The following is a 1,153,433-nucleotide window of genomic DNA, read 5'->3' as shown; positions in this document are numbered from 1 at the left end:
CTTCTTTTAGCGAGAAACTATAAATTAACTATATGCAAATATTTATTGTAACGATTTTTATAATAACGAATATCATCGTCCAATTTTAGTAGTTGCTAAATGATACATTTCTGAATTTTTCTACATTACCCAAGTGTTTACAATATGACGGTGTTATCGTGCGGTATATTAATTTTTTGAAAGGATCAGAGCAGTATAAAGGGTTTAGTAGTGTGCTGTGTAGAGCCCGATGAAAAAAGGAAACTTTCAAATAATCCGAGCTGATTTCTGAAGTGTTACCATTAGATATGAAAAAAACTTTAGTAACTTGAGAAAATGCGTCATGATTTATGTAATTAAAAATTTACAACGTTTACAAGGATGGGAAAATGTCACAACATTCAATAATGTTTACAAAAATGGTGGTTATTTTTTAAAGTCTAGCCTTAAGATGCATTCAGATTCTTTTAAATCTCTAAAGAATGGGTAGGCTTATCAACCACTCGATATAACTTTATACCATCAGCTTAAGCAAAGAATTTCGCTCCACAGTTGTCGAAAAGCAGAAGCAAAATCATTTAGGTAAATATTAAGTGAAGCTCCAGCATTAACCATTATGAAACATCTACGCTTAAAGTAAACAGAGTGGATACTTGATTATAATTTTGAAAGAAGGATATGGCAGTCTTTTATGCGCACTAATATACTCGAACTGTTGTTTAAGTAAAAGCAAAAATAAATCGCATCAGTCCTGTATCGCAAATCCTGATGTAAAAACTTAGATCATGTTTTGCAATACAGAAAAAACTGAATTTTTTTTTAGAAAGAACAGCATCGAAGATTTTAACGGAAGTGTTTATAAATATAAACACTTTCGTTAAAATGTCTACAATAACTTAAAACAATCTTTAGCCGCTTTCAATAAAAATATTATTCTTGACATGAATAATATAGCTATTAAAATCTGAAGAATAAATCCAACATAGAACCAAGAATTAAACAAATATGGTCTCAGTTTTAGCCGCACTCTGTCTTGTGTAAAATAAAGCTGAAACACAAAGAGACTCATAAAATCGTATAATTTGCCTTAGACTCTCTCCAGCTCTAGAGCTTTCTCTTTCATGAAAGATAAAGTTTAAATAACAGGGCAGTGTGGTAAAAAGTCCAATAAACACACCTCTCATTTTAAAACTGATCTACGAAGGGTAAAATTTTTGTTTCTTTGATTTTTCTTGAAGAGTCTTATACTTTACAGTCCGTCTTCAGGATCCAGCCAATATGTTGACATTCCACCTCCCCTGGTACCTCATTTCCATGTCTTTTAATTTCCTGGTAAAACCTATAACCTCTTCTTTCTTCTACCACTCCCTACATTTTCTGGGAAGTAGTCGATGTGGGAGTATAAAAACGTACCTTGACATTCGTGTTGGTGCCCAGCTTCTTGAGGTTTGCCAACATATTTTCGATTATATTCTTGTAGTCTGGATCCTTGTTGTTCCTAAGGGGTTCTCAACAACAGATCTGAAGCTAATCCATTCCTGTTTTTCTCTTTTATTCATAGTTCCCTCAAAATCTCGGTCCCTCATCAGTTTCAGAATTTGAAGTCAAACAAAAATACCTTGTTTTAGCTTCTTTGGGTGATCGATGGGTTCAGTACAAAGGTAACTGAAGCAGGGATCTTCCAGAGGTAAAATTTTCAAAAACTGTTTTATCAAACGCAGTTTGATGTGTAAGGGTGGAAGGAGGACAGTTTTGGGGTCTACCACTGGTTTATGAACTAAGTTCTCTGATCCAAACAACGAATTGCTTCTCTTTGACCACACCTTGACATCCCGGTGCTTACTGCTTACCCGACTGTTCCATTCACACTAAAAGCAAAACATTCTTGTGTAGCCAGATTGCCATCCAAGTAATATGCCTATCACTTTAAAGTCAGCACAGACCAACCAACCATGTTCTTGATACATAGTATTTGTCAACAACTTCTTCAGGTTCTCATAAGTTTCTTTCAAATGCACAGAGTTGACCCATATTTATTTTCATTGTGGGACAATGGAAATAAATATGGGTCAATAAAAATTAAAATAAATATAAAAAAAAATTTCCACTGTGTAGGATTTTAACTAATTCCTAAATACAGTGCTCGACAAAATTAACAGACCAAAATAGTTTTTATAAATATTTGATTGTGAACAATGTCGCCGAAGGCGAATACTGTATTTGATATAATAAGCATCCTGGCATGCAAATTCCAAGTATCCAATAGAAATCGCTCTACCACCTTACAGAACCACACATTATGCAAATTATTTATGCCTATAAAAACATGGGTTGCGACCAAATCCCTTCATTCCCATTTTTTAGCTTGCTCAATGGGATAGCCACATCTCCAGTATTCAGGATGGCAAGTCATCGTCGTTTAGATTATTTTTGATATGGAGGGCCGTTGGACGACTTGAAGCCGGGAAGTCGCAGGCGGCGGTGGAACGTTGGCTTAATGTGTAGTTTCGGCACTATGGAAGCACTTTCAGGATACAGGAACTAGAACAAGAAGGAACGCAACAAGAAGAGCTGGCCAAGGTCGGCCGAGGGCTACGCCAACCAGAACAGACCGCTATCTGGCTCTAACAGCAAGACGGAACTCTAAGATGTCCTCTTATGAACTGTCTCTTGAGGTTGCTGCAACCACAGGTGAAAACATTTCCAACCGGACTGTATTAAGAAGGCTCAATTCAAGTGGACTCTGCACAAGGAAGCCAGCAGTTTGTATCCCATTAACCTCAAACCACAGCAGAGCTCGTCGAAACTGGTGCCATGAACATGTGACTTGGAGCCCTGACAAATGGGGTATGGTTTTATTCTCTCATACAAACACATTCTAGCCATTATTCCATGTAGAGACAACGAGAAGTGCGGTATCATTCCTCCAACACCACCAGAGAAAGAGACACTGACGGTGAAGGCGGTGTACTCGTGTGGGATGGAATAATGATCAACGGCCGCACCCCTTAATGTTTTTGATGGGGATACCGTAATTGCGGAAAACCAAACTATTATTTTTAGGCTACCCGAATAATTAAATTCATCTGCCGTGCTGTGTGTGTCTTATGTCTGTTAATTACGTGTGTTCTATGGTCGATCTGTCTGTTTTTCTGGCGAAAATCCTAGTTTCTGGAAGGGAGACCTTGCCATATACGCCTGAGACCGACTAACTCAGCCACGGAGTGAAAAAACACCATCGACGGGATTCGAACCCGGGCCTTTTCCACCCGGTGTGGGGAGGACAGTGAAGATGCCATTGTGCTACGCGCGCAGACACCGTAATTGCACAGATGTACCGAGAACAAATCCTCGAACCCTATGTGCGACTTTTTACGGGTGCAACTGGTTCAGATTTTCTTTTCATGCACGACAACACCACTGCACATAGAGCCCAAGTGATGAAGGCACATCTTGAAATTGAAGATATCCAAAGATGCCATGGCCATCATCATCATATTTACACTCATTGGAGCGTTTCCGGCGCTTAAGCGCAACAAAGCAATTTAGCTATTTACATCGACCTATTTAGCCTTCCCTGCTGAGATCCAGCAGGGAAGTTTACCATCCCTAGCCCCATGGAGGCAGGTCGCTACTACCGTTTAATTTTTTTTCAACTTTTACACTATTTATATAGAGATCTGATTGCTCTGATCCATACCACAATCAAAACTCTAGATCAATTTAGAAGTCAACAATTTAATAATAGAAAGATCAATTGCACCATACATACAAAACAGTGTTTATATACATACATATATATACATAATTATACAAGCAACGACAAGCAGTTGAAACTCAATACTAACATCCGCAACATGCGGGAATAATCATTTATTTACTATGGTGTGCCAAGCACAACACACTTATATACAGTACTGTACGTTTTACCACACTTAGGAAATTGAGCCTGACAATTGCTAAGAGCAGCACACATCGGGGGAGACGAACAGTCAAAAAGGAGCCCAACGCTGTTTGCTGAGCAGCAGGAGAGACTGACCAGAAAAAAGCTGTACCAGAAGTCAGTTGCTATGAAGATGAGCCATAGAAAACCTTGGTTTTTATCACCTCTAAGTAATTTTTGTATATAGGGCAATCCCTACTACGAACGGAATGGTCAGTGGCAACTCCGCGCTTCAAGCAGTTCACACAGATAGGCTGCTCTGCCTTTTTAGGGCAATCCTTCACAAAGTGACCCTCCCCGGCACAGTGGCCACACACAGCTTTGAATTTACAGTTCTTTGCTTGGTGCCCGAAGGCAAGGCACTGAAAACATTTCATTGTGAGGTAAATATCTCGGACCTTGTAAGATGACCAGTGTAAGAACACTCTGCCTTTCTCGATCAAGATGTTCCGCAACTCTGTGGGAACCTCGGTGATCCAATTCTTGGTGTCTTTATTTGCAACCTTCGCAACTGACCGAACAATAGTACTCGACTGGAAATGAGCTCTATCGACCCCACAGAACTGAAGTTCCGTTCGAACATCTCGGACAGGAAATCTGCTTTTTCAATGTCAGGATCTACGTCGTAGATAATGAGTCGTTTGCCAGACTTTTTTGGGACTTCAGTCTTCATTCCCTTTGCTCTTATCGTCTCACAGTTCAAGACCCTTTGGGCATCTTCTTTGCTGGCCACTTCCAGCACCACTCCAGTGTCCTTTATAGTTCTCAGACAAACATTAACACTCTTCAGAACAGGCTTTACAGACTGTAAAACGATCTGTTTCACATCCTCACTGGTCTTTAGAGAATCGGTGTCAGACTTTATTAGAACGGCGTGCACTTCCGTCTTCTAAGGTACTTATCTCGTCTGGCTTCGCACGACATCCGCGTACGGTGTGGGCGCAACGTTGACTGAGGATTGACTCATCTTCAACATCGCCTTTAGCGACTGGTTCTCGGCATACACCTCGATAGCCTTAGTTTCCAGCTGGTCCCACATACTAAGAATTTTGTACATTGCCGCTCTGTTCACTTTGTTCGAGTCGTTGAACATGTAATCATGGAGCTGCTGACGTACGACTTTGAGATCTTTGAAATTTTCCTGTGGGTCTCCATCCTCATCGGAGGAGTCCTCTCTGAGCCGCTTCACGGCAGTTCTCTGGATCGACTCGATTACTGACGAGTCATTAGAAGTCTTCTTCCATTAAGCTTGCACGGTCAGTAGCATGACCCTCGTGCACTACAACGTCCATCACCTCACTGTTCTGCTTGGTAAGGCTAAGCTTAGCCCTTGACTGAACTGTAGCTGTCAGTTCTTTTGACATGTTGCAACAGTACTTTAATAATATGGTTTAACAGTTTATGGAATACAATGTCTTTATTCCCAAAAGAGTCCCGCACTACAAATCACTTTAGACCGACAAAGTCCACCGATCAAGGCCTACTTAGCCGACCAGGACTCGCCTGGCCGCCCACCCCGGACTGCGTGGAAGTAAGGCCCACCAGTTAGCAGTAGTCACTGCACAGTAAAACAAGAAGTCTCTTGTGGAAAGCTCTACGATCACTATAATAAACGCTAGATCAAAGCAATAAGAACACTGTGCACCCAGACCGCCAAAATGGGACCGGGGCACTGCCATGGCCAGCACGATCACTAGACTTAAATCCGATCGAACATGGTGGGACGCCCAAAGGCGTCCCACACATGTTCGACCATTGCACGTCAACAGCCAACTCCTCGGTCACTTGGTTAGCTAAGGTCTGCGCTGGTGGAAGAATGGAATTTGTTGCCACATAGTTTTATAGATACCCTTATATCGTGCATGGTTCACTGCTGTTAGGCCTGTTTAGCCGTTGGAGGTGTTCATACGTTGTACTGATGTCATGTGACCATATTTTCGAGCATCATGTATCGATGTTATATATTGTCGAAACCGCAGCATTTCCCAAATTCAACTGATCTCTCCGGAGTCCACTAATTAAATTAATGGTTCAATGCACTCTCTCGTCTCCTCCCTCAAAATTAATGAGTATATGTTATAAACTCCAGGACCTTACTTGCCTTTAGGTTCTAATAAATTTCACAAGTTTTAATAATAAACAGTCTAAGTCCAACTCGTACAGCCATTCATCATTGAAAGATCTGTCTGTAAACATTGCATAGCTCTTACAGACGAAACAACTAATCAAGAATAAGTATTTGCTTGGCTCAAAATAAAAGTAATAAAACGACTAGGTGTTTGTTGAAGTGAAAGTAAAAAGTTTTTAACATCATTTATTGCTCGGAATTTTGACCACTCAACCTTATACATACATGAAAAAGACAATAACTAACTGCAGTTCCACTCAGATTCCACCAAAAGTTTCCCAATTTGTGATACTTAACATTTATAATTTCCGTTCTTTAAAACGTTAGAAAAAATATACAAGATTCAGCACAAACTTCAATATTTGTGTAGTAAAACTTGAAGTCTAATTAGAAAAAAAGTCATCACAAGACTTATAAGCAAACTCTTAGAAAGGCTGGAAACGAAATTATAAAAGAAAAATTGCTGAAATCGTTTCTAAAAGGAAATGACTGGCAGTGTGGCACAGGGACATTTTCTTAAAATGTAAATGACTTTTTTTTTTAACTTTTGTTTCACTCTTTTTTCACTCTGATTTCATAGTTGAAAAATTAATTTCAGAAGCACTGTACCGTTGAAATAGCGATCTAATTGCCAAGGTGATGAGTAATTTATAGTAAAACTAGAATCGAATATTTCCTGTTTAGCTATTAAAAAGTAAAATCAGTTGGCACTGATTTGTATACACACAAGGATATTGATTGTATGCCCGACTAATGAACTTTCTCTAAGTATATTTGCTTTCAATAAAGATTTTTGCTAATCCGTTACCGATTTCAATGTATTTTTTGTATGTCTTTTGTTAAGCGGGTCCTGTGGTTTCCCATGAAACTACGTTTTGTATTACTGTGATGGAAGCATCAGTGCTAAGGCTAGATGGTATGTATTTATGTAAATTATGGTGAATTAATTGTTGTGTTGTTCATTTCGCCACTTAGTTACTGGGAGGCCCGATCAACGCGGAAGGGCGCCCTCGTGGGTAGCAGTGTTGGTATAATCACCGCCCTCCCCACACCGGATGGAAAGGGCCTGAGTCTAATCTCGTCAAATAGGTGTGGAATTTTTAATGGGCCTTTTTCACAACGTGGCTGACTCAACCAGTCTCATGCGAGGGTAGCATAGTTTTTTCTACTGGAAATCCTGTTTCTTTTTTTTTTTTCTCGAATCCTAAACTTAAGGACTCATAACCTAGCTCTGTAAGGAATTGAGTGATAGTCCTTTTAAAAAAAAGAACATTCCTTTGTATTAGGCAAGTTAGATACTAGGGTTGAGATAATTTGTTATGGATGTAAATGATTATGAAATAACGTAAGGGTGGTAAAGAGGATGACTAAGATGATAACTAGAGAGTAATTAAGGTAGAATGGGTGTGTAGTGAATATTATTGAGGTAAGAGGTTACCAGTTCAAATACATTTCATGTGTTAAAGGCTAGAAACAAATATACAAAAAGGGTAATAAGAGTTGAAATGAGTTTTACTGGTGTTTTTTTTTTTTTTTAATGAAAACCCCAAACAAAAGAGGTACTAGAACCTATAGTACTTAGTACCGTGCTTGCTCTGGAGGTTGAGAAGACGAAAGATATTGTTGGCATTAGACTTGAACTTTCGTAGATTGTAATTTTCAGGAAATATGTATGAAAGAAGGTTGTTCCAGAAACGGCAGTTGAATGAATAAATGAAGAAGATGAAAAGTTGGTTCTGTGAGTTTGAAATTGGACAGTACATGGATGTTGGCTGGTGGCGGCACTTGTTCGGACTGTTTTGAAACGGAGAGCGGGAATTATAGCAGCCAATTCAGAAGAACAGTGCCCATGGAAGTATCTGTAGAAGAGGCATGCAGCAGAAACAGTACGTCCATGGGACAGCGAGTGGGGAGACTATGTTACAGATGAATCATTAATTAACCTAACTGCCCTCTTCTGAATGGAATCTAGAAAACTTGCCCTGCTCAATCAGCTTCAACTTCTCGAATATCCGCTACCAATTCCTTAAATGCCGATCTCCAGATAATTCTCCAGTGGCGCAAACACAACTTAGTTGATTTCAATCCTTCTAAAACTCAGTCTTGTCTTATATCTTGCAAAAAGGATTCTTCTGCTCCTATGCTTATCTTTGGTGACACTCCGATTTCTAGGAAAAACTATATATCTCTTTTGGGGATTACCCTGACTTCTAATCTCTCTTGGCACAAGCACATTACAAATATTGCTTCCTCAGCATCTAAAAAACTTGGTTTCCTCTTTCGCTCTCGGCGTTATTTTTCTTCCAAACAGCTGTTCACTCTGTACAAATCGCAAATCCGCCCTACCATGGAATATTGTTCCCACATCTGGAGCGGTGCCCCCAAAACTTCTCTCAGGCGTCTAGATTCACAAACTGAAAAGTGGAATGCAATGTGCTATCATCGGCAAAACTATGGATAGGATTTCCAGTCAATGGAAGAATGTCATTAATATATAAAAGAGGAAAAGTGTGTGAGGAAAGAGCTGAAACTTGGGGGACACCAGCATTAGTGGAGAAGTTAGAAGACAGAGAGCCATCTACCATCACCCTCAGTGAGCGATCAGAGAGAAAACTGGATAACCGATTACAAAAAACAGTTGGCAAATCTAAAGATGGACGCTTGTTTACAAGACCTTTATGCCAAACACGATCGAAAGCCGTTGAGATATCAAGAGCAACTGCTTGTGATTCACCGACCGTTTCTATTGAATTTGTCCATAAATGGGTAACATATGCCCATTACCTGAATCCATAAACCTGAATCCATACTGGTGATCGTTGATGAGACGGAAGGTTTCTAGGTAGTTTAAGAGTTGGTGGTTAATTGATTTCTCCATTACTTTCGAAAGAGTAGAAGTAATTGCAATGGGACGTTAATTGGATGGGAGGGACTTTTCACCCTTTTTAGGAACTGGCTGGATATGAGCAAATTTCCAAGCAGAAGGAAAAACACCGTTGGAATAAGAAAGAGAAAAGAGGCGGCAAAGAACAGGAGTAAGTTGAGGAGCACAGGATTCGAGAACAAGTGGAAAAATACCATCACGACCTGGAGCTTTCCTAGCATTAAGATTCGTAAAAATCCTGTAGACATCCTTTTGACGGAAGACCACAGGAGGCATTGAATGGAGCGTGTTGGGAATGGTGGGAGGTGTTTTACCCAAATCATTAATACATGAGTTGGAAGAAAAATGTGATGCTTGCAGGTCAGCTTTATCTCTGGCTGAAGTGACAACAGAACCATCTGGTTTTGACAGAGGTGGAAGCAGAGATGGGCAAAAGTTGCGGCCAATAGCTTTCGCAAGAAACCAGAATGGTCGGCTACCATTAAGGAAAGAAGCAAGTTTTCAACTCTTAGCCTGTTCAAAATCTAGTCTGGACTGATTAATAACTGCTTTACAATTGTTGCGAACTTTTGATATAGACAGAAAATGAAACTGAAAAATTGGAACCAAGCCAATTACGATATGCAACGTTCTTCTCTTGAACAGCCTTGGCACATTTATTGGAAAACCAAGGTTTAGATAAAGGACGAGATTTTAAAATGGAGTGTGAATAAAGGATTCCATCCCTACAAGAATAAAAAAAAAAATCAAATTATTATTTTAAGGTTGCCCATGTTGGATACATTAACCTGTATTTGAGTCTGTAAATTGCATGTGTTCTATGGTCGATTTGCTTATTTTGCTGAACGAAAAATTCCCAGTTTCTGGGGGAAAAACCTTGCAATCTCGAAACCGACTAACTCAGTCACGGAGTGAAAAAAGCCCATTAAATTTTCTCGCGTCATCGACGGGATTCGAACCCCGGGCTTTTCATCCTGGTGTGGGGAGGACGGTGACGGTACCACTGTGCTAAACGCGCAGACTCCTACAAGAATAATTTCACTAAAACGATCTGAGCAAACGTTGACATCAGAAGTTTTGAAACAGTAATCCAACCAAGGAAAAGAAGAAAAGAAATTTCGCAGGTCATCCCATTTTCCGTTCTTGTAATGCCAAACAATACGAAGTTGGGAATAGCCATGAGATAAAGGCTCCGTTGGAGAAGAGACAATCACCAAGTTGTGATCTGAAGTATCTAAAGGAGCTCTCACTTCGACCGTGTACTTAGAAGGGTTGTTTGTGAGAAAAAGATCAAGCGTATTGGCTGTATGATTAGGATTGTCCGGTATTCTTGTAGGTAAATGAACAATCTGTGCAAGGTCATTAGTAATTGCAAAAGCTTCAGCATCTCGACCAGCTGGGTAGGTGTGAGAGTAAAAAACGATAGCCAGCTGGAGTTGTGAACATTAAAATCATCAGGAAAATTACCCCTCTGTTAGGAAAGTTGGACTGGAGAAAGTCAACTTGCAAAGAAAGGAAGTCAAAGAGCTCCAAGTGATTAGTCGAGTTGGGAGAACGGTAGAGACAACAGATGAATGTGACACAATGAGGTAGAGAGATTTTAAGCCAGAGAAGATCGAAGAGAGGAGATTCCAAATTACCAAGTCTCTGACAGGGAATATCAGAACGGACATATGCACAAGTACCACCTTTGAGGCGAAAGGAATCATACAACGAATAATTTGGGCAACTGAGATGAGCAGTAGTTGAATCAACCGATAACTGAGATTCTGTCAGAAAAAGTACATGGGGTTTGGCAGACTTCAAGTGGAAATGGACATCGTTGAAATTAGAAGTGAGACCACGTGTATTTGTGAAATGGACTAGGAAGTGTTTGGGAGGTTTAGATCTTTCCTCAGATAAGCTTACTCTATTAGTTTCACAATTCATGGTGTATTCAATAGCAAGAAAAAGTAGGGCACATGCTGTATGAAGTAATGAAATATTTCTTGATAGTGGTTTGTTTGTTTGTGGTAGGGTTTTAGGCGCATCAGCGACTTATTTTAGACATCATCGACTTGTGCTGTGTTTGTAAATTGCGTGCGTTCTGTGATCAATTTGCTATTTTCTGGATGAAAAATAAATCAGAGTTTTATGGAGAAAAAACTATGCTACCCTCGCCTGAGATCAACTAACTCAGATGAGTCTTGAAAAGCCCTATAAAAATATCCAAAGTCATTGACGGAATTCGAACTGAGGACGGTGATTCTACCAAATCTGCTACCTCGAGCTTCTTGACAGTGGACTTGAATTTCTATATATTTTAGTTTTCAGAAAATATATAAGACCACATCTTGAACACTGCATACAAGTTTGGAATCCTCATTTTAAGAAGAATGCGGATCCGTTTGAACGAGTGCAGAGAAGGGCATCAAGATTAGTCAGGGACACAAAAGGGCATATTTACCATGAAAGGGCAGTTCTGCAAATTGCACGCTCTGAAACTAGGCACCTGCAAGGAGATTGATTTAATTTAAGTGTTGAAGGCTTTAGGTAGATTTAGTAAACTAAATGCTGGTGGCATCCTTACTCTTTTTCTGGCAGTATACATAAGGACAAAAATAAAAACCGATGGCTGTAGAAAAATGTGCAAAAATTTGCCTTCAACCAGAGTAATAGATTGTTGGAATAAACTTCCATCTGATGTTGAAAAAGCGGATACTTTATACTTTTTTGAAGTATTCGAAAGGATGGGCAGAAACGGGCTCTTCGTATTAATCGATATCTTATTAAATAAACGAATTTTATGAACACAGATTTGATAGGTATTTGAAGCAAGTTGTTTACTCATTCATTGCAGTTAATCCACATTTTTGAAAGTTCTGTCTTCTTCTTCCACAATTCAGAATAGCATATGTGCTGAAGTGCCACCAAAGGCTTAAAACTAATTTCACAGTTAATTCCTTAATAATCATAAAATCCTCGGCTTTTTTTAATTATTTTTTTTAATGTTTCGGAGTAAATTAGTGAGATTCCAATTCATTCTTTTGTGAATCCTAGAAAACGCATCAAAAATTCCATTTTTATGAAATTCGCGGGGGGGAGGGAAAGATTCCATATCACTCTTGTTTATTTATTATTACTGAAGTAGTATCGAATGCAAAATTGCCTACGTCATTCTTGATGTCGCTTGCACGTGACTACTGAAATGTTCTTGGTGCATGCACGGTGCATATTCGGTCTGACCCTTTATTGTACTGTCAGCTGCAGTAGCATGAGGTTCACCGCGGGAGCCTGTCAAGCAAAGGACGCATTTATCCTCTCCACAAATAACATATCCCGTTACAATACGTTTCAGAAATACAACCTGCTGTCTTTTCTTTTATCTGCTTTTGTGGTCTTTTGGGAGACAGCGTAGATGGTAATCTCTCTAGCTATCGAAGTGGAAGACGTTGCAAAGCTAATATTTCCTTCATCAGCCTAAACCTCTCTCTCTCTCTCTCTCTCTCTCTCAGTCACACACACACACACACGAGAGCGCGCGCGCGCACACACACACACACACACACACACAAATAAATAAATAAACAAACATAGTTGAATGTGGGGGCGTCTTTTGAATTACTAAAATAATCACAATAAGGAACCGTGTATTCTTAGAAATACAGATGACACAATCTTAATAAGTCTTCATAACAGAATTATTAAGACATTGTCATCTCCACTACATTAAATACGTGCACAGGTCACCAACAAAACATCATCCTTTATATTGAGGAGTGAATTGTGAACGAAATTAAAATTTAAATATTAAAGAACAGTATAATTCATAACATACCTTAAATACATTCTTTGCAGTCGATATTCACGTATATTATTTCTATAATTACAAGTTTAGGCGGGAGTGTGTATATCTCTTCACAAGCGACATCAGGTTCACGAGTCTTGCATTAAAAATTTAAAATACGCGCGATGCGTGTACTGTTTAATGCATTATTGTTAACTAAGGCTAACTACATTAAAAATACATTTAAGCTACGAATTATTTCTTCTTTTTTTTTTTTTTTTAATACAAATTGTATGGAAATAAGAAATAATAATTGCCGGATTTCTATTTATTCGATTTTAATGAAATTTGGTTTGGCTTGACAAATATTTTTCACAAGCCCAAATAAAAAAAAAAAAAAAAAAAAAAACGAGAATCCGTCCACTGGGAGCTAAGAATTATAAAAAATTAAATAATTCGTACTCAATTTGTTTCATAACGCTAGTTCTCGCTCTTCTCTTTAGAAACCAAAATTAGAAATAGCAGATAATGAATTTTGGCTATTGTTTTGTTCAAAAAAAAAAAAAACGGAACGCTAATTAGAGGACCCATAAATGTAGCATCAAAAAACAGGTTTGTCCTTAAAAGAAATAGCTTCGGTCTTTGTTGTAAAACTTTTTTTTACCATCAAAAGATTGATGGTACAGAAAGGTTTAGTACAAGTGATGGATGGCCTGAACGTTACAAAAAACAATAATATTCATTAATTGAATATTAAAAGGGAGAGATTATCCACTGCTCAGCCAGCTGCTCAAAATTTTACAGATTTAAGATCATTATGAACAAAGAAAATTTCTTGGAAAACAACTCTACAATATGGACGAAACTGGTCTAAATTATAATACGTTATCTACAGACACGATGGCAAAAAGAAAAAAACTGCGAAGCCTGATGCACCAGGATATAAACAGTCCACACAAAGAATCACATTAGCAGCCTGAGTTGCAAATAGAACTCACAAATTGCCTCTTTTTTTGTTGTTGATAAATAAACTAGTTTTAGAGTTTTTAAAAAACATAAATTATTCATCTTTACCAGTTTAATACCACTCACTATAGATAGACTCTGCATTATTCAGAGAAAGGTTTTTTCATGGATTTGTACCATCTGTGAAGAAAATAAACTTACTCGAAAAGGCTATTCTAGAACTGGATAACACTCCTTCACATCCCAGTTGTGAGGAACTTAAAGAAGGGGACATAAAGGCAATATTTTTACCACCGAATCTAACATCTTTGATCCAACCTACGAATCAGAGTTCCAGAATGTCTAAAGAAGCGACATAGGCAAAAGTTTCAGAATTCAATGTTGTAAAAAATAGAAGACACGAATACAGATCTTATGGAATATAGAAGTTATCATCAAATATGTGTTTACAACGTAGCATTAACACGGAAAGAAATTTTAAGTTCAACATTTACTAATTAAATCTTGGAGAAAACTTTGGCCCAAGGTCGACAGCACTAATGAAAGTCCTGAACTACAAGAAGATAATGAAGAACATTATCTTTTTGTAGTTCAGGTTTATTAACTCATTCAAGCAAACTGAAAATTCAGAATATTTACGACCTGAAGATATACAACAACGGATTCAGAAATTTTAACAAATCGTTGCCCATTTGTTGGAAAATTGTTGAATCCACTGTTGATTTGAAAATTGCTAATTTGTTGAAAAATGAAATTATGAAACACACAGAAATCATACACATCGTGGCGGAAACAGATGAATTTAAATATGAGCAAGAAGAGATTTATTCAAATTCAGAGCCAAAAATTTCTCATAGAGCTGACAAGAAACATCCTGGATAGAATTTACATTAAATTGAACAACAGCCTGATTCAACAGTCATATGATGTTTTAAAAAAAGGTGGAAGGAGTATGCTACAAAACTACAAAAATTGGGCATCTCAATTATTCAAATAACGCCTTATTTACAGAATAATTGAGATGCCTGGCAACTATGCAGAGCTTGCAATAACCTAGGAAATGCGGTTTCTCCACTTGGGTGATGGTAGCACCGTATTTCTTGAAGAGGATCACAAAAAAGTGATATGGCATTGTACTGTATTATTTCTTCTTTGAAAAGTGCTGTATATTTGTTATCGAGTGTGCCAATAGTCACAGGTTGGACGATTAATACTAATTACAACGATCGTGGTTATGCTTTAGACTTTTTTCCCAAAGTATTTTCTTATTTTTGCGAATGGGCAAAAGTCTTGGAATTTAAATACAAGAATAGAATAAGCATCGATGAATGGTAATTCGTGCCGCCTGAAACGATAAGTAAGCGCCGAGCAGGGAAAATAATGGAAGAAAGAAGCGACTGAACAACTTAAAATTTGCATTGCAGATGAATTCGGTTGTAAAAAAGAGTTGATAACGTATGCTCGTAATGTTATCCTGCAATTGCATATATTAGTGCCATTTATAATAGCGTTGCTGTTTATTAAAATAGATTTATAACTGTGAAACCTTGTAGTTCAATTATATATTACTCTTCAGCAATTAATGATTCTATTCTGGACATTAACAAGAATGGGAACCTAAAATTTCAAAACTTACCGCCTGACTATTATGTTGTTAATAAATTAAAAGAGAATTAACTATTAAATTGAAATCGCATTGAGAGAAGTGCACTGAAGTCGATGCTCGTCGAGCACAATGCTTAAAATCGAACCAGGAGCTCCAATAAAAGCTTTCGTAGTCATCATCAGTTGGTTCATTATGGTAGAGAGCGAAGAAGAGAGGAGTTATATGGGGTACTACTCCTTCTCATGTAAAAGTACTGGACATTTACATCGTTATGCATTTCAGTGATACGGCCTTCATTATTCAGTCTGGATTCTTTCCGCGGGCGACCAAAAAAAAAAAAAAAAAGCGTTGGCGGGCGCCATGGCTCCCGTGAGCACTGCATTTGGGACAAATACTTATTTATAACATTCCTTTCTATATCTGTTAAAAATTAAATTTTCTGAATGCCCCTGAATAAGCAGCAGAAGTACACCGAGCAACAAGCTATGGAATTGGGTTTGGTGGCATCCCTGCATGATTCCATAATGTATTGCATTTTATTACTGTTATTATTCTGTATAAGAAGCAAAAGTAAGGACTCAAGAACAAGACATCCCACAGCTTAGGAGCAGCGGAGCACACATAACTGTGATGTAGCTTCCTTGAAATTAGTGACTAACACTGAACATGCCCTAAAGAACTGGGTCGATGTCATAGGCCACATAGTGTCTTCAGTATGTGCGTTTTTTTTTTTTTTTTTTTTTTTTATTTATTAGTGAGGACCCTACCTTCATAGGACAGGACCGAGATCTACGAGAAGCTGAGCAATCGAGAATTTCACTTGGTTATAGCCCTACAGGACTAGGTCGAAGCCACTGGCAATAATCATGTTTCCCGTTAACTACCCTGCCACACTGGCTTGTCCGTCCTTCTACTCGCAAAACACACAATGAACTCATCTCCACACACTCTAGGACAGGATTGAGCCCTGCAAGAATGTGTGTCTTGAATGCGGTGCTTCCCCTCAAGATGAAATTAAACCCTGTAGGACGAGCAAAGATAACTGTGAACTGTATAGCTATGATAATTATAAGATATTCTTAACTACCTTAGAACTGTTAAGTTGCTGTTGCGGTAGCGCTGTGGTTAAGGACACTGGTTGTGTCTTCGGCCGTAGTGTTGTTGCGACAGTGGCTGTTTTGCCAAGTATTTATATTGTCAACTGTAAAATTGTAGTAATTACTAACTTAGAAGTGTTCACTTTTGTTCAGGTTTGCTGTGGCTCCGGGGGTGCCGCGGTTGTGGTGCACTGGTTTGTGTCTGTCACCGCGGCTCCGTCGTGGCTGCCGCAGGTGCATGGAATTGATTGTTACGCCGTGCCCTCTTCTGGCAGAATGGGCCCCTACAAGGGCCAATATTTGGTATAGATCATTGGACAACCTAAACATTGAACATGCTAAACTCACTAGAAACACCCACTACTTTACTGCTCCCCTTAACTAAATCTAAATTCATCCACACGCTATGTTTTAATCTCCTGACGAAACTTAACTTATTTTAAATTATTACCATATTGTATGTAAAACACACTAGAAACATTCACTCCATTAATTGATCCCCACTCAACTAAACCAACTCTATCCACACTTGATGATTTACTCTTTTATTGCTATATTTATCTCTATTTTAATATTATTGTATAAACATATAGAGGTTCAAGAACCTCCTTTTGTGAAAACCAGACTCCCTGGAGCGCCTCCACGTGGCTAGGGACGGGAGTCAGGACGCAAGATATATCTGTTCTTGCCTCCTGGCTGCAAAGTCTCCAGGTGCCGGCATACAACACTCAACAAAACAAACACTCAAACAAAAACCTCCCCATACACACACTCGCCGGCTTAAAAAAACCTACAAGAATCATTGCGGCAATAGGGGAAACCCTGGAGGCTGCAGTAAACAAAAATACTTTGTTATTATTCTGTATATACATCCGATACCTTTTTCCTCCATTTAGTTATCATTAAATTCCTGGTCCGACTGCTGCTTTAATTTTCTCAGTCATCTTTAGAAAGCTTTTTTCGAATTTATGATGTAAAATACGTCTATCGGGATAGTGGAACCATTAAATGTGAAATATGATCGAGATTAAGAACATAAAAGTTTAAATAGTCATCTCTCTGAAATTTAAAATATTCGGCGGCAACATGGATGATGGTCCGAGTGACTCAAGCTATTGAGTCATTCGGTCCATCTGACTATTTATTTCAAATATAATTTCACCAAGAACACTCTTGGGTTTCTTGAAGCCCAAAGAATTTTTCTTAAAGGATTTGCAGACGTTTTTTTTTTTTTTCAGTGATCCCAAACTCCCTTTGGACGTTCAGTACAAGGAAGTCGAGGTTCGACACGGTTCACTCTTGGTGCGTCATGCCTCCTCGTCGCGTAGACGAGCACTGAGAAGCACCTTCTAGGTAATCCCTGCTTTCCGGTAGCTAAGTGGACAAAAGCGACCAAACAAGATAAAAACACACAACCATAACACCACTCACTTGACCATTCTACAGAGTTCCTGTATCATCACAGTGAACATGGCAGAGTTGAACTAATTTTCCTGAACTGATCTACATAAGATATCATGCAAGTTTTCAAATTGCATCTTCGTGAAATTTGTGTTCTACCAGGTACTTTAGGCGACTGTCAGGAAGCTTTGATAGATTTTATCAAGTATTTAAAGATAAGTACTACTATTTACGTTTAAGTCTTCGTAAGCCCCAGGGATATTCTTTGTAGTTCTTCCTTTTTTTTTTTTTTTAAGCTACACAAATTTTTCGCGATTTAGGAGTGAATATTTATTGCACAGGAACCTACAAAAATCATATTAATGCAGTTTGTTACTAAGCTTTTAAACAATTTCATTTACTAAAAGAATATGCTGCAATTTTACTAACTCTGAATTTTTCATAAAATTTCACAAAATTTACCAATTTGGAATCCTCATGAGTCTGGTAGTAAATTTATACTCGAACAAATGGAGCATAACTTTTCCCGATATCCCTGCTGCAAATTAAACCTCGATCAAAGTATTAATCAGTTTTCAAGAGAGATTTCATCGATTTTCCTTGACCGTTCTGGAAGATCGAAGATCATTCTGGGATCTTCCAGTATTTTTCAAAATCTTAAATTTCTCGTTACAACAATAAAATGTTATAGCAGTCCATTAACTGCAACTGCTCCCTAAGAAAACATACGAAAACTTATTTAAAATACATAAAGAAACACAAATTATCTATATTACCAGTTTTTTAATAGGATAATAAGGTTGCCAAGCCATCTGGACTCGGAGTTTTTCGATAACTTTAGCAATACAATAAACATCTGTTAAAGATATTTAAAAAACACTTTTCATTTTAATCTTATTTTTGTTTATTTCTATTTCTACAAATTTAAGGCGATTATTTTAAAATACATCATATTTTTTAACACCAATTCATTTATATTTCATGAATTGTATTATGAATTATGCTTCTTACAACTTTGTATACCGCCTGCATATTGAAGTAAATAATAAAAAAAAATAATAATAATAAATGTACAACGCTACTTGACATTTGATCCAGTGCCCATATTTCCATAAGTCTGTAATATGATGTTGCCTCCGTTCCTGCTTTGGGTAAAAAATCCTGCGGCCCTCAAGTCATAACTCAGTTAGCCACACGGGCGAATTGCCATCTTGTTGCCAAAACGCAGTGACTTCATGTGCCTACTGCATCACTTGGCGCATCTGGCAGTTTCTTTTATTCTGTTTTCTGTTATTGGGATCCATTTTAATCCATCAACATGCCATTTAAGGAATATATTTCATGCAATGTACATCTAAAAAACATACCCATAACTCTCAAATTTAATGTAAAATCCTTGGCTACCTACAGAGTGTTTTAGAGCTATTTATGTTTCCATCTGTTGTAAAAATAAAATAAGCAATAAGAAATTGACCTACAAGCTGAAAGTATGTGACCCACAGCTGCGCAGTTTCAAGCAATTAACGATCGCAAGTTTCAGAACGGCTTCCTCATAACTTTCAGAACTAAAGGGAAAAAATTTAAAATTTGTCACAATCCCAAACACTTGTAGTATCTGCAAATATGCATCACAGGAATAAATCATCTGTGTGCCTCCCTGTCAGAACATATTTTGCCAACACTGCTGTTCCTTAAGGAATCTCGGGAAGGCTTCGAACTGTATCATTATGGCGATGTAAAACGAGTAAAATATTAAAAGTCAAAACCTGGAATGCCAGGAGATTCACAAGCTTCTGCCACCTTAATTTCCTGTTGTCTCATAAACTTAAAATTCTTACCTGATACGATAACGAACGAAATGCTCCTTTTTTTCCAGCTATGTACGTAAACTAGAACAAGTGCAACCTACATTAGGATATTGCGCATTATAGATCTCTTATTATAAACAGCTAATTTATAAAATATAATCGAAAGTGATTCAGAAATGTGGCAAGAAAAGACCATAAAATACATCCTACAGAAAACTTTAACAACAAATTGTAATCACCAAATTAAAAAAAAATAACGAATACAAATTAATAATAAACATAATAACATACCTGAAACTATAATTAACGTAAATGATATCCATCTCTAAGAACCGAGGACCCTTAAAACTCATCGATACGAATTAAAACCTTTAACGAATATCCTACCAAGTAGATAGAAAACCAATCCTCTGAACTTCCATAACAGTGACATTATCCTAATGAAATGGTGAAGAAATGAAATGTAAGCTTTTTTTTTTTCATAAAATTTTCTTTCATTTTTTCACAATTGTTTTTCAAAAAATAACGCTAGACAGATGCTAAGCAACTGTAGCATTATTTTTTTGCCATCTGCATCAATTCCTATATGTGTTTAATTTTGTTACATCATTAAATAAAATGCTCAACTCGTACCAATCTCCCACACAGACCATATGCATGAGACGTACATCAGATAAAAAAGAAATCAACTTCGCCGCACTCAGAACCATGAATCTTTAATTGCCTTCCTTTCTCTTTCCTAATTGACACTATATCATTAAAGTTACGTGCACTCCCCGTGGACAATCGATCGAGCAAAATGAGAAAAAATAATTCTCTAGTTTCTGTCTATTGGTGAATAAATCCCGTCTGTAAATCTGAATCCTTCGCTATATTTATAGCACCATGGTACGTACAGTGTGGTTATACAATCCTTTCCACTTTAAAAATTAACAACTCGAAAGCTCTTTTTCACGCTGTAATCAGTATATGTGGGAGGTTTTTCAACACTAAAAAATTATCTCAAAACTTGACCACAAATTTGACCGTACAGAAAGTGATTAATTTAGAAAAATAACCAAAAGATAAATTTTTCAACAATCTTTATTCATATTCAAATCTCCATCTGTCCCGCATTATTTTCTAATAAGCAATCAAGACGTGGGCATTGTGTTCTCCACAGCTGCCTTGAAAATTTCCCATGAAATGTTCACTGTCACTACCTCCTGAGCCTGCATGTGCCAACAAATCTGAAACAGTTATTGTTGTTGCACCTTCGTCGATTCTTTGAATGACTTCTTACGACGCTGACGGATGACCTCTCCTAGGCTTAGGTGTTAAGTACCCTTCTTCAAAACGCCTTACAGTATTCAATACGATTCTTTTCTTCTCGCACAAGGAGGCTGCGAGAAATTTTTCCTTTTTTTAATACGCTCCGATGGCTGCAATAACACTGTCGCTATTCTTATAATAAAGTTCAATTAAAAGTGTCTTATCTTTAGGCGATATTTTAAAATGAACTTGACTGTTACTTAAGTTAGGGCAACAGCTCCAAGCTTTTTTTTTTATCTTGAAGACGAGCAAACACTCGAATTCTCCGATACCAGTGTCATTCCTGTTTATAAAAAACGGAAAAGTTACTTTTTAATTTTTTTCATGAAACCCCAAATACGACAGGTATTAGAAACTATAGCACTTAGTGTCATGCATCGGTGAGTTTGAAGTTGGACAGTAAATAAATGTTGAATGTTTTTGACATGTGTTCAGACTGATTTGGAAGCGAAGGGGGTGGGAAGGGATTACAGATGCCGATTCAGAAGAATAGTGTCCATAGAAATACCCATGGAAAAAACATGCAGAAAAAACAGATCGTCTATGGGATAGAGTGGAGATTAATTAACCTTACTGCCCTATTTTGAATACAGTCTGGAAGCCTGAGAAAAAGGTTTTGGATACATCACCCCAGATGAGAACATGGCGATTCGGATGTGAGATACGTACAGCGTGAGTAGCTGTTTAGAAGAAACGTAACGTCCAGAGCGAAAAAGAAAACGCAGTTTTGTTTTGTTTTTAACCGGATTTCTTTATTGGAGTGAATAAATTGCTCAGTTCCCTGGCGGTAAAATTACGAACTAACTTTAAGGAACTCCTACATATACTAATTACAAAGCAAAAAAAAGTTTATCGATAAGACTTACAGTTTGTAAAGTTATTAATTTTTAAAAGTATGAAATCATTTTATAACACCATGTACTACATGTGCGGGACTCATGGGTAGTACAGTTGGTAATCACTGTCCTCCCCACGCCCAGTTTAAAAGACCTGAATTCGAATCCCATTAAAAACGCAAGGAATTTTTATGGGCCTTTTTCACAATGTGGGTGAGTTAGTCGGTCTCACGCGAGGTAGCATTATTTTCCCTCCCAAAAACGCGGTTTTTAGTCCAGATCCAGAAAACAGTAAATCGAACACAGAACACAAGCAAAGAACACGCGCAATTTACAGAAATATTATATACAGCGCGTCCGTAGCCGAGTGGTCAAGAACAGGAGTGCAGTAGTACACGCTCTTTGAGTAGACCGGGGTTCTGCCAACCCGCACTGGACCAGCTTGGAAGATTATGGTACATTTCCTTCAACATGAATCGTTGAGGAGGCTTACATCCTGCAGTGGATTAATAATAATAATATATATATATCCTAAGTTGTTGATACGCCTAAAAATCCTACAACAACCAACCCAACCAACCTTATAAGGAGTTATCGTTACAGGCATTATGTATCTTGTGCTCCAAATACACGTTGACAACAATAGCCACTTAATTTTCCAACAACCCGAGCTCCACCACATTACTACAAAGAAGATCGAGCATACCTGAACAGAATGTTTCCTGGAAAGTGGAATGGAAGAGAGCACTTGTGGTCTCGCAATCTTCTGATCTTACTCCTTTAGATTTCCGCTAAAGGAAGATGAGTAAAAGACCAGGTGTATGCTCCACCTCTGCCAGGACCCATTATGGAATTGCCTATGATAAGTGAAATGTATTATTTTGAATTCCAAAACCTTCACTAAATTAAGTGGTTTTTATTTAAGATTTCGTCACAAAACGTTGTAGGATGGATAAGCTGTAGGTATTATAGTTTTTAAGTAGTTATAGAATCGAAGATACGAGATCGACGATCGTTTAAAAGAACTGGACATTTACATTGTTATGTATTTCAATGGGTTCAGTGGATTCAGTGGCTGGTAATTTTAAGATCGATTGATATTGTCTTGAGAGAGTGTATTAATAACTCTGATAAATAAGCTCAACTATATTTTCAAGGAAGGGATGGTGAAACTAAGTCCGTTTTAATATTTATAAGTGGGGATTACAGTGCTTTGGATGATTTACTCTGACAGCTTTCGAGGTTAATTTTTAAAGTCCTTTCCTCTCCATTCTAATCTTGTTTAGTGTGGTTAAAGGTCGTATTACACTGCCATCTGTAAGTACAAGCACAGTATTGAGTTTTTTATAGGAACTATATTAAATTGCAATAACCCCTGAATACGTGATGGCTAGCTGGAAATTTTAATTAATTATTAAAAGAAATAGTGAATTAGCAAGTTGAAATATTATATGGTGCACTCCCCGCCACCTTCCCTTTCAAATTCAGACATTTAATATTAATGTGGTAATATCTCAAGACAGATTACTTGTAAGAGCTTAATACAGTAAATAGGGTACACACTTGTGGCCTTCCTTGTGCTACCTGAGAGGTGGCTAAAGTTATAATCTGATGAAATTCCCCGTAAGATAATATTGTGGGAGCCATCTTGTCTTCTCCATTGCATTTTAAGCTAAATATTAGTGCATCTTCGGTTTTATACCCTTTCTCACAGACACAGCAGCAGCATCTAAACTTTTATTTTTAGTGAAAGTTTAAAATATTGTTGCGATGCCCTATGTATATTTTTTTTTATCGCAGGTTCAGGATTTATGAGGATATTGAGCAGTACCGACTGGTAAGGGTATATTTATTAGCAAACATGGAACTGATTGTATTTCGAAACCTTTTAACTCGTGAGGAATTAGATATGCATCTAGAGCATCTGAAAACAAGTGAATATTGATGCCTGCTTAATAGGTAGACTAGCATCAGCGTTCTCAAGTCTGTAAAGAAGTCAATTTTAATTTTTCAGTTATTAATTAGGAAACTTTTGTGATCTGGTGATCTAGGTGAGCATCAGTATGGTGATATAATGATTATAATTATGCACAACATGCAGAATTTAGTACTGAATTCTAAATCAGATCTCGGGTGTGAGACATATGACTGCATAAAAGACCATTAAGTTCTGTTGTTAAGGGTATGATAAGTGAAATGTATTATTTTGAACTCCAAAACCTTCACTAAATTATAAAAGAACGATACGTATACGAGATAAAATATACGTATCTGGTATTTCGGCTCTGTAAGTTAACGTCTGAATCTGGAGATTTCAATATCTCTATAGTTTCGGTTTAAAGTTATTGGAATCGCTAGCCTGGCTGATTAGGTTGATTTGGTTGCTTGAGAACACCTACCCTTTCTTGACATCTGAGAATATTGTATATAAGGCCAGTTCTGAATCAAGCTTTTGTTGAATGGAAGATGGATTAGTGGTATTAGAAAACTATAGAGGAAATGTGGCTGATTCGCGGCTTGCGAGAATAAAATAAGGAGAGTAAAATAAGGGTTGATTTTACATTCTACTCCTGAGAACGATGATAGAAAAGGGAATCTAACCTTCGAATCTAACCTACGAATTTAACCCCATCTCCAGTCCTCGTGGATAACAAAATAGGTAAAATTACCGTTCTCGGGTGGAAAAGACCTGATTTATAGTCCCGTCGATGACGTGAGGAATTTTTATGGGCCTTTTTCGTGGCTAATTTAGTCGGTCTCAAGCGAGGGTAGTAATGGTTTTATTTTCCCCATAAATTCGGGAGGGAGGAGATTCGTCCAGCAAACAGAAAATTGGCCATAGAACACGCAATTTGCAGACATATTACATGCGGCGCAATATTGATGTGCCTTATACCCTACAGCAATAACAACGATCCAACCTCCACACAATGACAGGTTGGCAGGGTGAAGATATTCAGGAAGGATGCATTAGCATCATGGATCGGATTATAACCTCCACCGACCATCTTCAAAACATGAATAAGAATAGGAATAAGGATTTGTTACCTACACCACTTAAATGAAATTGATCAGTATAACGACTTCGTTAATGGCATAGGGGCAAACAAAATTACTCCAGTCTGGTTATTCACTGAGAGAGTGAGTGCAGTTACTTCTCCACCGGTTATAAGTAAAGTTTCTAAAAATAGCCTAAGTGTGATGATTGTTAAAGCATGACCTGGTAGATCATGTTTCTCCAGTAACGAGATAAAAGAGGCTTTTATTTCTAAACTTAAGTTTATTTAAGTGACATTAGACGCAATGCGATCCAGAAACGCGGGACAAGGCAGCTGAGTTAAAGTAAATAGTATCAAGGAAGCTTAGCTGATAGAAGCAACCCTAAACTTAAGGATTCTATATTTATAGTAAAGAGATTCTGGCTGCCGAGACCTAGAATAATTATTTATTTAAGATGAAGATTTCCACATCGGTGAGGAGGAGTTTCTTCAAGAAGTATTTAACTGGAGTTTGATTTTGTTTGGTTTCAAAAAGGATAAATTTCCTGATTAAACTTTTGTGCGCTTCTGTGTTATTAATGAACAGGACCCGGACGTTAATCGGTGTTAGAAAATTTAGAACCGCGTTTGCTTGAAAAATTGGGGCAAATCTTCACAGACTGAAGAAACTATAAGCTAAAAACATTTTATGTAATCACTATGTGCTTTCGATTCCTGGCCTTTGTGTGTATTGTGCAAGAAAGGAACATTCCCATCAGCAATGAAAATCTAAAAATTAGTGTAACCTGTGCTAACTTTGTGGTGAGGAAATACATTGAGTGATCACTGAATTATGACCATTCCTGTGAAAACTGAATGCGACCCGTTGACCACGTGAGGTACGAGAGTGCGCAATTAGCCGACCTACATAGCATAGATAAGGTGTCAGTAGTTCAGTAGGTAATAAAATTCCGAACGTGATGGGTAAAAGGAAGGATTTATCGAACTTTGATAAAGGACAGATTTTGGGTGCTCGACGAGCTGGTGCCTCGGTTTCCCAAACGGCTGAACTGGTGGGGTGTTCGAGAGCCGCCGTAGTGTACCAGGACTGGCATCAAAATGGCCAAACAACGACCCGACGGCAAAACTTCAAAGATCAGCGAAAGGTTGATGTTAGAGGTGAGCGCCGGGTCCGACGACTCGTACAGGCGAACAGGCGCAGCACTGTTGAAGAGTTGACTGCCCAATACAACATGGGCCAACCCAGAACAATATCTGGCATGATCATGCGTCGCACGCTCGCATATATGGGCCATACCAGCAGACGACCCCTACGGCATTCTCTCCGAACCAAGGTTCAACGACGTAAAAGACTCGCCTGGTGCAAAGAGCATGCAAGTTGGACGTTAGAAGACCGAAAGAAAGTGCGCTGGTCGGATGAGTCACGTTATATACTTCACACCGTGGATGGTAGTATACGGATTTGGCATCAACAACATGAGGCTCTTGATCCATCGTGCCTGGTATCAAAAGTGCAGGTCGGTGGAGGCGGTTGTATGGTGTGGGGCATGTTTCACTGGCAGGAACTTGGACCCCTGGTGCATGTGGAACAACGTATCAGCGGTCTCCGCTATCGTCAACTGCTTGCTGACTGTGTACACCCCGCTATGCTACACTTTTCACCGAATGGCGATGGTGTCTTCCAAGATGACAATGCGCCGAGCCATCGGGCAAGTGTTGTGCAGGAATGATTTGAGGAACACAGTTCTGACTTCCAGCATATCGATTAGCCTTCGAACTCCACCGATATCACTCCCATAGAGCACTTGTGGGACACTATGGAAAGGCATATCAGGCGTTTGGATACACCAATCACCTCCATACCTGAATTTCTTACCGCATTACCGACAGCTTGGTTGGCCATACCTCCGGAACGCTCCCGACATCTTGTTGAATCAATGCCACGTCGGATGAGGGAAAAGGAAGACCTACGAAGTATTAGGTAGGTGGTCAAAATTCAATGATCACTCAGTGTATGATGCCTCTCAGGATAAGCCCGTCCTATGTATCTGAACGCTGTTTGATTTAAGAAAAGAGCTGCAGGATAAATATTTCCCTTAGTCTCGCACTGGAAAATAATGCTTCAGTTAACTGACGCACAAGTCAGTGTAAATTCATCATTTCTGCACGCAGACAACTGCTAAGTAGCTAAGAATTGGCATCATTTAAGTATATCTCATATTTTGAGTACCTTCACAACGAGTTACCATGATATTGTACTATTTCGAATAAGTAACGCTTCACCAATAACGCTGAGTAGATAAACCAATTTTCAGATGCACTCCTTAATCTCAATAGATCCTGATTACGATGTGAGCCTTCGAACTATCTATCAAAATATAATTTTTATTTCGATGTACTGCCTTGGCCACTGGCTGAGAGAGCAATATTCGATTGCACTCGACTACAAGTACTCGACTACTACTGGTACTCGAGGTTGTCACACACATTCTATCAGATATGCCAGACAAGTTGCACTTGCTACCTGGGAGTTCAAAACGCTGATGGAACTGATATTCGGGTGACACTCAAGTCAAGTGGACCCAATTTCGGCGAAGTCCGGTCTGTGACAGCCAAATCCTCTGCTTGCACCTTCACGATGGTGGGACTGTTAGTAATCCTGGGTATAACCTCCATGCACAAGTACATGGTGGCTGACCACCCAGGTGTGAACCAACGTAAGAAGGGGGTTGAGGTGTGGCGGCCACATGGCGGAATGTCGCCCCTCTATGTTACCAGGCAGTACTAGGTGGTAGATAACTCTCATCAACCGGTGCAATACCACCACTTTGCTGATTACAGGCCATGGATCCATAAATCACAAACTTGCCTCTATGAACATCGTGGATGACCCTCGCTGTCTTTATGGTGAAAACGAAGACTGGGATCACCTATTCTATGTTTGCCCGCTCTACGAGGACCTGCGAACGTTGCTCATATTAAAAATACATGCCTTGCCTCGAGGAAATAAACATTTTCTGATCAATGAGGAAGACCAGTACCACGCTTTCTCTGTCTTCGCCCATGATCTCTTCACCAGAAGAAGATCACTGGTACAACGTCCTGCAACTGATGCACATTGATTAACACCCTTTTCTCGTATACTGAACATCTTCACCTAAATTGTGACCACTTCTAGCTACTGGACTTGACACTCAAGTCGCTTGAATTGTTTCATCCGTGTCTCTCTTGATACGTGATTGTCTTCCCACCCTCTCGAGGGGCCTTTTCTTCCACTTCCACTTAGGTGAGAGAATTTCCACTCAACCTGTGGAGGATGCCTTCCCTTACATCCTCCGTCGCTCTGTCTATGCCTCCTTTCCTTTACCCTCTCCAGTACATCCTGTACTCCCTGTACCCTTTTATTTTATTTTATATATATATTTTTTTTTTAACTTGGTCTCTTTCCAGGAAGCTCAGGTGACCTAGAGGAGACTAGCCAGAGAATTATGGGCATCCTGCCTACCTCCTAGTGGTATGTGCGGGCAACGTGGGGTCCCATCAGGGGCCCTGCGGCCAAAATCCAGGACACCCAACAGAACCCAGCATAATACTTCATTTACAACACAAAAATTTTTTCTGGCTTTCACAGTGATACTATTTGTCTCCACAGAGTATACAAATATGGTACAGATGTGGGAAACCACCGGAGGCGCCTTTCCCCCAACACTATGCACACTATGCACAAACCACTTTGCTTATTGGAGGCTTGAAGTGGTGGAACCCATGTTTAGTCTCAAGAGCTAAGTTCCAGTCAACCCTTCCCTATCTCTTCCATCATGCACCATGACTGATAGCTTTTGAGGTTATGATGAACATCGTGGCGAGATCCAATATTCCTTACATTTCGAGGGTATAGCTCTAAAACGGTGTTCGCAGGCCGGCCGTTAGTTAGTACACCGGACCGAACCTATTGGTAACTCTCTAGGAGGCTTCCGGATCAGCTAGTGTATAATCTTGCTACCTCTACTCTGCCAGATAGTGGCTGGAGGAATTCCGAGTAGTGTGTATGCGAGGAGCATTGTCGAGGCCACGTCATGTCAAGGATCTGGCTATATTCGTACCACGTGTACGCCATATCCAATACTTTTATTACTTCATACAGCATGTCCCACCCACTTTTTCTTACTATTGAATACACCATGAACTGTCAAACTAATAGAGCAAGCTTATCTGAGAAAAGATCTAAACCTCACAAGCACTTCCTAATTCATTTCACAAATATAGCTGGTCTCAATTCTAATCTTCACGATGTCCATTTCCACTTGCAGTCTGCCAAACCCCATGTACTTTTTCTGAGAGAATCTCAGTTATCGGTTGATTCAACTACTGCTCATCTCAGATGCCCAAATTATTCAGTGTATGATTCCTTTCGCCTCAAAGGTGGTACTTGTGCATATGTCCATTCTGATATTCCCTGTCAGAGACTTGGCAATATGGAATCTACTCGCTTTGTTCTTCTCTGGCTTAAAATCTCTCTACCTCATTGTGTAAAATTCATCTGTTATCTCTACCGTTCTCCCAAATCTACTAATCACTTGGAGCTTTTTGACTTCCTCTCTTTGCAACTTCACTTTCTCCAGTCCAACTTTCCTAACAGTGAGGTAATTTTCCTTGTTGATTTTAACGTTCACAACTCCAGCTGGCTTCCGTTTTCTAGTCACATCGACCCAGCTGGTCGAGATACTGAGGCTTTTGCAATTACTAGTGACCTAGCACAGATTGTTCATTTACTTACAAGAATACCTGACAATCCTAATCATACAGCCAATACGCTTGATCTTTTTCTCACAAAAAACCCTTCTAAGTACACGGTCGAGGTGAGGGTCCTTTAGGCACTTCAGATCACAACTTGGTGATTGTCTCTTTTCCAGTGGAACATTTATCTCATGGCTATTCCCAACCTCGTTTTGTTTGGCATTACAAGAATGCAAAATGGGATGACCTGCGAGATTTCTTTTCTTCTTTTCCTTGGTCGGATTACTGTTTCAAAACTTCTCATGTCAACGTTTGCGCAGATCGTTTCAGTGAAATTATTCTTGCAGGAATGGAATAATTTATCCCACACTCCACTTTAAAATCTCGTCCTTTATCTAAACCTTGGTTTTTCAATAAATGTGCTAAGGGTGTTCAAGAGAAGAATGTTGCATATCGTAATTGGCTTGTTTCTAATTCTGCAGTTTCACTTTCTGGCTACACCAAAGCTCGCAACAATTGTAAAGCAGTTATTAATCAGTCCAAACCAGAGTTGGAACAGGCTAAGAGTAGAAAACTTGCTTCTTGCCCTAATGGTAGCCGAGCATTCTGGTCCCTCGCCAAAGCTATTGGCCGCAACTTTTGCCCATCTTTGCTCCTACCTCTGTCCAAACCAGATGGTTCTGTTGTCACTTCGGCCAAGGATAAAGCTGACCTGCTCTTTTACTCTTTTGGATCCGCCTACAGATTGCGCTGAATGTCGAGAAACGTGGATGGGATTTTCTTTCTAATCCGAAAACTGGCCGCGTAGCTTACAATTGGGAGAAAGACACTTTATAGTAAAGAAGAAGGATCCTCCTGTACAGTCCCCATTCATTCCTTGTGACTCTAATAATAGATCCAGAGAATTTTTTGACTTTGTTGCGGAGGTGGACTAGGTGGTCGAGGAAGCTTAGTTTGCAGTCGATGATCACTCCAAGAGAGCATAAGAAGTTATTAGAACCAATGGTAGTTAGTACCCTGCTTGGTTGAAGGTTGAGAAGTGATAGATCATACTTGTTGATATTAGACTTGAATTTCTGTAGACTAATTTTCAGGAAATACGTGTGAAGGAAGGTTGTTCCATAAAACGGAAATAGAAAGAATAAATGAGAAATAAGAAAAATTGGTTCGGTGAGTTCCAAGTTGCACAGTAAATGGATGTTGGCTGATGGTGGCACGTGTTCGGACTGTTTTGAAAGAGAGAGCGGGAATTATAGAAGTCAATTTAGAAGAACAATTCTTATGGAAGTATCTGTAGAAAAGGCATTCGGCAGAAAAGGAATGTCAATGAGACAGAGAGTAACTTCATAAGAGACGGATCGTTAATGAACCTAATTGCCCTCTTTTAAGTGGAACAATATTCCATAGAAGGGTGGATTTACAATTTGTACAGAGTGAACAGCTCTTTGGAAGAAAGATAATGCGGAGAACGAAAGAAAAAATCCAGTTTTTAGATGCAGAGAAAGCAATATTTGTGACGTGCTTATGCCAAGAGAGAGATAAGAAGTCAGGGTAATCGCCAATACAGATATATGCTCTTGCCAAGAAATCACTGTCATCGATGAGCAGCACAGGAACAGAAGAATCCTTTTTGCGAGATATGACAGGACTGAAATCTACGTTATCTTTGCCCCACTGGATAATTACCTGGAGATCAGTATTTAAGGAATCGGTAGTGGATACTGGAGAAATTGAAGCTGTTAGTGAAGGTCAAGGTTTTTCAACCTGGAAGGTGAAATGCAATGTATTATCATCAGCAAAGCTATATATAGAATTTCCAGTCAATGCAAGAGGGTCATTATATACAGTAGGAAAAGGGTGGAAGAAAAACTGAACCTTGGGGAACACCAGTATTGGTGTAAAAGTAAAGAAAAAGAGACATCTATCATCACCCGCACTGATCGGTCAGAGAGAAAACTGGATACCCGATTACAAAAAACAAATGGCAAACCATAAGATGGTTGGAAAGGTTCGGTCAGGTGTACTATTTAACAGCTGACATTCGAACTCTGTTTTACAGTTGTACCCTCAAAATATAAGAAAGCGTGGCTCTCGCTATGATGCTCGTCATAACCTGAAAAGACTTCACTAATACTGTATTATGGACTACATGGGATTGCCGGAGTTTTGCTCTTGAGACTAGACATGGGTTTCACCACTTCAAGCAATAAGCAAAGTTCTGGTGTTGCAGCGGTTGATGAGAGTCACCTATCACTTAGTATTGCCTAGTAACAAAGTTGTTGCTGTAAGGTTTTAGGTGCATCAGCAACTTAGGCCAAATTGTGCCGTATATAATATGTTTGTAAATTGTGTGTTCTATGGGCTATTTACTGTTTGCTGGACAAAAATAACCAGAATTTATGGGAGAAAAACTGGTAATAGTATGGGGGGATCCTTTTTCTGTGTTGTGTGAACGCTATATCTTGAAGCCCCTGCTTACGTTGATTCTCACCTAGATGGTCATTTGCAATGTACTAGGTGCTGTATTTCAGGACTTGCATACGGGGTTATACCCAAGCAAGTCCTACCTGGAAGGGGTTTCCCACCTTGTCATACCTGAGGTATGTCTGTGACAAGCCTCAAGGCCCAAATGCCTATCAGAGACCCATTTATATGGGTTTCTAGTTGACATTAAAAGCTGATGAGAATGATAGCGGTTTTTCATAATAAAAGACAAATGAAACTTAATATAATCTGACTTCATCCGCAAAAGGCTGTATAACGGTTCTATTATCGGTTTCTGGTCAGTTTCCAAGAGTTCAGTCTGGGCAGATTTATAATTGGGTAGCTTATAAAATACATTTTCAAAGTAAATTGTTTGTTTTGTTTTTTTTTGTAAAAATATTTATCCACATTCCATTAGTAATGAAATAGGGATAAATATTTTTTTCAGCAACATCATATTTTTTGAAATGATCAGCAATTTTTTTACGTTTTAATTGAGTCTTAACATTTTTTGAAGCGACTACTTACCATAAAAATAAAAGATTCCTCATTCTACAAAAAAAAAAAAAAAAAAAAAAATGTATTCTAACCTATTCTCAGGCGATTCAAGAATTCGATTCAATTCAAATATTTTATGGTTTGGTTCCAACTTTTTGAAGAATGGCCTTGCAAACTTTGATGTCCATCTCACAATAATAAAGAAGAAACGAGAATTTCCACGTGTGAGAATATTTCGAAAAGTTTTGGCGCCATGGAGTTCTGCTGTTCCTCATATATACAAGACGAATGCGGGAAGAAATTGATTGACATTATCGAAAGCAAAGTGACAGGCGATCTCACAGTTGTTCGATTTTCATATTAACAAGACAGCTTTACCTCGATTTGTAGGAGATTGGGTTGTCACTTTTTGTCATCCTCTTTCTAAGACGTTGTATTAGATAACAGCGAAAGATTGTCCTCGGCGACAAGTCACCATATATTCGATCAGAATATCCAGTTTATTTCCAGCTCGACTGATGAAACATGAAGTAACACAGCAGAAGAAGTAAATTAGTGCAGGAGCTTTATGGATTTGAAAAGCCGAATAAATGAATAAATGGAATACTAAAACTGCAGTTAAATGCTTCAACTGCATCCTGATATATTTCCGAATTACACGCCTCGACTTTAAACCGATACCTATATACTCTCCTGGCCCACTAGCTGTACAGGGGGTAAACCTTGAGTAAATAAACTGATAATACTAATAAAATGTACACCTTATGCTGCGGGTCTGATAATACTAATAAAATGTACACCTTAAACCTTATGCTGCGGGTTCTAATCGAGCAGTTCAAACTACTAAATTAAACATAATTCCTCTTCTTATTCAGCACAGGTAATCTATTCTAATAAATACATTTGTAAAATTCCTTTTAGAGCTGAACATAACGAACGAAACCAGAAGTTTCAGTGTGGAAAATTTCTGGATTTTGTTTAGGAAGAAAGTGCAAGGATTTTTCTCCCTTTAAGTCATGTTATTATTTATTCCAGTTAACTCCTGTACAATATCACTAGTAAGGGATATACATCAGATAATAGAGTCGATAGTATGCTACTACAAAATTCTGTTTTCATCAGTTATTTATAGCTTTATGAGGTAATTTTAATCCGATTATTCAAAAATCACTGTAATAAATGATATCACTAAACACATACACACCAAAATACGATATCGTGGGGGGGGGGACCCACATGATATCACGATCATGTGGTCTCGGGTAGATTCGAGACGTATCAACCATTTCCGACTTTTGAATAATATTTATTCATCCGAAAAAGCACCATTACTTCACCAGAGACTCAGTTCGACGAATCACAAGCACGTCTCCCTGCATTGGCATTCTAAAGAAAAATCACAGTGGTCCAGAATGAGTATCAGAAAAAAAGAGCTGAAATTCAGAGGTTTAATGATCCCTCATGATCCTTATGTTGAGTTTTCTAAGTTCTTTTGGGTTAAACGTTAACCTTACAGCATACTTCTACAAGAATATGTGCTTTATTAGGCGCGCTTGCACATGCGCATATAGTGCCTAGTCCCTTCACCATGTCCGTCCGTCCGTCCGTCCGCATGTAACTTTACTCCCAGTGGACGAATTTTCACGAAATTTTATTTTTGGCTCTTTTATAAACTACATTATAATCAGACCACTAGAATCAGGGAATTATTATTTCTTTCTTTCTTTTTTTTTTTTTTTCTTTTTCACCGTGTTTTTTCATACATATCACATAGGCTATTGTATCGCATATACATAATTTATTTGAAGTACTGTATATTGTTTTTTTTTTTTTTGCAGTGCGTTGATTGGAAGAATGATTGGGCTGATGCGCTGAAGCGAAATATTTTCAGTTCGCGTGTATGACGCGGTTTTTTGATTACCTATATTTTTTTTATGTTTACTAAATAAATAAATCATGAATTATTACTATTTCATTATATGAGTTACAGCAGAAACGTGAAATATGTGTTATCTCTCAATTATTATTAAAATCTGAGAGGAAAATAAGTGAAGTACCTTGCAAACATATTCATTGCACACTACGATTTGGGGAGGCGCTGTTACTTGTTTATTTTATCAAATCTCAGATTTGTATTCAATTTGTATTAAAAATCAAAGAGGAAATAACTAAAGTATTAAAATATGTTGAGTGAATATTAATGAAAACAATATTCACTCAGCGTTTGAATGGATATTTGTTTTTACTCATTGCATCGACGTGAAAACATTTACATTTATAAACATCAAATGGCCACTTTATTAGGTATACCTACCCTTTTCGTGAAATGGAGAGCTCCTTCAGTAACAGTATCATGTCTTATAAAGCATTATTATAAAGTATTATCATGCCTTAGTCAGTAACTGTACCATGTAACATAAAGCAGGTGGCCAGATATGTAAGGGTGCTGTGTGCGCAATTCAGTACGAAAAAGGGCAAGAAGAAAGATTTAAGTGACTTTGAACCTGGAATGGTAGTCGGAGCCAGGCACACCATTATGAGAATCTCGGAAACTACAACCTTGCTCGGTTTTCACGTGAGGCTGCGCCTCGAGTGCATCGAGATTTGTCCAATGTCAAACAAAGAGACAAGTCAAAGAACACTAAAAACACTCTATTCATAATCAATCCACTCACACCGACTGGTTTTGCAGAGTTCTTGGAACTCACAGGAATACTCTTCTGGATTTTGAAGGAAGCCACTGGAAATGCATTTTTTTTTTTTTTTTTTTTTTTTTGATTTGGTAGTTGTTGGCGCATCGGCTTCTGTGGCCATATTGCACCTCCCAAGGTTTTTGCAGTACTTTGATGCAAGCCCGAGGCGTGAATCGAACCCGCGACCTTTGGGTTGCCGAGCAGGTACTTTACCCACTCGGCTAGCCCGGTCGGCCTGGAAATGCATTACGGATACACATGTCCATTTCCGACAAAATAATAAACAGCTACCAACGATCCTGTTGTCGGAAACAATACAGTGTGCAATGTAACAGAAAGGCTACAGTCAGTCAAATAACAACCCAGTACAACGGTGGTAACCAAAGAAGCATTTCAGAATTCACAACTTGTCACACCTTATCATGAGTGGGATATTGCAGCCGATGAACGAACAGATTCCCGGTTCTTGTCGTTTCATACAGATGGAGAAAACAGCAAGAGCCACTGAACCATCCTGTCACGTGTCCACAATGCAAGGTGGCGGTGTAATAGTGTGGGAAATGTTTTTGTGGTGACATTGGGTCTCCTGATACCAGTGGAACAATATTCCGATGTCATTATCTGAAAGTTGTTTCCTATCACGTGCATCTCTTCATGTCCGCAATGTATCCATCTACAAATGGGTTCTTCCAAAAGGATAATGCGCGTATTATAAGACCAGAATTGCATATAACTAATTCCAGGAACATGAGAGTGAATTCAGCCTACTGTGATTATCTCTCCAGTCACCAGATATCAATCTAGTTGAGCACCTGTATGACGAGATGGAAGCGCTCTTCGGAAGAGATCAGCAAACATCCAATTTGCAATACTTTGGGAAGTAAATTAACGTGAGCATGCATCCCTGTAGCACGCTTTCGACAGCTTGTTGAGTTCATGCCACATAAGCTGTTCTGGGAGTTAAAGAGGGGGACCCGCTCGCTATTAAATGATATACCCAATAAAATGATCATTTACAGAAAAAGCAAAAATGCAGTTACATAATTTAAAAATTACACATCGAATGCGATTGAAATGCAATGCACTTCGCATATCTCCCAACTTGTATTTATTTTCCTCACACATCTTATCGAGATAATTAAATAACTGAACGATAATCACTGTTTTCAGCTGATAGTGAAGTATTAGGCGCTGATACTATATTTACAGTTTCCTGCAGTCTGCATGGTAAACTGCTTGCAAGCAAATTTAAAAAAACAAAACAAAACAAATAAATGAATAGTTAATAGATTTAAAACCGCCTATTAGTATTAGTATAAAATTGATTTAGAATGACATCTTTTCAAAATCAAAATTTTAACTTTTGAATTCAATTTCTTTCAAAACAGGATGCGTTTCAAATAGTTTGAAGTTTAATACCATTTTCCAAATGGAGATAAACGAAATAAATGGCTATGTCAGACAGAAAGGAAACAAACATGAAGTCAGTGGAATTTTTGTATATGGTGGAGAGGGAACGCAAAAAGCCGTACACTACAATTACATTGTATGCTCGCATATTGTAAATATAAAATTAAAAAAAAAATAAATAAATAAATAAAAACATGATGAGCTATGGAAAATCAGTTGTCCAAAAACCTGCAACTGCTTTGAGTTAGAATTTATAACCAAGTTTTAAAAGTATCAGTTTCGAGAGCTCGTACATAAACAGTGATTTTACCAACAGGCCTTCGCCAGGCACAGGTTTGCAGTTCGCTGACCGAGAGAACCTTGCTCAGCGATGGCGAACCGAACACTATTTATGGGTGGCCGCTTGAAAATATATTTTCCACACGTGCCACTCGTGACGCGCATTGAAAAATATACCAGCATGCGGTTAACCAAAAATAGTTTTTTTTTTAATTGAAGAAAATTTGATTTTATGGTCTCTCAACCATATCTAGAAGTGAAAACAAAAAATGTGTAAGTCTGTACAAAATTATGCACCAACAAGTTCTCATTAGAAGTTTTCAAGTATTGTTACCGCTTTATAATATCACTATGACCCAAGACTATATATTTACTAATTTTAATTCTGTTTCGTCCATTTTCTTTTTTTTTTTGCTTTTTTATATGGAAGGCAAAATTGCTTATATTTTTGATTCAGCTTATTTCTGGTACATATCAAGTACAGAAAACTATAAATTACAATCAAATATAAATGCGAGGATTGTAAATCACGCGACAATTGCCAGGGAATACATATATATGCACTGTTTATTTGGAAAATTAAATGCACTAGACATAATCCTTATAGGTTTTGATAATTAACTATATAATATCGGTGTAAATACACCATAGTTAACCCATAGATTTGAGCTACGATTGTAGCGTAGAAGGCATCGTTTTAATTGTATCTCATAATGTGGTTGCCTTCACAACAAGATAGCTACTATTGAATTACTTCAAATAAATAACGCTTCTCTAGTAGAGAAGACTACTGTTATTTATTTTCAGCGTACCACCACCCAGACGATCGTTTCTGAATTTAATGTGAAAAAAACCCATTGGACCAGATCTATTAGACCAAACAAATGAATTATAAAATTCAAACCATTGTCCCTATTAGACTTAGAAAAGCAAAAAGGTAGAGGGAAAGTAATAGTAGGAGTGGAAGAGGAATGTCGTCGAAGAATTAAAGGGACAGTAACTCTTCAACTCACACCACTCAAAAACTCATAAATTCCTCCAATAGGTAACTCCTCCCCCAGACGATCGTTTCGAAGCCAAAAAGCTTCGAAACGATCGTCTGGGGGAGGAGTCTGGTAGTCACGGAGTTTCCGAGAATGGGTAACAACAGTCTTCTCTACTAGGGAAGCGTTACCTATTGGAGGAATTTATGAGTTTTTGAGTGGTGTGAGTTGAAGAGTTACTGTCCCTTTAATTCTTCGACGACGTTTCTTTTCCTCTTCCACTCCTACTATTACTTTCCCTCTACCTTTTTGCTTTTCTAAGTCTAATAGGGACAATGGTTTGAATAGATCTGGTCCAATGGGTTTTTTTTCACATTAAATTCACAAACGATCGTCTGAGGTGGGGGGGAAGAGCCTGATAATCACGGAGTTTCCGAGAATGGGTAACAACAGTCTTCTCTGCTGGGGAAGCGTTACCTATTGGAGGAATTTATGAGTTTTTGAGTGGTGTGAGTTGAAGAGTTACTGTCCCTTTCATTCTTCGACGACGTTTCTTTTCCTCTTCCACTCCTACTATTACTTTCCCTCTACCTTTTTGCTTTTCTAAGTCTAATAGGAACAATGGTTTGAATTTTATAATTCATTTGTTTGGTCTAATAGATCTGGTCCAATGGGTTTTTTTCACATTAAATTCAGAAACGATCGTCTGGGTGGTGGTACGCTGAAAATAAATAACAGTAGTCTTCTCTACTAGAGAAGCGTTATTTATTTGAAGTAATTCAATAGTAGCTATCTTGTTGTGAAGGCAACCACATTATGAGATACAATTAAAACGATGCCTTCTACGCTACAATCGTAGCTCAAATCTATGGGTTAACTATGGTGTATTTACACCGATATTATATAGCACTGTTTATTGTATGAATAATTATTTTGTCTGTTCTGTTGTAATGATATTCTTTCTTTTTATACTATGGTAAAGTACAATTAAGTGGATAATTTAAAAAAATAAATAATGTTACTGATATTTGCAGTCAGTAAAACCACCATGGGCAAAATAATAAACGAAGCAGTCATCTAATTCTAATTAGCAAATCCATATCGTAATAAACGCAATTCGATTAAGTAAGATTTGTAATATAACGTTTATTTTTTATTTTTAATGATATTATTAATGGGAGTTTTGAGAGATTCATTCCTTTTGTAATACAAGTAAAAACTGGTGGGAATCTCGCAAAACTATCATTAATAATATCTTTAAAAATAAAAATGTTATACTATAACAACCAAACAAGTATTACAATCTTTGATTACATTAATTTACATTTTTGATACTTATTTGATATTTCGGATGTGCTATTAGATCGTTGACTTAAAATACATGCTTGTATCGTATTTTAACGTAATGTTTTAATTTACTCGTATTATAATCGCGGCACTTATCGCTGTAAAGGTTTTTTTATTATTTAATTAATTGGTGTTTTATCCAACTGGGTATTAATTTACATTTAATTTGCGAATGAACTCTTGTAAAAAGATAAGAGTTTAATAAATCTGATTCAGTTATATATCCTGGATACGCTGATGATGTTTTAAACCAAATACCTTGCTAGCCAGAAAATCAACCATATTTTTTATAAGCGCTTAAGTTGGCCAATTAATGTATCAATTTTTTCATTTGCGCACACGGCATGACAACCATTTTCGTGGATAGCGTCAAAGATACTTCGCTTATTTCCGAGGTTATATATATATATTTATTTATTATTTATTATTTATTATTATTATTTTTTTTTGTGAATAGCAGAAACAAAACCTATTGTAACCAGGCTATATCTGTTTAAAGATATAGTCTAGGCAGTTACATGTAAAGATAAAACGGGGGGGGGGGGGAATCATTTTCTTTCAGTTTAGTTAAAATTAAACCTCACAAATGAATGAATTTTGGTGGAATTTTAATTTCGAGAGTATATCAACAAAAGCTATCAAACAATCTTTAATGAGCTGAACTGCAGAAAAGACAATGCACATTCACACTTCGTTGATTCAACAATTCGCTGGCTAAAATATAAAGTTGCTCTAGTTTAGAGAAATATATTTCAGTAATTTGCCCATTAATTTAAGTTAATTTCTTCATTTTAATTTGTTTTCAGCTGATATATCAACCTATGAATTAATTTCATAGGTGCTGCCATCTATTATCCAAATGTTTCATAATTCTAAATATAAGTTAGAAATGAGAGAAGATCACAAAACAATGTCGAAACATCCTATGGTGCGGGTGGTACATCTACACTAGAGCTTGACCTCAGAAAAAAGGGGGGGGGGGGGCTAAAGGGAAAATACAAATAGAAAATTTACATGAAAAAAATTACATTGCATCACGGCCTAAGCTAAATTAGGGCAATGCCACAAAAATATAGCATACCTGATATATATATATATATATATATATATATATATATATATATATATATTAGAAATATATGCTAAAGCTATTATACCATTTTAAAATAAAAAAATTGACTCAGATTAGTGTTTCAAGCATAATTTGAAAATATCCCCCAATTTCCCTCCCTATATAACGGACATTTTGTCTATGATCCGTGTACGGATGTTTTCGATGAGACCTGAATATTTTTAAAGGCGTCCTTGCTGTGTTACTGAACAGTATTTTTCTTTGCGAGACTCATATTCGTCGCGAAACGATAGAATACAGTGGAACAGAGAGAAATACTGTTATAAAATGCTGACTCCCATCTTTAACTCTTCGCGTTACTTGCGTTACATCTCAGGCTGATGTTCGCATCTTTTATAATAATTACGTTGATCTCAAGAAACGTTATGTGAAGCCAATTGCTACCAGGAAGAAGCAAACTTGGACAGAATTTGTGCACAACTCTGGTAATGCAGAACCGTGGGGGCTACTTTATAAAATTGTAAGAAATAAATTATTTACACAAGAAGTGTATGGATCGATAATATACAATGGTCTGGAGACCACTAACTGGACGGATTCTGTAAATATTATTCTAGATAATCTTTTTCTACAGGACAATGTGAGCTCCGACTCTGATTTTCACACTAATATTCGTTCTGCCAACTCTCTGTACGTTTCTTCAATTAAGACTGAGGCTTTTAGTGCCATCGAGTTGGACACAGCTGTCAAACAAGTGAAAGTTAAGAAATGCCCAGGGATGGACATGCTGGAGAGTACCTTTATAGTACGGCTCGCCAAGATTAAGCCCAGTATACTTCTACAACTTTTCAACAAATGTTTAGATGCTGGGACTTTCCCAGATCTGTGGAAGACAGCCCTTATCAAGCTGATTAGGAAACCTGACAAGCCCTCCCCAGGAACCGAGGTCTTATCGGCCTATAGCTTTATTGGCCAACCTTGGTAAGCTATTAGAACGTTTAATTGCCCTGCGATTAAACAACTTGTTATTGGAACGGGGATTAATTGCGCCTAATCAATACGGATTCACTCCTGGAAGGTCCTGCGAGGACGCCCTTGTAGACTTCATTTCTTCTGTTGAACACTCCAGTTTCAAGTATACTCTTGCTATCTTTATTGACTTCGAGGGTGCTTTTGATTCCCTTTGGTGGGAAAGTGCCCTCGAACGTTTACGTCATGCCGAATGTTCCCAGCAACTTTATCTTCTAATTAAGAGCTATTTCTCTAACAGATTTATCACCGCCAGATCTAAGTACAGTCAAATTTTGCGTCAGGTCTATCGAGGGTGTCCTCAAGGCTCCATTTTGGGACCACTTTTCTGGAACTTTGTCCTGCAAGGTTGGATTACCCGAACTTTTGACAACGTGAAGATCATGGCATATGCGGATGATTTGACAGTCCTTGTTGGTGGAAATTCAAGGTCTTCTATTGAAATATCCGCTGAGAAAGTTCTATCTGATCTTCAACAATGGACAGTTGGAAATAAGTTAAAAATTAGTTCTACCAAGACAAAAATTATGATCCTTGGCTCTAAATTGGATGTTCGTCGACCACCAAGAGTTAAAATAAACAATAGACAAATACCTCTAATAACGGAAATTAAACTTTTGGGAATAACTATTGACAGCAAGTTAAACTTTCTCCCTCATTTATCCAATCTGCGAATTAAGATCAGAAATTTCACCGGCGCTCTTGTCAGAGTTTCTAGAACTGAGTGGGGTCTTTCTAGAAGATGTTTAAGAATCTACTATAACTCTCTGTTTCTCCCTGTGGTTACCTATGCTGCTGGCGCTTGGTTCCATAGGGTGCGGACTGTACAATTTTAATCAAAATTGATGACAATCCAGCGTACAATGTTACTTTGTATTTTGAAGATTTGTCGAACAGTTTCAACACCTGCTTTACAGGTTTTAGCCGGGACGTTACCACTCGATCTCTACGTAATTTTCAGAGGCTTATGTTATCGCCTGAAACGTCAGATTCCCACTGAGATCCTTGGTATTTCTATTAACACTCAAGTCGATGTTAAAGCTGAACGACAAAGAATTTGGCAAGAGTTGATCAACTTGTGGCAGAGTAGGTGGGATGGCACAACACTGGGCAGTGTAACGCGTAAGTTTTTTCCTGAAGTTGACTCTCTTACGGATAAAAAATCTACAGTCTGGTTTAGCCTTGACTTGTTTACCTCCTATTTGATATCAGGACACGGATCATTAAATAAGAAATTGTTTAAATTTCGCTTGTCTCCTACGGAACTCTGCCATTGTGGCGGTGTGGAAGATTGGCAGCACGTGTTGTACTCTTGTCCCTCATACAATGAATTTCGAGTAATTCTGCAGAATGCAATTCCCAACTTTTCATCAGGATTGGAACCTAATTTTGTATCAAATGCCACGAGTTACCGCGCTCTTCAGGATTTTGCTAAGGCAACCTTCAATAAAAGGCTCGCAATTCTTTCTGCAATGACTACACATGCGAATGTTTCAAATTCAGCTCAAGACTCTTCACCTTCACTGCAATGACGTCCATTTTCTCAACAAGATCTACCGCTCTGGACTTGTGCTCTGTGTGTGTGTCGTGTTTTTTTTTTTTTTTTTTTTTGAAACTCTACAAGTGTCCTACAACTGAAACTCAATTTGGCGATGAAAATTCCTGTGCTCCTTTGTTCGGATGGCTGTTAACTGACTGTGACTTTGTTATTGGTGATTAACTGTGACTTTGCTACTAATGACTGCAGGACTTACTGGATTTAACCTCAATTGTTTTTAAGGTTTGTTTAAGACTTCCGGGATTGTGCAAAGTTTTGTCGGTTGAATCGGTACTGTTATCCTTAATTATTTTCTTTGAACTTGTTTTTTTTTTTTTTTTTTTTTTTTATGTTAATATGCATAAGATTACTTTCATTGTTTACTTTGAAATTATCTGTGTTTACCTCAATCTGTTGAGGTTTTATTTTGTACAGTTTAATCTTTGTATATTTGTATAAGTTAACGAGGCGGAGATGAACTAACGTTCCAGGTGCCGCCCAAGACAAATAAATACATACAAAATACATTCGCGTTACTTGCCTATATTGAGAGGTAAATAATGTATACGAATCGCCAACCATTTTAGTGCCAAATGGGTGGCGATTCGTAGCACTGCCACGAGAATTAAAAAAAAAAAAAGAAAAGAAAAAAGTTTCTGTAGTTTTCAAGACGGAGATCGTTTCCATTAAACAACAACAACAGAGATAACGTTTGTGAGAAGCAACTCTGATAATCAGATAAAAGCACATTCCAGTTAAGTGGAAAGATGCACTTAGGGAACAACAGAAAACTGAATGTGAAGCATCAGTGCCAAAACTGCTTCAATGGAACCGGAGGGCACCGAATGGCCGGATCAAAACGATCCATAAAGCAATAGAAATGGCACTAGAAATCTTTGACTATTTCGATTGTTTTAGATTCCTACAATGAATACAGCTACTCCCATTCTCTAAAGACCGGGATCACCTAGTCTTAGAAAATATAATGCAAAATACGGTCGAAATCATTCACAAACACAGACTTACTGGTCATCAAGGGAACATTTGCGTGGTAAAGCCTCGAAAGTTGTGAGCAATAAAAGGATTGTCGGTGGGAATTAATGAAACTGAAAGCGTAGAATCGCAACTTTTTTTTTAGCATACAGTAGTCCTTAAGCAATTCAGTAGATAAATCGTAAATCGCTGAAGCTTTAAGCAGATAATGGTGACTAGATCCACGAACATAAAAGCTGATAAATCAATAAAGCGAAATAAATCAATGCGAATAAAAAAAAATAAAACAAGAGTATTGGAATATGTTTCTAAAAGAATTATAACATGATTTTTACGCACAAAAAATGACAAATAACGTGGGATTCAAAAAAGAATTAAATGCATATATAAAATAACACAGATTCAGTTATACAAGTAAATTTTTTTAAAAATTTATATAAAAGCCAAAGACACCAAATATTAGAAAACAAAAAAAAAAAATAAATAAAACATTAATGAAGAAATAGAATTAAATGCAGAAAAATATGAAAATTATTTACAAAACAAGTTTTAAAATAAAGGCTGAGCTCCAGATTAAGGTAACCTGTCCAACATGGCGAAGAAAGAAGTGACTGACAGGTGAAGGCACCTCCCACTCAGTGCTGTGATTGTACGGTCGAGTTCTGTGATTGGGTGATTACTGTGAAGGCGTTTTCTTTCTAACTGCTTTGTGTCGTCCACGAGCGGGTGCTTAGCTTAGGTAAGGTTTTTATATCCCCTTCCTCTCCCATCCGGCTGTTTTTGAATCGGAAAATGAGTTGGCAATCTAAAAAGTTGGGAGGGAGGAAACACCCTAGGCATATCAACATAAGAAGACAGTGAGCGGGGAGTGGGGGGAGTCACAACTTGTCAATCACTGCCTTCCTACTGTTTTGCTAGCCACCATGTTGGACGGGTTACCATAATCTGGTGTTTTACCAAAATAAATTAAAAACAAGTTACAAAATGTGGAGGAAAAAATTTAGAGAATAAATAACTTTGTAAAGTCTAATATCATCTGTATAGTTGCCACTCAGACTGAAACAGACTGAAATAAGGTAGACAAATCATTAATGTAAACAATAAAGAGGAAGGGACCCAAGGGGGAACCTTAAGGAACACCTTGCGAAACACTAAACGGAGCTAATGAAGTACCACCAATTCTTACAGATAATTCACGATGTATAAGCAGTGAATGAAGCAAATCCAGTAAAGAGGATCGTTGAAAGTAAGAGGAAAGCTTAAAGAGCAGAAGATCGATGTGGACACAGTCAAATGCATGTGAAATATCAAGAAAAAGCGAATCAATTTCATTCTTTGTACAAATTAGTTTGTAAGAAATGAGAGAACAAGGCCAGATTTGATTTCCTGGAAAGAAAAGCACACTGATAATTATTGATAAAAGGGTGAAGGTAAGAAATAAGATATTTATAAAGTAGGAGTTCAAAAAGTTTCGCAATTGTATTCAGTATGGTAATACGTCGGTAGTTATTAGACATAGCTTTCTTATACTGTGTTTCGGGATAATATAGGCCGTCTCAGAACACTGAAGGATAATAATCATAAAGAAGTCAGTAACTGAAGAGACTTCTAAGAACTGGAGCTAGAGATGGATTACTTTTCTTGAAGAAAGGAACAGGGAGGGTATCGGGACCAGGAGCAGGGAAATCTTTAAGCCAAGAAATGGCTGACCGGGACATCATTAATAGTGAAAATTATTCTATCAAAACAGTCATTAGTATTACATTAATCAGTCCAAAATAGATTTTGAACAAGCTTTTTTAAGATTAGAAAACTTGCTTCCTGCCCTAATGGAAGCCGAGCATTCTGGTCTCCTGCCAAAGCTATTGGCAGCAACTCTGGCCCATCTCTCTTCCCACCTCTGTAAAAACCAGATGGTTCTGTTGTCACTTCAGCCAAGGACAAAGCTGACCTGCTAGCATCACATTTTTCTTCAAACTCATGTACTAATGATCTTGGTTATATCACCTCCCACCATTCCCAACACGCTCCATTCAATGCCTCCTGTGGACTTCCGTCAAAAGGATGTCAGAAGGATTTTGACGAATCTTGATGCTAAGAAAGCTTCAGGTCCTGATGGTATTTCCCCAATTGTTCTCAAAACTGTGCCCCTTAACTTACTCCTGTTCTTTGCCGCCTGTTTTTCACTTTCTTATTCCAAAGTTGTTTTACTTTCTGCTTGAAAATTTGCTCACATCCAGTCACTTCCTGAAAAAATGGTGACAAATCCCACCCATCAAATTATCGTCCCATTGCAATTACTTCTACTCTTTCTAAAGTAATGGAGAAATCAATTAACTACCAACTCTTAAACTACCTAGAAACCTTCAGTCTGATCAACGATCGTCAGTATGAATTCTGCCAGTGTCGAACCATTGGCGATATTCTGGCTTATGTTAACCATTTATGCACCAATTCAATGGTAAAGTTCAGAGAAACACAAGCAATTGCCCTTGACATCTCAAAGGCTTTCCATCGTGTTTGGCATAAAGGTCTTCTAAACAAGCTTCCATCTTATGGTATGCCAACTGTATTTTGTAATTGGTTATCCAGTTCTCTCTCTCTCTCTCTCTCTCTCTCTCTCGCTCACTGAGGGTGATGGTAGATGGTTCTCTGTTTTCTAACTTCTCCACTAATGCTGGTGTCCCCCAAGGTTCAGTTCTTTCCCGCACTCTTTTCCTCTTGTATATTAATGACCTTCTTCCATTGACCGGAAAGTCAATCCACAGTTTTGAGATGGTAGCACATTGCATTCCACTTTCCACTTTGAAAAACCTTGCCCTGCTCAATCAGTTTGAAATTCTCGAATATCTGCTACCAATTCCTTAAATGCCGATCTCCAGGTAATTTTCCAGTGGGGCAAAGACAACTTAGTTGATTTCAATCCGTCTAAAACTCAGTCTTGTCTTATATCTCGCAAAAAGGATTCCTCTGCTCCTATGCTTATCTTTGGTGACACTCCGATTTCTTGGCAAGACGATATATCTCTTTTGGCATCTAAAAAACTTGGTTTTCTCTTTCGCTCTCGGAGTTACTCTTCTTCTAAACAGCTGTTCACTCTGCACAAATCGCAAATCCGCCCTACCATGGAATATTGTTCCCACACCTGGGGTGGTGCCCCCAAAACCTCTCTCAGGCTTCTAGATTCCATTCAGAAGAGGGCAGTTAGGTTAATTAATGACTCATCTCTAACAGAGTCTCTCCACTCTCTGTCTCATAGACATACTGTTTCTGCTGCATGCCTGTTCTACAGATACTTCCATGGGCACTGTTCTTCTGAATTGGCTTCTATAATTCCCGCTCCCTCTTTCAAAACAGTCCGAACACGTGCCGCCACCAGCCAACATTCATTTACTGTCCAACTTCAAACTTACAGAACCAACTTTCCATCTTCCTCGTTAATTCATTCAACTGCCGTTTTCTGGAACAACCTTCCTTCATACGTATTTCCTGCAAATTACAATCTACAGAAGTTCAAGTCTAATGTCAACAAATATCTTCTTTCGTCTTCTCAACCTCCAACCCAAGCACGGTACTATAGGTTCTAATAATAATAAATAAATAAATTTTCTGTTTATACTCCGGGACGACCAAACGGTCAGAGGAGTTCACAAGTTAGATAGAATACAAGAAACAGCATCGTATTCAGCAGTCACGGGCTTGAACCCCGGTCACTCAAGGCACGTGTACTTATGTACCCGCGCGCCTGACCCCTAGGCTACGGCAGCCTCTCGTGTTTAGGGTTTTCATTTAAAAAAAAAAAAAAAAAACAGATAACAGGAAACAGTACATTGCTGTTTAGGAGATGAAAGTTTCGAAAAATGAGTAGCAAAAAAGATTAGCAATGCCAAGAGACAGTTCATTGATATATTTCAATAATTATTTAACATAGGAATCCTGGAAGATCTCGACAGCAGTTGAGACAGCATCACAGTGGTCGCGAATTGAATTTCCGAATAAGTTCAGCTTCAACGTTATCTATCTATCTTCTATCTGTCTGTCAACCGATAGACAGATAGACAGATAGAAGATAATGAGAATATCAAGATTTTGTAACTTTCTTAACATGGCATCTAAGGAAAGAGTAGGAAAAGTAATTAAAGTTAGTTTTGAGTTTTAAATACCTTTTGTGGAGGTAATTTTTGTGACGAATTAAATATACAAGCTTGCTAAACATCCAGTGAGGGAAGCTACTACGATCAGCGGTAGAGAATTTGTTGGGAACGAACTCAGAAATTGCAGAATGGAGGATTAAGTACAGATAATCAATATAATGATCAGTCGATTCAAAATTTTGGATGGAATGCAATTAATACTGCCCAGAAACCGATTTAATGAAGTCCAGTCTAAAGATAAAAGAGTATCTGTCAGAGGAAGGTTCAGAAATAAAAGAAAAGAAATCAATGACAACGGTGAAGTGATCTGATCGGATGAAATTATCACCCTTAGAAATTGTGAAGAGAATTGATTCATGGATAAAAACTAAATCAAGGTAGGAGGAGTTCCAAGGTGGGAAGTTACATATTTCAGTTACTAACCCAAATGGGGTTATTACTAACCCAAATGCTGCAGAATTGCTTAGCCAGTTAATAAGGTGAACTATTCAGGTCAAAGGCTTGTTGTTATTTGGTTTTTTAGGAGCATTAGCAACTAAGGCCATATTGCTCAGGGGATATGCGCTGGTCATTCCCTGACCTTTCCGCATCCTGCGTATTTGGTGGTCACGGGGTCGAACCCCGGTCTAATCAAGAAGCGTGTGCTACGCACTGCTGCTCCTGCCCACCTGGCTACAGAGGCGCCGGGTCAAAGGCGGTTGGGACATTAAAATCACCCAGAATAAGTGATATTCTGGGTGAATTGTTGATTCCAATCGTTAACCCTAATTGTTGAATGATTACTAAAGAAATTGGGGAGCAAGGTAAAAAAGCATAAGCAGAAGCTTTCCTGCATAATTAACTAATAACGAGATATATTCAATAGAAGATGGTTTAATGAACTGCAGCACTTTGGCCAAGTGATGGGTAAAGATAGCAACGCCACCCCCCCCCTCGATCCAAAGAATAGACAGAATAAGAGAGAAGTGAAATTTTACTGTCAAGACGTGTTTCAGTAAGTGCGACTATGGCAGAAGTTGTTGCAGAAGGAAGAGACGAAAAGGAGTAATATTTTTACAACACTTCTACAATTGACATAAAAGAGTAACGACAATGATGACGATCTTGATATACATCGGGAAGATAATGCTAGCTAAGATGGGTGGATCTGGCAAGATGGCCAGCAGTGCCAGAAGATGACCTGTATGGCTTAATAATAGCGTCAACTGGCCAAATATCCGTATTTAAAATACGTGCTTGTTTAGATGGATTACTTAACAGTAAAAACGAAGCATAGTCTGGATAATGGGCCGATAACTTCCTCACAGAGGTGTGAAGCCCCTAACTCAGTGTTGAGAAACTCCTCAATAACTAAAATTAACTAGAAAACTACAAGCCGTATTGAAAAGCAGATTTTTGCATTGTAATAAAAAATGTGGGATACTGTTTTTATATCACTTCTCAATTTGATCACCGGGGTAAATAAATTTAAAACTGACACACTTATTTCTTAATTAATTAAAAAAAATTACACAGAGTTAAATTTTTCACCAATCTTTACTCACGTTCAAATCTCCAACTGTCCATTATTTTTTAAATGCCTTCAAACTTTCCGATGGGATATTCACTACCTGCCGACTGTTTGCGTCCAAATCTGAAAGAGCTGTTGTTATTGTTGCACTTCATCAATTCTTTGAATTACTTCTCTTGTGATGCTGGCGGACAACCACTTCTAAACTTAGGAGTCAGTTAACCTTCTTCAAAATGCCTTGCAATATTTAATACAGTTCTTCTGTAACAAGAAGATCCTTGAAACATTTTTCTATCTTTGATAAGCTCTGAGGGTTGAAACAACACTATCGCCATTCTTGTAATAAAGTTTAATTAAAAGTGCTTTATTATTAAGGCAACATTTTACAACGAACTTGACTGAACTTGGTTACTTAAGTTATGGCTACAGCTTCTAGCTGTTTATCTTGGCGACATATAAGACCTCGACGATCAAACGCTTAAATTCTCCAGTCCCAGAGCCATTTTCCTTTTTAAAACAAAAGTAAAAAAACTAATTTGTTTATTGGAATGAATAAATCGCTTATCTCCTTTGCGGACAAATTTCAAACTATTCTCTACTGCTTTAAACTCCCACAAATACTTATTACAATGCAAAACCAGTTTTTCGATATGACCTATTGTTTCCGAATTATGGGTTGAAAAAGGCCAACTCTGCAGCGTGGTAATGGCATGATTGGTTTTAATTTTCAAGAGCGTAGTTGGATATTAAAACCAGGCATGCCATTAGCAAGCTGGAGAGTTGGGTTTCAACCCACAGGTTACAAATCTGTGGCGAAAAAACTAAAAGCATACTCTTGAAAGGAAACCTTCAACTCACAAGATTTCCTGCATAAGGATTACTGACAGATTTATTAGACTCTACTCTGAAGTCAAAAGAACCTTCGGATAATGCTTGACATGAAACTAAACTTCCATTCCCACCTGATTTACATATAATCCAAGATCAGAAAATAGACACCCATGATAACATAAACAATTAGGGCCGACTGGGGTCTCAAACGAAGGCACTCACCTTGAATTATAAATCCATATTGTCTGCTACAGTGCAGCGGTCTGGTGTGTCAAGGATCGCAATAAGAAGTTGGACTCCATCCAATGCCATGTTGCTTACTGTCACCGGGGCCTGCTGCACCATGATAACCCGGCCCAGCTTTTATTAATTCAATAGAAGATGGTTTAATGAACTGCAGCACACTATAGGATTCATCCAAGAAAGCCACAGGCTAGGAGGGTGATAAGTGCATATATGAGTCCTACACGATTAAATATTTACATCTTATTTAAAATTTTTGTCTATAACAACAGCTCATATTCTTAACATCTCCGCGGGTTGCACAGTGGTATCGTCAGCGTCCTCGTGGAGGACGCTGACGAGGAACTTTTATGGGCGTTTTTCACTCCGTGGCTGAGTTAGTCGGTCTCAGGCGAAAAAAGCAAGATTTTTTCCCGCAACCTAGGATTTTTCGCCCAGCAAAGCAGGCAAATCGACAGAGAACACACGTAATTCACAGACACAATACACGTGGATAGATGAAGTAGCTTTCCGGGTGACCCTAATAAATAGTTTCATATTCTTAGTATCTTGAACTTTATTATTAAGAGACATTTAATTTAAATGGAAACAAGTATTGCGTGCAGTGCTAGCAGAAATGTGATGACTTAGATACAGGACAGAAACGTTATACAATAGTCTCTGTCGATATCGATACAGTTAGACTTAAACGAGGCCTACTACTGTTACTCTTGAAGTTTAGACTTGGGAATTACTCGAAGTATCCTGCAGAGACATAAAACCTGTTATAATTGCATGCATTGGGACACTCAAGAGTGACCATGAATTTGGAGATATTCTTCACAATTGGATGAGGTAAAACGTCTCCAAAAACTTGTCTTTGGTATGCGGCATCTTCATAAAACCTTTCAGCATCAATTTTCAGTGTACCAAATATCTGAAGTGTGTTTGCTGTGAAGCATCGCTGAAGACTATCAAGCATGTTAATTGAGGAGCGGAGAGATAGGCTCGAGTCAGTAGAAAGCCCCATATTGGGTCATGGGGCGTGAAATTATGTTCTCAATCTCTGGTGTATCTAGCTCCCCATTCAGAGGTTGAGCGAGGATAAGCAAATTCATTGTAATAACTCGCAGCCTTCCAAGCTAGATGTTGAGATTCGAGCACAACATTGCTCGTGAAATGGTGAAAGAATTCTCAGCTACTCTATTGAGCCATCTGAGAAACCAATATTGAAGCCCAAAAACGGCTTTAAGATGACAACTAGAAGCAAAGGTCTAAATCTTCGAAGCGTGTAAGGGTGTGGGGACAAGTAATCCCCCTTACAGCTGGAGTATTAAGTTGCTTTAAGTTAATAACTCCAAGCTCTGCGTCAAGTTTACATTTAGCTTCTCTGTGCTTTGGCAGTCACATATTAAGATCTCCAGCAATTATTGTGTCTGCATTTGCATTTAAATGCGCACCAGCCAAAAAAAAAAGTCACCTCTGGATTCTTTTATGTGATCTGGAAGGAGATACGTTGCACACACATCTGTATTTTGCTTCGCTGTTCTGTAAATGTGGCACAGGCTGCTTCAAAGTTTCCTGAGCTGGATAACCTCTCCTTCATGGGTTGGTATGCTTTTTGTAGCAGATAGCTAGCTACTTCTCCACCTCTTCCAGCTGCTATCCCGCTGCTTATCACGTTCTGTTATCGCGTAACCAGCTTTCGACCAAGCAAATGAAGTCTAGGTCATCGTACATCATAACAAATTGTAGGGTATGCAGTTGTTTGCCACATTCCTCATATTTTTTGTACGAAGCACGTTTGCTTTTTTTTTTTTCATTTGTAAGCTGTGTTTTCCTTATCTGCCATTGCTTGCGAGCCGGACGGCTCTCAGTTCTGAAATTCTTGCTGATTTATCCCTGAATGGTTTTACCAAGGTGCCAATAGACCAAGAAGTGATCTTATACACATCCGCAAAGTTAGCGCAATATCTCGAGCCTGCGTCGTGCTAGCGTCTACTGTGCTTTGCGTAGTTTGCCACAGTGTGGATTGATCGAGCTTCTCATAATTTTAACCGTTGTGTCCGGAAATATTCTCACCCACAATAGGTGCGTCGGGTTGGGAGGATTGGCTTTTATCCCCGGTCACATCATTACCCAGGTGGGGGAAGGGTAATGATGTGACCAGGGTGGGCAACTGTCCTGGCATAAGAGCGGCTCTGCGCTGCAGTGCAATGTTGCGAGGGGCTTGCTTAAAATGTATTTGGGCGTCTTCACCACGTAACCTTCTTGAACATTTGAAATAGAGAAGGGCCGTAAACACTTACAGTAGGACCACTGGAGACTTTGACTCCAATTTCCGCACTTAGAAATAAGGACTGACAACATGTTTCTTGATAGTGTTAACTGGATTGGCAATATCGGAGTTTTGGGAGTTATGGATATCTTTTAAGCTGCTCTAAACCAACACTTCTGAGTTGGTTTCGAGCTGCGAAATAAAAACCCTCCTGTTCGTTCCACCCAACCTCATATAACCGATGAGTTTCTGTTACCAATGCCGAGAAACTGCAAGGCAGCGCTACTAAACCGAGTACAATCGGAGTTTGATACCTCCTACGATAAGTGTTACATCTCTTCTCTAGCAAAATTTGTGAGGATGTGAAATGCAGCAACTCCCATGACCAAGACAAGCCACGAAATCAGCGCAGAAATAAAGGCATAAGTCATTCTATTCCTGACTCAGAGTGCTGTGGACAACCTGCAGAAATCGATCACTACACAGGGAAAATATCGCATCCCCATTCAAAAGGTAATAATATACCTGCAATGCAGTCCTCAACTGACACGTCAAACGAAAAGGTAAAAATTCCACCGAGTGAGCGTTCCAGGTCCCTTCCAACCAGACGTAGCCCAGCCATCGCGAGTGCCTCACAACCTATACACGTGCACAACTCATCAGTTCATTCGTGCAGTCGTGAAGAAAGTCCAGAAATTACGCCTTTGGTACACACGAGATTGCAACAAGAGGTGACATCAGCCATCATACGGAACCGCTAGTTCACGACGCTGAAATTCATCCTAATAAAAAGGCCATCAGAACAACATGGGCAGGCATTTTGGCTAGAATTGAGTCCCATCCCACTCACAACACTCCATTACCAAGCGTAAAACAGTCACATGAACCAGGTGCACGAATGAAAAAAGCATGTGTAACAGGCACGTCAAATTGTTCTAGGCTCAGAATTATGATGCCACATCGCAACAAAACATCTAAGAATTTTTTTCATTTCGAGGCTGCATCCCCTAACAACTCCTTAACAAATAGCTAACGTCCTCCTTCAAGACCTCTACGTCAGTGCAGAAGTCACTAAGCTATCTATCAAGAGCAATAATTACGCTTCATTCAAGTTATCCTGTGAAGCAACGTCCATCGAAGCTATCAGTAACCCCTCTTCCTTGCCGATCGGTGTTATTGTCCGACCGTTCTACCCAAGCAGCAGCGTTAATAAGGAGAAACATCATGGAGCACGCATCAGACACTCAATTGAATGGAAGCTGACTCAAGATCCAGGCTCAACAGGGTCGCGCCCGTTATGCCATACACAAAACAAGACAGTCGGTTCTACCATCGCAGTAGACAATGGCCCCATATTACCCCATAGCACAAATTCTCCGAGCAAGCAAGACAAGCTAAGCTGGCCGATCCCAATAGTGCCCACGTCCTTATGTGGTACTTCCTCTCTCGAGGTCCAAAAATTTAATTCAAGTGTCCCGCTCTGACAATGTAAGTGTAGTGTAGTGTATCAGAACGTTAGGAGCTTGCGAAATAAAATAGAGTTTACGGAGCAAACCCTTTTAGCAGGCGAATTCGATATCTTAGCTATATCCGAAACATGGCTTGAGCATGAGCAACGGAACATAGTGATAGCTACACCAGCAGGCTATGTGGCGGAGTTTACCTCCAGGACGAATAAAAGGCGAAGTGGCGTTGCCAGGTTCGTCAAAGATGCGACCTTCAAATTGGTCAACACTAACTCCAGTGACTCACCAAATTTCGAAGCCCTAGCCATCACACTGCTCAGAAACGCATCCACCATAGATATCTGCTTAATGTACACTGGCGTGCAAAACTTAAGGACCAGTCAGGTTTTAACCTGTAGCGTCTCACAGGAGTGGCCTCGATGTGGGAAAGGCATACCAAAGGAATCTCATGAGGTACAGAAATTACGAAGGAAACAACACCGACACAACAACGGAAACAAAACGGTACAGAGGGACTTAATTCAAAAATGGAAACATAGCACTGGCTGTCATGATAAAGATGCATCACTGCCAAAGTTGGAACAAAAGGAAGAGGTGGTCGGTCCTCAGTAGGAGATATGGCCACCTGTAATGTCGATGCAGGCTTTGCACCGCCGGTCCATACTTAGAACAATGTTGTTCATAATTTCTTGCGGTAACATCGTCCATTTCTCTTCATCGTTCAGCGCTCTTCAGTTGGTGAGCATTTTCTGGTGGGTGTAGACGTGCCGCTAGGCGTCTTCCCAGAGCGTTCCATATATGTTCGATGGGATTTAGATCGCCGGAACGGGAAGGCCAATCCATGCGAACAACGGCTTCACTTTCCAAAAGCATATCAACAACCGCAGTGCGATGGAGTGTGGCGTTATCATCCATAAACACGAACTCGGGGCCAATGGCACCTCGGAACAGAAGTACATGGGGAAGGATTACCTCAGTACAGTAGCGTGAAGTAGTAGTGGATAGCTTTCTAGTGAACAAGTCACGCTTAAGTGTGCTCCTGAATTCTCGTTTATTTAGTGTGTTTTTAACAACCCCCGAGTGGAAAAAATAAGTGCTAGAGGAAATATTAGGTGTGGTGAGTGTAGGAGTAGAATTTTGGAAGTTGGGGTTGTGTTGGGAGTGATATACATTCAATTCTATTTTTTGCAGGACACTGGTTTGTGCTTTCTATGGTGAATCACAGTCCCATAGACTTAGCATTGTGATAAACCAATTGTGAAATTTCCCATAGGTTTACCATTACCCCATAGACTTTGTATGGGGAAAGATGGCTACCTAGAAACAACTTTGTTTTGCTGTATCCAGGAGACTCCATAACAGGCATAGAGACCCCTATATGGTGTATTTATCTAATATAAACTGTAAATATTAGAAAATAGTTAAAATTTCAATGTTATCCTATGGTAAAAATTTTTCCCATAGGTTAACATAGGATTGGTGGTGGGCTTGTTTTGGGCTAAGATTTACAAAACTTAAAGTGCTTGTATCTCCTTGTCTATTGAGTTTGAGGAGTTGTTCTTTGGACAGTGGGGTCCTTGGAAAATTACTTATTTTTTTTAGATATTTTCCAGCTCCATCTGGTGGATAGGAGTGGAGATACAGATATCCAGGTTTTCTCAAATCAAAACTTTCATGCTGATTTTTCATCCAGCTTAGGACATAGGAAATAACTGTATTTATAGTGTTTTGGACATAGAAAACGGGGATATTTATAGAGTTTTGAATATTTATTTCAGAAAGTGGGTAAGTAGACCTTTTTCGGGATACAGAGGAAGAGGAATAAATAAATAAAGTTATTTTTTGCAGGAGGAAGAGGATCTTTTAGATTAAGAAATCCTTGTTTTGTTTGATTTATAACACATCACACAGAAATGGACACTGAACCTAGACAGGAGTTGATTCAGGATTCTGATTCTGGGGGGGAGTCCTCTGGGGAATCCGGTGAAAGGCCTGAGCCCCCCAGAAAACAGAAGGGTAAAAGTGTTACAAAAACGCCTAAAGGTGGGACCAGGGGTGATAAGAAAAAAAGTAGGAACAAAGGTAAAAAACAAACAGTAATGGAAAAAGATAAAAATGAAGCTGATAACTCGGACAAGGTAGTTGATAAGGGAGTAGAGGGCAGGAGGAACTCTGATGATGAGTTTTCTAAGGGTGGTAAAGATAGAAACAAGGGGAAAAAGTCAGTTCCCACTGACATAAATAAAAGTAAGAGTGATTCTGAGGAGGGCACCTCTTCAGACTTGGAGATCTCAGTTTTAAAATCTCCTGAAGTTTTTAAAACGCTCAAAAGCCGCAGGGTTCCTTTGACCCCTCGAATTATATCTCAGGGAGACAAGGATACAGTTCCTAATACAGATCCCCCTAGGCTAGTGGTTGAGTCACCCACGTTGGTGGAGTCTAATGATGTGGAGGTGCAGGGTCCCTCTGGTTCATCTGCATTGGCTGGACATGGGGAGGATGAAGTGACTCAGAGATGGGAGTCAATATTAAGTTCCCCTCCTGATGATGATTCTGAAACAGGTGGGATCTCAGAGGTATATCGACTATGTTCTGTGGTATCTAAGATTAAAAAGACCCTTACTGGTTTTCTGTTTTCAGATGATAGTGGTGTCACAACCGCCGCTTCCGGTCGTATACTGAGTTTTTGGGCTGATTTGGAGGCGGTGAACACGACACTGCTGGTGGATAATGAGCGTTTGCGGGAACGTGCTGCTGAGCTTGAGACTCGATCAGAGCTTCTTAATAATTTATTGAAGACACAGACTGATTCCGTGAGTTTGCATTCTGGTCAGAGAACATATGCTGGGACTGTAGGGCGTGGTTCGGCTGGAGTGGGGGAGCCTGCTTCCTCGAAGTCGATTGGCACCCGTGAGGGAACCCGCGGTGTTGTGCGTGGACCTTCGGGATCCTCGTCTGATCCTAACAACATTGTTATTTTTCGACCATCAGAGGGATCTGAAATAGATTCAAGTTTGAACGTTAAATCGTCAGTAACTGATGCGATCCGGAAAGAATATAAAAACATGAAAATCAAGAATATTCGTTTACTCAGAAACAAGGCAGTTCTGATGGAGACGACTTGTAAAGAGGACGTTAAGAAGATAACAGAGAGTTCGATATTCAAACAGGTGGGTATATCTGTGGAGAAACCCAAGTTTTCCAACCCCACTGTGCTAATTTATGGAGTTCCCAGGGATCTCACAAAGGAGGAGATTCTGGAGGACTTGTATTGCAAGAACCTTCGGGATTTTGATGTTTCTCGGGAGGAGGTTAACCAGGGAGTTTCCTTCAGATTTAATTCAGGTTCAGGGACAAATGTTACAAATTGGATTATAGGTTTCACTCCTCGTCTTTATGGATGTTTATTCAAAAGTAATAGAATTTTTTTGGGATTTGGTTCTCATCGATTCAGGAAGTTTACAGTGGTCAGTAAGTGCTTTCGTTGTCTCGGGTACGGCCATTCCTCGCAGAGTTGCTCACACAAAGCGGTGTCATGCGGCCATTGTGCGAACAGTGGTCACATTTATTCTGATTGTCCTGATAAGGATAGTCCCCCTAAATGCATAAATTGTAAGAGAAGAGGTCGAGACCATGACCATTCAGTTCGAGATAACAAGTGTCCTGAGTACATTAGAGTTGTAGAAATGACAGACAGGAGAACTTACAATGAGTAATACAAGTCATTTGATTTTCAATACAGGTTATTTGAATACCCACAAGTGCTTAAAAATCCTACAGATTAATGGACAGAGGTCTCGAGCTGTTGGGGATGAAATTAGGGTTGCCGCTGTCAGCGGTAAGTTTGACCTGGTATGTATCCAGGAGCCATATTATACGGCGCAGGTGGGAGGTTGTGGATATACCATACCAGGATATCCATTAACATGTAGAATTATTGCAGCATCGGATGTTCCTCCAAAGTCAGCTATCGTCGTGATGAACCAGGATATTTTACTGACTGCTATTTCTGGTATGTCCTCCGCCTGTGTTGCATGTGTTTCAGTGTCCCTACTAGATTTTTCGTTTTGCTTGGTTTCTGCTTATTGCTCCCCTGCTGAGAGCCTTCAGAATTTAATGTACCACATTAACAAAATCTGCTTGAGGTTTGCCGAGCGGGGTTTGATCCTGGTGGCTGACTTTAATGCCAAGTCTAAGTTTTGGCACAGCGGTGTCGTCGACGCTCGGGGCTCTATGTTGGAGGATTTCATCTTGTCACATAATCTTAGTGTGCAAAATTTGCCAAACAAACCTTTTACGTTTTCTACTCGCAACGGCGAGTCAAATATTGATGTGACCATTGTCTCCTCGGCGTTTGAGGGGCGTATTTTGGATTGGGATGTAAGTCCGGAGTTGGTGAATAGTGATCACAACGCTATAACATTCTATGTACATCCTGAGCTTGTACAGGAGAAGCCTAGTGCTAGGAATTTGAGAAGATTTTCTATGGACAAAATGAAATGGGATAAGTTTGGTTGTTACCTTAAATCAGTATTTAGTGACTGCAATATACCTGCTCTGAATGATTTCAACGCCCATGAACTTGTGGCTTACGTTAAATATCATTTATTTCAAGCAATGATACAGTGTACTACACGGAAGCAGAATAGAGTGACTCCGGTTCCCTGGTGGTCTCGAGCTTTGTCGGAGCGACGATCACAGGTTTTTAAGGCCAGGAAGGAGCTACAGCGGCATAGACACTTATCCGGACAGGATGTTCAGCAGCTAGAGGAAATCTACAAGTCGTTGCGTCGGGAATATCACAAAGAAATCGCTCGAGCCAAAATAGATTGTTGGCAGAGTTTGGTAAAAGAGGTGGGCAATTCGGATCCCTGGGGTTTGATCTACAAAATTTCTCGAAATAAGCTTTTGCACGGAGATATTTATAACACGGTTGTGTCTGATGGTGTTGAGACTGATAATTGGTTTGATACAGTGGAACATATAATTAAAAATCTTTTTCCAGAGGACTGGATTGACCTGGATACACAGGATCAATCCAGGGTGCGAATAGAAAATGCCACGTACGAGGGTCCAGATGTGACATGTCTTTTTTCCTTACCAGAACTTGGAGCCGCTATAGAAAAGTTAAGTTTAAAGAAATGTCCGGGTTTAGATTTGATTGAAAATAAAATGTTGGTTAAGTTTTTTGATCTCTGTCCTCAAATATTATTGAATATGTACAATAAATGTTTTCTTGAAATGGTCTTTCCGAGACCTTGGAAGATTGCGTTGCTCAAGATCCTTCATAAGCCTGGGAAGTCCAAGGCTGATCCTAGGGCTTACAGACCCATTTCCTTGTTGGCGAATCTCGGGAAATTATTTGAGAGATTGTTACTCCCTCGCATTATTGGTAGTTTAGTGGAAGGAAACATGGTGTCAAATTCCCAGCTTGGATTCAAAAAGGGACATTCTACTGAGGAGGCTATTTTGGAGTTAATGAAGTATATCAAATTGTCTACTGAAAAATACGTGTTGGTTGTATTTATAGATTTTGAAGGGGCTTTTGACTCCGTATGGTGGGAGAGTGTGTTGATGTCCTTGAGAAAATCTGGTTGTAATAGGTATATTTTTGGAGTAATACGTTCCTACTTCAGTGATCGGCTTGTCAGAGTTTGTGCGAAGCACCTTATGTTTGGCAAGTATATCAATAGGGGATGCCCACAGGGATCTGTTTTGGGGCCGATTTTTTGGAACTCAGTTCTAGACCAATGGTTGAATAGATCGATGGTTTCACAGTGTTTGCAAGTGGCTTATGCGGATGACTTGGTTTTGGGAGTATCTGGTGGTTCAAGAACTGTGATAGAGTCGAAAATTCAAGACGTTTTGAGTAGTCTCTCTGAGTGGGCTGTGCTGAATAAACTGAAGATTTCATCTAAAAAAACCAAGATGATGGTATTCAGAAACCATTTTGATTACAAGCGTCCACCTAGAGTGTTGCTGAATGGAATCCAAGTTCCTCTAGTAAGTAGTATCAAGTATTTAGGTGTTATTTTGGATGACCGGCTGGGGTTTCATCAACACGTTTTACATTTGAGAGATAAGCTGAAGAATTTTACTTCATTTGTCATACGGATTTCTCGGAGGGAGTGGGGTCTTAATAAAAGAACAATGGCATTATACTACAAGGCTATTTTCTTGCCCATAGTCGCATATGCCGCCGGTGTGTGGATGGAGGCTGTGACCAAGGTTAGAATTAGTAGGCAGCTAATGTCGTTGCAAAGATCTATATTGTTGGCTTTTCTGCATGCTCCTAGGACTGTTTCAACGGTTGCACTGCAGGTGCTTGCAGGGACTATACCTGTAGATTTGTACATTCTATATCGTGGCTTGCTGTATGCTCTACGAAAAGGTATCTCAGCTCAATGTTTGGGTATCTCGGTTGATCTGACTGCTAATGCTAAGGACGAGAAAGCCAAAATTTGGAACTCCCTGATTGCTATGTGGAGGGCTCGTTGGAGCTCTTCTAGTTTTGGCGAAATCACAAGGAAGATTATTCCGCTTGCGGACTTTGCTACATCGAAGACAGTGTCGTCCTGGTTTTGTCCATCGATGTTTACAAGCTATGTTTTGACTGGCCACGGATCATTTCGTGATAAGTTGTACTCAAGAGGATTGGAGCCTGACCCGTGGTGCTCGTGTGGTGAGACGGAAACCTGGACACATGTGTTGTTCGACTGCCCCTGTTATGGGTTGGAACGTCGTCGTCTCTTTGATGAGGTTTCTCCCTTCGCTGAGGACAACGTAGGAATTCTCTTGAAAGACGTTTCTAGTTTCCAGGCTTTACAAAGGTTTGCAGCTGCGGTGTTCGCCAGGAGGACTATAATTAGAAACTTTTCTGATTTAGAGTTGGCAGCGTATTTGCATCATGCATGATTGCATCTGGGTTCGGGAGCTCCAGTCCGGGAGGCTTTTGTTCGGTCTGGGGCTCCTGAACATATACCACTACGGTGGGTTTTTTTTTTTTTTTTTTTTTTTTTTCTCTTCCCTGGTTCTTGGGTTTGGGCGGCCTGAGACCAGGGATGTTGGCACCCAATAGTATTGCACTTCTTCTGTTGGGTGCATGTTTGTGCTTAGCAGCACTCTAGAGTATAATAGTAGAAGCAGGTCCGGCTCCACGTGCCGGGGACGGGCATCAGGTTGCAGCTGAGGTTGTCAGCTGCTTCCTGATGGCAGAGTGACCTGACATAAACAACACATTAAGCTCACAAACATTCCTTCAATACTATTGTAATCTTTCCTATTCAAATTTTGGACATTATTATTGGATATATTAGTGTAATTTATTTTACACATCAAAAGTTCTTGTTCTGGAATTTCAATTTCTTAGCTATATTTCAGGCCCACTTTACAGTTTTCTGTAAAATAAAGAATTAGGTGGAGATGGGCATTTGCCTGGGAACCACCCCGACACAGTTTACACACACACACAGTACAGTAGCGTGCACCGGTTACAGTACCACCTTCCAGTATCTGGAGTTGTGTACGTCCATCCAAGATAACGCCTCCCCAGACCAGAACACCTCGACCGCCATATCGAACCCTTTCAGTGATGTTTGCGGGTGATACCGTGTGCCAATCTCTCGCCAGATTAGCCGACGTCCACAATCGCTGCTGAGACTAAATCTACTTTCATCAGTAAAGAGTACTTTACCCCATTTCACTGCTGTGCAGTCCTTGTGTTCGATGCACCACTGTAAACGGTGTCTCCGATGGGCAGGCGTTAAAGGGACACAGCGTACTGGCCGTCGGGCAAACAGTCCACCTTTGTAGAGTCGCCTGGCCACAGTAAACCGCAATATCCTGCGTCCTCTGCTCCTGTGCAGCTGGTTTGCAATGGATCCCGCTGTCAAGTCACGGTTCAAAATTTTGCATGTGCACCAGCTTTCTACTGAACTTCCACAGTTATGCAAATCGCCACAGGTTGTTTCGTTTGATTTTGCGGTTGTAACTTTTACAAATAGTGTTGGTCCTTAAGTTTTGCACACCAGTGTATATCCAGCCTGTACCCACTATTGATATCATTACTGAGGCAACCAACTGGGCTATAACCCCCCCTTTCACCCCTCAGCTCACCATATCGTCATCGGAGATTTCAACCTCACAGCCCACAGGAAGATCCTTGTTGACTACCTGAAGTCAGCAAATATACACCTAATCGATCACTGCCCTACTAGAGGAGAAAACCATCTTAACTTGCTATTTTCCTCCTTAGCATGCATGATTGAAGAACCACCTGAAACGCACTACAAATCGGATCATCAACCTATGTACGCAAAATTAATTATTCCTACTCGGGGACCACCTGCCCGAAAAACGTTCAAACTGCCGTCATCGTCAGCCACAAGCTCCTTAACATCCAAAAATGCCTGCAAGCTGCCACCCTTATACCTTGGCATGTCCTTGAAACGTGCGACGTTTACTATAACACTATTAACAAACTGGGTAAACACCATTGCACAATATTCCGCATCAAAGAAGATAAGGATCTCATCTCACTCCAAAGCTGATGGAACTCAAATGTACACATGGCCTTCCTATTAAAGCAGCAGCTACACCAGATCTGGAAACGTACTCAAAAAGTTCCGACCGGATACTTTATTCAAGAACACGAGCGCAATTTAATAGGGATAAATCAAGAGCAATAACAGCACACAGGGGTGCAGAACTTCAAAAAGGGAAAATCCCATACCGCTTCAGATCCCATAGCTTTCCGTCAGCTGGACCCAGCTCAATGGCTAGATCATATTACGGTAACAGGAGTAGTGTGGGCAGACCACGTTGGAAGCGAACTCCCGCCATGGAAGAAAGTGTGTTGAATGCCGTCCAGAATAATCCTACTACCAGCACACGTGCCGTTGTCTCTGCCTTAGGAGTGTCTCGTTGCAGTGTACAGCGTGTTTGGCACGACGGTTCCTTACACCCCTTTCATCACCAAAGGGTTCAGTTACTACTCCCCCAAGATCATCCTGCACGTGTGGCTTTTGCGCAGTGGTTTCTCCAAGAAAGTGTTCAAAACTTGGATTTTCCAGCCTATGTTTTGGTCACGGATGAGGCTTATTTCACTCGGGAAGGCTTATTCAATCAGCACAATACTCATGTGTGGGCTCACGACAACCCACACGGTGTGCGCCCCCATGCGGCACAACATCGCTTCGCAATAAATGTGTGGGCAGGTATGGTCGGTGACTGCTCAGTCAGCCCATACCTGTTACCATCCCGCATGAACTCCGCTAAATATCGGATCTTTCTTGAACAAGTTCTACCAGGGTTACTTGACGATGTTCGAGCAAATGTGAGACGCAACATTTGGTTTCAACATGACGGAGCGCCTGCCCATTGTGGAAGGTGTGTTCGTGACCATTTGAACAGGCGTTTTGGGCGTCGATGGATTGGCCGTAGTGGACCCGTTGCCTGGCCCCCACGCTCACCTGATTTATCGAGCCTCGATTTCTTTCTGTGGGGGGCCCTCAAATCTATCGTGTATGAATCGCCTGTGGAGACGGAAATGGATCTCGTGGCGAGACTCGTCTGCGCTGCTGCTACTGTCAAAGAAACTCCAGGTGTGTACGAGCGTGTCCACCAATTCATGCTGCGTCAGTTCACGCATGCATCGCGTCTCATGGTGGAACCTTGGAGCATCTGTTGTAACATCATGAAATGCATCCATCTCGTACTTCATTGTTAATATTATGTCAAATAAATGTTTGCCACTAATTACTGTCTGGTGTCATTTTTGCTTCTTGTGCCTCTACTACTACTTTCCCGTGACGTTTCCGGTTATGGGTTCCTATGCGATTCACATTCCTTTAGATGTTACCTCCCCCCCCTAAACGTTTGTACCAATATTTTTGAGGCACCCTGTATATTTTATTGTAAATATAGCTGTATGGTGTAGCTTGTAAATATAGTTAATACTGCATAATGAGAGGAAGTGTAATAATATGTTTACATTTTTAACTTTACAGTGTGCACATAACTAATTATCTATTCTGATGTGAGCCCTAGTCTTTGGCCGTGACGGGACAATTGCAACTTCACTTACATCTGTGTACACTATATTAATTTAGTTGCAATAAAGATAATAAAGATTTTCTCTCTCTATAGTTCTACTAGGAGGGTTTCAGGAAGATGTATCGTGTATCTCTGTTAGGGATTACGCCGACTTCTAATCTCTCTCTTTGGCATAAGTACTGTATAGTACTCAGCTAAAAAAATACGCATGAACTGCAAACAGCACCTGAGGAAATTCCTGACATCCACTTTGAAGTCTGGTCAACTTTCCAAAGGAACATGAATCTCAACATTCCTGTGATTCTGTTCGTAAAGATCGCTAGAGGGGAGAGATTTCAACTTCCTTCCAGCAATTTTTTTGCAGGTAGGATGAAGTATATTTCATGTGCGTAGTGTGTTTATTCCTTTGGGTTGAACCTTTTCCTGAAGGGGTAACTGGGGGAAGATTAGTGATTATCTATTTTAAAGAACTTTATAAACTTCCCAGCTTCCATTTTTAATCTGTTTAATTTTGGCTTCCCTTATTTTTAGTTTACTAAGAATCGTTGCGTCCTGTTCTCTGAGAATAAAATTCTCTTCTTGGTGTCCATGCAGCATTTTATAGACAGACAAGATGTTTTTGTCAATGATTGGGTCTACGGCTTCCTCCAATGCTTTAATTATGAATGGGCTCTGCCTGAGGTGCATGCTCGTCTTTCAGGAGATCAATATCTTAGTATTTATCTTTTCCACTTTACACTGGTCACAAGTGCGCCTCTTCCTTTTCATTTCATTCAAACGTTTAATATCCGCGGAGCTACAACGATTTCAAAAATGATACATCAGATCACACTGGATTGTGTAATTATCTTTTCCTTCCCAAAGGCGGCAGATTTGCATAGAAGAAATTGCCTTCTCCTCCTCGCTTCTTGTTGCCGCAGGATTTTTCTCTGGTGGTTTAGTTACTCTAGAATTTTTATCTACTGCATTCTTCTCCCTACTTCTACTCATATCACAACGCAGTTTTAACTACACATCCTTAATTACAATAGGAAGGAGGCGTTAATAAGGCAAAGAAAGCATGAAGCTAGTAGACAGTTGAGGCAAAGGAGGAGCTGTTCTATGTAGGCTTCCCTTTGGAAAGTTGACCAGACTTCAAAGTGGATGTCAGGAAATTCCTCAGGTGCTGTTCGAAGTTCATACGTGTTGTTTTAGCTGAGTAGTATACAGTACTTATGCCAAAGAGAGAGATTAGAAGTCGGCGCAATCCCTAATAGAGATATGCGGTCTTTTATAGAAATCTGAGTGTCGTCGAAGATAAGCAGAATCCTTTTTGCGAGATATAAGATAGGACTCAGTTTTAGACGGATTTAAATTAACTAACTTATCTTTGCCTCACTGGAGAATTACCTGGAGATCATCATGCATTAGTAGAGGATATTGAGGATATTCGAGAAGTTCAAGCTGTTTGTGCAGAGCAAGGTTTCTCAAACTGGAAGGTGGAATGCAATGTGGTATCATGAGAAAAACTCTGAACAGGATCTCCAGTCAATGGAAGAAGGCCATTATAACGCAAGATGAAGAGAATGGGAGAAAAAACTTGATTTTGGGGAACACCAAGGTGACTGGAGAAGTTGGAAAACAGAGAGCTGTCTAATATCAACCACAGGAGTGGTCAGGAAGAAAACTGTACACCCAATTACAACAAAAAAACAGTTGGTAAACCATAAAGTCTTTGTTCGTGTTTGGAACTGTTTGACCTTTATGCGAAACAAGATAAAAGGACTTAATTGAGTCACCAAACTTTTCCAGTGAAATTGTCCACAGGTGGGTAACGTAAGCCAGAATATCACCAGTGGATGGACACTGACGGAACCGACACTGATCATTAATCAGATGGAAAGTTTCTAGATAAGGAGTTGGCGGTTAATGGATTTCTCCATTACTTTAGAAAGAATATAAATTCAGTGGGAATAATTGGATGGGAGGGATTTGTGACCCTTTTTAGGAACTGGTTGGATATTAGCAAATTCCAATGAAGGAAAAACACCAGTAGAATAAGAAACTGTAAAATAGCTACACAGAACAGGGGCACAGGTTTTGAGAACATGTGGAAAAATACAATGAGGACCTGGTGATTTCTTAGACCGTTCAAAATTCTTCTGACTTCCTTTTGACGGAAGACCACAGGAGGCATTGAATGGAATGAACTGGGAATAGCAGAAGATGGTTTACCAAGGTCATCAATACAAGAGTAAGAACGAAAGTTGGATACTGATAGTGTACAGTGTATACAGTATGTATTGTTTAGCGGCACTGGAGGTTTCCCCTACAAACCGCAAGGTAATATCTGTAACGCAATAAAAACTCTGAAAATTCCAAAGATAGTGTAAGTTTGCGTTGTATAGTGTTGGGTTATGTCGGTCTCTTGTTCCTAGTAGGATACTGATACAATACGATACAAATTATATTAGGGCCACCCGTAATTTCTTACATATACCCATTTATATATTATGTCTCTAAATTGCGTGTGTTCTCTGGTCGATTTTCCTATTTTTCTGGACACAAAAACCCGTTTCTGGGGGAAAACCTTGCTATCTACGCCTGAGACCGACTAACACAGCCACGGAATGAAAAAAGCCCATTAAAGTCCCTGCCTCATCGACAAAATTCGAACCCGTGCCTTTTCCACCCGGTGTGGGTAGGACCGTGACGATACCACTGTGCTACACGCGCAGACAGTAGGATACTGATACTAGAAGGTCAGCTTTATATTTAACTAAGGTTGCAATAGAACCATCGGGTTTTAAAAGAGGTAGAAGTAGAGATAGACGAAGCTGCAGCCAATACCTTTGGCAAGAGACCAGGATGCTGCAGTACCATTTGGACAAGAAGTAAATTTTCTACTCTTAGTCTGCCCAAAATCTAGTTTGGACTGATTAATAATTGCTTTACAACTATTACCAGCTTTGATGTAAACAGAAAATGAACCTGGATGCAAGGCACTTGCGATATGCAACGTTCTTATCTTGATCAGCCTTAACGCATTTATTGGAAAACCAAGGTTTAGATAAACGACGAGATTTAAGGTGGATTGTAGAATAAAGGATTTCATCACTACAACAACAACAATAATAATAATAATATTATTATATTAGGGTCATTCGTATTCATTACATAAACCCGTATTTTGTGTCTGTAAATTGCGTGTTCTTTGGTCGATTTGCCTGTTTTGCTGGAAGAAAAAAAAAAAACCCTGCTATCTACGCCTGATACCGACTAACAGGATAAAAGGATTATCTTGTTCTACATTTCGAAAGAGTTCGAAATGATTAGTGGAACTGGGAGAGCGATAAAGACAACAGATTAATATTGCAGAAGAGAGTAGAGAGATTCTAAGCCAGATATCAAAAAGAGAAGATTTGAAATTACTAAGTCTCTGACAGGGAATATCAGAGAGGACATATGCACAAGTATCACATTTGAAGCGAAAGGAATTATACTACGAATGATTGGAAAAGCCGATATGAGAAGTGGGTGGATCAGCCGATAATTGGGATTCTGTCAGAAAACTTAAATAAAGTGGAGCTTGATAGATTGTAAGTTGAAATGGGCATCACTGAAATTGGAACCAAGGTCAATTATATTTGTGAAATGAATAAGTGATTGGGAGCTCTAGATCTTTTTGCAGATAATTTTTTTTTCTATCAGTTTAACTATTCATGATGTATTCACTAGTAAGAAAAGGTGAGGAGAGCATACTGTATGAAGTAATCAAATTTTGGATATGGCTTACATACGACTATATCCAGCTCCTTGACATAACATGGCCTCGACAATGGTCCCGGCATACACACTACTAATTACTATCTTGCAGAATAGACGCAGCAAGATTATACACTAGCTCATCAAGATACCTCCTAGAGAGTTACCAATTGGTTCGTTCTGATAGACTATCTAGCGGCTGGCCTGCGAACATCGTTTTAGAGCTGTACTCTCGAAATGTAAGGAAGGCTGGATCTCGTCATGATGCCCTTCATAACCTCAAAAGACATCAATCATACTGTATAATAGAAGAGATTGGGAAGGAGGAAGTTATCAGAGCTTTGATCTGGAGACACGAAACATGGGTTTCAATATTTCAAGCCTACAATATGCATGCAAAGTGGTGGTACTGCATCGATTGATGAGAGTCATCTACCACCAAATGTCGCCTGGTAAATCAGAGGAGCGGCATTTCTGTGTCGTACCTCGACCCCTGCTTACGTTGGTTTACACTTGTGTGACCATCTTCAATATACAAGGTGCCGTATTTCAGGAATTGCTCAAGGGGGTTATACCTAGGGTTACTAATAGTCTCACCATCGTGCACGTACAAGCAGATACTCTACTTGTCGATAAACTACCGGACATCGCCAAAATTCGGTCCATTCGATTCAATTGTCACCTGAATATCAGTTCCATTTGCGTTTTGAACACTCAAGTAGCAAGTCCATCTTGCTATACCTGAGAGGATGTCTGTGACTGTCTCAGGGACCTAATAACTAAATATGGACATATAAAATTACCTGGCTAAGTTATACAACTGGAGGCGCTTAAAGAGGATAGAGCGTGACATCTCGGTTCACTCAGTATAAAACGTTGGTAGCTTTGAATAACAAATCGCTACTAAAAATTCACTTTAACACACATCTTTTCTCTCGGTAAATTGAGTGCACTCTATGGCATGGTCCTCTGCCTGATTTACTGGATGAAAATGACTACTTGCTAATATATAAAATCTTACACTCCCGGATACTGAATAACTTGGCTATAGTTTAAAATTCCCTTTATAAATCCTTGCAGTCGCTGATCAAAATAAATATTACTGCCAAGTGATGGAATCCAGTAAAGGACACGTAATACCTTCTGAAAAAACCTGGCGTTCCACGTGCTGATTTACTGCTACTGTCTACAAGCTTATGAAAGCAACTGCTTCTAAGAAAACACAAAATTGTTTGATATCATGATATCACTACACGACATTCCACTCTCCACACACTTTTAAATCTCAGAGTTCTGTGTTACACAAACAGAGTACACAAGGCAGAGATGGGGGGAACCCCTGGTGCCGTCAGACAGCTAACACACTTTGCACTTCACACTTTACATAACTAGAGATGACATTATTTTATGCAATATTCCTAACTTTAGCGCGTTCTAATTTTATGACAAACCGGCAAAGGAGAGAGTAAGAGTGAGAGACCTCGTTTATCTTATTTGCATGAATACATTCAAAATGTTTGAGAGAAAGAGACTCCATTTATCCCATTTGTATGAACGTGTTCAGAATTTTCACTTCTAAAAATGTATAACAGTAGTACGAATACAGACACAAATGTGAGAACTCTTCTCAATTAACAGCATCGTGCGCTCAATACGGAATATTCCTTCAAAAATGAAGCTGGGTTGGAACAGCATCTCATGCGTTGTAAAATTATAACATGGAAATCATCTGCTGACTTCTCGACCGTGTTTCACCATCCTAAACAAAATTAGGTTTAAAGTGACAACAGCTGATAAATATGCAAAAGTTATCCTCCGGGAGATTATGGTTGAGTTATTCTCTGAGTTAACAACAAACGGTTTAATGCTCATTTCATATGCTTTTAGAATAAATAGCTGCTATGTTAGAGCACAAACACATAAGTTACTTATGACTTCTGATTTGAAATCGAGATTATCTTGTTTTGTATGCATCTGTGGGGAATTCCCGTACAATACACATTGAAAATATGGTAATTTTTTATTCTCCGACTTTTGTGCAGTCACTATTTAAGTTTTTTTTTTTACCTTTGCTGTAAAAAAACTCCATAACCCACGTTAAGAAAATAAGTTTCAGATTCTAAAACCATAAGTGGCAGAAATGCTGCTGGGACTACGTGAATAGGATTGATTGTTGATGCACAGAGAACAACAGAACCTTTATCTATTAGAGCATCTCCAGCAACTTAGAACTACAGCAAAAAATGAGGGCTTTGGGGGACCAAGCTCGGGTGCTTAAAAGTGCTCTCGTGTGATATTAAATTTTCCGTGCCAAACCAAGAGAGCAGATCAGCCAATGACACATGCAACCACACAAAAGTTTTATCAATGGGGAATTCAAAGGAGTAGTTTATTGATACTGCTAGTACTTGGAACCAGAAGTAAATTCTGATGGATAAAATCAGACTGCATGCTCCTTGCTCGCTTTGCTGAAAGTTGTAAGCGGAACAGTTTAGGTTATAAATTTTGGAGGAGCCCAGCTTTAAGGCTGAACACGATCAAGGTGGAAATGTTAAGAGTTTTATAATACTCTTACGATGAACAGTATATTCTTAAGCTACAATTTACAAATAAAATTATAAATTACAAATAAATGTGCAAGATAAAATTAAAATTATGTTAGAAATCTATATTCTACTTAAAAGTTATGAGAATTATTATTTTTTTATTATTAAAATCAGTTTATTTCCCAAGAAACCTTGGGTCACCCCGGGACGGCTCTGTGCCAGAAGGGTGTGAATATTTACAGACTAAGGTGCGAGGAACACAATGTACAATAAACAACGTGCTCGACCCGAGACTTTAACAGGATTAAATATACGATAATGTACAAAATATACAGTAATATACAAAATATATGATTGTATGAAAACAAAAAGTCTTTGTCATATACAAATAGGCAAGTTAAAAAAAAAAAAAAAAAAAACCCAGTCTGTCCAGGAGCAGGAGAGTATTATAAGTTCATAATCTGGTAGCAGTTCTTGAGGATTTCCTTCCTGTAGGGCTTGTCTTCACAGAACCTATCAGGGTGGATCCTAAATTTATTGAAGATCAGAAGACAATTGGCGGGAAACATGTTCCTCAGGGAATCAATGCTTGACAGCGTAAGACGTAGAGGGAGACAGGAGTCGGGGTGCTCCCCTCTTGCCCTCCTAGGGCCAGAGATTAATATGGATACCGATGAAGCATCAATTCACCTCGTTATAAGCCGTGCGGACATTTTTGTCATGATGATATGTCTCCAGGGAGTGGTGCCCAGATTTGCTTGTAGGATAGATCTGGAGATAGTTAGGGGGTGGCCTACCACCCTGTTCATCCATCTAAGCAACCAGTACTCTAAACTGAGTTACTTCAGAAGGTATGAGGCAGGGGCAGATGACCAAATTTCTGAAGCATAGAGAGGAATCGGTGTAATACACCTCAGGATGTGCCGAACAAGCAGCGCTGGCTGATGCACACCAACGAGCTCTTGACGCACTGCCCAAAGAGCAGCGTACGTCTTCTGCCTCATCCTGGCAAAGTGAGGCTGAAATGTGAGCCCAACGTCCCAGGTGAGGCCAAGATCAGTATGAGAGGTCACCTTTTGCACCGGTTCCCCACTAACAAAGATTTGGATATCATTTTTGACTTTCTTCTTGGTTATCGTCAGTTGTGCTGATTTGGAAGGGCTCAGATGTAGCCATATTGTGGCAAGATAACTTTCCAAGCTCAATATCTGCCTAGAAGCTTGTTGGTTGATATCATGAATCTGATGATTATGATCTGAGCTCACGTAGAACTTCAGATCGTCGGCATAAGAGACAAAGTTCGTATTCTGAGCAAGGAAAAGCTCCAAAACTGCTGCAAACAGGATAGCTGACAGTACGCTTCCTTGTGGGATGCCTCTTGAGACGTCAATAGTTACTTGAAAGTCATTGTGGGTCACACACAGATGTCTAGGGAGTAAAATAGACTTCAAAATAATTTGAAGTAAGGTATCCGCCAGGCCGAAGTAGTGTTTCAGAATGGTAAAAAGAGCTGGGAGGTGTATTCTGTTATAAGCCGATTTCATGTCCAGGAATATGATATCAATCTGTGATTTGTTGTTAAGGGTGCGCTGAATTCTGAAGAGGGTATCAAGAAGATTGATAGTTGTCGATCTCCTTTGTAGAACGGTATGCAGGTACTCAGGCGTGTGTGCAAAGCAATGCTGGGCAATTGTTGGTTGAATTACCTTTTCAAAAATTTTGAGTAAAGAGCAACTGATGGAGATTGGTCGCAGGTCTTTAGGAGATTTGGGTTTCTTAATCTTTGGAATGGGCTTAACATGGTAAGTTTTCCAAATTGAAGGAACTATTCCAGATTGCAGGATTTGTCTGAAAAGGTGAAGGAGAAGGTCGACTATATATGGGCTGCAAATTTTGATAATGAAGAGTGGGAAACCATCCGGACCTACAGTGGCTTTGTTGGGTAGTTTATTGATGACATCAATTAGGGTCTCTCTAGTTATTTCTATTTCAGACAAGTGTGCCCTAGGTAACCAGTCTCCTGCGAGAGAAAGGAATCATAGTCAGGAAAATCTGCCTGCTGTAAGCTGAACTGTGCCCATTCCTGGACAAGCTTTTTGTCAATGGCTAGATGATGATGATGATGATGCGAAAGGATCCTTCTACCACTCTTCAACCTATTGAGAACAGCTTGGTTAATGACCAGCCTTTTCTTTTTTAAGAAGCAAGCGCTTTCTTTCTTAAAGATGGAATGGTCAGAGGGAAGTTGAGTTTTCTGCCATTTCCGGTAGGCCTTCTGCTTCTTCATGAAAGCCATCTTAGTTTCCTTATTGAAACCCCGATTTTATCTGTTACCAATCCTGGTGATTCTGGCTGCACCATGTAGTGCAATTAACTTCAGTTGTTCCGACAAGAGCATAACGGCATCCTCTAACGGCTCAGAATAGAGACGCCCCCAAGTCAAACCCAATCAATCATTGGAGAATGATCTCTGGCTTCAGATATTTGGTAGAGAAGGCTATCCTAGGCAATTCAGCAAAGTACTCGTCAGGTAACCCAAGGGAATTGCTCTGTAAGGATAGGTTACATGCAATTGGTGAGTGATCAGATTGGAATCGAAAGTTGCTAGGTAGGAGTTTGATGTCTTGTAAGTTGTGGAAGATTAGGTCCACCGCTTGACACCCTCTAGTTGGTTGCGTCACTAACCGTGTAAGGTTAAAGGCCCGAAGAGTGGCCTCAAGGCCCTCAAGGGCATTCCCATGCCTGGGCAGTAGCAAGTTAAAATCACCTGCTACAACAGTTGGAATTTTAGGTACTAAGTTGGTTTCTAGCCACGTGAGCAGCTCCGCTCAAGAGTCTTCATTGTGGTCCAGAGGAAGGTAAACCAGGCAGCATTGGATTTGAAGAAGAGGACTCCTCAGCGTCAGGGAGACTGCCTCAAAGTTGTTAGACTGGCTCACTCGTGTCCTTATTGGCTGGAAGCGATCGTTGAACAGGATTTCAACACCTCCGCCTCGCCCGTTAATCCTGTGATTCCCAATGTGTTTGTAAGGGGTGTTAAAATGGGTAAGATCAAGCTGTCTATCTGCCGCTAACCATGTTTCTGTAAGGCAGATGACATCAAACTCATTAAGCAATAGGAGAGTCTTGAAACAATGAAGCTTGTTTTTAAGGCTGCGTACATTCTGCATAAACCAAAGAATCTCTCCTTCGTGTGAACCTGGTAGTAAGTCATCCTTTTGTAGCTATGGCTGTTTATCTCGCCTGGATCCGTTGTAAGCGATCGATCTGCTCCTCTCTTGGAACGGCTTTATAAGGGTGCCTTCCGGCCAGCAGCTAGAATCCAAGACGATATGCTTTGCATTCGCAGGGCAAGAGATGATAAAGGAAGAATACGTCGGGTGTCTAGTTTTGATAGCTTTTGCGTCTAAGTTGATCCCATGTTCTTGGGCAAAGAGTGCCCTGATACTTTCTGCTTTTGTTGCTGGTCCCAGTCTGGAAACAAAAATTCTCTCTCGGGTCTGGACAGCTGAAATATTATATATCTCCTCAAGTCTCCGCGACAGAGGGACCGAGGCAGGTTCAGTAGGAACTGACATATTAGGCTCCTCGCATGGAATTCTGTTACCTTGTCTTTTCACAGTCAAAACACTCTGAGCGTAAGCCATTTGTGGGTTATGCCTGGGAAATTGTGCAAGATAGTTAAATTGATCAGAAAGACAGAAGGCGTCCGCTTGAGCATAGATCCGCTCCTCCCTGTTTTGGCGTGGGGTTTCTCTCATCTCCATCCTCTTGTAACAGTGATGCGCCTGACTCAGGACCTGGCCATTAGGCTTCTCGTCTTTTGCAAGGTTGGTGCAGATTAGATTCACCAGGAATCATACACTTGTCCTGGATAAAAGGGCTGTCGGCCTCGAAGGTCGGATCGCGCTGATGGAGAGGGGTGTGAGGGGAATGAGTACCCAAAGGGTTCAACATCACGGCCGGGGCTACGATCGGTTCAGTTGTTCTGTCTGCAAAAAGAGGTGAACTGTGCAGATTTTTGAGATCTCTTTTTCCTCGCTGGACGCGCTCAGTTTGAGTTGGAGGTCTTGGTAGTGCATCATCTGCTTCCAATGAATGCTCCTGAGGTTCCAGATGGTCCATCACTGACGTCTGACTAGAGGGAAGACAGTATTCACTTATAAAGATTTTGAGATCCCTAAGTTGTTCATTCATTGCGAGCACTTGGTCAAGAATTTCCGTATTTTGGGCTCTGAGTTTTCTATTTTCGTCATTGAGGCAGGCAAGAGAGTCGATTATTGGGGACAGAATCTCCCCGAAAGAGATCTTAAATCTTTCAGGGAGGGCATTGAGTATGGACGTGTTGTCCCTTAGAGCGCATTTAATTGACAAACTATCAAAGGGGCTATTAACCTGCAAGTCCTTTGCGGAGGCGGCAGGAGCGGTATCAAACTCCCTATCCGAAGATGCAACGTCTTTCCCAAAGCATAAGCTTAAATCTCCAGGTGTTCTCAACGCAGACGAAACAAAATACTACCTTCAATCGAACTGCGCACATCAAGAAGGTCAGATGGGGTTTCTTCTGCAAGAGTGATAGTGGATATCTCTTCCTTCGAGATGTCCGCGCTTTTTGGGTTACTTGCGCAAAGGTGGCAGGTCCATTTTCTTCTCCGTTGTTTGTTCAACCTTTTAACTTTAGGTGGCTGGCATTCACGACAGAAGATTCTACGACACGTAACACAAAGTAATGCCGGAGCCTCGGGTTTGAACCGACACAGGACTTTGGCACAGGACTTTTGCTGAACGACCGTTCTATCTTTCATTGTATACAGTTGAATTATAAGCGAAGGGTCTGAGCTGAAAAAGGGGGCGGATGGCACGTCGAGAAAGGCAGTAATCGGGTAGGTGAAAAGCAGGGAGCAACTAAGTCTTGCTGCAATTAGGCAGCTTACTAGCTTGAAGTGTAGGCTAAATTCCGGAGATGCACAAATTAAGTAAGTTTTGAAAGGGCAGCTGGGCCATCTGAGACCTGTTGATGAGGGAGTCCAGCAAAAGCGGTCATCTTATCGAATACTTGATTGCCAGACAGAAGTAGACAAAAATAGTCAGAGTTAGCTTGCTAAGTTCCTTCTAACTCGCTGTCAACATGCAATCTTTTAAGCTAAACAGATGCATAAGTAGGTCAGAGTTATAAAAGTCGCACCTTACAAGCGGTCAACTGCCGGAAAACTCCCACCGCAGAGGAACTGCTTGACCTTGTGATACAGCCCGAAGCGGACAGGGGTTAGCCAGCAGAGTAAGCCTACAGAAGTGAAGTTTGAATTCAGGCCTCGGAGACAAGCAACGCTGGCAAATGTGAATATATGGATAGAAGCAGATCATGCAAAAAACATAATTACTTAAAATGTTAGGGTAATAATCTTCCACAGGATGCACAGTATTACCACTAGACAGGTCACTATACAAAAAAACTAATGTAACTCGCGAAATAAATACATGAAATCACTGTAAACTTGAGGAGCACAAAGAATGGTCACATAACAACGCCATCAATAATAATATGAATTTTAACCGCTAGGTGACGACAATGTATAATTTTGCGGTAAATTTCCATGTCCTGCTCCATTCTATGCTTTCTTAATTTTGCATTTTAAAAGCGTATAAAGTTAGCCGAAATTTTTTCTTAAAAATAAGCGATTCAAAAGAACAAAGAATTTGTATCTAGTTTTGTTTCAAGCTTGGAAAAACAGCTTCAGGAACAGACGACAAGACTTGAGAGGGTGACAAATTAAAAACAATCTTAGGCCAAGTTTCTTCATCAGAAGCACGATGATTCAGATGCTTTATAAAAAGACACCCCCTTTGATCTTTGCTCCATGCAACCTCTTTCCATTTCAAAGTTGAAATAAAACAGATTTCACGGTGCAGATACTTGACAGTTATGAAAAAAAAATTAGAGATTTGCTTCCAACTATGAACCGCTAGCCTCGGTATTACATCTGAAAGGAAATGTAGTTTGAAGAGGAAAAAAAGCAAAATTAAGTTGAAACGAATCTTTGTTTGTAAATACATTCTCGTAACTTTTGGGTAGCACCAAAAAAGTACCTAATACGCAAGTAGGATAGAATTTTTAATATCGTAGTCTACGTACTTTTCATTTGCTCGTGCATTAGTTATATTGTTTTTTATGCAATGAAAAGTGTAATGTAATTTCAAAATAAAATGTACTTCTCTATTTCATCTCTATAAATAGGCCATTGTCAGCAGAAAGTGATCCAACGCTGCATAATTTCTCCTTCCTTTGTTATGCCTATTTCATCATAGAAAATGGCAGTACTCTGCGGCAACCTTGGTGGTAGTAATCAGCTCGGTAAAACAGGGAAAAAAAATATTCAAATTCACGCCATTTATAAATTAAAACAGAATCTGAACTCATATTCGGCCTCTGGTTGGATGGTTTTATAGCAAATTGTTGTTCGTGCTGGACAACATATTCAACTATATCAGGTCGGGTATCAGAACGCAGCTATGCTGACAGATTTATCTCACTGAGAAGGATTGGAGATGTTATTTCGGAACATCCAGTAGCAGAAAGCATATTATTAATCGAAAGAACTGCATTCATTTTATGCATTTTGTTGACCCCACACTCCCCACAGCTTATTGTGTACAGCGGCTGCGGTGGTGGAGAGATTAGAACCAAGCAAAAATGAATGGACGAACTCATTTAGTGATGAAAAAAACACGAACAATTAAGCACTAAAACGCTAAAAAGGTTAAACAGGCAAAGAAAGAATTTAAAGTATACTCAATAGGCTCGAAAATGCTCAGAAAAGCATTTATTGCTCTTTTATAAACTCTTTAATATAAGAAAATACCGTTATGGGCACAAAACACTATTATAGAAATCTTAATGAACAGAGCGGAAAAATATTAGCATTTATAACTGATCTGTATGTCAAGCCCAACGTACTTCTATTTCGATGTAAACAATATCATTAATATTATAAACGTCGTCAGAATTTAAATAAAATTTTTTATCCTTTAAATAATAAAACATCTGTACGTTCTGTAGCCCACTGGTCGTATTGGGACAAACTTATGGTGAATAAGCAGATACAGAAGAACCTCATAAATCCGACATCCTCGGGGGTTTCTGGATTTTAGAAAATGCCCGCTTTTTAAAGATTTTCTACAGAGCCTAAGTATTAAGGGGTAATTATTTATTTTTATTATATTATACAGTAGTTCCTACTGCTAAAATCTCCACAGAACAAGAGCTGCCAGCATTAAGCTAAAATGTTAACCCATACTGCCGGATAGATCCAGTGGGTAACGTACTTGTCTAAGAAATAAAGTTGTTCAACACTGCTTCGGTATGGGTGTTGCAATTGTCTGTATTTTTCTAATATGAAGTCGAAAGAGTGCAATGATTTCAGCAATCTAATCGCCTTAAAAACTAAATACTAAATATATATGTTTTTAACGTACAGATATACACTCAGTGATCATTAAAATTATAACAATAATAACGTGTTGGGCCACGAATGACAGCCGCTGTTCGTCTAAACCAGGGTTTCTTAACCAGGGGTTAAGAAACTTTTTAACCAACGGTGGAGACCCCTGCAGTGTGTCTGTCGATGCATACAGTCTTCGTATATGTCTTTCTTAGTTGCTAATATTGCATTAATTATTTTTACATTAATTATTTAAAATTTGTTACAGACCAAATTTAAGTTGAAATGTCGAAGAAAAAGGAAGTATGATGAAAACTATGTATTATTTGGTTTCACTTGCATTAATGAACTTGACGGGACTCAAATACCGCAGTGTTTTTTGGGCGGAAAAATTCTTGCGAACGGAAACATGAAGCCAGCAAAACTGAAAGACCGTCTCAAGTCTGTCCATGCTGAAAATGCATCTAAAGATGCTGGTTTTTTTCGTGCGAAAAAATCTCAATTCGAAAAGCAGGAACACTTCCACAACTTGGATTTGCCATTTCACGAAAACCTTTTCTTGAAGCATAGTATAAAGTTGCTTACCGGATTGCCAAGCAAAAGAAGCCCCACACTATTGGAGAGACTTTAGTAAAGCCATGTGCACTAGAAATTGTCGATCTGGTCTGTGCACTGGAACAGAGAAAAAAACTGGCAGCTGTTCCCTTGTCAAATGATGTAATACATTCTAGAATTTTTTTTTTTTTTATGTGAACCCCAAACACGAGAGGTATTAGAACCTATAGTACTTAGTACCGTGCTTGGGTTGGAGGTTGAGAAGACGAAAGAAGATATTTGTTGACATTGGACTTGAACTTCTGCAGATTGTAATTGTCAGGAAATACGTATGAAGGAAGGTTGTTCCAGAAAACGGCAGTTGAATGAATAAATGAGGAAGATGAAAAGTTGGTTCTGTGGGTTTGAAGTTGGACAGTAAATGGAGGTTGGCGACAGGTGATCGGCCTGTTTTGAAAGAGAGAGCGGGAATTATAGAAGCCAATTCAGAAGACCAGTGCCAATGGAAGTATCTGTAGAAGAGGCATGCAGCAGAAACAGTGCGTCTATGAGAAAGCGAGTGGAGAGACTCTGTTAGAGATGAATCATTAATTAACCTAACTGCCCTCTTCTGAATGGAATCTAGAAGCCTGAGAGAAGTTTTGGGGGCACCACCCCAGATGTGGGAACAATACTCCATGGCAGAGCGGATTTGCGATTTATACAGAGTGAGCAGCTGTTTGGAAGAAAAGTAAAGCCGAGAGCGAAAGAGAAAACCAAGTTTTTTTAGATGCAGAGGAAGCAATGTTTGTAATGTGCTTGTGCCAAGAGAGATTAGAAGTCAGGGTAATCCCCAAAAGAGATATATCATTTTGCCTAGAAATCGGAGTGTCACTAAAGATAAACATAGGAGCAGAAGAATCCTTTTTGCGAGATATAAGACAAGACTGAGTTTTAGAAGGGTTGAAATCAACTAAGTTCTCTTTGCCCCACTGGAGAATTACCTGAAGATCGGCATTTAAGGAACTGGTAGCAGATTTTCGAGAAGTTAAAGCTGATTGAGTAGGACAAGGTTTCTCAAAATGGAAAGTTGAATGCAGTGGGCTATCATCGGCAAAACTATTGATAGGATTTCTAGTCAATGGAAGAAGGTCATTATTATACAAGAGGAAAAGAGTGGGGGAAAGAACTGAACCTTGGGGGCCACCGGCATTAGTGGAGAAGTTAGAAGACAGAGAGCCATCTACCATCACCCGCAGTGAGCGATCAGAGAGAAAACTGGATAACCAATTACTAAAAACAGTTGGCAAACCATAAGATGGAAGCTTGTTTAGAAGACCTTTATGCCAAACACAATCAAAAGCCATTGAGATGTCAAGAGCAACTACTTCCGTTTCACCGAACCTTTCCATTGAATTAGTTCATAAATGGGTAACATAAGCCAGAATATCACCAGTGGATCGACACTGACGGAATCCATACTGGCGATCGTTGATCAGACTGAAGGTTTCTAGGCAGTTTAAGAGTTGGCGGTTAATTGATTTCTCCATTACTTTAGAAAGAGTAGAAGTAATTGCAATGGGAGGATAATTAGATGGGAGGGATTTGTCACCCTTTTTAGGAACTGGCTGATTATATGAGCAAATTTCCAAGCAGAAGGAAAAACACCTTTGGAATAAGAAAGTGAAAAAAGGCGGCAAAGAATAGGAGTAAGTTCAGGAGCACAGGTTTTAAGAACAAGTGGAGAAATACCATCAAGATCTGGAGCTTTCTTAGCATCAAGATTCATCAAAATCCTTCTGATATCCTTTTGACGGAAGACCACAGGAGGCATTGAATGGAGCGTGTCGGGAATGGTGGGAGGTGTTTTACCAAGATCATTAATACATGAGCTGGAAGAAAAATGGGATGCTAGCAGGTCAGCTTTATCCTTGGCTGAAGTGACAACAGAACCATCTGGTTTGGACAGAGGTGGGAGCAGAGATGGGCAAAAGTTGCGGCCAATAGCTTTGGCCAGAGACCAGAGTGCTCGGCTACCATTAGGGCAAGAAGCAAGTTTTCTACTCTTATTCTGTTCAAACTCTAGTTTGGACTGATTAATAACTGCTTTACAATTGTTGCGAGCTTTGGTGTAGGCAGAAAATGAAACTGAAGAATTAGAAACAAGCCAATTACGATATACAACATTCTTCTCTTGAACAGCCTTAGCACAAAGTTTCGTTTTTTTACAAACGAAACTTTGAATGGAAAAGAAAACTTCATTCTCTTTGCACTGATGGAGCTCCTGCGATGCTTGGTAATACATCTGGTTTTGCTACTTTAGTGAAAAAAGGAGCTCCTCAAGTCGTCGTCACTCATTGCTTTATACACAGACATGCACTGACAACAAAGACTCTTCCAACAACCCTGAAAGAAGTATTGTCAACAGCCATAAAAGTTATCAACTTTATCAAAAGAAGTTCTCTGAATCACCGTATTTTTAAAAGATTTTGTCAAGAAATGGGAGTAGAATATGAAGTGCTTCTCTACCACACAAGTGTGCTGGCTTTCAAGAGGACAAGTCTTGAATCGCTTGTTCGAACTAAGGGCAGAAGTTTCACTTTTTCTGAAAGAAAGAGAAAACTCACTCTTGGAAAATTTTGAAGGGAAGGATTTTATCCATGGGTTGGCTTACCTGGCACATATTTTTCACCATATGAATGAGATAAATCTTTCCATTCAAGGTCATGAAGTCACCATTATGGATGCAACTGAAATATTACAAGATTTCTTGGCTAAGTTACCAATATGAAAGAAGAGAGTAGAGACCGACATTCTTGCAAACTTTCCACTGTTGCAGGAAGTGCTTTACCAAGATGTGGCTGAAATGCAAACTTCTCTCTCAATTTTTTTGAAAAGAGATATCTGCAAACACTTGGAAACATTACAGAACTCTTTTAAAAGTTATTTCTAACTTGATGGCATGAAAATTGAACCATGGATCCGAAATCCTTTTCTTTCTGATATAAACTGTATCGAAGATGTTGACTTAACCAAAAATGAACTCATTGATCTTAGGTCAAAAAACTTACTACGATTGGAGTTTACCTCAAAAAGCCTTAGAGAATTTTGGTGTTCCCTGAGAGAAGCCTATCCTCGTCTTGTAAAGCGAGCTATGGAAGCTTTGATACCATTTGCAACAATATATCTGTGCGAATCGGGATTTTCAGCACTTGTAACAATGAAAACAAAAAATCGAAATTGATTAGAGGTCCAACATGACATGCGTGTTACCTTGTCAAATGCCACACCACAGTTTAATGTTCTTATTCAAGATAAACAACAACAGTCTTTACACTTGATGTGTCCTTAAAAACTAAAATTTAACTTCAACTTTCCTATATTTTAAATGTATTATTATTCAATGTGTTAAGAAAGAAACACATATATTACTGTATAATGTTTTTGTTTTTAATTTTGGTAACTATTTCATTAAACTGGTTTTTTTGTAATTTTATTTTATGCATTTAAAAACATTATTCTGAGAAGGGATCCATGGCATTCACCTGACTGGCGAAGGGGTCCGTGGAACTAAGAAGGTTAAGAACCCCTGGTCTGGACATTGATTCCGCTAGATCTGAAACGTTCGTAAAGGTCAATCGTCATGCTGCCTGCAAGGCTTTGGAACAGGAAGTGAGGCGTGTCCATACGCCTCACTTCCTGTTCCAAAACATCCCACAGATGTTCAATCGGATTGAAGTCAGGCGAATTTGGAGGCCAATCAAGATGAATGATATCTTCACAGTGTTCTATGAACCACTTGTGCACAGCGTGGTCCCGATAACACGGCATATTAGGGTCTTGGAAGATTCCGGGAAAAAATGCAATATGGCAGGGCATGGTTTCTTAAGAACTGCCTTTAGGGCTCATCAGTGAAAAGTTCGCACCAGAGGTCCTAGTTCTTGCCTGCCAAACATGCCCCATATTAAGCAATCACCACTACCTGCCTGGATAGTGGGCGCCATGCACGATGGATTCATGGACTCGTGTTGCTTGCGCCACACAGGAAGGCGTCCGTCGGCATGTTGAACCAGGTATTAGGACTCATCCGACTAGCACACTCGTTTCCAGTTCTCCAGTGTGTACAACCAGCATGTTGTTGCCACCACAGCATTCGCCATCGACAACGATCAGCGGTGAGGAGAGGGTGTCTACTGTGGAACCCCATACGCCCGAGTGTGTGACGCATCGTCATTTGGGATATTGTTCTTGCGGCGGGAGGTGGTTTGACTCCTTCGACACCATTCTTTGTACACCTTAAACCACGAGATCTTACAATCATGCTCTTTTGAAACTCCGTGATATAATTACTACGTCCCACAACTGCTACTTTATTACTGTTGATTTCCACGACCAGATGCAAATTACTACTGTTCTATCGTACGAAACTGTCAGCTCTTTGTACTGGAGTTATGCAGAATAGTCCATTACGGATGGGGGTGGTCAGAATTCAGTGATCACTGAGTGTATATAATATCTTGCTTCACGTTAATATACGGACACCTGTATGTCTAAAAAAATCTTTATTTATTGAAAAACTAATCACGTCTGCCGAAATCTTTAAGCCTTTATGATCTCCGTGGAACACTCTCCCACCAGTTTTTTGTAAAAGTCCTCTGACATTTTCCTCCATTCGGCCTTCAATGAAGCGACCACTTCAACTATTTTTTCTCTCTCCTCACACACACCCGATGAAACAGTTCATCCCAGAAGTTCTCCATTGGATTGAAGTCAGAGCTCTGCGTTGACCGAGTCTAACTTTTTGACACCTATATCCTCAAATCTCGGACACGAGCGGTAGCATGACATGGAGCGCTGTCCTGTTTGTAAATTCTGTGCTGCCACAATGTAAGTAATATTACTGTAAATGACGTAAGATAGATCTCAGAATTCATGCTTTTATTTAAAACAACTAATGATCCCAAGCGAAACCAAAAAAAAAAAAAAAAAAAAAGCCACGGACCATCTCTCTGCCTCTATACAACTTCATTGTCGGGACGATACAGTCTGGAAGATCTCTTTCTCTCGGAATTGCCACAACCGGGGAACGACCGTTAGTTGTAGAGTAAGTGATTCTTTACTCCAAAACACAGCTTTCTATTGGTTTACGATCCAAGGACGGTGGGCCTTACACCATGCTGAAAGGCGTCAGCCATTATTCGGGATGATTATTGGCTTTCAAGGGCTGCACCACCACGGCAAACCACATAATGCAGCATCCTGAGCACCATACTGGTACTGACGTGACCTAGTCATCTGACTGAAGGCATCTGTGTGCTGCGACAACATCAACCTGTATTCCGAGCGGACGATTCCTTGCAGGGCTCTTCTGTCACTTTTGGCCAGCTTCGGAGGTTTTTCGGTTCGTTTCATGGCGGTTTTAGCAGCAGTCCTTTCCTTCTGCAGGTCAGATCGCCAATCGTCGACCTAGGATCATAACCTTAAATGTATTATGTCCATAGAATTACATGTGGTGCGTTCACTGGCCAATTTTCATGTTGAAAAAACCCGAGTGATTCATGGGAGAAAATAATACACCCACCACAAGAGACCTGTAATGTTTTTTAATGCTACAGTACGCGCATATAGTGAACTGGTTTTATGAACCACTTTTCTGTCCACCAGATTTAATAATGTATTTTGTTTTCCTCGCTAATTCCGCCAAATGATTAAAATGAATAATTAAGACATGCTTGAACCGCGCCCCGTAAAGGCGTAAAGAGAGAAAAGGACAAAATTCTTTTAACAGATGGTGCGTAATTTATGCATCAGTTGAAGTGAGGAGATGAGAGGAAACAGAAGAAAACGGATTGAAACAATGTCTGAAAGAATTCAGAACGTGAGAAAACTTGGAGAAAAGAAGTTGGAGCCTTCTCCCTTCTTTTTTTGCTAATCAAAATTATTTCAAGCCTAGTCTCGTCCTTGAAAAGGGAACAATAACCGATACACCAGAATTACTCAAAAGATTACAGCCGCGTGTTCAAAATGATGTTCATAATGCGAAAATTAATTATTCTAAGGATAATAGACTTATTTATTAATTAAACATTTCTTTACAGAAAAATTAATTAATAATTAATTGCAATATTCAATAAGGGAAATCCTCCTTAATTAGCGTATTTTATAGATTACTTTACAACATATCTTAGATCAGTTGTGGTCAGTGTTGCCAACTCTTAATAATATTTCCGGCTAGCCGCATACTCAAAATCCGCTATTTTTAGCACTTGACCCGCCAAATTTTTTAAATTTTCATTTGTTTGTACTTTGTAGTGAATAAAAACAAACAAACAAATAGTATATATAAATAGTTATTTATTTTTCTGTTTTTAATATAAAATCAATATCTAAAAATCTAAATTAATTTCGAAATTCAATACCTCCTCATCATATGCTTCTTGTGTACCTATTTTGCGAAGCAATTCTTCAGGTAAAACATAATTTTTACAACACTTTTCAACTCTTTTGAGCCCGTATCGTACTGATAAGATTAACCGTGCCAACACTCATTCTGTTGAGTGTTTTGTTTTTTACTAGATTTAAGTTGCTGAATATTCTTTCCACATCTGCATTGGATAATGGCAAAATTAAAATACCCAATGCAAATTCGCTAATTTCTTTAAATGGATTTTCACCGCTTGCATCTCGATATTTCGAAACTTCTGACCAAAACTTCATTGTATTGTTGATGTTTTCCCATTTAACGAGAGTAATGTTTATATACTGTTGCTCCATTTTTTCAATTTCTACTTCAGACAATTTTAAATTTTGTAATAAATTTATCAGTGGTTCTTTTTGTTGCTTTAATATATTGTTAACTGAGATTAATGACATTTTTTTCTAATTCTTTTATGTTGTCCGGAAGGCGTTGTTTTAATTGTGGATACAAATCAATCAAGAAATTACGGCATCTCTCTCTTATTGAAATTTCATCTGTTGTTGTGATAAGTTTATTCATTATTAATTCATTTATTTTTCTTTCAAATTGGTAACCTAAATATGGCTTAGGGTCTAAATAATTATTAATGTCCTCTTCTATCCTTTCAATATGTGTATTTGGTAAAAACATTTTATTGGCAACCATCGACAATAGCATGTTTAAATCATGTAGTAATAATGTAAGATCGGCAGTATTTGATTCAAAAGATTTGTTTACTCTTTGTACTTCAGATAAGATAGGTTTTAAAATAAAAGATATGCTAAATTACTTTCATCTTTGAACATTGAATAAAGAAGTTCTGCAGTATAACATTTGTCAGTCAAACGAGTTATTTCAAAATGGGCTTTTAATTCAATATACTGTTCTAAAATTCTTGTTATAGCAACTTCAATGGATAACCACCTTGTTTGACACGAATGAACTATCTTTTTCGGATCTGCACCATCGTTTATGGCACTGTATAAATATTTGAATTGATTTTGTCGGCTGGTGGATTTACTAAACTCACGATTTTGCATTGCACGAGGGTTTCTAGGAATACAACTATCGTGTTAGACGAGGACTGACTATACTAAGATATTATTACACTGTGGTTATTAGAAATAATTATTACTTATTACTCTTATTACTTATTGCTCTGTGGTTATTAGAAACGTTGAAAGAGATGTCGGTAATTCGGATCGCATTTCTTGGAAGCCAAACAAATACGACGAAGAAAAATTATCCAATGCCATTCCTTCGCTGTTTCAAAAAAAGGCGTCATTAGAATTTTTTCCACATTTTTAGATTTGATTCAACAATTTAAAGCTATGACCCAATGATCAGGTCGTTTGACCGCGAGCGAACTACGTAAAATTGTTGGGGTTCTCCTCAGGGAAATCCAGAATAATATAAAACCGATTCTTCGCTTTATAAAAAAAAAAAAAAAACTATGAAATATGATATCCCTACTATTTCAATTATGAATTATTTTTATTGTTAATTAAATAATTAATTGAACAATTAATTTAATATTTCTTAATATAAATGTTACATTGCCAAAATACATAAAATGCTAAACATTTATACTCTTCCCGCTAAAAAATCCGCTATCCGCTATTTCATATTTTTATCCGCTAAACCTGAAGCAATTCCGCTAAATCTAGCGGGAAAACCGCTAAAATGGCAACACTGGTTGTGGTTTTAGCATTAGTATTATAATTTATAAATAATACAAGAGGACATTTTTCTGCGTCTGCCAAAAAAAAATCGATCATTCACATCTCCGTCGTTTATAGACGCATCAACAACTTAAGGCATATTGCTTTTGATCAGAAAATTTACTTTTATTTTGTATAACTTGGATTTACAAGGTTTGGAGTTTTTTACTTATTTTAACATAAACTTTAGGCTTTTGAGCTTTAACATTCCGTCTAGCAGAAATACAAACTATGCAGACTGCGACTGTAACAGATTAAAGACGAACTAATAAATTAAATTAAAAATGTTATGTGATGTTAATTTCAAATATTAGTCATTATATACTGCACAATAACATAGTAAAATAGAAAGCAAAATCACGAAAATAGCATTTAGAATATTAAATGTATGAGAAGAATTTTATGATTTTATGTTTCGACACTAGATGGAAGCACGAACTGATATTATGTGAACTGGAACACTTGTGGATGGATGTGCGGTAATTGCCTTTAGCCAACGAGTGGTTGATTGCTGGAACAAACGTCCATCTGTCGTTGCAGAAGTTGACAGCCTAAACAGATTCAAGGCAGAACTTGACAACCCTTTGGAGCGAGTGGATGGGTGAAATGAGAAGGGTTTTTTTTTTTTTTTTGGCCGATGCTATATAAGCTTACTTTCTTGCATCATGTGCCTTTGGTAATGCTAATTTCAGGGAGCGTTTGTCTGACACGATTTTTTTTAACCAACGGATTAACGCCCATTCCAATTACGAGTCAGAAACTACCAAAATATATTATAAACAAGTAAACAGCGCTTAAACAAAACTTAGAACTACAATAATAAAAATGGAATAATAAGACTATTTAAAACTGGATTTAAATAACTTCCATATTCAGCTAAAATCAAAAATTTGTACAGAAATCGAAGAAGAGAATCTAATCTCGTGTTTTCATTAAATCTTTAATATCCTAATAGTAAAATTATACAAGGAAATATAAATTAAAGGCAGTGTTCGGTGCACTGGAGTTGCTGTCTTCTACCTTCCAAAAAAAAAACCTCCTTAAGATATATAAATAAATGATAACAGGTTCGCAATGCATAGCGCAGCGATGACAAAGCCATGGCACGCACAGTAAATATACTGGCATGCAGCCACGCATAAACCATCCAACCCTCGCCTGAGATTGCCTAACGTAGCCACGTTGTGAAAAGAGCCCATAAAATTTCGCTATGTCATTAACAGAATTCGAACTCAAGCCTTTACCGCGCGAGATCATTAAAACTAAACGATTTATGGATAACATAGTTTGTGGTCAAGCCAGAAATTGTAGTAGTAGTAGTAGAGGCATATGATGCAAGAAAGCAAGCTTATGCAGCATCAGCCAAAACAAAAAAACATTTCACACATTCATTCCCTCTAAAAGTTTGTCCAGTTCCTGCTTGAATTTATTTAAGCTATCAACTTCCAACAACAACAGATGGAAGTTTGTTCGAGCAATCAACTACCCGCTGGCTAAAGGCAAATTTCCGCACATCTATTCGACAACTGTCTTCCCTCAATTAGAATTTATGCCCCCTCAGGTTCGTAATCTGAGCAAGAGGAAGAATCCCATCAGCACTGAGCTTGCTCAACCCATTCAAGGCTTTATAGACTTCAATCAGATCACCTCGCAGGTGCCTAGTCTCCAGACGCTGTAATTTAAAGAACTTAATTAAGCCTATCTCGGTAAGAGGACTCCGTTCCTCTCACTAATCTTGTAGTCCTCTGTAGTCGCTCAAGCAGCTCTACATCCTTCCTAAAATGAGGCATCCAGACCTGTACGCAGTACTCAAGGCGTGGCCTGACCATTGCCTTATAAAAAAGAATAATCACTTCCTTTTCCCTACTAGCAAAAGTCCTGTATATCATTGACAACACCCCATGTCTTCCTCTGGCAGCCTGTCTGCACTGCTCAATGTTAAACTTCAGTTGCCACTTCTCAGCCCATCTGCCCAACTTTTCTACATCCTGTTGCAGTAGCACACTGCCATTACTGTCATTAACAACCCTGCCAACCTTAGTATCATCTGCAAACTTGGATATTAAGCCTGATATACCTTCATCAATATCATTGATAAATAAACAAAACAACAGTAAGCCCAACTCCGAACCCTGGGGAACTCCACTAATAACAGCACCCACTGATTACCACTCTCTGTCGTCTCCCATTCAACCACCCTTTTATCCATTGTAGCAACTTGCCGTTAATGCCACACTGCTCCAATTTGTACAGTAGTCTTCCATGCGCAACAGTATCAAAAGCTTTCCAGATATCCAAGTATATGATATCAAAATTATTTTTTTGCATTCAGTTCCTTTGTAACTACATCGTTGTATCCAATCAAAGTTGTCAGACAAGACTTTCCCTTAACAAACTCATCCTGTGTCTGAATTATTACAGCAGCTTTTTCTAGATAATCTTGCAATGCTTCTTTAACCAGTAACTCCATTATTTTACCCGGAACAGAAGTTAAACTAACAGGTCTGTAATTACTCATGTCACCATTTGTGAATTGGGGATACATTTGCACATCTCCAGTCCGTCAGGATTTCCCCTGAGTCCAGGGATGCTCTCATAATTATGCCAAGGGTTTGCTCACTTCCTTTGCTGCCTCCTTTAATATAATTGGATAATTTCATCCACCCCAGGTGCCTTTCTTAAGTTTAACTTCAAGGACTTCTTCTCCACTTTGCTCTCAGTTATTACAAAATCATTAAGCTCCCTGTTAGCGTTTAATAAGTGTCTGTCCTCCACTTCCCTGCAGAATTCCTCATGTGTGAATATAACTGAGTAGGATCATCAACAGTCGAAGCATCAATATCAAGTGGACCAATTTGAGTCATCCCCTTCCTTCTAGAGTTTATATAAGTAAAGAAGTCCTTGAAAATTGAATTTGAACGATTGTTAACGTATCTCTCTATACATTAAAAAAGTATCCTCCTAGTGATATTTATTCGAGTCAATGGAAGAAGAGAGCGAGGCAATTAGGTATTGACAACTGCCTCCATAACCCTCACCTCCTCGTGCACATGCTTCAATATCTAATTGGCATCAAATGATGTGGCATCAAACGTTTCATTGTAACGTTTTTTGTACATCACTGAACATTGCATATATTTGTAAATAGTATTTTGTGAATATTTTAAATATTTGTATAGTTTGTAAATATTTTAAATATTTGTATAGTTTGTAAATATTTTAGTTAAATATTTTAGTCCTGCTCTTTCGTATGCAACAATATTCCTCATGCATTACGCAACCTGAAGCAAAAGACCTTTTTCTAAGTGACCTATGTAAATGCAGGTAAAAAATAACTGAGTAAATAAGGTATATGGTATAAATAATAAGGTAAATAAATTACATAGTGATATTTATTTGACCTTGAGAATGCCGCGCACTACAAATGCACAAGTAAATAATTACATAGGTCATTTCCTGATTAGATAGCGATCATAGTGACATAGTATTTTTTGCCAGGCGGCACCAGGGGTCTTCCCCAACTACGCGTTTTTACTCTGGGTAGAATACAATACGCTGCATAAGGCCAGAGTGTGTGTTAATGTGGGTTTTGTTGTTCCTCTGGCCACTTAGCCAGCCTGGGGCTTGTGGAGAGCCATTAACACACCCAGTTTCCGTCACCGCCCCGGGGAGGTGGGCCAGGACACATTAGGAGAGAAGAAAGCTCTGGCGGGGCGAACCCTGGGGTTGCCCAGGTATCCAAGCAGAGCCCAAAAAAAAAAATAAATGAATAAAAAAAATTTCGCTAAACTCATCACCAGTACACCGATGAAAGCGAGGAAAGACTGCGGTGAGTGACGGGTAAAGGCACCTCTCACTCAGTGGGCGTGATTGTAGAACGGAGTGATTATACGGTCGAGTTCTGTGATTGGGTGATTATTGTGGAGGCGTTTTCTTTCTGATTGTTTTGTGTCGTCGAGGAGGGGGTGCTTAGCTTAGGTAGGGTGTTTACCCCCCCACCCTAGTCATATCAACCTAGGAGGACAGACTGGGGAGTGGACGGAGTCACAACTTGTCAATAACTGTTTTACTGTAGTTTAATTCATCTGCAGTTTACCAAATTTTTTATTGGAAAGAAGATAATGGGGAGATAGGAAGATGGTAGGCTAAAAGGGGTAGAGACCAAAGGGGGCTGTAGTTGCACCCGGATTTGAAAGGGGAGACAGTAAGGGTACCCCTGGTATAGGATGCCCATCCTGGTCCAGAGGGTGGGAGTTGAAAGTAGGTGGTGGGGTGAGCCACCAGGTAAAAGGAGGGCCCCTAGGGTGGGGGAAGGGTATTTATCGGAAGAAGGCTCAACCACTCCTGGCACCCCAGATGGTAGGAATAAAAGAACATAGGGAAAGAGATCCCTTTGGTGGAGCATGCTTTTTGCAGCTCGGTCCCACACTGACTGAGGTGTTACAGAAATGGCCAGTGTCAGCGTCCCACACCATGCCAGCTAGGATAAGCTACAGCATGATGTCAGCTTGGATAACCATGAGGTCCCTGCGGGTCTGCACAGTCTCTGCGGCGAAGAGGCTAAGAACATGCAATTAATAATAATTTTCATTCAGTCAAAATTCATAAAATTTTACTCTTTATAGATTTTTTCTTACACTTCCTATATTCTCTTATATATTAGCTTAGATATCGATCAGTGCGTTTCGACAGGTGTGTCTTTTACGTAGAAAACAGTTGACTTACTCCGTCATACCTCTATATATTACGTACAAAAGCGTGCACGGGGGTTGGTGAGCAAAGCGAACAGGGGGGCGGAGCCCTCTAGTAAAATATAAAACTTACTACCCTCCAAGATGTGATGCTGTACAGCTTATGACAACTATTAGTCCCTTTGGACTGGAGAAAAACCAATATCCGACTAATTGAAGAACCCGTCGAAACCTCAAGACTGTCCAAAATCCTACCGTCCCATGGTTCTTCTCTCTGTCATAAGCAAAACCTTGGAACAACTCCTACGACAACGTATTGATATCCACTACAATGCTGGCCTCTCCTCTGACAAACAGTATGGCCTCAAAATAGGCAAATCCACTACAGATGCCCTTGATAACATAATCAACGCTGCCAACGCTTGCAACCAAAAATACTTCTTAGTGATAACCATTGATTTTTCCGGGGCGTTTGATACCCTCTGGTGGCCAAGCATACTCGGCAGACTCAGAGAGGCTAAACTACCAAGCAACTCATATAGTTGCATAAAACACTACCTCTCCCAAAGGAGCATCGAAGTAAGAGCGCCCTACTGCCAAGTAAATCGACAAGTCCATCGAGGCTGCCCATAGGGCTCTGTTCTCGGTTCCCTTCTTTGGAGCATAGTCCTTGATGAGCTCCTCAACTTGGACCTCGGCAATGTCAAAACCCAGGCTTACGTTGATGATTTGGTACTGATGCTGGCTGCAGATAATAAGGCTCAATTGGAGGCCTCTGCAAATAGGGCAATCTCCACCCTGCAGGACTGGGTAATGCATCACCATCTAGCAATCTCCCCTACCAAGACCCAATCAATCCTCCTGAAAGGCCATCTCGACTTGAACAGACCACCACAAATCAAGATTCACAATAAAACGATTTAACTCGTAGCACAGCTAAAATACCTCGACGTATACCTGGATAAAAACCTCTCCTTTCAACCTCACCTCCTCTACATACAAAAGAAGATGAAAAGCTACACCTCATCAGTCGCAAAAATAACAAGAAGGGACTGCGGGTTAAAAAGGAGAACCCTCACCCTATTCCACAAAGCAGTATTTATCCCAACCGTCACCTACGCTGCTGCCGTTTGGTACAGAAAAGCAACCACTACAGTCAACCAAAGGAAGCTGGACACGATACAGCGTTCCATGCTGCTCACTACCACACGCGCATGCCACATCGTCAGTATCCATGCCTTCCAGGTCCTTGTGGGCGCACTCCCGCTGGACCTGGAGGTCGTCCGACGGGGCATATTGGCAAACCTGTCCAATGGGAAGATAACTACTTTCCTAGACCAAGAAATTATACTGGATGTAGGCAAAACCCTTTCCAAAATCCCCACCCTGGTTATCCCCAGGGCCGAGGACCACATACCTGCTAACTGGCCACGGTGCAATTAATGAGAAACTTGCCAGACTGGGGCTCACTGACGACCCACACTGTTCATGTGGACAACTGGAGACATGGGATCATCTCATGCACCACTGTCCCCCCCAGACATAACTAACAGCCGGCCGACGGAAGAAAGATGACTCACCACCTACCTACAAAAGATTTGGCAGCAGAGATGGGAGACCTCTGGAAAAGGGGCAATAACCAAGAAATTATACTGGATGTAGAGAAAACCTTTCCGAAATCCTCAGCCTGGTTAACCCCAGGCCCGAGGACCAGATCCCCGTTAATTGGCCAAGGTGCAATTAATAAGAAACTTATCAGACTGGGGTTAACTGATGACCCACACTGTTCATGTGGACAACTGGAGACATGGCATCATCTCATGCACCACTGTCCCCCTCCCTACGAGGATCTCCGATCTATCCTGATTACAGAAATAAAATTTATCCCCAGAGACTAAGAGCACTACCTTCTGGAGTCAGAAGGAAAATACATAGCTTTCTCAAAATTTGTCCAAAATCTCTTTGCAAGACGCTGGACTATCCCAGCGAGACAACAGCAACAACCAACGTAAAACCCAAACCAAATGCAACTGCATTACGGATCGACCGGCCCTAGCCAACAACGAATGAGCGACGTCACTCTGCAAAAGTCATCAAACAAGCGCAATGCGCAGGACCGAAGACACGCACATGACCACACTGACGAATGACTATAAAAGAAACTAAAAAGGCACCTACATCAAGAACAAGAACTGGACTAGAAGACATCCCAAGCTCAGACCTGCATCTTAAGCATAACAAAATATCGGACCAGACATAAATGACAGTGCAACTACACTGCCCAACACCACTACTGGCGATCTGACCCAGACTCTCTTGCTTGGTTCCCTTTCAAATCCCCTTCCCTTGGCAGGGGGAGGAGACGGGCCCCGTCTCCTATCCCCAGCAGTCCCCCTCCTTTCGCCTGGTGAGGCATGGGTCTGCCTCACTGACTCTCTGGGGTCGCCTTCTCTATCGTCCCCATATTTCTAACTCTTCCCCCCCAGCCTTCAGTCTCCCCCTCACTCTATCTGTATGCCAGCGAACGCCCTACACGTCCAAATTTAACTACAACCAAATTGCTTCGCCCACAAAACCTTCGGCCCCTCGAATTCTAGCGCTATCCCTGCCGCGATCATTCCACGTGTGTGCGAGCTTTTTTTTTTTTTTAAGGTCCTAGCCACTGAAATCTCAGGAAATTAGGTGGCAGGACCTGCCAGAGTGACTAACTTAAACTTCTCGTGTACCTGGTCTGCCTCCATGGGGAGAAGTGCGACAACGTCGGGCCTCAGTAGGAGTCTGGCAGCTAAATGGCCAGAGGAACAACGATACACAACACTACACGTAAAGAGTACCCATATACTTTTAAATCTCTGGCCTTTACAGTGTTCTGTATCACAAGACAATGTATACCACGCGGAGATGGGGGAAACCCCTGGTGCCGTTTGACCCTAAACACACTTTACACTATTAGTCCTAGCTTCCTTAATGTACAAAAATTACTCGAAGCAGCTATGATTTTTCCGTGGGATGCCCTAGAAACGTGCGAGCCAACCCTCGCACTCACACTCCCGACAACATGGATCAGCACTACAGCCCGGTGTTTCTCATCAAAGTAGATAAACATCACGTCACGTCCAAAGAATGTGGAATAAAGACTTAATAATGGCATTCAAACTGAAGCAACAGCTCTACCACATACAGAAACAGTCAAACGAGATTACGAACCGATAAATTTTTCTACAGCTCGGACACAGTTTAATCGTCAGAAGTCGATAGCAATTGCACAGTTCTTTACTTCATATTTGCAGAATACAAAAGCCCATAACTTGCCACCTCACGTTAGTCCTGAAGACCGGCTTGAATATGTCACAAGATTTTACACAGAAAACACCAGCTTAAACGAACTAAACCTACCAGACCCCATAAAATTTGCAAACTTTTATTTCCCCCGATTTAGTGTCGTATTATCAGCTTGGTGCGACAGAGATATTTTCTAAAACAAATAGCGGTTAAAAAAGTGAGTATAGGAACCAAAACGTTTCGGCACTTTTAAATAAATTTACAGGATGAGTGCCCTCGTGGGTAGCTCAGTTGGTAGAATCACCGTTCTCCCCACACCGGGTGGAAAAGACGAGTTCGAGTCCCGTTGAACACCGGGTGGAAAAGACGAGTTCGAGTCCCGTTGAATACCGGGTGGAAAACACGAGTTCGAGTCCCGTTGATCAACGTGAGGAATTTTTATGGGCCTTTTTCACAATGTGGCTGAGTTAGTCGGTCTCAATCGAGGGTAGCACGGTTTTTTCTCCCGAAAACTCGGGGTTTTCGTCCAAGACATAAAATCGCAATTTACAGACAGTGTATACGGAGTAATATGGCCTCAGTCGCTGATGCTACTAAATTCCAATAACAACATGATGAGTCGAATCCGAGAGCAATATGGGCCTTTATTCTCAAAATTATACACTTAATATCGTAGGTACTCAATTCGATTAAATCGAGGGATCTGACCTGAATCCTGCGAACTACCAATTAATCAGCACTCCATTACTAGTGTCAAGTGAAGAAACTGATAAACAAAATCTTTGCAAAAAGTTTATCATTTTCAAGTACAACTAGAATTCTAGTCTCAGACATTTGATTCTAGTTGTACAACTAAAATCAAAAAGAGTATGAAAATAGGATTAGAATTAGTTAGACAGTTAGGTAGTGATAAGTTTCCTAAGCGGCTTTTATTAGTGCTTAGTCTTTTCATCCTATATGTGAAACTGCTCTTTTTCAGGAACAAGGTAAAACATTTTGCTTTGCAAACAAAATTATCAATATTATTTATATTCTGCTTATGATATCCTGTAATGAAGGAACTGAAGAAAATATTTTGTCTGTATTCTTTCCACTTATAAAGAAGCACACATTCCATATGTGTTTCTTGAAGTTATCATTAGGAAGTCTCAAGAAATATTATCATCATTAGGAGAATATTCACTGCTCTAAGTATCTCCGGTGATGGCTCTTATGGGATCTTGCATGACCAATAATGGACTTTTGCTTTTGATCTGCTGATAACGCAATATTGGGAGTGAAAAGTTCGCAAGCACACGAAAGAAGATCCGTACCAAACGTCGTGACCCTAATGTCTGTAAATGACCTTTCCGATTCTTTTTGCTCATTCATTGGTTTTCCCAAGTGTTCATATAACCGTCGCAAATAACTTATAAAGTGCAGGCCATTAACATTTGGAAGAAATGACCTCTTTCAATGAATACTAACCATTCGGCAGTACTTGTCTTTATAAATATAATCCGAAAAATTATAACAAGAAATTCATTCCAGTATTTCACTGGTCAATACAGGTTACTTTAAGAAACATTTTGAAGTTTCAGATTTAAAACCTGAACATTTTTATGATGGAGTATAAATTTCATGTAAATATTTTGAATAATAATATCTGTAGCTCAAGTGATTAAATAAAAATGCGGAAATATTAACAAGTCGGTTAGGCGTCAAGGTTAGGCGCGATTATGTTATCTCAGAGATGCACTACTTTACCTAACTTATTGAGATCATTTAGAAAAGGACTAACGATAAACCCTTACTAATCCTGTTTTGCAAGGTGTTGGTCTGCATTTGGAAGAATCGCAACGGGTGTAAGAGCGAAAATAAGTCAAATAAGAAAGAATCCCATCCTCCCTCCCTCCTCGACTGGTCATTTTAAGTATCTAAAACAAAATCGAGATCGAGAAGCATTTTGTAATCACTTGAAGAAGTTTTGACAAGAAGTAAAACTTTCATCCAGTTGAATTGCAATTTAAAATTAAAGCATGTTTTTTACGATAATCTGCAAAATATGAAATAATGAAATACAGATCAGAAAGACCATTATCTTCAATTTTGATGGTGGTAATTTTAGTTTTATTTTTACGTTATCATTGCACCATATGTCAATGATTATGTTCTAATGATTATATATAACGTCTGCGTTTTTTTCACTTTACTATTTTTATTTCGTTACGAATCAGGTTAAATTTAAATTTGCTTTTGTTCTGGAAAAAAAAATATAGTTTGGTTTGGAAGAAAATGAAGTAGTTAACTAAATCGAAAATTACTGAGTAATGCACGCTTAACTCCACTTAAGTTTTCAGCTTAAACTGTGATATTTATTGGCTACCGAGTGATTTTCATTGCATTAAACGTCTAAAGTAGGCTTAAAGTAACCAAAGTAGGCTTTTTACTCAATCACTCTTGACAATCTTGTTCAAAGGATAATGACATATCGAACTCAAATATGGAGTTGATATGTCAATTTCAAGCGTCTTGAGAAAAAGGGTCTGTTATGTCCTAAAAAAAAAAAAAAAAAACTATTATTTTTAGGCCACCCGAATAATTAAATTCATCTGCTGTGCTGTGTCTTATGTCTGTTAATTGCGTGTGTTCTATGGTCGATTTGTCTGTTTTGCTGGACGAAAAACCCCAGTTTCTGACGGGAGGTGATCTTGCCATCTACGCCTGAGACCGACTAACTCAGCCACGGAGTGAAAAAAAAGCCCATTAAAGTTCCTCGCGTCATCGACGGAATTCGAACCCGGGCCTTTTCCACCCGGTGTGGGGAGGACTGTGTCAATACCACTGTACTACCGTGCAGACTCTGTTATGTCCTCCGAAGCTATGGGTATCCCAGTTTAAGCTAATGACCTAACCTTGAGAATAAAACTACTTTTCTAGTTTCTACTTTTTTTAACGCAGCGCCGATTTAATGTCTCTAATGAGTGTTACATGGTGTTTTGTTCAGGAGACTCGGGTACGGGTTATTCATCCTAAAAACAGCCAAACCGGCCACAAAATACACGCAAATTTACATGAATTATATACTGACGCCCCATGTCCTTTGTAAATTCGACACTACTTCCAAATAGAAACCCAAATCCTATTTAGGAAGTGTTGTTATTCTATTAAAACTAAAACAAGAATCTTGAGTTCGAAAATGAACACTTAATTGCTGAAAGGCATCAAGCGGGAGGGGAGATCAGAGCTTTTCCGTGTGAGTTATTCTGGCTTTTTCAGCAGTACAACGTGCAAATCGACTCGTGAACACACACAGGTGCAGTCATACGCTTTAAAGTCTGTATAAACATGCACACTATGACAAAAGTAGTCAATGCGTCACAGTCAGGAAAAAACCCACTATACGAAAGCAGGGAGAATGCAGCCTATAACAATCGAAGGGTGGTTCGATTCATTCGAGAACAGTTAGTCTAAGGAATCCCTTATTCTCTTAAAAATATTACATAAGATGATGAAAACTTTTAAGATTTTAAAGAAATTTCCTATTCAGATGTCTTGAATGTCACTCGAAGCATGGCTGTGGGTAAATTGAAGTTAACAACTATGAACATGCGTTGAAGGGAGAAATATTAAATACAACGTAATGGCACGATTGGGGGATGGAGTGGTAGAAAAAACAAATCGGAATGATCATGACTTTTGATTTCCTTTTTCCTAAAATTAATAAAATTACCTTCCAAAAGACAGAACTGGTTTCAGTTAGTGACCTAAGTCTTCGTGTCAGAGTATCATGTTGAGCACACCTTCCTTTGAACTTCAGACCTTAGGCAGAATTATCAATTTTTATTTAATTAATTTAATCAGATCTTTAATCTTTATTTAATCAGATTTTTGAATCTGAATAAACCACTCGGTAATGGCCAAATCGAATATAAATTATTAATTGCCGATACAAGTTTTAGTAATTCTGATAATGATAAAATATCGATTCTTTAAACTAATTTTTAGGCTACGAACATTTAGTATAACTGTTGTTATTCATGGAGGCTTTATAAGTATAATACAATTCCACAGTGGGAGCGATTTTTGACCTAACACCATAGCTAACTGACCCTCAATACAAGTTTTGCTGAAAGGATAAGAACTATAGTGTAAGAATAAATGATTCATAAAATATTCCGAATATCCGTTGACACACTCGGGGCCAGCGTATACCTGTTTTAACTTTTTTGGAAACTGGTAATATTCTGTGTAAAAAAATTAAATTTATCAGTATGAGAATCCCATCATTGCATCACTGACGGGATTCTCATACTGATAAATATATCGCAGATAGCCTCTATTTCCACCCCCACACTGCTGCGGCCACTCAACAATCTCATGAAACTGAGATAACAATTGAATCAACTTAATGAGAAACAATTTCACGTCACAAATCTCCGTCTACTGATTAAGCAAGTGCCCTACATTCTACAATCACCACTGAAACAGCAAAGGCTCTAAACCATTCCGACACTTTAATCGCCTCGCCAGGGTTTAGTGACAAAGTTTCCAGCTCTGAAACCGAGCCTACAACTGATGAGCTTGATGTAAACGTAAACGATGCATTCCCACGTTTGACCATCCAGTGATTAAACGTAGAAATGCCACATTAAAGGTGTTTGAGTTGACCATGATTCAAGGCAACGTGATTGCTAAATAAGGTTACAAGGAATAGGCGCAATATGGTCATAGCAGCCCTTGCGCCAATAAATCCCACTCCAACAACAACTACAAGGAATAAAATTATAGAGAGTATTCATTGTAAAAATAATTATTTGTGAACTCCTCTTACCCATGTGGAGGCGCCTCCGTAGCCAGGTGGGAAGGAGCAGCAGTGCGTAGCACACGCTTCTTGATTAGACCGAGGTTCGAGCCCGTCACCACCAAATACGGAGGATGCGGAAAGGTCAGTAATGCCCACCGCATATCCCCGAGCAATATGGCCTTAGTTGCTAATGCTCCTAAAAACAAAACAACATGACAACAAACAACTTACCCATGTGGTCATGTCAGACCACAGTTGGAGTATAAACAGAAACTTTTTCTCTCCATAACCGAACCTTTATTAACAGCCAAGCTAATATCAAAATCAGTGCACTTCAAGAACAAAATCTCAAGATTGCGGAAGCTGTCCGATTACTAATCTCAACCAAATTCCTTTTCTCTTATAAAACAATATTCAACTCTGAAAAATTCTAGAGATCATACTAAACCCACTTATTCACGAGGATGTCGACCCCATTGTTCCTAGCTCAATCTGTAACCATTTCCCCTAGTGTCAAATATGAGGCTGACCTGAAGTCCTTCACACACCAGAATACCGGCTCCTGAAGTGAAGCAACCTGCAACTCCGATTACCCACCACAGCAGCATATAACTCCTACAGCCAAAGCATTGAATTTAGTCTAGACTTTCAGCCTTAATGTATAAAATAAGACTGATTTTTCACCATCAAAATTATCGCTGGATGAATTTCGCGTCCAAATTTTAGGATTCAGTGCAATGGAGGATCCCCCAACTAGCCCTCTGCTCCAAACCCAAGATTGTTTTATCGAATAGCTTCCTCCCCCTATCAATATCAATATCTAAAAATCAATATCAATAATTATCAATCATCAATATCTAAAAATCAATATCAATTTAAATATCAATATTTAAAAATCAATATCTGCTTAACTATTGGGATTGAGGTTCTCATCTTTGGTAGGTGAGTTCTTAAAGAAATTACTTATTTAAAAGATTTTTTCTAGCTCCATCTGGTGATTAGGAGCTGAGATACAGGAACTAGGTTTAGGCAAAATCAGAACTTTTATGCTGATTTTTGCCCATTGGTTAACATTGGAAAATATATATATTTTGAACCAGATTTTTATTGTAGGTGAGAGGTAAGTGTAAGGAATACAGGACAGTCAAGCAGAAGAGGATCCCTTAATAAATAAATAAAGAACTTTTATTACAGGAAGAAGAGGACTTATTAGAGATAAGGAGAATCGTGGTAGTTTTCTTTAAACAAAACATACATTATGGATATAGAATCTAGTAGGAAGATAGCTGGGGATTTAGATATAGAGGGGGTATTCTCTGGCGAGTCTGGGGATAAACCAGAACCCCGTAAGAAACAAAAGGGTAAAAATGTTGTTACATCAATCAAGGGAAGTTCTAAGGGTGATAAAAGTAAAACTAAACGGAAAAAATCTGTTTTTATTGACGTGGAAAAAGGTAAACGCGATTCTGAGGGAGGTACCTCTACTGACTCGGAGTCATCAGCGTTAAGATCTCCCGAGGTTTTTAAAACATTAAAAGGTCGTAAGGTTCCTTTGACCCCTAGGGTGGTGCCTCATGGAGACAGGGACATAATCAGTAATATAGATAAAGATAATGTAGTTTGCCCCCCTAAGCTAATTGTGGACTCATCCACGTTAACGGAGCTAGAGGAAGTAGACGTGTCTGATCCTTCCAGTTCATTTGTATCAGATAAGAATCGGAGAGAAGTGACATAGAGATGGGAATCGATATTGAGCTCTCCACTTGATGATGATCCCGTTTCTGGACAGGTCCAGGAGGTCTCTGGAATATGTTCTGCGGTTTCAAGGACTAAAAAAGCCCTCACAGATTTTTTGTTTTCAGAATCAAGCAGGGTTACTGCTGTTGCTGCTAGTCGCATCTTGGGCTTTTGGGCAGATGTGGAAGCAGTGAATACGACTCCACTAGTGGACAATGAGCGCTTAAGGTACGCTCAGCCGAGCATGAGACTCGTGCGGAACTTTTTGGTAATTTGTTGACGACGCAGACTGAGTCAGGAAGTTTGAATCCTAGATATAAAACACTTGCAAAGGTTGTTGGAAGTGGTTTGATTGGAGAGGATGAACCAGTTTTATCGAAGTCAGTTGGAAATCGTGAGAGTGCTTGCGGTTCTGTTCGCGGGGCTCCTGAATTCCAGTCTGACACTAATAACATAGTTATTTTTCGTCCATCAGAACGATCTGAGATTGACTCTAGTCTGAGTGGGGGAACATGTTCCCAAACTGTAGCAAGGGACCAACCAGAGAGTATGCCATCTACAAAGGACACTGGAGAAGAGAAGTCAACAGAAGTTCCCTTGGATCCTACATTGCCTGAAGGCACAGTGTATGAAAAATCTCTAGCCTTGAAGACGGCATTAGAGAATGTTTTCAAAGAACCATCAAACAGAATTACAACAGGTATTAGATCGCAGATTGTAAACATTTTCAGTAAGATGGAAGCCATGCTGATAGAGACCTTCCTAGAAAATGAAAAGGCAAACGTGAAGATACAAATCTACGAACAATGTGGGGCAAATCAAATGCAACAGCGTGCCCCCACATATGTCCAGGCGCTGAGGAATGGCTCAAATCAGTTACAACCAAACGAAGAAGGGCAACAAGAAAAAAGGCAACCACTCTTGAAAACACCAAATTTGGTGGTTCTCAGACCAACAACCCTGGAAAACACTGAAAATGTCCAATCCAGCGAAGAACTGAAGGTTAAATTTATGAAAGAGATGAAAGATGACTTGAGGACTACTAGAATTAAAACAATAAGAAAAACAAGAAGCACAGGAATAATAATAGAAACAGAAAATAAGGAAGATATACAGGCAATAATGGAAAACCCAAAACTTGTCAAGTTAGGGCTAACAGCGGAGCCGCCAAAAAAGCGTGGGCCTTCAATTATAATATTTAATGTAGACCAAGACGTAACGCCTGAACAACTAGCAACTGAAATTGTCACCAGAAATCTAAGGAAGTTAGCCCAGGACGCACAAAAAAAATGCATGGTAACACCAAGGTATTCAACCGGTACCAGATCGGGAACCAATAGGAACTGGGTAGTTGAACTAGACCCATCTGCATGGCAACAGCTGAAAAAATGCAACAGAATATATATAGAATGGGGATCCCACCGGTTCCGGGAGCATGCAGCGGTGCCGAAATGCTTTCGGTGCTGCAGGTTCGGACACACAACCCACACCTGTACTCAGACAACGCCTACTTGCGGCCATTGCTCTGGCAAGGGCCATGAATACAAAACTTGCCCCAACAGGGAACAGGATCCAACCTGTGCCAATTGTAAAGCAGCCAAAATGGAATACACACATTCGATCAGAGATCCAAACTGCCCGGTCTATATCAAAGCAAAGGGTCAATACCAAAAGAGAATCGACTATGGAGACAAACAATAAGAAATATAATACATCCAAAATAGAGATCATCCAACAAAATGCGCAAAGAACCAGAGCAGTGGCAGAACAGCTAAGGATAAAAGCTGACGAAATCAATGCAGACATTCTCATACTCCAGGAGACGTACACCCATTCTAAACGGGTGTGTGGATACCCAATCACATATAAGATAGTACACGAAGAGGAAGATACCCCTTGGGCGGCGGTAGTGGTACGCAACCCAGACTACACAGTCACGAAAGTTAAACAACTATGCTCGTCATGGGCAGCTTGTGCCCACGTATTGACGCCGCTAGGCCAGTTCTACATAGTGGCACTGTACTGTAGACCGGGGGAGGACATTACCCCAGCTACACAATACCTTCAAGTTTTGGTAGACTTGCTCCCAGACGAGAAAATAATCATAGGGGGAGATGTCAATTGCCGATCCCCCACCTGGCACAGCCTGACTCCGGACAGAAGCGGAACTCGGAACGGGCAAATACTAGACGAATATCTTTCTAACTCCCCGATCATGGTACTAAATCGGCCGCACCAACTGCCCACGTTCTGTAACACACTGTGGGAGGCCACGATCGACGTCACGCTGTCCACTAGGAACGTCGCAGGCTATATAAAGGATTGGCTTGTTCGGGATTCGTGGACAACGTCCGATCACAGAGTGATTACCTATCAGATAGCAAGGTCACTTGACAGAGCCCCAATATCCAAGCAAATACAAAGCCGCTATGCCATTCGCAAAGCAAATTGGGAACGTTTTAAGGAAATCCTAATACCAGCAACGGCCCAACATCTAACTGAGACAAATCAGCTCGAGGAACCCAATAAAACCCAAACTAAAGTAACCAAGATAATAACAGAAGCCAGCAATGCAGCAATAAAAAGAAGAAGCCTGATCCGGGGGGCTGTCCCGTGGTGGACCCTGGAAATTCAACAGCTCAGACGAGAAACAATTAAAAGAAGAAAACAATTCCAACGGGCAAGGCGCACATGGCCGGCCCATGAGGTTGAAGCTTTAAGGGAAAGATATAGAGAAGCCAGAAACAGCTACACAAATGCGATCGTCAAGAGCAAACGCAAGGCCTGGGAGACCTTTGTTAGCACAACAGGGAACACTGAACCCTGGGGTGTGGTATACAAGATAGTGACGAATAAACTTCCCAGGGGGGAAGTCATTTCAACCACCCAGACACCACAAGGTGATTATACCACCACGTGGCAACAATCTATAAGCAATATATTGGATGCCATCTTCCCGAAACCAATAGAGCCAACACTGCCAGAGCAACTTATCATCTGTCAAGATAATGAAGTTTATTCAACAGACACTCAGGAGCCACCCTTCACACGGGATGAACTACAACAAATGGCAACCCTGATAAGAAATAATAAATGTCCAGGCCTGGACTACTTAGAACCCGAAATTATTAAGAAGACCGTGGAGATTGTTCCAGAGCTCCTCTTACACCTATATAACAGCTGCTTGGCTAAGGGCATCTTCCCCAAAAATTGGAAGACAGCAAAGGTAAAATTAATCGCCAAAAATTCGAACAAACCACCCCACCTGCCAAACTCTTATCGGCCAATAGCCCTACTGCCGGTTGCAAGCAAACTGCTTGAAAGACTACTCTGCACAAGGATACATCAGCATTACCAGGCAGCGAAACTCACAGAGACATCGCAATACGGATTCAAGAAGGGTTCGTCTACTGTGGAAGCCTTGCGTAGCCTATCGGAATTAGCAGCAAACTGCAATAATAAATATCTTCTAGCCATCTCCGTTGACTTCGCTGGGGCGTTCGACACCATTTGGTGGCCGAGCGTACTGGCAAGACTAAGGCTGGCACAAGTTCCGATCAACTTATACTCCATAATTAGGTCATATCTCTCCGAGAGACGCATCATCGTGGAGGCACCTTATGGTAGAGTGAATCGTGATGTCCACAGGGGCTGTCCCCAGGGTTCTGTTCTGGGACCGCTCCTGTGGAATATGGTTTTGGATGGGTTCTTGGCTTTGCACCTCGGTGATGTGCGCTCCCAGGCCTTTGCTGATGATTTGGTCCTCACCATTGCTGCAGATAGCCGGGCCCAGCTAGAGGAAAAGGCCAATCAGGCAATGCTGATATTGCAAAACTGGACCAGAACCCACTGCCTGACGATATCAACAACAAAGACGTCCTCCGTCCTGCTAAAAGGCAAGCTTGATATACGTAGACCGCCACAAATAAAGGTGGGACCTACCACAATAAAATTAGTGACCCAGTTAAAATATTTAGGAGTTATACTGGATGGTAATCTTACCTTTAAACACCATCTAACTTATATCAGAGCCAAAATCAAAAGATACTCTGGATTGGTGGCTAGGATCGTCAGGCGGGACTGGGGGTTAAACCAACGCACCCTGTCATTGTTTTATAAAACAACCTTCCTACCGATCATCACTTACGCCTCAGCAATATGGTTTTCCAAAACAGGAACTGTAGTAAACCGACGCATCCTTGATGCAACGCAAAGAACAATCCTACTGACAGTTACACGTGCTTGTAGGACAACCAGTACCCACGCGCTGCAGGTCTTGGCCGGAGCTCTTCCCCTTGACTTAGAGATCATGCGTAGGGGAATGAACTACCACATAGAGAAAGGAATACCTTGTACATACCATGGCTATACTGTGGACGTTAATGCACCACAAAAAAATGAAAAGACAAGGCTGCAAAAACACCTGATGCAAGTTTGGCAGGAGCGTTGGGCCAACTCAAATAAGGGAAATATCACCAGGAAATTCATTCCGAACATCGACAGGATGTACCCCAGTCCCCCAACTTGGTTTCAACCTGGCTTATATACCACCTATTTATTGACTGGTCACGGGGCCTTTAAAGCCAAGCTGGCAGCGCTGGGGATTGAGGTGGATCCGAGATGTGCCTGTGGGGAGCTTGAGTGCTGGGAGCACATTATGTATGATTGCACCCATTATGAGGACCTCAGGTGCAGACTGATCACTGCAATACACTACCTCCCCAAGAACTTGGAATCACATCTATTGGACTCACTTGAGGAATACAGGGAGCTAAAGGAATATGCCCAAAAACTATTTGGTAGGCGTAAAACACTGATAGCCGTCTACAGAAGAAGATAAAAAAAAAAAAAAAAAAAAGGAGACACAGAACACGCGTGGAGATGACTCAAGGAGAACCTCGCCCAGGAACCTGCTTACTACTAATCATCTAAAACCAGCGATCGCAAGAATAACCCCATGGAGCTGCGGATCTTTCCATGATGAAGAGAACCACAGCCATAGCTAACAGACCAACAATGGACCTGACCAGTGTTCCTAGCTGAGGAAAAATATGGCTATCAATGACAGAGAAGACCAACGAAGATAGAGAAACTCTAAGTTGCTGCCTCAACGGAGACATATTGGCTCTATGCTCTGCACTCTCTTGTGCAGTGCAATTCTTTTACTCCCACTCCCGGCAGGGTAGGGAGGTGACGGCTTGCTGTCGCCTCTCTTCCCTGCCACACCATTTCTTCCCTCTGGTGGGGCATGGGCATGCCTCACTGAAAAATTGGGGGTCACCTACCCTATCGACCCTCTTCTTCCTATTTCACCCCCCAGCCTTCACTCTCCCCTCCCAGCACTTTTTCTTGCACAGCGTATAGCCCTACACGTCCAAATTTAAAATACACCAAAAATTTTCGCCCAACCTTTTAGGCACTTTAGAAACAGGCTTTCAGCGTCAAACCCCACATTAGTGCTTTAATGTAAGTGATTTAAAATCAACCGCGGTCGTTCCAATTTTATTTTAGGTCCTAGCCACTAAAATCCCAGGAAAGTAAGTGGCAGGACCTGCCAGAGTACAATTGACTCAATGGTAACACCCGGCTAGCCTCCACGTGGCGAGGTATGGGCAACGTCTGGTCCCATTAGGGGCCTGGCGGCCAATAAGCCGGAGAAACAATGGGCACAACATATAACACTACTCATGACCCACACACTTCTAAATCTCTGGCTTTGACAGGGTACTGTCACCGATACATAGAACATTCGCGGAGATGGGAGAAATCCCAGGAGCCGCTAGACCCTCAATACCTCATACCTCATACCTCATACCTCCCCCTATCAAAAACTCGAATTAGCTCAATCTTTGGATACCGACCTTTGTGAATTCTTAGACAACAAAAATGACTAGGTCACATTCTCGAACTTCAAGCAATCCTACAACCATCAACCGGTTTGGTTGTACCAGTTTCGCAAGTGGATTGCCTATAAAGGAAGCTGTCGTTTTCGAATTCGAACTGTTCGTGTTTTTTTTTTTATTTAATCTTATTTTATTTATTTTTCTTTCTGTTTATTTTATGACTGTTTTTTATATGTTATCCGCCCGCATAACTCTTCTGGAGGGGTGCCACCTCTGTCGCTTGTTTACACCCCTGGATGTGTGTATGTGTTAAGCACCAAAGCAACTAGGACCATGAAGGGTCAGTATACTGTCTGTAGACCACGAGTGATTTCCTGTTCTTTTGTCGTTTCACTGGCCGAGAAACCTGAGTTTCCGGAAGGGAAAAAAGTCCATGAAAACCTTGCCTGAGACCGACTAAATCAGCCACTATGTGAAAAAATAACCGCAGAATTCAATTAATCGCTTTATTGACTGGATTCGAACTCATGCCTGTTCCAAGTGGTGAGGGGGGGGTAAGAACAGTAATTATATCCACTGTGCTACCCTCGAAGGCTGTTTACTTCTGTTTTGGTGTCTTGAAGGGTTTTATTATTACTTCAAATATTTAAATATACGGAATACAGATTCAAATTTCATTCTAAAGGGGAATGAGTAAAATGAGAAAATTAATCGTTGTAGGTCAGGGGTAATTTTCATTTAATACAAGCGCTTGTATAAAAACAAACACGCTCGTCCTTTTTCTGTTTTTCCTTTCTTAAACAAACCTTAAATAAATTCTAGAATGTTGCCATATACCTTTCGAAGAGAGTTATTGCCTGTCATCGTAGATGTGATGCTTGAATGTTGCTATTAAATGTATACGTTACACGTTTATATTTAGGTGTTTTTTACCTGACAAAAATCAAAGGCCAGATCCAAACAGCTTGCGCACGAGTTGACAGATATGAAAGTACTAATATGTTTTTTGACACTTCTGGTAACATTTTTTTTAGTCAACACCTCCTGCAACTTTCTACATTATACGAATCGACTACAGAAAAAATAAAACAAAACTCGAATAGTACTAGGCTAGAGAAGTTCAATTAACTACTACAGCAATGCTTACTTATAACACCGAGCGTAAATGAAGCAGTATTTGAAGGCAACGTGCTGCATGATGTACATAAATAAAATGTAGAGTCTAAAAATTCGTGTATTTTCTCGTTTTTACGACAAAATACACAAATTTTGGGATGAAATAAAATTTCGTACGATTCACACCACTAACTTTAAATGATAAGCAACTTTTCATAAATTTCAGTAATAATGATATTTGCGAGGTGTGATCAAAATGTTTGGGGACAATAATTGGGAAAGGATGAAGTTGTACCGGCCATTCGGATAGATCCCTCCAGAAGTTGTCTTACTGACTCTCTATGTTACAATTTATATTCTCTGAAACAAATTTTGTAACTGCTAAACTAGTTCGTGTGTCGCGTTCTGAATAAGTTCCTCAGTTGGTGAAATCGGTGCAACAAATGATAACCTCGTAGATATGTAAAAGAACCTTTCCTCTCATTATAATGTTGATTTAGCACAAATGACTAAAAAAAAAACCATGAATCTTAAGCATCATCCCGTCCAATGAAATCTCACATTTTTAAAATAAATATTGATTAATTACTGTTACGAGCGCACACCTAGCACGTAATTTAAGTATACTGTCTGTGGAGGTATGTGACTTCACGGCCTATATTCACGGAAAGTTTCAAAATTCAATCTGGTAAATTCCCTTTCCAATTCAAAAAAGCAATAATCGTCCCTGTTCCAAAGGGAACAGGGACGATCCCATCAACAACTTTCGCCCAATAACTCTACTCTCAGTTTTTGCAAAATTATTCGAAAAATTCTTCATAGCGGACTCATGGCTTTTCTTGAAGTAAATTAGCTCAATCCAGCAACAACAGTATGCCTCTCGCTCAAAAAGATCCACTGATCTTGCAACTGTTGACTTCTGCTCCAGAATCATTGATAGTCTTGAAAAGGGTGACTATGCTATAGCACTGTTTCTTATCTTATCTAAAGCTTTTGATGGCATAAACCGTAATATTCTACTTAACAAACTCAATAATCTTGGCTTGAGAGGGAAAATTAACCTTCTCCTTGAAGACTACCTTACTGATCGGTCGTTTATCGTAAGAACAAATCAGTTATACTCCGGCATCAGTTATTTCTCCAGAGGAGTACCTCAAGGCTCACTTCTCAGACCTATCCTATTTGTTCTTTACATCGAATCGATTAATTGAATTTCTCTCTCTTCTTCCATCTTCTCACCTAGTAGCGTATGCCAATGATATTTCCATCCTGATCACAGATAAAGACCCTAATCAGCTTCAACTCAAAATCTCTGCCTTGCTCTCTATGTGATGCATAGTTGGCTTCAAAAGAATCAGCTTATACTGAATCCAGAAAAATCAAAATATATGGTGTTTAGAACGAAAAACAAACCACTAAATATTAATTTAGACGTAATATACAAAGAAAAACTTGAAAGGGTGAATGAAACCAAGTTTCTCGGAACCTGGCTAGATGATAAGCTAAGTTGGATAAAACAAATGATAACCATACGAAATAAAACATCGTCACTGGCGGGAATACTCACCAGGGGCCTCTGCCTGGGTGTCTCCTTTCCTTCTCAGACTAGTATTCCTTTCTTTAATTCAACCGCACCTCACCTATGGAATTATCTCATGGGGTAGCACCAGCTAAGAAAACCCTGGGAGAATCAACTCCATTCTCAATCGATGCGCTCGTTCAATTTTGGGCCTTCCCTGGAACGCATCGGTTATTTCGAGATACAAGGAAGTGAGACTCCTCAGTATCTATCAACTGCTACAGAAAACCGAGGCGGTCTTTGTTTACAATGCTTCGAAGACACCAGAGTTTCCCCCCTCTCTTCAGATCCTTTTTCATAACCATAGAAGAAGAATAAATATCGTACAATCTAAGAAATGAAGCCAAACTGAAGGTTCCGCTTTTCAGAAAAGCCATAGGTCAGAAAAATATAAAATACAGAGGTGCTAAAACCTGGAACAAACTTCCTGCAAAAATCAAAAAGGTCACTTCACTAAATCAATTCAAGAAACTACTAATTGAATGCATCACCAGGGATATCTGATTCAAATTACCTTCCACTCAACTCCTGGATTTTAAAAACACCAACATGGAAATAATGCACAAATGTTAAAGGAAGCAGTTGGCAAATAATTGTAAATTTCTGTGCATAAATCTCATCATTTTTCTTTTCTCTCCTCATTTAATTATAAAAATGTTCGCAATGATGTTATAAGTAGTGATGGTTTACGAAGTATTCTGTAAATAAATGTACAAAAATCTCCAATTTATTTATGTCTTTTCTGTTCAACATTACCTGTATAATTTCAGAACTGTATATTTTTCAATCGTATATTTATTATTTTTTATGGGAACATCCCCCCCCCCTAAAAAGCCATTGGCTTATGTGTTCTCTCCCATAAAAGTGTAATATAAAATAGGCATAAATAAATTATTATTATTTGTGATTATTATTATTAAGCGCGTATGCACATATGGGTAAAGCGCCCATTGTCTTCATCATTAATTTGCACTTTCCAGTTTATTGGGCTTTTCAGTTAGTGCATCTAATTATAAACGGGTAGTAAATTCTACCTTATTACTTTGTGATAATACCGATAACTGCAATTTGTGTGAGTTTTTACGCTGCTATGGCGAAATGTGTTCCCCTTCACCGAAATCTTCAATCAAATAAGAAACAAATTTTCAGAAACTTCTCTTCATTCCTATTTACGTATTACAATGATGAAGGGAAAGCGACCAACGAAAAGTGCAAACGAAACAAAATTGATTTAGAAATGAAGATGAAAATGAGAAGTACGAAGCAGGACAAAGTTTGTCACCTATTGCAAGGGAATTAGTTCTCGCTGCTTCAACAGTGAACACTATTTTAAAGGACAGTGCGCGTATAAAAGAACATGTAAAAGGATCAACACACTTAAGATCAACAGTGATCACAAAACAGCGTTCTATATTGAAGATGGAACAGCTGTTAATAATATGGATGGAAAATCAGATTCAGAAGCGAGTGCCCCTGTGTCTATTGACCATTCAAGCAAAAACAAGTATTTATAAAGATATTAAGGATAAGTACGGTGAACCGCAAGCCAAGTTTGTGGCAAGCAACGGGCGGTTTAATAGGTTCAAGCATCGCATTGGTTTCCACAACGTTAAAGTATGTGGTGAAGTTGCCAGTGCCGATTCTGCAGCTGCACAGAAATTTTGTGATGTGATGGAAAAATTATTGATGAAGGCGGCTATTCAAAGCAGCAAATTTTGAACGTTGACGACACTGCTCTTGTATTGGAAAAAATGCCGGATCGAAAATACGTTGCCAAAGAGGAAAATACAATGCCATGTTTCAAGGCATCAAAAGATAGGGCCACGCTCTTGCTTGGAGCTAATGCAGAGTACCATTCTGTGTACGCTGCATTCATAATGCTTGTGTACCATTCTGGAAATCCTCTTGCATTTAAGGGCATCAATAAAGCCACCCTACCCGTGCTTTTCCGATCGAACCAGAGAGCATGGATAACTACTTCTCTCTTTGAGGATTGGTTTAAATGCTGCTTCGTTCCCGAGGTTGAAAAATATTGTAAAAAAAAACAACGACGTTCCTTTCAAGATTTTGCTTCTATTAGATAATGCTCCTCGCATCCTACGCATCTAGATGACTTTAATTCAAACGTGAGAGTCATATTTCTACAGCCAAACACGACTTCACTCATCCAACCTATGGATCAGGGTGTTATTTCGAATTTAAAAGCAGACTATTTATGCACAACAATTGCTCAAGCATGGTCTGCGGTAAATGATGAGAAAAATTTTACGTTAAGAGACTTTTGGAAATCTTATAATATTTACCACGTCATCTTAAACATTAATAAATCCTGGTGGAAATTACTAAAAGTTGTTTAAATGGCACATGGAAGAAAATTTGCCCACGGCACGTAAAAGGCTTCGAAGGATTTGAAAAAGATGAATCATATGAAGAGGTTACAGATAAGATTGTAAAGGTTGCAGAGCTACTTCTGCTAGAGATTTTTGGGAAAGACGTGGAGGAGTTAACAGAGGAAGAAGAGAAGGAATTATCTAACGAAGAACTTACTGGCTTACAGGCAGCGATAGTGAAAGAAGAAAATGCTGACGAAGCTCAAGATGAACCAAATGAGGAGCCGAGACGCTTCATCACCAGAGATGGCAATGACATTTCGTGAAATTGCATCGGCAATGGCGAGGTTTGAAAAGATGGATCCTGGCAGCGAACGATTCTTAAAAGTTAACAGAGGGGTGAATGATATGCTTGCTTGCTTGCTACAAAGAAATCTACGATGAAAAGAAAAAAGCCACTGTCAAGTCATTCCATTAATATGTTCTTTCGTAAGGTTGAGCGGCCGATCCCTTCTAAATCTCCACAGTTCTCAACCTCTGCAGCGGCGTACTTATCAGCTGAAGACGTCGATTCTGGCGATGATGCTCGAGAGGTAAAACTTACTGATGGACATTATGCCTGTCTCCTCTCTTTTTTTGTAATTTAATAATTTTGAAATTTTTTAAATTGCACGCTTTTGTAATTTTTCCTGCGCATGAGATAAAAAATGAATAAACAATAAATAATTCTATTCACATGTTCGTCGAACATTTCTTTTTTGATTCAATCAATTCAGCGTGCACAAGAATGGGGGAAATTCAGATTTACGTAATATCCAACTTACGCAGCGTTCGCGGAACGCAACTCTTACGCAAGTAGGGGTGTTCCTGTATTGTAAGTGATGTACTGGATATTATGTTTGTTGCCGTTGATCGGAGGAATGGATATAAAATAGAGAAGATGCGCAGAAACGAAATAATCTCGGTTCGCGCATAAAAGTGATTGCTTTAATCAAAAATCAATTTTATTTCATTAAAAAAATTGCTGAAATATAAAGGCAAATTTTCAGTTACAGAATTCTATAAAAAGTTCATAGAGCAATAGTAATGAATCGGGAATAAGAATTTACGCATTTATTATTATTTACTCAATTTCTTGAGTATGCTTCACCCCTGAACAACCTTCAGCTAGGAGGGTGCAATTATATACACCTATCGTACACGTACAGGGTTGTTAAAATTAAAGTATCCCTATGTAGAGGGCTCTGGAGCGAGTTCTAAAGCTCGTACTGAAGAGAAATTTGGACAACAGGTACAATAAAGAATGCGATCGCCATTTATTGGGAAAAAACAATTAGTTACAAAATTTGTCACTGTATTCCGCGTAACTATCTTAGTTACGACTGTGCAAATAACTTACGTTATTTGCATAATCGTAAGTTATTGCCACAGCGCCACTACTCAGCTCTACTATACTGTATAAAAGCAAAGCAGTCTCCAAAATCATACAGTTGATGTTTGCCTGTACTACAGCAGCAATGCCAACAACGTTACAGGAAAAGGCGCTATCAGTCAAGCTGTACTATCAGAACAGCAACAATGCAGCTGCGGTTATCAGAGAATTCCGGCGTCAGAAGCGCATAAGGCCCACGTGGACCTATGGCTGTTTGTGCTGTCCGCAAAATGATTGCGAAATTTTAACCGACAGGACATCTTGGTGTTCAACCAGGTATAGGTCGAAAACGAGCGGACTCCTCTCGCGTTGAAGATGTGGCTATGGCTGTCGTGGATTTATCGAGTCAAGCTCCATATGGTAGCTCTTCTAGTGTGCCAGCTGCTTCTCGTGAAGTGGACATGCCGTATTCCACTGTAAGGCTAGTGATGCGTCAGGTGTTGCGGTACTATCCTTACAAGATGCACATGCTAAAGCATGGCGATGGAGATATTCGTTTCACATACGCACTTCAGTTTCTGGCGCGAATGGCAGTGGATATCACTTGGCCATGGAACATCTTTTTGAGTGAAGCCCATTTCTGCTTAAATGGACAAGTGAATACGCACAACTGTCGCATTTGGGCAACAGAAAACCCTCCAGTTATCCAAGAGGTCGCGTTGCATTCTCCAAAAGTGAGTGTGGTGTGGATTTACGGCCACATTCATGATTGGGCCATATTTTTTTAAACAGGTAACACCGACTGGACCACGCACCTGTTCCGTCACTGGACAGCGATATTATGAAACGTTGGCAAATTTATCAATACCAGAGCTGCAACAACGTGGGTGTCTTCAGGATACCATATTCATGCAAGATGGTGCACCACCCCACATCCACCGTTGTGTCTAAAGATTGCTAAGGCAACACTTTACAGACTAACGGGTCATCAGCAGTTGTTTATAGACATCTTGGCCACCCTGATCACCGGACCTCACCCCATGCGACTTCTGGTTCTGGGGTTTTTTTCTTGAAAAAAACCCCACAACCTTTGTGTATCGCAAAGGATGTCAAACTCTGGCAGAGCTGAAGGATAGCATTAGACGTCATGTGCTGGCTATTCCAGTTGACATGTTACGTTCTGCTGTAGAAAATGCTGTTCTTCGAATGGAAATTGTTGACCAAAATGGAGGACCCGAACAATTGTAGCGCTGTTCAAGTGATTTGTATTGCCACAGCTCCATACAGTGACAAATTTTGTAACTAATTTTTTTTCCTGATAAATGGCGAGCGCATTCGTTATTGTACCTGTTGTCCAAATTTCTCTTCAGTACGAGCCTTAGAACTCGCTCCAGAGCCCTCTGCATAGGGATACTTTAATTTTAACAACCCTGTACATAATGATACATACAAATAATTTAAAACAGATTAATTCTCCTCAGCAGAGGAGCAAAGTAGGGTTAATTAAACAGAGATTCCATCCTGAAGGGAATAATCAGTAAACTGCTACAGCTGTATGTGATGGTACATGTCCTGTAACTTCTGAGACCTGTACGCTTTATCATCACAGAACTTGTGGGGGTCAATCTTCAGGGTGTTGTACGTTTGGAGGATGTTAGCCGGAAAAAATCCTCGAAGCATGGTTAAATTCTGTAGTGAACTTCTTAGGGGAATCCACGCGTCATTGCAAAGAACGCGGAACAGCCTAGGGCACCCCCCCCCCAACAAGATTGTGGACATTTGGGGCATCAAGGCAATCGGCGAGGAGCTGACAGAGGTTGCGTAGCTTTTCAGCCATGGGCAACTGATTCCAAGAGGTACAACCAAGGTTTACATACATTATAGATCAGGAGATGGTGAAAGGGTGGCCACTAAGACGGTTCAACTACCTTAAAATCCAGTATTCAATACCCATGAATTTTTTTAAGTTAGTGGGGGAAGCAGAGGATCAGATCGTTGATGCATAAATGGAAATCAGAACAAGACATGTTCGTACAAATGTAGTGAGTGGCAAGTTTGTAATTGTTTACACCAGTAATTTCCTGTCTTATAGACCACATTGCTGAGAGTTTTTGCCTTAGTGTTGGCGAAGTGCCGTTGGAAAGGTAGGCCTTCATCCCAAGTAAGCCCTAGATCAGTGTGATGCGAGACCTAATGGACCCTAATACCGTTGACGTATACATCTATGTTCATCGTTTTCTTCAAATTGGTGAAAGACATTTGAAAGATATTTCTCACTTCGACGCTTCCATTATCGAAAACTGAAGCAATTTGCGTCAAATGTATGCTTCTGAAATATCTACTCAGCTTATAAAATATAATGCATATAACAGAAGTAAGGAATCAATTAAGATCATAGTAGCTAAAAAATAAAATAACATAATAATAAATGACTGGAGTCAGTTGTATTAATAAGTAATTTTATAATGGCTTTCTTTAAGTGCACGGACTCGGGTTCTCCGTATGTTATCAAGAAACGAGTTTCGTAATATTTAGATTACATTTATAATGCATTTATTAATTATAACTTTGTATTTTTAGTAACTCGATGATACTATAATGAAAACCATTACTTTATCCATTTCTTTTGGATTTTGTTAGCTATTCGTCCTGAAAATTATGGTTATATATATTTAAAGAAAGTGTTTCCCTTATTATAGTAAGATAAGATAATTAAAAATAACAGTAAGATTTCAACGAATTAAAATAACGATTCTTTTTAAAGGTATGGAAGAAAATGTTTCCTTTTTGCTTAACTTAATTGAGCAAAGTAATGAAATTTCGTTAAGTAAAGAAAACGGAATTATGGGTAACTATCCTGTTCAACAGAAAATGAAAGATATATTAAATTTAAAGAGAAAAATCGAACTGCAATAAACAATACGCTTTAGTATACGTTAGGCCTAATCCATATTCTTGGTTAAATGATATCAAAAGAGAAATTTAAAAACAATCGGAAATATTAATAATTTAAGTGCTTATACCTGCAGTATTTACGGTGGTAAAATTAAATCTATATGTGGTAGAATGATTAATATTATTATAGCTTATGCAAACACCAACAGTAGATGTAGTAAAGGTTGCCACATTTGAGCTTCTAAATAAGAAAACATGCTGGAGAGGGCCGTGCATCAGTTGCACTCATTCGTATTTAATGTGCTATATTTATTTTAATTATTATATTAACACAAGTGGGCATATACCGAAGAATTAACAGTGAATGTATAACGTGAGTATGCGCCACACTGTATATAAGCCTTTTTTTAGAGCATACCCTTTTTCACTGATTCCACTGGAGGGCATCATGAATGTCAGAACTAAATGCACATCGTTAAAGATAAGATACACATTGCAAGGCTGCATGTTTATCACTATGGATAGTAGTACTCTCATGATGGCAATGCAACCATCCAACACGCCAAACGTGTGAATGAATAATTTGAGGAAGATTTCAAGCACCTGCCTGGCCAGCCCAATCGCCGATCTCTTTCCAGTTCATCTGTGTAATCAACTGAAAAAAATGTCGGCATAATCCTCCTCTGCCCGTCACTCCGAGAATTAAGGACAGTTATTTTAGCTGATTGCTCCAATGTTCCTCATATCACTTTTCAAAATCTTGTTCACTCCATGCCACATTTGCCGGAGCAGAGATTGAGGTCAATAGGCAGTCCAATACAATAGTTCATGGTCATAATAAAGTGCCAAGGCAGTGTGTGTGTGTCTGTAAAAGTGTAAATCTGCATGTTGAACAAGCTGAAAAACCCACATTAACGTAGGAAAACACCCATTATATTTCATAGCGTAACCAAAAAATAAGTTAACTGTCTTGTTCACGCAGACATCGTTCCTTCATCAGAAACTTATATTGTAACTACACAACACAACAAAGAGGCCCTGTTTCTTCATGTGGTTTCCTCTGTATGAGAACTCCTTCACTTCAGAATAGGTACGAGATTTATCAAACCATATGACCTTCCAATCTTTATGAGTACACTCTTTTTGTTTTTGACAGTGCAGTCTTTTTTCCAGACTCATATCCAAGGTCAACAGCATGTGGAATGATATTCGACTAACGAAATCAATTCTCTGCAAAATACTTGGCATGGTAGGAATACTAATGAGGGTATCAGTCAGGGTCTGACGCAACCGAATGATCAACCCTGAAATCCAGTAGAAAACTCTATCCTGTTTGGTAGTGCCGGAGTATAAATAGAATTTGACGCGGAAAGCCTTAACAACCCTTCCGAACACAGCATACTTCGTCAATCTAGCCTTGCGGATGCACCTGTTCCCGCTGGCATCTGCTCAATTTCTGCATTCTTGGAATACTCCAATAACAGCCTAGTAAGACGATGCACACCAGGTTGTTTTTCTTGGAAAAAGAAGAATAACTGTTCTTTGTACCGCAGCACCTGCTAGGCATGCCCTGACGATCATATCTGAGTGATTCTTTCCCTTCACCATTTCTAGTGAAAAAATGCGGATCCCTAACGCACATCTTTGTGCTACTAGTTCCTGTATAGTAAAGTAGCTCCTTGTGCCGCAAGATTCCAAGACTAAATTGCAGCTCCTTGTTCTGCTAGTTCTTGGATCGCTGCTATCTTCCGGATCCAAAAAACAGATTCCTTGTGCTGCTGCTGATTCCTGAGACCATGAAGAAGAACAGACCTTCGGACTACTGTCTTTTGATGTCCTGAATCTACATATTGGCTCGTTGGGCTTTATATTTATGAGAATAACCATTGATATTTACCAATACAGTCACTGATAGCAACCTCGATATGAACTTTAGGTGCAGCCAGCCCTTGGACTTAATATAGTGGGAAGATCCTAATGCTTCTGCTTAGCAATTCTGTATTTTCATAAGAGCAGCCTAATAACATCTACTTAAATGATCATCAACAGCACGATGTTACATTTATAGTAATTGTATGAAATTTAGTATTAGTAGTGAAATTTATGAAATTTGAATGCAAAATTCATTAAAACCTGAACCTGCATTTTTGTATACAGCGTTGCTTGGCAGATGGCGCTTACACATAGGGCGCCTCCGTAGCCAGGTGGGAAGGAGCAGCAGTGCGTAGCACACGCTTCTTGATTAGACCGGGGTTCGAGCCCGTCACCACCAAATACGGCAAAATGCGGAAAGGTCAGGGAATGACCACTGCATATTCCCGGAGCAATATGGCCTTAGTTGCTAATGCTCCTAAAAACCAAATAACCAACAACAAATAACCAACCAGCTTACACATAATAATTAAAAGCAAAACATAAAAATAAAATAAATAAATAAAAATAATCACTTAGCTGTGTCACACATGACTGCATTCATTTTTCATTGTTTCGATAAGTACGTCACAACGTATAGGTCCTCATTGGTCCTAATAGTCCTCGCGAGTAGCACAATTGATATAACCAATCCTACCCACACCTCGGTTCGAACCCCATCAATGGTGCGAGGAATTTTTATGGGACGTTTTAAGTGGCTCAGTTGGTCGGTCTGAAGAGAGAGTTGTATCGTTTTTCTCCGGGGAAGTCGGGTTTTTCTTCCAACAAACAGGCAAATCGAGCTCAGATTTGCCTGTTTGTTGGAAGAAAACACAATTTGCAGATACAATATACCGATGCCCCACAACCTCAGTTGTTCTGGGGCCTAACACGATGCACACGACTCTGAAGGTTTCATAGAAAAGCAACTGGTTGAAGCTCCTTGTGTTTTGGATTTCAGTGTAATACTAGGCGTAACGTCACGTACTGGCGCATTTTTTTATATTTTAAGGGAGCTTTTAACACCGTCTGGTGACCAGGAATCCTGCGGTGAGCCAGAGTATCTGGCTGCTCCTTCAACATCTTCAAATGTCTTGCAGGCTACTTCTCTAGCAGAAAGGTTACCATCTAAACAAAATTTCATAGTATCACCTGCCAATATACCAGAGGCTGCACCCAGGACTCTGTTCTGGGTTCAGCTGTTTGGAATATGATTCTGGATGAATGGGTCTTGCGGGACTTCCCCCATACCACACAGCTCTCACACGCAGATGACCTGGTTATCGTTGTGGAGGGGCTATTGACACCAGACGCAAAACTGTCTTGAATGCCCTGTCGGTTTGTGCTGAAGAGCTGAAAATCTCATCAACAGACCACCAACTATTCGTTATAAAGGACAGGCACTCAAGAATCAACGTTCGTTCAAATTTCTAGGTGTTACCGTAAATGATCGCAGAACTTACGTGCCACATCAAAAGTCCATGAAAGAGGAGGCCAAAAATTACAACAGTATGCTTGCTCGCTTCACCCGCAAAGACAAATTAAGGGCCGTTCACTCCACCTTCTTTATTCAGCTGTCTTTGTACCGATCGTATCATACGGCCCTACCATATGGTTTCATCGTTTGTCCATCATCAACGCTACGAGTCTAATCCTGCAGACACAACGGTTGATGTTATTAAAAATGATTCTGGCATGTATACAGAAGCACTACAAGTATTGGCAGGCTGTACTGTATTCCCCTTGACCTCCAAAAGGCCTTCACAGGGCTTTCGCATGCTATCAGAAAGAACAAAGAAGCTGAATTCCTTGGGATAAAAACTCTTGTCGATGCAGTTCCAAAACAAGAATTCCGGCATACTTGGCAGGAACTTGTGTCCCTCTGGCAAATCCGTTGGAATGAATCCACCAAAGGCAGTACTTACAAATTGTGCAGGCAAATATGAAGTTTTCTGAGCAGTGCAGACGGTCTGCATGAGTAGCTCATGGTGTCTTGTCAATAATATACAGAAATTTTTCTCGCAGGGATAAGGAGGTGATTATACCCTTGTATAAGGCAATGGTCAGGACACACCTTGAGTACTGTATACAGGTCTGGAGGTCTAATTTTAAGAAGGATGTAGAGCTGTTGGAATGAGTACAGAGAAGGGCAACAAGATTAGTGAATGAAACAAAGGGTTGTTCTTACGAAGAAAGGCTTAAGTTTTGCAAATTACAGTGTCTGGAGACTAGGCACCTGTGAGGTGATCTGATTGAGCCGTATAAAGCCTTAAATGGTTTGAGAATGCTCAATGCTGATGGGATTCTTCCTCTTGCTCAGAATAATCGCCTGAGAGGGCATAAATTCAAATTGAGGAAAGACATTTGTAGGATGCATGTGCGGAAGTTTGCCTTTAGCCAGCGGGTGGTTGATTGCTGGAACAAACTTCCATCTGTCGTTTTAGAAGTTGATAGCTTAAATAGATTCAAGGCAGAACTAGACAAACATTTGGAGCGGGTGGAAGAGTGAAATGAGAAGGGGGTGTGGGTTTTTTTTTTTTTTTTTTTTGGCTGATGCTATATAAGCTTGCTTTCTTGCACCATGTGCCCTTGCTAATGCTAATGCTAATGTTACCAAGCTATTTCTACCTAGTGTCTCCCACCTCAACAAACAACAACAACAACTTGACTGTTTCTTCCGTAATGAACATACTTCCTCTCTTCTGGCAGGACATGGGTCATTCAAAAAGCAACTTCAGGACTTAGGACTTATAGATGATGCCCAATGTGAATGGGGAGAACTGGAGGACTGGCACCAAGTAATGCACTCGTGTAACATATACCTGGATCCACCTAATCAACTGTTACTGGATCGAAATTTAACCACACTCAGTCCGAAAAACAAACTGTTCGAATCAAAAGAAGCGTTCTTAGTTTTTAGCAGGTATGCCTCTGCAGTCTTCAACAGGCGCTGGTATCATTTCTCCAAGTCTGATCCTATAAATGAGACATCCAGACCAGACGTTCCTGAAACCGTTCTGCCTCTCCTCGTACCTTCTCTTCCTTGATCACCGGCCACAATCATAACTGAATGAATACCCAACTCCCAACTGGACATCCTCCTCGTAGAAATGACGGCACTGATCTGAAAGCACCATCATTCTCAATCTTCCAGCTAACTAGGGAATACTCTGGGTGGATTTGAAGCCCTACTGACGGTCGACGTCTGCTCTTCGCTGCTCTGCTGCACCATCCTGATCATTCCATCAGACAAGCCTTCAGCACCAGTGAATCAACTTTGCCATAGTCAAATTCAACCTCGCAGCAAGTAGTACTTTTACCCACACTTTTGCACTTTCTCTTTCCTACCCCACCACATCCCACGCCCTTCTCTATGGAAATCCCCATCTTGCACTAAGAATTTTCCTCTCCATGTTTTCGCCTTGGAGGTGCCTTCAGCTCTGCTGCCTCCATATGTCTTCACTGCCTTCATCTTTTCTGTAAAATTCTCCTTTCTGCTGGTTCCCTTCACTCTCTCTCTCTCTCTCTCTCTCTCTCTCTCTCTCTCTCTCTCTCTCTCTCTCTCTCTATCGCAAGAGTGCAGGCAGCCTAAGGCCTTTTTTGTATTGTCCCTGGTCCGGCTCCCCGTGCCGTGGACGGATGCTGGGAACTCCTTTCTTGGTGATCGACTGGTCTCTTAATTACCGGAAGATAACTAAGAGACCAGTCGAACAATACACTACCCACATAACCCACACCGACTGGCTTTGGAAAGTTGTGCATCATCACAGAGTACTTAAAGCGGATTTGTGGGAAAACCACAGGAATTGCCTAACAAATATACTATGTCCACTATATGTCTTCTTGGAATAACTGAAGAAATGAATTAGTTATGAATTACATCAATACGACACTTCATCCAGTATTTCACAAGACCGTCACCAAGAAGACTTACAGCTCCATTGCAGAATATATAGCTCAAAAGATGAACGAAGTCATGGCTGAAATAGGTGTTCCAAAAATATATGCTATTGTGACAGATAATGTTACAACAATGGTAAACCAACTTGAAGAGAAATTTCAACGTCTAGGCAAATGCACAAAGTGTGCCACACATACGCTAAATTTATTAATTAATTTACAGGTGACTTCCTGCACCTGTAAAGACTGTAGAAGACAATTCAGAGCTAAATCAATTGCTGAGAAAATTAACAACACATACACAATTAAGTAATTAATTGTTTCATTTCCAAGAAATCGAAATTGAAAAGTAACACCGCACACTTTAATTATCAGTAAATACCAAGAGGCATTCAGTTCTGTTTTGTTTAAGGAGCTTATTAGAAACATGGTCTTAAACTTGCGAAGAAAGATTTGGCAATTTCCTTAAGTAGAATAGCATTTTGTTGATTCTGAATGAAGGCACATTTTGGGCTGGCATACAGAAACTGTCTTAGTTAATCACTCCCATTGTGAAGTGGATTACAATACTGGCATATGATCAAATTTAAGAATAAGTATAGTTGAAGAATGAATTTTGCAGGAAATATGTAGATACTTTGAATAGGTACTTCCTAAAAGCCAGTTTCTTAGGAAAGAAGAAAAAAAGTTGTTAAGCCAAACTTCAAGAAAGGAAAAACGTGGCTTAAAAAGAATTCATTTTGAAGGAACTTTATTCACTCAAAAGGAACTAAGTTCATATACAGTTTTGTGAGAGATGTAGTGAAGAATCTTCTGTAGGATCTTTGGGCGATTTTAGAGAAAGAGGAAAACCTGAGAAGCCCATTTTTTTATAAGGTGTACTTTACATCTGGTGGAGAGACTTGCTTCGAGTTAAAAACAAAACAATCGCTCTCAACACAGTATATCTGCCCGCTACTATTACTACTGCTGCATCAGAGAGAAGTTTTAGTATCTACGAGTACAGTATCATTCATTCTGCGAAAAAATCAAATAACAACCATTACAATAACTGAAAAATGGACATACATAGCACAGACTAAATCTTATAAAGCAGAAGTACAAATGTCATGGCACTGAGATCCTGATGAGCCAGCGGTCGAGAGGAAAGAACAGGAGTATCGTCAAAATAAGACGTTTCTGCAAATTTTTAGACATACAGATTCAAATTATGAATGTTAAAATGAAAATAACTTTATGTCATCATTTTATTCTGCATTTTTAATATTTTTCCCAACTTTCCTCCACTCAAGGTCAAAGATATTTTAATCTGAACGCAAACTGAAACGAGATTAAGTGGAGCCAGGGTCGACCAAAGAGTCATATTCAAAGACTTATCTTTGAATATGATTCTAAAAGTTTTAGAGGTCTAGCAAGGAATAAACGGAATACTATTATACATAGCCTATTTAAAAATTATCGAAAATTCACAGTGTTGAGAATATTCTCGAAAAAACATATACGAGGGGATTACCAAAAAGTTCATACCCTGACCTAGATAAGACATCAGTAGGAAGATGCCGTTTTTAATATGAGTTGTCTGCATACTCAAACAACTGATATTTGAAATTTCATTCCCCTAGGTGATCGTACACCAGAGGTGGAACCCGGAATCTGAAGAAGGACGCTATGGTTGATGAAGTGGAGTATCGAGCAGTGATCAAGTTCCTGCATTTGCAGGGGAAGAAAATTCAGGAAATTGACGAAGAAATGAAAGCTGAGTATGGGCAGAATTGTCCATCCTATTTCACTGTAAAAAAGTGGAAACGGGAGTTCCAGTGCGGTCATACAATTGTCTTTAACGAGCCAAGAGAACGAAGGCCATCAACATCCACAGACAGTGACACGGTTGCAAAGGTTGAGCAGCTAGTGCTGAGTGACAGACGTGTGACAATTCACTTCATCGTAAATGCAGTGGGAATTAGTTATGGGTCTACCCACAGCATTTTACATGACCAAAACCAAAAAATTATTTTTAGGCCACCCGAATAATTAAATTCATCTGCCGTGCTGTGTCTTATGTCTGTTAATTGAGTGTGTTCTATGGTCGATTTGTCTGTTTTTCTGGACGAAAAATCCCAGTTTCTGGGGGAAACACCTTGCTATCTACGCCTGAGACCGACTAACTCAGCCATGGAGTGAAAAAGTCCATTAAAGTTACTTGCATCATCGACGGGATTCGAACCCAGGCCTTTTCCACACGATCTGGAGAAGACGGTGACGATACCACTGTGCTACCCGCGCAGACGCATTTTACAATTCTTTATTAACAAAAACAACAAGCGGCCCATAGCCAGAAACTGGCAAATCCGCTATGTACATACATATTATATACAATGATATACATAGTAAGAGTGATGTTAATTACGTCATAAGTGAAATGAACATATAACATGTCCGCACAGCAAATCACATCACGCAACTATAAGAAGTATAAATTGTGGCACAGAAACCACAAGATAGTAGTCTTTTTCTGTCCTAGGAAGAACGAAAACCGCACCCACTGGAGATAGTTCTATACCATTGGGTGCTATCTAATCCTGTAACCACAGCTGCCCAAACTGGGGTACCAGCTAAAAAAAAGTAGATGGCAGATGATATCAGTTTTAAGAGATATCGATAGACATTGCAGGTGTTGGGTTGGTTCCTTGTTGTTGATATGTTGATAGACTTGAGAAGAGTTGCTTTCGTTTGGTGAAAACAGCAGAGAAGAATTGTTGTAGAGCTGAGAACGATTGAGAATTTTCAGTCAGTGCCACTTCATTTCCTTCAGAGAAGTTGCTGACAGCAGCTTGTAGTGTAGATCTGTTGTCGTCGTACAGGCTACAGCGATACAGAATGTGCGTCCAGGTTTCCTCAGCACCACACAAGCAGAGACTGGTGTCAGACAAGCCAATTTGAAATAGTTTGGAGTTGATGGAGCCGTGCATTTTACACGACCATCTGCACATGTCTAAAGTCTCCGCACGATGGGTTCCAAGATTGCTGACGCCTTTGCAGAAGCAATGTCGAATGCAATGTTCTCGTCAATTGTTGGATTTGTCCTACTGAAGTATCCACCCTATTCTCCTGACCTAGCACCGACCGTCAGACTTCTTGTTTCGAGAAATGTAGAAACCATTGCGTGGACGCCGCTTTGATCCGTCTCAGGAAGTCACCAATGACGTGGAATCGTGGTTTCAGGCAAAAAGCGCGGATTTCTATGATAAAGGCATTAAACAAGTGATCCATAACGGGAGAAATGTGTTACTATACATGGAGAGTACACAGGAAAGGATTAAAATTCCTGTGAAGTTTCATCTTTCTAGGGCTATTATTTCTAGGTAAGGGTACGAACCTTTTTATACCCCCTATCATTGTCAAAAATTTACGTCACTATATGAAAGTAGCTCTACAATCTCTTTTGAATTTTTTGCGTAAAAAATAAATTAACTTAATAAATAAATATAATAAATAAATAAAAGCTTGTTCGTAGGCTTCTCATATGATTGGAAAAATTTCATAAAGTTGTAACTTAGCAAGAAGACATTTTTCGGCCTATATCCATAAATAAAATTTTCATTATTACTGATCATCCAAAACGTTCCTGAAATATAGCAAGGAAGTCTGATTTACTTGCGTGATACATGCAGTACAATATACCTGATCACAATAAAATATTTATTATCCAGAACCTAGATAACCGGAAAGCGACAGTAACCGGCATGTTTACACTATCCCCTAAGAAAGTAATCTACCCCCCCCCCCCCACACAACGATTTTTTTAGTCCATTGGTCCTTCCCAGATGAACTAGTGGTGACTCAGTTAGCGGTATACAAGAAAGGCGTATGAACCGCACAAGTTAACTGTTCTCGTCATGGCAGATACAACGACCTGACTGATTTCCAGAGAGGTGATATTGTCATATGTCAAGTTGCTGACTTGTCAATTCGTGCAATTTCCGAGTCTTCACCGTTCAAAGTCTATCATCTATGATATATCATGAAACGGAAACGAGACAGTGCCAGTGTCCAACAAAACCACAGGAAAGCCACGGAAGTTCATTCCACGTGAACAGAAACTATCGGGAATGGTATGCTACAAGCTAGTCATACATTCCCGCAAAACAAACTTCGATTTAAAGACAGAAAGGGGGATTGAGGTCAGTATGAGCACACTACTGACGGAGCTCTACAGCCTCAGTTTCATGTGGAAGGATGGTGGCACCTAAGCTAGATATCAATCGCAGTAAGCGGGCTTTACTTACATAGGTGCAAAGAACACTATTTCAAATATAGAGCAATGGAAATCGGTTTTTTGAGTGATTAGTCTCGCAACGCTATTTCAATCAGATGGACGGCTGAGTTTATGAAGGATGTCCAAAGTACATCAGCTGCTGGAGTGCATTTTGCCAACAATGAAATTCGGAGGAGGTGACGTTATGGTGTGAAGCCGTTCTCATAGTACGGCCTGGGACCTTTGGTAGTTGTGCAAGGAACCATGAACGCCAACCTTGCAATTTTGGACAAGTCCATGCTCCCTATGATGTGACAGTTCTTTGGTACTGACTCGCGTTTCAACAGGATAATGCCTCATTCCATGCCGCGAGCCCTGTTCTAAAATGGCTCATGTACATGAATATACAAAAGTTAGAATGGCAGGAAGAGAGAAGAGATCTGAACCCTATGTAACAATTATGGGAAGAAACTACAACGCTCCCAGTAGTCTAACGTTTCCTGGTAGGAAAGCGAACGGATAGACTGCTGCGAGTTTATTGCTAACTGGCGGAAAGCCTGCCCAAGGAGGTAGAGTGTGTCATAGGGGCCAGACAGGGGACCGAGAAGCTAATGATTTGAATAGCAGTGACAGTAATGTGAAACCGACACGTATTTGGATGGTAGGTATATTCTAGTGCAGAGTCACCAATTACGGTAGTTTTCCTAACAGTCTTTATACGTATTATGATACCTGTTATACTTACATGGAACCAGCCCATTTGCACCACTCTAGCTTGTAAACTGTATATAATATCTTTATTGCAGGCAGTGAATAGTTACATGGATGCCTGATGCAATAATACCCATAACAGTGACAACGCTAGGGGTTTACCCTCAATAAATAATAATAATAATAATAATTAGAGAACTCAAATAACTAAACAAAAATAATTACCGCTTGGTTGCGCCTGCTATTAAAAAGTTGGCAGCTAACTGTAGAGTATTAAATTTTACTTCTTTTGATCGTCCTTCACACACACTTTTTGTTGGTAACAATATGTTTTACGCTGGTACATTTTCCAAAATTTTTGTTTTCTCTTTTTATCCATTGCTTCTTTTCTAGATTGATGGAACCCTCAGTAACGGAAAATTTTAGATAATCGGAATGCCCCAATTCCTGTGCGCGCTGGATGACAAGGCCTTTAGGATACGTAACAAATCAGTGGAGAAACTGCCATACAGCCAAGTCGACCTCCGTGGGGAGAGGAGGCGGTCCCGAGGAGTCAGAGGGATCCCGTATAGCTAGTTTGGTGTTGTAAGCGATCATAGGGGGGGGCTGTTCAGGAACCCCCGAGCGATACTGGTTATTAAAGCTTCGCTTCTAAAGCCCACACGTCAACAAAGTGAAAAGCAAGATTTATTGACGCTAGATGTTGATTACATTAGATATTCAGTAGTGTGTACACATCAGCATAAAAGGTGTGTTCACTGCTCTTTTGGCTGAAATTTCAGAAATTAGAATTTTTATTTATTCATTTCCCCTACACTTGTTTACTTCAGCTTCGTTCAAATGAAATGCGTCTGTTCTACTTGTAGTATTATTCGAAAAATTAATGATGCGCTTCTGCATGAAGGCGCATAAGGAGCCAATTTCAACATTTTTTCTAAAATATTTCATTCTAAGAGGAATAAACTTTTCCCAGTAATTTCAGAGTAAATGCTTTTTACAGTATGCAGTCTTCCCTCTTATTGCAGGATGCTTTTGTAATTTCCACTGGAGTGAAAATAATTGCTTAGATTATCCAAAATAGATTTGCAATCGATTAGGTCGATAAGCCTGAAGCATCATCACGTCCGGAAAATGTTAACTGGGCTGGAAAGAGACTGAAATAATTATTTAGCAAAGCTGTGTTGTTCCTATACAAGTTCTACACGCAAACTGAGTTATTTAGGATAAGAGTCGAGGCAACTAAGGCCGCGAGACAATCTACATGTAAGAATGAGTAGCGACTGTTATTCTGCAAAACGTTTCTTCAATAAAACAATTATGGACGGAATATTATTTCTGATTCATTTTTAATGCCTAAATAGAAATTATATTTAACGCATTCTATCCGATTTAAGGGCACGTATTAAAAACTACACAGAACAAAATGAGATTAGTAACAGACATATATCTTCGCAGTCGTCAATGAATAATAATAAGCAATTTGAGATTTATAAAGGCTTAGATCCTGGTGATAAAACCAGGTATATTTAAATAGATAAAAAATTCTTTCCCATTTTGAAATTACCATGAAAAAAAAAAGCAATCTTTGACGTTCTCACACCACATGGGCTTTAGTCATAATTAAATAATTAAAAATTAGTGAGGTTACTTAATGGCTTCCAGCAAACACTTAAAAGATTCATTTGAAACAAAAATGTAAATAATGTAATTATAAACTACTTTAGTTGACAGTTGAGAATTTTTGAAGCATCGTAAAGTGGATGAATTCTATCAGAAACAAACCCAAAAATGTGTAAATAGTATTCAGTTTTATTTCAATATTGGAAACTCCTGTATAGGAGTTTCCTGTATTGGAATAAACTGACATTTATTATTATTATTTTCTCCTTTTTTTTTCGGGAAGTGGGATTGGGAACTGTATAGTCAAAATTGTGTTTGAGCAAGCGTATAACAATAACTTGTTGATAACGGTTTCTACAATCCTTAATGAGTTTCTGATGTCATGTACTTGATGAAGACTAATAAATATTGTATTATTATTATTATTATTGTAGTGAAAAGACATGCCTACCATTAAATGCCTTAAATATCAACAATCATCATAAAAAAAGACTAAGGGGCACCAGAAAATGATGTTAAATGCGATGCTACGAATTCAAGTATAGTTGTAATGAGGTCTGAACAAGTCAGTTAATGTAATATTTTAGGCGCATTAGCAGAGAGTAATAATAAATGATATATAACAAAAAAAATGAGCAAAGAGCAACGAATTTTATGCGTGACTCAAGAGCATTTCATCTTCCAATCAGCATACAGCAACAAACATAATATCCAGTGCTTCAGTTACAATATACAGTATATGCATAGCCTCAGTAATATCTACGAAAAACAATATAATACATAAATAAATTGTTGGTTTCTGCTGGTCCAATTTTAAAGAAATTTTGGAAGGTCCGATAAATCATTCCAAAAGAGTCGAATATAAAATTTTATTAAAAATCTATCCACTACGAATCGAGTTCTTTATTACATGCGGACGGATGGACGGACAGGATGAAGACAATAGGCGCTTTACGCATATATGTTAACGTGCCTGAAAACGTCATGACCAATAAGGTTTATATTTATAATCTACTTTTTATAAAATTATACTTTTCAGGTCAAAATTGCTGCACAGCATGTCATTTCCTAATTATCATTTAAAAATGATTACCGTGAAAAAAGGAGTAGAAACATTCACAGCCACTGACTACATTCAAAATTAGGTGCATTTTGGTGCCGTATTGCAGAGGTCGTCAACGGTTGGTTCTGTTTGATATGTCAATTCGCACATAGTTTGCAAACTTCAGTCATCGATTTTCGAATGTGCTTACTCAAGTGAAGAAATATTTGTGTAAATAATTAACTTCGAACTAATGATGGAAGTCGCGGAAAATTCCTGCATGAACAGAAAGTCATTATTATTCTGTATTAATATTTATGCAATCTGATGGGCGGACGTTGATTCAAATAATTTCTTATTCCTCACTGCAGTGCCTTTTAAAGGGTGCGCAGCCGCGAATAAAGCAGAAAAATATGTTTGTTATAAGTTTTCTTTTTCTTAATCAAAATAAAAATAATTTTTATGGAAATTTGTTTTTTAATCGTTTAAGAAAACTCTTAAGTAACAAACCCCACGTGACTTAGCCGAATTGTCAATTTAAAGCGCAATAGTACACGTGCTTGAATTGAACATAATTAGATCCCATCACAATGTTCTTGTTAAAATAAATAGTTGTAAGCTAATCTGGCTTATGTGGTCGTGCCAGAGTATAAACAAAGCATGAAAAAAACTTCTGTAGCAGGTACATAATGTGTCCTGCCGCTAACATATTTAACGTGTTTTACTTTTAAGAGCCATCGGCAGGGGTTAAAAACGTTTAAATTTTCAGATATTAATAAAATTCATGGACAATAATATAACAATGTTTTTATTTTATTAATAATAATTACATATCGGTTACTGAAAGTATTGGATGTGATGACTAAAGTAGGATATATAATTTTTACATTGAAGAGTTGACGACTAAATACACCATCTATAGTTGTTCCATTACTTGTAGTATTTATCGAAAGATCTGATGACACGTCCAAGTTGAAGAATGTTTTCATAAATGCGCGCAACTCTTTTCCAGCCTCACAGTTTAATTGTAAAGAAAACAATTACATTCAATCTGAAAACACCAGGTGACTTGAAACCAGACTCATTTTCGAATTAACGCATTTCCGAAAGATTTTTGTATCTTAAAACGTTAATATTTCTGTTTCTAAATTCCTTATTTAGAACGATATGCTATACGTCCATTTAACCCGTTTATTACGTGAGAAAATTTCCTCGATCACATGTTCATATTTTCCACTATCCTGGAAAAACTACTGCAATTTTCAGAGGTTTGAAAGATTTTCCTCTATTATAGAGCTAAGATGAAGATTAAATTTGGTCCAGTAGAAGATAAATTAAACTGGAATAAATTTTCGTAACGCTTTTTTGCATGACGGATTTTCGTTACAAAATTTTTGGAATAACGCCAGTAAAATCGTTTTTAACGTAAAAACGGAATTTATTACTATAAGGGAGAGTAATTAATTAAAGAAATTTTGGTTTGACGTTACAAGTATTTTAACGATACAAGTATTTTAACTTTTGAGCGTTGAGCAAAATTAGTTTAAGAAATACTGAATACTCACAGTGAAATAATTGTCACTGGAATTCCAATGAGACGAAGTAAAGGTTGTATTTAACAGTTGCTACTTTGTTCCTAGCTGGGAAAAAATGGAACTCAGAGTATTTATCTTTTAGATCAAAATATTCTTACAGAATTCTAACAAGACACTATTGGAGCAACGTAAAATCTCGTATTTTGCCATTTAATTTCTCCGATGGACCCTTTTCCCAAACAAATTGAACTTCATTCTGTATTTAAAAAAACCAAATTATTATTTAAACGGCATCGGGACTTGTTGGTCATATAGGAATCTGTTCTTGTGGCCAATTTGCATATCATGCGGGCTGAAAAAGCCGAATTTTTCGCTGGCGAGAGAGGGGAGAACCCAACTTCCTCCGCCTGAGCTGAGCTAACTACAGTCCCGATTGAACAGTATTTAGCTCTAAGAATTCCTCCAGTCATCGACGGGAATCAAACCCAGAACTGTCCAAAGAAAGAGCAGACTGCGATGTATCGTGCCGATTGAACTGATATGGAGGATAGCTTCGTTTTGTAGTTTCTGTGTAAGTTACCAAAACAAGAAAAAAACGTGGTCTTCTGCTGGAAGAACTCTTAATCGTTGGAGAGGCAAAGTGGTACATATCCGAAATTTATTCTATGATTCTGTTCTTTTAAAATAGGTAGAATGTTTAACCTTTCAATTCAAAGTGAAAATAAAAAAGTAACTAGCTATTAATTTTGAAACAAAAACCAAAAAAGGATTTATTTTCAGATTTTCACTTATTTCTTTTCGTTATTCACACCGTATTGCAATATTGATTTCGTTATAAAAAAGGGGGGAAATGCTGTATTTTCAATTTATTCGGTTTAGCAAAATTTGATTAGTGTTTACTCTGTTTTATAGCATTTTTATAAGTTGTGGGGGGGGGGGGTTTGAGTGTAGTCCAATATTAGCAACTACGAGTGAATGGGCTTACTGAAAAGTGAAAGAAAAGTGAAAAATCCAGTTTGCTCTGTTCATCGGGTTTGGTCTGATTAGGCTGATGTCACCTAACTACACACACTGGCCAAAAAAATACGAATCTTTCTATTAACACTGTCACAGACAGAAGAAATGCAAATTAATGCGAATAAATCAAATAGATGCAAAGAAAACTGTAACGCTCGGTGATGATCTTGTAAGGACCCGTCCTTACATTAATTAATAAAAATGGTTAAATATTATGAGAATTTAACTGTAATACGAATAGTGGTTTTCTGGTAAAAACAACATGAGTTAAGTAGCACTGGAATTCAAAAATACCTTCCAGTCACTCCTTGTGTAGTTGTAGCTTGTTTGTATGGAAGTTCTTTGACGAGTCAGTGAAAGTAATATACCATGACAAATCCCCATTAAGACAGAGGCAGATGCACCTTAGTAAGGGCCAAGAGTGCTTAAGCTGACCCTCTTATAAATGTCACGGTGAAACGCTATTAGAGGTGGGCGACGTCACCAGGTGTGCGCGCGTGAGGTCACGGGAGGAGCTGTGACGCTTCTCAGTTGATCGGAACTTCCGCCTCTCCTTCTGGATTGTTCTCGTATGTTCGAGGTCCACGGAAGTTGGGACACAAAGAGTAAAGAAGACCCGCCCACGGAAGAGGAGAGGAGACAAATGAGAACACAGGAAAAATGATGTGCAGATCTCCTATTGGCCAGGAAGAAAGTAGAGGGAATTTTGAGAGGGAGATTCTGAAGAAGTTTGGAGCATTCTGGAAAAGTTTTCGTGAGATTCGGAAGAGGTTTTCGGAGGAGGCTGAAGAAGTTCACGGAGCGGTCTGGAGAATGAATTGAAGGAGTTGGAGAACGATACAAAGCGGAGCAGTAGTCTAATTTGGGTGATAGCTGCAGACCTGAGGTAGATGGAAGCAGTGATAGAAATTCTGCATATCCCGACAGCCCGTAGGAATGTTCACCTGTAAACATGGAAGCCGTAGTGAGGAAGAAGGAAGAATCACACCCTGAGAATTATATAGGCAAAGCCAGTCGAAGGAGTGGTCGAACCATTGACCTACTAGAAAACCCCTCTATCCACGCAAGAAGAAATGCTGACCGGTAAAGAGTATGCGACACTGATTGATTCCAGCTGTGCAGTACCCGGTAGGGAAACACCATAATCACCGAGATCCCCAAATGAGCGCCCCCGCATTCCAGTACCTGAATGACCGATATGAAAGGAAGCCGAGCAGAGAGGAAAGTCCCAGGCCAAACACGTAAGTGCTAGAGAGTTTACCGAAATAGGTGTACTTAGTTTATTAAGGAGAGGACTTTAGGAGAAATATGTGTATGTATAGTTAAAGAGGGAGATTTAAGTAATGAATATATGAATAAAAGTGTAATGTATTTAAGACGGACGTAGCCTATAATTTGAAGTGAAGCTCCTCATATAAATGCTTGCTGGAAGGAGAGGGTATAATAGATAACTGAGAATTGTTTAAGGTTGGGAAAGGTTTTTATAATATGTATGAAATTGAAGGTTGAAATTTCAATTTATTATGAGTTGATTTGTGGAGAGCATTTCTGATTTGAGTAGGGGCTAATTAATAAGTGATATATAAAGGTATGGAGGATTAACTGTTCTGAAAGGTAATGTTAAATTGAATTGATTGATATTTCCTGTTGACCTGATTGCAGAAAGGGTGTCTAATTGAATAAATGCAATTTTCTTACAAATTGAGACACGAACTCTGAAGGTTTTTGTGAGCCAGTTCATTGGCGGGTAGTTGTTGGTTTATTATACAGACTGTTCAGAAGAAGAGTGGGAAGAATCTATGTAAAGTGTATGACACGACCTATTGAAGTCCCTGTAAAGAACATGAAGAGACACCAGGACATAATGAATAATAATGTGTATTAGAATAGAATATCTGATGATGAAACAATTGAGTTTGAACAAGATATTTACACATATAAAGGTTAATGAAGTAACAAGTCACCAGCAAAATATAGTTTGAATAACTGCTATTGCTAGTTTCTGTATGATATGTTAATAAACATTGTTTTATTTTACATTCATGTGTTGGAGCCTGTCATTCCGAAACTCAGCCAATCCGGTGGAAAAATACCTAAATTAATTGGGGTCCCCTTTGAGTCTGGTAATCTTCTGAGAACAAACAAGTCAGATGCTAAGTGGGAGGATTGGACTACGGGGATATACATATAAAAAGGGGGATAAATTATAATAATTAAAATATAAAGAAAATTAGGGCAACCAAGAAAAACAATAATACCCACACCCCCCACAATAATACCCCCAGACCCACAATTGGCGAGAACACAACCAGATACAACCCCCACAATCTGTTGCCTCTTTGAGTATGAAGACTGCACAAGCTGTTCGACTACACTGTAGTCGAACAGCTTCGGATTACTGTAGTCACTACAGTAATCTGAAGCCAGAATGGGAAAAACTAGTGATTTATCAGGCTTTTAAAAATGTATTATCACGGGTGCACGTTCAGCAGCAATCACGATTCAAGAAAAAGGAAAGACGAGGGTTGTTGCTGTTGTAGTTCGGGGCCGAGTTCTGGGAGAGTTCCGCTATGTAGTGAAAAGTTCTGCCGTACACTACAGAGGCTGTTTTTAGTAGCATGTGGGGGGAAGGGTAAAGTAAAATGGTACCTGTCTTGTCCAGTTACTCCTTAAGCAGTAACGCTATTAGGGAATATTTAACTTATCCGTCGTCGGGCATGTTCCTGTGCTAGGAGTTGGTTCGGAAGCTGAGTAACACGCCAGTCATATAGTGCTCCTAGCTTTTACTAATGCTGTGGAACTTCTTTCAGTATTAACAGAGAACTATTCCCGAAATAAGATTAAGAGCTATATGACAGATTTTCACTTATTTGGCGAGTTGCCTGCCCATTTGTTCCGTTTCCAAAACGCGCTAAAACACCTTATAGAATCCAGAAGCACTGCACACTTGCTGTTATTCAAAACAGAGGCGTCTCGATTCAATACTGAGTAAAGGTTCATATTTTTTTGGCCAGTGTTGTGTGTGTGTGTAACAGTTCATTATGCTCAAAATACCAAACGTCATAAACCGAACAGTTCTGGCCTGGTTCATCTTTAGAGCTTTGTAGCACAATTACTAGAGATAAGTAGCTATCCTTACGCACCGAGCGACTAAAGAGAAAATGTATTTAGTGTAACTGTTTCTTTGTAATGAGCAATTCACGTAAAACTCACGATTAAGGCAGAAAAACAGAACGTTCAGAGTAGGGTTAAAATTTCACTAGAAGAATTTCGGTTAATTTAGTTAATGGAAGGAGAAAAACCAGCCCGCCTTGCACATTCAATTAAATAACAGTTTTAAAAAAAATTAACAACACAGATTAAATGCATATTTGCCAAAACTCACAATTTACACTCGACTCGAAGCACAATTTTCCTAAAATTCTGCCATTAATTTTACTGTTACCTCATGTTATACTTTTATTAAATGCCTCTATTTAATCATGATTCAACACTTGTCGCAAACTCATCGTATGTTTAATTAGTATTCGTGGCTTAATTCTGTAGAATAATCTTTCTAGAGTTATGCCTATCCAGTCAACGTTATTAAGGAATCTCTTATAAATATTTAATTAAATGGATTACAAGTTATCTTTGTTGTTGCTGTTGTAGCGTCAACGATTTACACGAGAACGGATTAAAGGAACACAGAAAATGATTACTTATCTGTATTTGGGAAAAATTATTTGGTTGCCTCAATGCAGTTAAATATTTCATTACTTCATGCATATAAATCTCTTATTAGCTCACTTCTAATAAATTTCTTGCTAGACCCGCCGTCTGAAGTAGTAATTTCAGTAAATATTTCAACAAAGTTAGATATCCCTCAGATTGCTAAATTGCCGTATTTACCATGTCATTCACTTCGCTAATTATGCTTTCGGAATAAAGTATGCAAAGTTTAAATTAAATGTTGTTATTCTACCCTGAGTAACTAACCTCATGTATAACGTTAATAGTATCCATGTGTTTTCACCTGGTCAAAACACATAGTTTACAGGTTTGTTATTATTTCAGTAATGTACCGTTGGGTCTACAATTTAATTTTTGAATCAATCCACACGGCTATTTCATTTTTAATTTTTATACTCAGAAATATGCGCTGTCACTAGGAAATCAAATAAATACCATCATAAGATTTGTTTAAATGGATTTGAAGCTCTAAAAAAGTTAGCAATGTTGACAAAACAATGCGAGGTTAATCGAATTTTTCATGTCAATATTAAAATTAATAATTTGTTTATGAAATGAAAATGGCACGATTAAAGAAAGCACCGCATAAAACATTCACTCTCGAATATAAACGCGTCTTATTTTAACTTCTGGTCCATTAATTTATTCGTTCAATGCACATCTTCAATTCAGATTAAAATTTGAAATATGACACGCTAAATCTGACTGACTTATCAATCGCAATTATGCACGTCACGTGTCTCTTGACACGTGTAAACCACTTTCCAGTTTAATTTTATAGACGAGATTTCTCAATCTAGCGTAAATCCTTTTATTTACTAATAACCCAATGAATACACACACACACTGCTATTTTGTTTATTTAATTTATTATTTTTTTTTAAAGAAGTAGTACCCCTGTGATGAAACTAATGTGGATTTCTTTTACTGCTACTTGATAGTTAAAGCCTAATGATTTCCCGGGATATTGCTTTAGCCCCCTCCCCTTCAATTGCTTCAGCTTCACCTTTTAGAAAATCCTGGGACCACACCTGTTTCAGACTTTGTTCCACTTCGAACGATTACTATAATTTTCCCCTAAGCTCGCTGTGCTTCCATTAGAAAACTATAATCCTTAGCCGTTTTCCAACTTACATGCTTAGAACTAGATGGCTAATGATTAGTTCCCAGTTAAAACAACAAAATAGAAGGAATAAACAGAGAGCAGATATCAATGTACCAAATGTAAATGAATGATTGCTGAAACTGCAAGCCAATCAGATTCGTGGCAGATATTGAAGTACCAAAATATATCGATATCTTCAGCGATATTAAATAACTCAACAAAATGATGAGTAGGCAGCTAACTTCCAATAATTTTTTTGTTAGCGCACATAATAAATTAAAAATTGGGCACTGCTTCAAGAACGAAAGAGCGTAAAGATCAAATAATTACAAATACACTGGTCAAAACAATTAAGGAATCACTGCACAATCTACCGTAACAATAGCCACTGCGGCCGCAACAATAGCACTGACATGCAGATATATATTACTAAGTTCTGCAACAAATACAGGCTGAGAACATAAAAATTCAGCGGTGCGTTCGCTAAATACTCGAAGTATATCGCAGACACATCTCATTCGGTTGCAAAACACAACATACTTGTCGATTATCGTCGTGAGGCCTCCGAAAACGTCATCTCAGGCAAATTTTCCGAATCTATCGCTTCGAGAGTCATCGGAAGACCCAATATAGCTATAAAAAGAAATAACTACTTAAACGTGTTATTCATTTCACCAGCTGCATGCTCTCTTTACTTCCTGACCCTTATTTCCTGACCTTTACTTCCTGACCCTAAGATTTTGTTCCCAAAATCTTACATTTAGAAGCATTAAACTTTAGTTTAAATTTTCAGCACATATGTACAACCGATTCAAGTCTTTTTGAAATATCATGCAAGTCTTGTATTGTTACCATACCTACCGACTTTCAAAATATCAACAAACTTTGACAGTTTACCCTGGATACCATCATTAATATCATTTATGAAAATTAAAAATACAAAATTTGTATGAGGGAACCTAAGACCAAACTCTGAGGGATCCTTTATGGCAGCCCTTTATCTCCTATCTTTTACTTTGCCTGAGATACAGCTTAAGATCTTACTAATAACTACTACTTTTTCCCAGTTTATGTAGCAACTTACCATGAGGAAGTATCAAAAGCTGTACTAAAGTCTAGATATACAGTGAGTTGACTTTGAATTAGCAACACCTGCCTAATACCTTGTTGGGCGGTGCACCATTTGCCAGAAAAACAGCCGACTCACGTCTTGGCATGGACTCCACAACGTGTGGAGTCCATTGTGCAGCGCATGGGTAGTACTACCACAGGACACCCTACAACGTTTTGGCATGGAGTCCACAACGTGTGGCCTGCCCAATGTGTCCAGTAAAGCCCGTACATTGCCAGGTGGATGTTCGTAGCAGCGAATGTCATTTTCCCGTAATCCCCAAACATGCTCAATTATGTTGAGATCGGATGAGCTGGGTAGCCATGGAAGGACAGAGAATTCATTGTCATGTTCAGGAAACCAGTTAGCAAGCTGCCGGGTCTTATAACATGGCGCGTTCTCTGGATAGATGCCAGAGCTATTTGGATACACTGTCATCATGAAGGGACGTACTTGGTCGGCGAAGAAGAAATGGTAGCCATTCCTATCAAGGCGTTGATTAGCTGTGATCATCGGACACGGGACAAGTTCTCAAACCATAACACCACCGCCTCCAGCATGCCGAACACCAATAATGCATCCACGTGCCATGGTGTCATGTCTCTTTTGGCCAAATGCGGATATGCCCATTAGCATGATAGAGTTGGAAACGTGATTCATCAGGACAGGCGACAGATTTCCACATGTCGGTGGTCAGGTGTTGGTCTGGATATTTGTCTTGCTACTCCGACGTTAAACTAGGTTGTTACTGGGCCACGGTGGTTCTTCGCTGCTGTGTTACGAAACACACGACGCTCACCACGAGTGTCGACATGTGGCTGTCCCACGTATGACCTTTGGCTGGTTGTTCAACCGCTGTTGAGCCAGTGAAGATAGATTCATGACACCACAGAACGGTTGCACTTAACCATGTTGTCTATTGTTTAAATCTCGGACCTATCCTTCCTCGTGACATCCAAACACTGATTGCTAGGTGTGCGAACTACAATCGAAAACATTCGCTAAGAGCAAAGTATGGGCACAAGGAATTTTTCATGTATGTGAATACAAAACAGAAGAAAACGAATCGAAGTAAACCTTTATGCTGAGAGAGGCGCTGTGCAACTGGGGCTGGCTTTATAAAATTAGTGATTTCGAAATTACAGGTGAGAATCTGTAATTTCGAACCTCTGTAATTCTATTAGAACACATTTTTCAAGCCTAAAGGCAAATATGGCTCCTTGGGTTGATGGCATATACCCAGTAATTTTGAGGAGGTGGCAAGAGAGTGTTGAACCACTGAGGTTACTTATGATGGCGGCTTTGGACTCGGGAGAGATTCCTTTGGATTGGAAAAGTGCCAACGTATCGTCAATACATAAAGGCGGCCCTAAGGGTGAAGTCGGTAACTACATTCCAGTTAATCTGACTTCAGTGGTGGAGAAAATCTTAGTGGCAATGATCAAGAGTGCAATCCAGGGACATTTAGATAAAATGGCATTCTGAAGACATACAACATTGTTTTGTTAAAGGAAAAAAAAAAAAAAGTAAAATGCAGCCATTATCAACCCACTGCAGGATGGAAGCCTCCTCAACAATTCATGCTGAGGCAAATGGACCATAATCTGCCACGCTGGTCCAGTGCGGGTTGGCAGATCAACCGCATTCAGCAGTCAGGGGCTTGAACCCCGGTCTACTCAAAGAGCGTGTGCTACTGCACTCCCGCTCCTGCCCACTCGGCTACGGAGGCAATGATTTAAACATGACTTAAAGGAGGTTAAACATGATTTCCTTTAACAAGGAAATCATGTTTAACTAACCTGGTAAGCTATTTTGCAACAGTTACTTTTAGGAACAATTTCGACATAGTTTTTGACTTAGTCCCTCATAACAGGTTACTGTATAAGCTAGAACATATGTTGCGATTACTGGAAATATTTCAAAACGGACTGCATGGTGGCTGCAGGGTAGAAGGTAAAGAATTGTTATTAATGGACATTCTTCAGTTGGTGTAATGTCAGAAGTGGGGCCCACAAGACTCGGTTCTTGGACCATTGTTGTTTCTGATTTTAAACGACATCGACAACGTGATAAAGGACATGATGTCAAAATTTGAAGACGACGTGAAGACTGGGAGAGTCAATGATGAATGCAGCAGCGCTGCTTCAAGACTTGAACAGGCTTAAATAATGGTCAGAAAAGTGGCAGCCGTGTTTTAATGCAACAAAATGGTCTTACACTCGATAAATAGCAGCCCCAAAATAACTTATACACTTTGTAAGGTCAAATTAAAAACAATAGAGGAAAGAAAGGGATCTGAAAGTTACGATACGGGAAGGTATGAAATTTTCTGAGCAGGGCGAGGAAAGCCCATGGTGTCATATTGATGATTTCTCAAACAATATCCTGTAGTGATAGGGAGGTCATAATCCCACTGTACCAGGTAATTGTAAGACCGCATTTGGAATACTGTGGCCTAGTACAGAGATCTCATCTGAAAAAAGACAATGCGCTTCTTGAAAGGGTCCAAAGAAGGGTAAGATTGGTAAGATTGGTAAAAGGGCAACCGTACGAGGAAAGATTTTGATTATGTGCACTACAGAGCTTGTCAACCAGGCACTTTAGAGGATACCTGATCGAGGTTTACAAAGCTCGAGAGGAGTTAGTAAAATGAATGACAGCAGAATCGCCTCAGTTAAAAAGAATTCCAAAAATAGGTGCTATAAATTCAAATTATAGGGGAAGAAGTTTGAACTACATTGTGAGAAGTTTTATTTTAGCCAGCGAGTTATTGATTACTAGAACAAGTTACCTTCGCAGGTAGTTGGCGCTGACAGTCTGAAGAAATTCAAACGTCAAGTGGATAGTTACCTACATGAGGAGGGAAGCATATAATTTGTATTTTCTTATCTACTTTTTTTTTGGCCGATGCAATAGAAGCCTGTGGCTTCCTTGCACTATAGAGCTAATACTAATGCTAACTAATACTAATCTTTTATCAGCCGTTCTCGACTTTGAGTAGTCGCCAGCGTCACAGCCTAGTGCATTTCTACTCAAGAGGTTGTTGCTAATGCAAAGCCAACTCAATGTATATAATGTGAAAACTGTTACCTGCATCCAACTAAATATTTAATAACAACATCATAGTAATTTACCACATTGATCAATATACCATTCTTATCGAGATGGTTAAGAATTGACTCCTTAACCATAAGTTCATAACAGCATAGGCTCTTCTATATCAAAAAGGTCAAATTCGCGGGCCTATAGTAACCAACTCCTGTAAACATTAGCACTTGTCCAGTCCAAGGGAATCTTCCCAGCTGTTTACTGCTGCCGTTGAGGAAGCTTTCAGAAGATTAGACTGGTCGCAGAAAGGAGTCAATGTGAACGGAGAGTACCTAAACCATTTACGATTTTCAGATGACATTGTGGTCATAAGCCACGATCCCAAAGAATTAGAGGAAAATCTTAATTAGTTATGCACAGTTAGTAAGGATTTTGGACTAAAGATGAATATGGCTAAAACAAAAGTTATATTCCGTGAAAGCCTCAATGTTCTGTCGTTCCAAGAAAGCACCAGTGTTCTGACGTTCCATTAAAACCACAGTTACTTATTTTCCACTCTGAAGTTGCTCTGAAAGTTTTCGAAATACACTGACCGGAATTTACCTTCAATTACTAATGATGTAAATTCATAATTAGGTAATTATCATATACTAATATAAACACCGTGTACACTGTACATGGTGTTTTTACCAGTGTATTTTGGTATCAGTGTTACAGAAATGTGGGAGATTTTTAAGGCAAGGGGAACTGTTTAGTCGGGAGCAACTTAGAGCGAGCGGGTCACAATTTTTATTTTATTTTATTTTGGCTCAGGCTTGGTAGTCAAGCTCGCAATCTAATCACTTCCATTCTCATGTAATGCCTTGCGCATTGCTTCCGTAAAGTCAACTACATGTTTACAAGCTGATAATAAGCTTACTTACTAGCTATGGAAGTCGGCCGTCTAACCGTGGGCCATACTTATGATAAAAGTTTTCCTACCCTCTCCCACGCACACAGACGTTTGTAGCTTTTATTCAGGAAAACAGGGCACTTAGCAAAAAGTCGGGGGAGTGAGGAGGTCAGGTATGCACAGTAAATTGAGTTCGAGGAGGAGCTAAAACAGAAATCAGGAAAGAATATCAGATCTCTCTCTCTCTTTGTCTCACTCGACACTCTACATACTTTGAAGAACACTTGAAAGCTCCTGCCGTTGTACTATCGAACTTCTCCCCTACAGCCAAGCCAACATGTTCTTTCCAATCTATTAATCCATACATGCTGGCCACTAAACTAGTCACGCAGAAATAACAGATGTGCTTCAGTTACATTTTTGTTCAAACTAGTCACAAGTCATTCGAATAAAGATAAGTTCTTTCGAAGGATTTCTGCAAATCCTTCGAATCAAAATCGTGCTAAATCAGGAAGAACGAGTTACGCTCATCTTAACAAATTAAATTCTTAATTTCTCTTAATCTTTTCATTTTTTTTTCATTTAAAAACATATATTGCAAGCTTCCATCCAATGTATGAAAATAGCTTATAAAGTATACAAATGAAAAAATTAAAAAAACTATAATGAACAATGATTAGTTTTGAACTTTAGTTTTCTTTTTTTTTCTTCTTTTTTTTTTAGTATTTTAAAACTTTTCAATAATTAAAAGGGCCAATGTTTAGTAGAAAACATAATAAATTACCTATTTGCTATTCATAGGGCAGTATATTATTTATTATTTTCATCAATCAAAAATTTCGAAGAGAGCGTTATGAGAAGGATTATTAAAATATCGAGAATACAACATTATAATAATGTTTATTCTCTAGATGGTCAAGACCAGAAGGGTTTACAAATTCATCGCGAGTGCATACATACTGAATTATTAATTAATGGCGGCTGGATTTTCGGAATTACAGTCACACGTTGCCGGCATTTTTCGCAGCAGTGTACGGGGTTGAACCTGCAACTTCCTTACACTAAAGACTGGACGACTGGCCCAAAGATTTTTCGAGAATTGGAAATTTTTCTTAATTTGCCAGGTGTGTGGTTCGAGCCGACGACCTCTTACCGTGTCCAGATTTTAAGTCTGGCGCAGAGACCACTCGGCCATATTCTATTACAATATTTGTACCTCATAATAGAATTATACTCTAATAGAATATCATATTCATAATTTGAAACAAGTTAGTTAAAGTATGAAGTGCGTTATATTTTAGGTACATTGGCAAATAGTAATAATATATTTATTTAAAAAAAAGAAAGAAAAAGCAACATTTTTTATATATGAACCGAAGGCATTTCGTTTCTGCGCATCCGCCATATTGCCTATTAATTTCTCAAAACAGTGAACGGCAACGAATATAATATGCCGTGATTCAGATACAGTATATGGACAAGCCAACAGGGTATATGTATGAAAAGAGAAATAATAATGCTGGATTTCTCTTGGTCTCATTTTAATGAAATTTAGACTCGACAGGTCGTTCCAAACGAGTCGAACATAAAATTTCATGAAACCCATCACCGAGAGTCGAGTTATTACACACGGTTGGGTAGCCCGAAAAAAATTATTAACTGCCGGATTTCCACTGGTCCAATTTTAATGAAATCTGGATGGCTCGACATTTTTTAAGAGCGAAATATAAAGTTTTATTAAAAACCCATCCATTAGTAGTCGAGTCATTACATTTGAATGGACGGATAGACAGAAGCCCGAACATAGCGAAGACAATAAGCGCTTTACGTATATTAAACTCTGCCTAATAATTCATGATTTATAACAAAAAACACACACACAAACGAAAAGCAACGACTTTTAAGCGTGAACCTAAAATATCTCTTATCTGCACATCCGCTATATTTTCCATCCATACCTCCAACGAACACATGGTAGCAAACATAATAAACATAATAATTACCGGATTTCAATTGGTACTATTTTAATGGAAGACTCGACAAATCGTTCTAAAAGAATCAAATATAAAATTTAATGAAAATCCATCTTTTTGAGAATTTAGTTATTACATGCGGACGGATGGACAAAGAAATAATAACTGTCATATTTCTATTGGTCCGATTTTAATATAATTTGGGATGGCTCGAAAAATCTTGCCAATATAAAATGTTATCAAAATCCACCCATTCACCCGAGTGAATGGGCGGATTTTGATAATTACATGCGGACGGACAGACACCATAGTGGACATAGTGTTTGTTATCTTGGTTTCCTACAAATCCGGATCAAGTACTGTGCGATGCTGCACAACTTTGCAAAACCAGCCTGTATGGAGGGAACCGACAAAATGGAGAAGCCAATAGGGGCTTTATGCATTTATGCTAACACACCTAAAAATATAATGTAATATAATGTATTTCAGCGGAACAATATTAAAACTTCAGGAAGTTGTTAATTGGTGATTTTTGAGCCAAAAATATAGGAACAGGCATCCCATTTTCAAGCATTAGCAGATGATGATAATTAAAAGAGATATCACAAGAATTGGTAGTAAGTATTTCTGATTGTGTTTGAGAATTTGCAGCAGCTAAAACTAGATATCAGGAAATATTTTTTTTACACAGCATAATTCGAGAATCGTTGTTTTTTTTTTTTTTTTTCAGATAAATACCACCAAGGTTTCCTATTATAAGTATAACGTTATGTTCTCGAAATGTCCACCACAGTTCTTCAAATTATTAATAACAGAAGCTATATCACTGACATTTGAAAACTACTTATATCAACTTTCATTAAAAAATTATAATTCAAAGCTTTGGCTTTCTTGAAAAACTTTGGCATTCTTCAAGAAAGTTTTTCAAAGCCTTTACTTTTGCATAAATGACATACGAAATAAACTGCTTTTTTACTTCCATAAAACGAAAACAAAATAAATAATAATTTTTCCACCTGAGAACACAAGTAATTTTTCCTTTACACTTGTTTTTTTTTTAATTAAAAAGTTAATTAAACCAATGCTAATGTGTATTTTGTTATTTATCGAAAATAATGCGCAATTTCACTCTGGAACACATGGCATACACTGGTATATCCCTGTGTAACCGTGCTGTCCCCAGTAAACGTCGGTTATATGATTCATTAAAACCAAAATTTGCGATTTACGTTTCTCATTGGCCAATCCCCTTAACAATTACTGACAGTGACTGTCATTGAACTCTGCATCATATAATATAAAGTGGTCCATTTAGATCAGTAGAGGCCTTAAGGAACAATGGTATTTTGGGCCTCGACATCACTGATACAAATTTTTGTGTTTTTGGCACACTAGGCGCAAACGTGAATTGCGCGCGGAATGGTTAGTCTATAATCTGGAAACGCAAGGCGCAGCACGGCAAATTTCTACCAATAGTCAAAGAAAGGGCCTATCTGTATTTCGAAATAACAAAAATTAAATGCGTTTAAACTTGTTTGCATAATTAACTTTTGTCCTATATGGTATTCCCTTACATTTCCGCTGCCCTTAAATTCTTCAGCACGTTGCTAATTCAACTGATGACTTCAAAAAAGTTTAATTAGTGAACAACAGCATGCTTAGACTTTCCCCGCATTATTATTCTCTGAAACTCAACAGTTTTCGTGTGTACTCATACTCCGCAGCGTGCACGTTTGAAATGAATGCCGTACTATCCGCAGTTCACCCTCAAAATATTAGCATATTTCGCAGTCATACACAATTTCCTGAATTCAGACCTGTGTTCCAAACTTTTGGATATCGAGTGTTAATCCAGTGTCTAAAATACCACAGGGCCAAGTCTTCCACCGAGGCAGGGCCTGATTTGGTATGGTTTGATTATGTTAAGGTCAGTGGAGTGGGGGGCGACTCTTGGCCTTATCATTATTGTACAGCACTCTTGTGGGGGGGGAGATTTTACCAAAGACCAAAAATGTACAGTATATTTACAAGACCCTCCCCAAGCTGAAAATCGTCTACAAGAAAACATGTGCCTTTATATATCTAAATATTTACAAGTTCAAGACTTGAAGGAATCTGCAAGGCTTTAGGGGGTAAATTTCTATCAGCATGGCCCACACTTGTAGGTAGAAGAAATTTGTTTTGTAGAGACGGGATACACTTAAACAAAGGTGGTGCAAAAGTTTTTGCCAGTATTATTGAGGATACCTTAAAGGTTCAGGGAAACTGCTAGTTAGGGGGGATGTGGGTAATACTGACTCGCGTTTATCTGATAATATTGGTCAATGTAACTCTTGCACATACCTTAAGAGTTCTTATCTGTTACCCCAACTGGACGTATTATCTAGATGTTCTGGGGGGCAAAGACGTTTCACGTGAGCGGGTAGCTCATATCAGGGAAGAGAGCCTAAAAAACTTCAAGGGTTGTGTTAGGGTTGTTAAATATACAGGAACAGTAAATCTTAATTGTTTATACAGTAACGTTAGAAGTGTCGTCAATAAAATGAGCGAATTCGAACTGCTGGTTAAAACAAGTAACGCCGACATAATAGGGCTTACAGAGACGTGGTGCCACCCGGAGTTTGGGGATGATGAGTTTCAGTACGACTTGTATAATGTATTTAGGAAGGATAGAGTAGATAGAAGGGGTGGTGGGGTAATGCTTCTTATCAGAAGCAGCCTGAGTGCGACAATAGCTTTCCCGGATTCAGACATTTCGCATGCTAGTATAGAGTCTGTATGGTGTGAGATAGTTGGAAACAAAGGTACAATGCGAGTAGGAGTTATCTACAGACCAGGTGATTGTGAAGATTATGACAAAAGCCTCTATATGCAAATGGAATGGGCAAGTAAACGTCAATGCCTTATTATGAGTGATTTCAATTTGCCTCTAATTGATTGGAGTAAATGGGAAGGAAACTCGACATGGGGAACAAAATTTTTAAATCAACTAGATGACTGTTATTTGTATCAACATGTCAGGGAAAGTACTAGAGAAAAGAATATCCTGGACCTCATCATCACACATGAATCAGATGACATAACAGGGCTGACAGTAGAGGAACCAGTAGCAGGAAGTGATCACGGAGTTCTACGGTGGATGATGACGAGAGAGGTAGCAGAAGTAAAAGGCAAAGGAATGGGTTTTAATTTCATAAAAGGAAATTACGATGCCTTAAGGTACTACATGGCCTCTATTAACTGGGTAGATATCGCGCAGAGAATGAATACAATTGAACTGTGGTACGCTTTTAAAACATTAATCACAGATGCCTTGAATGCGTATATACCATTAAAAAAATACTCCACGAGAAGGGTTCCAAGTTGGATGAATAGTGAAGTTGCCACATTAATTGAGCAGAAAAAGGTGGCATGGAAAGGTTACAGAGCAATAAAAAGTACTGAAGCCTATAACAGCTACAAGGTGATGTGTAACAGAGCCACAGAAAAGGTGCGACAGGCAAAGGCAGTTTATGAGAAATCACTAGCAAACAGAGCAAAGAGGGGGGGGATAAAGAATTCTTCACATATATAAATGCCAAGAAGAGCAGGACAAACCAGATCGGACCTTTACGTAAGGGAAAGGGGATAGTAATAAATACACCAGCTGCCGTTGCAGATGAACTCAACAGTTATTTTGCATCGATATTTACAAATGAAAAGCCTTTTGTGGCAATGGGAAATTGTGGGAGCGAAGTTAAAAAATATGTAATTAATGATATTGAAATTTCGCAAGATTATTTCATGAAAAAACTTTCGAGCCTACAGACCAGTAAGGCTCCTGGAGTTGATGGAATATACCCTATAATCTTAAGAGAGGCGGCAAGCGAGTGCTTTGAACCATTGAGGCTAATTATGCGAGAATCACTAGACTCTGGGGAGATTCCCTTGGATTGGAAAAGTGCAAATGTATCTCCCATACATAAGGGTGGCTCTAAAAGTGAAGTTGGAAATTATCGACCTGTCAGTCTGACTTCAGTAGTAGGGAAAATCATGGAGGCAATGATCAAGGGTGGAATTCAGGATCATTTGGATCGAACTGAAATTCTCAAGGATACTCAGCATGGTTTTGTAAAGGGAAAATCATGTTTAACAAATCTGGTTCGCTATTTCGAAAGGGTCACTCACGAGCTGGATTTAGGGAATAATTTCGACATTGTTTATTTAGATTTCAGCAAAGCTTTTGACTCAGTCCCACATGAGCGGTTGCTTTATAAGCTGGAACAGGTTGGAATTGCTGGGAAAATCCTTAGATGGATAGAAGGATGGCTTCAGGGCAGGAGGCAGAGGGTTGTGATAAATGACTATTCCTCAGATTGGGTTGATGTAAGAAGTGGGGTTCCCCAAGGATCAGTATTAGGACCACTGTTGTTTTTAATTTTCATAAACGACATTGATGAAGGGATAGAGGGCGTGATGTCTAAATTTGCAGATGATGTTAAAATTGGTAGAGTAGTTAATGATCACTGTCAAGCTGAGTTTCTTCAGAGAAACCTAGACTTCAGGAATGGTCAGAAAAATGGAAGCTGTGCTTTAATCCAACAAAGTGTAAGGTATTACACCTGGGAAACAGTAATCCCAAAAAAAACTTATTCACTTGGTGGAGTTCAACTAAACCCAGTACTGGAGGAAAGGGACTTGGGTGTTACGATACGGTCAGACATGAAATTCTCTGAGCATTGTAAACAGGTTGCAAGGAAGGCCCATGGTGTCCTATCGATGATCTATCGAACTTTTGCAAGTAGAGATAGGGACGTGATAATCCCATTATATAAGGCTTATATTAGACCACACTTGGAATACTGTGTTCAAGTATGGAGACCGCACCTAAAGAAAGACATCGAGCTTCTTGAAAGGGTGCAAAGACGGGTAACTCGCCTAGTGAGATCGGCAAAAGGGCGTCCTTATGAAGAAAGACTTCGAATATGTGGGTTGCAGAGTTTGGAAACTAGACACCTTAGAGGAGATTTGATTGAGGTGTTTAAGGCTCTGAGAGGCATCAGTAAAATGAATGAGGACAAAATTTTCAAGATTATAAATGATGCTAGAACTAGGGGACATAAATTCAAGTTACGGGGGGAAATGTTTAGATTGGACTGCAGGAAGTTTTATTTTAGCCAGCGAGTTATAAATTACTGGAATAAGTTGCCTTCATGGGTGGTAGAGGCCGACAGTTTGGGGAAATTCAAAGGTCATCTGGATAGTACTTTCGGGTAAGGGAAGCCCATAGGATGATACGTTTAATTTCCTTTTTTTTTTTTTATTTATTATTATTATTTAGTTATTTATTTTATTTTTTTTTCTTGTTTTTATCATTATTTTGTTCGGATTTTTTTTTTTTTTTTTTTTGGCTGGTGCAGCATAAGCCATAGGCTTTCTTGCACCATGCGGCCGTTACTAATACTAATACTAATATTTGCTATTAATTAATTTATTTTTTATAAACACAATTTATATAAAATTGTAAAAAATATATAATGCAGTTTATATGAAAATATATTATTTATAAATCACCACCTACATCCACCTCTTATCTTTTTATAAGAATTTGAATGAACAGTCCTAAGATATTTATAGGAATAATGATATGTTAAGGAAGTGATTAGTTAAATTCTTTTTATGGACTGTCATGCATTATGGAACTAAGACATGGGTACTAAAGAAAAGGTTTTGATTTGATTTGAGTGTTCTTGGCACAAGAGCTGCTGTGGCTAAAATGCACCTGGAGAGTTCTAAAGAAAAGGATATTAGTAGAATTGAGGCTTTCAGATGTAAAAGTGGAAACCTAGTAAAGAGGAAATGGGCAGACAGGGTTAGAAATGAGAAAGTACTGATGAGGGTAGAAGGAAACTAAAATATGACAAAGGCAATAAGGGAAAGAAAGAAAAATTAGATGGGATATATACTGAGTGGACAAATTGGCAAAGCGACTAAGAAGAAGGAGAACTGGAATACTATTAATATCAATTTATTTCCAAAGAAATGTCCCTTTACAGCTATCCAGCTAGAGGACATGGGTTACATGATAATAATGAATATATAAATATTGCCATATTATTTACAATCTATGCACAGAGTACTCATATAAGTTGATACAATATATGGCCTAAAACAGCATCTGATTACATAAATACATAATAGTAGATACATAAATACAACAATATGGATAATATAGCATCCCAGAAGTTATATCACCTACAATTTGACCAGGGCATACATATCTGCCAGAGAGGTGGATCTGTACATTTTGTCCTTGAAGAGGTTCTGACAGTCAATGGATAACCTGTTAAATATTTCCATGTAATTAAATGGAAACATGTTATCCAGGGAGGTAATGCGCGGCATTACCTCCCTGGATAACATGTTTGGATCTGAATGGCAGTGCGCTGGTATGAGTTCTATTATGATCTGACGGTCTAGCAAATGATTTGACCAATGATGATTTGACCAAAGATGATGGATGATGATACAAGTGTTGTGGCTGACATGGATACAGCATGTGACTGACAGCTTATGATGATGAATCAAAGAAAAGAAAGGAAAAGATATCAAGCTACAAGCAGGGTGACCTAGTATAAAGACTCAATAAATGCATGATGATATGGCCATCAAGATTGCTATTATATGAATAACCAAGAAGTAAACAAATTATATAATAATGTAGAGCTATCAGCTCTTTTTGCCTATATTACTATATCTCAAAACTAGAAATTAAAACACAGTGAAACAAAATACCTTTATAAGCGAAAGAAAAATATCCAATAAACAGGGGAAAATATTAAGTTACTTTCATATATGGCTATTCAGCAAACAGAAAATGGTATATTTAAAAAACAAAACTCTATGGGGCAGTGAGATGTAGAGAAAAAAAGTGTGCAGAAAAACTAATCTGAGGTCAACAACACAGTTCACTTTACAGCTGATGCAACTATAATTACCAGAACAGATTAAGTCTTGTATAAGAGATGAAATCAAAAATCTCATTAAAACAAAAGTGCACTGTTTCTCAAATCCAAAGAATACAACTACAATCCTTAGATTCTCAGAACTAAGATCCTTAGAAAAGGAACAATTAATACCATGATAAAAAAGAAGACTATCAGAGAAACAAATTCTGATAGACTATTCTCTTAGCTAAAAATAGCAACTAATAATCTAATGAAAAAGAAACTTAGAATAATGATGCAACAGCCACTGATAATTTTCTGAATAGTATTGTAGAAAAATGCACCAAACTCTTGGATGTACTATGTTTGATCACTGCATGCCCTTTAATGAATGGCAAAATACCCTTTGGACAAAGTTCACAGACCTGATCACAGTGAATTCATGAGTTATTATGATTACTAACAAAACTTAAAGTTATTGAAAACTAAAACTTTTAAAATATCCAAAATATATCAGTAACTGAGATATCAAAAATATATCAATAACTGGGCTTCAATTTAATAAAATATTTGTGATGGTAGGGGCAGAACAGATTACTAGGATACCACATATCCAAAGAACAAAACATATAAAAGCAGTACTTCGGTATTCATATAACAGTATTAATAACTTTTGGTCAAGAGTTAATAATATTAACTTTTTTACCAAAATAATCTAATTCAGATTTACTTAGAAAAAAATTACTTAACACAGAAAAAAGGTACAAAATCTGGTTTGCTGAAAATTTATATTAATAAAGAAGTATCAGCCCAGGTAAAAGATACATAAAATAAATTTGGAATCTTAAGAAGAGTACTACAAAGTACCTTAAAAGTTCAATTCTTTTTTAAGTATATTCATTACTTAGCAAAATCAATTAATGAGGTATATACTGGACCTCATTAAATCTTATTGAAATATCAATATAATTCCACTTCCCACTGAAAAAAAAAAAGATTAGCTGAATGAACAGTAACCTACAACTGAAGCTACTGAGAGAAACAACCAAAAAAACAAATTTATTTCAAATAAAATCCCATTCTTAAACCTCAATTTATATGCCAGGTACAATTAATAAAGGGTAATGTCTACATAAAAATTGCAGGTATTTATCCCAAAGAGGTGAATTTTCATGAGAAATATGAGTTGTCATTTATTTTGCTATGGTAGATTCATTGCTAAGCTATGGGATAAATATATCTGGTCATAAAGTTATAATGGTGGCATAACCATGTTTAGAAAACAAAATATAAGAATCTTGAAAGTTGTGTATAGTAATTTTTTAAAATGACAATGAATTAAGAAACAAATATCTACAAAAATATAAGCTACTGCTAAAATACTAATGATTACTAAATTCAAAACAAAACCAGCAGCAAAAATCAAAATATATTTTTAAATATATTCATATATAAAATTAATGAAAGCATGAAATTCAAATAAAATATGGCATAAATTTGGAAAAGATAAGAAAGATTAGCAGAGCACACTGCTCTATTCAAAAACTACAGTAAAAGACAGAGAAATAATATTATGAATGAACTGTTCATGGCAACTTCATATGCAACTATATGTATACATAAGTATCTATAACAAGAACTAAACATTTACTTCAAATAGCTCACATTTTAAATAAAAACTCTGTCATCCTTTCATTTTACATGAAAAGCATGATATTCGTAAAATCTAGTGTTAGTAAATAATAATCAATCATTAAGTTTTTCCATATTTTTAGTATATATTATTAAACTGTGGAACAAAGTTTATACACTTCTTAACAGGCAAATTACAACAATAATTTGCACACTAATACAACAAATAATCACACTAAATCCAAACTTACATACATATTATTCTGAATTATTTTGAACAAGAAATAAAGTAATTGTACAAAATTATAAATTATAAATGTACAAAAATATACAGAATGTACAAAAATATACAAAAAATATACATTTATAAATTATAAATGTACAAAAATATACTGCAGTTATATTGAGCAAAATACATCTATTTATTTTGCTCAATATAACTGCAGTCCTATTAAAAATATTGTATATATATATAATTGGAGCTTTTTTTTTTCAGCGGGTGAGGCGCATCCACTGTTCCTGTCACCAATTATTAAAATAAATAAATAAGGTAAACTGCCGACATTATCAAACCCCTGCAGGATGGAAGCCTTCCATGCTTGTCAGCAGATCGACAATATTTAGCAGTCAGGAGCTTGAACCCCAGTCTACCCAAAGAGCGTATACTACTAAACTCCAATATCTGACAACTCGGCCACGGAGGCCTTTTATTTTTATTAAAATAAAGGATTGTAAATCGGTCATTTTGTGCCACTGCGTCATATATATTAAGCTAAGCAACAAGCGCTAATAATCGTGAGATTGTAATAAGTATTTATTTAAATCAGCTCCAATATGCAGAAGCTTACACAGGAAGAACATGGGCATGTATTATTTATAAACGGAACGTCATTAGAAAACGCACATGGAGCTAGTGATTTCTGTTATCGAATTAACGGTTAGCCGTGATTAACAAGCGAACCAATATATATCGTGTAATGAAGAATCCATGATACCTTTATCATTATTATCACAAACTTTCAATGTCTATTTATTAATAATTATTCAAGCTCACAATATGATTACCGGTGAACAAGTAGACTCTTATAGAACATGCGCACATGTCATTCTATATGCTGATGCTTTTTATTATAGTGTTATCAACCCTACCGTAAAAAAAAAAAAAAAGCAAACTGCACGGAATGCATTGGAGGGAAGTTTCCTGATTGGCTTATCTTATTCATAACGTAATCTTGAACCAATCGGAGAGGTGCCCGCCTGGCTGTCTTTCATTCAGCATTACGTGGATAGAATCACTCATACATTACTAAATTGAAAACAAATATGAATTAGAAAAAAATGTATTCAGAAACTTTTTGAATCATTTTTAAACTTTTAATTTTCAATGGTATATAATAGGGATTTTATGCTTTGCAAATTAACCTCTCAAATACGGGGCAATTATCCGTTTTGACTAACTTTTACAGAACTTAAAAAAACAAAAAAAAAAAAAAAAACAGCGAAATACTGGACCTCTGATAGCCCTATGTTTCCTTAAACAAAAAATATAAATTGATACAACTCGCTTTAAGTCAATTGAACAACCGTTATTCTGATCTGATGCCTATGCGCATATACCGAGCGTTTTTGAATGCTGAAGACCATTTTATCATCTTTACTACGCTAAAGTATATCAAGACGCTACCTACGAACAATTGAGAATACCTTACAATAAATAATGTGAAAAATATATGCAACGGAAATCACTAAATAAGTAAGACACAAGAAGAAACAGTAAATAATGACAAGTTGCAGAGCTTTAAACTTGATATAATCTAAACCTACCCTTTTTTATGGAGAAAAAATAAACAGAAAACTAGACGTTCACATACCACCACAGAAAAGAAAGCAGACGTAAACAGAAGTGTATGTTATCGCCCTCTACTAAAATTCATTATCTTGTTCACAAAATACTTATAACAATAAAAATAACTGGATAAATACAGAAAAATAATATTTTTAACTTTTAATAATATTTAAGAATGGATAAAATAATAATACATTTTGCAACAGTTTCAAAAATACAGTTCAGAACGCTGTATACAGAATCAACAGTAAATATAAAATAATCTGCAGTCAAGTCGTTATCGGGGATTATTAAGGCAAAAACAGATTATAAGAAGCCTTTGGTCAAGAAGGCAAAAACAGTTAATAAGAAGCTTTTGGTCAAGAAGGCAAAGCGAAAGTAAAAGTAGTGAAAAATTCTTTTCTTATTTTAACATTAGAGGGAAAGGGGTGATGTACATTGGCAAATTAGATATGAATGGCATAAGTGTTGATGATCCTGCCACCACAGAAAAGAAAGCAGACGTAAACAGAAGTGTATGTTATCGCCCTCTACTAAAATTCATTATCTTGTTTACAAAATACTTATAACAATAAAAATAATTGGTGAGAGACTTAATAAATATTTTTCATCTATGTTTACCGCGAAGAAGTTTTTAGTTTTAGGGATGGGAATACCAGAACTATACCAAGTTATTATTATTATTATTGTTGCTCTTATATTATTTCTCCCTGATTAGGGGATTCCACTCCGTGACGGGTACTGCTACCAAGTACACAGGGTGGTTGTAATATCTGGTGTTACTGTTAGTTGAGGAAATCTCTGACTGTCCTACAGGTGTTCAGGATTGCGACTTTCTGGAGTTCCTTGTAAGTGTTCTCTGGGAGGCCTATTGCTGCTAGGCTGCTATGTAGAGTCTTCAGCACCATACCAGTGGTTGACACAATGATCGGGATGGTCGATACTTCTTGGATATGCCACATCTCCATCTTATGTCTCAGGTTCGTGAACTTCCTAATTTTTTCCTCATGGGTTTTCTGGACATTGCTTGTGTTGAGCACCTCTATGTCAATCAGGTAGGTAGCCTTTTCCATCTTGTCCACAAGGGTTATGTCCGGTCTGTTGTGCGGGATGGTCTTATCCGTTATTATGGCGCGGGCCCAGTACAGCTTGTGGGTTCGGGTCTCTAGTACTGCCTGGGGTTCGTATTTGTAGTATGGTTCACTTTCTTTGGTCAGCTGGTATTTCCTCGCTAGCTTCTGATGATATTATCCTGGCTACTTGGTCGTGTCTATGCGTGTTCTCAGTCTGGGTGATCACCTTGCAACTGGCGGTGATGTGTTGGATCGTTTCTGAGGCCAGGTGGCATCGTCGACATATGTCATCTGACATTCTGGGCTCCTATGCGATGTATTTTCTATAGTTTCTTGTGTTGATTACCTGGTCTTGGATGGCCAGCATGAATCCTTCAGTCTCGGGGAAGAGCGTCCCGCTTGTGAGCCATGCATTGGAAGCAATGTTATCGATGTGATCTTGATGGAGGTCATTGTAGTGTCTACTATGGAGTGTCTTCTTTGCCCATCTTTCTAACTTCGTTTCTTGTGCCGTCTGGGTGGGTGGGGTTCCTCGCTTAGGTTGAGTGGGGTATACCACTTATTTATCTTCCTTTATTTATTATTATTATTATTATTATTATTATTATTATTATTATTATTAGCAGCTATATGGTGCAAGGCTTATGCTGCACCAGCCAAAAAAAAAAAAAAAAAAAAAAATGGAGAGTTACCCTGAGAGAGAGAAAGAAAGAGCCAAAAGGTAATCACCAAGAAAGAGAAGAATGATGATATCCAGCTCAGGACCCTGGGTGTGCCAAGCCCATTGTCACCAGATTTGAGCCCTTGGGGTTGGAAGCTAAATGATTTTATTATAACTTAGAGAGAAAGAGGAATAGAATTTGCTGAAGCTAAAAGTAAACAAAGCAATTGAGGCTGATACAACTATCCAATTATATTAAAAGACGCAGAAAGAGTGGTAAGCAAATCTTTCGCCCTAATTATGAGAGCATCCTTGGTTTCGTTGGAGCTCCCTATAAATTGTAAATGTGCAAATGTCCGTCTTATTCCCAAAGGGGTACGGATAATAGGGCGAAGTGAATACAGAACTGTAAGCTTTACTACTATTTTAACGAAAATATGGAGTCCGTGGAAGAAGTATTACAGGATCGTCCAGAAGGAAGGCAGTTATACGACACAGCATGGATTTGTTAAGGGAAAATCTTATCTGACCAATCTGGTTAGCTACTGTAACAAAGGAACTGGATGCAAAAACAAATAATTTTCGTATCATATACTAAGATTTTAGTAAAACTTATGACACTATTTCACATGAAAGGCTATCGTACAAATTTGAGTTGTGTGGCATTAGAATAAAATTACTGCTATGCAGGCCTTTTATTGTGCCCCAATGCGCCGGAACAGCGTTCAGGAAGTTAAAAAGAAATTAAAAAACGATATATTTAAATTTAAAAAATTATTTATTTTAAAATAAAAATTATTTATTATTACTAATGCCGTCGGCACCATCATTCTCTAAAAAAATTCCCTGGTGAGGACCTCCGAACTGCTCTTAAAGAATAATTAAGATCCCCCTCTTTCCTAGTGGAATTCCTCAGTGTTCCGGAAGTTTATATTTTACAAAAAAAAAAAAAAAACTGCTGCTATTTATAAAGGGGTAGTTGTGTGTCAGATGAGTAAGGGTAGTTATTAATAGGAATTGCTCTTGATTAATGTTATTAGTGGAGACCCTCAGGGTTCAGTGCTGTGTCCCTTACCTGTATCCGAATGTCTTTTAGAAAGGATGTGGATCTGTTGGAACGGGTGCAGAGAAGAGTAACAACATTATTCAGGTACAAAAAAAAACTCTTACCAAGAATAACTTCAATTCTACAAAATGCAGCGCTTGGAAACTAGTCACCTGCCAGTGGACATGAACGAAGTGTTTAACTGTTAAGTTGGTAGATGACTTTCATCAACCGGTGAAATACCACCACTTTGCTATTGGAGGCTTGAAGTGGTTAAAGACCCATGTTTAGTCTCTAGAGCAAAGTTTCCGGCATCCCCCCCCCCATACTTCTCCTTCAACCCATGCACGGTACTAAGTACTATAGGTTTTGATACCTTTCGTGTTTGGGGTTTTCATAAAAAAAAAAAAAAAATGGATTGAGTGAACTGAATGCTAATGGCATTCTTACTCTTTCTCGAGCAGCACACACACAGACGGCATACATTAAACTTTTATAGTTGAAATAAAAGTTACAATTTTAAAGTTTTAAAATTATTCGTACTAGATTCCAATAATTCGACACCTTTTAATATTTTTATTAATTAATATTTAATTCGAATTTCTAAAGAGTTTATTTATAATAAAAAATTACAAATTATATCTGCTTCCTACATGCTGCAATAACTCAGGGGACTTATGACAACAAAGAATGGTTTCAAAGAGTATTATATGCTTAGGAGTAGGTAGTAGGAGTAGAACAAGGTAGGTAGTGACTGTAAGTGCTACTATGCAGCTAAATGGTATAAAGTTTTCACCCTTTCGACTCGTTAATGGCATGTCAGCGATAGCCAGAGTTAATATATACCGTGAAGCTATCTTTAGTGTACATGTCATTCGAACCTTTTGTTTAAACGACTCCGCGAAAGACTTCGTTGTTAAACTGCGTCCTTGATCTTTAAGAGCAGGTAATGTAGAAGAGAGGATTAAAAGAAGATAACATTTAACTTTTAAGATTTTATTTTTAAGATACTTTTAAAAGGCCAACACATTTCTGCCTTTCCAGTTATCGTTTGTTTCTGTCTTTCATCACTAAGAACAAATTCCAACCATTTTGTTATTGTGGTTGAAAAGTCCAAGCAAGAAGGGAACAAATTAGGCAGAACTGCTAGTTTTAGATATAGGGATCGAATTACTAATGAACACTTAATGTTTATCGTTACTTTCGGCTAAATGCTTACGTAAAATACATTCAGATTTCCAATGACTTCAACTGCTGTATTCTGCATTTTCAATAAGAACACATTCGAATACAATACATGAACTACCGCTTTGTAAATCATCACCGTATATATAAAGCACACCATTTCAATATATTTTAATAAAAAAGAAATCTGTCTGAAGCCAAAAACCCTTGACAATAACACTAGAATAAAAATTTCTGAATAAAAAAAAATAGAATAGGAAAGAAGTACTGCACGAATCTAGCATTCAAATTCTCCTTGGTATAAGGAAAAAGAGATGATGCAAGAAAGTGGCTTTTTTTTTCTACATTAACCCCAAAAAAAACTGTTCCTACTCCAAAATTATAAAGGTAACCATTCAATTTCACTTTGAACTGAGCTAAACTCACTGCCTCTACCATGTTGGGAGGTAACTTATTCTAGTGTTCGACAACTAATCGGTGATTTTCATTAGATCCGTTCTTCTGTTATTTCCCGAAATTTCATATTTGTGCTCCTTGGTTCTTGTCTCATCTTCGGGGGAGGGGGAAAAAAGGGTAGATCTTCCTCATTCATTTTACACCTTCCACACCTTATACATCTCCTTAGATTTAATTACTACGGAAAAAAAAGTGAATCTATAGTTGATTTGGCAAACTTATCTTTTGTAAATCGTATTGAGATTGTTCAAATTTCAATTAACCGTGCAAATGAATATCAGAACACGCGGGTGGAATCCGAGTGGTCAGAGCGAGAGAGCAATAAATAGCACACGTTCTCTGAGTGGACCGTGATTCAAGCCCGTGACTACTAAATACGATTAACTTTTGTATTCGTGATTTATTATAAACTCCTCTGACTTGGAGGTCGTGCCAGAGTATAAACAAGAATATTTATATGCACATTGCTATGGTGCTGTGCACGAATACAAGCATACTTGACTAATATTTCATAATCCAATGGTACAGAAATCTCGCATGAGAGATAATCCAGTCAATTATAGGCGAAGATAGGAAGAAGCCTATAGTGTGTTCGTATCTAACGGCACCAGGGGTTTCCCCATCTCCTCGTTGCTTTCATTGTGGGTGTAACAGTTCACTGTAAAGGCCAGAGATTTAAAAGTGTATGGATATTGTATGAGTGCAGTGTTGTGTATCGTTGGTCTTCTGGCCATTTAGCCGCTAGACCCCTGCTGGGGCCCAACGTTGTTCACATTATGCCTCGTGGAGGCAGACCAGGTACGCTAGAACATATTTAGATATTTACTCTGGCAGGTCCTGCCGCCTAATTTCCTGAGATTTCAGTGGCTAGGACCTAAAAAAAAAAATATATATATATATATACAAAACAAAATAAAAATTCTCGCTCAGTGGGGGTTAAGAAAATTGAGTAGAAAGGCCAAATAAGTTTAGTGTGAACGCAATTAAATTTAGTCGTTATTAAATTTTAAGTTTTGTGGGGTATACACTAGCGTATTAGGTAGAGTGGAGGAGACAGAAGGCTGGTGGGAAAAGACAGAAATATGGGGACGATAGAGAAGGCGACCCCAGATAATCAGTGGGGCAGGCGCATACCCCACCAGGCGAAGAGAGGGGTGGAAAGGAGGTGAAGGGACGGAAAATACCGTCCCCTCCCCCTGCCGGGGGAGAGGGGAAAAGATAGGACCATGCAAGGGAGCATGGGTTGAGAGCCAAGATGGCCAGCAGCAAGCTGCAGTTGATCTTCAGTGGTATTAGTGCTCCCATTTAGGATATCACTCATGGGACCAGGTCCCGTCCAGTTCAGTCAAGTCAGTTCTTGTCCTTTATTAAGTAGGTTCAGTTGTTATTCCTGTTTGTCATGTGTAGGGTTCAGTTGAGCTCTACTGCAGCGAGCACTCGTCTTCTTGCGAAGAGCTCTTGGGCGTAGCAGGAGAAAGCCAGGTCCTCTTGTTTTGTATCCAGTATGTTGTGCTCCCGTCCTCTAGGACAATATAGGATCTTTGTTAATCGGATGTTGTGGAGGTCGTCATAAAGCTGGCAATCATACATTAGATGTTGCCAGATCTCCAGACCGCCGCAAACACAGGTAGGGTCCTCTTCAATTCCCAAAAGGAAAAGTTTGGCATTGATGGCGCCATGTCCGGTGAGAAGGTATGCCACATGGAGTCCAGGTGAGAACCACGTTGGGAACTTAGGGAAGACCCTAACGACGTCAGGTATAAACTTTCTGGTTGTCTACCCTGTAGTTTGTCCATATCTCTTGCCACACCTGCAGCAGGTGAGAATAGAGCCTCTTCTTTTCAGCGGTGCGGTTATTTTCTAGGTCAGTTGAATGTCCGAGACAAGTCCTTGAGATGCCCTTTGCCAGGTGGTAAAGTAATCCTTTACCCACAATCTCCAGGGCAAAGGGGAGAACTCCAGTCAGGACCTGTAAAGCGTGGGTGCCCACCGTGCTGCAGGCACGAGAAGTAAATAGCAGAATCGATCTTTGGGTTGAGTCGATGATACGTCGGTTGACTGCTGTAGTAGCCTTATTATACCATATGCCAGAGGCATATGTGATGATAGGTATGAATATGGCTTTGTAGAAGATATGTAGCGTGCGCCGGCCACGGGCCCAGTCCCTTCGAGCCACCCTAACAACGAGGGCAGCGTATTTCCTAATCTTGGTTCGGATGTATTGTAGGTGGTCTTTGAAGGATAGGTTGTGGTCTAAGATGACCCCTAGATACTTGAGTTGTTTAGAGAATTTTATTGTTGTCTGGTTTATCTTAATTTGAGGAGGCCGTCGTAGGTCCAGGTTCCCTTTCAGCAAGGCTGAGTTGGTTTTTTCTGGTGATATTCTCAGGTGATTCTGTTTTGCCCAGTTCTGCAGTAGCTCCAAGGTCAAGTTTGCAGATTCTTCCAGTTTTGCCCTTGACTTCGCCGAGACGGAGAGAATGAGGTCGTCGGCAAATGCTTGCGCATCCACTTCTCCGAGGTCGGTCCGAGACGAGGAAGCTGTCCAAGACGACGTTCCATAGGAATCTTCCCCGGACCGAACCCTGCGGGCAGCCCCGGTGGATGCATCTAGAGAGGGTCTGATAGGGCGAATTCACTATTATGAATCTGTTGGATAGGTAGGTCTGTAAGGTCTGATAGAGGTTGCTGGGAAGATTTGCCGCTCTAAGTCTGGCCAGGACTCTTGGCTACCAAAGCGTGTCGAACGCCCCAGCGAAGTCCAGAGAGATCACCAAGAAGTATTTTCTGTCGCAGTTCTTTACCTTTCTGGTGATATTTCTGGTGGGCATCTATTGCAGAATGACCCTGGCGAAAGCAGAACCGGTTGGGCGTTGTTAGTCTTGCAGTATTGTAGTGATGTGGGAGACGAGCATGTAGTAGGCGCTCGAAGAGCTTGGTGACCACGGAGAGCAAGGCTATAGGCCTGTAAGAGCATGGGAGGATAGGCGACTTGGAAGGATTTTTTAGGATAAGTTTGATATTTGCGACCTTCCATGATGTTGGAAAAGCTCCTGCCTGGAGGCATTTGTTGTAAAGATTTAGCATCAGGTCAGGGGCATGTTCCACTGTCTTTTTAACAATTTCTGGTTCTAGCAGGTCTGGCCATGGGCATTTATTTGCTCTGATAGCAATTAGGAGGAGCTGCTGCAATTAGCTCCTCCTAATTGCTCAAAGGCAGTTCCATTACTTGGTTATTGAAGGTCGCGTTATCCTGGCACATTTTCTTCTGATCGTCAGTCTGTGGTTCAGCCGGTGGTCGAAAGACCACGTCAAGAATATTGTTTATGGTGCTTTCCCAGTTTTGTAGCCACAAAACCCCCCGAGGGAGTTTGTTTGTGGTGATCTTGTTAACCACCCCCCAGGGGTCATTATTGCCAGTAGTTGTGACCAATCGCTGCCAAGTCTCCTGTTTGCAGTGACGTATATGGGCGGTGTAGGCATTTCTCGCTTCTCTGTACCGCTGCCGTAAGGCCGCAACTTCTGCAGCTGGCCAAGATCTTCTGGCCCTTTGAAATGCCTTGCGTCGGATCTGAGTCTCCTTTCTAAGGTGCTGCAGGTCCCGGTTCCACCATGGCAATGCACCCGGGGCTGGATGTTTCTTAGGTATTGCAGCTTCACAGTCCTGAGTGATGAGGGCTGTTGTCTTCCGCTGAAGGAGTTCCGGGTTCCTAGTGGTCTGGAGTTCGGCATTATATTCCTGTAAGGTAACTGAGATTTCAGTCTGGCAGGTGTCCCAATTTGCTTTCTGAATAGCGTACCTGTGCTGTATTTTTCTTGGTACTGGGTTCCTAGTTAGTGAGCAGGTAAGCTGGAAGGTTATAGCACGGTGGTCGGAGGTGGTCCAGGCGTCTTGGACCGACCACCCAGTACTATTGCTGGCTATATTTCTGGAGACCATGGCGACATCTATAGTTGACTCCCACAACGTATTGCAGAAGGTCCGCAGGAGGTTTTGTGGGAGATTTAATACCGTTATTGGTGCGGTTGCCACGAACTCCTCCAGTTTTTGACCGTTCCTTGTGCCTGGTAGATCAGGTGTGTGACTGTGCGACACCTGGGACCTGCAGTTGGCGTCTGCGCCAATGATTATTCTCGAATTTGGAAAGGTGTTGATTACCGTGTGAAGGTAATTTAAGGCAAAGGTGAAGTCCTCACCAGGGCGGCAGTACAGGGCCACTACATAAAGGGCTCCCATAGCGGTGGCAATGTGGGCACATGCGGCCCAAGCAGTGCAGAGGTGTATAATTCTAGTAGCTGTGATGACTGGATTCCCGATGACAATGGCTGTCCAGGGAGTCTCATCCTCCGCCTGAATGATCTTGTATTTCAGGGGATACCTCCGGACCATTTTCATGTGGCTATATAGTTCTTCAAAATTAAGACGTAAATGTTCTCCTCTTCAGCTTTAAGTCGTAACTGATCGGCCACTGCCCTGGCCCTCTGTGCGTTTATTTGTATGAACTTAACCTCAGTGGTGTTGTACTCCTTAAGGCGTGTCCCCATAATCGAGTTTTGTCTGGTATAAACCGACGTATCATCGGTCGACCGACGTATCATCGACTCAACCGACGTATCATCGACTCAACCCAAAGATCGATTCTGCTATTTACTTCTCGTGCCTGCAGCACGGTGGGCACCCACGCTTTACAGGTCCTGACTGGAGTTCTCCCCCTTGACCTGGAGATTGTGGGTAAAGGATTACTCTTAGCCTTAAGGTACGCTGGGCATTTGCTGTCTCTTATGGAGTGTACAGAGTCCATTTTTAGGCCTTTACAATTTGTACAAACTGGTTGTGTGCTTTTATTTGGGCAGTTGTTATAATAATGGCCTTTTTCAGAACAGTGACCACACGTTGGTGCTGTTTGTGTGCAAGTATGTGTAGTGAGGCCATATCTGCAACAAAAGAAGCATTTTAGCACACCCACGTACTCGCGGAAGCGGTGGCTGCTCCAGTTTACAAAGATCCTTGTCTGTCCTTTTAGGGGTCTGCCAGGCGACAGGGCTAAGTTCCACAATCCAGTTGGTGGATCTAGCATCTTCAGATTTGTAGGAGTACTTTGGGGTGAGCAGGTTTTGGGCGTCAGAGTTAGGTAGGGAGTTGGAGAAATTTCTCTGGTAGATCTCGTCTGCCAACTGGTTTGGTCTCAGGTCGTTTTCTAAGTCATATATTATTAGACGGTCCTTTTCGCTTGAGCAAGGTCGCGGTCAGGCCTAGTTCTGGGATTTTTGGGTTATTGATGATCTTTTCTGCTTCTTCCTTTGTCTCTGTCTCTATTAGTATGCCGGTGTTCCTGGTCTTCCTAACCGCTTTTATCCTCGTTGTCGTGAAGTCATTGCTTAGATTGGCGATTACTTGTGTCTTGAGCTCTTCGCCGGATTGCGTTTCGTCCGGTGTCGCAGGGCATAGAACGACCAGATGTGGTTGCTTCAGGAGTGTTTTCCGTTTGGCAGGTTGTGTACTAGAGTCTACAGTCGGCGTCTGGTACGGTGTGGTCCTCAGCGCTTGTGCGTAGGAAGGGGCACGTTGTGGCATTTGATTTGCCCTTCCCTCCAACTTGGCAGTTGCTTTGTCATATTCCGATTGTGTGGAGAGGAGGATAGTCTCCAATTTGCTCCATAAGGAGACGATTTCGACGCGGAGATTTGTTGTAACCCTGTTCGTTTGCTCTTTGAACAAGGTCTCTAATGCCGTCCTAAGAGTGAGCACCCGTTGCAGGACGGGACCAACTGGCAGTGTGGAGTCCAGAGCATGCTCCTCCTCCACGCAGTCGCACTGCTGGCTCCTTTGTTCAGTTTGTTCCTTGGATTCAGATTGAAATCTAGTTTCTCTATCAGATTTTGGGATTTCTACCTTCTTGTTGTGCTTTTTTGGAACCGGAGCAGGCTTTTGGCTTTCCACATCGCCTATTATGTCTACGGTCTGGACAGTTCCAGAGACGTTTTCCCTGCTTACTTCTGAGCGGTTTGAGTCTTGTGAAGGCATTTTCATAAATTTCGGAAGAACGAGGTCCGGATTATCGGGACTTGTTTGATTTATCCTTGTAGAGCAGTGAAAATCATGATATTTGGTGGTCGCAGCAAGAAGCCTAATTGTACAGTGTGATATCCTGATTATGAAGAAAGTTGAAGGATATAGAAATATTCAGAATTGTTGTGCAAGATTGAATAAGGACGCCAAAGTATCTGACCATAAGTGCTAGATTCGATTCCATCTGCAACTGAAGGAATTCTTTAAAGCTTAGTGGAACTGTGGATCTCATGCCGAGGGAGCACGATTTCTACTTTAGTTATTCAGGATTTGGGAAAGCGCACACAACATGCAAATTAGCCTATTAACAAGCATTTTACAGTTAGAGAGCTCATTTTCCATTTTCCGTATTAGAACTAGTTATCCATTGGGGAAGAAGGCGTGAAGAAGGTAGAACGCTACAAAAGGGTGTAAAATTAGTTCCCTGCCAACAGCTGATGTGTGTGTTAAACAAGAATGAAGCATGATGAGGACGCATTCTGTTGCGTTTCAGAGAACGTTTTATTATCAACTGAACAACTGAAAACTCCTATTCTGTACATAAGAAGTGTTTACGAAATTTTTTTCTTGCGACATTCATATGATGGGCAACCATCATCCGTTTTTGACTTTACGGCTCTCAACACATCGTAAGTCATATTGTGTCAGTGTATAATCTACAAGTGCATGTCTGCCGGCCGATTTGCTTGTTTTGCAAGCAAAAAAACCTAGACCTCATGTGGAAAAATTCCCACTCCTTCCACCTCAGCTCTAAGATTTTGTAGAAATCCGTTCACTCATCATGAATAAGTTGGTTGTTACGTGCAAAGGGGCAGGCATGATGAAGATTAATGTAATGTGTTAAGCGCCAAAGCAACTAAGACTATGAGGCGTTAGTGTATTGTCCTGTACATTAGTTGTATTATATCGTCAATTTGCCTGTTTCCTGGACGAAAACCCCAGTTCCCATGATAAGAAACAATGATACCCTCGCCTGAGACCGATTAACTCAGTCACATTGCAAAAAAGGCCCATAAAAATTCCCCCCGCCTCATTGGCAGGATTAGAAATCAGGCTTTTTGCAGCCGGTAAGGTAAGAACGGTGATTGTATCCACTGTGTTACATGCGAGGGCCCGATGAAGGTAATAGGTGCACGTTCCTAAAAGCTACTTCCCTTATTAATAATATGGTTAATAACATAGTAGAACAAATCTGGGTTCGTCCCAATTATATCAGTACAGCTGTTTATAAATAAAATTGCAGTTACATTAAATCTTTTCCTTCCATCTTGTGATGTTAATATATGTACATGTTCTACGATCATATAAAACTAATTCTACATGTCTGAGGTCGAAATGATATCGACATATAATTTCTAGATTAAAATTAAGGATTCTGTGCCATCTAACATTGCCTCCGTGACAAATAATGACTATGCCATCTTCGCCTGTTTGGAAAAGAGTCCGACTTTAAACCTTGTTGTTGGTGCAAACATAGCTTGTTAAATCCTTTTGAAGCAGAGCTGAATTAGTTCATCTCGGGAGAAGATGCAGGGTTTGCGGAGTTGTTTTTCATACGGCAAGCATTGTTTTTCAATCCGTTCTTAGAACGTATGCAATTTACAGACAAGAATCACTAACGCCAGAGGCAGCGCAATACCTCAAAGTTCTTTCTTTCTTTTTTTTTCCATTTACTGATTTGAAATACAGTATTTCGTTTTCCATTACTTCAAAATTAACGAAGACATGCTGTGCTTGATTTTATCATTATATAATATATAAAAAAAAACAACTATAGTACTTGAAAATTAAAAAATAAGAAAATAAGTGAACAGTAGACACTGATCAAGGCTTAAATTATTACGAGCAATATTAAAATACATAAATGAGGGAACGAACAGTTAGTAATTCCCGCAAACTTATTATTATTTATTTATATTTATTAAAGAACGGCTATGCGAGATGAGCTGGCCTACATGAGGAAAATTGTAAATACAATCGAAAGGATTAAATGCATCTGATTAAATTTTTATACCAGCATAAGCTCGAGTTCCAAGTATAGCTAATTTTTGCTTTTCTATGTCGTCGAAATTATTTGCTACGAAATTTCGATGGAATTAAAAAAATGCATAATCAGTATTATTGAAATTCTTATACAGAAAAATAACTAATCTGGCAATGAAGGTTTTTCGAGTCTAAGTTGATTAAATGCAAAAACACGCAATGATAAAAATGCATTGTTATTTAATAGGGGAGGATTTCGCCTTCCGGGATAATGCCATTGTATTGTCACGTGGAAAATTATGAGCGTTTTCTTTCGGATTTACATCGAGTATTTCAGATTATGATATTATTTATAATCTACACGTTTCTTTAAATTTATACATCGCTGCTTAGGTCAACTCTTGCTTTTGCGAGCTCTCTTTTCAAAGCTTTCCAAGGAATTAGTCAAACAAGGATGCCCATTTCTGGAATGTTTCCCATTTCTGGAATGTTTCCGATTATGATATTATTTATAATCTGCAAGTTTCTTTAACTTGATTTTGAGGACCCTCTTTTCAAAGCTTTCCAAAGAATAAGTCAAACGAGGATGCCTATTGCTAGAAAACAAAACATTAAAGAAGAATTAAACAAAATAGACCTCTAGTTAGTTCCATCTGTCTGCCATGCAAATGAAAATTGCATTGAGCCAGAAATTTCGACTACTGGAAAAGGCGAAGCTGGTCTGACGAATTTTGTTTCAGCTTGTATCGAAAAGGACATGGGATAAAGGATCTGGTTGGGTAGTTCAGAGAATGTGGCTCAGGCTATTGTTTGTGATATTGTTGTTTGTTTGTTTTGTTATTTGGTTTTTAGGAGATTTAGCAACTAAGGCCATCGTAGCCTAGTGGTCAGGCGCGCGGGTGCATAAGTACACGTGCCTTGAGTGACCGGGGTTCAAGCCCGTGACTGCTGAATATGGTGCTGTTTCTTGTATTCAAATCTATCTTGTGAACTCCTCTGACCGTTTGGTCGTCCCGGAGTATAAACAGAAAATTTATTTTATTTATATTGCTCCATTGTTGTCATAATCTGTAGGGAGTCTTTATAACACAAAAGCAACAGAAAAGTATGACAATTCTGGACTATCTGAACATTATTGTTAAATTAATGCATTCGTCAATGATCCTGCTGTTCTCAAACGGCGATGGCACCTCAGTGCATTTCGAGGCTTTCTTGGTGCATTCCAGATGCTTGTTTCATTTGGTTCTAAGAGACTGGACCCTCTTTTTTATTATTTTTTTTTATATTTAATGAATGAACCCAAACTCGCTTTGGGCATTCTGTACGGGACATTTCTATGTCTATCATGATTCACGCCAATTCCTTGTGGTGTAGATGGGCACTGCCCAGGCCTTCCAGACGATCACCTTCCTGGTGACAAAGTGGCCAGAAACAACTAAACAACACTCACACTGCACAAACATAACCTTTACACACATTTCTGGCCTTCTGCAGAGTTCTGTATTCATCGCAGGGTACCACAGCGGAGTTGAGCTAACGTTCTGGTGCCGTCCTGCTTAAGCTGCTAGATATGTGTACATGCGTTTTGGGCTTTTTTTTTTTTTTTTTTTTGCCAAAAACGCATTTGTCTCAGCGCAGTTTGATTTTGTGTTTGATTGGAAATTCCATGCTTCGGGGTTGCGCTATCGAAGCAATCTTAAAGCATTATCAAATGACACGTCAATATTTTATATAAAAATCTGAAGCCGAAATTTTTGTGATTGATGGATGTGTTAGTGTTTTTTGATTTATTCATGTGTACGTTGTTTTATAAAAGGAACAAACTGATCCAATAGGATGAAACCAATAACAGCTCTTGATAGAAGGATAAAAAAAGTCCAAAAGGACATTTTATATAATCTGATTTAAATTTTTAAATCAGATTACAAAATTATAGTTAATAAATTGTAATTAATTTTAAAAAAATCATGATCGCCACATGCTTAAATATTTTAGGTAAATTACGTAGCTGATATTTTATGTCGGTCTTTACAAGAAAATTCCCTAATTAAAATGCCCTCGTGGGTAGCACAGTTGGTACAATTGCCGTCCTGCCCACACCGGGTAAAAAATACCTCAGTTCAAGTCCCGTCGATGAAAAAAGGAACTGTTATGGGACTTTTTCACAACGTGGCTGAGTTAGTCGGTCTCAGGCGATTGTAGAATGGTTTTTCCTCCCGGAAACTCGAGTTTTTCGTCCAGCAAACAGCAAATCGACCACACGCAATTTTTGGACAGCATATACGGAGCAGTATGGCCTTAATTGCCGATGCTCCTAAAATCCTACTACTACAACAAAAACAACAACAGCCCTAATTAAAATAGCCTTTTTTTAAATCAATTTATATTAAACGATTAGAACCCGAAGATGAATATTAAAACTTCAGTTTTTATGCCCATATCACCCACATTTAATATCAATGGATTAATTGCGATGCTTTTTTCACCCGAAACTCTTGTTTTTCTTTCCTCAAAGATAAAACACGCAGTTTACCAGAGTACCAACGCCTCACGACTTTATCTACTCTCAGGGCAATTCTAAAATGGTATTATCTATCTATCTATTAGCAAACAATTGCCCATTTCTTTCTTTCTTTTCCTCTGAACAAAGAATTGGCCATTTAATTTTCTTAGTTAAATGACCTCTTTTAAGCTAATATGATACACCCTAAAAATAGCTACGGAAACATGCTTTGAAAGCAGGAGAAGCTTCTATAACAGATTCCTCTTAAGGTTTAGAGATCAAAGTTTTTATCTCATAATTCCATTAATCTTTAAGCCAGAGCTGAGAGGCTACTCGCGATGTTCAAACAGCTGAGGTTTGCCAGAAGGCAGTTAACACCGAAAGGGTGATTAGAGCTTGTTCCGAACTGCTCTTTACATATATTTCTTTACATTACTTAATCTTGGGATTAACCTATTTGTCGCTCTCGTTCGATCTGGAGTCTTTCTTTTCTAACACAGCAGCGTATCTAATGGCTTTCGATAAACGACGCAGCTTAATGTTTTCTAAGCGCATATTCCTTCGACGATGTAATTACGACATTTGACCTGGGCGCTGCTATTTTATTATCTCGGCGCAACGGCATTTTGCTTCGCTCGCGCTTCGCACTGGTTAGGAATAAGTTGCAAACAAAAGTCTTTGTTAGCCTTTCTGCATATGCTCTTGTGGTGCTCATAGTTTACCGTCAATTGAAAACGGGCGAGCCTCTCTCTCTCTCTCTCTCTCTCTCTCTCTCTCTCTCTCTCTTACACACACATACGCAAACACACGCACACGCAAATACACACACACACTAACGAAGGCGCCACCTACTTTATCGCATTGGATTTCTTATTATTTCTCACGCTGAGCTAATAGGACTAGGTAACATCGCGGTTCCATTTGCAGACCCAGCTTGACATTCTTGTCCTTTCTTTGGAGGGTTGCAATACTGCAAATGTCTGTTTCCTGCCTGACTTGTAGGTCATAAAAGAAAAGTGCTTATAATGTTCCGTAGTAATCAAAGCACTTTGAACCGTGTCGTTCGTATGATCACATGTCTCGTGTGTAGAAAAATGTCAACGATTTTATTAGTTTTCTTAAAGCCAGAGGAAGAAGATAAAACGGAGGCATTTTAATATTACTATCTCTCAGTAGTTACAGATTTTAGCTTTATATACATAAATATAAAATATTCATGTTATATAGTTATTATAGTTTGTCTAATTGGAATTGCATGTTGAAAAGTCAGAATTTCAACTATTTTTCAAATAACACTAAATATTTTTCTGCATTATATACAAAATATGCATACACCAAACGATTTTATCTACGTTTGATCACTTGTGTTGAACCATTAATCAGCAACATGATTAATAATCAAGTGCTAAAAATAAGAGTTAATATATCATCATCAGACATTTTAGGATGAAGGCCTCTCCAGCAACTTTCCAGTTCCTTCTGTTTTGTGCAATGGCCATCCATTTACTACCCACAAACTCATGAATTTCATCTGTCCATCTCCATTGTTGTCTTCTAGGTTTTCTTCTAGCTCCTCTTGGGTACATTCTGTTATTTTCTTAGTCCATCTGTCATCATATATATCATATATGTACTCAAAGTGATAACTAGATATTTTTGCGGCCGGGGGAAAAAATTCTGAAGATGCGCCTCTCCCTTCCTCAATTAATGTGCATTTTGTATGGATACAAAAAATATAGCTAGATGGCGAGGGGCACTTCGTTGTGCTTGGAACCAATGGTTGTTTGCTTCGCCCTTGTACGAGTCGAGTCTGTATATGCTGCATACTTCTCTGGGGGAGTCCAGATTAATTTTTAAAGGACATTGATATATATGGTGTAACGATATATATATATATGTAGTACAGTAATTACAAATCATTTCAAATCTTGATTAACTAGATTGTATTCGTATAGAAAGGGAATGGGAAAGGCATTCTTGAATGGATAAGAATAGCCAACTTGCCGAATAAAGTAAACAAAAGTTTCATTTAGATAGTGTTAAGCAAGAAGGTGACACTAAGTACTCCAAAAGTTTGATTAAAACACCATATTTCTTGAAGTTGAACAGAAACCGCGCAAGAAATTATGTCACTAGCTACTTATAATAAACCACTGTGATATAGCGAGGCTAAAATAACAACCTTTAACACGTTTGCAAATATTTGCACTAGTGAGATGAAAATATAATTGGAAAAAATCTCTTAATAAATATGTCGTAATTTCGATGGTTGTGCAGAGCTGTTACTTTCGAAATTTGGCAAGTTATGCCGCGCGTGTTCCCTATAATTGCTACTTGCGAAGAGGATGTTAATATTTGATTAATACATTTTGAGTACTACTTACAGCTATACGTCTTTATGAAGAATAACATAACAACATCGGCAAAACACAAGCTAATTTTCTCTGTGTTTGATTATCTCTTAATTATCGATTCTTCTCAGAAACTAACCATGTTAAAATCTTTTAAGTTGATCTAGCGATATGAAATGCTTCTTTATTCGTCATAATCTTCGCTATTGAATTTATGAGGAAACGAGAGAAGAACCTGAAGTGGAACCGGTTTCTCCAAATCAGTGAAGGCCAATATACAGTATGTTCGTATGTAATATATCATATACATTCAGTAGTATCCAAACTGTAATTTATCATAATCACTGCGTCAGCCCAAATGGCTGGCACAGTGGTTATGATCACACATTCTTCAAGTGTGGCAAGTGTTCCGTAGCCCTCCTTTCCCACACAAACTTGAGTTTATCATCCAACAAACAGACAAACCGATTCTCAATAAACGCAATTTACGTTACCCTAGTTTTGACGCATCCGTTATTATGTACGCCACATTTGTTTGCTGCTGTGCTACGCACCAGGACAACCAACGAGTTCCAGAAGTATCAAGAACAGTCAAGTATGTGTTCAAGAAAAACCAAGCCATGAATTTACATGCCATGGCGGTGGCGTAATAAATTCAAACAATCGAAATCTTGTTTTCATTGGACTCGTCCTCATATAATCAGTGAAGTAATTACGTGGAATCTTATAGCAGTAATTAATAAAGTGAAAATCTTGTCCACCTGAATTTTTAATATTTTAGTTTGTTCTTATTCTGTAGCGCAGTGATTTCCGTAGTTTTCCCACTTGAGCCAATCTTGGAGTTAATCTCACACCCTCGCGATAGAACAGTAGTTATAATCACCATCTTCTCACACCTAGTGGAAAATTTCTAAACCTGTCGGTGATGCTAGGAATGGTTTAGGCTTTATTTTCCACCAACATGCTCGACTTAGTCGGTGTCGGGAGGGCGTTGCATGGTTTTATTTCCCAGAAACTCGGGTTTTTTGTCCAGCAAACGTCCATCCGAAACATACCCGCAATTGTAGTCGCAATATACTAACGTTGTTGTTGTTGTTATTAGGTTTTGGGAGCATTAGCGACGAAGGCCATGTTGCTCCATATATATTAACTGTAAATTGAGTGTGTTCTGTGGTCGATATTTTCTGTTTGCTGGATTAAAAACCCGAGTTCCTGGGAAAAAAAACCACGTTACCCTCGCCTGAGACTGACTAACTCAGCCACGTTTTGAAAAAGAGTGATAAAACCTCCTGTGGACACGACCGAGGTCTTTTTTACCGGGTGTGAGGAGGACGGCGATTCTACCAACAGTGCTACCCACGAGGGAATATACTAACGCTTCATAGCCTTATTTGCTAAGCGCTTAAAGTCCACAAACCCTAATCTAACTTGATCTCGCCTGGAGACCCAGTTTGAGAACAGCGCTGCTAGAAACAGTTATTAGATCAGCGATTCTTAAAGTATGGTCCGTGAACCCCTGGGGATCCCGAGACCTTGTCAGGGGGTCCGCGAGGTCAAAACTATTTTCATAATAATACTAAGACTAAGACAAGACTTTCGGGGACTCAATAATTTTTAAGAGTGTAAAGGGATCGTGAGACCAAAAAGTTTGAGAACCGCTGCAATAAATATCATTAGCCTTATTATTAAATTCAACTTGTGTCTTCAATTTTTTGGCCTGATTACAGAATTTTAGAGCACAATCCATAAATGCAGACCTATATTTTGGTAATTGAACTGTTTCTGGTACCATAACGATTGATATCTATAATTGTTTCTTCCAGTCCGAACGGGAAACTGACGAATTTGTAACGATTGATTGATATGTATTTAGAAGTAAACTGGTGAATTATAAGTACACTGAAGAGGATATTTCGACATAATATGTTACACGTAGACATACACATACTTAACAACTTTTGCATTTATTCTTTCACAAAAAGAAATCTAGGACAACATGCTTGAAGATGTGTTTGCTTTTATTCACCTGTAACTTCGCGGGGTGGAAGAATTCAAAAGAAGAAAAAATCAAATACTTGTGAGTGGTAAGGTTTATTATATGAATCAAAGGCCGCATTAGAGACATCGCACCATAATAATGGACAAGATGGTCCCGCTCAGCTGACCGGACGTAACCCTCACTGACAAGAAAGAAAAGACAACCTATCTGATTGACGTAGCGGTGCTCAACAATATTGACATCAACCTCCAGAAAACATACGAGTCTAAAGTCAGGAAATGCACAGACCTAAGACAGGCAGTCGGAGAGATGTAACGTATGGAACAAGTAATGGCCATCCCAATCACCATGTCAACTACCGGCATGTGCCAAAGGGCCTACTTAAGAACCTAGAAGCAATCGGCCTCCCAGAGAACATGCGCTTTTCGCGATTTACAAGGAACTCCTGAAAACCGCGATCCTAAACACCTGTAGGACAGTACGAGAGTTCCTCGACCAATATCAGTTACCGGACATAACAATCACCTTACGTACCAGTCCCCGTCGGGGGCCCTTGTGGATAGTGCAGTAGGTAGGATCGCCGTCCTCCCAACACCTGCTGGAAAAAACGTGAGTTCGAGTACCGTCAATGGCGAGAGGAATTTTTATGAGCTTTTCCACAACGTGGCTGAGTTATTTGGTCTCAAACAACGGTAGCATGTTTTTCCCCCCCGGAAACTCGGGTTTTTCGTCCAACAAAACAAAAAAATCGACCTCAGAATACTCAATTTACAGACAATATACAGGGAGCAACGTGGCCATAGTCGCTGATGTTCTAAAACCCTACAACAACCCTTCGCGGGATGGGAAAACCCACAAAAAGAAGAAACAGATACATGTAATAATAATAATAATAATAATAATAATAGGGTATGTACTTTATACTAAAGTGAGATGAATAAAAATAATAATAATAAACGGAAATATTAAAATCCTCTGTAACAAGCGTTTTTTTTTTTTATTTAACTTCTGAAAAAACATGCTTGTAATGAATTTTTGAATGCTGCCATATATTTTTTCCTGATTGGTTGAATCGATATTTTGACTCATTTCATATTCATGCTTTCATCCAAATTCAATCTCGACCCATCAAGGTTAAGCGCCCAATAAATTAAGTTGTTCAGAATTAGCTCCAGGCCGGTTGACGTTATGGAATGTAATAATAATAATAAGATTCTTTATTAACATAAATTTTATACACTAGTGATTCCTTACACAGAAAGCCAGAGGAATCTTACAATTAGTTGTTTATACAAGTGATTTTGATTTATAAAAAAAAAAAAAAAAAAAAAAAACCAATAATAATTATAACTAAATAATAATTAACAGATCAAAGCAAAGATAATAGTCAAAATGTAAAAATGAATGAAGTAGTAATTACAGCGAAAAAGGACTACAAGTTGAGCTGAACATGAAATTACATCGGCTAACTAAGATCGGCACTTACATAAATGTCCTTTACAAACCGCAAGATGGGACAAGATGCCATCGCGATATGCCTTGTCTACAGACCACAGGTCGATATCAATATCAATATATCATGTATGTAAATTACGTGTATTCTGTAGTTGGTTTCCTGTTTGGGGATGAAAAACCAGTTTCCGCGAGAAAAAACGAAATGATATGCGTCCGAGACTGTCTAATACAGACTCTTCGCTCACCTGACCGAGTTTTTCTGTTTTTAGCAAGGACTGTATGTCCTTATTACCTGAATGTTCAGATTTTGTGTGAACCCCTGGCGCTCGTCGCCGTGATGGGATATTGTGCTGTAATTCTACTTCACAATAAAGATTTATTTATTTATTTATTTATTTATTTTCGCCAGAAACAGGCAAATTCACCGAAGAAGTGTAAAGTGTAAAGTGTGTTTAGGGTCAAACGGCACCAGGGGTTTCCCCCATCTCCGCGTAGTTTACATTGCGGTGTGATACAGTTCACTGTAAAGGCCAGAGATTTAAAAGTATATGGATCTTGAGGTGTGTGATGTTGTGTACCGTTGTTCTTCTGGCCATTTAGCCGCCGGACCCCAGCTGAGGCCCGACGTTGCCCACACTTCGCCCCGTGGAGGCAGACCAGGTACACTAGTATTACAGTTATTTACTCTGGCAGGCCCTGCCACCTAGTTTCCTGAGATTTCAGTGGCAAGGACCTTAAAAAAAAAAAAAAAAAAAAACCGTTTGCGTGGGTTGATCGCTAGATTAAAAGACCGAAATGTGAGCGAACTTAATTTGGAGCTATTAAATTTTGACCTGTGGGATATACGCTGGCGAGCAGGTAGAGAGGGAGAGGAGACTGAAGACTGGGGGGGGAGAAAGACAGAAGAAATGGGGTCGATAGAGGAGGCGACCCCATTATAAATCAGTGGGGCATGCCCATGCCCCACCAGGAGGAAATCTGGGTTGGCGAGTAGGGGAGAAGGCAGGAGGGAAAAACCTCCTGTCTCCTCCCCTACCGCCGAGGGAGGGGGAAAGAAAGATGGGTCCAGCAAGAGCGCCGGCACCGATTGCCATTATGGCTGGCATATGCAGAAAGCTCTGCGGTCTCATTGGGCTGGTTGGAATTCAGCTGAATAGAAAGTCACTCGTGAGGCTGTGTCCTGTCCGAAGGAGGTCCACATATCATTTCATGGTTGTTGTTGTGGTGGTGGATGCGGGAGAGTCCGCCTTCTTGTGAAGAGGTCTTGCGCATATTGAGTGAAGGCACTATAAGTATCTTTTTCAGTTAGTATCAGATATTCCTGGTCTCTTAGCATTATTTGGGTGGTGGTTATAAATCGGCAGCGGAGATCCTCGTACAGTGGGCAGTCGTACATCAAGTGCCCCCATGTCTCGCGTAGTCCGCAGTGGCATAGGGGGGTGTCACTCAATCCGAATCCATGGAGTTTTCCTCTTATGGCGCCATGGCCGGTCAACAGGTAGGTGGCGAGTAGTCCAGGAGAAAGCCAAGGTGGATAGTTTGGGTACACCAGTTGTAGATCAGGAATAAATTTTTTAGTTACTTCACCTTTGGTTGATGTCTGCCAGCGGGTTTGCCAGCTCTGGTTGAGATGTGTGAGGAGACGTTTGCGTTCCAATTTGTGGTCAGTTTCAGGGTCCAAAGTGAAGTTCAGATGGTTAGCCTCACGTCCCTTGGAGAGTTGATATATTAGGCCGCGGAAGACTATTTCAAGGTCTAGGGGAAGAGTCCCTGTCAGGGCCTGGAGGGCGTGGGTGCTTACAGTATTGCAGGCTCTTGTTATTATAAGTAATATATACCGTTGCGTGGTGTCCAGTTTTCTTCTGTTGACGGCCGTGGTAGCCTTCCGGTACCACACTCCAGCGGCATACGTTATGGCAGGCAGGAATACGGCTTTATAGAATAGCTTGAGGGTTCTCCTCCGCAGGCCCCAATCCTTGCTGGAGACCCTCATGAAATTCACCGAAGAATGCACGGAGTTACAAACACATTATACAGTATATGTATATATGTCAGTCATAGGTTTGTTCAACCAGGAACTTTTGTTCAACTCCGCCATTTAAATGTGTAGCTTTCATACAGATCACTCTGAATTTATAATGCAGAAAAGGCAAAACCAAAAGACCTTCATAGCATCATATACTGTCCGCGTGGAGGGAGGTCTCAACAACCAGACCTGGAGGTCCTAAGAATAAGAGTACAGTACACACTGAGTAATTACTGAATTATGACAAACCCTATGAAAACTGGATGCGACCCGTTGACCACGAGAGGTACGACAGTGCGCAGTTAGTCGACCTACGTAGCATAGATAAGGCGTAAGTGGTAAGTAGGTAGTAAAATTCTGAGCGTAATGGGTAAAAGGAAGGATTTATCGGACTTTGATAAAGGACAGATTGTGGATGTTCGATGAGCTGGTGCCTCGATTTCCCAAAAGGCTGAACCGGTGGGTGTTCGAGAGCCGCCGTAGTTAAAGTGTACCAGGACTGGCACCAAAATGATCAAACAACGACCCGAAGGCAAAACTGCAAAGGTCAGCGAAAGATTAATGTTAGAAGTGAGCGCCGGGTCCGACAACGCGTACAGGCGAACATGCGCAGCACTGATGAAGAGTTGACTGCCCAATATAACATGGGCCAACCCGGAACAATATCTGGCATAACCATGCGTCGCACGCTCTCACGTATAGGCTATACCAGCAGACGACCCCTACGGCATCCTCTCCTAACCAAGGTTCATCGGCGTAAAAGACTCGCCTGGTGCAAAGAGCATGCTGGTCGTGTACGGATTTGACATCAACAACATGAGGCTTTTCATCCAACATGCATGTTATCAAAAGTGCAGGCCGGTGGAAGAGGCTGTATGGTGTGGGGCATGTTTCTCTGGCATGAACTTGGACCTCTGGTACATGTGGAACAACGTGTCAGTGGTCTCCGCTATCGGCAACTGCTTGCTGACTGTTTACACCCCACTTTGTTACACTTTTTCGCGAATGACGATGTCTCTTCCAAGATGACGATGCGCCGCGCTATCGGGCACTTGTTGTGCATGAATGGGTTGAGGAACACAGTTCTGACTTCAAGCATATCGATTGGCCTCCGAACTCGACCGATATCAATCCCATAGAGCACTTGTGGAACACTATGGAAAGGCATATCAGGCATCTGGATACAGCAATCACCTTCATACCTGCATTGCTGACTGCATTACACACAGCTTGGTTGGCCATACCTCCCGAACGCTTCCGATATCTTGTTGAATCAAAGCCACTTCGGATAGCTGCTGTACTGAGGGCTAAAGGAAGACCTACGAAGTATTAGGTAGGTGGTCATAATTCAGTGATCACTCAGTGTATATCTAATGACACCTCACGGCATTAGTTGACTTTCCCACTTAGCACATCCACGCACAAACATACACAGGAAATTTGAAAACAGCACCCCTCGCTGGAGTGATGAAATGCAATCGTATAATACTCATAATGTGGTGAACTTCGAGACGGTCCAGGTGCTGCTTTGGCACCAATGCGTGGGCTATCGACTCACATGATTTAATGGTTCTGAAAATTTCCTCCACTTTCTTACCTTTATGATATCAAAGAGACATTTTCAAATTAAGTAACGCGATTTGTAAACTTTTCGAATACTCTCTTCTACCAGTGTAATAATCGTAACAACAAATCACAATTCTAATCACATTATTTATTTTTTATGACAAAAAAAAGAAAAAAATAACGCGTAACATTTTCGCTAATGTTCCTCAAATCATTGCAGCACGTAATTTGTGAATGGCTCCTAAACCAATATTATCTTAAATAAAGTCACATAATGATATTTTTGTCAAACATGAGAGTACTCGCTGCCGTTAATTATAATTTTTAAAAGGATAAGTGAATCAAATAAAATAATTAAATCCTTAAATGTCTATAATTTTCTTATATAAATTTTTCCGTCGTTTCTGATCTGTTAGAATTAGAAATACCACTAAAATAGGAATAGTAGGTAATTAAATCGTTAAATAAAACTCGTTTGATTTTTGGGTTTGCTGTTAGCGCTGTAGTCGGAGTTTATCCATTTTTGCTTGGCGGGAGTGTGATATAGTTTTCGTCTGCGGAACGTAAGTTGTTAACAGAATATCGCTTGAGGAAATAATCTCCAAGGTATGTCCTTAAAAAGTTTCTATAATTATTAATTAGTTTTTAAAGTTGTACCTTGTATACAAAGATGATATACATTATAAAGTTAGTGTAACTCTGTCTGAATAATGAATGTCGAAATTTATTAACTGTATGAATTGAAACAAGCGAAAGCAAAATATTTTAAGTATCGGCAAAGTGATTAAATAATAATAAATGCTGAAGCAAATTGATTAAATAATAATAAATGCTTGAGGCAAATTGATTAAATAATAATAACTACTTGAGATATGAATGCTCGTTTGAAATATAACTTAAAATCTTTTGTATAACGAAATGGCGAACTTTCAGAACTGAAAATTGTGTACGCAGTCATAACATATCTAGTTTTTCAAGTTGACAGTGCTGCATGCATTAATAATGATATTTTTGCAATATATATATATATATATATATATATATATATATAAATATTGTTTATATTCTGGGAAGTGTTTTAATTTCTTAGTATGTAGGCATATTTATAGTTTGAAGGATCTCTAAAGATATGCTGCTCAAATAGATAGTTGAGGCATTGCACTGTGAAAATCAGTGCCATACTTCTGCTTGTTTAGTAATATCGAACAAACGCAATTAAGGTGTTGGGGGGGAATTCACTGTCGTGTTGCATGGAATGCAAGAGGAAAGAGAATTTTCATTAATTGGCGTTGAGGATTAATTTTTTACATTTTTGTTATAAAATAGTTGCTTAATATGAGAAATGTATATTTGTTTCTTAATTAATAATAATTAAAATATATATATATATTTATTTATGTATGCATTTTTAAATTTGGGTTTTTATAAATCGTGCAAAGTGGAGGAGAATGCAGGTACACAGATTATCAAAATTAAAAATAGTTTCAAAAAACTTGTATGCATGAAAACGTGTCACCCCTATGTACTTTTTAGAGATTAACATTTCTGTTTTGTGTAAGACCATATGACAGCGGCTCAATCTGCTGGCAGATTGTACAATGAAAGGAGTGAGAAGAGGGTGTCATGTAAAATATTACAATACCTTTCTGGTGGGAGATGGACTGGTCGCATACTAATAAGCTTTTACATTAATAAAATAACGAATAATCTAATGATTATTCGTTATTTTATTATTCGTTGATTATTCGAAAGTTGTACAATTGACTTTCGACTAATACATTCTGGAATACGCATTATAAGGAAAGTTCATTATAACATGTATGCTCGTGATGTAAGAATGTGTAATTTTTTTTAGTATGTAAAGGTGGATGGTGTCAGTAAGTTAACATGAGTGTTAACTCGTGTATGTTAACATGAGTCAGTTAATATGAAATACAATACTGATATAAGATAGTATATTATAATTGTAATATTATTAGTACTGCACATGCAAATTGTCTGCGTATGTGATGACTGTGTGAGCTGTGCACATTTACATGCTTGAAAGCTTGGGGTGTGCGAATGAATGTAAACATTAAGTGAATGTGTATGTCTAGTTGAGCTCACTATCGTTGCCATTGGGGGGGGGGGGGAAGCAGGCCTGTAAATTTGAGGGCGAGTGACCGACAATGGCCGCCTGGAGCTCGCCATGGTGGACATAACCTAGTGAGTAAATGTAAGGTTTGAGAAAAAGTCTATCCAGTAGGAGCTCTCTATCACGGCTGTGGTGTGAAAGCACGTATGTAAACAAATACGATGGTTGGGTGAATGTCTACTTTAGCTGAAGCTCTCTCTCCCGTCCACCACAGCTCACTTGCTTGAAAGAAATCATAGAAATGAATAAATTTATATGTATTCCCTATTGAAGGAATGAATGAATAAAGCATAAGAGTATATCATTCTGTTTTGGTGATGAATGCCTTTAGGGTGAGAACATGTGTACACTTAACCTGCAAGGGGGGGGGGGAGAGTGTGTACATACCTAGACTGCTGTATTAAATAAATAGTAATAAATGTATGTGACTATTGGATGAATGAGAATGCCAATTAATTGTCTAAATGTGCACTCAATATATTTTGTAAATATTTTTTGTAAAAATATTTTTAAAAAAATATGAACTTAAATAAATTCGGATAGTTAAGGTGTTTCAAAATTAATATGAATGGAAGTCACGGGTGTAAACTATGTGATGACCAAATGGATGATTATGAACTGTATTATATAAAAAAAAAGAAAGAAAGCGAAAAGAAAAAAGTGTAAACTTAGTATTGTTTATAGGGCGGAAATGTTCTGTCTGAATTCAGGATGATTAATGAAACAAGATTTAAATAATGTACTGACAACCGCAGCGGCAATCTTCCTTTCCCCACATGACACTCTGTGACTTTGTTTATCCTTATAATAAATAAATAAATAAATTTTCTGTTTATACTCCGGGACGACCAAACGGTCAGAGGAGTTCACAAGATAGACAGAATACAAGAAACAGCACCATATTCAGTAGTCACGGGCTTGAACCCCGGTCACTCAAGGCACGTGTACTTATGCACCCGCGCTCCTGACCACTAGGCTACGGCGGCCCTCATATACCCATAGCCTTTGCCAGATCTCCCAACTTTTCGCCTAGGGGCCCTATCACCAGAACCTCTCTCTGCTCTTGTTTCCCCCTGTGTGGTATGGGCTCTTTCACAGGTATGTCCCTTTAAGTGAGTGGACGTCTTCTTATCATCCACCATCTACGGAAGCTAGGGAACTGTGGTGTTCCACGGACCTCTAGACTAAGCTTCCGGAGGCCCGTGGAACACCAGAGACCACTACATGACGCTTGAATCATCTTGCTTCCAGACTACACAAGAGACTGCCGACCGGGCTAGCTGGGTGGGTAAAGTGCCTGCCTGGCAACCTAAAGGTCGCAGGTTCGAATCCCGCCTCTGGCTTGGATCAAAGTACTGCAAAAACCTTGGGAGGTGCATTATGGCCACAGAAGCTGATGCGCCAACAACTACCAAAAAAAAAAAAAAAAACTACACAAGAGACTCTTGCGTAGAGAGCCGCTTGACAAGAAATACTATATAATACAGGGTGTCCTAGAGGTATCCAAAAATAACGGCTTAATGGGAACTACTCATTATATTTTCTCAAACGAAAGTACAGTCGATAGGAAATCTCTCCAAGATTTCTTTCGTCACACTGTCAAGGCCACTCGTGCACCACGTCACCAGTAGTCGCGCACGCGCAAAAACGGTATAAGAACGGCTATTGTCTAAGTCTGGTTAGGAGTGCGCAAAAATGGCGTCATCGGTCCATTTTTTTCCATAGAGCCCGCTGTGACGGGACACACTTACCTTGACATGCTGCAGATCTTTGCTGTTCCACAGATTCCCTCAGGTTTCATCTCGATGGAAGTGTGGTGCTCCACAACACTTCCATCGAGATGTTACCACGTTTTTGAACAACACTTTTCCTGGATGTTGGATCGGAAGAGGAGGCCCAACTGCCTGGCCGCCTAGATCTCCGGATATGACTCCATTGGACTTTTTTGCATGGGGCTTTATTAAAGACTGTGTGTACCAGAGAAAAGTTCGGGATTTGGACGAGTTGAAACAGCGTATCGTTAAGGCAATTGCTCGCTCTAATAACAACCTAGATGTTGGAAAACACTTGGCAAGAGTGTTTTGAACTTTACTAACCTTCATAAAAACTTGGTAAGTTACTCTGCATAATAACAAAAAAAATTTTTTTATACACCTTATAGATGCCGAGATATATATGTATTTTTGGATACCTCTAGCCCGAAGACCCTGTATCCATATCCAACTCCATCAGCCACCATTCTGAGGGCCACAATTTCCCAACTTTTGCGAATGTCCTCGTTTAGAGAGGTTGACGGGCGCTCACTTCCGTCTTTCAATCACATGTACTTTGTACTCTTGGTAACACAGTTGGTATAATCGTCGCCTTCCCCCACACCGGGTGGAAGGGACCTGAGGTCGACTCCCATCAATGACGCGAGGAATTTTTATGGATCTTTTTCACAACGTGGCTGAGGTAGTCGTTCTCAGGTGTGGGTAACGTGCATTTTTTTTCTCACAGAAACTCGGATTTTTCATCCAGAAAATTGACCACAGAACACGCAATTTACCAACATTATATATGGCGCAATATGTCCCAAAACCCAACAACAACCAGGTAGTTTATTGCCATACCTCGTATATATTATGTGCCTAATTTATTTATTAATATTTATTAGCAAATATATATAAGAACATGTGGCCCAAGGAAGTTATCTTTTAATTTAATTTAATTTAATTTATATATTTATTTATTTATTTTGTTTTGCAGCTTGCGATGGACGAATCCACAGGAACTTATATGAAGGTATAAGTTTCTGTACACTCGTTCATCTGTGTTTGTAGTTATTATATATGTCTGAATTAGGTGAAACATGATTGGTTCGACTTGCATTATGACCTAAGCTGACGATGCACCATAAAAAAAAAATTGTAACACGAAGTTTTGCAGAGCGTATATGAAGACTACTTTGGAATGCGGATCAAGACAAGTTGTGGCATTTAAATTCTGCTGCAGTAGTTGAAAGCATTGGAGGGCTAGTTTCATGGTAGTTATAAGTGTATACCATTTTGCTGTACCTCTGATATGGAGAAGACTCACAAAAAACATGATTGCTACTTTTTGTATGGTCGATATGGGTCCTCTCCATATTAGAGGTACAGCAAAATGGTATACACTTATAACTACCATGAAGCTTAACATTGACAAATGCAAAGTACCGCTTACTTGGTTGTCTGACCAAATTCAATGAAGCACTTCTGATATCTCGTTTAAAACAGTGGAATTTACTGGATCCCAGTCCAAGACAGAAAAAGATGTCACCTTATGTATAATTTTTATAGTGTTGCACAATATGTGTGCTATTCTTTTGATTTTATTGGTCTTTAAGGAAGAAATCAGTATTAATCACAATTTAGGATACTGGTGTGTTTTCATAGGCAGTTCAATAAAAGTCTGAATTCTATGTTAATTCACAACCTCAATTCTGTGTGCAGTCTGTTCGTTTAAAGAAGACTATACAATGTAGTCGTCTCTGTTGCTTTCTCTAAGCATGTTACAGAAGATCAAGTATGACCAGAGTAAATCGGAAGTCTGTGGGGACTTCAAGATGCTGTGGTTTCTCTAAGTTCCCTTGCTTTCTGTGTCTCTTGGACAGCAGGGCAGTGGATCAGCATTACAGAAGAGAATAATCTGCTAGAATTAAGTTGTAGTTCATTGCACACGATGTAAGAAACAGCTGGGACTGAACAAAATATTCACACACACGATACTTTATTATATAAAGTGTTTTTTAGGTTTTGTGCGAAAGCATCTGCCTTCTGTAACTTAGTCGAAAGGTACATCGCCGCCTGACTCTTTCGCAGAGTGCTGGTTCTGTTCCTAATGACGACTGAATCGCGGCTGTAGTTAACGGATCTGAGGTGGACCGAGAATATAGCGCCTTTTTAAATCAAAGACTCGAGTGACAAAAGATTGGGAATAACTGGAATAGGTCCCCCCCATTAATTCTGCTTTTCCCTCGTGAGTTATTCCGTGTGTTTCAGCTTGCACGACACGAAACTTGGCCCGTGAATATAGAGTTGGAGTTCTTTTTTTTTGTTGTTGTTGGCGCATCGGCTTCTGTGGCCATAATGCACCTCCCAAGGTTTTTGCACTACTCTGATCCAAGCCCGAGGCGGGATTCGAACCCGCGACCTTTGGGTTGCGAGGCAGGCTCCTTACCCACCCGGCTTACATAGTTCTACAGACAAGTGAACAACACCGATGTGAGCAGCAAACTCTGGTGCCGTTAAAATAATTTGAGTTTTGCGCCATAGCAATTAAGATGCAAGTGTAATCTGCCTAAAGTTTTTACGCATCCGTGCAACGCGTGTCTATATTGTTTATTGTTTGGCCGTGGGAGATAGACGTGTAAACCAAGGCCATAAAAATTCTTCCCATGGGTATAGTGGCGTAGTGTTTGGGTAAGGCGCCACCGGTGGTTTTCCACATCTGCGCTATAAGTAACTCTTGTAAAGAAATACAATACACTGTAAAAATCAGAAAAAGTGTAGTGAAGCGTTGAGGGTAAAGCGGCACCGTGGGTCTCCCCCAACTCCTCGAAGAAAGAGTGTAGTGCGTGCGTATGTGTAGTACTGTATTACGTTGGGTTCTTGTTGTTGTGTTCTGGCTATTTTACCACGGAACCCCTAGTCCTAGTGGGACTCTGTTGCCCGCTACCACCGCTGTGAGGTGAGCCAGGCTGTCCACCATACTCTGGTTCTCTCCGCCAGGGTTGCCTGGCTTCCTGACGGAGAACAAGAAAAAAAGTTAAACAAATTTTTTGAAAAGAGTGAACAGAGAAAAAGTGAAGGGTCAGAATGAAGTTTAAAAGGCTGTAGACCACAAAGAAGGGGACCTGTTTGAGTTTGAAAATTAATGGGAGGAGTGGGGAAGGAGACTAACCCAAGGGAGTGAAGTCGTGGGAGACAAGATGCTCCCATGAGATCGCCTTGAGATTCCCATATGGTGGGAATCAGTCCTACCCACCGAAGGGGTTAACAGATAATCCTACCCCCACATGCGATTTGCAGCTTGTCCTATCCCAAAAGGGGTAGTGTTTACGTTTTCGTATGTCACTCGAAGTTAGGAGTGTGACTCCGTTCCTCCGGCTCTACTCATAATTTAATTTGGACAGTAATAATCTCACACAAGATGGCGTCATTCGCGTTGTAGACCTCCATCACTCCTTGTAATGTTGGGATGATTAACTTCATCCCAAGGTTACAAGTTAACCATCACTAAATGGGATGCTACAGCGCAGCTGCCTGAATGTTTCTTGCAGTTTTCACGTCGTAGTTGAAACACTGACTGCACGAATTCCGTGAGCTAGATAATAATGATGCTCGTCTTGCAAGAAGATGTACTTCTGACGTTGTAGATTTGCCTGGACTTTGGAGATTAGTCTGATCCTATGGGATTGGAACTATATTTTTTCCACACTGCATGAATGGAACAGTAATCTCAACCACTTGCTACTCGTTAGGATAGTAATTTAGGTCGTAATTCAGGTAAGGTAGCCTAAATTTAGTTTAGCCTCCATTTACCCTCTCTTAGGTAGGAAGATGCTACCTAAATGAAGTCCAGCAGAGGTGGGGTTATGGTGGTTCTTTTTTTCATGGTATGTGGCCTTAGAACCCTTGGTTGTGCGGGAAATCATGAATGCCAACGCCTGCCTTAACATTTTGAGCAATTCCATGCCCCCACCTTGTGGGAATTATTTGCAATAACGTATTTCCTTTAACAGGATGTCTTAACACGGATGGTGCTTGAAATAGTTCATGCGTATGAATGTACGAAAGTGAAATCGCTAACGGACAGTTCCAGTTTGGACCCCGTAGAACACTGGTGGATCAACTGGAACCTCGATGAGGGCCAAGCCAACATGTCTCACATCGGTAGCTCATAGTCACTATTCAGAAGGAGGAATGGAAGGCTGTACTCTGAACTGACGTTTGTTTGTGGAAAATCTACCCTGCCGAGTGGAGTGTGTCATAGCAGTCAAAGAATGATATACACGCGACTGAAGTAAGTAGCAGTGACACACTGTGAAGCCGACGTGTGTTCGCATACTTTATGGACGTTAGTATATGTCCTCCATGACAGTATAGTGGCTTTTTCGCGTGTTCCACTTGAAGAGGTCTAGGTTCAAATCCCGTCGGAGACAAAAAATTCATAAAGTTCTCTTCCGTTGTCTTAAGCAAAGGAAGTGTGGTTTCCCCCATATGACTTATTCTGGATCGAATTTTTCAGGCTGCACATGAAAATCTGTCCATTACCATATACCAGTAGAGACAATACACGACAGACTATATGAACTTTATCTTATATATTGGCGGACTATAGCTTAAGAAGTCGATGCAAAATAAACCCACCATTAAGGACCAAGAGTGAGGCGTGTCTAAAACAATACAAACATTTACCTTTTTATTAGTAAAAACATGATGAAAGGATTATATAATAGAACTTTTTAATTTTATCATTTTTATTTTATTTTCATAAAATATTTGAAAAAGTATTAACAGAATAAATATTTTTGGTATAGGTACAATATCAATTTGTTGCGTCTAGCAAATATCTTTTTTGAGGCTGACAAACCTGTCTCCACTTTGTCTCAGAGTGGCAACCTCGGCTGGATATTTGGCTGTTTCAACTTTCATAATTTTGGCGAAAAGCTTTATTTCCATCGTAGAATAAAAAGACCTTTTTAGTACTTCAAAATATATCCCCACCGCAGGGCGCTGCATCATTCTTTTTAGGCATTCACGTTATTCTGAAATTATCAACGAATTTTTTGTAAATGACACTTTCGGCTGACAAAAAAATTCATGGATTAGTAAAGAAAGCGAAACATTTGGGGAGAAAAAAAAATTGTAGTGTCAGTTTTAACGCATGTTAAGTAACAAAAAAGGGAATTTCCTGATAAAAATAAAGTTACTAGTGAAAATGTAGCATTTTTTGATGGAAAGGTTTTCCTTTTATGTGACTTCCTACAAAATAAACGGCAGTTTTTGCGGATTATGGTCTAATTAAAGGAAGGGAGATTGTTGTTCTGCTTTAGAGTATAAGGAGAGTTTTAGTTTCGTTAATGCTGTAATGCACTACAGATGAGTGGTTTTTTCTAGGTTTTTGAACGTGACTATTGACAAAGTTTGCACAAATGTCGCTTGAAATTCAAGAAAGTAGAAATAAAGATGCTGTAATTGGATGCCGATATCTTGACCTACAGGTAAGTGGGTGTGCTGAGCTTTTTTGTTTATATTCCTATAGTTTGTACCTCCTCCTAGGTGGAATTCATCCTGTTCAGCGTAAATTATATGGTATAACCGAGCACAAGCAACGTTATTATCAATGCCCTCAGCACTTTGAAGTTTATAATTACGTTATTTCCTTTTTTTTAAATTTATCGTCTTAACAGTTTTTTATGAACGTAAATTCCTTTTTTTAAGGAATCAGAAATCAATAAAACCTTTATTAAAATTCGTTCACCTGTAGCTTTTAAAAAATATTGAAAATGTGATGGCCGTTTCTGTTAATTATTACATTTCTTTAAAATATTATCTGTAACTTTTCTAACCCATCGAAAAATGGTTGAATGCCTGATCTTTTTCCAGACTAAAATATACCAACGTCTGCTCTTACTGATGTGAAAATTCCGGGCTTTAGCTGAATTTTTTCCCTAACTGCGTAGGCGATTTTATGAGGTACCGTAAAGCACTATGAATGTCAGCTAATCACGACACACAAACGAAGTTTTGCCTTTCTTTGGGTCGTTACCAACTCGATGAAAGAGTTTAGCATAAAAACTTCCTTCTCTCCCATTTCCAAATGGAATCTTTTGTAGCAGGTACTCACAGTGAAATATCAATGCAGTTTGTGAAACAGTACAGCTTAGTACTAGAGCAAAGACGGCTAAATACTGGACCTTACAATTTCAGAATGTGTAAGCTGCAGTTAGTCTTCAGCTTATAAACAAGACGATTCCCGCCTATGAAGCAAGTATTGTAAGTGAAAATATAGGCTACAGTTAACACGAAGAAAAATTGCGCAATTTTTAGTAGAGCAGTTAATGCTCATTTTGGCTCATCACTGGATGTTCTTTATTTTAATGCTCGCCACCACTTAGTTATATACGACAGGATATGGCCTGCAACTGTCAGTGGTGTAACTGACAGGCAATCCCCAAGCTAGGGGTGTCTGTCGGACGTGAGTAGTGGGCCTACTCGAAGGTTCTGGGGCGGGCTCTCGATTTCTTAGCTACTGGCAACCATTGATATGATATAAATAATAAACTTGCTGCAGTCCTCTCACTACTGCAGATGCTCCTTTTGTTTTTTCCGATAGCACCGCAATGGTTTCTAAATGGTTCTTATATAAACGCAGCCTTCCTCTTTCTCCTGAAACCAGATCATGAATGATACATGAATTCCTCCTAGCTACCCACGAATCGGGTAGTTGCATTAGTCATGTGGTGCAAGGAAGCTCGAGACTCTGCTGCATTAATTAAAATAATTAATTAATAAATATTAATAAATGAAATACCTGTTTAATTCCTTCTTGTGTACAGGTTGATCAAAAATTTGAATCAACCTGTCTGGCTGATTCAAATTTTGGCTGAATGACATTTCTCAACTGTCCTTAACCACCTACGAACGTAAATTTATTTTAGCTATTTGCAACTCCCTGGCTATCATCCTGGGCACTGATCTCTTGATTGCGATTTGGCAGGTCATTCCATACTCTGAAAGTGTTGTTTCCCTAGGAGAGCAATGTCAACATGCATTATTGTCCATAAAAGAAAGTATGGATCAATTGAAAAATGGTGAATATAAGTATTAAACCGACTGGTGATTCCAGAACCAGTCGGTGTTCGTTTACACCATTAAACCTCTACTTCCAAATTTCTCTTTCCGTCGAAATAGTGAGATGTGTGTGTGTGTCCTTTCTCTCCTGATGAAAGTATGTCAAGAGTCCCGTTGATAATCGGTGATCTTTATTTTGCACTAAAAGGAAGTCACTGTCTTAATACATCATACTCGACACGGGGAGAACCAAGAGGCATACAATAGCAGATTATAAAAGTATCTCGGTTCATTAGTGAAGAGCACGGTGGTCTATCGCCTTAGGTTCTCCCAACTTGGTGTTGACACCAGTTCACAAGGATATTTTGAGTTTAGAAGTTAAGAGGACAAAGACTGCTGCCGTTCACAAAGACCATTCTCGCGAAGCATAAGTGGTCACAATCTCCTTAGAGATCAGAAAAGATCTGACCTTAGTTGTTAAGAGAAGTTGTTCACGCCTCACAATTGGGGCAAACTGTCGATAATCTTGAGTGTAGGTGACATGAGGCCTGACTCTGTCAGATTTTTCAGAGACGCTTTGCGTCTTTTGGAACCGGCTCCAGCGTGTTTACAATGCTGCGGATCGTATTCAGCCACTGTCTTTACTTTCGCCTGCCTTCATTCTCCTGGTTGCTCTCTGTTAAAGAATTATTCAAGTAGTGTCTCTTATGTCATTTTCACAATGAAAGTTCTCTTTAAATTGACAGAGAGAACAATCAACACGAAATGTGAGGTTCTAAAAAAACGTACTGCTTATTTCAGGTTACCCATTTTTCACGTTTTAACAGACCATGCAGTGTTTTTAGTAATCATAGGTGACTTTACGGGGTCTCTCTCCCTGAATATTTCGTTTTATAACTTTTATTCTTATTTTTAAATACAATTAAAAATATAACTAAATATTTATCATCTATGAAATTCAAGAATGTACCGCATTTTTTTGTGTACTCTTAGCCATTTGAGTACCAGTATATTTTGAGAAAAAGTTGGTTCGGTGTAATATTCTTGAAAATATTGTCTTATATCAGGAGTAACTGCATAGTGGGGTATATGACGAATTCACTCGAAGAAATTCTGAATTCAAGATCAAAGTTCACATCTTCCTTCTATGAAAAAACACGTTTGCCAGATTGTGAAAGAACGAGCTAGGCTACTGAATTAAACGAATAGTTGGGATCAAAAGATTGAGGAAGGTTATGGGAGTTTAATGGCACAAAGACTCTGTTGGCCATTTACGTCCAGGGGAAGATTGAATTTTCTTAGGGAGGTGCAGTATCAGCTTTATCTTCCAAAAGAATTAATGTTTCTTTAATTAACATTGACAAATGTAAAGTACTACATATGGGAAGCAGTAACCCCAGAGTGACGTATCAACTCTGTGGTACCACACTAACATTGATATTTATTATTTAAAGCGGTCCCAGCCAACCAATGGCAACCCCGCTGTCAGTTACACATAATTTAGCAGTACTCTTATATTCTCTCTCTCTCTCTCTCTCTCTCTCTCTCTCTCTCTCTCTCTCTCTCTCTCTCTCTCTCCTGTTTGCCCAAGTACAGGGAGGGGAAAAACCTGTCATGACCAAAAAGGTTTGTTATGAACAAACTGAAAATAATCAAATTACATAAATAAATATACATATAATTAAATTTTAGAAAAAGACCAAACTTCATTGGAAAAATCTGCATCTATTCACAGTCTGTTGGAAAGCCAGCAGCGCTAGGAGCTGGAGTTTCAGTGGATATAGCAGACTCAAGCCTCCACGATTTCACAGAATTCTAGGTAATTCGGCATACACCATACCACATTACAAATTCAAGGCTTCCAGATGCAGAAGAGTCTTCCGCCTAAGAAATATTGCAGTTGCAAAGGCTTAGAAAGCCAAGAAGTTCTCCTGTTTATCAACTAGAATTGTCTTGCAGCCTTCTGCCATAAGATTGAGATTACTAACCCGAAATACCAATTCAATTCGTAGATCACAGTACTCCTCACAGTTGTATATAATATGTTCCCGTGATTCTCTTTCGCCACAGTGGCTACTAGATCTTTCGTTAATTCCTAAATCATGCAACTTTGCATTCATCAAACCATGACCAGTTAATAAGAACATAGTTTGTAAGTTTGGGACAAACCATTTGAATTTTATCGAGGCTGCATTTCTTAAATCTGGGAAAAATTTTGTGTAATTTGCTCTTTATCACAAACACTCCAACGCTCTTGGCAGACTTTTACCAAAGCAGCGGTAGAGAATGAAAAGGAGCTGGGAGTAATTGTGCAGGCAGATATGAAATTTTCTGAGCAGTGCAGACGGTCTGGAAAAATAGCTCATGGTGTCTTGTCAATGATATACAGGAATTTTTCTAGCAGGGATAAGGTGGCGATTATCCCCTTGTATAAGGCAACGGTCAGGCCACACCTTCAGTACTGTATACAGGTCTGGAGGCTTCATTTTAAGAAGGATGTAGAGCTGTTGGAACAAGTACAAAGATGGGAACAAGATTGGTGAGGGGAACAAAGGCTTAAGTTTTGCAAATTACAGCGTCTGGAGACTAGGCACCTGCGAGGTGATCTGATTGAGGTGTATAAAGCCTTGAATGGTTTGAACATGCTCAGTGCGGATGGGATTCTTCCTCTTGCTCAGAATAATCACCTGAGAGGGCATAAATTCAAATTGAGGAAAGACGGTTGTAAGATAGATGTGCGGAAGTTTTTCTTTAGCCAGCAGGTGGTTGATTGCTGGAAAAAACTTCCATCTGTCGTTTTAGAAGTTGATAGCTTAAATAGATTCAAGGCAGAACTTGATAAACATTTGGAGCGAGTAGATGGGTGAAATAAGGTTTTTTTTTTTTTTTTTTGGCTGATGCTATATAAGCTTGCTTTCTTGCATCATGTGCCAATGCTAATGTTTCAGCGGTCACAAATAAGGACTAGAAAAACGTACCAGTAACTTTTATCAGTGTGATATGCCCTGAAGGGCATTTTATCTTTTTATGAACGAACGCTTTGAGAGTCTTAATTTCTGCATGCATCAGTCAAGAGTTCGGTCTTCTTTAACGATCTGACGATAATCAAAATTCTGTGATTAGAATGATAGCAAACTACTGGATCTCAAAAAAAAATATGAAAAGTTTGAAGGTCCATTACGATATTACGAAGTCAACAGGTTAGGTTATTGCCTTTACTAAACGTCTTAATTATCATTTGCTACCTTCTATCTTCAGGATGAATAAATGACAGAGTTCCACAAGGCTACAGAGAGAGAGTTTCAATATGCCTTGTCGATTGACGGCATTGCTTACAATTATGAATCCAGTTGATGTTAGTAGAAATGTTCAACAGCGAGCATTTCTTTATCCCGTGTTCGGGAAATGTCTGGTTACGAACGACTTGATTTATTTGAAACATCTTGAAGTTTAAATTAGGGATTTGTCCCAGCTACCGCATTTTCGTCTATATGTACATAACAAGATGCTATTTATATAAGGCAACGGTGCTCCTGATTTAATCACGAAGTATCGTCATGCACCTGATGACTGTGTACTTTGAATTCTGTTTAATTCCTAGCTGCTCGAAAATTGATAATCGTTATTTGTGGGATTTGCTTCTGTGTCACCAAATGAGCATTCTGTAGAGGTTGTTTACTGGCAAAAATTCTCAGGCGCCAAGCAAGAGATATTCGAAAGTGAAATCCTTTCGTTTTCAAACTGATTGTCCTTTATGGTTAGCCGTCTTCCATCTCAGTTACATGCTTACAGTATGGGAGTTCAGATCACCTCCCACTCATCATCGTTGTCGTGTGAGATGACAAGCACACATAAGCACACACATAAGCGGACGATGTTATAGCTGAAGTACCGCACAAGGCAGTAAAAAGGAAACCAAGCAATCTAAGTGTGGGCTCGCTAAACAGACGGCCAAAGCGCCTGACCAATAGAAGTTAAGTCTGTGGGAGTAGGGAGGGTGTATAATTCGTGTGGCTCTGCTGGCGTACTGCTGTCGGTAAGATTAAGGAAAGAAAGAATCGCTGATACACTGAGGGCGTTTGCTCGGTTAATTAACGGTTAATTTGTCTTCTTCCTTTACACGACGTTGACAAGCCTTCTGAATAAACAAATGAAAGAGGTGAGGTAAGTATATCAGGTTGTGGCGAAACATGAATCTGCAATGAAGTTCCCAGAATATCCATATAGTCGTATTTAACAAATTAAAGATTCAGTTTAACAGATGGAGAACAGTGAACTTTGCAAATCAGTAAAATATCCAAAAGCTAAATACATGTAATGAGTATGGAATATAGACTGTAAGAATAATACCGTATATTCGATATTACGAAGATTATTATTTGAAAGTAAAATTAAAATACTCAAAGAAAATTAAAGGATAGAAACCTGACTGACAATGGGGAATCGACTAGGAACGGATTAGGGTAACTCTATAAGAAAAAAGGAATGATAATGTAAGGCCAAGATGTAAAGGTCTCATGGATGAGAAATAAGAAGAAATAGTAGGGGAATTAGAAAATGGAAAAATTATGATCTGTGCCCTAACAGAAACTAAAAAGAAAGAGAAAGGTATAATAAATATGGGAAATGATATTGTAATATGCACTGAGTGATCATTGAATTATGATCACCCCTATGAAAACTTAATGCGACCTGTTGACCACGAAAGGTACGAGAGTGCACAGTTAGTCGACCTACGTAGCATAGATAAGGTGTCAATGGTTCAGTAGGTAGTAAAATTCTGAGCGTGATGGGTAAAAGGAACGATTTATCGAACTTTGATAAAGGACAGATTGTGGGAACTCGACGAGCTGATGCCTCGATTTCCCGAACGGCTGAACTGGTGGGATGTTCGAGAGCCGCCGTTGTTAAAGTGTACCAGGACTGGCGTTAAAATGGTCAAACAACGACCGACGGCAAAACTGCAAAGGTCAGCGAAAGGTTGATGTTAAGAGGTTGAAGAGTTGACTACCCAATACAACATGGGCCAACCCGGAACAATATCTGGCATGACCATGCGTCGCACCCTTGCACGTATGGGCTATACAAGCAGACGACTCCTACGGCATCCTCTCCTAACCAAGGTTCATCGGCAAAAAACACTCGCCTGGTGCAAAGAGCATGCCAGTTGGACGTTACAATACTGGAAGAAGGTGTGCTGGTCGGATGAGTCAAATTATTTACTCCACACCGTGGATGGCCGTGTACGGATTTCGCGTCAACAACATGAGGCTCTTGATCCATCATGCATGGTATCAAAAGTGCAGGCCGGTGGAGACGGTTGCATGGTGTGGGGCATGTTTCACTGGCAGGAACTTGGACCCCTGGTGCATGTGGAACAACGTATCAGCGGTCTCCGCTATCGTCAACTGCTTGCTGGCTGTGTACACCCTGCTATGTTACACTTTTTCCCGAATGGCGATGGTGGCTTCCAAGATGACAATGCACCTAGCCATCGGGCACTTGTTGTGCAGGAATGGTTTGAGGAACACACTTCTGACTTCTAGCATATCGATTGGCCTCCGAACTCCACCAATATCAATCCCATAGATCACTTGTGTGACAATATGGAAAGGCATATCAAGAGTCTGGATGCACCAATAACCTCCATACCTGCATTTCTGACTGCATTACACACAGCTTGGTTGGCCATACCTCCCGAACGCTTCCGACATCTTGTTGAATCAATGCCACGTCGGATAGCTGCTGTACTGTGTGCAAAAGGAGGACCTACGAAGTATTTGGTAGGTGGTCGTAATTCAGTAATCACTCATTGTATAGTTGGGGTGCTAAAGGTGTAAGGATCTTAATACATGAATCGGAGTAATCTAGAATCAGAAAGATTATTACAAGTAAAAATAAAATTGTAAAAGAAAAAACATTAAACATATTAAGCGTATATGGTCCAGAACGAGAAAAACCTAAATAACCTGACAAATTAAATAATCAACTACAAGATTTAACTAATAAGATAATAAGAAAGAATTAGTAATAATAGCAGGAGACTTAAATGCCCGAATAGTATTAGGAATTTGTCAATGGTTTAATGAACCAAAATCGAAACAGTTAGTACAATTTTGTGCAGACTGTGAATATCAAATTAACGATACTTTTTGAACGTAAATAACAACATAAAATAACAAGTAATAGGTGCAGTAAATCAGTAATAGAGTATGTAATCACTAATAAAAATATAAAACCAGAAAATATAAAGGATGTAAAAGTACAAAGGGTACTAGGAAAGTTTTGCAATATGATGCAACAATGAATCACAGGAAGCTGCTTGTTGCTGCATGTTGAGACATGTTCATACGTGCATAGTAGCCGCCGCGCCAAGTCGATGGGCTCAGTTATTCATTAGTAGTGAGAGTGTAAAGTGCTTGCGATGGCATCGTGGTCACGAAATGAGATAAGGACAGTTTTGCGGTATAATTTCGTGCGTGGTTTAACCATAGACCAGTGCTTAGAAGAAATGACTCTTGCACTAGATGATGATTGTCCACATCGTACAACGATATTCAGGTGGTATAGAGAATTCCAAAGGGGAAATTTCACTCTGGAGGATTCTGAGAGGCCGGGAAGGCCACGAACGTCAGTTACGGAGGAAAACGTTACTGCTGTGAGGAAAATGCTTGACGAAAACAGGCGAGTGACCTACCAACAGATAGAGGATACTTTGGGCCTAAATGCACCAGCAATTCGTTCGATTCTGCAAGATCATTTGCACGTGAAGAAACTTTGTTCTCTCTGGGTGCCGCATCAACTGACTGAAGAGCAGATGACACGACGTGTGACTTGGTGCCGGGAGATGTTAAAAAAGTTTGATAAGGGACAATCTCGGTATGTGAACAACATCGTGACAGGTGACGAGACTTGGCTGTACTATTACGATCTGCCGACCAAGGCTCAAAACAAAGTTTGGGTCTTTGATGATGACGACACACCCGTAATTGTCAGAAAATCCCGATCTGTAAAGAAGAAAATGATAGCTGTATTTTTCAAATCGAGTGGAATTGTGGAACGTGTCGTTTTGGACACGCAGAAGACAGTCACAGCTAAGTGGTATACTGAACAATGCCTGCCTAAAGTCATTGGATCTATGAAGAACCTGCGGCCAAAGTCAAGAATGGACACCTGGTACCTCCATCACGATAATGCTCCAGTTCACCGCGCCAAAGCCTGCACCGAATATTTGACCACGACAGGACTGAAACTTCTCGAGCACCCTCCCTACAGTCCAGACCTTGCTCCCTGCGACTTTGCACTGTTCCCGCATGTGAAAATGAAGCTAAAAGGGAGGCGGTTTTCCAGTGATGAGGACCTTCTACGGGCTTGGGGCAACGAGTGTGCTTTACTCCCTAGTGAAACTTGGCAGAACTGGTTTAAAGATTGGTTTCGGAGGATGGAGAGGTGTATTGAATGTAGAGGAAATTACTTTGAAAAAATTAAATAAACAAAGCTGTGTTGCAAAACTTTCCTAGTACCCTTTGTAGTACCGTCAGTAGATATTGGAAGCGATCATAAGTTATTAGTGAGAACATTAAGGTTTAGAGAATCCTTTAAGAAAAAAAATAATCAAAGATAAAGAAATAAAATTCAGAATTGAGTTTTATTGAATTCTCAAAAGATGAAAGTACTAGGAATTTATACAGAAATAGATTGAGAGAATGTGTAGAATTAAAAGAAATGGAATATGAAACTCAGTCAATAGAAGAAAAATGGGAAAAGATTAAAATTTGTATAAATAAAGCAACATACAAAACAGTAGGAGAACGATATATATAAAAAAGAATAAAAGATGTACCCCATGATATTATGCAGGAGGAGTGAAATACTTGGTTGAGATCAAAGCAATAAAACAGATGCAGAGATATACCAAGAATTATAAGGAGATTCGAAGAAGAATAAATGATGAGATGAGAAAAATAAAGAGTATTTGGATACGTTTTTTAAAAAGAATTAGATAATTATTTCCAATTGGGTACAAATAAAAAGATGGCAAATAGTACGAAATCAATGAGAATTACCGTAAATGAATAAGTTAAAATGATGAACATAGATTGGGCTTCATGGGTAAATCTTTTAGAATTAAATTCGGAAGAAATCAAAGGAATAATGGGAAACTGAAAAAATAGGAAAGTGCAAGTATGGATAAAATAATGAGTTGCTAAAATATGGAGGAGAAAAACTAACTACGAAATTAATAGAATTATTTAAACAGGTTTTTTTTTAAAGAGCATACCAAGTGATTTACGGGAAAATATAACAATACCAAATATATAAAAAAACGGAGATATAAGCGTTTGCCAGAAAATTACAGGATATAAATTTATTAAAAACTTCATCGAAACTGTGTACGAAGTTAATACAGAAAATATCAATGAAATTTTGGAATTAAGTGATGAACAGCAAGGATTTAGGAAAAAGATGAGGCATAGGTGCAATATTTATAATAAACCAGATAATAGAAAAATCATTAGAGTAATAGTAGACCAATTTGTAGGTGTTTCGTAGATTTAACAATAGCCTTTGGTAGAGCAAAAGACATCATGCAAATAAATACTACAAATAAATGAATAATAAAAACAGATCAAGGAAGTTCAGAAGAAATAGAAATACCTAAAGGTATAAGACAAGGAGATTTGCTGTCCACTCTCTTCATCCTAATAATGAATGAATATATTAATTAATGAAGTAAATAGAGTAAAAAGGAATTGCTACGCAGATGATTCAGTGCTAATGACAGAAAATGAAAACAATTTGCATCATTTTAATAAAAGAGCAAAGAATATAATGTGGAAATTTCCATAGAGAAAACAAAGAGCCTAAACAATAGCAAAAGAACCGCTCAGATGTGAATTAGAAGGGAAAATGATAGAACGGGTAATAAAATTTAACTACCTACTAATACAGATAAATAGTTCAGAAATAACTCATGAAGAAGTAGAACAAACATTGAAAGCTAGTAGAATATAATATAATTTGGAGGAATCCAAGCATCAATTAGGATGCTGAAGTCCAAATATAAAACGACAGTAAGACCTATAACAATATATCTATCTGAGACAAGAAGTACGACACCAAAAAAATAAATGAAACTGTAGAAATGAAAACACTAAGGAAAATAACTAAAAAAAATACTGCGCCATAAAGTTAAAAATGAAAAAATCAGAAAACAGTGTAAATACAACCTATTAATGAATGAATATACGGCGTATATTCATTCATGGGATAAAATGTGCGCCCGTTTTCGTGCGCACATTTTATCCCATGGGTCTATTCCAGCGGTTTTCAACGTTTTTGCTTTGGCATCTCACTTGGTAAATAATCCAGTTTCTGCAACACAACATGAAATAAAACTTCAAATTTTCCTTAATATATAACAAACATACTTATAATTCCTTATTTAACAATAAGAGACCAAGGATTTATACCTATGACATGCTAAGGCATAGTGTTTTGTGGAAGGCGCCAGGGTATTTTTGAAGAGGTACATAATCTTTGTAAAAGCCAGAAAAGTATAATATCTGGTTTGCGTCAGTGTAGTGTTTTGTTCTGTTCTTGTGTCTCTGCCTGCTTAGCCACAGGGCCCATAGTAGAACCCCGCGTTGCCCGCCACGACCCTTGGGAGATGAGCCAGGCTGCCCATCATACTCTACTTGATTTTCCTTTTAAAAGAACGTTAACCGCGCCTATTGCCTTCACCACGCCTGCAGCCCGCACGTAATAACTCAACTCTCAGGACAGATTTTCATGAAATTTATATTTTGGACCTTTTTTAGAAAGATTTGTTGAGCATTCCAAATATCATTGAAATCGGACTAATAGAAATGCTACAATTATTACTTCTTTGTCTGTCTGCATGTAATAATTTTATGTTGCGCTGTAAGAAACATTTGTAGATCATTCATTAAAGTCACACCAATTCCAGCAATTATTATTATTTTTTTTTTTTTTTTGGAGTATATCACATGGGCTATCCATATAATGTATTTGAAGCACTGGATATTATGCTTGCTGACATGCGCAGAAACGAAATTTTTCTCTGTTCGGGCATAAATATTGCTTTTTTTTTTTTTTTTTGTAAATTGGAAATTATTAACGTTTGCTAACGAGCCTGAAATGAAATTCTCTGCGCACATTAACCACCTTTTTCTTTTTTTTTTTTTCTTTTTATAATGTACTTAATATTTTGCAGCAGGTGCAAATTCCAGCAATTGATTTTTGTTGAACAGCATAATTTTAATCGATGGATTTTAGCTGCAGCTGAAATCCACTTAGTGAATACAATGTAACCTTTTAAGGATGCAGATCCTGCCCGCAGCCCACCTTATATGGTGGTGGTGCGGCTTCCCCACTAACCCCCTTCCCTCAAAAGTCAAGTCCGCAGCGTTTTCGCTGCGGAGTTTAGTCTACGCGCGACCCTAGCTTTTCAAATTTTATTCATGTACCCCCTCGTCGCGAAGGGCGGTTTGTCTGTTGTGAGGGGAAAACCGGAGTCAATCCCGGAGAAAAACCTCACGACCACGGTTTGAGACCGCCAAACTCAATGCTGAATGGAAAACCTCTGGGAAAATTCCCATAAAGGCAGCAGCTGGAATCGAACAGCAATTCAGCAAGCCAGCAATGTTGCCACAAAGCTACCGTGGCCCCGTATCCTATCGCTTTAATTTAAGTATTTCACATATCACCAGTCGCGTGGGTAGTGTGACGTGATTGCTAAACTTCCGTTACCATTGTGTTCCATTGTGATTTCCATTGTGAGGTGGCGCTGTAGATGTTTTCACATCAGTAATAGTGGATAGTATAGTTCCATTGTAGTTCTTATATGCAAATATTTCAGTTTGACAGGCAACTGCCCTATTACCGGAAGTATATTAGCATCCGAATGCCGTATCCACTGTATTAACTCTATGCGACATCAACAGTGAACTGGATTCTGTCAATCAGCACTAGAAGTATTCAATAACCTTGCTAAATGTTCACAGTGTTTTTTAACGGAAGACAAATATTAAGGCAAAAGGCGTTTTCGTATGTGGTGTGTAATATTAAAACCCAACTAATTATTTTTATAGTGAACTATTATAAAAAAAAGCTTTCTTCGTACATTACATTACGTCCTAGCTAAGAGACGACATTTAACTCTGGTTTTTGTGATTATACAGTGTGTTTCGATTATCCGGTCTACAAGTATCTTGCCTATTTTTAGGTTCGGGCTATTTGAAATTTTATAATCGAATGTTAAAATTGAATTATTATTATTCAATTTATTGAATGTGCCTCACCCCTGAACAGACTTCAGCTAGGAGGGCGCCTATGTACATTATAACTTAGACAGTAAAGATACAAGTCGTACATAAATTACGCATACATAAACATTAGTTTCTGTAAAATAATACAACGAATAATATCCAATACGAGCAAATAAAGCACATACAGATATATACTGTATGGTGGCACAAGCAAACGGTAGAGACAAACAGATATATACAGTGGTACAAGCAAAGGGTAGAGACATATGCAATCGAAGCTCTTTATAGCGACACTCTTTTTGGTGATGGGGAGGATGAATCATTTCTTGGCGATTTTTGTCAATCGACGGACGCATTGCACATGCTCTATACGCCTTACTACAGTGGACCCCCGCTTTACGATTGGTTCACTTACGATCAAATCACTTTACTTAATGGACACTCCATAAGAGAATACCGTTCACTGTACGATATGTAGTAAGCTCCGGTCACGTTTACGAATTGAATTTTAATTCAATTAAAGGCGATTCTAATAAACGAAAATAGGAGGAATATTATCCACAGGCTATAAAAGATATAAAGCACAGATTTACACTTCATTACCTTACCAATTAAAATGAAAGGAAGGCAAAAAGTCAACTACATCGGGTAATCCAAGGTGGACACCCTCCAAATTACTAACCAGGCCTACCGTTGTTTAATTTCTGTGATCGGATGGTGCATTCAGCCTTATGTGATAGTTGGCTGTTCAGAGCGCCTGTGATGCGTTTACTTATGGCTTAGTTTGCTGTGTCGCATTTTCGTTAATCCACGAATTCAAGTTACTCCCATCTGAAAACTGTCTGGAGTCAGCCTAAACAAGTTTCACTTCAAAATGTTGTAAGTCTGTTCTTTACCGTTCAGAGTCGTTTGGATCCGAAATAGCGTTTCAATTAAATTTATTTGTCACAGTCGATCTCATTGGAATCACGCTATGTAAATATGTAGGTCTTTAGGGGGAATTACCGCTTAGAATTTAAAATTTATAAATCAAAATTTTGCCTGATCAACTTTTTTCCCTTTTTTAATTAGAAGGTTGTTCCCATTAAAAAAAAAAATCGATGTTGATTAGGCAGAATTTAAATGTATAAATCTTAAACTCTGAATAGTAATTCTTAGTCCAGTTATTATATTCAGAAATTCCAGCCCAAGTGTGATAAAGTCCACACAACGATTAGCCTAAAACTGAAAATAAGCAATATCGATCCTTCTCAGTGTCTTTTACACCCTGTGTGTGAAATTACTATTAGCATTAGTTGAGGCATATGATGCAAGAAAGCAAGCTTATGCAGCATCAGCCGAAAAAAAAAAAAAAAAAACCCTCCCATTTCATCCATCCATTCACTCCAAATGCCTGTCTAGCTCAGCCTTAAATTTATATAAGCTATTAGCTTCCACAACAAGAGATGGCAGTCTGTTCCAGCAATCAGCTACCCGCTGGATAAAGGCAAATTTTCGCACATCTATTCTACAACTATCTTTGTTGTTCGTAATCTAAGCAAGAAGAAGAATCCAATCAGCATTGAACTTGCTCAACCCGTTCAAGGCCTTATACACCTCAATCAGTTCACCTCGCAGGTGCCTAGTCTCCAATCGCTGCAATTTGCAGAAATTAAGCCTTTCTTGGTAAGCGCACCCCTTTGTTCCCCTCACCAATCTTGTTCCTTTCTTTGTACTCGTTCTACCTACTCTACGTCCTTCCTAAAATGAGGCCTCTTGACCTGTACACAGTACTCAAAGTTTGGCCTGATCATTGCTTTGCACAATGGGATAATCACTTCCTCGACCCTGCTAGCAAAATTCCTATATATCATTGACAAGACTCCATGACCTGCTCTGGCAGCCCGCCTGCACTACTCAGCGAACTTCATATCTGACTGCACAATTACCCCCAGGGCTATTTCATTTTCTACCACCTTAAGTGTTGTACCACACAGTTAGTACGTTTCTCTATAGGGTTACTGCTACCCATATACAGTACTTTGCTTTTGTCAATGTTAAACTTCAGTTGACACTTCTCAGCCCATCTGCCCAAATTTTACAGATCCTGTTGCCGCAGCATACTATCTTTACTGTCCTTAACAACCCTACCAACCTTTGTACCATCAGCAAACTTCGACATTAAGCCTAATATACCTTCATCAATATCAATGATGAATATACAAAACAACAATGGGCCCGACACCGAACCGTGGAGAACTCCATAAAGAGCAGTGTCCATTTATTACAACTCTCTGTCGTCTCCCACTCAACCATCCGTTTATCCATTGTAGCAATTTGCCCTTAATACCATACTGCTCCAGTTTGTACAGTAGTCTTCCATGTGCAACAGTATCGAAAGCTTTGCTGAAACCTAAGTTATCAAAATTATTTGTTGCATCCAGTTCCTTTGTGACCAGATCATAGTATCCAATCAAATTGGTTAGACAAGACCTCCCTTTAACAAACCCATGCTGTCTGAATTATTACTGCAGTCTTGTCTAGATATCCTGCAATGCTTCTTTAACCAGTGATTCAATTATTTTCCCCAGAACACAAGTTAAAATAGCAGGTCTATAGTTATTTGTGTCACCTTTTCAACCCCCTTTGTTAATTCGGGGATAAAATTGCACACCTTCAATCCATGGGGAACCCCCCTGAGTCCAAGGAAGCTCTCATAATTATGAGAGCTTCCTTGGACTCTTTAATATAACTGGATAGATCCCTGCCTCTTTAATATAACTGGATAGATCCTATCCACCCCACGTGCCTTCTTTATGTTTAACTTCAACAATTTCTCCTCCACTTTGCTCTCAGTTATTCAAAAATCACTTAGCTCCCTGTTAGAGTTTGATAAACTTCTGGCATTCACCTTGAATAATTCCTCATGTGTGAACGTAGATGCAACATACTCATTCAGTTTATCAGCTACTTGAACAGGATCATCAATAATCGAACCATCTATGTTAAGTGGACCAATCTGATTCATCTCTCTCCTTCTAGAGTTTACATAAGTAAAGAACTCTTTACTGTTTTTCTTTGCCTCCTTTGCCAAAGATTTCTCGTAATCTGCCTTCACCTGCCTAGCCTCCTTTGTGACTTTATTACAGACTGGCTTGTATCTACCCTAGGCTTCTGTGTCGCCTGATAATTTATATGCATTCCATGCATTTTTCTTCTTTGCTACGAGTCTCATTAGTTCATCTGACATCCATTTAGGCCTAAATCTTTAACAGTATTTTTTTATTTTGTATGAAGAGGCTAGTAGCTTCCAAGATTAATTCCCTGAAGGCCTCCCATTTAGAATGAATTAACTGTTTTTAACACCATCAGTTCATCCCACTGTATAGAATTCAAAAACTGCCTGAGACCACTTCAGTCACCTTTATGAAAACAAAAACCCTTCCCTTTACCCTTGATGGTAGTTACATCTTTAAGTAAATCCCACATCAGTACACCGTGATCACTGTCACCTGGCGGTTCCTTTATCTGCAAATTCTTAATGCATGAATAATCACTGCTGATAATCAGATCAAGAGTTTTTCTTCCTCTGGTTGCTTCTCTAACATGTTGCTGTAGAAAACAGTCATCTATAAATCCCAAAAGTCTTGCTAGTTTCGGAGTGACCAACCCACAAGGTTCAGTTAATATCTGTCTCTGATATCCCAACAATATTCGCCTTTGATATCCCAACAATATTCGCCTTTGATGTCTTGACCAGTACTTCAAGCTCATCAAATTTATTAACTATACTTTAGTTAATTAACTAGGATTGGTGTACTGTACATGCACCAGTTCCTACCCTTAGTTACCCTAACACAGCCCAGGTATTTACTTGTTCCACGATCACTCCCTGTAGTCCTGTAAATCCCCAGCACCTTGCTTTCCAGGCTGCTGCTCATTCCAATAGAAACAGTGCAAGAATAACTTTCGCCTCTGCCTACGGCCACTGTTAATTTTTTAGTCTGTGAATTTCCCCAAGCTTGCAGTTTTCCGACCCACCTAACACTGCCTCGATAGCATCAGCAAATATTCTTGCACCCTTTCTAATTAAGTGTATCCCATCCCTGTAGAAGCAGTTTCTCCTGTTAACAAGCGCAGACCAGGCTGAGAAAAATTCTACCCCTTGAGCCTTGCACAATCTCTCCAGGGCCGAATTGATTGACAAGCCTCTCATCATGTACTCCTTCCTATCGTTTCTGGAAAGAATTGCAGGGACTTTCAAATTTAACTCTGACTCGCGACTTTTTTTCAACATTGACTTGTACAGTATATCTGCAGATTTCTTACTCTTAATGTCATAAATTTGGATGAGGTGAATATAATGAAGAGAAAACAATTTCTTACAAAAACAAAAGACAAAAAAGTTAAATTTCTAAACGCACTAGAACTTGCAGATGATTTTTTTCGGTGTGGCGTACTCTCTAAAATATTGGATGCATTCACTTAAAAATGCGTGTAGTGTTTCTCTTCATAAAATATCTAAAAACCACATAGTGTTTTCTTGGGTGAATAAACCCTTAAACTAATGCATTGAAGTTAGTGATGTCGCTTCAAGTCGAATAAACAATTTAAGAAATAGTAATGTAAGGTGATTACTGGCTTTGGAAATTTACTGAATGAGCTAAGAGCATAAGGACAATGGGTAGACGACTCGGAGGCATTTTCAAAAAAATTAAAAATTGTAGTTGAGTATGTTTGTTTTATATCACGAGTAAGACCTTGCTGTTTCAGTACATCTTATAAAAATGAACCTACAACTAAATGCGTAAATGACTGTATATATTCAAAGCTCATTTGGAAATTAATGTCGATCACATTTACAAAGGATTATACATGTAAATGATTCAGCAAGATGCTGAAGATCAACCAGGCTTTAAAAATCATATTGATCTTACTGTGGGTAATTTTATACATGAGTCATTCGATAATAGTTCCCAGCAGTCATCCTACTTAACTACATATGCATTATCCTTTGGAAACTAAAGGGCGTTTGCGAATCATTTTCCAATTTTTAAATTCAGTGTTTTAAATATACAAAAGACACGGTACTGTTTTAAAGAAAATTTATATCACAGTAGCATTGCAGTTCTCTGATAGAATGAAATGATTATTCTGCACCTCATCCATTTCCACCACAAAACGGGGGAAATGGACGAACGGGAAATGTATATTAGTGTGCAAAAATTTGGAATACCTAGTATCTTTATGGCGTTACTCCTTAAATAAATATGTTAAAAATTAATATGTTGAAGACTAAATGCACAAGGCATAGTATGTTATGGGAAGAAATTAACTACATAATATCGGTGTAAATACACCCTAGTTTACCCATAAGTAGTGTAATGGCATCGTTCGATTGTACAGCGATATTATATAGTTAATTTGTAGCCCATAATTGTTTTCTGTATTAATTCATGATATGATGAAGGGTATGTCAGGCTTAACGTCTAAGTTTGCAGATGATACAAAAGTTGGCAGAGTAGTTAATCACAGTAATCAGTGTATGCTATTGCAACAAGATCTAGACAAATTAGTTAGGTGGATTATAAAAGTGGCAACTGAAGTTTAATATTGACAAATGCAAGGTACTTCATATGGGGGGGAGCAGTAATCCCAGAATACCGTACCAGCTGTGTGGTATTATACTCAGGATAGTGGAGAATGAAAAAAGACTTGTGTGTGTGTTGGGGGGGGGGGGGAAGTCAGTAATTGTGCAGTCAGATATACAGAAATTTTTCCAGCAGAGAGGAGATGATTATTCCATTATATAAAGCAATGGGCAGGCCACATTTTAAGTACTGTATTCAGGTCTGGAAACCTCATTTTGGGAAGGACGTGGATCTTTTGGAACGGATGCAGAGAAGAGTAACAGGATTGGTGAGGGCAGCAAAAGGGTGCTCTTACCAGGAAAGGTATATTGGTGTAAATTGCAGCGTCTGGAGACTAGGCACTTGCTTGATGATCTGATTGAGATGTTTAAGGCCTTGAATGGATTGAGCTTTCACAATGCTGATGGATTGTTTCCTCTTGCTCAGCCTACATACATTGGGGACTCAAATTCAAATTAACGAAGATTGGTTGATGTGTGGAAATTTGCCTTCAGCCTGGTTGCGTTGTGGGAACAAACTGCCATCTGGTGTAAAGGTGTAGCTTTAATAAGTTGAAGGATGAACTAGATAAACTACTAGAGGGGATGGGCAGGTGAAATGGGAAGTTTTTTTTTTTTTTTTTTAGCTGAAACAGCATAAGCTTGCATTATTTGCCACTACTAATAGTAATTGTTATAAATGCATTTACATCTTTATCAATATTATGTTATTTGCTTAATTCCCTTGTCGGTAATGTTAATATTCTGTGCTCCAGACTGTAAATACGTATGCAAATAGTTCTGGTGACTCATTAAAAATATTCTTGTTTATACTCTTGCACGACCACCATGGAGTTAAATCTGAGAAGTAGGGAGGATGTTCCATCTGAAGTATATATTTTTTTTCTGTTCATAACTTTCCTTACCGAATACGGCGTGTGCGTGCAGGCGCGTCTACTGGTTAATGTGGTGAAAGAACCACTTTTCTGAGTTTATCCATGTTTCATCGTCTATGATGACATTATTCAGAAAGTTTGGTTTTATTTAAGTTTGTTCCCAAGGGTCAATGAAAACTTGTTGCTTCTGTCGTTAGTCATGAATCAAATTTTCTGGGACTATTTTCGCAAAAACCATTTCAGAATTGATGGTTAATATTTTACGAGCATTTTCGTTTATTTCTCTAATTGTTCTAATTCCTCTAATTGTTCTTATTAATCTTTTTTTAATCAGTTGCGGTAACTTTCAAATTTCCACATATTTTCATTAATTTTCGATTCTTTGGACGGGCGGATCGAGAATCATCATGGGTGTTTTCCTCTTCTTTCAGAAAATCGTTTGTGCCACTCGAAAACACTTTCCTTCGATTTTGTACAACCCCTTTGAACGTATTTTAACAGTTCGGTTTGGTTACGGTTTTCTTGGATTTATTCAGGAGTTTCAGGTTCATATCTACCGAAGAATTAAAAATATATGTTCCATATATTTTTAATTTATCGATAGATAAAGAAACGAGACCACATTCACTAATCAGCTTTGTTATTGGTTGCGATAATATTACATTACCGGTGTCATTCGTGGAGCTTTCTAGCCACATTTATTTGTACGCATTCATTTCTGAATTTAAAAAAAAGGGTGACAATCTCTAAACTGCATTTCTGTGCTTATGTATAATCTAATTTGTAAACTAATCCACAAAAATTGTGTAGTTTTATACCTCCTGAATGTTAAGTGTGTCGTTAAAGACAAGTGAGGATCTTGCATGCCACAGTATTGTCTGATTTCATAAAGACATTATTTTTTGTTGGAAATAAATTCAGAATTTTTGGCCTAAACCTGCGCCTAATCCAGCATCGAGTGAAGAACTGGAAAGATGCACTTCTTCCTTAAAATCGGTGAGAGGATTTGGAATCTTCGAGCTTTCTGACTATGATAGTAGAGATCCATTACTATCATAGTGATGGATTTTCTTAGCAGCACTATTAGAAGTTAGCTGCTAAGAAAATAGCAAAACAAAAAGTATGTATTTTTATGCTGATTTTTAAACTATATAATTTTGATTAAACCATTTTCTCAACATTCATTTCAACATTCTTATCATTAATTTATGATAATCTATTAATACATCTTGGTGTTCATGGAGAACTCTTGATGAGGCGAGAAGAAATATCTTGCTGAGTTCGCAGTACTCTTCTCAGTTTTCAGCCTAGTGTGTGTGTATATCGTTGGCCACGATATCACAATACTATGATCCATGCGTGTTTTCCTTGCATCTGTTTATGTAATAATTGATTTAGTGTTATCAACTTCTGGATCTGAATTCTAGAGAATTTCGGCTTGTATATTATGCTTATTAGTAACCATTTGCTCGTGCGTGGCATTCATTGTTGTATAATGTACACGGAAAATATGGACCTTCTCTTTCTGTATACTCGCTGACTGTGGATGTTAGTGAGCATCGTACTAACGTCTAACTGTGGATGCGATTTTGTTTGATGACATTTCTGGCACGCAGGGAGTAACGTCTTTGCCTCCAACATCTCATTCCTTGGATTTGGGGGAAGTGCCCAAATATTTTTATAGACGGGTGAAAGTTATTCACTAGTTATTCCACGATTCGTTCACGCTACAGTTCTACTTCCTCGTCAACAAACTGTTCGTCTAAGAAACATAAGCAAACAGTGCTAGAATTATGTGGGTGAAACTTATATGGAATGAGAGGGGGGGGGGGGGGGGGCAGCTAACGAATGATCTTCATCCTCCTATAGAATATATCTTCACTATAACGTAATTATCAATTTAGTATTTGTAAATGCCCGTTAAGGGAACGTATGAACAAGGTTTTGTAGTCAGCTGCTAAGAATTTGAGACTCAAAAGTAAACTATAATTGAGGTTTAATACACTGATGGTTCAAATAAAGACAGCAGAAATTAGTTTGTTATGCAAGCTGTGAGAAGAATCTCATTATTTTCCAGAATGGTCTCCTTCTCCTCCTCTTTCAGTACATGTTTCCTGCAGAAATGATGTCCAGATAAAGTGTAAAGTATTTGATGTCTAACTGCACCAGGGCTTTCTCCCATCTCCCTTTTGTATGCATTGTAGGTGTAGCACAGAGGTCTGTGAAAGCCAGAGAGTTACAAAAAAGTATATGGGCAGTGTCCTGTTGTGTAATGTCATGGTATGTTGTATCTCTGACCATTTAGCCAGTGGGACCCCTGCTGCTCACACTTGCCCCGTGGAGGCAGGTCAATGTACCCAGTAGCTTTATATTCAGCACTCTAGCAGGCCCTGCCCTTCCCGAGATTTCAAGTGGCTAGGGAAAACGTTCCCAGATTGAGCACTGGGTAGCACTCATCAGAGAGAGGATGGGGTAGACATGTATAGTATCTTATGTAAGGCGGCTCCCAAACGCTAGTTGAACTCCGCCGTTGTACACTGTGGTTACAAAAACTCTGCAGAAAGGCCAGAAATGTGTGTAATGCTATGTTTGTGCCGTGTATGTGTTATGTTGTTTAGTTGTTTCTGGCCGCTTTGCTATCAGAAAGCAACAAGGTGGTGCATCCTGATACCCTTCTAAGCCACGAGGAGGCGGGCCACAACTGAGCGCAAACCGCAGCTAACCTCGAGTGTCAGGTACTGAATGTCGAGATCATTCAAAATATAAGCAAATAAAATTAAATTTAACAGTAATTTTTTTTAAAAAATCAGAACAATTAAAGATAAAAATAAGTAAAAAAAATAAAATAAAAATAAAATTCAGTAAAAATAAAGATAAAAAAAGTTAATAAAATAGAAAAAAAAAAAAAATAATAAAATTAAAAAAGGAAATAAATAAAAAAAATCATCCCGCACCAGTGTTAGGTGGTGCCAGCAGATAACCCCGCCTCAGGACCAGCCTGAGGTTAACAGGAAATAGAAGTCAAGAAGACAGTGACGTCACTCGGCGTCATACACGTTTGTTAACCAACTGTCCAAGTCGAAGATGGTACTTGAGCTAAAAAATGGTGGTATCACGAGATAGCGATGATAGAGATGCTGGTCTGGACTGGAGGTAGAGCTGGAATAGTAGTTCCTGAAATTGGGGCACTACTGATGATTTGTCCACGTCTGGCAAAAGCTTTATGTGCAAAATTTTTCAGAAGATGAAATTTTTCTTTGGAGTCCAAGAGAGAAGACTAATTGCCTGGGGAGAATGACATAGATCAGACAGAGGCTGACGAAGATCCAAGTAATATGGACAGGTGAAAAGAACATGCTGTCAGTCTTCTGGGCTGCCACAGTTACAGAGGGGAGAATCAGACAGGTTAAACATAACAAGTTTAGCCCGAAGGGAACCATGACCAGTTAGAAGAAAGAGTGCAAAGACTCGGACTGAACCATTTTAGAATAGCCTTTTGTAAGGCAAAGGACACAGATGGAATAAACTTTCTTATGACCATACCTTTTGAAGAAGAAGACCACCGATCTTGCCAGAGTTGAACCAGGTGGTTCCAGCAACGAGTTTTTTCGGTTTTAGGATCGCAGTGGATATTAACAGTGAAGTCTAAAAATTCAACTGGAATGGCATGTCTAAGGTAATAGCAAAAACCTCGATAAGCGATTTGGAGATCCAGAGGTAGGCAACCGTTTAAAACCTGGAGCGCAGCTGTGGAGACAGTGACAGGCACGACTCATCATTAAGACCATACGTCTTTGGATAGAGGAGAGTTTCTCTTGGATGCCAGTCTTAGTATACAAAAACTAGGCGCCAGCGCCATAGGTACAAATCGGAAAAAACACCACTTTGTACAAAAGACGAAGGGTATGATGGTTAATACCCCAGGATTGATGCGAAAGACGGGCAAGCATAGATGTATACTTGGCTATTTTATCATGAAGTTGCAAGATATGTTTCTGGAAGTTTAACTTACGATCTAGAATAATACCCAAAAATTTATGTGAGTCAACCATGGAAAGAGAACGACCAAAAAGTTTAACAGTCGGAGGCCTGAAAATGTTAAGGTTGCCCTTAAGATAAAGAAGCTTAGTCTTGTTAGGAGAAATGGTAAGTTTATTAATAACGGACCAAGAGCACAGATCATTCATAATGCTACTGGCAGTACTTTCCAAAGAAGCACCAGAATTACCAAGGACAAGAAGGGTTAGATCATCGGCATATGCTATTTTAGAAGCATTGGGAGTTGAATGGAGAAGCCACTCATCTAGAACCAAATCCCGGACAAGTGGACCAAGCACCGAACCTTGTGGGCATCCTTGAGAGACAGAACGACTAAGTTGCTGAGTTTCAGAAATGACTTGTACAGAACGGTGAAGAAAGTAGTTGTAGGTTGAGTTGTGAGGATCATCGAGCAGCCCTGAGGCGAGCAAAGAAGCTGTCCCACCAAAGGGAGTCAAAGGCTCCAGAGAAATCTACGAAAATAGCCATAGCATATTTAAAAGTGCAGTTGTTTACTCTGGAGAGAAGTTCAACCAAGACCTCCTCAGTTCCACGGCCTGTACGAAAGCCAAACTGGTCAGAAGACTTTAATGAGCGTTCAGTAAATAGACAATCTAGACGGGCAGCAATAAGTCGCTCAAGAGTTTTACCCAAGTTGTACAATAACGCAATAGGACGATAGGCCTTAGCAGAAAAAGGAGTACCAGGTTCGGGAATTTAATTTTAACAATGCCGTCTTCCAAAGGACAGGAAAAGTTGCCTCGTTCAAGCATTTATTATACATTGTGACAAAGACAGATGAATAGAGTTTGTGTAGTCGCTTAATAAAAATGCCCTGGAGGTTATTAATTCCAGGTTAGCTATTATTATTGATTTTGGAGATTGCCAAATCAACCTCTGCCTGGCTGAAGCATGGAGTGATTCAGAAGTAAGATAGGCACCGTTGAGAGATCTAATTTGTTGGTGAATAGGAAGATCACAGCAGAGGTCATCTGAGGGAAGACGTGCTTCAAGTATGGCATTGACAGTGCTAGTCCAAGTCAGAGTTTCAGCATTGTGGTAATCAATAGACTGGTAAATTTCTGGAGGGTGAACCTTGTTTCTAGAGAGACGATGAACCAGACCCCAAGGGTCAGAGTTACCTGAGGTTAAAACAAATGTTCTCTAAGTGGATCTCTTATGGTCCTTAATGGCCTTGGCATATTGCCTTTTGAGGTTGCGATATTCATTTTTTAGCTGCTCAATGTCTGCGGTTGGCTAGCTCGTACGGTGTCGTTAGAAGGACCAGCGAGGCCGAAACACACGACGGCGTAAGATGGACAAGTCGTGACTCCACCACGGTGTTGGATGTTTAGGCAGCACTTTCCTCTTAGCAGCACGAGAGCAGGCCTTAAACAAAGCATCCTGGACATGCTTTGCATAGTCAGATGCAGAGTAATTAGCAGTAGTATTCATCATAGAGTCCGTGAATGAGAACTGAAGAGCATCATCAAAACCAGGCCATAATATAAGTTTAAGGGGGAAGCGGCGAAGGTCCTGCAAAGGAAAAGAAGTGTCTGGAGAGCAAGACTTAATCACAAAGGATATAGCTCTGTGATCACTAGAGCAAATGCCACAGTTAACAGACCAGTCAGAGTCAGTGATAGCGTTGGCATATGCAGTCACAGTTATGTCAATATTGCTCTCTCCAGATGTAGAGCTGAAGGTACAAGGCATGTCAGACTGGTTGAGAGTAACAAGGTGATAAGAGAGTAGGAATTCTTCGATAAGTCTGTCTTTAGAGAGGATGGTGTAGAGTGTTTAGTGTCAAACGGCACCAGGGGTTTCCCCCATCTCCGCGTGCTATACATTGTGGGTGTGAAACAGAACACTGTCAATGCCAGAGGTTTAAAAGTGTATGGATTTTGTACATGTATAGTGTCGTGTACCGTTGTTCCTCTGGTCATTTAGCCGCTGGGCCCCTAATGGGACCCAACGTTCTCCACACTCTGCCTCGTGGAGGCAGACCAGGTACACCACTATTATAGTTATTTACTCTGGCGGGTCCTGCCACCTAATTTCCTTAGATTTCAGTGGCTAGGACCTTAAAAAAAAACCGTTATAGTTATGGGTCAGTCAAAATGAAGTACTATTTATGCAAATAAATGTTAAGTTTTTGGGTGTAGGGCTCAGCAGGGGGATGAGGCGACATCTCTCTCACCCCTGCCAGGAAGGGGAGTTAAAGAGAGCCGGGCTAGGGTTCTCAGCTCATGCCGCCAAATGCCGCTGTCCGTCCTTTGTTCAGTTCTTTTGTCAGTCTTCATGGTTACCCGGTGGATCTTTGTTGGTGTTGCTTATTACTGTCGCTATTGGTCATGATGTCGTTGGTGCGTGTTCAGGTCAAGTCTTCCGCAAACTTTTAGAAGGCTATATATTCCTGCCTTCCATCGAGGAGGTGTTGTTCTCTATTTCTGGGCAAGAAGGTGATTCCGGGTGATGAGCTGACATCGGAGGTCATCATAGACCTGGCATTCATGCATAAGGTGGTGCCAGTTCTCCAACTCTCCACAGCAGCAGGTTGGATTATCTGTAATGCCCAGAGCTGTGAGTTTGGCCTTGAAGTTACCATGTCCCCTTAACAGGAAGGTTGAGTATAGACCCGGCGCAAACCATGTTGGTGCCGTTGGGTATAGTTTGTCGACATTTGGGAAGAATCGTCTGGTGATTTCACCCTTTGGAGGGTAAAGTGTATTGATGTCTAACAGCACCAGGGGTTTCCCCCATCTCCGCGTTGCTTTCATTGTGGGTGTACCAGTTCACTGGGAAGGCCAGAGATTTAAAAGTGTATGGATTTTGTATAAGTGTAATGTTATGTATCGTTGTTCATCTGGCCATCTAGTCGCTGGACCCCTACTGAGGCCCAACGTTGCCCACACTTGGCCCCGTGGAGGCAGACCAGGTACACAGTAGTATGGAGCTTTACTCTGGCAGGCCCTGCCACCTAGTTTCCTGAGATTTCAGTGGCTAGGGCCTATGTAAAAAAAAAAAAAAAATTGTAATGCAACACGCGGCGATTTTCAGGGTAAGACGCTAAGAGATTATCAGAGGCCAAAATGGCATGCGTGACTTGATTTGAACAATTAAAATTTTGGTAATGTGGGGCATACGCTATGATATTTAGTCAGTGGGGAGGAGACTGAAGGCTGGGGGGAAAAGTCGGAAATATGGGGTCAATAGGGAAGACGGCCCCAGAGAAGGTCAGGAGGAAAAGAGGGGTGGGCGAGGGGGAGAGAAAAACAGCAGAGCCGTCCCCTCTCTCCCCCGCCCAGGAATTGGAGTAAAAGCCCTGTGCAAGTGAGCACAGGTGTAGGATCGCCTTGTGGCGTCGGCAGCAAAGCTGCGTGTAGTCCCAGTAGTTGAAGTGTCCAAGCCGTGAAAGTTCGTCATTCCTGGGACAGTCCCGACCTGTCTAGTAGTAGTACTGTATATCCATTTTTGTGCAGGCGATGCATGAGCGGGTATCCTCACACTCGTCATTCATATTTCCGCGTCTCTATCAGATAGGTCGTTGTGCTAAGAGTCCGCGAAGTCCCTCCTTATTGAAGTTTCTTATATTCAGAAGTTGTGTTTTGCGCTGGAGGGGTAAGCAGCTCTTGCACGAGTTTCTCCTTATTATTGTGGTTCCCTGTGAACAGCAATTCGTGTTTTTCGCCGGGTGAACAACTCCTGCGCGAATTTGGCTAGTGCCTTGTACTCTTCGCATGAATCTAGTAGGTGCGACTCGAGATGTCTTGGGAAGTATGTGGTTGCTGTCATAAGTCTGCAGCGTAGGTCTTCATAGTTGGTACATTCATACATTGTGTGTGTCCAGGTTTCTGGCTCCCCACAAGAGCAACGTGGGTCCTCTAGGATTATGAAAGATGATAATTTCGCGTTGAACGCTCCGTGGCCTGTCAGCAAATAGGTTGTGAAAAGACCGGGTTGAAACCAGGGTGGGGGCTTGGGGGTACACCCTGTCTATGGTGGGCAGAAATTTCTTTGTAATTTCGCCTTTGGTTGTGGCAGTCCATCGATCCTGCCATACCTGCTGTAAGTGCCTTTGTAGTCGATTTTTTTCTTCTTTCTGATTCGCAGCTGTGTTTACTGTAAAGCCAAGGAAGGTGCACGGTTGGCCTTTTGCAATGCTGTGAGTGATGCCGCAGCGAATAGCCTCTAAGTCCAGAGGAAGGGCCCCCGTTAATACCTGTAGGGCGGGAGTGCTGGTGGTACAACAGGCACGGGTGATTGTTAGCAGTACTGTCCGTTGAGTGGCGTCCAGTGTCCGTCGATTTACGGCGATTACGGCTTTTTGAAACCCGGCTGGAGAGGCGTAGGTTATTGCTGGTAGGAAGGTTGTCTTATAATACAGTGACAGGGTGCGTTTGTTGAGCCCCCAATCTCGTCTTGTGATTCTGGCCACAAGTGCAGAGTATTTCTCAATCTTTGCTCTGATGTATGTCAGATGGTGCTGGAATGACAGTTTAGAGTCAAGTATAAGGCCGAGGTGTTTTAGTTGGTCCACTAGTTTGATAGTGTTATTTTCCACTTTGATTTGTGGTGGCCTGCGTAGGTGTAATGTTCCTTTGAGCAAAATAGAGGAAGTTTTGGTCGGTGATATCTTCAGCAGATGAGTCTGTGTCCACTCCTGAAGTATTCTCAGGGCCTGGTTCGCCTTGTATTCCAGTTGGGCCCTGCTGTCTGCAGCGACCGTCAAGATTAAGTCATCCGCGAAGGCCTGGGAGTGGACTTTCCCCCAGGTCCATGGCCAGGAACTCATCAAGAATCATGTTCCATAGGAGCGGGCCAAGAACCATGAGAGAAGAATTTCTTTAGTTGATTGCTGAGTCACTTGCACTGCTTTTTGGAGCTTGCCATCGAAATAGAAATCTTTCTCCGCTAACGCATTTTTGAGTAGTCTAGAAAGATGATCATTTGGGTCAAGTCCGAAGAGTAAAGAGGTTACGATGCACTTGAAAATGCAGATCTTCAATGGCGTCAACAGTCGCGCTGGTACTGTGAGTACTAGCGTTGCCATGCTGAACAAAACCCCTTTTGAGAACAACCGTCGTTTGGCTTGTATTTGTAGATTTCAGATAGCTCGTAAGCAAATCGCAGTACTATTGGCAGTTGTCTCCTTCGCATCACTCTCCAGAATAATCTGATTTTCCTCCAAAATACAGTTAGTATCCGTATTTTGGCTCGCTTACTTTCAGTCCGAAATTAATGCGCCCGTGATTCATTCCTAGTCACTATATAGTGCAGGAAATTGCCCCATCTTTATACCTGATCAACAGACTCGGTATGAAGAAAATGTACTCATCGACTTGTAGTTTCATGTGCATAAGTGTCGCTTTCAACAAAAGAAATTTTTCTGACAGTATCAGCGCTAGCTTCGCGGCGAAAGATGTCTTTTCAGAGAGAAGAGACTGTATTAAAAAATAATGATGAGGTTCCATACCATAGGTTTCAATAACAAAACTTGTTTATTTAACTTTATTGTTTTCGTTTGTTCCTCGTATGTCTAGTGATTTTTCTCTAAAAAATAAAGTAACAGTTGGTTCTTTAAGGAACCAAGACGCGACTTATGAGCTAAAACGTTAGTAGAAGTTTATTGGATTAGCCTGTCTTGATTAATTATTGACTATCTAGAACATGTCTTATTCTTTAAACGTTTATTTGATTATTCAGTTTGGTTGTCTGGAAATTTCTGTTTTCATTTTATTTTCATTTTGCATAACAAGAAGCGAACTATCTTTCCAGTTCATTCATGCTACATAAAAAAAACAAATCGGGAGAAAAAGTATTTGTATGCCCTTTAAAAGGAATACAATCAACTGTTTCAGTTCACTTTTTTTAATTCACGAATTTCAAAAGATGTTAAAAGGCTGGAAATTTTCTAACTTATGCAAGTAGCGATGATACCATGTCAACGAGAATTTTCAAGTTTCTCTTGAATCTTGCATAGAGGCGAAAGTAATGTGACGTTGTACATCAGGTTCATGTGAAATAATTTGATAATTTGTTTAAAGTAAAGAACGAAAAGTCGAAAAGAAAAAAAAAATCATTGAGTAGCTGAAAGAATATCATAGATAACAGAATCCGTTATCAATCTGCAGACTAACCTTTGTGTATATTTAACAGCTTACGTACAACCAATTCTACACAAGATTAACGATTAAGTTACCAGTGAAGTGTTTTGCAGTAAGCTTTCTGCACTTTAGATATTTGAAAATAGCATGAAATATGGATTAATTTATCTCAGCAGGATGCGTATAATTTGAATCATATACATTTATATGGAATTCTCTCCGGCTCGAAAATAAAGAAACGATAATAGCTGTGGAGATTTTCATACGTTTGTGTGTTAACCTCGCTCTAAATTGTGATAAGTTTAAAAAGTTTTTTATTTTTCTCAAAACAAAAAATCAATGGTAGGGTAAAACATTAATAATATAAAAGATAATATCACTTTAAGAGTATAAATTTCTCTGAAGATAAAAAACATGCTTATCTTATTCAACGTGTTTTTTGGTAATGATAGACTCATTTATAACATTGAGTAGCTTCCAAGAATTGTTGTTTCTACTATGTTAAGATTTATCAAGTCTCAACATAGTAGAATGGAAGCACTTTTGCTAACCCCTCATAAGCTGGATACTGCAACACAGTTTTCGAAATGGTTCTATACGTAATATATTAATATAGAAAGTTAATCGTAGTATAGTGGTCTGGGTTAGGGTCAGATGCTGGACGAATTGTTCTTAAAAAGTCATCCACACAGTGGAGGCCTCTGAGGTTTCCCATTCCCAAGCGAAGAGGGATACGCACGATAAATCAATGGAATAGTGAAATGTGACCAAAGTATTCGATACGTCAAAGTAATTCCATTGGCACGAGGAACGTCTTGAAGCATTTCAAGAGGAGAGACGTGATTTAGCCAGATACATGGGGTCAGTTAGCCTTTGCCGCTAGTTGAGAACGATCCACAATGTGTATTCTAGTCTGATGATCATTTCACCAGATACTCTAACTGAAAACAACTTCCATTTATTAACCCAAAAATAAACTTATACTCCTGCGACTAAGTATATTTTTTATTATATTATTTCTTATGGCTAACTGAAATGCTACTGTATGTATTTAATAATGAATTTAATTGTATACTGCGTATGTTCATAATTCCATATTTTATTTATATATTTATTATTAACATATATTATAAACGACAGGCATAAGCCCAATTAGTGTATAACAGAACAGAAAATACATGAAGATACAAATATTGTACATTAACATGTGAACAAATAAAAGAATACATACTATTTAATCATAACTTTCACCTTGAACCCAACTGTCAACCAGCCAACTTGCTCCGGGTAGTTCTGTGAAACTCTTCCTGGCCACAGCCATATCCAGACGATACTTGTTCATAAGAGCAATAGTTATTTTAAAGAACGAGTTCCTGGATATTCTCTAATCTAGAGTTACTAATGTGGATGTCGTCTTCTGTCTAGTAGCCACCGCTGGAACGTGAAGATCAATATGACATAAAAGATCAGGCAGGTAGGTGGAACCAGTGAAGAAATGGTACAACAGAGTTTTAGATCAAGAACAGTTCGCCGAATTTCCAAAGATTGAAGCTTGAAGTAAGAGTAGAGATCCCGGTAGAAAATCTGGCGGTAAAACATGGGATTACGTCTGGAAAGATAGTGGATGAATTTTATTTGAAGTGATTCAATTTGCTGTATCAAATATGTATAGTGCGGGTTCCATACAGGAACAGCAAACTCTAGTATAGGGAGTACAGTTGCTTTGAATAAAAGCACAGAACTTGAGGATCTGATCTTGAATCTATATGTCTGCCGTTTGATGGAACCAATTTGTTTTTTCGCTTGGAGTAATATATTTCTAATATGGTTATCAAACCCACATCGAGCGGTAAAAGTAACACCCAGATCTTTAACATCTGCAACTCATGGGAATATCCTTGATGTAGTATTTGTTTACTAAAATCATAGATTTTCTCGAACCTGCAAAGGAAATTGAGCTGCATTTACTAGGATTTACCTCCAGACTGTTTAAAGCAACTCAATTTGCTAAATAGTTGAGAGCAGCTTGAAGATTATCTGCATCAGCTTTACTGTTGATCCGTCAGTAAAGTTTCACGTCATCTGCAAACATTAAAATCTTAATACCACCTCCCTCTACAATTTACGGTAGATCATTGATAAAGATGGAGAATAAGAGAGGCCCAAGAGATGATCCTTGTGGAACTCCTTTTGATGGAATAAATTCCCTTGAAATTTCCTTTCCGATGATAACCCTATGTTTCCGACACTATATGTAACACATCAACCAAGAAAGTAGTGGGTCAAGTATTCCATACTGGCATAGTTTTTTGCAAGATGATAGCGTGGGACACTGTCAAAAGCCTTAGTTAGGTCTGTGTAGGTCACATCAACTTGTCCTCCCATATCGACGGTGTCTAGAACCTGCTGCCAGATAGTAAGAAGATTAGTGGTAGTTGATCTGTCCCTGGTGAAGCCACGTTGGCTGTCGCAGATGAAGTGCTGAAAATATTCCGTTAGTCGGTTGTGAGCGATAGTGTCCAGAATTTTTGTCGGCGAGTTCAGAAGGCAGATGGGACAGTAATTTTCCATTGAGTGGATTGTTTTGCTCTTTGGGATTGGAATCACATTGACTGTTTTGAAGTGAATGGTGTAAATACCAGTACTAACGGAAAGATTGAATATATTCAATATTATGTATTTGAGTTGTGGAAAGCATTTCTTACAAAAGATAAGTGGAATCTTATCTGGGCCAGCTGAAAAATGTTTTGTAAGTTTTCGAAACGCTTGAGTGAGATCGTCTATGTCCACCTAGAGATTATTAAGTGTGTCATCCTTAACTACTGGAAATTGATAAGTTGAAGCAGCTGTAGCTTTTCCTGAAAACGTGAAGAAAAGGGTCACAAAAGGTCTGCTTTAGTTTTTTCACAGGTTGTAGGCTTGCCATCGGTAATTAAAATCTGGTTCCTGCTGAGCAGTTATTTGAGTTTTTAAGCATGTTCCAAAATGGCTTCAGGTCGCCATTAACGGTGGAACTACGTTGAACTGATTGAATATGGAGAGCTTACTGCTTTCTGATAATTATTTTTGGGTTGCTTCTGTGTTCCTTGAAAAGTGTCATATACGCTTCTTCATGTGTCGCCCTGAAGTTATTCCTGCACTGCCCTTTGGCTCTGATTTTCGCGATTATGTCTGCCGTGAACCAATGAGGAAATCTGTTCCTGTAGTTTTTACTGAGAGGTACGAAATCTAGAATGATAGAGGAGATTGTGCTAATAAGATGATCAGTGGGAATAAGAATCAATCAATGCAACCAAGTTCAAGTCCTAATAATTGCCAATCTGCTCTCCTAAAGTTTAGCTTGGCTGGGACAAGAGTACTGCATTTATTTTTCTGTGTAAAGTTTATTTGGCAGCTCAAAGCCGTGTGATCAGATGGCAGAAAAGAAACTGCTTTTAAAATTAGGATCTGCTTGGATGCAAAAATGAGATCCACTAAAACCTTGCCTCTAGTACAAGTATTGTGATACTGCTTGAGGCCCAGTTCAAACATGATGCCATTAAGCAACCTAGTTGTAGTCGATGACTCCTCAATGCCTAATGGAAATATTTCAATATGGAAGTCTCCGAACAAGTGAACCTCATCTGGCAGGTGAAAAAGTTTCAAACTCACTAAGCACTTGCGATAACTTCACGATAAAAAGTAGATCGACAGGGGGCAGAAGGTAGATAGCTACAATGAGAACAGTTTTGTTATGAATCTTCAACTGACAAAAGATTCCGTCAATATTGTGGAGATACTTGTGCGTTGTTACTACAAATTGATTTGAGATTATGATCGAAACACCATCGCCCCTAGATCTGTCTCTTCTGAGGATAGTATAGCCCACTGTCTCTACTTCCGAATATAGAATCCCATCAGGAAGCCATGTTTCTGTAAAAAATATATACAGTACATCAAACTCCATAGAGCAAAGCAAGATTCTAAATTTTTCAATTTTATTCACAAGGCTCCTACAGTTCTGATAATATATAGAAGTTAATGTTGATAGCCATCATCGTCCGTCCTTGAATGAACAGGAATAGTAGAGATCTGCAAAAGCGGAGAACTACAAGGGTTGTAACTGCACCCTGATTGCTATCTATCACTTCTTTCAACATTGTTCGTATTCTTGTAGATTTTAAATGGCCTGATTATTAACCCCAGAGGCCAATATGGAGAATCCAAAAGTTTATTTTCGTCCGGTCACCAGGAAAGAAGCGTAAGAGGGTGTTGAGTTCTAAGTGCACGAACCTCAACTTTCACTCCTGATTCGTTTCTACTAAATTTATTCAAAACTCCCGCCTTCGTATGTGGACTGAGCCGGGAAATATATAACGTGGATTTACGTGGTACAACAATGAGACCATATTTGCTACTGAGTAGGTGATCGTTACTCTCGGAAAGTGAGTTTAACTGCACGATAATGAGCTGATAAGTTGTACTCATTCATACCCTTACCTTTCTCATGAGTTCTAATAGCTGTTCGATAGAGGACATTAACATCGAACAGCTGGTGACATCGAACTACCAACGTCGCAATCCACATGCGGTGCCTTTTCCTTTGGAACTATACCCACCACAGGCCTTGATCTCATATTTCCAATAGGCATCATATTAATGGTGTTGGCTTCGGCGACAGAGTCAGTTTGTCGTTTCCTGTTTTCCTGCTTTAGACTGTTTATGAGGTACATTCTACCCATAGCTAAGGGCACTAACATTTTCAGTGGATCTATCAATCTTGTCTGTGGTCTTTGTTCAGTTGATTGCTTAGCTGGGTATCTATTCCGTTTGTCCACCCCGCTACATTCTCCTCCTTAAGTCAGTGTGGAGCGACTGTCAGTAGGATGGCCTGCGCAGTGCGGCCAGATTGCGATTAGGCTGGATTGGTTGTAGTTTTTATAGAATTGGGTAATCTGTAGAATTAAGGAAGTTCGTCAATTTAGCAGGATCATCTAGATTCCTTAGCTCTATTTAAATATATCCAGAAGGATAAGTTTGATTTCCTTATTTTTCCTGTGCAGCACCGATATATAGTCTTTCACCCCTTGTAATTGCGTTTTAATGAGAACGCTTCCTTGCTCAGGATAAGCAAAGGAATCAGGTTAAGCTTCACCATAGCCCTTCCTACCAGTTTCAAATATTTTTTTACAGATTGCAAAAACTGGGTGCTATCCTCGGGGTTGTTAGTTAGTAACTTCACATCACAACTACCATGTTTAGTCAACTCAGAAATTCATTCAGCTTTTTAGCCACCAGATCGGTATTATTTAAATGCTCTTTCTGGTCCTGAAAAAGGCCTCTGAGGTTGGGAAAATTCATATTTTAGTATTAAATCAGCTCACACCAACCATAAGAATAAGTATTTACTGTAACTAGAATATTTATTTACATATTAAAATAAAATAAATATTTACAAAAACTGCTATTATATTAAATATACATGTAAAAACATTAAAACTGTGATAAAATCCTTGAGATAAAATACACTAAAATACACTACACCAGAGATTTTTATCGTTTTTATCGCTTTTAATCCGGTTTATTTTAGTGTATTTTATCTCAAGGATTTTATCACAGTTTTAATGTTTTTACATGTATATTTAATATAATAGCAGGTTTTGTAAATATTTATTTTATTTTAATATGTAAATAAATATTCTAGTTACAGTAAATACTTATTCTTATGGTTGGTGTGAGCTGATTTAATACTAAAATATGCTCTTTCTGGAATTGATGGAACTCGTTTGAGAGTTGTTTCACAGCTGTTTAAATCTGTGTTAATACTTCGTCACCAATCGCACCATTTGCGGGGTCATTAGACTGATTGCCACCCTTACATAGTTCACATTTCCAACCTTTTTTTTTTTTTTTACCTTTTTTTGGCGAGTTTTTTGAGAGCTACGTATGGAGAACAGGATCCACAATAAAGGGTATGACAGGATGAACATTCAAGTGCATAATCCACTTTTCTGTTGCAACTAATACAGATCAACTTTTAATGTAAGCTTCCCTAGCGCAAACGCAGAGCAGGTGTTAAAACAAATAGTAATAATGTGTGAACGCATGAATGAGAGCTAGCGAGCGCCACTTCACTGATTATTACATGCACTATATTTCCAAAATTATTTGGACATCTCTGAGATTTGGTAAATCATCGATAGGACACAATGGGCTTTCCTCGCTGCCTGTTTACGCTGCTCAGAAAACTTCATATCTGCTTGTATTATTAACTCCCAGTTCCCTTTCTTTCTCTACTGCTTTTAATTCAGCCCCACTAAGTGTATAATTTAATTTGGGGTTGCTATTCCCCAAGTGTAAGACCTTACATTTTGCTGCATTAAAACATACCTGCCACTTTTCTGACCATTCTTGCAGCCTGTCAAGTCATCCTGAAGGGGCGCTTCTTGGTACTGATCATTAACTGCTCTACCAATCTTTACATCCTTTGCAAATTTTGGCATCAAGCCCCATCGTCGATGTCGTTTATGAAAATCAGAAACAGTAGTGGTCCAAGAAAAGATTCTTCGGGGACCCCACTTCTGACTTTACACCAATCTGAAGTATATCCATTAATCACAACCTTCTGCCCTGCAGCCACCCAGCAGTTCATCTTAGAATTTTACAAGTAACCCCAACATTTTTTTAGCTTATACAGTAACCTCTCATGAGGGGCTGAATCAAATGCTTTGTTAAAATCCAAATAAACTATGTCGAAATTGTTCCATATCTCCAGCGCATGCATAACTGTATCAAAATAGCCTACTAATTTAGTTAAGCATGATTTTCCCTTAACAGAACCATGTGAGGTATTCAGAATGCCATCCGTATCTAAATGTCCCTTGATTGCACTCTTAATCATTTCCTCTAAGGTTTTCCCTATCGCTGAAGTTAGACTAATCGGTCTGCAGTTACCAACTTCGCTTTTAGAACTGCCTGTATATATTGATGATACGTTGGCACTTCCCCGAGTCCAAAGTTACCCTCATAATTAACTTCAATGGTTCAATACACTCCCTGGAGTCTCCCTCAAAACTATTGGTAATATGCCATCAACTCCAGGAACCTTTTTTGCCTTTAGGCTCGAAAAATGTATTCTAATAAACAGTCATCTGTAATTTTGAAGTCACTAATTTCATATGACTGTCTCACTTGCGCAGTCTCTCCTTCAGCATGAAGGATCTTTCTTCAGTAACCACAGATGTAAAGTACCTGTTCAATTCATCCGCAACATCAGTTGGTTTGTCTAAGATTTTTCCACACCCAGTAAACGAGGGTCCGATCTGATTCGCTTCTTTCTTCTTGCTTGTATTTCCTTATATGAAAAATTGCTTGTTCCCCCATTCTTTGCCCTCTTAGCCACTACTTTCTCATACGCAGCCTTGACTTCGCTAAACTTATGTTGTACTATTAGAAAAAACTTGTAGATATTGTCTTCAGTGCTTTCCATCGCTCCAACTATCGCACGCTTCTCTTTCCGTACTATTTGACTGATGGGCATAGATGCCATATAGCTGCTTACCCTGTCAAAGTCCTCTTTCTGAAATTAAAACCCGTGCCTTTTTACATTTAACTACTGGAACATCTTTCTTCATCTTCTAACTGACGGCTGCGTGATCATTACCTGCCAATGGTTCCTGTATTTTAAGCCCTTTGATGTCATCTAATTAGTGAGTAATGATGAGGTCAACAATATTCTCATCCCTAGTATTATCTCTGACATGCTGGCACAAATTATAATCATCAAGTTTATTTTCCCCAAGGTGAGTTTCCGTCCCTCATTTCAATCAATCTAGGGCAGAATGAAGTCACCCATAATAACATTCGTGCTTGCTTGCCCATTCCATATGCATGTAAAGACTTTGATCATACTCTTCACAATCTCCCAGTCTGTAGTTTACTTCCACTTTCATTATACCTTTGCCTTCCGACTAACTGACACCACACAGATTCTATGCTGGCAGATGTAACTTCAGACTCATCAAGAGCACTTTTCGCGTTCAGACTGCTTTTGATAAGAAGCATGACACCATCACCCCTTCTATCTTTCCTAAATACGTTATGCGTACTATAGTGGAACTCGTCCTCCCAAATTTCCGGTTGGCGCCACGTTTCTGTTAGCCCAATTATGTCAGCATTAGTTTTATTTATTTATTTATTCAAGTAAAGGAAAAGTTGTCCTAACCAGGAGTTCAAATTCAGCCATTTTATTGACAACTCCTGACATTACTGTAGACACAGTTAAGACTGAGTATTCTACAGTTTACTACCCTGACCACACACACCCCTTTAAGTTATTTTGGCGTGTTTCCCTATCTATCTTTCCATCCCGCTCATTTGAAACGCTGCTACCCTCCGAGCATTTTGCCAACATCGGCTGTTGTGGAAACAAACACGAATTCTGATGAGAGTTCAAGCATTGCTTTGACCCTTATCATCAGATAAACGCGGATCTACATTACCCTCCTTCCCCCTAACTAGCAGTTTCCTTTAAGGTATCCTCAATGATACTGGCAAAAATCCTTGCGCCACCTTTGTTGAAATGAATACCATCTCCACAAAATAGATTCCTTTCGCCTTACAAGTTCGGGCCACGCTGATTGAAAATTCTCCCAGAGTCTTTCAGATTCCGGCAAGAGCATGTAATTCCACTTACCTTGTCTGGGCAGAATTGCAGACACATAACATTCTGCCCAGCTCGCGGTATTTTTTCATCACGGTCCTATATTTATCCAACAAATGGTCAGATGTTGTTCGTTTAATATGGTTAATCCCCACATGAATGTGACAATCTGTTGGTAACATTATCAATTGTTGCTCCCGGCAAACACACCCTGGTTCTGGTCCACCTACCTTTATTACAAAAAATATTACTCGTTTCCCTGACAGTAGTCTCCCAATAAAACTAGATCTCCTTCAACCAGAGCAGTATGCCCTTGACTATTCTAATCTGGGATCAGAATCGGATTGCATCACTTGACAGGTCACCACATTCGTGAATCCCTGACGAACTCCCAGTTACATTTGTTTCTAGGCCAAGCATTCGATTTTTCAGTGACTCAAATTCTTGTAATGCAACAAGTTATAAGAAATCTTTATTGCAACTTCTAATTTGAGATCGATACACTCCTTACATCGGGTGCAAAGAAAAGAGTCATCAGTTGAGCTAGGTTTGTCCACTAGACCAACCTTAGAATACATGCTATTAGAATACATACAGGCTATACAAGTGACGAACTCATGACTTACACTGAAAATGCGCGCAGACATTTCCGTGTAGTTTCCGATATCTTTGGACTTTGTATTGTAAGTGGTTCCTGTAGCAACCTTTATTAAGGTAAAATTTGAACTTTAAAACGATTAAAAAATTGAAATTTACAATATATTACAGAATTTAAATTACCAAAATATTGCAGAAGTGAAACTTTTTTGATAAAACTTTAACCACTAGAGAAGTTAAATTTAAGCTATCGAACGGAAGTTACGAAGTTCCCGCCAAAATATTGAATACCTTCTGAATATTAAGCTGTAGCGTTATAAATACTTAACTAAATACAAAAATAAACTAACCTACGTGACTGCATTAATTCAAACTATTTATTAACTACAGTTTAATATATTAAATAAAAAAAACCTTAAAATTATTCCAAAAATTAACCTGCTATGCAGTTTCGAAGTGCATAGCCGCCGTCAACAATCAAGCGCAGCCATGCGCAATGCATCTGCACTGCTTGACGTCGAACCAACGAATACAGAGATTATAGAGAACACAAAACTGTATAAATAATACGCAATTTATAGTTAAACTTTTAACTATGAACGGAAACATTTTTTGATAAATTATTTCTTCTTCTACTACTACAAATAATTTATTACAAAATGTTTTCGTTATTCAATACGAAATTTAATTATAAATTGGTATTATTTGTATAGTCTTGTTTTCTAAAACCTCTTATGTCAGGAGATTTATAATGGCCTATATGGAACTCGAAATAATAATTTTGTTAGAAGAAAAATACGAGGGGTTTCCGAAAAGTAAAGTAACACTTTTTTTTTTTTTTTTTTAATTAATAATGGTGAAAGGGAATGAGATGAAACGCGGTGGACAGATAGACCCGTTAATAACGTTCAAAACGACCGCCAGTGTAGTGGCGTACTTTTGCCTCACAGCAGATTCCAGTTGCAAAATGGCGGCTACCGTGCGAGTGTGGTCCAAAATTAGTGTTCGTGAAGTTATTCGAATAAGCTTTTTGCAAGCAAAAGGGTCTTCACCAAGTGACATTCACCGTGAACCGGTTGCTGTGTGTATGGCGAAAAGGTGATGTCAAAGAAGCAGGTGTGTTTTTGGTGCAATGAGTTTAAAGCGGGCCGTGTTGATAATGAAGATCGACATCGAGCAAGACAGAAGACAACATTTCGCGCATTAAGGGCATCGTTCTTGGAAACAGGTGAGTGATATTGCACAAATAGTGAACGTAAGTCGATTGTTCGCGATGTCCTTGGCTTTCGAAAGGTGTGCTGCTGCTGGGTGCCCCTACGATTGTCAGAGTAGGACAAAGCAAAACGCATGGGGATGTGTCTGGAGAACCTGTTGCGATACAGCGACAGAGAGGATTTTCTCGCTCGAATAGTCACAGCAGAAGAAACGTGGGTTCATCACTTTACCCCACAAGACTCCATAATCTGGAACCATCCACAATCTCCTGTGTGCCAAAAATTCAAAACTGTTCCCAGTGTCCGAAAAGTCATGGCCACAGTGTTCTGGGATCGCCAAGGCGTTCTGTTCGTGGATTTCTTGCTGAAGGGAGGAACAATCAATGCACAGCTTTACTGTGCAACGTTGGAAAAACTGAAAGCCAACATTCGACGCAAACGACCAGGACTCCTGACAAACGGCGTGATTTTGTTGCACGACAACGCAACTCCACACACTGCCCACACCACTCGTGAGTGGTTGCGCCGTAATCGTTGGGAAACTCTGTCACATCCCCCTACAGCCCAGACTCAGCGCCTTCAGACTTCCATTTGTTCGGCCCTCTGAAAAAACACCTTTCAGGAAAGCATTTCACCACGGATGAGGAAGTTCATCAGGCGGTGCGATGTTTGTTACTGCGTGTGGGCACGGACTTCTTCAGCACTGGTATTGACAAACCGATCCATCGTTGGGACAAGTGCATCAATAAAACTGGAGACTTTGTGGAGAAGTAGTGCATGTTCACTTATTTCTTGGTGCGTAATTTCAACTTCGTGTTATTAAACATCATAGAGAAAAAATGTGTTATCTAACTTTTCGGAAACCCCTCGTATAAATGGTACATGAAGGCATTTGTGGTCGTGAAATTGGTTGAAAGTGTGGATTTGTTATGACCAACAGAACTGAAGTTAACTGTTTGAGAAGATAATTCTGTAGGAAAAAAAAATAAAAATACCGCGCTGGTTAGGAAGGAACATTTGAAACGCATTCTCAAACCGTTCCGAAGTACATTTTTGATAAATTTCATGAAATTCACAAGGTGAAATAATGTGAACAGTCTTACAGTACGTAGACGTTTCACTTGTAACGTGAATGTGAATATTAATAATAATTACTAGGGTGGTTTGCTCTCTGCGCTCGCTTCTTTTGGTAAAATAACATAAAATACTTACAGAAGCTTTCGAGACTGTGCATGTTCCTCAGCTATGAATACATAAATACAAACCAAGTGCGTGCACGAGCTTTATCTAGCATGATCACGCTAAAACAGAAGCTTGCTTTACCACAGTAAAACAAGCTTCTGTTACGTATTACCGCGTAACCCGCATCCCACTTCTCCCATTGGCTGAATAAATATCACTAGGAGGGAAATAATTTTAATCTATAGAAAGATTATTTTAACGGCCCATGACACTGTAACCCATATCCGTATGTGTGTCTCTAGAAGTGCGACTTCGCGGAGCCAATTTGCATGAGGTGGGGGCTGAAAAACCCAAATAACTCACGGAGAAAAATGAGATTGGCCAACTACAGACTCGATTGAAGAGAGGCCTTTAGAAATTCCTCCAGTTGTAGATGGAACTCGGATTTCTCCAAACGAGTGACAACTTTTGTAAACTGTATACTGTCCCGGAGGACACCTGAGGTAACGTGACATGAGGATAACTATTGTAACCAAGTCTTTGGATGTGTACTGTATTCTGCCACTTGTCATTCGTTTGAAGAGGTTTGAAACTGAGTTCTGTTCCCGTCTACGACTTGAGAAATTTCTGATTTCTTAAACTGGTGATAAGTTAGCCGATTTTAGGCGAATCGAGTAGGGTTTCTCCAAGTCCGCGCAGTCTTTTAGGACACATTCACACACGTACAGCCTTCAGATAGACGAAACTACAAGACGCCCAGCAAGCTACCAATAATTCTAACAAATTTCTAAAATTACAAGTAACTAAGAGCATTTATTATTATATTTTTTATTTTCGTTTCATATACGGTTCCAGGTTTTTCAGACTGTAAGACATTCAGATATGCCTACGATATATAGTTATAAGATGAATTTCATATCAAACCGTGTGCCAAATTATCACTGGAACTCAAGCACTATGGTCAAAAGGAGCCGGTGCTCCAAAAATCCCTCCTCCCCAAAAGAATAAGAGCAATTCTTAGTTGAATAATTTACCCCCCCCCCCCGCATTCATAAAGAATATTTCTCGGCAGAATTCACGAGAAAATTTAAATTCCCAAATGATCATTGCTTTATATTAATTGCAAAAATCACAATCTACATATATTGTATATGTTTTAAAAATTTTCATTACTGTTAAAAATGTTTACTTCCTGCACCTACTTAACTATGAATATATACTTTTTATATATATTGTATATATAAAATTTGTCAATATGCTGTAGGAAGAGAAGGCAAAGGAGCAACCGCGAGAAGCTGACACGTGCCTGAGTGACGCCATCGTTATACCTCCTATAAAGGAGCAGCACCGGTTTAGATTTCTACACGAGGCTCGAGATTCGAAGGTTGTTTCTGCGGTGCTTTCGGTTGAAGAACAGAGCACGTAAGTACGATGGGTCTTTATCTTATTCGTCCATTTAAGTGTCGTGTTTGCGTTATGGGCCAGATGATTCCCGAAAGAAGAAAATGTGAAACCAGAGTTAAAAGTTAAATCCGCAATTTACTGAAAACTACCCCAATAGTAGGTATATCATTTGCTGATTTCTACGTCATTTAATTCTGCCACCGTTGGCTATAGCAGTTCATGCATTGATACTATCACTTGCAATGATTTATTGGCCTCAGAAGTAATCAGTAAATAAGCGCATCCATGGATCAGTCGAAAAACGAAAGGCGTTTCGCTTCAAAATTCAGATTTCGTAAAAGCCAATGATTGTGCATCCTAGTTATGCTAGAAAAAAATTTTCTCCTCATAATTAGTCGATTCTCCCTTTTTTTCACATTTCTACTCAATGGGAATTTTCTTGGTCCATAACTTTTAGAAATATTCACATTTTGTGGGCATTTAAGCAAACAGATATAGTATCGTATAATTTTCATTCTTCCAAAAATGAATGTATGTGGTGTGTATAATCGATTTTTCACTTGCTCAGCTTGATTTGATATTAAACATTTTAATACCAAATCACTTGATTTGGTATTAAAATGTTTTGGTATCTGAAATGTTTATTTAATCAAAGTATTTAAATAAACGTTTAATTATTTCTGAGTTAAACTGTACGTATCGTTAGGCTGATATCTTTACTATTTAAATTGTAACTTTTATGGATTAAACTTGATCTGTTTTTATGTAACAAGAGTAGTAAGCAGTTTTATTACGAAATAATTTCTTCTGTTTTATAGAACAATAATGTTTCTATGATAGTTGCGCCTTAATTTATCCGCAGTAATTAACGATAGGACCTATCACCTTTTGTGACAATCAGCTAGCTGTTGAATTAAAATAATACTTCAATGATGCGAATGCTTGTGGGGGGGGGGAAGAGTATTATATACTGTATATTCCGCGCCCAAATAGGATGAAAGCCTCAGGAATTTCCTATCTGTAGGGGAAAAAAAATAATAATAAACAATTTCCGTGATATTTAACAAAAGTTTAATCTTTTTTTTTTTCTATTGGTTTTTAAATATTTCTCAATGAACTGGGAATTACTTAAACAGTAAAACTACAATTGGTTTCCCAGATTAAATAGAAAACTTGGAATAAGCAAATAAATCGTAGATGACTGATTAAAAATTTAACTTTGTAAAGCCCAGAACGATCACTGTTCACTAGCGTGTTTCCAGGTAAGAAACTCCTGGAGGTAATTATCGCTGTTTGCGTCAAAAAAAACTAAGATCAGGAGTCATTTGTGCATTGTAAATTGCGTGTACTATGGTAGGTTTGCCCATTTTTCTGAATTAAATACTATAGTTTCTGTTGGGAGGAGGACAGATAGATAGATAGTAGCGAATTTCATCAGAGATCAACCAATCACCTCGGCCGAACCGTGAAAAAAAAGCGCATAAAAATTCTCTTTTAACGGGATTCGAACCCATGCCATTTCCACTGTGTTGAAGACCGCGATCGTAACTACTGTGCTATCAGTGAGCGGTGGTGGGACTTGATAAATTTATTCACTTAAGGCACTGAAAGTAGCAAAACGTTGAAATCAAGGTATACGATACCATTTTTATTAAACTTAAAATATGTCCATCGTATCTGCCTAGTCTGCACGATACATCTCCTTCTGCCAATCATTTGGAGAGGTCTGAATTCGATTCCCGTCGACGAAGGAATTTCTAAAGTGCTGTTCGTTTGAGGCTGTAATTAGCCAAGCTCGGGTGGAGGGGATATAGGGTTCCACCTGAATTATTCCTAGTTTTTTCAGTCCGCACAACATGTAAATCGTCCCGTGAACACGCACTTCTACAGACAATACTCTTACGATTAAGAGCGCACGCTCAGGACCGTTAATACCAATAGTTATGTTTTTTTTTCCATTTTTAATTTAAAATGTGTACATGTTAGAGAATAACCGGATAGAGAATAATTTTACCCAGTGGAGTACAATCAGCCAATGATTATGAATACGAATCGTAAAAAGAGAACAAAGTACACCGATTGAAGAGTTGCCTTAGAATAAATACGTTAAGTGAACAGCATAGTCAGATAATAGAACATAACGAGCACTGTATGCCTAGCATGAGAATCAACTTGAAGCAGCGATGAATTGATGCGTGATTGCTGAAATCGAACTGGTGAAAACATTGCTTTTCACCAGTTCAAATAACTTTCCTTGAATAGAATAGAAAATGATTTACTTGACTATTATAGATTCGTATAAACTTGGAATGGACGCTTTTACGTAGCTAGCCAGCATTTAGTTAATCTTGTGCTTCATGTCACAAAAATCAAACGGTGCCTTAGACCAGTATTTCCCAACCTTTTTATTTTCAGATACGGACCGCTTTTACATATGAGGTGAGGTCATGGCATGGACCACAAATTATATTGAGGTATACGTGCAAATATATTAATAACATATTTTTAAATATAATGATATGTACTCATGCTGAAAATATGTTAAGGGAAATATGATTTAGACAACGTACAAGTTAGTGCAAACGCATCATATTAGTATGCAGCTGAACTCTCAATTAGCAAATACAGTGAAACTTCCCTTTAACGGACAGCCATGGGGAACGAAAATGTGTCCGTTAGAGAGAAGTGTCCGCTAACAAGAAGTCTGAGGGAGAAAAAAAAAAAAAAGAAAGAAAAATCGTTTAATGTAAAATTAAATTAAAATATATACAGATTTTGAACAATATTTTTGTAAATAATATACAATTACATACACAAGAGATAAAGAAAAATGGTTAAACGTTTAATGTAAAATTAAATTACATTATATACAGATTTTGCACAATATTTTTGTAAATAATATACATACAATTGTGCTATGCATATTATGACTTTATCTTAAGACAAATACATACAGTAATCACTTATTTTCTTCTGCACCTTCTTCCGGCTTATAATTTTGTTTTCAACATTTGTTTGGAGTGAAGAAACCATCGAAAGGCCTTCAGTATCTTCTTCAGCGGCAAAAAACATTTTTAAACGATTGATTTGTATGAGCGCTTCTTCTATTTTCATCGGTGGTTCGTCGTTAATATGTTCTTCGACAGAATGACCTTCCATTTCTTCATCCTCATGAGGAACTTCTTGAAAAATATCGATGATGTTGTTGATATCTATAGCACCATCTTCTGTAGTGAGGTTCGAGTCTATATCTTTGTAGCCAGGGTCACTTGTAGCGGAAGTATCGTACATTATCCATAGATGTTGAAGTTCTTGTTCTTCTTGGTGCTCCACATTGCTGTTCACAACTTCAATTTTTGCGTTTGAGAAGCATTAGCATTAGCAGAGGCATATGATGCAAGAAAGCAAGCTTATTCAGCATCAGCCAAAAAAAAACAAAAAAAAAAAAAAAACCCACTCCCATTTCACCCCTCCGTTCGTTCGAAATACCTGTCCAGTTGAGCTTTAAATTTGTTTAGGCTATCAACTTCAACAACCAGTGATGGAAGTCGGTTCCACCAACCAACCACCCGCTGGCCAAAGGCAAATTTCCGCACATCTATCCGACATCCGTCCTTCCTCAATTTGAATTTATGCCCTCTGAGGTGATTATTCTGAGAAAGATGAAGAATCCCATTGGCATTGAGCATGCTCAAACCATTCAAAGCCTTATACACCTCTATCAGATCACCTCGCCGGTGCCTAGTCTCCAGACTCTGTAATTTGCAAAACTTAAGCCTTTCTTCGTAAGAGCAACCCTTTGTTCCATTTACTAATCTTGTTGCCCTTCTCTGTACCCGTTCCAGCAGCTCTACATCCTTCTTGAAATGAGGCCTCCAGACCTGTATACAGTACTCAAGATGTGGCCTTACCATTGCCTTATACAATGGAATAATCACCTCCTTATCCCTGCTAGAAAAATTCCTGTATATCATTGACAAGACACCATGAGCTACTCTTGCAGCTCGTCTGCACTGCTCAGAGAACTTCATATCTGCCTGCACAATTACCCCCAGGTCCTTTTCATTCTCCACCACTGTCAGTGTAGTACCGCAGAGTTGATACGTTGCTCTGGGGTTACTGTTTCCCATATGCAGCACTTTACATTTGTCGATGTTAAACCTCATTTGCCACCTCTCAGCCCATCTGTTCAACCTGTCCAGATCCTGTTGCGGCAGCATAGCGTCAGTATTGTCCTTAACGACCCTGCCAACCTTTGTATCATCTGCAAACTTGGACATTAAACTTGATATCCCATCATCAATATCATTCATAAACACCGAAAACAACAACGGACCCAACACTGAACCTTGAGGAACTCCACTAATAACATTAGTCCACGTTGAGCAGTGTCCATTGATTACCACTCTCTGTCTTCTGCCACTCAACCATCCCCTTATCCATAGCAGCAATTTGCCTCCAATGCCACACTGCTCCAATTTGTGCAGCAGTCTTCCATGTGCAACAGTATCAAAAGCCTTTCTAAGATCCAAATATATAATATCAAAGTTATTCCCTGCATCCAGTTCTTTTGTGACTACATCATAGTATCCAATCAAATTGGTCAGGCAAGACCTGCCCTTAACAAAACCATGCTGCGTCTGAGCTATAACTGAATTCTTGTCTAGATGATCCTGCAGTGCTTCTTTAACCAGTGCCTTCATTAATTTACCTGGAACAGAAGTTAAACTAACAGGTCTATAATTACTTGTGTCAGCCTTTGAACCTCCTTTGTGAATTGGGGTCACATTTGCACATCTCCAGTCCATAGGTACCTCCCCTGAGTCCAAGGAAGCTCTCATAATTATGGCTAAGGGTTTGCTTACTTCCTTTGCTGCCTCCTTTAATATAACTGGATAGATCCCATCCACCCCAGGTGCCTTTTTTATGTTTATCCCCAACAATCGCTCCTCCACTTTCCTCTCAGTTATTACAAAATCATCCAGCTCACTGCCAATGTTTACTTTACCTACATCATTCTCCTTCCTGAATAACTCCTCATGCGTGAATGTAGATGCAAAATACTCGTTTAGATTGTTAGCCACCTGAGCAGGATCCTCAACTGTTGAACCATCAATATCCAGTGGACCAATCTGATTCATCCCTTTCCTTTTCGAGTTCAAGTATGTAAAGAACTCTTTTCTGTTTTTCTTTGCATCCTTTGCCAAGGATTTTTCATAGTCTGCCTTTGCCTGCCTAATCTCCTTTGTGACTTGGTTACAGACCAACTTATATCTATCATAGGCTTCCATGTCACCCATTAATTTGTATGTATCCCATGCATTTTTCTTCTCTGCCACATGTCTCATTAGTTCATCTGACAACCATTTAGGCCTAAACCTTGAACAATATTTCTTAGTTGGTATGTAAAGCCTGGTAGCCTCCAAGATTAGTTCCTTGAATGCTTCCCATTTTGAGTTTGCTGTTGGTAACATCATCAGTTGGTCCCACTGTATAGAATTTAAATACTGTCTCAGACCATCATAGTCGCCTTTACGAAAACAAAAACCCTTCCCTTTACCTCTGATGGTAGTTACCTCCTTGAGTAAATCCCACTTCAACACACTGTGATCACTGCCACCTAGTGGTTCATTTATCTGCAGGTTCTTAATGCATGAGGAATCACTACTGATAATCAGATCAAGAGTATTGCTCCCTCTCGTTGCCTCACGAACATGCTGATGTAGAAAACAATCATCCAATAAATCCACAAAAGCCTTGCTAGTGTGCGAGTGACCAACCCACAAATTCCAGTCAATATCTGGGAAATTAAAGTCCCCCATTATAAGACTCTCTGATTTACTGGCCCACTCTATTTCCCTGTACAATATCTTATTATACTCATCAGAGTCATTAGGCCTATAGCACACTCCTACTCTCAATTTTGATTTCCCTATGCTTATGTCACACCAAACTGACTCGACGCTGCCCTGTCCATCGATGTCGACTGGCTTCACTTCCTTGGACTTTATGTGTTTCTTAATTAATAGCATAACCCCTCCTCCCCTCCTGTCCTGTCTATCCTTTCTATACACATTGTATTCCCCAAATTCCAGTTCCGCATTACTTATATCTGTGTGACACCACGTCTCTGATATCCCAACAATATCTGCCTTTGATGTTTTGAGCAATACCTCAAATTCATCAAATTTATTTACCAAACTCCTAGCATTGGTGTACACGCAGGTATACATGCACCTGTTTCTATTCTTAGCTACCCTAACACAACCCATGTGTTTACTTGTACCGCAATGACTACCAGCAGTCTCTGAAATATCCTGTATCCTGTTTTTCAGACTTCTGCTCATTTCAATAGAAGCAGTGCAAGAATCACTTCCACCTCTGCCACTGGCTACTGTTAATCTATTAGTCCTTGTATCCCCCCCAACTAGCAGTTTTCCGACCCACCTAACACTGCCTCGACAGCATCAGCAAAAATTCTTGCACCCTTTCTATTTAAGTGTATCCCATCCCTGTAGAAGCAATCTCTCCTGTTAACAAGTACAGTCCAGGCTGAAAAAAATTCTACCCCTTGAGCCTTGCACAATCCCTCCAGGGCCGAATTGATCGACAAGGCTCTCATCATATACTCCCTCCTATCGTGTCTGGGCAGAATTGCAGACACTTTCAAGTTCAACCCTAATTCACGGCTTTTTTTCAACAGTGACCTGTACTTGCTAAGTAATTCCGCCGGTCTCCTACTCTTAATATCATTAGTGCCAACGTGTACAACTATATCACCTTTTGTGCCCTTAAAAGATGATATCCGTTCTACAACGTCATCAACCTTTGCCCCTGGCAGACATACCCTGGTCCTATTCCACCTATCCTTTTTACAAAGTATGTTCCCCGTTTCCCTGACAATAGAGTCACCAACAACTACTAGTTCCTGTGGGACCAGCGCATTCTGCCTAGGGGGCTGCTTCTGTGTTGCCTGATGACCAAGTGCAAGCTCTGGCGTTGATGTGGGCAGCTGAGAGCTTGATGGGCCCCTCAATTTATTTCCTTCGAGGGCATCCACCCTGTCCTTCAAGCTCTCATAAAGGCCCATAACAACGCTGAGTTGTCGCCTGATTTCCTTGCACTCCTTACATCGTGCACACACAAAGACATCCCCCTTGGCAGTATCATGTCCCGTACCCGACTGCTCCGCAAACATCAAGCAAACAGTGCATTTTAATAGACTGTGATTCAGAGGGCAACTGCCCCCCTCAGTTCTCCCCTGAACCACAGCACTCCCATTAGCTTGAGCCTTTTGCTTTGCTGCTCTGGTCAGAGTCATGATTCCGATTTAATTCAATAAAATTCAAAACAAAAATTAAATCCTTAAGTTATATCCCAAAACAGTTATGTTATATATATTTTTTTTTCGGTATCTAGTGTTTTCTACGAGTTCCCTTTATACAACTTCCGTATCACGTGTACCACTATAGTTATGTATTAATTATTTGTTAGATTAAGTCGTTACATATATATATATATATATATATATATAGAGTTAAAAGTACAATTTAATTGACAATAAAGTTTATCAAGATTAATAGATTTACTGATTAATTGGCAATATTATATTATGCACTATACGACACTAAGCTTATGCTATCGTGTAAAAATGGCGGGAAATCACGAACGGTATTTCTACGGACTCGTAAGTATTGATTAGCTTCCAAATCTCGCTATCTCAATTTAGAATAAACTAAGGCTCCTGACTAGGTCTATAATCTACTTATAGAAGATAATTTGATATAACAGTTGGTTAATAAATCGACTAAATTTGGTTAAAAAAAAAAAAAAAAAAAATTTGGTTTGTGACACGTCGATTTGATACCGTTACCGATACTAAGTAATATCTACAAAATCTCTGTCTAAGTTAAACTTTAAACTAAGTATCGTAACTAGGAATATAAAGCTACTCTAGAAAATAAGGTAATATGACAATTTAAACTAATAAAGCAGAAAATAAATCAGGAAAAACTTCTCTGTTTGAAGAGCTTTAAGGAGCAATGTCCGCACAGGCTAACCTCGCAACAAGCCAGACTTTACAAAACTGAAGAGGAAATCTACTGAATTTACAAAACTTTACTGAAGAGGAAATCTACTGAATTGCATCTAGGATGCTGATTTTCTATGCAAGGTCACTCGCACATGTTACATCGTTCATGTTTGCAATGAGATGTCTTAAAACACGTTTTCTGTAGTGAAGTTTAAAATTTTTTATTATCCCTTGATCCAAGGGCTGACACTCAGCAGATGTGTTTGGTGGCAGAAAAACGATTTGAATGATACAATTCAATGTACGGGTGAGATGCAGCATTATCCATGAAAAGAATAATTTTTCTATTTTGACGAATCATGTTTTGGTAAAAGTGACTTATCCATTCGCTCATGATATCTTATCATCCACGCTTTTTTTATTAGACTTCCAGTCAACATTCAAAAGATTCAACTTTTTGCCCTTGAAACAACGAGGATTTTGTGGTTTTCCTATAACAAGAGGTTGTTCAAAGTATCCCAGCATATTTGTATACAATAGTACAGTCAAGCGTTTATTAGAAATTTTTCCGCCCTGGCACTTTTCGTTTTTTAGACTCATTGTTTTTTTCAGGAAGAGCTTTAAAAAACAACCTTGTTTCGTCACAGTTGTAAATATCCTTAGCTTCAAAATCACGACATAAATCTTCCAATTTGACGGTCCACTCTGTTACAACCCCGGTATCAACAGATCCACCTTCACCACTTACGGTTTTCCAAGAAATTTTATGCCTAGTTTTGAACTTGTCTGGCCATCCCACAGAAGCTTTGAACTCATTTACTCCCATAGGTTTCACAACCTCCAAAGCCTTTTCCCTAATAATAGGCCCATTAATGGGAATTTTTTTAGCACACCTTCGAGACAAAACCACTCATGCGTAACATTGTCAATTTGAAGTCCAACAGTTTTCGGGAATGATTTTTGAACCTGATCATTTCCGTGTTGCCAAAATTGTTTGAGCATTTCATTTTTTTCCTTTAGGATGTCGCTTACCTGCGTCTTCCCGATTTTGAATTTTGCAGCGAGATTGCGAACACGATTTTTTTGCCGATCATACGCATTAATGAGTTCGACTTTATCTTTTAAAGTTAAATGTTTACGAGAAGACATTGTGCACTTCACACGACACGGAACAAAACTGAAACAGAAAAGACGAAAGGCCGACCATATTCACCCCCCCCTGCACTCACCGAATTCATCAGAAGTTTTACACGTGCCTTAAAATTCTTGAAAAAGGGTTTAGAACCGCGACGTAAACCTTGATAAAATTCAGAGAATCGGAAATAGAAAATAAACACACAATTGAGGCAATATGTGGAAGAAACGTTCCTAGAAAAAGGGCCGTCAGCTCTCCCGCAGTCCGTTATGGGGAGATCAAATTAAGTGCTAATCTAAACGAAACAGTGCAGATTGCCTGTCCGCGTCCGTTACAGAGAATTTCCGCTAGACAGAAGCTGAAAACACGTTAAAACCAATGGAGGTGAGTTGGGGAATTTGAAAATGTCCGTTGTAGAGAGATGTCCGTTAGGAGAAGTTTCACTGTATATGCAAAAGCGGCATCGTTTAAGTTATATCGCATTGTGAATACCTTCACAACGAGTTGCCATGATATTGCACTACTTCGAATAAGTAACGCTTCACCAAAGGAGAAGACTATATATAATAATATTCATAAAACAGTACTGTTGTTACTTATTCTCAGCGGATACCACCACCTAGACAGACCGTTTTAGGGCTATTTGGCCCTTCTTCGGTGGGTGGGTAGGTAGGTACCCTAGTGATGCAATGATGACAAAACAGTAATGAAGTATAACTCCACAATATGATGCGTTTGCACTAACTTGTATGTTGTCTAAATCTCTCGCAGCCTGAGGCTAAAGTCCTTAACATATTTCAGTCCTAATTTATATTATACACCATCAGGCATCTCTCATATTGTGGAGTTATACTTCATAACTGTTTTTTCATCATTGCATCACTTGGGTACCTACTCGCCCACCGAAGAAGGGCCATATAGCCCTGAAATGGTGCCATCCAAGTGGTGGTATCCGCTGAGAATAAGTAACAACAGTCTTCTCCTTTAGTGAAGCGTTACTTATTCGAAGTAGTGCAATATTTTTATTTACTATCAGTTTATTAACACAAGGTTCACCCCCTGTACAGCAAGTAGGCTAGAAGGGTATACAGAAATTATAAAATATACATTATACACTTTTGTACAAATTTTCAGCTCTTTACAATATAATTATTGTATAATAAAAACTATTAAATAGATATATACATTTACTAAATGTATTCCCTTTGAATTAACATATTATTTATATTCATTACATTATTGCATTTTATTTGGTCATATCATCAAATTTCTAATAAAAACTGCTCAATTTTCACAGAAATCCTGGTGATTTAGTCCAGATTTGGTCTATAATTTGGCTTCTGTAGGTTTTATTGACTTCAAACTTTACCGGATCAATGGAGAAAGTGTTGAAGTGTTCAATGGTGTTACATGGGAACATTCCTTTTAGGGAGTCCAAGTTTGATAGCTTCATCCTAAGTGGGTGATGGCTTCTATTTCTTACTCTTGTTAGTGCGATGATATCTTCTATTGATGGGGCATCAATATGGCGAGTTAGCAGCTTGGCAAGCGTTGACAGATTTTTTTTGAGGACAATGAGCTTCCAGGAGGTCATGCCTAGGTTGGCTAGGAGAATGGATTTCGAGATTGTGAAGGGGTTCCCTCCCAATATCATGGCAACTTATTGTGAAGGTATTCACAATATGGGATAACTTACACGATGCCGCTTTTGAATATTTTTTTTCTAATTCAGAGTTTAGCTGCGTACTAATATGATGCGTTTGCACTAACTTGTACGATGTACTGATGCTTAACGTATGCGGTATACGTTGGGTTATTATAGGCATGCTTGTATCTTCCATCACCGTTAATGAGATTGTCTACCTACCGCAAAGGTGTTTTTTTTTTTTTTTTTTTTTTTTCCGGACAAAGTGCCGCGGACCACAGGTTGGAAAACCTTGGTCTAGATATTGGTGTGTTGCCGATCACTTAACAGTCGGTCCTTCAGTTGAAACCAACTGATCATCACAGAAAACTTACCGTGGGAGCAATGTGTGAATTGGTGAATCATTAACTCTGACAACAGAATCGACCAAGTTTGGGGAGCACACTATTGACCTTACAGTATGGAAAAAAAGAGGAATTGTGAACATTCATTTAGCATTTTGGCCCAGAAAGCCTCCACCGAACAAGAGACATGACAGACTTCGACGTTCTATCTAGCATTTTGGATCGTGTTTGTTTTGAGTCCCTTTTCCAACTTTTGTTGTAACATAGTTATAAAAAATTTAAAAACGTTGAAGGGTTTTTCTGACTAGTCCTGGTAAAAAAGGGTAAAGGTAAACCGCAGCCATTAATAAGCCACTGCAGGATGGAGGCCTCCTCGACGATTCATATTGAGGGAAATGGTCCATAATTTGCCACGCTGGTCCAGTGCTGTTTGTCAGGTTGACCCTATTTTAGCAGTTTGAGGCTTGAAACCCGGTCTACTTAAGGAGCGTGTGGTTCTACGCTCCTGACTACTCGGCTACGGAGGGTTGACCTACTGCAGCACTATTTCCTGGCGCTGACTGGGTTGTATCCAATGTGTACTGTAGTGGACGGAATTGTTTTTATTATCACCTCTTTATCCTTACCCATCAAAAATACTGTTTTATGAATGTTTTTATATATAGTCGATATTCTTGGAAATACGACAGAAATGAAACTGCATTCCTTGGTCGTTATTTTGTAGTTTCTCTTCTTTGGTTTTGTCAGGACACTTGTACGATTTAGCTGCCGATTTTTCCCTATTTTGAGCATGTGAAAGAATTATAAGATGGTTTACAGTTTTTAATGAAAAACTGTGTGAGATGCATGACGTAAATAAATTGGCGATTGAAAACTGATATCTGCAGTCTGTAGTTCAGGTCCTAACAAATAGAATTCGGCACATGGAATCAGCTGCAGAGTGACAAACAGCCTACACCAATGTCTAATGATAAAAACATTTCTTCATCACGCAGTGCTCGAAAGCCAATTTACTTGATGCCACCATATCATTCTTCCCTCGTAGTTCCAGTATAATATTAAATCCAGAAAGTACTTTACTCTGACAATCGTTCAGATATAATGAGCAGTGTTCATGTCAATTTGGGAAATATTGGCTTCCTTCCACTTGTATGCAGACATTTTTAAAACGTGAATAAATGATTAAGCTCTTGACGTCAGAACAACCCGTAATATCCACACAACACCTTACTCGTGATCTGGCCAACATCAAGGGCACAAAATAGTACTACTACCACTTCTTCTGTAGTGCATAAGAGATACTATCTTCCCGCGGGAAGATAATGCGTGGCACCAGTCAGGCCTCCTTGCTGTAGGTTGCAGCTCGCAAACAGACCAGGACGTAACTTTTGTTTTTTACACAATTTTCCAACACCGTAACCACAGCTGACATCGAGAAAAACATTCTAGAATTAAATATAACGGCGATGGTATCTGAATTGAAAACAAGAAGTGATACGTCTTTTCAAGTAATGGTGGACTCAGTTCATTTTGATCAAGTTATATCATCAGACGTCTAGACAGAAGGCATACTATTCAGTTCTTTTTAGAAATCTAAAAGTAATAGTAACAAACTGGAATTTTCTCATCTACCTGAACAATAAGCAGAATCTGTTAGTGGCACTGTTGAACCACACTAGCAGCTGGAGAAAATCTTCTGGGCCAGTTTATAGTTCGAATCACTTCGTAATTTACCAAACTTCTGATCTAGTATGAGAGAGACCCGGCTGAAACAGTTTTAGATGACGAATTCTTAACTTTGAGTTATGCAGTCCGGCTAAACTTCCCATCTTGGTTCAATAGACACAGTATTTCGTTGGTGAAGATTAAACATGCCCTACTCAAACTTTTCTTACCAACTGATTATGAAGCTTTCTCCTTTGACCGCAGGAATTTTAAATTTCTCATCAACTCACTTCATACAGTCTATGTGAAATTGGTTCACATACACTGTAGGTTTCGGTTCGAGACCCGTCGTAGACTAGAGGAATTTCTAAATATCTCTTCATTCGCGGCTGTAGTTAGCCGATCTTCAGCGAAGGGAATAATAGGGATTCCTGTGAGTTATTCTTTAGTTATAAACTGTGTATATAGTTTCTAATTAAAGATTATGGTGGTTCTAATTAATGATATTATTCCGTTTCTGTATTGCATAATATGGAATTAGGGAAATAGCATGCATCATGTCCCTCACAGATTTTTCAATACATGGCTTTCCTCCGTAGCCAGGTGGGCAGGAGAAGCAGTGCGTAGCACACGCTTCTTGATTAGACCGGGGTTCGAGCCCGTGCCCACCAAATACGGAGGATGCGGAAAGGTCAGGGAATGACCACCGCATATCCCCGAAGCAATATGGCCTTAGTTGCTAATGCTCCTAAAAACCAAAATAACAAACAAACAACAAACATGACTTTCCAAATTAAAATCTGTATTACCTGATTGTTCAGTGGCTGTATAGGTATTTATTTTTAAAAAGTTATTTTCACAAAGTTCTCTTCTGGCATCGGCAGAAGGAACAATAAATGCCCAAGAATGGACCTCATCGAAGGAGAGGTCATTAAACGGGCTCATCGACTGATACCAGGAATCCTTCTTGAAGCTTTTAATAGCTGCCTGCATGACGGGGCCTTTCCATCACCATGGAAGGATACCCTATTAAAGCTGATACTGAAGGGACCATCTAGGCCAAAGAATGATCCACGATCTTATCGACCTATTGCCCTCCTCCCTGGATTAGGAAAGGTGTTTGAAAGGATGCTGGCGAGACGGATTACTGACTATACTTGAAAAAAAAAAACTTAGGCTGGTCTGGCAGACAATATGGTTTTACTCCAGGTCGTGGAATAGAAGATGCGCTTCGGGCATAGCGAAACTATGTATTAGGCTAGAACAGTATGTATGTCCTTGGAATCTTTATTGACTTTGAGGGAGCTTTTGACTCCATTCAATGGAGCAGCATTCTTATGATGTTGATACTTGCAGGCTGTTCAACTAAGATCTTTAGGGTGGTAAAGGTCTACTTCACACACCGTACAGTGACTGTTAAGTCGTCGGTTAATTCTATTGAACGAGAGGTGAACGAGACGTATGGCAGAAGGATCGGTTTTTGGACCACTAATGTGGAAACTTGTTTTGGAGGACTGGTTGCGTAGGGACTTCGAGCATACAGAGATGGTGGCATATGCCGATGATCTTGTGTTGCTTATTGAAGGAAATACACGGATGCAACTAGAAACCAGGTCACAGCAGGTTTTGTTTGAACTTAATAACTGGTGTAGGTTAAATAAACTGACTGTATCAGGAACCAAAACAAGGACAATGGTCTTTAAGGATCAATTTTCGAATAGGTCTTTAAGGATCAATTTTCGAATAGAAGACCCCCGGTTGTTAGAATGAATGGGTCGAGCCTAAAATTGGCAAGGCAATTAAAATATCTAGGCATTATGTTTGACGGATCTTTGACTTTCAAATCAGTTGTTACTTATCTATCAGAAAAGGTGAGGAAAGTTATTGGGATGATTACTCGAATCACTAGAGTTGGCTGAGGAATAAAAGGTAAGACGCTGAACTTGCTATATGAATGTATTTATCCCCATGGTAACGTATGGTGCACCAATTTGGTTTGAACGTGTAAGTGGAAAAGTATTTACTAGAAAGCTCAGTTCCATTCAAAGTGTAATGCTCCTTAGGATCTGCATGGCATGCAGAACTGTGTCGACCCCAGCTTTGCAGATTGTGACTGGAAAATTGCCTATTGATCTGCATTTATTGTATTGTGCATTGGCTTACTTCATCTGCCGTGGCATTCCCTGTTCTTTTCTAAATAGACAGGTGGACATTTTGGCAGATCCCAGGAAAGAAAGGACAAGAATCTGGGATGCTTTGGTAAAAGTCTGCCAAGAGCGTTGGAGTGTTTGTGATAAAGGGCAGATTGCACAAAAAATTTTCGTAGATTTAAGAAATGCAGCCCCGATAAAATTCAAATGGTTTGCCTCAAACTTACAAGCTATGTTCTTATTAACTGGTTATGATTCGACTAATGCAAAGTTGCATGATTTAGGAATTAACGAAAGATCTAGTTGCCATTGTGGCGAAAGAGAATCATGGGAACATATTATGTACAACTGTGAGGAGTACTGCGATCTACGAATTGAATTGAATTGGTATCTCGGGTTAGTATTCTCAGTCGTATGGCAGAAGGCTGTGAGACAATTATAGTTGATAAACAGGAGAACTTCTTGGCTTTCCAAGCCTTTGCAACTGCAATATTTCTTAGGCGGAAGCCTCTTCTGCATCTGGAAGCCTTAGATTTGTAATGCGGTATGGTGTATGTCGAATTACCTAGAATTCTGTGAAATCGTGGAGGCTTGTGTCTGCTGTATCCACTGCAACTCCAGCTCCTTGTGCTGGAATTTCTGCTCTCGGCATCTCCTTGTGCTGGAATTTCTCTTCTCTGCAGCTCTTGGCTTTCCAACAGACTGTGCACAGATGCAGATCTTTCCAATGAAGTTTGGACTTTGTCTGAAATTTAATTTTATGTATATTTTATTTTTTATGTAATTTGCTTATTTGTCAATTTGTTCATATCAATCTTTTTTGGTCATGGCAAGTTTTTCCCTCCCTGTACTTGGGCAAACAGGAGGAGGGGAGTATATAAGAGTACTGCTAAATTATGTGTAACTGACACAGCGGGGTTGCTATTGGTTGGCTGGAACCGCTTTAAGTAATAAATATCAATCTGGCATCGGCAGCACGTGCCATGGAACATGCTGCCGATGCCTGAAGCGGTCATATACAGTTATTTCGAAAAAATGACATTTAATTGAGCTATTTAAGCTTAATTATTAGATTTTAATTAGGTATCCGTAAGGTTAGTAGTTTTTATTCTTTTGGGGACTACACGCCACAAAAGATCAACAAATCCAATGGACTCTGAGAAGCTCCGATCCATTATGCTGGCCCAAATGGTATTTTCAATTATTTTTACCAGAGCACAATCGATAGAGATGGGCCTGAGAGCTTTAAATGCGCCGTAGGACGTCTTCTTTTGGTTGTTGGTCTAGCAAGATAAGTGCTCCATGCTGCAGGGATTAATTTTGACTTTTGGATTTGGTTGAAAATTAAATATAAAGTTTGAGCTATTTTAACAGTAAATAGGAGAAAACAACGGAGTAACCAACGGTACCCTGAATTAAAACCATTTTTGATTATTTTATCACTCAGGGCCCTCTAGGTTAACGTGAAAGGGTGTTGATTTGATATCTTGATCAATCCTTTTTATCACTCATGAAGTGTGGCTACACTGCTATACTTCACGCAGACTACTAAAATATAATAAAGAGCCAATGTCGAACACCATGGGAGCGTTAAAAATTCAAGTGGCATCTTTGAATCAGTTAATAACCTTTGCTTAGCGAAAGTAGTACACAGGAAATATAACATTTTATTAACTCGTTAATTTCATTATATTAAAACCCCTGTTTTCCTCGAAATAACGAATTATGTTAATATTCATAATTTTTCTTTTCTGTTAGTATTCAAAACAGACACTGTGAATATGTATGCAAGCTTAAGTTTAAAAAATATATATATGTATAAATAACCCCAACTAACGAGATCGTAAAACATTTGAATGACTAAGGAAATGCACTGGAAGGTGTTTGTCACATGACTGAATTTAATTTTCATTGTCACTTTGAAAACAGTTAAGCCACTCAAAATGGTTTCGATATTTCAGTGTATTCTCTTATAATTTATATGCTAATGAAGCTCCTAGCTTGTTTGCCATATTATAGATGAATGGAATAAAGCTGGCCAAATTTAACAAGATTAACACTACTGTAATGGGAATCTCAACTAATAAAGGATATTCCAAAATACGTTACTTCCTTTCTTGTGATGTAGCGGGTCGCGTGGTGTAGTGGAAGTAATATACTCATTGCTTTTCACACTTAACTTTTCAGAAATTCAGATAATTAAATTCCTCATTCATTATATCATGGTAAGCACCGCTAGAATATTAGTGTATAATTTTCTGTACAGACTTTTTAAGTAAAGAGAAATATGTAATGAAATGTGCAGTCATGAAAGAAATTATATTCATATATTTCGCGTCGCTTCTCTTGATCGCGAACTTGATGTTCTACTTGGTATATAAACTTATACATACGTGAAATCAAATAATAAATATTTATATAGTGTTGGGAAAATCGCTCGCAATCATCTTAGAGCTATGCTTGGGTGATAGACTATTTTGAGAATAAACAGCTCTGCTCTGCGAGATCCTTCTCCATGGAAAAGCAGCCGATAATATTTCTGGTAATTGCAAAGAACGTTAATAATAAGTTTAATTCAGAGATCATGCATAACAGGATGAAATTCATGTCTCGTATGATGCAACAATCTCGATACCCAAGGTGCCATTGTTCGCTAAGGAACGGAAGTTCAAAGTGGTAGCAGAGCATTGCACAGCAAGCTTAACCATAGAAGTGCAGTCGCCTGCACACATTCCAAGGTTAAGGGATGTATGTCAGCGATGACAGCAAATGCCTTTTAGCCGCCAGTCTTCTTTCTCTTAACTGTTTCATCAGTTTCTTTAAATGTACAAAAATAAAGAATTCTGTGGCTTGAGATATAGCCATTATACCGAACTACATGTTTAAGCTAGCGGCAGCCGAACATATCTAGGCACTGTCGTACCTGCATTCCAGAATTTTCTGGCGCTTAGTCATGCTGGAACCACACCATCCTAACCCAGCGAATGTTGACGCCCCTGGCTATTGGAGAGAATAATTGCCAGAATTTTAAACTATCTGGGAAGCCAATAGGACGTCTTCCATAGTTCCAGCACATATGCTCCATAGCTTGTCTACGCGGGTAGCACAGTGGTATCGTCACCGTCCTTCCCACACCGGGCGGAAAAGGCCTGGGTTCGAATCCCGTCATTGACGCAAGGAACTTTAATGGGCTTTTTTCACTCCGTGGCTGAGTTAGTCGGTCTCAGACGTAGATAGCAAGGTTTTTCTCCCCAGTAACTGGGTTTTTTTCGTCCAGCAAAATAGGCAAATCGACCATAGAACATACGCAATTTACAGACACAAATACGAGTTAATGTATTTGTGGGTTACGGGCAACCCTAAAATAATAATTTTTTTTTTTTTTTTTTTCCCTCCATAGCTTAATTTTCCAATATATTGATATTTATTAGTTAAAGTGGTCCCAGCCAACCAATGGCAACCCCGCTGTCAGTTACACATAATTTAGCAGTACTGTTATATAATAACAGTTTATTATATAACCTTTCCTGTTTGCTCAAGTAGAGGGAGGGAAAAAACCTGTCATGACCGAAAAAGTTTGATATGACCAAATTGAAAATAAATATACATATACTGTAATTAAATTTCAGACAAAGTCCAAACTTCATTGGAAAGAGCTACATCTGTTCACAGTCTGTTGGAAAGCCAGCAGAGGCAGGAGGTGGCGAGAAAAGAAATGCCAGCACAAGGAGCTGGAGTTGCAGTGGATATAGCAGATTCAAGCCTCCACGATTTCACAGAACTTTAGGTAATTCGGCATACACCATACCGCATTACAAATCCAAGGCTTCCAGATGCAGAAGAGTCTTCCTCCTAAGAAATATTGCAGTTGCAAAGGCTTGGAAAACCAAAAAGTCCTGCTGTTTATCAACTAGAATTGTCTCGCAGCCTTCTGCCATAAGATTGAGATTACTAACCCGAGATACAAATTCAATTCGTAGATCGCAGTACTCCTCACAGTTGTATATAATATGTTCCCATGTTTCATTTTCGCCACAGTGGCAATTAGATCTTTCAGTAATTCCTAAATCATGCAACTTTGCATTAATCGAACCATGGCCAGTCAATAAGAACATAGCTTGTAAGTTTGGGACAAACCATTGGAATTTTATCGAGGCTGCATTTCTTAAACCTGGGAAAAATATTTGTGTAATCTGCCCTTTATCACAAACACTCCAACGCTCTTGCCAGACCTTTACCAAAGTTTCCCAATATACCAACTTGATGTCGTCGTTCTGTGATGCTGAACAAATTAAATATATTATCGTTCGGAGTTCTTTTTGTAGGGAAAGGAGCCACGTGCTGTACCAGATGTGCCATACAAGGGACGCCTGCTATACCATAGCAGCCCGGATTCGCAGAGCAGTTCTGTTCATTCTGTTTCCAATTCTCTACTAATCATGTTTCACGTCGTGGCTGCGCGATTGCTCAGTAAACAGATTAGTATAAATTTTTTTTTCTCAAAAATATGCGCAGAACCTAGAATGTGGCCATGTTGTTGTTTCCCCCCCCCCAATTGAAATTACAAAGTAAAAGAACGCATTTGACATTCCCTGGCAAGATGAACATTTTTCAGGGTGGAGTCCCTCCTATTTCTAATCTTCCTTAGTGATATTGACGAGGGGAGTGCAGGAGACTCTGCTAAAGTTTGCTGATATAATAATTTTAAGGTAGGAAGAATGGTTAACGAATAGAACCAAGCAATTTTGCTGAAAAATGACTACCAAAATTTAATACTTCTAAATGTTTTGCACCTGGAAAACAGAAACCAGGGTTATCTATATCCTAGGGAGGGAGAAGTATTAAAAGTTTAAAAAAAAAAACGACTCATAGGTTATGATACAATCAGATATAAAGTTTAAAATGCGAGTGAAGACGTATTGTGCTCTGTCTACGATTTACGGTACCTTTGCATGTAGGGAGGAGGACGTTGCTTAAAACGCTGATGAAACAGCACTTAGAATATTGTATTTAGGCCTGGAGGTCACGCTTCTAGACCTGAACACGATAAAAATGACAGAACTTTGGAGAAGGGCAACCAAATTGGTGAGGGGCACTTAATTGATATCCAGAAGAACGGCCTAAAAGTTTGGACTGCAAAGCTTGGAAACTTGACTTCTTGTGGGTGGATTCTAATTGAAGTGTTTAAGGCCCTGTAGCGATCAATAAAATGAAAGAATGAAGTATATTCTCACCGGTAGGAGAAACGAGAAGCAGGGGGCACAAATATAAAATCTTGGAGGTGATAGGAGGCCGAATTTCATGGATTTATTTTCGGGCAGAGTGTTGCAGATCTTTGGAATAAATTACTTTCCACGATGGTCGAGGGCGAAAGTTTGTTAAGTTCAAACCGAAATAGGATAATCACTTTTCAACGATGGGGAGTTAGTGACTAGCGATTAGTTTGGTTTTTTTTTTTTTTTTGGGGGGGGGGGGGTTATAGAAAATGTTCCGTACCTTTCATCGTTTAACCATACTAGTACTAAACAGAAAAGTGATTTATATCATTTATTTGAATTTGGTAATTTTCCAAAACGTTTTTTGGCCGATAGCGAACCTTTGGAATTTTAGCAAATAAGAAACTTTTGTTTCTAATGTTGTAAATAAAATTAGCGGCATTTAAGTAACATATGACAGAAGTAAGTATTCTCTTCCAAACTACTTTTCTTACCTTGTATAAAATGTTATGCTGTCCCAGCTGCCACACTCGAATGCGTAGGTCTGTCATTCCATAATTTAAACCTTGTTACGTTTTGCTTCTCTGTCAATATGGTGTGACATTTCTTATCTAATTTCATCCTCCTTTGTAACAAAAACTTTTAACTTATCTTTCAGCGATGGCAGTGTTAGTTGATCTTCTGGCTAAGGTAGGGAGATTATATTTGTAAATCGTATTCCACAGAATTCGCATTACTTAGACAATAGAGTGACGTCTCAGGTAGCTTAGTTATTGCAGAAATAATAATAAATAATAATTGCTTCTACACTTATCGTAAATCGCCGAACCCAATTTTTTTTGCAATTCTGAGTTACCCATTCATGTCATCGAAATGTTAGTGCTGGATTTCAGAAAGTGTTTTTCAAAATATTCGCCCACCGGCGGTTTCTCACATCTGCCCCGTATGTACTCTCTGATGGAATGCAGAACAACTGCGAAGGCCAGAAAAAAGTGTCCTGGCTGGTTTATGTAGTACGTATTGTGTTTTGTTCTGTTATGTCTCTGGCTGCTTGGCCGCAGGGCCACTATGAGACCGTACGTTGCCTACCACCACTGGGAGATCAGCCAGGCAGTCCCTTAGTTCTCTGACTGGTCCTGCCAGGGTCGCCTGACTTCCTAACAGAGGCCAATTAAAAAAAAAAAAAGGTGTGAGGGTTGCATGGGAAAATAGCAAACGTAGGTCCGAATAAGGGTGAAGCTTCGGGTGGCTTGATGAAGAAGTTAGGCTACCCAGAGAAAGCGAAGTAAGGGTGGGGGTTCAGTGGGTGCAATTGGATTTACTGTTTTTGGAAGCTCTGATTCAAGTTATGCTAGAAAATTTTGTTCTAAGCCGTTTGTCTGTTCTAATTACTCGCTCTAAGACCGAGGTACAAAGCAGTGTAATTTTTCACTAAATACTTCTTCCAGCCAAATACAATAATGTATTGTATTTACATTATTGTACTATATTTACATTATTGTACTATATTTACTATTGTATTTCCATTTTGGCGCCTCAGTAGCCAGGTGGGAAGGAGCAACAGTGCGTAGCACACGCTTTTTGATTAGACCGGGGTTCGAACCCGTCACCAAATCCGGAGGATGCGGAAAGGTCAGGGAATGACCACCGCATATTCCCGGAGCAATATGGCTTTAGTTGCTAATGCTCCTAAAAACCAAACAAACAAACAAACGTATTTCCATTTCATATTGCTAGCAGAACATTGAGTGTTTTTTTTTTTTTTTTTTTTTTATATCATATGGAAGTTGCTTACGTATAATTATAATTGCCTTTATTATACTCACTAACAGTTTCTAGTTTTCGACTGCGTCATTTCTTTGAGTTCTAATGGCTATAAGCTGAAAACTTTTGATGAAGAAAAATATTGTATGTGCCGAGCATGCATAGCGGAAGTGAAACTTCTTCAGAATCTTTTGAAACGCTTATTATTTTAATGTTACAGTGGTTTAATGTTTTTCAATTGTTTTACTGTTTTACAAGTTTATTATAAAGTTTTTACAGATCTCTCTCTCTTTTGTACTCAATGGATGCGATTTCGGTAGTCGCCTTGCACGTTTGCATGCTCTATATGCCTTCAACGCCCACCATTAGCCTTCGGCATGTTGAATTGTAATTTTTTTTTTTCAGTCGAATTTTTTTTATGAAATACGGTAGAGAATGAAAAGAAATGTTTTGGTTTTTAAATTTTTAAAATCGGACTGCTAGAAGCTGAGATATAGCGATTTAAAACGTAAACGCGACATGCTTGCGAGTTACACCGTGGCTGCGCTCTAGGGATACTGATTGACTCATGCGTGATGCTGCGTACGGTGCCGCGTCGCTCGTGCCTGGTACAATGGCGAGCGGCGACGAATCATTTCGTGTCGCATTTTCGTGACGATTTTTGTCCATGCACGGACGCAAGTTACTCCCATGTGAAAACTGCTTGGGGCGGGCGCGCCTAAAGAAGTTTCACTTAAAAAAAAGCCACCAACGCTGACAGCAGTGTTGTGTTATACGAAGTACTTGGGCTATGTTATTTTATAACGTTGCACGTTGTGCCATAGCCTAGTGGTCAGGCGCGCGGGTGCATAAGTACACGTGCCTTGATTGACCCGGGGTTCAAGCCCGTAACGACTGCTGTTTCTTGTATTCTCTCTATCTTGTGAACTCCTGACTGTTTGGTCGTCCCGGAGTATAAACAGAAAATGTATTTATATCGTGACGATTGCAAGGGAATTGAATTGAACGACAACTTTGATTTGATTTTGACAAGTTGATGACAAGGGGTAAAGTTTTTTTTTTTTTTTTTTTTCCCTCGCATAGCTAACCGCTGTTTGCAACCAGTTTTATGCTTAAATAAGCTAACCCAATATTAAAACCACTGACCAAGAAGGTCAGTGGTTTTAATCTACTTTCTAGTACAGCGTTTCTCAAACTGCGGTTCGCAGGCCAGTTCCAGAGGTTCCGAGAAAAGTTCAGAAAGTATCAAGCAATATGTGTTTATTTTCTGAAAAATATACTGATAGAATCGCAACGAGTTTCGCTATAGAACGTTACTTATTTTCGATACGATTAATATATATAAATTGTATGCATATTTCAAATAATTATTCATTTTTGTATAGCAAATTGATGATAAATAAAATTATTATTATACTACATATGTGTATAAGAATAAAGTTGAGTTGTTTCATACACAAAACTGAATTTTCTTTTCAGAAAACCCAGTGTTCTCACACACACACACACACACACACACACACACACACACACACACACACACACACACACACACACACACACACACACACACGTATATATGTACTGGTCCACAAACTGTTTTGAAGGGGTCCGTAAATCTCAGTCAGAAGAATGGCGATCGCCATCCTTCCACAAGGGACAAGATCAGAGTCTCGTCTAGAATGGAAGAACTTTATGGGTTATTTTTCCACCAAGCCTAACTGTGTAAGGTGTAAGGTATATTGATGTCATGCGGCACCAGGGGTTTCCCCCCATCTCCGCGTTGCTTTCATTGTGGGTGTACCAGCTTGCTGGGAATGCCAGAGATTTAAAAGTGTGTGGGTATTGTACATGTGTAATGTCGTGTACCGTTGTTCATCTGGTCATTTAGCCGCTGGGCCCCTGTTGGAGCCCAACGTTGCCCCACCTTCGCCCCGTGGAGGCAGACCAGGAACCCAGTAGACTTAGTTACTCTGGCAGGTCCTGCCGCTTAGTTTCCTGAGATTTCGGCGGCTAGGACCTTAAAAAAAAAAAAAAAAAAAAAAAATCATAATATGTATGTACGTATATGCACATGTATATACTCATTTCACTTGTCTGCATACACCATATGTTGTATGCCTATACACACCGCTGGGGGGTTTGATATTACATAGATGGATAGGCCGAGACTGGGCGAAGATTATTTTGAGTGTTGCTAAATTTAGTGTGTGGGGCGTTCGCATTGTATATAGATAGAGTAGGAGGGGAGACAGAAGACTGGGGGGTAAAGATAGAAATATGGGAGCGATAGAGAAGATGCCCCCAGTTGGTCAGTGAGGCATGCCCATGCCTCACCAGAGAGGAAAGGGGGGGGGGGGTTCGGCGAGGTGACACAAGGAGTCTCCGCCCCGCCGTGGTAGGTTTGGAAAGGAATCGAGTCAGGTGCTCGATTCTGGTCCACAACGAGTCTTGATGGCAGTGAAGCTGCATGGTTCAGGTCCATGTGGGCTTTTGCAGATTCAGGGTTCAGTCAGTCGCAGAGTTATAGGCCATGTCCTTTTATTCTCATTGGAGGTATGAATTTGTTGTGGGAATGGCTTGTTCCATTTAGGTTCCAGTTGTGTTGTTATTTGCTTGTTGAGCTAGTGTGGCTCGGCGTCTGTTAAACAGTTTCTGTGCAAATTCGGTGAATGCCATGTATGGTCCTTTATCGTCCAGAATGAATTGCTCCTGATCCTTGGGTGAATGTTGTAGTCTTGTCACCAGCTGGCAGCGGATGTCGTCGTATTGGTGGCAGTCATACATTAGATGCGACCAAGTTTCTGGAATGCCACAAGTGCAGTTTGGATTTTCAATTATTCCCAGAGTTGTTAGTTTGGCGTTTAAGGCACCATGTCCTGTGAGTAGGTACGTCACAAACAGACCAGGTGCGTACCAGGTTGGTAATTTAGGTTGGAATCTATGTATATTTGGAAAGAATTTATTTGTTATCCGACCTTTAATGGAGACATCCCATCGTGCCTGCCACGCCTGCAGCAAGTGGGTCTGGAGTCTTCTTTTTTCCGCAATGCGGTTATTTCCTGGATCTCCATTGAAGTCAAGGTGTGTACAAGCATTGCCTTTAGCGAGCTCATGGAGGATGCCTCTTCTCACCACCTCTAGGTCTAAGGGGAGGGTTCCTGCGATGACTTGCAGAGCGTGTGTGCTCACTGTGCTGCAGTCACGAGTAGCAGTGAGTAGCATGATTCTATGTATGGAATCAAGTATTCTTAGGTTTGCAGCTGTGCTGGCCTTTTTGTACCAGGCACCAGCTGCGTATGTTGCGATTGGTAAGAAGGCTGCTTTATAATAAAACATCATCGTTCTCTGTTTCAATCCCCAGTCTCTTCGGGCAATTCTGTTTATTAAGGCAGTGCAGTTTCTTATTTTTCTTCTTACGTAGTTTAGGTGCGGTTTGAAGGATAAGCGGGTATCCAAGATGACGCCCAAATATTTGAGCTCTGTGCTGAGCCTTATTGTTCTAGTGCCAATTTTAATTTGGGGTGGTCTGTGGATGTTCAGTGTTCCCTTTAAGAGTATGGAGTTGGTCTTCGTCGGTGAGATTTGTAGTAAATGGTGTGTGGCCCAGAATTGGAGAATTTGCACAGCGCGGTTTACCAGTATTTCCAGTTGTGCCCTGGAATTAGCTTCTATTGTTGAGTTAGGCTTGGGCACGGTTCTGTTTTTCATCCGGCAAACAGGCAAGCCAACCACAGAACACTTGCAACTTACAGACAATATCGCCATATCAAGGCCTTTTTTGCCTTTACGCAAAATTATAGCTGTTTAGAATGTAACGATCGATCAGTCTCATGCAGAAATAGTGGACTTTCTCTGTCAGGAAACATTTTGTCCCCTGTAGAAATGCACATAGTGTTGCTTTTCAAGCGGCACCGGCGGTTCCCCCCCAACTCCGCGAGTAGAAATGCACATTTTATTTGTTTATTATACTAGGAGTTCCCTTCCAAAAACTGCCCCGCCATATCACACAATGCGGTACTTAGAAACACACACACATATATATATATATATATATATATATATAGGAATCCACGTATTCCACTTATACAATATACATAAAAACATATATTTAAAACACAGATCCAGTTAGTCCAGTAAAAGACTCTCATGAACTACAACCCCTATTAGATAAGAATTTTACTAAAACGACATGTCCGACTATAAAAAGTGCACATTGAAGAAGTTCAGATCTAAGATGTTAACAGAAATAAGCACGTTAGCTGACTTAATTCAGTGAAGTCCAAAAGAAGTAATGGGTTCACCAAAGATGTGCTCTCCACATAAGGTACATTTTGGCAGACTGTAAACACTTTTAGCAGCAAGGCCAGATAAACCAATTAAGTCCACCCATCACAGTATACAACTTTCTCGAACTTTACATTGGTTGCTGATACTGATTTATTTTAACTTCATTCGCCGTCTCCAAAAAAATCCGAATTGGCCAATGATTTATTTAGATCTGCTAAGTAGCAGTTATACACAGTATATGCATGTATTTCACTTGTGTAGAAATAGAACATAAACTGGAAAAACTGAACTGGCTATCTTAATGACGACCATTCGTGAAAAAAAAAAAGACATGATTAATTTGTGTTGCCATTCTTTCTCTTATGAATTACTTTGTGATTATGGACAAATTGGATATTAAATGATGAAATAAATATAAATTCTTATACTGTCGACCATCAGACATGAGCTTTACACTGTTGAGGAAAGCAAACAATTCGTTGCCATATCAGCGAAAAATATGTAATCGTTAATCATCAATAAAATGCCAGAAACCTCACACTAAAAACGATCAAAATGCTCTCCCACTCCATAAATATTAGTTTCTTGCATCGCTGTGTTCCATCACCGTGAAGATAGTTAGCAGGTAACTTTTTGGATCGGTATGCGAGAGGAGTAATAGAAATGAGTGTAACTACAGTGAATGCTAAATGGCATGCATAAGTAATTTAAAATGAAGGATTTTAATAAAAAATAAGGTCGGCTTACGCATGAATTAAGATCTGTCTTCTTACAGGCAACAGTTGAAAATGAGCGAACATAAGTTGTAGCCACCAGCTGTAACTCGTAAAAAAAAAAGCAAATTAATTAATGTACGCAATACAATACATTTCAAGCGCGTTAGCATGCATCCTCTACATTGCCCATTCATTCTTCCAACCAGCTCATGCAACAAACATATCTAGTGCTTCAGCTACGGTATAATGGATAGCCTATGTGATGTGTATGAAACAAATTAATAATAATTGCCAAATCTCTACTGGTCCGATTTTAATGAAAGTTAGGAAGAGTTTTTAAAAATCGTTCTAACAGAGCGAAGTATAAAATTTCATAAAAATCCTTGTACCGGGAGTCGATTTATTACATGTGGATGGACATGGTAAAGACAATAGACGTATTATGCATATATGCCAACGTGCCTTAAATTTTCTATAAAAGAGGCACGGGGGGGGGGAATAGTAGTTAAAATAGGTGAAGTATCATCGATATTGGATTGCCACCTGTTGATGTTTTCCTTTTGCTGGCGCTTGAGAGAACGTGGACAAGTTCGATTCACACATACACGTGTAAAAATTGCGCAATGTTAGGAATGTTATTAATCGATATTGACTTATGTTTCTGAATAGCGTCAGGAGATGAATAGGGATTCTGTATTAATTTGATTGTATTAAAACTCGTCCCCTCAGGGGAATTTTATTTAGTGAACTATCTTGTGGAGAATGTTTTTCGATAGAAATAGGTACTACATAATATCCCGTTCTGTACCAAAAATATGTTTTTTGATATATTTTCACAGTTATTACTGTTATATGTGTACAATGTTTATAATGTTAACATACTGTTCTTCTGCAGCTATGTAATTATATTTAAATCTCTTATATTTGTGAATGTTATAATATTTTATGTAATCGTGTTCATTATTTGGGAAGACCCCCTACGCGGAAGGCTGTACTAGGGTTGCACCTTGCAGGCAGATTTGTGTATACAAATTTAATAACTAAATATTTTATTTTAAAATTTGTTTTCTAATGATACAACTGATTGTTCTTTTATAGAATTAGACAGGAATAATCTTCTGTGTGAGAATAAATTTCCCAGCTTCTTTTAACCACCGCCTTGTAAGGCTCATAAGGGCGCTGGTTTTTGTTTGCAATATCTTTGGATTGATTGATTATTCCATTATTCAACTTGGCTCTTCCATTCTACATTTACTCCATTCATTAAGTTTATAATTGCCTGAGGCGCTCGTGTCAGTGCTAATTATCAAGTGGGAAAATATTATCTAAGAAAGTGGTTTAAACTGCATTACACGTAATGATATTGGAAACTTAAGATGAAGGCCGAAAAATTAAAAGTATGACTTCCGTTTTATTTTTAACACTGATTTTATAATTCTAATGACATGGGAAACAAGCGCCTTTATAAAATTTTGCATCTTTGATTGGGGTCTTCCTTAGTTGTGCTTCGCTTTCTTTTATGGTTAGCTGGCAACTTTTCACCCTATAAAAGAGATTTGGATTACTATCAAAGTACGGCGCTTAACAATTTCCTTCAGTTAAAGGACCAGCCATAAAGGTATTTTAGAATCATTTAAAAAATAAGTGAAATATATGGAGATAAACTGGGATGGAACTGAATGTTGTTGGTGATGGTGGCTGAATGGAGAATTCATTCTGTATCTGCTGCTTTCTAATTAGTGTGCGGTTTAGAATCCAGCAACCACCGCATCAGATTTCCAAATACATTTTATTGATTATCTTGGGTATGCAGTCTTGCTATCATCTATACTAAACGTCGATGTAAGTAGTGGGATTGCAATTTGCGTTGGACGAATTGCCTCTAAGTCCATCCGCCTACCTTCTACACCCGCTTCATCAATTAACCCATAGGTGCTTAACGGTAACCAAGGGTTATATACAGCTTTCTTGAACCAATAGTGTAGTCAATAGTTGAGACTGATCCTGATAATTAAGTAGATACGTCCATTATAACTCAAACATTTTCCATCGATTTCAAGACACGATACATCTCACTGCCACGTAGATTAACTGTGGAACACTCTCCCAGGTGCTTTTTTAAATTTAAGATCATTTTGAGGTATAAATTTCGCCTAAACCACCGCCTAACGATGCTACCAATGAAGGGGGGGGGGTTTACATAAGACCTGAGTCTCGTGTAACCTACGTACATAAAAAGTTACGTTATTAAAATTACACTACATTACTACAGCAGGCTTAAAAATAAATTAATTATTATAATTTTTAAAACTTCGGGTTGATTTGTCTTGTACTCTGTATCAATCTGTTGTGGGCTAAACAGAATACGCTTTGTGTATTATCTAATGCGAGTAGGCTTTTACACATTCCAAAACAATTACAATTGATGTCCAGGGTGAGGGAATGGTTGAGGCTCTTTATTCTGTTATTGGGTGGCCCTGAGGATTTAAGAGGTATATCTATTAACGAAATAATAATAGTTTCTCTACGATATAATTAATTTATCCGTGATGAATACCCACTGTAACAGGACACATTTTTTGACTAATGACCTTTTAACCGAAATTCTTTTTTCAAGAAGAATTTCGGTTAAAAATTGTTATTAAAGAATAAAACTCTAAAAATTTCAACAGCAAAATTGAATTTGATAAAACGAATGTTGGAATGACATCCGCTTCATGAATGTCATTTGTTCGATTATTTTGGAGAGGAAGAGGCGGCAACGTGTATAAAGTGCTAAGAATTGGCTAGAATGGTGTTGCGAAATAAGTGAGGATTCGCAAGAGGGTTTCATTGTCAATAATAATGAATGAATGTCGAAAAAGTAGCATTTAAAACCCTGTTGTCCCCACAGTAAAGATTCATGCTTATATTAAAATGGCCTTTGCTGACATCATTATAGGGATGATTTACTATGTGATACGGTGGAGTTTCAGTGGCGTCCTGTATGACAGTATCGTGTTTCGCCACTGATCTCTCGTTTGTAGTGGTTTGTGTTCGAGTCCCGTCGTAGACTGGAGGGATATCTAAAGGTTTCTTCATTTGGGGCTGTAGTCTCTGATCTCAGGCAGAGGTGTAGGTCTTTTCAATGAGTTTTTCCGAGTTATTTTCAGCTTGCACAACATGCAAATAACGGCCGTGAACACACTCGGGTACGGATAAAAAGCACAATGATTCAATATAGTTTAAGTCGCTGAAGCATCTAAAACCCTACACCACCGCTTTCAGTCGCACGCTTCTCGGTGCTGTAAAAAATGTTTCAAATTAAATTGTCAACATCGTTAAAGTATTGCCTTTGATCGCAATGAGTATGTCAGGACGGAATCCTGAAGGTTATAAATCTGTTTGCGGAGTAGTTTTATATTTTTTCATGATGGTCAGAGTGGAATAAGCTTTGGATTAGAGATAGCGTGTCGTAGTGAGAGAGATTGAATTCCGGGAGCTGATTGGTCAGCTCTCCTCAGAACTGATTTTTAAATAATTGGAGTTTTCTTTATTCCCTATTGTACCAGTACGATCAGCGAAAGTGAAACGATTCCAACAATAATGATCATTGACTGCAGTAAGAGTCGATGATGGTTGGGACAGCAAGACGCAAGTGAGTATATGTCATGATTAAGTTTTAAACAATCGGTATGCTCATCAAATTAAGGAGATGACATTAGCGCCATCCTGGCTCTAAAGCGTCAGGTCCTTGATTATAAGTTGAGAAATGCGACAGATAGATTATCTGTAATATCATTACATTAACGAGTAGTAGACTTGTTACCGAGCATTGTGAAACTGCACTAATAACAACATTAGTATATTTACATTCAGATCCTGCTAACGAATTATCAAGACGGAAAGCGTAAGTTGCTGAATCAGATTATTATTTGATTGAAGGAACATTGTTTAAGAAGTTTCTCAGATTCGTGGCCCGCTAAATCTTGACAAGAATTCCGAGGAGGTTAGTGGTGGTTGATATTTTATCGATTGTTGAGTGGAGATGAGCAGGATGGTAGCTGAAGCATTTGGCTATAATTGCCGAGTAAAAAATAAGCATCCTTTTTTTTTTCATATGGAAGGAGCAGCCAATTGAAATATGGCTAAGGTCTTTAGGATTCTTTGGGTTACTAATCTTTGCAATAGGTTGGACTAGATTTATAGGGATGGTTGAAGCAGAAATTATTCTTTAAATTTCCAGGAAAGGATAGGCGATAAAAACGATGCAGGTGATAATAATAAACCCATTTGGACCCTTGGTTGCCTTAGTGGGAAACTTTTTATTACTGGAATGAGGACTTTCTTTGTGAAGGAAATTATGTGAACCTCCACTCGGTTATTCGGAAAATGTTAACCCTTTCGCTCTCGTTTTGGTAAATTACATATTGTAATTGTATATCTCATGGTATATAGTACACAAGTTTTGTTTTAGTTGTCATATTCATATTGCATAAAAAAGTAAAACATTGAAACAGATGCGGCTAATTGAATAGACGATATGCTGATAAAATAAAGATCATTGAGATGTCGCGACAAGCTGTTCTAAAAGAGCCAAATGTAATATTTGACGAAAATCTATCCACTGGGGCTCGAGTTATTATATGCGGTTGGACGGACGAACAAAGAAATACTAATTGCCGGATTTCTGTAGGTTAGATTTTGATAATTTGAGCTGGCTTGACAAACCTCTTTACAGACCCAAATATAAAATTTCTAGAAAATCCATTCGTTTCTAGAAAATCCATATGCAGTCGGACCAGAGCAATAATAATTGCAGGATTTCTTGGTCTCATTTAATGAAATTGGGAATGTCTCAAACAAATCTTTTTAAAAGAGCGAAATGTAAAAACGTGCCTCTTTTATGAACATCCATCCAATAGCATTCGAATTATTACAGACGGACGGATATGGTGATGATAATAGGCCCTTTACGCTTATATGCTAACGCACTTATAAAAATTGGTATACTTCTTCCTGAGATAACTCTATAGAAAATGGGTAACTCTTCGTAAAAGTTACCCTGCTAAACCACAATTAAATTCTAATTCTGCTGGAAGTAAAGTACGGTATTTTAATTATATGCCCTGATTCAGACTGATCTTTAAGCATGTGCATTAGATTTTATGTACATCATTTAAGTAAGAAATTACCGGTATTAAAGTTCCGCTCTGGAGGAGATTTAGATCTGTTTCACGCTATAAGATATTCAGAATGTGTACATTACTGTATAGCTGATTGGGAGAGCGATTAGCAAAGAAAGTGTGCGCGCGTCTTTTTACACACACACAGGAGTCGATGAATTGTTTCCTCTTCAAATGCATTGTAAATTTTCCAGTTTTTCTTTACGAAGCATATGATGCTACTGTTAGTAAAGCTGACCTGCTGCTGCTGCTGCTGCCGCTGCCAAAAGAATGTAGGGTCGATTAAAATGCTTACTGGCCTAGGAGTTTACTAAGGAAGGGCGATACATGCGCCGCTTTACGATGCTATCGATGAATCTGATCTATGGATCATTAACTGTTACAGTTCAGAAACATGAAAAATTTCGAAACAGTAGTGTCACTGTTCTTAGCGAAGGGAGTCAAGAAATTTAAAAACAGTGCCGTTCAGATTCTCCATCACATGAACTGAGCGCCAAAAAAAAATGTTATGCCCTAATGACATTGTGGCCCTGCCTTTACCAACAGTTAATCCTGTCGAACATGGTTATAAATCACGTGTAACGTCATCTACTTGAAAAAGAAGAAAAATTGTCCGTACCCGCACGAATTACATTTTGCATTGCAAATCTTGCTGATTGGGAACTAATAACGAGAATTTAAGCTTCACTGTGAAGGTCCGCTACCTGATGGCGAAGCTTTAGTTCCGATTATTAGGCGAGGTGAAGCTTTCGAGACGATAATACATGAGGGATTTCCTTAATTCTGATTGTCGGTTCCGATAATTGGCTGTCGAATATCTTATGAACTAAGAAAGCGGCTTACCTGATTGGTAAACTGCTTCCTCAGTTCCATTCTCTTGAATATGAGCGAAGGCAGAATGCGCATCACATTCTGCAAACTCTTCTCTTTTGCACTAAACGCTGAACCGAGAGCATTTCTTTTCTGCGCATCCGCCATATTATCTTGAACAAGATAATAGCCATTATCTTGTTCAAGAAAATATGGCGATATGGTTCCAGCACCATCTTGCTGGAACCATGTCGGAAAATCTCCATGCTCGTTCAAGACACTGGGAAATGGTTCCTCGTTGAGCATACGTAAATAGGCATCTGCAATGTAATTCCCTTGAAAAAAAGGGGGGCTATGATGTGGTCTTTCCACATGCCACGCACATCATACCGTTACACTGGTAGCACTATTTCCTCGAAGGAGTAAACCAGTGAGGAATGTTTTGAGACTAGTAGAGAGTGTGCTGTCGATTTACCTCACTGTTTCCATAAAAAAAAAATCAAAACAGACTTATCACTAAATAGATTGTGGATGTGAAATTTGCATGTTGAGCATATTGTTCTCTAATCCATTCACAAAATTCCATCCGTCGGTCTGGATAATCTTCGCTTAAATTCTGCAAGATCTGAAGTTTCTATGGATGCCATTTGTGGGCCTTAAGGATGCGGTGAATGTTGCTTTTCCACACGCTTGTCTTGGGGGACAATCATCGCAGGGACTTCTTGGGACATTTTGCATAAATGATAGGATGACAGTGGCTGTGTCATGGTTTTTGGCCCATCACGAAGGTCTGTTGCGTGGTTTATTCTCTGTGGATCCCGTTTTTCTAAACTTTCAAGTTTGCCAACAGCTCTGTTATTGGCTCGCGGTATGGATGCAGTCTGTTAAATTCTGCGACGGTCTCTCTCTGCCTCCGAATTCTGAGAATTATCTGGACTCCTTCCTTACTCAAAGACATTTTGGTGCTGCAAAGATGGAAATATATTAATTATTTATTTTTACCTATGATTCTGGACTTATGGGAAGACCTTGTAATATAAAGCAAATAAATTTTCCTCGTTTCTAAAGGTAAATTAATGCAGCAGAAGCTGGGCTGGAAGTTGTCACGGTGCCTACCAAATTACAGGCTATGTACAGTAGTCTAATTTTTCTACTCGTAAATCCAGCCATATCCATAGCGAGCATATTAATGTTTTTCACCAACTTTCCAATTACAGTATTGTTTTTGTTGGGTTGTTTTACATACGTTGGGCCCTGCTTTTATATTAGTAACGTTTCTCTTTCCCTGTATTAAGTCGAATAAACCAATTAATTCTCTTCAACAGATTTTGTTGTTCCACAAACTTCATTCATAACTCCATTTAGTATTTCGGTGACATCTTCTAAGTGCAGAATTTACATCTTATATTCGTTTCATCTTTAGATGTGCGTAACTTTTTTCTACATGACGTGTGGAAATTGATTCTCTGTATAAGGAACGTTTACCTTTTTCCCCATTACCTTACTAGTACATTTTTCTGATTTGATTGATCTCTATGGATAAATGAACACGTACTTACTCTTTACCTAAGCAGTCGTTTATATTTCCATAAATCAAATTCTCTTAATTAAAAAATCAGATGAGAATTAACAGACGTTGTTGGTTACCATTAAAATGTGCAAGTGGCAGGCAAGTTCGTTTGGATAATTGGTGGTTCCTTTGGATAATTTGTGTCGTTCAAAGGCGATTTCTAGAATGGTAGAACATTTTGTTTCCATTAATTTTATATAGACAAAATACTATTTGCGCTATTTCTTACAAATATTTACATAAATAAATATATCGCAGACGTATCATGCGTATTTGCATTCAGAAAGTAACGAATTAAAGCCGCATAATATAACCTGGAAAACTGAAGTAGTTTGAATTGCCAGTCTTCAGTGTTTAAAATAAAATGTTGCGTATTGAGAAAAGAGAGAAAGCGACCTAACGAAGGAGTAACCGAAAAGCCCGTAAACAAAATGGTACTTCAGAAAAGCATTACGTGAGAAGTGGAAGAAAAGATTTCAATTGCGGTGCATGTTCTGTTCGTAATAGGGTATTATAAAGTGATGTTATTTCCCATTTCCCCGAATTTTATGGTATATTTACATATAGATTATGTAACAAGAATGTGTTTTATTGAGAAAGAAATTCTTTAAAAGTAATCTTGTATAAATAGAGCGAGTTTTGGCTGTGAGCGACTTATTCAAAAATGAGGAAACAAACATTTTCTTAGTGTTTCCCCCCCCAAATCGATGTTGAAAAGAAAAGGTTTTCATTGTTAGACTTCTTTATTATTCGTGTTCGCTGTAATAACTGATGTAGCTAATCGCGACAGCGGAGAAAAGGGAGATGGAGGTAGATAAGAATGGCGAACTAATACAAAAATTATATTGCCGTGACGAATTGACGGCGGCGTAATCATTTGCTGTGCAAGCTCTAATGTGAGCTGGAATGCATCGAAAATATTCGTAGCGTTGAAGCTTGAACTTTCAGTTGTAACTCGCAGCACCCAAAAGACTTTGTAGTTTATCTCTACTGGATGTCAGCAACAGTATTTAAAATAAGAGAGAAAAGCATAGCAGTGGGAGCTTAATTGAGGGCCGACCCTCAGGCGCTACTTCATTTCTTGCTTTCGGTTTTTCTGCTGATTCAATGTATAAATTTAATATGATTTCACATGAGATACGAAGGAAGGTAGAGGAACTGATAACTTGTATGGCTTTTATGAGTAAATTAAATATCAGAAAGATTTATTTATTTTTTAAATTTTAGCTCATGGACAGCTTTCTTGGCTAGCAGGGTACTTACAAATCTTTCCTTGGTGCATTTCATTGCATCCATGACTAGAAAATAATAAATACATGATCATAATTAATTAAATACATAATAACATAACACTTTATTTAACCATACTGTATATCTCTTAAAAATACATCTCGTATTTTAAATTTTAAGTCTCATATTAGTAAAATAATACGTTTATTATTTACAAATTAAATTGTCATCGGTTTATATAGTTCAGCCACATTGGTGTTTCTGTACATCCTATCAGTGCAACCCTCTTTTATTCTAACTTTCATAAATTGATTGTTTCGATGATGTTTGTCGAGAATATGTATGGTAGAGATTGGTCATATTTGCTAGTCTGTCTCAGTTGTATTGAATGGACTCCCACGATCGCATCTTGAGGATTTGGCAAGATGTAAAGAACCGACCTTACATCAGGAGCATCCATCCATCCTGAGAATTAGCTGTTCCAATGTGGTGGTGATTTTCTTTGCCACTTATTGCGTCCACGGCCACCTTCACATTTGCATAAAGGGTTAATCTGGAGACTGCGAACGGCTCTTGGTATGTGGACAGTATACATCGCTCACATACAGAGAACGTAGTATTTGTGAACCCCATTGATACCTGCCTCATGCTCTGAATAGGCTCGATTCTCGACTATATTATTCCCAAGTCTTTGTGGGTTTTGACAGTTTTCACAATCCCATCATTGATGGACACTAACATCATTTCGTTGTTTCTTTTTAGTGAAGGTCGTTTTTGCTGTCTCCCAGTAGTTTAGTTCTAAGTAAATTGATTTAAAATGTTTCCAAGCTGGATATCTATTGTGCTGTATCCTCATTTACTAGGATGTGCACGGATTTACCCGACTCGATTAACAACTTTGCTGTCAGCATAAAAGAGAAACCTAGGGTGGGAGCAGAGAAGGGGCTTCAATGCCTCTGCGAAAAGGGGATAGAGATGAAGAGGACTCCCCCCTTTCTTGTTGCACACTTCTAGTTACAATGAAATCTAGGGAATGACTGTTAGGTATCTTTGTGGCAAAATACTTGCAGATATGTAAGAGATTACTTTTTTTAATATTAAGTGCTCTTCAAGGATTAGAAGCAAAGAAAAGGTCCGAATTGGTTCATTATTGAAGGCGTGTTTATGGATATGATATACAGTTAGCTTTTTACTTTCATTGTACGCTGGATTTTGAATAAGGTTTCAAGGAGATTCAAAGTGGTTGATCTCCTGTTGATGACTGACTGTATATAGTTATCTTGGCCAGTGTCCGATACAGTGGTCTGGTGTGGCCATGTGGATCACGTTTTCACACACGTTTTTAAAGGTTGTGCTCCTTATTGAAATAGAGCGAAAGTCTTACGGCTCTTGGGTGATCCCGTGAATAATCTTGGCAAATGGCTTCACATAATACTTGCTCCAGATCGGATTGCTGCTTCTAGGATTTACTGGTAGATTTCCAGGAGTGGATCAATTATAAGTGCACTGCATGGCTTCGATATAAACAACGGAAATCTGTCTGTGTCAATATTGGATCCAAGATTGCAAGAAAGCCACGTATTGGTTTGATCATTTATTGGTGTGTGAACTGCTTGCAACGCCTATTTCTCAGACAAATATCTATCTTGTTTTGCATTTTTTTCAGTTCTTAGGATAAAAATAAAATGTATGTTTCCCTGTCATGGCAAGGGTAACCTTATATGAATCCAAGTGAGCTAAGGACTGTGTTCAATTTAATGTCCTAGATTTTTGGAGGCAATCTTTGCCTCGAAAAATGTAAGTAAGAGAACATTTGCTTAGACCGTGGACCATCCATGTTATAAGCTCCGTCCTGGTCTGGTCGCTGTAATCAGGTGACGAAGGTAAATTAGGCAAATTTAAACCGTTATTTCCACCTTAAAACTTCGCACATGTAGATTCAAAATTAGTCTTCTTATTCTGGTGAGGTTGAATACTTCTCCATTATTAGACCGTGACGAGAGACTTGGTACGAGAATCGCATTACTGACGTACTTGTACATTGTTGGATGAGGTCTGCTCGTCCGGAGTGAGCCAACTCCGTCAAGCAAATAAAATTGACGTCGCTTGCAAGGCGTGAATCTTGTCGGATGTACTCTTCATGTTTTGTACAAAACAAGTCTTCCTTTTATTACGCATTGCACTTTTGGAGAACTCTTTTATAATTGCTATTTAGTGGCATTGCCTCTCCGATGATTGGCACCTCCAAAAACCATAGTACCTTTGGGCTAAATTAATGTGGTCAGGATTGCATGTAGGTTCTAATCCCTACTTTTTTTTTTTTGGAATGATGCGTATTGAGAGGTGCTTTGGTAAACTTTTACATCAGTTGTAAGTTGTTCAATGATCATGTCATGTTTCTTCTGTGGGGGGTCGCCTTAGGATTCAGTAGTGTAAGCATTCGATCATCCTGATGTAGCTTTCAGCTTTGATTGGCTAGATGATGCAGTTGCAATATTTTTTTTCTCTTTGATTATCAGGTTCCCATCGGGGTCGCTGCCCTCAGTAGTCTTGTGCTGCTAGTGCGTTCATTTGATGCAGGAGTGCGAACTCCAACTGCTTTTCTGTTAATGTGAAGATGAACATAGACTACTGGCAGGCTCATATTACAGCCCGAGTTGCTCATAACACTCCAGATATACCGTTTCCAATTTCATGGAGCTTCCTAAGGATTTATCTTAGGTTTAGTTTTGTTTCTTCCAGAAGTTTTTCAATTTGCATTAATTTATATTAGTTTCAATGATAACCCAGAGTCGGTTCCTGTGGTTTCCCATAAATCCGCTTTAAATACTCTGTGATGATGCACAATTTGCAAAGCCAGTCGGTTTGGGTTATGTGAGTAGTGTGTTGTTCGACTGTCTCTTAGTTACCGGGAGGCACAATCACCAGGAAAGAACCTCCCAGCATCCGTCCACGGTATGGGGGGGGGGGTCGGACCATGGACAGTAGAAAACGGCTGTCGGGCTGCCTGCACTCTTGCAATAGCGAGAGTGAAGGGAGCCAGCAGCAAGGAGCGAATTACAAGAAAGACGAAGGCAGGGAAGGCACCTCCAAGATGAAAACAGGAGGGGGAAAATGCTTAGTGCAAGGAGATGTTCCTAGATAAAAGGGCGTGGGATCAGGAAAGAAAGAAAATGCAAAAGCGTGAGTAGACGTTCTGCTTGCTGCGATGAATCATCTGGAAAGATGGATTTTCGGTTGAATTTGACTATGAAAGAGTTGATTCACTGTTACAGGCGACTTCTGATGGAATGATCAGGGTGGTGCAGCAGAGCAGACGTCGACCGTCAGAAGGGGCTTCAAATCCCACCAGCGTATTCCCTGGTTAGCTGGAAGACTAAGTATGATGGTGCTTTTAGATCAGTGCCTTCTTTACTACGAGGAGGATGTCCAGTTGATTATTCATTCAGATGCGAGAAGAGGCAGAGTGGTTTTAGGAACGTTAGGTGCGGATGTCTCATTTGTAGAATCATACTAGGAGAGATGATACCAGCGCCTCTTGAAGACTGCAGAGGCATACCTGATAAAAACTAAAAACGCTTCTTTTGATTTTAACGGAGTTGCTCTCAGGACTGAGTGTGTTTAAATTTAGATCTAGTAACAGTTGATTACGTAGTCCAGGTAGATGTTATACGAGTGTATTACGTGGTACCAGTCCTCCAGTTCTCCGCATTCACAATGGGCATCATTTACAAGCCCAAAGTCTTGAAGTCGCTTTTTGAATGACTCATGTCCTGTCAGAAGAAAGGGAGTATGTAAATTAGGAAAGAACCAGTCAAGCCTTTGTTTGTTGAGGTAGGAGACACTAGGTAGAAATAGCTTGGTAGTACATCCTTTGGTGGAATCATCCCAATGGATTTGCCAGAAGAAGACTAGTTCCTGTCAAGTACGCCGGAGTCTACATCCACAAGATTTTTTATGCCGAAGAATTCAGCTTCTTTGGTTTTTTCTAATAGCATGTGAAAGCCCTGCGAATGCCGCTTGGAGGTCAAGGGGGCCTACAGCCTATCAATACTAGTAGTGATGCTGTTGATGTTCTATATGCCAGAGTCATTTTGAATAACATCAACCGATGTCTGCAGGATTAGGTTCCTAGTGCAGATGATGGACAAACGATGGAACCATACGGCAGCGTCGTATGTTAAAAACGGTACAAAAACAGCTGAATAAAGAAGGTGGAATGCAGGTCCCTTAAGACCCCAGTTTTTTCGGGTGAAGCGAGCAAGCATACTGATGTAATTTGCCTTCTCTTTCAAGGACTTTAGATGTGGCACGCAAGTTCTGCGATAATCTAGGGTAACACCTAAATATTTGAATTAACTTTGATTCTTGAGTACCTGTCTTTGTAACGAATAGTTGGTGGTCTGTTAATGTTAAGACATCCTTTCAGAAGTAGGGTTCTACTTTTATCTGTAGAGATTTCCAGCTTATTCTCTTCACCACAACCTGACAGGGCATTCAAGACTGTTTTGGCTCTGGTCCAATAGCCGCAGAATAGGGCCCTCCACAACGATAACCAGGTTATCTGCATATGAGAGCTGTATGATACGGAGGAAGCCCCGCAAGGGCCATTCATCCAGAATCATATTCCAAACATCTGGCCCCAGAACAGAGCTCTGGGAGCAGCCTTTGTTAAGTTGGTGGAGTGTGATACTGTGAAATTTTGTTTTGATGATAACTTTTCTGTTAGAGAACTAATCTGCAAGACATTTGAAGATGTTGACGGAGCAGCCAGATACTCTGGCTCGCCGCATGATCCCTGGTCACCAGACGCTGCCTTAAAATATATAAATAGTTGTACTAGGACCTCGGGTGCAGGAGATAAAAGGTGTTTGACGGACTCCCCCCCCTTGATGAGGTCCAGTCCGGGGGCTTTTTCTATTTTTGATTTTATTTATGCCACAGAAGAACCCTTCCTCTTCAGTGAAGCCTTCTTCTGTGGCAGAGGGCAAGTAGCTCTGATTCTTAGTGATGACGTTTCTATATACTTCAGTGTCAAGATCAGGATTATCTTGATAGATTATTCCAGCTAGAATGTCTCCCCCCAGGAAAGCGTCTCAGAGGAGCCCTCAGAACAGATAGAATTTATGATACGTGTACTCTACTTTGTACTTATGAGCTTGTTAACCAAACCGCAAGCGTTTTTATTGCCTTTCGTCTTCATTAGGGCACGCCATGAAATTTGTTTGGCATAATAAATTTTGTTCATATATTCTCTCCGGATTGCATTGCATCTTACCTTGTACTGTGCTACTGTTTGAGTTGGGTGTGTTCGTTTTCTTTGTAACTCTTTTCTTGCATGCTTGGGAGAGGAGCGGAGATCTGTTAATTCCTCTGACCACCAGGGAGCGGATTTTGGATATAGAGTTCATTTTTTCATCGAGGCACGTGATGCTTTGTGGAGTAAATCTTGCTGGAAATTAGTTTTCTGGTGGCTATTCATGGTTCGAAAGCGCTCTGCTGAATGGTCGTGAAGAGCATCTCGGATAATGTTCTCAAAGGTATCCCATTTGGCAGTTCTAGTGGAGAATCTGATGGTATCGTGAACATACAGCAAACGAGTAGAGGTGCTGATCACATACATCAAACGAGTCGATGATCACTGGTGGTGGCAGTGTCATATACTTTCCAGTGCCTTAGTCTGTTGATGAGAAGAGGGGGTGGGGGTTCAATAGCGTGATATCCAGATTAGACTTCCAAGTTCCCCAGTTGTACGTAGTTGGCTTTCCCGGTAAGTTCGCTATTACAAGTCCGAGAGGAGATGAATTCCTCTAGTAGGTCTCCTCTGGCATCAGTGTTTGAAAGTGTATAGAAATTCTTTAAAAATAAGAGAAGTCCTCGTTGCCGCCTTTATTACCTTGCCATGTCGTGGAGACTACAGGTAACCCATGCCAGTTTGTGAACAAACCAATAAAATGTTTCTCTTCTTCTTCTTGCAGATGCTTCAACTTTTGTGTAAACATCTGCAAAATTGACTCCTCAGTTAACTGAGATTTGAAATATCGCTTTTATAATAAAGTGAGTAAGCGTTTTATTATTCCCTGCTAGCGTTCTATATAAAAATATGGTTAATAATTCAGCATGTAGATAAGTTGGTTATCGTAAAAATATCTTAAGGCACTTTCTTTGGTACAAAAGTAATTTAAAAGGTTACTTGATCTTCTTTATACAGTTTTAATAGGTGCTACCGTTGCTGCAGAATTGGTAATGAGTTACGGGAAGTGTTATTCTTGTGCTAGATTGCATTTGATTTTATTTACTTCGGTGGTGATTTAGGTAGCAGCCAGTTCGAAGTATTCAACTCGTTCGTCGAAAGACAATTCCCTCCCCACCTTACACACATTAAATTCACTTGAAATGAATTCTGCAATAAACACCATTCGTACAGCTGAACAACTTTCCTATGCTAACTCCAAATTTGGCAACTTTAATAGCGCCTTTGCACCAGAAATCATTGCCAACTGACTTGACATTTGCCAGCTAGTAATAAATTAAGCTTTCAAGAGAGAAAGATAAGTAGGCTTTCTAGTAAGAAGTAATTTAAATAAAGTCAAAGTAATACTGCATTTGTTTTGTTTCTTATGCTGTCTCGTTAAGGTAGCAACTGAAGTACGAAAGAGCTCGTGCAGAAAAGTAATGGAAGACAGCGAAAGTATCGCAATGTAGGAAGCAATATTGGGTTAGTTGTGTAATTGATTGATTAGTTTTAGAACAGTAAGGATATGAGGAATCAGTGTAGTATACCTCTAAATCACATTTTTATATGCATTAACGGAAACAGAGATTAAGAAAAAAATCTCCATTTCTTCTTTAAACCATTAACTAAAGTACCACGATCACATTACAAAGCTGTACCTCACTGCTCTTCGCATTGACATTTGGCATTGCAACACCTGGCAAACATTTTTTTGCAGTGGAAAGAACAACTTAAATTTGTTTCCTCATGGGCACCAACTGTAGCACGTAGGATGTCCAAACGGTTTACAATTTCTGGCGAAATGTTTTCTAGAATTTTAGGTGCCATGGAAGCAATTGCATCAGTGATTTGCTCGCGAAGTTCATTCAGGTTTTCCACGGGCGTACGATACATCCGATGCTTCACATAACACCACTGAAAAATGTCCAGTGGGGGTTATATCCGATGAGTGAGGGGGGCCAGGGAATTGGTTCTTCCCGTCCAATCCATAGGCCTGGGAAGTACTCACCGAGAAATTCGCACAGGCAAAGCCCAGTGAAGAGGAGCGCCATCTTGCTGAAACAATGTTCTGTTGATATTCTGCGATCTGTGGAATCGCAATTGTTACTGTTTGCGGTATTCTCATCTAAGAAAAATAGGTTACACCTGGTTACGGAAAAGGCGTACCACACATTCAGTTTTAGGGAAACCCGCTCATGCTCACTAAAGACATGAGGGGGGGGGGGTCGCTGCCCCGGATTCTGCAGTTCTGGCGGTTGACCTTACCGGACAGATGGAAGATGGACTCCTTACTGAAGGCAGCTTTTCCAGGAAATCATCATTTTCAATCCAGTTGAACATATTCACAGCAGACGTTCTCCGACGTAACGGATCGCCCGGTTTCATTGATTGTTCAAGCTGGATTTTGTATGCATAAAGTTTCAGGCGGTGGCGGAGGATCTTGTGAATAGTAGATCGGAGCATTTCTAGTTCTCTGCTAGCACGACTGATAGATTTCCTTGGGCTGCCCGTAAAACTTTCACGAACGCACTCAACATTCTCGATACTTACTGCAGCCCATTCCGCAACTTTCTTATGCGGGACACTGCCAGTTCCCTTAAACTGTTCTACCTATTGCTTAATGGACTTGCCTGAATGTACCTTATCCGCATATTCCCGACGATTCCATGCACTGTAACTACAGATTTAAACTCGGCAAACCACAATACACATTTTTCTGTTGTACCGTCGCCATTTTAGTGGTTATTGTAAGGCGTAACTGTTACCAATACTAGCAACACCTACACGAGCTGTATAAAAAACTCTGAGCGGCTCTTTTAAATGACGAACAGTTTTTATATGTCAACTCTACTTTGCGGCTAAATAATCTTTTGTGATCTGGTCAATTTATGGACACTGTATTATATAATAAACGGAAAACCCGGTGTAAGGACGGAGCGTCAACATCTTAATTCGTCGTAGAGGAAATACTGACGTGTTTGTTTTATACCTTTTAAACTTACAAAATAATGAACATGTATTTATTGATTTGCTAATCCTAAGTAATATGTTAATCTGATTGTGTTCATATGGCATGGACCTATTTAGCAACACTTTTGAGCAAACTAAAATTATCATTCGTTTAAAATATGACATCTTTACCTCGTGATGTCTTGATCCGACTCGTTTATCATACTCGTCTTTTTAAAGTAAGTACAACTTTGCATATCGTGCACAAAAGTACTCAGTATGCAACACGCATTTTGATGCTGCCCTATATTTTGGTTTTATCGTATTTAGGAAAATAATATGAATAAGTTACTTAGACAAGAAACTTAACCGAAGGAATATGATCCATACTTTTGAATTTGTCATTTAAACGTCTATATATTTATAATATTGTGGACGTAAGGAAGGGTAATAACTCATATCTTAAACTGGAAAATAAGCGGGGTTAAGTTGTCGTCCGAACTTTTGAATTTCACAATTTACAGTCATGCTTCATGGTCTGGTTACCATGGACTAGTGTCAGCCTCTGAAACTTCCTGGAGTAATTTAATGATAATTTTCCATACTGATCACACTAATACTGGTGATTAGATGTCTTTTATATGTAAAACATGTGTCCCGAAATCATTTTTTCATTTAATCGTTTTATATAAACGTTTGCTATTCTCTTAACTGGCTACATAAATTTGCCTAACAGAATTCCAGGTCATTTTCTGGATTAATCGACATTTCAATGTCCGATTATAAAAGAAAAAAAGTTCCTTTTTGATCGACATGGAGCACTATTTAGCATGGTTGTCTTTCGAAGTCAAATTCAATGCCACACTTAATTTCATTAAGACAAAGAGGCAGTTTAGTGCGTGGCTTCTTGGTTTACTTTGCAGCCCTTGGCATTGAGGTACAGTGCAACACCCGACGTACATTTCTGACCTGGAGCCCTGCAATTACTATATATTCGGCTTCCTGAATAGGAAATCACAGACTGTCGCTTTCACTCGAATGATGAGGTGTAGAACATCACTCATTGGCTTCACCAAGTAGCCAGCGGAGTTCTGTGCTGAGAGTGTGACCGATGTCTCAATGCCCCCAGTACTTACTTTAACTAGATGCTCTTCTGAACTATTTATTCCAAAAGTTTATTTCCTTTATTTTATTATTACAGAGAGGAAATGCGGACTGAAATAGTGCTAGACAACATTCTCTAGTCCTTTCTCTAGCATTATTTAAAGTCCCTTCTCCATCCCAATAAGGGATGATTAATCAGCGGTCCTCGAGATTATTCTTAGTATTCTTTCTTTACAGATCAGCGTTCTGTAAAGGTAGCGTAACTTGACAAAAAAACTTTACCAAAGGTGCTTACTGAAACCTTTTTGTCTGAAAATTTATTTTTTTCTAATTTTGGCACGTGACATTACAGTATATTAAAATTAAATGGTTTCGAAATCATGGTCGTAATTATTGCGGGGTGGATATTTCTATCGGTATATTGGAATTTTTTTTATATGGTTGGCCAGTAAATACCAAAGTACAATGTAACTCTTGTTGGTTTGAAGTTAGACAGCCCTGATGTGGCGTTACTGTTATGTATCACCGTTCTGTAAAGGAGGATGCTCTAAAATAAAATAAACAAAGAAACAAAACTACAAAAAAAGAAAATACGTACATGAATCTCATCGTGAAACATCTAAATAGATGTTTTCCGATCAGATATTTTATCTTTGAAATGTCTGGGACTAACATGGTGAAATAGAAATCAGACAACTGTAAAAGTAAAGAAATATAAGAAAATAAAAATATTTCCCCTTTATTATGGATTTTTTTCCTCTTTATTGCTAAAATAAACATTACAGGAAAGTTGTCATAAGTCATTGTATGGGTTAGCGTCAGGAAGGACTCGGTATTTTGTGCTTTCGTTTTAAAAACGCAGGTTCTTTTCAGCAGCAAGCTGCAGTAGGATTTTTTTAAAGCGCTTTCAGTTTTTAAACAAAGTAGTTAGTATCTTTTTAGTGACCTTTCAACTGACGGAATGTGTTGCATAATATAGTTTCTTAACGTTTAAAAATCTTGTGAATTTAGTGATACGGAAGATATATTTTTAAAGCTAGTGCTAACTGACTTTACTGAGTAGAATCAGTAACAAATAGCAAATACTTGTAAAGATTAAAGAATGGGATTTCCTTTTCTCTTTGTGGGGATGGAGAAATACTTTTTTTAATATCTCTTCAGATTAGTTTGCGCTGAGTTAAGCAAAACTTTAATCAGGGTTATGGTGGAGAGAAGAAATATTAAATAAACTCCAGAAAAATTGCTTACTTTGCAAAACTTAATATTCATTTTGTGAATTGGGATTCATAGAACTCTTCTTCAGTAGGATACCCTTTCGCTCCTTAGGCTTGTTCATGAATATTGTACTTCAAAAACATATGAAAAAAAACAGGTAGAAAATCGCCTCACTTTACTTTCATTTTATTAGGTGCTCTTGTAAAGTTGTTATCTTTAACATTTTCATCCAGTTTTTGGAATTTCGAACACCTTACTGCTGCTGGACTAGTGAACAAGTACGTTTTCAGAAGCGATAAAATGCCTTCCTAAGTCAACTGATATGCTTCATACAGTGAACTCTGTGCAATTGTTAGCCAGACGAGAATTTAAATGAACGGAAGGAACACACTAAATATTTAATCATATTCCAGTCGTTTTCAACCGAAGCAGATGTATAGCTACTTCACCCTTCCTACGCGCAAAGAGTTTGAATAAATTTAAATTGCTTTGCCGTTTATCTTCACACCCCAATGAAGTGTTAAGAAAGGTCCCACGGCAAATACTGCACTTGTTTCACTGACGTGAGATGCATAGAAATAAAAACACGGAGGTAGTACGTTTTTGGTGCGCCGTTAGCAACTTAATTATCTGACATGTATGGTAATAATGGGATGTTTCGCTGCTTAGAAACTTGATGGTAAAGATCGATAAGTCGATTCAAATTTATAAGGTAATTTTGCCACTTTACAAGCCGTTTTTCATCGTTACTTCCAAAGTCGATACTCGATTGTACAGTTGCAATAATGTATCTTCTTTCCTATGCTTTTCTTGCCGTTGTAACACTTTTTTTGTTGTTTGGTTCAGTGGAGCGTTCATCGGTACTTTTCATGATCTCAGCTTTTCGGAATTATAGTAAAAGTAATAATTGTATATAAGACGTGTTATATGATTAATTCGAGTTACCTTAAAGCAGCAGTAGTACTGCTAGTTTAGTTCAGTCGTTTTCATGTGTGGTCTGCTAAGCCGATCCAAATAGCAAGTTGCTGATAAGCAGCGCTGCAGCCTTGTTAGCTTTTTGTCTTTGTGAGCGAGTGGTCTAACTCAGTGGTTCCAAGCTTTTGTCACTCGAATCACGCTTTGATTAAAAGACGCTGTATTCGTATCACACCTAACCGTGAGTACTGGTACTGTGGTGTACCAGTCAGTAGACCAGTGTCAGTGTCAGCATACCGTGGAGAAACAATGGTGGAAGTGACTTAATGGGGGGTACCTTGTCCGTGGGCCGCTGCTCTTGAGGGGAGGAGAGTAGATCCTGTAACGTTTTTGAAACTTGTTGTATTGTTTTAGATGACAAAATAGTTTAGTTAATTATCATTCTGCATTCGCAAGTGGGATTCGTGATAACGTATTATCACAATAAGAGGATCATAATAAGAGGATGAGTGTAGCTTGCTCATTATGCTGTAGTTACAGTACAAAATCAGTAATGTTCAGTGGGGCTTATTCGACATAGGTTTAGAGCGCTATTTAGTTTGGAAAACAATTCCCTAAAGCGAGATATTCTCGTCGTGATGATTAACTGTCTCTCCCTTCTCCTCCGCTGTTGTATAATATAATGATAAGAAAAAAGGATCAACTCGCATAATTAAATTTAAAATAAAAAATATGCTCTTTTGCATAAACCTTAAAATTATCGTAAATATTGAAATTAAACTCATTTTTAATGTTACCGATTTAAATTTGCTAATTACTGTAACAGCAATTTGGTGATTTGTCAGCTCAAACTAACACTAAGCCTATTAAATGTCCTGAATGTATTCCATAGCTGAATATATATATATATATATATATATATATATATATATATATATATATATATATTAGGGATATCGCCCTGCATGCATCTTCCAATTCTCTGTAGTCTAAACAGGGATTTTAATTGAATTGCTTAATGGGGTGTAAGTGTTTCGTCGACGACTGAATGTATGCTAGATAATAAAAGAGGAATTCAGATTTGTTTTCATATTAGTTAAAAGCTTTTAACAGATTAGAATACAAATCCACCGCTGATAAGAGCCTACTAATGCATGCCTGAAGGAGACTGTAGAGATGGCGAGTTATTATTGTATGGAATTCTTGATAGTTATGATTACGAAAATAGTATAAGGGAAGAAATAGATCTCTTATTAATCGGTTGTTATTGGAGAGGATATTGTCTATAAATCTCGTAATATTAGAATCTGATAACTGCGAGTAGTATAATAGTTATTGCGTTAAACTGGTTAATTTTAGCTTATATTAAAAGGCGATTAAATTCACGGTTACGTCTATACAGTATTGAATCTCAAATATCAAAATCGCATCGCGCCGTGGTCGGATTCATTGTTCCTTAATTAAACTAAACTAAATTTAACTAAACTTGATGGAACCAGATTTCTTTGCTTTAAACTATCATTAATCACATAAGGTTGAAATTATGTGATAAGCATTTCTTTAAAAATTCTGCTGACAATCTGCCCAAGCGTAATTTTGATTTAAGTTTAATGTGAATAGCAATGCGTGTTGTATTTATTCTTTAGTTTTGTTACTAGAGATTGGTCTACCATACTGTATCTCTGCCTATATGCGCCCTTAGAGTGCTTAAATAAACTGCTTTGATCAATCTGTAGTTTTTGCAGTCTTGGAATCAATCCAAATTTATAACTGATATTTATTATTGATATTATTTTAATGCCATTATCGCAATTTTTTTAATAATTTAATGTAACATTTTTATTGGGTTTTATAAATATGATCAGTTGTGGATTCAATTTGATCCAAATTATTTTAATGCATGCATTGAAATATAACTCCTCAACGTTATTATTATAATGATGAAATTTGTATTACTATTAACTGATTTCGTTTTAATCCTTCATAGGATTGTTTCGGGATATTAAATTCTTATTGTGATGCGATCAAGTATAATTATTATACCTGACAAAAAAGAAGGGGTGTATTTGAAAGTAAAAAAAAAAAATTAATTCAGTTAAACTCTCCGTCTGTATTTATCAAACGTTCTGTACTGTATTTGCTTGGTAAAAAGCGAAGTATAAAATTCTGTACTCGTAGAAACGCCAGTTATTTTGCTAAATTGGAAAATTCTCATCGATTTTTAAGAATTGTTAAATGTTATTTAGTATATGGAGAGTATTTTCCATTATCTTAAGAAAAAGATGAAGAGACAATTACGCCTGTGTAGCTGAAAATAGAGGATTTTCAAAATGCAAAACGCTTATTAATTAATACATTTCTATTTCCGAAATTTGAAATAATCCAGATTAGAATTCTGGCCTGCTTTATCTAGAAACGACCTTTGGCAATTCAGAAGTGCAATACATGCATATCTCAATCTCACACAGCTACACCTGCAATCCCATCAGGAGCCCCGATCGAGAACGCCTTTAAGAATTCTTCTAGTTTTCGAACCCAGCCATTCTATAAACGAATGGCGAAACTATTACCTGTAAAGAAGTAGTGGTGACACTGTTTATACTCGTAAATAAATACAAAATATTCGACTTCAGAGAATTGCTGTTTACTGAAAACTACTGAATTTTATTATTGATATTTGTTATTGATATTATTTTTGGAAACTCGTCGACACGACAATTACAAGTTGACTATTGTGTGTGTGAGAGAGAGAGAGAGCTTAAATGTAAAACGAGGAAAGTCTTTTTACATGGTTCACTTTTGTAATTGGTCCTTTTAGTTTCAAGACTACACGTTCATAATACTAAAAGTGGTCCGAACAGTTCCACCGTTCTGCATAAATTGAACAACTTTTTTTTAATCTGCACACACACACAAAATCAATAGCAATTGAATGCGGTGTGATGGTGTAACTGAAAATATTGTAATAACAAAGTAAACAGTAAGGGAAATTAAGTTTCATTCACGAATGTTCAAATAATAATGATAACAGTGATATAAGAGACTGTAAGACATTTGTATGGCTCTTCCTTTCGGAGAACTATCTAAGAGTCGTTACAGTGCGGGATCTTCTAACATGAAGTGAAACTAAACGACACCCAGGAGAACTTGTCACGATGCTACAGGAGATCAGAAGCGCTCACGTACGACTAACGGCACAAGGGTGAAGTCGTCTGCGATAGCGCAGTGTATATTTTTCGTAGACTTCGGTGCAGTTTGAATGAAACGTGAGAATGCACGCTAACAGCTATAGAAAAACAGTACCGGCTTTGATTCCGTTGTTGGACTTGAAGAACAGCACTGTAGTGATAATTAGCGTGCGTCCAGTAAGTGCTGTTTAAAACTAAAGGGCAATTTCTCGATATCAGGAGGCAAATAGTTTTAAAGAGATAAAACTACCTTTATCAAAAGTATCGTCATTACTACTAGAAGTCCAAGCACATGCGATTTAAGTTTGTGTTAAATCAATCCTACTACTGCGAATCTTTCTCTGCACTTTCCAATTTTCATTCTTTGACAAAATTTCATCGCATTATCAACATTTCTGAATTAGTAAATTCAGATATTTTTGTAGGCATCTGTTGCTTTTAATCAGATGAGTGTTGGGTGATCGGTAAGGCATTTTTAATGACCTAGGAATGAATTTTACCACGCTTTGCTACGTACTCTTAAAAATAACAGGATTAATTGCTTTATAAACAATATAAATCCTAACAAACTACTATACAGTATCAGATGAGAACCATGTGTACTCAATTTGGAAATATCAATCACTGGCATTACTGTACGAAAATACTAGCAATTAGTCCACAGGGTAGTAGAGTAGGATGCGAATCAGCATGTCTTTCCATACCGAAATAAGAATATTGTTCTATATTTTTAAATTTAGTTTTTGATTTAAAATAAGTAGTTTTTTACGGATTTTGCCACTAGTAAATTAACAAATGATTAAAAAAAATTTAGTTCAGCCAAAACAGGACTAAAACTCTTACAGTAATATTGCGTTCTGATATTAACTGCATTCCAAATCGAAATACAAAGAATATACCAGAATATATACACGGGCATTCCTATTATAATGCATATTAGTATGATAAGTAATATTATTGCAGATGCCGATAAAATCTCGAGAAAAGTGTTCTATTGAAATTGTTGTTAGTCATATAAACTCTGAATAATTCTAAAGTTCGTAAGACAAGGATTTAAAACAGCTTCATTGACATTAAATCCATCTTGAAAATTTCAATTTTTTTAATGAAATATAACATATTCCCAGAGACTTGGGTAAAACAGATTCTTTTGGAGATTATTAAATGTAAATATCTAGAATTTATTGAAATTGTTTTCGCGGTATTTGCTAGTTAATTTAAATACTCGGCCTGGAGTTTAAAACCAGTTTTGAGTTGTGTTGCTATAACAAATGTGCGGGTTTCTCTCTCTCAAGAAAGACTATTCAACTTCCCTTTATTTTAAATAAAGATCATATTAGTAAAATGATGCCATTTCTGTTTTTATGAAATTGACATTTAATTGATGTAATCTTATTTTGATCACGATTTAATCAGAACCTATTGAGATACTTAAAGAGCAGCATGTGTATTCAGAATAATCGGCGCTGCGGATTGAATTTCCGATATTGCGTTCCTATTTATTCAACTCGTATGGTAGGAAAACTAGTTTTTCAGCCGCTTTCTAATTTATTGAAAATTTAATATTTTCTTTCAGCAACAAACGATTTATCTTTCCTTTATAAACTGGGTGTTGACTTCTTGCTTCTTTCGTGCAGCTACTTTAAATGGTAACAGCACAGTTCCATTTGCCACCATAGAGAAAATCGTATCGTCGCTCCAGGCGTCATTCAAACGGAATGGTTCCTGTAGTGAGATTTATGCCTTGAAAAAGAAAAATAAAAGTTGATAAAATGCGTGAGTCAAAAATGGCATTAGTTAAATTAAAACACTTTACAGAATTAACCATTCCGCACACATTACCAGGGAAAAACCGAACTTACAATGCTGCAGTATCCATTATAATTAAATAAAACATTGAATATTTTTAATGTTTCAGTAAAAAAAAAAGCACAGAATAGAGCACAAATACAAGGAGTTCTACAGACTCTTTTGGTGTCTTTTCTCAGTTTCAAAGTGCTTTTTTTTTGTAGAACAGTCATTATACATAATAATTAAATACAACTTAAATAATTTTTTTGATGATGCTCATTTCGGCTGTCCATTCCCATCATGTGCTTTAATACCTTGCGCACTGTTCCGAGTTCCCATCCTCCCGAGGCAGCTTGCCTCGGGAGGGTGGGAACTCGGAACAGTGGGAATCTGCCTCCACAACATGACATTGATGCACTAAGCAACAAACCAATTTTTCATACTTTATGTACCAAGTTTGTGCGTAAAAAGGCTAGGGCCAACATGTACAAATAAATTAAGAGCGATATATACCGACAGGAAAGAAAACAGTCCCTAGGGACTGTTTCCTGTCGGTTAGGCACTAATAAAGCGTAAGGCACTATCAAACCAACTTGTGTAAGAACAGCAAAGACACTCCTATTAATCTAAAAAGATTGCCAACATTTAATCTTACTAAAGGTTGGCATCGCTCTAGAAAAATTTGCAACTGGTCCAAGCTATTGAGGAGTAAAAGCTGTGAGGTTCTCTCAAACCTGTGGTGCCTGATACGGTACATTCATCCATTTAGGTTGTAGTCTTCTCATTGTCAATTATACAAATAGTTAGGAAAAGTACGCACTGATGAATATAAAGAGCGTGACTGCAAATGTTCGCCATGTATATAAACAGTCTTTTTGCAATCCTTAGAAGTTAGAAGACAGAGAGCCATCTACCATCACCTTCAGTGAGCGATCAGAGAGAAAACTGGATAACCAATTACTAAAAACAGTTGGCAAACCATAAGATGGAAGCTTGTTTAGAAGACCTTTACGCCAAACACGATTAAAATACTTTGAGATGTCAAGAGCAACTACTTGTGTTTCACCGAACCTTTCCATTGAATTAGTCCATAAATGGGTAACATAAGCCAGAATATCACCAGTGGATCGACACTGACGGAATCCATACTGGCGATCGTTGATCAGACTGAAGGTTTCTAGGCAGTTTAAGAGTTGGCGGTTAATTGATTTTCTCCATTACTTTAGAAAGAGTAGAAGTAATTGCAATGGGACGATAATTGGATGGGAGGGATTTGTCACCCTTTTTTAAGAACTGGCTGGATATGAGCAAATTTCCAAGCAGAAGGAAAAACACCTTTGGAATAAGAAAGTGAAAAAAGGCGGCAAAGAATAGGAGTAAGTTCAGGAGCGCAGGTTTTGAGAACAAGTGGAGAAATACCATCAGGATCTGGAGCTTTCTTAGCATCAAGATTCATCAAAATCCTTCTGATATCCTTTTGACGGAAGACCACAGGAGGCATTGAATGGAGCATGTTGGGAATGGTAGAGGTGTTTTACCAAGATCATTAATACATGAGTTGGAAGAAAAATGGGATGCTAGCAGGTCAGCTTTATCCTTGGCTGAAGTGACAACAGAACCATTTGGTTTGGCCAGAGGTGGGAGCAGAGATGGGCAAAAGTTGCGGCCAATAACTTTGGCAAGAGACCAGAATGCTCGGCTACCATTAGGGCAAGAAGCAAGTTTTCTACTCGTAGCCTGTTCAAACTCTAGTTTGGACTGATTAATAACTGCTTTACAATTGTTGCGAGCTTTGGTGTAGGCAGAAAATGAAACTGAAGAATTAGAAACAAGCCAATTACGATATGCAACATTCTTTTCTTGAACAGCCTTAGCACATTTATTGGAAAGCCAAGATTTAGATGAAGGACGAGATTTTAAAGTGGAGTGTGGGATAAAGGATTCCATTCCTGCAAGAATAATTTCACTGACACGATCTGAGCAAACGTTGACATGAGAAGTTTTGAAACAGTAATCCGACCAAGGAAAAGAAGAAAAGAAGTCTGGCAGGTCATCCCATTTTTCATTCTTGTAACGCCAAACAAAACGAGGTTGGGAATAGCCATGAGATCAAGGTTCCATTGGAGAAGAGACAATCACCAAGTTGTGATCTGAAGTGCCTAAAGGACCTTTCACTTCGACCATGTACTTAGAAGGGTTGTTTGTGAGAAAAAGATCAAGCGTATTGGCTGTATGATTAGGATTGTCAGGTATTCTTGTAGGTAAATGAACAATCTGTGCTAGGTCATTAGTAATTGCAAAAGCCTCAGCATCTCGACCTACTGGGTCGGTGTGACTAGAAAACGGAAGCCAGTTGGAGTTGTAAACATTAAAATTACCAAGGAAAATTACCTCACTGTTAGGAAAGTTGGACTGGAGAAAGTCAAGTTGCAAAGAGAGGAAGTCAAAGAGCTCCAAGTGATTAGTGTTGTTGGGAGAACGGTAGAGACAACAGATGAATTTTACACAATGAGGTAGAGAGATTTTAAGCCAGAGAAGATCAAAGAGAGGAGATTCCAAATTGCCACGTCTCTGACAGGGAATATCAGAACGGACATATGCACAAGTACCACCTTTGAGGCGAAAGGAATCATACAGCGAATAATTTGGGCATCTGAGATGAGCAGTAGTTGAATCAACCGATAACTGAGATTCTGTCAGAAAAAGTACCTGGGGTTTGGCAGACTGCAAGTGGAAATGGACATCGTTGAGATTAGAATTGAGACCACGTATATTTGTGAAATGAATTAGGAAGTGCTTGGGAGGTTTAGATCTTTTCGCAGATAAGCTTGCTCTATTAGTTTGACAATTCATGGTGTATTCAATAGTAAGAAAAAGTGGGTGGGACATGCTGTATGAAGTAATGAAATTTTTGGATATGGCGTACACGTGGTAAGAATATACCCAGATCCTTGACATAACGTGGCCTCGACAATGCTCCCCGCATACACACTACTCGGACTCCCTCCAGTCACTATCTGGCAGAGTAGAGGTAGCAAGATTATACACTAGCTGATCCGGAAGCCTCCTCGAGAGTTACCAATAGGTTAGGTCCGGTGTACTAACTAGCGGCTGGCCTGCGAACACCGTTTTAACTGATAAGACACCAGTTTTATGTATTTAGATCAACACATTTCATTAGTATGCTTATAGATATATAGAAACAGCAATATTCAGTGTTCTTCAGTAATGCTCTAAATATGTCTAGAGCCGAAGTAAAGCGTATGTCTTGCATGTAAATGAACAGTAACTGAATTATTTATCATAATGGCTGTTAGTCACGCCCAACGTACAATGCTGATACCAATACACTTGTAGCTATATATAAATATCGGCATTATAGTGTTTGTGATGCGCGTCCACTTTGTTCTCTGTTATGAAATTGTAATGTCTAATATGAATGTTGCAAATAACCTGTTGTACCAAAAAAATCACCCTTCTGGCATAGAGCCGTCCCGGGGTGACCCAAGGTTTATTGGGAAATAATCTTATTTTAATAATAATAATAAAAAAATACATGGAACGCTAGTTAAGAACAAAACGTGCATTTATGCCAAGGAATTAATGGCAAGTTGACCACGTTTGGTCTTAAGGACTACGCGCAATATGGACTAGTGAATGAGTTACTGACCTGAATTCAGTCACTCCAATTAGTGAGCTGATTGTAATATTTATACCCTTTGACTTGGCGCTCCAGATGCTGATGCGCCATTAAACAACCAACCAACCAGTCATGGCCAGAACTGTGGCAAATCAAGTCTTTGCGGCGATATCGACTGTCAATATTATCTGTGCTCCGATTAAAATAACAAAATGGCTATGTCAAACTAATCGTATAACATCCCCGACTTCAATATCTACAAAATCAAGTCCAAATCGATTTGACAGGTTATTGTTCAGATCTTATTCGAATAGAAAATCATAGAATATTCACAGTGTCCACCGTGACAGTGTAGTGGTTTCGTCACTTGTTTGGAGAGGTCCTGGTAAGATTCATGGTTATGACTGGAGGCACTTCTAAAGTCTTTAATCAAGCCTGTAATTGATCTTAGACGGAAGGACTAGGGTTTATCTCTTTGCTTATCCCACCATAATGCAGTACACAATAGCGCAGTATGGCCTGAGTTGCTCACGCGCATAAAACCCAACAAAAATATTATTAAAGAAGCGACCATATTTAAATCAATCCCTTTTTTCAAAACACGAAAATCCATTAAATTGGTAAGGGGAAAAAAAAAAAAAAAAAACATTTCCTCCAGGCTTTTCGAGTTAGTTCAACCCAAAGTTTGCACAGTTGCAATTCTAGTTCCAAGCGACATAATTCTTTTTTTTTTTTTTTATATAAAAGTTGATCATCGAGAAGCGTTGCAGGCTGACGAGTCTAATATTATCTTTTTTAATTTCCATATTAAAAAAAAATAAGTTTAAATCGTATAAAACTTTTTTAGTACTTTTCTTGTGTTGTTTCGTCTCTCATTTTACTCTATTTAAGGGTACTTTCGAAATTTAATGTGTATTTTATTAAAATGTTTTTTTTTTTTTTCCCCTCTGCGTATTAAGTGCAATGTATGAAGAAGTAAAATACAAAATATTGATCATTGGAATCTCTGAAAAAATATTGAACTAATGAAAATATGTAAATCAGTACATGGAATATTGAAGGGCTGATCCGTGGTGGGATAAGGGCAAGTTATGCATTCTTCCCTTTGTAATAATGCTATATTAAAACAATTTGTGAAGATATCAAGTTGGAAATCAATTCAATTGCGATGAAAATATCAAGTATTTTCTTGCCTCTCAATACCATAGACGTAATAAAGCCTGTGGATCAGGGAATCATACTCAACGGTAATCCTTTATATCAAAGGAAATGATTGAGGAGGGTTTTTTTATTTATTTTTTATAAAGTTCGCTGATCAGAAGAGAAAAAGACGGCGGCTAGTATTAAAAATTATAACTTTATAAGTTATAATTGGAAAACCGTATTATTCTCGTATATAGTTTTCCGACATTAACTATTTTAATTATTCTGACAGAATGTCTTCTCGCATTCGTGGTTTTTCCTGAGTTGGTTTGATGTGTTTCGGGGTCGGGTTGGGGCTCTCTGCTTTCGATTCTGTTGTGCGTCGGATCGGTCATGTCTCTATGAGTGAAAGAATCCATTAAAATCATTTTATTCGTTTACATTTGGAGAGCATCGACTGGAAGCATTCTCCGCAAAAGATTGAGATAATATCTTACTCTTTTAAATATAGTTGCAACGTAGAAGTTATTGAGCTTAGTAGCTCTGTTTTTTTTTTTTTTTTCACAAATTTTAAAAATTATAACATGAAATGTTGCCTTCACAACTGGGCTGCAAATTGGAATGAAGTAAAGCAGGGTACAATAAGAAAGTGTACGGAAGAAGCTATTCAGGGATTATGATGTTCTTATTTATTTAGATTGAATTGGAAGTCATAAGGTATTGCGCAGCAATGGCAAAGAGGATGTTAATTTGGAGTATGTAAGACGGTGGCGCAATATGCCTAAGAAAACGAGGGACTTAGAGATGGCATTTGTTTAGCGGTACTTCTTTGTCGGCATGAAATTTAACAAAAAGGTCTCTAAGAATATTTGAAATAAATCAAATTCCAAACGAGATATAAAAATATTCCAAATGTATTGCTATGTTGACTGGTGAGAAGGGGCACCTTAAAATCTGAATTGGGCCTTAAAAGCTTTCTAAGTCCCACAAAGCGTACGCTGAAAAATTGGTGTCGATCAGACGTTTACCTCTTGAGTAATGCATGAAACGAACATCCGAAACGTGCTTACGATACATTTATATACAGTGTAGATAACTGGAGACGTATAAAACAAACAAAAAAAAAAATAATATATATATATATACACGAATTTTTATTCCAATTTTAATAAGATTTGGTAGGTCTCTACAAATATTTCTGTAGAGAAATATTTGATCCAAATGTTAAATTTCGTAAAACTCTTTCTAGTGGCGTCCCAGTTATCACATGCTGATTGACGGACAAAGTGAAGATAGTGGGCGCTTCTTAAATGCGCTTCACGCATTTATGAACACTACTAATAAATGAAAAAATGTGTACACCCCCTTGACAGTCTCTTATAAGTTTAATCTGAGATACACTGACCCACTACAAACTTGTCTTTTACTGACTACGCTTACCCAGGGATACAGTCACTGCTTATTTCTATGCAGATATTGTGGAAGGGGGGGGGGGGGTTTAGGTGGACTATTCCCTCCTGCTCAAGAAGTCTAGTTTGGAGAAACTACAATTTTCTACATATCCGACAATTAGGGCTATTGCCACTTCTCCTCCCCAAGATGCGAGCTAAACGCGTAAATAAATTGATTAAGGATTGAAGAAACATTCTGGATACTAAGAGAGAAATTAGAGAACGTTGGAAGAACCTCATACACGGATCCTTTGATTACCGTGGTAAAGGAGTCTAATAAAGTTTGGGCTCAGCATCGATGGGTAGGAGATAGTACCAGGCTCTTGTTGGGTCATATGTATATTGATTTAATAAGAACTAGGATAAATGCCCTCCCTACTATCTCCAGAACACCTACAGGAAGAAGTGGGGGAAAGGGGTTGTAGAGCAGGCTGTCAGGCCATATAATCTCTCTCCCATGTTTCCCTGAGATTTCATAGGTCTCATGGCCTTAGAATCAACAGACACGATGCTGTAGTAAATATTATTGATAATAGACTCAGCCAAAAAGAATGGACTATAATTAAAGAACCTCATAACACTACAGAACCGTTACAAAAAACCGACCTTTTGTATGTGCGAGTAGAGGTAGTTGCCATTTTAGATGCCCAGATTGTTAGCTCCAGGTATGACATCGAAACGTGTCACAGGTTAAGACAATGCTATTATGATTTAAGTCTTAACTTAAAAGAATTAGTAAGACACTATATGGTAAATCTATATAGTATCAGCCATCAATATTTCGTTTCGGGTGGGTATGGTGTGCTATATCTGCCCTTTTTTTTACGATCCTATGGCCTCACGACATCTGACTTAAATAATTTCGATCCAAGTCTTGCAGGGTACTTAGAGTTGTTGGCGAGTTCATCAACGGATGAATCCAGGTACTGAATAACGATTCTGTTACGTGGTTGTCAGTCTCGCGATTTGTTGATTTGCAATAGCCAGAAAAAAAAAGTTTTAGTTTACTTCATTAAGGTTCACCTTGAAGACATTAAATCAAATGTAATGCAGCATAGAAAGCATGTTAGCCGAATCATTCATGAAGGCTTGAAGGAGCATCGACAATGTATTGTCAAAGAATTTTTTTCCCCCTTTTCAGTAATCGAATGCAGCCACAAGCATCAAAAGCCTAGTTATTATTTCTGAACCGATAAACGTATTTTGAGAACCATTTTAACCCCTTTGCACGTGTTTTACCTGCTGTTTTGTAAAATATCTTTGCGGCGAAATCCGTACTCCTGAAATTGAATCGTCCTCAGCAAGAACACATCCATCACAAATATCGCCTATTTCTTCTTCTTCTTTTCCCATTAAGCATGCTGCTTGTTGGGTTCGCCTATTTCAATTAAGCTATAAATACTATCACCATTTCTGAAATCACAATGAGTTTAAACTGCACTTCAAATTACTGGATATGAAGAGAATTATAAAAATAAAATGGCAATTTAAAAGCAATTTATCATCCTGATGTGTCTGCAAATTGACTCCGCATTTGTTTGAAAATCACGAAGGGAAGCCATGCGGACACCATTCTTTTAGCATATGGGTCACAGGAGACTCTATAGAGACCTTTCTTCGAATTTGATTTGAGTGTAAAGGTATTTTAATTGATACACTGTCCATTTCTGTTATTCGATTCTGCTCGATTGGCGTTGCAAATTGATTTCCAAACATTTACTAATGTTTCGGTGTGTGGAAATATATTGATGCAACTCTAAATTGGTTGGGGGGAAAAAACACACGCACACACACTTAATACATTGTTTAAATTAGATTTGTAACAGTTTCATACGCTTTTGCAGCGTGTTTAGAATATCCTCCAACACCATGGGAAACGGAAGTGCGATCGACCAACGACTGTTTCACTGATACATTCCACTACGCTCAAACTTTAAAATGCGCACATAATAGGAAAATCGCTGACAGCAAATCTGACCAAAAATATTTTCGTTCAGCATCCTAAAATTTGAACCTGAACACAGAAAATAAATCTAAAACTGACGAGAGAGAGATTTAATGAAACCCTGTAGATGTGTACTTAAACTGTATTCACTGCTTTTTAAACCGATTTCTGAACAAATTCTTCAATGTAACGCCTTTGGAAGCTTTTATTTCCATTTAGAGAGAATTACTCCTATATAATAAGGTAATGTTTTTACTATATTTATTCACTTTGATTCATGAACGTATAGAATATTCTAAAACATGCTGGCTTTTATGTAGTAATCTCCTATTTGTTCTATACTTTTCATTATATATTTTTTTTTCTCGCCTGCCAGATCCAGTACGAGGGGGAATATGGGGGGAATCGCGCTATTGTTTCTTGGATATGTATTTGTATTCAGTTGTGTTTTGAGTTCATTTCTGGAAGATGGATTAGTCACATATGCCCTCAAGGCTGTATAACATGCGCAGAGGAATATACTGACATTTTTCTGGGTACTGTAACATCATCTGTTCTATTAAATTCATCTGTACGAATTTAATTTTAAAGTGAATAATAATTTTAGTCGGACAGGAACTTGCGAAAGGCTTTTTTTCCCTTCTTTTTATGGTGTAATTGCGTATTCAAAAATTTTATATCAATTAAACCAACTTACTCTGTGATATCGCAATATCATTTCACTAACAGGTCTCTCTGGAAGCTGTTTAAAACTCGTTCTGAATCACTTAAAGATCTTTAAGACTTTCCATGTAAATTTTACTGCTCTAAGTTTTCTTGTTTTCCCTCGAGTCATGTCGTGTGGAAGTTATTTCGGATTTATTGTTTGGATGCTTCCTCTTCTTTACGGCTTGTAAGACTTTCCGCTGCATGTTTAATTTTCATTTTTTCTGACTTGCTGCATGGTTGTTCATCTCTTAATTATTTGTTCGTGGACTCCCAAAGGAAGCCGTCTCGAACTTCCAAAATAAAATTCCACAAGGCCAAATTTTGTGATCTACAATCAGTAAAATTAGCAAAAGCTGATTCATTTATAAAGCTATAAATTTAGCTAGCCATAGATAAAGTCAGCTGTGCAGGGGAATACTAAATAAAAAGAGATTAAAAGTAAAATAATGTTCTTCTAAAAACATTCTATTTTGACTTTCTCTGGTCTTCACATTTGCATAAAGAGCGCTTTTCTGATGTGTAGGCCCACTAAATGCTCATGTGTCAATAAGATAGGGCGCACTTGAGCTTTGAACTGTCTATCAATAAATTATCAGTTATTTATTAGTTCACGCGAAGATTCACTTTGAAATAAATTAGCCATTCACATCTAACCAGCACGCTGGTCATCGATGTATAGGGAGTAGAGCTACTAGAATTTCACGCACGCACTGGACGTTGTTCACAAGTTGTCCCGCGTTATATTGGATTTCTTAGTGTACACTTGTTTTCGGGATAAACAAGAACGAAGTGTATACTACAGAAATATTTTACAGAATTTACGGTTTATTGGGCTGCATCACTTCGTTTGAATTCTGTTCTCACTGCTCGTGCCTCTACCGCGAAAATAAATTACCGCTATCTCTGCTGAAAATTCCAGAGGCCCATAATGAAAAATTGCTGTTATTCAGTAATCAGTGTGAAAAAACAGAAAAAAGATACATTTTCCTGTAAAAATATAATGTTTCGGTGATCTCAAATGGAACGCTCAAATTTGCGAGCGAAGGCCTTACTTTTTAGACGAACTAAAAATTAGACCTTTTCGGTTATTTTTTGTAATTATGGATTGAAATCGGAGTATTGCTTTGGTTGGGGATTGAGGAATTGTATTGTTCTCTCTCTCTCATCGTGGACTGCGCAGGTCATATTGCTCCATAAGGTGTGGGGGAATAATTTCGTCGTAAGATAATACTGGGATATAAGTTAATGGGAAAAAATCTGGTGAAATTCTTTCTAAAATGTTATAGGGTAAGGTGACCAGACCTGGCGAAAATTCCAAAACTGTTCCAGATTTTGATATTGTGATTCAAAAATTCATCGCGATACTGATTTATCCGATTTCTCATTTCTTCCCAATAAGATAGGAAAATGTTTTATAAATTTAAACTCTAAACTGTGCATTATTTATATATAACTAATAAACATACAAAACCAGATTAGATCGTTATGATTCCTGACAGGATATTTGGCAAAGACCCTGTCAGAGAATTCGGGACGATGTTTTTATTTGTGCTTCAGCGTCTTTTTACCCTGTTCAACCTGAAAGTTTAGCCACCCTAGAAATTGCCACTGTCTTAGTCACAGTTACCGTGTTAGTATAAGCTACTTTTGAAGTGAAACTTCTTTAGGTGCGCTCCAGATAGTTTTCAGATGGGAGTAACTTGCGTTCGTGGATTGACAAAAATCGCAACGAAAATGCGACACAGCAAACTAAGTCCATAAGTAATCGCATTACTGGTGCTCTGAACAGCATACTGGGCTGAATGCACCTGTCACGAACTGAAAGACCCTTTATAGACTGTAGATATACAGTGTAGTATAAATGGCCAAAAAGGAGAGACTCTCCTTGTGTGAAAACATGAATTGCCCACGTGATCAGTACTTAATTAAGAAAGAGTACCAGATGAAGAGACCTGTGTTGGATTATATCTGAACTATAATTATGAACTTGTGAACAACTGAAATGAAAAAAGTGGACACTTAATAATGTGTTAATAAAAGGAAATGTCACATTAATTGTACTAAAATTGAAAGTGTTAGAATACGTATATTGTGTATAAAATTATGTTAAAGCAGACAAATATCTGGAAAAGTATATTTTATTAACCGATGTAAATAGTGTATATAATGCAATTCCTTCTGTAATATGTGAAATTGTGTATAAATAAAATAGTACCAAGCTGAATGCACCGGTTCTCTCGTCCGAAACCGAAGTTAAGCAGCGTTAGGCCCTGTTAGTACTTTGGAGGGTGACCACCTGGGAATACCGGCTGTAGTTGGCTTTTTTACTAGTTGGTACTAATCATAAAACTTTAGATGTCATGTTCTCTGTAAAATATTTTTACAGTGGAATTTCTACTTCACGCCATGTAAACATAAACTCTGAATGGGACAGTTATTGCAATGTACAGCTGTAAATAAATAAATTATTAATAGATTTTTTGCTGATGCAGCAAAAATGCAGAAACTTGCATATTCGCCAACGAACTTGGCATTATCATAAATTATGATGCTAATGCAATTTATTTGGAGAATTAAATGAAGCAGTCAGTATCATATATTAATACCGCCTGTTAAATTAATCTGAGATGGATTTAAATTGCCAAATGGAGAGCGGAATAATTACGATACATTTAGATCCAGTGAAAATGTCGCAATTAATGATTACATTACCACTTATGGTAACGACTGAAAGAGTGAAGTATGTCAAACGCACAACCCAATGGTCACCAACATTTCATCAAAATGATAAACCTACACGTTCACTAAGGTAGAGTACAAAAGTATTTGAAATTGATATTCGATTATATCTTAGAGAAAACAGATGCAGTCATTACAGATCATTATAATGTTAATAGAGTAATATTAACTCTATTATCTAACAATTATTGGAATACAGTAAGTTAATATGACTGTTTTATTGATTTGGAACATGAACATCCATGGTTTAATCTATTAGTCTTTGCGATCTGAGAACAGGATAGTTGTATTTGATCAGATTCGAGAGAAAACTGTATGTATTGAAAATCCGTTCAACCGCCTGAAAGTATAATTATTTGAAGCTTAAAATACTTTGATCAATATCCGAACAGGATTTCTTTAATAGGTGATTGTGTTATTTTCTTCGTTTTCTCAAGGGTGACAGGAGACTGATTCCTTTTGAATTGAAACTTCTTTAGGAGCTCCCCAGGCAGTTTTCACATGGGAGTAACCTGCTTTGGTAGATTGACAAAAATCGCAACGAAAATGCAACACGAAATGATTCATCGTCTCCCACCATTGTACCACTCCATACCAGGTACGGGCGACGCGGCGCCATACGTAGCAGACGCAATAATTTTCCCTACAAGGAGAGATCTTTAAAAACTCTAAACTTGTAAAACTATTGTAAAATATTAAACCACTGTAACATTGAAATAATAATCGTTTCAAAAGATTCTAAAGAGGTTTCGCTTAACTTCTGCTATGTGTGCTCGGTACACACAACTTTCTTTTATTATTATTATTTTTTTTTTTTATAAGGTTGTAAGATTTTCACTTTCTGTCACAGAGTGCCGTATAAAAGTGATCGGTTACCTTTCTAGTCACTTTGCTTAGAGTTGTTTATTTGAAGGTAGGGAGTGTTATAGATTATATTGGTTACTTATTAAGAACTGCCGAACCTGTAACTGCCTAGCTTTGACCTAGCATATTTTTTTTTTTTAAACAGCATAAAATTAATACATTGAACGAAGGTGATCCATGGTATTTGGACTACATATAATATTCTCTAATTTGTCATTAAACTCACCAATGGGGTGGGGCTGCTACTGAGTTTCTTTCTTAAACTTTCCCTTTTCATTTTAATAGTTTAAAGGAAAAAAGCAGGCTTTAAGTGTGAATTCCTTCTTTGCAGATTAATTGACTTATGCTATATACATTATATGATAGGAAGTGGCTTCCTTCTTAGTGAATGGATCAACTGTGGGCCATAGAAATTGACATTGTTCAGAGTTTTGATTAGACTGTTTAACTCATAGTAAGAACAAAGTACCAATTCAGGAATAAAAACTATCCAATGACCTTATAAAATTGACAGCGTACGCCGTACTTCTTTGGAAGAGCAGCGCGGTTCTTAACTTCAGTCCGTTTCTCAAGAAAAAAAAAAATGGCCTGAGGGTCAACTATCATGTATATTACCCTTATCTATTCGTGAAAGCTGGAGGCTTTTTTCTGAACAGCCTCACTAAATCTTAGGCTTTCAAATTAAATAGTTGTTATACATCATATGTAAATATAGCAAATAACCTACAGGCATTTAGAGCGTGTGCCGAATATCTGAATGTCGATAGCCAACACTATGAGAGCGATTTTAAAAATTTTTATGAACACATACGGCCATAAATATGATTATTATTGGCTGTACTTCAAGCTTGTATCATGAATGAAAACGGAAAGCAAAAAGATCAGCAGAGATGTAGAGAATAGGTAAACGAAATAGCCAAACGAAAATGCTTCTGATGTCTGTAGTCCATTGGATGGACTAGAAAGGAGAAGGCCGACTTCCGCCAGTTCTCATTTGATGCCATAAAGACAAGACAAGACTTCAAAGAATATCGCGCTTTTCTCTTACATTTTTTTTTCTCTCTTTTTTAAATATTTAAAAGAATTTTAATATTACTTTAGATAAGTTCATTCCGTTCGGACGGCGTGAACGTTGCTTAGTAAGACAGTTTTCTGTAATCTTGATGTATGTTGTTGCTTTGATTTCTAATTAAAACAAATATTTGAAGAATGAGAATTTAAAAAATAAAAAAAAAAAACTTTAAAGAACACTGACGGGGAATTTAGGCAGGTATCGGGGTGTGGCTTTGCTTCTACACACGAAGAGATTAATGGGAGATCGCACTCCCTTTAAAATAATCTGTTTATAGGTCTTACAAGATAGACTACAAGGACTATAAAATCAATTTTGATTACATGAATCTTGGAATATACCCAGATCCCTGTGCCTAAATCTAAATCTCTGGCCCACTATTTTCAAAATTATCGAAGTATGTTCTATCAGCTTCAGACCTTCAAAACTCTGATAATTCACTGTGCTGTCAGTACTTCAGCTTATTCATACTCACCGAGACATGGCTGCATGGTCAAATATCTGACTAAAATTCAGCAGTCCTTTAACTCGGTCACTTTCATAGTTAATGCCATAGTACGAGTGAACTCTCTCTCCTGAATGACTGCTACCCCGGCTTGTCAACTATTGAACTACAGGAGAAAATTCATAGCAATGTATGTCACAAACGCTTCAGTAAAACACGAGATAAAACAGAGTGGGTCAAATTTAAAGAAATTTGCTAACAGATTAAGTTGTCAAGAAACAACACAACCGATACATTGTTCTGTACATCGAAATCTTTCTATGCAAGGCGTCATAAAGCCTTTAATTCTGGAATGTGATGAAACAACTTAAAAGAAACATCGCAGCCGACTACTGTAGTTTCTTGACTCATGGTGACACTCATTCAGTCCGCGGGAGAATGTATTTCGGTTTGCTGAATTCTTGGCGTCTTCAAAAACACGAGATGAAATTTGATGCACCTGCCAGTCTCAAAGAGCTGCTTATAACTTCAAAGTTGTAAAATACGATGTAGACGTAAAAGGTAAGGTAAACTTTAGCCATTATCAATCAGTCCACTGCGAGATGGAAGCCTCCTCAACGTTTCATGTTGAGGGAAATGGACCATAATCTGCCACGCTGATCCAGTGCTGGTTGGCAGATCTACCGTAATTTAGCAGTCAGGGACTTGAACCCCGGTCTGCTCCAAGAGCGTGTACTGCTGCACTTCCGTCTGACCACTCGGCTACGGATGTAGACATATTTGACCTTAAATACACTCTTAACAAGTTTTAAAATGACTCCACTGGGCCAAGACATAAATTCCCAATATGTTCCGGAAAAATGCGTCTTCGTGAGTAGCACACTGGTAGCATCGCCGTCCTCCACACACCGAGTGGAAAAAAAACACCTCGAGTCCCGTCGATGATGGGAGGAATTTTTATGGGCCTTTTTCACAATGTTGCTGAGTTAGTCAGTCTCAGGTGAGAGTAGCATAGTTTTTCTCCCGGAAACTGGTTTTTTGTCCAGCAAACAGAAAATCGACCTCGGAACACTCGCAATTTACAGACCCTATACACGAATCAATATGGCTTTAGTCGCTAATGCTCCTAAAGCCTTACTAATACAATAACAATTATATACAGCGTAATATGGCCTAGGTTGCTGATGCTATAGGTATAAAATCAGATAATCTCACACTTTCGCCCTACCATTAATAAAGTCTCCCGAACTAAAGATCTCGGAATTACCTTCATAAGTAATTGCAACTTCGAGAAAACGTGTCTCGAATACTGTCGGCCAGACCTGTAAACGAACAAGATTTCCCAAGGAAGGTGTTATTGTTGGAGTATGTTCAGCAAGAGCCACAACTGAGAAAACAAAGGAACTCGGTGTGTCGAAAGCAACCATATCAAAGATATACAAATGACTGGAGGACGAAAGGAAAATGAATGAGACCACAGCAAAACCCCATTTCCGAACGAAATATGCGGCAAATGCAACACTTATCTATTTCACGACCCAAGCTTTTGTCGTTCCCAAACTTTAGTTCTCACAGATATGGAATCTAACGTATCCCATACAATTTCTCAATTGGATTTTCAGATCTGGATAACTAGGCAACCAGGATTAATGTAGGAAAAGTTAGGAATGCTCCTCGAAACATTCAGATACAATTTTTACAAGGTGGATAGTTGCGTTGTTGTCTTGAAAGAATCCATTGCAGTTCGGATTCGGATTAATGTGAAGCATTGCAGGTTGACGTTGGTCAGATACGACAGAAAGATATTCACGACCTTCTAACTACGAGCAGCGGACCCATTCCGTACTAACAGAACATGTCCCCATACCACGATAGTTATGTCCACCATTCGAGCCGCTGGAGTGGTAGACATGACAGTCTCTGGATGCTTAATGTCATGAGGTTCACGCCACACTTTCACCCTACTATTAAATACTTCGAGATTGTCAGACCACATGATCTTTTTCCACTGCTCCACAGTCTAGTCCAGTCTTCGCGTTGGTGGAATCATTCCATTAGAATCTTTTGATTTCTTTTACAGAAACAAGTAGCTTCGTATAGGCAAACGACTACCAAATTTACGATTCTTCAATTCAGTTCCTGCCGCATATTTCGTTCGGAAATGGGGTTTTGCTGTGGTCTCATTCATTTTCCTTTCGTCCTCCAGTCATTTGTATATCTTTGATATGGTTGCTTTCGACACACCGAGTTCCTTTGTTTTCTCAGTTGTGGCTCTTGCTGAACATACTCCAACAATAACACCTTCCTTGGGAAAATCACCTATTTTTCCTCATGACCGGAATTCACTAAGAAGCCCCAGGAAGGCGTACAGTATTTATCTGATACCAAGAAACTTGTGATCATACCATGTGATAGCCTACATTTACATGTCGTTCTTTAATTATTTGTTTCCGCCAATTGCAAAAGGGTTTTAAATTTTTTGGCGAGTGAGTGTATGTCTAAGAATTTCTACATGAAATCTGCGATATATCGAACAGCTGCTATGAGACTCCCACTTATCGTTTGCAGTTGGCGTCAATAGAAGTTAGGGAAGTTTTCACTTAGTGGTGTGGCATGCTAATTAGTGCTGCAGGCTTTCGACATTTACAGCATACATTTCTCTCAAAGTGACAGTTTATTATTATTATGTTTCTCTTATATTATTTCTCCCTGATTGAGGGTTCCACCTCGTGACGGGTATTGCTACCAAGTACACAGGGTCGTCGTTGGTATGTCTGGTGTTACTGCTGGTCGAGGAACTCTCTGACTATCCTACAGGTGTTCAGGATTGCGACTTTCTGGAGTTCCTTGTAGGTGTTCGCTGGGAGACCTATTGCTGCTAGGCTGCTATATGTAGGGTAGTTGACACGATGATCGGGATGGCCGTTGTTGCATATGCCACAACTCTTTGATCTCCTGTCTTAGGTTCGTGTACTTCCTGAAGTTTTTTTCCTCATGGGTTTTCCGGAGGTTGCCAGCGTTGGCTACCGCTTTGTCAATCAGATAGGTAACCTTTTCCTTCTTGTCCACAATGGTTATGTTCAGTCTGTTGTGAGGGATTGTCATATCCGTTATTATGGTGCGGTCCCAGTGCAGCTTGTGGATTGGGGTCTCTAGTACTGCCTGGGGTTCGTACTTATTATTATTATAGATGCAATGGAGTTTCAGATCAGTTGTGGTCATTTCTGCGTGCAGTATATGCATTTTGCCTTTCCTCAGTTATGTATACTGTATAATTTTCTTCAATCATGAATGTAAATTACCTCATGCCCTTGCACATCATACACATTGATCAGACAGCTTCGTGTATTATGCTTGCACATTTGTTTTAAAGCAACCTGTGTATATAAATATACTACTTAATGTTATAAACTTGATGTCAACACTCTCTCTCTCTTTATGGCCAAAGTTACAAGTGGATCTTTCTGCGATGTACGAATTAAATACTTTCCTGGTATCATATGGACTTGAAAAAAGCGGCGTGGGTAATCCTGTACTTGTACTCTGATCACTTAGCTGCAATTATGCATTAGTTTGAGCATTAACAATGGAGCACATGCCGCAGTCTATCAAGGACACAAGCGAAGAAGCTTAGATTCAAGTTTGCATGGTAGTGGTAAATGACGCATTTGCATATTGACGCGGAAAAATGGTTCCAGTCCGGGAATCGATGAACTGACATTAGAGAATCCCTGAAACGAGGAAAAGGCTAGGGTTTCGCATCAGATTGTTTCCCGTGCCGATATTAGCTGGGACGCTTCTAGTATTTTTAGCCTATTAATGTTCACTAAGGGATTCCATCACGTAATATAAGCCAAAACATGCAAGCAAAATGATAGAGAGAAGACAATTTTGTAACTGGGACAAATGTGCCACTGATTTGATCTGTCCCTAGAAATGAATTGTAATTAAGCAATGAAAATGAAAAGCTTGGAGTTCATTACTTTCGACCCATTCTTGTAATGCACGCGTTAAGATAGAGATTTGCCAAAATTTATAAAGTGTACTGAATCCCGATACAGATATAGTGACTTGCAGGTAGTAAATGAAGTTCTACTTCCTTTATACATTTATATTTATTATGATTGAGTTAACCATTGCTTCTTAAGTAAAACACCCCAATACATGTTGTCGTGTATGTTCAATTCCAAGGGGGTTAGCAGTGGCGCGACGCTACAAGCTCCACGATCACTCTGGGACAGTGATGTTTAATCTCTCTGACGCGCCAGAGAGATTAAGAAGCACTGCCCTAGAGCGATCGTGCTTGAGAAGTATGGTACTCGCATGTAGGATAACCAGAGAGTTTACGTTACTGTAGATTTTGAAATTATTATTGAGGTGAATTAGGACAGGTAGCCGGGCAAAATCAAAGGCGACTTGCAGAACTCGGTACGTGATGATAACACTGGCAACAACAAGAAAAAAAGTACTTCGGAAGCAGAAGTTGTAGATTCTGAAGGAAATTGCAGCACTGATTTCAAAAACACCGACGTTGTCTCTGTCTATCAATGGAGACCACGTCTCCATTGATAGATATGTTTAAATTTTAGTAAATTGATAAACGACCAATTTCAAATGCAATAATTCATATCTTAAAAATCAGTCTTATTCATTTTAAAATACTTTAATGAAAAAACATAATGCACTACATCCATTCTATGCTCAATAAAGATAGACGTAATATGAGTAATCACTAAAACCTCGTGTTGAAATTGACGTGATGTGAAATAACACAGTGAATTTGTGTTTGTAAACCGCACCGATACAGCAACCCTTGGTCATCTATATTTCATCTGGGGAGAAATAAATATTTGAAGATTTACGCACACACACACACACATTTGGAGCTTTGTTAGCATGTAGGATGGTGCTGAGGCTGTTATTTTTTTGTTTCCTTTGGGTTTCGTGAAATCCCCCCAAATCATTGAGCACTACTTTCGGATGCTGGTTTTAACTAGTGATTTTCAACACAGTTAAAAGCAAGCAAATTTAAAATTAATTTTTTTTATAAAAGTGAATTACGGCTAATTACCGTTTTTAACATAGACCTTCCTTTCATGAAGCGTTCCAGGAAAAAAAAAAACATCTACTTAACTTCTGTTTGTAAGTCGGAAGTCATCTGCAATGTATCTTCGATGCGTGGATAATTTTGAACTTTGCGCGAGTTGTTTGGCATTGTCAAAGACTTCGGGAGGCTACACCAAAGTTTTCGAACGGGGCTCAAGTTCCGTATAAAATACCTAAAACTCGGTGCTGTCATAACCAGTTTAATATCGGCCCTTGCACTGTGTGTGTGTGTCATTAAAGAGTAAGAAGCAACTGAAACAGGCGAAGGGTTGTTCATTTGTTAATTTTATCTCTACTTTACAGTTAATATTTTCATTATTTTGTTGGGTGGTGTGGGGCACGAAGGCAACAAGTCCCGAGGCGTCAGTGTATTTTTTGTAGCAGCTTGTTGGTCTGTGTTTCGGACGAGCATTGCCTGCTTTATTTAGCTGAGTTTCAGGTAAGTAAAACATTTAACTTTGTCCAAAAAAGGTCTTCCTTCGATATTAGGTTTTTTTTTTTTTTTTGATACTTAAACCAAGAAATCCAAATTTATTAACAAATTCATTTAGTGATTCAGACTACACTGGTGTGCAAAATTTAAGGACCAGTCAGGTTTTCACTTGTCGCTTCTCATAGGAATGGCCTGGATATGGGAAAAGCATACCAAACGAACCTCGTGAGGTACAGAAATGATGAAGGAAACAACAACGAAAACAAAACTGTACAGAGGGACCGTTTTGTTTTCGTTGGGATTCAAAGGGATTTCAGAGGGATTCAAAAATGGCAACGTAGCACTGGCTGCCATGATACAGATGCATCACTGCCAAAGATGGAACAAAGGGAAGAGGTGGTTCTCAGTAGGAGATATGGCCACCCTTAATGTCGATGCAGGCTTTGCACCGCCTGTCCATACTTAGAACGATGTTGTTGATAAGTTCTTGCGGTAACATCGTCCATTCCTCTGTCAGCGCCATCTTCAGCTGGTGATCATTTTCTGGTGGGAGTGGACGTGCCGCTAGGCGTCTCCCCAGAGCGTCCCATATGTGTTCGATGGGATTTAGGTCGAAAGAAACGGGCAGGCCAGTCTATACGAAAAATGTCCTCATTTTCAAAAAGCATATCAACAGCTGCAGTGCGATGGGGTGTGGCGTTATCATCCATAAACACGAACTCGAGACCAATGGCACCTCGGAACAGACACCTCGGGAAGGATTACCTCAGTACTGTTGCGTGCACGCTTACAGTATCGCCTTCCAGTATCTGGAGTTGTGTACGTCTATCCAAGATAACGGCTCCTCAGACGAGAACACCTCGACCGCCATATCGATCCCTTTCAGTGATGTTTGCGGGATGATATCGTGTGCCAACCTCTCGCCAGTTTAGCTGACGTCCAGAATCGCTGCTGAGACTGAATCTTTGCACACCAATGTACAATTCTAAATTTGTTTTAGTTTCATATTATGCTGAAATATTCAATTCTAAAACGATTTTCTGGACTTTTTAGGTTCTAGCCACTGAAATCCCAGGATAGTGGCAGAACCCGCCAGAGTACTATATAGGTAACACCCTGCCGGCCCCCCCATGGCGAGGTATGGTAACGTCGGGTTCCATTAGGGGCTCGGTGGCTAACAGGCCGGATGGACAAGGGCACAACATGCTACATACCACATGACCCATATACTTTTAAATCCCTGGCTTGTCCGCTACAGTGTACATATGCGGAGATGGGAGAAATCCCAGGAGCCGTTAGATCCAAATATACCTATACCTTTGGGTTGCCAGGCAGACACTTTACTCGGATCGACTTTCCCTGGTTCTTCTCGATGCGTTAGGTGTGATATGACAATTGAATACACAGCAGGAATATTTAATTTTAATTAGTATCTATTTTTAATTTGATTTATTTAATACCAAGAACGTGGCGTGGGTCCATATAATAATACATTCATTCGCGATTGAGTGTCGAGTGAGTTACAGTCCTACTAAAAAAATATGGAGGTTTCCTCTTATTATTTAGGATTAATAATAATAGGACATATTGCTCTTTCGAGTCTAATTAGTAAACTATGACCTATGCATTCTTCCCCCCCACACACACACAAAAAAAAAAAAACCAGCTCCCGAATTAACTAGTTTGTTTGCTTTGCGTGTCATTACATTGTACCGATTAAATGATTTGTATTGTCACATTTATTGATGAGGATATTTTATCTAACAACTACGGCTATGAACAGGAAAATAATTATTTTACTTCCGTAGTCATCTTTCTCTTCATTCCCTCACTCATATCCAAATACGGTAAAATGTGTTCACGAGCCGATTTATATCTTGTGTAGGAGGGAAACCTGCTAACACTGCTCCCTCTACCTGAGGTCGACTGACTACAGTTGCCGATTGAAAAGTCTTAAGAATTCCTCCGGTCACTGAGAGGGTTTCAACCCAGACCTCTCCAAAGAAGTGGCTTGTAGCAAAACCACTAACCGTCATTGAGGGCCGTACATCTATTAACAGAATTTAATCATCCCATCTTTACTGTAGTGAATATACCCTTGCTAATGCGTTATATTTTTGTATTGTCGTACTTAAACCATCTGTTCACGAGTGCTTAAATTCAGTGAGGTGGTAAATACTTGATTTTGTTTCTTGAAAGGGGGGGGAGGAACTATTCCTCTACTTTTGAGAGTAGACCGTGTTAAGAAATGGTGTCGAAATATGAAAATTATGGATCTATGTATCATACAAAGGCAATGGTTACACTTCTCTTACATATGGAAATATATTCAGCCAGTGCAATGAATGGCAATCGAAAACCATCACGCTAAAATAGTTTTATTTGAATCAGCAAAACAAAAACGAGTCGCATTGCCTTAAATAGATGCAAGCTATCGTATTTCTTTCTGTAGTGTCGGCTGCTGTTTTTCCCCTTTTATTTGAATCTCACGTGTTCTTGATGTCTTTATAAAGTTATATTATGCGCATTCCTCAATTACGAACCTGAGCCTTTAATCTCGTTTTGCGCGTTAACAAAAAAATTGCATTTTTCTATTTCTTGAAAAATGCGAGAAAGAGTTATTACGATGGTGAGTCCTGATAATTTAGAAAGGGTTCTTTTTAATTCCCAAGTTATAATGCTGGAAGATCCCTTGCATCCCTTATACGTGTGAACATTCATCAAAACATAATCCGGATGACAGATAATATATTCTTCTCACCTCTATTTGACTTTATCACGAACTTTTTCCTATTCAAAGCTGATTGAGGTAGTTTCCCTAATTATCTCTGCTGTACTTTTGAAATGCATCTGTCTAGGTAAGATAATGCCTGGCCCCAAAAGCCTGCTTGTCGGAGTGTGACAAACGGCTCTCAAAGCTGCACCTGGTCTAGTAGGCAAATAATTGTACCCCATCTGCAGTAGAACGAAGTCTGGATCAATATGAGAGAACAAATTTTGCATGTGATTTTGCATCATGAGAGAAGAGCCAATAGCGCACCTCTTTGACAGCTCCATTTATAACACATGCTTTGAGGAAGCCAAATCAAATTGTTCTTCCCGGATTTTTAAGGTTGAGAAACGTGCTCATTTTACCAAATTTATGTTTTGAGTCAAGTATTTAAGCAATTGCCATTCTGTTGGTCACAAGGAACAAATTGCTGGTCAAAATTTAGATATTATTATAATTATTACTATTTAACATCAGTCTGTTTCTGAAGAAATACCACTTTACAGCTATCCAGCGAGGGGAAGATAGTTTCACAATGAAATACAATATTAAAATAATATATACAATTTATGAACAAGATAATCATTTTAACAAAAAAAAAAAAAAAAACAATAGAATATATGATTCTCAAACCCTTAACGTCTGTTCACTTACTCTCTTCGATGGGATGTTTAGTAGGCGGACCTGAGGTAAGTCTTTTTCTTGACTCCTTTCTGGTGAATATTTGTTATAACTTTGATGAGGACATAAGTTATAAGAATTCGCAAGAGTAGCACACCTGTTGGTTCATTTCTTAGCTTCTGAGGGTCAGTGGATAATTTATTAAATACCTCGATGAAGTTAAATGGGAACATGTGATTCAGGGAGATCATGCTTCACAATTTCGAACTGATAGGGATTAGGTTGCTTTGGCTTCTATTGCATGATGGAGGGGTGGAATTGATATCTCATATCTGGTGAGACAACGATTACGGACAGTAGTTGATCAAAGATGAAAACGTTGCTGAAAATGGTATGGTGGCGCCATGGTTATTAATTTATATTTATGTAACCTGAAAAATAGATTTCCCTAACCAAAAATGTGGATATGGAATTCAAACAGTTAACAAATAACATCAATACATGATGATTCCGAACTCTCCCGCGGAAGCACATTGTGTGATTAATAATAGTTTTTCAGAAATTGTCTTTTTGTTCAGATAATCATCTTGAAGTGTAACTGGAAAAAAATTATGGTCTGTGATGCCTTTGTCAGTTACATTCTCATAACATTGTTCGTTAACACACCTATTGGGGAACTCAACTAGAATATCTACATCTTTCCTAAAATGAGGCCTCCAGACCTGTAGATGCAGACTCAAGATGCAGCGTATCACTTCCTCATTCCCTGCTAGCAAAATTCCTATATATCATTGACAAAACCGCACGAGCTGTCGTGGTAGCCTGTCTACATTTCTCAGACAACTTCATATCTGACTGCACAATTACGCCAGGTCTTTTTCATTTTCGACTACCTTGAGTGTATAACACACAGTTGGTACTTAATTTGCGATTACTGCTACCCATATGCGCAGTACCTTGCGTTTGTTAATGTTGTTGAACTTCAACTGATATTCTCAGCCTATTTGACTAATTTTTCTAGATATTATTGCACTAGCTTACCTTGATTACCCATTAACCATCCAGATAACCTTTGTGTCATCTGCAAACTTAGACATTAAGCCTGGTATACTTCCATCAATAGCATTATTAAACATAGAAAACGATTGGCCCAGGACTGAACTCTGTGGGGACTCTTAATTACATTAGTCATAAAGAGCGGTGTCAATTAAAAACCACCGTCTTCTCCCACTCAACCATCCCTTTATCCATAGGGATCACTTTCCCTTATGCCACACTGCTCCAATTTGTATAGCAGTATTTTATGTGCAACATTATCAAAAGCTTTCCTGATTTCCGAGTATATGATATCGAAATTATATTTTGCCTCCAGTTCCTTAGTTACTATATCAGGGAATCCAATCAGATTGGTCAGACAAGATTGCCGCTCAACAAATACATCCTGTCTAGATGGTTCTGCATTACTTCTTTAACCAGTGACTTCATTATTTTCTCTTGAACAGAAGTTAAGCTAAGAGGTCGGTAATTACTCATGTCAGTTTTTGATTCCCCTTTGTGAATTGGAGATACATTTGCGCATCTCCAGTCCATAGGGACCTCCCCTAAATTCAAGGATACTCTTGTAATCATGGCTGAAGGTTTGTTTACCTCCTTTGCTGCCTCCCTTAATATAATTGGAAAGTGCCATTTATCGTAGGCACCTTTTTTATGTTTAGTTTCATTTGTCTTCCACTTTCCTCTCGCTTATTAAAAATCCATTTAGCTTCTTGTTAGAGTGTGATAAACTAATGGAATCCTCTTCCCTGAAGAATTCCTCAAGATTGAGTGGATGCAAAATACCTATTCAGTTTGTCAGCAACCCAAGCAGAATCACCAACAGTTTTAAGCCATTTTCATCAAGTGAACCAATGAAATTCAATAAATTCAATTTCTTCCTTCTGCTTTTCTTTTTATTATTTTCCAGAGACGTCTCTCGTAATCTGCCCTAGCTTCTCTAATCTCCTTTGTGACTTGATTATAGAGTAGTTTATATCTGTTGTATTCTATATCACCCGATAAGTTATATACATCCCATGCATTGTTCTACTCTGCCACAAATCTGATTAGTTCATCTGACTTCCTGGCATATAGCCGTCCTGGTGTTAGCCTTGAACAGTATTTCTTAATTGCCATCAGAAGCCTAGTAGTTTCTGCGATTCCTTGAATGCTTCCCTTTTAAAAATTACCGTTGGTAACATCATCGGTTGGTCCCACTGCATAGAAATTAAAATCCGTCTAAGACCACGGTAGTCACCTATGGATACAAATCCTATCAATGATATAAGAATTTTTGACTTTTTCACAGCGTTTCTCGGGCGAGGGTAGCGTGGTTCCTCCCTCCGGAAATTCGAGGTCTTCTTCAGAAAAAATGTAATTTGATCATAGACACGCAATTTGCATATTATACGGCGTAATATGCGCCCCCCTAAGTCACTGGTGCGCATAAATTACCATAACTCATCCCATGTACTTGCTATATCCAGGAATATCAATGGGACAGCAGGTCTTGAGAGTTCTGAGACCTTTCATTCCAAGCTGCTGCGCTTTCCAAAAGAAGCAGTGCAGAGTACTTTCACCTCAGCCTGCTATTCCAGTTAATCTGTTAGGTCTGTTTATCCCTGAAGTTACTGAAAAGTTGTTAAAATTGGGAGAAAGAGACAACAAAAACTGGCAAGGCTCTTCACAAAATGCATTAGAAAAGGTGTGACGCCTAAGCAGTGGAATAATGCAATCATAGTTTTGCTGCATAAGAAAGGAGATAAATCAGTAATTGGAAATTATAGACCAATTAGCTTGTTATCCCACATCTACAAGTTTCACAAGGGTCATTACTAACAGATTAGAAAGAATACTTGATGAGAATCAACCGAAAGAGCAAGCTGGCTTTAGGACAGGATTCTCAACTATGGATCACCTTCACGTAATATCACAGCTAATGGAGAAAGCAAATGAATATAAAACACCATTATGCCTGGCATTTGTGGATTATGAAAAGGCATTTGACTCCATACAGCATAAGGCAATGTTTCGGGCACTGGAAAGACAAGGCATTGATACCCTATATATTATGATTTTGAAGAAAATATATGAGAGTGCTACCTCCGTTATTAGACTAAACAAAGACAGTAGCAAATTTAAAATCGAGAAAGGAGTTCGACAAGGAGACACAATATCTCCGAAGCTGTTTACTGCTGCCCTTGAGGAAGCTTTCAGAAGATTAGACTGGTCGCAGAAAGGAGTCAGTGTGAACGGAGAGTACCTAAACCGTACGTGGCTTTTGACATTGTGGTCATAAGCCACGATCCCAAAGAATTAGAGGAAAATCTTAATCAGTTATGCACAGTTAGTAAGGATTTTGGACTAAAGACGAATATGAAAACAAAAGTAATGATGAACAAGTATGCCACAGAATGGGGTATAATCATTGAAGGAGCAAAAATTGAAAAGGTGGATTCATCTTGGACAAGTGATTAGCTGTAATAATGATAAATGGCTGGAAGTGAAGAGAAGAATAAATTTTGGATGGATAGCATTCAGGAAATATAGTCACATACTGAAGAGCAATATCCCAGTTTGTCTAAAACGTAAAATAATGAATCAATGTATACTCCCTACCATGACTTATGGAAGTGAAACTTGGGCACTCACCAAAAGAATGGAAGAGAAGCTGAGAACTACACAGCGAAGAATGGAACGAATTATATTGGGAAACAGACTGTTAGATAAGAAGAGCAACACATGGATTAGGCAGCAAACTCAAGTAAAGAACATTATTATCAAAACTAAAGAAGTCTTGGGCCGGACACATAGCTCGAAGACATGATGACAGATGGACTAAGAAATTAACAGAATGGTACCCAAGAGAAGCTAGAAGAAAGCCTGGAAGACAACGGCAGAGATGGATAGATGAAATTCATAAGTTTCTGGGTAGTAAATGGATGGTCATTGCACAAAACAGAAGTAACTGGAAAGTTGCTGGAGAGGCCTTCATCCTACAGTGGATTGAAAATGACTGATGATGATGACGACCCACCTAACCCTGCCTCGATAGCATTAGCAAACATCCTTGCGTCCCTTCTATTTACATATATATCCCAACCTTGTAAAAACAGTCTGTCCTGTTAACAATCACAGAACGACCACACTACGAATAGTTATACCCCATGAGCCCTTCACATTCTTTCCAGGCCAAATTGATTGATATGGCTCTCAACCTTTACTTTCTCCTATCGAATCTCAGGGCGCCTCCGTAGCCAGATGCAGCAGTGCGTAGCACACGCTTCTTGATTAGACTGGGGTTCGAGCCCGTGACCACCAAAGACGGAGGATGCGGAAAGGTCAGGGAATGACCACCGCATATCCCCGGAGCAATATAGCCTTAGTTGGTAATGCTCATAAAAACCAAATAACATCGAATCTCGGCAGAATTGCAGACACTTTCATGTTTAATCCTAATTCGCGACTTTTTTTCCCCAACATTGCCTTTCTTGTTAAGTAAGTCCTCATGTACTGTACATATAACCGGTTGTACATGTAGTACTTCGCACTTCAGATTGTAAATAACACACCTTCCTGGCATATAGCCGTCCTGGGGTGGTCCGGATTTCTTAGATAAATAAACAGATAATAAGCATAATAAAATGTATAAGACAATTTGGTTTATGACAATTTAGTGAAAGACAATTTGGTGACTACGAGGATTCAGTGAATTATGAAGTGTTCAGTAAAGTTTCGGACTAATGCTGTTACGGTCATGTTCGATGAGTTTGAAAATAAACGGCAATAGTATATTGTAGTTCATGCTTCTTTCAGCATGGTGACACAGAGATAGTCCAGTAGACTGACAGGTTGCAAGTAACAATCGGTTTCGTTAGTAGTGTTTAACGTCATTATCCTGAAATCTCTTTCCTTTGAGGGCATTTTTCACCTTGGGAAACAGGAAAAAGTTCGCTGGTGCTAGATTAGGAGAGTAGGGTGGATGGTTGATATGTACAATGCCATGTTTCGTCAGAAATGTCTTAACAATAAGTGCGGAATGAGCAGAGTTATTTTCATGCAACAAGAACCTTTCTTTCGAAATTTGTGGCCTTACCCCGGAAATGTACTTTCGTGGTCTATGAAGCATATGTACATAGAAGGCAGCATTGACTCTTTCTTTCTCTCCCCCCTTCAGGTGAAAATTCCTTCTTCAATAAACAGGATGAATCACACCCTGTTTATTGAAGAACATGATCAGCATTGTCTTGACCTTGGACTTCTGTAAACGAGACTCTTTGGGCTATTGTGATGATAGTGAAATACACTGCATGCTCTGACGCTTCTTCTCAGGCTCGTATTGAAACAGCCAACACTCATCTCCAGTGATATTACAGTCGAGGAAATTAGGATTGTCTTAACAAGTCTGGATGGAGTCTTGACATAATTCGTTGCTCTTCGTTTCTTTTGCTCATCCGTGCGGCTGTGTGGCACAAATTTTGCATAGGTCTTCCTTTTCCTCTAAATCTTCATGCACAATTTGACGAATCATCTCGTTATTCATATCCGGCTCATCAGTCATAATTCTGAGGGTCAGATGACGATCTTTTGCCACAGTTTCCTGAACTTTTACAACTGTGTCCTCATTTGAAAAGGCTGACGGACGCCCATTTCTTGGTCATCCCGAACATCCTACCGTCCGTCTTTGAACCACTTGTACTATCCAAACATACTGGTACGACTTAACATTTCATCATCATAAACAGCTTTTAACATTTCACATGTTTCTGTTGCAGATTTTCCCAGTTTAAAGCAAAATTTGATAATTTGTTCGTTGCTCCATTACAGTCATGACACTGAGCGTTAATGTTACTAACGAAATTAGTCTACTGACGCTGTAATCCCTGTACCACCATCTGTTGGAAGAAGTTTGAACTTCAACATTCTACTTCCATTTAGTTTCGAACTCATCAAACATGATTCGCAACAGCCAGTCGGAGAATTTTATTGCCACACCTCTTACGGCAATTATTAATTTTTTTCTGTCCATCCATCTGCATTTAATGATGCAACTTCCAATGGATGGATTTTCATTAATTTTTATATTTTGCTCCAGTAGAAAGATTTGTCGGTTGCTTTAAATTTCATTAAAATCGGACTAATAAACCCCCACCCCCCCCAAAGAAAGGGCCCCTAAAAGCAGCCTTGCAACCCTGCTCCTGGATACCATTGCACGGTCGTAGAATATAGCGTGGGATGGTTAAGTATGCGCTTATTATCTTCTTGATTTCCATCCATATTGTAAAGGTGGTGTATACGAAGGAACAGTTATGCTGAAGATAATAGGCGCATATCCACTTCCAAACGTGCCTGTTAGCAGGATAGGGTTTGATACCTTTACACAAAATAAATTGATTTAAAAATATTCTTTTCTAAATTAAGTGACCAAAATTTTTCTTAGTTTCCTAAATCTTTTACTTCATTAATCTTCCAAATTTCTGCTCTGTATTCACGTGATACATCGAATTATCGTACTCATCCAATTGTCTTGGCCCGAATTGACGTGTTCCCATGAGCAAATTTAGAGGAGCCGAAGTTAGAAAGAGAAAGTACGAAATGAGGCTAGAAATCACCTGTCGGTTATAGAGTGTGGAAGAGAAAAGATCAGTGAACGCAACTTGAGCGAAGGATTAAGTGACGTAGGAGTGTTAATGTTATTTTTATTCGTTAGTTTTATCTTTAGTATTAAGACTGTGTCATGGGACTTGTGAGTCTGCAAAATAAGCAGGACAAGACAGTCCTCGGTTTGCTGATTTATTTCATATTTTTATTTAATATTGACTTTAGGGAACTCACGCTGAGTACCATCGCATATCATTTCTGTTTGCTGTTCGGAGCAGTTAAAGCGAAATAGTGGTCATCCCTTGGTACATTTCGAAGCACTTATTCCACATAACACTGTGCTTGACCTGGCTCTAGTCTTAATAATGGTTCTCTAAAGCTTGAATTCGGGTAAATTACGTTGTAAGCAGTTTTAAGCAGGTGGCCAGGAAGGTGCACAGTTTCTTATCAGTGATCTTTGTTTATGGTAGCTCATATTCATCATTAGATTAGAATTAGCTGCATAATCGGTTAATCTCGTTTCTCGACTCTTAATTGCTTAAGCTGAAAAGCCAGAAAATGAAAGGCATCACCTCGAAGGAGACTTAAGAGAAATGTACGTTTCAGAATGTTACGAAACATTTCTTCAAAATACCGCAGATTTAAACACTGTAAAGTAGAATATTTTTCACTCGCAAAGTCTAGCAAGCATGCAAAAATCCCACCATTTTTCACTCATCGTTAATTTTTACGCTTCAAGAACTTTCTGAACTTTTTGCCCACGGTTTGGGAATTTCCATTCCTTTCATTTACCTTCGATCGTTTCGCTCTTGCCACCACCGTTTAACATTTTCATGCTTTCGCAGTTAAAAAGTCTGTTTCCCCAAGAACTTCGTAGACAACTGCGAACAAACCCCACGTTCTCGAATAAATAACATGATTCTAAAAACAATTTTGAGGCGTCTCGAGATCATTCTTTCTTGTTCCTGAAACACATTACCTTGGGCTAATTTGCAGTTTACTGAAGGAAAAGCAGTCACTAAAAGCTAAGCTTATGAAAAATCAAAATTCGAAAACGAATAAATTAACTGGGAAAAAAAAATGTATATATACAGATTTTTGTAAGTGGTAACTTAAATGATCATTAAAGATGGGTTCCATTACGAATATGTGGTCTGCTTCCACTAGACAAGTTTGATCTCCTTGGAATGAACTGATCAGCTCTTCGGGAGATTTGGGGTATTATTCTCAACCGCTTGTCAAGATCCTCTGCAGTGCTGTAGCATCAGGAATAGTACGTTACTCAATTATTCCATGCTTCCTTTTCCCACCTCATTACTCCTTGTAAGAATGGGTTGTTGTGGGTTTCTGCGTCAAATAAAAACCCCTCGATAATCGATTTACACGCCTAAACCGAGATTCGTCCATTAAGAAAACGTGATGCCTTTGGTCCCCCCCCCCATCCCTCATGGTGTTCCACCGTTAGTGGAGTGTAATTCGACGGTCTGTGGCCATAAAACTTTGTTTGCGAAAAAGACCATTTCAATATGGTTTGAGCTGAGAGTATTCAGCTGTTGCTTCCGACTACCAGTTATAAAAGGTAAAAAGAGGTCACGTCTTGACCAAGTTAATTATGCACAGCTTCTTACTCGTACCCTACCGTTCCGGTATACTGAACATTAAGACACTCCAAGCACCTGTCACGATACCCAATGTTTGTTAAGCCTTCACTCTGTCAGTGGCACTCTCAGCTATGTATTCAGGTAAATACTTCGATGTGCATTGTTCAGCAAGAAACTTTACCAAGTGATCATTCCTCGGTTGGTAAAAAAACAATAAATAAATAAAATATATATATCCCATCCATAATGGCCTATGCCGCATAGCTCGCAGTATAAAAGACCAAACAGCTTCGTAGAGGTGGTAATTTGCATCTAGTCGTGCAAGTCAGTGATAAAGTAGCAGTTATGGAACGTAGTAATATGATATCACGGAGTTTCAAAACGGCATGATTGCGGGAGCTCATGCGTCGGTTGCTTCTATATCGAAAACGGCACGCCTTGTCGATTGCTTACGGCCCATGGTCAAGCCACCTCTTGCCGACAGAACTGTAAAGAATTACTCAAGGTGGGTTGTTCGTGGTGAGAAGAGTACAGCGTGTTGTATGAACTTAACGGAGGGTCACTGCATGACAGTTGACACCACAATACAATATGGGGAATGCGAGAACAATAACAAACACTGCGTATCGTGGCGCGTGCTCGGAGTGTCTTAATGTTCAGAAATGCGTTGCACACTCAGATGTATGGGGTTCCACAGCAGACAATCCAAAAGATACCCTCTCCTCATCGCATCGTCAATGGCGAGTGCTGTGGTGTCAATAGGCTGGAAACCACTGTGCTGGTCGGATGAGTCCAAACACCTGGTGCAATACGCCGACTGGTTCGTGTGCGGCGCAAGCAGCACAAGTCCACGGATCCATCGTGCATGGTGCCCACTATCCAGGCAGGTGTCTGTGATTGTTTAATATGGGTAATGTTTTGATGGCAAGAACTAGGATACCTCTGGCGTATGGACCAACGTTTCACTGGTGAGGTGTACCAGCACTCTGGGTACGGTCTTTGCTGGCATCCACTGTTATCGCATTACCTCCAGTGGATGCGGAATCATCCACGAAACCAGTGTAGTTAGCTGAAACTAGCCCGCCTCCGCGATTTACAGCAAAAACCACTATTTCTGCGCGAACAGATAAAATTTCATTTCTGCGCATGTCAGCAAGAATAATATCCAGTGCTTCAGCTACAGTATATGGATAGCCCATGTGATATGTATTCCAAAAAAAAAAAAAAAAAATATATATATATATATATAGTAATAATAATAATAATTGCTCGAATTCTATTAGTACGATTTTAGTGAAACATAGGAAGGATCGACAAATCTTTCTTACAGAGCGAAACATAATTTCCTTACCTCCATCCACTGGGAAGAGTTTTTTACATGCAGACGGACGGACAAAAATAATAATTGGAGAATTTCTATTGGTCCGATTTTAATGATATTTGGAATGCTCAACAAATCTTTCTAAAAGGTCCAAATATAAATTTCATGAAAATATATCCCGAGAGTTAAGTTGTTACATGCTACCGAGCGGCAGGCGTGGTGAAGGCAATAGGCGCATTATGCATATATTCTAGCGTTCTTAAAAACGGGACCATATTTTACATATCGGGCAGTTAATTCTTTGTTAAGGTACGTATGCTTACTTTTATTTATTTTTGATGTGAAAACATCTATAGCAGCACCTAACAATGGAATGTAACGGAAGTACCTTCCGTTACATATCTCCACAACATTTGCAACAATGCAAATGTTGTGGTCAAATATTTGTATTGTTGCAATCATACTTCCTGCAGTTACTTCAGTATGATTGTGACGATAATTATACTATGCTACAAATGGATTTCGCTAACCTCTTCCAAGCCAAGGATGTTTTCATATAAAACATCTTTCGTGCGTAGAGGGTATACACGCTTTAATTTTTTATTTGCTTTTATATTCAGTACTCTATGTAGATCACAACAAAAAGTGAGTACACTATTATGTTTTATAATCGTAGAAAAGGCAATAACATGTTTTCCATGCAGTGAAAAGTATATGGTGTCCTGGCTGTGACATATAGGACCTACTCAAGTAAGGAAAAGATTGTCATTATTCCTCTGTATAAGAAGACTATGATGGCTGCATTCAGAATAGCTGAACACTTGCACTGTGTTCAAGTGTGGAGGCTATGCTTGAATAGACACAGAATATCTAGAAAGGATTTAGAAAAGGGCAACCAGATTGGCGAGAACTGTTAATCGATGTTATATATGACATCATTAACTCCATCTTGTGAACTATTGATCATCCTGCAGTATAAACAGAAAATTTATCTGATTTATTTAAGAACCGGGGGTGGAGGACGTAACAGAAGGATGGATCTCATGAAATTTACTTTCCATCAGCATTCTCTAGATCACTAGGATACATTTTCCTTTTGTGTGGTCGAAGTGGATAGTTTGCTCAGGTTTAAAGCGGAATTGGACAGCAACGTTTCGACCAACGGGAAGATATCAGCGATAGAAATTTTTTCCCATATTTTTTTGTGCAGCTGTAAAAAAAAAGTCCGCTTCCTTGCATCATTTAGCCATTATAATACTAGCTGTCAGTAAGATTTTATTTCGAACTCTGGAATTGATCTATCCGAAAGTTTATTTTTTTTTTCTCAGAAGGATAGTTTGTACTGTATTGATTTATTTATTATTTGTTCTCTTTCTGAAATTTTCCTGTTCTTAAACACCTTCGTGGGTAGTCCAGACAGTGTGAAAAAGTCTTCCGTTGGAAATCCATCACTACGGGAGGAATTTGCATTGACGCTCTTTGATGCCTTGCGTGTCAGTTGGTCTCAGGCGATGGTCGAATTCTTTCCGAAAACCCTGGTTTTTAATCCCATCAAAGTGACTATGGAATGCTCCCAGTTTACAGACACAATGTGTACTGATGCGTGCTGGCTTACTAAAGCCAGGTGAATATTCTAAAAAACCGAAATGTAACTTTAGTTAGCAAAACTAAGCACAAAGTAAAACAAGAAATGGCGTTACTAAAATGCCCCTTTTATGTTTCTACCTCCCCGTTTGCAAATTCCTGAGAGGTTATTTTTCTTTTGTGAATTATCGAATGTTTCTTAGCCCTCAGTATTGTAGTAATAATTTTTTAATAATGTGCAGACGTCAGTTTTCCATCAATCAATGTTTTAATTTAGACGCCACGCACATACACCAAAATGTTTCGTATTTGACTGTTGAGAAATGCAGTAGGTACATTTTTAACAGGACGTTGAAGGCTGAAGTTACTTTGGTGTTGGTAAATATCTTTTAAATGTTTAGCTAATTTTCTTACTTTGAGAAAGAGATTTAAAAGAGATCTTTATTATTAACTAGGGAATGTCTGCAACAGAAAAAATATTGTAGGAAGGTGGCATTAATTAATTAAGATTACTTGTATGATTTAGCTTAGAGGTTTTGAGCAACTAATTTCAATTAAATACAAGACTAAATTCCTCTATAAGGGTCCATCTCAGAAGAATTAACGTCTACAAATCATGAAGCTCGTGATTGATTTCCTCTAATCCGAGAAGTTATACCAGTTGGCAAGGTGGTGAAAAGATTTAGGGTTTCCCTCCTCGCTACATGCGAAGGTTCGGTAATACTATATTAATTTTGCTGCTGCCCACTACCCCAGAAGGTTCGCAGGTTACTTTTCTGTGTTGATTTTGCCGTCTTTGAGAGTTGGCGCTTGCTTCCGGGTTCCTCTTTGGAGAACTGTTTTGTAGCGTTATTTTGCTCAAGTGTGGTGTATGTAATTTTGGTTTATTTCTTACTGTAAAATCTAAAAGATGCTGCTTGCTTTAAGAAGCCTTGTAACAGGCATCTAATTTTTTTCTCTTTTTATTGTGTTTGGAATTTTGTACCCAACTTTTGTATAGAGAGGAATAAGCACTAGACTGTTTCCAGTAGAGACTAAACAATTACAGTTAAAGCGGTTGTGAAATACAGTAAACTCATTAAAATCTGGATTCATCAAGGATTGAGAACTGTCGCATTTTAAAATTTTGCGGATTTAGAAAGCTGTATTAGTGGTTAAACAGTTTTGGAGAAGCATATTTCAGTGAATATTAAGCACTGACGACTTGAACTTATTTATATCTGTAAACATTTATGTCTAAAAGCTAGTGGCAGTATTAAAATGTAAATGACAGTTCAACCTACTAAATGCAAACAAATCACAGCAAAATAGGATGGATATTACAATACAGGACAGCAAATGTTGTCCTGTACTGTAATGTTAGTTTAAATGCATACCGGGTACAGTATCAAAGAGAGAATATCAACGAATACGCTTCAGGGGAAAAATATTTTCTCTGAAGCATCCTTCCATTATTCCCTCATCTCTCCGGAGGCCGTGATGTGGTTTTTTTTTTTTTTTTTGTCTTGTAATTATGACCTCTTGGTTTCCATTAATTGTGGCAAGTAACATCGCAAACACACAATTGAAAGTTGCCTGACCGTTATAACGTTGGCTTAATCTTCCGAGTCTGTTTTTGTCTTTTAAACTGTAAAATTTCTGCTCCCATAAAATTCCAACTTCAGTAACCATAAGGAGATTATATTTTTGCTATTTATTACAATGCGAGAGTGTACTTTTGCAACGCTACAAATAGTCATTCTTCCTCTAATGCCAAAAAGACACTCATCTCTCTTTTAAACATCAATAAAGGTGCAGAGAAGCCGAAGCTTCACACACGCACAACTTGTTACATTAACGTCAGTTCACTTGACAGAAACATGAAAAGAAATGCATTGGATCTTTTCAAACCCCGCTTTCAAACTATCGTTCAACGTCCTTAGCTTTTAGCGTCAAAAGATCCAGGTGTGCCCAACAAAATAAAAAGGAAATTTTCATTACTTTACACTTTTTATTCCTGTTGCGAAATATGCTGCGATAAATAAATAAATCTATATTTTTTGCAAACTGTTTATAGTTGAATTTCAGGGAATGGATTTGTATACGGCTCCGCATAGAATGACATATTCCAGTAAACAAGATTTACAAGCAGAAATATACCTTTTAACATTTAGTGTTATGAAAGCAACTTTTATTATTAATAATTGCTTACATAATTCTTTATACCGAATATTATTACAGTATATTATTAATTTTCAGGATGAATAAGTGCAACCGGTTCTACTAACCGGAGCAGCAAGATATATTAGTATATTATTAATTGCTTTACATAATTCTTTCTGCCGAATTGTTTAATTTATTGAAATAGTAGTTGTAATTTCAGTTTCCTTTATTGAATAATGAATTATTCAAATGAAATATCAAATGTAGATCTTATAATGTCATACTTCTTGCCTACAACCCTAGAGATATTATATTTCTAAGGGGTGGGTGTACTTCGGGTATCATCATCGGGACACCTACTTTTCGACATCTGTATCAAGGACTTGGCATTGATCGAATTTCCAGGAAATGTGAAATTACTATCCTATGCGGACGACATAAAATTATTCGTAGAATGTAACAATTACACCAGTCTACAGAACTCTTTAAATATACTCTGCTCGGGGTTTTCGCAGACTTAATTATAAATGCCAGTAAATGTCAAGTATCATTCAGGAATCCCAGAAAACATTGTTTCATACAACTACAAAATAGACATTCAAAGCATCTTAATTCAGTGACAGATTTTTGGTGTAACTTGCTTACAGTAGTTCACTTAATTCTCACATAAAGCAAATAATTAAAACAACTTGTACTGGAAATTAGGATTCATCAAAAGATTCGCGGGTCAGTTTCATAGCTCGAATCTAACAAAAGCGTTATACTGTACACTGCTCTTATCTTACTTAATACAGAATTTGCAGCTCCGATATGGTTATCAAATTTCGCAACAAACTTAAAAAAATACAAATCCATGTGATTTAAATATATGCTAAGGCAAGATGGTACAGAACTACATTAGCACTCGCTACCATTCTTACTTATATAAATATAATCTTAAATTTTTAATTATAATAAAGCAAACCCAAGGACTGAAATTATTGTGTAAGATCATCCATAGCCTTTGCATCATTCATTGCTTTTACCTTGCCCTGCGCAAACAGCTTCGACTTCACGAATATCCACTACCAATTCCTTAAACGCTAATCACTAGGTAATTCTCCAGTGGGGCAAAGTTAACTTAGTTGATTTCAATCCTTCTAAAAACCAGTCCTGACTTGTACCTCACAAAAAGGATTCTTCCTCTCCTATGCTTATCTTCAATGACACTCATATTTCTAGACGAGATCACAAATCTCTATTAGGGATTACCCTGATCTCTCTCTCTCTCTCTCTCTCTCTCTCTCTCTCTCTCTCTCTCTCTCTCTCTCTCTCTCTCTCTCTCTCTCTCTCTCTCTCTCTCTCTCTCTCTCTCTCTCTCTCTGCATAAGAAAAGAACATCTCAAATATTGCTCCACCTGCATCTGAAAAACTGGGTTCTCTCTTTCACTGTCAGCATTACTTTTCCTCCAAATAGCTACTCACTCTGAACAAATCTCAAATATGCTCTACCATGGAATATTGTTCACAGATCTGAGGCAGTTTCCCAAAACCTCTCTCAGGCTTTTATATTCCCTTCAAAAGAGGGCAATTAGGTTAATTAGTGACTGATCTCTAATGGCCTCTTTCCACTCTCTCATAGATGTTCTGTTTCTGCTGCATGTTCATTCTATGGATACTTCCATGGGCACTGTTCTTCTAAATTGGCTTTTATAATCCCGCTCTCTTTTCCAAACCAGTCCGAACACGTGCCACAACCAGTCAACATCCTTTTACTGCCCAACTTCAAACTCACAGAACCAACTTTTCTTCTTCCTCGTTTATTTCCTCAACTTCTGTTTTCTGGGACAACCTCCCATCATGCGTATTTCCTGAAAATTACAGAAATTTAATTCTAATGTCAACAAGTATCTTCTTTCATCTTCTCAACCTTCAACCTATGCACAGTACTAAGTACTATAGGTTCTAATATTTCTCGTGCTTGAGGGGGTTTCATAAAAAAAAAAAAAACAACAACATTAAATTAAGCATATCCCTTCAGAACCACTCGTGATAAAGCTACTTTCTCTCTGATATACAGGACTATTTATGGCAAAAACAGTCCTCTTAATATCTTACCTTCTTTAACGCACAATTTGCGATATAGATCCTTTAATGCTATTTACAGCTTACCTAAACAGTTTAACCAATAATTTAAACAGCATATACTCGGCTTTTTTTTATAAATTTTAATTATTTGTTTTACTGCATTTTAAGGGTCACAGGATATTGACTGTATTATATCTATTTAAATACTTTCATTTTATTCTCCAATATAACGATGCATTTTACATTTTCATCGATTATTATACAGGGTGTTTCAGTTAAACGTTTCAGAACTTCTAAGAGGGGTAGGGTACATCCTGACAATTCGAAATCATATAGCAATGTGGGGTCGGAAATGCTTTCCTGAAGCGGTGTTGTACACAGAAGCACCATAAAGAAAAGAGACCGTAAGTGAGAAATCGTTTTAATAATACATGAAAAGAAGCAAAAGGTACATGGATTAAAGTAAGTGTTCGAAGTTTCTTCAACCTCGTATTGCTTTCGCACAGTGGTACCTTGGAAAATGTGCTACAAATCCCCTTTTTCCTGCTGAAGTGTTGTTTTCCGATGAGGCATCCTTCACAAGGGAAGGAATTTTCAACACGCATAACGACCATATCTGGCCGGTCGAGAACCCGCATGCAATACGACGTCGTGCAGCACAGATTCGATTTTCGGTCAATGTGTGGGCCGGTATTATGGGAGATCACCTCATCGGACCTTACCGTGTCGTCTAACCGGACCTATCTACTTGATCTTTCTGCAGCAAGTATTGCCACAACTTTTGAGAGATGACCAGATTTCTGCATCGACGCAACAGACAATGTGGTTCCAACACGATGGAGCCCCTGCCCATTATAGCGGAGATGTTCGTAACTACCTGGGTGTCACATTTGGTCAACAGTGGATCGGACGTGGTGGTCCCGTGCGTTGGCCTGCTCGGTCACCCGACCTATCATGTCTTGATTTTTATTTCTGGGGTCATATGAAATCGCTAGTTTATGACACCCCTGTTGACAATGCTGAGGAGCTGGTTGCAAGAATCGCAGTAGCTGCCGAAGAAATTCGAAATTCGCCTGGAGTATTCCAGAATGTTCGGATGTCCATGCGTCGGAGATGTGAGGCGTGCATTGTAGCCCGTGGAAGAAACTTCGAACACTTACTTTAATCCATGTACCTTTTGCTTCTTTTCATGTATTATTAAAACGATTTCTCACTTACGGTCTCTTTTCTTTTTATGGTGCTTCTGTGTACAACACCGCTTCAGGAAAGCATTTCCGGCCCCACATTGCTATATGATTTCGAGTTGTCAGGATGTACCCTACCCCTCTTAGAAGTTCTGAAACGTTTAACTGAAACACCCTGTATTTATTCCTTTATGCTTTTAATATATTTACAATTATCAGTTACGTTCTGCACTTTGATAATGGGCATAAATCTGTGAAGTGCTGTCAAATCAATCAATAAATAAATAACTGTCAATGGTATATAAGAAAATTAAATGAAATCCTAAACAAGTAAGACTTAGAAAGAAGACAACTTTTTATTATCTTAATTAAATGAAGTTTAGGACAAAAGCCGGATGTTAGCTATACCTTAATTATTGATTGGTTTAGAGCTGTGGTTCCCAAAATGTAAGGCTCGTCCATTGGGGCGCACTTGGGCGCCTTGTTGTTTTTATGAAGCACTTCTTTAACGAAATCTGAACGAATCATCCCACTAATCAACTTGTAAAACGTATTTTATTTATCTTTAAGATTAAATGTATTGAAGTACACATAGGATATGCATCCTCATAACTAAATGTTATATCAAATCTGTTTATTTATACTTATTCTGGAAGATGGAGGTGCTTGAAATTTATAAAATATTTTAAGGAGACACAGTATAAAAGTTTGATAACATATGGCCGAGAGCATCAGTTTTGTACGTAGCTACTTAGCTGAAATTACCCATTCAACGATCTGGTTAATGGCATGCATTTCAAATAAATAGCAGCATGCTTCTTACTTTGGACCCGAACTTTTTTATTTAAAGTGCAATCTTAATACTCGGGTAACTCGTGGCGAAAGTCCTCCACAATTTCACGGTTGCATTTCTTAGCAAATTTAGTGTGCTGATGGGTATAGAACTGACTACTTCCTAACTTATGCAATGATTTCCTTATATAAAATTAAATTATCCAACGCTATTGATGGTGGACCCACCTTCAATAATTTGTGTAAAACATAATGTATGGAGTATACAAAATGACTAAAGAATTCATGAAATCCCACATTGTAAAGTACTGGGTATTTATAATCTGGAATTCTTTAAAATCGAGCACATTTTTTACTTACACAACAACAACATATAATACACTGTTCGACGAAATTAATAGAACAAAATGTTTTTCATGGATATTTTATTGTGAACAGTGTCGCCGAAGGCGAATATTTGATATAATAGGCATCCTGGCATGCAAATTCCAAGTATCCAATAGAAATCGATCTATCACCTTACAAAGCCGCACATTATGCAAATTATTCTTGCCTATATAAACATGGATTGCGACTACATCACTTCATTCCCGTTTTTTAGCTTGCTCAGTGGGATAGCCACAACTCTAGTACTCAGGATGGCAAGTCATCGTCATTTAGATGGTTCTTTGAGATGGCGGGCCGTTGGATGACTTGAAGCCGTGCAGTCTCACCCATAGGTGGCACGTTGGCTTAAAATGTGTCACGCAGTGTCGTCTCTGCACTATGGAAGCAGTTCCGCGAATGGGGGCTTAAGAAGAGGACACTAGCCCTCTTCTATAAGGCAGTCTTCTTACCAGCAATAACATACGCATCAGGAGTCTGGTTCCACAAGGCGGTGACAGCAGTAAACAAAAGGAAGCTAGAGACCATTCAACGTTCAGTCCTACTGACAATCTCGAGAGCCTGCTGTACTGTAAGCACCCACGCCCTCCAGGTCCTCTTGGGCGCTCTCCCCTGGACCTGGAGATCTTCCGCTGTGGGTTGCTATATCAACTATCCAAAGGCAAATCAATCACCTGCCTAGACTACACAACTGATCCGGCGAACGATCGTAAACTCGAGAAAAAACGCCTTCTCACCCACCTACAGCAGGCCTGGCAAACCCGCTGAACGACTTCGACAAAAGGGGAAGTCACCCGAAGATTCATACCGGATAATCAACTAGTGTTTCCCAAAAGCCCAAACTGGTTTTCACCGGGACTGCTGACATCTTACCTACTCACGGGACACGGCGCAATAAGAGCAAAACTCTCCAGTTTCGGATTGAGTGACATCCCTCTCTGCCACTGTGGACAGCCAGAGACTTGGGAGCACCTCATGCACCATTGCCCACTATACGAAGACCTCCGCTGCCTCTTAATAACTAGAATACGTTTCTCGCCAATAAACCAAAAACAATATCTCCTGGAGAGCGAGGACAATTATAAAGCCTTAACGCAGTTTGCGCAGGATCTTTTTACTAGAAGAAGAACATACCCACAACTTTAGCAGGAATTTTCCCACAAACTAACCACTCGTCATCCATAATAAAGATCCTTAGATGTGTCAACCAAACAAAAACCTAACAGCTACAATCTGAAAAACTAATCATTAACTTACCATGGATCTGACCGCTGGCTTAAACTGGAGTCATTATCTGGACTTGACCACTCACACGGACGGGACAATATGTCCCAGGAATGGCATATGAAGACCTGACAAAGACATTATGCAGTTTGCTGCCGAAACATCATTAGGCGACCTGAACCGGGTACCCTCGCTCGGTTCACTTTCTTTCCCTTCCCTTCCCTTGGCAGGGGATGGTTACTCTGTACCCTCCCCCCCTGGCATCCCCTATCTTCACCTGGTGAGGCATGGGCCTGCCCCGCCGACTTTTGGGGTTATCTTCACTATTGACCCCATATTTCTGTCTTTCACCCCCCAGTCTTCAGTCTCCCTTCCCTCTCGAGCTATCTTGCGACTAGCGTTTGACCCTTGCCAAAACTACACAAGCCCCACACTAAAATTAAAAAAAAAAAAAACAAAAAAAAAAAAAACTCTAACCCGTATATCTCTTTCGGCCTGACCCAATTTCTAGCGTTTCCCCCCCCTCCACTTTTTTTTTTTTTTTTAAAGGTCCTAGCCACTGAAATCTCAGAAAATTAGGTGGCAGGACCTGCCAGAGTAAATAGTAAATTTCTAAAATACTGGTGTACCTGGTCTGCCTCCACGAGGTATATGTGGGCAACGGTGGGTCTCACTTGAGACCCAACGGCTAAAAGACCAGATGAACAACGGTACAAAACATTACACACCAATATCCATACACTTTTAAACCTCTGGCCTCTACAGCGTTCTGTATCACACCACAATGTATACTACGCGGAGATGGGGGGAAATCCCTGATGCCGTTAGACCCTAAACACACTATACACTATACTATGGAAGCAGTTTTAGGAGATAGGAACCATTACAAGAAATGCTGGCCAAGGTCGCCTTAGAGCTACGTCAACAAAAACAGACCGCTATCTCGCTTTAACAGTAAGACAGAACTCTACGATGTCCTGGCATCAACTGTCTCTTGAGGTTGCTACGGCCACAGGTGAAAACATTCCACATTTACTGTATTGAAGTGGAGGCAGTTTTCTCGTGTGGAGAGGAATAATAATCAACGTCCGCACCCCTCTTCATGTTTTTGATAGGGGTACAGTAACCACACAGAGATACTGAGATAGATCCTCGAATCCTATGTGCGACTTTTTAAAATCTATGTGCGAGTTTTTAAAATCTGGACCAACCGGGATCCGGTTGGTCCAGATTTTATTTTCATGCACGTCAACGCCACTGTACATAGAGCTCAAGTGGTGGAGGATATCCTGTGTATCCAAGGCTGCCGTGACCATCACGATCACCAGACTTTAATCCGGTTAAACATGTGTGGGACGCTCTCGGCCGTCGCATTGCATGCCGACACTCAGTCACTTGGTCAGCTAAGGTCTACGCTAGTGGAAGAATGGGATTTGTTTCTACAGAATCTTAGGCAACTTTACATCGAGCTTGGTTCACTGCTGTTGTCAAGCCTGTTTAGCCTTTGGAGGTATCATACGCCGTACTGATGTCATGTGACCATATTTTCGGAATTTTGTATCGACTTCTGTAATGTGACCTTTTTGGTAATTCTTATACAACCCCTATAAATGTCGCTTATACCTTTCCGAAGTTTCTCGCTGTCTATCCATTTCATCGTTATTCTATGTTACATCATTATACCAAATTTTTTCGTGTTTCATCGCAAGCAGCACGATTTACACCACTTTTTCTGCCTGTTCTGTTAATTTTGTCGAGTAATGAGTTAAGAAAACAACAATCCGGCAATCAATGTTCACATTTGCGCTTAAGATTCCTTGCAAATAAGAGTGACATCACTTTCTTCATAAGATGTTCGCAGGGTTATTTGGTACTTTAATCTGTTTTTGCGGCCAGTAGGATTTAAACTACAGAGATAATGCAATGGTCTTAATCCTCTCAGCAGAACACTCTCCTTTGCAACGAGTTTGTCTGGCATTACACTACTTTCAAACAATAGTCTCGCCAAAAAGGTTTTGTCCATTTGTTTAAAAGAACGACTGCTATGATAGGCTATTTGAGGACTAACAAGTCACTCATTAGATAGCAGGTGGTTTATAGCAACACAGTAACAAAACAGTCGTAAAGAAGTTGTTCGATGTGCGCTCTTATGCGGTATACGGAATTGGTTCTCAAAGCTGTAATATAGCTAGAGCTATCTGTTGAAAGTAGTGCCATGGCAATGCAACTTGTTACAAAGGCTAGTTCTGTTGTGAGAATTAAGACCATTGCATTATCCATGCAGTTTAAATCTTGCTGCTCGAAAAGCTACAGATGAAAGGATAACATCGTTTTTATAAATGTTTACTTATGTAAATACGTTCAGTTTATTGTTCTTAATTGATTGTTCTCAGTTGATTGTTCTAAATATTTATCGAAATCTTCTCAAACTACAAGGTAAAAAAAAAAGTAAAGTAAAGTGCAGCCATTATCAACCCACTGCAGGATGGAAGCCTCCTCAACAATTCATGCTGAGGGAAATGGACCATAATCTGCCACGCTGGTCCAGTGCGGGTTGGCAGATCGACCGTATTCAGCAGGCAGGGGCTTGAACCCCGGTCTACTCAAAGAGCGTGTGTTACTGCACTCCCGCTCCTGCCCACTCGGCTACGGAGGCCGCCCCTACAAGGTATACTTCTCTAAAACTACAAGGTATACCTCTCTAAAATCCGGAAAATTTTGCAATCCGACATCCCCGAAGGTACCGGATTTCATTGGATTTACTGTATTGTTAAAATAAATAATAATTAATGTATACCAATATGACGCAATGGGAAATTTTGTGTATGCCATAAATTGTATGTTAGAGTTATTTCTAGTCAGAAAGGCCCTAAAGAATTTCGAAGTATCTTTGAGATTCTTTTATTGTGTGTATGTTCTCTAGATTAGGCGGTAACGCGTACATACATACTCTTTTTCTCTTTCAATCTGTAGATGGTTTGAAATCAGCAAAAATATATCATAATTTACATACTAGGGTCTGGCGACTTAATCTAATATTGTAAAAGGATGAATAATTTTTCCGAAGATGGCTTTTACTGAGAGGAGTTAACACACTTAAATAATATCAACAGCTCCATTACCTATGCGTCGTAACTTTGAAGATGCGCTTCAACTCAACATCCTTCAGGAACGAATTTCATCACGCAGAGACTCCCCTTCAAGAAAAGTTGTCTCCTTGCTCATGCTTTCACATGATGAATCCGCTTCGCCAGCAGAGCGTAAGATGAACCCTTCGCGTTAGGATTTATTAGCAGGCACTGATTAATGAACCACTTAGCACGAAGGCATGAATATAGAATATTAATTTAATTTCTTTCTTTTGTTCGATTTACGCGTAATTTTTTTCTTTCAAACAATTAATTCGGCGCATTCTGAAATTATTTCATTTTGCAATGCTAATTTTTATCATTAATCTAAATAAACTCGGATGAAGAGTTGAGCTGTCTTTATAAAACGAATCCATCAATTTTTCTCGATCCAAACAGCGAAATACTTCAATAAGAAAATTGCGAAAGATAAGCATTCATATCTCTGCTTGTTTAATTTGTTTTGGAATCCATTAATCATTAAATTATTCATATGGTGCACTTTTTCCTCGTTGTTATGCAGCTCTATCAGTATTAGTTGTACGTACAGTATTTTGAAGTCTATCGTTAAATCAAAGTGTTTAATTATGCAACACGGTCGCATCGTTTTAGTGAGCATGAAAGAGGCAGGCATTCATCGCATATATTTAGTATGAATGTAATGCTCGGTTTTCTGAAAGTTGGAAATTATGCACGAGTTAGGGAAGTATACCATCATAAATGGAATTCATTTTGTTTCTTTCTTCTAAAAATATATATATATATATATATGTATATATATAACGTTGGTTACATTTAACGGGAGAATAAATAATACTTTGTCAGAAAAAAAAATCAATCGGATGAATTACCAATTCATTTGAATGTGGCATTCTCATCTTTTAATTTGTAACATTTTAAATAAAATGGTGGGGATTTACCTAATTGCGATATTTTACTCCATTTGTAAAGAAATTAATGTTTATGGGAAAAAATTAAACGTACGCTTATTAAATAAAATAGAATAATAAAATATTATTCTAAAATTTTGAATAATTCGTAATTATCAAGCTACTACTCATGAATATTTTCATTTTTTGCTATTAATTGTTTTGCATTTCGGATACATTAATTTTTAGTCCTGTCATTAATAATAATTGCCAATACTAGATTTCTTCCTTCTGATTTAAAATCGTTGCTGGTAACACCTTTAGCCCAATGGTAAACATGTGGAGAAAATAAGTTTAAAAAAAAGTTATTGGGAAACTTGAATCGAGGGGAGTAACATTTTGAGTCTGTTATTGCTCGATATAGCCCGACGAGCTTTACTATCGCTTAGTCCAGTGAATCATAAGCTCCTTTTGTGCTGCTTATGTCGAACTGTTTCAGTTATTCCTAGGCACGTCCTCACCTATGACTCTTTCAGCGATTTCAAAAAAAGGTGGTGGTTGGATGATGGAAAACCGGACTAAATTAGTAACTAGTTCAAAGTTTGATCGGCCGGGGGGTTTCCGGCCAATCAAATATCTCCATTAGCCGGGACTTTCCGGGAAATAGGATATATATATATATATATATATATATATATATATATCCCCATCACTAGAGTCTTGTAGATTCCCTTCAGTCTTGAGTTAATCTACAAGAAGATTCAAAAGTACGAGGGGTTTCAAAAAAGATTTGTATTCACCCAGAACTAGTTGTGATAGAAAGATAATTTTTTTTTGTTTGATACCTTAATCTTTATAGCAACCACACAAATTTTAGTTTCGATCTGACGACAATTCACTTTTTTTTTTTATTATTTAGCGCCGAATGAAGTGGCACAACGGATAAAGTGGAATACAGATCAGTGAATCGGTTCCTCGCTGTGCAAGGTAAAACACCCAAAATAATCCACGAAGAAATGGTCGCTGCTTTGGGAGAAAATTGCCCAGGTTATAGTGTTGCTGTGCAGTGATATAAACAATTCAAATGTGGAAGAGCCCCAGTGCATTATGAAGAAATTCCAGGACTCCCAGCAAATGCTGTAACAGAAGAAAATGTTGCAGAAATTGAGGCATTAACCTTGGGATATTAGCGTCAAAGAACTAGCTGCAGAGCTCCAAATTAGTCTAGGGTCTGTGGAGAACTTCTTTTATTGCATATAAGTTGAATATAAGTAGTGTCTGCTAGATGGATTCCCAGACTTCTGACCCCTTATCACAAGAAGGGCACAATGTGCATATGAAATATTGTTGATGTGCCAGGAAAATCAAGTTTTTTTTTTTTTTTCATGGCTAGGCACCTTAGATTCATCACTATGATCCCGAAACTAAACCAATGTCAAATCAATAGTAGCATGCAGCTTCGCCTCCCCCCCCCGAAAAAAAGCAAAGGTGTAACCGAGTGCTGGCAAGGTGATGCTGCCAGTTTCTTTGGAATCAGCATGGTGTAATATTCACAGATTATCTTCAAAAGAGCTGTATTGTGACGGAAAGTCCCGGCTAATGGAGATATTTGATTGGCCGGAACCCCCCCCCCCGGCTGATCAACTGATCATTCCAACCTATTCATAAAGCTACGCGCTACTGTAAAAGGAAAAAAGATGGGGAACGTTGGCAAAAATCGTGCGTCTGCTCTACGATAATGCCCCTGCGCATTCCTCGCGTGCTGCAGTGAAGTGTTCCGTCGAATGTGGATTTAAAATATTGCGGCATCCTGCTTATTCCACCGACCTTGCACCCTCCGATTTCTTCCCTTTCTTCCCCTGAAGTCCTTTTTTTCTTGAAAAATACTTTGCTACTGCCGATGAGGTAATTTTTGCTGCCGAGTCGTGGTTTGAAGGACAGTCAGTGAACTTCTATCAAACCGGCCTGGGGAAGATTTTTAAAGGTGGCAAAAATGTGTGGTGACTGTGTCGAAAAAGTGTAATACATGGTGTTCCAACCTTCTATCGACTATTTCTGGATTTTTTTTTTTTTTTTTAATTCGCTCGTGCGCGTGTATGTATTATCTGGTTTTAATGAGCGAACATGAATAACCTGTGTAAATACGTGTTTTTTCCTGTTTTATTTTTCCAAAACGCAAAAAGCTTAAAAGTAGAACGTTCGTGTTCCACTGTAAGGCGTCTTTGAAATCTTTCCTCAATCCTCGTGGTATTAGTCGAATACTTTTTCTCCTCCCCCTAAATATTGAGTCATAATACAATTTGCTCTGTATTCGAGTCCATCATTGAAAGATCTTTTTTGGCTACTAAGTTTTACAAAGGCTTTCAATCGAGACAGACAGAATGCCTCGGGAAATAGTCACGACATGTCAAGTAAATGGAAAGGTTTTGACAAATCAACTTTCAGACAAGCACCGTAATCTGTTGCAAAAAAGACACTTTACGACATGTACAAAATGCTGTAGGGAAAACTGCTCACGCTCACTAGAGAAAGCAATTGCGGGACAAGTTAGTTGGGAGAGTGTAGTGCGTTTCTTCTATGAAGAGGTAAATTGTTAGAGAATCGAAATATAATGGAAATGCTTTATGAGCAGAATGGAAAACTTCCAGCCTGATTGCGCACCAAATTTGAAAACAGTAAATTAAGAGAATTTTACTTTTATGTCACTTATGCAAATTGTTTAGTGGTACTTCAGTTCCTTGACTTGATAGTCGTCTTTTTCTGACCCGTGTGCACAATTAACAAATTATTTGCTATTTTTTTATTTTATTTTATTATTTTTTTATAAAATGTTTAACCAAGACAGGTGCATTTGTTATGAAATTTGAAATAATAACGTTTATTTAAAAGAGTAATATTTTATTCATTAATAAACATCATTCTTATATTATGTAGAAATATTAAGACAAAAACGTTAAAACTTCCAATAAAATTTATTTTTTTCCCCCTTTGTAAGGCGTCTAAAATCTATCCCCAACCCTCGTGTTATTAGTCGAATACATTTGACCTCTTCCCCAAATGTTGAGTCATAATACAATTTACTCTTTATTCTAGTCCACTGAAGGACTCGATCTTTTTATGGCCACTAAATTTTGCTCCATATTGGTTGTATTTCGCATGCAACCAATATCGAGTATATCAAATGCACTTAGAAGACAACTGGTGATTAACGTGCACGAACCTGTTACAAGAGGTTCTCATAACATATGACTCAGTTATAAGTTAGGTCCTCTCCAGGCCTCTGTTTAGCTTGTTCTGGTTGCCAAGCTATTTGTGATTGCGCGATTTCAGTGACTTAACTCCAATTTTGCAGAGAGCTTATACTATTTCTTTTTTTGTTCCAGCTTTCATTAATCTCCTTTTTTTGAGAGCAGCTCTTATTTCAAAAAGCATTTGAAGAGAGCGAGAAAGGAAAACCACCCACCTCTCTTTGTATTTTTATTGTTCGATCTAATCTTCGCTTGGTGGTATCAGGCACTGCTCCTGCCTTTTCGTGGCAATGGGAGGCCTGAGTGGAGGAGCAAATTCCCAGGGGTAAACCTGGGAATTTGCTCATTTTAAGGAACAAATGGATTTCCAAACCTTTCCACCATTGGAGCCCGCAGGCTCTAAATATTGTGGATCTAACCACGGCACTTCAAATCCTAAGAGTCTGAAAAGGGAAATGTGCACGCAAGACCATTCACCATTTGTCATAATTCATTCGGCGCAAGGCGCACAAGTTCGATGTGTGCCCCTTGCGCCATAAACAAACAAACCAACTGTAATGGATTGATTTGTCAAAGAATGAGTAAAGTTGCTCCATTTATTATTCAGAAACGTTTAGAAAATCTTGCTGGCCCACCTAAAGCAATTTAAAGGACTTGTTGAAATGGTGAAACAGAAGCTTTGCTTTCTGTCTTTCATCATTTAATGGCATTTCCATCGAAGTCCTCATACTACTCTAAACACTGAAGAGGGGAGTCATAGCACACTGGGAGCTGGTAAATGCCTTGAGGAAGAAACAGTAAAGGCCCGCAGTTTAACTAAAAAAAAAAAAAAAAAAAGAATGAAAAACTGAACTGAACGTTCTATACACGGCATAAGTTTCACATCAGTTTTGTCATTTCGTTCAGTGTTTTTGTGAGTTCGGGGTTGCCATGAGTAAAAGAAAAGGGATCATTTGTTTTCTTGCCGCATCGGCTTTATTGATATCAGAAAGGAATTGGAAAAGAAGAATATGGAGTAATCTGTGGTATTTGAAAAGGAATATTACGTCTGATATAAACCTTCTCAACGAGTTGCGGGAACGGATATAGACAACTACAAAAACTATTTACCAATGGACGAACAAACACTTAAATTTTTGTTGAGTAAAGTTTCATCGTTCATTTCCAAAAAGAGGACATGCATGAGGGAGCCGATCTCACCAAAGAGAAGACTAATTGCAACACTTAGATATCTAGCGTAGCACTAATCTCTGTAGCACTCAGTAAAATTCAGAATCTCCTTTTTCTTTGTAGACTCCATGATAAAAGCTGGGTGCGAAATGAGCAAACTGTGTATTTCCCTGATATAACTGCGCATTTAACTGCTTGTATCACGACTTACAAAGGGTACTAGGAAAGTTTTGCAATACAGCTTTATTTATTTAATTTTTTCAAAGTAATTTCCTCTACATTCAATACACCTCTCCATCCTCCGAAACAAATCTTTAAACCAGTTCTGCCAAGTTTCACTAGGGAGTAAAGCACACTCGTTGTCCCAAGCCCGTAGAAGGTCCTCATCACTGGAAAACCGCCTCCCTTTTAGCTTCATTTTCACATGCGGGAACAGTGCAAAGTCGCAGGGAGCAAGGTCTGGACTGTAGGGAGGGTGCTCGAGAAGTTTCAGTCCTGTCGTGGTCAAATATTCGGTGCAGGTTTTGGCGCGGTGAGCTGGAGCATTTTCGTGATGGAGGTACCAGGTGTCCATTCTTGACTTTGGCCGCAGGTTCTTCATAGATCCAATGACTTTAGGCAGGCATTGTTCAGTATACCACTTAGCTGTGACTGTCTTCTGCGTGTCCAAAACGACACGTTCCACAATTCCACTCGATTTGAAAAATATAGCTAACATTTTCTTCTTTACAGATCGGGATTTTCTGACAATTACGGGTGTGTCGTCATCATCAAAGACCCAAACTTTGTTTTGAGCCTTGGTCGGCAGATTGTAATAGTATAGCCAAGTCTCGTCACCTGTCACGATGTTGTTCACATACCGAGATTGTCCCTTATCAAACTTTTTTAACATCTCCCGGCACCAAGTCACACGTCGTGTCATCTGCTCTTCAGTCAGTTGATGTGGCACCCAGAGAGAAAGTTTCTTCATGTGCAAATGATCTTGCAGAATCGAACGAATTGCTGGTGCATTTAGGCCCAAAGTATCCTCTATCTGTTGGTAGGTCACTCGCCTGTTTTCGTCAAGCATTTTCCTCACAGCAGTAACGTTTTCCTCCGTAACTGACGTTCGTGGCCTTCCCGGCCTCTCAGAATCCTCCAGAGTGAAATTTCCCCTTTGGAATTCTCTATACCACCTGAATATCGTTGTACGATGTGGACAATCATCATCTAGTGCAAGAGTCATTTCTTCTAAGCACTGGTCTATGGTTAAACCACGCACGAAATTATACCGCAAAACTGTCCTTATCTCATTTCGTGACCACGATGCCATCGCAAGCACTTTACACTCACTACTAATGAATAACTGAGCCCATCGACTTGGCGCGGCGGCTACTATGCACGTATGAACATGTCTCAACATGCAACAACAAGCAGCTTCCTGTGATTCATTGTTGCGTCATATTGCAAAACTTTCCTAGTACCCTTTGTATTTGCTCAGTTCTACGAACTGTGCTATTCCCTGCGTAAAATGCCCAAGTCACTCAGTTTTTCCTTCAGTTATGATGTCACAGTTTAACTGAGCGTGTAAGGGGTCTTTAAGAGCTTCAAGAAAAAAAAAGAGTAGATAAGAAAGCACAAATTATGTGCGTCCCACCTTGCGTAGGTAACTGTCCAGTTGACCTTTGAATTTCTACAAACTGTCAGCCTCAACTGCCTACGAAGGCAACTTATTCCAGTAATCAACGACTTACTGGTTAAAAGAATGTTGTTTTGTGGGATTCATATTTGGCGAATTCGGTGACCAAGACAGCACCTGGAAGTCACTTGCGCGTTTCGGTTTCCATGGTCATCTATGAGGCGTGGTGCTCTCAATTCAATGCTGCTCTGTCTGGTGTTCCAAGAGTGGACTATCCGTTCACTCTTGGACGCCTTAAAACTACAACACTCCGCAAACAGCCGACGAGGTTTGCAGTTTCCGCAATACTGCCGCTCTTCAAACGGTATCCAACAATCATCCCCTTTTTGAAGTCCGTCAGTTCACTGACGCTTATATTGATCAAGTATTTCGTATTAATCGCATGTCACGAATTTGCTGTATCACATTTACTGGTTCTCACTGCGACACATGTGCCAGGAAGCGAGGAGGAGGGGCGAAACAGACGCAATACAGAAAGAGAAAGCCATTCGTCCTCTAAAATTAACTTCTTGAGTGAGCAAGATATCTATTAACAATGTCAGAAGTCTTCTCAACACAGAGAGAGAGAGAGAGAGAGAGACTTTAATGCCCTTCACGGCCAAAAAGCCAGGAGTTTACATTTTTACAGCCTCCCGAAACTTCCGGGAAAATCGAACAATTAATTTACAAAAACAGGTAATTTTACAAATGAAAACATATTTTGATACAAAGGAGAGAACTCCTTACGAGAGTTAAGTCTGATTGAGCTGGCTTAACATCGAGATAAGAGCACCAGGTCAATCAGACAAGAACAAATACAAGGTACACATGTCATTGCTGATTAGTCCTACTAGTCATAATTTTTTTTCGGTAAGTCCGGTCAACAGCGAATTTGTTCAGGTCGGCATCAAGTGCCTGGGTTTGCTTGAACATCTGCTGAGGGAGGAACCTGTCCGAGAGATCGAGTCGTGCTGAATGCGAGTAGAGCTCGGGATTGGCCCTAAGGGCAGCAGGGGGAATCCTCCAGCCACAGGTATCCCAGAATGAAGGTGTTGCGATTATGCCTGTTATCATCTTGACTGTTGCTAGGAGGCATTGTCGTCGACTAAAGTGGGAAGCCGTGGAATCCCGAGAGAGTTGGCAAGCTGCGTGGTACAAATCAGAGATGGAAGGTTGTGCTTCCTGTTGGCCCACTTTAGGAGCCAGAATTCTGTGGCAAAGAGTGGTTTCTTTATTGACTGTGCCGCTGACGCCCAAATTTCAGCAGCATAGAGTAAAGGTGGGAAGGTAATTGTTCTTATGTACCTCACGGTTGTCTTTTTATCTCTGATATGGAGATACTGTTTTGCTATCCACCGGAGTCTTGAAGCACATGTGAGGAGCATGTCTATGTGGGCGTTGAATCGAAGTTTGGAGTCGAATACAACGCCCAGATCACGATGGCTGAACACAATTGGGATGAGGGTGTTGCCGACCGAAGGCTGGAGAGAAGGAGTTTGCTTCAATGAATACACCATGAATTCGGACTTAGCAGGATTGATCTTGAGCCCAAACTGGCAGAGGTAAGATGTGACTGCAGTGAGAGTGTTGTTAATTTCCGTTTTTACCAGATCAAGGTCTTGACCAGGGATAATGGGAGTGAGTATCTTGATATCATCTGCATAGCTCAGTAGACATCGAGAATGTGCAACCAGTGGGAAGATAATAGATGAGAACAGAAGGCCATAAAGGACCCCTCCTTGTGAGACTCCTGCGGTGACGGGTCTAGTAAGGGTGCGATCTCCTGTATGAAGCTTTATAACTCTGTTATTCAGAAGAGAGGAGAGAAAGCATAATATGTTCCCTGTGATCTGGAAGTGGCATTCCAGGAGAGTGAGTAGTTGGTTTACTTGGACGGCATCAAATGCAGCCTCAATGTCTAAGTAAGTAACAGCTAGTTCGTGCCTTTTCTCGAATGTTGACAAGATAGTATTCGTGGTGGCTAGCAGATTGGTGATCGTTGATCTGTTTGGAAGGGAATAGTGAATTTGGGCTGGATTACTGGGCAAGATCTGCTTGGTGAGGATGGGGAGTAAGGTCTTCTCCAGGAGATTCAGCAGGCTGGAGGAGTTGGAGATGGGTCGGAAGTGTTTAGGTTTCGATGGCGACTGAACTTTGGCTAAAGGTTTGATGAGATAGTTTTTCCATTGCTGTGGGAAAATCTGGTTCGAGAGTAACTGGTTGAAAATAATTAAAAGTGGCTGAATAATGTACGGACTTAGGCATTTGAGCATGAATTGGGGAACTCCATCATCACCAGTGGTTGACGAGGCAGGTAGAGAATTGATGGCATCGATCAGCTGTTGTTTTGTGATCTGAATGGTGTTTGCTGGGTGGGCTCTGTTAGTAGAGCCAGATCTCAGTTTGGCATAGGATTACGATTAAATCTTGTGACGAAATCGAGCCACAATTCAGGATCGAGTTGCAAAGGAAAATGAAGGTTCACTTTCTTGTATGGAATTTTTCCTTTAGCCAGATCTCGGTTAACGTATAATTTGATTGCCTCAGATTCCAGGCGATTAAATTGAGCCCGTGCCCTTGAATAAACGATGCGATCATTGACATTTTGCGACTGTTTCCATGTGCGATGGAGCTGTTGCTTCAGCTGGAAACTCATTTTGAGTTCTGAATTCCACCAAAATCTTGTATATGGACTGATTGTGATTTTTTTTTAGAGGCAGCATATTTGGCAACCGTGTTGATCCAGTTTGTGAGAATGTTCACAGCTAGCTCTGGGTCACAAGTCTCTAAGGTCACCCAGGGAATGAGAGAGGCGGCTCTGATGCACTTATCTGCATCAAGTAAGTTGGGACTAGTGATGTCAATCTTTTTTGTTGTCCTTTTGGCTTCTAATTTGGGGGCTGGCAGATATGCAGTTGCATGTATTGGGACATGATCAGAGTCAAATGACGTTTCTGCAATGTAATCAAGGGTGCAAAGGATAGAGGCTAGAACTAGATCTAAGAGGTTATTCCCCCTGGTTGGAGCTTCATTAATAAGTTGTAGAGCAGCACATCTCAAGTGTGCCAGAAGATGATCTTTTTTCAGATTAAATAGCTGAGGAGGTAAATTGAAATCACCACAAACTAAGTGAAAAGCTGTGGGATGCAGCTGATTGATTATCCAGTTGGAAACTTCAAGGATGATTTGCTGGGAAGGCGTTGGAGGTATGTACACCACACAGAGGTCAAACGTCACGAAGTTGTATCTTAACATAACGAGGATTGCTTCATAGTTTAGGGGAGTTACTGGATTTATTATCCAATAGCTTGAAAGTGGATTTCTTGTAAAATATTGCGACGCCTCCACCCTTGCGTGCAATCCGAGATGTGAATACGACCTCATAATCAGCTGGGGCAGCTGCTGCTAGGAATTCTTCATCGTCATTGAGCCAGGTTTCAGTGATGGCGAGCAGGTAAAAATATCCGGGGAGCAGAATTTGCTCCATAGTGTCAAGCTTGTTCCTAAGACTACGCACATTCTGATAAAAAAATGGTCCCAATGGACCCGTCCGTATCAAAGCATACTTTGATACGGACGGGTGGTCTCTGACATGGCACTACTCGATTCAGCGGGGTGTGTCTAGGACTGATGAGCACAGGGATCGGCATATTGGTGTTCCGTGTCTGTGGTTCTGGTTGCGGTAACGAGATCTGGGGTTGCTATGAATCAGGGTACCATTGGTGGGAGTCCTTTCCATTACTTCTATATCGCTGCCCTTTATGCTTGAGATATGGCATAACAAGAACTCTAGCAGGCCAGATTTCAGGATTGAAGAGTGCTTCAAAATCTGCATCAGCTATATCGATCTTAAAGGAGGCGTAGGTGGGATATTTCGTAGATAGCTTGGTGACTCTACCATTCATTTTGAATGCAACAAGGTTTTCTACATCATCAGCTGTGGTAGCAGGGGAGAGCCTACTAATGAAGACATTACGGATCCGCTTGCTCATCATTCCAGTGTTCGCAATTTGCATATTGTTGAAGTGCAAATTGGTTCCAATAACTTTAAGATTGGGGCTCAGTTCCTTAAGAGTTGAATTACGGGTCAGTGTTTGTTCTTTTGTTCGTTGGCTTGCAATCATTGCATACGTTGTAGTGTCTCTATGGGTCTTTACATTAGATACAGTCGTAGTCCCTGTATAATGGTTACCTCTCACGTTGTTTGAGGCGGAGCCACAATTGCGATGTACTTCAGCAGCCAAAGCATTATCCGGTTTCGAGCGCGAGGACCCCATATGTGAGTTTTGTGATCGCGAATACGTGCGATTTGGCAGGTTCTGCTCCTGATGACTTCTTTGGATCTTCTGTGAGGCAGTATTTCCTGAGTATCCGTTGGCATCTGCTGTGATTTCAGCATATACCGGTCTAGTGCTACGTTCAGGGCACACAACTTCAGACTCCCATGTTGTAAGAATGGGGGGTGGAGAGGGGTCATGTGGTAATAAAGATGGGGTGGTTTGGGTAGGAGCTCTCGGTTTCGCGTGAAAGTGTTCGTCTGGAGGATGCTGCGCATGATAGAAAGATGGACAGAGGATGTCCAGTCAGTCTAGTAACACTCCGAATCCAATTCTGGCCGCTTCTATTCTAGCAGCTCAAAAAAATAAATAAATAAAATAATAATAATAATAATAACAACAATAAAGGTGAGAAATAGAATTGAACTATGTTAGAGGAATTTTTATTTTATTTTATTTTATTTTTTTAAGGAGAATTAGCAGCTAAGGCCATACTGCTCCGGAGATATGCGATGGTCATTCCCTGACTTCTTTTCCGCATCCTCCGTATTTGGTGGTCACGGGTTTGAACCTCGGCCTAATCAAGAAGCGTGTGCTACGCACTGCTGCTCCTGCCCACCTGGCTACGGAGGCGCCATGTTAGAGGAAAGACACCCTTTTCAATACAGTCTGTGTTAATGCAGCCAATGAAGAACTACTTGAGATATACGCTGAAGATGACATGAATACAGGGCTCCCTGTCTTTCTAAAAATATATATAAATGTAAAATGATCGACATAAGAAAACTCGCCCTCCACCTCAAAATCTAAATAAAGGAACCATTTCCTACCATTGAATTGTGGAGGATTACGTAGCAACATTGAAGACTTGTACAAATTGATCACTCATTATCATCCGATCATTTGCAGGAAACCAACTTCTGAAGTGTCTCTTTCAATAAAAATTAAAAAAAAAATTATATTCTCTACTTCAACACACAGCTCAAGATGGTATTACCATTCTGGTGCAATTCAAAATTCCAAACGTATCCAATATTCCCTCCTACGTACTTACTTACAGGCAGTTTCAGTACGAATTTCTCTCACCATCACATTCGCCCTTGTCTCTATATATCCGTCCCCAAATTCATACGTACACTGAAGCAAACTTACTCTGGCTTTTCCCTTATTGTTTCCCTTGATAAGCATAACCTTACTCTGCTTAATTTTGGTTCTCACAGATATGTTCATCTTCCTGTGGAATGATTCAACTCTTCTATCGATATTTCCATCTGTTCTCCGGTACTATTTCCAAGCATTAATTAGTCAGGTTGGTTGACCTCGACAGCAGTGATCATTATCCAATAGTTTGTTGAATCCAAACAACAGCTGCATCAGAAGCAGAAAATCGAACAAAATGTAAATTTTCTAAAGCAGACTGGAACGAATATATCGCTCACATTTGATATCGATCTCATTGGGCCTTCTCAACACACTGATGTAACTGAAAACAATGCAAGAGATACCAGCTGCAGTCAATACTACAATACCACAGTCACGTGTAGGAAAAATAAATAAATAAATTTTCTGTTTACACTCCGGGACGACCAAACAGTCAGAGGAGTTAACAAGATAGACAGAATACAAGAAACAGCACCGTATTCAGCAGTCACGGGCTTGAACCCCGGTCATTCAAGGCACGTGTACTTATGCACCCGCGTGCCTGACCACTAGGCTACGGCGGCCCTTCCAGTAAACATAGTAATCACTAATGGAATACAGAGTGCACAAATTCAAAGAGGGTCAAAAATAAAGCACGGAACCTGCCCCGTAAACATCTTGCAACCAGTAATCTTATAAACAATAAAAGGCAGAGCGAAGGCACGTCACATAAGAAGGCAGACAAGAAACGACTCTTGGATTATATTCCCATCCGCTATTCTCTCCCCATTCTCAGTTGAAATGGGCAGGATATATCATCTCTCAAAGAATTGCCAATGCCTTTCTAGAAACGTTCTCCCAGCTATCTGCAATGAATGCGTATGATAAAACCTTTCAAAAGACTAAAGCAATAACAGGGAGATACAAAATAAACTTCGACACGAATCTCTCACTATTGTACGAACAACCATTTACTAGGGGCCGACCGGGCTAGCCGAGTGGGTAAAGTACCTGCCCGGCAACCCAAAAGGTCGCGGGTTCGATTCCCGCCTCGGGCTTGGATCAAAGTACTGCAAAAACCTTGGGAGGTGCAATATGGCCACAGAAGCCGATGCGCCAACAACTACCAAATCAAAAAAAAAAAAAAAAAAAACATTTACTAGGTCGGCGTATTCTGAGTCTTTTAAGTAGCTTATTTAGCAAACTACTGGTCTTGAATGCATATGCTCTCTCATGTTGCAAAAGTTAAACGAAATTGCCTTTCATTTCTTGCTGATTTCTTTCAATCTCATTCTCTCATTAAGTAAATTATCTGTAATCGTTATGGTTTTCGGAAAAAAAAACAGATCCTCCTTGAATCTTATGATGTGAGAGTAAAAACAAACATTTGGAATGCCTTTATTAAAAAGGAACATCTGGTAATGGTAAGTCTTGATATCCAAAAGGCCTTTGACACACATGGCATAAGAGGAAATTTAACACTTCTAATAAAATTTTTTTTTTGTTTGTTCCTGCAATATTCTTCAGGTCCCTTATCGTAATACTCTCTCTCTCTCTCTCTCTCTCTGCCCCCCCCCCCTCCCTTCCCAGTTTTCCATCCAGGAAGGTGTTCCACAAGGTCGAATATAGTTTGGAAAAGACGTTACGTGGTGATTTTTTCATAAATTTTACTTTTAGTAATGATCGTTCTTATACCACGTGAATTTATTCAGTTAATAAGGTGATGTTTCTGGAACCTTGCCAATACTCGTCATCACACCATATATTGGCTATTGTCAGTACCGTGCTTGCCGAGTGTCTCGATCACTACTGTGCATTTTAAATACACAGTAGATCCCTACTTCATTTGTATCGTACTTATCAGATCTGGACTGGACTATGGCACTTCGGTGTACAATTCTGCTAGAAAGAGTTCCCTTGAGTGGCTTAAGACAATCATTGTACCTTACGGATAGCTCTTGGAACTTTTCGGATATCCCCTGTTACAAGTGTATACGTAGAAACAAACGAATCACCGCTTCACCTTAAGAGAATATTACTGCTCCTAAATTTTGCTCGAAATACGGCACATAGCAACCCATCCCGCATGGTCTAATTCTTTGATCCCTTGTTAAAAATTAAAAATCGTAATAGACGTAGAGGGGGGGAAACCTATTGGAGTAAACTGTAATAGCTAATGTAACATATATCACTGAAATGTACATCTATAAATATATTCCAAGAAACGTTTGAACCACATCCTTCATGGAATGTACATACACCATCTTGTAATAACTACTTGCGTAATTTGGTAAGCAATCCATAGCAAATATAGATATCAAACAACTGCTAGTACATGTAACAACAAATTTCCTTACATCCAAATCTCTGTTCCGGATCCGTGCTAATGGACGCGAAACAGACAGGCCTCCTAGGTGCAGCAGTAATCTTTCGTACTTTCACAAATCTACATCACTCTCAGTAGAATAAAGTGTGTACAGTGCGAAAGATGTTAGCCCTAGATAAAATCAGTTTTTCCTACAGAGAAGATCTCTTTAGGTCATAATATAATCAGACTACCTAAGTGCAGTGAACTGCCTTACAATGCAAATCTTCCCATTCTGTTATGAAACAGATCCAATCTTGGTTGAACTAGCCAATCAGGTTCTGCTGGATTCCAGGGCACGCTGTAATTATCGGAAATGAGAATGCAGAGCAAGCCGACAAACAACCCAGCCAGCCGGCCAGTATTAAGCACAGGTTCCGTATTCAGGGTACAAACCTCTCATCCAACAAGCACCAAAATAAAAGGGAACAACTATGGCAATCCCAGACTAACAAATTGTTACAGCTCAAACATAAGCCACAGTGGAACTCCACTTTTCGAAAGAATAGTCATGAAACTGTTCTTACTGGAACACGAACTGTCCCACACACCTGCTTCATCTTTCTTCTCATGGAGGGCGATCCTGCATGATGCTTCATTGCCACTCCTCGTTAACCGTGAACCGCATCCCCTCGCAGACCGTCCACACTACCAAGTTGACAGAACAGTTGCCTTTATCTCTGACAAATATATCTGAGCTGCTAGCTGTACACCACATTTATAGGAAATAACGCCAATTTTCCAAGTTAACGTTATTCAGTTGCTCTAAAACGAATCCTTATATGATAGACTTTAATTCATCCGTATATCTTTTCCCTAATTAGCATATGAAACAGGCGCAGTAGGGCCATAATAGCACTTCCGCCGCTAAACTCAGTGTCAACTGTTTAACTTACATTTAGCAAAATCGCTCATTGCATTTTTTTATTGTGAAGTACTGTAAGAATTAATTTAAATTCTTTAAATTATCATAAAAGGTAATTAATTAATTTTAAATTAATTACCTTTTATGATACCAAGACCTTGTTATCCAGTGGTATTATTTATAATTATAGGTAGGTTATTTTTTTTTCTGCTACCAGTAGTTCGGAATAAACAGATTTCAGAATAAACTTAACCTATCATTTTCGACATTTCTTCACTTGTAAACTTGGAATCGTTCTCGAAAAGAATTCTCGGGAAATGGCTAATTAGTCCGTTACACCTTCATCAGGAAAAACGAATTTTTTTTTTTTTTTTTTTTTTTTTTTTGTTGTGGCAGGGAGAGAATTCTTGCTGCTTACAGTTTATCACCAATCTTATTGCAATAATAATTTCAATCGTTCTCTGCTGCAGAACGATTGTAACGATTTAAGTGTGATCATAAACATGATTACAGTACTTTTAACGGTGTTCATTGGTTGTTGAAAATTGGTACGTTTTTTTCAGGTTTTGATCGTAATTTACATCACCGTGGAAAATGGAGAGCAAAAATTGCCTAAGATAACATTGCTCTATGAACTCTTCGCTTTAAAACGTATCATATTACTTATCAGATATTTTCTAATTTGGAATCTCTTTTCGTTCGAATTTGGTTCCTTTTCCACTTTTGTTTTACAAATTTATTACTTGCTGTTATCGTTCTCATCACAAATTTTTCTGAATTTTGATTCTTTGTTTCAATTCGACTTTCCCGATCTAAATTTCCTAATATCGAAGTAATTTTCCTTGATGGTTTAACGTGTACTAAATTCAGCTGGTTTATTTAAATTTTTAGTTGTATGAACCCATATTGTGAGTATTTACTGTTACTGGTGGCCTCATACGACTTGCTCTTTTATCTTCGAGAATACCAGATCCAGAATATCCTAGCCAAGTATCTAACTTTTATCTTTTCCTCACAGAAATCCAGCTCCTTTACTTTAAAGGGAGGACGTTTCCAATCGAGCTTCTTTCCCATTGCCATTCTCCGCCTCTTACCGTTTGAGACTACTAGAATTCAAAACTGATTAATCTTCATGATTTCTATTTCTCTTTTCCTTAATATGACTACTTTAAATCTTTTCATAAACTGTGTAAGTGAAATTATTCGTCTAGGATGAAATCCTTTATTCCTCATTTCACCCTAAATTCAAGTTCTTTATATAAACCGCTTATTGCAATTGGCTTTTATCCAAATATTCAGCTTCATTTTCTGCTTACACTCAAGCTTTCAGCAATTGTTTAAAAAAGTCATTAATCAATCCAAACTCGATTTTAAACAAGCTTAATAGTAGAAAATAAGCTTCTTGTTCAAATGGTAGCACGATCAGGTCTGATTACCGTCTCTGGCGAAAGCCGTTTCTCGCAACTTCTTCCATACATACTTCCGCCTTCGTTATATCTTACTCTTCTTGTAATTCTTGCATCGATGATCTTCATTAATTTCCTCTACTACACCACAATCCATGGTTTTTTTTTTTTTTTTTTGACATATGTACATTAGAAGAATTCTGAATAGTATTTGATGCCAAGAAGTGTCTGGTCCTGGTGGCATTTCTCCACTTGTTCTTAGAACCTCTTCTCTAGAGCTTACTGCTGTTTTTGTCGTCTTTTTGCACTCTTATTTTGCAGTTTTTCTATGCCCGAAAATTTATTGATACACAACAAGTTCTTATAAAGGGTGATAAATCACTCCCTTCTAATCATCCCATTGAGTTTAGTTGTACTCTTTCCGAAATAATGAAGAAATCCATCAACCGTCAACTCTTACACTATCTTGAAACCTTTTATATTAATAATGATCGCCAGTAAGGATTTCGTCAGTCACTATCCCACGGTGATATATTCGCTTATATTACTCATCTTTGGATAAATTGGATGGAAAAATTTGGAGAAACTCAAGCAGCTGCTCTTGACACTTCTAACGTTCCTGATCGTATTTGGTATAGAAGCCTTATAAACAAGTCTACATTTTATGTTTTATCTTTTTTTTTAAAGCTCTCATTCTTTCCATTTTGTATATTATTGTCCTTCTACTGATTGGTTGTTTTGCCCATAGTTTTGCTGATGATAACGCACTACATTTCAACTTCCATTTTGGGAAACTCTGATCTGTACAAAGAGCTACAACTTCTGTAATGTCCACCATCAGTTCACTTAATGCTAATTTCCAGTGGGAGAAGAAAATTAACTTCAGTCCTGTCTTATTAATTATTCTTAATGCAGGCTCTGCTGTTTCCACGCTCCCTACCTGCAAAATCTCTGATTTCTAGACAAGATATGTACCTTTTTTATGGAGGTAACTCTCACTTCCAACCTTTGTTGGCATAAGCATATCACAAATACTGTTTCCTCTACTACGAAAAACGTAAGATTGTTTCTTTACTCTCATCATTACGTTTCTACACATCTATACAAATCTGAAATCCACCCCACCATGGAATATTGTTCCCAAACCTCTTTCAGGCTCCTTTACTCTATGGAAAGAGAACAGTCTTTTTGAGCGATGAAAAACTTTTGTTGCCGTAGTATGAAGACCAACTCTTGCCGAAGAGCGACCAACTTTGCCACTGCGTGAAGAAAAATGTGAGGAAAGATGACATTTTTTTCGTTCTCCCGTTTCCAAATGAAAGTATTTCTCAACTTCACTTGGAAAACATAGAACCTACCTAGATCTCTGAAAGTAGCATAGTAAGATGGATGTCCATATCTTATCCCGTCCCTTTTTTGTAAAATACAACGGAGATATTAACATTGGAAATCTTCTGTTGAGTACCACGATCTGATTGATCGTTACAGTCAACAGTTATCAGTAATCATTTCAGGAAGTCATTTCAAACAGCATTTTTATCTGTAACGTATGTCTCCATATTCAAATGTTGTAACCATTGAGGCTGATTTAGTTCCCTTTCTTCTTCTTCTTCCTTTGAGTTCTACTTTTACTTGCATCCCTATTTATTTTTCACTTGAATTTTGTGCTTGCAGGGGGACGGACAGACAGACAGACAGACAACTAGTGTATTTTTGTCTATAAACTGTTTTTTTTCCCGGCTATTTGGTATTACGCACCAGGGAACTTGGACCTAGGGGGGAAAAAAAACCCGTCTGGATATACTATATCAATGCTAAATCGGCATCGAAACGGGTTCTTTTTAGACCCTAGAAGCATCTAAATCCTTATTATCATCATATCCCGCGATAAGTGCTTTCTTTTTAACAGATATTTATTTAAAGTATACCCAGTAAAATAAAATAAAATAAAATATTTCCAGAAGCTTTCGGAACTCGTGTCCCTTTCTCAACTGACAGAATTTTTAAATACATTACAAGCAAACTGTGGCACGTTACTCATTCGTCATTGTTGTAGCACGGACGTGTGCTGCCTTGCGCCAGTGATCATCCATCAATAAAACGGTTGTCTCCAGGATTGGATGTATACGCATGCCTTTCTGGCGATTTAATGCCTTAGGGTTGTTCATTATGTTTAGTGACTCTAGCCATAGGCGGTGGCGAAAGTGTCGCGCGTGGTCCACTATCTCAAAGTCGCGCTTGGGGTCAAGATCGTGGTTGGTAGCCCAAAAATGTTCTGCAAGCGCGGACTGGTCAGTTTCGGCAAGCCGGATTGCTCTGTCGTGTTCCGTGAGGCGATCCTGGAGACGTCTCGATGTCTCACCTACGTAGCAACTGTTACAGGCCCTACAGGTGATACGGTACACTACATTGCTGCGTAAGACAGGTGTGACAGGGGTCTTCACACTGGAGACAAGTGAACGTAGGTTCCTACCTGGTAATTGTACACATTTTATGTTGTAACTTCTCAGGATCTTCGAGATACGTCCTGACACTCCTGGATAGTACGGAATGTAGGCGGATGATATGCCGACTTGCTTCGGAGGTCTTGGGTTGGAAGTAAGCTCTTGTGCCTGTAACAAGCATCTGTTTAGTACATGGGATGGATAACCGCATCTGGTTAAGTCCGCCTTCACACGGGAGATCTCGTTACGTCTAATTGTGTCGGTGCTGGAATGGCTCCAGGCCCTGGAGAACAGGGTGCGGGCAGTGCTATTGAGATGGCTTGGAGCGTGGCCGGACCCGTAGTTGGTGAATTGACCGCACCACATGGGTTTGCGGTATACTGAGGTCTCTAGATGTGGGCCTACGCGATGCACTAGCACGTCCAGAAACGGGAGCGAACCGTCCACCTCTGATTCTACGGTAAACTTGATGAAATTGGATAGAGAGTTGAGGTATTCTAGTAGTACCGTTTCAGAACCACGTGGTATTATGGTAAAAATATCGTCGACATATCTACACCACGTTGTAATAGGTGTAGGTGGGTTCTGGTGTATCTGCTTCTCCAGATCTTCCATGGCGATGTTAGCTACTACGGAACTGACAGGGGCACCCATAGCAGTGCCATGTACTTGTTTGTAGAGTGAGTCTTCAAAGGTGAAGATGCTGCTAGAGAGGCATAGGTTGAGGGCGGTACAGATGTCATCAGTGGATAGTGACGTCCTGGATTGGAGGCTTAAGTCGCTCTCAAGGAGCCTTCTGGCGCAGTGCACGGCCTGTTGGACGGGAATCGAGGTGAATAAAGAAACCACGTCAAATGATGCCATGACAGAGTTATCAGGGATTGAAATATCCTTAATGGTGTTAATGAATTCACTGCTGTTTTTAACGGTGTGAGATGTATTACCTATAAGAGGCGAGAGGAGGCTCGCGATGTGTTTGGACAGTTCATACGTTGGGGCACTGCAGCAAGACACTATAGGTCTGAGAGGAATACCCGGTTTATGGATCTTTGGTAATCCGTAGAATTGTGGTAGTTGACAGCCAGTACCACGCAGAAGATGGTGAGTCGCGGTCGGGATCTTCTTATCTTTAAGCCATGCGTGGACAAGTTTATTAACATTTGCTTCCAGACGTTTCAAGACTTTAACGGGAGGATCAGGTAGAGGTTCATATACGTTAGGATCGAGTAATAGGGCCAAGGCTTTCTCTCGGTAGGCTGATCGGTCCAGCACAACAGTCCGGCGCCCTTTATCCGCAGGAAGTACAACGATGGAGTTGTCTTTTCTTATAGATGACAGGGCGGCACGTTGGCGGTGGTTGAGGTTTGAGCACGTTTTTCGAGTGTTGCGGAGGACTGCGGCAGTCTTGAATCGGATCTCGTTGGCAGTTTCTTCGGGAAGGTTGGTAATACTGGCTTCTATGCCCATAGCGAGCTGTGTGATGGGAGGTTTCGATGGTATAACGGCGAATTTCATACCGTTTGATAAAACACTCAGCTGCTCGTTGGACAGTTGTTTGTTACTTAGATTCAAGACGAAAGAAGTCGTGTCGTCTGAACGAGTGTTCGTCTTTAAGGAGTTAGTTTCTATGCTCAAGTTTATGAACTTGCGCTGTTGGCGTAAACGGTAGGTATCCGAGGTCTGACTAGCCCGATGGCAGATGGTATGTATAAGGTTTGTAAATACAATAGGCGAGACCTTACCTTGTATATGTTGTAACAGTCTGGACTTGTTGTAGTCAGCGTTCCTGATTTCATGGTGGAGATGGGATATCCATAAATTTAACGTGCGCAGGCTGAAGTTAAAGCAGGCACGATCCATATGAGAGTTGTGGAACGGGGCTTTGTATCGGAACCCTTTAGGTATAATTCGATTGCTTTTGCATCTGTGGGCGAAGCGTAAATGTTGCCTGTAGCGAGCTATTGAGAGGAAGCATTTTTGCAACTGTGCACAATCGTTGTAGGTATTATGGCCATAAAGTGATCGAATAGTGACAAATGGGCCTGGAGTACTGGGGTCCATAGTTTAACAGATATTTATTTAAAGTATACCCAGTAAAATAAAATAAAATAAAATATTTCCAGAAGCTTTCGGAACTCGTGTCCCTTTCTCAACTGACAGAATTTTTAAATACATTACAAGCAAACTGTGGCACGTTACTCATTCGTCATTGTTGTAGCACGGACGTGTGCTGCCTTGCGCCAGTGATCATCCATCAATAAAACGGTTGTCTCCAGGATTGGATGTATACGCATGCCTTTCTGGCGATTTAATGCCTTAGGGTTGTTCATTATGTTTAGTGACTCTAGCCATAGGCGGTGGCGAAAGTGTCGCGCGTGGTCCACTATCTCAAAGTCGCGCTTGGGGTCAAGATCGTGGTTGGTAGCCCAAAAATGTTCTGCAAGCGCGGACTGGTCAGTTTCGGCAAGCCGGATTGCTCTGTCGTGTTCCGTGAGGCGATCCTGGAGACGTCTCGATGTCTCACCTACGTAGCAACTGTTACAGGCCCTACAGGTGATACGGTACACTACATTGCTGCGTAAGACAGGTGTGACAGGGGTCTTCACACTGGAGACAAGTGAACGTAGGTTCCTACCTGGTAATTGTACACATTTTATGTTGTAACTTCTCAGGATCTTCGAGATACGTCCTGACACTCCTGGATAGTACGGAATGTAGGCGGATGATATGCCGACTTGCTTCGGAGGTCTTGGGTTGGAAGTAAGCTCTTGTGCCTGTAACAAGCATCTGTTTAGTACATGGGATGGATAACCGCATCTGGTTAAGTCCGCCTTCACACGGGAGATCTCGTTACGTCTAATTGTGTCGGTGCTGGAATGGCTCCAGGCCCTGGAGAACAGGGTGCGGGCAGTGCTATTGAGATGGCTTGGAGCGTGGCCGGACCCGTAGTTGGTGAATTGACCGCACCACATGGGTTTGCGGTATACTGAGGTCTCTAGATGTGGGCCTACGCGATGCACTAGCACGTCCAGAAACGGGAGCGAACCGTCCACCTCTGATTCTACGGTAAACTTGATGAAATTGGATAGAGAGTTGAGGTATTCTAGTAGTACCGTTTCAGAACCACGTGGTATTATGGTAAAAATATCGTCGACATATCTACACCACGTTGTAATAGGTGTAGGTGGGTTCTGGTGTATCTGCTTCTCCAGATCTTCCATGGCGATGTTAGCTACTACGGAACTGACAGGGGCACCCATAGCAGTGCCATGTACTTGTTTGTAGAGTGAGTCTTCAAAGGTGAAGATGCTGCTAGAGAGGCATAGGTTGAGGGCGGTACAGATGTCATCAGTGGATAGTGACGTCCTGGATTGGAGGCTTAAGTCGCTCTCAAGGAGCCTTCTGGCGCAGTGCACGGCCTGTTGGACGGGAATCGAGGTGAATAAAGAAACCACGTCAAATGATGCCATGACAGAGTTATCAGGGATTGAAATATCCTTAATGGTGTTAATGAATTCACTGCTGTTTTTAACGGTGTGAGATGTATTACCTATAAGAGGCGAGAGGAGGCTCGCGATGTGTTTGGACAGTTCATACGTTGGGGCACTGCAGCAAGACACTATAGGTCTGTGAAACTACTGTACTGTCTTGTTTTATTTCTTGGACAGTCTTTACAAATATTAAAAAATTATGTTTCCTAGTTAATAGTAATGGAGGCATGTGATGCAAGAAAGCAAGCTCTTGAGTTTATATAGCATCAGCCAAAAAAAAAAAAAAAAAAAACACCATTTCACACATTCTTTCCCTTTAAAGGTTTATCCAGTTCCTCCTTGAATATATTTTAGCTATCAGCTTCCACGACGACAGATGAAAGTTTGTTCCTGCAATCAACTATCCGCTGGCTAAAGGAAAATTTCCCCACATCTATTCTACAATTGTCTTTCCTCAATTTGAATTTATGCCCCCTCAGATTCATAATCTGAGAGAGGAAGAATCCCATCAGCATTGAGCCTACTCAACCCGTTCAAGGCCTTATACACCTCAATAGTCTCTATCATAGACGAAGCTAAAAAAAAAAAAAAATGTAATTGTTCAAAGCATAATTAATCTTGCTGTAGAACGTTAAGTTCTATATCAGAACCTTCATATTTGGCCCGAGCAAGAGGATGAATCCCATCAGCATTGAGCTTGCTCAATCCATTCAAAGCCTTAAACACCTCAGACCACCTTGCAGGTGCCTAGTCTTCAGACACTACAAATGAAGAATCGAAGCCTTTCTTTCTGCAGAAGAATAGTGAAGCTGAGGCAAATCCTGAATGGTCTTAGAATCGCAGATTTTGTTGGAATAGCAGTTTGATTTGAGGACCCGCAAAAATTCCCTCTTTTATCTTGGCATCACTGATTTCAGTAAACTTTTGCCTAATCACCTTGAGTACTGCGTCGATCTGGAAACCTAATTTTAGGAAGGATGTAGAGTTACTAGAACGAGTACAGAGAAGGGCAATAAGATTAGTGAAGGGAACAAAGGGGTGCTCTTATGAAGAAAAGCTTAAGTTCTGCAAATTGCAGCTTCTGGAGACTAGGCGCCTGCGAGGGGGCATAGATTCAAACTGTGGAAAGACAGTTGTAAAATAGATGTGCGGAAGTTTGCCCTTAGCCAGCGGATAGTTGATTGCTGGAACAAACTTCCACCTGTTGTTGTGGAAGTTGACAGCTGAAATAAATTCAAGGTAGAACTACACAAACATTTGGAATGAATGGATCAATGAAATGGGAAAGGGTTTTTTTTTTTTGGCTGATGCTGTATAATCTTGCTGTCTTGTATCATGTGCCTCTACTAATGCTAAAGTGAATTCCAAGCCAAAAATGCGAGTCAATCAACGCAGGTCATGTAAATGCCACTTAGACTACTGAAAGTAATCATATTGACATTCTACTGACGTAACTGCCGATCGTCGAGGACAGCCTGTATTGTTTCACTTTTGAATTTTTCGTTATATGTGTGGATAATACGTTAACTGTTTTTTGATAACACGATTTTTTGATTCACACACAAATCTTGTGTTATTCATTTAATAGATTGCCTTATTTGTAACCAGTCTTTGGACACAGATTTATGAAATTTCCGTTGGCATTTTATCGGTCAAAATTTTGAGAACTGTTGCTTAGAGGGCGTATCTCTTCTAGCATTTTATTAACAAAGAATATTCCACATGTGTTCCTAGGAATTAAATTGTGCAAGGATAGTTGCGACATCATAAAAATTCACCATCAAGAAATTGAATTGAGAATCTGGTGTGTGTGTGTGTGTGTGTGTGTGTGTATATATATATATCCATTCTACAACAATGAAATTTAACCGTGTTACAGCCATTGAGATGGTAATCGAGACAGTAATACGGCTTCCATTAATTTTCCTTAATGCGTCGATGTCAAACTGTTACACCATCACTTCGTGAAGGCGTACAAGCGAAAAAATAGGATTGGCCTAATGTTAAATCCACGCCTTTAAAGAAACTCATAAAAACGTTACATTCAGGGAAAATCATAAAAATCGTTGCAATGAAACCTTTACTTCCGCTTCAAAAAGTCATGTTGGTTTTGTGCACGTGTACCAATGTTTTATTTGTATTAATGGCATAAGCAGACATATGACTAAACTCCAGGAGAATATCACCTCATTCGTGACACTTGCGCCTTTAAAATTTTCACAAGTGCAGCTTAGGAAACTTATTTCGTTTCGTAAATGAATTCATTAAAATAAAACGTTCTCCTAGTAAAATTTCAGTTCTTATTTTTGTGAGTAAAGTGGTTTTTAAATATTAAAAATTAGCACATTGGAGCACTAGGAAATTTATAGAGTCAGTTTTGGTGAATGTCCTAAGTATTTACTCAGTTCATATTGCAGTCTCTGATTGATGCCAGTCAGTGCAATTGCGAAAGCGGCGTCTGGTCTTTGTTGATATCCTACACACTAATGCAATCCAAGAATGCACTGGTTAGAAAAAAAAATTAAAAGAGATTTCATATATTTTGAAAAAATGTTACATACAGTCATAAATATTGAACAATGGGTCTATTAACCGTATTTTATTTAAAAATATATATTTATCTGATAATAAAAACACTTATTTTGCATATTATAATCGTCCATTGGTGTGTCCTGTACGAGATTCCAAAAGTAGTCTGCCAATATACAGTATTTGGATTCCATTTTCCCATTATTTTTGTTTTCTCCATTTGAGAAATATCTTGGTGAAACCTTTCACCCCGTGTTCATCGGAGACCACACCCAAGTTTCAGGAAAAAAGTCTAAATGGGAATGTAGGAAATGAAGCTTTAATGATATGTTGCACCCCAACTCTCTGTGGGCTGAATGCAACTGTGAATTTCAGTAAAATTCAATTCCACTGTAATTTTGTGGTTTCTCATTGCCTAAAAATTCCAGCAGACGTTTTCAAATGTCTTCCAGGCTCTTATTTCTGTAACATTTTAATTTTTTGTGAATTCTTCATCTTGGAATAGTTTGATTTGAGGACCCGCAAAAATTCCCTCTTTTATCTTGGCATCACTGATTTGAGGAAACTTTTGCCTTAAACAGGAAATCATTCTCCTGTTTTTTTGTCTATCGCTTTCACAAATATTTTTTTTATCAAACCTAGCTTTGATGTGCAATGGAGGTAAATAGATTTTTGACTTATCCATCAAAGGAGGATGTGCTGCATTTTTCTGGCCTGGTGTAGTTTCTGAACAGTCTGGATATTTTTCCCCCCACCCTATAGTGGCAATCCTTCTCTCGGCTGTCTCACCCGCAGCAGTATTTAGAGTACATATCCGCCTTGCAACCCAGTCACCAAACTATCAGTTTTAGGTCTGCACCACAGATATTCCATTTGTATTCTTGTAAGCATATTTTTTGCAAAAGAATCTGTAAGTTCTCGTACGTATCCTTCATGTGAACTGCATGGGCCAATGGTATAGATGGATACTTATTTCCATTATGGAGTAAAACTGACCTTGAATAAATCATTGAAAAGCCTCCGGGGACATGCTCCAGATGTAACTCTTTCATTAATACACTGTTACAATAAACCATCCATGGAGTAATAGATCGTTATTTTAGATTGCCTCTTCCTATAAAAAGACACCTTGACACCCTTTTCAAGAAGATTCCACCGCTGAAGCCGTGATCCTATTAATTGAGACGTGGTTTTGGGGAGGTCCAAATCTCGAATCAAATCGTTCAATGCTGATTGAGTGATTAGATGCAGCTTTGCCGTAAAAGAGTTGAAAAGTTTGGATCTGTGCTCGTTCTGGGTTCCGCATCTTCTGGAGACTCCTTTTCTGATCCTGAATCAGAGTCAAGTCCGTAAATTTCAGTCAGCTTTGGCACTGGAATTGTATCATTGTGAGGAACTGGCCTTAGAGTAGAAGGTATGTTGGGATACTCTACTTTATGCTTGGTTTTCCCAGAAAAACCAGAAACATTGGTCATGCAAAAGTAACAATCGTTTATGTGGTCTTCAAGTTCCCACCGCATCACCGGAACAGCAAAAGGCATCGATTTATGACTACGTATAGGCGAGCTTGTTAATGTCCTTGAACATGAGCTACAGGAAATGTTTGGAGCCCATACTGCAAATGTTGATCTCATCAAGGATAACCTTACATCCAAAATAATTTGGATGACTTTACATCCAAAATAGAGTTCATAGGCTTTTCTCACAAGTTGTGACAGTGGCTTCCGCTGAAGTTTTAATACCACTCTCCGCAAATGTGCCAAAAGCTATCAGACTTATTTCTGCATGAACGCGACATATTTCATGTACGGTTGAGGTACACGCACATAAGAACACAATTAAGAGATTGTAAATTTTTATTTTTAATTTGAACATAGTTCACAATTTACACTTATGCACACAACACTTGTTTACAAACACTAAAACACCACTCGCTCTCTAAAACTCATACACTTTATGAAATACGAAAATAATTGCTTGATACGGAATCCATTCGTATATATACCGGTAGAGTAGAGGGTATGCTCGGGGTCCAGGCCTAGTCCTTGGGCCAGGTATAAATAATCTTACTGAATTGTTATTTCAAACATTTCGGGCTATTTCTTACATATATTTTTTATGTATATAAATTCTGAAAGGTTTATTAGAAAAAAATGCGTATTATTTATCTGTTGACACTTTTAATTGACCAATAAAGAGCACTTCGCCAACATCTCCAAAATTCGCCGAAATTTGTAGTCTTTCGTGGAAATGATCCATCAGCAGTGCAAGCTCCAAAAGAAATTTTAGTGCAGCCAGATTATTTTTGCACAACAATTTGCAATAAAAGTCGTGTGAAGAGGTGGCTGGTAGAGGTGGATGTCGATATTCGTTTTGGAATTATATTAAGTATGTTAAATTGAAAATGTATTTTTACATTTTCTTTTTTATAATTAATATTGATAATCATTATTGTTATATAATTATTAATATTGAATTTTGAATCTGAAAGTTTTTTTTTTTATTGTTATGAAACTTCAGAAACTAATGATAGCGATTTTATTCATATAAAAAGTTTCAGTCAGACTGAGATAAAATTCGGTTTGGGTGGGTCGGGTATAGACAATGAAATTTAGAAACAAATTCGGGCTTTGGTCGAGTCGGGCCGTCTAGACTTCGGGCCGGGCTGGGTAAAAAAAAAAAAAAAAAAAAAAGAGGCCCTTGCAGACCTCAACTAGGTAGAAACATTTCTTGAAAGCTCACAATGTTTCTCGAGAACTCCGTCGAAGATTTCGAACCTTCCAGAAGCATTCCGATCTTCCTTCCGCACGTAAGAATATTCTAGAACGTTCCGGAATATTGTAAAAAGTTCAAAATGCGCTAGAAATCTCCTGAATGTTCTAAAAAAAAATAAATAGATAAAATAGATGGAAAAGATGATTAAACCAACTGCGGTCTTGGTTTTTGGTCATTAACTCACGATATTTGAAAACTTAGGGTGAGCACATATCTGAGTTTTTGAACATATTTCCTATGAGAATCTTTCGAAATTATTTCTGGGACGAAATTGATGCCAACCAGCGATATCTATTGCGCATAATATAAAGCCAATAATCTAATTCTTTTAGGAGCCATGTTAAGAAAAGTGGAGCGCAGTGCTGAGATGAGTTAATAAAACTCGTATTTCTGCCTTTAATGTGCACATCGGCCACCGTTATGCACAATTCAGTTCTTATTCGTAAACAAAATCCAATTTAGAATAGAAACAGATCACTCTTTTCTTTTCTGTACTATCCTTTTGGAAAAGAAAGGCTGCTTAAGCAGAAACACAAAAGTCTATTTAACATATTATTAAGTAAGGCCGCCGTGGTCAGGCGCGTGGGTGCATATGTACACGTGCCTTGAGTGACTGGGGTTCAAGCCCGTGACTGCTGAATACGGTGCTGTTTTTTGTATTCTGTCCATCTTGTGAACTCCTCTGACCGTTTGGTCGTCCCGGAGTATAAACAGAAAATTTATTTATTTGTTTACATGTGGTGAACAACATACCTACCAGCAGCAGAAAAATAATAGTACCAAATCGTATTACTTAACTTAGGATTAGTCCAAAGTCATTAGTTCCAAAGATGGGAAACATCTTTGGAATTAATGACACTAATGGCATTAAGTGTAGAAGATTTGCGGATTTACTTAACAAGTTCAATATTGAAAATATAGTTCAATGTTGAAAAAAAGTCGCGAGTTAGAATTAAATTTGAAAGTCTCTGCAGTCCTCAGAAATGGTTTTATTTTTATTCAAAGTAATCATCACCTGATTGAATGACCGAACCGTTCAAAAAGTTTTTGAAAAGATTCGGCGAAAGCGTCCAAAAGAGTGTTCAGTTCGGCGGTTTCATTTTTATTTATACTCAAACTGAAATCGCTTTTTTGTGAGAGCAGTTTTCACCTGCCCTCAAACAAAAGAGAAATACCGCTGGCGCTAGACCTGGAGAGTAGGTTGGATGGTTGAACTACACAATGCTATGTTTAGTAAAAAAATGACTTCACGACAAGTGCGGAATGGACGCTGGCATTATCTTGCAATAAGAACCAGCTATCTTTTTGTCGAATTTGCGGTCTCATCCGCGAAATTCACTTGAATAGTCTTTGAAGCCCCTATACGTAGAAATCAGCATTGGTTGTCTCCCCCTTCAGATATAAATTCCTTGTGAATCACACACCCTGTTTGTCGAAAAACGTAATCAGCGTCGTCTTGATCCTGGACTTCTGTAAGAAAAACTTTTTGGGCCTTGGTGATGATTTTGAAGTCCATTGCATTCTCTGACACTCACTCGTCTCTGGACCGTACTGAAACACCCAACACTCATCTCCAGTGATATTACAGTCGAGGACATTAGGATTGCCTTAATAAGAAAGTTTGTATGAAATCTTCGTTGCTTCTACTCATCCATGAGACTGTGCGGTACAAATTTTGCCCAGATATCTTCCTGCAGAATTTTGACGAATCGTCTTATAGCTAGCTCATCAGCCATCATTCTGAGAGTCAAACGACGATCCCTTGCCACAACTTCCCGAACTTTTGCGACTCTGTCCTCCATTCTAGAAGTTGACCGACAGTGGCAGATTCAGGGTAGGGACACTGGGGCACGTGCCCTCTCCTTTCGTTTTTCGGAAAATATACACCAATCGTTTAAATTCCCTTTAGCTATAAAAAAAAAAAAAAAAAAATTTCATTGTTAACAGGATTTTATCTATTTTTGTATTGTGACTGAGCTATTTTCAACTGATTACAGTTGGCAACAGTGATGCTAATGTGATCGCCATTCTAGTGCACAAATGGTGCCCCTCCTGTCATTTTTTTTTTTTTCTGGATCCGCCACTGTTGACCGACATCTGGAGTCATCACGTTCCTTTTCGAACCGTTTATACCATTCAAACGCCACTGGTAGGACTTAACGTTTCATCACCATAAACAGTTTTTAATTAGTATTTCATACGTTTCTGTTGTAGATTTTGCCAGTTAATAGCAAGAAATTTGATATTTATTGCGCCATTGCAAAATCGTGACGCTAAGCGTTAACGCTGCTGATTGGTTGTTACTTGCAACCTGTCAGCCTATTGTACAATCTCTACCACCATGTGCTGAAGGAATTTGAACTACAACATATCACCTCCATTTATTTTCAAACTCAATCAACATGATCGCAATAGCACCAATCCTGGAACTTGATTACCACACATTAGTATATGCGAACGCGCCTGAAATAGAAATGACACTTCGACGATTTTAACCAATGTGATCCATCCTAAATAGACATATTACTATTGGAAGATTCCTAGAGGTAGTGTGTGTGTTGGGGGGGGGGGGGGAGTTGAATGGTGGAAGGCTCAGTCAAGTGCATTCCAGTATCTGCATGTGCATGATTAAATGAATCTATTGTACCGCGTGTTTATATCATTTATTATTGTTTTGCTTTCAGTAGAAGAACTGTTACATTTTTCTCAAAAATGAGTAAAAAAATGAAACTACCCGTATATAAGTTGAATATACATTAATACAGTATACATTAATTAAAATACTGACAGTTTACTAGTACTTGATTTTTACGGATGCCTTTAATTTTAGCTGTTTTATGGCCAGTTGGCAGAGTGACTTTTGTCACTTGCTACCCATCTTGAAAGGTTCTGTTCCCTGTAGGAAGTTCTTAAGGCCTTTTCACTCGCAGACTCTACTTATCTGGTCACTGCCGATGGTTTTAAGTTTTTTTTTCGAGTCAAGTGGATTGATTTCCGATTTTTCATCTGCAAACATGTAAACTGGGTTGTCAGCACTCGCGGAACGAAGAACAACAATATAAATTTAGAAATTACAGGCAAGGTATGTATTCAGCTTAAAAAATCTTAGAGACCCAAGAATCTTGGTGGCTGATGTTATCCACTTGTGATGTATGCTCAGAATACCCGAATACAACTTTCTTTGCGCATGTATATTGTAATATACATGCACAAAGATATGTATAAATAAAATAATATACAGTAATTTGCTTTGCCTAAATGGGTGAAGAGAGAGCGAGCGAGCTAGTTAGTTGTATTTTTCATACACATAACAATCAGTGATTATTTTTAGATACATTCGGCCGGCTGCCTTCTCTTCTGTAATTACCTCTTCATATTAAATATAAAAATAAATAAATTTTCTTTTTATACTCTATGTGATTTTAGCCAATTTTTGAAGACAAAAAACTAGCTTCAAGACCGAAATTATTGGATGAAAAATGCTAGGGAAGGATCATATTCCGGAGGTCAGGTTCAATCAAGAGTTCAATCTCAGGTTCAACAGTAAAAAATCGCTTTCGCTTTACTGATGAGGTAGAGAATAAGAGAGAGTTGGGAAACTTTTAATGTTTTCGTATCTTCAAATCTCGCAGCAGCTTCCTCAGCCTTTCAATCTCCACTAAATAAAAAATCTTTTGGAAAACCCAACTCGCAAAATAAATATAAGAATAATATTTTAAATTACGATAACGATGAATAACTTGTCAAAAGCTGAATGTACTTTAGACATTAACCTGTCGGTATGTCTTTTGAGTATATAATAAGAAATTAAATTCCAAAAATAATAATAAAGTGATGAAAATCGACTGCGAAGCTTTGTAAATAAACTTTAATGTGAATTACTGGAGCACCGTTTAGAAATGGCGAAAATAATTCACTGTTTCTAATGTTGATTGAAAGTGAAGAATAAAACTCCTCCTCATCAGTCATCTTTTCTTTTTGTATGTCGGTTTTTTACTGTGCATAGAAATTGTCCATCTGCCTAGGGCTTCCTTTCGACTGATAATTTTAACTAATGTTATATTTGCAAAAAGTGAATACCCGTGGAGTATAATCGAAAGGAAGTTCATATCGATGGTGGGGATAGTCTAAAAATACGAGTAGCTGTATGTTTGTGCAGGGAAAGGAAATACCATTAGCCTATACATAAAATTTCTTTTGATCAGCTTAAAATGAAAGTTTTTAATAAAATGATGTGGATTCCTAGTTTCACTACTAGTCCACTTCGTTATATGAGACTCTAACCTTCATCTTGGTGTTGCCGTTGTCTTCCCAAAGCCTACTATCACAGCTGTCTTCATGTGGTCTACTACCGCAGATAGCAGAAAACAATTCAGTCACAACTCCGTCAGCCAAATAATATTAAAATGATTTCTCAAAAATCCTGTATATGATACAAAACTTCCACACAGGTTTATTTCTTAATGGATTTTGTTGCCCTTAATGCGTGTAATTAATTAATATACATAAATCTTGCCTACTACAATTTTCTGTATGAATATTACTGCGAATAATATGTAATTCCTTCGAAGAAGGTCGAGCGGAGCAGATGTGGGTTGAAAATAACCATCTTGATCATAACCCATGAGGTTGACGGCTCAGGATCTTTTCTACATAACGGAGATTTACTTTACTCCAAAAGTTCACACCACGTAAATAAGACCTGGCTTACTATTGCTGGGTACTGATGTGCCGGTATTATAGGAAACTCATTCCCAAACATCGACTTCCTTGATGGAAATAAAAACCCGCTAAAAGAGGCAGCAAGTCCTGTTTTCGCGTTTTGAAACAACCGGCCAGTGGGAAATACTTTTATGATGGTTTATAGTCTCGCAGGTTGATCTCGCAGCACCAATGACAAAATGATTTACTCGCGTCAGTAGTCAGCTGTTGCATACAGTATCCCTTATACCTGATATATTTGTATATTGGAATTTGATAGCGTCTTCTTTTCAGAAACTAAAGGGCGCACATTACTTCTGTATATATTTGTAAAGTAGCAGTGATTGTCGCCCATTTTATCCTATTTATTCTAGAAAGTATTTTTTTTTCTATTTATTCTCTTAGATGGCTACGTAGGATCAGAAGATAGACTATGAGAACAATCCTGTATTTTTGTGGTATCACGCGGATTTGAAGATCCTACTGGATCTACGAATCCGCATCAGGCACGACATTAGGAGTCTTATTATAAATATTTTTGTCTAGAATAATATACGCGAGTGAATATCTCTGTACATATCCAAAAAAAGTGTCCATATTCCTCTTCGGTATTCCTCATCATTTGAAATTGAAAATTTCAAAAATGTGCTTATTTTCATTAACGAATTTTCCTTCAGGCGTGCTAATCTACATTGTATAAATTATGTGGAACTCGAAGAAGCCACAGAAATACGATGTAAAAATTCAGAAGACATAAAAGATGCGATCAGAAAGTTCGAGAATTGAAATTGCGAACGCGTAGTGACTTCACGTCATAACATGGTAGCTCGCTCATTTCAGTTTACCGAACATGTTTCCAACATATTCGGTAAACATGTTCATGGATGAGCGTCACGTAATTCTAGATGTTGGTAACTCATCTAGTAACTCTAGATCAGGGGTGACGAACCTTTTTAAGGGCGCGTCCCAAAATCGGATAAATGTTTAAAAAAACTCGTCTGCCCCTCGCAAGTCGATATTCAAGACATTTAATGACACAATTTTTTTTTTTTTACAATTTCGTCAGTACTTCTCACCACTCTAACTTTAAACAAATCACTGCATGAATATAGCTATTTACTCAACGGTGTGCCGCAGAGAGAACGGGCCTGCGCAAGTCACGACTCAAGGACATCACGACATCCTGGAGTGATGTTGTTTCGAAGTTTGAAATTTTATATGCGTGCCACGGGTTCACCACCCCTGCTTTATGTTGGTAACTAGATGAGTAACCAATTAGTTATGCCCAATAATAGTATTTTTAATTTTTAACCGTTGACAAATACTGTATTGAGCATATCTCAATCATGTTCTTATGTGCAGTGAGACTGAATTAGCGTGTTGAATAGGTATTTTATGTTTCGTTGCATTTTAAAATGAGTGATTTTACTGAGTAGCGAAACAGAACTTGTATCAAATTTTGTTTGAACTAGGGGAAGTGTTCAATACATCGAACATTTGTGAGATGCGGTGGTATTCGCAAGTCCACACTAGTGCCTCGCTCATTTGCCGAACTCCTCCGGGACATCCTTCTGTCCAGCTGGTCCAGGGTACTTGAGGACACCTTCTGCAATCTCATGGAGTCAATGTCATGCGAGGTGCAAGCGGTTATCACGATGAAAAGCAGCCCAGCACGCTATTACGTTGGCGGTCATTAATATTTGGCCCATGAATATATGAACCTCGAATGTATGAATGCGAACCGCGCACGGACTGTCTAAAACTAACTAATACTACAATTGTTAAATTGCCTGAGCCCTACACCCAAAAACTTAACATTTATTTGCATAAATAGTACTTGTTTTTGGCTGACCCATAACTATAACAGTTTTTTTTTTAAGGTCCTAGCCACTGAAATCTAAGGAAATAGGTGGCAGGACCTGCCAGAGTAAATAACTATAATAGTGGTGAACCTGATCTGCCTCCACGAGGCAGTGTGGACAGCGTTCGGTCCTATTAGAGGCCCAGCGTATAAATGACCAGAGGATTTTGTACATGACACTACACATGTACAAAATCCATACACTTTTAAACCTCTGGCATTGACAGTGTTCTGTTTCACACCCACAATGTATAGCACGCGGAGATGGGGGAAACCCCTGGTGCCGTTTGACACTAAACACACTCTACAATACAAGAGATCACAAAGTTTCTACCCAATATTGATACCCACCCAACCTCATCCAACTAGTTCTCCCCAGGTCTACAAGTAACGTACCTTTTTAACTGGACACGGAGCGATTAATGCCAAACTGTCTCTACTTGGGATCCAGGATGATCCAACTTGTACTTGCGGGGAACTGGAGAGCTGGCAGCACCTCATGTATGACTGCAGGCTCTATGAAGACTTACGTGGTGTTTTTCTCAGCAGAATCCACTACTCCCCACAGGGACAAGAACATCACCTCCTAGACACGAAGGAGAAGTATCAATCCTTCTCGGATTACATACAGGCACTGTTCGCGAGGAGGAGAAACCAAATGGCCGCAGTCCACAAGCCACTACCATTATAACCAAAGAATATCTGTTCCTCAGCTCGCTTAGACTGGGACACCAGAAATGACCCACCCCCAAGAATTAGAAAACTCAGGAAACAAACTATACCAAAATAGACTAACATGGACATGGCGCCTCCGTGGGCAGGAGCAGCAGCGCGTAGCACACGCTTCTTGATTAGACCGGGGTTCGAGCCCGTCACCACCAAATACGGAGGATGCGGAAAGGTCAGGGAATGACCACCGCATTTCCCAGAACAATATGGCCTTAGTTGCTAATGCTCCTAAAAACCAAATGACAACAAATAACTAACATGGACGGGACCATGTTCCATGAAAGACAAATGGAGATTACTACCAAACTTAGACACCCGACCAGCTGGGTCTATGTGAACAAGACACTCCTGAGAACTGGAAGGCGTAGAAATAAACCACACTAAGGTCAAGGACTAACATGGACGGGACCTAGGTCCCAAGGATGACAACTCGGACATGACACCAGATTGGACGCCACCAACAGGATCATTGTATAGTTTCCTGCAGACGCTTGTTGGAAAGGCAACAGGCTCCCTTTCCTGGTGCATTTCCACCCCCTCCCCCTGCGCCGGTGGTGGGACGGTCTTCCCGGCACCCCCTACTTTCTCCTGGTGAGGCATGGGCCTGCCTCACTGACTTCTGGGGTTGCCTACACTATCATCCCCATATTTCTGCTTTAACCCCCCCCCCAGCCTTCAGTCTCCAACCCACTCTAGCTTTATGCCAGCGAATGCTCCACACACACACACACACACACACACACACACACACACACACACAAAAACTTAATTATGTCAAAATTGCCGTTTGCCCATTTTTTTTCGGCCTTTATCATGCAAGCATTATCCCCCTCACCTAACGATCATCAAACCGACGATGATGGATATATGTGTCGCATATATATGGATCTGTCTGTACGTGTGTGCATATAAAAGAGCGCGCCCTTTTTTTAGGTCCTAGCCGCTGAAATCTCAAGAAATTAGGTGGCAGGACCTGCCAGTGAAACTAAAACTACTGGGTTCCTGGTCTGCCTCCGTGGGGCAACGTTGGGCCTCAGCAGGGGTCCAGCGGCTAAACGACCAGATGAACAACGGTACATGACACTACACATGTACAATATCCATACACTTTTAAACCTCTGGCATTTCCAGCAAACTGGTACACCCACAATGAAAGCAACGCAGAGATGGGGGAACCCCTGGTGCCGTCTGACACTAAATACACCTTCCACTACAATAGACTTTGTCTGTGGGGAAGTGAAGACATGGTCTCACATAATGTACAACTGTGAAAACTATGAGGATCTTCGCTGCCTCCTGACGACAAAACTGACTGGCTTCCCTCCCGACAGGGAATCAAACCTGTTGGACAGGAAGAGGAGTATAAGGAGTTGGCAAAATTCGCACAGGAACTGTTCATCCGGAGGAGGACACCTATTGCTATCTACAGGGATCAAGAACAGACACCGCAACAAAACTAACCATCCTCGGACCCAACCAAACTAGCTCTCACCCAGATACAAGACTTTCCTTTGGGACTGAACTAACATAATAAGGGACTCGCAGGATCCGACCCAACGTAGCGAAGGAACCCGCTCAAGATTAATACCACGTACGTGACAAACCACAGACGGACTCCAAACACAGGACTGCATAGATGGGATTTATCCCACGAATGACATTATAATTGGCCTGACCCTTGCTGGGATCAGACTGGGACAACCGGACGTATCGCAGCTCTGCTGCCAAATTCCATTTGACGATTTGAATAGGGTGCTCTAACCCTATTCACTTTTAATTACCTAACCCTGGCAGGGGGGAGACAGGTTTTTTCTGTTTCCCCCCGCCCCTGCTGTCCCCCTTTCCTCGCCTGGTGAGGCATGGGCCTGCCTCACTGATCTCCTGGGATCGCCTTCTCTATCGTCCCCATACTTCTGCCTTTTCCCTCAGTTTTCAGTCTTCCCCCTACTCTGCCTAACATGCCAATGTAATCCCCCACACAACTTATCAAAAATTTAAAAATGTCCAAATTTAAACAGCGCCTATGTAAACCTTTTGGCCTTCTCTATTTCCTAGCGTTTACCCTTTTTTCCCCCCTTAGGTCCTAGCCACTGAAATCTTAGGAAACTAGGTGGCAGGGCCTACCAGAGTAAAAAAAAATTCCAACTATTGGGTACCCGGTCTGCCTCCATGAGGCCAAGTGTGGGCAACGTTTTTCCCCAGTAGGGGTCTAGCGGCTAAATGACCAGAAGAACAACGATACATAACACCACGCGTACAAAATCCATACACTTTTAAATCTCTGGACTTTACAGTGAACTGTTACACCTACAATGAAAGCAACGCGGAGATGGGGGAACCCCTGGTGCCGTTAGACACGAATACACTGTACAGTAGACTCTTAGAATAACGGCACCTTCGGGGATGCAAGATGCCGTTGTTTCAATTTTTCTGTTATCTAGAAAGTTTTAATTCAATGCAGAAATAATGAGGCTAAATAAGAAATATAGAGAATGCAATTTTATTAACTGCACATAAAAAAACATGTTGACGATCCAATGTTATGTTCGGCTATTAATACAGTCCTGTTTACGCCCCTTTCTATTTTCTTTATTATATCAAGTTTTAGGGCGCCTCCGTGGGCAGGAGCAGCAGCAGCGGTAGCACACGCTACTTGATTAGACCGGGGTTCGAGCCCGTGAGCCACCAAATATGGAGGATGCGGAAAGGTCAGGGAATGACCACCACATATCCCTGGAGCAATATGGCCTTAGCTGCTAATGCTCCTAAAAACCAAATAACAACAACAACTACTACTCAAGTTTTTTCATTCCGTGGCGGAGTTAATCGGTCTCAGGCGTAGATAGTGTGGGTGGGGGGTGGGAAGAAAAATATTATTACTTATTTTTTTTGTTGTGTTTATTTTGTTTTGACTTCCGCCTATTGAAGTCACAAGCCCACCCAACAAACGCAATCTGACTGCAGTTCACAGAAAATTCTAGATTCTAGGGTGTGTAAACCGGGTGTTAGCAGAACATTAAAGACACCATTTTTTCAATAAATTTACAAACCTCTAATGAACATTATATACAACATTTTCATAAAAAAACAAATAATTACATACATGCCCATTTCCATATATATGAACCATACTAGTACAATACACTATCTCTCCCTCATCAACTATTCTCAATTTACAAATTATTAACATCAGTTTGTATCAGTTGTATCTTACTTATTATGAATCATCAATGATTACTCCATCATTCTCTGCCATTACTAATTTTTATCACTTATATCAGTAAAACTCATTTCAAATCTTATTACTCTTTTTGTATATTTTTTTTTCTAACCTTTAATACATGAAATGTATTACAACTGGTACCCTCTTACATCAGTAATATTCACTACAGATCACTCATTCTCCCTTAGTTACTCCTTTCATTCAAGAGGTTTCTAAATAAATAAAATTTCTTTCCCTACAAACTGTATCTGTCAAACTATCATTTGTCGACACCTTGTCTAAATTAATGATACATGTTAACGTATCCTCGACTTGCTACCCCTATGATTTTATTTCTTTATTAATTCTTTTTTTAATACTATTTCTCTCTTTTTATTACCCCTGTACCATCCTTACGTTATTTCATAATCATTAACATTCATAACAAATTATCTCAACCTTAGTAACTAACTTGCCTATTTAAAATTGAATTTTCTCTAGAAGAAAACTATCAACCAATTTCTTACAGGGTTTTTAGATTGAGTCCATGAGTTCGGAGTTAAAAATAAAAAAAAAAAAGAACAGACTTACGTTCCGAAATAGCCGCTACTTCCAATTCCTTTGCACTTAGGCCTCCTTCATAGCAGACAGGCTTTCTTCCATTTCTTGGGCACACTGCCTTCCGATACCGGACCAGGCTTTCTTTCTCTTCTTGGCTCACATATCTGCACAACTGGCCATTTCTCAACGGGCTGGACCCAAGTATAGTCTCTTACAACAAAACGTCGGAGGTGCATTTTGCGATTTCGTTTCTAGGGGCCCCGATTACTGCCCTCGAATGCCGGACAAGGCTTTCTTTCTTGCACGTTTTTTTGTTTCCCCCTTTTTCTTCATCTTGCTACCACGAGTTGTGAACTCTGACCACCAAAAATGTTACTGCCACTTTAACCCTCAAACTCACGACTTTTTCCCATTAGACCACAGAGAAGTCAGATAGAGAGTGGACACTTACTCCCCTTTATTCTCCCCCCCGAACTTTTCTTTTTCCCTCAAGATTGAAACGCTTCCCCCCAAGGACTCACAACCAATCCCCATACTCTGTTTAATTTTTCATTCCTTCCTATTTGCTAAAACATCAGACCACAGTTGTCTCCCTAGTGCACAAACCTACCCTTCTCTAGAAATTTCTTATTTTTTTCACACAACAGTATGACCTTTTCATGTTTGCCGGTCACCTCCAAAACACTCAATTTCGTGTTAAAACCTTCTCTGCTAAATATATCGAAATTACCAAAATATCAGTCACCCTGACGCCGTTTTCTTTTTATGCGAACACTGGACGTCCACTCATTTCCTGTTTACTTGCTTAGATCAAAAGAGATGTTTTGCAATCCACTTTCACAGTCCTATTGTTCATGCCCTCAGCAAACTTTTCTCGCCTGTTCACAAATGTCACCCCATTCCCTAGTGCTGACCGCTGTCCCTGTTTGCTTTCTATATTACTTGAAATTACTTGTTTCCATTTATCCGCTGTTTAACATATACGTCTATAACTTTCCCATCCCTAAATCCAGTGTTTCTTCAAACTTTAACCTTATTTACGTTAAAACTAAATATTCAGTCTTAATACTTTTACTATCTTAATTTAATACTCGGGCCTTAATGCTAATTCTTACTTTCCATTGCACTTGCTGGATTTATTTTAGCCAAATAGTTATTTCTATTATATTTGTAAGAACTACATCTTACAATAGCAAGGTTCCGCCCCCCCCCCCCCAGAAACGAAACTGAGTTTTCGTCTAGCAAAACAAGCAAATTGACCAGAGAACACATGCAATTTACAGTCCAATACACATGGGTATATGTAAGGGACGCCAATGTAATAGTTTGGATTATATCATGTTTGTCACTAAGTTTTAATGTTGTTCTTCTTTTCTCCTTTGTATGAGTTTATTAACTTCAGGAGCCATAGTGAGGGGTTTTTATTTTAAATAAATGTAAAACAGCGGTATAATCCGTGATATCAGTACAGAATTCACTTTCAAAATGGCGAACGTGAATACAGTAATCACGTGACACCGTTTTCGGCACAGAAAGACATCTACACTGTGTGTGTAAACTTCCGATCTCGATGTACCGTTAGCTCGAATGTTTCGTTATTTCGACGGTCTACTGTACATTAAAACAGAAGAAAAGAAATAGTTACCAGATTTCTATTTGTCTGATTCTAATGGAATTTGGGGTGGCTCGACAAATCTTTCTAAAGGAACTAAATATAAAATTTTATTAAATCTGTCCATTCAGAATTGAGTTCTTACATGCGGACAGATAGGCAGACAGACTGATGGATTGGTGGAACGATAGGCGTATAGCATATGTATATAATTGCGAACGCGCCTAAAAACCTGAAAAATCCTTTAAGAAATCTCGTATGTCTCTGTAATGAGTCATGTTTTGCGCAGATTTGTAAAGCAGCTTTTGAATTTGCTACCTTGCAATTTGCATTTTGATACTATACAGTTTTAGATTCTAAGAAAGTTCTTAGTTTGATGCAGTGCAAACTTGATTGCCTTAAAGTTTTCTGAATCTATGTAAAATAAATACTTTTAAAAGTAAAACGTAAAATGTTACTTAAAGGAAAATATCTTGACTAATTTTATGCTTTTATGCTGCTGAACACGATTGTCAAGTTTGGGTGGGTGTGTAGGCGTTGTGATTTTGCTGTATTATATATATATATTTTTTTTTTTTTTTTTGTTCACCTACTGTTATTTATTTAGGCTAACTTTATGTTACCTTGGGCCACCGACTGCATATAGGTGCCCAGGGATCTTAAGTTAAATTAGAATAAAGTGAAACAACTGACATAGACACAAATATAATTTCAACATATTTAATATAAAGGTTTCAGGCATGGGTTTATACATTATTGCTATTGATAATAAAGATTAATTTCACAAAGAAGTTGTCTATGATAAATACACCCTTTTCGTATGCACAAATTCTAAGCTTTATAATAATTCCAGTTCTCAGCATTTAGCTTTAATTCCTCTTCGCAGGACAAATTTTAGGACTAGACATAGTATGAATATAGTGTACTTACAGTACCTTTTCCCATTGCCAGGTTGGGCCAGTTCCGTTATCAAAGGACGATTTTTCTATTCTAGGGGTTGCAATTCGGGGGATCTCATTTTTTCCCTTCCACCTCCCTTTTGGGACTATCAGAGCGGACTCAGGTGCTAGTGGACCATCTGGTTTTCATAACCTTTCGCATATACTTAACTACGGCTAGTCGAAAATCGCTCAAAACCCTTTTAGCCTAATCTGCTCATATTCAGCTAATTTTCACTGATCCAAAACCCTTTTCGGCATACTCCCCGGTACACAGCCTCTACACACTACCGAAACTGTACCCGAAAGACCAACTCATTTTCCCTCCACTCAATTCCATGTATATCGACTTATTTTTCTCTAATCCCTATTAATCCCGTCGCCCTTGAGTTTCTAATGCTCTTACTACCCACTTCGCTGTATAATTCCTCTGGCTTGGCCATTTCTAGGAAAACTTGTCTTTTCGAGGAAACGTTCCTTGACCTTTTATGGGTCAAAGTTTCCCCTCCTCGCTTTTACGCACCTTTTTAAACCGTTGATTACCCGTTTCTATTCTATTCAAATTGTTCGCGTATTCAAAAAAAATAATTGCTAAATTTAGCTAAACTATATTTAGGTATAGTATCCAAAATTATTATAAGTATAATAAAAAAATTGTTTTTTTCATTACTGATAAGCCAGAGCTTACAGTTTTTTCGTAGACTGAGTCTACATTATCAACTATTGCACTCCGCAAAATGCATGGCAACACCACACTCTCATCTCGTGATCGGCAACTGTCGCTGCGCTCTGCATTATGTGATAAGTTGTCGCCTCAAATGTGCCTTCAACTCTGTTGCAGGAATCCTACTTTTTTCTGTTCTCTGTGAGATTCCTACTTTTTTGTGCAGTAAATGTGTTGTGTAAGATTAATATGCCCCGTAATTGTGTGAATAGTCCGGATGACTCAGTTACGTATGTGGTATCCTCATGCAGTAATCCCCGAGCATCTGTGAAAGAGCTATGCCACAATGCAGACTTGGAGTTTGAGTCGAGTAAAATTAACAGAGGAATAGGGCCTAATAAACTAAATACGGAATCGATATAGTGTAAGTGAGGAATCAAATCAGATGACGGAGGGCAATACATTGAGATAACATAAGTCCAGTGATTAGGACTCAAGACTTGAATGCAAATGGCATGCTGTGATTTTAAACAGTACAAGAGTAAAACGTCAACATTTTTATTAAATATTACGATGGCTACCTTAGGATCTGAATGAGTTGGTTGTATATCCGACAATTCGTCCTTTACTATGATATGGTTCTTGAAGAATAAGAATGTTAATGAGTTCCTCCTCAGATACACGACGTAGCTCATCTGCCACGGTGCGTGAATGGTATGGTGAGCATTGGCTTGCAGAAATTTTAAGTTGACAGTCGAGATATTTGGCTGGGAAGCGCTTGAACTCGATAAGACTGTGATATTAGAGGGGAATTGTTCGTTGCCGTACTGTGTCTTGAGCCTTTATGTATTCAGGACAGTTGATATCTCTGACCGAATGATTAGCATCATGTTTGTGCCTCTTGCAATTAATGCAGACAGGCGGTTGATCCTTGCTGGGGCACTCAGCAAAGATATGGCCTTGTTTTCCACAATGTCCGTAAGAAGGTCTTTCTTGTTTACACGTACTTGAAGTGTGTCCGAAAGCAAGACAACAATAGCACTTCGTCACAACAATGAAAGGCTTAAATCGGTGAGCGGTCCACCCAATAAATAACCTGTCTAAAGTAGAAATAGCTGAAAAAATACGTGGGGTAAAATCAAACACCCAATTCTAAGTGTTCTTTGATTTGGAGCTAATTTTAAATCGAAAAGTGATCTCTTGTGAGATTTCTTCACGTGTGAAATTAAATTCTTTCAGATTTTTGATGTAGAAATCATCAAGTATTTCCTCTTTGGTTAAATCATTATCAATATTGTACAAACCAGTAAGGTGGGATTCAATTTCTTGGGTATCTCAGGAGTGATTCCAACATCAGACAGGATTTTTGAGGAAGACATGGTATCCAAATCTTTACGGGAATCAGTTTCTAAAATTACGCCTTTGTTTTTAATGAGACGAAGAGCTTTAACTTTGATTTCTTTCCAGTCTTGCTTTAAGGTTTTGACTACACGTTCTCTAACATCAGTGCTCGTAGTAAGAGTAGAACTCTCAGATGCCTTTAGAAGTTTGGTGAAACACAAGCAGTTGCTCTTGACATCTCAAAGGCTTTCGATCGTGTTTGGCATAAAGGTCTTCTAAACAAGCTTCCATCTTATGGTTTGCCAACTGTTTTTTGTAATTGGTTATCCAGTTTTCTCTCTGATCGCTCACTGAGGGTGATGGTAGATGGCTCTCTATTTTCTAACTTCTCCACTAATGCTGGTGTCTCCCAAGATTCAGTTCTTTCCCCTACTCTTTTTCTGTTGTATATTAATGACCTTGTTCCATTGACTGGAAATCCTATCCATAGTTTTGCCTATGATAGCACATTGCATTCCACTTCCCATTTTGAGAAACCTTGTCCTTCTCAATCAGCTTCAACTTCTCGAATATCCGCTACCAATTCCTTAAATGCCGATCTCCAGGTAATTCTCCAGTGGGGCAAAAAAACTTAGTTGATTTCAACCCTTCTAAAACTCAGTCTTGTCTTATATCTCGCAAAAAGGATTCTTCTGCTCCTATGCTTATCTTTGGTGACTCTGCAGTTTGTAGGCAAAATGATATCTCTTTTGGTTATTACCCTGACTTCTAATCTCTCTTGGCACAAGCACATTACAAGTATTGCTTCTTCTGCATCTAAAAAACTTGGTTTTCTCTTTCGCTCTCGGCGTTACTTTTCTTCCAAACAGCTGCTCACTCTGTATAAATCGCAAATCCGCCCTGCCATGGAATATTGTTCCCACATCTGGGGTGGTGCCCCCAAAACCTCTCTCAGGTTTCTAGATTCCATTCAGAAGAAGGCAGTTAGGTTAATTAATGACTCCTCTCTAACAGAGTTTCTCCACTCGCTGTCTGATAGATGTATTGTTTCTGCTGCATGCCTCTTCTACAGCTATTTCCATGGGCACTGTTCTTCTGAATTGGCTTCTATAATTCCCGGTCTCTCTTTCAAAACAGTCCGATCACCTGTCGCCACCATCCATTTACTGTCCAACTTCAAACTCACAGAACCAACTTTTCATCTTCCTCGTTTATTCATTCAACTGCCGTTTTCTGGAACAACCTTCCTGCATAAGTATTTCCTGAAAATTACAGTCTACAGAAGTTCAAGTTCAATGTCAACAATCTTCTTTCATCTTCCCAACCTCCAACCTAAGCACGGTACTTAGTACTATAGGTTCTAATACCTCTCGTGGTTGGGGTTTTCATAAAAAAAAAAAAAAAAAAGTGCCTCACGGTGAAGTACTACCTATTCATGAACCACCCGCCCTTTTTTCTGTACACTGATGAATATCAACTTTGATATACACGAAGTACAACAGCCGTCTTCGTCAAGGGATCCACCATTTTGTCCAAACCTTTATCCTTCTGAACCACATAAGATCACAGAAAGTGAACTTAATGATCTCATCAGAAATCTCGAACTGTCGCAGGGCTTTTGAGACTACAGCAGTGGAATCTTCTACATTCAATTTGTGAAAGTGACAGCATTTCGTACTTTAAATAAAGATATGATAAATTCTATCCAACAGAAGGTGAACTCGCTTTTTGTAAGGATGTTGTTGGTCTAATGGCAGCAGTGAACATGAGGCACGTTTCCGAAGAATGGTGACTATTTATAGACGCTTCTAAAGTTAGCCTTAAGGCTGTTATTACACAATGGAAATATGCTGCCTACAAAAAAGAAACATATGGGGAACATCTGAACGACGTAGCTGAGTGGTCAGTAGCGAAAGTGCATTAGTACCACACCCTTTGAGTAGACCGGGGTTCAAGCCCGTAACTTCTAAATACGTTTAATGTTTGTTCTAATGATTTTTTGTAAGCTCCGCTGACCTTGTAGTTGTTCGTGCCGAAGTATAAACAAGAACCATCAGAAGTATGAGTGGCAGATATGTGGTGATTTAAAGGTAATCGCCATTTTATTAGGACTACAAAAGGGTTACACTAAGTATTGTTGCTTTCAATGCGAGTGGGATAGTAGTGCCAAGGATATGCACTACGAAAAGACGAGTTGGCCTAAACGAAAATCATTAACACCTGGAATGAAGAACATAATATTTGAACCTCTGGTAGATCCAAATAAAGTTTTGTTTCTACCATTCCACATCAAACTGGGGCTCATGAAAAATTTCGTGAAGGATTTGAAAGTGAGTGGTCCTGCATTCATATATATACTTGCAAGAGAAATTCCCAAGTACAAAGATTAGTGATAGCGAGAAATCAGCGTGGAAAGCTTTTCGAAATGTTTCGAGTGGTTTTCTAGGAAATGTTAAAGCCGGCAACTGCAGGCAGTTTGTGGATTCTTATTACTTCTCACGAAAAACTGGGATGCAATATGTCATTGAAGATGCATTTCTTGCACTCACACCTGTGAGTGCAAGAAACATAGTGAACACTTCCATCAAGACATCGCAGCGATGAAACAAAGATATATATATATATATATATAAAAACCAAATGGAATAACGCCATATTAGGCGATTATTGTTGGATGGTGAAAAGGGATGCTCCCGAAGCGGAATACAAGCGAAAGGTGGAATGGTCCCGTGTTTGATACAGGTATGTTCGTAGGTATACAGGTATCTGGTATACAGGTATCTTACTGCCATATAAATAAAAAAAACTACTTTTTTTCGAAAACAAGAGCCAATCTGCCATTTTAAGCACTATTTCTGTGTTTAGCACCCCAAAATCTATAAAGTAAACTTACTTTCATGCCCGTAACAAGATATGACTCATAATTTGTTGTTCAGTGTAATATAAACGTTAAAGGCAGTTTGCCACGCATTTTTTTGTTTGGCTTAGAAGGAAATGATGATTATGTTCGTTGTCGAAAATTTTACCATAATTATTGCAATCTCACTTTATATCAATATTCAAAAGCAATCCTCAGACTTAAGTAACTGTGGAATGTTACTAAACAGTGGCAATCAAGAAGTCATAAGAAACACTTACATGTTAAAAAAAGTTGCAAGAAGAGGTAAGTTTCAACAAAAAAAAAAAAAAAAAAAAAATCATGATATTGTGTAGTTGTAACATACGAGTACAGTTGAAGTAAATTAACATTTTTCATACATTTTTGACTTTTTATTAGTTTTGTTAAGACTATGTATATAAAGTGCTTAGTATCATAATACACAGCCATTTCTGTATAAACAGAAAATTTTTAAGGTGGCATCGTTTTAGGTTATATCTCATATTGTGAATACCTTCACAACGAGTTGCCATGATATTGCACTACTTCGAATAAGTAACGCTTCACCTAAGGAGAAGACTAGTGTTACTTATTCTCAGATAGGTACCACCACCCAGACAGCACTGTTTCAGGGCTATTTGATGTATGTATGTGAATATCTACTCGAATATCCACTTGTCCCTATTAGACTTAGAAAAGCAAAAAAGGTAGAGGGAAAGTTATAGTAGGAGTGGAAGAGGAAAAGAAACAGTGTAGAAGAATGAAAGGGACAGTAACTCCTTCAACTCACACCACTCAAAAACTCATAAACTCCTCGAATAGGCAACGCTTCCCCAGTGGAGAAGGCTGTTGTTACCTATTCTCGGAAACTCCGGACATCATCAAGCTCCCCCTAGCAGCACTGTTTCAGGGCTATTTGGCCCTTCTTCAGTGAGTGGGTAGGTACCCAAGTGATGCAATGATGGCAAAAACAGTTATGAAGTATAACTCCACAATATGAGAGATGCCTGATGGTGTATGATGTATTTAGACTAAGGCGCATTTAGGGCTAGAGCCTCAAGCTGCGAACAAATTTAGACTATGTATATAAAGTGCTTAGCATCATAATACACAGCCATTTCTGTATAAACAGAAAATTTTTAAGGTGGCATCGTTTTAGGTTATATCTCATATTGTGAATACCTTCACAACGAGTTGCCATGATATTGCACTACTTCGAATAAGTAACGCTTCACCTAAGGAGAAGACTAGTGTTACTTATTCTCAGATAGGTACCACCACCCAGACAGCACTGTTTCAGGGCTATTTGGCCCTTCGTCAGTGAGTGGGTAGGTACCCAAGTGATGCAATGATGGCAAAAACAGTTATGAAGTATAACTCCACAATATGAGAGATGCCTGATGGTGTATGATGTATTTAGACTAAGGCGCATTTAGGGCTAGAGCCTCAAGCTGCGAACAAATTTAGACTATGTATATAAAGTGCTTAGCATCATAATACACAGCCATTTCTGTATAAACAGAAAATTTTGAGAAGGTATTCACAATATGAGATATAACCTAAAACGATGCCACCTTAAAAATTTTCTGTTTATACAGAAATGGCTGTGTATTATGATGCTAAGCACTTTATATACATAGTCTAAATTTGTTCGCAGCTTGAGGCTCTAGCCCTAAATGCGCCTTAGTTTTGTTAATTCATATATAATATCTATATTGCAATCGGCGAAAATAAGTAAATTTCACATGGATGCTTGATGCAATGCCCATAACAGCAAAAATTCTATGGGTTAATTGAAGTGCATCTCAATTTTATTTATCATAATAAAATTATGAAAATACAATTGAGATGATTATATACCTTTCGTGACACTTTCAACGATGTGTGCATATTCGCGACTTGTCGCTCGTTTCGAGAGGTCCGTATTCGAAAATCCGGTTGGAGACTGCAGGAATTTTAAAGGCTTCTTCAGTTGAGGCTGTAGTTAGCGGACCGTAGACAAAGGAAATAAGTCCCTTCGCCCTTGATTGTTTCAGGTTTTTCAATCCGTACAACATGGATTGGTCATGAACGCATACTTGTACAGGCATAATATGGCCACATTGCAGTATGGCTGTAGATGGTAATCTACGGCCATACTGCCGGTATATAAATAATAACAGCAATAACCTAATTACTCAAGTAAAGGGGGGGAGAAAAAGATAATGACCCTGCACTGAATGAGTTGGTCAAATATTTTATACAATTAACGATTTCGAATCCCACTGGTTTGGAATGCCTATGAAATTCTCTTCAGTTGACAATTTTGAAGCTAGAATTTTTTATTTAAGAAATGAGAAAACAAAAAGAGAGAAAAAAAAAAAGGAAGCTATCATACACCTGCTAGGAAAAGAAAAAACTTACACTTTGTTCTTTTAGGATTTGTTTGATAATTATACAGTGGACGACGCTTGTTGTGATCACTTCGGTACTCAGGTAAACTAATAACAATAACCGATTGATAATAATCATCATCAGCCATTTTCAATTCACTGTAAGATGAAGGCCTCTCCAGCAACTTTCCAGTTCCTTCTGTTTTGTGCAATGGCCATCCATTTACTACCCACGAACTCTTGAATTTTTATCAAGTTTTTTGAATTTTAACAGCTCGAAGACATCTTCGAGCTATGTGTCCTGTCCAAGTCCATTTCAGTTCTTCAGTTTTGATAAGAATGTCCTTGTGTTTGCTGCCAACTCCATGTGTTTCTCTTGTTGTTATTTGGTTTCTAGGAGCATTAGCAACTAAAGCCATATTATTATTATTATTATCTGTTTATTTCTCTTTCGAGACACCCATAGACAGCACGTGGCTAGAGGGTGTGGTTACATTATAGTATTTACAAGCATGTTTACATGAACTTATTTACAAAATTTGGAGATGAAAACACAGAATATGTGGTTAATGAATTAATTGCTAAGTTGGTTTAATTAATTACAAATGGTTATTAAATGCTAAATATTATTATATAAATTATTAAATTAGTCTTCTTATTATATTTATACTTGCCGATACACATTACCAAATATTTCTGCCCTATACATTTTGTCTGTACATAGTTTCTCTGGATCTATATTTAAATTATTAAAATAATTCACAGTATTTGCTGGGAAAAATCTCCCCAGAGAGTCCAATTGAGTCAGTTGGTACTTGAGACTTGGTTCTTCTCTGTTTATTCTCGGTCGTGTCATCCGAGGGCGAGTGATCACGTTTCCCACTTTCGGCGCATCTATTCTCTCCGTTAGTAGCTTTGCCAGAGTTAAGATGTTTCTGGTTGTGATGATATACTTCCAGGGTATGATGTCCAGATTGGCAGACAAGACCGCTCTTGAGATGGTAAACGGTTTCCCGGCGATCTTGTTTAGCCATCTCAGGAGCCAGTATTCTACTCCTAAGAAGGCCTTGATGTTGCTCTCAGGGGCTGATGACCAGATAGTCGATGCGTACAACGGAATCGGTGTAACGCATTTAAGGATGTATTGAATTATAAGATGAGGGCTTCGGAGACCGGTGAGTTCTTGTCTAGTGCTCCACAGTGCTGCGTATGTCTTTTTCCTAATGTGTTCGAAGTGAGGTATGAAGTTTAATCCTTCATCCCACTTAAGGCCAAGGTCAACATGTGCGGGGGAATTTTGGATTATGGTATTGTTCACAAAAATCGTAATTTCATTTTTCTTCTTTTTGTTGGTGAAGGTCATTTGGGCAGTTTTCTTTTCATTAAGTTTCAGGCCAATGTAGTGCAGATATTCTTCTAGCTTCTTGATTGCCTTGTTTGCTTCCTCTGATAGATGGGGTGCAGTTTCTTGTTCTTTAGATGTTACAAAAAATTTCAAATCGTCAGCATATGTAATAAATTGTTCACAGTTTTGAGCTAAAAATGGGGCTAGTGCTATTGCAAAGAAGGTGGCGGACAATACGCCCCCTTGAGGTACTCCCTTGGAGATACAGTAAGATGCTGTTTGTTTCCCGTTTATTGCGATAATTTGTCTTTCTTGAAGGGTGTTAGTGAGAATGCTTAAAGTGCTTCCTGAAATGAGGAAATACTCCTTGAGGATTACTGTTATAGCTGGGATTGAGACGTTGTCGAAGGCTGCTGCAACATCCAGAAAAACGATGTCCAACTGTTGTTTATTATTTAAAGCTAACTGTATTCGGAGTAGAGTCTCCATTAAATTAGTAATAGTCGACCTTCGAGGAAGCACAGAATGTAAGTATTCTGGCCTGTCCCCAAAGCAGTGCTGATTGATGGTGCTCAGGATTGCTTTTTCAAATATTTTTTGCAGAGAGCATCCGATTGCGATGGGCCTGAAATCTTTACTGGTTTTAGGATTGCTTATTTTTGGAACTGGTTTTACGTAATATGTCTTCCATTTTTCCGGGATAACCCCCTCACTTAGTATTCGCTGGAAGAGGTGGTGGAGCGGGTCGATTATGTAAGCGCTACATATTTTTATCATGAATAGCGGGAACTGGTCCGGCCCGATCGTTGCTTTACTGGGGAGCGAGTTAATAGCTTCCTTTAAGTTTTCCCTGCTGATATTAATTTCACGTAATATGTTTCTATCTCTAATTCGGTTAGTGCCAGTGGAATCCATCAATTTTTCAATCATTTTCTGCATCTCTCGGATGTTTTCCTCACAATTTTTCTGCTTTTCATTCAAAGGCTTTCCGAATGTGACTTCTGTCCACTTTCTAAACAGCTGGTCCGTCATTTCTTTTTTGTTGTTTTTCTTGCTAACTATTCTCTTTCCCTTTTTTAATTTTTCCTTCATAACCTCAAAGTATGCTCGTCTTTTCAGTCGAATGAACTGTGCCCTTTCGCGTTTGTACATAGTCCGATCAGTCGGGTGCCCAGTTCTTTTCCACTTTCGGTAGAGCTTTTGCTTCTTTTTAAACATAACTTTTACTTGTGGAGTGAACCAAGAGTTCGCTCTGTCAGAGATCTTTAATACTTTTGCTGCTCCTAGACGGGCGATCTGCAAGAGTAACCTCGAAATCTCGTCTATGGCTTCTTCAGTGGACATCTTGTGTAGACTTTGAAAGTTATATTGCCCTAAGAATTGCAATATGACCTCGCATTTGATATATTTTGTGGAAAATATCAAATTTGACTCATTACTCTGATGTGTGTCGCAGTTCTGATCGGCAATCGGTCTTCGAAGAGCAACTTCCATTGAAAGCGCAGAGTGGTCGGAGGAAAACTGTAAGGAGTTGTCTATTAAGTTAACATCTTGCGCGTTGTAATAAATTAAATCCAAGCACTGTAATCCTCTTGTCGCAGGTGTTGTTAATTGTTTCATTCCGAGTGCTTCTACTGTGGCGTCTAGCTCTGCTTTTGCATCTTTATTCCTCGGTAACGGCATATTCAGATCTCCTAAGATGATTGTCTCAATATTTACGTCTAAGTTTGATACCAGCCAGGTAAAGAACTCATTTCTGATCTCCCTCGTATGTTCTGGTGGCATGTAGATAAGACAAAGCTGTACCTTGCTGTTCTCACCAGAGAATGTGGCGATAACAGCTTCAAAGTTATCAGAATTAGAGCTGTGTTCTTTCCCAATCTGGAAGTCGGTTTTATATAGCATCATTACTCCTCCGCCCCTTTTGATTTCTCTCCCTCTACCGATGCACTTGTAGCCTAAATTGTCTGTCAGAGCGTTCAGCTGCTTATTATTTTGGAGCCACGTTTCTGTCAGACAGATAAATGAGTGTTCTGAATTGATTAGAAGGCTCTGCAAGGTGTGGAGTTTATTGGATATGCTGCGAACATTTTGTAGGAAAATGGAGACTTTTGTATCTTCTTTGAAGACTGGCGAGGTGTTCGTTAATTGCTATTGTTTTGCCAGGGTGTTCACTGCACTAGTTGTGGGCCTTGTCGATTGCTCTCTGTATCTTTTAACAAGGGTGCCACTGGGCCATATGTTTCTGCTCAGTAGTTGGGCTTCACAATTAATGGGGCAAGAGATGGTGAAGGAGGAGTAGGCAGGGTGTCTGGTTCGTACTTGACGTACCTCAACATCGATACCAATTCCCTCAACACACATTTCTCTGATGACACCAGGAGTAATATTGGGGTTGATTCGCGACACAAATATTTTCCCTCTCGTTTGAACCGAAGTGATGTTGTACTTTTCGGCAAGACAAGGACGATATCCTGTGGGTAACCTCGGCGAGGAAACAGGGATTTTATGCATAGGATCTCCATTTGGTCGCGTTGCATCATGTTGCTGATTGGTAGGTAGCGGGTGGCTTTCTCTTTTAGTAGAACTTTGGTCAGCCGATTTTGATGGGAGAGTAACCATCTGTGCGTAGGTAGGTTGTTTCGGTGCATATGGCTCTAAGTTGGAACAGCGGCTCATATCTATGCAGGGTTGGCTTGCGGGTAACGCAGTGCTAGCGACTTGTAAGGACCCGTCCTTACATTAATTAATAAAATTTGTTAAATATTATGTGAATTTAACTGTGATACGAATAGTGGTTTTCTGATAAAAACAACATGGGTTAAGAAGCTCTGGAATTCAAAAATACCTTCCAGTCACTCCCTGTTTAGTTGTAGTTTGTTTGTATGGAAATTCTTTGACGAGTCAGTAAAAGTAAATAACCGTGACAAATCCCCATTAAGACAGAGGCAGATGCACCATAGTAAGGGCCAAGAGCACTTAAGTTGGCTCTCTTAGAAATTTCACGGTGGAACGCTAGTAGAGGTGGGCGACGTCACCAGGTGTGCGCGCGTGAGGTCACGGGAAGAGCTGTGACGTTTCTCAGTTAACCTGAACTTCCGCCTCTCGTTCTAGATGGTTCTCGTATATTCTAGGCCACGGAAGTTGGGAAGAAGACCCGCCCACGGAAGATGAGAGGAGACAAATGAGAGCACAGGAAAAGGGATGCGCAGATCTCCTATTGGCCAGGAAGAAAGTGGAGCGAATTTTGAGAGGGAGATTAGGAAGAAGTTTTCGTGGCATTCAGAGAGAAGCTTTCGTGGCATTCGGAAGAAGTTTCGTGGGATTCGGAAGACGTTTTCGGAGGATTCTGGAAAAGTTTTCGTGAGAATCGGAAGAAGTTTTCGGAGCGGTCTGGAGGATGATTTGAAGGAGTTGGAGAACGATACAAAGCAGAGCAGCAGTCTAGTTTGGGTGATAGCTGCAGCCCTGAGGTAGATGGAAGCAATGATAGAAATTCTGCGTATCCCGACAGCCCGTAGGAATGTTCACCTGTAAGCATGGAAGCCGTAGCAAAGAAGAATCACATCCTGAAAATTATGTAGGCAAAGCCAGTCGAATGAGTGGTCGAACCATTGACCTACTCGAAAACCCCTCTATCCACGGAAGAAGAAATGCTGACCGGTAAAGAGTATGCGACCCTGATTGATTCCAGCCGTGCAGTACCCGTTAGGGAGACACCATAAATCACCGAGATCCCCAAATGAGCGCCCCCGCATTCCAGTGCCTGAATGACCGATATGAAAGGAAGCCGAGCAGAGAGGAAAGTTCCAGGCCAAACATGTAAGTGCTATAGAGTTTACCGAAATAGGTGTACCTAATTTATTAAGGAGAGGACTTTAGGAGAAATAAGTATATATATAGTTAAGGAGGGAGATTTAAGCAATGAATATATGTATAAAGGTGTAATGTATTTAAAACAGACGTAGCCTAAATTTGAAATGAAGCCCCTCATATAAATGCTTGATGGAAGGAGAGGTTATAATAGATAATTGAGAATTGTTTAGGGTTGGGAAAGTTTTTTATATTATATATGAAGTTAAAGGTTGGAATTTTGAATTATTTATGAGTTGATTTGTGGAGAGTATTTCTGATTTGAGTAGGGGCTAATTAAAAGTGATATATATATAAAGGTATAGAGGATTAACGGTCCTGAAGGGTAATGTTAAATTGAATGGATTAATATTTCCTGTTAACCTGATTGCAGTAAAGGTGTCTAATTGAATAAATGAAATTTTCTTACAAATTGAGACACGAACTCTGAAGGTTTTTGTGAGCCAGTTCATTGGCTGGTAGTTGTTGGTGTATTATATAGACTGTTCAGAAGAAGAGTTGGAAGAATCTATGTGAAGTGAATACCACGACCTATCCAAGTCCCTGTAAAGAACACGAAGAGACACCATGTCATAATGAATAATAATGTGCATTAGAATAGGATATCAGATGATGAAACAATTGAGTTTGAACAAGATATTTACACATATAAAGGTTAATGAATTAACAAGTCACCAGCCAAATATAGTTTGACCAAATACTATTGCTAATTTCTGTATGATATGTTAATAAACATTGTTTTATTTTACATTCATGTGTTGGAGTCTGTCATTCCGAAACTCAGCCAATCCTGTGGAGAAATACTTAAAGTAATTAAGGTCCCCTACGAGTCAGGTAATCTTCTGAGAACAAACAAGTCAGATGCTAAGTGGGAGGATTGGACTACGGGGATATACATATATAAAGAGGGGATATAAGTAATAAAAAATTAAAATATTAATACAAAAGGAAGATATACAAAAAAAATAACCCCATAAGTAATAAACGTTACCCCGCCCCCCACAATTGGCGAGCGAAAGCCAGGATAATTCTGCACAACGGAAGGCTGAGTTCAGAACGACAGGAAAATAGATATACATGTATATATATGTAATCCAGTTGCTGAAACTGATAGAAAAAATTCAGCTGGCGAGCCAGAAAGCGTAAGTTAGAATTATATATGTATTACTGAGTTGATTATTGTTGAATGAATTTTAGATGGAACAGGTAAATAACGGTGGATTTTAGAGACAAGTATTGATTTAGCGTTGAACTGGAAATTATTATTTATGTACAATTGAATTAATTAGTGAGACCAGACAGGGAAACCTCAAGGATAGATAGGTAAAAATTAATAAGTTTTATAATTATTGGGTGTTGAAATTTTACTAATTGATTATTGATCAAGCAGGTAAATGTTAATGGTAAATTGAATTAGATTATCTAATATAGTTAAAGAATTCTAGAAAGATTAATCGGCAGACATATTAATTAGTTAAGGTTGATAGCTAGAGATTAATAGATATAAAATAAAAATGCCAAGAAAGGGTAGGAAACGCGGCGAGGACTGCGAAAATTTTTGGGGCCACAGTGACGAACATGAAGGCCAAGAAAAACCGGAGGTGAGAATGGTAAGCGGGGTAGCAAAGGGGTCAGGACAAATCAAATACAGCAAGTATTTGAAACCATTTAAGGGGGAATCAAGTGAAAGAGTGGAAAAATTTATTAATAAATTAAAACTAATTAAGGATAAGGAAGAGTTAAGCGATATGGATGTCATAACTATAGGGGAATTTAAACTAGAAGGACAGGCATTAGAAAAATACAGGCAGGCTACAGTGGCAGAAGAAATAGTAACGCTCCACAGATTCACTGAGACATTAAGAAAAATATTTGGGAAAAAGAATGACTTGTTAACAAGCGTAGGAAAGTTGGGAGGATACACGCAAACCACTCGCGAAACAGTAAGCGAATTCCACCAGCGCCTCCTAAATTTAAAACTAAACACAGAAACATCGGAATCGGAGAAACAGGCATTCGAAAAAATACTAACTGGGCAGTTCATCACAGGGCTCAGGCACAATTTTAAAAAAGAAGTACTAAGAAAAAATCCAGAAACATTAACAGACGCGTACACCCACTCATTAGAGGAAGAAAGGCTTGAGAACTTTAGCAAAAATACGGGGGCAAAGGAGATAAACGCGATAACCGACAGAAAGCAGCCTGAAACAGAAAAGGAATCGAGGGAGTGGGGAAGCGAAATCGAAGGGTTAGCTAAACATTTAAATAGCATCGAAAGAAAGATGGAGTGGATGATGGAAAGGCTCTCCTTAAGCAATGATGCTAGAGAAATTCAGCAACAAACGGAAGTGAAACAAAGATTGGGTATAGTTTCACGAACAAACGAGGGGGGAGACAAGGACGGCGGTCGTAAATGGTGCTATAAGTGCCAGAACTCAGACCATTGGACCCGCTACTGCAAAGTGAAACAGGGTGCTAAAGAAAGCTGGGAAAGGGAAGAGTATTGGGAACGAGACAGGTACCCACACGTAAAAAACCCCAGAAACATGGACAAGCACAGGGAGGAAAGGCATTGCGCAAAACAAGGGGGGTATCGGAATGAACGAGAGCGCATTAACAATGCCGTAGTCAAGAGACATGGATCTTTTAGACATGCCCGCTGCGGGAGGCCATCATTACACTTAAACACCGCCAAAGGAAAGGCCATATCTTTAGGTGCGGTAAGTGCTAAGGGCAGTAGAAACGACCTGTTATATGTGAGAGGCAGCTTAGGAGGGGTACCAGGTAAGTTTCTGGTGGACACAGGAGCCTCGAGGTCTATTTTAATGTGGGACTACCTCATTAAATACTGCAAAAGGCCGAGTAAGGGAGATATAAGATGTTGCCGCGATTTTCTTGTGGAGGGGGTAGGTGCTGGAGAAATTCACACCGATTACATTGTCAGAGACAAGGTAAGAATACAGGGGTGTGATAACTTGGTGGCCCATTCATATTTTGTGGCAAACAGAATAAACAGTCGTCGACACGACGCAATACTAGGCACGGACCTCCTAAGGAAGTTAAGAGCCAAGATAGATGTGAGAAATGGCCGCATTACCTTCGGCAGTAATACCCAGGCGAGTCCAAAGGTAGACAGGAGGCGAAAGGCAGGCGTCAGAGCCCAGTATGAGCCAGAGAAAGGGGAAACTCCAAAGGAAGCTAGTGGGGAAGAATTAGAAGGGTGTAAGGCAAGCACAGATAATAAAGTTCTGGTTACACAAAACAAATGGAAATTAAATAAGAACACCAAAACAAATAGGAATAATGAGGGAAGGTGCCAAGAGAAGGGGAGGGTGTTACACGTAGGAATTTTGGAAACGAGAGAAAGGGTCGGTTTACATTCGGGAGAGAAAACACATGAAGGGGGAGAGAATGGCTGTGATGAGAAGGATCGCAAATTAAATGGAGCAACAGAAATTAAAGGAATCGAAGGATTAGGAAATTACAGAACTGAAGCTTCCAGTGAGGAGAAGGCACACAAACTGAAGGAAATAAACAGGATGCAGCAAATGTATCTAGGAGCAGTATTCGACGAAAATATGGGATGGGAGTAGTTAATGAAGCTTAATATAAGTTTAAGTAATGTCTGGTATATAAGTGTAATTAGAAAATATAAAAAGGCAATTAGAGGAGATTGGCTGTCGATTAAGTGGATCTGGGATAAAGGAAAATCCGTCTGAGGACAGAAAGAAAGAAAAAAATTTACATATGGAATATAAATTTTTTAGGGGAAGAGGAATGCTATGTAAGGACCCGTCCTTACATTAATTAATAAAATTTGTTAAATATTATGTGAATTTAACTGTGATACGAATAGTGGTTTTCTGATAAAAACAACATGGGTTAAGAAGCTCTGGAATTCAAAAATACCTTCCAGTCACTCCCTGTTTAGTTGTAGTTTGTTTGTATGGAAATTCTTTGACGAGTCAGTAAAAGTAAATAACCGTGACAAATCCCCATTAAGACAGAGGCAGATGCACCATAGTAAGGGCCAAGAGCACTTAAGTTGGCTCTCTTAGAAATTTCACGGTGGAACGCTAGTAGAGGTGGGCGACGTCACCAGGTGTGCGCGCGTGAGGTCACGGGAAGAGCTGTGACGTTTCTCAGTTAACCTGAACTTCCGCCTCTCGTTCTAGATGGTTCTCGTATATTCTAGGCCACGGAAGTTGGGAAGAAGACCCGCCCACGGAAGATGAGAGGAGACAAATGAGAGCACAGGAAAAGGGATGCGCAGATCTCCTATTGGCCAGGAAGAAAGTGGAGCGAATTTTGAGAGGGAGATTAGGAAGAAGTTTTCGTGGCATTCAGAGAGAAGCTTTCGTGGCATTCGGAAGAAGTTTCGTGGGATTCGGAAGACGTTTTCGGAGGATTCTGGAAAGGTTTTCGTGAGAATCGGAAGAAGTTTTCGGAGCGGTCTGGAGGATGATTTGAAGGAGTTGGAGAACGATACAAAGCAGAGCAGCAGTCTAGTTTGGGTGATAGCTGCAGCCCTGAGGTAGATGGAAGCAATGATAGAAATTCTGCGTATCCCGACAGCCCGTAGGAATGTTCACCTGTAAGCATGGAAGCCGTAGCAAAGAAGAATCACATCCTGAAAATTATGTAGGCAAAGCCAGTCGAATGAGTGGTCGAACCATTGACCTACTCGAAAACCCCTCTATCCACGGAAGAAGAAATGCTGACCGGTAAAGAGTATGCGACCCTGATTGATTCCAGCCGTGCAGTACCCGTTAGGGAGACACCATAAATCACCGAGATCCCCAAATGAGCGCCCCCGCATTCCAGTGCCTGAATGACCGATATGAAAGGAAGCCGAGCAGAGAGGAAAGTTCCAGGCCAAACATGTAAGTGCTATAGAGTTTACCGAAATAGGTGTACCTAATTTATTAAGGAGAGGACTTTAGGAGAAATAAGTATATATATAGTTAAGGAGGGAGATTTAAGCAATGAATATATGTATAAAGGTGTAATGTATTTAAAACAGACGTAGCCTAAATTTGAAATGAAGCCCCTCATATAAATGCTTGATGGAAGGAGAGGTTATAATAGATAATTGAGAATTGTTTAGGGTTGGGAAAGTTTTTTATATTATATATGAAGTTAAAGGTTGGAATTTTGAATTATTTATGAGTTGATTTGTGGAGAGTATTTCTGATTTGAGTAGGGGCTAATTAAAAGTGATATATATATAAAGGTATAGAGGATTAACGGTCCTGAAGGGTAATGTTAAATTGAATGGATTAATATTTCCTGTTAACCTGATTGCAGTAAAGGTGTCTAATTGAATAAATGAAATTTTCTTACAAATTGAGACACGAACTCTGAAGGTTTTTGTGAGCCAGTTCATTGGCTGGTAGTTGTTGGTGTATTATATAGACTGTTCAGAAGAAGAGTTGGAAGAATCTATGTGAAGTGAATACCACGACCTATCCAAGTCCCTGTAAAGAACACGAAGAGACACCATGTCATAATGAATAATAATGTGCATTAGAATAGGATATCAGATGATGAAACAATTGAGTTTGAACAAGATATTTACACATATAAAGGTTAATGAATTAACAAGTCACCAGCCAAATATAGTTTGACCAAATACTATTGCTAATTTCTGTATGATATGTTAATAAACATTGTTTTATTTTACATTCATGTGTTGGAGTCTGTCATTCCGAAACTCAGCCAATCCTGTGGAGAAATACTTAAAGTAATTAAGGTCCCCTACGAGTCAGGTAATCTTCTGAGAACAAACAAGTCAGATGCTAAGTGGGAGGATTGGACTACGGGGATATACATATATAAAGAGGGGATATAAGTAATAAAAAATTAAAATATTAATACAAAAGGAAGATATACAAAAAAAATAACCCCATAAGTAATAAACGTTACCCCGCCCCCCACAGACTGTTGTCACTGCTCTGTTTTCCGTTCTGCAGTCTGGATTTCTTCTGTTCGGGGAGTAGTTTTCACTACTTTCTACAATTTCAGGGCGTATCTGTTCTCTGCGGGGAACAGCTTCGTGCAATACTGTTTTTATTTCGCCTGGGAGAGTAGTCCTGAGACGAGTATCATGCTCTTTATTTGATTCTTTAGGATGGGTAGCAGGGCCAGCTCGTAAGTTTTTTTCAGCTGTCTGATTATGTCGTCTGTTAATATGTTGTAGCTGTGTTAGGACGGTGTCTAGTTTCTTATCCATTACTTTTTGACTGGCAATTAGTTTAATGTTTTGCTCTCTTAGTTCGTGATTTTCCTTTTGGATGTCCTGGAGAGTTTTGAAAATGGGGAGAAGGAGTTCTTCTAGTAAGTCTCCCTGCCTCCGTATGTCGTTGGCTAATTGGTTGTGCTTCGCTTCGTTTTTATCTTCTGTCTGAAATGCAATACAGCTCGCTTCTATAGTGTGGTCTAAAATGTTACAAATATCCTGGGGGTCGTCACTTGTTTTCTTGTGTTCACATTCTTCTGGGCATGTGTCACAGCCTAAGATTTGAGCTAAGGAGTGATTTAGCTTCCTAGCGGACTGTGAGGAGGGGTCTTCATTTTCTGAGTCACTAGTGTCTATGATATCTTGTGGCGCTTCAGTTGTTTTATTCAGTTGTTCCGTTCTATCATTTTCATTTGTGGACTTACAACTTGTGCACAGAAACTTCTTGCGTCGTTTCTGATTTAAACGCACTATATCCACTTGAGAACAGCAACTTCCAATTATGATGCTGCACCGTGAACATTTGATCGTGTATTTATTTGCTGTCATACAAACGCTGCACGTCAGTTCCGTTGAATCCGTTGGTTGTTTTTCCATGCTGAAGGGTAAATTGTAATAGCGAACTGAATTCTTTAATCATCCAGGGAGGGTTGGCTGTTGTAGGAAAGCTCTTTCTGACTTTAGCTCTAGGCGGTAGTGCCTAATTCTTTAGCGCAGCAGGGTGTGTGACCTTGAGGGACACTTGCAGGTGAACGAGGATGAAATAGCAAGTGATAAACATGCAGAAAATCATTAATAAAACTTTACCTGAGCATTAATTTCTTCTTCTGTTGGAATATTCAGATGGAGGGAGTCATATGCTTTCTATCGGTATAAATCATATCTAGTAAATGACTAATTGTTAAGTAAAAATAGACAAATAGACGGAGCACAAATATTACACTGCTGTCATCTCCGCCACCTAGCGGATACTACCTAGCGGATATTGCTCCGAGGATATGCGGTGGTCATTCCCTGACCTTTCCGCATCCTCCGTATTTGTTGGTTACGGGCTCGAACCCCGGTCTAATCAAGAAGCGTGTGCTACGCACTGCTGCTCCTGCCCACCTGTCTACGGAGGCGCCGTTTCTCTTCTTATCCAACAGTCTGATTCCTAATATAATTCGTTGCATTCTTCGCTGAGTAGTTGTCAGCTGCTCTTTCATTCTTTTGGTGAGTGCCCAAGTTTCACTTCCATGCGTCATGGTGGGGAGTATACATTAGTTCATTATTTTACGTTTCAGACAAATTGGGATATTTCTCCTCAGTATGTGACTATATTTCCTGAATGCTACAATCCGAAATTTATTCTTCTCTTGACTTCCAGCCATTTATCATTATTACAGAAGTGACTTGTGCAAGATAAGTATATGAATCCGCCTTTTATATTTCCACTACTTTAACGATTATATTCCTTTCTGTGGTATTATTTTTCATCATTAGTCTGAAATCCTTACTAACTTTGCATAACTGATTAAGATTTTCCTCTAATTCTTCGGGATCCTGGCTTATGATCACAATGTCACTGCAAATCGTAAATGGCATAGGTACTCTCCATTCACATTGACTCCCTTCTGCGACCATTCTAATCTTCTGAAAACTTCCTCAAGGGCAACAGTAAACAACTTCGAGTGTCTCCTTGTCGAACTCCTTTCTCAATTTTAAATTTACTACTGTCTTCGTCTAGGAGGTAATAAAGGAGGTAGCTTTCTCAAATTTTCTTCAAAATCATGATGTATGGGGTGTCTGTGCCTTATCTTTCTAGCGCCTAAAACATTGCCTTGTGATGTATGCAGTCAAATGCCTTTTTATAAACCACAAATGCCAGGCATAATGGTGTTTTATATTCATTTGCTTTTTCCATTAGCTGTGATATTCCGTGAAGGTGGTCCATAGTTGAGAATCCTGTCCTAAAGCCAGCTTGCTCTCTTTCGGTTGATTTTCATCAAGTATTCTTTCTAATCTGTTAGTGATGACCCTTGTGAACAACTTGTAGATGTGGGATAACAAGCTAATTGGTCTATAATTTCCAATTTCTGATTTGTCTCCTTTCTTATGCAGCAAAATTATGATTGCATTGTTCCACTCCTTAGGGGTCGCGCCTTTCCTAATGTATTTATTTTTTTTTATTTATTCAGTTGGAGATCATAATGTCACTCCTGGACAGCAAAATGCTAGTAACTACTAATTACTTACTTGTCATTAGTGACAAGTGAATAATTACAATAATGATTACAAGACTCAGGAGATAAATGATTAGTGTATAACAATAATAAAATAGGAGATTTATGGTAATAAACGAAATAAAAAAATGTATAACAACAGAAGTAAATTAGATCAAATTAATTCTATAAAAATGAACAGAAATTAATCAAATTAGCAGGAGAAAGAAAGTCTGTGGTCCATTTTGAACTCCATCGTAAAAAATGGCCGTTGGCACATCCCAGGAAGAAAACAGTATTCCGAATCGTTCCTGTCAGCAGACGACATGGAGTTTCTGGTTTGTAGAGCTAATCAACCATGGAATCGCCAGTGCTTGCGTCAGAATTTGCCCACGGAGAAGGTTTCTGCCTGGATTGGTTTTCTGTATTTCTTCTCAAAACATATTTTACTTAGGTCTATTTAAAGGATGTTGCAGAAATTTATGGTATTGGAGGGGATATAGTATGTATGTATATAGTAAAGTTGTAATTTTTCTCACTTCTCTTCCTGTTGCATAGTATGATGTCAATGTCGGGGGAATCCAAAGTGTGTGTAAACAGCTGACTAATGTTATAATGTTCCGTTTAACGATGAGATTTTTCCACGGTGGGATGTTCAGGTTTGAGAACAGTATCACCTTGGAGATTGTGAAGGGCTTCCTCGTGGCTAGTTCAACCATCGCAGGTACCAGTATTCTAATCCAAGATAGCGGCGTTTCAAGTAGGATGGTGGGGCAGATGACCGAATCACTGATGCTTACATAATAACTGGGACGATACATTTCTGGGCATAGTGAACGATTAGATTTGCATTACAAAAACCGGTGAGCTCTTGCCGAATGGCCCACATGGCAGAGAGGTATGTGCTTCTGGAGTCCATGAAATGAGGGAGGAAAGTTAGGTTTTGGTCCCATGTTAACCCAAGATCTTTGTGATGAGAAACCTTCCTGATTTCAGAACCATTAATTGATGGCAGGTTATTTGGGTTTTTTTTTTTTTTTTTTTTTTTTAAGGAGCATGAGCAAATAAGGCCATATTGCTCCGGGGATATGCGGTGGTCATTCCCTGAGCTTTCCGCATCCTCCGTATTTAATGATGTATTTGTAAACATTTATTTGCATGTAGTCTTCAAGAATTGCGAGTACCCGTGTTACTTCATCAGAGATTAAATGGGCAGCGTTTGGGTCTCCTGAAGTGATGATTAGTTTCAAATCATCGGAAAGGGTTCCAGTGCAGCCGCAAATAGCGTTAAAGAGAGGACGCCTCCTTGTGGGAAACCCCTCGAGATGGTAATACTTCTGCTGAAGTATTGATGTGAGACTAGCAGATGTCTAGGTTGAATTGATGCGCCAGAACTTTCAAGGGATATTGAAAGAGATATTCAAGAGAAATAGGATTCCAGGAGGGCAGGGATGGATCATATGCTGCCTTTATATCAAGAAACAAAATATCAAATTGCGACTTGCAGTTGAAAGCTCTTTGTATCCTGAAAAGGGTGTCTAGGAGGTTGGTGGTAGTAGATCTTCCACTAATCACTGAATGTAGTTATGGAGGTCGATGGCTAAAGCAGTGATCGATTATTGCTGTGTGAATGACTTTTTCAAATAATTTAAGTAGGGAGCATGCTATTGAGATGGGCCAAAAATCTTTTGGAGTTTTAATTTTTTTGGATTGGCTTAACAAAGTAGCTGTTCCAGATTCTAGGGATCGTAGCAGTTTTGAGGATTTCCTGAAAAATGTGTAGGAGAGTGTCAATTATGTATTTGCTGCATAACTTTATTATGAATAAGGGAAATCCATCCGGGCACTCTGCCGCTTTATTGGAATCTTGTTAATTACTGCGATGAGACAATCTCTCCATATAGTAACTGCTGATAGGGCAGGTCTATTAGGACGCTGAATTTACAGTAGAGGGCGTCGGACGTCATCACCTGCGAGCTCAGCGAATGCATTTTCAGCCCACTTAGAAAAGGTACGGTCATCAAGGACAGTATTGGAATGTTTGGAATAGACCTGCTTGGCTTGTGAAAGACGATTGAAAATCGTACTTGCCTTTTCACTCTGAAGAAGTGGGCTCATTTCTTAAAGACAATGTGATCTGCTGTTGTTTTGGTTTTTCTCCATTTTCTGAAGGTTTTTTTCTTTCTAAGGAAGGCTGTTTTCAAGTCTCTGGTGAACTATGGACTAGTCCTCGGGGTGATACGCACATCTTTGGAAGCACCTGAAAGTGCAATTTGAGAAAGCTCTTTTGAGAGTGCTGATGTCGCGTCTTCGACTGATAAAGCACATACTCTGCCAATCAATCATCATGAGGTGCTGGATAAGGACCTCCATTTTAATAAATTTTGTCGAGTAGGTGTTTTAAACTCTGTGGTATGAGTTGGTGAACATAAGCTATCCACGGGGAATTCAAATGAAAGAGGCTGATGCTCAGATCCAATTTTGAAATTTTGTGAGATGGGAACCATAGTTGGTAGATTGTGATAGATGAGATCGAAGGCTTGAGATCCTCTGGTAGGAGGGAGTAGTCTCTTTCTTTAGCCCGAAAGACATTAGGGTCGAGTCGAGGTTCTTTTTGGCTCCTGCATGCCGTGGTTGAGGCATGTTAAAATTGCCCACAACAGTGGTTGTGAAGAGTCTTGTTAGTTTCTGTGTCATGTCTCTTCCTCCCAATTTAAAAACTCTGCAGTAACTTCATCTTCACCCGGGGCTTTTTGATTCTTCATTTTCTTCAATGCATGCTCGATCTCATCAGGAAGGATATCAGGTAGGTAGTATGTGTTGTAAATTTGTGATCCATAATAGTCTTCTCCTATTTATAAGTACACCATCACTATTCTTCCGATTCAGTATAATTTGTCTTTCTGTATTACTCCCATGACTGCTGATATAAGTCCTTTGTTTTCCATTAATGTTTGTTTTACTTTTCTTGTGTTTAATCTTATGTCCTCTCTGAGTCTCATTCTAATGGCTTTGCATAACTCGGTCTACTCAATTTTTTCCTTGTCGGTGTTTATCTTGCTCTTCATTTGTCGTCTTCGGTTCATCATGACAAAATGTTTCTGACTATTTTCTTCTTTGGATTTCTTTTTACCTATAGGTTTCTCGGGCTTTATCACTTTCAGAAAGGTTTTGTATTCCTCTTCAATTTAACCACGGCCACCCCCAGGGTCCTGAGCTGGATATCATCATTCTTCTCTTTCTTGGTGATTCCTTTTCTCTATTTCGGTAACTTGGAAATTTTTTTTTTTTTTTTGGCTGGTGCAGCATAAGCCTCGGGCTTCCTTGCACTATATGGCTAATAATAATAATATCTTGGTCCTGAAAGGTCTGCAGAAGCTCAAACTTGTTCTTAAGTTCCAGTAGCTTTTTCTCCTCTTCTGTTATCTAAAACGCCTTCGTATTATTTACTCTAGTCAGTTTCTTCCCTTCTTTGCTCACATCTATATCAAGTGTGCATCTTACAATTCTGCGATTACTTCCAACATTTAAATTGTTCAAGACGGTAACATTATTCACAATATATCTTTTGTTAGTGAAGATAAAGTCAATTTCATTAGTTGTTAATCAATTTGGGCTTTTCCATGTCCACTTTCTATTCATCCTTTTCTTGGAAAAGTGTTCATTACTGACATTCCCCGAGATTCTGCAAGTTGCACAAGTATTTCGCCTCTTTCATTTCTTTCATAATGGTGTAGCGAGTTTTCTGTTCATCTATAAGCCTCAGTTTCGGTGTATATTTGTTCAACAGGGGCGGACTTTGGCCTAGGCAACTGCCTAGGGCCGTAAAACGGTTTTATTATACATTTTTATAGTATAAATTTTTATAGGCAGAGGACTCCTTTTAGCTTTTAACATAATACAAGACCTGCATTTTTATATTTAGTAATCGAAAACCTTTTTTAACCCATTCAACTGTGTTCTCCATTACAATTTCTGAAAGGTGGCAACTGTAGGTGCGGCCCGAAATGAGAATCATGCCTAGGGCCCGATTTTTCCTTAGTCCGCCACTGTTCTTCAACCTCTTCATCATCGTGGCTTGATGTTGATGCATACATCATTATAACTTTTAGTTTCTACCTCTTAGAAATCCTGAGTAGTAATCTTGACACCCTTGGTGATATACTCCAAAATATTGTGTTTTATATCTTTATGAATCAAAAAGCCAACTCCACCTTTACTCTTTTCACTGTTTCCATTAGTGTACAGCAGATTTCCACTTGATAAACTTAAGTGATTTCATTTGGTGCCTCCGTAGCCAGGAGCAGCAGTGCGTAGCACACGCTTCTTGATTAGACCGGGGTTCGAGCCCGTGACCACAAAATACGGAGGATGCGGAAGGTCACCGCATATCCCCAGCCTGGATAAAGAGTGGGTGGGGGTTGGCGTCAGGAAGGGCATCCGGGCTGTAAAAATTTCATGCCAAAACACTAAAAAAACGCTGACTTCATATATATAAAATGGGAAAAAGGCGAGGACAAAAAAAAAAAAAAACTTAAAAGTGATCCATTTCTTCTTTTTGGCTGAAACAAGAAGAAGAAATGAATCACTTTAAGGTTTATCAAGTGGATGATATTCCAGTTCACATTTACTAATGGCGCCTCCGTAGCCAGGTGGGCAGGAGCAGCAGTGCGTAACACACGCTTCTTAATTAGACCGGGGTTCGAGCCCGTGACCACCGAATACGGAGGATGCGGAAAGGTCAGAGAATGACCACCGCATATCCCGGAGCAATATGGCCTTAGTTGCTAATGCTCCTAAAAACCAAAAAACAAACATTTTCTAATTCCATGCAAAGGTGGAAGTGGACAGAAATAAAACTTTAATACTTTAAAAATACTTTAATTTGACTGTCCGCTATTTCTTTATGAAAGTCATCAAAATGAAATTGTCGTAACGTTCTGGAAATCCATACAAACCATTAAATAAAATATTAAAACCAAGAATTAGAAAAGGGTTAATGCTGTACTGTAAAACAGTCAGATTGGTAGAAATACAGATACACTACTCTCTTTTTTGCTGGGTACTATGTATTCGTATACGTACGATTCGTACTTCATAAAAGTGATAATATTAAAGGAATGATAACATTATCCAACATTAAAAAATAATAATAAGCGGCGTGTAATCTATTTACTTTTCTGCTCAAACCTACACTGTTATTTTTATTTTAGGATCTTCCTTTGGCTTGCGGTCTTTGGGAGAGTAAATAATGATGGTATGCAGTGGTACCTCTCTCGTAAGCATTCAGCTACTCCTGCTTGTGCTCATAACAGTAGCTCTATCTATCGATGCACGGGTAAGTAATGCGATAGTTTTGTTTCCACAAGCATGTGCTTATGTACTTTTGTCATATGCTGTGTATGAAATTTATCTTATTATCTAAACATTTACTCTCATGCCCTCTGACAAGATGTGGTATAGCAAGCATTAAATTCCTCCTATAGTCTTCATATATGGGACAATCAAACATGACATGATCCCACGTCTCAGGCAGTGAACATCTACAATAAGGTTGGTCTACTAACTTAAAATAAAACAATTTTTGATTTAGTGACCCATGTCCAGTCATTAAAAATGTCTCCATATGTGGATAAATCTACTTCTTATCTTTGACATTATAATCAAAGTTCACATTGGGAATAAAAGTTCTAGTAACTTCTCCAGTAACACTTGTTTCCATCGATGTTGCCACATTTCCAATAACTTTGTAATAATCATTTCTTTTTCTTTTTTAATGTTTTCAACAGAATACACATTTATCCCCAAAAAAACTAACCCTTTTTCCTCGAGAAATAACAAAATTCTCTATAAACAACTAGATCTAACGGCAATACCCCCTCCTATAACTTGTAAAGCATTTGTTGACACGGTTTTACATGCTCTAATTGAAACCAACATCATTACTCTCTGTAAAGATAAATTTTGTCTAAACTTACATTGTTAATACGTCTAAACCAAACAGATGCTGCATATATTACTATAGGCAGAAATACCGCCTTATAAAATAAACCTAATACCTTTTCCCAAGGCCCCATTCAGTTTTGGTAACTCTAATAACTGCCGATGTAAATTTCTTAATCTTACTACTAATATAATCAAGGTACGGAATAAATGCTAACTTATCATCAAGTAAAATACCTAAGTATTTCACTTGTGAATTTGAAGGAATTCCCATTAATTTTTAGTTTTGGTGGCCTTCCATAATCCAATTTGCCTTTTAGCAATATCATGACTGTCTTAGTATCCGAAATCTTAAGTTGTTTTTCAAAGACACCCACTTATTTAAATCTTGTACTACCTCTCCCATCATTTGTTGTAACATGACCCTAGATTTACCCCCAACACATATAACCAAATCATCAGCATACGCAACTTGTTTACAATGTGAAATCTCCATCTCCAACCACTGGTTTAGCACCATATTCCAGAAGACCGGACCAAGCACTGAACCTTGTGGACAGCTCCGATTAATAACCCTACCATATTTTAAATGTTGTGAGCAAACTTGAATTCTCCTTCCACTTAAGTAACTTCTTAGAGTTTTACACAATAAATGAGGGCAGTTTATTCCCCTCAGTGAGCATAAAATGCTCTCACACCACACCTTGTCAAAAGCACTTTCAAAGTCTACAAATAATGCTAGTACATATTTACTTTCTGATTGTTTACCATAATCAACCAAAGAATTTATAGCATCTTCAGTTGAGAGGCCTTTCCTAAATCCATATTGACATGGAAATTCCAGTTTAAATTTAACAAACAAATACTTAACCTTAGCAGCAACAGTCAGTCAAAAATCTTGCCTAAATTTGCTAATAGTGATATAGGCCTATAGTCTAGTGGCATAGCTACCATGTAGGCAGGCAAGGCAATTGCCTCCGGGCCGTTTAAGGGCTCGGCGTCTTTGGCTGTCTCTCTTATTGCAATTTTCATTAATTAAGTAGGGGCCCAAACATGTTCTTTGCCTCCGGGCCCGAAAAAGGGTAGCTACACTACTGCTATAGCCCCTTGGATCACTAACTGATTTACCTGGTCTGTGTAAAAGTTTTAAAAGAGCTATCTTCCAGAACCCTGGAAAACACCCTTCAAATAAACACTTATTGTACATAACCACTAAAATCTCAGGGTAACATTCAATCATCTAAATTATACAGTTAATTTCTATCAAATCCATATCTGGAGTTTTATTTACATTTAATTTTGAACATATCATCAGTAATTCACTCTTTGTAAACAATTGTATATCGTCTCCAACATAACAAGAATTTCGTGACATAATTTTCTTTTGCTCATCAGTATCATCATCTACAGTATCACAAACAAACAACTCATCAGTGATTTTCTTAACTGTTGACAACCAATCACAAGTTTCTTCATTATCTGTCTTAACTGTATTGATCACATTATTAATATGTAATTTGTCTCTATACAGTTTATATAAAAGTCCCAAAGGATCCAAGGAGCTGTATTCCCTGATGCAAATACAAAATTCTTCCATAAAGCCAATTTATGTTCATATATCTCTTTATGATACTGTCTCCTTTTAATTCTCTATAATTCCTTGAAAATTAATGACTCAGTAGAATCTCTACTTCTACACTTTTGAAATTTCTTCCTAAGGGAGAAAACCTCCCTTCTTAAAACCACCAAAGCATTGGACCACCATGGGACACACTTTTTAATCTCTCTTTTTCTTTTAGATGCCAAAAGTAAAGCTTTATACAAGCTATTTTGTACATAAAATGCAAATTCAGCAGCAGTCAATCTATTTATCTGACCCAAAATATTGTCATCAAAAGAAATCTTTAGAGAATTCTTAAGTTTATTCCGATTTATTCTTTTATAACTAAATCTTACATGTTCAATAGCCAAATTATTATCAGTATGGAGATCAATAAGCAATACATGAAACAAAATGGCTCTATGATCACTATTGACTCCACCAAGCGTCACATCCTAATGACAAATTCTCCTACTTAATTGTTGATTTGCTATGGTAATATCTATGTTAGAACTACCATATGTGTTACCAAATGTGGAGGGGAAACCCTCCACATTTGATACGCGTAACAAATTGCAATTTAAAATAAATTCCTCCATTTTCATTCCTCTATAATCCACTGTGGAACTATACCACAATTGAAATTTGTCATTTAAATCAGTAATGATCAACAGGTTTCCACTACCAACAATTTCCATAACTAAGTCTAAATGTTGTAAAATAGAGTCAATATCTTGGAAGGGGGAACATTATACTGAGACTAAATAAAATGATATCTCCAAAGTTGATAAATGCACACAAGTAACATTTTGTGTGCACATACCTGAAATAACAGTGACATTAAGATTCTTATTAGTGGTCTCAGACAGTTTTTAAATTGTGTACAGTGGGATCAACTGACGATGTTACCAACAGTAAATTCTAAGTGGGAAGCATTCAAGGAATTAATCGTGGATGCTACTAAAAGTTTCATACCTATTAAGAAATATTGTTCAAGGTTTAGGCCTAAATGGTTATCAAATGGGGCTTAGAGGGGAACAGATATCCTGTGTGTTATCAGACACTCAGCCTAAAACACTGATGGATCCAATATCTCTCTATTACAGAAGATTTAGGAGAAGTCCGGTTGGCCTGCCTCCCTAAAATCCACTCATGCACACCTTCTCGATGGTAAGCCCTGTTACGTCACTTAGGTGGCAACGAACATGTAGAGTGGTTCTCTTCAAGACGCCTGGTCAGCGTGAAGAGGAAAAGACCAAACCCTCCAGCATATGACAGCACGACGAAACAAATGGCCCTCACTCCCCAGTAGCTTTCACTCTCCCTCTTACGGCATCGAGAGGATCAGAGTGGAAGAAGAGGGTGCTAAGAATCTCTGGGTACGACCAGGCTGCCATGCAAGGAAACTGAACTTGGCCTGTTATAACGTAAGATCACTCATCGGTGAAGACAGGATATTAGAGCTGGAAAAGGAATTAGAAAATGTGAATTGGAATATCATTGGTTTGGCTGAAACAAGAAGAAGAAATGAATCACTTATAAGTTTATCAAGTGGAAATCTGCTGTACACCAATGGAAACAGTGAAAGGAGTGAAGGTGGAGTTGGGTTTCTCCTCCATAAAGATTTTAAAAACAACATTTTGGAATTCAAAAGTACATCACCAAGGGTGTCAAGACTAATACTCAAGATTTCTAAGAGGTACAAGCTAAAGATTATAATGATTTATGCACCAACATCGAGCCATGATGATGAAGAGGTTGAAGAAATGTACACCGAAATTGAGTCTTCTAGATGGGCAGAAAACCCACTACACTATTATTATGGGGGACTTCAATGCTAAGGTTGGAAAAAGGCAAAACAGCGCAGAAAGAGGAACTATAGAAAATTTTGGAATTGGTGAAAGAAATGAAAGAGGTGAAAGACTTGTGGAATTTGCAGAATCTCAAGGACTGTCAGTAATGAACACTTTTTTCAAGAAAAGGGTGAACATAAAGTGGACATGGAAGAGTCCAAATGGATTAACTACTAATTAAATCGACTTCATCCTCACTAACAGAAGATATATTGTGAATGATGTTACCGTCCTGAATAAGGTAAATGTTGGAAGTGATCACAGAATGGTAAGATGTACACTTGATATAGATGTAGGAAAGGAAAAAACTGACTCGAGTAAATAATACAAAGGTCTTTGAGATAACAGAGGAGGAGAAAAAGCAGTATGTACTGGAACTTAAGAACAAGTTTGAGCTTCTGCAGACTGCTCAGGACCAAGATATCGACGAGGAATATTACAACTTTTTGAAAGTGATAAAGCCCAAGAAACCTATAGGGAAAAAGAAATCCAAAGAAGAAAAAATTAGTCAAGAAACACTTGTCATGATGAACCGAAGACGACAAATGAAGAGCAAGAAAAACACTGACAGGGAGAAAATTGAGTATGCTGAGTTATGCAAAGCCATTAGAAAGAGACTCAGAGAGGACATAAGAAGATTTAACACAAGAAAAGTAGAACAAGTATTAATGGAAAACAAAGGATGTAAATCAGCAGTAATACAGAAAGACAAATGATACTGAAAGTGAAGAATAGCGATGGTGTACTTATAAACAGCAGAGAAGGCATAATTCAAATAGCAGAAGACTACTATAGAAAATTATACAAGGAGCAGGGGAATGATGCTAGCAGTGGGGAAGTTGGATTGCAAAGTGGCAACACACACGACATACCCGATATTCTTCCTGATGAGGTAGAACATGCATTGAAGAAAATGAAGAATCAGAAAGCCCCGGGGGAAGATGAAGTTGCTGTAGAGTTGTTAAAATTCGAAGAGACATAACACAAAAACTACCAAGGCTCTTCACCAAGTGCATTAGAAAAGGTGTGACGCCTAAGCAGTGGAACAGTGCGTAGCACACGCTTCTTGATTAGACCGGGGTTCGAGCCCGTCACCACCAAATACGGAGGATGCGGAAAGGTCAGGGAATGACCACCGCATATTTCCGAAGCAATATGGCCTTAGTTGCTAATGCTCGTAAAAACCAAATAACAATAAGCAGTGGAATAATGCAATCATAGTTTTGCTGCATAAGAAAGGAGATAAATTGGAAATTATAGACCAATTAGCTTGTTATCCCACATCTACAAGTTGTTCCCAAGGGTCATTACTAACAGATTAGAAAGAATACTTGATGAGAATCAACCGAAAGAGCAAGCTGGCTTTAGGACAGGATTCCCAACTATGGATCACCTTCACATAATGTCATAGCTAATGGAGAAGGCAAATGAATATAAAACACCATTATGTCTGGCATTTGACTCCATACAGCATAAGGCAATATTTCGGGCACTGGAAAGACAAGGCATAGATACCCCCATATATTATGATTTTGAAGAAAATATATGAGAGTGCTACCTCCTTTATTAGACTAGACAAAGACAGTAGGAAATTTAAAATCAAGAAAGGAGTTCGACAAGGAGACAATATCTCCGAAGCTGTTTACTGCTGCCCTTGAGGAAGCTTTCAGAAGATTAGACTGGTCGCAGAAGGGAGTCAATGTGAACGGAGAATACCTAAACCATTTACGATTTGCAGATGACATTATGGTCATAAGCCACGATCCCAAAGAATTAGAGGAAAATCTTAATCAGTTATGCACAGCTAGTAAGGATTTTGGACTAAAGATGAATATGGCTAAAACAAAAGTAATGATGAACAAGTATGCCACGGAAAGGGAAATAATGATTGAAGGAGCAGTAATTGAAAAGGTGGAGTCATATACTTATCTGGGACAAGTTATTAGCTGTAATAATGATAAATGGCTGGAAGTCAAGAGAAGAATAAATTTTGGATGGATAGCATTCAGGAAATATAGTCACATACTGAAGAGCAATATCCCAGTTTGTCTGAAACGTAAAATAATGAACCAATGTATACTACCCACCGTCATGGTGGGTAGTATACATTGGTTCATTGACTTATGGAAGTGAAACTTGGGCACTCACCAAAAAAAAAAGAATGGAAGAGAAGCTGAGAACTACACAGCGAAGAATGGAACGAATCATATTGGGAATCAGACTGTTAAATAAGAAGAGAAACACATGGATTAGGCAGGAACCTCAAGTAAAGGACATTCTTATCAAAACTAAAGAACTAAAATGGTCTTGGGCAGGACACATAGCTCGAAGACATGATGACAGATGGACTAAGAAAATAACAGAATGGTACCCAAGAGGAGGTAGAAGAAAACCTGGAAGACAAAGGCGGAGATGGATAGATGAAATTCATGAGTTTTTGAGTAGTAAATGGATGGCCAGTGCTCAAAACAGAAGGAACTGGAAAGTTACTGGAGAGGCCTTCATCCTGCAGTGGATTGAAAATGGCTGATGATGATGATTATCAAATTGTCTTCTCGTGACAGAGAAGAAAAATGCCTGGGATGCACATAAATTATCAAGCGACTCAGAAGCCTGTGGCAGATATAAGTTAGTCTGTAATCAGGTCACAAAGGAGGTTAGGCAGGCGAAGGCAGATTACGAGAAATCCTTGGCAAAAGATGCTAGGAAAAACAGCAAAGATTTCGTTACTTATATAAACTCTAAAAGGAAGGGGATGATTCTGATTGGTCCACTTGACATCGATAGTTCGACTGTTGGTGATCCTGCTGAGATAGCAAACAAACTGAATGAGCATTTTGCATCTACATTCACACATGAGGAGTTATTAAGGTTTGAAAATGGCAGAAGGTTATCAGATTGTAGCAGGGTGCTTAATGATTTTGTAATAACTGAGAGCAAAGTGGAGGAGAAATTGTTGAAGTTAAACATAAGAAAAGCACCTGGGGTGGATGGGATCTCTCCAGTTATATTAAAGGAGGCGGCAAAGCAACTAAGCAAAACCTTAGCCATAATTATGAGAGCATCCTTGGACTCAGGGTATGTTCCAATTGACTGGAGAAGTGCAAATGTATCCCCAATTCACAAAGGGGGATCGAAGGGTAACACGAGTAATTACAGAGCAGTTAGTTTAACTTTTGTTCCGGGTAAAATAATGGAGTCACTGGCTAAAGATGCATTGCAGGATCATCTAGACAAGACTGCAGCAATAATTCAGACACAGCATAGGTTTCTTAAGGGAAAGTCTTGTCTGACAAATTTGATTGGTTATTATGATGTGGTTACAAAGGAACTGGATGCAAGAAATAATTTTGATATCATATATTTGGATTTCAGGAAAGCTTTTGACACTGTTGCGCATGGAAGACTATTGTACAAATTGGAGCAGAATGGTGTTAAGGGTGAGTTGCTACAATGGATAAAAGAATGGTTAAGTGGGAGAAGACAGAGGGTGGTAATCAATGGGTGCTGCTCTTCGTGGATTAATGTTATTATTGGAGTCCCACAGGGTTCGGTGTTGGGTCCACTGTTGTTTTGTATATTTATGAATGATATTGATGAAGGTATATCAGGCTTAGTGTCAAAGTTTGCAGATGATACAAAGGTTGGCAGGGTTGTTAATGATAGTGTGCTACTGCAACAGGATCTAGATAATTTGGGCAAATGGGCTAAGAAGTGGCAAATGAAGTTTAACCTTGACAAATGCAAAGTACTGCATATGGGTAGAAGTAACCCAAGAGAAAAGTACTACACTTAAGGTGGTAGAAAATGAAAAAGACCTGGGAGTAATTGTGCAGTCAGATATGAAGTTTTGTGAGCAATGCAGACAGGCTGCCAGGGAAGGTCATGGGGGTTTTGTCAATGATATATAGGAATTTTGCTAGCAGGGAAAATGAGGTGATTGTACCTCTGTATAAGGCAATGGTCAGACCACGCCTTGAGTACTGCGTTACAGGTCTGGAGGCCTCATTTTAGGAAGGATGTCGATTTGCTTGAACGTATACAGAGAAGGGAACAAGATTGGTGAGGAAATTAAGGGATCCTCTTACCAAGAGAGGCTTAAGTTCTGCAAATTGCAGTGGCTGGAGACTAGGCTGTACAATAGTTTTTACCTTTCCTCTTACACCTGCGCGGTGATCTGATTGAGGTGTATAAGGCCCTGAATGGGTTGAGCACGCTGAATTCTGATGGGATTCTTCCACTTCTTCAGATTACGAACCTAAGGGTGCATAAATTCAAATTAAGAAAAGTCAGGTGTAGAATAGATGTGCGGAAATTTGCCTTTAGCCAGCGGGTGGTTAATTGCTGGAACAAACTTCCATCTGTCGTTGTGGAAGTTGATAGGTTAAATAAATTTAAGGAGGAACTAGACAGGCATTTGGAGGGAATGGTGTGTTTTTTTTTTTTTTGGCTGATGCTGCATAAGCTCATACACTTGCTTTCTTGCATCGCATGCCACTACTACTATTAAAGATAATAATGGCGCCTCCATAGCCAGGTGGGCAGCAGCAGCAGTGCTTCTTGATTAGGTCGGGGTTCGAGCCCGTGACCACCAAATACGTGGGATGCGGGAAGGTCTGGGAATGATCACCGCATATCCCCGGAGCAATATGGCCTTAGTTGCTAATGCTCCTAAAAACCAAATGACAAACAAAGATAATAATAGCTGTTTAAGGTTTTTCATTAGATGCATGTCTTAGCTGTAATGGGGAATCGAGTAACTTTGTATAACCCAGTAAAACAACCAACTTATGGCTCTTGGAAGCACACAATATCTAAATTCAACTCAAAAGCCATAACTCTTACCTCATCCATTACTGACCTACACCTTTGTGCATTTAATTGCATAAAGCTTATAAAACTATCTTCACAATGATTTCAGTTACTCCATACTGATCATATATAGACCCACTATCCATTATTTACCCTCATACTTGCTATTTCTAAAGCCCTGATGTATTCTGGACAATTATTGTTCCGTACTAAATGATCACAGTTTTTACATTTCCTCTTACAATTAACACACACATAGAACTCTTGTCCTTATGAATACAGTCAGAAAAGACATGTCGACCTCGGGCACAATGGCTACATGAAACAGTTTTATGTGAGCAATAATTGGCAGAATGTCCATATCCTAAACATTTAAAGCATTTAGTTATCACTGTAAACTTTCTAAATTTTATGATGAATACCCTATAAATAACCTATCCTCCTGACTGTTATACATCTGAGGAGCAACCACAATTACCCAACTTACTTTTATTCCCAGTTTTAAATCTAAATGTTATCCCCTCTTTCACTTCCTCCTCAGAAAATCCATAGTCTCTTAAAGTTCTTAAAATACAAATAATTCACAATTCCTTCTTGTGTTACCTCTTTCGGCACATCATATACTAACAAACTTGGATTAGACACTTTAATTCTGTCTTGCTTGATCCTCCTCTCACTCAAAGCTTCTGCTTCAATTATTTTACTTAAATCTTCCTTATTATCTGTCTCAATAAATAATCCTTTGTGCCTTTTGTTCTTAAATTCTTTATCTTTGCTTCTTTTAAATCCTGTTTTAAAGTTTTAACAACAACATCTTTTACATCCTGACTTGTTGCAAATTTAGCATCATCTTGAGCCCTCAAAATAACTATGTTACTTTGACTAGGTTTCTTACTTTTAATACCCCTATCCTCTCTCTGCAATTCCTTTACAACTTCGGTTTCATCCTCATAATGAGTCAAAGCCTGAGTACTTTGCTGCTTTACTCTATCTGCATATGTTTGTTGTTGCTGGTATTGATTATCTACTATCCCTGGCAAAAATGTTTGTCCTCTAACTAAATCATCAAATAATGCAGCTCTTATCTGCTTCTCAACCCTAGCTTTTAATCTTTCATTATCTATTAATAATTCTGTAGTAACGACCTCTATCTATCCACTTATCTAACACGAAATTGGATTGAGCTTTTGTTATCTTGTTACTTTCACTCGTTGAATAATCTACCAATACCTTTTTAAGCTTATTAATTAACTCATAAATTGAATTTACATCTCCATACCTACACTTTTGCTCATGAATGTATAACTGTAATAATGTCACTCCCTCTCACATTAGTTCCTGTGCTGCTACTACTAATGGGCGCCTCCGTAGGCAGTGTGGGCAGGAGCGCTTCTTGATTAGACCGGGGTTCGAGCCCGTGACTACCAAATACGGAGGATGCGGAAAGGTCAGAGAATGGCCACCGCATGCCCCCGGTGCAATATGGCGTTAGTTGCTAATGCTCCTAAAAACCGAGTAACAACGACCTTTTGCTAATATCACTATAAAAACTGTCTATTTCAACCTCCAAATCCCCATGTTGAAAATCTACCTCATCCAATAGCTTTGGTTCAGAAAATATTTGGAGATCTTCAATCCCCCCCCCTCTGATTTCTTCTATTTGTGCATCCTGATCACAAAATATTCTGCCTGCTTTTCAGTTGACTGACTAAGACTTGCATTTAAATTCAACTCACTAGTCCCACTTAACCCATGCCCCTACATTTACCTCACCACTCAATACACTTGTGCCGACCGGGCTAGCCAGGTGGGTAAAGCGCCTGCCTAACAACCCAAAGGTCGCGGGTTCGAATCCCGCCTCGGGCTTGGATCAAAGTACTGCAAATACCTTGGGAGGTGCATTATGGCCACAGAAGCCGATGCGCCAACAACTACCAAAAAATAATTTAAAAAATACACTTGTTCCACTTTGATTAGCTGATTTAGCATTTTTTCCCTTCAAATACTTTAAATTCAGTAACTTCCTACTTTGATCTGAATGCAGTTTTGGAACCCTAGAAGAAGGTTGGGGGAAAGCGCCTATCTTCTCCTCCTTTTCCTTCCCCCCTTAAAGTCTTCCTAGTAAGCTTACTTTTCATTTACTGTAACGTTGATGAGCCCAGAAACAACCAAAAGTAGAACCACAATCTTTTATTTTATAACCCAAATAAAACACAGAACACCACAGAAGCTTAACCAATTTCTTAACCTTCACAATCAGCACTACACCAGATTTCAATATGATTTTTAGGTGTGTGTGTGTGTGTTGCCTGAGCGGACTCCGGAGTTTTCCCCATTAGCCGCTTCATGTCTTCTTGTTTATAGGACTTATTTCTAACCGTCAACTTAGCAAGTGGGGGGCAGAGACACGAGGTATCCGCCCCCACTCCTGCCACGAGGAGGCGTGCCGGGTTCTACTATCATCTGGCTGATGTCCCTGAGAGATTCAGGGGCCCTCAATTTAGGGGGAAGTAAGGAAGAGTTATAGAAAGGGGGCAAATCCAAGAGTAGGATTGCCCTAAGAAGGAGTGATGAGAGTTTTAGAATAAAATATCTCTCACTCAGGGTGGTGAGCGAGGAAGGAAAGAAGGAAAGTTTGTTGTCTTCAGTCAGGTTCAAGGTTGGTAGTTATTTGTCAAATCCGGTTGTCCTCTCTCTCCTCATGGCCTTTCTTCTCTTAAAGGCCTTAGTCGCGAAGGTGTTAAATGCCTTGAAATTGTCTTCGCTTTTTTGTGAGGACAATTTCAAGAAAATAACTGACTTTCACTGCTCGGGGGTCCATCTGACATACTCCTTACACCAAATTAATCGGGCCTTTTTCATTTTTTTGTGTGAGGAGGAGCTTCTTAGGACGACGGGCTACAAGTCCATTTTTGAAGAGGCGTCTTCTGACTGTTACTGCACTTCATACCACTTCTGTATGTTCTTCCCATTCTCTTTTTCAGCTCAGACGAAGAAGCTTTACGGTTTTTAAGGCATAAGCGCTTCAAAACGCGGTCCTGTTTTGGCGTAGAGTCTCGTTTTCGTCCGGTTCCTTTTTTCCTATCAGCAGAACCAGTATTCTTGAGATTGGAAAGAAATCTACTCATTGTCGACTGATTACAAGACACTCTATAAGCAATATGACGGGAAGAACATCCTTCTTCACGTAAAGCAACAATAACACTTTCTTCGTGGCGTCAACTGCACGTAATTCGCCATCCTGACACAAGCAAGGATATGACTGCAACTCTTAAAGAACGTGCTTATATAGCTGAAAGTAACAGCTGATGCAATATTACGTCATCACCTACGCGTGTCAATCTTATCTGATGCAATTTGTAAGAAATATTGCCATATACTTACGATATTCGGACGACAATTACAATATTATGGGGTGATGCACTTTCTTTGACCACCAGTGTATAATTCGAGATGATTATACCGTGACAATTGCCTAGCTTCGCTAATATAAAAGTATTCAAAATTTTTAAAACCTTGAAGTTTAAGAAAAATGATCATGTGAATTTCTGTACCGCGCACTTGAAAACACTGACTATTCCGAAACTTTTGTTTAGTACTTAGAAACTTTTGCCTATGAATACCGTATACATTGGGGGCTTAAATAGCATTACCGCAGCTCAAAAGCTGTTTTGTGACATTGGTGAACAACCTTTATCGGAGGCTCGCTACGTAAAAAGTGAAGCTTTAAACTTTAAATCCGTAGCAACGGTTTATGATTACCTTCCAGTCAGAACGAACACACATGAGCAACAGCGAAAGTGGTACAAAATAGTAGTGTGCATTGTAGCCGTTGTTGCTGATGCACCAACAACAAAATAGTAGTACAGAGTTCTTATTTTCTCGTTTTTCTACGTTTTGATGCAACCAATTTCTGCTGCTACGAGTTCAGTGTAGTAGTGTAATGATATTTCATGAACGCAGACCCTGAAACTTTCCGCAACTGATAATAATAACTTGCTTAGGTTAGCAATTGTGGTTGCGCTCCCGTGCCTTTCGAAATCAGAGTTCACTTTATAAAACGTAACGTTATCTATTGCCTTTTAATGAGCCTGTCTGTCGGTCACAAGGTTATTTGAAAGAACATGATCGATACTCAAACGTATAATTCGAGATATATATCATTCAGATATTGATTACGTTCTTTCGCAGTGCTAGGCTAAAAGAAAATTGAATTTTTGTACTTAAAAAAAATAATAAGATTTTTTTTATATTCCAGTAATATAGTTGATTTCCCAACAGATTCCGCCATCACTGAGTTTTTTCGGTATTATCGAGATTTTAGTGTTTAGAGTGCATCCACATTGACAAATGTTTTGACGGTGTTTTCCTCTCATCAGAAACGCTATAATGCGGTGTTTATTAACCTGCCGCAAGGATTCCCAAAGTGTGGTCCGCGGCCGGGTACCTGTCCGCGAAGAGAAAATACCGGTCTGCGAAAAACTTGAAACGTACCTACATAAAACTATGAGAATTTCCTGAAAAAATGAAAATATAATAAAATACCAAATACCCAGTTATACTAAAAATAAATTTAATACTTTTATAATTTATTAAACTTATATCTATGAGGCTCCGTAGCCAGGTGGGCAGGAGCAGCAGTGCTTAAACCGGGGTTCGAGCCCGTGACCACCAAATACGGAGGATGCGGAAGGTCAGGGAATGACCACCGGGTAAAGGGTGAGGGTTTGCATCAGGAAGGCATCTGGCCGTAAAAATTTCATGCCAAAACAGTAAAAAAAAAAAAAACCGCTGACCTCATATATATAATTGGAAAAAGGCGAGGGGGAAAAAAATCTATCGTGCCTCCAGACGACTTTGTTCTATTAAAAAAAAAAAAAAAAAAAAAAAAAAGTGGCTGATGAGCTCATCAATTTTATTATGTCATGTAATTAGCACGCATGCGTACACCTTGCGTCTGAGGTGACGGGCTGCCTGTGCCATCTCCAACGTACGAACCACGCCGCAGTCAGTGAGAACCAGATAAGTGGGCACGTGCCTATTGTTGTCTTATTCCTTTTCGTCGCTGTCACCTGTGAAGTGATAAATTTAATTCATAGTATTACACATTTTTTAAAAATAATTATTTATATAAACATCATATCATTTTTAATATGGATAAGTGGCTGAAGAAATAAATGTCTACCTAACAAGTCAAGTGATGTGCAGCCAAGAGGTAGAGATAATGGAAATAATATTAATAAACGCCCTGGCAATGGCAGACTGACAGCATGGAAAAGAAATCCAAAACCTCTTGGACATGGTAGTATTATGAAGATTATTTAAAATTTGATTTTATCTGCGATAACCGCATGCCATTGTGCGTTATTTTTGTTTTGAAACTGTCAAATGAATGCATGAAACGGCGGCGTCTCCGTAGCCAGGTGGGAAGGAACAGCAGTGTGTAGCACACGCTTCTTGATTAGACCGGGGTTCGAGCCCGTCACCACCAAATACGGAGATTGCGGAAAGGTCAGGGAATGACCACCGCATATCCCGGAGAAATATGGCCTTAGTTGCTAATGCTCCTAAAAACCAAATAACAAACAAACAGCATGAAACAGCACTTAGATTGTGTGCATCCAGAATACTCAAATAAGCCAAAGGAATTTTTCATTAATAAGAAAAATGAATATATTTCATCTAGAAAAAGTTTTGTAAAGACTGTTTCAGTGAGATGTTGCAATGAAGACTTAGTTATGGTTTCATATGAAGTTGCGAAACTAATAGCCGAGCCAGGATGCCCTCATACTATTGGTGAAAAGTTAATACTTCCCTCACTAAAAGTAATTATATCTCACCTTTATAAAAAGAAAGAAAATCAGCTGCATTTACTCTCCTTATCAAATAATACTGTGAATTGCGGAAATGGCGAATAATATTGAAGAAACTCTCATAAAGCGCATTCAAAGCTGTGAATTTTTTTTTTCTTTACAACTGGATGGAAGTACAGATATAGCAGTTAATGACAATTTAATGTGTTTTGTAAGGTATGATTTTAAGGACACCGTCAGTGAAGATTTTTTGTTTTGTAAACCCATACCAACGAGAATAACGGCTAAAGAACTTTTTAAATTAATCAATAATTATATAATTCAAAGTGGAATCGATTGAAACAAATGTGTCGGATTGAGCTGCGATGGCGCCCGGTCAATGGCAGGTTTCCGTACAGGACTCTTTCCGAGGGTCCGAGAGGTGGCTCCAATTGTGAATGGCCGCATTATAGTATTCAGAGAAGCGTTAGCTGTAAATAAATAAATAAATAAAATGCCTTTAGTTTTGAATACAGCTATTCAAGAATGTGTTAACTGTATTTTTACCCGTTCCTTCAATTTCAGAAACTTTACTGCAAAGAACTAGGAAGCGTTTATGAACATCTATTACACAGTGAAATTCGATGGTTATCAAGAGGGAATGTATCGAAATGCAGAATGAGTACTTATTGTTTTTTGGAGCAACATCTTCCATCAGCAAAGGACGCAATATTCGAATTTAAAGACAGGTTTAATGATTTTAATTGGTTAATCAAGGTTTCCTACTTACGTGATATTTTTGGTTTTTTAAATGCCTTAAATTTAAATTTACAAGGTATTGATGTAAATATTTTTAAAGTTCAGGAAAGAGTAGAAGCAGCTACAAAGAAAATTCATCTGTGGGTACTTCGAGTTGAAAAGGGGATATTATAATTTACATTATAAATTACAAAAAGAGTATATTCGAAGCGAAATTCCGGTTGAAATTTCTACCGCGATTAAAAAAAAAAACACGTCTTCGAATTGAAATCAAACTTTCAAGAATATTTTCCTCCAATTGACAGCAGTAAAATGTGGGTTCGAAACCCATTTACTTTTAATGTGGAACATGTGGAAGAATTCTGTCTCAATAAACAAGAAATTAATTCTGTTATTGAATTGTCATGTGACACAGCATTAAAAGACCTCATCAATCAGGTCTCATTGATAAATTTTTGGCTACGTTGCCGTGAAGAATATAAGCATTTATCAGAAAAAGCACTGAAATTTCTTAGGCCATTTGTAACAACTTACAAATGTGAAACCGGATTCTCAACATTAGTTTTTGAAAAAGGACAGATTGGACGTCGAGCCAGATTTGAGAACCAAGTTGACATCTTTTCCTCTTGATTTAAAATTACTTTGTGATGGAAAACAGCATCAACCTACTCATTAAATAAATATTTATTTATTTATTTATAAATAAATAAATATTTATATTTATTTATTAAATATAAAAACAGACTAAAAACTATGTCAATTTTATGTAAACTTTTGATAATAAACAAAAATGAATTACCCATCTTTTATTTATATTTACTGATGTTAATAAATACCTAATTGCATTACAGTATTAATGGTACGTTAAATGTCCTAATGGCAGTGTCATTATTTGCTTATCCTACGGGTATAATTATTGAAAATACATTAATGTATAGCTATAGGTGTGCCGCGAAAAAAAAAAAAAAAAATCTGCAAACACCGCGCTTGAAAAAGTTTGGGAAACCCTGACCTACCATATTTATTTTGTTTTATTATTATTATTTTTTTCTGTTTATACTCCGGGATGGCCGGTTAGAGGAGTTCTTGCTACGGATCATTGAAATACAGTTCAATATCATAGCATCAATGAGTCATCATCTTTGAAAAATTATAAATAAATAAATACGTGTGTGTGTGTGTATGTATGTACACTGAAAGGACAGATTTCAAGGGATACCTGGTTCCTGGGCAACGCGACCATGTCACCCCCCCTCTCGATAGTGACCGAACCCACCGTTTGATAGGTATATAGGTTCACTGCCTTCACGTAGACGGTAATTCGATGTCATTATGGATAAACGTCGTGAGTTAACCGACTTCGAGAAAGGGATGATAGAGAGTGCCCGACGCATGGGTCACTCTATCACGGAGGTGGTACAGAAATAGCGCTATCCCTGTTCGACAGTATCAAGAGCAGTGTTTTTTGTAAAAAAAATAGGTGCCGGTACTCATTCTTTGCTATCAGGAAAAATTGAAAATTAAGAGGATATGAAAAGTAAACTAAAAACTTATTTCCTGATATTGTTACTTCAGTAGTAATGTTTTTGGAATAAGAACGACAAATTAATTATATTAACACACAGTTTATTAAACATAAATTTATTATACAAGTATATAAAAAATAAGTCAAAGGTGAGTCTTATTTAATAAATAAAAAATAATAAGTAAAATGTAAAAAAAAAAAAAATTGAATGGCAAATGCCTAAAAAACGGTACTCACCTTGTATAAATCGGCAATAAATTTATTGGTAAATGGTGGCTGAATTTAGTTTGGAAGAAGCATTAAAAAGAATGGGGTAAAAATATCAAGAAAATGGGGTAAAAATATAAAATATTTTTAAGCATTAAAAAGAATGGGGTAAAAATATAAAATATTTTTACCCCATTCTTTTTAATGCTTCTTCCAAACTAAATTCAGCCACCATTTACCAATAAATTTATTGCAGATTTATACAAGGTGAGTACCGTCTTTTAGGCATTTGCCATTCAATATTTTTAGTCAGTTTGTCACGGTATTATAAGACTACTATAATTTCACTATCGTAAAATGTAAAAATAAGTACTAAGTAAAAATAATTTCATAGTGAAGTTTTATAAAAATATTCCAAATTTTTATTAAGTTCTCATCCAACCCAATATGCCGACTTACTGTTTGTGTCTGTTTTCTACTGTTTGTGTCTGTTGCTACATGACGTTTCCGAATCAGCAACGAATCAACGTATTTTGCTGGATCGAAGCGTGTAAGCGGCGGGCCTACAATTTTAAGAAACAGTAGTGAAGAAACTGTTTTTGTCATCATCGAAGCTCTGGTTGGGCTGACGATCAGATTCATTTGTGAAAATCCTCGTTCACATTCACTTGATGAAACTGGTATCCTACTCAGAGCGTTCATTAAATTCTTCAGTTCTTCCGAAATCGTCTTTTTAATTAGGTATTCCCGAAACCCACGAATTGTATCTCTTTCATTTAACTGAAACCTAACTGATAATTTTCTAATTTCATTCTCACCAAATGTCGCTTGAGAGTTAATGTCTTCAGGCCAATGTTTCCTATCAAGTACTCGGGCCGACGCTGTGAAATCAGCACTTTTGCTATCAAGCAGCCTACTTTCTACTGATTGTTTCAAAGTCAGTAGAAGGCTACTGGATCAATTGGAGAATAATTTCTGTAGTCTGTCCCATGAAGTGAAACTCCTTGAAATCGTAGATTTTTGGCAGCATTTCTGTAATACTATCCCGAAACTGTTTGTCTTTCAACAATTTCTATTTTTTTATTCGCCCTATAGAAATCTATATCGCGCTCCTGCAAGTCCAAGCTCAAGTCTGATAATTCTTGAAGAGCATCACACATTAAACCTAAGTCTAATATAAAGTTTGTAGTCGTAATTTTCTTCTGCAATCCTTCATATGTACATCTTTCTTTTTGGTCCCGCATCGAGTCATTCTTTGCTTCTTGAAAATGATTAACTAACGCCTCACAGTTATTCCAAACAGCAGAAACAGACCGGAAGCTCGATGCCACCCATCGTATGCTTAAAATTCTGCCAATTTTTAATAGTTCAATATCCAGCGAGTTTGCGCACACCTTCAATTCTCTGCCATTTTTTGGCGACGCGTTATACATGACATAAAATTTATCAATAAAAGCTTTAAATCTATCGATACCTGCAACGGATTTCACAGTATCACCAACTGATACGTAGCCCAGTGGTCAGGAGCGAGAGTGCATAGCACGCGTTCCTTGAGTGGACCGGGGTTCAAGCCCGTGACTACTAAATACGATAAATATTTGTATTGACGATTTATTGTAAACTCTACTGAATTGGTTGTCGTGCCGGAGTATAAACAGAAAATTTATTTTCTAATCGGTGATTAGCGCAATGCCACACTATTAAAGAAGGGAATTTTTGTTTCATTAGTTTCGTAACACCACTTTTACTACCCATCATAACAGCTGCACCATCACATGTGACACAAACTAAGTGAGTTTTTAAATAGTTTTCCGTCATACTGTATGACTGAAGACAATCGAACAGAGAATCAAATATCCCTTTTGCAGTAACACTTTCTAGTTCAATCAAGTCCATAAACATATTTACGGGAGATCTCATTCCACAGTCAAATATACAAGTTCCAACAGCCGACCAGGCTAGCCGAGTGGGTAAAGTACCTGCCCGGCAACCCAAAGGTCGCGGGTTCGATTCCCGCCTCGGGCTTGGATCAAAGTACTGCAAAAACCTTGGGAGGTGCAATATGGCCACAGAAGCCGATGCGCCAACAACTACCAAAATCAACAAGTTCCAACGTAAACGATCAAAGCGGATTTCCTACTCACCGTGGTCGATTCGCCAATTATCAGTGAAATTTTACTGTTCGACATAACGATTTTATTAACCAATTTTTTTCTCATTTCATCACTAATGTGGTTCAAGATGCTAATGCAAGCGTTTGTTGAATGAAGAATACGACCCATGTCAATCCTGTTTAATTCGTGTAGGTCAATCTCTGATTCAAAATTATGAAAAGACTGATTTTCTTTGGTCACCTTATATGCGGTGCGAAAAATTTTTGCTGTTATTAATTTTTCGTGCGATAAACTCTTTAAACAGATTTTCATTGGGGCCCTTCTCAGCTTCCACAAGCAGTTTTATAGCAGCTTTATGTTCCGCTGTTTCCTTGATAGAAAATTTTCTTTCTTAAAGACAATAGCTGTTGCTGTCTGCTTTCGCCAAAATAGGTAACTTCATTATTTGCCCATTCCTTAGAAATCTTCATGCCCATCTTCCTTTCCGTTCCAAGAGTTCCAATTTGTTTACATAATGCACAGCCAAGTCTCTTATTTTGATAATTTAGCCAATTATACTTCGCACAGAAGTCATTTTTTTGATCAACAGTCCAGCAACGTGGCCAGTCATTTGTGTCAGTCATCCCTTGCTGTTGGACGCGGATACCATCAGGAACAAAAGCAGTGTTTGACACAGTTTCTGTAATTAGGCCTTCACTCACATTTTCACTTGTTTTTAATTTCTTAACTATGGAGGGTGATAAGAAACTAGTAATTCTTTTCATTTTGTACTTTACGGTTAATACTAATTCACTTACAATCTCGTTACCGCACTTGCGTCTGAATTGAAAATGCACAAATACAAAGTTGTGTTGAACAAACTTTTACATTGTAAGAAAAGCCACAGAAAAATTAGTGGGGAACCAATAGGAGCTCCTAGGAAATGGCATTTCCAAGGGGGGAGGGGGAAAGAGTCAAGAAAGAGGTACATGAGTTTCCCGAAGTGGGTGGTACTTCTTAGATGAACGGAACACCTGCGAAAGTGAAATAATCCCCAATAAAGTTAATCTACAGTCGGAACCTCTATATAACTAAGTCGATCGTTCCTTGCAAAAATTTGTTAAACAAAAATTTCGTTATAAATAAATATAACCTTTTCCACAATGAAAAATAATTCAACATTCAGAAATCTCATCATAGGGAGTATATGATGAGAGCCCTGTCAATCAATTCGGCCCTGGAAAGATTGTGCAGGGCTCAAGGGGTAGAATTTTTTTCAGCCTGGTCTGTACTTGTTAACAGGAGAGACTGCTTCTACAGGGATGGGATACACTTAAATAGAAAGGGTGCAAGAATGTTTGCTGATGCTATCGAGGCAGTGTTAGGTGGGTCGGAAAACTGCTATATTGGGGGGATACAAGGACTAATAGATTAACAGTAGCCACTGGCAGAGGTGAAAGTGATTCTTGCACTGCTTCTATTGGAATGAGCCGCAGCCTGTAAAATAAGATGCAGGATATTTCAGAGACTGCTGGGAATCATTGGGGTACAAGTAAACACATGGGTTGTGTTAGGGTAGCTAAGAAAAAGAACAGGTGCATGTATAGTTGTGTGTACACCAATGCTAGGAGTTTAGTAAATAAATTTGATGAATTTGAGGTATTGCTCAAAACATCAAAGGCAGATATTGTGGGGATTTCAGAGACGTGGTGTCACACAGATATAAGGAATGCAGAAATGGAATTTGGGCAGTTCAATGTCTACAGAAAGGATAGACAGGGTAGAATGGGAGGACGGGTTATGCTATTAGTTCCAAGGAAGTGAAGCCAGTCGACATTGCTGGACAGTGCAGTGTCGAGTCAGTTTGGTGTGACATAAGCATTGGGAGATCAAAATTGAGAGTAGGAGTGTGCTATAGGCCTAATGACTCTGATGAGTATAATAAGAAACTGTTCGGAGAAATAGTGGGCCAGTAAATCAGAGAGTCTTATAATGGGGGATTTTAATTTCCCAGATATTGACTGGAATTTGGGGGCCGGTCACTTACACAGTAGCAAGGCTTTTGTTGATTTATTGGATGATTGTTTTCTACATCAGCATGTTCGGGAGGCAACTAGAGGGAGTAATACTCTTGATTTGATTATCAGTAGTGATTCTTCATGCATTAAGAATCTGCAGATAAATGAACCACTAGGTGGCAGTGATCACAGTGTTCTGAAGTGGGAGTTACTCAAAAAGGTAACTACCATTAGGGGTAAAGGGAAGGGGTATTGCTTTCGTAAAGGCGACTACAATGGACTGAGACAGTATTTAAACTCTATACAGTGGGATCAACTGATGATATTGCCAACAGCAAATTCAAAATGGGAAGCATTCAAAGAACTTATCTTGGAAGCTACTAGGCTTTACATACCAACTAAGAAATATTGTTCAAGGTTTAGGCCTAAATGGATGTCAGATGAACTAATGAGGCATATGGCAGAGAAGAAAAATGCACGGGATACATACAAATTAACACGTGACACAGATGATAGATACAAGTTGATTGTAACCAAGTTACAAAGGAGGTTAGGCAGGCGAAGGCAGATTACGAGAGATCCTTGGCAAGGGATGCGAAGAAAAACAGCAAAGAGTTCTTTACTTATGTAAACTCTAGAAGGAAGGGGATGAATCAGATTGGTCCACTTGATATCGATGGGTCAACTGTTGATGACCCTGCTCAGGTAGCTAACAAACTAAATGAATATTTTGCATCAACATTCACACATGAGGAGTTATTCAGCGAGGGGAATGCCAGAGGTGTATTCAACTCTAGCAGTAAGCTAGAGAATCTTGTAATAACTGAGAGAAAAGTGGAGGAGAAATTGTTGAAGATAAACACAAGAAAGGCACCTGGGGTGGATGGGATCTATCCAGTTATATTAAAGGAGGCAGCAAAGGAAGTAAGCAAACCCTTAGCCATAATTATGAGAGCTTCCTTGGACTCAGGGGAGGTACCCATGGACTGGAGATGTGCAAATGTGACCCCAATTCACAAAGGAGGATCAAAGGCTGACACAAGTAATTATAGACCTGTGAGTTTAAATTCTGTTTCCGGAAAATTAATGCAGGCACTGGTTAAAGAAGCACTGCAGGATCATCTAGACAAGACTTCAGTTATAGCTAGGACACAGCATGGTTTTGCTAAGGGGAAGTCTTGCCTGACCAATTTGATTGGATACTATGATGCAGTCACAAAAGAACTGGATGCAGGGAATAACTTTGATATTATATACTTGGATCTTAGAAAAGCTTTTGATACTGTTGCACATGGAAGACTGCTGCACAAATTGGAGCAGTGTGGCATTGGAGGCAAATTGCTGCTATGGATAAAGGGATGGTTGAGGGGGAGAAGACAGAGAGTGGTAATCAATGGACAAGAGGGCGCTGAATCTCTTTAAAAGTTACAGCTGACAGTTACAGGCTCCGCAAAAACGATAAGTGTTTGCCTTTTATTTACATGATTGTTATTTTATATTGTACTTAATACGTAGTCATATAGTTATAGTTACGCTGGTTATTTTTTATTTTTAATTTAGATAAAGAGTTTTTGTGGATTTTACTTACGATAGGTAAAACCGTTATTTCGTTCCATTTTGTAGCCATTGTTTTTGGATATAGTGGTAGGGAATTCAAATTTTTTCTAATTGAGGTAGCTAGGTAGCTCTAACGCATAATTATATAGTAATACGCTTCACTGTTTCTATTTAATAGTTTCTATTCAAATACTATTGATATTTAATTTATTGATTTTATTAATTTAAACTACCATGCACCAGACTAGAGCAGCAAAGCAACGGGCACAAAGTGGCAGGAGTGCTGTGACTCGGGGGAGAACTGAGGGGGGCAATTCTCCAACGCATCACAGCCTAAAAAAATGTGCAACTTGTGAAATGTTTGCCGAACTCTCTGGAACGGAACATGATATTGCCATGGGGGATGTCTTTGTGTGTGCGCGATGTAAGGAGTGTAAGGAAATCAGGCGACAACTCAGCGTTGTTATGGCCTATATGAGAGTTTGAAGGACAGGGTGGATGCCCTCGAAAGATCTAAATTGAGGGGCCCATCAGGCTCTCAGCTGCCCAACTCAACGCCAGAGCTCACTCCTGGGCATCGGGCAACACAGCGGCAATCTCCAAAGCAGAATGCGCTGGTCCCAAAGGAACTAGTTATTGTTGGTGACTCTATTGTCAGGGAGACGGGGAATATATTTTGTAAAAAGGATAGGTGGAACAGGACCAGGGTATGTCTGCCAGGGGCAAAGGTTGATGACGTTGTAGCGGATATCATCTTTCAAGGGCACAAAAGGTGATATAGTTGTACACGTTGGCACTAATGATATTAAGAGTAGGAGACCGGCGGAAATACTCAACAAGTACAGGTCACTGTTGAAAAAAAGCCGAGAATTAGGGTTGAATTTGAAAGTGTCTGCAATTCTGCCCAGACACGATAGGAGGGAGTATATGATGAGAGCCTTGTCGATCAATTCGGCCCTGGAAAGATTGTACAAGGCTCAAGGGGTAGAATTTTTTTCAGCCTGGACTGTACTTGTTAACAGGAGAGATTGCTTCTACAGGGATGGGATACACTTAAATAGAAAGGGTGCAAGAATATTTGCTGATGCTATCGAGGCAGTGTTAGGTGGGTCGGAAAACTGCTAGTTTGGGGGGATACAAAGACTAATAGTTTAAGAGTAACCGCAGGCAGAGGTGAAGGTGATTCTTGCACAACTTCTATTAGAATAAGAAGCGACCTAGAGCGAGGGGTGTTGGGGGTTTCAGGGACGGATGGCAGTCATCATGGAATAGTTGGGTATATGGGATGTGTTAGAGTAACAAGGAATAGGCATAGGAGCATGTATGCTTGCATGTATACCAATGCTAGAAGTATAGTAAATAAATTTGATGAATTTGAGGTATTGCTCAAAACATCAAAGGCAGATATTGTGGGGATATCAGAGATGTGGTGTCACACAGATATAAGGAATGCAGAACTGGAATTTGGGGAGTACAATGTCTACAGAAGGGATAGACAGGACAGAAAGGGAGGGGGTGTTATGCTGTTAATTAAGAAAAACATAAAATCAAAGGAAGTGCACCCAGTTAATATAGATGAACAGTGCTCTGTTGAGTCAGTTTGGTGTGAGATAAGCACTGCGAAAGGAAAAATAAGAGTAGGAGTGTGTTATAGGCCTAATGACTTGAATGAGTACAATGAACAATTGTACAGAGAAATAGAGTGGGCCAGTAAATCAGAATGTCTTATAATGGGGGATTTTAACTTCCCAGATATTGACTGGAACTTGTGGGTTGGTCACTCACACACTAGTCAGACTTTTGTGGAGTTATTGGATGATTGTTTTCTGCAGCAGGATGTTCGAGAGGCAACCAGAGAAAGTAACACTCTTGATCTGGTTATCAGCAGTGATCATTCGTGTATTAAGAATTTGCAGATAAAGGAACCACTAGGTGGCAGTGATCACAGTGTGCTGAAGTGGGATTTACTCAAAGAGGTAACTACCGTCAGGGGTAAAGGAAAGGGTTTTTGCTTCCGTAAAGGGGAGTACAGTGGTCTCAGACAGTTTTTAAATTCTGTACAGTGGGATCAACTGACGATGTTACAAACAGTAAATTCTAAGTGGGAAGCATTCAAAGAATTAATCGTGGAAGCGACTAGACTTTATATACCGATTAAGAAATATCGTTCAAGGTTTAGGCCTAAATGGTTATCAAATGAACTAATGAGACTCGTGACAGAGAAGAAAAATGCTTGGGATGCATATAAATTATCAGGTGACGCAGAAGCCTGTGGCAGATATAAGCTAGTCTGTAATCAAGTCACAAAGGAGGTTCGGCAGGCGAAGGCGGATTACGAGAAATCTTTGGCAAAATATGCTAAGAATAACAGCAAGGATTTCTTTACTTATATAAACTCTAAAAGGAAGGGGATGAATATGATTGGTCCACTTGACATCGATGGTTCGACTGTTGATGATCCTGCTCAGATAGCAAACAAACTGAATCAGTATTTTGCATCTACATTCACACGTGAGGAATTATTACAATTTGAAAATGGTAGAAGTTATTAAATTGTAGCAGTGTGCTTAATGATTTTGTAATAACTGAGAGCAAAGTGGAGGAGAAATTGTTGAAGTTAAACATAAGAAAGGCACCTGGGGTGGATGGGATCTATCCAGTTATTTTAAAGGAGGCGGCAAAGCAACTAAGCAAACCCTTAGCCATAATTATGAGAGCATCCTTGGACTCAGGGGAGGTTCCCACGGACTGGAGATGTGAAAATGTGTCCCCAATTCACAAAGGGGGATCGAAGGGTGACACGAGTAATTACAGACCAGTTAGTTTAACTACTGTTCCGGGTAAAATAATGGAGTCGCTGGTTAAAGATGCATTGCAGGATCATCTAGACAAGACTGCATCAATAATTCAAACACAGCATGGGTTTGTTAAGGGAAAGTCTTGTCTGACAAATTTGATTGGTTATTATGATGTGGTCACAAAGGAACTGGATGCAAAAAATAATTTTGATATCATATACTTGGATTTCAGGAAAGCTTTTGACACTGTTGCGCATGGAAGACTACTGTACAAATTGGAGCAGAATGGTATTAAGGGTAAGTTGCTACAATGGATAAAAGGATGGTTAAGTGGGAGAAGACAGAGGGTGGTAATCAATGGGTGCTGCTCTTCGTGGACTAATGTTATTAGTGGAGTCCCACAGGGTTCGGTGTTGGGTCCACTGTTGTTTTGTGTATTTATCAATGATATTGATGAAGGTATATCAGGCTTAATGTCGAAGTTTGCAGATGACACAAAAGTTGGCAGGGTTGTTAATGACAGTAATGGCAGTGTGCTACTGCAACAGGATCTAGATAATTTGGGCAGATGGGCTAAGAAGTGGCAACTGAAGTTCAACCTTGACAAATGCAAAGTACTGCATATGGGTAGAAGTAACCCCAGAGAAACGTACCAACTGTGTGGTACTACACTTAAGGTGGTAGAAAATGAAAAAGACCTGGGAGTAATTGTGCAGTCAGATATGAAGTTTTCTGAGCAGTGCAGACAGGCTGCTAGGGCGGGTCATGGGGTTTTGTCAATGATATATAGGAATTTTGCTAGCAGGGAAAAGGAGGTGATTGTCCCTCTGTATAAGGCAATGGTCAGACCACGCCTTGAGTACTGCGTACAGGTCTGGAGGCCTCATTTTAGGAAGGATGTAGATTTGCTTGAGCGTGTACAGAGAAGAGCAACACGATTGGTGAGGGGAATGAAGGGATTCTCTTACCAAGAGAGGCTTAAGTTCTGCAAATTGCAGTGGCTGGAGACTAGGCACCTGCGCGGTGATCTGATTGAGGTCTATAAGGCCTTGAATGGGTTGAGCACGCTGAATTCTGATGGGATCCTTCCACTTGTTCAGATTACCAACCTACGGGGACATAAGTTCAAATTAAGAAAGGACAGATGTAGAATAGATGTGCGGAAATTTGCCTTTAGCCAGCGGGTGGTTAATTGCTGGAACAAACTTCCATCTGTCGTTGTAGAAGTTGATAGGTTAAATAAATTTAAGGAGGAACTGGACAGGCATTTGGAGGGAATGGTGTTTTTTTTTTTTTTTTTGGCTGATGCTGCGTAAGCTCCTACACTTGCTTTCTTGCATCATGTGCTACTACTACTACACTGCTCATCGTGGACTAATGTTATTAGTGGAGTCCCTCAGGGTTCAGTATTGGGTCCTTTATTGTTTTCTGTATTTATAAATGATATTGATGATGGTATATCAGGCTTAATGTCCAAGTTTGCAGACGATACGAAGGTTGGCAGGGTTGTCAAGGACACTACTGACACTATGCTGCTGCAACAGGATTTGGAAAGGTTGAGCAGATGGGCTTCGAGGTGGCAAATGAAGTTTAACATTGACAAATGTAAAATACTACATATGAGAAACAGCAACCTCAGAGCAACGTATCAATCTGTGGTACTACACTGCCAGTGGTAGAGAATGAAAGGGACCTGGGGGTGGTTGTGCAGGCAGATATGAAGTTCTCTGAGCAGTGCAGACGGGCTGCAAGAGTAGCTCATGGTGTATTGTCAATGATATATAGGAATTTTTCTAGCAGGGATAAGGTGATTATTCCCTTGTATAAGGCAATGGTCAGGCCACACCTAGAGTACTGTATACAGGCCTGGAGACCTCATTTCAAGAAGGATGTAGAGCTGCTGGAACGAGTACAGAGAAGGGCAACAAGATTGGTGAATGGGACAAAGGGGTGCTCTTACGAAGAAAGGCTTAGGTTTTGCGAATTACAGTGTCTGGAAACTAGGTACCAGCGAGGTGATCTCATAGAGGTGTACAAAGCCTTGAATGGTTTGAGCATGCTCAATGCTGATGGGATTCTTCCTCTTGCTCAGAATAATCACCTGAGAGGGCATAAATTCAAATTGAAGAAAGACAGATGTAGGATAGATGTGCGGAAATTTGCCTTTAGCCAGCGGGTGGTTGGTAGGTGGAACAGACTTCCATCCCTTGTCGTGGAAGTTGATAGCCTAAATAAGTTTAAATCTCAGCTGGACAGGTATTTCGAACGAACAGAGGGGTGAAGTGGAAGTGGTTATTTTTTATTTATTTATGTTACTTTTTTTTTTTTTTTTTTTTTTGGCTGATGCTGCATAAGCTTGCTTTCTTGCATCAAATGCCTCTACTAATGCTAATGCTAATACAGTAAAAGATGGTAAATATATTTTCTAACATTTCAAAACAATTTATTAATACATAACAAATTATGATACGATTTTTTTTTCATACGACATGATGCGCACAATATTAGTACACTTAAGAATTATTTTTCAAAATATTTGGTTATCTTTTGTTGTACACTGTATTTACTGTACATCGATCATTTAAAAAATTTTCGCATTTGTTTTAACATACCTTTTGTATTCTCAGGAACATCTTCACACTGCAGGCCACGACGAAGTTTCAAAAGCTGCCAACATTTCATGTTTAGAAGGTTTATTAATACCTTCGTTATCATTTTTCTTTTCTTGTCATCGATATTGTCATTAGCTCTTTGAACTAGTTCTTAAATTTGAATTTTTTTTCCCTTGAAACTCTCCAAAATGTGGAAGTCATTGAAGTACTGTAACCATGTAAATAGAGAAATGAAAAATTTACAGTAACATTTACGGAAAAAAACACGCTTCTGCGAAACAACAGTTGATTATTTGTAAAGAAAATAATTTTTCTCTCTCTCCTAATTCTCGAAGAGGGCGCTTACAGTAGAAGATTGACCAGAGCCCATTGTTCGCATCGGGTATACCCCTTGACAAGCGCAAGTTCTCGGTATGTGGTGTTGGGGGTCACGGCAACAAATGTTGGGGTTTTATATGTGATGATAATATAATATGTATGGGGATAGATGGATAGAAGTTCAAGTCCAATGTCAACAAATATCTTCTTTCGTCTTCTCAACCTCCAACCCAAGCACGGTACTAAGTACTATAGGTTCTAATACCTCTCGTGTTTGGGGTTCACATAAAAAAAAAAGTGTGAACAGTGCGTACCGAGTCTCCCTAATCTGTTCGTTATATGAAATTGAAACTTTTTTTTCGCTTAACCGAAACTATTTTAAGTTCGTTAAACAGAGGTCCCACTGTGTAATTTAAAATTCCAAAAATGGTTATAAAGTTTTATATAGAAAATATCTTAACAATAGACAGTGAAAAATGCAAATTTAGTTAAATAACTTCAAGCGTATGTATTTGAATAATGGTTAAACATGTGAAAAAAAAATTACTGAATATTTCAAATTTCGAAATGTACTGCATGCAAATGTCACGTCACACACACTGTTAATAAAGGTGCTGATACTCCGTACCGTCACAAAAAAAGCACTGATCAAGAGTATATGGGAAATACGCCATTTTCGGAATAACATCTCATCGTGGACAGCGCTGTAAGCGGAGAAAGGTGGTGGATGAGCATGGCCGTCGACGTCTTTCACGTATTGTTTCTATCAACCGGAGAGCGACGGTGGCACAAATCACCCCCGACTTGAACGAGGGAGGTGCCAGAAACATCTCCACCAAGACCATCAGGCGATCATTTGCCGTAATAGGTTATGGGAGCCGCAGACCCACCACAGTTCCATTGCTAACACTATGACACAGGACTCTACATCTCAACTAGAAAAAAGAACATCGGCATTGGAGCTTGGATGATTGCAAACGGGTATCCTGGTCTGATAAGTCCCAATTCCAGTTATTTCGAGTGGACGGTAGGGTGTATATCTGGCTGAAACCGCACGAAGCTATGCACCCATCATGTCAAAAAGGAACTGTTCAGGCAGGTGGACGGCCGCTAATGGTCTGGGGCATGTTCAATTGGCACATCTTGGGACCTCTGGTCCATCCTTGCAGACCATCTGCATCTCTTCATGCTCATTGTGCACCCACAGGGCAATGGACTCTTTTTAGCAGGACAATCTAATCGACTCCCCACAGAGCCGTGGTGACTAGAACATGGTTCAAAGATTTTACCATCATGGAATGGCCTCCCCGTTCACTGCACATGAACCCTGCGGAGCATCTTTGGGAAGATCCGTTAGAGCTTTGGATCCTCCACTCAGGAATGCGACAGAATTATGGACGGCGGTGCAGCAAGCATGGATGGAAATACATGTGGAACGCTTTCGTGAACTAGTAGACAATGCCTCGCCGGGTGTTTCTGTCAACCAGAGAGCGACAGAAACGCCGTCCGTTTCTGTCGCTCTCCATCAGGGTGAAAGGCGGGCCTACCCCTTACTAGGTAGGTATCCCTTGATTTCTGTCCACTTATTTCATCGATTCTAAGACTATCGATTGTAAGATGCACTATTATTTTCAGTACCACTATGGAAAAAACAAACGCTAAATGAAATTGGCAAAAGTAATTTATTTCAACAGAATACAATTTTCTCAGATTTTATCGTATATTTATACTTAATTTCCTTCTGTAGTATTAGAGTCTAAAACTTCCTCGCATTCAGAGTCTTATTCTTCCGAATCACTTTTCGATTCAGGGTCCGTGTTTTCCCACACAGTGTTGTCCTCTGTGCCATCTAAACATCCTCTCTAGTCCCTCGGTTGAAGGATGTGGCCCGCAGTTTACGAGATGGGTCTTTTCAGCCAAGTTCATAAAGCAAGAAATAATCCTCCAACGCCTCACTAGGTATAAATGGACTTGTCTGTTAGAAAGATCAGGGCCCGAAGCCGCTTCCATCCTGGCTGAAGAATTACAGTATTTCAAATAGCTTGCGTCGGTTCGTCTAAGGAGATTCGGATCACACATCTGTCTAACTGGTGGTTTAACAAAAACATCAGGATAGTTTTTATAAGAAAACAAAAGGCTTGCAGAAAGCCAGAACCCCAGAAGACTACATCGCTTACAAAAACGAACGGGCCTGTTTCTTAAAGCACAAACGCCAAGAGTACAACTTCGCTATTTCTAAAAAGCTTAATCAGTCCAAAAGAATCAATAGCCACAAAAATTCCAACTTCACCATGAATGAAACCTCATTTAGAGAATGGACGCGCAGTGCCTTCGGAACCTCTACAGATCCTAAACTAAAGTTTAACTCTCTTGAAGCAGACAATACCAGTTAGCTAGTAAATTACATCAACAGCATGACTCCATCCGGATCGAACCTGGATAATAGACCTCTCCTTAAGAAATCACCATAGCCAAAGAAAATGTGATTCAGGCATTAAATAATCTCCCAAATAAATCTTCTTCTGGCCCTGATATGTTCCCTCTCTTCATCATGAAAGCAAGCAGTCCTTTATCATTGAGGTCTTGCTACACATATTTACAACATACTCAAACTTGCTACACATACTCAAACCCTCTCGAAATGCAGTTATCCGTGAAATATGGAAACATTATAAAACCCATGCCTAAAGTCAAACATCCAAAAGAAAAGGAGGACTTCTTTCCCATCTCTATAAGCTGCAATTATTAAAGTTGTTCCAGAAGACTCTGCTGCGAATTCTTGTCATGCTGTTTTACAGAAAAAACCTCCATATTTATACACTGTGATTCCAAAGAGATAGACTGTGACGAATTTAATGGACACCCTATTTCGGATCCAAACTACTCTCAATGCCAAAGAACAGATTGATGTAATCTTTTTAGACATTAAATCTGCTTTCGACAATGTCTCAATCAGTGTCTTGATGACAATACTTGAAAGGCATTTCAGAATACAGGGAAGTTTATTAAAAGTCATCGTTTCCATTCTCAAACAAAGGCATTTGAGGGTTGAACACAGGACCTTTCAATCGAACCAGGACATCTACGGAGGAGTCCCCCAAGGTGGCGTCCTTTCTGCTCTATTTTTTGCTGCCACTTTGGACCCCTTTCTCTCTACGCATCCTGACTGCAGCTCTTACGCAGATGACATAAAACTCTTCATCTCGTCGAAACACGGTGACAAATGTGACGCAATCAACGCCAAGCCACTGCCCTAGTAGAACTTGACCGTTATCTTGAGAATAGTGGCCTAACCATAAACCCGACCAATTCAGCACAAATGCTTTTCACCAACCTAAAGAAGATGAACATAGACATCTACATCAATGGTATTAGGATCCAAAAGGTCTCGCATCACGCTGATCTAGGGCTTACCTGGAATGAAGGCCTGACCTGCAAACAGCACTTCGCCAACCCTAGGGCAAAAACTGTGTCAGCAACGTGGGCGATAAGACAGGAAATTATTGTAGTAAACAACCACAAATTACATACAAACATGTCTTGTTCCGATTCCTATGTATGCCTCGACGATCTGGTCCTCTGTTTCCCTCACTAACATAAAAAATCATGGGTATCGAGTACTGGATTTTAAAGTGGTTGAACCGTGTTAATGGTCACCATTTCACCATCTCCAGATCAGTCATGTATGCAAACTTTGGTTGCACCCTTGGAATCGGTTGCTCATTGTAGGATATCTGTGCAACCTGTCAGCTCCTCACCGATCGCTTTGATGCCCCAAATGTCCAAAATCTTGTTGTAGGTTCTAGGCTTTCCTGCATCCTTTGCGTGGATTCTCCTAAGAAGCTTATTACAGAATTTAACAATTCTTAGATTTTTCTGTCTAACATCCTCCAAACATACAACACCCTGAAAATTGATCCCCACAAGTTCTGTGATGAGAAAGCGTATAGATCTCAGAAGATACAGTACACCGTGATATCGATGGTTATAGAAGTTTCCTGATTATCTCCTTCAGGATGGAATCTCCGTTGAATTCTACTTTGCTCCTCTACAGAGAATTTGTTTTAAATTATTATTTGTTTGTATATATATATATATATATATATATGTTAGTTGTATACAGGGTGTCTCAAGAATACATGGCATAACTTCAGGAATGAGTTCCTCATATGTAGACAAAAAATATTTTACATCAACATAGTTCCGGAAATGCTTGGTTTCCGAGTTTTGAAGGTCTGTCTATGACACTTAACTGTTCACATCACCTTTTATTAATTGTTCAAAATGTCTACCTTCTGCCTGAATACATGCCTCACATTGACGTCTCATGGACTTGCGAAGACGATGCCAAATTCCTGGCATGTTTTGTATTATCTCACAACCTGCCATAATTCGATTGCGGAGAGTTTCCACATTAGCTACAGGAGTCGAATACACCAACGAATTTAAATGGCCCCACAAGAAGAAATCTAGTGGGTTTAAATCAGTGAGTGTGAAGGCCAGCCAGTTGGTCCACCCTCTACTTCAGGAGTCGTAGATCTTGGTTGTTCTCTGTCGGCAGCACGAGGTGTAATGGTCCCATGTTCACAAAGGTGGCAATGGATACCTTCAAACGTTTTTCTGTCTGGACATCTTTCTGGGAACCTTTCGTGGTACAAACGATGAGCCTCCAGAGCATTGCTGTCCGCCAAACCGTACATAAAGTGCATATCCGCTTGCTCCTGATTTGAGTACATGGTCGGAGTGGAAAACTACCAGATTCTGTCAGTACCTTGTGATGTCGTTAGTACCTTGTGATGCCGTTCGATATGTTAAAGTAACATTATATTTGGGAATAAAATTAGAGCAAAAGTTATTCTTTACTGAACATGTAAAGTATATTAAAGAAAAAATTAGGACATTGTATGCCAAGCTCCAGAGAGTAATTAGAGTTGATTGGGGTATAAAAGGATGATCTTTGAACTTGTATGAATGTCTATATATTCCCATAGTCACTTATGCTTCTGGGGCTTGGATACATAGAATTTCAAATGTAATGATTCAAAAATATCTTATTCAGTCACAAAGACTTGCCTTATTAGGCATAACAAGAGCATGTCGGACGGTGTCCTCAGAGGCCTTACAGGTGATTTCTGGTAGGATTCCAGTGTATTATGCTGTTCTGATGTCTGCATTGTTATACTACACCAAAAGGAATATAAGAAAGTCTTCCCTAGGGATTACATCTTGTCCTGAAAATAGGGAATATAGCTGTTTAGATTTAAAAAATGAGAAATTAAGAATATTAAAAGAAATATATTTGAAATGGCAAGAAAGTTGGGAAGCTAGTGAAAAAGGAAGACAGACTTATATGTTTCTTCCTAAAATTGATATGGTAGATGTTAAGAAAAAGGTGTGGTTGCAATTCGGACTTAATGCTGCATTTTTAATCACAGGACATGGTCTGGCACTAAGGTTGCACCAGTTGGGGCTTAAAGAAAATGGTTTATGTAATTGTGGAGCTCTGGAGACCTTTGAGCATATTATGCTTTATTGTCCTAATTATGTAGATATAAGATCTTATTTAGAAAGATCTATAGGATATCTTTTGGAAATGAGCAACCTCTGGGTCCTGTTTTCAGAAAAAAGAATGTTTGTATACTTTAATGAATTTGTTAATAAAGTTTTCAAGGGACGGAGATGACTGCTAGATAGTAGTGGCCCGCCTCCAAGCGGCAGGGGCAGTAATTCCCATGATTAAGATCGGAACATAGAAGTTTAACCGGAATTTTTCTCATGGGAGGCTAAGTGGCCGAAAAATTATTTTGCAAAATTAATTGTTTAGTTGTATTTATTTAATTAACATAATTGAACCTATAACAACGCTGATACGTAGAACTTCATTAAGATCTTAGCCATGGATAGGCGGCAGCCTAGGGAATGGCAGATTTAAATGAATTACTTAAATGGAGTACCTTGTGATGAACGAAATCACCTGCGGGAGATAAGACATTCCGGTTAATAACTCGTGTGCCCTGAACTGATCAAGCACCAATAGGGCAGGTTTGCGTAAGAGCCCAACCGGTCTCCTGCTCCAAACTTTCTCAAACCAGATCTTCATCCCATCCTGATCCATCCAACCCTTGTCATGAACGTGGACAATTACTCCTCGAGGAATGTCTTCTTTTGGCAGTTTTGTGTTTGAAAATCAGCATAGGAGGCAGCTTGGTTCTGTCGGCATAACAAGCTAGAACAACTGTATAATGGCTCTTTACATGTCCTCTTGTCTTTACAGTTACAGTTTTCACTCCCTTCTTATCAACAGTTCTGTTACTTGGGACATCAAATTGAAGGGGGACTTCTTCCATATTTGCAATCTGTCTCAACTCAAACTGATGTATCTTCCGATATTGAAGGACAAAACGATGAAATTCAAGGACCTTCTGCTCATAGCTTTCAGGCATCTTTTGGGCAAGTCTGGTGCATGTACGCATGCTTAGTCCATTCCGTTTCATGAACCTGAAGCACCAATTGTGTCCTCCTTTGAAATCAGTAACTTCTTTTTCATCAGCAATTCTTCTTGCCTCATGCTGAACCATCTTTGTGGACACAGGAATTCCAATTGCCCGTTGTTCTTCAATCCATATCTTCAATTCCCTCTCTAAATGAGGCCATTTTGCCGACTTGCCTCTCATGGCCTTCTTCTGCCATGGCGTTTTCAGTAGGGTTTCTTCTTCCCGTAGCCAGTCTCGGATTGTTTTCTCAGTTGGAGGAGGACCAAACTTACATTCAGCAGCACGATTTCCATTCACTTTTGCAAACTGGATCACTTTTAACTTGAATTCAGCACTGTACGGAAATCTTTTCTGAGCCATTTCTGGGCAGAACGTGGCAAAACGTAACCTAATATACCGGTAACAAGTGCGAAACAATGAGCGCAAAGACAACAAGCATGAAAAAGCGGGAAATGCAAGTAAAAAAAATCTACAACCGCTGTATAAGACGCACCCAGTTTTTAGACCCCAAATTTTTCGAAAAAAGGTGCATCTTATACATGGGGAAATACGGTGTTTTTTTTTTTTTTTTTTTTAGTAGTTGTTGGCGCATCGGCTTCTGTGGCCATAATGCACCTCCTAAGGTTTTTGCAGTACTTTGATCCGAGCCCGTGGCGGGATTCGAACCCGCGACCTTTGGGTTGACAGGCAGGCACTTTACCCACCTGGCTAGCCCGGTCGGCAAGGAAATACGGTACATCTTATTTAACCTACTATTGAAGTTGTATGAGTTTTGAATTTCCTCTGTAGAAAATGTCATTCATTGTACCGGTATTCAAATAATGTGAAAAGGAATTTTAGTTTCAGAAAGTATGCTCCTCTGAATCATGCTTATCAGCTTTGTTCCCTTGACAAATCAGATGGCTTTGCTTTTGTTCAATTTTTTTCTTTTGATTTCATATTCTGTCTAGGATATACAAGATGACGCTGTAGTTCTCCGGAAACGACCATTCTGCAATGCTTTTACAGGATGTGGCAGAAAGCGTTCCGATGGAATGATGTTGGCAGAATCAACAGAGAGAGGAAATTCCTTATCCCGCGAAAACACACCCGTAGCTTTATCAGAAGCCCATCTCTGGGAAGCTCTGCAGCAGAAGCTGAATGAACCATCGAACCTTCGGGAGTTTGTTCTGGGGAAGGTGAGTGGATTTCTGCTGTTTCCATGCAATATATTTATTAAATATTTCAACATCGGTTGACTGATATGTCAACAGGTATAAGAGTTTGAGATTATCAAAGCAGTATTAAGCAATAAAATGTAACAAATTATGTAATTGAGGATTTATTTAATTTCTTGTTTTCATATGCATTAGAACTGCACTGCACTTTGCTAGTGGTTGAATATTCAATCAAATAATTTCATTGACATTTCTAATAAATGTAATTGTTTTCTTGGACAGCACTATAGTATTCACTGCCAATCGGCCCAAATGCATTGCTATGTTTTTTTTATCCCTTCTGTCAGCATGGGGGCTCACATCTGGTGAGTATGGGCTTGGCACACCCAGGGTCCTGAGCTGGATATCATCATTCTTCTCTTTCTTGATGATTCCTTTTTACTCTCTCTCTCAGGGTAACTCGGGAATTTTTTATTTTTTTTTAGCTGGTTCAGCATAAGCTTCAGGCTTGCTTGAACCATATGGCTAATAATAAAATAATGATTTTCTTGTAAAATTAGATGTCATTACTAAATAGGAATAATATATTTTATAAAAATTAATACAAATTACTTAACAATCTTTACACCAACAATAAAATCATTTTTTTTTTAAATTTAAAAATATGTTAACAGGACATTTAACAGACTTGTGGACATTTGCATACTAGATTAAAATCCAGAAAAACAAAGTCCCAAAAGAGACCTATGACATGTAAGAACAGTCTCCAACTTAGCAACCACCTCTCTAATTGATTAAAAATTACTCCTTCCTCACCATCTATATGTGATCTAACTTTGTTATTAAATAATTATTTCCACAGGTTTAAAATATCTTTACTCGTTATTTCTGTTCGGAGTTTTTTTTGTTATTTTTCTAATAAAAAAATGTGCTTCTGTGATTTTTCAATTTTGTAAAATGTTTTTTCCTTCCTACTATTTTATATTAATGGAAAATATTTTAAGATATATGAGGAGGGGAAAAATCATTTTACAAAAAGGAAAATGAAAAAAGCATATTTATTAAAAATTTAACAAAAACAATAGTGAAAATATTTCGGACCAATGGAAGAATTATTCAGTAACAAAAATGAGACAGAAGGGGATATCTGGGTAATTTTTAACCAATAAAAAAAAAAAAAAAAATTATGAAAGTTGTTCACTGAGTCTGAGCGCATTATCTAAAACTATCTCTAAAGTCTTTTCCTAGAAAGGAATCTCCCTTGTCTTTCATTTAAGAGTTACATCATTTAAATTATAAATTTTATAATTTAAATGTAGTAACTCTTAAATGAAACTCTTGCATCCCCATGGTGGGACCAGTAAAAATTTAATTCTCAGGGCCAAAAAGAATATAAAATGGACTTTGACTTTTCCACTACTAAGCCAACTTGCTTATTATATAATCTTGATACCACTGACAAAGACTATCAGATGTATCGGCCCAAAAGGATTAAAAATGACTCTTTTCCAAGATATATCCCATCCTTCATAATAATACATGCAACGGGGACCCAAGTTTTAACTAAGCTTTCACCATTCCTATTACAGAAAAGTATTGAGAAGGCAATTACAGGTTTTCCCAAAATGGTTAAAACTTCAGTGAGGAGATCTTTTGATAGAGACATCTAACACAAAACGGTCAAAATAGTTGTTAAAACAAACAACCTTTGCTGGACTTCAGTTACAGTCACTCCTCAAGAGCTAAGAGACCAATGATTTGTACAGGCAACAAATATTATAACTATCTGTTGTATCATACTCACTTAAAAGCACAATTCTAATACCAACAGTTAAAGCAGGATAACAGGCCAAAATGACACGATACTGATCATGTGAAATCAGTCTGTATATACCAAACTATATAGGGTGTTATAAATGTCACAAATATGGTCATTCGCAAGCAACACATAGATGAGATCCAAAGAACGTAGCTGATCAGTGTATGCTGCTACCTACTCTATCTGTTTGGATTGCAGAGGGAATCATGTGGCCTTGTTATTGTTATTTTGGTTTTTAGGAGCATTAGCAACTAAGGCCATATTGCTCCGGGATATGCGGTGGTCATTTCCTGACCTTTCCGCATCCTCCGTATTTGGTGGTGACGGGCTCGAACCCCGGTCTAATCAAGAAACATGTGCTACGCACTGCTGCTCCTTCTCACCTGGCTACGGAGGCGCCTCATGTGGCCTTCTCTGAGACATGTGAATTATGGAAATATAAAGTCGAAAACAAAGTTACATCTCCTGAAGCAAGAAAACAAATACTGTTAAATATGCCTGCCTGTTTATATGTAGCCACTGTTAAGAGCTAACTAGAGTTGCTAACTAGACTAATCTCTCTCTCTCTCTCTCTGACCAGAGATAGTGACATCTACTGCAGTAGGTCAACAGTACTCTCTTCCACCAAGGCAGGCATATCCTCAAACACAGTTCATGAGAAAATGAACTGTGTTTGAGGATATGTACCCAGTAGCACTTGACAAACTGCCAACTCGCAATAATTGACTAAAACAAAGCATGCTGTCACTAATGGCAAAAAACAATTGTTGTTCCACCAGTATGGAAATAGTTGTCTTCTGCTGCATGCAGAAGACAACTTAGAAAAAGGCCAACTTATGTTACCAAAAGACAGACAATACAGTCACTTTCTCCAAAAAAAGAAGAGAAAAAAAAAAAAAATCAAACAACACACCAAAAATCAAGAAAAGCAGAGAGACCTTGATGCACAGCAATAGAGAAAAGTTAGATCTAATATAACATTTTGACTCTGTAGCAGTATGCTTACAAGAAATTACCTAAACCCCCAGGTGTCTTTCAAGTTTTGGAACTACACCGTTTACAGATGTGACAAGTACAGAGTTTCCATTGCCTGGAGAAGTTGTTATTCTAGTTAGAGGTAATAGCACCTATATCCATTTACCACAGATGGATCTCTTCTCTGGACTTCTTAGTATACTCTTTGTCTAACTCTTCAAATATGGAGTGGTCATGGCTGAATAATCTGCACAAAAATGATCACCTTGCAGGTGCCTAATCTCCAGACGCTGCAATTTGTAGAACTTAAGCCATTTTTTGGTAACACCAACCCTTTGTTCTACACACCAATCTTTTTGTTTCCCTTCTCTGTACTTGTTCCAGTAGCTCTACATCCTTCCTAAAATGAGGCCTTCAGACCTGTATGCAGTATGCAAGGTGTGGCTTGACCATTGCTTTATACAAGAGGATAATCACCTTATTCCTACTAGTAAAATAACTGTATATCATTGACAAAACCCCATGAGCTACTTTTGCAGCCTGTCTAGATTATCAGAAAATTTCGTATCTGACTGCACAATTACCCCAGGTATTTTTCATTCTCCACTAACCTTAGTGTAGTACCACAGAGTTGGTATGTTATTCTAGGGTTACTGCTACCCATATGCAGTACAGGTAACCCTCGTATAATCCGGTAGTTTGGTTCCTCAGGCTTCCTTGCACCATATGACTAATGCGAAACCGTGTTATATGGGACTAAGAACCAGTACAAAAAGGGAGGTTACGTTCCAAAAGCCAACAAAAATACACCATTTTTGTTTTTTATAACTATCAAAAATTAAATTTTTTTAGTAGTAATAACTGAACAAACGTCTTGCCTTAAAAACTGATATTTACATGTCAGATAATGTTTGTTCATTTAATTTTCTTCCTCTTCATTGCTGCCAGGCACAATCTCTTCTGCAGCATCTAGATTTTGTGTACCTTCTGGTCTCTTTAAAAGTCACAAACTGCACTCTTCGAAGTCACAATTATTTTTTATGGTCTCAAACAAGCACACGTTCGATAGCACAGAACCTAACCCTGGGATCTCCCAACAAAATACAGTGAACCCTGCTTTAAATGATACGTGAAAATTCGAAGGATATTTTCCAGTTAGCAAAATAAAAATAAATTTACATGTACATACACGGCTTAATTAATATGTACAGACTAATTGATATTTCTGTTCACTGACTTTTTTTTCTTTTTTTTTTTCGTTGTAACATTTAAAACAGTAAAAATAAGCAATTAATAACAAAGAACATGGTATGCACAAGTTTCAACAAACACAATACACACAAGCGAGATATGGAGCAATAAGTTTCTAAAAATTTATTTATTTATTATATGATTGAATATTTCATGGAAGAGGAAACACTTTTCACCATAAAAACATGAAAACCCACAGAATTTCAGCTATTGGTACTATTGCAAAGGCACCTTCATAGCTAGGAGCAGCAGTGCGTAGCACACGCTTCTTGATTAAACCGGGGTTCAAGCCCAGGACCACCAAATACGGTGGATGCAGAAAGGTCAGGGAATGACCACCACCCAGGGTCCTGAGCTGGATATTATCATTCTTCTCTTTCTTGGTGATTCCCTTCTACTTCTCTCTCTCTCACTCACAGGGTAACTTGGGAATTTTTTTTCTGTTGCAGCATAAGCCTCAGGCTTCCTTGCACCATATGACTATTAATAATAATAATAATATCCCCAGAGCAATATGGCCTTAGTTGCTAACCTCCTAAAAACCAAATAACAACAACTATTGCAAATGCAAGATCGAGTTTACTACCCATTTATAATTGATTACACTAACAGAAAAGACCAATAAACCAGAAACTGCAAATTGTTTTTATTGTTTTATGGTAGTAACCTCCAGAAATGTGCTTTAGAAAAATACCATGAAGACGATAACGACTGGTGAGTCAATAGCAGGGATTGACAAAAAGGAATGGAAACGTTGAAAATTACATCTAACATCTAAGCAGGGTTTTCCCAGCACAAAAATACCATGTTATGCGAGATTTTCTGCAATTCTTAAACCATGTTAGAGTGAAACCTTGTTATATAAGTACCGTGTTGTGCGAGGTTTGCTGCAATTCATCAATCATGTTAGAGCGAAACTGTGTTGTAGAAGTACTGTGTTATACAGGGGTTGCCTGTATTTGCATTTGTCAATGTTAAACTACAGTTGCCCCCTCTCAGCCCATCTGCTTAACTTTTGTAGATCCTGTTGCAGTAGCATACTGTCATTAAATCCTGCCAACTTTCTGTTGTCTGCGATTTTATCCCATTTCCAGATTGGAAATTTGGTAAAATGCAAATATAGAAGACCTCTTAATATACATGAAGTGTATTGGCCTGTACACCCATTAGCAGATCCATCGGCCTATAAGGCTGATGGATCTGCTGATGAGGCTACTGACTAGACATTTTTTTGGGAGCCGATAAATGGAACTTTATTTATTGATTTGAAATTATTGTATTTCTCTAACTTTTGATTTAAAATTAGTAGTGTAATATTTATTTGTAATTCCCTGATTCATTTGGTGTATTTGTTCTTTACTTGGCCCTTGTAATTGCTTAAAAAAACAGTCTAATTCTGTCGGCATTATGTTGTATCGATAAAAACGTTCAAATTTTGCTGCCATTGTTTTATTATTCATATAGCACTATAGCACAGCGGTTTTCAACTGGGGTGCTGCAACAACATTCCAGGGGTGCCACGTAATTTGGGTTTAAGTTACTTAAACCTATTAATGTTTTTTAATTTATATGTTTATTTCATTATAAAAAGGTGTACAGTTTCTTTTTAATTTTGTGGTGATCTATAATTGATATTTACTTAATACTTCTATATAAAGAATAAAATTATATAATTTGTATTATGAAATGTAATTTTTACATTTCATAATACAAATTATATGATATTTATTACAATTATATTATTTTAATAAATATCATATAACACACACACACACACACATATATATATATATATATATACACACACACACACATATATATATATATATATATATATATATACACACACACACACACAGAGAATCGGATCTAACAGACAGAAAATTGGGTAGGGATGCTGCAAAATAAAATAAATTACTTATTAAAAAAAGGTTGAAAACCACTGATATAGCAGATACTGGAGGTTGCTATGTAGCTTTGTAATCAGTAGATGAAGAGACTTATAAACTATAATTTATAGCACTACATATGGGTTTTAATAACTTAACTTTATCACGTAGTCCGGTGCTGCCGTAGCCGGGTGGGCAGGAGCAGCAGTGCATAGCACACGATTCTTGATTAGACTGGGGTGCGAGCCTGTGACCACCAGATGCGGAAAGGTCAGGGTATGACCTCCGCATATCCCGGAGCAATATGGCCTTAGTTGCTAATGCTCCTAAAAAAACCAAATAACAAACAAAAACAACAATAACAATCACGTAGTCTGTAATATATGACATTAATATTCGTTGAGCTTTTAGTATTGGTGATTTGGTATATAGTATTGGAAATTGGTCACTTGAGAGTTTGAATAACGTAGGTTGATGATAGATGGATGAATTTATTATCTATTACAACTACTTATTTTTCACAAACGTAACAGTACAGTGTATAGTACACATAAATTAAACTTGACAGGAGGTATGAAATACATATACTGTAAACTCGATATCGCAATATATATATATATTCAATAATGAAAAATTCATAAATAACATAACGAGTGCAGGTGTTATTACTGCATTAGGATGTAAGTTTAGGTAGTATTTTTAATTATATTCAATTTGAACCGAAATCATGTCTCAGACCAGAGAAGCAAAGCAAAAGGCTCAAGGTAGTGGAAGTACTGTGGATCAGGAAGCAATGAAAGGGACAGTTGTACTCTGAATCACAGCTTTATGAAATGTACTGCTTGTTTAATGTTTGCAGACTATCAGAATGGGACATGATATTGCCAAGGAGATGGCTCTGTATAAAGAGTGTGAGGATATTAGGTGCCAATTCAGTATTGTTATGGGCCTTTATGAGAGCTTGAAGAACAGGGTGGATGCACTTGAAAATTTTAAATTGGGGACCCACATCAACACAAGAGCGGCAACCTCCCAAGCACAATGTGCTACTCCCTAAGGAGCTAGTTGTCGTCAGTGACTTAATTATCAGGAAAACAGGAATTATATTCTGCAAAAAAAGGATAGCTGTAATAGGGCCAGGTTAAAAAGTTAGATGACAGAGTAGATTTTTTTATGGGAACCAAAGGTAACACATTGGCACTAATGACATTAAGAGTAGAAGATCTGCTGACCTTACTTAACAAGTACAGGTAAATGTCGAAAAAAAAGTTGAGAGTTGGGGTTAAATTTGAACTGTTTGCACTTCTGCCCAGGCACGATAGGAGGATATTAATGAGAACATACGATGAGAGCCTTGTAAATCACTTCGGCTATGGAGAGATTGTGCAAGGTTCATGAAGAAGAATTTTTCTTAGTGTGGCCTGCACTTGTTAACAGAAGACACTGCTTCTACAGAGATGGGATACACTTAAATAGAAAGGGTGCAAGAATATTTGCTCATGCTATTAAGGCAGTGTTAGGTTGGTGGGAAAACTGCTAGCTTAGGGAATACACAGACTAATTAGCATTAGTAGAGGCATATGATGCAAGAAAGCAAGCTTATGCAGCATCAGCCAAAAAAAAAAAACAAAAAAACTCTCCTATTTCACCCCTCCATTCATTCCATATACCTTTTCAGATCAGCCTTAAATTCGTTTAGGCTATCAACTTCCACAACAAAGGATGGAAGTCTGTTCCACCAACAAACCACATGCTGGCCAAAGGAAAACTTCTGCACATCTATCTTTCCTGGCACCTCCATAGCCAGGTGGGCAGGAGCAGCAGTGCGAAGCATACGCTTCTTGATTAGACCGGGGCTCGAGCCCGTGCCCACCAAATATGCAGGATGCGGAAAAGTCAGGGAATGGCCACCGCATATCTCCCGAGCAATATGGCCTTAGTTGCTAATGCTCCTAAAAACCAAATAACAAACAAACAATCTTTCCTCAATTTGAATTTATGCTCTCTCAGGTGATTATTCTGAGCCAGAGGAAGAATCCCATCAGCACTGAGCATGCTCAAACCAGTCAAGGCTTTGTACACCTCAATCAGATCACCTCGCAGGTGCCTGGTCTCCAGACACTGTAATTTGCAAAACTTAAGCCTTTCTTCATAAAAGCAACCCTTTGTTCCATTCACTAATCTTGTTGCTCTTCTTTGTACTCGTTCGAACAGCTCTACATCCTTCTTAAAATTAGGCTTCCAGACCTATATTCGGTACTCAAGGTGTGGCCTGACCATTGCCTTATACAAGGGGATAATCACCTCCTTATCCCTGCCAGAAAAATTCCTGTATATCATTGATAAGACACCACGAGCTTCATATCTGCCTGCACAATTACCCCCAGGTCCTTTTCGTTCTCTACCACTGTCAGTGTAGTACCACTGAGTTGATACGTTACTCTGGGATTACTACTTCCCATATGTAGTACTTTACATTTGTCAATGTTAAACTTCATTTGCCATCTCTCAGTCCATCTGCTCAAATTTTCTAGATCCTGTTGCAGCAGTGTACTGTCATTAGTGTCATTAACAACCCTGCCAACCTTCGTATCGTCTGCAAACTTGGACATTAAGCCTGATATACCATCATCAATATCATTTATAAATACAGAAAACAACAATGGACCCAACACTGATCCCCCCCGTATAGAATTTAAATACTGTCTCAGACCTCCATAGTCACCTTTACAAAAGCAAAAACCCTTCCCTTTACACTATATAGTTACCTATACAGTAATAAATTTTACTGATTAACTGATAATATTATATACTATACTAAGCTAACGCTATCTCGTATGGGATATAACGTTGTATCGTATAAAAATGGTGATAAGTTACGAATGGTAAATATACGGACACTTAACACTTAAGTCTTAACTTCCAAAATCTCACTATCTAAATTCAGAATAAACCAAGGATCTTGACTAGTTCTATAAGCAACTTATAGAAAATAATTTAATAAAACAATTAAGTCAATAAAGCGGCTAAATATATCTAAAAACGTTGTGTTCGCTGGAGCTGCAAAACTTGTAAAACATGTGGATTGGATACCCTTACTGATACCAAGTAATAACCTACAAAATATCTATTGAAGTTAAAAATTAAACTAAGTATCGTAACTAGGAATATAAAGCTACTCTAGAAAATAAATTAATATGCCAATTTAAGTTAATAAAACAGAAATTTTTTTTTAAAAAACTTCTCTATTAACCGGAGCCGTAAAAACTTCTCCTGCACAAGGCTACTCTTGAGTCCAGTCCAATCCTTCAACCCCGATGTGAATATATCATGTCAATTAAGCAGCTACTACAGATGTACAGTTTCATCTATGCCAATTCATATCTACCGTCTCTTGCATAGCTACTTTCACGATCGTAGGGTGGTGGTTAGCATTAGCATTAGTAGAGGCATTTGATGCAAGAAAGCAAGCTTATGCAGCATCAGCCAAAAAAAAAAAAAAAAAAAAAACCCCACTTCCACTACACCCCTCTGTTCATTCAAAATACCTGTCCAGCTGAGCCTTAAACTTATTTAGGCTATCAACCTCCACTACAAGGGATGGAAGTCTGTTCCACCAACCAACCGCCCGCTGGCTAAAGGCAAATTTCCGCACGTCTATCCTACATCTGTCTTTCCTCAATTTGAATTTATGCCCTCTCAGGTGATTATTCTGAGCTAGAGGAAGAATCCCATCAGCATTGAGCATGCTCAAACCATTCAAGGCTCTATACACCTCTATCAGATCACCTCGCTGGTGCCTAGTCTCCAGACACTGTAATTTGCAAAACTTAAGCCTTTCTTCGTAAGAGCACCCCTTTGTTCCATTCACCAATCTTGTTGCCCTTCTCTGTACTCGTTCCAGCAGCTCTACATCCTTCTTGAAATGAGGTCTCCAGGCCTGTATACAGTACTCTAGGTGTGGCCTGACCATTGCCTTATACAAGGGAATAATCACCTCCTTATCCCTGCTGGAAAAATTCCTGTATATCATTGACAATACTCCATGAGCTACTCTTGCAGCCTGTCTGCACTGCTCAGAGAACTTCATATCTGCCTGCACAACCACCCCCAAGTCCCTTTCATTCTCTACTACTGTCAATGTAGTACCACAGAGTTGATACGTTGCTCTGGGGTTGCTGGTTTCCCATGTGTAGTACTTTACATTTGTCAATGTTAACAATGTTTGTCACACGGTCTCCAGAGGGGTTCATCATTGGTCCTTTAATGTGGAACTTCATCTTGGACGAGTTGTTAAACCAAGACTGGAATGGTGTAGAGATCGTAGCTTACGCAGATGATATTGCCGTACTCGTGTGCAGTAATGCCCGTTTAGAGCTGGAACAAAAGGCCAGCTGGGTTTTGGACAACATAGACTTGGGCCTCGGTTCACAAGCTGATGATATCGCCGACAAAGTCACAGTGCATGATGCTTAAAGGACAATTTAGTCCGAACAGACATCCCACAGTAAGCCTTGGTGGGTGAAACTTGGACGTCCTGCACAAGTGTCTCTTTGTTCCCATTATTACCTATGCCTGTGGAGCCTGGGGTCAGGCAATTGACAGATGCATCGTGAAGCGACACTTGATGGCAGCTCAGCGTTTTGCGCTGCTTTGTGTGACCAGAGCCTGCCGCACTGTCTCCATAGAGGCCCTACAGATAATCACTGGTACAGTGCCAGTTGATTTGGTAGTTCTCGAGCGACTCCTTAGATATCGGACCAAGATTAACTTACCCACGGAAGTAATGGGTGTCCGTTGTTGCCCCGATGCGGGGAGAACTTACGGCAGACCCGATTTTAAGGCAGAAGGCAAGCGCATTTCGCAAGAGGTCCTTCAGCTCTGGCAAGGGCGTTTAGCAACGTCCTCCAAGGGCAGAGTGACGTTTGATCTGCTGCCTGATATTTTTAAGTTGGAACCGATACAGAGATGGCCTAAGCTTGGAGTCTTTCAAGCTATGGTTGTTACTGGACATGGACTTCGGTGGCGACTACATCAGCTTGGCCTTGCGGACAGTGATAGCTGTCATTGCGAGCAGGGTGAGGATAGTCAGCATGTGATTTTTAACTGTCAATTATGTGACATTCCAAGGCGAAGGCTTCTTGGCCAGTTAGGGGTTTCCTCTCCCCATGACTTGCAAAGGCTTTTCGTTGACGAAAGTATATATAAAGCTTTCTTGACATATCTTAAGGATGTAAATAGTATTCATAGTGCTCAAGGCACTACTCGAATCAGGTAGGTTCATTTTATTCCCATATGCTTGCGGATGTTAGCATTGTGTTGCAACTGCTTGTCGTCGCTTATATTGTATTGTATAATATGTATATGGTACTGTTTGACTACTAAATTGATATAGTTTTCCAGATTGTGGTTTGATCAAAGCAATCTGAATTCTATAAAATTAGAGTTAAAAGCTAGTGTAAATAAGGGTAGTAGCGACCTGCCTCTACAAGGCTAGGGATGTTAAACTTCCCTGCGGTAGGGCGAGGTCCCTACTGCACGGAAGGCTAAATAGGTCGATGTAATTAGCTAAACGGTGTTGTTGAGCTTTCGCTCAGGGAACGCTGCAATGAGTGTAAATATGATGATGATGTGCCAATTCATACTCACAAACTCAATATATATAGTAAATCCTTGAGTTAACGGACCTCACAAATAATAATACAGTAATGTACATATTAATCTTGACATATTATTTTTTTTAGGTTATATAAAACTTGTATTATTAATTTTTAATTAATAATTACCTATTTCCATTATTGTTTTGATAATTACCTACTTTTATTTTTATAATGAAATTTAGGAAATTGTTTTTTATTCTTTTCTGAAAATGTGTTCAAATAGCTGTTTTCCCAGATTGGCAGGCATTGACTTGCGAGCTGAATGTGACTTGGACACTCAGGTCTACAGACTCTTTTTGTTTCGGTCTTAGTCTACCTCAAGCTATTCTGCGGTTAGGTTGTATACAGAGTGTTTTTGTGATTTCTGAATTGTGACTTTATTTATTAAATAATTTTGTAATCCTTACAATTTAAAATGGCATCAAGTGATAGAGGAATTAAAAGAAAGCGTGTGAACTTAAATGCGGTATTGAAATTAGAGCTAATTGAGAAATTAGAACAAGGCATCTCAGTAGCACGTGTTTGTGAAATTTACGGCGTAAAAAAACAGTTTCTGATATCTGTAAATCAAAGGCCAAATTGCACCATAATTTTATGTTGTACAGTACTATATATTGTGTAAAAGCATTTTTTTTTTAACATTAAGAACAATAAAAAATGCCCCCCCCCCCCCCCCCCAGGTTACATTCGATTTAATGGACTTTCAGCATTAACGGACATCCTTTCTGCCCTATTAGTCCTTTAAATCGAGGGTTTACTGTACTGTAAAACATTGCTCTCTTCTTAAAATGTCACGATCTTAGGATAGCAAAATGTCACTATCTTAGGCATATGGCAGTTTTAGAAAAGCTACACACCTTTGCAACCTAAAAGGTGAATGTGCTCTCATAAGACCATTTCAATACATGAACAACATTTCCCACTTAAATATGTCCTAGGGAGTAATAAATATTTAAATCTGAAGTGTGGCAGTCTTTTATTAAGACATATTTTTAGCTATAATCTTCAGCTTATAACAATGTAAATAATTTTGAAATTTTATTACTACTGGCACTTTTATTTGCTCATACTCTGGTGGTTATTTCAATTATTACAGACGTCAAAACTATTTTATAAATTACTTAATTGCAGATATTCTGTTAATTTATGTGCTTCTTTTTAAATCATGGTATGGTAATGGTGTGTGTGTGTGTGTGTGTGTGTGTGTGTGTGTGTATATATATATATATATATATCTCCATTTTTATGTGCTTAGGTGAAATCTCCTGTTTTGGATCTTCTTATGTCTGGCCTGGCAAGGAAAACAAAGGACCAACTTGAGGTGAGAGAATAAATTACATTGACTAGTAAGGTCAAAATAGCATGAAAACTTTGTTATCATACATTTAATGAGTTGAATATGATTACAATCTGTAAAGTAGAGTTATGTTCATTATCATTTCCAGTCTAGCAATGAACCATATATAATAAATCTAGAAATCATTCATTGTTGAAAATAGTCTCTTTCAATGGTCATTGCTTGATGTGATTTCAATCTGTTAGGCAATGGCCTTCCATAGAAATGTTTCTGAGATAAATTCATCATATGGTGCTCATTGCCCCAACCCATTATCACTATTTATTTTTTTTGTTTATTAAATTAAAGAGGGCAGCCTGTTTTCCTGACAGCCCCACAATGTATTGCAATAATCAAAAGGAAATAATTTCTAACATAACATATACCACTAGTTGGTTATCATTCCTGGCACATGTAGAGGGCAAGGGATCTTCTGCCAGCATACAGATTAACATTAGTAGAGGCATATGATGCAAGAATGTATACACATCATCAGCCAAAAAAAAAAAAAAAAAAACAATTCCCCATTTCACTCATCCATTTACTCTAAACGTTTGTACAGTTTTTCCTTGAATTTGTTTAAGCTATCAACTTCCACAATGACAGATGGAAGTTTGTTCCAGCAATCAACAACCTTCGTGCAACACAGTGGCAACCCCCAAGGCAGGATGCGCTGGTCCCAAAGGAACTAGTAGTTGTTGGTGACTCTATTGTCAGGGAAATGGGAAACATGCTTTGTAAAAAGGATAGGTGGAACAGGACCAGGGTATGTCTGCCAGGGGCAAAGGTTGATGACGTTGTAGAGCAGATATCATCTTTTAAGGGCACAAAAGGTGATATAGTTGTACATGTTGGCACTAATGATATTAAGAGTAGGAGACCGGCGGAATTACTTAACAAATACAGGTCACTGACGAAAAAAAAGCCGTGAATTAGGGTTGAATTTGAAAGTGTCTGCAATTCTGCCCAGACACGATAGGAGGGAGTTTATGATGAGAGCCCTGTCGATCAATTCGGCCCTGGAAAGATTGTGCAGGACTCAAGGGGTAGAATTTTTTTCAGCCTGGTCTGTACTTGTTAACAGGAAAGACTGCTTCTACATACAGGGATGGGATACACTTAAATAGAAAGGGTGCAAGAATGTTTGCTGATGCTATCGAGGCAGTGTTAGGTGGATCTGCTAGATTGGGGGATACAAGGACTAATAGATTAACAGTAGCCACTGTCAGAGGAGAAAGTGATTCTTGCACTGCTTCTATTGGAATGAGCAGCAGCCTGGAAAATAAGATGCAGGATATTACAGAGACTGCTGGGAATCATGGGGGTACAAGTAAACACATGGGTTGTGTTAGGGTGGCCAAGAGGAAGAGCAGGTGCATGTATACTTGCATGTACACCAATGCTAGGAGTTTAGTAAATAAATTTGATGAATTTGAGTTATTGCTCAAAAAATCAAAGGCAGATATTGTTGGCATTTCAGAGAAGTGGTGTCACACAGATATAAGGATAGTATGAATCAGAGCTGTATTACTCAATATGTTCTACGTTGGTAATAATATTAGTAAATTGATAAGAGGAGTTTACCTCAATATAGTACGTGGAACACTTCCGTATGATACCCTCCAGAAATTAAAACGGAAAAATCGACAACTTACCGGTACATTAAAGTAAAATATAAATAATTAAAGTGAAATATAAATAATTAAATAATCAATTTAACACAATTCAAAACAATTAAAATTCAAATTAACGCAATTTAAAAGAATCTAACGAAAATATTCAAAACGATTTTCCTTCCTGAAGCTGACAATGCTTTTCGACCGACTGTCGTGATCACAGGAATGAAAATTATCGAATCAGGCTAAACCTGCAACTTAAATAGTGATTATGTGTCTTCGCGCATGCGCGTAAAGGTCCACGCATCGGAGATCAAATATGGCCGCCGAACATTAACAGAATTCTCGCGTAATTTAATTTCAACGGTTTCTGCAATTAATAGTCGCGTATAATTACGTTGAACGTTAAGTATTTTGGCCTCGTTAAATAAAAAAGTATGTTTTTCGTTAATGGCATGAAAGGCTAATTCTGACGCTGCTGAACGAGAAGCACGAACAGAGGCTTCGTGTTGATTTACACGGATATTAAGAGAAAACCGCGTGGAACCCTGATAAGACGAGTCGCAATCACCGCAAGAAATGTTGTATACTAGATCATTAATTTGTGTTGCGAACGCCGAAAGAACCGAGCGATTGTTCAGTATAGTGTGTAACTTCCGTATAGGCCTAGCTATAATTTTAAATTCGGTATCTTTAAAGAATCTGTTAAGCTGTTTGTGCCACTGTTCAACATATGGGACAGAAATAAAGTATTTTTTGATATTACTATTGTTGATTGGTGCAGTATTTTGTATCCTATCCTTAGCTTGTACCCTAATTCGATTTATTGTGTTAATGGGATAACCCCTGTTCAAGAATCTGCTAGTTAATATTTGTATTTCTGAGTCTAAAGCAGAATCCGTCGTTGAATATTTATAGGCATTTAGAAATTGATTAAAGATAATCGATCTTTTGTAGGTGAACGGGTGGTAGCTATTATAATGTAGAAGCGTACCGGTGTTTGTGGGTTTTCGATAGATGCTAAATTGTATTTTGTTCGAGTCCCGGGTAAGCGTGAAATTTAGAAAGTTTAATGACTTAGTATCCGTATCTTCCCTTTCCAATGTAAATTTGAGTCTAGAATGAATATTGTTAAACGAATGTAAAATATCTTGGATAGTACTACTATCGGTAATAACTAGAACATCGTCTAAATACCTCCCATAGTATGTGATACGGGGACGAAAAGGTGTCAAATGTATCTGCTCAATCGTTGAGAGATAGATCTCTGACATTAAGCCACTCAGGCTCAAACCCATTGGTAATCCAAAAATTTGTTTGTACACCTTGTCTCGAAAGGTGATGTAGTTAGCCTCAACTAATAGTTTAATTAAGTGAAAAATCTCCTTTATAGGCAGCTTCGTATAATTAATCGGTGTCGAGTTTTTATTTAACATATCCCAAATAATATCTAATGTGTATTCAACGTTTACATTCGTATATAATGATGTAACATCTAATGAGAATAAATTGTCATTGTCGCCGAGTTTACAGTCCTTAAGATTATTAAATAATGTATCGTAATTCTTAATCCCAAATTGTATAACCTGTCTAAAAGGTTTTATAATGTTATATACATGTGTGGCTAAGGCTGAAAATGCCGAGTTCCTGTAGGAAACAATAGGTCGAATCGGAAATCCAGGCTTGTGTAATTTTACCTGACCAAAAAGTGCAGGAATATTGTATGTTCTGGACTTCAATTCCTTCAACTGAACCATAGTAATGTAGTCGTTTTTACGATATGTGGTTAACGTTTTATTGTATTGATTTACCAAATTGGTAAACAGTGTCGGGTCCACTTCACAATAAGTGGAGCTATCAGATACAACTGAATCTAACTTATTAATATAATCATGTTTATCTAGTATTACCACTGTATCTCCTTTATCTGCCCTCTGTATAATAATGTCCTTATTTTCTCGAAGTTCTCGTAAAGCTGAACTGTCATGTGTATTCAATTTAGGAAGTCGTGTTTCTTTTATGTTATTCACTACTTGGTTAACTTGTTGAATAAATACATCTTTTTGTGGAACACTACGAAGTCCAAATTCAAAATCAATTACGCATTGTTTTTTTGGCAGCTTTCGAGGTGGTAAATTATAATTTAATCCTTTGGATAAAAGTGAAATCTGGTCCTGCGATAGTGTACACGAGGAAAGATTTGTAACCTGTTGATTGTTTTGAATTGTTTTGAATTGATTTTGAATTGATTGTTTTTAATTGTTTTGAATTGATTTTGAATTGTGTTAAATTGATTATTTAATTATTTATATTTCACTTTAATTATTTATATTTTACTTTAATGTACCGGTAAGTTGTCGATTTTTCCGTTTTAATTTCTGGAGGGTATCATACGGAAGTGTTCCACGTACTATATTGAGGTAAACTCCTCTTATCAATTTACTAACAGATATAAGGAATGCAGAACTAGAATTTGGGGAGTACAATGTCTACAGACAGGATAGGAAGGGAGGAGGGGTTATGCTATTAGTTAAGAAACACATAAAATCCAAGGAAGTGAAGCCAGTCGACATCGCTGGACAGTGCCGTGTCGAGTCAGTTTGGTGTGACATAAGCATTGGGAGATCAAAATTGAGAGTAGGAGAGTGCTATAGGCCTAATGACTCTGATGAGTATAATACGAAACTGTACAGAGAAATAGAGTGGGCTAGTAAATCAGAGAGTCTTATAATGGGGGATTTTAATTTCCCAGATATTGACTGGAATTTGGGGACTGGTAACACACACACTAGCAAGGCTTTTGTGGATTTATTGGATGATTGTTTTCTACATCAGCATGTTCGGGAGGCAACTAGAGGGAGTAATACTCTTGATTTGATTATCAGCAGTGATTCTTCATGCATTAAGAATCTGCAGATAAATGAACCACTAGGTGGCAGTGATCACAGTGTTCTGAAGTGAGAGTTACTCAAAGAGGTAACTACCATCACGTGTAAAGGGAAGGGTTTTTGCTTTCGTAAAGGCGACTACGATGGACTGAGACAGTATTTAAATTCTATACAGTGGGATCAACTGATGATGTTACCAACAGCAAATTCAAAATGGGAAGCATTCAAAGAACTTATCTTGCAAGCTACTAGGCTTTACATACCAACTAAGAAATATTGTTCAAGGTTTAGGTCTAAATGGATGTCAGATGAACTAATGAAGCATATGGCAGAAAAGAAAAATGCATGGGATACATACAAATTGATCTGTAACCAAGTTACAAAGGAGGTTAGGCAGGCGAAGGCAGGTTACGAGAGATCCTTGGCAAGGGATGCAAAGAAAAACAGCAAAGAGTTCTTTACTTATGTAAACTCTAGAAGGAAGGGGATGAATCAGATTGGTCAACTGTTGATGACCCTGCTCAGGTAGCTAACAAACTAAATGAATATTTTGCATCGACATTCACACATGAGGAGTTATTCAGCGAGGGGAATGCCAGAGGTGTATTCAACTCTAGCAGTAAGCTAGAGAATCTTGTAATAACTGAGAGCAAAGTGGAGGAGAAATTGTTGAAGATAAACACAAGAAAGGCACCTGGGGTGGATGGGATCTATCCAGTTATATTAAAGGAGGCAGCAAAGGAAGTAAGCAAACCCTTAGCCATAATTATGAGAGCTTCCTTGGACTCAGGGGAGGTACCCATGGACTGGAGATGTGCAAATGTGACCCCAATTCACAAAGGAGGATCAAAGGCTGACACAAGTAATTATAGACCTGTGAGTTTAACTTCTGTTCCAGGAAAATTAATGGAGGCACTAGTTAAAGAAGCACTGCAGGATCATCTAGACAAGACTTCAGTTATAGCTTGGACACAGCATGGTTTTGTTAAGGGGAAGTCTTGCCTGACCAATTTGATTGCATACTATGATGCAGTCACAAAAGAACTGGATGCAGGGAATAACTTTGATATTATATACTTGGATTTTAGAAAGGCTTTTGCTACTGTTGCACATGGAAGACTGCTGCACAAATTGGAGCAGTGTGGCATTGGAGGTAAATTGCTGCTATGGATAAAGGGGTGGTTGAGGGGGAGAAGACAGAGTGGTAATCAATGGACACTGCTCATCGTGGACTAATGTTATTAGTGGAGTCCCTCAGGGTTCAGTATTGGGTCCTTTATTGTTCTCTGTATATGGTATATCACGCTTAATGTCCAAGTTTGCAGACGATACGAAGGTTGGCAGGGTTGTCAAGGACACTACGCTGCTGCAACAGGATCTGGAAAGGTTGAGCAGATGGGCTTCGAGGTGGCAAATGAATTTTCACATTGACAAATGTAAAACACTACATATGGGAAACAGCAACCCCAGAGCAACGTATCAACTCTGTGGTGCTGCACTGACAGGTAGAGAATGAAAGGGACCTGGGGGTGGCTGTGCAGGCAGATCTCTGAGCAGTGCAGATGGGCTGCAAGAGTAGCTCATGGTGTATTGTCAATGATATATAGGAATTTTTCTAGCAGGGATAAGGAGGTGATTATTCCCTTGTATAAGGCAATGGTCAGGCCACACCTAGAGTACTGTATACAGGCCTCGAGGGCCCATTTCAAGAAGGATGTAGAGCTGCTGGAACGAGTACAGAGAAGAGCAACAAGATTAGTGAATGGAACAAAGGGGTGTTCTTACAAAGAAAGGCTTAAGTTTTGCGAATTACAGTGTCTGGAGACTAGGCACCAGCGAGGTGATCTGATAGAGCTGTACAAAGCCTTGAATGGTTTGAGCATGCTCAATGCTGATGGGATTCTTCCTCTTGCTCAGAATAATCACCTGAGAGGGCATAAGTTCAGACTGAGGAAAGACAGATGTAGGATAGATGTGCGGAAATTTGCCTTTAGCCAGCGGGTGGTTGGTAGGTGGAACAGACTTCCATTCCTTGTCGTGGAAGTTGATAGCCTAAATAAGTTTAAGGCTCAGCTGGACAGGTATTTCGAACGAACAGAGGGGTGAAGTGGAAGTGGTTATTTTTTATTTAATTTTTTTTTGGCTGATGCTGCATAAGCTTGCTTTCTTGCATCAAATGCCTTTACTAATGCTAACAACCTGCTGGCTAAAGGCAAACTTCCGTACATCTATCATGCAACTGTTTTTCCTCAATTTGAATTTATGTCTCCTCAGACAATTAATCTGGGCAAGAGGAAGAATCCCATTAGCATTCAGCCTGCTCAAACCATTCTAGGCTTTATACACCTCAATCAGATCATAACACAGGTGCCTAGCCGCTAGATTACAATTTGCAGAACTTAAGCCTTTCTTGGTAACAGCAACCCTTTGTTCCATTCGCCAATCTCATTGCCCTTCTCTATACTCGTTCCAACAGCTCTACATCCTCTGAAAATGGTGCCTCCAGACCTGACCATTGCCTTATACAAGGGGACAATCACTTCCTTATCTCTGCTAGCAAAATTCCACTACTCTTGCTGCATGTCTGCACTGCTCACAAAACTTCATATCTGACTGCTCAATTACCCCTAGGTCCTTTTCATTCTCCACTACCCTGAGTGTAGTACCACACAGTTGGTATGTAATTCTGGGATTACTGCTACCCATATGCAGTACTTTACATATGTCATTGTTAAACTTCAGTTGCCACCTCTCAGCCCATCTGCTCAACTTTTCTAGATCCCATTGTAGTAGTATACTGTCATTAACCCTATCTATCTTCATATTACCTACAAACTTGGACATTAACCCTGATATTCTTTCATCAATATCATTGATAAATACAGAAAAGAACAATGCGCCGAACACAGAACTAAGGGGAACTACACTAATACTGTTAGTTCACACACAGCAGTATCCATTGGTTAATGCTCTCTGTCTTCTTACACTCAACCATCCCTTTATACAGAGCAGCAATTTGCTCATAATGCCATACGGCTCTGATTTGTACAGTATTCTTCTATATGCAACAGTATCAAAATTATGTTTTGCATCCAGTTCCTTTGTGACATCATTGTCAGACAAGACTTTCCCTTAACAATCCTATGCTGTGTCTGAACTATAACTGCAGCCTTGTCTAGATGATCCTGTAGTGCTTCTTTAACCAGTGCCTACATTAATTTCCCTGGAACAGAAGTTAAATTAACCGGTCTGTAATTACTCATGTCACCCTTTGATCCCACTTTGTAAATTGGGGCCACATTTGCACATCTCCAGTCCTGAGTCCTGAGTTCCCGTGGACTGGAGATGTGCAATGTATTATATCAAATACATAACACCAGGGGCTCACATCTGGTGAATATGGGCTTGGCACACCCACGGTCCTGAGCTGGATATCATCATTCTTCTCTTTCTTTTTTGGTCATTCCTTTCTGCTTCTGACTCTCTCTCTGGGTAATTCAGAATTTTTTTTTTTTTTTGGCTGGTGCAGCATCAGCTTCGGGCTTCCTTGCACCATATAGCTAATAATAATACATTATCAATATAATATCTCCAATTTGGAGGGTTCATTAGTTCATATATCAATGAAACAGCTATTGCACACTAAAGCTGATTATGAGACTGCTGGTCTCAATTACATGATAAGTCTTTCTCACAACGAAATAGTAAACTGTTTCACTTTACCACAGAAATTCATATTCAGTATAAGTCAAGAACTTTGTAACTACAACAACATATGGAGCTGATATATCCATTACATAGTAATGTTGAAGCCGTAATCAAGAATAGCCCTGCTCAGGAAATGGAACAATTCATATACAAGTGTATGCAATAACAGAAAGAACATATTAATCTCAACCATATTATTATTTTCCAAAAGCTAACAAAAATAAGCTATTTTTTATACTAGCAGAAACTTAATTTTTATGATAGTAATAACTGAACAAAGGTCTTACCATACAAACTGTGACACATATGTAAGATAATGTACGTTGATTTTATTTTCTTCCTCTTCATCGCTGCTAAGAAGAATCTCTTCTGCAGCATCTAGATTTCATGTATCTTCTGCTCTCCTTAAAAGTCACAAACTGCACTCTTCGAAGTCACAATTATTTTTTATGGTCTCAAATTTTATGGTAACCACAGAACTTAACCCAGGGATCTCCCAACAAAATACAGTGGACCCCCGCTTTAAATGATACGTGAAAATCTGAAGAATATTTTCCAGTTAGCAAAATAAAAATAAATTTACGCTTTCCTATATAGCTTAATTATTACATACTAATTGATATTTCTATACACTGACTTTTTTTTTCTTCGTTTGGTTGTAAAATTTAAAACAGTAAAAATAATAAGCAATTAATAATAAAGAACACAGCACACACAAGTCGCAACAAACATGATACGGAATAATGAGTTTTTTATATGATTGAATATTTCATGGAAGGGGAAACACATTTCACCATAATAACGTGAAAACCAACAGAATTCCAGCTATCAGTACTATCACAAATGCAAGAAGATCGAGCTTACTACCTGTTTATAATTGATTACACTAACAAAAAAGACCAATAAACTGGAAACTGCAAATTATTTTATGGTAGTGACCTCCAGAAATGTGCTTTAGAAAAATATCACAAAGGCGATAATGACTAACGAGTCAACAGCAGGGATTCGCAAAAAGGAATGGCAACATTAAAAATTACATTTAACATAATAGCAGGGTCAGCACAAAAGCTCAAAAATAATGTGTTATGTGAGATTTGCAGCAATTCTCAAACCACGTTAGAGAGAAACCTTGTTTTAGAAGTACTGTGTTTTGTGAGGATTGCCGCAATTTCTCAATCATGTTAGAGCGAACCCATGTTATATGAGAGTTGCCTATACTTCCTTTTGTACTATAATTCCATTGGTTCCGCCAAATAGATATCCATAAGGTCCAGATAGTTTTTCCTCCTGCTTATAACCCAGTTGGCAGTCTACCTTGATGCCCATCCTTTCGTAGGGGATTCTTCACTGCAGGTAACATTTTTGAAAATGTTATATAGTTCATCAAGAAATTGTGGATGTGCTGAAAATAACTATGTGAATTAAGATTTCACTATTTTGCATTAATTAGAAAATTACAGATAGGTAAGTCTTATTTCAAGGAGCCTAGAGGAGAACAGGCATTCTGTGTGTTATCAGACACTCAGTCTAAAACACTGATGGATCCAATATCTTTCTATTTCAGAAGATTTAGGGTTGGCCTTCTTCCCTAAAATCCACTCATGCACACCTTCTCGATGGTAAGCTCTGTTACGTCACTTAGCTGGCAATGAATGTGTAGAGTGGTTCTCTTTAAGACACCTGGTCAGCATGAAGAGGAAAAGACCAAACTCTCCAGTACATGACAGCATGACAAAACAAAATGGCCCATGCACGGAACCTGAACTTGGCCTGTTACAGCGTAACATTGCTCATCGGTGAAGATAGGATATTAGAGCTGGAAAAGGAATTAGAAAATGTGAATTGGAATATCATCGGTTTGTCTGAAACAAGAAGAAATGTATCACTTATAAGTATTATCAAGTGAAAATCTGCTGTACACCAATGGAAACAGTGAAAGGAGTGAAGGTGGAGTTGGCTTTCTGGTCCATAAAGATATAAAAAACATTTTGGAATTCAAAAGTACATCACCAAGGGTGTCAAGACTACTACTCAGGATTTCTAAGAGGTATAAGCTAAAGGTTATAATGATTTATGCACCAACATCGAGCCATGATGATGAAGAGGTTGAAGAAATGTACACCGAAATTGAGATTCTTCTAGATGAACAGAAAACTCTCTACACTATCATTATGGGCGACTTCAATGCTAAGGTTGGAAAGAGAAAACAGTGCAGAAAGGGGAACTATAGGAAATTTTGGAATTGGTGAAAGACTTGTGGAATTTGCAGAATCTCGAGGAATGCCAGTAATGAACACTTTTTTCAAAAAAAGGGTGAACAAAAAGTGGACGTGGAAGAGCCCAAATGGATTAACAACTAATGAAATCAACTTCATCCTCACTAACAGAGGATATATCATGAATGATGTTACTGTCCTGAACAAGGTAAACGGAGGTGATCACAGAATGGTAAGATGCAAACTTGATATAGATGTAATAAAAGAAAGGAAAAAACTTTTCTCGAGAAAATAATATGAAGGTCTTTGAGATAACAGAAGAGGAGAAAAAGCAGTATGTACTGGAACTTAAGAACAAGTTTGAGCTTCTGCAGACTGTTCAGGACCAAGATATCAACAAGGAATACAGCTTTCTGAAAGTAATAAAGCCTAAGAAATCTATAAGTAAAAAAAGTTCAAAGAAGAAAAGATTAGTCAAGAAACAATTGTCATGACGAACGGAAGACAACAAATGAAGAGCAAGATAAACACTGCCAAGGATAAAATTGAGTATACTGAGTTATACAAAGCCATTAGACTCAGAGAGGACACAATAAAAGTAGAACAAGCATTAAGGGAAAACGAAGGACTTAAATCAGCAGCCATGAGCAGTAATATAGAAAGACAAATGATACTGAAACTGAAGAACAGCGATGGTGTACTTATAAATAGCAGAAGACTACTATAAAGAATTATACAAGGAGTGAGGGAATGATGCCAGCAGTGGGGAAGATGGATCGCAAATTAGTAACACATATGACATATCCGATATCTTTCGTGCTGAGTAGAACATGCGTAAAGAAAATTAAGAATCAGAAAGCCCCAGGTGAAGATGAAGTTACTGTGGAGTTGTTAAAATTGGGAGGAAGAGACATGACACAGAAACTGGCAAGACTCTTCACAAAATGCATAAGAAAAGGCATGATGCCTAAGGAGTGGAATAATGCAATCAGAGTTTTGCTGGATAAGAAAGAAGATAAATCAGAATTTTGAAATTATAGACCAATTAGCTTGTTATTCCACATCTACAAGTTGTTCACAAGGATCATTACTAAGCCATTAGATTAGAATAACAGATTAGAAAGAATACTTAATGAGAATCAGCCGAATGAGCAAGCTGGCTTTAGGACAGAATTTTCAACTATGGATCACCTTCACGTAATATCACTGCTAATGGAGAAAGTAAATGAATATAAAACACCATTATGCCTGGCATTCGTGGATTATGAAAAGGCATTTGACTCCATACAGCATAAGGCAATGTTTTGGGCAATGGAAAGACAAGGCATAGATACCCAATATAGTATGATTTTGAAGAAAATATATGAAAACGCTACCTCCTTTATTAAACTAGACAAAGACAGTAGCAAATTTAAAATTGAGAAAGGAGTTCAACAAGGAGACACAATATCTCCGAAGGTGTTTACTGTTGCCCTTAAAGAAGCTTTCAGAAGATTGGTTGTTGTTGTTATTTGGTTTTTAGGAGCATTAGCAACTAAGGCCATATTGCTCCAGGAATATGCAGTGGTCATTCCCTGACCTTTCCGCATCCTACGTATTTGGTGGGCACGGGCTCGAACCCCGGTCTAATCAAGAAGCGTGTGCTACGCATTACTGCTCCTGCCCACCTGGCTACGCCCAGAAGATTGGACTGGTCACAGAAAGGAGTCAAGGTGATTGGAAAGTACCTAAGCCATTTACGATTTGCAGATGATATTGTGATTATAAGCCATGATCCTAAAGAATTACAGGAAAATTTTAATCAGTTATGCAAAATTAGTAAGGATTTTGGACTAAAAATGAATATGGCTAAAACAAAAGTAATGATGAGCAAGTATGCCACAGAAAGGGATATAACCATTGAAGGAGCAGTAATTGAAACGGTGGATTCATATAATTATTTGGGACAAGTCATTAGCTGTAATAATGATAAATGGCTGGAAGTCAAGAGAAGAATAAATCTTGGATGGATAGCATTCAGAAAATACAGTCACATACTGAGGAGCAATATCCCAATTTGTCTGAAACGTAAAATAATGTACCAATGTATACTCCCCACCATGACTTATGGAAGTGAAACTTGGGCACTCACCAAAAGAATGGAAGAGAAGCTGACAACTACACAGCAGAGAATGGAATGAATTATATTAGGAATCAAATTGTTAGATAAGAAGAGAATCACATGGATTAAGCAGCAAACTCAAGTAAAGGACATTCTTATCAAAACTAAAGTGGTCTTGGGCAGGACACATAGCTCAAAGACATGGCAGATGAACTAAGAAAATAACAGAATGGTACCCAAGAGGAGCTAGAAGAAAACCTGGAAGACAACGATGGAGATGGACAGATGAAATTCATGAGTTTGTGGATAGTAAATGGATGGCCATTGCACAAAACAGAAGGAACTGGAAAGTTGCTGGAGAGGCCTTCATCCTGCAGTGGGTTGAAAATGACTGATGGTGATTGAAGCCTTATTTCCTATAACAATTCATTGACTTATCAAAACATGAAATTTCCAGATTCCTGAATAAGATTCAACAGAACCAAACTACCAGGTTGGGAAGTTACGTGACATACTGAAGCGTGACATACAGACACGTGTAACTTTTAGAAAGTTAGTCAAGGTAGGGAAGTAATGCTTACATGCCTCTAACTTGTAATTTTATAATTGACACAATAAACTGTATTGAAAACTTAATTTCACATAGTTTAATTAGTGTTTTCTGCACATCTACATTATTTCTTGTTAGGCTACCCCTGTTGTCCTTTCAAAAAGTATTTTATGGATTTTTGCATAGAATTTAATTTCTCTCAGGGATATTTAAAAAGAGGAGTAAGAGATATTTTAGGGAGAAATCATGTCGTGCATGAATTAAAGGAACAAGAACTGTTTTGGTATTCTCCTAAGCAAGGTAAAACTAATAAAAGCATTAGTCACTTGTACTTGTTAGTTTTTTTTTTTTTTTTAAATTCCTGTTATTCCTTTGATTAATTAAAATATTATTTTGACTATGAATTTTTGTTTTTCACTTCATATTTCTCTGAGTTACCATTTGGTAACATCTGATATACACTTTAGTACTTCAATAGGTGCCTAGCAAAAAAGAACCACCTAAGCTGAGGGTATAATGTTGATTGAGAACTTTGTCCCTTTCCAGTCAAAAGTGAATTTAAGGCATGGATCTGAATTTCATTTGCTCATTAAGTATGGTATTTTGAAAAGCTGACAAACACAAATGTCCCTGGAAATCTTCCAGAACTTTAAATTATTCCCATACTGGGATATGAACTTGTCATGTACACCAGGAAAATTTCAGCCCAATTCATTACTCCAGGATGTCTTTGTAAATGTGCTGGCTTGCATAATTTTAGGTTGTTTTTCCTGGGAACACTAACAAGGAAATGAGAGAGAGAATGCTATAATATAATATATGGATAAGGGAAGTTAAGTTCAGAAAATAGGCCTTTGTTGTAAAAATATATTTATAGCTGAAAGGGATAACTTAAATAATTGTATAGTCTAATTTCATATTTTCTTTACAAACAGAATAAGTACTCTCCTTGGGATTAGGACAGTTCTCATTTTCAAGAATGAAACATCTCTCAGAAGAGTCTGTTGAAATGGTTCCCGAATTTTGTCAGTGTTGTATAACTGGTGAAATGTTCTGACGTTGTGAATAAACTGCGTCATCCTCTCAAGAATAATTCTCCATTCTGTTTCATTATTCACTTAGCCATTGGCAGTTCCACTGTGTTGTAATAAAATGTATTTTTATCAGACGAGTTTGTGTAATTATTTATTTTAAATGTAAGAGAATTAAAAATAATTTAGCTCATTCATTTGGATACTTGGCTAATACATTCATATTTTTTAATGGAACTTGGCAGTACTAATAACTGATAGACAGGCAATTTATCATGGATATCACACAACTAAAGACATTAAAAATTCAGAGGATGCCAGTAAGAAGAGGGGATATTTCCAAGACATTTGATCTTAGAGCTGACTCTGTGTCATCTACAAAGTTGTTAAAAAAACTAATAGTTCCTCTCCTGCTTGGATCCAAGACCAGGGAATTTGTTTTGTATCATATTTTTACAAAAGTCAGTCTTTCATGTAATTTAACCTATTTCAACTGGATTGAATGTTCTTTAATACAGTTGAAATAGGTTAAAAGACTAATCATTGGTAGAGGAAAATGAATAGCTTTAATTTGATATTTGGGACTGATTATTTCAGGAAGTGATAAATCACCCATTCCCGTTCTTCTTTTCTACAATAAAATATGTTGGATTTGTTTGTGCATCAGAAACTGAGGCTATAATGCAGTTTATTGACAAAGTGACTTTGCCATCCTGATCAAGCACCTAGAATGTTACAATACTTTATTATTAATGACAGAACATCAGAAATGGTTCTCATTTGCACAAGATCCCAAGCTGGATTCTCTGGATTTTTGAAGCACTATAACAGAATGCGGTGTTCTGTTATGAACACTGGACTTAACAAATCTGAAGGTTTTTGTTGTCTTTTTTTTTGCTTTCCCTCATGATAATAGGCTTTTGTGTTTTTGAGTATGGAATAAAAAATGATTCAAGAAAATAAAGATTTATATTCTTGATCAGTTATAATCAATAGTCTTGAAATTTTTTTATATATATATTCTTGATCTTGATCAATATATTTGATAAAGATCAATTATACTGCTAAATTCCTGATAAACAATTACGATTGAAACTTGAGATATTACATTGCCAACTGCAATTTTTTATTAATACAGTATTTATTAATAATGAATGATAAAAGTAAAACATGGGACTGAAATGACATTTAAAAAACAAAAAATTTAACTTGCATTGCTGAAAGCCATGACCCTGCAGTTTGCATATTATGTGAATAAATATAAATTTTAAATGTCATACTTTTAATGGTTCTCTGAAGTGGAAAATGGAAGTTACTTTAACTTTGATTTCTCATTTTCAGAAATAATTTTTTTTTTTTTTTTGTTATTTTTAAAATATGTACAAAAAACACAGCATGCTTTAAATATGCTTAATTTTTTTTAAATTAAAGGATTACATACAATATGTACTGTAATCCATTAAGAAAAGAAGTATTAGTATTAATAGTGACAAATTATAAAAGAAATAAAACTTATACATCAGCCAAAAAAAAAAAAAAAAAAAACTATTTCACCTATCCATCCCCTTCCACAACAATGGATGGAAGCTTGTTCCAACAATCAATCACCCATTCACTGAAGGCAAACTTCCACACATCTATTCTGCAACCATCCTTCCTCAATTTGAATTTAATGTCCCCTCATGTGCACAGTCTGAGCAAGAGGAAGAATCCTATCAGCACCGAATTTGCTCAAGAGATTCAAAGCCTTAAACAACTCAATGAGGTCACCTCGCAGGTGCCTAGTATCCAGATGCTGCAATTTGCAGAAATGAAGCCTTTCTTCATACGAGCACCCCTTTGTTCCCCTGATCAATCTCAATGCTGTTCTCTGTACTTGTTCCTGAAATGAGACCACCATCCTGTACTGAAGATCTGGTCTGACCACTGCATTATACAATGAAATAATCACCTCCTTAGCCATGCTATCAAAATTCCTGAATATAGCAGTAATAGTGGCATGTGATGCAAGAAAACAAGTGTATGAGCTTATGCAGCATCAGCCGAAAAAAAAAAAATCACACCATTCCCTCCAAATGCCTGTCCAGTTCCTCCTTAAATTTATTTAAGCTATCAACTTCCACAGCAACAGATGGAAGTTTGTTCCAGCAATTAACCACCCGCTGGCTAAAGGCAAATTTCCGCACATCTATTCTGCATCTGTCTTCTTAATTTGAATTTATGCCCCCTTTGGTTAAATAAATTCTAACTTAAATTTATAAAAACTGCCACTTCCTCAAAAAGAAGAAGGTTAGTTCCAACAATTAGTTACCCACTGTCTGAAAGTAGTTATTGCACATCTATTTTATGGCCATTCATTTTCATTAAATTTATATTCCTCTGCTAAATAAGAGTAAGCATGCCATCAGATTTAATTTTTATGGCACAAGGGCAACCAAGGCCATGATGTGCCAAAAAATCAGAATTTAATTTACTAAATTCATTTATAGTCTTAAATGCTTCAATCAGGTCTTCTCACAGGTGCATAGTTCCCAAAGCACTGCAATTTGCAGTATAGAAGTCTTTCATGGTAAAAATAACCTTTTGTGTCTTTGACTAACTGGGTTGCTCTTCTCTGCACTATTCTAAGAGATTCACATCCTTCTTAATCCTGTACTACAATGTTTGTTAATATTTTTGAATCCATACCCCCCTTTCAACTATTATAAAAATCTTGCTTCTCCTTAACATTATTCAAAATGTGAAAATGTATTAATTATCATTATGGGGACTAAAAACAAATCAAAATAACTCTTAATATATATATATATATATATAAAAATTATTTCATATTTAAAATTTCCAAATATTTCTCTTACAATATGTATGAAGGGAAATATTTCCCTTTATACATATTGTTATTAATGTAAGTGTTGGGTTTGCTGGTTTGCCATAAGCTTTTCTATGTTGGGTACTGTGGAAGATAAAGCATAATGTGGGTCACTTTCAATGTCAAGTCTGCTGCACTGCTTTGTTTTTATAGCCAGAAGTGCAGAAAAACCAGATTTGTAAGCTTATGTCGATGAAAATGGGATAAGAACACGCAAAGCCTGTTTACTTGTTTTAAGATAAATAGGGAGATATTTTATCCAAAAAATTCTCTAGTGCAATTTTTTTTTTTTTTTTAAAGTTCAAATACATCGGCCAAATATGCCAAGCTCAGCTCAAGGCTTTCATTTTTGAAGGCTTGAAGCAGTTCATTTTAGCCTTGATATTACAAAAATAGGGGGATTGGTTTCTTCATCTCATAAATCTGACCAAGGATATTTCCCTTCGATAGCCAATGAACCTCAGTATAGAACAGAAAAGTTGTGGTTAGCATTCAAATCTTCAAAAAGCAAAAAGAAAATATTCTTTAGTTGTAATGTGCTGTTTTTCATATAATTCACTACCTTGACACAGAAGTTGAGATCTTCATGAATATTGCTGGGTATTTTTAGAAAGGGGAACAATAGGAAATTTTGGAATTGGTGAAAGAAATGAAAGAGGTGAAAGACTTGTGGAATTTGCAGAATCTCAAGGATTGTCAGTAATGAACACTTTTTTCAAGAAAAGGGTGAACAGAAAGTGGACATGGAAGAGTCCAAATGGATTAACTACTAATGAAATCGACTTCATCCTCACTAACAGAAGATATATTGTGAATGATGTTACTGTCCTGAATAAGGTAAATGTTGGAAGTGATCACAGAATGGTAAGATGTACACTTGATATAGATGTAGGAAAGGAAAAAACTGACTCGAGTAAATAATACAAAGGTCTCTGAGATAACAGAAGAGGAGAAAAAGCAGTATGTACTGGAACTTAAGAACAAGTATGAGCTTCTGCAGACTGCTGAGGACCAAGATATTGACGAGGAATATTACAACTTTTTGAAAGTGATAAAGCCCAAGAAACCTATAGGGAAAAAGAAATCCAAAGAAGAAAAAATTAGTCAAGAAACACCTGTCATGATGAACCGAAGACAACAAATGAAAAGCAAGAAAAACACTGACAGGGATAAAATTGAGTATACTGAGTTATGCAGCTTCAGTTGCCACCTCTCAGCCCATCTGCCCAAATTTTCTATCATCTGCAAACTTCAACATTAAGCCTGATATACCTTCATCAATATCATTAATAAATATAAAAAACAACAGTGGTTCCAACACCGAACCCTGTGGGACTCCACTAATAACCTTAGTCCACGAAGAGCATCATCCGTTGATTACCATTCTATCTTCTCCCACTCAACCACCCTTTTATCCAGTGTAGCAACTTGCCCTTAATTGCCATACTGCAGCAACTCGTATAGTAGTCTTCCATGTGCAACAGTATCAAAAGCTTTCCTGAAATCCAAGTATACGATATCGAAATAATTTTTTGCATCCAATTCCTCTGTAACCACATCTTAGATCCAATAAAATTTGTCCGACAAGACTTTCCCTTAACACACCCATGTTGTGTCTGAATTATTACTAGTCTTGTCTAGATGATCCTGCAATGCATCTTTAACCAGTGACTCCATTATTTTACCCGGAACAGAAGTTAAACTAACTGGTCTGTAATTAATCGTGTCACCCTTAGATCCCCTTTAGGAATTGGGGATACATTTGCACATCTCCATTCCATGGGGATCTCCCCTGAATCCAAGGATGCTCTCATAATTATGGCTAAGGGTTTGCTTAGTTGCTTTGCCGCCTCCTTTAATATAACTGGATAGATCCATCCATTCCAGGTGCCTTTCTTATGTTTAACTTCAACATTTTCTCTCGCGGCACCTCCGTAGCCAGGTGGGCAGGAGCGGCGGTGTGTAGCACATGCTTCTTGATTAGACCGGGGTTCGAGCCCATGACCACCAAATACAGAGGATGCGGAAAGGTCAGGGAATGACCACCTCATATCCCCCGGAGCAATATGGCCTTAGTTGCTAATGCTCCTAAAAACCAAATAACAAATTTTCTCTCGCACTTTGCTCTCAGTTATTACAAAATCATTAAGCACCTTATTACAGTTTGATAAACTTCTGCCATTTTCCTCCCTTAATAACTCCCCATGTGCAAATTGTAGATGCAAAATACTCATTCAGCTATCTGAGCATGATCATCAGCAATCAAACCATCAATATCAATCAAGTAGACCTATCTAATTCATCCCCTTCCTTGTAGAGTTTATATAAGTAAATAAGTGCTTGCTGTTTTTCTTAGCATCTTTTGTTGAAGATTTCTTGTAATCTGCCTTCGCTTCCCTAACCGCCTGTGTGACTTGATTACAGACTAGCTTATATATGCCATAGGCCTTTGTGTTGCCTGACAATTTATATGCATTCCATGCATTTTTTTTCTCTGCTCAAGTCTCATTAGTTCATCTGACATCCATTTAGGCCTAAACCTTGAACAACATTTCTTAAATCGGTATGAAAAGCCTAGTACGTTCCACGATTAGTTCCTTGAATGCTTCCCACTTAGAATTTGCTGTTGATAACATCATCAGTTGGTACCACTGTACAGAATTTAAAAACTGTCCGAGACCACTGTAGTCACCTTTACAGAAGCAAAAACCCTTCCTTTTATCCCTTATGGTAATTATATCTTTAAGTAAATACCACATCAGTACACTGTGATCACTGCCACCTAGTGGTTCCTTTATCTGAAAATCCTTTATACACGATTAATCACTGCTGATAACCAGATCAAGGGTATTATCCTCTCTGGTTGCCTCTCGAACATGCTGCTGCAGAAAATAATCATCCAATAAATCCATAAAGTCTTGCTAGTTTGCGTGTGTTATCACTACTTATATCCCTTGAAAACTGGTTCTCATTAACAGTTTCAGTCATTAATATTTGCCATTGTGAAAGGAATCCCCTCTACATGCAAAAATTTGTTTGATAATATTAATCGCTTATATAGAGTAGAATCCGGATAAGAAGTTTTTCCCTGTACTAGATTTGGTTTCTTAATTTTTCCGCATAATGAAGTTTCCTGGGTAAAAAGCTTCCCCGTATAAAAAGTATGTGATAAAGAATACATGGTGTATTTATTATAATGATGTTTTCCCACTAAAGTTTTTTAAATATAGAGATGCTTTATTTTTATATTAAAATTATATAAAACAATATAAACATTTTGGTAATCAAACAAGTTAGTGCATAGTAACCCACCAAAGTAAGAGAAATGGCATCATTTTTTACATTTCATATTGTGAATGCCTTCACAATGACTTGTCTTGATAGTGCACTACCTCCAATAAGCAATGCTTCGTACTGGAGAAGGCTAATGTTATTTATTCTTGGCAGATACCACCACCCCTGGGTGATGGTATCCGCTGAGAATCCACTGTTGAAGGTAGTTCAATAGCAGGGCAACTCATTGTGAAGTCATTCAAAATATGAGATATAACAAAAACAATGCCATTTCACCTATTTCGGTAATTTACTACGAACTAAAATATTATGCACTAGCTTGTTCCATTAGTGAATTTTCCGTAGTCAGAGGTCTTTCAGTGCTAAAACCTGTTCAGCATAAACATTTTGATATAATGGAAGTGACATATTGCAATTGTTTTCATCGATATCCATAACTGGATGCATCTAGCATGTTAAGCATTAAGTTCTGATGGTGACAGAAGTGATCATCCTCGCAGGGGACTTTAATGCCCACATTGGCGTGGACAGATCTGGTTGGGAAACAACAATGGGCAAGTTTGGCCATGGGAAGATCAATGACAACGGACTACGTTTGTTGTCCTTTGCCGCATCTAACAACCTGATCATTGGAAACAGCCATTTCCAGCACCCTCAAAAACATCAACTTACATGGCGAAATCCATCTGGCAAGGACTCAGCAATCCTGGACTACATTTTGATCAATGCCAAATTTCGCTCATCACTCATATACGTTCGTGCCATGAGGGGACCTGATTGTGGATCTGATCACTACCTCATCCGGGCTAAGGTGCATCTCAAATTACGGCATGCAAAAAGATCATCTCGGTCACCCAAGCTGGACTGGAGGCAGCTAATGAATGCTGCCAATAAACAGGCATATCAGATCGCCCTATCCAACCGCTTCGAGATGCTGGCCGTGCCCGAGGATATAAATGAAGAAGAAAAGCAGATCTCTGATGCCATCCTGGAATGTGCCAAGCCCCTATGTCCACCTGCCCGACGTCGAACGCAACCATGGATATCAGACAAGTGCCTCGACCTCGTGGACAAACGGAAACAGGCAAAGTTGGTCGACTTTGAACGGTACCGGCAGCTAAACCGAGAAGTCCGACAAAGAATGACAGCAGAAAGAGAAGCATACTGGAACCAAGTGGCAGACGATCTTGAAGTGGCGGCATCCAAGAACGAGTACCGCACTCTATACCGCACCCTCAGATGTCTGAGTGGAAAGACCAAATTGACTAGTGACAACATCAAGAATGCTGATGGGACCTTCGTGCGATCACCATCCGAACGCCTGCAACGGTGGAGTGAATTCTTCAAAGCTTTGTATAATCACGACCCACCTCAGGGACCGCCAGCAACAGCACTCTCGATCGACCCCCCTGAGGTCTCCATGGTCGATGTTGAGCCTACAGTAGAAGAAGTGAAAGCAGCCATACAATCCCTGAAGAATGGCAGGGCACCAGGAGTGGACCAAGTCACCACAGAAGCGATCAAAGCCGGGGGAGATGTACTGCTTCGCCGACTACACTCACTCCTCAAAACCATCTGGTGCACTGAACAAATTCCACTAACATGGAGGAAAGCCATTATTGTACCGATCCACAAGAAAGGTGATAACCGGGACTGCAAGAACTACCGTGGCATCAGCCTCCTTTCCATCATCGGAAAGGTCTTTATGAAGATCATCCAGTCAAGACTGCAAAAACATCGCGAGCAAACCTGTCGAGAAGAACAGGCAGGATTTAGACCCGGGCGAGGATGCTGTGATCAAATCTTTGCCATTCGTCAGTTGATGGAGGAGAGGATCCGGTGTGGACAGCGAACCGTCATTGTTTTCATTGACTTTAAGTCTGCTTTCGACTGTGTCCACCGGCCTGCCTTATGGAAACTACTAGAGGTTGAACATGTACCTCGAAAAGTCATCACACTCCTCCAAACTGCATACAACGGTTTAACCAGCCAGGTGCGCATCCAGAACGATTTATCTGAGGAATTTACCATCCAAACTGGAGTCCGCCAAGGGGATGTAGCCTCCCCGTTGCTTTTCAACATCGTGGTCGACGCCATTATGAGGCAAGCATTCAGAAACAGACAGGGCATACAATATGACAAGGATCACTATGTGACTGACCTGATGTTTGCTGATGATAGTGCTATCCTTGCCGGTAACGACGCTGAAGCCACGGACATTGCCCGCATTGCCCGGCCATACGGTTTGAAGATCAATGCTGGTAAGACAAAGGCCCTGACAACAGATGGGTCGCAAGCCACCATCTATCTCGAAGGCGTCCAGATCGAGCAAGTGCAGGACTTTAAATACCTTGGGTCGCTGGTCCAGGAGAAGAAAGTTGCATCCACCATGGAAATCCACAGCAGAATTGGACAGGCGGCCACTGCGTTCGCCTCGCTCAAATGGTGTCTGTGGAAGAGGACCAACATTTCCACAAAGACTAAAATCCGACTCTTCCGGACTTTGATCCTGCCCATTCTCCTTTACGTATCGGAAACATGGATTTGTCTCAAGTTAGATTTGAACAAACTTGAGGTATTCCAAATGCGATGCCTGCGGCAGATCTTGGGCATCTCTCTTCGCGATCGCATCACTAATGATACCATCCGCGCCAGATGCCAACAGCAACCAACCATTGCCGACCAAATCCAGAAGCGAAGGCTTAGATGGTTTGGCCACGTATGTAGAATGGGCACGAACAGAATACCATCCACACTCCTTTGGAGACAACGACCCACCCAATGGAGCATCCAACGGACCGCGCCTAGGAAAACATGGGCCAAGCAAGTGGAAAATGACTTGAAGAGCCGACGTCTCGACCTTAACCAGGCCAGGACTGACGCCATGGATCGTAAGGTATGGAAGAACATCACAGAGCAAGTCCGAAACCCTGCGGCACCTACAGCAGCATACTGGTTGCGTGGCCAACCGCCTCCCCCAGCTGCCAGCTAAGGACCAAAGAAGAAGAAGAAGTTCTGATGGTTGTGAACAATTCTGAATTACTCTGTGGGTTGTTGCTCTGTCCTATTGTAATTGTGACCTTTTAAGGTATATTGAAACTCCAAAGGCACTCATTCTTCCAAATTGGTAATGAGTTTAATGAACAGAATGTCAAGCAATTAGAAATCCTCAGTTTAAAAAATGTTTCTCATAGGCAGAGTAAAATTTTTATAAATTCTGAAATAGTACTTAGAAATGATCTTTAACTTACGTATGTGTATTTTTTTTTTTTTTTTCATTTTTATTTGTGTAGTTATTATTTCATACCCTTTTCTAAGAAGTTTCCCCACCTTTGTTCAAAACCACCATCCCCTTGGGAAACTTATCTGGGTTCTAATGTAATTATTATTATTATAGTTAAGAGACTACAGTTACATGATGTAGATAATTTGAATGAATTATACCTTTAATAAAACCTTATTTGGTCAGAGGTAATGTTTATAATTAAATTGAATGAAAAAGAGAGACAAAGTCGGTGCTAAATTTACAGAGGGTGATAAGTTCGAAATGTACACTAAGGGAACAAAATATACAAGAAACTACATATCACGTACCCCATACTGTTTTACTTCTTTTTTGGGATCTATAAATAAGTAAAACAGCCTGTAGATTTCTTTGAAATAAAAAAAGGACATGTCTGTTTGCTCCCCAGTGGCATGTATTATATGGTACTGTAGCAATGGTTGGATGTAATTATCTGTCTGCAGCATTGTCAAAAGGTTAGAATGACTGTTAGTTGTTTTCTAACCAATCTGGACCTTTTCCTAGAATCCTGGGGAAGTGTATAATTTATGTTTACAGTACCTACAGTGTCCTCGAACAGGAAAAAAAAAAATAACACCTTATGAAATATTGCTTGAATGATAAAATAGTGAGTGAAAATCATGTGTGAATTTTTTTAAAATTTTCTTTTTAAAATACAGAATTGTATTAATTAGTAAAAAGAAAAATCATTTCAAACATTCAAAAATGGCCATGCTAAACAAGCAGGTGGCTGTGGTGGTGGTGGTGGTGATGGCGGGGACTTGACAATCACTAACAAGTTTGATGCAATATGGAAATTGAAAGCTTGCAATTCAGCTTTCTTATGTAGCAGTCATTTTCATATATATAAAGTGAAATGAAACTTGCATGATGCAGTAAACAGAAAATAATTGCATAAATTAGAATAACAAAGCTCAATATATATTTTTTAACATGCAAATCTGGCAAAGTTTTATTTCATATCTGCATTTTCAAAGTTATTCACATTTTTTGTAATGTAATGCCATCTATTTAATTTGCACTTAAATAAGGACAAAATACACTAAATGACCAAAAGTATTTGGATACACACAGGTAATTGCAAAAAAGGGTTTTTAATTCAAAAACACTAATACAGCGGCAGACAAAAAAACTGCATCACCTTAAAAAAAAAGTAACATTTGTAGTGAAACGTATAAGATATTGTTTGATTAGTCATTTTGTTTGTCACAAAGCAAAGCAAAGGTATTGCATCAGACAGTAATTGCAAGGTATTGCATTAATCGTTTCTATAAATACGGCATTGGAAGTGTATACATGCTCATTAGTATCCTGTTTTGCAGAGGTGTAAGCATAGCTCCATATGTTCAGTTGATACCAAGAAAAAAAAAAAGTGTAGCTATTGCTCTGTCCCAGGAAGCGCTTTCTACGCGTACTAATCACTGATAAAATAGGCTGCTACCAGTCAACAGTGTCCCAGGTGCTGAAATTAAAGCGTGAAACCGATGATGTGAAGATAAGACCTGGATCAGGCCATAAGAGAGTGGCTACACCTTCCCAAGATTAGTATTTGAAATGGCTATGCCTTCGTAATCGCCATGCTAGTGCTCCTGATCTAAAACTGGATTTTGAGATGGCCTCTGGTGTTGAAACAAGTTCACAAACTATCCAAAGACGGCTTTTGGAATGTGGTCTGTATACCTATCAGCCCAAGAAGAAGCCTTTGTTGACCCAACAAATGAGGAAGAAGCGACTTGCTTGGGATAAAGCGCATATTTCATGGACAAAAGAGCAATGGGACACAATCATCTTTTCTGACAAATTGAAATTCCATCTGCATGGCTCGGATGGAAAGCGATATGTCAGAAGACGAAAATCGGAGGCACACCATCCTGACTGCATAACACCGACTGTAAAGTTCCCCGCCGGTCAGATGGTCTGGGGATGCATAACAAGTAAAGGGGTGGGGTGAATTTATTAACGGAACGGTGAATGCAGAAACCTACACTGCTATCTTGGAGGAGTGCCTGAAACCCGTTATTAGGGATCAACCACACAGACATCCAAAACTGCATTTTTGAACAGGACTCAGCACCTTGCCACACAGCAAAATTGTTAAGTTTTATGCTATTTAGATTTAATGAGTTTGTTTTCTTGTCTCACAAGGCTTAAAACATACTTAGACCAATGTTTTCCCTTGTTTTTCTCCCTTAAGGTGAGAGTCATACCTCAGAAATTCTGGCATTACAGAGTTGGATTGGTCCAGCAACAGTCCAGATTTTAACTCTATTGAAAATTTCTGGTTCATAATGTCTTCTAAAATTGCTCAGAAGAAGCCAACAAGTAAGATTCAGCTGCAGGAGTAAGGGTGTGGTACCACGAAATTGGGCAACCAACCGTATATCCAGACGTTGATTAACTCTATGCCAGATCGTTGCAAGGCTGTAACTGCAGCTTGAGGAGGAAAACAACAAAACATTGAGGACTTATTTTACTGATTTACAGCACATAATACTATTATGTTGACTTGTCATTTCAGTCTGTACACGTAAATGCAATAAAATGTATGTTTGGTTGTCATGATTGCCATTTGCATGATTTCTCATATTTTCATTAATTATGCATTTTACCCTTTGGGAAGATATTTATTGCAATTAGGTATATTAGGTGGAGTCTTTTTATTGGATTTCATTCACAGAGATATATATCCCATCTAACAAATGCATTTCGAACAATTATGCAACAAACAATGCAGCGGAAAACATTATTTGCAAAATCCACAAGTGATGCAGTTTGTTTTGTCTGCCAGTGTATATCACCTTTCGCTTCTGTAATAGCCTCAACCCTCCTGGTCATATAGTCTACCAACTTCTGATAGGTGTTGGCCATAATTCCCCTCTACTCATGGTGCAAAGCAGATGCCATAGCCAGTTTGGGGGAGAAAAAAAAAAAGCCACCAAAGCCATCATTCTGTATGACCCCTTGTTGCAATGGCTTTTTTTTGATTTGGTAGTTGTTGGTGCATCGGCTTCTGTGGCCATATTGCACCTCCCAAGGTTTTTGCAGTACTTTGATCCAAGCCCGAGGCGGGAATCGAACCCGCGACCTTTGGGTTGCTGGGCAGGTACTTTACCCACTCGGCTAGCCCGGTCAGCTGTTGCAATGGCATGGAGATTTGTCGTGCTGATACTGACAGGACCCATTTCTGTAGTATTGCCACAGTACTACAGAAACTTTCTAATATACTGCTGCTAAATGGACAGCAGTATATTAGAAGATGCACAGATAGACCCATTAGATTTATACTGATGTCTCGGCTGATATGCATGAAGAAGATTTCTCACATAATACACAATATATATTACACAATATTCATGTAATATATTGTATATGTCATGTAATCTGACAAAACTTAAATCTTCACCAACCTGAAGGCACAATTTTGAGTGGTGTATACTGGGGAGGCAAGACATAAACCAAATGCTTTTTCTTGTTTATTTAAATTTTTGTACATTAAACACTTACAAACCTTAAAATTATATAATTCCTTACCTTCTTGCCTATGTAAATTAAGGACCTTAAATCCAGCATCACACATTATCCTTCACCCTTTGCACAATTAAAATGGAAAGCACTTCCATCATTTAACTTTTCAGCAGTGAAAAAGAGTGAACATTTTAAACTGAACTCAGTAAGTACATTACAGAAACTAACTAAAGAATTTCTAAACTTTATGCACAGTAAAATGTGAGATCACTATATAAATAATACATAATCAGTTAAAAAAACAAAAAACCAAAGCTTCATGCAGGAAGTAATACTTCATCCCTTTTCTGTATCTGTTTGTTAAGAGCTGATGCAGTGTCTGATAGCATCGAAGTAGATGGCATATCTGTGAAAATATTGAATCAGTTAGGTTTTTATCATAATGTCAAAAAACATATCAATCAAATACATTATGCAGGATGTTTCATGATGTGCTGTCATACTTCAGAATTGAATCAGAACCTGAAAACCGTGAAAAAAAATTCATATAAGCATGTATCTGAGCAGTTATGGAGCTATGGCTGTTTGAATTTTAAAAAAATGCTATGTTGTTTTCAATAGTAAGGAAATAATAAAAAGTAAATAAGAATATGCAAATACATACTTACTATGAATAAACACTTTGCTAGGTATTGTCAGCTTAATCTTATTTATTATTTTTTCTGTTTAAAACTTTCTATTATTTTTTACCATTTAAAGCTCTCTAACCATTGAGGATCAGGCACACACATTCATACAAACTTTTTTCCCTTGTTTTCAGGTCCTGAATAAATCCTGAAATTAAGCCTCATTTGTTATGAAACACCCTGTGTATTTAACAAAAAAGGAATAAGTAAAAACTACTTCTCTATTTAGTCTGAAATCAACATATTCCTTCTGATAACTCTATCTATCAAGCTGCAATATTTCTTATTCTCGATAGTCAGAATATTCCAATTTGTACTTTACAAATTAATATCTATTCAATTAAATACACTACTGAAACATGAAACTAAAACTACTGAAATAAAGTAGCATATACTGGTAAACACAATTCTCCAGCATATGTTAACATGCCCCTTTACTTAATATATCATTAGAAATCATCATCCATTTTTTATCTACTTTCTTTGGGATTATTGTCTCATATAGCATTATTGTGACTTTATATGTCACAAGCTAAGAAATAATAATATATGAAAAATTTAACTTTATGCTAGAAATTGGTATAGTAACAAATAATTTTTGCAGAGGCACTGAGAGGTTTGGAGCTTCATAATGTATACAGCTAAAATAGTAATTAACGAATATAATATGAATATATGTAAGGGAATCATTGGTGAAAACTGTACAATGTTCTGCTGCCAAATAGATACCTCTCCCGAGTTTCTACCTGTTATAGGCTCAAATTTAAGACTGGAGACTTGACGAAATTTCCTTGTAACATTGATATTGATCTTCATGTCTGTGGTATGTTCTATTCTGAAGACCAGTATATCACCATGTTGGCCCAACTTGTGACTGGTTGTCTGCTATCTACTGCATTATCAATTCAATGCATTACGTGAAAATATTTAAACTCTACTTCATTATGGAGGATTATTATTTATTTTAACCAATAAAAGAGTAAAAGATAGAACAAACACAGGTGCATACACATGTTTATTAGACACCAACTGAACTGCAAGTAGACCTACTTTAGTCCTTAGAACAATGAGTCACTTAGACACACGAGGTGTCAAAAGCATTCTAAATGGATGCTTGCCCATGCAGACTCATTCATGTCTTGCAACTGCCTCAGATTGGGTGCTTGTGGATCCCAGCCACAAACAGTTCATTTCACCTCATCTCATCCTACAGATGCTCAGTCAGGTGGAGATCTGGTGAGTCAGGCCGATGGAAGTATTAAAGTTACCCTCATGCTCCCAGATTCACAAGGAACCTCATGTTCCCAAATGATCCACAAATGGCATGATGAATTAACAGGGTAATGTTAAAATTAACCGGATATTGTTGAATTAACAGGGTAATGTTGGAATTCCACAAATGGAATTTTAACATTACCCTGTTAAAAGTAACCATTACCAGATGTATAAATTGTGAACATGAAGGGATGTATTTGGTCAGCAATAGGTGAGCTTTCAGTGCAAATCCATGTGTTCTGCACGGGTGGAGAATATGTACCAGTCCAGAGAAACTGTTGAAATGGATTCTTTCAAAACTTTAAGTCTCACAACAGGGATTTGTATGGAATGATGGATGAGTGCAATCATTTCCATGTGTTAGATTGAGAAACCCTTTAATGGATAAGATAGAGACACAATATAATCTAAGATAGAGGCACAAAAATCCTCTATGTAATCATTAGAAAATTTTCATTCTTTTCATGGATAATGCTTAAAGATTGCCATCAATAGCAACAAGAACAGCATAACTGTTTTAATGGTGAGAAGTAGAAAGGGAAATATAATTATGAAAAAAAAAAAAAAATAACAATAATAATAATAAAAAAAAAAATATATATATATATATATATATATATATATAATTTTTGCAAAACTTCAGAAAATGTCTTGTGGAACCCAGTTTGAATATCACTGTTATAGACTAATACAATTTATGTCTCTTTCTCTCCTCTCCCTCTCACAAGAACTTTCTGAAGAAAGGGGAGGGAACGAACGAACACAGAGAGAGAGAGAGAGAGAGAGAGAGAGAGAGAGACCTGACTACAAAAAGTAACCCAAGCAACCTTTGTTACCTACTGACTAATAAACTTACTTAGCAGCAAAATGCAGTGATAATGTTGCTGCTAAGTAAACTGAACTGCAAGTAAACCTACTTTAGTCCTTCACTGCACAGCAGCAGTCATGGGTGCCCCCCTTATTTGGGCACATTCACATATATTCTATTATCTTCATTATGTCTGTCCATCCATCTGCCCACCCAATAGTCTGCATGTGGTAACACTGACTTCCACTGGACGGATTTTCATTAATAAGAAAATAAATATTATGTACAAAGCACTAGGTGAATATGTTGAGTAAGGGCAGCGGTGTGAAAATAATTACTTTTATATATACATTAATGTAATTAATTGCTAACAAGATAATTATTTATTTTACTTCTATTAATCACAGAATGAGAAAAAAATGTCAGTTAATTTCAGAAAGAAAATCAAATGTGCCTGAAATATAATGCACAGTATCCTATCTAATTTTTGTTTTTTTTTCCTAGTTTCAGTGGATATACTGAACCTCTACCCCCCCCCCCTCTTTTTTTTTTGATATCAATAAAACAGTATTTCTTGTGAGAATTGCATCCCCCACTTTCATCATCACATCACAACTCTTATTACTGCCATAATTTGACACCATAAAATTTATGGCTTGTACCTTCTTATTGAGATCAACTTATATTTAAGTATGAGCATGCCCCACTTAGTGCTCTTAATTCAATCATTTTCTAGTTGATGTCTTTGTAATTAACCAAAAAAAGTCACTTGTTGTTTTCTTGGTTTACTAGAAATGTATTTACAGCCTAAGCTAACTTGTAAAGTTTTAGAGAGATACAGTTCTATGATATGCATTGTTATTTGTATAAAGTAAAACTAAAGTTATCGCAAAAAGAAAATGCAATTTTCTAGTTAACATTATTTGACACTAAATCCTCGAATTGGAGTCATAAAAATAGAGTGCCAACTAACCTGCGTTAAGTGGGTGAATATAATTTAAATAATTTTAACCTGTTGGCATAACCAGTGTTTCTGGCTAATTTTAAGGGCAACTAATTCTTTACATAACAATATTAAATACAAAAGTAATCCAGTACACAGTAAACATATAAGGTACTATAATTTTAATGCAAGAAAGCTTATCTTAAAATTATGGAACCTTATACCGTATTCATATTATTTACAATAACAGATTTCATACTGTTGATTTTCAAATTGCTCAAAACCACTAAAAATGTAAATCTAATGCTCACCCAAATCCAGTCTCCTTCAAATGTCCAATTTAAGTTTGATCTTGTGTCCATTTTAAAAAAAGAGAAGTTGAAACTATTTATGAGGGGTGATCATTTAATTCGCAGACCAGTGCTAGATCTCATCTTAATTGTCATCATATGAATCTTCTGTGGATTTCTCCTTCTCGAAATACTTTTGCTACCACGCATTACTTTTATATATACATTAATGTAAATAATTAATTGCTAACAAGATAATTATAATAATCACCCATGCATTAAATGCTTCTTGCAAGCCATTTTTTGAATGACTGAGAAGTGCTTCTGTTGTGGCTCTGCAAGCATTGTTGTCAGATGCAAAATGCTTGCCTTTCAGAGCTTTCTTCAGATGTGGAAACAGGAAGTAAACACACAGGACTAAGGGGGATGTGGCAGATCGTCACCTATGGCAGTGATCACTGGCTGCACAATATTAGCTGTATGGGGTGTGGCACTGTCTTGATGGAGAAACCACTCCACGCTGGAAAGTTCTTGATATTTCTCACGGACCACCAAAGTTTGACTCTGAGAACCTCAGAGTATGCTTCCTTATTCATAGTTGTTCCACAAGGCACAAAATGTGTAACAAGAATGCCTTTTATGTCAAAAGGCACAAGAACTATTTGTTTGTCATCCGAACAAGAAGTTCAAATTTTTCTTAGGTCTTGGTGAATCAGAATGCTTCCACTCACTCAACTGTTGTTTTGTCTCTGGATCACAGTGAAAAATCTAAGTTTCATCACAAGTCACTATTTGATTTAAGAAGTTTTGAACCTGTGTTTCAAAACAATCAATCTTTTATTTGCCCAAGTCTACTCTGTTGTTTTTTTTTTTTTTTTTTCTGGAGTCAAATTGTGTGGAATATTGCAAATCTGCAATATTCCACATTATTTGGAATATTGCAAATATTCCAAATAATGTGGAATATTTACAATGGAATATTTGCAATTCCATTATTTGGAATTGCAAATAATGGAATTCCATTATACTGCCACTAATTAGCTGAAGTGCTAATTAGTGGCAGTATAATGGTATATAAACACAACCAGGCAGGATGATGTAAATAGTGTATATTTTTGAAATATGAAAGAGATAATGATTGCTTTGATATATTTTCCATCTATAGCACTAAATAACCATAGTTTTTTACAGCTGTGGACATAGGAAACTAGTGGCAGTACAAACGGCTATAGAAAACTAACACAGAGATTAAGTTACTGATGGACACACCAAAAAGGTCAATTTAAATCAAAGAACACCCCTTTGAAAACAAGTACTGAGAATTGCAGTAGATTGGAAAATTATATTCATCATTAAAAGATTTTTATTGAAGGACCACTCAGGCACCCAAACAACTCCTATGGATAACCCCTCTCCAAGGCGTTTGGAAGTGAATAGAACTATTCTAGGGAAGGGTATCAAAATACAGAGAGCACTATAATGGGGTCCAATTGTATTTATTCGTTTCATTTTGGAACCAGGGAATTAATGAGTTTTATATTTGATATTATAATGTGATACACATTAGTATATAGAAACACAAACCATTTTTCCTCAAATCTTTTATAACATCACTTATGCCTGGAATTGGTTTATCAAAGACCTCAGGTTTGGGAGCGTCTTTCACACTACTTATTAATAGTTGTAGTTCAGACTCCAATTCTGATTCATCTGGTTCGTGATATGAAGTTACTGGCTTAGACAAAATGCTGTCGATGTCAGCTTGCATATCCATTACCTAAAAGAAAAAATTATTTCTTTACTTACAGATTTAACATATTATTCAAATATTAACACTTAAATGCAAAAATGATAATTTATATTTTATCCAAATTTCCATGAATTAATTTAAAATTATATATTGTACTAATGAAATATGGGCTATATGTCACTCCAAAGTAACCCACCGGAAAAGATAGTAAAAAATCCACTATTGGGTATTAAATTCTGATAAGCTACAATAAATATTACTTGACATAGAATTTAACAAAAAAATTTTTAAACTATATATAAGACTAGAAACTCAGCCTGCTATACAGGCAATTTATTTATATCTAATTTAACTGTTCCCAGCTACCTCAGCAAACTGCAGGTTCCAATGGTGGCTCAATGGCCTTGTGATATTATTAACCAGTCAGTTGCTTTGTGTGGAATTTTATTCATTGATGTTACTCTCAAGACTGCTTGGGAATATCTCAATTTTAAATTTGACTGAAAGACTCAGCTTGCTATATGGGCAATTTGCCTATATGTAATTTAATTATCCCCTAGCCCTGTCATATTAAGAGTAGGAGACCGGAGGAATTACTTAACAAGTACAGGTCCATGTTGAAAAAAGCCGTGAATTAGGGTTGAATTTGAAAGTGTCTGCAATTCTGCTCAGACACCATAGGAGGGATTATATGGTAAGCCTTGTCAATCAATTCGGCTCAAAGAGTAGAAGTTTTCTTAGCCTGGTCTGTGCTTGTTAACAGGAGCGACTGCTTCTACAGTGATGGAATACACTTAATTAGAAAGGGTGCAAGAATATTTGCTGATGCTATGGAGGTAGTCTTAGGTAGGTCGGAAAACTGCTAGCTTGGGGAGGATACATGGCCTAATAGATTAAGAGTAGCTGCTGGCAGAGGTGAAAATGATTCATGCACTGCTTCTATTGGATTGAGCAGCAGCCTGGAAAACAAGGTGCAGGGGATTCCAGAGACTGCTGGGAGTCATTGCAGAACAAGTAAATACATGGGCTGTGTTAGGGTATCTAAGAATAGGAACAGGTGCATGTATACTTGCGTGTACACCAATGCTGGGAGTTTCGTAAATAAATTTGATGAATTTGAGGTGTTGGTCAAAACATCAAAGGCAGATGCTTTTGGGATAGCAGAGATGTAGCGTCACACAGATATAAGGAATGCAGAACTTCAATTTGGAGAGTACAATGTGTACAGGAAGGATAAACAGGATAGGAAGGGAGGAGGGGTTATGCTATTGGTTAATAAACACATAAAATCCTAGGAAGTACAGGCAGTCGACATGGCTGGACAGTGCATTGTCCAGTCAGTTTGGTGTGACATAAGCACTGAGAAAGCAAAATTGAGAGGACAAGTGGGTCATAGGCTGCCTAATGGCACTGAAGAGTATAATAAAATGTAAACAGAAATGGAGTGGGCCAGTAAATCAGAGAGTCTTATAATGGGGATTTTAATTTCCCAGATATTGACTGGATTTTTGTGGGTTGGTCACTCACACAATAACAAGGCTTTTGTGGATTTATTGGATGACTGTTTTCTACAGCAGCATGTTTGGGAGGCAACTAGAGGGAGTAATACTCTTGATCTAATTATCAGTAGTGGTTCTTCATGCATTAAGAATCTGCAGATAAAGGAACTACCAACTAAGAAATATTGTTCAAGATTTAGGTCTAAATGGATATCAGATGAACTAATTAGACATGTGGCAAAGAAGAAAAATGCATGGGGTACATATAAATGAACAGGTGACATGGAAGCCTATGACAGATATAAGCTGGTCTGTAACCAAGTCATGAAGGAGGTTAGGCAGACAAAGGCAGATTGCGAGAAATCTTTGGCAAAGGATGCAAATAAAAACAGCAAAGAGTTCTTTACTTAAGTAAACCCTAGAAGGAAGGGGATGAATCAGATTAGTCTAATTGATATCGATGGTTCAACTGTTGATCCTGCTCAGGTAGCTAACAAACTAAATGAATATTTTGCATCTACATTCACACATGAGTTATTCAGGGAGGGGAATGCCAGAGGTGTTTAAACTCTGGCAGTAAGCTAGATAATCTTGTAATAACTGAGAGTAGAGTGGAGGAGAAATTGTTGGAAGTTAAACATAAGAAAGGCACCCGAGATGGATGGAATCTATCCAGTTATATTAAAGGAGGCAGCAAAGGAAGTAAGCAAACCCTTAGCCATAATTATGAGAACTTCATTGCACTCAGGGGAGGGGAGGGGAGGTACCCATGGACTGGAGATGTGCAAATGTGACCCCAATACACAACGGAGGATCAAAGGGCGACACAGGTAATTACAGACCTGTTAGTTTAACTTCTGTTCTAGGGAAATTAATGGAGGCACTGGTTAAAGAAGCATTGCAGGAACATATAGACAAAACTTCAGTTATAGCTCGGACACAGCATGGGTTTGTTAAGGTGAAGTCTTGTCTGACCAATCTGACTGGATAGTATGATGTGGTCACAAAGGAACTGGATGCAAAGAATGATTTTGATATCATATATTTGGATCTTAGAAAGGCTTTTGATAATGTTGCACATGGAAGACTGCTGCACAAATTGGAGCACTGTGGCATTGGAGGCAAATTGCTGTTATGGATAAAGGGATGGTTGAGTGGGAGAAAACAGAGAGTGGCAATCAATGGACAGTTCCTCGTGGACTAATGTTATTAGTGGAGTCCCCCAGAGTTCAGTGCTGAGTCCATTGTTGTTTTCTGTATTTATTAATGATATTGATGATGGTATATCAGGATTAATGTCCAAGTTTGCAGACGATACGAAGGTTGGCAGGATTGTTAAGGACACTAATGACAGTATGCTGCTGCAACAGCATCTAGAAAAGTTGAGCAGGTGGGCTGAGAGGTGGCAACTGAAGTTTAACACTGACAAATGTAAAGTACTACATATGGGAAGCAGTAACCCCAGAGTAACATATCAACTGTGTGGTACTACACTGACAGTGGTAGAGACTGAAAAGGACCTAGGGGTAATTGTACAGGCAGATATGAATTACACCTATGTCCACTGGCTGTAAAATTGACGTCACATTAGTAGGCAGAAACACTAGCTTAATGTTGGACAAATTTCGAATCTGGGGATATGCAGGAAAGTTATCAACTAACAATAAAATATTTTTCTTCTTGTTGAATAGCTCCTTATTCCAATCATTTATGCATTGCCGAAAATATTCGAAATCATCTAAGCTTTCTTGTTTGCAGTGTAATCCACAGAAAGTTTCCTTACATTTTTGAAACACTGAGGTTTTAACGATTTTCTGATAAAGTTTTTTTTTTTTTTTTTATCAGTTCCTGTCATACTTGTGCTTACACTGTCAAGCGAGCCTTTGGTTTTTTCCACCAACACATTTTTTCCCTTTGAATTTAAATATACAGTGTCCCAAAAAAGGTGTAACCAATTTTAAATGTTTGTAAAAAATGTAATTTTAATGATAGAAACACAAAACCTGCGTTAAATGTGAGAAAAACAGTAAGTTTTTACTTCAATAATTCGTTCTTTTCTTTTGCAGATTGTGACGGTTGTCTTGAAGTTTAAGTAGAGAGGTAACAAATGGATCCCGTGACCAAAGCACAGGTAGTGGAGTGGTTTATTGAAACCCGGTCTGAAACGCAGGTTCAGTGTAATTTCAGGAGTAAATACAGGATAAAGCCACCAACCCATAACAGCATCAGAAAGTGATATCAGCTATTCAAGGAAACAGTAGCATCCATCCTAAGGAAAGCCCTGGTCGACCAGCATTGATGCAGGAAAGAGTGGAAGTTGTGAGAGACACATTTGTTCGTAGTCCTCGAAAATCCGTTAGAACAGCAGCACAGCAACTGGCCATCCCCAAGACTTTGGTGCATAGAGTGTTGCAAAGAAAATTGAAAATGCACCCTTATAAACTGCAGATTCTCCAGCACATAACCCGCGGGATAGCCCAAAGGTGAATGTGTGGTGTGGCATCATGGTTGATCGTGTTATTGGACCCTTTTTCTTTCAAGAAGTGACTGTGAGAGTGGAAAATTACCAGGACATGCTTGAGCTTTACGTGTATCCTCAAATGGATGAACTGCCAAATGGGGTTATTTTCCAACAGGATGGAGTGCTGCCACATTGGGCTTTGAGTGTGAGGAGGTCTCTTGGTGAGAAGTTTCCTGGCCGTTGGATTGGGCGTGATGGTCCCATTGCGTGGCCACCACGTTCACCAGATTTATCCCCTTGTGATTTCTTCTTATGGGGATTCATCAAAGACAGACTGTCTACAAGACCCCTGTTGCAGACATTGCAGACTTAAAGTGCAGGATTACAAATGCAATTACCATGGTTAAGCATGACATCCTTTAAAAAAACATGGGATGAACTTTATTACCGATTAAATATTGTTCGTATGACAAGTGGTGCACATGTTGAATGTCAGTAAAAACTTCAACTGTTTTTCTCACATTTAGCGCAGGTTTTGTGTTTCTATCATTAAAATTACATTTGTTACAAACATTTAAAATTGGTTACACCTTTTTGGGACACCCTGTATTGTCACGTGTCAAATTATAAAAAAGTCCTGTTTCGTCGGCATTGTAGATGTCTTCGTCACTGAAATTTTTCCCGATTTCTGCCCAAACACGGTCAATCCATTCATTTGCCATTATTGGATCTGCAGATTGAAATTCTCCAATAATTTTTGCATAAACGATGTTATGTCGGTTTTTAAATTGATCCAGTCAACTGTTGTCACACATGAAATCGTCGCATCCAAATTGTTTAGCAAATTTTTCAGCTTGAGCCTTCAAGATCGGACCAGGTCCGTGCAAAAGTACTTGGGGGCCCCGGATGCAAAAGGGTTTAAGGAGCTTTGTTTATTTATTGAGACTTTGATGGCTCCCTCTATTGGGGACCCTGGTGCAGTGCATCCAGTGCATTCCCCATTTGCAGGGCCTGGATCGGACCGTCCATTGAAAATCCAGCACTTCTTTGTGTGGTGAAGTAATGCTTCATCAACATTTGTAACCTCGCCCTTTCTAATTTTTTTTTATTTTTTATTTTTTTCAGGTTATCTTCTTTTCCAGTGCCAATATGTAAATATCTTTATTCTTCCACAATAGTATGAACCAGAGCTGTAATTCTCAATTCTTCCACAATGGCGATACACTTGAAGAGGACAATGAAAACTTTTTACACACTTCATTTTTTGCACCACATTCTAACTCACGAATAATTTTAACTTTTTTGTGAATCAAGAGAGACTTTTTTTTGTTAGTAGATATGTTTCCGAAGAAATGGTTCGTTTCTAACTGATTTTACTTTGAAATGATAGTGATCTGCATACAAAGTTCTTAGGAGTCCTGAAATAAATTTATGGTTCAGTGAATACAAGGCAATCTGTAAATAGGGTAATGCGACAAGCGGAACTGTATAGCCCGAATGCACTATTGTATAGCCCCTTCCCTGGAAGGACAAGGTCATAAAGCTAAGTTGCCCTTTTCATTTTCGTCTATTCCAAGAATTGGGTTTTTTTGACTACCCAAGCAATTAAGAATGTTTGCATTGTTATCAAAATTTGTTCACTATATCCGTGTAGTACAGTCATTATAACAGTGAGCGACTGTATGGGAATATGCGTAAATTAAAATCACTATGGCTTTTTGCTCATTACAGCTGTGATCTCGTTATTTCCATGGTTGTTATAACCAAGTTTGACCGTATATTGACACAGCCACAATACTTTCATTTTTCATTTACAGATATTTTTTTTCTATTGAAATACTTCTATGTCCTTCCCATCTTTTAGTTTATTATATCCTTGTCATATTTACTTTACTCTCCTCTTTCAATCCGTTTACGGCTTCCTTTCGTTATTTTTTATCTATCTTTACTACTGTTTACCTTTTATATTTTACTTGGCTTTAACTTACTTTGCATCACTGTTTTTCCTATATAGTTCCAACAGTAATTATTTCTACCTTTACTGATGTAATATACAGGGTATCCACAAATGATTAGCCTGATTACATTTTGTTACAAAAATTTTATTACTATTGGGAGGTTAACTTACTTTGCATCACTGTTTTTCCTATATAGTTCCAACAGTAATTATTTCTACCTTTACTGATGTAATATACAGGGTGTCCACAAATGATTAGCCTGATTACATTTTGTTACAAAAATTTTATTACTATTGGGAGACTAAGGCGCATTTAGGGCTAGAGCCTCAAGCTGCGAACAAATTTAGACTATGTATATAAAGTGCTTAGCATCATAATACACAGCCATTTCTGAATAAACAGAAAATTTTTAAGGTGGCATCGTTTTAGGTTATATCTCATATTGTGAATGCCTTCACAACGAGTTGCCATGATATTGCACTACTTCGAATAAGTAATGCTTCACCTAAGGAGAAGACTAGTGTTACTTATTCTCAGATAGGTACCACCACCCAGACAGCACTGTTTCAGGGCTATTTGGCCCTTCGTCAGTGAGTGGGTAGGTACCCAAGTGATGCAATGATGGCAAAAACAGTTATGAAGTATAACTCCACAATATGAGAGATGCCTGATGGTGTATGATGTATTTAGACTAAGGCGCATTTAGGGCTAGAGCCTCAAGCTGCGAACAAATTTAGACTATGTATATAAAGTGCTTAGCATCATAATACACAGCCATTTCTGAATAAACAGAAAATTTTTAAGGTGGCATCGTTTTAGGTTATATCTCATATTGTGAATGCCTTCACAACGAGTTGCCATGATATTGCACTACTTCGAATAAGTAACGCTTCACCTAAGGAGAAGACTAGTGTTACTTATTCTCAGATAGGTACCACCACCCAGACAGCACTGTTTCAGGGCTATTTGGCCCTTCGTCAGTGAGTGGGTAGGTACCCAAGTGATGCAATGATGGCAAAAACAGTTATGAAGTATAACTCCACGCCATCATTGCATCACTTGGGTACCTACCCACTCACTGACGAAGGGCCAAATAGCCCTGAAACAGTGCTGTCTGGGTGGTGGTACCTATCTGAGAATAAGTAACACTAGTCTTCTCCTTAGGTGAAGCGTTACTTATTCGAAGTAGTGCAATATCATGGCAACTCGTTGTGAAGGCATTCACAATATGAGATATAACCTAAAACGATGCCACCTTAAAAATTTTCTGTTTATTCAGAAATGGCTGTGTATTATGATGCTAAGCACTTTATATACATAGTACTATTGGGAGGTTAACAAAATTTAACTGAATTGTATGCTAATATTAAAAGTTTTTATCAATACATAAGGACTTTAAACAACTTCAACATCAGCGTCTCTTGTGGCCAGTAGAATATCAACGTGATATTCAATCTCTCTCTCTCTGTATATTTTTTAACATCTGTGGGGCGATGCATTTAACGGCACGTGTAATCCGCTCTCATAACGTTTCAATATCTGGAACAGCTGTTGCATACACCAAGTCTTTAACATATCCCCAAAGAAAGAAATCCAGTGGGGTTATGTCTGGCGACCTTGGGGGCCATGAAATCAGTCCATCCCTGCCCATCCAACGGTTTTGAAATGCCTTATCCAAAGTGTCACAAACAACTTGAGCCCAATGAGAGGGTGCTCCATCCAGCTGAAAGATAACAGTAGGCTACCTCTGTTCCAATTGGGGTATGGCATACTTAATGAGAATGTCTAAAAACACGTTTGTACTAATTGTGTTTTCGTGGAAGAAGAAAGGTCTAATAATGTAATCATGTTTATAGGGCGCACACCATACATTGATTTTGGGATTGTTACGAATATGCTCTCTTACCACACGTGGATTTTCAGATCCCCAAATACACACATTGTGTCTATTGACTTCACCACTAACATGAAATGAAGCCTCATCCGAAAAACAAACGTTCTGCAAGGTTTAGATAAAGGACAAGATTTTAAAGTGGAGCGTGGAATAAAGGATTCCATTTATACAAGAATAATTTCACTGACACAATGTGAGCAAACATTGACATCAGAAGTTTTGAAACAGTAATCTGACCAAGGAAAAGAAATCTCTTAGGTGATCCCATTTTGCATCCTTGTAATGCCAAACAACACAAGGTTGGGAATAGCCATGAGATAAAGGCTCCATTGAAGAAAAGAAACAATCGCCAAGTTGTGATGTGAGGTACCTAAAAGACCACTCACTTTGACAGTGTACTTGAAGGGTTGTTTGTGAGAAAAAGATCAAGCGTGTTGGCTGTATGGTTAGGATTGTCTGGTATTCTTGTAAGTAAATGAACAACCTGTGGAAGGTCATTGGTACAGCCAGTCCTCGTATAGCATGATAGTTGTGTTCCTAGAAACCTTCGTGCAATGCAAAATCATGCAATATAAATAACAGGCCCTATGGGAAAAATAGGGTTAGGTGCCGACCACCCAAGATTGAACACACATTTGTAACCAAATCATTACCAAACACAAATAATTGTAATAAAATACATAAGTATTTTATTACTTTATTTATACTTACGTATTTTATTACGAATGTTCAAAACTGATTATCCTCATCAATTTTATTCAATATGAGGTTAGCAAATTCCTCATGTTTACGATGATCATTTGGTTTCAACTGTTGAAGTATCTGAACTTTGTAGGCATATAGCTTTAGATGTTTCCGCAACACTTTGCACACTGTAGACTTTGGTACTTGTAACTGCCGTGAAGCTTGTTGCATGGATTTACTAAGTGACGTGTAAAAGCATCTTAAATTGCACCCACTGTTTCTTCAGAAACGGATGGTTTGCCAATGCTTTTCCCTTTCTCAACTGACCCAGTTGCCAAAAAAAAAAAAAACATTTCCATCCACGATTTAATAAGCTTTATGTCTGAAGGATTTCTACTATACTTGGCTCTAAACATTCTCTGTACAGTCACAGGAGATTCTGTTTCAGCTAACCAAAACAACACACTGAGCTTTCTCTTGTACAAACGGCATCTTGAATGAATAGCACAACAATGCTACTAGCAGCAACAGCTGTGAACTTTGGACACCCTGTATATTCAATTAAAATTTTATATATTTCCCTTATAAAAAACTTTACAGTTCTTTCTTGCAGGCATATGATATTAACATATTTTTCTGTTAATGCTTTCTTAACCAATGCCCGCTCTAAGAAGTTGGGAAGTTATGCTCCTAGTTCGCCTGAGTATTTTTAAAAATTCTTTTCATTTCTTTATTTTTCTATACTTTGTTTTACCGTCCACTGAGCTATTAGTGTAACACGATGGCAATGGGGATGCTATTACTATCCTTTTCTCTACACTACCTTAGCCTCCTTTTTATGCATTACTTTACACCTCCTTTACCACACTTTAGTTTCCTTTTCAAATACCATTTGCCTTTACTTACTTCCGTTCCTCTGTATGTATCCTTTTTTCTTAAAGTGTATATTACTTATACTTCAATTCAACTTGTCATATCACATATAAAACCTGTTCTTATTTACCAGGTTACATTTACTTCAGATTTGCCTTATATCTCCCATCAAATCCACTTATTGCCACATACACTGACTTATTATTTTAAGTTTAATTTTATTATTATTACTTATATAATTTTACCTGAATTTTGTCATGAACACTGTGTTAATATCTTTATTGCAGGCGGTGAACAGTTATATGGATGCCTGGTGCAATAATACCCATAACAGCGACAATGCTAGGACTACCCTCCCTCTCTTTATGGAAGAATTTGTAGCTTTTACCCTCCCTATTAAAAATTAAAAAAAAAAAAAAAAATATATATAGTACTTACTACTTACATTTTATTTACATTCTATCAAAATACGGTAGACTCTCGATTTTCCAGGATAGACGGTAAAAAAAAAATCTGGATAATCGATTTCCCGGTTAATCCAAAAATATAGAAGTCCCCGACGTACATAAGAGATACGTTCCAGAACTCCTTACATAAGATGAGTTTTACGTAACTCGGAAATGACTAATAACATATTGCTACTATATTATTATTGACAATATCTGAATTCGGTGCGATACTTGTTAATGTTTGACATTTTCATACATCTTTATTATTTTAATTTTCTGATCCAAATCGATCGCTTTCCTTTTGTTGGTAGATCTACTAGTACCGCTGTCACTTATTCTTTTAGTCGGCACCATGATAATGATCAAAATGAAATTTTCTGTAAAGAACTTCACAGGGTTAAGGCGAAAACTCATTATTATCACCCCACACGAGTTCACATTTTACTAAAGCACTTTTCTGGGGGTCACTACCCGAAAAAACAATTTGCAGTTTTTTCGGTTTATTGGGCTTTTCTGTTAGTGCATCTAATTATAAACAGGTAGTAAACTCAATCTTATTGCATTTGCGATAATACCAATAGCTGGAATTATGTGAGTTTTTATGTTATTATGGTGAAATGTGTGTATCCCCTTCACTGAAATCTTCAGTCATATAAAAAAAAAAAAAAAAAAAAAAAAAAACCAAATAAATTTTAAGAATCTTCTCTTCTTTTCTACTTTTTTGCTTGTTACTCCGTACCTCAGTTGTGCAATTTGTGCGTGCCATGACCTTGACGATCATGGCACGCACAAATTGCAGCCTTCTCGTCTCTTGCCCAAGCTACTGGCCACACAACTTCTGACCATCTATACTTTCACCTCTGTTACAATGTGATGTTTTCATTGCATCCTCAGCTAAAGATAAAGCTGACTTTTTAGCACCTTACTTTTCTTTTAACTCTTGTATCAATGATCCTTCCAAATTCCCTCCTGCCATACCAAACACACTGTACTCAATGCCTCCCATGTTATTCTGACAGAAGGATGTTAGAAAAATTGTAAACTTGAAGACGAGAAAGCTGCAGGTTCTTGTGGCATTTTTCCACTTATTTTAAAAACCTGTGCTCCTATTTTCTGTCGTTTTTAAAAATTCTTTATTCCAATGGTGCTTTTCTATTTGTGTGGAAAATTTCCTCACATCTAGCTGGTTCGTGAAAAGAGTGGCATATTCCTGTGTTCTCCCACTGTACCTACCTGTATTCTTTCCAAAGTAATTCAGAAATCAATTACTTTGGAATTACTCTTAAGACTAACTTGAAACTTTCCATCAGTGTTGGTCCACTGGTGATATACTGGCTTATGTTAATCACCTTTGGACAAATTCAATGGAAAGTTTGATGAAACTCAAACAGTTGCTCTCAGTATTTCTGAGGATCTTGATCATATTTGGTATAGTCTTCTAAACATCCTATGAATTGCCATTTGTTTTTTCTGTGCCCACTCATTGCATGGTTATAGTAGACAGTTCCGTCTTCTAACTCCTCAACTATGGCCAGTATCCCCGCCAAGTTTAGTTCTTTATCCCATTCTTTTCCTTTTGTATACTAACGACTTTCTTGCAATAACTGGAAATCCTATTCATAGTTTTGCTGATAATAGCATAACACATTCCACCTTCCAGTATGAGAAACCTTGTCCTTCATAAACAGCTTCAACTTCTCAAAATATCCACCACCAATTCCTTAAAAGCCTATTTTCAGGTAACCCCAATTGGAGGTGCAGAAAACTCAGTTAAGTTCAATCCTTCTAAAACTCTGTCCTGTTTTATTTCTTGCAAAAAAAAAAAAAAAAAGAAGTCTACTGTTCCTATGCTTATCTTCAATGACACCCAGATTTCTGGACAAGATCACATATCTCTACTGGGATTTCACACTTGTGTTACTTTTGTTCTCAACAACTAATAACCACTTATAGATCCCTAACAAGGAATATTTGTTCCCACATCTGGGGTGATGCCTCAAACCTCTCTTGAGACCCCTGAATCTACTAAAAGAGGACAGCTGGATTAATTAGTGACCTATCTCTTGCAAAGTCTCTCCACTCTGTTTCACAGAGGTTTGGTTTCTGCAGCATGTCTTTTTCTTTTGCATAGATACTTCCACAGGCACTGTTTTGAATTGGCATCTGTAATATCATTGCAAAAAAGTCCTGGGTTCTTCAAAATTAGTCCAAACATGTGCTTCAATTAGTCAACATCCATTCACTGTCCAATTCAAAATTCACACATAAATTAGGAAGAGGAAAGCTAACTTTTCCTCTGCCTCATTTATCTATCCTACTTCTGTTTTCTGGAAGAACCTTCCTTCACATTTATTTCCAAAAAATTATAATCTACAGAAATCCAAGTCTAATATCGACAAGTACCTCCTGTCTTCTCAACCTGTAATATCTGGACAGGAACATTTAAGTACGGTTTTTGACAGTGTTCCACATGAACAACTACTATACAAGAGGCAACAGGGGAAAGTTACTATAATGGATAAAGGGATGATACGGTGGCAGGAGATGGAGAGAGTGGTTATCAATGGGCATTGCTCTTCATTGATTAATATTATTAGTTGAGTTCCTTGGAGTTTGGTGCTGAGTCCCTTATTGTTTTCAGTATTCATTAAAGATGCTGAAGAAGGCACATCAAAGTGTAAAGGTTAGTGGCAAGTGATGCGAGGGAGAAATTGATAAAGACCTAAGGGAAATTGTAGAGCAAATGCAGAAAGTCCAGTAGGACAGCATATGGGGTTCTGTGAATGGTATACAGAAATTCTGACAGCATGGGTAAGCTTGATTACTCTATTTTGTAAGGGAATGGTTAGGAAGAATCGTACATACTGTACAGGACGGATATGATCTGCTGGAACATTTGTTCCAGCAGATCATATCCTATTAGAAAAGAGCAACAAAAATTAGCCAGAGCATAAAGGGTTCTCTTGGCAAAAAAAGACCTGTGTTCTGTAAATTCCAGAATCTGGAAACTAAGGCCTATCAATCAAGTCTTCTCACAGATGTGAGGAGAGATGATTGATAAGTGCTAAAGGCCTTAAATGAATTGATCAAACTAAATGCTAATGGCATCTTAACTCTTCCTTGGATGATACACCATATATGGATATACATTTAAACTGAAACAGGATGGTCACAGGATAGATATTTGTGAAAATATCTTTCAGGCAGACAGTAATTGATTGTTAGAAAAAATTTCATCTGGTGATGTGAAGGTGGGTAGTTTGAATAAATTTAAGACATCATTTTGCCAATACTAAAACTAACATTTGATATTATCCTTATGACTTTATATCTCAAAAATGTGTGTTCATGGCTAATTTGCATGTTGTAGAAACCTGGAATAACTCACAGGAGATCCACCACTCTTTCTCAGAATTAAAATTCTAATTTCAATTTCTCACATAAAAATAATCATTATAAATTAGTGAAAATTAGTGTATGAAGTATTACCTCTTCCATTTCAGAAAGTGTATCATCCAAATTATTTATGTTAAGATCATACTGAAAGGTACTCTTCATAGCTTTTATTCCTGTTTTATATGCTTCGTATACCTAAGATTAAGAATTAGAATTCATAAGATTAAGAATTAGAAATCATTAATGTCACTGAAAAATGAAGACTACAAGTTCTGTATATGTAAACCTTGAAAACAGTAACCAATACAACTTTATTTAGTCAGACTATTTATACTTTAATGGCAATTTAAATTCAATTAAGTACTGAATATCCATTAGTTTTAATTCAATTCCAATGAAAGCTTCTGTAAAATAAAATTCAGTTTATTCATAATAATAATAATAATAAAAGAGACATATAAAAGTAATAAATAAAACTGATATAAAGAGAAAATACTATTTTGAGTACTGTTACCAGTAGGATCACAGCAGTCAATTTTCTGATCATAAATGGGATATGGGGGGGAAGGGACTGTCCATGAATACAACTTATACCTCTGTATGGGCAATTCTATATCAATTAAAGAAGTCTCACAAACCGACTCACATTAATTTTCAAGAAATTTTCATTGTAAGCATCAATGTTTATGTATATGTGACTAATTATAGCTCCCTCAGTCAAAAAAGGTCCAGAGTTATAGGACTTCAAAATTTGTTAAAATGTGTAAATTTTTTAAATTTCATTAAGTTTAAAATCTACATATTGCAGTCTCTAATTATGATAGAGACTTGTGGTTTGTACGAATTTGAAGCTATTTATATGATCCAGGGGGATTAGAGGGGAACAGGTATCCTTTGTGTTATCAGACACTCAGCCTAAAACACTGATGGATCCAATATCTCTCTATTACAGAAGATTTAGGAGAAGTCCGGTTGGCCTGCCTCCCTAAAATCCACTCATGCACACCTTCTCGATGGTAAGCCCTGTTATGTCACTTAGGTGGCAACGAATGTGTAGAGTGGTTCTCTTCAAGACGCCTGGTCAGCGTGAAGAGGAAAAGACCAAACCCGCCAAGCATATGAAAGCACAACGAAACAAATGGCCCTCAGTCCCCAGCAGCTTTCACTCTCCCTCTTACGGCAGCGAGAGGATCAGAGTGAAAGCAGAGGGTGCTAAGAATCTATGGGTACGACCAGGCTGCCATGCACGGAAACTGAACTTGGCCTGTTATAACGTAAGAACACTCATCGGTGAAGACAGGATATTAGAGCTGGAAAAGGAATTAGAAAATGTGAATTGGAATATCATTGGTTTGGCTGAAACAAGAAGAAGAAATGAATCACTTATAAGTTTATCAAGTGGAAATCTGCTGTACACCAATGGAAACAGTGAAAGTGGAGTTGGGTTTCTGGTCCATAAAGATTTTAAAAACAACATTTTGGAATTCAAAAGTACATCACCAAGAGTGTCAAGACTAATACTCAAGATTTCTAAGAGATACAAGCTAAAGATTATAATGATTTATGCACCAACATCGAGCCATGATGATGAAGAGGTTGAAGAAATGTACACCGAAATTGAGAGTCTTCTAGATGAGCAGAAAACCCACTACACTATTATTATGGGAGACTTCAATGCTAAGGTTGGAAAAAGACAAAACAGCACAGAAAGGGGAACTATAGGAAATTTTGGAATTGGTGAAAGAAATGAAAGAGGTGAAAGACTTGTGGAATTTGCAGAATCTCAAGGACTGTCAGTAATGAACACTTTTTTCAAGAAAAGGGTGAACAGAAAGTGGACATGGAAGAGTCCAAATGGATTAACTACTAATGAAATCGACTTCATCCTCACTAACAGAAGATATATTGTGAATGATGTTACCGTCCTGAATAAGGTAAATGTGAATGATGTTACCGTCCTGAATAAGGTTAGAAATGATCACAGAGTGGTAAGGTGTACACTTGATATAGATGTAGGAAAGGAAAAAACTGACTCGAGTAAATAATACAAAGGTCTCTGAGATAACAGAAGAGGAGAAAAAGCAGTATGTACTGGAACTTAAGAACAAGTATGAGCTTCTGCAGACTGCTGAGGACCAAGATATTGACGAGGAATATTACAACTTTTTGAAAGTGATAAAGCCCAAGAAACCTATAGGGAAAAAGAAATCCAAAGAAGAAAAAATTAGTCAAGAAACACTTGTCATGATGAACCGAAGACAACAAATGAAAATCAAGAAAAACACTGACAGGGATAAAATTGAGTATACTGAGTTATGCAAAGCCATTAGAAAGAGACTCAGGGAGGACATAAGAAGATTTAACACAAGAAAAGTAGAACAAGCATTAAGGGAAAAGAAAGGATTTAAATCAGCAGCCATGGGCAGTAATACAGAAAGACAAATGATACTGAAACTGAAGAATAGCGATGGTGTACATATAAACAGCAGAGAAGGCATAATTCAAATAGCAGAAGACTACTATAGAGAATTATAAAAGGAGCAGGGGAATGATGCTAGCAGTGGGGAAGATGGATTGCAAAGTAGCAACACATACGACATACCCAATATTCTTCCTGATGAGGTAGAACATGCACTGAAGAAAATGAAGAATCAGAAAGCCCCTGGGGAAGATGAAGTTACTGTAGAGTTGTTAAAATTGGGACGAAGAGACATAACACAAAAACTGCAAGGCTCTTCACAAAGTGCATTAGAAAAGGTGTGACGCCTAAGCAGTGGAATAATGCAATCATAGTTTTGCTGCATAAGAAAAGAGATAAATCAGAAATTGGAAATTATAGACCAATTAGCTTGTTATCCCACATCTACAAGTTGTTCCCAAGGGTCATTACTAACAGATTAGAAAGAATACTTGATGAGAATCAACCGAAAGAGCAAGCTGGCTTTAGGACAGGATTCTCAACTATGGATCACCTTCACGTAATATCACAGCTAATGGAGAAAGCAAATGAATATAAAACACCAGTATGCCTGGAATTTGTGGATTATGTGGATTATTATTCGTGCACTGGAAAGACAAGGCATTGATACCCCATATATTATGATTTTGAAGAAAATATATGAGAGTGCTACCTCCTTTATTAGACTAGACAAAGACAGTAGGAAATTTAAAATTGAGAAAGGAGTTCGACAAGGAGACACAATATCTCCGAAGCTGTTTACTGCTGCCCTTGAGGAAGCTTTCAGAGTCGTTAAAATTGGGACGAAGAGACATAACACAAAAACTAGCAAGGCTCTTCACAAAGTGCATTAGAAAAGGTGTGACGCCTAAGCAGTGGAATAATGCAATCATAGTTTTGCTGCATAAGAAAGGAGATAAATTGGAAATTATAGACCAATTAGCTTGTTATCCCACATCTACAAGTTGTTCCCAAGGGTCATTACTAACAGATTAGAAAGAATACTTGATGAGAATCAACCGAAAGAGCAAGCTGGCTTTAGGACAGGATTCTCAACTATGGATCACCTTCACGTAATGTCATAGCTAATGGAGAAGGCAAATGAATATAAAACACCATTATGTCTGGCATTTGTGGATTATGAAAAGGCATTTGACTCCATACAGCATAAGGCAATGTTTCGGGCACTGGAAAGACAAGGCATAGATACCCCCATATATTATGATTTTGAAGAAAATATGAGAGTGCTACCTCCTTTATTAGACTAGACAAAGACAGTAGGAAATTTAAAATCAAGAAAGGAGTTCGACAAGGAGACAATATCTCCGAAGCTGTTTACTGCTGCCCTTGAGGAAGCTTTCAGAAGATTAGACTGGTCGCAGAAGGGAGTCAATGTGAACGGAGAATACCTAAACCATTTACGATTTGCAGATGACATTATGGTCATAAGCCACGATCCCAAAGAATTAGAGGAAAATCTTAATCAGTTATGCACAGCTAGTAAGGATTTTGGACTAAAGATGAATATGGCTAAAACAAAAGTAATGATGAACAAGTATGCCACGGAAAGGGAAATAATGATTGAAGGAGCAGTAATTGAAAAAGTGGAGTCATATACTTATCTGGGACAAGTCATTAGCTGTAATAATGATAAATGGCTGGAAGTCAAGAGAAGAATAAATTTTGGATGGATAGCATTCAGGAAACATAGTCACATACTGAAAAGCAATATCCCAGTTTGTCTGAAACGTAAAATAATGAACCAATGTATACTCCCCACCATGACTTATGGAAGTGAAACTTGGGCACTCACCAAAAGAATGGAAGAGAAGCTGAAAACTACACAGCGAAGAATGGAACGAATTATATTGAGAATCAGACTGTTAGATAAGAAGAGAAACACATAGATTAGGCAGCAAATTCAAGTAAAGGACATTCTTATCAAAACTAAAGAAGTCTTGGGCACATAGCTCGAAGACATTATGACAGATGGACTAAGAAAATAACAGAATGTACCCAAGAGGAGCTAGAAGAAAACCTGGAAGACAACAGAGATGGACAAATGAAATTCATGAGTTTGTGAGTAATAAATGGATGGCCACTGCACAAAACAGAAGGAACTGAAAAGTTGCTGGAGAGGCCTTCATCCTGCAGTGGATTGAAAATGGCTGATGATGATGATATGATCCATATCATAATAAATCAAATTAGAAAAAAAAAGGTAGTTTTACTTTTCAAGGTGACTGAAATAGCATTTAACTTTGAAAATTGGGGGGGGGGGTGCATGCCACCCTTAGGACTTTAAGAAAATGCAACAAAGCATCCTGCTCAGGTTGCTGGTAAACTGAATGGTTATTTTGCATCTACATTTGCACATGAGAAATTTTTTAGGGATGGGGATGCATGAAGTGAATCAAATTCTGGCAGGGAATTGAATGATTATGTGATAACTGAGGGAAAGCTGAACAGATAAATGTAAAAATGACACCTGGGGTGGACAGGATCCATCGTTATATTACAGAAGGTGGCAAAACAAGCAAGTAAACCTTTAGCCATTATTATGAAATGCACAATTCAGGGGGAGCTCCATATGGACTGAAGATGTGCAAAAAGGGACACACGAGTAAGAAAAAGGGGAGACATGAGTAATTACAGACTGTTAGCTTGACTTCTGTTGCAGGAGAAAATAATGGAGTCGCTGGTTAAAGAAATAATGGAGGACCAGCTAGACAAGAATGCAATTATACTGCAGTCACAGAATGGATTTGTTAAGGGGTGATCTTGTCTGACTAATCTGATTGGATACTATTACACAGTAAGAAAGGAACTGGATGCAAAAAATATTTTGACATCATATACTTATATTCAGAAAAGCTTTTGATATTTTTGCATATAAAAAACTGCTATACAGTGTGGCATTAAGGGAAAGTTGTTGCTATGGATAAAGTGATGGTTGAGTGGGAGAAGAAAGAGTGGTTATCAATGGGCACTGCTCTTCTTGGACTAATGTTATTAGCAGAGTCTCACAGGATTCAGTGCTGGGAGGGAAATTGTCCTCGAATACAATATATACCTCTGTATGAGTAATTGCATATCAATTCAAGACACCTCACAAACTTGTTTTCTATATTTATTAATAATATTGATGAAGGCATATCAGCCTCACAGTAATCAGAGTATGCCACTGCAAAAAGATTTAGATAAATTAGGCAGATGGGCTGAGAAGTGGCAATTAAAGTTTGATATTTACAAATGCTTCATATGGGGAGCAGCAAATCCAGATTAATGTACAAGATTTTTCCTTAGGTTGATCTTTTCTCACAATGCAATCTAGTCACAGTTTCCAATCACACAAACAGATAATATGATGTGTGGCAATAGAGTTCCTAGAATGGTGTAAGGCCGAATGCACTTACATAGTTCTGAAAAAAATCAGTGAAGGTATCCAAAGGAGATGGTGATCAGTTTGGTAGTTAAGTTATTTTTATTCCTTGACATCCTGAAATGCCTTTCTTTTGAGGGAAGTTTTAACCTTGCTAAAGAAGAAGTCTGCTTATGCTAGATCAAGAGAATGGGATGAATGACTGATCTATACAATGGCAATCTATACAATGCCATGTTCTGTCAGAAATATCTTTCTGCACTTATTGTCTTTGCAATAAGTGCGAAATGGGGAGGGGGGGGACATTGTCATGCAAAAGAACCAGCGGCTGTTGTTGTTATTTTGTTTTTAGGATTATTAGCAACTAAGGCCATATTGCTCCAGTAATGTGCGGTGGTCATTCCCTGACCTTTCCGCATCCTCCGTATTTGGTGGTGACGGGCTCGAACCCCGGTCTAATCAAGAAGCATGTGCTACGCACTGCTGCTCCTTCCCACCTGGGTATGGAGGCGCAATCTCAACTGGGAAATGCCTTTCTCTAGAAATTGACTGCAATCTCAACTGGGAAATGCACTTCAATAGTCTTTGAAACACCTGTATGTAGAATGCAGCACTGATTCTTCCCCCCCCTTCGGGTGCAAATTACTCATGAATCACAATGTTTGTCAAAAAAACATTATCAGCATTTAAAATATATTTCTTGACTAAATGCCTAAGAGTATGAAGGAGTTTATTTATGCATGGGTAATGCGTGCGCGCGCGCACGCACACACACACACCATTTCTACTATCAAGGTAGTTTTAATGAATCATTTTAATTATATCTCATATTGTGAATACCTTCAAAATGAGTGGCCGAGGTATTGTACTGCTTTGAATAAGTAACGCTTCACCACAGGAGAAGACTAGTGTTACTTGTTCTTGGCAGATATCATACTCTTAGGCATTTAGCTTGTTATTGTTATTTGGTTTTTTTTAGGAGTATTAGCAACTAAGGCCAGGGATATGCGGTGGTCATTCCCTAACCTTTCTGCATCCTCCGTATTCGGTGGTCACGGGCTTGAACTCCGGTCTAATCAAGAAGCGTGTGCTATGCACTACTGTTCCTGCCCACCTGGCTACAGAGGTGCCAGGCATTTTGCTAAGAAATATTTTTTTAGATTAAACCACGCACACCATCAGGCATCTCTAATACTGTGGAGTTATACTTCATAACTGGGTTGTCACTATTCCAACAACAGGGTACATGCCCACCCACCGATGAGTAAGCCAACAAGCTTCAAAATGGTGCTGTCTGGGTGGTGGTATCTGTCGAGAATAAGTAACATTAGTCTTCTCCACTGGTGAAGCATTACTTATTCAAAGCAGTGCAATACCTTGGCCACTCGTAAAAGTATTCACAATATGAGATATAATTAAAACTACCTTGGTAGTAGAAATGATGTGTGTGTGTGTATGCGTATTTTCCATGCATAAACTCCTTCGTACTCTTAGGGCTTGGTACATCAAGATGTATAGAAATAAATATATGCGAAACCTTTATAAAAAGGTTTCGCATATATTTTACAAAACATGAGAGGTATTAGAACCTATAGTACTTAGTACCGTGCTTGGGTTGGAGATTGAGAAGACGAAAGAAGATATTTGTTGACATCAGACTTGAACTTCTGTAGGCTGTAATTTTCAGGAAATACATATGAAGGAAGGTTGTCCCAGAAAACGGTGGGCGAATGAATAAATGAGGAAGATAAAAAGTTGGTTCTGCGAATTTGAAGTTGGACAGTAAATGGATGTTGGTTGGTGGTGGCATGTGTTCAGACTTTTTTTGAAAGAGCGAGAGGGAATTATAGAAGCCAATTCAGAAGAACAGTGCCCATGGAAGTATCTGTAGAAAAGGCACGCAGCAGAAACAGTACATCTATGAGACAGCGAGTGGAAAGACTCTGTTAGAGATGAGTCATTAATGACTAGATGCAGAGGAAGCAATATTTGTAATGTGCTTGTGCCAAGAGAGATTAGAAGTCAGGGTAATCCTCAAAAGAGATATTAGTTCTGGAACAAAATTTGCCAATTTCTCTTGAATTGGCTACGACAGCATTAAGTCCTCCCCCTGTGATTGATGATATTCCGTGAAGTTCCCAGCATACTGTTAGGACAGTAATCTTATTCACATTATCATTTTGCCTAGAAATCGGAGTGTCACCAAAGATAAGCATAGGAGCAGAAGAATCCTTTTTTCGAGATATAAGACAAGACTGAGTTTTAGGATTGAAATCAACTAAGTTGTCTTTGCCCCACTGGAGGATTGGCATTTAAGGAATTGGTAACGAATATTCGAGAAGTTGAACTGATTGAGCATGGCAAGGTTTCTCAAAATGGAAAGTGGAATGCAATGTGCTATCATCGGCAAAAGTATGGATAGGATTTCCAGTCAAAGGAAGAAGGTCATTAATATACTTTTAAGTATGTGTAAAAATAATTAAATATTTTAAATAACTAAAAGCAGCTGATAAATTTACATGTCAGATAAAATCTGAATGAGTGTATAAGGCTCAGTCAGATGGCTAAAAGCAGTAAAATATAAACGATGTTCATGCCTGTAAAGTGGGCAGTTGGATAAAATATGTATGAGCAATATGACACCTGTTAAAAAAGGTGTCATATTGCTCATACATAGGAGAGTCATTCGCTCTCAGCAGGAACGAATGAGTAAGATGACTGTGTACTATGTGGAGGCAAACTAAAACAACTTCCTCTGGGCAGTTCCTGCACAGACTTGACTGCCATAGTTGTATTACAGGCTTTATCTGATAGAGCTTGTTTGTGACCTGCCCATGCCAAAATTGTTGCTACTGGTAATCTTTTGTGTATTAATTGCCTTAGTCTGTATAGAGGACTAATAGGCTACGGTTATTCTGGGGTTGTGGTGACCTGGCTGCAGCATCAGCCAGTTCATTACCCTTGATTCCAGTGTGGCTAGGGATTCAGCAGACATGGATGTCAAAAGAATGTTCAAAGAGAGAATGTAATGTCCGCTGAACCTGGGTCAGGAATGGATGAGGATTATGTTTCATCCCTAATAACATTTGTCCATGAAGAGCAGTGTCCGTTGATTACCACTCTCTGTCGTCTCCCACTCAACCATTCTTTTATCCATTGTAGCAACTTACCCTTAATGCCGTACCGCTCTAATTTGTACAGCAGTCTTCCATGTGCAATGGTATCAAAAGCTTTCCAGAAGTCCAAGTATATGATATCAAAATTATTTTTTTCATCCAGTTACTTTGTGACCACATCATAGAATCCAATCAAATTGGTCAGATAAGACATCCCTTTAACAAACCCGTGTATTAACTATTACTGCAGTCTTGTATAGATGATCCTGCAATGCTTCTTTAACCAGTGACTCCATTATTTTTCCTGGAACACAAGTTAAACTAACAGGTCTATAGTTACTTGTGTCACCTTTTGAACCCCCTTTGTGAATTTGTGATTCATTTGCACACCTTCTCTGAGTCCAAGGAAGCTCATAATTATGGTTACGGGTTTGTTTACTTTCCTTTGTTGACTCCTTTAATATAACTGGATAGATCCAGTCCACCCCAGGTGCCTTCCTTATGTTTAACTTCAACAATTTCTCCTCCACTTTGTTCTCAGTTATTACAAAACCACTTATTTCTCTGCTAGAGTTTGATAAACTTCTGGCATTGCCCTCCTTGAACAACTGCTCATTTGTGAACATAGATGCAAAATACTCATTCAGTTTATCAGCTTCCTGAGCATGATCATCAATGGTCAACCCATCTATGGTCCAATCTGATTCATCCCTGTCCTTCTAGAGTTCACATAAATAAAGAACTCTTTGCTGTTTTTCTTTGCATCCTTTGCCAAAGATTTCTCGTAATCTGCCTTCGCCTGCCTAACCCCCTTTGTGACTTGATTACAGACTATTTTATACGTGCCATAGGCATCTGTGTTGCCTGATAATTTATATGCATCCCATACATTTTTCTTCTTTACAGAAAAAAATGTATGGAATGAATGTATGGATGAAAAATGTATGACATTTTTCACCTTTATGGAAGCAAAAGCTTTACTCTCGATGGTAGTTACATCTTTAAATAAATCCCACATCAGTACACTGTGATCACTGTCACCCAGTGGTTCCTTTATCTGCAAATTCTTAATGCATGAGTAATCACTGCTGATTATCAGATCAAGAGTATTACTTCCTGTGGTTGCCTCTCAAACATGTTGCTGTAGAAAACAGTCATCCAATAAATCCAAAAAAGTCTTGCTAGTGTGAGAGTGACTAACCCATAAGTTCCAGTCAATATATGGAAAGTTAAACTCCCCCATTATAAGACATTGTAGAGACATGTGACACTGAGATAAAAAGACATGCAAAATTTACATATGGTGAATACAATATGAACAGCAAGGACAGACTGCTCTAGCTTAAAAATCACTTATAGAGCCTAATGCAGTGCACTTAGTTGATGTGGATGGACAGTGCAATGTTGAGTCAGTTTGGTATGATGTAAGCACTGGGAAGACAAATGAGAGTAGGCTAAACATTTGTGATGAGTATAATAAAAAAACTATACAGATAAAGAGAGTGGGCTAGTAAATCAGAATGGATTAATATGAGAGATTTTAAACTTCCCAGATGTTGACTGGAACTTGTTGAATGACTTGTTTTCTAGAGCAGAGAAGCAACAAGAGAAAGCAATACCCTTGATCTCATTATCAGTAGTGACTCCTCATGTATTAAGAATATCCAGGTAAAGGAATCACTAGAGGACAGTAATCATAATATATTGATGTGGAAACTACTTAAAGATAACTACTATCAAGGGTAAGAAGGAATTTTGCATTCTTAAAGACAACTACAGTGGTTGTACACAGTTTTAAATTCCCTTCAGTAGGATAAACTGATGATGATACCAATCACAAATTCCAAATGGGAATTTGCCCTACCCTGAAAAATTGTTTCCATATCTGGGATGGTGCCATCAGAACCTCTCACGGGCTTTTATACTCCATTAAAAATATGGCAGCCAGGTTAATTAACGACTCATCTCATAAAAATACAGTAAATGCTCGCTTTTTGAGGTATCTGTATTCGCGGTCGCTGATTTAATATAAAATGAAACCTAAAAAAAATGTGAATTTTAAAGCGCCGTGAACATTTTCCACCATAAAAAAACATGGGCGTGGCTAAAATTATCTTTCACAGTCAAAACAGCACTCAGTGGGTGACAAAATCGCGAGCGTGGATGTTTCTCACTAATCCTAGTTCAGTATATGTTATGCGCTTGTCATGGAAGTTATTATTTGGTTTTTAGGAGCATTAGCAACTATGGCCATACTGCTTCGGGGATACGTGGTGGTCATTCCCTGACCTTTCCGCATCCTCCGTATTTGGTGGTCACGGGCTCGAACCCTGGTCTAATCAAGAAGTGTCTGCTATGCACTGCCACTCTTTTCCACCTGGCTACGGAGGTGCCTTGTCATGGAAGGTTTCGTCGTTTGCTTTTAATTTATATGCTTACAAAAGTGATAAATCGTTTTGCAGTGTAAAACAGACTTTTTCGAGTGTGTTAACGGAAGAGAGTGACTTTATTGTGGACAAGTTCTTTCTAACCCGTACAAAAATATGGCTACGAAGAACAAAGGAAATGTGAAAAGATCAAAGAAGGTGATGACATTAGCGAATAAAATCGAGTTATTAGATAATTTCTAATGGTGAAAATGTCTCCTCAGTGGCAAAACATTATAAAATCAATGAGTCAATGGTACGATCAATCAAAAAATCGGCAGAAAAAATCCTCCGTAGTGTCCGTGAAAACGCGCTAATTGCTTCAAAAATTTGCTCTGTAACTCGTGATGTTAAATTAGAAAATAATGGAAAAAGCTTTAAATCTGTGGATAGAAGACCAAACTCAAAATAAAATTCCGTTAAGTTTACTCATCATTCGTGTAAAGGCAAAACTCCTTTATCAACACTTTAGTGAAACTGGTGATAGCACTGGGGGGATAAGTGTTTTAGCAAAGCAAAGGCACTGGTTTGAAAGATTTGCTTGAAATTTCTAATAAATATTACATTTAATATTAAATTGTTTCTTATTTTCATTTCGATGCCATATGCTTGCATTTCACTATGTACTGTCTATGTACATAGTCATTATGAAGGTACATATAATACATACATAGGCAAAATTTTAGACTAGTTTTTCTTATATATTTCATACTTTGGAACGGAACCCCTTTATTACTATGGGAGCCATAACTCAGTATTCGCGTTTTCAGTATTTGCGGCGTTTCTCAGGAACGTAACTCCTGCAAATAGTGGGGGTTTACTGTGCTCTCCACTCCCTGTCTCATAGAAATTCTATTGATTTAGAATGCCTTTTCTAGAGATACTTCAATGGACACCATTCTTCTTATTTGGCATATCTAATTCCCAAACCAAATCTTCCAAACCAGTCCAAATAAGTGCTGTAATCAGTTATCCATTTACTGTCCATCTTCAAACTCAATCAACTTTTTCCTGGAACAATATTCCTTCACACGTAATTCCTGAAAACTACAATCTACAGAAATTCAAATGTCTATGTCGATGAAGTAAATTCAGTTTTCTCAACCTTCAACTCATTCATGGTACTAAGTGCTACACTTAATATCATGAACTTATTAGAACATACTACATGGTAATAAGTTATACCTTTCGTGTTTAGAGTTTTTATTAAAAAAAATAAATAAAAATTAGAAAAAAGTATACTATGTTAAAATTGGCTGGGAACTAAATGATTTTGTGATATCTGAGAAGAAAGAGGAAGAGAAATTGAGGGTAAAAGTAAATAATGCACCCGAGGTTGATGGTATCTATCCAATTATATTAAAAGAGCAGCAAAAAAGGTAAGGAAACCCCCCACACAAGCCATAATTATAAAGTATCCTTGGATTCATGGGAGGTCCCATATGAATTGGAGATGTGGAAATGTCTGCAAAATTCACAACCAAGGAATCAAAGTTTGAAGTGATTACAGAAGTATTACAGGAGCATCTTGCCAGGAATTCTGTTATACAGAAATCATAGCACAGATTTGTTAAGAGGAGACCTTTTCTGAACAATCTCATTGGCTTTGACACAGAAACAAAGGAACTGGATGCAAACATAATTTTTACATTATACACTTAGATTTCAACAAAGTTTTGATAATTTATATTTTTTTAATTTTGTGTGGAAATATGCAGAAATGTGGAAATGTGCAAATATTTAATTTTTTTTTTTTTTACTGGATTGCAATTCTACTGTGTATAACTTTTAAGATTTATAAAACATTAAAATTTTTGAAACGTGCAAAGTGTGTTTTATAACTCTTATTCTCAAAAAACAAAAAAAATATTAATTTTTATAAGTTACATAAAAACATATACATAAAATAGAAACAGCTCTCCATTTTACAATTTAAAAGATCATCAGGTGTGTGAAATTTCTAACTGTGCATGCATATATATATATATATATATATATATATATTTCGACTTATGTATATAAATATTATTAATAAATTTTAAAAACATGTTATGTACAAGGGCTGTTCAATAAAGAATAATCAATTTCATTTCCACAATATACCTTCATTAATCATCTATATTTTGATGGTTCTTTTCAAAGTAGTCCCCATTTGATGAAATGCACTTACTCCAACATCCTGCTATCCTTAAAAACATAGTGGAAGCTATTTTTTGACATGCATTTGAGATTGCCTCTGATGTCTTTACAACTTCTGGTGAATGGAACTATTTTCTTCACAGCTTCTTTAACTTCGGAAATTAGCTAGGTCAGGGCTGTAGGGGGGGGGATGATGAGAAACACATTTGACATTAATGCTGGCTAAATACTTGATGACAGTATGAGCACTGTCGTCATGCAGCATCCACTCCACCCACCTGCACACACCTGTTGTCGTTTGCAACGAATATGATCCTGAAAAATTTTCAGTACAATTCCCATAACAGTCATATGATGTGCCGAAACACACTGGTAAACCATTCCTTAAAAAAAAAAAAAAAAGAGGTGACCATAATCTTTCCTGCAAAAGCCACAACTTTTGCTTTTTTTTTTTTTGGTGTTTGCCTATGATGTAGACTTACAAACAGAGCTTGTTGCTTACTATCTGGGTCAAAATGATGGAAGTCATGTCTGTTCTGCAATTATCACCTTGTGTAGAACCTCATCTTCGGTAACTATCTGTTGCAGCTCCTGACAAACCAGCATGTGAACATGCTATTGCTAAGGTGTGAGTATTGTTGGAACCCAGTGTGCACTAGCACATGCCATATGCAAATGGTCACATATAACACTGTACGTGTGCTTCCTACTGATATTCTTAACATCTCTGCCAATTGCCTTACTATTATAAGATTATAAGCAGTGTTGTGGTTTCTATGGTGATAGCAGTGGTTGGAATGCCAGGACCAATGATTTTTGTGATTGAATCATGTCCATCTTTAAACATTTTAAACCAAAGTAGTCTCCACCTGAGCTGTGCTATATAGTAGCGTAGATTCACCATAATCCACTTTTGGCATTTCATATGCTTTGGTCAATGTTTTCTTGAGACAGAAACAAAATTTGAGAGCAACATTCTTCTTTGTGCATCATATCCATTTGTTACCTAGACAAAACTGAACAGGCATAAACTTGACAGACTCCCAAGGTCACACCATGTGCATGACTCAACTGCACAGGCTATGTGACACAGCTTGGTTTAGCTTAAATTCTGCAGCTAAGCTAGAAATAACAATCAGTATGGTTGTTCATGAAAAATTATGGTCATCCTTTATTGAACAGTCCTCATTTGTTTGATACCATTAGCTACTTTCATTTTCAGGCTTATTCAAAATTTGTTTCAAATTTTGCACCTTTCACTGTGTATGAAATTTGAACCTATGTAGGTTGCTTCCCATGGAGTAGTAGCCATTTTGAGAGAATACTGGGTTTTGTGTTATTGTCTTAATGGTGCGACAATAATAATAAATCTTTCAAAAACAACTAGGATAAGATGGTAGATGTTTATTGACATAGTGTGAGAAGAAAAACAAGTAACCCAAAACTTTAAACAAATACAGCATCAGAACTCTGGCACCATACCATTCTTCATGCAAAATCCAGACTGTTACAAAAATGATGGCTGGGAACCTGACAGGTTCTCACACCCAATTTCTATACAAAAACTGTAAGAAAGTAACTTCAGTAACTATGGCAGTAAGAAGTAGACCAGGGGTGGGCAACCGTCCACCCCTGGTCTACTTCCTGGTTATGTTCCTGAGAAATGCCGCGAATACTGAAAACGCGAATACTCAGTTATGGCTCCCATAGTAATAAAGGGATTCCGTTCCAAAGTATGAAATATATAAGAAAAACTAGCCTAAAATTTTGTCTATGTATGTATTATATGTACCTTAATAATATGACTATGTACATAAGACGGTACATAGTGAAATGCAAGCATATGGCATCGAAATGAAAATAAGAAACAATTTAATATTAAATGTAATATTTATTAGAAATTTCAAACAAATCTTTCAAACCAGCGCCTTTGCTAGCTAAAAAACTTATTCCGCCAGTGCTATGTCCAGTTTCACTAAAGTGTTGATAAAGGAGTTTTGCCTTTTCACGAATGATGAGTGAACTTAACGGAATTTTATTTTGAGTTCGGTCTTCTATTCACAGATTTAAAGCTTTTTCCATTTTTTCTAATTTAACATCACAAGTTACAGAGCAAATTTTTGAAGCAATTAGCACGTTTTCACAGACACTACGGCAGATTTTTTCTTCCGATTTCTTGATTGATCGTACCATTGACTCATTGATTTTATAATGTTTTGCCACTGAGGAGACACTTTCACCATTAGAAATTTTATCTAATAACTCAATTTTATTTGCTAATGTCATACCTTCTTTGATCTTTTCACATTTCCCTTGTTCTTCGTAGCCATATTTTTGTACGGGTTAGAAAGAACTTGTCCACAATAAAGTCACTTTTTTCCATTAACACACTCGAAAAAGTCTGTTTTACATTGCAAAACAGTAGATTTATCACTTTTATAAGCATATCAATTTATAAATTGATAAATTTATTCAATTTATAAGCATATAAATTAGAAGCAAACGATGAAACCTTCCATGACAAACACATAACACATACTGAACAAGGATTAGCGAGAAACATCCACGCTCGCGATTTTGTCACCCCTCTCCCCCAACCCACTGAGAGCTGTTTTGACCAGGAAAGATAATTTTAGTCACGCTCATGTTTTTTTATGGCAGAAAATGTTCACGGCACTTTAAAATTCACATTTTTTTAGGTTTCATTTTATATTAAATCAGCGACCGCAAATAGCAGGGGTTTGCTGTATATATAATAAATGGCCTGCTGAAGAACATATCATGAAATTATGTTTATTGTAATTTTTATTATATTTGCTGTGATTAAATTGTTTTTAACATTTTGATTGCGTGACATATAAATCATTTGAATTTGTGCCATATCACAACTGAAATAAGCAGCAGTGTTGCCAAATGGTAAGCAAGCATAGCTTCTGCCTACACTGACGAGCAGGCGTAGACTTGCACACAGTCAGTAGTGGTTCCTGGACACTCTGCTCTGAAGAATGTGATTGTAGTGCAAGTGTATCATGCGTTTCAATGGCAAATGTCAGTGAATAATTGACAGGTAAAAGTGAATTTGGAGAGGATTTACCTTTATTTTTATGAAGGTATTTACTGAAACCTATCACAATGCATAATTGAAAATCTAAGATTATTAAGGTTTTATAAAATCTTTGAAATTATAATTTTCGATTTAATTTTTTTATATTTGTATAGTGTAATTGCATTTTTGTAATTTTATCTTGAATTTGTATTTTGTTTTTCTTATTAATAAAATTAATTATTCGTACGAGTATGTATAAATATTACAATAAATAACATAAAACTGTTTATGACAATTTTTTCATTATACACAATTTTAATAATCCTAAAAATCATGGAAAGCTAAAAAAACTGGCCCGTGTGGATCTCGCAGACATTTTATTTGGTCTGCCATTTAAAAAGGTTGCCCACCCGAGTTAGGCTATATGTAGGAAGGCATAAAAATGTTTTAACCACTGAGTAATAGTTAATGCAGGAATGTTATTTTTGAGCAGCACCTGTGAGATTTCCAGCCATTGCTGGATTAAATTTAGGAAGGATGGTCACAAGACAAATGTGCAGAAATTTTCTTTCAGTCAGAGGGTAGTTGATTTTTTTTGTTAGTTGTTGGCGCATCGGCTTCTGTGGCCATAATGCACCTCGCAAAGTTTTTGCATTTTCACTCTGATCCAAGCCCGAAGCGGGATTCGAACCCGCGACCTTTGGGATTGCCAGGCAGGTACTTTGCCTACCTGGCTAGCCCAGTCGGTAGGGTAGTTTGGAACAAACTTCCATTTTGGTGTTGTGGACAAACTTCCATTCTAGCGTCTGGAGTTTAAATAAATTTCAGGCAAATTTTTTTTTTTTTTTTTTTTTTTGCTGATGTCATATAAGCTTGCTTTCTTGCATTGTCAATACTAATACTGATGGGGTCCACTTCCTAGTACTACCACAGTACAGGTAACACATTATTGTTAATGTAGGTCATTCACTTCATAGTTTTTGGCACTGTCCCCAAAAGACCAAGTTTTTTAGGGACAGTGCCTAACCAGCTGAAACTAACTTCATACCTAACACTGTGTCCACTAAACTTCGTGTTTAAGGTGATACCATACAATAGGAAGTGCTCTCCAAGAATCTCCATATAAACATGTGCATGAAACTTCATGTAGCAAAAATCTGTCATTCGACAGTGACTCCTGCTACTATTCTAGCCTTCAAAATGTCAAGAATGAGATCACTCAAAATAGCATTTCGCATTTGTGACTGTGACATTAGGCCTTTATGTAGATGCCTTACCATTAAACTCAAAACCATGCAGCTTCCTAATGAAATGGCTGATATATTGTAATTGTTCCTGTGGCCTATTCAACCTCCTTCTGCAGACAGCATCCAAAGGCATGAACATGCCTTTGGAGGCTCTCTATGATCAGTTGAACATGCTTCAAGTTTGTGAGGATGTCCAGATCTTTTTTTCATTAGGTATCACTACAGTCTTCCATCTTTGAATAACACCATCCACAATGGATTTTGGGAGGTCAGAAGAGTCACGGTTACACAAAAAGGTTAGTGATTTGGTATCCACCATCCCATATTGAAATACTGTAAGTTCTAATCAACAACCCATGCTAGCTTTTAATATACTGCTGTACAGGCAGACCTGTGGGATTTATAATGCTATGTTTGAGCCAATGCATGTGTAAAAGTAATGTGCACTTCTAGCATTGTACACAATTTATGTGGAAGGGTGTCCAAATACTTTTGGTCATATTCTCTACATACATTGCCTGGCCACTTTATTAGAATGTGGCCAATGAAAGTTCAGCAATGCACAGAAACCAGTTCTGAATGAGTGTGGTTAATCACAACAATAGGTGAATGGGGCAGTCTATTCTAAGATTGACAATGTAATAGTTAAATAAGTTTATAAGTACTTTTCAGTTTAACATATTTACTTCACTTATATTATAGGAAATGATTTATGAAAGTGATTGAAATATTCATTTAGCCATGTTACTTTTGTATTACTAGTAATACAAAAGTAACATATTATTTCTGATATCAGCAACATCTATAACATAACAAAACAAGTTATGTTAGTCTATATAGAAGGGGTGGCCAACGAGTTGATCGCGGATTTAATTTAGGTCGATCACAACGAATTTTAAATATACAGTCATCCCTTGATTTGTGCACCTTGTGCAATGAAATTTTTGAGATGGTAGATCATGGCACATTTTGAAGAAAAAAGTAGATCGCATTACAAATGAAGTTGGCCACTCCTGGTATATAGTAATATTTTGGGCATGTTCGATTTTTTTCCCCTTTAAATTAATTGGAATTTTTGTTCTTTGTTCTGATTAATAGAAATGTATAGTAAACATAGTTATTGCCTTAAGAATTAATTACAAAGATTATTACCTTACAGAATAACTGATATCCCACTCTAAAAGAATTTGAATCTATTTAGGGATTCAAAACATACCTAAAAGTAAGACTTACCATTTTGTCAGAGTCTGTGTCATGTAATTTATCAAGCAAAATGTTAATATTTTCCAGTGCTGCACATTTCTTTTCCAGAATTAATTCTGTCCCTTTCTTTTTTCTTAGAATGAAAAGAGCCTATAAATTATTTTTAGCATTAAATAATTTATATTTTTAATGTTTTAAGTTTAGTGTAACTGATAACCAATTCAAATACATTTACTGGAATGCAAAATTCTTGATTAATAACAATGCAAATGATTTTAATACACTTCATTTGATACAGAACCATATTCAAATGTTTTTATAAGTTACTTTAAAATATTTTAATATGTTTTAGAACTATACAGTCTGTATACTAACTTACACAATATGTTTTTAAAATACAGTAAGTGCTTCAAGTTTCTACTGCACTTCAATTTAATATAATTGTGACAATGAATTCTATTGCCTTTTTTTTAATTAAAAAACAAGTTACTTCAACTTAATGATACATTGCCATTTTACCACTCAAAGTTTAACTAAAATTTTTAAAAAATTAGTTTTATAACTACAGAATTAAAAAATGTAAGTATAGTAAACTTATACACTCACTTTATTTAAAATACAAGTAATCCTCCCTAAGACAACTACCAGATGTTTTGATAAAAACTGGGGGAGGCAGTCTTCTTAGGGAGAGAGAGAGAAGGTATTGCTGTATTATTTTCCTTGAGTAATTTATACTCAAGAGTAATTTTTCCTTGAGTAAATTTTACTATGGGAGATTACAAAAATTGGAGTTAAAAAATATATAGAAATGACATTTCTAAAAATATATAGAAATGACAAAATATATAGAAATGACAACTCAAGAATGACATCGCTCATTGATTTTGATTTTTTAAATGGTATAAGAAATAAGAATGGAGTCAATTAAATATTGTCAGCAATTACTATTTATTTATACAACTGCACTTATAACAAAAATAGAATATTTAAATCAACATCCTTAAATTAATCTTTTAAAGTCATCTGTTTTGTTTGAGCATTTTTTGCCTTAATAATTCTTTTTTCAAACTAGCTTCTACTTGAAATAATACATTTGACAATGTTTCATTTCCTAATTGAATTGATAAGGCCTTTACTCCATCAACAGACGTTAAACTTTCATTCAATGGTGTTACTGTTTCACTTCTTGCTCATTATCATTACACTTGCCCATTGTCCACTGCCATATGGTACCATATCTTGGAAGTTAAAAAGCTTTTCTTCCAATTTTCAAGGTCATCATGACATACAGGCATGTCATTCTCAAAAGTTAAATTTACTTGAAAATCTGCCACTTCTCCTAGCTGCAGTAAAGAAAGATATCTCTTTATGTCATTTTTAATATTTCGTGTTAATTCCACAATTTTTTAAAAAAATTTTTTGATAGCTTAGTATTAGTAGTGGCAAATGATGCAAGAAAGCAAGCTTACACATCAGCCAAAAAAGGAAAAAAAACTACACATTTCACCCATCGAAACCCTCCAAAAATTTATCTAGTTCCTCCTTGAATTTATTCAAACCACCCACTTCCACAACAGATGGAAGTTTGATCCAACAATCAACCACCAATCAATCATAATCAACCACCTGCTGATTGAAGGGAAACTTCTGCACATCAATCCTGCAGCCATCCTTCCTCAACTTGCCCCCTGATGTGAGCATCTGTATGTGGTGAGGGGACCTCCTAGTGGTGCTGCTGGTTTTCCAGATTAGCATCACTGGAATCCAACACCTACATTCTAGTTTCCAGGCTAACACCACAAGAATCCGGCATGTTTTCCGTGTACTGTGGAAATTTTGAAAGGGGCAATCCTGGTGGTTGAGGGGCCCAGCTTTGACAAGACAGGTGGTCCTGGATGGCTTGGTCTGGATCAATCGGCTAGTGGGTTCATCTGCAAGGGTCAACTGTGTCAATGCCATGATCCTACCCTCATGGTCCAAGGGATAGGATTCAGGCTGGCAGTAGTGTGGGTATAGTGCCTGGGTAGCCCTGGTGTCCCACTCCCGGGCACTCCATTTGGGCTGTGTGGTGGATGGAGAGTCCAGGCACTGAATCAAAACAAAATCTCCACGAATCCTGATAAAGTAATTTATTCTGGGGTCTGCAAACTTGAATGTTGACCCAGATAATGTCACTTCTGCCTAAAACAGAAAAACAGAAGTTATATCAGGTCCAACAACTCATTACCTGATAATGCACTCAACTAGTAAAAAGCCCTTAGGGAAAATGTCAACACTTCTTTGTCCAGGGGGTTTTGGCAGGCTCTGCTAAATCTGTCAAACAGCTTTGCTCAGGCAACATTCTTGTACAGACCATGACAATCATTCAGAACAGCTCCTGCAAGCTACATCTATTGGGAGAATGCCAATCATAGTTACCCCCACAGCACTGAACTCATCCAGTGCTGTCAATTGCAGAATGGGACCTCATAGAAGTATCTGAAGAGGAAACCTGTTCTGAATTAAAACCCCAAGGAATGACACCTTTGAAGTGACATCTAGTATTATTTCATTGTATTGTAGACCAGGTGAAGATATAAATCCCAGCATTGAATACCTACATACAGTTAAAGCTCTATTGCAAAATGCTAATATAACAGTCCATGCCAATGTCAATTGCTGGTCAACCTAACGGCATAGCCATGCAGAAGACAGAGCAGGCATCCATAATGGCCAAATTCTTACAAAATATATTACATATAAAATACATTTCAGGTGTTAAATCAACCGCACAACCTGCCTACTTTTAGCAGTGCCATGTGGGAGAGTGATATTGATGTCACTCGTCACAAATACAAAATTTCGAACTGGTATGTCCAGCCAGCCTGGACTACATCAGATCATAGAGCAATAACTTTAAAGTTAAACACACAGCTACAGATAGCTCAACACTCTCTACCAGATATAAAAAAATACAACATAAAGAAAGCAAACTGGAACATCTTCACTGGGCTCACATCTGGTGAGTATGGGTTTGGCACTTCCAAATTCCTGAGATGTATATAATCATTCTTTTCTTTCTTGGCGATTCCCTTCTACTTCTGACTCTTGTTTTCTCTCTCAAGGGCGTAACTCAATTTTGTTTGTGGCTGGTGTAGCAAAAGCCTCAGGCTTCCATGCACCATATGACTAATAATAATAATAATAACTCACGGCAGCTGAGTTGCATAAACAGGAAAATGAGTGGTGTAGATCAAACAACAATTATAGCCCAGATGGCCATGCAATGACTATGACAGAAATGATCAATTCAAGGAGGAACTAGATAAATTTTTGGAGGTTTTCGATGGGTGAAATGTGTAGTTTTTTTTTCCTTTTTTGGCTGATGTGTAAAACAACAAACCTGCCTATTCTGAGTCAAAAACCTAGGAAGAAGATAGTCCCCGTGGTGGTGCCCTGAACTGACTATGCTCAGGAGAAGGGTACACTGGACAAGGAGACATTTCTAGAGGGCCAGAACATCTTGGCCCCAAAATGAGATTGGCACTGTGAAAGATGCCTATAGGACTCTCAGGAACCAATATACTTCCCTCATAAGAGAAAAGAAAAAGGAATCCTGGTGGCACTTGGTGAACTTCTGGAAATGCTGACCCATGGGGAGTTGTGTATAGAATAATGATCAACAAGCTGCCAAGAGGAGGCATACTTCAAACTACACTAAAACCAGATGGAACTCCAACTTTGTGTTCGACAGAATCTGTTAATAACATATTAGATACTATTACCCAGACCGAGGCTGGGGATTATTCCCCTACTCAGAGTGATGTAATCAATGAGAATACACACTTTGAAAATGCCAACATAGAGCCTCTATTTACAATAGAAGGATTACAAGCAGCTTTAATTAAAACCAAAAACAATAAATGCCCTGGATTTGACCTCCTAAAAGTGGAAATAATTAAAATATTTGCTGAAATTGATAAACTAATAAAATCTGTATAATCACTGCCTAACAGAGGGAAAATTCCCCAAAATTTGGAAAATAGCTATGATCAAGCTCATATTAAAGAACCCTGAGAAACCTCCCACAGATCCCAAATCATATAGACCTATAGCTCTATTCACAGTAATGGTGAAAGCATATGAAAGATTAATTTACAATAGAATCTCAACCTACTACAATGAGGCAGAATACGATTCAAACAATCAGTATGGATTTAAACAGGGCAACTCTATGGAGGATGCCATGCACCACCTACTCACAGCAGTAAAAAAAACAGAGGAAAAATACATGCTGGCAATTTCAATAGACTTTGTGGGGCATTTGACTCACTCTGGTGGCATAGTGTGTCCTTAGGAGGTTGCACCAGACAAATATCCCACAAAACCTCTATCAGGTAATAAACAGCTACCTTAAAGACAGAAGTGTCTTGGTTCATACAAGGTTCCAGGAGTTGACACATCCTGTGAATAAAGGTTGCCTGCAGGGCTCAATCCTTGGCTCTTTCTTCGACAATTGTTCTATATGAATTTCTGGCCTTGGATTTGCCTAGTGGCAGAGATGGGGCATCCTGAGGGTGCAAGTGGTGCACTACACCCAGGTGGCAAAGTTCAGGGGGCACCTGAAAACATGAAACTCACATACACATATGAAGAAAATTTTAAAGGGAGTACCAAATTTCAATACCTTGCCTTTGAAGGCCTTAAATGAAAGCCTTGCCTTTGCAGACAATTTGATTCTCCTTGTAAAAGGAAACACAAGAGTGGTTATAGAGCAAAGATCAAATGCCACCCTCATGGAACTGCACGAGTGGGCACCAGAAAAAAACTAAATCTATACTTTTGAAAGGAAGGCCTTAAATTCCTCAAATTAAAATTAATGGAATAACCATAAAAATGGTATCAGAACTAAAATACCTAGGGATTGTTTTTGACTCAAAATTAACTTTTGATCCCCATTTGGCATACTTAACAAAAAAAGTGAGAAACTATGCATGCATGACTGCCAGGATCAGTAGGGCCTGGGGGCTCAAAAAGAAAAACCCTGGCACTCATATACTAAGCAGTGTTCTTACCTGTCATCACCTATGGAGATGGCACGTGGTTTACGAGCACGACCATAGTCAGAAACAAGAACAAATTAGAGACAATTCAGAGAACAATACTTCTCACTATCACCAAGGCAAGTTGCACTGTGTGCACACCGGCACTGCAGGTGCCAGCTGCAGTGCCAGTGTATACACAGGCACTGCAGGTGCTGGCTGGCACTCTCCCACTTTATTTGGACAGGTCATAGCTCCCTAAAGGCAAAATTAACTTCCTTAGGGCTCGCTGATCACCCAAACTGTACCTGTGGCGACGAGAGTGAAGACTGGGCAGACATTCTCTATGAATGTATAATTTATGATATACCAAGAATGCAGTTAATAACTGAAACTGGGCCCCTTTCAAGGATACCTTTTCATAATAGAGGAATGTAATTACAAAGCTTTTACTAATTTTACACAAAAGATATTTGAAATAAGATGTAAAATGCAGACAGGCCATACAGCCCCCCAACAGCCAACCAATAATCCATAGCTAAAGTGCTCATGTCTCCCATCATGCCCAGATGATGATATATAAATTTGACAGGCTAGCTGTATCCAGCACCCTGAAAGAAAATCTAATTCGACAAACCCAGACTGACAGGGGTCCCCCAGGATTGCCCTGCCCAGAGCAGGGAACTGGGATTTCACCAAACCTACTAAGTAATTATGAAGGGGGGGGGGGAGATGCAAGAGAGTGAAAGAATTGTATGATTGTGCCGGGCACTATTGAAAGTGATAAGGTGAAATACAGATTGTGGTAAAAGGGAATAAATGCTAGTTTTTGTGAAAAAGAGTGGCCCAGTGGGTGTGTTCAAGGGTTGGTGACATGCATTCCATAACCTCTCCTACCCAAATATCAACCTCACTTTCTCGGGGCGAACTGACCCGTTTCCACAGACTAGGCTCTGGCGACCGGGACAGTTATACATAGGAAATGCTCTACCTGAAGCCTGTCTAGAGGCTATAAGGTGGCAGCTCCACCAGTGACTTACCCCACAAAAGGCTGGTAACCTATCCGGGAGACATTCTAAATACTCGAAATAAGCTCAAGGGAAAAAAACTGGACGGATCTCAAGGGTAATGACCTAGGCAATGGATATAGGACAATGATTTATCAGAGATTCTTATAATGGGAGATTTTAATTTCCCAGATATTGACTGGAATTTGGGGGCTGGTCACTCACACACTAGCAAGGCTTTTGTGGATTTATTGGATGATTGTTTTCTACATCAGCATGTTCGGGAGGCAACTAGAGGGAGGAATACTCTTGATTTGATTATCAGCAGTGATTCTTCATGCATTAAGAATCTGCAGATAAATGAACCACTAGGTGGCAGTGATCACAGTGTGCTGAAGTGGGATTTACTCAAAGAGGTAACTACCATTTACTCAAAGAGGTAACTACCATTAGGGGTAAAGGGAAGGGTTATTGCTTTCGTAAAGGCGACTACGATGGACTCAGACAGTATTTAAATTCTATACAGTGGGACCAACTGATGATGTTACCAACAGCAAATGCAAAATGGGAAGCATTCAAAGAACTTATCTTGGAAGCTACTAGGCTTTACATACCAACTAAGAAATATTGTTCAAGGTTTAGGCCTAAATGGATGTCAGATGAACTGATGAGGCATATGGCATAGAAGAAACATGCATGGGATACATACAAATTAACACGACACAGAAGCCTATGATAGATACAAGTTGATCTGTAACCAAGTTACAAAGGAGGTTAGGCAGGCGAAGGCAGATTACGAGAAATCTTTGGCAAGGGATGCAAAGAAAAATAGCAAAGAGTTCTTTACTTATGTAAACTCTAGAAGGAAGGGGATGAATCAGATTGGTCCACTTGATATCGATGGGTCAACTGTTGATGATCCTGCTCAGGCAGCCAACAAACTAAATGAATATTTTGCATCGACATTCACACATGAGGAGTTATTTAGCGAGGTGAAAGCCAGAGGTGTATTCAACTCTAGCAGTAAGCTAGAGAATCTTGTAATAACTGAGAGTAAAGTGGAGGAGAAATTGTTGAAGATAAACACAAGAAAGGCACCTGGGGTGGATGGGATCTATCCAGTTATATTAAAGGAGGCAGCAGAGGAAGTAAGCAAACCCTTAGCCATAATTATGAGAGCTTCCTTGGACTCAGGGGAGGTACCCACAGACTGGAGATGTGCAAATGTGACCCCAATTCACAAAGGAGGATCAAAGGCTGACACAAGCAATTATAGACCTGTGAGTTTAACTTCTGTTCCAGGAAAATTAATGGAGGCACTAGTTAAAGAAGCGCTGCAGGATCATTTAGACAAGACTTCAGTTATAGCTCGGACACAGCATGGTTTTGTTAAGGGGAAGTCTTGCCTGACCAATTTGATTGGATACTATGATGCAGTCACAAAGAAACTGGATGCAGGGAATAACTTTGATATTATATACTTCGATCTTAGAAAGGCTTTTGATACTGTTGCACATGGAAGACTGCTGCACAAATTGGAGCAGTGTGACATTGGAGGCAAATTGCTGCTGTGGATAAAGATGTGGCTGAGGGGGAGAAGACAGAGAGGTAATCAATGGACACTGCTCGTCGTGGACTAATGTTATTAGTGGAGTCCCTCAGGGCTCAGTGTTGGGTCCATTATTGTTTTCTGTATTCATAAATGATATTGATGATGGTATATCAAGCTTAATGTCCAAGTTTGCAGACAATACAAAGGTAGGCAGGGTTGTCAAGGACACTACTGACACTATGCTGCTGTAACAGGATCTGGAAAGTTTGAGCAGATGGGCTGAGAGGTGGCAAATGAAGTTTAACATTGACAAATGTAAAGTAGTACACATGGGAAACAGCAACCCCAGAGCAGCGTATCAACTCTGTGGTACTACACTGACAGTGGTAGAGAATGAAAGGGACCTGGGGGTGGTTGTGCAGGCAGATATGAAGTTCTCTAAGCAGTGCAGACGGGCTGCAAGAGTAGCTCATGGTGTGTTGTCAATGATATATAGGAATTTTTCTAGCAGGGATAAGGAGGTGATTATTCCATTGTATAAGGCAATGGTCAGACCACACCTAGAGTACTGTATACAGGTCTGGAGGCCTCATTTCAAGAAGGATGTAGAGCTGCTGGAACGAGTACAGAGAAGGGCAACAAGATTAGTGAATGGAACAAAGGGGTGCTCTTACGAAGAAAGGCTTAAAGTTTTGCAAATTACAGTGTCTGGAGACTAGGCACCAGCGAGGTGATCTGATAGAGGTGTATAAAGCATTAAATGGTTTGAGCATGCTCAATGCTGATGGGATTCTTCGTCTCGCTCAGAATAATCACCTGAGAGGGCATAAATTCAAATTGAGGAAAGACAGATGTAGAATAGACGTGCGGAAATTTGCCTTTAGCCAGCGAGTGGTTGGTTGGTGGAACATACTTCCATCCCTTGTCGTGGAAGTTGATAGCCTAAATAAGTTTAAGGCTCAGCTGGACAGGTATTTTGAACGAACAGAGGGGTGAAGTGGAAGTGGTGTTTTTTTTTTTGTTTTTTTTTTTTTTTTGGCTGATGCTGCATAAGCTTGCTTTCTTGCATCAAATGCCTCTACTAATGCTAATGCTAATGATTAAGGGACTTAAAGTACCAACTTGGAACGTTAGGGGAATAAATCACAAATTAGATGAATTGACCATGGAACTAGAAAATATAAATATTGACATAGCAGTCATTACCAAAACAAAAAAGAAGAACAAAGGATCCAAAGAAATAGGTAACTTTATAATGATTTACTCCGACGTACCAAGTGAAATGTGGGCATCATCTGGAGTTGCTGTTATAATAAAGAAAGAATGGGAAAACAAAATATTAGACTACTCTTGGATATCACCGAGAATATTGAAATTAAGACTAAAAATTCTATCCTATACAATAACAATCATTGGCATCTACACACCAGTAGAAGATTGATGAAACCACAGAATTTTATGATGAATTACAACAGATCATAGACCAAACTAACAAAAATGAATATCTCATACTAACAGGAGATTTTAATGCAAGGGTTGGTGCTCAATCAGTAGACAAATGTATAGGATCAGAAGGCAAACCCGTGGTCAACAATAATGGAAGGTGCCCGATAGACTTCTGCATTTTTAATAAACTTAAAATTACAAATACTTTTTTTCAGACAAGAATATCCATAAATTCACATGGGAAGCAAGAAACAAAGTCTATAATAGATTATATTATCATTAATAAAAATTTAAATGACAAAATTAGAGACAGAGTATTCAGAGGCAGTGAAATTGACAGTGATCACTACCTAGTAGAAAGCACTTTCAAAATAAAAAGAAAATACCAACAAAAACTACTAAGAAATTAAAAATACATTTGTTGGAAGACAAAAGCACTAAATTCCTGTATGAAAGTTGATTGAAAGATAAACTCAAATCAGATGAAAGTGACAATGTTGAATAAATCTGGTCAAACATGAAAAAATCAATTCTGGGAGCTGCTGAAGAAAGGCTTGGATATGAACCTATAAAAAATAAAAACTGGCTAAGAACTTGGAATGAATAATTGAAACAAACAATCAATGAGAAAAAAAAGACCTATAAACTGTTCCTACAAACTAAAGACCTACATCTACACGTAAAATATAAAAAGCTCAGAGAAGAAGTCAGAAAACTAATCAGAAGAATCAAACGAGATGACTGGGATAAATTTGTTAAATCTTTAGAACGTGCCCCTTTTATCATGGGCCCACAGAGAAGAGGTTTTAAAATTTTTAAGAAATTACAACTAGACACAAATGATCAAATAAAAACCAACTCCATCTCACAAGCAGAATGGAAGCAACACTATTCCAAACTATGGTATAACCCAGGCACTAGGGAATTGGAAGATGAATCTGCGATAACCAAAGATGAAGAAAATATAACAATGGAAGAACTAGAGTTAATATTACAAAAATCAAAAACACGAAAAAGCACAGGCATAGACAATTTGAATGTAGAACTATTTAAATATGGGGGCACCTTACTAAAAAACGCACTACTAAAATTATTTAACATCATATGGCATAAGCAACAGATACCCAAACATTGGGAAACAGGAATAGTAATCAATTTACACAAAAAAGGCTCCAGAAATAACTCTAACAACTACAGAGGGATAACACTGCTATCAACTGCTGCAAAGCTATACTCTAATATACTAAAGAATAAACTTAATAAATACAGTGAACAATTCTTATAAGAAAAACAATATGGGTTCAGAAAAGGGAGAAGCACAATAGATGCCATTTTCTCACTACAACAAATTTTTGAGAAAAGAAGAGAATTCAATCTACCAACATTTCTGCTCTTTATCGATTATGAAAAAGCACATGACAACATAAATCGGGAAAAACTTTGGCAGATTCTACATGAAGAAAATATCTCAACCCAACTCCGGAAAGTGATCCAAAGCCTATATAAAAACTCAAAAGTCTGTATAAAATATTCTAATGGCAAACTATCAGACCCAATTAACACCAGTAAAGGAGGGAAACAAGGATGTGGACTATCACCAAATTTATTTAATATCTACATCAATAAAATTCTTAAAGAATCGAAACAAACAATTAACAACGGAATACAGTTGAACAACAGGAATAAAATCTAAACTATATTATATGCTGATGATCAAGTTATAATTGCAAAATCCAAAGACGAACTACAGATAGCAGCAAATGAACTTAATAAAATAGGTAAAAAGTATGAGATGAAAATCTCCATCTCAAAAACAAAATCAATGGGATTATGTGGAAAAAACATAAAGAGTCAAAATTATTATTGATGATAAAATAATAGAACAAATATCTGACTTCACCTATTTGGGAAATTTAATATCAAATGAAAGGAAAGACATCCACACTAAACTACAAAAATATAATAAAATGAATGGAACGATTAAACGCTACTTTGGAAAACAAATGACAACTGAAACAAAATTACGACTACACAACATCACTTCAAAACCAGCCCTCTTCTACAGCTGTGAGACTTGGGTCATAAATAAGAAATATGCACACAAACTAGAAGCAGCACAAATGAGATTTTTAAGACCATTATTAGGCTTTACAAGACTAGACCACCAAAGAAATTTAGATATCTGCGAGAAATTAAAAGTAGATAACATAGTAAATGACATAAAACGGTATCAGGAAAAATGGAACAGCCACATAGAAAAAATGAACCCAGACCAGATCCCAAAATTAGCCTTTAACTACAAACCCACATGTGTGGACATGTGTTTATGTAAGGGGTGGCTCCTAGAACATCAGTTCAACTCCGCCTCGTATCTCTGTGAAGAACAGTATCACTACAAATGGGCCAGATATGTGTGTGACGTCGATTTGTGTGTATTATGTGTGTGTTCTGTTGTTACGTTCTGGCCACTTGGCTACCTAGAAGCATCAATCACCTGGACAGATGATTCTGGGTACTCGTCCACACCACGGGAAGGTGGGCCAGTTCCAGTAGATGGGACACCTATGGTCTCAGAGTATGAGACAAAAAAAAAAAAAAAAACTACAAACCTACAGGCAAGAGTTGGTTGACCTAGACAACGATGGCGAGATCAAGACCACCTCCAAGAGCCACAACGGAACAGGTCTTAAAAGACCTAAGCTGGACCAAGTTCATGATGATGAGTGGCCCAGTAAAACAGCAAGAAAGAGTAAACGAATGTTATGGTAAATGGGAGTGAGTGAAGGAATGAATATAATTGACTGAATGAATACACAGTTAATAATAAGTTATTTAGTTTAAACATACTAACTCAAATTGAATTACACACACAGGCCTGCATAATATGCAGCAGCTGGGGATGCACTTTACCTGAAAAATAACAGTAAGTTGAAGTGCCAGGGGAGAGCAGTGCAAAAAAAAAAAAAAGAAATGAATGCCAGGATGACTGAGAATGTGTATGGGAGTGCAAAAGAAAAAACTAAATAATGTTCAATTTAATTATTAACTCCTAGTCTTATTTCTTTCAATCTATCTTTATTTAAGATTAGTTATTAGGTTTTAGTATATTAAGTTACACTATATACCACTGCATTCCCCCTGGTGTAAGAAAGAGGATGGATGTGTAAAAAAAAAAAGTTATATATATATATAACCTAACAAAAAAAAAATAACAAAATATAAGAAAAAATTATAAAATCAGAATGAGAGCAGTGAATGAGGATTATGAGTGAAAATAAAAATAACTGCCTGTCTCGCCCCCACTGGATGACTGGTGGACACGTGGACCAGTAGGGCCCCTGCTCATCCAAGCAGACACCATGCCATTGCTACCTAGCCAGTGTGGTGTGGGAGAGATTTACCAGTAGACTGACCAGCAGGAATTAACCCTGGCCAGAGCACCACACAGGTGCTCCAACATAGGGATCCCTTTACTTATGATCCTTCACTCCTACCACTTGGGTTTGTTATTCTCTCTCCCCAACCTGGGGGCACCCTTCCCCTTCGCCTGGTGGGTCACCCCACTGCCAACCTTCACCTAACACCCTTAGAGGAGGATGGGCATCCTGACCTGGGGTTCCCCTTTCAACCAGGAATGAATGAATGATTTGGTTTTTAATGGTGCATTGGTGCCCCCTTTCTACCACTTTAACCCCATCCCACTTCCTATCTCCCCACTACTACCTTCTAACTTTCACTTTCTTTCTTTCTTTTTTTTTTTTTTGACTGGGCTCTCCCTGTCTGTAGCCTTGGCTACCATGGGGTTCATCTCACCAGCACTTTATACTCTCTGCTGCCCAGCCAGGCCCGCCTCCTCATGGTGCTGGACAGTAAACTTGAGGTTTCTGTGTGAAAACACAAGCCCCTAGGCCAGTGTTTCCCAACCTTTTTTTGAGTCACGACCCCCTTTTATAATAGCCAAGTAACCTACGACCCCCATCACATTTGCATAAAAAGGCATTTTTAATAGGGTAAAGAAAACACATTAAAATAGATTTTTTCATAATATAATTCTAACCTAATATTTAATTAACCTAATATTTAATGTGATGGTTGTACTTTCATCTGGGCAACCAGCTTCAAAATTCAGTGTTTGTTAAAGCTGTTGTTATTTGGTTTTTAGGAGCATTGGCAACTAAGGCATATATGCTCCGGGAATATGTGGTGGTCATTCCCTGACCTTTCCACATCCTCCATATTTGGTGGTGACGGGCTCGAACCCCGGTCCAATCAAGAAGCGTGTAATACGCACTGCTGCTCCTTCCCACCTGGCTACGGAGGCACCATTTTTGTTAAAGCCAACCTCATGTCATCCTCAATGTTCGGTCTGTTTCTTGCCTTTGTTTTGATATGAAGCAGCATTGAAAATCCACTCTCGCAGATATGTAGAGACAAAAGGAAGTAAAATTCAAAAGGTAAGCATCGTGACATTTGGATATGACTGATACATAGCACACCAGAACTGAGTCAGCAATTTTTCATAAAACAAATTACATGCTGAGGAATTGTTCTGCAGATCCAAGAATTCATCCTGTACTTCATCAGAATTGCTGGCTACATTCAGGGAAGCAGAGAATGGGTTTCGTACCAGTGCAGCTTCTTCTTCTGTAAGCTCTCAGGGAAGTACCGCTGAAATTCTTTTTCAAGGTGCCCAGTAATCTCCTCCTTCGGATTCTCATCCAGTTCACCTTCAGATTCCTCTACCACACTGCAGAGTTTCTCAAACGTGGCAATGTTTCCAAGATTCATTTCCCGATGCCAGTTTTGCAGCTTGGATACAAATGCCTGAAGATTGTCTTGAAATTGGATAATGTGTGTTTCCTTTCCCTGAAGTTTCAGGTTCAGCTTCTTTAGCTGGTCTAAACTGTCTGCTAAGAAAGCAACTCTTTTCTTCCAAGCTTCATCATTAAAGTAAGCAACAAGATCGTGTTTCCCTTGCACATCCAGGAACAACTTGATTTCATCTTTAAACTCAAAGACACAATTGACATTTCCTTTCAACAACCAGTGTACAGCAGTATAGAAAAAGAAGACCCTCGTGATCAGAATTCATGTCTTTACAGAGTTCTTTAAACAGACGGGTGTTGAGGGCTCCAGATTTGATGTAATTCACAATTTTGATAAGAGAATCAAGTACCTCTTGCAGAGGAGCTGGAAGAGTCTTACTGGCAAGAGCATATCAGTGAATCATGCAGTGAATGCCCTTTGCTTGGGGAGCAAGTTCTTTCACTTTTGTCTGAAAGCTCGACTGACCCTAGCATAGCTGGTGCTTCATCTGTACAAACCCCACAGACATTTTTCCACTGTAGTCCTCCAGTCTCAAAAAAGGTATTTATCTTCTCCATAATATCTTCACCTTTTGTAGTAGTTTCAAGTGCACTACAAAACAGGAACTCTTCTTTGATGTCATCTAAATGAATATATTTCACAAAGACAAGCAACTGAGAACATGAACTTAATATCCATTGATTTATCAACTTGAAAAGAAAACAATGGAGAAACTTTGATTTCATTCAAAACCTGCTCTTTCACATCTACGAACATATCTAAATTGTGCCTCTGAATAGTGTTATTGGACAGAGATATTTGTCGCATCTTTATCTCACGGGCTTCCCCAAGAATTAACTTCACCATCTTCAACATGCAGAGTTTGATGACTGTTTCTCCAATCGTGTAAGGTTTTTTTTTCTGTTTGGGCAATTTCCAATGCGACTTCATATGATGCTTGCACTGCTGTGTGCTCTGTTGCTGAAAACTTCCTGTAGGATCATGTCTCACATCTGAGACCAGTTTCATGGCATTGAAAGAACTCCAAATCCTTTTTAGTATGTCCTGAATGCTAATTTGTCTCTAAGTGACATTTCAGTTTGGAAGGTTTCATAGATTCAGCACTGAGAACGATATTGCACAAAACGCATTGTGGCTTCTCTATGCCATTGCTGATCAAGGTGATAAAGCCAAATTTTAGATAGTCTTCTGGATATTTACGTTTTTTTCTCCATGGGCACAGATTTAGCACAGACTGATGATGACCTACTAATGCTCTTTAGATTTTAGAAAGTGCAAACAATAGCTAACCTGCGCTCAACATTGAGTGGCCAGTTTCTATCACGGCGCCAACTAAAGGTGGTTGACTATTGGCAAACTAAGTTTGTGCCAGTATACATTAGACGGCCCATCACAGACATTATTAAATTACATCATTGCAAACATGGCAGCGTCAGCAAAACATACGGGGTGATCTTCAACTGCATTAAGAGCAACTCGCCTTTATTTGACAGTCTGTTATTCACACATCGAGACATCGATTAAAAACGAATTTTGATATTGATAGTTGCATCATAGTGAATATTTCTTTCAGTTTACTATTTGTAAAATAGCATTTTATTCTAATGATAACACTACATTTGTATATTTTATTTTTAGGGAGTGAATCAAGGCCCGCCGCAGCAGAAATTTGAAAAAACATTAAAGGCCCGCCATAGCAAATAATTAAAATAATATAAAATGTTTAATATGTATGAACACAGCAGGCTTTTAATATTTTTAAGTATCTGCTGCAGTGGACCGAAATGAGAAAAATTCAGTGTCACAGGGATTTCCAATCTTTGATTCTTTTATCCTTGCCGCCTTTTACAAATGATAAAAGTCATGCAGACAGTGCAGTTGGAATAGAATACTCTTTCATTGAAGGATCATTTTAATGACAAATGCGATGTCGATCATCAACATTACTGCAAAGTATGAATCGTTGAAATTTTTCTATGAACTAAAGATGACATAAAGATAATCACATCTTGTCTAAACTTGAACTTTGATCCTTTGTGGAATGACATTCACTCATTTAAATATGTGACAAAAACAGAAAACCAATTCAACAACAATCTTATACATTCAATTTTGGAATCAAATATTGGATATGTTGAACTAAAGACATTAGGTATCAAGCTATGCTGTATTCCTATTTCAACTGCTGGTGCTGAAGGTTCTTTCAGCACAATCAATTGATGACAAAATTCAGCAACAGAATGTGACAGGAAACACTGCAATGTTGGATGAAGATAAGTGCAGAAGCCCCAATGAGTTATTGAAAAAATTAATAAATGAAGTGATTCATACATATACAAAGAAAAAGCAAAGAAGAATAAGATAATTATAATACTTGCATGTTTGATTATAATTTGTATGATTTTTTGTAAATTTTAATCTGTGATTATTGTCATTGTGGTTTTTTTTGAACAGACTATTAGTATTTAGATGTCAAATAATAAATATTTCCTTTTGTTTTCCTATTTTGTTTTCTCATATTCTCTTATTATAACATTCATAAATATACAGATTTGTTTGTAACATATACATATGTTGTAAATATTAAATAATAAAAAATATACACATATACTACATGTCCCCCTGAAATTTACATTCTCCCCTCCACATAAAAAACACTGGATTCAACACAAAAAAGGTGCATGGTGTGTATCTAATTATTGTAAATGAGCTAGCAAAGGAGGTAAGCACACCCTTAGCCATAATTATGACAGCATCCATGAATTCAGGAGAAGAAACTATGGACTGGAGATGTGCAAATGTATCCTGAATGGGGATCAGAAGGTGACAAAAGAAATTACAGACCTGTTAGCTTAACAACTGTTCCAGGGAAAATAATAGGTTCATTGTTTAGAGAAGTAATGCAATATCATCTACACAGGAATGCAATTATACTGCAGTCATTGTATGGCTTTGTTAAAGGGCAGTCTTGTCTGACCAATCTGATTGGATGTTTTGATGGAGTAATAAGGGAAATATATGCAAAAAAATTTTTGATATTATATACTTGGATTTCAGAAAAGCTTTTGATACTGTTGCATTAGCATTAGCATTAGTAGAGGCATTTGATGCAAGAAAGCAAGCTTATGCAGCATCAGCCAAAAAAAAAAAAAAAAAACCCACTTCCACTTCACCCCTCTGTTCGTTCAAAATACTTGTCCAGCTGAGCCTTAAACTTATTTAGGCTATCAACCTCCACAACAAGGGATGAAAGTCTGTTCCACCAACCAACCACCCGCTAGTTGAAGGCAAATTTCCGCACGTCTATCCTACATCTGTCTTTCCTCAATTTGAATTTATGCCCTCTCAGGTGATTTTTCTGAGCTAGAGGAAGAATCCCATCAGCATTGAGCATGCTTAAACCATTCAAGGCTTTATACACCTCTATCAGATCACCTCGCTGGTGCCTAGTCTCCAGACACTGTAATTTACAAAACTTAAGCCTTTCTTCGTAAGAGCACCCCTTTGTTCCATTCACTAATCTTGTTGCCCTTCTCTGTACTCGTTCCAACAGCTCTACATCCTTCTTGAAATGAGGCCTCCAGACCTGTATACAGTACTCTAGGTATGGCCTGACCATTGCCTTATACAAGGGAATAATCACCTCCTTATCCCTGCTGGAAAAATTCCTGTATATCATTGACAATACTCCATGAGCTACTCTTGCAGCCCGTCTGCACTGCTCAGAGAACTTCATATCTGCCTGCACAACCACCCCCAAGTCCCTTTCTCTACCACTGTCAGTGTAGTACCACAGAGTTGATACGTTGCTCTGGGGTTGCTGTTTCCCATGTGTAGTACTTTACATTTGTTAATGTTAAACTTCATTTGCCACCTCTCAGCCCATCTGCTCAACCTTTCCAGATCCTGTTACAGCAGCATAGTGTCAGTAGTGTCCTTGACAACCCTGCCAACCTTTGTATCGTCTGCAAACTTGGACATTAAGCTTGATATACCATCATCAATATCATTTATAAATACAGAAAACAATAATGGACCCAACACTGAGCCCTGAGGGACTCCACTAATAACATTAGTCCACGATGAGCAGTGTCCATTGATTACCACTCTCTGTCTTCTCCCCCTCAACCACCCCTTTATCCATAGCAGCAATTTGCCTCCAATGTCACACTGCTCCAATTTGTGTAGCAGTCTTCCATGTGCAACAGTATCAAAAGCCTTTCTAAGATCCAAGTATATAATATCAAAGTTATTCCCTGCATCCAGTTCTTTTGTGACTGCATCATAGTATCCAATCAAATTTGTCAGGCAAGACTTCCCCTTAACAAAACCATGCTGTGTCTGAGCTATAACTGAAGTCTTGTCTAAATGATCCTGCAGTGCTTCTTTAACCAGTGCCTCCATTAATTTTCTGGGAACAGAAGTTAAGCTCACAGGTCTATAATTACTTGTGTCAGCCTTTGATCCTCCTTTGTGAATTGGGGTCACATTTGCACATCTCCAGTCTGTGGGTACCTCCCCTGAGTTCAAGGAAGCTCTCATAATTATGGCTAAGGGTTTGCTTACTTCCTCTGCTGCCTCCTTTAATATAACTGGATAGATCCCATCCACCCCAGGTGCCTTTCTTGTGTTTATCTTCAACAGTTTCTCCTCCACTTTACTCCCAGTTATTTCAAGATTCTGTAGCTTACTGCTAGAGTTGAATACACCTCTGGCATTCCCCTTGCTGAATAACTCCTCATGTGTGAATGTCGATGCAAAATATTCATTTAGTTTGTTAGCTACCTGAGCAGGATCATCAACAGTTGACCCATCAATATCAAGTGGACCAATCTGATTCATCCCCTTCCTTCTAGAGTTTACATAAGTAAAGAACTCTTTGCTGTTTTTCTTTGCATCCCTTGCCAAGGATTTCTCGTAATCTACCTTCGCCTGCCTAACCTCCTTTGTAACTTGGTTGCATATCAACTTGTATCTATCATAGGCTTCTGTGTCACGTGTTAATCTGTAAGTATCCCATGCATTTTTCTTCTCTGCCATATGCCTCATTAGTTCATCTGACATCCATTTTGGCCTAAACCTTGAACAATATTTCTTAGTTGGTATGTAAAGCCTAGTAGCTTCCAAGATAAGTTCTTTGAATGCTTCCCATTTTGAATTTGCTGTTGGTAACATCATCAGTTGGTCCCACTGTATAGAATTTAAATACTGTCTCAGTCCATCGTAGTCGCCTTTACGGAAGCAATAACCCTTCCCTTTACCCCTAATGGTAGTTACCTCTTTGAGTAAATCCCACTTCAGCACACTGTGATCACTGCCACCTAGTGGTTCATTTATCTGCAGATTCTTAATGCATGAAGAATCACTGCTGATAATCAAATCAAGAGTATTACTCCCTCTAGTTGCCTCCCGAACATGCCGATGTAGAAAACAATCATCCAATAAATCCACAAAAGCCCTGCTAGTGTGTGAGTAACCAGCCCCCAAATTCCAGTCAATATCTGGGAAATTAAAATCTCCCATTATAAGACTCTCTGATTTACTGGCCCACTCTATTTCCCTGTACAGTTCCTTATTATACTCATCAGAGTCATTAGGCCTATAGCACACTCCTACTCTCAATTTTGATCTCCCAATGCTTATGTCACACCAAACTGACTCAACACTGCACTGTCCAGCGATGTCGACTGGCTTCACTTCCTTGGTTTTTATGTGTTTCTTAACTAATAGCATAACCCCTCCCTATCCTGTCTATCCTTTCTGTAGACGTTGTACTCCCCAAATTGCAGTTCTGCATCCCTTATATCTCTATGAAACCACGTCTCTGATATCCCAACAATATCTGCCTTTGATGTTTTGAGCAATACCTCAAATTCATCAAATTTATTTACTAAACTCCTAGCATTGGTGTACACGCAAGTATACCTGCACCTGTTTCTATTCTTAGCTACCCTAACACAACCCATGTGTTTACTTGTACCGCAATGGCTCCCAGCAGTCTCTGAAATACCATGCATCTTGTTTTTCAGGCTTCTGCTCATTCTAATAGAAGCAGTGCAAGAATCTCTTTCACCTCTGCCAGTGGCTACTGTCAATCTATTGGTCTTTGTCTCCCCCCAAGCTAGCAGTTTTCCGACCCACCTAACACTGCCTCGATAGCATCAGCAAATATTCTTGCACCCTTTCTATTTAAGTGTATCCCATCCCTGTAGAAGCAATCTCTCCTGTTAACAAGTACAGTCCAGGCTGAAAAATATTCTACCCCTTGAGCCTTGCACAATCTTTCCAGGGCCGAATTGATCGACAAGGCTCTCATCATATACTCCCTCCTATCGTGTCTGGGCAGAATTGCAGACACTTTCAAATTCAACCCTAATTCTCGGCTTTTGACTACGGTATAAGACTACGGTATAAATTGGAGCAATATGTCACTGAGGGCATGTAGTAGTAGTGGCATGTGATGCAAGAAAGCAAGTGTATGAGCTCATGCAGCATCAGCCAAAAAAAAAAATATCACACCATTCCCTCCAAATGCCTGTCCAGTTGCTCCTTAAATTTATTCAACCTATCAACTTCCACAACGACAGATGGAAGTTTGTTCCAGCAATTAACCACCCGCTGGCTAAAGGCAAATTTCCGCACATCTATTCTATATCTGTCCTTTCTTAATTCGGTTCGTAATCTAAACAAGTGGAAGGATCCCATCAGAATTCAGTGTGCTCAACCCATTCAAGGCCTTATACACCTCAATCAGATCACCATGCAGGTGTCTAGTCTCCAGCCACTGCAATTTGCAGAACTTAAGCCTCTCTTGGTAAGAGGATCCCTTCATTCCCCTCACCAATCTTGTTGCCCTTCTCTGTACATGCTCAAGTAAATCTACATCCTTCCAAAAATGAGGCTTCCAGACCTGTATGCAGTACTCAAGGCGTGGCCTGACCATTGCCTTATACAGAGGGATAATCACCTCCTTTTTCCCTGCTAGCAAAATTCCTGTATATCATTGACAAAACCCCATGACCTGCCCTGGCAGCCTGTCTGCATTGCTCAGAAAACTTCATATCTGCCTGCACAATTACTCCCAGGTCTTTTTCATTTTCTACCATCTTAAGTGTAGTACCACACAGTTGGTACGTTTCTCTGGGGTTACTTCTACCCATATGCAGTACTTCGCATTTGTCAAGGTTAAACTTCAGTTGCCACTTCTTAGCCCATCTGCCCAAATTATCTAGATCCTGTGCAGTAGCACACTGCCATTACTGTCATTAAGACGTAGGAATGTTTGAGGAAGAAGACAGAGAGTAGTTATTAATGGACACTACTCTTTGTAGACTAATATCATTGGTGGAGTCCCCCAAAGGTTCAGTGCTGGGCACACTTTTGTTTTGAATATTTATTAATGATATTGATGAAAGTATATAAGGCTTAATGCCTATGTTTGCAGATGATACAAAGGTTGGTAGGGTGGTTAACGAAGTAATCAGGGTGAGCTACTGCAAAAAGTTATAGGAAAACTGAGTTGACGGGCTGAGAAATGGCAGCTGAAGTTTAACATTGCAAGTTTGACAAATGCAAGGTAATCCATATGGTTATGCAGTAATCCCATATTAACATGCCAATTGTGTGGTACTACACTCAGAGAAGTGAAAACAAAGAAGACCTGGTGTAATTGTGCAGTCAGATAAGAAATTCTCTAATAAATGTAGACAGGCTGCCAGGAAAGCTCATGGGATTTTGTCAACGATACAGAAACTTTGTCAGCAGGTCTAAGGAGGTGATTATCAAATCGTATAAGGCCATGATTAGATCAATCTTACTGTATGTAGGTCTCACTTTAAGAAGTGATACAGACATGCTGGAACAGGTGCAGAAAAGAGCAACCAGATTGGGGAAAGAAACAAAAGGGTGCTCTTATCAAGAAGGGCTTCAGTTCTGCAAATTGCAGCATCTGAAGACCACATACCTGTGAAGAGATTTGATTGAAGTGTTTAAGGTCTTGAATGGATTCAGCAAGCTCAATGCTGATGGTATTCTTCCACTTGCTCAGACTATGCACATTAGCATTACTAGAGGCATACGATGCAAGAAAGCAAGCTTATGCAGCATCAGCCAAAAAAAAAACCCTCCCATTTTATTCCCTCCATTCATTCCAAATGCCTGTCCAGTCAGCCTTCAATTTATTTAGGCTATTAGCTTCCACAACAAAAGATGGAAGCCTGTTCTACCAATCAACTACCCACTGACTAAAGGCAAATTTCCGCACATCTATTCTACAACTATCTTTCCTCAATTTGAAATTGTGCCCCCTCAGGTTCTTAGCCTGAGCAAGACAAAGAATCCCATCAGCATTCAGCTTTCTCAACCCATTCAAGGCCTTATACACCTCAATCAGATCACCTCACAGGTGCCCACTCTCCAGGCGCTGCAATTTGCAGAACTTAAGCCTTTCTTGGTAAGAGCACCTCTTTGTTCCCCTCACCAATCTTTTTGCCCTTCTTTGTACTTGTTCTGGCAACTCTACATCCTTCCTAAAATGAGGCCTCTAGACCTGTACACAGTACTCTAGGTGTGGCCTGACCATTGCCTTGTATAATGGGATTATCACCTCCCTGTCCCTGCTAGCAAAATTCCTATATATCATTGACAAGACTATGATCTGCCCTGGCAGCACGTCTGCACTGCTCAGCAAACTTCATATTTGGCAGCACAATTACCCCCAGGTCTTTTTCACTTTCCACTTCCTTGAGTGTAGCACCACCCAGTTGGTACGTTTTATTATATTGACAGGTGGAACAGGACCAGGGTATGTCTGCCAGGGGCAAAAGTTCATGACTTTTTAGAGCAAATATCATCTTTTCAGGGCACAAAAGGTGATATTGTTATACACGTTGGAACTAATGACATTAAGAGTAAGAGATCTGCAGATTTATTCAACAAGTACAGGTCAACGTTGAAAAAAAGTTGAGTTAGGGTTGAATGTGAAAGTGTCTGCAATTCTGCCTAGACACGATAGGAGGGCATATATGATGAGATCCTTGTCAATCAATTTGGCCCTGGAGAGATTGTGCAAGGCTCAAGGGGTAGAATTTTCTTCAGCCTGGTCTGTGCTTGTTGACAGGAGAGACTGATTCTACGGGGATGGGATACACTTAAATATAAAGGGTGCAAGAATATTTGCTGATGCTATCAAGGCAGTGTTAGGTTGTTCGGAAAACATGAGAGAGCACAAATTCAAACTGAGGAAAGACAGTTGAAGAATAGATATATAGAAGTTTCCTTTTAGCCAGCGGGTGGTTGATCCCTGGAATAAACTTCCATCTGTCATTGTTGAAGTTGATAACTTAAATAAATTCAAGGAAGAACTACACAAATTCGTAGGTACAGCTATTAGGGATTACTCTGACTTCTAATCTCTCATGGTATAAGCACATCACAAATACTGCTTCCCCTGCATTTAAAATTTTGGGTTTTCTCTTTTGCTCTTGGTGTTACTTTTGTTCTAAACATCTACTCATTCTGTATAAATCTGTATTCTGCCATACCCTGGAATATTCTTCTCACATCTACAGTGGTGCCCCCATAATCTCTCTCAGGCCTCTAGACTCAATTCAAAACAGGGCAGTTAGGTTATTTCTTACAAAGTCTCTCCACTCTCTCTGTCTCATAGACATGATTTCTGCTGCATGCTTTTTCTATAGATACTTCCATCTGCACTTCTTAATTGGATTCTTTAATCTCCCCCCCTCGCCCTCGTTCTCTCTCTCTTCAAAACCAGTCTGAACACATGGTGCAACCAGACAGCATTCCTTTACTTTACAACTTCAAACTCACAGAACTAACTTTTTTCTTCCTCATTTATTCCTTCAACTTCCATTTTTCTGGAACAACCTCCCTTCTCACATAATTCCTGAAAATTACAATCTACAGAAATTCAATTCTAATGTCAACAAGTATTTTCTTTCATCTCTTCAACCTATGCATGGTAATAAGTACTATAGGTTCTAATAACTTTCAAGTTTAGGATTTTCATAAAAAAATAAATAATGTGTCCATCTGCATGAATTTGTTAAACTGATATTTTGCTGTATTTTGAAAAATTGAGATAGAAAACTCCTGACAGCTGTCCACTCACTAGAGGAGGATTCAATTCAGTGATATACTGTAAGTAAAACATCATTACGCTGTCCCCAATGCTTCACTCTTCTATGTGCAAACAGAAAGGATAACAGAGAAGTGTGAAAGTCTTAAATGTTATTAGTTTATAGTAGTTATAAAATATGCGGCCGAACAAGTTTTGGCACTAGTGTGAATTCAGCTTCAGACCTCAGAAATAAGTAGAAACATCGCATCATATCAGAATCTTAGAAAACCTGATATGATATGAGCAACTGCTCCTATTCTTGAGACCTGCTATAAAAGCAATCTGGAACAAATGCAACTCACATAATCACTAAACTTAAATCTGTTTGTTTGTTATTTGGTTTTTAGGAGCATTAGCAACTAAGGCCATATTGCTCTGTGAATATGCGGTGGTCATTCCTGACCTTTCCGCATCCTCCGTATTTGGTGGTGACAGACCCGGTCTAATCAAGAAGCGTGTGCTACACACTGCTGCTGCTGCTCCTTCCCACCTGGCTACGGAGGCACCTGAACTTAAATCTACAATTATAACAAACCTGTTTTAATATAGTTGGGGTAGGATGTTACGTGGTTGTTTTCCCATTAAGATTATTACTATAATTAATACCACTTATACCACGTGAAATTAATAACAGTTTATTAAGCTAATCACCTAAATAACTATACAATTTAAGGTGACATTTCAGCATCTTACCGATACCCATCATCAGACCATGCTGTTGGGCAAGAAAGAAATACAAAGGGTTACAAATTTGAATATTACAATAACAACTACCAATATTACAATTACATATATACAATTCCAACAAGTTAATTAATTGTGGATAATAAGTCTAAAGTATTGTCTGAATTACTGTTACAATATAAAACAGGTATTACATTAAGTAAAACCAAATACCTACAGATTACATTCACACCTGCTGTCAGACTCCTCTTGCTGATGCTCCCAGAAACCTGAAGTGCATTCAGGCAAGGGGTGCTGCCAGCAGATAATTTGTAGGTGACGGATTAAGACCATTAACCAATGGAATGTTGCCAAGTTTTCTACCCTGGTGGTTCTTATGTAGTTAGCATTAGCAGAGGCATTTGATGCAAGAAAGCAAGCTTATGCAGGATCAGCCAAAAAAAAAAAAAAAAACAAATAAATAAAAAATAACCACTTCACCCCTCTGTTCATTCAAAATACCTGTCCAGCTGAGACTTAAACTTATTTAGGCTATCAACTTCCACGACAAGGGATAGAAGTCTATTCCACCAACCAACCACCCGCTGGCTAAAGGCAAATTTCCTCACGTCTATCTTACATCCGTCCTTTCTCGATTTGAATTTATGCCCTCTCAGGTGATTATTCTGAGCAAGATGAAGAATCCCATCAGCATTGAGCATGCTCAAACCATTCAAGGCTTTATACACCTGTATCAGATCACCTCGCCGGTGCCTAGTCTCCAGACACTAATCTGCAAAACTTAAGCCTTTCTTCGTAAGAGCACCCCTTTATTCCATTCACTAATCTTGTTACCCTTCTCTGTACTCGTTTCAGCATCTCTACATCCTTCTTGAAATGAGGCCTCCAGACCTGTATACAGTACTCTAGGTGTGGTCTGACCATTGCCTTATACAATGGAATAATCACCTCCTTATCCCTGCTAGAAAAATTCCTATATATCATCGACAATACACCATGAGCTACTCTTCCCGCCTGTCTGCACTGCTCAGGAAACTTCATATCTGCCTGCACAACCACCCCAGGTCCCTTTCATTCTCTACCAGTGTCAGTGTAGTACCACAAAGTTGATACGTTGCTGTTTCCCATATGTAGTACTTTACATTTGTTAATGTTAAACTTCATTTGCCACCTCTCAGCCCATCTGCTAAACCTTTCCAGATCCTGTTGCAGTAGCATAGTGTGAGCAGTGTCCTTGACAGCCCTGCCAACCTTCGTATCGTCTGCAAACTTGGACATTAAGCTTGATATACCATCATCAATATCATTTATAAATACAGAAAACAATAATGGACCCAATACTGAACCCTGAGGGACTCCACTAATAACATTAGTCCACAATGAGCAGTGTCCATTGATTACTACTCTCTGTCTTCTCTACCTCAACCACCCCTTTATCCATAGCAGCAATTTGCCTCAAATGCCACACTGCTCCAATTTGTGCAGCAGTCTTCCATGTGCAACAGTATCAAAAGCCTTTCTAAGATCCAAGCATATAACATCAAAGTTATTCCCTGCATCCAGTTCCTTTGTGACTGCATCATTGTATCCAATCAAATTGGTCAGGCAAGACTTCCCCTTAACAAAACCATGCTGTGTCTGAGCTATAACTGAAGTCTTGTCCAGATGATCCTGCAGTGCTTCTTTAACCAGTGCCTTCATTAATTTTCCAGGAACAGAAGTTAAACTAACAGGTCTATAATTACTTGTGTTGCCCTTTGATCCTCCTTGGTGAATTGGGGTCACATTTGCACATCTCCAGTCCATGGGTACTTCCCCTAAGTCCAAGGAAGCTCTCATAATTATGGCTAAAGGTTTGCTTACGTCCTTTGCTGCCTCCTTTAATATAACTGGATAGATCCCATCCACCCCAGGTGCCTTTATTGTGTTTATCTTCAACAATTTCTCTCCACTTTACTCTCAGTTATTACAAGATTCTCTAGCTTACTGCCAGAGTTGAATACACCTCTGGCATTCCCCTCACTGAATAACTCCTCATGTGTGAATGTCGATGCAAAATATTCATTCAGTTTGTTAGCTACCTGAGCAGGATCATCAACAGTTGACCCATCGATATCAAGTGGACCAATCTGATTCATCCCCTTCCTGCTAGAGTTTACATAAGTAAAGAACTCTTTGCTGTTTTTATTTGCATCCCTTGCCAAAGATTTCTCGTAATCTGTCTTCGTCTGCCTAACCTCGTTTGTAACTTGGTTACAGATCAACTTGTATCTATCATAGGCTTCTGTGTCACGTGTTAATTTGTATGTATCCCATGCATTTTTCTTCTCTGCCATATGTCTCATTAGTTCATCTGACATCCACTTAGGCCTAAACCTTGAACAATATTTCTTAGTTGGTATGTAAAGCCTAGTAGCTTCCAAGATAAGTTCTTTGAATACTTCCCATTTTGAATTTGCTGTTGGTAACATCATCAGTTGGTCCCACTGTACAGAATTTAAATACAGTCGGTCCTCGTATAACACGTGTTTGCATTACACGAATTCGATCATACACGATTTATAAATAGGGGAACGTTATCTTATATAACACGAACCGAATTCGCTTATACACGATTCGCCTTTGTGTTTACAAGAAATGGCAGTCGAACGCGGAATCACCCCAACGGAACGCAACACGATAGGAATAAAGAAGATTCTGAAAATGTATTTATGTGTTTTATATCAGTGAAGGGAAAACACATTTCACCATAATAACGCAAAAACCAACACAATTCCAGCTATCGATATAATCGCAAATGCAATTAGATGGAGTTTACTACCAGTTTATAACAGATTCCATTAGCAGAAACGCAACTGGAAATTGTTTTTATTGTTTTATGGTAGTAACCTCCAAAAATGTGCTTTAGTAAAATGCGAGGTGTTAATTAATAGTGTATCTCGGCCTTTACGGTGTTATTTATTCAGTTGCTACACGCGCGCAGCTTTGTTTATGTGTATCAAGCGTGCCTCCTCGTTTTGTAATTGTGCTTTATTCCCTAAAAATTAGTAAAATACTTAAAAGGTGTGAAAAGGAAGCGTCCTGGCTAAGACACTGCAGATTCAGAGAGAAAAAAAAAAGAAGCAATATCGATAAACAGAGGCGGACTGGGTCAAAAATTCTTACCCGGGAAAATTTATAGTGGCCTCATACTATGGTTTATGGCCAAAATCACACCGACCTCCGGCCCACCGTGGTTTCCCCCGTAAGGCTTATGGCCAGTCCGCTTCTGTCGATAGAGAAAAAATATGAAATTGTGAAATGCTTTGAGCGAAATGAAAGACCGTGTGATATTGCACGTGCTACAGACCTAAATGAGGCAACGCCGAGAAGTACAAAGAATGCAGAGAAAATAAAAACAACTTTCATAGCGGGAACAACTCAAAGTGTAATTAAAATCCATTAGATTAAGACACAAAGAATTGGAAGAGATGGAACGGCTGTCATCTGTTTGGATAGAAAATCAAACAAAAAACAAGTTTGCTTACGATAGAAGCAAAAGCATTAGTAATATTTTATTACGACTTATGTATTATAATTTATACTTACGTATTATAAAATACGTAAGTATAAATTGGTAAGTATAATATAAACTATTAAATAAAATAGTCGTAATTTTATTACGACTATTTTATTTAATATAATAAATTTTTTACGAATAAAATACGTATTTTATTCGTAAAAAATACTTTTTTAGTATTAAAAAATGCTAAAAATACTTTATTATAATATAATATTATTTTTATTACGTATTTTAATCGTTATAAAATACGTAAGTATTTTTTAACGATTAAAATTACCCGATTATTTATTGTGTTTGGTAATGTTTTGGTTCCAAATGTGTGTTCAATCTTCGGTGGTCGGCACCTAACCCTACTTTTCCCATAGGGCCTGTTGTTTATATTGCACGATTTTGCATTGCACGAGGATTTCTAGGAACGCAACTATCGTGCTATACGAGGACAGACTGTACTGTCTCAGTCCATTGTAGTCGCCTTTACGAAAGCAATAACCCTTCCCTTTACCCCTAATGGTAGTTACCTCTTTGAGTAAATCCCACTTCAGCACACTGTGTTCACTGCCACCTAGTGGTTCATTTACCTGCAGATTCTTAATGCATGAAGAATCACTACTGATAATGAAATCAAGAGTATTACTCCCTCTAGTTGCCTCCCGAACATGCTGATGTAGAAAACAATCATCCAATAAATCCACAAAAGCCTTGCTAGTGTGTGAGTGACCAGCCCCCAAATTCCAGTCAATATCTGGGAAATTAAAATCCCCCATTATAAGACTCTCTGATTTGCTGGCCCACTATTTCCCCATACAGTTTCTTATTATACTCATCAGAATCATTAGACCTATAGCACACTCCTACTCTCAATTTTGATCTCCCAATGCTTATGTCACACCAAACTGACTCGACACTGCACTGTCCAGCAATGTCGACTGGCTCCACTTCCTTGGACTTTATGTATTTCTTAACTAATAGCATAACCCGTCCTCCCATTCTACCCTGTCTATCCTTTCTGTAGACATTGAACTGCCCAAATTCCATTTCTGCATTCCTTATATCTGTGTGACACCACGTCTCTGAAATCCCCACAATATCTGCCTGTGATGTTTTGAGCAATACCTCAAATTCATCAAATTTATTTACTGAACTCCTAGCATTGGTGTACACGCAAGTATACATGCACCTGTTCTTTTTCTTAGCTACCCTAACACAACCGATGTGTTTATTTGTACGTCAATGATTCCCAGCAGTCTCTGAAATATCCTGCATCTTACTTTCCTGGCTGCGGCTCATTCCAATAGAAGCAGTGCAAGAATCAGTTTCACCTCTGCCAGTGGCTACTGTTAATCTATTAGTCCTTGTATCCCCCCAATCTAACAGTTTTCCGACCCACCTAACACTGCCTCGATAGCATCAGCAAACATTCTTGCACCCTTTCTATTTAAGTGTATCCCATCCCTGTAGAAGCAGTCTCTCCTGTTAACAAGTACAGACCAGGCTGAAAAAAATTCTACCCCTTGAGCCCTGCACAATCTTTCCAGGGCCGAATTGATTGACAGGGCTCTCATCATATACTCCCTCCTATCGTGTCTGGGCAGAATTGCAGACACTTTCAAATTCAACCCTAATTCACGGCTTTTTTTCAACAGTGACCTGTACTTGTTAAGTAATTCCGCCAGTGTCCTACTCTTAATATCATTAGTGCCAACGTGTACAACTATATCACCTTTTGTGCCCTTAAAAGATGATATCCGCTCTACTACGTCATCAACCTTTGCCCCTGGCAGACATACCCTGGTCCTGTTCCACCTATCCTTTTTACAAAGCATGTTTCCCATTTCCCTGACAATAGAGTCACCAACAACTACTAGTTCCTTTGGGACCAGCGAATTCTGCCTTGGGGGCTGACGCTGTGTTGTGCGATGACCAAGTGCAAGCTCTGGCATTGGTGTGGGTAGCTGAGAGCTTGATGGGCCCCCTCACTTTTAATCATTCGAGGGCATCCATCCTGTCCTTCAAGCTCTCATATAGGCCCATAACAATGCTGAGTTGTTGCCTGATTTCCTTACACTCCTTGCATCGCGCACACACAAAGCATCCCCCATGGCAGTATCATGTCCTGTACCTGACTGCTCCAAAAACATCAAGCAAGTAGTGCATTTTAATAGGCTGTGATTCAGAGGGCAACTGCCCCCCTCAGTTCTCCTCTGAGCCACAGCACTCCCATTAGCTTGAGCCTTTTGCTTTGCTGCTCTGGTCAGAGTCATGATTTCAATTTAATTTCAATAAAATTTCAATTTTAGTACAAAATTAAAACCCTAAACTTATATCTCAACACAGTTATAACGCTATATTTATGTTTCAGTATCGAGTGTTATCTACGAAATCCCTTTATATAACTTCCGTATCAAGTTAAGTATTAATTATTTATTTTTTACTAATTATTTATGTTACGTAACCCAAGTCGTTATATGTATAGTTAAAAGTACAATTTAATTGACAATGAAGTTCAACAAGATTAATTATCTGATTAATTGACAATATTATGTACTATACTACATTAACCTTATGCTATCTATTTCGAGATATTTTGTATCGCGTAACAATGGCGGCTATTTACGAATGATAAACACGTGGATTCGATGCCCTTTCCAATACTAAGTAATACCTACAAAATCTCTATCTAAGTTACTTTAATCTAAGTATCGTAAATAAGAATATAAAACTACTCTAAAAAATAAGTTAATATGCCAGTTTAAGCTAATAAAACAGAAAATAAATCAGAAAAAACGTCTCTGTTCCAGGAGCGGCAGAAATGTACGTCCGCACAGGCTACTCTAGTGGTGACCTTTGCTCTCATATTCCAAACATCAGGGTTGGTGTGCAGGCTGGTTCTGGGGATCTGGAGGGGATTGTAAGTGGGCCACTCCTCCAGACATCTGAACTATTTTCTTTTCTTGGCTTTTCATTTCTTCTTCAATTTTCTTATTAAAAAGGTTGAAATATTGTAGGTTGAATTCAACTCCCTGTTTTCTGTTGATTGCTGAGGCTCAGTACATTTTTATGAAAAAAGCGTCTTTAAATTTCCTCCTGTTGTATTGGTTGTCAGTAGAAAGGATTCTGGTGCTACTGAAATCCCAAGTGTCACCACATTGGAATGCATGTAGGGCTGTGTCAGACTTTAGGACTCTTCCACATTGTACATCTTTTTTATACTCTGATTCTGAAGTTTAGCCTTCTGTATGATCCTCCTATGTATGTACCTCCAACACCTACAGTCTATTTTATAGATAGGACCTCTAGGGTTGTAGAGATTATTGGGCTGTTGTTTTAAGAGCTGCTTGATGGAGGCTGAACTCTTAAAAAAGGTGGATACCAAATTTTCTAGCTTCATTTGCTATTTTAGTGCTGACTGTAGGTAAGGTATGCATATGGAGATCCTTCTGTTCCTGCTGGGTTGTATGATGGTCTTGGGGATGCCTATCTATGGCTTCTTTAATAATGTGAAGATGAAATCCGTTCTTCGTGGAAATCCTGGTTATTGTTTGTAGTTCCTGTTGGAGATTTTCTTCTTTACTAATTCTGTACGCTCTTAGGATGAAGGACTTGAGAACGCTGATTTTTGTTGAGAAAAGATGATGAGAAAAGAATTAATCAGTCTCTGGTGAAGGCTGCTTGACAAAAATATCTGGTTTTAGTTCTGCTAAACTGGAAGAAAAAGTTCTAAAAGTAGGGTTGTTTCCCCCCCACCAAGTGGATTAAAAGCCAAGCCACATATTTGCATTTAGGAAGCTATGAACATTTTTCCGAACATTATGAAGCTATGAATTGTTACTATTTCAATCTATGCTTAATACAGGTTGGCTACATTTAAGGTTTTGCTTACTCAGTCTTCAGGCTTCTACATGCAGACATGGGTTGCTGATACTGAACTGATCACACCACTGTAGTCAGTTTCAGTGCCCAACATATCCGCACGAATGTGTGTGTGTTTAATGATAAACCAGATTCTGTTCCCTTTCAAATGATTAAACCCTTTAAATCATTTATGTATGAGGAGTAGACTGAGTGAATGTAGACACCAAATCCCAATCTTATACCAACAATGCTGATGCAATGACAAAATATTTTGCAGGTGTGCAAATGGGTGAAAAAATTCATCAGAATTAGTGAAACACAAGAACAGTTGCCAAATCCTTCAAGAAATGTGGAATCAGCTATGCCCTTCATGGCACTGAAGATGGCTTACACTTTGAAGAAAGTGAAAGTTAGGACATAACATCAGATCATAATGAGGAGTGTGGCAGAAATGACAACATAATAGGTTTTGGCATTCTACAGGAAGTAAAAGCTTCATTCTACATTGGCATTTTGTTTAGTAAGCAAGCAGTAAAATACTAACATTTTGAAAGAGAAACCTATTACTATTTTGAAATCATCTGAAATCCATCTTAAGAATGAAATTGTGGAAAACCAGTTTTGTCAAGCAGTCCTATATTATATAAAAATATTTATTTTGATATAGTAGTAGTTTATTTCAGAGAGGACAAGGAAGAACGTTTAGACATTTTAAGAAAGAAAGGAATGATAAATCCAAAGAAATGTCATTGTGTAAATAACATTTAAATATATATCATATTTACTCAGGCATATAAATCTAATTTGAAGTTTAAGTTACTTTACTTTCAATGGCTGTGTGAAAAATTGCTTTCAGCCACAAAAGTGGATAGTTCGAATAAATTTTAAACTTAAGGAATGATTAGACAAATTTGTCAGAAAGAATGTAACGATCAAGCAGATTTATTTTTTGGTTGATGTTGTATAAGCTTACTTCCTTGCCACCATTAATATTACTGTGGATCAACATGTAAAAAATGGTTACATGAAAAAAAAAAAAAATTGTATTTTTTCTCATGGAGAGGGAAGGTAAAGTAGGAATCTCTACATTTACTCATTCTGTTCTGCATATATTTGCATTAATCTGTAAAACAACAAACATTTTTTGCTAAATATATGCAAATATAAGTAATTAGAAATACTATAAACTAGTATATGATGATTTAAGATTGTATTTTATAAATAACTGTTACTTTTGTTAAAGATTTAAAATATTACTCAATGTGACATTAATTCCAGAGATAATCATGAAAGCTATAAAATAGAAAGTAAAAGAGCATAAAAAGGCTGAAAACTGTACTCACCTAATTTTAATCTGATACATTAAATTTGAAGTTTGATTCCTTTGGTATTATCCTCACTAATTAGCCTGCTCTTGTGCAAAGAAAAAGCATGGTTTCTGTTTGCTTTGTATCGCTAACTACACATTGTAAATACAAGATGGTAACCACTGAAAACGGAAATAATGATACATGATTTGATGAGTGTAACTATGTCCAATGTTTACATAAGAGTGAAAGAGAAGCATCATATGTTTGGCAGATGACTGTTCAGCAATTCAGAATGCAGTAATGGTGAGATCTAGATAGTTTAAAATAAGTTTGATTTTGCATTAAGGAAATTATCAATTATAAAGATGAGTTTTTATTTTACAAGTTTAGTGTCAACGTTAAGCACATTTATAATAAAAATATGTTTATTTCTAGTCACGCAGGGTGTTGCTAAACTTCAAAGTTAGTTTCAATGATTAGTTTAACGTGGTGATTTATGTGCATAACTTAAGTGTAAAATGAACTTTGACAAGTGGCAAGGCTTTGCTGCATCTGGAAGAGTCATATCAGAGAGAACATACACCTTGTAATAAAAAAGAGCTCTCACACTACACACAATTCTCTTCCGGCTTAAAAAACGTGTATCACAAAGAATAAATGTGGGCCATTCATTTTATTTGCAGCAAAGTATGCAAACATTTTGAAAGAGAAACTCATTATTATTTTGAATAACAGCTGAAATCACCTTAAGAATGAAACTCTGGAAAGACAATTGGTCACCTCTGGCAACTTTTCGCATCATAAAAATTTTCTCAAAATTTTCACTTAACATGCTGATACTCACTCAAAGTATCAGTATGTTAAATGAAAACTAGCTTTGTTTTGAAGGATGGATATAATATTTGTTAGTATCAACCTTTACAGGGATTAATGTGCACCCTAAAGAGAAATAAATATATATTTTTTTTGTTAGTAATTAATTTGACTGAATTATTAAATGTTGAATATGTTTCTCTTAATACAAAAGGTGTTTTTATTCAGGACACAAGTTGGCATCAAGTAAATTACAATTTCTCAAAAATTAAAACTGGCAATTAATCCTATCACCCAGTTTTGTAATGTGAGTGATATCATATGGCCTGAATAACCCCACACTTTAACCTTTAAAAATTTTAAATTTTAAAATAAATTTTAAAAAAGTAAACTCTGTGTTTTAAATTGTATTGTATTAAAAATAATTACTGATCTTTTACTATTTAGATTGATGCAATACTTATTAAGTTTAGTTTTTAATTTATTTTTTTTAGTCGTAATTCAAAATTTTCTAAATGCAATTTTTTTTGGCCACTAGAAATATTCAAATATCCATTAGTTTTAAAGAAAGAAAAGTTTATTAATTATGCAATAAAGGTATAAAGTTATGTTAAAAATATATAAGAATATGTTTATACTACAAAATAGAAATATGTAGCTACTAAGCACTGCGAAATTTAAAATCATGGATTCATTTATTGCCAAAAACTTTGGCATTATTCCAGAATAACAAATTTATATAATATTAAGAAAACACTTTGAAATTAAATATTTTTTAAAAAATGCAAAATAATAAATTATTATTTTTTTATTTTTATGAAAACCCCAAACGAGACGTATTAGAACCTATAGTACTTACTACCGTGCTTGGGTTGGAGGTTGAGAAAACAAAAGATATTTGTTAACATTAGACCTGAACTTCTGTAGAGTGTAAGTCTACAGAAGTGTAATTTTCAGGAAATATGTGTGAAGGAAGGTTGTTCCAGAAAAGGCTGTTGAATGAATAAATGAGAAAGATGAAAAGTTGGTTCTGTGAATTTGAAGTTGGACAGTAAATGGATGTTAGATGGTGGCAGCACGTGTTCGGACTGTTTTGAAAGAGAGAGCTGGAATTACAGAAGCCAATTCAGAAGAACAGTGACCATGGAAATATCTGAAGAAAAGGCGTGCAGTAAAAACAGTACATCTATGAGACAGAGTGCAGAGACTCTGTTAGAGAGGAGTAATCAATTAACCTAACTGCCCTCTTCTGAATGAAATGTAGAAGCCTGAGAGGTTTCGGGAGCACTGCCCCAGATGTGGGAACAATATTTCATGATAGGGCGGATTTGCGATTTGTACAGAGTGAATAGCTGTTTGGAAGAAAAGTAACGGCGAGAGCAAAAGAGAAAACCAAGTTTTTAGATGCAGAGGAAGCAATATTTGCAATGTGCTTGTGCTAAGAGAGATCAGAAGTCAGGGTAATCCCCAAAAAAGATATCATTTTGTCTAGAAATCGGAGTGTCACCAAAGATAAGCATAGGAGCAGAAGAATCCTTTTTGCGAGATATAAGACAAGACTGGGTTTTAGAAGAATTGAAATCAACTAAGTTGTCTTTGCCCCACTGGAGGATTACCTGGAGATTGGCATTTAAGGAATTGGTAGCAGATATTCGAGAAGTTGAAGCTGATTGAGCAGGGCAAAGTTTCTCAAAATGGAAAGTAATGTGCTATCATCAGCAAAACTATGGATAGGATTTCCAGTCATGGAAGAAGGTCATTAATATACAAGAGGAAAAGAACTGAACTTTGGAGGACACCAGCATTAGTGGAGAAGTTAGAAGACAGAGAGCCATCTACCATCACCCTCAGTGAGCGATCAGAGAGAAAACTGGATAACCAATTACTAAAAAACAGTTGGCAAACCATAAGATGGAAGCTTGTTTAGAAGCTTTATGCCAAACACGATCGAAAGCCTTTGAGATGTCAAGAGCAACTGCTTGTGTTTCACCAAACTTTGATTGAATTTATCCATAAATGAGTAACATAAGCCAGAATATCACCGGTGGATCGACACTGACGGAATCCATACTGGCAATCGTTGAGCAGACAGAAGGGTTCTAGGTAGTTTAAAAGTTGGCGGTTAATTGATTTCTCCATTACTTTAGAAAGAGTAGAAGTAAATTCAATGGGACGATAATTGGATGGGAGGGACTTGTCACCCTTTTTAGGGCTGGATATGAGCAAATTTCCAAGCAGAAGGAAAAACACCTTTGGAATAAGAAAGTGAAAAATGCTGGCAAAGAACAGGAGTTAGTTCAGAAGCACAGGTTTTGAGAACAAGTGGAGAAATACCATCTGGATCTGGAGCTTTCTTAGCATCGAGATTCTTCAAAATCCTTCTGACATCCTTTTGGCGGAAGACAACAGGAGGCATTGAATGAAGCATGTTGGGAATGGTGGGAGGTGTTTTACCAAGATCACTAATACAAGAGTTGGAAGAGAAATGAGATGCTAGCAGGTCAGCTTTATCCATGGCCAAAGTGACAACAGAACCATCTGGTTTTGACAGAGGTGGGAGCAGAGATGGGCTAAAGTTGTGACCAATAGCTTTGGCAAGAGACCAGAATGCTCAGCTACCATAAGGGCAAGAAGCAAGTTTTCTACTCTTAGCCTGTTCAAACTCTAGTTTGGACTGATTAATGATTGCTTTACAATTGTTGCGAGCTTTGTTGTAGGCAGAAAATGAAACTGAAGAATTGGAAACGAGAGAATTACAATATGCAACATTCTTCTCTTGAACAGCCTTAGCACATTTATTGGAAAACCAAGGTTTAGATAAAGGACGAGATTTTAGAGTGGAGTGTGGAATAAAGGATTACATTCCTACAAGAATAATTTCACTGACACGATCTGAGCAAACATTGACATCAGAAGTTTTGAAACAGTGGTCCGACCAAGGAAAAGAAATCTTGCAGGTCATCCCATTTTGCATTCTTGTAATGCCAAACAACATGAGGTTGGGAATAGCCATGAGATAAAGGCTCCATTGGAGAAGAGACAATCACCAAGTTGTGATCTGAGGTACCAAAAGGAGCACTGACTTCGACCGTGTACTTAGAAGTGTTGTTTGTGAAAAAAAGATCAAGCATATTGCATGTTGGCTTTATGGTTAGGATTGTCCGGTATTCTTGTAGGTAAATGAATAATCTATGCCAGGTCATTAGAAATTGCAAAAGCCTCAGCATCTTGACCAGCTGGATCAGTGTGACTAGAAAACGGAAGCCATCTGGAGTTGTGAACATTAAAATCACCAAGGAAAATTACCTCACTGTTAAGAAAGTTGGACTGGAGAAAGTCAAGTTGCAAAGAGAGGAAGTCAAAGAGCTCCAAGTGATTAGCGGAGTTGGGAGAACGGTAGAGACAACATATGAATTTGACACAGTGAGGTAGAGAGATTTTAAGCCAGAGAAGATCGAAGAGAGTAGATTCCAAATTACCAAATCTCTCACAGGGAATATCGGAATGGACATATGCACAAGTACCACCTTTGAGGCAAAAGGAATCATACAGTGTATAATTGGGACAACAGATGAGCAATAGTTGAATTAACTGATAACTGAGATTCTGTCAGAAAAATTTCTGACAGAATTTCTGCCTGTATAGGCATTACTGGCAAAATACTTGGAAAAATTTTAACCCTTTATTATAAAGTGTTGCCAGGCATTCTATACAACTTTAAACAATGATAAAATATTATTCATTGGAACTGCCATGGACTTTGCTAGAACTTTTATGCTGCCAAGGCTCTCTTATTTTACTAAGTAAATGACTTATTATGCCTCAGTTAGTTAGAGGAGATATATTTAAAGGTAAAAGTGCATGTAACTCTCAGCAATGGTACAACTATTTGTAAAGATAGAATGGCAGATGGTTCTGCACATGGAGGAGTTGCCATTATAAAAAATCACATTCCCATTCACTAAATTACATTTGTAACTATTCTGGAAACAAATGCAATCCATATTGCAGTAGAATTCCATCTAACTGCCTGTTCTATACACCTGCCAAATGGGTCTGATATCCTAACAGACTTATCTTACAGCAACTACTAACAGTTCTCATCTTGGGCGAATTTAATAGGCTTAACACTTTGTAAGGCAGTTGCAAGGTTATCAGGTATGGTCTGATCACTGAACCTGAGAGAAAGAGGTCTTTACACCAAAAGTGTAAAGACCCCTCTCTCTTTAAACATGGGACCAATACACACTTCCATCACCCAAAAAGTGCACGATGAATCTGTTATTCGAGTTTCGAAGGACTAAAGACTTAGCTTTCTGTCCTGGCTTTATCTTGGAGAAGTATAGATATTGGTCTGTCTCCGTATCTTCCTCTACAGAAATTTCCACAAGTGATTCATCAGCTACCTCTTTAACCACTATATTCAGTTGTTCTTGCTTTACAAGTAGTGGTAATAGCTTTTGTTTAATTTGTTTTTGTAATGAAAGTGAAGCAGTAACAAACATTTTTTGTAGTAGTTTACAATTACTCATTAAGCCAGAGGTTCCCAAACTTTTTCAGTTCACAGCGCCCTTAGTGTCCTAGTAATTTTTTCATGGAACCTCTAGGCCATAAGAAATACCTAACACAGTGGCTTTTGACCTTTTAGTAATCCGAAGTGTGTGTGTGTGTGTGTGTGTGTGTGTGTGTGTGTGTGTGTGTGTGTGTGTGTGTGTGTGTGTGTGTGTGTGTGTGTGTCCTGTTATTTATATTATGCATGCGCATAATATAAATAATAGGATGTAGTGATAAAACTGAACATATAAAAAAAGAACAAAAAAATTACGAATTTATTTTATTAAATCAGATTTTGGATATCCGGGGCTCAATACACTGATCAAATACATTTGTCTATATATAAATATATATAATAGTTATTATAATAATAATATTATAAACAAAATTACAATTCATAATACAAATTATATATACTTATATAATAATTTTATTCTTTATATAGAGGTACTAAATAAAGATCAATTACTGATCACTACAAAATTAAAAAGATACTGAACACCTTTTAACTGTTTATTTATTATTTGGTTTTTAGAAGCATTAGCTACTAAGGCCATATTGCTCTGGGGATATGCGTTGGTCATTCCCTGACCTTTCTACATCTTCCGCATTTGGTGATCACGGGCTCGAACCCCGTTCTAATCAAGAAGTGTGTGCTACGCACTGCTGCTCCTGCCCACCTGACTACGGAGGCGCCACCTTTTAACTGTACACCTCGATTTAGTGGACTAATTGGGGGAACAGGTATCCACTATTACCGAAAGTCCATTAAATCGAATGTATTGACTATAAAATATGTAAGGGCAAAAGCCTCATGCTACGAGGTAGAATGACTAACATATAGGTTAGTGCAAAAGCATCATTTTAACATAGCCATCTACCAAAGTAGTTAAATTAATTAATTAAATTGGCATCATTTTGGTTATATATCATTGTGAATACCTTTACACGAGTTGCCATGGTTTCTGTTAGCCCTGTTATGTCAGAGTTAGTTGCCCTAACCAGGAATTCTTCTTCAGTTTATACCCTTGAAGTTATTCAGGCTTGTTTTTCCATAGCTTTATCTTTCCACTCAGCTTCAAATTAGTCTACTTGGAGAGGGAACTACCCTAATTTCAGAACTTTTCTTTCACTTTGTGACAAAAGAAAAACTCTATTTTTTGTCAGGCAACCTTCAGTGGAGGCTGATTAATTCAGTCATAGTAAGAAGAGAGCCCAAAATTGTATTTGCCATTTTCAGTTCAGATTGACTGAAAACCAGAAAGGTCATTAGAAAAAATTTGCAGTTACAAAGTTCCTAGATTAGGATTTTTTTTGTAAAATTTTCAAAAAACAAAAAAAAAAACAGTGCCAGATTTTGAGAACTCCAGATTTATAAAGTTTTAAGCTTTGAAACGGTGCCGTCTGGATGGTGGTATCCACTGACAATAAGTAACAGTAGTCTTCTCCACTGGTGAAGGTTTACTTACTCGAGGTAGTACAATACCATGGCAACTCTTTTTTTTTTTAGCATTAGTAGAGGCATATGATGCAAGAATGCAAGCTTATGCAGCATCAGCCAAAAAAAAAAAAAAACCCCACTCTCTTTTCACCCCTCCGTTCTTTCAAAATACCTGTCCAGCTGAGCCTTAAATTTATTTAGGCTATCAACTTCCTGAACAAGGGATGGAAGTCTGTTCCACCAACCAACTACCCACTGGCTAAAGGCAAATTTCTGCACATCTATCCTACATCTGCCTTTCCTCAATTTGAATTTATGCCTTCTCAGGTGATTATTCTGAGCAAGAGGAAGAATCCCATCAGCATTGAGCATGCTCAAACCATTCAAGGCTTTATACACCTCTATCAGATCACCTCGCCGGTGCCTAGTCTCCAGACACTGTAATTTGCAAAACTTAAGCCTTTCTTCGTACGAGCAACCCTTTGTTCCATTCACTAATCTTTTTGCCCTTCTCTGTACTCGTTCCAGCAACTCTATATCTTTCTTGAAATGAGGCCCGCAGACCTGTATACAGTACTCAAGGTGTGGCTTGCCTTATACAAGGGAATAATCTCCTTATCCCTGCTAGAAAAATTCCGGTATATCATTGACAAGACACCATGAGCTACTCTTGCAGCTCGTCTGCACTACTCAGAAAACTTCATATCTGCCTGCACAATTACCCACAGGTCCTTTTCATTCTTTACCACTGTCAGTGCAGTACCACAGAGTTGATACGTTGCTCTGGGGTTCCTGTTTCCCATATGTAGTACTTTACATTTGTCAATGTCAAACTTCATTTGCCACCTCTCAGCCCATCTGCTCAACCTTTCCAGATCCTGTTGTAGCAGTATACTGTCAGTAGTATCCTTAACAACCCTGCCAACCTTTGTATCGTCTGCAAACTTGGACATTAAGCTTGATACACCATCATCAATATCATTTATAAATACAAAAAAACAATAATGGACCCAACACTGAACCCTGAGGGACTCCACTAATAAGATTAGTCCACGATGAGCAGTGTCCATTGATTACCACTCTCTGTCTTCTCCCCCTCAACCATCCCTTTATCCATAACAGCAATTCGCCTCCAATGGCATACTGCTCCAATTTGTGCAGCAGTCTTCCATGTGCAACAGTATCAAAAGCCTTTCTAAGATCCAAATATATAATATCAAAGTTATTCCCTGCATCCAGTTCTTTTGTGACTGCATCATAGTATCCAATCACGTTGGTCAGACAAGACTTCCCCTTAACAAAACCATGCTGTGTCTGAGCTATAACTGAAGTCTTGTCTAGATGATCCTGCTGTACTTCTTTAACCAATGCCTCCATTAATTTTCCTGGAACAGAAGTTAAACTCACAGGTCTATAATTACTTGTGTCAGCCTTTGATCCTCCTTTGTGAATTGGGGTCACATTTGCACATCTCCAGTCTATGGGTACCTCCCCTGAGTCCAAAGAAGCTCTCATAATTATGGCTAAGGGTTTGCTTACTTCCTTTGCTGCCTCCTTTAATATAACAGGATAGATCCCATCCACCCCGGGTACCTTTTTTATGTTTATCCTGAACAATTTCTCCACCACTTTCCTCTCAGTTATTACAAAATCATCTAGCTCACTGCCAGAGTTTACTTCACCTCTGGCATTCCCCTTCCTGAATAACTCCTCATGTGTGAATGTAGATGCAAAATACTTGTTTAGTTTGTTAGCCACCTGAGCAGGATCATCAACAGTTGAACCATCAATATCCAGTGAACCAATCTGATTCATCCCTTTCCTTCTAGAATTTACATAGGTAAAGAACTCTTTTCTGTTTTTCTTTGCATCCTTTGCCAAGGATTTCTCATAATCTGCTTTTGCCTGCCTAATCTCCTTTGTGGCTTGGTTACAGACCAGCTTATATCTATCATCAGGAGCGGATTAAGGTCGGTTGAGGCCCCGGGCGCAGAAGAAAATATTGGGCCCCTTAAAAAAAAGAGAGACAGGGAAAATAAAAATACATGTTAACCAATTTTTTAAATAAATAAAAAATATTATGTACTATTAATGTTTTATTTACAATAAAATTTGAATATAATATGTATAATATAATAGCATAATAATAATCACAAAGTTTCGAACTAATATGTTCAACTAATTTGTTGGGTTTTGCGTGGGCCCTTCAGAAGTCGGGGCCCAGGGCACGCGCCCGGTGCGCCCGCTGTTAAATCCGCCTCTGTCTATCATAGTCTTCCATGTCACCCATTAATTTATATGTATGCCATGCATTTTTCTTCTCTGCCATGTGTCTCATTAGTTCATCTGACATCCATTTAGGCCTAAACCTTGCACAATATTTCTTAGTTGGTACGCAAAGCCTAGTAGCTTCCAAGATAAATTCTTTGAATGCTTCCCATTTTGAATTTCTGTTGGTAACATCATCAGTTGGTCTCACTGTATAGAATTTAAATACTGTCTCAGACCATCATAGTTGCCTTTACGAAAGCAAAAACCCTTCCCTTTTCCCTGATGGTAGTTACTTCTTTGAGTAAATCCCACTTCAGCACACTGTGATCACTGCTACCTAGTGGTTCATTTATCTGCAGATTCTTAATGCATGAAGAATCACTACTGATAATCAGATTAAGAGTATTACTCCCTCTAGTTGCCTCCTGAACATGCTGATGTAGAAAACAATCATCCAATAAATCCACAAAAGCCTTGCTAGTGTGCGAGTGACCAATCTACAAATTCCAGTCAATAAACGGGAAATTAAAATCCCCCATTATAAGACTCTCTGATTTACTGGCCCACTCTATTTCCTTGTACAGTTTTTTATTATACTCATTTATTATACAGTCATTGGGCCTATAACACACACCTACTCTCAATTTTGATCTCCCAGTGCTTATGTCACACCAACTGACTCAACACTGCACTGTTCATTGGCTGCACTTCTTTGGATTTTGCATGTTTCTTAACTAATAGCATAATCCCTCCTCCCTTCCTATACACATTGTACTCCCCAAATTCCAGTTCTGCATTCGTTATATCTGTGTGACACCACATCTCTGATATCCCAACAATATCTGCCTTTGATGTTTTGAACAACACCTCAAATTCATCAAATTTATTTATCAAACTCCTAGCATTAGTGTACATGCAAGTATACATGCACCTGTTCCTATTCTTAGCTAACCTAACACAACCCATGTGTTTACTTGTACCGCAATGACTCCCAGCAGTCTCTGAAATACCCTGCATCTTGTTTTCCAGGCTGCTGCTCATTCCAGTAGAAGCAGTGCAAGAATCACTTTCACCTTTGCCAACAGCTACTGTTAATCTATTAGTCTGTGTATCCTCCCCCCAAGCTAGCAGTTTTCCGACCCGCCTAACACTGCCTCGATAGCACCAGCAAATATTCTCACATCCTTTCTATTTAAGTGTATCCCATCCCTGTAGAAGCAGCCTCTCCTGTTAACAAGCACACACCAAAGCTGAGAAAAATTCTACTCCTTTAGCCTTGCACAATCTTTCCAGGTTCCAAGTTAGTTGTTGGTGCATCGGCTTCTGTGGCTTCTATTGCACCTCCCAAGGTTTTTGCATTTTCTACTCTGATTCAAGCCCAATGCAGGATTTAAACCCGCGACCTTTGGGTTGCCAGGCAGACACTTTACCCACATGGCTAGCCTGGTCGGCCCAACTCGTTGTGAAGGTATTCACAATATGAGATATAACCAAAACGATGCCAATTTAATTAATTAATTTAACTACTTTGGTAGATAGCTAAGTTAAAATGATGCTTTTGTACTAACCTATATGTTAGTCATTCTACCTCGTAGCATGGGGCTTTTGCCCTTAAATATTTTATTTTCTATATCACTGCACACTATCAGGCATCTCTCATATTGTGAAGTTATACTTCATAACTGGGTTGTCACTATTGCAACACCAGGGTACCTGCCCAACTACCGAGGAGAAGCTAACAAGCTTTGAAATGGTGCTCTCTGGGTGGTTATATCTGCTGAGAATAAGTAGCAGTAGTCTTCTCCACTGGTGAAGTGTTACTTATTCAAGGTAGTACAATATCATGGCAACTCATTGTGAGGCTTTTCACAATATGAGATATAACCAAAATGACAATTTAATTAATTAATTGAACTACTTTGGTAGATGGCTACATTAAAATGATGCTTTTGCATTTTTTTTTTTTTTTTGTTGTTATTTGGTTTTTAGGAGCATTAGCAACTAAGGCCATATTGCTCCGGGATATGCGGTGGTCATTCCCTGACCTTTCCGCATCCTCCGTATTCGGTGGTGACGGGCTCGAACCCTGGTCTAATCAAGAAGCGTGTGCTACGCACTGCTGCTCCTTCCCACCTGGCTAAGGAGGTGCCGATGCTTTTGCATTAACCTATATGTTAATTGAATGTATTTTAAAAACATATATTAATAACGAACTTACAATGTACAGGATATATTAAAATGTTATTATAATGTATAAGTATGAATAAAATGTTATTATAATGTATAGGCAGTGGTGAGATATAGTGGACTTGCGAGAGCCCATTGTTATTTTTTTTTTTTTAATTTGTGGGCCCATTGTTGAGATGACCATTTATTTTACAAATGAAATCCTGAATGCAATTATTGAGTATCCAGAACGGAAACTACGGTGCGGCAAGCGCGATCCCATTCCCAGCATTTTAATGGCACAATCGATCAGTTATGTATTTTAAAATTGCTTCATTTTTGATTTAATTACAGTCAGACCTCTGTTTAACGAACTTCTTAATAGAGAATTTTTTTGATTCCCCTTGGTAATTACATTTAAAATAGTTTCCATTGAACGAAGAAAATTTCCATGTAATGAATGGATTAGGAGAGAACTTTGTATGCGTTGTTCTCACCTCTGGCCTTTAGGCAATTTAGGTAATTAGAAAATGCAAATTAAGGATGATATGGATTACCGTTCCACAACATTAGTGGTGTCTGTAAAACCTATGCAATCACACATACCAAGAAGTTGTGCTAGTCAATCTGCTTTCCATAGCCAGTCAGAGGATTAAAAAGATTCCCAACACGGATAATAGCTTCTGGTCAAGCTGTGTTGTGGTTCCTGTTTACTCCGACAAACAGGCGTATGTTTTTCGGAGAAGTGAATGATCCATGCCTTCCAGTAAATTTCTCCTGTCTCTGTTTACATGATCACAGTAGCTGAATATCTGTGTGATTCCAACAATTTGCACTATATTCAAAGAACTAGTGACAGTAGCAACGTAGAGGGGAGTGAGGGGATTGAGGCAACTAAGATATTAGATAAACTTTACGATGGTGAAATGTTGGCAGATTTTGAAACTTTCTCAAGCCTTTCACTGTGTAGAAAATGTTCTAAAATATGACATATAGGTAATAATAATTAAAAAAAAACTGTATTACCAATTTCAAAAAAACTAGCGAGAATTAAGGATGATTGCTAAAGAACTTGATATGGAAACTATAAAGATTGGTCGTGTGTTCGGGCTAAGATGAGCAGCTTGCAGATGGCACTTGCGGGTTGGAGGAATTATCCCGCTTTGTGCAAACATTTTGAATCAGAAGTTAAATATTCCGGATTATTAAATCGACTTTTAAATTTGGAATTTCTTAACCATTTAGCACTAATGATCGACATCCTGCAGGAGCTCTCTTACCTTTCAGAAGCTTTACAGAATCACAATGGTAAAAGCATATAAATTAATAATTCGATCAATGCTATTGATAATTTGAAAAATTCTGAAGGAAATTATGAAGCTAAAATTGAGGGCATGTTGAAGTGAAAAGAATTTGAAGGAATCAAATTTAAAAGTAAAAAAATTACCTCGTGACAAGTTATTAAATGCATTGTTTAATCCTAAAAGGATAAGTTATTAATGCAAAAGAGCGATTTTAAATTAAATAAAGAAAATTATGATATGATTGAAAGAAATTTTAAACATACGCTACCCGAAATTGTGGAATGTGAAAGAACTTTCATCTCGGTGGCAATACGGTGAAAACCGAATAAGAAATTTAAGTTTTCTGATAAAATATGAAATAAAAGTTAATGATTTTGTCAACAAGTTTATCTTTAAAATCGAGTGAAATTACCTTTTCAATTAAGAAAGCCAGAAAATAACTTTGAAACCATTGTGATTAGTAGTGCTGAAGCCAAGTGAGCTTTCAGCATAATGGATAATACAGGAACTCCCCGACTTACGTAATACTCGACTTATGGAATTCAAATTTACACAAGTTTTTGTCAGCCGGTGCAAACTTAAAAAATTTGTGGAAACATATTCTGCATCCCGTAGGAATAAATGGAGGTATCGTGAAAATATCTTAATGTGACCCCAATAACACTGGTTTTTTGGGGTTTTTTTTGTAATTCATTTCAAGACCTCGGAAGTTGAAATTTTTGCTATATTAGTAAGCTATTTATCTCTCTAAAAGTTCATTTTTATAATGGAAATTGCACTACCCTTTCATCGTTATTATATGTTCCTGTTTTAAGAATCAGTTTTGAATGTCTGTGATATTTTTCTAAAGCATGTTTCTGGAGGTTACGACCAAAAAACAATAAAAACAGTTTGCACTTTCCAGTTTATTGGGCTTTTCTGTTAGTGCATCTAATTATAAATGGGTAGTAAACTCTATCTTATTGCATTTGCGATAATACCGATAACTGGAATTCTGTGGGTTTTTACGTTACGATATTATGGCGAAATCAGTTCTCCTTCACTGAAATCTTCAATCACATAAAAAACAAATTTTCAGAAACATTCCTATTTACTTATTACAATGGTGAAGGGAAAGGGACGAATGGAAAGTGCAAGTGCTGGCAGTGCTAAGAAAAGAAACAAGATTCCTTTAGAAATGAAGATGATTAATTAATAATTAAGAAGAAGGACAGTTTGTCATCTATTGCAAGAGTCTCACTGCTTCAACGGTGAATACTATTTTAAAGAACAGTGCGCATATAAAGGAACATGTTAAAGGATCAAAGCACTTAAAAACAACAGTGATCACAAAACAGCGCTCAGGTGCTATATCGAAGATGGAACGGCTGTTAATAATATGGATGGAAAATCAGATTCAAAAGCGAGTGTCCCTGAGTCAAATGACCATTCAAGCAAAAGCAACAAGTATTTATAAAGATATTAAGGATAAGTACGGCGAACCCCAATGCAAGTTTGTTGCAAGTAACAGGTGGTTTTATAGGTTCAAAGCATCGTGCTGGTTTCCACAACGTTAAAGTATGTGATGAAGTCACCAGTGCCGATTCTGCAGCTGCAGAGAAATTTTGTGATGTGTTGGAAAAAATTATTGATGGCGGCGGCTATTCAATGCAGCAAATTTTAATGTTGACAAGACTGCTCTGTATTGGAAAAAAATGCTGGATTGAACATATATTGCAAAAGAGGAAACTACAATGCCAGGTTTCAAGGTGTCAAAAGATAGGGTCATGCTCTTGCTTGGGGTTAATGCAGCAGATTACAGATTAAAACCACTGCTTGTGTACCATTCTGTAAATCCTCATGCATTTAACGGCATCAATAAAGCTACCCTACCTGTGCATTTCCGATTGAACCAGAGAGCATGGATAACAATATCTCTCTTTGAGGATTGGTTTAAATGCTGCTTCATTCCCGGGGTTGAAAAATATTGTAAAGATAATGATGCTCCTTTCAACATTTTGCTTCTATTACATAATGCTCCTGTTCACACTACACATCTAGATGATTTCAGTTCGAACGTAAAAGTCATATTTCTACCGCCAAACAATTTCACGCGTCCAACCTATGGATCAGGGTGTTATTTCGAATTTAAAAGCATACTATTTACACACACAAAATCTACAGTAGACGATGAGAAAAATTTTACGCTAATAGACTTTCGGAAATCTTAAAATATTTACCATGCCATCTTAATGATTAATAAGGCCTGGGCGAAAATTACTAAAAGTTGTTTAAATGGCGCATGGAAGAAAATATATGCCCACGGCACTTAAAAGGCTTCGAAGGGTTTGAAAAAGACGAATCATATGAAGAGGTTACAGATATGATTTTAAAGGTTGCAGAGCTACTTCAGCTAGAGACTGATGCCAAAGACTTAGCATTAGTAGAGGCATTTGATGCAAGAAAGCAAGCTTATGCAGCATCAGCCAAAAATAAAAAATAAACAAATAAATAAATAAATAAAATAAAATAAAAATAAATAAATAAAAAAATAACCACTTCCACTTCACCCCTCTGTTCGTTCGAAATACCTGTCCAGCTGAGCCTTAAACTTATTTAGGCTATCAACTTCCACGACTAGGGATGGAAGTCTGTTCCACCAACCAACCACCCGCTGGCTAAAGGCAAATTTCCTCACATCTATCCTACATCTGTCTTTCCTCAATTTGAATTTATGCCCTCTCAGGTGATTCTTCTGAGCAAGAGGAAGAATTCCATCAGCATTGAGCATGCTCAAACCATTCAAGGCTTTATACACCTCAGTCAGATCACTTTGCTGGTTCCTAGTCTCCAGACACTGTAATTTGCAAAACTTAAGCCTTTCTTCGTAAGAGCGCCCCTTTATTCCATTCACCAATCTTGTTGCCCTTTTCTCTGTACTCGTTCCAGCATCCCTACATCCTTCTTGAAATGAGGCTTCCAGACCTGTATACATACTCTAGGTGTGGCCTGACCATTGCCTTATACAAGGGAATAATCACCTCCTTATTCCTGCTAGAAAAATTCCTATATATCATTGACAATACACCATGAGCTACTCTTGCAGCCCGTCTGCACTGCTCAGAAAACTTCATATCTGCTTGCACAACCACCCCCAGGTCCCTTTCATTCTCTACCACTGTCAATGTAGTACCACAGAGTTGATACGTTGCTCTGGGGTTGCTGTTTCCCATATGTAGTACTTTACATTTGTTAATGTTAAACTTCATTTGCCACATCTCAGCCCATCTGCTAAACCTTTCCAGATCCTGTTGCAGTAGCATAGTGTCAGTACTGTCCTTGACAACCCTGCCAACCTTCGTATCGTCTGCAAACTTGGACATTAAGCTTGATACACCATCATCAATATCATTTATAAATACAGAAAACAATAATGGACCCAACACTGAACCCTGAGGGACTCCACTAATAAGATTAGTCCACGATGAGCAGTGTCCATTGATTACCACTCTCTGTCTTCTCCCCCTCAACCACCCCTTTATCCATAGCAGCAATTTGCCTCCAATGCCACACTGCTCCAATTTGTGCAGCAGTCTTCCACGTGCAACAGTATCAAAAACCTTTCTAAGATCCAAGTATATAATATCAAAGTTATTCCCTGAATCCAGTTCTTTTGTGACTGCATCATAGTATCCAATCAAATTGGTCAGGCAAGACTTCCCCTTAACAAAACCATGCTGTGTCTGAGCTGTAACTGAAGTCTTGTCTAGATGATCCTGCAGTGCTTCTTTAACAAGTGCCTCCATTAATTTTCCGGGAACAGAAGTTAAACTAACAGGTCTATAATTACTTGTGTCGCCTTTTGATCCTCTGTGAATTGGGGTCACATTTGCACATCTCCAGTACATGGGTGCTTCCCCTGAGTGCAAGGAAGCTCTCATAATTATGGCTAAGGGTTTCCTTACTTCCTTTGCTGCCTCCTTTAATATAACTGGATAGATCCCATCCACCCCCAGGTGCTTTTCTTGTATTTATATTCAACAATTTCTCCTCCACTTTACTCTCAGTTATTACAAGATTCTCTAGCTTACTGCCAGAGTTGAATACACCTCTGGAATTGCCCTCGCTGAATAACTCCTCATGTGTGAATGTCGATGCAAAATATTCATTTAGTTTGTTAGCTACCTGAGCAGGATCATCAACAGTTGACCCATCGATATCAAGTGGACCAATCTGATTCATCCCCTTCCTTCTAGAGGTTACATAAGTAAAGAACTCTTTGCTGTTTTTCTTTGCATCCCTTGCCAAAGATTTCTCGTAATCTGCCTTCGCCTGCCTAACCTCCTTTGTAACTTGGTTACAGATCAACTTGTATCTATCATAGGCTTCTGTGTCACGTGTTAATTTGAATGTATCCCATGCATTTTTCTTCTCTGCCATATGTCTTATTGTATGTAAAGCCTAGTAGCTTCCAAGGTAAGTTCTTTGAATGCTTCCCATTTTGAATTTGCTGTTGGTAACATCATCAGTTGGTCCCACTGTATAGAATTTAAATACTGTCTCAGTCCATCGTAGTCGCCTTTACGAAAGCAATAACCCTTCCCTTTACCCCTAATGGTAGTTACCTCTGAGTAAATCCCACTTCAGCACACTGTGATCACTGCCACCTAGTGGTTCATTTACCTGCAGATTCTTAATGCATGAACAATCACTACAGATAATCAAATCAAGAGTATTACTCCCTCTATCTGCCTCCTGAACATACTGATGTAGAAAACAATCATCCAATAAATCCACAAAAGCCCTGCTAGTGTGTGAGTGACCAGCCCCCAAATTCCAGTCAATATCTGGGAAATTAAAATCCCCATTATAAGACTCTCTGATTTACTGGCCCACTCTATTTCCCTGTATAATTTCTTATTATACTCATCAGAGTCAATAGGCCTATAGCACACTCCTACTCTCAATTTTGATCTCCCAATGCTTATGTCACACCAAACTGACTCGACACTGCACTGTCCAGCGATGTCGACTGGCTTCACTTCCTTGGATTTTATTTATTTCTTAACTAATAGCATAACCCCTCCTCCATTCCTATCCTGTCTATCCCTTCTGTAGACATTGTACTCCCCAAATTCCAGTTCTGCATTCCTTATATCTGTGTGACACCACATCTCTGATATCCCCACAATATCTGCCTTTGATGTTTTGAGCAATACCTCAAATTCATCAAATTTATTTACTAAACTCCTAGCACTGGTGTACACACAAGTATACATGCACCTGTTCTTTTTCTTAGCTACCCTAACACAACCTATGTGTTTACTTGTACCCCCAAAGATTCCCAGCAGTCTCTGAAATATTCTGCATCTTATTTTCCAGGCTGCGGCTCATTCCAATAGAAGCAGTGCAAGAATCACTTTCACCTCTGCCAGTGGCTACTGTTAATCTAAATAGACTTAGAAAAGTTAATAGAGAAAGAAGAGAAAGAATTATCTAATGAATAACATATTGACTTGCAGGCAGCAATAATGAAAGAAAAAAATGCTGACGAAGCACAAGTTGAACCAAATGAGGAGCCCGGCAATGGCATTTCGTGAAATGCATCGGCAATGGTGAGGTTTGAGAAGATGGATCCTGACAGCAAACGATTCGTAACAATTAACAGAGGGGTGAATGATATGCTTACTTGCTACAAAGAAATGTACGATGAAAAAAAAAAAGCCACCATCCAGTCATCCATTAATATGTTTTTTCGTAAGGTTGAGTGGTCTACCCCTTCTAAATCTCCACAGCACTCAACCCCTGCAGCGGTGTACTTATCAGCTGAAGATGTCGATTCTGGCAACGATGCTCAAGAGGTAAAATGTACTGATGTTATGCCTGTCTCCTCTCTTTTTTTTTGTAATTTTTAAATTGCACTCTTTTGTAATTTTTCCTGCGCATGAGATTAAAAATTGAATAAATACAAAAAAATAATTCTATTTACATGTTCGTTGAACATTTCTTTTTTGATTCAATCAATTCAGCAAGCACAGTTGCAAGTGCTGCACAAGGCATGGGGGAAAGTCCCCGACTTATGTAATCAGACTTACATAGTGTTCCACGGAACACATCCTTACGTAAGTCAGGGAGTTCTTGTATTATGACAATTAACCACGTTGCAGATTATGATGACCATACATCTAAATGGATAACCATTGCTTCAATTTGATCCGGATCATCATGCCAAATCATTTCTCTGTAATCATCACTCAGATATTGAGCCAAGCAGAAGATCGACAACAAATATTAATAAAGAATTAATTCTATATGGCAGTTTTTAGAATAAATTTTTCTTGAATATTTTTGTAAAATTATTTTTTTTCCATTGCACAATTTCTCTTGCACTATATTGAAAAATTGAACAATTTCGAAAGTGACTTTTGTTGCACCACTGATTACTGAATTTAAAGTATGTATGAGAATTACCTGGTACAAACATTGCACGACTGATTTGCAGCTTTGATAAGTTTTTGAAGGCCAATATATTTTCCACTCATATTGGAACCGTTACCACAACCCTGACCCCTCGTGTTATTTAGTTTTAAGTTATATTTTGGAAATAAATCATTTGATACTAATGTACATAATCCCTTACCTGTTGTATTGTGTCATTCATTTGATGAAATCCCAAAAAATGTTCCCTTATTTCTACATCATTGCTGGATCCTTAGCTGGATATCATCATTTTTTCTCTTTCTTGGAGATTCCCTTCTACTTCTGACATGTGCTCTCTCTCTCAGGGCAACTCAGAATTTTTTTTTTTTTTTTTTTTTGGTGCAGCAAAAGCCTCAAGGCTTCCTTGCACCATATGGCTAATAATAATAATATACAACAAACCGTATGATAAATGTCAATTGTTCAACATGGCTACTGTCAGGGGTGCAATCTAGAGTAATAGAGAAATACTTGCTATTTTCAACTTTACCTAATATTTCTTTCCTTATTTTGTCAGCAATTAAAGAAATAATTTCATTCTGAAATTTACTTCCCAGGTAATGTGGCATATGGCTAATATATTTTTTTTTAATATTGGAAAGGTGATCCATTATGTATGGATCAAATTTAGCTAACATTGTAATTGCTTTCAAAAAATTACCATTATTGGGAATGTACACTTGAGGAACCACGAAATGCACAAGACTGGCCAGCTAATTTTTTCTGAACAGCAAAAATCCGTTTAAAAATTTCAGTCCACCGATTTTTCTCTAGTTCATACAAGTGACATTGTTCTTTATCTACAATTGTTTGTTTTGTTAATATGGACTTCATTGTAAAGTATTTATTATAATTAGAAATATGAGTAGAATATATTTCATGTCGTTGCAAATTAATACTAGCATGCTTGCAATTGGAAAAGCCAGTTGAACATAATTGAATATTTGCAGTTTCAAATATTTTAAAACAAAACCAATATATACTATTTGTTGAAAGTGAATAAAATAACCAGTCACGATTTACCTTTCATTGTTTGCTAATGTCCTTGTATAATATACACTTGAAAATCGTCCTTTTTCATTCGAAGGAAATGAAACATTATTCACTTGTTTAGGTCCAATTTCCACCAACACATGATGTCTATTCACTTTCTCGATAAAATTTTGGGTCAACAACCACGATCCTTGATGGCTTCTATGGGAACATTTTCATCTGCTGCTTCTGCTGTTTCGCCTCCAACAGAAGCATAATTTTCTTGCTCCCCTATAGGCTGTCCCATTACTTTATCATCATTATAAATTTGCTCCAATTCATCACCTTTTTCTGCATGTGCAATAGTTTTAATACTTTTACAATACTTGAACATACATCTTTCTTGTTTCTTCTTGTTTTTCTATTCTTTTTTTACATTCTACTCCACTTAATTTTTTCCTTTGAAATGTCTTACTTAGTAATTAATCCAATAATTTAATGATTTTAAAAATTAATATTTAGTGAATTTTGCTCTAAGATATTTGAGTAATTTTAACAAACTTTTATTTAATGAGTTAAAAAATAAAAACACCTTTATTATTTTAGCTAATCATACAATTTTACTACTAAATTAATAAAAAGGTTAGCAATAGAAACGCTTTTCTAAATGATAATATTCTGCCTTCTCATTACACTGTGTCTATGCATCTCTTACTTTACTCCTGATTGAATCCCCCTCTTGCACAAACACAGAAGTTCATTGTCTGTGACTTGGCAACACAATCATTCAATACAAATAACGCACAAAGTATACACGTAACATTCAGATTCATCGTCTTTTAGTAGTTCCATAAATTTACGATGACCAGGTGAGGATTTAGATTTAATTTCGTTGCTGCATTTTACGTTTATCACATTTTCAACATTCACTATCTTGGAACAGTCTTTCTTGGTGAATTATGCAATGAAAAATAAATTTTTCAGCATATAAACTTTCGCCCATATCCTTTTTCAAATATGCCAAAGCACCCTTGTTCTTCCCTACCATAGATCTCGCACCATCAGTGGATATTCCAATTAAGTTACCGTATTCAAGTTTATATTCTAGCATAACTTCTTTTATCTTATTAAATATCTTTGCCTGTTGTTGTTTTAATTGAGTAAGTGATAACAGTTCTTCTGTTACATTAAAATTTCTATTTACTCCTCTGATAAAAATTGATAGTTGAGCTGTATCTGTAAAATCAGTGCTTTCATTAAAAGCCAACGAATAACAACCAAAATCGAAAATTTTTTGTTGTAAGGCAGTGGCGTCACTACAGCAAATTCATCTCAAGGGCTCAGCGAGAGGATGGTAATTCTACCAACAACTGTCTACTTACTTTATTATTATTTAAAATAAAAAATAAAAATTACTGACAACAGAGTAATAAAATTACAAATACAGTAGTTCTGTAAAATTGTAACAAAATGAAAATAATAGTAAAAAAAAAAGAATAATAATGATAATAAACTAAATTTACAGCAATGAGTAACATATATTAGTATCACAAACTGGACAACGTTTGAATTGCCAACGTCATGGATCATTCATAATTTGTGAATGGTCCATCATGTAAATTAAACTAATGAAAACTGGAATAATAAATTTACTTACTTAAATCACAAATTAGAAAAAAATGCAATCATCCTGGTTGACACTGTTTTTCTTGCTCTGAGAAACTTGAAATATAGAATAATAGTACACAATGCTTGATAACAGCTGTAGAATTTTCTTTCTTTGCCAATAAAGGAAATGAAAATCTCTGTGATTTGCTAAATTCTTTTGTTTTGTTTCTAACTCTTGTTTCCCAAGTTACTCCTTCAAGTAACTTTGCAACAAATTTTCCCACCACAAACAAAACCAGAACAGATACACATAAAAAGGTTATAAAATGTATTATTCATGGCCAGCGAAAAAGTCCAGGTCTTGTTGACTGTATAGAAACAAAGCAATAGACAAGGGTAGAACGTTGTTGTGAAAATGGCAAATTAACTTCAAAACCATAAATTTAACAAACTTCATGCTTCAGAGTAACTGAAGTAGACCTTTACTCTGCTCTTGAACATCAAGGGATAAATGCTAATAACAGGAATGGTTCCTTCCAATGCACTGTTCAGTTTCAGAAAGTCAAACGCCAGGATCAAAGAATCCACAATTTAGATGCGTCTCTGATTAGCATAGTAATAACTGATTCCTAGCCTTGTGGTTTAGGGCAAGTGAGGTAACGCTGCTGGTTTTCAATTTTTACGATATTTGCCGCCCTTTCCATTTGCCACCTGTGTGATCAACACTCATTCCCTGTGCTTCTGAGCGGCCCTGCCAACAGCCATATGTGAATGTCCACATTTCCTATGCTTAAAACATTGTACTGGGTTTCACATGAGTAGCCTACTTGTGCAATGCAGATAACCGGATATAACTGAAGTGAGGTTTCTGGTTGGAATTAGATTTCTTCCTCTGAAACATCAAGGACGTCCCATTCTAAAATAATTTGTGATTAATTCATTGTTTTAAATGTTATTTTACAATGACAGAAGTTGCTCAGAGGGGTTGTCCTGACTGTATTTAATTTAATTTTCGGTTTAAATTAAGGAATAACCATAACAAAGCCTCTTAACTGATTTGAATGAACAAAATTTTGTTTCCCTTGATAAAGCTCATTACAGCAGTGCAAATGATTACTCAGTCCTCAGTGTTCAACTGAACTTGTCGCTCCACTTTAATCTTTTTGTTCATGAGTTTTTCAAATATGTACTTAATCACAGTAGTGAGGCTTCCGTTATAGCCCTTGGTGTGAATATTTTCATAGAATTTTTAAACAATTGTAAAAATTAAAATTAAGATTCTTAGCAAAGCTAAGAATTATCTTAGTACTCACCTCTAGATCCGTATTGGTTAGGGTTAAATTTACATAAAGGAAAGTAAAGAGAGTAAAAGTAAAAGGAATCTTCACAGGAAGATTTGACTACAGAACTAATATACCTAACAAAAACCTTTATAGCTAGAAAATATCCCAAACAGTTAATTCAAGAAACCATATTAGCTGTAAAAGAAAAAATTAATAATCCTTGCATTGATAACATTAGTACTGATCATACACATAATACAATAGTCACACTTCCGTATCATAGCCAACTTGCACCTCAGCTCTGGAATATTTTTTTAGAGGGACAAACATTACACTGATTTTTTCATCATATAATAAACTAAGTACTTTTTTCAGAAAATACAGGGAAACATAAATACAATATTCAAGACATAAACAATATAATACACCTTATAAAATGGCAATCTGGATGTAATGCATGCTACATAGGTAGCACCACCATAAAATATGGAGCTTCCAGAACAGCCAACACCAGAGAATACTATCATTATAATAGTTGCAAATCAGACCAACCAGGAACTGAACTCAGTCAGCACATACTCTTTTAATCATGATCCATTAATAGATAAAGCAATTACAGTAATGAAACGTAAATCGAATTTTAAGATATTCCAGTACAAAGCCCTAGCTATAGAATGGTTCCGTCAAAATAGATCATACAAAATTTTTAACACTAAATTACCCACGAATCTATCACCAATACAGCAGCTCACACGGATCAAATTTCTATGTGTTTAACGTAATCCAGCCTGGGTACTATGATACTATAAATCAACACTTACAACTCACGTCATTCGCCAACTGATGACGATGACATCGAAAGCTTCTCGTCCAGCTCTTGGTTTTCAAACACGTGAATATTCTTCATATAATTTTATAAATGACAACCAGGAAAAAGTAGTGCACTTTCTCTTCCTAGAGACATAAAAATTACTAGAGACATGTTTTTAAATTAATTAATCTATTAATATAATTGGAAACTTTACTTTCCTTTATGTAAATTTAACCCCATCCAATATGAATCTAGAGGTGGGTACTAAGATAATAAGCTTTGCTAAGAATCTTAATAGATAATCAACAGTACTTCAAGCTTTCGGCTGTAAAATTAGTCAAAAATTAAAATTGTATCTAAATGTAAATATTAACCTGTTCTTACTATGACCTGATTGCCTAGCATTATAGTGAAATTACTACTAAAAATTGAATCAGAAATTTTTTAAAAATTAAAAAATATTAATTTTTATACAATAAAACATCCTCCATATCTATTTATTTATCATTATTTTATTTATTTACTTTAATTTCTAGATTTAAATTCCAGAGAAATTTGAGTTTTTCAAACCCAAATCAAACAACAATGGCCAATAATTGTGAGTCTCTTCCTATGATATTCAAAGCTATTTTCTTTTTTTTTTTTTTTTTTTTTTTTCATGATACCAATCTCGTTCTAATACCAAATGAGAGGTATTAGAACCTATAGTACAGTAATACCCCGACTTACGCTACCCCGACTTACGCGAACTCGGAGTTACGCGTTCTTGATTTTTTCGTTTGGCAACGCTGCCGCCCACTATCTTCAAGGTCGTTTTTCGTATGTTATCGATATACGGTGCGACGGCGGAGAATGAGAGCGAAAGATGAACAAAATTCAACTTTGCTGCTTTTATGTTTTTTATATCAGTGAAGGGGAAACACATTTCACCATAATAACGTAAAAACCAACACAATTCCAGCAATCGGTATAATCGCAAATGCAATTAGATCGAGTTTACTACCAGTTTATAACAGATTTCACTAGCAGAAACGCAACTGGATTTTTATCGTTTTATGGTAGTAACCCCTAGAAATGTGAGGTGTTAATAGTGTATCTCTGCCTTTATGGTGTTGTTTATTCAGTTGCTACATGCGCGCAGCTTTGTTTATGCGTATCAAGCGTGCCTCCTCGTTTTGTAATTGTGCTTTATTCCCTAAAAATGAGTAAAATACTTAATTAAAAGTGTGAAAAGGAAGCGTCCTGGTGAAGACACTGCAGATTCAGAGAGAAAAAGAAAAGCAATTATCGATAAACAGAGGCGGACTGGATCAAAAATTCTTACCCGGGAAAATTTATAGTGGCCTCATACTATGGTTTATGGCCAAAATCACACTGGCCCACCGGGGTTTCCCCGGTAAGGCTTATGGCCAGTCCGCCTCTGTCGATAGAGAAAAAATATGAAATTGTGAAACGCTTTGAGCGAAATGAAAGACCATGTGATATTGCACGTGCTACAGGCCTAAACGAAGCAACGGCGAAAAGCACATGACAATTGCAAACTTGACAGGTTGAAAATTGAAAAGGGCTCAATTGTAAAGGGCTTAAAAATTTTAGAAAACATAGACTCCAACGAAGAACGCGTTATAGCTACAAAGCAAGGAATAAAAAAATTATTAGCTTGCTACGAAGAAATTCTGCGTGAAAAAAAGAACGCGCTGTGTCGTCAGACGAATTTGTTAGATTTTATGAAGCCATCGACATCGAAATAACTTTTTAACGTAAGTCATTTGTTTTTTAATACATATTTTGTATTAATATGTATAAAGAACTGCCATTTTATTAATATTTTTCTTCTAAACTAGTGTTTTTGTTAGTCCTTGGTCCCAATTAAGCAAAATTTATATGTATTTATATGCAAAGTTGTACCCCGACTTACGCGAATTCGACTTACGCGATTTTCGTCGGACCCACCTATCGCGTAACTTCGGGGTATTACTGTACTTAGTACCATGCATGGGTTGAAGGTTGAGAAGATGAAAGAAGATACTTGCTGACATTAGACTTGCTATCATCATGCTACCATCTATCAAAACAGCATTTTTTTTCCCCAAACTGGGGTCCGTAGACCAGATCCAGGGGGTCCATGAGACAGACCCTCGGGAACTGGTCAAATTATTCATTCTATGTATAGCAAATTGATGATAAAGTTATTATTATATATTTATGTATAATTATATAAAATTATTTATATAATATTTTAAATATATAATAAATAAAATTTATTTATTTTAAAATATAATATATAATAAATAAAGTATAAAAAATTTTTTGAGTTGTTTTAAACATAAAACTGAATTTTATTTTCAGAAAACCCAGTGTTCATACATATACGTACACACAGAAACATGCGCACGCACGCGCACATTTGAATATAAGGTCGATATCATACTTTTATTGTAGGAAATCTTGACCCGATTAATGTAATATAATCTTTAAGTATTAAAATCTTTAAAACCGCGAACATATCCCTATTGAAGGATTGTTGAATTATATATTATATAATAAACTAAACTTGTCTTCAATTCACGTAGTCTGCCAGCTGCCACCAAGGAAGAGCCAAGCACAGCTGATGCACATCAACTTACCCCAAACTAAACCCATAGTACCAGAAAGAGAAGACAATTGTCAAACTGTGTTAAAACTATATTAAATTAAAACCGCATTAAAATATTCTAAGGTTGAACTTCTTAATACATGACCAAGTATTTCGGTTGTAAACCATGCTCACAAGAAGTAATGAGTTAAAACCAATATCCACTCTCTTATATTTTAAAATAGGCGCATCACGACAAGATTATCACCATTAACCCATGTTGATCATGCTATTCACACATGCGTGTGAAGGTCCACAAGTCCGAAATAGTATATGGTCTCCGTACATTTATAGAACAGTTTAATTTCGTTTAAAGTGTTTCAGCTATTAACAGTTTTATGTATTCTTTCTGTGAATTAATTACTTTAGCTTCGTTAAACAGAAAAACGTGGTTCTCCTGAATGGCGTGAAAGGAAAGTTCAGATGCACCTGTCCTTTTCGCCCTCACAGATGCCTCGTGTTGTTGTAAATGCATCGAAAGATAATTTTGCGTAGAACCGATGTAAGAGGAGTTGCACTCCCCACAAGCAATGTTATAGACAATACTGGTGTGCTCCATGTTAGAGACAGAGGTTAGTTTCCTTGCCCTCAATATTGTCTGAAGTTTACTTATCAACTGTGCAACTATTTTGAATTCTGTATTTTTAAAAATGTTAATAAACAGCTCATACCATTGTTGTACATAAGAAGCTTTAATAAAATATTTATGTGTGGTGTTTTTAATCACCGGAACCAATTCGGATTTTAGTTTCATCTGTCATTGAATGTTCCTAATTATACCCATTGTATATCCCCTGTTTAAAAACCTTGTTGTAAGTTCCCCGAGTTCGTCATTAAGGGTTTCTTGTGTAGAACTATATCTATACGCATTGTGAAATTGGTTGAAAATGATACTCCTTTTATACGTAAAAGGGTAGTAGCTCAAATAATGTAAAAATTTTCCTGTATTAGTAGGTGTCTGATATATTTTAAAGTGTATGTTATCATTAACCCTTCTTAACATAAAGTTAAGAAAGTTTATCAAGTTCTCACCTGATTTTCTTGTTCCAAAGTGAATTTAAGTCTTGTGTGTATATTATTAAAAGAACTCATAAGATTATTTACATTGTTTTCATGTGAAATAACAAGGATATCATCTAAATACCTACCATAAAATGTTAACCTGGATTTAAATGTAATTGTTCAATAGTATTGAGATAAATTTCAGCTACTAAACCACTCAAACTAAGCCCCATGGGAAGGCCAAAAATTTGTCTGTAAATATCCAATTGAAAGTCAATATAGTTATGCAAATTTCACAACACAAGGGCAACTATGGCCAATATGTGTCTGTCAGTGTCACTATGTTCATTTTAATGATTTATGAATGAATATATCAAGTTACACACAGTAGTCTATTCAACTGCCTGACTGAAGGCATTTTGGCTTGGCACAAAGCCAATATTCCAGTTCATCCCTGAGTTCAGTGGGGTTAAGGCTGAAGCTCTGTGTGGGCCAATCAAGTTGCATGCCTGTCTTCCACCACGCTAGGAAAATGTTCCAGCGGGCAAGGGCAGCGATTCTTCCCCCCTCCCCAAGAGATTATGGCAGCTAGGGAAGCTTACTGCGCAGTCAGGAAAGAATATACTAAAGAAATTTGCAAAAGCAAAAAGCAATGGTGGCAAATTCTTGTGTCCATCTCCGGGAATGAGAACCCCTGTAGCATCGTTTTCGGAATTGTAACTAATAAATTACCGCGTGATGAGGTACTTGACACAACACTGAAAATAGTCAGTACTTCCACCTACACCTGGAGGACACTATTAATAACATTCTTGATAGCACCTCCGTAGCCAAGTGGGCAGGAGCGGGAGTGCAGTAGCACACGCTCTTTGAGTAGACCGGGGTTCAATCCCCTGACTGCTGAATATGGTCGATCTGCCAACCCGCACTGGACCAGCGTGGCAGATAATGGTCCATTTCCCTCAGCATGAATTGTTGAGGAGGCTTCCACCCTGCAGTGGGTTGATAATGGCTGCACTTTACTTTTACTTTTATACCCTGTTGAAGAGGCACCCTTGATGCAACAGGAACAAGAAATTGTCAACCAGAATTTAGAATACCACACAGCACCGGTGGAGCCCCCCCTTCACTGGTTTTGAGATGGACCTGGCAATTAACAAGATGAAAGGAGGAAAAACACCAGGTGCAGACCTGCTGGAGGTGGAAGTTCTCAAAAAATTCCCCGAGGCCTGCCCAGCTATACTTCTAAGCCTACTGAATAAGTGCCTGGCAGAGGGCACCTTCCCAGCATCATGGAAGACTGCAACCTTAAAACTAATTCTAAAAAACCTGGAGAAGTCACCACAGAACCCAGCCTCATATCACCCAATTGCCTTACTTCCGTGATGGCCAAACTACTGCACTGTCTACTCTTGTTTTAACTTTCTGCCTGCTACAAGGAAGACCAACACTCCTCAGATAAATAATATGGCTTTAAAACAGGCTGCAGCACTGAAGATGCTATCAACAATCTAATCACACAAGCAATGCACTCAGCCTTCAAGTACTCTCTTGCTATATTGGTGAACTTTGCTCGAGCTTTCAACCGACTGTGGTGGCCCAGTGTACTTTGGAGGCTTCGGCAATCAAATGTTTCTACAAACCTATATAACAGTTTTAAGTCTTACCTAACCAACAGAAAAGTACGAGTTACTAACAAATATCAGACAGTTACGGATTCATATCAGACAGTTACAGATACACCGGAGCTGTCTGCAAGGCTCTGTGCTTGGCCTGTTCCTCTGGTCTATTGTGCTGGACGAGTTCTTGGCCTTCGCGGATGACCTTGTCCTGCTGGTGCGTGCGGACACTAGAACATCCTTGGAAACAATTGCAAATGGAGCACTTGTGAAGCTCCAGAACTGGGCTGACTTGCACAACCTTACCACTTTGGGAGAAAAAACAAAATTCATTCTCCTCAAAGGCTACAAATTAGAAGACCACCTACAATGAAATTAAACTTCTCTCCCATCTGACAGCACACAGAGGTTAAATATTTAGGTATTTACATTGACTCAGGTCTTACTTTCCATAACCACCCCTGAAATATCTAGCCACCAAAATCCGGAAGTACGCCAGCACAATCAGCAGGGTGAGCAGGGCTGATTGGGACCTGAAACACAAAGCTCTGACCCTCATATACAAAGCGGTCTATGTCCCAACAGTTTGCTACGATGCCTCCACCTGGTTCACACAAGCTACACTAGGAAGAAACAAGGCACTAACCGTGTATGTGCAAGAAATCTTTGCGCTGAGGCGAGCCAAGATTGCTGAAATGAGAACAATGTTGGATTTTGCTCCCAAAGGCCTGAATCAGACAGGCATGGATTAGCTTCTTAACTGCTAGAGGCCTCTGCCCTGACAACTTGCTAACCCTTTAAGGATAGGAGCACTGCTGGCACCGTTCTGGTGCGGGATACTGCTGCAAACCCCTTAAAGGGTAGGATCAGTTGGCACAGTTCTGGTGCAGGATTGCTGGCACTCGGGAAACTCCTGAGTGTGGGATTTAGACTCCAACCCACAAGGGTTGAATACTGCTGGCACTGTAAAAGTGTGGGATTGCTGGCACTCCCTGAGTGCAAGATATGGAGTCCACTGGCCTCTGGTGGTCATGCAGGGGCACCTGTTCCCTGCAACTTTAACTCCCACTCCAAGACCCCTATTTTTGCCTCACAAAAGGCAGGCTCCTCCTCAACTTTCCGTCTGCCCTCCTTTCCCCTCTTTCTGTCCCTTCTTACCTGTTTCATTTTTTTTTTTTTTTTTTTTTTTTTCTAAACTTGGCCTCTGTCAGGAAGCTCAGGTGACTCTGCCAGAATGATGGGCAGCCTGGCTCACCTCCTAGTGGTGGTGTTGGTGGGCAATGTGGGATCCCACTAGGGGCTCTGCAGTCAAGCAGCCAAAGCCACAACAACAAAACACTACTCTGACAAAAGGCTGGAAGGCCGCTAGGTTGCTAATTATGTAGTTGCGTGTTAATTTGTACTCTTAAATTTAACTGAAATTAGTTTTAATGCTGTTTAGTGATATGCTATAGCTCTGAGTGATTACTCAAGGTCATCCTTACCCGCTGAGAAAATTTTCAACATTGGATCCGAAATGCAGTTAAGTACTTTTTGACTTATTTTTTGGATAGCAATTTGTACTGTAGTACGTAATGGCAGACTCCATTCATTGTATTCTGAGTTAGACTTACTAGGCCCGCCAGACGACATATGTATTTTGCCTATCTTTTTTCCTTTGCCTACCTGTCAATGTGCGCCTTTTAGACGCGACCAAGTGCCTCCAGCTATACACCTGCTTGCACTCAGTCCTTCCGAAATAATCCGCATCTCTAGGGAACTTCTGCAACCCATCTGTTGACTGATAATCATTGTCTCCATTCTTAGCCACGCTGAAATATACAACCAAACAATGTCAAGTGCAAACAAGCGTATACGTGGTTACAGCAAGACTGAAATACACAGGTCACAGAATGGTATCTGTGACCTATGTAGAACGGAAAAAAACCTCTATTCAAACTCGCATATCAAATGCACCAGGTGCAATAACCAATTTGCTGTTCCTGCAGCAAGATTGCACATATAAATAAACTGCCAGCAAAATCACAGAGTTCTTTTTTAGGGGAAGGCTGCAAATCCCCCCAAAAGTTGGTCACATCTCTTGAATTGCCAGAAATAGACACCTGCCAGACCTCCAGGACACCTGCCAGACCTCCGAACTAAGGATCTGCCTCGCAGGAACTTAGGGGAATGTAATGACAATGAAATACTACATGGGGTGCCATACAACAACAACAACATTGCGGACGGAAGTACACTAAAGGACCAGACGCCGATAAAATCAGAGAGGTTTCACGAGATCATGAAAGTAGCCAGTGAGCATAATGCGCCTTCCTCCTCAAAACCAATTCACGATAAAAATTATATCACCCAGATAAAATCACCGTTAATAATATCTCCAATATTAATGACAACTACGAAGTAACCTCCATTAATCCAGTTACTTCACGACCACAAGTATTAAATAATGGCAGTAGAAGGCGACACATCAGTGACAGCCACGTACATATGAACCAGCTTGGTAAACAAAGCCAAGCTGAAGCTGGCACTAAGCAAGAAGAGTACACAGTTCAGGTAAATTGTGAGCTGAAGGAGGGGAGGGCCAGGAAGGCTGTGCTTCACAACAGCCAAATGAAGACACCAGACCACTGGACATCCCTCTAAACCCGACTCTGCCCGAGGGTACTGTACTAGAGAAGTCGCTCGTCCTCGGAACTGCGTTGGAAGATCTGTTGAAGGACCAGTGTAGTAGAGTCTCAGCTAGCCTCAGGGGACAGATTGTCACCTTATGGACCAAGCTGGAGACAATCCTAAACAAGGAACACGTGGAGCATGAAAAGATGAAAGTGAAGATGGAGGCCTACTTAGAAGAGAGAGAAAAACAAATGCCACAGCGTTCTCTCTCTTATTCAGACGCGCTGAGGACTACAATAACAACTACTGCAACTGATACAGCAGGGACAGAGCAGAATAAGAGAAAAACACTGCTACCAACGCCAAATTTGGTCATCCTAAGACCAAGAAACCTGGAAGAAATAAAAATTAGTGATGAAATCAAAACCAAAATAATAACAAATCTAAAAGAAGACCTAAAGCAGACAAGAGTAAAGGGAATTAGGAAAATGAGAAGTGTGGGTATAGTCATAGAGACAGAGACCAAAGAAGAAGCATGAGAATTAATGGAAAACCCAAAGATTGCAATCCATGGACTGAGCGCGGAGCCACCCAAAAGTAGGGGGGCCATCTATAGTTATTTATGATGTAAACAAAGATATTACCGCATCAGAACTGACAGAGGAAATATATCAAAGAAATTTCCAGGGGATGTATCAGGAAGGGAAATCGCAACAATTAATAACTCCTAAATACGTCATCAAATCAAGGGATGGTTTCAGCAATAACTGGATAGTAGAACTAGTGCCGGAAGCCTGCCAAGTAATAAGAAATTAATCAAGAATCAATTCGGCCCTGGAAAGATTCTGCAAGGCTCAAGGTGTAAAATTTTTTTCAGCCTGGTCTTTACTTGTTAACAGGAGAGACTGCTTCTACAGGGATGGGATACACTTAAATAGAAAGGGTGCAAGAATGTTTGCTGATGCTATGGAAGCAGTGTTAGGTGGGTTGGAAAACTCCTAGATTGGGGGGATACAAGGACTAATAGATTAACAGTAGCCACTGGTAGAGGTGAAAGTGATTCTTGCACTGCTTCTATTGGAATGAGCAGCAGCTTGGAAAATAAGATTCAGAATATTTCGGAGATTGCTGGGAGTCATTGGGATACACGTAAACACATGGGTTGTGTTAGGGTAGCTAAGAAAAAAGAACAGGTGCATGTATACTTGTGTGTACACCGATGCTAGGAGTTTGGAAAATAAATTTGATGAATTTGAGGTATTGCTCAAAGCATCAAAGGCGGATATTGTTGGGATATCAGAGATGTGGTGTCACACAGATATAAGTAATGCAGAACTGGAATTTGGAGAGTACAACGTCTACAGAAAGGATAGACAGGATAGGAAGGGAGGAGGGGATATGCTATTAGTTAAGAAACACATAAAATCCAAGGAAGTGATGCCAGTTGACATCACTGGACATTGCAGTGTCGAGTCAGTTTGGTGTGACATAAGCATTGGGAGATCAAAATTGAGAGTAGGAGTGCGCTATAGGCCTAATGACTTTGACGAGTATAATAAGAAACTGTACAGGGATATAGAGTGGGCCAGTAAACCAGAGAGTCTTATAATGGGGGATTTTAATTTCCCAGATATTGACTGGAAGTTGTGGGTTGGTTACTCACACACTAGCAAGGCTTTTGTGGATTTATTGGAAGATTGTTTTCTAAATCAGCATGTTCGGGAGGCAACTAGAGGGAGCTATACTCTTGATTTGATTATCAGTAGTGATTCTTCATGCATTAAGAATCTGCAGGTAAATGAACCACTAGGTGGCAGTGATCACAGTGTGCTGAAGTGGGATTTACTCAAGCAGGTAACTACCATCAGGGGTAAAGGGAAGGGTTATTGCTTTCGTAAAGGTGACTACGATGGTCTGAGACAGTATTTAAATTCTATACAGTGGGACCAACTGATGATGTTACCAACAGCAAACTCAAAATCGGAAGCATTCAAAGAACTTATCTTGGAAGCTACTAGGCTTTACATCCCAACTAAGAAATATTTTTCAAGGTTCAGGCCTAAATGGATGTCAGATGAACTAATGAGACATATGGCAGAGAAGAAAAATGCATGGGATGCATATAAATTATCAAGCGACTCAGAAGCCTATGGCAGATATAAGCTAGTCTGTGATCAAGCGACTCAGAAGCCTATGGCAGATATAAGCTAATCTGCGATCAGGTCACAAAAGAGGTTAGGCAGGTGAAGGCAGATTACGAGAAATCTTTGGCAAGGGATGCAAAGAAAAACAGCAAGGAGTTCTTTACTTATGTAAACTCTAGAAGGAAGGGGATGAATCAGATTGGTCCACTTGATATCGATGGTTCAACTGTTCATGATCCTGCTCAGGTAGCTAACAAGCTAAATCAATATTTTGCATCTACATTCACGCATGAGGAGTTATTCAGGAAGGGGAATGCCATAGATGAAGTAAACACTGGCAGTGAGCTAGATGATCTTGTAATAATTGAGAGTAAAGTGGAGGAGAAATTGTTGAAGATAAATACAAGAAAGGCACCTGGGGTGGATGGGATCTATCCAGTTATGTTAAAGGAGGCAGCAAAGGAAGTAAGCAATCCATTAGCCATAATTATGAGAGCTTCCTTGGACTCAGGGGAGGTACCCACAGACTGGAGATATGCAAATATAACCCCAAATCACAAAGTAGGATCAAAGGCTGACAAGTAATTATAGACCTGTGAGTTTAACTTCTGTTCCAGGAAAATTAATGGAAGCACTGCAGGATCATCTTGACAAGAATTCAGTTATAGCTCAGACACAGCATGGTTTTGTTAAGGGAAGGTCTTGCCTGACCAATTTGATTGGATACTATGATGTAGTCACAAAAGAATTGGATGCAGGGAATAACTTTGATATTATATATTTGGATCTTATAAAGGCTTTTGATACTGTTGCACATGGAAGACTGCTGCACAAGTTTGAGCAATGTGGCACTGGTGGCAAATTGTTGCTATGGATAAAGGGATGGTTGACTGGCAGAAGACAGAGTGGTAATTAATGGACACTGCTCATCGTGGACTAATCTTATTAGTGGAGTCCCTCAGGGTTCAGTGTTGGGTCCATTGTTGTTTTCTGTATTTATAAATAACATTGATGATGGTATATCAAGCTTAATGTCCAAGTTTGCAGACAATACAAAGGTTGGCAGGGTTATTAAGGATGCTACTGACACTATGCTGCTGCAACAGGATCTGGAAAGGTTGAGCAGATGGGCTGAGAGGTGGTAAATGAAGTTTAACATTGACAAATGTAAAGTACTACATATGGGAAACAGCAACCCCAGAGCAACATATATGTGGTACTACACTGACAGTGGTAGAGAATGAGAAGGACCTGGGGGTAATTGTGCAGGCAGATATGAAGTTCTCTGAGCAGTGCAGATGGGCTGCAAGAGTAGCTCATGGTGTCTTATCAATGATATACAGGAATTTTTCTAGCAGGGATAGGGAGGTGATTATTCCCTTGTATAAGGCAATGGTCAGGCCACACCTAGAGTATTGTATACAGGTCTGGAGGCCTCATTTCAAGAAGGATGTAGAGCTGCTGGAACGAATACAGAGAAGGGCAACATGGCTAGTGAACGGAACGAAGGGTTGCTCTTACAAAGAAAGGCTTAAGTTTTGCAAATTACAGTGTCTGGAGACTAGGCACCGGCGAGGTGATCTGATAGAGGTGTACAAAGCCTTGAATGGTTTGAGCATGCTCAAACCATTCAAACCATGATGGATACTGCCTCTTGCTCAGAACAATCACCTGAGAGGGCATAAATTCAAATTGAGGAAAGACAGATGTAGGACAGATGTGCGGAAATTTGCCTTTAGCCAGCAGGTAGTTGGTTGGTGGAACAGACTTCCATCCCTTGTTGCAGAAGTTGATAGCCTAAATAAATTTAAGGCTCAGCTGGACAGGTATTTTGAACGAACAGAGGGGTGAAGTGGAAGTATTTTTTTTTTTTTTTTTTTTGGCTGATGCTGCATAAGCTTGCTTTCTTGCATCATATGCCTCTAGTAATGCTAATCTACATAGACTGGGGATCCTGTCACTTGAGGGAGCATGTGGCCGTTCCCAAGTGTTACAAATGTTGCAATTTCGGCCACACCTCCCACACTTGCGCACAGGACGTCAAGACATGTGGTCACTGCTCTGAAAATGGGCATGACTACAACGCGTGCCCAAACAAGAACCAAGACACTGTATGCACAAACTAAGACGCAGAAACTAGACCATAATCACTCCATCAGAGACCCGAAATGCCCAATCTATCTGAGAGCCAAGAGTGTCTACCAAGGAAGAATTAACGATGGGGACACGAATTAAAAACTTTAATTACACAATGATAAAGATCTTCCAGACAAATGCACAACGGGCTAGAACTGTGGCCGACCAGGTCAGAGTAAAAGCAGAGGAGGAAAATGCAGACATTATACTACTCCAGGAGCCCTATGTACATAAAAAGCTGGTCAGGGGCTATCCACTGCACTTCAAAATTATTCAGACAGATGAGGATACTCCGTGGGCGGCCATATTGATCAGAAACTAGAACATCACGGCCACCAGGATCATGCAGTTCTGCACGACCTGGGCCGCTTTCGCACACCTTATCACAGCCCTGGGCACCTTCTACGTGGTGGCACTATACTGCCGACCAGGAGAAGAAATAACCTTTGCAATAAACTACTTACAACAACTTTTGGATACACTGCCGAACCAAAAAATTATAATTGGCGCGGATGTCAACTGTCGTTCGCCAGCATGCCATAGTATTACACCAGACAGAAGAGGTACCAGAAATGGCCAACTTCTGGAGGACTTCCTCATGGGCTCCCAATTTACTGTTCTAAACTAGCCACATCATCTGCCAACCTATTGTAATACCCTGTGAGAGGCCACAATCGACATCTCTCTGGCAACAAGAAATCTTGCGGGGTTCGTAACTGATTGGAGGATCGAAGATTCGTGGACCACTTCGGACCACCGTGTCATAACCTACAAGATAACAAGAGTCCTAACAAGAACACCACTAGCCAAGCAGGTGACAAACAGATATGCTATCACCAGTGCCAACTGGGAGCTCTTCAGAAGCCTACTGAATGAAGCGGTGGAACACAATCCAGAAAGTTTAGACCCGCAAGCCGACCCGGACGTACTGCAAGATAAGACAACTAAAATAATCACAGATACAAGCAACGAAGCTATCAAAAAGAAGAACCCGAAACCTGGAGCCAACCCCTGGTGGACTCCGGAAATTAGTGGGTGGTCGGCACCTAACCCTATTTTTCCCATAGGGCCTGTTGTTCATATTGCACAAGGGTTTCTAGGAACACAAGTATCGTGCTATACGAGGACTGACTGTACTTAAAAAAGTAATAGAATATACACCACAACTGCTATTGACCCTGTTCAACAGATGCCTAGAGGTAGGGAAATTCCCAACAAAATGGAAAACAACCAACATCAAACTTATCATCAAGACCACCAATTTTAAACACACACACCAACCGTTTATGACTGATTGAATAATGAAATAAAATAAAATAAAATGATAGAAAAGACTGTAAAATAATATTTACAAAAACTTTTAATTATTTACAAAAACTAAACTATAACAAAAATAAAATAAGTAAATAAGTTAAAATGCATTAAAATATAAATATAAAAGCGATAAAAAGACGATAAAAAACACTATTAGAGCTTTCGGAGGTGTCTGCCTCCTTCCTCAGTAATAGTGAGACTTAAGCGACACATCCTTAAATACCAGGTTATCATCAAGAGTCCGACTAAGAAATCAGAGTGCCCAAAATCCTACAGGCCCAGCGCACTTCTTTCAGTAGTTAGCAAATTATTTGAAAGGCTACTGCACAAACAAATCCTCCAACACTACGAAGCAGCTGGCCTCCTATCTGGGAATCAGTTTGGATTTAAACCGGGATCCTCCACAACAGAAGCCCTCAGAAACCTAACTATCAAGGTCAAAGAATGTGACAACAAATATTTCCTCGTAATATCGATTGATTTTGCCAGGCATTCGACTCACTCTGGTGGCAGAGCGTCTTGGGCAGACTCAGGAAAGCTAAAGTACCTATCAACCTCTATAAAGTCATAGAAACCTATCTCTCACAAAGAAAACTTGAGATAAACACTCCATACAAAAAGATCGCAAGAACAGTACACAGAGGATGTCCACAGGGGTCTGTATTGGACCCACTCCTCTGGAACTTGGTATTTGATGAGTTCTTGAGAATGGACCTAGGTGCAGTGGGGGGTGCAGGCCTTCGCAGATGACTTGATTTTGACAGTGCAAGCAAACTCCAGAGCCCAATTGGAAAACCTAGCTAATCAGGCCCTGCAGTACTCCAACAGTGGGCCAAGAAGAATTTCTTAACAATTTCACCGACAAAGACATTCTCGGCACTGCTCAAAGGAACCCTGCAACTGACACGACCACCCCAGATTAAGATTGATGGGACAACTATCAAGTTTGCTAGTCAACTAAAACACCTGGGTGTCATACTAGACAATAACTTATCCTTCCAACCACATCTCAAATTCCTAAGACAAAAGATCAGAAACTGCTCTGCCATGGTAGCTAGGGTCACAAGGCGAGACTGGGTTCTCAAAAAGCGTACCCTAGCCTTATACTACAAGACAACCTTCCTCCCAATAATTACATACGCTTCAGCAATCTGGTATGACAAAACTGCCTTAGTCGTAAATAAGAGAACTCTGGATGCAATTCAACGCACCATCCTCCTCACTACCACCAGCGCCTGCAGAACGGTGAGTAACCCAGAGCTTCAGGTGATAGCAGCAGTACTTCCACTTGATCTTGAAATGGCAAGAACAGGACTCCTCTACTACTTATCTAAGGGAATAACCACCACTTTCTTGGAATTTACAATAGACCCAACAAACAACCAGAAAAGATCTGGCTTCAGTCTCACCTGCTGCAGATGTGGCAGGACAGGTGGGCAGAAACAACCAAAGGAGCAATCACCCACAAGTTCTTACCGCAACTTGAAAAAATCTATCCAAAATCACCTATTTGGTTCTTTCTGGGGTTGCAAACATACTTGCTAACTGGACATGGCCCCTTTAACGCAAAGTTAATGGACTTCGCCCTTGCAGAGGACCCATGCTGTACATGTGGAGAGATCGAAACCTGGGAACACCTCGTGTACGACTGTCCGCAATATGAGGATCTCAGGTGCATTCTAATCACGAGTATAAGATACCTCCCCAGAGGGCAAGAGTTTCACCAACTGGATTCAGAGGAGGAATACAGAGCTCTGACCAACTTCGCTCAAGAACTCTTCTTAAGAATGAGAACGTTAAATGCAATACACCAGGAGTGAAAGATGACCAGCTAGATAACAAATAAAAACATCCTTTAGGACACACCCCGGAATGAAAATTATGTGGAAGCTACTAGCTGTCTACCAAGAAACCCTGCCTATGTACCAACAAATATGAGACCTAAGTGAAACTGATAAATATACTGAATGAAGATAGAGAACCAAAAACAAAGACATTCAACTTGGACAGGACACTATCCCACGAGTGATTCTAGTACCGGACTTATGACTACACTACGACTGATGCAGCCTCACTGCCATGTAGCCAAATAGCGATCTCTACCAGCTCCCTTGCCTGGTTCCTTTCTTTCCTATCCCTGGCAGGGGGAGGAGGAGATGGTCTTCCTGTTTCCTCCCTCCCCTACCACCCCATGTATTTCGCCTGGTGAGGCATGGGCATGCCTTACTGACCATCTGGGGTTGCCTTCCCTATCGACCCCATATTTCTGTCTTGCCCACCAGCCTTCAGTCTCTTCCCCCTACTCTGACTAATACGCCAGCATAAACCCCACATAACTAATCAAAATTAACGATTTCTAAACTGAACCACATTAACCTCTCCTGGCTTTTCTAAACTTAAGTGCCCATGTTTTGTTTTGTTTTTTTTTTTAGGTCCTAGCCACCGAAATCTCAGAAATTAGATGGCAGGACCTGCCAGAGTGCATATAAGCTACTGGGTTCCTGGTCTGCCTCCACGGGGCGTAAGTGGGGCAATGTTGGGCCCCAATTGGGGTTTAGCAGCTAAATGACCAGAAGAACAATGGTACATGACACTAAACGATCCAAGACCCACACACTTTTAAATCTCTGGCATTTACAGCGTACTGTAACACACCACAATGTAAACTACGTGGAGATGGGGGAAACCCCTGGTTCCGCTTGACCCTAAACACACTTACAACTCTGACAAAAACCAGACATTACACTTTTTCTGGCTTTTATAGAGATTCCGTACTTCTTCACAAAGTACCATGGTGCAGATGTGGGAAAACACCAGGAGGCACCTTCCGCAAAACACTGTCTTCTAACAAAGTCACTATAGGCTGCAGAGCATGATAGGGCGCATTGTAATGCTGAAACAGAAAAGGACCTCCCAGGACAGCATCTCAGCCAAACTTCATTTGGGACCCATGCTGCATTAAGGCACGGGCCAGCAAAACCCTTGCCCAGAGTGCCATTCTTTAACGGGCGCCAAATTTTACAAATCATGAAAAATATATACAGTTGTGCCCCTGTATCCGCTGATTCAGTTACCCGTGGTTAACCACGGAAATAAAAACGAAAAAACTAAACACGTACTACTTGTGTGTTCAACACGATGCTTCCCTTTATTTTTTTATGATGTCGATTTTAAATCGAATAGCTTCTCTTTATTTTTTTACAATTTCGCGTATGGTTTGGTCACCAACATTATAATGGTTCTTTAGAGATTTAACGGATGCACTGTTTTCAAACTTTTGAATAATTTCAAGTTTTTGTTTAATTTGAAACACAACTCTTGCATTTGCCCATCATTTTTACGATTTCTAAACAAAAAAAAAAATTTCCGACATCCCTGACATAAAATTTGTCCTTTTGTGGTGCGGCGGAACATAACAATCGGCACAATGCACTAAATCAAACTAAACATTTGGTCTTTTTCTTTTTTTTTTTTTTAAGCTGTAGGTGTGAAGACAGTGGGGGTTACAAGATAACAGGTACACTAATCTCCCAATGACGACTTAACTTATTACTTGAATTTTGTGATTTCTGGTTGATTTTTTTTTTTTTTTTTAATTTGGAGTCTTGAAGTGTCCCGGTAAATCGAGAGTCTGCTGTACTTTATTTTTACTGTATTTAATGTTGATAATGTCTTACTGTGTGTTTAATTTCTGAATTAAACTTTATTATTGTATGTACAAGAAAATCATTGTTATATAGGGGGTTAGCAGGTGTTCGCTTATATCTGCAGTTTCAGTCATCCACGGTAGGTCTTGGAACGTATCTCCCATGGATACAGGGGTCTTACTGTATATATATCTTTAGTAAAGGGGTGCCGAAAAATCTTCCTCTGTCCGGCACTGCTTGAGACAATGCATTCTGGTAAATAATGTTCTCCAGGCATCTGGAAAAGAAAACAGATGCCATCAGATGGAAAACTGTGTACCGTGATTTCTCACTTACATAGCACAGCTTTCCAATTTTCCACGGACCAATTTTGATGGGTTGTACACTTGCCTAGTGTACAACCCATCAAATGCTATGGGACGTTTAGTTCATGTGCTACAAACCCTTCCATAAAATCTGATGATATGAAGTTCCCTGAGTATCATCTTTGTATTAATATCAGCTCCAGTGGCCACCCTTAATTCTTGGTTGATAATATTTTGTGAGAACTCATGGGATTTGTGTATCACTCTTCTGGGCATCCTTAGATCACTTTTTGCCAAATGCTGTATCTACCTGATTTTCCCATCCATAGCAAGAATGCAATGTTTCAATTTAGTGAGCATGCCCATCACCAGTCTCAGGCATTGCAGCTTTGCTACAATGGCATGAACAGACTGACTGCTAATATGGTATCCAATTATGATCCCCCCCCCCCCAATGTCCTGACCCATCTATTGCATTTTGTTGGTCTGCTTACTTATAGCATGAATGCAGTTACATTTATACCTATTCCTAATAGATACCAAAAGTATCCAGACACCTGAGAGTTAAGAAAAAATAAAATAAAATAATATATAAGGCTTGATCAAAAAGTTTAGGGACTGAACTAATATTTAGCATTAGCATTAGTAGAGGCATTTGATGCAAGAAAGCAAGCTTATGCAGCATCAGCCAAAAAAAAAAAAAAAACCCACTTCCACTTCACCCCTCTGTTCGTTCAAAATACCTGTCCAGCTGAGCCTTAAACTTATTTAGGCTATCAACCTCCACTACAAGGGATGGAAGTCTGTTCCACCAACCAACTACCTGCTGGCTAAAGGCAAATTTCCGCACATCTATCCTACATCTGTCTTTCTTCAATTTGAATTTATGCCCTCTCAGGTGATTATTCTGAGCTAGAGGAAGAATCCCATCAGCATTGAGCATGCTCAAACCATTCAAGGCTTTATACACCTCTATCAGATCACCTCGCTGGTGCCTAGTCTCCAGACACTGTAATTTGCAAAACTTAAGCCTTTCTTCGTAAGAGCACCCCTTTGTTCCATTCACTAATCTTGTTGCCCTTCTCTGTACTCGTTCCAGCAGCTCTACATCCTTCTTGAAATGAGGCCTCCAGATCTGTATACAGTACTCTAGGTGTGGCCTGAGCATTGCCTTATACAAGGGAATAATCACCTCCTTATCCCTGCTGGAAAAATTCCTGTATATCATTGACAATACTCCATGAGCTACTCTTGCAGCCCGTCTGCACTGCTCAGAGAACTTCATATCTGCCTGCACAACCACCCCCAAGTCCCTTTCATTCTCTACGACTGTCAGTGTAGTACCACAGAGTTGATACGTTGCTCTGGGGTTGCTGTTTCCCATGTGTAGTACTTTACATTTGTCAATGTTAAACTTCATTTGCCATCTCTCAGCCCATCTGCTCAACCATTCCAGATCCTGTTGCAGCAGCATAGTGTCAGTAGTGTCCTTGACAACACTGCCAACCTTTGTATCGTCTGCAAACTTGGACATTAAGCTTGATATACCATCATCAATATCATTTATAAATACAGAAAACAATAATGGACCCAACACTGAGCCCTGAGGGACTCCACTAATAACATTAGTCCACGATGAGCAGTGTCCATTGATTACCACTCTCTGTCTTCTCCCCCTCAACCATCCCTTTATCCATAGCAGCAATTTGCCTCCAATGTCACACTGCTCCAATTTGTGTAGCAGTCTTCCATGTGCAACAGTATCAAAAGCCTTTCTAAGATCCAAGTATATAATATCAAAGCTATTCCCTGCATCCAGTTCTTTTGTGACTGCATCATAGTATCCAATCAAATTTGTCAGGCAAGACTTCCCCTTAACAAAACGCTTGCTGTGTCCCAGCTATAACTGAAGTCTTGTCTAAATGATCCTGCAGTGCTTCTTTAACCAGTGCCTCCATTAATTTTCCTGGAACAGAAGTTAAGCTCACAGGTCTATAATTACTTGTGTCAGCCTTTGATCCTCCTTTGTGAATTGGGGTCACATTTGCACATTTCCAGTCTATGGGTACTTCCCCTGAGTCCAAGGAAGCTCTCATAATTATGGCTAAGGGTTTGCTTACTTCCTTTGCTGCCTCTTTTAATATAACTGGATAGATCCCATCCACCCCGGGTACCTTTCTTGTGTTTATCTTCAACAGTTTCTCCTCCACTTTACTCCCAGTTATTTGAAGATTCTGTAGCTTACTACTAGAGTTGAATACACCTCTGGCATTCCCCTCGCTGAACAACTCCTCATGTGTGAATGTCGATGCAAAATATTCATTTAGTTTGTTAGCTACCTGAGCAGGATCATCAACAGTTGACCCATCAATATCAAGTGGACCAATCTGATTCATCCCCTTCCTTCTAGAGTTTACATAAGTAAAGAACTCTTTGCTGCTTTTCTTTGCATCCCTTGCCAAGGATTTCTCGTAATCTGCCTTCGCCTGCCTAACCTCCTTTGTAACTTGGTTGCATATCAACTTGTATCTATCATGGGCTTCTGTGTCATGTGTTAATTTGTAAGTATCCCATGCATTTTTCTTCTCTGCCATATGCCTCATTAGTTCATTTGACATCCATTTTGGCCTAAACCTTGAACAATATTTCTTAGTTGGTATGTAAAGCCTAGTAGCTTCCAAGATAAGTTCTTTGAATGCTTCCCATTTTGAATATGCTGTTGGTAACATCATCAGTTGGTCCCACTGTATAGAATTTAAATACTGTCTCAGTCCATCGTAGTTGCCTTTACGGAAGCAATAACCCTTCCCTTTACCTAATGGTAGTTACCTCTTTGAGTAAATCCCACTTCAGCACACTGTGATCACTGCCACCTAGTGGTTCATTTATCTGCAGATTCTTAATGCATGAAGAATCACTGCTGATAATCAAATCAAGAGTATTACTCCCTCTAGTTGCCTCCCGAACATGCTGATGTAGAAAACAATCATCCAATAAATCCACAAAAGCCCTGCTAGTGTGTGAGTGACCAGCCCCCAAATTCCAGTCAATATCTGGGAAATTAAAATCTCCCATTATAAGACTCTCTGATTTACTGGCCCACTCTATTTCCCTGTACAGTTTCTTAATATACTCATCAGAGTCATTAGGCCTATAGCACACTCCTACTCTCAATTTTGATCTCCCAATGCTTATGTCACACCAAACTGACTCAACACTGCACTGTCCAGCGATGTCAACTGGCTTCACTTCCTTGGTTTTTATGTGTTCCTTAACTAATAGCATAACCCCTCCCCCCTTCCTATCCTGTCTATCCTTTCTATAGACGTTGTACTCCCCCAAATTCCAGTTCTGCATCCCTTATATCTGTGTGACATCACGTCTCTGATATCCCAACAATATCTGCCTTTGATGTTTTGAGCAATACCTCAAATTCATCAAATTTATTTACTAAACTCCTAGCATTGGTGTACACGCAAGTATACCTGCACCTGTTTCTATTCTTAGCTACCCTAACACAACCCATGTGTTTACTTGTACCGCAATGGCTCCCAGCAGTCTCTGAAATATCATGCATCTTGTTTTTCAGGCTTTGCTCATTCTAATAGAAGCAGCGCAAGAATCTCTTTCACCTCTGCCAGTGACTACTGTGAATCTATTGGTCTTTGTCTCCCCCCAAGCTAGCAGTTTTCTGACCCACCTAACACTGCCTCGATAGCATCAGCAAATATTCTTGCACCCTTTCTATTTAAGTGTATCCCATCCCGGTAGAAGCAATCTCTCCTGTTAACAAGTACAGTCCAGGCTGAAAAAAATTCTACCCCTATTTGGGAAATTATGAATCCTACTGGAAATTTGGATGGATCTCATTTCATACTAATGCTTCTGTAACTTCTGGAAGCATTCCTAATAAGTTTCTTTTGGAATTGCTAACAGTTCAGAGAAAGGGACACCTTATGGTGGGGAGGCAGTGTTCTCATGTGGCATGGAATAGTGATCAACGGCTGCACCCCTCCATGTTTTTGATAGGGGTACAGTAACCATGCAGAGGTACCAAATATTCTCGAACCATATGTACGATTTTTTAGGGGTGCAGTTGGCCCAGATTTTCTTTTCATTCATGACGTCACTGCACATATAGCTCAAGTGGTGGAGGAATATCTTGAACCTGATGATATCCAATGACTGCTGTGGCCAGAATGATCATCAGACTTAAATCCGATTGAACATGTGTGGGATGCCCTTGGTCACTGCTTTGCACACTGACAACCAACTCCTCGGTTTCTTGGTGAGCTAAGGCCTACATTTGTGGAAGAATGGGATTTGTTGCCACAGAATCTTATAGACACCTTTATATTGAGCATGATTCACTGCTGTCAGGGCTGTTTGGCCATTTATTTCTCTCTCTCTCTCTCTCTCTCTCTCTCTGCATGCAAAACTAGTTTCACACAGAGAGTATTTTCAATTAGCTGCTGATAATATTAAACAAGAACATTTTTTCATTTTGTGTATTTGTACTTTTATTTAGTAAGACAATCCTATAATAAACTTGGCAGAATTTAATGTTTATTTTGTACACAACTGATCAGTTTTGGTTATACAAGTTGCAGCGATACAATTTGTTTTAACAAATGTAATGTACTGGTTATTATGATCATATATTTTCCAGAAATAGATGTGATATTTATTTTCTATAATATGCTTGTATTAAGATTTTTAACTTCATGGGCACCTTTCATTGTATTACTATAATATTTGGTATAATACACAAATAAATAATGTCTACAAATGTACAAAACTATATCACAAATGTAGCAGTTCGTAATTTAAAATTTTTACACATTTGCTTCAATTTTAAATAAATATAATTAAGAAAAATCTAGTAAAAATATGTGAAATCAGTTAATCTCACCTTACTTTTCTGTCCATTGCTAATATTTTGCTTTGCTTCCGCAGTAAGACTAAAAGTAAAATATTTATTTATTAAATATAAAAAAAAATATATTACATATTTATATATTTTCTTATTATTATACTTATATATAATACATATGCTAAAAATATATATATACAGTCAGTTCTGCTATAACATGGTAGATGTATCCTAAAAATCTCCATGTTATGGTATTTTGTGCATTAAAAACAACAGGGCTCATGGAAAAAATAGGGATAGGGGGCAGATCACTCAAAAAAAAAGTTGTCTGGTAAGTAAAACACTAAAAAAAAAAAAAAAGGTAGAAATTCAATAAAATTGCTAACACAGGTAGGCCTAATGTAGCCCAGTGGTCAGGAGCAAGAGTGCATAGCACGCATTCCTTGAGTGGACCGGGGTTCAAGCCCATGGCTACTAAATACGATAAATATTTGTGTTGACGATTTATTGTAAATTCTACTGACTTGGTTGTTGTGCCGGAGTATAAACAGAAAATTTATTTATCTTAAATTTCTAATAAATAAATAAATATTACAGTAAATATAGCACTTTACCTTTATACGATATGAAGTTTGTTTGTTTGAAGTGGGTGTGGTGAAGGGCTTTAGCTGATGAGCCAAAGGGGTAGAAGGAGGGTTATCATTCTTAGGAAGAAATGTTGTTATACCCGATGTGGAAGGGTGTGATTCACTGTCCTGCTTTTCTTTCTTCTGTGCTGGTTTAAAATAGTTATCTAGCTTTTGTTGCTTTTCCTGCCTCCTTTCATGCAGGAGCTGCCTGTATGGTTCCAAATGGGTCCGAATGCACCAAGCACTAACCTATAATATTTTCAGCATTAAAATCATTATCCTCAATCCACTGCAGGTGCTTCTCAATTCCACTTAAAGCACCTGATAACTCTGCTGTTTTAATTTCTCGTGGGGCAGCCTGCTGGACTTCGTTGTCAAATCTTCAATAGATAGATCCTCATTGTGAGACCCAACAAGCTCTTCTACATCTTCATTTTCTACTTCCTCTAAACCAACTTCCTTTGCAAGAACAGCACCACCTGCTTTGATTTGTTTTAGTTGCTGTGAAGGTTCAAAGTCTTCAAAATCGCGAATTAAATTAGGTATAAGTTTGTGCTGCACACGATTCAAGCAGTCTCTTGTAACATCCGTCCAGGCTTCTACAATCATATCAATGGCAATTTTGATGTTAAATCTCTTCCAAAATTCTATAACAAGGCACAAATTTCTATGTTTGTGCCTTGTCACCTTCAGTAGCAGCAATTAACATCTTGAATGTTCGTCTTAAATAGCAATAGTAAGTGGAAATCCTTTTGCGGCTTCCTCATCTGCACTTGCGGCTTTGCCAGACAGTTTAACATCGTGAAAAGAGTAGTGGTGTTTGAAGCCACTAAACTAGCCGCTACTAGCATTAAAAGGAGGCACTTCTGCAGGATTTGGTGATTTCTTTTTAAGGCTTATAGTTAATGCTTTCTCTTTCACTGTGAGAAAGTTTGCTCCCAATTTTTTTTTTTTTTGGTTTGGTCTTCAATCCATATGTTTAGCAGCCTTTCCATTTCTTTAGTTCTAATTGACTTTGCGGCACTTGAAGTTGTTCCAGCTATACACATAGCTTTTATTTTTGCGGCATTGTCTCCGATAGTGCGCGATGTGGATTCATTTAAGCCTGTTGCTCTTGAGATATCACCTGTTCTCTCATTTCTTTCAAAACGTTTTATTATTTCAAGTTTCTCTTCTATGCTTAATGCTTTCCTTTTGCACTCACTACTTGACTTCTTGGAACCAGAACGCTCACCTGTGACGCTGTATTTCTGGGACCTTGTATAAATATACTTTTTATAAAGAAAAGTTAACAAATGTGGGAGAACAGTCCAACACACACACACAATGTAGGATAACACATGGGGATAAAATGAGGTAAGAGATACATAAGGTTTGTGTGCGTAAGGTGAGAGAATATGTAGCGTGTTTCTGCCTTTACAGCGGAAACACACTATTATCACCTTATACATTGAGCTCACATGTAACCATGTCAAACTTTAAATGTGTGGGAGCTATATTTCCCATTTAGTTGTTATGGTAGTGACCTCCAGAAATGTGCTCCTCCGTTCATGCTATCCCATCTCATGAAATTTCTGTTTGACCAAAAAATCTTGTGAATACAGCGAATGACAACAGACTGACCAATACAGTTATCGTAAATGGGAAATATAGCTGTCGCACATTTGACGTTTGATATTTTTTAAGCTTAGTAAACTTGTATGTATTGCTGCACAGGTCACTACATTCAGCTTGGTGCCGGGTTTTGCGTTCACCTGGTGTTACTCGCAGACGAAATTGCATGTGAGCAAATGCGAAAATAGCATTACAGTCACATTGTTCCCTAATATAGCAATCCCATTAGAGCAAATTCGCGTTGCAAAAATTTGTTATTGCAGAACTGACTGTACAAATTTATATATATACATATTTTTCTATTTTCTTATTATTATTATTATTAGACTTACATAACACATACAGTAAAAAATATATATAAAAATAATTACAACAAGGGAACATGAATTGTCCTCTTGTAATTAACATGAACATGATTTCATCATACAGAAATTTTGTTCAAAATTATTTTTATAGAACCACTGTCAAATAAGTTCTACTGCACTTTTCTAACAAATATTAGTGTTTATTTCTGTTTTGTTTTAACTCAATTTTGAAATCAATAATAAATAAAATGACACTTATTAATAACATTAAATATATTTGCACAGAGATTAGTTTTGAAAGCATATTTTATTCATAAAAAATAAACTACGCATTCAAAAATACAGTGTACTACAGTAAGTATAATACATTTCTAGTAAGCAGTAATAGAAATTCAATTTTAATGCAATATAAAACAGTGCAATTTGAGCCTGCATTAGCATTAGTAGAGGCACATGATGCAAGAAAGCAAGCTTATACAGCATCAGCCAAAAAAAAAAAAAAAAACCCTTCCCATTTCACTGACCCATTCATTGCAAATTTTTGTCTAGTTCTGCCTTGAATTTATTTAAGCTATCAACTTCCACAACAACAGATAGAAGTTTGTTCCAGCAATCAACTACAGAGATGTGCAAGTGTATCCCCAATTCACAAAGGGGGTTCAATGGGTGAAACAAATAATTATAGGCCTGTTAGTTTAACTTCTGTTGCTGAGAAAATAATGGAGTCAATGATTAAAGAGGTGAGAAGGATCACCTAGATAAGACTGCAGTAATAGTTCAGACACAGAATGGGTTTGTTAAGGGATAGTCTTGTCTGTAGTATCCAACCAATTTGTTGGATACTACGATGTGGTTACAAAGGAACTGGATGCAAAAAATAATTTTGATATCATATACTTGGATTTCGGGAAAGCTTTTGATACTGTTGCACGTGGAAGACTGCTGCACAAATTGCAGTGGTATGGCATTAAGGGCAAGTTGCTGCAATGGATAAAGGGATTGTTGAGTGGGAGAGCAGAGAGTGGTAATAAACGGACACTGCTCTACGTGGATTAATGTTATTAGTGAAGTCCCCCATGGTTCGGTGCTGGGCCCATTATTATTTTGTGTATTTATCAATGATATCGATAAAGGTATATCAGGCTTAATGTCCAAGTTTGCAGATGATACCAAGGTTGGCAGGATTGTTAATTACACTATAGATAGCATGCTACTGCAACAGGATCTAGAAAGTTAGGCAGATGGGCTGATAAGTGGCAACAGAAGTTTAAATTGACAAATGCAAAGTACACCATATGGGTAGCAGTACCCCATGAGAAACGTACCAACTCTGTGGTACTACACTCAGGGATTTGAAGAATGAAAAAGACCTGTAGGTAATTGCACAGTCAGATATGAAGTTCTCTGACCAGTGCAGAAGGGCTGCCAGAGCAAGTCATGGAGTTTTGTCAATCATATATAGGAATTCTGCTAGCAGAGACAAGGTGATTATCCCTTTCTATAAGGTAATGGTCAGGCCACATCTTGAGTATTGTGTACAGGTCAGGAAGCCTCATTTTAGGAAGGATGTAGAGTTGCTAGAACAAGTACAGAGAAAGGCAACAAGATTGTTGCCTTTCTCTGTACTTGTTCTCTGCACAAATACATGGGCTGTGTGAGGGTAGCTAAGAATAAGAACAGGTGCATTATACTTGTGTGTACACCAAGTAGGCAATGTAGGCAGTTGAGATGAACTCATTGTGTGTGGCCTGGTGAGAGGAACAATGGGGTGCATTTATGAAGAAAGGCTTAAGTTCTGCAAGTTGCAGCATCTGGAGACTAGGCACCTGCGAGGTGATCTGATTGAGGCCTGCCTTGTATAAGGCCTTGAATGGTTTGAGCAAGCTCAATGCTGATGGGATACTTCCACTTGCTCAGACTGAGAACCTGAGGGGGGGGGGGGTATAGATTCAAATTGAAGAAAGACAGTTATAGAATAGATGTGAAGAAGTTTGCCTTTAGCAAGTGGGTAGTTGATTGCTGAAACAGACTTCAATCTGTTGTTGTGGAAGTTGATAGCTTAAATAAATTTAAGGCTGAACTAGACAAATATTTGGAGTGACCGGATAGGCAAAATGGGAAGGTTATTTATTTTTTTTATATGCTTCAACTAATGCTAATAGGTTAATTGCTTGTTAACAGGAGAGACTGCTTCTACAGGAATGGAATACACTTCAATAGAAGGGGTGCAAGAATATTTGCTGATGCGATCGAGGCAGTGTTAGGTGGGTTAGAAAACTGCTAGCTTGGGGTGGATCAATGGCTGATAGGTTAACAGTAGCCGCTGGCAGAAATGAAAATGAATCTTACGCTGCTTCCATTGGAATGAGTAGCAGCCTGGAAAACAAGTTGCTGGGGATTTCAGACTGCTGGGAGTCATCGCAGAACAAGAAAATACATGGGCTGTGTGAGGGTAGCTAAGAATAAGAACAGGTGCATTATACTTGTGTGTACACCAAGTAAGTAATGTAGGCAGTTGAGATGAACTCATTATTGTGTGGGGGACTTGGCCGTGTAACAAACTCATAAGCTTATAGTTCACATCTATACAGAACATGAGGTAGATAACTGCATTTGAAAGCTCCACTCTTACTTTGGAAATCTCTAACTGCCTGTCACCTATGGAACTGGAATGTGTCCAAGTGCAGGTTAACAAGGTAAGCGGCATACTGCACAAGTGACCAGAAGTGTATGTAGACCCATAGTTGGTAAACTGGCCTGCACACATGGGCTTCTTAAAAACAGAAGTTGTAAAACCTGAGCCCATGTGTTGGACTAAAACATCCAAAAAAGGAAGAGTATTATTTGCTTCCAGTTCAACTGTAAATTGGATAAAAGGTGACAGGAAATTGAGATATTGAAGCAGTTGATTTCTGATCCTCGAAGGACAACAGTGAAGATATCATCAACGTACCGACACCAGAGAGTGATAGGAACAGGAAAATTTGAAAATATCTGACTCTAGTTCCTCCACAGCAATGTTGGCTACAATGGAACTGAAGGAAGAACCTATAGCTGTGCCCTGAATCTGGCAGAAGAGGAGTCGTTAAACATGATCATGCTGCCAGTCAAACACAGGTTGAGGACTGTACCTCGCAAGGTGGGAGAGAAGTGAACAGGGAGACCACACTGAAGGAAACCATGACCTCGCCCTCCAAAATAATAAAATCTTTAATGGTATGTAAAAACTGTACACTGTTAGACAGTATAATTAGTTCTCCTACAAGGGGCGCTAATAACTTAGCAATGTATCTACAGAGCTCATATATGGATGTAATATCAGGCTTTGCAGTAGTAGAGGCATATGATGCAAGAAAGCAAGCTAATACAGCATCAGCCAAATAAAGGGGAAAAAAAAAAAAAAAGGGAAAAAAATTCCCATTTAATCTATCTATTAACTCCAAATGTTTGTCTAGTTCTGCCTTTATTTAAACTATCAGCTTCCACAATGACAGATGGAAGTTCAAGCAATCAACTACCCACTGACTTAGGGCAAATTTCAGCACATCTTTTATACAACTTTTTCCTCAATTTAAGTTTATGCCCACTCAGGTTCGTAATCAGAGGAATAGGAAGAACCCTACAGTACTGAGTTTGCTCAAACCATTCAAGGCCTTATACACCTCAATCAGATCACCTCACAGGTGCTTAGTCTCCAGCTGCTGCAATTTGCAGAACTTAAGCCTTTTTTGGTAAGAGCATCCCTTTATTCCACTCACCAATCTCAGTGCCCCCTCTCTGTACCACTTTGGGTTTGGTTTTTATGGTGCATGGACAACTAAGGCCATAATGCACCAAGTCCACTCTGTACCAGTTCTAGTAACTTTACATCTTTCCTAAAATGAGGCCTTTAGATCTGTATATAGTACTCAAGGTGTGGCCTGACCATTGCCTTATGCGGAAAATAGTGATATCATTAGTGAGTGTGCCCATTGGTTTAACTAACTTGACTTCACACTATTCTCAAGGGAATAATCACCTCCTTATCCCTGCTAAGAAAAATCCTGTATATCTTTGGCAAGACCCCATGAGCTGCTCTAGCAGCCAGTCTGCACTGCCTCAGAAAATTTCATATCTAACTGCACAATTACTCCCAGGTCTTTTTCATTTTCTACTACCCTGAGTTTACCACACAGTTGGTAGATTTCTATGACGTTACTGCTACCCAGTGCTGTAGTCATAAATTTAGCAGAAGGTATACTCTACAAACATTATGAAAACAGAGAGTATACTGTGTATATCAGGCTGATTAATCAAATTTCAGAGCGTATGTGGTGTATACCAGTGTGTGTGTGTGTGTAAAAACCAGAAGGTATATGACATTCACCTAAAAAAATCCAGAGGGTATATGTTATGTGACTTGCATTCTTGGCAGAAAAACCTTCTTGTTCGTTTCCTGTGACTCCATGTCCAGGTATCCAATAGAAGAGTATTTTCTTCCTGTTTGTAAGAAGTTGTGCTAAATTTATTTGAATTCATTGTAAAAAGGGTTGACTAGAAGGAAGTTTACACTGAAGACTGGATACAGTAATTAAGGAATTGGTAGAGATAATGGTTTGAGGGTATGAAGACTGTTTTACATTCTCTAGAGCCATCAGGATAGCATATATTCTGCAGTGTAAGTGCTAAACTCCAAAGGGAGCTGTTGAGATACCATAATATTTGGTAAGACTACAGCTGCACCAACTTTACTGTCTGTCTTGGAGCCATCAGTGTAAATTTGGGTGAAACTAGAGAATTGAAAAGAGTGAGCCCATGGATTTGCTTAATACTGAAATCTGGAAGTGCATTCTTTCCCCGAATTGTTGGAAATGTTTATCAACATGTGCCAAGGGTATTTGCAATGGCAGTGTAGCCATGGTATCATCTGGAATTATATTATCCATATTTACTCCCCAACATGTGTATAACCTTTGTAACCCAATTTTGCCAAGGTTTTGGTTTATTTTTATACAAATTATCCCACAGCTATGGAAATCTAGTTTCCGTTCAAACAGACATGAAGAGGTAGTGCTTGCTAGAGCACGTATAGGTCATACCCAACTTACACATCACTATTTATTGCGAGGAAATAATCCACCACTGTGCTTCCTCTGTAATTCAACGCTAACCGTAAAACATATCCTTATAGAGTGCACTCACTATCAGTATGCCAGAAACACATCATTCCGATCCCTATCAAATTTAAATGAACCTCTTCAAATTAGACATATGATTGGAGACAACTCCAATTTACCTGAGTTTTTCCACTATCTAAAACAGATTAATATATTTATGCTCCTATAAACCCTTTTTATTAATCATTACTGTGTCTCTCGACAAGAACAGGCGCAATATGGCCAAAGTAGCTCTTGCGCCAAAAAACCCAACAACAACAACAACAACAACAACAAATTATCCCATTTCGGTGTGAACAGATACTGCCATATAGGATGATGTGGGAAACTTCTGATAATAGCTGCATAATTAAATAGCATAGCATGCCAATGAAGGAGTAGGAGTGGTTCATGCACTTTTGTACAGAGACTCTGAACTGGCAATGTACAAAAAGCTCCTAGTGCAATTCAGAGGGCATTGTGATGTACAGAATCAGGCCATTTTAATACACTTTGTCTGACTGAGGCATATACAGGAGACCCATAGTCCAGTATAGATTTAATTAATGAATGATGTAGTTGTAGCAGTGTGTACCAATCTGCACCCCATGGCATAGCAGAAATTGTCCTAAGCAGATTCGGTTCCCTTAGACATGCTGTATGGATATCCTTAACATGCTCCAAAGAACTTTTTTATCCAGAATTACTCCAAGAAATCTAATAATATGTTAAAAAATAACTGGATGAGAGCTAAGTTGCAAGTCTGGATCAGGATGCAAAAATCCATTTACAGCAAAAATGAAATCCTAAACAGCTAGTTAAAGCAACAGGTTTACTAATACAATTTTGGGAATACTAATACAATAGAATGACACCAGCTGGTAGAGTAGTAATCCCCATGAAAGATTCTATTATACAGGGTGTTTCAAAAATGATAGTCAATAATTTGAATGTGAAAAGTACAAACTAAAATAAGCAAAAAGGTCCCAGTGAACATCGGACCACAAATGAACCATTTGAGATAATGCACATTTTCTGTTAAGATCCGCCACTGACTATGTGAGCACTGGTTTAGCAAAAAGCTGTGAATCCTTTGCTAAGGGTGGTTTTATTAAACATAAGATAATATATTTTTAATTTTTCCTTTTAACACCACAGGATTTTACAGATGTTATATGTTACAGGATATTACAAAAGGTGTTCAAAATACTGTCCCTGAATCCATATGCAGCTTTGTAGTCTTCTCTACATTGAGTTGTGAATCCTCTCAGGCATTCCTGGGTCATTTCTTATTTGCTGAAAGGCTAGGCTCGTTCAACCCAACGCTGCAATTCCTTAACTGTGTTAATATCAAAAGTGTACACCAAGCTTTTTACATGACCCCAGATACAAAAATCCATAGGATTTAAGTCTGTTGATCTGAGATTACAGGCCCACCTCTACCTATCCACCATTGACCAAACTTTCGGTGCACCATCGTGCATAAACCACTTGTTTTGGTGTTGCTGAAGTGAAACATTATCATCATCAAGGAAGTCTGGAAGAACATTCTGCAGGAACTGAAGGTACAGCTCTCCTGTTACCCTGTTTAGCAGAAATTGTGGTCCAATTAGACGGTCTCCTAGAAGTCCTGCTCAGACATTCAACGCGAAATGTTGCCGATGTCGTGACTTGTGAATGCATTAGGATTTTCATCGGAACAATCGTGACAGTTATGAAAATTAAAAATACTATCACAAGTAAACCCAGCTTCATCAGTGAACAAATGTTGTTTAAAAATTGGGGGTTCAGGACACACTGTTGTTGCATCCACTGGCAGAAGTTCACTCTGGAAGGGTAGTCTGTGTTGCTCAGACCTTGTACACGCTGGATATGGTAGGAGTACAGTAAATGGCAATGTAAAATTTGCCACACACCACTATGACTCAGTACACGCTCTTGCAAAGCAATCCTCCTTGTCTAAATTCCTGGATTTTGTTCTACTCTTTCTAACACCCTTTCCTCAACATCAGGTGTTATGCTTCTGGACCTACCTGCTCGTACTTCACGTGCGAAGCACCCATGTTCTCTAAGATGTTGATGTAGCCTGATGAATGTGAACCTGTTGGGCTGCCTTCAGCAGGAAATGCTTCTTGGTACAAACGTGCAGCCTCGAGTGCACTGCTGTTGGCTTTACCATACATGAAGTGCATGTCTGCATACTCTTCGTTGCTGTAACCTCTTTTTATGTTGACTATCCTTTGACAAGTACTAGTATGTCTGCTATGTCTCAAAACATTGAGAGGAGAAATGGAGAGAAAGAGCATAACCTAACTTAAACAACTCAGTGGTGGATCTCAACTAGAAATGTGCAATATCTCAAAAACGATTCACTTAAGACCAGGCTTTTTTTTGCATATTGTAGTCTGTACAGTTCACCTTTAAATCATTGACCATCACTTTGAAACACCCTGTATAGTTTTAGAAGAGCAGATTGGCCCTCTTCACTCAAATGATTTATCATTCGAGAGGATTAAGGATTTCTTTCCCTTTAGCAGAGGCATATGATGCAAGAAAGCAAGCTTATGCAGCATCAGCAAAAAAAAAAAAAAAAACACTGCCAGTTTACCCCTCCATTCATTCCAAATGCCTGTCCAGCTCAGCCTTAAATTTATTTAGGCTATTAGCGTCCACAACAAAAGATGGAAGAATGTTCCACCAATCAACTACCCGCTGGCTAAGGACAAATTTCTACACATCTATTCTACAACTATCTTTTCTCAATTTGAAACTGTGCCCTCTCAGGTTCTTAGTCTGAGCAAGAGGAAGAATCCCATCAGCATTCAGCTTGCTCAACTCATTCAAAGCCTTATACACCTCAATCAGATCACCTGGCAGGTGCCTACTCTCCAGGCACTGCAATTTGCAGAACTTCAGCCTTTCTTAGTAAGAGCACCCCTTTGTTATCCCTCACCAATCTTGTTGCCCTTCTTTGTACTCATTCTAGCAACTTTACATCCTTCCTAATATGAGGCCTCCAGACCTGTACACAGTACTCTAGGTGTAGTATGACCATTGCCTTGTATAACGGGATAATCATCACCCTGTCCCTGCTAGCAAAATTCCTATATATCATTCACAAGACTCCATGACCTGCCTGGCAGCCCACCTCCACTGCTCAGCGAACGTCATATTTAACTGCACAATTACCCCCCAGGTCTTTTTCACTTTACACTTCCCTGAGTGTAGTACTACAGAGTTGGTACATTTGTCTTCAGTTATCACTACCCATATGCAGTACTTTGCATTTGTCAACATTAAACTTCAGTTGCCACATCTCAGCCCATTTGCCCAACTTATCTAGATCCAGCTGGAATAGCATACTGTCTTCACTGTCATTAACAATCCTGCCAACCTTTGAATCAACTGCAAACTTGGACATTAAACCTGATATACCTTCATCAATATCATTGATAAATATACAAAACAACAATGGGCCCAAAACCGAAACTTGGGGAACTTCACCAATAACATTTGTCCATGAAGAGCAGTGTCTACTGATTACCACTCTGTCGTCTTCCACTCAACTATCCCTTGATCCATTGTAGCAAATTAGCCTTAATGCCTTACCTCTCCAATTTGTACAGCAGTCTTCCATGTGCAACAGTATCAAAAGCTTTCCTGAAATCCAAGTATATGATATCAAAATTATTTTTGACATTCAGTTCCTTTGCGACCACAGCACAGTATCCAATCAAATTGGTTAGACAAGCCCTCCCTTTAAAAAACCCATGCTGTGTCTTAACTATTACTGCAATCTTGTCTAGATGATCCTGCATGCTCCTTTAACCAGTGATTCCATTATTTTCACCAGAACAGAAGTAAAATTAACAGGTGTGTAGTTACTTGTGTCACCTTTTGAACATCCTTTGTGAATTTGTGATAAATTTGCACACCTCCAGTCCATGGGGACCTCCCGTAAGTCCAAGGATGCTCTCATAATTATGTCTAAAGGTTTGTTTACTTCCTTTGCTGCCTCCTTTAATATAACTGGATACATCCCTTCCACCCTAGGTGCCTTCCTTACGTTTAACTTCAACAATTTCTCCTCCACTTTGCTTTCAGTTATTACAAAATCACTTAGCTCCCTGTTAGCGTTTGATAAACTTCTGGCACTTCCCTCATTGAATAACTCCTCATGTGTGAATGTAGATGCAAAATACTCATTCAGTTTATCAGCTACCTGAGCATGATCATCAATAGTCAACCCATCTATGTTAAGTGGTCGAATCTGATTCATCCCTTTCCTTCTATAAGTAAAGAACTCCTTGCTGTTTTTGTTTGCATCCTTTGCCAAAGATTTCTCATAATCTGCCTTCGCTTGCCTAACCTCCTTTGTGACTTGATTACAGACTTGTTTATACCCACCATAAGCTTCTGTGTCACCTGATACTTTAATATGCATCCCATACATGCTTCTTCTCTGCCACGAGCCTCATTAATTCATCTGACAACCATTTAGGCTTAAATCCTGAACAGTATTTCTTAGTTGGAATGAAAAGCCTAGTAGCCTCCAAAATTAAGTCCCTGAAGGCGTCCCATTTAGAATTCAATGTTGGTAATATCATCAGATGATCCCACTGTACAGAATTTAAAAACTGTCTGAGTCCACTGTAGTCACCTTTACGAAAGCAAAAGCCCTTCCCTTTTGCCTTGATGGTAGTTACATTTTAAAGTAATTCCCACATCAGTACATTGTGATCACTGTCACCCAGTGGTTCCTTTATGTGCAAATTCTCAATACATGAATAATCACTGCTGATAATCAGATCAAGAGTATTACTCCCTCTGGTTGCCTCTCGAACATGTTGCTGTAGAAAACAGTCATCCAATAAATCCACAAAAGTCTTGCTAGTGTGCAAACCCACAAGTTCCACTCAATATCTGTAAAGTTAAAATTCCCCATTATAAGACATTCTGATTTACTGTCCCACTCTATTTCTCTGCACAATTGCTCATTATACTCAGTGTGAGCTATAGTGGGCTCGCGAGAGTCCACTGTTATTTTTTTTTGAAAATTTGCGAGCCCATCGTTGAAACAATTATTTTACAAATGAAATCCTGAATTTAATTATTTAGTATCCAGAGCCGGAACTATAGTGAGGACAGCAGGAACCCATCCCCTGCATTTTAATCGCCCAATTGACCAGTTATATATTTTAAAATTGCCTAATTTTTGAGTTAATTACAGTCTGACCTCTGTTTAACAAACTTTTTCATAGCAAATTTTTTTGAATTTTCCTTGGTTGGTTTTTAAGGAAACATTTAAAATAATTTCCATAGAACGACGTATTACGAGAAACAACTTTGTATGCATTTTTCTTACCTCTGGCCTTTAGGCAATTTATGTAATTAGAAAGTGCGAATTAAGAGTGAAAAGGTTCCACAACATTACTGGTGTACGTAAAACCTATGGAGCCACATTCTGAGAATGTCGCGCTAGTCAATATGCTTTCCATAGCCAGTCAGAGGATTAAGAAGATTCCCGACACAGTTCATAGCCACTGGTCAACCTGTGTTGTGGTTTCCCCTTTACTCCGACAAGAAGTCATATGTTTTTCGGAGAAGTGAGTGATCCGGATATTTCAGTAACTTTCTCCTGTCTATGTTTGCATGGTCACAGTAGCTGACTATCCGAGTGATTCCGATATTTTGCACAGTATTCAAAGAACTAGTGACAGTAATGACGTCGAGGGGTGGGGGAAGGAAGAATGAGGCAACTCTGAGGTAAACTTTCCGAAGATGAAATGTTGGCAGATTTGGAAACCACGTCGACGCTTTTACTGTGAAGAAAATGTCCAAAATATAATGGCATACAGGCAATAATAAAAAAAAACTGTATGCATTATATCACCAATTTCCAATAAACCAGCATGAATTAAGGATCGTGTAAAGACTGATCATGTGTTTGAGGCCACGATGGGCAGCTTGTAGCTTGCGGATGGCAATATGAGAAAACAAAAGGAAATATTTATTTTTTAATGCTAAAATCACGACATTATACAATTATTTTATAAACACCACATTACTGATAGCAACCACAGTTTAATTACATCAAAATCACAAATTAAAATTTACAAAAAAATCATACAAATTATAATCAAACTTTTAAATATTATTATAATCTTAATAATAATACTTAAGGCTAACTCCATTACTTGTCTAACACTTGTCTCCGTGCAGTGTGCGTCGCAGAACTGATTTATTGTACGGTTGAATTTTGTGATTCGGTGAAGGCGTTTTCTTTCTGATTGATTTGTGTCGTTGAGGGTGGGGGTCTTAGCTGAGGTAGGGTGTTTTTCCCCCTATCCAGCTGTTTTAAAATCTGTAAACAAGTTCGCGATTTAAAAACATCGTCAAGTGGGGGGAAAAACACCCTAGGCATATCAACATAGGAGGACAGTGAGCAGTAAAGGCAGTGAGTGGCACCTGTCAGTAACTGATCTTACCTGCTTAATTAAGCTTATTATAATAAAAACAAGAAAATGGAACATTTTTATGGGGGATATTTTTTCCGGGATTCATTTGGGCCACGATGGGCAGCTTGTAGCTTGCGGACAGCAATTGAGGATTGGAGGGATTATCCCGCTTTGTGCAAACATTTTGAATCAGAAAGTTAAATATCCTGGATTATTAAACAGACTTTTCAATCTGGAATTTCTTAATGATTTAGCACTAATGATCGACATCCTGCAGGAGCTCTCTTACCTTTCAGAAGTTTTACAAAGTCGCAGCATCACTATAGTAAAAGCAGATAAATTAATTATTCTAACTATCAATGCTATCGCTAATTTTAAAAATTCTGAAGGAAATTATGAAGTTAAAATTGAGAGCGTGTTGAAGTTGAAAGAATTTGAAGGAATCGAAAGTAAGAACACATTTTAAAAAATTACCTCATAACACGTTATTAAGGATAAGTTATTAATGCAACAGAAAAATTTTAAATTAAATAAAGAAAATAATTATATTATTGACGATGAGGAATTGAAATAAATTTTAAACATATGCTACCCGGAATCGTGGAATATAAAAGAACTTTCATCTCCGTGGCAAGACGGTGAAAAACGAATAAGAAATTTAAGTTTTCTGATAAAATATGAAATAAAAATTTAATGATTTCAGAGATTTTGTCGAAGAAAGTTTATCTTTAAAAGAGTGAAATTCTTTCTTCAATTAAGAAAGCCAGAAATATCTTTAAAAAACCATTGCGATTAGCAGTGTTGAAGCTGAGCGAGATTTCAGCATAAATGAATAAATCAAAGTATTTTATTATTTTCTGAGGGCTCCAGGGGTTTCCCCTATCTGATGCTGAAGAACAACTGTACATTATTTACAATTTGTGGTTTAGCAAAACATCTTTTGATCCAGCATCTTCACAGGAATGATTACAAACAATAAGTTTCTTGCCTGAGACCAATGTAGTATAGCCGCACATTTGACCATACTGTATATCCATAACACTTGCAACTCAGTTATTACAATTGTTGAAGGCACCAATTTCTATACTAACCTTCACAACTTATACAACTATACAGAAAGTTAGGACCTACCAGTTCGGTTACAATGAGGTCCAACATATATCTTACAATTTATACAATATAAGATTTACAATTTATGCACCTTATTACAGGCCGAAGTCCCAGGATACCGCCCACCCAACAGTGATCCTGGCACATCGACATATATTCTAAACGCTAATATTGCCTTCCGACAATAAATACAAATAAATTTCCTCATCAGAGGTCCTGTAACAATACGATTAATAACAAAGCAACTATATAGAGTGGTAGTATGCTTATTACATAATTATTCTCAGTCGGCAAGTCCTTTCCTTCTGCTGAAAGCCTTGTCAGCAAAGTTAGCCAGTGCCTGATAATTTTCCTTACATTCTAAAAACTTGAGGTTATTTACATCATAAACTTCGGTCAATGTCTGAAGTTGGAATCGAATGTCTACATTATATCGACATTCTGAGATTATATGTTGGACTGTCTCCTCTGAGCCACATTTACATAGAGGAGACGCAGCCAGAGTAAATAACTTTGAGTTTAGGCTGCCATGCCCAGATAGAAGGAAAGCTACGTGAAGACCTGGGTTAAACCAGGGCCAATGTTTTTTGTCAAATTCGGCAACCTGGGGTATAAAAAGGGTAGTAATTCTTCCAGTGTTGCCATTAGTCCATTCGTTTTGCCATTCCTGGAGGAACTGGTTTCTTATTCTAGTGTTGTCTTCTTTCACTGGCATGTCCAGGTTAACAGAAAACTGGTTGAACTGTGCTGCAATACCCTTCCTTCTATAATACTGAAAGTAATTGTACAGTACTTCGTATTTAATTGGCAGTTTGCCGTTGATTACTTGTAGTGCTGAAGTTGAAATCATGCGACAAGCTCTTGAAGTTGCAATCAGAAAGAAGCGCTGGGCTTGAGTCAAGATTTTTATCACCATGACTCTGTGTATACTGGGGCACCAAGCGCCCACAGCATAACAGACAATAGGAATAAATTTGCATTTGTAATACAGTTTAAGAGTGGAGGGTTTCAGACCCCAAGAACCTTTGGTAATTCTGATTATTTTGCCTGTCAAAGTCTTGATTTTGCTTAGTACATATTTAGCATGGGTAATGAATTGAAGTTTGTTATCTAACATAATTCCTAGGTATTTGTACGAGTTAACTAATTTTATTGATTGTTCTTTAATCTTAATACTTGGAGGTCTATTTGGGTCAAATTTCCCTTTGAGAATAATTTATTTTGTTTTGGGAACAGCATTGGTTAATTTATGTGTACTACACCACTCATCTAGGTCTGATAGGACTTCATTAGCACTGATTTCAAGTTGTAGTCTGGAGTTTCCAGAAACAAGGATAATTAAATCGTCTGCATAAGCGATCTTAGTAGTGCAATTATGTTCGGTAGCCAGCCACCCATCAAGGACCATGTTCCAACATACTGGTCCGAGAACTGATCCCTGAGGGCAACCATGAGTCACAGGTCTCGCAACAGAGCAGGATCCACTGAAAACCACAAGTGTATGTTGGACTGTCTCCTCTGAGCCACATTTACATAGAGGAGACGCAGCCAGAGTAAATAACTTTGAGTTTAGGCTGCCATGCCCAGATAGAAGGAAAGCTACGTGAAGACCTGGGTTAAACCAGGGCCAATGTTTTTTGTCAAATTCGGCAACCTGGGGTATAAAAAGGGTAGTAATTCTTCCAGTGTTGCCATTAGTCCATTCGTTTTGCCATTCCTGGAGGAACTGGTTTCTTATTCTAGTGTTGTCTTCTTTCACTGGCATGTCCAGGTTAACAGAAAACTGGTTGAACTGTGCTGCAATACCCTTCCTTCTATAATACTGAAAGTAATTGTACAGTACTTCGTATTTAATTGGCAGTTTGCCGTTGATTACTTGTAGTGCTGAAGTTGAAATCATGCGACAAGCTCTTGAAGTTGCAATCAGAAAGAAGCGCTGGGCTTGAGTCAAGATTTTTATCACCATGACTCTGTGTATACTGGGGCACCAAGCGCCCACAGCATAACAGACAATAGGAATAAATTTGCATTTGTAATACAGTTTAAGAGTGGAGGGTTTCAGACCCCAAGAACCTTTGGTAATTCTGATTATTTTGCCTGTCAAAGTCTTGATTTTGCTTAGTACATATTTAGCATGGGTAATGAATTGAAGTTTGTTATCTAACATAATTCCTAGGTATTTGTACGAGTTAACTAATTTTATTGATTGTTCTTTAATCTTAATACTTGGAGGTCTATTTGGGTCAAATTTCCCTTTGAGAATAATTTATTTTGTTTTGGGAACAGCATTGGTTAATTTATGTGTACTACACCACTCATCTAGGTCTGATAGGACTTCATTAGCACTGATTTCAAGTTGTAGTCTGGAGTTTCCAGAAACAAGGATAATTAAATCGTCTGCATAAGCGATCTTAGTAGTGCAATTATGTTCGGTAGCCAGCCACCCATCAAGGACCATGTTCCAACATACTGGTCCGAGAACTGATCCCTGAGGGCAACCATGAGTCACAGGTCTCGCAACAGAGCAGGATCCACTGAAAACCACAAGTGAGCGATTCTGGAAATAATTCGTGATGAGACGATAAATAGGCACGGAGACCCCGGCCTCTCAGAACCTCTCCAGGACACTTTGCCACCAAACAGTGTCAAAGCTCCCTTTGATGTCCACAAAGAGGCCGAGGACATACTTTTCATTGGAGGCTGAAACATTATTAATAACTAGGTTAATGGCATCCACTGTAGACATCCCAGCAGTGAAGCCAAACTGATATCTGTAGTTTAGGTTTCTTTCTTTATAGTGCTTTTGGAATTTCGCTACAATCAGCTTCTCTAGTATTTTTCCGAAGACTGGAAGTAAAGCGACTGGGCGGTATAAATTTGCCTGATTTGCTGTTTTGTTGGGATTCTTAATGAATAATTTAAGATTTGCTTTTTTCCAAGGAGAGGGGAAGGATCCATATTGTAGGCAGGCATTAAAGAGGTTCATCATCAGTTGGGGGCAGGTGCTCCAGATTCTTTTAACAATGGTAACTTCTAATAGGTCCAGTCCAGGGCATTTGCCATCACGCAAAGTTGCAACAGCATGACCTACCTCGTGTCTGTCAAAATCATCTTCAATGGCTTTGGCCTACGTAGGAAAGATGTTCTAAACAAATACCTGTTTGTACCGGACTTTCTGGTACAATTTCATCCTGCATAATCAATTCATCCAAAATTGTTTCCATAAATAAAACCGTAAATGAATAATACTGTGACAATTGAACACACTGCAGATTAAAAAGACCATACATCTAAATGGAAAACCATTGCTTCAATTTGATCTGGATCGTTACACGAAATCATCGCTCAGCTATTGAGCAAAGCAGAAGATGGACAACAAATATTAATAAAGAAGTAAATTGCATATGGCAATTTTCAGAATAAATTTTCCTTTAAAATTTGTATAATAATTTTTTTCATATAATCGTGATTTTTGTGTACCTTTTCTAGAAGAGTTTGTTTTTTATGTAATATTTGTTTTTACATTGTAGAATGTTTTGTGATAGTTTTTGTTATTTGTGATATGGGAAATATTTTGTGTTATCTTTTATTCGCAATATTAAAATTTTATCGTGAAATAAATGTATCCATTATAGTTGTTAAAAAAAAGAGAGAGACGATAAAAAAAGTGGTAGATGGTGGTTTTATGTGAATTCTTCATGTTTCTTTTAGGTATTTTGATTTGTATATTGACTACAAAATAAGAGCTTTTGTATTGTAAATATTTTATTGATCATTTGCAAATTTTCATAATTTTTGGAAGACAAGATACAATGGATTTATGATAACTAAAGTAAGAGATGTATACTTGTGATTGCAACATATCTGGTGCCTCCGTAGCCGGGTGGGCAGGAGCTGCAGTGCGTAGCACAAGCTTCTTGATTAGACTGGGGTTCGAGCCCGTGACCATCAAATACGGAGGATGCGGAAAGGTCAGGGAATGACCACCACATATCCCCGGAGCAATATGGCCTTAGTTGCTAATACTCCTAAAAACCAAATAACAATAACAGCAACATATCTAAATGTCTAGAAAAGAGCGTCAATTGAAATACCGATCTTGTAGTTGAAACGACATATGCAGCTGTTCGGGGCACCTAACAATGGAATGTTACAAAAATGAGAGACGAAAAAATAAATTGTTGACAATTGACAATAATTATTTGTCTTGTTGCAGTCATATGACAAATACTTGTATTATTGCAATCATACTTACTTCAGGAAATATGATTGTGACATCATATTATTCAAAAATTCTAAAAATTTAGAATTCAGGAGACTATCATATCCAGGTATTATCGTAAAGGTGGGGCATGATGACCAGGCTGACTCGAGATAACATACGGGTCACGAAAAATGCGTCACGTGCTCTAATCACACTAATAGTGAGTAGTCGGTGCAGAGTAGTAGTTTCAACATGGGAAGCGCCTCTGGTGGAAGCCTGCTGTGGATGATATCACGGAAGTGACGTCATCCATGGCAGGAATCCCCAAGGATGTTTCACACCAAAAAGTCGGCAAAACTGCAAGCCCATTGTTAAAATATTCACAGCTCACCACTGATTATACTCATCAGATTCATTAGGCCTATAAGACATGCCTACTCTCATTTTTCCTTTCCCAGTGCTTATGTCACACCAAACAGACTCAACATTGCATTGTCCACCAACATCAATTGGATGCACTTCCTTAGATTATGTGTTTCTTAACTAACAGCATAACCCCTCCTCCCTTCCTGTCCTGTCTATCCTTTCTGTACACATTGTACTCCCCAAATTCCAATTCTGCACTGCTTATATCTGTGTGACACCACATTCTGATATCCCAACAATATCTGCCTTTGATGTCTTGACTAGCACTTCAAGCTCATCAAATTTATTAACTATACTCCTAGCATTGGTGTACATGCAACTGTTCCAATTCTTAGTTACCATAACATAGCCCATGTATTTACTCGTTCCACCATTACGCCCAGCAGTCCTGGAAATCTCCATTACCTTGCTTTCCAGGTTGCTGCTCATTCTAATAGAAGCAATGCAAGAATCACTTTTGCCTCTGCCTGCGGCCACTGTTAACCTTTTAGTCTGTGTAACCCCCCCCCCCAGCTAGAAGTTTTCTGAGCCACCTAATATGACTCGATAGCATCAGCAAATATTCTTGCACCCTTTCTATTTAAGTGTACCCCATCCCTGTAGAAGCAGCCTCTCAACAAGCACAGACCAGGCTGAAAAAAATTCTACCCCTTGAGCCTTGCACAATCTCTCCAGGGCCAAATTGATCAACAAGACTCTCATCATATACTCCCTCCTATTGTGTCTGGGCACAATTGCAGACACTTTCACATTCAACCCTAACTCAACTTTTTTTTTCGACTTATTTACATAGCTTAATTTTTCACGAATTATGTACATAGCTTAATTAATACTGTAGGGTACATACTAACTAACTGATATTTCTGTTCACTGACATTTTTTTTGGGTTGTAAAATTTAAAATTGTAAAAAAAGATAAGCAACCAATAACAAAGAATACAGCACTCACAAATAGCAACTAACAAGATACATGCAAGTAAGATACGGAGTAACAAGTTTACGAAGCTTAAAAATAGAAAAGAGAAGATTCTGAAAATTTATTTATTTGTTTTATATGATTGAAGATTTCATGGAAGGGGAAACTCATTTCACCATTATAAATAAAATCCCACAGAATTCATGCTAGCATTATTATCGCAAATGCAATAAGTTCGAGTTTGCTACTGCTTTATAATAGTATGCACTAACAGAAAATCTTAATAAACCACAAACTGCAAATTGTTTTCATTGTTTTATGTAGTGACCTCCAGAAACGTGCTTTAGAAAAATATCACAAAGGCTTTTAAAATTGATTCTTCTTACCTCTATAAAGCAGTACTCTATATAAAACTAATATAATTTCCATTATAAAAATCACATTTTAGAGAGATAAATAGCTTAGTTAGATGGTGAAAATTTCATCTTCTGAGGTCTTGGAACAAATTACCAAAAAACAATGTATTATTGGGTTCAAATTACAATATTTTCATGATACGATGGTGTCTCTGGAATGGATTAATATTGTAAAGCGGTGGTCACTGTATTTTTCTTTTAAAAAAAAAAAAGGTACTGTATTTTTCTTTAAAAAAAAATATATATCAAATTACGACATAAATATCGAAGTTTTAAACAGTTACCTTAGCCTTTCAATATGGGTCTCATAAGTAACCTTGCACATGTCAATGTGGTAATCAAATTCATATCATTGTGCACTTTATGCAGCATATTGTTATCAATCTGAGCGATAGCTGCAGCGATACTTCTTTGCAACCCTTGCAAAGTGAGATGTGAGGGAGCACAAACACCAAATCTTTTTCCAAAACCCCATAGATAAAAATCTAATGAAGTGAGGTCTGGTGCTCTTAGTGTCCACTGACGTAAAGGTTTTTCATCACGAGAAACCAATCCAGCAACAAGGATAACTGTCTTTCAGAAACATTTGTATCCCACTATGGAAATGTGATGGAACCCCATCCTGCCGCAAAATAAAGTTGTTTCTATCTTGTGTCAGCTGCAGCAACCACTCAATTAGTATTTCAAGGTAGGAAATGCCATTCAGTGTCTTTGGCAAAAATGAAGAGCCCATAAATCTTTTTCATGGACACTGCAGGGAAAACATTTACTTTGGACTGTCTCATTCGTGTTCCCCAATTTCATGTGGATTCTTGCTCTCCCAGATACGAATGTTGTGTTGATTCACTTTAACACTGAGATGGAGAGTGGCTATAACAAATGAATTTTTTTGTAAGGACACAAGGAGAGTCACTTTCTGAGAATATACTAAACACCTTTCTGTGGAATCCCAAACTCTCTAGTGGCCTTGTTAGTCAAAGATCAGTATTAGGACCACTGTCGTTTTTGATTTTCATAAATGACATCGATGAAGGGATAGAGAGCGTGAGGTCTAAATTTGGAGATTACGTAAAGATTGGTAGAGTAGTTAATGATCACCGCCAAGCAGAGCTTCTTCAGAATGACCTAGATAGACTTCAGGGATGGTCAGAAAAATGGCAGCTATGCTTTAATCCAGCAAAGTGTAAGGTATTACACTTGGGGAACAGTAATCCCAAAATAACTTATACACTTGGCAGAGTTGAACTAAAGCCGGTAATGGAGGAAAGGGATTTGGGTGTTACAATATGGTCAGACTAAGTTCTCTGAGCATTGCAGACAGGTTGCAAGGAAGGCCCACAGTGGCCTATTGATGATGTATCAAACAACTGCTAGTAGAGATAAGGACGTCATGATCCCATTGTATAAGGCTTTTGTTAGACCACACTTGGAATACTGTGTTCAGGTATGTAGACCGCACCTAAAGAAAGACATTGTACTTCTTGAAAGGGCCCAGAGATCGGTAACTTGCCTGGCGAGATCGGCAAAAGGGCATCCATATGAGGAAAGACTTCGAATATGTGGGTTGCAGAGCTTGAAAACTAGGCACCTTAGAGGAGACTTGATTGAGGTGTTTAAGGCTCTGAGAGGCATAAGCAAAATGAATGAGGACAAAATTTTCATGGTTATAAATGATTCTGGAACTAGGGACCATAATTTCAAGTTACAGGGGGAGATGTTTAGACTGGATTGCAGGAAGTTTAATTTTAGCCTGTGAGTTATAAATTACTGGAATAAGTTACCAACATGGGTGGTAGAGGCTGACAGTTTAGGGAAATTCAAAGGCCAGCTGGATAATTACCTAGGGAGGAGGGAAATGCTTAGATTGTCCATTGGGTGATTCCATGTCAAGTGTCCTAATTTTGAAGATGCTCGACCATTTTCAATTTTGTTGAAACTTGGTGTAGATGTTTAAACAGGTCTCCAAAGAAGCTGTGCAAAAATTCAGTTCAAAATATAGTATGCTTGAGGCACCAGCACCTTTTTTGTGGAGGTCACTTGTGTTACGTGGAGCAAATCACAAAAAAATTTCAGTTTTAAGTGTTACTGTGGCACAACATTGAGAGAGAGTGCTCTGAAACTTGATAAACCTAGTTAACTTTTGGCAGAGAATGCAAAACTTTTGTTTCTAGGCTCAAAAACCTTCACATTTTTTACAATGTGGTCTAAAACTGGCACCAAAAATTTGTCACGACAAACTTAAGCAAGACTTTTGAGTCATAACTTTGAAATAAAAATCTTTGGTACCTTCTTCTTTGGGCATTCCATTTAACATCTGCATGAATTTGGCGTAACTAAATATGAGTTCTTATACTTGTTTGCTGACTAAGATATTTTCCTTCAAAGATAGACTCAAAATTTGAAACTCACAATTTGACCTATCTTTAGGAGCAAGTATCTTAATTAGCATTAGGTGTGGTTTGGTTTGTTTGGATTTTTTTGGCGCATTAGCAACTAAGGCTATAATGCGCCAAGACTAGGTAATATTTAAAAAATTTAAACTCTCGGTGACCTAATTAGAAAGGCCACCATGTCCAGATATATAATAACAAATATATAAAAAATAAATCAATAAAGAGGTAACAATAACATAAATTTTAAATACAATTAAAAACTTTTATTGATTTAAAATAGCTAAAAACAGCAGACACGTTGTCATTGTCGGATAAAATCTGACTGAGTGTATACGGCTCAGTCAGATGATTAAAAGTGGTAAAACGGGTGCTGCTAAAATCTGGACAGTCAATTAAAAGGTGTCTGATCGTTAAAATTGTGCCACAGGACACACACATAGGAGGGTCATCAGCCCTCAGCAAAAACGAATGAGTTAAATGACTGTGTCCTATGCGGGTCCGGGCGAGAACAACTTCCTCCTTACGATTCCTGCGCAGACTAGACTGCCACGGTTCAATTACAGGCTTTATACAATATAGTTTATTCGCAGTCTGTCTATTCCACGAGTCCTGCCATTGGGAGTGTATGTTTTGGTGTATTATTTGCCTGTAGTCTGTATAGGGGACTGACAGGCAGCGGTTATTATTGGGCATTTAGCCATTATTTTGGCTTGGTGGGTCCATCAGGCGGCTTCCGAGGTGCTGAGGGCTTACTTTTATCAGTCTTGGGTTTCTCTTTTTTGGGGAAGAATGGACGCTGTCCCGTGTCCATTTCTTCCTCCGCAAAGAGTTCCAAGACTGAATCTTCGGGTACCTCCTTCTGCTCGACATCCATATTTTCTTGGGTTCTAGGGGGGAATTCCCCTTTCTTATTCTTTTCTTTCATAATTACCTTTGTTACTTGTGGAGCATTAGGAGGTACTGATATAGGAGTGGCAGCTGATTAGTTTTTCTGTGCAGGTTTTTGAGAACTTAAAAGATAACGTGCGATGGAAGTGAAAGACTCCTTTGGAGGAATGGTCATGTCCGTCTGAGTTCCGACGGAACATCTCCCTGCTACCTTCTGGGCGTAGGTAGGTTTGTTGATATTCAGGGGTTTCACCGATTTCCTTGCCTCCTGGTATGATATATTTAGCTCTGCCTTCAGCCGTTGAATTTCTTTTTCTTCTTTCCACCTCTGGCATGCTCGTGAGTAGGCTGAGTGTTCTCCCTCACAGTTAATACAGGTGGGTTTTGCGGCTGAACATGCTGTTGTTTCGTGGTCCTTTGCATCGCATCAGGCGCATGCAAGGACTCCACGGCAGGCCATTTGAGAATGTCCATACTTCTGGCATTTAAAGGGTTCGGAACATATGGACGCACTGAACAATTAATGTATCCAGCTTTAATTTCATCAGGAGGTTTAGGAGAGTTAAAAGTCAGGATAACGCTCCTGGTTTTAACTAGTTTTCCATCCCTTCGCGCAGTAATTCTCTTGACGGCAGTAACTCCCTGTGGTTTTAATTCAGAGCAGATTTCCTCCTCGGTTACGTCGAGAAGGTCCCACTCTGAAATGAGACCTCTCAATGAATTGAGTGTTCTCTGTGGTGTCACTGTTATAGGTATTCCTCCGATTGATGTTGTTTGGAGTAGATGTTCAGATTGCCTGTCATTTTTAGTTTCAATTAAAAGGTCTCCAGAACGAAGCCTCTTAACTGATTTGGGTGAACCTGCTAACCTATCTAACCCTTTTTGAATAAAAAAGGGCGACATTTTACCAATCGGTGTTTCATTGGTAGAATGCATAATTAAGAACCTTGGAACAGGCCCTGATGGTAATTCAGTTCACTGCCTCTTTTTAGCAATAATGCTATCTGTATCTTTGTCTATAGTTTCAGATAGGGACCGGGTTGGGGCCCCTGAAGAAATAAGTTTATCAGGATTCATTGAGTTTTTTAAGTTGTTCAGTGCCCGGGCTCCCCACCCACCACGGAGCCCAAAGGGATGCCCACTACCCGGCATGCAATAAATGCGCTCGGGAGTGGAGCGCCAGGGCTACCCAGACACCATACCCGCACCGCCGCCAGCCTGAATCCTGTCCCTCAGACCATGAGGGTAGGGGCATGTCATTGACACGGTTGACCCTCGCAGGCGAGCCTACTAGCCGATTGATCCTAGGCGGGCCTTCCAGGACCTCCCATCTTGTCAAAGCAGGGGCCAAAGTGGTGTATTGAAGCTGGGCCCCTCAACCACCAGAATCCCCCTTTAAGAATTTCCACGGGTCACAGCGCACGGCAAACACGCCGGATTCCATTGATGTAAGCCTGGAACCTGGGCTGTGGGCGTTGGATCCCAATGATGCTAGTCTGGAAGTCCAGCAGCATCACTGGGAGGTCCCCTCACCACGTATAGGTGCCCACGTCGAGGGGAATTAGCATTAGCAAGGGCACATGATGCAAGAAAGCAAGCTTATATAGCTTGCTATAAATTAGAGGTAGTACGAACTGGATTAATGCATTATGTTTGTTTGTTTGTTTGTTATTTGGTTTTTAGGAGCATTAGCAACTAAGGCCATATTGCTCCGAGGATATGCGGTAGTCATTCTCTGACCTTTCCGCATCCTCCGTATTTGGTGGTCACAAACTCGAACCTCAGTCTAATCAAGAAGAGTGTGCTACGTACTGCTGCTCCTGCCCACCTGGCTACGGAGGCGCCTTTAATGCATTATTACAAAAAGGCAATACCAATCACAACTAACGGCTTAACCCTCAATGTTACCAATGATTGGAAGCAGGAGCAAAAAAGAATTGATGCACACCTAACTCACATTTGGCACACAAAGTGGAATGACACCACGAAAGGCGCAATAACACACAAATTTCTTCCCCTAGTAACAAAAAATGTACCCAAAAGCACCAGCATGGATCTACCGGGCCTCAACACTACCTACTTATTAACAGGCCACGGCCCGTTCAAAGATAAACTAAAGACAATGGGCATAATAGAAGACAGGAATTGTCCATGTGGAGAACCAGAGACTTGGAGTCACGTCATGCATGACTGTGACAACTACAAAGATATAAGAGCAAGTCTTATTGTAAGAATTCAGTATAACCCAATCCACCAAGAGTCCCGACTATTGGACACTCAGGAAAAGTACACAGCACTAACTAACTTTGCAATAGAATTATTCACAAGAAGGAAAACAATTATCTCAATGCAACCTGATCCTCGGGAGGACAATAACACCCAATAGATACATCACAAACCAAAAGTCATGGACGAACTAAAAATAAAGGAGAGACACAGAAGAGTCAAAGCAAGAGCAAAAGAATAAAATATCAGCATGAAGAAATAGACACACCATTTGAGCCTCAAGAGACCTGCGCAGGGGTACTCCTCCTGGGAGAGACCAAAGCAAGAATCCTGCGGCCTATCATCTCGGACTTGATACAAACGTGCCACGACTAAGTTCCTGAAAATGATAAAAACTGGAATGACATCAGAACTAGAGTGCCATCTGGCTATCAAATCTCGTACCTGCAAGATTTCTTTAAAACCCTAATCCCTGGTGGGGGAGACACGCTCTCTTCCCCCCTGCCAACCCTATATTTCCCTCTGGTGAGGCATGGGCATTCCCCACTGAAAAATGGGGGGGCACCTTCCCTATTGACCCCTCTGCTTCCTATTTCCCCCCCAACCTTCTGCCTCCCCACCCCAATCTGTCATCTCACACAGCGATTAGCCCGACATCAAAATTTTAAGCCACACCTAAAATTCTTGCCCAATCCAATTAGGCTTAATCAAAACCTTCAGCGTAAAATTCCAAACAGTGCTCCTAAAGTTGTACACGTGATATAGTGATATAGTTGTACACGTTGGCATTAATGATATTAAGAGTAGGAGACCGGCGGAATTACTTAGCAAGTACAGGTCACTGTTGAAAAAAAGCCGTGAATTAGGGTTGAATTTGAAAGTGTCTGCAATTCTGCCCAGACACGATAGGAGGGAGTATATGATGAGAGCCTTGTCGATCAATTCGGCCCTGGAGGGATTGTGCAAGGCTCAAGGGGTAGAATTTTTTTCAGCCTGGACTGTACTTGTTAACAGGAGAGATTGCTTCTACAGGGATGGGATACACTTAAATAGAAAGGGTGCAAGAATTTTTGCTGATGCTGTCGAGGCAGTGTTAGGTGGGTCGGAAAACTGCTAGTTGGGGGTATACAAGGACTAATAGATTAACAGTAGCCACTGGCAGAGGTGGAAGTGATTCTTGCACTGCTTCTATTGAAATGAGCAGAAGCCTGAAAAACAAGATGCAGGATATTTCACAGACTGCTGGGAGTCATTGCGGTACAAGTAAACACATGGGTTGTGTTAGGGTAGCTAAGAATAGAAACAGGTGCATGTATACCTGCGTGTACACCAATGCTAGGAGTTTGGTAAATAAATTTGATGAATTTGAGGTATTGCTCAAAACATCAAAGGCAGATATTGTTGGGATATCAGAGACGTGGTGTCACACAGATATAAGTAATGTGGTTGGTTGGTTGGTTGATAGGGTTTTATTGGCGCATCAGCAACTAAGGCTATAATGCGCCAAAAACTTGTTATAAAAAGTAAAATTTTCAGTGACCTAAAGAATTAGGTCGCTAAGTCCGGGTAAAAAAGCAAGTATAGATTGTAAAAGACAAATATCAGTAAATAACAATAAGATTTTTTTTTTTTTTAAATATTAGTAAAAAGGTTTACTGATTTTAGAAAATTAAAAATAGCAGACACATGGTCATTGTCAGATAAAATCTGACTGAGTGTATAGGGCTCAGTCAGATGATTAAAAGCGGTAAAACGAGCATTTCTAAAACTGGTACAATCACATAAAATATGTTCAATGGATAAAATGGTGTCGCATTGTTCGCACATAGGACAGTCATCTGCCCTCAGCAGAAAAGAATGTGTTAGATGACTGTGTCCTATGCGGAGACGAGCTAGAACAACTTCCTCCTTACGATTCCTGCGCAGACTAGACTGCCATGGTTCAATTACAGGCTTTATACGATATAATTTATTGGCAGACTGTCTATTCCATGAATCCTGCCATTGGGAATGTACCTTTTGATGTACTATTTGCCTGTAGTCTGTATAGGGGACTAACAGGCAGCGGTTATTATTGGGAATTGCTGATTTGGCTGCGGCATCAGCCAAATCATTTCCCCTAATCCCAATGTGGCTGGGAATCCAGCAGAAGCGGATGTCATATTCGCGTTCATGGAGAACGTGAATCTTCTGCTGAATGCTAGACAGAACTGGATGGGGATTATACCTCACAGATATTAAAGCCTGTAACATGCTAAGAGAGTCTGAATATAAAATGAACCGCTGGTATTGGCATTTACTAATATGATCCAAGGCTAACTCTACAGTGTGCAGCTCTGCAGTAAATATGCTGCATTCAGAGGGAATCTGCTCTGATATAGTGCTGTCTGTAAAGACAGCAGCAGATCCCACATATGATTCTGACTTCGAACCGTCTGTGTAGACTGGCGCGAAGTCGGAATATTCAGTTCGGTGTGCTGAATGAAGCTGCAGGTAGACACATGATGGCGCGTCCGACTTTGCCCGGTTTCTAAGCGACAAGTCGCATGCCGGAACACGAGCATGCCAGGGTGGAAAGGGTTGCTTTGATGTTTGGGCAACCTTGTCTACCTTGATATTAAGTTCATTGAGTAGAACTTGGAGATGAATACCAAAAGGACGATTGGCAGTCTTACGGGTATTGTACAAGTTTTCCCATCGTGGCTCAAAAACGAAGGGCCACGTAGGATGGTCTGGCAGGGATTTCAGTTTTAAAGCGTACTTTAAAGACAACTGCTTACGTCGAAACGATAACGGTGGTTCGTTTGCTCCTACGTATAAACTCTGGACAGGAGATGTTCGAAATGCTCCAGTAGCGATACGTACAGGATCCAGCCATCGAAGTACACTGTCTCTGGCTGAAGAATATACTTGGGACCCATAATCTAATTTGGATTGCACAAGTGCACGGTAAAGCCGTAGAAGGGTGCATCGGTCTGCACCACAAGATAAGGAGCAGAGCGAGCGGAGCATATTAAGGGCTCTTGTGCACTTTGTGCGGAGTTGACGAATATGATCCAAAAACGTCAATTTTTTATCGAATATGAGTCCCAAGAATTTTGTGTTCGCAGCTACTGGAATAGCATTTTGTCCGAGGCTTAATTCAGGTTCAGGATGAAGATTACGCTTGCGACAAAAGTGTACGCAAACGGTCTTCTCCAGCGAGAACCTGAAGCCATTAGCAAGTGCCCAGGAATTGAGACTATCAATGGCTTTCTGCAGTTGTCTTTCGATAACCCTCATGTTGCACGACTGGCAAAAAATGCTAAAGTCATCAACATGGAGGGCACTGTTTACAGTTGGAGGAAGTTGTTCTGTGATGGAATTTATTTTGATGGCAAAAAGCGTGACACTTAATACTGATCCTTGCGGTACTCCCTCCTCTTGGTTAAAAGAGCGAGAGAGTGAGGATCCCACACGAACTTGGAACGATCGTTTGGCGAAAAAGTTTTGAATAAAAAAGGGGAGATGTCCTCTTAGGCCTAGGTTATGTAAATCTTTTAAAATGCCAAATCTCCAAGTTGTGTCATACGCTTTTTCCATGTCAAAGAACACCGACACCAAGTGTTAACGTTTTAGGAAAGCATCCCGGATGGATGCTTCCAATCTAATAAGATGGTCCAAAGTGGACCGGTTCCTTCGGAAGCCGCACTGGATGTTGGAGAGAAGGTCATTTGTTTCTAGATACCAAATTAAACGAGAATTAACCATTCTCTCCAGGATTTTGCACAGACAGCTAGTCAGAGCAATAGGACGATAATTGGTGGTGACTTTTCGATCCTTTCCTGGCTTAGGAAAGGCAAGAACGATTGCCTTTCGCCAGGAGTCCGGAAACTGCCCTTCAGTAAAGATTCTGTTATACAGAAGGAGCAGACAATCCATAGATTTTGGTGAAAGATGTTTAATCATTTCATAATGGATGCCATCTGGTCCAACGGCACTTGCTTTGGAAAAAGCGAGGGCTCTTTTCAGTTCCTCTATAGTGAATGCCCCGTTGTAGGGATAGAGGCCCTTAGTCTTAAAATTAAGTGCTTGTTTTTCCAGTTTATGTCTCAGGAACAGGAACTCTGGGGAATACGAAGATGTTGCAGAGATGTTAGAGAATGTTTCCCCAAGAGCACTGGCTATTGCAGTTGGATCTGCAATAGCGCATCCATTATAATCTAGGATTGAAGAAGGGTGAGATGTATACTTTCCCTTCATTTTCCGGATTTTATCCCAGACTACCTTAGAGTTGGTAGACTGGTTAATAGATGATGTAAAACGGATCCACGATTCCTTTTGACTCTGACGGCGGATATATCGTGCTTTGGCTCGTGCACGTTTAAAGGCTATAAGGTTGGTCGTGGTAGGATATCGGCAGAATATCCCCCACGCTTTGTTTTGAGCCTTTTTTGCTGCTGTGCATTGTGAATTCCACCAAGGTTTGGGAAATGGTGGAAACCGGGCAGATGTTTTTGGAACAGCATTCGCAGCTGCTTGGACAATATTTTCTGTGATGTACTTAACTGCATCATTGATAGGCTCTTGACTGACTGTGCTAAGATTAAAATTTGCCTGATGTTGGAAGGCAGTCCAGTCAGCCTGATCAATCTTCCACCGTGGTAACCTGAAGGGAAGACATGGCCTCCCGCGGTGTAACGAGGTTATCACAGGGAAGTGATCACTTCCGTATGGATTCTCCTCCACTTCCCAAGTGAGTGAAGGGAGTAGAGAAGGGGAGCAGATAGAGAGATCAATGGCAGAAGAAGTACGGGTAGGCATGTGGAAGAAGGTGTTTTTTCCAGTATTTAGAAGGGAAAGGTCATTGTCATTGAGAATACGCTCTATGACTCGTCCCCTTCCGTTGATGTTAGCACTACCCCACAAGGTGTTATGTCCGTTAAAATCCCCGAGAAGTAAGAAAGGGGGAGGCAGCTGCGTTAGAAGATCATCAAGGTCTGCCTGGGAGATGTCAGTCCCAGGTGGCAAATAAATGGAGCACACAGTTAATAGAAATCCCACTGAAAGGCGAATTGCAACAGCCTCTATGCTGGTTGTAATTAGCAAGGGCTGCACTGGGGTCTGGTTACCCACAAGGATAGCCACTCCCCCATGTACAGAGCCATCCGCAATTCTATCCTTTCGAAAAACTGTGATGTTGTGCATGGTGGGATCATCATTTGCCTTTAGATATGTCTCCTGCAAGCAAAAGCAAACTGGCTCGTGTTTTTGCAGGAGGGCCTTGATGTCATCAATATTTCGCCGGAATCCACGACAATTCCATTGTAGGAATTTAGCCATTATTTTGACTTGGTGGGTCCATTAGGCGGCTTCCGAGGTGCTGAGGGCTTACTTTTATCAGTCTTGGATTTGTCTTTTTTGGGGAAGAATGGACGCTGTCCCGTGTCCATTTCCTCCTCCGCAAAGAATTCCAAATCTGAACCTTCGGGTACCTCCTTCTGCTCCACATCCATCTTTTCTTGGGTACTAGGGGGGGGGACTTCCTCTTTCTTATTATTTTCTTTCATAATTATCTTTGTTACTTGTGGAGCATTAGGAGGTACCGATATAGGAGTGGCAGCTGATTGTTCCTTTTGTGCAGGTTTTTGAGAACTTAAGAGATACCGCGCGATGGGAGTGAAAGACTCCTTTGGAGGAATGGTCATGTCCGTCTGAGTTCCGACGGAACATCTCCCTGCTACCTTCTGGGCGTAGGTAGGTTTGTTGATATTCAGGGGTTTCACCGATTTCCTTGCCTACTGGTATGATATGTTAAGCTCTGCCTTCAGCCGTTGAATCTCTTTTTCTTCTTTCCACCTCTGGCATGCTCGTGAGTAGGCCGGGTGTTCGCCTTCACAGTTAATATAGGTGGGTTTTGCGGCTGAACATGCTGTTGTTTCGTGGTCCTTTGCACCGCATCGAGCGCATGCAAGGACTCCACGGCAGGCCATTTGAGAATGTCCATACTTCTGACATTTAAAACACCGTAAAGGGTTTGGAACGTATGGACGCACTGAACAGTTGGTTTTAACAATTTTTCCATCCCTTCGCGCAGTAATTCTCTTGACGGCAGTAACTCCCTGTGGTTTTAATTCGGAGCAGATTTCCTCCTCGGTTACATCAAGAAGGTCCCACTCCGAAATGACACCTCTCGATGAATTGAGTGTTCTGTGTGGTGTCACTGTTATAGGGATTCCTCCGATTGATGTTACTCGGAGTAGATGCTCGGACTGCCTGTCATTTTTTGTTTCAATCAAGAGGTCCCCAGACGGAGCCTCTTAACTGACTTGGGTGTACCTACTAACCCATCTAACCCTTTCTGTATAAAGAAAGGTGACATTTTTCCAATCGGTTTTTCATTGGTGGAGTGCATTATTAAAAACCGCGGGATAGGACCTGATGGTAATTCAGTCCGCTGCCCCTTTGAAGCAATATTGCTGTCAGTGTCTATATTTTCAGATAGGGACCGGGTTGGGGCCCCTGAAGAAATAAGTTTATCAGGATTCATTGAGTTTTTTAAGTTGTTCAGTGCCCAGGCTCCCCACCCACCACGGAGCCCAAAGGGACGCCCACTGCCCGGCATGCAATAAATGCGCTCGGGAGTGGGACGCCAGGGCTACCCAGACACTATACCCGCACCGCCGCCAGCCTGAATCCTGTCCCTCGGACCATGAGGGCGACCCTCGCAGGCGAGCCTACTAGCCGATTGATCCTAGGCAGGTTTCCAGGACCACTCGTCTTGTCGAAGCAGGGGCCAAAGTGGTGTATTGAAGCTGGGCCCCTCAACCACCAGGATCCCCCTTTCCGAATTTCCACGGGTCGCAGCGCACGGCAAACACGCCAGATTCCATTGATGTAAGCCTGGAACCTGGGCTGTGGGCGTTGGATCCCAGTGATGCTAGTCTGGAAGTCCAGCAGTGTCACTGGGAGGTCCCCTCACCACGTACAGGTGCCCACGTCGAGGGGAAGTAATGCGGAACTGAAATTTGGGGAATACAATGTGTATAGAAAGGATAGACAGGACAGGAGGGGAGGAGGGGTTATGCTATTAGTTAAGAAACAAAGTCCAAGGAAGTGAAGCCAGTCAACATCGATGGACAGGGCAGTGTCGAGTCAGTTTAGTGTGACATAAGCATAGGGAAATCAAAATTGAGAGTAGGAGTGTGCTATAGGCCTAATGACTCTGATGAGTATAATAAGATATTGTACAGGGGAAATAGAGTGGGCCAGTATATCAGAGAGTCTTATAATGGGGGATTTTAATTTCCAAGATATTGACTGGAATTTGTGGGTTGGTCACTCGCACACTAGCAAGGCTTTTGTGGATTTATTGGATGATTGTTTTCTACATCAGCATGTTCGTGAGGCAACAAGAGGGAGCAATACTCTTGATCTGATTATCAGTAGTGATTCTTCATGCATTAAGAATCTGCAGATAAATGAACCACTAGGTGGCAGTGATCACAGTGTGTTGAAGTGGGATTTACTCAAGGAGGTAACTACCATCAGAGGTAAAGGGAAGGGTTTTTGTTTTCGTAAAGGCGACTATGATTGTCTGAGACAGTATTTAAATTCTATACAATGGGACCAACTGATGATGTTACCAACAGCAAACTCAAAATGGGAAGCATTCAAGGAACTAATCTTGGAGGCTACCAGGCTTTACATACCAACTAAGAAATATTGTTCAAGGTTTAGGCCTAAATGGTTGTCAGATGAACTAATGAGACATGTGGCAGAGAAGAAAAATGCATGGGATACATACAAATTAATGGGTGACATGGAAGCCTATGATAGATATAAGTTGGTCTGTAACCAAGTCACAAAGGAGATTAGGCAGGCAAAGGCAGACTACGAAAAATCCTTGGCAAAGGATGCAAAGAAAAACAGAAAAGAGTTCTTTACATATTTAAACTCAAGAAGGAAAGGGATGAATCAGATTGGTCCACTGGATATTGATGGTTCAACAGTTGAGGATCCTGCTCAGGTGGCTAACAATCTAAACGAGTATTTTGCATCTACATTCACGCATGAGGAGTTATTCAGGAAGGAGAATGATGTAGGTAAAGTAAACATTGGCAGTGAGCTGGATGATTTTATAATAAGTGAGAGGAAAGTGGAGGAGAGATTGTTGAGGATAAACATAAAAAAGGCACCTGGGGTGGATGGGATCTATCTAGTTATATTAAAGGAGGCAGCAAAGGAAGTAAGCAAACCCCTAGCCATAATTATGAGAGCTTCTTTGGACTCAGGGGAGGTACCCATAGACTGGAGATGTGCAAATGTAACCCCAATTCACAAAGGAGGGTCAAAGGCGGACACAAGTAATTATAGACTTGTTAGTTTAACTTCTGTTCCAGGTAAATTAATGGAGGCACTGGTTAAAGAAGCACTGCAGGATCATCTAGACAAGAATTCAGTTATAGCTCAGACACAGCATGGTTTTGTTAAGGGCAGGTCTTGCCTGACCAATTTGATTGGATACTATGATGTAGTCACAAAAGAACTGGATGCAGGGAATAACTTTGATATTACATATTTGGATCTTAGAAAGGCTTTTGATACTGTTGCACATGGAAGACTGCTGCACAAATTGGAGCAGTGTGGCATTGGAGGCAAATTGCTGCTATGGATAAGGGGATGGTTGAGTGGCAGAAGACAGAGAGTGGTAATCAATGGACACTGCTCAACGTGGACTAATGTTATTAGTGGAGTTCCTCAGGGTTCAGTGTTGGGTCCGTTGTTGTTTTTGGTGTTTATGAATGATATTGATGATGGGATATCAAGTTTAATGTCCAAGTTTGCAGATGATACAAAGGTTGGCAGGGTTGTTAAGGACACTACTGACGCTATGCTGCTGCAACAGGATCTGGAAAGGTTGAACAGATGGGCTGAGAGGTGGCAAATGAAGTTTAACATTGACAAATGTAAAGTACTACATATGGGAAACAGTAACCCCAGAGCAACGTATCAACTCTGCGGTACTACACTGACAGTGGTGGAGAATGAAAAGGACCTGGGTAATTGTGCAGGCAGATATGAAGTTCTCTGAGCAGTGCAGACGAGCTGCAAGAGTAGCTCATGGTGTCTTGTCAATGATATACAGGAATTTTTCTAGCAGGGATAAGGAGGTGATTATTCCCTTGTATAAGGCAATGGTTAGGCCACATCTTGAGTACTATATACAGGTCTGGAGGCCTCATTTCAAGAAAGATGTAGAGCTGCTGGAACGGGTACAGAGAAGGGCAACAAGATTAGTGAATGGAACAAAGGGTTGCTCTTACGAAGAAAGGCTTAAGTTTTGCAAATTACAGAGTCTGGAGACTAGGCACCGGCGAGGTGATCTGATAAAGGTGTATAAGGCTTTGAATGGTTTGAGCAAGCTCAATGCGAATGGGATTCTTCATCCTGCTCAGAATAATCACCTCAGAGGGCATAAATTCAAATTGAGGAAGGACGGATGTCGGATCGATGTGCGGAAATTTGCCTTCGGCCAGCGGGTGGTTGGTTGGTGGAACCGACTTCCATCACTTGTTGCTGAAGTTGATAGCCTAAACAAATTTTAAGCTCAACTGGACAGGTATTTCGAACGAACGGAGGGGTGAAATGGGAGTGGTGTGTGTTTTTTTTTTTTTTTTTGGCTGATGCTGAATAAGCTTGCTTTCTTGCATCATATGCCTCTACTAATGCTAAAGCAAAACCCCAAATTGCAATAAAACATCCTTGTGACTATTTATTTTTCAAATTTTTATTTTATTTATTTTGGTTCTAGCCACTGAAATCCCAGGAAAGTAGGTGGCAGGACATGCCACAGTACTGATTCAATCACTGCTAACACCCGGCCAGCCTCCCCGTGGTTGGTATTGGTAATGTCGGCCCCCACTAGGGGCCTGGCAGCTAACAGGGCAGATGAACAATGGGCACAACACACTACATATCCCACACACTTTTAAATCTCTGGCTTGACCAATACAGAGAACATTTTTTTTTTTTTTATGAAAACCCCAAACACGAAAGGTATCAAAACATATAGTACTTAGTACCATGCATGAGTTGAAGGAGAAGTATGGGGGGGGGGATGCCAGAAACTTTGCTCTAGAGACTAAACATGGGTTTCACCACTTCAAGCCTCCAATAAGCAAAATGGTGGTATTTCACCGGTTGATGTATGCGAAGATGGGAGAAATCCCAGGAATCGTTAGATCCCCAACATACCAAATACCAAAAATATCTTCAATTCTCTTGTTTTTTCCACCAATGGAAAGAGCAGGTTTTGAGCAACAAGAATCATGGTTTTTCAGTTGTACTTGCCATTTAAGGTCTAAAAAAATGGCCTTAAACATTTCATATTTTCCACATAATATTTGCGTACTTATTTGATGGTGAAGTTTCACATCCCAATAAGGACAGAACTATTGCATTTACAAGAGTGAAAAAGGTTTACGAAAAAAGGATATATTGCTAATGCACAAAAAGATCTGTATTTTTTACAATGGGGGGGTGGGGGTGCAAATGGCAAGAAAAGAAATTGCATGGGTTTCTTTAGTGCAAGTTCCCAAGCTTGAAAAGTGGTCTTTATTCAAGATTCCAAGCATAAAGATAATGTTCTTTTGGTTTCTAAGCTTGAAAGAAGTTATAACTGCAACAAAATTTATTTAAAACACAATACAATTTGAAATAAGCAAGTGAGTGTGAAGATATTGAATCACTGCTTCGTAATGGACTGGAATTTTTCATTGATGGTTGATATTACTACTTCAGGCAAGCTATATTGTTGTCCCATTGTTGGTTTTGCTGGAAGACTGGCAATAATTTGTTTTTCAGGAATCCAGCAGACATCTTGTCTAGCAGGCCAGTGAAATGATCAAGCTGCTCCAGGAGGATGCATGAAATTTACCAATACATCATGTTCTTCAAATGAAATTTCACATTCCAATAGACCAATTATTGTCATAAATACAGGCAATGTATTGGCCAGGTTGTAAATTAACAATTGGCACATACTGAATATTGGTTTCACTAGTCTGATCTACATGAGCTACAAATGATGATGGTGTGTCTTTTCATACTCTTCAAACACTAATCTGTCTTGCATCGATAGGAATGAAGTGATTTTCTCTTGTTCCAGCAATAGTATGACCGTCTACGAATCTTTTCTTTTGAAATGGCCTTACTTGCTCAATTTCCTCTTTAGAAACAAAACAGAATTTCATTCCAGTCACATGCTTGTCACAAATTTCAAACATGTTTCTTGGTATCAGAATTTGGTTTTCAATTGGGTGTTGGAGACTTGCACGTGCTGCCAATCATTTTATTGTTCCACCAATTCCATCACATGGTGATTTGCCATAGCTAGTGCCAAAGAAATTCCATTCAGCACTGATATCAAAATCCTTCCGATGATGACACAAGTTAATAAAATTCTTGAAATTCTTGTATTGAGCTGCAGAACCATCACTGAAGTAGTAAATTTGCTTGATTGCTGTCATGAAACTCTTCAAATATTCAATTAAGTTGGTTAGAAAAACATGCACTGCAATTGTGTCACGTCGAAGGCAATCGCTGATTATGCAAAAACGTATATTCTGAAGTTCAACATCCTTGTAATAAATGACAAATGGATGCAATGTAGCCTGGCTATTCTCCCAGTGGAACTCTTAAACAGCATCTTGCACAACAAATGAATAATTTTCTGCAAAATCCATCAAGATGACCAATTCTCCTGTCATTAGGCTTTCCTTTGTTGACTTCAAATGGCAGCTTTGATGTTTAGCAATGTAGTGATGACAGGAAAGGTTAAATATCTTTGTACTCGAACTGTTCAATAAAATCTGTTGTTAATTGCTTTGTGTCCGGTGTATCTCTGTCAGTGTGTATCCACTGCTTGAATTCAATATCTTCTGGTTCATTGTTTTCAAAAATATTCTCTAGAAACTTTTTTAATTCATCTATTCCTGGACATTTTTCACACTGATGAAGAATACAATCTTTTGACTCCAAATCACAGACTGTTTTAGCAATTAGAACCTTTTAATCACATTCAACAGGACTTGCTGCTAGCATTAACCTGAAATTTTGATGGATTGTGCATACACATACAGAATGTGTTCCTGGTGCACCAACTGTGGCCCACCACTTGGGTTGAAGTTCAGAAAATTTAGAAAATCCAATGTCAGATCCATTTCTATCTCGATAAGTTATAAACATTTCCTTCAAGTTCCTGAGTAGTAGTCAACTTTGCATTTGCATTTTTATTCCGTCTGCATTTCTAATGTAAATGTAATCTTTCTTTCCATGGCATATCCGACTAAATCATCATCTTCAAAAAATTCCATCACCTTTTGCTTTACTTGCTCAGAAAGCTTTTTTCCAGGTATGGCCGTAATTCCTTCTTCTGCTTTAAGTATTTTAGATTTCTTGACCATTCTTTCGGAGACACTAAACTCTTCCATTGTTTTCTTTATGGACCAACTAACTGGAGCTAGTGTTAATATTTGAAGTATTTCTGAATGACTTGATACCATCAACTTTTCTTTCAATTCATTCAGCAGCTCATTGTAATCTAAACAATTTCCACACTGATGACTTGCACTTGGCTCCATGATGTCATTTGGATCCAAGCCACCAATAGTTCCAATTTTACTGGCAATTACATCTTGTACTTGACTTCCTTTTGGCATAGCCTTGTGAGTCTCTCTTAGCCATTCGCTGAAAGTTCAGAGGAGAAATACCAATAGCCATCAAACTTGTGTTCAAGTCACATGCATTTTGTCATCATGGTCTGATCCAGATGAAGTTGATGTTTCTGTTGCTGCTTTTCGGCTGTTAGACTTTTTCGGCATGATGGGCACAACTTCTGGCCTAGTTTTATGTCTACCTTTGTTAGGTCTTTCAGGTAGTCTGCCACTGACAAATCAATTGATTGTAAACTCTTTTTCACCATCACCAACGCTGCAAAAATTCAAATTTTGTCAAAAGCAAAGCTTCATGATGTAGACAAATTGTCTTCTTCACCCAGTTTTAATCCACAACATCAACCTATTAGCTGTTGTTCTTCAAATTCGAATTCTTTAAATAATTTTAACCCAGTTTTATTGCATAGGATAGCACATGACATTTAGAATTATCCATATGACTGATGGTGCATGAGTCCAGCTTATCTCCAGCAAAATCTTCTGATTCCATGGCTTTCATGCTGACTAATAAATAGACGTTTCTGTAACCAATGAAAACTTAACTTTATTACAGTCAAACAATAAAAAATTGCGGGACAAAATAAACAAACTGTTCATCATGAAGATAAAACACATTAATTAACAGCACGGTTTAAATATCAGCTATTTATACTTTTTTTGTATGATTCTAGAATATTCCAGAGCCCTAGGATGTTCATAAGTTTTTTTTTTTTTTTTTGGAATTCTAGAATATTCTATAATTCTTGAGTACAGTAAACCCCCGCTATTCACGGGGGTCCGTAGCCGAGTGGGCAGGAGCGGGAGTGCAGTAGCACATGCTCTTTGAGTAGACCGGGGTTCAAGCCCCTGCCTGCTGAATACGGTCGATCTGCCAACCCGCACTGGACCAGCGTGGCAGATTATGGTCCATTTCCCTCAGCATGAATTGTTGGGGAGGCTTCCACCCTGCAGTGGGTTGATAATGGCTGCACTTTACTTTTTTTTTTACTATTCACGGGGGTTACGTTCCTGAGAAATGCCGCGAATACTCAGTTATGGCTCCCTTAGTAATAAAGGGGTTCCGTTCCAAAGTATGAAATATATAAGAAAAACTAGTCTAAAATTTTGTCTATGTATGTATTATATGTACCTTCATAATATGACTAGGTACATAGACAGTACATGGTGAAATGCAAGTATATGGCATCGAAATGAAAATAAGAAACAATTTAATATTAAATGTAATATTCATTAGAAATTTCACACAAATTTTTCAAACCAGCACCTTTGCTAGCTAAAAACCTTATCCTGCCAGTGCTATCACCAGTTTTGCTAAAGTGTTGATAAAGGAGTGTTGCCTTTTCACGAATGATGAGTGAACTTTACGGAATTTTATTTTGAGTTCGGTCTTCTATCCACAGATGTAAAAATTTTTCCATTTTTTCTAATTTAACATCACGAGTTAGAGCTAATTTTTGAAGCAATTAGCGCGTTTTCACGGACACTACGACGGATTTTTTCTTCCGATTTTTTGATTGATCGTACCGTTGACTCATTGATTTTATAATGTTTTGCCACTGAGGAGACACTTTCACCATTAGAAATTTTGTCTAATAACTCAATTTTATTCGTTAATGTCATCAATTTTATTCGTTAATGTCAATTTTATTCGTTAATGTCATGTTTTTTTATGGCGGAAAATGTTCACAGCGCTTTAAAATTCACATTTTTTTTTTTAGGTTTCATTTTATATTAAATCAGCGACCGCGAATACAGATACCGCGAATAGCAGGGGTTTACTGTATTCTTCTAGAATACGCTCTATTTATAGATTATTCTAAATTAGGCAGGATTAAGGAAGTGTTCTGCAACAAAAAAGATATCACAAAATAATAATATGGCAAATAAAACTATTTGATGTTTAGGCTTAATTTTAAGGCCTTAAGTACAAAGACACAAAATGGATAAATGATAATCCTTGTAGCTTAAACTCTGCTCTTTCCGGTGGTGGAAACGAGAGAATTGAAAGTGTCCCACATTAAGATATTTGCCCCATAAGATAGGTAAAATTTGACTTTCAAAATTTGAGTCAATCTTTGAAGGAAAATATCTCAGCCAGAAAACATGTGTAAGAGCTGATATTTAGTTAGGCTGAATTCATGCAGTTGGTAAGTGGAATGTCCAAAGTAGAAGGTACCAAAGGTTTTTATTTTAAAGTTATGACTTTCAAAATGTTGCTTAAATTTGTCGCAACAACTTTTTGGTGCCAATTTTTGACTGCATTGTAAAAAATGTGAAGGTTTTTTTAGTCCCTGGACACCAAAAGTTTTGCATTCTCTGCCAAAAGTTAACTACGTATACCAGGTTTCAGAGCACTACCTCTCACCACTGTGCAACAGTAACACTTAAAACTCTGAAATTTTTTTGTGATTTCTTCCGCATAACACAAGTGACCTCCACAAAAAAGGTGCTGGTGCCTCAAGCATACTATATTTTGAACTGAAATTTTGCACAGCTTCATTTGAAACCTGATTTTAAACATTCACACAAAGTTTAAAACTGAAGATGGTCAAGCAGGGACCCCTAGGCCACTTAATGACCCCATTTCCTTTTTTCTCTTATTTATTTTTTCTTCTTATTTTATTTTATATTAATTTTTGTTAATTTATTATTATTATTTTTTTAATATTATTATTTATTTATTTTTTTTGGCTGGTGCAGCATAAGAAAAATTGGCTTCTTTGCACCGTGTGGCCATTGTTAATACTAATACTAATTTGTGGGACTCCTGAGATACGCCTGCTGTAATGTTCTACAGTCATGTCTTCTGTACTGGAACAAACTGTGCTTTTGCCCTTGCAGATGCAACCATGATCCACAAACTACCTATACGACTTAATGATGGAGTCTCGAGTTGGTGGATTTCAGTGAAATTTAGTTTAACTTGATATGATGGAACAAAAACACTTGATTTTGTTCCATGATAACTGAGAACATCAAATGATTTCTTCACAGGTGACGCCATTTTGAATGCAGTGATGTCTGCACCATCTCTGTTGCAGCATACAACTTTGATATTTACGCTTTCAGTTTTTTTGAAGGAGTCCAACCTGCTTTCAATTTGTTCAGGAGAAGATGCCCAATTTTGTACTCTGTAGAATACCATCCACTGCTAACAATGAGAACAGCTGCTTTCTCTTTGAACAATTTTTTTTATTACAAAAGTATACTATAATGGGATATAGCTTGAAACCATTCTAATTAATGACGTCTTCAACAATCGCGAATGGCCTATTTCTGAGAGCCATCACTATCTCTTCTTCCTCTATCCTACCCGAAAACAACGCCAGTTGTTTTGTTCTTTCACAATTGCAATTTTTTGCTATTTCACTATCAGAAAACATATTTCTGAAAAATGTACCTGCATGATCATCACAACTCTCAGAGGAAGATTATGTTCTATGACAAAAGATGAAAATAAATAAATACAAATGGGCCTATTGTACTGGATTCCATTGTGTAAGGAGATTAATCATACTGTATATATCCAGTAATAAATTTAATGACAAATGACAAGAATGTAGCTTTCAGGGTAAAATGGACCCCATCATCAGTAATATACAGATTCTAACAGAATAATGACGTTAGAGACAAAATTTAATAGATAGAGTTGTGCACGCTGTGATGCGTGCATGGCTGTGAGATTGAACATTCAACTACTAGATTGCTGCTCATTGTTGGTGCACGAACTTCTGTGGGTTTGCTGCCAGCATTTATCCAGTTTCAAGACAGTTGTTTCCAAGATAGGGTGTAGCCTTATGCCCTTGTAGCGATTCATGGTTCTTGAATTGCATGATACGTTGAGCGACTCTAGCCAGAGGCAGTGGCGGAAGTGCCGGGATTGGTTGATCACTTCGTAATTGTGTTTAGGGTTAAGATTACAGTGGGTCGACCAGAAATGTTCAGCAATTGCAGAGTGGTCAGTGTCACCAAGGTGAATTGATCTGTCATGCTCTGCAAGGCAGTCTTGAAGGCGTCTCGAGCTCTCTCCTATGTAGCAACTGCCACAATATTTGCAAGTTACACAGTATACCACTCCGCTACACAATAGAGGAGGGACTGGAGTTTTCACGTTAGAAACCAGGGAACGTAACTTCCTACCAGGTAGCTGCATGCCTTTTATGCAGTATTCCCGGAGTATTTTTGAAATCTGGCACGACTTGCCCAGATAGTAGGGAATGCAGGCAGTAGGCATATTGTCATGTGGTGATGATGGTCTAGGGTGGATTGCGAGCTCTTGCACTTGTAGCAAGCACTTGTTTAATATGTGGAATGGATAACCACAATTGACCAGGTCAGTTTTTACCCAAGCACTTGTTTAATATGTGGAATGGATAACCACAATTGACCAGGTCAGTTTTCTAGGTGCACCGAGATTCCTCACCTAGCTTCCTCTGAGATGGAATGGCTCCAAGCTCAGTAGAATAGAGTGTGGGCAGTGCTCTTGACATGGTTAGGGGTGTGGTCCGATCTGTAGTTGGTAAACTGCCAGCACCACATTGGCTTACGGTATACTGAGGTCTCCAGGTGTGGGCCCACATGCTTTACCAGAACATCTAAGAATGGAAGGGACCCGTCTACTTCTAATTCTAAAGTGAACTAGATGAATACTGATAAAGAATTGAGATACTCCAGTAATGTTTCCTCCGAACCACGTGTGGTGATGGTGAAGATGTCATCGACATATCTGCACCAAACTGTAATAGGTACAGGCGGGCTCAGGAATATCTGTTCCTCCAATTACTCCATGGTGATGTTGGCCACAATGGGCGCCCATAGCAGTACCGTGCACTTGTTTGTGTAGGGAATCCCCGAAGGTAATGATGCTGCCTGACAAGTATATTGCTGATGAAGGGGTCCATTTTACCCTGAAAGCTACATTCTTGTCATTTGTCATTAAATTTATTACTGGATATATACAGTATCATTTAATCTCCTTACACAATGGAATCCAATACAACAGGCCCATTTGTATTTATGCGTTCTTTTTATGGCCACAATGTGTACAGTACTATAGAAGACCATCTCGTTAGCTCAAAACAGACAACATTTGTGCTTTACACATAGATACAAATCCAACCGCATCATTCCTAAAGACTTCTGTTATAAGGCTCCCTTTAGCAACATTCGCATGGATTGTGCATGTTTCAACTTCAGCCTGCAAACATTGAAATTGTGGATTAGTCATCTTCACATCGAAATCCAGCGAACCGGCTTTAACAAATCAACTCTTACAGGAAGCAAGCAGTAGGATCTCACCAATGGTATTTTCTAGCCTTATTCATACTCTTTGTCACCAAGCTAACTGTATTTCTGATGCTTACCGTTCACAACAACAACAGAAGTTTGTGAATTTAAGTAGAAAAGCTCACTCCTCGAGAATGAACACCCGTTCCACCAATAATGCTTCCTTCATTTTGAATTTGGGCAGCAAGCAATTAACATCTGAGCAGCTCAACGTTCTAACCTCCGGTATGAAGTTCGCTGTCTTACCGTCAAGGCCACTGATCACACAGCTGGCCATGGGAGTAGAGGCAGGCATAGCCAATCTCCCTGAAGAAGCTGCTAATGAGATCCACTTCAAAACAGCCTCCATCCTCCTATGCACACGGCCCGTCTGCTCCAACTTCAACAGTACACTGCTCTTTCCTCTATCAGAAAGGACAACTCCATTGTCATACTCCCCGCAGACAAAGGACGTCACACTGCCATATTAAACCAGCCAAAGTACCTGAAGAAAGCCCTCATCCTCCTACAGGACCCCAATGTCTATGAACCTGTGACCAACCCACCCATCAAAGTCTTGGGACACCTAGAGTCAAACGTCAACAAACTAGTTTCCACATGGTTCGAATCTGGGAAAATTTTGGCATTGACTCTGTGGCTACTGCATGCCATGGGCTGCCAACTACCACAGTTTTATGGCCTACCTAAGATTCACAATTCAGGTGTACCTTTCCGGCCCATTGTGTCCTACGGCAATGTGCCTACATGTGAGCTGTCTAAGTATATTGCGCGACTCCTTACATCTCTAGTGGGAAATACAGCCCACACTGTCACTAACAGCGGCGAGTTCATTCACCTAATTAAAGAACTTTCAACCTCTTGACAGCAGGCTGTAAACTGGTGAATGACTCAGATCTACAAGCAGAACATCACTATCCACAGAGGACATCTGTACTGCCCTCAACCTATGCTTGTCAGGCAGCGTCTTTACCTTCGGGGACTAGTCGGAATTAGAAAACTGATGTCTACCAGTGTTGTTAGGAAACATCTTGAATACTGCAGATATATTCACCCATGATAGCCTCTACTTTTGTGGAGGCTAAAAGTTCATCTAAATTTAAAGAGGAGTGGAGAAACAGATAGTTAGTTATTTGGTTTTTAGGAGCATTAGCAACTAAGGCCATATTGCTCCAGATATGCGGTGGTCATTGCCCGACCTTTCCGCATCCTCCGTATTTGGTGGTGATGGGCTCGAACTCCGGTCTAATCAAGAAGCGTGTGCTACGCGCTGCTGCTCCTTCCCACCTGGCTATGGAGGCGCCGGAGAAACAGATAAAAAAAAAAAAAAAAAAAAATTGTCAAATCAATGGGAACAAATGCACACAAAGACCCCTCCTCGTGGAGGATGCATATACCCAACAATTGTAAAGGAAGTAGTAAGTGAGTGCACAGATTCAGTCATGCAAGGGTGATTCAACACTGATAATATTTTAGCAGTTTTTGTTTCACCTATAAATGTCTATTTGTGATTAAGTTAAACCTAATTATAAAACTTGTTAACTGACATAAGAGGTGCAGCAATAAAGTTCCTGCACTGGTGCTGTTGTGATCATGTTCAATGAGTTCAAAAATATACACAAGTGGTATATTATACTTCAAAATTCTTCCAACATGTGTCAGTACAGAGACTGTCTAGTAGGATGACAGGTTGTAAGTAACAGATTCTTAGTAGGATTAACATTTCTTGTTATGATTTTACAATGAAGCAACAAATAAATACCAAATTTTTCATTAAACTGGAAAAGTCTGCAACAATGAAATATATGAAATGCTTAAAAATGTTTATGGTCATAAATCATCAATTCATACCAGTGTGTTTCAATGGTATAAGCAGTTCAAAAACAGATGTGAGGATGTTTGCGATGAACCAAGAAGTGGCATCCGCCAACTTTTCGAAATGAGGAGAGAGTTGAAAAAGTTCAGAAAATTGAAGCAAAAAATCATCATTTGACCCTCAGAATGATGTCTGATGAGTTGGTTATGAATATCAAATTCTGCATGAAGACTGAGAGAAAAGAAATGTCAATGCAAAATCTGTGCCTCACAGATGAGCAGAAACAACAAAAAGTGTAATCATGCAAAGATTTCATCCAGATTAGTAAGACAACTCAAATTTCCTCGAATGTACTGTCACTGGAGATGAGTGTTGGATGTTTCACTGCAACCCAGGAAAAAAAAAAAACTTAGAGCATGCAGTGGAGTTTAAGATCATCATCAAACGCCAAAAAGGTTTATTTACAGAAGTCCAGGATCAAGATGATGCTGATCATGCTTTTCTGACAAAAAGGGTGTGATTCACAAGGAACCTATACCTGACGGGAACAGAGTAAACGTTGCATTCCATGTACAAGTTCTTGAAAGACTACTGAAGTGCATTTCATTGGTGAGGCTGCAACTTCAAGATAAATGCAGCTGCTTCTCGTTGCATTACAATGCCCCTTGCCCATTCTGCACTTGGTGTGATGACATTTCTGATCAAGAAAAAAAAAAAATGGCATTGTACAGATCAACTATCTCCCCTACTTCCAATCTACCACCAGCAGACTTTTTCCTCTTTCCCAAGGTGAAAACTATCAAAAGAAAGATTACAGGATGTTGAAGACATAAAGAAAATCATAACTACCAAATTGAACATCATCTCTTTGGATGCTTTCGCTGACTCTTTTCAGAAACTTTTAGAACAGTTTAATAAATGCATTAATCTGGTGGTGATTACTCTGAATAAAAATAAAACTGCTTTGTGCTCATTCATTTTAATACACCAAGTCCAAGATCTTTATTGTCACAGCTCATCATATAGTCAGTAGGAGGATGCAATGTGTTCTTTACCTTAACATATGCAATCATATTTGTCACACACACACACACACACACACACACACACACACACACACACACACCCCTTCTTGAAAGGTCCAAAGAATGGCAAATGGCAATGTACCTGGTGAGATAAATTAAAGATCACACATATGACAAGAGACTACAAATGTGAGTAAAATAAGGTACTCAGTTACTGAAATACAGAACTTCATAACAAAGTTCCTTAGAGGGGATTGAATACATATATCACCAAAGGTAGAAGTGAATGTGATTCTGCTTCTATTGGAACAAGCAGCAGCCCGGAAAGCAAGGAACAGGGGTTTCAAGCCTTCTGTAGGTCATCATGGAACAAGGAAATACATGGGCTGTGATAGGGTAACTAAGAGCAAGAAGTGCATGTATACTTAAAGTACACCAATGCTAGGAGCATAGTAAATAAATTTGATAGATTTTAAGTGCTGTAAAGTCATAAAATCTAAAGTAGTGCATCCAGTTGATATTGGTAGCCAGAGCAATGTTGAATCAGTTTGTTGTGACATAAGCACTGGGAAAACAAAAATGAGAGGAGTGTGTTATAGGCCAAATGACTGTGATGAGTACAGTGAATAACTACACAGAAAAATAAAGTGGGTCAGTAAATCAGAAGCTTATAATGGTTGATTTAAACTTTCCAGATGCTGGAACTTATGGGTTGGTCAATCACACACTAGCAAAACTTGTGCATTTACTTGATTATTTTCTACAGCAGCATGTTAGAGAGAGAGAGAGAGAGAGAGAGAGAGAGAGAGAGAGAGAGAGAGAGAGAGAGAGAGAGAGAGAGAGAGAGAGAGAGAGTGTAAAACTCTTATCTGATTATCAGCAGTTATTCTTCATGCAGCAAGAATCTGCAAATAAAAGAACCACTAGGTGGCAGTGATCAGTATAACGTGGGATTTATTTAAAGATGTAACTACATCAAGGATGAAGGGGAAGATTTTTGCTTTCGTTATTTATGTTGGGGATGTCTAAATTTTTTTTATAGTGAAATTTTTTTTTGTTTAGAAATGGCGAAAATGATGGGTAAACGCAAAAGATTTGCGCTTTCAGTTAAACAAAGACCTGAAATTATTCAAAAGTTTGAAACCGGTGCATCCGTTAAGTCTCATAAAATCGACATCGCAAAAAATAAAGGGAAGCATTGTATCGGACACATGAGTAGTACGTGGTAAGTTTTTTTATCTATAGTCATATTTTTTACGTAGGTTGCCGAACATTTTTTGATATAGTAAGTCCCCGAATTACGTAACTATGTATTTATGTAAATTTGTTTTCACTCAATTTTTGATTTTATTCTTTTTTTTTTTTTTTTTTTTAGGATTGTAAAATTTAAAACAACAAAAAAATAATAATAATAAGCAATCAATAACGATGATCACGGCATGCACGAATTCCACAAGTGAGATCGCAGCAACAAGCAAAAAAATAGGAAAGAAGAGAAGATTCTTACAATTATTTATGTTTTTTTTAATATGACTGAAGATTTTCGTGAAGGGGGAGGATACATACTTCACCATAGCAACATAAAATTCCACAGAATTCCAGCTATCAGTATCATCGCAAATGCAATAAGATCGAGTTTACTACCCATTTATAATAGATTGCACTAACAGAAAAACCCAATAAAATGGAAAGTGCAAATTGTTTTTGTTTTTTGGTGACCTCCAGAAATGTGCTTTAATAAAATGTGAGCTTGCGCGGGGTGATAATTGTGAGTTTTTGCCTTAACCCTGTGAAGTTCTTTACAGAAAATTTCATTTTAACCGTTTTCATGGTGCCAACTAAGAGAATAAGTGACAGCAGTACTAGTAAATCTACCAAGAAAAGAAAAGCAATCGATTTGGATCAGAAAATTAAACTAATAAGGATGTATGAAAATGGTCAAACATTAACAAGTATCGCGCTGAATTCAGATTTGTCAATAATAATATAGCAGCAATGTGTTACTAGTCATTCCCGAGTTACGTAAAACTAGACAAAGTAAGAAGTCCCCAAACCTATCTCTTACATCTGTCGGGGACTTCTGTATTTTTGGATTAACCGGGAAATCGATTATCCGGGATTTGTTTTTTACCATCTATCCCGGAAAATCAAGAATCTACTGCATTAATACTAATACAGTCAGTCCTCGTATTACACGAATTTGATCATACCGATTTATAAATAGGGGAACGCTATATCGTGTATAACATGAACCAAATTTGCTTATGCACGATTTGCCTGTGTTTACAAGAAATAGCAGTCGAATGCAGAATCACCCCAACTGAATGCAACATGACAGGAATGAAGAGAAGATTCTGAAAATGTATTTATGTTTTTTATATCAGTGAAGGGGGAAAAACACATTTCACCATAATAACATAAAAACCCACACAATTCCAGCTATCAGTATTATCGCAAATGCAATTAGATCGAGTTTACTACCCGTTTATAACAGATTCCACTAGCATGAATGCAACTGGAAATTGTTTTTATGGTAGTAATCCTAAGAAATGTGCTTTAGTAAAATGTGAGTTAGTGAGGTGTCAATAGTGTGTCTCTGCCTTTACGGTTGTTTATTCAGTTGCTACACGTGCGCAGCTTTGTTTATATGTATCAAGCATGCCTCCTCATTTTGTAAATAAATAAAATAAATTTTCTGTTTATACTCCAGGACAACCAAACGGTCAGAGGAGTTCACAAGATAGATAGATAGATAGAATACAAGAAACAGCACCGTATTCAGTAGTCACAGGCTTGAACCTCGGTCACTCAAGGCACGTGTACTTATGCACCTGCGCGCCTGACCACTAGGCTACAGCGGCCTCTTGTAATTGTGCTTTATTCCCTAAAAATTAGTAAAATACTTAAAAGGTGTGAAAGGGAAGCATCGTGGCGAAGATTCAGAGAGGAAAAGAAAAGGAATATCGATAGACAGAGGCTAACTGGGTCAAAAATTCTTACTCTGGAAAATTTGTACCGGCCTCATACTAGCATTTATAGCCAGAATCACACTGGCCTAAGGCCCACCAGGGTTTCCCTGGTAAAGCTTATGGCCAGTCCGCTTCTGTCAACAGAGAAAAAATATGAAATTGTGAAACACTGAGTGAAATGAAAGATGTGATATTGCACGTGCTACAGGCCTAAATGAGGCAACGCCGAGAATTATAAAAAATGCAGAGAAAATAAAAACAACTTTCATAGCAGGAACAACTCAAAGTGTAATAAAATCCATCAGATCAAGACACAAAGAATTGGATTGTTTGTTTGTTTGTTTGTTATTTGGTTTTTAGGAGCATTAGCAACTAAGGCCATATTGCTCCACGAATATGCGGTGGTCATTCCCTGACCTTTCCACATCCTCCATATTTGGTGGTGACGGGCTCGAACCCCTGTCTAATCAAGAAGCGTGTGCTACGCACTGCTGCTCCTTCCCACCTGGCTACGAAGGCGCCCCAAAGAATTGGAAGAGATGGAACCGCTGTCATCTGTTTGGATAGAAAAGCAAACAAAGAAATTTGCTTACGATAGAAGCAAAAGCTTAGCAATATTTTATTACGTAATAGTCGTAATAAAATACGTAAGTATTTTATTACAACTACAGGACCTGTTATTTATATTGCACGGTTTTGCATTGCTGTTGTTTGTTATTTAGTTTTTAGGAGCATTAGCAACTAAGGCCATATTGCTCCAGGATATGCGGTGGTCATTCCCTGACCTTTCCGCATCCTCCGTATTTGGTGGTGACGGGCTCGAACCCCGGTCTAATCAAGAAGCTTATGCTACGCATTGCTGCTCCTTCCCACCTGGCTACGAAGGCGCCCCAAAGAATTGGAAGAGATGGAACCGCTGTCATCTGTTTGGATAGAAAAGCAAACAAAGAAATTTGCTTACGATAGAAGCAAAAGCTTAGCAATATTTTATTACGTAATAGTCGTAATAAAATACGTAAGTATTTTATTACAACTACAGGACCTGTTATTTATATTGCACGGTTTTGCATTGCACGAGGGTTTCTAGGAACACAATTATCGTGCTATACGAGGACCGACTGTACTAGCTTCAAAGTGAGTGGGAAAGGGAGAAATTATAGACTGGGTTGCTGGAAATTTTCCTTTAACCAGTAAGTTTTAAACAAATGGAATAAATTGTTTCCACATGTATTTGAGGATGAGGGCTTTTCAAATTCTATGGGAAGAGGGTTGATTTTTTTGGCTTGTACAGCAAATCCTCTGATTTCTTTGCATGTATAACCGAAAATTATTGATTAATAATAAAATCAATGAAAGAGCTATAAAAGTGTTACCTTGTTATTTAACCTTTTACTTTGTTGTTATCAATCCCAGATACAGGTTTATTTATTGTAACACAGAATGGGACTTTGGGTGCATTCAATCAGCCATTCTCCACTCCGTCAATGATTTAATGGCATCCAACCTCCAGAACTTTCTAGTCTTCCCAATACAGTGAAAATCATCATCTATGTGCATTAACACACAAAATAACTAACTAAACGTTCAGCTCAAACCACTCTTTCAAACTGTCATGCAAAAGTCACCTATATACCCTTACAACAGCAGTTTTTCAAGAAATTGGCATTTTTCTTAATGTGTAAAATATTTTTTCGTTCCTATTAGAAACATTTTTTATATCCACAGAATTTGCTCTGATAATCTGGAATCTCAAATAATCAAATGACTGTATGGGAAAGCAATATTTAAAAGTAATTCCAGTCATGACTTATCATGAGTTGTTTATTCTAAATAACTCATGATAAGTCATTGGGAGTAATCTAAATCTTACCTTTCAATTTCATAAGTCAGCTTTTCAATTCCTTTTTGAAGTACTTCTTTTGTTTGTTGTAATCTACAATGAAAATATTAATTTTTTAAAATGTTTTGATATAAGTTACAGACCAAATATCCTAATCACAACATATTCTGTTAGCTTTTTTAAGTATATTAAATTAGATCTACAATAAACTAATGAATAAATACTTCCATCATAACATACAAAGGCAAGTTAAAGGTCATATGCAACTACTGCAGACACTAAAAATAATTCCTCAAGTAAATGTCTGACAACCATACTACAGTCACCATCCAAAAAATTAGAAACATTTATTCAATGTCTCGTAGGACCACCTTTTGACTGAATTACAGCCTATACACATCATGGCATAGCTTCCACTAGGTATCTGAGAGAATATGGTTCCAGATTTGACCATTCTTCCATCAGGATATTTGTCTGATGGAAGAATTAATCTTGGAAGCTACTAGATTGGTCAACTAGGCTTTTCATACCAACTAAGAAATACTGTTCTAGGTTTAGGCCTAAACCTTTATGTTAGATGAACTAATGAGACATGTTTGTTTGTTGTTTGTTATTTTGTTTTTAGGAGCATTAGCAACTAAGGCCATGTTGCTCCGGGATATGCGGTGGTCATTGCCTGACCTTTCTGCATCCTCCGTATTTGGTGGTGACGGGCTCGAACCCCTGTCTAATCAAGAAGCGTGTGCTACGCAATATTGCTCCTTCCCACCTGGCTATGGCGGCGCCTAATGAGACATGTGGCAGAGAAGAAAAATGCATGGGATACATATAAATTAACAGGTGACACAGAAGCCTATGGTAGATATATGCTGGTCTCTAATCAAAGTCACAAAGGAGGATAGACAGGCAAAAGCAGATTACAAGAAATCTTTGGCAAAGGATGCAAAGAAAAACAGCAAAGGGTTCTTTACTTATGTAAACTCTAGAAGGAAGGAAGGGGATGAATCAGATTGGTCAACTTGATATCGATGGTTCAACTGTTGATGATCCTGCTCAGGTAGCTAACAAACTAAATGAATATTTTGCATCTACATTCACACATGAGGTCAGGGAGGGGAATTCCAGGTGTATTAAACTCTTGCAGTAAGCTAGATAATCTTATAATAACTGAGAGTAAAGTGGAGGAGAAATTGTTGAAGATAAACATAAGAAAGGCACCTGGGATGGATGGAATCTATCCAGTTATATTAAAGGAGGCAGCAAAGAATGTAAGGAAACCCTTAGCCATAATCATAATTTAGTTAGTGTTAATAATTATTACGAGAGAGAGAGAGAGAGAATCTTTAATTGCAACTAGATGAATACAATGTTGATAAATAAATACAATTGCAACTGTCCCATCATGGGTAAAAGCCAGGGCTCACAGAGTAAAATAATTGTGTACACAACGATATAAAAAGGAAAATTTTTAAAAAAACTAAAATGTTATCATGATCACTTACATAATGCAGTATTAACTATATTTACATGCTACATCACATAAGGTGAAATTTACAATAATATACATGAATGGCAGTCATGCATGCCTTCTCTATGGAGATGCATCGATGCACTGTTGTTTAAAGATGCGTGGGTATAGTGCAGCTCTGTCCTCACATGTAGCAAACCAGTTTTGTTGTAACACAGGGGAGCTTGGCAGATGGTGTGAAGAGGTGCACAAGCTTGTTCTTATTGGCTTCTGTGATTCGAGCGAGCTGCTAAGACCTTTTTTCCTATAAGTTTTATTGGTGCAGAACTTATTCAAGTTGGCATCGAGGTGCTGTACTTCTGTTAGCATTTGATTTGGAAGGAAGCGATCTGAGATATGAAGTCTCCGATGCTTCACGCAGATCAGGGTCGACCAAAGTTCTGGCTTGGGTATTTGCCACTAACAAGAATCCCAAATGGATGGTGTTAAGATTTGGTCTGTGACCATCTAAACTGTGGCTACCAGTCACTGTACTTCAATAATATCAGGTAGTTGCTGCATCCCCAGTGAAGTGGCTAAGGTTGTAGTTGTGTTCTGTGGGAGACAAGCTTTCCGGTTAGCCCATTTAAGGAGCCAGAATTCTGCAGTGAGGATTGGCATCTTCATTGTAGTATCTGTTGATGCCCACACTTCAGCAGCATACGAGTGGAGAATAAATTACTGTTCTAATGAATTTCCCAATTATCTGAGGATCCTTAACAGATTAATTGCTGTTTAGCTATCCATCGAAGAGAGGCTTCTCTGGACGTGAGCTCGTCTAAATGAGCATAAAGGTGAAGTTTTAGGTCAAATACTATACCCAAATCTGTGTGGGTAGGAGGCAGATATTATAGTTCCATTGAATGTTGGGGCTATTACTGTAGGGGAATGTTTGAGGGAAAACAACATTAGTTTTGTTTTTTGAGGATTGATTGACAGTCCATACTGTTTGAGGTAAGAGGCAATGTTAATGAGACTATTATTGATACATGCAGTAGCCTCAAGGTGATTCTTGGAAGCAACAGGTGTTAAGATTTTTATATCATCTGCATACATGATGATTTTCTCATTGTTACAGACAAGAGGAGCGATAATGGCTGTAAATAACAAGCCAGATAGGACTCCTCCTTGTGGAACATCAGCAGATATTGCCTTCTTGTGCGATTGTCTATGGGCAACAATCTGTAATACCCTGTTGCAGAGGAGTGATGCTATGAACCAGAGGATATTACCTTGGGTTAGATAGTGGGCTTCAAGTAAGCAGAGGAGTGCCGACACATTGATGATGTCAAAGGCAGCTTCAATATCTAGGTACATTATAGCGAGTTCTTCGTGCCGTTTAAAAGCAGACAATATAGTACTTGTGGTTGCAAGAAGGTTTGTCACTGTGGTCTGTTTCGAATGGCATAGTGAAGCTGTGGCAGCTTATCTCCAAGGATGTGATTCATTAACCCCTTACCAGAACATTTTTTTCCTGAAAATGTACCATAATGGATCGACTTTTTTTATTTTACAGATTAAAAGTATGCATCATGCAAATACTCAGTGTATAGTTTGTGTTTTTTATAAATTTTTTAGTAGAAAATACATGGGAGTAATTAACCCATTTGGGCTATCCTGAGTTATCTCATGTATGACAAAAAGTATGCAAATAATACAGATTTTTTTTTAATAAATTTGCGCTTGAGCTAAAAGAAAGGATCAGAAAAACACTCTTCACTACTCATTATATAAATAAATTTAAAAAATCAAGTGGAATGCACAAGCATTATCCTCCCGCTACAAGCGATAATCGTGAACTAACTCATTCTGACACATGGCCGCCGCAAGTGGATAGTCGAAGTAAGCGTCGCTTACGGGCTCAGTTCAAGAGGGCGCCAAAATTTTCGATATTGGTTAACACTTTCAGTATTCAGCATTTAAGGATGGCAAATTTTATTTTGCTTACTGGCAGCACATAGGAACGCACGCTACTGTTTTGACATTGCTGTACAATATGTAAATATAAGTAAAATGAAAGCCAGTCATCTGCTGCCAGCCATAAGAAAATTCCGAGAAATTTTGGGATTTATCTGGCTAATGCAAAATTAGCCAGATAACTGTCCGAGAAAATATGTTTCAATCATAAATTTGGAGGTATTATTGTATCCCGAGATGTTTCGTGTAGTTCCAAATAACTTTTAAAACTAAAAACGAGATATCTCGGGATAATCCACAAAGTGGTTAAGATGGGCAGCATAATTTTTTACAGGATTTTTAGGGGCGTTGATGGGTTAGATATCGGCCGAAAGTGCTTAAGTAGAGTGGGTGTTTCGAACTTTTGGATGTGGTCTGACAAGATAGCTGTTCCAAGCTTCAGGAAAGATTCTTGTGGTCATAATTCCATTGAAAATGGACCTGAGCAGTTGGACGATGAATGGGCTGAGACATTTTATCATGAAATGTGGAACTTTGTCTACCCCAGCAGTTGCAGTTGCTGGAAGTGAATTTATCGCTGCTATCAGGTGGTGTGTAGAGATGGTGATGGAAGATAGGATGTCTTGTTGTGATTCATGGTCAGGACCTGAAAGAGGGTTTGGCTCTCCTGCGGGTGTACTGAATTTGGTGATATGATCTAGCCATGGAGCTGGGTCCAGCTGACTAGGGAAGCTCTGAGGTATGAAGCAATATGGGATTTTCCCTTTTTGAAGTTGGGCCCCACATGCACTGTTATTGCCCTTGATTTTTCCATATTAAATTGTGCTCGTGCTCTTGAATAAGATGTACGGTCGGAAACCTGTTGAGTACTTTTCCAAATTTGGTGCAGCTGTTGTTTTAATAGAAAAGCCATGTGTACTTCTGGATTCCACCAGGCTTTGGAGTGAGGTGAGATCCTTATCTTCTTTAAAGCGGCATATCATGTAATGGCATTTACCCAGCTTGTTAATAGAATTACAACACTAGAGAAACGTCACACGTTTCAATGACGTGCAAAGGTGGCAGCTCGCAGGTATTTTTGGCTGTTAAGGAAACTAGGACTGATGACGGGGGAGATTTGAATGCTTTTATCGGGCAAGTTGTCCTCATGTAGGTATAATTAGTTTTGCATAGATAGGATCGTGATCCGATTTGTAATGAATCTCAGGTGATTCTTCGATTATACATGTTAAGGAGGAAAACAGCAAATCAAGATGGTTTTCTCTTCTAGTAAGCCGACGATTGATTAGCTGTATATTTGCTGACTCAGGTAGTCAACAAGAAACATTCTTTTGGGCTGTGAACTGTGGAGTGAGGTTGAAATCCCTGATGACAAAGTGGTGAGCTGAGGGGTGCAAGTGGTTTATAGCCCAGTTGGCCACCTCAGTAATGATATCAATAGTGGGTACTGGGGGATATACATTAAGCAGATATCTGCTGTTGATGTGTTTCTGAGCAGTGTGATGGCTAGGGCCTAGAAATTCGGTGGTCACTAGAGTTAATATTGATCAGTTTGAAGGCTACTCTTTGAAGAACATAGCAACACCACCTCCCCTTCTGCTTTTCCTGGAAGTAAACTCTACCCCATAGCCTGCTAGTATAGCTACAATTATGTTCTGTTGCTCATGCTCAAGCCATGTTTCAGATATAGATAAGATATCAAACTCGCCTGCTAGCAGAATTTTCTCAGTCATCTCTATTTTATTTCTTAAGCTCCTAACGTTCTGATACATTACAGTTAGTGTCAGAGTGAGGCACTTGAATTAAATTTTTGGGCCTAGAGAAAGGAAGAACCAGATGAGGTCATGGCTGTCTCACTGTGATCACTGTTGGGATTAGTCAGCATGGCTTGTCTTGCTTGCTCAGAGAATTTGAACTTTGCAATAAAATGGCGACATTGTCTTCAGCGATGGTAAAACTGGCTATCTTTTTTTCCGTAATATGTAAAAGCACAACCACTGTTGAGCCTGGGTCTCGAGTCAGCTTCCATTCAGTCAAGCATCTGATGTGGGCTCCATGACGTTCCTCCCTCTAATGCTGTGGCTTGGGTAGAATGGCCAGACAATAACACTGATCAGCCAGGACGAGGGGTTATTGATGGCTTCGGCAGATGTAGCTTCACAGGATAACTTGAATGAAGCATAGTTATTCTTTTGGTAGGTAGCTTAGTGACTTCTGCACTGATGTTGAGGTACTGAAGGAGGATGTTAGCTACTTGCTCAGGAGTTGTTAGGGGATGCAGCCTCGAAATTAAAAAATTCTTATTGGTTTTGTTGCGATGTAGCCGCATGGCTCTGAGCCTAAAAGAATTTGACGTGCCTGTTACACATGCCTTTTTTTTTCCGTGCACCTGGTCTGTGTAACTGACTCTTTGTAATGGAGGATTGCGAGTGGGATACGGCTCCGTCCTTTCAAGAATGCCTGCCCAAGTTGTGTTGATGGCATTTTTATTAGGCTGATTATCAGCACCGTGAGTCATAGATTCAGTATGATGGTTGATATCGCTTCTTGGTGCACTTCTCATGTGTGCCGATGGCATAATTTCTAGATTTTCTTGATGATTGAATGAATGGGCTGATGCGTTGTGCATGTCGATAGGTTGTGAGGCACTTATGACGGCAAGGTTAAGGCTGGTTGGAAGGGATGTGATAGGGTCAAGAGCTGCATTCTTTACCTCTTCATTTGACATGTCACAGTTGAGGACTGCGTTTCTGGTACATTATCACCTATTGCATGGGAGTGCGATACGTTTACAGTATGGTGATCGATTTCTGCAGCATTTTCACAATGATCATATTCAAGAATGGGAAGACTATTGCTTTTACTTCTGCACTAATTTTGTGATTTGCATTGATCACGATGGATGCTGTGTTTCACATCCTCATGAATTTCTCAAGAGAAATAATCATAACACTTGTCATAGAAGCTGTTTATTAAAATGAATTGTTATTTCAAACATTTTGGGCTATTTCTTAGTATATATTAGTATATATTTTTGCATTTTTTTTAAGTATTTAAATTTTTAAAGGCTTTTTAGAAAAAGTTTGTATTGTCTGTTGACACTTTTAATTGGCCAATAAGGTGCACTTCGCCAATGTCTCCAAAATTCATCAAAATTTGTACTTTCATGGATCCAGCCGAATCAGCAGTGCAAGAGCGTTGAAAGTAGCAACAGCATTGACTCTTATTTTATTTCTGCACAACAATTTGCAATATAAAGCATATGAAGAGAAAGTAGCAGATAGGGGTAGATATCGTTATTTGTTTTGTAATTATATTAAGTACAGTAGAACATCAGTTATCTGGAATAATTGATGTCAGACCTCTTCTGGATAGCCAAATTTTCCAGATAATTGAACCGGAAAATTTTCTGGATAATTTTTCTGGTAGGATTAAATAAATTCAATTAAATAAATTAATTAAATTAATTAATTAAATCTTACCTTACGATTAAATTAAATAAGATTAATTAAATAAAAAATATATATAAACCAATCTCAGAAAACAGAAACATCCAAGTATTTTTATACAAAACAGAAAAATTAGAAAGATTTTTATATGCTCTCGGTTTTTTTTAACTTACTGATAATGAGCATGGACAATCTGTGCATCCCAGTGACATTTTTCACACACAGCAATTGTAACTTGCTCTTTTCTCATCTTAAAACTTGCTGCAGGCATTTCTCTTTTAGTGGCTAGGGTTTTTCTTGGTAATGCTTTCCATAATAAGCATTGCCAAGACATACAAAGTGAAGTAAAAAAAAAAAAAACTCAGCTCAACTGATGTCACTGCATGGAAAGCACCTCCTTTCTATATCTTTTATCACATGCGAATATGTTGAGATCAGCATCAAATCTGTAGACCTTGGAGAGCATCTGATAATGGAGGAATCGATCTGTCAGGATGAGTCTCAAATTCTGGGCGGCCAGTCTAGGAATAGTCCACAAGGCAGAGATAGGGATTCTCCAGCATAATGTATTCCAAATGGATGGCTAGGAGATAAGTCCCGCAACCATTGTCACTGTGATGACCAACCTCAGCGAATCAATAAAGCTTGAAGAGATGGGGAACCCCCACTGCATTTGCTAATGCTGTAGTTCTAGCTTGTGGCGGCAGATTGGATTTCCAACTGGCCCATTTGAGTAGCCAATATTCAGATGCAATGAGAGGTTTTTTAGTCACTTGGGTGGCTGAGGTCCAGACTTCCGATGCTTACAGTAATTGTGGGCAGATAATCATTCTGATGTATTTCCTGATTATTTTGGGATCTTTAATGTGCAAGATTTTGTTAACTTTAACGTGCAAGATTTTGTTTTGTTATCCAACAAAGACTCGAAGCCCGTGAGGCGAGTCTATCTAGTTGCATACTGAAACAGAGTTTAGGGTCAGTGATTACACCTAAGTCAGAATGTGAAGTAACAACAGGGATTTGGATGTTTCCAAAAGTGGAGCAATCAAAGACGGATTGGTCTTCAGGGAGAACATCATCTTGGTCTTCCTGAGATTGATCATCAGGCCAAAGTGCTGTAGAAAGGATGCGATTTCCAAAAGACTATTATTAATGTGGTTAATGGTCGTGATGAGGGTGGGACTGGGCCCAACTGAGGCAAAAATCTTAACTATATAGTTGGAGCTAGAACTGTTTTCTTGAATTTTCCCACTTCAACTTTCAAAACCTTCTATTGAATTTCATGCAAATGACAAAAATGTGACATCAAGTAGGCATTTTTTTAGGCCTTTTCAATTTATTTTTCTACTCCCGTCTTAACCAGCCTAGAGCTTATGAAACCCGAGACTTGATTCGTTTCTTGATGTAGAGTGCGCAAATTTCTTTTAACAGAGAGTAGCAGTTCTGATAAACAACTTCTTCACCCAGTACGAGCAAAGCGTGGGAAATATATATCATGTGACATCATCTCCCGTACAGCTACATCAAGACGGGAAGGGAGGAAAGAAAATAAACAAAAGACAACCACGAGCTACTGTTGTTGACATAAGAAGCAATAAAGCGAAACAGTAGCAACAACTGTTTATGAAAGGCGAGCAGATCGTATTTCCTTTCTTCAATGTGTATTGCACCTACAAACAAAAAATCTAGGAAATTCATCTGTTGGAAACGGGAAAAACTGATAACACTGCAATGCGCATTTGATAAAAAAAAAGTTTGCTCTATTGTAATTGTTTTTAGTAAACAATATCGGAACAGCAGTTTCCTGGGTTTGATCTTCTAACGAAATTTCAAGAAAATATTTCTATTTATAGCTGCATTATAAACTTAGAAAACTTGTGTGCAAAAGAAGAAAAAAAATCATCCGCTATGAATAACGGATTGTTTCTTGAAATGTGTATTCTTCACAAAACTGCAATATTTTCTAACAATACAAAGCTAACAGATTACGAATCACGGGCTGCTCAAAAAGTATTGTTAGAAGATATTTGCTTGTTACGCTTTGATGTCATCGCAAAGGGGGAAATTTTGTTTTGGTTCAGGAACCGAATAAATTCACTATCCAGGGTCATAATGCTGTTCTGAGCCGCAATAAAAAGATAAACCCCGCTGAAAAATAGATTTACTCCCCATCATTTCTCTTGTTTCACTGTGGTTTTAGGCAGATGAGCAATTTCACACAATCAAGTTGGTGACTGCTAAATGCAGTGCGGTTTCTTGTATTCTCTCTCGCTCTCTCAGGATCTCTGACCGTGTGGTCATTCCAGAATATAAACAGAAAATTTGTTTGTCGGAATGCTGCCCACCAATTATTAACTCTTTTATTGACCTTCTAATGTACGTTGTGTTCAAATAATCCACTTTGCGAAATTCAAAAGTGCTACATCAATTAGGAGCAAAAACCGTTTCCCCCAACATAACGAATTACTTTAGGTACAATAAAGGACGACTGCAAAAAATCAAACTTATTAGTACTTCCGCATAATAGGATGAACTAATTAGAACTTCAGCATCTGTGATGAAATGCCGTGCACACCGATATCGTTGGCTACAGCAATAATGTAAAGAAATGAAGCAAAATATTGTAACAGAGCTATAATGCAAAATAATGTTAGAAAATAAAAATGCAAAATATTGTTCTTTAAAACAATTGCAATTTCAGCATCCTAGGATGAAGCTGACTTAGAGCTGCAATGCTATTTTTTTATTATTTTTATTTATTTATTTTTGTATGGGCGGCTCCTAGAACAAAAGTTAATCTCTGCCTCATTGCTCTGTTCAGTTTTTACGCACTGTCAAGGTAAGGCCAGTGTGTGTTGTGTAAAAAAAAAAAAATCATCCCACATAGGAATATCCCATGTTGGATGAAGACAGATGAAAAGGAAGGCAAGAGAGAGATTTTCATCCTGCACAGGAGAAAGTGACAGGAAAGAAAAACTGTTTGTGAGCTTATGTGTGTGTTCTGTATTGTGATGTTGTGTTTTGGCATTTTGGCTACCTGGAAGCAGTGATCACCTGGATGACTGCCTCCAGGTAGTCGTCCCTAGCAGGAGGGCAAGGCCTCCCCTACTATCTGCACGCCCTCCTCCCTGGGGAACGAGTTTCCCAGGGAGAAAAGAAAAACTTGTAAAAGATGAAGTGAGGGAAGGAGAAAAGAGGAGGACTATCCTGGCCTAGGGAAGCCCCAATCCAGGATGGATTGCTAGAACACAAGAAAAAAAAATGATAAATAATAAAATAAAATAAATAATAATAAAATAAAATAAATAAATAATAATAATAAATTTAAAAAATAATAATAATAAATTTAAAAAATAATAATAATAATAAATAAAATAAATGAAAGTTAGAGCTCTGGACCTTTGACAATCTCTTGGCCTTCTCCCCACCCCACCAAAAGGGTATTTTTATTTCTCTCTCTCTCTCTCTCTCTCTCTCTCTCTCTCTCTCTCTCTCTCTCCCCCCCCCCCCAGGGTCGGACTAGAAAGGGTGGACTCCCTCCCCTAAGGAGTTTTTTCCCCCCAAGTGAATGAAGGGAACTGGAAATTTCAAGAAAATGAACCCTGTTTTTCTTCATTCGGTAAACAGCTACTCTGTCAGTGCAAGAGAGGTGACTTTATTACAGCTGCAACGCAGAATCGAATTCAAGCATCGAAACATGACATTTTATGGTGAATTTTTCAGGCATGTGTGACAATGAAAATTAAATTTTTCTCTTGAAATTTTTTGATGGTATCAAATGCATACCAAGGAAATATTGAAGTATTCGATAACAATTACTTACAATTTCCCAATCAGTCACTACGAGTAACGGATTATTTTCACAATCTTACTAGTAGCGCATTTTTTTTTTTTTTTCGTTTGCACACCAGGTGAGATGCATGCAAAGTTCTTTCGACATCAGTTTTCGAAGTTTATAACGCAGCTATGAATAGAAATATTTTCTTGAAATCTTGTAAGAAGATCACACGTACATCCATGAAACTGCTATTTTGATTTAGTCCTCTAAAAACAATTACAATAAAGTGAAATTTTTTTTATGAAATGTGCATTGTAGTAATCAGTTTTACGACAGTTTTTTTTTTCTTTTTCCTTCTGTTTCTAGTATTGCTTCCAATAGATGAATTTCCTTGATTTTTTGCTAGTAGATACAGTCAGTCCTCGTATAACACGTGTTTGCACTACACGAATTCGATCATACATGATTTATAAATAGGGGAACGATATCTTATATAACACAAACCGAATTCGCTTAAGCACGATTTGCCTTTGTGTTTACAAGAAGTGGCAGTCGAACGCAGAATCACCCCAACTGAACGCAACATGATAGGAATGAAGAGAAGATTCTGAAAATGTATTTATGTTTTTTATATCAGTGAAGGGGAAACATTTCACCATAATAACGTAAAAACCAACACAATTCCAGCAATCGGTATAATTGCAAATGCAATTAGATAGAGTTTACTACCAGTTTATAACAGATTCCACTAGCAGGAATGCAACTGGAAATTGTTTTTATTGTTTTATGGTAGTAACCCTAAGAAATGTGCTTTAGTAAAATGTGAGGTGTTAATAGTGTATCTCTGCCTTTACAGTGTTGTTTATTCAGTTGCTACACGCGCGCAGCTTTGTTTACATGTATCAAACGTGCCTCCTCGTTTTGTAATTGTGCTTTATTCCCTAAAAATGAGTAAAATACTTAAAAGGTGTGAAAAGGAAGCGTCCTTGTGAAGACAGTGCAGATTCAGAGAGAAAGAGAAAAGCAACATCGATAAACAGGTGGACTAGATGAAAAATTCTTACCCGGGAAAATTTATAGTGGCCTCATACTATGGTTTATAGCCAAAATCACACCAGCCTCGGGCCCACCAGGATTTCCCCAGTAAGGCTTATGGCGAGTTTGCCTCTGTCATTAAAGAAAAAATATGTTTGTTTGTTTGTTTGTTATTTGGTTTTTAGGAGCATTAGCAACTAAGGCCATATTGCTCCGGGATATGCGGTGGTCATTCTCTTGACCTTTCCGCAACCTCCGTATTTGGTGGTGACGGGCTCGAACCCCGGTCTAATCAAAAAGCGTGTGCTACGCACTGCTGCTCCTTCCCACCTGGCTACGGAGGCGCCAAGAAAAAAATATGAAATTGTGAAACGCTTTGAGTGAAATGAAAGACCATGTGATATTGCACGTGCTACAGACCTAAATGATGTTGTTGTTTGGTTTTTAGGAGCATTAGCAACTAAGGCCATATTGCTCCGGGAATATGCGCTGGTCATTCCCTGACCTTTCGCATCCTCAGTATTTGGTGGTGACGGGCTCGAACCCCGGGCAGACCTAAATGAGACAACGCCAAGAATTACAAAGAATGCAGAGAAAATAAAAACAACTTTCATAGCAGGAACAACTCAAAGTGTAATTAAAATCTATTAGATTAAGACACAAAGAATTGGAAGAGATGGAACGGCTATCATCTGTTTGGATAGAAAATGAAACAAAAAAGTTTTCTTACGATAGAAGCAAAAGCATTAGCAATATTTTATTACGTCATAGTCTTGTATTACGATTATTTATTGTGTTTGGTAATGTTTCGGTTACAAATGTGTGTTCAATCTTGGGTAGTCGGCACCTAACCCTATTTTTCCCATAGGGCCTGTTGTTTATATTGCACGATTTTGCATTGCACGAGGGTTTCTAGGAACACAACTATCGTGCTATATGAGGACTGACTGTACAATACATACTAAAGAAAGAAAAGAAGATTTTTGTTTTTTAAGAACAATTCGTTGCAATTTTTCGTACAACAATTACGAAAAGCAGTAAAGCAAACTGTTCTGAGAGAGCCATGCAAAATATTATTTGCAAGTAATGTTGCTCAACTGTTTGTTTTCTATGAAAATTGTTTACATTTTTATTTTCTCCTTGAATCACCTTGGTAACGCTAATGACATAAGCTTGACCAGTCAATTATATCTCCACGTGTGTTGATTCTGTTTTAGCTAGATGAAGCGGGAATTTTTGAACAAATGCTGTAACACGTTTTATCTATAAAGCTTGGATCGTGTTTTGCCGACATAAAATTTAATAAATTGATATTTGATCGTACATTTTTGCTGTACACTCAAGGTAGGAAATAAAAGAATATACACCTAATTCTGTTTTTTCACGAACTTTTTTTACACGAATTTGATTTAACACGAATTCAAAATAAATATTTCATTCTCTTTTTACACGAGTCATTTTGATTTAACACGATTTCTATGAATTTTTTTTTTGCCTAAATTGTAAGAATTTTTTTTTTATTTGTGGCATATTAGTATCATTTCTATATTACACGCACCAATAGATTGGATAACAGCTAGTGTATGCGTTTTGAAACGCGTGCTTTTGCTTACCAATGTGTACGTCTAGGTATCTATGAATCATCAACGTTTTTATTGAATTTGGTGCACATCTACGGTATTCGTGCATTGTGAAAGAATCTTTAGTGAAATTTGTGCACATATAAATTTATTAATTTTGCCAATAGTCAATAAATTGTAAGTTTACAAATTTTTCATACCTTTTTTTATTAATTATAACTGAGATATTTTTCGGTAGCCCTTATATAATGTCGAATAATTCGCCTATTACCAAAATGAAAAGGAAAATGATTTCTTTGGAACTTAAAATTCAAATTTTAGATCGTCTTGCAACTGGACAAGTGGCTACGTCTCTAGGAAAGCATTTTGGTGTACGTGAAGCTACCGTAAGAACTATTAAGAAAAATGAAGCTGCAATTAGGAAGTCTGTATGTTCTGGAACAAAAGTAAGTGTTAATTCATCATTATATACAAGAGATATTGTCAAGGAAAAAATGGAAAAGGCTCTGGTAATATGGATAGAAGATCAGTCACAAAAAAGAGTACCAGTAGATGGAAATGGCATCAAGCAAACAGCACTAAGAATTTACAGACAGATTAAAGAAAAGGAGCCAAGCATTTCATCTCAGTTAAACAGAAAGTATGAATTTTCTGCGAGTACAGGTTGGATGACAGGGTTTCTTAAAAGGAATGCTCTTCATAATATAAAAATTAAAGGTGAAACTGCATCTGCAGATGAATCGGCTGCTAAAGTATTCCCACAGGAACTTGCAAAAATTATTGAAGATGGAGGATACACTCCTGATCAAGTGTGGAATGCAGATGAAACTGGTTTCTTCTGGAAACGAATGCAACAGAACGTATGTAGCCAAATCGCAGAAAACTGCTGGTGGTTTTAAGGTAGCTAAGGATCGCGTGACCTTATTATTTTCCTCCAACGCTTCAGGAGATCGTATGTTGAAACCACTGCTGGTAAATCGAGCCCTAAACCCACGTTCAATGAAAGGTGTAGATATCAATAAACTGCCTGGTCACTGGATGGCAAACAAGAAGGCCTGGGTGACCACTACTATTTTTACAGAATGGTTCAACAAATGTTTCGTCCCAGAAGTCAGACGTTATATGAATTTGAAAGGTCTCGAATTTAAAGTTCTTCTGATTCTTGACAATGCACCCAGCCATCCTGTCTTGGAACACCCAAACGTACAAATTTTATTTCTGCCACCTAATACTACATCTTTGATACAACCGCTAGACCAAGGTATAATTGCGACAATTAAAACATACTACGTAAAACGAACATTCCAACACGTTTTGGACAAACTGAATGATGAAACACTAACAATCATTGATGTGTGGAAGAAATTCTCAATTATGGATTATATCAATCAAGTTGGATTAGCGTTAACTGAATTAAAACCAGCAACTTTAAATGCGTGTTGGAAAGCGGTTTGGCCACAATGTGTAAAAAGCAAAAATCCCATCATCCCTAATACGACCGAATTTCCCAACATCATTACAATGGCACACAAAATTGGTGGAGAAGGATTCGATGATCTATCGTTTGAAGATATTGATGAATTGTTAACCGACAAAGCCCTAAGCGAAGATGAAATATTAGAGGTTGTCCTTTGGACTCCTTATCCCACAGAACGTAGTGATAATGAAGAAAATGATCCTGTTTTAAATGCAGATTTAATAAAAGAAGGTCTGGAACTGGCCAGAAAATTGGGTAATCATTTTGTCAAAAATGACCTTAATGAGGAACGCGCTGGGAAGTTTCAACGTGAACTGAAGTTGTTGACAGCCTCTTACAGAGAATTATATAACGGCCTAACCAAAACACGAACACAACGATTAATAACTGAATTCGTTCGTAAAACCGGTGAAACATCAGCACCAGAGGAGACTCGTGCTGATTTTGCTCAAGAGATCACAGAAAGAATTTCATTAATAGAGGAAGAAGACGATGTCCACAACATTTCTAGTGATGGCAGTGATATTCCAGTCGTACGCAAACATATGCGCCGTTTATTATCAGAAAGTGAAAATGAATAAAATCTTATGTGTAAAACAGATTTTTTTTGTTCATGAAGAATTTTTTTTCATTTCATATGCATACAAATTTATTTTAATACATTTTAATTACATATTATTACATGTGTATTTTGTTTAAATAAAATAATAAGCTTAAAACGAATATTTTTATGTGTTTTTTTTTAATTATTTTTACTGATTTTTTTAGATCCGGAACCAATCTTCTTTTCTTCCATAAATACAATGTCTTTTTTTACACGAATTTTTTTTACACGTATTTTTCAGGAACGTATCTATCGTGTAAAAACAGAATTAGGTGTACTTCTGTTTATGTATATTGAGAATTTCAATTTTGTAAATTGAGAAGAAATTATGGAAATTATTAGTTTTTTTCAGGTGGGACAACTTTCAAGTGGGGGGTTAAAAGTAGGCTTAAAACAGAGCAGACCAGGCTGCGTTAAGGTCATCTGCATAGATAATTTTTTGGTTATTTCGCACCAGTGAAGCAATAATTGCTGTGAATAACAATCCAGAGAGCATACCCCGCTGTGGTACTCCAGCAGTAACAGCCCTCCAATAGCATCTTCCTCCAGTGTCGGGTTGCAACAACCTCTCGCTAAGGAGACCAGATAGAAAGCACAGCATGTCTCCCTTGATGTTATAGTATGATTTTAAAAGCCACTGAAAGAGAAGGGACATTCACAGCATCAAACACAGCCTCAATATCTATGTATGTTACGGCAAGATCGCAATTGCTCTCAAATTCTGCAAGTATGGCATTTGTGGTTTTGAGGAGGTTTATAGTCGTTGATCGCTGTGAGAGAGAGTAGCGAATCTGGGGAGGCTTATCTGCGAGTATTTGTTTGGTGAGGACTGGTAGCAGCATTTTTTCCAATAACTTCAGACGTGTTGAGGTTTTAGAGATTGGGCGGTAATGTTTACTTAGTGATGGGTTATGGATCTTGGGTATAGGCCTGACAGTATAGCTGTTCCATTCAACAGGAAAGGAGTGGGGTCTTCAGGATGTCATTGTAGATAGACAGCAGTGGTTGAATAATAAAAGGGCTGAAGCACAATGATGAATTGGGGAACATTATCAGCTCCTACAACAGCAATGGGAGCCAATGAGTTGATGGCTTTTATAAGTTGAGGTGAAGTGAAATTATAGCTGTGAAGGGTATTCAGATAAGACATATGATCTGGCATGTCAAGTTTTGGGGGCAGCACACTTGATGGTTGAAACTGGTAATGTGGTCCATCCATTGGTCAGGATCAACAAGGATTTGGTTGTTAAGGCACCTGTGACGATAGGGAATTTTTCCCATATGAAGCTGAGCATTGAAGAAATTAGCAATCACTGATGATTTTTGTCTATGAAATGGGCCCCATGCTTTTGAGTACGAAATTCGATCATGACCATTCTTTGTTTCCTTCCAAATTTTGTGCAGTTGTTTCGGCTGAAAGGCTGCATTGAGGTCCTTGTTCCACCACACCTTCGAGTTGGGGTGATTTTATCCTTCTTGGAGATAAACGTTTGTGACAGTATTAATCCAGTTTGTAAGAATGGTTGTTGCAAGTGTGACCTCGCACCCTTTGAGGACATGCCAAGGAATGGGTGTAGGCATTTTTCAGTATTTAGAAAATTTAGGCTGATGATCGTGGATGTTTTACTCTGCTTATACATAGATTCACAAGACTATTGGACAGTCTCTTTGCATGGAGGCAATAAAATTTGCGAAACAAGCGGGTCATGATCGGAGTTAAAAATGTTTCAGGGGAGTCACACAATGTGCATCGTATTGATGAGAACATAAGGTCGAGCTGGTCAGTTCCACTAGTGGGCAGGTCATTGACAAGGACAATTTGAGGAGATTTCATAACTTCAATTAAGCATTCCCTCGGAGATTCGCATTGAGTTGGTATATTGAAATCGGCCATCACGACATGAGATGCAGATAGGTGAGATGATTTAAGATCCAATTAGCAACTTCGGTAATAATATCCCGATTGCATATTAGAGGAACATAAACTGTGCAGACGTAAATAATGGCCTTATTATGAGCTAAGGTTAAGATCAGTGCTTTACATTTTATAATTTTCAGTATTAAACTATTATAGTTAAACGGTTGGTGTACTTGTTTAAAGTTGGTGGACTCACTGGACTTATTAACTTAAACCTTGACTGATTGAAAAAGTTGCCACTCCACCACCCCGTCTACACTCTCTAGAGGTAAACTCAAGTTGAAATCCTGCAGGTATAGCAATGGCAATGCACTCCTGGTCAGATTCTAACCACGTCTCAGTAATGGAAAGAATGTTGATTTTGCTTACAAGGAGGATTATTTCCATGGTGTTAATCTTGTTACATACACTACAAACATTTATATATATGAGAACGAAAAAATCTAAGGGGAACCTTCTTTCTGATGGCAGGACGTCCTTAGTAATAAAACTATGAGAAATAAGAAAGGGCTTTCCTTTCTTGCTCTGTATGAGTACTTTTGTAACAAGAGCTGTTATTAAATAAACAAATTTCTTAATGACAAGAACATAAAAGAACTATAATTTGCTTGTAGGAAATTGCAGCAAAAGCACAGAGAAATTGCTCAGTCACAATCACTTGGCATCTGGGCCTGTGCATGTTCATTCAACTGCCGTTTTCTGGAACAACCTTCTTTCATACGTATTTCCTGAAAATTACAGTCTACAGAAGTTCAACTCCAATGTCAACAAATATCTTCTTTCATCTTCTCAACCTCCAACCCAAGCATGGTACTAAGTACTATAGGTTCTAATACCTTGCATGTTTGGGGTTTACATAAAAAAAAATTAAAAAAATAAATAAATTACTCGTGTCACCTTCGATCCCTCTTTGTGAATTGGAAATGCATTTGTTCATCTCCAGTCCATAGGGACTTCCCCTGAGTCCAAGAATGCTTTCATAATTATGGCTAAGGGTTTGCTTATTTCCTTTGCTGCCTCCTTTAATATAGCTGGATAGATCCATTCCACCCCAGGTGCCTTTCTTATGTTCAACTTCAACAATTTCTCCATCACTTTGCTCTCAGTTATTACAAAATCATTTAACTTCCTTTTAGAGGTTGATAAACATCTGCCCTCTCCTCCTTGAATAACTCCTGATGTGTGAATGTAGATGCAAAATATTCATTTAGATTGGTAGCTATCTGATAATGATCATCTACAGTCAAACTACTGATATCAAGTGAACCAATCTAATTCATCTCCTTGCTGTTTTTCTTTGCATCCTTTGCCAAAGATTTCTCATAATCTGCCTATGCTTGCTTAACCTCCTTTCTGACTTGATTACAGAGTAGCTTATATCTACTATGGGCTTCTGTGTTGCCTGATAATTTATATGCATTCCCATGCATTTTTCTTCTCTGCCACAAGTCTCATTAGTTCATCTGACATCCATTTGGGATTAAATCCAGAACAGTATTTCTTAGTTGGACCAAAATGTCTAGTAGCATCTAAGATTACTTCCTTGAATGCTTCCCATTTAGAATTTGCTGTTGGTAATATCATCAGTTGATCCCACTGTATAGAACTTTTAAAAAATATGAGACCACTGTAGTCAGCTGTATGAAAACAAAAACCGTTCCCTTTACCACCGATGGTAGTTACATCTTTAAGTAAATCCCACATCAGTACCCTGTGATCACTGCCACATAGTGGTTCCTTTATCTGTAAACTCTTAATGCATGAATAATCACTGTTGATAATCAGATCAAGAGTGTTACTCCCCCTTGTTGCCTCTCCAACATTCTGCTGTAGAAAGCAATCATTCAATAAATCCACAAAAGTCTTGCTAGTGTGCAACCAATAAGTTCCAGACTATGAAGTTGAAATTTTATGAAGTTTATTATCTAGGAAATTAAAACCCCCCATTATAAGGCACTCTGATTTACTAATCCACTCTATTTCTCTATATAATTGTTCACTGTACTCATCAGAGCCATTAGGCCTATAAAAAAGTCCTACCCTCATTTTTGCTTTCCTAGTGCTTATGTCACACCACACTGACTAAACATTGCATTGTCCCTCAATGTCAATTAGATGCACTTCCTTAGATTTTATGTGTTTCTTAACTAACAGCATAACCCCTCCTCCCTTCCTATCTTGTCTATCCTTTCTGTACACATTGTACTTCCCAAATTCCAATTCTGCATTCCTTATATCTGTGACACGATGTCTCTGATATTCCAACAATATCAGCCTTTGATGTCTTGACCAGCACTTCAAATTCATCAAATTTATTTACTATACTCTTAGCATTGGTGTACAAGCACCTGTTCTTACTCTTAGTTACTGTAACACAGCCCATGTATTTACTTGTTTCATGCATCCCAGCAGTTCCTGAAATCCCAGGAAATTGCTTTCTGGGCTGCTGCGCATTCCAATAGCAGCAGTGCAAGAATCATTTCCACCTCTGCCTGCAGCTACTGTTAATCTATTAGTCTGTGAATCCTCCCCAAGCTAGCAGTTTTCCAACCCACCTAACATTGCCTCGATAGCAGCATCAGCAAATATTCTTGCACCCTTTCTATTTAAATGTATCCCATCCTGTAGAAGCAATCTCTCCTGTTAACAAGCACAGACCATGCTGAGAAAAAAATTCTACCCATGAGCCTTGTGCAGTCTCTCTCCAGGGCTGTATTGAGTGACAAGGTTCTCATCATATACTCCCTCCTATCATGTCTGGGCAGAATTTGAGACACCTTCAAATATAACCCTTTGCGACTTTTTTTTTCAATATTGACATGTACTTGCTAAGTAAATCCGCAATTTCCTACACTTAATGACATTAGTTCCAACATGTATAACGTCATCAACTTTTTCCCTGGCAGACATGCCCTGGTCCTATTCCACCTATCCTTTTTGCACAATATATTTTCCATTTCCCTGACAATTGAGTCACCGACATTAACTAGTTCGTGTGGGACCAGTGCATTCTGCCCTGAAGATTGTCACTGTGTTGCCTGGTGCACAACAGTGAGCACTGGCATTGAGTTGGGCAGCTGAGAGGTTGATGGGCCCCAATTTTAATTCCTTCAAGGGCACTACCCGACTCCTCAAACTCTCATAGATGCCCATCAGAATGCTGAGTTGGCAACTAATTTCTTCACATTCTCCGCACTTAGCACACTTAAAGACATCCTACATGGCTAGATCATGTCCTGTTCGAGATAGGTCTGTAAACACATCACATTTTGCACATTTTTTGAGACTGTGATGTGTTGGAGAATCGCCCTCTTCGGTTCTCCCCTGAACCACAGCACTTTTGCTACTCTGTTTGGTTTGGGTTTTTTTTTATTTTTTTTTTTTTAGGAGCATTAGCAACTAAGGCCATATTGCTCCGGGATATGCGGTGGTCATTCCCTGACCTTTCCGCATCCTCCGTATTTGGTGGTGACGGGCTCGAACCCCGGTCTAATCAAGAAGCGTGTGATATGCACTGCTGCTCCTTCCCACCTGGCTACGGAGTCGCCGCTACTCTGTGCACATTGCTTTGCTGCTCTAATCTGGGACATGATTTCCATTTAAATACAATTTAATTAACAATAAAAATTAATATAAGATTTATAAATTTAAATGATTAATTGGCAAAGCTATACTAAGCTAACAGATTCCTAATACAATGCTACGCATTACACTATCTAGTTTTACATTGTACCTTACGCTATCAAGTTCGAGATATATGTTACGCTATTCCGTATCGATACTACAACAATGGCCTCAAGTTTCGAACAGTACAAGTTTACCAAAACTAAGTAATACCCACAAAATCTCTATCTAAGTTCAAAATAAACTAAATATCATAAATAAGAATATAAAGCTACTTCTAGAAAATAAATTAATAAGTCAATAAAACAGAAAAAATTAAAAAAGAATTTCTCTATTAACTGGAGCCATAAAAACTGTGTTAATATAGTATTAAGATCTAAATTTAATATTTAAAAATATTAAAGCACTGACCATAATTATTACACAAGTAAATAGATAAATATCTTTAAGGATAATTAAATACTTCAGTTATTCTTCTCAAGTTCTAAGGAGGTTTACTTTTATTTATTTCATTTTTTATTTAGCTGTAAAAACCATACATAGTTTTAATGCTGTTTACGTATCAATATTTAAAAAAGAAAATACATAACTTATTGTGTTCCATATAAGAAAGTTCAATGTATTATGTAAAGTACTTTAGATAATTCATGAGCAAACAGGTGACATACTTTGTATACCAATCAGTTACACATAAATAGGCAACCATCTGGCTAAAAAAAAAAAAACTTTATTTAAAAAAGTTACCATTTCTCAAAAGCCTTCCATAAGTAACTATATATTTATAGGTCTCCAGACAATCAGAAAAAAAAATGTAAAAATGAAATGCAATTAAATAATATATATACAAAATTAAACAAAAGTAAAAGAATGTAAAATACAACAAAAGAGGCACCTGATAATTCCAATATCTCTATCTGATATCTGTAGTGATTCACTGTTTCTTTTGAACTTTAGTATCTGAAATGTTATACCAAATAAAAATATCTAAGAATTCTGGATTCAATGGAGGGTCAAGGAAGAGTAATAAGTATAGATTGATTAAAAATTCTGCTTAAAGTTTTGTTTGAAATATTAATAAAGTAATGCTATGATATTATATTACACTTCCCATTAGAGAAATCTATTAATACTTATTCTCAGTTGAGCAGAGCCACTACCCAGCTGGTAACTGTTTAAAAGCTAGAGTAGAGTGTCGATAATCAGAACTAATTGGGACCGGGGTAGTTCGGAATTCTGATTTGTTCAGATTTTCGAACTTATCAAAAATACAGTTCTGGAGACTAAAAAAAGGTTTAGTAAGTTTAGAAACTACAACTCTGAATGAACAGATCTTTCAAGAATTCCAACTCTACTTCTCCAAATCAGCAACAGTGAAAAATACACTATGACAAAATGGTTTGTGTACGGAGTGTGCACGTTTTTTGTAAAAGATGTTTTTATATTGTTTAGTATATGTTTTTTTTTATTTAAAGTACATCTATATTAAGGTCGGAAAACTTTCAGTTCTGAGGTTTAAATCACAATAAAAAGATCGAAAATCTAAAATAATGGAAGAACTTATCTCCTAACTGTTTGTGTTAATGAATGAGATTAATTAAAAAGGTGTGGATATTAAAAACTGATTAAAATTAAACTACACCTTACTCAATGGAAAGTGCACCCTACTCAATGCTCATCGAATCTATTTCACTATATAAAAATCTTTGTTAAACCAAAGGCCGGAACAGGGAACTTTCAGATCATTGTCATTTGGTTCATAATGGTAAGGAAAGAAGGAGAGCTTTTATATGTGTTTCTAGTTCCTGTGGGGAAATTTGATCATGCACATTGGAAATTTTATATTATTCAGATTCCATACTCGCAAAGCTGTTATGGGGAGCTTGGCATTAAGAACTAAAAACTGTGTTTTGTGTGAACCATTCTATTCCAAATGCTTCAAAGGTGGTTAATATGTAACTAGAAGGTAATTTAGTTAGTGTTATTGCAGAATCAATTTTTAGTTAGTGGCAAGTGGACTGGATGTGTTGTATGGTATTGTGCGTATAAGCTGGCTTGGTGATAATAGGCTCTGGTATTAAATATGTTTGAGGTGCTGTATTTAACCGTAGTGCTACTGATGTAACATACATTACATTTTTATTGACATTGAATGAAATATACTGTTATTGACGTCTGAAATATTATACTTGAAAATGTCTTTATAATTGTTAAAATATGTACTGATTGTATTATAAAATAAAAATACCAAAGTGAGGTCAATGCCAAAAAATACTTTGAGTTGTTTAGCTAATTGGCTTGTGATATGGGTGGATTATTTTTGTTTGCAGTAGGCTGGGTTTTTTTTTTTTTTTTTTTTTATTGCTAGTAGATTTTCTAATCTATTTCTTGTTTTATATATAGTAATTTGAATTAGACTATGTGGATATTTCCTTTTTAAGAAAACATTAGTTAAGTACTGCAATTCTGTTTGTAAGTCATTACTCTAATGACAGTATCTCATTGCATTGTAGATTTGTTTAAATAAAACGGAATTATTTAACACTGTATGGGGATGTGATAAAAATGAAAAAATTTCTGTGTGTGTGTGGTTTCCTATAAATACAAGTTTATAACTGGCTATAATCTTTAAATTCAGAAAGTTCAAGTATTTTAACCCTGATGAACACTGCTAAATTTTGAAAAGACAATATTTATGGTTTGCTTGTTGGAAACAGAGCAAATTTTCCATGTAATGAATAAATAGTTAACTGTAGGGAGAAACAGATTTAGGATATGGGCTTCTACGGAAGCTAAATAGATTTCTGAAAGTGGGGCTGAGATACCCAGATCCACTGGAAGCCTGTATATCTGTATATAAATATCTGAGTTAAACCTAAAATGCCTGGCCTGAATAATAAAAGATGTAAGTGTGATAATATTGTCTATGGACAGTGTGGTGCATTGTTTTAAATTAATATTGTATGCAAGCCTGCAATATGCAATATCAACATTATGTTAGTGTATAATGATACAAATGTCGAATTATGTGAGGATGTCTGTCTGATAATATCAGACAATAATAATATATTACTAATTAAATGATGGACATGGGCTTCTTCTGTACTTCATTAAATGATGGACATATTCCTCTTCTGTACTTGAAATTTCAAAAAAAAATTGTGAGGTGATACAATTTTTACAATGTAAGAAGAAAAATTAGCAAATGTGGAACATCTATAAGAAACAATAGGCCAAAGCAGTTTATCCAGTTTAATAGTACAAAGATATATGGCATAATATTGTTCCTGATACCTATGGATTATAAGGTGTATAGATTAATTTTGTTTATGCCATGTAAAGTTGTAAAGAACTTGCCTATTTTGCTTTTTATTTGATTTGCAGCCTGCCAGGCTTTCCACAGCATCAGAATAGATAATGGTAGTGTATCCATATGCCTCACTTCCCATTCCAAAGCATCTCACAGGTGTTCAATTGGTTTGAAGTCAGGCGAATTTGGAGGATGCAAGACGAGTGATATCTTCACTGTGTTCCTCAAACCAATCTGTGCACAGTGTGGGCCTGATAACATGGCACATTGTCTTGGAAAATCCCATTTCTGTCCAGGGAAAAAATGCAACATGGCAGGGTGCACATGGTCTCCTAAGAATTGCCAGTAAATCTTACCAGTGAAACATTGGTCTACAAACCATGGGTCCTCATTTTTACCAGTAAAACATGCCCCATATTAAGCAATCACTGCTACCTGCTGCACTGTGTGCACTGTGCATGACAGGGCTGTGGACTTGTACCACACACAAAGGTGTCCAGTAGCATGTTGCACCAGTTATTTGGACTGATCTGACCAGCAAACATGTTTTGAGTCCTCCAGAGTTCAATCAGCATGTTGTTGACACCACAGCATTCGCTATCGACAATGATCAGTGGTGAGGAGAGGGTGTCTCTTGAGTCATCTGCTGTGGAACACCATACATCTGAGTGTGCAATGTATCATCATTTGGTATATTGTTCTAGCAATCTCAATATTGTATTGCGATGTCAACTGCCACACAATGACCTGCCATTGAACCTGTACAATGTACTGCACCCTTCACCTCACCACGAACATCCACCTTGCATAATCTTTTATAGTGCTATCAGCAGGAGGTAGTTTGACTTGTTCATCACCATTCTTTGTACACCTTAACCACAGTGGGCCATTAGCCTGACAAAGACGTCTCATTTCCGATATAGAAGGACCTGATGCAAGAGCTCCCATGATCATGCCCTTTTGAAACTCTGTGAAATCTTTACTATGTCCCATAACTGCTACTTTATCACTTTGATTTGCATGACCAGAGTCAAATAACCACTGCTCTAGCATACAAAGCTGTTTAGCTTTTTATATTGCGAGCTACTATGCAGTACAGTCCATTATGGATAGGATGGTAATAATTCAGTTCAGTGATCAATGAGTGTATACCCATCTGGGGTGTATGCCTGAGTGGACTTTTTCTGGAATTGATGTTTCAAATTTACCAGTTCATTACAACAATGATAAATCAGCTTGGATGGACCATGAAAGTTTTCTAACTGGTTTACAAAGAAATTCATTCCAACAGTGCATCAGCATTTGAAATTGCTTAACCTACCAGAAAAAGTAGTTCTACTTTTGGGCAATGCTCCTAGTCACCCAAGTGAGGAAATTTTAAAGTCAGATGATGGGAACATTTTTGTAAAATATTTGTCACCAAATGTGACAGCATTAATACAACTGATTGACCAAGGAGTGACTCAATTTTTAAAGAAATTTATAAAAAAACTTGTTACATAAATTAATCGAGGAAAATAATTTGCCATGTTTTCAATATCATGAACATTGATTGAAATTTCAATATTGTGGACATCGATCGAAAGCACAACATTACAAAGTTCTGTTCGAAAAATATTACAGGTATGAGCAAAAAGATGAAGTTCTTAGTGACGAGACTAATAATGATGTATTATATGATTTATGACTGAAGCTTTTGAAATTTCAGATGAAGAAGCAGTTGTTGAGTAGTTCAATTCATATAAAAGTTTAATCTGCCATGAAATGTTATGTGACAAAGAAATAGGATATAGGGTTATGAACTGAGAAGAGCCAAACAGAGTCATAGACTCAGAGGACGTGAAAGAAAATCTAATGCTAACAAATAAAATCTTGCACAGTACTGCTTTGTCTGATATAGAGGCTCTGCTTGACTATGCAGAGCAAGAAGATAACATTGTTCTTGCTGACAAGATGATGCTGCATAATTTACGTTCTGCCATTCGCAGGAAGGTCAAGTGATGCAAAGAAACAAACTTCTTTACTTTCCTTTTTCAATAAATAATAAAACATGAATATATATGTATGTATACAACTTTTTTTTAACATATTAAATGCACATTGTTCATAATCCCAATTTTTTGCTCATTTTGTGGATTATCTGGGAAATCGATTATCCAGGGAGATTAATTTCCCAACCTCCCCAATTAATTGTGAGTCTATAGTTGAAAAAAAATGAACTTACTTTCTTTTTGAATTTACAATTCAACTTGTATGATAAAATGTCTAGTGCAGAATCCGATCAGATTCCTGGCTCACCTCAAAATAACAAATAAAGAAATAATTAACTTACTATGGCATTTATAGATAATCTACGCTTTCAACACTATGTCGCAATAAGGTTTCTCCCTCTATCTCTCTCTCTCAATACTAGAGAAAAGACTAATATCAGGCAGATTAATAAAAGATAGAGTGGATAAAGACAGAACTTCCATTATTTTTCTTAATGGTTTAGTCACAACTGCTCTTTTAAGGCTTCATATAATTAGGGCAGATGAAAACAACAGACATCAAAACTAGAGCTTGTCTTGAAAACAATTCTTATAGGAAGTGGTTGAAACAGCTTGAGAAACTATGTCATTAAAATGACAGTATCATGAAATGAGGTGAAGGATGTTTCTTTTATTTTATTTGAATTCTGGTTGAAAATCTGAGTTTCACAATAACTTAATTGGGTTTTGTTTTTTTTTCCAAAACAACTAACGCTATGAGGCATCAGCATATATTCTGTAAGTTGCTTGAATTCTATGATCAGCTTTCTTGTTTTATAGGATGAAAAAAATTGAGTTTCTGCATGGAAGAAGTGTACAACCTACAGACACTTCTAACTCTCTAATTCCAACACTTTAATCACTAATTCTCCCATGGTGCAAAAAAGCCCATTAAAATTCCTCCCATCATTAAAGCATTCAAGTCAGGCTTTTATTACATGATATTGGAGGACACCAATTGTAACCACCATTACCTGTGAGGTACCATCAGTAGGGTACAACTCTCTTCAAAAACTCATTCCCTTCAACTTCATAATGGCACAAATCATTACCATATGATTTTCTCAGATCTTCATCAGTTGCTTTGAGAAGTGATGAAGGGGTCATGATATAGCAGTCATGTCCATTTTAAAGCCAATACTCTTTATTTTGTGTGACATCAGTCACAATCAAATTATGAATCAAATTTCTGGACATTCTATACTTACCTCCTTGGTAAATTTTTTTTACACATCTGCCCACATATCCCAAAGAAGAATTCCAGAAAACTATAAAAATTTAAGAGAAAACAAACTAAAAAAAAAAAAAAAAAAAAAAACAGTGCCAGAACGCTCATCGCAAAAAAAAAAAAAAACCAGTACCGGAACGCTCATTCTCCAGAAGATTATATGATAATGCCACATCAACTGTACAGTAACTGAATTAGACTTCAGATTCATAGAACAACCAGTTCTAGCGTTCAGCTCATGGTGAATCAAAACGCAGCATTTGCATGTATCACAGTATATTTGTTGGATCTCTTTATCTTCCCTATCTCTTCCATCATGCAGTATGATTAATGACTTTTGAGGTTATGATGAACGTCGTGGCGAGATCCAATATTCCTTACAATTCGAGGGTACAGCTCTAAAACGGTGTTCGCAGGCCGGCCGCTAGTTAGTACACAGGACCGAACCTATTGGTAACTCTCTAGGAGGCTTCCAGATCAGCTAGTGTATAATCTTGCTACATCTACTCTGCCAGATAGTGACTGAAGGGAGTCCGAGTAGTGTGTATGCAGGGAGCATTGTCGAGGCCACGTTATGTCAAGGATCTGGGTATATTCTTACCACATGTACGCCATATCCAAAAATTTCATTACTTCATACAGCATGTCCCACCCACTTTTTCTTACCATTGAATACACCATGAATTGTCAAACTAATAGAGCAAGCTTATCTGCGAAAAGATCTAAACCTCCCAAGCACTTCCTAATTCATTTCACAAATATACGTGGTGTCAATTCTAACCTCAACAATGTCCATTTCCACTTGCAGTCTGCCAAACCCCATGTACTTTTTCTGACAGAATCTCAGTTATCGGTTGATTCAACTACTGCTCATCTCAGATGCCCAAACTATTCGCTGTATGATTCCTTTCGCCTGATGTCCGTTCTCATATATTCCCTGTCAGATACTTGGCAATTTGGAATCTCCTCTCTTTGATCTTCTCTGGCTCAAAACCTCTCTACCTCATTGTGTCAAATTCATCTGTTGTATCTACCGTTCTCCCAACTCCACTAAACTTGGAGCTCTTTGACTTCCTCTCTTTGCAACTTGACTTTCTCCAGTCTAACTTTCCTAACAGTGAGGTAATTTTCCTTGGTGATTTTAATGTTCACAACTCCAGCTGGCTTCGATTTTCTAGTCACACCAACCCAGCAGGTCGAGATGCTGAGGCTTTTGCAATTACTAATGACCTAGCACAGATTGTTCATTTACCTACAAGAATACCGGACAATCCTAATCATACAGCCAATATGCTCGATCTTTTTCTCACAAACAACCCTTCTAAGTACACGGTCAAAGTGAGAGCTCATTTAGGCACTCCAGATCACAACTTGGTGATTGTCTCTTCTCCAATGGAACCTTTATCTCATGGCTATTCCCAACCTCGTGTTGTTTGGCATTACAAGAATGCAAAATGGGATGACCTGCGAGACTTCTTTTCTTCTTTTCCTTGGTCGGATTACTGTTTCAAAACTTCTGATGTCAACGTTTGCTCAGATCGTGTCAGTGAAATTATTCTAGCAGGAATGGAATCCTTTATCCCACCCTCCACTTTAAAATTGTCCTTTATCTAAACCTTGATTTTCCAATAAATGTGCTAAGGCTGTCCAAGAGAAGAACGTTGCATATCGTAATTGGCTTGTTTCTAATTATTCATTTTCATTTTCTGCCTACACCAAAGCTTGCAACAATTGTAAAGCAGTTATTAATCAGTCCAAACTAGAGTTTGAACAGGCTAAGAGTAGAAAACTTGCTTACCCTGATGGTAGCCGAGCATTCTGGTCTCTTGCCAAAGCTATTGGCCGCAACTTTTGCCCATCAATGCTCCCACCTCTGTCCAAACCAGATGGTTCTGTTGTCACTTCAGCCAAGGATAAAGCTGACCTGCTAGCATCCCATTTTTCTTCCAGATCATGTATTAATGATCTTGGTAAAACACCTTCCACCATTCCCAACACGCTCCATTTAATGCCTCCTGTGGTCTTCCGTCAAAAGGATATCAGAAGGATTTTGATTAATCTTGATACTAAGAAAGCTCCAGGTCCTGATGGTATTTCTCCACTTGTTCTCAAAACCTGTGCTCCTGAACTTACTCCTATTCTTTGCCACCTTTTTTCACTTTCTTATTCCAAAGGTGTTTTTCCTTCTGCTTGGAAATTTGCTCATATCCAGCCAGTTCCAAAAAAGGGTGACAAATCCCTCCCACCCAATTACTTCTCCTCTTTCTAAAGTAATGGAGAAATCAATTAACCGCCAACTCTTAAACTACCTAGAAACCTTCCGTCTGATCAACGATCGCCAGTATGGATTCTGTCAGTGTCGATCCACTGGTGATATTCTGGCTTATGTTACCCATTTATGGATATGGACTAATTCAATGGAAAGGTTCAGTGAAACACAAGTAGTTACTCTTGACATCTTCTAAACAAGCTTCCATCTTATGGTTTGCCAACTGTTTTTAGTAATTGGTTATCCAGTTTTCTCTCCGATCGCTCACTGAGGGTGATGGTAGATGGCTCTCTGTTTTCTAACTTCTCCACTAATGCCGGTGTCCCCCAAGGTTCAGTTCTTTCCCCCACTCTTTTCCTCTTGTATATTAATGACCTTCTTCCATCGACTGGAAATCCTATCCATAGTTTTGCCGATGATAGCACATGGCATTCCACTTTCCATTTTGAGAAACCTTGTTCTGCTCAATCAGCTTCAACTTGTCGAAAATCTGCTACCAATTCCTTAAATGCCGATCTTAAGGTAATTCTCCAGTGGGGAAAAGACAACTTAGTTGATTTCAACCCTTCTAAAACTCAGTCTTGTCTTATATCTCGCAAAAAGGATTCTTCTGCTCCTATGCTTATCTTTAGGGACACTCCGATTTCTAGGCAAAATGATATATCTCTTTTGGGGATTACCTTGACTTCTAATCTCTCTTGGCACAAGCACATTACAAATATTGCTTCCTCTGCATCTAAAAAACTTGGTTTTCTCTTTCGCTCTCGGCACTACTTTTCTTCTAAACAGCTGCTCACTCTGTATAAATCGCAAATCCGTCTTGCCATGGAATATTGTTCCCACATCTGGGGTGGTGCCCCCAAAACCTCTCTCAGGCTTCTTGATTCCATTCAAAAGAGGGCAGTTAGGTTAATTAATGATTCATCTCTAACAGAGTCTCTCCACTCGCTTTCTCATAGATGTACTGTTTCTGCTGCATGCCTCTTCTACAGATACTTTCATGGGCACTGTTCTTCTGAATTGGCTTCTATAATTCCCACTCTCTCTTTCAAAACAGTCTGAACATGTGCCGCCACCAGCCATTTACTGTCCAACTTCGAACTGACAGAACCAACTTTTCATCTTCCTCATTTATTCATTCAACTGCCGTTTTCTGGAACAACCTTCCTTCATACGTATTTCCTGAAAATTACAATCTACAGAAGTTCAAGTCCAATGTCGACAAATATCTTCTTTCGTCTTCTCAACCTCCAAACCAAGCACGGTACTAAGTACTATAGGTTCTAATACCTCTCGTGTTTGGGGTTCACATAAAAAAAAAAAATCTAACACATTGTACTTTACTAAGAAACGTTCAAGTTTTATTGTGAAATTCATGTTTTTGTTTTTAAATACATTTTTAAAGAAATCTATTAATTTTAAAGATTACTATTAATACATATTTTTATTAGCCACGGGTAAAATAGATATTATTTCCCCCTTCCTTTTGATTATGCCATTGTTTCCAAATATTAGGTTATAAATTTAATGATTTTCTATTAAGAAATTTAGAAAAAAAAGTACCAGAACGTCATTCTGATGTTTTCCGGCCTGAATACACCACTGGGAGCAAAAACATAAAAAGGGCAGAAGGACTTGCCCCCCTTAAGCAAATAATTCGCAAACCTCTTACTGATCAAAATAGAGTGACAGACAGAGGAAAAATGGAAAGTACTGTCACAAAATCTTTTTGAAAATTTGTTCCCCTCAGACTGACAAGTTAGTGAGCCAAACATGTCAACCGTTACAGGAGTACCACAATTTTTATCTGGCTTGGACCAGATAAAAATTGTGGACATCCAGGTTGGAGGCCCAATTCACCACAAAATCCTAGCAGAAAGATTCACACAATACCTTTACATGGACAAAGTGCCTGTGGAATGGAATATCCAAAATAGTTCTTCTGCTCAAGAAAGGAAACACTGAGGTCATTAACTTCTGGAGGTGTTCAATGTCGCTTACAAAGTTAAGACCAAAATCATATCACACAGAATCCAGACTATCCTGAAGGAGAAAAATAGAATGAAGCAGGATAGATTTAGAAGACTTTTCTCTACCATCAGCCACATCCAATTCATTACACAACTCACAGAATAATGCAAAAAATATAGGCTACCACTCTGCTCTGCCACAGACTTCAAAAAAAAAAAAAAAAACCCCTTTGACACTTTGGCCAATAATGAAGTGTTTCAAATATTGCAAAAAAGAAGGGATGTCCCAACACATATTTCAGCTGATCAAAGACATCGATAATGTGGAATTAACACAAATCACCCTATTCAATGAACCCATCAAAATCAGTATTAAGAGGTGTTACTCCACCAATCTGTTCATTTGTATGTGTATTAACTGAGGAGAAGAGACCTCAATGGAGACATCAATTTTTTGGTGGCAATAAGCTCCAGTTACTTCTCTATGTGAACAATGTATCTATCTCTCCCACAACCATCTGGAACTCAAAATGGAGCTCCAACAGATTCATCAGGAATGCATCTATCAAAAGATAGTTCTGTTGGTGCATTCAAACAAACCAAATGGATAAAAAAATTACTTCTGCATTGTATCAAATATATCATCATCCATCCCTACTTCTTGTACCAATTAACTTGAACAAGAGGTAAAAATGAATAATGACATCAAAACAGAATATCAGATGGTAAAGAGCAGTATGGATATCCTTCAACTAGATCGAGACAGTACACAACATCAATCTATATACTCATCTTTTCAATAGCCACATCTTCCACTACAGCCCTGTGGCTGCAATAAGTGGTGAAGGAAGAAACCTCAGCAGAACTCAGCAAGTAATGGAAAGGTATACTTGTTGCAACGGCAAAATAGACACATGAGAAATACAGAAAGTCAAAGGTGTCATTTGCTCTTTTCACAAAAACAAGAGAAAGATGAATTAGATGAAGCAAGAGATGAACCTGTGTGGTCACTTACCATCTCAGTAAAGATCTGTGCTTCCTACTGCTATCTCTGGAATGTAATGTGGTGACTCTGGAGGTACATCTGTGACCCTAAAGTAAACGCAGATCTCCACTGAAATGAGAAGACACAGTGATGAAAATGATTGGCCATGACTAGAGAAGGAAAAAGTCCCATGATAGAATTTCTTGAAAGCTTTCAACCTACTTGAGGTAGTTATTGTCAGTGACTCTATTGTCAGGGAAATGGGAAATATGTTCTACAAGGATAGGTGGAATAGGACCAGTGTATGTCTGCCAGGGGCAAAAGTAAATGATGTTGTAGAGCAGATATCTTTTAAGGGCATAAAAGGTGATATTGTTCTACATGTTGGCACTAATGATATTAAGAGAAGGAGATGAGGACTTATTTAACAAGTACAGGGCAATTTTGGGAAAAAGTCACAAGCTAGGACTGAATTTGAAGTGTCCACAATTCTGCCCAGACATGGGAGGGAGTATATGTTGAGAGTTCGTCAATCAATTCAGCCCTGGAAAGAATGTGCAAGGATTGTGGGGTAGAATTTTTTTTAAGTGTGACCTGTGCTTGTTAACAAGAGAGACTTTTTTTACACTTGAATAGATGAGGTGCAAGAATATTTGCTGTTGCTATCAAGGCAATATTTGTTGTTGATATCAAGTGGGTTGGAAAACTGCTAGATTGGGGGGGGGACATACAGACTAATAGCTTAACTAGAGTCGAAGGTAATTCTTGCACTTCTACTATTAGTACATGTAGCAGCCTGAAAAAGAAAGGTGTTGGGGACTTTGGGGACTTTGGGTGCTCCTGTGGGTCCATATGGAACAAATAAATACATGGGCTCTATTAGAGTAACTAAGATTAAGAACATGTGCATGTATGTATTATTGGCCATATGGTACAAGGAAGCCTGAGGCTTACGCTGTACCACACAAAAAAAACTTTGAGTTACCCTGTGTGAGAGAGAGAGAGAGAGAGAGAGAGAGAGAGAGAGAGAGAGAAAGAGAGAGAGAGAGAGAAAAAGAGAGAGAGGGGGGGGGGAAGAAAATCAGAAATAGAATGGAATCACCAAGAAATAGAAGAATGATGACATCCAGCTCGGGACCCTGGGGATTCTTGCATGCACACTAATGCTAGGAGCATTGTAAATAAATTTTATGAATTTGAAGTACTAATTAAGACATCAAATACAAACATTGTAAGAATAGCAGAAACATGGTGTCACTCAGACATAAGTGATGCTAAATTTGAATATGGGGAGTACAATGTATATAGGAAGGTCAGACAGAGCAGAAGAGGAAGGGGTTACCCTCTTAGTTAAGAAGCAAATTAAATCTAAGGCAGGGCATCCAGTTAACATGGATGACCAATGCAATGTTGAGTCAGTTTAGTGTGATATAAGCACTGGGGAAAATAGAATTGAGATTAAGAGTGTGTTATAGGCCTAATGACTGTGGTGAGTATACCAAACAGCTATACAGAGAAATAAAGTGAACAGCAAATCAAAATGTCTCATAGAGGATTTTAAATTTCCAAGTGTTGACTTGAATTTGTGGGTTGATCACGCAAACACTAGCAAGACTTTTGTGGATTCCTTGGATGACTGTTTTCTACAGCAGCATGCTAGAGAGGCAACAAGAGGTAGAAATACTCTTGATCTGATTATTACCATTGATTCTTCATTCATTAAGAATTTGCAGGGAAAAGACCCACTGGGTGGCAGTGATCACAGTGTACTGTGGAATTTAATTAAAGACAAAACTACTGTCAAGGATAAAGGGAAAGGCATTTGCTTTCATAAGGGTGACTATAGTGGACTCTGTAAATTCTGTGCATTGGGACCAACTGATGATATTACCAACAGTATATTCTAAATAAGAAGTAATTAGGGAAGTAATCAAAGAAGCTACTAGGCTTTTCATACCAACGATGAAATACTGTTCACGGCTTAGATCTAAATGTATGTCAGATGAACTATTGAGATGCATGGCAAATAAAAGTGCATGGAATGCATATAAATTATCAGGTGATTCAGAAGCCTATGGTCTGTAAATTAGTCTGTAATCAAGTCACAAAGGAGGTTAGGATAAAGCAAATTAATTGCTCAGATTATACACCTGAGGGGGGCATAGATTCAAATCGGAGAAAGAAAGACAGTCGTAGAACAGATGTGCAGAAATTTGCCTTTAGGTGGTTGATTTCTGGAACAAACTTCCATCTGTCATTGTAGAAGTTGGCAGCTTGAATAAATTAAAGGCAGAACTGGACAAACTTTTGGAGTGAATGGCTGGGTGAAATGGAAATTTTTTTTTTTTTTTTGGCTGATGCTGTATAAACTTGCTTTCTTGCATCATATGCCTCTACTAGTGCTAATTATGAGAAGTCTCTGGTAAAGAATAGCAAAGACTTCTATGCTTATATGAACAGTAGAGGAAGGGATTAAATCATATTGGGCCAACTGATGGGTTAACTATGGGTTAACTGTTGATGACCCTGTTCACAATGCTGACAAACTGAATAGGTATTTTGCATCAACATTCACAAGAGGAATTCTTTAGGGAAGGGAATGCCAGAAGTTTATCAAACTGTAAAGAGGAGCTAAATAACTTTGTGATGTGAAAGGAAAGTGGAGGAGAAATTGTTGAAGATGGACACAAAAAAGTCACCTGGAGTGGATGGAATCTATCCATTTAATTTTGATACTGTTGCATATAAAAGACTGCTGTACAAACTGGAGCAATGCAGCATTAAGTGCAAGTTACTGCTATGGATAAAAGGGATGGTTAAATGAAGAAGACAGAGTGGTTATCAATGGTCACTGCTCTTCGTGGATTAATGTTATTAGTGGAGTCCCCCAGGGTTCAGTGCTGGGCCGCATTGTTGTTTTCAATATTTATCGATGATATTGATGAAGGTATATCAGGCTTAAAATCTAAGTTTGCAGGGTGGTTAATAACAGTCATCAGGGTGAGCTACTGCAACAAGATCTAGAAAAATTAGGTCGATGGGCTGAGAAATGGCAGTTAAAGTTTAATACCGACAAATGCAAGGTGTTGTAGCAGTAACTCCAGGGTAACTTATCAACTCTGTGATACTACACTCAGGAAATTGAAAAAGACCTTGGAGTAATTGTGCAGTCAGACATGAAATTCTGAGCAGTGTGGCATGCTGCAAGGACAGCTAATTGGGTTTTGTGAATGATATACAGAAATTTGCTAGTAGGAGGTGATTATCCATTTATACAGGGCCATAGTTAGGGCACATCTTGAGTACTGTATACAGGCCTGAAGGCCTCACTTTAGGAAGGATGTAGATCTGCTGGAACTGGTGCAGAGAAGGGCAACTAGATTAGTGAAAGGAACAAAAGGGGTGCTCTTAGCTAGAAAGGCAAATTCTGAAAATTGCAGCACCTCACGACCAGGCACCTGCAGGGAGATCTGATTGAGGTGTTTAAAGCCTTGAATGGATTGGGTGAAGCAAGTATTTTTTTTTTTTTCTTTTTGGTTGATGCTCTATACGCTTGCTTTCTTGCATCATTTGTCATTACTACTACTACTACCACCACCACCACTACTACTGCAAAAGCTGAAATCCTCCAGAATTAATATTCAGAAAGCGATTACACAATGATTACACAATCAAGTGATACATATATAGATGTAAAAGATGATAAAAAAAAAAAAAAAGATAGGACCATTTTGGTGTTTTTTTTTATAATTTATTAATCTTTTTTACTGTTATTTGTTTTTTTTTTTTTTTTATTTTTAAAAAAAAAATTCTGATTTGACCTTGACAATATTGGGCAACCAAGAGCCAAAATAACAACAAATTAATATTTAACAGCATTTTCATAGAAAGTTTTCACTTTTAACGAATTTTCAAAATTTCACAAAAAAAAAAAAAAACACTCCCCAGAGCCAACCACTAGTAGAAATTTTGCTACTTTCTGCTAGTAGCCCACACACTTTCAAAGAACTCATTCCAGGCAAGGTTAATACTTGCACTCACTGTGTCAAGCTGTCTCTAGCAAATCATATTACCATCAATGATTTCAAATTTTACACACACACACACACACACACACACACACACACACACACACACACACACACACACACACACACACACACACACACACACACACACACACACACTTTGCATCTAGCAGCAGGCTATATGAAAAAAGAATGTGGAATTGAAGGGACAGTTCGGTAATTTGAGCCAAGACTGGGTTGCCTACAGACGTTAATATCCTAGAAATTAAGTCAGGGAGCTCTTTGGGTACTTGGGGGCACTGGTCCCACAAAAAGACCAGTACCCCCCAAGTACCCTGTAATTCTGGGTGGTTCAACTGTTATAGAAACATTCCCTGTTTCTATAACATGATGAGTAACAAGGACAAGGGTTTATCATTTGGAAATGACTCAAAAATTAAACCAAGGACAGGTGGAATATGACCTACCTACAAGGAGGAAAAAGTAAATAATACTGTAGAACAATTGTGAACAAAGGAAAAGAAAGAGACTACAAAAAGCCCAACAAAATCCTTTTCTGCTACTGGCAACTTTTCACAATATGTTTGGTAAACATTGGTCAGTCATCTATTGACAAAGTTTCCCACTATGTGTTCAGTGAACAGTGTTCTTATACCCACAACTGATATCCCCATATGCAAAATGTGATAAAAACTAGCCACTTTGCAAATTTCCTCTACTGCATCTTAATGAACTTGTGAACAGAACACATCAGCAGTGACAAAATGATGTGGCTACTTTTTACCAATGGCATAAGAGGATAGCTAGCATTTTAACATTTGTCTCTCCATGCACAGTCATTGTTAAAAAAAATTTTTTAAACTGTAAATGACTTTTTCCTCCCATCAAAGCTGACTTTGTTTCCATGCACATCATATTTTGTAACAAACTTTTTGCAGTCAGCTGCACTCAATGGTAACAGCAAACTGAAGTGCCAAGTTTTCATACTGTGAGATATATTTACTGCCTTATTATTTTTTATTTTAAATCCCTCAAAGTTTGATCCAAAATCATTTCTTTGGCAATATTTTATTAAGAACTCCAATGAAGAAAGTGCAAAATGTAAAAAGCGTGGTCCCGCATTACTGTGCCGAGGCTGGTCCACAGGTGGGCTAATTCAGCATTTACAAAAGAAGCAGTCAACAGGTAAACTGACCGAGTCAACAGGCAGTGGGAATTCATAAGTGCAAAGCACTTGAGGGCAATGAAAACGGACTAAGAACAGAAAACTCTTCTTGTCTAAATAGCAGTCATTCTGGTGTCATGCAAAACTATTGGCCACAACTTTACTCCACATATACTTCCACTTCTGTTAAAACTTGATGGGTCTATTGCCTCCTCAGCTAAAGCTGATTTACTAGCATCCCTACTTTCCTTCTAACTCTCATATTAATGATCCAGTGCTGGAAATAGTAACCACCTCTTACTATTTCCAGCACTGGAATATTGTTCCCACATCTTAACAGTGTCCCCTTCCCCCATAACCTTTCTCAGGCTTCCGACTCCATTCAAAAGAGGGCAGTTAGATTAATTAATGAATCATCTCTTACAAAGTCTTCCAACTCTGTCTCATAGATCTTCTATTTCTGTTGTATGTCTTTTCTACATATACTTCCATGGGCACTGTTCTTCTGAATTAGCAGCTATAATTGTCCTCTCTCTTCCAAACCAGTCCAAACATGTTCCACCGCCAGTGAGCATCCATCTACGGTCCAAATTTAAACTCACAGAAGCAACTTTTCTTCTTCCTCATTTATCCCCTCAACTTCCGTTTTCTGGAACACCTTCCTTCACAGGTATTTCCTGAATATTACAATCTATAGAAATTCAAGTCTAATGTCAACAAGTATCTTCTGTCTTCTCAACCTTTAATCCATGTGGTATTAAGTACTATAGATTCTAATACCTTTCTTGTTTGGATTTTCATTAAAATAAAAAAGATAACTAGCTATTAAAATTCACAAGCAGTAGGTAAGTAACCTTTATATTTCAACCTAAGTTGTTTTCTGTGAGAAAGTTGTGCTGGTTCTTTTTCTGTAGGTTACTGCAGCATTTCAAGCGCATTTTTGCAGCCCACTGCATTTATCAGATAGACAAGTGATTACAATTAAAAAATCATATTTTTTCAACTGTAGGTGGTAGATGACTTTCATCAACCCGTGAAATACCACCACTTTGCTTATTGGAGGCTTGAAGTGGTGAAACCCATGTTTAGTCTCTAGAGCAAAGTTTCCGGCATCCCCCTCCCCCCATACTTCTCCTTCAACCCATGCACTGTACTACGTACTATAGGTTTTGATACCTCTCGTGTTTGGGGTTTTCATAAAAAAAAAAACATAAGAGGGAACTTTTCATGAAACATGGCTGTAACACAGACAAAGAAAAAGGCAGCTCTAATAACTAGAATGAAGCAAATCTCACTTTCACATGCAAAACTGCTCTGATTGAAAATAAAAATTGTTTTTAAAAATAGAGGTAAAAAATAAAAACAGTCAATTGCATGGGCAAATATCAAGTATCTAGGTCACATTCAATATTATATTTAGCACTGATAACAGATGTATATTCATTTTAGCAGTGAGATATAGATCTAAAACTTTGATTATGCCTAATTTAAAATTACAGAAACTAAAATTTTTATGGTTGTGGTGCTAAAATAATCCTGAAAGGTAAGTTTAGGATCCAGAGTGACTCAGACAAATTTCAAAGATCTATAAACTAACAGGGCATTGATTACAAATACACAGTGGAAATGGACATCGTTGAGATTAGAACTGAGACCACGTATATTTGTGAAATGAACAAGGAAGTGTTTGGGAGGTTTAGATCTTTTCGCAGCTAAGTTTAGCAATTCTTGGTGTATTCAGTAGTAAGAAATGTGGGGGAACATGCTGTATGAAGTAATGAAATTTTTGAATTGCGTACACATGGTAAGAATATACCCAGCTCCTTGACATAATGTGGCCTCGACATTGCCCCCCCTCCCGCATACACACTACTGGACTCCCTCCAGTCACTATCTGGCAGAGTAGAGGCAATGAGATTATACACTAGCTGATCCAGACGCCTCCTAGAGATATACCGATAGGTTCAATCTGGTTTACTAACAAGCGGCCAGCCTGCAAATGCCGTTTTAAAGCTCTACCCTCAAAATGTAAGGAAGATTGGATCTCGCCATGATGTCATTCATAACCTCGAAATACTTCAATCATATTGCATGATGGAAGAGATGGTGGACGGTTTAACAGCTAGGCTTATCATTAGTGAAAAGAACCCTCATTGGAATAGAAGATCCTTTAAAAGAGTCAAAACAGATCCAGAAATTATTTGTATAACTTTCTTAATTATTCGTATTTGTTGACCTTTTAAATATTGAATATAAGACCCATAAGAGATTAAATACACACCCACTATCAAAAACAGCTGTAACATCATAAAACACAATACATACAGTCCCTCCAGGTTTCAAGTAAAATAGCCACAAGTAGTTAACTACTGCAAACAAGAAATTATTGAATATTTCCTTAAATCACAGAGGCTGGAATTAAGACATATAAAAAGAATTTGCATATCCAGAGGTTTAAACATAATTTTCTCTAGAATTTTTAATAGGGAAGGTGGGGGGACAAACTGAAATGGACTGTGAATCATTAACATGCTTTGTTTTATTGACCTTAGGAACTGGAATAGTCCTAAAGATTAAGAGAATACTGGTAAGAACAAGTATTTCATTATAAATAAATTACATGGAGAAATCAAAATTACATAAGTTTCTAATATAAACTCTGACTGTAACCAATATGTGAGAGGAGTGATAAATGCATACAAAAATATGGTATTTTCAAAAATTTCCATTCAGAAAAATTATTTTAATGAAATTTTTGATTACATTTGATTTTTACTAAAAAAAAAAAAAGGTAGTATCATCTATATATACATGATTACCTGTTTAGTGCCATCTCCACCAATTAGTAGGTGCTTTTCTTTTTCAAGGTGTTGCAACACAAATTCAAATGTGTAGTAATCATTACATATATCCTTACATTGTTGCCAGAGCTCATTCATGTCGATGGCACAATCAGACCACTGAAAGCGTGCTTGTTCTTCATGTCTCTTAATGATACAATCTCCCATTTCCTACAAACAAAAAAAAAAAAAAAACTTTACTTTTAAAAAAAAAGTAACATTCAAAAGTAATTTGAAAGCTGCTTCAAAACCCACATATCTATTTACAGTGGACCTATATTTCATTTCAACATAACCTTGGGTCCATCTTGTTTCAAAACTCAAAATACTTTGAGGGAAGGGCAATAGAGTGCATTGCAATCAGGGTGCATGTGTACAAATATACTGCAAATTTCATTTGGATCAAACTTGTAAACAATTAAGTTATAAACATGCAAGGTTAAATTCAAATGATGGCCATATTATTTCAAAATGATGGATAAAATTAATCCACTATGGGGCTTTGAGTAGCAAGGTGGGGAGAAGAGTTATGTCTGTGATAAATTTGGTTTCTATCATCTTACAAAAAGAAGCATTGCTGTAGCAGGGTCACAGAACTCATGACAACTTTATATGGCAACAAATGTTTGGAAAGGAGTCAAAAAAAAATGTGATAATTTTTGGAATTCTTCATTTCAACTGGAATACGTGGTTAATGTTATCAAGAGGACATACAGATAGAAGAGATCTGCCATTTCCACTGCAAGGTCATTTGGTATAAGTATAGGAATTAAATGTTGGAAGGTATAAAAGACTAATGTGCTTTCTACAATACACATATCAGCAGCTTCTAAGTGAATCTGAAGAGGAATATGGCAGGGGGGGGTATACCTAATATCACTAAACCTCTATGTGCAGAGTTTGCCTTTCCTATACAGGGTGTACAAGGAGGAACCTGCCAAACTTCAGGAGTAGATTCCATGAATGAATTTAAGCAGAAAACTTCACATCAACATGAATCTGTTTCTGAATCAGATTCAAATATCTAAACCTTGGTTTTCCAATAAATATGCTAAGGCTGTTCAAGAGAAGAATGTTGCATATCGTAATTGGCTTGTTTCTAATTCTCCAGTTTCATTTTCTGCCTACACCAAAGCTCGCAACAATTGTAAAGCAGTTATTAATCAGTCCAAACTAGAGTTTGAACAAGCTAAGAGTAGAAAACTTGCTTCTTGCCCTAATGGTGGTCGAGCATTCTGGTCTCTTGCCAAAGCTATTGGCCGCAACTTTTGCCCATCGCTGCTCCCACCTCTGTCCAAACCAGATGGGTCTGTTGTCACTTCAGCCACGGATAAACCTGACCTGCTAGCATCCCATTTTTCTTCCAACTCATATATTAATGATCTTGGTAAAACACCTCCTACCATTCCCAACACGCTCCATTCAATGCTTCCTGTGGTCTTCCCTCAAAAGGATGTCAGAAGGATTTTGATGAATCTTGATGCTAAGAAAGCTCCAGGTCCCAATGGTATTTCTCCACTTGTTCTCAAAACCTGTGCTCCTGAACTTACTCCTATTCTTTGCCGCCTTTTTTCACTTTCATATTCCAAAGGTGTTTTTCCTTCTGCTTGGAAATTTGCTCATATCCAGCCAGTTCCTAAAAAGGGTGACAAATCCCTCCAATCCAATTACTTCTACTCTTTCTAAAGTAATAGAGAAATCAATTAACCGCCAACTCTTAAACCACCTAGAAACCTTCTGTCTGATCAACGATCGCCAGTATGGATTCCGTCAGTGTCGATCCACTGGTGATATTCTGGCTTATGTTACCCATTTATGGACTAATTCAATGGAAAGGTTCGGTGAAACACAAGTAGTTGCTCTTGACATCTCAAAGGCTTTCGATCGTGTTTGGCGTAAAGGTCTTCTAAACAAACTTCCATCTTATGGTTTGCCAACTGTTTTTTGTAATTGGTTATCCAGTTTTCTCTCTGATCGCTCACTGAGGGTGATGGTAGTTGGCTCTGTCTTCTAACTTGTCCACTAATGCCGGTGTCCCCCAAGGTTCAGTTCTTTCCCCCACTCTTTTCCTCTTGTTTATTAATGACCTTCTTCCATTGACTGGAAATCCTATCCATAGTTTTGCTGATGATAACACATTGCATTCCACTTTCCATTTTGAGAAACCTTGTCCTGCTCAATCAGCTTCAATTTCTCGAAAATCTGCTACCAATTCCTTAAACACCGATCTTCAGGTAATTCTCCAGTGGGGGCAAAGACAACTTAGTTGATTTCAACTCTTCTAAAACTCAGTCTTGTCTTATATCTCACAAAGAGGATTCTTCTGCTCCTATGCTTATCTTTAGTGACACTCCGATTTCTAGGCAAAATGACATATCTCTTTTGGGGATTAGCCTGACTTCTAATCTCTCTTGGCACAAGCACATTACAAATATTGCTTCCTCTGCATCTAAAAAACTTGGTTTTCTCTTTTGCTCTCGGCATTACTTTTCTTCTAAACAGCTGCTCTCTGTATAAATCACAAATCCGCCCAGCCATGGTATATTGTTCCCACATCTGGGGTGGTGCCCCCAAAACCTCTCTCAGGCTTCTTGATTCCATTCAGAAGAGGGCAGTTAGGTTAATTAATGATTCATCTCTAACAGAGTCTCTCCACTCGCTCTCTCATAGACGTACTGTTTCTGCTGCATGCCCCTTCTACAGATACTTCCATGGGCACTGTTCTTCTGAATTGGCTTCTATAATTCCCACTCTCTCTTTCAAAACAGTCTGAACATGTGCCGCCACCAGCCATTTACTGTCCAACTTCGAACTGACTGAACCAACTTTTCATGTTCCTCATTTATTCATTCAACTGCCGTTTTCTGGAACAACCTTCCTTCATACGTATTTCCTGAAAATTACAATCTACAAAAGTTCAAGTCCAATGTCAACAAATATCTTCTTTCGTCTTCTCAACCTCCACCCAAGCACGGTACTAAGTACTATAGGTTCTAATACCTCTCGTGTTTGGGGTTTACATAAAAAAAAAAAAAAAAAAAAAAAAGAATGGTAACAGAGAGCTATTTGAATTTTAAAACTGACTATAGAGTTCTGGACGGTAAATAAGAATAAGCAAACATGTAGCAAGTATGAATAAACTAAGTATGTGTCTGCGTGTTCTTATTTATTATTTTTATTACTTTTTACCAATCAAACCTCCACAGCCAATTATAAAATACAAACAGCCATACTCTGCCATTCAGAATCAGACCCATTTTGATATAAACTTTTTTTTTTCCATATTATATAAGTCTTGGTACGGACAAGCCACAGATTCCATTTGAGAATGAGAAAACTTCAGTATTAAAATAACAAAAGTTAAATGTAGGCAAAACTCGCTTGTTAGCTGCCATGAACAGTTATTTTGGAAAGTTTAAGATTAAAAGATCCCATTAAGAATGCATTTTTGGCTCAGATTATTAATATAGTATATGAAACTTCTTCAGAGTACCATAAGACAAGTAAGGTTAGATATAACAAATTTATTAAGATTTCTGTTTATACTCCAGGACGACCAAACGGTCAGAGGAGTTCACAAGATAGACAGAATACAAGCGGCAGCACCGTATTCAGCAGTCACGGGCTTGAACCCCGGTCACTCAAGGCACGTGTACTTATACACCTGCACGCCTGACCACTAGGCTAAGGCGGCCTGAATTTATTAAGAACATACAACATAGCCTAAATGGACCTAAGATTAAAGCACTCGGAAATTGATATTACCAATATAAACTTATTTTTTTCTTTTTAAATCACTCAAGGAATCAGCCACTAAAGTTTGGCATATGCCTTCCTTGAGGAATCTGCCAAACATTATAGATTATAAAATTTTTCATGGGAGAAGGGAATACCTGGTAATGCTTTACATTACATTACCAGATTCTTTGATAAAAGATTTGCAAATATCAAGAATTTCAATACCAATTCCAAATATCAAGAATGGTTGCAAAAAATTATTTTTATTTCATATACTTGGTCATATACTTTTTCAGAAAGGCTTTTGATACTATTGCACATAAAAGACTGCTGTACAAACTGGAGCAATGTGGCATTAAGAGCAAGTTACTAATATGGATAAAGGGATGATTAAGTGAAAGAAAAAAGAGTGGTTATCAAACTTAAAAAAATCGTGGAAATGTATTTTGCAACCCATAGGAATAAATGGAGGTATCATGAAAATATCGTAATGTGAAAACCATGTAATAATTTTTTTTTTTTTTTTTTTTTTTGTAATTCATTCCAAGTCCTTGGAAATTGAAAATTTCGCTATATTACTAAGCTATTTATCTCTCTAAAATGTCATATTTATAATGTAAATTGCACTACCTTGCACTTTCTGGTTTATTGGGCTTTTCTGTTAGTGCATCTAATTATAAACGGGTAGTAAACTCAATCTTATTGCATTTGCGATAATACCAATAACTGCAATTGTGAGTTTTTACACTAATATGGTGAAATGTGTTCCCCTTAACTGAAATCTTCAATTAAAAAAAAAAAAAAAATTTTTTTTTCAGAAACTTCATTCCTATTTATGTATTACAATGACGAAGGGAAAGCAACCAACGAAAAGTCAAGTAGTGGTAATGCCAGGAAACAAAACAAAATTGATTTAGAAATGAAGATGAAAATGATTAAGAAGTACGAAGCAGGACAAAGTTTGTCATCTATTGCAACAGAATTAGATCTCGCTGCTTCAACATTGAATACCGTACTATTTTAAGAGACAGTGCACGCATAAAAGAACATGTTAAAGGATCAACGCATTTAAGATCAACAGTGATCACAAAACAGCGTTCAGGTGCTATATTGAAGATGGAAAAGCTATTAATAATATGGATGGAAAATCAGATTCAGAAGAGTGCCCCTGAATCTAATGACCATTCAAGCAAAAGCAACAAGTACAGTAGACTCTCGATTTTCCGGACAGATGGTAAAAAATAAAACCCAGATAATCGATTTCACGGTTAATCCAAAAATACAGAAGTCATAGACATACCTAATAGTAACGTAAGACGTAACTTCTTACTTCATCGAGTTTTACTTAACTCGGGAATGACTAGTAACATATTGCTACTATATTATTATTGACAAATATGAATTCAGCGCAATACTTGTTAATGTTTGACCATTTTCATACATTCCTATTAGTTTAATTTTCTGATCCAAATCGATCACTTTCTTTTTCTTGGTACATTTATTAAGTACAGCTGTAATTATTCCCTTAGTCGGCACCATGATAACGGTCAAAATGAAATTTTCTGTAAAGAACTTCACACGGTTAAGGCGAAAATTCACTATTATCACCCAACGCAAGCTCACATTTTACTAAAGCACATTACTGGAGGTCCCTGCCATAAAACAAAAACAATTTGCACTTCCCAGGCTTTTTTGTTCGTGCATCTAATTATAAACAGGTATTAAACTCTTATCATATTGTGTTTGCATTAATACCTATAGCTTCAATTGTGTGGGTTTTTACGGTATTATGTTGAAGTGTGCGATCCCTTCACAACAAATCTTCAGTCATAAAAAAAACCATAAATAAATTGTAACAATCTTCTATTCTTTCCTATTTTTTTGCTTGTTACTCCGTATCTCACTTGTGCAATTTTTGCATGCCATGATCGTCGTTATTGATTACTTTTTTTTTTTTTTTGTTTTAAATTTTACAATTCTACAAAAAAAAAAAATTTGAGTGAAAAAAAATTTACGTAAATCCATAGTTGCGTAAGACTTACTGTATTTAAAAATGTTCAGCAACCTATGTAACAAATATGGCGATAGATAAAAAAAACTTACCACATACTACTCGTGTGTCCAATACGATGCTCCGCTTTATTTTTTGCGATGTCGATTTTAAATCTAATAGCTTCCCCTTATTTTTTACAATGTCGCGAATGGTTTGGTCACCAACATTATAATGGTTCATTAGAGATTTAACGGATGCACCATTTTCAAACTTTTGAATAATTTCAAGTCTTTGTTTAACCGAAAGCGCAACTCTTTTGCGTTTATCCATCATTTTCGCGATTTCTAAAAAAAAATATATATATATATATATATTTACAATGCAAAAAAATTTCGACATCCCTGACATAAATTTGTCTTTTTGCGGTGCGACCGAACACAACAATCGACTCAACGCATTAAAACAAATTAAACATTTCTATTTTTTTTTTTTTTTGTTTTGAGCGGCAGGTTCTAGTTATAACTTGAATTTTATGATTTTTGGTTGATTTTTTTTATTTGGAGTCTTGAAGTGTCCCAGTTAATTGAGAGTCTGCTGTATTTATATAGATATTAAGGATAAGTACAGCAAACCCCAACTCAAGTTCGTGTAAAGCAACAGGTGATTTAATAGGTTCAAGCATCAAGCTGGTTACAACGTTAAAGTATGCGGTGAGGTTACCAGTGCTGATTCTGCAGCTGCAGAGAAATTTTGTGATGTGTTGGATAAAATTATTGATGAAGGTGGCTATTCAACGCAGCAAATTTTTAACATTGACAAGACTGCTCTGTATTGGAAAAAAAATGCCGGATCGAACATACATTGCCAAAGAGGAAAATACAATGCCGGGTTTCAAGGTGTCAAAAGATAGGACCACGCTCTTTCTTGGGGCTATTGCAGTAGGAGATTACAGATTAAAATCACTGCTTGTGTACCATTCTGGAAATGCTCGTGCATTTAAGGGCAGGAATAAAGCCATCCTACCTGTGCATTTCTGGTCGAACCAGAGAGCATGGATAACAATATCTCTCTTTGAGGACTGGTTTAAATGCTGCTTCATTCCAGAGGTTGAAAATTATTGTAAAGACAACAACGTTCCTTTCAACATTTTGCTTCTATTACATAATGCTCCTGGACATCCTACACATCTAGATGATTTCAACTCTAACGTGAGAGTCATATTTCTACCGCCAAACATGACTTCACTCATCCAACCTATGGATCAGTCTGCTATTTTGAATTTAAAAGCATACTATTTATGCACAAAATTTGCTCAGACATTGTTTGCAGTAGACGATGAGAAAAATTTTACGTTAAGAGGCTTTTGGAAATCTTACAATATTTACCACGCCATCTTAAACATTAATAAGGCCTGGGTAGAAATCACTAAAAGTTGTTTAAATGGCGCGTGAAAGAAAATATGCCCACAACACGTAAAAGGCTTCAGAGGTTTTGAAAAAGACGAATCGTACGAAGAAGTTACGGATAAGATTGTAAAGGTTGCAGAGCTATTTCAGTTGGAGGTTGATGCCAAAGACGTGGAGGAGTTAAAAGAGGAAGAAGAGAAGGAAGAAAATGCTGACGAAGCTCAAGATGAACCAAATGAGGAGCCAAGACGCTTCATCACCAGAGAGATGCCAATGGCATTTCATGAAATTGCATCGGCAATGGCCAGGTTTAAGAAGATGGATCCTAACAGCGAACGATTCTTAAAGGTTAACAGAGGGGTGAATGATATGCTTGTTTGCTACAAAGAAATCTACAATGAAAAGAAAAAAAGCCACCATCCAGTCATCCATTAATATGTTCTTTCGTAAGATTGTGTGGCCAATCCCTTATAAATCACCACAGCCCTCAACCTCCGCAGTGGCATACTTATCAGCTGATGACATCGATTCTGGCAATGATGCTTGAGAGGTAAAACTTACTGCCGTTATGCTTGTCTTCTCGTTTTTTGTAATTTTATAATTTTGAATTTTTTTTTTAAATTGCATGCTTTTGTAATTTTACCTGCACATGAGATAAAAAATTGAAAAAATACAATAAATAATTCTATTTACATGTTCATCGAACATTTCTTTTTTGATTCAATCAATTCAGCGAGCACAGTTGTGAGTGCTGCACAAGCATGGGGGAAATTTCAACTTATGTAAAATCCGACTTACGTAGCGTTCCGTGGAACGCAACCCTTATGAAAGTCGGGGAGTTCCTGTATTTATTAATGATACTAATGAGGCTATATTAGGCTTAGTGTCTAAGTTTCCAGATGATACAAAGTTTGGCAGGATGGTTAACGACAGTAATCATGGTAAGTTACCACAACAAGATTTAGGAAAATTTAGTCAATGGGCTGACAAATGCAGTTGAAGTTTAACATTGACAAAAATCAAGTAATCCGAGAGTAACTTATCAACTGTGTGGTACTATACTCGGGGTAGTGGAAAATGAAAACAAACTGGAGGTAATTGTGCAGTGAGATATGAAATTTTCTAAGCATTGCAGACATGCTATCGGGACAGCTCACGGGGTTTTGTCAATGATATACAGAAACTTTGTTAGCAGGGATAAAGAGGTGATTATCCCCTTGTACAAAGCCATGGTTAGGCCACATCTTCAGTACTACACAGGTCTGGAGGCCTCACTTTAGGAAGGATTTAGATCTGATGGAATGGGCACAGAGAAGGACAACAAGATTGGTGAAGGGAACAAAAGGGGGTGCTCTTACTTAGAAATGCTTCATTTCTGCAAACCGTAGTGCCTAGAGACTAGGCACCTATAGAGAAATCTGACGTGTTTAAGGCCTTTAATGGATTGAGTAAGTTAAATGTTAATGGCATTCTTCCTCTTGCTTGAGACTACACATCAGGGAACATAAATTAAGTTGAGAAAGGATGGTTGCAGGACAGAAGTGCAGAAGTTTGCCATCATCTAGTGCAGCGTTTCTCAAACTGTGTTCCGTGAGATGTGAACAATACCGTAAAAAATTGTAATTAATAATTAAACAAAATAAATAAAATAAATAAATTTTGCAAATTTGTAGCGTACACCACTTTCGTATCATTATAATTATTTAACTTTTTTTTTTTTTTTTTTTTTTTGTTATTAATATACTGGCCTAGACTAATAATCAAATAGGCCTTGGAAAACTATTTTGGCAGGCTTTGAATAGAGAAGTACATAGAGGTAATGACATCTAAGAAAAAGTAGCAATGTAATGATCTAATATGCCACTTGCAAGCAATTTAGCCTGGAGTACAGAGGTTGATGGAGAGGGAGGAGCGAACCAAAATCATAACTAAAATCACTTCCCTGTATAAATTTTTTTGATAATTATCAGTACAGTAAACCCCCGCGAATAGCGGGGGTTACGTTCCTGAGAAATGCCGCGAATACCAAAAACGCGAATACTGAGTTATGGCTCCCATAGTAATAAAGGGATTCCGTTCCAAAGTATGAAATATATAAGAAAAACTAGTCTAAAATTTTGTCTATGTATGTATTATATGTACCTTCATAATATGACTATGTACATAGACAGTACATAGTGAAATGCAAGCATATGGCATCGAAATGAAAATAAGAAACAATTTAATATTAAATGTAATATTTATTAGAAGTTTCAAACAAATCTTTCAAACCAGCGCCTTTGCTAACTAAAAAACTTATCCCGCCAGTGCTACCACCAGTTTCGCTAAAGTGTTGATAAAGGAGTTTTCTTCAAATAGGCCTCTGGGGTTGGGTATATTCATACTATGATTTTTAGTGTTTCTCACCAACCATTGAAGTAAAACAAAAACCAAAATCTTAAAAAGCTTTATATTTAAATTTACAATAAATTTACAGTAGATCAAACAAAATAAATGTGATTATACAAATAAAATGTTACTGATAATAAAATACTGAATTAAGATAGAATAAAACAAATGTAGTTTACAGTGAGTGTACAAATAAAATGATAATAAAATACTGAATTAAAATGCAATAAAATATACTAGATTAAAAGCGCTAAAAAACTGAAGCTTTCAAAGGCTTCTGCCTTCTTCTTCAACAGTAATTCCATAAATTATATTAATTATATTAATATAATTTATATAATATTAAATTCAATATTTAATAAATAAATTTAATCTTACATTACGACTAAATTAAATAATTAAGATTAATTAAAAAAAAATTATAAACCAATCTCGGAAAGCAGAAACATCCATCCAGGCATTTTTATGATTTTTATACAAAACAGGAAAATTAGAAAGATTTTTAAATGCTCTCAGTTTTTTTGACTTACCAATAATGAGCATGGACAATCTGTGCATCTCAGTGGCATTCGCGCACACACAACAACTAACTCACTCTTTTCTCATCTTAAAACTTGGTGCAGGCATTTCTCTTTTAGTGGCTAGCGTTTTCTCGGTAATGCATTCCATGATAAGTCCATCTCATCAACAGACTTTTTCTTTCTCGTAATTTGCTTAATTGAAGCAAACTTATTTTTAAAGGGCACTGCTGCTGATTCGTCTGCAGAAAATTTATCGTCTTGAATATCTAGTTCACGTATACCGTGTCTCATTTTAAAGTATTTCAGCCAACATGTGCTTGCCTTAAAACCTTCATTACCTATTAATTTTCGATTAAAATCCAATGCTTTTTCACATAACATTGGGCCAGACACTGGTCCACCTAAACTTCACTCTGAAGAAAACAAAAAAATAAAGTGAGTGCACTCTCTAAAGCGGAATTTTCAGGTTTTGACATCGGAATTTTCCTACTAGATCCTCCTTCACTATCCATGATCGACACAAATTCTGTTAGAATTTGTTGGAATTTTTCTTGACATCATAAATTGTTGAAGTCTCCACATTAAACTCTTTAGAGAAATTTGCTAAATTTTCACTTTTTTTTAATTCTATTAATAATTTCAATTTTTTGTTGCAATGTTAAAGCGACGTGTTTTCTTTTTATTCACATTTTACTGTAAAAAATTGAGAAAAATAATAAATCACAGTTTCGGGCCAATATTATTCTTACCGAATCTGAAATTCACTCATGGTTTCTGAGAAAACCCAGTAGCCTCTGTGATATTTTTCTAAAGCACATTTCTGAAGGTAACAGAATTGTAAATGTCACAACCAAAAAACAATAAAAAACAATTTGCAGTTTTCAGTTTATTGGGCTTTTTGTTTGTACAATTTGTTATAAACAGGTAGTAAACTCGATCTTTCACTTATTATAATCAAAATTCAATTTGCAAATGTAATCACTATAACCGGGCCGACCGGGCTAGCCGGGTGGGTAAAGCGCCTGCCTGGCAACCCAAAGGTCGTGGGTTCGAATCCCGCCTCGGGCTTGGATCAAAGTACTGCAAAAACCTTGGGAGGTGCATTATGGCCACAGAAGCCGATGCGCCAATAACTACCAAAGGGGGGGGGGAAACTATAACCGGAGCTAACTGTAATACCGTTAATAAAAAAAAAAGACCAGCCTTTCTAATTATTCTGGATAACTGACGTTCTACTGTATTTTTAAAAAATGTAAACTTTAAAAAAACAAAAGTAAGTCATATTTTTATAATTTTAATGAAATCTAAAAAAATAAATCGCTGACATAGATTTGGAATTTGCATTTTTTATATATAGCTTGAAAACAAAAATGGTAACATGAAAATAGAAACTTCCTTTTACATGTAACAAGATATGATTTTTCTTGAATCGCTCAGTGCAGCCTGTGAAATAATCTAACTCTGAATATGCCCCTGTACAGGAAAAGGTTGCACACCACAGGTATAGTGAACCAATCATAAAACGGGGATCCACTGTACTGCAGCACAATTTTTGTATACACACAATAGAGCTTCAGAAAAACAGCATCCTTGGGGACTTAGCATATTCCATATTTTCAAAAAATATAGTCATAACCTTCAGAGTCTTACATAGGTATAACTATCCAAAAAAAAAAATTTTTTTTTGAAAATTCTTATTTTTGCTGAAGGTTATGCCTACAGCCTAATTATTCAGGGGAAATTTGTTATTTTTATTAGTCACCTACATTAAGCTGAATTTTAACCCATACTGCAAAATTGATATAGTGGGTAAAGTACTTGCCTAAGAAATAAAGGTTGAGGGTTCTAATGTTGCATCTGGTATGGTAGATATAAATAGTGCAATATAATTTCAGCAATCCAATCACCATAAAAAAATAAATACAGTCAAAGCTCTTTATAGCAATCCTCTTTCTTTTTAACGTCATAACAATATAATGCCCTATGTTGTTTATTGTTATAACAGCCGGGACACACCACATAGGTATGTCCCAGCTGAATTCCTATGTACCTAAAGCTATTTTACATTTGTTATAATATTATTAAAAGGCAATGAATTCTCTATGATTACCTAAAAATTTCCACTACTATCTTGTGTTTTTTACTTTTTTTTTATTACAATATTTGAATCTCGAAATGAACAAACACTAATTTATTAAAGCAACAGCTGACCATGAGAAATTGCTCGCTGACTTAATACAATTAACTTTGAATAGAAGTTGATTTCATACAGGGCCACTGCAAGTAGGTAGGCAAGATAGGTGTTGCGTATGTGGGTAGCAGTTCAGGAGGGTGCCAAATTTTGACATTGCTTTCCGACTTGTTAGCATTTAGAGTGGCAAATTTTATTTCACCTACTAGTGGCACACTAGGTCTCAATACTACTGATTTCATATACAGCATGTTTGTCAATATAGCTCCTACAAAGCAGTTAGTTATGCCAGTCACAGACATAATTAATATTTCTCAAGTTGTAGAGAATGCTGTGTGTTCTAGGACCAACACCACTAAACAGTTCAGCATTTCTAAGAGTACACTGCTTGCTATTCTGAAAAATCAAAAAAAAAAAAAAAAACATTGAAAGCATAGAGAAATCTGTTGCACTCGGTAGTATCAGAGCAAGAAATACACATTGAAATGTCATACTTGCAATAGCTTATGATGATGTATACAAAAACATTCCTGTTGATGGAAATGTTTTAAAAATTAAGGCTGAATCGTTTGTGCATCATATGAATAATGAAGATTTAAAGTGTTCCAATGGATGGTTCCAGAAATTTAAGACTCATCATAGGCTATCTTTCAAAAGACTTGCAGCAAAAGTGCAGCCACAGACTTTTTTTTTTTTTTTTTTTTTCAGTTTTTTTTTAAGTTGCTATCTGATTCAAACACTATCATTTAAAGGAGGGAAATGTGGTGGGGGGAAAATGACAAACAACCAATTACCAACTCTCCTAACGGCAAACACGTCTCGCATAGAGAAGATTCCTCTCTTAATCACTGGGAAAGTCTAGCAGCACTGACTCTTTAAAGGTTTCAAGACATTGGTAACTATGTATTGAGAAAATAAAAGGCTTGGATGTTATCTAAAATCTATGAAGGATGAATCTGACATTTAGATTGCAAGACAAATGTAGAGAATAGAATAATTTTGCTGTTTGTGGATAACTCTGCCCCTCATCACCTACACTATCACTGTTGAGTACACTGTTGCCAACATAATATGGCATTAGTTCTTCAGAAAATTATTCAGGGTGTAAACCAGTGCTTGAAAAAAACCACTGAAAAATGCAACTAAACAAAATTGTGCTATGTCTCGAAAGCAAAAACACAATGCAAAATCGATGTACTTATGTGTTCAGCATGGGATGAAGTTAACAAAAGAGTGATCAGCAACAGCTTCAAACATGCTGGATTTATTGCCTTGAAAAACGCAAAAATGAAGTTTTGCAAGCTTTTTCCTCTATTAATGACAAAGAATAGTCCGGAACAGTGAAGACATTTTTAAAGATGTGCATCATTGCTGAAACTTACTGAGAAATTTGTTTTGAAACCTAGGCTGAAACAGATGAGAACATTGAGTTTCAGGAGATGCACAAATGAAGATGACCTCATTAAAGATGCAAAGGAACCTGAAATTTGTACAAATGAAGAATAGGAACCTACCATGGTTGAACAGGTAGTTTCACTAAAAGACACTCATCAATGATTAGAACTTATACAAAGTTTTTTTCAAGTTAAAGAGTAGTAAGTTTTTCCAACCTAAATGCTGAAGTGAATTAACAGCTATCATACACTTTCATAATTCTCTAAAAACATGCTCTAAAATCAGTGCATTTTAACAGATTAATTTAAAGTTTGAAACCAATTTCCCTTATCTACGGTTATGTCTTGATATTTACACTACCCTACCATTAATATCCAAACGCCTCTCCAATAATAATAGGTCACATCCTATCCAAGCACCAAGTGTCAGCCAACTATAAATGTGCTGACAGAAAAAGGCCTTCGAGGAGGCAGTAGTACAATTGTGAATGCAATATACCGTGATTGATGGAGTTAGACCTCCAGCATGAAATGATAATAGTGTGCCACATAAGTAGTAGTAGTGGCAAATGATGCAAGAAATTGCATCATTTGCCACTACACATCAGGAAAAAAAAAAAAAATCACTACACATTTCTCCCATATGTACTATCCAAAAATTTGTCTAGTTCTTCCTTGAATTTATTCAAATCATCCACTTCCACAACAACAGATGGAAGCCTGTTCCAACAATCAACCACACACTGGCTAAAGGCAAACTACTGCACATCTATCCTGCAACCATCCTTCCTCAACTTGAATTTATGCCTCATGTGTGTAGTCTCAGCAAGTAGAAGAATGCCATTAACTTTCAGCTTGCTTAATCCATTCAAGGATTTAAACACCTCAATCAGATCTCCAGTATGGTTGCCCTTCTCTGCACCCATTCCAGTAGATCTAAATCCTTCCTAAAGGTCTCCAGACTTGTATACAATACTCAATAAGCAGCCTAATCATGACCTTGTAACAAAGAGATAATCAACTCCTTATCCCTACTAACAAAGTTAGTCTATACAAAGGGTACTAGGAAAGTTTTGCAATACAGCTTTGTTTATTTAATTTTTTCAAAGTAATTTCCTCTACATTCAATACACCTCTCCATCCTCCGAAACCAATCTTTAAACCAGTTCTGCCAAGTTTCACTAGGGAGTAAAGCACACTCGTTGTACCAAGCCCGTAGAAGGTCCTCATCACTGGAAAACCGCCTCCCTTTTAGCTTCATTTTCACATGAGGGAACAGTGCAAAGTCGCAGGGAGTAAGGTCTGGACTGTAGGGAGGATGCTCGAGAAGTTTCAGTCCTGTCGTGGTCAAATATTCGGTGCAGGCTTTGGCGCGGTGAACTATAGCATTATGGTGATGGAGGTACCAGGTGTCCATTCTTGACTTTGGCCGCAGGTTCTTCATAGATCCAATGACTTTAGGCAGGCATTGTTCAGTATACCACTTAGCTGTGACTGTCTTCTGCGTGTCCAAAACGACACGTTCCACAATTCCACTCGATTTGAAAAATACAGCTATCATTTTCTTCTTTACAGATCTGGATTTTCTGACAATTACGGGTGTGTCGTCATCTTCAAAGACCCAAACTTTGTTTTGAGCCTTGGTCGGCAGATCGTAATAGTACAGCCAAGTCTCGTCACCTGTCACGATGTTGTTCACATACTGAGATTGTCCCTTATCAAACTTTTTTAACATCTCCCGGCACCAAGTCACACATCGTGTCATCTGCTCTTCAGTCAGTTGATGCGGCACCCAGAGAGAACAAAGTTTCTTCACGTGCAAATGATCTTGCAGAATCAAACGATTTGCTGGTGCATTTAGGCCCAAAGTATCCTCTATCTGTTGGTAGGTCACTCGCTTGTTTTCGTCAAGCATTTTCCTCACAGCAGTAACGTTTTCTTCCGTAACTGATGTTCGTGGCCTTCCCGGCCTCTCAGAATCCTCCAGAGTGAAATTTCCCCTTTGGAATTCTCTATACCACCTGAATATCGTTGTACGATGTGGACAATCATCATCTAGTGCAAGAGTCATTTCTTCTAAGCACTGGTCTATTGTTAAACCACGCACGAAATTATACCGCAAAACTGTCCTTATCTCATTTCTTGACCACGATGCCATCGCAAGCACTTTACACTCTCACTACTAATGAATAACTGAGCCCATCGACTTGGCGCGGCGGCTACTATGCACGTATGAACATGTCTCAACATGCAGCAACAAGCAGCTTCCTGTGATTCATTGTTGCATCATATTGCAAAACTTTCCTAGTACCCTTTGTATATCATTGACAAAACCCCATGAGCTGTCCTGGCAGCATGCCTGCATTGCTCAGAGAATTTCATATCTGACTGCACAATTACCTCCAGGTTGTTTTCATTTTCCACTACCCTGAATACAGTACCACACAGCTGATAAGTTACTATGGGATTACTGCTACCCATAAGCAGTACCTTGCATTTGTCAATGTTAAACTTCAACTGCCATTCCTCAGTGCACTGACTCAATTTTCCTAGATCTTGTTATTAGCTAACACCAACCTTGGTATTATCTGCAAATTTTGACATTAAGTCTGATATACCTGCATCAATATCATTAATAAATACTGAAAGCAATAATGGGCCTCGATCTCGATCTCTACTTAACCATCTTTTTATTCAAGGCAGTAAGTAATCAGCCTGTAACGTGACATTTCAATGACACTGAAAAATCCTTAAGTCAATGACTGGTGATGTGATCTGCAAATGGAAGAAAACTGGGACTGAAACCCTCACGAAACAAACCGGAAACCTCCAAAGCTTTATTTCAAAATCATGACTGGTGACGTGATCTGCAAATGGAAGAAAACTGGAGCTGAAACCCTCACGAAATAAACCGGAAACCTCCAAAGCTTCATTTCAAAATCACAGACAGAAAAGACACCCATAGTTACACCTATCATATAGTAGTCAAATGGTAACAATAATAAATGACGGTTAACCACATGTAAAGGAAACATTTTTTAAAAAGTTGTAACAAATTCAGTTATCTCACAATTGCTAAGTATAAATATTTAACATACAAGTTTATATGTTAAATATTTGTCCAGTAGTATGCACATTGTACAGCAATGTCAAAACATAAGCAAGGTCCTGTGTGGAGAATGGTGGACCAAGCAAAGGACAGTCCAACAAATGTTCCTTGGTTTGGATGGCACTGGAGCCACATGCTAAAGGACTATCCGATTGGCTCCAGCAAGCCAGATCAAATTTTGATCTTCCAGAAGGGTCTGAAAGCCTGTTCAAACTTTTCCATGTGAGGCAGTCTAAATGAACTCTGGGTGGAAGTGCCTCAGATAGCAGGAGGTTAATAATTCTGCTCAGTTATTGTTTGCCCCGGGTTCCTGCCAGAGTCTTAAAATGGTACAGTCAGTCCTCGTATAACGTGTTTACAGTACACGAATTCAATCATACACGATTTATAAATAGGGGAACGATATCTTATATAACACGACCGAATTCGCTTATGCACGCTCTGCCATTTCTTGTAAACACCTTTGTGTTTACAAGAAATGGCAGTCGGACGCAGAATCACTCCAACCGAACGCAACACGATAGGAATGAAGAGAAGATTCTGAAAATGTATTTTTGTTTTTTATATCAGTGAAGGGGAAACACATTTCACCATAATAACATAAAAACCAACACAATTCCAGCTATCGGTATAATCGCAAATGTGATTAGATCGAGTTTACTACCAGTTTATAATAGATTCCACTAGCAGAAACGCAACTGGAAATTGTTTTTATTGTTTTATGGTAGTAACCCCTAGAAATGTGCTTTAGTAAAATGTGAGGTGTTAATAGTGTATCTCTGCCTTTACGATGTTGTTTATTCAGTTGCTACAGCTTTGTTTATGTGTATCACGCGTGCCTCCTCGTTTTGTAATTGTGCTTTATTCCCTAAAAATGAGTAAAATACTTAAAAGGTGTGAAAAGGAAGCATCCTGGTGAAGACACTGCAGATTCAGAGAAAAAGAAATCGATAAACAGAGGCGGACTGGGTCAAAAATTCTTACCCGGGAAAATTTGTAGTGGCCTCATACTAGTTATGGCCAAATTCACACCGACCTCCGGCCCACCGAGGTTTCTCCGGTAGAGCTTATGGCCAGTCCACCTCTGTCGAAATAGAAAAAATATGAAATTGTGAAACGCTTTGAGCGAAATGAAAGACCATGTGATATTGCACGTGACACAGACCTAAATGAGGCAACGCCGAGAGATTTGGTTTTTTGGTTTTTTTTTTTTTTTTTTTTTATTAGGAGCATTAGCAACTAAGGCCATATTGCTCCGGGATATGCGGTGGTCATTCTCTGACCTTTCCACATCCTCCGTATTTGGTGGTGCCGGGCTCTAACCCCGGTCTAATCAAGAAGCATGTGCTATGCACTGCTGCTCCTTCCCACCTGGCTACGGAGGCGCCGGTGGCAACGCCGAGAATTACAAAGAATTCAGAGAAAATAAAAACAACTTTCATAGCAGGAACAACTTGGTGTAATTAAAATCCATTCGATTAAGACACAAGAATTGGAAGAGATGGAACGGCTGTCATCTGTTTGGATAGAAAATCAAACAAAAAACAAGTTTGCTTACGATAGAAGCAAAAGCATTAGCAATATTTTATTACGTAATAGTCGTAATAAAATACTTACGTATTTTATTAGAATTATTTATTGTGTTTGGTAATGTTTTCGTTACAAATGTGTGTTCAATCTTGGGTGGTCGGCACCTAACCCTATTTTTCCCATAGGGCCTGTTGTTTATATTGCACGATTTTGCATTGCACGAGGGTTTCTAGAAACACAACTATCGTGCTATACGAGGACTGACTGTACTATCAGGAGGAAAAGAAAGTCGTCTCATGCAGGAAGCTCCTGTGGAATGAGAGATGAAGAGCTGGTTGCTGGCCATACAGTGGATACTTTGTTTCTTCTTTCATGCTTTTAACAGTTCTTCCTAAGAGAGAGAGAGAGAGAGAGAGAGAGAGAGAGAGAGAGAGAGAGAGAGACAATACCCATCAATATGTCAAGGTCATTAAATGTCATCAGTCTGAGGCACCACCCGGTCACTAGTCTTTAAGTCTGGTTTAGTAAGGAGTCTAGTTTTGTAGCATGGCATGATATAGTAACCCTAAGTTGTAGCTAGGGTAGGCCCAGAATCGCAAACTGTATATACTTAAGTTCACGCTAAGGTAACATGTAAATTCAGCCAGGGTCCTACTATAGGAACGGGTTTGCGATCCCGGGCTTACCCAAGCTACAAGTTATATTTTGCATCATCTTTAACCTGTCCTACACTCTTTGTTCTTATTTCTCCGAAATTATTATGGTAATCCGAGGATGTAGGAGAAACTACTACTTATTTGTACTACTATATTTTCGCCTTCACGGAGTTCAGGTTCTGTTATTCCTACTCTATTAGTTTTATTCATCTTACTATCTGCATGTTTCCCTTTGCATTAACTTAATTTTAATTAATTAGTTATTTATCCATATCCATCACATAGGGGTCACCACGTGTATATTAACTCACTAGAGGGATTGTTATTTCCTTCATGACGACTATTGTTGTTACTACATTACGTCCTGGATATGGTATATTATTCCTACTCTATTACTTTTATTCATCTTACTATCCACATGTTTCTCTTTGCATTAACTTAATTTTAATTAATTAATTATTTATTTTTACCATATCCGTCACATAAGGGTCACCACATGTATATTAACTCACTAGAGGGATTGTTATTTCTTTCATGACAACTATTGTTATTACTACATTATGTCCTGGATACAGTAGATATGACTTATGCTTTACATTTATTCTTATTTTAATTATTAAATTGCATTCTCCATCGGGTCAACAATGTTCAATATGTGCTTGCATTAATATTTTACATTATCTTTCTTTTGATTCTAAAAAAATTAACTACATTTAATTGGTTTAGATTCAAATTACTTAATCTCGAAATTTATATATCTTAGCAGATATTGTTCATTACAGAAACAGAGAACTTGTTTTTTGCCTTCAATCTGGGTGGTTGGCCCAAGTTGAAGTCACATAGATTGTGGGTAGACAGCGATAAGTTTTATGTATATATTTTTTTTTTTTTATATACAGGAACTCCCCAACTTACGTAAGGGTTGCGTTCCGTGGAATGCTACTTAAGTTGGAATTTCCCCCATGCTTTTGCAGCACTCGCAATTGTGCTCGCTGAATTGACTGAATCAAATATTGTATTTATTCAATTTTTCTATTTCATGCACAGGAAAAATTACAAAAGCATGCATTTAAAAAATTTCAAAATTGATAAATTACAAAAAAAGAGGGGAGACAGGAATAATGTCAGCAAGTTTTACCTCTCGAGCATCACTGCCAGAATCGACGTCTTCAGCTCATTAGTATGCCACTGAGGAGATTGAGGGCTGTGGAGATTTAGAAGGGGTAGGCCGCTAAATCTTATGAAAGAGCATATTAATGGATGACTGAATGGTGGCTTTTTCTTTTCATCGTAGATTTGTTTGTAGGAAGCAAGCATATCATTCACCCCTCTGTTAACTTTAAAGAATCGTTCACTGTCAGGATCCATCTTCTCAAACCTCGCCACTGCTGATGCAATTTCATAAAATGCCATTGCCATCTCTCTGGTGATGAAGTGCCCGGCTCCTCATTTGGTTCATCTTGAGCTTTGTCGGCATTTTCTTCTTTCACTATAGTTGCCTGCAAGTCAATAAGTTCTTCGTTAGCTAATTCCTTCTCTTCTTCCTCTATTAACTCCTCCACGTCTTTGACATCAACCTCCAACTGAAATAGCTCTGCAACCTTTACAATCTTATCCATAACCTCTTCGTACGATTCGTCTTTTTCAAATCCTTCGAAGCCTTTTTACGTACCGTGGGCATATTTTCTTCCATGTGCCATTTAAACAACTTTTAGTCATTTCCACACAGGCCTTATTAATGTTTAACATGGTCTTTAGGCATCGTCTCCTGAAGACAATGCCCGAGAAAATGTTGTGCGTAAATAGTATGCTTTTAAATTCGAAATAACACCCTGATCCATAGGTTGGTGAGTGAAGTTGTGTTTGGCGTTAGAAATATGACTCTCACGTTCGAATTGAAATCATCTAGATGCGTAGGATGTCCAGGAACATTATCTAATTAAAGTACAACCTTGAAAGGAACGTTGTTGTCTTTACAATAATTTTCAACCTCAGGAATGAAGCAGCATTTAAACCAATCCTCAAAGAGAGATACTGTTATCCATGCTCTCTGGTTCGATCGGAAATGCACGGGTAGGGTGGCTTTATTGATGCCATTAAATGCAAGGGGGTTTCCAGAATGGTTGATTTGATTTTCAAAATCAAATCAAATGGTTGATTTGATTTTGATTTTATTGGCGCAAAAACCCAGAATGGTACACAAACAGTGGTTTTAATCTGTAATCTCCCACTGCATTAGCCCCGATCTTTTGAAGCCTTGAAACCTGGCATTGTATTTCCCTCTTTGGCAATGTATGTTTGATACGGCATTTTTTTTCCAATACAGAGCAGTCTCGTCAACGTAAAAAATTTACTGCATTGAATAGCCGCCTTTGTCAATTTTTTGCAACACATCACAAAATTTCTCTGCAGCTGCACAATTGGCACTGTCAACTTCACCGCATCCTTTAACGTTGTGGAAACCTGAGTAATGCTTGAACCTATTAAACCACCCGTTGCTTGCCACGAACTTGGTTTGGAGTGCGCCGTACTTATCCTTAATATCGTTATAAATACTTGTTGCTTTTGCCTGAATAGCCATTGGATTCAGTGGCACTTGCTTCTGAATCTGATTTTCCATCCATATTATTAACAGCTGTTCCATTTTCGATATAGCACCTGAATGCTGTTTTGTGATCACTGTTGATCTTTAAGTGCATTGATCCTTTGACCTGTTCTTTTATACGCACACTGACCTTTAAAACAATATTCACCGTTGAAGCAACAAGACCTAATTACCTTGCAATAGATGACAAACTGTGTCCTGCTTCGTACTTCTTAATCATTTTCATCTTCATTTCTAAATCAATTTTGTTTCTTTTCCTGGCACTGCCAGCACTTGCACTTTCCGTTGATCCCTTTTCCTTCACCAGTGTAATACGTAAATAGGAACGAAGAGAAGTTTCTGAAAATTTGTTTTTTATATGATTGAAGATCAGTGAAGGGGAACACATTTCACCACAATAGCGTAAAAACCCACACAATTTCAGTTATCGGTATTATCGCAAATGCAATAAGATCGAGTTTACTAATTAGATGTACTAACAGAAAATTGTTTTTATTGTTTTTTGGTCGTGACTGCTAGAAACATGCTTTAGAAAAAATTGATTCAAATTTCAAAATTGAAAAATTTTGAAATTTGCATCAATCGCGTTCAAAATTGATTCTTATAACGGGAACATATGATAACGATGAAAGGGTAGTGCAATTTCCATTATAAATATGACTTTTTAGAGAGATAAATAGCTTAAGTAATACAGTAAACCCCCGTTATTTGTGGGGGTTACGTTCCTGAGAAATGCTGCGAATACCGAAAACGCGAATACTGAGTTATGGCTCCCATAATAATAAAAGGATTCCGTTGCAAAGTATGAAATGTATAAGAAAAAAAATTAGTCTAGGTATGAATTATATGTACCTTCATAATATGACTATGTACATAGACAGTACATAGTGAAATTATTATTATTAATAGCCATATGATGCAAGGAAGCCTGAGGCTTATACTGCACCAGGAAAAAAAAAAGTTCCCGAGTTACCCTGAGAGAGAGAGAGAGAGAGAGAGAGAGAGAGAGAGAGAGAGAGAGAGAGAGAGAGAGAGAGAGAGAGAGAGAGAGAGAGAGAGAGAGAGTCAAAAGTAGAGAGAACCACCAAGAAAGAGAAGAATGATGATATCCAGCTCAGGACCCTGGGTGTACCAAGCCCATACTCAGCAGATGGTGAGCCCCCGGGGTATAAGGCATCAAAATGAAAATAAGAAACAATTTAATATTATATGTAATATTTATTAGAAATTTCAAACAAATCTTTGAATCTTTGAATCAAACGAATCTTTTCAAACAAAACAAAACTAAAAAACTTATCCCGTCAGTGCTATCACCAGTTTCGCTAAAGTGTTGATAAAGGTGTTTTGCCTTTTCATGAATGATGAGCGAACGTAGCGGAATTTTATTTTGAGTTCAGCCTTCTATCCACAGATTTAAAGCTTTTTCCATTAATTTAATGCCATGAGTTACAGAGCAAATTAAGTAAATATCGCGTTTTCATGGACACTATGGCGGATTTTTTCTTCCAATTTCTTGATTGATTGTATCGTTGACTCATTGATTTTATAAGGTTTTACCACTGACAAGACACTTTCACCATTAGAAATTTTGTCTAATAACTCTGTTTTACTCGCTAATGTCATCACCTTCTTAGATCTTTTCACAATTCCCTTGTTATTCGTAGCCATATTTTTGTAGGGGTTAGAAAAGAACTTGTCCACAATAAAGTCACTTTCTTTTAACCGTTACCACAGTCAAAAAAGCCTGTTTACGCTAACACAGTGCAAAACGGTAGATTTTTCACTTTTGTAAGCTTGTTTGTTTGTTGTTTGTTATTTGGTTTTTAGGAGCATTAGCAACCAAGGCCATATTGCACCGGGGATATGCAGTGGTCATTCCCTGACCTTTCCGCATCCTCCGTATTTGGTGGTCACGGGCTCGAATCCCGGTCTAATCAAGAAGCGTGTGCTACGCACTGCTGCTCCTACCCACCTGACTACAGAGGCGTCTACTTTTATAATCATATCAGTTTATAAATTGAAAAATTTATTCAATTTATAAGCATTTAAAAGCAAACAACGAAACCTTCCATGACAAGCGCATAACACATACTGAACATGGATTAGCGGGAAATATCCACGCTCGCAATTTTGTCACCCCTCTCCACCCACCGAGCGTTGTTTTAACCGGAAAAGATGATTTTAGCCACACCAATGTTTTTTTATGGTGGAAAATGTTCACGGCACGTTAAAATTCACATTTTTTTAGGTTTCATTTTATATTAAATCAGCGACCACGAATAGCAGTGGTTTACTCTATAGTGAAATTTTCAACTTCCAAGAACTTGGAACGAATTACAAAAAAAAAAAAAAAAAAAAAAGAAAAGAAAAACAATGTGTTATTGGGTTCACAATACGATATTTTCACAATACCTCCATTTATTCTTACGGGATGCAGAATACATTTGCACCAGCCAGCAAAAACTTACGTAAAGTCGAATTTCCGTAAGTCGAGTATTACTTAAGTCAGGGAGTTCCTGTATATATATTTATATATACGAACCTTATTTTATCCCTTGCATTTCTTTAAATCTATCTTGGTATTGTCTTCTTGAATTGTCTTCAATATTACACAACATATTTTATACACATTATGGTCGTAATGCATTATTGCTGTAACAAGTGCATTGGCCCATAAGTATTAATTACAGTTTGTTACAATTTATTAACTTTCTTTCCATATTAGTCATATATATATATATATATATATATATATAAAATTTTAATAAAATGAGCAAGGGTGACATATATGGAGATATAGGCTAATTATGTTAAAAAAGTTATATGGCAATTGCACCTAAGTGCACTAAGCAGCAGCAAAGGATACAAAAGTATATATTTAAGGTTGAAGTAAAAAAGCAAGAGAAAAAAAGTGTTAACAGGTGGATGTGTAAAGAACACAAGGCCAAAACTAACAGGAATAGGATAGAAAGGAGAAGAATTAAAGGTGGATGACAGGGAAATATATATACAGCAGGCCCCCGTTATAACGCGGTTCGCTTTACGCTGATTCGCTATAACGCTGTTCTTATATTATAACCTGTATCTGACTATAATGCTGTCAAAACTCACTATAACGCTATTTTACTAGCATACAGATTGAATTTTTGGCAAATCCGTCTTCAGTCCAGTCTGTTTTGAGCCTTTTTTTTTTTTTTTTTTTGGCAAAAGGAGAAAATAGCCACCATGAAATTAACTACAGTAATTATTTTTATAATTTCTACTCTATGTACAAAATTGAAACTTTCAATATGCTCTATTTTCTTGGTGTGGATAGTTTCAAGGGAGAAATTCATTTTTAGTACACAAGCTGAAAAAATTTACCATCCCGTGTCATATGCTGTTACGAAGTCTGCATTTTCTGTTCTGACCTGTAATAGAAAGATACTAAAAATAGATTTACTCCCTATCTCTTCTTTTGTTTTACTGTGGGAACTATAACTTGCGAAATGTTTTTCACACAATCAATCCCATGAGTGCTAAATGCGGTGCTGTTTCTTGTACAGTATTCTCTTGTCTTCTGAACTCCTCTGACCTTGTGGTCACCCGAAGTACATAAAATTTGTTTGTTTTACTGTTTTGGAAATTCCATAAACATTCTCCATGACTCACACCATAATTTATTACAGTATTTTCGTGCAATAAACAACCATCTGATTTTACTGCACGGTAAAATCGAACTTTTCAGATAAATAAAACATTTGTCACCGTCTTCAGCTCACTTGCCAGAGGAATTCTAGATATCATTCAGTGCATACAGTGTTAGACATACAGACAGTTTACTGTACTCGAACATCGTATCACAATCAGTGCAACGCAGTTACATTTGCAGAGAGTTATGGCGGATAAGAATGAAAAAGCAACAATGTCTGGACGCAGTGCAAAGATTGGAAAGGTAAGAAAAACATTGAGTTTGAAAATTAAATTAGACGTTTTGAAGAGAATTGATTCCGGTCAAAGACAAGTGGATGTGTGCAATAATTTAGGACTGGCAGGTTCAACTGTAAGAACAATCATAAAAAATAAAGAATCAATTTTAGCAGCTGGAAAAACAGCTGTTCCCCTGCAGGCAACTAAATTGACCAGGGCTAGGCCGGCTATTATGATTTAAATGGAGAAGCTTCTACATAATTTTATTGAAGACAACATTCAACGTAGAATTCCGTTAAGTTCAATTATTATTAAAGAAAAAGCGAAGAGCCTATATGAAGATTTAAAGGAAAAAATGTTGAACCATTTAACGCTAGTAAGGGCTGGTTTGATAGATTTAGAAAGCGCTATAACCTGCACAACGTAGCAATACAGGGAGAAGCTGCAAGAGCAGATCAACAAGGAGCCGAAACTTTCAAAAAAGAATTTGTCAAAATTATTGAAGAGGGATGTTATACTGCTCAACAGGTTTTTAACATAGATGAAACAGGTCTTTTTTGGAAACAAATGCCTAAAAGAAGTTTCATATCGAAAGAAGAAAAAACATGCCAGGCTTCAAAGCGGCGAAGGATCGGTTAACTTTGTTGTTGGGTGGTAACGCTGCGGGGGATTTTAAATTAAAACCCCTTTTAGTTTACCATTCCGAAAATCCAAGGGCTCTTAAAGGTTTAGCTAAATCAAACCTACCTGTCATCTGGAAGGCTAATAAAAAAGCTTGGATAATCAGACCGCTTTTCATTGATTGGTATGCTGAGTTCTTCTGTCCTGCAGTGGAAAAATATTGTGCAAAAAATAACATTGGTTATAAAGCTATTCTAATCATGGACAATGCGCCAGGACACCCAAGCAAAGAGAGCTTAGAAGCCTTGAACAATCACATAAAAGTTTTTTACAGGCCTCCAAACACTACGTCTCTGATCCAACCAATGGACCAAGGAGTAATTGCCACATTTAAAGCGTACTACATAAGGAACACCTTTTCCCAAGCTATTAAAGCCATCAACACTGAAAATGTACCGAGTTTAAAGGAGTTTTGGAAATCCTATAACATTAAAACCGCCATCTACAACATTTCAAGTGCCTGGGATGAAGTGACTCAGAAAACCATGAATGGAGTGTGGAGGAAAGTTTGGAAAAATTGCATAAAGCATTCCCAGGAACCTGATGATTCCGTTGAAAATGTTAAAACACAAATTGTTGAGCTCGGAAAAGAAGCAGGATTACACAAAATTAACGAAGACATCGTACAAGAGATGATCACCAACGACAGGGATGGCCTCTCTAATGAAGAACTAATGGAAATTATAAAAGAACAAGAGCTTGCTATTGAGGGAGATGATGATCAAGATACTATAGATGAAGAACCGATGAAGTCGCTGACTGCAAAAGGACTTAGTGAAGCTTTTGAACACTTCGAAAAAATGTGTGATTATTTCCGGGAGAACGACCCTGACATGGAACGAAGTGCCAAGGTAATAAGAAATTTGAAGAAAGAAATGAATCCCTACATGATGTTGTACAATGAGAGGAAGAGGGCCAAAGCACAACCCAAAATTGACACATTTTTCAGTCCAAAGATACGAAAACTCGAGAGCACAGGGCCATCGAATCAATAAATTCATCATTTTCGTTAGTTAATTACCTCATAATTATATGTGTATATAATGTAGAATATTTTATATGTACAAAATTTTGAATATTAAATATTTTTAATCGACATTGGTGCATATTTTCACTACCATTTATTATTGATTAGAAAATATCCCATGGAATAGACCGCAACTCACAAATACATATGTTACCTTATGGGAATATGGCGCTCGCTTAGCGCGGATTCACTTAGCGCTCTGTTTTTCCGGAACGAACTATCAGCGTTAAGCGGGGGTCACCTGTATATATATATATATTTAAATAATGGCTTAAAAGTTTAACATAAAATAAGAAAATAAATAAATAAATATTAAAATTGGCATTATTTTAAATTTTATATCGGTTTTATTAATTGGAATTAAAGTGCTAAATTATATAGGGGACTATCGGCTACTGTTTATATCTTACCTTTACTTTCCCCTCCCTGTTTGTTTATTTTTATGTTATTTTATGTTAATTTTTTGCTCTACATTTTTTGCCATACTACTGGCTTATGTTTTATGTTGTTTTATTTTGAATTATCGGATATATCTGGGCCTCATGTGGAGGAGGTGCATTTTGCTGCCTCTAATGATAGCTTAATATTTATTTATTTATTTTCTTATTTTATGTTAAACTTTTAAGCCATTATTTAAATATAAATCAGTGGTAGTGGTGGGTTGATATGCTAAATAAGCAGCACCTGTGCCGCCATCTATTCCCTTTCTTTTCTTTTATATAAGCTGGCTAAGCTTACATTATGTCAGTGGTGTGGCTCTGATCTAGAGTGCTGCCTGTTCTATAAATTATTTCTCGCTGCGTAAGAACCACCATCGTGCAAATCCTCTGCATTGGTGGATCGATCGAAGGAGGAATGGGTTGTTTGGTTCTTCGATCTTTTCGCCTTTGCGATGATTTGTATAGCGATTGAAATGCAGCGATTCCATGACTATTATTGGCCTCGTGGTCCTCTGTTGATATGGGGCATAATGGTCAGTATATTTTGATATTTTGTTTTTCTTTCAGTAGTTCTTTTAACCCCTTTTTGGTGATATTTCACGTTTTTCGGAACTGGTACCTTCTGGGGGGGGGGTACCACTAAATCATATTATAATTGGCATTATTTTAAATTTTATATCGGTTTTATTAATTGGAATTAAAGTGCTAAATTATATAGGGGACTATTGGCTACTGTTTATATCTTACGTTTGCTTTCCCCTCCCTGTTTGTTTATTTTTACGTTATTTTATGTTAATTTTTCACTCTACATTTTTTGCCATACTACTGGCTTATGTTTTATGTTGTTTTATTTTGAATTATTGGACACACACACACACACACAGTCAAATCTCGTTAATACAAAGTTTAAAGGATCTAAATTTTCACATTTTGCAATAACGAGGTTTGTAGTAACGAGGTCCCACAAAAGTGTCAATTTTACCAGGTTTTTTTTTTTTTTGGTACATACTATATATCTAAAAATAATAATAAATAATAATATCAAAAATAAATGAAAAAATAAATTAATTTAAATTAATAAAATAAAATAACAAAAATAAAATATAATAAAAACAAAAGGCTTGTCTAACAATACAGTAATAGGAATAACACATTTTTTAAAGATTTTTTTATTTGTAAGATAAACAAAGAAAAAAGCAATTAACTGAAATGATAAATATTGTATAGTATATTTTGAGATATCCAATATTTTAGTATCACAGTAAAAAGAATTAATCTTAATATAAAAGGAGACACACAAACCATTAACATGCAAACAAACAAACCATTTTAATAAATTAATCTAATTTAAAAAAAGAATTCAATGTTTTTTGCACAGTTTTTGTCCTATATGCATTTTTAACTACAGCACAACATTATCAAATGCAATAGTTGTTTCTTTATCAACGTTACTGCAGGCCAACACATTCTCTATTATGCTCATTGCATTTTTTTTTTTTATGGCATCTTTTTTAGATGCCAGTGTTTTGTGTACTTCTTCACTTTCGCTGGTAACGAAAACATTCTGTTCGGGGCTCAGCAGCTCTTCTGGTGTTGTTGTTGCAGTGGTAGCAACTTCATCATCCACCTACACAAACTCTTCAAATTTGCCAACAAAAATCCATATGCTCCTTCAAATTCCTTCATTCCGCAATGTTGCTATCACATTCGTCTGCTAGACCATGTTTTTCAATGATATTCTCTCCAAAGTCACTCTTTCTGAAGCAGTTGATTATTAAAATGCAAACGATCACGGATAGCATCCAAGACATTCCAATTTGGCTGAAAATTGTTCCCTCCTCCTCCTATGTTGCAGATCAAGTACCTTATCAGGCAGACTCTGTGTGCTCTCTTGAGGTTATAAATAATGCATTGATCCAGTGGTTGCATAAAACGGATGGTACTGGGAGGTAAAAACAACAGCCGTATATTTGTAAACTTAAGTGTCTCAGTAGAATGTGCTGTACAACGATCTAAAATATCAAAATGTTTCTTTTTTCTGAAGCCATTCTTCTGTCCACTTTTAATAACCAAGACTGAAAAATTTTGAAAATAAGCCAAGCACTTCTATTGGCGTCAATCACAGGGAAGTCTGTTAACTGCTTTAAAACATCATGGCACAGAAAAATAACCAATCAGAAGTGGGCGCAGTTTTGTACAACCATCTGAATTACAGCATAACAGAACAGTGAGTCTGTTTACTAAATTTTCCACCATGACAAGACTCTCCTCGAACAGCAAATGTTTTGTTTGGCAGCAAATTATAAAATATTTTTCAAGAAAGGACTGTACAGAACACAACCAGTCTGTAGCCTTTTCTTTGTTGACTAATCCAGACTCACCGCATACATTTCATGAAACCAAGTTATTCCTGTCTTTAAATCTTGAGAGCCAGCCACTGCTGCATTTGAAGTCACTAATTCCATGTTTCTGAGCTAGATAATTTGCCTTTTCTTGCAAAATCGGACCTGATATTGGCAAATCAGATGCACGCATTTGTTGGCACCACTCAAAAAGTTTTGTTTCAAGCTCCTCGTCTTTTGCACCACGAATTTGTTTCCTCTTTTTTTTTATCACTGCTCCAGCGTCACTCACTTCTTCAAGTCTTTTTTGGTTTTTCAGTCTTGAAGATAAAGTAGGTAAAAGGATGTTGTATTCATTTGCAACGTCCGTTTTGCTTCGTTCCATCCTATCAGCCACTTGTATAATTTTCAATATAATTTCCTGGCTTAACGGTGCCTCCGTAGCCAGGTGGGCAGGAGCAGCAGTGCATAGCACACGCTTCTTGATTAGACCAGGGTTCAAGCCCGTGACCACCAAATATGGAGGATGTGGAAAGGTCAGGGAATGACCACCACATATCCCCGGAGCAATATGGCCTTAGTTGCTAATGCTCCTAAAAACCAAATAACAACAATCAGGCTTAATTCTGTACATTTACATTTTGTCGCCATAACACTGCTAGATAAGATTTAATATAAACAAATTTTAAATTACTTTAAAGACGCAAGTTCCAAAAAAGACATCAGCTCAGAAAAAAATGGCACAAAAAAATAAGTTACTGTATGTTGTAGCAAGAGACTCTTTGAACTAATGTAACAATTGCAACTGACCACCTTAATCCTGTGGAGAGTGAGGGAGTGTATGTAAACAACTTAGAAAAACTGTTTTTATTCTTTTGTTAATTTACAACTCATCCTTTAAGAAAGATGTTTTTCAGAGTGCACTTCACATTGTAGCTACCTGAGAAACCTGATAAGAAATGTAAAGAGAGCCTCCTATAAAAAAAAAAAAAAAAGAACAAAAAAATCCGAATTTGATTCAAGTTACCTATAAAAAACAGTTTGATGCAGTGCTTGTGTAGCTATACTAAGTTAAGTAAATTTAGGGCATGAAGCAAATTGCTATTAGAGTAATGCAATACTGAGGCAACTTGTGGTAAAAATCCTCCACAATATGAGATTGATGCAATATAAGAAACCTAGCTTGCTCACTGCTGTGAGCAAAATGAGTCTACACCCTGCCTGTACAATAATGTAACTATATTAAATAACATAAAGAGCTGCTGATGTTTAATGATACAAAGCATGTGCAGAAACTGGGCTGTAAGTAATAATTGGGTTTACAGTTTTATGGCACACAAGCAACAAAGGCACCAGTAACTAATGAGAAGGAACGAAGATTGCATATTTCAAACTACAACAAAGTGCAAACTGGTAGACTGAGTGCTTAGAAGTCTTTGGACTGAAATTGGAAGTAGCATTAATGAAGTCTCACTGGTTAAAGTCAGCAATGGTCAAGAGTTCGTGTTATGAAAGCTTGATTGGTTAATAAATTAATGTAAGACATACTACTCAGAAGTAATGTTTAAAGACTGCTGTCACCTATGGTTTAACTTTCAACTTTGTCTTATGTTAAAGATATCAGTACAAGGAACATATCATAGTGTAAAAGTCTTTTAAAATAATACTGCTGCACAACAACAGTTTACCATAATATAATCTTACCGTGAAACAGGAAGAGAGCCTTAACAGAGTTATTATCTACAGATCATCACTAAATTTATGCAAAAGACCATATCATTCCATATCATTGCAAAACTTACAACACAGCCTTATCATCATATCTTCAATAATAGACCTAGCAGCAAGACAAGTCCGAACTAAGTTAATATTTTTTAAGAAGGAAAAAAAAAAAAAAAAAAAAAGTGTGTGTACTCTGTACGCACAAAAGATGTTTCATTTTATGTGAAAATATACTTGGCTTGGATGAGGTTAAAGGGTTGGGCCTTCGTAGTTGTTAAGTCTGCAGTTGGAAATTCTAAGAGAAGTAATGGATAACTTCCTGGAGTGCACAATTTTACATCACTTTCATACCATAATTGTTGTTCAAATTCTTTATAGGAGTTATGGTCATGTTCAATGTTCTTGTAAATGATTTCATGCTCAACTACTGTTGAAACTTGTGGCGGGTCTACAACAGGCAACTGAGCTGTTGATTTTGTTTCTTTTTTGGATGATGCAATCAAAGCTGGTTGTTGCAGGATACTTTGTCTACCTGGTTCCAGAATCAAACTGAAAATCCTCAGGTAATTCATTTGAACTCAAATTTTTTGGATTGAAATCTTTGGGAAGTTCTTGAATATAATTTTGTGATGTTGACAGTCCAGCTTCTTGATAAGAGGTCATTATAGAAGGTTGATGTTAATTAAAATCTTGAGAAGCAGATTTCATTAAACTGCATTTTTTTTTTTTTTTTTCGTTTTCTATGTTTTTGAACTCGTTCTTTTGTCAACATGAGAGGCTTCTTCAGTGGCTTTGAAGCTTTTATTCTTGCATAATATTACTACCCACTGATTGCTCTACCAAATCAACGTTAGTGACTGAGTTAGCGTCATTTAGGAAGTGTCATTTCCATCTCTTAATATAAACAATGTAATGTTTTATTCTCACACTCACTACTTACTCTACCGAATCAATGTTAGTGACTGAGTTACCATCATTAGCGCCATATAGGAAGTGACGCCATTTGTGTTATTTCCGTAAGAAAATTTCATTACCAATTGGTTTTGCTTCAATCTGAAAATGTAGTAAGTGCCACCAAAGATGTTTTCACATCAATAAGAATGCTTTTCTGCATTGCAAGAACATAATCCTGAATACTTAATTGTTAACTATATACATAATGTTATTCCATGTTTCAGAACTCTGTGGCTGTTTTTTCTAGGGACAAAACTGAAAATGAACTTTATAATACACAGACTACATCATCCTACCACTACTAAGTTGTTGGAACACAATTTTTCATGATAGTTCCTGTATCTACAAGTATGTCCTTCAGATCTTACAAAACAAAAAAAATTATTTTTTTTCTACTTTCATGTTATAACAGAAGTGCTAATTAAATTAAGAAGGGTAAAAGCCTGAAAAAAGCAATTATGCTGAAGGAATTTATTTTATTTTATTTGTAAAATTATTAGTCAACATGTATCTGAATAAAGCTTCTAGGTATTTGTACCAAACACAATAATCCTCCATCCAGAGCACAACTACCTGTTTTAGTAAACTTTTCCCATACAATTTCACATCTCAAAAAACCTATTTTTTTTCTTAGAAAATATATTGATTGATAATTACATACACTACTTTATCCTAATTTCTGATAATGCTCAAGAGTCCAATATAATTTATGAGACTGATTTCAAAGTACAGAATTACAGTATTCAAATCAAATTATTTTTTATGCCAAATTATGCTTTAAGCCAATCTCACATATATAGACTGCCATTTCTTACACTAGTGAATGATTACAATGAAACAAATTATGTATCAAAGTTTCTAATGTTTAACTCTTAAAAAGAAAGGTAACTAAAATTTGAAGCAGTTGTGTTAAATTAAGCTAAAGAACGTTAAATATCATATTTAGTTTGTTCAGTCTCAATTAAATATCTGTAGAAGGAATATCTTTACCTTAAGTAGAGTGAGATTAATATATTTTTCTTCTGCAGTATCCTTTTCATTAAATGTAGCATACAAAGAGGACCAACCCCAAGATAATGGCCTTTTAAATAACAAATCAAAACACCACTTCATCCATCCATTGCCTTGCTGCTGTCTTAAAAATTCCATATATGTCATTAAAGTGCACTCCCTGTAATTTTTATATAAATCAAAGTTAATAATTAAATACTTTTAAAAAAGTGAATAATAAGACTTTTAATAATCAGATTTTACACATTATTTAACAATAATTAAATATATAAAAAGAAAACAGATCATTGAAAATAAATTAATTATTCTTAACTATAACTATGAATGTAAAATTGAAGCTACTCAAATACAGACATATCTTATTTAAATTTCATATAATAGCTCAATTTAAAAACTGTATCCACAATTTACAAAATTCAATAAAAGATACTATTAAAAATAATAAGATACTAAGCAGGTAAATTTTAAGTGCCTCCAAAATATATTGCATAAAGTTACTTTAAGTGGGTCATACATACTTGAGCAAATCTGGCAGTTTGAGTGTACTTGACCTTAAGAAAGTCTGACCACGGGTGGCACTTTAAGTGCCCACATACACGCACAGTCAAATTTGCATGACAAACCAGTCTATTATGTAAGTGTGGCAAACTTTCTTATGGCCTACTTCACAAATAATTCTTTCAGAATTTAAAAACGTACCATACTACATTTAAATTTCTTAGAAAATTTAAAAAATGAACTTAACAGTGTAGGCTTTAATTATCTTAATCTGATTCTTCTTGTATAGCAATGATCACCTTGATAACTTACTTATTTTGTTTATTTATGATTAATAATGAATATACAGTTCTATTAACTTGTTTGTAAGGTCGTGGGGGTAAATTTTCACCACACATCCTAAAAATATTTCATGTACATATTAAAAAAAAATCCAATTCTGATTAGCATTAGCATTAGCAGAGGCATATGATGCAAGAAAGCAAGCTTATTCAGCATCAGCCAAAAAAAACAAAAAAAAAAAAAAAAAAAAACCCACTCCCATTTCACTCCTCCGTTCGTTCGAAATACCTGTCCAGTTGAGCTTTAAATTTGTTTAGGCTATCAACTTCAACAACCAGTGATGGAAGTCGGTTCCACCAACCAACCACCCGCTGGCCAAAGGCAAATTTCCACACATCTATCCGACATCCGTCCGATTTAATTAGATTTAATTAGACACGATTAGAATCGATTTAATTAGACACTTCTCTTCTGTTCTGTCTATCTATCTATCTTGCTACCACTTTGTTCCCTTTTGAAAAAGACATTACCCATGACTCGATTTAGATTCTACTTTTTTGGTAATGCTTTTATTTGAATAGCATTACCAAAAAAGAAGAATCTACTTTTCATTAAAAACTCAAAGGAACTGTGACAGGTGTTTTGGATCTTACTGGACTCTCACCAGGCAGAGGGTGACCATAATTAGCAAACTTGATGTTAAACAGTGAATAATCTATCATATCAAAATGAATAGTTAAGTAGCGTGTAAAAGATACTTTTTCAGTTTAAAGTGTAATAAAAGTTGTCTGTGTGTAAATAACATGCAAAATAACATAATTAACATGAAACTTTCATTTGGCATTCAACAGAAGTTTTTCTTCTGCATATTGCTTGGCAGTTGTTCAGACTCGACACATTATTCACCATGAAAACATAAAATATTCAGAGTTTGTGGAAGCAAAATACAACTTTACTAATATGCTAATAACAAAGTATCATCTCCTTTTGCTTAGAGAAAGTGATCTGGTCTGCTGCTTTTTATTTAAAAGTCATTATTTTAATAAAGTGATTAGAAGAGTAAGAAAAATGACAACAGCTAAAGTGTTTATAAAAAAAAAAAAAAAAAAAAATTAGCTATTAGCCAGGAAAGGGAATTTATTTTTTAATGCTGGCAAAACTCTTTTTAATTTTCAATTTATTTTAATGTTGGCTCTGGTTGTGAATGTTAATAACATTCACAACCAGAACCAGCATATGCTCCAAAGAATTGTATATGAAAATCTGAATTTGACCACTTAATTACTAATAAAGAAAAAAAACCCACTGCCATTATGACTATAATATTTAATTTTACAAAGAAGTGCTTTGTTGAATATAAATACAATTTCAACAAAATATTCAAAACTATACATACATTTTACTATGGGGCAAACTTTCCATCCCATGCCAATATCTATATTGTAGATTAATTAAACATAGCATTACAGTACAGTTTTTAAACATAGCATTACGGTATAGTAACCAGAGGCTAAAGCCTCGGGTTACTATACCGTAATGCTATGTTTAAATTTACGTAACCTGAGGCTTTAGCCTCAGGTTACGTAAATAGTGAGGAACCAATAAGCTCCAAAATGGTGCCATATGGGCGATGGTATCCACTGAGAATAAGTAACAATAGTCTTCTCCTATGGTGCAGTGTTACTTATTCAAGGTAGTGCAATATCATGGCAACTTGTTGTGAAGGTATTCACAATATGAGATATACTTAATGATGCTAATTTATTTTTGCATTTACTCTGATCCAAGCCCGAAACAGGATTTGAACCCACAACCTTTGGGCAGGCACTTTACCCACCTGCTATCCCGGTCAGCAACTACTTATGTAGCTGGCTATGTACAGAAATGATGCAAATGCACTAACTTGTACATTAGTTAAACACAGCATTTATTATTAGTCAGAATAAAATGCAATACATGTATATGTGTGTGTTTTCAATGAATGGAAACTCATTTAATAGCCTGTACTCCTACAAAATGTGTAAGCAAGTTTATAAAAACTAAGGCAAGAGACTGCAATACTTATAAGGGTTCTGCGTGTGCACTACATTCTGAAATGCAGCCAAACATGTTGCACCTGGATCCCAGCCTGCCAGGGACTTCTTCTAATAAAGGTTTTGCATATTTACTGGAATTTTACTGGAAGGTTTTGCATATTTACAATTTACTATTACTGGAATATAAATCATGCTTTATATCTGTTAGGAACAATATGTGGAGGAAAACTTGGAAGAAAAACAGCACAAACAATTAAAAAACAATAATTTTTTAAGGATAAATGTATCTCCTGACCCTCACACTGATAAAAGATTATCTTATTTGGATTTGTCTTACTTTACTGAAAAAAAGTTCTAAATCAGGAATCATATCTCAATTTATACTGTAATTAAAAGTGACCGACTTTTTCATATGCATAATTTTATGAATAGGTTTTAATCATCACTTGAAAAGTAAAAAATAATGTCATTTTTATTTAGTTATTTTTAATTTTCATGTAAAATAAATGAACTCTTTGCAAATTGGGTGAATAAAAAAATCCCAGAAAAATAATATTTCTTTTATTAAAAGTTTATTAAATAAAAACTTATATTTAATATAAGTTTTTATTTATATTAAAATATTATTATTTATATTATTATATTAAATATATAATAAAAAATTTTATTATACACATATATATATATATATATATATATAAAAAATGCATTAGGGCTTAAAGCCTCAAGCTGCAAAAGAGATTAGACAATGTATATTTTAGTGCAATTGCATCATTTATACACAGCTAAATAAAGATTAGCAAATTTGCAATAGCGGCATCGTTTAAGTTACATCTTGTATTGTGAATACCTTCACGACGAGTTACCATGACATTGCACTACTTCGAATAAGTAACGCTTCACCCGAAGGATGTAACTTAAACGATGCCGCTATTGCAAATTTGCTAATCTTTATTTAGCTGTGCATAAATGATGCAATTGCACTAAAATATACATAGTCTAATTTCTTTTGCAGCTTGAGGCTTTAAGCCCTAATGCATTAGAGTCTTAACTTATATCATACACCATCAGGCATCTCTCATATTGTGAAGATATATTTCACAACTGTTTTGCCATCATTACATCACTTGGGTATCTACCCAGATATAATTGTGCAGAATTGGAATTTGGGAATACAGTGCAGAATTGGAATTTGGGGAGTACAATGTGTACATAAAGGATAGACAGGGTAGGAAGGGAAGAGGGGCTATGCTGTTATTTAAGAAACAAATAAAATCTAAGGCAGTGCATCCAGTTAACATGGGTGACCAGTGCAATGTTGAGTAAGTTTGGTGTGATATAAGCACTGGGAAAACAGAATAGAGATAGGTGTATTATAGGTCTAATGACTGTGATGAATATACCAAACAGCTATATAGGGAAGCAGAGTGAACCAGCAAATTAGAATGTCTCATAATGGGGAATTTTTACTTTCCATATGTTGAATAGAATTTCTGGGTTGGTCACTCACACACTAGCTAGGCTTTTGTGGATTTCTTGCATGACTGTTTTCTACAGCAACATGTTAGAGAGGCAACAAGAGGAAGCAAGCAATACTCTTTATCTCGTTATCATCAGTGATTCTTCATGCATTAATAATATGCAGGTAAAAGACTCAATGGGTGGTGGCGATCACAGTGTACTAATGTGGAATTTAATTAAAGACAAACACTGTCAAGGGAAGGGCTTTTGCTTTCATAAGGGTGATTACAGAAGTCTCAGACAGTTTTATGCTACTGATAACTGATGATGTTACCAATAGCATATTCTAAATGAGAAGTAATCAAAGAAGCTAATAGGCTTTTCATACCAACGAAGAAATACTGTTCAGATGAACTAATGAGACACATGGCAGAGAAGAAAAGCGAATGGAATGCATACAAATTATCTGTTGATATCAGTTGATACAGAAGCCCATGGTAGATATAAATTAGTTTGTAATCAAGTCACAAAGGAGCAAGATAAGGCAAATTATGAGAAGACTTCTGGCAAAGAATGCAAAGAAAAAAAGCACAGACTTCTATGCTTATATTAATAGTAGAAGGTAGGAGTTAAATCATATTGGGCCACGATGGCTAAGGAAAACCTGTTCAGGTTGCGGACCAACTGAATAGATATTTTGCATCTATATTCACACAAGGAATTCTTTAGGGAAGGGGATGCCAGAAGTTTATCACACTCTAACAAGAGGTAAATGACTTTGTGATAACTGAAAGGAAAGTGAAAGAGAAACAGTTGAAGATGGACATAAAAAAGGCACCTGGAAAGGATGGAATCTATCCAATTATATTAATGGAGGCAGCAAAGGAGGTAGGTAAATCCTTAGCCATAATTATAAGAGCATCCTTGGATTCAGCGGAGATCTCTATGGACTGGAGATGTGCAAATGTATCCCCAATTTGTAAAGGGGAATCAAAAGGCAACAGAAGTGAGTAATAACTAGAGACCTGTTAGCTTAATTTTTGTTCCACAGAAAATAACGGAATTACTGGTTAAAGAAGTAATACAGGACCATATGGCTAGGCATGCAATTACTACATGCATTTGTTAAGGGGTGGTGGTGTATAATCAATCTGATAGGTTAATATGATGCAGAGACCAAGGAATTGGAAGCAACAAATAATTTTGACATGATATACTTGAATTTCAGGAAGGCTTTTGATACTGTTGCACATAAAAGACGACTGTAAAAACTGGAGCAATGTGGCATTAAGGGCAAATTATTGCTCTGGATAAAGGGAAGAAGACAGTAGTTATCAATGAGAACTGCTCTTCGGGGATTAATGTTATTAGTGGAGTTCCCCAGAGTGCAGTGCTGGGCCCATTACTGCTTTTAATATTTATCAATGATACTGATGAAGGTATATCAGGTTTAATGTCCATGTTTGCAGATGATACAAATGTTGCCAAGGGTGGTTTAATGACAGTCATTGTAGTGAGCTACTGCAACAATATCTAGGAAAATTGGGTCAGTGCACCGAGAAATGGCAGCTGAAGTTTAACACTGACAAATGCAATGCAAAGTATTGCATATGGATAGCAGTAACCCCAGAGTAACTTATCAACTGTGTGGTACTACAATCAGGGTAGTGGAGAATGAAAACAGATCTGATAGTAACGGTGTAGTCAGATATGAAATTCTCTGAGCATTGCAGACATGCTGCCAGGACAGTTCATAGGGTTTTGTCACTGATATACATAAACTTTGCTGCTAGCAGGGATAAGCAGGTGACTATTCCTTTGTACAAGGCCATGGTTAGGCTGCATCTTTAATATTGTATACAGTCTGGAGTCCTTTAAGAAGGATGCAGAACTAATGGAATGGGGTGGAGAGAAGGGATTTCAAATTGATGAAGGGAACAAAAGGGTGCTCATACCTATAAAGGCTTCGGTTCTGCAAATTGCAGTGTCTCGAGACTAGGCACCTGCGAGGAGATCTGACTGAGTTTAAACCCGTGGATGGACTGAAAAGGCTGAATGCGAATGGCATTCTTCCACTTGCTGAAACTACACATGAGAGAACATAAATTCAAGTTGAAGAAGGATGGTTGCAGGATAGATGTGCAGAAGTTTGTCTTCAGCCAGTGGGTGTTTGATTGTTGGAACAGGCTTCAATCTCTTGTTGTGGAAGTGAATGGGTTCATTTAATTCAAGGAAGAACTAGAAAATTTCTTGGAGGGTATGCGGATGGCTGAACTGTGTAGTTTTTTTTTTTTTTTTTTTACTTTTGCTATATAAGTTGCTTTCTTCCATTATTTGCCATTACTACTACTACTAAAATTGATTTGAATTCAGTTTTTCTTTCTTTTTTTTCCACCTTGCAGAATATTCTCTGACTTGGAATTGCTAGAAGGTATTATTAAAATGCCAAGAATGACTTGGTATAACTTATTTTATTTCATGCTTCCTTGTGCAAGTCTGTCTTTTTTTTTTTTTTTTCTTTTGCAAAATTGATTAGCTTTGATTTAGTTTAAAAAAACTTGTTCTCTGAATACCATTATTTGATGATAATTAATTCTTCTAAATGGAAAGCATTCAAGGAATTAATCTTGGAACCTACTAGGGTTTCATACCAACTAAGAAATATTGTTTAAGGTTTAAGCCTAAATGGATGTCAGATGAACTAATGAGACATGTGACAGAGAAGAAAAATGCATGGAATACATAAAAATTAACAGGTGACACAGAAGCTCATGGTAGATATAAGTTGGTCTGTAACCGAGTCACCAAGAAGGTTAGTCAGGCAAAGGCAGATTACATGAAATCTTTGGCAAAGGATGCAAAGAAAAACAGCAAACAGTTCTCTACTCATATAAACTCTAGAATACAAAGGGGATGATAAGATTGGTCCACTTGATATCGGCGGTTCAACTGTTGATGATCCTGCTCAAGTAGATGACAAACAATGAGTATTTTTCGTCTACATTTATATATGAGGAGTTATTCAGGGAGGGGAATGCGAGAGGTGTATTAAACTCTGGCAGTGAGCTAAATGATTAATAACTGAGAGCAAAGTATAGTAGAAATTGAAGATAAACATAAGAAAGGCAACTGGTAAATGGGATTTATCCAGTTATATTAAAGGAGGCAGCAAAGGAAGTAAGGAAACCCTTAGCCATTATTCTGAGAGCTTCCTTGGATGCATAGCAGGTACCCATGGACTTGAGATGTGCAAATGTGACCCAAATTCACAAAGAAGGATCAAAGGGTCACAAGTAATTACACACACACATTACTTTAACTTCTGTTCCAGGGAAATTAATGGAGGCACTGGTTAAAGAATCACTGCAGGATCATCTAAACAAGACTTCAGTTAGAGTTCGGGCACAGCATGCATTTGTTAAGGGGAAGTGTTATCTGACCAATTTGATTGGATACTATGAACTGGATACAAAAAATAATTTTGATATCATATATTTGGATCTTAAGAAAGCTTTTGATATGTTGCACATGGAAGACTACTGTACAGATTGGAGCAGTAGGGCAAACTGCTGCTATGGATAAAGGGATGGTTGAGTGGAAGAAGACAGAGTGGTAATCAATGGACACTACTCTTCATGGACTACTGTTATTAGTGGAGTCCCCCAGGGTTCAGAGTTGGGACCATTGTTGTTTTCTGCATTTATTATTGATACTGATGAGGACATATCAGGCTTAATGTCCAAATTTGCAGGCGATATAAAGGTTTGCACAGTTGTTAATGACTAAAGACAGTATTCTACTGCAACAGGATCTAGAAAAGTTGAGCAGATGGGCTGAGAGGTGGCAACTGAAGTTCATTCCTAAATGTAAAGTACTGCATATGGGTAGCAGTAACCCCAGAATAACGTATCAACTGGGTGGTACTACACTCAAGGTGGTAGAGAATGAAAAGGACCTGGGGGTAATTGTGCAGTCAGATATGTTTTCTGAGCAATGTGCAGACAGTCTGCAAGAGTAGCTCATGGTGTCTTGTCAATGATACAGTTATTTTTCTAGCAGGGATAAGGAGGTGATTATCCTTGTATACGGCAATGGTTAGGCCACACCTTGAATACTATATAAAAGGGCTGGAGGCCTCATTTTAGGATGGTTGTAGAGCTGCTGGAATGAGTAGAGAAGGGCAACAAGATTAGTGAACGGAACAAAGGGTTGCTCTTACGAAGAAAGGCTTAAGTTTTGCAATTACAGTGTCTGGAGACTAGGCACTTACAAGATGATCTTATTGAGGTGTAAAAGGCCTTGAATGGTTTGAGCAAGCTCAATGCTGATGGGATTCTTCCTCTTGCCCAGATCAATTGAATGAGGGGACATAAATTGAAACTGAGGAAAGACAGTTGTAGAATACAAGTGTGGAAATCTGCCTTTAGCCAGCAGGTGGTTGATTCCTGGAACAAACATCTGTCGTAGTAGAAGTTGACAGCCTAAATAAATTCCAAGGCAAAACTAGACAAATATTTGGAGCAAATGGATGGGTGAAATGGGAAGGGATTTTTTTTTTTTTTGGCTGATGCTCTATAAGCTTGCTTTCTTGCGTCATATGCTTCTACTAATGCTAATGAATTTCTTTTCCAAACACAATTATATTAAAGTTAAATTTAAATAATACTTAAGTTTCTGGATAACCCAGTCAGGCAATTTGCTATCTATGAATTCTGTCTGAAACTAGAAGACCTCTGAATGCCTTAAAGAAACATTCTTTGTTCTTAGAAGTCAATGACAAAGTTGTTAGCCACCAAACTTTCCCGCCTTTGTGATACGATAGTTATATACCGTACTAGATAGCGTTAGTTGAACTTCGTTAGCAGTTAAATTGTACGTTTAAATAAATACATATAACGACTTAGATTACAAACATAATATAATTAATTATATTTAACATAATTAATTATAATTAATTAATAAATTAATAGAATCATGACTCAGACCAGAGCAGCAAAGCAAAAGGCTCAAGCTAATGGAAGTGCTGTGGCTCAGAGCAGAACTGAGGGGGGCAGTTGTCCTCTGACTCACAGCCTTATAAAATGCACTGTTTGCTTGATGCTTGCAGAGCAATCGGGTACGGGACATGATACTGCCAAGGGGGATGTCTTTGTGTGTGCGTGATGCAAGGAGTGTATCGATATCAAGCAACAACTCGGCGTTCTTGTGGGCCTATATGAGAGCTTGAAGGACAGGGTGGATGCCCTCGAAGAAACTAAATTGAGGGGCCCATCAAGCTCTCAGCTGCCCACATCAACGCCAGAGCTTGCACTTGGGCATCGCGTGACACAGACAACCCGCAAGGCAGAATGCGCTGGTCCCGAAGGAACTAGTAGTTGTTGGTGACTCTATTGTCAGGGAAACGGGGAACATGCTTTGTAAAAAAGATAGGTGGAACAGGACCAGGGTATGTCTGCCAGGGGCAAAGGTTGATGACGTTGTAGAGCGAATATCATCTTTTAAGGGCACAAAAGGTGATATAGTTGTACACGTTGGCACTAATAATATTAAGAGTAGGAGACCGGCAGAATTACTTAACAAGTACAGGTCACTGTTGAACAAAAGCCGAGAATTAGGGTTGAATTTGAAAGTGTCTGCAATTCTGCCCAGACACGATAGGAGGGAGTATATGATGAGAGCCTTGTCGATCAATTCAGCCCTGGAAAGATTGTGCAAGGCTCAAGGGGTAGAATTTTTTTCAGCCTGGACTGTACTTGTTAACAGGAGAGATTCCTTCAACAGGGATGGGATACACTTAAATAGAAAGGGTGCAAGAATATTTGCTGATGCTATCGAGGCAGTGTTAGGTGGGTCGGAAAACTGCTAGCTTGGGGAGAGATAAAGACCAATATATTGACAGTAGCCACTGGCAGAGGTGAAAGAGATTCTTGCACTGCTTCTATTAGAATGAGCAGAAGCCTGGAAAACAAGATGCATGGTATTTCAGAGACTGCTGGGAGCCATTGCATTAGCATTAGCATTAGTAGAGGCATTTGATGCAAGAAAGCAAGCTTATGCAGCATCAGCCAAAAAAAAAAAAAAAAAAAACCCACTTCCACTTCACCCCTCTGTTCGTTCAAAATACCTGTCCAGCTGAGCCTTAAACTTATTTAGGCTATCAACCTCCACCACAAAGGATGGCAGTCTGTTCCACCAACCAACCACCCGCTGGCTAAAGGCAAATTTCCGCACATCTATCCTACATCTGTCTTTCCTCAATTTGAATTTATGCCCTCTCAGGTGATTTTTCTGAGCTAGAGGAAGAATCCCATCAGCATTGAGCATGCTTAAAACATTCAAGGCTTTATACACCTCTATCAGATCACCTCGCTGGTGCCTAGTCTCCAGACACTGTAATTTGCAAAACTTAAGCCTTTCTTCGTAAGAGCATCCCTTTGTTCCATTCACTAATCTTGTTGCCCTTCTCTGTACTCGTTCCAGCAGCTCTACATCTTTCTTGAAATGAGGCCTCCAGACCTGTATACAGTACTCTAGGTGTGGCCTGACCATTGCCTTATACAATGGAATAATTACCTCCTTATCCCTGCTAGAAAAATTTCTATATATCATTGACAATACACCATGTCAATGGTGTATTGTAATTTTAATTTTAATTGTAATTTTACAAGGGGATAATCACCTCCTTATCACTGCTAGAATGTACATCATTGACAAGACACCATGAGCTACTCTTGCAGACCATCTGCATTGCTCATAAAACTTCATATCTGCCTGCACAATTACCCCAGGTCCTTTTCATTCTCTAACACTATCAGTGTAGTACCACAGAGTTGATACGTTACTCTGGGGTTACTGCTACCCATATGTAGTACTTTACATTTATCGTTAAACTTCATTTGCCACCTCTCAGCCCATCTGCTCAACCTTTCCAGATCCTTAATGTCTTTCCGGACATTAAGCTTGATATATCATCATCAATATTGTTTATAAATACAGAAATCAACAATGGACCCAACACTGAACCCTAAGGGACTCCACTAACAACATTAGTCCACGATGAGCAGTGTCCACTGATTACCACTCTGTCTTCTCTAACTCAACCATCCATAACAGCAATTTGCCTCCAATGGCATACTGCTCCAATTTGTGCAGCAGTCTTCCATGTGCAACAGTATCAAAAGTCTTTCTAAGATCCAAATATATAATATCAAAGTTATTCCCTGAATCCAATTCTTTTGTGACTACATCATAGTATCCAATCAAATTGGTCAGACAAAACTTTCCCTTAACAAAACCATGCTGTGTCCGAGCTATAACTGAAGTCTTGTCTAAGATGATCCTGCAGTGCTTCTTTAACCAGAGCATCCATTAATTTATCTGGAACAGAAGTTAAACTAACAGGTCTATAATTACTTGTGTTGCCCTTTGATCCTCCTTTGTGAATTGGGGTCACATTTGCACATCTCCAGTCCATGGGTACCTGCCCTGAGTCCAAGGAAGCTCTCATAATTATGGCTAAGGGTTTGCTTACTTCCTTTGCTGCCTCCTTTAATATAACTGGATAGATCCCATCCACCCCGGGTGCCTTTTTTATGTTTATCTTCAACAATTTCTCCACCACTTTCCTCTCAGTTATTACAAAATTATCTAGCTTACTGCAAGAGTTTAATTCACCTCTGGCATTCCCCTTGCTGAATAACTCCTCATGTGTGAATGTAGATGCAAAATACTCATTTAGTTTGTTAGCCACCTGAGCAGGATCATCAACAGTTGAACCATCAATATTCAGTAGACCAATCTGATTCATCCCTTTCCTTTTAGAGTTTACATAGTCAAAGAACTCTTTGCTGTTTTTCTTTGCATCCTTTGCCAAAGATTTCTCATAATCTGTCTTTTCCTGCCTAATCTCCTTTGTGACTTGGTTACACACCCACATATCTATGATAGGATTCCATGTCACTCATTAATTTATATGTATCCCATGCATTTTTCTTCTCTGCCATATGTCTCATTAGTTCATCTGACATCCACTTAGGCCTAAACCTTGAACAATATTTCTTAGTTGGTATGTAAAGCTAATAGCTTCCAAGATAAATTCTTTGAATGCCTCCCATTTTGAATTTGCTGTTGGTAACATCATCAGTTGGTCCCACCGTATAGAATTTAAATACTTTCTCAGACCACCGTAGTCGCCATTACAAAAGCAAAAACCCTTCCCTTTACCCCAGATGGTAGTTACCTCTTTGAGTAAATCCCACTTCAGCACACTGTGATCACTGCCACCTAGTGGTTCATTTACCTGCAGATTCTTAATGCATGAAGAATCACTACAGATAATCAAATCAAGAGTATTACTCCCTCTAGTTGCCTCCTGAACATACTGATGTAGAAAACAATCATCCAATAAATCCACGAAAGCCTTGCTAGTGTGCGAGTGACCAACCCACAAATTCCAGTCAATATCCAGGATATTAAAATCCCTCATTATAAGACTCTCTGATTTACTGGCCCACTATTTCCCTGTACAGTTTCTTATTCTACTCATCAGAGTTATTAGGCCTATAACACACTCCCACTCTCAATTTTGATCTCCCAATGCTTATGTCAGACCAAACTGACTCGACACGGCACTGTCCAGCGATGTCGACTGGCTGCACTTCCTTAGATTTTATGTGTTTCTTAACTAATAGCATAACCCCTCCTCCCTTCCTATCCTGTCTATCTTTCCTGTACACATTGTACTTCCCAAATTCCAGTTCTGCAATCCTTACATCTATATGGCACCACGTCTCTGATATCCCAACAATATCTGCCTTTGATGTTTTAAGCAACACCTGAAATTCAATTCAAATTTTTCCAGTGCTAATGCTAATTCAGTAAACCAGCATTAGCACTGGAAAATGATGCAATGAGCAAGCTGATACAGCATCAGCCAAAAAAAAAACCACTCCATTTCACTTATCCATCCCCTTCAATAGTTTGCCTAGTCCTTCCTCGAATTTATTCAAGCTAACCACTTGCACAACAATAGATGTAATTTAGTTCCAGCAATCAACCACCCGCGGTCGGTAAAGGAAAATTTCTGCACATATTATGACCGTCCTTCGTCAATTTGAATTTATACCTCCCCGTGCTCAGTCTAAGTAAGAGGAAGAATCCCACTGGTATTCAGCTTGCTCAATCCATTCAAAGCTTTACAACCTCAATCAAGATCACCTCGTAGGTGCCTAGTCTCATTAATTGAAGCCTTTCTTAGTAAGAGCACTGTTCCTCTCACTAACCTTGTTATCCTTCTCTGTATTCATTCCAGCAGTTCCACATCCTTCCTAAAATGGGGCCTCCAGACATGCATGCAATACTCAAGATGTAGCCTGACCACTGCCTCATACAATGGGATAATCACTTCCTTATTCCTTCTAGCAAAATTCCTGTATATCATTGACAAAACCCCATGAGCTGTCCTGGCTGCCTGTTTGCACTGCTCAGAGAACCTCTTAACTCACTGCACAATTACCCCAAGGTCTTTTTTCATTCTCCACTATGTGTTTCTACATATAGTGGAGTTCACTACCCTGAGTGTAGTATCTCACAACTGGCATGTTACTGCAGGATTACTGCTACCCATATACAGCAATTTGCATTTGACATTGTTAAAACTTCAAATGCCATTTCTCAGCCCATCTGCCTAACTTTTCTAGATCCTGTTGCTATAGCATACCATCATTACTATCATTAAACACCCCACCAACCTGTATCATCTACAAACTTGGATATTAAACCTGATATGCCTTCATCAATATCATTGATAATAACAGAAAACAACAATGGGCCAAATAACAAACCGGGGAAGACTCCACTAATATCACTAGTCCATGCCATAGAGAGCAGTGCCCATTCATAACCACTCTGTCTTCTCCCACTCAATCATCACTTTATCCATAGCAGCAACTTACCCTTAATGCCACACTGCTTCAATTTGTACAGCAGTCTTTTATGTGCAACAGTATCAAAAACTTTCCTGAAATCCAAGTACATGATATCAAAATTATTTTTTGCCTCCAGTTCCTTTGTGACCACATCATAGTATCCAATAAAATGGTGTGTCAAAATATAACTGCAATCTTTTCTAGAGAGAGGGTACATAGGTCACAACATCAGTGGCAGTTAGGAAGGATGTAGAGTTGCTAGAACGAATACAGAGAAGGGCAACAGGATTCATGAGAGGAGCAAAGGGGTGCTTTTACCAAGAGAGGTTTAAGTTCTGCAAGTTGCAGCATCTGGAGACTAGGCACCTGTAAGGTGATCTGATTGAGGTGTATAAGGCCTTCAATGTTTTGAGCAAGCTCAATGCTGATGAGATACTTCCACTTGCTCAGATTAAGAAACTGAGGGGACACAGATTCAAATTGATGAAAGACAGTATTAGGATAGATGTGTAAAACTTTGCCTTTGGCCAGCAGGTAGTTGATTGTTGGAACAGACTTCCATCTATTGTTGTGGAAGTTAATAGCTTAAATAAATTTAAGGCTGAACTAGACAAACATTTGGTGTGACTGGATGGGTGAAATGGGAAGTTTTTTTTTTTTTTTTTGGCTGATGCTATTTGCTTCTTTTCTTGCATCATATACCTAAACTAATCATCATCATCAGCCATTTTCAATCCACTGCAGGATGAAGGCCTCTCCAGCAACTTTCCAGTTCCTTCTGTTTTGAGCACTGGCCATCCATTTACTACTCAAAAACTCATGAATTTCATCTATCCATCTCCGCCTTTGTCTTCCAGGTTTTCTTCTACCTCCTCTTGGGTACCATTCTGTTATTTTCTTAGTCCATCTGTCATCATGTCTTCGAGCTATGTGTCCTGCCCAAGACCATTTTAGTTCTTTAGTTTTGATAAGAATGTCCTTTACTTGAGTTTGCTGCCTAATCCACGTGTTTCTCTTCTTATCTAACAGTCTGATTCCCAATATAATTCGTTCCATTCTTCGCTGTGTAGTTCTTAGCTTCTCTTCCATTCTTTTGGTGAGCGCCCAAGTTTCACTTCCATAAGTCATGGTGGGGAGTATACATTGATTCATTATTTTACGTTTCAGACAAACTGGGATATTGCTCTTCAGTATGTGACTATATTTCCTGAATGCTATCCATCCAAAATTTATTCTTCTCTTGACTTCCAGCCATTTATCATTATTACAGCTAATAACTTGTCCCAGATAAGTATATGACTCCACCTTTTCAATTACTGCTCCTTCAATCATTATTTCCCTTTCCGTGGCATACTTGTTCATCATTACTTTTGTTTTAGCCATATTCATCTTTAGTCCAAAATCATTACTAACTGTGCATAACTGATTAAGATTTTCCTCTAATTCGTTGGGATCGTGGCTTATGACCACAATGTCATCTGCAAATCGTAAATGGTTTAGGTACTCTCCGTTCACATTGACCCCTTTCTGCAACCAGTCTAATCTTCTGAAAGCTTCCTCAAGGGCAGCAGTAAACAGCTTCGGAGATATTGTGTCTCCTTGTCAAACTCCTTTCTCGATTTTAAATTTGCTACTGTCTTTGTCTAGTCTAATAAAGGATGTAGCACTCTCATATATTTTCTTCAAAATCATAATATATGGAGTATCTATGCCTTGTCTTTCCAGTGCCCGAAACATTGCTTTATGCTGTATGGAGTCAAATGCCTTTTCATAATCCACAAATGCCAGGCATAATGGTGTTTTATATTCATTTGCTTTCTCCATTAGCTGTGATATTACTTGAAGGTGATCCATAGTTGAGAATCCTGTCCTAAAGCCAGCTTGCTCTTCGGTTGATTCTCATCAAGTATTCTTTCTAATCTGTTAGTAATGACCCTTGTGAACAACTTGTGGATGTGGGATAACAAGCTAATTGGTCTATAATTTGCAATTTCTGATTTATCTCCTTTCTTATGCAGCAAAACTATGATTGCATTATTCCACTGCATAGGCATCACACCTTTTCTAATGCACTTTGTGAAGAGCCTTGCCAGTTTTTGTGTTATGTCTCTTCCTCCCAATTTTAACAACTCTACAGTAACTTCATCTTCCCCCGGGGCTTTCCGATTCTTCATTTTCTTCAATGCATGTTCTACCTCATCAGGAAGAATATCGGGTATGTTGTATGTGTTGCTACTTTGCAATCCATCTTCCCCACTGCTGGTATCATTCCCTCACTCCTTATATAATTCTCTATAGTAGTCTTCTGCTATTTGAATTATGCCTTCTCTGCTGTTTATAAGTACACCGTCACTATTCTTCAGTTTCAGTATCATTTGTCTTTTTGTGTTCCTGCTCATGGCTGCTGATTTAAATCCTTTGTTTTCCCTTAATGCTTGTTCTACTTTTCTTGTGTTAAATCTTCTTATGTCCTCTCTGAGTCTCTTTCTAATGGCTTTGCATAACTCAGTATACTCAATTTTCTCCCTGTCAGTGTTTTTCTTGCTCTTCATTTGTCGTCTTTGGTTCATCATGACAAGTGTTTCTTGACTAATTTTTTCTTCTTTGGATTTCTGTTTCCCTATAGGTTTCTTGGGCTTTATCACTTTCAAAAAGTTGTAATATTCCTCGTCGATATCTTGGTCCTCAGCAGTCTGCAGAAGCTCATACTTGTTCTTAAGTTCCAGTACATACTGCTTTTTCTCCTCTTCTGTTATCTCAAAGACCTTTGTATTATTTACTCGAGTCAGTTTTTTCCTTTCCTTTCCTACATCTATATCAAGTGTACATCTTACCATTCTGTGATCACTTCCAACATTTACCTTATTCAGGACGGTAACATCAGTCACAATATATCTTCTGTTAGTGAGGATGAAGTCGATTTCATTAGTTGTTAATCCATTTGGACTCTTCCATGTCCACTTTCTGTTCACCCTTTTCTTGAAAAAAGTGTTCATTACTGACATTCCTTGAGATTCTGCAAATACCACAAGTCTTTCACCTCTTTTATTTCTTTCACCAATTCCAAAATTTCCTATAGTTCCTCTTTCTGCGCTGTTTTGCCTTTTTCCAACCTTAGCATTGAAGTACCCCATAATAATAGTGTAATGGGTTTTCTGCTCATCTAGAAAATCAATTTCAGTGTACATTTCTTCAACCTCTTCATCATCATGGCTCGATGTTGGTGCATAAATCATTATAATCTTTAGCTTGTACCTCTTAGAAATCTTGAGTATTAGTCTTGACACCCTTGGTGATGTACTTTTGAATTCCAAAATGTTGTTTTTAAAATCTTTATAATGCTAAGCTATAACTTTTAAGGGGCTGCTCTACTGAGTAAATTTTAGGTTTAATAGCATTTCCTCATCAAACAATGCATATAACATGCTACATAAAAAGTAATACATGTGTTTTTATTAATTGTTAAAAAAAACAACAGTTATTTTTGACATTGGTAATAATACCAATTTTATTTTGTAATAACTGAGAGCAAAGTAAAGGAGAAATTATTGAAATTGAACATTTGAACCCAAGCAAGTAAAATTAACTAATGTTATCATACAATGAACTGGATGGTAAAAGGAAATGGCTTAAATGTTTACATCAGTTCATCTTTTAAACCCATTAGTTTGTAATAGGTGCTAATAAGAGGAAATAATTTTTGCCTATAAACATGGAAATCAAGTAATCAACAAGACGAATTCATCATTGTGCATTATGGGTAAAATAATCTACAAAATAATTGCAAAATTCAATGCATTCAAAAATGGAATGCCAAATAAATGTATCATCCATTTTAATACAACTGATCCAAATTTTTATATTCACAGATTAAACCTGATTCCGGATCCCTTATTCCTATATTAATTAAGACAGCATCCAATCATACCAGTTTCATGTCATTGGAAAATCCCATGAATTGCCTTCTCAAAACCAACAACTACAGTAATTCATTGAAACAGGAACATTATACATTATTCATCTCATAAATATAAAATACAGAAAATGACACAAAGCTATTGTGTATAAAGATTAGTTGCCTTACTGAAAATGTTAGAGTTAATTTTATCAATACAAATACGCAAATAGTTTGGCAATGTTTTGAGAAGTTACTGTTCCTCATCATCATCAGGCCTAGTAAAATGGCGCTTCAATTTACATGGAATGGAAAGCTACTGGAACTCAACCTTTGCATTTTTCTTAAGAAAACACTGACTTTTTTGAAACATCCCCAATTCACAAAGGGGGATCGAAGGGTAACATGAGTAATTACAGACCATTTAGTTTAACTTCTGTTCCGGGTAAAATAATGGAGTCACTGGTTAAAGATGCATTGCAGGATCATCTAGACAAGACTGCAGCAATAATTCAGACACAGCATGGGTTGGTTAAGGGAAAGTCTTGTCTGACAAATCTGATTGGTTATTATGATGTGGTTACAAAGGAACTGGATGCAAAAAATAATTTTGATATAATATACTTGAATTTCAGGAAAGCTTTTGACACTGTTGCGCATGAAAGACTACTGTACAAATTACAGAAGAATGGTATTAAGGGTAAGTTGCTACAATAGATAAAAGGATGGTTGAATCGGAGAAGACAGAGGATGGTAATCAATGTGTGCTGCTCTTCGTGGACTAATGTTATTAGTGGAGTCCTGCAGGATTTGGTGTTAGGCCCATTGTTGTTTTGTATGTTTATCAATGATATTGATGAAGGTATATCAGGTTTAATGTCCAAGTTTGCAGATGATACAAAGGTTTGCAGGGTTGTTAATGACGGTAAAGATAGTATGCTACTCCGACTGGATCTAGATAAGTTGAGCAAATGGGCTGAGAAGTGGCAACTGAAGCTTAACTGACAAATGCAAAGCACTGCATATGGGTAGAAGTAACCCCAGAGAAACGTACCAACTGTGTGGTACTAAACTTAAGGTGGTAGAAAATGAAAAAGACCTGGGAGTATTGTGCAGTCCGATATGAAGTTTTCTGAGCAATGCAGACAGGCTGCCAGGGCAGGTCATGGGGTTTTGTCAATGATATATAGGAATTTTGCTAGCAGGGAAAAGGAGGTGATTGTCCAGCTGTATAAGGCAATGGTCAGGCCATGCCTTGATTCTGCGTACAGGTCTGGAGGCCTCATTTTAGGAAGGATGTAGATTTGCTTGAGCATGTACAGAGAAGGGCAACAAGATTGGTGAGAGGAATGAAGGGATCCTCTTACCAAGAGAGAGGCTTAAGTTCTGCAAATTGCAGCGGCTGGAGACTAGGCTCCTGCGATGTGATCTGATTGGGGTGTATAAGGCCTTGAATGAGTTGAGCACGCTGAATTCTGATGAGATTCTTCCACTTGTTCAGATTACGAACTTAAAGGAGCATAAATTCAAATTGAGGAAAGACATATGTAGAATAGATGTGCGGAAATTTGCCTTTAGCCAGCGGGTGGTGTTAATTGCTGGAACAAACTTCCATCTGTCATTGTGGAAGTTAATAAGTTAAATAAATTTGAGGAGGAACTGGACAAACATTTAAAGGGACTTGTTTTGTAAATTTTTTTTTTTTTTTGGCTGATGCTGCATAAGCTCATACACTTGCTTTCTTGAATCACATGCTACTACTACATCACAACTGTTTAAATATTTGCATTGATTAGTTTTGATTAACTCTGTAACATTTCAATAAAATAGTTTAATCTTGACACTGTGGTAGCTTTACTTAACCTTATACATACTTTACATCCAAAACATATTGTGGTAATAATACTAAACTAATGATACCCTGTTTGATTAAGATATTAATTTCTTTTGAGTATATTCCTTCTTTTTTTTTTTTTTAAGTAACAAACAAAATGCTAATGGAATGTAATGTCCTCTTAGCAGAATGTGTAACACAAATAGTTGACAAAAGTATTTTTACAATAACAAACCATTCCATATGAATAAGCATTAGGAGTTTTTCATAAAAATTTCCTTTCAGCATCAAAAAATATCACACAATATAAGGTGTGATCAGAGAATTAGGGGCCTGAACAAATATTTGTAAAATGAAGCTTACCAGCTATTTTGATGGAACTCTTTTAAAGATGCTCCTTGACATTGTATACACTGATCCCATTATTTCTGTAACTTCTAGAAACATTCATGATAGATAGGCTACTTTTTAAACTGCTAATAGTTCTATGAAACATTTTGGATAATTTCCTCAGCCGTCAAATATGTGAACTTTCAAATGGGTTGGGGGGGGGACTTACCTTAGGAAATAAAAAAAAAAAAACCCAAGGCACTAAATCCAGTGACTGTGGCAGATAAGGAACCACAATGATTAGTATTAGCAATATGATGCAAGACACATATGGCACCTACCAATAAAAATTTCATTTGCTCATTCCCTCCAATAATTTGTCCAAAACAACTTAACATAACCTAACCTTAAATTTATTCCAACTACCCACCTCCAACAATACTAGGTGCAAAGTTGATTACTCTTTGGCTGAATGCAAATTTCTGCACATCTATTCTCCAGCCATTCTTTTCCAATTTAAATTTATGCTCCCTTGTGTTTCATCTCAGAATGAGAAAAGGTTCTATCAGCATTTAGTTTACTGTTTATAAGGTGGACTACACATTATACACTTCAATTAGTGTTACCCCACAAATGCCTGGTTTCTAGGATCTGCACTTCACAGAACCCTAGTCTTTCTTAGGAAGAATATCCTTTTGTGCTCCCAACTTAGCCTTTCACATGTCTCTGGTCCCTTTCCAACAGACCTACATCCATCCTAAAATTAAGTTTCCAAACTTGTAAATAGTGCTTCACAAGAAATTCTTGAACGTGCCAGAACACTGTACAGGTGCATTGTTCTCATGATGCAAGAGTCAATTCCCCAAAGCCCACTTTTCTGGCAAAGATTAGAGAACAAGTTCAAGCTTAGTCTAGGACACAAAAGGTACTCCTACGAAGAAAGAGGGCACCTCCATTGCCAGGTGGGAAGGGACAGCAGTGCGTAGCACACGCTTTTTGATTAGACCGGGGTTCGAGCCCGTCACCACCAAATACGGAGGATGCTGAAAGGTCAGGGAATGACCACCGCATATTCCTGGAGCAATATGGCCTTAGTTGCTAATGCTCCTATAAACCAAATAACAACAACAACAACAACCAAGAAAGACTTCAGTTCTGCAAAATGCAGTGCATGGAAACTAGACACAAGCGAGGATACCACTTTGAAGTGTTTAAGACTTTGAATGGGTTAAGTACAGTAAATACTTATGGCATTCTTATTCTTTTTCAGACAACACACACATATGAGGGGACATAAAGCTGAAAGGGGAAAGTTGAAGGATAGACATATTAAAACTTGTTTTTGGCCAGCAAGTAACTGACTAGTGGGACAAACTATCATCTGGTGATGTGGAAATGAATTGTTTGAATAAGTTTAGCAAAGAACTTGAAATTAGTGGAGGAGAACAGACAGATGAGGTAGATAGTTATTTCTTTTTTTCTTTTTTTTTTCTTTTTGGCTGGTGCTATAAGTTTGCTTCTAGCATCATTTACCACTAATAATGCTAAGTCAGGGACTAATATACTACCAAACATATGATTTTTATCAATTTTAAAATACCCAAAAAAAAATATTTCGAGAATAATGCTAAATGTATACCTTTGCATTTGTTCTAGTACTGTGTCAAGGCACTTCGGAATTTGTCCCTTTCTCTTAAACGCTTGTTGCAGTTCAGAAGAAGTAAATATTAAAGTTCTAGTTTCTGAGCAGAACTTCAGTATACAAGCTTTCCAAAAATTCATTTTGTCAGCCCATCCTTGCGGATTTGCTGACTGGGCCCGAAAATTCATAAATAAAGAATTCATGCGTGTGTCATTTCTCCAGCATTCTGGAACATAACTAGCCTCCTCAACCATTATTTACCAATTTCTCTGTTGAACTACACAGAAAATGCCAAACTTCAATTAAGTATAGTACTACAAATACTCCGCTAGATCAACACATCAAACTGAAAAAAAGGGGGAAAAAAATACAATACTAAACGAAAATTAGCACTCAAAACATATGCAAATAACTCAATACGTGCATCACATTTCAACAACTCTGCATATCGACTATATAACTTTTGGGTGCGATATCAGTGCCACAACCAGGTGTCGCCGTTTCCGAATTCACGATGTAAGATGACATTAGGACTACTACAGCTACAAACTTAATTACTAATCTGTGACATTTCGAATTGTGCACATCGAGAAAATGTGAAAATGTCCAACTAAGACTATGACACGTCAGTATAAAAGTAAAAAAGTAAAGTGCAGCCATTATCAACCCACTGCAGGATGGAAGCCTCCTCAACAATTCATGTTGAGGGAAATGGACCATAATCTGCCACGCTGGTCCAGTGCGGGTTGGCAGATCGACCGTATTCAGCAGTCAGGGGCTTGAACCCCGGTCTACTCAAAGAGCGTGTGCTACTGCACTCCCGCTCTTGCCCACTCGGCTACGGAGGCCGTCACGTCAGTATACTGGTCTCTAAATTGCGTGTGTTCTCTGGTCGACATGGAGAAACATTAAAACATGAGTACAAAGATGTAAGAATTAAAATTCTTCTTCTCATCCGCAACAAAGGAGTACTGATAGAAACTGCATTCCAAAAAGATCTTGAAAGGATTGCTTCTTCATCTTCCTTCTCTAATATAGGAATCTCTATCGATAAACCCAAACTTTCAAATCCAACTCTGCTCATTTAGGAGGTTCCAAAAGAAACAATCAAAGAAGATACAGTGAGTGACCTTTTCTACAAGAATCTCAGACTATAACTTTTCTCAAGAAGTTGCACAGGAAACATCTTTCCGTTTTAATACAGCTTAAAGTCAACTGTGAATTAGGTAATTGGCTTCTCTCCGAGAATTCTTAAGCGCTTGCAGAGTAATGATAGAATATACTTAGGGCATAATGTACACAAATATCGGAGGTTCACTGTTATAACAAAATGCTTGAAATGCTTGGGGTACGGACACTCTTCTCATCACTGCTCCCATAACTCAACATCCTGCTGCCACTATGCCAATGGTGGACACATTTTTGCCGATTGCCCCGCCCAAAGCTGAACGGCCCAAATGCATCAACTGCAAAAGAACAAAGAGAGATCACAACCATTCTGTCAGGCACCATCAATGCCCTGAACACTTACGCGCTCTTGAGATAGCTCGTACGAAACTAATAAATGAATAATACGACAATTTATAACCTTACGGATATAAACAGTAATAAATCCAATAGAAATACTACAAATAAATGCACACAGATCTCGATGAATTAATAATTGTCAGTGAAGAACACCATCTGGACTTAATATGCATACAGGAGCTCTATTTCTCAAGACAGTCATATTAGCATTAGCATTAGTAGAGGCATATGATGCAAGAAAGCAAGCTTATGCAGCATCAGCCAAAAAAAAAAAAAAAAAAACACTTCCATTTCACCCCTCCGTTCGTTCCAAATACCTGTCCAGCTGAGCCTTAAATTTATTTAGGCTATCAACTTCCACAACAAGGGGTGGAAGTCTGTTCCACCAACCAAGTACCCGCTGGCTAAAGGCAAATTTCCGCACATCTATCCTACATCTGTCTTTCCTCAATCTAAATTTATGCCCTCTCAGATGATTATTTTGAGCAAGAGGAAGAATCCAATCGGCATTGAGAATGCTCAAACCATTCAAGGCGTTATACACCTCTATCAGATCACCTCGCAGTGCTTAGTCTCCAGACACTGTAATTTGCAAAACTTCAGCCTTACTTCGTAAGAGCAAACCTTTGTTCCATTCACTAATCTTGTTGCCCTTCTCTGCACTCGTTCCAGCAGCCCTACATCCTTCTTGAAATGAGGCCTCCAGACCTGTATACAGTACTCAAGGTGTGGCCTGACCATTGCCTTATACAAGGGAATAATCACCTCCTTAGCCCTGCTAAAAAAATTCCTGTATATCATTGACAAGACACCATGAGCTATTCTTGCAGTCCGTCTGCACTGCTCAGAGAACTTTATATCTGCCTGCACAATTATCCTGACCTCTTGCCCTTCTTTCGAGGCGGGATTTTACTAGTACCTGGGTTTCGGCTCCCTAGGTACGGGAACGTAGCATCCACTAGTCTTGCACTTAACCAGTGGACTTTGAATGTTTTTATTTTGTTTATTTACTTATTATTATTTATTTTATTACTTTATTTCTCTGTGAATTATCTTAAACTTGTTTTGGGTATTCACTACGAGTACTCGAGGTCCGCCACATTACATGCGTAGTTGTGGCCCACCTCCCCGTGGTGTAGACGGACATTGGGCTGGCTTTCCAGGTGATCGCCTGCCTGGTGACAAAGAGGCCAGAAACAACTAAACAACACAGCAACAACACACACACACTGCACAAACATAATATTACACACATTTCTGGCCTTCTACAGTGCTGTGTAATCATCACAGTGAACAAAGGCGGAGTTGAACTGACGTTGTCTACATGGGGAAAAATATCGAGTTTGAGTTTCCGGACGTAAAAAAAAAAAAAAAAACTCCCGTCTTCAAGACCGACTAATTTAGCCACGTCGCGAGAAACACCCAGTAAAACTTCTCGGGATTCAAAAGTAATTATCCAGACGTCTACAAGAGGTGATAAATCCCACAGAGTAGGATATTACTTCTTCTGCTTCTTAGGATTTATTCGTTATTACAACAGTTCTCCTCAACCTAACATCAAAAAGTCATTCCTTTAGTCTTGTTTTCCATTTTCTTCTCTCTTCCCAATCTCTGTTCACCAGTCCTTTTCTATTCATGCCTGCTCTCACACTCTGTATCCACGTCCTTCTTGGTCTTCCTCTCTTTTTCGTTCTCCATGGCATCAATTCTAGTGCTCCTCTGGGCAATCTGTCGTTCCCCGTTCTCTTCACATGGTGAAACCACTCCAATCTTTTCTCATTTATTTTATTAATGATGGTTTTTTGGATATTCATTGTATTCCTTATCACGTCATTTCTAACTTTTGTAGTCCTAGACTTTGAAAATTTGAACACCTGAAAATTTGGATATTCAAATTTGAACTCGCTTGGTTCAAAAATTCGAAACTCTTTTATAATGTCTGAAATTGAAATTCCTTCAGTAAATTCAGTAGAATCTGTACTAATGCTCAGCCTATGCTTCATATTATTAATAATAATGTTTAGAAATTGATTTCTATGAATTAAGGTTACTTTGTTATTGTCCGTTAATGTTACTGAAAATAATTGCATATTTTCGATAGCATCTGAGGCTTCTAACAACCTTTTTTTCCTTTTTGAAGATCTTTTAAAAATTCCAAGTAACGAATTGTACGACAAATCAATTTGTCTGCATATATTATTGTCGTATCTCTTTTTTACAATGACTCTGAAAGAATTCATAGCTCATTACATCACGGGTAAACTGTTTGGATGAAATTCGTTTATATAATCCGCTGAACATGGATTATTCAGTTTTGTTTCGGTTGTTATATTTACTGGCATTTTCAAAATGATGGCATAAAGATGCAAAATTTTGCCAAACAGCTGATACGGTCCTAAAGGAGCTGGCCACCCTTACATTAAATACCTGTCCAATCCTTTTAATTTCTTCGTCGATGCTGGTAGCGCATGCTTCTATTTCTCTCTGGTTTTTTTGGAGATTGACTGTACAAAGTGTACAGCTTTTCCATAAATATTTGAAAATGGTTAATTCCATGAACTTCTGATATTGCATCTCCAACTGATAACTCAAGCCGATGGTTTAAACAATGCCATATGATCAAATTTGGATATTTTTCTAATAAAATTTTGGATTTTCTGGAGAAAATCCAGAAAATGTATATTTAATCCTGTAAAAATTAATTCTTACCTTGGAATAAACAGTAATAAATTAATCTAAATAGTAGAGATCGGTCATAAACTCACACTTACGTAAAAAAAATTCTGTACGTCGTTCTCCAGAAGACTATATGATCACGCCACATGAACTGTACAGTGACTAATCAGACTTCAGACTCACGGTTCATAGAACAATCGGTTCTAGCGTTCAGCTCATGGAGAATCAAAATGTAGCGTTCGCACGCATCACAATATATCTCATTCGTTGGATCTCTTTATCTAACACATCGTACTTTAGTAAGAAACGTTAAAGTTTCATTGCGAAATTTATATTTTTGTTTTTAAATTAATTTTTAAAGATTACTACTAATATATATTATTACTATTATTATTTTCGGTGCACGGAAGCCTCAGGCTTATGCTGCACCAGCCAAAACAAAAAAAAAAATTTCCGAGTTACCACGAAAGAGAGAGAGAGAGAGAGAGAGAGAGAGAGAGAGAGAGAGAGAGAGAGAGAGAGAGAGAGAGAGAGAGAGAAATAGAAAGCAATCACCAAGAATTTTTTAGTAGCAATGGGTAAAATAAATATTATTTCCCCCTCCCCTTTGATTATGCCATTGTTTCATAACATTAGGTGTATAAATTTAACGATTTTCTATTATGACATTTAGAAAATAGTACCGGAACATGGTTCCGGCCCGAATACACCACTGACCCTGCCATGTTGTACTTTTACCGGGACAGAAACGGGATCTTCCAAGGAGATAATGCGCTGTGTTATCAGGCCCACACTGTGCACAAGTGGTTTAAGGGACACAGTGAAGACGCAGCGTGATTGGCCTCCAAATTCACCTGACCTCAATCCAATTGAACATTTGTGGGATGTTTTGAAACAGGAAGTGAAGCACAGATCCCTACCGACATCCAATGGAGTAAATGCCTAGGTAAATAGCGGCTGTTATTCGTGCAAACGGTGGCCCAACACAGTATTAGGTAAGTAGTCGTAATTCAGTGATCACTCAGTGTGTGTGTGTGTGTGTGTGTGTGTGTGTGTGTGTATTATATAGTAGCAGAAGCTACATAATTGCTTCTATCATTATGCAACTGACGTGTTATGAGGTAATGCATTATATATTCATGTGTCACATAGAGTAGTTAGGAACAGAAAGGAAAGGTTGTTTTTGTGTGCGTGTGTATATACATTGAGTGATCACTGAATTATAAACACCCCTATGAAAAGTGAATGCCACCCGTTGACCACGTGAGGTTTGAGAGTGCGGAGTTAGTCGACGTCCGTAGCATAGATAAGGTGTCAGTAGTTCAGTAGGTAGTAAAATTCCGAGAATCATGGGTAATAGTAAGGATTTATAGGACTTTGATAAAGGACAGATTGTGGGTGCTCGACAAGCTGGTGCCTCGATTTCCTAAATGGCTAAACTGGTGGGGCGTTCGAGAGACGCTGTAGTTAAAGTGTACCAGGACTGGCGTCAAAATGGTCAAACGACGACCGGGTGGAAAAACTGTAATGGTCAGGGAAAGGTTGATGTTACAGGTGAACGCCGGGTCCGACGAGTCGTAAAACGCAGAGTTGACTACCTAAAAAAAACATGGGCCAACCCGGAACAATATCTGGCATGACCATGAGTCGCACGTATGGGCTATACCAGCGGACGACCCCTACGGCATCCTTTCCTAACCAAGGTTCATCGGCGTACCAGACTCGCCTGGTGCAAAGAGCATGCAAGTTGGACGTTAGAAGACTGGACGAAGGTGTGGTGGTTGGATGTGTACGCATTTGGCGTCAACAGCATGAGACTCTTTATCCATCATGCATGGTATCAAAAGTGCAGGCCGGTCGAGGAAGTTGTATGGTGTGGGACATGTTTCACTGACAGGAACTTGGATCCCTGGTGCATGTGGAATAACGTATCACTGGTCTCTGCTATCGACAACTAATTGCTGACTGTGTACACCCCGCTTTTACACCTTTTCCAGAATGCCGATGGTGTCTTCCAAGATGACAATGCGCTGGGCTATCGGGCCCTTTTTGTGCAGGAATAGTTTGAGGAACAGTTCTGACTTCCAGCATATCGATTGGCTTCCGAACTCCCTCGATATCAATCCCATAGAGCACTTGTGGGTTTGTTAAGGGAAAGTCTTGTCTGACAAATTTGATAGGATATTATGATGTGGTTACAAAGGAACTGAATGCAAAAAATAATTTTTATATCATATATTTGGATTTCAGGAAAGCTTTTGATACTGTTGCGCTTGGCAGAGTATTGTACAAATTGGAGAAGAATGGTATTAAGGGTAAGTTGCTACAATGGATAAAAGGATGGTTAAGTGGGAGAAGACAGAGGGTGGTAATCAATGGGTGCTGCTCTTGGTGGACTAATGTTATTAGTGGAGTCCCACAGGATTCGGTGTTGGGTCCACTGTTCTTTTGTATATTTATCAATGATATTGATGAAGGTATATCAGGTTTAATGTCCAAGTTTGCAGATGACACAAAGGTTGGCAGGATTGTTAATGGCAGTGTGCTACTGCAACAGGATCTAGATCCTGTTGTTAATGGCAGTGTGCTACTGCAACAGAATCTAGATAATTTGGGCAGATGGGCTAAGAAGTGGCAATCGAAGATTAACCTTGACAAATGCAAAGTACTGCATATGGGTAGAAGTAACACCAGAGAAACGTACCAACTGTGTGGTACTACACTTAAGGTAGTAGAAAATGAAAAAGGGTGCTGCTCTTGGTGGACTAATGTTATTAGTGGAGTCCCACAGGATTCGGTGTTGGGTCCACTGTTGTTTTGTATATTTATCAATGATATTGATGGAGGTATATCAGGTTTAATGTCCAAGTTTGCAGATGACACAAAGGTTGTCAGGATTGTTAATGGCAGTGTGCTACTGCAACAGGATCTAGATAATTTGGGCAGATGGGCTAAGAAGTGGCAACCGAAGATTAACCTTGACAAATGCAAAGTACTGCATATGGGTAGAAGTAACCCCAGAGAAACGTACCAACTGTGTGGTACTACACTTAAGGTAGTAGAAAATGAAAAAGACCTGGGAGTAATTGTGCAGTCAGATATGAAGTTTTCTGAGCAATTCAGACAGGCTGCCAGGGCAGGTTATGGGGTTTTGTCAATGATATATAGGAATTTTGCTAGAAGGGAAAAAGGAGGTGATTGTCCCTCTGTATAAGACAATGGTCAGGCCACGCCTTGAGGCGTACAGGTCTGGTGGCCTCATTTTAGGAAGGATGTAGATTTACTTGAGTGTGTACAGAGAAGGGCAACAAGATTGGTGAGGGGAATGAAGGGATCCTCTTACCAAGAGAGGCTTAAGTTCTGCAAATTGCAGTGGCTGGAGACTAGGCACCTGCAGGGTGATCTGATTGAGGTGTATAAGGCCTTGAATGGGTTGAACATGCTGAATTCTGATGGGATCCTTCCACTTGTTCAGATTACGAACATTACGAACCTAAGGGGGCATAAATTCAAATTAAGAAAGGACAAATGTAGAATAGATGTGCGGAAATTTGCCTTTAGCTAGCGGGTGGTGAATTGCTGGAACAAACTTCCATCTATCGTTGTGGAAGTTGATAGGCTGAATAAATTTAAGGAGGAACTGGATAGGCATTTGGAGGAAATGGTGTGGTTTTTTTTGTTTTTTTTTTTTGGCTGATGCTGCATAAGCTCATACACTTGCTTTCTTAATTAAACTCATTAAATTTTTCAAATATATTAACAAGGTAGCTAAGATTTCCAAGCCATTTTTCATTGTAAACAATTGAGCAATGTTCTGATCTGTATTTGATAAAAACAATGAAACTTCATGTTTGAGGCCAAAAAGACGTCGTAACACTTTACCACTGGGCAACCACCTCACTTCGTATATAAAAGAAGCGTTTCAAAGCGGATCTCATTTCATTACAAAGCACAGTAGACTCTCGATTTTCCGGGATAGATGGTAAAATAAAAATAACGGATAATCGATTTCCCGGTTAATCCAAAAATACAGTAAGTCCCCAACATACGTTCCAGGACTTCTTGCGTAAGTTGAGTTTTACGTAACTAGGGAATGACAAAAAAATATTGTTCCTATATCCGTGATATGACAAAATTACAAAAACCACATAATATCCTCAGAAGAATGGAGAAAAATAATTATATATTTTTAATTAATTCAATTAAAAACTTTATCTGGGGACAGAGGTGAAGTTGTTGGAGTGGCACATATGAAAAGAAAACATTAAGGGAAGAAATTGTAAAAACTGATATGTATTTCGTCGCCTTGGTTATCAGTTGACTTCATTGGTGCCGATCCCTTCTATTATACTGGAGTCTGTTTTCTCTCTCGTTCGGGCTTCTTTGGACGATATTAGCTATGTTGCGGGACTTGTTTTCCTTCTTTGCATGCATGTTCCCGAAAGTAACCCCAGTATACTTACGTGACTGCCTAGTGGCTTTTATAGTAGGACAATGGTCTCAAGCCCTAAAAGATCTATTTGGCCGCATAGGGAATAGAACCCGCAGCTCTGACCAGCGTTGTGTCTTTCACTACAAGGCCCTATCAATTATTGTCAGATCTCGAAGTGCCGCAGTGCAAGTTCTTTTATTCTAACGTCTACGTTTTGATCATCGTGTGAATGGAGAACAGGTCTGAGGCAGAGATGTTTAAACAAAACATAGTTTAATACTGAATCACACTAAAGAAATTGTACATACATGGTTAATAAACAATAAAGCTAAGATATGTCTTAACCTATCAACAATGGTATAAAATCATGTTACTGAGGAGAAGGGAGTCATCATGACTTACCGTATAAAGGAACGAATTTTTCTCCGGAGTGCGGAACTTGGCGAGGAACTTCCGTGTTTCTCTGTCTTCTTTTCGGGCTCTGCTACCTCTCTATCTGCTGCTGCTGTTTCGCCTCTAACTGTCACTCTGCTTCTCTCACCCTCACTCTGCTCCTCGCCCCTCTTCTTCTCTTTGGTATATCACCCCCTATCACACGAACTTTCATCCGCCCGGAGCTTGGTCTTGGGGGGGGGGGGAGAACTTTCCTCTGACGCTGTGACTCGAGACAAACAAAAGAGTATTTTCCAGAGAGAGTGAAGCTCGTATTTTTCTGGACTAGTGAACTCAACTTCTCCGTAGCGCCTGTTATCTCGAGTTGAGACAATAGTGGCAAAGGGAAATTGTCACCGCGTGAAGATGAACTCTAAACACGTTCGGGGGTGAGGGTTCGAAACTACCTAATTTGGAGCTCTAGTTATTGCCAAGGCGTCGATAGCCCTTAGTTCGTTATGTTAGTTTAGTAGCTATATTTTCCGCTGAAATGACCAAAACACCTATTTAGCAGAAGGGGCACAGTATGGGGGGGGAGAAGTATGGGAAATGTCTGCAAATTAACAAGTAAAATGTGGGCATTTTACACTTCAACGCTTTCGTAATCTGTCTTTTTCTTTTATTATTGTATTCACTTTTGACACTGAAAAATCTAAATTCCGTGGAATACTTGTTCACGTTTGACCAATTTCGACCGTTTCCGATCCGAATCGATCGCTTTCCTTTTTTTTTTTTTTTTGATAGATTTACTAGTACTGTACCACTGTCACTTACTCTCTTAGTCGGCACCATGATAACGGTCAAAATGAAATTTTATGTAAAGAATTTCACAGGGTTCAGGCGAAAACTCACTATTATCACCCCACGCGAGCTCACATTTTACTAAAACACCTTTCTGGAGGTCACTACCATAAAACAATAAAAACAATTTGCACATTCCGGGTTATTGGGCTTTTCTGCTAATACAGTTCATTATAAAGGTAGTAATTTACGTTCTGATTTGGAGCGTTTGCAGGGTCCACAATGAAGTCCAAGTGGGTAGCTCCTCATCCTTTGGAGAGTTGGTATACTAGACCACGGTAGGCAATCTCCAGGTCGAGGGGAAGAGCCCCCATTAGGGCCTGGAGGGCATGTGTGCTTACAGTGTTGCAAGCTCTTGAGATTGTGAGTAGAATGTACCACTGCGTGGTTTCCAATTTTATTCTGTCAACGGCAGTGTTGGTCTTTTGGTACCACATGCCGGCAACATATGTAATGGCAGGCAGGAAGACAGTTTTGTAGAATAATTTGAGGGTTCTCCTTCGCAGGCCCAGTCGTATAATCTTTTTTTGAATGTAGATCAGGTGGGGCGTAAATGAAAGAGTCTTGTCCAATATGAATACTTGGAGGTGTTTTAGTCCTTTTGTGAGCTTTATGATGGTTTCATGAATGCGGATTTGAGGAGGTCTCCTTATATCTAGGGTTCCTTTCAGTAGTTTGAACTTGTTTTTGTTTTTGGTTCTAATAATGGAGCAGTATGGGACCTCAAAGGCGACCCGATCTGTTAGTGAGGTACGTCCTTATGCATTGGAAGAGGTTTGCTGGGACGTTGGCCTTCCAGAATCAGCCGACGATGCTTGGACACCACAAGGTGTCAAATGCCCCAGCAAAATATATTGCTATTACCAGAAGGTATTTTTGGTTAGTTGTCTCTGCAGTTCTAGTAATGTTTTCCAGGGCATCCTGGGTAGAGCAGCCCCGCCTGAAACCAAACTGATTTTGTGACTGTAGACCTGAAGCCGAGTAGTGAGTTTCAAGAATGACATTTTCCCTCGGGAGTTTAAATGTTGTAACTTTATATACGATCCTCCAGGAGCTGTCGTTACCCATTGTAGAGACTAGTTGCTCCCAAGAGTGCTGCTTCCTCCGACGTATCAGGGCAGTATACTGGTTTCTTGCTTCGCGATATTGCTCTCGGAGCTGGTCTACTTCTGCTGCAGGCCAGGAACGTCGTGCTCGATGGAAGAGCTTTCTCGTTCTGTCAGCTTCATGTCTAAGCAGCTGTAGATGTGCACACCACCAGGGGACAGCCCCGGGACTAGGATTTTTCCTTTTAATGTAGCAGTTTGCAGCTGTGGTGATCAGGCTCACTACAGCCGCTTGATGTTGGTCAGGGTTTAGTTCCACAGTTTGATAAGTTTGGTCTGTTTCGCTTAGCGTCATCTGGAATAATGGCTAGCCTGCTTTCTGTATGGCATATCTTTTTTGGGTTTGTCGAACAGGTTTTTGTCTGGCTATGGTGCAGTGGAGTTCGAAAGTTATGACCCTATGGTGCGACGTGTTCCAGCATTCCTTGACCTTCCACGTAGAGAGATTGCCGGCCAGAGATCTTGAGGCCAATGTAATATCGATCGTGGATTCCCACACCGTACTAGAAATGGTGGTAGGGTTGTTTGGCTGGTTGAGAATGGTAAAAAAACTGTTTGCCAGGAATTTCTCCAGGCGTTGCCCATTTGTGGTATCTCGCTTCTCTGAGGTTTCGCTAAACCAAGCCGGGGATTGACAGTTGACGTCAGCACCCGCGACGATCCTAGCGTTCTGGAAATCAGTGAGAATATTCTGCAAGTTCCTGATAGCTGGGAGGATGCCCCCCCCTGGGTAGCAGAACAGCGAGACTGCATATAACTCGCCAAGTGTAGTGATAATGTGGGCGCAAGCGGCCCATGATGTACAATAGCTGGAGATTTTAGTGACTGTGATGTCCGATTTTCTGACTATTATGCATGCCCAGGGGGGGTCTCTCTGTTGTCCTGTACAATTTTGTAAGCCAGGGGATATCCTTCTACTTCTTTGCTGTGTACGTATATCTTGGATAAGGAGAATGTCTAAATTTTCTTCATTGACTTTTTTGGTAAGTTGTCCAGCTAATACGTTTGATCGTTGCGCGTTTAGTTGTGCAAAATCGATCCTGTTGAGATTGAATGGTTTAAGGCGTATGGCCATAATCAATTCTCATTTGATATGCATCCTTAGCTTTGCAGTGGACAGGGCACTTGTTGTCCCTAAGTGAGTGCCCTGCTGGCAGCTTCTGTGATTTCCAATTGGCACAGATTTGTGGTTCCTCCTTTTTTGGGGCATGTCCTGAACTCATGGCCTCTCTCCGCGCAGTGGCGCAGGTAGCCTCCGTCTGGACACAGGTGTGTGTGTGGTGCGCCCAAAACGGCAGCACTGGTAACACTTGGGGACAGACACGTTCTCCTTAAAGCGGTGGCTGCCCCATTGTATGAATATTCTGGTTGATGGTTTTCCATGCCTCAGGTGTGAGTTCCACTACCCAGTTTGTGGTCCGTCCTGTCCTGGACTTTGTTTGATATTTAGGAGTTATCAAAGTGGCAGTTTCCATTTCTAGATCCTCATACTGGAGATTTCTGGCGTATAGTTCCTCTTGCAGTGCCTCATTAGGTCTTTTGTCAGTGTTGAAGATTACAATGCTGAGACCCTTTCTTTTAGGGTGCGCAGTTTCCAGGCCGAGTGTTTGAATCTTTGGATTGTTCAGAATTTTGTTAGCATCTTCCTTAGTTTGCGTTTCAATCTGTCTTACGGACAGATTTTCTTTGTAGTTTTTGGGTCCTGTGAAAGGTTTTTTATTACGGTTTGCTTGACATCTTCACTGGTGCGATGCTCCTCAGTTGAGGTTGGTTTGAGGATGATCAGGTGCGGCGTCGGCAAGAGAATCTTGCGTTTGGTTGTAATTGTCGTTTGTGGTTTTTGGGATATGGTATCCGGAGCAGTTGCCCTCAGCGCTTGGGCATATGTGGGTGCACGCTGTGGCATTTGTTTTGTCCCACAGTCAATGTAGGCTTGGAGTTTTGCGTTTGCTCGTTCACTCTCGAGGTAGGTCCCACCAGGAGCGTTTCCAGTTTATTCCAAAGGTTCAGTATTTGTGCCCTTACCCAGGTAGTAATTCTGTTTCTTTGAAAAAGTTTTCAAAACCTGTTGTTAGAAATAGTGACTTTTCATATACCGTACCCTCTGGCAGTGTAGGATTCAGGGTTGGCTCCTCCTGCTTCTCTTCGCTAGTCTCCTTTGACGTTGTGGAATTGTCTGGTGTGTCCTTTAATTCGGTTTGGGAACTCGTTTCCCGTTCCAATTTCAGGATCGTTGGCTTCGTGTTCTTTTTCTTCCTGGTCTGAGAGGCCCTAGAACGGGGACCCCCAGAAACCTCCTGTTGGTCTAGTATCGTGATACAGTCATCGTTTCGGGCCTACTGCAGGGGGGGAGTCTCTGGATTTCCCTATTTTCCCCTCCATTTTAGCAATATTCGGATAAACGAAACTATTCGGTTTATCGGGATTGTTTTGTTCCTGTTAGGTAGCGCTTCGAGAGTTATGGCAAATGATGCCCACCACAAGTTCGTAGCTGTAGCAGAAGGCTACAGCTACGAACCTTTAAATAACCTTTAAATATTTGGGATAATCCCTACTGTCCACAGGTGGGGGGAGAACAGCCAAGTTTAAAAATAACCCCAATAGTCCGGACTACTTTCTAAAGGTCGTTTCTATACCGCAGTTGACGATTTTGAGCTTGGCTTTATCACTGCATGTGAAGAAGCGATGATACGTTAATGATAAGCAATGAAACACTAAAGTCATTGTTCTTTGAATTAAACTCACACAACACGTCGAAATTTTTGGAACAGAAGTTCTGTCCAAAGTCACACTGTTTGGGACATCTCCCCAGGCAGGTGCCAGATAGAAACGTGGCAGCCGCGCAATAACGGCTACCTCTCTATAGCCCTGTCGTCAACCACATGGTGACCAGCGGTCTGGCAACAAAAGGATACAGATAATAACGTTTATATATGGAAAAACACCCAATAAAATACCAAAAGTTTCTCACCAAGGGACTTCTGTGCTGTTTATTTTCTTGTGAAAACACACCGTAAATTTTAAACTATGGTTTAAATACATTTTTGACTAAAAAGTTAAGGAGCGATGAATCGTATGTCTGATCACAACGGCGGCTATATTGGCGATCGGTGTTGTGTAAAGTGTAACGTGTTCATTGTCTAACGGCCCCAGGGGTTCCCCCCATCTACGTGTTGTGTATTCTGTTTGTGAAACACAGAAGACTGTGAAGGCCAAAGATTTTAAAAAGTGTAAGGTACATGCTGTGTTGTTCCTCTGACCTTTTAGCCGTTGGGCTTAGTGGGGCCCCCCTTGCCCACACTTAGCCCCGAGGAGGCAGGTCAGGCATAGAGGGAGCGCATTAGAAGTACTCTGGCAGGCCCTGCCACCTAATTTCCTAAGATTTCAGTGGCAAGGGCCTTAAAAAAAATAAATTTTTAAAAATAATAAATAAATCAATAATAATAAAAAAATAATAATAAAAAATAATAAAAAAATAATAAAAAATAATAATAAATAATAATAATAAATAATAAATAAATAATAATAATAAAAAAAAAGAAAAGAAAAAAATAAATAAAATGCATATTCAGTTAGAGCAGGGGTGAAGACTGAGGAAGGGGGACAGATAGAAATATGGGGATGATAGGGAAGGTAACCCCAGAAAGGTCAGTGGGGACTTGCCCCACCAGGAGAAAAAGGAGGTGGTGGGGAGGGGGAGGAGACGGAAACCTGTCCCCTCTCTCCGTACCAGGGGAGGGGGGGATTAAAGTGAACCAAGTTAGGGTTCGGAATGCTAGTTGGACAACTGCTTTTCCAAGAAAAGCAGTTGACATCTAATGGCATGCCGGGGCATTGTCAGTCTTTATCTAGGAGATTGTCTTATTGGTCACATCCGTGAGAGTCGAGTCAAGTAGTATACGAACCTTTTGTCTTTCTTAGATTGTGTTAATTTGTGGGTTGTCTCTATTCAAATGTTCTTCACTTGGTAGTTATCTTTGGTGGGTGATATCTTTGGGGAATGTATGGTAGTTTACACTAATGATGGTAATGCTGGTCAGGTTTAGCTGCCTTGTTCCAGTACCATCAGGGTTCCTGGGTTCATATAGACTGCGATTAGTTGTCTATATATTAGTTGTCTTCTCCTCAAGAAAAGCTGCTGTGCGTAGTTGGTGAGAGCTTGATACTCTTCTTTAGTATCCAGTAGGTGGTTTTCTTTGCCTTTTGGTATATAAGTCAGCTTTGTGATAAGCTGGCAGCAGAGGTCATCGTAGAGGGGGGGCACTTGTGCATGAGGTTATCCCAGTCCTCATTTCCTCCACAGGAGCATGTTGGGTCTTCTTCTAGGCTAAAGGTTGATAGTTTTGGCATATTGGGGATTTTGGATAGACTCTGCTAATATCTGGGATGAATCTCCTGGTTATTTCCCCCTTGGTTGAATTTGTCCAGTGGTCCTGCCACACCCGCTGCATGTGTGCTTGAAGTCTCCTCTTCTCTATTTTTTTATTTTTTGGTTGTTGGTAAGATTCAGCTCGAATCCCAAGCAGGTCTCAGACAAAAAAGATGATACAACATTCCAGTTCTCACCACCTCCACGTCGAGGGGGCGGGTCCCCCACCAGGACCTGGAGGGCGTGAGTACTCACAGTGCAGCAGGCAAGAGAGATGGAGAGCAGGACTGTGCATTGAGTAGAATCCAGGATTCGTCTGTTTACTGCAGTCGTAGCCTTATCAAACCGAACTCTGGCTGCATACATAATCACAGGGATGATGATAGCCTTTTAATACAACGAGAGGGTTCGCTTGCCGAGACCCCAGTCTCGACGGGATATCCTAGTAACCACAGCAGTATAGTTTCTTACTTTGGTTCTGATCTATTTGAGATGAGCTTGGAAGGAGAGTTTTCTGTCTAGTACTATGCCAAGATATTTCAGTTTCTCCGACAACTTTATGGTCTTGTTTCCAATTTTAATCTGTTGTGGTCTTGTAATACAGAGAGTTCCTTTAAGAAGCAGAGAGTTTGTTTTTGATGGTGATATGGTCAAGCACTGTGTTTTTGCCCAGTCCTGGAGGATTTGGAGTGCATGGTTTGCCAAGGTCTCAAGCTGGTCCCTGGAATTTACAGCCACTGTCAGGATAATGTCATCAGCGAAGGCTTGTGAGGGAACCTCCCCGAGGTCAAGGCATAGAAATTCGTCCATCACCATATTCCATAAGGTCGGCCCCAGGACCGAGCCCTGGGGGCAGCCACAGTGTATCCGTCTTGTCAGTTTCTGATAAGGAGCGTTTACTGTTATCATCCTATTTGAGAGGTAGCTTTCCATGATATTGAACAAATTGTCCGGTACATTTGCTTGCCTGAGTCTGCGGAGGACGGTCAGCCACCAAAGGGTGTCGAACGCCTCCGCGAAATCAATTGTAATCATCAGGAAGTATTTCCTGTCTGCTTGGCTGGCCTCAGTGAGCAGTGCCTGTAGAGCATCAACTGTGGAACGCCCCAGTCTGAAACCATATTGGTTTGGTGATACTAAGTTCGCTTTTTCATAGTGGCTTTGGATCCATACATGGACGAGACACTCTAGGAGCTTGCTGCATACGGACAACGGGGCTATGGGCTTGTATGAACTTGGTAGATGTGGTGGTTTTGTTGGATTTTTAAGGATCAGTTTCATATTTGCAACCTTCCAATCATCCGGGAAGATGCTAGTGTGTAGGCAGAGATTGAATAAGTGCAGCAATAGTTCTGGGGCGAGCTCCACAACCTTCTTCACAATCTCAGGCCCGAACAAGTCAGGCCCGGATATTTTTTCCCTTTGATAAGAGCTGCCGCGGCTAGGAGTTCTTCCTGTGTGAACTGCAGTTCAAATCCATTCCAATAGGTTTCATTTTCTCTGCAGATCTCATGCTGATCAGTTATTGTTGGATTAATGTTTCGAAGAAAAACGTTGTTTAAGATATTTAAGACTGAGTCCCTCCAGGTGGTGGTTAGGTTTCCCTGTGGGGTTTCCGTAGCGGTGTTCACTTCCCCCCTGGGGAGTTTGTTTGTGGTGATTTTGTACATCACCCCCAAGGGTCAGAATTTCTCGTGTAAGAGACAAGTCGCTCCCAGGATTGCTGGTTTTATTTCTTTATCTTTCCGTATACGCGTTTCTTGCTGTTCGATATACTTGTTTAAGTTCTTCGACCTCCACATCAGGTCAAGATCTTCTCGCCCTTTGAAACGCTTTCCGTTTGGCTTGTATCTCCTTTCTCATCCTTCGAAGCTCCTCGTTCCACCAGGGCACTGCTCCCGGAGGTTTTTTTCTTTCAATTGTGGCATTGCAGACTTGTGAGGTTGGTAATCTCTTTTTGAAGGTTTGGATTTTGAGTTTGTCTGAGTTTCTGCTGCTGTTGTCCCACCATTTCCAGCAGGGCACCGTTGAACGTGTCCCAGCTTGTTTTTTCTATTGCATATCTTTGTTGCTTTACTTACTCGGTGGTCCGAGGTCGTCCAATGATCTTGGACCTTCCAGTCGGAGATATAGCTGGCTGTGTTTCTTGTAGCAAGAGAAATGTCAATGGTGGCTTCCCAAAGGGTGCTGCTGAAATTGGGGAGGTTGTTTGGCTGATTGAGGATTCCGAAAGGGAAGTTACCCAGGTAGTCCTCCAGTCTTTGGCCGTTTGTTGCTCCTCGATGGTCTGGTGCTGTGCTGTACCACGCGGGAGACCTGCAGTTTACATCTGCCCCGACGACAATTCTCCCTCCTGGGAGAGTGTTTAGTACACTTTGAAGGTATCTTATAGCCCCTATAATTCTTCGGCTGAACGGCAATATATGGCAACGATGTAAAAGTTTCCAAGCGCTGTAATAATGTGCGCACATACGACCCACGCTGTGGAAAGTTGGGTTATCTTTGTGGCTGTGATATCTTTGATTGCCCAGTGGGTTTCCCCTTCCACCTGGATAACTTTGTAGGTCAAGGGATAGTCTCTGACCTGGTTCTGATGGGCGTACGGCTCTTTCAAGATTTTTACGTCCGTGTTGTCCTCGTCTGCCCGAATCCTGATTTGACCGACCACAGCCCGGGCCCGTTGTGCGTTAATTTTCATTATTTTTACCTCTTCGAAGTTAAATTTTTAAGGTGTCTCCCCATAATCGATCAGTTGTTGGTGCTGACCCTTGGCTTTTATATATGTTGGATATATTCTGTCTCTGATGGAATGTGCTGAGTCCATTTTGAAACTTTTACAGTTCACACAAATAGGATCTTTGGTTTTGATAGGACAGCTGTTAAATTTGTGACCTTTTTCAGCACAATGGCCGCACGTTGGCACTGTCTGAATACAAGTGTCTGAGGTGTGGCCGAACCTGCAACACTTGAAGCATTTAGGCACAGCAACGTGTTCGCAAAAGCTGTGGCTGCCCCAGTTTATGTATACCCTTGCTTGATTGTTTAGGACCTTCCAGGCGATTGGATTGAGTTGAACAATCCAGTTTTTGCCTCCTCTTCCTTTGACTTTTTTCGAGTATTTCGGTGTGATTAAGGCATCTGCCTCTAAGTCTGGGAAGTACTCCTGAAGTTCCTACAGTAAAGTTCCTCAGTGAGTTGCTGTGGGGTCAGGTTGTCACCGAGGTCAAAAATGATGATAGAGGGCCCCATTCGCGACAAAGTGCGACTAGTGGTCCGTTGCGATATTTTGTTCTGTGCACCAAGGTTGTATTCTGACGTGATGTGCGACCTTGCGGCCTGACTGTTTGCTTGCACAATTCTAGCCATCCTCCTCTGACCTCTCTCATCAATAAGCGATTTTCTTCCAGAGTAGTACCGTTGATAGGGTTTTCTGTTCGTTGTACCATTCTCGATACACCCTTGAAACTGTGGTGCATGAAAAGTTCAGAACTGCCGTTTCAGAGATGCTTTGTCCAGCACGTCTTGCACCTACTACCATGCCACGTTCGAAGTTCGTTAGATCTCCTTTCCCCATTATTTGCTACAGTATGTATGTTTAACTGATACTAGAAAGTTTGTTCTGCTGCATTTATATCCACAACCGGGGTCATGTGACTTGCAACGTTGTGGGACAAACCATTTGTGAGCACATCAGGGGTATACCCCAGGGGCTCACATCTGGTGAGTATGGGCTTGGCAAACCCAGGGGTCCTCAGCTGGATATCATCATTCTTCTCTTTCTTGGTGATTCCCTTCTACTTTTCTCTCTCCCTCCCTCCCTCCCTCTCTCTCTTTCTCTCCCTCTCCCTCTCTCTCTTTCTCTCTCTCTCTCTCTCTCTCTCTCTCTCTCTCTCAGGGTAATGCGGAATTTTTTTTTTTTTTTGGCTGGTGCAGCATAAGCCTCAGGCTTCCTTGCATCATATGGCTAATAATAATAATAATAATAATAATAATAATACCTAATAAAGTGGCAGCAGTATATATATATATATATATATATATTAGCTGAATCAATGACACGTTGGATAGCTGCTCTACTGAGGGCAAAAGGCGGACCTCCAAAGTATTAGGTAGGTAGTCATAATTCAGTGATCACTCAGTGTATATATATAATTATAGAACTCCCCGACTTGCGTAAGGGTGGCGTTCCGTTACGTAAGTCGGAATTTTACCCATACTTGTGCAGCACTCGCAACTGTGCTCACTGAAATGATTGAATCAAAAAAGAAATGTTCAACGAAAATGTGTATAGAACTATTTATTGTATTTATTCAATTTTTTATCTCAAGCGCAGGAAAAATTACAAAAGCGTGTAATTTAAAAAATTTCAAAATTATAAAATTACAAAAAAAGGAGACAGGCATACCGTCAGTAAGTTTTACCTCTCGAGCATCATTACCAGAATCGACGTCTTCAGCTGATAAGTATGCCACTGTGGGGATTTAGAAGGGGTCAGCCGCTAAACCTCACAAAAGAACATATTAACGGATGACTGGATGGTGGATTTTTTATTTTCATCGTAGATTTCTTTGCAGCAAACAAGCATATCATTCACTCCTCTGTTAACTTTTAAGAATCGATAGCTGTCAGGATCCATCTTCTCAAACCTCGCCATTGCTGATGCAATTTCATGAAATGCTATTGCCATCTCTCTGGTGATGAAGCGTCTCGGCTCCTCATTTAGTTCATCTTGAGCTCGTCCGCATTTTCTTCTTTCACTATCACTGCGTGCAAGTCAATAAGTTCTTCATTAGATACTTCCTTCTCTTGTTCCTCTATTTGCTCCTCCACGTCTTTGGCATCTTCGTATGATTCGTCTTTTTCAAATCCTTCGAAGCTTTTTACGTGCCGTGGGCATATTTTCTTCCATGCGCCATTTAAACAACTTTTAGTAATTTCTGCCAAGGCCTTATTAATGTTTAAGATGGCGTGGTAAATATTGCAAGATTTCCAAGTCCCTTAACATAAAATTTTTCTCGTCTACTGTAGACAATGCCTGAGCAAATGTTGTGAGTAAATAGTATGCATTTAAATTCGAAATAACACCCTGATCCACAGGTTGGATGGGTGAAGTCATGTTTGGCGGTAGAAATATGAAATCATCGAAATGAAATCATCTAGATGCGTAGGATGTCCAGGGGCATTCTCTAATAGAAGCAAAATCTTCAAATGAACGTCGTTGTCTTTACAATAAATTTCAATCTCGGGAATAAGCAGCATTTAAACCATTCCTCAAAGAGAGATATTGTTGTCCATTCTCTCTCTCTCTCAATCGGAAATGCACGGATAGGGTGCCTTTATTGATGCCGTGCACCAGGATTTCCAGAATTTTTGGTACACAAGCAGTGGAATCTGGAGTTTTAATCTGGAATCTTCCGCTGTATTAGCCCCAAGCAAGAACATGGCCTTATCTTTTGACACCTTGAAACCTGGCATTGTATTTTCCTCTTTGGCAATGTATGTTCGATCTGGCATTTTTTTCCAATACAAAGCAGTTTCGTTAACCACCATCATCAATCATTTTTTGCAACACATCACAAAATTTTTCCGCAACTGCAGATTCGGCACTGGCAACTTCACCGCTTACTTTGTTGTGGAAACCAGCACGATGCTTGAATCTATAAAACCACTCGTTGCTTGCCACGAACTTGCGTTGGGGTTTACCGTACTTATCCTTATTATCTTTATAAATACTTGTTGCTTTTGCGTTAATGGTCATTAGACTCAGGGGCACTTGCTTTTGAATCTGATTTTCCATCCATATAATACCTGTTCCAGCTTCGACATAGCAATTTTGTATAGCTATATACCTGTTTTGTGATCACTGTTGATCCTTTGACATTCTTTTATACACGCGGTCTTTTAAAATAGTATTCACTGTTAAAGCAGCGAGACCTAATTCCGTTGCAATAGATGACAAACTTTGCCCTGCTTCGTACTACTTATTCATTTTCATCTTCATTTCTAAATAAATTTTGTTTCATTTCCTGACACTACCCCCACTTCCACTTTTCGTTGGTCGCTTTCCCTTCACATTGTAATACGTAAATAGGAATAAAGAGAAGTTTCTGAAAATGTGTTTTTTATATGATTGAAGATTTCGATGAAGGGGAACACATTTCACCATAATACCGTAACGTAAAAACCCACAGAATCCCAGTTATTGCACATGTAATAAGATCGAGTTTACTACCCGTTTATAATTAGATGCACTAAAAGAAAAGCCCAATAAAACGGAAAGTGCAAATGTTTTTATCGTTTTATGGTCGTGACCCCCAAAACGGGTTTTGGAAAAATACCACAAAACATTCAAAATTGATTCTTATAACGGGTTGTTGTTGTTATTTGGTTTTTAGCATTAGCAACTAAGGCCATATTACTCCAGGGATATGCGGTGGTCATTCCCTGACCTTTCCACATCCTTTGTATTTGGTCTTATAACGGGAATATATGATAATGATGAAAGGGTAGTGCAATTTCCATTATAAATAGCTTAGTATATAGAGAACTTTTCAACTTTGGTGAGGGGAATGAAGGGATCCTCTTACCAAGAGCGGCTTAAGTTCTGCAAATTGTAGTGGCTGGAGACTAGGTACCCGTGCGGTGATCTGATTGAGGTGTATAAGGCCTTGAATAGGTTGAGCACGCTAAATTCTGATGGGATCCTTCCACTTGTTCAGATTACGAACCTAAGGGGGCATAAATTCAAATTAAGAAAAGACAGATGTAGAATGGATGTGCAGAAATTTGCCTTTAGCCAGCGGGTGGTTAATTGCTGGAACAAACTTCCATCTATCATTGTGGAAGTTGATAGGTTAAATAAATTTGAGGAGCTGGACAGGCATTTGGAGGGAATATTGTCATTTTTTTTTTTTTGGTTGATGCTGCATAAGCTCATACACTTGCTTTCTTGCATCACATTCCACTACTACTACTTCCAAGGACTTGGAACGAATTACAAATAAACAATGTGTTATTGGGTTCACATTACGATATTTTCACGATACCTCCATTTATTCCTACAGGATTCAAAATACGTTTCCATGATTTTTCTAAGTTTGCACCGGCTGGCAAAAACTTACATAAAGTTGAATTTCCATAAGTCGAGTATTACGTAAGTTGAGGAGTTCCTGTATATATTAACAGAAGTCATTAGTACAGTGATAAGTTAGAAAATGGTAGTGGCCTTTAAAAACTATGTGCTTAAGAATCTAAAGGGAGTTCACATTGTTTATATGTAAATATTAAGTTAATAAATGCTCACATAGCAGTGCAAAGGGACTGCTATGGCAGCAAGCAGTTTAAGCAAAATACAAGACACTTGGAAGAAAACAGTTGGAATAAGATGGAACATTATATGGCTGTAGATTACTACTCTTTCTATAAAGGATATTTTACTTCTGAAGAGGAAAAAGTTTGAAATTTATAAAGAAATATCAAGCTATGATAAATTATTCAAATCTTACTTATTAGTGTACCGAGAAACCAGAAAACCAAAGGAAGTTAAAGTAAATGTGATTGTATGTTACTGCTCAAAACATTGACTTATTTCAGACAGAAATTAACTGTTTAACGTACCAAATGCATATTTACGTTGAGAAAGGATGTGTTTCTTTTTTGCTGTATAAGCTGGACCTTAAAATACGAGGTACAGTCAAAAGTTTCTGGAATTTTACTATAAAAATTTGAGTAAATGGTTGTGTTTACTACTAACCTTCAACATGCTTTCCTTCTGCACACACACACTTGTTCCATCCATCTTCTGAAGCTTTGAAACATTCTTTAAAATAGTGCTTTTTTAGTGCATATAGGGCTACTTCAGTGTTTTCTTTGATGTCATCCACTGTAGTGAAACAATGACCCCAAAGCCCCATTTTTTGTTTAGGGAACAGTCAGAAAGCATGAAGTCAGGGGAAGTAGGAAGGCTTCTGTGCAACTGTGAGTTTTTTTTGCAGTGAAGAACTGCTGCTGAACTGCCAATGCCATGTGACTGGGTGCATTGTCATTGTGCAGGATCGAGCCACGTTTCCATTTTTAAGGTTGTATTTGCCACACACAAAACATGTCAAAACCTCAATATAGTAAGCAGCAGTAATGCTTTCCCCCCAGTCTCTAATTTGTGGTGCACTGCTTGCATCGTTGAAAAAAAAAAAATGATCGTGACTGATATTGAATTTTGTTGCATGAGACTTCTTGTGCCATGGGGACATTTTTGTATGCCATTTGGATAATTCCACCATGGTTTCAAAGTCATAGGTGAACACCCAACTCTCATCCCGAGTGACCACTTTTCTTAGGAAGCTTGGATTCTGTGTGGTTTTCAAACAAATCACCTGTGATGGCTTTCCTGCAGTCCATTCGATCGTCCAACAGCAAGCATGGAACAAACTTTGCACACATGCAATGCATCCATAAAACGTGCATCAGGATTGTGTGTGTATTGAGTCTACAGACAGAGCAATTTAATGAGCAATCTCAACAACAATCATTCCCTACAAGTTCCTTCATTTTGTCACGTCAAAGGGTATCCACTATGAGGTTCATCTTCCAGTGTGTCCTATTTGTTTTTAAACCTATTAAACAACTCATAAACTGCTGTTTTCTTCAAAGCATCATCATCTACATAAAAACTTTCTGTAATGCTAGCAGCATCTCTGTAGCACTTTTCCCAAGTTTAAAGAACTCTACGATAGCATGCTGTTCAAACTGCAAAGCCAGTTCCCACTTGGCATGGCAACTGCATGCCAAGTGGGAACAAAGGTCGACATCAACAACCCATGAAACCTTATGGCTGTAGTGCAAACCATTTAAATACCAGCATACGAAAGAATACCATTTGAGAAATTTATTTATTCAGATTTAATTAAGGAATCTGAGGGGAAAAAAATCTTTTCTTACTAACAAAGCCTATTCCAATTTTGAATATGTATATAAGGTTTTTTTTTTTAAATCTTTTTTCTTTTAAACGAGGAAGGCCTTATTTGAAGATAATAAAGCACCAACTTATTTAGTTTATGTTTATTTTCGATTTGGAAATGTGCATAATAGAGTCAAACATTTCCTAGTATTTTCTTACTTCTGCAGTGACAGCTGTTTTTGCAATATCCATCACAAAAAGTCACTCAGGTTCTTAATTACAGTATGCTCTCCCACCTTTCTGAACCTATCTATTCTGATAGGTTCAGATGGGGGATGTACAGTAATTAAGAACCCGTGGAATTAATCTTGGTATTTCCTTAATACTTTATATCTCATCCAGATATAAAGTGCCATCTTATGGTATATATTTATACACATTTGACACCAAGTCCACAATTACATATAAAAATATGTAGTTACGTGCACAAAACCCAGTGTAGCTTCATTTTGTAATTTGATTTTGTGGTTGTCTGTGAGCAAATGTGACACATTTTGATTTGTTTTATATATTTTGTGTGTAAAAATTGATATACAGTTCCTATATAGGTGTATATATATATATATATAAATCTTGTAATCAGTACTATAAATAATGAGTGAAAAAAAAACAACAAAAAAAAAAATGGAAAGCATTAAATATTGGAGAAAAAAAAATGAAAAGGTTTCATTTAATAAAGTGTATTTATTTATTTTTTTTGATATTTCTGTAAAAGAAATATGCAAGCATTCTGAAATACTATAATATAAAATCTCGCCAGTAGTATATGAAAACAGACAACTCTCAGTGTCTCATTAAAACAGCTTTTATTTCTAAAAATGAAAAATAATTTTGATTAATAACACTGAATAAGTCTACAGACAGTCAATTCTTTTGATGAACTAGAAGGTAAGTCACTTATTGTTTTTTATAATCTGCTGAAATTAACAAAATAAATGCCTTGAAGTTTCTCAATACCAGTTTGGGCAGAACTGCACTAAACATACTGAGAAAATGTGGTTTCACCAAAGAATCTGCTTGAAATCTAAACGATTATTTTTTTTGAGGCATTTTGTTCTCAGCTTGGCTCAGCTATTAATTTATTAATACTTAAACTAGCAGCTGCAGGTTTTGTGCTACTTTAAATTTAATGGGTAGAACTGAATGGATATCTTTACGATCACTGTACAGTTTTTCAGAATTATAATTCCCAATGCCTTGGGAGATACACCACAACAGAGAATCTCAAGTCTTCATGGCTTCTGCTTGTAGCCAAGTATCTTAATGTTGCAGTCAAATGCCCATGAAGTGGAAAGGACTTCCTCATTAACATTTGATTTATTATTATTATTTTTTTATTAATGCAGATGATAACAACAATAAATAGCTATTTTTATCTATCTGCATGAAGTTGTGCTAATCTGTTGCTTTACTTAATTCAGGCAACAAATTCACAAGAGATAATTAATTGAGTCCTTTGAGAAAGAATTAATACACTAATATATCAAGTGATAGTTATTGAAATTTGCAATTAAATGGAAAACACCTCAATATGAATACTTAAAGCTGGCAACATTTTGGAAATACTCTATTTCTTGTCTTTTGGAGTGGCTCCTGGACAGAATTTGTAAGGAAATACATGAAATTGCAGCCACTATTTTAAGTATTAATAGATTAGTAAACATTTTTATTAATTCAATCCAGGAGCCATTCCAACACATCTGATGATGGGAAACAGTGTATACTCAAAATGTTCACCAAGTTGAAGTGTTGGTATTGCGGTATTTTCAATTTGATTGCAACATTTCAATAACAACAACTTAATCTATCATGTGATATATTAGTGATGAATAATCACATAGTAGTACCCCTACTTTTTAGTAACTACTGATTGCTCCATTTTGATTTTTGCTTTGATTTGTATCCCATCCCTGTAGAAGCAGTCTGTTAACAAGTACAGACTAGGCTGAAAAAAATTCTATCCCTTGAGCCTTGCACAATCTTTCCAGGGCCGAATTGATCGACAAAGCTCTCATCATATACGCCCTCGTATCGTGTCTGGGCAGAATTGCAGACACTTTCAAATTCAACCCTAATTCACGGTTTTTGTTCAACAGTGACCTGTACTTGTTAAGTAATTCTGCCGGTCTCCTACTCTTAATATCATTAGTGCCAACGTGTATGTGTACAACTATATCACCTTTTGTGCCCTTAAAAGATGATATCCGCTCTACAATGTCATCAACCTTTGCCCCTGGTCCTGTTCCACCTATCCTTTTTACAAAGCATGTTCCCCGTTTGCCTGACAATGGAGTCACCAACAACTACTAGTTCCTGTGGGACCAGCGCATTCTGCCTTGGGGGTTGCCACTGTGTCGCACGATGACCAAGTGTAAACTCTGGCATTGAGTTTACACTTGGATGTGGGCAGCTGAGAGCTTGATGGCCCTTCAATTTAGATCCTTCGAGGGCATCCACTGTGTCCTTCAAGCTCTCATATAGACTCATAATAATGCTGAGCTGTTGCCTGATTTCCTTACACTCCTTGCATCGCGCACACACAAAGACACCACCCAAGGCAATATCATGTTCTGTTCCAGAGTTCGGCAAACATTTCACAAGTTGCACATTTTTTTTAGGTTGTGATGCGGTGGAGAATCGCCCCCCAGCAGTTCATCCCCAAGTCACAGCACTCCTACCACTTTGTGCACGTTGCTTTGCTGCTCTAGTCTGGGGCATGATATTTTAAATTAATAAGGTCAATAAATTTAATTAATTAAATGTCAATACTATGCTATCTAATAGAAACAGTGATGCGTATTACGCTATATAATTATACGTTAGAGCTACCTAGTTAACACAATTAAAATTTTGAATTCCCTACCACTCTATACAAAAACAATGGCTGCAAGATTCTAACGAAATAACGGTTTTACATATATTAAGTAGTAATCTACAAAAAGTCTTTATCTAAATTAAAAATAACCAGCGTAACTATAACTATAAGACTACGTATAAAGTACAATATAAAATAACAATTAGGTAAAAAAAAAGGCAAACACTTATCGCTTTTTTGGAGCCTGTAATTCACAGCTGTAATTTTTAAAGAGAGTCAGCGCACTCCTCTTAGGGAGGGTGCTGACTCTTAGAGTGAACTTCATATTCGATTGCACAATTACCCCCAGGTCTTTTTCACTTTCCCCTTCCCTGAGTGTAGTACCACAGTTGGTACATTTCTCTTTGGTTATTGCTACCCATATCCAGTACTTTGCATTTGTCAATGTTAAACTTCAGTTGCCACTTCTCAGCCCATTTGCCCAACTTATCTAGATCCAGTCGGAGTAGCATACTATCTTTACTGTCATTAACAACCCTGCAAACCTTTGTATCATCTGCAAACTTGGACATTAAACCCGATATACCTTCCCTCAGCATGAATTGTTGAGGAGGCTTCCATGCTGTGGTGGGTTGATAATGGCTGCACTTTACCTTTTATACCTTCATCAATATCATTGATAAACATACAAAACAACAATGGGCCCAACACCGAACCATGGGGAACTCCACTAATAACATTTTTCCATGAAGAGCAGTGTCCATTGATTACCACTCTGTCTTCTACCACTCAACCATCCCTTTATCCATTGTAGCAACTTACCCTTAATGCCATATCTCTCCAATTTGTACAGCAGTCTTCCATGTGCAACAGTATCAAAAGCTTTCCTGAAATCCAAGTATATGATATCAAAATTATGTTTGGCATTCAGTTCCTTTTTGACCACATCATAGTATCCAATCAAATTAGTCAGAGGAGACCTCTCTTTAACAAACCCATGCTGTGTCTTAACTATTATTGCAGTCTTGTCTAGATGATCCTGCAATGCTTCTTTAACCAGTGATTCCATTATTTTCCCTGGAACACAAGTTAAACTAACAGGTCTATAGTAACTTGTGTCACCTTTTGAATCCCCTTTGTGAATTCGTAATACATTCACACACCTCCAGTCCATGGGGAACTCCCCTATGTCCAAGGAAGCTCTCATAATTATGGCTAAGGGTTTGCTTACTTCCTTTGTTGCCTCCTTTAATATAACTGGATCGATCCCATCCACCCCAGGTGCCTTTTTTATGTTAAACTTCAATGATTCCTCCTTCACTTTGCTCTCAGTTATTACAAAATCACTTAGCTCCCTTCCCTGTTAGAGTTTGATACACTTCTGACACTTCCCACATTGAATAACTCCTCATGTGTGAATGTAGATGCAAAATACTCATTCAGTTTATCAGCTACCTGAGCATGATCATCAATAGTCAACTCATCTATGTTAAGTGGTCCAATCTGATTCCTCCCTTTCCTGCTAGAGTTAACATAAGTAAAGAACTCTGTTGTTTTTCTTGGCATCCTTTGCCAAGAATTTCTTGTAATCTGCCTTCACTTGCCTAACCTCATTTGTGACTTGATTATAGACTAGTTTATATCTGCCATAGGCTTCTGCGTCACCTGATATTTTATATGCATCCCATACATATTTCTTCTCTGCCACAAGTCTCGTTAGTTCATCTGACATCCATTTGGGCCTAAACTTTGAACAGTATTTCTTAGTTGGAATGAAAAGCCTAGTAGCCTCCAAAATTAAGTCCCTGAAGGCCTCCCATTTAGAATTCAGTGATGGTAACATCATCAGTTGATCCCACTGTACAGAATGTTTTCTTAACTAATTTGTTTCTTAACTAACAGCATAACCCCTTCTCCCTTCCTGCCTTGTCTATCCTTTCTGTACACATTGTACTCCCCAAATTCCAATTCTGCACTGCTTATGTCTGTGTGACACCACGTCTCTGATATCCCAACAATATCAGCCTTTTATGTCTTGACCAGCACTTCAAGCTCATCAAATTTATTAACTATACTCCTAGCATTGGTGTACATGCAAGTATACATGCACCTGTTTCTATTCTTAGTTGCCCTAACACAGCCCATGTATTTATTTGTTCCACTATGACTCCCAGCAGTCCTGGAAATCTCCATTGCCTTGCTTTCCAGGCTGCTGCTCATTCAAATAGAAGCAATGTAAGAATCACTTTTGCCTCTGCCTGCGGCCACTGTTAACCTTTTAGTCTGTGAATCCCCCCAAGCTAGCAGTTTTCCGACCCACCTAACACTGCCTCAATAGCATCAGCAAATATTCTTGCACCCTTTCTATTTAAGTGTTCCCCATCCCTGTAGAAGCAGCCTCTCCTATCAACAAGCACAGACCAGGCTGAAAAAAATTCTACTCCTTGAGCCTTGCACAATCTCTCCAGGGCTGAATTGATCGACAAGGCTCTCATCATATACTCCCTCCTATCATGTCTGGGCAGAATTGCAGACACTTTCACATTCAACCCTAACTCAAGACTTTTTTTCAACATTGACCTGTACTTGTTGAGTAAATCTGCAGATCTCTTACTCTTAATGTCATTAGTTCCAACATGTACAACAATATCACCTTTTGTGCCCTTAAAAGATGATATCTACTCTACAACGTCATCAACTTTTGCCCTGGAAAACATACCCTGGTCCTCTTCCACCTATCCTTCTTGCATAGTATATTCCCCATCTCCCTGACAATAGAGTCACCAACAATAACTAGTTCCTTTGGGACCAGCGCATTCTGCCTTGGAGATTTCTTCTGTGTTGCCTGATGCACAGGAGTGAGCTCTGCCATTGAGCTGAGCAGCTGAGAGCTTGATGGGCCCTGACATTAAGTTCTTCGAGGTCATTTACCCTACACCTCAAGCTCTCATAGATGCCCATCAGAACGCTGAGTTAGCACCTAATTTCTTGACACTCTAGACACCTAGCACACACAAAGGCTCCTTGGCTAGATCATGGCCTTCTTTAGAATTGATTATCTCCTTTGTCAAAAACATCCGTTCCCAGGATTATATATTTTCCTGCTAGCCCTGTCAGGGATGCTGGATTAATGTTTTGAAGGTTAACCTAAACATTTTGATAACTTGGTCATATTAATATTATTTTTTAATTAGATATAATAATCCTTGTAAATCACATTATCGTAATTAATTCTAACTTTGGCTATTATTGTTCTAACTCACCCTGTGTATTGCCTAATGATAAGAAATAGTAGTCGAAAATGTTGCAAACATTTTGAATGTTTGCAACATTTTGAATGTTTGCAAAATGTTGCAAACCCTGTGTATTGCCTAATGATAAGAAATAGTAGTCGAAAATGTTGCAAACATTTTGACTACTGTTTAAACAAACTTTCTCTTGAGTTGTATTCAATGTAAATTGCAACATTTTCAATAAAGCAACAAACTTTCATGTGATATATCAGTCTTGCTTATTTAATTCATTTACATATGGCAAATAAGTGGAACAGGACCAGGGTATGTCTGCCACGGGCAAAAGTTGATGATGTAGAGCAGATATCATCTTTAAAGGGCACAAAATGTGATATTGTTGTACATGTTGGGACTAATGACATTAAGAGTAAGAGATCTACAGATTGATTTAACAAGTACAGGTCAATGTTGAAAAAAAAAAAAAAAAAAGTCACGAGTTAGGGTTAAAATTGGAAGTGTCTGCAAATCTGCCCAGACACAATAGGAGGGAGTATATGATGAGAGCCTTGTCAATCAATTTGGTCCTAGAGAGATTGTGCAAGACTCATGGAGCAGAATTTTTTCAGTGTGGTCTGTGCTTGTTAACAGGAGAGACTGCTTCTTCAGGTATGGGATACACTTAAATGGAAAGGGTGCAAGAATATTTGCTGATCATATCGAGGCAGTGTTAGGTGGGCTGGAAAACAGAGGGGGGATTCACAGATTAAAAGTCACCGCAGGCAGAGGCGAAACTGATTCTTGCACTGCTTCTATTAGAATGAGCAGCAGCCTGGAAAGCAAGGTTCTGGGAATTTCAAGGATGGCTGGGAGTCATCATGGAACAAGTAAACACATGGGTTGTGCTAGGGTAAGAGTAGGTTTGTTTGTTTGTTTGTTTTTTTTGGTTTTTAGGAGCATTAGCAACTAAGGCCATATTGCTCCGGGAATATGCGGTGGTCATTCCCTGTCCTTTCTGCATCCTCCGTGTTTGTATTTGGTGGTGACGGGCTCAAACCCCAGTCTAATCAAGAAGCGTGTGCTACGCACTGTTGCTCCTTCCCACCTGGCTATGGAGGTTCCCTGGTAAGAGTAGGAACAGGTGCATGTACACCAATGCTAGAAGTATAGTTAATAAATCTGATCAGTTTGAAGTGCTAGTAAAAATATTAAAGGTGGATATTGTTAGGATATCAGAGACATGGTGTCACACAGATATAAGCAGTCCAGAATTGGAATTTGGGGAGTAAAATGTGTGCAGAAAGGATAGAGAGGACAGGAAGGGAGAAAGGGTTATGCTGTTAGTTAAGAAACACAAAATCTTAGGAAGTGCATCCAATTGACATTGGTGGACAATGGAATGTTGAGTCATGTAATGTAACATAAGCACTGAGAAAGGGAAAATGAGAGTAGGTGTGTGTGTGTTATAGGCCTAAAGACACTGATGAGTACAATGAACAGTTGTGAAGAGAAATAGAATAGGCCAGTAAATCAGAATGTCTTATAATGGGGGATCTTAACTTTCCAGATATTGACTGGAACTTAGTGTGCAAGTGACCAATCCACAAAGACTTTTTGTGGATTGGTCACTCGCACACTGCGCCTCCGTAGCCAGGTGGGAAGGAGCAGCAGTGTGTAGCACACGCTTCTTGATTAGACCGGGGTTCGAGCCCGTCACCACCAAATACGGAGTATGCGGAAAGGTCAAGGGATGACCACCGCATATCCCGGAGCAATATGGCCTTAGTTGCTAATGCTCCTAAAAACCAAATAACAACAACAACAATAACACTCGCACACTAAGACTTTTTGTGGATTTATTGTATGACTGTTTTCTACAGCAACAGGTTCAACGGGCAACCAAAGGGAGTAATACTACTGATCTGATTATCAGCAGTGATTATTTATGCATTAAGAATTTGCAGATAAAGGAACCACTATGTGACAGTGATCACAGTGTACTGATGTGAGACTTACTTAAACATGTACCTACCACCAAGGGAAAAGAGAAGGGTTTTTGCTTTCGGAAAGGTGACTACAGTGGTTTCAGACAGTTTTTAAATTCTATACAGTGGGATCAACTGATGACGTTACCAATGGTGAATTCTAAATGGGAATCCTTCAGGGATTTAACCTTGGAGGCTGCAAGGTTTTCAAACCAACTAAGAAATACTGTTCAGGGCTTAGGCCTAAACGAATGTCAGATGAATTAACGAGGTTCATGGCAGAAAAAAAAAAATGCATGGGATGCATATAAATTATCAGGCGACTCAGCAGCCTATGGCAGATATAAGCTAGTCTGTAATAAAGTCACAAAGATTAGGCAGGCAAAGGCAGATTACAAGAAATCTTTGGCAAAGGATGCAGAGGAAAAACAGCAAAGAGTGCTTTACTTTTTGTAAACTCCAGAAGGAAAGGGATGAATCAGATTGGTCCACTAAACATAGATAGTTTGACTATTGACGATCATGTTCAGATAGCTGATATATTGAGTATTTTGCATCTACATTCACACGTGAGGAGTTATTCAAGGAGGGGAATGCCAGAAGTTTATCAAACTCTAACAGGGAGCTAAGTGATTTTACAATAACTGACAGTAAAGTGGAGGAAAAAATTGTTGAAGTTAAACATAAAGAAGGTGCCCTGGGTAGATGGGATTTATAGACCTGTTAGTTTAACTTGTGCTCCGAGGAAAACAATGGAGTCACTGGTTAAAGAAGCATTGCAGGATCATCTAGACACGACTGCAGTAATAGTTAAGACACAGCATGGGTTTGTTAAAGCGAGGTCTTGTCCGGCCAGTTTGATTGGATACTATGATGTGGTCACAAAGGAACTGGATGCAAAAAATAATTTTGGTATCATATACTTGGATTTCAGGAGAGCTTTCGATACTGTTGCCTATGGAAGACTGCTATACAGATTGTTTGGTATGGCATTAAGGGCAAATTTTTACAATAGATAAAGGGATGGTTGAGTGAGAGACGACATGGAGTGGTAATAAATGGATGCTGCTCTTTGTGGACTAATGTTATTAGTTGAATTTCCCAGGGTTCAGTTTATTAACCTTGATATACTTTCATCAATAATATTGATGATGGTATATCAAGTTAATGTCCAAGTTTGCAGATGATACAAAGGTTGGGAGGGTTGTTAATGACAGAATGCTACTGCAACAGGATCTAGATAAGTTGGACTGAGAAGTGGCAACTGAAGTTTAACATTGACAAATGCAAAGTACTGCATATGGGTAGCAGTAACCCAAGAGAAATGTACCAATTGTGTGGTACTACTCAGGGAAGTGGAGAATAAAAAAGACCTGGGGGTAACTGTGCAGTCAGATACAAAGTTTTCTGAGCACTGCAAGAGTAGTTCATAATGTCTTGTCAATGATATACAGAAATTTTTCTAACAGGGATATGGAGGTTATTATACCCTTGTATAAGGCAATGGTCAGGCCACACATTGAGTACTGTATACAGGTCAGGAGGCCTCATTAGAGCTGCTGGAACGATTACAGAGAAGGTCAACAAGATTAGTGAATGGAACAAAGGGTTGCTCTTTTGAATAAAGGCTTAATTTTTGCAAATTACAGTGTTTGGAGGCTAGGCAACTGAGAGGTGCTGTCTCCAGATGCTGCAATTTGCAGAAATGAATCTTTCCTGGTTAGAGCACTCCTTTGTTCTTCACTATAATTTTGTTGCTCTTCTCTGCACTTGTTCCAATAGATTAACATCATTCCTAAAAATTAAACTTCCAGAATGATTTCAAAATGATTCTATCTTGTAGGTAGTAGTTTTGTTACACAAATTTTTAATTCTAAAAATTTCTACACTTCCACCAATTTTTAATTTAAATTTATACAGTACAACTTGTATAGTTCTAAAAGGATCTGGTAATGGCAAGTTGATTATAGATCATTAACTAAAAAAAAAAAAAAAATGCATTTCAAAAAGTATCCCAAACCTGTGTAACTTGTATTTTAAAACCTAAATTGGTTAATGTTTTACTTGACACAGTTTTTTTTAAAAGTTTGGTATTTTTAACAAGAACAAAATCATACACACGCATTCTGCATTACTGCGAGGAAGAAATAGGATGGACAAAACAATTTTAGATATTCTATTATACTTCAAAATTCCATCTGTTCCACAAATTGGCTAACCCAGCCCATTTTGCATTTCTGTTATCTTCTACTGAAGGAATGATTAATCCGTCATCCACATAATTTTTAAATTGCTTCTGGGTTTTTCTGTATATGAAATTAAATTTTTTTTTCCCAATTCCAAAGCACATGCATGACACTTACTACATTTGGAGAAAGCAATGCTCATTGAAATAAACATCGATCCTCAGTCAAACTGCACATTCCCAATATCTTTTTCAAGAGCCTAGAATTAATCTCAAACATTTTTAGGAAAATTACAAGTACAAGAAGATACTCTAAAACAAGAGCCAAAAAACACGAGATTATGTGCTTTGCATATGTGATTACACATATGCAGAAAATATGCAGAGCTACCTATATCAAAAAGTTCTTCAAAGGGAAGAAAAGTAAACCCTTTAAGTTGCTTTAAAACCATAAAAGCTTAAGGACTTATTTAAGCTTATTAAGGACTTTTATAGGAAAATCACAAAAGTTGGCAGCCAAGAACAGTCTTTCAGTATATGAAACCAACTTTTATTCTGTGTTGTAACTTGAATATAGAAATGGTTAACCTTATTGCTAAGCAATTTTTTTCTTATATATATTTTATGATTCCAGTTTTATCTATCTATGCTTGACTTTATATAACAGATAGTCGCCTTGTCGTTCCCATTTTCCAAAGTTGCCGGACTTGGGCATCTTCAACTTCCAATCTCTCATAGCTGATATTGCACCTTCCTTCCATGATTTTCTAGGGCATCCTCGTCTTCTCTTCCCTTGTGGTATCGACTCAATATTTTAGGTCATCTCTCTTCATTCACGGGTAGAAGACGTCCAAACCATCTCAGTCTTCTATTTTCAATTCACTCTATAATATCATCATCTGTGTGCAAATGCTTTCAAATTTCTTCATTCGTAACCCTCTCCAGTTTGGAAATTCTAGCACTTTGACGAAGGTAGTCCACCTCTAGGGCTCTGATTCCAGTGATTCTAGTTTTAAAAGTAATCAGGTCATATCAAAATCTCACCTGAGATTTTGCAAATTATTAGAACATACTGAGTAATAACACACAAAATTTTATCCGCTGATACAATCAGCAGGTGACCAAAAGAAAATGTTAGGTAATAAAGTAAAAAAAAAGAAAAGAAAAAAAAAGTAGGATAACAAAGATAACAGTATAACATGCAATCATCAATACATAGTAATTTTGTGTTTTTCCATCAGTATGCATTTCCGTTATTTGTGAATCATTCTATTAGCACTGTATATGTCACTATTCATGTCACAATTAATTTTTTTTTTAAATTGACACATTCAACTTGCATCAGTAGATGAAATTTTTCAAATCGTTACCCAGTATGTTCTGCTAATGTGCAAAATTTTAGTTGAGTGGTTACCTTCCCACTAGTACATAGGAGCTGCTGAAATCATTTCACGAGGCACTGTTATAAAATTAACAAAGGAAATGTTTTATGTTTATGACAAGAAAGGAAGTTTTTTTTTTATTGATTTTAAAATTGATTTTAGTAACTTATGCAAGAAATGAAGAAAAACTCAGTAGTTATGAAATATACAAAGATTTTTCTTATCCTCACTTGTATTTTTTTAAATTGCATCTCTAACTCATCAGATGCAGAATGTACACAAGGATTAAATGACTTAAGTAATTTTTAACTTCTCTGCACTCTTTGTCCACCAGGCTGAAATGCAATACTTTTCACAAAGGAGCAAACAAACAAGATGTAAGACCACATTTGAAATGCTTCCAACTCTTTGTAAGGTTACATTTATTTTTATAAAATTTTAACCTGTTTCTAGGTATGATGCTAACAGATGCAACTTTTGAAAATTTTTCTGTTATTTTTTAAAATTTGTAAATAAAATCAGATCATCCTGTGCACCCTAGTTCTCCAATATCCTCTAACTACATATACAGTATTTTATGTTTTCGTTTCAATATACTGTGAATTATGAGACAATTTTTTTTTTTTTTTTTTAATGTAGAATTAATCAGATGACAGGCGAGCAAAAAAATATTTTGATAAGTTTATTTTTGAATATTTGAAAAATATTCAGAAATAAACATGCTATGGGAACTTAAGGTTGTCTGTCTGCTTAGTTTCCTGCGTGATCAGTAAGTTATATGGCAGTTTTGTCTATGATTCCGAGTTAATTATACATTAATCACTGACAACACTAAAAATATGCTCACTAATCTGATTATGTGCAAATTGGACATTACATGTATTTGAAAACAACCTTTTTATTCTCATATCATATATACATACTCAAAGAACATGACAAGCACAAAAATTTGTATTTATATTAAATATTTTATTTAAAATATAAATTTTATCCAAGAGAAAATATAAAAAATGTAATGTTGAAAAAATAATTTGTCACTTTCGTTATCCCAACTGATTATTCTATTTACATTTTTAATATACAACCTGCTAAAATGTATGAATTAAATTCTATACAAGTGAATTCATGCACACAAAAATCAAGGTTAAATAAAAATTACAACCAAACACTATTTCATAAAAATATATGCACACACTATAAGATGTATTCTTACTTTAAATATATTGCCTATTTTAATGATTCTTTGGCTGAAACTTAGACTAAAAATAAATAAATTTTTACAATATACAGTAATTTTAATAAATTATCACAAACCTATATTTCTCCTCAAGCCAGACAGTAATAACTTATCATCACATAAATTAAATACAGAAACAATGACATCCATAATTTAAAAGAAAATAATGATAAAGTACTGGAATATCAAACATCCCTGCAGAAAATTAATCAAATAGTTTACTTATATTCTTAATATACTAGCCATGCTTATTTTTATAAAAACTTACCCCATGACCATGTGTTTATTAAAAATAGTGCAGAAGCTAAAAAAAATAATTAAAACAACTTTTCGAATCCTCTGGAAAAAAAGCAAACTCCTTTTCATGGTTTGTCAGGTATAGATGATAAAATCACTTTTGAACTTATACAGTATGCAGTAATAAATTTTTAGTAATTTTTTATAAATATTAAACTCATCGGACTGTACGATCAAGAGGTAAGTTTTGATAAATATAAACATGGTTAATCTATTAACAGTATCAGAATTTTATGAAACTTTGAAGTTTTAAAGTTTGGTTTACTTATATTAGTATAACTAAATTCATTTTTAGTTATATTTCATAGGAAGCTTTTATTACACACAAACCTTAATAACTGCATTTCATGATGCTAAACATTTCTGTTAAAAGTGCACATGAAAAGTACATATAAACTTATTTAGCACAACTTTTTACAACAGATATTTAAGTTAATAAAGAACTGTTGCTTTTTTTTTTGGGAATAAAAAATATTAGAAGGAATGTTTCAAAACAGTGGGTAAAATTTATTTATTTTACCTTAAAGAATATTCTTTTTTCCCATTCCTTCTAATAATTGGTCACTTCTCTAACTTTTTACTGGTCACATTCGTTTATTAAAGCTGTATGCCAAATTAAGGGTTAATTTGTCTCTGCTATGATTAATTCATGGGCAATTATTTATGACTAAGAGTGATATTTTTTTATAAAGCTCATAAAATAATTTGCAAATTATTTTCCATATATTGGCTGCAATACCATTTTAGCTTTACAATCAGAACACACAAAATATATAAATGGAAGTAGTTGAAGAATAAATACCAGGCAGAACTGAGTTCTAGTGTGAACACAGAATTATATATGAGAAAAATGAGTAATAATGAGTTACTGGCTTAACAATATTAAGCCAATGCTTTTTCTGTAATTTTAATCTTTCTTACTGGGAACTTTGCTTTCAGTCATTTACATTTTATGAGAGCAAAATCTATCATTAAAATATATTTGGGAAAACAATTCAGAAGTTATCTTCAAAACAGTATCATTTAGTATATATACGTATACAGTATTTTGTAATTCAATTATATATATTTTGTAATTTTAGCTCTTGCCTTCTGTGCATATTTTATCCTGATGTCACCAGTAAATTGAATTATCGTAATATGCGTATAGAAGCGAATTTTTTTAATACTTAATCCATTAATACAAATTTAGGATTAATCTTATTCATTGCCTAAGACAGTGTTTCTCAACCTTTTCACCACCAAGAACCTTTCTTATTTTCCTATTTCCTTTCTTATTTTCTCCCATGGATTTTTATTTAAAAAAAAATTTTTTTTAAATTGTTATCTAAGTCTGTCATCAGACTATTAGATAACAATTAACTCGCTTTGTCATATTTCATGAAAAGCTCTGAATTCCACAAAGTAATGAAAATAAAAAGAAAAAAAAATTGAAAAATCATGCATGGATAATTCACAAACCGTATAGTTTACAGTACTGAAAATAATTCACAGATCTCAGTATGACTTTTGTGGAACATAAGGATCTGTATCATAAATTATTCAGACCATTCATTATTCATTATGCAAATAAATTGTGTAGTCAGATATGAAGTTTTCTGAGCAATGCAGACATGGGGTTTTGTCAATGATATTTAGGAATTTTGCTAGCAGGGAAAAGGAGGTGACTGTCCCTCTGTATAAGGCAATGGTTAGGCCATGCCTTGAGTACTGCGTACAGGTCTGGAGGCCTCATTTTAGAAAGGATGTAGATTTGCTTGAGCGTGTACAGAGAAGGGCAACAAGATTGGTGAGGGGAATGAAGGGATCCTCTTACCAAGAGAGGCTTAAGTTCTGCAAATTGCAGTGGCTGGAGGCTAGGCACCTGTGCGGTGATCTGATTGAGGTGTATAAGGCCTTGAATGGGTTGAGCACGCTGAATTCTGATGGGATCCTTCCACTTGTTCAGATTACGAACCTAAGGGGGCATAAATTCAAATTAAGAAAAGACAGATGTAGAATAGATGTGCGGAAATTTGCCTTTAGCCAGTGGGTGGTTAATTGCTGGAACAAACCTCCATCTGTCATTGTGGAAGTTGACAGGTTAAATAAATTTAAGGAGGAACTGGACAGGCATTTGGAGGGAATGGTGTGATTTTTTTTTGGCTGATGCTGCATAAGCTCATACACTTGCTTTCTTGCATCACATACTACTACCAGTGACTCTCAGAAAACAGATTGAGAGCCACTGACCTGCAGTATTATTCATAATGCAAACAAAGCCCTGTAGACAGCATAATAAAACTTTAAACAATGTGTGTTCAATAATTGAAAAATTAATTATATAATAATAAAGGTTTGCATTTAATATGAATGAAGCTTAATAAACTTATTTCATTTTAATACTGAACTTCAGACTATACGATAAAAAATTTTTTTTATCAGCCTTAGTGATAATAATTTCCCAAAATAACTAAAACAGACTGCAGTGTAGAAGGGAATATACAGAAGGGACAACCCACAACAGCTCTATTTAATAGAAAAATAACACTTCATAACTGTTTTAAAAACAATTACAGGTGGTCTATAAATCTTCCACCAGAAATAAACAAATAATAAATAAACTAATAATAACGATATAATAAAAAAAATATTTAAGCAACCTTAGTGTCTGCTTCCTCTTTTATAAATTGAACCAAATAATTTATTCAAATTTACTCAGATTTATTAAGAAAAAAAGAAAAACTGCAAATATAAACATGTTATTTTTAATAATGTACACTTAAGTTCACTTATGGTTTACAGAATTTTCTACTTAATTTTAATAAACCTCACAAACTGATTTTTACTAGTTATTTCAAAATATGAAAAATAAAAATTATTTCTGGACTTCATTTCATGTAGACATCATTGTGCTGCTATTTTTAAATAATAATACAGCATTTTTGATTATTTTATTTCATATCATATTAAGTTTAAAAATATATTCAGTTTAATATGAAGCTGTGGATCATTTTTAGACATGTTAGCACATATGCTTAAGTGTTTGTTGTCTTCACTATGCTATGTTTGTCTGTCTGTCTGTTCATGCATTCAACTGCATGTACCACCAACTCCTAGTGGACAGATTTTTCATGAAATTTTATATTTGATTCATGTAGAAAGATTTGTTGGGTCTACCCAGATTTCATTGAAATTCAACAAATAGAAATCTGGAAATTATTTCTTTTTCCATATAATTTGCATGTAAAAAAAAAAATTCATTGATGAAATGCAGTTTTAATGCAGTACTGTTATGCAAGATACATGAGTGTGGTGTCGCTTGTGATATATATATACACACATATCTCGTCACAAGGGAGGAGAGTAATAAATATTATATAGTTGTAATTAAACTGAAAGCTTGAGTTTCGAGAACATAAGACTAGTTTTATTAAGTATTTTATAAAATTATAATCTTAGTAATTAATAAGGTAACTATATTTACTTTTCATTTCAGGAAATATGTTATTTCCATTACAAATAAGAAAAAGTTCAATTATCACATTTTCATCGTATGTTTTGTTGGTCCCTTGAAAGCTTTTAAGATGTCATAGCCCCCCCCTACATCCACAGAAATCTATTCATATAAATGAAAGCATATTTCACATTACTGTAGAGTGAAAAGTTGGATCGAGGCCAAATTTCCAACTTACATTTTGTTTGTTCTTGAGAAAATTTCAGGTCCAGTTATAATTCCACAGCCCTTGTCCCCCCCCCAACAAATTTACATAAATTCAGATTACTACTATTTTGTTGGCCCCAGTTTCAAGTTCAATTCCAATTTCACAGTATTTCCTCTCCAGTTTTCCCCCTACAGAATTACTATAAATTTGGAACAGGAGCTCTGATCTACTTCCAATTTCAACGCTTAACAAGATTTTAGGAATCTTGGTAACAAATTTTAATGGGTTGACTTATGTTATAAAACATGAATTATTATTATTTGCTAATGTACTGAATACATTAACTAACTTGTTATACTACTGTTCAGCTTAAGTTATCATTTTTATAACCTTCATAAATTATATGCTTATAATTTTATAGTAGTTACATATAAATATTTGCTAACTTGTTTAATCAAAACACACCAGGAATATTTTTTAAAGGATATCGTAGTTATAATGTATAGTGTAATTATAACAATATACATATGGCTGTTGCTTCTTTAATTTTGTAGTTGTGCTGGGCTCTCTCTTCCCCCCCTAATTACCTCTATAAATTGTAGTAAATAAAAGAATAGCTTTAACCTGGAAGTAGTGTAACCCCTTTTTGTTACACGAGTGGTAGTATCACCTCTATTGACCTGTCTCAGACTTCATAATAATATAGCAATTAATTGTGCTTGGTGTATACTATTCTTGACCTTTCATCAGTAGACTACAATACTTATTAAATATTTATTGTATGAAACTTTGGCATTATTCCAACAACAAACCAGGCTGATATTTATAAAAGAAAACTATGAAATCAACATATTTCAACAATAAGATAAAATAAGAAATTGCTATTAATTCTTCCCATATATGAAACAAATATTAGAAAAATTTCACAGAATTGCAAAATGTGATATTTTTCTCATGTCAAAGCATCAATTTTACTGCCATGATGATATCGGAATAACACTGTGGCCACAATCAGATCCTAGCTTGTGGCAATCTAGGATCTGATTGTGAAACCTTCCTGGAAAGCAAACACTGAAATTATTCTGATTTAATGTTTGTGGCAAGAAACTCTATTAGAATTTATCTTCTTATTTTTTCTTGATAGTACCCACATAGACAAGATGAACTATGAAAAGTTTTTTGATAATGAAAAATTTAGAATTGTGACGTGATTAGAAGCTATATCCAATAGTAAATGATTACCATTTAAACTAGTGTTTAACTGGTAATCACATTTACTGTTGGATATAGTTTTTGCATCACAATGACTGATGTGATGATGACATCATATGTCTACCTGATTGCTCATACTATATGAGCAATCATTAACTTATACATACTATATGTATAAGTTAATGGCAGCCAGAAAATTATGCTTTAAAACATAATTTTAAAGTTGAATAATTCCCCCCTCCCCTTTTTTTAAGTCTGTTTTTGAAACAATATTGAGCTATCACAGGTAGTTACTATTAAAGGAGGCAGCAAAGCAAACCCTTAGCCATAATTATGAGAGCATCCTTGGACTCAGGGGAGGTCCCCCATGGACTGGGGATGTGCAAATGTATCCCCAATTCACAAAGGGGGATCGAAGGGTGGCACGAGTAATTACAGACCAGTTAGTTTAACTTCTGTTCCTGGTAAAATAATGGAGTTACTGGTTAAAGATGCACTGCAGAATCATCTAGACAAGACTGCAGCAATAATTCAGACACAGCATGGGTTTATTAAGGGAAAGTCTTGTCTGACAAATTTGATAGGATATTATGTGGTTACAAAGGAACTGGATGCAAAAAATAATTTTGATATCATATATTTGGATTTCAGGAAAGACTATTGTACAAATTGGAGCAGAATGGTATTAAGGGTAAGTTGCTACAATGGATAAAAGGATGGTTGAGTGGGAGAAGACAGAGAGTGGTGATCAATAGGTGCTGCTCTTCGTGGACTAATGTTATTAGTGGAGTCCCACAGGGTTCGGTGTTGGGTCCACTGTTGTTTTGTATATTTATCAATGATATTGATGAAGGTATATCAGGCTTAGTGTTGAAGTTTGTAGGTGATACACAGGTTGGCAGGGTTGTTAATGACAGTAATGGGAGTGTGCTACCACAACAGGATCTAGAAAGTTTGGGCAAATGGGCTAAGAAGTGGCAACCTTGTTTAACCTTGACAAATGCAAAATACTGCATATGGGTAGAAGTAAACCCAGAGAAATGTACCAACTGTGTGGTACTACACTTAAGGTGGTAGAAAATGAAAAAGACCTGGAAGTGATTGTGCAGTCAGATATGAAGTTTTCTGAGCAATGCAGACAGGCTGCCAGGGCAGGTCATGGGGTTTTCTCAATGATATATATAGGAATTTTGCTAGCAAGGAAAAGAAGGTGATTGTCCCTCTGTATAAGGCTATGGTCAGGCTATGCCTTGAGTACTGTGTACAGGTCTGGAGGCCTCATTTTAGGAAGGATGTAGATTTTCTTGAGCATGCACAGAGAAGGGCAACAAGATTGGTGAGGAGAATGAAGGGATCCTCTTACCAAGAGAGGCTTAAGTTCTGCAAATTGCAGTGGCTGGAGACTAGGCATCTGCATGGTAATCTCATTGAGGTGTATAAGGTCTTGAATGGGTTAAGCAAGCTGAATTTTGATGGGATCCTTCCACTTGTTCAGATTATAAACCTAGGGGGCATAAATTCAAATTAAGAAAGAAAAAGACAGATGTAGAATAGATGTGCAATAATTTGCCTTTAGCCAGCAAGTGGTTAATTGCTCGAACAAACTTCCATCTGTCATTGTGGAAGTTGATAGGTTAAATAAATTTAAGGAGGCACTGGACAGGCATTTGGAGGGAATGGTGTGATTTTTTTTTGACTGATGCTGCATAAGCTCATACACTTGCTTTCTTGCATCACGTCACTACTACTACTACTTTATTGGAAAAAAAAAAAAAACAATTTCTCACCTTTTCATATTATAATATCATTTAAATTCTTTCAAGAAATTAGTTGTTACTATGCTTGAAGCTTTGCTATTTATTAAATTAAGACCTTTTTTGTAAAAAATAAAACATACAAATCTAGTAAATAAAACTTTTCAGTGAAGATGAAAAACATGTCATTTCTAAAATAAGTATTGTGACACAATGGATAATAAAAGATATTTCTTCACTTTTAAAGAAAAATATTAGCAGATTCATAAAAAGCAATGAGAAAAGTGGGAATACATCCTGGCACAGTTTTTGACATTTCTTAAACATCACATTTCGAAAAAAAAAATGTGCACAATTAGTGAAAAAGGAAACAATATTGCTTTGAAAGTTCAGTTTCAGAAAAATGCTAAATAACACAAATATTTTTTTTAAAGTTGAATGCCAAATAAGATTTAATAGGTTAAAATATCAATGAAATAGTCCTCCCAAAGAGATCTACAAAATTTTTATTTGCTAATACATACAGTTAATATCAGGGGTTGAGATGAAAAGTTTATTTCACAAAATTAAACTTTTCTTAATGATCAAGTACAGCTGTCCCCAGCTCTAGCAGTTCATTCAGAACTTCTTAGCTATAGTGCACTCTGTATGTTTTGATATCCTTCTGCAGAGTTGCACTCTGTTCCCCTGGAATAGTGCTATTCACTCCAAACACCTTGGGAGGAATTGCTTATTAGAAGGAGTTTGGGTGCCTGAGACACTGATATATATAAAAAAAAAAGTATGGTCTGCAATTTGATTTTCCAATCAACTGCAGTTCACAGTACTTACTTTTAATGGGATGTTCTTTGATTCAAATTGATTTTAACAACATTATAATTAATGAGAAAAGGCCTGAATTGCCTTTGGAAATGCTGCAAAAGCATTTCCAATTTATGACAAGGCGAAATGGCGAAGGTAAAGAAAGCCCACACGAGAAGCATGCAAAAGTTCGATAAATTTACTGGTAAAAGTATTTTGCCGTAACGGCATTTGTATTGTTGCTCGCTCTCATACAGTGGGTGTTATTGGTCAGGAGTAGAAATTGAATCCCATGGGAGATTGAAACCCCTCCCGAAGTGGAGGGGGTAACCCTGACCTTTTTTCTTTAGAATCACTGGTGGACTAGTGGATAAAATGTTTACATATTAAGAAAAAAAGGCAAAGGTAAAGGAAGCGCACACGAGAACCATGGCAAACTTTGAAAAAGTTTACGGGTGAAACTATGTTACAAACATTTTTTACGACACCAAAACTTCCAATATGACTCTGTTCATGATTCAATTAGTGATTCTAAAAGAAAAAAGGTCAGGCTACCCCCCTCCACTTTGGGAGGGTTTCAAGCTCCCGTGGGATTCAACTTAGACTCCAGACCGAAAACACCCACTGTCTGTTTACTGAGCGAGCAACAATACAAATGCCATTACGTCAAAGTACTTTTACCAGTAACTTTTGCATGTTTTTCGTGTGGGCTTTCTTTACCTTAGCCAGAGAAATTTTGAAAGTTATCTTTTTATTTCCCCAAAATTTATATTTCGTGCCCATGGATAATTTACATCTCTTTGCTAATGTTCTGAAGTTTGTTGGACTACCACAAGTCTCTTCTGTGTCCACGGCTGTAAAAAAAAGCTGGTCATTCAATGCTGTAGATGGAAACGGCTAGCTGGGTGGGTAAAGTGTCTGCCTGGCAACCCAAAGGTTGCGGGTTCGAATCCCGCCTCGGGCTTGGATATCACGATGGTGCCCCACTATCTGGTTGGATCTCACGGCCATGATACATGAAGGAAGCAGGAAAAAACTGGTTTCTTTGTGTATTGATCACATCATACGATTAAAAAAAAATCAAAAAAATCAAAAACGGGATCACTGCACCATTTCTTAGGTATTACAAAATGTATACATTATACATCATCCCACCCAGCAGTGTTAGTGGAAAGGGAGTGCCTGCATGGGAGTTCTAATTAACCAAAGTTTATAAAATGTATCTTTAGGAACTGTCATTTCCTTATAGGTAGATGCTTTTAGCTCCACTCTGCTTGGTGGTACCACTCAGCAGTGTTGTTTTCAGTTTAGTTTCGGCTTGCGTATTGTTTATGTGCATTTTATGTTTGAGTAACTGCTTTTAGTTTACCATGTAGATAGTTTCAACTTCTGTTTTTTAAAATGGCATTAAAGAGATCAGAGAAGTTAGTTAATGTTAATAACATGATGAAGATAAAGAGATACTGGAAAAACTTTTTGTTGGAAACTAAATTGGACATTCTAAAAAGACTGGATCTGGGTGAGCATGAGATTTACATTGCATTTAGTGGTTTTGAGCAATTTGAAAATCAACAGTATTGTATGCTGTTATTGTAAATAATGTAAATACACTATGCATATAATGTTCTGTTTTATGTAAGCTTTCTTGCATTTTATTAAACATATACTGTATTTGTTTTATTGCATAATTTATGTATTTGAAGTTTATATTTAAAGCTTTAAATATTTTTGTTGCATTTAATACTGTAGTTTTTACAGTCCCAATTAAGAGCACTAAGTGGTTGGGGGGGGGGGGGTGACGATTGTATGTATACAGTGGTGTTCTGATACATTCCAGTCAATTTCAAGCCCTGGTTAAAAGGAATTCTTTTTCTTATGTAGTGGATTACAGTATGCTAAATTTAATGTTTCCCATATCTTTCTGGCCACAAATTTGTAAAAATACAATATTAAATGCAGCAGAAATATATACTCTTTTAAAATATTTCTCAATGTAACTGAGAACTATTATAAAAGAATATGAGCCCCTGTAACTGGGTCTTTCATTTCTTTTTTAAGCATGGCTTTGTTTAAATTTTTCTTTGCACAGTAATCCTTAACAAATGGAGAAATTGATGTCATCCAATTCTGTATAGGTCGCGGCCCTCCACAATTTTATCTTTAATCCAACCTCTTAATAAATTCTCCATAACCTTTAGTAGTTCTGATTGCACTTGATGGTGGCACACATTGTTGAATATTAGTGTGCAAATTGCATTCAAATCGCTCCAAATCCTACAGTTTTAGAAGTTATAAGCAAGTACTGTTATGTGCTCACTTATGAAAAAAATCACATAAAGCACTCCTGCAGCAGGAAGACTGAAGTGTTAAATTTAGGCATCTGGAAGAACATACAATAGAACATAACATGAACCACTGTAATAATGATTAGTACATGAATGCTGACAAATTTAAGAATGGAGAATGTGGTGCCAAAATGAGTAATCCAATCAGAACTGTTAAAGGAAGATATGATCACATTATAGAAAATATAAAGAATCTATTAAGAGGATTGAAAACAAACCCTAGATGACCACAAGTAAGTTAAAACTAGAATTGGATAACATCACCCAGCTCTGTAAAGCATTTATCAAGGTTCAAAATATGTTTATTACTGGGACTATTTTCAGAGCTGGGAGTTGGTGGATGAAGTTATTGGGGGGGGGGGGGGGGCAGAGCCTTTAGTAAATAAAAAAAATAATAATAATAAACAGAAAAATTCAAATACAGCAATAAATACAGTATTTTAAATACTGTTTTGTGAACTTAGCAGCTCCAAGTAAAAATGCCAACTTCATTTACCTGTCAATATTAGTATACCAATTAGTATACTGACAGTTGAAATAAAAAGATAAAGAAGCACACATATATATATATATATATATATATATATATATAGTAGCACTTCAACTACTATTACAAATTTGTTCAATTCTCAAACTAATTTAAAATGTAACATATTGTAGGTTGATGAAATAACTAAGGGTTTTTAGAATGCATATTTGCTGCAGATTTTATTTTTAAAAGTGCAATTTGAACAAAAATGCAAAACTCAGCATATCTGTCAAAACATGTTTACAAAGGAGGAAAAGTGATTCTCCACAAACTTCAACTAGAAGAGCAGATCACATTTAAATACTGATAAAGACTTTAACTATATATGATTCCTTGAAAACAGTTGCTTGTTTGAAGTGCCGAATTGTTTGTTTAATTTTTTTTTTTTTTCCTTGAATTGCATCTAAATAAAAAAAATAATAATAAAAAAATTCAGGCTTGACTTTTAACATATTTCAAGGTATGTGCACATATATACTTTTTTCACATGTGGACTCTCAATATCTATCATTAATTGGGCTTAAAGGAGTGATAGATAATGAAACGATTGCTAAGGAGCAATAGCTTTGCATGTTATAATGATAATTAGATCTAGAGAGGTCATACTTGCTTGTTCACTTTATATTAGAATTTCTTGTTTCATAGACAATTAGAATTTCTTGTATCATAAACAAGTAAATATATGGGCTGTTTAGGGTAACTAACAGTAAGAACAGGAGCATGTATACTTGCTCCTGTTCTCTGGTAAATAAATTTTATGAATTGAAAGTACTGAATAAGTGTATCAAATGCAGACATGGTGGGATATCAGAAACATGATGTCACTCAGACATAAGGGATTCAGAATTTGAATATGGAAAGTACAATGTGTACAGAAAGGGCAAATGGGACAGGTAGGGAGTTATTCTCTTAATTAAGAAACATTAAATCTATGCCAGCGCATCTAGTAGATATGAGTGGCCAGCGGAACAGTAGTCAGTTTGGTATGACATAATTTTGGTTTTTTTTTTAGGAGCATTAGCAACTAAGGCCATATTGCTCCGGGAATATGCGGTGGTCATTCCCTGACCTTTCCACATCCTCCATATTTGGTAGTGACGGGCTCGAACCCCGGTATAATCAAGAAGCGTATGCTACGCACTGCTGCTCCTTCTCACCTGGCTACGAAGGCGCCCGGTATGACATAAGCACTGGGAAAACAAAAATGAGAGTAGGAATGTGTTATAGGCCTAATGACTGTGATGAGTATAACTAACAACTATACAAAGAAATAGAATGAGCAAGTAAAACAGAATGTCTTATAATGGGGTATATTAACTTTCCAGATACTGACTGGAAATTGTGGGTTGGTAACTCACAACACCAGCAAGAATTATGTGGATTTAGTGCATGACTGTTTTATAAAGCAGCATGTTAGAGAAGCAAAAAGACGAAGAAATACCCTTGATCTGAGTATCAGCAGCAATTCTTCATGCATTAAGAAACTGCTGGTAAAAGATACTCTGGATGGCAGCAATCACAGTATGCTTGATGTGGGATTTACTTAAAGACATAACTCCTGTCAAGTGTAAAGGGAAGGGTTTTTGCTTTCATAAGGGTAACTACAGTGGTCTCATACAGTTTTAAATTCTATAAAGTGGGACCATCTGATGATGTTATCAACAGTAATTTCTAAATGGGAAGTATTCAGGGAAGTGTAGAATTGTAGAAGCTAAGGCTTTTCATACTAAGAAATTCTGTTCCAGGATAGACCTAATTGGGTGTCAGATGAACTGACGAGACTTGTGGCAGAGACAAAAAATGCATGGGATGCATATGAATCATCAGCTGATACAGAAGCCTGTGGCAGATTATGAGAATTCTCTGCCAAGAAAAGCAACACAGACTTCTTTACTTATATTAATAGTAGATGGAAGGTTTCAATAATGTTGGTCCCCTTGATGTTAATGGTTTAACTGTTGATGTACTCAGGTTACTGACAAACAAAATAGATATTTTGCATCTACATTCAAGAATGAGGAGTTCTTTAGAGAGATAAATGCCAGAAGTTCATCAAAATATAACAAGGTCTAAATGATTTTGTGATAACTGAGAGGAATGTAGAAGACAATAATACTCTTGATCAGATTGAGTAATACACCATCTGATAAATATTATCAGCAGTGATTATAGATGCATTAAGAATCTGCAGATAAAAGAACCACTAGGTGGCAGTGATCACAGTGTACTCATGTGGGATTTACTTAAAGATGTAACTACCATAAGGGATAAAGTGACCTTGGAAGCTAGTTACTAAGCTTTTCATGAAAACTAAGAAATACTGTTCATGATTTAGGCCTAAATGGATGTCAGACAAACTAATGAGACTTGGGGACAGAGAAGAAAAATGCACTGGATGCAATATAAATTATCAGGTGCTTCTTGCCTAATGGTAGCCGAGCATTCTGGTCTCTTGCCAAAGCTAGTGGATGCAACTTTTGCCCATCTCTGCTCCCACCTCTGTCAAAACCAGATGGCTCTGTTGTCACTTCAGCCAAGGATAAAGTTGACCTGCTAGCATCCCATTTTTCTTCGAACTCATGTATTAATGATCTTGGTAAAACACATCCCACCATGCTCCACTCAATGCTTCCTGTGGTCTTCTGTTAAAAGGATGTCAGAAGGATTTTGATGAATCTTGATGCTAAGAAAGCTCCAGGTCTGATGGTATTTCTCCACTTGTGCTTCAAACCTGTGCTTCTGAACTTACTCCTGTTCTTTGCCACCTTTTTTTACTTTCTTATTCAAAAGGTGTTTTTCCTTCTGCGTGGAAATTTGCTCATATCCAGCCAGTTCCTAAAAAGGGTGATAAATCGCTCTCATCCAATTATCATCCCATTGCAATTACTTCTACTCTTTCTAAAGTAATGGAGAAATCAATTAACCGCCAACTCTTAAACTACCTAGAAACCTTCTGTCTGATCAACAATCACCAGTACGGATTCCGTTGGTGTCGATCCACTGGTGATATTCTGGCTTATGTTACCCATTTATGGACAAATTCAATGGAAAAGTTTGGCGAAACACAAGCCATTGAATTTGACATCTAAAAGGCTTTCGATCGTGTTTGGCATAAAGGTCTTCTAAACAAGCTTCCATCTTATGGTTTGTCAATTGTTTTTTGTAATCTGATCGCTCACTGAGGGTGATGGTAGATGGCGCTGTGTCTTCTAACTTCTCCACTAATGCTGGTGTCCCCCAAGGCTCAGTTCTTTCCCCCACTCTTTTCCTCTTGTATATTAATGACCTTATTTCCATTGACTGGAAATTCTATCCATAGTTTTGCCGATGATAGCACATTACATTCCACTTTCCATTTTGAGAAACCTTGCCCTGCTCAATCAGCTTCAACTTCTTGAATATCCGCTATTAATTCTATAAATGCTGATGTACAGGTAATTCTGCAGTGGGGCAAAGACAACTTTGTTGATTTCAATCCTTCTAAAACTCAGTCTTGTCTTAAATCTTCCAAAAAGGATTCTTCTGCTCCTATGCTTATCTTTGGTGACACTCTGATTTCTAGGCAAGATGATATATCTCTTTTGGGTATTACCCTGACTTTTAATCTCTCTTCGCACAAGCACATTACAAATATTGCTTCCTCTGCATTTAAAAACCTTGGTTTTCTCTTTCTCTGTCGGTGTTACTTTTTTTCCAAATAGATGTTCACTCTGTACAAATCACAAATCCTCCCTACCATGGAATATTGTTTCCACATCTGGGGCAGTGCCCCCAAAACCTCTCTCAGGCTTTTAGATTCCATTCAGAAGACAACAGTTTAATGACTCATCTCTAACATAGTATCTCCATGCGATGGCTCATAGACATACTGTTTCTGCTGCATGCCTTTTCTACAGATACTTCCATGGGTACTGTTCTTGAGAAGTGGCTTCTATAATTCCCGCTTTCTCTTTCAAAACAGTTCGAATACGTGCCGCCAACATCCATTTACTGTCCAACTTCAAACTCACAGGACCAACTTTTCATCTTCCTCGTTTATTCATTCAACTGCCATTTTATGGAACAACCTTCCTTCATATGTATTTCCTGAAAACTAAAGTCTACAGAAGTTCAAGTCAAATGTCAACAAATTTCTTCTTTTGTCTTCTCAACCTCTAACCGGTACTAAGTAATACAGGTTCTAATACCTCTCGTGTTTGGGGTTTTCATAAATAAAAAAGGTGACATAGAAGCCTATGGTAGATATAAACTAGTCTGTAATCAAGTCGCAAAGAGAGGTTAGGCAGGTGAAGGCAGATTACGAGAAATATTTGGCAAAGGATGCAAAGATTAACAGCAAAGACTTCTTTACTTATGTAAACTCTAGAAGGAAAGGGATGACATCAGATTGGTCCACTTGATATTGGTTTAACTGTTGATGATCCTGCTTAGGTGGCTAACAAACTGAATGGGTATTTTACATTACATTTACACGAGGATGGATTTCGATTTTATTGGCGCAAAAGCGACTAATGCTATGGCGTGCCATGACCATCATATATGAGGAGTTATTCAGGGAGGGGAATGCCAGAGGCGTATTTTCTGGCAGTGAGCTAAATGATTTTGTAATAACTGGGAGCAAAGTAGAGCAGATATTGTTGAAGATAAACATAAGAAATCTATCCAGTTATATTAAAGGGATCTATCCAGTTATATTAAAGGAGGCAGCAAAGTAAGTAAGCAAATCCATAGCCATCATTTATGAGAGCATTCTTGGATTCAGGGGAGGTCTCCACAGTCTGGAGAAGTTCAAATGTGTTCCCAATTCACAAAGGGTGACACTAGTAATTATAAAACTGTTAGTTTAAATTTGTTCCAGGGAAAGTAATGGAGTCACCAGTTGAAGAAGCAATGCAGGATCATCTAGGCAGGACTGCAGCTATAGTTCAAACAGCATGGGTTTGTTAAGGGGTAATCTTGCTTGATCAATTTGATTTGATACTAGGACGTGGTCACAAAGCAATCGGATGCAAAAAATAATTTTTATATCATATACCTGGATTTCAGGAAAGCCTTTGATACTGTTGCAAATAGAAGGCTGCTGTACAAATTGGAGCAGTAACCCTAGATTAATGTACCAACAGTGTGGTACTACACTCAGGGTAGTGGAGAATGAAAAAAAATCTGGGGGTAATTGTACCATCAGATGTAAAGTTTTCAGAGCAGCTCATGGGGTCTTGTCAATGATATACAGGAACTCTGCTAGCAGGGATAAAGAGGTGATTATACCCTTGTATAAAGCAATGCCCAGGCCACACCTTGAGCACTGAATAAAGGTTTGGAGGCCTCACTTTATCAATGATGTAGAGTTGCTGGAATGGATACAGAGAAGGCAATGAGACTGGTGAGGGAAACAATGGGGTGCTCATACCAAAAAAGGCTTAAGTTCTGCAAATGCAGTGTTGGGAGACTAGCTCATCAGCAAGCTCAGTGCTGATGAGAGTCTTCCTCCTGCTCAGAATACACATTTGAGGGGAGATAAATTCAAATTGAGGAAAGACAGTTGCAGAATAGATGTGTTGAAATTTGCTTTTAGCCAGCCAGCTAGTGGTTGATTGCTGGAACAAACTTTCATCTGTCGTGGAAGCTGATAGCTTAAATAAATTCAAGGAAGAACTGGATAAACTTTTGGATCAGATGGAGAGGTGAATGGGAAGTTTTTTTTTTTTTGGCTGATGCTGTATAAGCTCGCTTTCTTGCATCATATGCCACTGGTAATGTTAATGCTAAAGAGAAATTGTTGAATCTTCACATAAAAATGCACCTTGGGTGGATGGGATCTATCCAATTATATTAAGCAAGGCAGCAAAAGCAATAAACAAATGCTTAGCCATTATTATGAGAGCATCTTTGGATTCAGAGGAGGTCCCTATGGACTGCAGACTTACAAATGTATCCCCAATTCACAAAGGGGAATTAAAAGGAGAAGAATAATTACAGACCTGTTAGCTTAAGTTCTGTGCAAAGGAAAATAATGGAGTCTCTGTTTAAAGTAATGCAGGACCAGCCAGACAGGAATGCAATTATACTGCAGTCACAGCATGCATTTGTTAAAGGGCAGCTTGTCTAACTAATCTGACAGGATACTATGATACAGTAACAAAGGAACTGGATGCAAAAAATAATTTTGATATCATATACTTGGATTTCAGGAGAGCTTTTGCTATTATTGCACATAAAAGACTGCTATAAAATGGAGCAGTGTGGCATTAAGGGAAGTTACTGCTATGGATAAAGAGATGGTCAAGTGGGAGAAGATAGTCATTATTAATGGACACTGCTCTTCATTGACTAATGTTATAAGTGGAATTCCGCAGGGTTCAGTGCTGGACCCATTGTTTTCTATATATATTAATGGCACTGATGAAAGTAAGTCAGAAGGTATATCTGGATTTGCAGATGATACAAAGGTTGGCAAGGTGGTTAATCATAGTAACGAATGTATGCTGCTGCAACAAGATATAGAAAAATTAGTAGGATGGGCTGAGAAATGGCAACTGAAGTTTAATATTGACAAATGCAGAGTACTGCACATGGATAGCAGTTATCCCAGATTAACATACCAACTGTGTGGTACTACACTCAGGGCAGTGGAAAATGAAAAAGACCTGGAGGTAATTGTGCAATCGGACACAAAGTTCCATGAGCAATGCAGACAAGCTGCCAGGACAACTCATGGAGTTTTGTCTATGCTATACAGCAGTGGTTTTCAACCAGGGTGCTGTGGCACCTTAGGATGCCGCAACAACATTCTAGGGGAACCACGTAATTTGGGTTTAAGTTACTGAAACTTTTTTTTTTTTAATTATTATTTATTTCATTATAAAAATGTGTACAGTATGTTTTTAATTTTGTGGTGATCTATAATTGATGTTTATTTAGTACCTCTATATAAAGAATAAAATTAGTACACACACACACACACACACACACACACAGTGGAACTTCTATACTACGAACTTCTATTTAACGAATTTCTCTATATTACGAATTTTTTCGCAAAAACATTGCACCTTGAAACGAAATTACATGTAAAATTAACCCCATACAGCAAAGTGTTAGTCTCTCTATAACGAATTTTTAAAAAAATTAGTAAAAGCATTTTAAGATTTTCAAGCATTTACTGCTAAAGAGCCGCTCAAATATACTGCCTCCTTCCTTCCAAAATTGCGCATTAGCATCTGGAATTAAATAATCATCCTTTTAGTGAACACTTGTTGCCATTGATGCCCGTAGGAGGGTCTTTATTTCATTTTTGTTACAGTTATTAAACCAAATGGGTTTTCTTAAAAGTGGTCGTAAACTTTACAATAAATAGGGTAGATTTGTAAATTGATGTTGGCTCAGGGGAAAACGAAATTCACTGCGGTAAACTTGACCATGCTGCGGCGGCAATACATAGAATGCTACCATAGTCAGTTTTTAGTAACGTCTACTGAATGACATTCGCTTCTCACCTCAACTCTACCACGTGACCTTCCTGTCAATCATTATATGATATGTCCATTCTCATCTAACTGGACTCCCAATAGATGGTTTTCATGAATTTTTTTTTTTAATTTCGTTCATCATCAATCACACAGGCTATATGCTCTTGTATTTTTTTTTCTGAAAAGTAACATACAGCATACATTAACCATAAATTTTCTTTCGTGTATATATGAATGAAATCAGAATAAAAGAAATTCACAAAGTCGTATATTTCTTCAAAGTGATTGATAGGAAAGGTCACGTGATACTGTTGAATTGGCAAGCGGACGTCATTGAGTAAGCAGTACTAACAATTCACTATATGGCCAGCGCAGCGAAGTTTGCGGTGTATGTATCGGCAAGAGCTGCAGTCAAGTAATTTTTACAATTGCGGAAACAATGTCAAAAAGAAAGTGTTTCAGTATTAATGATAAAACAAAGATTGTTATGATATTGACCAGGGTTTTAAGAAAAAAGATGTTGTGGAGGATTATGGCACAATCCCTTGGAATTTCATTCCAAGGGACTGTGCAAATACAGAATTTAATGCGAGCACTGGGTGGCTAGATAAATTTAAGAAGCGCCACAGAATTGTGGAAAAGGTTATTTGTGGAGAAAGTGTTAATGTAAGCGAAGAAGATTGTAACAGTTGGAGGAACAATACCTTAAAGAAGATTTTGGAAGAATATGAGCGTAAGGATGTTTTTAATGCTGACGAAATGGGTTTATTCTTTTAAATGTTTACCGAATAGAACACTTGCTTTTAAGGATGATAAATGTTTTGGCAGAAAACAAAGCAAAGAAAGAATCACTGTGCTAGTTGGAGTAAATATGACAGGAAGTGAAAAATTAAGAATTTTAGTCATAGGAATATCAAAAAACCCAAGCTGTTTAAGAGGCACAAAAATCTTTGGAAGTTGACTACACCTTTAATAAAAAAGCATGGATGACAAGTGATATTTTTGAAGAATGGATATGAAAACTAGACAAGCGTATAGAAAAAAATTAAAAAGGAAAACCGTGTTGGTAACTGACAACTGTCCGGCACATCCTGCCAAACTTAAAAGTGCGAAGTTGTTGTTTTTACCACCAAACATAACGTCAAAACTCCGCCAATGACCAAGGCATTATTAAAAATTTTAAATTTCATTATCGAAAGAGAATAATAATGAAGATTGTCAATGCATTATCAGAAAATAGAAACTTGGAGGTTACAATTAAACTTAGAGATTGCATCTCTGCACTGGCAAAAGTTTGGACAAACGATGATTGGATGAACAAGATGAACTGCCACTTTCAAAAATGAAAAACTATTGGACATTATTAGAATTGTCCGGAAACATCGAAAATGAAATAACACTGGATAGTCATGTTTATGTAGATCACAGCAGAACATCCAAATGAAGATGAAATACTGCTGAACAGTGTTAGAAACGACCATGATCACGAAGAAATTAACGATGATGCTGAAGACGCATCGGAACAACCCGTAGAAAAGTCAACTCGTGAAGAAATGAGGAACGCTTTTAAAACGGTTCGTATGGGTCTACAGTTTTGTGAAAATGTTCCTGATAATGTTTTTAATGCTCTGAACAAATGTGAGGGTTTTTTGAGAATCAGACAATTTTTTAATTGTACTGTACAAACAAAAATTACTGATTTTTTTAAATTTGTGATACTTACCGGCAAAAATTGTAAACATGATTTAAATAAGTATGTTTTTGAAATAAAATACATTAAAAATAAATGTAGATTCTTTTTTATTTTCTAATTAGATAATTTCTAATAAAACAGATATTCTCTGTATAACTAAATTTCTCTATAACGAATTTTTTCGCTGGATTTATCGAATTCGTTATAGGGAAGTTCGACTGTGTGTGTGTGTGTGTGTGTGTGTGTGTGTATATATATATATATATAATATGTAGCCTATAGGTATAAGGAACAGTAGTCTAAAGAACTATCTAATGATCACTTGTATTTTCAATTTGGTAACTGAAAAGTGCTCCTATTGCTTTTTTCATCACTTATAACCACTTCTTTAAATGGACTTATCAAAGGTTGCCATGGTTCTACCAGTCTAGTTACACATTTAACCAAAGAGAGCCAGCCAATGTGTACATAAATGCTTCAAATATATTTTTATTTATTTATTTTTACTTCAAGCAGCACCATAAGTTGAAATTGTTTAAATCAATTTTGCCTTTTGGCACTTTTCTAGATAGTAAATTTCGATCAAGTATTCATCTACTTTTACAGGAGATTAAGCAGATCTCTTTTTCACTACAAAAATGGCAAAAATGACCTATTACCACCAAGTACTTAATCTCCTGTTTTAATTCCCTTGATGCTCCAGTTTTTAGGCTTACCACAGTAGGTGTTGTCAACATTAAGTGCCAGACAGTTTTGTTTTGAAGGAATCCCACAAGATGTCCAATTTTGCATCCTGTAGAGTCACCTTCAAGATGTCTTATTATGTATCCTGTAGAATCACCTTCCAATGCTGGCACTGCGAGAAACTTGTTCTCAATTTGAGGATTTTTATTATTATTATTACAAAGGGTCACCAAAATGGAATATAATTTGGAATCACTTTGATTACTGCCACCTGTAGCAATCAAGAATTGTCCATTTTTCACAGTCACCACTAGCTCTTCCTTTCTTATCTGTGCAATTTCACTAACAATACCTGTTGTAAATTTTGTTCTTCCAAACTCTTTTTTTTTTTTCTATTTCAATATTACAAAACATTTCTAAACAACATGCCTGCACGATCTGCAAAACTCAGAGGAAGACTGTTCTATGACAAAAGATGTAAATAAACATTTGCTATGTATGACAACTTTACCATGAAATGCAACATTATTTTTGCATTTCTTTCTATGCACTGCATTTTGTTGTCATGCTTATGTTTTGCAAATGTCTGATTAAATTGCATTTTCCATTGCTTGAAATATCACACCTATATGCAATATACAAAGCAAATATATTACCTTTTTTGAGCAAATTTTTTTACAACACATGGAAAATACTGCATATATTATTTCTGAAATTTTATGTTGTATATCTTTTGCATCTTACTGAAAGACACTGTTAATTAACTTCGAAGCACGTGATGGAGAAGGGTCAAATGGAGTAAGAAAGACTAATTCACCATTGTAAATCTGGAGAGTTGGCAGCATATGTTTATGATATGTAGCGAAACAGGATCATTGTGTACTTATACTTTCCTTTATTTTCCTTCTTATCCCCCCTCTCCCCAGTAAATAGTAATAGCCATATACTACAAGGAAGCCACAGGATTTTGCTGCACTAACAAAAAAAAAAAAAAAAAAAAGAAGTAGATAAGAAAAATATGCGTTCACTCTTCACACAGGTAAGTATCCTGTTGACCTCTGAATTTATTCAAACTGTCAGCCTCAACTACCTGTTTTGGCAACTTGTTCCAGCTATCAACAACTCATTGGCTTTAGCCAGTGAGTCATTGATAACTTCCTACAATCAAGAAAACTTCCTAATCTAAACCTTAAGCCCTGTTAATTTGAATCTATGACCCCCTAAGTCATGGAATTCTTTAGAACAGTGAGAAGTCCTCCTTCATTCAATTTATTAACCTCTCTCAGAGCCTTGTTACCAAGCTCTGTAGCCCATATCATCAGAGTCTTTCCTCGTACGGTCGTCCTTCTGCGGATTTCACCATTCGAGTTGGCTGTCTTTGGATCCTTTCAAGAAGATTTTTTTTTTTTTTTTTTTTCAGAGGAGGTTTTCATACTTGAATCCAAATGTGGTCTTACAATTGCCTTATACAGTGGGATTATGACTTCCCTATCTCTACAGGATAGTGTTCGATAAATCATCGATAGAACACCATGGGCTTCCCTGGCTACCTGTTTACACTGTTCAGAAAACTTCATATCTGCCCATATTGTAACTTCCAGATCCCTTCACTCCTCCACTGCTTTTAATTCAACTCCATCAAGTGTATAATTATTTGTGGGTTGCTATTCCCCAAGTGTAACACCTTGCATTTAGCAGCATTAAAACACTTCTCTGACCATCTTTGAAGTCTGTTGAAGTCATCGTGAAGGAGTGCTGCTTGGCACTGATCATTAATGACTCTGCCAATCTTTACGTCATCTGCAAATTTTGACATCATGCCCTCTATCCCTTGTCGATGTCATTTATGAAAATGAGAAACAACAGTGGTCCAAGAACTGATCCTTGAGGGACCCCACTCCTGACGTTACACCAATCTGAAGAAAATTCATTAATCATAACCTTCTACCCTGCAGCCACCCATCTTGGAATCTTATTAGCAATCACAACCTGTTCACAATTATACAGTAAAGGTTTGATTACAACTTTTTTTGCAAAAATAACTCGTGCCACAGAGATAGTAGCTTTGAAAATAACTCAGTACCCAAAGGGTTAAGTGGACATCAAAAAATTGGATGGCTGGTATGCAGACAAACCTATAAATGTAGGTTTTTGCAAAACAAATTAATAATATAACCTTTGTTTATTATACTAACTAACCAAGAACTTTCACTTTACAATTTTACTAAAAATTCTAATCATGCCTGTAAAATAATATAGCAACAGATATTTAACATATCAAGGATGTAGAAAGAAGTAATCTATATATGTCACATATGTAGATAAGATAACAATTATATGTAGGAATGAACAAAAAAAATATGAAAATGTGACTGCTAAAGAATAGAAACTAGTCTATTAACAGAAGATAAATATTTCATCTGCTGTAGAATCACAACAAATCAAATTAAAATGATAAAAATGGAAGTCTAGCTAACTGCACTTTCATTTAGTTAGCTTCATATTAGTTAACAAAGGGGTTTCCATGATTGCAGCATGTCTATTAAGACGGCTCAAATTAATGAATTAATTCAAACAATCACATATAAATCTAAAATTATTCATGTGTAAATTTTTAAAAATAATTTTCCCATTGGTATATGTCTTGAATGAGTACCTTTGCATTCTTAAATTACCACAATGATAAAACATTATGTAAGTTCCAAGAGTGCAGAGAGCATGTAGATGATGCACAAAAACTTAAAACAAGGAGACAGTGGGAAAATGATGTGAAAAGAAATGGCTTATTGAAGTTAGATGTTGGTATATCCAAGTTAAAACATAATAATGAATAGGAGAATAAAAGCAGAAATTTTAATTGAAGTCCATTTTAATTTTATTGTATACTTTCAATTAATCCTTAAGTAGGTAAGCCAAATTTCTAATAAACTGATATGACCAATAAAAGAAATGGACCAGTTCTTAGAGGGAATGGGCAAAAAGAATGAGTCTCTAAGGTAAAATATTTTTTTTACCCACTGTTTTGAACATTCCTTCTGCTAATAACTTTTCCTCCTATAAAAAAAGCTCTCATATATATTGTTGATAAAAACAAATGGAAATAATTTAAATGCTTTTATTTTCTTGAAAACAATTTAATTATCCTTCGCCACCATTTTGTTCTTGGTAATTGACTGCTATTACTTGATGGCATGGATGGTAGTCTTTCAATATCCATTACTTGATAGCCAGTGATTTGTTTGGAAGAAGCTGCTGAAGTCAACCTTAGTTTTGTCTCTACTGTTTGCTCTTCCAGATCATCCTGTTCTTTGTTCTTAACTTTCTTAGACTTGGATTTCTTTTTTTTCCCTTTGGTTCTGACTTGGGTATTTGTATTTGAAGCAATAGCTCTTTTCACACTCACCATAATATTCACAACTGCCTTAGCTACTTCCTCAGGTGTAGCATCCTTTTCAGATAACACTAACCAATCTGCTTCAGATACTCCAGGTGGAATCTGTGACAAATGAGGAACTCCAGTTAAAATTTTTAATTAACAAAAAAGAAAAAAAAAATGATATCAATAAAGTCATATACTATTGTAAATGAATCACTAGCTCACGTGTTTCTTAAAGAAACTCTGAATTCATCTGATTTTTTTAATAATTAATTTAAATATCCATTACATACACAAAGTTCAATGTTTCTAATTTATCCTAGAGAAAAAAAATAAAATAAAATACACACCATAAGTTGATACAGTAATAACTTAAGTAGCCCATTATTTGTGAATAAGCATATTCTGAGATGCCTTCAACATTACCTTTCCCATATTATTATTTTATGGCAGAAGTTTCAAAATCGATGTCTCATTTCACAACAAGACAAAAGTGAAGTAAAGGGGCACCTCTGAAATCTGTATGGCATTACTATACTTAAATGACTTCTACAAAAATTAACCATATTATAAGAAAAGAAAATGAAGATTAGTCAATCTTAATTCTTTTAGTGCTAACATAACCTAACCTGAAAGGCTAAGAAACCAGGTTCCCAAAAAATCGGTAATGAGATGTGAAATCGAATTCAAAAGAGAAGCTGTACAACCCATGAATATGCAAAATACATAAGCATGGTGATATGCTTATGCATTTATAAGGTCCGCACAGAAAGTGAACTAAAACAGCATCGATTGCCACTGCATGTACAGGCATGCAAGCATCCAGCTCGACTGTATCAAATATGTACATGTGGGTCAGTGCAGTCATACGTACACTAAATACAGTTATGTATTTTGATATAGCTTGTTCATTGCATTGAATTAATTATTAATTTGTATTGAATTAAAAAAAAATCATTCTTGAAAATGTTCAAAGTGGGAAAAATCGATTTGGAGTGTCGTGTTTTTGATCCAAGGTGGACTGAAGACATTGATTACCATGAAAAAGCAGTGTGTTTGGTGTGTCGAGAGACTGCATGAGTTTTTAAAGGATATAATTTAAAACGACACTGATTCCAATCATAAATCTTATGATCAACATAAAGGAGTGCTGCGAAAAGAAGTGTTCAAAGTTACAAAACGAATTAAGAAAACAACAAAACATACCGAAAATGTATCAGTCAAGAAATTTATCTGCTGTACATGCCAGTTATCAAGTTGCACATTTGATCGCTTTTGAAAGTAAACCGTTCAATGATGATGAATTTGTTAAAAGTTGTGGAAGAAATTTGTCCAGAGAAACAATGATATAACCTTAGTTATATCATTGTTCCAAGACATTAGTTTGTCTCAACAAACAGTTATGCGAACAGTAGAAGATATTGGAAAGAATTTGTTCAAACAACTTTTGGAAAACATAAAACAAATGAAATATTTTAGTGTGGCACTGGATGACAATACTGATGTAAATGACACAGCCCAACTCCTCATCTTCATATGTGGAATTAATGATAATTTTGTACCAGTTGAAGATTTAGCTGATCTACAGGTGGAAATCTTTTTGAAAATTTTTGCCAATCTATCGAAAAGTTAGGATTAAATATTAAAAACCTGGTAGGAGTCACAACTGGCGGTGCAAAAAATATGAATGGTAAAAACATTATGGGTAGAATAACCAAGAAAATGATAGATATCGGAGCTGAAACTTTGATTGGAATTCACTGCACTGTGCATCAAGAAGCTCTTTATGGGAAAGTATTAGATCTAGGATTCATAACATGTTGGATCTCCAAAACGTTATGAATGTGGTTATTTCAACTGTAAATTTTACAAGATCACATGGCTTTAATGTGGCTGTTGAAACATCACTGAATATTTCAACACAGAAAAAGGGAAACCAATAAAACAGCTATCAAATATGGAGTAGCTGTTTGATCTTGCAATTCATACATACATTTATAGTCATTTAAATGCTCTTAATTTAAAACTACAAGGAAAAGGAAAATATTGGTCTGATTTGTTTGGTGACATCAAATCATTTCAGAATAAGTTATTATTTAAATCCCAACAAAGTTAGATTTGTTTGGCCCACGAAACAAATCTAACTTTGAATACGGCCCCCATATGGGAAAAGGTTGGACACCACTGGGTTAGGCTAATGGCTGGTGTATCTGATGCCTCCACAAGGTTTGTTTGAGGTAGAGCACAGATTAGCGCTGTCAATGGAGGACAGTTCGGACTAGAACAGAACAATTGAATGTGTCAGTTGGAGACTGTTCTGTTTACTTGTAAATATAACGGACACAGCACACAGGTAATGGCTGTAAGGATAAGTTGGGAAGGAAAAAAAGGCACCGTCCCCAAATTGCTCCTTAAAGCCAGTAAGTGGTTGACTTGGATAAAGAGTGGTATGGTAAAGATAAAAGGATGAATAGTTTAGAATTGACCGTGGAGAAAAAATAACTCTGCTGAAAAAATGGTCTGTACATTACAGGAGAAAATGAGATGTGACTCTGGTAATGGCAGACACGTTAAGTTTCAGGTAGGTATAAAGACACTGGTCCCGAGTGTGTTTTAAAACTGAAGGGCGACTAGGTCTGGTGAACAGCGCAGAAAAAATTATTAAGGGAGTGACCATTAAGGAAAGAAGCCGATGGAGGTAGCTCTGAAAACATTGCTTGTACTTCTGGGGAAGGATGACCTAGCCATACAGGACACGTTAAGGGCAAAGACTGGGACCTTAGCGAATAAGAAAATAGATGCTGAAAGAGAAATTGTTGGTCGAACAGATGTATCAATTCCACCTAATACCTCTTTATCTAACTGACTAAAATCTATGCTATCAACCTACAAAAAAGATATTCCTCCAAGGAAAAACCAGCGAAGCTTCAAATATTCCAATCAGTATCCCAAGTGATATGCCTCTGGTCTCATGTGATATAAAGAATGATCAAAATCTGATACAGGCTCAAAAAAATAAAATTTAATCTACTGCCAACAGTATGGAAGAGTTATTGGATAATGAGGAACAAATTTTAGAACTCTACAGTAATGGCACTAAATATTCTGGATGCCTTTTTTTTTCCTGAAAAGAGGGCAAACCAAAACAACAGAGACAGAAATACTCCACGACCAACCTGCCATAACTAAACCGAAGTAATGTCCAACATCAGATAGTGGAACTGCAGAGGACTAAACAGCAATTCTGATGACTTAAGAGATTTATTAGTTAATTTCAATACGATAGCAGTGTCTTCAGGAAACTTTCTTATCATCACAGGCTTCACCAAAATTTATATATTACGCATGTATAGAAAAGACAGGAGCTCAAAGCCTCCTGCTCATGGAGGAGTAGCTATGCTTGTGAAATCGAATACCCTCCAGCACATTCAGTTACAGACTGTGCTAGAAGCTGTGGTAACTTGTATTTCAACTAGTATATCAATGACCCTAGTTTCCATATATGTATATATATTCCACCTTCTCAACAATTCCCAATACAGAACTTGACAACCTTATTATGCAACTTTCATCTCCAATCTGTCTTTTTGATGACTTCACTTGCAACCATCCATTAATGGGGGTCACCTACAATGGACACAAGAGGAAAACTGATGGAAACATTCTTGAATAATAACAACTTAACTATACTGAACTCTAGATCTTTTCTCTAGGTCTTGAGCATTCCATTTCACCTGCCCTAATCTATACTGACTCTCTCAGTGCCATAAGGGAGACTTTCTCTTCCTGTCATCATATGCTGAAAACTGTTCACTATCAGTAACTCTCCCTACACTGAGTCCAATCAGTCAGTAACATTTTGTGGGATCCCAGGACATTCTGGAATTCTCAGAAAGGCAACTGCTGATCTTGCCTCTAAACAGCCTCTTACCACATTCTCACACCTATGGGTTCCATATACAGATTACAAGCCCATAATTCACAAGGACTGTTATGACAACTAGTCACATCTGAAAAAGTAATACTGGCAAGACTGAGAATTGGGCATACTCATCTTATGCATCTGTTTTTAGAGATGCCTGATGGTTAATGTTCAATTGACATCAGTATACTTAATGATGCCAATTTATGACTACTTATGTAGTTGGCTATGTACAGAAATGATGCAAATGCACTAACTTGTACATTAGTTAAACTATTTACGTAACCTGAGGCTTTAGCCCTAAACTATACCGTAATCTAAATTACTCCACACCATCAGGCATCTCTCATATTGTGGATTTATACTTCGCAACTGGGTTGTCATCACTGTAACACTGGGGTACGTTACACTGATGAGGAGCCAATAAGCTCCGAAAAGGTGCTGTATGGGTGATGGTATCTGCTGAAAATAAGCAACAATAGTCTTCTCTCATGGTGGGTGAAGTGTTACTTATTCGAGGTAGTGCAATATCATGGCAACTCATTGTGAAGGTATTCACAATATGAGATATACTTAATGATGCCAATTTATGTAGTTGGCTATGTACAGAAATGATGCAAATGCACTAACTTGTACATTAGTTAAACTATTTACGTAACCTGAGGCTTTAGCCCTAAACTATACTGTAATCTAAATTACTCCACACCATCGGGCATCTCTCATATTGTGGATTTATACTTCGCAACTGGGTTGTCATCACTGCAACACTGGGGTACCTGCCCACCCACTGATGAGGAGCCAATAAGCTCCGAAAAGGTGCTGTATGGGTGATGGTATCTGCTGAAAATAAGCAACAATAGTCTTCTCTCATGGTGGGTGAAGTGTTACTTATTCGAGGTAGTGCAATATCATGGCAACTCATTGTGAAGGTATTCACAATATGAGATATACTTAATGATGCCAATTTATGTAGTTGGCTATGTACAGAAATGATGCAAATGCACTAACTTGTACATTATTTAAACTATTTACGTAACCTGAGGCTTTAGCCCTAAACTATACCATAATATTAAGGTTGAATATTTAGTTTGAATATGATAAATGTTAACGTTCGGAAATACTGGATTTAGAAATAAGAGGTTATAGATGTGTAAATTGAATAGCAGTCAAATGGAAGAGAAGTAACAAGTACTGTAAATGCAGATGTGTGGAAAAGGGGTGAACTGAGAATAAACAAACACAGAAAATGGTGGCCTGTATTAGCGAAGGAGTGGTCATTTGCAAATGGGTGAGAAAGGTTTACTAGAAGAACAATGGGACAGTGAAATGTGGGTGATTAAGAAACATTTGATGTATGCGTCATCTGGACATAAGTCCCGAAAGGCTGGCATTTGTGTTGGAAAACACAAATGAAAACCAAAAAGTCCAGCCACTGTGGCGGACTTTTTGGTAAGCTGACAACATTTCGTAAATGTGAAAACACAAAAATAGCTATGTTTGGAGATGATTGGCAGACATAAAAGGTTTATGCTGCCCTGTGAAATAAACAAGAAAATTACAGGAAAAAGGCGTGGTTTGCACACAGGGGAAAAGGATTATGGTATTTTTTTTAGCAAATAGGAAAGAGGTGGAATTATTGGGATTGGTAGAGAATCCTGTGGGAGGAGGTTCAAACGATGGAGAAAAATTTGGGGGTTGTCCGTGTGGAATTGAAGGGAGGGGTGGCTGAAAAAGTGATCATGCAGACAGAGTGGAAAAAGTAAGTCGGAAGGTGCAGAAATGTAGGGAGTGCAAAAGGACCTGAAAGAGCAAGGGGGAAAATAGTTAAGAGTAGCAAAGAAAAGGGAAGGCTAAGTACAATAAGCAAAGAGTTATGAAAGATGGCTAAGTTAGCCAGTAAAGGTAATGACCTCTTTGAGAAAAATACATCTGAGGGATCTGTAGTAAAGGAGGAGTTGTGTTAAAGCAGGAAGTCCAGGAGATCAAGGATGCTAGACCTAAACAGCCAAGAGTTCTGGAAAATTATCTGAAGCAGAGTCAGGAGAAAGCAAATGAAGGAAATAAAAAAGGAAAGCCCCGGACGACAGCCTGGACAACTGAAGATGAAAGCCTGAAACCTCCCTGGAGTAGAAGAGAAGAATATAAAAGTAGGTGAGTAATATATTAAATATATTCTAAGTTAACAAGGAGGACTGTTAGTAAAATATAATGTTAATTAATGAAAGGGGTAGTACTAGAAAATAAAGTTTGAAAGATAAATTATTTTTGAGGTAGATATACTAATGGAGTTTATGTTAAAGAAAGGGATTAGTGTAATATGCAAGGGAAATGAAGGAATGAGTAATAGAGAGAAACAGTCCAGATAAATAAATATTAAAGAGATGGAGAATAGGATAGTTACTAGGTTAAGAAAGGCATTAGTGGAAAAGTGAGAGAAACATTGTGTATAGAGGAACATTGAGAGAGTTGTGAGTGTATAATGTGTTAGAAGAGAAGTAAAGGGTTTAAAGAAAGGTTCTGAATATGCTTAAAATGATAGTTAATAAGGTATATGAACAAATCTGAATATGGTATTTTAATTGATGAAAATTTGTGTAAAAGTAGTTTATTTGAATGATTGGTAAAAAGGAGGGAAGTTAGGATACTGAAGATTTGTCTAGAAGTATATTGTAACAGTGTAGTGGGAATAAAGAGTTGAATGATGAATGTAGCATTTTGAATATTACTATGTGAAACAGTATGGTATCCAGGAGTAAAGAAAAAGAGGTAAAGTGAATGTATAAGTAAAAAAGTAAAGTGCAGCCATTATCAACCCACTGCAGGATGGAAGCCTCCTCAACAATTCATACTGAGGGAAATGGACCATAATCTGCCACGCTGGTCCAGTGCGGGTTGGCAGATCGACCGTATTCAGCAGTCAGGGGCTTGAACCGCGGTCTACTCAAAGAGCGTGTGCTACTGCTCCCGCTCCTGCCCACTCGGCTGTATACACATATTGAATCGCTTACTACACTATAGCCACATTTTTTGCTGTTTATCAAATTTAACTTCCCACTTTTCCAGTCCAGAAGCAAAAAGGTCGACTATTTTTAGCTCAGTTGGTTAGAGCGTCGTGCTAATAATGTATAAGTGTTAGGAGTTAATTAGGAAATAAGGGAAGAAAAATGAATTGTCTAATCAGATTAACTAGTGAAGGAAAACTGTAATAAGACTAATACAGGACCTTCCTGACTTACATAATACTAGACTTACGGAAATTCAACTTTACGTAAGTTTTTGCCGGCTGGTGAAAACTTTAAAAAATCGTGGAAACGTATTTTGCATCCCATAGGAATAAATGGAGGTATTGTGAAAATATCATAATGTGAACCCAATAACACATTTGTTTTTTGGGTTTTTTTTTGTAATTTGTTCCAAGTCCTTCGAAGTTGAAAATTTCGCTATATTACCTTTTTATCTGTCTAAAAGGTCATTTTTATAATGGAAATTGCACTACACTTTCATCGTTATCATATGTTATGTTATAAGAATCAATTTTGGATGCCTTTGTGATAATTTTCTAAAGCATGTTTCTGGAGGTCATGACCATAAAATAAAAACAATTTGCACTTTTAGCATTAGCATTTAGCATTAGCATTAGTAGAGGCATATGATGCAAGAAAGCAAGCTTATTCAGCATCAGCCAAAAAAAAAAAAAAAAACACACACACCACTCCCATTTCACCCCTCCGTCCGTTCGAAATACCTGTCCAGTTGAGCTTTAAATTTGTTAAGGCTATCAACTTCAACAACAAGTGATGGAAGTCGGTTCCACCAACCAACCACCCGCTGGCCAAAGGCAAATTTCCGCACATCTATCCGACATCCGTCCTTCCTCAATTTGAATTTATGCCCTCTGAGGTGATTATTCTGAGCAAGATGAAGAATCCAATTGGCATTGAGCATGCTGTTTGTTATTGGGTTTTTTAGGAGCATTAGCAACTAAGGCCATATTGCTCTGGGATATGCGGTGGTCATTCCCTGACCTTTCCGCATTCTCCGTATTTGGTGGTGACGGGCTCGAACCCCGGTCTAATCAAGAAGCGTGTGCTACGCACTGCTGCTCCTTCCCACCTGGCTACGGAGGCGCCCATTGAGCATGCTCAAACCATTCAAAGCCTTATACACCTCTATCAGATCACCTCGCCGGGGCCTAGTCTCCAGACTCTGTAATTTGCAAAACTTAAGCCTTTCTTCATAAGAGCAACCCTTTGTTCCATTCACTAATCTTGTTGCCCTTCTCTGTACCCGTTCCAGCAGCTCTACATCCTTCTTGAAATGAGGCCTCCAGACCTGTATACAGTACTCAAGATGTGGCCTAACCATTGCCTTATACAAGGGAATAATCACCTCCTTATCCCTGCTAGAAAAATTCCTGTATATCATTGACAAGACACCATGAGCTACTCTTGCAGCTCGTCTGCACTGCTCAGAGAACTTCACATCTGCCTGCACAATTACCCCCAGGTCCTTTTCATTCTCCACCACTGTCAGTGTAGTACCACAGAGTTGATACGTTGCTCTGGGGTTACTGTTTCCCATATGTAGTACTTAACATTTGTCAATGTTAAACTTCATTTGCCACCTCTCACCCCATCTGTTCAACCTTTCCAGATCCTGTTGCAGCAGCATAGCGTCAGTAGTGTCCTTAACAACCCTGCCAACCTTTGTATCATCTGCAAACTTGGACATTAAACTTGATATCCCATCATCAATATCATTCATAAACACTGAAAACAACAACGGACCCAACACTGAATCCTGAGGAACTCCACTAATAACATTAGTCCACGTTGAGCAGTGTCCATTGATTACCACTCTCTGTCTTCTGCCACTCAACCATCCCCTTATCCATAGCAGCAATTTGCCTCCAATGCCACACTGCCCCAATTTGTGCAGCAGTCTTCCATGTGCAACAGTATCAAAAGCCTTTCTAAGATCCAAATATATAATATCAAAGTTATTCCCTGCATCCAGTTCTTTTGTGACTACATCATAGTATCCAATCAAATTGGTCAGGCAAGGCCTGCCCTTAACAAAACCATGCTGCGTCTGAGCTATAACTGAATTCTTGTCTAGATGATCCTGCAGTGCTTCTTTTACCAGTGCCTCCATTAATTTACCTGGAACAGAAGTTAAACTAACAAGTCTATAATTACTTGTGTCAGCCTTTGATCCTCCTTTGTGAATTGGGGTTACATTTGCACATCTCCAGTCTATGGGTACCTCCCCTGAGTCCAAAGAAGCTCTCATAATTATGGCTAGGGGTTTGCTTACTTCCTTTGCTGCCTCCTTTAATATAACTGGATAGATCCCATCCACCCCAGGTGCCTTTTTTATTCTCAACAATCTCTCCTCCACTTTCCTCTCAGTTATTACAAAATCATCTAGCTCACTGCCAGAGTTTACTTCACCTCTGGCATTCCCCTTCCTGAATAACTCCTCATGTGTGAATGTAGATGCAAAATACTTGTTTAGTTTGTTAGCCACCTGAGCAGGATCATCAACAGTTGATCCATCAATATCCAGTGAACCAATCTGATTCATCCCTTTCCTTCTAGAATTTACATAGGTAAAGAACTCTTTTCTGTTTTTCTTTGCATCCTTTGCCAAGGATTTTTCGTAGTCTGCCTTTGCCTGCCTAATCTCCTTTGTGACTTGGTTACAGACCAACTTATATCTATCATAGGCTTCCATGTCACCCATTAATTTGTATGTATCCCATGCATTTTTCTTCTCTGCCACATGTCTCATTAGTTCATCTGACAACCATTTAGGCCTAAACCTTGAACAATATTTCTTAGTTGGTATGTAAAGCCTGGTAGCCACCAAGATTAGTTCCTTGAATGCTTCCCATTTTGAGTTTGCTGTTGGTAACATCATCAGTTGGTCCCACTGTATAGAATTTAAATACTGTCTCAGACCATCATAGTTGCCTTTACGAAAACAAAAACCCTTCCCTTTACCTCTGATGGTTGTTACCTCCTTGAGTAAATCCCACTTCAACACACTGTGATCACTGCCACCTAGTGGTTCATTTATCTGCAGATTCTTAATGCATGAAGAATCACTACTGATAATCAGATCAAGAGTATTGCTCCCTCTTGTTGCCTCACGAACGTGCTGATATAGAAAACAATCATCCAATAAATCCACAAAAGCCTTGCTAGTGTGCGAGTGACCAACCCATAAATTCCAGTCAATATCTGGGAAATTAAAATCCCCCATTATAAGACTCTCTGATTTACTGGCCCACTCTATTTCACTGTACAATATCTTATTATACTCATCAGAGTCATTAGGCCTATAGCACACTCCTACTCTCAATTTTGATTTCCCCATGCTTATATCACACCAAACTGACTCAACACTGCACTGTCCAGCGATGTCGACTGGCTTCACTTCCTTGGTTTTTGTGTTTCTTAACTAATAGCATAACCCCCCCCCCTTCCTATCCTGTCTATCCTTTCTATACACATTGTATTCCCCAAATTTCAGTTCCGCATTACTTATATCTGTGTGACACCACGTCTCTGATATCCCAACAATATCTGCCTTTGACGTTTTGAGCAATACCTCAAATTCATCAAATTTATTTACCAAACTGCTAGCATTGGTGTACACGCAGGTATACATGCACCTGTTTCTATTCTTAGCTACCCTAACACAACCCATGTGTTTACTTGTACCGCAATGACTCCCAGCAGTCTCTGAAATATCCTGCATCTTGTTTTTCAGGCTTCTGCTCATTTCAATAGAAGCAGTGCAAGAATCACTTCCTCCTCTGCCAGTGGCTACTGTTAATCTATAAGTCCTTGTATCCCCCCCCCCCAACTAGCAGTTTTCCGACCCACCTAACACTGCCTCGAAAGCATCAGCAAAAATTCTTGCACCCTTTCTATTTAAGTGTATCCCATCCCTGTAGAAGCAATCTCTCCTGTTAACAAGTACAGTCCAGGCTGAAAAAAATTCTACCCCTTGAGCCTTGCACAATCCCTCCAGGGCCGAATTGATCGACAAGGCTCTCATCATATACTCCCTCCTATCGTGTCTGGGCAGAATTGCAGACACTTTCAAATTCAACCCTAATTCACGGCTTTTTTTCAACAGTGACCTGTACTTGCTAAGTAATTCCGCCGGTCTCCTGCTCTTAATATCATTAGTAACTTTCTGGTTTATTGGGCTTTTCTGTTAGTGCATCAAATTATAAACGGGTAGTAAACTCGATCTTATTGCAAATGCAATAATACCAATAACTGCAATTGTGTGGGATTTTACTTTATTATGGTGAAATGTTATTTCCCTTCACTGAAATCTTCAATCATATAAAAAACAAATTTTCAAAAACTTCTCTTCATTCCTATTTACATATTACAATGATGAAGGGAAAACGACCAATGGAAAGTGCAAGTGGTGGTAGTGCCAGGAAACAAAACAAAATTGATTTAGAAATGAAGGTGAAAAATTATTAAAAAGTACAAAGCATGACAAAGTTTGTCATCTATTGCAAGGGAATTAGGTCTAGCTGCTTCAACAGAGAATACTATTTTAAAGGATAGCGCACGTATAAAGGAACATGTCAAAGGATCAACGCACTTAATATCAACAGTGATCACAAAATAGTGTTCAGGTCCTATACCGAAGATGGAAAAGTATTAATAATATGAATGGAAAATCAGATTCAGAAGCGAGTGCCCGAGTCAAATGACCATTCAAGCAAAAGCAACAAGTATTTATAAAGATATTAAAGATAAGTACAGTGAACCCCAATGCAAGTTTGTGGCAAGCAACAGGTGGTTTAATAGGTTCAAGCATCGCACTGGTTTCCACAACGTTAAAGTATGTGGTGAAGTCGCCAGTGCCGATTCTGCAGCTGCAGAGAAATTGTGATGTGTTGGAAAAAATTATTGATGACGGCAGCTATTCAACGCAGCAAATTTTTAACGTTGACAAGACTGCTCTGTATTGGAAAAAAATGCCGGATCGGACATACATTGCCTAAGAGGAAAATACAATGACAGGTTTCAAGGCGTCAAAAGATACGGCCACGCTCTTGCTTGGGGTTAATGCAGCAGGAGATTACAGATTAAAACCACTGCTTGTGTACCATTCTGTAAATCTTCGTGAATTTAATGGCATCAATAAAGCCACCCTACCCGTGCATTTCCGATTGAACCAGAGAGCATGGATAACAATATCTCTCTTTGAGGATGGTTTAAATGCTGCTTCATTCCCGAGGTTGAAAAATATTGTAAAGATAATGATGCTCCTTTCAACATTTTGCTTCTATTACATAATGCTCCTGGACACACTACGCATTTAGATGATTTCAATTCGAACGTGTTATATTTCTACTGCCAAACACGACTTCACTCATCCAACATATTGATCAGGGTGTTATTTCCAATTTCAAAGCATATTACTTACACACATTTACAATTATGCACAACAAAAGCAATTAACAAATAAACTGCATTTCCTAGGTGTTAAGAGTCAAAAAAAAAAAACAAAAAAAAAAAACACCTGTAGGCATGCATTGTCAAACCATACACAGGAAGTCCTTACCTCAAAAATTTTTACAGGTACACCAAAGTGACCACCAGCAGTACCTCCAGTTGAGATAACCGGAATCACGAAGTGGTCATTCCAAATGAATTCTTCTACTTCGTGTGCAGCACCAGGTCCACCTAAAATTAATTATTTATTATGTGGCTTTCTAGAATCTAGCAATTATTAATGGCACATAAACTAGGCATCGAAAAAAGATGCCTTCACAAATCAAATAAATGCTCTAGTGACATTCTGCTTTAAATTTTTATTAGAAGATGAAATGCACAAGGCATAATTTCTTATGGGTTTATTAGGTAATTAACTATATAATATTGGTGTAGATACACCATAGTTTACCCATAAATCTGAACTACGTATGTAGTGTAAAAGGCATTGTTTTAATTGTATCTCATATTGTGGATGCCTTCACAACGAGATAACTGGTATTGCACTAATTCAAATAAATAATGCTTCTCTAGTAGAGAAGACTACTGTTATTTATTTTTCAGTGGATACCACCACCCAGACGATCGTTTCGAAGCGAGTTGCATCACAGTTGCAAAGTTATTTCCACAATATGAAAGATGCCAAATGGTGTATAAATAATAATGTATTAGAAGATGAAATGCACAAGGCATAATTTCTTATGGGTTTAGGTAATTAACTATATAATATTGGTTTATTTGCAGCATGAATTGTTGAGGAGACTTCCATCCTGCAGTGGGTTGATAATGGTTGCAGTTAATACCAGCTATCTCGTTGTGGCACCCACAATATGAGATACAATTAAAACGATGCCTTTTACACTACATAAGTAGTTCAAATTTATGGGTAAACTATGGTGTATCTACACTGATATTTTATAGCTCTAAATTTTTATACCTCAGATTCAATAGTCAGAATACTGACAGGACATTCCCCCATAAACCGCTACTTTATTAATTTTATCTAAATTTAGAATCTAATATCCATATTTAGAAAAATCAGGAGATCACATTTATAAAAATAACTAATCTCAAAAAAAAAATTGTATGAGGTCTAATAATAATGAAAATCACTTTCAAGCTATTAATTACTAAAGAAATAATACATTAATAATTATTCAACATGTAGTGGAGGAAATTTACGATCCCACTAAACAGGAATATATTAAAAATTTAGAAGTTTGGGCAGATAAATCTCAAGAAATAGCAGTGCCTAAAAAAATCAAAATATTTCTCAACTAAAAATAAAATATAATGCTCTCTTAAAAGTTAAAAAAAAAAAAAAATTATTAAAACTGGTTTGCAAACATTACAGCTCATCATCCCCCACTCAACTAACTACTCTAAGTGGTCACAGAAACTCTTTCAGTGTCTGCTCCCCTCCCCCCATTGTCCAATGTTTCCTACAAAAAAAAAAACAACACAACCAGAACCCAGACAAATAGACAAAATGTAAATATGCAACATAATATCCTTTAATGACATAAAATAATTTTAGTTAGATGAAGCATTTTCATTTTGCACATATGCAAATGCAAACACAATGCAATGATACCTCAATTAATGTCTTTTTTTATAGATGGTCCTGGTGGCATATGCTCAAGGAGAAAAGAAAGAAAAAAAAAAAAAAAATGCTTAGGATGACCACAGCGATCATTTTTTCAAGAGGCACCAATCCCGTGGAAATTCCCCAAACATCTCATTTCATTCATGACTTGCTAACAACAGAAGAATGTGGATTCCTCAGTGTAAGCAATCAGGACAGAAACAACTTTGGAAAACATCTTAAATTGTTAAATTCAAAATGTAAATTAGATGCTGGCTGCTCAATCAATAAATCAATTATTGATTGGGCAGCCAGCATCTAATTTACATTTTGTTTTTAACTATTTAAGATGTTTTCCAAAGTTCTTAGCAAGTCATGAATGAAATGAGATGTCTGGGGAATTTCCTCACGATTGGTGCCTCTTGAAAAAATGATCGCTGTGGTCATCCTAAGCTTTTTTTTTTTTTTTTTTTTGCTTTTCTCCTTGAGTAGGTGTTTGCATTTGCCCACTGCATTAAGTAGAGTGGGGATTTTCTAGGCTGTTTCCAGCAGTAGTTGCACCACACTTTAAGCAGGAGACTGTGCACTTTACTTCCCTGGGTGAATGCTGGTTTCTGCTTATTTACTTATTTCTTCTCATAAGGAGTTGGCACTTACTGGTTGCAGTTTGAACTTATCCCTTCAATGTGGTATAACAGTGTTTTAATTTCACAAAATATTGTGCATATATCCTTATTATCTACAAGTGCAGACCTTCTTACCAAATGATTTTCCAGCATACATTATATTCTGCCAGTGGCTTCAATGTGTTGCCCCTTACTTCAGTTCATTGGATCCTTTTGCAAATGAGATGCATTTTAACAGGGATCGCATCATCATTTCTCATAACGAATACCTATAGGCAGAGCAAAATCATCGTGCATACTTGCCAACTTTTGACAAAAAGCTTGTGATCAGTAATCATAAACGGGAGGAAAGCAGGTGTTTTTGAAAAAAGCAGGAAATTTTTTAAAACCCAGACTTTGTACTTGAACTTACATTTCACTGGCAACATATGCATTTTTATATTAAAATGCAGCCATGCATATAACTATCATAAGGGAAACTGTAATAAGGCTAATATATGTTGTTGTTGTTATGGGCGTTTAATGGCGCATAAGCTACTATGGCTATAATGCGCCTACTAATATATGCAAGATATCTCGATTTAACTTTGTATGTCATGATTATATGATATCTGCTTCAGTTGATATTATGTTGTATACATATGTACGTAATAAATTTCACGTTTTATTTCCACTTCGAGTGTTGTTATTCTGAGTAACACATGCCTTGCTAGCTAGTAAAATTTGCTCTCCCACAACCATGCAGTGTTCACAGGCTGGCCGCTAGTCAGTACACCGGACTGAACCTATTGGTAACTCTCTAAGAGGCTTCCATATCAGCTGGTGTATGATGTTGCTCCCTCTACTCTGCCAGATAGTGAGTGCGGGGAGTCCAAGTAGGTGTATGTGGGGGGTGCATTGTCAAGACCACGGCATGTCAAGGATCTGGGTATATTCTTACCATGTGTATACCATATCAAAAAATTTCATTACTTCAAACAGCATGTCCCCCCCCCCCCACATTTTCCTACTACTGAATACACCATGAATAGTCAACAAACACTTCCTAGTTCATTTCACAAATATATGTGGTCTCAGTTCTAATATCAATGATGTCCATTTTCACTTAGTGTGCCAAATCTCATGTACTTTTTCTGACAGAATCTCAGTTATTGTTTGATTCTACTACTGCTCATCTCAGTTGACCAAATTATTTGCTATATGATTCCTTAAAGGTGGTACTTGTGCATATGTCTGTTCCGATATTCCCTGTCAGAGACTTGGTAATTTGGAATCTCCTCTTTTTGATCTTTTCTGGCTTAAAATCTCTAGACCTCATTCTATCAAATTCATCTGTTGTCTCTACCATTCTCCTAACTCCACTAATCACTTGCAGCTCTTTGACTTCCTCTCTTTGCAACTTGACTTTCTCTGATCCAACTTTCCTAACAGTGAGGAAATTTTCCTTGGTGATTTTAATGTTCACAAATCCAACTGGCTTCCGTTTTCTAGTCACACAGACCCAGCTGGTTGAGATTCTGAGGTTTTTGAAATTACTAATGACCTTGCATATATTGTTCATTTACCTACCAGAATACTAGACAATCCTAACTGTACAGCCAACATGCTTGATCTTTTTCTCACAAACAACCCTTCTAAGTACACAGTCAAAGTGAGTGGTCCTTTAGGCACCTGAAATCACAATTTCGTGATTGTCTCTTCTCCAATGGAGCCTTTATCTCATGGCTATTCCCAACCTTGTGTTGTTTGGCATTACAAGAATGCAAAATGGGATGACCTGCAAGATGTCTTTTCTTCTTTTCCTTGGTCGGATTATTGTTTCAAAATTTCTGATGTCAATGCTTGCTCAGATCGTGTCAGTGAAATTATTCTTGTAGGAATGGAATCCTTCATTCCACACTCCATTTTAAAATCTCATCCTTTATTTAAATCATAGTTTTCCAATAAACGTGCTAAGGCTGTTCAAGAGAAGAATGTTGCATATCGTAATTGGCTTGTTTCCAATTCTTCAGTTTCATTTTCTGCCTACACCAAAGCTCGCAACATTTGTAAAGCAGTTATTAATCAGTCCAAACTAGATTTTGAACAGGCTAAGAGTAGAAAACTTACTTCTTGCCTTAATGGTAACCAAGAATTCAGGTCTCTCGCCAAAGGTACTGGTTGCAACTTTTGCCCATCTCTGCTCCCACCTCTGTCAAAATCAGATGATTCTATTGTCACTTCAGCCAAGGATAAAGCTGACCTGCTAGTATCCCATTTTTGTTCAAACTCATGTATTAATGATCTTGGTAAAACACCTCCAACCATTCCCAAAACACTCAATTCAATCCCTCCTGTGGTGTTCTGTCAAAACGATGTCAGAAGGATTTAGATGAATCTTGATGCTAAAAAAGCTCTAGGTCCTGATGGTATTTCTCCACTTGTTCTCAAAACCAATGCTCTTGAACTTACTCCTGTTCTTTGAAGCCTTTTTTCACTTTCTTATTCCAAAGATGTTTTTCCTTCTGCTTGGAAATTTGCTCACATCCAGTCTAGGTGGTGTACCTAATGTGTTTTCAGTTTTGGATTACTTTGCTAAGGTGAGGATATGTGGTTCAGTATCATTATTTCTGGTGGTGGCCTTATCGGGATCCTAGAAATAGGATTTACAATATTCTCACTTGTGGATGGAAAAGCTGTGCAAGAGATCTACTGCCTTCAAAACTTCCTGGTAGGTAGCACATTAATTCATTCTTCTACTTCAGTCTCTTACTCTCCTTGTGTTTGTATGCTGGGAAGCTCTCTCTCTCTCTCTCTCTCTCTCTCTCTCTCTCTCTCTGTATCAGTTAAAACACAATTCACCAATTTCATTACGACTATAAACATTTATGCTGCAAAATGGCATCATGTCTCTTTTGGAAATTTATTAGACATCCAATACCTGCTTTAAATCCTTCATGATTAAGATCTCCAACAAACTGTTCAACCATTTCACAAATAAGTGTCCCACTTAAAGAACTGTTCTAAAGCCACTGTAATACGCTTGGTCTAGATCTGGGTAATAAGACTTCTGCACTTCTCATTCATTTCTTACTGCTAAGAGCTTAAATATGTTCTGCCAGCTTCCAAACTGCATCCCTATTTGCTTGATAGGTTGAAATTGTGTAATAGAAGTAATCCAAAGTTTGGCAGCAATTCCTGACTTGCTGTCTTTTTTCTATAGCCCGATTGACTTTATATGTGACAGTCTTTAGCTTTATTTTAGGTGCTATCCTGCATAATGCTAAAGCTTTCATGAATGATCTCATATCTGTAGTCTGAAAACAAAACCAAAAACATAATAAACAGAAAACACTTATTGTCAACTCACACAGAAACATCATGATTTTCTCCTATACAGCAGAAATTGCACTGTACTGCACTGTTTAGTGTTCATAACTTGAATCTTTATGTAGTACTTGAAAACTGCCAAAATAGTTGATTCTAAACAAATAGGAGTACTGCAATTGTAAGTACAGTTCACATCAGACTTATACAGAAGTTCATGTAATTTTATTAAAGTTGGTTCACAGTTAGATAGCATGTAAATGTCTCATGAATTGATGTAATAAACATGCCACTGACTGTATTACTGCCTGCTTCTATTTTGTTTTAGCCCACACAGAAGAAACATTATGTTGAACTACTTTTACAAGGCAGAATCACAAAATTCTGAGAATCAAATGCAGTTCAGCTTAAGAAAGATCTTAAAACATTATTCCTATGGAGGTTTTGACAGAAATATTGAGGGTTCAATATCTTGAACTTTTGATATCTGGGAGTTTGAGAGAGAGAGAGAGAGAGAGAGAGAGAGAGAGAGAGAGAGAGAGAGAGAGAGAGAGAGAGAGAGATCAGTCCTGTTACCAATAATAACTTTTCAAAAGAGCATTAAAAATTTGCTAATTCTCAAAACATTTAAAATTATTTTAGGCGTTCGTGTGGTGCACAGATAAAGTTTGTTATTTGAAGATAATAAAGTACTCAAACCTATATTGATTTAATTATGTCTATTTCCAATAATGGAGTCAAATGTTTCGTGATATTTTCTTACCATTTCTTCAGTGACAGCTGTCTTTGTAATATCACCGTCACGTAGGTGTGAGTGCTTTATTATCTTCAAATAACATTTAAAATCAATTATGGTTACCTTCAATTAATATGCAAGTATCAAATAATCGTGCTGCTGCTGTTTCCCTTTCTTTCACTGAATTTCCTAAGAAAAGTGTCTTGCCGTAGGATACGGCTTCAAACTTTCCATCTGGATTCTGATGAGCTCTGGATGTGAAATCCTAAAATAAATTTTTCCAAATCAGAAACACTCAATAAATCCTGTTCATAACTAATACAATAACAATCAATATTAAATTAATAATCATGACATTCAGATGCAATCATCTTTAAAATAAAAGCATTCATAAAGCTGTTTACCTATAATTAGCTATGGCATCTCTAGCCAGCATTAGCCAGAGAGAGAAAAACAGAAGTGAAGTTTGTGTCACTATACCTCCAAATACATACTGAGAGGCTAGTTTATTAGATACATCACAAATAGTGATAACACTTTTAATTCATTGTAGCATGAATTCTATGAAAGTTTCACACTTGTGGGAGTTTACATTCCATGGCCACCTCAAATTGGATAGATACAGATTCCTACTGCAAACAGTTCATTCCACTTCTTAATGCTAAATCGGGTTGGGATCTGTCATATTCAGCAGACCAATTAAGTATGATAGTCACTTGGAGCCATTCCCAAATGAACAGTTCATTGCACCATGGTACACTATCCTCCTGGATAGTAACTGTAACAATATGAAAAAACTGACCATCATGTACCTAGGTAGAAACGAGTAGGCAGTGGCATTCAGTTGATTCAGGGCACCTAATATGACACAAAATCACCCCCTGTGCCATCATTTCTACTACAAGCCTGGAATGTTAAAACCTGACATAATGGATTTGCTGATTTATGTTGCTATAACCATATCTAGGTCATGTCATCAATATGGATCAACTGAAAATGAGAATGGTCAGACCAAGCATCCTTTTTTCCACTCCTCAAATGTCCAGTGATAGTTTCTGCCTATTATACCAACAGGTACGCAGGCCGGCCGCTAGTTAGTACACCGGATCAAACCTATTGGTAACTCAGGGTATATTTTTACCATGTGTATGCCATATCCAAAAATTTCATTGTTTCATACAGCAGGTCTTCCCCCACTTTTTTGTACTATTGAATACACCACGAATTGTCAAACTAATAGAGTAAGCTTATCTGCAAAAAGATCTAAACCTAATAAACACTTCCTAGTTCATTTCGCAAATATATGTGATCTCAGATCTAATCTCAACGATGTCCATTTCCACTTGCAGTCTGCCAAACCCCATGTACCTTTTCTGACATAATCTCAGTTATTGGTTGATTCAACTACTGCTCATCTCAGTTTCCTAAATTATTCACTGTATGATTCCTTTCCCTCAAAGGTGGTACTTGTGCATATGTCCGTTCCGATATTCCCTGTCAGAGACTTGGCAATTTGGAATCTCCCATTTTTGATCTTCTCTGCTTAAAATCTCTCTACCTCATTCTGTCAAATTCATCTGTTGTCTCTACTGTTCTCCCAACTCCACTAATCACCTGGAGCTCTTTGACTTCTTCTCTTTGCAACTTGACTTTCTCCAGTCCAACTTTTCTAACAGTGAGGTAATTTTCCTTGGTGATTTTAATGCTCACAACTCCAGCTGGCTTCCATTGTCTAGTCACACCGACCCAGCTGGTTGAGATGCTGAGGCTTTTGCAATTACTAATGAACTCGCACAGACTGTTAATTTAAACCTGCTGATGTCAATGCTTGCTCAGATCGTGTCAGTGAAATTAATCTTGTAGGAATGGAATCCTTTATTCCACAATCCACTTTAAAATCTAGTCCTTTATCTAAATCTTGGTTTTCCAAGGTTTAGATAAAGGACGTTCAGGAGAAGAATGTTGCATATCATAATTGGCTCATTTCCAATTCTTCAGTTTCATTTCCTGTGCACATCAAAGCTTGCAACAATTGTAAAGTAGTTATTAATCAGTCCAAACTAGATTTTGACCAGGCTAAGAGTAGAAAACTTGCTTCTTTCCCTAATGGTAGCTGAGCATTCTGGACTCTTGCCAAAGCTACTGGACGCAACTTTTGCAGATCTCTGTTCCCACCTCTCTCAAAACCAGATGGTTCTGTTGTCACTTCAGCCAAGGATAAAGCTGACCTGCTAGCATCCCATTTTTCTTCGAACTCTTGTATTAATGATCTTGGTAAAACACCTCCCACCATTCCCAACACGCTCCATTCAATGCCTCCTGTGGTCTTCCGTCAAAAGGATGTCAGAAGGATTTTGACGAATCTTGATGCTAAGAAAGCTCCAGGTCCTGATGGTATTTCTCCACTTGCTCTCAAAACCTGTGCTCCTGAACTTACTCCTGTTCTTTGCAGCCTTTTTTCCCTTTCTTATTCCAAAGGTGTTTTTCCTTCTGCTTGGAAATTTGCACATATCCAGGCAGTTCCTAAAAAGGGTGACAAACCCCTCCCATCCAATTATCGTCCCATTGCAATTACTTCTACTCTTTCTAAAGTAATGGAGAAATCAATTAACCGCCAACTCTTAAACTACCTAGAAACCTTCCGTCTGATCAACGATCGCCAGTATGGATTCCGTCATTGTCGATCCACTGTTGATATTCTGGCTTATGTTACCATTTATGGAAAAATTCAATGAAAAAAGTTCAGTGAAACACAAGCAGTTGCTCTTGAAATCTCAAAGGCTTTCAATCGTGCTTGGCATAAAGGTCTTCTAAACAAGCTTCCATCTTATGGTTTGCCAACTGTTTTTTGTAATTGGTTATCCAGTTTTCTCTCTGACCACTCACTGAGGGTGATGGTAGGTGGCTCTCTGTCTTCTAACTTCTCCACTAATGCTGGTGTCCCCCAAGGTTCAGTTCTTTCTCCCACTCTTTTTCTCTTGTATATTAATGACCTTCTTCCATTGACCGGAAATCCTATCCATAGTTTTGCCGATGATAACGCATTGCATTCCATTTTCCAGTTTGAGAAACCTTGCCCTGCTTAATCAGTTTCAACTTCTCAAAATATCCACTACCAATTCCTTAAATGATGATCTCCAGGTAATTCTCCAGTGGGACAAAGACAACTTAGTTGATTTCAATCCTTCTAAAACTCAGTCTTGTCTTATATCTCGCAAAAAGGATTCTTCTGCTCCTATGCTTATCTTTGGTGACACTATGATTTCTAGGCAAGATGATATATCTCTTTTGGGGATTACCCTGACTTCTAATTTCTCTCTTGGCAGAAGCACATTACAAATATTGCTTCATCTGCATCTAAAAAACTTGGTTTTCTCTTTCCCTCTCAGCGTTACTTTTCTTCCAAACAGCTGTTCACTCTGCAAAAATAGCAAATCCACCCTACCATGGAATATTGTTCCCACATCTGGGGTGATGCTCCCAAAACCTCTCTCAGGCTTTTAGATTCCATTCAGAAGAGGGCAGTTAGGTTAATTAATGACTCATCTCTAACAGAGTCTCTCCACTCTCAATCTCATAGATGGAATGTTTCTGCTGCATTTCTTTTCTACAGATACTTCCATGGGCACTGTTCTTCTGAATTGGCTTCTATAATTCCTGCTCTCTCTTTCAAAATAATCCGAACATGTGCCGCCACCAGCCAACATTCATTTACTGTCCAACTTCAAACTCGGAGAACCAACTTTTCATCTTATTTGTTTATTCATTCAACTGCCGTTTTATGGAACAACCTTCCTTCATACGTATTTCCTGAAAATTACAGTCTACAGGAAATTCTAGTCTAATTTCAACAAATATCTTCTTTTGTCTTCTCAACTCCCAACCCAAGCAACTTACTAAGTATTATAGGTTCTAATACCTCTCGTGTTTGGGGTTTTCATAAAAAAAGAGAAAAAAAAAAAAAAAAAGGTGCTTATTTTTATATGACAAGGATTGAACTTGATGGGAATCTTAGGCTGCTGCTGCTGTACTTCATCTGTGATATGGTCAAACACATTCTGAATTTTCAAATTCAGAATGTGTTTGACCATTCTCATTCAGAACATTCTCAAACACATTCTAAGATATACATCTTAGAACAAAGACATACAGCCAAAAAAATTTGAACAAATTTAGGATAATGTTAGATTCACTTACAGTAAACATAAACATGCTTTTGCTTTAAATGGATGAGAAAACACCATTACAGGCTAAAATACCACCATGCTATTAGAGATCTATGTTTAATGCACCAATCATTATAATTTAAAGAATATTCCCTGTAATGTGGATGACTGTTTTCATAAACAAATATTAAGCTGAATTATTAATAAAACATTAACCAAATTTATCATAATGAAACTCAAGGCTAGATATTCCAGCACGCAGTTTCTCCAGGAGCCCCCGGATAATGCGATTAATACGTATGGATTAGTTTTTCCATAGTTTTTCAGCTTTTAATATTTACATGTGCCAGGGAGGAGGTGTGATTTACTGAGGAAGGGGGATCTACTCTCACCAGTATTGTCTAACCAAACCTCAAAAAGACAGAGAACTGCATATCCTAGGGTTTAGGTATAAATCCTAGGATATGCAGGTATAAATCTAGGATATACAGATGATATCATAATCATAAGGGAGATATCAACGCAATGAAAGTACTGTAGAAAGATTGCTGCTGTGGGCTGCCTTGGCATCCAAATCGGGCTCCCTTGCTGGTTTACTTTTAATCCCTTCCAGGTGGGAGGGAGGGGGACACACCTGGTCCTCTTCCACCTATCCATTTTTGCACAATATAGTCGGACGTATATATAACAAAATCGATCGTTCCCTTGAAAAAATTCATTATAAAGAAATATGACCTTTTCAACAATGAAAAATACGGTAAATTCAGAAATATCACTTGCCATTCGAGGTATTTTGTTGTAGTCGAACTCTAAAGACTATTCCTTTGAAACATCAGGGTTATTTACTTTTGCCTATTACCAAAAACTTCAGTTTTTCATTACAAGCCATATTTGTAACCAAGAGTGTAATTCTCTCCTTACTATTTTTACTACCTACACATTTATCACCTTTAAAAGTCAGTGTGTTGTTCGGCAAACATTTAAAAAATAGACGTTTCATCAACATCGAATATGTCTTTGGACTCTTAGTCCTCCATAATTTTTTTCAAAACTGTTTCTTTCCAATGGGTAAAGTTTGCTTCAATTGCAACTCCAATTTGATCAGAAATAACTTTTTCAAGCAAGCCATGACACTCTTTAAATTTATCCAGGCGACCAGAACTGGCTTGGAATGTTTTGTGCCCCAGAAACGATGCACACTCCATAGCTTTTTCTTTTATTAATAGCTCTGATATCGACACGTTTTGGTCTCGAATCAACTTCATCCACTTAAAAACTGCTTTATCTGCTTCTTCCCAAAGGCATAATTATGCACGCTTCCGACTGGGTCCTGTTTCCTCAAATAGCTTGAGAATCGAAACAGGGTTTTTCAGAATGGTCGATACACTATTGGCAGGAACATCGGATTTTAATGCGATTTCTTTTTTTTTTAACGCTGCAATCCACACTATTAAGTACTTCCACTTTTTCACACAACACTCAAGGATTTCCTCTTAGACACTGTAAGGTTACTTGCACAGCAGTTAAAACAAAGCTGAAATTAGGGGCCATTTGTAGCTACCATGTAAACAGACAGGTGAAATTTAGTGAAAGTGTGGATGACTCGTTTCTTCGAAGCAACAGATGAATTTCCAAGATAAAGGAAAATACTCTCTCCTAATTCTCTAATAGGATGCTTAAGGTAGAAAATAGGTTGACCAGAGCTAATGTTCACATCGGGAATTTGCCCTAATCTTTGCCAATGGCCGTGGACAGCTGACCAAAGGGACTTCTCGGCATAGTAGTATATAAGTTGTATAGGTTTTACTTCTTTTTAGCCATTTCTGACCCATTGCTGGGCAAAGGCCTCTCCCAAACTTCCATCTTTTTCTATCCCGTGCTGTGGTTGGCCAGTTTCCTCCTGCAGGGTTTTACAGGCATCATTAAACTGTAAAATGTTTTTACTCTTAATTCGTGGAATTAAAGCCTTTAGTTATTAAAAGGTAAAGGGATTAATGCTTAATCCTTTTAGCTCTTAATTCGTGCTTTCTACAGCATCAGCTTTATTGCCTAAAGGCCAGAGGTGCGCACAGTGCATATCCAGGTCTCTCGAAATCAGTTTGTTATATGGAAATTTTCTTCGTTATAGAGAAACTATTTTCAATGTAATGATCAAGGGGAAATCAAAGAAGTTCGCTGCATAGAAAATTTCGCTATATGGAAGTTCGTTAAAGAGAGGTCCGACTGTATATTTCCAGTTTCCCCAATAATATATAATCAACAACGATAATTATCTCCTGTGGAAGCAGTGCATTCTGTCTTATGTATTGCTGCTGTATATAATGTAAGCTCTGGCATTGAGGTGGGCAGCCAAGAGCTTGTTGAGCTTCCAATTTAATTGTTTCAAAGGCATCCATGTGTTCTTCATACTTTCATAAATACCTGTCAGAATGCTAAGTTCATGCTTAATTTTCTCACACTCTTTGCATTGAATAAACGCAAAGAGTCTGCTAACATCAAACAAGTAACATCTTTTGTAAGGCTGTGATTCATAGAACTATCCCTTCAATTCTTCCCCGAGCCAGAGCACTCCTGTTACTTTGGGCGCCTTGCTTTACTGTTCTAGCCTGAGGCATAATTTCTGTTTAAATTTTATTTAATTTGAGAATAGCAATTAAACTAATAGATATCTAAATGGAATAATAACACTAGTCTATTCATAGGTTATGCAGCAATAATACAATTAAATTATCTTAGCTAACAACAAAAATATATATACAAGCCTATGCGATGAGAACTTTAAAGCTACCTATTTACCACAATTAAACATTGCACTTCCAGTGCCATGTAGTATACTATAAGTTACTAATTAAGTGATATGATATTTGTGCAAAATCACCAATACAAAAGCTATACAAATTAAAAAAAAAAAAAAGAAAAAAAGTAAACTGCAGCCATTATCAACCCAATGCAGGATGGAAGCCTCCTCAACGGTTCATGTTGAGGGAAATGGATCAGCCGCAATCTGCCACACTGGTCCAGTGCGGGCTGGCAGATCGCCTGTATTTAGCAGTCAGGGGACGGAACGCTGGTCTAAACATAGAGCATGTGCTACTGCCCTCCCACTCCTGACCACTCGTCTATGGTACAAATATTAAGTCATAACTTAAAAAAATCTTTAGCTAAATTTAAACATAAGCTAACAAATGTGACTAGGACTATTAAAACTATTTACTGAACCCAATTTAATATGTTAATTAAGTAAAAAAGCCCAAAGTTTTCAAAAAACTTACCATTTCCTAGAGCTCAAAATTCTTTGATAGCACAGTTTATAACCTTGAACCAAAATGACTAAAACAAAAAATTCTTCAAAGCCCTCAACATCTTTTTGGGATTGCTGAACAGATTTCCAAGCAGCATTAATTCAAAGAATTGAGAAAATCTGCAACAATGTTTCATATAGCTTCTAGGAGGTTTAACTTTGTCTTCAAAATTCCTTCAATGTCCTGCCATCACCACTTGAAGTTGTTTTGTGGCATTTTCTAAACACCTTCATGAAGAGCCTCTTGAAGTTGACTATCACATGCTGATCCATAGGCTAGATTCAAGGAAGTGACATTGGCTGACAGGAACACCATTCTGATGAAATCAAAATTCACATTGCAAAGAATGCAGCAAGTTCAGAGTAATGGCCAGGTGCATTGTCCAAAAGCCTTTGTTGCAAGCTCGTTAGTGATCAGATACTTCTTCAGAAATATGATATTCCGAAGAAGGACCAAAAATTTCAATTTCCCATTCAATAAAGAGCTAGTGATCACATCCAGGAGTAGCCCTGGGGTTTTTGGACCCGATAGGCAGAAATGTATTTGGTGCCCCTGAGATCCTTTTATTAAATATTATTATAATAAATATTTTGAATTTTGGCACCCTCAGATGTTGGCAACCCTATGCCCTGCTTACTAGGCTTAACATGTTCTACCAGCCCTGATCATATCTGGGAATTTGCAGTTGGACTTCCAGTAGATTTTCAGTTCAATTCTGATAGCTTTTTTGTTTCTTGAATACCCTGGGATTTGCAAATATGCAATCATGGGTTTTAATTTAAAGTCTATTAGCACCAAGCAACAAGTTTAATTTGTCTTTTACAGGCTTATGCCCTGGCAAAGCAGCAGCTTCATCCACAGCGAAAACTTAATGAGAAAGATACAGCCTTCCTCTTTCATCAACTCACAAAATTCAACTTTAAATTTGTCTGCTACCTCTTTATCTACACTTGCAGCTTCATCATGCATAGCTACACTTTTAACTTCATATCTATTTTAAAATTCTAAAACCATCCTTACTAGCTCTAAAAGTCTTCAAAACAGAAATCAAATAATGAGGAGTGTAAATAAATAGTTTTAATACTATCAAAAACACACTGAACATTCACAGATTCACCTTTCCTTTGTTTTTCACAAATCCATAGCAAAATAATAGTTCTTCTATTTCTACAATTAATTCCCTTCCTTTTGAAAACTGGTAGAAGCATCCTTCACTTTCACTGTTTTAAATGAATCCTTTTGTTTAATGACTGTTAAAATTGCAGACTGCTTCACTTAGTTTAATGTTCTTTTCTTGTTTTGAAACAATTTCTTGCTTTGTTTGCACAGAAATTGATTACCTGCTGCTGCTTTTCTTCTTTCTTTCTTTTTTTTTTTTTTCACGAGAGAGAGAGAGAGAGAGAGAGAGAGAGAGAGAGAGAGAGAGAGAGAGAGAGATGTCTGCACTGCAAAATCAGAATACAAAAGGAGACAGATGGACAAGAGCAAAATGAACAAGTGACTTTAGAGTGCTCTGAATGGCCAAAACGATAACTACATGATTTATACTGCTTTCCTTGGCTGAAAATGACACCTGCATGTTACTTTATTACCACCATTAATTGAGACTTTTACTGTTAATACCCGGGTCCTAATGGTTCACACCGCAAATCAAAGACATTGTTAATTGATCGACAACTGTATATCAGTACTGTTATTAAAAAATAAGTTATTAAAGAATATGTTATAAAAGAATGAGATATAATTTGCAATTTCAATCTAAGTCAATTTTATGTCCATAATATTAATATTATATTATGCTATTTATGACATTTAACCATTCCTAATTGTTTTCTGTAACCGACTTCTCAGTAAATTGCATCACTTCTTGGTGAACTGACACATGGCCTATATACCTGTATTTTAATTATTCTACCCTGTTATGTAGTTTCAAATTATAATGGTTAACCTTTGGATAAGCAAGTTCCTGGAAGGTGTGCGGGCTTGTGCTAGGAACATACATGGACCCATGATGGTGGCTTTCCTGAAAGCATGCGAGCTATGGGAGTTTATGACAGCAGTGGGCTCCACAGAGTGTTTTTTGTGTATTGTCAAAAATCAAATCAGAATAAAAAAAATTTGTTACTTTTTTTCATGCAGTAATATCCTCTACATCTATTTATGCATTGTGTGATTCAGTTTCAACTTATACATAAGAATTCGAGAGAATTTATATAATTTCAGCTCTTGAATGGCCAAACTGAATAACTAATACTAACAAGTATGAGTTTTTCTTTTCAAAGTTATTTTTTTATTACTGTGTATACTGTACATGATTCCTTGGAAACACAAATATGATAGCAGCTATTTGAAAAAACCTTGAAATATAAACATTACCATTAACATCCCTCTACTGATAGTTGGTCACATCCTATCCAAGCACAATATGTCAGACACAACTATAAATATGCTGGTAGGCCTTCAAGGAGACAGTAGGATTGTGAATGAAAGAAGTCACAACTGAAGGAATTAAAAGACTTTCAATGAGGAATGATAATAGGGTGCCACAAAAGCAATCAGTCTGTATGCAACATTTCAATGGCACTGAGGATCCCTAGGATAATGATTAGCGATGTGATCTGCAAATGGAAGTGAAATTGCTGAAACCATCACAACACGACCCAGAAAACCTCTGAAGCTGACAGAACAAGACAGGAGAACCCTTGCAAAGAATCATCTGCTTGGAATATAAGTCAGTGCACACACAGAGGCCCTCAGTGAGATTAATGTGACACATTAGCACCAGTACAGTGCACAGGATGCTGCATGATATGGGTTATCATCATTGTGCAGCCATCAACAAGCCACTAATCATTCTGACTAATAACAGATGCCGTCTAGCTTTGTAAAGCACTTAGTCTAGGGTTGGCTGTTCATGGTGTGGCACGGGACCATTTCTGGTTTTGGACAAAACCATGAATACCAAGGTCTATCTAGATGTCCTGGACAGCAATGCATTATCTATATTGTGGCAGCATGTCAGGGATCATCCATACCTCCAAGTCATACTGCTTGCATTGTGGCTGACAAGTTTGAGGACATGAGTGTCAAAAAGTTGGACTGGCCGGCCCAGAGCCCTAACCTCAATCCTGTATAAAACCAGTGGGATGAATTGGATCATCGGGTATGTGTGAGGAGAGCCCACTCAAAAAACAGAGCCGAACTGATTGCCATTTTGAAGGCTGAATGGTGGAAGACATTAAGAAAAAACTGATGGAGTTTGTTCTGTGGAAACTAGAGAGTGTCATAAAGGCTAAAAGTTTCAGCACACAACATTATTAGTTTATCTTGGAAGTAAAGGTTATTTGTAGATATGAAGGTGTTCAAATAGCAATTATACGTGTGGTCAAAAAGTTTGTGGTCTGACCTAATATTTTGGAAATGATGAAGCTTACCTGCTATTCAGCTGGACCTTCTTTGAAGTAATCTTCTTGACATTATATAGGGTGTCTCAAAAATATTGGGAGAAACGTTTAGGGGAGGTAAGTAACATCTAAAGGAATATGAATCGCATAGGAACCCATAACCGGAAATGTCACTGTAAGTTGGTAGACGGCGCTGTTCATCAGTTCACGACAGGGAAAATTTCTGGTTTACTAATTCAAGCAGTAGTCGCTGCACGAAGAGCATGCATCGATATATGAACTGTGAACTGGCAGACATGCACCTAGCGTATGGATTAGCAGAGGGCAATGGACGAGTCACTCAACAAATTTATGGAGAATGCTTCCCAGACAGACATGTACCAGACCACTGTTTGTTTGTGTGTGTGCATCAAAATTTGTGCGATTATGGGTCATTTAGAGGTAACAGGAGTAGTGCAGGCAGACCACGTTCGACGCGAACTCCCGCCATGAAAGAAAGTGTGCTGAATGCCGTCGAGAATAATCCTACTACCAGCACATGTGCTGTTGCCTCTGCCTTAGGAGTGTCTCGTTGCAGTGTATAGCGTGTCTGACACGACGATTCCTTACATCCCTTTCATCTCCAAAGGGTTCAGTTACTGCTCCCCCAAGATCATCCTGCACGTGTGGCTTTTGCGCAGTGGTTTCTCCAAGAAAGTGTTCAAGACTTGAATTTTCCAGCCTATGTTTTGTTCATGGATGAGGCTTATTTCACTCGGGAAGGCTTATTCAATCAGCACAATGCTCATGTGTGGGCTCACGACAACCCACACGGTGTGCACCCCCATGCGGCACAACATCGCTTCGCAATAAATGTGTGGGCAGGTATGGTCGGTGACTACTTAGTCGGCCCATACCTGTTACCATCCCACATGAACTCCGCTAAATATCGGATCTTTCTTGAATAAGTTCTACCAGGGTTACTTGACGATGTTCCAGCAAATGTGAGACACAACATTTGGTTTCAACATGACGGGGCACCTGCCCATTATGGAAGGTGTGTTCTTGACCATTTGAACAGGCATTTTAGGCATCGATGGATTGGCCGTGGTGAACCCGTTGTCTAGCCCCCTTGCTCACCTGATTTATCGAGCCTTGATTTCTTTCTGTGGGGGAGCCCTCAAATCTATCGTGTATGAATCGCCTGTGGAGACAGAAATGGATCTTGTGGCGAGACTAGTCTGTGCTGCTGCTACTGTCAAAGAAACTCCAGGTGTGTTCGACTGTGTCCGCCAATCCATGCTGCATCGGTGTCACGCACGAATCGCGTCTCATGGTGGAACCTTTGAGCATCTGTTGTAACATCATAAAATGCATCCATCTCATACTCCATTGTTAATATTATGTCAAATAAATATTGTCTTGTCATTTCTGCTTCTCGTGCCTCTGCTACTACTTTCCCGTGACGTTTCCGGTTATGGGTTCCTATGCGATTCACATTCCTTTAGATGTTACCTACCTCCCCTTAACGTTTGTACCAATATTTTTGAGACATCCTGTATATATACACTTTGATCCAGTGCATCTGCTTGAAGCATTACTGAGAGGTTTCTTTTGGTATTACTAATAGTTTATGTATCACATTCTGAATAATTTTCACTCTGTGATCTCTAAAGAGTGATTAACCTTTGGGGAAAGGGGAGGAATTGCAAAGAGCTAAATCGTGGGTATGGCAGATGGATACCAGTAATAAAGATGCTTCAAAAGAAATTCTTGAATGGAAAGCATTCAGTGTGCACAGGTGTAGGTTGTTGTGATGCAAATTAAAGTTCCCAGAAGCCCACTTTTACAGCCATTTCCTCCACACATCATGTCATCACCATAGAACTATTTTATTGTATTCCTGGTTCATTGTTTGAACCATGCAGGACAAATTCATAATGAACAATGCATGTGAGTCAAAAAAAAAAAAAAACCCAACATGATAAATGTTATCTTTCACATTTGATTGAGAGTGTCTTGAGCAGATTGGACCTTCGTTTCCAAGTCATAGTCCTACACCTAGAGTTCAACACCAGTAATGACAGTAAAAACAAGAATGGTTCAGCAGCATCAGGCTGACAAAGATTCATACAAGAACTTATAGCTCTCTATGATCATCAATAAGATGTGGCACACAATCTTGTGTTAAAACTGATTGACATATCCCATAAGAAATACCAATTTCACTAGCAACTTTGTGAATAGTTAAATGTCAATCATCATTTTCAATCAGTTGGTATCTGAATCTTTGACAAACAAGAAGCACTCTTTAAAATTTGCAAAACACTGAAAAGTTTTTGAATGATATGTAGCATCTTCTCTAAAAGCAGTTTTCATATTTCAGGGATTTATTTTGTGCTTCCCTAATTTGAGAAAAAATTCAATGCTAATCAACTGCTTAGTAAAATCACCTATTTTAAAATTTAACGAAATACAGAAAACATCTTCTATTCAATGCACATTCAGTGACTGCAAATAAATTGGTGATTTATGTGTTTCTACAAGGGGGTATCAAAAAGTTATTCTCCATCTATAGTAACACATTTCTCTCATTTTTAGATCGGTTGTTTAATGCCTTGATCATAGAACTCTGCACTTTTTGCCTGAAACCACAATTCCACTTCATTGATGACTTCCTGAGACGAACCAAAGCAGCATCCACGCAATTCCACTTCATTTCTCAAAACAAGAAGAAGTCTGACGGTGCTAGGTCAGAAGAATAGGGTGGGTGCTGCAGTAGCACAAATCCAACAGTTGGCAAGAACATTGCATTCGACATTGCTTCTGCAAAAGTATCAGCAATCTTGGAACCCATTGTGTGGAGACTGTACACATGTGCAGATGGTCAGGTAAAATGCTGTGGGCAGACAAAAACTAATTCCCACTGCATTTACGATCAAATTAATTGTCACACGTCTGTCACTCAGCACCAGCTGCTCAACCTTTGCAACTGTCTCACTGTCTGTGGATGTTGATGGCCTTCCTTCTCTTGGCTCGTCAAAGACACTTGTATGACTGCACTGGAATTCCTGTTTCCACTTTTTTATAGTGTCATAGGATGGACAATTCTGCCCATACACAGCTTTCATTCCTTCATCAATTTCCTGAGCTTTTTGCCCTGATCACTGCTCAATACTCCACTTTGTCAACCATAGCATCCTTCCTTAGATTCCGGGCTCCACCTCTGGTGTACGATCACCTATGAGAATGAAATTTCACATGTTAGTTATTGAATATGTAGAACTTATATTAAAAACAGCATCTTCCTACTGACGTTTTATCTAGGTAAGGGTACAAACTTTTTGATATAAATGTATGTATAAATGAGTTGCCAAACATGTAGTGACCAATTTCAACTAATCATGTCAGTGCAATTTCAAGGTACAAAGCCAATCTCTGAACTTTTTAAATATATTTCATATATGTATACACTTTCAAAAAGATTAATTTCAGTTGATTAACTATAATATAGCAGAAGAAAAATGGGAATGTTGATACTTGCCACTTCATAAAAACATAATGAACTGACATTCCACTGCTCATAAATTCAGAAGTATTTTAAATGCAAGAAAGTATCGGTAAGAGTATCTAATCCACGAGTTGGACAAGTTTTGCAGCTCCTGCGAACACAAGGTTTTTGATTATATTTAGCCGTTTTATTGATTTAATTGTTATATTAAATTATTTTCTATATATAGCTTATAGACCTAGTCAAGCTCCGTGGTTTATTTTGAATTTAGATAGCACTATTTTGAAAGTAATTAATACCTAGTGTCCAAGATTTATACCTAGATTTACCGTTCGTAACTTGCTGCCATTGTTATACAATACAACATATACCCCGAACTAGACAGCATCAATTAATCAGTAAAATTTACTAATCTTATTAAATTTCATTGTCAATTAAATTGTACGTTTTTATCTAAATACATATAACGACCAAGTTTTTACAAACCTGACATTCTAAATTAATACATAACTTGACAGGAGATAAAGTCATATAATGTAACTCGGAGATAATATTCGATACTGAAATACATATAATTATTGTTAAAACTGCATTGGGATATAAGTTTAGGGTTATATTTTGTATTGGAATTTTATTTGAAATTGAATAGAAATCATGACTCAGACCAGAGCAGCAAAGCAAAAGACTCAAACTAATAGGAGTGCTGTGGCTCAGGGGAGAACTGAGGGGGGGGGGTTGTCCTCTGAATCAAGAGCCTTTTGAATTGTACTACTTCTTTGATATTTGTGAAGCAATCAGGAACAGGACATGATAATGCCAAGGGGAATGTTTTTGTGCATGCGGGATGTAAAAAGTGTGAGGAAATCAGGTGCCAACTCAGTGTTGTTATGGGCATATATGAGAGCTTGAAGGACAGGGTGGATGCCCTCAAAGGATTTAAATTGAGGGGCCCATCAAGCTCTCAGCTGCCCACATCAACACCAGAGCTTGCACTTGAACATCACGCAACACAGTGGAAACCCCCAAGGTAGAATGCACTGGTCCCAAAGGAACTAGTTGTTGTCAGTGACTATTGCCAGGGAAATGGGGAACACATTGTGCAAAAAGGATAGGTGGAACAGGACCAGAGTATGTCTGCCAGGGGAAAAGATTGATGATGTTGTACAGTAAATATCTTTTAAGGGCACAAAGGGTGATATTGTTGTACATGTTGGTACTAATGATATTAAGAGTAGGAGAACGGCGGAATTACTTAAAAAGTACAGGTCAATGTTGAAAAAAAAAAGCCTTGAGTTAGGCTTTTTTTTTTTTTTTTTTTTCCACGCTGAATTGGAAAGTGTCTGCAATTATGCTCAGACACGACAGGAGGGAGTATAGGACAAGAGCCTTGTCGATCAATTCGGCCCTGGAGAGATTGTGCAAAGCTCAACGGGAAAAATTTTTCGCAGCCTGATCTGTGCTTCTTAACAGGAGAGACTGCTTCTAACGGGATGGGATACACTTAAATAGAAAGGGTGGAAGAATATTTGCTGATGCTATCGAGGCAGAGTTAGGTGGGTTGGAAAACTGCTAGCTTGGAGGGGATACAAGGATTAATAGATTAACAGTAGTCGCTGGCAGAGGTGAAAGTGATTTTTGCACTGCTTCTATTGAAATGGGCAGAAGCCTGGAAAACAAGGTGCAGCGGATTCCATAGACTGCTGGGAGTCATTGCGGAACAAGTAATTACATGGGCTGTGATAGGGTAGCTAAGAATAGAAACAGGTGCATGTATACTTGTGTGTACACCAATGCTAGGAGGTTTGGTAAATAAACTTGAAAAATTTGAGGTGTTGGTCAAAACTTCAAAGGCAGATATTGTTGGGATAACAGAGATGTGGTGTCACACAGATATAAGGAATGCAGAACTGGAATTAGGGGAGTACAATGTGTATAAAAAGGGTAGACAGGACAGAAAGGGAGGAGGGGTTATGCTGTTAGTTAAGAAATACATAAAATCTAAGGAAGTACATCCAATTGATGTTGGTGGACAATGCAATGTTAAGTCTGTTTGGTGTGACATAAGCACTGGGAAAGGAAAAATGAGAGTAGGTGTGTGTTACATGACCAATGACTCTAATGAGTATAATAAACAACTGTACAGAGAAATAGAGTGAGCCAGTAAATCAGAGTGCCTTATAATAGGGGATTTTAATTTCCCAGATACTGACTGGAATTTGTGAGCTGGTCACGCACGCGCGAAAGGGTTTTGTGGATTTATTTGATGACTGTTTTCTACAGCAGCAGCATGTTCGGGAGGCAGTTAGAGGGAGTAATACTCTTGATCTGATTATCAGTAGTGATTCTTCACACATTAAGAACCTGCAGATAAATGAACCACTAGGTAGCAGTGATCATAGTGTGCTGAAGTGAGATTTACTCAAAGAGGCAACTACCATAATGGGTAAAGGGAAGGGGTTTTTGCTTTCATAAAGGTGACTACGGTGGTCTGAGACAGTATTTAAATTCTATACAGTGGGAATAACTGATGATGTTACCAACAGCAAATTCAAAATGGGAAGCATTCAAAGAATTCATCTTGGAAGCTACTAGGCTTTACATACCAACTAAGAAATATTGTTCAAGGTTAAGGACTAAATGGATGTCAGATGAACTAATTAGACATGTGGCAGAGAAGAAAAATGCATGGGATATATACAAATTAACAGGCGACACGGAAGCCTATGATAGATATAAGCTGGTTAGGTGGTTAGCTGGTTAGGTAACCAAGTCACAAAGGTGGTTAGGTAGATTATGAGAAATCCTTGGCCAAGAATGCAAAGAAAAAGAAGCAAAGAGTTCTTTACTTATGTAAACTCTAGAAGGAAGGGGATGAATCAGATTGGCCCCTTTATATCGATGGTTCAACTGCTGATGATCCTGCTCAGATAGCTAACAAACCTAAATGATATTTTGCATCTACATTCACACATGAGGAGGGGAATGCCAGAGGTGTATTAAACTCTGGCAGTAAGCTAGATAATCTTGTAATAACTGAGAGTAAAGTGGAGGAGAAATTGTTGAGGATAAAAATAAGAAAGACAACTGGGGTGGATGGAATCTATCCAGTTATATTAAAGGAGGCAGCAAAGGAAGTAAGCAAGCAAACCCTTAGCCATAATTATGACAGCTTCTTTGGACTCAGGAGAGGTACCCATGGATGGGAGATGTGGAAATGTGACCCCAATCCACAAAGGAGGATCAAAGGGAGACACGGGTAATTACAGACCTGTTAGTTTAACTTCTGTTGCAGGGAAATTAATGGAGGTACTGGTTAAATAAGCATTTCAGGATCATCTAGGCAAGACTTCCGTTATAGCTCTGGCACAGAATGGGTTTGTTAAGGGGAAGTCTTGTCTGATCAACTTGATTGGATACTATGATGTGGTCACAAAGGAAATAGATGCAAAGAATAATTTTGATATCATATATTTGGATCTTAGAAAGGCTTTTGTTACTGTTGCACATGGCAGACTGCTGCACAAATTGGAGCAACATGGCATTAAGTGCAAGTTGCTGCAATGATTAAAGGATGGTTGAGTGGGAGAAGACAGAGTGGTAATCAATGGACACTGCTCTTTGTGGACTAATGTTATTAGTGGAGTCCCTCTAAGGGTTCGGTGTAGGCCCAATGTTGTTTTCTGTATTTATCAACAATATTAATGACGGTATATCAGGGTTAATGTCTAACTTTGCAGACAATACGAAGGTTGACTGGGTTATTAATGACAATAATGATAGTATACTACTGCAACAGGATCTAGAAAAGTTGAGTAGATCGGCTGAGAGGTGGCAACTGAAGTTTAACATTGACAAATGTAAAGTACTGCTTATGGGAAGCAGTAACCCCAGAGTAATGCACCAATTGTGTGGTACTACACTGACAGTGGTAGAGAGTGAAAAGGATCTGGGGGTAATTGTGCAGGCAGATATGAAGTTTTCTGAGCAGTGCAGACGGTCTGCAAGAGTAGCTCATGGTGTCTTGTCAATGATATACAGGAATTTTTCTAGCAGGGATAAGGAGGTGATTATCCCCTTGTATAAGGCAATGGTCGTCAGGCCACACCTTGAGTACTGTATACAGGTCTGGAGGCTGCATTTTAATAAGATGTAGTGCTGTTGGAACGAATAGTGCTGTTGGAACGAGAGAAGGGCAACAAAATTAGTGATTGGAACAAAGGGTTGCTCTTATGAAGACAGGCTTAAGTTTTGCAAATTACAGTATCTGGAGAATAGGCACCTGTGAGGTGATCTGATTGAGGTGTATAAAGCCTTGAATGGTTTGAGCATGCTCAATGCTGATGGGATCCTTCCTCTTGCTCAGAATAAATAGTTGAGAGGGCATAAATTGAAATTGAGGAAAGACAGTTGCAGAATAGATATATAGACTTTTGCCTTTAGCCAGCAGGTGGTTAATAGCTTAAATAGATTTAAGGCTGAACTAGACAAACATTTGGAGCGAGTGGATGGGTGAAATGAGAAGGGTGTGTGTGTGGTTTTTTATTTTGGCTGATGCTATATAAGCTTGCTTTCTTGCACCATGTGCCTTTGCTAATGCTAAGTTTTGTTTTTCTTACCTGGGAATCTTGTATAGGCAATATATGGACAACAGATGGTTCTTCATGATAAGAACTTAGAGACATATGATTATTTTCTTTAAATTCATAAAATGTTCTTGCCAAAGTGTCTGCAGCACCATAGAAACCACCAGTTACCACCGTAACATTTTTCACCTTTGCCAGCTCTCTACCTACAGCTCTGAAAATAACAAAACACTTTTATCTCAGAAACGATTTACTCTCACATGTATGTGTATTATAGCTAATACAATATGGCATATCTTACAAAGTCAAAGTTTGTCTTACATAAAGTAAATGAATTTACATGATTCGAATCACTGAGATGAGTGTGGCAAAATTTGGTAGTGTTATTTTCATCTGTTAAGATGTCTGTGATCAGAGCTGAATTATGACAAAGAATGAAATTTTAGGCTAATTCAAAAGTAATAATCAAAATTTAAAAAATAAATGATAGACAAATATAATTGTGTATATTTCTGCTAATATTATTAGCATAAATATAATTTTTCAAGACTTTAGAATGATAAATATAATGCAATAAACCTTAAAATATTATAATCCGCTATGCAGATAACGGGCTGCCTTTACAGGTAATTCATCTCAACTCCTGATAAATCAATATTCAAATAGAAAAGTAATAAAAATATATGTATATGTAGTCTATGTGTAAAAATTTATTATTTGCATACAGTCATCCCAAATTAGTTGGGTTTTAAGAAGCCAAGGATGGCAGCTAAACAGAATTTTGCTTCTTCTTCTTCCTTTGACATAGCTCATTATTACAAAAGCACACACAATTCTTGAACAAACTTGACACTGAATTTCTGTTTGGGTCATCTTTAATTAAAATGGCCATCCCTTTCTCAAAGAAATCAAAGGCTTCAGGCATCCTTTTTGTCATTATCTGCTTTACATGTGGTGCCAGCTACATTTCCTCTTCTACCTGAACTCTTCTCTTTTGTTGTTCTAATTCAATCAGATCCTTACTGGTCAGTTAGTATTGGGTGATTCCAGCATCTCCATCATATTACTTATGTCCACTTTGTCAAAGCTAGTCCCATTTACCAATTCCACAATCTGTAACTGAATTTTGGCGATATTCGTTGCAAGTTCCTGGACATTGTAATGCGCTCTGTCATGCACCACTCATTGTATCATAGCCTGGGTGACTTCCTCCCATGATGTTACAATGCCGTCTGCAGATTTCTTGTTTTTGGCAGCCTCCCTGGATGGCCAGGGATGAGGGTAAACACAAGCAAGGCCCTGTTGTTGAGATTTTTTTCTTACAATACTCTTTAATAAAGGGAGAGAAGCAAAAGTTCCACATTTAGAGGCCATGTTATGTCAAGGAGCTAGGTATATTTCTGCAATTTTTAAGCCACATCCAAAAATTTCATTAATTCATACATGTCCTCCTCCCACCTAATTTTACCTTATGGGGTGAATTCATCATGAATAGTCAAGTAGATATAAATCACTTATCTGTGAAAAGATCTAAATCAAATCCAAAAAATTTCTTCCTCTTCCTCCATGTTATGTGGTGTCAGTGATTCTATTTCTGCCTACAATCTGCCAACTCTACTTACTTTTTCTGACAGAATCTCAATTATAAGTGTTTATTTACTCCATGATTTCTTTTGCTTAAAGATAGTACATGTGCATGTGTCTGCTCTGATATTCTGTGTAAGAGACTTCCTAAACTGGAATCTACTCTTTTTAATTTCCTCTGGCTTAAAATCTGTTTAATCTACTCATATTCATCTGTTCCCTATATCATTCTTCCAGCTCTATAAATCAATTGGAACTTTTTCAAGAGGCTGAGGCTTTTACAATTATTAATGACCTCATGTTTTATGCAATTATCTATCAGAATAGTAGACAATCCTAATCACACATCCAATGCTCTTGAAATTTTTCTCACCAACAATCTTTCTAAGTAGCGTTAGGAGCCTTCCAGGTACACGGATCACAACTCAGTGATCGTACCTTCTCCAATGGAATCTCTTTCTCATGGCCATTTTCAGCATCATTACACATTACAAGAATGCAAAATAGGATGATCAGTGTGTAATTGATCTGTGTTATTGTTATTATTTATTTATTTTTTGGTTGGATAACTGTTTAAATCTTCTGATCCTAATGTTTTCTGAGATTATGTCAGTGAAATTAAATAAATAATAAATAAATATTCTGTTTATACTCTGGGATGACCAAACGATGAGAGTTCACAAGATAGACAGAATACAAGAAACAGCACTGTATTTAGCAGTCACAGGCTTGAACCCCAGTCACTTAAGACAGGTGTACTTATGTATCCGCACACCTGACCACTCGGCTACGGCAGCCGCTAAAAAAACTTCCACTTTCACCTATTCCATTCCCTTCAACAGTTTTCATAGTTCTTTGAATTTATTTGAAAATTATTCTTATAGAAATGAAATCCTTTATTCCACCCTAAATTCTCAACCTTTATCTATACTTTGGGTTTCCAATACAGTAATACCCTGAAGTTACGCGATAGGTGGGTCTGACGAAAATCGCTTAAGTCAAATTCGCGTAAGTCGGAGTACAACTTTGCATTTAAATACATATAAATTTTGTTTAATTGGGACCAAGGACTAACAAAAACATAAAAAAAAAAATAAATGAGTTATGTAAAAAAGTTATTTCGATGTCGATGGCTTCATAAAATCTAACAAATTCGTCTCACGACACAGCGCCTTCTTTTTTTCACGCAGAATTTCTTCGTAGCAAGCTAATAATTTTTTTATTCCTTGCTTTGTAGCTATAACACGTTCTTCAATTGAGCTGAGACCTTCTGTCAAGCTTGCAATTGTCACGTGCTTTTCTGGAACTGGGTCTGAAGTGTCGGATAGTTCAGTGATATTTTGCTCACGCATCTCTATGAGCTCATTCATTGTCAGCTCCTGACTACGTGAATCCAACAGCTCGTTGACATCATCACCATTGACTTCCAAATCTAACTGCCTGGCAAGATTAACTTCTTCTATCACATGAGTGATATGATCAGTTTCTGGTGTTGTTTTCGTCTCGGTTTTGGAGGGGGGGGGGAAAAAAAAAGGAAAAAAAATGGACAAAGTTACTTCCAGACACCATTCAATATTTTTTTGTGAATTTCATCCAAAGATTCTTCAATGATTCTTACGGCATCTAAAAGATTGAATTGTTTCCAAAAGTCTTAATTAGGATGGCAGGAGGGTGACCAGGTGCATTGCCAATAAGTAGCATCACTTTAAATGGAATCTGTTTAGACTTGCAATAACGTTTGACTTCGTGTATGAAATGGTGACCAAACCAGTCCTCAAAAGCGGAAGCTGTCACGCAAGCTTTATGATTTGACTTATGGTTCTGCTGCTTTTCATATTTTGATAATCCACTGCTGTTTTTGCTTCACATGGAAATCTGCTCAGTCAGCTCCTAAGAAGGGTTACAAATCCCTCCCTTCCACTTATCATCCCACTACAATTACCTCTTCCCTTTCCAAAGTAATGGAGAAATCCTCAAGTGGAAAATCCTATAAATTCCATCAGTGTTGATGGAATTCATACTCACCTTTAGACAAATTTGATACAAACGTTTGGTGAAACTCAAGCAGCTGCTCATGACCTTTCTAAGGTCTTTGATCTTTTTTTTTGGCATAAAGGTATTCTAATCATGTTTCCATCATATGGAGCATGATTGGCATACCTCCCATCTTATGTTTTTTGAAATTCAATAGCTAGTTCTTTCTCTGATCACTGCAGGTGATGGTAAATGGCTCTCTTCCTTCTAATTTCTCAACTATGCTCCAAGATTCTGTTCTTTCTTCCACTCTTTTCCTCTTATATATTAACAATCCTCTCCTACTGGAAAACATTCATAGTTTTGCTAATGGCAGCATATTACATTCCCTTCTAGTTATTTTTCCAATGCCAATCTCCAGGTAATTCACTAGAGATTTGTGCTTAAGGAAAAGTTGTTTCCGAAATTGTTTGCCTCAAATTTCCCAATGGGGCAAGAAAATTTAGTTGTCAATCCTTCTAAAACTCAGACTTGTTTTATTTTTCACACACACAAAAAAGAAAAAAGAGTGTCTACTGCTCTCATACTTAATCTCTGATGATAGTCAGATTTCCAGACAAGATCCTATATCTCTATGGACGAACACGGACACTTCTAATTTCTCTTGCAATTTCTCTCTCTAAAAGGTCATTTTTATAATGGAACTTGCACTCGCTTTCATCGTTATCATATGTTCCGTTATAAGAATCAATTTTGAATGCCTCTGTGATATTTTTCTAAAATACACTTCTGGGGTTCACTACCATATTTTTCTGTGATATTTTTCTAAAATACATTTCTGGGGGTCACTACCATAAAACAATTATTTGCTTTTTCCAGTTTATTGGGCTTTTCTGTTAGCGCGATCTATTATAAACGGGTAATAAACTTGATCTTATTGCATTTGCGATAATCCCAATAATTGGAATTATGTGGGTTTTTACGGAATTATGGTGAAATGTGTTCCCCTTCACTGAAATCTTCAATCATATAAAAAACAAATTTTCAGAAACTTCTCTTCATTCCTATTTACATATTATGTGATGAAGGGAAAGGAACCAATGGAAAGTGCAAGTGCTGACAGTGCTAGGAAACGAAACAAAATTGATTTTGAAATGAAGATGAAAATGATTACGTAAGAAGCAGAACAAAGTTTGTCATCTGTTGCAAGGGAATTAGGTCTTGCTGCTTCCAATGAGTCCAATGGCCATTCAAGCAAAAGCAAGAAGTATTTAAGAAGATATTAAGGATAAGTATGGCAAACCCCAAGCCAAGTTCGTGGCAAGCAACAGGTGGTTTAATAGGTTCAAGCATCACGCTGGTTTCCAAAACATTAAAGTATGTGGTGAAGTCGCCAGTGTCGATTCTGCAGCTGCAGAGAAATTTTGTGATGTGTTGGAAAAAATTATTGATGAAGGCAGCTATTCGATGCAGCAAATTTTTAACATTGACAAGACTGCTCTGTATTGGAAAAAAAAAATGCCAGATCGAACACACACTGCCAAAGAGGAAAAGACAATGCTAGATTTCAAGGCTTCAAAAGACGGCCACACTCTTGCTTGGGGCTAAAGTAGAGTGAGATCACAGATTAATACCACTGCTTGTGTACCATCCTTGTGCATTTAAGAGCATCAATAAAGCTACCCTACCTGAGCAATTCCAATCAACCAGAGAGCATGGATAACAATATCTCTTTGAGGATTAGTTTAAATGCTGCTTCATTCCTACGGTTGAAAAATATTGTAAAGACAACAACGTTCCTTTCAACATTTTGCTTCTATCACAAAATGCTCCTGGACATCCTACACATCTAGATGATTTCAACTCGAACGTGAGAGTCATATTTCTACCACCAAACATGACTTCACTCATCCAACCTATGGATCAGTATGCTATTTCGAATTTAAAAGCATACTATTTACGCACAACATTTGCTCAGACATTGTTTGTAGTAGACGATGAGAAAAATTTTACGTTAAGAGACTTTTGGAAATCTTACAATATTTAGCACACCATCTTAAATATTAATAAGGCCTGGGCTGAAATTACTAAAAGTTGTTTAAATGGCACATGGAAGAAAATATGCCAAGGCACGTAAAAGGCTTCGAAAAATATGAATCATATGAAGAGGTTATAGATAAGATTGTAAAGGTTGCAGAGCTAGTTAAGTTGGAGGTTGTTGGCAAAGACATGGAGGAGTTAGAGGAAGAAAGAAAGGAAGGAATTATCTAACAAAGAACTTATTGACTTGCAGGCAACGATAGTGAAAGAAGAAAATGCTGACGAAGCTCAAGATGAACCAAATGACAAGCCGAGATGCTTCATCACCAGAGAGATGGCAATGCCATTTCGTGAAATTACATTGCAAGCGAGGTTTGAGAAGATGGATCCTGACAGCGATCGATTCTTAAAAGTTAACAAAAGGGTGCTTGCTTGCTACAAAGAAATCTACGATGAAAAGAAAAAAGCAAGCCATCATCCAGTCATCCATTAATATGTTCTTTCGTAAGGTTGAGCGGCCGACCAATTCTAAATCTCCACAGCCCTCAACTTCCGCAGTACCTATCAGCTGAAGACGTTGAGTCTGGCAACGATGCTTGAGGGGTAAAATTTACTAACATGCCTGTCTCCTCTCTTTTTTTGTAATTTTATAATTTTTTTAAACTGCACGCTTTTGTAATTTTTCCTGCGCATAAGATAAAAAATTGAATAAATACAATAAATAATTCTATTCATATGTTCATCGAACATTTTGTTTCATTCAATCAACTCAGTGAGCACAGTTGCGAATGCTACACAAGCATGGGGGAAATTTCGACTCGTAAAATCCGGCTTACATAGAGTTCCACAGAACGCAATCTTTAACGTTAATCGGGGAGTGACTGTATTAACTGATTGTGACACGTTCTCAGGGTTGTAAATCTATCCTCCAAACATAAACAGGCCCTCAAGAGTAGGAAGGTGCAGCCCACAACCCCTGTGGTAGGAAGTTTCGAAATATTTTGCTACAGAGGACAGCATGTGTTTTTGCAAAGACATTTGGATTTCTGAAAGAACCAGGTGTTGTGCATAAGTCAGATGAATGGCGTTTATTCATAGATGCCTCAAAATTAAATTTAAAAGCAGTTTTGCTTTATAATGGCAACGAATTTCCATCAGTTCCTGTGTTTCATTCAGCTGGACTTAAAGTCACAAAAGCATATCTAAGGTTCTATGTGCTATAAAATACAAGAATTATGGCTGGAACATATGCAGTGATCTTAAGATTTCTGGTTTGCAGGGGGGGGGGGTTCACAAAATATTGTTATTTTTTGTGTTTATGGGACAGCCATGTGACAGAAGAACATTATGTTATGCAACACTGGGACAAGCGGGAACGAATTCATACCAGGACAATGTAATGTAAAATATATTCCTTTAGTGCAATTAAACAAGGTTCTTCTTCCATCCCTGCACATCAAACTTGGATTGATGAAAAATTTCGTGAAGAGACTAGATAAAGAAGGTAATGGTTTTTTTTGTTTGTTTGTATTGAAGTTTAGTGGTACATGGACTACACAGGTCATAATGCGCCAGTTCATAGGGTGTGATGTGTTTCAGAGGTGTTTTGGATTTAAATTGTTCCTTTTAACCTGATTCGTACTTCATTGTTGTTAGTCTGTTGCTAATGTTCACTTTCCTAGAGGAGGTGGTATAAATTAATAGCTTTAAGGAAGTTGAAAACATCTGTGAAATCATCTCTATTTTTCAAGAGGTCTGTTAGGGTAATGGTGTCATGTGTCCTATAAATATCTTTGAAGGCTTGTTTGGGTTCATTTGCATATGTAGGACAGTCTATTAATGTGTTGCACTGATTGGATAGTGTCACAAGTCTGGCATCATGGTGATTCTTCTGCTCGCAACAAAAATGAGTGTGTAATATGGGTATGCCCGATTGTTAGCCTGGCCAGTGCTGTTTCTTCTTTTCTTGAACTTTGTGTGCTAAAAATCCAGTTTTCAATATTCAGCTTTATTTGGTATAATTTGTTTGCAGTTTGCTGATTCCAAGTTTCTTGCCATTGCAACTGGCAAGTACGCCACATCGCAGGCTTGTAATCAGTATACGGCTCTGACATATCTTCTCCAATCTGTAGTATGGCTTCTTTTGCTGACTTGTCTGCTGCTTCATTTCCAGCAATCCCTGTATGTCCTGGGATCCAGCAGAAAAGTGTATCCTGTTCATTTCTGGAGCAGAGTATTTGCCGTATGTGCCAAAGGATTGGGTGTTTGGGTGTACCTATGTTTTGCATGGCTTGTAAGGAACCTGTATATATTACACTTCTCGTGTAATGCTTATCTTGTACATGAGTTAAGGCTATTTTTATAGCATATAATTCTGCTGTGTATACACTGCACTCTTTCGGTAGCTGTTGCGTTAAAGTGATATCTGGGAATACAGCTGCTGCTCCCACTAAAGTGTCTGTTTTCGAACCATCTGTGTATATAGTCAAGAAATTGAATTCTGTGCGCTGCATGTACCTGTTGTACCTGTTGGAAGACTGTTGCAGGTATCACTTTTTTATTCCATTTCTGAAGGGAGAAGTTGCATATTGGGATATGCGAATCCCATGGTGGAGGAGTGTGAAGTGGCAGGTGTGCCACTCTGTCTATATTAAGGTTATGTACTGCTAAAAAGTCTTGCAATTGAATTCCCAGGGGTCAATTTGCTTGTTGGCGATTCTGGTATATGTTCCTGCACCGTGGATCAAAGAGGGTCTCCCAAGTAGAGTGTCCACGCATAGATTTTATTTTAAATGTATAATTCAATGCAAGTTGCTTTTGAATAATTTTCCTTGTAGTCAGCATAGACCAATTCTTGTAAAAATTTGTACCGAAGTTCCAATAGTAAGATCAAAGCCTGTACCTCGCTGTAACTTTGGAAAAGCTCACTGGGAAGCCTTCACTAATGAGGTGGATCACAATATTCAATGGATCCCATCAAAAACTGACAATTATAAGCGATTTGTTGGTTTAATATGCTCCATAGCAAAGAAACATATTCCCAGAGGATATAGGAAAGAATACATTCCTGGCTGGAACAGAAGATGTGATGAGCTATAGAACTTGGCAATAGAACAGAAATTGCTGATGAACTATTGCAATGTTTAGACTCTGCTAGGAAAGAAAAATGGAACATAATGACAGCAGGTATGAATTTCCAACACTCAAGCAGAAAAGCATGGACACTTCTGAGGAAACTCGGAAGTAGTACTCCCAAATATATTAATAAGAGCTCAGAAGTATCCCCAGGAAAAGTAGCCAAGAGAATTGTCAACATTTCCAAGAGACCAACCGATACTAACAAAGATGAAGTCAAAAAACTTAAGAAGGAATTAAGAACTAGACTATCCTTGGCTGAACCAACCTCCCAATTCTCAGGAGAATTCACAATTGCAGAGATTTCAACAGCTCTGAAGGAAATAAAACCAGGCAAAGCAGCCGGAGTGGACGGAATATATCCAGAGTTCCTGAAACATTGTGGTCCAAGAGCTCTGAATTGGCTAGTTAAATTTTTTAATGACATCTTGCAGAATTGTAGGTTCCCGTCTTTGTTTAAGAGAACTAAAATAGTTGCCATCCTAAAGCCTGGGAAAAGTGGATCTTGCCCTGAAGATTATCGCCCAATTGCACTTTTAAATATATGTTATAAATTAATTGAAAGAATGGTTTACAATAGAATTTCATCCACAACCTTCCAACACATACCAATTGAACAAGCCGGATTCCGACCAGGCCGAAGGTGCTGCGATCAGGTACTGGCACTTACCAGCTATATCGAGAACGGATTCCAAGATAAGAAGACCATTGCAGTCTTTGTGGACTTGACATCAGCTTATGACACAGTATGGCGACAAGGAATGATTCTGAAATTTTTGAAGATTATTCCTTGTAAGCCCCTCGCGATCCTACTTAACAATATGTTATGCAACAGAGTGTTTGAAGTACACTTAAATGGCAGAGTGAGCAAGCCCTATATATTAAATGATGGTTTACCACAAGGATCAGTTCTAGCCCCATTATTATTTAATATCTATACTGCAGATCTTCCAACAACTGCTTCTAGGAAATTCATGTACGCAGATGACATAGCCCTGACTGCCCAGTCTACTGACTTCAATGCAGCCGAAATTGTACTTACAAAGGATCTTCATAACCTAAATAAATATTTTCACACATGGCGACTTAAACCTAATTTAAATAAAACCGAAGTTAGCTGTTTTCATCTGGATAATCATAGGGCTAACTATATGCCACAAGTGGAATATAAAGGTCAACGACTGAAACACAATCCTTGCCCAAAATATCTGGGAATTATAATGGACCGAACACTGATGTATAAACACCTTTGTAATATTGCAGCAAAGATAAAAACTAGGAATAACATCTTGCATAAACTCAGTGGAACAGGCTGGGGAGCAAACGCAACGGTGCTACGAACATCAGCCCTTGCCCTAGTCTACTCAGTTGCAGAATATTGTTGCCCCGTATGGCTTAAATGGTGCACACTCTGTAAAAGTTGATATCCAACTGAATGACACAATGAGGACAATATCAGGCACCATTAAATCAACACCTTTAAAATGGCTACCAGTGTTATCTAACATCTATCCCCCCATATAAGAAGAGAAATAGCCTTGCTGAAAGAATGGCAGAAATGTCAAAGAAATCCTGAATTGCCCATACATCAGGATTGCAAACCCTAGAAGCCGGAGAGATTGAAGTCTAGGAACCCCTCATGGAAGCTAGGCGAGAAACTTATCAAGTCACATTTTAATGCTGACCAGACCTGGCGCGAAGACTGGACTACTTCAAATCCTGACCACCTGGGCTTAGTCAGTGATCCATGCAGAGCTGTTCCAGGTTTCAACTTACCAAGAAAGGAATGGACATCTTTGAACAGAATCCGAACAAATCACGGAAGATGCAAGTTTTGGCTGCATAAGTGGGGAAAAACTGAAAACCCATTCTGCGACTGTGACAACGTGCCCCAGACCATCCAGCATGTCATCTCGGAGTGCCCAAAGAGGAGATTTGAAGGCTCCATCCAAGATCTACATAGTGTTACTGATGATGCTATTAAGTGGCTGAATAAACTGGACATTACATTTCAATTCATCAAATGTTACTTATAATTTTTTTCTGTAAATATTGTTTTTAGGCTTATTGTAATTTATTTATTTATTTTTTGACACTGTTTGTTACAAATGTATCCTCATTTTTGCCATACGAAATAATAATAATAATAATGCAAGTTGTTGTCGTCTAAGAGTTAAAGGTGGTTCTTTGGCTTCAGTATATATGGGAGAGGTACGATAGGTGCCAGTAGCTATACACAGTGCATTGTGATGAACTGGATCCAGCCATTTCAGGGCTGTCTTCTGTGCTGAATCGTACACTACACTGGGGCTCCATAGTCCAACTTTGATCTAATTAGTGCTTTGTATAGGTTTATTAAGGAATATCTGTCTGCTCCCCATGCTGTTGATAAAAGGATTTTATGTTCAGATGATTTGTGCAACTTTTACGTAGCTCCCAGATATGCTCCACAAATGTGAGTTTCTTATCTAAGATTAGTCGAAGAAATTTTGCCCTCGGCTGCTTTGGTATGTTTTTACCTTCTAATTCCAGTTCAGGATCGAGATCTTTTGCGACAAAAATGTACACATATTGTTTTTTGTGTTGACAATCTGAAACCGTTACCTAGTGCCCACTTATATTGTTGATTGCGCATTGCAGCTGCCTCTTGATAGTTCTCATGTTCTGTGCCTGACTAGAGATACTAAAGTCATCAATGCAAAGTGCATGTGAAATTGAAGGAGGGAGTTGATTTATGATCGAATTAATCTTTATGGCAAACAAAGTGGCACTCAAGACTGAGCCCCGTGGAATGCCTTCTTGTTGGTAGATTTTGGAGAAAGAAGTTTGTATTTTGACTCGGAAGGTTCTGTTCATAAGGAACTGGATAAACATAGGGAGATTGCCTCTGAGTCCAGCATGGCATATATCTTGCAGGATCTCATATCTCCAAGTGGTATTGTAAGCTTTTTCAATGTCAAAAAATACTGTAACCATATGTTGTGATCTGATAAACGCATTTCTGATGTTGGCTTCAATCCTGACTAGGTGGTCTAGAGTAGACCTATGATGTCTGAAACCACATTGTGTGTTTGTGTAGATATTATTTTCCTCTAAATACCATATCAATCCCTTATTTATCATTTTTTCTAGTAATTTTCCTAAACAACTGGTGAGGGCTATTGGTCGATAGCTGCATGGATTTGTCAGGTTTAGGGAAAACTAGTACTATTGCATGGCGCCATGTGTTTGGGAATACATTTTATGCTTATGCTTTTCTGTTTTTTTTTTTTGGATCAGAAATTCCAGATGGTATGACGCTTTCACTGATACTTTTGCAAAGGTCTCACCTAATGTGCTTGCAATAACGGTAGGTTCAGTCAAACTAATTCCATCGCAGACCAGTATTGGTGATGGCCTATTTCTATATTTACCTGTCATTTTTCTTATTTTATTCCAGACTATATGTGCATTTGTTATTTTGTTTATTGTAGATGTGAATTTGATCTGTTGCTCTTCAACACTGCTTCCTAGTGAATCGCGTTATGGCTTGCATTCTTTTGTACTGTATCAGATTGTCTGTCGTGGGGTACCTGCAAAAATGGTTCCATGCCCTATTTTGTTGTTTTCTTGTTTCAGTACAATCACTATTCCATCATGTTTTCGGATGGTTTGGGAAACATGATGAAGTCTTCGGGATTGTTAGCTTGCCTGCGTTCTGTATGGTTTCTGTGACGTGTGCTAGTGCGACAACTACTGTTTTCTACTCAATAATATTGGTGTTGAAAACTGCTTTCCTTCTGAATGCTTCCCAATTAGCTTTTTCTATTTTCCAGTGAGGAGTCCTGCTGGTATGATATGGATATTCACTTACCAGTGTGGAAATTACTGGGTAATGATCACTCCCAAGAGGATCCTCAAAAACTTCCCAATTAAATGCTGTGTAAAGTGTATGAGTACATATGGTAAGATCTACAGATGTGGTGGTCCGAGTTGGAAAGTGGAAGTAAGTGTGGTTACCCCTGTTAAGAAGTAGGAGGTTGTTGTTGTTATTTGGTTTTTAGGAGCATTAGCAACTAAGGCCATATTGCTCCGGGAATATGCGGTGGTCATTCCCTGACCTTTCCGCATCCTCCGTATTTGGTTACAGGCTCGAACCCCGGTCTAATCAAGAAGCATGTGCTACGCACTGCTGCTCCTTCCCACCTGGCTACGGAAGCGCCTAGGAGGTTGTGATTATCTAGCAGTTGTTCAATGATGTGTCCTGTTCTGTTGTAGTCGGAGCATCCCCACAACGGGTAATGTCCATTCATATCTCCCATCAGATTCAGTTGTTGCAGTAATGCAGCTAGGTCTTCATAAGAGACATCTTCTCCTGGTGGAATTATAATGAACATATGGTTAATAGGGACCTTGCTATTGTATGAATTGCTACCACCTCTAATGGGCTATTTATATGAACCTGTTGTGTTGTGTTGGTATTCTGTCATTTACTAATATAGCAACTCCTCCGTGTGTTATACCTTGAGTTATTCGGTCTTTTTCTGTACATTGAATAGTTCCTGATATTCAGTGTATCTTGTTGTTTAAGGTACGTTTCCTTGAGACAGATACAGATTGGTGTGTTGGGTGATGAGATACTGTATGTCGTCAAAATTAGTACAGTAATCCTTGACGGTTCCACTGAATAATTTTATCAATTATTTATATTTGCTCAGCCCCTTGAGCTGTTTTCGTTGGTTGATTGTCTTTTGTTTTTCTGTCCTTACTCTCTCTTTTGAGGAATACCGGTTTTCTGGTATCCATATCTTCTAATTCTTTAGCATGGATTTCCAACACCTTGTCATCTATCTTTCCTGTTTTCTCAAATTCCATAAATTCTGAGGTAGGTTCATGATTTCGTGGTCCTTATTATTCTTACACTGTTGGAAGGTTGGAGAATCTGAGGGGATTGTGATCAGTGTGTTTGCTGTTTTCTCATGTTTATCTTGTTGCTTTGCTTGAAATAAGTGTCTGACTTGTGGTTGTTGTTGTTATGAAATTTAACAAAACATAAGCTGCTAGGGCCATATTGTGTCTTTCTAATGGTTAATAGAAAATACTAACTTTATTGTAATACCTGTTATATTTTATGGTGGTCTAACTTGTGGAGAAAAGATTCATTTGGAGGAACTGAAATTTCAGTTTGACATTCCACTGATTTAAATTTAGTTGCTACTTGTGCGTACGTTAGTCTATTGGTTATATATAGTTGGCTGGACCATTTTTCTTGCTTCTTGGTATTGTAATATTGTGGTCCATTTTGTATTTCTGTATTTCTTTTTTCCATTTTTCACATGTTCTGGAGTAGGCTTTACAATTTGGACACTTTGGGGTTGGAGCTGGGCAGTCATCAATCTGAAGTTCTTTGGATCCACATTTAGCACATGTCGGTGTATTTCCACATGCTGTCTGGGAGAGTCCAAATTTTTGACATTTCAAAAAAACAGCGCAAGGGATTTGGGATATATATACTTTTGCTTGGCAGTTCAAATATCCTGCTTTTACGGTAGGTGGGATTTTTGGTATGTTAAATGTCAGGATTAAGGTTTTGGTAGGTATTATATTTCCATCTCTCCAAACAGAAATCCATCTTACATTCGTCACTCCTTGATTTTAGAGTTTGTTGCTGATTTCCTCTTCAGTAATGTGCAAGAGATCCCATTCGGAGATTACTTCCCCGTGAAGAGTTTAAGGTGTTACGGGGAGTGACCATTACTGGTATACCTCCAAAGTTTGATACATTCAGTAACTTTACTGAATGTCTGGTACTGGATGTTTCAACTAATAAATCCCCAGATCGGAGTTCCCTGACCAATTTTGGTGTTCCGGCTAGTCCTTCCAAGACATTTTGGATAAAAAAAATGGGGATTTCTTTCCTAATGTCTCCTCTCCAATGAAGTGAATAATTAGGAATAAGGGTGTTGGTGATGGTTTTGAGCTGTCTGTCCTTTGCCTTTTGGCAGTATTTTCAGGTTCTTCAGAAGTTCGATTTAGTGGGATCTTCTCTGAAGTCCCTTGGGAAGTAGTGACTTGTGGAGAGAAAGATTCACGTAGCTGCCAACTCAGGTTTCCGGCCCTACCACGGGGAGGCAAGAGCGGCACCACCAAGCAGCGGTTATAAATTAGTAGGGTTGGTGGTTAACTTGAGAAGAAGAAAAAAAGAAAGGTGACTTTCATTTCTGATAGTTTCTAGGTCCTTTTAGCTAAACCTACTTATTTTATTAAGTACTGAAAATAAAGATTGCTTTAAATGTAATAAACTAAATATAATTGAGACGCGCACTATAGAATCACTTTATATCACTTGATCACTTGGAAAACGCTTGGCACTTGGGGCCAAGAAGGTAACGGATTTGCATACTTGAGAAGTGTTTCCTAATTTAACATATGCCAAACTTAAGGAAGGAATTTTCGTAGGACCCCAAATTAGGAAACTCCTGAAAGACAATGTGTTTGAAACCCAATTAAAAGAGATTGAATTGGCAGCTTGGCAATCATTTAAGGTGGTAGTACATGGTTTTTTGGGTAATAAGAAAGAAGAAAACTATGAACTGTTGGTGTCTAATTTACTTGAGTGCTACAAAAACACGGGCTGTCGAACGTCTTTGAAAATTCATTTTCTCCATTCCCATCTTGAATTTTTCCCCACAAATCCGGGAGATGTGAGTGAACAAGAGTTTCATCAATATATTTTCATTATGGAAAAGTGGTACCAAGATTGCTGGGATCTTGTAATGATGGAGGATTACTGCTGGTTCCTTGTGAGGGAGAGTCAGCAGGCATACAAGAGAAAATCCCTTAGTAGCAACCATTTTTAAGGACAACTACAGGTATGCTGTTATATATTATTGAAATAACTATTTCGCTATGATCTGAAGTTAAATGAGTTATATAGAACATATATTTTTTTTTACATTTGTATTATAAACTCAAATTATATGTATATATCCCTTTATTTTAATATTAAAAAGGTTGGTACATCTTTTGATGTAGATGTGATAGACTTTTTATGGTGATTTTCAGAATCAGTGCATTTATTTCCTCCAGAATCGCATATTTTCATTGAGGAAGTATGATGAATAATATTTTTTGTTGGCTAGTGTTATTTGTAGGACTCTCCTGTCACATTCCTTCAGCTTCTGAGGGTTTCCAGGTCATTTCATGACAGTTTCAGCACCAGTCTGCTTCCATTTGGGGTTCTAGGGATCTTCAGTGCCACTGAAAAGTTAACACAATTCAACTGGTTATGTGGCACCCTATTATCATTCTGTGCTGGGAGTCTGTTAACTATGTAAATCATTGAACCACTGTCTCCTTGAAAGTCCTACAAGCATATTTATAGTTGTATCTGACATATGGTACTTGGGTAGGATGTGACCAACCATCAACTGAGGGGGTATCCAGATATTAATGTTAGGGCAGTATGTATACCGTTCATAACACAGAGAATTGTTTATTTATCAAATAGAAAATTCCTAAATATATCATAATTTTAAAGAAGTATGTATGTATAAAGAGAAAAGAGAAATTGTGGGACATAGTAATATTTATCAATAAACCATTTGCACAGTTTAGTAAACTTACTTGCAGATATCTTGTGCTCGTTTACTTTGAAGCCTGCTACTACCAGAAATATAAACACACATGTCTAAAAGTGGAAGATTTTTCTTCATAAAATTAACCTATAAATAAAAAAAAATTTAAAAGCAAACTATATGTATAGAGAGAGAACAAGAGAATTTAAAAAATATAATAATAAAAATCAAATAGTAAGTATAGTTTTCCATATTGTATTAATAAAACTATTATGTGAACCTTTTATCATTAAGCAAAGTAATGCTAGTATAAGGAAGGAATCTAGAAATGAATAATATGCTAGTTCTAATTACTTGAGTAATTACTATTTATTTAGCACATTTATAACATTCATTGTTTCCCCCCCATCTGATGTCTCTTGAATGTATTACGTAGTAGTAGTAGTAGTAGTGGCATGTGATGCAAGAAAGCAAGTGTATGAGCTTATGCAGCATCAGCCAAACAAAAAAAAAAAAAAAAAAAAAAACACCATTCCCTCCAAATGCCTGTCCAGTTCCTCCTTAAATTTATTCAACCTATCAACTTCCACAACAACAGATGGAAGTTTGTTCCAGCAATTAACCACCCACTGGCTAAAGGCAAATTTCCACACATCTATTCTACATCTGTCCTTTCTTAATTTGAATTTATGCTCCCTTAGGTTCGTAATCTGAACAAGTGGAAGGATCCCATCAGAATTCAGCATGCTCAACCCATTCAAGGCCTTATATACCTCAATCAGATCACCGTGCAGGTGCCTAGTCTCCAGCCACTGCAATTTGCAGACCTTAAGCCTCTCTTGGTAAGAGGATCCCTTCATTCCCCTCACCAATCTTGTTGCCCTTCTCTGTACACGCTCAAGTAAATCTACATCCTTCCTAAAATGAGGCCTCCAGACCTGCACGCAGTACTCAAGGCATGGCCTGACCATTGCCTTATACAGAGGGACAATCATCTCCTTCTCCCTGCTAGCAAAATTCCTATATATCATTGACAAAACCCCATGACCTGCACTGGCAGCCTGTCTGCATTGCTCAGAAAACTTCATATCTAACTGCACAATTATTCCCAGGTCTTTTTCATTTTCTACCACTTTAAGTGTAGTACCACACAGTTGGTACGTTTCTCTGGGGTTACTTCTACCCATATGCAGTACTTTGCATTTGTCAAGGTTAAACTTCAGTTGCCACTTCTTAGCCCATCTGCCCAAATTATCTAGATCCAGTTGGAGTAGCATACTGTCTTTACTGTTGTTAACAACCCTGCCAACCTTTCTATCATCTGCCAACTTGGACATTAAACCTGATATACCTTCATCAATATCATTGATAAATATACAAAACAAAAATGGGCCCAGCACCGAACCCTGGGGAACTCCACTAATAACATTGTCCATGGAGAGCAGTGTCCATTGATTACCACTCTGTTGTCTCCCACTCAACCATCCCTTTATCCATTGTAGCAACTAACCCTTAATGCCATACCTCTCCAATTTGTACGGCCATCTTCCATGTGCAACAGTATCAAACCCTTTCCTGAAATCCAAGTATATGATATCAAAATTATTTTTGGTATTCAGTTCCTTTGTGACCACATCATAGTATCCAATCAAATTGGTCAAACAAGACCTCCCTTTAACAAACCCATGCTATATCTTAACTATTACTGAAGTCTTGTCTAGATGATCCTGCAATGCTTCTTTAACCAGTGATTCCATTATTTTCCCCAGAACTCAAGTTAAACTAACAGGTCTGTAGTTACTTGAGTCACCTTTTGAATCCCCTTTGTGAATTGGTGATACATTTGCACACCTCCAGTCCATGGGGACCTCCTCTGAGTCCAAGGAGGCTCTCATAATTATGGCTAAGGGTTTGCTTACTTCCTTTGCTGCCTTCTTTAATATAACTGGATAGATCCCATCCACCCCAGGTGCCTGCCTTATGTTTAACTTCAACATTTTCTCCTCCACTTTGCTCTCAGTTATTACAAAATCACTTAGTTCCCTGTTAGTGTTAAATAAACTTCTGGCACTCCCCTCATTGAATGACTCCTCATGTGTGGATGTAGACTCAAAATACTCATTAAGTTTATCAGCTCCCTGAGCACGATCATCAATAGTCAACCCATCTATGTTAAGTGGTCCAATCTGATTCATGCCTTTCCTTCTAGAGTTTACAAGTAAAGAACATACGATAAGATTTATCACTTGATACATACATACTTGATTACATAAGATTTATCACTTGAAAGGGTGAGATGGCTATAAAATCTGATAATATTTGGCCATTGTGTGTGCCTGCTGTCTTCTGTACGGCTATGCCATAAGGCTGACAGCAGTTGACATCAGCACACACTATGATATTTGCAGTAGGTAACAAATTTATGACTGCTTGTAAGTAATCTATAGTAAGGTTTATGTCTTCACCTAGTCTTGCATAAAGAGATATAATGTAGAACTGCCCACTGGTGATATTGGTACACACTGCCACAGGGGAGCAGAGGTGAACCACATTTATGACTTTAAGGTCAGTATTTTTAACTACTATTGATGTAGAAGAGACATCTGAGGTGTATTTTATTATTTTATAGTCACTTGGGTATCATTGAACCTTACCGATGTGTGTGTGTATGGTTCTTAGAGTACCAAGATATCTATATTATGTTCTTCTAATTTGAGTTTGATCTGATCAACTACAGCTCTTGTTCTTTGAGCATTCAACTGAACGACATTTAGAGCCCTAGTCACATTTATGTTATCAATCTGGCCCATAATTGGTTCTGGATTGTATCCGTTTTATCATTTTTTCTACAACAGAGGCATTTATTATCCCTGATACTGTGGCCATAGTCAGTCACCCGTGCTGCCTTACAGGTAGCACATTTCAGCTGTTGATTTTTGTTTTGGCAGTTCTTGTAGTCATGGCCAGTTTGTTTGTTTGTTATTTGGTTTTTAGGAGCATTAGCAACTAAGGCCATATTGCTCCAGGATATGCGGTGGTCATTCCCTGACCTTTCCGCATCCTCCGTATTTGGTGGTGACGGGCTCGAACCCCGGTCTAAAGTCATGGCCAGTAACTGCACAGTGACTACAGACGGGTTTTCTGACTGCAGTCCCTGTAGTATGACCATATCTATGACAATTAAAGCACATTTGTACAGGGAAGTGCTGCCTGAATCTATGACTAGTCCAGCCAGCATAGATTCTTTGCTGTCCTTGTAGGTGCTTCCAAATCTTGGGGGAAATCTCCACTATGATATTTAACTGGACATTTTTTTGGCTTTTTATAACTCTTTTAAGTTGAAACTGTTCAGCAAGCTCATCTATACTCATTATTCCTTGGAAGTTTTTATATTATATATTTTTATGGTTGACAGGGTTGTTAATGACAGTAATGGCAGTGTGCTACTGCAATAGGATCTAGATAATTTGGGCAGATGGGCTAAGAAGTGGCAACTGAAGTTTAACCTTGACAAATGCAAAGTACTGCATATGGGTAGAAGTAACCCAAGAGAAAAATACCAACTGTGTGGTACTACACTTAAAGTGGTAGAAAATGAAAAAGACCTGGGAGTAATTGTGCAGTCAGATATGAAGTTTACTAAGCAATGTAGACAGGCTCCCTGGGGCAGGTCATGGGGTTTTGTCAATGATATATAGGAATTCTGCTAGCAGGGAAAAGGAGGTGATTGTCCCTCTGTATAAGGCAATGGTCAGGCCACGCCTTGAGTACTGCGTACAGTTCTGGAAGCCTCATTTTAGGAAGGATGTAGATTTGCTGGAGTGTGTACAGAGAAGGGCAACAAGATTAGTTAGGGGAATGAAGGGATCCTCTTACAAAGAGAGGCTTAAGTTCTGCAAATTGCAGTGGCTGAAGACTAGGCACCTGTGCGGTGATCTGATTGAGGTGTATAAGGCCTTGAATGGGTTGAGCACGCTGAATTCTGATGGGATCCTTCCACTTGTTCAGATTACGAACCTAAGGGAGCATAAATTCAAATTAAGAAAGGCCAGAGGTAGAATAGATGTGCGGAAATTTGCCTTTAGCCAGTGGGTGGTTAATTGCTGGAACAAATTTCCATCTGTCGTTGTGGAAGTTGATAGGGTGAATAAATTTAAGGAGGAACTGGACAGGCATTTGGAGGGAATGGTATGATTTTTTTTTTGGCTGATGCTGCATAAGCTCATACACTTGCTTTCTTGAATCACATGCCACTATTAATACTACCCTGGCAATCATATGCCGTGCAACGTTCCTACCCATTATCACCTATGGAGCTGGTGCGTGGTTCAACCACTCAGCCATAGTAAGAAACGGGAACAAATTAGAATTGATACAAAGGACAACACTTATCATCATTACCAGAGCATGTCGCAGTGAGCACACCTGTGCTACAGTTTCTGGCCAGAACTCTCCCACTTTACTTGGAAGTAGCCAAAAGAGGCGCTTGTCTTATTAGAGACTTAAAAAAGGCATACCCACAGAATTTCTGGGGATAGCCCTTGATACAGCCAACACCTTCAATGCTGAAAGAAAAAAAAAAAAAAAATAGCCACAAAGCTCCATGAGCTATGGCAAACAAAATGGGAGCAGGAAACCAGAGATCTATTGACGAAAAGGTTTTTGCTGCAGGTGGCAATGGTCAGCCCAATGCCACCTAAGAGATATGCCCCTGGACTTTTTAAACATTCACATCGACAGGTCACTGCTCCCTAAAGTCAAAACTAATTTCCTTAGGGCTGACTGATGACCCAAATTGCACCTGTGGCAAGAGTGAAGACTGGGCACACATTCTATATGAATGTATAATTTATGACACCCCCAGAACAGAGCTAATAGCACAGATTGGTCCCCTTCCAAGGGGAGAACATCTATAAAGCCTTAACACAACCTTCACACAGAAAATATTCGAAATGCACAGAACTATCCAAAGAATGGCAATACAGTCCCCCAGCAATTAAACAATAATCAATAGTTAAAATTGCCTACGTCTCCCAACATGCCCAGACGATGACCTAATAACTGTCAGGGCAGAAGTATTCTGCACCTTGACATGACAAAACCGGATTGACCTGGGTACCCCCAGGACTACCCTGCCATGTGTAGGAAACTGGGGCCCCCCCACACCAAATAAGTAACCATGTGGCAGAGGGTAATGTACAGGCAGCCAGGGAAGCAGATTAGCTGAAAAATATCAGTAAGCTGGTGACAAGGGGATGCAATGTAGAATGAGAGAAGAATGAAAGACAAAATGAATAGGCTGGTCACTGAGCGAAAGAGTGAATTAGGAATTATGGAAAAATGGAATAAATGTCAGATTTGGTGAAAGAAAGAGTGACCAGCAGGAGGGAAAGAGAGGGAATGAGTGTTATGGTGAATGGGAATGAGTGGAAGAGTAAATGTAATTGGCTGTAATGAATGAATACAAAGTTAATAACAACTCGCACCGCTTTATACAGTATATACTAACAAATGTATACTAACAACACAAACACTATCACTGCACTCTCCCCTGGCCTGTTGTAGGCGCCTCCGTAGCCAGGTGGGAAGGAGCAGCATTGCGTAGCACACGCTTCTTGATTAGACCGGGGTTCAAGCCCGTCACCACCAAATACGGAAGATGCGGAAAGGTCAGGGAATAACCACCGCATATCCCGGAGCAATATGGCCTTAGTTGCTAATGCTCCTAAAAACCAAAATAACAAAATAACATTTCATTCGCTACTATTTTTGCCGGCGCCTCCGTAGCCAGGTGGGAAGGAGCAGCAGTGCGTAGCACATGCTTCTTGATTAGACCGGGGTTCGAGCCCATCACCACCAAATACGGAGGATGCGGAAAGTTAGGGAATGACCACCGCATATCCCGGAGCAATATGGCCTTAGTTGCTAATGCTCCTAAAATCCAAATAACAAACAAACAAACAAACTGCACTCTCCCCTGGCCTGCACCACAACTGAAGAATATGAGTAAGTTGAGGTGCCCAGAGAGTGCAATGCAGAAAGCAAGTATGTGAGAAAAAGAACACAAACCATAAATGTTTACAGTTAAGTACACACTAACCCTAGTTTTAATCTTTTATATCCTTTCTTATTTAGTTTAATTATTAGGCATTGGTATTTTTAGTATTTCACTCATTAGTAAGTAATTACATTACACCATTGCATCCCCCCCCAGTGTGTTTGAGAAAGAGATGAATGAGCGAAAAAAAAAAATTATATATACACATATACAGTGAAACTTCCCTTTAACGGACAGCCATGGGGAACGAAAATTTGTCCGTTAGAGAGAAGTGTCCGCTAACAAGAACTCTGAGGGAGAAAGAAAAAAAAAAAAGAAAGAAAGAAAAATCGTTAAACGTTTAATGTAAAATTAAATTAAAATATATACAGATTTTGAACAATATTTTTGTAAATAATATACAATTACATACACAAGAGATAAAGAAAAATCGTTAAACGTTTAATGTAAAATTAAATTAAATTATATACAGATTTTGCACAATATTATACATACAATTGTGCTATGCATATTATGACTTTATCTTAAGAAAAATACATACAGTAATCACTTATTTTCTTCTGCACCTTCTTCCGGCTGATAATTTTGTTTTCAACATTTGCTTGGAGTGAAGAAACCATCGAAACTACTTCAGTATCTTCTTCAGCGGCGAAAAACATTTTTAAACGATTGATATGTATGGGCGCTTATTCTATTTTCATCGGTGGTTCGTCGTTAATATGTTCTTCGACAGAATGACCTCCTTCCATTTCTTCATCCTCATGAGGAATTTCTTGAAAAATATCGATGATAATGTCATTGATATCTACAGCACCATCTTCTGTAGTGAGGTTCGAGTCTATATCTTTGTAGCCAAGGTCACTTGTAGCTGAAGTATCGTACATTATCAATAGATGTTGAAGTTCTTGTTCTTCTTGGTGCTCCACATTGCTGTTCACAACTTCAATTTTTGCATTTGAGAAGCCAGACTTTACAAAACAGTTCACGACAGTTTGTTTTCTAATTGTGTTTACTGATGCAGCATTATGCATGAAAAGAATAATTTTTCTGTTTTGACGAATCATGTTTTGGTTAAAGTGACTTATCCATTCGCTCATGATATCTCGTGTCATCCACGCTTTTTTTTATTAGACTTCCAGTCAACATTCAAAAGATTCAACTTTATGTCCTTGAAACAATGAGGATTTTGTGGTTTTCCTATAACAAGAGGTTGTTCAAAGTCTCCCAGCATATTTGTACACAATAGTACAGTCAAGCGTTCCTTAGAAATTTTTCCGCCCTGGCACTTTTCGTTTTTTAGACTTATTGTTTTTTCAGGAAGAGCTTTAAAAAAACAACCCTGTTTCATCACAGTTGTAAATATCCTTAGCTTCAAAATCACAACATAACTCTTCCAATTTGATGGTCCACTCTGTTACAACCCCAGTATCAACAGATCCACCATCACCACTTACGGTTTTCCAAGAAATTTTATGCCGAGTTTTGAACTTGTCTAGCCATCTCACAGAAGCTTTGAACTCATTGACTCCCATAGATTTCGCAACCTCCAAAGCCTTTTCCCTAATAATAGGCCCATTAGTGGGAATTTGTTTAGCACATGCGCGACAAATTTGAAGTCCAACAGTTTTCGGGAATGATTTTTGAACTTGATCATTTACATGTTGCCAAAATTGTTTGAGCAGTTCATTTTTTTTGTTTAGTATGTCGCTTACCTGCGTCTTCCCGATTTTGAATTTTGCAGCGAGATTGCGAACACTATTTTTTTGCCGATCATATGCATTAATGAGTTTGACTTTATCTTTTAAAGTTCAATGTTTATAAGAAGACATTGTACACTTCACACGACACTGAACAAAACTGAAAACTGAAACTCAAAAGATGAAAGGCCGACCAAATTCACCCCCCCCTGTACACACCGAATTTATCAGAAGTTTTACACTTCCTTAAAATTCTTGAAAAAGGGTTTACAACCGCAACGTAAACCTTGATAAAATTCAGAGAATCGGAAATAGAAAATAAATACACGATTGAGGCAATACGTGGAAGAAACGTTTCTAGAAAAAGGGCCGTGAGCTGTCCAGCAGTCCGTTATGGGGAGATCAAATTAAGTGCTAATCTAAACGAAACAGTGCAGATTGCCTGTCAGTGTCTGTTACAGAGAATGTCCGCTGGAGAGAAGCTGAAAACACGTTAAAACCAATGGAGGTGAGTTGGGGAATTTGAAAATGTCCGTTGTAGAGAAATGTCCGTTAGGAGAAGTTTCACTGTATATACAGGGTGCCTCAAAAATATTGGTACAAAAGTTTGGGGGAGGTAGGTAACATCTAAAGGAATGTGAATCGCATAGGAACCCATAACCAGAAACGTCACGGGAAAGTAGTGGCAGAGACACAAGAAGCAGAAATGACACAAGACAGTAATCAGTGGCAAACATTTATTTGACATAATATTAACAATGGAGTACGAGATGGATGCATTTCATGATGTTACAACAGTTTTGTTTGTTTGTTATTTGGTTTTTAGCAGCATTAGGAACTAAGGCAATATTGTTCCGAGATATGCGGTGGTCATTCCCTGACCTTTCTGCATCCTCCGTATTTGGTGGTGATGGTTACAACAGATGCTCGAAGGTTCCACCATGAGACGTGATGCATGCGTGACACCGACGCAGCATGGATTGGCGGACAAGGTCGAACACACCTGGAGTTTCTTTGACAGTAGCAGCAGCGCAGACGAGTCTCGCCACGAGATCCATTTCCATCTCCACAGGTGATTCATACATGATAGATTTGAGGGCCCCCCACAGAAAGAAATCAAGGCTCGATAAATCAGGTGAGTGTGGGGGCAGGCAATGGGTGCACCGTGGCCAATCCATCGACGCCCAAAATGCCTGTTCAAATGGTCACGAACACACCTTCTATAATGGGCAGGCGCCCCGTCATGTTGAAACCAAATGTTGTGTCTCACATTTGCTGGAACATCGTCAAGTAACCCTGGTAGAACTTGTTCAAGAAAGATGCGATTTTTAGTGGAGTTCATGCGGGATGGTAACAGGTGTGGGCCAACTAAGCAGTCACCGACCATACCTGCCCACACATTTATTGTGAAGCGATGTTGTGCCGCATGGGGGTGCACACAGTGTGGGTTGTCGTGAGCCTACACATGAGCATTGTGCATCATGAGGATGATCTTGGGGGAGTAGTAACTGAACCCTTTGGAGATGAAAGGGGTGTAAGGAATCATCATGCCAGACAGGCTGTACACTGCAATGAGACACTCCTAAGGCAGAGGCAAAGGCACGTGTGCTGGTAGTAGGATTATTCTGGATGGCATTCAACACACTTTCTTCCATGGCGGGAGTTCATGTCGAATGCCATCTGCCCGCACTACTCCTGTTACCTCTAAATGACCCATAATCGCAGAAATTTTGATCCATATGTGCAAACAAACGGTGGTCCGGTACATGTCTGTCTGGGAAGCGTTCTCCATAAATTCGTTGAGGGGGCTCGTCCATTGCCCTCTGCTAATCCATACACTAGGTGCATGTTTGCCAGATCACAGTTCGTATATCGGCGCCTCCGTAGCCAGGTGGGAAGGAGCAGCAGTGCGTAGCACACGCTTCTTGATTAGACCGGGGTTCGAGCCCGTCACCACCAAATACGGAGGATGCGGAAAGGTCAGGGAATGACCACCGCATATCCCGGAGCAATATGGCCTTAGTTGCTAATGCTCCTAAAAACCAAATAACAAACAACAACAAACAGTTCGTATATCGATGCATGCTCTTCGTGCGGCGACTACTGCTTGAATAACCAGAAATTTTCCCTCTCGTGAACTGATGAACATACGCTGTCTACCGACTTACGGTGACGTTTCCGGTTATGGGTTCCTATGCGATTCACATTCCTTTAGATATTACCTACCTCCCTTAAACGTTTGTACCAATATTTTTGAGACACCCTGTATATATATATATATATATATATATACACACACATAACCAAACAGAAAAAAAAAAGTTATACATATAATAAAAAAGTATAAAAATGGAAGTAGAGTGAGAATGCGGATTATGAATGAAGTAAAGTGTGTCTCTTCCACCCCCCCCCCCTTGCCTGGTGGGTCCCCACTGCCAGCTAACATATCCAACCCCCAGAGTGCGATGGGTAGTTTGACCTTCTTACTGGATTCGACAAGACATGGACCTGACAACCATCACCGACAAAGACATGCTGCAGCCTTGCTGCCAACACGCCATTTCGCGATCTGAACTGGGTACTCTAACCCGGTTCCCTTTAAAACTCCATTCCCAGGCAGGGGAGGGAGGAGACGAGTCTCTGTCTCCTCCCCTCCATGCCTCCCCCATACTTTGCCTGGTGGGGCTCAACCCCACTGACATATTTGGGAATACCTACTCTCTCTCATCCCCATCCCCCCACACTAACTAAACCGACTGAGTACACCCCTAACAATGCCGCCAATTTCTAATCAAAGTCCAAAAATTCAACCGCTTTCTCATAAACCTCTTTCAGCCTTTCCAAATTGTAGTGTTCCCCCCCCCCATTTTTTTTTATAGGTCTTGCCACTGAAATCCTTGGAAAATAGGTTGCGGGGTACTGCCAGAGTACTTAAAAAATCTACTGGGTGCCTGACCTGCCTCCTCGTGACAAAGTGTGGGCAACAGTGGGTCCCAATAGGGAGCCCAACAGCTAAAATGGTTAGAGAAACAACATAACATAACACTACACAACAAACCACTCCCCACACACTTTTTAAATCTCTGAGAAAACTTCCACTGAGTTCTGTGTAAGTGACAGAATTCACTTACAAAGAATACAACACGGAGATGAGGAAACCCCGTGCTGTCAGACAACCAATACACTTTAACTTTAACTACTCTAACACAAAGCAATAAACTATACACACTTCTGGCATTTACAGGAGTTCTGTTTACTTCACACAAGTAACAATTGGCACAAATGTGGGGAACAACTGGTGGTGCCCAATCCAAATACTATGCCACTATGCTGGAGATGTCTGCTATCAGTCTATATGCATAACTAGACATATGAAATTGACTTAGTAGTACATTCAATTTTGAAAAGGTAAAGTAGTGTATCTGAAAATGTGTAGTTGGCTTCTCACTGATTCACACAATGGTTTTTGCCTTATATTGACTGATGATTATTTTAAATTTCATATTTATATGATGCAATTACTCTTTCTAAACATAAATATCAACTATATAATTTACCTACCAAATAATTCATTTGGGCTTCAAATGTAGCATCTTTGGAAGTCTGCGTTACAGCTGGATTTAAAGCTTTCTTTGCTCTTGCTCTCAAAGTAAAATCAAAATTTGGATTATTCATCTTCTGGAAGAAGAAAGATATACAAGCTATTTCATTAATTTATTTCTCTTAATTTATGAGAAAAATACTTTAAAATGCAAGTTTGAAAGTAAAACTAGTAGGTCACAACGTAGGTGATCTACAAATATACAAATAATTGTATATAATTATAGATCACCTGACATTACAAAATATACACTGATAAAGATACATAAAAATATACTAATGCTGTATTGGTGAAATTTAGTTTTTCGAACTGCAAAAGCCATTTCTAATACATCCTTTATATTCATATGCACAAATTTACCACCTTGGCCTGTTGTAATAATACTGAACCATCCATCAGATCTCTGCTATCATTATACATTCAAAATGGAATCGAGTAGTAAAAGGATGTCATTTCCCCATTGTATATGATGATGGTGAGACTACATTTAGAATATTGCATTCAGGTCCAGATACCACACTTGAAAGAAAGGAAGTAATAGAACTTCTAGAAAGGTCTCGGAGTTCTTCTCTAGACATTGGAGAAGGGAACCTAATATATTTCTATCAGGTTCCTGTCCCCCTCAAGATATTTAATTGTCAAGCTTTGTATTCTGCACCTTTTAAGCCATTCTCTATATGAATATCAATTAGTGCCTCTCGAGGGGCATAAATGCAAAATTTTGCAGAATAACAGAAGGTAGGATCTCAAGAAGCTTAATTTTGGGTGGCATGTTTTAGATCACTGGAATGAATTATTTTTCGCAGTGGAACTGGATAGTAACTATTTTGGTGATGGGAAAGATGTGAATGCTAGTGTTTTTTTTTTTTTTTTTCCTCAGAAAGTGCTTCATTGCATCAATAAGTCATTATAATACTAAACAAATATGAATTCTACACTTTGTATAAGATAAGACAATATAGTATATTTCGGAAAGTTAGTACTAGCCCTTTTCCAGGCAGCACAAAAAAAAAAAAAAAAACAGAAAATAAAATAAATGAACAACAGAAACACAATACACAGAATGAGCTGTATATGCAAGATGCTCAAGCGTGTGTATGAGAATATGAACATCCTCTTTCTCCTCATGAACTTGGACCTCAGTGAAGTTAAGTTTGATGTAGATTAACCCGTTCGGTGGTATGCATGCAAATCTACATTTTTCACGTTTGGGCTCTTGGTAGTACATATTCAGAGATAGTCTTAAAGGTCATTTCAGTGTTCCATTAATATACATATTGCCTTGAAATTTTCTGGTACTTGCTTGCTATCTGTTGTCTATATTTACAACTAATTGTAAATACAGTTTATAATAAATGGCAGCACAAAAATTAGTTTTGAAAATAGAAGGAAAAAATTGTGCCTGTTGTTGAATCAATATTGAGAATTTGATAAAACTGAATCAACTAATATATAAATAGATGTATATATAATGCTACACCAAGAAAGCAAGAATGGATTTTATTTATAATCTTTTAACAATTGTTTTCAACTCTGATTTGATTTTTCATAATAATTTTACTCTAGTATTACAGTCAAAATAACAACATATTAATATTTTAAAGCATTTATGTATACAGTTTCCATATTTACAAAATTTCAAAAATTTCACAAAAAAATTCACTTCAGAGATCCTGCCAATATGAAAATTACTGCAAGAGACCCAACCACATGCAGGAAACTAATTATTGAAAATAGTTAAATGTTTAACAATGCATGTAAAAATTAAATTACAAGTTATAAAATTAAACCTGGTAAAATTCTAATCTTATCTTCATCCATGTTGGATGAAGGGAAGGTTATAGTTTGGAGTTAGCAGGCAAGCTATAGCTACCTTCTAACATGAAAAGTAGTTTTGAGCTAATAGTTCTTTCCATTGATTGTGTATACAGTCAGTTCTGCTATAACACTAATTTTAGCGATGCGAATTTGCTTCAACGCAACTTCATCTGCAAGTAACACCAAGTGAATGCCAGCACCAAGCTGAACGTAATGACCTGAGCAGCAATATATACACGTCTACAAAGCTTAAAAAATGTCAAATGTGTGTGAGAGCTATATTTCCCATTTACTGTATTTACAAGATAATAGGGGATGGTGCAGACTGACTCATATTTTCAAGAGCTCACATTTTTCTGTTTGAACAGAAAATTTGTGAAGCATCATAGTGTTAGCAGAGGAGCACATTTCTGGAGGTCACTACCATAAAACAATTAAAACAATTTGCAGTTCCCGGTTTATTGGCTTTTCTGTTAGAGTGGAATCTATTATTGATCTTATTGCATTTGCGATAATACCGGTAGCTGAAATTCTGTAGGTTTTACATTATATATGGCGTTTTGTGTTTCCCCTTCCACAAAATTTTCAATCATATAAAAAACTTAAATATATTTTCAGAATCTTCTCTTGATTCCTATTTTTTAAGTTTTGTAACTTGTTACTCTGTATCTCACTTGTGCAATGCGTGCATGTCATGTTTGTCATTATTGATTGCTTAAGTTTTTTTTACTGTTTTAAATTTTACAATAAAAAAAAAAAAAAACGCCATTGAACAGAAATATCAATTAGTATGCATATATTACAGTATTAATTAAGCCATGTATGTAAGCATATATAGTCTCTGACCAATACAAAGTATCTTGTCAGGGTAAAGTGCTATATTTACTGTAATATTTTTTCTTTTTTATGTAAACCCCAAACACGAAAGGTATTAGTACCGTGCTAGGTTTAAATGTTGATTTGACGAAAGAAGACATTAGTTGACATTGGACTTGAACTTCTGTAGACTGTAATTTTCAGGAAATATGTATGAAGGAAGGTTGTTCCAGAAAATGGCAGTTGAATGAATAAACGAGGAAGATGAAAAGTTGGTTCTGTGAGTTTGAAGTTGGACAGTAAATGGATTTTGTGCATTAGCATCAGGTGCTAATGCACAAAAATTTCTTCACTATTATTGGACTGTTATTTGTGGTAAAAGAAGAAGAAGCATGTGAAGCTTCACACATTCACTGACTACAAGTAAGCTATTCACTTGGCAATGAGGGATGCAGTTATCCACAAACAGCAAAATTTTCTCATTCTCCCTGCTCATCTTGTGATTTAAGTCTCTGATCCATTCTTTGTAGTTTTTGACTACATCCAAATCCTCAATAAATAGTTAGCAATGTCTTCAAACATGTAAAAGATCAGAGGTGCTGGGTTTCCCAATTATTATGAGGAAGCATCTCTGTTCCAGACATGTTTGCCACTAGGAGAATGGTAATCCATTGTTTTGGCTTTTTCCCCCCACCACTACATTACTTATCTTTAAATGTAAGCATTTTATCCAGTAGCAACTTATACTAAAATCCGGTTTCATCAGCATTGAAGATGTCATTCTAGTCGTGTCAACAAAACATTTTAGATGATTCTCCTTCCATTCCTTTGTAGCTTCAATACCAACAACTGCACTTTCAATTCCCCCCTCTTTTTTAAAACATGGTCCATGACAAGTCTAAAATTTCTGAACCCAACCACAGAAGAACTTGAAATCCTCAATATTCATGGGATAAGCAAATGATTCAGTCTTACCTTTTAAAAGATTTACAACAATGGGATAGTTTTTTGTGTACATCATTATTAAGCTATTCCAAGAATACCCTTTCAAAATCCATATACTTTTTGTGCACTGATCCTACCAAGTGCAACAGTTTTTCTCTAAGCTTTCAATCTTTTTTTGATCACTCTGAACGGTGTACAGTTAAGAATACTGAACTGTTTAGTGATGTTGGCCTTACAATGCACACCATTATCTACAGCTTATAAAATCTTAAATTTTGTCCCTGATTTGCAAAGCTACCTGTTTTGTAGAAGCCTCATCAATAAATGTACAGTCTATACATATTGTACATATAATGAAATGAATTTCTAAAGTTCATTTCATTACACCAAAGAATGTGAGAAATGGTAAATGAGTGTGGGAAACCACTAGGTGATTTCTTGTTGTCAGCCTTAAATAAATTAGCATTGTCTTATTTTAAAATGTGAATATTGTAAAAAAAAGTACTGTAATAAAAAAAAAAAAGTGAAAAACAAGATAGAGTGGAGGAAGTTCTTGGGTAGGTCATTATAATGAAAGTAAAATAATATTAGGTTTATGGGAAATCAGTGTGGACCTACCACATAACTTGTTACGTGTGTTGGGACTTTATAGAGAGAGAGAGAAAAAAATCACCATAAAGAATTTTGACTGTATTATAAAATATTATAAGTTACCTACCTAAAGCTAAAATTATCACTTAAAATTTGAATCAAATACATTTAATGGTTAGATTTTAAGTGACAAATTCACCTGCAAGTAAGTAATTATGATAATTTATTATAAAACTTACAGCAATTTCATTGTATTTTTTCATTTGTTTGCTGTCTTTGCAGTCAAATAAATGATGTAGCAAGAACATACTACAAACATTAATTTTCAACTGGAAATAAACAGATATTTGGATGTCATGTAGGTTAAAAGTGTTTCATTCTTCTTTTAATGTTTACATTACCTACACACCATACCACTAAACCATGTATATCAAAAGCAATTCCTTATAAAACCATTACCAGATTGGTCAGACAAAACTCTCCCAAAAACTGTGCTGAATAACTGTGATAACATCACAATTATTGAGATAACCCTGCTAAACTTCATCCTTCATCACAAATTCCATATTTTTTTCCTACCAGAGAAGTTAAAAACTTACATGTCCACAGTTGCTCAGACCACTCTTATACTCACTGGGAAAGATATATTTTCACATTTCCAATGCTCTGAAACTTCAACCTGAGCTTAGGATGCCTCCTTTATTATAGAAAAAGGTTTAGTGACCTCCACTTCTTTCAGTATAAAAAGATAGACCCTACCATCTTGCACTTTCTTTGCTTTTAAAACTGATAATTTCTCTTTCAGAAATTCTAATGGCAAATAATTGTTAGATGAACAAAATCTACTCCTCTTGAAAAGAATATAATTAAGATAATTTAGATGTCTCATCAACTATCTACATTTCAAGTTCTTATCTCTGCATATTCACATACGCAGAGAATTTTTCACAATTTTTTTTGGACCTCCTCATTGAGGCCCTTATACAAGCTGCTTAGCCTGTCTATCCCCCCACATTTCTTTATAAACTACTCTATATATTCCATATTGAATAGAGATCTCTTGATTCCTCTGTTGATAACTCAAGCAACCTTTTCTGATACCGATTTCACCTATTCCTTGGTTATCCAATTTGGTTTCTTATGCCACATCTTTTTAAAGGAATTAAATGACAGTAGTTTCTAAAAATTATTTTCAAAACATTTCCCACTTAGCTGGAAGTGCTGCCTTTCAATTTGCTGCTACTGAATGTAACTTGTATGATGTGTAAGGCCAACAATCTCTTTTAAAACTTTCACAGGGAGGTTTGACAAATGTGTGTGAGCTAAGTTGCGAGTTTTATGCTACCAGACAACTCTGTGGAGTGAATTTTTTTGTGGAATTTAAAAAAAAAATGCAAATTAATAAAGACAGCAAATGTGTATATATTAGCATTAGTCAATACATATGATGCAAGAAAGCAAGCTTATACAGCATCAGCCAAAAAAAAAAAAAAAACCCTTCCTATTTCACCATTTGGTCACTCCAAATGTTTGTCTAGTTCAGCCTTAAATTTGTTTAAGCTATCAACTTCCACAACAACAGATGGAAGTCTGTTCCAACAATCAATTACCCACTGGCTAAACGCAAACTTCTGCACATCTATTCTACAACTGTCTTTCCTCAATTTGTATCTATCACCCCTTAGGTTCTTAATCTGAGCAAGCGGAAGTATCCTATCAGCATTGAGCCTGCTCAAACCAGTCAAGATCTTAGACACCTCGGGTGCCTAGTCTCCAGACACTCCAAGCCCTCCCAGTCTCGTAGTCTCTGGACATCTCCTAACCAGCCAACACGCTTGATCTTTTTCTCACAAACAACCCTTCTAAGTACACGGTCGAAGTGAGTGGTCCATTAGGCACCTCAGATCACAACTTGGTGATTGCATCTTCTCAAATGGAGCCTTTATCTCAAGACTATTTCCAACCTCAAGTTGTTTGGCATTACAAGAATGCAAAATGGTATGACCTGCGAGATTTCTTCTTTTCCTTGGTCGGATTACTGTTTCAAAACTTCTGATGTCAACATCTGCTCAGATCATGTCAGTGAAATTATTCTTGTAGGAACGGAATACTTTATTCCACACTCCACTTTAAAATCTTGTCTTTTATCTAAAACTTGGTTTTCCAATAAATATGCTAAGGCTGTTCAAGAGAAGAATGTTGCATATCATAATTGGCTTGTTTCCAATTCTTCAGTTTCATTTTCTGCCTACATTTTCATTTTCATCCTAACCATACAGCCAACACACTTGATTTTTTTCTCACAAACAACCCTTCTAAGTACACAGTCAAAGTGAGTGGTCGTTAAGGCACCAAAGTTCGCAACAATTGTAAAGCAGTTAATAATCAGTCCAAACTAGATTTTGAACAGGCTAAGAGTAGAAAACTTGCTTCTTGGCCTAATGGTAGAGAAGCATTCTTGTCTCTTACCAATGCTATTGGCCGCAACTTTTGCCCATCTCTGCTCCCACCTCTGTTAAAGCAAGATGGTCACTTCAGGCAAGGATAAAGCTGACCTGCTAGCATCCCATTTTTCTTCCAACTCATCTATTAATGATCTTGGTAAAACATCTCCAACCATTCCCAACACACTCCATTCAATGCCTCCTGTGGTCTTCCGTAAAACGGATACCAGAAGGATTTTGACGAATCTTGGTCCTGATGGTATTTCTCCACTGACTTGTTCTCGAAACCTGTGCTCCTTAACTTACTCCTGTTCCTTGCTGCCTTTTTTCATTTTCTTATTCTAAAGGTGTTTTTCTTTCTGCTTGGAAATTTGCTCACATACAGCCAGTTGCTAAAAAGTGTGACAAATCCCTCCCATCCAATTATCGTCCCACTTCAATTACTTCTACTCTTTCTAAAGTAATGGAGAAATTAATTAACTGCCAACTCTTAAATTACATAGAAGCCTTTTGTCTGATCAACGATTGCCAGTATGTATTCAACCAGTGTCGATCCACTGGTGATATTCTGGATTATGTTACCCATTTAGGGACAAATTCAATGGAAAAGTTCGGTGAAACACAAGCAGTTGCTCTTGAAATCTCAAAGGCTTTCAATCGTGCTTGGCATAAAGGTCTTCTAAACAAGCTTCCATCTTATGGTTTGCCAACTGTTTTTTTGTAATTGGTTATCCAGTTTTCTCTCTGACCGCTCACTGAGGGTGACGGGGTGGCTCTCTGTCTTCTAACTTCTCCACTAATGCTGGTTTCCCCCAAGGTTCAGTTCTTTCTCCCACTCTTTTTCTCTTGTATATTAATGACCTTCTTCCATTGACCGGAAATCCTATCCATAGTTTTGCCGATGATAACACATTGCATTCCATTTTCCAGTTTGAGAAACCTTGCCCTGCTTAATCAGTTTCAACTTCTCAAAATATCCACTACCAATTCCTTAAATGCCGATCTCCAGTGGGGCAAAGACAACTTAGCTGATTTCAATCCTTCTGAAACTCAAGTCTTGTCTTATATCTCGCAAAAAGGATTCTTCTGCTCCTATGCTTATCTTTGGTGACACTATGATTTCTAGGCAAGATGATATATCTCTTTTGGGGATTACCCTGACTTCTAATTTCTCTCTTGGCAGAAGCACATTACAAATATTGCTTTCTCTGCATCTATAAAACTTTGTTTTCTCTTTCCCTCTCAGCGTTACTTTTCTTCCAAACAGTTGTTCACTCTCCAGAAATAGCAAATCCACCCTACCATGGAATATTGTTCCCAAGTCTGGGGCGGTGCACCCAAAATCTCTCTCAGCTTTTCTAGATTCCATTCAGAAGAAGGCAGTTAAGTTAATTAATGACTCATCTCTCACAGGGTCTCTCCACTCTCTGTCTCATAGATGTACTGTTTCTGCTGCATGACTTTTCTACTGATACTTCCATGGGCACTGTTCTTCTGAATTGGCTTCTATATTTCCCGCTCTCTCTTTCAAAACAGTCCGAACACGTGCTGCCACCAGCCATTTACTGTCCAACTTCAAACTCACAGAACCAACTTTTCATCTTATTTGTTTATTCACTCAACTGCCGTTTTTTGGTACAACCTTCCTTCTTACGTATTTCCTGAAAATTACAGTCTCCAGAAGTCTAATGTCAATAAATATCTTCTTTCGTATTCTGAATTCTCAACCTCCAACTCATGCACATACTAAGTACTATAGGTTCTAAGACCTCTCGTGTTTGGGGTTTTCATAAAAAAAAAAAAAAAAAGATACTGCAACTTGCAGAACTTAAGCCTTTCTTTGTAAGTGCACCCCTTTGTTCCTCTCACCAATCTTGTTGCACTACTCGTTCAAGCAACTCTACATCCTTCCTAAAATGGGGCCTCCAGACCTGTATGCAGTATTCAAGGTGTGGCCTGACCATTGCCTTATACAAAACGAAAAGGCAATGGTCAGGCCACACCCCGACCATTGCCTTATACAAAACGATAATCACCTCCTCATCTCTGCTAGCAAAATTCCTATATATCATTGACAAAACTCCATGACCTGCTCTGGCAGCCCATCTGCACTGCTCAGAGAACTTCATATCTGACTGCACAATAACCTCAGGTCTTTTTCATTCTCCACCTCCCTGAGTGTAGTACCCAAAGTTGTTATGTTTCTCTTGTGTTACTGCTACCCATATGCAGTACATTGCATTTGTCAAGGTTAAACTTCAGTTGTCACCTCTCAGCCCATCTGCTCAACCTTTCTAGATCCTGTTGCAGCAGCATACTCTCTTTACTCTCATTAAGAACCCTGCCAACCTTTATATCATCTGCAAACTTGGACATTAAGCCTGATAAACCTTCACTGATATTATTGATAAATAAACAAAACAACATTGTGCCCAATACTGAACCCTGGGGGACACCACTAATAACATTAGTCCATGTACAGCAGTGTCCATTTATTACCACTGTCTGACATCTCCCACTCAACCATCCCTTTATCAATTGCAACAACTTGCCCTTAATGCCACCCATACTGCTCCAATTTGTACAGCAGTCTTCCATGTGCAATAGTTAAAAAGCTTTCCTGAAATCAAGTATATGATATTAAAATTATTTTTTGCATCCAGTTCCTTTGTGACCATATCGTAGTATCCAATCAAACTGGTCAGATAAGACTTCCCCTTAACAAACCAATGCTGTGTCTGGACGATCCTGTATCACCTCTTTAACCAGTGACTCCATTATTTTCCACGGAACAGAAGTTAAACTAACAGGTCTATAATTGTTTGTGTCACCCTTTGCACTCCCTTTGTGAATTGGGGATACATTTGCACATCTCCAGTCATGGGGACCTCCTCTGGCTCTAAAGATGTGCTCATAATTATGGCTAAGGGTTTGCTTACTTCCCTTGCTGCCTCCTTCAATATAACTGGGTAGATTTCATCTGCCCTAGGTGCATTTTTTAAGTTTAACTTCAACAGTTTCTACTCCACTTTGCTGCTCTCAGTTAATACAAAATCACTTAGCTCCCTGTTAGAGTTTGATAAAATTCTAGCATTCCCATCCTTGATTAATTCCTCATGTATGAATGTAGATGCAAAATACTCATTCAGTTTATCAGCTACTTGGGCAGGATCGTCAATAGTCAAACCATCTATGTTAAGTGGACCAATGTGATTCATCTCCTTCCTCCTAGAGTTTACATAAGTAAAGAACTCCTTGCTGTTTTTCTTTGTATCCTTTGCCAAAGGTTTCTTGCAATCTGCCTTCGCTTGCCTAACTTCCTTTGTGACTTGATTATAGTCTATCTTATATCTGCCAAAGGCTTCTGTGTCGCCTGGTAACTTATATGCATTCCATGCATTTTTCTTCTCTGCCACAAGCCTCCTTAATTCATCTGACATCTATTTAAGCCTGAACCTTGAACAGTATTTCTTAGTTGGTATGAAAAGCCTAGTACCCTCCAAGATTAAGTCCCTGAAGGCTTCCCATTTAGAATCCACCATTGGTAATATCATCAGTTTATCCCACTGTATAGAATTTAAAACTTGTCTGAGACCACTGTAGTCACCTTCATGAAAACAAAAACCCTTCCCTTTACCCTTGATGGTAGTTACATCATTTAGTAAATCCCACATCAGTACACTGTGATCACTGACACCTAGTGGTTCCTTTATCTGCAAATTCTTAATGCATGAATCTCTGATGCCATCCTGGAATGTGCCAAGCCCCTATGTCCACCTGCCCGACGTCGAACGGAACCATGGATATCAGACGAGTGCCTCGACCTCGTGGACAAACGGAAACAGGCAAAGTTAGTCGACTTTGAACAGTACCGGCAGCTAAACCGAGAAGTCCGACAAAGAATGACAGCAGAAAGAGAAGCATACTGGAACCAAGTGGCAGACGATCTTGAAGTGGCGGCATCCAAGAACGAGTACCGCACTCTCTACCGCACCCTCAGATGTCTGAGTGGAAAGACCAAATTGACTAGTGACAACATCAAGAATGCTGATGGGACCTTCGTGCGATCACCATCCGAACGCCTGCAACGGTGGAGTGAATTCTTCAAAGCTTTGTATAATCACGACCCACCTCAGGGACCGCCAGCAACAGCACTCTCGATCGACCCCCCCCCCGAGGTCTCCATGGTCGATGTTGAGCCTACAGTAGAAGAAGTGAAAGCAGCCATACAATCCCTGAAGAATGGCAGGGCACCAGGAGTGGACCAAGTCACCACAGAAGCGATCAAAGCCGGGGGAGATGTACTGCTTCGCCGACTACAATCACTCCTCAAAACCATCTGGTGCACTGAACAAATTCCGCTAACATGGAGGAAAGCCATTATCGTACCGATCCACAAGAAAGGTGATAACCGGGACTGCAAGAACTACCGTGGCATCAGCCTCCTTTCCATCATCGGAAAGGTCTTTATGAAGATCATCCAGTCAAGACTGCAAAAACATCGCGAGCAAACCAGTCGAGAAGAACAGGCAGGATTTAGACCCGGGCGAGGATGCTGTGATCAAATCTTTGCCATTCGTCAGCTGATGGAGGAGAGGATCCGGTGTGGAGAGCAAACCGTCATTGTTTTCATTGACTTTAAGTCTGCTTTCGACTGTGTCCACCGGCCTGCCTTATGGAAACTACTAGAGGTTGAACATGTACCTCGAAAAGTCATCACACTCCTCCAAACTGCATACAACGGTTTAACGAGCCAGGTGCGCATCCAGAACGATTTATCTGAGGAATTTACCATCCAAACTGGAGTCCGCCAAGGGGATGTAGCCTCCCCGTTGCTTTTCAACATCGTGGTCGACACCATTATGAGGCAAGCATTCAGAAACACACAGGGCATACAATATGACAAGGATCACTATGTGACTGACCTGGTGTTTGCTGATGATAGTGCTATCCTTGCCGGTAACGACGCTGAAGCCACGGACATCCTCTACGACACTGCCCGCATTGCCCAGCTATACGGTTTGAAGATCAATGGTGGTAAGACAAAGGCCCTGACAACAGATGGGTTGCAAGCCACCATCTATCTTGAAGGCGTCCAGATCGAGCAAGTGCAGGACTTTAAATACCTTGGGTCCAGGAGAAGAAAGTTGCATCCACCATGGAAATCCACAACAGAATTGGATAGGCGGCCACTGCGTTCACCTCGCTCAAATGGTGTCTGTGGAAGAGGACTAACATTTCCACAAAGAATAAAATCCGACTCTTCCGGACTTTGATCCTGCCCATTCTTCTTTACGGATCGGAAACATGGATTTGTCTCAAGTTAGATTTGAACAAACTTGAGGTATTCCAAATGCGATGCCTGCGGCAGATCTTGGGCATCTCTCTTCGCGACCGCATCACTAATGATACCATCCACGCCAGATGCTAACAGCAACCAACCATTGCCGACCAAATCCAGAAGCGAAGGCTTAGATGGTTTGGCCACATATGTAGAATGGGCATGAACAGAATACCATCCACACTCCTTTGGAGACAACGACCCACCCAATGGAGCATCCAACGGACCTCGCCTAGGAAAACGTGGGCCAAGCAAGTGGAAAATGACTTGAAGAGCCGACGTCTCGACCTTAACCAGGCCAGGACTGACGCCATGGATCGTAAGGTATGGAAGAACATCACAGAGGAAGTCTGAAACCCTGCGGCACCTACAGCAGCATACTGGTTGCGTGGCCAACCGCCTCCCCCAGCTTCCAGCTAAGGACCAAAGAAGAAGAAGAAGAAGAAGAATGCATGAATAATCACTGCTGGTAATCAGATCAAGAGTATTACTCCCTCTGGTTGCCCCTCGAACATGTTGCTGTACAAAACAATCCTCAAATAAAACGCACAAAAGTCTTGATATCGTGTGAGTGACCAACCCACAAGTTTCAGTCAGTATCTGAAGCTATTTTAAACCATGTTATCACAATGCAGATAGCACTTTCTCCATCCTCCACACCTTGATGAGCAGAAAGTGCACATTGTGTTAGGGGTAAAAGGGGGATTTAAATGTTTGTAAATATTATCAGTAGAAAATAACATTACCTTGGGATTCTTTTTTATGAAACATTATGAAAAAATACTTTTTATTATAAAAATAAGTTAAAAGATTTAAATTTAATACATTAAAATTTTCAACATGTAGTAATACTATTGATAAATAAAACTGATGATGCAAAGAGAAAAGTAGTTTTAACAAAATATGAAAATGCCATTGCATGAGACTATGAAATTTAGGAATATATGCATGAATATATGCTCAGATTTATGGTATACTGATATGTCCATCAATATACCATAACACTGCGTTGAAAATTTTATGAGGCACAGTATTCTAGGATTAAACCCAAAATCAGATAATGGTGAAAGAAGGTGCAATCTCCTACTTCAAATTCATGAAAAAAATTTGAAGGAGGAGTTTCAAATTCATTTTCATGCTGCCACCTATTAAAACTGTGTTTATGTTTACTATCAGTTGGAAACACAAATAAGAGATGGCAGCATGTACTGGAAACTTGAGGCATTTTTTTCATTAACAGATACATTATTGGAAACATATTTGAAATTACCTTAAAAAAGTAAATATACATATATACTTCCAGAGCCCATACTCAAGATGCACTCATATTTTAGAAGGAGAATTTTGGTAAAAAGTATTTTTGCATATATTTGAAATACAAATTCACAAATAAATAATCTTTATTGTATTCTATTGTGTATGTGAAACATGTGTAATCCATCCTCAAATAGGCCTCTGAGGTTGGGTATATTCATATTACGTTCTTAGCGTTTTTTCACCAACCTTTCATGGAGTAAAATAAAATTAAAATAAAACAAAACAAATCTTGATAACTATGCGTATATTGCCCTTTAGTGTAAAGGGCAATATACGCATTATAATTCAGCCCTGACCAGCCATCATAGGAACAGTGTGATAAGAACGCTAATTAATAGAGCGAAATCACATTGCAGTAACTCCGATGATAGGAAAGCAGAGTATGAACGTGTCACGGCGGATCTTACTAAATGTGGTTACCCCCAGAGGATTATAGATAAATTTATTAATGAAAATCAGAGGAGAGATGAATCTTTTATACCAGTATCTACTGCATACATTCCCTATTATCCGGGCTTGACGGATTATATAACTAGAGTATTAAGAAAATATCAGACACGCTGTGTGCAGCTTCCGGGACGAAGACTGCGCACAGTTGTGTCTCAAGTTAAGGACCCCATTCAAAAAGAGGATGCTAGTGGGGTCGTATATAATATTAGATGCCCGGATTGTGGGGAATGTTATGTAGGGGAGACAAAACGTCGTCTCAAAGATCGTCTGGGGGAACACAAAAAAGCAATAAGAAATGCGGAATATGACAAGTCCGCCGTGGCCGAACATTTTTGGGAGAAGCAGCACCAGATCTCCCCAGACGATGCCACTATCACCGATCGGGCGCATAGGTTCTGGGACCGTAAGTGGCTCGAGAGTTTGCGGATCAGCTCTACAACCAACATTAATAGGGATAGGGGTGTACGGATTCACCCCCTTTTAGAGACTATTATCCTAAAAAAGGATGAACGGTTCCGTACGACTTCCGTTCGAGCCACTTCCGGTTCCACAATGCAAGAGAGCGGAACACGTGAGAATGGAAACATGTGATGCCTACCATTACCCTGCTGATATTTAAAGGTGTACTGAATAATAGAGAGTACTGCTGAAGAAGAAGGCTGGAGCCTTTGAAAGCTACGGGATTTTATCGCTTTTAACTTAGTATATTTTAATGCATTTTAATCTTGTGTTTTAATACTTTTAATATTGTAATACGTATATTAATTTTGTAAATACAGGTTATTGTAAATATAGTTATCAAGATTTGTTTTGTTTTATTTTAATTTTATTTTACTCCATGAAAGGTTGGTGAAAAAACGCTAAGAACGTAATATGTGTAATCCATATACAATATATATGCATTCAACCATCAGAACTATAAATTTATAACAAATTAAAAACTATTTTACTGCACAAAACACAAAAATATTACAAGATGTTTTTCTCTCTCCAATGGTGAATCATCACAAGGTTGGGCAGATGGGCTGGGCACAGAACAAACCCTAAATGCAGCCACCTCCTCATAGTGAGGTCCAGTTTGTTTCAATGGATAACGAGCAAAGAGTTGCATGAAAAATGCTTTCAGATGTAAATTATGCTTAATGCATATTTTAAGATTATGGAACAGAAAACGATAACTACTGATGTCAATGAAATTCTTCAGGATTGATATGTGATATCTACCAACTTTTCTGCATTTTTTTATAGGGGGACAGAAAAAAAATTTTGTTGTGGAAAAAAAAACACAACAAAAATGTATGTACATTATCATTTATCATACTTGTGCAGTTTCAAAAAAATGCTTCCCTCCTATTTTTCTTGATAGAAGGGTCAGTGATAGACTGTCATTGACCCTTAGGTAGTTTTATTTTCCATCAGTTAGTAACTTAGCCTTAAAGATATTAGAATTTTTGTCATTGTAGTCTATGCAATTACAATCAGTAAAGCAAATTACAATCAGGCAGGTTTATTTTTACATATCAATACCATTTAGCAGTAACTTTTTAAAATTCACTTAGAGCTTCACAAGGAACCATGGCAACTACAATAGGCTAAAAAACTAGAGACCATAATGTGAGTTAGCCACCAAAAATGCCATTGGGAGTTGAAGTTCCATTTCATACTTGGACTAAAATAGCAATGTCTGAATGAGTCTATGCCAGTTCAACTATTGTTAGCATTATTGTCATTATAACAATTTGTGAGAAACATCAGGAAAATATATTGTCTAGAATGTGTTAATTTTTTTAATGCTAATGAAAATAATACACACGTGTGTGTGTGTGTATATATATATATATATATATATATATATATATATATTGTATATACCGACCAAACACCTATATTAATACCAAAGCCATCAATTAAGCAACTACACTTAGATCTAATGCAGTTCAGCCTAAAATTATCTTACAAACACAACATATCTTTAGAAGCATTCCACATGTGGCTTACACTTACATACCAGACTATCGAGAAACAGATAAGGTCCATATATTATAAATTACCACCCACTAAGGTTTTCAATTTAGCCATAATTAAACAGAAGCTTAAAAAAATACAAAATATGTTTATTTTTACTACCATTGATAAAGCCTCTAATAATTACAGTATAATATGTAAAAAATTTTACACTACTATATTATTAAATGAGCTAAATAATAGTACCACTTACAAATTAGTAACAGACAAACGCAACTCCATTACTAAGAAAATACGGGCTTGGCATAGAAAGTAAAGTTAACTAACAATAACACCTTGTATCCATACATATACTGTATACCTAAATTTCATAAAACTCCTACTGGTTTTAGATTTATAATTTCGTGTAGGGATAGCTACGCTAAGATTCCGCATCACAAACTTGTTCAATTACTGCAAACAATTTTCGATAACATAGGTAATTCCTATATTATTCTCAATAATAGCCCGGTATTAAATTACATAAACAATAACATAGACATAAATACGATAGGATACATTAATACTTATGACTTCAATAACTTGTTTACTAGTATCCCTCATAACAGCCTAAAAACGGTGTTTAGTGATTATTACAATAAATATAAAAATATATTACCATGTCAGAAATACTACTGGGATGACCTTATTAACCTTTGTATTTTCAACAACTACATATTTAATGGCAGTAACTTATATAGGCAACACACTGGCATAGCTATGGGAGCATGTAGCTCTTGTTTAGTGGCGAATCTATACCTTCACCATTTTGAAAATAACTTTAAGCACAATATTATTCTATACAGATATATAGATGATTTGATTGTTATTAACAAGCCAGATTTTCTCACAGAAGCAATTAAGTACTATCCGCCAGAATTAATATTAGAATGTACTAACACAAACAGTTCCAAATTAGCTACCTTCCTAGACTTAGACATAAGTATAGTTAATAATACTGTACACACCAAGCTGTATGACAAAGGAAAAGAATTTCATTTTAATTCTATAGACCTTACCAACTGGAACTCTAACATCTCTAAACGGATACATAGAAATATCATAGTGGCACAAGGTATCAGAAGAATATGCATATGTAACAAGATAGATTACATTACGCTTATAGATTTCAGATCTAAGTTAATAAAAAATGGATTCCCACACTATATAATTGCACGATATCTACATAAGGCCATTTTGATAGCTAATAACAAAGGGCACTATAACCTAAACCCACATCGTATTATGGATAAAGTCTTAAACCTGCACTGATACAGCATAGATTTTGTAGGTTTTTTCGTGGAAGTTACTTTGGCATAGGTAGCCTTTGTTGGACATGTATATATGTACATAGTAGGCACTACCCATGGAGTAAGTTTTATATAGCTTACACGCATTGAAAACGTTGTACCTATATTTACTCTATGGGTAGGAACTTATTCTATTAACCTCTACAGCTACTTCGAGAGATATCTATTTGTTGGCATTTCTATAAGTTTTTTAAGCAGCATATACAAAATTGCAGAGGGCGCTGCATATATTAGAATTAATTATAGCGATTTAGTGATATTAACTACTTTTCCTGGGGGGGGGGGGGCTCGGCTGGTAAGCATATATTCAACACATGCCGATTCATTCAGTCTTTCGTACTTTTGCTTTACGGTGGTAAGCAGTTTTTTTATATATATTTTTTAGCTTATACTAAAGGACTTTACCTTGCTTGCCATAACCAGGATCCCTTACTATAAAGGACGGGAATTTATGCTCCCGGTTATATCTGAAGTTAATTTATGATTTAACTTTTTCTATTCTTTTTAACTTTTGCTGTAAGATCCCTATTTTTCATGCCTCATGAACTATTAGAGTAATTCGAGGGGGATTGAGGTACTGTATCTATACTTTGACCTTTTCCATTCGCCTTGGTTAGCTTATGCTTCTACTTGGCAATTGCTGATTCTACCGTGGTTTGTATATTATATACTACATACGTATAAGTCTAATGTATTTGGAAAATTAAATGCACTAGGCATAATCCTTATGGGTTTTGATAATTAACTATATAATATCGGTGTAAATACACCATAGTTAACCCATAGATTTGAGCTACGATTGTAGCGTAGAAGGCATCGTTTTAATTGTATCTCATAATGTGGTTGCCTTCACAAAAAGATAGCTACTATTGAATTACTTCAAATAAATAACGCTTCTCTAGTAGAGAAGACTACTGTTATTTATTTTTTTTTTTGAAGTTATTTATTTGAAGTAATTCAATAGTAGCTATCTTTTTGTGAAGGCAACCACATTATGAGATACAATTAAAATGATGCCTTCTACGCTACAATCGTAGTTCAAATCTATGGGTTAACTATGGTGTATTTACACCGATATTATATAGTATAAGTCTAACTATAGATGGATCTCTTTCTATAATTTAAAATTTGGCTATCTGTCAGGCTAACAGTCATCTTGCCAGCTTACTACTAAATTGGGATATATCAACTAAAATATCTTATTGTAATGGATGGTTACTTCCTTTGGATGGTTGTTATACATCTTTAATGTTATTTTATTCTACCTGGTTATCTTATACTACCTGACTATCATTTGGACACAGTTATGCTGGATGATGACTACAGAAACGGATAGCTCGTTAATTATGGTTGATACATTGAAAGGGTTAGCCCTCGAAAAAGTCCCTTTCAATGTATCTAATTGCCTATAATTAACATTTTAATTTTTCTTTTAATGTTATTGATATGTAAAGTTTTTCCTTACTGTATTTGGCATATATATATATTTTTCCAGTTTGCGTTGGGCACTTGCATAAGGTGTTGGGTTGCTTGAGAAGCTATAACTTACTAGCTTTCGTATTATACATTATAGCCGGCTTAACTTTGTCTATTATTGCACTATTAGAACTTACCACTACAACTAATATCTTAAATAATATACAGACGGATGTAATGTTTAATTTTGTAAGATGGCATTAATCGGATCTGTGACGATTAATATATATATATTAAATTTGATATATTTATTATAATTGAGCTATTAATTAACTATTCATTTATGCATTTTACATACTTGGGATATATATATATCCCAAGATATATATATATATATATCTGCTATATATATATATATATATATATAGCAGATGCTGCTTATTGTAATCACTTTTGGACTCAGCTATTTTATACTATATCTTAAATAATATACAGACGGATCTGTGACGATTAATATATATATATATATATATATATATATATATTAAATTTGATATATTTATTATAATTGAGCTATTAATTAACTATTCATTTATGCATTTTACATACTTGGGATATATATATATATATATATATATATACACACATAGCTATATAATATCGGTGTAAATACACCATAGTTAACCCATAGATTTGAGCTACAATTGTAGCGTAGAAGGCATCGTTTTAATTGTATCTCATAATGTGGTTGCCTTCACAACAAGATAGCTACTATTGAATTACTTCAAATAAATAACGCTTCTCTAGTAGAGAAGGCTACTGTTATTTATTTTCAGCGTACCACCACCCAGATGATCGTTTCGAAGCTTTTTGGCTTCGTCATCAGTAGGCGGGTAGGTAATACAACAAGCCATCTCAGTTGCGAAGTTATATCCACATTATGAGAGATGCCAGAAGGGTGTGGTGGTAATGTATTTGGAAAATTAAATGCACTAGGCATAATCCTTATGGGTTTTGATAATTAACTATATAATATCGGTGTAAACTCATAATGTGGATATAACTTTGCATTATTTATTTGAAGTAATTCAATAGTAGCTATCTTGTTGTGAAGGCAACCACATTATGAGATACAATTAAAACGATGCCTTCTACGCTACAATCGTAGCTCAAATCTATGGGTTAACTATGGTGTATTTACACCGATATTATATAGTTAATTATCAAAACCCATAAGGATTATGCCTAGTGCATTTAATTTTCCAAATATATATATAGCAGATGCTGCTTATTGTAATCACTTTTGGACTCAGCTAAAGCGATGACAATAACCAAAGGAACAAAAATGCTTGCTGTTCAGTGATGTTTACTGTGCAGGGCAGAAATACATACAAAGGTGGAAGTGGTGAAAGAAAGCACGAAAACCAAGCAATATAAAACATTATCACTTGGTTATGGAAATCCATTAAAAACGAAAAAAAATTATTAATATCAATTAATAAAAGTAACAACACCGACAACATATGAACAGTACAAAGCAAAATCAGTAACAGCCACACAACACATCAAAGTTTCAAGAATAAACTGAGATATTACATATTACACTGCACATGCATAAACCACAATAAGAGAAAAAAATAATAACATTAACTGAAACCTGATTACAATAAACAGCATTTTTTTTCTATGTATTTGTATCATCTCATTGGGGCTTAAAAAAAGCAATAACATTATCAATGTGGATCCCTGCTTTACGATATTAATCCCCTCCAGAGACACCATTGTATTGTGAAAGTATCATAATGTGAACCCAATGACATGTTTTTTCGAAATTCGTTCCAAAATCTCAAAAGTTGAAATTGTCACTATATCACTACGCTATTCATCTCTCCAAAAGGTAATTTTTATAATGGAAATTGTACATGTTGATTAAAACTAATATACTGATTAAAGCACACAAAAAAGCACTTCAACTAAAGGATACAAAAATAAAATACACAGTCAACAAGTTTATAATTGCTACTATTGGCTGAGAGGAAGGACCACATGGTCCGATCAGAGACAATCGTAAGCCCATCTTAAAGTGAAATAAGTAGGCACAATTAACATGTCACTGGTTAGTAGAATCAGTTGCTTTATGGGATGAAATTTCAAAAATCTAATTCAAATCATTAAAATGCACTACACTTTCATTGTTATCATGTTCGGTTATAAGAATCAGCCAGGGGCAAAGGTTGATGACATTTTAGAACGGATATCATCTTTTAAGGGCACAACACAAAAGGTGATATAGTTGTACGCATTGGCACTAATGATATTAAGAGCAGGAGACCAGCAGAATTACTTAACAAGTACAGGTCACTGTTGAAAAAAAACCGTGAATTAGAGTTGAATTCGAAAGTGTCTGCAATTCTGCGAAGACACGATAGGAGGGAGTATATGATGAGAGCCTTGTCGATCAATTCGGCCCTGGAAAGATTGTGCAAGGCTCATGGGGTAGAATTTTTTTCAGCCTGGTCTGTACTGTTAACAGGAGAGACTGCTTCTACAGGGATGGGATACACTTAAATAGAAAGGGTGCAAGAATATTTGCTGATGCTATCGAGGCAGTGTTAGGTGGGTCAGAAAACTGCTAGCTTGGGGGGCGATACAAAGACTAATAGATTAACAGTAGCCACTGGCAGAGGTGAAAGTGTTTCTTACACTGCTTCTATTGGAATGAGCAGCAGCAGATTGGAAAACAAGATGCAGGATATTTCAGAGACTGCTGGGAGTCATTGTGGTACAAGTAAACACATGGGTTGTGTTAGGGTAGCTAAGAATAGGAACAGGTGCATCTATACTTGCATGTACACCAATGCTAGGAGTTTGGTAAATAAAATTGATGAATTTGAGGTATTGCTCAAAACATCAAAAGCAGATATTCTTGGGATATCAGAGATGTGGTGTCACACAGATATAAGCAATGGAGAACTGGAATTTGGGGAGTCCAATGTGTACAGAAAGGATAGACAGGATAGGAAGGGAGGAGGGGTTATGCTATTAGTTAAAAAACACACAAAATCCAAGGAAGTGAAGCCTGTTGACAACGCTGGACAGTGCAGTGTCGAGACAGTTTGGTGTGACATAAGCATTGGGAGATCAAAATTGAGAGTAGGAGTGTGCTATAGGCCTAATGACTCTGATGACTATAATAAGAAACTGTACAGGGAAATAGAGTGGGCTAGTAAATCAGAGAGTCTTAATAATGGGGAATTTTAATTTCCCAAATATTGACTGGAATTTGTGGGTTGATCACTCACACACTAGCAAGGCTTTTGTGGATTTATTGGATGATTGTTTTCTACATGACTCTTGATCTGATTATCAGTAGTGATTCTTCATGCATTAAGAATCTGCAGATAAAGGAACCACTAAGTGGCAGTGATCACATTGTGCTGAAGTGGGATTTACTCAAAGAGGTAACTACCATCAGGGGTACAGGGAAGGGTTTTTGCTTACGTAAAGGCGAACATGATGGTCTGAGACAGTATTTAAATTCTATACAATGGGACCTACTGATGATGTTACCAACAGCAAATTCAAAATGGGAAGCATTCAAAGAACTTATCTTGGAAGCTACTAGGCTTTACACACCAACTAAGAAATATTGTTCAAGGTTTCGGTCTAAATAATGTCAGATGAACTAATGAGACATATGGCAGAGAAGAAAAATGCATGGGATACATATAAATTAACATGTGACACAGAAGCCTATGATACATATAAGCAGGTTATGATAGATATAAGCATCGAATCACATCGATGGTTCAACTATTGATGATCCTGCTCAGTTAGCTAACAAACTAAATGAATATTTAGCATCGACATTCACACATGTGGAGTTATTCAGCGAGGGGAATTCAAGAGGTGTATTCAACTCTGGCAGTAAGCTAGATAACCTTGTAATAACTGAGTGTAAAGTGGAGGAGAAATTGTTGAAGATAAACACAAGAAAGGCACATGGGGTGGATGGGATCTATCCAGTTATATTAAAGGAGGCAGCAAAGGAAGAGTAAGCAAACTCTTAGCCATAATTGTAAGAACTTCCTTGGACTCAGGGGAGGCCCATAGACTGGAGATATGCAAATGTGATTCCAATTCACAAAGGAACATCAAAGGCTGACATAAGTAATTATGGACCTGCGAGTTTAACTTCTGTTCCAGGAAAATTAATGGAGGCACTGGTTAAAGACGCACTGCAGGATCATCTAGACAAGAGTTCAGTTATAGCTTGGACACAGCATGGTTTTGTTAAGGGAAAGTCTTGGCTGACCAATTTGATTGAATACTATGATGCAGTCACAAAAGAACTGGATGCAGGGAATAACTTTGATATTATATATTTGGATCTTAGAAAGGCTTTTGATACTGTTGCACATGGAAGACTGCTGCACAAATTGGAGCAGTGTGGCATTGGAGGCAAATTGCTGCTATGGATAAAGGGATGGTTGAGGGGGAGAAGACAGAGAGTGGTAATCAATGGACACTGCTCATCTTGGACTAATGTTATTAGTGGAGTTCCTCAGGTTTCAGTGTTGGGTCCATTATTGTTTTCTGTATTTATAAATGATATTGATGATGGTATATCAAGCTTAATGTCCAAGTTTGCAGACGATACAAAGGTTGGCAGGGTTGTTAAGGACACTACTGATGCTATGCTGCTGCAACAGGATCTGGAAAGGTTGAGCAGATGGGCTGAGAGGTGGCAAATGAAGTTTAACATTGACAAATGTAAAGTACTACACATGGGAAACAGCAACCCCAGAGCAATATATCAACTCTGTGGAACTACACTGACAGTGATAGAGAATGAAAAGGATCTGGGGGTAATTGTGCAGGCAGATATGAAGCTCTCTGAACAGTGCAGACGGGCTGCAAGAGTAGCTCATGGTGTATTGTCGATGATATATAGGAATTTTTCTAGCAGGGATAAGGAGGTGATTATTCCCTTGTATACGGCAATGGTCAGGCCACACCTTGAGTACTGTATACAGGTTTGGAGGCCTCTGGAATAAGTACAGAGAAGGGCAACAAGATTAGTGAATGGAACAAAGGGTTGCTCTTACGAAGAAAGGCTTAAGTTTTACAAATTACAGTGTCTGGAGACTAGGCACCGGCAAGGTGCCTAGTCTCTAGACACTGTAATTTGTGTATAATGCCTTGAATGGTTTGAGCATGCTCAATGCCAATGGGATTCTTTCTCTTGCTCAGAATAATCACCTGAGAGGGCATAAATTCAGATTGAGGAAAGACAGATGTAGTAGTAGTAGTAGTAGTAGCAGTGGCATGTGATGCAAGAAAGCAAGTGTATGAGCTTATGCAGCATCAGCCAAAAAAAAAAAAAAAACACACCATTCCCTCCAAATGCCTGTCCAGTTCCTCCTTAAATTTATTCAACCTATCAACTTCCACAACAACAGATGGAAGTTTGTTCCAGCAATTAACCACCCGCTGGCTAAAGGCAAATTTCCGCACATCTATTCAACGTCTGTCTTTTCTTAATTTGAATTTATGCTCCCTTAGGTTTGTAATCTGAACAAGTGGAAGGATCCCATCAGAATTCAGCGTGCTCAACCCATTCAAGGCCTTATATACCTCATGTAGGATAGATGTGCAGAAATTTGCCTTTAGCCAGTGGGTAGTTGGTTGGTGGAACATGAGGTATATAAGGCCTTATTCAAGGCCTTATATCCCTCATGTAGGATAGATGTGCAGAAATTTACCTTTAGCCAGTGGGTAGTTGGTTGGTGGAACAGACTTCCATCCCTTGTTGTGGAAGTTGATAGCCTAAATAAATTTAGGGCTCAGCTGGACAGGTATTTCGAACGAACGGAGGGGTGAAATGGAAGTGGTTTTTTTTTTTTTGGCTGATGCTGCATAAGCTTGCTTTCTTGCATCATATGCCTCTACTAATGCTAATGAATCAATTTTGAACACCTTTGTGATATTTTTCTAAAGCACATTTCTGGAGGTCACTACCGTAAAATAATGAAAACAATTTGCAGTTTCTGGTTTATTGGGCTTCTCTGTTATTGCAATCTATTATAAATGGGTAGTAAACTCGATCTTATTTCATTTGCGATAATACCAATAGCAGGAATTCTGTGGGATTTTATTTATTATGGTGAAATGTGTTTTCCCCTTCCATGAAAGCTTCAATCATATAAAACAAATAAATAAAATTTCAGAATCTTCTCTTTTTTTCAATTTTTAAGCTCCGTAAACTCATTACTCCGTATCTCATTTGCACGCATCATGTTAGTTGTCATCTGCGAGTGCCGTGTTCTTTGTTATTGATTGCTTATCTTTTTTACTATTTTAAATTTTACAACCAAAAAAAAAAAAAAAAAAAAAGTCAGTGAACAGAAATATCAGTTAGTTAGTATGTACCTTACACTATTAATTAAGCTATGTACATAAGTGTAAATTTATTTTTATTTTACTAACCTGTGGAAAATATTCTTCCCAACTTCAAGTATAATTTAATTTTGTTAATTGGCAAGATAATAAAGTGCAAATTTGTGCTTTATATCTTTACTTTTATAGCCTATAGATAATATTCCTCCTATTTTCATTTATTAGAATCGCCGTTTAATAGATTTAAAATTCAATTCGCAAATATGACCATAATGACTAGCGATTACTACATATCTTATAGTGAAGGGTAACACAAATATATATAACATATTTTGTAAATAAAAGATTGTTTTGATAAGATAATATTAACACATTAATACATTTAAAATTTGTACATTAATATTAATACATTAATACATTTAAAATTTGTACATTAATATTATTAAGAATAATTAATATAATAATATAATATTATTAATAATTATATTAATACATTTAAAATTTGCATATTCATACCATTAATGTTGGTATGACTATCACTTTAAGGTTAATTACACATATCATGACATTTAGATGTGTGAAAATTTGCTCTCAGCCAGAGAGTAATGCTAATGCTAATAATTAGAAATGGACAAATTCTTGAACTTGATATGCTAGTGCAAAACAAATGTTTCATACTTACAACTGCAATCAACAATCAGAAAATGTTCATTTATTAATATATTCTTATGTGAAATAAAATATCAAGTTTTATGTCATAAAAATACTTACTGGAATCATATCGTTCCCTACAAGCATTGTAAACCAGCTGGGAATTTTGAAGTTGTCACTCTTCAGCAGAATAACTTTCTTTCTATGTTCACAGTAATATATCTAGAAAACCCATGATTAAAGTTATTTACACTTTAATTATATTCAACTTCAACAAAGTTCTCAGTGTTTTAAGAAGCTTTTCATTACATTATTATAAATACAAAAATTCAGTGATTAAACCATAACGTCATCATCTAGAATACAGCATGTTTAAAAAATGAGGCGTTTCAAAGATTTGAGGGAGGGTCTTTCTGTTTAACAGGCATCACAGCCTGACATGTCTCAATATATTTTCCAATTGGACCTGGAGTCTCATGAGGGAACAAGCAAGAATACAATCAGAATTTTTCAGGAATACAATCAGAAAACCTGCTACTGGTAAACAGTGAAAGCTGTTTACCAGTAGCAGGTAAACAGCTTTCACTGTTCAAGAAAGATTAAATAATGCTGTTTAATGTATATGAAAATATGATTATTTAAAAAAGAAAGTAAACTAAAAGTCATCAGTTGGTTGGTATACTACCAACCAACTGAAGATAAACCTAAACCAGTATGTAATGTTTTAACCAATTAACTGCATCACAATAAGAGAAAACTGCAAAAATACAGAAATCAAATATAAACCATCATGGCATTTATTTAAGTTTTAAAACTGAGAGCCCTGCCATGTTTACACTAATAAAACAGGTTTTTGTGTTACCTGAGATAATTTATCCACTATTCAGATGTTTCAGTGCTATCTGGAGCTTAAAACAAAAAAGTCAAGATAACCTTCAATTCTGAAGTCTTGCAGAATGCTGTTGACAAATTAACAGCTCTGGCTAATGAAAAATCTTTGGCTAAAGTTTAGTGTTTATAAATATGTGATCAGATAAAAAGGGGTTACTAAATACCTCATGCTAGTTTCTGACTTATATTATATTGACTTGTATAAATAAATATCTTCATGTTTTAAACAATGTTACATTACATCAAGTAATGAATTCGGACATCTAATTCACTGTCGCGTTTTAACATCTTAATATATTTAAGGCTGTGAAGTGGAAAATGAGGTTTAATATTAATAAATGCAGGGTACTGCAAATGGGTATCAGTAATCCAAGAATAACATACTATTTGGGTGGTACTACACTCAAGGTGGTGGAAAAATAAAACAAAATCTGGGGGTGGGATTAATCACACAGTCTCACATGAACTTCCCTGGACAATGCAGTTAGGCCTGCTGTGGCAGCTCATCAGGTTCTGTCAATGATATACAGAAATTTTGACAGCAGGAATAGAGACATGATTATCCCATTGCATGTGGCAATGGTTAGGCTGCATCTAGAGTACTATACACAGGTTTAGAATACTGATTTTAAGGAGGATGTGGATCTCTTGGAACAGTTAGGGAGAAGAGAAATCAAATTAGTCAAAGACACAAAAGGTACTCTTACCATAAACGACTGTTCTGAAAATTGCAGTGCAGGGAAACATAGAAACAACTGTTCTGTGAGGGGACTTGTTAAAAGTGTTTAAGGCATTAAATGTATTGAGTAAACTAAATGCTGATGGCATCCTTACTCTTTCTCAGAAAACATAGGAGGATAAAAACTTAATTTGAAAAAAGATGACTGCAGGATAGATGTGTGGAAAATTTCTTTCGGCCAGAGGGTAACTGACTGAAAGAAAAATAGTTTCCATCGCGTTTTGGCTGATGCTGTATCAGATTGCTTCCTTGCATCATTTGACACTACTAATACTATCCAACAATTTCTTGCAAGCCAGGTGCCTGAGCTTCCCCTTTCTCACAGTCTTACCAACTGGCAGGTTTATCATTCACAGAGACTTAGGAAAGTAACCCTATCAAAGCACTTGTGGACAGAACAATTATGTTACCAAAAAGATATATATATTCACCAAAGTGTGAACACACTCTCTCTCGATCTCTCTCTAACACTACTTTTAAGCCTATGTTCTATTTTTATTAAATATTCAGTTGTGATAATGCTGCAGTTACGGGCATTAATGCTATTGTAGGATTAAACAATTAAACATTATACATGCATTGATATATTAGGTCAAATTCCTGACTGATTTTTGTTTTGCGAGTGGTAGTGCCTATAGTTCTATGGTAACATAAAACTATAGGCGAATCAACAACTGCTAGAACAACAATGGCTAGCCAGTTAGTTAGGCCTTAATTGCCAGTAATACCTCCCGCTCAAAATAATAAAAATTTTCACTACCACTCACAAAACAAAAATCAATCAAGACTTTGACCTAATATATATATATATATATATATATATATATATATATATGTATATATATATTAGATAATATATATAGTATATATATAATTCTCGTAATAAATATGAGAAATTTATTTTTATTTCAAACGATATAACTTAAGATAAAGGTGTGTAACCATAACCAACAAAGGGCACTAACAGTCTCAATATATAGTGAAGTCATACAAATTCCAGTATTAACAAAATAAACAATCAATATTATCATAATGTCATTACTGAATAAGGCTTACATTGAAAGGCATGTCAATGGAGGCTAGTGCCTCTCAATATATGCCATCAATAACAACACGAGCTATCTGTTTCTGCTAGTTACATGCCAGCCTCACCATATTAATATATATATATATTTTTTATTTTTTTATTTATTTTTTTTTTATGTGAACCCCAAACACGGGAGGTATTAGAACCTATAGTACAACCCCAAACACGAGAGATATTAGAACCTATAGTACTTAGTACCGTGCTTGGGTTGGAGGTTGAGAAGACGAAAGAAGATATTTGTTGACATTGGACTTGAACTTCTGTAGGTTGTAATTTTCAGGAAATACGTATGAAGGAAGGCTGTTCCAGAAAACGGCAGTTGAATGAATAAATGAGGAAGATGAAAAATTGGTTCTGTGGGTTTGAAGTTAGACAGTAAATGGATGTTGGCTGGTGGCGACACATGTTCGGACTGTTTTGAAAGAACTAGCAGGAATTACAGAAACCAATTCAGAAGAACAGTGCCAATGGAAGTATCTGTAGAAATGAATCATTAATTAACCTAACTGCCCTCTTCTGAATGGAATCAAGAAGCCTGAGAGAGGTTTTGGGGATACCACCCCAGATGCCGGAAGAATATTCCATGGTAGAGCGGATTTGGGATTTGTACAGAGTGAACAGCTGTTTGGAAGAAAAGTAATGCTGAGAGCGAAAGAGAAAACAAAGTTTTTTAGCTGCAGAGGAAGCAATATTTGTAATGTGCTTGTGCCAAGAGAGATTAAAAGTCAGGGTAATCCACAAAAGCGATACATCATTTTTCCTAGAAATCGGAGTGTCACCAAATATAAGCATAGGAGAAGAAGAATCCTTTTTTGAGAGATACAAGACAAGACTGAGTTTTACAGGGATCGAAATAAACTAAGTTGTCTTTGCCCCACTGGAGAATTATCTGGAGATTGGCATTTAAGGAATTGATAGCAGATATTCAAGAAGTTGAAGCTGATTGAGCAGGGCAAGGTTTCTCAAAATGGAAAGTGGAATGCAATGTGTTATCATCGGCAAAACTATGGACAGGATTTCCAGTCAATGGAAGACGGTCATTAATATACAAGAGGAAAAGAGTGCGGGAAAGAACTGAACCTTGGGGGACACCAGCATTAGTGGAGAAGTTAGAAGACAGAGAGCCATCTGAAATCACCCTCAGACAGCAATCAGAGAGAAAACTAGAAAACAAATTGCAAAAAACAGTTGGCAAATCAAAAGATGGAAGCTTGTTTAGAAGACCTTTATGCCAAACACGATCGAAAGCCTTTGAGATGTGAACAGCAACTGCTTCTGTTTCACCGAACTTTTCCACTGAATTAGTCCATAAATGGGTAACATAAGCCAGAATATCACCAGTGGATCGACACTGACGGAATCCATACTGGCGATCGTTGATCAGACGGAAGGTTTCTAGGAAGTTTAAGAGTTGGCGGTTAATTGATTTCTCCATTACTTTAGAAAGAGTAGAAGTAATTGCAATGGGACGATAATTGGATGGGAGAGATTTGTCGCCCTTTTTAGGAACTTGCTGGATATGGGCAAATTTCCAAGCAGAAGGAAAAACACCTTTGGAATAAGAAAGTGAAAAAAGACGGCAAAGAATAGGAGTAAGTTCAGGAGCACAGGTTTTGAGAACAAATGGAGAAATACCATCACGACCTGGAGCTTTCTTAGCATCAAGATTCATAAAAATCCTTCTGATATCCTTTTGACGGAAGACCACAGGAGGCATTGAATGGAGCGTGTTGGGAATGGTGGGAGGTGTTTTAACAAGATCATTTATACATGAGCTGTAAGAAAAATGGGATGCTAGCAGGTCAGCTTTATCCTTGGCTGAAGTGACAACAGAACCATCTGGTTTGGACAGAGGTGGGAGCAGAGATGGGCAAAAGTTGCGGCCAATAGCTTTGGCAAGAGACAAGAATGCTCGGCTACCATTAGGGCAAGAAGCAAGTTTTCTACTCTTAGCCAGTTCAAACTGTAGTTTGAACTGATTAATAACTGCTTTACAATTGTTGCGAGCTTTAGTGTAGGCAGAAAATGAAACTGAAGAATTAGAAACAAGCCAATTACAATATGCAACATTCGTCTCTTGAACAGCCTTAGCACATTTATTGGAAAACCAAGGTTTAGATAAAGGAGATTTTAAAGTGGAGTGTGGGATAAAGGATTCCATTCCTGCAAGAATAATTTCACTGACACGATCTGAGCAAACGTTGACATCAGATGTTTTGAAACAGTAATCCGACTAAGGAAAGGAAGGAAAGAAGTCTAGCAGGTCATCCCATTTTGCATTCTTGTAATGCCAAACAACACAAGGTTGGGAATAGCATTGAGATAAAGGCTCCATTGGAGAAGAGACAATCACCAAGTTGTGATCTGAAGTGCCTAAAGGACCTCTCAATTCGACCGTGTACTTAGAAGGGTTGTTTGTGAGAAAATGATCAAGCATATTGGCTGTATGATTAGGATTGTCCGGTATTCTTGTAGGTAAATGAACAATCTGTGCTAGATCATTAGTAATTGCAAAGACTCAGCATCTCAACCTGCTGGTTCGGTGTGACTAGAAAACGGAAGACAGCTGGAGTTGTGAACATTAAAATCACCAAGGAAAATTAACTCACTGTTAGGAAAGTTGGACTGGAGAAAGTCAAGTTGCAAATAGAGGAAGTCAAAGAGCTTCAATTGATTAGTGGAGTTTGGAGAACGGTAGAGACAACAGATGAATTTGACACAATGAGGTAGAGAGATTTTAAGCCAGAGAAGATCAAAGAGAGGAGACTCCAAATTGCCAAGTATCTGACAGGAAATATCAGAACGGACATATGCACAAGTACCACCTTTGAGGTGAAAGGAATCATACAGGGAATAATTTGGGCATCTGAGATGAGCAGTTGTTAAATCAACCGATAACTGAGATTCTGTCAGAAAAAGTACATGGGGTTTGGCAGTTGGTTGGTTTTGATTTTATTGGCACATTAGCTACTAAGGCTATAATGCGCCAAGACCAGGGTTTGGCAGATTCCAAGTGGAAATGGACATCGTTGAGATTAGAATCGAGACCACGTATATTTGTGAAATGAATTAGGAAGTGCTTGGGAGGTTTAGATATTTTCGCAGATAAGCTTGCTCTATCAGTTTGACAATTCGTGGTGTATTCAATAGTAAGAAAAAGTGAGTGGGACATGCTGTATGAAGTAATGAAATTTTTGGATATGGCATACAAGTGGTAAGAATATACCCAGATCCTTGACAAAACGCAGCTTCGACAATGCTCCCCGCATACACACTACTCGGACTCCCTCCAGTCACTATCTGGCAGAGTAGAGGTAGCAAGATTATACACTAGCTGATCCGGAAGCCTCCTAGAGAGTTACCAACAGGTTCGGTCCGGTGTACTAACTAGCGGCCGGCCTGCGAACACCGTTTTAGAGCTGTACCCTTGAAATGTAAGGAATATTGGATCTCGCCACGATGTTCATCATAACCTCAAAAGTCATCAATCATACTGCATGATGGAAGAGATAGGGAAGGGCTGACCGGAACTTAGCTCTAGAGACTAAACATGGGTTCAACCACAAGCCTCCAATAAGCAAAGTGGTGGTATTTCAACGGTTGATGAGAGTCATCTACCACCTAGTACTGCCTGGTAACATATAGGGGCGGCGTTCCTCCATGTGGTGTGGGTGCCACACCTCGACCCCTGCTTACGTTGGTTCACACCTGGGTGGTCACCCACCATGTACATGTGCATGGAGGTTATACCCAGGATTACTAACAGTCCCACCATCGTGAAGGTGCAAGCAGAGGATTTGGCTGTCACAAACTTTCCGGACTTTGCCGAAATTGGGTCCAATTGGTCACCCAAATATCAGTTCCATCAGCGTTTTAGACTCTCAGGTAGCAAGTACAGCTTGTCTGGCATATCTGAGAGAATGTCTGTGACAACCTCAATATGCTAAATATAGTATACAAAATAACTTTTAAGATTAAATTTAAGTTTAAATTTAATCATAAAAGTATTTAATCTTAAATTTTTTACAAGAAATTGCTATTTTTAACCTACGGATATGGAGCTTGTAAAGACAGTTTTCTGGCAGCCACATTTCTAGATATTGATATTAAAATTACAAGTGAGAAATTAGTTACTAAAGTATATGACACGTAGAGATTTTGAATTTGAGACAGTCAATCTCACACAATAGTATTCAAAGATCTCCTGCAGAATTCATAGCAATATAATTCTATCACAAGGATTAAGGTTGAAAAGAATATGCAATAGTCCCGATAGCATTAGCAGAGGCATATGATGCAAGAAAGCAAGCTTATGCAGCATCAGCCAAAAAAAAAAAAAAAAAAACCTTCCACTTCACCCCGCCGTTCGTTCGAAATACCTGTCCAGCTGAGCTTTAAATTTATTTACGCTATCAACTTCAACAACAAGGGATGGAAGTCTGTTCCACCAACCAACTACCCACTGGCTAAAGGCAAATTTTCACACATCTATCCTACATCTGTCTTTCCTCAATTTGAATTTATGCCCTCTCAGGTGATTATTCTGAGCAAGAGGCAGAATCCCATCAGCACTGAGCATGCTCAAACCATTCAAGGCTTTATACACCTCTATCAGATCACCTCGCTGGTGCCTATTCTCCAGACACTGTAATTTGCAAAACTTAGGTCTTTCTTCGTAAGAGCAACCTTTTGTTCCATTCACTAATCTTGTTGCCCTTCTCTGTCCTCATTCCAGCAGCTCTACATCCTTCTTGAAATGAGGCCTCCAGACCTGTATACAGTACTCAAGGTGTGGCCTGACAATTGCCTTATACAAGGGAATAATTACCTGTTCCTCATCCCTGCTAGAAAAATTCCTGTATATCATTGATAAGACACCATGAGCCGCTCTTGCAGCCCGTCTGCACTGCTCAGAGAACTTCATATCTGCCTGCACAATTAACCCCTTTTCTTTCTCTACCACTGTCAGTGTAGTACCACAGAGTTGATATGTTGCTCTGGGGTTGCTGTTTCCCCATATGTAGTAATTTACATTTGTGAATGTTAAACTTCATTTGCCACCTCTCAGCCCATCTGCTCAACCTTTCCAGATCCTGTTGCAGCAGCATAGAGTCAATATTTGTCCTTAACAACCCTGCCAACTTTATATCATCTGCAAACTTGGACATTAAGCTTGATATATCATCATCAATATTATTTATAAATACAGAAAACAATAATGGACCCAACACTGAAACCTGAGGGACTCCTCTAATAACATTAGTCCACGATGAGCAGTGTCCATTGATTACCACTCTCTGTCTTCTCCCCCTCAACCACCCCTTTATCCACAGAAGCAATTTGCCTTCAATGCCACTCTGCTCCAATTTGTGCAGCAGTCTTCCATGTGCAACAATATCAAAAGCCTTTCTAAGATCCAAGTTTATAATATCAAAGTTATTCCCTGCATCCAGTTCTTTTGTGACTGCATCATAGTATTCAATCAAATTGGTCAGGCAAGACTTCCCCTCAACAAAACCATGCTGTTTCCGAGCTATAACTGAAGTCTTGTCTAGATGATCCTGCAGTGCTTCTTTAACCAGTGCCTCCATTAATTTTCCTGGAACAGAAGTTAAACTAACAGGTCTATAATTACTCGTGTCAGCCTTTGATCCTCCTTTGTGAATTGGGGTCACATTTGCACATCTCCAGTCTATGGGTACCTCCCCTGAGTCCAAAGAAACTCTCATAATTGTGGCTAAGGGTTTACTTATTTCCTTTGCTGCCTCCTTTAATATAACTGGATAGATCCCATCCACCCCAGGTGGATGGGATCTATCCAGTTATATTAAAGGATTAAAAGATCAACAATTTCTCCTCCACTTTACTCTCAGTTATTACAAGATTATCTAGCTTACTGCCAGAGTTGAATACAGTCTCTGGCATTGCCCTCGCTGAATAACTCCTCATGTGTGAATGTCAATGCAAAAATTCCTTTAGTTTGTTAGCTACCTGAGCAGGATCATCAACAGCTGAACCATCAATATCAAGTGGACCAATCTGATTCATCCCCTTCCTTCTAGAGTTTACATAAGTAAAGAACTCTTTGCTGTTTTTCTTTGCATCACTTGCCAAAGATTTCTCGTAATCTGCCTTCACCTGCCTAACCTCCTTTGTAACTTGGTTACAGATCAACTTATATCTATCATAGGCTTCTGAGTGACGTGTTAATTTATATGTATCCCATACATTTTTCTTCTCTGCCATGTGTCTCATTAGTTCATCTGACATCCATTTAGGCCTAAACCTTGAATAATATTTCTTAGTTGGTATGTAAAGTCTAGTAGCTTCCACGATAAGTTCTTTGAATGCTTCCCATTTTGAGTTTGCTGTTGGTAACATCATCAGTTGGTCCCACTGTATAGAATTTAAATACTGTCTCAGACCATCGTAGTCGCCTTTACAAAAGCTATAACCCTTCCCTTTACCCCTGATTGTAGTTACCTCTTTGAATCCCATGGGAGATTGAAACCCTGCTGAAGTGGAGGGGCTAACCTGACCTTTTTTCTTTAGAATCACTGGTGGACTAGTGGATAAATTGTTTATTAAGAAAAAAAAAATGGCAAAGGAAGCCCATACGAGAAGCATGGCAAATGTCGAAAAAGTTTACCAGTGAAACTACATTACGAACATTTTTTACTATGCCAGAACTTCCAATATGACTCTTTGTGATTCAATTAGTGATTTTAAAGAAAAAAGGTCAGGTTACCCCTCTCCACTTTGTGAGGGTTTCAAAGCTCCCGTGGGATTCAACTTCTACTCCAGACCGATAACACCCACCATCTGTTTACCGAGCGAGCAACAATGCAAATGCCATTACGGCAAAGTAATTTTACCGGTAAATTTCATCGAACTTTTGTGTGCTTCTCGTGCAGGCTTTCTACCTTAGCCTCCACATTTTGAGCTTTGGTATATTTGTAAATATTTGCTTTGTTCTTTAATATTGGCTTGTTTTTCTATTATTACGGCAGTTAATTTAGGTTTAATTCTATATTTAAGTCCTTTAATCTTACTTGGATTAGTACAAGCTTCTATACAAAACGAATTACCAGGAACCCTGCTAAGGGACAGGGATTTATATCCCCGGTAATTTTCTGAAGTAGTTTGCTGTCTTTACCTCTACTTTTATCTATATGCTATTTAACTCTTGTATCTTATGCCTCAAAATTTATTACAGTAATTCGAGGGAGATTGAGGCGCTACTGCTATACTTGTTGCCTATTCCTTTCGCCTAGTTTTTTGGGCTTATGCTCTTGCTATTCTTTCTACCTGTGCATTTTGCTACGGAAACAGAAACACTTGTGTAAATATTCCATTAATATTTAAGAGTACAGCAGGCCCCCGTTATAATGCGGTTCGCTATAACGATGTTCTTATATTATAACTGTATCTGACTATAACGCTGTCACAGATCACTCTAACGCTCTTTTACATATTGCATTTTTGGCATATTTAACAAAATCATTTCATTTGATGGAGTCGATAGCTTGAAAATGAATAGAAAACAACAGCATTAAAACATTTCCCACGCCGACTTGAGAAATTTTCTCGCACGCTAATTTAATGCAGTACAGTGACTTGTTACGTAGTTCCGAGATCAACACTTTAAAAAATTATCAAGTATATTGCTAGTAATATTTGCGTTATATGCATTTATCCAAAGACTAATCATCACTCAGTACAGTATTAGACATCGTGTGTAACGGACAGTTTACTCGAACATTATATCATAATTAATGCATTTCGAACGAATGGTTTTTTTTTTTTTTTTTTTGACTGATGCTGCATAAGCTTGCTTTCTTGCATCATATGCCTCTAGTAATGCTAATGCTAATGCAACCAATGCAGTTACACTCCGAAGAGTTAATAATGGCCGATAAGAATGAAAAAGCAACAACGTCTGGACGCAGTACGAAGACTATAAATGTAAGAAAAAGACTGAATTTGAAAATTAAATTAGACGTTTTGAAGCGAATCGATTCCAGTCAACGACAAGCGGATGTGTGCAATAATTTAGGACTTGCAAGTTTAACTGTAAGAACAATTATAAAAAAAAATAAAGAATTAATTTTAGTAGCGGGAAAGATAGCTGTTCCACTGCAAGCAACTAGGGCTAGGCCAACTATTAGGATTGGAATGGAAAGACTTTAACTAATTTTATGGAAGATAATATCCAATGCAGAATTCAGTTAAGTTAAATATTATAAAAGAGAGAGAGATTAGTCAATGTGATGATCTGAAGAAAACTCACCTAAAAAAAAAAAAAAAAAAGTGGAACCCTTTAAAACTGGTAAGGGCTGGTTGAATAGATTTAAAATCTAGGGATAAGGTGCAAGTGCAGATCAAGGAACCGAAACTTTCAAAAAAGAACTTGTTAAAATTATTGAAGAAGGGTATTGTGTGTTATACTTCTCAACAAGTTTATAACATAGATGAAGCAGGACTTTTGTGGAAACGAATGTCTAAAAGAAGTTTCATATTGAAAGAAGAAAAAAAAAAAAAAAAACATGCCAGGTTTCAAAGCAGCGAATGATCGGGAGACCTTATTGTTGGGTGGTAAACGCTGCGGGGGATTTAAAATTAATACCCCTTTTAGTTTATTTAGAAGAGGGCCATCCCAAAATCGACACAATTTTCTTGATTAAATTCATCAATTAAATTAAATCAATTTAGATGAATTAAATTCATTATTTTAATTGGAATTTTAAGTTTAATTTTGATACGTAAGTAGTTACCACATAATTATATACATATGTAATGCAGAATATTTTATATGTACAAATATTTGAATATTAAATATTTTGACCGACATCTGTGCATCTTTTTCACTACCGTTTATTACTGATTAGGAAATATCCTATGGCACCGACCGCAACTTACAAATACATATGTTACCTTATGGGAATGTGGTGCTCACTTAGCGCTCTGTTTTTCCCGAACGAATTATCAGCGTTAAGCAGGGGTCACCTGTATGGCTATATGTAGGGCTAGCAGTTATATTTTTGCCAGTCTGCCATTTCCATTTTATTTTGCGAGTTTCATATTTATATTTTGTAACATCAGCACATTTAGCTACTTAAATTTAATTTTAAAAGCTATTATGTATACTATATTTAGTATATATTAGTATAGCGAGGCTGGCATGTAACTAGCTCATGTTGTTATTGATGGCATATTGAGAGGTACTAGTTCCCGTTGACGTGCCTTTCAACATAAGCCTTATTCAGTAATGACATTTATGGTAATATTGATTGTTTATTTTGTTAATATTGGAATTTGTATGACTTCGCTATATATGAGACTGTTAGTGCCCTTTGTTGGTTGTGGTTACACACCTTTATCTTAAGCTATATCGTTTGAAATAAAAATAAATTTCTCATATTTTCACAGGCTTATGTAATGTTCAATCATTTCTGATGACATTAATTGTCCTGTCATGAATTTATCAGTTGTTTTTAATTATCAAAATTATTTGGATATTAGTGATAACATTATATATATGTACACTTACATAAAGCAGTTTCTTTCATAATCCAGAATGGCCATTGTGGAAGGAATGCATTCTAATTTAATGTAGGTAAATTTTATGTGTAGTAAGTTAGCATTAATTTCTTCCAAAGAATAAAAATGGCAACAGATCATCATCCAATAATGTTAATACATTAGTCAGCTTTATTTAAAAAATAAATTAGAAATTAGTCAGACAAGAATTCCCCTTAACAAACCCATGATGTGTCTGAATTATTATCGCAGTCTTGTCTATATGATCCTGCATTGCTTCTTTAACTAGTGACTCCATTATTTTCCTCATAACAAAAGTTAAACTAATAGGTCTGGAATTACTCGTGTTACCCTTTAAGGCCCCTTTGTGAATTGGGGATACATTAGCACATGTCCGCTCTGTGGGGACCTCCCCTGAGTCCAAGGATGCTCTCATAATTATGGCTAAGGGTTTGCTCACCTCTTTTGCTGCCTCCTTTAATATAACTGGATAGATCCCATTCACCTCAAAGCTTTTCCTATGTCTAACTTCAACAATTTCTCCTCCACTTTGCTCCCAGTTATTACAAAATCAGTGAGATCCCTGTCAGAGTTTAATAAGCTTCTGTCTTCCACTTCCCTACAGAAATCCTTGTGTGTGAATAATACTCATTTAGTTTGTCAGCTATCTCATCAGGATCATCAACAGTTGAACCACTGATATCAAGTGGACTAATCTGATTCCTCCCCTTCCTCCTAGAATTGATATAAGTGAAAAAGTCTTTGCTATTTTTCTTTGCACACTTTGCCAAAGATTTCTTGCAATCTGCCTTCACTAGCCTAACCTCCTTTGTGACTTGATTACAGACAGGTTTATATCTACCATAGGCTTCTGTGTTGCCTGATAATCTATATGCATCAGATGCATTTTTCTTCTCTGCCACAAGTCTCATTAGTTCATCTAACATCCATTCAGGCCTATCCATTTAACAGTATTTCTTAGTTGCTGTTAAAAAAGCCTAGTAAATTCCATGATTAATTCCTTGAATGCTTCCCATTTAGAATTTGCTGTTGGTAACATCATCAGCTAGTCCCACTGTATAGAATTGAAAAACTGTCTGAGACCACTGTAGTGGCCTATACGAAAGCAAAAACCCTTCCCTTTACCCCTAATAGTAGTTATGCCTTTAAGTAAATCCCGCATCAGTACACTGCGATCACTGCCATATAGTGGTTCCTTTATTTGCAAATTCTTAATGCATGAATAATCACTGCTAATAATCAGATCAGGAGTATTACTCCCTCTGGTTGCCTCTTGAACATGCTGTTGTAAAAATCCACAAAAGTCTTGCTAGTGTGTGAGTGACCAACTCATAAGTTACAGTCAATATCTGAGAAGTTAAAATCCCCCATTACAAGAGACGTAGCCCAGTGGTCAGGAGCGACAGTGCATAGCACGCGTTCCTTGAGTGGACCGGGGTTCAAGCCCGTGACTACTAAATACGATAAATATTTGTATTGACAATTTATTGTAAACTCTACTGACTTGGTTGTCGTGCCGGAGTATAAACAGAAAATTTATTTATTTATTTATTTACATTCTGCTTTACTGGCCCCTCTCTATTTCTCTGTACAATTGTTCATTGTACTTATCTGAGTCATTAGACCTGTAACACACTTTTACTTTCATTTTTGCCTTCCCAGTGCTTATGTCTCACTAAACTGACTCAACATTGCACTGTCCACCAATATCAACTGGATGCCTTTCCTTAGATTTCATGTGTTTCTTAACTAACAGCATAACCCCTCCTCCCTTCCTATCCTTTCTGTACACATTGTATATGCCATAGTTCAATTCTGCACTGTTTATATCTGTGTGACACCATGTCTCTGATATCCCAACAAAATCTGCCTTTGACATCTTGACCAGCACTTGAAATTCATCAGATTTATTTACATACTCCTAGCATTGGTGTACATGCAAGTATACATGCACTTATTCTTACTCTCAGTTAGTAGAGATCTAACACACCCATGTATTCACTTGTTCCATGAGGAACCACAGCAGGGCCTGAAATCCCCAACACCTTGCTTTCCAGGCTGCTCCATTTTCTAGTAGAAGCAATGCAAGAATCATCTTCACCTCTGCCTGCAGCTCTGAATAATCTATTAGTCTGTGTATCCCGCATCCAAGCTAGCAGTTTTCTGACCCACCTATCACTGCATGAAGAGCAACAGCAAATATTCTTGCACCCATTCTATTTAAGTGTATCCCATCCTTGTAAAAACAGTCTCTTTTGTTAACAAGCACAGACCATGCTAAGCAAAATTCTACCCTATGAGCCTTGCACATTCACTCCAGGGGCAAATTGATTGGAAGGCTCTCAACGTGTACTGCCTCCTATCTGTCTAGGCAGAATTGCACACACTGTCAAATTTAACCTAACTCACGACTTTTAATTAAGTTCTCTTAGCCGGCAGACAGTTTGCCAGAAATTTTCACTGGGTTCTTCCAATGATATATAGGAACTTGCCAACAGGGTACAAAGGGGGAGGGAAGGATTATCTCATTGTATAAGGAATGGTTAGGCAACATCTGAAATACTGCATACAGTTTGGACACTTCTTTTTAAGAAGGACACAGATTGCCGGAAGGTTACAGAGAAGAGTAACAAGGTTAGTTGTGGCACAAATGGGCAGTAATTTTTAGTCCAAGTCTTTCAAAGTAAGACTAGGTTCCATAAACTACTATCCCTGATTACTATCCTTTTCAGGCCCCAACTAACCTGGTTGCTCTTCTCTACACCTTTTCTAACAGATCATATAGATTTACAGATCTCCAGCCTTACCAAACAAGACTGGGATTCTGTAAATTGCAGTCTCTGGAGAAACTAGGCATCTGCATGGGGACCTAATTGGAGAGTATAATTCCATAAGTCTGATGGCAATACAAAATGCTGATAGCATTTTTACTCTTTCTCAGATGACAGGCACATGAAGGATATAAATTTAAGTGAAAAAAAAAAAAAAAAAAAAAAAAAAAAAAAAAAAGACAGTTGCACAACGCACATAGAAATTTGCATTCAGCCAGACAGTAACTGATTGCAGGAATAAACTTCCACCTAGTGTTTTCAAACTGGATAATTTAAATAAATTTAAAGAAGGTTTCATCAAATTATTAGAAGGAATGGACAAATGAAGTTGGAAAATTATGGGAACAGTTTGAAAAAGATAAAGAAACTGGTTATCAGGAAGGAGATAATAGGTTTTGGCATTTAGTTAACAATCTCAAAAAAGGATGAAAAACCATAACTAATGCAATCAAAAATGATGTGGGCAAAGTTAAAAGAAAAGAGAAAAATATTTTAGATGAATGAAATAAATATAATGTTTCAAAAAGATGTACATCTTTTTTCATCAAAAATATTTAATAATTTATTTATGGCTGAACTTGAATTTTTTTTACCTTTGATAAGTGTGCTCTGCTGATAAAAGGCGGCATTAGTTGTTAAAGCAAAAGTCATAGAAAATGTTTAATGCAAAATAAACGTGATGGCTGGATGCTTGACATTTGAACAACAAAGCAATTTTGAAGTGGTACTAATCCAAGAAAGCATATGAATTTTAAAGATGGGGGAGATATGAATTTGCCACAAAACCATCAACAAAGCACAATTTCAAGATTTTGTGATAAATTTGAGCCATACAGTACTCAGGGGCAGGCCGTCCCAAGGGTTCAAGGGGTGCACTGCACTGCACCCGGGCATCAACGTTCAAGGGGTGCCTGAAAACTACCAACATATATGAAGAAAATTTTAAAGGGGCACCAAATTTCAATTGACACCACATACCCTAGACACGCCCCTGACAATACTGCACATGATTTGAACAAGCAGTGATTGGAGACCCCTGCTCATCAGTGGCAGATGCAAATTCTCACATAGTTCTGCAGCATTTTTGCCATACGTTTAGTGCTAATTCTAAAAATCCACACTGTTTTAACCTATTACATACAGATTTTTTTTACAAACAGAACTATGTTCTTAGATACATGTTTCACATATACAAAATATATATGCTATTTCTTTTACACTGACAGATATAAACATGGCTAAAAATGTTTAGACATGTAAAACTTGAAAGTTAGGTAGTAATATAAACCTGTGAAATGTTTCTTCTGCATTCAGTTTCTGGTGCAGTTGCAATAACTGGTATCTGCTTCTAATGCATTTTTCATATTCTGTATCTTTGACAATGACAACTGGTGATTGTGTGAACAATCCAAATACATTTTATTGCATTTATGGTAACAATGTTGTGGTGAAAAAAAAGGCAAGCTATAACATCATTTGTGAAAAATGTACACATTGCACATTTTGAATTTAAATTAAGTAACCAAGTAGCCGCACATGTGACACACTCCATCAAGTGTGTCACATGTGCGGAAACAGAAAAAACAAAGCCACAACATTTGCCATTCCCACAGAGTGGAGGGAACCTTAGGATCACATTAAATGACTGCTACTTTTGTTCTGTAGCAGATTATAACACAATACACCAGTTCCACATCCACCAGTTGTTCTTGAACATCTGACATCAGATTCTGAATCTGACATTTGTGATCTAGAACAGTGTCTCAACCGGGATCTGCAGACCCCTAGGGCCCATGGCTTGTGCTAAGGAGGCCTGCAAGTTTACCTTACATCTGATTCAGCATTTTTTGAAACTTCTTAATTGGAGAAAGAAAGGAAAAGATCAGTTTTCTTGAAAGATCGAGTTCACAGTAAATAGCATACTTTGTATATTAAAAGATTGTCTGCTCCCCAAAAATGAGACTTTGTGCTTGTAATCTTTGTGTATAAGTATCAAAAATTCTAATAGTTGCATATATATGTTCATTTTATCTCATTGTATCTGTGCTGGCCAAAGATTCTCTGCCCTTGACTTACAAAGTGTTGCTGATATTTTTCCATTTAAACTCTCAACGAGCAAATATTGCTAAAGATTCTGGATTTTGATCATAGTTCATATGATCAAGAATCCAGAATCTTTAGCAATATTTTAATCATAAGATTAAAGGTAGGCCAAGTTTCCCCTTATTTTATATATTAATATAAATGCTGTGTAATTATTTTTATTATTATTGTATTATTTTTATTTGCGCAATTATTTTTCAGTAACCCCTCTTCCATAAAGAGCAAGCAAAGACTTCGAAGACACCCCAGACCGAGCAAAGAAGTTGGTCATGACGGCAAATAGAACATGCTGACAGAATCTTTACAAATACTTCTAGGGGTACTGCAAGTGAAGACATAAAAAAAGACCAATGAGCCTTCCATGAGTTCTTCAGATAAGTTCAAAAAAACAAAAATATCATTCAATATGATTTTAGAAAATATGATTCAATATACATTCAATATGGTTGCATTGAACTTGATGGAGCTGTAAGGCCCCAATGTGTGCATTGTGGAGATATATTAGTGCTGTATACTGCAAAAGCTAAGAAGCCTCTAACTATTGCAGAAGATTTAATTAAACTTTGTATGGTAGATGTGTGTGCGCCAATTTTTTTGGGAAATCTTACGCAAATAAAATTAAAAACATTCCACTGTCTAATGCAGAGGTTCCCAAATTACTGAGATTTATGGCCCCTTCAAAAATCAAAATAAGTTTGCAGATCCCCTTCAAAAAAGAAAACCCAGTATGAACACAGGGTTTTCTGAAAAGAAAATTCAAAGTTTAATGTGTGAAACAACTCAACTTTATTCTTATTTTATTGTTGTTGTTTGTATAGAGCTTAACGACATAAGGGCTACTGAGAACAAATTATGTCTTTTCCTGTTTATTTACGGGCAACATATAGTTATAGATGTTAAATTATATGCTCCTGTACAGGTCAATATATTTTAGGAACATCAAAAGTTCTTCTATGTTTGCTTCATTTCCTATGAAGTGCAATAAATCACAAGAGATGTTCAATGTGGAGAGAGATTTGAAAGTGTTAGAGTGGATGGTTGAATGTAAGGGGCAATCAACCAGAAAATGACAGACCGTAAATTGCATCTGACAGGATAAACACTGAGGTGATTATCCTGTCACCTTCCTCTCTTCTGTCTGCTCGGAAGCTAGAGAGCCACAGCTTTGGATCATGTTTTATCTGGTAAAGTTCATTGTTGGTGTTACTTTTCCAGATCTGTGACCAGTTGTTGTAGCATGCTTTATGAATGGTAGTCTTATAGTCGCTGTAAGGAACCTGAGTATGCTGTGAGAGAGAGGGTTTAGGATGTTTAGTGGGAAATTCAGCACTTTCATTTCCTGGAATGCTAGAATGACCAGGGATCCAGCAAAAACTGAATGAACATGTCGCAGAAGATTAATTGAGAATGAATATATTTCAAGACTGGATGGGAAGATGAGAAATTCTTCCTTATGGCAGACACAGCACTGAGAGAGTCTGTGTAAATTATGGCAGGTGAAATGGATAGCTCAATATTTTTACCAAGTGATAACTTGATAGCATATAATTCAGCAGTGAAGATGCTGCAGGCTAATGGTAGTGAGGCTGTAGAAGTAAATGAAGGAAAAATTGTAGTAGCACCTACTGTACTCGCAGTTTTCGACCCTTCAGTATAGATTTTACAGGCACGGGAGTTCAGAGTACTGTGAGGCAAGTACAACTGCCTGATATTGCAAAGTGGTATGACATTTTTCCCCCAATGAAGAAAATGTACATCATAAGATGCAGAAGTGTATGTCCAAGGTGGAACAGGAGCAGCTGTGTCCTGAAAAATATCACTTAAATCAACATTTCAATTCTGAACAAGCTCTTTAATTCTGAGTGAAGCAGGTCTATTTTCATTTGGTTTACTCGCACAGAACAAATCCCACCGAGTATTATAAAGATACTCCCAACTGGGGTGATATGGAAGACTGAATTTTAGCAGCTTATTGGAGCAGCAATGTTTTCCTACGAAGATGTAATGGAGGATCATGTGCTTCGATATAAAGACTTTGGATTAGAGAAGTCCTGAAAGTGCCCAATGCAGTCCTCAGAGCACTGTGCTGGATGGTATTTAGACGTTGTAAAGTAGTGCTCCTGGCAGAGTCATATACTAGACAACCATAATCTACGTGTGAACAGATTAAAGTTCTGTAAAGGTGAAGTAAAGTGTATCGATCAGCTCCCCAAGACATGGACGAGACTGACCGAAGTATGTTCATATGGTTTAGACAAACATTTCTTAATTGAGTGATGTGATCAACATGAATTTTATTTTTCCTCTATTATTAGTTTGACTTTTAATTTGCATAATTAATTATTCTGTTATTGAAAATGTTTGGCCATAAAATTAAACTTTACTAAACCCTTCTTGCATATAATTATGCATGCTCTAAATATATTCATGATTACATCCACAATCTTCTTGAAGTATATCGCACAAGTTACAGTGTCTTCGTTCACTAGAATCGCCTTCTGCGTGAAGTCCATATTACTCGCGTCATCCTCACTAATATCACACCTGTTATTCTGTAACTTGTACAATAGCTGAAGCAAGTGCAGCCAACCAATTTCACTGGCACTCAGAGCCAAGAACACTGTAGGTTTACCGAGCTGTCTAATCATAGCAAATGGATTACACTTACAATGGGCCCAGTAGTAGTAGGTCAAGTTTGGAATTGTCCTTGAGAAGGCCAAAGTGCTTTTGATGCAGCTGTTAATGGATTCTTTGTCTTTACCCATGTATTTGAAAGCCACCATCAAAGAGTCTAGTTCTCTATCTTCATTGCTATGTAAAGGAGATGATATGGAGTAACACCATGTCGGTCAGATTGTCTTAGCTCGCTTGTTGCCATCACAAATGGAAGCACACATTCTTTTTGAACATTCTGAATTATCCAAGATTAATGTTGGGAAAGGACAGTTCCTGTGCATGCTCGTCAAACAGTAAGCGCTGGTATGTTAGTTTCTCCTAGGGCAATTCTAAGATATTTATCATTGCTCCACATTTGCTGTTGGGCGATGAGACTTTGCTCAATTGGAACTGCTTCGCTTATGTAGTCTTTAGCCAAATTAATTTCCATTTGACTATCATCAAAGAATGACTGATCAATCGTGATTTGATATAATCAATAGAGAGGCATGTTGACAAAATACTGAAGCCACACTTTAATCACTTGCTTTCTTATCAATGGACCAAATAGCAGGACTTTTGTATTTTCCTGCGTTTTATATATATATTTATACAATGATCATCATCAATCTCCCTTGGCAAGCAATGGACCATTACATTAACTGAAACAGGCACATTGATCACTTGGCCCAGAATGGTGTATTGTCCATATGAATGTCTCAGGCACCTTATCTGCATGAACGGTAAGCAAGGAGAAATGAGCCTCTCTGTCACTAAATCCAACTTCCATAATTAGTATTATGGAAAAGTGGCTTAGTATTAGTATTGGCATATGTAAATGCAATGGAATTTCTGGGTAGACAGAGCCATTCGACTTAGATAGCACTGGAATATTATTCTTAAATGATCCTCTATAGCTATTACACACAAGGATGCCATCGACACCAACATCAGGAAATGTAGTGCATATAAATGGTGTATCTTTAGCAGCTGGTTTCTTTGTGTCATTTTTGAACAATGTAAAAAAAAAAAAAAAAAAAAAAAGTGTTATTTTGAACCATAGATGATTGCGAATGTAGCATACAGAGCAGAAATCGTTTTTCATAAATCTCCTTTCAAACTCTCAATGCATATTCTTATGTAAATAGTAGTCGGCGTAAGGAAAAGGAGTTTGATTTTAAACTCATCTGCTCCACAATTGGAGAAATGTTCCATTATACATAATACATTTCAGGTACATTATTGTTAGATGGAGCAGCGGCATTGCTGGTTGAAGGCATTGCTAAATCCAATGCTTCATTTTCTGTTTGTCTTTTAAGCAGTCTCAATAGTCTTTTTCATTCTTGAAAAAGACTTTCATTCTTCACTCACTGCTACCTTCGTCTTTACTTTCTCAGGTCTTGTCGCTTTCATTCTTGCTCAATACTATCAGCATTGTTGAACACAAATTTCCAAAATTATAGTGGCACCTAACAATGGAATGTAACGAAAATACAAGACGAAAAAAGAAATTGTTAACATTTGCTTGGTTGCAATCATGCTATTCAACAAATGACTACAATCAAATGGGGAATTAGGCTATTTCTTGATTACCTTGGCTTGGATTTTGCTAACCTCTTCCAAGCCAATGATGTTTTCACATTAAATAAAACATCTTTCGTGAGTACAAGGTACACAGTTTTTTTTTGTTTGTTTCATTTTATCGTGTTTTTCTAATGCAGTTCGACGAAATTAAAATGAATGGCATTTGAATTTTGTAAATGGGTTCACTAGAACTTGAGATATAGTACCGGTCATGAAAAATGCATCACACACTTTAATCACACTACTAGTGAGTGCTCGGCACAGACTAGTGGTGGGAGTGTAGAAAGGCGGAAGCCACGGATGACATTGCTTTCATCACACATTTTTACTCAGTTGTAGGTGTCCCAAGGATGTTTTGCATAAAAAAAAAAAAAAAAAGTGATGTTTTGGTACTTGTTACATTTAGGTGGCACCTGTGTCCTGCCTGTTTGCACGATGATGAAAGTAAGGAAAGTAAGCAAGACGATAAATGTGTGAGGGAGTGTTTTGTTATGTGCTGTTTTCCACTCTGCCTCTTAAAAAAAAAAAAAAAAAAAAAGTAAATGTAAGTATAACAGGTGCACAATTGGGCAGTGTATGTAGAGTGTTTGTTGTTCTAGGAGGTCCCTCAAATTAGCCTATAGTGGGAGCAACCTACGAAGAAATCCCCTCTGCCCTGCCGACATCATATCCCCTCTTCTGAGATGAGGGATTTGCTGACAACTGGCCTAGCCAGTGTGGAATAATAATAGTTAAGCACTGCATGTCCACAGTGAGATCTCCACCTCCCACATAGGGCACCCTGTCCCTATGACTTGAATCTCCCACAATCCCGGGCTCCTTTCTCTACCTCCCACCCAAGCCTTTTCGCCTGATGGACTCTACCACCATAAATCTTTTTCTGTTCTTGGATAAAATTACTAAAGTTACAAAGATAAATTACAAAGATAAAATTTCTAAAGTAGAGCATCAGTTATCCAGAATAATTAATGTCAGACCTCTTCTGGATAGCAGCAAAATTTTCTGGATAATTGAACGTAAGGTAAAATTAAATAAGTTCTGTTATAATGTATTAAGGTAAAAGAAAAAGACTTTAAATATTGTGAAAAAAAAATTTATTTAAATAAAAAAACATAATAATAATAAGCAGACAAATTCCCTGGATAGAACTAGAATGGAAGAAAACCAAGGATGTACAACAGATGAGACAGTGAGAAGAGTGGGAGATTCAGGAGAAAGAAGTAAAACAGTCGATCAAGAACTCCGACAACTGGTGAACCCCAGGAATAGATAACATCCAAAACTACAGGTACAAGAAGCTGACTTGCACACACAAGCACCAGCAGAGCAGTTCACCTGAATGATAAAGCACCCAGAGACAATCCCGAAGTTTCTCACTAGAGGAATTACATAGGAACAGAGTTCTTTACTTATGTAAACTCTAGAAGGAAGGGGATGAATCAGATTGGTCCACTTGATATTGATGGGTCAACTTTTGATGATCCTGCTCAGGTAGCTAACAAACTAAATGAATATTTTGCATCGACATTCACACATGAGGAGTTATTCAGCGAGGGGAAAGCCAGAGGTGTATTCAACTCTAGCAGTAAGCTACAGAATCTTGAAATAACTGGGAGTAAAGTGGAGGAGAAACTGTTGAAGATAAACACAAGAAAGGCACCCGGGGTGGATAGGATCTATCCAGTTATATTAAAGGAGGCAGCAAAGGAAGTAAGCAAACCCTTAGCCATAATTATGAGAGCTTCCTTGGACTCAGGGGAGGTACCCATAGACTGGAGATGTGCAAATGTGACCCCAATTCACAAAGGAGGATCAAAGGCTGACACAAGTAATTATAGACCTGTGAGCTTAACTTCTGTTCCAGGAAAATTAATGGAGGCACTGGTTAAAGAAGCACTGCAGGATCATTTAGACAAGACTTCAGTTATAGCTCGGACACAGCATGGTTTTGTTAAGGGGAAGTCTTGCCTGACCAATTTGATTGGATACTATGATGCAGTCACAAAAGAACTGGATGCAGGGAATAGCTTTGATATTATACACTTGGATCTTAGAAAGGCTTTTGATACTGTTGCACATGGAAGACTGCTACACAAATTGGAGCAGTGTGACATTGGAGGCAAATTGCTGCTATGGATAAAGAGGTGGTTGGGTGGGAGAAGACAGAGAGTGGTAATCAATGGACACTGCTCATCGTGGACTAATGTTATAAGTGGAGTCCCTCAGGGCTCAGTGTTGGGTCCATTATTGCTTTCTGTATTTATAAATGATATTGATGATGGTATATCAAGCTTAATATCCAAGTTTGCAGACGATACAAAGGTAGGCAGGGTTGTTAAGGACACTACTGACACTATGCTGCTGCAACAGGATCTGGAAAGGTTGAGCAGATGGGCTGTGAGGTGGCAAATGAAGTTTAACATTGACAAATGTAAAGTACTACACATGGGAAACAGCAACCCCAGAGCAACGTATCAACTCTGTGGTACTACACTGACAGTGGTAGAGAATGAAAGGGACTTGGGCGTGATTGTGCAGGCAGATATGAAGTTCTCTGAGCAGTGCAGATGGGCTGCAAGAGTAGCTCATGGAGTATTGTCAATGATATACAGGAATTTTTCCAGCAGGGATAAGGAGGTGATTATTCCCTTGTATAAGGCAATGGTCAGGCCACACCTAGAGTACTGTATACAGGTCTGGAGGCCTCATTTCAAGAAGGATGTAGAGCTGCTGGAACGAGTACAGAGAAGGGCAACAAGATTAGTGAATGGAACAAAGGGGTGCTCTTATGAAGAAAGGCTTAAGTTTTGCAAATTACAGTGTCTGGAGACTAGGCACCAGCGAGGTGATCTGATAGAGGTGTATAAAGCCTTGAATGGTTTGAGCATGCTCAATGCTGATGGGATTCTTCCTCTAGCTCAGAATAATCACCTGAAAGGGCATAAATTCAAATTGAGGAAAGACAGATGTAGGATAGACGTGCGGAAATTTGTCTTTAGCCAGCGGGTGGTTGGTTGGTGGAACAGACTTCCATCCCTTGTAGTCGAAGTTGATAGCCTAAATAAGTTTAAGGCTCAGCTGGACAGGTATTTTGAACGAACAGAGGGGTGAAGTGGAAGTGGTTTTTTTTTTTTTTTTTTGGCTGATGCTGCATAAGCTTGCTTTCTTGCATCAAATGCCTCTACTAATGCTAATCTGAAGTCTAAAGACCAAGATACAAGAAATCTGGTGAAATACTCCCAATGATGTATAAGATCCTGACTAGCTGCATAACCAAGATGTTAGACCACTTGGAGAGCTAGAACTTAACATGTGAACAGCAGAAAAGATGCAATTGGATGAGTAAAGGATACAAGGAGCAATTAACCATAGATCCTGCAGTTATAGAGCAAGCCTACAAGAAGTGCCACAACCTTTACACAGCCTGCATCAATTACAGCAAGGCCTTCAACCTTAGAGATGCTGAAGATCTACAAAGTCAATTCAATAGTGACAAACTTCCTAGAAGCAACGACAGCGAAATGGAGTACCACCATTAAGATCACGAACATAACAGAGTGATCCCCATCAGGAGAGGAATCTTTCAAGGAGATGCCCTGAACCCATTGTGGTTTTGCCTAGCAGTCAACCTGCTATCTACCATGCTCAACAGCAAATATGGATATAACTTCAAAGAAGGAAGCAAAAACCTGTACACCCCACCCATCTGATCTTAATGTCATCCATGAACATCATGGATGACATTAAGAAGCAACCAAGAAGCAATTCCAGCAACTACTCCAGATCACTGAAGAATTCAGCAACAATATCAGAATGGAATTTGGTCTAGACAAATGCAAGACCCACGGATTCCATCAGGGGAAATTAGTCAGCCAAAACTACCAGCTGCAGACTGGTAAAGACATCGAAGCCATGACAGAGAGAGAGACCTACAAATACCTGGGAATGATGCAGGCTCAGCAGTTACAGCACAAGGAAATCAAAGCCTGCCTGACCAACCGAAAAATACTACCAGAGACTCAGAAGCCTGCTGAAAGCAAAGCCGAAAAGAGGGAACACAGTTAAAGCCATAAACACCTATGCAGTCCCGGTGCTAACATACTCCTTTGGGATCATAAACTGGACTAACACCAAGCTAGAGAATATTATGAGAAAGACAAGGACAATAATAACCAAGAGCTGCCAACACCACCTGAAGTCAGTCATGGAGAGACTGACACTAGCTCGGAAAGAGGGAGGAAGGGGCCTAATAGATCTCATCAAACAACAAAACAGTGATAGCTAACCTGAAGGATTACTTCTAGAAAAATGTAGCAACACTACCAAGCCATAAGAAAGATAGACAAGCGGCATCCCCCCCACTCAACTTAAGCAAGGAGTCCCCACTCACCCAGACAGCACAAATGAAGCTAGAAAGATGGGCAAAGAAATTCCATGGCAGGCACTACAATGACCTTCATCAAGATCACATAGACAAAACTGCTTCCAATGCATGGCTCATGAGTGGGATACTCTTCCCTGAGACTGAAGGATTCATGCTCACCATCCAAGACCAGGTAATCAACACCAGAAAATATATTGCCAAGAAGCTGTTGTTGTTTGGTTTTTAGGAGCATTAGCAACTAAGGCCATATTGCTCCGAGAAATGTGATGGTCATTCCCTGACCTTTCCGCATCCTCCGTATTTGGTGGTGATGGGCTCGAACCCCGGTCTAATCAAGAAGCGTGTGCTACGCACTGCTGCTCCTTCCCACCTGGCTACGGAGGCGCCTTGCCAAGGAGCATGGAGTGTCAGATTACACATGTCGATGATGCCACCTAGCCTCAGAAATGATCCGACACATCACCGTAGGATGCAAGGTGATCACCCAGACTGAGTACACTCGTAGACACGACTAGCTAGCCAGGATAATACATCAGAAGCTATGAGGGTTGTTCAATAAAGAATAGCCCTCATCTACTTTCACATATCGCAGAGTCATGATATTTTGTGTGTAGCATCATACGTATCTCTGTATTAAAGGAGTAAAATTTCAGCCCTGTGTCTTAATTTGTTTTTTTCTTGCAGAGCTGAATGTGTGACGAAGTAGCATCACGAACAAAGTTGAAGCCAGAGCTGTAATCCGGTATCTGTTCTTGAAGAGGAAATCTCCTAAAGAAATCCATGAGGAGATGACTGCTGTATATAAGGATGAAGCCCTATCCTATCGCATTGCGAAGCACTGCCATAAACAGTTTAGGTGTGGTCGGACATCGGTAGAATCCGAGCCCATTCCAGGTCATCCCCATTCAGCCATTGATGACAGCATGATCAGAAAACTGGAGTCGTTAATCATGAAAGATCACCGGATATCTGTGTGTGAATTGTCCTAGGAGGTGAAGATTAGTGTGGGCTCTGTTGAAACAGTCCTTCATGACCAACTCTATTTACAGAAATTGAGTGCAAGATGGATTCCCCGATTATTGACTGGTTTTCAGAAGGCTGATTGATTGACAACAAAAATCGCAAGAGTTGTTAGCCCTGGGCCAAAAAAAATGAGGAAGACTTTTTCTCTCATCTAATCACTCAGGATGAAAGTTGGATACACCATTTCGACCCTGAAAGTAAAAAGCAGTCCATGGAATGGCGACATCATGGTTCCCCCCCCCCCAAAAGAAGGCAAGGGTCCAAGCATCAGCAGGAAAGATCTTGCTGACAGTGTTTTGGGATGAGAAAGGCATAATAATGACTGAATACCTATCGAAAGGGAACAATTGCAGGTGCCTATTATGCCAACTTACAAAATTATGGGAGAAAATCAAAACATGTAGGCATGGCATGCTGTCCAAAGGTGTGAGAATGCTTCAAGACAATGCCCCAGTTCACACTTCTGAAATTGCAACAACACAAGCGGCCACTTGTGGATATGATATACTGCCCCATCCAGCGTTCTCACCTGATCTTGCACCATCGGACTTCTTCTCGTTTCGTTCCCTCAAATCATTTCTTCGGGGGACCCACTTCCCTGATGAGAGACACTCATTTCTGCAACAGAGTCAAAGTAATTTTTTTAAATAATGTTCAACTGCTTTTTTTTTTTTTTTTTTTTCCCAGTTGTTGTGACCTTTTTTTTTTTTTTTGCTGCTAAATCTTTCAAGTTCCTTAATAATATCAATTTGATTATATCGCATTCTTCCTGATTTTCTGCCCATTTCAGTGCTGTTTCTTTTCATTGACATTTTACCGTAAAAAACTGAGAACAATAATAAATCATGACTGATTACCTGTAGAAGGTAATCGGTCATGATTTATTATTGTTTCGGGCCGATATTACTGTATTATAACCGAATCTGTACCCAAAGTAAACCTAATATAAAATGAAGAGAACAAAATATGTCATGGAAAATTGGGTTCATGGAAGCAAATAACTAAACTATCACTTATGGTTTAAAAGAAAATCCATTAGTCCTAATCCAATTTCACCCGATATACGATGTAAAAAAACAGACAGAAATACTCTTGTAGCATAATAAACATTTATCTCAAATACTACTATTAATAATAAAAAAGAAGAAGAAAAATCAGCCTTTCAAATTATCAGGAAAACTGACTTCCGGATAACCGATGTTCTACTGTACTTGGAATTGCAGACAGGTTAGAAATAAGGAACTATAAAACCAGAGCCCCAAAACTTAAACTGCCCTAGACAGATAGATGACAGATCATAAAAAAACAAAGCCACTCAACCATACATATTTTGGATCTAAATAGGACAGATTGGATTCAGTGCTGGATTAAGGTGCAAGCTAGCAGGGCCCTTGCCCGGGGTGACATTCTTTAAGGAGCCAAATTTTGCAAATCATGTGGAAATACCTTGGTGCGGGCCTGATTGGATCTTATGTGAATAGCATCTATAGGTTAGATGCTATTCACATGAGATTATGGGATACTATTTAATACCAAGAATGTAAATAATCCAGGCAAATAACTATATATTGAGTGGATTAACTACACTGACAGACTGACTATTACCTAATAACTAAAAAAAAAAAAAAAAATTGCCTCACTTTTGTAGCATATACGATATGAGGATACTTTCCATTTAAGATGGTTTGTTATCTAACATGAATTTTGCAATCATTTTACCACTATAAAATTTATATCAATGATATAAATTGAAAGAAAAAAAATATTACAGAAGTATTAAAATTAATATCACTCTAACAGATATTTTAATTTTTAAGTTTTTTTTGGCACACTTTATACAGGTTTTTTTTTTTTTTTTTTGGAGCATTAGCAACTAAGGCCATATTGCTCCGGGATATGCAGTGGTCATTCCCTGACCTTTCCGCATCTTCCGTATCCGGTCTAATCAAGAAGCATGTGATACACACTACTGCTCCTTCCCACCTGGCTACGAAGGCACCCACTTTATACAGGGACATGAGTTAAGGATCTGGTTAATCATTTTCTCTTTCAAAATCAGATCACTTGTAAATGAAAGGATTTACACTGTACAATGTAAATCACAAAATTTAGTGTGATTCATAACAACTAACAGATAAATTGGTACTAATGACCCTTGTGTCTGCAACACGTTTCCTAACCCTGATCTACTATTCACAAGTTTTACTGCAACTAATATTTGGTTCTATGAGCTTATCTTATATAAAGTTGTATTAGACTTTAAACATAGCCTTTAGACTTAATGCCATGCTGGTGAATTGCTGGAACTAACAGTTCACAAGTAGCAATAGGCATGTACCAGCATGTTTTTCAGTGAGCATGAAAAAAAAAAATAAGCAATAATGTAAAGCTTCCAAAACTATTATAGACAGCTTACCTGCTGTTGTGATGTTTTGGATTTTGTATATGCTTCTGAAACAATCACAATAATAACTCCTGCTTGATCAACATTTTGTTGAAAATTTCTCAATCGATCCATTTTTTCAGGCGTCAGAGTTGATACTTGACTAATATCACTAAACTGAGACATCAAGCGAGATAAAGGCCTTCGATCTAGTAAAGGTAAGTGGATGATATTAAAAAGTCAGCAAATAAGCAGAAGAGTACATTCAACATATTGTCAATAGTTTGAGTAACTATAATAATATCTGTTTATTTCATTAACAAAAATGTAGAGAATATTAGAAATAACAGAAAACAAATATGTCAATAAAAGCATATTAACAAACTTATTAGCAAAATGTGTTTGCTAGTTGTAGCAATTCACAAACAGCAAACATATTTTAAAAAAACGATATCAAGAATTTTAATTATAAATTAGATGTGCATTCATCACTGCTGTACAGGAAAAGCTAGTTGTAAAAGAATAAGAGAAGTTTACCTCAATATGATATTTAGAACACTTCCGTACAATACTCTCCAGATATTAAAATAAATAAAACATTAATGCAAAATAATTACAGTAAAAAGAATAAATTGAAAGCAATTAAAAAATCAATTGAAAACAATTAAAAAATCAATTGAACACAATTAAAAATAATTTTAAAAAGTATAACAAATTTTAAAAAACAATTTTCCTTCCTGAAGCTGACAACACTTTTCGACCATATGTTGTGATCACAGGAATGAAAATTACCGAGTATGGATGAGCATGAATCTTAAATAGAGATTATTAGTCTTTGTGTATGCGCATAAAAGACGAAGAATAAGAAATTAGATATGGCTGGCAAACATGAACAGAAGTCTCATGTAATTTAATTTCAACGGTTTCTGCAATTAATAGTCTTGTTGGTTGGTTGATATGTTGTTTAATGGCATAAGAGCTACTAAAGCCATATTGTGCCTTAATAGACTTGAATAATTACGTTGGACACTTAAGTATTTTGGCCTCATCGAATAAAAATGTATGTTTTTTATTAACAGCATGAAAGGCTAATTCTGATGCTGCTGAATGAGAAGCACGAACTGAGGATGTGTGCTGTTTAACACGAAAATTCAGAGGAAACAGCGTAGTTCCGTGGTAAAAAGAGTCACAATCACTGCAAGAAATGTTGTATACGAGATCATTTATTTGTGATGCGAATGAGGAAAGAACTGAGCGATTATTCAGTATAGCATGTAATTTCCGTATTGGTCTGTCCACAATCTTAAATTCAGTATCTTTAAGGAATCTGTTAAGCTGTTTGTGCTTAAACAAAAATATTTTTCGATTAATAAAATTAAGACAAAGTATTTATTGATGCTACTATTGTTAGTTGGTGTAGTTTTTTGTATCCTATTCTTAGCGCGTACCCTAATTCAGTTTATAGTAGCAAGGGGGTAACCCCTGTTTAAAAATCTGCTGGTTAATATCTATTTCTGAGTCTAAAGCAGAATCTGCCATTGAATATTTATGAGAAATTGATTAAAGATAATAGATCTCGGTGGAGAAGATGAATCCCAATTAGTAACACATATGACATACTTGATATCCTTCCTGATGAGGTAGAACATGCGTTGAAGAAAATGAAGAATCAGAAAGCCCCTGGGAAAGATGAAGTTACTGTAGAGTTGTTAAAATTGAGAGGAAGAGACGTGACACAAAAACTGACAAGATTATTCACAAAATGCATTAGAAAAGGTGTGACTAAGGAGTGGAATAACGCAATCATAGTTTTGCTGCATAAGAAAGGAAATAAATCAGAAATTGGAAATTATAGACCAATTAGCTTGTTACCCCACATCTACAAGTTGTTCACAAGGGTCATTACTAACAGATTAGAAAGAACACTTGATGAGAATCAAACGACGGAGCAAGCTAGCTTTAAGAGAGGCTTAGAGGGGAACAGGTATTCTGTGTGTTATCAGGCACTCAGCCTAAAACACTGATGGATCCATTATCTCTCTATTACAGAAGATTTAGGAGAAGTCCGGTTGGCCTGCCTCATTAAAATCCACTCATGCACACCTTCTCGATGGTAAGCCCTGTTACGTCACTTAGGTGGCAACGAATGTGTAGAGTGGTTCTCTTCAAGACACCTGGTCAGCATGAAGAGGAAAAGACCAAACCCTCCAGCATATGACAGCACAACAAAACAAATGGCCCTCAGTCCCCAGCAGCTTTCACTCCCCTTCTTACGACAAGAGAGGATGAGAGTGGAAGCAGAGGGTGCTAAGAATCTCTGGGTACGACCAGGCTGCCATGCACGGAAACTGAACTTGGCCTGTTATAACATAAGATCACTCATCGGTGAAGAGAGGATATTAGAGCTAGAAAAGGAATTAGAAAATGTGAATTGGAATATCATCGGTTTGGCTGAAACAAGAAGAAGAAGAAGAAGAAATGAATCACTTATTAGTTTATAAAGTGGAAATCTGCTGTACACCAATGGAAACAGTGAAAGGAGTGAAGGTGGAGTTCGGTTTCTGGTCCATAAAGATTTAAAAAACGACATTTTGGAATTCAAAAGTACATCACCAAGGGTGTCAAGAATAACACTCAAGATTTCTAAGAGGTACAAGCTAAAGGTTATAATGATTTATGCACCAACTTCGAGCCATGATGATGAAGAGGTTGAAGAAATGTACACCGTAACTGAGAGTCTTCTAGATGAGCAGAAAACCCACTACACTATTATTATGGGAGACTTCAATGCTAAGGTTGGAAAAAGACAAAACAGTGCAGAAAGGGAAACTATAGGAAATTTTGGAATTGGTGAAAGAAATGAAAGAGGCGAATGACTTGTGGAATTTGCAGAATCTCAAGGATTGTCAGTAATGAACACATTTTTCAAGAAAAGGGTGAACAGAAAGTGGACATGAAGAGTCCAAATGGATTAACAACTAATGAAATCGACTTCATCCTCACTAACAGAACATATATTGTGAATGATGTTACCGTCCTGAATAAGGTAAATGTTGGAAGTGATCACAGAATGGTAAGATGTACACTTGATATAGATGTAGGAAAGGAAATGAAAAAACTGACTCAAGTAAATAATACAAAGGTCTTTGAGATAACAGAAGAGGAGAAAAAGCAGTATGTACTGGAACTTAAGAACAAGTATGAGCTTCTGCAGACTGCTCAGGACCAAGATATCGACGAGGAATATTACAACTTTCTGAAAGTGATAAAGCCCAAGAAATCTATAGGGAAAAAGAAATCCAAAGAAGAAAATATTAGTCAAGAAACACTTATTATGATGAACCGAAGGCGAAAAATGAAGAGCAAGATAAACACTGACAAGGAAAAAATTGAGTATACTGAGTTATGCAAAGCCATTAGAAAGAGACTCAGAGAGGACGTAAGAAGATTTAACAAGAAAAGTAGAACAAGCATTAAGGGAAAACAAAGGATTTAAATCAGCAGCCACAAGCAGTAATACAGAAAGTCAAATGATACTGAAACTGAAGAATAGCGATGGTGTACTTATAAACAGCAGAGAAGGCATAATTCAAATAGCAGAAGACTACTATAGAGAATTATACAAGGAGCGAGGGAATGATGCCAGCAGTGGGGAAGATGGATTGCAAATTAGCAACACATACAACATACCTGATATTCTTCCTGATGAGGTAGATCATGCATTGAAGAAAATGAAGAATCAGAAAGCCCCGGGGGAAGATGAAGTTACTGTAGAGTTGTTAAAATTGGGAGGAAGAGACATAACGCAAAAACTGGCAAGGCTCTTCACAAAGTGCATTAGAAAAGGTGTGACGCCTAAGCAGTGGAATAATGCAATCATAGTTTTGCTGCATAAGAAAGGAGATAAATCAGAAATTGGAAATTATAGACCAATTAGCTTGTTATCCCACATCTACAAGTTGTTCACAAGGGTCATTACTAACAGATTAGAAAGAATACTTGATGAGAATCAACCAAAAGAGCAAGCTGGCTTTAGGACAGGATTCTCAAAACATTATCATCAAAACTAAAGAAATCTTGGGCAGGACACATAGCTCGAAGACATGATGACAGATGGACTAAGAAAATAACAGAATGGTACCAAAGAGAAGCTAGAAGAAAACCTGGAAGACAAAGGCAGAGATGGATAGATGAAATTCATGAGTTTGTGGGTAGTAAATGGATGGCCAGTGCTCAAAACAGAAGGAACTGGAAAGTTGCTAGAGAGGCCTTCATCCTGCAGTGGATTGAAAATGGCTGATGATGATGATGGCTTTAAGACAGGATTCTCAACTATGGATCACCTTCACGTAATATCACAGCTAATGGAGAAAGCAAATGAATATAAAACACCATTATGCTCGGCAATTGTGGATTATGAAAAGGCATTTGACTCTATACAGCATAAGGCAATGTTTTGGGCACTAGAAAGACAAGGCATAGATACCCCATATATTATTATTTTGATCGTATGAATCAGAGCTGTAATAATACTCAATATGTTCTACGTTGATAATAATATTAGTAAAATAATAAGAGGAATTTACCTAAATATAGTACGTAGAACGCTTCCGTATGATACCCTCCAGAAATTAAAACAGAAAAAACGAAAAAAATCGACAACTTACTGGTACATTAGAGTAAAATATAAATAATTAAATAATCAATTTAACACAATTCAAATCAATTTAAAACAATTAAAATTCAAATAAATGCAATTAAAAGAATCTAACGAAAATATTCAATTGATTTGAATTGTGTTAAATTGATTATTTAATTATTTATATTTTACTCTAATGTACCGGTAAGTTGTCGATTTTTTTGTTTTTTCCGTTTTAATTTCTGGAGGGTATCATACGGAAGTGTTCTACGTACTATATTGAGGTAAACTCCTCTTATTATTTTACTAATATTATTATTTTGAATAAAATATATGAGAATGCTACCTCCTTTATTAGACTAGACAAAGACAGTAGCAAATTTAAAATTGAGAAAGGAGTTTGACAATGAGACAATATCTCCGAAGTTGTTTACTGCTGCCCCTGAGAAAGCTTTCAGAAGATTTGACTGGTCGCAGAAAGGAGTCAATGTGAATGGAGAGAACCTAAACCATTTATGATTTGCATATGACATTGTGGTCATAAGCCACAATCCCAAAGAATTAGAGGAAAAGCTTAATCGGTTATGCACAGTTAGTAAGGATTTTGGACTAAAGGTGAATATGGCTAAAACAAAAGTAATGATGAACAAGTAAGCCACAGAAAGGGTTGAAGGAACAGTAATTGAAAAGGTGGAGTTATATACTTATCTGGGACAAGTCATTAGCTGTAATAATGATAAATGGCTGGAAGTCAAGAGAAGAATAAATTTTGGATGGATAGCATTCAAGAAAATATAGTCACATACTGAGGAGCAATATTCCAATTTGTCTGAAACGTAAAATAATGAATCAATGTATACTCCCTACCATAACTTATGGAAGTGAAATGTGAGCACTCACCAAAAGAATGGAAGAGAAGCTGAGAACTACACAGCGAAGAATGGAATGAATTATATTGAGAATCAGACTGTTAGATAAGAAGAGAAACATATAGATTAGGCAGCAAATTCAAGTAAAGGACATTCTTATCAAAACTAAAGAAGTCTTGGGCAGGACACATAGCTCGAAGACATTATGACAGATGGACTAAGAAAATAACAGAATGTACCCAAGAGGAGCTAGAAGAAAACCTGGAAGACAACAACAGAGATGGACAAATGAATTCATGAGTTTGTGGGTAATAAATGGATGGCCACTGCACAAAACAGAAGGAACTGGAAAGTTGCTGGACAGGCCTTCATCCTGCAGGATCTCTTGTAGCTGAACGGGTGATAGCTGTTATAATGCAGAAGCATACAGGTGTTTGTTGGTGTACGATAAATGTTAAACGATTTTATTTGAGTCCCGAGTTTACCTCAATATGATATGTAGAACACTTCCATACGATACTCTCCAGAAATTAAAAAGAATAAAACATTAATGCAAAATGATTACGGTAAAAAAATAAATTGAAAACAATTAAAAAATCAATTGAACACAAAAAAATAAGCAATAATGAAATATTTAATGACTTAGTATCCGTATTTTCCCTTTCCAATGTAACACTGAGTCTGGGATGAATATTATTAAACAAATGTAAAATGTCTTGGATAGTGCTACTATCAGTAATACCAAGATCATTGTCTAAATAACTCCCACAATATGTGATATGTGGTAGAAAAGGCATCAAATGTATACAATCAATTGTTGAGAGATAGACCTCCGATATTAAGCCGCTTAGACTTAATCCCATTGGCAAACCAATGGGATTAAGTCTAAGCTTAAGATTAAGATTAATAAATAAAAATTTGTTTATATATTTTGTATCAAAAGGTGATATAGTTGGCTTCAACTAAGAGTTTAATTAAGGAAAAATTTCTTTAATAGGAAGCTTCGTATAATTAATCAGTAGTTATTATTATTATTTAGAGTTATTATTTATGCCAAACATATTAACATATTCCAAAGAATATCTAATGTGTATTCAACATTTATATTTGTATATAACAAAGTAACATCCAGTGAGAATAAATTATCATTATCACCGAGTCTGCAGTCCTTAACATTATTAAATAATGTATCATATTTTTTATCCCAAATTGTATTGCCTGTCTAAAGGGTTTTATAATACTGTATATGTACGTGGCTAAGGATGAAAATGCAGAGTTTCTGTAAGAAACAATGGACCGAATGGGAAAACCGGCTTTGTGTAATTTTACCTAACCCAAAAAGTGAAGGAATATTGTATGTACTGGCCTTCAATTCCTTTAACTGGGACATAGTGATGTAGTCATTTTTTTGATACATGGTTAACGTTTTATTGTACTGATTGACCAAATTGGTAAAAAGTGCCGGGTCTACTTCAAGATAAGTGGAGGTGTCTGATATAATTGAATCTAACTTATATATATAATCAGTTTTATCGAGTATCACAACTGTATCTCCTTTATCTGCTCTCTGAATAATAATGTCGTTATTTTCTTGAAGTTCATGTAAAGCTGAACATTTATGTGTATTCAACTCAGGAAGTCATGTTTCTTTTATGTTATTCACCACTTGGTAAGCCTGTTGAATATATAAATCTTTTTTGTAGGACATTACGAAATCCAAATTCAATATCTGCTGCGACCTGTTTTTAGGTAGCTTGCGAGGTGGTAAATTATAATTTAATCCTTTGGATAAAAGTGAAATCTGATCCTGATCCTTCAATGGCATATACGAGGAAAGATTTGTAACCTGTTGATATGTAGGAACATTGCATATTGGAGGGAGGGGGGTGTTCGAGAACTAGCTGAAGCATTCTGATTGTGCGTTTGCACATTATACCCATGTGGGGGAGGGAGGCTCATCAACAAACCTGTATGCACTTAGTCCAAAGCTCACGACAATGTGTTTAAACCTTTCCTCATACCCCAGACAATGTATTCAATTTTTTAATGTGTCTGTTTTTTTATTTCTGTGGCCTGTGCTTCACGTAGCAAATCTATGGTGGTCTTCAATACAGACCAATCATTTGGGTGTAAATAATTTTTTCATTTGTCGTGAAGTTTCCTAACCTGGGAAAGGTATTTTTGTTTATTAGAATACAGAGATCTTAAAGCAAGTTTAGCTACATTGTGGGATGTGGCAAGTGCCAGTTGCTTTATGCCCAAAATTTTATGATTTAAATGTTGTTATTTGGTTTTTTAGGAGCATTAGCAACTAAGGCCATATTGCTCCGGGGATATGCGGTGGTCATTCCCTGACCTTTCTGCATCCTCTGTATTTGGTGGTCCCGGGCTCGAACCCTGGTCTAATCAAGAAGCATGTGCTGCGCACTGCTGCTCCTGCCCACCTGGCTACGGAGGCGCCTATGATTTAAATTTACACTGGCAAACTTTGGAACGATGTTGTTTTGCAGGCAATATTTTAAGAAAGAAATATGGTAGCTTTGAGCCGAGTATCTTAGTGTTAATCTAATGTAATTTTGCACCAAGCTGTTCAAAAAATCCCTCCCCCCATAATTGTGTGTATTGATAGGTTATACCTGGAGAGGAAGGAAGTGAATGTAATAGTCAACAACAGTTTAAAATATGAACTTGATAGTATAAACCAGAGCTATGATGCTCGATACTTCTACGTTGATTTCAATATTTGTAAAAGAATAAGAAGTTTACCTCAATATGATACGTAGAACACTTCTGTATGATACTCTCCAGTAAAACGAATAAAACATTAACGTAAAATGATTACAGTAAAAAAATAAATTGAAAACAATTAAAAATTAATATAAAAAAGTTTTAATGTAAATTTTAAAAAACGATTTTCCTTCCTTAAGCTGATAACGCTTTTTGATCGTATGTCATGATCACATGAACAAAAATTACTGAGTATGTGTGAGCATGAATCTTAAATAGAGATTATTAGTATTCACACATGCACATAAAAACAGCACACATCCTCAGCTCTTGCTTCTCATTCAGCAGTATCAGAATTAGCCTTTCATGCCATTAATGAAAAACACATTTTTATTCAACTGCGCCAAAATACTTAGTGCCCAACGTAATTATACAAAACTATTAATTGCAGAAACTGCCGAAATTAAATTACATGAGACTTCTATTAATGTTCGCCATCCAAATCTAATCCCCGATTCATGGTCTTTTACATATATGCACAAAGACTAATAATCTCTCTCTTTAAGATTCATGCTCACACATACGCGACAATTTTCATTCCAGTGATCACGATATACAGTCGAAAAGCGTTGTCAGCTTCAGGAAGGAAAATCGTTTTTTAAAATTTGTGTTAAACTTTTTTTAAATTAATATTTTAATATTTTTTAATTGTGTTCAATTTATTTTTTACTATAATCATTTTGCATTAATGTTTTATTCGTTTTAATTTCTGGCATGTATCATATGGAAGTGTTCTACATATCATACTGAAATAAACTTCTCTTATTCTTTTACAAATATTGAAATCAATGTAGAATGTATTGAGCATCATAGCTCTGGTTTATACTAGGAAAAGGTAGTATAGTTGGCCGACCGTACAAGTGGACCCTTGCAAGTTCATCACTTGGTTATGAAAAATTTTGAGTTCTGGAAAACAGATGTGTTTTGGAATTTTTTGCCTTTTTTTTATTTAATTAACAAATTGTGTTCAAAAATAGTTTAATAGCCCTAGAATTTCGTTAGCTTATTTTTAAATTTAGCTAGACATTTTGCAAGTTACCAGCCAATATTTGTAGAGCTTCTGTACTGGTGATTTAACACGAATATCATATCATATAGCTAATAGTGCAATGCATAGTAATGGAATTGTAGGGTTTAATTGTGATAAATAAGTAACTCAAAAGGCTCCAATCATGTAAGTTGGTGTTTTTTTTTTTTTTCTTTTTTTTTTTTTGTTTTGGCTGAGAATTTTATATCTAGTAAGGCAATATTAATTTAAAATTCCACAAACATAACGGTATAGCATAATACATATACGTAAACTTGATAGTGTAATATATATAATGTAAATTTAATAGCATAATATGTATTATCGCATTTAGGTGTCTTCCAATTTAGTGTAGTATTCTCAAGTTAAACTGAATTTAAACAGAAATCATGCCTCAGACCAGAGCAGCAAAGTAACAGGCTCAAAGCAGTGGGAGTACTATGGCTTGGAGAAAGATCTGAAGGGACGGTTCTCCTACGAATCACAGTCGTACGAAATGTGCCACTTGTGCAGTGTTTGTGTACTACTGGAACAGGACATGATACAGACAAGGGGGAGGGGATGTCTTTGTGTGTTTGGTGCAAAGAGTATGAGGAAATTAGGTAGCTTTTTGAAATCAGTAAAAAGGTTTACTGATTTCAAAAAGCTAAAAATAGCAGACACATGGTCATTGTCGGATAAAATCTGTCTAAGTGTATATGGCTCAGTCAGATGGTTAAAAGCGGTAAGACATGTATTGCTAAAAATTGGACAGTCAATTAAAATGTGTCTGATTGATAAAATTGTGCCACAGGACTCACACATAGGAGGATCATTAGCCCTCAGCAAATACGAATGTGTCAAATGACCATGTCCTATGCAGGTCCGGGCAAGAACAACTTCCTCCTTACGATTCCTGCCCAGACTAGACTGCCACGGTTCAATTACAGGCTTTATATGATATAATTTATTCGTAGTCTGTCTATTCCACGAATCCTGCCATTGGGAGTGTGTCTCTTGGTGTATTATTTGCCTTAGTCTGTATAGGGGACTGACAGGCAGCGATTATTATTGGGAATTGCTGATTTGGCTGCAGTGTCAGCCAAATCATTTCCCCTAATCCCAATGAGGCTGGGAATCCAGCAGCAGTGGATATCATATTCACGTTCATGGAGAAAGTGAATCTTCTGCTGAAGGCAAGACAGAACTGGATGAGGATTACATCTCACAGTTATTAAAGCCTGTAAAACGCTGAGAGAGTAGAATATAAAATGAACCATTGGTATTGGCATTTACTAATGTGATCCAAGGCTAACTCTATAGCGTGCAGCTCTGCAGTAAATATGCTGCATTCAGAGAGAAGTACTGCAAAAACCTTGGGAGGTGCATTATGGCCACAGAAGCCTATGCGCCAACAACTACCAAAAAAAAAAAAAAAAGCATTCAGAGAGAATCTGCTCCGATATAGTGATGTCTGTAAAGAGAGCAGCAGATTCCACATATGATTCCGACTTCGAGCCGTCTGTGTAAACTGGCGCGAAGTCAGAATGTTCAGCTCTGTGTGCTGAATAAAGCTGCAGGTAGACAGATGGTGGAGTGTCCAACTTTCCCCAATTTCTAAGGGACAAGTCACTTGCTGGAACATGAGCATGCCAGGGTGGAAGGGGTTGCTTTGGTGTTTGGGCAACCTTGTCTACCTTGATTTTAAGTTCTTTGAGTAACTCTTGGAAACGAATACCAAAAGGACAATTGGCAGTCTTATGGGTGTTGTCAAATTTTCCCATTGTGGCCCAAAAACGAATGGCCATGTAGGATGGTCTGGCAGGGATTTCAGTTTTAAAGCATACTTTAGAGACAACTGCTTACATCGAAGCGATAACGGTGGTTCGTTTGCTTCGACGTATAAGCTCTGGACAGGAGATGTTCGATATGCTCCAATAGCGATACGGAGAGCCTGATGATGGACAGGATCCAGCCATCGAAGTACACTATCTCTGGCCAAATTGTATACCAGGGACCCATAATCTAGTCTGGATCGTACAAGCGCACAGTAAATGCGTAGTAGGGTGCATTGATCCGCACTCCAATATGTAGAGGAGAGAGAGCGCAGAATATTCAGGCCTCTTGTGCATTTTGTGCTGAGTTGGCGGATGTGATCCAGAAAGGTCAGCTTTTTATCAAATACGAGTCCCAAGAATTTTGTGTCTGCTGCTACTAGAATAGCATTTTGTCCGAGCCTTAATTCAGGTTCAGGATGAAGATTACGCTTACGACAAAATTGTACACAAACGGTCTTCTGCAGCGAGAACCTGAATCCATTAGAATGTGCCCATGAATTTAGGCGATCAATGGCTTTTTGCAGTTGTCTTTCAATAACCCTCATGTTGCATGACTGACAAAATATGCTAAAGTCATCAACACAGAGGGCACTGTTTACAGTTGGAGGAAGTTGTTCTGTGATGGAATTTACTTTGATGGCAAAAAGCGTGACACTTAATACTGATCCTTGTGGTACTCCCTCCTCTTGGCTGAAGTATCGAGAGAATGAGGATCCCACACGAACTTGGAAAGATCGATTGGCTAAAAATTTTTAATAAAAATGGGGAGATGCCCTCTAAGACCAAGGCTATGCAAATCTTTTAAAATGCCAAATTTCCAAGTTGTATCATACGCTTTCTTCATGTCAAAGAATACAGACACCAAATGTTCACGTTTTAGGAAAGCATCGCGGATAGATGTTTCCAATCTAATAAGATGGTCCAGAGTAGACCAGTTCCTTCGGAAGCCGCACTGGATGTTGGAGAGAAGGTGATTTGATTCTAAATACCATATTAAACGAAAATTAACCATTCTCTCCAGGATTTTGCACAGACAGCTAGTCAGAGCAATAGGACGATAATTAGTAGTGACTTTTGGATCCTTTCCAAGCTTAGCAAAGGCAAGAACGATTGCCTTGCGCCAGGAATCCGGAAACTGCCCTTCACTAAAGATTCTGTTATATAGAAAGAGCAGATGATCCATAGATTTTGGTGAAAGATGCTTAATCATTTCATAATGGATGCCATCTGGCCCAACATCACTTGCTTTGGAAAGAATGAGAGCTCTTTTCAGTTCCTGTATAGTGAATGACCTGTTGTAGGGATAAACGCTCTTAGACTTAAAATTAAGTGCCTGTTTTTCGATTTTATGTTTCAGGACCAGGAACTCTGGGGAATACGAAGATGTCGCAGAGATTTTAGAGAATGGTTCCCCAAGAGAATTGGCTATTGCAGTTGGATCTGTAATAGTGCATCCATTATAATCTAGGATTGAAGAAGTGTGGGATGTATATTTTCCCTTCATTTTCCGGATTTTATCCCAGACCAACTTAGTACTAGTGGACTGAGTAATTGATGAAGTAAAACGGATCCACGATTCCTTTTAACTCTGACGGCAGATGTAGCATGCTTTGGCTCATGCACGTTTAAAGGCTATAAGGTTGGTCATGGTAGGATATCGGCAGAATATCCCCCACACTTTGTTCTGAGCCTTTTTTGCTGCTGTGCATTGTGAATTCCACCCTGGTTTGGGAAATGGTGGAAACCGGGCAGATTTTTTTGGGATGATGGCATTCGCAGCTGCTTGGACGATATTTTTTGTGATGTACGTTACTGCATCATTGATAGGCTCCTGACTGACAGTACTGAGGTCAAAATTTGTCTACGAGGGGACGCCCACTCGTGAACTAGCATGTACTGCGTACACAAATGGGACGCCAAATTAGCTTAGGAGCACCATAACCATGTTTCCAATAAGCCTTGATCCCGTCCAGGACCAAAGGGAGGGAGACTTATTGGAACGCAGTTGACCCTAGCAGTAAGAACCACCCGCCGATTGATCCCAGTCGGGCCGGTCCGGGACCACCTGTCTTGTCGAAGCAGGGGCCAAAGTGGTATATTAAGGCTGGGGCCCCTCAACCACCAGGATCCCCTTTCCGAATTCCATGGGTCACAGCGCACGGCTGCACACGCCGGATTCCAACGATGTAACCCTGGAACCAAGGTATGGGCATTAGATCCCAGTGTTGCTAATCTGGAAAACCAGCAGCATCACTGGGAGGTCCCCTCACCACGTACAGGTGCCCATGTCGAGGGGCTGCTGATGCTATCAAGGCAGTGTCATGCACGATGGAAAATGAATAGCTTGGTGGTGGGGGGGGGGGGGTGTATACAAGGACTAATAGATTAACCAGAGCCACAAACAGAGGTGAAAATGATTCTTGCATTGCCACTGCTTCTATTAGAACATGCAGCAGCCTAGAAATCAAGGTGGTGTGGATTCCAGGCCCTGTTGTGGGTCATCATGGAACAAGTAAATACATGGGCTGCATTAGGGTAACTAAGAGTAGGAACAGATGCATGTATACTTTCTTGTACACTAAAGCTAGGAGCATAGTAAATAAATTTGCTGAATTTGAAGTACTGATTAAGTAATTAATCAGTACATTGTGGAGATACTGAAGACATGATATCACTGAGATATAAGGGATACAAAATTTGAATATGGGGCTGTTTACAGAAGGGACATTTTTTTAAGTTAGGGCAGCCTGAAGCTAGACTATGGCAAAGCCACCTGTACAGAAGAGACAGACAAGAAAGAAGTAAGGGGGGGGGTGATCCTCTTAATTCAGAAGCATATTAAATCTATGGCAGTGCATCCAGTTGCCATGGATGGTGAGTGCAATGCTGAGTGAGTTTGGTGTGAAGCACTGGGAAAACAAAAATGAAAGTAAGAGTATGTTATTGGCCTAATGATGGTGATGAGTATAATAAACAACGATAAAGAGAAATGGAATGGGTCAGTAAATCAGAATGTTTTAAAATGGGAGATTTTAACTTTCCAGATATTGATCAGAACTTGTGGTTGGACACACACACACACACACACACACACACACACACACACACACACACACACACACACACACACACACACACACACACACACACACACACACACCTGTGGATTTCTCAGATGACTGTTTTCTGCAGCAGCATGTTAGAGAGGCAACAAGAAAAAGCAATACTCTTGATCAGATTATTAGAAGCGATTCTTCATGCATTACGGATCTGCAGGTAGAAGACCCTCTGGGTGGCAGTGATCACAGTTAGCCAATGTGGAATTTACTTAAAGACATAACTACTGTCAAGGGAAAAGGGAACTGCTTTTGCTTTCGTAAGGGTGACTACACTGGTCCCAGACAGTTTTTAAAGACAGTGGAACCATCTGATGATATTACAAACAGCAAATTGTACATGGGAAGCATTCGGGGATGTAATTGTACAAGCTACAAGGCTTTTCATATCAACTAAGAAATACAGTTCCAGGCTTACACCTAAATGGATGTCAGATGAGCTGATGAGACATGACAGAGAAGAAAAACGTATGGGATGGATGCACATAAATTATCAGGTGATATAGAAACCTATGGTAGATATACATAGTGCAGCAACTGGAAAATGAGACTGATGCCAGAAAAAAAATAATGATTGTATGTATGAGTAAACTAATTTTAGTTTATTGAAAGTAACCTCCTCCCACATCCACACACTGTATGCAATTGTCACGGAGTAACTGGAATGACTGGTGGAAGACTGATATACTGTTCAATGTTCTCATCACAGCTGTTTGAATGGTGTCAACATCATCAAAATAAGTCTTTCAGTGATTCTCTTCCCAGGGCTAACTGTAAACACAGTAGGTGCAACAGTAATCAGACTTCTTTGCTAGCTAAAAACTCCCAAACAATAAGAGCCTTGTGGCTTGGTGAATCATTGTGTAAGAAGAACCAACTGCCACCTTCTCCATACTGAAGCTGCATATGATGGATTCTCTGAAAAGAACATTTCAGAATGTCCAGACAGTAGGCAGCAGTAACACTGGCTATTGGGCATGAACTCTTTGTGCACAATTCCCTTGCTGTTATAGAAAGTGGTGATCACGGTTTTGATATTTGATCTTTCTTGATGAACTTTTTTGGCTTTGGGAGAGTTTGCCAACTTCCACTCCACACTTTGTTGCTTCACTGTGGAGTCATACTGAAAATGCCACATCTTGTCATGTGTAATGATCAAATTCAGGAAGTTGGCAAACTTTCTGAATTTGAGACTTTTCTTTCAGCAGCCTCAATGAGTTCTTTGCAGTGTTCAACTCAAGGTTGTTGTTGACTGTCTGTTAGCAAATGTGGAACAAACTGAACACAGATCTTTGTTTTCTTCAAATCCTGGGTTATTATTTGTCAAATGGTTTCCTTATTAATGCACAGACTGGCAATCATTTGGAGCATTGCACATCAGTCACTGAGAATGATTTCCAGCAACTTTTCAACCAGCTCTGGCATTCAAACCGTTTTCTGGGTCTGTATGTTTGTCACCTTCCAGTGATTCTCTTCCATTGGTGAAATGTTTATGCCATCCAAACACATGTGCACATTGGTGAAATGTTTATGCCATCCAAACACACATGCAAGAGATAGACAATTCTCTCCATGTGCTTGCTTCATCATTTGAAACATTTCTGTAGCACTTTTGCACAGCTTGCATGATGTTTGTGGAGCATTCAGGTACGGGACATGATATTGCCATGGGAGATGTCTTTGTGTGTGCGCGATGCAAGGAGTGTATCGAAATCAGGCAACAACTCAGTGTTCTAATGGGCCTATATGAGAGCTTGAGGGACAGGGTGGATGCCCTCGAAGGAACTAAACTGAGGGGGCCCATCAAGCTCTCAGCTGCCTACATCAACGCTAGAGCTTGCACTTGGTCATCGCACAACACAGCGGCAACCCCCAAGGCAGAATGCGCTGGTCCCAAAGGAACTAGTAGTTGTTGGTGACTCTATTGTCAGGGAAACGGGGAACATGCTTTGTAAAAAGGATAGGTGGAACAGGACCAGGGTATGTCTGCCAGGGGCAAAGGTTGATGACGTTGTAGAGCAGATATCATCTTTTAAGGGCACAAAAGGTGATATAGTTATACACGTTGGCACTAATGATATCAAGAGTAAGAGACCGGCAGAATTGCTTAACAAGTACAGGTCACTGTTGAAAAAAAGCCGTGAAATAGGGGTGAATTTGAAAGTGTCTGCAATTCTGCCCAGACACGATAGGAGGGAGTATATGATGAGAGCCTTGTCGATCAATTCGGCCCTGGAAAGATTGTGCAAGGCTCAAGGGGTAGAATTTTTTTCAGCCTGGACTGTACTTGTTAACAGGAGAGATTGCTTCTACAGGGATGGGATACACTTAAATAGAAAGGGTGCAAGAATATTTGCTGATGCTATCGAGTCAGTATTAGGTGGGTCGGAAAACTGCTAGCTTGGGGAGATAGAAGGACTAATAGATTAACATTAGCCACTGGCAGAGGTGAAAGTGATTCTTGCACTGCTTCTATTGGAATGAGCAGCAGCCTGGAAAACAAGATGCAGAAATATTTCAGAGACTGCTGGGAGTCATTGCGGTACAAGTAAACACATGGGTTGCGTTAGGGTAGCTAAGAATATGAACAGGTACATGTATACTTGCGTATACACCAATGCTAGGAGTTTGGTAAATAAATTTGATGAATTTGAGGTATTGCTTAAAACATCAAAGGCACATATTGTTGGGATATCAGAGAAATGGTGTCACACAGATATAAGGAATGCAGAACTGGAATTTGGGGAGTACAACGTCTACAGAAAGGATAGACTGGATAGGAAGGGAGGAGGGGTTATGCTATTAGTTAAGAAATACATAAAATCCAAGGAAGTGAAGCCAGTGGACATCGCTGGACAGTGCAGTGTCGAGTCAGTTTGGTGTGACATAAGCATTGGGAGATCAAAATTGAAAGTAGGAGTGTGCTATAGGCCTAATGACTCTGATGAGTATAATAAGAAACTGTACAGGGAAATAGAGTGGGCCAGTAAATCAGAGAGTCTTATAATGGGAGATTTTAATTTCCCAGATATTGACTGGAATTTGGGGGCTGGTCACTCACACACTAGCAAGGCTTTTGTGAATTTATTGGATGATTGTTTTCTACATCAGCATGTTAGGGAGGCAACTAGAGGGAGGAATACTCTTGATTTGATTATCAGCAGTGATTCTTCATGCATTAAGAATCTGCAGATAAATGAACCACTAGGTGGCAGTGATCACAGTGTGCTGAAGTGGGATTTACTCAAAGAGGTAACTACCATTAGGGGTAAAGGGAAGGGTTATTGCTTTCGTAAAGGCGACTACGATGGACTGAGACAGTATTTAAATTATATACAGTGGGACCAACTGATGATGTTACCAACAGCAAATGTAAAATGGGAAGCATTCAAGGAACTTATCTTGGAAGCTACTAGGCTTTACATACCAACTAAGAAATATTGTTCAAGGTTTAGGCCTAAATGGATGTCAGATGAACTAATGAGGCATATGGCAGAGAAGAAACATGCATGGGATACATACAAATTAACACATGACACAGAAGCCTATGATAGATACAAGTTGATCTGTAACCAAGTTACCAAGGAGGTTAGACAGGCGAAGGCACATTACGAGAAATCTTTGGCAAGGGATGCAAAGAAAAAGAAGCAAAGAGTTCTTTACTTATGTAAACTCTAGAAGGAAGGGGATGAATCAGATTGGTCCACTTGATATCGATGGTTCAACTTTTGATGATCCTGCTCATGTAGCTAACAAATTAAATGAATATTTTGCATTGACATTCACACATGAGGAGTTATTTAGCGAGGGGAAAGCCAGAGGTGTATTCAACTCTAGCAGTAAGCTAGAGAATCTTGTAATAACTGAGAGTAAAGTGGAGGAGAAATTGTTGAAGATAAACACAAGAAAGGCACCCGGGGTGGATGGGATCTATCCAGTTATATTAAAGGAGGCAGCAGAGGAAGTAAGCAAAGCCTTAGCCATAATTATGAGAGTTTCCTTGGACTCAGGGGAGGTACCCACAGACTGGAGATGTGCAAATGTGACCCCAATTCACAAAGGAGGATCAAAGGCTGACACAAGTAATTATAGACCTGTTAGTTTAACTTCTGTTCCAGGAAAATGAATGGAGGCACTAGTTAAAGAAGCACTGCAGGATCATTTAGACAATTCTTCAGTTACAGCTCGGACACAGCATGGTTTTGTTAAGGGGAAGTCTTGCCTGACCAATTTGATTGGATACTATGATGCAGTCACAAAGGAACTGGATGCAGGGAATAACTTTGATATTATATACTTGGATCTTAGAAAGGCTTTTGATACTGTTGCACATGGAAGACTGCTGCACAAATTGGAGCAGTGTGGCATTGGAGGCAAATTGCTGCTGTGGATAAAGGGGTGGCTGAGGGGGAGAAGACAGAGAGTGGTAATCAATGGACACTGCTCATCGTGGACTAATGTTATTAGTGGAGTCCCTCAAGGCTCAGTGTTGGGTCTATTATTGTTTTCTGTATTTATAAATGATATTGATGATGGTATATCAAGCTTAATGTCGAAGTTTGCAGACGATACAAAGGTAGGCAGGGATGTCAAGAACACTACTGACACTATGCTGCTGCAACCGGATCTGGAAAGGTTGAGCAGATGGGCTGAGAGGTGGCAAATGAAGTTTAACATTGACAAATGTAAAGTACTACACATGGGAAACAGCAACCCCAGAGCAACGTATCAACTCTGTGGTACTACACTGACAGTGGTAGAGAATGAAAGGGACCTGGGGGGGGTGGTTGTGCAGGCAGATATGAAGTTCTCTGAGCAGTGCAGACGGGCTGCAAGAGTAGCTCATGGTGTATTTGCAAATTACAGTGTCTGGAGACTAGGCACCAGCGAGGTGATCTGATAGAGGTGTATAAAGCATTGAATGGTTTGAGCATGCTCAATGCTGATGGGATTCTTCCTCTCGCTCAGAATAATCACCTGAGAGGGCATAAATTTAAATTGAGGAAAGACAGATGTAGGATAGACGTGCGGAAATTTGCCTTTAGCCAGCAGGTGGTTGGTTGGTGGAACAGACTTCCATCCCTTGTCGTGGAAGTTGATAGCCTAAGTAAGTTTAAGGCTCAGCTGGACAGGTATTTTGAACAAACAGAGGGGTGAAGTGGAAGTGGTTTTTTTTTTTTTTTTTGGCTGATGCTGCATAAGCTTGCTTTCTTGCATCAAATGCCTCTACTAATGCTAATGCTCAGTTCAACACAAAACTTGATGTTTGCTCTTTGTTCCACTGTCCCTCCACAACACAGACACAGGTGAGACATGCAGGTCAGCTCACACTACGTTCTGAAATGGTGGAAATTTCTGCTGACCTTGCTTGTGGTGCTCAATTAACTATCAAGCACCAGCACTCGTCCATAACATCAATCTTGTTTTCCAATTGTCACACTATAAAGAAGGTTAGGCAAGCTAAGGCTGATTATGTGAAGCCTGTGGCAAGAATTCAAAGAAAAGCAGCAAATTCTTTACTTATATTAAGAGTTGAAGGAAGGAATTAAATCACATCAATCCATTTGATGTTGATGATCCTGCTCAGGTTGCTGATAAACAGGATAAGTATCAGGGCAAGTTACTGCTATGGATAAAGGAATGGCAAAATGGGAGAAGACCGAGTGGTTATTAATGGACACTGCTTGTCATGGACTAATATTGATATTGTTAGTGGAGTCCCCCAGAGGTCAGTGCTGGGCCCCGTGCTAGAGGCATTTTTATTAATGATATTGATAAAGATATATCAGGCTTAATGCCCAGGTTTGCATATGATACAAAGGTTGGTAGAGTAATGAGAGTAATCAGTCTAAGTTTCTGCAACGAGATCTAAAAAATTGGACAGTGGGCTGAGAAATGGTAGTTTAAGTTAAACATTAGCACAATTCAAGGTACTGCATATGGGTAGCATTAATCCCAGATTAATTAATGTAGAAAAATTACATTAATCCCAGATTAATGTAATTTTTCATTTCTAGAAAAATGAAGACTTGGAGGTAACTGTGCAGTCAGATATGAAGTTAGTGTTAGCATTAGTAGTGGCATATGATGCAAGAAAGCAAGGTTATACAGCATCAGCCAAAAAAAAAAAAAAAACACTTCCCATTCACCTCTCCATCTGATCCAAAAGTTTGTTCAGTTCTTCCTTGAATTTATTTAAACTATCAACTTCCACAATGACCAATGAATGCCCGTTCCAGCAATCAACCACCCATTGGCTAAAGGCAAATTTCTGCACATCTGCTCTACAACTGTCTTTCCTCAATTTTAATTTATATCCCTTCAGGTGCGTAATCCGAGCAAGAGGAAGAATTCCATCAGCATTGAGCTTGCTCAAACCATTCAATGTTTTATACACCTCAATCAGATCACCTGGCAGGTGCCTAGTCTCTACATGCTGCAATTTGCAGGACTTAAGGTTTTCTAGGTAAGGGAAAGCTTTGTTTCCCACACCAATCTCATTGCCCTTCTCTGTACTCTTTCCAGCACCTCTACATCCTTTATAAAATGAGGCCTCCAGACCAGTATGCAGTACTCAAGGTGTGGCCTGACCATTGCCTTATACAAAGGGATAATCACCTCCTTAACACTGTTAGCAAATTTCCTGTATATCACTGACAAGATCCCATGAGCTGTTCTGGCAGCCTGTCTGCACTGCTCAAAAAACTTCATAACTCACTGCACAATTATCCCCAGGTCCTTTTCATTCTCTGCTACCCGAGTGTAATATCGCATAGTTGATACATTATTCTAGGATCACTGCTATCCATATGCAATGCTTTACATTTATCAATGTTAAACTTCAGATGCCACTTCTCAGCCCACCTGCCCAACTTTTCTAGATCCTGTTGCAGTAGTGTACTGTCATTACTATCATTAACAACCCTGCCAACCTTTGTATCATCTGAAAACTTGGACATTAAGCCTGATATACCTTCACCAATATCGTTGATAAATACACAAAACACCAATATCATTGATAAATACACAAAACAACAATGGGCCCAGCAACAAACCCTGAGGGACTCCACTAATAACATTAGTCCACAAAGAGCAGTGTCCATTGATTACTGCTCTCTGTCTTCTCCCACTCAACCATTCCTTTGTCCATAGGAACAACTCGCCCTTAATGACATACTGCTCCAATTTGTAGAACAGTCCTCCATGTGCAACAGTATCACAGTATCAAACCATTTCCTGAAATCCTAGTATATGATATCAAAATTATTTTTGGCATCCAGTTCCTCTGTGACCACATCATAGTAACCAATCAAATTGGTCAAACAAGTCTTCCCTTTAACAAACCCATGCTGTGTCTGAACTGCAGTCTTGTCAAGATGATCCTGGAATGCTACTTTAACTAGTCACTCCATTATATCCACCAGAAAAAGTTTTTTTGCAACGTAGACATTGCTCAGAGAACTTCATACAATTCCTTCGTACAATCTTGCAGTCACTCTACATGGATTGTAGGATGACTGTAAGGTAGAAGAATATTAATAGTTATTCTTTAGATTAACAGGTCTAATATTATAAGTGGGTCCTCCAACAATTGGTTCGGAATATGTTGGGTTCGCTCCTGTGAATCCAACATATTCCGGTTTATACAGTAACCTCTCACGAGCAACTGCATTGAGTACTTTTCTAAAATACAAATAAACAAAGTTGAAATTGTTTCTTATATCCAGCTTAAAATAGCTAACCAGATTAGTTAAGCAAGATTTTTCCCATAAAAAAACTGTGGGTTGTGTATCCTTTACAATTCCATTTCTATCTAAAATGTTCTTGTACTACTACTACTACTGCACTTTTTATCATTTCCTCACTGATGTTCCTTACTGCTGAAGTCAGACAAAGGTGGTTCTAAGGGTGAAGTTGGTAACTATCAGCCTGTAGTTACCAACTTCACCATTAGAACCACCTTTTGATGTGAAAACATCTATGGCGGCACTACAGCTAAATTGAATGATAATGAAATTTTCTTGTAAATGAAATGACGCAACTGATTGATAACGAAGGAAGCTGACCATTTAGATTCTAATTAATGCATTTTACTTCACTTCCTATTAGGTGGCTGTTAGATTTTAAATGATGAAGATGACTTCACTTCCTAAATGGCGCTGATGATGCTAACTCAGTCACTAACGCTGATTCGGTAGAGTAAGCAGCGGGTAGTAATATTATGTAAGAATAAAAGTTTCGAAGCCACCAAAGAAGCCTCTCGTGTCATAAAGGAACGAGTTCAAAAACATGGAGAACAAAAAAATGCAGATTTTAGTAAAGAATATTCTTTCACACAAGACCATTTCATCTCTTAAAATTTAAACAGCTTTGATTCAAGAATGCAACAATAAAACAATCACTTCACCAAACAATAACTTCTTGCAGTAGTTTTTGGTTATTACATCATACTAGTCTACAAATGGATTTTGGTAACTACTGAATTGTAATAATACCTATAAAAGTATTTCAAAGATGGCTAAAACTCCAGCTGAGGGAAATCGAGAGAAGTATGCAAAAATAAAAGCTTCAAAGCCACCGAAGAAGCTTCCCATGTCAACAAAAGAACGAGTTCAAAAACATAGAGAATGGGAAAAAAAAAAAATGCAGAGTTTAATAAAATCTGCTTCTCAAGATTTTGATCAACGTCAACCTTCTACGTTGACTTCTCATCAAGAAGCTGGACCATTGACATCATGAAATTATATTCAAGAACTTCCTGAAGATTTCAATCCAGAAGATTTGAGTTCAAATGAATTACCTAAGGATTTTCAATTGATTTCTGAACTGACTAGACAGAGTGTACTGCAATAATCAGCTTCAACTTTGAGGGACCTGCTAGAATGAAGGCTTGTCGGTTTGCTATGGCTAGAGAAATTTAGAAGTTGTACCAAGCGCAAGAAGAAGTAAGAGTGTTTCATTGAATAACAACAGAACGATCTCGGCTAAACGAACTTATTTTCCACCAATACTGGTTTGTGCTATTACCATCCATAAATCTCAGGGAGGTACTTTTGATTCTGTAGTTTATGAATATGAGAAACGGCACAAACAACAACTAGTTTATGTTGCATTATCTTGAGTTACTGATATCAATGATGTTTACGTTATGGCTGCAAATGGAGAAAAGAAATTTTAACATGGACTGAGAAATGCTACATCCACTCTTGCACTTCAAACTGAAATGACCAGGCTCTCGAGTTATCTTCTATTTACCATGCAAGATACTTTATACAAGTTCATCAGTAAGCGACAAGGTCTTTCCATTCTAATGTTCAATTGTCAAAGTTTACATGCCCACAATGACAATCTCATTGATGCAGTCACACAACAATCCAATTTACTTCTGCTTTCTGAAACGCGGCTAAATAACAAAGAAGACATAAGCATATTTAACTTTGATTGTGTTGTTCAATTCAAACAAGAAGATCAACAAGCTGGTGGTGTAGCAGTTTATCATGAAAGAGAAAATCGTACTCACGTTGTTACTTCTCATATGGAAGTGATTTATCAACAAACTGTTGGAGACATTTGTGAAGCTGAATACCTTCTTCCTGATGGTCAAACAATATTGTTGGTAGTCATTTACATTTCACCTAACCAAAAGATCGAACACATCATTGAATTCATCCATTTCATTTTACTTCCTTACAGATTGAAGAAGCTGCATTGCTACAGCAATTTTCTCACAAGAAATGCAACCGAATACCAATGATACTTAGTAGAGATTTTAACGTTAATTTTGCAGATACTCAATCCAAAACTGACTGATTTCTTAGAAAATAAATTTGGACTAATGTTAAATACTTCTAGATCTGTATCGACTACTAATCATGGAACTATAATTGATGCTGTGTTTCAAAGACATTTACACTCTTTACAATCTCAAGTGTATGTATCATATTTTAGGTATCACAAACCCATTGTAAGTAAATTACCTATTGAATATGTATTGCAGCCTCAAATTCATGGAACAGTCAAAAAATAAATAAATGCTTTAAAATGTTAAACATGTTTGGATTCTTTTCATACTAAACCCCTTTCACCTTGTCCAAGCCAAGGATGTTTTCACATAAAACATCTTTCATGCATACAAGGTACACACGGTGTTTTTTTTTTTTTTTTGTATTGACAATACACTGGCGCTTCTCCAAATGTTGTTTGCTCCTGGTTGCCTGTATGGTCAAAAACCTGATTCTCTTCTCAACAATACGTCTGTTTTCTGTGAAATACTTGCAGAGATTTTATCTGGTAACTCAGTAACTAAATCCTGGTACACCGAAAAACATTTCTTGGTATACCAGGATTTATATCCATGCTATTGCCTTTTTAATATATTAGTATAACTAAAGCTTTGCTCCTGTCTCTTGGATGTGTTCTTACAGAGACAGATTTTTAACATCTTTATCAGCCAGTTCATTCCCCTTTATTTCCTGAATGTGTTGGGATCCAACAAAAGGTTACTAATTGATGACATTCTTCAATTTGCAATAGCAAGCTCCTGATTTGTTTTAAAACAGAGTGAATCTTACGGGAGGGATTTTGCATTGTTGTAATTGAGCTGACAGTCAGTGTAAACTATATATTTTGAAGAAGAATAAAGGTTCAGATTTTCTAAAGCTAATTTTATTGCATGTAGTTCCACTGAAAGGCTGCTATACTCAGGTGGAAGGGAAGCTAAAATGATAACAGAGGGAAGCATTTCCACTCAGAGACAGAACTAGGCTACCCTATGCCTAGGGCAAAAGTGTTATTAGTACGCCGCCATTATATGCAGGTAGTCAATCTTTCAGTAGCGTAGCTAGGGACGTTGACCCCAGGGGCAACATGTCTTCCTAGTGCCCCTAATTGTGATTTTCAATTCCTTTAGTTTGCACCCCTGAAGCTCGCCGCCTGGGGGATATTTCCCCTTGATACGGCCCTGAAATCTTTATGAATTTATAAAAATTACTATTATAACGGTCTACATATATTTATTAATAAAATAATTTAAATAATACAATGAATAGAACAAAACAAAAATATCAAAAAAAAGAAACAAATATTCGTTTTATCTATAGAGAATTTAATTCTATATAAACAACAAAGAAAGTACATATAACTACAAAGAAATTAGAGAACCAGATTGTTTATGTTTATATATCTAGTATAAAATCATAGAAACAAAATATTGCGAAATATAGTAATTTTAACATTATACCCTAAACTAAAAATATGCAATGAAAGTGTATTATTTTAATTGAATTTTTCTCCCTTTGAAGGACCTTTCACAAGAAGCTGCTGTTACAGGGTAAGAAAAATTCATAGCGCTATTTCTATATTTAGATAAGATTACGAATGAATTGGAGAAATTGTAAAGGGATTACAGATTTTATATCCTGCAGAATTGATAAAACATGATTTTTCAAATATCTGTTTTCAAATATCTGTTAATTGATAAAACATGATTTTTCAAATATCTGTTGAAATATCAACAGATATTTGAAAAATTTTGTTTGTCCTCCAAGTGATTAGCATTGGAGGACAAACCAAAAAGCTCAGAGGTGTGACATGACAAAACGGGTCATACGTTATAGAAGTTTAATTGGAGTTTCTCTGTTATTTTCAAAATTCGTAAAACACTGTTCCTCCCTGATATTTTTTTCCATAAGTGATTATAAATCCCAAATTTATAATTTTTTTCACTCTCACAAAAATTTCTGGAATCATAAGTAGCATGCACAAAGATAATGCAGTATTTCTTTTAATAAAACTTTTAGTTTTATTTTAAACAAAGAACATAAGTTGACCAGAAGCTATTATCTGTGTCAGGAATATGCCTTAATCTTTTGACTGGCTATAGGAAGCAGTTGACTAGCACCACTTCTCAGCATGCAGGATAGGTGGCTGCATATATTTTGTGTTCCACTTACATTGTGGAATGGTAATCCCTTTAATCCTTAATTTGCTCTTTATAATTGCTTATATTGCCTAAAGGCCAGGAGGTGGAAACAAAGCATACAAAGTTAAGTCTCTCGTAATCCGTTGTATGTAAATTTTCTTCATTCTACAGAAACTTTTAAATATAATTACCAAAGGGATTTCAAAAAATTCGCTATAAGGAAGTTCGTTAAACACAGGTCCAACTGTAATTAAATCAAAAATTAAGCAATTTTAAAATGTATAACTGGTCGAATGTGCCCTTAAAATGCTGCACCTGGGGCTGGTGCCCCACTCACCCCACCCTAGTTCCGGTTCTGTTTCCACTGCTGCAATGGTTGCATGTGATTTGGAGCCATCGATATATATTGGCAAGAAATCAACATAATTCTGAATATGGCTTGCATGGAGTTGTTTCATGTTAAGTGTCAATAAAAGATTCTTTCCCCATTGAGGAAAATAAGTATCACAAATCAACTGAGGAGGGGATTCCAAGGTGGGTGAAAATAATTCATTACCTGTTGCCTATTAAGGAAAGGAATGTTGCAACTCTGTGTTAGTTCACGAAGCTGTAGCCTGCTGGTCTTATTTTACTAGGTTTATTTCTATAGAGATTTTGTAGTGGTGGATTGAAGAGGTAGGGCTGAATACAACGTGTACAGCAACTTTGTATTTTGGCTGCATACTTAAGTAGTAGTGTTTTTCTGTGGAGGTACGGAGGGAGCTTGGGAGCTTCAATATATAGACTACAAGTCAAAAATGTGCTAAAAGCACCAAATGCAATCCGTAATGCAGCATGCTGTATAGGATCAAGCCATCACAGTATGTTCCTTTGGGCAGAATAATAGATTGGAGCACCATAATCCAAGTGGGATCTAATCAGTGCTCTATATAAGAGCAGAAAGGAGGTACGATCTGCTCCCCAAGACAGAGCAGATAAAACTCTTAGTATATTCAGCTTTTTTGAGACAGTAGTGCATACAAATTTATTGTGGTCAAAGAAGTTTAACTTGCTGTCAAAGATTAATCCCAAAAATCTGATATTGTTGAAAACTGGGATAGTAAAGTTTGACATCTAAAGTTCAGGATCTGTATACGCAATTTATGTTGTCTGTAAAAGTGGACTGCAGCTGTTAGTTAGTTGTTATTTTGGTTTTTAGGAGCATTAGCAACTAAGGCCATATTGCTCCGGGATATGCGGTGGTCATTCCCGGACCTTTCCGCGTCCTCCGTATTTGGTGGTGACGGGCTCGAACCCCGATCTAATCAAGAAGCGTGTGCTACGCACTGCTGCTCCTTCCCACCTGGCTACGGAGGCGCCGGACTGCAGCAGTTTTCTGTTGTGAAAGATGACAACCATTGAGCACTGCCCACTTTTGAACTTTATTACAGAATATCTGCAGTTGCCGTTAAACAAATCTCGTGTTCTGAGAATGACAAGAAATAGAGAGATCGTTGGCATAAAGGCAAGCCTCAACAGTATTTGGGAGTTCATCTGTAATGAAATCAATTCTAAGGGAATAAAAGAGTTTATTCCCTTGCAGTACTTCTTCCTGCAAAAATGTTGTAGAAAGGATGGTTTTATATTGAACTTGAGAAGAACAACTCTAGAGGAAATTGTTAATGAATATAAGCAGGTTGCCTCGTAGAACAAGAGCATGAAGGTCATGGAGGATACCGTAATGACACCCGGTAGTATCAAATGCTTTCTCTCTACGGTAAGCATGACATGGTATTCATTTTTCACAAAGGCATTACAAACTGCAGACTCAGCCTTCATTGTGAGATCTAAGGTGGACCTGTTTTGGCAAAAGCTATTCTGACTATTACTCATTAGATGTTACATTTCAACAATCAAATGAGTCAAATGTGAATCTTTTGTGAAGAATTTTACCAAGGCAACTGAGAAGGGGGGGAGAGGGGGGGAACTGGCCTGTAATTATAAGGATTGGTTTGATGAGTGATTTGCTTGGTCAGGATCTATGAGCTGACCAAGATGGCCACACCACCCACAGGCAGAATCCGATGTATTGCAATCTCTTCAATACAGCAGTTCTTTATGGAAACAGAAATCAATTGGACAGTAGTGATTAATTATGTTTTGAATATAGTCAAGGTCTGCAATTCACTGTAAAATAAAAGCAATACTTGAATTTAGTAGAAGCTTATCTGAATGTTTTTTAGGGTGGCTGGCTTATAGTGTTCAGACTTCAGTTTGTCTTTTTTGGAAAGAAAGGTCGACTGGCATCCATATCTTCTTGCACGTATATTTCTAGAATCAGACCTTGTTTGGATGAGTTGTCTGTATTCGTGGATGTGTCCTGAATATCCTTTATTGAATTTGAACTTGGACTATGCGATGTAGTAGCCATTACTTGAGGAGCAGGAAATGTTTCTGGTACTGTAAGAAGTGTGTTACTTGCCTGTTCTGAGTGCTTAGGGACATTGGACTGTTGTTGACAGAGGAGAGCCTGAGCCCAGTCAGGGATTGATATCTTTGAAGGAGCTGTAACATCAGTTTGAGTGACCACTGTTTGATATTTTTGTACAATATTGGCATAGGTACATTAAGGCAAACTGGGTGCAATTAGTTTCCTTACTTCTTGATAACTTACTTTGTTTTCAACCTTATACGTTACAATTTTTTTCTCAGTTTTCTATCTGTCACATGTCTTAGAGTACACAGGAAGGCTGGCTTTAGAGAACCCACATTTTATTGGAAAACCCACAGTTAGGACAAATCGTGTTTCTTCTGCATGTCATTTTAGAGTGGCCATACTTTGGCACTTATAACATCTCAAGAGATTGGGAATTGAGACGAACAGCAAAGGTAAGAATAATATTCCTGGTAGGTGTAAGTTTATTATTTTTTTAAACCATAATTCATTTGACCCCAATTTACATTTTGTTTTTGAAGCTCTTGAGTTAGTTCTTCCTTTGTAATGGTCAACAGATTCCATCTAGATATAACACCCTTAGATGTACTGTATTTCTTAGATTCTAACATGCAATCCCCCACCCCATAAACGTCTCTAAAAACGGGGTGTGTGTGTCTTAGAATCGAAGGCATATTACAATCGCAGTTTTTTTTTTTTTTTTTTTAATTTTTCCGCACTTTGCACATGGCACCACACGTTTTGTTTTTACGCAGAAACCCAGCCTCCAAGTTTGACCATTATCACATTCTCCAATTCCATTGGAGAATAAAGTGGCGTGGGTGAGCTCACTCAGCGAAAACTAGGAAGTTGTTTGTATCTTCGAAAGTATGTAAGAAGTGGTGTTACTGTAGTCCGTTCATTTTGATCCCTTATTGCACATTAAAATGTTATCAAAAAGATTGCACTATGAAGCCGCATTGAAACGAAAAGTTACTGTGTATGCAAAAGAACATGGAAATAGAGCTGCGGATCGACATTTTGACATTAGTGAAGTAAATGTTTGTGGTTCACGGTAAAAGTGGTGTGGGTGATTTCACGTGCTTTCGAAATGTGAAGCCACTGTTATTTCATTATAGTGGAGCTCACTCAGGGAAAACTAGGAAGTTCTGTTTGTATCTTCGAAAGTATGTAAAAAGTGGAGTTACTGTATTTCGTTAATTTTGATCCCTTATTCCACATTAATATGTTGTCAAAAAGATTGCACTACGAAGCATTGAAACGAAAAGTTATTGTGTATGCAAAAGAACAAGGAAATAGAGCTGTGGGTCGGCATTTTGACATTAGTGAAGTAAATGTTTGTTGTTGGAGAAATGATCTCAATTCCATATTTTCGTGCAAAGCAACAACCAAGTGCTTTACAGGGCCTAAGAAAGGAAAATTTCCACAAATCGATGAAGCTGTGATACGTTTTGTAATGGAGACACACGCAAAAGGATTACCCATCACTCGACAAGCCATGCAACTGAAAGCCAGAGAAATTGCAAAGTCCCTCGAAATAGAGAAAATAATTTTTAAAGGCAGTCGCGGCTGGTGCGACAGACTCATGCATAGTAGCTTTGTTTTGTTTTAGAGTTTTATGGTGCATTAGCATCTAAGGCTATAATGTGCCAAGTCAAAAAGATGTAGAATATAAAACTATAATATTACAATTGTTTGTATATTATTGTAAAAGATTATACGCTATAAAACGTTCATAAAGCATAAAATGATAAAAATATTCTAGATAGCATTATTTAGATTAATAAGTTGTAAAAACTTAAAAATAGCTGACACGTTATCATTGTCCGATAAAACCTGTCCGAGTGTATAAGGTTCAGACAGATGGCTAAAACATAAACGGCAGTCATTATAAAAGGACGGATATTCAATTAAAATATGACAGACTGTTAAAATGGTGTCACAATTTCTACACATAGGATGATCGTCTGCCCTCAGCAGATAGCAATGTGTCAAGTGACAATGTCCTATGCAGAGTCGAGATAAAACAACTTCCTCTTTTCGGTTCCTGCGCAGATGTTCAATTACAGGCTTAATCTCATAACTTGTTTGCAGCCTGTCCATGCCATGAGTTGCCATTGGGATACCAGTTTCTTTCGAATTACTTGCCTGTAGTCTGTATAGGGGACTAACAGGCATCATGCATAGTAGCAGATTATCATTAAGGTGCCGAACATCTATCCCTCAAAAAATTCCTGCAGACTTTCAACAGAAGCTGATTAACTTTCAGCAACAGGTGATGATATTAAGGAAAAAAAGAAACTATGAGTTTAGTCAAATTGGAAATGCTGATGAAACCCAGGTCTTCTTCGATATGCCTCGAAATTACACCAACTAAAGGTGCTAAATAAATCAAGATTATAAGCACAGGCTACGAAAAGCAGCGTATCACTGTGATGCTATGCATCACCATGCTATTTGACCATCAGCGGTGATGGTCAAAAGTTGCCACTATATTTAATTTTAAATCAAAAAACCATACCAAAGAATGAAATTTTCCCAAAGATGTTATTGTGCGTGCACAAAAAAATGGATGGATGTCAGCAGAGCTTACGGAAGACTGGCTAAATGTTGTGTGGAAGAGACATCCTGGAAGTCTTCATAACCACCTAGCATGCTAGTACTTGATGCATTTCGTGGACATTTTATTTAATGGGTCAAAAATAAAATCGTGCAAAAATGTGATGACTTGGTTGTGATTCCTGGTGGTATGACTAGCCAACTGCAGCTACTCGATGTTTCAGTCAACAAACCATTTAAGGATTACTTCAGAAAGTAAATTAAATGGTTTGTTGAATTTAATTTAATTTACTTGATTACTTATTATTACCATTAATTTACTTGAGGATTACTTATTATTACCATTAATTTACTTGAGGATTACTTATTATTACCATTAATTTTCTTGAGGATTACTTATTATTACCATTAATTTACTTGAGGATTAGTTGAAAAGGGAATATGAATGCTGGCTGTTGACTGACAACCTTCTGCTGACACCTTCTGGGAAAAATTAAGAAAGTGCCGGCATCAAAATTGGCAGAATGGGTATCAACAGCTTGGAAGCTAATTCCAGAAAGAATAGTGCAGCACTCATTTAAAAAATGTTGCATAACCAATGCTCTCAATGGCTCAGAAGACGATATATTATGGGATAATGAAGATAACGACGCTTCAGAAGGAAGTGATGAATAACATATCTACCGATAAATAGTATTATTGTTAGTAAATTGAATTCTATTATAATAAAAATATTTGTTAGATTTATTTTAGTGTTTTATTTTATTTATTTTTTTTTTCTTAGAATCAAAGCTTTTTTTCTGTTGGTGGTACTGAAATTAAGGTGCATCTTACAATCAAAGAAATACTGTATTTAGATTTGCACAGGGTATCTAAATCTGTATTTAGATACTTTCACTGGAATTCCAGAAAAATTTGTAACTTGTAGGAGTTTCTTCAAATGCTTGCAGTTTATAATTTCCATCTTAGGAGATCCTGCAATATGTTCTCAGTGTTCCTGGATAAAGACAGGAGATAATTTACTTATAGGCTGATCTGCAAGTGAGTGCAATATGAAATGTGGAAAATCTGTTGCTGAGGAATTTATTTTAAACCTCTTAGGTAAACAAATCATGGTCAATTTTTGTCTCTGGCCAATAGCTTGTCAGCTCTAAAGGTACAAACACATTGTGATCCACATTTGTTCCTTTTGGCCCTTGACAGGTTAACTTTTCTGCCAAGGTTTCTGGTCCCACCATGTGTAGACAGGAGTGGTGCCAGCAGTAACCAAGCAAAAAAAGGTTAGTTTTTAGTGTTATGAAGGTTAGTTCTATACACAAGAAGAGAGGTGCCTTTTCTTTCTTTTTAGTAAACTTAATTCTTTACTTTGAAAAGCATAAATCAAATAACTGTAAATGAAAACTTGAATATTCTCTATAATTTACTGATTGGAAAGAAGATGCTTTTAAATTTACTTTGAAACTCTCTTCGATCATGTGGGGGCCCTATGCAAAAATGCTAGGATCTCTGTTAATAATGAACAGCTGCAAACTAAAATTATGAACAGAATACCTGCTGTATCAGGCTCAAATCTGTATGTTGAAGATCGCTTTATATCTCCAAGAGAATTTAATATTTCTGTTTCAGCATTACTGAAGAAAACTTCTCCTTCAGGAATTGTAGGTAATTCTCTGGGTGTTGTTGGAAGTCCCTCCTCTGTACATGCTAAATCTGTAACTTCTTGAATGTCAACAGAGCACCAAACTTGGTAGCCATCCTTTTCAAGAAGGCATTTAACTTCAGTTGCCTGAAAAGAAAATATATCGTGAAAACTGTATGTACCAGTTATATTTTTTAAGATATACAAGATTAATGTTTTGTCCACACCTCATGTATAATATACACTATCCTATCAAACGTCATTGAACACCTGTACCTATGAACAAAACTTATATTTATGTAAATAAATGAGTGTGTTGGCCTCACATATTATAATGTACACTATTCTATCAAAAGTCATGGAAACTCCTGTAGCAATGAACAAAACTTGCATTTATGTAAATAAATTAATGTGTTGTTTGTAACTTCAATGTCTCATGTAAGACTTTCTACTAATTTCTGGAACAATTGGTGGTACTATGCTCCACTGTTAAAGCATTCGTAAACTCTACTAACAAAGATGGCACTAGCTTGGTCTTACCATAATTTCACACTCCAATTAATCTGCAAAATGTCCAAATGGGTTGCAGTTGGGCTCTGTGCTGAAATATTGAAGGCCTACTCAAATTCAGATATATAATGTCAGTTTTGTTTCTCACATCCAACTACTTTAAACCCTCATCATAGCAATTTACCAAATTAGTAAGGCAAGATCTTCCCATCACAAAAACAAGCTGACTCACATTTACAATACCATTCTTATTGAGATGGTCCTATATTGTGTCTTTACCCATAGACTACATAATAATACCAATCACAGAAATCAAACTCACTGGACTATAACTGCCATAACTTCTTTTGTTCCTCCTTTATGGGCTGGAAAGACAGTAGCACTCCCCTCCAATCAAGGAGAATAATCCCGTAATTTTATGATAATTTCATTTGCATTACTAATGTGTTCATTTCCTGTCCTTTTCAGTATAAATGGATGTATCCAATTCCCCACCCAGGGTTTTACAATCTCTCAGCCTCAGTAGCTTTCAGATAGGCACTTTATGATATGATTATGTCACTTACAGTTGTTTTTCCCTACTTCACTATGTTCTTCAGAGTACCAATATGGTTTCAAAACTAACTATCAATGCAAAAATGCCTGTTCAACTGAGCTGTAATTTCAGCTGGAATGTTGATTATATTACCTTTTTGATCTTGGAACCAGTTTACTCTGTTTTTTTGCATTCATATACAAGTACGACTGCATTTCCCTATACTTAGCTCTCTTCACCAGTATTTTTCATACTTCAAAACCACCGAAAACAACCACTGATCCTTACCCTGTCAGTGATTTTATTACATATTCATTAAAAGTTCTAGTGCTGAAAATAGGGTAATACCAAAATATGGTCTGATTTTGGTTGTTAAGGAATTAATAACCAATTTATAGCAGAGTGTTCATGGGAAAATAACCATTGATATATGTATTTTACTAAACATCTGACTTTTATGGAACTAAATAAACTAAGGTGGCATACTAGAGGGATTAAAAACAAAAAAAGAATGTCAACAATTGCTCACAAAATATCAGTGCAATCAGGAAAAGTCAAGTACATCTGAAAAGCTGCAAGTTAAATTTGTTTTACTGTTAAAATATTAGTATGGGCACATGATGCAAGAAAGCAAGCTTACATAGCATTGGCCAAAAAAAAAAAAAAAAAACCCTTATTTCATCCATCCCCTCGCTCCAAATGTTTGTTAAGTTCTGCCTTGAAAAATATTTAAGCTATCAACTTCTACGACAAATTTATTCCAGCAATCAACCACCCACTGGCTAAAGGCAAACTTCCGAACATCTATCCTACAACCGTTTTTCCTCAATTTGAATTTATGCCCTCTCAGGCGATTATTCTGAGCAAGAGGAAGAATCCCATCAGCATTGAGCATGCTCAAACCATTTAAGGCTTTATACACCTCAATCAGATCACCTCGCAGGTGCCTAGTCTCCAGACACTGTAATTTGCAAAACTTAAGCCTTTCTTCGTAAGAGCAACCCTTTGTTCTATTCACTAATCTTGATTGCCCTTCTCTGTACTCATTCCAACAGCTCTACATCCTTCTTAAAATGAGGCCTCCAGACCTGTATACAGTACTCAAGGCCTGACCATTGTCTTATACAAGGGGATAATCACCTCCTTATCTCTGCCAGAAAAATTCCTGTATATCATTGACAAGACACCATGAGCTACTCTTGCAGACCGTCTGCACTGCTCAGAAAACTTCATATCTGCCTGCACAATTATCCCCAGATCCTTTTCATTCTCTACCACTGTCAGTATAGTACCACACAGTTGATATGTTACTCTGCGGTTACTGCTTCCCATATGCAGTACTTTACATTTGTCAATGTTAAACTTCATTTGCCACCTCTCAGCCAATCTGCTCAACTTTTCTAGATCCTGTTGTCGCAGTGTACTGTCATTAGTGTCATTAACAACCCTGCCAACCTCCATATCGTCTGCAAACTTGGACATTATACCTGATATACCATCATCAATATCATTTATAAATGCAGAAAACAACAATGGACCCAACACTGAACCCTGAGGAACTCGACTAATAACATTAGTCCGTGAAGAGCAGTGTCCATTGATTACCACTCTGTCTTCTCCCACTCAACCATCCCTTTATCCATAGCAGCAATTTGTGCAACAGTCTTTCATGAGCAACAGTATCAAAGGCCTTTCTAAGATACAAATATATGATATCAAAGTTATTCTTTGCATCCAGTTCGTTTGTGACTACATCATAGTATCCAATCAAATTAGACAGACAAGACTTCCCCTTAACAAACCCATGCTGTGTCGAAGCTATAACTGAAGTCTTGTCTAGATGATCCTGCAATGCTTCTTTAACCAGTGCCTCCATTAATTTCTCTGGAACAGAAGTTAAACTAACAGGTCTGTAATTGTCTGTGTTTCCCTTTGATCCTCCTTTGTGGATTGGGGTCAGATTTGCACATCTCCAGTCCATGGGTACCTTCCCTGAGTCCAGGGAAGCTCTCATAATTATGGCTAAGTGTTTGCTTACTTCCTTTGCCACCTCCTTTAATATAACTGGATAGATTCCATCCACCCCAGGTGCCTTTCTTATGTTTATCTTCAACAATTTCTCCTCCACTTTACTCTCAGTTATTACAAGATTATCCAGCTTACTGCCAGAGTTGAATACACCTCTGGCATTCCCCTCCTTGAATAACTCCTTATGTGTAAATGTAGATGCAAAATATTCATTTAGTTTGTTAGCTACCTGAGCAGGATCATCAACAGCTGAACCATCGTTATCATGTGGACCAGTCTGGTTCATCCCCTTCCTTCTAGAGTTTACTTAAGTAAAGAAGTCTTTGCTGTTTTTCTTTGCTTCCTTTGCCAAAGATTTCTCGTAATCTGCCTTCGCTTGCCTAACCTCTTTTGTAACTTGGTTACAATCCAGCTTATATCTATCATAGGCGTCCGTGTCACATGTTAATTTATACGTATCCCATGCATTTTTCTTCTCTGTCACATATCTAATTAGTTCATCTGACATCCATTTAGGCCTAAATCTTGAACAATATTTCTTTTTAATTTGTTGGTATGAAAAGCCTAGTAGCTTCCAAGGTTAATTCTTTGAATGCTTCCCATTTTGAATTTGCTGTTGGTAACATTATCAGTTGGTCCCACCATATAGAATTTAAATACTGTCTCAGACCACCGTAGTCACCTTTACGAAAGCAAAAACCCTTCCCTTTACCCTTGATGGTAGTTACCTCTTTGAGTAGATCCCACTTCAGCACACTGTGATCACTGTCACTTAGTGGTTCCTTTATCTGCAGATTCTTGATGCATGAAGAATCACTACAGATAATCAGATCAAGAGTATTACTCCCACTAGTTGCCTCCCAAACATGCTGCTGTAGAAAACAATCATCCAATAAATCCACAAAAGCCTTGCTAGTGTGTGAATGACCAACCCACAAATTCCAGTCAATCTCTGGGAAATTAAAATCCCCCGTTATAAGACACTCTGATTTACTGGCCCACTATTTCTTTGCACAATTGCTCATTATACTCATCAGATTCATTTGGCCTATAATACACACCTACTCTCATTTTTCCTTTCCCAGTGCTTATGTCACACCAAACAGACTCAACATTGCATTGTCCACCAACATCAATTGGATGCACTTCCTTAGATTTTATGTGTTTCTTAACTAACAGCATAACCCCTCCTCCCTTTCTGTCCTGTCTATCCTTTCTATACACATTATACTCTCCAAATTCCAGTTCTGCACTGCTTATGTCTGTGTGACACCATGTCTCTGATATCCCAACAATATCTGCCTTGATGTCTTGACTAGCACTTCAAGCTCATCGAATTTATTAACTATACTCCTAGCATTGGTGTACATGCAAGTATACATGCACCTGTTTCTACTCTTAGTTACCCGAACACAGCCCATGTATTTACTTGTTCCACTATGACTCCCAGCAGTCCTGGAAATCCCCATTACCTTGCTTTCCAGGCTGCTTCTCAATTGCATTTGCATAGAAGTAGTTCAAGAATCACTTTTACCTCTGCCAGCGGCAACTGTTAATCTATTATTCCGTGTATCCCCCAAGCTAGCAGTTTCCCGACCCACCTAACTCTGCCTCGATAGCATCAGGAAATATTCTTGCACCCTTTCTATTTAAGTGTATCTCATCCCTGTAGAAGCAGTCTCTCCTGTTAACAGGCACAGACCAGGCTGAAAAAAATTCTACCCCTTGAGCCTTGCACCCAATCTCTCCAGGGCCGAATTGATCGAAAAGGCTCTCATCATATGCTCCCTCCTACTGTGTCTGGGCAGAATTGCAGACACTTTCAAATTCACCCCTAACTCACAGCTTTTTTTCAGGATTGACTTGTACTTGTTAAGTAATTCCGCCGGTCTCCTACTGTTAATATTATTAGTGCCAATGTGTACAACAATATCACCCTTTGTGCCCTTAAAAGATGATATCTGCTCTACAACGTCATCAACCTTTGCCCCTGGCAAATATACCCTGATTCTGTTCCATCTATCCTTTTTGCAGAATAAGTTCCCCGTTTCCCTGACAATAGAGTCACCTACAACTAGTTCTTTTGGCACCAGCGCATTCTGCCTTGTAGTTTTCCGCTGTTTTGCTTGATGTTCAAGTGCAAGCTCTGGCATTGATGTGGGCAGCTGAGAACGTGATGGGCCCTCAGTTTATATCCTTCGAGGGCATCCACCCTGTCCTTCAAGCTCTCATATAAGTCCATAACAATGTTGAGTTGGTGCCTGATTTCCTCACACTCCTTACATCGCGCGCGCGCACACACACACAAAGACATTCAGGTTCCGTTCCTGACTGCTCCACAATATTTTATGTAATATAAAATATTTTAATTGATTTTGGGAGCAGAACAAGGAATACACTTTGGATGCAGAAGATCAAATAAATCAAAAAAAAAAAAAGAATAGAGGGTGATTATAAATGGTCATTTCTCTTCTTGGACTAATGTTACTAGTGGAGTCCCTCAGGTTTCAGTGCTGGGCCTGTTATTGTTTACAATATTTATGAATAATACTGATGAGGGCATATAAAACTCATTGTCTAAGTTTTCAGATGATACAAAGTTGACAGGATGGTTAATGACAGCAATCAAGGCTTTTCTAGGTCATGAGGGCAGCAGTAATCCCAGAATAACATACCAGTTAGTGGTACTACACACTCAATGTGGAGAATAAGACCTTGGGGCATTTGTGCAGTCCAGCAAAAAATTCTCTGAACAATGCTAACAGGCTACTAAAACAGCTCATGGCTTTCTGTCAATAACATAAAGGAACTTTACCAGAACAGACAAAGAGGCAATTATCCCATTGTAGAAAGAGCCACATCTTGAGTGCTGCATACAGGTCTGGAAGCTTCATTTTAAGAAAGGATGTGGATCTCATGAAATGGGTGCAGAGAAAAGGAACCAGATTAGCTGGGAACACAAAGGGATACTTTTACCACAAAAGAGTTTGATTCTGCAAATTTCAGCACTCGTGGGACAACTTGATGTGTTTGTGGCTTTAAATGCATTGGGTAAACTTGATTATGGTATTATTATTCTTTTTCAGGCAAGTCCCACATCAAGGAGACAAACTTAAGCTGAAAAAGAATGGTTGCAGAATATATGAGCACAAATTTGCTTTCAGCCAAAGAGTAATTGATTGTTGGAACAAAAACAGTAGTTTTAGTTCAACAATCAATTTTTCCAGTAGGTTTTTTTGAGTTGATGCTTGCATCTTTTGCCTACTACTACTACTATTAATAATAATAATAATTGAAAAATACTTTGTGATAATGTGTCTTTAGCAAGCCACAAATCTGATTTCATACACCAGTAACCTTAAGAATGGAAGTACAAGTTTAGAACAGTGGGTGAAAACTGTAACCTGCCATTCAAATCAATTCCAAAAAACTTAACACAAGTGAATGATGTAACAGAAACACACACTTAACTTTCCAGGAGAGGCACAAAAAAAGTCACAAAAGCAGTGTGCTATTGTATTGCAATGCAACACTCAATATTTTTGGGGGAAAGAAGGCAAAAAGTTTAAAATGAAGCAGTTCATAATTCTATTCTATGTTCTGACACTGCACTAAATAATAAAGAAAAACCTTTAGTAACAAATCTTATTAACCAAACAAAACTATATCCTGACTGTGTCACTTCTAATACATGGCAATCACAGAAAAACAAAAAAAAAAAAAAAAAAACCAAAACTACACAGACAAATTTACATCTGAGTGCATGCATGGTGCATTTTGCACTCAGATATGGAATTTTTTATGATTACTCTTACAAGTGAAAACAATGTATAGCTAACTGATACTTCAATATTTAAATGGGGGGGGGGGTAGAGAATGAACTGCATGCAGTGGCATGTCTGCTATTGGGTTAATGGAGAGAGAGAGAGAGAGAGAGCCAGAGAAGACAAATTAGAGACAAGACCAAATTTAACATATTGGATTTGCTGGGGTTGGAAATCAAACCAAACAAGTTAGTTAATTGTTAATATATGTACTGAATTACATTTCAGGCACTCCAGTTCTGCACTGCTTAAGAATTTATCAATTTAACTAGTTGACAGAGTTCCATTTTTTATCATAAATCATGATTGCAACTGATTTATAACAAAAAAAAATTAAAAAATAAGCAAAAAAGAAATAATAATTGACAGATTTCTATTAGTTCAATTTTAATGAAATTTGAACATTTCAACAAATCTTTTTTAAAAGGCCTAAATATAAAATTTCATGAAAAGTATTTTAAGTAATTTTGGGAGTCAAGTTGTATATGTGGACAGAAGTGTGTGGTGGAAAAAATAGGTGCTCTAATTACTTGAAAGTCTTTAATTCATATTGATTCATTAACATACCTAAAAACTGTTCATTGTTTTTTGAAAATATTGAGCTAAATTAGTGGCATGAGGTGGAATACAAAAAAAAAAAATAACAATAAATATCATCTCCATGGAAAAAGAAATAGCTGTCCTTAAAATCAGGATTAAAAAAAAAAAATTTTTTTTAAAATAATAAAAAAAAAAGAAAAAAAAAAAGCAAGGCAGAGAAGGCTAGCTCTACCTTCAGACAAACCAGTACCGAATGTTCCACAGATGAAAAGTGAAACACAGAAAATAAGTTGTTGATCGGTAAGTGAAAAATAAGGTGTATCTGAAAATATGCAAGTTAAATCTGTTTTTTTTTTTAAATATTTTATCTAATATAAAATAAACTGATAAATAAAAAGAGCACATGTGAAGTGCATCTATCTATTGGCACCATGATTGGTTTGGATAACTAACACTGAATAATCCATATTCAGATAATCTGTGTCCCTGTATTGTGAATGGCTTTGAGGAGATTATATATATATATATATATATTTAAAATGTATATAAACAATAGTGATGATGAGAATAATGTTCTGTGGAAAAAACACAATACATAGAATCACAGAAAGTGACTTATGAAGTAGATAACAAATAATGATACTTCTGGCAACAGTGAAAAAAAATCTACTCAGCAAATATCCATATTTTATCAAACTTTTTTTTTTTTTTTTTATTTTTGATACAACTTTTAAGCTGTTCGTATTAAATATGATGAATCAATATAATAAGAATAATAAATAAAGAGTCCCGTAATTTATTAGCCATGTATTAATGTTATCTGATATTCACATTGATAAATAAACAAAAGTGTTTTTCGCTATCACTTACCAGAGATTTCTGTTTAGGATGAACACTGACAACTATCAACTGTTTAGTCTTTTGTATAACTTCTTCTGCCCCACTTGTTAAACGATCTTCTTGTGGAACAGTCGCAAGAACAGACTGCTAAATTAGTAAACAATGTCCAGTTACGATAAAATTATTAAAATTGAATATTAATATTTTGCACAAAAAGTCATGCTGCCCTATATACAACAGAGTTAAAAATTTAATTGCAAACATTTATCCTTTATGAGGAATAGTGAATATTCATTAAACAATGAAACTGAATTTCACATTAATAACAAAAGGCCGTCCATGATAGTATGATGGGCTGCGACCCACAACCCATTATACTCTCATCTTCTTTGATTGACAGGTCTCTCATCTTCTTTGACAAGTGTCAACGCATCATACTCTCCTGTTATCAGAGCTTATTTGAGAGAGCTAAATTAAGATAATAATTCTTTTCATAAAAAACATAAGCAGACATAACAAAGATGTGCCCTGAGACAGCCCAGTACAGCCTTTACTTTTAAAAAGGAAAACAACAATAAAAAGTTAAACATAAAATTTCAAAGAGGCATTACTAGTTGGATATATACTGGTGTGCAAAATTTAAGGACCAGTCAAGTTTTCACCTGTAGCTTCTCATAGGAGTGGCCTGGATATAGGAAAAGCATACCAAAGGAACCTCGTGAGATACAGAAATGATGAAGGAAACAACACCGACACAACAACGGAAAGAAAACGGTACAGAGGGACTTTATTCAAAAATGGCAACATTGCACTGGCTGCCATGATGCATCACTGCCAAAGATGGAACAAAGGGAAGAGGTGGTCCTCAATAGGAGATATGGTCACCCTTAATGTCAATGCAGGCTTTGCATCGCCTTTCGAATAATGTTGTTGATAAGTTCTTGTGGTAACATCATCCATTCCTCTGTCAGCACCATCTTCAGCTGGTGAACCTTTTCTGGTGGGTGTGGACATGCTGCTAGGCTTCTCCCCAGAGCATCCCATATGTGTTTGATGGGATTTAGATCGATGGAATGTGCAGGCCAATCCATATGAACAATGTCCTCACCTTCCTACTGCATATCAAAAACTGCAGTGTGATGGTGTGTAGCGTTATCATCCATAAACACGAACTTGGGGCCATGGCACCTCAGAACAGACGCACATGGGGAAGGATTACCTCAGTACAGTATCATGCATCGGTTACAGTACCGCCTTCCAGTATCTGGAGTTATGTACGTCCATCCAAGATAACGCCTCCACAGACGAGAACACCTAGACCGCCATATCGATCCCTTTCAGTGATGTTTGCGGGGTGATACCGTGTGCCAACCTCTTGCCAGATTAGCTGACGTCCAGAATCGCTGCTGAGACTGAATCTACTCTCATCAGTAAAGAGTACCTTAAGTAAAGATTTTGTGGTTGTAACCTTTAGAAATAGTGTTGGTCCTTAAGTTTTGCACACCAGTGTAAGATTTGAACAAATACAGTAACCCCCCGCTATTTGCGGGCGTTCCTGAGAAATGACGCGAATACTGAGTTATGGCTCCCATAGTAATAAAGGGTTCCATTCCAAAGTATGAAATATATAAGAAAAACTAGTCTAAAATTTTGCCTATGTATGTATTATATGTACCTTCATAATATGACTATGCACATAGACAGTACATAGTGAAATGCAAGCATGTGGCATCGAAATGAAAATAAGAAACAATTTAATATTAAATGTAGTATTTATTAGAAATTTCAAACAAATCTTTCAAACCAGTGCCTTTGCTTTGCTAAAACACTTATCCCCCCAGTGCTATCACCAGTTTCGCTAAAGTGTTGATAAAGGAGTTTTGCCTTTTCACGAATGATGAGTGATAAATTAACGGAATTTTATTTTGAGTTCGGTCTTCTATCCACAGATTTAAAGCTTTCTCCATTTTTTATAATTTAACTTCACGAGTTACAGAGCAAATTTTTGAAGCAATTAGCACGTTTTCACGGACACTACGGCGGATTTTTTCTTCCGATTTTTTGATTGATCATACCGTTGACTCATTGATTTTATAATGTTTTGCCACTGAGGAGACACTTTCACCATTAGAAATTTTGTCTAATAACTCAATTTTATTCGCTAATGTCATCACCTTCTTTTATCTTTTCACATTTCCCTTGTTATTCGTAGCCATATTTTTGTACAGGTTAGAAAGAACTTGTCCACAATAAAGTCACTTTCTTCCATTAACACACTTGAAAAAAAGTCTATTTTACACCGCAAAATGGTAGATTTATCACTTTTGTAAGCATATCAATTTATAAATTGATAAATTCATTCAATTTATAAGCATATAAATTAAAAGCAAACGACGAAACCTTCCATCACAAGCGCATAACACATACTGAACAAGGATTAGCAAGAAACATCCACGTTCATGATTTTTTCACCCCTCTCCCCCCCACCCACTGAGCGCTGTTTTGACCAGGAAAGATAATTTTAGCCACGCCCATGTTTTTTTATGGCGGAAAATGTTCACGGCGCTTTAAAATTCACATTTTTTTTAGGTTTCATTTTATATGAAATCAGCGACAGCGAATACGCGAAACCGCGAATACAGATACCGCGAATAGCGGGGGTTTACTGTAGTTCAGTGAATGATCATATAATCCTTGAACATATTGTGTTGGGCTTAAAGATTATGGTAGTGCTCACAATAACCTCTTTTGTCATGCACATACCAAGTTTTAACTTGTCACATGCCAATCTAGCAGAAACCTGCTTTGAGAAAAAATTTGTTTATTCATTTTTCTCACATACTGAAAATGACAACATTTGAACAGTGTGCAAGCAATAAATTTTGTTGCAAACCTGGAAATTCAACAACAGAAACAAATAAAATGGATATAACACTGTCATAAAAAAAATAGTTTGATTGGTTTTAAAGGTTCCATTAAAGAAATTTTTCACTTGAAGATGAAAGAAGTGGTCACCCATCAACATCCTAAAACAATTGAAATATCAATGAGTTGGCACCTTCATTTGATCAAATTGAAGACTGACAATTCAAGAAATTGCTGAGGAGGCACACTTTCAGCTCAGGCCAAATTGACTTATGATTTGGCATGAGGCAAGTGAGCACCAAGTTGGTACCATGCATTCTTGCTCAAGGTCAAAAGAGCACAGAGTTCTCATTTCATCTGTGTTGTTCAAATAAGCTGTGTTCAGATCCTGGACTTATGACAAAATTTTAAACAAACAAGTCTTTGGTGTGTGTGGATATGATCCAGAGACCACAGTTCAATGCCTCCAATGGAAAACATTCACAAAGACTAGAAAAGCCAAGGAATTCAAAATTACATGGAGGGGTTAGGCTGATTGCCCCTCCCCCCTTTTTAAAAAAAAAAAAAAGGAGATGTTATGAAAATTTATTCCATGAGGTGTCACTGTTAATGAAGCCTACTACCAAGAGTTATAACATGGTTGAGAGATGCAATCCACCATAATAACCTGAAAAATTGGTGCCCTTCACTACAATATATCACTCACCATCTGGCAATTTATGACTAGCAAATTCGGTGCCATCATGCTGCACCCACCTTATTCATATGATTTTGCACAATGTGACTTTTGGCTATTCCCAAAAGTTATCCTAAAGTTATCAGCTTACATATCTACACTATGAAGTTGTAATAAAGGAGCAATAAAGTACTTCCTCATGAAAAAAAAGATAGAATCTTCTCATTTAATTTTTGACTCCCCCATAACATTGGCAATAAAACTTCCTATGAATAAGCCAGAATCAATCTTCTGATTTTGTAATTGCCTTTAACAATGGAGGTGGAAGATTTAACAAACTGGTGGTCTAAAAATTGCAAATCACATTCTTTAATGACCTCAGCAAATGGACATTAGGCACATCATATTGAAGAAATACATGTAGATTTTCAAATGTTGGCATTAACATTTAAAAGAAACAAACAAAATGCTTTTTTTGTAGCATAAAACAGTAAAATTATCAAAATTTTTGCATGTGTAAGATTAACCTGCCTAAAGTTATCAGCTTACTTGGACTGTTTAGGTCTGCTTGCACCAGAATTATGCAAATCAGAAGTTCTTTTTTCTTGAGTAGTTCATTAATTGTCTTCTTTAAAATCTTTTTGATCATGAATTGAATTTGGACATCAGTTCAATGCTACTCACGTGACTACATTTGCTTTTCAATTTGGTAACTTTGAAAAGTACTCATGTAGCTATTCTAAGCATTTTTAACCTTTTCTTTAAACAGACTTGTCAGATGCTCTCACTGTTCTAGCAGTCTAGTTAAACATTTACCAAAGATAATGTGGCCACGTCTATAGGCTTTAAATCTCTGTGTGTGAAAATCAGCCTTAAAGTTATACTTTAATTTCATAGTTGATATACTATTGTTGATCAGGGAAAAAAATATTAAGCATTCTTATGCAGCCATTATAAAATGCTAAATATTTCACATGTAAAAATGGTAAAATGTGATAACTTAAATTATGATATTTTACAATTTTAACTATTGAGACTATGAATACAATAAAGTAAAGGCGAGCACAGAATTATTAACCAAAAGAAAAAAAAAATAAAAATCACAGAGACATACTATTAGGTAGCCATGTTATAAATTTATAAATTTGCAAAAAATCACCTGCAGCAACTACTTATGCTTTGAAATTACAAAAAAAAAAAAAAAAAATTACAATTTAAAAATATAAATATTTAAAACGTTGTAATATATAGTTGTCCTAATCAATAAAAAAAAATTGTATGTTGTTGGTAAAATTTAATTTCAAGTTCAAAACAAAATTGGTTAAAAAAAAAAAAAAAAAAAAAAACATTTCTTTTTCAATAAAAAAATTATGAAATTTCCAGTTTTTTCAGAGTCAGGGGTAGTCAGCTATATGAATGTTAGGTACCATGTAAACATCACTGTAGCTTGTATTAATGTTAAACACTAAAACTAAACTTTCATTACTGACTAAATGGTAACTAAACTGAAAAAACGGTGACATGTCCCTCCCATTCAATTACTTCTATTCTTTCTAAAGTAATGGAGAAATCAATTAACCGACAACTCAAAACTACCTAGAAACCTTCCATCTGATCAATGATCGCCAGTATGGATTCCGTCAGTGTCGATCCACTGGTGATATTCTGGCTTATGTTACCCATTTATGGACTAATTCAATGGAAAAGTTTGGTGAAACACAAGCAGTTGCTCTTGGCATCTCAAAGACTTTTGATCATGTTTGGCATAAAGGTCTTCTAAACAAGCCTCCATCTTATGGTTTGCCAACTGTTTTTTGTAATTGGTTATCCAGTTTTCTCTCTGATCACTCACTGACGGTGATGGTAGATGGCTTGCTGTCTTCTAACTTCTCCACTAATACCGGTGTCCCCAAAGGTTCAGTTCTTTCCCCACTCTTTTCCTCTTGTATATTAATGACCTTCTTCCATTAACTGGAAATCCTATCCATAGTTTTGCCGATGATAGCACATTGCATTCCACTTTCCATTTTGAGAAACCTTGTCCTGCTCAATCAGCTTCAACTTCTCAAAAATCTGCTAGCAATTCCTTAAATGCCAATCTCCAGGTAATTCTCCAGTGGGGCAAAGACAACTTAGTTGATTTCAACCCTTCTAAAACTCAGTCTTGTCTTATATCTCTCAAAAAGGATTCTTCTGCTCTTATGTTTATCTTTGGTGATACTCTGACTTTTAGGCAAAATGATATCTCTTTTGGGGATTATCCTGACTTCTAATCTCTCTTGGCACAAGCACATTATAAATATTGCTCCCTCTGCATCTAAAAAACTTAGTTTTCTCTTTTGTTCTCAACGTTACTTTTCTTCCAAATAGCTGTTCACTCTTTACAAATCACAAATCCACCCTACCATGGAATATTGTTCCCACATCTGGGGTGGTGCCCCAAAACCTCTCTCAGGCTTCTTGATTCCATTCAGAAGAGGGCAGTTAGGTTAATTAATGATTCATCTCTAACAGAGTCTCTCCACTCGCTCTCTCATAGACGTACTGTTTCTGCTGCATGCCTCTTCTACAGATATTTCCATGGGCACTGTTCTTCTGAATTGGCTTCTATAATTCCCATTCTCTCTTTCAAAACAGTCCGAACATGTGCCAACATCCATTTACTGTCCAACTTCAAACTCACAGAACCAATTTTTCATCTTCCTTGTTTATTCATTCAACTGCCGTTTTCTGGAACAACCTTCCTTCATACGTATTTCCTGAAAATTACAGTCTACAGAAGTTCAAGTCCAATGTCAACAAATATCTTCTTTCGTCTTCTCAACCTCCAACCTAAGCACCGTACTAAGTACTATAGGTTCTAATACCTCTCGTGTTTGGGGTTTACATAAAAAAAAAAAAAAAAAGATAATCTTCCTGAATACCTCAGAAAAATTATAAAAATAAAAAAAAAAAATTGGTTTGAAGCAGCTGTAAATAAATGATAAAATATAATGACAAAACAATACTAATATCAGAGTTGCAGTAATATCAGATTAAATTTCATTAAAAACTGAAAATATTCTGTCCTTAAAGGCATTGTGATACTGGTGCAACATATCTTTAATCATTTTACTATTTAAAACATTATGCTTTACTTTGAATCTTTTAGGGACACATTTTTAAGTAGTAGTTCTTTGATAATACATATAGCTGAGTGTCTCCAGTCACAAGTGAAACCATTTTAGAAGTATCCAAATTTTAGAGGTTGTACTCAAATGATAATTAAAAATAGAAATACTGTACTGAAACTATGCTTATTCAATGCTACTGGATTTATTTAATACAAATAATAAAATTAATTAAAAAATAATATACAATGACTAATTCAATTTATATATCACATAATAATCAAGATTAGAAGCAGTAAGATAAAGTTTACAATACAGAGCTTAGAAGACTTGGGTAATGGGAAAAGGTAATGGCAGGTCTATTTCTCCACTGCAAGGTTTTACGTTCTTTAATACACTTATAAATGATCAGATCTAAGTTTAAAGATCTAACTTCATGCACTGATTGAAGATATAACCTTATTCTTGGAATCACAATATGAATAAAACTGGAAACTTTTAAATTGCTGCTTCTTTTATATCATAAATAGTTGAAATGCTGAACACCAAAATAATCAAATTCGAGTAGGTTATTATACTTTCTCAGCATTTAAACTTCTGCAGAATTTCAACTTTTTAATTCCATTAATGCTACTTTTATTTTTAAACCCTATTCCAGCATCAACTGCTGTTTATATTTTGCAGTGCCAGAATCACATCTAAAATGCAACTTCATGAATGACTCTTGAGTTGCAGATTTAGGATATCCTGGATTTTGGAATTTGGACTGGAGATGCTCAGCTATCATTAAATTAAAACGTTTCATTAAATTTTATATTTTTATATGCTTAAAATTTTTCTTCTAGCCTTACATAAACTTTTGTTGCTGAAGTCTTTTCCACAAGTTTCTCTCGAATAAAGTTTTCTTCAAAGCACTCAGCGATCTGTTTAGACACCCTTTTAACATGAACAGGATCCCATATTCTTGTGTCAGAAATTTTCTCTGCCTCAACTTTATCTGAGTAAAATAATGTGATTATTTTTTACTTGACTTTCCTATTATTTCAATATTTTCAAATTAATAAAATCATTCTTTCACTGGATTTTCAATTTTTAAATCCAAATTTAAATCTGAATAAAATTTAAAATTGGGCTAGTTCCACAGGAGCTAGTTATTGTCGGTAACTCTATTGTCAGGGAGATGGGTAATTGGATAATTTTGTTATCTATTATAATTAACTTAACTCCAAATCACTGAATATATATCCTTGTGATTAGCTAGGTATATAACTGATTTAACATGCCGATAATTATGGTATAGCGTAACGTACATTCTAAACTTATTAGCACAAGGTATAAGGTAAAACTAGATAGCGTAATATGTATCACTGTGTTTGGGAATCTATTGGATTAGTGTAGTATTGACAATTAATTAATGAAATTTATTAATCTTATTAATTTTCATCAAGTATTCAAATGGAAATCATGCCCCAGACTAGAGCAGCAAAGCAACAGGCATAAAGTAGCAGGAGTGATATGGCTAGAGAGAGAACTGAAGAAGACGAGTGTCCAATGCATCACAGCCTAAAAAAATGTGCAACTTGTGAAATGTTTGCAGACTTTCTGGAACTTGATCTAGCCAAGGAGGATATCTTTGCGTGTACTAGGTGTAAAGAGTGTCAAGAAATTAGGTGCTAACCCAACATTCTGATGTGCGTCTATGAGAGTTTGAAGAATCGGGTAGATGCCTTGAAGATATTAAATTGATGGACCTATCAAGCTCTCAGCTACCCAACTCAATGCCAGAGCTGACTCTTGTGCATCAGACAATATAGCGACAATCTTCAAGGCAGAATGTGCTGGTCCCACAGGAGCTAGTTATTGTCGGTAACTCTACTGTCAGGAAGATGGGTAACGTATTGTGCAAAAAGGATAAGTGGAATAGGACCAGGATATGTCTGCCAGGGAGAAAAGCTGATGAACAGATATCATCTTTTAGAGCACAAAGGGTGATATTGTTGTACATGCTGGCACTAACACATCGAGTACTGTAGATTTAAATAACAGGTAGGTCAATGTTGAAAAAAAGTTGCAAGTTAGAATTAAATTTGAAAGTGTATGCAAATCTGCCCAAAGCAGTATATATTTTTTTGAGTCTCAGTCTGATCCAGAATGTAAACCAGTACTTACTATGGAAAATGCTTTCCAAGATGTCAGTTTTTGCCTGTGCAATGATTTCAGGAATACCTTAATCACATAACTCAAGAAGAACCTGTTAGGTAAAAACAAAGCTTTTTTTTTTTTGTACCCTCGTATTTACCACTCAGCTATGTGCTAAGCCGTTCCTTATTTTCTATTTAAATTTTGCCCTCACAGTAAAAAAGTAAATTTAAAAGAAAAAAATTGACAAAATTTAAGTTGCATATATATATATATATATATAAAAACACTTTAACAGGTCTTCCTTTAAACATTGTGTATTTGTTAAAAAATTGGTAAAATTTTATTTTCAGCTATAATGTGTGTGTTAATGTTGTCCCCCAACACTGGCACTATATCAATGCTGCATTGTATTGTTATTCTAAAAGTAATAAGTACCAATGAATTATCAAAATAAAAGAATGGGAGGAGTGGCAAAATTCCAATGCCTCATGAAATATAAATGTTAACAATTATTATAAAATTTAGTCATTAAGATGATTAAAGTTTCTTTGATCAGCTGAATTGTCAAGTAAACAGTTTATTCAACTTCTAGCTAAAGTTAACTCTGCTCACTTTTGTAAAAAAGTACATAAAGTTGATATTTCTTTTATACTTTTCTGTAATATCAACTTATTTTCATAAAATCTTGCTATACTTTGCAAGATTGTGCTCACAAACTCTTGTGCTCACCTGAGCACAAGAGTTTCCTGTGCGGACGTGCCTTTCTGCCGCTACTGGAACAGAGAAGTTTTTTCTGATTTATATTCTGCTTTATTAGTTTAAACTGACATATCAACTTATTTCTAGAGTAGCTTTATATTCCTATTTACGGTACTTAAAGTTAAAGTAACTTAGATAGAGATTGTAGGTATTACTTAGTATCGGAAAGGGTATCAAATACACGAGTTTACCGTTCATAGACAGCCGCCATAGTTACGTGAAAATTAATCAGTAAATCTATTAATCTTGTCGAACTTCACTGGCAATTAAATTGTACTTTTAACTATACATATAACCACATAGGTTACGGAACATAAATAATTAGTAAAAATAAATAATTAATACATAACTTGATACGGAAGTTATATAAAGGGACTTCGTAGATAACACTCGTTACTGAAATGCGACACAGCATATCCGGAATTCGATAGCATTAGCTTTGTCTGGTATAGTGCATAATATAATATTGTCAATTAATCAGTAGATCTATTAATCTTGTTAAACTTCATTGTCAATTAAATTGTTCTTTTAACTATATATATATAACGACTTAGAGTACAAACGTAACAAATAATTAATACACACTTGATACTCGTTCGTGAATTCCCGCCATTTTTACACGATAGCATAAGCTTAGTGTAGTATAGTGCATAATATAATATTGTCAATTATTCAGTAAATCTATTAATCTTGATAAACTTTATTGTCAATTAAATTGTATTTTTAACTCTATAAATATATATAATGACTTAATCGTAACAAATAATTAATACATAACTATAGTGGTACACGTGATACGGAAGTTGTATAAAGGGAACACTAGATACCGAAAAAAAAAAAAAAAAAAAACAATATATATATCCATATATATATATATATATATATATATAATATAACTTAAGGATTTAATTTTTGTTTAAAATTTTATTGAATTACATTGGAATCATGACTCTAACCAGAGCAGCAAAGCAAAAGGCTCAAGCTAATGGGAGTGCTGTGGTTCAGGGGAGAACTGAGGGGGCCAGTTGCCCTCTGAATCACAGTCTATTAAAATGCACTGTTTGCTTGATGTTTGCGGAGCAGTTGGGTACGGGACATGATACTGCCAAGGGGGATGTCTTTGTGTGTGCACGATGTAAGGAGTGCAAGGAAATCAGGCGACAACTCAGCGTTGTTATGGGCCTTTATGAGAGCTTGAAGGACAGGGTGGATGCCCTCGAAGGAAATAAATTGAGGGGCCCATCAAGCTCTCAGCTGCCCACATCAACGCCAGAGCTTGCACTTGGTCATCAGGCAACACAGAAGCAGCCCCCTAGGCAGAATGCGCTGGTCCCACAGGAACTAGTAGTTGTTGGTGACTATTGTCAGGGAAACGGGGAACATGCTTTGTAAAAAGGATAGGTGGAATAGGACCAGGGTATGTCTGCCAGGGGCAAAGGTTGATGACATTGTAGAGCGGATATCATCTTTTAAGGGCACAAAAGGTGATATAGTTGTACACGTTGGCACGAATGATATTAAGAGTAGGAGACCGGCGGAATTACTTAGCAAGTACAGGTCACTGCTGAAAAAAAGCCGTGAATTAGGGTTGAACTTGAAAGTGTCTGCAATTCTGCCCAGACACGATAGGAGGGAGTATATGATGAGAGCCTTGTCGATCAATTCGGCCCTGGAGGGATTGTGCAAGGCTCAAGGGGTAGAATTTTTTTCAGCCTGGACTGTACTTGTTAACAGGAGAGATTGCTTCTACAGGGATGGGATACACTTAAATAGAAAGGGTGCAAGAATTTTTGCTGATGCTGTCGAGGCAGTGTTAGGTGGGTCGGAAAACTGCTAGTTGGGGGGGATACAAGGACTAATAGATTAACAGTAGCCACTGGCAGAGGGAAGTGATTCTTGCACTGCTTCTATTGAAATGAGCAGAAGTCTGAAAAACAAGATGCAGGATAATTCAGAGACTGCTGGTAGTCATTGCGTTACAAGTAAACACATGGGTTGTGTTAGGGTAGCTAAGAATAGAAACAGGTGCATGTATACCTGCGTGTACACCAATGCTAGGAGTTTGGTAAATAAATTTGATGAATTTGAGGTATTGCTCAAAACATCAAAGGCAGATATTGTTGGGATATCAGAGACGTGGTGTCACACAGATATAAGTAATGCGGAACTGGAATTTGGGGAATACAATGTGTATAGAAAGGATAGACAGGACAGGAGGGGAGGAGGGGTTATGCTATTAATTAAGAAACACATAAAGTCCAAGGAAGTGAAGCCAGTCGACATCGATGGACAGGGCAGTGCCGAATCAGTTTGGTGTGACATAAGCATAGGGAAATCAAAATTGAGAGTAGGAGTGTGCTATAGGCCTAATGACTCTGATGAGTATAATAAGATATTGTACAGGGAAATAGAGTGGGCCAGTAAATCAGAGAGTCTTATAATGGGGGATTTTAATTTCCCAGATATTGACTGGAATTTGTGGGTTGGTCACTCGCACACTAGCAAGGCTTTTGTGGATTTATTGGATGATTGTTTTCTACACCAGCATGTTCGTGAGGCAACAAGAGGGAGCAATACTCTTGATCTGATTATCAGTAGTGACTCTTCATGCATTAAGAACCTGCAGATAAATGAACCACTAGGTGGCAGTGATCACAGTGTGTTGAAGTGGGATTTACTCAAGGAGGTAACTACCATCAGAGGTAAAGGGAAGGGTTTTTGTTTTCGTAAAGGCGACTATGATGGTCTGAGACAGTATTTAAATTCTATACAGTGGGACCAACTGATGACGTTACCAACAGCAAACTCAAAATGGGAAGCATTCAAGGAACTAATCTTGGAGGCTACCAGGCTTTACATACCAACTAAGAAATATTGTTCAAGGTTTAGGCCTAAATGGTTGTCAGATGAACTAATGAGACATGTGGCAGAGAAGAAAAATGCATGGGATACATATAAATTAATGGGTGACATGGAAGCCTATGATAGATATAAGTTGGTCTGTAACCAAGTCACAAAGGAGATTAGGCAGGCAAAGGCAGACTACGAAAAATCCTTGGCAAAGGATGCAAAGAAAAACAGAAAAGAGTTCTTTACATACTTGAACTCGAGAAGGAAAGGGATGAATCAGATTGGTCCACTGGATATTGATGGTTCAACAGTTGAGGATCCTGCTCAGGTGGCTAACAATCTAAACGAGTATTTTGCATCTACATTCACGCATGAGGAGTTATTCAGGAAGGAGAATGATGTAGGTAAAGTAAACATTGGCAGTGAGCTGGATGATTTTGTAATAACTGAGAGGAAAGTGGAGGAGAGATTGTTGAGGATAAACATAAAAAAGGCACCTGGGGTGGATGGGATCTATCCAGTTATATTAAAGGAGGCAGCAAAGGAAGTATGCAAACCCCTAGCCATAATTATGAGAGCTTCTTTGGACTCAGGGGAGGTACCCATAGACTGGAGATGTGCAAATGTAACCCCAATTCACAAAGGAGGATCAAAGGCTGACACAAGTAATTATAGACCTGTTAGTTTAACTTCTGTTCCAGGTAAATTAATGGAGGCACTGGTTAAAGAAGCACTGCAGGATCATCTAGACAAGAATTCAGTTATAGCTCAGACGCAGCATGGTTTTGTTAAGGGCAGGTCTTGCCTGACCAATTTGATTGGATACTATGATGTAGTCACAAAAGAACTGGATGCAGGGAATAACTTTGATATTATATATTTGGATCTTAGAAAGGCTTTTGATACTGTTGCACATGGAAGACTGCTGCACAAATTGGAGCAGTGTGGCATTGGAGGCAAATTGCTGCTATGGATAAGGGGATGGTTGAGTGGCAGAAGACAGAGAGTGGTAATCAATGGACACTGCTCAACGTGGACTAATGTTATTAGTGGAGTTCCTCAAGGTTCAGTGTTGGGTCCGTTGTTGTTTTCGGTGTTTATGAATGATATTGATGATGGGATATCAAGTTTAATGTCCAAGTTTGCAGATGATACAAAGGTTGGCAGGGTCGTCAAGGACACTACTGACGCTATGCTGCTGCAACAGGATCTGGAAAGGTTGAACAGATGGGCTGAGAGGTGGCAAATGAAGTTTAACATTGACAAATGTAAAGTACTGCATATGGGAAACAGTAACCCCAGAGCAACGTATCAACTCTGCGGTACCACACTGACAGTGGTGGAGAATGAAAAGGACCTGGGGGTAATTGTGCAGGCAGATATGAAGTTCTCTGAGCAGTGCAGACGAGCTGCAAGAGTAGCTCATGGTGTCTTGTCAATGATATACAGGAATTTTTCTAGCAGGGATAAGGAGGTGATTATTCCCTTGTATAAGGCAATGGTTAGGCCACATCTTGAGTACTGTATACAGGTCTGGAGGCCTCATTTCAAGAAGGATGTAGAGCTGCTGGAACGGGTACAGAGAAGGGCAACAAGATTAGTAAATGGAACAAAGGGTTGCTCTTACGAAGAAAGGCTTAAGTTTTGCAAATTACAGAGTCTGGAGACTAGGCACCGGCGAGGTGATCTGATAGAGGTGTATAAGGCCTTGAATGGTTTGAGCATGCTCAATGCCAATGGGATTCTTCATCTTTCTCAGAATAATCACCTCAGAGGGCATAAATTCAAATTGAGGAAGGACGGATGTCGGATAGATGTGCGGAAATTTGCCTTTGGCCAGCGGGTGGTTGGTTGGTGGAACCGACTTCCATCACTTGTTGTTGAAGTTGATAGCCTAAACAAATTTAAAGCTCAACTGGACAGGTATTTCGAACGAACGGAGGGGTGAAATGGGAGAGGGTTTTTTTTTTTTTTTTTGGCTGATGCTGAATAAGCTTGCTTTCTTGCATCGTATGCCTCTACTAATGCTAATGCTAATGCTAAAGATTTTAATCCAAAATATTAATCCAAGATATTAATCCAAAAATCTTGCTATACTTTGTGCTTCAAATCATAAGTTATTCAAATAAATAAATCGCTAGTTTTAAATACAAAATACAGTAAATCAATAATAAACAATAATGCAACAATAAATCAATAATAGACAAAATACGATACAATACAATGCAACAATAAATTAATAATAAACAAAAATACGATATAATACAATGCAACATTAAATCAATAATAAACATCATAAACCACAAACATTACTCATTTTAAAACAGTTATGTTGCTGATCATGAAAGTTGAATTTTTTTTAACCCAAGCATTTTCATCACTGGCTATCTGAACAGTCTCCATTAATATTCTAATTATTTTAATATAAAATTACTCCTCAGGATATACTCAAAGACAATGGAAGTTATAGCTCAGTAGGTACAACTGCTTCAAAATTAAATCTCACAAAACCAGTACTGGGCTGGAAAAAGAGCAATAATCGATAAAATTTACACATTTCAACAACAATTTCACAATATATTTTTAACCAAATGTTAAAATAAGTATTATTACTCTCTATAAATGAAAATAAGCATTTATAGAGTACTTTTCTTTTTATTACTCTCTGTTAATGTAAACATGTATTTACAGCAAATAATAAAACACCAGCTTATATTTACCAAAGTACTATTTCTGATATCTCTAATATCATCACATTGTAGCATTACCTCTGATCAAACATATGAAGCATGTGAGAGTTTATTTTTAAAAAAACAAAGGCCTTCAGGATGCTCTCTGGGATGGCTACTGCTACAGCTTTCAATTCTCCAAAAGTAGTTGTAAAAATTTGAAAATGTGGGTTCATGAAGTGGCTAGAGAGGCAGTGAGCAGAGAAAGAGAATGTAAAGGAAAAGTAGAGTGGATGACTGGAGAAGTAGTAATTGCAATAAAAAGAAAGAAAGAAAGAAGGAAGCATATTAAGCTTGGTTAAGTTCTAAAAGTCTTGCCTTTGCCTCAAACAGGAGGCAAAACAGGTTGTAAGATGTTATAAAGAAAAGGTTTAGGGAGAGTATGCTATGGAACTGAGAAAGAGTAGGACATGGGAAAGTGAGACAGGCATGGAGAACAATCGGATAATTTGTGATTCAGATGTTTATAAGTTTAAATCGAACATGATTTTGGCTGATGCTGCATAAGCTTGCTTTCTTGCATCAAATGCCTCTACTAATGCTAATGCTAAAATGCTAATGATAACACTGCAATGTTGGAAGAAGTATTTTTCAGAAATCCTTACAGAGGAGAGACAACGCTTTAAAGATGACTCTGAAATGCTGCTTAGGAAGTCAAAGCAGCATTACATAATGATGGAGCTGATTTTTGGAAGATGTAAGATATGCTCTTAGAACACCTCAAAATGGTTAGGCAGTGGGACCGGGAGGAATGCCAATGGAATTGTGATAAATTAGATGGTATGACGTACTTAGAATTATAACAAAATTATTTAAGTTTTGGAAGAAGATGATATACCTGATGATTGGAATCTATCTTATATTTCAGCCATTTATAAAAAGGGTAATAAGACAAATTTATATAATTATTGGGGAATAAGCATTATGGCATCCATTTGCAGACTTCTGAGTACAGTAATACGGAATTAACTGGAAGCTTTGGTTAATAGGAATCTCTCTCAACAGCAGGCTGAATTTATGGGGGGGGGGAGTCATATATGGATAACACATTTGGGCATGTGACTTAGTAGAAATAAGCCAACTATGGAAGGCACTTAGGAAATTTGGAGTGGATGAGCCACTTATCCAGTCAATAAAGAGGATCTATGATACAGTCCAGGCAAACAGTCAAAGTTTGAAAAAAGATATCGAAAGAATTCAGAACGACAAAAGGACTAAGGCAGGGATGTGGAATGTCTCTAACCCTTTTTAAAGTTTATTTGGAGAATGTACTTAGAGACTGGGACACATCCTGTCGAGGAATGGGTGTTCCAGTCAGGGAGCAAGTAACACATTCTTTACTCTTTACTAATGATCAGGTGATAATAGTCCAAGACAGAGAGGATGTAGAATATATGACTAAAAAGTGGCATTAGGTGGATTAAGTGGCATTAGGTGGATTTAAGATAAATCTTCAGAAAATAGAATATTTTGTGATAGGAGGAAAAGGGTATGATTCAGATACAATAGTTGGGAAAATAAAATCAATTGAGCACTTTAAATATCTAGGAACAATACTGTGTAAATTGGGCACTATTTTCAGAAAGTGTGTGCATTACAGCATAAGTCAATGCAAGAAGAGCACTGCATATAATAAATGGGGTTCAATAAAGTTGAAAAATACATGAAAGAACAAAGACAATTATTATTATGCAGGCTATCATTGAAAGTATTTTGATATATTGAAGTGAAGGATTGTCTCTAACACAGTGCCAGAAACAAAGGCTATGTAGTGGAGATGGATAGCCTAAGAAAGAGCTGTCGTATATCTAGGATCCAGTGAGTGTGGAATGAAATCATTAGAGAACAGCTGCTAGAATCTATTTTACAACGGTATGGTCACATCTGCAGAATGCCAGATATGATATGGCCAAAAAAAAAGTGTTGATTGGTCTCCTCCAAGTAGAAGAAAATGCAGGAAACCTCAAGTAATTTGAAGAGGAGGAATGGTGCATGCTATGAAAGAAAGGAATTTAGATGATGATATGTGAAGGCAAACTTGGCACCAGGCAATAAAAGGAACAGCTGAAAAGTGGAGAAGCCTGAAAGTAACTTTAAATGTTGCTATAAAAAAAAAAAACAGATTTTAGGAATTCCGTTTTAAATTAGTTGCACATTTCTTAGTCACAACTAGAACAGTCCATTCTCTGTCTCATAGATATTCAGTTTCTGTTGCTTGCCTTTTTAAAAGTAGTCTTTCAACCACAAAGATCAATGCAAAATACCTACTCAGTTGATCAGCTGGGTATCTACAACTTTCCTGCATCCATTAGATAATTTTTTGATGATTCATTGTTTTCTTATTTGTATTCACATACATGAAAAACTCTTTGTCCATCTGCTCTTTGCTCGCTTAGCCAGCAGTTTCTCAATCAGTCTTTACCAGCCTAATCCTTTTAGAGAAGAAGCAGCAGAAGAAGCTGGCTTGAGTGAGTTGCAGAGCAACTCACTCAAGCCAGCTTCTTCTGCTCTATTAAACTGACAAACTACTTATTCATCCATCTCAATTGAATGAATTTTCCATCTAGTTCCTTTATAACATTACATGATCAATAACCAATAAATTAATAAATTTAGGGAAGCTACTTTCAGTCTCAATTAATTAAAGGGAAAGTTTATTTATACTGAGACTCACTTCTATTGATATGGTCTAGTGTGTGAAGAAGCTAAAATCGAAAGTGATAATCACGGATTAAATTTTAAATGCTGATGTCCCTTTTCAAAAAAGGGACATACTTTTCACATTGATTCATCCAAATTGATAAAAATAAAAGTGCTAAAACTAATACAAATACTATGCACTTTTTTCCCAAGGAGATTTGACCATTTTAAATTTTAATCCATAATTACCACCTTTGATTCTAGCTTTTTCACATGCTAAAATGCTAGAAGAAATATGAGAAACATAAATAAGTCCTACTTTAATTAATTCTATTAATTTATAATAACATAAACATTTATTCTTGGTGGTAGAATTGAGCATTATTTTGCTCAATTCTACCACCAAGGCTGAAGATACTCACCTTACTAGTTCACCTACATGAGCTCCTTTGCTGAAGCTGATTAAATATCACATAGACAGGTTGAAACAGTTTCAGAGAAAATAAATTAGGTTAAAAATGGACAATCGACAAGGTGGTTATTGGGATCAATGATATTCAATGAGATTCATGTGGTCATAACTTGGCAACCCAACATTCAGTTTCCTCAGAATGATATCATCTGTAACAACTGTTATAACTATATAACTATAGCGAAAGCTGCAATCCCAGTTGACATTATATCTATAAAACTGGTACAAGTTTCTCACATAACCGTATGTAGACAATTTAACATTGAACAGAATGAAAGCCAAGAATTTAACACAAAATGCCACAACTAAAATAAAATGGAAAAAAAAAAAAAAAAAATCTCCACCAGGAAATATTAAGAAGGCCTCTACATACAGATAAACTGGGGTACCATCCTCAACAAAAGCTTCAAACACCAACAGCCAACTATGGATGCATTTTCAGTAAAGACATTCAGCCAATACTTAGTAACTAACACAACCTACAGAAACCAACATGGATCTTTACCTCATGCTATTTTATTATATTTATTTTATTCCACTCCCTTTTCACAGTTAAATGTAGTATTATGCATATCTGTTTATTTACTTTATTCCTTTCATTATTTAGTAAATTGAGGATAATTCAGTAAATCATATCCTTTAGTATATTTGGTGGTCAGTAGACTTTTGAGATACTAATTTTCATAAGTAAATTTTCATGGTAAATTTACCACAAGTACATTTTCCAAAACTCAGAAGGGACAAAACTTCCAATATAAATAACCCTTACTTTTAATTAATTCCATTAATTGATAATAACACCAAAACATCCATTATTTTCCTCAGTTCTGCCAATTCTTTTATTATCCATTCATCACCTTGAAAAGGACAATTTTTAAACAAATAACAACACCAAAAGGTTATTCCGTTCTTTAAAATACCATTATCACATCCTCTTTCCACATCAGTGTTTCAATTAGAGCACCTCTTACAATTTCAATAATGAAAAGTTCTATATGAGTGGCCATGCAGAATAAAGAAGCTAAAACTTCAAGTATTTAATACCACGGAAATAAATTTCATAATATGGGAAGAATTCTGCAAAACCTTTTTAATTGTGTTAATAAGTTATCCAATTTCAGACTCAGAGAATAGGACTGTTCTGATGAGTTACTGCTGGCTTTTCAGGCCACACAACATGCAAATTGGGTCATGTGCACACATTTTTACAGACATAATGCATTGGTGCAATATGGCCTAAGATACTGGATGTGCTAAAAAACAAACAACAATTTTCCTTTATGAAAGGATATGACAGGCCATAATTTACACCAAACTTATTTCTAGGACAATATTAGTGTCTTCTATGTTAAATATTTGAAGTTCCACTTCATTATATTTTTGTGTTATTAGTTTCATTAATTACCCAAATAATCACTTCATGCATGCCCTATTGATCTTGCAGCTGAATTCCCAAATGGTTTTCTTTCCTGTATTTTTATTTAATTAATTACTACATTAAATTTTTTAACTATTTAATTTTATTATATTATTTTTCTTATGTTATTCTTATTAATTCTTATTTAATTAAGTCTCCTTCCAGGATTTCAAAATTACTAATATATCCAACTGGTAGGATGATAAATTTGAAAAGTAACAAAAAATGTTTAGCAAGAAAGCAAAACAATCTTTTCCCAAATAACCATCTTAACTACAACTTGGCAATAACTCATTTTCTTGAGCAAAAAAAAAAAAAAATAATAAAATAAAAAAATAAAAAAATTTGATGGATTTCTCACCTCTTGCGACTGGGTGAGGAGACTATTCCCTATTAATGGTAGTTCTGTGCCATTTTTGGATGATCTTAAGAAATGGGTCAAACTTCATTACTTAGTTTCGCATTGCTCTCTGGAACTACGGATTCCATACTGACTAGACAGCTTGTACTTAAAGCCATCCATTTCCTTCTCAAGTGATGAAATTAAGAAATTACCTTTAACCAACAGAGTGGATCCAAATTTAATTATGAATTTTGTACTCAAGTTGCTACATTCTCAATTCCCTTACTTCCTATCTTCAATCAGTGCAGAAGCCTGAATTTTTTCCCCGCTTTGTGGTGGATTAATGTTGTTCATCCAATTCCAAAAATTGGAAATATAGTAGCATTAAAGCTCTTTAGAACACATACATCTATTTTCCCCCACCTCTATTCTTAAAATATTCCAAAGGGCACTGCTTCCACTGCTGAAAAACAGATTCTTCCCTGTCATTTCGAAAATATTCTGGAAAAGGCATCTGAGGTTGGGTAAATTCATATCTTGACGATAAATAAGCTCATAAACCAACCATTAATTGAAATAGCTCTTTACTGTGACTAGAATTTACAAATTAAAATAACATGCTTACAATTTAATGTATAAAATAAAATAAAACTGCTATGATACACTATATAAAGATTAAAAATGTAATAAAATCATTTTAATAATCCAGTTTATTTTAGATAATTTTATTACAATGATTTTATTACATTTTTAATCTTTATATAGTGTATCATAGCAGTTTTATTTTATTTTATACATTAAATTGTAAGCATGTTATTTTAATTTGTAAATTCTGAGTACAGAGAAGGGCAACAAGATTAGTGAATGGAACAAAGGGGTGCTCTTACGAAGAAAGGCTTAAGTTTTGCAAATTACAGTGTCTGGAGACTAGGCACCAGCGAGGTGATCTGATAGAGGTGTATAAAGCCTTGAATGGTTTGAGCATGCTCAATGCTGATGGGATTCTTCCTCTAGCTCAGAATAATCACCTGAGAGGGCATAAATTCAAATTGAGGAAAGACAGATGTAGGATAAACGTGCGGAAATTTGCCTTTAGCCAGCAGGTGGTTGGTTGGTGGAACAGACTTCCATCCCTTGTATTGGAGGTTGATAGCCTAAATAAGTTTAAGGCTCAGCTGGACAGGTATTTTGAACGAACAGAGGGGTGAAGTGGAAGTGGATTTTTTTTTTTTTTTGGCTGATGCTGCATAAGCTTGCATCAAATGCCTCTACTAATGCTAATGCTAAATTCTAGTCACAGTAAAGAACTATTTCAATTAATGGTTGGTGTATGAGCTTATTTATCGGCAAGATATGAATTTACCCAACCTCAGAGGCCTTTTCCAGGATATATATATAGTTGTTATGGTAAATTTGTAGTGCAACACGTCTGACAATTTCAAAAGTATTGTGTGAAAGAGCCCAGACAGAAGCAGCACCTAAGGTTTGCGTACCACTGCAAAACCTATGGACTTGTACCACATGGTTTTAGAATTAAAACACTGTTCCAGGATCACAGATAAGAGTGGAATATGTCATGTTACCAACAGAGGGGTAATGAAGGTTTGGATCCGCAAGGTGCATGAGGAGTTAAGAAATACTAGGAGACACATGGATTTATACCTAGGTATTATTAGTAACAATGTAACTTCTGGACACTTGGCTCTCATTAGAAGACCAGTTTCGGATAAAGTCATTAGAGTAGCTAATGTATATAGGCAGAGGCAGGTCATGAAATTCAAAAGGTTAGTAGGAGAAGACGCAGTGCAGGGTAATGATAGAAATACTCACTTTGTACACAATTTGAGTAGTAAGCAACATATTAAAGAGCAGGAAGGAGTTTTAAATCTAGGCCCCAAGTCCATGCTTGTACCTTCCAAACCACCCATCGCAGAAATAGCAATGGGTATTGAATGGGCAATTTGTAAGTTACAGGAAGCCTTAGCCAATGCGATCCGTGTGAAGTCAACCGCTATTTTGAGCCAAGTGAGGAAAGCACCGCCGAATCTTAATTTTAGTCAATTTGGTTTTTTTTTTTTAGGAGCATTAGCAACTAAGGCCATATTGCTCCGGAAATATGCGGTGGTCATTCCCTTGACCTTTCCGCATCCTCCGTATTTGGTGGTGACGGGTTCGAACCCCGGTCTAATCAAGAAGCGTGTGCTCCTTCCCACCTGACTACGGAGGTGCCAATTTTAGTCAAAGGAGAGCGTTAGAAGAGTTAAGAAGAGATGACAGAATTGTAGTTTTGCCTGCGGACAAAGGGAGATCTACGGTAGTCCTAAACAAAGAAGACTATCGGAAAAAAGCATTGGAACTTTTACAGAATAATAATACTTACAAAGAAACCCGTTAGCCCGCCTGGAGCGACGTGTTAATAAACTGGTACAGATTTGGTTAAAGGCAGATAAGATTTCCAAGGAGACATATTGGTCTTTGCACGCTACTGGATGCCAACTCCCCAGGTTCTATGGTTTGCCAAAAACTCACAAGACGGAAGTCCCTCTTAGACCCATTGTCTCATTTATAGGCAGCCCCACATATGCCTTGTCAGGGTATTTGGAAAAATTGATTTCGCCTGTAGTGTGTCAGTCTGACTACGTCATTAAAGACAGTAAAGAGTTTGTGGAATTTGTGAAGGATTTGATCATAGAAGAAAATGAGACTATGATTTCTTTTGACATGTCATTATTTACATGCATTCCAATCAAGCATGGAGTTTATTGTGTGAGAATGGCATTGAGTAACGATGTCTCTTTGGTTAGCAGATCGCCCTTAAGTATAGAGGACATTTGTCCAGGTACAGAACTTTGTCTGGCTAGCACCACTATGGTGTTTGAAGGAGTCATGTACAAACAGGTTCACGGTACAGCCATGGGTTCTCCCACTAGTGCCATGGAAGAGTTAGAAAGTAGAATTTTTGGTGAGTTCCAGTTTCCTATGAAGAAATGGAAGAGGTACGTTGACGATACTTTCACCGTGGTCCAAAAGGGGAGAGAGAGAGAGAGAGAGGAGGATGCACTTCATTGGCTTAATAGCTTCTCCCAATTTATATAGTTTACCTCAGAGGTGGAGACAGGTGACACACTTGCATTATTGGATGTATTGATCTCTAGAATGGGCCCTAGGCTAAAGACTTCGGTTTTTAAAAAACCAATGTGTAGAGAGGTCAATACACCTACTACAGTTCAGCACAAGCTGGACAACATAAGAATAGTGTGGTAAAAGCTCTAGTAGATAGAGCAATGTCACACTGTACCACTTCTGAGAATAAAAAAATGTGAAATCAAATGGGTCACAGCAGACCTTAGAAAATGCGGATACCCCCCAGAGGATCATGGACAGATACAGCAAAGGAATAGTGTCCAACTGTAGAGAACCGTTTGTTCCTGTGGCTATCGCATACATTCCTTACTATCCGGGCCTTACTGAGCGGTTAACCAGAATTTTACGGGGTTTCAAAACACACTGTGTGCAGCTTCCCGGACGGAGGTTGCACACAGTTGTGTCGCAGGTAAAAGATCCAATCGCAAAGGACCTTAGAAGTGGAGTTGTTTACAGCATAAAATGCCCAGATTGTGGGGAATGTTATGTGGGCGAAACAAAACGGTGGTTAAAGGATCATCTGATGGAGCATTTAAATGATATAAAAACCGTTGATTATAACAAGTCTGCTGTGGCTGGGCATTATTGGGAGAGGCAGCATCAAATCTCCCCACAGGATGCGGTTATTGTAGATTGAGCGTATGGATTCTGGGAGCGCAAATGGCTTGAGAGCCTGCGAATCTGTTCATCCAACAATAATACCATGAATAGGGACAAGGGTATGCGTTTGCATTCCCTATTTGAAACTACTGTCCTAAGTACGGATGAATGGTTTTGCTTTGTGTGCTCCCGAGCTATTTCCACTTCCAGTTCTGACCATGCGCCGATGGAACCATGTGGTGAAATACCGTGAGCCTGTTATATATAAGGAAGTGTTGCCAGAAGATTTATTACTGTTGAGGAAGGAAGCTGATGCTTCCGAAAGCTACAGGTTTTATCGCTTTTAATCCAGTTTATTTTAGATAATTTTATTACAATGATTTTATTACAGTTTTAATCTTTATATAGTGTATCATAGCAGTCTTATTTTATTTTATACATTAAATTGTAAGCATGTTATTTTAATTTGTAAATTCTAATCACAGTAAAGAGCTATTTCAATTAATGGTTGGTGTATGAGCTTATTTATCGTCAAGATATTTCAAAAATATACACTACAGAAAAGAAAAAAAAAGGTGGGTCTATAGCTACAAATCTCTTGGAGATTTTCTTTCTTGTTACAGAAGCACTTAATCAAAATGATAAATTAGATGTAACCTTTTAGACCTCGCTTCTGCCTTTGATTCAATGACTTCTTATATTATCTGCACTCTACTTCCGTATTTTTTTTTTTGACATTCAGGGGAATCTTCTTAATTTTACCTTTCATCACTGATTAACAGAGCTACAGCTTAAGAGTGGTGTGCTCTCGAAGTCTATGTCAACAGGAGTTGATCAAGATGGAACCCTGTCTCTCCTGCTTTTTTCTGCTGTTATTTCTGCACTAATTAAAAAAAGATACTACTAATTATTACTATGCAAAATAATACCAAGTCGCATATGCTGATTACCTTAAAATCTGGTCCATTTCACATTACCCTACAGAAGCCATGAATAATAATTTATATTTCTTTTGTAAGAAATAATTTTTCCAAATTTGGCCTTCAACTAAATGCAGAGAAATAAACTCATATTCAATTACAAAAATATATATAATCCTTTGCATTTTCTCCTGTTCTTGAGCAAGGTTATTTATTCCCAGAGTTAGTGTATACAAAGATCTTGGACTTATTATTGATAATAAATGGCTTTTTAGTTTTTAACTAAAAAAATCTCTGCATTCTCTTCCATTTAAAGGTTGTGTCTTTTCAAACAAAATTTATTCCATGTGTCCAATAGAGAATTAATTAAAAAGTATTCTTCGATTTTTGTATACCTCTGAACATTGGTCTATGGCTGCAATTTTGCAAGCTGCAATATCAGAATAATGCTGTCAGCAAAACATAATATGCTAAAATGAGTGAACATTAAAACAGTTTTTTTTTTTCCCAATTCTATATCATGCAATCAAATGCCTAATAATCTGAAATTTCCAAGTTTCAGAATTACTCCTTGTTAGGGCCCTGAATTTATTTGTTAAATTGTTTAATAATATTTAATCTGCACTGTTTTCTCTTGGAGAATATTGGATGGCATATTCCCCCCCCCCCAAGAACACCAGGCTTTGTTCTCTTCTGTTATACAGCAGATTAAAGTTTACAGACAGGATGTTTCTGGCCCACCAATTAAATTAATTAATAAATTTAATATTGATCCTGTCGATTTAACAAAATATAGGACCAAAGAAATCCGGTTCTGAGGGTGCAACCTTACTTCACAATAAGATTTGAATAATAATTTTTTTTTTTTTTTTTTTTGCTCAGTGCAGAAATATTTAGTGGAGTAGGTGTTAAATGCATTGCCGTGTATATTATTGTTCATCCTTTGTTTGTACAATACTACTGATTTAATCTTTTTTTTTTTTTTTTTTTTTATACAGTACAACCTCAATATAATGCCACTCTTCATACCGCAGTTTTGGATATATCATAGATACGATTGTGTCCCCCAAAAATTATGAAAAAAGTAGTGTGTTCAAATGTTCAAAGAACAAGTAATTACGCATAAGTCTCTGGATGCAGGGAGAAACTGGACGTCAACAGTAATTAGTCTCTGACAAGTCTTGTTGTTTACAAATATTACTCTGCAACTGAATACCGAATATATCAAAGTGAATATACAACCAATTTTTAGCTAATTTTCCCTCTTGGAAATACAGTAGTAGGATGTACATTAGAGACACGTATATACAGTATTCATCTTTTCCAGATTCTTATGCGTAATTGCTAGTTCTTTGAACAAGCAGCAGAATTTCCTGAATTTCTGTGTAATGTGATTCAAGATGGTGAATTCATGGATGAACAGTACAAACATGACAAAACAACGTTGCACTATAAACTTCTCCTCGACAAGTCACTGAATGCTAACAGGTGCCAAAAAAAAAAAAAAGCAGGCACAAAAACTAAAGAGAGAATTACTGTGTTACTGTGAACAAACAAGACTGGAAATTACAAGCTAAAGCAATTGTGCATCAGTAAAAGTTAAAGTTCCTGGTGATTTCATGTAAGCACATTAAATCTTTACCTGCGATTATTAAAAATAGCTCCAATGCTTGGATGAGGAGGGATTTTTTTGCTTCAAGATTTAAAAGTGAGTTTGTACCATCAGTGAGACACCAAAAAACTTGCTTTCCAAAAAACTTGAAGGAAAGGTTCTGTTACTGTTGGATCACTGTCTCCAGCTCATCCTTTGGCTGATGTCCTGAAATCACAGGATGGAAAGATCAGTCGTGTTTCTGGCAAGGAACACAATTAGCACAATTGCACTAATTCAGCCCATGGATCAGGGCATTATTCGAGCCTTCAAAGCATATTGTGGTGAACTACTTGCTGGTGTTGTGAACTCAGAAATTCAAGTTTCAGAATTTTGAAAACATTAACACTAAAGATATTATATACAATACTGGATTAGAATGGGAGAAAGTAAGCTCAGCAACTGAAAACTGCTGGAAAAGATGAGATCACTGATAATAATCTTGAATTAGCAGCATTTTCAGAACAAGAAACAAAGGCTGCTTGTAATGTACTTGGTGGCAGTCTTAGAGAAAATATTCTAATTGCTTGGACTGAGGTGGATGTGGAAGCTCCAGTTGTGCCTTACCCGGGAGAGGATGAAATTGTGGCCTTTGTGAACAGTGGTAAGACAATTGACAAACTGAAGGCCAGTGACATAAGGAGTGACTTAGAAGATAATGTGGATGACTCATGTAAGGAAAAAGCACCAAAAATTAAAAAAGTGCTTGAAAACACTTTTTCATTAATGAAGTCATGCCATGGTTAGAACAGCAGAGTGACAATGAACATCTTCATTTATTGCATCTGACCACTATTAAGAATTACATACTGAAAAAATGCTGTCATCAGTTCTTGCAAACTAAATTATAGCTACTGTATTTTTTCGATTCTAAGATGCACTTTTTTTCCCCTATAAACATCTCTAAAAACGGGGTGCATCTTAGAATCGATGGCGTCTTACAATAGCAGTTTTTCTTTGAATTTTCCCACGCATTGCACCGCACCACACATTTTGTTTTTACATGGAAACCCTGCCTCCAAGTTTGACTGTTATCGTATTCTCCAATTCCATTGGAGGATAAAGTGGCATGGGTGATTTCACGTGCTTTCGAAATGTGAAGTCATTGTTATTTCATTATAGTGGAGCTCACTCAGGGAAAACTAGGAAGTTCTGTTTGTATCTTCAAAAGTACGTAATAAGTGGAGTTACTGTATTTCGTTCATTTTGATCCTTCATTCCACATTAAAATGTTGTCAAAATGATTGCACTACGAAGCCGCATTGAAACGAAAAGTTATTGTGTATGCAAAAGAACGTGGAAATAGAGCTGTGGGTCGACATTTTGACATTAGTGAAGTAAATGTTCGTCGTTGGAGAAATGATCGCAATTTCATATTTTCGTGCAAAGCAACAACCAAGTGCTTTACAGGGCCTAAGAAAGGAAGATTTCCCCAAGTTGATGAAGCTGCGATACGTTTTGTAATGGAGACACGTGTAAAAGGATTAGCCATCACTTAACAAGCCATGCAATTGAAAGCCTGAGAAATTGCCAAGTCTCTCGGAACAGAAAAAATTTTTAAAAGGCAGTCACGGCTGGTGCGACAGACTCATGCATCGTAGTGGATTATCGTTAAAGCGTTGAACATCTATCTGTCAAAAAATTCCTGCAGACTTTCAACAGAAGCTGATTAACTTTCAGCGACAGGTGATGAAATTAAGGAAAAAAAGAAACTAGGAGTTTAGTCAAATTGGAAATGCTGATGAAACCCCAGTCTTCTTCGATATGTCTCCAAATTACACAGTCAACGCTAAAGCAATCAAGATTATAAGCACAGTCTACGAAAAGAAGCGTATCACTGTGATGCTATGCGCATCACCGCTGATGGTCGAAAGTGGCCACCATATTTAATTTTAAATAGAAAAACCATACCAAAGAATGAAATTTTCCCCAAAGATGTTATTGTGCATGCACAAAAAAATGGATGGATGTCGGCAGAGCTTATGGAAGACTTGCTAAATGTTGTGTGGAATAGATGTCCTGGAATTCATAATGCACCTAGCATGCTAGCACTTGATGAATTTTGTGGACATTTGTCCGAATATGTCAAAAATAAAATCGTGCAAAAACGTGGTGACTTGGCTGTGATTCCTGGTGGCATGACTAGCCAAACTGCAGCCACTTGATGTTTCAGTCAACAAACCATTTATGGATTACTTGAGAAAGGAATATGAATCCTGGCTGTTGACCGACAGCCTTCCGCTGACACCTTCCGAAAAAATTAAGAAAGTGCCGGCATCAAAATTAGCATCAACTGCTTGGAAGCTGATCCTGGAAAGAATAGTGCAGCACTCATTTAAAAAATGTTGCATCACCAATGCTCTCAATGGCTCAGATGATATATTATGGAATAATGAAGATAATGACAGCTCAGAAGAATCTGACTCTGAATGTGAAGTAGACTCTGATATTGATTCAAATATAGACGGCTCAGAAGATTCAAAAGGAAGTGATGAATAACATACCTACTGATAAATACCAGTACTATTGTTGTTAGTAAATTGAATTCTATTATAATAAAAATATTTGTTAGATTTATTTTAGTGTTTTATTTTATTTATTTATTTTTCTTAGAATCAAAGCTTTTTTTTTCTGAAATTAAGGTGCATCATACAATCGATTGATTGTAAAGGGATGTAAAGGGAATGATATAATCTTTAATACTTTAAAACTTTCAGTCATGAAAAATTACTAAATAAAGTATTTATTTACTAAGTAAAGAGTATTTATGTTAAAAAAACAAACAGGGGGGAAAAAATTGTAAAATTTTATCAGCTTATAATGTGCTTTGCTTATAACAGAAGTATTAAAGTTGTTGCCCAACACCCAGGTTATATCAAGGTTGCACTGTACAGTAACCCCCGCTATTCGCGGGGGTTACGTTCCTGAGAAATGCCGCGAATACCGAAAACGCGAATACTGAGTTATGGCTCCCATAATAATAAAGGGGTTCCATTCCAAAGTATGAAATATATAAGAAAAACTAGTCTAAAATTTTGTCTATGTATGTATTATATGTACCTTCAAAATATGACTATGTACATAGACAGTACATAGTGAAATGCAAGCATATGGCATCGAAATGAAAATAAGAAACAATTTAATATTAAATGTAATATTTATTAGAAATTTCAAACAAATCTTTCAAACAAGCGCCTTTGTTAGCAAAAAAAAATTATCCCGCCAGTGCTATCAGCAGTTTTGCTAAAGTGTTGATAAAGGAGTTTTGCCTTTTCACGAATGATGAGTGAACTTAGCGGAATTTTATTTTGAGTTTGGTCTTCTATCCACAGATTTAAAGCCTTTTCCATTTTTTCTAATTTAACATCACGAGTTACATAGCAAATTTTTGAAGCAATTAGCGCGTTTTCACGGACACTACGGCGGATTTTTTCTTCCGATTTTTTGATTGATCATACCATTGACTCATTGATTTTATAATGTTTTGCCACTGAGGAGACACTTTCACCATTAGAAATTTTGTCTAATAACTCAATTTTATTCGCTAATGTCATCACCTTCTTTGATCTTTTCACATTTCCCTTGTTATTCGTAGCCATATTTTTGTACAGGTTAGAAAGAACTTGTCCACAATAAAGTCACTTTCTTCCATTAACACACTAGAAAAAGTCTGTTTTACACTGCAAAATGGTAGATTTATCACTTTTGTAAGCATATCAATTTATAAATTGATAAATTTATAAGCATATAAATTAAAAGCAAACGACGAAACCTTCCATGACAAGCGCATAACACATACTGAACAAGGATTAGCGAGAAACATCCACGCTCGCGATTTTGTCACCCCTCTCCCCCATCCACTGAGCGCTGCTTTGATCGGGAAAGATAATTTTAGCCCCGCCCATGTTTTTTTATGGCGAAAAATATTCACGGCGCTTTAAAATTCACATTTTTTTTTTGGTTTCATTTTATATTAAATCAGTGACCGCGAATATGCGAAACCACGAATACAGATACCGCGAATAACGGGGATTTACTGTATTTTATTTATTTATTTGAGATATGTTTATGACTGTGTGGCAAGCTCCCCTCTTGCTGTGTGTTGTCCAGGATATGCAAGCTAAAATATTCCTAAAGCACTTTGTATTCACTTTGTATTTGTTTACGACAAAATTATATTTATTTTATTTATTTATTTATTTATTTTTAATTATCATTATTATACTATAATAATATAATAATTTTTTATTATTAAATTTTTATTGAACAGTGTTGTCTGATGTATAAGTTAGTGCAATTGCATCATTTCTGTATGTAGCCAACTAATTAAATAGCTATAAATTGGCATCGTTAAGTATATCTCATATTGTGAATACCTTCACAACAATTTCCATGATATTGCACTATCTCAAATAAGTAACGCTTCATCATAGGAGAAGACTATTGTTACTTATTCTCAGCGGATACCATCACTCATACAGCACCGTTTCCGAGCTCAGGTTACGGCAATCCGCGCACGCACGCACAGTCAATATTACGTTGAAATAAACTTCAAAACATGCATACTCTCAAAAGGATTAAACAACTTTTTTTCTTTCTTTTTTTTTTTTTTAAATTAATCCAATATTTAATCATTAAAAAGTCTTTTGTGCATTAATCCAACACTAAGATTCTTTACTACAATTAGAAAAATATATGAAAACCTATTTATTTAAAATATATATTTTTCAAAAAATATATTTTTTGATAAATTTAAATGCTTACTGTGGTCACTGTCTGTGATCTTCCAAGGGATATATTGAGTAGATGCAAACTGAATAGCTAAGCATTCTGGAGGCCACTGATCAATAAAATTTATAGGAATTATAACTTTTCCTAGCATATCTGCCAGTTTTATCTAAAAGGGAACAAAAATCAGTTGAGATGTGAAAATTCATTAAAACTCACAAAATAATTAAATATTCAAACCAAACTCTATTTCCTTCTTAATTTAAAAATTTTTAAAATGCTGATATAATTTTTTTTTTTCAAAAATAAATTTTATATCAGTATAAAGTAAGGAAAATTATTTCCCATAAGGCATACAAATTTAAAATTCCTAGAAAAAGAAACTGTGACAAACACACTTAATAGAATTAGTAAAGCCTTGTTGAGAAAAGCAACCAACCAACTCCCTCCCATACTATTTTTATTATTATTTATTCTAATTAATTATAACTGTGTGCTATTAAAGAAGATCTCCTACCATAAGCTCCTGACACATTACTATGAATGAGTATTATGTACTAAGTTACTGTATAATAATAAATCGTCCATTAATTATGACTAGATTATTCTCGTTAATTAATCTTAAAAAAATTATTTTATTAATTTAAAAAGTATGGGCACTAATATAAAAAAGTTTGGTTTAAACAACATGTATTTTTTTTTTTTAATAAAAATAAATAATGCACCTAATGCCATCACCTATTTTCATCTATACTATCCAGTCACTTGTTCAATACCTCATTAAATTTAAGTAAGCTTATTAGTTCTAAAAGTTGACATTAAAGGAGTAGTTTGTTCAACTGGCTAATTACTTTTTTGATTAGAAAATTTTAAGCTGCTTAACCATATCTACCACCAAAAAACACAATGTCATTGCAAAAACTTTTCACAGCCAGCTACAACTATCATAGCTGGTTTATAATCAATTACACTCCATGTGGGTTTTACTAATTCAAATTGAATACTACTGCAAATTAAATTCTAGTCTAATTGTTTAGCATAATGACATATTCCCATGCAAACATAATGAAATAATAATATTAAGAAAATTTTATTGCTATTTTTCTTTCACAACTAGTCTTCATGACAATATAATAATAATAATCAGTTATTTTAATAGCTTTTATGAGGTATCGTCATTAAATAACAAGACTGCACACACACACACACACAGCCACTACATACCAAGCTCCCCTTGTGAACAAAGGCACTGCTTTGTTTTGTTATTTGGTTTTTAGGGGGCATTAGCAACTAGGGCCATATTGCTCTGGGGATATGCGGTGGTCACGGGCTCGAACCCTGGTCTAATCAAAAAGCGTGTGCTACGCACTGCTGATCCTGCCCACCTGGCTATGGAGGCACCAAAGGCACAGCAGTTGACCTTGAACCTTTCCCTAGTCATCTGCCAAGTCGCATTCCAACATGCCCATTTGGTTTGCCATGAGACAGGTTATCATTATTTAGTGAATTTTGTGATTTTGCAGAAAAATGACAGACAAAAGAATAGAACAATGAATCAACCTCAAATTTTTATAAAACTAAAGAAACACCAAATGACAGTTACGAGATGTTACACCAAATTGATGGGGAAGATATTGAGAGAGAGAGAGAGAGAGAGAGAGAGAGAAAATGTGGAAGACGATGAAATGAATGACAATTCTTCTTGTCACTGTGGGCTGTGTAGTGTTGTGTACCGTTGTTCTTCTGGCCATTTAGCCGTTAGCATTAGCATTAGTAGAGGCATTTGATGCAAGAAAGCAAGCTTATGCAGCATCAGCCAAAAAAAAAAAAAAAAACCCACTTCCACTTCACCCCTCTGTTCGTTCAAAATACCTGTCCAGCTGAGCCTTAAACTTATTTAGGCTATCAACCTCCAATACAAGGGGGTGGTTGGTTAGTGTTCCACCAACCAACCACCCACTGGCTAAAGGCAAATTCCTGCACGTCTATCCTACATCTGTCTTTCCTCAATTTGAATTTATGCCCTCTCAGGTGATTTTTCTGAGCTAGAGGAAGAATCCCATCAGCATTGAGCATGCTTAAACCATTCAAGGCTTTATACACCTCTATCAGATCACCTTGCTGGTGCCTAGTCACCAGACACTGTAATTTGCAAAACTTAAGCCTTTCTTCGTAAGAGCACCCCTTTGTTCCATTCACTAATCTTGTTGCCCTTCTCTGTACTCGTTCCAGCAGCTCTACATCCTTCTTGAAATGAGGCCTCCAGACCTGTATACAGTACTCCAAGTGTGGCCTGACCATTGCCTTATACAAGGGAATAATCACCTCCTTATCCCTGCTGGAAAAATTCCTGTATATCATTGACAATACTCCATGAGCTACTCTTGCAGCCCATCTGCACTGCTCAGAGAACTTCATATCTGCCTGCACAACCACCCCCAAGTCCCTTTCATTCTCTACCACTGTCAGTGTAGTACCACAGAGTTGATACGTTGCTCTGGGGTTGCTGTTTCCCATGTGTAGTACTTTACATTTGTCAATGTTAAACTTCATTTGCCACCTCTCAGCCCATCTGCTCAACCTTTCCAGATCCTGTTGCAGCAGCATAGTGTCAGTAGTGTCCTTGACAACCCTGCCAACCTTTGTATCGTCTGCAAACTTGGACATTAAGCTTGATATACCATCATCAATATCATTTATAAATACAGAAAACAATAATGGACCCAACACTGAGCCCTGAGAGACTCCACTAATAACATTAGTCCACGATGAGCAGTGTCCATTGATTACCACTCTCTGTCTTCTCCCCCTCAACCACCCCTTTATCCATAGCAGCAATTTGCCTCCAATGTCACACTGCTCCAATCTGTGTAGCAGTCTTCCATGTGCAACAGTATCAAAAGCCTTTCTAAGATCCAAGTATATAATATCAAAGCTATTCCCTGCATCCCGTTCTTTTGTGACTACATCATAGTATCCAATCAAATTGGTCAGGCAAGACTTCCCCTTAACAAAACCATGCTGTGTCCGAGCTATAACTGAAGTCTTGTCTAAATGATCCTGCAGTGCTTCTTTAACCAGTGCCTCCATTAATTTTCCTGGAACAAGTTCCCGTTGGGCCATATTGGGAACCACTGTTTCCACACTTGGTCCTGGGGAGGCAAACCAGGTGCCCAGTAGATTTATATTTACTCTGGCACGCCCTGTCACCTAGTTTCCTGAGATTTAAGTGACTAGAGCCTAAAAGGGTGGCAAGGGGTCAGGAGTCCGGCTCCCCCCCACCCGCCAGGGAAGGTGGAAATAAAGGTACTGCACGAGAGGCGCAGTACAGGTCACCATATGGTACCTGGGCAGAAAGCATTTTATCAAGTCTGGTTGTTGGCTGGTGACGGCACGTGTTCAAACTGTTCTGAAAGAAAGAGCGGTAATTATAGAAGCCAATTCAGAAGAACAGTGCCCATGGAAATATCTGTAGAAAAGGCATGCTGCAGAAACAGTATGTCTATGAGAGAGCAAGTGGAGAAACTGTTTTAGAGATGAGTCATCAATTAACCTAACTGCCCTCTTCTGAATGGAACCTAGAGGCCTGAGAGAGATTTTGGAGGCACTGCTCCAAAATGAGAGAAGTTTTAGGGACACTCCCCCAGATTTGTGAACAATATTCTATGGTAGGGGGATTTTCAATTTGTCTTAGGTTCGGCAGGCAAAGGCAGTTTATGAGAAATCTTTGGTGATGGATGGAAAGAAAAACAGCAAGGAGTTCTTTACTTATGTAAACTCTAGAAGGAAAGGGATGAATCAGATTGGATCACTTAACATAGATGGGTTGACTATTGATGATCATGCTCAGGCAGCTGATAAACTGAATGAGTATTTTGCATCTACATTCACACATGAGGAGTTATTCAACGAAGGGAGTGCCAGAAGTTTACCAAATGCTAACAGGAAGCTATGTGATTTTGTAATAACTGAGAGTAAAAGGGAGGAGAAATTGAAGTTAAACATAAGGAAAACACTAGGGTAGGTGGGAACTATCCAGTTATATTAAAGGAGGCAGCAAATGAAGTAATTAATCTATTAGAATTATTATGAGAGCTTCCTTGGATGCAGGAGAGGTCCCCACGGACTGGAGGTGCGCAAATGTAACCCCAATTCACAAAGGGGATTCAAAAGGTGACACAAGTAACTATAGACTTGTTAGTTTAACTTGTGTTTCGGGGAAAATAATGGAAGCACTGGTTAAAGAAGTATTGCAGGATCATCTAGACAAGACTGCAGTAATAGTTAAGACACAGCATGGGTTTGTCAAAGGGAAATCTTGTCTGACCAATTTGATTGGTTACTATGATGTGGTCACAAAGGAACTGAATGCCAAAAATAATTTTGATATCATATACTTGGATTTCAAGAAAGCTTTTGATACTGTTGCACATGGAAAACTGCTGAACAAATTGGAGAGGTATGGCATCAAGGGTAAGCTGCTACAATGGATAAAGGGATGGTTGAGTGCGAGGCAACAGAGAGTGGTAATCAGTGTACACTGCTCTTTGTGGACAAATGTTATTAGTGGAGTTGCCCAGGGTTCGGTGTTGGGCTCATTGTTGTTTTGCATATTTATTAATGATATTGATGAAGGTATATCAGGTTTAATGTCCGAGTTTGCAGATGATACAAAGGTTGGCAGGGTTGTTAACGACAGTAATGACAGTATGCTACTCCAACTGGATCTAGATAAGTTGGGAAAATGGGCTGAGAAGTAGCAACTGGACAAATGCAAAGTACTGCATATGGGAAGCAATAAACAAAAAGAAACGTACCAACTCTGTGGTACTACACTCAGGGAAGTAGAGAGTGAAAAAGACCTGGGAGTAATTGAGCATTTGAGAAAGGATGTAGATTTGCTAGAACGAGTACAAAGAAGAGCAACAAGATTGGCGAGGGGAAGAAAGGGGTGCTCTTACCAAGAAAAGCTTAAGTTCTGCAAATTGCAGTGCCTTGACAGTAGGCACCTGCGAGGTGATCTGATTGAGGTGTATAAGGCCTTGAATGGGTTGAGCAAGCCGAATGCTGATGGGATTCTTCTTCTTGCTCAGACTAAGAACCTGAGGGGACACAGTTTCAAATTGAAAAAAGATAGTAGTAGAATGGATGTGCGGAAATATGCCTTTAGCCAGTGGGTAGTTGATTGGTGGAACAGGCTTCCATCTTTTGTTGTGGAAGCTAACAGCCTAAATAAATTTAAGGCTGAGCTGGACAGGCATTTGGAACGAATGGAGGGATGAAATGGGAGGTTTTTTTTTTTTTTGGCTGATGCTGCATATTCTTGGGTATGCCTCTACTAATGCTAATTGCATTGGGATGATAACCGGATGGGAGGGATTTGTCACCCTTTTTAGGAATTGGCTGGATATAAGCAAATTTCCAAGCAGAGTAAGAAAGTGAAAAAAGGTGGCAAAGTACAGGAGTAAGCTCAGGAGCACAAGTTTTGAGAACAAGTGCAGAAATACCATCAGGACCTGGAGCTTCTCATCAAAATCCTTTGGACATCCTTTTGACAGAAGACCACAGGAGGCATTGAATGGAGCATGTTGGGAATGGTGGGAGGTGTTTTACCAAGGTCATTAATAGATGAGTTGGAAGAAAAATGGGAAGCTATCAGGTCAGCTTTATCCTTGGCTGAAGTGACAATAGAACCATTTGGTTTTGACAGGGGTGCAAGCGGTGACAGTGGGCAAAAGTTCCAGCCCATAGCTTTGGCAAGAGACCAGAATGCTCGGCTACCGTTAAGACAAAAAGCAAGTTTTCTACTCTTAGCCTGCTCAAAATCTATTTTGGACTGATTAATAACTGCTTTACAATTGTTGCGAGCTTTGGTGTAGGCTGAAAATGAAAGTGAAAAATTGGAAACAAGCCAATTACACTATTTTAATACCAAAATCTGTTATTATTTCACCATTAGGCACCTGGGGTTGAGTCAATGGTAATCTCCCTAATGGTAATCAGAGCATTTTAAAACAATGAAAGAATAGTTTGCGGACAATACAAAGGTTGGTAGAGTTAGTAAGGACAGTATGCTACTGCAACAGGATCTGGGAAAGTTGAGCAGATGGGCTGAGAGGTGGCAACTGAAGTTTAACATTAACAAATGCAAAGTGCTGCATATGGGTAGCAGTAACCCCAGAATAGCATACCAACTGTGTGGTACTACACTCAGGGTAGTGGAGAATAAAAAAGACCTGGGGTTAATTGTTAATGAGTTAATGAAGTTTTCTGAGCGGTGCAAAAAAGGCTGCAAGAGTAGCTCATGGGGTCTGTCAATGATATATATAGGAATTTTGCTAGTAGAAATAAGGAAATGATTTTCCCCTTGTATAAGGCAATGGTCAGGGCACACCTTGAGTACTGAGAAGAGCAACGAGATTAGTGAGTGGAACAAAGGGTTGCTGTTACCAGAACGGCTTAAGTTCTGCAAATTGCAGAGTCTGGAGACGAGGCATCTGTGATTGGTTTGGTTTGGTTTGGGGTTTATTGGCGCATTAGCAACTAAGGCTATAATGCGCCAAATCCAGGTCATGTGTAAAAAATTAAAGTATTCAGTGACCTAGTTAATTAGGCCACCATGTCGAGATATAACATAGATGTTAAAGGTATAAAAGTATATCAGCAAAGCAATAAAAATTCAATTTTAAATACGGGTAAAAAGGCTTACTGATTTTAAAAAGCTAAAAACAGCAGACACATTGTCATTGTCAGATAAAATCTGACTGAGTGTATAAGGCTCAGCCAGATGACTAAAATCGGTAAAATAAAAGTCACGTTCATGTCTAAAACGTGGACACTCGATTAAAATGTGACGTATACTTAAATAGGTGTCACAGTTCTCACACATAGGACAGTCATCTGCCCTCAGCAGAAATGCATGCGTAAGATGACTGTGTCCTATGCGGAGGCGAGCTAGAACAACTTCCTCTCTGCGACTCCTGCGCAGACTAGACTGCCAATGTCGGATTACAGGCTTTATCTGATAAAGCTTGTTTGTGACATGATCATGCCAAGAATTTTGCCATTGGGACAGTAATTTAGCCTGTATTAGCTGCCTGTAGTCTGTATAGGGGACTAACAGGCAGTAAGTGCTGTGGGGTTCTGGTGACCTAGCCGCAGCATCTGCCAGTTCATTTCCCACGATCCCAATGTGGCTTGGAATCCAGCAGAAACGAATGTCGAAAGAACACTCAGACAGAGAGTGTAGCATCTGCTGAATCCGGATCACAAATGGATGAGGATTATACCTCATACTAGATAAAGCCTGCAGTGTACTGAGAGAGTCAGTGTACACCATACACCTTTGATACCTGTGGGTTTTAATATGGTCCAAGGCTAACTCTATAGCATACAACTCGGCTGTATATATGCTGCATTGTTGGGGAATCTTTCCAGATATAGAAAGACCTGGAAAGATAGCAGCAGATCCAACAGACAACTCCGACTTCGAGCCATCAGTGAAGACAGGCAAGAAGTTGGAATATTCGGCCCGGTGGGCAGCGTAGAGTTGGTGGTAGACAGCAGGTGGAGTTACTGACTTATCCCAATTTTTAAGGGAGAAGTCACATGATGGTAAGCGAGCATGCCAGGGTGGAAGTGGTTGCCTTGGTGACTGGGCAACATTGTCTACCATGATGTCGAGCTCTCTTAGCAGCTCTTGGACGCGGATACCAAAAGGCCGGTTGGCAGTCTGACGAGTGTTATATAGGTTTTCCCATCGTGGCTTGAAAACGGATGTCCACGTAGGGTTGTCTGGCAGGGATTTTAATTTAAAAGTATATTTTAAAGACAATTGCTTTCGTCGAAATGACAGTGGTGGTTCAGTTGCTTCAACATATAAACTCTGGACAGGGGATGTTCTAAATGCTCCAGTAGCAATGCGGATGGCTTGGTGGTGAACTGGGTCCAGCCACCTAAGTACGCTATTTCTGGCCGATGCGTACACTTGGGACCCATAGTCTAGTTTAGATCGGACAAGTGCACGATAGAGGCTGAGCAAAGTGGAGCGGTCTGCTCCCCATTTATTGGAGGAAATAGAGCGTAGGAGATTCAACCCTCTTGTGCACTTTGTCCGCAGTTGACGAATATAAGGTAAAAATGTCAACTTCTTGTCGAAAATGAGCCCCAAGAATTTTGTCTCGGGTGCTACTGGAATGATGTCTTGTCCGAGTTTAAGTTCTGGTTCAGGGTGAAGGTTCCGTTTGCGACAAAAGTGTACGCAGACAGTCTTCTGTGGCGAGAACCTAAACCCATTAGTCATTGCCCAAGTGTTGACGTGGTCTATGGCATGCTGCAATTGCCTTTCAATGACCCTCATATTGCATGACTGCAAAAAGATGCTAAAATCATCTACAAAGAGGGCACTGTTTACGATTGGAGGAAGTTGTTCAGTTATAGAGTTAACTTTGATAGCAAAAAGCGTAACGCTTAAAACTGATCCTTGTGGAACTCCCTCTTCTTGGCAGAATGGCCGGGAGAGAGTGGATCCTACACGAACTTGGAAAGACCGGTCTGTAAGGAAGTTTTTAATAAAGAGGGCAATGTGTCCTCGAAGACCAAAGTTATATATGTCTTTTAAAATTCCATATCTCCAAGCCGTGTCGTACGCTTTTTCCATATCAAAGAAAACCGACACCTGGTGCTCACGTTTCAGGAAAGCATCACGTATAGATGTTTCCAAGCGGATTAAATGGTCAAGTGTTGACCTGTTCCTTCGGAAGCCACACTGTATTCTGGAAAGAAGGTCGTTAGCTTCTAAATACCACAAAAGACGAGCATTGACCATTCTTTCCAGAATCTTGCACAAGCAGCTCGTCAGAGCGATAGGACGATAATTTTTTGCTATTTTTGGATCCTTTCCAGGTTTCGGAAAGGGAAGGACGGTTGCCATATGCCATGAGTCCGGAAATGTCTCTTCAAAATAGATTCTATTATAGAGACGGAGCAAATGATCCATAGATTCTGATGAAAGGTGTTTTATCATCTCATAATGGATGTCGTCTGGCCCAACAGCACTCGCCTTGGATAGCGAGAGTGCTGCTTTCAGCTCCCATTGTGTAAAGGGCTGATTGTATTCCTCGCGATTGTTAGAGGACAGCTTCAGGTGATGTTTTTCTGCTCTCTGCTTGTGTGCGAGGAACTCTGGGGGGTAAGCTGTTTCTGAAGACACTTTAGCAAATGTCTCCCCGAGAGTATTTGCAATTGCAGTTACATCTGCAATTTTACATCCATTATGTTCCAGGATCGATGAAGGGTGTGAGTTGTATTTGCCCTTCATTTTCCGAACTTTGTCCCAGATGGCTTTGGGATTGGCGGCCCGTGTAAGGGAAGATGTAAATTTGATCCAAGATTCCTTTTGGCTCTGACGTCTAATGTACCGTGCTTTGGCACGTGCACGTTTGAAGGCTATTAAATTATCTGTGGTGGGGTAACGACGAAATATTCCCCATGCTTTGTTTTGAGCCTTCCTAGCTGCTGTGCATTCTCCATTCCACCATGGTTTTGGAAAACGTGGAAAGCGGGATGATGTCCTGGGAATTGCAACTGCTGCTGCCTGGACTATACTTTCTGTGATGTCTTTTACTGCCTCATTAATTGGCTCCTGGCCGACTATAGTGGTATTAAACGTTGCCAGATGACGAAAGGCATTCCAGTCGGCATGATCGATCTTCCAACGTGGTATCCTCGACTGGTGACATTGTCTCCCATTTGAAATGGTGGATAACACGGGGAAGTGATCACTACCATAAAGGTTTTCTTCAACCTCCCATGTACTCAGAGGCAGGAGGGAAGGGGAGCAGATGGAAAGATCAATGGCAGTAAATGAACGGGTAGCCGAGTGAAAAAAGGTGTTAGATCCCACATTTAGAAGGGCCAGATCATTGTTTTCAAGCAATCGCTCGATAATCCGACCTCTTCTGTTGATGTCAGAACTACCCCACAGCGGATTATGTCCATTGAAATCCCCCAATAATAGAAAAGGGGGTGGCAGTTGCTTGATGAGATCATCAAGGTCTGCCTGGGCGGTGTCGTTCCCAGGTGGCAAATAAATGGAGCAGACAGTTAAAAGGAACCCAACTGTAAGACGAACTGCTACAGCCTCCAGATTAGTGGTAAGAAGCACAACTTGAAACGGGTTATGGTTACCCACAAGGATAGCGACTCCTCCGTGGGCAGGTCCATCCCCAGCTCTGTCTCTGCGAATAACTGAGCAGTTACGTAAGTAAGGGTCCTCGTTTGCCTTTAAATACGTCTCCTGTAAGCAAAAGCAAGTTGGTTCATGCTTACTCAGGAGAACCTTGATGTCATCTCTATTTCTACGAAATCCACGGCAATTCCATTGGAGAAATTTAAATGTACCCATTATTTTGATTTACTGGGTCCGTCTGGTGGCTTCCGAAGGGCTGAGGGCTTGATTTTCTCAGTTCTGGGTTTATCTCTCTTTGGAAAGACTGGACGTTGGCCTGTATCCATTTCTTCTTCGTCTTTCGCAAAGAGTTCCAGGACAGAGTCGTCCTGTACCTCCTTATTTTCGACATCCATTGTCTCTTGAATTGTAGATGCGAGGCATCTGTGAGATGAACTGATTGAGGTATATAAGGCCTTGAATGGATTGAGCAAGCTCAACGCCGATGGGATTCTTCCTCTTGCTCAGATTCTGCACCTGAGTGGCCATAAATTCATATTGAGGAAAGACAATTGTAGAATAGATGTGAGGAAATTTGCCTTTATCCAGTGGCTGATTTATTGCTGGAACAAACTTCTGTATGTCATTGTGGAAGTTGAGAGCTTAAATAAATTCAAGGGTGAACTAGACAAGCTTTTGGAGTGAATGGACCGATGAAACGGAAAGGGTTTTTTTTTTTTTTTTTTTGGCAGATGCTATATAAGCTTGCTTTCTTGCATCATATGTCTCTACTAATGCTAATAGTTACAAGTTACTGAGAAACTCACTACCTTCATAACATATAGTTTCGTAATACAGTTTACTTTAAGGTAAAACTATATTATTTGGAAATAATATCGCCTCTTTATCTGGTATCACTATGCTGGAAAAACGCAATGAAAAATGAAGTGTTTTGATTAGTCTTAGTAGCTTAAAAGAAGCCATTATTTTGCAACTCATGAAGTCTTTCAGAAGCCAATAACAATAACTGAATCAGGTTCTGTGTGTGGAAACATTGAGACAATGTTCAAATGGACATTGAGAGAGCATATGAAAACAACTTGTTCTATTTTTATAACATTAAAAAATTCTATTTCATCTTGTTCTATTTCATAACTATTTTTACTTGTTCATGCAATAGTGCATCCTTCACAAGGCATTCTGTTGAAAGAATGCCAGATTAATTTCAGTAAAAAATAAAATTGGATGATTTTATAAAATTTTTTTATAAAAATAATTCTTTTGTCTATGACAAAAGAGATTTTATAATTTCAATTAGAAATGTCTCCTTGACATATTTTATATGCTGACATCTTATAATTGTTTTGAGAGCTGCATATTTAAAAATTTCATTAAAAAACTATTAAAAATGTCAATGTGATATTGTATATTAAATAATCTGAAAGGCTATACTATTCTTTACTAACAGAAATTTGATTAGAAATATTTAGGAATAACAGTATGGAAATTGTTTATTTCCTTATTATTTGCCTTTAAAATGTGTAAAGTTGCCAAAAAAATCCAACTTCCTCAGAAATTGTATTAAAAAAATTTTAAAAAAGCTACTATTAATATTAAAATGATATTTAGTATTTAGAACCCATATAATAATAAAAGGAAAAAAAAGCAAATAAAAATTATTGAAAAATTAGCTGTTACATAGGGGTTTAAAACTGGGGATTGTCTCAATAGCCACACACACCTAGCAGTGGTATATAAACCTCTGCACTCTCCAACACATTAAAACAATGTGAAGGACTACTAAAAAATTTTATACAATAATTGTACCTAGTCAAGGAAGTGGATTAATCTTCATCATACTGAACCATGATAATACCAATTTGCATAGGTGGATATGCAAACACGAACACACAAGATATTGTGTGGATTTTTGAAATGTAATTTGGCTAATTTACACAGAGAGATACCCCTTTTATCTGACAGAATTGAGAAGGTTAAATAAAAAATTCAGTTAAAACAGAAAATCACACACAAAAAAAAGATATATGTACCTTAAGAATTTTATTTTTAAGTATTAGTAAGGATGATTGCTCTCCACTAATACTCAATACACAAATACCACAAAATTTTTTGTAAAACTTTCTGCACAATCAGCCTTTTGACTAAAGACCGAGGTCTTTTTCTTTGAAGTTGCATTTATGAGTCAGCTGTTAGATTTGTGTCAGCTACCTTGCACAAACCACAGCTATAATACATTTGTCTATTACAATTAATTTTAGTTTCTTTAAAGTGTAGCAAAAATTTATTTCTGGTAAAACAACTGGAGTAAAAAATCCTTCTTGATTTTATGATTTTAGTTCCAATCATTTATACAAGTCGACCATCACTAATCCGGCAGCATTGAGACCAGTGGGGGTGCCGGATCATCGGTGGTTATTTTAGCACATACAGTTTACCAAACAGCTAACCACCTCCTACCTTTAACACGCTGACTGCCAAGGTAGTTTAAGAAAAAAATTACCCAGGGGCCAAAAAATATTTAGCAAATAATTTGATTAGTAATTCAAAAATAAATATTGTAATGTCAGTGTTGTCGTTTTTCGCTTAAAATATATATATAAAAAAAAAGAAACTTTTTTATGTCACATATATGTGGCCGACGTGGTCCAGTAGGTTACTTTACTTCTTGAGAAGCTGCGTCGGCCACATACGTGTGACGCTATTAGTTTATTGCATGTGCGGTGAGGGCTGCGATAAAATAAACTCTCAAACATCGCAATAAGTTTGTCAGTACGGTTAGAGATTTTGTGAAAACAAGTTCGATATTGTGTTGTGTTTTTCCGCGAGTTTGTATAAGTGTGGTGTAAAAAAAAAAAAAAATCTAAAAAGTTATGGCTAAAAGAAAATTACTAAAATAAGAGGAACTGAGAGAAATTGTTGGAATTTACAATTAAGCAGAGTTAAACTTCTCACACGACACACTGCTGTCGAGTTTTTTCAGTTCAACTTTATCTGTTATGGACAATGTACGGTGTTTGCACTTTACAAAACAAGAGGCACTTCCTTTATGCATTGGAACCATGGTTGGGGCTAAATGTGAGCAGGTTATAATAATAAATGCAGAAAAACAAGTGGGAATGGCTTGCCAGTGTTTACGAGTTCGCGCCAACAGATGATACAACAACCAACGCCACCAAAACAGTAGCGGCAGGTCAGTGCACCAACCAGGGAAATTTGAAATTAGGTTCACAGAAATTATGTCTGAAATAGCAGTGGAAACCGATTACCGGTGGCCAGATTAGTGATGGTTGACCTGTAGTGTCTCATTCACAACTAATTTAACAGCAATTTTTTTTTTACAATTACCTCAATCTTTCCAGAGCATCCAACTTAGTTTTCATGGAAACAACCCTTCCTTTCTCACATATATTTCATTAATTTATATAATATTTAATTAAATTACTTATTATAATTACAATAACCAATCATTTTTATTGGTGCAAACACTTGGAACAAATCATGTTGCACAAATTACCTCTTCGGAAGAATAACATACTAGCCTACTAGCCACAAGTATAATGGACTAGTGCCCACAGTAGTGTGGTATGGGCATCTGATGATATGTTTTAAATGGGAGGAATAATTAATCCAGCAAGTTTAAGCAGAGGCTGGTTAAGAGGGCCTCTACTGTAATAATAATAATAATAATAATACTAATAAAAAATAAAACAAAAATACGGTTCCAACATTTGCTCAACTTCAACTCTTCTTTTTCAACTTTCTACCAATTGTAATAAGAATCCTCTGATGCCCTGTTCTTTTCCATTTCCTATACAATTCTGTTTATTTTTGAAAATTACTTTTAATTGTGGAATGAACCAAGGATTTGCCCTATCTGACGACACTTTCATTTCCTTAGAGGCTCCATCTCAGGCTATGCATAAGAGTTAATGCGAGAGTGCTGTTAAGGCATCATCAATACTCAAAAGGTATAGGTTTTGCCAGTTATATTTGATCAGGTGTTTTAGAATGTCTTTTTAATACACTTTGTTGAGAAGATCATCTTTATTTCGCTTTTCAGATGCATGCCTGTTGTCAAATGTCACGGGGGGGGTCTTCCAAAAGTGGCTTCGAATGTGAGTGGGTGGTGATCTGATGCAAATTTCATATTGTTATCCTTCAACTTTATGTCCGCAGTATTGAAGAATAACAAGTCCAGGCACTGAGATCCTCTAGTTGCAGGCATTTTCAATTGGTTGATATTTAGAGCTTGCATTATATCAACTAATTCACTTTTTACCTCCCGATTTTGGTAGTGCATATTAAGGTCCTCCATTATGATTGTATCTGTATTATCGGCATATACAATCTACAGTATCTACATATACATAGTTCCTTGAGGTTATCACAGACATTCTTTCAGATATGCCAGACCAAGCTGTACCTGGGAGTCTAAAACGCTGATGGAACTGATATTCGGGTGACACTCAATTCAAGTGGACCCAATTTCAGCGAAGTCTGTACGGTCTGTGACAGCCAAATCCTCTGCTTGCACCTTCACAATGGTGGGACTATTAATAAACCTGGGTATAACCTCCATGCTCAAGCACATGGTGAGTGACCACCCAGGTGTGAACATGTAAGCAGAGGTCGAGGTGTGTTGCCCACACCACATGGAGGAATGCTGCCCCTCTGTGTTACCAGGCAGTACTAGGTGGTAGATGACTCTCATCAACCGGTACAATACCATCGCTTTGCTTATTGGAGGCTTGAAGTGGTGGAACCCATGTTTAGTCGCCAGAGCTAAGTTCCGGCCAACCCTTTCCATCTCTTCATCATGCAGTATGATTGATGAACATCGTGGTGAGATCCAATCTTCCTTACATTTCGAGAGTACAGCTCTAAAACGGTGTTCGAAGGCTGGCTGCTAGTTAGTACACCGAACCTAACCTATTGGTACTCTCTAGGAGGCTTTCGGATCAGCTAGTGTAAATCTTGCTACCTCTACTCTGCAGATAGTGACTGGAGGGAGTCCAAGTAGTGTATGTGGGGGGGGGGGCATTGCGTGGCCACGTTATGTCATGGATCTGGGTATATTCTTAACCACGTGTACGCCATATCCAAAAATTTCATTACTTCATACAGCATGTCCCACCCACTTTTTCTTACTATCGAATACACCATGAATTGTCAAACTAATAGAGTAAGCTTATCTGCGAAAAGATCTAAACCTCCCAAACACTTCCTAATTCATTTCATCACAATATACGTGGTCTGAATTCTAATCTTAACGGATGTCCATTTCCACTTGCAGTCTGCCAAACCCCATGTGCTTTTCCTGAGAGAATCTCAGTTATCAGTTGATTCAACTACTGCTCATTTCAGTTGCCTAAATTATTCGCTGTATGATTCCTCTTGCCTCAAAGGTGGTACTTGCATATACGTCCATTCTGAAATTCCCATTAGAGACTTGTAATTTGGAATCTCCTCTTTTCAATCTTTTCTGGCTTAAAATCTCTCTACCTCATTCTGTCAAATTCATCTGTTGTCTCTATACCGTTCTCCCAACTCCACTAATCACTGGAGCTCTTTGACTTCCTCTCTTTGCAACTTGACTTTCTCCAGTCCAACTTTCCTAACAGTGAGGAAATTTTCCATGGTGATTTTAATGTTCACAACTCCAGCTGGCTTCTGTTTTCCAGTCACACTGACCCAGCTGGTCGAGATGCCTGAGGCTTTTGCAATTACTAATGACCTTGCACAGATTGTTCATTGGACAATCCTAACAGTATAGCCAATATGCTTGATCATTTTCTCACAAACAACTCTTCTAAGTACACGGTCGAAGTGAGTGGTCCTTTAGGCACTTCAGATCACAACTTGGTGATTGTCTCTTCTCCAATGGAGTCTCTATCTCATGGCTATTCCCAACCTCGTATTGTTTGGCATTACAAGAACACAAAATCGGATGACCTGCGAGATTTCTTTTCTTATTTTCCTTAGTCGGATTACTGTTTCAAAACTTCTGATGTCAGCGTTTGCTCGGATCGTGTCAGTGAAATTATTTTTGCAGGAATGGAATCCTTTATCCCACACTCCACTTTAAAATCTCGTCCTTTATCTAAACCTTGGTTTCCAATAAATGTACTAAGGCTGTTCAAGAGAAGAATGTTGCATATCGTAATTGGCTTGTTTCTAATGCTTCAGTTTCGTTTTCTGCCTACACCAAAGCTCGCAACAATTGTAAAGCAGTTATTAATCAGTCCAAACTAGAGTTTGAACAGGCTAAGAGTAGAAAACTTGCTTCTTGCCCTAATGGTAGCCAAGCATTCTGGTCTCTTGCCAAAGCTATTGGCCCACCTCTTGCTCATCTCTGCTCCCACCTCTGTCCAAACCAGATGGTTCTGTTGTCACTTCAGCCAAAGGATAAAGCTGACTTCCTAGCATCCCATTTTTATTCCAACTCTTGTATTAATGATCTTGGTAAAACACCTCCCACCATTCCCAACATGCTCCATTCAATGCCTCCTGTGGTCTTCCATCAAAAGGATGTCAGAAGGATTTTGACTAATATTGATGCTAAGAAAGCTCCAGGTCCCGATGGTATTTCTCCACTTGCTCTCAAAACCTGTGCTCCCGAACTTACTCCTGTTCTTTGCCGCCTTTTTTCACTTTCTTATTCCAAAGGTGTTTTTCCTTCTGCTTGGAAATTTGCTCATATCCAGCCAGTTCCTAAAAAGGGTAACAAACCCCTCCCATCGCAATTAGTTCTACTCTTTCTAAAGTAATGGAGAAATCAATTAACCGCCAACCCTTAAACTACCTAGAAACCTTCCTTCTGATCAATGATCACCAGTATAGATTCAGTCAGTGTCGATCCACTGGTGATATTCTGGCTTATGTTATTTATGGACTAATTCAATGGAAAAGTTCGGTGAAACACAAGCAGTTGCTCTTGATATCTCAAAGGCTTTTGACCGTGTTTCGCATAAAGGTCTTCTAAACAAGCTTCCATCTTATGGTTTGCCAACTGTTTTTTTAATTCGTTATACAGTTTTCTCTCTGATCGCTCACTGAGGGTGATGGTAGATGGCTCTCTGTCTTCTAATTTCTCCACTAATGCCGGTGTCCCCCAAGGTTCAGTTCTTTCCCCCACTCTTTTCCTCTTGTATATTAATGACCTTCTTCCATTGACTGAAAATCCTATCCATAGTTTTGCCGATGATAGCACATTGCATTCCACTTTCCATTTTGAGAAACCTTGCCCAGCTCAATCAGCTCCAACTTCTCAAAAATCTGCTCCAATTCCTTAAATGCCGTCTCCAGGTAATTCTCCAGTGGGGCAAAGACAACTAGTTGATTTCAACTCTTCTAAAACTCAATCTTGTTTTATATCTCGCAAAAAGGATTCTTCTGCTCCTATGCTTATCTTTGGTGACACTCTGATTTCTAAAATGATACATCTCTTTTGGGGATTACCCTGACTTCTAATCTCTCTTGGCACAAGCACATTACAAATATTGCTTCCTCTTCATCTAAAAAACTTGGTTTTCTATTTTGCTCTCAGCGTTACTTTTCTTCCAAACAGCTGTTTACTCTGCACAAATAGCAAATCCGCCCTTACCATGGAATATTGTTCCCACATCTGGGGTGGTGCCCCCAAAACCTTTATCAGGCTTCTTGATTCCGTTCAGAAGAGGGCAGTTAGGTTAATTAATGATTCATCTCTAACAGAGTCTCTCCACTTACTGTCTCATAGACGGTTCTGTTTCTGCTGCATGCCTCTTCTACAGATATATCCATGGGCACTGTTCTTCTGAATTGGCTTCTATAATTCCCGCTCTCTCTTTTAAAACAGTCCGAACACGTGCTGCCACCAGCCAACATCCATTTACTGTCCAACTTCAAACTCACAGAACCAACTTTTCATCTTCCTCGTTTATTCGTTCAACTGCTGTTTTCTGGAACAACTTTCCTTCATACGTATTTCCTGAAAATTACAGCCTAACAGAAGTTCAAGTCCAATGTCAACAAATATCTTCTTTCTTCTTATCAACCTCCAAACCAAGCACGGTACTAAGTACTATAGGTTCTGATACTTCTCATATTTGGGGTTTACATAAAAAAAAAAATATAGCGATCTTCATGTCTGTTCATGTCAGATTCTGATAAAGCACTGATTTTTACCTATTCTCTTGCACTCCAGTCTTTCTGCATCAATCTGTACTAAAAGGTCTGAATTTTTTATCATCTTGGGTTCTTGTATCTAGTCTCCGATTTTTGCAGTGATCTGGGCATGCATCACACCCGAGTATTTCCATTATTGAGTCACTAATGATACTGTTTTGTTCACCAGAGATTGTAGAGCAATGACCTTGAGAAAAGCCAGTTGACTCGCGATCGCTGCAATCTTTGTTGCCCGATTTGCCTTTGCTAGACTCTTCCTTAGCTGTCTTATTCCCCAGTTCTTTCCCATCATTCTCTCTCTCTCTTACATGATAAACAGAGAAATTTTTTCTTTCTACTTCAATTTAGACGAGATATGTTAACTGAAGAACAACATCTCCCAATAATTGCATTACATCCTGTGCATTTAATAGTATACTTGTTTACGTTTTGGCCTAAGCTACATGCTCATTCAGTTATTTCGGATCCCAGTTTTTCCATTCTTTGTAACCCAGATATGTGTTGTCCTTTATCTTTTAGAGTCATAAATTTCCTGAGGTTACCAACAGAAGGTGGGCTAAAGATACTTTACAATGGCCTTTCTGTCACAGCTGCACTTATAGCATTATTTATTTAGGGGAGGGTAAGGAGGGGGGTATGACCTTGTAACAATTTAGCAGGGTCTGTTTCCTAGGTAGGTGGACATGTTGCAATAAATCTGTACTGTAAAATGTCAGATCAAATAATCGTTGTTTTAATTCTTAAAAATAAGATTTACCTGCTTACTTCTGTAATTAGAGAGAAGAACTATCTGCTGATATCAAATGTGCATAGTTTAAGACTCTTAATCTTTACTAATTTAAGCCAAAAAAGAGTGCAAAATTCAGTTCTTTACTCTTTACAAACTTCTGCCAGCTAGCAGCATCCCATTTTAATTCCAGAAGAGGTGCTTCAATATTTTAATGGAACATTCTTTCGTGTTTCTTCGTCTATAAATGGTTTAGCAAATTTATTGATCCCTTGAACTGCTACAAAACTAGCAAAACTGGTATTACTTGGTGATTATTTTTTACCTATTTAGCAAATTAATACATGCACAGCTTCGTACTATGGTTCCTGTATTACTGCAGGAACTATAGTACAAAGTACTGTTTTAGGTGGTAGATGACTCTCATTAGCACTAGTAGAGGCATATGATGCAAGAAAGCAAGCTTATGCAGCATCAGCCAAAAAAAAAAAACCCACTCCCATTTCGCCCCTCCGTTTGTTCGAAATACCTGTCCAGCTGAGCCTTAAATTTATTTAGGCTATCAACTTCCACAACAAGGAATGGAAGTCTGTTCCACCAACCAACCAACTACCCGCTGGCTAAAGGCAAATTTCCGCACATCTATCCTACATCTGTCTTTCCTCAATTTGAATTTATGCCCTCTCAGGTGATTATTCTGAGCAAGAGGAAGAATCCCATCAGCATTGAGCATGCTCAAACCATTCAAGGCTTTATACACCTCTATCAGATCACCTCGCCGGTGCCTAGTCTCCAGACAATGTAATTTGCAAAACTTAAGCCTTTCTTCGTAAGAGCAACCCTTTTTTCCATTCACTAATCTTGTTGCCCTTCTCTGTACTCGTTCCAGCAGCTCTACATCCTTCTTGAAATGAGGCCTCCAGACCTGTATACAGTACTCAAGGTGTGGCCTGACCATTGCCTTATACAAGGGAATAATCACCTCCTTATCCCTACTAGAAAAAATTCCTGTATATCACTGACAAGACACCATGAGCTACTCTTGCAGCCCATTTGCACTGCTCAGAAAACTTAATATCTGCCTGCACAATTACGCCCAGGTCCTTTTCATTCTCTACCACTGTCAGTGTAGTACCACAGAGTTGATACGTTACTCTGGAGTTACTGTTTCCCACATGTAGTACTTTACATTTGTCAATGTTAAACTTCATTTGCCACCTCTCAGCCCCTGTTGCAGCAGCATACTGTCAGCAGTGCCCTTAACAACCCTGCCAACCTTTGTACCTTTGTATCATCTGCAAACTTGGATATTAAGCTTGATATACCATCATCAATATCATTTTTTTTTTTTTTTTGTTAGTTGTTGGCGCATCAGCTTCTATGGCCATATTGCACCTCCCAAAGTTTTGGCATTTTACTGTGATCCAAGCCCGAGGCGGGAATCGAATCCACGACCTTTGGGTTGCCAGGCAGGCACTTTATCTATCTGGCTAGCCTGGTCGGCTAATATCATTTATAAATACAGAAAACAACAATGGACCCAACACTGAACGCTGAGGGACTCCACTAATAACATCAGTACACGATGAGCAGTGTCCATTGATTACCACTCTGTCTTCTTCCCCTCAACCATCCCTTTATCCATAGCAGAAATTTGCCTCCGATGCCACACTGCTCCAATTTGTGCAGCAGACTTCCATATGTAACAGTATCAAAAGCCTTTCTAAGATCCAAATACATAATATCAGCGTTATTCCCTGCATCCAGTTCTTTTGTGACTGCGTCATAGTATCCAATCAAATTGGTCATGCAAGGCTTTCCCTTAAGAAAACCATGCTGTGTCCGAGCTATAACTGAAGTATTGTCTAAATGATCCTGCAGTGCTTCCTTAACCAGTGCCTCCATTAATTTTCCTCGAACAGAAGTTAAACTCGCAGGTCTATAATTACTTGTGTCAGCCTTTGATCCTCCTTTGTGAATTGGGGTCACATTTGCACATCTCCAGTCTATGGGTACCTTCCCCTGAGTCCAAAGAAGTTCTCATAATTATGGCATAGATGTTTGCTTACTTCCTTTGCTGCCTCCGTAGCCAGATGGGCAGGAGCAGCAGTGCATAGCACACGCTTCTTGATTAGACCGGGGTTTGAGCCCGTGACCAAATACAGAGGATGCAGAAAGGTCAGGGAATGACCACCACATATCGCCGGAGCAATATGGCCTTAGTTGCTAATGCTCCTAAAAACCAAATAACAACAACAACTTCCTTTGCTGCCTCCTTTAATATAACTGGATAGATCCCATCCACCCCAGGTGCCTTTTTTATGTTTATCCTCAAAAATTTCTCCTCCACTTTCCTCTCGGTTATTACAAAATCATCTAGCAAACTGCCAGAGTTTACTTCACCTCTGGCATTCCCCTTCCTGAATAACTCCTCATGTGTGAATGTACATGCAAAATACTTGTTAGTTTGTTAGCCACCTGAGCAGGATCATCAACAGTTGAACCATCAATATCCAGGGACCAATCTGATTCATCCCTTTCCTTCTAGAGTTTACTTAGGTAAAGAACTCTTTTCTGTTTTTCTTTGCATCCTTTGCCAAGGATTTCTCATAATCTGCCTTTGCTGCCTAATCTCCTTTGTGACTTGGTTAGAGACCAGCTTATATCTATCATAGGCTTCCATGTCACCCATTAATTTATATGTATCCCATGCATTTTCTACTCTGCCAACCATCAACCACCACTTTGCTTATTGGAGGCTTGAAGTGATGAAACCCATGTTTAGTCTCTAGAGCAAAGTTTCTGGCATCCCCCCCTCCCCCCATACTTCTCCTTTAACCTTGGGGTTTTCATAAAAAAAAAAAAAAAAAAACTGTAGTTCCTTTTTTACTTGCATTAACAGCTTGATAGTTTTTAACATGTTACTTTTCTTTATAAAATGTTTATGTATTTGATTTCTTAATTTTGAACAGTTTTTCATTGCAGTTTAAGCAGTAGGTATCTATCTATAATAAACAATGCTCAATCCACTGATTTTTTAATTCTCAGTGTTTATCTTATTTTTTTTTTCTCATTTTTTGTTAACATTAATACTCTTCAAACTATTAATTTTATTAGCATTACATATAAGATTTCTAATTTCACAATATATATCTAGTAATAATTCATAAAAATAAACAAGATACGACAGGTATTTTTATCTTAAAAACAACTATCACATCTTGTCTTAACATTAATGTAACAATCATGCTGCCCAATGCATGTGTCAACTGCATGTAACAAATGCATATTGATAACTACAAGATGAAATGAATGAGGAAGTTGTACCTGTATGTTCTCAGAGAGCTGCAGGTTGCTAACCCCTTGTAATAGACCAATCAGAACATGAAGAAATCAAACTTGCAAATAGCTATAGTAAATAAAGAAATTTATAATGCACTATTTATATCTATGCATGAGATAATGACTGTATGTATGAAAATTGAAAATGCCCTGAAACTTACCTCTCTGTTAGTCCACTGTGTTTTGCCATACATGGGAGTAATTAATGGAACAAATATGTGGCAATGTCTGACAGCCTCATTTAAAGCATCTTGCCAATCTGTACCAGTTTTAATTTCATGAACATCCTTAATATCAAAAATATAATCAGTACTTTAAAATAAGCATGATTAAAAAACACTTTAAAGAACTAGTGAATTTGAATGACAATGCCCTACCAAAATATCAGAAAATGTGGTAAAAAAAGGTTCACCCTCCATCAGTAACAATTACAGCAACAATCTTCAAGTACTGATTATACATGTTCTTATGGGAATATTCCTATTCTTATAAGAACATGCTCCTCACATTCTCCATATGTTGCTCTCTCATGGAGCATTTCAAATAAATCTACAGACTCAATTAGGTCCAGGGAAACTGCTGTATATATTCTGAGTGCTCTTTAAGCCACCCATGCATAATCCTTTTTATATATGAAGTAGCATTAATTCTGAAAGTAGCATTATCATCCTGGAGCTTTCATTACCGTCTGAATACAATATGAACAATGCAGGAAGAATCATCTGCACCAATACTTAAGTGCATCCAAGGATCAACACAGCTTTCAAGGATGATGAGAAGACCACTGCCATGCCAAAAGAATCCTCCCACATCTGAGGCCATAAATGGATATACCTCTTCGACTCAAACAAGATAAATTTATGAAGTGAATACTGCACATCATTTCTTTAGCTTCCAATATGCAGTACTGAAAGATATGGGTATTTCACATCCAGTTTTAAAGGAGTCCGTGATTTGCAAGTACAGTGTTACTTTTCGATTTATTTACACCATGGCTGGTCCCAATCATGAAGTGCCTTCCTCTAACCTGTCTTGTGTTTGCCACTGTGGTTTTTCCCACAGTTGACAGGCACTTGTTTGCCAGATTTTTTTTGGCTAGGGGCCACTTTACTCAATAAATAAAAAAAAATTAAAAAATTTTTAAAAAAAATGAAAAACCCTGGACATAGTGCACAGTGATACATGTGTTTATCTTTTACTGCTGTCCTGAGTGATGCCTCCACTGCACAGGCACCAAGAAATCACTCCTCTTGTGGTATATCAACTACTCACTAATGCACCTATAGATAACCATTAATGACAGAGACCAGGCAAGCTCATTCCCACATTACTCACTGAGAGGCCTTTCCACTCAGATTGCCCTTAAAGATAACAGAGCAGATACAGGTTGCTGTTCTTCCACACCATGCAAAAAAAGGCCAGAGTTCAAATACCATGGAGATGGGAGGAATTTTTATGGGCCATTTCCCATGGTTAAGTTAATCTGTCTTCAGCAAAGGTTGCATAGCTTTTTTGACAGAAAATGAGGTTTGCCATCCTACACAAACATGTGGCCCCAGAATACAAGCAATTCACAAACAGAATATACTGATGCCTCATAGCCTGCCTCAATACAAATTCTAATTAAAATAAAAATATATTTTTATTCAATAAGAAGTGTTCACATATTTGGATATACAACTGTCTGATGTCTGATAGGGCAGTGCATTATGAAATAGAATAAAAGTACTTTTCAAAAAAACTTGCAACTGTTGAGTGTAATTGTTCGTGGAACTACAAAGGAATCAGATTCCTATTGTAGATTACCTCAATTACTGTTAAAACTTCTGATCCACTAACAGTATTTAGTTAAGCCTGGTTAAGTTTGATGAAAATCTCCTCTGGAGATGTGCATCAAACCATGAATGTTCTGTTGATTTGTTGTTGAATATTTTAAGATTTGCATAAAAAATATATATAATCAAATATATATTCTCCCCCCCTCTTAAGATTCACTAACTCACAAGATTCACTAATATTCCCCTATGCCAACAGCCATGCAAATATCTCCACAATGATGTGGCAGATGTACCGTAGCAGTATGGTAGTTTCACCACAGTATATATAATAAAATAATAGCATTATTAAACAATGCTATTGTTTTACATTTACGTATGCCTCCAGACGTACAGGTCTGGAGGCCTCATTTTAGGAAGGATATAGATTTGCTTGAGCGTGTACAGAGAAGGGCAACAATATAGGTGAGGGGAATGAAGGGATCCTCTTACCAAGAGAGGCTTAAGTTTTGCAAATTGCAGCGGCTGGAGACAAGGCACCTGCGAGGTGATCTGATTGGGTTGAGCATACTGAATTCTGATGGGATCCTTCCACTTGCTCAGATTACGAACCTAGGGGGGCATAAATTCAAATTGAGGAAAGACAGTTGTAGAATAGATGTGCGGAAATTTGCCTTTAACCAGAGGGTGGTTAATTGCTGGAACAAACTTTCATCTGTTGCTGTGGAAGTAGATAGCTTAAATAAATTCAAGGAGGAACTGGACAAACTTTTAGAGGGAATGGTTATGTGAATTTTTTTTTTTGGCTGATGCTACATAAGCATATACGCTTGCTTTCTTGCATCACATGCCACTATTACTATGACATTAAATTAAATCTGGCTCATTATATATACAGTCAGTATATATAATAAGCTCATTATATATACATTATATATACACTCATTATATATACAGTATAGCATGATAGTTGAGTTCCTAGAAATTCTCGTGCAATGCAAAATCGTGCAATACAAATAACAAGCCCTATGGGAAAAATAGGGTTAGGTGCCGACCACCCAAGATTGAACACACATTTGTAACCAAAACATTGCCAAACACAATAAATAATCGTAATAAAATATTGCTAATGCTTTTATCGTAAGTAAACTTGTTTTTTTTTTTTATTTTCTATCCAAACAGATGACAGCCATTCCATCTCTTCTAATTCTTTGTGTCTTGATCTAATGGATTTTAATTACACTGAGTTGTTCCTGCAATGAAAGTTGTTTTTATTTTCTCTGCATTCTTTCTAATTTTCTGCGTTGCCTCTTTTAGGCCAGTAGCAAGTGTAATATCCCATGGTATTAATTTCGCTCAAAGTGTTTCAAAATTTCATATTTTTTCTCTGTCAACAGAGGTGGACAGGGAAACCTCGGTGGGCCGGTGTGATTTTGGCCATAAACACTAAGTATGAGGATGCTACAAATTTTCCCGTGTAAGAATTTTTGACCCAGTCCGCCTCTGTTTATCGATATTACTTTTCTTTTTCTCTATGAATTTGTAGCGTCTTCACCAGGTGCTTCCTTTTCACACCTTTTAAATATTTTACTCATTTTTAGGGAATAAAGCACAATTACAAAATGAGGAGGCACGCTTGATACACATGAACAAAGCTGCGCGCGTGTAGCAACTGAATAAACAACACCGTAAAGGGAGAGACACACTAACACCTCACTAGCTCACATTTTACTAAAGCACATTTCTAGGGGTTACTACCATAAAACAAAAACTATTTCCAGCTGTGTTTCTGCTAGTGGAATCTGTGATAAACTGGTAGTAAACTCGATCTAATTGCATTTGCGATAATACCGATAATTGGAATTGTGTGGGTTTTCACGTTATTATGGCGAAAAGCGTTTCCCCTTCACTGATATAAAAAACATAAATACATTTTCAGAATCTTCTCTTCATTGCTATCGCGTTGCGTTCAGTTGGGGCGATTCTGCATTCTACTGCCATTTCTTGTAAACACAAAGGTGAATCGTGCATAAGCGAATTCAGTTCGTGTTATATACGATATCGTTCCCCTATTTATAAATCATGTATGATCGAATTCGTGTAGTGTAAACACGTGTTATACGAGGACTGACTGTACTGAAGAATTGTATCTAACTATTTACCTTATCCACAACAATCAGTAATATTCCAATGTTTCACAAAACTTTCTAGCAACAACCGACAAACTGAATTAACATAAATTTAAATGAAATTTATTAAAATAAATAAATAGTATCTACATAAAATACTAAAACAGATATAAAATATGTGTTAAAATACAATAAAATATGGACAAAAATAATAAAATATACAGTAGCTTTTGAGACGAAGTGCCTCTTCATCAGCTTAGTCGGTGAATGGTGTATTGCAATATATACAAGCAGTTCCTGCTTTACAAGTTTTTTTCTTTTTTTTTTTTCAAGTATCAACAAAATCAAAAATATGAAAATTAATTGCAAAAAAATGAATGTTAAACATTCATAAATACTGCATTTCAAACCACGTAGCTATACAGTACAGTGCACCCAGCTTTACGATATTAATCAGTTCCAGAGACACCATCGTATGGTGAAAATATCGTAATGTGAACCCAATAACACGTTTTTTAGTTATTCATTCCAAAACCTGGGAAGTCGAAATTTTCACTATATAACTAAGCTATTTATGTCTCTAAAAGGTCAATTTTATAATGAAAATTGTATTAGCTACCAATTCAAATCAATTAAAACACCTTCGTGATATTTTTCTTAAACACATTTCTGGAGGTCACTACCATAAAACAATAAAAACAATTTGCACTTTCCAGTTTACTGGGCATTAGCATTAGTAGAGGCATTTGATGCAAGAAAGCAAGCTTATGCAGCATCAGCCAAAAAAAAAAAAAAAAAATAATAATAATAATAAATAAATAAATAAAAAATAACCATTTAGTGCACTAATTTCTATTAGTGCAATCAATTATAAACGGGTAGTAAACTCGATGTTGTTGCATTTGCGAAAATACCGATAGCTGGAATTGTGTGGGTTTTTACATTATGGTGAAATGTGTTTCCCCTTCACTGCAATCTTCAGTCATACAAAAAACAAATTTTCAGAATCTGCACTTCATTCTTTTTTTTTTTTTTTAAGCTTTGTAAACTTGTTACTCCGCACAAATCGTGTTAGTTGCAATCTCACTTGTGCATATCACGTTAAGCAGCTGCAATTTGTGCGTGCCGTAAAAATAGCATATGCATGCTCTTGTGAAATTTATAAAGAAAAAAGATTATCTTGGAAACGAATGCCTCTTGTAGCATTTCTGAAGAAGACTCCTCCTTATGCACCAAACCAACAACAAGTGCCAACCCAACAAAGAGTGACCAACGAGTGTGCATTTAGTAGGTGATGGTGAATAAACATTCTATTTGAAAGGCATAAATAATTTCTTTCAATTATAATTTGCTTGATTTTACAGGCTATATTTCATTTCTTTGGATAAATCAATCATTGTTTAAAGATAAACTAATTAGCTAACTAATTTCATTGTTGAGAATGTAACCCCTGTTTTTAACATTATGTCTATGGGTAATAAATTCCAGCTTTATGAGCACACAGTAGGAACTAATTAACTCGTAAAGTCAGGAACTACCTGTGTATATATATATATATATATATATATATATATGTATATATATATATATATATATATATATATATATATGTATATATATATTAGCTAAAACAGCAAATGTCAACTGAGCATGATCATGCATCACAAATCTGGTGTCGGCAGAGCAGAATTACATATACGTGATGATCGACAGCGCTCGCCGCACTGAAAAACAGTACATTCCATACTGGGGTACAAGTGCAATCCCTATTGTGATTCATGGTACTCTTACTGCTAGCTATGTGCAGAGCCATGAGCACTGGTGGTAATCACATGAATAGTCAACGATTCCAATATCCTGTTGGGGATCAAGATTATGCTGCTCAACCTAATAATGCTTGGCGGGCTGTGGATTGTTCAAAATTAGTGGTTCAAAGAACCACCTCATGTTCAGAAACCTGATCTTTCAATCTCCTGGCGAACTCACCTACATAAGACCTCACACAATCTAGACATGTAATACAGTACACAGAACCACCCCGTAGGAGAGGAGGAATGGGCGTTTTCACCTTAGAAATAATAGAATGTAATTTCCTCCCCGGAAGTTGAACAAATCGTATATGGTGGTGATGCAAAATCCTAGAAAGATGTTCTGACACGCCTGGATAATAGGGGATGTAGATGGTAGAAATAAATTCATTGACGCAAGGATGGTTAGATTGCAAAACAAATTCATGAGTCTGTAGCTCACATCTATCCAGACCTTGAGGTGGATAACCACAATTTGAAAGCTCCGCCCAAATTTTGGAAATCTCCAATTTCCTGTCACCAATCGAACTAGAGGAACTCTAGTTCAATGGGTGACAGTAAATATGCCGTGTGCGTGTACAGTTGAACTTCCCTATAATGAATTCGATAAATCCAGCAAAAAAAATTCGTTATAGAGAAATTTCATTATACAGAGAATATCTCTTTTATTAGAAATTGTTATCTAATTAGAAAGAAAATGAATCGACATTTATTTTTAATGCATTTTATTTCAAAAACATACTTATTAAATCATGTTTACACAATTTTCACCGGTAAGAATAACAAATTAAAAAAATTTGTAATTTTCGTTTGCACAGTACAATTAAAATTGTCTGATTCTCAAAAAAAAACCTTGCATTTGTTCAGAGCATTAAAAACATTATCAGGAACATATTCACAAAACTGTAGACCCATACGAACCGTTTTAAAAGCATTAATCATTTCTTCGCGAGTTGGCTTTTCTACGGGTTGTTCTGATGCATCTTCAGCATCATCGTTAATTTCTTCGTGCTCATGGTTGTGTCTAACAATGTTCAGCAGTATTTCATCTCCATTTGGATGTTCTGCTGTGATCTACATAAACATAACTATCCAGTGTTATTTCATTTTCAATGTTTCCGGACAATTCTAATAATGTCCAATAGTTTTTCAGTTGTGAAAGGGGCAGTTCATCTTGTTCATCCAGTCGTTGTTCGACTTCTGTATTCAATGCAAATCCCGCTTTCGAAAAACAATTTTGAATAGTGTATTCAGTGACATCGTTTGTCCAAACTTTTGCCAGTTCAGAGATGCAATCTCTAAGTTTAATTGTAAACTCCAAGTTTCTATTTTCTGATAACGCATTGACAATCTTCATTATTATTCTCTTCTGATAATGAAATTTAAAATTTTTAATAATGCCTTGGTCCGTTGGTAGAGTTTTGACGTTATGTTTGGTGGTAAAAACAACAAATTCACACGTTTAAATTTGGCAGGATGTGCTGGACAGATGTCAGTTACCAACACGATTTTCATTTTTAATTTTTTTGTTATACGCTTGTCTAGTTTTAATATCCATTCTTCAAAGATATCAATGGTCATCCATGCTTTTTTATTAAAGGTGTAGTCAACTTCCAAAGATTTTGTGCCTCTAAAACATCTTGGGTTTTTTGATTTTCCGAAGACTAAAAGTCTTAATTTTTCACTTCCTGTCATATTTGCTCCACAACTGGCACAGCGATTCTTTTTTTGCTTTGTTTTCCGCCAAAACATTTATCATCCTTAAAAGCAAGTGTTCTATTCGGTAAACCCATTTCGTCACCATTAAAAGCATCCTTAGGTTCGTATTCTTCCAAAATCTTCTTTAAGATATTGTTCCTCCAACTGTTGCAATCTTCTTCACTTACATTAACACTTTCTCCACAAATAACCTTTTCCACAATTCTGTGGCGCTTCTTAAATTTATCTAACCACCCAGTGCTCACATTAAATTCTGTATGTCCCAGGGACTGTGCAAATTTCAGAGCTTGTTGCTTAATTATTGGACCCGATATTGGTATATTCTTTTCACGTATCATTTGCACCCATTTTAGGAACAGCTTTATCAACATCTTCGTATATACACAACTTAATTCGCTTCTTGTCTGCTCCTCTTCAATTGCATTTAAAACTGAGTCTCGATTTTTTAAAATCGTAGATAAGCTGCTTGCAGGTATGCCATATTTCTCCGTAATATCTTTTTTCTTAAAACCCTGGTCAATATCATGAAGAATCTTTACTTTATCATTAATACTTAAACACTTTCTCTTCGACATTGTTTCCACAAATGTAAAAATTACTGAACTGCAGCTCTTGCTCATACATACACCGCAAACTTCGCTGAGCTGGCCATATAGTAAATTATTAGTACCACCTACTCAATGACATTCGCTTGCCAATTCAACAGTATCACGTGACTTTTCCTATCAATCACTTTGAAGAAATATACTACTTTCATTCATATATACACAAAAGAAAATTTACGGTTAATGTATGTTCTATGTTACTTTTCAGAAAAGAAAAAAAAATACAACAGCATATAGCCTATGTGATTGATGACAAATTGTTCTAAAAGAACGAAATTAAAAAAAAAAAAAAATTCATGAAAACCATCTACTGGGAGTCCAGTTAGATGAGAACGGACATATCATATACCGATTGACGAGAAGGTCACATGATACAGTTGAGGTGAGAAGCGAATGTCACTCAGTAGGCGTTACTAAAAATCGACTATGGTAGCATTCTATGTATTGCCGCCGCAGCACGCTAAAGGCTTACCGCAGTGAATTTCATTTTCCCCTGAGCCAACATCAATTTACAAATCTATCCTACTTATTGTAAAGTTTATGACTTTCTTTACTCTGCTTTTTTTATTCTTTACTCGGCCTTGTAAAAGTAACGGTAAGGGTTTCCACGTGTTCGTAACTACCGTTCGTAACTACCGCTACCGTTAGTAACTTTCCCGCCATTGTGATACCGTACTAGATATACCGTAGGTTATATACCGTACTAGATAGCTTTAGTTGAACTTCGTTAGCAGTTAAATTGTACGTTTAAATAAATACATATAACGACTTAGATTACAAACGCAAAATAATTAATAACATAACATAATTAATTAATAAATTAATAGAATCATGACTCAGACCAGAGCAGCAAAGCAAAAGGCTCAAGCTAATGGAAGTGCTGTGGCTCAGAGCAGAACTGAGGGGGGCAGTTGTCCTCTGACTCACAGCCTTATAAAATGCACTGTTTGCTTGATGTTTGCAGAGCAATCGGGTACGGGACATGATACTGCCAAGGGGGATGTCTTTGTGTGTGCGCGATGCAAGGAGTGTATCGATATCAGGCAACAACTCGGCATTCTTGTGGGCCTATATGAGAGCTTGAAGGACAGGGTGGATGCCCTCGAAGAAACTAAATTGAGGGGCCCATCAAGCTCTCAGCTGCCCACATCAACGCCAGAGCTTGCACTTGGGCATCGCGTGACACAGAGACAACCCCTAAGGCAGAATGCGCTGGTCCCGAAGGAACTAGTAGTTGTTGGTGACTCTATTCAGGGAAACGGGGAACATGCTTTGTAAAAAAGATAGGTGGAACAGGACCAGGGTATGTCTGCCAGGGGCAAAGGTTGATGACGTAGAGCGAATATCATCTTTTAAGGGCACAAAAGGTGATATAGTTGTACACGTTGGCACTAATAATATTAAGAGTAGGAGACCGGCAGAATTACTTAACAAGTACAGGTCACTGTTGAACAAAAGCCGAGAATTAGGGTTGAATTTGAAAGTGTCTGCAATTCTGCCCAGACACGATAGGAGGGAGTATATGATGAGAGCCTTGTCGATCAATTCGGCCCTGGAAAGATTGTGCAAGGCTCAAGGGGTAGAATTTTTTTCAGGAGAGATTAACAGGAGAGATTGCTTCTACAGGGATGGGATACACTTAAATAGAAAGGGTGCAAGAATATTTGCTGATGCTATCGAGGCAGTGTTAGGTGGGTCGGAAAACTGCTAGCTTGGGGGGAGACAAAGACCAATAGATTGACAGTAGCCACTGGCAGAGGTGAAAGAGATCCTTGCACTGCTTCTATTAGAATGAGCAGAAGCCTGAAAAACAAGATGCATGGTATTTCAGAGACTGCTGGGAGCCATTGCGGTACAAGTAAACACATGGGTTGTGTTAGGGTAGCTAAGAATAGAAACAGGTGCAGGTATACTTGCGTGTACACCAATGCTAGGAGTTTAGTAAATAAATTTGATGAATTTGAGGTATTGCTCAAAACATCGAAGGCAGATATTGTTGGGATATCAGAGACGTGGTGTCACACAGATATAAGGGATGCAGAACTGCAATTTGGGGAGTACAACGTCTACAGAAAGGATAGACAGGATAGGAAGGGGGGGGGTTATGCTATTAGTTAAGAAACACAAAAACCAAGGAAGTGAAGCCAGTCGACATCGCTGGACAGTGCAGTGTTGAGTCAGTTTGGTGTGACATAAACATTGGGAGATCAAAATTGAGAGTAGGAGTGTGCTATAGGCCTAATGACTCTGATGAGTATAATAAGGAACTGTACAGGGAAATAGAGTGGGCCAGTAAATCAGAGTGTCTTATAATGGGAGATTTTAATTTCCCAGATATTGACTGGAATTTGGGGGCTGGTTACTCACACACTAGCAGGACTTTTGTGGATTTATTGGATGATTGTTTTCTACATCAGCATGTTCGGGAGGCAACTAGAGGGAGTAATACTCTTGATTTGATTATCAGCAGTGATTCTTCATGCATTAAGAATCTAAAGATAAATGAACCACTAGGTGGCAGTGATCACAGTGTGCTGAAGTGGGATTTACTCAAAGAGGTAACTACCATTAGGGGTAAAGGGAAGGGTTATTGCTTCCGTAAAGGCGACTACGATGGACTGAGACAGTATTTAAATTCTATACAGTGGGACCAACTGATGATGTTACCAACAGCAAATTCAAAATGGGAAGCATTCAAAGAACTTATCTTGGAAGCTACTAGGCTTTACATACCAACTAAGAAATATTGTTCAAGGTTTAGGCCAAAATGGATGTCAGATGAACTAATGAGGCATATGGCAGAGAAGAAAAATGCATGGGATACATACAAATTAACACATGACACAGAAGCCTATGATAGATACAAGTTGATATGCAACCAAGTTACAAAGGAGGTTAGGCAGGCGAAGGCAGATTACGAGAAATCCTTGGCAAGGGATGCAAAGAAAAACAGCAAAGAGTTCTTTACTTATGTAAACTCTAGAAGGAAGGGGATGAATCAGATTGGTCCACTTGATATTGATGGGTCAAGTGTTGATGATCCTGCTCAGGTAGCCAACAAACTAAATGAATATTTTGCATCGACATTCACACATGAGGAGTTATTCAGCGAGGGGAATGCCAGAGGTGTATTCAACTCTAGCAGTAAGCTACAGAATCTTGAAATAACTGGGAGTAAAGTGGAGGAGAAACTGTTGAAGATAAACACAAGAAAGGCACCCGGGGTGGATGGGATCTATCCAGTTATATTAAAGGAGGCAGCAAAGGAAGTAAGCAAACCCTTAGCCATAATTATGAGAGCTTCCTTGGACTCAGGGGAGGTACCCATAGACTGGAGATGTGCAAATGTGACCCCAATTCACAAAGGAGGATCAAAGGCTGACACAAGTAATTATAGACCTGTGAGCTTAACTTCTGTTCCAGGAAAATTAATGGAGGCACTGGTTAAAGAAGCACTGCAGGATCATTTAGACAAGACTTCAGTTATAGCTCAGACACAGCATGGTTTTGTTAAGGGGAAGTCTTGCCTGACCAACTTGATTGGATACTATGATGCAGTCACAAAAGAACTGGATGCAGGGAATAACTTTGATATTATATACTTGGATCTTAGAAAGGCTTTTGATACTGTTGCACATGGAAGACTGCTACACAAATTGGAGCAGTGTGACATTGGAGGCAAATTGCTGCTATGGATAAAGGGGTGGTTGAGGGGGAGAAGACAGAGAGTGGTAATCAATGGACACTGCTCATCGTGGACTGATGTTATTAGTGGAGTCCCTCAGGGCTCAAGTTTGCAGACGATACAAAGGTTGGCAGGGTTGTCAAGGACACTACGGACACTATGCTGCTGCAACAGGATCTGGAAAGGTTGAGCAGATGGGCTGAGAGGTGGCAAATGAAGTTTAACATTGACAAATGTAAAGTACTACACATGGGAAACAGCAACCCCAGAGCAACGTATCAACTCTGTGGTACTACACTGACAGTGGTAGAGAATGAAAGGGACTTAGGGGTGGTTGTGCAGGCAGATATGAAGTTCTCTGAGCAGTGCAGACGGGCTGCAAGAGTAGCTCATGGAGTATTGTCAATGATATACAGGAATTTTTCCAGCAGGGATAAGGAGGTGATTATTCCATTGTATAAGGCGATGGTCAGGCCACACCTAGAGTACTTCAAGAAGGATGTAGAGCTGCTGGAACGAGTACAGAGAAGGACAACAAGATTAGTGAATGGAAGAAAGGGGTGCTCTTACGAAGAAAGGCTTAAGTTTTGCAAATTACAGTGTCTGGAGACTAGGCACCAGCGAGGTGATCTGATAGATGTGTATAAAGCCTTGAATGGTTTGAGCATGCTCAATGCTGATGGGATTCTTCCTCTAGCTCAGAAAAATCACCTGAGAGGGCGTAAATTCAAATTGAGGAAAGACAGATGTAGGATAGACGTGCGGAAATTTGCCTTTAGCCAGCGGGTGGTTGGTTGGTGGAACAGACTTCCATCCCTTGTGGTGGAGGTTGATAGCCTAAATAAGTTTAAGGCTCAGCTGGACAGGTATTTTGAACGAACAGAGGGGTGAAGTGGAAGTGGGCTTTTTTTTTTTTTTTTTTTTTTTTGGCTGATGCTGCATAAGCTTGCTTTCTTGCATCAAATGCCTCTACTAATGCTAATGCTAATGACCACTTTTAAGAAAACCCATTTGGTTTTATAACTGTAACAAAAATGAAACAAAGACCCTCCTATGGACATCAATGGCCACAAGTATTCACTAAAAGGATGATTAATTTCAGATGCTAATGCATCGTTTCAGAGGGAAGGAGGTTGTATATTTGAGCCGCTGTTTAGCAGTAAATGCTTGAAAATCTTCAAAAATGCTTTTAGTAATTTTTTTAAAAATTCGTTAAAGAGAAACTAACACTTCGCTATATGGGGTTAATTTTACATGTAATTTCGTTTCAAGGTGCAATGTTTTGCTAAAAAATTCGTAATACAGTCGGTCCTCGTATAACATGTATTTACATTACACGAATTCGATCATACACGATTTATAAATAGGGGAACGTTATCTTATATAACACGAACCGAATTCGCTTATGCACGATTCGCCTTTGTGTTTACAAGAAATGGCAGTCGAATACAGAATCACCCCAACAGAACGCAACACGATAGGAATGAAGAAGATTCTGAAAATGCATTTATGTGTTTTATATCAGTGAAGGGGAAACACATTTCACCATAATAACGTAAAAACCAACACAATTCCAGCTATCGGTATAATCGCAAATGCAATTAGATGGAGTTTACAACCAGTTTATAACAGATTCTACTAGCAGAAACAAAACTGGAAATTGTTTTTATTGTTTTATGGTAGTAACCCCCAGAAATGTGCTTTAGTAAAATCTGGGGTGTTAATAGTGTATCTCGGCCTTTACGGTGTTGTTTATTCAGTTGCTACCTGCACGCAGTTTTGTTTATGTGTATCAAGCGTGCCTCCTCATTTTGTAATTGTGCTTTATTCCCTAAAAATTAGTAAAATACTTAATAGGTGTGAAAAGGAAGTGTCCTGGTGAAGACACTGCAGATTCAGAGAAAAAAAAAAAAAAAAAGCAATATTGATAAACAAAGGCGGACTGGGTCAAAAATTCTTACCCAGGAAAATTTATAGTGGCCTCATACTACGGTTTATGGCCAAAATCACACCGGCCTCCGACCCACAGGGATTTCCCGGGTAAGGCTTATGGCCAGTCCGCCTCTGTCGATAGAGAAAAAAATATGAAATTTTGTAACGCTTTGAGCGAAATGAAAGACCGTGTGATATTGCATGTGCTGCAGACCTAAATGAGGCAACGCCGAGAATTACAAAGAATGCGGAGAAAATAAAAACAACTTTCATAGCGGGAACAACTCAAAGTGCAATTAAAATCCATTAGATTAAGACACAAGAATTGGAAGGGATGGAACAGCTGTCATCTGTTTGGATAGAAAATCAAACAAAAAATAAGTTTGCTTACGATAGAAGCAAAAGTATTAGCAATATTTTATTACGTAATAGTTGTAATAAAATACGTAAGCATTTTATTACGACTTACGTATTATAATTTATACTTACGTATTATAAAATAAGTATTTTATTACGACTATTTTATTTAAAATAATAATTTTTTTACGAATAAAATACGTATTTTATTCATAAAAAATACTTTTTAGTATTAAAAAATACTAAAAATACTTTATTATAATATAATAAAAAATATTTAGTTTTTATTATTTATTATATTATAATAAAAAATATATTATATTTTTTATTACATATTTTAATCGTTATAAAATACGTAAGTATTTTATAACGATTAAAATTACCCAATTATTTATTGTGTTTGGTAATGTTTTGGTTCCAAATGTGTGTTCAATCTTGGGTGGTCGGCACCTAACCCCACTTTTCCCATAGGGCCTGTTGTTTATATTGCACGATTTTGCATTGCATGAGAGTTTCTAGGAACACAACTATCGTGCTATACGAGGACAGACTGTATAGAGAAATTCGTTAAATAGAAGTTCGTAATAGAGAAGTTCCACTGTATATATATAAAAATAAATTAGAATAAGCATTAAAAAATAATAAAAATAATGCCAGCAGCATGGCAAAACAGAAGAGCGAAAATAGTCAAAATTAAACATAACAATCAAACCAACAGGGAGGGAAGAGAAGGGTAACAAGAGTAAAAATATTGCAGCAGAAACTCTCCAATATAATTTAGAACATTTAAATGTAAAGATAATAAAATTACAATCAATTAAATTTCGAATGCCAATTAAATAGAAATTTAATGGCGCCCCCTCTGACCGGCACCAGATCCAAATTTATGTGAAATATCACCAATAGAAATGTAAACCACTACAATAAAATAAAACAAAAATAAACCAAAAATAGAATGACCATTATGCCCCATCTCAACAGAGGACCATAAGGCTAATAATGGTCAGGGAATCGCTGCATTTCGAACGCTAGACAAATTGTCACAAGTCGATCGAAAGATCAGTCCATTACCCAATCCCCAGGTAGCTAACAAACTAAATGAGTATTTTGCATCTACATTCACACATGAGGAGTTATTCAAGGAGAGGAATGCCAGAGGTGAATTAAACTCTGGCAGTGAGCTAGAAGATTTTGTAATAACTGAGAGCAAAGTGGAGGAGAAATTGTTGAAGATAAAAATAAGAAAGGCATGTGGGATGGATGGGATTGATCCAGTTATATTAAAGGAGGCAGCAAAGGAAATAAGCAAACCCTTAGCCATAATTATGACACCTTCCTTGGACTCAGGGAAGGTACCCATGGACTGGAGATGTGCAAATGTGATCCCAATTCACAAAGGAGGATCAAAGGGCGACACAAATAATTAGACCTCTTAGTTTAACTTCTGTTCCAGGGAAATTAATGGAGGCACTGGTTGAAGAAGCGTTGCAGGATTATCTAGACAAGACTTCAGTTATAGCTCAGACACAGCTTGGGTTGATTAAGGGTAGTCTTGTCTGACCAATTTGATTGGATACTATAATGTGGACACAAAGGAACTGGATGCAAAGAATAATTTTAATATCATATATTTGGATCTTAGAAAGACTTTTGATACTATTGCACATAGAAGACTGCTGCACAAATTGGAGAAGTGTGGCATTGGAGGCAAATTGCTGCTATGGATAAAGGGATGGTTGAGTGGGAGAAGACAGAGAGTGATAATCATTGGATACTGCTCTTCGTGGACTAATGTTATTAGTGGAGTACCCTAAGGTGCAGTGTTGTTTTCTGTATTTATTAATGATATTGATTACGGTATATCAGGCTTAATGTCCAAGTTTGCAGACAATATGAAGGTTAGCAGGTTTGTTAATGACACTATTGACAGTATGCTACAACAGGATCTAGAAAAGCTGATCAGATGGGCTACCAGGTGGCAATTGAAGTTTAACATTGACAAATGTAAAGTACTGCATATGGGAAGCAGTAACCCCAGAGTAACGTATCCACTGTGTGGTACTACACTGACAGTGGTAGAGAAAGAAAAAGACTTGGGGGTAATTGTGCAGGCAGATATGACTTTTTCTGAGCAGTGCAGATGGACAGGCTGCAAGAGTAGCTCATGGTGTCTTGTCAATGATATACAGGAATTTTTCTAGCAGGTATAAGGAGGTGATTATCCCCTTGTATAAGGCAATGGTCAGGATACACCTTGAGTACTGAATACAGGTCTGGAGGCCTCATTTTAAGAAGGATGTAGAGCTGCTGGAATGAGTACAGAGAAGGGCAACAAGATTAGTGAATGGAATAAAGGGTTGCTCTTACGAAAAAAGGCTTAAGTTTTACAAATTACAATGTCTGGTGACAAGGCACCTGCAAGGTGATCTGATTGAGGTGTATAAAGCCTTGAATGGTTTGAGCATGCTCAATGCTGATGGGATTCTTCCTCTTGCTCGGAATAATTGCCTGAGAGAGCATAAATTCAAATTGAGGAAAGAGAGTTGTAGGATACATGTGCGGAAGTTTGCCTTTAGCCAGTTTATGGTTGATTGCTGGAACAAACTTCCATCTGTCGTAGAAGTTGATAGCTTAAATAAATTCAAGGCAGAACTAGACAAATATTTGGATTAAGTGGATGAATAAAATGAGAAGTGGTTTGTTTTTGTTTTGTTTTTTTGGCTGATACTAAATAAGCTTGCTTTCTTGCATCATGTGCCTTTACTAATGCTAATGCTCCTTTCATTTCCTATTTTTCTTATCACAGAAAAAATATCTGATTTTTTTTTTCCCTTTAAAACTATACATAACTACTTGATCTAACAGAATTTCAAGGAAAAATTCTTTAGCTATCACACAGTGTTGAATTGGGTGGGGGGGTTGAAGTTCACCTCTAGTGGAACAAAATTATTCCCCCTCCAGCAAAAAAAAATGAAGTTTTATTTTAATAATGCATGAAGATAAGCTTAGAAGGTCCTGAATGAGTTGTCAGAAAAATTAATAAATGATGTGATTGAAACATATGCAAAGAAAAAAGCAAAGATGAATAAGATCATTATAATATCTAAACATTTGATTAAAATTTATATGTTTTTTTTTTTCAAATTTTAATCTATGTTTTGATATTATCATCTATCTATGTTCAACTTTATACGGCAGATCGGTGCCTTGTCGTTCCCATTTTCCAAAGTCGCCAGACCTGGGCATCTTCAGTTTTCAAATTTCTTTCTCATGGTGGATAGTGCCCCTTCCTTCTATGTTTTTCTAGGGAGTCCTTGGCCTCTCTTACCTTGTGGTATCCACTCATATATAATTTTATGTCATCTCTCTTCATTCATGTGCAGCAGATGTCCAAACCATCTCTATCGCCTATTTTCTATTCGTTGTATAATAGCTTCATCTGCTTGCATACATCTTATTTCCTCATTTGTAATCCACTCCAGCCTAGAAACTCTAGCACTCCAACATAGGTTGTCCATCTCTAGGGTCCTAAGCTCAATTTTGTCATCCTCTTACAGTCCATACCTCAAAGTACCGATTCCAATAACGACTGTCCGATATGTTTTTTGTTCTAAGGGAGATACTGTTGTCTCATCATATAGAGTTGAGGGCACTAAGAATCTTCCTACTTTGATGAAGTTGTGTGAAAACTTCTTACCCCAATCCTTCCTTAGTTAATCTACATCCAAGACATTTGAAAAAGTCAACAGGTTTTAGATAGGCTGTGTAACTTGCAATTCATTAGGATGTTCCACTGTGCTTAGGTATTCTGTCTTTGTAAAATTAATATTGAGGCCCCATTGTTCATATGTAAGATACAATTTTCTCAACATGTATTCTAAATCATAAGCTTGTTGTGCAATACCGACCTGATGATCGGCAAAATTTAGATTCCAAAGATTCATTAATTGGTACTCCCATTCCATGACAGACTCTTTCCAATTCTTGTAAACCACATTACCAGGAAACATTAAACAATAACATCGATAAGCTAGATTCTTTTTTCAGCCCCTTTGTTGGATAGATTTGGTTAGATAGGGACTTGCCAACTTTAATATATGCCACATTGTGATCATAAAATTGATATTATTAAACTGTGATTGTCAATGATGTGTGTTTGTGAACTGATTGTACATTGAGTGGACAGAAATCATGAGATATCTACCTAGTAATGGGTAGGCCCACCTTTCACCCAGATAAAGGCGGTCACACGGTGAGGCATTGAGTCCACTAGTTCATAAAAGCATTCCATTCCACAAGTATTTCCATCCATGCTTGCTGCACTGCTTTGCATTCCTAGGTGGAGGATCCAAAGCTCAAATGGACCTTTCCACAGCATCCCAAAGATGCTCCACAGGGTTCATCTCAGGTGAATGGGGAGGCCATTCCATAGTGGTAAAGTCTGTGGAATGCTCTTTGAACCATGTTCTAGTCACCACGGTTCCGTGACGAGGTGCATTGTCCTGCTGGAAGAGTCCATTGCCCTGTGGGTGCATAACGACCACGAATGGATGCAGATGGTCTGCAAGGAGGGACATGTAACCGGGACCATTCAGAGATGCATCTAGACATACCAGAAGTTCCAACATGTGCCAGTTGAACATGCCCCAGAGCATTACTGACCGTCCACCTGCCTGAACAGTTCCTTGTTGACATGACAGGTGCAAAGCTTAGTGTGGTTTCTGCCAGATACGCACCTTCCCGTCTGCTTGAAATAATAAACTCGTCTCCAATCATCCAAGGTCCGGTGCTGATGTTCTTTCACCCGGTTGAGGCGCAGAGTCCTGTGTTGTGATGTTAGCAATGGGACTCTTGTGGGTCAGCAGCTCCCATAACCTACTGTGGTTAATGATTGCCTCATGGTCTTGGTGGAGACATTTCTGGCACCTCCCTCATTGAAGTCAGCAGTGATTTGTCCCACTTTCGCTCTCTGGTTGGCTGAAACAATACGAGACAGAAGTTGATGGCCACGTTCATCAACCACAGCACTGTCCACAATGAGATGTTATTCCGAAAATGGCGTATTCCCAATATTGTCGAACAGGAATTGTCGATATTGTCGAACAGGAATAGTGCAATTTCTGTATCACCTCCATGATAGAATGACCCATGCGTCAGACACCCACTATTATCCCACTTTTAAAGTCGGTTTACTCACGTGTATCCATACTGATATCGAATTAATGTCTACATGAATGCAGTGATGCAATGTACCTATATACCTGCCAAGTGGTGGGTTTGTCCACTAGCGAGAGGGATGGCAGCTTCGTGTTGCCCAGGGATCAGGTATCCCACAAATTCTGTCATTTCAGTGTAAGCTAGTCTGTAATCAAATCGCTCACTAAGGAGGCAAGCGAAGGCAGATTACGAGAAATCTTTGGCAAAAGATGCAAAGAAAAACAGCAAAGACTTCTTTACTTATATAAACTCTAGAAGGAAGGAGATGAACCGGGTTGGTCCACCTGATATTGTTGGTTCGACTGCTGATGATCCTGCTCAGATAACTGACAAACTGAACAAGTATTTTGCATCTACTCAGAGACATCTAATCAAAGGTCGAAGGGGTTTCCCCTCGAACCTCATGTTTGCACCACTTGGTTTTTCGTGATGAATGGTGTTCTACTGGTGCTCCCCTCTTTCTTCGATTTTTCCTTCGTGATAATGGGCCTCACTACAAAGAACGGACTGTGATTTCTGCAACTGATGACAATCTTTCTTATTTATCTGAATTTGAAGAATGGTTTATGATTTGCAATTTCACTGTGGCTCCTCGTCATTTTCAACAGCTTTACATAATCAGAATTTTGGTTAGAAAAATTTATATAATCAGAGTTTTGGCTAGAAAAGTCTTCATTACTGCAGTGTACTGTGTATTGCAGCAAAAAACACAATGGACATATGAAAATATGCTCCATATGATTACACATGAATGTCTATGATGAAGGTGATCGTCTTTTACCAGACTTTTTAAGAGCAGTAGTACACTGTATACATTGCATGTAAATTCTGATGCTTTCATTTATTTAAATGTCTCTTTTTGCCGATGTGTAGGTTTGTTCTTTTTCTTATTTGAATAAATATATACAGTGAAACTTCCCTTTAACGAACAGCCATGGGGAACGAAAATGTGTCCGTTAGAGAGAAGTGTCCGCTAACAAGAAGTCTGAGGGAGAAAAAAAAAAAAGAAAGAAAGAAAAATCGTTAAACGTTTAATGTAAAATTAAATTAAATTATATACAGATTTTGCACAATATTTTTGTAAATAATATGCATACAATTGTGCTATGCATATTATGACTTTATCTTAAGAAAAATACATACAGTAATCACTTACTTTCTTCTGCACCTTCTTCCGGCTGATAATTTTGTTTTCAACATTTGTTTGGAGTGAAGAAACCATCGAAACTCCTTCAGTATCTTCTTCAGCGGCGAAAAACATTTTTAAACGATTGATTTGTACGAGCGCTTCTTCTATTTTCATCGGTGGTTCGTCGTTAATATGTTCTTCGACAGAATGACCTCCTTCCATTTCTTCGTCCTCATGAGGAACTTCTTGAAAAATATGGATGATAATGTCATTGATATCTATAGCACCATCTTCTGTAGTGAGGTTCGAGTCTATATCTTTGTAGCCAGGGTCACTTATAGTTGAAGTGTCGTACATTATCAATAGATGTTGAAGTTCTTGTTCTTCTTGGTGCTCCACATTGCTGTTCACAACTTCAGTTTTTGCGCTTGAGAAGCCAGACTTTACAAAACAGTTCACGACAGTTTGTTTTCTAATTGCGTTTACTGAAGAGGAAATCCATTGAATCGCATCTAGGATGCTGAGTTGCTTTGCAAGGTCACTCGCACATGTTACATCATTCATGTTTGCAATGAGATGTCTTAAAACACATTTTCTGTAGTGAAATTTAAATTTTTTTATTATCCCTTGATCCAAGGGCTGACACTCTGCAGATGTGTTTGGTGGCAGAAAAACGATTTGAATGTTGGACAATTCAATGTGCGGGTGAGATGCAGCATTATGCATGAAAAGAATAATTTTTCTGTTTTGACGAATCATGTTTTGGTTAAAGTGAATTATCCATTCGCTCATGATATCTCGTGTCATCCACACTTTTTTATTAGACTTCCAGTCAACATTCAAAAGATTAAACTTTATGCCCTTGAAACAACGAGGATTTTGTGGTTTTCCTATAACAAGAGGTTGTTCAAAGTCTCCCAGCATATTTGTACACAATAGTACAGTCAAGCATTCCTTAGAAATTTTTCCGCCCTGGCACTTTTCGTTTTTTAGACTCATTGTTTTTTCAGGAAGAGCTTTAAAAAACAACCCTGTTTCATCCCAGTTGTAAATATCCTTAGCTTCAAAATCACGACATAAATCTTCCAATTTGACGGTCCACTCTGTTACAACCCCAGTATCAACAGATCCACCTTCACCACTTACGGTTTTCCAAGAAATTTTATGCCGAGTTTTGAACTTGTCTAGCCATCCCACAGAAGCTTTGAACCCATTTACTCCCATAGATTTCACAACCTCCAAAGCCTTTTCCCTAATAATAGGCCCATTAATGGGAATTTTTTTAGCACGTTCGCGACAAAACCACTCATACGTAACATTGTCAATTTGAAGTCCAACAGTTTTCAGGAATGATTTTTGAACCTGATCATTTCCGTGTTGCCGAAATTATTTGAGCAGTTAATTTTTTTTCTTTAGGATGTCGCTTACCTGCGTCTTCCCGATTTTGAATTTTGCGAACACTATTTTTTTGCCGATCATACGCATTAATCAGTTCGACTTTATCTTTTAAAGTTAAATGTTTACGAAAAGACATTGTGCACTTCACACGACACTGAACAAAACTGAAAAGACGAAAGGCCAACCATATCCCCCCCGCACACACCGAATTCATTGGAAGTTTTACACGTGTCTTAAAATTCTTGAAAAAGGGTTTAGAACCGCGACATAAACCTTGATAAAATTCAGAGAATCGGAAATAGAAAATAAACACACGATTGAGGCAATACGTGGAAGAAAAGTTCCTAGTAAAAGGGCCGTGAGCTCTCCCGTAGTCCGTTATGGGGAGATCAAATTAAGTGCTAATTTAAACGAAACAGTGCAGATTGCCTGTCCGCATCCGTTACAGAGAATGTCTGCTAGACAGAAGCTGCAAACACGTTAAAACCAATGGGGGTGAGTTGGGGAATTTGAAAATGTCCGTTGTAGAGAGATGTCCGTTAATGAGAGGTGTCCGTTAGGAGAAGTTTCACTGTAATTACAATTGTCTTTTGTTGTTATTACATATCTGCATAAATCAATTCATTTATAAATTGTTCACCTTTTCGGATTTAGACCACATAATATTCATCATTTTTAAAATTATGTGAAACATTTTTTTAATATCGTCACTGTAATAAGAGAATATGAGAAAACAAAATAGGAAACAAAAGGAAATATTTATTTTTTAAAACTTAAAAACTAACAGTATACAATCAGTTTGCAAAAATCACATTACTGACAATAATCAGTTTAATGATATCAAAATCACAGATTAAAATTTGCAAAAAATCATAAAAATTATAATCAAACGTTTAAGTATTATAATAATCTTAATAATAATACTTAAATAATCGCCGCACTGTTAATAAAATATGCTTTACATTTAACATTCGCTATCAAGTTTATACTTTCTCTCTACCCCAAATATCTTTTCTTATTTATTGTACTGTTAGGTTTTCACTATACAAATATACCACAGCAATAGGTAGAGTCAGTGCTTTTTTTAGGATGGTATGGCATACAGACACCTTTATTAACAGTGACATGTGACATTTGGGTGCAGTACATTTCAAAATTTGTAATATTCAGTAAAATTTTTTTATATGTTTACCTACTATTCAAATAAGCTTATAGTAATTGAACTAAAGTTTCATTTTTCACTGTCTATTGTTAAGATATTTACTATATAAAACTTTATAACCATTTTTAGAATTTTAAATTACTCAATCAGACCTCTGTTTAACCAACTCCTTTATAGCTAATTTTTCTATTTAGCAAATTTTTTTTAATTCCCCTTCATAATTACATTTAAAATAGTTTCCACTGAGCGAAGAAAATTTTCATATAATGGATCAGCAGAGACTTAAAGGTATGCACTGTTTGCACTTCTAGCCTTCAGGCAAATTAGGCAATTGCTGCTGCTAAGCACAAATTAAGAGAGCTAAAGGGATTACCATTCTACAACTTGGTGGTACTCTTAAAACTTATCTGACCACCTGTCCCACATACCGAGAAGTTGTGCTGGTCAGCAGTGAGCAGATAAAGGGGTATTCGCAAATTCTGTAACAGGGCACTACTGTAAGTGCCCTATTAGATAATTAGGAAAGAGTGATTTTCTTTTACCCCAGAAGAATAATCATCTGTTGTTTCGCAGACGTGCTCATCCACACTTTCTGTAAATATACCCTATCTCTGTTTACATGGTCACAGTACCTAAATATCCGAATGACTCCAACATTTTGGACAGTTTCAAAAAAAAAAAAAATTCAAATTTACAATTCAAATTCAAATTCACAAATTTTTTTAAAACATTCTAATTTTAATACAGTTTTGCTATTTTTTTTTTTATTACTATATTATAACAGCAAGATGGAAAAGGGATGGAAAATCAAATCAAAAAGATTGATTCTCAATCATAAACCCAGAGAGTTGGTAGTGACACAAAAAGGCACAGCTGGAGAGTTTTGGGTTTTGGTTTTTTTGACAATTATGACAGTGAATGGGAAAACAAAGGAAGACAAAAAAAATAATGGCCAATATTAAAAAATTATAATGTAAAATGCCATTTGCATCGAGACTGCAAGTTGGAATGATGTAAAGAAGAGTAAAATGATATGTGCATAGGAAAAAAGATATTAAATGATGATGCTGCTCTTACCAATTTAGACAGAATGAAACAACAATCAAAATGATATTTGAAGATAACTCTCAAACCTACATTGGCTTAATTATGTTTATTTCAAATTTGGAAATATCTACATAATGGAGTCAAACGTTTCATGCTGTGTTCTTACCATTTCTTCGGTGACTGCAAGGACAGTAACTTGCGTAATTATTATTACGTAATTCTTAAAATTCCAGTAAAATTAAATTTCCAAAATATTTTTTTTCTTTTCTTTTTTTTTTTTTCTGTAAATCAAATGCAGACCTAATTTGATGAATTTTGCTTTAAGGTTAATTTTATATAAGCAAATAACAATAATAACTAAGCACTTACCAGCTGTCTTTGCAATATCACTGTCACAAAAGATTTTCTTAATCTCATTGCCAGATGGTTTGGTAGACAAGAATCTAAGGGATTATCTTTATAGTCTCCATACTATGTGCCCTGTGACTAACATTATTGCAGGTACATGGCGCAGAGAAGAAATAGCTCAAAAAGCTAAAAAACATAACATTTTTTATCAGGTATACAAAAACCACAACAACAAAAGACATTAAAAATCCCATCTTGAACTACCCCCCCCCCTCCAAGGCCCTCGCCACAAAAAACGTATATACTGGCCACAATGTAGAATTACCCTAAATCTTACATATGGCAAAGCAAGAGAAAACTCAGAGTAAAAGAACACAAGATAGACACTGAAACAGGCAGGGTAACAAATTCAATTGGATCCACAGATAACATTAACTGCAACAAAGGAACTCAGATTGAAAACAGCCACCTTTTTAAGAATAGAGTCCTAACTCAAACCCTAACCAACTATCCAAGAAACAGATCTTGACTGGTAAAGTTTCCAACAACATAATTAGTGTATTTTTTTTTTAACTTTATCTTATGCTATTTTAATTTAAAATATATTTTTTTCTTTTCTTTTTTTTAATACCACATATCCAAAAATGTGTACTAAACTCTCCCATTATTCATTAAGTCAATACTATATACGTTTCACCCATAAACAAGTTAATAAATTCTTGCAACCTAAGTGAGCTTTTGTGACAGTAATATTGCAAAGACAGCCATAAGTGCTTACTTATTATTGTTATTTACTTATGTAAAATTAACCTTAAAACAAAATTCTTCAAATTAATTATGAGTCTGATTTAAAAAAAAAAAAAAAGTTAGAAATTTAATTTCACTGGAATTTTAAGAATTACATAATAACCCCTAGTTACAGTCTTTGCAGTCACTGAAGAAGTGGTGAAAAAACACCACAATGTTTGATTCCATTATGTACCTATTTCCAAATTGTAAATAAACATAATTACACCAATGTAAGTTTGAATGCTTTATTATCTTCAAAATGTTTACCTATACATCATGTTGTGCAAGGAATATCTAATAACAAAATGTGGTGGCCAATAGTGACAAAAAAAAAAAAATTAATTTGAGGAGATGTAAAAATGGGGTAAAAGAGGATGAAGCTGGATATCACATGGTGAATGGAGGAATAAAATAAAACCAGTCTAAGTTTTAAAAAATATATAAATAAATAAAAATCTATACAGATGAAGCACAAAATGAACAAGGAGGTAATAAAAATATTAAATTACACAAAGTTAGAAAGAAGTTGTCTAGTTAGCTACATTTATTAAATTTTTTGATTCTGATGAGGAATTTGAAAAACATTTTTACAAGCTAAGATATTTAATATTACAAAAGAGCAGTACAATATCATATGTTATTACAAAATGGCAATGCAGAAAATTTTTCTTTCTCAACAAAAAATTTTTGATTTCTTCAAAAAGAGAAAATACAATATAAAATACTTACCAGCTGTCTTTGCAATATTGTTACAAAAGATCACTTAGGTCACAAGACTACTTATTGACTTGTTTAGGAGGTAAAACATACTATTCCCAGGATTGATGCCTTATCATGGCAGGAGTGTTTGCATGTGTCAATGAAGCTGAGTTGTTGTTATTTGGTTTTTAGGAACATTAGCAACTAAGGCCATATTGCTCCGGGGATATGTGGTGGTCATTCCCTGACCTTTCCGCATCCTCCATATTTGGTGGTCACAGGCTCGAACCCCGGTCTAATCAAGAAGCCTGTGCTACGCACTGCTGCTCCTGCCCATCTGGCTACGGAGGCGCCAACGAAGCTGAGAACTATGCCATTGGGAGCATATATTCCCATCAGGGTCACCCATGACGGATAGATCAAAGCCAAAATACCAGACTAAATCGATTCAAAATCTTTCAATACACACTGGGCCAGAGTTTCAAATTATGGTCCATTCTTTCAATATAGCATCACAACAAAATAAATGGTCAATCTCCAGAGGCCTGCGAGCTACTATTTACAGCAGTGGGAAGACCAGCTGAATGGCAGAAGGTGCTAAGAATCACCAGGCTCAATCAGGCTGCTTTTGGACATCAGACGTTGGAACACTTGACATTCAGTCTATGAGTACAGCCTCACACATAGAAGAACTATTAATGAACTGAAAAACATCAGTTGGGTCATCATTGGTTTACATGAGAGTCAAAGAAAAGGTAAAGATTTGGTCAAACTAAAAGGTAGACACTGGCTGTATTACAAAGGAACAAACAGATGGTGTCGTGGAATTGGGTTCCTGATCAACCAAAGACTAACATATTCAACCATAAAAAGTAGAAAGTATTACTGAAAGAATTGCTTGCTGTGCTATTAAACTAAATAGTTACTATTCTCTTCAAATTATTCAAGCTTATGCTCCAACAAGTAGCCATACTGATGATGAAGTTGAAGAATTTTACTAAGATGTACTGCACCTTTACAAGCAGGATGCTATCACTATAAAACTGTAGTGTAAGATTTCAATGCGAGAGAATTGCTAAGTCCAAAATGGAGGATGATCTGTCAGCTCATATAGAAATGGAAAAAGAGATGATAGAGGCAGTCTGCTAATTGAATTTACAGAAGAACAAAATTTGTTCATCATGAACTCATTCTCAAGTAAAAGGCCCAATGAAAAACCTTTAGTGGTTTATCACTTAGAACACCCGCCAGTTTTTAAGGGCATTGACAAGAAATCGTTCTGTACACTTCAGACCTCAAAGGCCTGGGTGACAATAACCATGTTCGAAGAATGGTTTCTAATTGTGTTTGTCCCTGAAGTTGAAAAATATTGCTTACAAATGTCAGTGACTTAAGATATTAGTGCTCCTTGACAAAGCTCCGGTCATCCTAAATATCTAGATGATCTGCACGACAATGTCAAGGTGGTATACTTCCAAATACAACAGCTTTGATCCAACCAATGGATCATGGCGTTATCGGCGCATTCAAAGCTTATTATATACGGACAACATTTTCTGAGGCTGTAAATGCAACAGAGTAAGAGAAGATAAATCTGTAGCAATCTTGGAAGACGTTTAACACCTTTGATGAAACACCCAACTTTCAAGAGCCTGGAATGATGTGACAACAACTTGTATTAGCAGAGTTTGGAAAAAAACTTCTAAAATATTCCGAGCTTAACAACGAAGGCTTCAATAGAGACGATCTGATGTCTTCTGCTACCAAAGAAATTGTAAACTTAGCCCAGGAGTTGCAGCTGGTCCTGGAAGAGGAAGATGAGCTTGTGGATGAATGAGGTGAAGATTTAACAACAGAAGACCTAGCCCAGTTGAACGCGCAAAGAGTTGAGGTCTTGAGGAGCAAGGAAGAGCTGAATCCGTCGAGGAATCAGAGCAACCCAAGAAGCAGTTCAAATTAAAGGAAATGGCAGAAGCATTTCGATCAGAGCAACCCAAGAAGCAGTTCAAATTAAAGGAAATGGCAGAAGCATTTCGTAAAATTCAGGAATATCTTGCAAAAACACTGTTTGATGGAATGGATGAAAACAGAAAAGTCCAAGATTGCTTATTGGCTTATCACGAAATTTATGAAGAGGAAAAAAGTATATGAAACAGATTAAAATTGAAGCGTTCATATCACGTACTACCTCCCTTGCCTCTACTCAGCCTACAACACCCTGTGATTAATGTATCTTATTAATGCTTTGGGTTCGTTTTAAATTACCTTCAGTTCATCACCAGAAATGAATAGACTGATTCATTGTGCGGTTTAGACCAAATGTACACTTTGGTTTTGATTCCCTTGGTAGCCCTTATAAAACCTACATGGCTTACGAAATACATATCAGTTTTTACGGTACAATAACATGCGTTTTTGTTTTCTTTCCTTATGTGCCACTCCGAATACTTCACTGCTGTCCCCAGATAAAGTTTTTAATTGTTATGGTATATAACTATTTTTCTTCATTCTTCTGAGGATAATATGTGGTTTTTGTAATTTTGGCATATCAAGGATATAGTAGCAATATTTTATTAGTCATTCCTGGGTTAAGTAAAAATTGACTTGAGTAAGAAGTCCTGGGACGTATCCCTTATGTATGTCGGGGACAGACTGTACTTAGTACCATGCATAGGTTGAAGGTTGAGAAGATACTTGTTAACATTAGACTTGAATTTCGGCAGAATGCAATTTTCAGGAAACACACATGAAGAAAGGTTGTGACATGTGTTTGGACTAATGTCAAAGAGAGAGAGAGAGAGAGAGAGAGAGAGAGAGAGAGAGAGAGAGTGGGGGGAATCATATAAGCTAATTCAGAAGAACTATAACCCATGGAAGTACAGGTAACCCTCGTATAACACGGTTTTTTTTTTTGATTCCTACAAAATCTCGTGTAATGCGAAACAGTGTTATATAGGACTAAGAACCAGTACAAAAAGGGGAGTTACGTTCCAAAAGCTAACAAAAGTACACCATGTTTTTTTATAACTATCGGAAACTAAATTTTTATAATAGTAATAACTTAATATTTTAACTTTATTTTTATAATAATAGTAACTTAAATAGTAATAAATGAACAAATGTCTTACCTTACAAACTGTGAAACATATGTCAGATAATGTACTTTCATTTAATTTTCTTCCTCTTCATCGCTGCTAAGCACAATCAAACGAGAATGTTTTCTCTGTTGCTGAATATTTTCACCTTCTGAAATTTCTTCTGCAGCATCTAGATTTTGTGTATCTTCTATTCTCTTCAAAAAAATCAGTAATCTGGGTTTGTTTGCTTTTTCTTGATAGATCTTTGTAAATTTCATGGTATTGAGCTAAACATTTTTGAAGCTCCCTTTTGAACTTTGTGCTCCTTTCAGTCGAAGGATCTGCATTCAAAAAATATGATTCTAATTGCTTGGCTAACTTTATGCCTTCCCGTATGCTTTTTAGTGTAAAATTCAGTATTTTCTTTTGCACTATCATCCTCTGAATTGATTTGGTTTACCTCTGATGCCATTTCCACCAAATCCACTTCGCCAGCCTCTTTTTCTACCAGTAATTCATGAACGTCTTCAGTAGTCATATCATCGAAACCTTCCCCTCCTACCGACTTCTCAAGTTCTACTATTGCACCAATTCTATTTTCTGCCGGTTTGACCATATTTCCTGAATAAACTGCGCTGGCTATAAATTTTTGCAACATGCATTTAATGTTAACAGTTTTACTTCTTTGAGCGATAAAGCTATGATTCTGATACAGTCCACAAATGAAAAATGTTTCCATGCCTCCATCACATCAATAGATTCGGAATCAATTTTTTTCCAAAATCCATTGTAACGATTTTCTGACGTAATGAGCTTTAAAAGGTAGATATAATGTCAAGATCTAATGACTGAATTACAGATGTTGTATTAGTGGTAGGAACATTACTTCAATTTGGATGACTTAAACCTTTTGCATGGCCTGGCGCATTATCCAATAGTAATAAAACTTTGAAATGTAGATTTTTCCACTTTAAATACTTTTCCACATCTGCTACAAAACAATTTAGAAACCATTCTTTAAACAAATCGGTGGTTACCAAGCTTTATTTGCTTTCCAATATACCAGCAACGCATTTTTATTTACACCTTTCATTACATGAGGATTAGAGGATCTATAAACCATCATAGGTTTTATCATGTAATCTCCTGATGTGTCACTGCACATTAGTAACGTTACACGATCTTTTGATGCCTTAAAACTCCGATACAGTTTTCTCTTTTTTTGAAATAAACATTGTGTTGGGCATTTTTTTCCACCAAAGGCCTGTCTCATCGGCATTGAAAACTTGATGTGATGTGTATCTGTGCTCTTCAATAATTTTTTGAAATTCCTCTGCATACTTCTTGGCAGCTTCATTATCAGCCGATGCACTTTCCCCTTGAATTCTTATGTTATGTAACGAGAAGCAGTTTTTAAATCACTCAAACCAACCTTTACTGGAAACAAACTAACAGTTAACAGAAGATTCTCCATTTTCTTTTAAATGGTTATAAATTTTTAGTGCCTTTTGTTTAATTACATTTCATCAAATGGGATCAGTTTTTTACTGCTATCATCAATCCAAATGCCAAGTGCTTTTTCCATTTTCTCAATTATTGGTGCTCAGGGATGAGCTGTCATATTTGCGGAAATTAAAGATCCTGTAGCAACAACAGTTCTAATTTTCTGTTAATTTTTGTTTATGGTCCGGATTGTTGCTTCATTTAAATATAAACTTTTTTGCAACGTATGATACCTTTCCTCTTTTTTAAGACAATCCAAAATTTGTATCGTTTAGGAGGAATATTATCCACAGGCTATGAAAGTAAAGATATAAAGCACAAATTTAACTTTATTACGTTACCAATTAACAAAGTTAATTGGTAAGCGAAAATCGGAAGAATATTTTCCAGTTAGCAAAATAAAAATAAATTTATGCTTACATACTAGCTTAATTAATATGTACATACTAATTGATATTTCTGTTCACTGACTTTTTTTTTTTTTGTAAAATTTAAAACAGTAAAAACGATAAGCAATTAATAACAAATAACAGGGCACGCACAAGTTGCAAGTGAGGTACGGAGTAATGAGTTTCTGAAAATTATTTGTTTTTATATGATTGAATATTTGATGGGAGGTGAAACACATTTCACCATAATAATGTGAAAATCCACAGAATTCCAGCAGCTATCAGTACTATGCAAGAAGTACTAGCAAATGCAAGAAGATCGAGTTTACTACCTGTTTAATAATTAGATTACACTGACAGAAAAGCCCAATAAAACGGAACGTGCAAATTGTTTTTTACTGTTTTATGATAGTGACTTCCAGAAATGTGCTTTAGAAAAATATCACGAGACGATAACGACTAGCAAGTCAACAGTGGGGATCCACAAAATGGAATGGAAACGTTGAAAAATTATATCCAACGTAATAGAAGTGTTTTCCCAGCACAAAAGCAAAAAAATACTGTGTTATGCAAGATTTCCTGCAATTCTCAAACCATGTTGTAAAAGTACCGTGTTATACAGGGGTTGCCTGTATCTAAAAAAAAGTATGCAGCAAAAAAGATTATCTATGAGCCAGAGAGCGGAAACCTTATAAGAGATGAGTCATTAATTAACCTAACTGCCCTCTTTTGAATAGAGTCAAAGTCAGAGAAAGATTTTGGGGGCACCACTCCAGATGTTGGAACAATAATCCACAGTAGGGCAGATTTCAGATTTGTACAGAATGAGCAAATTCAGGAGAAATGAGCAAAGTTCAGGAGAAAAGTAACACTTTTCTCCTGAACTTTGAGAGAACCCAGTTTTTTAGAAGCAGAGGAAGCAATATTTATGATTTTCATATGTGCTACAAATTCCATCCACTTCAGGTGCCTTTTTTACATTTAGCTTCAACAATTTCTCTTCCACTTTCCACTCAGTTATCACAAAATCATTTGACTCTCTACCAGAATTTGACTTTCTTCTGGTATCCCCATCCCTAAAATTTTCCTCATATGTGGATGTGGATGCAAAATATTCTACAGTTTGTCAGCAACCTGAGCAGGATCAGCAACAGTTAATCCATTTATATCTAGTGGGCTAATGTGATATACCCCTTCCCCTTTCTTCTACTGTTTACATGAGTAAAAAAAGTTGTTGCTGCTTTTCTGTGCATTCTTTTCTGTGCATTCTTAATCTGCCTTAGCCTTTTTTGCCTTGATTGAAGACTAATTTATACGATGAGATGTATATGATGAGAGCCTTGTCGATCAATTCGGCCTGGAAAGATTGTGCAAGGCTCAAGGGGTACAATTTTTTTCAGCCTGGACTGTACTTGTTAACAGGAGAGATTGCTTCTACAGGGATGGGATACACTTAAATAGAAAGGGTGCAAGAATATTTGCTGATGCTATCGAGGCAGTGTTAGGTGGGTCGGAAAACTGCTAGCTTGGGGGGAGACAAAGACCAATAGATTGACAGTAGCCACTGGCAGAGGTGAAAGAGATTCTTGCACTGCTTCTATTAGAATGAGCAGAAGCCTGGAAAACAAGATGCATGGTATTTCAGAGACTGCTGGGAGCCATTGCGGTACAAGTAAACACATGGGTTGTGTTAGGGTAGCTAAGAATAGAAACAGGTGCAGGTATACTTGCGCGTACACCAATGCTAGGAGTTTAGTAAATAAATTTGATGAATTTGAGGTATTGCTCAAAACATCAAAGGCAGATATTGTTGGGATATCAGAGACGTGGTGTCACACAGATATAAGGGATACAGAACTGCAATTTGGGGAGTACAACGTCTACAAAAAGGATAGACAGGATAGGAAGGGGGGAGGGGTTATGCTATTAGTTAAGAAACACATAAAAACCAAGGAAGTGAAGCCAGTCGACATCGCCGGACAGTGCAGTGTTGAGTCAGTTTGGTGTGACATAAGCATTGGGAGATCAAAATTGAGAGTAGGAGTGTACTATAGGCCTAATGACTCTGATGAGTATAATAAGAAACTGTACAGGGAAATAGAGTGGCCAGTAAATCAGAGAGTCTTATAATGGGAGATTTTAATTTCCCAGATATTGACTGGAATTTGGGGGCTGGTTACTCACACACTAGCAGGGCTTTTGTGGATTTATTGGATGATTGTTTTCTACATCAGCATGTTCGGGAGGCAACTAGAGGGAGTAATACTCTTGATTTGATTATCAGCAGTGATTCTTCATGCATTAAGAATCTGCAGATAAATGAACCACTAGGTGGCAGTGATTGCAGTGTGCTGAAGTGGGATTTACTCAAAGAGGTAACTACCATTAGGGGTAAAGGGAAGGATTATTGCTTCCGTAAAGGCGACTACGATGGACTGAGACAGTATTTAAATTCTATACAGTGGGACCAACTGATGATGTTACCATCAGCAAATTCAAAATGGGAAGCATTCAAAGAACTTATCTTGGAAGCTACTAGGCTTTACATACCAACTAAGAAATATTGTTCAAGGTTTAGGCCAAAATGGATGTCAGATGAACTAATGAGGCATATGGCAGAGAAGAAAAATGCATGGGATACATACAAATTAACACATGACACAGAAGCCTATGATAGATACAAGTTGATATGCAACCAAGTTACAAAGGAGGTTAGGCAGGCGAAGGCAGATTACGAGAAATCCTTGGCAAGGGATGCAAAGAAAAACAGCAAAGAGTTCTTTACTTATGTAAACTCTAGAAGGAAGGGCATGAATCAGATTGGTCCACTTGATATTGATGGGTCAACTGTTGATGATCCTGCTCAGGTAGCTAACAAACTAAATGAATATTTTGCATCGACATTCACACATGAGGAGTTATTCAGCAAGGGGAATGCCAGAGGTGTATTCAACTCTAGCAGTAAGCTACAGAATCTTGAAATAACTGGGAGTAAAGTGGAGGAGAAACTGTTGAAGATAAACACAAGAAAGGCACCCGGGGTGGATGGGATCTATCCAGTTATATTAAAGGAGGCAGCAAAGGAAGTAAGCAAACCCTTAGCCATAATTATGAGAGCTTCCTTGGACTCAGGGGAGGTACCCATAGACTGGAAATGTACAAATGTGACCCCAATTCACAAAGGAGGATCAAAGGCTGACACAAGTAATTATAGACCTGTGAGCTTAACTTCTGTTCCAGGAAAATTAATGGAGGCACTGGTTAAAGAATCACTGCAGGATCATTTAGACAAGACTTCAGTTATAGCTCAGACACAGCATGGTTTTGTTAAGGGGAAGTCTTGCCTGACCAACTTGATTGGATATTATGATGCAGTCACAAAAGAACTGGCTGCAGGGAATAACTTTGATATTATATACTTGGATCTTAGAAAGGCTTTTGATACTGTTGCACATGGAAGACTGCTACACAAATTGGAGCAGTGTGACATTGGAGGCAAATTGCTGCTATGGATAAAGGGGTGGTTGAGGGGGAGAAGACAGAGAGTGGTAATCAATGGACACTGCTCATCGTGGACTAATGTTATTAGTGGAGTCCCTCAGGGTTCAGTGTTGGGTCCATTATTGTTTTCTGTATTTATAAATGATATTGATGATGGTATATCAAGCTTAATGTCCAAGTTTGCAGATGATACAAAGGTTGGCAGGGTTGTCAAGGACACTACTGACACTATGCTGCTGCAACAGGATCTGGAAAGGTTGAGCAGATGGGCTGAGAGGTGGCAAATTAAGTTTAACATTGACAAATGTAAAGTACTACACATGGGAAACAGCAACCCCAGAGCAACGTATCAACTCTGTGGTACTACACTGACAGTGGTAGAGAATGAAAGGGACTTGGGGGTGGTTGTGCAGGCAGATATGAAGTTCTCTGAGCAGTGCAGACGGGCTGCAAGAGTAGCTCATGGAGTATTGTCAATGATATACAGGAATTTTTCCAGCAGGGATAAGGAGGTGATTATTCCATTGTATAAGGCAATGGTCAGGCCACACCTAGAGTACTGTATACAGGTCTGGAGGCCTCATTTCAAGAAGGATGTAGAGCTGCTGGAACGAGTACAGAGAAGGGCAACAAGATTAGTGAATGGAACAAAGGGGTGCTCTTACGAAGAAAGGCTTGAGTTTTGCAAATTACAGTGTCTGGAGACTAGGCACCAGCAAGGTGATCTGATAGAGGTGTATAAAGCCTTGAATGGTTTAAGCGTGCTCAATGCTGATGGGATTCTTCCTCTAGCTCAGAAAAATCACCTGAGAGGGCATAAATTCAAATTGAGGAAAGACAGATGTAGGATAGACGTGAGGAAATTTGCCTTTAGCCAGCGCGTGGTTGGTTGGTGGAACAGACTTCCATCCCTTGTGGTGGAGGTTGATAGCCTAAATAAGTTTAAGGCTCAGCTGGACAGGTATTTGGAACGAACAGAGGGGTGAAGTGGAAGTGGGTTTTTTTTTTTTTTTTGGCTGATGCTGCATAAGCTTGCTTTCTTGCATCAAATGCCTCTACTAATGCTAAATGCTAATGCTAATACTGTAGGCATATGTTTCTCCCGATAATTTATATGCATCCCATGCATTTTTCTTTGCTGCCACAAGACACAGCAGTTCTGACATTTTATATCCCGTGTGACAGTGTCTAGGTGGTGCCGGTTCTCCTCTCAAAACATCCATGGATAGACTTCTAACTTATGAATCCTTTTTCAGAACAAGCAGAAAACCTCCACTTTATATATATTTCCAAATCAGAAATAAACATAATTAAACCAACATAGGTTTAAGTGCTTTATCATCTTCAAATAAAGCAGAAAGCATTTCAAAAGTTTCAAATGCAGCACTCTCACAAAATGTATGCTGGTTTCCAGCTCACCATTTCCTGTTTAATACTGCTAAGAAAGCAAAACTCTTACTGAATTTATCAATGCTCAATTGCAAAAGGAAAGAGGATCTTTTAAAAAAAAATCCACATTTATCCCACAAGAGTTCCAGCTAGATGCCTGGGCAGATTATGTTACCAGATTTGGTCATATCATTCATCAGTGTTCAAGGACTCTCCATGTTGTGACATGCTATCTAAAATCTCTTCTAACGAAGTGGCTAATCAACTCCCTTCCAAACTTCTCTGAAAATCAGTAGCTTTATCTTTCTAGATATCTTGGCAAATCTCTACAACTAAACTCAAGCTTCTTATGTACATCCAGTCTGGAAATGCTACAGAGATGCTGCTGTCCCCAAGCATGCAAAACCAAAAGAGCCAAACGACTTCAATCTTATCTCTATTTGTTCCCCCCCTACTAAAGCTTTTATATAAAATTCTCTTAAAACCACTTTCTACACAAATAATTTGCTTCAAGACCAGCATCAATTTAGTATGGCATCTTGGCACATTCAACTGAAGCATGTCCTCTTCAATTCATTTCCACAACATTGCAGGGAAAAAAACAGGAGAATTTGCATTTCTTCCTTGATATTACCACTGCCTTCAACTCAAGTGCTGCTGGTTCTCTGATATCTCTGCTCTAGAACTATTACTGCATCTCAGGACCCCTGCTGAAAGTGGTTCAGCAATTACTTTACAATCTGACCCAACTTCTCTAACAAATCTGCAACCTTAGCTTATACCTGCCCCAAGGAGGAGCCCTCTCATCCTTATTCTTCTTGGTCATACTCTTTTCTTTTAAGTCACCCAAACTTCAGCTCTAAAGCTAATGACATATTCCTAGCTTTTCCAGCCCCTTTTGGCAGGGTCAGCCTTTACAATTCATCATGTAGAGCCCAACAACTGATTGATGACTTCCTGGATTATACGGAACTTTTTGGTTTGCACATCAATCCCTTGAAGACCAAGTATCTACCATTCTCCTTGGACATTTTTCAATAAATTAATTGTCACCTGTGCCTTATTATGTTTGTAAACTGTTGGCAATTTTTCTGAAGCATTTTTTGGATTTACCATATTTTGAAATAACTAATAATGCTTCATTTTTCACCAAGAAAATAGCAATTAATTGGGGAAAATCAGTTCCAGATGTTCTTAATTATAAGAAAATTGCTAATTTCAGACCTACTGTAATTCTCCTCTACTATATTAAAACTTATATACAAAACTGAATATTTTAATTTTGTCTTTGCTACTCTATCTCTATCCGCACTTCCCTTTTCTCAACAACTGTACAGAACTGATCTCCCCTTCTGGTTTCCAAATGATTTTATTTATAATTTTACTTTTACTTAGCATTAAAATTTAACCCAATTTAACCTCAAGGTACCACGGATGTTTCTGATTACAAACAGAACATTTGGTACATTTTAGTATACTCCTTCTCACCTTCGCAGCATCACCTTCTCCATTGATATGCTTTACATGGAAACTTACATTTTTTTTTTTTTTTTTTTTTTTTTTTATCTTTGTGCACCCCAGTGTCCACTCTCTATGAACTAGTGTCAGAATAATAGAGTCAGATCTCTCAAATCCAGCAATCTTGAGATCAAATCCTGTTTCTTGGAATTTTCCTGATTTCTGGTAGTCACAATACATTCACAGAAAAGCAAAATATTGCAATATATGCAATATTTTGTATACATTCACTGTATACAAAATATTGCATTTTTGTACTGCAATTTATTGCACAAATTAATGCATAGTACTTTAATGCATTATATGTTGCCTTTCTCTTCTTTTCAAGAGAAAGGTAACATACAGGACATGAAAAGTACAGGAAATATACAGCACATATTGCAAAGTACAGGAAATATACAGCACATATTGCAAAGTACAGTAAAAATTAAATAATTTTCTCTTCTAAAATATACTATACTGTGTATGGTGTATTATGAAAGGAAATGTAGGAAAAATTACACACAGTTGCTTCACTGAAGTCCCGGTATCAAGTGTCTTTGACAGTTCAAACCTTTTCCTATATATGAATTTTGAAAGTAGCCCACAATTTTCTGGGCTATTTACTTAATATTCTTTTAGGCAGTATGGGCAAATATTTACTAAATGTAAATACTTAGTATATAGTATTTAAGTATTAGTAAATACTTAAATATTTACTAAATAGTAAATATGTTTAGCAAATCATTATCCCAGTCTACTTCTCCATGTACAAATCATGAAACTAAGACACTGAGCAATACATTTTGGCCAATCTATAAAAATCCTAAATTCGCCAATTCTTGATGCATTTTCTTAGGTATAGCCAGAAATCAAGTGGTGGTGGTGGTGGTGCTGATTGATAGAATGCCAAATTCAGGAGGTTTGATAACAGACTTAAGTTGTAGCATTCCAAAATATAGTACCCAGAAAAACACCAAAAGAATTATGTGAAAACAGTTTTATCTGCAATTTATTTGAGTTCTATATACAACTGATAAAAAATAAATAAAAATTATTATTACTATTAATATTAATAACAATTTAGGAGCTTACCAGATAAACACTAAACCCAAGATGAACAAGTTCCAACTTCAGCGTTAAAGCATGTTGGGAAGCCTCAGCACGAACATAACTCAAGAGAATAGGTTTAGCCACTTTGTCTTCTTTGAAGAGTCTTTTTATTTTATCACTTTCTCTTGTTTTCTTGAATGACATTTGTTCTAACCTGTAATTGCACATAAATACATTTTAAATAACAAATTACAGGTTCTAATTAACTGTTATTCATTTGTTCTATCGCTGTCAAAGGAAGGTGCAAGTTATCTTCAGGCTCATTCTGCTATTTTTTGGATATTATGTAGCAAAGCAAACATATAATATTACTGATGGTACCAAGTGTATATGAAGCCCATTTTGGAATACCTATGTTTGATCAAAATAAGCTGTCGCACCTCATTTTTGTTGCAGCAGTAGTTACAGGTCAACAGTAGAGAAATGGTTTTGTAGTAGTAATAAGCGTATGCCATTTGCTAAACCTTGAATATGGAGAGTGCCCACAAACCATCATAATTACTGTTACTTTTATATGGCGGATATATCAAAATATGATTGAAAAGCTGTTGTGTATCCTAACATATCACCCTCTACTGCTCCAGTGCCATAAAATGAAGACCTACAAATTTCCAATGCATCTTCCAGAGAAGTCTTCAGAATTAGATGTTGAATCTGACAAACATGATAATTTCGATTACATCTCAGAAGCCTGTTAAAAAAAAAAAAAAAAAAAAACACTATTTCCCTAATCAGCAAGAATTGAATGACACAGTGAAGGACTTGATTCTAACAAAATTCAATGCAGGGCTCCTGATATCTCATGTGAAAGGGTGCAATGAATCTTCTGGATCCCAGTTGCAACACTTTCAAAGAAAAAAGACGTCACTTATGAACACTTTTATACTGTTGCAGAATGCTTATGTGCTACTGATTTGATTTGGTTGTTCTTTATGAAGAAATTGGTATTAATCACAATCCAGAAAAATGGCATCTTTTCATAGACAGGAAAAATAAGAAGGTTGTTTTGCTTCCCAATAGAAATATACATCCATCCAATTCTATTGCACACACTATTCATATTAAACCCTATAGTGAGCATGTCAGTGCTAAATTACCACCAAAACAAATTTGAAAATAAAATCTCTTAAAATGATATAACATGTTTTAGTTTTTCTTCATTACTGGTTTGACTTCTGGTTTCACTTTTGATCTGTATCAGTAATTGTTTTATTATTGAAGAAGTTTGGCCATAAAAAAATGATTTTTTAGGCTGTGTACCGAACCTCTTCTTGTATATACTGTACATTCAGGTGTACAGGTCAATCAATAACGTATTATGGGGGGGGGGGGGGAAAACACCAAAAATTTTATGGTTATCTACAAAATCTAAACCTTGAATTAAAAGCAAGTGCTTAGGGTTAGAAAGGCACATGAATTAATACCAATTTATTTACAATTTATTACATATATATTTTATATTGTTGCCAAGATAACCTAAACTGTACCTAAGAAACCAAAGAATTTATTCATCTTCTTCAACAGATAAAAGCAGTTCACAAAATTCTTTGAAAGTTTACTTTTCCAGCTCTCAAACACATTATGAAATAATATATGTGGGAGGCCTTTGATTAAATAACAGCATGCCTGTAGGTGATTTATGTTTCAAAACTGGCTTAAAAAGTACACAGTGGTTGTTAACGTGTAGTTCTTTCATATCTCACATAATGGTGCCACTAAATGAATTATTAAAGTTAACTGCATAAAAAGGGAGTAGACTTATATAACAAATATGAGTAAGCACAAATTTTCAAAACAAAAAATAGAAATTGACTTATAAGCCAGAATATACAGTTATACAGTAATTAAATTCTGTGATTTTGAAATTTCAGCACCCTGAAGGAACAGGAATACAGCAAGGATACCTAGAGGAATGAGAGAGATGGCACAAAATGATGCTTACAATAGACAGAACAATATGATATAAATACACCACAGTTGTGGATATATTGAACTAAGCATCTCGGCATTGAGTTGTACATTCACCACTTTGTTGCCACACATGTATGCACTGGGCCCCAAGCAGAAGTGATCTTCATCACTGAAGACCACTTGACCCTATTCTGTATCCCAGGTGGCTAGTGCATGGCATCATTACAGACAGAAGTGTAGCTAGGTTTGTGGCACCCTTGGCAAATTTGTGGCTATGCACCTTTTTTCGATAATTGGTAAAATCATAATAAATAATAAGTACGGTCAGACCTCTATTTAAGGAACTTCTTTATAGCTAAATTTTCTATTTAGAGAATTTTTTTGAAATCCCCTTGGTAATTACATTTAAAATAGTTTCCATAGAAAAAAGAAAATTCCATATACCGAATGGATTACAAGATTGGATGAACAGCGTGCTCAACCCATTCAAGGCCTTATACACCTCGATCAGATCACCTCATAGGTGCCTAGTCTCTAGCCACTGCAATTTGCAGAAGTTAAGCCTTTCTTGGTAAGAGGACCCCTTCATTCCTCTCACCAATCTTGTTGCCCTTCTCTGTACACGCTCAAGCAACTTTACATCCTTCTTCAAATGAGGCCTCCAGACCTGTATGCAGTACTCAAAGCATGACCTGACCATTGTCTTCTACAAAGGGATAACCACCTACTTTTCCCTACTAGCATAATTCCTGTATATCATTGACAATACCCCATGACCAGCTCTTGCTGCCTGTCTGCATTGCTCAGAAAACTTCATATCTGACCGCACAATTACTCCCAGATCTTTTTTTCATTTTCTATCACCCTAAGTGTAGTATCACACAGCTGGTGCCGACCGGGCTAGCCGGGTGGATAAAGTGCCTGCCTGGCAAACCAAAGATCGTGGGTTCGAATCCCGCCTCGGGCTTGGATCAAAGTACTGCAAAAACCTTGGGAGGTGCATTATGGCCACAGAAGCCGATGCGCCAACAAATACCAAAAAAAAAAAAAAAAACAGCTGGTACGTTTCTCTGGGATTATTTCTACCCATATGCAGTACTTCGCATTTGTCAATGTTAAACTTCCAGTTGTCACTTCTCAGCCCATCTGCATAAATTTTCTAGATCCTGTTGCAGTAGCACATTACCATTACTGTCATTAACCACCCTGCCAAACTTTGTATCATCTGCAAACTTCAACATCAAACCTGATATACTTTCATCAATATCATTGATAAATATACAAAACAACAGTGGGCCCAACACCGAACACTGGGGGACTCCACTAATAACATTAGTCCATGAAGAGCAGCATCCATTGATTACCACTCTGTGTTCTCCCACTCAACCACCCTTTTATCCATTGTAGCAACTTACCCTTAATACCATACTGCTTTAATTTGTACAGCTTAATATCAGCTAAAGCTTCCACCCAAGTGTCCCATATTGTAATCATTTATACATATATCTCACAAAACTCATGTCTGCTGATTTGCATGCACTTCTGGATGCTATAATTTCAATGTCACAGTGTATTAAAGCATGCATCTTGCAAAGCCAATGCTTTGCTTTGCTTGTTTTGTATATTGTTTACATTTATTGTGATTATCCAATGGCTGAAGCATACAAGATTTTCAATTCTTGTTTATTTCAAATTTCACTAGCCAACAATTAAAATAATACCCAAATGCAACTTTAAAAAAAAGTTTTAAAAACATGTCTAAAGTTCATGTGTAAAGCATGTTAGAAGAGAGAGTTTTATTTAAAAAATAAATGGTTTTAAAATGTGGATTTTTCATGGTCGTGTTCATAACAGGCAGAAAATAAAGGTGCCATCAAAAAGTGAACAATTTTGAATAATTTCATGCCTTTGTTCCAAAGCATAATGTCGGAAAAAATCCACCATCATGCTGGTTAACGTTATACTTTTATTGTGCCTGCCAGATGATTAAAGAACACTGCAGCATAAATGTATGTGTAAAAGAAAATCAAGTAAGGTATATAATGATATAAACAGGATGTCTATGGAGACTTCAAGATGTTAGGATTTTTTCTGCAAGGTGGCTTCACTAAATTTCTTTCCTTTCTTTGCCTCTGGGTCAGCAGGGACAATATATTATTTAACAGTACAAGACAGCGTTCAGAAAAATTCACAAGTTAGAGTTAAATTTTAAAGTGTCTGCAATTCTGCCCAGACATGATAGGAGGGAGTACATGATGAAAGCCTCTTCAGTCAATTTTGCCTTAAAGAGATTGTGCAAGGCTTGTGGGGTAAAACTTTTCCCATTGTCTGAGCTTGTTAACAGGAGAGACTGCTTCTACAGGGATGGGATATATTTAAATAGATAGGGTGCAAAAATATTTGCTGATGCTATATTGGCAGTGTTAGGCGGGCCAGAAAATTGCTAGCTTTTGAGGAGGGGACGATACAAAGACTAATATGAGTGGATGAACAATAGCTGCGGGCAGGGGTGAAAAAGTGATTCTTGCACTGCTTCGACTGGAATGTGCAGCAGCCCAGGAAGCAAAGTATCGGAATTTCAAAGCTTGCTATGGGTAATTGTTTGTTTGTTATTTGGTTTTTAGGAGCATTAGCAACTAAGGCCATATTGCTCCGGGGGGGGGGGGGGGAATATGTGATGGTCATTCCCTGACTTTTCGGTATCCTCCGTATTTGGTGGTCACGGGCTCGAACCCCGGTCTAATCAAGAAGTGTGTGCTACACACTGCTGCTCCTGCCCACCTGGCTACGGAGGCGCGCTATGGGTCATCATGGAACAAGGAAATATATAGGCTGCAGGATAACTAAGAGTTAAGAACATGTACATGTATACTTGGATATGTATATCAATTCTAGGAGCACAGTAAATAAATTTGATGAATTGAAGTTCTGGTCAAGTCATCAAATGCAGACATTGTGGGGATGCAAAAGACATGGTGTCACTAAGTTATAAGGCATTAAGAATATGAGAGAGTACAATGTATACAGACAGGAGGTAGGGGAAGGGTTATAAGCTTCCATCTGTTGTGGAAGTGGATAGTTTGCATAAACTCAATAAAGAATTAAACAAACTATAGAGGGGGCAGATAGGTGAAATGCAAATTTTTTTTTTTTTTTTTTTTTTTTTTGGCTGATACTGCATAAGCTTGTTTTCTTGCATCATTTGCCGCTATTAATACTAATACTAACTAGCATCACTCGAAAACAGAATGGCCTGCCAGAACTGAATAACAGCCTAGTATAAGAGTAGGAGACCAGCAGAATTACTAAACAAGTACAGGTCAACGTTGAAAGAAAAAAAAAAGCCCCCAGTTAGGGTTGAATTTGAAAGTGTCAGCAATTCTGCCCAGACATGATAGGAGGGATATGTGATGAGAGTCTTGCCAATCAATTCAGCCATGGAGATACTGTGCAAGGTTCAAGGGGTAGAATTTTTCTTAGCCTGGTCTGTGCTTGTTGACAGGAGAGCTGCTTCTACAAGGATGGGATACATATTCTTGCAGCCTTAAATAAAAAGGGTGCAAGAATATTTGCTGATGCTATCGAGGCAGTGTTAGGTGGGTCGGAAAACTGCTAGCTTGGGGGGAATACACAGACCAATAGATTAAGAGTAGCCGCTGGCAGAGGTGAAAGTTATTCTTGCACTTCTTCTATTGGAATGAGCAGCAGTCTGGAAAACAAGGTGCAGGGGATTCCAGAGACTTCTGGGAGTCATTGCAGAACAAGAAAATACATGGGCTGTGTTAGGGTAGCTTAGAATAGGAACAGGTGCATGTATACTTGCGTGTACACCAATGCCAGGAGTTTGGTAAATAAATTTCAAGAAATTGAGGTATTGGTCAAAACATCAAAGGCAGACATTGCTGGGATATCAGAGACGTGGTGTCACACAGATATAAGGAATGCAGAAATGGAATTTGGGGAATACAATGTGTACAGGAAGGATAGACACAATAGGAAGGGCTATTCTATTAGCTAAGAAACACAAAATCTAAGGAAATACATCCAGTTGACATGGCTGGACAGTGCAGTGTCGAGTCAGATTGGTGTGACATAAGCACTGGGAAAGCAAATTTGAGAGTAGGAGTGTGTTATAGGCCTAATGACTTGAATGAGTACAATGAACAATTGTACAGAGAAATCAGATATTGACTGGAACTTGTGGATTGGTCACTCACACACTAGTCAGACTTTTGTGGATTTATTGGATGATTTTTTTCTGCAGCAGCATGTTCAAGAGGCAACCAGAGAAAGTAATACTCTTGATCTGGTTATCAGCAGTGATCATTCGTGTATTAAGAATTTGCAGATAAAGGAACCAACTAGGTGGCAGTGATCACAGTGTACTGATGTGGGATTTACTTAAAGATTTAATTACCATCAGGGGTAAAGGAAAGGGTTTTTGCTTCCGTAAAGGTGGTTTTTGCTTCCGTAAAAGTACAGTGGTCTCAGACAGTTTTAAAATTCTTTACAGTGGGATCAACTGACAATGTTACCAACAGAAATTCTAAGTGGGAAGCATTCAAGGAATTAATCATGGAAACTAGTAAAAGTTTCATACCTATTAAGAAATATTGTTCAAGGTTTAGGCCTAAATGGTTATCTAATGAACTAATGAGACTCGTAACAGAGAAGAAAAATGCATGGGCTGCATATAAATTATCAAGCGACTCAGAAGCCTATGGCAGATATAAGCTAGTCTGTAATCAGGTCACAAAAGAGGTTAGGCAGGCGAAGACAGATTATGAGAAATCCTTGGCAAAAGATGCTAAGAAAAACAGCAAGGATTTCTTTACTTATATAAACTCTAAAAGGAAGTTGATGAATCTGATTGGTCCATCGACTGTTGATCATCAACAGTCGATGGTTCAACTGTTGATGATCCTGCTCAGATAGCAAACAAACTGAATGAGTATTTTGCATCTACATTCACACATGAGGAATTATTAAGGTTTGAAAATGGCAGAAGGTTATCAAATTGTAGCAGGATACTTAATGATTTTGTAATAACTGAGAGCAAAATGGAGGAGAAATTGTTGAAGTTAAACATAAGAAAGGCACCTGGGGTGGATGGGATCTATCCACTTATATTAAAGGAGACGTCAAAGCAACTAAGCAAACCCTTAGCCATAATTATGAGAGCATCCTTAGACTCAGGGGAGGTTCCCACGGACTGGAGTTGTGCAAATGTATCCCCAATTCACAAAGGGGGGATCGAAGAGTGACACGAGTAATTACAGACCAGTTAGTTTAACTTCTGTTCCAGTAAAATAATGGAGTCACTGGTTAAAGATGCATTGCAGGATCATCTAGACAAGACTGCAGCAATAATTCAGACACAGCATGGGTTTGTTAAGGGGGAAGTCTTGTCTGACCAATTTGATTGGATACTATGATGTGGTCAAAAAAGGAACTGGGTACAGAAAAATAATTTTGATATCATATACTTGGATTTCAGGAAAGCGTTTCATACTATTGTACATGGAAGACTGCTGTAATTGGAGCAGTATGGCATTATGGGCAAGTTGCTGCTATGGATAAAGGGATGGTTGGGTGGGAGAAGACAGAGGGTGGTAATCAATGGACGCTGCTCTTAGTGCACTAGTGTTATTAGTGGAGTCCCCTGGGGTTTGGTGTTGGGCCCATTGTTGTTGTTTTGTATGAAGGTATATCAGGTTTAATGCCGACCGGGCTAGCCAAGTGGGTAAAGTGCCTGCCTGACAACCCAACAGTTGTGGGTTCGAATCCCACCTCGGGCTTTGATCAGAGTAAAATGCAAAAACTTTGGGAGGTGAATTATGGTCACAGAAGCCGATGTGCCAACAACTAACAATAAAAAATATATCAGGTTTAATGTTCAATTTGCAGATGATATGAAGGTTAGCAGGGTTGTTAATGACAGTACGCTACTGCAACAGGATCTAGAAATTCTGGGCTGAGAGATGGCAACTGAAGTTTAACATTGACAAATGTAAAGTACTGCATATGGGTAACAGTAACCCCAGAGTAATGTACCAACTGTGTAGTAGTACACTCAGGGTGGTGGAAAATGTAAAACACCTGTGGGGGGTATTTGTGCAGTCAGATATGAAGTTTTCTGAGTAGTGTAGACAAGCTGCCAAAGCAGCTCAAAGAGTCTTGTCAACGATATACAGTCGATTCCGGTTATTTGGGACACATCGGGACTAGTGCATTTTGGCTCAATTAAGTGGTGCCCCAATTATCCGAAGTTTCACATAAATGCAGTAGTTAAAAATACAATGTACCCCCCTTTACAATTAGTTCACTGTACAATCAAATCATGTTACGACGAACTCACCATAGTAAAGTACCGTTCACTATACGATATGCAGTAAGCGCCGGTCATTATGATCACGTTTGTGAATTGAATTTTAATTCTATTAAACAGCGATTCTAATTAGCGAAAAGAGGAGGAATGTTATCTACAGGCTATAAAAGTAAAGATATATTAAGCACAAATTTACCCTTTATTACCTTACCAATTAAAAAATTAAATGATACGGGAAATTCGGAAGAATATACGTGATAATCGGAATAATTAATACGTACTGTAATATGTACATACTAACTAAACTAGTTGACATTTCTGTTCACTGACATTTGTTGGTGGGGGCTGAAATTTAAAACAGTAAAAAGATAAGCAATCAATAACAAAAAAACACTGCACACACACACACACAAATTGCAAGTAACACAATACGCGCAAGTGGGAACGGAGTAACGAGTTACAAAGCTTTAAAAATAGGAATGAAGAGAAGATTCTGAAAATTTTTTTTTTTTATATGATTGAAGTTTCCATGGAAGTGTAAACACATTTTACCATAATAACCCACAGAATTCGAGCTGTCAGTATTATCGCAAATTCAATAAGATCGAGTTAACCATCCGTTTACGATAGATTGCACTAACAGAAAAGCCCAATAAACAGGTGACTGCTATTGTTTTTATTGTTTTATGTTGTGACCTCCAAAAATCCAACCAAACTACATGGTACAGTCAGAGAAAATCTTAGGATAATCTCCAGTGGTGCGGTCTCCTGCCCCGATTAAATGCCATTTTGTCCCAATTAAGCGAAGTAAAATCTGGCTATTTTCTCGATTGGGTTGTTTTTTAAGATTTGCCCCGATTAACTGGTGGTCCAAATAACCTGAATCCACTGTATAGGAATTTTTCCTAGCAGGAATAAGGAGGCGATTATCCCCTTGTATAAGGCAATGATTAGGAAACACCTTGAGTACTGCCTACAGGTTTGTTGTTATTTGGTGTTTAGGAGTATTAGCAACTAAGGCCATATTGCTCCGGGGATATGCGGTGGTCATTCCCTGACCTTTCCGCATCCTCTGTATTTGGTGGGCACGGGCTCGAACCCCGGTCTTATCAAGAAGCGTGTGCTACGCCCTGGTGCTCCTGCCCACCTGGCTACTGAGGCGCCAATGTAGAGCTGCTGGAATGAGTACAGAGAATGGTAATGTGATTGTTGAAGGGAACAAAGAGTTGCGCTTACCAAGAAAGGCTTAAATTCTGCAAATTGCAGCATCTGGAGACTGATCTGACTGAGGTGTATAAGGCCTTGAACAGTTTGAGCAAGCTCAATGCTGATGGGATTCTTCCTAAATTCAAAATTGAGGAAAGGCAGTTGCAGAATAGATGTCCAGTAATTTTGCCTTTAGCCAGCAGGTGGTTGATTGCTGGAACAAAGTTCCATTGGTCGTTGTGGAAGTTGATAGCTTAAATAAATTCAAGGGAGAACTGGACAAACTTTTGAAGTGAATGTATGGGTGAAATGGAAAGTTTTTTTTTTTTTTTTTTTTTCTTTTTTGGCTGATGCTGTATAAGATTGCTTTCTTGGATCATATGCCTTTGCTCATGCTAACTGCAAGAAGTGTAGCACTCAGGACTTATCCTTGTGGTACTTCTTCCTCCTGCATAATAGAGATTCTGGAGAGGTACACTTCGATAACAGACCTGAAAGGTTCAATCTTCAAGAATACTCTGAATTAGTGATGGTAAATTTCTTCTCAGTCCTAACGCAAGTAGGTCACGAAGGATGCCACGATGCCACGTGGTTTCAAAGGCTTTCTCTATATCTACACTCACCATGACCAAATGTTCATTCTTTATGAATGCATTTTGCACATTTGCCTTTATCATAAGGTCTAGTGGCCAATCTGTTTTTTTAAGAAAACCAAACTGATCCTTGTTCATAATAGTCTGAGTTTCCAGATACCAGGTGAGGCGACTGTGTATCATTTTTCCCCAGAGTCTTACCCAAGCAGCTAGTAAATGAGATTAGTCATTTTCTGGCTTTGGAATAGGTAGAACAATTGAATGATGTCAGGAAATAAGAAAGTTATGGACAACAAAAATTCAGTTGAAAACTTTTAGGAGAGAGTAAAGGGATCTCTCGTTTAGATTTTACATTAGGCAATATGTGTTGTCTAGACCAGGTGCACCGTTTTGGCTGATTTCTTTAGATTCTCCTAATGCATATATTATTAGCAGTTCATTAATAAGAGAGGGTTGACTTTGTTCCAAAATTTATTTTATATTTTTCAGCTAATGCTTTCTCTTTTAGGAAAGATAAATCGCATGCAGTTCATGCAGAACTGTGAGCAAAAGATCCTCAGGAAGGGTTATCTCCTGTACCATTACAGATGATGATTGATGGAAACTTTCCAGTATGGCATCTTGTTTTCTGCCAGATTAATTGTACATTGTGTCTTTAGCGACATATGAGGCAAACTGAATCCAAGATTCCTTCTTAACTTTCCGCCTGATGTAACAGGCACGTGCTTTAAGTTTCTTGTAGTTTGAGATTGGCAGTGGCTGGATTTTTTGAAACTGATTCCACACCTCGTTCTTTTCTCTCTTAGCAGCATTACATGCGGAATTCCACCAGCAGTTGAAGTGTCTTCGAATTTTATTTGAAGTTTGCAGTATTACAGCAGCAGCTGCCAATGTCTGTTCTGTAATGTGTTTAACGCCGTCATCTATGGATTGATGCTGGATGATATGATCATCTAGTGTAATGCTATATGATATGATCATCTAGTGTAATGCTGGATGCATATTTATTCCAGTCATCTTTAGAGAAATTCCATTTGGCTCAGCCACTTAGATTAGCTCTTTACAGATTCATACTCACCTTCATTTTCACATCTAAGCACTTACTTGACCTTATTACAGATATCTGCAAATTTAAATTAAAATCCAACATCAAGCTGACCAGCCAAAATAATAATACTACCATCATTTTTAAATATAAAATACTTTTAAATATTTTTAAATATAATATAATATTGTTTAGGCATTATACAATATAATGCCTGGACAATTTCAACGTTAATGATTGCATTAATAAATCTACTGACCTACTTCCAGGTGGCCACCAAAACTTGAACATTATTTCCAGATTCAGATAGGCTAAACCTTTTGGGCTCGAGGTTTGTAATTACAAGCATCTAGCAACTAACTTGGATAAATTTAATCTTGAACCCGTTTCCAATGGACGTATTTGCCATAAAGCCAATTTCCAACCGTTTATTGATACATACTTTGGCCATATCATAACAGGCAATTTAGATGTTATACCTAACAAGGAACTCAAGGATGTCTTATGGCTTCAAATATAGGCCATACTTTAAAATCAACTTTAAACTTTTCAAAAAGCAGTAATAACATGATTTGCTTAACTTCTGTTTTAAACTCTCTTACCATCATAACATCCCCACTGAAGCCTTCCAGCTACGGATTAATTCAGTACTAACTATAATGCTACGACATTATAAGTCATCATTGCCACATGTACAACCATCCGCTGCAGGATTAAAATTCCATTTTTCCACATTAAAACAACAATTGGAGAACCTGCATAAACATTTTATTATCATCCTTGTTGATAAAGCTTCATGAAATTATGCCATAATCTGTAAAGCCTTTTATTTCCAAACATCAAATGCAGAACTAAATTCCAGTGCCACCTAAAAGTCCATCACTAACAACAGCAGTATTATTACAAAGAAGTTAACTGCTTTCAGCAAGAAACTTAAAAAAATCAGCTTTAATAACTACAAATTTCCTTATATTTATTTCATACCCAAGTTCCACAAAAACTCCATAGGCTCTAAGTCTATTACTTCCTGGAAATGCAGTTATGCCCATAAACCTGACAAAACTTTGGAAAGGTTACTTAAACCTATCATGGACATCCTTCCTGATAGTAGAATAATTAACAATATACCAGTTATTAATGCTCTGAATACTGACAACATCTCTCATGTGCAAACTTTGACTTCAATAGTCTATTCACCAGCATAGACCTAACCAACTTAAAATTGGTCATATATGAAATTTACAATAACTATAAACATACTATTGGTTGTAATTCAGTTTATTGGAACAATCTCATTAATCTCTGGGTCTCCAATAACTACATCTTTGATGGAAAATCTGTATACTTGCAAACCAAAGGTACCCTGATGGGTAGCCCCGCTAGCTGTCTTATATAACATATATCTATACTGGTCTGAGACCTTTCTACCCTCAGACATAAAACTTTACAGATATATTGATGACTTTGACTTATTAGAACTACTCTACATTTATATAGGACTTTTCTGATATTTACCCTTCAGAACTTACTCTGGAGAAAACTAATAATAATGACTTTTCAGCCAATTACTTAGACCTGGATACCAATATCAACAGCCCTCATACCACAATCAACACATATAATTGGTACTCTAAAATTTCTAAAAAAGTACAGCAGGCCCCAGTTATAATGTGGTTCGCTTTATACTGATTCGCTATAATGCTGTTCTTATATTATAACCCGTATCTGACTATAGCATTGTCACAGATCACTATAACGCTCTTTTACAGATTGCATTTTTGGCATATTTAACGAAATCGTTTCATTTGATGGAGTCGATAGCTTGAAAATTAATAGCAAAACAGCATTAAAACGTTTCCCGCGCTCGGTGAAATTTTCTTGCACGCTAATTTAATTGCAGTAAGTGACTTGTTACGTAGTTCCAAGATCAACATTGTAAAAAATTATCAAGTATATTGCTTGTAATATTTGCGTTATATGCATTTATTCGAAGTCTAGTCATCACTCAGTACCGTATTAGACATCGTGCGAAATGGACAGTTTACTTGAACATTGTATCATAATTAATGCAACCAATGCAGTTACATTTTCAAAGAGTTAATAATGGCCGATAAGAATGAAAAGCAACAACGTCTGAGCGCAGCACGAAGACTATAAATGTAAGAAAAAGACCGAATTTGAAAATTAAATTAGACGTTTTGAAGCGAATCGATTCCAGTCAAAGACAAGCGGATGTGTGCCATAATTTAGGACTTGCAAGTTTAACTGCAAGAACAATTATAAAAAAAAATAAAGAATTAATTTTAGTAGCGGGAAAGATAGCTGTTCCACTGGCAAGCAACTAGGGCTAGGCTGGCTATTAGGATTGAAATGGAAAGACGTTAACTAATTTTATTGAAAATAATATCCAATGCAGAATTCAGTTAAGTTAAATATTAAAAAAAAAAGAGAGAAGGAGATTAGTCAATATGATGAACTGAAGAAAACTCATCTGAAAAAAAAAAAAAAAATGTGGAACCATTTAAAACTAGTAAGGGCTGGTTGAATAGATTTAAAATCCAGGGAGAAGCCGCAAGTGCAGAAGGAGCCAAAACTTCAAAAAAGAATTTGTTAAAATTATTGAAGAGGAATATTATGTGTTATACTGTACTTCTCAACAAGAGAAGTACAGTATAAGAAGTTTTAAAAACTCAACAAGTTTTTAACATAGATGAAGCAGGACTTTTGTGGAAACAAAAGTCTAAAAGAAGTTTCATATTGAAAGAAGAAAAAAACATGCCAGGTTTCAAAGCGGCGAAGGATCGGTTGACTTAATTGTTGGATGGTAATTAAACTGCGGGGGATTTAAAATTAATACCCCTTTTAGTTTATTTGGAAGAGGGCCAAAGTTCAATCCAAAATCGACACATTATTCATGATTAAATTCATCAATTAAATTAAATCAATTAAATTCATGATTTTAATTGGAATTTTAAGTTTAATTTTGATACGTAAGTAGTTACCACATAATTATATATGTATGTAATGCAGAATATTTTATATGTACAAATATTTGAATATTAAATATTCTGACCAACATTTGTGCATCTTTTCACTACCGTTTATTATTGATTAGGAAATATCCTATGGCACCGACCGAAACTCACAAATACATATGTTACCTTATGGGAATGCGGCGCTCGCTTAGCGTGGATTCACTTAGCGCTCTATTTTTATGGAACAAATTATCAGCGTTAAGCGGGGGTCAACCTGTACATGCTAACATAATACTCTCCCAATGCATCACAATTGCAACAATATGCAATGCCAACAGTCTCTTTTCTGACATCAAACTACTCCATAATAAATTGCTATGCAATAATTTCCCTACGGCTTTCCTCTAGCATCATTTAAAAAAAGTAATAAATATTATAAAATTAAAAAAAACTTATGAACTACAACTTTGATATAAACAACATATTTTCTGTTTGATTACATATTACTTTCATGCCTATACATAATGTATATTTATTACTCCCTAGCCACTGCCGTGTCTCATGGTGTAGAAAGCTTGTGCCCACGGATTGGCTATGCACGGAGGGTACTGTGTTTTTTTATCCTGCTTGCTGTTTTGTTGACGTTATTATTTTTATTTAAATTTTTCTTTCTTTACATTTCCTCAATACAATACCAATACTGACTTAAACACATGAGGCATTTGTCCAGTCATCCGTCCAGGGACCAACTATAGTATGGGTTTAGCAACCGCGGACAACCCAAGCACAACTATATTCCCCTTCTTCCAGTTGCTTTCTGCAATCCTTAATTACTACAACTTATTTCTCATGCATGATTAGGCTGGCTGAAAGCAATATCGAGATGATTAAACAGTTTAGTGTCTTTTCTACACTACCTTGCTAGTCATTGATTTTCCCTTTGTTGGCACTTGGCCTCATCTGTTTAATTGCTTACTTCCCCGTCACATGGGTACAGTTCACTTTGACAAAATCACACCTGCCCTCCCCTCACTCGGGGTTACTTCAACTGATATAAATATATTGTACAGAGAACTATCAGCTTTCATCTTTGGGTCTATGATGTTACTCTGTAATCACCATATGCAGCTAATTTTGCCGATTCTGGTCTAAGCACACAGTAAGTTGACTTCATTCCATTACCTAAAGTTACTCTGTTTAAATTTCATACTGTATTTTGTCTTCTTTTTGAATTCAAACTTTCATTCATTTTTCCTTTAACAAGATTTAATTGGCATTATTTTAGCTTTTTAACTCTCTTTTTATATTTATATATTTATTTTTATTTATGTTTGAATTTTATTCCTTTCTTTTGGTCTCTGTCGGGTCGGCTATGATGTATACGTTTCATACGTATACATCATAACAGAAACAGAGACCCTGCTTATTGCGGTGGCTCCTACGGTTTTGGCTGCTGACCTTTTGAAGAAGCAGTTAAAGCCCTAGGATCCACTGCTTTAGGTACAATAGTTGTTATCATTATTATTTTTATGTTAATCTAATTTAATGTCAGGTTATTAATGTCGGGACCTACCTATATATATAGGTAGGTCCCGTTTTACGATGGTCCATTTTACGACTTTTCACATTAACGACTGTTTCAAAATATTACCAGAAAAAATTTAAAATAACAAAAAAATCACAACTCGGTACCACGTTGCAGCAACACTTGCAAGTCCAAAAATGGACTAGGTGTTTCTTTTGTTTTTCATGGTGCATTGTGGGTGGAATGATAGCTACGCCAAGAGTTATTATTATTATTATTAATAGCCATATGGTGCAAGGAAGCCTGAGGCTTATGCTGCACCAGGGAAAAAAAAAAATTCCCAAGTTACCCTGAGAGAGAGTCAAAAGTAGAAGGGAATCGCCAAGAAAGAGAAGAATGATGATATCCAGCTCAGGACCTTGGGTGTGCCAAGCCCATACTCACCAGATGTGAGCCCCCGTGGTTCTTTGTTTATATTCAGTGTGCCATGTTCATTTCATTGTGAATTTTCCCTCAATTGTTAACGGATTACACAGTGTTATTTCTCATTAATAATAATTTTTGTGTAACCATGAGCTCTAAGCGTAGGGCAGTTCCAGGGGTGGCAAAAAGAGTGTAAAATACTAACAATTAAGGAGAAAATGGATGTGATCGTCACATAGAGTCTGGTGAGCATCGGTCGTATATGTGTAAGGCGTTGAGTTTAGCACCTTCTACTGTATCAACGATTATGTACAGTATTGATAAAATTAAGCGCGCGTGCACACACACACACACAGGGATAACAAGTGTGTCATCCTTCAGAACAACTTATTCATGCAGGGAAACAATGGAAAAAAATGGAGAAATTGTTAGTGTTGTGCGTTGATGATATGAACCAAAATAACATTCCTGTTACACAGGTGGTAATTCTGGACAAAGGCAAAGTCGTTATTTGATGAAATATGTGAGGAGTCTGGTAGCACTGAAACATTTACGGCCAGCAAAGGGTGGTTTCATCAGTTTAAAAACTTGTAAAATTCAAATGAGAAAGTGTGTGGTGAGCCTGCTAGTGCTGACGTTGCAGTGGTGGAAGAGTATCCTTCCGAATTTAAACGCTTAATAGACGAAGGCAACTACCACCCTGATTTAGTTTTTAATGTGGATGAAACGGGTAGTGGAGTCATCACTTGAGTACTCAAGTGATGACTCCACAGGACCAAAGTAAAATTTTATTTTATTAATTATTTTATATATAAGTATAAATAAAATATGTGCATTAAATGTTTAAAATATTTAATTATTTATAAAGAACAGAAATATTAGCGCATACTTGGAAAACTTTTGGGAATTTTGGAACCTATCTTATTATTATTATTTATTTTTTTTTTTTTTTTTGGTAGTTGTTGGTGCATCGGCTTCTGTGGCCATAATACACCTCCCAAGGTTTTTGCAGTACTTTGATCCAAGCCTGAGGCGGGATTCGAACCCGCAACCTTTGGGTTGCCAGGCAGGCACTTTATCCACCCGGCTAGCCCGGTCGGCACCTATCTTATTCAATTACATTATAATTTGGTCTTGTTTTACGACTTTTCATTTTACAACCTGTTTTGCTGAAACCTAAAACGGGTCCTACCTGTATATATATATATATATATATATATATATATATATATATAGCGTTCTGGAAAATTCTTACACATTTCAAAGTGATTTGGAAATAAAAATGGAAAAAAGAAAAAGACTGAAAACATTTCTCTAGGTTGTTTTCCCAACCCATTTCAGATATCGCATATATATTTGTGATAGAAGATAGACACTAGAAAAAAATGTTAAATTATATATACAAATACATCAATAGCTATTTTTTAAATGTTGTTGTTATTTGGTTTTTAGGAGCATTAGCAACTAAGGCCATATTGCTCCAGGAATATGCGGTGGTCATTCCCTGACCTTCCCACATCCTCCATATTTGGTGGTCACGGGCTCAATCAAGAAGCGTGTGCTACGCACTGCTGCTCCTGCCCACCTGGCTACGGAGGTGCCTTATTTTTTAAATGCAGTGATACATAGTTGTACTTAACATATTGGTATACTTTAATTTGTTATAGGTATATTGTCAATTTATTTTGCTCTGTTATATTTTGAGCCAAAAGAGGCCAGTGGACAAAAAAAAAAAAAAAAAAAATCAGCTGAAGAATAAGCTGACCTTTTTTTTTTTTTTTTTTTTTTTGGCTCCTGGCCTGCATGCCATATTAGGTATTACTGCAGGTCATATATCTAACACTAAAAATCCCAAAATCATCTTATATACAAATAATGCAACTGTTATTTCCATTTTTCTCTCAACTAAATTTTAAAACATTCAAAATTAGTACACTTCATAATTCATTTCACAAGTACATGTGATCTCAGTTCCAATCTTAATAATGAATTAATTTAAGAAATTAATTATAATGTGGTTTAGTGTTTCCTTTTTTCATAAGCCTTGGTAATATATTTTCTAAGTAAAGTATATGATTTTAAATACAAGTATCTTCTGGGCGCCTCCGTAGCCAGGCGGGAAGGAGCAGTTGCGTATTACATGCTTCTTGATTAGACTGGGGTTCGAGCCCGTCACCACCAAATACGGAAGATGCGGAAAGGTCAGGGAATGACCACCGCATATCCTGGAGCAATATGGCCTTAGTTGCTAATGCTCCCCAAAAAAAAAAAAAAAAAAAAAACATCAAACATCAACAAGTATCTTCTGTCTTCTTAGCAACCATACCCATAATTCTTAACCCTTCTTCACCCATGCATAGTACTCAAGTTCTAATATCTTTCATGTTTGGGTTTACCATAAGAAGACTGCATACTTTGGAGATAACTAAAAATAAATGCCTGTTTAATGTTTTGCCAAATCTTAACTTGAGTTTTTCTTCTCCTAGGAACATTTTTATGAAACAAATTTATTCTTCTGTTTTGTTAGCCTCTCTAGGCAAACAACTTCAATGAAATTAGTATCAAGCATCATTTAACTTACTTAAAATCACAAATAATTAATTAATCAATACGGAATGAAATTTACAAGTTAGGTGCCTCCAAATGAATTGTAAGCCACAATAAAATTTTTGGACTCTAGTGGGATAACGGATGAGGATTGGAAATGGGACCCCCAATTCAAAGTGGTTCTGTTTAAAGTTAACAAGATTAATTAAAGTAGAGGGATGAAGTTAACAAGATAGAATTGTCTAAGGAACTTTTCTCCAAGGTGTAGCAGTCTAAAAACCTGTAAGAGTTTTCTGGTTATTTCTCATTTGTTTACAATGTGGTTCTTGAATTTTTTTAATAGCAACCTACAACTGAACTAAGGCTGCATGACCTTGTGCAGTTGAACATGATACAGTTGTATCAGAAGTTTCTGCTACATATTCAAGTCTGTCTCTGAACTAATGGTGATTCATTTTGATAAATCCAACGTGATAACAACCCCCCCATGTCCCACAAAACAGCCACCACAAGTTTACAGGCAGAGGGTGCAGTCTTGAACTTCTTTTGCCATAATGTGTATGATGCTACATGGATTTTTCTTTTTGTCTCTGGTTCAAATAGAAATAGGGCAACTGGGTTTTGCCCTGTGTCAAGATACATGCCAGAAATTGCCTGTCTTTATCAAGGCATGCAAGCAATTTTAAACAAATGTTTCTGTTCTGCACTGCTTCTTGTTGGCATCTGTGAACTGTCAAGGAAAACACATGGAAAAACCTTTGCAAATATTGCCAACCATTTAAATATTCTGCACATCACCGCTCCACCCAAGTTAGGTAGAATGACAGTTCTTTTAACAGTTATGCATCTGTCTAGCATTATTATTATCTCTCTATTTCAATATCAGCATCTGATCCTGTTGATTGTGGCTGCCTGATGCGCACATAATTGTACAGATTGACATGTCAGTTTTCTACGGACATTATCAATATGCCATATGGATAATGTGACTGACTATGCTGCAGTCTAAATGATAATGTGACTGACTATGCTGCAGTCTAAATGATAATGTGACTGACTGACTAATAGCATTGACCCCAGGCTCTTCTGTGGTCACATGGATGTTTCCAATAGTCTCCTCCTCATGCACAAGAATTCAATAACAATAACACAACATCATGCTGCTTTTGAAGCACAGTCTTGAAGTCAAAACCTTTGTTTGACAACTACTATAGCAACACCACCTATGGAAAGATGTCATTAACATAAAAAAGACAACAAAGAGTAACAATACTATAGAATAAATATAGCATTATAAAAAAGGGAGCATTTCTTTTAGAGCAATCCTCACATTTTTGGTTTTCTAGGGTTATGCAAAGCAACACAAAATTCTTTTATGCAGAAATGCTTATATTTTAAACTATCACAGAATTCTGTTTCTGTTTTGAAATAAAATGAAATAACTGTGAAAGAAAAAATGTACACTTAAATCACTCACAAAGATTTAAATATACCTGATTAGTTTAGATGACTTTTTGCGTTTTACAGGATTATCATCAAGGTTATCAGATGTCATAAGAGCATTATCAGAAGAACTAAATGTGGCCCTTCGAGCTGGTAATGCAGAAAATGGTCTAGCTATATCCGTTGGAAAAGATGGAGAATAAGGCTTATCTTCATGTTGAATACATATATTAGGTCCAAGCAAGATGTCAACTAAAGCCAACAGTGTTTCTTGAGTTGGCAATACTGGCCAACCATTCCTTTCTATAAATCGATATGACTTTAGCACACCACTTATGTCTTTAATCTAAAAAAAATAATAAAATAAATAAAGTGTGTGTGTACAAAAATAAGCAATTAAAAGTAATCTCATTTAGCTTTCAACAAGATGAGAAATAAAAGTTTTATACTTTAATCATGAGTGAAAATATAGAAATATTTTCACTCATGATTTTCACATATTTTCACATATTTTCCTCATATAGAAATAACAACAATAAAATTGTGAATACAGGAACTCCCCGACTAAGTAAGGGTTGCATTCCACCGAACTCTACATAAGTTGTAATTTCCCCCATGCTTGTGCAGCACTTGCAATTGTGCTCGCTGAATTTATTGAATCAAAAAAGAAATATCCGACAAACATGTAAATAGAATTATTATATTTATTCAATTTTTTATCTCATGTGCAGGAAAAATTACAAAAGCGTGCAATTTAAAAAAATTTCAAAATTATAAAATTAAAAAGAGAGGAGACAGACATACCACAGTAAGTTTTACCTCTTGAGCATCATTGCCAGAATCGACGTCTTCAGCTGATAAGTACACCACTGCAGAGGTTGAGGGCTGTTGAGATTTAGAAGGGGGGTTGACTGATCAACCTTACGAAAGACCATATTAATGGATGACTGGACGGTGGCGTTTTTCTTTTCATCATAGATTTCTTTGTAGCAAGCAAGCATATCATTCACCCTTCTGTTAACTTTTAAGAATCGTTTGCTGTCAGGATCCATCTTCTCAAACCTTGCCATTACCGATTCAATTTCACGAAATACAATTGCCATCTCTCTGGTGATTAAGCGTCTCGACTCCTCATTTGCTTCATCTTGAGCTTCATCAGCATTTTCTTCTTTCACTCGCTGCCTGAAAGTCAATAAGTCCTTCGTTAGATAATTTATTCTCTTCTTCCTCTAACTCCTCCATGTCTTTGGCACCAACCTCCAACTGAAGTAGCTCTGCAACCTTTACAATCTTATCAGTAACCTCTTCATATGATTCATCTTTTTCAAATCCTTCGAAGCCTTTTACGTGCCATGGGCATATTTTCATCCATGCGCCATTTAAACAACTTTTAGTAATTTCTGCCCAGCCTTATTAATGTTTAAGATGGCGTGTTAAATATTGGAAGATTTCCAAAAGTCTCTTGACAAACTTTTTCTCATCGTCTACTGCAGACAATGCCTGAGCAAATGTTGTGCTTAAATAGTATGCTTTTAAATTCGAAATAACACCCTGATCCACAGGTTGGATGAGTGAAGTCATGTTTGGCGGTAGAAATATGACTCTCACATTTCACTTGAAATCATCTAGATGCATAGGATGTCCAGGAGCATTATCTATCTAATAGAAGCAAAATCTTGAGAGGAACGTTGTTGTCTTTACAATATTTTTCAACCTAGGGAATAAGGTAGCATTTAAACCAATCCTCAAAGAAAGATACTGTATTGTTATCCATGCTCTGTGGTTCGATCGGAAATACACAGGTAGGGTGGCTTTATTGATGCCCTTAAATGCATGAGGATTTCCACATTTGGTACAAAGCAGTGGTTTTAATCTGTAATCTCCTGCTGCATTAGCCCTAAGCAAGAGCGTGGCCCTATCTTTTGACGCCTTGAAACCTGGCATTTTTTTCCAATAGAGAGCAGTCTCGTCAACGTTAAAAATTTGACCTGTGGAATAGTCACATTCATCAATAATTTTTTTCAACACATCACAAAATTTCTCTGCAGCTGCAGAATCAGCACTGGTGACTTCACTGCATACTTTAACGTTGTGGAAACCAGAGTGATGCTTGAACCTATTAAACCACCTGTTGCTTGCCATGAACTTGGTTTGGGGTTTGCTGTACTTATCCTTAATATCGTAATAAATACTTGTTGCTTTTGCTTGAAAGGCTATTGGACTCAGGGTCACTTGCTTCTGAATCTGATTTTCCATCCATATTATTAACAGCTTTTCCATCTTCGATATAGCACCTGAATGCCGTTTTGTGATCACTGTTGATCTTAAATGTGTTGGTCCTTTAACATGTTCTTTTATTCACTCACTGGCTTTTAAAATAGTATTCACTGTTGAAGCAGCGAGACCTAATTCCCTTGAAATAGATGACAAACTTTGTCGTGCTTTGTACTTCTTAATCATTTTCGTATTTAAATCAATTTTCTTTCATTTCCTGGTACTACCACCACTTGCACTTTCCATTGGTCGCTTTCCCTTCATCATTGTAATATGTAAATAGGAATGAAGAGAATTTTCTGAAAATCTGTTTTTTATATGATTGAATATTTCAGTAAAGGGGAACACCTTTCACTATAATAACTTAAAAACCCACACAGTTGCAGTTACCGGTATTATCACAAATGCAATAAGATCAAGTTTACTACCCGTTTATAATTAGATGCACTAACAGAAAAGCCCAATAAACTGGAAAGTGCAAATTGTTTTTATTGTTTTTTGTTCATTACCTCCAGAAAGGTGCTTTAGAAAAATATCACAAAGGCGTTCAAAATTGATTCTTATAACGGAACATATGATAACATGAAAGTGTTCCATTATAAAAATGACCTCTTAGAGAGATAAATAGCTTCGTAATATAGCAAAATTTTAAACTTCCAAGGACTTGGAAAGAAAAAAAAAAAAAAAAACAATGTGTTATTGGGTTCACATTACGATATTTTCATGATACCTCCATTTATTCCTACAGGATGCAAAATACGTTTCCACAATTTTTTTAAGTTTGCACTGGCCGGCAAAAACTTACATAAAGTTGAATTTCCATAAGTCGGGGAGGTTCTGTATTAGTCTTATTACGGTTTCCCTTCACTAGTTAATCTGACTTATATAAAAAATATGATTCGTTCTTCTTCCCTTATTTGCTAATTAACTCCTAACACTTATACATTCACTCTACCTCTTTTACTTTACTCCTGGATACGATACTGTTTCACATAGTAATATTCAATGTTTGGTTTAAGCAAATACCTGTGAAAAGTAGGTCCTTGAGCTTGATGATCAAATTCTAAGAGGAAGCTAAGTGATTTTGTAATAACTGAGAGCAAAGTGGAGGAGAAATTGTTGAAGTTAAACAACCTACCGTAAGGAAAACAGCTTACGGTAGGTGGGATCTATCCGGTTATATTAAAGGAGGCAGCAAATGAAGTAATTAAGCTATTAGAATTATTATGAGAGCTTCCTTGGATGCAGGGGAGGTCCCCACAGACTGGAGGTGTGCAAATGTAACCCCAATTCACAAAGGGGATTCAAAAGGTGACACAAGTAACTATAGACTTGTTAGTTTAACTTGTGTTCTGGAGTAAATAATGGAGTCACTGGTTAAAGAAGCATTGTAGGATCAGTTAGACAAGACTGCAGTAATAGTTAAGACACAGCATGATTTTGTAAAAGGGAAGTCTTGTCTGACCAATTTGACTGGATACTATGATGTAGTCACAAAGGAAATGAATGCAAAAAATAATTTTGATATCATATACTTGGATTTCAGAAAAGCTTCTGATACTGTTGCACATGGAAGACTGCTGTACAAATTGGAGCAGTATGGCATTAAGGGTAAGTTGCTAGAATGGATAAAGGGATGGTTGAGTGGGAGACGACAGAGAGTGGTAATCAATGGACAATGCCCTTCATGGATTAATGTTATTAGCGGAGTTCTCCAGGGTTCGCTGCTGGGCCCATTGTTGTTTTATGTATTAATCAATGATATTGATGAAGATATATCACGCTTAATGTCCAAGTTTGCAGATGATACAAAGGTTGGCAGGGTTTTAATTACACAAAAGACAGTATGCTACTGCAACTGGATCTGGATCTAGATAAGTTGGGCAAATTGGCTGAGAAGTGGCAACTGAAATTTGACATTGACAAATACAAAGTACTGCATATGGCCAGTAGTAACCCAAGAGAAACATACCAACTGTGTGGTACTACACTCGGGGAAGTGGAAAGTGAAAAAGCCCTGGGAGTAACTGTGCAGTAAGATATGAAGTTCACTGAGCAGTGCAGACGGGCTGCCATAGCAGGTCATGGCATCTTGTCACTGATATATAGGAATTTTGCTAGTAGGGACAAGGAGGTTATTATTCCGTTGCACAAGGCAATGATCAGGCCACATCTTGAGTACTGTTTGTTTGTTGTCTGTTATTTGATTTTTAGGAGCATTAGGAACTAAGGCCATATTGCTCCAGGATATGCGGTGGTCATTCCTTGACCTTTCTGCATCCTCTGTATTTGGTGGTCATGGGCTCGAACCCCGGTCTAATCAAGAAGCGTGTGCTATGTACTGCTGCTCCTGCCCACCCGGCTACGGAGGTGCCTACTTAAGTAATGTGTACAGGTCTGGAGGCCTCATATTAGGAAGGATGTAGAGTTGCTAGAATGAGTACAAAGAAGGGCCACAAGATTGGTTAGCATTAGCATTAGTAGAGGCATATGATGCAAGAAAGCAAGCTTATGCAGCATCAGTCAAAAAAAAAAAAAAAAAAAACTTCCACTTCACCCCTCCGCTCCGAAATACCTGTCCAGCTGAGCCTTAAATTTATATAGGCTATCAACTTCCACAACAAGGGATGGAAGTTTGTTCACCAACCAACTACCCGCTGGCTAAAAGCAAATTTCCGCACATCCATCCTACATCTTTCTTTCCTCAATTTGAATTTATGCCCTCTCAGGTGATTATTCTGAGCAAGAGGCAGAATCCCATCAGCATTGAGCATGCTCAAACCAATCAAAGCTTTATACACCTCTATCAGATCACCTCGCTGGTGCCTAGTCTTCAGACACTGTAATTTGCAAAACTTAAGCCTTGCTTCGTAAGGGCAACCCTTTGTTCCATTCACTAATCTTGTTGCCCTTCTCTGTATTCATTCCAGCAGCTCTACATCCTTCTTGAAATGAGGCCTCCAGACCTGTATACAGTATTCAAGGTGTGGCCTGACCATTGCCTTATACAAGGGAATAATCACCTCCTTATCCCTGCTAGAAAAATTCCTGTATATCATTGATAAGACACCATGAGCTACTCTTGCAGCCCGTCTGCAAGAGTAGCTCAGAGAACTTCATATCTGCCTGCACAATTACCCCTAGGTCCTTTTCATTCTCTACTGTCAGTGTAGTACCACAGATTTGATATGTTGCTCTGGGGTTGCTGTTTCCCATATGTAGAACTTTACATTTGTCAATTTTAAACTTCATTTGCCACCTCTCAGCCCATCTGCTCAACCTTTCCAGATCCTGTTGCAGCAGTATAGCATCAGTAGTGTCCTTAACAACCCTGCCAACCTTTGTATCTTCTGCAAACTTGGACGTTAAGCCTGATATACCATCATCAATATCATTTATAAATACAGAAAACAACAATGGACCCAACAATGAACCCTGAGGGACTCCACTAATAACATTAGTCCACGATGACAGTGTCCATTTATTACCACTCTCTGTCTTCTCTCCCTCAACCACCCCTTTATCCATAGCAGCAATTTGCCTCCAATGCCACACTGCTCCAATTTGTGCAGCAGTCTTCCATGTGCAATAGTATCAAAAAACCTTTCTAAGATCCAAGTATTCCCCTGGTTGAGGGGAACAAAGGGGTGCTCTTACCAAGAAAGGCTTAAGTTCTGCAAGCAGTGCCTGGAGAGTAGGTACCTGCAAGGTGATCTGATTGAGGTGTATAAAGCCTTGAATGGGTTGAGCAAGCAGAATGCTGATGGGATTCTTCTCCTTGCTCAGATTAAGAACCTGAGGGGGCATAAATTCAAATTGAGGAAAGACAGTTGTAGAATACATATGTAGAAATTTGCCTTTAGCCAGTGGGTAGGCAAAGTAGGGGCCAATTAGGCATTTTTGGACTTTTTCTAAGATGGAGTAATTGGATCAGTGTTTCCCAAACTGTGTTCCATGATATGTGAATAAGTGTTCTGTGAAAAATCGTAATCTTTCTATACATTAAAATAATTTTCCTCCTAACGATATTTATACACCCAATGGGAGAGATGCGGGTTACTTGGTAATATGTAACAAATACAAAAATAAGTAACAGAAGCTTGTTTTACTGTGGTAAAAGAAACCTCTGTTTAAGCATGTTTGCGTGCTATGTTTATCTAACATCACCACGCAGTACCATTCTTGATTTCCACATGTAACGTATTTATTTAAATACACTAAATGCAACAAGGCATAATATTTTAAGAGTTTAAGATGCTATATCAATATAATATCAGTGTAGATACACCATAGACAACTCTTAAAGAAAAGCTATGATCGTAGTGTGAAAGGCACCCACCGATGAAAAGCCAACTAGCTTTGAAACGGTGTCGTCTGGGTGGTGTGCACACCAAGAATAAATGACAATAGTCTTCTTTATTAGTGAAGCGTTACTTATTCGAGGTAGTGCAATACATGGTAACTCGTTTTGAAGGACGAGCACAACATGAGATACAGACGAAATGATGCATTTCACACTACAATCGTAGTTTTTCTTTTAGTTGTCTTTGGTGTATCTACACTGATAGTATATAGATAATTTTGTATTCATAGCTGAGGAAGAGACAGACACAGAGTCCAAAGGTTCTGTAAGTGTTTTATTTTATTAAAAGAAGTGAGTGCAGTGAGCGAAGCCCCCTAGTTAATAATTTAAAAAATAATAATAATAAAATTAAAAAAGAAATAAAATAAAATTTGCATATTTGTAGCATACACCACTTTTGTATCATTGTAATTTTTAACATTTTTTTTTTCGGTTATTAATATAGTGCATAGACTAATATTCAAATAGACTGCAGAACACTTTATTTTGGCGAGCTTTTGCATAGAGAAGTATGCGTGGAGGTAATGACATATGAAAAAGTAGCAATGTAATGATCTGATATGCCATTCATATGTGATTTAGCCTTGAGTATACGGATTTGAAGGAGAGGGGGAAGCAAACTGATATCATAACTAAACTCATTTCCTTGCATAAATTTTTTTTGATAATTATTAGTATTTCGAAATATTATTATTAAAATAAATGACTATGGATTTGTGGTTGAAAAAAGGAACTTTTACACAAGAAGCAAGTACTTCTAGCATTGCAACTGTGGTCGATGAAAACGAACACAATATTGTCACACTTCAAAGTGAGGATGAACAATCGTAGTCTTTTGTTCCCCAAAAATCCGAAGTGAAAAAACAGGAACCAACTAATAAAAGACCAAAACGAAAGTATGATGACAGTTATTTAAATTTTGGCTTTACATATGTTGAAAATAAAGAGGCTCCTGGTCGTATTAATAAAATATTAGCAAACAGTTCTTTGACTCCTGCTAAACTTGTGTTTCTTGGCACCTCTGTAGCCAGGTGGGCAGGAGCAGCAGTGCGTAGCACACGCTTCTTGATTAGACCAGGGTTCAAGCCCATGACCACCAAATATGGAGGATGCAGAAAGGTTGGGAATGACCACCGCATATCCCCAGAGCAATATGGCCTTAGTTGCTAATGCTCCTAAAAAAAAAATCAAATAACAAATAACTTGTGTTTTGTAAGTGTTCTGTAAATATATTGTGAGATGAAAAGTGTTCCGTGACTAAAAATGTTTGGGAAACGCTGAATTAGATAGTGGTCTTGAACAGAGTATAAAATATGATCCATGAGAGCTCTTATTTTATTAGGATCTTTTTGTCACTTTACAGTACATGAAGATGAGTCAACCATTAGGTGGTTATTCAGTATAGAGTCATTATTTCCAGCAGGATTTGGAGAAATCATTTTGCTCCTTTCAGATGGAGGTTTGTCTTTACCAACCAGGTTTCCTGTCCCACCACAGCATGGCAACAGCAGTGTACATTAGTAACTAAGCAAAGAAGGTTAGTATGCTTTGCAAAAACAAAAAATAAAGGTGACTTTCCATTCCTGGCTCCTCTCTTAAGACTTCCAGAATAAAGAGCTATTTGTAATCAAAGTAAAATTAAAGAACATTAGAAATCAAAAACTATACCACTTTTGAGGAGTCAGCTTAGAGCACAGAATAGGTGCAGGTCTTCCAAGAGGACTTGCACCTTGCCACCTGATTGATGAAGCCTTTGAGAATTCATGGAGAATCCTAGACTGTTGCAGAGCATAATCACGGCAATTGCCTATAATTATTTTACTTAATCAGTATATTATTTCCAGAGATAAAAGCTTTCTCATTCATATCATTACTTTTAATTTTTTTTTTTTTTAATCAAAACAATTACACAAAATAAGAAGTAAAAACAGCAACATTAACAGCTGGGTTCAATCACACATGCCAAGAAATTATGGCAGCCCATGAAACTTCCTCACTCACCACACCATCCTACATTACTCAAAGCTAACTACTTATAATGCTTTTAAATAGCGCAAGGCCACAATAGTTAAACAATAATGAATGAAGTATCCTCAGCTGATAACCTGATGCAATGGAACCTCAATTTTTATTATTAATGTGAGAGGGATGAGATTTTTGTACGTTAAAACCAAGAAAACATTAAATGGGAGCTACATACAAATAAAAAATGATTGTATCTAGGAATATTTACAAGAATATTTACTCTTATTTAAAATATTAAGAAAACAATTTGCATAACTTAGTGAGAAAAGGGATTAATCAAGTGATTTTATAATTAAAAATTAGTTTATTTCATGAAGTAAATTCTTCATCAAAACTTCTCAACCTTAAGTCTCTGAAGACAATAAGTCTTATAATATTCAGTCTCTGAACTATAAATCCCTGAAGATCATATGCAAATATACACTGGTGTTCAAAACTTAAGGACCAACACTATTTCTAAAGATTACAATCACAAAATCAAACGAAACAGCCTGTGGCGATTTGCATAACTGTGGCAGTTCAGTAGAAAGCTGGTTCACATGCAAAAATTTGAATCATGATGAGAGGGCTCATATAAACAGATAAAAGCAGCAGTTATGTGCAAATTACCGAATGGTGAGCACGTTTGTTACAGATGTTCAATTGGTTTCATACAGTGCTATAGACAACATCTGGATGACTTTACCCGGGATCGAATAATTGGGAAGATCGAGGAAGGTCAAAGTGAGAGTAATGTGGCTGCAGAGTTTGGTATTGCCCATAGCATCATCTCACATGCGTGGTCGGCCTTCAGAATGACGGATACAGCTGTTTGAAGGACCAGTGGTGGTCATCCACGGAAAACAACACCCAATGATGACCGCTATATACTGCTACAGGCCAAGAGGCCAACAGCAGACAGCAGGATCCATTGCAGACCAGCTGCATAGGACGCAGGATATCGCAGTTTACTGTGGCCAGGTGACTCCACAAATGTGGACTGTTTGCTCGACGGCCAGTATGCTGTGTCCCTTTAACACCTGCCCATTGGAGACACCGTTTACAGTGGTGCATCAAACAAAAGGACTGGACAGCAGCGCAATGCGATAAGGTACTACTCTCATCAGTACTCTTTACTGATGAGAGTAGATTCAGTCTCAGCAGCGATTCTGAACGTCAGCTAATCTTGCGAGAGGTTCGCACATGATATCACCCCGCAAACATCACTGAAAGGGATTTATATGGCAGTCGAGGTGTTCTCGTCTGGGGAGGCGTTATCTTGGTTGGACGTACACAACTCCAGATACTGGAAGGCGGTACTGTAACCAGTGCACGCTAATGTACTGAGGTAATCCTTCCCCATGTGCATCTGTTCCGAGGTGCCATTGGCCCCCCGAGTTAGTGTTTATGGATGATAACACCACACCCCATTGCACTGCAGCTGTTGATATGCTTTTGGAAAGTGAGGACATTGTTCGTGTGGATTGACCTGCCCATTCCATCGATCTAAATCCCATCGAACACATATGGGAAGCACTGGGGAGATGCCTAGCGGCATGTCCACACCCACAAAAAATGTTCACCAGATGAAGATGGTGCTGACAGAGGAATAGACGATGTCACCGCAAGAACTTATCACCAACACTGTTCTAAATATGGACAGGCGATGCAAAACCTGCATCGACATTATGGGTGGCCATATCTCCTACTGAGGACCACCTCTTCCCTTTGTTCCATCTTTGGCAGTGATGTATCTGTATCATGGCAGCCAGTGCTATGTTGCCATTTTTGAATAAAGTCCCTCCGTACCGTTTTGTTTCCTTCGTCATTTCTGTACCTCACGAGGTTCCTCTGGCATGCTTTTCCCATATCCAGGCCACTCCTATGAGGGCTACAGGTGAAAATCTGACTGGTCCTTAAGTTTTGTACACCAGTGTACATTCAGGAACAGCTTTATTAATGTAATATACAGTTGAACTTGGTTATGACAAGCATCAAGGGACCGACAAAATTTCCTCGTTAAAACCATTACTCACTATATCAGTGATAGGAGAGGTGAGGAAACCCATTGGGCTGTTAGACAATGAACACTTTATATCAATGATGAGTTAAAACTACCTCCTATTTTTTTTAAATTCTCAATAACTTGATAAAAAGATAGATTCAAAAAACAAAAGAAATATTAAACAGAAAAAAATAATAAAAGTACAGTAGACTTGATTTTCCGGGACAGATGGTAAAAAAAAAATTCCCAGATAATCCAAAAAGACAATAAGTCCCCAACATACGTAAGAGATATGTTGCAGGACTTATTCCGTAAGTAGAGTTTTATGTAATTCACGAATGATTAATAAAATATTGCTACTATATCCCTGATATGCCAAAATTACAAAAACCACATAATATCATCAGAAGAATGAAGAAAAATAGTTATATATTTTTAATTAGCTCAATTTAAAAAAAAAAACTTTATCTGGGGACTGAATTGAAGTTGCCGGAATAGCACATAAGAAAAGAAAACATAAAGGAAGAAAAAAACGCATGTTATTGTACTGTAAAAACTGATATGTATTTCGTAGCCCTGGTAATATGGACAGGCATGGTAATATGGTCAACTATAACCAGGTTTTACAACCTGGTTATAGTTGACTTCATTGGTGCCGATTATTCTGTCTTTCTTCTTTGTGTTCACCGTTGCTACTGACAAATCTGAATTCCATGCGATACTTGTTTGGCCATTTTCATACATCCTTATTATTTTAATTTTCTGATCCAACTCGATCGCTTTCCTTTTCTAGATAGATTTACTAGTACCACTGTTACTTATTCTCTTAGTTGGCACCATGATAACAGTGAAAATTAAATTTTCTGTGAAGAACTTTACACGGTTAAGGCAAAAACTCACTATTATCACCCCACGCAAGCTCACATTTTACTAAAGCACATTTCTGGAGGTCACTGCCATAAAACAATAAAAACAGTTTGCACTTTCTGGGTTACTGGGCTTTTCTGTTAGTGCATCTAATTATAAACGGGTAGTAAACTCGATCTTATTGAATTTGCAATAATACCGATAGCTGGAATTCTATGGGTTTTTAAGTTATTATGGAATGTGTGTCCTCTTCATTGAAATCTTCAGTCATATAAAAAATATATAAATAACGTAACGTAAGTCCAAAGCTATGTAAGTCGGCAACTTACTGTATCAAAAAATGTTCAGCAACCTACGTAAAAAGTATGGCGATAGATAAAAAATTAAAAAATTTACCATGCACTACCCACCTGTCCAATATGATGCTTCCCTTTATATTTTACAATGTCGTGTATGGTTTGGTCACCAACATTATAATGGTTTTTTAAAGATTTAACAGATGCACCGTTTTCAAACTTTTGAATAATTTCAAGTTTTTGTTTAATGAAAGCACAACTCTTGCATTTGCCCATCATTTTCGCAATTTCTAAATAAAAAAAAATTACTGTGCAAAAAAATTTTCAACATCTCTGACATAAATAACAAAACCAAATTTGCCCTTTTGCGGTGCGATGGAACACAACAATTAACAATGCACTAAAACAAACCAAACATTTGGTCTCTTTTTTTTTGAGCAGCAGGTGTGAAGACAGCAATATTGTTTGTTTGTTATTTGATTTTTAGGAGCATTAGCAACTAAGGCCATATTGCTCCGGGAAATGCGGTGGTCATTCCTTGACCTTTCCGCATCCTCTGTATTTGGTGGTGACGGGCTCCAACCCCGGTTTAATCAAGAAGCGTGTGCTACGCACTGCTGCTCCTTCCCACCTGGCTACGGAGGCGGCGACAGCAATATAATAGGTACACTAATCTCCCAATGACAACTTATATCACTGCTTCTTGTTGCTTATTTACAACTTGCAAAACATCTGTTTATACTTTTATATTTAATACTTGAATTTTTTATAAGATTTCTGGCTGATTTTTTTTTTTTTTTTTTTTTTTAATTTGGAGTCGTGAAGTGTCCCGGTTAATCAGATCCTGGTAAATCAAGAGTCTGCTGTATATACCTGCATATTATTTGTATTAATAAGCTGGTATAAACTATAACACACTTAATATGAAACACAATTTAATTCTCTGTAATTAAAAACAATACTATTTAATAATAAACATGATTTCGATTAGTCTTTATTTATGAATCTTAAAATTGATGTTTGTTTTAAAGATTTCACTTTGATATTTCTTAAGTTTCCCCTTAAAACACTGAATGTGTTAGAAGTCTCATTACTTCCCTCAGTTCCTTCAAAAAAATTGACTATCCATTGCACCTTGAGCTTGTCGGCACTGATTTTGATTCACTTTCACTTGTCATCATATCATCATCTTTATCATCTTTGTTGAGCACAGCATCTACAATGTCACTCTCTGTAGGAAGACTAGTTAATAAGTTGCCATCAACTTGTACAAATTCATGGATGTTACCTGTATTAAAACCTACAACATTGTCATGTAGCTACCATTCGGATAATGGTAAGTTGTTTTCTTCGTTTCCATCATCTTCAATTGATATTTCATTTGAATTTAATTTCGATTTCTTGAAGAAATCCGATATGGTTGTTGAAGTAACGTTGTTCCACACATCATTCAATAAATTGACTCGGTAAGTTTCTGTTCTCTTTGATTGATCAGATGTAGAACTAGAAATCTTTTAGAAAATCCTTTCAAACGCTTGATTACACCTATGTCCATTGGTTGTAAAATTGATGTTGTATTGGGAGGCAGAAACACCAGCTTAATGGTGAACAAATTTTGAATCTGGGGATGTGCAACTAACAATAAAATATTTTTCTTGTTTTTGAATAGCTCCTTATTCCAATCATTTACATATTACTGAAAAATATACGAACTCATCCAAGTTTTCTTGTTTGCAGTGTAATCCACAGGAAGTTTCCTTACGTTTTTGAAACACCGAGGTTTTAACGATTTTCTGATAACAAACAGTTTTTTTTTTATCAGTTCCTGTCATATTTGTGCATATGAGCACCATCAAGTGAGCCTTTGATTTTATTCCACCAACACATTTTTCCCCTTTGAATTTAAATGTATTGTCAGGTGTCAAATTATAAAAAAAGTCCTGTTTCGTCAGTATTGTAGATGTCTTCGTCATTGAAATCTTTCCTGATTTCTGCCCATTCATTTGCTGTTATTGGATCTGAAGATCCAAATTCTCCACTAATTTCTGCATAAACGATGTTATGTCGGTTTTTAAATCGATCCAGACAACCTTTGTTACATACAAAATCGTCGTAACGTACAAACTGTTTAGTAAATTTTTCAGCTTGAGCCTTCAAGATCGGACCGTTTATTGAAAATCCAGCACTTCTTTGTGTAGTGATCCACTGAAGCAATGCTTCTTCAACATTTGTTACCTCACACTTCTAATTTTTTTTTTTCAGTTATGTTCTTTTCCAGTGCCAACATGTAAACATCTTTATTCTTCCACAATGTCAATACACTTGAAGAGGACAAAGAAAACTTTTCACACACTTCAACATTTTTTGCACCACGTTCCAGCTCATGATAAATTTCGACTTTTTCACGAATCGAGAGACAGGTTCATTTCTAACTGATTTAACTTTAAAATTATAGTAAAGTGATCTACATACAAAATTCTTAGAAGTCCCGAAATGCATACAACTTACTTAGAAGTCCCGAAATACATACAACTTACTTAGAAGTCCCGAAATACATACAACTTACTTAGAAGTCCCGAAATACATACAACTTACTTAGAAGTCCCGAAATACATACAACTTACTTAGAAGTCCCGAAATACATACAACTTACTTAGAAGTCCCGAAATACATACAACTTACTTAGAAGTCCCGAAATACATACGAGGCCATCCCTGTTCTTAGAAGTCCCAAAATGCATACAAAGTTCTTAGAGGTCATGAAATAAATTTATGGTTCAATGAATACAAGACAATCTGTAAATAGGGTAATGCAACAAGTGCCAATGCACTATTGTATAGCCCCCATACCCAAAAGGGCAAGATCAAAAACCAGCCACTAATCTGATGCAATGCAGGTGGTCATAAAAGCTAAGCCGCCCTTTTCATTTTTGTCTATTCCAAGAATTGGGTTTTTTCCCGACTACCAGAGTTATCAAAATTTGTTCGGTAATTCTGTGTAGTACACTCATTATAACAGCAAGCAATTGTATAAAAATAAGCAAATATTAAAATCATTATGGCTTTTTGCTCGTTACAGCCGTGATCTCGTTATTTCCGCGCTTGTTATAACCAAGTTCGACTGTGTATGAGTAGCACGCTATGTAAACAATGTTGCCATGCAAGGCTGCCTTATAATATTACCACAAAATTAATACATTTTTTACCTATTGTTTACTGCCCCATAAATATTTTTGCTACCAATTTTTATTTAAAATATATTCTGGAAAAATTAGTTTTACCTGACTTTCTACTGCTTCTCTGACTTGTCGGACTGTTGAATTAAAATCCACAAAGATGAATCCAAAGCATTCTCCAGTACAGTTAATCACGCCAACCCTAAACCTTTCTAAAAAAAAAGAAGAAAAAAAAATTTAGAAGCTTTATTCTGATACTGTTTATTTAAAACATTCTCTAAAACTCGTGGTTCTGGTAGTTAACTGTCATATTTAATCAAATTTACAACTTAGAACATAGGGCAGGGACCTAATTACTAACTACTGCAGAATATAGTAAACAATTAACTCAAAAATGCAGCATCCTAACTGAATAAAATGAGCACTATGAGTATGCTACCAGAAAACGATATTTATAAACAATTGCTGAGTTGGTAAGAAATGGCAGCAGGAAGACTGAATAGCGGATTTGAAGGTACTGATAATTTTCCTTATGTAGATGTTTTTTTGTTGCTGTTGTTATTCTTTTTTAACTGTTCTCCTCTTTTCTTATCAGAGAACACAGTGTCATATTCAAAACCCACAATGCCCAGAGTTCACTTAAAAAATCCCTAGCGACCAAGAAGCAATGGAACCTCAATTTAATATTAATCTTGGAGGGGCAAGATTTTTATACATTAAGCTCAAGAAAAACATTAAATGGGAGCTATATACAAATAAAATATACAACTGTCTATCTCTTTTATATTATAAACAAATTATTTATTTGTTATTATCATCAAAATATCAATGTAAAGTACATAAAGCATAAGAATATACAGGTGACTCCCACTTAATGCTGATAATTCGTTCCGGAAAAAAAGAGCACTAAGCGAGTGCCGTATTCCCATAAGGTAACATATGCATTTGTGAGTTGTGTTGTATGCCTGTATGCCATGGGATATTTCATAATCAATAATAAATAGTAGTAAAAGGACACACAATGTTGGTCAAAATATGTATACATATAAAAATTGTACATTACATACGTATATAATTATGTGGTAAATAACTACATTATGTATCAAAATTAAACTATCAATTAAAATCACAAATTTATTAATCTGATGATTGCTAGGCAAAACTGAAAAATGTGTTGATTTTTGGTTTGTACTTTGGCCTTCTTACTCTCATTGTACAAAATCGTGAAGGGATTCATTTCTTTCTTTAAACTTCTTATTACCTTTGAAATTTGTTCCAAGTCAATCATTCTGCCAGAAATAATCACACATTTTTTCAAAGTGTTCGAAAGGGTTACTAAGTCCTTTCACAGTTAGTGATTTTATCGGCTCTTCATCTGTAGGGTCTTGATAATCTCCCTCAATTGCACTGCACACTCTTGTTTTTTTGTCATTTTCCACCAGTTCTTCATTAGAGAGGCCATCCCTGTTGTTGATCATCTCTTGTACTTTGTCATTGTCAATTTCGTCCAGTCCTGCTTCTTTTTCCAGCTCAACAATTTGCATTTTTTACATTCTCAACCAAATCATCAGGTTCTTGGGCCTCCTTTATGCAATCCTTCCAAACTTTCCTGCACACTCCACTTATGGATTTTGAGTCACTTGATCCCAGACACTGGAAATACTTCAGATGGCAGTTCTATAATGTTGTAGAATTTCCAAAACTATTTTAGGCTCGGTACATTTTCACCATGTGTTGATCACTTTAATAGCTTGGGAAAAGGTGTTCCTTATATAGTAGGCTTTAAACATAGCAATAACACCTTGGCCCATTGGTTGAATCAGAGATGTAGTGTTTTGAGGCATGTAAAAAATTTTTATATGATGGTTCAAGTCTTCTAAGCTTTCTTTGCTTGGATGTCTTGGCATGTTGTCCATGATCAGAACTGCTTTGTAATAAACTGTACAATGTTCAAATAAACTGTCCGATACGGACGCTGTACTGAGCGATGACTGTGGTCACAGACATACAAACAAACGCAATGCACATCTTTTCGTCACTATTAAAAGAGTATTTTTTTAATTATTTTTTTTTATGAAAACCCCAAACATGAGAAGTATTAGAACCTATAGTACTTAGTACCGCGTTTGGGTTGGAGATTGAGAAGATGATGTTGTTGTTTGGTTTTTAGGAACATTAGCAACTAAGGCCATATTGCTCCTGGAATATGCGGTGGTCATTCCCTGACCTTTCCGCATCCTCCGTATTTGGTGGTGACGGGCTCAAATCCCGGTCTAATCTTGAGAAGATGAAAGAAGATATTTGTTGACATTAGACTTGAACTTCTGTAGACTGTAATTTTCAGGAAATATATATGAAGAAAGGTTGTTCCAGAAAACAGCTGTTGAATGAATAAATGAGGAAGATGAAAAGTTAGTCCTGTGAGTTTGAAATTGGACAGTAAATGGATGTTGGCTGGTGGCGGCACGTGTTCGGACTGTTTTGAAAGAGAGAGCGGGAATTATAGAAGCCAATTCAGAAGAACAGTGCTCATGGAAGTATCTGTAGAAGAGGCATGCAGCAGAAACAGTACGTCTATGAGAAAGCGAGTGGAGAGACTCTGTTAGAGATGAATCATTAATTAACCTAACTGCCCTCTTCTGAATGGAATCAAGAAGCCTGAGAGAGAGGTTTTGGGGGCACCACCCCAGTTGTGGGAACAATATTCCATGGCAGGGCGGATTTGCGATTTATAAAGAGTGAGCAGCTGTTTGGAAGAAAAGTAACGCCGAGAGCGAAAGAGAAAACCAAGTTTTTTAGATGCAGAGGAAGCAATATTTGTAATGTGCTTGTGCCAAGAGAGATTAGAAGTCAGGGTAATCCCCAAAAGAGATATATCATTTTGCCTAGAAATCGAAGTGTCACTAAAGATAAGCATAGGAGCAGAAGAATCCTTTTTTGCGAGATATAAGACAAGACTGAGTTTTAGAAGGGTTGAAATCAACTAAGTTGTCTTTGCCCCGCAAGAGAATTACCTGAAGATCGGCATTTAAAGAATTGGCAGCAGATTTTCGAGAACTTGAAGCTGATTGAGCAGGACAAGGTTTCTCAAAATGGAAAGTTGAATGCAATGTGCTATCATCGGCAAAACTATGGATAGGATTTCCAGTCAATGGAAGAAGGTCATTGATATACAAGAGGAAAAGAGTGGGGGAAAGAACTGAACCTTGGGGGACACCGGCATTAGTGAAGAAGTTAGAAGACAGAGAGCCATCTACCATCACCCTCAGTGAGCGATCAGAGAGAAAACTGGATAACCAATTACTAAAAACAGATGGCAAACCATAAGATGGAAGCTTATTTAGAAGACCTTTGTGCCAAACACGATCAAAAGCCTTTGAGATGTCAAGAGCAACTACTTGTGTTTCACCGAACTTTTCCATTGAATTAGTCCATAAATGGGTAACATAAGCCAGAATATCACCAGTGGATCGACACATACGGAATCCATACTGGCGATCGTTGATCAGACAGAAGGTTTCTAGGTAGTTTAAGAGTTGGCGGTTAATTGATTTCTCCATTACTTTAGAAAGAGTAGAAGTAATTGCAATGGGACGATAATTGGATGGGAGGGATTTGTCACCCTTTTTAGGAACTGGCTGGATATGAGCAAATTTCCAAGCAGAAGGAAAAACACCTTTGGAATAAGAAAGTGAAAAAAGGCGGCAAAGAATAGGAGTAAGTTCAGGGGCACAGGTTTTGAGAACAAGTGGAGAAATACCATCAGGACCTGGAGCTTTCTTAGCATCAAGATTCATCAAAATCCTTCTGATATCCTTTTGACGGAAGACCACAGGAGGCATTGAATGGAGCGTGTTAGGAATGATGGGAGGTGTTTTACCAAGATCATTAATACATGAGCTGGAAGAAAAATGGGATGCTAGCAGGTCAGCTTTATCCTTGGCTGAAGTGACAACAGAACCATCTGGTTTGGACAGAGGTGGGAGCAGAGATGGGCAAAAGTTGCGGCCAATAGCTTTGGCAAGAGACCAGAATGCTCGGCTACCATTAGGGCAAGAAGCAAGTTTTCTACTGTTAGCCTGTTCAAACTCTAGTTTGGACTGATTAATAACTGCTTTACAATTGTTGCTAGCTTTGGTGTAGGCAGAAAATGAAACTGAAGAATTAGAAACAAGCCAATTACGATATGCAACATTCTTCTCTTGGACAGCCTTAGCACATTTATTGGAAAAGCAAGGTTTAGATAAAGGACGAGATTTTAAAGTGGAGTGTGGGATAAAGGATTCCATTCCTGCAAGAATAATTTCACTGACACGATCTGAGCAAACGTTGACATCAGAAGTTTTGAAACAGTAATCAGACCAAGGAAAAGAAGAAAAGAAGTCTCGCAGGTCATCCCATTTTGCATTCTTGTAATGCCAAACAATATGAGGTTGGGAATAGCCATGAGATAAAGGTTCCATTGGAGAAGAGACAATCACCAAGTTGTGATCTGAAGTGCCTAAAGGACCTCTCACTTCGACCTTGTACTTAGAAAGGTTGTTTGTGAGAAAAAGATCAAACGTATTGGCTGTATGATTAGGATTGTCCGGTATTCTTGTAGGTAAATGAACAATCTGTGCTAGGTCATTAGTAATTGCAAAAGCCTCAGCATCTCGACCTGCTGGGTTGGTGTGACTAGAAAATGGAAGCCAGCTGGAGTTGTGAACGTTAAAATCACCAAGGAAAATTACCTCACTGTTAGGAAAGTTGGACTGGAGAAAGTCAAGTTGCAAAGAGAGGAAGTCAAAGAGCTCCAAGTGATTAGTGGAGTTGGGAGAACGGTAGAGACAACAGATGAATTTGACACAATGAGGTAGAGAGATTTTAAGCCAGAGAAGATCAAAGAGAGGAGATTCCAAATTGCCAAGTCTCTGACAGGGAATATCAGAACGTACATATGCACAAGTCCCACCTTTGAGGCGAAAGGAATCATACAGCAAATAATTTGGACATCTGAGATGAGAAGTAGTTGAATCAACTGATAACTGAGATTCAGTCAGAAAAAGTACATGGGGTTTGGAAGACTGCAAGTGGAAATGGACATCGTTGAGATTGGAATTGAGACCACATATATTTGTGAAATGAATTAGGAAGTCCTTGGGAGGTTTAGATCTTTTCGCATATAAGCTTGCTCTATTATTTGGACAATTCATGGTGTATTCAATGGTAAGAAAAAGTGGGTGGGACATGCTGTATGAAGTAATGAAATTTTTGGATATGGCGTACATGTGGTAAGAATATACCCAGATCCTTGACATAACGTGGCCTCGACAATGCTCCCCGCATACACACTACTCGGACTCCCTCCAGTCACTATCTGGCAGAGTAGAGGTAGCAAGATTATACACTAGCTGATCCGGAAGCCTCCTATAGAGTTACCAATAGGTTTGGTCCAGTGTACTATCTAGCGGCCGGCCTGCGAACACCGTTTTAGAGCTGTACCCCCGAAATGTAAGGAATATTGGATCTCGCCACGACATTCATCATAACCTCAAAAATCATCAATCATACTGCATGATGGAAGAGATAGGGAAGGGTTGGCCGGAACTTAGCTCTAGAGACTAAACATGGGTTCCACCACTTCAAGCCTCCAATAAGCAAAGTGGTGGTATTTCACCGGTTGATTAGAGTCATCTACCACCTAGTACTGCCTGGTAACATAGAGGGGCGGCGTTCCTCCATGTGGTGTGGGCGCCACACCTCGACCCCTGCTTACGTTGGTTCACACCTGGGTGGTCACCCACCATGTACTTGTGCATGGAGGTTATACCCAGGATTACTAACAGTCCCACCATCGTGAAGGTGCAAGCAGAGGATTTGGCTGTCATAGACCGTCCGGACTTCACCGAAATTGGGTCCACTTGACTTAAGTGTCACCCGAATATCAGTTCCATCAGCGTTTTAGACTCCCAGGTAGCAAGAACAGCTTGTCTGGCATATCTGAGAGAATGTCTGTGACAACCTCAAGGACCAAGTTAAAAATATCTATAATCTATATAAATCATTTCAGAAGTCATTTTTGAGTTAATAGATAATCCATTACTAATATGGTCCAATTGATAAATAAATGATATTAACATCCCATTCACATTCAGTAAAACCTTTAATAGGGGAAACAATAGTATAAATTCTCCTTCATCTGCATACTAACATCATTAAAATATATTGCATCTTTCATGTTATGTTGTTTCCCAAATGGTATTCTATGAATTGAAAATGTAGATTCTGCAAGAAAATATGGGTGGGGGAAGAAAAATTAGACTAACATTTGAAGACTTAAAAATTCTAATAATGTTTCTCAAAAAGAATTACATATTTTTGATAATAAGAAATCACAGCTATGTTAATCAAATGAATTAAATTTATGCAATTTGAAATGATAAATAATATTGTTTAAATAAGAGAAGACAAATTTTTGGCAGTGCTGTACAAAAAACTGTACTGACTGCATGTGAGTTGTCAGTATGCCACATTATCAGCCATAGCTCAGCTGGACAAGTATTTCGAACGAACGGAGGGGTGAAGTGGAAGTGGTTTTTTTTTTTTTTTTGGCTGATGCTGCATAAGCTTGCTTTCTTGCATCATATGCCTCTACTAATGCTAATATGGGGCAAGGAAGCCTGAGCTTTTTGCTGCACCAGGCAAAACAAATTTCTGAGTTATCCTGAGAGTGAGAGAGAGAGAGAGAAAGAGAGAAGAATGATGATATCCAGCACTCAGGACCCTGGGTGTGCCAAGCCCATACTCACCAGATGTGAGCCCCTGGGGTTAATTTGATTGCAGGGTTCAGTAATTTTATTAAAAAAATTTTAATTGGGGTTCTGTAATATTTTAATTTTTTATTTGGGTTACCATAATTTTTTAAAGTTTATGAAAGGATGGCCAAATTAGTAATACTTTAGAAGAGGGCAAGCATGGGCATGGCCAACAAACGATCGAAGTGAAAGACAACAAGATTGTGCCTCTATGTTACCAGTGGTAGAGAAAGGCCGTGTGACAAACAGGTCACGTGACACAAATATCTAACATGACATGCAAATCATTCACACTGTTACAACTATCATTTTGCAAAAGATAATTTCCCACTCACTCGCTCCATTATGGCTGAACAGAAAACAAACACAAGGAGGCAAAGAAATCACAGCAGCAGAACGAATAAACAAAAGCAACCAAAGAAAAACTTATGCATGAGTACATCCATACCAAACCACAGCACACAAAAACTAACAAACTTCCCACTTAACTCAAGCATATTAGCAAATAATCAAAAACACAAATAAAAGAAACTATGCATTCCTAATTATCAGCCAATCACACTCCACAGAAGAAGAGAGCAGCCACATCACATGACCTTTTGCTCATCAAGTTACATTTCTCATTAATGTACTTTCGACTAATTTCCGAAAATGAAGTAGTAAGGGTGGAAAGGGGGTATGAATTAATAAATGAAAATGCAAGTCTATTAAAAAATCCACACTCCTGCATGAATCCGTCACAGATTGGTGATAAACTAACATGACCTAACCTTTTTTCACTAAAATGAAAGTCAATTAAAAAAAACACATTACCTTTACTTGAATCTGTCCCGAATTAGTAGCAAAAACTAACCTAACTTTTTTTCATTAAATAAAAATAAAAGTTTATTGAAAACATGACCCTCCCTGTAAGTGTTTATTCCCTTCTAATTGTAACTATTTTTCTCAGTTCACATCCTTAACATGACCTTCTGTTCATCACGTAGCCTTTCCCGGTAACACACGTGATAGAAGGAGGATCTAATGAGTATAATAAGAAACTGTACAGGGAAATAGAATGGACCAGTAAATCAGAGTCTTATAATGGGCGATTTTAATTACACTTTGACATAACCAATCACATCCTTTGCTTCAACTGTCCGTCAACCACATACAGTGGCTAAAAACCACGCCCTTCACCTAAACAAAACCAATCACATCCTTCACTTTGACTGTTTGTCGGCCATGCCGATACTAAAGTATAAGTGATAAGACTCTCAGCAGCAATCTGTGGCATGAATAAGTAACATTTAATTCACAATATTCTGTAGTATTATGGTGTCCAATCGATATCGTATGCAAAAATGAAAGTCAATTAAAAACATGGCCATTCTTACAAGTGTTTTTTTTTTTTTTTTCCCCTTCTAATTACAACTATTTTCTCAGTACACTTCCTTCACACAACCTTCTGTTTATCTCAGAGTAACCTGAGGGGTACCATATTCTAAATTTCAGCCAAATATTCTCCTACTTTCATATAACTTTTCATATGAGTATGTGAAAATAAGCACATATTGGGTATCTTAGTTTACTTTAAAATATACTAAAAATTGAGAAATTTTTAAATATCTTTAGTAAAGGAATAGGTCCCCAAAATTAATTCTTGCACTCGGACAACATGAACTCATTGATCATAAACCCTGAGCATGGCCCAGGGTTGTCTAACAATTGAACTAGGCAAAATGCTTTTATACTCTGCTACAACACCAAAGTGGTCAGTGCAATTTATCCCTTCACTTATTGGCAGCGATATACCAGTGGCAGCTGCGTAAAGACTAGATTCCGTGATATGCCAGAACCATTGTGGTCCTCTACGTTATGTCGGGGGAAAAAAAAAAAAAAAAAAAAAAAAATGGTAAACTGCAGCCATTACAAACCGCTGCAGGATGGAATCCTCCTCAACAATTCATGTTGAGGGAAATGGGCCATAATCTGCCACGCTGGTCCAGTGCAGTTTGGCAGATTGACAGTATTTGGCACTCAGGGGCTTGAAACTCGGTCTATTCAAAGACCGTGTGCTATTGCACTCCTGACCACTCGGCTACGGAGGCTTCATGTCAGAACCACAGTAACTGCAGCAACCAGCTAACTGTATCGTTAACTACTATTTAGATAATACACGAAAACAGAATTTATAGTATATTCGAATCAGTTACCTTATAGGAATAAATAAACTAAGTAAAACAAACCAAACTAATATTCAGGTGATTACTGAAATTTCATAAATAAATTAAATTTTTCTTTCCAATTATTGTCTAAGCAATAATTAACATATTTTACCACATTAATTGTGCGACCACTAATGATCGAAAGTCTCATAAGTGACTTACAAATATATGCCGTAGCCATATATTTGGCGCACGGGTACATAAGTACGAGCCTTGATGACCGGGGTTCAAGCCTGTGACTACTGAATATGGTGATTTCTTGTATTCTGTCTATCTTGTAAACTCCTCTGACCGTTTGGTCGTCCCGGAGTATAAAAAGAAAATTTATTTATTTATATATATATTTATATATTTATATATTATATATATATATTTATTTATATTTATACCGGCGGAATTACTTAACAAGTACCGGTCACTGTTGAAAAAAGCCGTGAATTAGGGTTGAATTTGAAAGTGTCTGCAATCCTGCCCAGACACGATAGGAGGGAGTATATGATGAGAGTCCTGTCGATCAATTCGACCCTGAAAAGATTGTGCAAGGCTCAAGGTGTAGAATTTTTTTCAGCCTAGTCTGTACTTGTTAACAGGAGAGACTGCTTCTACAGAGATGGGATACACTTAAATAGAAAGGGTGCAAGAATGTTTGCTGATGCTATCGAGGCAGTGTTAGGTGGGTCGGAAAACTGCTAGATTGGGGGGATACAAGGATTAATAGATTAACAGTAGCCACTGGCAGAGGCGAAAGTGATTCTTGCACTGCTTCTATTGGAAAGAGCCGCAGCCTGGAAAATAAGATGCAGGATATTTCAGAGACTGCTGGGAATCATTGGGGTACAAGTAAACACATGGGTTGTGTTAGGGTAGCTAAGAAAAAGAACAGGTGCATGTATACTTGCGTGTACACCAATGCTAGGAGTTTAGTAAATAAATTTGATGAATTTGAGGTATTGCTCAAAACATCAAAGGCAGATATTGTGGGGATTTCAGAGACGTGGTGTCACACAGATATAAGGAATGCAGAATTGGAATTTGGGGAGTACAATGTGTACAGTAAGAATAGACAGGATAGGAAGGGAGGAGGGGGTTATGCTATTAGTTAAGAAATACATAATGACGTGTATTGTTTAGTTACCAACATTATGATGGTTCTTTAGAGATTTAAAGGATGCACCATTTTCAAACTTTTGAGTAATTTCAAGTTTTTGTTTAATTCTCTTGTGTTAGCCCATTATTTTCCCGATTTCTAAACAAAAAAATATATATATATTTACTATAAAAAAAAATTACGACATCCCTGACATAAATAATGAAACAAAATTTGTCCTTTTGTGGTGCGACAAAACACGACAACCGACACGACGCACTAAGACAACTAAACATTTGCTCTCTCTCTCTCTCTCTTTTTTTTTTTTTTTTTTTTTTTTAGCGACGGGTGTGAAGCCAGCGGGAGTTGTTGAATACACACAATAATCACCTAATGACGACTTATAAAGCCGTTTCTTGTCGCTTATTTATGACATGCAAAACATCTGTTTATACCTATTCTAGTTATCACTTGAATTTTATGATTTCTGGTTGATTTTTTTTTTTTTTTTTTTTAAATTTGGAGTCTTGAAGTGCCCCGGTTAATCTGATCCCAGTAAATCGAGAGTCTGCTGTACTTGGATTTCAGGAAAGCTTTTGATACTGTTGCACATGGAAGACTGCTGTACAAATTGGAGAAGTATGGCATTAAAGGAAAGTTGCTACAATGGATAAAGGAATGGTTGAGTGGGAGATGACAGAGAGTGGTAATCAATGGACATTGCTCTTCGTGGACAAACGTAGTTAGTGGAGTTTCCCAGGGGCCCGTTGTTGTTTTGTATATTTATCAATGATATTGATGAAGGTATATCAAGTTTAATGTCCAAGTTTGCAGATGATACAAAGGTTGGCAGGGTTGTTAACAACAGTAAAGACAGTATGCTACTCCAACTGGATCTAGATTGGGAAAATGGGCTGAGAAGTGGCAACTGAATTTTAACATTGACAAATGCAAAATACTGCATATGGGTAGTAATAACCGAAGAGAAATGTACCAACTCTGTGGTACTACACTCAGGGAAGTGGAAAGTGAAAAAGATCTGGGGGTAACTGTGCAGTCAAATATGAAGTTCACTGAGCAGTGCAGACAGGCCGCCAGGGCAGGTCATGGAGTCTTGTCAATCATATATAGGAATTTTGCTAGCAGGGACAGGGAGGTGATTATCCCATTATATAAGGCAATGGTCAGACCACGCCTAGAGTACTGTGTACAGGTCGTGTGTTGGCATTTGTACTGTTGGTACAAATGCCAACACACAACTTCCACAAAACATACCACACTTTTGTAAATAATTATTCATTACTTCGAAAATATCTTGGATGGTTGTTCTTTCAGCGAGTTCTTTACAATGGAAAAAAAAAAAAAAGAAAAGATTAATACTGTAATTGTGTGTTTTCGATAAACCTGATAAATGCTATTAATTGGGCTTTCCTGCTAATACTGGAGAATTATGTACTTGCAATGCAAACAGTCGCCCAAAATTATTAATATGTTGAACAACTTGCTCTTCAATATCATCAGACATTTCTTTTATATGCCTGCTAATTGTGCTGTTCGAAAGTGGTACAGCCATTATTTTTTTTCCCAAGTTCCTCTCCAAAATACTTTTCACGATTACCTGACATGCTGATAAAATCAGACATTCTGCAATCGGGTGAGATTTTTTTTTTTTTTGTCAACAGTTCGGCTACTAAATAGCTGGCTTCTTGCGCTTCATCAGATATTTTAGCCATACTATAAAATTCTGTACCTTGTTTTCTAGTAGTGGCCTGCAATCTTTTAAAATACTCCACAGTTTTGGACAATAAATTCTCATGTTTTGTAGAAAAATGACACTGCAATTTACTCGACACCATTGATTCATTCGACAATTTTAAACCACATATCACACACAGAGGTAGAGGACAATCTTGGGTACCAGTATATGAAAATCCCATTACCAAATAATCATCATTATATTTACGACAACATGTTTTCTTTTTTATTGAGGTTGATGGTTGCTCGTTTTTGTTTTTGTCAATTTCTCCAAGCTCATTTTTATCAATTTGCCTCTTCTGATTTCCTTTCACTAAAAATTTATCCATTGTTAATAATTTCTAAAAATAATTAAAGTTACTTCTAAAATGTACTAATACAGTTAATTGAAAGTGCCTGTTCTATACGAATTAATTGAATATGGCATATTAGAGATATAAAAACACAAAAAGTACTTTTAAAACCCAAAGGAAATTTCTTACTATTCTGCTGAAAGTGGCACTTATGCAATTGCAGGATGCTTGGGAGAGACTCTCAAGTGATAAGAATGGCCGAATAAAGGTGAACAGATCTACTACTAGGAATCAAAAGCTGAATAGAGGATTAAAGATGAACAGATCTAGTACTAGGAATCAAAACGGGATGTCACATTGACCGCTGGAAAGGGCTGGGATCAGTGCAGCGTAAATAAATGAATTTTTTTATCTGAATTAATTATTATTATAAAACTTTGATTTATTAATTTTTTTATTTGCATTTACCATGGCACACAGGTTGAGAAACACTGGATTAGACACTAAAATCAATAGTGCCAATTTCTTTAGCAATTTCTAAAGCTTTGCTTATCACAGGCCCATAGATGGTAATTTTTTGTAACATGATGGTAACCCGACCATTTCATTCAAATGTCAAATTTATCCACCAAAACATCTTTGCCATGAGAAATGTATGGTACTGCTTTCCATTATCATTTTCCTGCCACTGTTTTAAACTTTCTTGATTTTTAATAATTGCTGCTGCTGAAGTCTTTCCAATTTTGAAGTGATCAGTTATCATAGGAACTCAACACTTTTCTTTTCTGAATATTCTATCACTACATAGTGTAGTACAGTACAAGTAACCTGGCTTGGAACTGCACAGAATTTCACAATCATCCAGAATCTGCCCACTTGAAATTTACTACACTACTCTACCAACTACACTACTCTGAGGAAACAAAACTAAGCCTTACAGAATGGATAGATGTTCTGTAAAGCTCAGTTTTGAACCACATGTTTAGTGGTGTAGTCTAGACATACCATGAAGTTTAGTGGTGATAGCCTACAGAGCATATAGATGTTCTGTAAGGCTCAGTTTTGTTTAGTGGTGTAGTCTAGACATACCATAAGTTTAGTGGTGATAGCCTACAGAGCAGTTCAATCAAAGTGACCAATTACCGTATTTCCCCATGACGCACCTTAATTTTGGGGCCCAAAATTTGAAAAAAAAATGTATTACATAAAGTTTTATTCATCACAAAATTCATACAACTCCTCATCACTGTCAAAACTCCCATCTATTAGTTTGTCCTCATCTGTGTCTGATGACAAATCACTGTCTTCATATATTGCCTCGTCCTCAGTTCCATCTATGGCATTTGAAATGCCCACACTTCTTAAATGACTTGACAACGATCTCAATCTTGATATTATCCCAGGATCTTTTCAAACAGGTAAAAAACTTCTCCTATAGTTGGTTTCTTCACTCTTTCTGCTGGTGTCAAATTGTCTCCAGAAGACTTCATCCATTGGTTCCATGCGTCTCTCATGGCAGCTTTGAAGGGTTTGTTAATGCTGACATCAAGTGGTTGGAGCTGGAATGTCAAGCCTCCAGGTATGACAAGTTTTGTTTTTTGCTCTGCAGCAATCTTCTTTGTATTTTTTGTTATGTGTGCCCTGAACTGATCAAGCACCAATAGGGCAGGTTTGCGTAAGAGCCCACCTGGTCTCCTGCTCCAAACTTTCTCAAACCAGATCTTCATCCCACCCTGATCCAACCCTTGTCATGAACGTAAACACTCACTCCTCGAGGAATGTCTTCTTTTGGCATTGTTTTGCATTTGAAAATCAGCATAGGAGGCAGCTTGGTTCCGTTGGCACAACAAGCTAGAACAACTGTATAATGGCTCTTTTCATGTCCACTTGTCTTCACAGTTACAGTTTTCACCCCCTTCTTATCAACAGTTCTGTTACTTGGGACATCAAATTGAAGGGGGATTGTTGTTGTTTGTTTGGTTTTTAGGAGCATTAGCAACTAAGGCCATATTGCTCCGGGATATGCGGTGGTCATTCCCTGACCTTTCCGCATCCTCTGTATTTGGTGGTGACGGGCTCGAACCCCGAGTCTAATCAAGAAGCGTGTGCTACGCACTGCTGCTCCTTCCCACCTGGCTACGGAGGAGCCATTGAAAGGGGACTTTGTCCATATTTGCAATCTATCCCAACTCAAACTGATGTGTCTTCCGACAGTGAATGACAAAACGATGAAATTCAAGGACCCTCTGCTCATTGGGCAAGTCTGGTGCGTGTACGCATGCTTAGTCCATTCCGTTTCATGAACCTGAAGCACCAATTGTGTCCTCCTTTGAAATCAGTAGCTTCTTTTTCATCAGCAATTCTTCTTGCCTCATGCTGAACCATCAGGAATTCCAATTGCCCTTTGCTCCTCAATCTATATCTTCAATTCCCTCTCTAAATCAGGCCATTTTGCTGACTTGCCTCTAATGGCCTTCTTCTGCCGTGGCGTTTTCAGTAGGGTTTCTTCTTCCCGTAGCCAGTCTCAGATTGTTTTCTCAGTTGGAGGAGGACCTTCAGCAGCACGATTTCCATTCACTTTTGCAAACTGAATCACTTTTAACTTGAATTCAGCACAGTACTAAAATCTTTTCTGAGCTATTTCTGGGCAGAACGTGACAAAACGTAACCTAATATACTGGTAACAAGTGCGAAACAATGAGTGCAAAGACAACAAGCGTGAAAAAGCGGGAAATGCAAGTAAAAAAAATCTACAACCACTGTATAAGACGCACCCAGTTTTTATACCCCAAATTTTTCGAAAAAAGGTGCATCTTATACATGGGGAAATATGGTATGTGTGATTGACAGTTTTATTAATGCAGCATGCATTTGTAGAAGACTAATGCAAATGCATTAGTCTGTTTGTAGTGTTAATTTTTTTGAAGGAAATTTATTGTACTGTTTGTTGTTTGTTATTTGGTTTTTAGCAGCATTAGCAACTAAGGCCATATTGCTCCATGATATGCGGTGGTCATTCCCTGACCTTTCCGCATCCTCCGTATTTGGTGGTGACGGGCTCAAACCCCGGTCTAATCAAGAAGCATGTGCTACGCACTGCTGCTCCTTCCCACCTGGCTACGGAGGTGCCTTTATTGTACGGTACTGTATTATAATTGTATTCTTACATTCACACTAAAACTCTCCCCTTTCTCTCTCAGCAGCAGCAGTGCGATTCTCAAGTTTACAATTTTATTGCCTTGCTAAGTGATGCATACACCAGTGGAATTGCTTCAGACAGTCAAAAAGAAGTTCGTAAATTCTGTATCAACAGTGTTGACGTATTAATGACATATTCTGCAATCTACTCTGTAAGTAATCTGTGCTATCAGAAGTCTAATTAGTGTCACTGTTCTGTAATGACCCTGACATTCACTTGCCTCTTCAATGCTAAATGATGACCTATAAAAACACGTATGTGTGCGTCACCAACAATGAACATATTCATCCAAAATGTTACCCTTGAAAAAATTTAAGTGTCCCACTGCATGGAGATTGAAAAATCTAAAAGGACGGCTATCAAAGTGTCTGTGTTCATACTAGAGAGTGTCTGCTTTGGGGAGGTTGCTTAACATGTAATTTTGGTGAAGGTAAAGAAAGCCAATGTGAAAACCACAGGAAATGTCGGTTAACTTACGCGGAAAAGTAGTTTCCCAATACCACACTATAGCGCTGCTCGCTCGGTAAACAGATGGTATGTGTTATTGGTGTGGAGCAGAAGTTGACAACAATATACTGATTGACAGGTTGGCGTGGCAAATGATGTGCTGATTGGTGCGTGAACACAAGAGACGATAACACAGGTTTAGTATCACTTGCTCTAATCTCAGAAGCACTAATGGTAACTTGCCCTAATTGCACATGCCCTAATGAATGCTTTCCATAATGGTGAAAAAAAGGTCAGGTTACTTCCACTTGAATTCCATTGAAGCTTGAACCCCTCCCAAAGTGGAGGGGGTAACCTGACCTTTTTTCTTTAGAATCATGGGCAGACTAGTGCATAAATTGTTTATTAACAAAATATTAATTTTTTTATTACTGCATTTTTATTTTTAAAGACACTTGCACGGGTACATATGCACACACGCTTACATTACAGGCATGCACGGAAGCAAGCACTGGTGAGCAGTGAATATTTTAGCAATGGGCTCGCAGTTTTTCCAACTTTCTACCCAGTAAATTTGATTGGTCACAGAAGTGACGTCTTCCACAGATTCCACCAGAGGCGCTTCCCACACTCGCACTACTAGTAGTGTGATTAGAGTACATTTTCCGTGAACGATATGATATCTCAAGTCGGGCAGATTCAGGGGGATAGACAGATGGGGCTTATATACATATATACAAAAAAAAAAGCTTAAAAACCTGGTCGTCATACCTCCCCTTACTGGGGCTGGAATCTTCACTGCCTACTGCCCCTACTGAGGTCGTTGTTGTTATTTGGTTTTTAGGAGCATTAGCAACTAAGGCCATATTGCTCGTGGGATATGTGGTGGTCATTCCCTGACCTTTTGCATCCTCCGTATTTGGTGGTCACGGGCTCGACCCCGGTCTAATCAAGAAGCGTGTGCTATGCACTGCTGCTCCTGCCCACGGAGGTGCCACTACTAAGGGGTGGGATTTCACCTACAGACACCCACCCAGGGGTGCAGTCTGCACTGCTGACCCCTACTAAGGGGTGAGATTCCTGGACATACTGTCTAGTGCTCTACTCTATCACTAACTCCTCCTCCTTCCTATTTCTATGTGGATGCTTCTAACTATCATCTCCATCTTTCTATCACTATATTCCCCCCCCCAGTCCCTCCTTCCCCATCTTCTCCCTGCTATACATCCACTCTCCTTTCCTATATTTCCACAGGCTTCCCCCAGACCATCAGTTCTGGGGATGCCCAGCAGGAGCTAAAAGATGAATCTGGCCTGCCTCTGCGCAGCTAGAGATGTGAGACAGGGGGCAATCAAACTCGTGTTTATTGTCCCCCGGTTGCTAAATCAACTGACGCCGGCCCCTCAACACAAAAAAAAAAAACACACATCACACCTTCATATATTCCAACACTATGCACAAACGGCCGACAATGGTGCTTCCACACCACAAGACAACAATGTGGCGAATGGGGGAGGAACCCTAAAATCTGCAAAAAAACCAACTAATAATAATAATACCTCCCCTTATGATGATAACTGGATACAATAGTGCCTGGAGTTCCAACTTTTTAGAATCCTTGAATAGTATGACATCACAATCATACTTCATACAGTTACTACTGCAGTAAGTATGATTGCAACAATACAAGTATTTATTATATGACTGCAATAATACAAGTATTTGTCATGTGACTGCAACAATACAAATATTTGTCACAATTTATTTTTTTCGTCTCGCATTTGTGTTACATTCCATTATGTGCCCCTAACAGCTGCATGTCGCATCAACTACAAAGATCGGTACTTCAATTGATGCTCTTTTCCAGAGATATTTAGATACATTGCAATCGCAAGTATACATCTTTTACTTTAGTTATCATAATTCCATTGTATCTTGTCTTCCATCTTCTTAGATTTCTCCATTGTATCAATGGTTATCCTCAACCTAAATTTTTTTTCTTTTTCTTTTTTTTTTATTTAATTTTGTTCCTCCATTCTTTTCTGTCCTTGCTGAATATTGCTATAGCCATTTTACATTTATTAAAATTGTGGGTCCACCACTGCGGCAGTTCAATCCCACATTCTAAGTTCACTCATGATATCTCCAAGGTCACCACATCACTGCTGATATGCAAAGAAAAGAATGACAGTGAAATGATGCAAATGAGCCTCATTAAGAATTTGCTTTAATAAATAATTCAATGTAGTTACTTTCTTTATTCATTATTTTTAGTCCAATGTAAATTACATATGTAAATACATATTTTTTACATTACATATGTAAATATAAACTTTATCTTTTGTTCAAAGAGCTTTTGTATACTCCCTCAAACCTTAAATTAGTCAAAAATTTTCCAAAAATGTAGTCAAAAGTTCTAATTTGATAAGCATACTGTAACTTTTTTTTTTTTTTTTTTTTTTTACACAAAAAGCACTGGACAGTCCTATATGATATGTATTAACATAATAAGGTAATGTTCACAGTGTGTTACGTTTCAGGTGCATTCAATTTTTTTTTTCTTTTTCTGTTTAACACAAGTGAAAAGAAATATATAAATACAGTTATCTTCTTATGAATTAATTAGTAAAGTGGTCCTTGAGGTTGTCATAGACATTCTCTCAGATATGCTAGACAAGCTGTACTTGCTACCTGGGAGTCTAAAACGCTGATAGAACTAATATTTGGATGACATTCAAATCAAGTGAACCCAATTTCGGCGAATGCTGGCCGATCTCAGGCAGCCAAATCCTCTGGTTGCACCTTAATGATGGTGGAACTGTTAGTAATCCTGGATATTAGCATTAGTAGAGGCATTTGATGCAAGAAAGCAAGCTTATGCAGCATCAGCCAAAAAAAAAAAAAAAACCCACTTCCACTTCACCCCTCTGTTCGTTCAAAATACCTGTCCAGCTGAGCCTTAAACTTATTTAAGCTATCAACCTCCAGCACAAGGGATGGAAGTCTGTTCCACCAACCAACCACCCGCTGGCTAAAGGCAAATTTCCGCACGTCTATCCTACATCTGTCTTTCCTCAATTTGAATTTATGCCCTCTCAGGTGATTTTTCTGAGCTAGAGGAAGAATCCCATCAGCATTGAGCATGCTTAAACCATTCAAGGCTTTATACACCTCTATCAGATCACCTCGCTGGTGCCTAGTCTCCAGACACTGTAATTTCCAAAACTTAAGCCTTTCTTCGTAAGAGCACCCCTTTGTTCCATTCACTAATCTTGTTGCCCTTCTCTGTACTTGTTCCAGCAGCTCTACATCTTTCTTGAAATGAGGTCTCCAGACCTGTATACAGTACTCTAGGTGTGGCCTGACCATCGCCTTATACAATGGAATAATCACCTCCTTATCCCTGCTGGAAAAATTCCTGTATATCATTGACAATACCCCATGAGCTACTCTTGCAGCCCGTCTGCACTGCTCAGAGAACTTCATATCTGCCTGCACAACCACATCCAAGTCCCTTTCATTCTCTACCACTGTCAGTGTAGTATCACAGAGTTGATACGTTGCTCTGGGGTTGCTGTTTCCCCATGTGTAGTACTTTACATTTATCAATGTTAAACTTCATTTGCCACCTCTCAGCCCATCTGCTCAACCTTTCCAGATCCTGTTGCAGCAGCATAGTGTCAGTAGTGTCCTTGACAACCCTGCCAACCTTTGTATCGTCTGCAAACTTGGACATTAAGCCCGATATACCATCATCAATATCATTTATAAATACAGAAAACAATAATGGACCCAACACTGAGCCCTGAGGGACTCCACTAATAACATCAGTCCACGATGAGCAGTGTCCATTGATTACCACTCTGTCTTCTCCCCCTCAACCACCCCTTTATCCATAGCAGCAATTTGCCTCCAATGTCACACTGCTCCAATTTGTGTAGCAGTCTTCCATGTGCAACAGTATCAAAAGCCTTTCTAAGATCCAAGTATATAATATCAAAGTTATTCCCTGCATCCAGTTCTTTTGTGACTGCATCATAGTATCCAATCAAGTTGGTCAGGCAAGACTTCCCCTTAACAAAACCATGCTGTGTCTGAGCTATAACTGAAGTCTTGTCTAAATGATCCTGCAGTGCTTCTTTAACCAGTGCCTCCATTAATTTTCCTGGAACAGAAGTTAAGCTCACAGGTCTATAATTACTTGTGTCAGCCTTTGATCCTCCTTTGTGAATTGGGGTCACATTTGCACATTTCCAGTCTATGGGTACCTCCCCTGAGTCCAAGGAAGCTCTCATAATTATGGCTAAGGGTTTGCTTACTTCCTTTGCTGCCTCCTTTAATATAACTGGATAGATCCCATCCACCCCAGGTGCCTTTCTTGTGTTTATCTTCAACAGTTTCTCCTCCACTTTACTCCCAGTTATTTCAAGATTCTGTAGCTTACTGCTAGAGTTGAATACACCTCTGGCATTCCCTTCGCTGAATAACTCCTCATGTGTGAATGTCGATGCAAAATATTCATTTAGTTTGTTAGCTACCTGAGCAGGATCATCAACACTTGACCCATCAATATCAAGTGGACCAATCTGATTTATCCCCTTCCTTCTAGAGTTTACATAAGTAAAGAACTCTTTGTTGTTTTTCTTTGCATCCCTTGCCAAGGATTTCTCGTAATCTGCCTTCGCCTGCCTAACCTCCTTTGTAACTTGGTTGCATATCAACTTGTATCTATCATAGGCTTCTGTGTCATGTGTTAATTTGTATGTATCCCATGCATTTTTCTTCTCTGCCATATGCCTCATTAGTTCATCTGACATCCATTTTGGCCTAAACCTTGAACAATATTTCTTAGTTGGTATGTAAAGCCTAGTAGCTTCCAAGATAAGTTCTTTGAATGCTTCCCATTTTGAATTTGCTGTTGGTAACATCATCAGTTGGTCCCACTGTATAGAATTTAAATACTGTCTCAGTCCATCGTAGTCGCCTTTACGGAAGCAATAACCCTTCCCTTTACCCCTAATGGTAGTTACCTCTTTGAGTAAATCCCACTTCAGCACACTGTGATCACTGCCACCTAGTGGTTCATTTATCTGCAGATTCTTAATGCATGAAGAATCACTGCTGATAATCAAATCAAGAGTATTACTCCCTCTAGTTGCCTCCTGAACATGCTGATGTAGAAAACAATCATCCAATAAATCCACAAAAGTCCTGCTAGTGTGTGTGTAACCAGCCCCCAAATTCCAGTCAATATCTGGGAAATTAAAATCTCCCATTATAAGACATTCTGATTTACTGGCCCACTCTATTTCCCTGTACAGTTCCTTATTATACTCATCAGAGTCATTAGGCCTATAGCACACTCCTACTCTCAATTTTGATCTCCCAATGTTTATGTCACACCAAACTGACTGGACACTGCACTGTCCAGCGATGTCGACTGGCTTCACTTCCTTAGTTTTTATGTGTTAGTAGTAGTAGTAGTAGTAGTAGTAGTAGTAGTGGCACATGATGCAAGAAAGCAAGTGTAGGAGCTTATGCAGCATCAGCCAAAAAAAAAAAAAAAAATCACACCATTCCCTCCAAATGCCTGTCCAGTTCCTCCTTAAATTTATTTAACCTATCAACTTCTACAACGACAGATGGAAGTTTGTTCCAGCAATTAACCACCCGCTGGCTAAAGGCAAATTTCCGCACATCTATTCTACATCTGTCCTTTCTTAATTTGAACTTATGTCCCCGTAGGTTGGTAATCTGAACAAGTGGAAGGATCCCATCAGAATTCAGCGTGCTCAACCCATTCAAGGCTTTATAGACCTCAATCAGATCACCGCGCAGGTGCCTAGTCTCCAGCCACTGCAATTTGCAGAACTTAAGCCTCTCTTGGTAAGAGAATCCCTTCATTCCCCTCACCAATCGTGTTGCTCTTCTCTGTACACGCTCAAGCAAATCTACATCCTTCCTAAAATGAGGCCTCCAGACCTGTACGCAGTACTCAAGGCGTGGCCTGACCATTGCCTTATACAGAGAGACAATCACCTCCTTTTCCCTGCTAGCAAAATTCCTATATATCATTGACAAAACCCCATGACCCGCCCTAGCAGCCTGTCTGCACTGCTCAGAAAACTACATATCTGACTGCACAATTACTCCCAGGTCTTTTTCATTTTCTACCACCTTAAGTGTAGTACCACACAGTTGGTACGTTTCTCTGGGGTTATTTCTACCCATATGCAGTACTTTGCATTTGTCAAGGTTGAACTTCAGTTGCCACTTCTTAGCCCATCTGCCCAAATTATCTAGATCCTGTTGCAGTAGCACACTGCCATTACTGTCATTAACAACCCTGCCAACCTTTGTGTCATCTGCAAACTTCGACATTAAGCCTGATATACCTTCATCAATATCATTGATAAATACACAAAACAACAGTGGACCCAACACCGAACCCTGTGGGACTCCACTAATAACATTAGTCCACGAAGAGCAGCACCCATTGATTACCACCCTCTGTCTTCTCCCACTTAACCATCCTTTTATCCATTGTAGCAACTTACCCTTAATACCATTCTGCTCCAATTTGTACAGTAGTCTTCCATGCGCAACAGTGTCAAAAGCTTTCCTGAAATCCAAGTATATGATATCAAAATTATTTTTTGCATCCAGTTCCTTTGTGACCACATCATAATAACCAATCAAATTTGTCAGACAAGACTTTCCCTTAACAAACCCATGCTGTGTTTGAGTTATCGCTGCAGTCTTGTCTAGATGATCCTGCAATGCATCTTTAACCAGCGACTCCATTATTTTACCCGGAACAGAAGTTAAACTAACTGGTCTGTAATTACTCGTGTCACCCTTCGATCCACCTTTGTGAATTGGGGACACATTTGCACTTCTCCAGTCCGTGGGAACCTCCCCTGAGTCCAAGGATGCTCTCATAATTATGGCTAAGGGTTTGCTTAGTTGCTTTGCCGCCTCCTTTAAAATAACTGGATAGATCCCATCCACCCCAGGTGCCTTTCTTATGTTTAACTTCAACAATTTCTCCTCCACTTTGCTCTCAGTTATTACAAAATCATTAAGCACACTGCTACAATTTGATAACCTTCTTCCATTTTCAAATTGTAATAATTCCTCACGTGTGAATGTAGATGCAAAATACTCATTCAGTTTGTTTGCTATCTGAGCAGGATCATCAACAGTCGAACCATCGATGTCAAGTGGTCCAATCATATTCATCCCCTTCCTTTTAGAGTTTATATAAGTAAAGAAATCCTTGCTGTTTTTCTTAGCATCTTTTGCCAAAGATTTCTCGTAATCCGCCTTTGCCTGCCGAACCTCCTTTGTGACCTGATTACAGACTAGCTTATATCTGCTACAGGCTTCTGCGTCGCCTGATAATTTATATGCATCCCATGCATTTTTCTTCTCTGTCACGAGTCTCATTAGTTCATTTGATAACCATTTAGGCCTAAACCTTGAACGATATTTCTTAATCGGTATATAAAGTCTAGTAGCTTCCACGATTAATTCTTTGAATGCTTCCCACTTAGAATTTACTGTTTGTAACATCGTCAGTTGATCCCACTGTACAGAATTTAAAAACTGTCTGAGACCACTGTACTCCCCTTTACGGAAGCAAAAACCCTTTCCTTTACCCCTGACGGTAGTTACCTCTTTGAGTAAATCCCACTTCAGCACACTGTGATCACTGCCACCTAGTGGTTCCTTTATCTGCAAATTCTTAATACACGAATGATCACTGCTGATAACCAGATCAAGAGTGTTACTTTCTCTGGTTGCCTCTCGAACATGCTGCTGCAGAAAACAATCATCCAATAACTCCACAAAAGTCTGACTAGTGTGTGAGTGCCCAACCCACAAGTTCCAGTCAATATCTGGGAAGTTAAAATCCCCCATTATAAGACATTCTGATTTACTGGCCCACTCTATTTCTCTGTACAATTGTTCATTGTACTCATTCAAGTCATTAGGCCTATAACACACTACTATTCTTATTTTTCCTTTCGCAGTGCAGTTATGTTATTAGTTAAGTGTTTCTTAACTAATAACATAACCCCTCCTCCCTTCCTATCCTGTCTATCCTTTCTGTAGACGTTGTACTCCCCAAATTGCAGTTCTGCATCCCTTATATCTGTGTGACACCACGTCTCTGATATCCCAACAATATCTGCCTTCGATGTTTTGAGCAATACCTCAAATTCATCAAATTTATTTACTAAACTCCTAGCATTGGTGTACACGCAAGTATAGCTGCACCTGTTTCTATTCTTAGCTACGCTAACACAACCCATGTGTTTACTTGTACCGCAATGTCTCCCAGCAGTCTCTGAAATACCATGCATCTTGTTTTTCAGGCTTCTGCTCATTCTAATAGAAGCAGTGCAAGAATCTCTTTCACCTCTGCCAGTGGCTACTGTCAATCTATTGGTCTTTGTCTCCCCCCAAGCTAGCAGTTTTCCGACCCACCTAACACTGCCTCGATAGCATCAGCAAATATTCTTGCACCCTTTCTATTTAAGTGTATCCCATCCCTGTAGAAGCAATCTCTCCTGTTAACAAGTACAGTCCAGGCTGAAAAAAATTCTACCCCTTGAGCCTTGCACAATCTTTCCAGGGCCGAATTGATCGACAAGGCTCTCATCATATACTCCCTCCTATCGTGTCTGGGCAGAATTGCAGACACTTTCAAATTCAACCCTAATATAACCTCCATGCAGAGCACATTGTGGATGACCACCCAGGGTGTGAACCAACATAAGCAGGGGCCGAGGTGTGGCGCCAACACCACACGGAGGAATGCCGCCCCCTCGGTGTTATCAGGCAATACTAGATGGTAGATGACTCTCATTAACTGGTGCAAAACCACCACTTTCCTTATTGGAGGTTTGAAGTGGTGGAACCCATGTTTGGTCTCCAGAGCTAAGTTCCGGTCAACCCTTCCCCATCTCTTCCATCATGCAGTATGACGATGACTTTTGAGGTTATGATGAACATCATGGCGAGATCCAATCTTCCTTACATTTCGAGGATACAGTTCTAAAACAGTGTTCGCAAGCCGGCAGCTAGTTAGTACACCAGACCGAACCTATTGGTAACTCTTTAGGAGGCTTCCGGATCACCTAGTGTATAACCTTGCTACCTCTAATCTGCCAGATAGTGACTGGAGAGAGTCCGAATAGTGTGTATGCGGGGGTGCATTGTCGAGACCATGTTATGTCAAGGATCTGGGTATATTCTTAACATGTTTACGTCATATCCAAAAATTTCCTTACTTCATACAGCATATTACCCCACTTTTTCTTACCATTGAATACACCATGAATTGTCAAACTAACATAGTAAGCTTACCTGCAAAAAGATCTAAACTTCCCAAAACACTTCCTAGTTAATTTCACAAATATACATTGTCTCAATTCTAGTCTCAACGATATCCATTTCCACTTGCAGTCTGCCAAATCCCATATACTTTTTCTGACAGAATCTCAGTTATCAGTTGATTCATCTACTGCTCACCTCAGTTGCCTAAATTATTCACTGTATGATTCCTTTCGCCTCAAAGTAAGGGACATATGGTAGTTATGCATATGTTAATTCTGATATTCCCTGTCAGAGGCTTGGTAATTTGGAATCTCCTCTTCTCTATCTTCTCTGGCTTAAAATCTCTCCCTCTACTACATTGTGTCAAATTTATCTGTTGTCTCTACTGTTCTCCCAACTCCATTAATCACTTGGAGCTCTTTGACTTCCTCTCTTTGCAACTTGACTTTCTCCACTTAAACTTTCCTACCAGCGAGGTACTTTTCCTTGGTGATTTTAATGTTCACAACTCCAGCTGACTTCCGTTTTCTAGTCACACGACCCAGCTGGTCGAGATACTGAAGCTTTTGCAATTACTAATGACCTTGCACAGATTGTTCATTTACCTACATGAATACCAGACAATCCTAACCATACGCCAACACCCTTGATCTTTTTTCTCACAAACAATCCTTCTAAGTACATGGTCGACTAAGTGGTCCTTTAGGGCACCTTAGATCACAACTTGGTGATTGTCTCTTCTCCAACGGAGTCTTTACCTCGTGGCTATTCCCAACTTCTTATTGTTTGGCATTACAAAAATGCAAAATGGGATGACCTGTGAGATTTCTTTCTTCTTTTCCTTAGTTGGATTACTGTTTCAAAACTTCTTATGTCAAAGTTTGCTCAGATCGTGTCAATGAAATTATTCTTGTAGGAAAGGAATGCTTTATTCCACACTCCACTTTAAAATCTCGTCCTTTATCTAAACCTTGGTTTTCCAATAAATGTGCTACAGCTGTTCAAGAGAAGAATGTAGCATATTGTAATTGGCTTCTTTCCAATTCTTCAGTTTCATTTTCTGCTTACACCAAAGCTTGCAACAATTGTAAAGCAGTTAGTAATCAATCCAAACTAGATTTTGAACAGGCTAAGAGTACAAAACTTGCTTCTTGCCCTAATGGTAATTGAGCATTCTAGTTTCTTGCCAAAGCTATTGGCCACAACTTTTGCCATCTCTCCTCCCAACTCTGTCAAAACCAGTTAGCATCTCATTTTTCTTCAAACTCATGTATTAACGATCTTGGTAAAACACCTCCCACCATTCCCAACACTCTCTATTCAATTCCTCCTCTGGTCTTCTGTCAAAAGGAAGTCAGAAGGATTTTGACGAATCTTGATGCTAAGAAAGCTTCAGGTCCTGCTGGTATTTCTCCACTTTTTCTTGAAACCTGTGCTCCTGAACTTACTCCTGTTCTTTGCTACCTTTTTTCACTTTCTTATTCCAAAAGTGTTTTTTCTTCTGCTTGGAAATTTTCTCATATCCAGTCAGTTCCTAAAAAGGGCAACACATCCCTCCCATCCAATTATCATCCCATTGCAATTACTTCTACTCTTTCTAAAGTAATGGAGAAATCATCAATTAACCGCCAACTCTTGAACTACCTAGAAACCCTCTGTCTGATCGACAAATACCAGTATGGATTCCATCAGTGTCGATCCACTGGTGATATTCTGGCTTATGTTACCCATTTATGGACTAATTCAATGGAAAAGTTCGGTGAAACACAAGTAGTTGCTCTTGACATCTCAAAGGCTTTTGATAGTGTTTGGCTTAAAGGTCTTCTAAACAAGCTTCCATCTTATGATTTGCCAACTGTGTTTTGTAATTGGTTATCTAGTTTTCTCTCTGATCGCTGTCTGAGGGTGATGGTAGATGGCTCTCTGTCTTCTAACTTCTCCACTAATGCTGGTGTCCCCCAAGGTTCAGTTCTTTCCCCCACTCTTTTCCTCTTGTATATTAATGACCGTCTTCCATTGACTGGAAATCCTATCCACAGTTTTGCCGATGATAACACATTGCATTCCACTTTCCATTTTGAGAAACCTTGCCCTGCTCAATCAGCTTGAACTTCTTGAATATCTGCTTTCAATTCCTTAAATGCCGATCTCCAGATAATTCTCCAGTGGGGCAAAGGCAACTTAGTTGATTTTGATCCTTCTAAAACTCAGTCTTGTCTTATATCTCTCAAAAAAGGATTCTTCTTCTCCTATGCTTATCTTTGGTGACACTCCGATTTCTAGGAAAAATGATATATCTCTTTTGGGGATTACCCTGATTTCTAACCTCTCTTGGCACAAGCACATTACAAATATTGCTTCCTCTGCAGCTAAAAAACTTGGTTTTCTCTTTCGCTCTCAGCATTACTTTTCTTCCAAACAGCTGTTCACTCTGTACAAATCACCAATCTGCCCTACCATGGAATATTGTTCCGGCATCTGGGGTGGTATCCCCAAAACCTCTCTCAGGCTTCTAGATTCCATTCAGAAGAGGGCAGTTAGGTTAATTAATGACTCATCTCTAACAGAGACTCGCCACTCTCATTCTCATAGACGTACTGTTTCTGCTGATGCCTTTTTTACAGATACTTCAATGGGCACTGTTCTTCTGAATTGGCTTCTATAATTCCCACTCTCTCATTCAAAACAGTCCAAACACGTGCCGCGACCAGCCAACATCTATTTACTGTCCAACTTCAAACTCACAGAAACAACTTTTCATCTTCCTCGTTTATTCATTCAATTGTCATTTTCTGGAACAACCTTCCTTCATATATATTTCCTGAAAATTACAGTCTACAGAAGTTCAAGTCCAATGTCAACAAATATCTTCTTTCGTCTTCTCAACCTCCAACCCAAGCACGGTACTAAGTACTATAGGTTCTAATACCTCTTGTGTTTGGGGTTTCCATAAAAAATAAAATAAAATAACGATTCTCTAATAGAGGAGATATTCTTATATATTCTCAATAGGCACCACCATCCAGACACGTTTCGGAGCTTGTAGGCTCACTCATCAGTGGTTGCGAAGTTAATTCCACAATATGAGATATACCAAATGGTGAGGATAATGATAATATTTTGAAGACTAAGAGATTATTGTTGAGATTAACTATATAATATTGGTGTAAATACACCATAGTTTACCCATAATTTTAATTACATACGCAGTGTAACAGCATCATTTAGATTTTATCTCATATTGTGGCTAACTTCATAACGAGATACCAGGTATTGCACTACTTCAAATAAAGGACACTTCTCTTGTAAAGGAGACTACTGTTATTTAATCTCAGTGGGCACCACTACCCAGATGCGTTTTGGAGCTTGTTGACTTGCTCATCAGTGGGCAGGCAGATACCCTGGTAATTCAGACATGCCATCACGGTTGCGAAGTTAATTCCACAATATGAGAGATGCCAAATGGTGAAGATAATGATAATATTTCATTATTTCATATCTCAGAGGAGATTTATAGTCTCCTCTACTACAGAAGCATTATTTACTTGAAGTAGTGCAATACCTGGTATCTCGTTGTGATGGTAGTTACAATATGAGATAAAATCTAAACAATGCTGTTATATTATATAAGTAGTTAAACTTATGGGTAAACTATGGTGTATTTATACAAATACCATATAGTTAATCTTAACCTATAACGTATTATGCCTTGAGCATTTATTAATTTGTAGTAGAACAGTATTAAAAATTAATGACAGGTTGTGGATACTGAGAAATATGCATTAATATGTTGGCTCTCTCTCTCTCTCTCTCTCTCTCTCTCCGCCCGCCCGCCCACATAAGCCTCAGGCTTCCTTGCACCATATGGCTAATAATAAAATTTGGAATCAATAGTTAAACAGAGTAAGTGAAAGTAAAGACAGTAGTTGAAAAATTAATGGGAATGATTATGGGGTATGAGTGAAAAGGACATAGAATGTCAAATAATTATATGTATACACACTGATGTTAAGAGGTAACAGAAGTGTTAAGTGGTGGTTTGAATTGTAAAGTTTAGAAACAATTGTAGTTTAGAAACAATCTTGAATGTGCTTATTAAATGTTTTATATTTAACATTATGTTAATTTTGATGTATTATTAATTTGCATTATGACTATTTTTTGATAAACAATTGAGTTGATTGAATTAATGTTCACTATACTGCTACTTACACCCTAGAATCTGAAATCTCTGACACTTATAAGACGTAACCAGAGTGCAGAATTATAATACACCTTTTTAGCTTCAGCTGAGTGGAAGCCACCAACACGTAGAAAATATGGAAAAAATAAATAAAGAAAGAAAGAAAGAATTACACCTGCACGCACAGATACATGCCCAGCAGTTTTACTCAACCTTCTGCTCCTAGCACCTTTTTTTTTTTTTTTTTTTTGTCAAAAGAACCATGGCTTGAAATGGAATGTTTATTAGTGAACAGAGTGTATCTGTCAGCGATACCAGTGGTCCCCCACAAAACCATGCAAGAGTGTCACTATGAAGAAGCAAAAACTGCCAAGGCCAGATTTTGCTTCTTCATAGTGCTTCCTCTTAGTTACTAGAAAGCCCCCACCAGGAAGGCACATTCCAGCATCCATCCACGGCACAAGGAGCCGGGCCAGGTTAGTAGAGGGAAGCCTGTTGGGGGTGAATCCCTCCTGCCTAGGAAGGAGGGAGAGGCCCAGGAAAAGAAGTTGGGGAAGTGAGAAGAGGGAGAAAGTGTTGAGAAAAAGTGGGGACCACAAGGAGGGGTCCCTCAGGTGATTAGGAAATCAGAGGCCACTAGTGAGAGAACACTCAAAGACAGGTGAATGAGGACAGTAACAATATGTGATAGACAGGAGTGATTGCCAGAAGACAGAGGAAGGCACACCCTTTCCCAAAGAGGAGAGCGCAGGCACAAGGAGGGGCCTACATGGAGAAATCTCATGCCAGCACAATGGCATCAGCAAGAGATTCAACCCCAAAGGGTTAGCATGAAGTAGAAGTTTGCTGCCTGAGAGAACAGAACAGGGGTTTTTTTTTTTTTTTTTTTTTTGATTTGGTAGTTGTTGGCGCATCGGCTTCTGTGGCCATATTGCACCTCCCAAGGTTTTTGCAGTACTTTGATCCAAGCCCGAGGCGGGAATCGAACCCGCGACCTTTGGGTTGCCGGGCAGGTACTTTACCCACTCGGCTAGCCCGGTCGGCTAACAGAACAGGGTTCAGGCAAAGGTGATCTACTCTGGAACTGGTGGGACTGCAGGTGTGGGAGCAGAGCCCAAAAGATTTCTTCTATGTTTGAAAAGAGTGGTACAAAATAGTATGAAGGCACTGAATGTTTCCTTGTTGCCAGTTAGGAAATGAGGTGGATGAAAGGCTGGAAGATGGGTCTGGAGGAGGAGTTGCTGTCTGATATCAAGGTAAACTGTGCAATCTTGCAGGAGGTAGGTTCAATCTTCCCTCTCACCACACAGGCAGATGTCATCTTCAGCAAGGCCAAGCTGTTTAAGACTGACTTTAATGGAGCCGTGACTGGTCAACATAAAAGTGGTTTCCAGCTTCAGAGTAAACCAGGCCATGATATGTTTGTTTAAGTGGCTAATGTCAGGAATGAATTTTCTGGTAGCTTTGTCTTTGCAACCAGAGGACCAGCAGATCTGCCATGAATTCGTAAATTGACAACAAACTCTTCTTATCCAAAAAGTGAATGTCCTCTGCAAGAGGTGGATATACTGAGAAAGTTAGTTTGAATGCTCGACCTCACTGCATGTAGGAGGCCACAGAAGACAATGTAGAGATCTAGAGGGAGGTTGCCAGAGATCACCTGGACAGCTAGAGTGGATGTGGTTCTGCAAGCCCTGGTCATATGTAATAAGAAGAGCCACTGGATTTGGTTGACTGTTTGCAAATGTTATCCTGTCTACCTTGTGAAACCAGATGGGAGCACCATAACTTTTTATCGGGAGGAAAACAGCAGCAGCATACATGAGACTGAGGGATCTTCCTTTGAGACCCCAGTCATTGCAGGTGAACCTAGCAAGCATCTCTATGTATTTCTTTACTTTAGCTTTGATGTAGCCCAGGTGTTGGAAAAATGTCCATTTATGGTCCAATATGACTTCGAGATACTTTATTGGGACACAGGATTTGAGGGACATACCCTGAATGTGAATAACTGGAGGTCTATGTATGTCCAGAGTTCCCTTGATGAGGAGCATCTTCATTTTGGTGGTGGTGGAGATACACCAGCATAAGTAGTTCTGTCCAACGTGCAAGAGCAAACAGGATGTCATTTGCCTGCAAATCAAGAGTAGCCCAGATGTGAGCCTTGACGAGGATGGAGAGATTTTCCGTGTACACAAAAACATGGAGGTAAGCTGGAAGGTGTTGCAGAGCCATTCATTCAGTACCATATTCCATATAGCTGAGCCTAAGATGGAATCTTGACAGCAGCCTCTAGATGTGGACCTGGTTATGCACTATCAAGGGTCTTGATCGTGATTTTCCTGCCAGTGAAGTAATTCATTCGATTTCTGGTGGGCACTCCGCTTGTCTTACCCATCTGATAACACTATGCCACCAGACTGAATCGAACACTGCCTTGAAATCGACAAAAATTGCCAAAACATATTTGAATTCAGATTCTTCCCTAATCTTGCTAAGCTGTAATAGTGCATCTGTTGTACAGCACCCAGGTCTGAAGCCAAACCGGTCTGGAGAAGACAGTCCTTTATCCTGGTACCTGGTTGAAAGTCTGGAAAGAAGCCAATCATGAACCTTCTCCAGAGTTGGAAGAAGTGCTATAGGATGGTACGCAGCAGTTTGGTTTGAGGAGGTGGCCACTTTAGGGATGAGTCGGGGGTTTGTGTGCTTCCAGATGTCTGCAAAGCAGCCCTCACAAAGGCAGGAATTAAACAGATCCATAAGAAGTTATGGGGTAGTTGACCAGACCCACTGAACCACCTCACCCTCAATTAGGTCAAGGCCTGGGATCTTACCTAGCTTGATTTTGCCGATGGCTTCAACAACTTCCATGTTGGTGAAGTCTTCTTTCTGTCCAGTGGGTGCATGGAGATTTTGTCTTCAATTATCTGAAATTGAGCATCATTGTTAGGGTAGAGGTGGTCCTCAATGACCAATTTGTCAAGGATCCTAGACATGGTGTCAAGCCAGGTAGTGGTTTCAAGTGTCCCTTGCATGGTAATAGAGTCAATTCTATTAGAGTAATTAGTCAATAATAGAGTAATAGAGGTAGAGTCTGGAATGCTGAGTTTGTGCCTGACGACCTTATGTACGAGGCCCCAGGGATCTTTGTTGCCCTCTGTCCGGATGATGTTGTGGTTGCTAATAAAATTAAAATATCATTTTATTTTAAAAACTGACTATATACATTACATTACCCATTCATACAACAAACTGGAATGGCATACCAGAGTGCACCGGTCCATTCTAAGCTCTGAAGAGAAACAAAATTCTGCAACCAATCCATAACTTTCCCTTTCTCCTCATGGTCATAACTGCTTCATTTGAATCTATGTTTGTCTTATGATTTTAATTTATTATGGAACATTGTGTTCCCCCAAAGATACTGTTAGAGTTGGCTTGAATGGCGAGAGTCGCAGCACGCTAACTGAGAACTACTCATATGAGGTATATAAAGTTACAATTTTAACCACTACTAATGATAAATGTTTAACCCTTTTACCAGCCACATTCACTGCAAATTTCCACCAATGCAACTTAAATTTGAAAATAACAATTTCTATTAAAGTGATGTTAATATAATTTTTAATATTACTTAATTATTTGTTTGTCCTATATCATTAATTCTTCTGTTATAAAAGTTTCGCCATAAAAAGAAAAGGGCAGTTTTTGTTAGGCTTCATGAAGTCAATCTTATATATTATTATCAAGCATACTAAGTCAAGAATTTAAAATTAGCAAATTAGCAGCATCTGTAGCATCCATTAAAAGACCAGCATAATGGTCTTAAAAGAACAGTTTGCTTTAGACCAAACCTTTGGTCTAAAGCAAACAAATGGAAATGCTCACCAGTGACAGAGGCTTACATTTGCAGTAAGCATCCAGTCACCACAGTGCAAGGTTTTTCAATTTTTGTTTCTTTCAAGTTTCACTTGACAACAGTGAAGATTATGCCCAAATGTAAACATTAAAAAACATGCTATGAAATGCACATGTATAAAGTGCATCAGGAAGTAGAGGCGTATTTTAAAAAATTAATTAAAAATAAGTTTTCAATATAAACTTACAATTTTTCAACATAGAAACAGATTTCAATATAAAATTAAATTTTTTTTTAATTGAAAATATATAATCATAACAGTCTGTAAATAAAGGTGGCTTCAAAAGGTAGCAATTTTGAAGTATTTCATGCCTTTATTCCAAGCATAACAATGAGTGGAAAGAGACCACCATCATGTCTACTAACATTATACTTTTAAAGTATAATGTAATATAATACTTATATATTACGAAATAAAATTTCTCCATGTCTCATACATTTTCAACAAAAATGTCTATAAACAAAAAAAAAAAAAATATATATATATATATAAAAATAAAGTACATACCAAACTGCTTTTTTATTGCAATTGCATTGTACTTTTCATTAATGATATGACTAGCTAAAATTATTCTCTCTTGGGGCTTCAACACAGGCCATCTAAAATATATATAATTTGAAATAAGTAATATACAAAAATTTAACTCATCTTAAAAAATTGCCATTAATCAATCAACTGAAATATAAAAATATACAAATCAAAGGAATGATGCTCAAACAAAACTAAAACAGTTAAGCTAGCTGGCATTTTTGATCCTTTAAATAGGCCTCCGGGGTTGGGAAAGTTCTGACTCATAATAACTACAATGGAATGCACCAACCATATATGACTGAAACTTTATTAAAATAATAATAAAATAAGACAGGATAAAATTTTTGTTTTAAAAATAAACCACCACTACTACACACTGAGAACTGTAGAATTAAAAATGGAAAAAAAATAAATAAAAAAAATTGATAAAATTAAAATATACGAAATACTACAAATTAAAAGTGATAAAACAACTGTGGCTTTCAAAGGCAATCGCCTCCTTTATCAACAGTCAAACCTGACTGCCACGGCCAGTGGCATAGCCAGGGTTGGGTCAGCAAGTACATTGTAAGCCCTGATGCCGAAATCTTGTATTGTGGCAGTTTTTTTTTTTTTTTTTAGTAAAGTAATACTGCAATATACATTGTACAACTTACTTAAGTATTTATTCAATGTTTTTAAAAATATTCAAAAATAAGTTTTATATCTATAATTCATCGTTCATATAAAAAAATTTTATATCTATAATTCATCGTTCTTTACAATTAAATTACACACAGCATACATAGTCTTTAACGATCATTAACACGCTTGCGTCACTATTGTAATTCTCCTGGGTATCGTATTTCTTGAGGATTTCGGAAACTTTCCATGTTCTTTTGGAAAGATTATAATTTTCACAAGTGGTAGAGGTCTGTGCTGCTCATTTTATCTGAAACAAAAAAGGACTATGAATGAGATATTGTTATGTTATGTCGTTATTTGGTTTTTAGGAGCATTAGTAACTAAGGCCATATTGTTCTGGGGATATGCGGTGGTCATTCCCTGACCTTTCCGCATCCTCCGTATTTGGTGGTCACGGGCTCGAACCCCAGTATAACCAAGAAGCGTGTGCTATGCACTGCTGCTCCTGCCCACCTGGCTATGGAGGCACAGAATGAGATATTACTGTGCTAACCAGGTGCACATCTAAATTGCGGACCCTTTGATCCTCGCATATGTTGATGGCATTCTGAAAAATGACCAAGCAGAGTAAAGCATCTATTTCAGTCACTACGAAGTACATATACAATTTTGTTAAATTTATGGTTCTGAAGTTCATTTGCCATTTCCATAACAACATTCTACCCTTGTCTACTGCTTTGTTTGCTAACCTGAATAACACATTTTATAACAATTATATGTATCTGTTTTGTTTTTGTTTGTGGCGGGAAAATTTGTTGCAAAGATCCTTGAAGAATACTGTATATATTAAACAAATACTGTATATATTAAACCTATATACATGAGTGGGAAGCAAACAAAATTCAGCCAATCACAGAGGTTTTAGTTATGCCACTGGCTGTATGACACAAAGTATGTACAATGATCCTAAGACATCCAGCAACTGCAGCCGGCTGGCAATCGAACATTCTCAGTTGTGTTTTGTTTTTTAATGTCTTGTATAGTGTCACAATAATGAAAAGGATATGCTACCAAGGTACGTATATAATTTAATAATTACTTTAAGTAGTAGATTCAGAGCCGGTATAAGGTTTTTGAACTGGGGGCTTCCCAATATTATTCAGAGGTCCTGGACCATAATTTTACAACAAAAAAGATCATAATCAAAAATTAATTAGGAAAATAATTGAAATGTTTTTTGTGTCTATGTTCTTTTAATTAGAAAATATTAATTTATTATGAAAACAATAAAAAATACATAATGCAATTTTCTTTTTTCTCTATTTTTTATGTCGTTTAGTTACATAACAGTATAGTGAAAATGAAGTCAGATAAAAAGAAGAAACTGTTGGAAAATGAGGGAAAAAGAAAAATGCTCTTGATAAAGCTAGTCAACACTGTCACAATATAAATGACATATTCAATTTACCTACATCAAAATCTAATATCATAAATGAGAAAGATTCAAACACCTCAAAGGACAATGAGATGACTGAAGTAAAAAGGCATATCAAAAGTGAAATAAGAACACAGGAAGAAAATGATAAAGGGAAACAGAATGAATGTGAAACAAGGAAAAAGATGACAATGACAATAAAGATGACCAAAGATCTAAAAAAACTCCATACCAGGAGTGAAATAGAAATATCAGTAGAAAATTATCAAAAAAATGAATTCGAACCAGGAAAAAACAGTGATGGTATTAAAACAGCAAGAATTCATATTGATACTGACGAATACTCATTAGATTTTGCTGATAATACATTCAGAGAAGATTTGATGTGGCCGATTAATCCATATCTTTTCAAAGATAGTAATTTCACCCTGAATCTAATAAAGAACATTTTGGATTATGGACCCTGCCATCCAGGAATCAAAGATAGTATTTTAAATTTTATGATAACATTTCAAGAAGACTATTTTTACAATGATGACATTACAAAAAAATGTTATGCGATCTTGGCCAATTTATTTGCCAAGAACAAAAAAATGTTATTGCTTTTGTTGCTGGTTATATGCCAATAAAAATAATAAACACTACAATAAAACGCGGTCAAACATAAATAACGGTGGATTTACAAATTTTAAAAAAAATGACATATAAACTAAAATGAGGTTCATTTGCCATTTCCACAACAACATTCTACCCTTGTCTACTGCTGTTTCTATACAGCCAACAGGACCCTCACCTTGTTGTTGGCCTGAATAACATATTTTATAACCATTTTATATGTATCTGTTCTGATTTCGTTTGTGGTGGGAAATTTTCTTGCAAAGATCCTTGAAGAATGCTCTTCAAATGGCAAATACTGTATATATTAATGAGAAATCAGATTCACAAAAACGCATTTAAAAAATATGTGTATGGTCAAATTAAGGCTGAAAAACCAAAGTTCTGTCATAAATTTAGTACAACAGAAAAAGAAATCAAATTGCAACTAATTGGTGTACAGTATGTTTTCTTTTAAACTGTGCTTTTTTTTTTACACGTCAGTGTTTGCCATTAAGGGGACATTATGAGCATGGAGGAAAATCGACAAGTGAGGAAAATCAAGGACATTTCTTAGAACTAGTAAAATTTCTTGCTTACTATTATGATGTTGGGGAAAATATAAAATACCAGAAGAATGGACGATAGCAAAAATTATTTCAATATTTAAAAAAGGAAATAGAAATGATACAAAGAATTATAGAGGGATTAGCATACTAATTACAGTATATAAAATGTATAGCAAAATAAATAATAGAATTAAAATTATCTCTGATGAAATATTAATAGAAGAACAGGAAGGATTCAGAAAAGGAAGATTATGTACGGATAATATATTTATATTAAAACAAATAATAGAAAAACGAAAAGAGTTTAATTTAGAAACGCATTTAGCATTTATAGATTATGAAAAAGCATTTTATCAAGTAAACAAGTGAAAACTATGGGACATATTGAGTAATAAAGGATACCCAAAGCATCTTGCAAAAATAATACAGAGTTTATATCAAGGAACAGAAATAGTAATAGATACAGGTAATAAATTAACAGAAGAAAGTATAATAAATCAAGGAGTTAGACAGGGATGTAGCTTGTCACCAACACTGTTTAACATATATATTGAGGACATGATATGTAAATGGAAAGAAGAAATTAATACAGGTATATATTTAAATACAAAGAATAGGATTAATACACTGTTATTTGCAGATGATCAAGTAATTATTCAAGAAAGTGAAGATAATTTACAGAGCAGTATTTAAATTAAACCAAATAACAGAAGAATATAAAGTTAAAATATCAACGATGAAAACTAGAATTAAAATTATCTCTTTTAAATGGCTCAATGGCTTTTAAAGGGAAAAATACAGTGAGAATAAAAATAGTTATAGACAATAAAATATTAGAACAAGTAAAACATTTTAAATATCTAGGATGTGATATATAACATATGATGTCGAAGAAGATATGAACCAGAAAGTGGGGAAATTTCAAAATATATGTGGAACAACAGAAAAAAATCGAATTGCAACTAATTGACGTATGGTATGTTCTCTTTTAAACTGTGTGCTTTTTTTTTTTTACACGTCAATGTTTGCCATTAAGAGGAAAAAGAACTCTGGCTAAGAAAACAAGGAAAGAAACACAATTGAAATTGTACAAAGTAATGGCAATACCAACACTTCTTTATGGTTCTGAAACATGGATACCGAAACAAAAAGACATTAATAGAATACAAGCTGCAAAAATGAAATTTTTAAGATATGTTAAAGGATGTACAAAATTAGATAAAATACCAAACGTAAATATTAGAAAGGAATTAAAGATTTACTCAATTAATGGAAAAATTATAGAATATAGACAAAGATGGAAAGAACATGTAGAAAGAATGGAAGATAATTAGCTTATACATATAGAGCAAAAGGAAAAAGAGACAGAGGAAGACCAAAGAAAAGATGGGCAGACCTCTTCGAGATTGGAAAAGGCAGATTGCCTAATCCATGAAGGAAGATAAGATAAGCTATTACGATAAAGTTCTTGCAAATCATTTGCAACAGTGTAAATGCAAAGAAACATATCTAAGCCCCCAAATCCAAAACGATTTTATTTACTCATTAGGACAAGAAACTTTAAAGTCGATTATCGGTGAAGTTAAAACACAAAATATTACAGTCTAATTATAGACTCCATGGTAGATATAACTAGATTGGACCAATTTTCACTTTCGTTAAGATATATCGGTCCTACAGGTTCAGTTACGGAATGATTTATAAAATTTGACGTTCTTCCTAGTTCATATGCTGAGGATTTTTACAATTTGGTATCTGAAATCGTTAAATGATTTAGGCTTAGATTTAAAAGACTGTAGAGGCCAAGGATATGATGGAGCAAAAATAATGACAGGCAACAGAATCAGTCTTAAAAAAAAGATAAAAAACATACAGCCAATGGCTGTGTATATTCATTGTAGTGTGCATAACAAAAATTTAATTGTTACTGAATCCGCACAAAGTTGCATTGAAGCCAAAAAATATTTTGGCACAGTCAAGGCCATTTATACTTTTATAAACATCAGCTTACCTCATTTGAAAATACTGAAGGAGGAGCAAGAGCTTTGCAATAGAATGTCTTGCTATTTAACACTGAAAAGACTTTCAGAAATGTGGTCTAGCAGAATATCTAGCTTGATAGCAGTAAAAGAAAACTTACAGGCAATTTACAACACACTTACACATTGTGTAAGTGGAGAAATGGACTTACAAGTAAAAGCAATGGCTTTGGGTGTGGAATACCATCACACATGGACACATTTGAATTTTACATATTATTATCAATGTCGATATCAGTTTTAAACATAACCAATGCATATCAAAATTTTTATGGTCTCCATCAATAAATTTAAACATTTCTGATATCTTCCTGCCGAAAATCAATGAGTGATCTTAGATTGGATGAAAAATTCTCCTGCATTTCGGCAATTTAGAGTAAGAACAAAAAAAAAAAAAATTTGTTTTGATGATAAAACTAAAGACAAGTCAATAAGGGATCCCACTGAAAAATTTAAAACTGAAGTTGATAGCTTAAATAAATTCAATGGATGGAAGTGGGAATGGGTTTTTTTTTTTTTTTTAATGTTTTTTTTGGCTAATGATAATGCCATTCTGGACACATTAATACAAAATTTTACTGACAGGTCTGAAGATTTCAGATTATCGACAAGAATGTTTGAGATTTTAAATCCCAAAATTTTTTTTGATAAAAGACGTTTTTGATAATGAAATAATTGTCTTTCAGTGCTTACTGATTTTTACAGAAATGACATCATAAATGCCAACGATGTTCTCATCGAATTTACTGCATTTGACGGCTATAAGACACTTTTTTCCTGAAAAAATACTTGAAAAATCACCCTACATCCTATATGTGGAAGTGAGCCCTCCCTCATTGGTGCCAGGGCAAACGGGCACATTTTATTTCACCGTTTGGTCAGAATATTTTCGTTTCTGAAGGATAACAGGACACTCTAAGGTACTTGTGGACTTATAGAGTTGTTTGGAGTCAGTTCCAAGAAGTTTCGAAAGTCAGGGAATACAGGAAAAACCTTAGAAGACAATGGAAGCTTCAAGATTCTTCTCCAGGTTTCTCAATAGTTCGCCGATCCTTTAAAAGGTGGCAAAACCGGCGGGCCAGTTAGTTCTCTTCCGGCGAGCTTTCATGATGTTGAGTGTGTCTCCGTGTATGGTAGTGTACTTTAATTGTGTGTGAAGTGACTATAATCACAACAATGAATTGTAATCATTGTGGGTAATTGAAATAAAATAAAGAACAGTGTTGATTGCATACCAGTTGTTTTTAATCAAAGCCACGTTTCGTAACAATATTGTTTAATCTTGGCACCCCAGGGGCTCACATCTGGTGAATATGGGCTTGGCACACCCAGGGTCCTGAGCTGAATATCATCATTCTTCTCTTTCTTGATGGTTCTCTTCTACTTCTGACACACTCACTCTCTCTCTCTCTCTCTCTCTCTCTCTCTCTCTCTCTCTCTCTCTCTCTCTCTCTCTCTGTGTCTCTCTCTCTCTCTCTCAGGGTAATTCAGAAATTTTTTTTTGGCTGGTGCAGCATAAGCCTCAGGCTTCCTTGCACCATATGGCTAATGATAATAACAATAATTTGACATTATTTTAAAGTATTTTACCCTCAGAAAATGGCTGCAGGAGAAAAGAGGCTGAGTTACACTATCAGATATAAACTAAACATAATAGATCACACTAATCAAAACATCGTAACATAGCTGCAGAAAGGTTTTTTGGGCCACCGCCTACAGAAAAAAAAATGATACGCGTCTGGAAGAAGCAAGAAAAAGAACTTCAAGCTGCTAAAAAAAAGTAAACATAACCTTTGTAGTCCCTACCCACTTTGGCCAGAATTTGAAGATGTAAAAAAAGTGGGCAGTAGGTGAAAGGAATTTAAGAAGAAGTGTTTCTACCAAAATGATTAAGCATAAGGCCAGGATATTAGCAGAAAGGCAAGGAATTGTGAAATTTTCTGGAACAGAAGGTTGGTATTACCGATTCATGCAAAGGCATGGTTTATCAATGCGTACAAAAATTACCAGCACATTATAAAGAAAAAATACTGGAATTCCATAAATTTGCAATAAAGGCACGAAAATGAACTTCTTTTAACTCCCTGTCAGAGGCGGATTTAACGGCGGGCGCACCGGGCGCGCGCCCTGGGCCCCGACTTATGAAGGGCCCCTCAAAACCCCAACTTTACACTTTTTTCTAATGACACCAAGTTTGGTTTCATATGTGCAATTTTAATTAGGTACAACTTTACAATCGGCGGTAAAACCTGATAGTATGTTTATATTCGCTTATTTTCATTATATCATTACTACGTTTCATACTATACACATACTACGCTGCATAGGCGCTGCGCTACCGCTCATCAGAGGAATAGAATCGTATTTGCTCCTTTGTACTTACAAAGGTTCTCCTGCAGTGCAGACTTATGATATACGCTTATATCGTATATTGTTGAAATTATATTAATATAAAATTAATTCCTGTTGTTACGTCAGCGCCTGGATTTTCGTAGTTTATGAATAATTTTTGAATTTTAATTCATCATTAATTTATTGCACTATAACGAAAAATCTCTTCTCTAGTATTCGAATCATCAGACTATTAAATTTTATATTTTTCTTTTCATTGATAGGCAGTGGTAGCTAGAAAAATGAAACGACATCTATCAGGGGCTGAAAAAAAGACGCGAATATAATATAATACATATATTATATTCAAATTTTATTGGAAATAAAATATGAATACTACATAATATTTTTTATTTATTTAAAAAAATGGTTAACATGTATTTTTATTTTCCCTATCTCTCTCTTTTTTTAAGGGGCCCAATATTTTCTTCTGCGCCCGGGGCCTCAACCAACCTTAATCCGCTTCTGCTCCCTGTTAGAGTTTCATAAGCTTCTGGTCTCCACTTCCCTACAGAATTCCTCATGTTAATAATTTCTTGATGTGTTTCTCATTGAATATTTTTATTTGCATTCTGAATCCACTTTTAATGTTATTTTTTTCTTGTAAAATTTTTTGAATGTGTTTTACCGCAATTATACTTTGCTGCGTCTTCTAGAACTTTCACTTGTGTTTCTAAATTTAAAATTTCATTTTGCTTTTTCTGGAATCACATCTATATTCAAAGATGGATAAATCAGAAATAAATGAATGAAATACCTATGTAGTAGTAGCAATATTTATAGCTACTTCAGAAACTGCAGATTTATAGAATTCTGTGAAAAACACTGGCCACCAAACAACAGGATTAATCATCTCAGTCAGGTAAGACAATAGTCATCTTAGAGAATTACAGATTCCTAGATATCAATGGAATACAATGGCCACCAAACAATAGGTTTAACAGTCGTGGTCGAGTCAGAGAGTGGTCACCTTAGAGAACGGAAATTTAATACAAAGGACACTTATTTAGTTAGGATGCCATCTGAATTTAATTGACTCAATCCATTTAAGGCCTTAAATACTTCAATCAGTTCTCCTCATAGGTTCCAATTTTTCCATATACTGCAATCTGCAGAACTGAAATTTTTTTTGGTAAAAATGATCATTTGTTCCTCTCACTAATCTGGCTGCTCTACTCTGAACCCATTCCAACATCTGTTCTAATATGAGGCTTCAAAAACTTTATGCAATACTCAAGATGTGGCCTAACCAATGCCTTATAAACAGAATAATCATCTTTGCTGCTGAGAAAATTCCTGTATATCAGTGACAAAGCTTCATGAGCTATCCTAACAATCTATTACTAGTTTACTCAAAGAACTTTGTGCCTAACTCTACAATTAGCTCCACATCAAGATGATCCTGCGTTACTTCTTTAATTGCTGAATCCATTATTTTTTTTGGAACAGAAGTCAAGCTTACAGGTCTATAATTCTCCCTTCACTTCTCCCTTTAATCCCCCTTTATGAACAGGAAAGACATTTACATCTCTAATCCACAGGTACTGTCCCTGATTCAAGGATACTCTCATAATTATGGCTAAATGTTTAGTTACCTCTTTTGCTGATTCTTTTAATAATACAACTGAATAGATTCCATTAGCTTCCCCAGATATCTTAATTACTTTCAGCATCAACAATTTCTCTTCCACTTTCCTCTTCAGTTATCACAAAATCATTTAGCTCCATATTAGAATTTGATATACTTCCACCATCCTCATCCCAAAAGAATCTTTCACAGGTGAACGTACATACAAATATTAATCGACTCTTTAGCAACTAGAACAGATCATCGAAATGGATATGCCATTCATATGGCATAACTATTTTGGTCAACCAATGTGGTTCATTAATTTCCTTTTAACAAAGAAATTGTTGCTATTTTTCTTTGAATTCCTAGCCAAAAACTTCTCATAATCTGCCATAAGACTGCCTAACTCCCTTTGTGACCTGACTGCTGACTGGTTTGTACTGTATGTCTCTGTGTTCCCTGACAATTTGTAATCATCCATGCATTTTTCTTCTCTGTAACTAGTCTCATCAAATACACATCATCCATTTTGGTCTAAACCTTGAATATTATCTCTCTTAATTGGTATGAAAAGCTTAGTAGCTTCCACAGTTACTTTCCTGAATTCTCTACAAATTCTTAATGCATGAAGAATCACCTGATCACATCAACAATATAGCTTTCCCCTTGTTGTTTCTCTAACAGAAAGCAGTATCTGATAAATCCATAAAGGTTCTGCTACTGTGGAAGTGACCAGACCACAAGTTCCAGTTAATATCTGGAAAGTAAAAGTCCCCAATTATAAGGCATTCCGATTTATTGCCCCACTCCATTTGTCTATATAATTCTTTATTAAAGTCATTGCAGTCATTTTGCCTATAACGTGCCCTACCCTCATTTTTTCCCCAGTGCTTATACCACACGAAACTGACTCGACGTTACAGCTTGCCGATGTCAACCAGGTTTGCTACATTACAATCTATGTGTGACTAAGTTATCCAATTGCATAACATCCCCTTCTTTCCTATCTGTATATGTTGTAATCATCATATTCAAATTCCACATCCCCTATGTCTAGGGGATGTGGAATTTAGGAACTAGGCACCAGCGAGGTGATCTGATGGAGGTGTATAAAGCCTTGAATGGTTTAAGCATGCTCAATGCTGATGGGATTCTTCCTCTAGCTCAGAAAAATCACCTGAGAGGGCATAAATTCAAATTGAGGAAAGACAGATGTAGGATAGACGTGCGGAAATTTGCCTTTAGCCAGTGGGTGGTTGGTTGGTGGAACAGACTTCCATCCCTTGTCGTGGAGGTTGATAGCCTAAATAAGTTTAAGGCTCAGCTGGACAGGTATTTTGAATGAACAGAGGGGTGAAGTGGAAGTGGGTTTTTTTTTTTTTTTTTGGCTGATGCTGCATAAGCTTGCTTTCTTGCATCAAATGCCTCTACTAATGCTAATGCTAATGTCGGAGTGACAACATGTTTCTGATATCCCTACAATGTCCACATTTGATGACCTAACCAATGCTTCAAATTCCTGAAATTTATTTACAATATCCTAGCATTAGGGTACAAGCAAGCATATGTCCACCTGTTTTTTCTCTTAATAACATTTAACTTAATTAATAAATAAATAAAACCTATATAATTACTTGTCCTGTGAGGGCTGCCAGTAGGCATTGTAACACCTTTACCTGGCTGTTGCTGGGTGTATGTCCCAGTAGAAGCAATACAACAATCAATTTCACCTCTGCCTACAGCTGTACTAAAACTATTAGTCTTTATATTTCTCCAAGTTAGGTCAGATTCCCAATCAACCTACTATTGCCTTGATAGCATCATTACTTATTCTTGCTCCATTTATTTAAGTATATATATATATTTTTTATGAAAACCCCAAACACGAGAGGTATTAGAACCTATAGTACTTAGTACTGTGCTTGGGTTGGAGGTTGAGAAGATGAAAGAAGATATTTGTTGACATTAGACTTGAACTTCTGTAGACTGTAATTTTCAGGAAATACATATGAAGGAAGGTGGTTCCAGAAAACGGCAATTGAATGAAAATAAGAGAGGAAGATAAAAAGTTTGTTCTGTGAGTTTGAAATTGGAGTGTAAATGGATGTTGGCTGGTGGCAGCACGTGTTCAGACTGTTTTGACAGAGAGAGCGTATATTATAGAAGCCAATTCAGAATGCCTGTGGAAGTATCCGTAGAAAAGGCATGCAGCAGAAACAGTACGTCTATGAGACAACAAGTGGAGAGACTCTCTTAGAGAGGAGTCATTAATTAACCTAACTGCCCTCTTCTGAATGAAATCTAGAAGCCTGAGAGAGAGGTTTAGAGGGCACCACCCCAGATGTGGGAACAATATTCCATGGTAAGGGCGGATTTGCTATTTGTGCAGAGTAAACAGCTGTTTGGAAGAAAAGTAACACAGAGAACGAAAGAGAAAAACCAAGTTTTTTAGATGCAGAGGAAGCAATATTTGCAATGTGCTTGTTCTAAGAGAGATTAGAAGTCAGGGTAATCCCCAAAAGAGATATATCATTTTGCCTAGAAATCAGTGTCACCAAAGATAAGCATAGGAGATGAAGAATCTTTTTTGAGAGATATAAGACAAGACTGAGTTTTAGAAGGATTGAAATCAACTAAGTTGTCTTTGCCCAACTGGAGAATTACCTAGAGATTGGCATTTAAAGAATTGGTAGCATAGATATTCAAGAAGTTGAAGCTGATTGAGCAGGGAAAGGTTTTTCTTAATGGAAAGTGGAATACAATGTGCTATCATCGGCAAAACTATGGATAGGATTTCCAGTCAATGGAAGAAGGTCATTAATATACAAGAGGAAAAGAGTGGGAGAAAGAACTGAACCTTGGGGGACACCAGCATTAGTGGAGAAGTTAGAAGACAGAGAGCCATCTACCATCACCCTCAGTGAGCAATCAGAGAGAAAACTAGATAACCAATTACAATAAACAGTTGGTAAACCATAAGATAGAAGCTTGTTTAGAAGACCTTTATGCTAAACACAATCGAAAGCCTTTGAGATGTCAAGAGCAACTGCTTGTGTTTCATCAAACTTTTCCATTGAATTAGTCCTAAATGAGTCATATAAGCCAGAATAGCGCCAGTGGATCGACACTAACGGAATCATACTGGCAATCGCTGATCAGATGGAAGGTTTCTAGGTAGTTCAAGAGTTGACAGTTGACTGATTTCTCCATTACTTTAGAAAGAGTAGAAGTAATTGCAATGGGATGGGAGGGACTTGTCACCCTTTTTAGGAACTGGCTGGATATGAGCAAATTTCCAAGCAGAAGTAAAAACACCTTTGGAATAAGAAAGTGAAAAAAGGCGGCAAACAACAGGAGTAAGTTCAGGAGCACAGGTTTTGAGAACAAGTGGAGAAATACCATCAGGACCAGGAGCTTTCTTTGCATCCAGATTCGTCAAAATCCTTTTGACATAAGACCACAGGAGGCATTCCATGGAGCGTGTTATTCTTGGGTGAAGTGACAACAGAACCATCTGGTTTTGACAGAGGTGGGAGCAGAGACTCTTAGTCTGTTCAAAATCTAGTATGCACTGATTAATAATTGCATTACAATTGTTGCGGGCTTTTGTGTAGGCAGAAAATGAAACTGAAGAATTGGAAACAAGCCAATTATGATAGCAATGTTCTTCTCTTGAACAGCCTTAGCACATTTATTGGAAAACCAAGGTTTCGATAAAAGACGAGATTTTAAAGTGGAGTGTGGAATAAAGCATTCCACCATTCCTACAAGAATAATTTCACTGACATGATCTGAGCAAACGTTGACATCAGAAGTTTTGAAACAGTAATCCGACCAAGGAAAAGAAGAAAACAAATCTCACAGGTCATCCCATTTTGCATACTTGTAATGCCAAACAATACAAGGTTGGGAATAGCCATGAGATAATCGCTCCATTGGAGAAAAAGACAATCATCAACTTGTGATCTGAGGTGCCTAACTGACCACTCACTCCGACCGTGTACTTAGAAGGGTTCGGTTCTTTGTGAGAAAAAGATCAAGCGTGTTGGCTGCATAGTTAGGATCGTCTGGTATCTTTGTAGGTAAATGAACAATCTGTGCAAGGTAATTGCAAAAGCTTCAACATCTCAACCAGCTGGGTCTGTGTGACTAGAAAATGGAAGCCAGCTGGAGTTGTGTACATTAAAATCACCAAGGAAAATTACCTCACTGTTAGGGAAGCTGGACTGGAGAAAGTCAAGTTGGAAAGAGGAAGTCAAAGAGCTCCATGTGATTAGTGGAATTGGGAGAATGGTAGAGACAACAGATGAATTTGACACAATGAGGTAGAGAGATTTTAAGCCAGAAAAGATCGAAAAGATGAGATTCCAAATTACCAAGTCTCTGACAAGGAATATCAGAACGGACATATGCACAAGTACCACCTTTGAGACGAAAGAAATCATGCAGCGAATAATTTGGGCAAGTGAGATGAGCAGTAGTTGAATCAACTGATAACTGAGATTCTGTCCTGTCAGAAAAAGTACATGGGGTTTGGCAGACTGCAAGTGGAAATGAACGTTGTTGAGATTAGAAATGAGACCACATACATTTATGAAATGAAGTAGGAAGTGTTTGGGAGGTTTAGATCTTTTCGTGGATAAGCTTACTCTATTAGTTTGACAAATCATGGTGTATTCAATAGTAAGAAAAAGTGTGGTGGGGGGGGACATAATGTGGCCTCTACAATGCCTCCCCATCCGCACTACTCAGACTCCCTCCAGTCACTGTCTGGCAGAGTAGAGGTAGTAAGATTATACACTAGCTGATCCGGAAGCCTCCTAAAGAGTTACCAATAGGTTTGGTCCGGTGTACTAAGTAGCAGCCGGCCTGCGAACACCGTTTTAAAGCTGTACCCTCGAAATGTAAGGAAGATTTGATCTCGCCATGATGTTCATCATAACCTCAAACGTCATACTGCATGATGGAAGAGGTGGGGAAGGGTTGACCGGAACTTAGCTCTGGAGACTAAACATGGGTCCCACCACTTCAAGCCTCCGATAAGCAAAGTGGTGGTATTGCACCGGTTGATGAGAGTCATCTGCCACCTAGTATTGCCTGTAACACAGAGGGGGAAGGCGTCTCCATAGCCAGGTGGGAAGGAGCAGCAATGCGTAGCACACACTTCTTGATTAGACCGGGGTTCGAGCCCGTCACCACCATATACGGAGGATGCGGAAAGGTCAGGGAATGACCACCGCATATCCCAGAGCAATATGGCCTTAGTTGCTAATGCTCCTAAAAACCAAACTAACACTAACTAACAGAGGGGGGCGGCATTCCTCCGTGTGGTGTTGGCGCCACACCTCGACCCCTGCTTATGTTGGTTCACACCCTGGGTAGTCACCCACAGTGTGCTTGTGCATGGAGGTTATACCCAGGATTACTAACGGTCCCACCATCGTGAAGGTGCAAGCAGAGGATTTGGCTGTCACAGACCGTCCGGACTTAACCGAAATTGGGTTCACTTGACTTGAATGTCACCGGAATATCAGTTAAATCAGAATTTTAGACTCCCATGTAGCAAGTACAGCTTGTCTGGCATATCTGAGAGAATGTCTGTGACAACCTCAAGGACATATACCATTCCTGTAAAAAAAAAAATAATAATAAAAAAAAGTTTTTATTAACAAGCACAGACCATGTTGAGGAAAAATTCTACCCAAGAGCCTTACAGAATCTCTCCAGGACCGAACTGATTGACAACACTGTGCTCCCTCCTATCCTGTCTGGGCAGGATTGCAGACAATTTCAAAATTAATCCTAACTTCAAAACCTACAGCTGTACTAAAATTAAAACTAATCCATTTTAATTCATTGCTTCCATCCCTACCACTAATCCCTACATACTACAGATCTCTCAGCTATTTACTGTTTTTGGAGTCCTGCACTATGAATGGGCATGCTGTTTTTGGGCCCTTGGGAATACACTTGCATATTTGGAAAAGTGGATCCACTCTTCATGATTTTTTTTAAAGGGCTGATGGGAGAAAAGTATAAGAAATACTTTTCTTATACTTTTCTCCCATCCAATTTTATTAATAATAATAAAATTAATAATGTACTCATTAACAATAAAAATTTAGTTTTTTTTAGATTTGCATCCTACAAATCTCACTGCAATTTATTAAGTATATATATTCAGTAGACCTTTGTATCTTGAAAAGAGTGCGCAACATTTAAATACAGTATTGGATGCTCTAGGATCTTCTATTCATTTATCCAATTAATTTTTTTTTTCATTCATACAATAAGGGAAAAATCCCAATGTTTTATTTTTTATTTCTTCAAATATTTTAATTAATGTATGAAGAAATAAAAAACAAATTATATTAATATAACTTGTTTTATGAAATAATAACAAAAATATAACGTATAGTAGTAAATATTAGTACAATGGGAGACTAAAGAACACAAACAATTAAAAGTACAAAAAAAATTAAAATTAACTTTTTTTTTTTTGATACAAATTGAGAAGAATGATTTTAGAGTTTTTCATTTGTAAACCTGGTACACATTTGGTGATTCTCCATTTATTGTCGGTGACTCTATTGTCAGGGAGATGGGGAATATGGTATACAAAAATGAGAGGTGGAACAGAACCAGGGTATGTCTGCCAGGGACAAAATTTGATGACGTTGTAGAGCAGATATCATCTTTTAAGGGCACAAAAGATGATATTGTTGTACACGTTGGCATTAATGACCTTAAGAGTAAGAGATTAGAAAAAAAGTTGTGAGTTAGGATTAAATTTAAAAGTGTCTGCAATTCTGCCCAGACACGATACGAGGGAGTATATGATGAGAGCCTTGTCAATCAATTCGGCCCTGGAGAGATTGTGCTAGGCTCACGGGGTAGAATTTTTTTCAGCATGGTCTGTGCTTGCTAACATCAGAAACTGCTTCTACAGGGATGAGATACACTTAAATAGAAAGAGTGCAAGAATATTTGCTGATGCTATCGAGGCAGTGTTAGGTGGATTGGAAAACTGCTAGTTTTGGCGGATTCACAGACTAAAAGATTAACGGTAGCCTGCGGTTACCGTTAATCTTTTAGTCTGTGGGATTTGCACTGCTTCTATTGTAATGAGCAGCAGCCCAGAGAGCAAGTTGTTGGGGATTTCAAGAGCTGGTGGGAGTCATCATGGAACAAGTAAACACATGGGCTGTGTTAGTGTAACTAAGAGTAAGAAAAAGTGCATGTATACACTAATGCTAGAAGTATAGTAAATAAAATTGATGAATTTGAATTGCTGATCAAGACATGAAAGGCAGTTATTGTTGGGATATCAGAGACAAGGGGTGTCACACAGATATAAGCAGTGCAGAATTGGAATTTGGGAAGTACAATGTGTACAGAAAGAACAGACAGGGTAGGAAGGGAGGAGGACGGGCTATGCTTTAGATAAGAAACACAAAATCAAAGGAAGTGCATCCAGTTGATACGGGTGGAGAGTGCAATGTTGAGTCTGTTTGGTGTGACATAAACACTGGGAAAAGGAAAATGAGAGGAGGAGTATGTTATAGATGATGCTGAGGAGTACAATGAACAGTTGTGCACAGAAATAGAATGGGTCAGTAAATCATAATGTCTTGTAATGGGGGATTTTAACTTTCCAGACACTGACTGGAACTTGTGGGTTGTCACTTGCATGCTTGCAAGACTTTTGTGGATTTACTGGAGGATTGTTTTCTACAGCAACATGTTTGAGGGGCAACCAGAGGGAGCAATACCCTTGATCTGATTATCAGCAGTGATAATGCATTCATTAGGAATTTGCAGATAAAGGAACCACTAGGTGACAGTGATCACAATGTACTGATTTGGGATTTACTTAAAGATGTACCTATGGTCAAGGGTAAAGGGAAGGGTTTTTTTTTCTCATAAAGGTGACTACAGAGGTCTCAGACAGTTTTTAAATTCTATAGAGTGGGATCAACTGATGACGTTACCAACAGTGAATTCTAAATGGGAAGCCTTCAGGGACTTAATCTTGGAGGCTACTAGGCTTTTCATACCAACGAAGAAATACGGTTCAAGGTTCAGGCCTAAATGGATGCCGGATGAATTAATAAGGCTCGTGGCAGAGAAGAAAAATGCATGGGATGCATATAAATTATTAGGTGACACAGAAGCCTACAACAGATATAAGCTAGGCTGTAATCAAGTCACAAAGGAGGTTAGGCCGAAGGAACGGGATAAATCAGATTGGTCCACTTAATATAGACGGTTCAACTATTGATGATCCTGCTGAAGTAGCTGATAAACAATGAGTATTCATATCTACATTCACCCATGAGGAATTATTCAAGGAGGGGAATGCCAGACGTATATCAAACTCTAATTGAGAGCTAAGTGATTTTGTGATAACTGAGAGCAAAGTGGAGGAGAAATTGCTGAAGTTAAACAAAAAAGGCACCTGGGGCAGATGGAATCTATCTGGTTATAATGAAGGAGGCAGCAAGGGAAGTAAGCAAACCCTTAGCCATAATTATGAGAGCATCCTTAGAGTCAGGAGAGGTCTCCATGGACTGGAGATGTGCAAATGTATCCCCAATTCTAATGGGGGTTCAAAGGGTGACTCAAATAATAATAGCCTTGTTAGTTTAACTTCTGTTCCGGGGAAAATAATGGAGTCCCTGGTTAAAGAGGTGATACAGGATCACCGAGACAAGAGAGCAGCAATAGTTCAGAAACAGCACGGTTTGTTAAGAGAAAGTCTTGTCTGACCAATTTCATTGGATACTATGATGTGATCACAAAGGAACTGGATGTTAAAAATAATTTTGATATCATATACTTGGATTTCAGTAAATCTTTTGATACTCTTGCACATGGAAGACTACTGTAGAAATTGGAGAGGTATGGCATTAAGGGCAAGTTGCTACAATGGATTTAGGGATAGTTGAGTGGGAGATGACAGAGTGGTAATCAATGGACACTTCGCTTCGTGGGTTGGTGTTATTAGTGGAGTTCCCCAGGTTTCGGTGCTGGGCCCATTGTTGTTTTGTGTATTCATCAATGATAACGATGAAGGTATATCTGGCTTAATGTCCAAGTTTGCAGGGTTGTTAATGGCATTAAAGATAGTATGTTACTGCAGCATGATCTAGAAAAGTTATGCAGATGGGCTGAGAAGTGGCAACTGAAGTTTAACATTGACAAATACAAAGTACTGCATATGGGTAGCAGTAACCCAAGAAAAATGTACCAACTCTGTGGTACCACACTCAGGGAAGTGGAGAATGAAAAAGACCAAGGGGTAATTGTGCAGTCAGATATAAAGTTCTCTGAGCAGTGCAGACGGGCTGCCAGAGCACGTCATGGAGTTTTGTCAATGATATACAGTAAACCCTCGATTTAAAGGACCCCAATATAATGGATTTCAGATTTAATGGACCAGACAAATAATAATACAGTAATGTACATATTAATCTCGACCATATTATTTTTTTTGGTTATACAAAACTTCAGTGTTATTATTAATTAAAAATTAATAATAATCACCTATTTCCATTATTGTTTTGATAATTATTTACTTTTAGTTTTATAATCAAATTCAGGAAATTGTTTTTTTATTCTTTCTGAAAACGTGCTCAAATAGCTGTTTTCCCAGATAACGGATATGAGCAGGCTGTTCGTTTGTTTGTTTGTTTCTTTGTTATTTGGGTTTTTAGGAGCATTAGCAACTAAACCCATATTGCTCCGGGGATATGCGGTGGTCATTTCCTGACTTTTCCACATCCTCCATATTTGGTGGTCACGGGCTCAAACTCCGTCTAATCAAGAAGCATGTGCTACGCACTGCTGCTCCTGCCCACGGAGGCGCCTTAATTGCAACATTTTATATTTATAACAGAATATTACATATTCTTTATTATAATTTAATAATTTTATATTGTACAGTACTGTATATTGTATTAAAGCTTTTTTTTTTTTTTTTTTTTACATTAAGAACAATAAAAAATGCCCCCACAGGTTATATTCAATTTAACGGATTTTCGGCATTAATGGACGCCCCTTCTCCCCTATTAGTGATTTAAATCAAAGGTTTACTGTATAGGAATTTTGCTAGCAGAGACAAGGAAGTGATTATCCCTTTGTATAAGGCAATGGTTAGGCCACACCTTGAGCACTGTGCACTGGTATGGAGGCCTCATTTTAGGAAGGATGTAGAGTTGCTAGAACGAGTACAGAGAAGGGCAACAAGATTGGTGAGAGGAACAAAGGGGTGTGCTTATGAAGAAAGGCTTAAGTTCTGGAAGTTGCAGCATCTGGAGACTAGGTACCTGCCAAGGTGATCTGATTGAGGTGTATAAGACCTTGAATGGTTTGAGCAGGTTCAATGCTGATGGGATACTTCCGCTTGCTCAGACTAAGATCTTGAGGGGACATAGATTCAAATTGAGGAAAGACAATTGTAGAATAGATGTGCAGAAGTTTGCCTTTAACCAACTGGCAGTTGATTGCTGGAACAGACTTCCATCTGTTGTTGTTGTGGAAGTTGACAGCTTAAATAAATTTAAGGCTGAACTAGATAAACATTTGGAGTGACCGGATGGGTGAAATGGAAAGGGTTTTTTTTTTTTGTTTTTTTTTGGCTGATGCTGTATAAGCTTGCTTTCTTGCATCATATGCCTCAACTATTGATCTGTACTTTTGGTCCCTGGAACAATTTACCTCCAATGATTTTCCAAAAATACTTGGAACTGCAGTTGTAATTATAGAGTATTAGCGGTTATCAAGTATATATATTCAGTAGACCTTTATACCTTGAAAAGAGGGACCAACATTTAAATACAGTATTGGATGCTCTAGGATTTTCTATTTGAACAAGATATGCCAATATAATCAAATTCTTGCCAAATCAAGTTGGATTTGTTCACAGACTTTGAAGGATAATGTACTATTTGCTGGATCTAGTCATTTTGTTGTTGTAACTGGAGCACTGTTACACCGACTGTCAGTGTCACCACAAAGGTAGTTAGGTGGCTATGGCTCTGCTCAGTGACTCAAGTAATTAGATTCACTAACGACTTGAGCCATTCACTCTCTAGCCATCACTATGGGAAACTAAAAGGGAATCATTCAGTTAGCATTAGCATATGATGCAAGAAAGCAAGCTTATATAGCATCAGCCAAAAAAAAAAAAAAAAAAAACTTTGTAATTTTACCCGTCCACTCGCTCCAAATGTTTGTATAGTTCTGCGTTGAATCTATTTAAGCTATCAACTTCTACAACAACAGATCAAAGTTTGTTCCAGCAATCAACCACATGCAGCAGGCTAAAGGCAAACTTCCACACATCTATCCTACAACTGTCTTTCCTCAATTTGAATTTATGCCCTCTCAGACGATTATTCTGAGCAAGAGGAAGAATCCCATCAGCATTGAGCATGCTCAAATCATTCAAGTCTTTATACACCTCAATCAGATCACCTTGCAGGCGCCTAGTCTCCAGACAGTAATTTTGCAAAAACTTAAGTCTTTCTTCATAAAAAAAACTTAAAACTTAAGCCTTAGTTTGTAAGCGCAACCCTTTGTTCCATTCACTAATCTTGTTGCCCTTCTCTGCCCTCGCTCCAGCAGCTCTACATCCTTCCTAAAATGAGGCCTCTAGACCTGAATACAGTTCAAGGTGTGGCCTGACCATTGTCTTGTACAATGGGATAATAACCTCCCTGTCCCTGCTAGAAAAATTCCTATATATCATTGACAAGACTCCATGACCTGCCCTGGCACCCATCTGCACTATCAGCAAACTTCATATTTGACTGCACAATTACCCCAGGTCCTTTTCACTTTCCATTTCCCTGAGTGTAGTACAACACAGTTGATACGTTTCTCTTGGGTTATTACTGCCCATATGCAGTACTTTGCATTTGTCAATGTTAAACTTCAGTTGCCACTTCTCAGCCCTTTTGCCCAACTTATTTAGATAACAACCCTGCCAACCTTTGTATCATCTGCAAACTTGGACATTAATCCTGATATACCTTCATCAATATCATTGATGAATACACAAAACAACCATGGGCCCAGCACTGAACCCTGGGGAACTATACATATGAAGGGACATAAATACAAACTGAGGAAGGATATTTGCAGAATAAATATGAGGAATTTTGTCTTCAGCCAGCGGGTAGTTGATTGTCAGAATAAACATTCATTTGTTGCACAAATGTGCAGTTAGAATAAATTTAAAGAACTAGACAAGTTATTAGAAGGGATGGATAGGTGATGTGGGAAGGGGTTTTTTTGTTTAATTGATGCTTTACAAAGCTCGCCTTCTTGCATCATATGGCACTACTAATAATGATAATGATAATAAATTTTAACATGACTCTCTCAGCAGAAAGCATGCTCTCACTCTGAACATTTGATTATAGCTATACAAACACTTGAACAGTTCATATTAAAGATGTTTGAACTGTAACAATTTATTTGATTGATGAACCAGAATAGTTTTACAAAAAATTTTATGACTGGGAATAACATTACTGATGCGTACGATAAACTGTAACAAAGTTCCAGGCCACTATAGTTAATTCTGTGCCTTGAATGTGATGGTAATTGCAACTTTTTCTCTCAACCAGCCCAGCAACATGAGAATCTGTATGTGGTAAGTTTCTAGCAATTTTACTCATCCTCCAGATTAGCAATACTGTGATCCAATGCCTAAAGCCTAGGCTAACATAATAAGAATCTGGCAACTTAACCTATGAAAATCTGAAAGAGAGGCTTCTGGGAACCTCCATTTCTGAGATACATCTCTAATGCTACTTCAGTCTCTATTTCAACAAAACGGAAGATCCTCACTTAATTTATCCAGAACATTGGCTATTAGGCTAACCAGCAAAAGCAACTGTGCTGATGCTGTTCTCCAAAATGATTCAGGTGTTTAGCATTAGCATTAGTAGAGGCATATGATGCAAGAAAGCAAGCTTATTCAGCATCAGCCAAAAAAAAAAAAACCAACCACTACTCCCATTTCACCCCTCCGTTCGTTCGAAATACCTGTCCAGCTGAGCCTTAAATTTATTTAGGCTATCAACTTCAACAACAAGCGATGGGAGTCTATTCCACAAACCAACTGCCCGCTGGCTAAAGGCAAATTTCCGCACATCTATCCGACATCCGTCCTTCCTCAATTTGAATTTATGCCCTCTTAGGTGATTATTCTGAACAAGAGGAAGAATCCCATCGGCATTGAGCATGCTCAAGCCATTCAAAGCCTTATACACCTCTATCAGATCACCTCGCCGATGCCTAGTCTCCAGGCTCTGTAATTTGCAAAACTTAAGCCTTTCTTCGTAAGAGCAACCCTTTGTTCCATTCACTAATCTTGTTGCCCTTCTCTGTACTCGTTCGAGCAGCTCTACATCCTTCTTGAAATGAGGCCTCCAGACCTGTATACAGTACTCAAGGTGTGGCCTGACCAATGCCTTATACAAGGGAATAATCACATCCTTATCCCTGCTAGAAAAATTCCTGTATATCATTGACAAGACACCATGAGCTACTCTTGCAGCTCGTCTGCACTGCTCAGAGAACTTCATATCTGCCTGCACAATTACCCCCAGGTCCTTTTTATTCTCTACCACTGTCAGCGTAGTACCACAGAGTTGATACATTGATCTGGGGTTACTGTTTCCCATATGTAGTACTTTACATTTGTCAATGTTAAACTTCATTTGCCACCTCTCAGCCCATCTGCTCAACCTTTCCAGATCCTGTTGCAGCAGCATAGTATCAGTAGTGTCCTTAACAACCCTGCCAACCTTGGTATCGTCTGCAAACTTGGACATTAAGCCTGATACACCATCATCAATATCATTTATAAATACAGAAAACAACAATGGACCCAACACTGAACCCTGAGGAACTCCACTAATAACATTAGTCCACGTTGAGCAGTGTCCATTGATTACCACTCTCTGTCTTCTGCCACTCAACCATCCCTTTATCCATAGCAGCAATTTGCCTCCAATGCCACACTTCTCCAATTTGTGCAGCAGTCTTCCATGCGCAACAGTATCAAATGCCTTTCTAAGATCCAAATATATAATATCAAAGTTATTCCCTGCATCCAGTTCTTTTGTGACTACATCACAGTAGCCAATCAAATTGGTCAGACAAGACCTGCCCTTAACAAAACCATGCTGTGTCTGAGCTATAACTGAATTCTTGTCCAGATGATCCTGCAGTGCTTCTTTAACCAGTGCCTCCATTAATTTTCCTGGAACCGAAGTTAAACTAACAGGTCTATAATTACTTGTGTCAGCCTTTGATCCTCCTTTGTGAATTGGGGTTACATTTGCACATCTCCAGTCCATGGGTACCTCCCCTGAGTCCAAAGAAGCTCTCATAATTATGGCTAGGGGTTTGCTTACTTCCTTTGCTGCCTCCTTTAATATAACTGGATAGATCCCATCCACCCCTGGTGCCTTTTTTATGTTTATCCTCAGCAATTTCTCCTCCACTTTCCACTCAGTTATTAGAAAATAATCTAGCTCACTGCCAATGTTTACTTCACCTACGACATTCCCCTTCCTGAATAACTCCTCATGTGTGAATGTAGATGCAGAATACTCGTTTAGATTGTTAGCCACCTGAGCAGGATCCTCAACTGTTGAACCATCAACATCCAGTGGACCAATCTGATTCATCCCTTTCCTTCTTGAGTTTAAATAGGTAAAGAACTCTTTTCTGTTTTTCTTTGCGTCCTTTGCCAAGGATTTCTCATAATCTGCCTTTGCCTGCCTAATCTCCTTTGTAACTTGGTTACAGACCAACTTATATCTATCATAGGCTTCCATGTCACCCATTAATTTGTATGTATCCCATGCATTTTTCTTCTCTGCCATATGTCTCATTAGTTCATCTGACAACCATTTAGGCCTGAACCTTGAACAATATTTCTTGGTTGGTATGTAAAGCCTGGTAGCTTCCAAGATTAGTTCCTTGAATGCTTCCCATTTTGAATTTGCTGTTGGTAACATCATCAGTTCGTCCCACTGTATAGAATTTAAATACTGTCTCAGACCATCATAGTCGCCTTTACGAAAGCAAAAACCCTTCCCTTTGCCTCTGATGGTAGTTACCTCCTTGAGTAAATCCCACTTCAGCACACTGTGATCACTGCCACCCAGTGGTTCCTTTATCTGCAGATTCCTAATGCTTGAAGAATCACTACTGATAATCAGATCAAGAGTATTACTCCCTCTAGTTGCCTCCTGAACATGCTGGTGTAGAAAACAATCATCCAATAAATCCACAAAAGCCCTGCTAGTGTGTGAGTGACCAACCCACAAATTCCAGTCAATATCTGGGAAATTAAAATCCCCCATTATAAGACTCTCTGATTTACTGGCCCATTCTATTTCCCTGTACAGTATCTTATTATACTCATCAGAGTCATTAGGCCTATAGCACACTCCTACTCTCAATTTTGATTTACCTATGCTTATGTCACACCAAACTGACTCGACACTGCCCTGTCCATCAATGTCGACTGGCTTCACTTCCTTGGATTTTATGTGTTTTTTAACTAATAGCATAACCCCTCCTCCCCTCCTGTCCTGTCTATCCTTTCTATACACATTGTACTCCCCAAATTCCAGTTCTGCATTCCTTATATCTGTGTGACACCACGTCTCTGATATCCCAACAATATCTGCCTTTGATGTTTTGAGCAATACCTCAAATTCATCAAATTTATTTACTAAACTCCTAGAATTGGTGTACACGCAAGTATACCTGCACTTGTTTCTATTCTTAGCTACCCTAACACAACCCATGTGTTTACTTGTATCACAATGACTTCCAGCAGTCTCTGAAATATCCTGCATCTTGTTTTTCAGGCTTCTGCTCATTCCAATAGAAGCAGTGCTCATTCCAATAGAAGCAGTGCAAGAATCTCTTTCACCTCTGCCAGTGGCTACTGTTAATCCATTAGTCTTTGTCTCCCCCCAAGCTAGCAGTTTTCCGACCCACCTAACACTGCCTCGGTAGCATCAGCAAATATTCTTGCACCCTTTCTATTTAAGTGTATCCCATCCCTGTAGAAGCAATCTCTCCTGTTAATCTCTCCTGAAAAAAATTGTACCCCTTGAGCCTTGCACAATCTTTCCAGGGCCGAATTGATCGACAAGGCTCTCATCATATACTCCCTCCTATCGTGTCTGGGCAGAATTGCAGACACTTTCAAATTTAACCCTACTTCACGGCTTTTTTTCAACAGCGACCTGTACTTGTTAAGTAATTCCGCTGGTCTCCTTCTCTTAATGTCATTAGTGCCAACGTGTACAACTATATCACCTTTTGTGCCCTTAAAAGATGATATCTGCTCTACAACGTCATCAACCCTTGCCCCTGGCAGACATACCCTGGTCCTGTTCCACCTATCCTTTTTACAAAGCATGTGTTGATGTAAGGTATGATGGCTGGGAAACTCCATTTTCTTAAATTAACATGCTTTCTGATAAACTAAGTTCATTATCAAGTTCCTAAATATTCATGTGTCTCTGATATTATTTTGAAGATTCTCAGATAGAGGCATATAATGTAAGAAAGCAAGCTTATACAGCATCAGCCTAAAAGAAAAAAAAAAAAAAAAAAAACTTTCCCATTTCACCCATCGTTTCAATCCAAAATTTGTCTAGTTCTTTCTTGAATTTATTTAAGCTTTCAACTTCTGCAACAACAGATGGAAGTTTGTTCCAGCAATCAACTACCCACTGGCTAAAGGCAAATTTCCACACATCTATTCTATAACAGTCTTTCCTCAATTTGAATTTATGCCCCCTCAGGTTCACAATCTGAGCAAGAGGATGAATCCCATATTGAGCCTGCTCAAACCATCCAAGGCCTTACACACCTCAATCAGATCACCTCACAGGTGCCTAGTCTCCAGATGCTGCAATTTTCAGAACCTTTCTTGGTAAGAGGACTCCTTCGTTCCCCTCACCAATCTTGTTGCACTTCTCTCTATACTCATTTTAGCAACTCTACATCCTTCCTAAAATGAGGCACCCAGACCTCTATGCAGTACACAAGGCGTGGCCTGATGATTGCCTTATACAAAGGGTTAATCACCTCCTTTTCCCTAATAGCAAAATTCCTGTATATCATTGACAAGACCCCATGACCTGCTCTAGCAGCCTGTCTACACTGTACTTCATACCTGACTGCACAATTATCCCCAGGTCTTTTTCCATTCTCTACCACCCTGAATGTAGTAGCACATAGTTGGTAACATTTCTCTGGGGTTACTGCTACCCATATGCATTTATCAATGTTAAACTTCATTTGCCACTTCTCAGCCCATCTGCCCAACTTTTCTAGGTCCTGCTGCAGTAGCATACCGTCATTAACAACCCCGCCAACCTTTGTATCATCTGTAAACTTGGACATTGAGCCTTCATCAATATCATTGATAAATATACAAAACAACAATGAGCCCAACACGAACCCTGGGGGCCTCCACTAATAACATTAGTCCAAAAAGAGTAGTGTCCGCTGATTACCACTCTGTCTCCTCCCACTCAACCATCCTTTTATCAATTGTAGCAACTTGCCCTTAATGTAATGTCATACTGCTCAAATTTGTACAGTAGTCTTCCTTGTGCAATATTATCAAAAGCTTGCCTGAAATCAAAGTATATGATATCAAAATTATTTTTTCACCCAGCTGTCAAATTGGTCAGACAAGACCTCCCCTTAACAAACCCATGCTGTATCTGCAGTTTTTTCTAGATGATCCTGCAATGCTTCTTTAACCAGTCACTCCGTTGTTATTTTCCTTGGAACAGAAATTAACCTAACAGGTCTGTAATTACTTGTGTCACCTTTGATCACTCTTTGTGAATTGGAGATATATCTGAGCACTCACAGACACAATTTATTTAAAATAATTAACAACTCACTAGCTAAAACAATTTCTTGCCATGCAGCCTAACTCCTCCTTGTATTTGATTTATGTACCTTAGTTCTGAAATCATTTATAACAGTGGAGATGTCGCCTTCCATTTTACTTTCATCTGTCAGAGCCTTATACACCTCAATCAAATCTCCATTAAGGAGCCTAGTTTCCAAGCTCTGCTGCCAATGTTTTCAGTCTTTCATCACATGGGTGCTTTTTTTTTTTGGTAATCTTACTAGGCTTGTTGCTTGTCTTTCATTTCTTTCAAGAAACTCAATATTCTTTTAGCTGCAATCTCCATACCTGGACGCAGAATTCCAAATGTGGCCTCACAATTACCTTATATCATGGTATTATGATCTTCCTATCTCTACAAGCAAGTGTTCAATAAATCACTCATAACACACCATGGGTCCCATCTTGCCACCTGTCTACAGTGCTAGCATCATGTCCAACCATATCCTCCTAATTGTTGGGATATCAGAGACGTGGTGTCACACAGATATAAGGAATGCAGAACTGGAATTTGGGGAGTACAATGTCTACAGAAAGGATAGACAGGATAGGAAGGGAGGAGTGGATGTGCTATTAGTTAAGAAACACATAAAATCCAAGGAAGTGAAGCCAGTCGATATTGCTGGACAGTGCAGTGTCAAGACAGTTTGGTGTGACATAAGCATTGGGAGATCAAAATTGAGAGTAGGAGTGTGCTATAGGCCTAATGACTCTGATGAGTATAATAAGAAACTGTACAGGAAAATAGAGTGGGCCAGTAAATCAGAGAGTCTTATAATGGGGGATTTTAATTTCTCAGATATTGACTGGAATTTGTGGGTTGGTCAATCACACACTAGCAAGGCTTTTGTGGATTTATTACATGAGTGTTTTCTATATCAGCATGTTCAGGAGGCAATTAGAGGGAGTAATACTCTTGATTTGATTATCAGTAGTGATTCTTCATGCATTAAGAATCTGCAGATAGAGGAACCACTAGGTGGCAGTGATCAGTGTGCTGAAGTGGGATTTACTCAAAGAGGTAACTACCATCAGAGGTAAAGGGAAGGGTTATTGCTTTCGTAAAGGCAACTACGATGGTCTGAGACAGTATTTAAATTCTATACAGTGGGACCAACTGATGATGTTACCAACAGCAAATTCAAAATGGGAAGCATTCAAAGAACTTATCTTGGAAGCTACTAGGCTTTACATACCAATTTAGAAATATTGTTCAAGGTTTAGGTCTAAATGGATGTCAGATGAACTAATGAGACACATGGCAGAGAAGAAAAATGCATGAGATACATATAAATTAACACGTCACACAGAAGCCTATGATAGATATAAGTTGATCTGTAACCAAGTTACAAAGGAGGTTAGGCAAGCACAGGCAGATTACAAGAAATCTTTGGCAAGAGATGCAAAGAGTTTTTTGCTCATGTAAATTCTAGAAGGAAGGGAATGAATCGGATTGGTCCACTTGATATTGATGATTCAACTGTTGATGATCCTGCTCAGGTAACTAACAAACTAAATGAATATTTTGCATCAACATTCACACATGAGGAGTTATTCAGCGAGGGGAATTCCAGAGGTGTATTCAACTCTGGCAGTAAGCTAGATAATCTTGTAATAACTGAGAGTAAAGTGGAGGAGAAATTGTTGAAGATAAACACAAGAAAGGCACCTGGGGTGGATGAGATTTATCCAGTTATATTAAAGGAGGCAGCAAAGGAAGTAAGCAAACCCTTAGCCATAATTATGAGAGCTTTCTTGGACTCAGGGGAAGTACCCATAGACTGGAGATGTGCAAATGTGACCCCAATTCACAAAGGAGGATCAAAGGCTGACACAAGTAATTATAGACCTATGAGTTTAACTTCTGTTTCAGGAAAATTAATGGAGGCACTGGTTAAAGAAGCACTGCAGGATCATCTAGACAAGACTTCAGTTATAGCTCGGACATAGCATGGTTTTGTTAAGGGGAAGTCTTGCCTGACCAATTTGATTGGATACTATGATGCAGTCACAAAAGAACTGGATGCAGGGAATAACTTTGATATTATATACTTGGATCTTAGAAAGGCTTTTGATACTGTTGCACAAATTGGAGCAGAGGGGCATTGGAGGCAAATTGCTGCTATGGATAAAGGGATGCATGAGGGGGAGAAGATAGAGAGTGGTAATGAATGGACACTGCTCATCGTGGACTAATGTTATTAGTGGAGTCCCTCAGGGTTCGGTGTTGGGTCCATTATTGTTTTCTGTATTTATAAATAATATTGATGATGGTATATCAAGCTTAATGTCCAAGTTTGTTAAGGACACTACTCACGCTATGCTGCTGCAACAGGATCTGGAAAGGTTGAGCAGATGGGCTGAGAGGTGGCAAATGAAGTTTAACATTGACAAATGTAAAGTATTACATATGGGAAACAGCAACCCCAGAGCAACGTATCAATTCTGTGGTACTACACTGACAGTGGTAGAGAATGAAAATGACCTGGGGGTAATTGTGCAGGCAGATATGAAGTTCTCTGAGCAGTGCAGACGGGTGCAAGAGTAGCTCATGGTGTCTTATCAATGATATACAGGAATTTTTCTAGCAGGGATAAGGAGGTGATTATTCCCTTGTATAAGGCAATGGTCAGGCAACACCTTGAGTACTGTATACAGGTCTGGAGGTCTCATTTCAAGAAGGATGTAGAGCTGCTGGAATGAGTACAGAGAAGGGCAACAAGATTAGTGAATGGAACAAAGGGTTGCTCGTACGAAGAAAGACTTAAGTTTTGCAAATTACAGTGTCTGGAGACTAGGCACCGGCGAGGTGATCTGACAGAGGTGTATAAAGCCTTGAATGGTTTGAGCATGCTCAATGCTGGTGTGATTCTGCCTCATGCTTAGAATAATCACCTGAGAGGGCATAAATTCAAATTGAGGAAAGACAGATGTAGGACAGATGTGCGGAAATTTGCCTTTAGCCAGCGTGTAGTTGGTTGGTGGAACAGGCTTCCATCCCTTGTTGTGGAAGTTGATAGCCTAAATAAATTTAAGGCTCAGCTGGACAGGTATTTCGGACGAACAGAGGGGTGAAGTGGAAGTTTTTTTTGGCTGATGCTGCATAAGCTTGCTTTCTTGCATCATATGCCTCTACTAATGCTAACTCCCAAATCTTTCTTCCTCTACTGTTTTCAGTTCAACTCCACCAAGTATGTAAATCATTTTGTGGTTGCTATTCTCCAAGTGCATTTTGGTCCATTAAAAGATAGCTGCCACTTTTCTGATCATCTCTGAAGTCTTATCTAAATCATCCTTGAGAAGCTATGCCTGGCACTGATCATTAACTACTCTACCAATCTTGATATCATCTGCAAATTTCAACATCATGCCGTCTATTCCTTTGTGAATGTCATTGAAGAAAATCAAAAACAACAATGGTGCTGGTACTGATCCTTGGGGAACACCACTTCTTACATCAGTCCAATCCAAAGGATAACTGTTAATCACAGCTCTCTGTCACCTGCCCTGCAGTCAATCTGCAATCCATGTAAGAATTTTTCCTATGATTCCAGTGTGTTCCAGCTTGCATAGTAACCTCTCATGAAGAACTGAGTCAAATGCTTTGCTGAAATTCAAGTTTTCCTGTAAGTGATTTCAATCTAATCAAAATAAGTTCACTTGAGACATAATGCCAGGAGTTCATTAATATATATATTTAAATTCTTTTTTTTTTTATAACAGAAACAGGAAAGTTGTTAAAAATAAATTTAACAGGGCCTACTTGCAATATTGCTGAATCTGGGACAATTTTTTTGTCTTCTTTTCATTGAATTGGTATATTCGACCAAGTAATCTTTCTTCTTTTTATGAAGTTTTATAGCAGCATTTTGACGAAACTTTTAAAATACAGTCTAATTTAATATTTGTTGATAGCTATGACAATTATTTAATCTTCATAATTAAATCTGCACTGCTCAAAAAACTTCATATCTGACTGCACAATTACTCCCAGGTCTTTTTCACTCTCCACTTCCCCGAGTGTATTACCAAACAGTTGGTACGTTTCTCTTGGGTTACTGTTACCCATACACAATACTTCGCATTTGTCAATGTTAACTTCAGTTGCCACTTCTCAGCCTCTGTCTAACTTTCCAGACAATCGCCTAGTTTTCAGTGGGTAGCACCGAACCTGATTATACGCTACTGAAAATACATACATACATTAATATAATATAATATATATATTTTTTTCCGATTTTAAAACATAAGCAAGGGGGGATAAACACTGTAACGGGCTAGCAATGTCAATCTCTGCTGCTCTCAACGATCAATCGAAAGGGACACCAGACTGAAAAGACTAACCAAAATTATATATGCATGAATGTAAATGAATACTTACATATTATCCAATTGTATTGCAAAAATTCACAAAATGTTTTTGTACTACTCTTTTTATCTATATTTTAGCTTTATAATTAGCTTAAACCTTTGCCAATTACATTAATAAAGTCATTAGTAACTTACCCTTCTTTTGTTAAAAACATAAATGATGCTGGAAGGGATGGGAGTTCGGAACACATGAGTCGTCTTAATTCTTCGGCATTTATGCTAACATCTTTAATAAATATAGCACCCAGAACGACATTCTTGCAATCCGACAGCTGGGATTGACCTTTACCAAGCGACCGTTCGTCAGTTAGGACAATACCAACAATTATAGCGTAATTCATGTTAAAATCATTTTGAAACGTAACTAATTTTTCTCTGTTATTTGTATGAACTATCTGCAAATCGTCAGCCTGAGGATGCTGCTGAAAGGGCACTATTTCTACATGTCCATTTTCTTGATTTTGCGCAAATATTCTTCCGGGCATTGCTCGCATAACTAGAGCCAAGTGCTTCGGTGGGAAAAGTAACTAAAATTGAAAAGGATGCAAACTGTAAAGCAATTCAGGGAACACGTATGCTATACGTCAATTGCAAAGCAAACAGAAATACATTCACATTAACCACACGGAAAAATACTACCCATCATGAAAAACCCACAGAGGTTAATAAGCAAAACACACACACACAGGCTAAGCAGCGAGATTCGAGGAAAATGGATGTCACATGATACCTAAGCAACTGTTGAATGGCTTATACGCATAGTATAGTACTTGAGCCATTGGTACTAACAAACGAGTGACAAAACGGATGCTTTCGTGTACAGTACACTGCAAGCGGTGAAACTAGTTACCGGGAATCTATATTTATATTTCCAGTGTGAAAGAGGAAGAAGAGAATTCACCAGCCTACAGCCGCGATACCCAACCTATGGTCTGCGAACTTACTTGGAGTTCTCTCTGAGCATTTCTCGAAACCTATTGGTGCAGTAGTTCTCGTGCTTTATCTGTTACATAGCCGTCAGCTTTTCCTGTTTATCCCG

General features: G+C 38.1%; 3 protein-coding genes across 7 annotated transcripts; 1 reads left to right on the top strand and 2 right to left on the bottom strand.

Moving 5' to 3' along the window:
• The first annotated feature begins 179,534 nt into the window (after positions 1-179,534).
• Positions 179,535-459,527, top strand: LOC150083223 (uncharacterized). 3 transcript variants are annotated; one of them, XM_090377117.1, is made up of 5 exons: positions 179,535-179,607; positions 188,278-188,381; positions 230,793-230,950; positions 396,028-396,152; positions 432,146-432,277. In XM_090377117.1, the coding sequence occupies exons 2-5, from the start codon at positions 188,313-188,315 to the stop codon at positions 432,157-432,159; spliced, it is 366 nt and encodes a 121-aa protein (XP_090233243.1). In that variant the 5' UTR covers positions 179,535-179,607; positions 188,278-188,312; the 3' UTR covers positions 432,160-432,277. The 3 variants fall into 3 exon arrangements, with proteins under 3 accessions (XP_090233243.1, XP_090233241.1, XP_090233242.1); XM_090377115.1 differs by lacking the exons at positions 179,535-179,607; positions 188,278-188,381 and adding exons at positions 445,202-445,267; positions 459,297-459,527 and having other exon boundaries at positions 230,865-230,950; positions 432,146-432,373; XM_090377116.1 differs by lacking the exons at positions 179,535-179,607; positions 188,278-188,381; positions 230,793-230,950 and adding exons at positions 319,388-319,420; positions 445,202-445,267; positions 459,297-459,527 and having other exon boundaries at positions 432,146-432,373.
• Positions 459,528-472,390: 12,863 nt separating this feature from the next.
• Positions 472,391-738,679, bottom strand: LOC150083222 (charged multivesicular body protein 7). Of its 2 annotated transcripts, none has more exons than XM_090377112.1 (10): positions 738,277-738,679; positions 716,355-716,535; positions 682,738-682,929; positions 663,829-663,893; positions 642,078-642,140; positions 589,719-589,767; positions 510,338-510,457; positions 491,384-491,485; positions 477,911-478,103; positions 472,391-472,730 (listed from the first exon to the last, which is right to left on the bottom strand). In XM_090377112.1, the coding sequence occupies exons 1-10, from the start codon at positions 738,531-738,533 to the stop codon at positions 472,642-472,644; spliced, it is 1,311 nt and encodes a 436-aa protein (XP_090233238.1). In that variant the 5' UTR covers positions 738,534-738,679; the 3' UTR covers positions 472,391-472,641. The 2 variants fall into 2 exon arrangements, with proteins under 2 accessions (XP_090233238.1, XP_090233240.1); XM_090377114.1 differs by lacking the exon at positions 472,391-472,730 and adding an exon at positions 472,800-472,846.
• Positions 738,680-798,941: 60,262 nt separating this feature from the next.
• On the bottom strand, positions 798,942-1,153,222 carry LOC150083221 (uncharacterized). 2 transcript variants are annotated; one of them, XM_090377110.1, is made up of 18 exons: positions 1,152,530-1,153,222; positions 1,120,801-1,120,892; positions 1,087,166-1,087,272; positions 1,072,127-1,072,422; positions 1,052,063-1,052,234; positions 1,013,974-1,014,099; positions 991,425-991,557; positions 967,845-967,990; positions 960,373-960,489; positions 951,978-952,212; positions 919,292-919,467; positions 890,138-890,239; positions 864,476-864,592; positions 853,209-853,306; positions 836,904-837,084; positions 818,049-818,190; positions 811,743-811,864; positions 798,942-799,336 (listed from the first exon to the last, which is right to left on the bottom strand). In XM_090377110.1, exons 1-18 carry the CDS (start codon positions 1,152,886-1,152,888, stop codon positions 798,956-798,958), a joined length of 3,102 nt encoding a protein of 1,033 aa, XP_090233236.1. In that variant the 5' UTR covers positions 1,152,889-1,153,222; the 3' UTR covers positions 798,942-798,955. The 2 variants fall into 2 exon arrangements, with proteins under 2 accessions (XP_090233236.1, XP_090233237.1); XM_090377111.1 differs by having other exon boundaries at positions 960,373-960,486.
• Positions 1,153,223-1,153,433: the final 211 nt, after the last annotated feature.

The sequence above is a fragment of the Mastigoproctus giganteus genome, chromosome 7 (assembly GCF_048544385.1).
Source record: "Mastigoproctus giganteus isolate SK-2022 chromosome 7, ASM4854438v1, whole genome shotgun sequence".
NCBI classification, from domain to species: domain Eukaryota; kingdom Metazoa; phylum Arthropoda; class Arachnida; order Uropygi; family Thelyphonidae; genus Mastigoproctus; species Mastigoproctus giganteus.
Note: the sequence above shows the minus strand (reverse complement) of the source record. Positions and strands in the feature narration are given on the sequence as shown.

Excerpts from the sequence above, each read along its gene's own strand:
- LOC150083221 (XM_090377110.1), bottom strand. The coding sequence starts at position 1,152,888 with ATGCGAGCAATGCCCGGAAGAATATTTGCGCAAAATCAAGAAAATGGA. Across the intron at positions 1,120,893-1,152,529 it reads ATGTTTTTAACAAAAGAAGG|ATGGCCTGTGTTGAAGCCCC; the intron begins GTAAGTTACTAA and ends TATATATTTTAG. Across the intron at positions 1,072,423-1,087,165 it reads GAGAAGCAGTAGAAAGTCAG|ATTAAAGACATAAGTGGTGT; the intron begins GTAAAACTAATT and ends TATTTTTTTTAG.
- LOC150083223 (XM_090377115.1), top strand. The coding sequence starts at position 396,066 with ATGATGGTATGCAGTGGTACCTCTCTCGTAAGCATTCAGCTACTCCTG. Across the intron at positions 396,153-432,145 it reads CTCTATCTATCGATGCACGG|GATATACAAGATGACGCTGT; the intron begins GTAAGTAATGCG and ends TATTCTGTCTAG. Across the intron at positions 432,374-445,201 it reads GGGAGTTTGTTCTGGGGAAG|GTGAAATCTCCTGTTTTGGA; the intron begins GTGAGTGGATTT and ends TTATGTGCTTAG.
- LOC150083222 (XM_090377112.1), bottom strand. The coding sequence starts at position 738,533 with ATGGTTGAGGAGGCTAGTTATGTTCCAGAATGCTGGAGAAATGACACA. Across the intron at positions 478,104-491,383 it reads CACTTTCTGAAATGGAAGAG|GTAATGGATATGCAAGCTGA; the intron begins GTAATACTTCAT and ends TTTTTCTTTTAG. Across the intron at positions 472,731-477,910 it reads AAAAGATTTGAGGAAAAATG|ATATGCCATCTACTTCGATG; the intron begins GTTTGTGTTTCT and ends ATATTTTCACAG.